We start from the raw sequence: 1,153,433 nt of genomic DNA on the forward strand, positions 1-1,153,433 counted from the left end.
AAGCCTACTTGCAATCTTTGCAGCAGATGATCGACAGGTTTCAACAAGACAGATATGGCTTAGTATTCGATCAGCAATCTGCCCTTTTGAAAAATCTCTGAGGGCCCCTTCAAACTGACTTTTTTCAGGTCCTAACTCAATAAAAAGGTTTTCTTTTCGTTATTTAGCTCATACATATACACAATATAAAACTAATTTATTGCATGATCTGCTGAAGACATCCTACATACAGAAAAGATGAAAAACCATGTATTGACAATAATATCATTAAAGTGCAAGCCATCTCAACAGTTATAAATATTGCTATTGTATCCAATTCTTATTAAGGTGCAACTGAAAAAGTGCCTTGTGCCATGTGCAAAAGAGCAACCTATAAATAAACAGGATAAAGTGATATAGGCATTCAACCGAAAAAGAAGCTGAACACCCAGTCTGACATTGCATGTGCAAAAGGAGCAACCTAAAATGAGCAGAGTACTCTACTACATACATTCGTAAACACTGGAGACAGAGAAGAAAGACGAAAATACATCCAATTGCAGTAACCTCAATACAGTGCAGTCACATTAATTAAGTATTCCACTGTCATACCAAATCCTCATCAAAGTGTTTCTAATAAGGTATCATGTGCCAAGTGCAAAAAAAGGCAACCCATGATCAAACACAAAAAGTACTGTATGTCACTGAGGCGGTCATTCTGACCGCGGCGGGCGGCGGTCGCCGCCCGCTATGCGGTCACTGCCAAATGGCCGCTCCGCGGTCAGGAGACCGCGGATGCCATTCTGGCTTTCCCGCTGGGCCGGCGGGCGACCGCCAAAAGGCCGCCCGCCGGCCCAGCGGGAAAGACCCTGCAACAAGGAAGCCGGCTCCGAATGGAGCCGGCGGAGTTGCAGGGGTGCGACGGGTGCAGTGGCACCCGTCGCGATTTTCACTGTCTGCAAAGCAGACAGTGAAAATCTTCATGGGGCCCTGTTAGGGAGCCCCTGCACTGCCCATGCCAGTGGCATGGGCAGTGCAGGGGCCCCCAGGGGCCCCACGACACCCGTTCCCGCCATCCTGGTTCTGGCAGTGAAAACCGCCAGAAACAGGCTGGCGGGAAGGGGGTCGGAATCCCCATGGTGGCGCTGCAAGCAGCGCCGCCATGGAGGATTCCCTGGGCCAGGAGAAAACCGTCGGGAAACCGCCGGTTCCCCTTTTCTGACCGCGGCTTTACCGCTGCGGTCAGAATAGCCCTGGAAGCACCGCCAGCCTGTTGGAAGTGCTTCCGCTGCCCTCCGCCCTGGCGGTCAGAGACCACCAAGGTTGGAATTAGGGCCTGAGTCTCCACAAATCTGTATTGATAAAAAACTGAAGCAAACAGCATTAATCAAATTTGGGTACAATTGGCTGTATGCTGCAGAGTTGGTCAGAGTTACATATCGCAACACTTAAAAGAAACTCCCAGTGGGTCAGTTTTAACCTGGTCCAAGGAAAAGCACCCTATATTACATAATAAAGAAACAAACACTTCAAAGAGATTGCTGAACAACACCCCCAGGACTGAGATGGATTCTGGGGGCTCATAATGAGACCAGACTGCTGCAAACCTACTAAATCACCCAACACGCTTTGCATTGCTTCCATTTTTTTTGTCCTAGACATTTTCTTCCACCTTCTCTGCAATGTAGGGACCTGGCTAGTCCTCCAATTTTGAAGAATTGAAGAACGGACTACTATTAGTGCAATTGAAATATAGTACTGCCCTGCTTTGTTGATTTTCTGGCTTTCCTCGGACACCCTGAATAGCGCTAAACTGGCCTCAGGGGTGACAGTGATTTTAACTCCCTTACTTATTGCAGAGGACAGCCCCTCCCAAAGAGTAGCTCAATTTAGGGAACATAAAAAATACACGTAGCTTGTCCCTCTTATCATCCCGATGAAAATGGAGGCATTGGTCGAGGACCTCAGAATAGATCCGAACCAAGACATTGGGAGTGTAATAAGCCATCCATCGCGAGACGAAAGTCATTCTTTTAAAATTTGCTGCTTTCAATTATTCATCCCCCATTTCAGAAATAACCTGCCAATCATTCTCCCTGAATCAACATCAAGTTTTCTTGTAAATTATTTCAAGAAACCTGGGATTAATGCCCGGCTTTGAAATGTTTTGTAATAAGCTTTACCAGTTGTCAACCCCTGTAAACCTGGTCTTAATCAGTGAGCACGTAATCTGCTGTGGTTCCCAGTTTAAATCATAGGAACTCAACAAAGAGTAGATTAGCTGAAAAAAACTCCACCTAAAGTTATCTCCGGGGTACCCACACCTCAGCTTTACCTCATCCTAGGTTATTAATTTGCCTCTTATGGCAAAATCCCATAGTTCCTTCAAACTGGAAGAAACCCAAAATAGGACCACTATCTGCAACCGAAATATGCCCAAATAATTACTGAATCTGGAGATAATTAAAACATACTGGTACCTGATACACCTCGTATAGAGCCTACTGCCCCACTCCTGCAGTGTCTTATACCCAGTTTTCTTCTGCTGTTTTGTGGTTTTAATGAAGGGAGGGAGACAGATTGTGGATTTCTGCATTATTTTTTATTAACAAATTCATCCAATGCTGCCCTGTCTCCAAGTAATCTACCCATTAGACCTGAAAATGCTGCTTGGTAATATGTCGTATATGCAGAAGAGCAAGTCCTCCCTGATCCTTCTCAAGCTGTACAATAGTAAGTTGAGCCCTAGGGGCCTTCCTGTTTCAAATGAAGCTCTCAAAAGGAAGTAGTGATCGTGAAAACAGCTGTTAATAATTTTGATTAGAATGTTAGAGAACTAAAACAAGAATAGGAGCAATACTGACATCTTAACTAATGCATCCATCCGATAAGCGTCAGTGGTAGGAGAGACCACCTATCCAGAAGATTTCGTCCCTTTCTCCGCATAGCGACGGTATTTAGCTGCAATAACTGGGAAAAAGCTCTAGTAACATACATACCTAAATACTTGACTAGGCTTACGGTTCTGGTCTGGCATTGTAAAAACACAGGCAAGTCCTCGCCTGAAGCATTAAAAAGCAACATTTCTGTCTTGCTCTAATACACCATATTGCCTGCAATGCCCATGTACTCCTCCAACAAATCAAAAGCCGGCTTTAGTTTGGACACCCCTTCCAGTGGCGCCTGATCTCAGATACGCTGCAAAACCTGAGTGCTAGTGGCTCAATAAAAAAGGCAAATAGTATAGGGGATAGGGGACATCCCTGATGGATGCCCCTATTAATGGACAACTCCCCCACCACACGAGAATTCACTACCACCTTGGCCTGCGCCCCCTGGTGTAAATTCTTGAACATTGTTATAAATTGCATGGGGAAGCCGAAGTGCACCAAACAGAGAAAAAGAGCATACCAATTGATCAGGTCAGATGCCTGCTCAGTGTCAACCATAATTGCCGCTGCAGGTGCTTGATTACTTGAAAAAAAATCTATAGGACGAATCAAAACATTTGTATTAGAAGACATGAGACAATTGGGAACAAAACCACTCTGGTCTCCATGGATTATGGCTTGGGCTACAGAAGTAACTTGTGTGGCCCAAATTTTAGTCAAAAACTTATAATATGCATTAAGCTTTCTAATGGGTCTATAAGAATTGACATTTGATGGAGGTTTGCCCTTTTTCACAAAACTATCTATGATACATTCCTTGAAGGAGAGGAAACTAGCCAATCCTCCTTAATGTAGTCGAATAGCTCAGTTAAGAAAGGCATCGGTTGCTCTACGAATAGCTTATAAAATTCAGATGGAAACCCATCAGTGACACAAGCTTTTGCATTAGGCATTCTAGCTAAGGCTTCAAAAACCTCAGACTCCGTTATTTTCCACATCATTGCCTTGGCCAGTGAACCAGAAATGTATGGCAGTATTAGCAAGCTAAAATACTGCGCTATGCAAGAGGAGGGCACTTGGTTGACATGGCAAGAGATTTTTGGCATTTTTATAAGGAATACCATATAATGATAATGATTCAGGTACAGTGCTTTGTGGGTCTTGCTATCTTTGCAGCAGATAAACTACTGGTTTTAATAAGACAGATATGACTTGATACTAGATCAGGAATGTGACCTTCTGAAAAATCTCTGGGGGCCCCTTCAAACTGACTTTTTTTCAGGTCCCGAATCAATAAAAAGTTACATTTCTTCAGCTGGATTTGCTTCTTCTGTGGTAGTTAGGATATGCATTCCCTCCCTTCCCCCCACTTCTGTTAACATCAGACGTGTCTTTCACATGAGATTAGTATTAATAAATCTGTTTTGCAATCTAAAGTTTGGTTCCCTCAACTGATTTTTCTAGGTTGGTCTTAACGTTTGCTGTTAGATCCAGTAGGCAATCCCCAGGATATGTCTTAGGTGTCTTGAGATTTCCCAGCTTCATAGAGGAATCACTGTTAGTCATCCACTGAATCTAATTAGAACATGGCTGGATTCGGTACTAGTTTCACAACATTTATGGACTCTCAATAGTTCATTTCTTTCACAAAAACTTCATTCTGTTTTCAGCACCTGCTCTGTCCAATTGGGTTCGATTGCTCACAAAAGATGCAAATACCGATGTATCTGTTTTTGGGGCTGACTCTTTCATCAGCACCTGCTCTGTCCAATTGGGTTGGATTGCTCACAAAAGATGCAAATACTGATGTATCTGTTTTTGGGGCTGACTCTTTCATAAGTCATGGCTCCTTCAGCTCTGACAAGCTATAAGGCATCCTTAATGCAGCATTGGCCTTATGAGTTCACATTGAAGACTTATGTGTCTCAAAATTTTGATACAATATTAGAGCACCTTGACTTTAAACGGAATGCAATATCTCTATCTCCCTCACTAATATTAGTAGGAGTTTAGATTCCAGCACATTCATAGAGTAATAGCACTTCACTTTTATTTCACATGGCTTCAAACCTCCACATGTATTCTCGTATTTAGAGTTTTGTATTGTTTGTCCATTGCTGTTAAAGTAAAAAATGGAGCGGTGTTGGTACCACACAGGTAACTTCAGCAGCGGCTCCTCCGCAAAGGCAGAGGAGCACCCCCCTGTAGGAGGCTGGACTGGCTTGTAGTGAGTACCTAGGGGTACTTGCACCTTGCACCAGGCCCAGTTATCCCTTATTAGTGTATAGGGTGTCTAGTAGCATAGGCTGATAGATAATGGTAGCTTAGCAGAGCAGCTTAGGCTGAACTAGGAGACGAGTGAAGCTCCTACAGTACCACTAGTGTCATATGCACAATATCATAAGAAAACACAATACACAGATATACTAAAAATAAAGGTACTTTATTTTTATGACAATATGCCAAAAGTATCTCAGTGAGTACCCTCAGTATGAGGATAGCAAATATACACAAGATATATGTACACAATACCAAAATATGCACTAATAGTATTAGAAAACAGTGCAAACAATGTATAGTTACAATAGGATGCAATGGAGACACATAGGGATAGGGGCAACACAAACCATATACTCCAAAAGTGGAATGCGAACCACGAATGGACCCCAAACCTATGTGACCTTGTAGAGGGTCGCTGGGACTATTAGAAAACAGTAAGGGTTAGAAAAATAGCCCACCCCAAGACCCTGAAAAGTGAGTGCAAACTGCACTAAAGTTCCCCAAAGGACATAGAAGTCGTGATAGGGGAATTCTGCAGGAAAGACACAAACCAACAATGCAACAACAATGGATTTCCAGTCGTGGGTACCTGTGGAACAAGGGGACCAAGTCCAAAAGTCACAAGCAAGTCGGAGATAGGCAGATGCCCAGGAAATGCCAGCTGTGGGTGCAAAGATGCTGCTACTGGACAGTAGAAGCGTAGGTTTCTGCAAGAACGACAAGGGCTAGAGACTTCCCCTTTGGAGGACGGATCCCCCACGCCGTGGAGAGTCGTGCAGAAGTGTTTTCCCGCCGAAAGACTGCCAAAAAGCCTAGCTAGCAGCAAATCGTGCGGTAAAGGTTTTTGGATGCTGCTGTGGCCCAGGAGGAACCAGGATGTCGCCAATTGCGTCAGGGGACAGAGGGGGCGTCGAGCAAGACAAGGAGCCCTCTCAGCAGCAGGCAGCACCCGCAGAAGTGCCAGAAACAGGCACTACGAGGATGCGTGAAACGGTGCTCACCCGAAGTCGCACAAAGGAGTCCCACGTCGCCGGAGAACAACTTAGGAGGTCGTGCAATGCAGGTTAGAGTGCCATGGACCCAGGCTGGACTGTGCACAAAGGATTTCCGCCGGAAATGCACGGAGGCCGGAGTAGCTGCAAAAGTTGCGGTTCCCAGCAATGCAGTCTGGCGTGGGGAGGCAAGGACTTACCTCCACCAAACTTGGACTGAAGAGTCACTGGACTGTGGGAGTCACTTGGACAGAGTTGCTGGATTCAAGGGACCTCGCTCGTCGTGCTGAGAGGAGACCCAGGAGACCGGTGATGCAGTTCTTTGGTGCCTGCGGTTGCAGGGGGACGATTCCGTCGACCCACGGGAGATTTCTTCGGAGCTTCTAGTGCAGAGAGGAGGCAGACTACCCCCACAGCATGCACCACCAGGAAAACAGTTGAGAAGGCGGCAGGATCAGCGTTACAGAGTTGCAGTAGTCGTCTTTGCTACTATGTTGCAGTTTTGCAGGCTTCCAGCGCGGTCAGCAGTCGATTCCTTGGCAGAAGGTGAAGAGAGAGATGCAGAGGAACTCGGATGAGATCTTGCATTCGTTATCTAAGGAATCCCAAGAGACAGAGTCCCTAAATAGCCAGAAAAGAGGGTTTGGCTACCTAGGAGAGAGGATAGGCTAGCAAAACCTGAAGGAGCCTATCAGAAGGAGTCTCTGACGTCACCTGATGGCACTGGCCACTCAGAGCAGTCCAGTGTGCCAGCAGCACCTCTGTTTCCAAGATGGCAGAGGTCTGGAGCACACTGGAGGAGCTCTGGGCACCTCCCAGGGGAGGTACAGGTCAGGGGAGTTGTCACTCCCCTTTCCTTTGTCCAGTTTCGCGCCAGAGCAGGGCTAAGGGGTCCCTGAACCGGTGTAGACTGGCTTATGCAGAAATGGGCACCATGTGTGCCCATGAAAGCATTTCCAGAGGCTGGGGGAGGCTACTCCTCCCCTGCCTTCACACCATTTTCCAAAGGGAGAGGGTGTAACACCCTCTCTCAGAGGAAGTCCTTTGTTCTGCCATCCTGGGCCAGGCCTGGCTGGACCCCAGGAGGGTAGAAGCCTGTCTGAGGGGTTGGCAGCAGCAGCAGCTGCAGTGAAACCCCAGGAAAGGCAGTTTGGCAGTACCAGGGTCTGTGCTACAGACCACTGGGATCATGGGATTGTGCCAACTATGCCAGGATGGCATAGAGGGGGCAATTCCATGATCATAGACATGTTACATGGCCATATTCGGAGTTACCATTGTGAAGCTACATATAGGTAGTGACCTATATGTAGTGCACGCGTGTAATGGTGTCCCCGCACTCACAAAGTCCGGGGAATTGGCCCTGAACAATGTGGGGGCACCTTGGCTAGTGCCAGGGTGCCCTCACACTAAGTAACTTTGCACCTAACCTTTACCAGGTAAAGTTTAGACATATAGGTGACTTATAAGTTACTTAAGTGCAGTGTAAAATGTCTGTGAAATAACGTGGACGTTATTTCACTCAGGCTGCAGTGGCAGGCCTGTGTAAGAATTGTCAGAGCTCCCTATGGGTGGCAAAAGAAATGCTGCAGCCCATAGGGATCTCCTGGAACCCCAATACCCTGGGTACCTCAGTACCATATACTAGGGAATTATAAGGGTGTTCCAGTAAGCCAATGTAAATTGGGAAAATTGGTCACTAGCCTGTTAGTGACAATTTGAAAGAAATGAGAGAGCATAACCACTGAGGTTCTGATTAGCAGAGCCTCAGTGAGACAGTTAGTCACTACACAGGTAACACATTCAGGCACACTTATGAGCAGGCTGGCAGGGTCCCAGTGACACATACAACTAAAACAACATATATACAGTGAAAAATGGGGGTAACATGCCAGGCAAGATGGTACTTTCCTACACCCCCCATGGGAGATGACAAGGGGAAGTGCACTGTGCAATCCCCTCAGTGCGCCTGTGTGTTTGGCTGGCCATCTCGGGCCAGCCAAACGCACATGCACAATGAGCTCTCTCTCCAACCTGGCACTGTGTTGCGGGCTGGAGAGATCAGGCACAAGCTCCCAGAATGCCCAGGAGTGCACTGGCTGGGTGCTCTAGCCAATCCTAACACTGCTTTCATGCAGCGTTAAGATTGGCCGCAGGGAAGGCTGGGAGCCTGCGCCTGCCTATGGTGACTACAAAAGAGTAGGGGCAGCGGAGCAGGTACAGTTTTTTTCTTTTAAAAATGAATGTTTTTGTTTCCCCGCCGCTGCACACCACGCCCCTTTACCGCGCAGCAAGTTGCGACTGCAGGTAATGTGAAATTCTCAGGTAATTTTCAATATTTATTGTAGTCCCGATATTGATCAATACATATTGGAAATCTCTATATGCACATTTGATGCATAATAGCAATCATTAGAGAAGAGAAGTTATACTTTTTTAGGGTGAAGGTGCCAGCATGCTGTTTCTTCAGTCAATGTTGATTCAATACTGAGCAGCAAAGGAACTGAACTTCCAAACAGCTCAGACAATCCATTACATTGCATTTAAACATTTGAGGTTCGGGCAGCACACTCCTCAGCGCTTTAGCAACTACCGTTTATTTAGCTGTTAGCCTCGCCAAGCACTCTGGCACTTACTTTGTTCATTATTCTCAGTCCAATACCTAAAGGACGGGGTGAGCATTATTGCTTTCTTCATGGGTTCTATCAGTTTGATTCTAGTTTACTGATTGGTTTATAGAACATGCCGTGTGGAGGTGGAGAAGTTATGAGTGACATCCTTCAATTTCTCATTTCAATCATATGCCAATTTCTGGTTTGGATAAAAAAAAGTTTTCAAATTCCACTTAGAAGTTTGGAATGCACTTGTGTTTTTTTCTGAGCAACTTTATTGTTATTTCCAGATATAGCATGCCAATCTGCCAACCTAAGCATAAGAAAAGTAAGCAATATGTCGGTGTCAACTTGATATCAGCCTATATATATGCCCTTAGCATGGTATGGGCAATTGCCTTATTCCACGCCACGTTTTAATTAATTTCATCAGTCAGTTTGTGCATTTTACGAGCCAGTAATACATTTTTGAAGCTCTTTAGATGTGCATCAATTACACTTGTATCATTATACATCTAACTCTGTACCTGTATGTGTGTCACGTTTAGTAAAAAAAGTTTTGCAAATAAAATTGCTTCATCTGAACAACTCAGAGAGTTTATATCCACTTGTAATCACCAGAGTAAATTACAACCATTTCATGAGGGCAATTATTAGACTTCATATCCTCTCATAGTCATCAGACTAAATCATGTAAATTATGACTACTGATAATTCATTTCCTGTTATAATCACCTTAGGGCACCGACAGTTGTATGGTAATATCTTAAATAATGTGCATTTAAATAGAATTTGTTAGAATTCTAAAGATCTATCTCTATAGCGACAGACCCCTTTTCATATACTGGACGATGGATGTCCTATGGATTTTCTCTTACCAGCAAAGGCAGGATATGAGTGGGAGTCTAACAGCCGCTCATTTACTATCACTAGGTCTGAGGCATGATTACATGACACCACATGAGCAATATCTAGAACTCAGTGAAAAAAAGTCTTGAAACCCTCACTTATATATGCAAGGAAAACAACTATTCTACAATAATTCCCACAGTAGGGCGTTCAGATCAGCAAAAAACAATTTTATGGAATAATTTTGTAGCTTATATAAAATTATAGGAATGGAAATCATTTGAATAAAAAAATGGGATTCATCCCCTTTGATGAAAGCAGGAGGGGGACCGGAACATTAGGTCATTCTGTAGTCCATCTACTAAAGGGCTAGAAAAGGTCTATTTTTATTTTCAGTCATAAAAAAAGTCAGCTCAGAGGCATTGTTTCAAATCGGGTAGAACATTCTTTTGGACCACTTACTTTTAAGTTCTGAGAACTCCCCACAAATTGTTTAGTAGTTTTAGGACGCATGGGCCTAATAGACTGGAATGTTACAGCAAGATGAGCAAGTTGTCTGCATAGAGTAAGACTCTGGGCCTGATTTAGAGTTTGGAGGAGGGGGTTACTCCATCACAAATGTGGCAGATATCCCGTCCGCTTTATTAAAATTCTCTTATAGCCTATGGAACTTGAAATACGGATAACGGAGTAACCCTACCACCAAACTCAAAATCAGGCCCTCTGTCTTCCATGCCTGGTGACTTTACAAACCCCTGTACTTCGGCATCACCACTGAGCCATTCTGCAAATGGCTCTATGGGCAGGACAAATAGAAGGATGATGTTTGGTGTGCCTCTGTCATTAGGGTAAGGCTCTGAGAGTATTCCACCCATCTGAACTCCAAACTTAAGTTGCGTATATAGAGGTCTAGTGTGCTGTAGGAACTTACTGCTAAAGTTAATTTTCATTTGAGTAATTTCAGCCCAAGGAATCACATGTCTTTTCAAAGTAGACTATCAAGAGGACCAAGGACTCCTCTAGGAGTTTTATCAAGGCTAGCATATTGTGTAGGCATCAGATGTTGTGTTGCATGGACAGACTATGCATAAAGGCACTTTGGTCACAATATACTAGGAAGCTAAATACTCAGACCTAACGATTACCAAGGGCTTTGGCAAGGACTTTATCTGCTGGATTTATTAATTAAATGAACCATTATGAGGCAGAGGTCTCAGGGGGCCTACCTGGGTTATGAATTGTAGTGATTTCTGTTTCAAGTAGATCTGGTGGCAATGCAACGTCCTCTAAAGATGCTCAAATATAACCCAAAGGTGGGGTACTGTTTTCAGTGTATGCTCCTTCATAAATTTGACCAGGGATCCATTAGAACACCAGCTTCTCTCATGCTGTGGTTGACTGAGCACTTCTGTTACTTACATATATTAAATCTTCTCCTATAATTTCTTCTCTTGATCTCTGATGTGCGCAGCATATGAATGGCAGTGACAAAGATGTTTAGTGCATTTCGGGGGCGAGTTGGTAAAGGTGGTGAAAGGTGAGATCTCTGTGTTAAGGCTTGGTGAGAAATATTGATAACAAAGCAGAGAGTTCAGGGGTGTAGATCCATGAATAGATCAAAGGCTCCAGGAAATGGTCAAGTTGAGAACTGCCTAGCCCCTTGAAAAAGCCTACTAAACAAATGTTATTCCACTGTGCCTGCTATTAAGCATTTTCTATACACTCCAAAAATGTTCTAGAGGAGAAGACCAAATAGTCTACTATTCATTTGAGGTTTCTTACTATGTCTTTGTCTCAGTGACTCTGTGCATGGTGTTCTGCTAATCTAGGGGAAGTAATGTGCAATCGGTTTCCATTTCATCTATTTTGGTTTCTAGTATGAGGGAGATGCTGTCCAAAGCCAGTGGGATTTACACTGTGTCTGTGTTGCGAAGGGCACCTTCTCCATGCACAGGGTCAGGGTTGCTCCCTCATTGGGTTTTACTGTCATTCTGGATGGTGTGTTGGAGGAGCCATCCTCATCAAGGTGAAGTGCTAGTGACCGGTGTCAGTGTCAGTACAAGTCTCCTATTCGCAGCTGGGGGAGCCAGAGTCTGGCTTTGAGAAAGAGCCCAGTGTGATTGTCTGCTGCCAGGGGCATTAACACTGGCTCACACTCTGAGTTGTTTCTGGCATTTTTTAGGTGGTTTATGCCCACCCCCAAAATGGTGGCATGGGGGAGAACTGGTCAAGTGTCTTCCATAGGGCACACTCCACGTACCCGTAATACTGGGGGGAGAAGGTCTGGAACGAAGAGGATGACTACCTCCAGTGGGAGCAAATAATTCCCTAAGGATTGCCAGCCGTGCGTCATATCCGGATGCTAACGAAAAGAGATTTGACTGTAGTGCCGATTGGACGCTGCGCACAGATTAGAGGCATGGGATGGCAGAAGGAACCTGTACAAGCTAATTGTATAAAGTTTCCTTCGGACGAGGAACCACTTGGCTGCCACAAGTTTTAGGACCAGTCAAGGAAATGTTGTCCCTTTATAGTCCTGATGAGGCCCATAGTTGAAGGGGCCGAAACGCGTCGACACCTTGTGGATTTCGGCGAGGTTGGGTAGAAAGCGTATTTGACCCTCCAGAGTTTTACCACACATTGCAATGAATCCCAAGAAGAAATTGATAAGGGTCCAGCACTTGTGGGTACAGTTTTCCACAACCATCACTTGTGAGTGGATCACGACTTTAAGTGATTTACGTACCACCACCTCTTGGGTAGGAGATTTATTTGGGACAGTCCTCAGACGATGTACTCTGTCCACTTTTTTGAATTTTTTCACCATATGTTCTATAACTGTTGATGTTTTGTAAATGTTATTCCTTGTGTTATGTTCTGGTATAATTGGGACATTTTGTCATTTTTAGTGTTTTCTTTCATTGACCAGCTTGATTATGTGTGAATAAATTTTGCAAAGAAATCACTTTCCAAAGAGAGTATTTATCACTTCTCTTTGTAGAAAATAGGATAATTAATCCCGGCTTTTTGACCAACTCCGTGTTATAACGACTACCTCCAGTAAAGCAGAGAAGGTAGCAACAGAGACCTTAAGAGAGGCAGTTGGAGCTGCTCAGCTCATTCCATCTTCAAATGTGCTCCAAACGGATGATGCTGGTAAGACGCAAAGAGCTAAGACAAAATATCCGAAAGGCCCCAGTAGGTCTCAGATACTGGTGCTAGGTGATACTTTACCAGTCCTCTCCCTGAAAACCATGGATGAATATATATTCCCTAATAATGGTATACAAGTGGTGGGCTTGGGAGGGGATAGAATATTACGTTGTCAGCCAGTTAGTTTGATTGCTGTGGGTACTGAGGTCTCTATCAATGAACCCATGTCTGTGCCTGCACGTGCAACTGCAACTGTGTCTGCATCTGAGGGGGGGTTGTATTTGAAAGGAAGGAGGCAAGTAACACATTTTATATCAACCCCTATAAAGGTAGCATGGGTCTTTGTTGCAACAATGTCAAAGGGACTGATTTCAGAGGGGGGGCTTGCTTGGAAAGAGGACATAGGGATCAGTGTTCTGTGGAGAGTAAACCAATCTGGTAGCACAGGATGACACACAGATAACAGACAGGCAGCAGGCATTTGGATCCCCATGGAGTTCCCAGTAAAACATCAGGTTGGCTCCACCATACAAGGAACTAATGAAGCCTTTTACTCACTTTCAGGGGTGGGCAGTCTATCTGATGCAGAAGATTCAGTCTGATTCAACTGAAGAAGATGAAGGTGGTTGTGAAAAACCACAACTCACTTCTGTGATAGAAGTTGGCATCAAGGGAAAAGGAACTATTAGGAGCAAAATGAAAGAAACTACAACCAAATCACTCATAGCAATACAGGTGGAAGAGCTGGTCTTCAAGGTCTTCGTCCAGAGTGAGTTGGATACCGCCTGGCCCAAAGAAGAAGACGAGAAGGTATGGGATCCCGAAGGATTGGAACTTGTGTCAACGAATCCCTCTCTTAGTTTGCAAACATCACTGTCTCCTCCAGGGTCGAGAGCAAGTGTAGCAGGTGAATCTTTGGCCTTTACTGGGGATTAACTCCAATAATGTAAAAGTGGTTAGTGGAAATGCCTCAATCTCAACTTCTACTCCCACATTAGCATCAATTTTTTAGCTTTTTCGGCTTCATAGTGAGGAGTAGAAAAACAGTTCTCTCTCCCTGAAAATAGCACGTTTGCAAACATAGGTGGTGCTCAGAAAGCTGTTGAAAAAATGGATATGATACATTCCCATCTAGGAAATATGTTTGGGGATCTACAGAAACTGTTACACAGACCAAGGCAACAGTTCAAAAGCATGATGTTCAGGTCGATGGACTTGCCTCTAAAATAGAATATATGAAAAATAGATCCTGGAGGAACAACCTCTGAGTATTGTGTATACCTGAAGGAAATGAGGGAGAATATCCAAGATGTTATATTGTTTGTCTGTGAAGATAGGCCTTTCCTGCATTGAGTGACTGGAACATGAACTTTATGATCCAGAGTGCACATTGTTTCCCCTTCCAGCAATCGAGGAAGAAGGTTAAGGCAATTGCTTACCCACAGGTAAATTTTAATTTATGTGAGGCATTTTATACTAATACAATCGATCTTCCAGGTAGTCCATTCCTTGCTCTCTGATTACCTTTTGTGGCATATAGGTCTGACTTTAGCCACAAGATAGTGGTGCATCCTTGGAGGCTACATGAGCAGATCCCATCACTCTAAAAGATTGAGGCACTGTTTTTTCTTTTGGAATCAGATAATCTGAAAATAACATTTGAAGGCCATATGTACCTTTGCCAGATTGCACCTAAAGCACTTGAATTGCTTAAACAATGGCAGCTGAGAAATGTATCTATCATTAAGGTGGAATACACTGGTCTTTATTGGGTTCTTCTGGACTCTTTCTTAAAGGTTACTGAATTTGTTAAGTTTATTATTTCCCATCATAGGATGATTCTAAAAGGCACGATTGATAACAACTTAAAAAGTTTGTTTGAGAAAATGGAAAAACAAAAAAAAGGCACGATTCATAACTTAAAAAGTTTAGGAAGATGGAAAAACAATGGGAAGAAAACACAGGAAGAAAAAGTGCAGGCTGCATCAAACTAAGACAAAGGGATGTCACCGAAGAGTATGATGGGTTGCAGCCACCACATTCTAATCATATCCTGGAATATCACCAGTATGAGAGCTTAAATTTTTTTTAATTCATCAAGGAAGAGCTCCATACACTTAAAACCTCAAGGAAACCCATGTATCTCAAGAGCAAACACCTATCTTACGTGAACTGGGGTATATGGTCTTGGTTACTTCTTGCTATAACTCCATCCAACGGGGGCTGGCCCTACTTGTGTGGGATCAAACATTGGTGGTAGTAAAGCTGAAGGTGGATACATGGAGTGGGGGTGATGGTTAATTGCAGTGATCAAAAAGGGGAATCTTCAATTTAATGTCTGCTCAGTTTATGGGCCTAATAAAGAGGATCCATCAATGTTTGACTAGCTGGTAGGGAAGTTACATCAATGGCCAGACCCCCAGTATTATATCGAGACTTTAATGTTTCCTTACAACCGGTGCTTGATACTTCCTCAAGGGGGCCACAGAGTGCTATGGGTGGGAACAATCTGAAGGATGCCTTGAAGGAAATTGTGATATTTTATGCCCTTATAGATGTATGGTGTAGCTATAGAGTACGAGAGATTGGATTTACTTTTTATTCAGCCACCCATAAATCTCTTTTCACAGATTGATATGTTCTTTGTTAGCCATTCATTACACTCTTATATTAACATACGATTAAATGATAGAATAATTTCTGATCACAATTCATTATGTATGTTCATTCGGTCTGACTGAAGTTGCCAATTCTCCATCCCTCCTTATTGAAATTTCATCGGAAGCCATTGGTAAATAATGATTATATCCCGACTATGGAGGCAAAGATAGGGGGATTTATATGAGCAAATTTGGGCTCATCCTCCTTAATCTCAGTTTGGGATGCACTTAAGGCCTTCTTCAGAGGAAAGGCTCCATGTTTCACAATAGACCAGAAGGCAGGGAGCCTAATTGAAACACACTTAAGGCTCTGTCTTAGGCAGGCTGAAAATAAATTAGCTAAAAGTATTTGAAGGCATTAAACAGGGTCTGCTGGTGTTCCTTCTAGACAGTTAGGAGCAACATGGGTCTCACCTCAGGATTTATAAAACAGGTTAGACACATGTATAGTGGATTAACTGTATGGGTCTCCTGTGAGGACGCTCTCTCAGACCCGATTCAAATCACTAGGAGTACTTGGCAGGTCTGCCCTCTCTCCCCTCAACTATTTTCTCTCTGCTTAGAATCATCTATACAGGCTTTACAAAGATCTGAGGCTATCTGCTATTTACATTTGCATACTCTAAACCTAAGGGTTTTGGTCTATGCAGATGATAATGCCATTCTGACATCTTTCCCAGTTGGGGCATTGGCAGCTGTTGAAAAACTAGCAGAAGAATTTGAAAAGGTCTCGGGCTAAAGGCTTAATGTAAATAAAATTCAGGAAATTACCAATGTCTCAACTTTAGCATTAGAGGCTTGAAGGGTTCAGTCTGCAACATACTTGGGGGTAGAGATGATCACAATAGTGGAGAAAATAACTGATCTACATTACACCAAGTTATTAGATGGTTCTATAGAAACATTTAAGACATGTAATAGGCTGCATTTAGGGCTTCCTGAGAGATGCAATATTATAAAGATGGTTATACTGCTGCGTTAGTTATATCTTTTCTCATGTATACTTATATCTCTCAAAGAAGATCAAAACTAGCTGGCAGAAGTTTATATGGAGCTATAAGAAACCTCAGGGCAGTGGTGGCATGTCCATACCAGCCTTATGGGTATATTGTATCACAACCTTTACATTACGCCTCATACCAGTTATGGAGAGCGAGAAATGATTTCACTGTCAGATATTTCTCAGCCACTTGTCTTTTGGGGACGTCATCAAACCATTTACAGGTCTAATCAATATGGTATACTTCATAAGGCCAAGATCCATAATATTACACCTATATAATCAAATCTGTGTTTGCATTAGGAAACTATTTGGTCTTACTCCCTATTATCCATACACACTCCTTGGCCATATTCCTAATTTACTGCTGGCTGTCCATATTAATTTCTTGGGATGATGGGTTGACTTGGACCTCCATACTCTTGGTCAGGTTTGTAATGACATAATACCTCAGCCCTATGAGGCACTACAACAAGTGCTTGTTCTGCCCAGACAAGGTTTTGTTTGGTACCTTCAACTTTGTAGCATTTTATAAAGCCTGGCAGTGAAGGATCTAAATCGTTTACAGAATGATATTTTGGACTTCCCCATGAAAGTGACAAGCAGGGGGCATGTAAGATCTACCTATAAAATACTTATGGGGGAAAGATTGGGGGGAAAGGCGATATCTTTCACCTCAGGGTAATTAAATACAGTAGACATCTGGGTGTAGAGGTAAAATATGAAGAAATTAAAGCCCTTATTATGACATTGGCAGTGACTGTAAAAGTGGCGTTAATACCACCAACAGCCTGGTGGTAATTACCACCAAATTATGACCATGGCCATGAGACCTCCCATAGACAGCCAATGTGCCACACCAACCGCCAGGGCGTGAACACCACTGACCACAGCAGTAGCTATCAACAGCCAGGCTGAAGCCAAGGTACCGCCCACCATATTATGACATAGTAAGCCGCCAGGACTTGCGGGTGGTACCAACGTCATCAAAAGCCTGGCGGAAACACTGCACACAAGAGAAAAGACTCACCTTCAGGGACACAGAGGAGACCGCTGCCGCCATAGAACCAGAGCTTCAAGTCTTCCTGATGCTCTTCTCTGACATGGACCTTCATGGAACACCAACTCTGACAAAGACAACGACAGTGAGTACAGCCACCTAGCACACAGGGGAGGGAGGGAGGAAAAGGAGAGTGACACACACACCATACACAGAACCAGCTGCAGAGTAAAACCAATGTCACAGGATAAACGTCTAATTAAAAAAAGGACCACATTGAGATTTAACGAACACTGTAATTTGATGCCAACAGCTGCCATATTGTCCATTTGAAACCACATGCAGGTGTCAATGTCCAGAAAGGGCCAATGGCCAGTCCAAAGTACAAAAGGCCCACATGGCCACAGGGCACAGTCCAAGGCCCAACTTGACTCCTGACACAATCCGGAATCTCCTGTGCAGGGGCATCATGTTGGAAATGGGCAGGCACCTCAGGGGGAAGGAGGGATGTGGGAGCACCTCAGCTGAAGTGGGGAACATGCCCACTGGTTCTGGAGGGGGCTCTTTGCCGAATTGTCTCTGGTGGGGAGTCTAAGGTCACAGACTCTGAAGTGGGGAATATGCCCAATGGTTTTGGAGGGGGATCCTTGCACAACAGTCCCTGGAGGGTGGCCTACATGACCACTGGTGGAGGTGAGAGCTGCTGTGCCTCTGCTGGAGGTGAGGGCTGCTGTGCCTCTGCTGGAGGTGAGGGCTCCTTGCCCACTGCTGGTGGTGGCGTAACCATGGCTGCCTCTGCTGGAGGTTGGGGTTCCTTGCCCACTGCTGGTGGAGGTGTAACCATGGCTGCCTCTGCTGGAGGTGGGGGCTCCTTACCCACTGCTGGAAGTGAGGGCTGCTGTGCCTCTGCTGGAGGCTAGGGCTCCCAAACCACTGGAGGAGGTAAGGGCTGCTGTGCCTCTGCTGGAGGTTAGGGCTTCCAAACCACTGGAGGAGGTAAGGGCTGCTGTGCCTCTGCTGGAGGTGAGGGCTGCTGTGCCTCTGCTGGAGGTGAGGGCTCCTTGCCCACTGCTGGTGGAGGTGTAACCCTGGCTGCCTCTGCTGGAGGTGTGGGCTCCTTGCTCTCTGCTGGTGAAGTGGGTATCTTGCCTCTCTTTGGTGGTGGAGTGGGAACCTTCCCTTTCTTTGGTGGTGAAATGGGAACCTTCCCTTTCCTTGGTGATGGAGTGGGAACCTTCCCTTTCTTTGGTGTTGGAGTGGCAACCTTCCCTTTCTTTGGTGGTGGAGGGAGATCCATGTGTCCACTCTTGTGACAGATCCCCTTGGCCCTTGACATGTCACTTGTGTCCTTGCCTCCAGGACTAGGAGGTGTCTCCACTGTCCCGTCTCATGTCCCTTGTTTTTCACCAGCCTAGTCCTCCCTTTCTGAGGTGGAGGTGTGCTCACAGTAGGAGTGGCAGCCGTCACACTCTGGGGCCTCTTTGTGCCAGCAGCTGATGATTTGATGGGAGCAGTAGCAGACTGTTTGGCTGAGGTGCTGTGCTGCGTTGTTGAGACCCTGCACTTGCGGGCAGGACAGGGGGTGGAGGGTGAGGGAAGAGGTCAAGATGTGCAAGGAAAAGCCTCTTAGGGCTGTTGGGGTGGGATGGATGTTGTGGAGGTGTCTGCAAGTGAGCTGTGTGTGCTGCTTGATGTGGTGATGGTGGTGTTGGCTGTTGATGCAGTGCATGCAGGTGTGAGTGCAGATGTGACTGTAAGGGAGGAGAAGGAGGAGGAGGAGGGGGAGACAGTGGAGGCAGTGGATGTTGTTGTATGTGCAACTGTCTGTTGTTTGTGTGAGTGCTTGTGGCCTGAAGTGTGCTGCCTGTGTTTGACTGGGCTACTCTGTGTGATGTTTTGTGTGCATGCTTTTCAGTATGTGTGCATGGGATGGGTTGGGGTTGAGGAGACTGAGACTGGGACATGGTAGTTGGGCGGGGGACGGTAGGAACAGGGACACTGGTTGCAATCAGAGAGGAGGCCAGATCCTGAAACAATCTCTGTAGGGCCGCCAACCCACAGTGGATGCCCTCCAGGTATACATTCCATTGCTGCATCTGGGATGCCAGCCCCTGGATGGTATTCACTATGGTTGACTACCCACAGAGATAGATTTCAAGAGGTCAATAGCCTCCTCACTGAGGGCAGCAGGGCTCAATGGGGCAGGGCCTGAGGTGCCTGGGGCAAAGGAGATGCCCACCCTCCTGGGTGATTGGGCACAGGCAACTCGGTTGGGGGCTACTGGGAGGGCGGTGCTGATATAGGGCGTGGTGGTCGTACCTATAGCTGGAGTGTTTCCAGAGGTGTCCACCACCACCAGGGAGCTCCCATCAGAGGTTGAATCAGAGCGAGTGTTGTCATCTCCTGTCTCCGCTGTGGTGCTCCCCTCACCCTCTGTCCAACTGGTCCCCCCAGCGCAGATGGACTCTGCCTCCTGGGTCCTGTGGGATGTAGCTCCCTCAGTCGCCAGTGCCCCTGTTCCTCTGCCAGATGATGATAATGCACACATCGACAGGATGACAGAAGAAAATAGAGGGGGGAGAAAGGGAGCACTGGGTTAATTACAGCACCAACACCACAGATGGCATACACATTACCATCACACACAGGGATCAGAATTGAGCACTAAGCATTGCAGTGGCATTCCATTGGCTAGGTACCACAGAAAGATGTGAGCCAACTACCACCATTTTGCTATACACCCATTTACCTTGAGCTGGACCACGCAGCAAAGTCTGTGCTGCCATTAAGTGGCACCCACTACCTGAAACCCACCACCAGGATCCCATGCCAGCCAACAAAAATGGTTGTCAGGCTCACTGTACTTACCCCCTTGTGGCTGCTGTGCTGCACTCAAGCACCCATCCAGCTTTGGGTAGGCCACCACAAGTATGCAGGCCATCAGGGGGGTCAGGTTCCGATGGGCACCCCACCCTCATTGGGAGGTCATCCGCAGATGGGCCTCAGCGGTCTTCCGGGCCCAGTGTCCAGGACCTCCGACCTTTTCCTGCAGCGTGTGCTCCGCCTGCCATAGACCCCCCAGGGTCCGCACCTACTTGGCGATGGCACGCCACAATCACTTCTTCTGATGGGCGCTCACCTGCAGAGGTAATACAGACAGGAGGACGCCATTAACCACACAATACAGCCTGTCACACATCTGGCCCACAAATAACATTTCCATCTCCATTGGCACACACATCACCCGGAGCCCTGCATGTACACTACCACCAGACATACCCCCACCTATATGACACACTGCCAGCACACACATCTCCATTCAACCTTGTTGCATGCATCGTCCACATGGTGTACTCATATGTTGGTCTGGAGGCAAATACAGCTGTTCATCCAGGGGTACGACCCCATCCACCATGCACTCTAACCCCTCCGAAGTAAAGGCAGGGGCCCTTTCCCCTGTCTCACGGGCCATGGCAGGATCCAGACACAGGTCACAGCAGCACACGCAGTGTAGGAGTTGTCCTGTGGAAAGTCAGGAATCAAGTGAGGTTATAGATAGAAAATGGCGGTCATGACCACGGCGGTGTACACCGTCACCGCCACCGTTGATCCCCACTATACTTCATAGAGTCCCATTTTAGCCAATGAGGATTAGCACAGCGGTGCAAGACTGCCTTCCACGATGACGGCCAACGCCGGAGAAGTTACATCGCTTCCACCTGTCTATACTTACAGGACAGATGGCCGCCATTTTATGGTGGTGGACAACAATCAGAAACTGGAAACTGCGTCATTGCTGTGAATTGTACATACGTTGCCATTCACATTGTCCGATTACATACATGCTCAGATACACTGGGGCAGTGGTTCCTTTGTTCAGTTTTTGACACACTTCTCACTCTTGTGTCCTTTAGATACCTACCACTGGGGAGGAATAGGAGGAGGCAAGACCCCGTGTACAGACCTCTGTGGACTTGGCTACACTGGAAGGCAGGACCTATAGACTGGACAGGGCCACAATCACAGAGCTGTGTACTCAATTGGAGCCTGATCTGATATCAGCTTTCCGTCATCCCAATGGGATCCCCCCTCTTGTGCAAGTTCTATCAGTGCTCCATTTCCTGGCAACTGGTTATTTCCAAGTGACAGTGGGCTTGGCAGCAGGAATGTTACAGCCAATGGTCTCAATAATGGTGGCAAGGGTTTTGTCTGCCTTGCTCAAACACTTGTGCAGCTACATCGCTTTCCCCAAAGTGAAAGATTTAGCCACTGTGAAGGCTGGATTCTATGCAATGGGGCTTATTCCTAATATTATTGGAGTGACTGACGGAACACATATTGCATTTGCCCCCCCCGCCACAATGAACAGGTGTTCAGGAATCGGAAGAGTTTCAACTCACCCAATGTGCAAATGGTGTGCCTGGCGAACCAGTACATCTCCCACGTCAATGGCAAGTATCCTGGGTCGTGAATGACGCCTTTGTTCTGAGGAATAGCAACATCCCGAATGTGATGGCACAATTACAGAGGCACAGGGTGTGAATAATAGGTGAGTCAGAGTCCCCACCCCATATATGTCAGTGCATGCCGTCTGGAGTCATCCCCCTTACAATTGTGAAAGGCTAATGCTTGTCCCTCAATTCTTGCAGGTGACTCTGGCTACCAAAACCTATTGTGGCTCCCCATCACTGTGAGGAATGCCAGGACAGGGGCTGAGAATCAGTATAATGATGCACATGGGCGAACCAGGCAGATCATAGAACATACCTTCGGCCTCCTGAAGGCCAGGTTTAGATGCCTCCATCTGACAGGTGGATCCCTGTACTACTCCCCTGAGAAGGTCTGCCAGATATTTGTAGTATGCTGCATGTTGCACAACCTGGCCCTCAGATGACATGCACCTTATCTGCAGGAGGAGGAGATTGGAAATGTCCCTGTGGCCGCAATGGACCCTGAGGACATTGAGGATGAGGATGCAGAGGATGAGGATGTGGACAACAGAACATCAGTAATATGGCAGTACTTCCAATGACACACAGGTAAGACAGTAGAACTGACCATTACTCTAAATATTTATGTTTTCAGTGTGGCTGTAGCAGGATGGCAGTCACTTTCTTCGCATCTCAACTGACTGTCACCTCTGCCTTCTCAATTTGCAGATGTTGGTGTTATTACAAGTGTGTACTGGTGTGATGGATACAGACAGCTACAGCTCATTGTTTGTATACTATACCAAAGTTCATGCCAATGGCACAAGATGTACTGTTAACATAATTGCACATTTCCATCACATAAAGCACTTTCACTCAAGTCGTGTCTAAGGGTGTTTTTGTTGTAGTGAAATTTACAGAAGGAATAGTGCAATGCAATGGGGTGATGGTAGAGATAAGTCCAGGGTATTGGTCCAGTCTGTTTGTAGCACAAGTCCAGTGTCCAAGGGGCCATAGGAAGGGGAGCAATGGCAGTTCAAAGTGGACAAGGTGACACAGTGGAACACAAGGGGGGCATTCAGGAGGGTCTTATTTCCTGGTGGTGGTCTTGGTCTTAGTAAGTGTCTCTGGCATATGTCTGGATCGCTGGGAACGTTTTCAGGGTGGTTAACTTTCTGCAGGGGGAGGGGTCCTGGAGGCCTGTGGATCCTGTGGCAGGGCCTCCTATCCACTAGCTGCAGCAGATGTGGTGGGCTGTTCGGTTGACTGGCTAGTGGAAGGGGCCCACTGGTGTGCTGTATATTCCCTCATGATGTTGGCTATATCAGTCAGCACCCCTGCTATGGAGACCATGGTGGTGTTGAGGGCCTGGAAATCTTTCCTGCTCTCCTGATGGTGTACCTCCTGCAGCTGCTGGTTCTCCTGCATGTTGTTAAGAATCTGGCACATCTTGTCCTGGGATTGTTTCTAAGCCTCCAGGACATTAGTGAGTGCCTCCTAGACAGTTGGTTCCCTGAGCCTCTCCTCCCCCTGCACAGCTGTCCTCTGAGTGTCCCTGTCCCCCTGTGCCTCTGTCCCCTGAACAGTGTGCCCACTGCCACTGACCCCAGAACCCTGATTGTCTTGGCTGTGAGGTGTATACTGGGGGGTCCCTGTACAGGTGGGCACGCTGCTGATTGACCTGTCCTGGGGACAGAGGTGTGGGGACGTCGGGTTGGTGCTGTGGTGTTGGATACTGAGGGGGGAGGTTCTGTGGTGGACTGGGAGAGGGCTGGGGTGGCCGACTGACCAGTGGTCCCTGGTGGGCCAGGTAGTTATTGTCATCACTGGGGGAATCTTCTGTTGGGGGACTGGATAGTCGTGGCACCTCCTCGCTGCTGGGATTGACTGGGGCACCTGTGGGGATGTAAGTGATGTATTATGCTTCATGTCTGTGACATATTCGCATCCCCAGCTTCCCCTGTATCGTTGCTGTTGCCCTGCCACCTTTGTGTATGGTGATGTATTGTGGGATTGTTAGTTCTCCATGCTGTGCATGCACTGGTGGTGGGTGTGAATGCAGGGCTGGGAGGGCTGTACAGACATTGGTATGGCATGCAGGGCTTGGCATTGGGGTTAGTCAAATGTGTAGGTGCACTGTGTGGGTTGGAGTGGAGTGATAGGATTCAGGGTGAGGGGGTGAGATGGCATGCAGGTATGGGGTGATAGGTAGTAAATATTCACTCACCAGCGTCCAGTCCTCCGGCTACTCCAGTGAGTCCCTCAGGATGCAGTATTGGCAAGGCTTGCTCCTCCCATTCTGTCAGCCGTGGGGCAGGAGGTGGGGTCCACCGTCAGTCCTCTGGATGGCGAGCTGGTGCCTTGCTGCCATGGAACACACCTTCCCCCATTGGTTGTTCCACCTCTTCCTTATGTCGTCCCTTGTTCTTGGATGCTGTCCCACGATTCTCCGCCATAGATCCATCTTTCTGGCTATGGAGATTTGCTGTACTTGTCTTCCAAACAGCTGTGGCTCTACCCTGACTATTTCCTCCACCATGACCGGCATCTCCTCATCTGTGAAACGGAGTTGCCTTTGTGGGAACATGGGTGTTGTGTGGTGTGTTGTGTGCAGTGGGTGTTGAATAATGTGGTGGGGTGTGGGGTGCGTGACAGATGGATGGGTGTTTGTGGTGTGTGTAGTTATTGCTGTGATTTGTGTGGCTATCTCTTGGCTATTTTTTGTGTTTGTAAATGGTTGTGGGTAATGTGGGTGTGTGTTTTATAGTGCTGTTGGTGGGTGGGTGTGGTGTGTGTATCAGTGTCAGGTGTATGATTTTAGTTTTGGCCAATGTTGTGTTGTTTTGTATTTGGGTGGCCATTCTGACCACACCGGTGTGTACTGCCAATGGTTTACCGACGTTGAATGTCTGCAGTGGTGATTCATGGGTCATAACGTGGTAGGTGTTGTTTTGTTGGTGTAACGGTATGGGTGTTCGTACCGACACTTTAACACTAACCTTTGGTCTAACGGATATGTGTTTTGGCAGTATTCTATCGGTTTAGTGTGTGTGTGTGTCATAATATGGGAAACGGATGTTCACCTCCACGACGGTATGTTGGCAGCCTTCACCGAGGCAGTAATTAAGTGGGATTTACCGCCAATATCATAATGAGCACCTAAGTGTGGTAACACCTACTCACACACGGTTTTGAATGTTTCCCAAATTAAGGTGCATCATTTCAAATGTTTGAACAGTTTTTATTATACACATCGCTTTCATAAAATAAGGTAATAAAAGCTGGAATATGTTTTAGGTGTGAGGTGGACAATGCTGATAATGTGTATATTTTCGCTGCTTGTACAGTGATTCATGTGTGCTAGGATTATATCTTCCAAAAATTGAATAGGTTTATGCAGATTGGCATAGTCTGGGATACTTGGACATTCACCCTTGATTCCATCAAGTCTTGCTGAAATTTATTTTTTTGCTATCTCGCTGGCAAGGTTACTTCTAGTGCAACATTGGTCGTTTAAGTAAGGCACCGCAGCCACAGGACTGGTGGTTTGAATGTTTTATTGTCAACAGATAAAAAATCTCCATTTAAGAAAGCAAGTAGGTATTCCAGACTGATGTGAACCTGGTTCCCAATAAAAGAATGAATGACAGAGGTTCTATTTGATCATGATTCATCTCTATAATTAATTGTATTGTTTGGCTTTCTATCTGATTGAAGGCATTTAGCACTTTGTGACACACACTGCACTTTGTTATTAACACTATTGTTATCAAGACACTATAATTGCAATTTGGTGATTTTCCTTTTTACTTATTAGGAATTTGTATATTGTGATATTTCTCTAATTAAACAAAATGGTAAATTTTGTCCTGTTGGGTGCGTGCCCATTATTACCATTAGCCATGTTGCAGGAGTAGCGGGTATTCACTGGTGACCTCAGCAATCTGCCTGTTTCAGTTATGTATATCATGCATGGTTTCTTTCCATTAGAGACTAAGGGCCATATGTACGAACACTTTTTCCCATAGACACAGAATGGGGAAAAACCTTTGCTACATCTGGCCCTAAGCTCTGCCCAGTCCACGGAGATAAAGAAGTGGCTGTGTCAATTGCACAGGAACATGTAAGAAAATGGTGGGCCTTGTGGGAGCTCTAAAAGGTGCACATCTGTGAGGATTGATCATCAACAATGCTTGCTAGAATGCAATTGTTGATAACCTTTTTATGCTTTTTGTTAGACGTTTTATCCGTTTGATGTTGTGATGCTGATTTTATCAGTCTCAAAAATGATGAGATGATATATTAGGGAAGAAGATATATTGGAGGACATGTCCTACTAAGTGCAGAAGTCAAACTCCTTCCCTTGTAGAAGACTAGATCACTTGAAAGGATAGTCGATTTTCGTTTGGCATTGTAGTAGAAATCTTACTTTGTTACAATTTCTTATGTCCTCTCACTGCGTAGAGAAAGTAATTCTGCACACATGCTTGCCTCTATGTGTAAAATAATCTAAACCTCAATCTAAGTCAATGCAGTAGTGGATCTAGAAGTTTTGATCTTGATACATTTTTTCTGTAAATAGGTAGGAAATATCAAGTTTTGTTGGTGTTAGGTTGTGGGATGGAGCTGTTAAACAGAGAATGCCCACAACACAATAAAAATACTCTTACTCTGATTTATCTGGCATGTTTGTCCTGCCTCTTAAAATCTGTACTCTTTGCATGCTTCCCAACAACATATTGAGGTATATGCGGCATGAAAATTAGACAGTTTTCACAGTCAAGTGGTAGTCACACCTCCAGTCAGACCTGGCATGTAACTAGCTAAAGTTGCATTCTGGGTCTTGTGATATCACTTCCCCAGAATCACAGCAGCAGAACTGTAATATTCCTTAATTATTGTGTGCATATTGTTGTTCATCCAGATACCTTATGTGTATTCTTCCTTGTTATCTACCCTCTCCTTTCATTGCATATGTGTGTTTGCCTACAGCCTTGGAGCATTATTAAAGGAATGCTGGGTTGTGAAATGTGCTAGGCTACAAACAAGTTTAGGTGACTTCCTATTGAGGTAGAGCTTTGCCGTCCAGTGATTCTATGCATGAACTGCATCTGCGGGTCAGCTTGACTATCCAGACAAAGTGCGGTGTGGTCTTGCATCACTTCAGTGCCTTGTCTTAGGTAATATGCATTACTCCTGTGGGCAGAGATGGAAAGGCTATGCTTTTCTTCAGGCATCTCCTACCTGAATAATGTTGACTGTCTTATGAAAATAAATACTATCAAAGATAATGGAATATTAGAAATTTCGATCGCAACTATTAAGACAATGGAATAGTCAGCCAGTGGCATTACAATTGTAAAGGAACTATAAGCCCAAAGAACAAAAATGAAGCTAGTAAATAATGAAAGTAGTAGGTATAAGTTGCCATGTGTAACAAAGGCAGAGAAGAATCGATGAAAAAGACTTCACACTACTATTGTGGGTCAAACAGTTACCTTACTTTCTTCAGAAACTGCCTGGCTGTGGGTATGAGTACAGATGTGGGGAGAAAGGCAGTTTTTAAAAAGTGTGTATGTCAACATGGGCAAACAGAATATACACTGAGGAGAAAGATAAAGGTCTTCTTGAGATCAAGGAACACATGGAAGGCCTCATTTTAGTGGTGGTGGTCATAGATGATGAAAGTCAAGTGAGATGCATGTTGAAAATCAGACAAGCACAAATAGATGTCCTTGTGGATACTGGTTGAAGAGCACCATCATTTCAAAGAAAATGTATGATAAATTATACATTAAAAGAAGAGTTAAGGAACAGCTTTATCATTATGGCACTTCTGGAGGTCACCCTATTAAACTCAAAACATTTTAAGGTGACTCTTCAACTTGAAGGAAGACTAACTTCAGCAAGAGTTTATGTGGTGATTGAGGAGACAATATTCTTGCCTGGGCTGAAAAGCAACACCTGACCGTGCTGGTAAATCTATGCAAAGTACCACACAGTGTGCAGAAAGAAGATTTATCTACAATATCAACTAATTACAATGATGTTTCCAGAGAAAAATGTGGTTGTTTGACAGGATTAATGCAACATATTATCTTAAAAGAAGAGGTTCTGCATATTAGATAAAAAACTTAAAAATAGTGTTATTAGAAGGACGTTCAGGATGAGTGGTGTTCAGCTGGTGTCACTGAGACAATTAGGCCCTCATTACGACTTTGGCAATCTTTTCTCAAGGCCGCCAAAGCTGCAGATGCCAAATGACTGCCAGTGCTGGCGATCTTCAGACCGTCATAATACGAGTGCTGAGGGATTTCTACCAGAAATCAGGTGGAAATCCGTCAGCAGTCGTGCTAGAGGTTGGCACTGAAGTGGCGGTCCCACGGTCACACCAAAAGGATGCTGCGCACCATATTACGACCAGTAATACGGTGTGGCGGTGTCCTGATGGTGGGGCGCTGCTGGCAGTGGACATGCCGGGTCCCGTGCCCTCCCAGACAACCTCCTTGATGGATGAGGTAAGTTGATCGTCTGGGACTGGGTGGGGGTATTGAGTGAGTATGTGTGGTGTTTGCATGTGTGTTTGAATGCGGGGGTGTTGAATGTGTGCGTGTGCACGTTTGAATGTATGAAAGCAGGGCTGAGTGTCAGTGTGCGTTTGAATGTATGAATGCCTGGATGACTGGGGATTCGTGAATGCGTTGTGGAGGGGGAGTGTATGCACGCGTGCAGCGGTGTATGTGTGAGGGTGAATAGGAGTGTACGTCGAGTTTGCGTGGGTGCGCAGGGGTGTGTTTGTGTGTGTGTAGGAGTGTTTGGGTACATGTGTGGAGGTATGTTGATGTGTGTACGAGTGTGTCTTGGCAACAGGAATGCTTATTCCTGTTGCTAGGATGCAAGACTACCATCATTTTTCTGGCTGTGTGACCGCCAGGAAAATGTTGGCAGTCTTCCGCTTTGTAATGCCACTTGCAGTATTGTGGGGTCCACCGTGCTGGAGGTGCTGACCTCCAGCACAGATGACCGCAGAAAAGCGGCAGTATGGGCAGGGATTCAGCGGTTTGTCTCCAGCCAAAAAGCTGACCTCGTAATATGGCGGCCTTCACCACCGTCCTGTCAGTTGTGAGACTGCCACCGCGGCCCTGGCAGTCTCGGACTGCGAGGGTCATAATGAGGGACTTAGTGTGTCACAATGGCTGTTGCTTGTAGTGATAGCAAGGACGATTAGTGTTGAGATCGTATTACACATACACCTGTGGCAAGTGATTCAGCACATGCAGTTCACTGCCAACTCTTAATTCTCATTCATGAAATGGTTATGATTCTAGGTAAAGCCAGAGTCTTCACCACTATAGACTTCACTGCAGCATACCATCATGGTTGTTTGCATAAAGACTCCATAAGCTTTACAGCATTCATTACGCATGAGGGGGCACATCAATTTCAATAACCATTTGGATTAGGCTATTCATTTGCTGTTTACCACAGACACATGAACAAGCTGTTGCAGGAACTGGAATGAGCATATGCCTTCCAAAATGATGAGTTGATTTTCACTGAAACTATGGAAAAGCATGTTTTGTAAAGTAGTGCAAAAGGTTTAAGACAACAGTCTAAAGCTTAGAAAGCAGACGTGCGGTGGCTCGTCACCAAGAGAAGATGGCCGTGGGCTACAGGTGCTCTAGAGGATGCTGCAGAACGCTCGGAGCAAATTTAATAGAAGATGCTTTTTTCTTTGGTAAAAGGTACAGGAGACTGATTGGGAGTGGCAACTTGCTATGTTAGACTATTGGAACTAGCTGCATTGTGGCTGTTGCATTTGTTGGGGGTGTTTGCTCCTTCAGTAATAGCCAACATTTTTGATGTATTTGGAGTTCTTACAAAAAATGGCGGTCTGCTTCTGCCTTCATTTGCCAACACAGCAGCATGACAAAATGCTTCCAAGGATGATTCCTTGAGTTGCAAGCACATATTGGTTACTACCTCTTCTCTACTGGCATATTTTTACTGTTTTACTTACTGTAACCTGTTGCTGCAGTGTCATCGGCCTATTTTCCTCAGCATTCTTTTGCTTCTTTTGGATCACACTAAACGTTTTCAGCGCTGATATGCTAATATGATGTCTGTCTCTTTAAGCTGCTGTTTTGAAATATATTCTACTGATATGAGTTACAGGCATTTGCGTCTTCTATGCAAAAGGAAATCACTCTTCTGAAACAGCAGTCTGAAGATTAGGGGAAATACAAACAGGAGAAATAACCTGAGAATGTACTATCTACCAGAAGGCATTAAAGGCCCAGATCATGTGGCCTTTTTGTGTTCTTTTTTGTGTGACGTACTTCATCTAGATGGAGTTTTATTTAACAGACAAAGAGCAGATCGACTAGGTCATATGTTCAAATTTGCTACTTTGCCGAAACCTAGAGATGTAATATTGCTATATTTAGAATTTACTGACTTTCTTAAAGATCTTTCTACCTTTAAATCAAAGAAAAATGTTGTTTGTCTGGCAATCCTCTTTTCTTTTCACAGAATGTATCCAGGATCACAGCAGAGCATTGTAAGAAGTTTTTAGACATGAGACCAGCTCTGAGAGCTATGAATGCATGTTTTGGTCTCTTGCATCCATGCATGTTCAAGGTAACTTACAAAACTAAGACTAGTACCCTATGAGGATCCAGTTCAGTTAAAAGTTATTAGATGTGTGTAAAGGAGAAGCGATGGACACAGTGAGATCTCACCTCTCTTAGTCTACAATGGCCTTTTTCATGCTACTCCTCCTGTGTCACGGGGTCCTTTCCTCGGGATCTGCACGTTGCTGAACAAAAGGTCCACCTCCCAGCGTCACCAACTCAGAAAGCTATTATAGCACAGAGTTATGGTGAAGCCAGTCGGAGGAAAGGAACAGCAGGGAAAGAGATCTGAAAAGGAAAAGGTTAGCACAATATGCATTTACTCATTCATAGAAAAACGTAAATCGTTTATAGACTCTTGACTAAATGTGTCTCCGAGATATCAGGTGGAGACCTCTTCTAAAATGGGGACGAAGCCCCTTGTGAAAACACGACCTCAGATTCAAGAGATGGCAAGAACGTTGAACTATGATTTTACACAGAATATCAATCCTGTAACATTTATGTTTTCACATCATAAACCTTTGATCATGACCTAGAAAATCTCAAAGACTTAAATGTTTTTTCATATCTTAAGTTATTCAAAGATCAATAAAAACTTTGATTAGTTTTATCTCCAAAATACTTTCACATTCATAAGAATAACTAACAAAAAGGTTTTACTAATCGAAAACTAAAGCGCCTTACTTAATAACACCAGGAAGCACTTTTTATCTGTGAACTGAAACACCTTGAATTATGTGTACACATAACGTTTTTTCTCTGTGAACTGAAACTCTTTGAATTGCTAAGCCAAAAGAGCGTTTTACATCTGTGAAAGGAAAGCACCATGAATTACATGTGCACTAAGCGCGTTATGTCTGTGAACTGAATCGCTTTGAATCACTAAGCCAAAAGAGCGCTTTACATCTGTGAACGGAAACACCATGAATTACATGTGTACTAAGCGCGTTATGTCTGTGAACTGAATCGCTTTGAATCACTGAGCCAAAAGAGCGCTTTACATCTATGAACGGAAACACCATGAATTACATGTGCATTACGCGTGTTATCTCTGTGAACTGAATCGCTTTGAATCACTGAGCCAAAAGAGCACTTTACATCTGTGAACGGAAACACCATGAATTACTTGTGCACTATGCGCGTTATCTCTGTGAACTGAAAAACTTTGAATTCACTGAGCTAAAAGAGCGCTTTACATCTATGAACAGAAAAAACATGAATCACATGCGCACAAAGCGCATTACCTCTTGGAAGTATTAAATTCCTCTGAACTTGGATTCAGCAAGGCCTTACCACTACGAGTATGACCTACTTGTTTTTGGATGCACCATGGGCTCTGGTTATACGATACTCTGCCATTCAGAAACTCTGGACTTTTCCAGAGAAACCTCCACAAGGTCTGGCTGCATCGAAGTTTTCAAAATAGTGAGCAACGTACTTGGGTGTGGCTGGGCTTTATAGGCCTGCCACACCCCAAGATGACCGCTGCCTCTAAAAACATGGGAAATGTAGTCCTTTCATAGGATAACACTGATAAGTGCATCTTGACCACGAATGCCCTGAACCTGCAGCTACGTGAGCTTTACCACAGGGCAGACAACGCTGATGGCCATTCTTGGAACAAGCGGGGATGACCAATGGTGCGCATAAAGCACCGCAGAGTTGCGCAGCAGAATTTTGGGCGAGACCTGGACCACGTCTGGCCTTATTCCTGACATTACACCCCTCTCCCATGCGCGGTCCAGGGCCTCGTTTAGTAGGATGGAGGAGGTGAAATAGTCGCACCAAACATGGTGCATGAACATGCCTTGCAGGTTCCCAAGAGTCATTTTCTGGTCCGTATCCTTTCCAGGACACCAAGTACCAAAGGGAAGAACCCCTAAATTTAGAGTCTAGAATAGCTCGGACCTCATACTCCCAATGACCCTGAACTAATAGAGGAGCAGGTTGTGTGACGCTTGAGGGCAAACCTGGTTTAAGAAGCAAAGTGTGAAACACTGGATGAATTTTCAAAGACGACAGTAATTTTAACTTATATGTTACTGGGTTCACTTGTCGTATTATTTCATAGGGCCCTATAAATGTTGGATGAAACATATTTTTGTTTTTGAATACAACGTTTTTTGTGGACAACCAAACTCTATCTTTGATTGTATACTGAGGACCAGGCTGGTATTTTTTTGTCATATTGCATTTCATTTATTTTCTTAGCTTGACAAAGATTTTGTTGTAGTTGCGCATGTATCTTTTGCATGTGTGTTAGCATGTCCTTGACTGCTGGAGTGGTTTGAGTAGATGTAGGTAACGTAACTGGTAAAATATGCGGATGGCGTCCATATAAACCATAGAAAGGAGTTGAATTTATTGACGAGTGGTGAGAGTTATTGTAAGCCAGTTCTGCAAGCCATAAAAGATCCAGCCAGGTTTTCAGAGACTTTGCTGCATAACATCGTAAATATTGTTTCAGAGTTTGGTTTAGTCTCTCTGTTTGACCATCCGTTTGTGGATGATAACTAGTAGATAAAATTGAATCAATTTTTAGAGACTTGCACCATTGTTGCCAAAAACGTGCAGAAAATTATGTTCCTCTATCTGAGAGGATAAATCTTGGAAGTCCGTGAAGCTGAACTATATTTTTTAAGATGACAGTCGCTAAGGCATCGGAAGTTGGGAGTCCTTACAGGCAATAAAATGTGCATATTTGGTAAGACTGTCTATTACCACTAGAATAGTTGTAAATTGTTTTATTTGCGGAAGATCAGTGATAAAATCCATAGAGATATGTTCCCATGGATGATTGGGAACAGGTAGAGGTATCAATAGACCTTTGGGCTTACTATGTTCTCTTTTGCATCTTGCACATACTTCACATGATTGTAGCATTTGCTTAAGATCGTGAACGAATGTAGGCCACCAAAAATACCTTTTCATGAGTTCTATTGTGTTTTGAGTTCCTGGGTGACCTGCCAGAGGATGCTTGTGTAACCAATGAAAAACTGTCTCTCTTAACTCTTCAGTCGGCAAAAATACTTGAGATTCCTGGAGAGGTAAGCCTTGCTGAATAGACCTCTTGGTGTCTTGTTGTAACCACTCTTGCCACTTAGTGATGTGAAAATGATTATGAATGAGGTCAAAAAAATTCTCGGCAGCTATTAAACACAAAACTTTGAGGGTGTTATAACAGGCCTGGGTTTTTGTTCAGCAGGTGTGATTGAAGAATCTTGTCTAGATAATGCATCGGCCTTACCATTATCTATTCCTGGTCTAACAGTCACTATGAAATAAAATTCTGCAAAGAAGAGCATCCATCTTAGTTGTCTTGGAGTTAGTAGCCTGGCAGAACTCATAAATTGTTAATTTCTATGACCAGAATATACAGTTATGGTGTGTTTTACTCCCAACAGATAATGTCTCCATTCTTTAAAAGCATTACGAATTGCTAGTAATTCTTTTCCTGCTATGGTGTAATTTTGTTCTGCTTCATTCAATTTTCTTGATGGATATGCTACAGGGTGCAATTGTCCAGTTTCTCGATGACGTTGAGGCAGGATGGCCCCAACATCAACATCAGATGCATCAGTTTCCACGATGAATGGTTCTTCCACATTAGGGTGAGCTAAAATGGGAGCGGTAGTGAAGGCCTTTTTTAAATCTTGAAATGCTTTTTCTGTTGCATGGAACCAGTTGAAGACGGCCTTTTTTCTTAACAACTTGGTGATGGGGGCCACCTTTTGAGAGAAGTGATGGATGAAACGTCAATAAAAATTTGCAAAACCCAAAAAACATTGAATATCACGCTCTGATTTTGATGTGGGCCATTCGGATACAGCTTGAATTTTTCTTTCCGTCATTTGCATGCCATCAGGTGTTACAATGACTTCTAGAAATTCAACTTCTTTGGTATGGAATTCACATTTACTTAGTTTACAAAACAAATTATGTTTTTTTAGAGCTTTTAACACTTTTTTAACATGTTCTTCATGTATATCTTCAGAGTTTGATAAATAAGAATATCATCAATGTAAACGATGACAAAGATGTCTAGATATTCTCTTAGAACATCGTTTAAGAAATATTGAAAGGCTGCTGGGGCATTGCACAGGCCAAACGGCATCACTAAATACTCAAAAAGGCCATATAGAGTCTTAAAAGCCGTTTTCCACTCATCTCCCTCTCGAATTCGAACTAAGTGATAAGCACCTCGTAAGTAAAGTTTAGTATAGATGATGGCGGATTTTGCCTGGTCAAACAAGACCGGTATGAGAGGGAGTGGATATTTATTCCTAACTGTGATCTTATTAATTGCTCTAAAGTCAATACAAGGTCTCAGATCGCCACTTGCTTTTGGTACAAAAAATAGTGGAGAAGCCGCTGGGGATCGTGATGGCCGGATTAGCTTGTTGGCTAAACACCGATCAAGGTATTCTCGTAGGACTTGATTTTCTTTCTCTGATAGAGCATAAATCCTACAATTTGGTATATTGGCACCAGGAACAAGATCGATCTGACAATTGTGCGGCCTGTGAGGTGGTAAAGAGCTTGCTTTCTTTTCACTGAAAACATCAGTGTATTCAGCATACTGTGATAGTAACTCGATTTCCTTCTCAACTGCAGTAGCTATGGAGTGTTGAAGATGTCCTTCTTTGTTTCATTTTGACTGAAAACATTTCTTTGCACAAGAAGAGGAAAAACACAAAACCTGGTTGCGCCAGTCTATGCATGGATTATGTAACATTAACCAAAGCATTCCTAGGATGAAACCATATTGAGGTGCTTGGATTATATCAAAACAAATTATTTCATAATGACTCTGATTCTTCTCATCTTTACAAATCATTTGTATTTGTGAGCTTTGATTAGTAACTGGGCCTCCTGCCAACTCACTTCCATCAACTGCATACACTACTTCTGAAACCTTTTTCTTGACACTGGGTATATGCAGGTCTAGAGCAATGTGTTGGTCCACAAAATTTCCTGTTGCCCCTGAATCAATTAGAACTTGAACATTATGGGGGTCATTACAACATTGGCAGTAAAAGCCGCTTACCGCCGTGCAGAAGACCGCCACCACACCGCCGTGGAATTCCACCACAGCTATTACGACCCACAGCTCGGAATCCGCCAAAATGTAGACACCCACACAAGTCCGCCACACCAAAGGTCAGTGATAAACTGGTGATAACAAAACCTCCACCGTCACGCCAACAGGAATACGCTCACACTATCACAACCCACAAATCCACGCGGCGGTCTTTCAACCGCGGTATTCCATTGGCGGTACACACCGCCGCACTCAAAATACACACACTCTTGCAAAACACATCCACATTGGCCAAATCGAAATACACACACCTGATACACATACACACACCACTCCCACACACTCAATACAATATAAAACACACACCCACATCACCCACAAACCCCTACGACCACAATTGCGACTGAAGGCCAGAGAGAGACACCACCATCAACAAACTAGCATCTACAGGCACTCAACACCATCATTCACACAACATCCACGCACCTCACACAACACACCCCTAAATATCAGCCCACACATCACAACACACACCACCCCACACATCACCCACACCACTCCATGGCACCGCAAAGACACCCCAGGTTTTCTGAGGAGGAGCTCAGGGTCATGGTGGAGGAAATCATCCGGGTAGAGCCACAGCTATTCTGGATTCCTCACTGGGGTCAGTAGCCATGACAGGTTGGGGTAGCCAGAGTCACCCGCTCAGTGCATAGCGCTTACATTTTGAGGAATAGCAGCATCCCTTATGTGATGGGGCAACTTTTTAACAGAATATGTTCTCCAGTTTCTTTTTTATTTGGGGGGTAGACAGCGATGCACCCTTTCGCCACTACTATTCAAGGGTTTACTCACAATGATTTTCACATCAAACTGTCTGTTTATTCAGACAACATTCTTATTTATGTTGCTACCCCAGCAGAAACTACCATTCCGACTTTCTTGCAAGAAGTTACCTCTTTTCCCAAATCTCTGACAAGCTCAACATTGATAAATGTGAATTTTTCCCTTTGAATAAATGTTGTCAATGTCATATGTTCCATCAGGTGACTTTTATGGAATCCAACTAGAATTAAATGTTTAGGTCTGTGGTTTGTTATTAAAGACACTGTTAAGTTGAACACTTCCACTTTAGAAAAAATCAAAACTTAATTTGCCTGTTATTGTCTTTAAAAAATTAGACTCACTTCTACTTAATTTTGTTATGAAACAGCAGAAAAAAAGACTCTCTCTAGCAAGATTAATGTTACTGAAGTCATAAGGAGGAGTAAACTTCCCAGACCTCTGGAAATATGCAGCTGCTTTTATGTTTAAACAATCTGCTTAGTAGACTGAGCAGACAGAGGCAGAAGCACACTGATGCGTTGACGTTCGGAGGGGGCGGAGTCTGGATGACCAGAGCCCTGAGCTTCTTGTGTTACACTGCTCTGCTTCTCCTCATTTCTTTTTTGTTTTTCTGTTTGTTGTGTGGCCCTTTTGAACCATGCCCATGGACTTTGGGCCTGCTAGGCCTCCTTGACTTGCTTGGCCAGTCCGGGTCTTTCTAGGCCCTTTGGTCCCCCCTTCGGGAGTCCACCAGGCCCCAGGCTTTAGGCCCTCGACCCTATGCCCCAGGCCCTTTTTAGAATTGTTCGGCCCGGGGCTCTTCATCAGCCGGTGCAGCATCCGGTCCCTGTGCCGCTGCCTGGTCACCAACCAGAGTGTGTTGGGAGCTGCGGGTGCAGTGAGAAGATGGAAACCAGAAAGCAGAAAGCAGAGCCAAATGGAGGACATTGGCCTTGGAGGGCGAAGTTGAAGCCTCAAGGCAAGTGTACGGCAAGCGGGGGCGGTGAGGCGGGATGAAGCTTAGGCTGCAGGCAGCTTTCATTGGGTGGAAGCGGCTGGCATTAGGCCAGTGCGGCTAGCACGGGCTGTGCTGTCCTGTGTTGCCCTGTCCCCACTGATTCCCCCCTAAACCTTTAAATCCTCAAGCCATCTTACCCCCTCCACTGTCTGACTTGCTGCAACGTCGCAATACTGCCACTAAAAATTGGAGGTACCTGCAGTACGCTGAACCTTTTTTCCACAGCACATTTGTCGAGCTTTGAAGGGGGAGGTTATAAGAACTGTGAAGGCCATGAGGTTGGATAAAGCAAGAAGGGAACCAGTTATCTCCCAAAAGCATAAGAAGTGTAGACGAGGCGATGTAGTGCGCAATGCTAAAGCACAGCTGTTGCTAGGTCAAGTAGATGGGTCCGAACCTTCATCCTTTCAGCCCTACTGCACCAGTGGCCCTTTGGACCACTGCACAAGACGTGGAACTGTTCAATACTGCAGATTTGAATCCCCTGGATCCTGTTGCAAATATGCCTCAACCAAGTTCATTGATGTTTTGTGAGTCTCGTTTACTGGCTTATTGTTTTTTTTTTAAACTCCAGTTGTAAACGGTAGAGGGTGATGGCACTCAGCAATTGGAAAGTTTGAGTGGATCTCCGACGACTGGCACCATGAAGGCATCAGCAAAGGGACCCCGATCTCTTGAAATACATGCACAATTACATTATCTTGTATTACCAGCTGTTTTTGTGGATCACTTTGGTCCAGCTAGTACCCTAGAGGTCGAGGAATTAGACATAGATGTGTCTGCCCCCAAAGAAAATATAACTCCATTGGTGTCACAGGTGGCTAACTCGGCTGCAGTTCCATTGACGTTTGAAATTTCTTCAGCAGTCAATTTCAAGAGATCATTCCTTTGACAACTTGGATGGGGTCTCTTCCCCATTAGTGCTCACACTGCAGAACGTGCAGGTTCTTGATAATCAAGTTTGCCAGCATGACAACAGTATGGACCATTTGATTAGTCCACCGGCCGCACAATGGACTCGCAGTTCAACTGGCAGGATTTTACCCATGCTTCCCATGAAATCACCAAGTGGGGCAGGCAGGGGTAACTCTCAAACAGAGTTCAATGAGAGAGAGCTCAACAACCAGTCACTTTTGAATTTATCTTGTTTTCAAACAGAATCTGTGGAGTGCTTAGATACTCAACCGAAGCCTGTCCCCAATGTTGTGGCCAAACCCTGTGGCCCTGTTTGGTCTCAGTCATTGCAAACCTTACAATCTACTGTTCTGGCCTTGAACTGTCACTCTGACAAGCTGGATGTGCAAGCTGACTTGTTGAATACATTAGCCACTTACGTGGCGGCGATTGATCATAAATTAGATAATTTAAATCAGTTAATTATTAGAGCGTAAGCAATTTAGTCCAAGCAGCTTGCTGTTCTCCGATTATAGAAAGCCTTTCTTCCCTTCCTACCTTTTTGAGCTCAGTCTTATCCGAAATTAAGAGGTTTTCAGCTTGCTCAGTGTCTTCAGTTACTTCTTTGAATTTGGGGCCCCACACAGATTTGGCACGAAAAAAAATCACAATTAAAACATTGGATAATTACTTCCTCCCTGTAAAGAGCTTAAACATCAAACCGGGCCAACATGAAGCCATTGGAGTCCTCGAGCAAGGTACTTCAGCCAGCTCAGACTGCCAAAAGGTTTGCCTACCAGGAGTCAAATTCATGGAACCAGTTCAATCTTCCCATTCTCACTGTGTTCCACAAGTAGGTTTATTAAAGGTAGATCCTGGTGTGCAGCATACACTAAGCAAGAAAGAAAATAAAAGGCTCTGAAAACAGCAAAACAAAAGGCAGAGCCTCTCCTTGGCTGGGAATGCAAATAAATGTCAACATCTGGCTCAACATGACATATGACAGCCCCAGGAGGTGACAAACTTGAATTTGACAACCAGTCCATCTTTGGTGAAACAGGGTGGTTTGTCACCACCAACTGAGTCAGCGCAAAGTTTACTGATCAGCGTCCCCATTAATGGGGATGGAACAACATCTGAAGAAGCATTGGGACCCCCTCAGAAAAAGCAAAGTTGATGGCTCGGTTGCATCTATTAGTACAAGTTCTGGGGAGGACGGACATATTGATATCATAGTAACATCAACTAACCATACCACGGCTTATGAAACAGCTTGTTGTGATATAGCAGGACCGAGAGTTGATAGCGTTTTTAGAATGCCTCTTCAAATTCAAAGCAGCCAGCTCCCCCATCAGTTTCAAGTCATCAGGATACTATTTCTTTTGCTGATTGTTTGGAGATAAGGGCAGAGGATCCTATGGGTGCTTCTAGGCTGGTGGGCCAGCTCTATCTAAGGCCACCATCCCGTTTTCCAATGTCTCTACCTGAGTGCACAACTGCCAAATTACTTTTTAAGCCAGAAAATTGCTTGAGAGTTGCCCATGATATCTTGAATAGAGGGATCATTTTTTTAAGACTTTTTTTTTGCACTGGTGTTTTGTGGACTTTAAGGCAGCTTTTGATCGGGTCCTCAGGGGTTCCTTTTGGGTCAAATTTTAATTGGGGAATTCCATCTGTGCTGCTGGAGGCTATAATAGAGTTTCATCCCGACATCTGGGTATTTATTAAACTTTGACATGGCCATTCCCTCTTCAGGAAAATTCCCACTTTTTGTGGTGTGAAGCAGGGATGCATGCTTCCTCCTTTGCTTTTTAATTTGTTTATTGAGGACTTGTCATCTGCTCTTGCCGTAGTTAATTCTCATTCCCCCCTCAAGATTGGTGGTTATTCAGTTTAGTCACCTGCTTTGTGCTGATGATCTGGCCTTGTTCAGCTATACCCAGGGAGGCCTACAACGGCTGCTTAACCAACTTGCACTTTACACAGCCTTAAACTATTTTGAAGTAAATCTGTTAAAAACAAAAGTGGTTTCTTTTGGTAGGAAAATGCTCTTGGGACGTAACTGGCATTATAAGAGCAACAGACGTATTTCACAACACTGTTGTAAATACTTAGGGGGGCATTTTGATGCCGAGGTAGTTTTGTTAGGCAGAGAAAGGAGGTTGAAGTCAAAGCTGTGGCTCTGCAGGTGTCTCTTTCAAAATTATTTAAAACTCTTACGGGGCAAATTTGTTCCCACTATTGTAAGTAATGAGAACAAAGATTACTTCCTCATTGATCTATGTCCAGGGAGTCATGCTGGGCAGAGGTACATGTTTGCAAAATAGGTTGCTTACCAAGATATATAAGAGGGTTTTTCATTTACCGCAATCCTCATCCCTTGCACAGGTTCAGCTGAAATTTGGCCTTTTAGATCAGCGGGCGGTAAATGCGGGTGCCTTCTTGATAATTTGTCATAAGCTATGAGGGTAAAAGTAGGTAGTTTGGAGTCAGTTTTGTGGCACTAAATTAGCGCGACTGAGGCAAAAGGGTCATACTCCTGTTTTTTTACTGTAAATGATTATTGAGAGTTGAGGACCTTTGGGCTAGTAATCTATCATAGTCACTTTTTAAATATGGTATTAAAAAGTGTTCAGCATTGGTCGTTCCACTCGGATCGGGCTTTCCTTGCTAAACGTAAGCACGCCTGGGCGGTAATCAATACGTTTCGGCCAGCCACACCAGCTGGTTATTTTTCCTTCTCTTATGGCATTCATATGAAAGAGAAATTCATGGCCCTAAGGACTGGTGATTAGACTGTCTTGAAGCATTTACCTTCTAGGCTGCTCAACCCTGGGGAGGTTGTAAAGTGTAGGGGATGTGGTACCTGGGAGGAATCTTTTGAACATGTAGTCTGTTTGTGTCTGGCTATGTGGAAGGAGTGTAGATCCTTACTGCGGAACAAGTGGAATGAATTGGGGGTCCGCTTCTGCCGGCAGGCCATCATTAAGTTCTTGGATGTAGATAATATGATGTTGAATGGTGTGTTGCCCAAATTTAATAATGCTGCTCAGGTCAAGTTTGCTAAGGGCATTGCGAGCAGTGATTAATGGAGTAAGAAAACTATTCTCTGCTCTTGCTCTTTTTGGGCTTGAACCAATTTTACACGGTTGTTGAGTTTTTAGTTTCTTTTAATGGTTTTTATCATACTGATGGCTGCTATTCTATGATGGACTAACCCAACCACATAAGCACTTTAAGGACTTATGCAGTTGTCTGCTCCATGTCTAAGCATTAGAAATTGAATACTTGTATTGCTCACAGGGAGGGTGTATGGTATGTAGGGAAGTATTTTATGGATCATTGAAGTTATTTTAGTAACAAATCTGTGCAATTCGTATTCCGTAGTTTGGATCTCTTGCTATTATAGAAATGTCCCCATTTCGACGCTTTTGTATTTATTATTTTTCAGCTGATTCATTTTGTTTTTTTATAGTAGTTAATGCAAATAAGGGTTTCACTGTGATTATAATGTTTGATATTAGTATTGAGTTCTATTGGTAGCATGGGGGTTTTCAATTTTTAATGTGTCAAGACGTGGTTGTCTTTTTGTATCTGCACTAGTTGATCGTCCTTTCCTTTTCTCTTTTTTCTGTATAATACTGTTAAGGCAAGAAATCTCTTCCCTCAGGTTTATATTATTCTTCATATTGATTTGTATATATTGGAATGCTATTTATATATTCCTTCCTTTTGTTTTATTTTTATTTCTTAACTCATTAAACTATTGTTCAACTTATAAAGAACACAGAAGTGCAAGTTTATGCAATTCAGTGTGCAATTCCTTGGCCATGTCATTGGGGTAGACGTGGTAAATCCTAAAAAGTCTTGAGTGTCAGCCATTTCAGAATTACACCCAACAAGGAGGAACTAGCATCCTTTACTGGGATGTGTGAGTAATACTGAAAGTTTATCAAGAAGTCTCTGAAAAAAGCTGAGGAAATAATTGGTTAAGAAAGGTGTTGACATTACGTGGGACACCAGGATTCACACATCCATATGAAAGAGATAGAAGATTAACTCCAAGCTGCACCATCATTAAAGTATTTTGATGAGTCTCTAAAAGCAATAGTAATGGCGGATGTTAGTCAAAGTAGGTTGGGTGCAGTGCTGAACCAAACTGGGGAAATGAATGAACCATAGGGTTTGCTTCCTGCAAATTGAGAGGATCCATATTAAAGTACTCAGTAACAGAAAGAGAACTGATAGCTTATTTGTGTGGATAGGCAATAAATGTAAGACCCTTTTTGATTCACACTGACACCAAGCCTCTAAGAATTATCTTAGAGAATGGAAATTCAGGCAAAAAGGTTACTATGGATTGCAAAGTTGGCCTGTGAACTTCAGAAACACATTTATTTTCTGTCAAGTACAAACAAGGGAGAAAGAGTATTTGCCACATCTGTCACTTGAATCTCAATATGGTAACAATAAGTGGGACAAGGCCAGCTTTAGGGCAGTGCTCTGATGCAACCGCACTGGGTGCTGCCCTGGGAATGGGGCGCTGACATGGGGGGGGGGGCATGTTTAGCAATAACTTACTGTTAGAAATGGGGTCTCAATTTGGCAGTGTTTTGCACCCTGTCCAGGTAGGGACTCTGACTCTAGTCAGGGTAGGGGAGCCACATAGCTAAGATAACCCCTGCTCACTACCTTGGTAGCTTGGTTCAAGCAGTCAGGCTTATCTCAGAGACAATGTGTAAAGTATTTGTACACACACACACACACACACAAGAACACAGAGAAAACACTACAAAGGGCTCCACAGCAGTTTAGAAAAATAGCCAATATTTATCTGAGTAAAACAAGACCAAAACGACAAAAACCCAACATACGCAAGTCAAGATTTCACTTTTCAGAAGTTTAAACAAGTCTTAATCTATAGTAATCAAAGGATGTATCTCTTTAGGAAAAAGTAACTGGGATGCATCAAAAACAAAGACGATGGTGGCCAGAGGGAAGGTAGAGACACGGGAAAATCAAAGTGATGTGTTTTTTCCTCTCTGCGCACACAGGAAGTGGCGTGTTGATTCTTTCTTCGCAGGTGAGACAATGTGTCGGTTCCTTACTGGCAGGGGAGGTGATGGGCCAATTCTTTCCTTGCAGGAAAGGTGATGCGGTGATTTCCGGACATGTGGCCTCGGTTCATTACTGCGGTGTGAGGACGATGAAATATTGGCACCCAGGGACAATGTGTGGAAAATCGGTGAAACAGGCACTGTGTCAATTCTGCAGCTGCGAGACACATGCTGTGTCGATTCTCCAGCTGCGGAACAGGTGCTGCATTGATTCTTCAGCCACGAGACAGGCACTGCGTCGATTCTTATGCTGTGGTGCATTGATACGTGGATTTTCTCTTTCAGATCACCAACTTGCACTTCAAAGGGCTCAGGAACTGGAGCTGGCACCACTTGGCAAGTTAGGACTCTCATCAGAAGAGGCCAGGCACTGGCAGATGAAGTCTTTGATGACCCTGAGACTTCCCAACAGGAAGCAAGCTCAGTCCAAGCCTTGGAAAGCCTTTGGCAGCAGGATACAGAAAGCCAAGTCCAGTCCTTTCACTCCTAGGGCAGAATCAGCAAGCAGCAGGCCAGCAGAACAAAGCAACAGGCAGATTGACAATCCCTCTTATGGCATCCAGCTCTTCCTCCTGACAGAATGTCCTCAGTCCAGAAGCATTTTAACTATATGGTGTCAGAAGTCCAGTACTTATACCCATTTCTGTCTTTGAAGAAGGCAAATTTCAAAGGGAAGTCTTTGTATTGCACAAGACCCTGCCTTTCTCTGCCCTGGCCCCAGACACACTCCAGAAGGTTGAGACTGCTTTCTGTGAGGACAGGTGCAGCCCTATTCAGGTGCAAGTATCAGTTCCTCCCATCACTCAAGCTCAGGAATCCCCATCAGCCTGGTCATGGGCCATCAGGATATGCAGGGCGCACCTCAGCTTCTTTTGTGTTACTATCTAGAGTGAATTCACAAACAGCCCAACTGTCATCCTGATCCAGACGTGTATTCAGCAGACAGGCAGAAGCACAGAATGGTTAAGGAAGAAAATGCCCACTTTCTAAAAGTGGCATTTTCAAACTCACAATTCAAACTCCATATTTCTATCAGCTCCCAATAGGAAATTACACTTAAAAGATATTTCATGGCTATCCCCATGTTACCATAGGGGACAGATAAAACTTGCAATAGTGAAAAACAAATTTAGCAGTATTTCTCTATCAGGACTTGTAAAACACACCAGTACATGTCCTACCTTTTACATACACTGCACCCTGCCCATGGGGCTGCCTTAGGCCTAATTTGGGGGGTGACTTACATGTAGTAAAAGAGAAGGTTTGGGTCTGGCAAGTGGGTGCACTTGCCAGGTCGAAATGGCAGTTGAAAAACGCACACACAGATACTGTATGGCAGGCTTGAGACATGTTTACAGCGCTACTCATGTGGGTGGCACAATCAGTGCTTCAGGCCCACTAGTAGCATTTGATTTAATGTCCCTGGGCACCCCTGGTGCACTGTATTAGGGGCTTACTAGTAGATCAGATATGACAATCATAGAGAAACCAATCACCAATACAATTTACACAGGGGACACTTGCACTTTAGCACTGGTTAGCAGTGGTAAAGTGCCCAAAGTCCTAAAACCAGCAAAAATTAAATGAAGCACACAGTTAAAAACAGGAGGTCAGAGGCAAAATGTTTGCTCCTTGTGCATCCAGCTTTCAAACAGCAATAAAGATGTCAAGATAACTCTTGTGATTATTGTTCCTGCTAGAGAGAGAAATGGAGTTTTGTCTAGTGGCAGTTTTAAGAGGCCACAAAGTAGCACAGTGGGTTAATATGTCTGCTGCAAAGAACGCGTATGGTGCAGATCAAATATCTGTATTTTATGTAGCTAGCTGGGTTGATTATTGCTTTTGACACTGAGATTCTTTTATTACTGCACTTCATGAGATAAAACATGCATGTATAAGTGAGAATTACGACTGATATCAAGGAGCTGCATCCAAGCTTCATAAAATAGGTGAGGACATTATGGCCCTCATGACAAGTTTGGAGGTGTCAGGACCGCCACGCCGGCAGTGGTGGTCCAACCGCCAACAGGCCAACAGGCCAACAGGCCAACGGTGCAGAATGCCGTATTACGACCACGGCAGTGAATAAGCTGTAACACAGCCAGTTCACCGCCTGAACCCCCATTGCAGTCTGACCGCAGACGATGGTGGTTGCTATCTCCAGGCCAATGGAAAAACCCGCACGTCCCATCGTATGACGGCTAATCACACCGCCACTATTTTCGGCCGGTCCAACTGCCAACCAAAGCCTTGCGGAAAGGAACAGTATATAAGGAAACACTCACCGTAGAGACAGTGTGAATTGGAGATCCCAATGCTTGTACTTGCAATCCATCTTCAGGGCCTGCAGTGCTGAGGAAAATGACAATAATGAGTACCCTGCCTACCACGCAAGGGAGGGAAGGGGACAATTACACACCCACATGCCACACACACACACACTCGACACCGACTGCCATGCCCACACACAAACACAGGTACAGCAACACCCCTACCCATACACACACGTGCTCACACTACACCCACTCACAACCAGAACACACACCAAGGCCAACACACACGTCACTCACACACAAAATAATACTATACATAAACACGCCACAACACTCCTACCCAGCCACACACAAATTGATCACAAAACCACGGCCAACACAGACATCAGGTAGCAGACAGGCATACCAGACACACATACGGCACACAACCACAAGTGCCATCCACACACACACTGGTACCATCCCATGACCCCATCGTCCATACCACTCACCCTACCCGCACCATGCATACCAACTAAACACACATCACATGCAATCATCCACACACACCATCCACACCAACTCCCAAACTCACCACCACACATACACCATTTCACACACAAATACAGACAGAGGCAAAGCTAGGAACAAAAGTGATGTTGCCACACAATCACAGTGCACACGCACATATGAGGAAAATGATTCACATACCTGTGTACACGAGGCAGCCATAGTCAAACGCAGGACAACTGAATCAAATTACACCAACTGGGCAGGTTGGCCAGATATATTAAACAAAACCAGAAAAGGGTAAAATTAAACTATGTACAATAGATGCCCATTGGGCAGTCCAGAGGTCCATGCCCATGTGGCACAATAGTGCCAAAAAGGCATCAACTTGACTCCTAACATGACCGTGATCTCCACAGGGCAGGGGACTTAAAGGGGCAGGCACCTCAGGGCACAGGGGAAGGGGTGGTGGTGGTGACTCAGGTTAGTAAGGGGGGGCTTGGGCTTAGGCTTGGGAGGGGGTGGGGGTGGGTGTGGGGGCTTGGCTTTAGCTTCGGATGGAGGGGGAGTGGCTTTGGACTAGTGGGTGGGAACGGGATCAGGCCTCTGAACATGTTTTTTCTTGGTGGGGGAAAGGACATGGGAACCAGAAGGAAGGAAGGTCTTGGGAGAATTGTGAAGTGGAGGGACTGGGTTTGGGGAGGCCAAGGGAATGCTTAGGTACAAGGCAGGGTTGGCCAGGAGGTTCAAACAGGTCAATGCAGGAAAGTAAAAGTTTTTAGGAGCATGTGGAGGGGCTGTAGAAACAGGCGTGGGAGTGGAGGTAGAGGCAGTGGTCATAGGACGTGTAGGTGTGCTTGATTTGGATGCAGGTGGGTGCTTAGTCTGCTTGTGTGTGGTGGATTAATGTTGGGTGCCTCAGTGGGGGCGTTTATGTGTTTTGGGAAGAGGGGGGAAGAAAGGGTGGGAGAAGGCAGACAGTTCATGTGAATGAATGCTGTGGTGGTGTCTGCAGGTCTGGTGTGTGTGCTGCAGGTATCTTCTATGGTTGATGTTGTGAGTGCGGGTGTGGTGGCTGGGGTGCATGTCTGGGTGACTGCTGTTGTGGTGACTGTGTCAGTGGGGGCAGGATCTGGGATTGAGAATGTAGTGCTTGCAGGTGTGCGTGGTGAGGTCACTGTAAGGGAGGAGAGGGTGGGGAGACAGTGGAGGACGTTGCTGTTGTTGTGTTTGCATCGGTCTGTTGAGTGAGTGCATGGCTGTGGTGTGATTTGTGGTGCCTGTGTGTCCCTGTGTGCCTTGTGTGTTGTTCTGTGTGCATCCTGGTTGGCTTGTGTGCTAGAGATGGGTGAGGGGAGAGGGGTGCTGGATGGGGCACAGGTGGTTTGAGGGGGGATGGAAGTACTAGGGACAATGGCTGCCATCAAAGAGGAGGCTAGAGCCTGAAACGATCTCTGGAGACCAGACAAGGCACCATGAATGCCTTCCAGGTAGGCATTGGTTTGCTGCATCTGGGATGCCAGCCCCTGGATGGCATTCATAATGGTTGTCTGTCACACAGAGATGATTCTCAGGAGGTCAATATCCTCCTTATTGAGGGCAGCAGGGCTGACTGGGGCAGGGGCAGAGGTGCCTGCAGTGAAGGAGACACCCACCCTCCTGGGTGAGCGGGCATGGGCATCTTGGTGGGAAGCTACTGGGAGGGCAGTGCTGGTGGAGGGTGACGAACAAAGATGTTGTTGGGGTGGTCCCAGAGGGCCCAGATGGGTCCACCACCACCAGGGAGCTGCCATCGGAGGAGAAATCAGAGTCTGATGTAGCAGTGGTAGTAGGCTCCCCCGTGGTGCTTCCCTCGCCCTCCAACCCACTGGTTCCCTCAGCGTCGGTGGACTGTGCCTTCTGGGTCCCATGGGCTGCAGCATCCCCACTCACCGGTGCCTCTGCTCCTTTGCCTGATGATGCTGATAAACACAAGTACACAAGAAAACAGAGAGGGAGGTGGGGAGACAAAGAAAGGTATTCAGACTGTGAGATACTTACCTGTTATGCAGGAAGGCACACATGTAGTACACTTCAGTCCAAGACCTCACCACACTGTAGCCTTCGCACTAAAGGAATGAGCCATTGATAGGGATTACAGCTGCCTTCACTACACTGACAGTGGTGCTTCACAGATTTACTGTACATGTCCTGCATATCCAACTGAGGAATCCATTCAATGCTCAGATGTTTTGAGAACCACTGCGTCACTTTGCAAGACAACAGGAATAATACCTGACTGACTGCTCTACCCAATTCCCACCTTGCCAGGGTACACATGCAACCTACACAGCAAAGTAACGAAACCCAGACAAGAAGCTGAACACCTGCATACCCTGACATCTATGAGACACTGTAACAGCATCCTTTCTCCACATTACCTACCATCCACCCACTACATTTGGCATTGAGGGCCGTGTGAGTACTCACTTCCTTGTGGCTGCTGAGGTACTTTCAAGCGTCCATCCAATGGTGGGTTGGCCACAGCTAGTATGTGGGCCATTGGGGGGGTCAGGGTCCGACGTGCACCTCTTCCTTGTTGGGAGGACGTCCCCTGCTGCACCTCCATGGTCTTCCGGGCCCAGCGTCTCAGGTCCTCCACCAGCTGTAGACCCCCAGGGTCCGCACTTCATTGGCAATGGCTCGCCATAACCCCTCCTTCTGATGGGTGCTGACCTGCATTGGAGACACAAAGGAAAAAACATTTATGTAGACGTACCACACGCATGCTGACATAGGGTAAAATCTTACTGACAGTAGTCTGCAGGAAAGTACCCTCTTTCTTGGCATGGCTACCACATTTTTTTGTCTGATGTCAGTGTGCTTGCCTGTGTTCAGTGGGATCCTGCTAACCAGGACCCCAATGATTATGCTCTCTCCCTTAAATTTGGTTGTTGGTTACTGTTAACACAGTATTTCACCCACAATTGCCCCCTTATAAGTTCCTAGTATATGATACCTAGGTCCCCAGGGCATTGGGGTTCCAGGGGATCCCTATGGGCTGCAGCATATATTTTGCCAGCCATAGGGAGCCCATGCAAAGACTTCTGCAGGACTGCCATTGCAGCCTGCGTGAAAAGGTGCAAGCACCCTTTCGCTGCCATTTTCACTGCACCAGGTCACTTATAAGTCACCGCTATAGCAGGCCCTCCAGCCCCGAGGGAAGGGTGCAAAGTACCTGTGTGTGAGGGCACCCCTGCACTAGCAGAGGTGTCTCTGTGACCTCCAGGACCATTTTTCCTGCACATGTGAGTGCGGGAATGCCATTTTACACGTGTGCTGGACATAGGTCACTACCTGGTGGTACATGGTAACCCCAAACATAGGCATGTTTGGTATCAAACATGTTGGAATCATACCCCAAGGATTTTGCAAGCATGGGTTGTATGATTCCATGTACTCTGGGGGACCCCCCAGTATTGCCATTTCAGCCTTCTGAGGTTTTCCTGGCAGCCCCAGCTGCTGCCACCTCACAGACAAGTTTCTGCCATCCTGTTGCTTGAAAAGCTCGAGCCCAGGAAGGCAGAACAAAGGATTTCCTTCGGGAGAGGGATGTTACACCCTGTCTCTTTGGTAATAGGTGTTACAGGCTTGGGGGGGGGTAGCCTCCCCAAGCCACTGGAAATGCTTTGAAGGCCACACTTGGTGCCCTCCTTGCATAAACCAGTCTACACCAGTTCAGGGACCCCTCGTCCCTGCTCTGGCGCGAAACTGGACAAAGGAAAGGCGGGTGACCAATCTCCGGTCATCACCACCACAGGGGGGGTGCTCAGAGCTCCTCCAGAGGGTCTGTGGGTTTTGCCATCTTGAGTTCAAGGTTGGCAGGGAACTCTGGGAGCATCTGAGTGGCCAGTGCCAGCAGGTGACGTCACAGCCCTCCCCTGATAGGTGCACCTGGACCCTCCAGGAACTCTACAAGCTGCAACAAAGAAGCAAGACTCCTTCTGCAACATTGTATTTCCAGCTCCTGCCAGCAACTGTTTCCCAGTCGTGCATCCTCTGATGATAGCCTGTCTTCAGCCTGCATCAGAAGAGCGAAGGAATCTCCCTTGGGGTGAAGGAGTCACTCCCCTGCTTCTGCAGGCACCAAGTGCAACGATGACTAGCTGCGTGGATCCCCTCTCCTGCTGAGCTGCGTGGATCCTGCATCACGGGTGGTGGACTGAAATGATCCCGACAGTCCTCTCTTCCAAATGTCGAACATTGGTGGAGGTAAGAGATTATGGTGGAGGTAAGAGATTACCTCCCCACGCAAGACAGTACCCCTGTGTACCGCATGTTTTGCAGCTGCCAAGAATTGTTGGCATCCTTCCTCCTAGTCCTTCATGCATATTGTAGCTCCGGCCCCAAGCATTCTATCCTGCGATGCCAACTGCCTTAGTGGTTCTCCAGCGGCGTGGGAGCCTTTGTCATAGAGCTGCATGGGCCTCTTCTACAACTTTCTTGTCCCAATGCTGTGGGAGTCCTGTGTGCTCTGCCTGGTCTTCTGTGGGCTCTCTGAGTTGCTGAGGGCCCCCTCTGACTTGCTCTCCTGGGAAGAGTCCACCTGGTCCTTCCTGGTCCCGGGCAGCGCCATTTTCCGCTAACCCCGAGCTTTGCATGTGCCAAGGCTTGTTGGTGGACTCCAATGATGCAAACCCGACTGCAATCCTCCATCCGGCGTGGGACATCACTTGTACCCTCCAGGAACCAGACTTCATCTTCTTGGGTGCAGCACTGACATTTCTTCTTCACCAGTGGTTCTCCTTTTGCATCTTCATCCAGATTAGCAGGGGCTCTTGCTCTTCCTGGACTCTTCTGTGTTTCTTGGACTTCGTCCACCTCTTTCACAGGTCTCTTGTCGAGGAATCTACTGTTGGTGTCTTGCAGTCTCTTCTGGGTTTTGCATAATTCTTCTTGTTGTTTCTGTGTGTGTTCTGGGAAAGTTACTGTGATTTACTCCTGCTTTCCTGGTCACTGGGGTAGGTTTTGTTACTTACCTTTGGGGTTTTCTAGTACTCCCAGCTCCGCTCTACACACTACACTTGCCTAGGTGGGAGACGGATTTCCGCATTCCACTTTCGTAGTATATGGTTTGTGCTCCCCCTAGGACCATTTCTTTCTGTTGTGATTTTCACTAATTGCACTGTTTTCTAACTGTTTGTATGCCTATTTCTGCATATTAGTGCATATAATTTGTGTATTACTTACCTCCCAAGGGAGTATAGTCTCTATGGTATTTTTGGCATTTGTGTCACCAAAATAAAGTACCTTTATTTTTGTAACACTGAGTATTTTCTTTCATATGTGTGAGTACTGTGTGACTACAGTGGTATTGCATGAGCTTTGCATGTCTCCTAGGTAAGCCTTGGCTGCTCTTCCATCACTACCACTAGAGAGCCTGGCTTCTAGACACTGCCTACATTTCACTAATAAAAGATAACTGGACCTGGTATAAGGTGTAAGTACCATACACCATACATTCCATCACCTTCCTACAGGTTCACATTTATGGCCTATTCCACTACTCTTATACGCTTGGTCATCCAACATTCACACACACATGCACCCACAGCAATCTCACTCCCTGCTAGGACACTGTTAATCCACTTACCTGCTCCTTTGGTTGTCCATACAGCTTCACATACAGGGATAGGACCCCGTCCACAAGCTTGATGAACTCTTCCTGGGTGAAGGCTGGGACCCTATCCCCTGTTGCAAATGCCATCTTCGCAACTAGATGCAGGTCACAGACCAGGCAGTGGTCATGTTGAGATGCAGGAGTCAAGTGCAAGGGGAAATCAACATGGTGGTGATGACCAATGCGGTTCGCACCGTCACCGCCGACAGCGATCATGATTGGCCCCTGTTTCCCATAGACACCAATGTTAACCAACAAGTAATTGCACGGCGGTACAGACTGCCTAAGGGCATGACAACTAATGCCAGCAGAGTGATGTCACTTCAATCTGTTCCCTGCATGTAGGACAGGAGACTATCATTTGAAGTGCAAAATGTGTTACAGTACAATCTATACGCGCCGTCCATGCTGTTAAATTAGATTGTATATTTTTGGCACATCAGTCATACATAGCTATACATGCCATATGTGATGTGTGGCACTAGTTGGATGCATATGTAGGTTGAATACCACTATAATCACTCGTCGATTGTCACAATGTAAGCTGTAAACAACCCTTCCATGATTGGAAAGCTATGTTAGTGCAGTTGTCTGTGTGTAGACATCATTTGTAATGTGTTCTGACAAATGTGTGTTGGCCCTCCCTAGATACCGATCCATGTGGAGACTGAGGAATGCACCGGTGTACCGGTCCCTATTTGACCAGCCAACCATGGAGGAACAACACATTTTACTGACCAACCTACTGCCTGAACTGGATGATAATTTGTGAACTGTGTGCCCAATTGAAGCGAGATCTACAGCCAGCTCTACATAATCCCTATGCTATTCCTCATAATGTGCAGGTACTATCTGTGCTACGTTTTTTGGCCATGGGTAATTTCAGGTGTGTCATAGCCAATGTTCAGTAACATTTTAAAGGCTGTCCTGGCTGCTTTGCTGAAACACCTTCACAGCTACACCAAATTTCCCCAAACTGCTCAATTGCCTACTATGAATTCTGATTTCTGTGCCATTGCACACATTCCTCATGTCATTGGGGCTGTAGGTGGCATCCATATTCCCTTCATTCCTCCCAGATTAAATAAACAAGTGTATAGGAATAGGAAAAGTTATCACTCAACTAATGTACAGGTGGTGTGTCTTGCAGACCAGTACATCTCCAGAGTGACTGCAAAAATCTGTGGATCTGCGCATGATCCCTACATTTTGAGGAACAGTAGTATCCCACACATGATGGCATAGCTACAACAAGAGAGAGCCTGACTTGTAGGTGAGTGAGATGTGAGAGTGCAGTAACTAGCAACCTGCCTTTACTTTTCTTTATCATCTACGCAATGGTGATATGTGCTATGTTTACCCACTCTTTCTAGGTGATTCTGGTTATCCTAACATGTCCTGGCTGTTGACACCAGTGAGGTGTCCCAGGACAGAGGGTGACAATCGGTACAATGAGGCACATGGCAGGACAAGAAGTCATTGAGAGGATCTTTGGCCTACTGAAGGCAAGATTCTGGTGCCTGCATATGTCAGGCAGATCCCTGTGCTGCTCCCCAAACAAGGTTTGCTAGATCATCGTGGCCTGCTGTGTGCTGCACAATTTGGCACTGAGAAGGCATGTACCTTTACTGGAAGAAGAGGAATGACCTGATCCACCGGTGGAAGCTGAGGGGACAGAAGACAGCGATGAAGAAGGGGAGGAGGAGGATGTGGACTCCAGAACTCAGCTCATTCAGCTCTACTTCCAATGAGTTAAAGGTACATTTTGCCTTCTGTATCCCACAATATTGCCTTTGTCGTTTTGTGTACAATTGACAGATTTTACAACCAGTGCTGTAGACACAGCAGAGTGTGTGTGTGTGTGTGTGTGTGCGTGTTGTGTGTGTGTGTGTGTGTGGTGCAGTGTGTGTGGTGCAATGTGTGTACTGTCACATTATCCTTACTACTTCATGTGTTTGAGAACTCCTAAGGGACGTTTACACAGAGAAGTTATGCTTTCCTGAATGTGATTTCATGCCTTCACATGTATGAACTGTTTGGACATGTTGACAGAGATTGTGACTCAGTTTTGCTGTCAGTATTTGACACTCAACATATCCTCAGTACTTGCACACCCACCTGGAGTCCCTCACAATGTGGGTGGAGGTAACCTCAGCTGATGTAGATGGCCGCTACAGTAGTACTTATGTGCAAAGCTGCATTTTAGAGTTACTTACAGGTGTGTAGGGCAGCTAACATGTGGTAATACTTGTCAGTCAAGAAGTGAGAGTACTCTGGCAATGATGTAATACTTAGGACACAAAGCAGGTACATGTGTAATGAAACAAACTGTACCTAAATGTGTGCTACATTTCTGTTACTCACAGGTCTTTCTATGGTGGAATTCCCTTTGTCATGCCTTGTTCATGGAGGATTTGGACATTCCTGGTGCAAGTGTTAGAAACCCATTTCTTCAGATTTGGAATGAAACATACCTGCAAACTATCCAGCTAGCCAATTTAAAGCACTGTTTCAAGATTTGACATTGAAAAAGTTGTTCATCACATGTATGCATAGTGAATAAAGCACAAATACATAGGGTGTGAATGTACATTGTTTATTCTGTGGATCAAAATAAGGGATGGGGAAATGCAAAGGAGTGGGCAGATAGTGGACAAAATAGTCAGTTTTCTGTTCGTAGCTGTTGGTGGCACAGGTTCAGAGTCCATGGAGCCACTGGAAAATGGAGCAATGACAGTAGAAAGTCAACAAGGTGTGTCAGTGGCACACAAGGGAGACAGTTCAGGAGAGGTTCACTTCCTGGCAGTGGGTTTGGTCTTGGCTACAGTCTCTGAGGGATGTCTGGCTTGCCGGCCACATTTGCGAGGAGGTTCGTGGGCTACAGAAGAATGGGTGCTGGTGGCCTAGGAGTCCTCTGGCAGGGCCACCAGTCCACTTCCAGCAGCAGATGTGGAGGGCTGGGGTGTATCATGGCTACTGGAAGGGGTGGAGAACTTATGCAGGACTGCTGTAATGCCATGCAGCACCCCTTTGATGGAGGCCATGGTGGCATAGTGGGCCTGCCATTGCTCCATGGCCTCCTGATGGTGTTCCCTCTGCAGCCTATGGTTCTCCTGCAAAGTGGGCAGTACTTGGGCCATCCTGTCCTAGGAATGGTGGTATGCTGCCAGTACTTGGGATATGACCTCCTGGCCAGTCGCTTCCCTGGTCTGCCTCCCCCGACCCCTGGGCCCACAGATGCCCTCCCTGTGTGCCTGTGACCCCGGCACATTGTGCCCACTCCCACTTGCACCAGGACCTTCATCATCTTGCTTGGTGATGGGTGATGACTCCAGTCCCTGTACAGGTGGGCAAACAGTAGCTGACCTAGAGACACTGATTTGGGGCATTGGACCACAGCTAGAGGTGGTGGCTGAGTGGTGGGGGTCTGTCTGGTAGCCTGGGTGGGGCTTCTGGTGGGTGACTGATCAGAGGTCCCCGATGGGTAAGGGTGGTCATCCAGATCCAGAGACCCTGCTGGACTGTCATCACCGGGGCCTTCTTCTGCTGGGGGGACTGGCACCTCCTGGTGGCTGGCATGAGCAGTGGTACCTGTGAAGTGAAAATACATTTTATTGTGTGTCCTGCAGAGTGTTTGACTGTGTGTCAGCTAGGTGGCAGTAGTATTCACATGCTTAAGAGGATGTGATGTTGACAATCAGCAAGTTTTCTATGGTGGACATTGCATATTTGTCTTGCTTTCACACATTAGCAATGGCATGTATTTCCTTCTGTTTATGTCCTCTATCCTGTCATTCCCATGTCAGGATTTGCGACCTGTTTCTTGGCTTACATCCCCATTCATCTATTTGCAGGACTACCTTTGGAATAGATGCAGTGCATAGTTATTTGTGGGATGGGTAATGCATTGTGGGACTTGTAGTGTTTCAAACATTACATGCAGGGACTGGTGGTTGTGTGCACATTGTTTTGGTAGGTGTTAGTGGGATGGTGTGGGCATGCAGGGGATAAGGGTATGGGAGATTGATGGGGTGGGATGGATATAGGATAGGGTGTTTTGGGGTAGTTACAAGGGGAGGGGGAAACATGCATTGTAGGCGGTGGGAGGGGTGTGTCAGTGATTTGCCAGAGTCCAGTCCTCCAGTGACTCCAGTGAGGCCCTCTGGATTTAGGATAGTAAAGACCTTCTCCTCCCACTCGGTGAACTTGGGGGAAGGTGGTGGAGGACCGCCACCAGTCCTCTGGATGGCAATCTGGTGTCTGGATGCCATGGAATGTACCCTCCCCGGCAGGTCATTCCACCTCTTCCTGATGTTGTCCCTTATGCGTGGATGGCTTTCCACTGCATTCACCTTGTTGACGATCCTCTGCCATAGCTCAATTTTCCTAGCTAGGGATGTCTGCTGGACCTGTGCACCGAACAGCTGTGGCTCCACCATGGTTATTTCGTCCAACATGGTCCGCAACTCACTATCAGCGAAACAGCGGTGTTTAGTGGGGTGCCATAGTGGGTTATGTGGGGATATTAGTGCTTTCATGTGGTGGTGTTGCTTGAGGTAGTGGAGTGTGTGGGTGAGTTAGTGACAGGGGTGGAGATGTTTCATGGTAATGTTGTGGGATGCGTGCTTGTGTGTTAGGGAGTTGTATGAGGCATGTGGGGTGTGCAAGAGTGTAACTTGGGTTTGTAGTATCTCTGTGTTCCAGGTGGCCAGGAGTTGTGTGGCAGCAGGTAGGTATAGTTAAGGATTGTGGGAATTGTGGGTGTGTTTTTTATAGTGGTGTATGTAGGTGTGTGAAGTGTGTGTGTATGTGTATCAGATGTGGGGTTTTCAAAATGTCTAATGTGGGGTGTTGTTGTCAGTGAGTTCATTTTGTGGACACAGTGGTCCGTACTGCCAATGGCAAACCGCTGTTGAACGACCACTGTGCTGATTGTGAGTCTTAATTTGGAGGGCGTTTTTTCTTGCCGTGGCGGTTTCGGAGCCACCTGTTTGCCGCTGTCGTCCGGCCTGGCGGGGTCGGATACCTGGCTGTTTTCTGGCATTTTTTTATTTTGGTATTGTAATACAGCAGTAAGTTTACCGCCTCCATGGCGATCTTTCGCTAGCAGCCAGCACGGCGGTAATTACAGTTGAACTCGTAATGAGGGCCTATGCCCCCCCAATATTTCATTATCTATTCCTAATGTTGCTAAAAAAGATTTGGTTGGGTAGATATACATTCTTATTAGTAAAGCCAGCCTTACCCGTGCTTTAAAACAAATAAAATTTATGTGAGAGAGGGGCTATGGAGAATGAGGGGCACTTTTGCTGGGTGGTAGTGAGGAAATCCAAAGAGGAGGTCTTGGGGTGGCCCAAAATGATTGTTGCATTGCACGCCACCAGCGCAAACGCCAGCCCTGAAGCGGGATGCATACATGCCAACATTTTATATGAGGAAAGTGGGAATTTTATAAAACAATAATAAGGAGAATGTATTTCTCCCATTGACTTCTGTTGAAGCATAGACAAGTTCAGGCAGGAGGCAGCCAAAATCATGCTTTTCTTGCTTAAAAACAATCGCGAGTCACCTGTCTGAATCTGGTCTATTGGGATGTATGGAGATGATTAATCTGATGTGTCTGTGACACAGCTGACTGATGCACAAAACGCGGCATGTGCTGCAACAAGTGAGCACTTATTTCTAGTGAAGTACAAGGAACATGTGAAGCAGGTGCTAGAACTTTCATAAAAAATAATATCAATTTAATTAATGACCTGCATAAGTGAAATCTAGGCCTAATGAAAAGCTGCATTTATAAAGCTGTGCTTTCCTTTCTAAACTTTGCATGACCTGCAGTCGCTTGACTTGCTTGATTTCTAACATTGACTAGGTCCAAACAACATTAACTCTGGAGGAATGTTTCTATTGTGACTTTTGCATGGCCTTTTGCATGACACAAACTTCCTACACTAATAAAGAAAGCTATATTATTTTATTCTTTTTAACTGCTTGACCTGCATTTAAATCTCAAAATTTGCTAAACTAATCTGATTCTTGCTTCTTTATAAATAAGTGTTAGTGAGGTGAAGTCCACACGTATGAGCATTAATAGGGTGCCGCATCAAAATTGTGCACATTGTGATTTGTATTAAAAATGTTTTCATGATGTTTTGAACTGCAGTTGCTATGGTCTATGTTTTATGTGCTGTGTCAAATGCACTAAGAGGTTATCGAACTAAGAAGTAGTCTAAGATCCCATAATAGAGATAGAGATATGTAGAGAAAAATATGAGGTTTTCTTGTCTGCTAAGAGTAGTGCAAGTTGTGAGACATTGTCGACTTCACAAATAGATAGGGATGTATTAATCTGCTGAGATTGTACTAATTTTAATTAATTAGTGTTTGTGAAGCCTGATGCACAAGGTGACACAACACTGATTAGGTGATGCAGGTCAATAATTAATCATTGTGAGTGGAGATTTCTTTTTGATTGAGAATCGGAAGGTGTATAACCTAGTTCCAATTGACGAATTGTACTATTGGTTTTCATTTGAAAAAGCAGACAAAGATTGATGTCATTTTATGTTGCTTATTTATTAAGTGTGTCTTTTGAGGAGAAATTGTAAAGGAGGGTGAGCCCCTGCAAGGAGCGAATTGTTGTGTCATATTGTGCAGCACTAGTACTGATCAGCTGGTATAATGCCATGCTCTGATTGGTTAAATCTTGCTAAAAGTTGCGGAGCCATCTGTTTACTGAATTTTTAAGCTGTACCGTGATTTGATAAAAGGGGTTGTGTTCTGACATATACTGAACAATTTCAAAACAACTGAAATGCTGTATTTCTGATTATTTAATTTATTGAATTAAAGTTCAAATTATGAAGTTTTTCAAAGCTTTAAGGAATCTAATGAGAGGTGATGTAATGGTTCCGGTTGGGGTGGGTGTGGTGAGGAAGCACCTCTTGAGGATACACCAGCATATCATCTGATGATTGAAGAAGGGATCACATACATGAATTTGGCTTTGTCAATGGTGAAAGACCACTGAGAAAGAAGGGGTAGTTTTCCTAGATGGGGGACATTTAATTGAGGAATTATTAGCAAATTATGAATATTACATGAAATGAAGGCACCTCCTAGGCCTACACAATTTGGAGCACCTAATGTATGGGAGAAGGCGGCTTGAATTAAAGACAGAGAAAGTTTTCAAAAATAAACTAAGAGTGCAATGAGAAATTATGTAGATACAGTTTGGGATGAAAGAGCACAGGTATGGTGTAGTGGAAGGTACTAAATAATATCATGCACTTACGAAAGTAGAGAGCACTAAGACAAAAGAATCTGAAAAACCTGTAAGGAAAAAGATCAAAGGGGCTAAAGAAGTGAAAACTGAAACAAAATTTGATTTGGATACTGAGTAGGGTGATGATGTACTGGATGAGCTTTTAGCTACACGTCCACTGCCATACGCAAGTCCTATGCCAATTGATGGAACTCAATTAATAAATAATGTGACCGTTACTACAGATCAAGGTGTTCCACAAGTTACTAGTCCAATGCAAGTAGTATAGCCTGCAAATATACAACCTGTATTAACTCAGTCGATTATGCCACAGCCAATAATAACTCAGCCAGTTGTTGCACAGCCTTTTTCAACACAGCCTGTAACTCAGCAAGCAGTTGCGAGTAATCCAGCACCAATGAGTATAGCTCAAACATTGACATGAACAGATGCTTCAGTCACTGTGGTTACAACTCCAGCACAGGTTACAGAATATATCACACTGCAAACAGTGCCTGCACCAATTGTTCACACGCCAACTACAGTGGTTCAGGAAACAACCAGAGGTACACCAGTAAATGAGTTTATCCTGACATCACAAAATTCACAGATTGTAGTGTGGACACCACCACAGACCACTGATGCACTAAGAGAAGGAAGGTGATTTATCTTCACGACACAAACAATACCATGTGAATGTAACTTATAAGGTGGTTCATTTACTCGTTGGGTTGACGAGGCTGCTAGAAATTGTGTGAAAATTTGAGTACATAGAAAGACCCAGTACAAATTCAAGTGAAGATACCAGCCAAGTCCCTGAAAAGGAAAGACCTATAAATGTGCCAAAGTTGAAAGTCAAATTAGAAGAAATTATTATATGACGTTTGAATCATGATCTCATATACCAATATCAAGAAAAAGAATTGGTTTACTTGTGCACAGAAAGTATGAGAAAAGCTGCCACTGTTCATGACAGAATCACTGATTTGGCAAATAAATATGAAGCTGATATTTCTAAAAGTGTACAGAGAAGTTTCAGGGTGCAATTGGATGATGAATCAATTGAAAACATGTTCTTTAGGATGCAAATTAATCCCGTAGAATTAATCAAATGTGTATGGAAATGGAGCATGTTTGATAAATTTGAAAGTAAATGATCACAAAAACATGAGACAAAAAAGAAATAGGTAGAAAAGGCTGAGGAAAAAAGAAAACAAACAGCATGTTCAGAAAAGAAAGAAACAACTACAGCTTATCCCCAAGTGGAGGGTATGCACATGTCCCTTGGAGTAGGGGACACCTTGCAACACTGACTAACAATTTTCCAAAGTTGAGAGAAAGCCCAATGCAGTGGTATATTTGTAATGAGGCGATAAAATTTTTGAAAGGCAGAGTTCTACCTAAAGATTTCAATTATTTGAAATTGAATTGTATGCAGCAGGAAGTTAAGGAACATGTGCATGAATTTTATGAAAGGTTGAAGAAATCATTTCAGCAGCATGCAGGACAGATGCATTGTGATCCAACAGATGTGGGATTTTTCATTAAGCAGCTCAGACTAAGGGGGTTATTCTAACTTTGGAGGAGTGTTAATCCGTCCCAAAAGTGACGGTAAAGTGACGGATATACCACCAGCCGTATTACGAGTTCCATAGGATATAATGGACTCGTAATACGGCTGGTGGTAAATCTGTCACTTTTCCGTCACTTTTGGGACGGATTAACACCTCCTCCAAAGTTAGAATAACCCCCAAAGTTTGCGCAACAAGATTTTCAGAATCAGCCATTTGTTGGAAATGGTGGTGTAGTTTGAGAAGTAAATGGAATGCAGGTGGTTTTCAAGCCGGGGTGTGCAAGAAGGAATGGTGTTGTGTCAGGGAAGAGGTAATCGGAGTAAAGGTGCTGATGTTTTGAGGCTGAAGATGACACCTTGTCGCTTGTTTAAAATAGTGGGCCTTTGGAAGCATGAGTGTAGCCTCAATCTATATTGAACTGACAATAATCAGATGCAGGGAGTAAACCAAATACAGATGACAAATGTTCCTATGCAACAGATGCAAGTACCAATGCAAAATTAAGCTCAAATACTACCCATGCCACAAGCACCTTTGGTCCAGTCCAATGTAAACAGTGCAAGATTAAATCAGAATCTGCTGCCAAAAATTAATCGAAATGTGCTGCAGGTTCAAAATCAAAATGCAGTCTAGCAGTTTCCCAAGTTTGATAGCACTGAGGTGTTAGGTTCAGGCACATCACAATGGTGCCTGAGAGGGAAGGTAGATTGTGTGCTTGGCACAGTCTTAGAGGTAGACTAGAGTGGACTATTTGTGGAAGATGAGGTAAATGGCCATCAAGTGTCATTTTTGGTTGACACAGGAGCTACCGTTCCACTGTGAGAACAGCAGAGTACCTCCCAGGAAAAGAGATCCAAGTTGTGCCAGTTACAAACAGACAAATTACTAACCCAATTTCAAAAGAAGTTCCTGTAAGGCTCATTTGAAGAAAATCACCAGTTTCTGGTGTGTGAATCGAGTCTTGTTAATCTTTTAGAGAGAGATATACTGTGCAAGTTAAACTGCACCATCTATTGCACGCCTCAAGTAGTGGAGTTCCAGACTCATGATTAGGATATGGATTTTTTAATTTCCCCACAAGAGACAGTAGGGTTTTACCCACTGTTAACGACAGAAGAATTGCCTGCAGATTTAATAGGGACAGTTAATACAGAAGTGTGGGATTTCATAAGAAGGGCTACTGGATTAATCAAAGGAGATGACCCAGTCAGAATAAACATAAAGCCAAATGCTGTTTTGCCTAGAATTCCACCTTATCACCTGAAGCGATGGAGAGAATAACACCCTTGATTAATGGTATGCTGGAAAATGGCATATTAAGAGAAAAAATGGGATTCCATGCAAATAACCAATAATGGACCTATGAAAGCCCAATGGCAAATTTAGAAGTTTCCAGGACTTGAGGAAAGTAAATGATATCGTAATCCCATGTTGTTCTGCGGTACTGAATCCAGTCACCATACTTTATCAAATTCTATGTACAGCTGAGTGGTTTACCGTGATTGATCTCTGTCAGTTTTTTTTCTTGATTCCATTGCATGAAGATAGTCAATACTTGTTCTTCTTTGCATTCCGAGAGAAAGTATTAGCATGGTGTGGTGTCCCACATGGGAACACTGACAGCCCCTCCATTTTTAACCAGATCTTGGAAAATAATCTGGAAGCATTGATCCTGCCCTGAAGTTCAGTGCCTCAAGGACAAAATAATCTTGTGAAGTTGACACCATTGCACTGCTGAATCATTTGGCAGATTCTAGACATAAAGTTTCTCCAAACAAACTCCAATATTGTCCAAAAGAGGTCCAATATTTGGGACACATCATTTAAAAAGGAACAAGAAAAGTGTCAAGAGAGCGAGTCGAAGCTATTCCAAAAATGGGTCCTCCTAAAGCGCAGAAAGAAGTCAGGATATGTCTAAGAATGGTTGGCTATTGTATATAGTGGATAACCAAATTTTCCTTGGTGGCAAAACCTTAACTGAGGTTGACACACAAAGATAAACCAGATTCGATTCCATGGATAACAAATGTATGAAAGCGTTCCTATAGCTGAGAGAAAGATTCTCTCGTGTTCCAGCACTGGAAATGCCAGATGATCCAAAGGATTTTATACCATTTGGCAGTGAGATGGAAGGCTGCACTCTCTCAGTGCTAACTCAAATTCGTGGAGATGCTATTACGCCTGTAGCGTCTGTTTCTGTGACTCTTTATCCTGTAGCTGCTGTTTTACCTTTACCTTAACGCAGTAGCTACAGTGACTGTAAGCCTCGAGAAGTGTGAAAACATTGTGATGAGACATCCTTTAACAGTCATGGTTCCTCACTTAATCGAAGTATTACTTACCAGAGCTAAAACACAGTACCTTACTAATTCACGATTAATCCGTCATGAACAGCAGATCCTGGCAGGTAGTAGTGTTGTGCTAAGAAGATGTTAAGTACGGAGTTCTAGCATATTGTAGCCAATCCCTGAAGGACATGATTCTGGCAGTCTTGAACAAGATTGCCTTGGTGTTATAGATTTATGCACCAAACCCAGACCAGACATAAAAGATGAGCCTCTATTAAGTCCAGACTATGTTCTATTTGTGGATGGCTCATGCTTGAGAAAAATATTTTTTTGAGAGCAGGTTATGCAGTCTGCACAATTCAAGAAATAGAAGCTTCATGGCTTCAAGGAATTTCTTCATCATAAGTTGCAGAATTGTCCTTACCAGAGCTTGCAGCTTGATAGTACAAATGAGAGTGACTATATTTACAGAGAGTCAGTATAGATTTGGTGTTGTCCATGATTTTGGGCAACTGCGGTCACAGTAAGGTTTTATTGCCTCATCCAGTTCACCCATTAGAAATGAGGAACAGGTAAAAAAAAAAACTTACTGGAAGCTCTACAATGCCCCACTGATGTTGCGGTCATGCAATGTGCTGCACACAGCAGTGACAGTAGCTATGTCACAGTCAGCAACAGTTATGCTGATAAAGTGGCACACTATTGTGTAATAATGGCCTACACATTCAATGGTTCATTTACCTATGAAAATGCAGGAGAAAATGTATTTTCCATGATTTTGGGAGTGGTTGATAATTGGGATGAATTAAGACGACTGCAAGAAAACGCACAAGAGACAGAGAACCAAGGTTGGATCAGAGCAGAATGTGGAATAGATAACCACAATGTGTGAGTTTTAGTTGATGGAAGATTAGTATTGCCAGGCAGTCTGCTGTCTCCAATGTTGAGACATTTCCATGGCCTGACTCACCTGTTTAGGAATGCTATGATAAGAACTTTTAAACAGTTCGGGTTTAATCCCAAGTTAAGAGCCCAACCACACAAATTGCATCATTGATGTGTAACATGTCAACAAATTAATGTAGGCAAACAACCACGTGTTACATCGAGTTATGTAGGAGATCAAGAGGTCCTTTCAATAGGGGTTCATAGAAATGTCCATTTGTAAAGGGCTGAGCTATGTCCTGGTGATTGGTTGCATCTTGTCCAGATGGGTGGAAGCTTATCCAAGAAGGCAAAAAGATAGCCTCACTATATTAAAGATACTATTGAGGGAGTTAGTATCCAGACATGGCCTGTCTCTCTAGTCAGATTGAGGTACTCACTTTAACAGTGAGATTATAAAAATGTTGTGTGCAGCCTTACAAGTTGAACAAAAGCTCCATTGTAGTTGTCATCCAGAGGCTTCAGGCATAGTGGAAAAACTTAATGAGATGATTAAATCAAGATTGACGAATGTTTGTGCTTCCACTTCTCTGAAATAGCCTGAGGGGGAAACATCCTGAACAACTAGGTTTAAACCACTACTTGCCTGAACCACTACTGCTAAACAACTAAAAAGTCTCTACAACTAAGTACTGAACAACTACTGCCTAAACAACAATTGTGCCTGAATAACAATTGCCTGAACAACTAATTTTAAGGTAAGGTTTTCTTTTTGTTTTTTATGGTTTATTAGTTGTTTAGAATATATATATATATATTAGTTGTTCAGGCAATTGTTATTCAAGTACAATTGTTGTTTAGACAGTAGTTGTTCAGTACTTAGTTGTAGAGACTTTTTAGGTGTTTAGCAGTAGTGGTTTAGGCTATAATTGTTGAGGACCTAGTTGTTCTGTCACATATTCGGCCTGAGGGTTTGCCTCTAGTGTTGATGAGTCTCCGAAATACACCTGACAGAAAATCTGGTCTATAGCCCCAAAAAAGCTTTATGGGCAGAACAATGAGATTACCAGCAGTTCCAGCAAATGCACTTGTGAATATTACAGACGACATAGTACTCGATTACTATAAGGGATTGGCTGATGTAGTAAGTTCTGTCTCTCAGCAGGTTGAAGCTGTTACTGCAAATCCAAACCTGGGTTTTAGTCAAGAACCATCTGAGAAAGTCCTGTCTATAGACATATTGGAAAGGCCCCTGTTAGGTTAAGGGAGAAACACAGCTCAGATAACCTCTGCTTACATCCTTGGTAGCTTGGCACAAGCAGTCAGGCTTATCTCAGAGGCAATGTGTAAAATATGTGTACAAACATACACAGAAACACAGTGAAAACACCGCAAAAGGACTCCACACCAGTTTAGAAAAATAGCAAATATTTATCTAAATCAAACAAGGCCAAAATGACAAAACTCCAACATACACAAGCAAAGATATGAATTTTTAAAGTAAAAAGAGTCTTCATCCATAGAAATCAAAATATGCACTGTTTTAGCACCAAGTACCTTGAATACATCAAAAATAAAGCTGCACGGGCGAGCGTGCATTGGAAAAGCAACTGATGCGTCGATTCCTTACTCGCAAGTCAGGCCGTGCATTGATTCCATCTCTGCCGAGCAAGTTATGCATCGATTCTTTCCTCGCAGGGGAGGGATGCATCAATTTCCAAACAAGCAGCCTCAGGTCCGTGTGGTGATGTTGAAGATTTTGGCAGCCAGGGTAGTTACGTGGAAATTTCTGCCATAATGTGTGAAGAGTCCGCGTTGAGAACAAGCGTTGTGTCGATTCTCCAGCCGCGAGGCAGGCGATGCATTGAATTTTCAGCTGCAAGACTGGCACTGCGTTAATTTTTCTGACGTGCACAAAGCGGTGCATGGATTTTCTCCCGCAGGTTACCAGCTTCCACTTCTAAGGGCCCAGGGATTGGATTTGGCACCACTTAGCAAGTCAGAACTCTCAGCAGAGGAGTCCGGGCCCTAGCAGATGAAGTCTTTGATGTCCCTGAAAATTCAGAACAGGGGGCAAGCTCAGTCTAAGCCCTTGGAGAAACTTCACAAGCAGGGTTTCAGAAAGCACAGTCCACTCTTTTCCCTCTTCAGGCATAAGCAGCAGCAGGCCAGCACAGCAAAGCAACAGGCAGAGTATCAGGCCCTCCTCAAGCATCAAGCTCTTCTCCATGGCAGATGTTCCTCTTGATCCAGAAGTAATCTATGAATTTTTGGGTTTGTGTCCACTACTTATACTCATTTCTGCCTTTGAAGTAGGCAAACTTCAAAGGAAAGTCTTTGTACTGCACAAGACCCTGCCTCGTCCTTGCCCTGTCCCAGACACACACCACAGGGTCAGCGTCTGCATTATGTGAGGGCAGGCACAGCCCTTTCAAGTGCAGGTGTCAGCTCCTCCCTCCTACTCTGGACCAGGAAGACTCGTCAGGATATGCAGGACACACCTCAGTTCCCTTTGTGTCTCTCTCTAGAGTGAATGTGCAAACAGCCCGACTGTCAGTCTGACCCAGACGTGCATTCAGGAGCCAGGCAGAGGCACAGAACGGTTAAGTAGAAAAATGCTCACTTTCTAAAAGTGGCATTTTCTAACAGACAATCTAAAAACCAACCTCACCAAAAGGTGTAGTTTTAAATTGTGAGTTCAAAGACCCCAAACTCCAGATCTCTATTGGCTCCCAATGGGAAACAGCACTAAAAAAAATATTTAAAGACAATCCCCATGTTAACCTATGGGAGAGATAGGCCTTGCAATAGTGAAAAACACATTTGGCAGTATTTGACTATCAGGACATGTAAAACACAACAGTACATCCTATTTTTTAAATATACTGCACCCTGCCCGTGGCGCTACCTAGGGTGACATACATGTAGTAAAAGGGAAGGCTTGGCCCTGGCAAGTGGGTACACTTGCCAGGTTGAATTGGCAGTGCAACACTGCACACACAGACACTGCAGTGGCAGGTCTGAGACATGTTTACAGGGCTACACAGGTGGGTGGCACAATTGCTGCTGCAGGCCCACTAGCAGCTTTTGATTTACAGGCCCTGGGCATGTAGAGTGCACTTTACTAGGGACTTACCAGTAAACCAAATATGCCAATCATGGCTAAACCAATCACCAATACAATTTAGACAGAGACCATATGCACTTTAGCACTGGTTAGCAATGGTAAAGTACCCAGAGTCCTAAAGTCAACAAAAACAGTCAGAAAAAATAGGAGGAAGGAGGCAAACTGTTTGGGGACGATCCTGCAGAAAGAGCCAGGTCCAACAGCCCTTTATCAAGTAATTCTGACTACAAATACAGCAGTTAAATGTACTGGAATTCTAAATTTGGGACATACTTCATATACCCAGTGAATGAGGGATCCCTATGAAGAAATAGTGCTTTATGTGCCAAAACTGACAAAACTTGTGTATGTACCACTGCACACAAGAACAAATTAGAGAAGGAAAGACCGATCAGAGACAGCAAGTATTAAGGGAATAAGAATCTCTGACAGGTGAAAAGGTCCAAATGCTGGGCATCTCACAGAGTGACACCGGAGAAAAACTGGTAACACAATTGATGAAATGACTACTGGACCAGTTCTGGAACAATCAGAGAATCTTGATGAGGCAGGAGCAGAAACGAGTTCTGGAACAGAGACAAGAAGTGATCCACATAACGAAAGATGGAAAAACCACAAAATCCTACTTATCAAGTGGGACAGGCACAGGCTTGGAGGGAGCGGTTTGGTGTGGGGGGTGTGGCTGGAGTGCCAAGAAGTGGTGGGGGAGAGTAAAGGGTGCTGGAGGGAGCACATGGGTTAATTCAGTTAAAAGGAAGAGGAATAACACAGATGGCAGTGGGATCTATCATTTCATGCATATGGTTGAATTAATCAATAGATAACTTTACCTGTGGTAGCAACCAGGGACTGCAAATCCTCCGCTAGAATATCAATTGTATGCGCTTAAATGCCAAAGTGAGATACATCAGGGAAGAACTTCACACACTTAACCCTCACCTTGCTTGTATTCAAGAGATTCGTCTTACAACTGCCATATTTTCTAAGCATAATAGCTTAGGATATCATACTGTTGCTGCCGCTGGGTCTGAGGTTCCAAAGAGGGGAGTTACCTTACTGTCAAAAAAGAAAGGATGGTTGGTTGGGTGGGTTGCACTCAACAGGTCTGGGAGATGGCTAATTGCACTTATCGATAATGGCAGTTTATCATTAACATTCTGTGTGGTTCATGCCTCAAACACGGATGACCCTGCTCTGTTCTATCATTTACTAGGGGAACGTAGTACATGGCCTGACCCAATTGATATGTGTAGGGATTTCATCCTAGTTTTGGAGTTGGTGTTAGATTGCACAGCTTCTCTGCTGGCCACCCAAGGGAGGATGGCCATGTCACAGACAGCTGTTAAGCAGATTATTACAATTTAAGCAATGTCTGATGTCTGGCTTGCCTGCTGGGGCCCCAAGCTGGGATTAGGTTCCACTCTATCCATCACAGCACATCCTCCTAGCTGAATATGTTGTTTGTTATCCATTGCTTGCTGTTGGCGGTAACCATTAAGTTAAATCCACAGATAGTTTCAGGCCATAATCCACTGTCACTCTTTCTCAGATCTAGCTATATATTCAATCCTTTGCTTCCATGACAATGGACTTTTGACCGGAAGTAGTATATTAACATCATGGGTTTGGGCTTGAGAGAATTTGTCTCTTTTAATAATGGGTCAGCTCACTTAACTGTGGTTTGGGATGCTTTAAAAGCATTTATACACGGTCATACCCATGGTTATGCCATTCGAAAAGTTAATGAGGAGCAGCCCATGGAGGTTTGATTATGGTAAAGGCTTGTTCCACTTGATCTGGAACGTTCATTCTGTCAAAGGTTACAGTACAGTTCTGAGACCATTTTAAAGCTCTGTCAGCAGTTGACCCTTAAAACTCTGAAGAGACGGGGCAGGTACTGGCCTTCCATTTGAAGTAAAAGATTAACAACCTGATTCAGGGTAGTAGAGACACGAGTGGAAAGGTGGTTAAAAGCAGCCCTGAGATTCTAGTGGTTTTCCATCAGTTTTACTCTGTGCTATATAAAGAAGAATGTGTTGTTACTCAGGATAGGATTGATTTGTATTTGCAGACCACAGGACTGACTCAGCTTGAGGGGCAAAAAATTGCGGTAGAAGTTATGCTAACCAGGGAAAATATTGAAATGGCTACTATGCAGCTTGTGAGTGGCAAAGCAGCAGGGTTGGGCTCTTTTCAGACTGAGCTCTATAAGCAGGTTTTTTTTTCCCTCTATTTACTGAGTTTGTCAACTCAGTTGCTTTTTTAACATCAGTTCCGCCATCATGGAGGGAGATGTATATTTCTATATTTGTACAAAGAAAATAAGACCTTCTAAATTGCAGTTCATATCGCCCCGTTTCTTTGATCAATGGTGATTCATAGAGCTATACTCGAATTCTGTCTAATCAACTTGCAGCTGTAATCACTTTATTAATTGAGGTAATGCAGCACAGATTTGTCCCCTCGCGGGATACCACCTCCCATGTTAACCTTGCCATCTATGCCTTGGATGTGGCGAGGGAACTTAATGGGTCTGCTGGAATGATCCTGTTGGATACTGAAAAAGCATTCAACAGGGTGTTCTGGTGGTATTTATGGAAGTGATGGGACTTCGACGGGGCTTTGTGGCTAGGAGCAAGTCACTATTACTTAACTCTGACAGCTAGGGTCTTGTGTATGGCAATGCTTTCAGAGATTATTCAGATAGGTCAAGTAGCTAAGCAGGGGTGTCCCCTCTCCCCTCTCCCCACTGGTATTTGCCCTATACTTGGACCCCTATATATGTGTATTAAAGAGGACAGCTTACGTTCCATTGTTGAAGCTGCACAATTGGGAGGCCAAAATTTTGACCTATGCTGATGATATTGACTTACTTACAACATCTCCGGTAACTGCTTTCCCTGCAATAGAAGATGAAGCTAAGGCTTTTGGGTATCTTTTAGGGTATAAACTTGCTATAACTGAAAAACATCTGAGTTGATATACGCTAAGGAGAACATGGGAGCCAGCTAAGGGGAGCCTACTGGATCTTTTACCTGGCTGTGACTTGACAATGTGAAACAACTGTATGGTCTTAAGGGATTTTGGTTTGAGTTGTCTACTTATATATGTGTGGTGGTTCTTGTTAGACCAGGCATCCTTGGCGTGGTTTCCCCTATATTTTTTGCCCCTGCTTCCTATGTTTTCACTGTGTGCTGGACTTTGTTTTTGCTGGTTTTGGTACTCTGGGCACTTTGACACTACTGACCAGTGCTAAAGTGCAAGTGCTCTCTGTGTTACTGTATGTGTAATTGACTTTTCCATGACTGGCAATTTTGATTCACTAGTAAGACCCTAGTAAAGTTCAGTAGAGGTACCCAGGGCCTGTAAATCAAATTCTACTAGTGGGCCTGCAGCACTGATTGTGCCACCCCCTTGAGTAGCCCTTTAAACGTGGGTCAGACCTGCCACTGCAGTATCTAGGTGTGCAGTTTTGAACTGCCATTTTGAGCTGGCAAGTGCCCAAACCTTCCCTTCTTGTACATATAAGCCAACCCTAAGGTAGGCCCTAGGTAGCCCCATGGGCAGGGTGCAATGAATGTTAAAGGTAATAAATGTACTGATGTGTTTTACATGTCCTAAAAGTGAAATACTGCCAAATTCAGATTTCACTGTTGCAAGGCCTACCCCTCTCATAGGTTAACATGGGGACTGCCTTTAAATATCTTTTAAGTGCAGTTTCCCATTGGAAGCCGATAGAGATATGCTGTTTGGCGTCTCTGAACTCACAATTTAAAAATGCATCTGTTGGTAAAGTTGTTTTTTAGACTGGCCGGTTGAAAATGCCACTTTTAGAAAATAGGCATTTTCTTGCTTAACCATTATGTGCCTCTGCCTGCTTGTGCATTCCACGTCTGGGTCAGACTGACATTTGGGCTGTTGTGAATTCCCTCTAGAAAGTGACACAAAGGGAGCTGGGGTGTAGCCTGCGTATCCTGATAAGTCTCCTGGGCTAACGTGGGAAGGGAGGAGCTGACACTTACACCTGAAAGGGCTGTGCCTGTTCTCACACAATGCAGTCTCCAACCCCCTGGTGTGTGTCTGAGGTCAGGCCTAGGCAAGGCAGGATCTTGTGAACAACAGAAACTTTCCTTTGACGTTCGCCTACTTTAAAGGCAGAAAGGGGTATAAGTAGTGGACTCAAAACCCCAGATTTTTAAGATGACTTCTGGACTCAAGATGAACCTCTGCCAATGAGAAGAGCTGGAGGAGTAGTACTGACCCATTTGCCTGCGGTTTGCTGGGTTGGCCTGCAGTTGCTGCTTCTGCCTGAAAGGGAGCAAAGACTGGACATTGTGGTGTATCCCTACTTGTGAAGTGTCTCCAAGGGCTTGGACTGAGCATGCCTCTTGTTTTGAAGCCTCAGGGCCATCAAAGACTTCCTCTGCCAGCACCTGGACTCTCTGCTGAGACTCCTACCCTGCCAAGTGGTGCCCACTAAAGTCCCTGAGCTCTTCAAAGGTGAAGCTGGTGGCACCAAGGCGGAAATCCATGCACAGGAGCCGTGCTGTGAGAAATTTCACAAACCACCTGCAATGCATTTGTAAAAATGATGCACCACCTGCACTGCGGCTCAGAAATTGACGCACCACCTGCATTGCGGCTGGGAAACCAACGCATCACCAGCGTTGTGGCTGCTGAAATCAACACAACCCACATGCAGCGCGGCTCTTGATCACCGTGTGTCCAGATTTCACACTCGTCAATGGGTGTCAAAGTCAGCGTGATCCTGCCCCAATCCGAGGTGCCCATAAGGAAATCAAAACATCGCTCTCTTGTGGTAGAGAAAAACAACGCATCGCCTACCCAACCAGAAAAGGAATGACGCATGGCCTCACTTGCGAGTAAGGAATCGAAGCATTGCTGACTTTTCCGACGCACGCCTGCCTGTGTGGCTTTATTTTTAACGCGAACCAGGTACTTTGTGAAACATCAACGCTTCCATTGTTTTCTAAGGAGTAAGATTCTTTAATTTAAAAATGAATGTTTATTCTAGACTGATTCAAAAATACACCAAGGCTGCTGACATTAAAGGCTGCTATTTTTGTGCAAACATGCCATCCTCTGTAGATGAAAAGGTTTCCTATCATCACATTCCACTTTCTTATGCTATTGCACGCAGTGTATTTCTTAGTATAGTGTATAGGCAATGACACTGTGAATACTATTACTCAAACTTTGACATGGTACTTTCTAAAGTTCCACTAATATAAAGTACAAATTTACTTACACACACACACACACACACACGAAATAGAGACTCAATGGCTTTATTTTAGAGAGTTTCTTCCTGTAAAAAACACTTAAAGCACACGAAAGAAACCTAACATGTTTAATGAACTCACAAGAAAAAGATATTCTTCTAATGTTAGAAGGGAGAAATGAGCAATTTGCAATAAGTGTGTATAATAAAGAGGATGTTCAGAAGAATGTACGGAGAAAAGAAGATGAATTTAGAAGGAACACGCCTGTTCCTAAGCTTAAATTAGATAAATTCATCACAGGGAAGGTATGTGTGTTCAAAAGGAGTATTAGTGGGTGAAAGACACCAGTGGGAAGTAATAATTGTGAGTATGTGTTTGAATCGTCTGGAGGAACATGATACATTTTTCAAGAAGATGATCCTACAATACCTGAAGTGTACTTTATGGGTGTGATTTAGATCCTGGCTGAGGGATTACCCTGTTGCAATGGTGACACATATCCCATCTGCCGAAACCTAAATACCATGGAAAAGAATGGTATTTAGATTTTGGCAACTGGACATCCGTTACCATTCTGACAGAGTAACCCCTCTGCCTAGATCAAAATCAGGCCCTATATGTGGAGAGAATGCATATTTCAGACTACCTGCTTATTGGGAGAGTATCTGCTATTTAGGCTTACCTTTTCAGACAATGTATCACATACATAACTTAAAAGCATTAACAATAACACCTGAACACAAAAGGTATACACAAAGTAGGAATGAGGAAAGGCAATTAGTGGGAGATATATTTGGAGTAATTACACATGCTGTAGAAATGGTCTTGAATGATGAGGAAAACTGTGAAGCTTTCAGCAGTAACTGATAGATTAGCAAAAAGTACATCTGGAGCTTTATTAGTAGAAAACACAGAGCTTGTAGCAATTAGATATATGGTTTTGCAGAACCAATATGCATTAGATATCTTACTAACAGAGAAAAGTGGAGTATGCAAGATGCTGAAAAAGGAGAATTTCTGCATATAAATTCCTGATGAGAGTAGAAAGATAGTAGGGTATAGAAAAATATTTCTGATTTAAAGCTTGATCTAGGATCTTTAGAAACAACAAGTACAGTTTAAAGCTTAACAAAAGGATTCACCAAAGTAGCAAGTTGGCCCAAGGCAATAGGAGGAGAGATTCTTAAAAAGATATTAGTTCCTGCATTAATAGAAGTAGCTTGCTTCCTTTCTACACTAGTAATATATAAAGCAATAAAAATGATTGTAATAAAGACGTGAGCTAGAGACGTGAATAAAAGAATTAAGAAAGATTTAGAATCGATTGCCAGGGTGAATGAAGAATATAAATGAATATAAGAAAAGAAAAATATTAAAAGGAAAAGAGGAGATACTGAAAAAGAAGATGAAAGGGAACTCTGACAAATAAAGTTGTGAATTACATTTTGTGATGGTTCCAAATCATCAGATGGGACGTTGCTAGCGATTTCATATATTCATAAAAATAAAATCCATTTACTTGACGACCTGTATGAGTGCAATATAGGCCTAACCAAAAGCTGCATTTTAAACGTGCACTTTCCTTTCTAAACTTTGCATGAATTGCATTCACTTGACTTGCTTGATTTCTAATGTTCACAAATTCTAAACAACATTAACTCAACAGGAATGTGTCTCTTGCGCCTTTTGCATGGCCTTTTGCATGATGTAAACTTCTTATGCTAACAAAGAAAGTTATGTTATTTTCTTCTTTTTAACCACTTGACCTGCATTGAAATCTCAAAACATGCTAAACTAATCTTAAACTTGCTTCTTTATGAAGAGGCTTTAGAATGGCGATGTGTGTGAATAACTATGACCTAAACTATTTATGGATAGCATTTATATGAGTGCCTTTTCCTTCAGAGATCAAGACGGCTGGAAAAATATTTTAGAATTTCAATTTATGTAGAATTGTTGTCAAATGTATCTTACAATAGAAATGACTTTGTTAGAAGTTGCCATTTCTACAGAAACTTTACTTGACTCATGCCTTTGCTGCCGGTGAGTGGCTAATATCTCAAGCTGACACAATATACTAAAATGTATACAATTGCATTTGATTATAAAAGTGTCCCAGGGAATCAACAGCTCACTCGCACAGCCTTTTAGGACTCACTCTCTCTCTGCGAGATTCAAACAGACTTTGCTCTCTACCTAGACTATTCTCTATCAGTCTGCTGCAGTATTCTTTTGTGAGTACTGATAGCTTCATTTACCAAAACTGCCTCTCAGATATTTGTTCCTTTTTGCTATTTTCTGACAAAAATGGTTTACTTTTACTGATTTACAATACTAGAATACTGATGGATTGTGAGACACGCTTTATGCAATGTTCTATAGACCTTATTTGACTAATAAAGAAAAGATTTAAAACTTAGAAAAAATTAACTAAAACTCATTATTGACTCCTGAAATAGGTATTCAATGCATCCTAGCTAAAAATGCCGCTTTTATTTCTAGCCCATTCCAAAGATCCCAGCCTTGGGGTCTAGAGTAATGTATAAACTTGGGATTCACCATGCTTCACAGGAGAGTGCAATAAACACTTTACTTATAATCAGAGCTTAATATGGAAAAACAGAAGTGCAGGCAGTCGCGTCTCATGCGACGTAGAAGTGGCGGGGGAGGGAGGTGGCAGATTAATGAGGGGGCGGGGAATTAAATATATATATATATATTTTTTTTTTTAAACTTGCCTCCTCCGCTGCACGCCGCTCCCCTGCAGGCACAAGCTCCCAGCCTGCCCTGTGCCAATCATGACGCTGCTTAGAGCAGCATCGGGATTGGCAGGGAGTGCCCAGCCAGGGTGCTCCCAGGCAGACTGAGAGCCTGTTCAGGCTCTGCCCAGCAACAACCCTGTGCGCATGTGTGTTTGGCTGGCCCGAGACAGCCAGCCAAATACACATGCGTGCTGAAGAGGAGGGGTCGGGGGGGAGGGGGGAGTACTACAATCCCCCTCATTGCTCTTCACCCCCATGGCCCCACCTGTTCCCCCAAAAAACGATAGTAAACAAAGGTTATTATCGCTGGCTGGGGCGACGCTCCTGCGCCCTTATGGAGGAGCCGATCCTAAGTGCAGATACTCAGTTTCAGCGTACCTGCTTGATTCTGAGAAGTGCTGGTACTGTCCAATGAAAAGTATTAACGTCTTTCTTGAGAAGTGTAGGTACTTACCCTCTCAGAATAAAAAAAGTGCTGGTACTCCTTACCGGACTATTTAAAGCACTGCTCATAATGTCAAAAACCCAAAAAGAGTGGTCAACGGCACAGTACAAAGTGAAGTACCCGTCCTTTCTGGACTGCCCTAACATCATACTTAACTGTCTTAATTGTTCAAGGGAAGGTCAACAAGCATTGTCCGAACACAACAGTTAGGAAACAATATGAACACATGTCATAATAGATTTTAGTTTTCCTGTTGGCTAACAAGCAAGGAGTGGTGCCACACGACATACACCATTAAAGCAGACATTCAGTCGCGAACTCCTCGAAACGTCCTAGTAAGTAAACTCAACGGCAATAAGGGAGAACAGTAAAATATGCCTCCCTTTACTGAGGGACGTATTACGCCTGAGACAGACAAGGTAGCTTTTGACAAAACCCTTCCAGGACCTCCCTACACGCCTGCGGCGGTATCAAACGCGCACAGCACAGGATTCACAACCGCCGTTGCTTCGGAACATTGTAGCCCACGTGACACGCAGCTGTACGAAGGTCCGCCGTGCTTGCTGTTGCAGCAGAAAATCGTTGGATGCCTGTAACCCGTGCGCTCGGGCTGCTGCAGCAGCGAAACACGGAGCGCGCGCACCGCCGTCTGCGGGTGCTGTAATGTCTCGCGCAGCACCCCAGGCTGGAGCTGGCTCTATCAGAGGAATGTGTCAGCCGCCCTCCCCACAGTGCACTGTAACAAACCATCTCCCACGGCCCCGCCTGTAAACACACCTCCCTGCTCGCCCCCTCCTGTTCAGCCTTGACGGTCCCGGCCATGCTTTGTCAAACTCCTCCCCGGTGTGTGCGCGTCCTGCGCCCGGTGCCCGCCTCTCTCCCTTCCTTCAGAACTTAGGGGGGGTCCCGTGCTTCGTACGGCGGCGGTTGCTGCCATTGTATGCGCCCTTTCTCCGGGATTCATTTAGCGCCCTATGCTCATTTTCTTTCACTACAGGTCTCGGCAAGGAAACTTGTAACCCGTTTCAAGGACTAAGCGAACAAGTCCGATCGAAAGACAGGAAACCAGGACAGAGTTCGCCTTCCCTCGGGCGCTCTTCTAGAAAAAGACCCCGGACGGGTTCCGGTACAGCCCCCCGCGAGCACCTACAGCGGGGGCCATGAAGCTGAGCCGGCAGGTGACGGTGCTGGGCAGCGCAATCTTCTGCGTGGTGGTCTTTTCCCTCTATCTGATGCTCGATCGCAGCCAATTCGACCAGCCGCAGAACCCCCGGCGGGACGGCAGCGGGTTCCCCAAGGTAAGTGGTACTGGGGTGCATGGGATCGCGTTTATAGCCACATTCATGGGTCTAGTTCCGGGGTCAGTGCTGGCGGTGTCCCGTTGACCAACTGAGTCCTCCTCGACAAACGCCTACTGCAGGCACTGTTCCCCTGATAGGGGCGAAGTGCTTGCACCGGGAGTCCCCGCCCGTAGCACTTTTGTATTGTGTCCTGACCTCATTGCTCCTTTTGCAGCATTTCTCCAGACCCTGTCAAAGTTACTTAACAGTAGAATTCGTCTAACAGCAGCTAGATCTGCAACTGGTGTGTATATGGCGGCCGCCTGGGGGCGACAGCAGCAGTGATCCACTCTGAAACCGGTCTATTAATGTGACACCCATTGGCAGACGTGTCCCGTCGCCACTGGTAGCTCTGCTGGCCCGCGGGGGAGTGTGGACCCCGTCCCCAGACGGCTGCAGGGCCGACCCAAGGTGCGCGACGACCGAACAATGTGGTCTGGGGTGAATGTTTATGTAAGAGCAAGGTCATGGTAGTTGCAGCGGACTGAAAACTCATACACACTAACGTCAAGTGGGTAAACCGACCCCTTCCCCGCCCCAGTGCAGCACTTTGCCCTGTGTGGTCAACCCAGGTGCTCACCGTCATGCAGATTGCATCAGATAGAAAAGATTCGGAGGGCACGCTAGAAGCTGATTTAAGTAGATATGCCGCATGCGGTGCGCGCTGCGTGCTACACTTACCTAACCGAAAGGACAGAGCAAGTGTTTTTAGGTAAAATGAATGCCAGGAGCCTAGACCTGCCAGAGAGATGTCCACAACAGTATCAGTGAAGCTATCTAGGTGTTTGCTGTATAAATAAAAAGCACAAGGTGTAAAACAAACTAATAGGACAATAAAAGTGTAGACCTGTCATTTCCCAACCTTTTTTTCCGACATGTTTTATTATGGTGCTACAACCTGCTGTATTACTCACTATTTAATAGGAAAATCCGCAATGGGCATGCACACTTCTGGAGTAGAAAATTAACACTCTATATCTCGACGAACCTTGCTATTTTAGGGTCCATCTATAACCCTAGTCCGGCCCAATTTATTTAAAAGACGCAATTTTTTTTAGAAATTGGTTCCTTTTTCTCTATACCGTATTTTAGACCTGCTCTTAGCGTCTGCTGAACCATCTTCTCTCTTTGAAGTATGATTATAATGTGCTACTTTCCGGGTTTGCACTTAACGTCAGCAGCAGCTACGTATGCATGTAGATTGCACAATAGCCACATCTGTCAGTGAAGTGCACCTAAGTGTATAAATCGGGAAAACATCTAGTATGGCTTATTGTTATGGTGTGTAAACGAGAATGGACCATTTCTCAGTGAAGGCAGGGAACTCTGAATGTGATAGTATTTTATGTATGCAGGAGGAAAGGAGGGTGTGGGCAGACGAGACCATAGCATTTAAAGCATTGAAGTACTCACCGGCTGTTGCAATTTTCAGAAATCAGTTTGCATAGCAATATAAATTATATATGATAGCTGATTTCTTCAGTGTTTTAGTGAGTCAGAAGATGGTTAAGAATTTCCTTGAAGTGAAACTTTCTTTACTCCTTTTTTTTCTTTCGTTTTTTTTCTGCTTTGGTCTTGTTCAAAGTGCTTACCGTTTGACATTTCAGGAATTCAGTCAACATGGGTTTCCCCCCATTTGACTAGAGTTGCCTGAGGGTTTTTCAAGGCCTGCAACCTTTGCATCAAGTTTGAGACCTGTGTGATTGAGGTAAATAATTTATTCTTGGACTGTGAGTTGCAGTCTGTCCAGATGGGCGCTTTTTCATCATGCGTGTCATGTCTTCCTTGACGCCGCCCCCCGCTAGCATGCATGCACTATCTTTATAATTTTATGTGCATTCCCTTTGTGTTGGATTCGCACGAGAATGAGCCTGTCTCTCCCCATATCGTTTGCCCTGCATTGTGGAGTATTTTTTTACTTTTTGCTGTATCTGTTGCTTATTTATTTATTTAAGATAATGACTATAGATTTCACACTATCTAGAGCTTTATGTATTGGTGAGATTGCCTTTTAGAGTGTTTCGTGGCAGGCTAATGTTTTGAAAGGTGCAAAGTTTCTTAACGCGTGTGGTTTAGCTGTAGAATTTGTGTTCCACTGTCATCATAGTAGTGTGTAATAGAATTGTCCCCTTTCTCATAAATTAAGAGCTTGTTTGTGGTATGAATGTCATCGGAGTACCTCCCTAAAATAGTTCTGTCAAGCAATTCAAGCCCCAGATCGCCAATCCTGCGACTCCTGGCAGTGTATTTATTGTTGGTGGAATAGCTGGACTATGAAATATGGAAGAGATTGGCAATAGATAACATTGACATTTGCAGGATACGATGGCCAGGGTACCTACCGATTGCTGATGTAGAATGTGTTTATTATATATTGGTATGTGGCTTTAGGAAGCGATTGAAGTAATTTTAATGAAAATTAAACCCAGAATTGTTCAAGTTACATGTAATTTGTACTGTGGTATTTGGCCGCCCAATCTTCAAATGAGCACCCAGACTTTATTTTTAGAAGTCTAAACTCAGCAAGACTCCGTACATTATTTAATAGTGAATCTTGTGTGTCTGTTGATCTCATAAAAGGTAGTTATACATGGCTGTGTCTGACTAATATCAGAAAAACCTCGACCATGTGCATGCATATTAAAAGAGTGTGATCTTAACTGACCAAGATGTTTCCTACTTGTTCAGTCAGTGAAAGACTGCATGATGTGTTTTCCAACAGTTATGGCATGCGATGTTTGTGTTGTCACTTTGTTTAGGTATATAAATGCACAGTAAAGTATTTTTTGGAGCACAAGAAAAGCTGTTTCCTGTTTGGTGTTGTTTATTTTGGTTATTTTGAATATGGCAGGCTTCCAAAGATAACTATTGAAGCAGCACATACTCCCAGGCCTTTACGTCTTTGGCCATGGTAATGTAGGTCTCGCAGTTTTAATTAGGCTGATGAAGTCTGCGAATAATGCCAACCCCATCTGACCATTTTACAGAAGGAGGCCTTCCACTGTTGCATTGCATCTGTGTATAGTCTAGCATCTAATGACAATAACAAATAAATAATGAGACGAGATTTTTTGTGGAAACCATGATTTTGCTTGAAGGGCCTCGTTTACAATCATTTGCATGCAGGACCCTTGTGTACCATCATTTGGGTGGATAAGAACTGGAAGGAGCCTACCCATTTTAGAAATCAGCGGATAATTATTCCACATTCTAAGGAAGATTTGAAGATGTAAGTTAAGGCATATCTTCATAGGAATCTGTTTGGACCTTGTGCTCTATTGTTGGGGAGCATAATCAAAAGAAATTGCTTTCCTGATATACTTTCAGTGTGACTTAGTAAACAAAGGAACAAGCCGAATGTTCGTCAAAATATGATTTCATTCTCTACTTACATTTCTTTTATTATTTATACACAAAGAGAAAAAACTTATAGTATCTAAACTTGTGAGAAAGGTGTGGTTTGTTACTAGTGGATCAAAGCAGAATTATACACTAGCACTGAAATTCAAGGCCATCAATAAAACATTCTTCTAATCAAAAGAGGAAGAGAGACAATTGTTATTATACCAGTTTGTTGCTTTTGAAGAAAAGAGAAAACTGATCTTAAATAGTCCCCAAGTTTGTCCATATTTTATAACTAATAGGGAAGCTGGGACTTGTGAAAAATCACTTGAGGGACACTATTATTAAGTGCTTCTGTATGGTTGCTGAGAGCAGGACTGAGGTCTCTTTTGCACTCCTGATAGGTGGTATTGACATGTTTCAACCTCCTCACATTCGGGGAAGGGGGAGCAGGGTGAGTTTCCTCAGCGTAATGAACTAGTGTAGTGATTGCCTAAAGAGAACAAGGTAAAATGTGTTCAATAGGAAGTCTAGTAGCATTATTTAGAGTCACCCGTGTGCCTGGTCAGGTTAAGGACATACCTTCAAAGTCGGTCGGAATGTAGAACTTGCTTGTTAACTATAGAAATATATAAAAATAAATATCATTCTGATTATTATTATTTTTTTTCAAAAAGGTAGGCAAGGTCACATTTTGTTATTTTCAAGACAATATGTAAAAAAGGAGCATGTACTTTATTGCAAAACTGGGGTTGAGAACCTGGGACTCCTGTTCTTTCCAGGGACTCAGTTTGTGTGTGGGCAGGTTGGGATCGATTTGTTTGTCTTCTTTCTATTTGGTAGGTTGGTCTAATACATTGTTTAATTATTTTCAGTAATCTTTTGTATTAGATGCTTTCTTCATGTTTGGGAAATAAATTGGACATAACAATATAACCTCGTCTAATACCAATAGTACACCATGAATCTTGTCCATTAATGCCACATCTTTTCATTGGTACAACAGTATATGTAAGCCAGATACAAACATCTGTACTCTGAATGGTGTTAATTGATGGTTCAAACATGGATAAGTATTACAATTTGAGGGAAAACAATGACCATCTGCTCTGGTCAGTTATTAAATGATAGCAGCAATCTCCTTCCGCTAGGTGTCTAGGCACTGTCCATGGCCCCATTCATTTCTTCTCCAGCGTCGACCTCTCAGAACTCCCAAAATATTTTGCTACCTTGTGGGTCTGTAAAAGCTTAGATCCTGCCATTTTTTGAACGTGAAGTCTTGCCGTGTACTGCAGAGAGACACTCTAGCTTACAGGTTTCCATTTCTTAAAATTTAGGAGCTCTTTCTTACTGTTTTGTGAGGTTCCGCACAGGTCTAAGAAAACAACATATTGGGGGTCATTCTGACCCTGGCGGTCCAAGACCGCCAGGGCCACGAATGACTGAAGCACCGCCAACAGGCTGGCGGTGCTTCCAAGCCCATTCTGACCGCGGCGGTAAAGCCGCGGTCAGAAAACTGGGGCCGGCGGTTTCCCGCCGTTTTTGCCCCGGCTGGGCGAATCCGCCAGGGCAGCGCTGCCCTGGGGATTCTGACCCCCTTACTGCCAGCCTGTTTCTGGCGGTTTTCACCGCCAGGAAGAGGCTGGCGGTAAGGGGTGTCCTGGGGCCCCTGGGGGCCCCTGCACTGCCCATGCCACTGGCATGGGCAGTGCCGGGCCCCCTAACAGGGCCCCATGAAGCTTTTCACTGTCTGCCTAGCAAACAGTGAAAAGCGCGACGGGGGCAACTGCACTCATCGCACCGCCGCAACACCGCCGGCTCCATTCGGAGCCGGCTCCTGTGTTGCGGCCCCCATTCCCGCTGGGCCGACCGGCGCTAACATGGTTAGCGCCCGCCGGCCCAGCGGGAATGTCGGAATGTGGGAAGCGGTATTTTGGCCGCATGGTGGCCAAATGCCGGTTCCTGCATGGCGGGCGGCTACCGCCGCCCGCCAGGGTCGGAATCAGGCCCATTGTGTTTATAAGGGGGCCCTTGATTCTTGGAAGCTAGTAATGTGGCGCTCTCCCTCTGTCGCAGAGATCCCATGTCGTCCAAAATAGTACCAGTGCCTGATGTCACCCCTTCGAGTCCTCTTTTTGGTAGATGGAATGCCATGTGGACCTCCAGAGAGGGTTCATTATCACCTTCCTTTTGTTCTACCTGAAGGAAATGCTCATCCCATCTCTAATATGTGTCCCTTCGTACAGCCTGGGGAACCTCAGGAGACTCAAACGTGAGGACCATAGAGAATTGTCACACCATGATAGAGAGAGCACATTTCCTGAAGTTCTCCTGACTCTCCGTTGCATTTCACTGGCACCAACAGTCTTCTCTGTTTTTCACCACATGCTACTGTAGCCACCCAAAATCTCTTCACTAAGCTGTGAAGAGTTAAGATTAGCAGAACCTTATGTTCTGAATGGTTTGAGACACAGACCAGAAGTAGTTTGTTCAGGTTGCTATCAAGGTCACATCTGTCCTGATGAAGACCGTCTGATTGTCTGTAAGATGGCAATATGTCAAAATTTTTGGGTTTCACCCTGATCATTTATTGATGGACTGTCACATCCTTATGCTACCCATTGTCTGATTCTCATGATTATTTATTGTACTTGGATGTGACCCTCTTTGTATATATTATAAATATTATCTACACTTAAATGTGTTAAATATGTTTTGTTCAGTGTTCTGCACCTGCACAGCGTCGTCACTTGTAGCACCAACTTAATATAAACTATTTTATGCAATGTTGGATGTGTTAATAAGATCTGAATCACAAGATAAATTCATAGTGATGTGCTTTATTAAATATGAAGACATTTGATGTTTGGCCAACTGTATCACTGCCACATGCTTAATTTACATTTGAATGAATCCAAGGGGAACCTTTTCCTTCAATAACTGTGTCACCCATGTTCCTTGAAATATTGGGTGCTGAATGCCAGTCTCCCAAGTCATACCTTATGTTGACCATTTGTCCCTGTCAAATCTTCTAGGCTGACCTCAATCCCTGAGACTTTGGGGCCAATACTTCAAAAATGCCCTTAAGCTCTTTTAACAAATTATGATTCAACATCTCTCCTGGGGCCAGGCCATTCATCCTAAGGTTCACTGGGCCTCCACCTACTTGGTACACTTGGAATAGCATTGCATGATGTGGCAAAAAGTATTTCTTGCCTCTGGTTGTCTTATGTTTTCAGTCATTTGTTGGCATAATAGCAGAATCTCCCTTATTAAACCAGCTTTTGTGTGCCAGGAGTACTGGAATCTATGTAGTCTTAACACCAGTAGACAGGGTCATCTGATGGCGGCAGTCCACACAGGAACTCTAGGCCTTATCTGTCATCTCTTTACGTCCCCACGCCGCTCACTGCACTGCCACACCAGGAGTGCCCCAAGGTTTTTTTGCCTCCAGTGCCTGAATGGGGGCACACTTCTTCCTTGCAGGCAGACCTCTACTCTGACCCCCAACTGCTGCTGGAACAAACTCGCAGGCTGCAGCTTCATGCTAGTGTCATTTGGCCCTGTGCATTTGGCAGCAGTACCATCTTAGAACTCATCTCTGTAGTGGAGGGAAACAGGGCCACTTCTAGATTAAGGGGTGAACATAATGATCTGAGGAAGAGCCCATTCCGGTGCCTTTACCTCTTTATTGGCACTAGGGACCTTGATGTTGTCTCTGTCTTGCCTGGGGCCTCCAGGTCCAACAGCACAGCTCTGAGGAATGCCAACCAGGAGCCAGGTAGCTTCTTTCTCCGCATATATCACTTTCTTCTGTGCCGGAAGGCAGTTCTTCATTGAAAATTGCTGTATGTACATTGTTAAGGGTTTGAATTGTCTTGCCACTTGTATATATTTTGCATAATTGGGTCTTTGATCTTTAACTACTGTTTTTGGTCTAAGCCATATGCTGTCTGTTTTAGGAGGATTTTCACTTTATTACTTTTATTGTAATATGTAGGGTAGTCTGTTACTCATGTTCAGTAGACGTACTGGATAACTGACATTTAAGGAGTAAAATGTGATTATAGGTGTGCATTGAAATCATTTGTGTCTGTTCATTCATAGTGGTTTTTGTTACAATTGTAGACCAGTCACCATAGTGCGTTCAATAAAGCTGAAGATAAGTTGATACATTCTCCTCTTTTATCACAGCCTTCACTTCCTCCCACACAATTACGCATGTCATATCCAGTATCCCATTATTCGAAGTCCAATATTATTGGGATGTAGGGAATGGTGGATTTCACTGTAATGGCATAGTGAGATAATTGCATTTAATTTTCACATTAATCATTGCCTCTAGCTAGCGTCTAAGAATTCACTAAGAAGTCATCCAGTCATGACTAGCTTCTGTGAAGATGTGAGAAATCTGTTTAGTCTTTCTCTGTTTTAGAATGTTGGCTCGGTGGGGTTGGTATAGGCCAAGTCCTGTATACCTTCCAATAATGTTCTCAGTAGAATGTAAGGTACTGTTGTACTGTCCTGGGGTTATGCATTTTATTATGTTCTGAACCCCATGAAAGTAGCCTTTATTTTCAGTTTATATTCCTGTAAACTGTGATATGTGATGGAAATAATTGTCATCATTTCAGTCCTACTTTAAAAAAAATATTTAAAAAAAATATTTTTTGAGGGTTTTTCCATTGGAAAAAAACAAGTCAATAACACAAGATGATATGTTCATGTACTGGGGTGAATAAGAACAGCTATTGTTAAAAGCAGTGAGCGTTACATGCATTGAATCACATAATGTATATGACTTTTATGGAAGTCTCTTGGGAGGTAGTCACTTAAATTGCTCCAAACTGTCCCTATAATGCGTCTCCATTTTCTGCAGTTGTAAGAAACTGTAGTTGAGTCAGTGTTACAACAACCCTCTTCTTTGTGGAATAGCATGATTGAAACTGGTGCAAGTTTGTCCCTTGATTTGAATCCAATAAAGTCTAATGATATCAGATTCAGCTCCTGTGTTAAAGTTATATCTGTCTGCCATTATCCTAATAATCCTTAACAAACCGCATGTTCCAGTGTTTTGTACAGTGAGTCTGCAGCTTCTTCTTGCTGTTTGTTGTCTTGTGGTTTGTTTTTCAGCTTTAATGCACTTATTCCGATCACACACAGTCTCAGGTAGTGCCATTAGCTGGTGGCATGTGCTGTACTGTTATTTGTATTTCTTCCTTTCAACCCTATCTCTTTCATTTGATCCCATTTGCCTGTTCCCTTTTCATACAAAGGATATCACCTGTGTTAATGGGTTGCACTAAGGTCAGCTTTGTTGGCTTCCTATTTGTGTGTGAAATAATGAGTTTATACCCTCATTTCCATTGACTTGGCCATAGTCCTGGTTTGGCCCTACGTTAGTATATAGACTGAATATGTGTCCAGACTGAAATTTTTGAATGTGCGTTACACTTTTGAAGGATACAGGTATTTTTTATTTGTGATGATTGAGTGCCAGCACTGCAATGTCTTCTGCTTGTGTCTTGATTATCCCTGATCATGAGCTGAAAGATGGAAGAAAGTCAGTTACAATTTGTGTCGGAATCTTTCTTGTCCTCCTTTTTCCAGCATTGGCCGAATACGTGTTGGTATGGTTTTGTTCAGAGTTTTAGCAGGTTCAGTGCAATACATGCCCCCTCCAGTGTTGTTAATTTGCTGAATTTGAATGTTTTCAAGGGGTTATTCTTGTGTCTCTCTGTTAAACGCATCCAGTCACCAGCTCTCTTCATGCCGCAATCTCCGCAGACCATCAGAGTTCTAAACTGCCTTCAAAAGGAAGATACTATTTAACAGAAAGAGAGAGGGCATTCCATTTGAATGGGAAAGGAACATAAACTTATTTTCTTGCTCATTGTACCTTACTTATATTGAGACATAGCAACATAACACAGTTCCCTCCCTAAAAACAAAAGATGGTAAATGCAGAACATTTGGGGGAGATTAGGGACTACAGAATAAGGTAAATGAAAAGACATAATTACAAAATATACCTGTAAATAAGCTACATGTCAGAGACAACTGATGATTATACATAACATCTTCAGTTTGGCACATGCTTTGGTAGTTTATTTGTACTCCAATCTTGCCTATTACTCAATCTCACATTTAACATAGTTTTATTATTTGTAATGGTGGATAGTATTTGCTCTGATTAGAATGGTCCTTGGTATATTTTTTCTTACTTGTACCCAATCGCCAATATTCCAATTTTGATCTTTTGCCCCATGTTTCCTATAATACCAAACTTTGTACTTCATTTGATGTTGGTTTATTTTCTTATGGGCTTTGGTTTGATCCACCAACACGTGTTTCACCTCCCAACCTCTTAGAGATCAGTTTAGTACTGAGTTCCCTACTTTTAAGTGAAACAAACAGACACCCCGGTAATTGAAGTGTGGTACGACCATATTCAATCATGCAGGGACTTTCCTATATCTTGACCATTTACTATAGCTTGTTGTATGTGGTCCTTTAACATAATGTTTGCTGTTTTCACAAGGCTATTAGCTTTGGGGCAATACAAGGCTGTTTTCTTCTGTTTGCTATTTATTGTTTGTAACTAGAAGTTACTCAATTAGTATAGCAGTGGTCGTACGATGCACACAAATTTGTGGTTATCCAATGTGAATTATAGTCTGTTAAGACTAACAGGAATTTTTTTAATGTTCCAGTTTCTTTATTGGGCCCAATTATGTCTATATCCAACTTCTCCCAGGGTCTGAGTGGAACCTTCTCTGGAGACGGAGGTGCTTTATGTGTGCGTTTGCTTTTGTCACTTGTTGCACAACTCACACAACTCTTTACTTTTTGCTTAATAATAGAGTCCATTCTCCAGAACCAAAATGTATTCCTTATTTTATTTTTAGTTAGGCTTCTGCCCAGATGTCACTCATGAGCTAAGTCAGCAATTCTTTCCTTCAACCCTTCAGGTGGAACAATTTTCTCATTATGGAATATTTTGTCATCTTGGATGTAGAGCTCATGTCTAACTTCCCAAAAGTCTCTCCGTTCTTCTTTGAGTTCACTACAGTTTTTAGGCCAGCCATGAAGAAGGAAATCCTTTGATTAAGTATGGAGTCCTTTACCATGCACTCATTCCATTCCCATTCAGACATTGCAGGTATGGTTATGTTAAAAATAGGGCTATCCATTTGTTCCTCTTGCACTTCTTGTTCTAAAGGTGCCCTTGAAAGATAAACTGAAACTTTATTTTCTTCCACTGGTACATAATACAATTTAAAAGCATAGTTTTGTAGCCCCAAAATCCGTTTGGCGGTGTGTGGTATACTACATTCAGTTCCCTTAATAGAAGACGTATATTTAAGGGGCTTATGGATAAGTGCGTATGGTAAAATTTATGCCCCATAAACAGAATTTTAAAAGTTTTACTGCCCAATAGCACACCAAGGCTTCACCCTCTATTTCAGAATAGTGTTTCTGCTTTGGTTAAACATCTCAAAGCAAAGGCAATTATTTTCTCTTCACTCCCCTTCCTCTTGTTGCTAGCATCTGTTGTCAGGAACGTTTTCTTTTTTGTAGGGTCAAATGTACCCAGGGCAGGTGAAGTCATAATCGCTTCCTTGAGTTTGTCAAGTATTTCTTTGTTTCTCTTCCCAATTAATTTTTTTTCTTTTTCTTTTTCTTTAACAACTCTCCAATATATCACATTTGTCAGCAAAGTTCTTTACATTTTTCTCATGTATTCAATCAGACATAAAAAATACCTTAATTCATCTTTACCTTTGGGGCATAGAGCCACTTGAATAAGATTGGATTTTGGTCTGATCCCTTCCTTTGACATTGTGTGGCCTAAGTAATCTACTGATCCAACTCTTATTTGACATTTACACTTTTAAACAGTAAGACCAGCTGTTGGACCTGGCTTTTTGACAGGGTCATCCCCAAACTTTTTGCCTCCTTCCTCCTATTTTTTCTGACCGGTTGTTGTTGGCTTTTGAACTCTGGGCACTTTACTGCTAACCAGTGCTAAAGTGCATATGCTCTCTGTGCAAATTGTACTGTTGATTGGTTTATCCATGATTGGCTATTTGATTTACTTGTAAGACCCTAGCAGAGTGCACTATATGTGCCTAGGGCCTGTAGATTAAATGCTACTAGTGGGCCTGCAGCACTGGTTGTGCCATCCACTTCAGTAGCCCCTTAACCTTGTCTCAGGCCTGCCATTGCAAGGCCTGTGTGTGTAGTTTCACTGTCACTTCGACTTGGCATTTAAAAGTACTTGCCAAGCCTAAAACTCCCCTTTTTCTACATATGTCACCCCTAATGTGTGCCCTAGGTAACCCCTAGAGCAGGGTGCTGTGTGGGTAAAAGGCAGGACATGTACCTGTGTAGTTTTTATATGTCTTGGTAGTGTAAAACCCCTAAATTCGTTTTTACACTACTGTGAGGCCTGCTCCCTTCATAGGCTAACATTGTGGCTGCCCTCATACATTGTTGAAGTGGCAGCTGCTGATCTGAAAGGAGCAGGAAGGTCATATTTAGTATGGCCAGAATGGTAATACAAAATCCTGCTGACTGGTGAAGTCGGATTTAATATTACTATTCTAGAAATGCCACTTTTAGAAAGGGAGCATTTCTTTGCACTTAAATCTTTCCATGTCTTACAATCCACATCTGGCTAGGTTTAGTTGACAGCTCCTTGTGCATTCACTCAGACACACCCCAAACACAGGGTACTCAGCCTCACTTGCATACATCTGCATTTTGAATGGGTCTTCCTGGACTGGGAGGGTGGAGGGCCTGCCGTCACACAAAGAACTGCCACACCCCCTACTGGGACCCTGGCAGACAGGATTGAACTGAAAGGGGACCTGGTGCACTTCTTAGCCACTCTTTGAAGTCACCCCCACTTCAAAGGCACAATTTAGTATAAAACAGGGCCTCTGCCCTACCACCACAGACACTTGCTGCAGAAGAAACCTAAACCAGAACCTTCATCCTGCCAAGAAGAACTGCCTGGCTGCTCAAAGGACTCACCTGTCTGCTTTCTACAAAGGACTGCTGCCTTGCTGTTGGCCTGCTGCCTTGCTGAACTCTTTCTGGCTGCAAAAGTGCTCTCCAAGGGCTTGGATAGAGCTTGCCTCCTGTTCCCTGAAGTCTCATGATCAAAAAGACTTCTCTTTTTCACTTGGACTCCTCGTGTGCTGAAAAATTAGACGCACAGCTTGCTCCGCAGTGAGAAATTCACCGCACGCCGATCCAGAAAGACGCCGCTCGACGCGACGCCTGCGGTGCGACCGCAACTTCGACGCACGGCCTCGCATGGACAACGCCGCCCGACTTCCATAGAGAAAATTGATGCGACACCTGCCGTGAGAGAGAATATTCCACGCACAGCCTCCCGGAACGACGCGCAGCCGGATAACAAGCCGAGGAATCCACGCACAGACCCTGGGACATCTGATAATCCCACGATCCACAGAAGGAGACGGTCCGCGTGCTGTTAAACGAGGCATGTCTCCCCGCATGAAAAATAATGACGCAAGTTCGTGTGCGAAGGGGCGTAACCGACGCACACACCATTTTTCCACGCATATCCTCTTCTGCGGCCCTCTGCGGAGTTTTTCCACTCCAAACCAGGTACTTTGTGCTTGAAAGAGACTTTATTTACTTTTTAAAGACTTAATACACTTCATATCACTTTTCCGTGATATCTTTACAAATTCATATTGCATCTTTGATCGTTTTGACCTGCAAATACCCAGATAAATATTATATATTTTTCTAAACACTGTGTGGTGTATTTTTGTGGTGCTATATTGTGTTATTGTATGATTTATTGCACACATGCTTTACACATTGCCTTCTAAGTTAAGCCTGACTGCTCAGTGCCAAACTACCAGAGGGTGGGCACATGATAATTTGGATTGTGTGTGACTTACCCCGACTAGAGTGAGGGTTTTTGCTTGGACAGCCGGTAACCTGACTGCCAACCAAAAACCCAATTTCTAACACCAGCTTACATCAATTTTTAAAATACTTCTAGCAAAATATTGTCATGGCCTTCAATTTACAAACCATACTGCAATATGTCATCTTGAAAACATAAGGTGTTTAATATTTCTTTTAAAATCTGGTGCATATTTTTTTGAAAGACTGCAACACAAGATGTAAGCCCAAACGGCATTCTGCAAAATATGTAAGCTCTCATTGGCATTATGAAAACTGGTAAAGGCCTGGAATTTGAGTGTAGCTCTACTTGATAACAGGCCACCGAAAGATCAATTACACTGAAGCATATTGCTTCCCATCCATAGTACTTAGCATTTCATTAATGTGGGTAAGTGGCTGTCTTTCGACCCAGGTATTCTCATTAAGGCTGTGTAAATCTGCACAAAGACAAATCAAAGACACATTTCTTCACAATTAGACTTAGAAGTAATAACTATTGAAGCCAACCACTCTGAGGTAGGTATTTCTCGTTCCCCTATGTCATTTAAAAAGGGTGAATGTTGGTTTATACTCGCTGCTGCCATAATATGTTTAATACAAAGAAAATATGGAATAAATGTATGTATAATAGAAATTCAATATATACTTTCAATACAAATTAATTTTTATGCTTCTAAGCCAGTAGCTTCAACAATATACTTGTGGACTGTGTGTGTGTGTATATATATATATATATATTTATATATATATATATATCTGTCTCTCCAATAACCAGTTGAAAAAGCATTTATAGTATCATCAGTGGTACTCTCCAATATAAAGTAACACCAATTTGTTTAGGATGTATGACGGAATCCTGAATGCCATTACAATGAATGGCTTTATAATGCAAGCATCATAACGAAAATGCCTTTCCAACAAAAGGAAAGTTATTACAACGAGGTATATACATTTCATTTCAACAATATAATACATAATTTGTTGATTTATATATGTGTGTGCGTGTATGTATGTGTGTGTGTATATATATATATATATATATATATATATATATATATATATATATATATATATACACACACACACACACCTTTTAACCAACAACCCCTTAACTGTAAAAACATTCCTTCCCACCCCAAAATTGCCTTACCACCCAAAACTCATTCCCACCCTAAAAACTCCCTTACCACCCACAAACCCATACCCATCCTAAAAATTCCCTTAACCCCCAAAAACCCACACTCACCTGAAAACCTAAAAAAAAAAATCCCCTTTGACCTAAAAACACATACCCACCCTAAATCCGGGAAAATTCCTTACCACCCAAAAACCCACACCCACTCTAAACCCTAATATGTCTCTCTTTCTCTCTAATATGCATATATATAAAACCCTAGATAGGACCATGTTTCCATAGAAAAAGCGTTTTTGACTTGGCACCATTTGACGAATCTTCACAAAATGTTCAAAAAACAATATGTGCCAGTGATTGTTGCGCATGGGAAGTTTAAGGGTGCTCTGTCAAGCGGGGGTTGAGAAAAAGGGTGTGGGGGGGGGGAGAAACATGCTTTTCCCATGTTAATTTCCATAGGAGATTTGAGCACGACTACAGCCCAAATTGCTGGACAGAATTGCACTAAATTTGACAGAAAGATAGACAAGGCTCTGCATATGTGCTTTTGGTTATTTGGTGTAAATCCGTTCAGTAGTTTTTGAGATATTAAAGGGAAAATACATTTGTAAATCTAGGGCCGCGGATCCTCATCTATGACCTTGTGAATAATCAGAGCTCATGCATGGAGCTGCAGAGCTCTGTTTGACTGCAAACTCTTCAAACCAGGAAGTATTGGCAGTTATCTTGTGGGGGAAAAAAGTGAAAAAGAAGAAAAGGAGCCATGGTGAGGATACCCTGACGCCTTAACTCGACCCCTTAGCTCTGCTGCTGGGGTCCTAGAGAGAAAAAAGCACGACCATGTCACAAAGTGATAACAAAAAAAAGTGCAGATTCTTGCACTTGTTTTTGTGAAGCCCTGGGGTAGGCTAGGTCCCATGGGCATTTTGAAATAAAGGACTCCTGCTAGGGCCCCCTTGTGCCCCCTCCTTTATTTAAAAATGTTGATGTGACAGGGGCCCCCACCTTCCCAGGGCTTTAATCAAATACAGTTTGGTGTCCCTCACCCCTCCTCCCTCCTGCAGCCCTGGATGCTGCCACCTCCCTGGGGTTGAAATAAAATAAAATGAGGGCATGTGTGACCCCCTCACCTCCACCCTGCAACCCCCGGGACCACCACCTCCCTGGGGCTGAACTAAAATATTGAAGGGGGTCTGTTGGGGACCCCCGGGTACCACCACCTACTGGGGCTATTTTACATTGAAGGGGGTCCGCGTGGCCCCGCTCAAGGAGCCATAGATGGCCCTGGGGACCGCCACCACACAGTGCCGGCTCCTGCTATTTCCTCGGGTGCCAACAGCTACTGTCAAGTCAGAGCAAACACTTCACTTTCTGCAAGTGAGAGCTGTCAAACAGCTCTCACTCACAGAAGCAGAGTTTTCATCGGTTTCCCTGCATGCATCTATCTATCTGTCTATCTGTCTATCTATCTGTCGATCAGTCTATCTGTCTCTTTTCGCATAATGAGATGGACTAGAGAGATTGTTATTGCTCTGGTCGCTCTGTGCAGTGACTTCAAAGCGTCAAACTAGGCAGATGTTTGGCGCAAATGTGATATTTACGTTTTGATGGACAGCAGACAAGGTTTACTTATGGCCTAATGGTAAAGCTCTTGGACTGTGAGTAGGTTGAAGGTTCAAATTCTAGTATCTCATGACAGTGTGTCTGTTTGTTTTCTAGTGTTGTGACTGTTAAACATTCCTAGTGATGGAACATTGAAGTCTTTTCCCCTCAGAATCTAAATCTGTGGTTTGAAAGTCATAGCTAAGCCTGGACACTGCAGAGTAAGGAGTCGCCTCTGGCCTAGTGATCAAGGTCTCAGACATGCACTTTGAAGGCTAAGGGTTCCTTTCTAGGTGAGTCAGCGGTCATTTCCTACTTTAGCTTCTTTTCAACTATAAATATTTAAGTTAAAAACTAAAGGGTGATCTCACTTTTTAATTGGCAAAAAACTAACTTTAAAAAAAAATTGCATGGAAATATCTAATTCCAAGTATATCATTCATCAATGCCTAAATCACGCTCTCTCTCGCTCTTTCAGGATTGGGTGGTTAGTGGGATTGGCTGTAGGCCAACCTCACCGCACACGGTCTTTGACTGTGTGCAGCGCAAGGTTGGGTGGTTATAGGCCAACATTGGTTGGATTAAAGTATAATAATGAAAATTACTTGGTTAAATAAAACCATAGCAATTCACTGGAAAAAAAAAACACGATTACAGGGACGTTATAGTTGGTAAATAGAATTTGAAAAACATAGAAATTCACTTAAAAAACCAAAGGGTATAGGGAGGTTATAGTTAGACTCACAATTTAAAATGTAAAAAGCCATAGAAATTCACCTGTTATAGTTATCTCAAGTAACTATAACTCGTGCCCTAAGGTAACTACTGCTTGTGCTCTCACCATGTACTTCTAATTACCCCACAAATTATGACACTCATCTCATCTTTGATAACATCATTGATAATATCAATGTAATATTTACAGTAAAATGTTTAATGAAAAAACTGTGCATGGCGGGGGCGCAAGAAATAGTTACCTTAGGAGATGAGTTGTAGTTACCCGAGATAACTTTGTCAATTGTTATACCACATCTTATTACTTTCAACTTCTTGCAGCGATTGGTAGGGCTTGGGACACCTCATTATTTGAATTGTGGCTTCCCAGTTTATGAAGTACATGCCTCATCTTTGGAGTCCCTTGGGTCATGATGTTGGACAACTTTGAGTGGTGATTTAACAGTTCTTATTTCCTAATGATCTGCATTTTGGACATCTCACATTATTAGGTACTTTTAAATCCATGCTGGAGTTCTCTACTCACTTCTCTTAGTTATTATACACTTTAGCCTAATACCACCCTTTTTGTGTTTGATATGGGAGGCCCGGACGTCTTGGGTTTGAATTTACTTGTGTCATTAGTATTTTGTATAATCTTTCTGGGCTTCTTTTCATCTTGGTGGTCCAACTTTGAATGTAAGCTTTTCCGAACTTCAGTCTGGTGACAGGGTTCTCCTGATCACATGTTTCACGTAATTCTCTTTGTGTCCCTTTGTGTGGGCATCAGTTATCACTGTCTACTCTACCTCTGCTCTTATAATTATATCATCTTTCATCACAGTAATTATGTTTGTTCTGTGGGTTGATAAATATTTGGATTACCCAACATTAAAATTGGTCCCAATTTGTGCATTTTCAGCCTTGCATAAAGTTCTGTGGACGAAACACGTGTCAGCTGTCTCTAAAAGGAAGTACTATATTACATGCTTTGAAGGTTTGGATTAATGAACAGAGGAAAAGCAACTTGAACCATTTCGAATAGTTATTTACAACCACCACAGTGGAATACAAATGCTCAGGCATAAATTTTGTAGGCCCAACAAAATCCATAATAATTTTTCCCCAAATGAAGTCTGGCATGGGAACAAATTTAAGAGTTTTTTTTTTTTTAACTGCCTAATACTTGTTTCAGAACACACACTTTTTAAATGTGTCTACAAATGTCTCTACATGACTCTGTTTCTGGCCATCAAAAGTGTGCACACAACACTTTCTTATTGGACATCATTCGTAAATTACCTAACAAAATAAATCTTTCTTTATTCCGACTGCTGGAACAAACATATCCTATCTCAACAAAATGCCACTTGACTAAAGGCTAACCTATCTCCATTTGCATTTTTCCTACAAAGGCCATCATGTTGTCACATAGTAACACATCTTCCCCATGACCTCATCCTTATCATTACAAAACTTCCATTCTTGAGCACAAACCCAACATTAACAAAAATCTGACACATCAACAATCCAGTTGACATAGAAAATATTATACCAAACTTTTTTCCCCATTGCATACACAAAATAAACTCTGAACTCTGCAAATCCTTTAAACTTAACAGCTGCCCAAGAACAGGTCACCACTCTTGTTTAATGGTGCTGTAATGTTTTTCCTGCATCCTTGAGAGAACATGAATTAAATGCCATTGAATACTCTTTTCCACTAATCCATTGATTCATCCCCATCCCCCCCATCCAGTTGCACTGGTATTTTCGAGACAAAGCACTTAATATAGCCTTAGAACCCGCCGTAGCGGGCTCTGCCGGCTATTAAAGGCCCGCTCCTGCATTAAATGCATTTAACAAGGTAAAGGGCCTTTAATAGCCGGTAGAGCCCGCTACGGTGGGTTCTAAGGCTATTAGAACATTCTGCCACTCAGGGCAGAATGTTCTATTTAAAAAAACAAATTGCTCACGGAGCCTGAGGGGATTTAAGTCCCCTCGGGCTCCGTGAGGCTTTGTTCACAGCTGCTGCTGTGAACAAAGCGAACATTGGAATGTTGGCGCTGCGGGCTTTTACCAGCCAGTAAAAGCCCGCTGCACTCCATTGTTTTCAATGGAGCTGCCAACTTCCAATGTTCTAATACCAGCTATATAATATTTTAAAGCTGGGGCTTGCTCAGTTAATCTGTTTTATCTCCTCAAGCTCTTGATTTTCACTCTTTTCCCTAAACAACAATCTCCTTCTTCTGAAATAATTTTTAAAGTAGTTCAGTCAAAATCGGCTATCCTTTTATCAATCGTGCACCTGCATCTACTCAAACCTAAAAATCATCTCAGTTTAACTTTATCCTTTTTTTCCTGTAGCATTTGTAAAAGATTTAACAAGCTCTGTCTTTGGAATGGCGGAGGCGAAAAAAAAAAAAAGAAAAGAAATGGAATGTCTTTGGTCTTATGCTGACTGTCGAGATACAATGTGTAGGGTAGTCAACAGAATGAAATATAAATTTTTTTTTTTCTTTTTACTGTTATACCACATTCTCTTAAAACGTGAAGTGCTGCTGCCAAAATACAGTAATGTTGTTCACTTGTGGCCCAATAAGTGAAAACATTATACTGGAACATTTGTTCCCCCTGTACATTTTTAAGCAAGATGTTTGTAAGCTTCTGAACACTCCGAGCTGCAGAAGCTAGTTCGAAGGGTAGTTTTAAAGTTCTTAATGCACCAAAACAGAATACAAAGGTAGGAAAGCATTATGAGTTTTGAGTTAGATAACCTGGTGAAAGTTGTGGTAAAATATTTTGCTAAAATCTTTTTGTATTTTGGAAAGGGATGACCATCAACAACGTTTCTGTTAACTGAAGATCGACACATAATCAAATTTTGCTCAATTTCTTTTTTTCCTTTTTTTTTTTTGGGGGGAATTACCACAGCTGAAAGACATTCAGAAATGTACTGTTTATTTTATCTCATAATGTCACATATCATTCAACAGTGTTCTCAACTTTTTTCTTCCTCTGAACGGAATGCTTATAACTTTGTGTGCAACTGGAAATGCTCCTTTCTTTAAAAGGATCTGGTGTTGGAAACCATGTATATTTCCCTTTATCCTCAACTACTTGCTTAAAATTTTCCAGCAATTCATTCACACTCCTTCGAATCCCTTTTGCAGGGCACTCCACAACATTCCTCCTGTGGTTGATTTTTACACAACATTAATTGCCTGTTGCCTCTTCTTCTTCACCCAACAGCATGCAAAGATGAAAAGAATTCTTCTACAATGTTACTTTGCTCATCATGTTGTATACTTGATAGCAAGCTCTAAAAATTGCACTTTTCACCAAATTGAAGTGTCCTCGAGGAAGAAAATGAGGAGGCAGAATGGAGACAAGCTTAAGCATAGTTTATTAAATTAATATAAGGGGCCCACCAACTGCCACTGATGCTCATTGATTTTCTGATCTGAGTTACCAACTTTTATGATGAAATCCAGCTGACATAACTGCATGACAAAAGCTGCAAGTGTAGAATATAAAGTAATACTTCTGATAGATAGAATGATTAGACATTTGAACAAAAAACTGTGCGGTAAAAATGGAGATTACCACAAAGCAGTGCACTTGTTTCTAGTAAATGTTGACTAGCTCTAGCATTGGGTCACACAATTACATTTAGATAATCTACATTAGACTTAGAATAATTTTATTTCAACACAGTGCAGTGCTGGCAATTGTAGTTTTGATTCCATTCCCCTCGCCAATACTGCTGTCTGGTGGGGTAGTCTTTCTTACCTGTTCATTGGCTTGTGTTAAAACTTCAATCCACAATGTGTTTTCAATTCTATTTGGTAGATAGTAGGGTTCCGAAGAGGAAATGTTCTCTGCAGAAGCGTGGGTACTTTTTTGTTTTGTTTTATAAACATATTTTGTATTAGCACACATGATTGTCCAACAAACAAGTGGTTAATGTCACTTAATTTCACTTCGTCTCACACATTTTCACAATATACATGATGTCATGTTCCCACAAAAAATGTCCTTTAGACTTGGTGTGAGTTGTGAATACTTGGAAATGTTTGCAGGTTTTTATTTTATCTTTGCCATATTTTGATCTTTTACATAGGTTCCATAACCTGACCTGACATCTATTTCTCAAAGTATCAAGGTTAACCAAAAGAACTGCCAGCACAAACATATGTTTTTCATAGTTCTTCAAAGATACTTGTTTGTTTCTAGGCCATCCATCATTCATTTTGTGCCACACCCCCAAGATTAAACTATGGTGGAGTTTAGTTAGTCTCACCAAGTAGTGCTGAAGTTATCATAGCAGATAGACCAGAGTGGCATTTGTTATGGAATCTGAGGATGCCACAGCAACATTGGCTTTTGTTTATCGAAGGACCATGTAATTAATCTTGAAAATGATAATTTGAATATGAAAATTTGAAAAAACTCACAAATAGTTATGTTTTTAATAATGATATACCTTGATTCTCAAATCAGCCATCCAAAGTTGAAGTCAAATTGAATGTGTTGTCTGGAGATACATTGGCCAACACGTCAGTGTTTGGATTTTCATTTTATGCATGGTGAAATGCTAAGATAAGTCTACTACAGCTGTTACAAGCCCTTTCAAATATGGTTTTTAAACAAGTGACTTTACCAAATGCTTTGTTCTCTTAAGATTTTGTACATTTAAAGTGTGATAGTATTCCATAGTGCAAAGATGTGACATCTAAATGCAAACAATGAAGATTCCCTTAGGTTTTAGGCATATATTGACCCAGAGGAACAAAATGCTCCTGTATCTTCCATAAAGGAAGCTCCTAAAATATAAACAAGCATTGGCAAAGCCAATAGGTTTGGTATTGGCTGCCAGCCCTTTGGCTCTAGCAATTTTTATTCTGTTGTCCTACGCTTTTTGTAAAACATTACTGCATGGGCTAAAAGCAAAAATATATTTCTGATGGATACAACTACCTGTGGATTCCTCACCTAATGAATACTCCCCTGGCGCCAGCATTCGACGGAAATCTTCTTACTAGTCTCTGCACGTCGACGAGGACGTCACTCTAGCCCACGCGACGCCGTCTGACGTCATACAGGCAATAAGAGGTCCTCGACGACGTGCGGACGTCAGTTCCCTTTTTTCCGTGCATTCGAAACGGTTATCTTCGAGGGAGCAACTGTTACTTTTGTGGTTACAGTGTATTTTTGCTGCGTAGTCTTTCGCTGTGGTAATAATGTCGCAGAGAAAGTCTGGATTTAAGCCTTGTCGTGAGTGTGGAGGCAAGATGTCGGTGACGGATCCTCATTCCGATTGCCTTTGGTGTTTGAGCTCCGACCACGACGTCTTTACTTGTGATTCATGCCAGCACATGAATCCAAAGGCCCTCAAGGAACGTGAGGCGAAGCTGTTTATGGCAAAATCGAAGGAGAAGCATCACAAGAAGTCTTCTTCTCCAAGACATCGGCGTCATCGAGACTCCCAGCGCCGTAGAGAATCTCGGCGTCATTCGAAGGAGACTCGTTCCAGGTCTTCGGATCTGCGCCGAAGGACATGGGAGATCAGTCCCACGGTTACGCCGCATCCTTCGACGCCGTTGCCCTCTCCGGCGTCTCCAACTTCACCTGGACAGGCGTCGGTGATTGAGGTATTGGAGCCTCAGGTGTTTTCTCCGGCGCAGACGTCGAGGCCGGCGTCGGGGTCGCCTCCGAGACAGGCACCTCAGTATCCGGCTTTTCCCACCCCTGGAGCCGATAGTTCCGCATTCTTGAATGCGATGTATGCCATCTTCCAACAGATGGCTCCAGGGGGTGCTCCGGCTGGGCCTTTGGCCTTTTCTTTGGGTGATCCTGCGCCTCTTCGGCCGGCACCCTTTATGCCCTTTCTCCCTTTTGGGAACGTGGGCTCGGCACCAGTGTCGGCGCCGGTGGCCACTCCGGTGGCTTCAGAAGGATTGGCCCCGGGGATTTCAATCCCGTCGACGTCGGGATTTCGGCCTGTGACTCCGGTGGGTCCATCTGCTTCAGCTGCTCTTTCGTCGGCGCCGATCTTCGACTTCGGCGGAGGCATTGTCGACTCTGCGTATTGAACAACGACTTCATTCGAGGAGACGTGCTCTCCGTGTATTAGAGGAGCAGGAGTACCAACGAGCCCTGGAGGAAGGAGAGCTAGAGGACTCGGGTGATGGGCTGCGTGGTCTGGAGTCGGCCAGTGGGCTGGACACTTCCCCTGAGTGGGATCTTTCGTCCCCGGGAGAATATACTGAGGAGGCTGCTTCCTTTCATGCAGTGGTACGGAAGGCAGCTAGTTTTTTGGATCTGCCTTTGCCGGTGGTGGAGGCTAAACAAAACCTTTTAACAGAGGTGCTACATCCGGCCTCAGCTGCGGCGGAGCCTCTTTTGCCATTTAATGACGCTCTGCTGGATCCGGTGTTAGAGGTGTGGAAGAGGCCGGCATCTTCCCCAGCAGTTCACAGAGCCGTGGCCAGGAGGTATCGGGCGGCTCCGACTGACCCTGGTTTTCTATCTAGGCACCCTACGCCGGAGAGCTTGGTGGTGCAGGCCTCCTGTTCATCCAAGTCAGCGCCTGGTTCTTTCCCGACGGTGCCTGGGGGCAGAGATTCAAAGAAACTAGAGGCGCAGTCCAAGAAGATTTTTTCGTCCTGCAGTCTGGCGTTAAAAGCCACCAATGCAACCTGTATCCTGGGGAGGTATATTCATGCTCTGATGGATGACATTTCCTCATCGTTTACAGAGCTTCCCCAGGGTCTTTTGGATTTTGTTTCAAATGCCCAGGCTGCTGCGACCCAGATTATCCAGACGGGACTGGATACCACCGACTCGGTAGCCAGAGCAATGGGCACAACTGTGGTAGCAAGGAGACAGGCCTGGCTCCGTAACTCGGGCTTTTCTGCGGATGTACAGTCCACATTGTTGGATCTCCCGTTTGATGGGGACAAACTGTTTGGAGCCAAGGCTGATTCGGCCTTGGAACGTTTTAAGGAAAGCAGGGCCACGGCTAAGTCGTTAGGGCTCCAAGCTCCTTCTTCCACGGCCTCTTCCAGATTTTTCAGGAGGTTTCGTGGATTTGGGCGTGGCTCTTCCTCCTCTTCCTTTCGGGGAAGATATCAGCAACCTGCCTCTTCCCATCCCTATAGATCTTTTAGGGGGAGAGGTAGGGTACGCACCAGAGGAGCCTCTCAGCAGCACTCTGCCTCTTCCTCATCCTCTGGCGGGGTGCAGCAGGGGAAGCAGCCTTAGGCTTCCACCATTTCCCACTCACTCCTCTCCTGTAGGGGGAAGATTACAGCATTTTCTCACCAAATGGAAGACTGTTACAACGGACACTTGGGTTCTCAGTATTGTGGGAAAAGGCTACACCCTTCCCTTTCAGGAGTTCCCGCCCCTCATCCCGCCCCGCCCTTCTTATTGTTCAGAAGAACACCTCCTGTTGCTAGAACAGGAGGTACAAGTCCTCCTTTCAAAGGGCGCGGTGGAGTTGGTCCCAGAGCAGGAAAGGGGTCGAGGATGTTACTCAAGGTATTTCCTGATTCCCAAGAAGGATGGTCGTTTGAGACCAATTCTGGACCTGAGGATCTTGAATTGGTTCCTCAAGCAGGAAAAGTTCAAGATGCTGACCCTAGCACAGGTGCTTTTGGCGTTGAACAAGGAAGACTGGATGGTGTCTGTCGACTTGCAGGATGCTTACTTTCATATCCCGATACTCAAGTCACACAGGAAGTATCTCCGGTTTGTGGTGGGATCGCAGCCCTATCAGTTTGCGGTCCTTCCGTTTGGTCTTACTTCAGCACCTCGAGTCTTCACGAAGGTGATGTCGGTGGTTGAGGCAGAACTCAGAAGGAAGGGGATAGCAGTATTCCCTTACTTGGACGACTGGTTCATCAAAGCCAAGTCCCCGGAGCTTGTGTCGCATCATCTGCAGTCAACAACCCAGTTGTTGTTCGACCTGGGTTTTTCGGTGAACGAGCCCAAATCTCACCTAGAGCCCTCTCAGCGCCTCCTGTTCATAGGGGCAGTACTGGATACAACATTGGGTCGGGCCTTTCCTCCGCCTCAGCGGATTCAAGATATTCAGGATTTGGTTCCAATGTTTCGAAATGGAGCGGTAGTTCCAGTCCTCAAGGTCCTTCGTCTGCTCGGTCTGTTTGCCTCCTGCATTCTGTTGGTCACGCATGCTCGCTGGCACATGAGGGCTCTTCAGTGGTGCCTCCGAAGGCAGTGGTCTCAACACAAAGGGGATCTAGAGGGTACTATCAAGATCTCCAGAGATGCTGCTGTGGATTTGAAGTGGTGGATTGCAAGCAACAATCTTTCACAAGGAAAGCCGTTCCAGCAGTCGCCACCAGTGGCCACAGTCATAACGGATGCTTCCACTCTAGGGTGGGGAGCTCATCTGGGGGATCTGGAGATCAAAGGTCTTTGGTCTCCAGAGGAACAGATGTTTCACATCAATCTGTTAGAGTTACGGGCTGTACGTCTGGCTCTCAAGGCCTTCCTCCCTTCCCTTCGTGGTCAGTCGGTACAGGTCCTAACGGACAATACTACCACGATGTGGTACATAAACAAGCAGGGAGGAGTGGGGTCGTACCTTCTCTGCAGAGAAGCTCTTCGACTATGGTCCTGGGCAAAGGACCATCAGATTTGCTTGATAGCAAACCATCTGGCCGGAGTCTTGAACGTGCGTGCGGACAGTCTCAGTCGCCATTTCTCGGCAGACCACGAGTGGCGTCTCCATCCAGATCAAGTCCGTTTAATCTTCCAGAGGTGGGGGTTTCCTCGGGTAGATCTGTTTGCCACTCGAGAGAACGCGCATTGTCCGTTATTCTGCAGTCTCCAGTATCTGATGCAGGGAGCGTTGGGGGACGCGTTTCAAATAACCTGGTGCGGCCAGTTGCTTTACGCGTTTCCTCCCATACCCTTGATTCCTCGAGTATTGAGGAAGATTCGCCAGGACCGGGCTCTAGTCATCCTAATAGCTCCGGATTGGCCAAGGAGGGTATGGTACTCCGACCTTCTCCAACTCTCAATGTGCCCTCCGCTCCGTCTCCCTTTCAGGGCAGACCTCCTCTCGCAGTCGCAGGGGCAGGTTCTACACCCCAACCTCCAGAGTCTGCACCTACATGCCTGGAGATTGAACGGGGCAACCTGAGTTCCTTCTCTCTCCCACCTGAGGTAGTGGATGTTATATTAGCGGCCAGGCGACACTCCACTAAATCTATCTACGCTAATAGATGGTCTAAATTTGTTGCGTGGTGTGGAGAGAGGCAGATTGATCCTTTGCATGCTCATCTATCGGACGTTTTGTCTTTTGCTCTGTCTCTAGCGCAGAAAGGTTGTGCAGTGGCTACCATTAAGGGTTATTTATTGGCCTTGTCAGCCTTCATATGTCTTCCAGACCAACCATCTTTATTTAAATCCCCTATTGTTATCAGATTCTTGAAAGGTCTTCTAAATAAATATCCTCCAAAGCCATTCGTTATGCCGCAATGGGATTTGTCCTTGGTCCTGACTTTCCTTATGGGTCCCCTTTTGAACCTATGCATTCCTGCCCCTTAAGGTATTTGGTTTTAAAAACAGTCTTCCTGATAGCTATAACATCAGCAAGGAGAGTGAGTGAGTTGCAGGCCTTATCAGTAAAGCCCCCTTTATACAACTTTTTATGGGGATAAGGTGGTGTTGAGGACCAAGGCTGCTTTCCTCCCGAAGGTTGTTTCACCCTTCCATTTGGCTCAGGCAATTACTTTGTCCACGTTCTATCCTCCGCCTCATCCTTCCAAAGAGGAAGAAAGACTGCACCGTCTGGACCCAAAGAGAGCGTTGAGCTTCTTTATTGATAGAACAAAGGACTTCAGGCTGGAGGATCAGCTGTTTATTGGATACGTGGGCAAGAGGAGAGGAAAGGCAGTCCACAAGAGAACACTATCCAGGTGGGTTGTTCTTTGCATTAAAATCTGTTACTCTTTGGCAAAGAAGGATCCTCCTGAGGGCATTAGAGCTCATTCCACCAGAGCTAAGTCGGCCACTTCGGCCTTGGCCAGAGGTGTTCCTGTGGTCGACATCTGCAAGGCCGCAACTTGGTCGTCCCTTCACACTTTTGCAAAACATTACTGTTTGGATTCTGAGGTTAGAAGGGACGGCCATTTTGCACGGTCAGTGCTGCAGGATTTCTTGGTTTGACCATTTAGGCACCCACCGCCGGGCGTGGTACTGCTTTGGAACTCTATTCATTAGGTGAGGAATCCACAGGTAGTTGTATCCATCAGAAGAACGAGTTACTTACCTTCGGTAACGACTTTTCTGGTGGATACATTAGCTACCTGTGGATTCCTCACGGTCCCACCCGCCTCCCCGTTGCCTTTCTGGTCTTACCAAGTAATCCTTGAGTACGCTCCTCTTGGTCTTTGAGGGTGCAATAGATGTTGTATATATTATATTTATATATATGTATATATCGTTGTGTATATACTTGATGTGTATATATATATATATTTTAAAAAGAGAGAGTTATATATAAAAGATTTACAGTTATTCATGCAATGTTGTGTATTTTTACAATGTAATAGGATGTTGCCTTGCTCTTTCATTGCATTGCCTGGTTGTTCTCATGCACGTAAAAAATGATTGGTACTGACGTCCGCACGTCGTCGAGGACCTCTTATTGCCTGTATGACGTCAGACGGCGTCGCGTGGGCTAGAGTGACGTCCTCGTCGACGTGCAGAGACTAGTAAGAAGATTTCCGTCGAATGCTGGCGCCATGGGAGTATTCATTAGGTGAGGAATCCACAGGTAGCTAATGTATCCACCAGAAAAGTCGTTACCGAAGGTAAGTAACTCGTTCTTTGGTATGAAAAAAGTACACATTACTCTAGTAGTCCCTGGCACTGAAGAGAGCTACTTTGTGCGGAGATGAAGTGGGCTGACCCATTGCCCCATGATGCATGCTGGAGTGGGTGGGAAGACAAATGAGAATGACACAGCGACAGACTAATGGATAACGTGTGACTGAAACCCCCTATAAATTACTGTTGTACACATACTATTATTAAAATCCAAAGGTCGTGGCTAACAACAAACCTAAAAACAGCCAATCGTGCTGGCTGCTAGCCAATACCTTTTTGTAATGTGTTTGTAAATATGTACTACAAACTGACAGGGTTAAAAAAAAAAAAGATAAATAGACAGTCTTTCAAAGGTGAATAGATAGATAAGGTTGTATATACAGACAAGATTGCATAGATAGAGAGGTTTGCCCAGACATATAGGTAGATAGATTGAGTTCCAAAGATTGATATATAGAGAGAGCTAGACAGACAGGTCGGTAGACAAGTAGATCAATAGGTAGATGGAGAAACGGAGAAAGTGACAGGTGGACAGCCTGTCTTGTAGATAGTTAGACAGCGTTACAAAGATAGATAGAAAATTGGAATAAACAACACAGCTTCAATTAGTAACATAACATAAAGTATATATAAGGGCGACATACAAGAGCACTAAAAGCAACCTAGAAAGCCATACAAGCAGGACTTAGAGACTGAATTGGTTTTGAAGAATAGCTGTAGTCCTCAATTACAATACCGACTGGCATGGCATACAGGTGTGCAATTATAAATGCACTCACTGATTGCATACTAAAAAGAGAAAAACTTTATAAAGAAAAATGTCACATGGGCACAGTTAGCTATGCCGTGAACATACTAGCAGTCAGATTAATAAAAGGCCACTCTTAAAGGAATTTACAACAGTTTTAGGAGGAGACAGGAACTGATAAAGCGGGAACATGCCTTATGCTCATATCAAAAACAAAATGTAGATCTGTTAAAAAACACCCTGGTATCACCTAGGGCTGGCTGAAAAAAGAAAAGGAACATTAAAGTAAAGTACAAAATTGCTGGCACAGAAGAGAACTACCTTGTGTGTAGATGTGCTCCTTGTGAAAGCAAAATGCAGTCACTATAAGCTAAGTTAGCCAGTTGCTGAAGTAGGCTTGCCCAATCCCCTATGAATAATGCTGTTGTGGATGGCTGAAAAATGTGAATACACAAGAGATCAATGGATGAAAGTCCCTTTAAGTACTCATAGTATACTTATAATGTTGGTAGAATCAAAAATGTCTTTGCTAATGCCAGACATGTAAAGCAGTAAGACATGAACAAGGGAATATAAGTGATAAAACTGTTATTGATACAGTACTGAACAAGGCTGTAAAATAAATAATGTGGGAAGTGGTTAAGTTACAGTTTTATTGTTAGTAAAGTTTATGATTACATGACCTCCCAATGTGCCTCCCTATAACTTGCGATGCATATGGCTCATAAAGTGATTTGCATTTCAGTGATTTGTGAGGAAATGGCATAAAAATACTAAAGAGGATGTGTTAGACCTGTCAGCCTTAGGGTGGTATCCCACCCATCCCCCAACTTTCTACCTTCCTCCTCCTATTTTTTGCTAAATTCGATTTTGCTGGCCTTAGGACTCTGAGCACTTGACCACAGGTAACCAGTGCAAAAGTGCATATGATCTCTCCTCTAAATATGGTGATATTGGCTTATCCTCAGTGAGCATACTCAATTTACTTAAAAGTCCTTAGTAAAATGATACTACATGTACTTGGGGCATGCAAATTAAGATGCTATTAGAGGGCCTGCAGCACTGTTTATGCCACCCACTTAAGTAGCCCTTTAAACATGCCCCCGGCCTGCCATTGCACAGCCTGTGTGCAGTTTTAAACTGCCATTTTGACCTGAGAAAAATAAACCTTTTTACCAGTTACAAATTTTCCTTTTTAATACTTATGCCTACCACCGGGGTAGGCCATGGACAGTCCAGAGGGCAGGGTGCAATGTATTTAAAATGTTGGATATGTTCTTTTAAGTTTTACATGTCCTAGTAGTGAAACACTCTTAAATGTGTTTTTCACTACTGCAAGTCCTATCTCTCCAATAAGATAACATTGGAGTTGCTTTATTACATTTTATAAGTGTAATTTCCAAATGGTAAGAGATGATCTCTTCAAGTTTGATGTCTCTGGAATCACAATGTAAATTCTAACCTATAGTGAAGTAGAATTTTAAATTGCAATTCTGAAAATGCCTTGTTTAGAAAGTTGGCATTTTCTTGCCATTGCTGTCTGGTGCCTGCAACCTACCTCTGGTCCAATGACTGGGTGTAGTTGGCAGGTGGGGTTTGTGTATTCCTCCTAGACAGCCACACACAATGGGAGCTTCGGTGTGACTGGTTGGGCCATCATTGGCAGGATGAGAGGGAGAGCTGGGCCCAGCCTCACCTTGAGTAGGTTGTGTCCTGTCTTCACGTAAAGGGCTTAAGGACTGTTCCTTGTCACTTTAATCAGCTTGGAGCCAGGGCAGGGGAGGTAGGGAAATCCCTCCACTTAAACGCCGCTGTATAGAAGCTGCTCCCACCTTCCAGAGCCATGGCACCTGCGTATGTAAGAAGGACATGAGACACCACCACTTAAGTACACCTTTGAACTTGTGGATACTCTGTCCGAAAGAAGGATTTTTGTGCTGGTTCAAGAACTGCCACTCTGCTGGACTGCTACTCTGATGAAGTTGCTGCCTTGCTGTACTGACTTGCTTTCCGCTGCCCTATTGCTTGGTTAAGAAGAAACGGACCTGCACCTCCATCTTGAACCCAGTACCCCAGAGTGACTCAGCCTGGTGTGCTGTCCTCCTGATCTGAGCCTCATGGACATAACAAACTTTGCAGCAACTCCTGGACATGTCTTCAGCAAGTTCTTGACCCCTAACAGTGCCTGTCATGCCCTAGGCCCTTGGTGTGGCTCTCGAGCTCTTATCTTCAAGCTTTTTGGCTCTTGTGATCACAAATGTGACTGTCTGCACAGGAACCATGCCACTCGCTCAGAAAATCAGCATGAGTGACAAGTTTGTTTCTTCACACAGCAAGCATTGATAGCCCACGTGGTAAGACAACACAAAGCCCCAGTCCGCCTGTCCACAACACCAGGCCTGCTTCTCGCACCACACCGACCCTCCCCAGTGACGGTCTCCTTGCTCCTGGTGATCTTCTTCGACAGAAATTGGACTCTTACCACAAAGCTTGAGAAGGTAAACCTTCAGCTGGATTGATCTGGGACTGTATTCGACTTGTGCTTCATCGTGGTTGGCTTGAACTTTTGACTTTGACCCAGTCCAGTGCGACCAGACAGCTGCGGTAGGTGCTTTCTGTTTCTAGGTGCTGTTTTAAAAGCTCATCATGATTCTACTGATTGGATATTTGTTGTGTTGGTTTTGTTTGAAAGTTTACTCTGTTTTTCTATCCATGGTGTGGGATCCTTTTTGTGTGGTGTTTTCACTGTTTTACTGTTTGAAGTGTTGCACAAATACAATACACATAACCTCTAAGTTAAACGTGACTGCTCTGTGCCAAGCTGCAGGGGGTTGGGCACGTGTTAATTTAGGGTTTGCTAGTGCCTTCACCTGACTAAGATTGTGGTTGCTGCTTGATCAGGGCTCACACCCAAGTCAACTAACAACCCAATTGCTAACAGGATGCATAATTTAGATCATATTTTTGGGACTTGGACAAATAAGAACCATGTGCATTTTGGTCTCCGCTTGTGAAGGGGTCCAGTTAGAAAAGGTGGTAATATTTTGGACTGAGGGTAGTGATTCTGTGAAGTCAATTAAGGCAATGACTTCTAGGTTTCTGAGAGCCTCACAGCTGAATTATTATGGAAACCATGTGCAATGTTGCTTCATGGCAAATAAGAATCATTCAAATAATTTGGTTCTGGAATGCAAACACCAATGGCCTGCATGACTCTGACTAAGCATTGTTTTCTCTAAATGCAGAATGTACCCCAATTGTTGCAGTGCCAGGGCCATCCCAATTGTGAGCTGGGATTTGTCACAAAGCACTCTTCATCCTTTTCTTTGTCCCTCCGGGACTGTCTTTTCCCAGAAAATCTAACCATCTTGTAGAGTGAAGAGGGTTTAGATATAGACGTTGCTTTATTGACAGTCGGTTGGCTTCCGGGTTTGCGCATACAAAATCCACAGACTGTAGCACTTTTCGGCCATCAGGTTGTAAAGCTTAAATGCTGGATCCTGTGCTATTGATCGTAATCTGGTAATAATAAGCCTGATTATAATCTTGTTATTTCCAGCATTGGGTGAGAGCTAGCCATCTCTTCATTTGACAGGTACCTATTGTATTCTTGAGCTAGGTGATTTCTTTTGTTGCAGCTTTAAATACTGAGAGCCACGACTTTAACATCAAGGCTACAGTCTCCTTGCTATGTAGCTAGAGACTAGAATAATTCTAGAGTATCATCTGCTCCAGCATCCCCCACAGAGTCCCTAAAAAGCAAGGCAGTAGGCACTGTTTCTTAAAGAAAAGTAACTGCTTCAGAGACTAAACACTACACAATTATTTAACTACTATAATAATTGCTGAGTGCCTCCTTCGTGTACGATGTTTAACGGATGAAGTGGTCTCTAAGGATAATGGCTGTTGTCTGCAGAATGCATCAATGCAGGGTAGTCAAAGACAAGAAAGTGACAAATGTAAAGATTATACATTTTGAAACTTCAGTAGAGCTGCACTACCACCTTCTGCTGCTTGCACTGTAATGTTGCAGGGCTGTCTTTCCCTATGCATGCAGATGAAGGACAGGTCAGGAGGAGCAGCTGCAGCCTAACGATGTAAGCAGGACAAGCCCCACCCATGCCACCCCCTGAGTCAAGATGTTAATTTAACTTTTGTAAATGCCATTTTTGTGCCTTTCTGCTAAGCTGCTGTTGTGAGAGTTCTAAGGAAAAGAAACTAAGGAAGTTATTTAAGAGCGCACATCAGTTTAATAACAATATAAAAACCAAAAGGTTAAATTGTCAATTTATTACAGAAAACATGTGAAGACAAAATAAAATAACAATTCTCTGGTATGAATTTCTTGCTGCAAATCTGTTAAACCGAAGACATAGAGAGAGTCTGGTCTCTAGTAAAGTAATGAAATCACAGAGCGCAAACTAAATCTTGCCAAGTCATCCACTTGGCAAAAGCACATGGTTAACCAAGCCTTTTTATGTATAAAGGAGGACATAATTAAGGATTTTATCACAAAGACAAAACCTGGGGAAGAGGCAAGCTAAACTGCTGTTATGTAAACTACATACAGTAAAAACATTTACAGCAGCATGAATTACTCCTTTGAGCTTATAAAATGTTCCTGTAATAGGATGTGTGCCAGACTTTCCTGAGACTTCTATCGTACATATATCTATGACAGCCTGTCATTTGATCTTATACTTAGACTTTCTTGCCTTTTAAACTGAGCAGTCCCTTTGTCGGACCTTTGTTTGATTCTGTAATAGGAGTATTTGTGATTCTAGCTATTGAGGTGTAGCTAGAGGGTCATCTTAGGTTGAATCCTCTTGCTTATAAATTATTGATTTTTAAATTGACTACCTTTCTGCTTTCTGTAATGATTTTTAATTTTGAATAAACCTTCTTGATTTTTACTTTGAATATTGTCCTGTGAAGATTTTCTTTATTTGCCTTGGGGCTTTGTCCTTTAAAACTTACAAGGCTCGATCCTGGATGTCTTCCCTGTGAATGTATTGGTGCAAAGTGCAAACAGACCTTTGGTGAAGAATGAGGGCAGTGGGACAAATTGTGCAAAATGTAATTAAAAATTTGCACTATAGAAATTGTCAAGAGTTAGGTAATCCTGGAATCTCGTGGATTAATGCAGGTACACCATCAGTATTACAACAGATGTACCTAACCTCAAAGGAGTTACTTAATGTGAGAATGAATAAGGAGTTTTTTATGTGGTTAGTTGTCATATCTGGCTTGTAGCAACATCTTGCATCATGTGATTTGGAATGAGTTAATTGTTTTGTGGTGCGCAAATCACACAGTGTGTTATGTCAACATTATTCTGTGTTGCACATGAGTCAAAATCAGATTTGTGTACAACTGTTTTTAGATTTATGTATGAGGTTTATGTATTTATAGAACTCTAAGGTCTTGAGATAAAAGTTTAAGGTTGCCTGCTGAAGAGGCGTGTGGCGTTGAATCAGGTTATAGGTTAAAGTTCTATAGGATAAAGCCCTGTGCATCCCTTAATTGTTTGTCTATGAAATAATCTGGGTTGTGTTGTTTATTTCTTTGTGCACAGGAATGAAAGCACTCTAAAGGTGGGTTACTGCTGGTCGAGATTAAAAGCACATTAAATGCTGTATTTTTTCCCCTTTTCTGTGGCGAGTTTTCTTTTTTTTTTTTTTTTTCACCCCACAGTCTCAAGAGGCAGACAGTGTATTTGTTTGGTATCTCGTATTTTGTTTCAAGTCTTGTTTTGAAATCATATTGTGATGAGTTGTATTTACTGTGTTGTGAGTTGGGTTGAGATTACCATGTATGCACCTTTGAAAAAGCCTGCTTTCTTGCTAATGCAGGAGATTCTTCAGTCTTGATTGCTACCCCGCTAATAAGATATTTATGGACCATGGTTTACATACAGGGTTATAGTTTATAGATTAGAATTACAGTGGACAATCAAACGTTAGTTTCTTGTGTATGGTGCATTTAGAGTGAAAAAGATAGCGAATTTGTGGTGGACCATGTTTGAGGTGAAGCAGCACCCTAGACCTGTGCAATTTGAAGACTTGAATGAGCAGGACTACATAGCGAATGAGAGAACACCTAAGAAAAAGTTAAAAGGACAAATTAGTAAATCTGTTGTCTGTGGGATGGATGTGAGAGTGCGTTTATGGAAGAAGACATGGAGAGAGAGGGAGTGTTGGAAACTATAGGTGCTTTTCCTGTGATTACTGATCAAACAGACAAAAAGGGGGTAAAAGAGGACATATATGAGAACAAGAATGAGATGGAATAGAATGGGAGTGACTCAGAGGGAGAGTATGAGTTTATGGACAGATTGTTACTGAACTGAGGCCACCTCTGTATAATTTACTTCATGTTCAAAGACAAGTGCAAGCGATAGGTACAGGAATGCCAAGTGTCAGGGTATATGAATAGATGCTTAGTTTGTCCTCATGTAATGGGACAAAAACAGTATAGATTGATAATTTCAAACTCGGATGAGATTTGGAATTAATGGCTTCTACAGGAATTGTAAGTATAAATTGTTAAGGTATAATAAAGACGAATTTGCATATGTGCTTGCCGAAGCAGGAAAATAAGCTCATCAAGCATTTGAGAAATTCAAAGAATTGGCTAGGGATCTTATAGTGGATTTAGGACAAGTGGATATGTGACTCATAAGATAGGGACATCCAAATTATTTATTGAATTAGAATTCCAAAACATTGCAAGCTTCTTCCATAGGATAATTTGAGATGATTAGCGATTGGGAAGGTTGTAGAAAAGGAGTAAAAAAAAAGAAGAATATGAATGTAATCTATGCAGAGCAGGAAGTGGTGGTTGAAAAAGAGTTTACTTTGAAAGCAGTGCAAAGAGGAGTATACGTACATACGCCCTGGTCAAGAAGAGATCTGTATACATTTACAGATAATTTCCAAAAGCTCATAGGAGCCCAATAGATGGTATACAGAGGTGAAAAGGATTGTGACTATTTCAGAAGTGCTTTGGACAGATTTAGATGCTTTATTTTCAAGTGTTGTGCTTTGAGATTTGTTGGGCTGAGTGTAAGGCCAAAGTACAGTGGCCAGCAGAAGAATCACAAAGAGAAGCCCCTTAGAAGAAGCCTATTATTATGGATAAATATAAACCACTTACCAAGCATTTGAAGACCAAGCTGCCCCAGAAACAAGTAAATTGATCAAAGATTATGAGAGTGCTGCAAGATGTAGGTGAATCAGACCATGCGTATTATTAGAGATTCACAAACACTACAATGGAGCTGAAGACCCCACGAAAGAAGGCGTTTGTGGATTCGTCGGCTTGCGTCCAGATATTAGTTTGCATATTCAGCCAAGTGCAGCCTGATGTGTTATGCAAAATTGTTTGATGAGATTCTGGCATATGCAAAGTATTGTAGAGATTGCTGTGATGACAAAGAAGAAACCAACAGAAGAGAAACTGAGGGTGGCTCACACAAAGCACTGAGTATTAGGTTTATCTATGTTACTTTTAAAATGTCCCCGAGTTGGCCGAATGGCCTAATAATGATTACTGGGGGAATGGGAGGGCCTGTTTTGAAATCACGGAAGGTGGTACTGCATGAAGACTGTGTTCGGAAGAATGAGGTTTCCTGATGTGGGGTTAAAACATTGTAAAATCTATAAAGAGATGTTTTTTTTTTTAAGTATGAATCAGATGTCGCAAATAGGCAGAACGGGATGGTACAGTGAACTTCCCTAGACCTACCTGCTTGTGTCAGGAGAAGCTGAATCGAAGGTAGTTCAACTGGGTATATGCCTTCAGCTCCAGTCCTGCTACAAAGTAAGGAAAATATTTTGAAGGGTTTTCAACAAAACCTTGAGTGATTAATGTTTATTTTCCACAATTTGTAGGTATACTCCGAGTTTCTACAGGACTGAGTTTGGCGCAAAGACTGGGTCTGAGGGGGGAGAAAGGTTGCGTGCTTGGTGCAGCCCTATATGTAAACCAGAATGGCCCTTTTGTGGAAGGAGACGTGCATGGCTATCCAGTATCATTTTTTAACATTATAGCTGCTCCTTTTCCACTTTTAGACCGATGGAAGTTCCCAACCTATCATTATTTGGAAAAGAAATCCAAGCTGTGATATTTCAAATAAACAAGTTACTAAAATGTTATTCGATAATGTCCCTGTGAAAATAGGCTCAGTCATGAATGATCATAAATTTATAATCAGTGAGCAAGACCAGTTAATCTATTAGGATGAGAATTGCTTTTTAATTTCAACTGCCTAATTCATGGTACACTAGATGGTGTCTTTATGCAATGGACGAGGACTCTGAAGTTAGGATGAAATCAGAAGAGTCAGGAGTTAAAATGTTCCGTTTTTATAAAGGAGTTCCTCCAGATTTAACACATGCTGCGTACAAGGATGTTTGGGATTTTTCAGGAAAATAAATTGGTTTGATTAAAACTGCAGAGCCAATCCAAATGACTGAAACTGACAGCAGTGTACTCCTGTACTCCTCAATACAAGCTCATTTCTGAAGCAGAGTAGGGAATTCCACCAATAATCGATAACATGATTGTACAAGGCATTCTAAAAGAAGTTGTAGAGAACCCCTGTAACTCTCCGATCATGGGGAAAAAAAAGCCTAGCAGAAAATGGAGGATATTACAGAACCTGAACAAAATTAATGATAGTAATTTCTTGTCCCATGGTACCGAATGCTGCAGCATTATTATTTCACATTTCTGCAAAAGCCAAGTGGCTTACAGTACTATATTTATGAAAATCATTTTTTTAATAACTCTTCATGGGAATAGTCAATATCTCTTCACATTCAGGAAGTGATTTATTTGGGGCATCAAATTGAAAAGGGTGTAAAGAAGGTGTCCAAAGAATAAAATTTTGCAATTCTGAAAATGAATTGATCATAGACACAGAGAAGTGAGGATGTTTCTAGGAATGATTAGCTACTGTTGTTGGTGGATTCGAAGCTTTTCCCTGATTGCAAAGCATATAAGGAGGCTCACTGACAGTGATATGAGAAACCCGGCACCTTTGGACAAAGTTTGCAAGCCTTCCTGGAGCTCAAGACACAGCATGTGTAGGCTCTGCACTAGAAATGCTGATTTAGAAGAACATTTTTTATTTATTTTTATCATGAAAGAGAAGAGTACACACTTTCATTTCTTGTGCAGTGGTAGGGTAAAAATGGTCCTTTGCATATTTTTCTGCTACACTTGATGCACGCCTGAGATGCATGAAGAGTGTTGCAGCTACTTCTTTGGCAATTCTACAAAGTGACACAATTGTGATGGTTCACAAACTTATTGCACTAGTTTCACATTCATTTGAGCCATTGCTGACCCATACCCATACTCAGCATCTTACAGTTCTTTGAGTAAATATGAAAAAATTATTCTAGAAGTAGAAAATATTTAAGATAAACTCTGCAATAGTCTGACTTCTGCAATGCTCTTACCTTTTGCCACACTGCTGATGAAAATGACCATGATTGTATTAATGTGTCAGAATTGTGCACCAAACCAAGACAGGATATTCAAGATGTACCACTCAGATTTGCTGGTTTGATTAAATTTATGGATGGTTCTCGTCAATATATTGTGGAACCATTAAACGTTTGTGCAGTGTAACTCCAGCACAAGTGGTGGAATTGTTGGCAATTACTTGAGCATGCTGCATTGCCAATGGACTAAGGCCCTCATTACGACTTTGGTGGACAGAAACGCCTGTCCGCTGAAGCCGCGCGGTCAGAAAACCGCCAGAGCAGTGATCTGACCGCAAGGGCTATTAAGAGTTTTCTGCTGGGTCAGCTGGCCCAGCGGGAAACAGCCCACAACATTGACGCCGGCTCATAATTGAGCCAGCCGCAATGTTGCGGTGCATCGGGTGCAGCAGCACCCATCTCGCTTTTCACTGTCTGCTAAGCAGACAGTGAAAAACGCAACGGGGCTGGCCATGGGGGCCCCCGGTGGCCCTTCTCTGCCATCTTTTACATGGCAGCGGAACCGTCATGTAAAAGCCGGCAGAGAGGGGACTTGTAATCCCCAGGGCAGCTCTGTTTGCAGTTTTGCACTGACGGATTGAGACCTCTGAGACCCCCAGGCCGTCAGCCTGCATAAGTGTGGTGGTGCTGGCTGTTCCGACTGCGGAGCTTTCGCCACAGTCATAATGTGGAATCCGGACCACTGCATTGACAGCGGTCCAACCAACAGTGCGAGAGACTCCTAATAAGGGGCTGAGTGTTATTCTCTGTATGGATAGTAAATATCGTTTTTGAGTGTTCTCTGATTTTAGACAATTGTGGTCACGAAAGACTTTCTTAAGTTCCGCTGTTACCCTCATAGGAAATGGGTTAGGAAATCTAGATTTATTAGAAGCATTATAATTTCCCCTACCCCTACCCCTGCAAAGCAAATGCTTTTGTAGAATGTGTTGCACACAAAAGTGAAGATGACCTAGTATCATTAGAAAATAATTATGCAGACAAAGTTGCAAAGTACTGTGCTCTTGCATCTGGTACATTGGGAATAAATGGAACATCAGAATATGAAATGGAAAATGTCAATAGTTTTATGTCCATGTCAGATCAAGCATGCAAGGAGTTAAGGGAATTGCAGTATGAGGTTCAACAGAATGAAAAGATAAGATGAAAAAAAGCAGGATGATTAAAAGACAAAAATGGTCTAGTTGTTAAACGATGTCAGTTTTGTTCCAACTGGTTCCATATTGCTGCAGATGGCAAGATACTTATATGGGCCTAAACATGCCAGACATGATAGTATGTTGTCTGTTTTTTTAAAGATTTTGGTTCAGAGTCTTCACAGAAAATGTGTTCCACAGACGCTTAATCTGCCAGCCGATAAATGTTGGTAGACTGACCTGTGTGACCATGAGTCAAATAGAAAAATCAGGTGATCCCTTCACAAGATTGCACATAGATTTTGTTGAAATTGCCCCTATGCAATGGTTTGAGGTCGCATTAGTGGTTGTTTGCTCATCAGGTGAGCCATGGTCTACAAAACCAGGAGATGTGGTGTTCTAACTGTAGCCAAGTGTTTGAGGGAGTTAATCCCTAATTTTGGTTTGCCGACCTTCTTTAGAATCAGATAGGTGAGCTTATTTTAAGAATGAGTTTCTGAGAGTCCTTTGCATGGCACTGAAGGTGGAGCAGAAATGTTATTTTAAATATCATGTAGAAGCATCAGGAATAGTAGCCAGGGCCAATGGTATCCTGAAGGTAAAGCTAGCCAAAGAATGTAACTTGATGACCTTGAAATAACCACATGCTCTTCCCATCATGTTTTTGAGTATGAGCAACACACCCAACAAGACTACAGGCTTGTCTCCTAATGCGTTCTTAATTGGCCCAAGCTATGAGGGACCTGGGTATTCCTTCAGAATCACGTTTTAAAATTACAGATGATCTGGTTCTGGATTATTGCAAGAGTTGGGCTGATCTGGTACACTCTGTCTCTAACCTGGTGAATGTGGCTTTACTTTCAGCAAGTTAGGGACCTTGCCATGGCGTAGAGCCTGGTGGCCATATGTTAGGAAGAGTTCTCTTGAGCCTCAATGAAAAGGACCTTATCAAGCGATCTTACTTAGGAATACTGCTGTTAAGTGTGGAGGTTTGACATAGTGGATCCATGCATCTCACACAAAGTGAGTAAAGATGGCAAGAAAAAGTGCCATATACCACTAATTCACATAGTCAAGCTTGTATTCACTTCATGGAGGGGCAAGGGGGCGGGGGAGAGCAGAGAGTTAAAAGACTGCAAGAAGAACAACAACAAAAAGAGCAAGAAAATCAAACTCCAAAAACAGAAATTCTGAAAAACCCAACAGCAACTCTAGGTGTTCCAGTTACAACCCGCGAGAATCATTAAATAAATGAAGATGAAAATGAGACTATTGTAATAGATGTGACTGAAAACGTAATACAAGTTTGATTGGTCTGAAGGTGTGAGAAAAGGAAAAAGAGCATTACAAAGGATTGGCAGTCTAAAGAAGAATGGAGAAAAATCAGCTGAAACAGTAAACATATAATGAAGATTCTGAAAGGATTGAGGACAGAAGATCAGTTAGAGTAAGAGTGCCACACAAGTACACAACACCTGTTTGGCATATTTGGCAAAGACTGAACCGGAAAAAAAACCATTGATCTGAGAGAGTATTGCTTTCTGTTAGGAGAACCTCCTGGAAGAGACAAGAACTGAGAATCAAAGCGATTAACCGGTAATAATTTCCTGATGGAGGAATTAGATTGTAGTTTTGAATTTTTTTTTACTTTTCATAGTTTGCCTGCATAACTCTCTTTAGATTATAATCTTAGAGATTTCTCTTTATGCCTGTATTTTGTAGTTAATGCCCGGAAGGAAGTAGATTAATTTTGTACTTTGGATATCCAGCTGAAAATAGCATTGTCTGCATTGAAATATTTAAACTGAACTATTGAGTTACATGCCCACACCTGCTTATATGAACCCCTTTTGAGCCAGAATTTCTAATGTGTTTGAAAAATTTATATTTGAAATTTGCACTTTTTGCAGAGATTTAGCTTTTGTTTGTAAAACTTTTATAGAAAGAAGATGCCAACTGGGAACAAATTGTGTTTTGCTTTAATACGATTCTCATTATATTAGTTTTTTTGTGTTTCAGAAGATAAACATGCTTAACATCTTAGAAATATTACAAAAATAATAGATTCGATTTTAGAGTTCATGCTAAGAATTTTAGAAATTTCACTAATTGTTATGTATGTAAGTACCTGCTGTCTTCTGTCACAGAGGGGGTGACTTGCTATCAAATTCCTTCAACCAATGTTGCCTTGTAGTGTTTGTCAGTTCCTTTGAGACAGAATTTATTGATGAAATACAAGGTGGACAATTATTTGCTTTTTAACCAGTCATCTGAAATTAAGAGTTTGGTTTCTACTGTTCAAAATAATAGACCCATCTTTTACGCTGTTTCAAGGATCTAACTAAAATAACGGAAAGAGTGTGCATAAAATGACTGATGGACAATGATTTCCCTTTTTAACGGGTTTTTTTAAATTATGAATTTGGCTTCTGATATTTAAAAATAATAGATCCTTCCATTATGCTATATCAAGGATCTACCCAAACTAACAAGAAGAGTGTGTATAAATTGACGAATGTGGAGCAACATTTGAATAGAGAATTTAATGAAAGGATGGTGAAGATTAGTGTAAATTGTGCAGAAGCAAGAGAGATTCAATTACAGGAAGAAGTCAAGGAAATATTTAGAAATTCAAAGATGCATCCTAGAGTTAGAATTTATTTAAAAAAAAGGAAGGAGTTATTTCGTATGATGAGTTAGAAACATGATAAATGGGAAACTTCAAACATTAATGGAACAAGTGAGTGAAGTTATAATCAAATAGTTTTTTAAAAATAATTATATAGTTGGTAGAGATTATATGTTGGGTAAAGAGCCTATATTTAGAAGCTTTTATCATGTCTGTGGTCGGATAGCTTATTTTAACATTCCAAGTAACTAGGTAGGTTCCTGCTATTTAGCATTAGCCTTTCCAAGAGCATATCATGTAGATGAAATGAATAAAATGGCTATTAAGAGTAAAACATGTGTTTGTTCAGGTAATTATGGATATATTTGGTTGCTGATTCCTCCTATTGGTGTGGCTTTGAATGATGTGAAGGTTATAACGTTGTCAGCTCTAGTAGATTGTCTGGTTACTAAAACTGCAGGTACTTTAACCAAGCGATGATTGCTATTCATATAGGAGATGTCCCAGTGGGATAGTTTAACCTTTTGTCACTTCAGAGGTTGTAAAATGAGGGCAACATATTTTTATGGCAGTTATCCCTGTTATAATTCCTTTGACATTTCAGTGGGGTAGTGTTATGCAATGGGCTGGTTCACTATTTATTAGTGTAAGGCCTGCACTTAATGTGAAATACTCTAAAGGTTACTTTGGAAATGAACAGCATAGAAATGGTAGTCAAAATATCTTAATACTCCTTTGCCATTTTTCTCATGAAATTGTTTCTTTAAATCTTCTTGAAAAATATATTTGAAAAACTAAAAATCAACACCAAATATGACTTTACTACCAGCATTACTCAATCACAGAAGCGGTATTATAGTGCATTTAAATTGCCAACTATGTATGTAGGAGAGACCATTTCTAATTCTACATCTTCAACTTGAAGTTATCTAATGTTGGGTAAATTAGTTAAGTTTGCAGTGCATTAGTTCAATTTTCGGCTAAAAATGGACAAAACATTTGGAAAAAATAACAATGCATTATTTGAATTCATTTATTGTTTTTGTTTTCTTAGCAGCCGTTTCTCTTTTTGCTTTTTCACACAGTGCACCCCTCATTCTCTGCTCTCAGAAATGAGAAGAGGAAATATATCTTGAATTTCTTCAAACATTGACTCCTGGCTATCAATCAATCAGTGTATTTGTAAAGCGCGCTACCACCCTAGAGGATCTCAAGGCGCTTGGGGGGGGGGGGGGGGGGCGCTGCTACTGCTCAAATAGCCAGGTCTTGAGCCGCTTTCTTAAAGTCAGCAGGTCTTTGGTCTGTCGTAGGGGCAGGGGAAGGTTGTTCCAGGTCTTGGCGGCGAGGTGGGAGAAGGATCTGCCTCCTGTAGTCGTTTTTCGGATGCGGGGGACGGTGGCGAGGGTGAGGTCGGCTGAGCTGAGTTGGCGGGACGGGGTGTAGAAGATGAGTCATCTGTTGCTATGCTGTGATTTCAAACATGTTAAGATACTTCAGGGACTTTAAGAATCCAGTTACGTTGGAAGCCTTTAATGGTTATTCTGAGACACTGGAGAACAGTGGCTGTATTACACACAAGTGTCCTGGTGGTGCAAATGGCGTGCACTCCCACTTTGTGCACCCTCAGGGCACTTTGGTATTGAAGAAAGGGCTGGAGACGCTTATGTGGCCTCTTCTGTAAATACTGATAGCACTGGTGTTACATGTGTGCCAGCGCTATCTCAAGAGGGCATTCTCTAATTTGTATGAACATGAGGGAATCTGTGTGTGCGCCACAAAAAGGTGGACCCCCCAGACATCCCACTGCAAGTTGGAGCACCCGTCTGCTGGGGGATCTCTGCCCCTTCTTTAAAGTGCAGGCGGGTTCTATTTGCTCAGTAAAACACAGAATGGCTGATTAAAGCAGCTCCTCCCTATTTCACTGAATGTTCTGCCCCCTGGGCAGCCCTGAGGTCAGCGTATTCATTGTAATCGGGCGCACTGTACATTTTTGCATCCCTCACATCTGTTTAAAGGTGTGCCGCAAACATGAACAGTGCGCATGATACCTGATGTAGGCCCAGATAGCAAAAAGATGTAGTTAAGTAGTTTTGTCAAGACATGTCCCTGTCTCTCTAAGTCGGTCTGTGAGCAATTGCTTTATATCTCTGCCTCAAATGCCTGTGTTAAAAATCAAGCCCTGCTTGATCAGGAGTATTTGAGCCATTTGGACTCTTGTGATATACACCTAAAGTAAGTTATGTTGAGACTTGAGAAATGTGTAGTTCAGCCACCAGTCTTTTGATCATTGTTGAATTCATACAATGCCTGCTTATACTTGATAAGTGCTGTTGAAACTAGCCTCACACTTCTGGTGTTCCAAAAAAAGAAGATTTGTAAATAATAGCTTATTTATTTGTCTTTACTGGCGGGCCCTATAATTTCCATACGCCTCTTGTTAGGAGCAAGTCTCTCGTCTTTAAATACGCACTTTCTGAATAATTATTTCTCAATCCGTAAACATGTTGGTTTAACTTGCATTGCACACGTTGCATACGTGTGTTGGGAATTATTAGAAGGCTTCTACACTTAGCTTTGTTCGTTAACCATTAATTAAATAAATTGAAAAGTTGATGTTTAACATCGGTAAGAGCAAAGCCCGTATTAAGCCTGCCCTCTCTGAATGTTATGATGGCAGCTTGTTCAGGCAGTACTTCTTAAAGTTTGTTTTGCGCTAGAAAGACACAATTACCCAATATTTCTTGATTTAACTGCAGGCAGTACTTTTTAATGTTTGGTTTGCACTAGCAAGAGACAGTTTCCCAACATTTCTTGATATACTGTTGTCAACAAAGTGTCAATATGAGAAAAAAAAATGTTTGTGCCCCTGCACTTTCATGTTTCCAACACCTTTTATGACTAGCCAATTATGTCCATAAGCACCTATGTACATTTTGGGATGTACTTTAAATTGATTAATAAAGTTAATAATGTTTGTAGTTAACAATTTGGTTTTATCGGATAGTTTAACATTTAGTCGAAGACTGTATCAAAAAACATTGTTGCTCTAACATTCTTTTTGTGTTTTGAATGGAATCAATAAAAACCCAGTCCAGTAAAATATATATATTTTTTTTATATATGCAGGGCCAGTTATCTATGCTGCAGGACAAAATAGATCATTTAGAACAATTGTTGGCGGAGAATAATGAGATCATTCACAACATAAAAGAGTCTGTCATATATTTGAGTGAAAATGTAAAAGAAACTCAAAAGAAGCCGGATGCAATGAACTTGAGTGAAGATATCTCCGCAAACTTCCTGCACCCTGCTCCAGTTGGGCTTCCGATTGAACGAGAGGATTGTCAGTTTGCTCTAAAAACCAGTAGGCCAGATTCAGATGTACAGGTAAGAGTTAATAAAATGGTTGTGTTTAATGCAAATTAAGGTTGGGTCTTGTCTGACAAAGGTTGTGTGAAATGCCTGATTTGCCCTATTTTATCACATTTTTGGAAACTTAAAGACAATTACAGAAGTTATCACTGGGGCATTTATTTAAAAATATTTACCTGTTTTCATGTTTATTTCTTCGAAAAAAAATCAACAGCACATTTGTTTGAGAAGTAGTTTCTCTTGTAAAATTGAAACCATGGTTAACTGACTATTTTGTGTGTAATAAATTATATTTTGAATTGTAATTCATGTGTGTTTGTGTAGTTACACAAGTATGTGCTAGCGAGTTAATAGCCCTTGTTTTAAAGAGTTTCACTGTAGCTACCTCACAACCTCTATGGTTTTCTAGTGCCAAAAATCCCTCCACTGTTCGACTACTATCATAGCATTAAAAGCATTGTATCTTAATACTGTGTACCTTCTCAAACTGTAGCATTTAGGTAGATAGAAGGGAGGGATAAATGTCATTGTCCTAAATTAGCTTATTCAGATTTATTGAATATAAGGAAACTTAAAGTAGAGCAAAATGAAAGAAAGCTAGTCTCTTTGCAGTTTCAGCTCTGTTGAATCTGAGACTGCAGAATTACATACACAGACATAAACTCTTCTCGCCCAGCCCTCTCACTACCCCATCTCCTCACCCTAGTCTACCTTTAATGTGATGGCTACATATTTTACATCAATGTCTTTGTGTCTTCTGTTTGTAACTTACGAGCATCTGCTTCAACTTTTGACCAGTGAAAAACTGCTTACATTGAAACAGGTCAAATCTGCACAGTGCTTTTAAGGCATCTGGATATTGTTTCATGCTTATGTACCTGACTCTATACCAAGCACCTAGAGAAATATGATTTAATAGATGTTGGTCAAATATATCATATCAATACTTAGACTCATTGGAAGTTATACTGTAGCATTAATAGAAAATAGGTTGTGAATGGGCTTGTGGGCACTGTACTTGGTGGTAATCTTTGCATATTAAACATCTGTATCCAGTGATCATTTCTTATGAGACACTTGTGTCACTTACTGAAAAGCGTTCCTCATGACTCCTATGTCAAGTTGTATAACTATCGAGCAAACTAGACAGGTTTTTCATTTTGATTCCGTTCATTTATTACCAGGAATGTCTCCATGTTTGATAGTGTTGATGCAGGCTTTTGTCAAACTGCAAATTCTGTTCTGTAGGTTATTTTACATTCCCAGTGCCCAGAAGGGTGAGAATCAAGCTGTACAATGACTTAACCTTGACGACCTGCTAGTAATGGATACACGTGAGATTGTCACTGAATCCACTAATATAGAGTTCTCACCTGACCATCACAGAAGGGGTCTAGTCCCAAGCCACAGGTTTGCTTACTCTTGTTGAGCTTAAAACTACAGGCCATTTACATCCAGACTCTATCTTTGAAGAATATGATGTGATGAAAGTACTGGCAAGTAGCTTGAAGTCTTTTACATATTCTTGGAAACTGTTGTCCAGTTCAGTAAAGTGGTATTCCTCCTTAGATACTTAAGTGATTGATCCTTTTCCATTATGCAGGAGTTGAGTGTGTTTGCTTCACAAGCAGACCTCTGAGCTCTAACGGCTAAACGACGAACTGCAGGGGAAGATCCAGCTTTTCCTGGTTTCCCTCTGGGTTCTTGCTTCTTCCTCAGAATAGGACCCAAATACACTTCCACATAAAATCTTGGAATTAGGCAGAGCAGATTGGGCCTCCTGTGCTGAAGTGTGTCATTTCCTGTGGTCCCACTGGAACAGGAATTTCGGGAAATCCATAAATATGCTTTTTGTCCAACATCCTACTACTGGTCAATTTGGTTCTGAAGACTCTTGTTTGTTGGTTCTCTTTCCTTCTCATTGCAAACTCTAATCTTAGCTTCTTCTCAACACACCTGCCTATTTGTTGTTTTACTGCTGCTGGTGCTTCTACATAGCAATTGCTGTTAGGGATGGTTAGCATAGTTTTAAATTATTAGTATTTCTGTTTAGGACATTTTCTTTATAAATTGTTCAAGAAGTGAATTGTTAACCTTTGAATCTGTCTGCATTTGCAAGTATTATTGTCTCATGCTTACCTATATTTAATGGTGGTGTTGTCAGCCTACAAGACTTCTTCAGTGTCTTTTTGGGTCTAGATTTGCATATTATGATTCTGGTAGCTCAGGTTTACTTTGTGGTGCAGAAAATAGGTCCTGAATGTCAGTTATTACTTCAGTTGTGTACATTAGGAGTCATTACTTTGCTGTTTTCACATTGAGAGTGCCTTTACTTTGCTTGGTATTACATCAGCTTTACATCGCATGTTCTTAAATCTGCAGAGCTTTTCTTCACAGCTAAGTATTACTTTTAATCACTTTTTGTTTAAGTTAATATAAATGTTGAATTTATGTATAACTGCTTAAAATGATGTGTATTCTAATATGTAGTAATGTGTTTAGTTTTCATTATATACAATTATTAGCTAGAATGGAATTTTATTTTTACAATTAGAATCTAAAAATATTATTTAAACATGTTTAAATCTATAAATACACTTTAAAAAAAAAAGTATATTAATTTTTAAACACCAATATTTATACATTCTAATACCCACACTTACTCCTACACACAACATTTCTATCAACCCACTCTACTGGAGGAAAAGCAGCGACTACAGTGTTTTCAAAAATGTACCTGTAGCTGACATATGTAAAGCAGCTGCTTGGAAGTCACTTCATACATCCACTAAACCTATTTTTTTAGAGTCTGATGCACAAGCTGATTAAATAATGGGCAAGGAAACTCAAAGAAATCTCTTTAAATCAAGCACTGTAATCTTAATTTAACTTGTCTGAATTTGCTTCTTCAGTTGGGAAATACGTTAACAAAGCTATATTCTCTTTCTGCTGCCCGACAGTTGTATTGTAGGACTTTGATAAGGTTTCTAGTCTATTCTAGTGTTTCTGACTGTTAATGAAGATTCTACAGTGCTGAAGAAAAAGTTACTTATAGCCCTGGTTCTACCTCATCCGTATCTTTATTGAAGTCAGAACCAACCTGCTTGCCTCCTCAGCTTTTACTGCTTGGAGTTAGAAAGTTAATGATGGCTTACAAAGTGAATGGATATATTTTTTTAATTTAGTTTCCTGCTACTTAAGAAACTTACAACATAGAACATTAAAAGGCACAAGTCTCACTTATCAATATCATTCAGTCAATATACATCTCAGCAGTAAATCCTTTGAGCCATAACCTTGAACCGCGGGGAGGGCAGTGAGGACTCAAAAAATGTATATACACCTGGTGGCTGTGCCGCCGGGGTCATTGCACTGCTAGTCCACTTGCCATCCGGAGAGTGCTGTTCTGTACAGAATCTTGTTGCATAATGTCTGGTAAGCTACGAAGATGTAGTCAGAGGATGAATGATTTGAGGTAGCCCAAAATGTCTTTATGCCTGAAAGTTAAAGAAAGCAATGTTGCATGTATTTCAAACTGTTTATTACAATGTAATGAGAACTTAATCCATTGCTTATGCTTTGATGATCTCCAGCGACGAAAGGAGCGTGCCGCCAGCCTTCTTGCTTGTAGCAGTGCCAGGGCTGTTTTTCGTCTATATGGCATCAGAATTCCCTATTCCAGCATCGCAGTCCTCTGGTCACCTCATGGTCAGTCATTCTGTATCGTGTCGACAGCAACTTGCTGGTTTGATTTGTGTTTCATGGCCACACTGAGTGCAGAAAGTTCACCCAAGTTGACCACATCTAGAATCCTCACGAAGGCTATATCTATACATGGGCATGGGGTATGGTATGCGTGCTATAATATCTTGTAGTGAACTATGCAACGCCTACTACTGGGTGATATCAAACCTGTTTGTGTACAGCACAAGGATCAAATCGCCTTTGATATTTCCAGTCCCATTTCCTCCTCCCACTTAGAATGTGCAGTGTGCACCAGAGCATCCTCCAGTGAAGTGCGATACAGTTTAGAAATTAGCTGCATTGTGGATGTAGCCACGAGGAGTGCCTCCAATGCCCAGCGTTTCACCGGTACTGCTGGAAATGCAGGTTAGGGCACCGAATGAGCCCCTCAGTCTTATTATAGAAATACATCCAAAGGAGTGCATTTTGTGGTGCTGATAGTCATCAAGGGACCTGAATTGTTTTTTAAAATACAGGTCTCCCCATTTCACCAGCCCTTTTTGAGAAAGTTGAGAGACTGCGTTAGGTTCTCATGTAGCTGGTATCAGTGGGTTTTGGCAAAGAGGGAAGAATGGGCATAAAGGATCCTCAGGCCTATTCACCTACCCAGTTCACTCTACGTCCTGGATGTGCAATCACTTCTTGCCTTATTTAATGTTTAACATGATGTTGGGATCCTGATCAGCGCTCTTAACAGTCCTGTGGCACCATGTCTGTTTCAACCACTGAATGTGGAGAAAAAGTGCCTAGGCAGAACCAGTAGTGTGCAAAATTCAATTGCGCACAAAGGTAGTAGAGTTTGTGGTTCGGAGCCTCAAACCCTGCTCCGTTGCCATGGCAGCTTAAGGGTTATCCATTTAATCCTGAGTTTCTTGTTGCCCGATGCTAACTTTATAAATTGGGAGCAGCTCCGACGGAGGACGTATTGAGTCAGCGGCTATTGGACATTAATAAACAAATACCGCAGTTTGGGGAGTGGTACCATTTTATAAGCCCAATTCTACCTGCAAGTAAAAATGAGAGGGACAGCGATTGCAACACTTGATCTTCTATTTTACATACCATCTGACCATAGTTCTTTCTTTTTTTACGTTGGTCACGGTCTCCTTCTCGTACTGAAGTCAGTCTGCGGGAATGGTCAAGGAGTCATTCTTGTAGACGTCCTTCTCCATCGAAGTCACTAGGTAAGTTCTGATGTAAGTGGTCAGAGTTGCTGCGTTCGACCTCTCACCATTCCTCGGCTGAGTAGTTGAGGCCTGATTCTGCCTTGCGTTTCCCTCCCTTTCCTAGGACTGGGACGACTATGACCCAAATGTGTGAATTCTACAATTCCCTTCACGCTATCTTTGGGAAATCACCTTCCCCTCGAGTGCCTGTGGCCCCCAAAGAGGTTCAAGATGTCTTGACTGTGTTCACACCGGTGGGTTCGCCCTTGGCTTCAGTTAGGCCTCTGGCTTCAGTTGACGAAGCCCTTACGTGCTGGTGCACAGCCCTTTGGGTTTCACACCTTTGGTGCTGGTATCTGATCAGTCAACTCTGGTGACGACTATCGACCTCGCATCCCTTTTCCCATCTGAAGTTGACATTGAGTATTTGCTTTCTCGGCGCTGCTGGACTTCGGGTACGGCACCAGTCATGTCAGTTATCCCTGACCGCCCTCCACATTCTGTAGAGTCTCCTCATGTTTATATACTTATGAGGCACATGGTGAAGAGGCTGTGGAAGATATATTACACATTTCACATGTGGAGCAGCCTCTTATAGAGGACAGCTGGATAGCTGTCCTAGCTACTGCTAGTGGTTTGGATTCATCACCAGCCTGAGGTCTACTTTCACCCTCTGGCCTTGCTACGGAGGAGAGTTCCTCTCTAGCTGACATGCTGAGAAGGGTTGCTGTGATCTTGAATTTGACACTTCCTTCAGTGGAATTATCCTCTGATCCTTTCATTATGTTCTCTATCAAGGACAAAAGGGATTTGAGCCCGTGCTTCCCTACAGTGAAGCCCTACATGATGTTTTGTTGGGGCTTGGGTTCAGTCTGACGCAGGAGCCCCTGTTGATCGGGCTGTATCTCATAGGCTGTACCCCATATCCCATCTGATAAAGATTCCAGGAGTCTGGATGATTGTGGAAGGCATATTTATTTCTCCACGAGTTCTGCCTTAAGTTCTGTGAATACCTCTTGTGTTCTTGGACTTTTTAAAATTCATTATGGGACTCCATGGCAAGCGTCATGCTTATGCTTCCGGGTGATATAAGGAACTCTTTTGCCTCTATGATGTACAATGGGCAGCTGGCAGCTAAACTAATAATTTGCTGCAGTATGGATACTATTGACTGTGGGTTGGGCCATGGCCTCTTCAGTAGCACTACGTTGCCATGCGTGGTTACACACCTCTAAATTGTTGGAGACAATTCAAGCCACTTTAATTGACACACCTTTTGATGGTGTCCATTTATTTGGTGCACAAGCTGATTCCGCTTTAAGGTGTTTTCGTGAAAGTAGGGGTGGAACAGCGAATCAGCTTGGGCTGCCTCTAGACTTTGGTCTAGTTAATACCCCCTGTAGTGGCAGATGAGCCAATAGTCATGGAAGAAACTGACTGCGCGTCAGCTGGGGGTTATATGGACTCCGCTGACAACACATCCGGTGGACGATGTCGATACAGAGTCGCGCGCCGCCCTCTGTCGTTGCGCTCCGTCCTCAACCATCGCACAGACGTGCTGTGTGAAAGAAGTTTCCTGATCCAGGCTCGCATCTGGGGAGGAGGATTCTAAAGTAAGGAATCTGTGGCTGGATCCTGTCTGTACCAGATAATGTGTTACCAAAGTTAAGTAACTTGTTTGTTCAGGTGCACCCTCAGCATTCTCATAATACTGTTATGGTGGTGAATTTAAAGGCCTCCCAAATAGTCCCAGTGTCCTTCACTGACCCTAGATTTATCCTTAAATATTATCTGATGTCATTCCACTGCTCATCCGTGCAGGTGTCGTCGAGAAGGGCCTCTGTGTTTAAATGCCATTGCGTCCTCCCCGTACAGATATCCCTGGGATCCAAAGGCATATAATTATTGGTGAATGATCAGACAGGTGCAAACCAGGTGAAGTACCTTCGCCTCCCACAATTCCACATCACTCGTGGAGCACAAATAATCTAACCTGGACCATGTATAATGAACAGAGAAATAGAAGGCACCCTATGGTTTTTGGGGGGTTTCACTGTTTCCAGGCATCCACCAGCGCACTGTTGTTCAATTGGCTTGCACCGCCCAGACGTCGGTGAACACGCTTTGGGCAGTATGAGACCTGTCCATGTGGTCATACTGAGTGTAATTGAAGTCGCTTCCCAAAAGCAGTGAGCTGGGGTTGGTGAATAGCACTTCACCCAGAATGCATCGAAGAACCCAGGATCATCAGTATCTGGAACATAGCAATTGATCAGTGTGAGATGTGTCTGCCCACATCTCCCTCATAGTACTATGTATCGAGCTGGTCGTCCAGAAAGGACCCCAGCATAGTGAAAAGGGCTACCCTCTTGATTAGTATGGCTATTCCTCGGACATAGGAGGAGTACAACAGCAGATAACAGTGGTCTGTCAACCTTTCGCAAATGCAGGATCTGCTTGCAGGTCTTGCAATAGGGCCACAGGAATGTGGTGCTTGTCCAGAAGGTAAACCACTTGCATTTTCTTTCAAGGGTATTCAACCCTCTGACATTCCAAGTCAGGCAGATATAGGGTAAAATATTCATCACTGTTTATGATTGTTTCAAGAGGATAGCTGGGATGTGCCGCTGCTAGTTGTTCAAGATTTGGCAGATGTATGGTGCTGCCTAGAATGTCACTGCCTCCTAGGAATAAGTTGTGTAGAAAAGTTGTGCCACAAACTTGTATGCCTCCCTCTCTAACCCAACTACACTGATGGCCCGCTTAAATGAGGACATTCCCTATCTCCTTCCCCATTCAAACAATAAATATTTCCCTTAGTAATCAACAGGCAATGCAGTTCTCCGAGTTGGGGTGTCAACTGGAACAGCTTGGGTGATTCCCTTGCTGGTCACCAGAGGGCCCAGTGGGGTTCCTCCATGTGTAATAGTCACTGGCATCATGGGAACTTTGTGCTGTTGCACTTAAGGAAAATCTTGTAGGGCTGCAAAATAAAAAGGGGTGCTGTGAACTCATGTCTGAGGAATATGGTGATAAGAGGCACTGCAACACAAGCAAGCTTGGGTGATTCCCTTGCTGGTCACCATAGGGCCCAGTTGGGTTCCTCCATGTGTAATAGTCACTGGCATCATGGGAACTTCGTGCTGTTGCACTTAAGGAAAATCTTGTAGGGCTGCAAAAGAAAAAAGGGTGCTGTGAACTCATGTCTGAGGAATATGGTGATAAGAGGCACTGCAACATGCTAACTTGTAATGATGTAAGCTTTGCAGCAATGCATAAGGTGGCGCTAAGTGCCAATATGCGACTTATGTGGTAGCGTCACTGATCTGAGTCTGTTGGTGAGATGCCTGGGGATCTGCCCTCTAGTTCTTTGTTTTTGGCAGCCATAATGTGGAAAACCTTTTTCATATTTTGCAGCGTTCCGTCTTTTATGAGTCCTCTGCTATCGAGATTCTTCATTCTGCCTCAATGAGGCGGTCATCATATTTATACAGTTTTCTCATGATGATGTCCATGCAGGCTTTGAGAGGATCCATTTTGCAGCCTGTAAATACTGAATCTCCTGAATCACTTTAAGCAGCACTTTCATTTCTCCCCGTCTGCTCCTGGGTAGAGGTAGCCTCTGGGGTCTTGCCCATTGCATCTTCCTGTGATGGCATTTTAGAGCTGCATAGGGGCTCGAAGGGCAATTTTTATTGTTGTTTGTTTGCTTTACCCATTGCCCTACGACTTGGTAATGCAATTATTAGTTTTGGAGTGCATCCAATTACATCAACAATACTTGCTTTGTTACCACTTCATTCCAGGAGGCCCCAGGCTACAATAAATCGAATGCCTTACACCTGAGCATGAGGGTGCTCCATCCACGCATGTGCATCATTAGCTATTCTTGTCAGATTCAACAGTGGTATCGCCTGGAATCTCTGTTGTCGATATTGTGGGGGTGCACATTGGTGATGCAGTGTTTATTGGGAGGTGATTGGTGTGCACAAGCAGACCGCTGCTCTGGTGAGCTAGGTACTCCTCCCAATCTGGATAGATTCTTTCAGCGGACACCCATTGATGATCCTGCCTTCTCAGCTCTGGCCTCACCAGGTAGGGCATAGGCAGATCAGGCCCCTAATACATGGCACCACAGGTGTCCAGCAGGAGGGAAGTGATCCAACAATGTACATGGGCCATCTATGGCCCTCCAGTGACCCCTCGCCAGCCTCAGTGCCACTCCAAGTCCCAATGCCTCCTCGTTCCGAGAGAAGTCACATGTTCTATCCCAGCAGCGCATGGCCGGTCTGGGCTGGGTTTTCGATCCCTGGGGCACAAACCACACCAGAGACTTCCAGAGGACATACCCACTTCTGCTCTAATGATCTCAGCGGCCATTTCCGATGAGGTCAAGCACGAGTGGCGTGGTGTGCCCTGCTGCATCACTTATCTGGCAATCTTTCAACTGCGCAGTCGCCTGGGACCGTATCCGTGGACCGTATCCGTGGACCGTTAGCAGGCAGCAGCCATGCTTCATGCCCTCGGCCACACCTCTGAAAGGTGTGCCTCACCACTGCAAATAACGACACCATCAAGGTTTGGCAAAGTTACCTCTTGCTTTAGTGCAGCGCTGATCATGTCGGAGGTGTGTGGTAGTGCAATCAGTAAGATAATGTCCAATTCTGCCTCCTGGCTGAAAGAGCTCTGTGGCTACCTTGGGTGCTGGCCCTCCATGCACTACCCCCCTCCCCAACAGCAGCAGCACATATTTTACCATTAAAAAAACTGGATATCGGGGCAGAATGCCAGTAGGGTGCACTATAGGTAGAAAAATCTCATGAATTTTTAAAGGTACCTCAATCTTTTTCCCCCTGTTTAAAATGAAGCCCGTCAGGCTGCACTTTCTTTTTTCCTCTCTTCATACATTTTCACCTTTCTGCACATAAATGCTGCAAAGCAATTTTGAAATTGGCATTCAGTGTCATTATTTTCTCTTTCTAAAAAAAAAAAACACTGAGCCTTAGACAGACTAATAAATGGTGTATTTCAGATGAACATTAACGCCCCATGGGCTTTCAAAATGGATTGTCACATAGGCAGCTAGAGTTAGTCCAGTGTTTGACTTGAAGTGAGATACCTACGATGCAGAATCGGGACTTACGAGTAAGTAACTTTTTAATTTATTGACAGAGTGACTGTTAATCTGGTTATCCACCTTCAGTATATAAGCACAGCATTCGCTAGTGCATATTATCTTTCAAATTCTGCCTTCTTTTGCAAGAAGCATGTCTTAAAGAAGACCGGTTTGAATGAACATGGCTCTCATTGTGCAAGTAGCTTCTTCTTAATATCTGTTGCTAATCGATCTACCAAAAAGTCAGTAGCTTTCTAATCTTTACATTTAGTGCCAATCCCACTGAGGGAATAATTGCACCTAAAATGTCTCCAACTGTGTTGGTCATATTTTTAATTTTTGGGGAAGGATTTCCATAAAAGAGATAGAAATCCAACATCTGTCCAACTACAGACACTGCTATGGCAACCGTCAAAATTACATCGACAGTTTTACAGCTTTTAGGCTCAATGTTAATCTTGCACCAGATCAAGCAAAGTACCTTCTTGAACTATTTGCTATACGTTAGTACATTTATTCAATTTATTCCTAACCTGTTCAGGGGTGTGGAATTTAACAAAATATATACTTGTCCATGGGATAAGTTGTTTCATAAATCTGTGTGTCCTGTAGAAAAATCTACTTGTCCTATTTGGTGCCATGTAACGCAGCAACAAATTATAGCAGCACTCGTTATGGAAGAGCTCTGATAATAACATTTCTGATTATGCCAGGTCTAATACTATAATGGGGCTTGAATACTAGGAATTTCAAGCCCTACTATAGCAATTTCCTTATGTTGCCACCTTTCCACAGATGCACATACTATGGCTGGAGAAAGCAGTAAGCAATAGTTCCAGGGCTGGAATGCCTTTGAGTCTATGCAAACCTCCCTTTACTCTTGACAAGGGCAGAAGTAGTACTTTCTGGGTTGGGGAAAAATGTGGTTGGAGGGAAAGTGAACTTGTAAACGCTCAGTAGATTTACACAAGAGCAAATCTACACATGCATATTTGCTTGTGCTAAAATACAGTTTACAAATATTTTCTAGGAGTAGGATTTCCTAGTCTACTTCTATAAATTCTTGTGAATTCAGGAAAGCCACTAATGCAAAGACATGTACCATGGGTGCCCTTTTGTGACTTTCTTTAAGAATTGGGCCCCTAATTAGTACTGGTGTTAACAATAAATTTACTAACATTTTGCACTGGTTTTGCGTCATAAAAGTGACACAAGCCAGCACAATTTTTTTCTTTTATTATTTACTTTCCAGCGCAAAACTTGTTTTGTGCTGGAAATTAACTAAAAGTAACACAAAGCACCACAAAGCTTTGCTTTGCATTACTTAGCATCAAGGGGGCATTACATGGGCGTTCCCCTGCAAATACCCACCCTTTTTTACATAAACCTGTATCTGCCAAAAATGTGAGACAAGGTTTTGCATAAAAAAAGAACACATTTTAAACCCAGTCATTAAAGAAATGTTGTAATTTTTCCTTTCTTTTTCTACTTTGCATGTGTGCTGCACTGTGCAGCACACATGCAAAGTAGGAAACGTTTTAAATGTTGTCTAGGCATAGTATTTTGTGTCCAACTCTTGTACACATCCTTTGACTAGGTGTGTGTGGCGCACAGCAGCAAAAATCTGTGCCAGTGCTAGGAAGAGGGGAGGAGAGAGACATATCTCTGTATAAATGGCGCTCTCCTGCTATCTCCCTGTCACGCAACATAGCACAGCATTTTTGGCTGCTGCCCTGCATTGCCTGACAGTTTAGAAAACATGCCCCATTGTTTTTATTAAAATTCCACTTCTCTCTCTATCCATCCATTGGCTGAGTTTATTGTGAGTGATAGCATTTTGCTCTTCCACGAGGTGCATACTGGCACACAAAGTAGTTTTGTTCAGTGCCAGTAACTACTGTGGCAATGTGTGCTTTTTGATACTAAATTTTTTTTTGCTTTTTGCCAATGTTTGTTATAATGGAGAGGGCCTGGAAGCTCTCAAAACAATAAAGTTTTACAAAACCATGTCAAACAAGACAAGCATTGCCAAAACCAAAAGTCTGTCCACCGATGTCAGATAGGTTGACTTTGCCAGTGCTCGTTTAATTGCATATTTCTCATAATCTTGTTGACAATGGCCTCACTGACTTTCTATTATGAATATTTTTTTAAAATACTATCATGCATCAACACATTTTATTAAATGATTGTAGGAGGCTGGACTGGTTTGTAGTGAGTACCAAGGGGTACTTACACCTTGCACCAGGCCCAGTTATCCCTTATTAGTGTATAGGGTGTCTAGCAGCTTAGGCTGATAGATAATGGTAGCTTAGCAGAGCAGCTTAGGCTGAACTAGGAGACGAGTGACGCTCCTACAGTACCACTAGTGTCATATGCACAATATCATAAGAAAACACAATACACAGATATACTAAAAATAAAGTTCTTTATTTTTATGACAATATGCCAAAAGTATCTCAGTGAGTACCCTCAGTATGAGGATAGCAAATATACACAAGATATATGTACACAATACCAAAAATATGCAGTATAGTATTAGAAAACATTGCAAACAATGTATAGTTACAATAGGATGCAATCGGGACACATAGGGATAGGGGCAACACAAACCATATACTCCAAAAGTGGAATGCGAACCACGAATGGACCCCAAACCTATGTGACCTTGTAGAGGGTCGCTGGGACTGTAAGAAAACAGTTAGGGTTAGAAAAATAGCCCACCCCAAGACCCTGAAAAGTGAGTGCAAAGTGCACTAAAGTTCCCCAAAGGACATAGAAGTCGTGATAGGGGAATTCTGCAGGAAAGACACAAACCATCAATGCAACAACGATGGATTTCCAGTCGAGTGTATCTGTGGAACAAGGGGACCAAGTCCAAAAGTCACAAGCAAGTTGGAGATGGGCAGATGCCCAGGAAATGCCAGCTGTGGGTGCAAAGAAGCTGCTACTGGACAGTAGAAGCTGAGGTTTCTGCAGGAACGACAAGGGCTAGAGACTTCCCCTTTGGAGGATGGATCCCCCACGCCATGGAGAGTCGTGCAGAAGTGTTTTCCTGAAGAAAGACCGCCAACAAACCTTGCTAGCTGCAAGTCGTGCCGTTAGCGTTTTTTGGATGCTGCTGTGGCCCAGGAAGGATCAGGATGTCGCCAATTGCGTCAGGGGACAGAGGGGGCGCCCAGCAAAACAAGGAGCCCTCTCAGAAGCAGGCAGCACCTGCAGAAGTGCCGGAACAGGCACTACGAAGAGGAGTGAAACGGTGCTCACCCGAAGTCGCACAAAGGAGTCCCACGTCGCCGGAGGACAACTTAGAAAGTCGTGCAATGCAGGTTAGAGTGCCGTGGACCCAGGCTTGGCTGTGCACAAAGGATTTCCGCCGGAAGTGCACAGAGGCCGGAGTAGCTGCAAAAGTCGCGGTTCCCAGCAATGCAGTCTGGCGTGGGGAGGCAAGGACTTACCTCCACCAAACTTGGACTGAAGAGTCACTGGACTGTGGGAGTCCCTTGGACAGAGTTGCTGGATTCAAGGGACCTCGCTCGTCGTGCTGAGAGGAGACCCAGGGTACCGGTGATGCAGTTCTTTGGTACCTGCGGTAGCAGGGGGAAGATTCCGTCGACCCACGGGAGATTTCTTCGGAGCTTCTAGTGCAGAGAGGAGGCAGACTACCCCCACAGCATGCACCACCAGGAAAACAGTCGAGAAGGCGGCAGGATCAGCGTTACAGAGTTGCAGTAGTCGTCTTCACTACTTTGTTGCAGTTTTGCAGGCTTCCAGCGCGGTCAGCAGTCGATTCCTTGGCAGAAGGTGAAGAGAGAGATGCAGAGGAACTCTGATGAGCTCTTGCATTCATTATCTAAGGAAATCCCCAAAGCAGAGACCCTAAATAGCCAGAAAAGAGGGTTTGGCTACTTAGGAGAGAAGATAGGCTAGCAACACCTGAAGGAGCCTATCAGAAGGAGTCTCTGACGTCACCTGCTGGCCCTGGCCACTCAGAGCAGTCCAGTGTGCCAGCAGCACCTCTGTTTCCAAGATGGCAGAGGTCTGGAGCACACTGGAGGAGCTCTGGGCACCTCCCAGGGGAGGTGCAGGTCAGGGGAGTGGTCACTCCCCTTTCCTTTGTCCAGTTTTGTGCCAGAGCAGGGCTGAGGGGTCCCTGAACCGGTGTAGACTGGCTTATGCAGAAATGGGCACCATCTGTGCCCATGAAAGCATTTCCAGAGGCTGGGGGAGGCTACTCCTCCCCAGCCCTGACACCTTTTTCCAAAGGGAAACCTGTCTGAGGGATTGGCAGCAGCAGCAGCAGTGAAACCCCGGGAAAGGTAGTTTGGCAGTACCCAGGTCTGAGCTACAGACCTGTGGGATCATGGGATTGTGCCTACTATGCCAGATTGCGACCGCCAAGACCACCATGATCATAGACATGTTACATGGCCATATTCGGAGTTACCATTGTGAAGCTACACATAGGTAGTGACCTATTTGTAGTGCACGCGTGTAATGGTGTCCCCGCACTCACAAAGTCCGGGGAAATTTGCCCTGAACAATGTGGGGGCACCTTGGCTAGTGCTCACACACTAAGTAACTAGGTAAAGGTTAGACATATAGGTGACTTATAAGTTACTTAAGTGCAGTGGGTAAATGGCTGTGAAATAACGTGGACGTTATTTCACTCAGGCTGCAGTGGCAGGCCTGTGTAAGAATTGTCAGAGCTCCCTATGGGTGGCAAAAGAAATGCTGCAGCCCATAGGGATCTCCTGGAACCCCAATACCCTGGGTACCTCAGTACCATATACTAGGGAATTATAAGGGTGTTCCAGTATGCCAATGTAAATTGGTAAAATTGGTCACTAGCCTGTTAGTGACAATTTGAAAGAAATGAGAGAGCATAACCACTGAGGTTCTGGATATCAGAGCCTCAGTGAGACAGTTAGTCATAACACAGGTAACACATTCAGGGCACGCTTATGAGCACTGGGGCCCTGGCTGGCAGGGTCCCAGTGACACATACAACTAAAACAACATATATACAGTGAAAAATGGGGGTAACATGCCAGGCAAGATGATACTTTCCTACAATGATGCTTCAAAGAAATGGTACCTAAACATTCACAGTAATTCAGCAAAACCTTTTTTTCTACTTATATTTTTTCTGGACATTTTATTTTGAAAGCAAAGAATAATCAATCTTGCTTACATGCTTCTGCAAGCATTTGCATCTAACCAGAGAGCATTCTAGGAGCATTATACGTAGCCTCATATTGTTGAACTTTCAAATGTGTGTGTGTGTGTGTGTGTGGGTGCGTGTGTGTGTGCGTGCGTACACATTTTTATACTGGAACCAATGTCGGTAGCGTAGAGTGAACTTGTAGCGTTTATTTAGAGTGCTCATCCTAATAATAAAGGCTTTGCATTACTGAACCACGAATGCAAATTCGAACAGCATTAACATATTGACAACATTACCTCATCTGCAGGCAGTTTCCTTCCCTGCAAACTGCCAGCCAAAGGGTTTGTGCAGCAGGGGGTTGAGCCTACTTATTCCAAGGACAAAATTAACATGAAAAGATTTTGTCCTTAACCGCAAGCCATATGTCCTTGGTGTCGGGCTATAGGAATTCCACACACCTGACTGTTGTCTCTACCCTTTCTTGGAATCTACTGTGGAAATTCCGTATGTCAGCCAGATGCCTAAATGTTTATAGACAGCTTATAGTTACCTTGTCTTGCTAATCTGTCCCTTAACTTTTATTAAGTTATGTCAGAACGCCTAAGAATTCTTGAACATCTTTTGTCACTTTGGCTCAGGTCATTGGAAGTTCGTCAGTGTCAGTTAAACAGTCACCTAATTTGTTGTTGTTTTTCTCAAAGTAGGTCCGGTCAGGACCACTGATTGACTTTCTCTCGCTGGCTGGACTTTTACTCCCTATCTATTTGAAGTCACTGTCACTGATTTCTCTTAGCCTTTGTATTTCTTGGTCTTTAGTTTGTTTGTCAATTGTTTCTGGTCTTTTTCTAGGCAACTGGTGGTGGTATGCCCCATAGTGTTGTCTGTCTATGATCCATAAGGGGTTTCCTTGGGCGAGAGTGTACCAATATGTCTTTTAAGTTGTTGGCCCTTTTGAATGGGTACTTTGGTTTGTTGAGACCAATGCCCCGACACCAAAACCCCTCAATACTTATTGATGATGTTATGCAGTTCGGTAGATAGGGGATTAAAGGTTGACACACAGATCAGTCTGTCCTGGGTGGGTCTTTGCTCCTGGTATTGTTTAGCACTCTCTTATTAGCTTTTTGGATAAGTTAGGGGGATATTGCTTTTCTGTCATTTTTTTTTGTGAGTCTCTCAGCGTGGCCCGTGCAGAAAAAAATCTCTTTTGTACTCGAAGTACTTCTGAATCAATGCTAGGCGTGCCGGATCAAGTATTAATTTGTGTGGTGTCATAGACTCCCATGCTGTCTTGCTTAGGATTTTGTCTATAACTTTGGGCAAGTGATTTGTTCTTCACAGACAGGCCCCATATTTCTGAGATGATATCTCAGTTAGAAGATGATTTGATCTACAAATGTGATACATGGGGCAATCCTGTTGTTTCCATACACTGATCCCATGGAGCATGCATGGTCAATTGCTAGATATTAGGCCAGGATCTGAAGACATATAAAACCAAGTTTAGCTCTGAAGCACTAGATCTCAGCAAACTGAAGGATTCTGAAAGGGCTTTTAAAGCTGAAACTATCTGTGAAACTGACAAGTGTTTTCATCACTAGTTGAACAGATTAAACCATTTCAAATCTCAAAGGACTACCCCTAGAAAAATCCTCATCACTCTGTGGAGTATGTTGTGACTCCAGTGCTATCCATCCATGAGTTATTGTTCCACCGAAGACTTGATCCCTTTCAATCTTACACAGAGGGAAACAAGTTAGCATCTCACCCTCATCAAGGGAATCTCTGCTTGTGTGCACAAGAGAAGACCTCTCCAGAGGACATCGAATGAGACTCCATGTAGACTCTTTTACTAAGTTAATAAAGCTCCCAAAGTGATTGGTGCAGTCACTTTCCAATTTTTCATATCAGTGGTTTGGTGCAGTCAACATCTTCCTATTTCGCTCATCTCCGGTAGAGTTTCCCACTAGCTATAGTTTAGCATGTATGTACTTGGATCATGGAGTTCCTTTTTCCTTTATAATGTTATGTTATATTGATTTGCATAGCTCAATAATCACCTGAGAGGGTATCCAGGCGCTTGGGATGTGTGTAGTTTTGTGGTCTCCAAGGTGCTTATAGAAGATTTAAGTCCTCAGCTTCTTGCAAACTCAAGAGGTGAAGAGGAGGCTCTGATGTGTAGATGGAGGTTGATTCATGTCTTGGGTGTAATTTCAGAGAATGAGCAACCTCCAGTTTTGTTTTTGCGAATGTGTGGATATGTGTGTGAGTGAGAGTGAGTCAGAGCAAAGGTGTCTGGTGGGTTGGTGAAAGTGTATGCGGCGGTTCAGGTATTCTGGTTCTGTATTGTGTAGGGTTTTTTATGTGTGTGAGAAGTTTCAGTTGGCTGTGCTTGTGAATAGTGAGTCAGTGAAGCTTCCTGAGGGGCGGTGTGATGTGGGAACACCATGGAAGGCCAAGTATGAGTCTTGCAGCAGTGTTCTGGATGGTCTAGGAGTGGTTTGGAGATTCCGACAGAGTGTTTCAGTAGTCCAGCCTGCTGTTGATGAGTGCTTGCGTGATGTTCCGTCGGTGTTCTGTGGCAACCATCTGAAGATTTTCCATAGCATATGTAGGATGTAAAAGCAGGAAGTGCACACTGCATTGACTTGAGCCTTCATGATGTCGTCCAGGGTGATCCCTAAGTTTCTTTCATGGTCTGAGGCTGTTGGTCCTAGCTCTGACACCCACCAGATGGAGTCACATGGGGCAGATCTTGTTGCCGAAGACCAGTACTACTGTCTTGTCAAAGCTGAGACATCCAGTCAGCTACCATTTTCATGCAGTTGATGAAGTTTGTTCTGGATGTGGTTGTTTTGTCCGTCTGGGACAAGAAGAGTTGGCTGTCATCGACATAGGAGATGATAGTGAAGCCTTGAGATTAAATGATGTTGGCAAGCAATGTCATGTATATGTTGGAAATGGTGGGACTGAGTGATGGTGCCTGTCGGACTCCACATATCAGTTTCTTGGTCTCGGATGTGAAGGGTGTCAGCCTGACCCTTTGGGTTCTTCCTATGAGGAAGGAACAGACTCATTTGAGAGTGAGTCCTTGTATGCCAATCTCATGGAGTGTTATGGGAGACAGTTTTGAAGGCCCCTGAGAGGTCTAGCAGGATGAGGGCTGCTGTTTCTCCTCATCCAAGATGATTAAAATGTCAGCTGTGGTCGATGAGAGTGCTGTTTCTGTGCTGTGTTTTTTTCGAGCAGATGGTGAAGTTTGGGGTAGGTTGCGAGTTGCTTTCTGATGACCTTCTCAATCACTTTGGCTGGATAGGGAGGCAGGGAGATTGGTCCGAAAGTGCTCAGTTCATTCGGGTCAGCTGTGGGCTTCTTGAGGAGGGCATTGATTTCTGCAAGATTCCATTTATCCGTGAAAGTGGTGAACGTGATTGAGGTGTTAATGATTATCAGGGTTGTGCTGATTGATGATGTTCCCAGATTCTAGATGTTGTGGAGGCATGAATCAGTTGGGGCCGCTGAGTGGATGGACTGCATGATTGCTGCTGTTTTGTTTCTGTTGATGATTGTTCATTTGGTCAGGTGGCTATCTTGGTTGGTGATGGGTAGGTTAGCAACAAGTTCTCTGGGGTTGGGTTGGTGTGCAAATTTGCTGTAGATGTCTGCACTCAGACGCGATCACCAGACAAAAAAAGAAAGATCTAAGAAAAAAACACTAGTGGACCGCATCAAAGAAAGCTCCAACAGCTGCAAGATCAATGATTTCACCTCAGCAACATCCCTGCCTCCCAGCAAGTCTGCAACAACTTATCCAACTTCTTCCACAGCATCGTGGACATGGATGTTAGACAAAGGGTTGCAATGTATAATATTTAAATATAGCATGCCTGGTCGTTGCTTTAATTTCTCTAGCTGTACATATAGCAAGCAGTTCACTGACTTGTATTCCCTATGGTTGAGTTTCCAGGTGTTTAACCAATCCATTAACACCCCAAAAATCTGTCATTTGACAAGATCATAGGCCAAGTAAAGTGAAAATGGTGAATGGTGACCAGAGGTTTATCTTTCAGGTCCAAAGAGCCTACTTTGAGTTCTGTAGTCTTTGTCCAGGTGGGACACGGATCCGACAGAGTCGTTAAGGACCCTACTTCAAGTCGCTCTAAGTTCTTGCAGGGAGGTGGCATGTAGCAGAGGGTCAACACACTATGAAATCACTCGAAGGTAGCAGACTTAATACTTGCCATTAATGTTTGATCAGCAGTCTACCTCAGTGCTAATTCTTCTAGTAATATTAATTGTGGTCATCAGTGGTAAAATTCTGTTTAACTGCATTACTGTTCTGACAGCAAATTATGAAAATATTTTTCACTGTTTCTGAACATTCTACATTTTGGAGCCAAATGGCTGAACAGCTGACAGCCACTTTTATGTTATATGTGTGTGTGTGTGTGTGTATATATGTGTGTATATATATATATATATATATATACATATATATATATATATATATATATAAAACTGCCTTTTTATTTTGGCCATTTGACTCTTCAGGATGGTGAATATACACTTTTAATTGCTTCATGCTAGATTACTTGCGTTGAAGTAGAACATGCAGAAGTGCAGAATGTTCGGTTATGTTGATTCGTAAGACATGCATGCATGTGACCCAGGAGGTATCCTGCTGCTTACAAAGGAGAGGAGCTGTCCCGACTGGGTCCTAGTGGAAAAAGGTGTTAGTCCTGTCAGCCTTAGGGTGGTCTTCCCGACAACTTTTTAATTTTCTCATCCATTTTTTTCTGACTTCATGTTTGCTGGCCTTAGGGATCTGAGCACTTGACCACTGCTTACTAGTGATTACGTGTATGTGTTCTCTCCACTAAACATGGTAATATTGGGTTATACCCAATTAGCATATTTAATTTGCCTATATGTCCCTAGTAAAGGTGTACTAAATGTACCCAGGGTTTGCAAATTAAATGCTAATGGTGGGCCAGCAGCAGTATTTGTGACACCCACTTAAGTAGCCCTTTAAACTTGTCTCAGGCCTGCCATTGCAGAGCCTGTGTGCAATTTAACCTGCCATTTTGCCCAGTCAAAATGAACCTTTTGCAAGGCCCTAGACTTCCCTTTTTATACATAGGCCACCCCTAGGGTAGGCCCCTGACAGCCCAGAGGGCAGTGTGCAGTGTATTTTAAAGGTAGGATCTTAAGATATGGCCCGCTACATGCTGGCCCTCCGCAACCAGATGCATTGGCTCTTGGAAAGGTGAAAAGCAATCTTGAGGCCAGTCAAGAGGTTATGAAGCTCTGGTATGACCAGAAAGTCACTCTACTAGAGTTTCACCTGATCAGAAGTTGCGAGTTATGGAGCCTTTGGAGTCCAGTGCTCTCCAGGTTTGCTGGACAGGCCCATATGAGGTGAAGGAATGGAAGGCGGAGTTCACCTGCTTGGTGGATCTCAAGACCCCTAGACACCCCTTAAGGATGCTCCACGTGAACAGCCTCAAACCACACTTTAGGAGGTTGGAAATAAGCAGGCTCCAGGTGAGATGAGGGAGTGGAAGAAGAGAGCCAACCTCTCCCTGACCTACTGTCTGACCAGGATAGGTCAGCGGAGGCTGCCAACTTGTCCCTCTACCCTGACTCCAGAACAGCAGAGTGACTTTTGCAGTTACTGGAACAGTTTGCCTCTCTGTTCTCCCTTACCCCTGAACTCACACACCTGTGCATCCATGGCATAGACACTGGAGACAATCTACTTGTTAAAAGTAAGATTTGCAGGCTGTCTGACAAGATGAGGGACAGTATTAAGGGGGAAGTCTCAAAGAAGCTGGCATTCGGGGTGATGGACCCCTCCAACATTCTCTGGTTCAGTCGTGTGATACTGGTACAGCTGCCTCATCGGGTGCCACTCCAGAACTTAGGTTCTGTATAGACTACCAGGGTTTCAATTCCTTCACGAAGAATGTTGCATACCCCAGCCTGAGCTGATGAGCTCCTAGACAGGCTAGGTGCAGCCAAATTACTCAGTATTTTTTATTTGACATCAGGGTATTGACAGATAGCTCTGGAGGGCGCAGTTTAGGGTGATGCCCTTTGGGTTGAGGAATGCCCCTGGCACCTTTCAGAAGTTTGTCAACAGCTTACTAGCTGGGAACAAGACATTCCGTGCTGCCTACCTGGATGACAGCTACTTCTTGGGTGAACACCTGCACCACATCTAGGAGGTGCTTCATGCCTGCTTCAGGCAGGCCTGACTATCAAGGCCAATAAGTGGCAGATAGTGCAGAATTCCGTGGTTTATCTGGGCCACATGACGAGCATCAGCAAGATGCAGCACCTCTAGGGCTACAAATGAGACTATCCTGACCCAGCAACCCTCCCAAAATAGACTGAGGTGAAGGCCTTCTTGGGCTTCATGGGATACTATATGAGGCTTGTTAAGAGATAAAGACACCATTGTTGCCCTCTTAACAGAGCTGACTTCAAAGAAACAGACTGAACAGGTAATCTGGATACAGGCCTGCCAGACAAACCTTTGATACCCTCAAGGAGGCCATGTGTACAGCATTCTTACTGAAAGCACCTCACTTATCTAAAAGTTCATAGTGCAGACAGATACTTTAGAGCACGGCATAGCAGTGGTCTTAGCTCAGTTAAATGAGGAGGGCCTAGACCAACCGGTAGCCTTCATTAGCATGAGGTTACTTCCATGGGAACTGAGGTAGAGTGCGATTGAAAGGGAGGCTTTTGCTGTGATCTGGGAACTGAAGAAGCTGAGACCATACTAGTTTGGGACTCACTTCCGGGTTCCAACATACAACAGATCCCTCAGATGGCTCATGCAGATAAGGGGTGGGAATCCCAAACTGTTGAGGTGGTTCATCTCCCTACAGGGAATGGATTTTACGGTGAAACACCATACGGGGTCACACCACCCCAGTGCTGATCGTTCATCCAGGTTCTTCCACCTTGATGATGAGACCTACCAAAGGGTTGGGTAGTTCTCCCCAGCATTAGGGTGCCCCCCCCAACTTTTTGCCTTCCTCCATTTTTTTCTGATCTTGTTTTTGCTGGCCTTAGGAGTTTGAGCACTTTGCTACTGCTAGCCAGTGCTGAAGTGCATCTGCTCGGTCCTCGATATACTCAATTGGCATATTTAATTTGTTTATAAATCCCTAGTAAAATGGTACTATATTTACTTAGGGCCTGTAAATTAAATGCTAGTATTGGGCCAGCAGCACTGATCGTGCCACCCGCTTAAGTAGCCTTTTTAACTTTTCTCAGACATGTCATTGCGAAGCCTTTGTGTTGAGTTTAACCTGCCATTTTCGACCTGTCAAAATAAACCTTTTGTTAGGCCCATACCTTCCCTTTGATACATATGTCATCCTTAGGGTAGGCCCTGGACAGCCAAGAGGACAGGGTTCAGTGTACTTAAAAGGTAGGGCATGTGTACTAGTAGTGAAAAACTCTTAAATTAGTTTTTTACCAGTGCAAGGCCTGTCCCTTCCATATGATAACATTGGAGTTACCTTATTTTATAAGTGTAATTTCCAAATGGGAAGCTATAAGCTGTTCATGTTTGGTGTCTTAGGAATTGTGGTGAAGAGTCCTATTTTATGATAAAGTGGAGTTTAGATCACAGTTATAAAAATGCCACTTTCAGAAAGTTAACCATTGCATAAAAATGGGGTAACCCGGTAAACAGTAGGACCTGGATACAGTGCAATACAAACAAGAAATGATCCCGACAGGTAGTCTAAAAATATAGCAACTAAATTAGCCTGTCCTGACTCTATAGCAGTAGTCAAATAACCCCAACCCAGGAGAGAGAGGAATCAACCATGTTTTCATAAAGGGAAGAGTATACACTCATGTCATCACAAAAACACAACCATTCGCTTGGATTTCATTCAAAATAGTACTGAAATTAAATACATCCATACATGTCTTTCATTAAAAAGCGGTTGCTCCAGTGTATCCAAGGCTCCTTATGTAATTATCTATTTCAAAACAGATCAGCTAAAGTTTGTGGAACATCAGATTTGTTGGACCTAACCAGTCATTTGGTTAAGGCCAAGAATAGCTGACCATGCAAGAAGCTCGAAACTTCAGACTTTGAAAGTCAATCAACCCGGAGATTAAAGTCTTCTAATTGGAGAAGTTTTAAAAACTGACAATTGAATGGCGATAGGAATTTGACCCGGGCAATTCCAAAATGGCCCATAGGGCAAAGAGATCAGTACATCAAGCAACATGTGGCTGAGAGGATAACTTTTAAAGCAGTTGTACTTATGGTATGTAAGTATTGTAGTATGTCCGCAGCAGAAGAAACTACAACCAATTCAGTTGTGCTGCTTCAACATCATTATTTGAATGCGCTGTTTTTCTATTATATGTATTTTGCCGCTTTTAAAAATTGCATAAGGTTTGTTGATTCTTTGTACACAGAATATATTATAATGTCAATCCCAAAGAAAAACCGTGAATGTTAAAGCTACCAAACATTGTTGATTTTCAGAACGAAGCAGGCTGCCGAAAAAATGTGTGCCAAGCACTAGCAAGAAGACTGAAGAATGTGCTTTGCTATAGTTGGATGGTCAGGAGATCCTGACTTAAGTCAGCACGTAGAAAAGTTAGGGTTTTTGCCCATAGTTTAATATATGACACTATTTACCTAAAAAGAACACTCTGTTTCTGTAACTTTGTACTTCACCTTTTTAAGAAACAAAACACCTTTTTCCTAGTTTTGTTTCATTAAAATAGATTAGAAATTACATTTGAAGCAGTCAGAATTTTTTTTTTTATTGAGGATAATGTGAGATAAATAGAATATGGATAGGCTAAGGCAAACCTAAGATTACTCATAGTTGCCTATTTTATTAGCTGACCTGACTTCTCTATCATTGACCAATGGTAAAAATAATGAAAATTGCACATCAGCCCTTTGGAATGTTTTAAAATTGATAAGATTGCTTGTCCTACATTTCACCGACTATCCATTTTTCATTTTATGCACCACCTTCTGATTTTTACCCAGTGTTCTGTTTCTCATTTTAGATGCTGAATGTTTATGACATGCTTCCTTTTGATAATCCAGATGGTGGTGTTTGGAAACAGGGATTTCAGATTACATATGAGGAGAACGAATGGGACAGTGAGCCTCTTCAGGTGTTTGTTGTGCCTCATTCGCACAATGACCCAGGTAATATCAGCTTACATGTACTTAATACTATTTGTTAATCACATTTTCTTAGGGGCTTAACTATTATCAGTGTAGCAGGTACAGGGTAACCAGAGCCCATGGGTGTGAGGAGCTCAGTGCACCCCGGTCTTGTATGTCTTTTAGTACCCACCCATTTGGCATAAGGGGCTATTTTCCGTGATTGTCATAGGGGGCCATGATATCCTTACTATGCCACTGTATGCTCCATTTGAGGAAACCTCTACCACCAAAAAAAGGCACTGCTTTTAAATGCCCACTATAAACATCAAGACGGAAGCTTTCTTTTTCCTTTGTTTTTCTCTTATTCTGTGCTTTGAAGCAAGAGCTACTGTGCTCTACTAATGAGTTTCAGACAGTGTCACCACTTTGTGGTAGCTGAGCAAATGAGCGGGTTTTCCTCAAGCGACTGCTGAGGGTCTGCATGATGAAGGCGCATGTTTTGCATTTTTATTGTTACTAAAGGTCTGGTTTCAATACATATAGATCAAAAAGTTTTGTTTTAGGAAATTACCTTCCGCTGTTCTTTTGGGTTGTTGAAAGCACCTTTCACCCTAATGACAATTTATTTCACTGTGCGCCTCTGCAGTATTGAAGCACAGGCTTAACTGTAATATATACGATAAAGTCTAAACATTCATTTTCTAACACTATTATTTAAATAAGCCTACTGCGATGGAAAGTCTTGGTTTGAAATACTTTATGCCTACTGAACTGTGTTGCATGTCAGAAAAAAATGGATGTGGCGGTAAGGTTGAAAACGAGGTGTGTGGTGGGGGAGTAGGCGGGGATTCTGTACAAATTTGTATTACTCTTTTTAGATCAAAGCAGTACTTACTGTAAAACAAAATGTCTCCCAGTAATCAGTAACCGCCTGAAGAGACTAAGAATCCTGTTATTACAGTGTTATGATTGCTGATCTTTCAAATTCTACCTCTGATAAAGCTTTCTCAAAATGTGAACAGTACCCTAGCCCTCTCTCTGAAATTATGTAACGTTTTGTGACTATATCATGATAAGCTGCTGCAGAGGGCAATACTAGTTGTTAAATGCCTTTTTAGAAATGGGGTCTCTAGTTTGCAGAGGTATTCACCTTTTTCCAAATAGGGACCACTATCCTAGTCAGGGTAAGTGACACACAATCCAAATTATCCTGTGCCCACCCTCTGGTACCTTGGCACTGAGCAGTCAGGCTTAACTTAGAAGGCAATGTGTGAAGTATTGGTGCAATACATCATACAGTAACACAGTGAAAACACCTCAAAAATACATCACACAGGTTTAGAAAAATATAAGATATTTATCTGGTTAAATTAAGGTCAAAATATTAAAGATCAAATAAGCACAAGTTGAGATGTCACTTTTGCAAGTCTAAAAAGAGTCTTCAATCTTAGAAATCAACAGTTGTCTCTTGTTTGCACAAAGTGCCTGGTTTGCGTCAAAATTACCACGCATGGAGACCTCAGAGGAGGAGATGCGCGGAAAATAAAGTGCGTCAGATTTTCCGACGCGGCACAGACGATGCTTTGTTTCTTTCCAAGTTGTGAGGGGCTTCGCGTCGATTTCCAGTGCGCAGTCTTAGTTCCTCACTGCGATGCGGGAAGTGCGGAACTCCTGGGCGTGCGGGAAGAAGTCACAGGTGTTGCGTCGATCTGGTAGGCGATGCATCAAAGTCTCTGTCGCACGGCAGGCCCTGTGTTGATACTTCACTCAGGAAGTCGGGCTGCGTCGTTCGGTCTCGGCTGTGCATTTATCCGGGGTGGCCGTGTATCAAATTTCAGGTCGCAATGCAGGTGCTGCGTCGATATTCGCTCCGGAATCCGGGCTGTGTCGTTTCGGCTGTGCTTCGATTTTCTCGTTGCAGGGCAGGCTGTGCATCGTTTCTGGCAGGCTGTACGGCGATTTTTGGCGCACAATGAGTTTCCTTAAATAGATGAAGTCTTTTTGGTCCTGAGACTTCAGAATACAGAAGGAAGCTCAATCCAAGCCCCTGGAGAGCACTTCTCTGCTGAGTCAGAGGGCAGCAGGGCACAAGTCCTTCACAGCAAAGCCGTCCAGATCAGTCGTTTAGGCAGCCAGGCAGTTCCTCTTGTCAGGTTGCAGGTTCAGGTCCAGAAGTGTCTGCTTTGGTGGGATCAGGGACCCAGTTTATATACTCCAAAATGCCTTTGAAGTGGGGGAAGACTTCAAAGAGTGATTTTGAAGTGCACATAGTCCTTTTCAGTACAAGCCTGTCTGCCAGGGTCCCAGTAAGGCGTTTGGCAGTCCATTGTGTGAGGGCAGGCCACTAACCTTTGAAATGTAAGTGTCAGGTTCTCCACCCTCCCAGCCCAGGAAGACCCATTCAGTATGCAGATGAGTGCAGGTATGACTGAGTATCCTGTGTTCGTGGTTGTCTGGGTGAAATGCACAAGGGAGCTGTCAACCAGCCCAGCCCAGGCGAGGATTGGGGACAGATTGTAAGGCACACCATGCCTTTCAAGGTCTTGATGAATCTCTCCCCAAGACCATTGGATTGAGAATGGTACAGGGTGGTGAACTGGTAGGTCACCCTACACGCATCCCACATAGACTTCATGTATGCAGACATGAAGTTTATTCCTCTGTCAGACACAATCTCCTTTGGGAATCCCACACGGGTAAACATCCCCATCAGAGCTCTGGTTACCACCGGTGCAGTCACTGTCCTCAGAGGGATTGCCTCTGGGTAGCGTCCACCAAAACCAGGATAAACCTGTTGCCTAAGGCAATCTTGGGCTGCAAGGGACCAGTGACGTCAATGCCCACCCTTTCAAAGGGGTAGCCAACGATGGGGAGTGGGATCAGGGGGCCCTTGAGCCTTTTCCTTATCTTCCCACTGACCTGACAGATTGGGCAGGACCTACAGAATGCATCTGAGGCCACCCACATTCGGGGCCAATAAAAGTGAGTGACAAGCCTGGCAAATGTCCTGCCCCAAATGTCCTGCCAGGGCGATGTCGTGAGCCAGACCCAGTAGGAAGGCCCGGTAGCACTGGAGGACCACCAGCACACGTGCTGCCCGAGCTTCTGGCACTTTAGGCTCGCTGTAGAGAAGATCATTCTCCCAATAGATATGGTGACTGCCAGAGGCTTCATCTGCTGCTTGGGCTGAGGCCTGTTTCCTCAGATACTCAAGAGTAGGGCATTCCTACTGCGCCTTGCAGAATTCTTCCCTGGTTGGCCCACTCTCAATTTGCCAGCCAGCAAGCTCAGGTAGGTTCACCAGGGCAGCAATGTCCTCCCCAGTTGGCTCAGGGGCCTCCTCCTCAGGGATCCCGTCAACCACCGTGGGAACTTATGAGACCGTTTCCTGTGCCCCTTGCCCCTCTTCTTGGCAGCTGTCTGGGCCATTGTTCCAGGCTCCAGAGGCCGTTGACTCCGTTCCTGGACAGCCATGGACCTTGTGGTCATGCAGACCCAGTCAGGCAAACCTAACATCTCCAGGTGAAGCCTGAGCGCTACCTCCTTCCAGGTAGTGTGCTCAAAGTCATTGCCTAACAAACAATCTACAGGCATGGCAGGACTCACAGCTACTTTCAGAGTACCAAAGACACCCCCCACACACTAAAAGGGAACCAGAGCCACTGGTAGATGACTCTCACGATTGTCTGCGACTATGACCTTGTGGAATGTATTGGGGATGACCTGCTCTGCTGATACCAGCTGTCCACTGACAGTAGTCATGCTGGCTCCTGTGTCATGCAGAGCCTCCACCCTTTGCCCATTAATGGTGACCCCCTGCCTATACTTGGAAGTATTAGCAGGCATGTGGGAATTTGGGACTATTTCCTCATCTCCCAGGGACACTAGGGTTACTTCTATCTGCTCCCCAAAATTATCTGGGACTACTTCCTCACCGAGCGCTACACTAACCAACCCAGGTGTCTGCCCTCCAGTTGGGGGCTGTGCCCTCTTTGGACACTTGGAGTCGCCCTTTGAGTAACCATACTTTTGAGAACTAATTTTTAAGCCCCCACACCCCCACCCCTCCCCCTTTCTTCTGGTGGGAACCCTGACCACCTTTGTGGGTGTCCTCCCCCAGATGCCTTTTCGGATACTCTGTTTTTAGCCCAGAGGTCCGCTTCCTCAGCAAACTTCCTAGAATCAGTCAGCTTACTGTCAGTCAAGTGCTGGTGCAACTCTGTAAAGCAAACTATGAGCATATGCTCTCTCAGGATCAAACTATACAACCCCATATAATCATTTACTCTACTGCCCCACACCCATCCATTCAGTGCCTTGCTAGAAAAATCTAAAAAGTCTAACCAGGTTTTTGTGGGGAGTTTGGCGCTGTCCCTGAATTTCTGGTGATGCTTTTCAGGGGTCAGCCTAAACTTGGCAATTAAAATGGCTTTCAGAAGTGGGTAGGTGTTCTGGTCCTTCTCTTCTAGTGTAAGAAATGTGTCCTTCCCAATTGAAGGTACATGTTTCCACAGGCCTCCTCCCTCCCCTCCATTGATCTTCAGTAACCCCTTTGGCCCTTAGTTCAACTTCATAGGCAGAAAACCATTTGTAAGTGTCATCTCCCACTTCATAACTTGGCACCGCATCTTTGGGTATACAAACCTTTTTCTCTCCAGCAGGTCCTGTATGTATGCTGCCACCATCACTGCTGGACTCAGACTGCCTAGACTTGAGGTCCAGCTCTTTCAGACTCTGTTCATGATCCAGAAGTAGTTTATTTTCAGCCAAGGGCCTTTCATCCTCAGCTTGTTTGGCTGCTCTCTCAGTCTCTCTTTCTGCTCTCATGTCCTCTGCCTCTATTTCCAATCTTGCCAACTGCAGCTGGAACTCCCTCTCATCTCTCCTTTCCTCTGCGGTCAGGCCATGATTGGAGTCACTGCTCCCTGCTTTCTCAGGGGGCATAAATCCAGCGGTGTCATCCCCTACTGCTGGTGGTAAATCCTCTGGGGAGCGATCCTCTGGCCCCTCCACCGCAACATCCTCTTGTGAACGGGCTTCTGCCCAGGCCCTTAGCGCCTTTTGGTACTCCTCCTTCCTGGAGGGACCCTGGGTAGGTACTCCCATCCCTTTGCAGAACTCTTTCAGCTGGCTGACAGTGTATGTCTCCAGCTTAGTTAGGTCAAACCCCCACAGCTCGTCCTTGAGACCCAGCCAGAGACATGTTGTATAGCATTAGATTAAAATGTCAAGCAGGAAAGAATTGTTGCAGAAAAAGAAAAATCAAATTGACCGTTAACTCTGGGTAGGTAGTATTCACATAGCTATTGTATGTCACTGCACACACACACACGTCCTATCCTCATCGCTGATCACCAATGTTAGAAATGGGGTCTCTAGTTGGCAGAGGTATTCACCTTTGTCCGAACAGGGACCACAATCCTATTCAGGGTCAGTCACACATAATCCAAACTATCCTGTGTCCACCCTCTGGTAGCTTGGCATTGAGCAGTCATGCTTAACTTGGAAGGCAATGTGTAAAGTACTTGTGCAATACATCATACAGTAATACAGTGCAAACACCACAAAAATACACCACAGAGGTCTAGATAAATATAAGCTGTGTATCTGGTTAAATTAAGGTCAAATCAATAAAGATTCAGTAAGCAAGTTGAGATATCACTTTTGCAAGTTTAAAGAGTTAAGTTTTAGAACTCAACAGTTGTCTCTTGTTGGATTTTTTGACGAGGCACAGACGATGCGTCATTTCTTTCCATGCTGCAAGGGGCTTCGCATTGATTTCTGGCATGCAGTCTGGGTTCCTCAGTGTGATGTGGGGATCTTTTGGTGCTGAGGGACGATGCGAGGAAAATCCTGGGGAATACGGGAAGAAGTCACAGGCGTTGTGCCGATGCGGTAGGCGATGCATCAAAGTTTCTGTTGCACAGCAGACGCTGCGTCGATTCTTCACTCAGGAAGTCTGGCTCTGCCATTTCAGCTCAGCTGTGCATTGATCTGTTATGGCCGTGCATCGAATTTCCAGTCGCAATGCAGATGCTGTGTCTATCTTCGCTCGGGAAGTCCGGCTGCGTCGTTCCAATTCGGCTGTGCTGCAATTTTCTCATCGCAGGGCAGGCTGTGTGTTTTTTCCGGCAGGCTGTGCATCGATTTTCTGCACACAAGGAGTTTCCTTGAAGAGATGAAGTCTTTTTGGCCCTGAGACTTCAGAAAAGGGGAGGGAAGCTCAATCTAAGCCGTTGAAGAGCACTTCTCTGCAGAGTCAGAGGGCAGCAGGGCAGCAGTCCTTCTCAGCAAAGCAGTTCAGTTGAGTCCTTTGGGCAGCCAGGCAGTTTCTCTTGTTAGGTTGCAGGTTCAGGTCCAGAAGTGTCTGCTTTTTTTCTGAGGTCAGGGACCCAGTTTAGGTACCCCAAAATGCTTTTGAAGTGGGGGAGACTTCAAAGAGTGGTTTTGAAGTGCACAAGGTCCCTTTTCAGTACACGCCTGTCTGCCAGGGTCCCAGTAGGGGGTTTGGCAGTCCATTGTGTGAGGGAAGGCCACTAACTTTTGAAATGTAAGTGTCAGGCCCTCCACCCTCCCCCCTCCCAGCCCAGGAAGACCCATTCAGTATGCAGAGGAGTGCAGATGTAACTGGATATCCTGTGTTTGTGGTTGCCTGGGTGACATGCACAAGGGAGCTGTCAACCAGCCCAGCCCAGACGTGGATTGGAGACAGCCTGTAAGGCTCAAATAGATTTAAGTGCAGAGAAATGCTCACTTTCTAAAAGTGGCATTTTTAAAATAGTAATATAAAATCCAACCCCACAAATAAGCAGGATTTTCTATTACTATTCTGGCCATACTAAATACGACCTGGTTACCCCTTTCTGATCAGAATCTACCACTGAAACTGTGTATGAGAGTAGCCCTAATGTTATCCTATGAAAGGAGCAGGTCTCACGGAATTGGAAAACAAAATTAGGAGTTTTCCACTACCAGGACACATAAAACACACATGTGCGTGTCCTGCCTTTTACCTACCTAGCACCCTGCACTGTGGGTTACCTAGGGCCTACCTTAGGGGTGACATATATGTAGAAAAAGGGGAGTTAAGGCTTGGCAAGTACTTTTAAATGCCAAGTCAAAGTGGCAGTGAAACTGCATGTCTCAGGCCTTGCAATGGCAGGCCTGAGACATAGTTAAGGTGATACTTATTTAGGTGGCACAACCAGTGCTGATGCCCCACTAGTAGCATTCCATCTTCAGGCCCCTAGGCACATACAGGGCACTTTACTAGAGACTTACAAGTAGCTCAAGTATGCCAATTGGGTATGAACTAACGTTACAGTGTTTAAGGGAGAGAGCATATGCACTTTAGCACTGGTGCGCAGAGTCCTAAAACCAGCATAAACCGTGTCAGAAAAGTAGAGGGAGGCAGGCAAAAATTTGGGTGGTGACCACCCTTGGGCTGTCAGATCTAACATGCTCCTACTCTAAATTGAGACTTTCAAATATTTTATTGAGTTGTATAATATAGGAGCTAAAAGACAAATTTAGAAGCAAAATAGTCACCCATCTGAGAATATTTCTGGTACAGTAGTTACTAAAAACGCCTACCTGTACTAGCATTTTATACTCGCCATAAATCCTAAAAATTAAAACCTAAATAGGACTGCCTACATAATATTTATTTTATAGTCTTATATTTAATAAATTAGCTACTATTAAAAATAACATCCAGAGTCTAACAAATTAAAGATGTAATACAAATTGGCTTCTTATTCAAAGGAAATTTGATTTCTCATGTATAATATCCACTTCCATCAGGAATTTGAAATATATCATAAGCAGATTTCCAATTCCTAGTAAAAAAATTGATAGAAGAAATTAATGAATCAAATAATTTAGCATCCATATACAAAAGTGAAATTTTAATAAATGAAGATTTGGCAGTAATAATTTAATATGTAATGGGATGATAAATATGAAAAAGCTGATTTTACACCAGACATACCAAAATTTACAAATAACTGGACACTCAAATACTATATGTTTGAAGGAGCAGCGTTTGGTTTTACAGTATCGGCAATATGGTTTCTCAACTAGTTTTGCATTATGTAACAGGAGTCCAGTAACAATTATTCAGTGTCAAAGAATTTATCAGGGAGATAGAACATGGAAGCCAATTTGATATTTTGCACAACCGGATTTTTTCCACATTTGCATCGGATATGTATTGTCTAAGATCGGATGCCAAAATTCACTTTGTTTTAATAAATTGATAGAATTTGCATAAATCAGATTTTATATGTTTTATCAGCAGTATAACCAGGTAATCTATGCACAGCAAAAAACAACTTGTTAGCCAAACATTGAGGATCTGGAAATTATATTTCTAAAAATCTGTGATAATTAATCCCCTTCTACTTTTGAAGTTTATAACATTTTTTATTTACTATTCCTAATAGCTTCAGCATGGAGTTTATTAATATTGGTTAAAAAAAGATGTTGTCTAAGTGACAGGTAACATTGATAGTATGTATAGCACTTGTGCAGCTGTTGCCATTTTAATGGCCTCAGTTTCCCCCCACCATGATATGTGAGGGAAGAAAAGGTTTCCGTAATTTTTGTTAATCATTTCCTAGAGTTACTATAAGCTGTATTTTTTTACTGTTTTAAAAAATAAATACCAAGATCTGCAAGACCCGCGGGATTCCATATAAAGCAAGTGCCATATAAAATATCCTCAGTACAAAATGTGCCAATGAATTATTTTTTTATTAATAATTAAATGATATCTTGACACTAATCCATAACCATCAATAATATCTAATTTCATTGGAATAGTATATACAGGGTCCTTTACAAATCTTTGTAAGTAAAAACCTTGAGAACTGTATTATTGATGGTAATGGTTGCATTCTATGTAGAAGTACGAATAAGAGTTAATAGTGGTTCAGTGGCTAATATAAAACGTATGGGGGATAAAAAACATCCATATCTAGTGCCTGTAAACAGGTGAAAGGGAAAGCATTTATGCAATTAACAAAAATGGTGGTTGAGGACGAACATTACAGTGCTTTAACGATTGAGATAAATGTAGGAACAAAACAGAATTTTTGCATAGTCATAAATAAAAATTCCCAATTTACCTCATTAAAAGCTTTCTTTGCCATCTAAATCTAATATGCCTGTGGGACATTTACATTTCTTTAGGGAGGTGATAGTGTGACATAGTAATCTAGCATTATGTGAGGATAAGCTACTTTTCAGGAAACCAGACTGATCAGGATGAATAATATGGTTTAGAATTGGAGAAAGTGTAGTTGCTCGAATTTTAGTGTACATTTTGCAGTCTTGATTAAGGGGTGAGGTGGGCCAATAAGTATACATAAAGGTAGGATCCTTATCTGATTTAAAAATAACAATAGTTATTATTTCTTTAAAATATCCCTCCTCAGTTCTATTTCAAGATTCCTGAAACATTGATTTTAAGAGAAGAGAAAGTTAGTTCTTAAAATTAAAAAATATAGGGGGTCATTCCGACCCCGGCGGTCAAGGACCGCCGGGGCCGGGGATGCGGGAGCACCGCCAACAGGCTGACGGTGCCCCGCCGGGCATTCTGACCGCGGCGGTTTGGCCGCGGTCAGACAAGGAAAACCGGCGGTCTCCCGCCGGTTTTCCGCTGCCCTTGGAATCCCCCATGGCATGGGGGATTCTGACACCCCCTACCGCCATCCTGTTCCTGGCGGTTCGCCCGCCAGGAACAGGATGGCGGTAGGGGGTGCCGCGGGGCCCCTGCAGTGCCCATGCCAATGGCATGGGCACTGCAGGGGCCCCCGTAAGAGGGCCCCACTGTGTATTTCAGTGTCTGCAATGCAGACACTGAAATACGCGACGGGTGCAAACTGCACCCGTCGCACATACCCACTCCGCCGGCTCCATTCGGAGCCGGCTTCCTCGTGGGGTGGGGTTTCCCGCTGGGCTGGCGGGCGGCCTCCTGGCGGTCGCCCGCCAGCCCAGCGGGAAAGCCTGAATGGCCTCCGCGGTCTTTCGACCGCCGAGCGGCCATATGGCGGTTCCCGCGATCAGGCCCACAATTACTTTGCAAACCTTTCATATTAAAAGGAGCATAAAGAATAATCTTGGCAGAGCGTGATAAGGACGATATGTTGCAATTTAGTACAAGTTTATCTAATATGGTATCTTGAATATCATTAGGTTTGCTATAAAGGTTTGAATACAGCTTCTGACATTGTTTAGCTATTTTAATGACAGAGAGAAGTAAATACCCATCTGGATTTCTTGTAACTTGTATCTGGTTTTTATCTTTTTTTGATTTGTATGTAAGTGTTCAGAAATAGCAGATAACTTGTTCTGATATCTACATCTATCTGTGGTTTGCTCACCTTTTGAGTACTCCCAATGCGCCAGCATTCAACAGAAATCTTTTCTTTCTGGCTCTCCAAGTCAACGAGGACTTCACAATGGAACGGCTCTACACACAACTCCGTCTGTCATCGGAGACATAAAAACTTCTTGCCGTCTTGCTGACCTCAGTTCCCTTTTTTTCCACTCCTTCACGCTAACTGTATTTCTACTTCTCCAGGTGTTACACTGTGTCGAGGGAGTTCTTTGTCAAAATCGTTTTCGTGTGACAATGTCTCCGCCGAAGAAGTCTGGCTTTAAGCCTTGTAGGGAGTGTGGGGGTCATATGTCTGTAACTGACCCTCATCAGAACTCTCTTTGGTGCCTGAGTTCCGACCACAACGTCTGGGGAAGCTCTTCATGTCATGGTATGAACCCAAAGGCACTTAAAGAGAGAGAAGCTAAGCTGTTTCTGGCAAAGGCCAAGAAGGAAAAATGAGGCCGTCAAAGATCCAGGCCTCAAGAAGAGTCTTTATTTCATAGGTCATCTCATTCTCATAAGAAGAAGTGTTGCCACAGTTCTCAGCATTCCTCGTCTCAAGATGTCAGTCCAAGGACCTTGTCATTAATGTTCAAGTTTCGCTGCCGTTCAACTTAGGAGATGAGCTGTACACTTTCACCTCTGAAACCCAAGTCGACAGAGACTTAACTGGCGCAGTCTTTGGTAGAGATCTTGGCATCGCCCGCAGGTGCTATGGTGCAGTTCTCTCCTGCTATTCCATCAGAGCAGGAGATTGAGGAGCGGGAGTCAAGTGAGGTCTAGCCTCAAGCAGAATATCTGGCCTTTCTGGCTCCTGATGCAGATCCAGCTGCATTTTTGAATGCTATGTTTAGCATTTTTAACAGGGCCATGACCCCTCCTGGTGCGCCTGCGGGCCCCACGGGTCCATTAGCCTTTAATCTAGGCATCCCAGGGCCGTATAAACTGGCTCCTTTTTTACCATGACTTCATCATCTTCAGGGATGACGGTGCCACCGACGCTGATACCGATGTCCGGTAATGGTCGCCTGTACTTGTCATTCAACCCCTACCAAAGGAAAGGTACTGGCGCTGCAACATACATTCTCGGTGTCAGTTCATCCTTTATCGACACCGAGATTGGAGTCTAGACTAAGGTCAAGAGGAGAGGCATAGAGACTCTTAGAAGAACAGCAATATCTGGAGGAGAATCATCATATGGAGGAAGGAGAAATCCCTTTGCATGCTCATGATTTTGAAGGGATTGGGGTGGCAAGTGTTATAGACACCTCTATGGAGTGGGGCTTGCTATTTCCTGGAGGTATTCCGCCTCCAGAAGTAACTTCGTATATACGTGTGATCAGGAAAGCTGCTGCCTTTTGGAGTTACCATTGCCAACATCGGAGCTAAAGTCCAACATATTGACTGAGGTTCCCAACTCCTCCTCTACTACATCAGAGCCTCTCCTTCCATTTAATGAGGCCCTGTCGGAGCTGGTTCTGGATTTATGTTGGAAGCCAGTGTCTACTCCGGCTGTGTACAAAGTCATTGCTAGGAGATATAGAGCTGCACCTGGTGACCCACGATTCCTCAGCCAACACCCATCACCTGAAAGTCTGATGGTCCAGGCTTCTTGTTCTGCTAAATCGGCTCCTGGCCTACAAGCCCTGCAAATATGGAGTCAAACTATGGAACAGTCTGCTAAAAAGGTGTTTTCTTTATGCAATATGGTGTTAAAATCTGTGAATGCTACATGTGTCTTGGGTAGCTACATCCATGCGCTGATTGACTCTTCTAAGGAAAGTGGTTCCTAAGCTACCGCAAGATGTGCAGGAGCATTTTAAAGAGTTTTTGCAAGACAGTCAGGCAGCGGCTAAGCAGGTCATCCAATTTGGTCTGGACACTGCGGGCTCTGTTGCCAGCGCCATGGGTACATCGGTGGCCAGCAGAAGGCGTGCATGGTTAAGGGGATCTGGGTTTTCCCCTGATGTGCAGTCCACCTTAATGGATCTCCATTTTGATGGGTTGAGACTATTTGGAGACTCAGCACTTGAGAGATTCAAGGATAGTAAGGCCACGGCTAAGTTTCTGGGTCTCCAGTCTCTCTCCTCGGCCCGTAGACCTCTGTGAAAATTTTGGGTGTTTGGTAGCGGCTCCTACTTTCGTGGGAGGCAGCAGTTCCAGGGATAACAATCTGTGGACCCCATCTATAGGTCCTACAGGGGTCGAAGAAGACTTAGGCAACGTTGTGCCGCCCAGCAACCTTCCTCCTCCTCCACTTTATCTTCAGCTGGGAACCTGTCAGGAAAGCAGCCCTAGTTCTCTCCTCTTTTAGCAGCATGTGTTGCCTGTAGGGGGAAGCTTTATTCATTTTCTTCAAGAGTGGGAATCAATAACATCAAACTCATGGGTGTTGAGCATTGTTGGTAATGGATATTCCCTTCCCTTTCAAGAGTTTCCCCCTTTCCTCCCTCCCCAGCATTATTTTTGTTCAGGGGATCACCTGCTGTTGCTTCAGCAGGATGTTCAAAATCTGCTGTTAAAGGGCACAGTGGAGTTGATTCCAGAGCAGGAAAGGGGTCAGGGATGTTATTCAAGGTTTTTCCTGATCCCCTAGAAAGATAGTCGGTTGAGCCCCATCCTAGACCTGAAGATTTTGAATTGGTACCTCCAACAGGAGAAGTTCAAAATGCTTACACTAGCACAGGTGCTTCTGGCGCTGGACAAGGAAGAGTGGATGGATTCTATGAACTTGCAGGATGCATATTTTCACACCCCTTTTCTGCAGTCACACTGGAAGTATCTCTGCTTCATTGTTGGGTCACAGCACTACCAGTTTGCGGTCTTTCTTTTTGTTCTTACTTCCGCATTTAGTCTTCATAATGGTGATGGCAGTAGTTGCAGAGCATCTAAGAAGGAGGGGAATATCAGTATTCCCTTACCTGGACCATTCTCTGCTCAAAATCAAGTCTCTAGAGTTAGTGCTGCACCATTTGCAGTTGACAACGCAGGTGTTGTTCATCCTGGGCTTTTCGTTAAACGTGCCTAAATCTCACATGGAGACCTCTCAGCACCCCCTGTTCATAGGGGCAGTACTGGACAAAACATTGAATTATGCCTCCCCCCCCCCCCTCAGAGGATTCGGGGCATTCGGGCTATGATTCTAGTGTTTCGGGATGGAGCAGTTGTTCCGATCCTATAGGTTCTGCTGGTCTGTTCGCTTTCTGAATTCTGCTGGTCACTCATGCACGTTGGCACATGAGGGTTCTCCAGTGGTGCCTCTACAAGCAGTGCTTTCAACACAACGGGGATCTCAAGTTGTCCATTACAGTCTCCGGAGACACTGCAGCGGATCATCGATGGTGGAGTGTGGGTGGCAACCTATCGCAGGTAAGGCTGTTTTGTCTTCCACCTCTGTTGACCACAGTCATAACGGATGCTTCCACTCCAAGGTGGGGAGTGCATCTGGAGGATCTGGAGATCAAAGGGGCTTGGTCTTCACTAACAGATGTTGGAGTTATGGGCGATACGTTTGGCTCTCATGGCCGTCCTCTCTTCCATTTGCAGTCAGTCAGTTCAAGCCTTAACGGAAAACACTACCACAATGTGGTACATCAGCAAGCAGAGGGGGTAGGGTCATATCTTCTCTGCAGAGAGGCTCTACGACTGTGGTCCTGGGCTCAAGACCATCGGATTTGCATAGTAGCAAACCATTTGCCCGGAGTTCTCAACGTATGTGCGGACAGTTTCAGCTGACACTTTTAAGCACTTATAAGCCCACCACTAGTGGCGTCTCCATCCGAAGATGGTTGCCACTCGCGAGAATGCGCACTGCCCATCTTTCTGCAGCCATCAGTTTCTGATGCAAGAAGCACTGGGCGACGTGTTTCAGTTGAGCTGGAGCAACCGGCTGCCTATCCTCCTATACCTTTGATTCCTTGGGTTCTGAGAAAGATTTGCCAAGATCGGTCCCAGGTTATTTTAATAGCCCTGGATTGGCCAAGAAGGGTGTAGTACACATACCTCCGTCACCTCTCGCTGTGCCCTCCGATCCATCTCCCTCAAAGGGGAAACTTCCACTCACAGTTGCAGGGGCATGTTCTACACCCCTACATCCAGAGCCTGCAGCTACGTGCCCGGAGATTGAACAGGGCAATCTGAATTATTTTTCCCTTCCCCCTGAAGTGGTGGATGTTATGTTATCGGTCATGCGACACTCCACCAAAACTGTCCATGCCAGTAGATGGGACAAGTTTGTTAAATGGTGTGAGGAGAGACACATTGGTCACTTTAAAGGCCCATTTGTCCAATGTTTTATAATTTGCTCTCTCCCTGACACTACAAGATTGCGCAGTTGTGACAGTGAAGGGCTTTCTGTCTGCACTGTTGGCATTTATTTGTTTATCTGACCAATCCTCGTTATTTAAGTCCCTTTATAGTTCTAAGATTTTTGAAGGGGTTGACTAATAGGTCTCCTCCCACTCCGTTTAGAATGCCTCAGTGAGATTCAAATTTATTTTTAACATACCTGATGGGTACACCGTTTGAACCATTGAACAGTTGCCAGTTCAGGCTCCATTAATTTAAAACTGTTTTTCTTATAGCAATCATGTCGGCTGGCTAGGTGTGTTAGAGAGCTGCAAGCTCTAAGCGTAAAAGCCCTGTTTACCACTTTCCATGCTGACAAGGTGCTTTTGAGAACCAGGGTGGCTTTCCTATCAAAGGTGGTGACTGCTTTCTATTTAGGGCTGTCCGTCACCCTTCTGTCCTTTTACCCTCCTCTCCATCCCTCTAAGGAGGAGGAAAGGCTGCATCATCTGGATCCTAAGAGAGCGCTGAGCTTCTATGTGGACAGGGTTGAGAGAGTTCAGGATGGATGATCAGCTTTTCGTTGGCTACATGGGCAAGATGAAGGGCAAGGCTGTCCATAAAAGAACGATATCAAGGTGGGTCATTCTTTGCATTAAAAGGTTATTCACTGGGAAAGAAGGATCCTCCTGAGGGCATTAGAGCTCATTCTACCAGAGCTAAGTCTGCTTCTTCTGCTTTGGATAGAGGTGTACCTGTTGTGAATATTTGCAAAGCACCAGCTTCGGCTTCCCTCCACACTTTTACAAAGCATTACTACTAGACCTCAGAAGTGAGGAGGGATGGTCATTTTGCCCATTCAGTGTTGCAGAATTTCTTGGTATAGCCAAATAGGCACCCACCTCCAAGTGCAGGACTGCTTTGGGATTCCATTTAAAAGTTGAGGAATCCACAGGTAGATGTATCCATCAGAAGAACAAGTTACCTTCTGTAACACTTTTTCTGGTGATACAGTGAATCCACAGGTAGATGTAGCCATCAGAAAAACTATTTGCTTACCTTCTGTAATGCTTTTTCTGGTGATACAGTATCTACTTGTGGATTCCTCACTGTCCACCCGCCTCCCCGTTGCCTTTCTGGTTATGCCAAGAAAGATATTTTGTTTATATTGTATATATGGATTTCTGGCAAATTGTATGTACAGAATGTATATTAATATATAGGTGTGTGTGTGTGTGTGTGTGTGTGTGTGTATATATATATATATATATATATATATATATATATATATATTTGTGTTGAGTTTGCACACGTTGTATTTGTGATGTTGGTGTTCGCCTCAAAGGCACAGTAAAAAAAAGTGAGTGAAACTGACGTCTGCACGCCGGTGAGGACTTCTTATGGCTCCAATGACGTCAAACTGAGCCGTGTGTGGAGCCGTTCCATTGTGGCGCCCTTGTTGATGTAGAGAGCTAGAAAGAAAAGATTTCTGTTGAATGCTGGTGCATTGGGATTATTCAAAAGGAAAGTAATCCACAAGTAGATACTGTATCCACCAGAAAAAGCGTTACCAAAGGTCAGTAACTTGCTCTTTTGGTTTGCTTCAAATGGTACATTATTAGTATTCATTCTCCACCTGGGTTTATATTTTGAAATATCCTCGAGAGCTAAAGAAAATGAAATTAAGGCATGATCTGAAACAGTTATAGGTTCTATTTTAGGAGTTTAAATTGAATGGCATACATTTCTGGAGGAACAAGTATAGTCAATAGGGGAAATGTAGAATTACCATTAGAATAGAAAGTAAAATCAGTAGGATAAGAGAGTCTCCAATGATCAATTAACATAGTATCTGGCAGGAATGCTTTAAATAGTGCACATGACCACAGAAGACAAAATTTAACTGTTGAAAATTGCATACAAATCATGAAATCATGTTAAAGTCTTGACCTAGAGTTGGAGGTACAGTCCCAAAGTGAAACTTTCTGAAGAATTGATTTCCAATAACTAGAATCATCTTGTGTAGAGGAATACATTTTAAAGAAATTAATGGGGTATTTGTCAATTAATGTTTGGGCATAGACATATCAACCATTAGAATTATGTTTGTAGTTTAAAATGGTAACGTTTAATTTAGGAGAGAAGAATATAACCACACACTTTTTACGCTCCTGCACAGGTGACAAAACTATATTATATATTACCAACTCACGATTTTGGCATATAGGCCAGAATATTTTCATCACTGTGAGCTGCTTGTGGAAAACAGATATCTACTTTAGATTTACATAAGTAGTATAATATTTTCCTTCTCTTTATTGGATGATTGAGACCTTTAACATTTAAAGTGGCAATTTTCAAAGTATATATATTTGCTGTAATGAAAAGGAGAAGTAGGAAAGGATAGAAAAGAAGTTAGAAGACTAGAACTGAATATAAGGAACAATAGAGAAAAGAATCCATATAGAACAACAAACGAACAAAGCAGATAAGACCAATATAACCTTAAGGGAAGACTAACTTAATCATTGAGACAGCGAACATACAAACCAGGATGAATATAAAGCACCATGGTACCTGCTGAAGAATAGAAAATGATTGCAGAAAGTCATATGGCTGAAAAAACACCCTTTGTCAAGTATAGAAGTTTGACAGTCCATCACAACTGGAGTTTGAGGATTCAAATATGCAACCAGATCTGCAGATGAAGAGAACAACATAGGTATATAATAAATTTTGCTATATTCTCATGCCTGATGGATCAGAAAGTCCATATTTGGAAGTTTCCTGACAGCTTTATGTATCATTATGAGATGATGATGCAACACTTTAAATATGACTTGTTGCGTTTTAGATTGTTAGCTTTACGATGTGAGAGTATGCGATGAGCGGTATTTCTTGAAAAGTTTTCTGATTTGTTATTTCGATAAACATGGCAATAGATTTTCCAAAAAGGCCCTGCAGTGCTGACCCCCAATAAGCTTAGGCAAATTAAAGACACGCAAGTTTATAGCGGTGAGGTGGCCAACATGGCTGCCAGAGCGGTCGCATAAACCACAGCTCCGCTCTCGGCCCGAATAAAAATCCTCCACAAGACTCCTCAGTTTCTAAAAAAAAAAAAAAAAAAAAAAAAAAACGGTAGGTGCCAAACATGTGACCATCGGACCTTTCCCCCCACCCCCCTCCCCTCTCTGCGGCTCCGAACATACCCTGGGTGCCGCGAGGACGAGCGTGGAGATCGAACGCTGGTGCGGGCAGCGGGACCACGTGAGGAGCCGGACTCAGCGGCCTCTGCACCCCGGTCGGGTGTGGGGCCGAAACGGATTTGGAGCCTGCGCGCAGAGTGGAGGACCTGGCGGGGCGGCTGCGGAGGTGGCACGGGATTCAGGAGACAGGTGAGAGCCCCCGGGGACGGCGAGAGGAGACCTTGGAGGCCTCCCAGTTAGGCCGCAACGGCCTAGGATAGCAGGCCCGTTCACGGGCAGCTAACATATTCTGGTGGGCTCCTTTGACGCCGCGCCCTCGGGACTGCCGGCCTTTGTCTTCCCCCCACACAGGGCCCAGCAAAGCAAGGGCACCAACTGGAGGCATTTACTCACTGGCGTCCTCGCGGGCGGCGTATCCGGCCTGTGGTTGGTGGTGGCGGCACGGTGCAGGCGTGGACGCAAGCAAGGAGGGTCTGCACAATCCCACACAGGCAGAAAACAGCGCAAGGCGATGCACCAAGTATCCAACGCCTGTAAATACCCCACACTCCGCTGAGCACAATTGCGAGCCCTACCGGCGACATTGATCGGGTCGCAGGGCCCCCCAAAGTATATCAGGCACCACGCAGGTGCCCAGAAGACGCAATAACTGTTCCACAGCAACGTGCTGCCTGTAAGGGCACCACAGAGCGCACTGTAGCTGTCCACATCAGGCAGCTCTCAACTACCGCTTGCCACAAAATAAAGGAAAACCGTATGCATATTACTTAACTGCATCAACCAATTTTACGAGGGATAGGCCAGACTGCCATTGCTGGTGTTATCCTGAGTGCAACGGAGCCAAAAAACACCGACGAACTCAATTAAAACAGCTCTCAGATTGACCTGAAAATATCACACCAGCTCCTCCGCAACAAATCAAACTACACTCAGACCATTAATGGGCAAACCAAAGCACCACCAGGCAACATGGAGCCAAACGAGTCGGCTCGACCGCCAGAGCCCTCGGTCACACACCAAGCACTTCAGAAGCTTGAGGCAACCTTACAGACACACACTACGCAAGTCAAGAAAATACTACAAGCCATCCTGGATACCAAATCCACATTAGAAGCCAAAATAGGAATGGTCACGGAAGACGTTAACCTTCTTCGCATGCATTCACAAGCATTAACGGAAAGAGTAACAACGCTCGAAGAAGATACGGCACGGATAATGCCATCGTTAAAAGACCTTCAACTACAACTGACGACAGGAACAACTGAAGTCGAAGCCTTGAAGCGCAGGGCCGAGGACTCTGAGGGCAGATCACGCCGGAACAATGTCCGATTCGTGGGATTTCCAGAGCGAGCAGAAGGTCCCAGCGCAGATCTATTTATCGAACAATGGCTAACGAACACAATACTACAAAATAATATCCCGAAATTCTTTTCAGTGGAACAAGCACATTAACTTCCGTGACAGAGACCTTATCCTGCAGCTGTTCCAAAAATCAGGTCCTGTAAGCTTTGAAAATGCAGAGATCACGGCCTATCCAGATTTCACTGCGGAAGTACAAAAGAAACGCAACTCCTTTTTTAGGTTTAAAGAAAGACTGCGTGAACATAACATTAAATATGCCCTTCTGTTCCCTGCAAAATTGCGTATTCAGAACGATACTCTCACTCTCTTCTTCACCACTCCTGAGGACGCCTGGACCTGGTTGCATGCTAAAGGCCTGGCCGACCAAACAAACCTGAGAAACCCAGCCGAAAAATGGTCATCCCCTAAGACCAGGCGCAAACCTCGAAGAAAACAGGGCATTAAACCTTCACCTGAACAGGCTCAAGCAGAACGCTCTTGACTACTACAGGCCACAACGCGCTTTATCAACCCATCTCCAATGTCCCAGTCCACCCAAAACGAAGTTGAGCTGGAACTTGAAACACAATATGACTCCACAGACTCCAGCCGCGGCCCTAATCTAACTCCGCGCACAGCAGATGACATTTGCTAAACAAGCAGGCCCAGAATATCTTTACAACCAGGAACAAACTTCCTCCCGAGTAAACAGCCTACCCAGTCTGTTGACTAGTAATGGAGCGGAGCATTGCCAAACCTGGCTGCCAGCCAGGATTGCGGACCCGCAGCCGCCGGGAGTCCCGAAGAGGACGCACCAGCACTAGGAGTAAAGTGGGCCGAGAAGTTCGTCAACTCGGATACATGTACCCACAGTGTCCCCTACTCCATATGGACCGGTTCTTTAAGATGGCAGACACAGGCTCTTTCCCAGCCGTGTGTATGCACAGTTACAGTTATATATAGTTGTTGTTTTGTATGTCACTAGATGTGAATCACTTAAGGCACATATCGTAGCTCACGATCATAGTAATTGGTGCTGTAAATACTCCCCCAACACAAACGTCGTACTTATTACCACAGTTGGTAACACCCTAACTATAAAACACGTTGGGGAATGCCGGGTGGGGCATAGCACACAGATAATATACCCACCAAGCTCAACAAAACAACACACATACCATGGCACTCCAACATCACCAAAATACCCCACAATATAAAATAATCACATGGAACATCAGGGGCATGGCATCTATACGTAAACGGCAACAAATTCATGCGTATCTTAAGCGACACTGGATACACATATCTATGTTACAAGAGACTCATCTCAATGGGGCCTTACTAGAAAACCTACGCGCAAAATGGCGGGGCCAAATATATGGTACCATCTTCTCGTCCTTCGCTCGCGGGTGGCGATCTGGGTTGCACCAGGGGTCCCGTTTGTGATGTCCCACACGCAAATTGATCCAAACGGACGGTATGTGATACTGGAAGGGGAACTAGATGGTTACCTTTTAGCATGAATCGCTTTATATACCCCGAATACAAGCCAACGCGAATTTCTATGGACACTTAACAGCAGCTAACTTAGAGATCCATCCGAGCCTAGTATATGGGGCGGTGATTTTAACTCGGTACTAGACATACACATGGACCGACTAGGTCGGCAGTTGAGCCAGACGCACAACTGCCGACCTAGTAGAGTGGGCTACAAACAACGGCCTGAAAGAAATCTGGAGGGCGAGACACCCCACGCACCGTGAATATTCTTACTACTCATCAGTACACAAAATACACACAAGAATAGATATGGTATTCGTAACGCCTCCCATAATTCACAAAATAAACACGTCAGAATATCTAGCTCGTACTATCTCGAACTACAATCCACTACACGCCACAATAGCATGGGGACGCACACATGCTTGTATCCCAACTTGGCGCCTACAATCAGAAGCCCTCACAGACCCCTCCTTTCAAGCAGAGTTGTCCAAATGCTTATTAAATTATTTTACGTCAAACAAAGACACCGCCTCAACACGTGCTATTGAATGGGATGCCCACAAAGCTGTGACGTGTGGCCACTGTTTAGCGGCCACAGTGGAAGTCAGAAAAGTACTCACTAAAGAACTACAGGAATTAGAAATTAAGATGTGCAGGGCGGAAGTTGAGGTCTCAACGAATATATCCTCACTAAAAACACTGAGTGATCTCAGAGCAAGCTACAGGGAAACAGACACCAGACTATGCAAACCCGATTACAGACTCTTCCGGGCGCGACAACACGCAGAGGGTGATAGATCCGGAAAACTATTAGCTTGGCTGGTCCGACAGCCAATGCAGACATCACCTATAGGTGCGATTAAACTTCACACAGGCCTTGTTGTCAATACCCAAGTTGAAATTAACACAGCCTTCCATACATATTATCGCACTCTATACCAACCCTCCAATCCTCCTCCTGAGCAACAGTTATCTGCATTATTAACAATGATTCCCCAAAATCCACACATAATAAGCAACTCAGAAATGCTAGACGGCCCTATCACAATAGAAGAGCTACGAGCGGCTCTTTCTCAAATGGCCAGCAATAAGGCCCCTGGCCCTGACTGTTTGCCAGCGGAATATTTTAAATCGCAACCTAATCACTTACTACAACCCCTCCTTGAGGTGTTTAATGAAGCCCACAGCAGAAAGCAACTCCCAGACTACATGCGTGAAGCACTAATAGTCGTGCTCCCAAAACCAGGCCGTGACCCCTTAGACGTCAGGTCATACAGACCCCTCTCGCTCATTAACTCTGATTGTAAACTTCTAGGGAAGATCCTAGCAAACAGACTACTCCCTTACCTACCAAACCTAATACACCCAGATCAATCTGGGTTTATACCAGGCAGAAATACTTTTCTAAACATCAGAAGACTAATTCGCTTAATGCACGGCACCATCGGGGAGGAGGTAGTGCCTATGTCCCTGGACATAGAAAAAGCTTTCGATACACTCAGCTGGGACTATCTCTACCGAACATTAGAAGCATTTGGGTTCCAACGCGGCTTCATAAATTGGATTAGGACGCTGTACCACAAGCCCATAGCACGAGTCAAAACTGGTCAAATTATATCCGAGGAACTTCCAATAGGCAGAGGCACCTGGCAGGGCTGCCCGCTCTCTCCCCTATTATTTGCTATTGCAATGGAACCTTTAGCAATTAGACTTTGTAGAGACGCTCATAAATGGGGCATACCAGAAGCTGACCTATATCACATTGTGTCATTATATGCCGATGATGCCCTAATCTATCTACGTAAGCATTCAACATCTATCACAGAAATAATGCTAATACTAGATAGCTTTGCACTGGTCTCCGGATTACATATAAATTGGTCCAAATCATGCATTTTTCCCCTTGTCCCCACACCTAATGAACAACACAGTAGTCTACCCCAATATCAGCTACCTTGGGCTACCTCAACTTTCAAGTACTTAGGCATACAGATTTACCCCTCTATGACAGACCTAAAGGAAGGCAATCTGGACCGTTTCCTCAGATCCACCTGGAGCTCCCTGTCTTTCTGGACATCGCTCCCACTATCCCCCAGGGGTCGTACCGCCATAGCTAAAATGCTAATCCTACCGCGTTTTCTGCACTATTTTACAGCCCTCCCGCTGACATTACCACGCACATTCTTCCATAAACTACATTCCCTCCTAACTGAATTACTATGGGGCAGAGACAGATGAAGGGTATCGCTAGCTATTCCACAACACCCACAAGTAGGAGGTGGTTTGGGGATGCCAAACCTGGAATTATACTATATAGCGGCCCAACTGCAATGGATAGCCTCATAGTTCAATAATTCAACCTCCCAGGAATGCGTAGCAATGAATGAATACACAGCATCACAAATAATATTAACGACACTACTAGCAGGCTCCCCTTCCCCATCCAATAGATCTCCAATATTGGAAGCTGCTAAATTTTGCTGGAAAAGATATGTCCAGGGCAAGTCCAACCACCCCCCATACTCACCTACAATACCCTTATCCCAAATCCCGAAAATACAAAACCTATCACTTTACCACGATATACGTGAAACTACAACGTTAAATGTGGGTGACCTATACTCTAATTCCTATATAACAACTTTCGCGGAACAGGTGACTGGGAATAATGCACACTGGAGCTTTTTTAATGTATGGGGCCATCACCAAATTGATACGTAATCTATGGGGCAACAGTAACAACGGCCTAACGAATCCGGATTGCTTACAATTCTCCTAAAAATAGGCAACACTAAGGGTTCTATCTCAATGATATACAAAGCTTTGTCAGCAAACGCCCGCGCAGACCTATCCCCAGCTGAATCTCGCTGGGACACCGCCCTAGCTGCTCCAATCTCCCAAAAAACCTGGGAAGTCATCCTTGCCACGATCAAAACTTTGTCACGAAACACAAGACTGAGATACATTCAGTTTAACTATATTAATCAGACTTACTTATCCCCTGCCCGGATCAACAGAATCTATCCTAGTGCTAAGTCGGAATGTCCTAGATGTGCCACAACCAATGCCAATTTTTACCACATGGTCTGGGAATTCTCCTCAATAAATGCAAGCTGGCAGAGAATCACAGAAACTACTTCAGAAGTTGTTGACCACGCACTCACACCCTCCCCAGAATCGTGTCTCCTAGGAATCTGCCACCGCTCCAAAGGTGACAAACATCAACACAAATTCATAGATTTGGCATTTGTATTGTACAAGCGCTTGATCGCTATACATTGGAAGGCGCCCCAAACCCCCCCTTACTTAGCCTGGCTGCGCGACCTACACAACCGTACACAAGCAGAAGCCCACACACTAAAACAATTACAACAGACGGGCCAGTCACAAGAAGGAGTTGAAATATGGGACAGCTTCGTGGTTAAAATAGAAACCAGAGCTGATATGTTCCCCCCATGACTCCTTACACTCCCTTCACCAATAACGCTGACACTAGAAAACCCAATTAACACACAAGCCAAGTAATTATCAAGATACCCCAAGACAGAATTGTTGTACACTCCTCCAAACTAACACGCATATGCCAGGCCAACACAAAAACATGCACCCTTGGTTAAAGTCCGTACCCATATTAGATGTGCACCTCTTCCCCCCACATGCACCTCAGCGACAATCTCAATGTTTGAATCACCATTACGTACATATGCATAAAAACTACAACCAGAGTGACCATAGTTATATATTATATAGTTTCTCTTTTTTCTCTTCTCTGTTCTTTGTTTCTATTCGATGTATATCATTAAAAGCTTCTTGTTGACTATGTGGCTTAATGTTCGAAAAAGTAGGTGAAGCTACATGAGCTAAGAAGCAGCATACTCCTCTGAAACAATTGTATTGCACTGTCAGTTTCTATATCTTGTTTAATAAACAGATACAAAAAAAAAAAAGGTTATAGCAGTGATTACTGTTTTAGGCATCTTTTTTCATAGGCACAAGGTATGTAACTTGAGTCACCAAAAAAGAGCAATTGCAACTTTATTACAACGTGTATGTTAAATACTGATAGATATCTATGACAGTAATAATAAAATATATAAACATCAAGACAGTACTTAACTAGTCAAAATAGAAAGTCTGCAGAAAGAACAATAGTTCAAAAATTGGTGCTACCATGGTCTATGGTCCTGCTTCCTGTAAGGGCAATGATGGTATTACTCTAAAGAATAACAACCGCTATATCCTATAACTATAAATTGGAGCACTGCAACAATTTGTTTAAATAACACTTTGATTAGAAATATCCAAAAAAAGTCCGTCCTTAAGCCCAAGGTCATGTGATATATTTTTGTTGTCTTTATTGTGTTTACTTGCTTTCAAACAAGTACAAGATCCGACATGTATTTCATCCCCAATGGGACATTTTCAAGGCGTGACTACAATCTGTATTCCTTATTTCTTTAACAATAATAACTGAAGTAATGCGATACAGGTGTTAAAATACACGTTTTTTCTAGGTGATCTCTTTGGTGGCCTATTCGGCTGTAAGATTCTTCCTAACAAGAAATGTACTCGTCCTCACCGGTTTGTTGCCCATGACTGTATAGCTACACTACTTCATTGTGACCTTGAAAATATTGATGACAAACAGATGAGGACGACTACATATTTGTTGCACTCTACAGATCTAAATCAAATCAATTACCTCATTTTAACAATATGTTAAAGAGCCCTGTTTTTAGAATTGTACTGGGTTTAAATCACCATGTTCTTTCCAAATCCAGTTGTCAAAACCGATGGAATGCTCACATCTTACCTGGGAGATGAATACCCTTCTGGACAGCCCCATTCACTTCAACCCACTTCCTGTCAGTTGGTCCAATCAAATACCAGTTTACCTCTTTTCTTGCAATACTACGTCCAAGTCTCCAAGCACAATCGTTTTCTTGCCAAAGTGTTGTCTTTCCTAACCTCAACATATTTAACTTAATTGAACCATGCTCATCCTGCTTACTTCACTTAAGGTGTAAATATGGGATTATGGTTATTTTGACATTTCTTTTTGACCAAATAATGACACTTTTTCATCATTACCATAAGATCTACACTTCATTAATTTACAAATGTATTAATGAATTAGTTGAAAGTTGTGTCTTCAATATAAGGAGATCTGATTACAGAGAATAGGGAGCGATGGGTTTTGAAGGATCATCACTTCATAGCTCACTGGATTGCTAAGATATGAACAAAAAGAAGTTCTAACCAGATTGATATAAATGGCATTACATAACTATCAAATCTTTCTCAAACAATACAAATCAGACCTGATCCGTGTCTCCAATCTGCTTGGAGGATATTCTTGCACCTGCCATGGCTGCAGTATCAGTTAAATCATCCTGGTACAGTTCAGGGGCACTATTAAGTAAACCTGATTTATCTCAACATAGGAAAGTGTTGAAACTGTAGGAAAACTTCCTATTCTTATTAGCCTTTAGCTCTTTCCTTTGGTCTTATTAGTCTTCCTCTCTTTTCTGAGGGCCAGTGGATCTGGTGAACATGGCAACACCGAAGCTTTATTTTACATCAGAAAGAAAGATATGCAAATTCATCATCACTCTGTTGACTTGCAGTACAACTGGGGCAATGGTCCAACTGCCAGTCCATGTTTATTCTGGTCTCCATATTGCAGTGGTCTGGAACCAGTTAGCAGACAACTTTCAGCAGTGATCTCCACTCACCCCCAAATAGAAACTAGCCCAAATACTTCTCACCACCATGTTTTCTGGACTTGGTGTGCCTCAGGATGGACTCCTTCATATCTCATCTGTGTACAGAGTGCCACAATTGTGTCTCGTGAATGGGCAGAAATTCAGGAAGCCTGAGAGATGGAATCCAGTTCAGCTAATGAGAGAGATGTAGCTGTGCCTTCCTTCTAGCTCCTGTATTACTGAGGCCTGAAAAGGAGAAGTACAATTTCAGATGGCCTGTCACTCATGTAGCAACAGTTTTCCCTTTTTTAAGGCTCGTTTTCAGACATCCTTCACCTTCCATAGATGGATGCTATCTTTTGCCCACAGAGCTGAAACTGCATGAGGGGAGAGTGTTACACCTTAGTACAACTTTTCAATGTCAGTGCATCGATCCTGAGTAGTGGGACACGGTCCTTTCACCACCAGTGCCTCTCCTCCACGAACCTGAAACCCTGGTAGCACTTGGGAACTACTCAGGGTGAATATTATTTTTCTGGGGAAAAAATAAAGTTAAACCAAAAGGCCCTGGAATTTGCCAGCGATTATATACCGAGCACACCATAACTCGTGCCATTGCCAAGCTTTGCTCTTTGTAGATTTTCTTTTTAACATGCCATCGCTTGTCTTAACCGATGTACTGAGCATGGTGGAGGCAATGGTTATGCTATGTATTGTTTTTTCAGTGAGTGCCATATTTGTTTAATGATGTAACACATGCATGTGCTATGAAACAATTGTGTGCTGTGTGCTGGCTTTGGCTAAGCCCTACGCTTGAACCTCTTTAGCTGTTATTATCGTGGTTTGGTCGCAGGAATTGTCCAGTTTAGCACTGAGCCTAATTTGCTGGCTGCCTGATTTCATACAGAGTCAAATAAATACGTGTAGCTCCCACTTATATTTGCCCCTGTCCATTTGGCGGATATACTTAAAAGTTTGTGTAACCAAGAGAAAGCTAAATCTGCTAAATGTCTGCCAAATTATGCGCAGGTCCATCAAACAATGCCAGATTTGTTAGCTGATTAACACTTTTTTGACCCTTTTCTCCTCCATACTATTTTGACCCTTTCCGCCCTCATACCATGCCCCCCTTTTGGTTTACCTGCATTAAATTAAGACAGTCAAGAGTAGGCTAGACATACAAATCTCCTGCCAGATTGCATTCATCCCTATGAAACAATGTCAGATATTAGTAAAATAAAAATATCTTGATAACTACCCCACCACCATTGGATCTGCACAAAATCTGGAATACCTGCACTTGGTGTAACTTGCTAACTGCCTGGACATCTAATGAACATGTATCCAAAAACACTGAAGGCATGAACAGTTAAATATGTTATTGTGCCCCCATAAATTGACGCCAAATAGGACGCCATTACTTCTGACAGCAATACCTCTGCCAAATGTATTAGTGGAATAAACACGTTTTTGTAACCCAGCTGTACCTCCTTGTCTCTTCTCCCAACAAGCCATTTGATCTTCAGGAAACCTGAAATACCTCTAGTTGGGTGTAAATTGATGAATATGCGTAAAATATGGCAAGCAGTTATCAAACAGTGCCGGATTTATAAGTATATTCAATTTTTATTGAATCTGCTGTTTTTTCGCTCTGCCATTTCCTTCATGCATTGGCACAAAACTTGATCTAGCAAGGGAAAACTAATTATTTCAAGCCTCCGTAAAGTTTGTGCAGATTCACCACAATGTCAAAATGAGTAGCATATGAACTCTTTCTTGCCCCTCCCCCTTTTAAACTAGAACCTCCCGTGATGGATCCGCACAAATTTGAAAACCAAGAGCAATCTCAACATACTATCTGTCTGCCAAATAGCACGCAAATGTTACCAAAGTTTTAATCATAGCAACAAATAACTGATTAGATGTACAAATGTGTTAACCCCTTCAAGCCACCCATCACTTTTGTCAAAGCTTATATCTCAAAAACTACTGAACCAATTTAGATCACGCCAGCGAAAAACTTGCTTTTTATGTAAAGGTCTACTTTAAAGTTCTACTTTCATGCTGAGTGTGGTGTGAATCCAATCAATGCAGTGGTTTTGGCTGCAGGTGCGAGCAAAATTTCCTCTCGGAGCCAAAATGTAAAACAAATCATTTGTTTGATTCGTAATCGCCACCACCACCTCCCTATCATAATCCCTCGCTTATTTACCTTGCATAGAACAGCCCAAAATTTGTATGCCAGATATTGGTTGATTACTGTAAATGAATGGCAGATTTAGTGTACACGCGCTGATGAAGGTCAACGTTGTAAGCAAATGAAAGAATACCTTTTTTAGTGGAAAATGCAGCTGAACCATAACTACACAGTGGTAACTGATGTATAACAATATAAAGGATATATGGCGGATAACTGTTATAAGGTCAATTATTATCATCGAGTTCTGGTGATATAAGTCATGAGGTCGAAGGCTCAGTTGTTTGTAAATGTCTCCAGAACCCCTAGTTGACAATAAAGGACCATACTACACAGTTACTGATTATATATTTTTAATATTACGTGAATATTTTTAGGTACTTGGCTTGAAAAACACTTTTCTTCACAATGCTGCTAACAGTGGCCACTGTTTGGAATTAGAATGTGCTGGTTGTATTTATCTTTCATAAGTACATTGTTGATAAAACAATAAAAAATATAGTGAAGTGCTCTGGATGTATTAAACTTTGTGGCTGCAGTATGTAGTTATGGATTTACCATATAATTTGTAGATCTCAACTTTTTTCTTTTTAGCTAAAATATATAAAAATAATACTGCTAGAAAATGTGCTTCATAATTTGCATTTTTGCTGCATAATTTAGATAAACCTATAGCACAATATGGTCCTCCGTGCACTTAATCTCATTAAGCCCAACATCAATAAAACTCTTGCAAGTAGGGTTCACATCAGTAAAATTCTGAAAAAGTACTTTGAGGTAACTATGAAAATGAAATCATATTTCATATCAATATATTTTGTGGAGTCACCGCATCCCCACATGTCATATACTTACATAAACAGATGTATACATACAAATATCAATGTATGGAAGGCTGTGTTTATCGCTCACATTCTGTACAACACCCATGCTTATGTGCTGTTGAAGCCCTACACAACACTTCTATCCTGCACCTATATCTCATGCCCTGCACCCAGCTCTTCCCACATAGGTCAGCCTACAACCAGATTTCTCCCAATCCAACACCTGACAGGTGCTGAGGAAGCTGATGAAAATTGGAGCACCTCGGTGACATGGTTAGGGCCCTAAAATGAGTGCTACAAAAATCATTCATACGGGATAAGAACTTATTTACAACCGAGAAAACGTTATTGGACTTGCGAGTATTATGGAAAGCACCGTCTTTATACCAGTACAGTCCCCAACTCCTGCGCCATAGGCCTCATTGTTCTCATCATTCAGAAAGCTCTCAAATGGGCAAGCATTTACATGTTAACTAAAATAACGATAAGCCAAGGTGTCCTGCATAGCCTACCTTTAGGAATGCCTTCATTTGTTTGTCAAAACTGTCATTACTAGTTTATATAGACATTCAAGTGAGGTAGATAACACTCATAGTCCCTCAGCCCATGGCAAGATATCCAATATAGTTACCAGTTTCTGCCATAGGAGGGAATCAGCTAATAGACAATACATATTCTACTGGCCGTGCTATTGTGTAGTTCGTATCAATAAACAATCATGTCCCTCTATAACTCCACCCACCCCCAAACAGTATCCTTTAATAACTAAGGTACATGGGTGTTGGCACAGTCTACTGTGTAACAAATGACTTTTGATGAGGGGGGACAGGAGCTGTGAGTCCCTGGGTAGGGAAATTGTTTCTGGCAGTTCCAATTGAGGCCTCCTCACTTACAATTGAAAGAGGTGAAGCGCCCTCGTACTTGTGGGGCAGGCACATAGGGGAAGGCTGCAAGAGGGATATGTCCCCAAAGGACCCCAAATGTATTCAAAAATTTTATAGTTATCCAGAACATTATCCATCATCCTCTCCATTGTAATGGCCAGCCATTGTCTGTTGTGCCATTGGGAGAGGGAAGGTGCCTCCTGCTTCAACCAGACAGGAGGAGGCATCGCCATTGTCCACAAGAACACCTTCCGCATCACGAACAACTCCGACGACACCCTCACAGCTGCCGAACATCTCCACTTCCAGATTCACACCGACCCCAAGACCACACTCAGAGGCACCCTCATCTATAGACCCCCAGGACCCCGCATACAATTCAGCGAAGACATCGCAGACTTCATCAGCCCACACGCCCTCCCCTCCGCTGACTACATCCTCCTAGGGGACCTCAACTTCCACCTGGAGAACAACCACGACAACAACACCACCACCCTGCTGGACAACCTCGCCAACCTTGGACTCAAGCAACTGGTGAACACCCCCACCCACTACGCCGGACACACGCTTGACCCAGTCTTCTCCTCCAGCAAGTACATCTCCTTCAGCCACTCCACCAGACTCCACTGGACAGACCACAGCTGCGTCCACTTCAGCTTCAGAAAAATCACGACTCACCACCACCCACAACAGGCTCCCCTCAGGAGCTGGAACAAGATCACCACCGACCAGCTCTCCACATCACTGAGCCAGAACCCTCCCGCCAGCTCAGCGGACCCCAACCAAGCAGCCAACAACCTTACACAGTGGATCACCAACTGCGCTGACAACCTCGCACCTCTGAAAACCCATCCCATCAGGCCCAACAGCAAGAAAGCCTCCTGGTTCAACAACGACCTCAAGAACTCCAAGAAGAACTGCCGCACCCTCTAGAAAGCCTGGCGAAAAAACCCGACTACAGACAACATGACCGCCCTCAAGTACGCGTCCCGTAAACACCACCAGCTGATCCACACCACCAAGAAGTCAGCATTCAAAGAACGACTAGACAACAACGCACACAACAGCAAGGAACTCTTCAGCATCGTCAAAGAGCTCTCCAACCCCAGCGCCGGAAACAACGACATCACCCCCTCACAAGACCTCTGCGACTCACTCGCCTCGTTCTTTCACCGCAAGATCGCCGACATACACAACAGCTTCGGCGCACAGACCTCGCACCCAACCACCAAACCGACGCCCCCCCAACACCACCCTCCGCGCCTGGACCCCGGTCAGCACCGAAGACACCATCCATACGATGAACACCATCCATTCCGGATCACCAACCGACCCATGCCCCCACCACGTCTTCAACAAGGCCGACTCCGTCATCGCACCCCATCTCCGGGACATCATCAATTGCTCCTTCAACACCGCCACCTACCCGGAGAGCTGGAAGCATGCCGAACTCGGCGCCCTCCTGAAGAAACCATCAGCAGACCCCACCGACCTCAAGAACTACCGCCCCATCTCGCTCCTCCCGTTTCCTGCCAAAGTCATCGAGAAGACCGTCAACAGACAGCTGGCCGCCTTCCTCGAGACTAATGGATCCCTCGACCACTCACAGTCCGGCTTCCGAGCCAACCACAGCACCGAGACCGCCCTCATCGCAGCCACTGACGACATCCGAGCCCTGCTCGACAACGGGGAAACAGCGGCCCTCATCCTCCTGGACCTCTCCGCAGCGTTCGACACTGTCTGCCACCGCACCCTAGTGCAGCGCCTCAGCAACATCGGAATTCAAGAGAAGGCACTAGAGTGGATCATCTCGTTCCTCACCGGAAGAACCCAGAGAATCCGCCTCCCCCGTTCAGATCCGAGGCCACCGAAGTCATCTGCGGCGTACCACAAGGATCATCACTCAGCCCCACCCTCTTCAACGTCTATATGAGCCCCCTAGCAGCCATCGCACGCCATCACAACCTCAACATCATCTCCTATGCCGACGACACCCAGCTGATCCTCTCCCTCACCAACGACCCAGCCACCGCCAGAACCAACCTGCACGAAGGGATGAAAGACGTAGCCGAGTGGATGATGAACAGCCGCCTGAAACTGAACTCAGACAAGACGGAAGTCCTCATCCTTGGATCATCACCCTCTGCCTGGGACGACTCCTGGTGGCCCCCTGCCCTGGGCAGCGCACCCAAACCAACGGACCACGCTCGCAACCTGGGCTTCATCCTGGACTCCTCCCTCTCGATGACCAGACAAGTCAACGCCGTCTCATCATCATGCTTCAACATCCTACGCATGCTCCGAAAGATCTTCCGATGGATCCCCACCGAAACCAGGAAGACGGTCACCCAGGCACTCGTCACCAGCCGACTGGACTACGGTAACACCCTCTACACCGGAACCACGGTCAAACTACAGAAAAGACTCCAACGCATCCAGAACGCCTCCGCACGCCTCATCCTTGACATCCCCCGACACAGCCACATCTCCGGACACCTGAGAGACTTGCACTGGCTCCCCGTCAGCAAGAGAATCACGTTCCGCCTCCTCACCCACGCACACAAGGCCCTCCACGACCTGGGCCCCAGGTACCTCAACAACCTCCTGACCTTCTACACTCCCACCCGCCAGCTACGATCGACCAGCCACGCCCTCGCCGCCGTGCCACGCATCAGAAAAGTCACCATGGGAGGAAGATCCTTCTCCTACCTGGCAGCCAAGACTTGGAACTCCCTCCCCATCCACCTCCGTCTGACCCAAGACCACCTCTCCTTCAGGAAGCAACTCAAGACCTGGCTGTTTGAGCAGTAGCGGGTCCCCCCTCCCCCAGCGCCTTGAGACCCTCCGGGTGAGTAGCGCGCTATACAAATTTCTTGATTGATTGATTGATTGCTTCTTCTTCCAGTTTGCTGCCAGTGCAAGTTTAGCAGCTCCAAGCCATAGCTACAATATTGCTCTATGCCTTAAAGTTTGACGTTTTAGTGAGTCATCCCACAGTCCAGGAACACCTTCATTTTTAAAGACATCTTCCACTAAACAGATAAAAATATGAGGGGTGTAGAATTTAACAAAATATCTACTGGTCCACGGGACAGGTTGCATAATAAATCTACTTGTCGTGTAAAAAACAAAAAAAATAAAATCCACTTGACCCTTTGGTGACAATGTGTGCAGCGACAAATAGTGGCAGCAATTTCATTATATAAGAGCTCTGATAATACTGTATCTGAATATGTCCAGGCTCATATGTTAGTAGGGTTTGAATACTAGCAATTTTCTTCTTTTGCCACCTGTCCACAGATCACATACTGGGGCTGGAAGTAGCTGTGAGCAATAGTTCAAGGAATCGAATGCCCTTTTGAATCTCTGCAAACCTACTAAGTTGCATGTTTTTTGGGGAGAGGGGGAAGGGTATTCACCAGTCCTTTTCCCATACTTAGAAAGGTTTGCAATTTACACCTGACAAGTGCAGAATTAAAGTGTATTCCAGGGTTAGGAAACAAAAAAGTGGTTGGCGTAAAGTGAACTTGTAAACGCTCAACAGACATTAGCATGAACAAATCTATGCACGCATTTTTGCTTGTGCTAAAATGCAGTTCACACATATTTACTAGGGGTTCTGGCCTTCTTCTGTACATTTTTGTCAGTTCACAAAAGCGATAAATCTGTACTACTGTAAGGACATATCCCATGGTTGCACTTTTGTGACTTTCTTTAAGAATTGGGCACCTAAGTAGGTCTGAAATTAACCAAGACTTTTTTGTTTTTTATTAAAATTCTATCTATCAGCTGGCTTCACTGTGTGTGACAGCATTCTGCTCTTTCACAAGGAGCATATATACACACAAATTAGTTTTGTTCACTGCCAAGGACTTCTGAGCAAAGTGTGTTTTTTGAGACCCCAATTTTTTGTTTTTTCCGCCAATGTTTGTTGTAATGTTGTGGGCCTGGCAGATTGCACAACAATAAAAGTTTACTAAAACCATGTCAAAACAAGACACACATTGACAAAACCAAAAAGCTGGCCACCAGTGTTGGACCTATTGGCTTTGACAATGCTTGTTTATTTCCATGCTTCCCATAATCTTATTAAACAAGATTACACTGATTTTCCATTATGAATATTTTAACATGCATCAACACATTTTACTAAATGATGCTTCGAAGAAATGGTACCAAAAATATACAGTAGTTTAGCAACACTTTTTCCTTGTTGCCTTCTTTTATGAACATTTTATTTTGAAATCAAAGAATCAAACTTGCTTTCAAGCTTCTTCAGATATTTGCATCTGATCAGAAAGCATTCTGGGAGCATTATAGGTATCTTCATGTTGTTAAACGTCACAAACGTATGTACACATTTTTATAAAAGAACCACTCTCAGTAGTGCAGTCCAAGCTTCCAACATTTCCTTAAAGCGCACGCCCTAATAATAAAGGCTTTGCATTAAAGAACCGTAAATACATGGTTGAAGAGCATTAACATATGGACCCAACTATTAACTTAAATGCAGAGACTGCCCTTCCCTGTTCTATAATGTGGTACTGTAAACTGGCAGCCAGATGCTTTGTGCTGCTCGGGGCTGGGACTACTTGGAAACTTGTCGTCATTGACCCCAAAAAATATATCCTGAGTGTCGGGCTATAGGAATTCCATAACTCTGCTCTAATATGTGAAAGTGTTTCACCTTAATACATGAGCTTATATCTCTGAATTGAGAGGCATTTATTAGAAGTGATAATTTTCAAACTTGAACTTAGAACTATTCATGCTGCCCGTCCTCACAACAATGCCACTAATGAACCACGTGGTACATCATTTGTTAGTGCACCCTGTTTGTGGCCTAGATTGTTGTTATAACTGGAACAACAGTATAGTTTCATAAATTAAACACAAAGATACAATTTTGTACAGCACGCTTTCTGACCTCATGTTTTTCAAGGTGCTCTCATATGTGGTAATGAAGAAAACGGACACAAAGTGAAATAAAACAAATGCCTAGGATCTCAAAATCTGTTTAAGTGGGGGAAGCCACAATTTATCCCAGGTTTTCTAGTTTCACAATTTCCAATTCAGCCACTAGATGACTATCTTCTTCCCTTTCATGTTTACATAAAAAATTAATGCTTTGTCTTTAATTCTTGGTGCATATGGTTACAGTGTGGGTGGCAGACGTAAGCAACATGAAGTTTCGGTTTGTTGTCCGAACCATTTCTTTGTTTGGTTTCCACCTGCGCCCACCTTACACCATCCCACCCCAGCCCTCACCCTGCTGGCATCAATGTGGCCCCTGGGCTTGCCCAGACCATAGTTTATAGCCTCTGTAGATTGTTTGTGAGTACCTATGATCTAGAGTGTACTGTTCTTGCACCAGATTGAGTATGTACATCCTTCAATGTAAAGATGTAAAAGAGTTGCAAAGGCACATCCACATTATTTTCTTACTGTGACAATTCATTTTTAGTTCATTTTTAGTTAAATACAAATGTCTGTCACTGTTCGATTAACAGGCCCTATGGCAATTGCTCTGTAGGTTTCTGTGCTAGTTTGTTTGATTTTGTGTGGTTGGGAGCTGTTAATATCGGGTGTGTAGAGATCGTACATTGACCATATGTTCTCCAGTAGTGAATCCTTCAAAGTTTTACATACTTGTGTTATTCCTATCATTAAGCTGGGAATCTTGGCACAATCATACTATGCAGTACAATGCTAGACATAGCTTGGAAAAGCTCAATGCTGTCCCATTGCTAACCAGTTCACATCATTTGAAAAGACCCAAACTCCAACCAATCCAAAAGCAGGTTAGGCAACAGTGTTCCTCTCAAGGGTCTCCATACTTAAGATTTCTTACAGCATGTTATGTGAAGGGAACCTCCCTGAACTCTGCTCAGTTTGTATTTTCCCAGAAAGTGATTGAGTTCAATGTTTGCACACAAATAACATAAAACAGTTACAACATTTATGTTTTATTTATGTCAGACACTTCAGAAAAATGTATTTTCAAACCTTGTGGCTCCTGGCTTTGAGGCTTCACTCGAATGACCCTCACAAGCATTCCCTCTGTTGCTTTATCCAAAGCATAAAGCAAAGTATTGTAAGTACTGCATTCATTTTTCAAGTAAAACTCTGAAAGACAGAGAAGTCAGATTATTACTATGGATCCAGAAGGTAAAGGCTAAATGAACCCAGTCTTCAAAGCATGAACAGGAAAATACATCAGAATATTTTAAGAGTGTTGACAAGAGAGAATGTCCCTAAGAGAATGATTTGTCCACAGAACCTACCAAAAATTTACACTGGGGCATGAAAAGAGACTGAGCCCTGCCTTATATGTTGTGGAAGTTCTTAAAAAGAAGGATTCATCATTAAACCCTGAAAGACCTAGATCTGAGCCTTAAATACATTCACTCAAGGTACAATCTCATGAGAGTTCTAAATCTGGAACTAAGACACCATCGACGGACCCCTCTTCGATAAAGCATACCTTCTCTACCCCATCTATAACCACAACAACTTCTTCCACAACGACAATCAGCATCAGAGATTTCTAAACTGAGGTCCATACAGGCATTAGAAGAACTGTACTCCTATGACCCATAAGGTGATTAATGCTATTATCCAGAACATATGATGAAAGAACCCTAAGGCATTGATAATAGATCTCTGACTCATGCTTGCAGATTATTACAAAAGGTTTCCTCAACCATATGGTTCTCAAGGTCCTCCTCGTCTGTGCCACTTCCCACACATCTTCACATACTCCTCATCTGGCAAATTCTTTAAAGAGCCTAAGAATAGAATTGAGGCCTCAGGATCTTCGCCCACAGCCCATTCCAGCAATTACCATTGAGGATGGAGATTCTGATGATTATCCGGAAGAAGGTAGATGCCCACAGGACTCTTCTCATGATGAAGGCTGAGAGTGGGACACAAATGTGGCACCAATGTCAGCGCGACCTACTCCACAGTGGTTAGTTTCCCTCTGGACCATACTGGGGGCTTTTCATGCTCTATTACAGAGGACTTTAAAGAGATTCGAATTTCCCATTCCAATGAAACAGTCTGCCTGTTTTCTAAATTATTTTTAAGAATTAACTCGGTAAATGCTGTACTGATTATAGATTTAATCTAGACAAAGGGCCTTAAAATAACAAAAAACTATACTACAGTGTCAGCGGTTGTACCTTGCCTGGATAAGAAATATAAAACTCTGGATGATTCTCCCATCCTCCTTGTCTGGTTTCTGTTGTCATGCAGACAGTACAGCGGAGTGGGAGAAACCCCGTAACACCCTGTTCATCTCCGCCTGACAGAGAGGGTAGAAGATTATACAATGTGGGCAGGAGGTTTTCCTCAATGGCAGCAATCACCTTCAGAGCATCTATCTCTGGCGATTCTAGGGAGATATAATAGGCAGATGTCGTCTTACTTAGGTGCCTATCTTGAATCCTTGCAGGAGGATATAAGGAACAAAGACAAGGCTTTTCTACAGAAAGGAGAAAAAACATCTGCAGAAATCATGGACGCAGCAATGGATGTTGCCTCCAGTGGCTTCCATCAGCTTACCGGGTTGGCAGTCTTGAGAAGACAAGGATGGCTTAAGACTACCTCTTACTGGCCTGAAGTACAAGCTAAAATCTTGGATCTGCATTTTGATGGAGTGACTTTACCCGCAAACATGTCAACAGTGCTTTACAATCCATAAAGTCATACTCAGAAAGAATGAGTCTCGGAGGGTCCTTCAACAACATTGATTTAAGGTCTTTCACGAAGCATAGGGAAGGGGGCAATTTTCCTTCTGGGGAAATGTTCAGCCCTACAGATAGCTAAACCAACATATCCAACAGGGTTACCATGAGCAGTTCACTTAGCAAACATATAAACCACCAATATATGCACAAGGACTTCCTCGCAAAAAAAAAACTGCAACTCAACAGAGAGGTCAAGCTACATCAAAGTATCAGTGATGTTTTCCAGGTGCCAGTCACAATTTCCCATCTACTGGGCGTATGAGTCTCTAGTTACTACAAAAACTGCAAATCTGTTACCTCAGACCAGTGAGTCCTGGTCCAAGTGCTGAATGGACACACCATAGAATTTATTCAAAGACCACCTTAAAATCCGCCTTGAAGAAGTTCTCCTTAACATCTTCGTCTATTACAGTTGGTTATTATTTTGCTATTTCAAAAAACGTCATAGAACAAGTTTCGTATTTAGCGAAATATAAGTTATATTCAAATGTTTTCCTCATCAGGAGAAAAACAAGGAGAGCGAAGACCAATCCTCGATTAATGGCAGCTAAACAAGTTTCTGAGGAAGCAGCTTTCCATATGGCAACACTGCAAGAAATACTTCAGCTGCTCAATGAAGGAGATTAAACAACATCTTTAGGTTGCCTCAATGCACATTTCCTTATTGCTAGATTTTCCAAACACTGCAAGTATTTAAGGATCAACATGACTGGCCACCATTACCAATTTAAAATTCTTTCTTTTGGCCTCAAGGTTGCTGCACGAATATTCACCAAGTGCATGACCCTAATTGCAGCTTTCCTGAGAAGAATGGGACACCCAATATTCTCACATCTCAATGATTGGCTGTTATAAGGGCCCTCTCCCCAAACCACCAGAAACTCCACAACAGCCTGTCTGCAGTTAATAATCAATCTAGGTTTGACTCTCACCAGGGGATAATCTTCCTGAAAACCCAACAAAAGAAGAACCTTTCTTGGCCCTGTTCTGGATTCCCTATCAGATAACGAGCACTGTAGTTAGTTGACCAGGCCAACAAGCTTTAAAAAGTCTCCCTCTTCAAATCATTCCTGGGAATGGTGTCATCTTGCATTCCCCTAATCCCTCTCCATAGAAGACCTTTCCAGGAGGAACTAGACAATCATGGGCACAAAGCCAAGATTCCCTCTGTTGTCTAGCCATTTTAGTTATAGCTCCATGCACGTTATTTTAACGCACTAGGCCGCTGTGGCATAATCAAAATAATTCCAAGATGAAAACCTCAATACCTTGGTGGACGCAAGAAAAGAACACATAAGTGGATCTGAAATTTCTGAGCTCAACACCTTCATTCCTCATGAACTCAGATGCATATATGGAAGGCACAGTTACAGGACTTGGAAGTCTGAGAAGGATGGTCAACACAAGAAACCCACCTGCACATCATTCCTCTGTAGTTGAGTATTGGCATTGGGTCTTCAACCTTTCCTCCCCAGAATAAAAGGTTCCTCTATACTAATTAGCACATACAATGCAATGCTCATGTACTATATATGTACTAGCAAGGATGTACTGATTATTTCCCTTTGTGGGGGAGGGGTGTTCCATCTCTTTTAATGTTTATTGTGTGGGAATGTGTCTTTATAATGTAGTACCTGCACTGTGCAAGGGTGTTTTCAGTGCTTTGCTGTAATATGCCAAGTTGCATACTGAATGTGTTCTATATTGTTTACTCTGCTTAGATGTGTGTGTGGTTTTGTACTTGCGTGGGGAAGTATATAATGAATGTACTCCAGTTGTATTGTCTTGTGTTGGAGGACAACTAGAAATATTAGTTATATCTTCCTGTTTGTGTGCAGGTCCTCATGTGCATGGTGGGTGATGTGTTATATCCTGGATTAGTGTTGCATGCTGCGTGGGGCCCCACATCTTTTCTCTGAGTAGGCATCATATGCTGTAGAATGTGGTGTTAGTATTCAGTGTGTTTCACAGTTGCTTGCAGTTGGAGGGTTCAGTTGAAAGTGGTGATGCCAAAACGTGGTCAGGCTTTAGTGCACCCTACTGCATGTACCTTGTAAAAAGTAACTAAGAACAAAAAAGAAGCATCTTTTTTTAACAGATACCTGGACCTTCAGTTTGTTACGTGCGTTGTGATAAGATTGCAAAGCAGCAAAATGGCACATTGTGTAGGGACTGTGGGCTCTTGTGCTTGGGTTCGATCGTGTGTCAAACTACACTTGGGACTAGAACAGGTTGTTGAGCGAAATCAGTCAATCCTGAAAAAAGATTCTCAGTCCTTTCTAGGTGATAGTACTAAATCCTCTATACAGTGCAATTGAATCTAGTAACAAATAAGCAATGCTGCATAAGAAATGCATTCACATCTACCATTAGCTAGAATAACAGCATTTCTTTCTTTTAAAGATTAACTTGCTTTCAACCCATTTATTATGGATATGGCATTCTTGATCTGTAGGAGAACACTCCTTTACTGTAAAGGTAAATTATAGCCATATGCGATCTTTTGTATATCACCTTAACTGTATGTTGTGCTTGATTATTTTATTTTGTACTCGTTTTTGTTTCAAGGAATCTGGTGATTTTCAGTGTGCACCCCCTTGTCATTTTTGTATGCCATCATTAACTCTAAGGGCCATTGGTTATGGGTGGCCGTAGGTAGCCCTCTTTTGTAAATGTGATTTAAGGTCCATGCCTGCTGGTTGGGAATATGGAAAACATTTGAATCCACAGCGCAATGTTCGCTAAGAGCAGCCTCTCTCTTTACCGTACGAGGAATGCACAACACGTTTGTACCACACTGTGACCATTCACAAAACATTGACATCCTTTCACTTAAGTTATATTAAAGTTGCAGCAACCCGCTTGCAACTCATTCTGATCTTTTTGCTAATGCTGTTATGGAGGCCTGTATGGGACAGCATTCACTGTCAAAGGTTTTTATTACAATCTTGTGCCAAAAGTAAAAATATTAATTACTTAAAAAGAACAGAGATGACACGGAGGGTAGTAGAGAGAATGCAGCGATCTCCTGGCCTGCTGTATGCTCCCACAGTGCATGGGCCCACGTTAACAAAGTGGAAAATATTCCTCATGGTGAGGTGTCTGTATTTAATCAATGGTCTGCGTCTGAAGTTGTTGTACCAAAGCATTAATAAATGACATTGTGATTGGTAAAGAGAAGGGAACCCACATTTCATTCGCTCTCCTGAGTGAATTCCTCTCAGTAATATTTTGCTTACTGCGACTCATTCATTTCTGACTCAGAGTGGCTTTAGCACTTCGAGGCTTGTGATTTTGCATTCACAACGCATGTGATTTAGTGCATTTGCAGGCTTTGAACTGCAGTATTATTTACTATAACAGACCCCTAGTTTTATAGATATGGAACATTTTCTTCAGTACTAGGCATGTATTAAAAAATCTAAATATATGATCAGTGAAATAAATGTATTTTTTTCACTAGGGTACAGAAATATGTAGATCCTAAATAACCATTAAAAGTATTGTGCCTATATTTCTGTTTCTAGGTTGGGTGAAGACATTTGATGATTATTTTCGAGATCAGACACAGCATATCCTCAATAATATGGTGACCAAGCTTCAGGAAGACAGCAAGAAGAAATTTGTGTGGGCTGAAATATCTTATTTTTCAAAATGGTGGGATGGACTTGATAGCCAAAAAAGAGATGCTGTAAAAAGGTTTGTAACAACTGATTATACTGCACTTAGCAGTTTTTTGCACATTGATATATATGAATATTAAAATTGTGTTTATTAGGGAATTTTGCAATGAACAAACAACACAATAAAATAGGACTTCAATCAGGGTACAAGGAAGTGGATTATGTACATAAATCCAAAGTGTATTGAGTGCAGCTGGGAATGAGGAGATGTGGGGGTCCTTACCAGTTCAGCCACCACAGACTCCCCTCCACCCCCCCTTCCACATGGTGAGAGCCAGCGCTCTCAAGGGCCTGAGACAAAAGCCTGCACTGGGCAGAGGTGTGACCTCCTTTCCCAGGCAGGATGGATATTCCAGGGTGGGAAGCTTCAAAGACCTTGCCGCCTTTGTAATGCAATTCAGGTCTCTCCAGATGGTGGAGAGGACCAACCCCCTGTCCTTTACCCACTTCTGGTGGCAGCACAGGAGGGAAAATTAGTTAAATTGGGAGGAGTGCCCAGGTTATGCCAGTCCCAGCCCTGAGGTGGATGATCTGAAGTGGACACTACTTTCTGAATTCATCCATCTTGTTTGGTAGGAATTAGGCCACTGGGGTTATGCCCACTTTCCAGCAGAAGTGGTTATAAGAAGGGTGTAGTTCACCCTAAGGGGTGTCAGCCCATTGGCTACTGCCTGGCACTCCCTGTTACACCCCTAAATTGAGTTTTAGATGGCCTCCCTGGCCCCTAGAACTTGGAATTTGACAACCTAAGACTTGGACAAAGAAGATTTGCACCCGCAGAAGAGGAAAAGAAGAAGCTGTTGACCTAGAACCATCCCCTCCGGCCTGACTGCTGACCCCAAAGGATCCTGCATAAGAAACCAACTCTTCCAGCCTTCAATAAAGACTCAAGTCTCCCATGGGCACTTGACTTGCCCTGCAACAAGAAACTCCAAAGAAAACACTCTACAGTTGCCGGACCCCGGAAACCCGACACCAGAAGTGACCACTGCATCCGTTGTCCACAACCTGAAGTGAAGCCATCCGACGGTGCCTACGCTGGTCCCCAGCTGCCGAGAGATCGAGTTCAGTGTGGTCTCACCCATCTTGGACTCTCCTGAGACACCTACAGCTTCTGCACGCAGCCTTCCTCTCCTACAAGCTTGTGGAGAGAGAAAATCCGATGGATATACCAACCACTGCATCCGTGACCCCTGACCCCAACTGAGGTAGGTCACTGTTGCCAATGATGTCTCCGGGCTCCTAAGAGCTTGAGTCCACCCTTGGTCCTCCCCTGCGGGACTCCCCGACGGCTCCTGCAGCCTCAACATACAAGACCCCCTGACTGCGAGTGCTCCCAGACTTGAAAACCAGACACCTAAAGACACCCCTACACCCATTGCCCCTGGTCACAGGAGAAGAGGTCCAAAGGTGCACCTACGTCCCTGAGCACCCAGAGTCTACTACCTACCTGTTTGTGGTCCTTGACAGGCTTTCCAGCCAAAGCCTGCAGCCTGTTAGTCACTGGGTCAAACTCCCATAGGAAACCATTGGATACCTGACACCTTACTGTATGTCTTCACCTGGCTGCCCCAGTGCTACATGGTGTGACCTGTTGGTGTGTTTCTGATTAGTGCCCAGTACTTACCTTAACTCACTGAGATTGGCTTCATATTTTGTTGTTAACCCAGTGTTTGCTGAACATTGTTTTTCCTCTGTAGGATAACATTTAGAGAACTCTGAAAATTCATTTTTGAAACGACAACGTATGTATGCTTAAAAGTCTATTTACCTGATTATGAAGTTCTTGGGTTTGAAACATACATAAAAATAATTATTTTTCTAAATTGGTCTCAGATTTATTCATTGAGTATGCGTCTCATTTAATGCATCTGTGAGTTATACAAATGCTTAGTACTACCCTCTGATAAGCCTAACTGCTCCCCCACATTACCACAAATAGAGCATTACTCCTATCTACTTTTGCTTCTGCAATACCAGTTGGGGATCCACTGGACTCTGCACAGCATACGTAATTTTAGTACACTATATAGAGAGCCAGCTTCCTACACTCAATTTCTAACATGGTTGGTTTTGGCAGTAGAACAATTTTGTGCTCCTTTCAGCAATACTCCGTATTACTGCATCTGGTGTGCAAGGAAAGAGGAGCTTAGTGAGGGTACACCGAGAGCACCAGAGATGTGTACTGGAGCTGGTCACCAACTCTGGGTATTTGGATTTCTCATTATTTGATATTATTTAGTCTCCTTTTGGTGTTTGCTGTTGAACCTCTGCAGTAGTGGCATAACAGATAATGACAAGGCCCTCCTGCAGAATGTGACGAGGGGTCACAAGTCTCCTGTATTTTAAGAGATATTCATTGGCATTGGAGGGCCCCATTCATTGAAAGGTTAGGGGGCCTTTTGGGAGTTTGGGGGCTTATGTTACAGCCCTGCAGTGCAGAAAATGTAACAGACTCCGTTATTGTGCATTTAACAAGGAATAGGTGAGGCCTTTGTTTAGATTATCCCCGCCTATTCCCTTTGTGAGAAGCAGTCTGCAAATTTGTTTCATTTAGAGCTTACATTCGTGACTGGAGGAGTCCATTGGATATTATTTAAAATTGCTGCTTGTTAGTGTGCATGTGCTGCTATCTGTGCTGCTACATTGTACTAGTGTACACTTAATATCTAATTGATGATGTTTTCTGAATGCAGCATTTACTCTTGAATGAGACTGTAGGTCTGTTATTGCTTCAGAATTTTGTGCTAAAAAACCACAAAGACTGTAGGTCTGTTATGGCTTCAGAATTTTGTGCTAAAAAAACACCAACGTTTGCTCAACTTTTAGAGGGGTGGGGGGCGTGGCCAAGCAACATGGCTGGCGGGATGCACTCCTAGTGAGCTCCTGCTACCGGTGAAATCCTCAAGGGACCCTGGGGTACCCAAGACAGCGGGGACCCTCCTCCTGCAGCCTGTGCCAAGGCAGTGGTCGCGCGCCTCCCTTGGGCCGTGCAGGAGACGACGGAGCTCTCGTCGGAGTGCCGGGCGGCGCGTCGGCGGCGCAGCTGGTTCTGGGGGCTCGCGGTGACGGTGGCCCCCGTCCTGTGCGGAGTGCCTTCTGAGCCCCGAGGAGGGTGTCTGCATTAGTGGGGGCTCCAGCGGAGTCGGCTGGGCCCTGGAGGGCTGCGCGAGGGCCTGAGGTGCGCGGAGGTGGTGAGTGAAGGGCTCTTCTGGACTGTGCGGGAACCGGCTGCAGGGCCCTTTGCCAGGTGCGGCCCTGGAGGGCGGACAGCTCATCTCGAGCTGCTGACCTGGATGGGCCTGCTGGATATGCAGCCCCTGGCCCAAGGTGAAGGTTGCCTGGGTTTGGAGATGAGTGGCGGCGTCCTGTAGGGGTAACTGGGGGGCCAGCTGGAACCCGGGAAATCACGCTAGGACCTGCAGGACTGCGGTAGCTGGTTGGCGTGCACCAGTGTGGGTGTGTGCGTTGGTGGGCCCTGGACCTACATTGTTTTTCTCTCTCTTCTTCTACATTTTTGATCCTTTTGGCTCCTACCTGTGACTGCCTTGAGAGAGGTCCTCTACTAATGGGGATATCTGCGGCCTCTGCACTGGCCACCTGCTGAAATAGTGGAGGATAGTGGGACCTGACGTGTGGTCAGCAGCAGACACTGTTTCTATGGCACTTTGTTTTCAAGACCTACTTGGCGCCTCCCTGCTACACTTGGAACTGGGTCACAACCCTGGTCCGGGTGTGGGACGGAATGGGGCGGCATAAGCGGACAGATGCATCACATGGTAACATGGAGCAATATACTACCACGGTGCCACTGCCGCAGCACCCGGCCAGATCAGAGGTGAGTAGAGATGATATGAGGGTGCCAATGAATCCCGAGGAACCTTCATGCACTGAGCTGCTTGCGGCCATCCAGGGCTCTAGGGTGGCACTGGAGGGTAGAGACTGGCTGCGGAGGTCAATCTGCTTCGGGCGGAGCTCCGGAAGGTGTCTGACAAGGTCAAGGTGGCAGAGGGATCTATTTTGGAGCTACAAACAGAGGTGGGGGCCTTGTGGAAACAAATGGTGCATGCCAACTCCACAGTTGGACGGCTGGAGGCGAGGCAAGGCTGGAGGACGCAGAGGGGAGGTCCTGGCGGAACAGTGTCAGGTTGCTGGGCTTTCCGGAACGTGCGGAAGGGTCCGCTACGGAATCTTTTGTTGAGAGCTGGATCAGAGATGTGCCGCAGCCAACTGGGCTATCTTAGGTTTTTGTAGTGGAGCGCGCACATAGGGCTCTTGTTGCGCCCCCCCCTTCCTGGCAGGCTGCCCAGGACTATTATTGCCTGCCTTCTGAAATAAAAGGATCGCGACTGTGTGTTGCGGGCCGCATGTGAGTCTGATAAGGCAATATACAAGAACTGCTAGATATCCATTTATCCTGATTACACAAACAAGGTGCAGAGTTCTCGTAAAGGATTCATGGAGGTCAAGGCAAAACTTTGTGCCATGAACATTAGATATATGCTTCTGTATCCGGCATTCTTAGAGGTTATCTCAGGCGGGAGATCACACTTCTTTGATCGTCCGGAGGAGGTGTGGCGATTGCTGGAGATGTGGGACAAGGTAGCTCCGGGGAGGAAGAAGGGAACTGGAGGCATCGCTCTTCGGGCTTCTGGAGCAGAGCGTCCGGATTGGAGGTCACAAGAAGCTGGTCGGCCTCTTGGATGCTGGGACTGGCGGGTCAGCTGTGGACTCTAATCACAGAGTTGAGATACAGTAGGATGGAACAATGGCGGTAGTGTCTACTTGTCTGGCTGGGGGTATGGTCGTGGAGCGGGGGCTAAGAGCTGGGGGTGGCGGGATCCTGCCCAAGTCTGACTATGAGCTTCATGATTTAGGGTGCCAGCGCGCCTCTTTTTTTGCAGGATTGGTGACAACAAAGAAAGTATTTCTCTGGTGGAGGGCTGCGGCGCTAGTTTGGTGCAGGTCCTGATGGGGTCTCACTTAAGGATTGGACTGCATTGGCCCTCGGGAGTGCCGCTGTCACTTAGTGATTTAAGACCGGGGTGGTATTCGGTTAATCTGTGGAGGGAGGTGGAGGTAACTCAGCATGTGTGGTAGGACTTTCGACATGGTAAGTTGGGGATTAGGCTGTTGTTCTGGCAGCATTTATGGAATGGACTTACAGTATGGTCTGTTATGGTTGTTCTACTGTATGTGGGGCTTATGAGGGGTTTGATAGGTCACGTTCGTTAATGTTTAAAGTTTATTCAACAGTGCAGGTATCAGGTGAGATGTGCAATATGTCTTTTTCTTGTCTTACCACGGGGGTGGAACACAGGGGGAAGTGTTTAGTGGGGAGGGAGGACAACACTGTATCACTATGGGTCGTCAAGTCAAATTAACATGTTGACATGGAACCTCGGGTTGAAGAGCTACACCAAACGCTATAGAGTACACTCATTCCTTAGGAGGCATACGTTTCATATTGCCTGTCTTCAGGAAACACATGTGACTGAAGAGGAAGCACACAAACAGTCTAAGAAGTGGCAGTACAAATGTTTTCATCCTCCTTCTCTTCCTATGCACGGGGTGTGTCTGTGTGGGTGGCTCCTGGGGTTCCATTCACCCATGTATACTGTGAAGTATATGTCGAGGGCCGATGTGTTCTGGTAGAGGGCATGTTGGATAGCTCACCCATTGTTATCCTTAATACGTATGCACTTAGCACGGCTGATCACTCCTTCTGCACCAGAATACCTGAGATTTGGGGGGATAGTGTGGATGGGCCTTTGGTCTGGGCAGGGGATTACAGTTGTGTGTTGTATGGGGATCTGGACCGCCTTCCGCTGAAGCTGGGAACTAAGCCCCTGATGGTGAAATCTCTTACGGAAGTGATGACATATTTATATATAGTTGGAGGAAGCTGCACCCTGAGGGCAGGGAATACCCTTGACACTCCAGAACACATAATACTCATACCCGACTGGACAGGTTTCTATTGGGTGGTCTTAGTGCCTCACAAGTTATGGAGGCTACACATATGGGTAGGTTCTTGTCCGATCATGCATCAGTGAGGTTACAATGGGGTGCAGCAGCCACCTGTTCCGCGCGTAGTTGGTGTATGCCTGCTGACTTACTTACTGATGCGGGGTGTCGGGAAAGGGTGGCGGGAAAGTGTGGCTGAGGCCATAAAACAATATATGGAATTGAATTGGAATACAACACTGTCTAGGGGCCTGGAGTGGGAGTCTATGAAGGCAGTTATAAGGGGGCAGTGTATAGGCATGATGTGCGGGGTACGTAGATAATCGGAGCGGGATCTTACGGAACTGGAGGCGAAATTGGGGGATTTGCAACAGCAGTTACCGGATGCAAGAATGGCTGAACGGGAGGCGCTCAGGTTATACAAGGAGGTTAATAGTTGTTGGGATACGCTAAGCTGGATAACACTTAGAGGGTATAGGCAATGACTGCATCGGGAGGGAGATAAATCTGGCAAGCTTCTGGCGTGGATTCTGAAACAGGAGGTGGAGGCCCCTCCTATTTTGCAAATTAGGAATGCTGATGGTGAAATGCTCACAAGGTGCACAGATGTTCTACGGGAATTGGCTGCACACCTCCAAAGGGTGTCGCGGGCTGGTGTTGTACTACCTGAGGAAGGTGTGGGGGAGTTTCTGCAGCAGATGCTGCTTCCGCGCTTGGGTCCGGAGAGTAGGGATGCTCTTGAAACTGCGATTACTGTAGAGGAGGTGAGTGAGGCAGTGGCTGCAATGACCAAGTCCAGATCCCCTGGTAGTGATGGTTTTCCTGTTGAGTTGTATCAAACGTTTTCCTTGTCGTTCCGGGAGAAGCTCCTGGAGGTCTTTGAGGAAGCTCGAGTGCGTGGTATGTTGCCAGACACTATGCGTCAGGGAATTGTATGTTTGATGCTTAAGCGAGGGGGACCCAGGTGACCCCTCCTCGTATCAACCGCTTACCATGTTAAACAGCGATGTCAAGATACTCTGTAAGACTTAAGCCACCCGGCTCTGTGAGGTCATCCAGGGTCTAGTGCACGAGGACGAATGTGGGTTTATCCCTGGTCGTAGTATGTCCTATAATTTGCGTCGTTTGGCACATATTCTGCACGAGACCAAAGAAGTGGAGACAGAATTGGCGCTAGCGTCTCTCGACTTGGAAAAAGCTTTTGACACAGTTGAGAGGGGTAACCTTTTAGAGGTCTTGCAGGGCATGGGGTTTGGCCCCGGTTTCTGTTCTTGGGTGCGGTTGCTGTACACTGCTCCTACTGCACAAGTACAGGTGGGGGGAGAGCTCTCAAACACCTGGGAGATAGGCAGGGGCACACAGCAGGGATACCTGCTATCGCCTCTTTTGTTTGCTCTGGCGGTAGAGTCTCTAGTGATCTGGCTGAGGGAGGAGCTGGTACAGTGATGGGTTCAGGTGGGAGGGTCCACCCATGTTTTTGTACGGGATCCCCACATTTCTGTGCTGGTGCTACTGCAGAGGTTGGATGTTTTTGGGGGTGTATCTGGTCTCAAGATCAACAGGAAGAAGTCACTCCTGTTCCCCTTGGGGTCCCTTAGAGGATTTGCACAGGCTGAGCTACCTAAAGCTGGACTTCGGTGGGAGGTTGAGTGTTTCTGGTACTTGGGTATATGGGTCACTAACTCTATGGCTGCGCATGATAAACACAATGTTGAGCGAGTAGTTGCGGGCGTGGAACGCACGGTCTCCTTTTGGAACAGATTGCCTCTCTCTGTGATGGGTAGGGCTGCGGTGGCAAAGATGGTGTTTTTGCCATTGTGTTTATACTTGGTACAGAGCTCCTTGTATCCGTTGGTTGCCCAGCTCTTTCGCTGTTTAGATAGTCTTCTGATCTCTCTGATTTGGCTGGATCGACGAAGCAGGGTGACACCTGCTGTGTTGCAGAGGGATCTTGAGGGGGGTGGGTTGGCGATTCCTAGCATCAGATACTACTGTTACGCAGCACACTTGCAATATGCTGCCAAGTGGATGAGGGACTCTGATAATTGGGAGAAGAGGTTGTATTCTGGTATGTGCGATGGTTGGTCATTGGTGCATATATTGATGTCGGGGTAGATCTGAACCTGCTGCGCCTTACCTAATCAACATTACTGCTGGGATTTGGGAGCAGGTAGTTAAACATGTACTTAGACGAGCCCCTTTCGATAGGGAGCTGAAGATATGGGACTTGGCCCGATTTCGGGATATGGAGAGTTAATATTGGTAGAGGCCTGGAGACTGGGAGGATTTGAGGTAGCTGGGAATCTTTATCCCAATGGAGAGTTTCTATCCTTTACAGACACTCAGGATTTGTTTGATCTGGGCCCTGGTAAATTTTTGCAATATGCGAAAATGGTGATTGTGGCACGTGAGATCTGGAGTGTTTTCCGGTCGCCCCTGGGGCATCCTCGGTGCTGAACGGTCTGATTAACTGGGGTGAGGGGACGCGTTTGATTACTCGGTTTTATAAAGCCCTGCGGGGAGGATCAACCAGGTGTGATGAGTGTGGGACTCAGGGCATGGGAGTCTGATCTGGGGGAACCCATAGCGGATGCTGACTGGGATTTGGCTTCATCTTTGGTGCGTACGATATTGTGTACTCACAGGTTTAAGTTGTTGCATATTAACTTTGTACACAGAACGTATCTCACACCCGTCGACTAAACAGGATCGACCCGAACCATAGTGCTTGCTGCCCTAGGTGTGGTGCGTTTGGTGCTTCCTTCCTACACCTGGCCTGGGCTTGCAGGGCAGTATCTGACTTTTGGCAGGGATTGGTAGCAGCGATTGAGGAGGTCACAGGATTGGGGTTAGAGGCAGCGCCGATGACCTGTATCTTGGGAGTGCTGCGGAAGCCTCGTGGTCGGGGCATTCCATATAAACTGGCACAGCTAGCGCTAGTACTGGCCAAGCGTAGAGTAGCAATCGGTTGGATGAGTGCCCGGAACCCGATGATCTCCAGCTGGCGACCGGATTTATTGGAGTGTGGGGCAGCCGAGGAGCAGCATATGCGCTTGACACGAAGAGATGAGAAGGCACTTGCTGATAAAACGGCTTGGGGAACATTGTTGGAACGGTTTTCTAGTGGGGAGGACATAAGCTCTATAAGCAGCGAGGAGGATGAGGGGGGTGGCGACACACACCTCGCCCTCTGAATAGGTGGCGACCAACTGTGGTTTCGATACGCTCCTATATGCATTAGTTGTTTAAAGCATGGTCTAACAATGCTCTGGGTTGGGAAGGTAGGATGGAGGATAAGGTCTGTACAGTGGTTACAACTCTCTCTTGACTTTAACTCTGGTGTACATGCCCTCTGGTACTCTTATGTAATGATGATATATTGTCTTGCTGTAACCTGTACTGTACTGTATGTTTCTGTTGGTTTAAAAAAAAAATTAAACTTAATAAAAACAGTTTGGGTAAAAAAAACTTTTAGAGAGGTGAGTGCACTTTCTCTGATATGGTATACTGAAATACAAAGCTTGCTCGGGCTAGCACTATCAATCATCCAATATGTCTGGCGGGACTTGACAATATTCACTATTTTACCATTAATACCAAATTATTAACACACTTTCATATTGTACAATGTAGCCAAGCCACTATGCAAGTATTAATGTTCCCTAGTTCTGTTTCTACAGATACATGGTTTGTAGTAGAGAAAGCGGTAACCAACAAACTAGGCACAACTGATTCTGTTTCAAATATCGCTGAATGCACACAAAACTGGTCTGCTATCAGGGAGTCATATACATCTCCTACAGCTATTCCTGAAGCAAATCCTAGGAAGACCAGATATAATACTCTTAAGTATGCTGACTATCCGCTAAACTCCCTGCCAACATCTTTATAGTGTGCCATGTACAAAATTAATTTGTACTTTTAATGGAACCCCAGTTACAGGTTTCACTGCAACAAAGGGACACAGCTATTGGACCCTTTGGTGGTGAGCGAGGGTAGTCTCTTACATTGGAGATAATCAAGAGTTGGAGACCTTTGCAGATTCAGAGAGCTCCCTCTCCTCATTGTGTGTGTACAGCACAAAGCAGATGCTTGAGAGCATTATGAAAGAACTCAAAGGAATTAATAACGCACAGAGAGAACAGACCCCCCAACGTGGAGAATTTAACAAAGAAAATGAGACCTGGAGACTCGCCTCACCAAGATCGAAGATCAGGTAATTACCCAGAAAACCATACGTAAGCAGCAGCTTTATACCCTCACCTGGAATTGTGAAGATTCTGAAACCCAGTAAGGATAATTCAGTTTGAGAATTCTAGGGGTCTCAGAGAGGTGAAAACATGACAAAGCAATTTGTTAAACTTAATCACACTTTTATTCTTGACTGCTGTTGCCTTCCTCAAATCCTCAGGATCAGTGTGATGCTCTTTCTATTCAGCCTTCTCGGCTGCAGATGACTGTTTCTTGATATCTCGCAATGATAGTTAGATGTGGAATGATACTTACAAAGTCTGTCCCAGCAGATCTCTCCACCGTCTCTCCCTTTAGCCCATGCCTGCTCAGGACCATAAACTTTAAACAAAATATTTCATAATGGACAACCAGGTTAGAACCAGCTAAGTGGGCTCCGAACATAAAAAATACCACAAACAGACCAGCAGAGCTGCTCAAAACTGCCAGCTTACTAAAAACCATAAACTCTGTGCCTGTCTCTCACACTTATTCATCCATTACACTGCTAAGCGACATGTCCTATGACAAGGTGACAGCACCTTCTGTGGTCCTTACGCACGACTTAGAAACACTTCCCACTTAGGGTCAAAACAAAGACAATACACTTCTAACCACACACCCTACATAGTGTAGCATGCTACCCATGTAGGGAAGCACTTCAGCGGCCCGCATAGGGGTAGTAAGCTGTATATAAATATTGTAGTATAATACAGTACAGTTAGCAACCAGTTTATTACACTGGTTGCAAGCCATCACAGTCTGATCTGAAATGACAGTGTCCAGGGTTGTGGAATTTAATAAAATATCTACTTGTCCATTGGACAGATTGCTTATTAAAGCTACTTGTCCTGTAAAAAAAAAAAATCTGCTTGACCCTTTGGTGCCATTTAGTGTGGCTACAAATTATCGGAGCAGTCTCATAATGTAAGAGCTCTGGTAATAGCCTCTTTGATTATGCCAGGGCTTCTTTTATAGTAGGGCTTGAATACTTGCAATTTCAATCCCTACTATAGCAATTTCTTTATTTTGCCACCTTTCCGCATATCTACATACTGAGGCTGGAGGAAGCAGTAAGCAATAGATCCAGGGCTGGTATGCCAATGAGTCTGCAAACCTACAAACTTGCATGTTTTAAGGATTTTCACCAGCTCTTTTTTAATCTTTTTCCATAATGAGAAAGGCTGGAAATTTACTCCTGATAATGGCAGAATTAGAAGGTCTTCCAGGATTGGAAATAAGTGGTGGAGGGAAAGTGAACTTGTAAACGCTCAATAGATTTTCACATGAGCAAATCTACACATGCATATTTGCTCGTGCTAAAACACAGTTAAACATTTTGTAGGAGTACAATTTCCTGATCTACTTCTGTATGAATTAATGAAAGCCACTAATTCAAAGACATATACCATGGGTGCACTTTTGTGACTTTCTTAAAGAATTGGATCTCTAATTAGGTCTGGCATTAGCAGGCATTTTTTTTAATGAAACTTCTATTTCTCTCTGTATCTATCGGCTGGCTTTACTGTGAGTAATCACATTCTCCTCTTCCATAAGGAGCATATTGGCACACAAATTAGTTTTGTTCAGTGCCCGGAACTACTGTGGTAATCAGTGGCATAAAGAAACTGGAGGTGGCCCACCTGCAAAGAACATGGAAGGACCCCCCTCCAAACTCCCTCAACGCAGGAGCTGTGAGTGGGCCCCCTGAAGGGGAGCTGTGGGGCTTTTTTTACGCCACTGGTGGCAATGTGTGCTTTTTGAGACCAAAAAGCTTTTTTCGCTTTTTGCCAATGTTTGTTACAATGGTGAGGGCCTGGCCGCTCCCACAATAATAAAGGGTTACAAAAGCCATGTTAAAACAAGACACACATTGACGAAACCAATAACTCACAAAAAATGATCCATCGATTAGCTTTTCCAGTGCTTGTTAATTTTCATGCTTCCCATAATATTGTTGAAAATGGTTACACTGATTTACCATTTGGAATATTTTTGGGAAATACTATCATGCATCAACACATTTTTACTAAATGACGTTTCAAAGAAATAGCACCTAAAATTTCATAGTAGAGAAACTTTTTTTTTTCCTACTTGCATTTTTTTTCTGAACATTTTGTTCTGATGGATACAACTACCTGTGGATTCCTCATCTTATGAATTCTCCCAATGCGCCAGCATTCAATGGAAATTTTTCTTCCCAGCTCTCCACGTCAACGAGGACGTCACAATTGCCCGACTCAATGCGACTCCGCCTGACGTCATCGTGGCAATAAGAGGTCCTCGCCGGCGTGCTGACGTCAGTTCCCTTTTTTCCGTGCCTTCGAAGCATGTTTTTTTACCTAGCTCTTGGGAGTTACTGTTGTCGAAGGTGTTTAATTGTAGGTTACAATGTCTCCTCCTCGGAAATCCAGATTCAAGCCTTGTCGGGAGTGTGGGGGGGCGCATGTCGGTGACGGACCTGCACAATGACTGGCTGTGGTGCTTGAGTTCTGAGCATGATGTGGAGGAGTGTGGTTCATGCCAGAGAATGAACACAAAGGCGCTCAAGGAGTGGGAGGCCAAACTCTTTTTGGCCAAGGCGCAGAAGAAGCATAGGAGTCATCAGAGGTCTTCTTCCGGAAAATCCTCGAGGGCGCACAAGAAACAGCTTCGGCATGATTCCCGGCGTCGTTCGGATAGAGGTCGGTCCCGATCGAGGTCTCCATCAAGTCGGTGTCGTGCGACGTGGGATGTTAGTCCGACTGCGACTCCATCACCTCAGAGTCCTCAAGCTTCTCCGGCGCCTTCAGTCTTCGAGGTGGTTGGGCCTCAGGAGAGTCCTCGCTTCTTGCCTGGAGTGCAATTGGACGTTCCGGATCCGACGCCACAGGAGGAACAGGGGTATCCTGTTTCCCGGCTCTGGGTGCTGATCTAGCTGCATTTTTAAATGCCATGTTCAACATCTTTAACTCTATGGCCCCTCGTGGTGCACCGGCTGGTCCCACAGGTTCTTTGGCCTTTTCAATAGGCGCTCCAGCTCCATATAGACTGTAGCCGTTTATCCCCTTTTGCCCTGCGGAGGGTGTTGAGCTGGCGCCGATACTGTTGGTGTCGCCCAGAAGACCTTTGACGCCGGTGACTTCACCTGCGAGACCAGTGGTGCCGATGATGTCGCCTCATACGCTTTCGAAGCCGGTGAAGTGGGCCCGCGCGTCCTCGGCACCGTTAGATTCGGTTCTGGCGTCGGATGGGTCCGTGGAGCGGGGTGTGTCTCCTGGTCCGCGTCAGCCGAGATCTTCGACCTCGGTGAATTCCAAGTCGACGCCAAGAATAGAGGCCAGATTAGGGTCAAGGAGAAAGGCTCTCAGGCTTTTAGAGGAACAAGAGTATCAGAGACAACTCCTGGAGGAAGGACAAATTGCTGAGCCCCTGGGGGACTATCAGGGTTTTGACTCTGCAAGTGGACTAGACACTTCCCCTGAGTGGGATCTAGCCTCTCCTGGGGAATTTACAAAGGAGGCAGCCTCTTTTCATACAGTGATAAGGAAGGCGGCAGATTTTCTGGACCTCCCGCTACCATCTGCAGAGGTCAAGACTAATATCTTAACTGAGGTCCCCCATCCTGCTTCAGCTGCTGCGGAGGCACTACTGCCTTTTAATGATGCTCTTACAGAGCCTATTCTGGAAGTATTGAAGAAGCCTGTGACTTTGTCTGCTGTTAGCAGATCGGTTGCAAGGAGGTATAGAGTGGCTCCGGGGGACCCGGGTCCTGTCGAAACATCCGACTCCGGAGAGTTTGGTGATCCAGGCTTCATACTCATCTCATTCAGTTCCTGATTCCTTCCTTGGTACGCCTTTAGACAGGGAATCCAAGAGGATGGAGCAGTCTGCCAAAAAGACCTTTTCTTCATGTAGCATGGCCCTCAAATCTGCCAATGCGACTTCTGTTTTGGGCAGATATGTACATGCTCTGATGGACGTGGCCAAGGCTGTGCTACTGGATCTGCCTTTGGAGATGCAGGGACTCCTGTCGGATGCTCAGGCTGCTGCTACGCAAGTTATACAGTTGGGTCTGGACACTACTGACTGTGGCCAGAGCGATGGGCACTTCCATTGTCACCAGAAGATATGCGTGGTTGATGTCTTCTGGGTTCTAGACTGATGTCCAGACGACCCTCCTGTACCTGCCCTTTGATGGGGACAAATTGTTTGGGGCTAAAGCTGACTCTGCATTAGAGCGCTTTAAGGAGAGCAGGGCTACCGCCAAGTCCTTGGGCCTACAGGCTTCCATTGCCACCCCATTCAGATCCATTTGGAAGTTTAGAGGGTTCGGACGAGGAGCTTCCTTTCGTGGGAGACCCCAACCAGTAGGCCAACAATCCTCAAGTCTGCCCTATAGATCCTATAGCGGGTGGGGTAGAGTTAGAACAAGAGGGGCCACCCAGCACCCTGCCTCTTCCTCTTCCTCCTCCTCCCGGGGGGGGAGGTGCAGCAAGGAAAGCCGCCTTAGTTCTCCGCCCTTTACGTCTCCTGTTTCTCCTGTAGGGAGAAAGTTATTTCATTTTCTCCGCAGGTGGGAGTTAATCACGTTGGACTCCTGGGTCCTCAATAATGTGTGGCCAGGTTATGCCCTTCCTTTTTGGGAGTTTCCCCATCCCAACCCTCCCCGTCATCCTTTTGCACAGAAGACCATCTCCTGTTGTTACAGCAGGAAGTTCTAGTCCCGTTATCAAAAGGTGCAGTGGAGTTGGTTTCAGAGCAGGAAAGGGGTCAGGGTTGTTATTCAAGATATTTCCTGATCCCCAAGAAGGATGGTTGTTTGAGGCCTATCCTGGACCTGAGGGTTTTGAATTGGTTCCTCAAACAGGAAAAATTCAAAATGCTGACTCTAGCACAGGTGCTCCTTGCATTGAACAAAGAGGATTGGATGGTGTCTGTCGACTTGCAGGACGCTTACTTTCATATCCCTATTCTCAAGTCACACAGGGAGTATCTCTGGTTTGTGGTGGGGTCGCAACACTACCAGTTTGCAATCCTTCCTTCTGATGGATACAACTACCTGTGGATTCCTCACCTAATGAATACTCCCATGGCGCCAGCATTCGACGGAAATCTTCTTCCTAGTCTCTGCACGTCGACGAGGACGTCACTCTAGCCCACGCGACGCCGTCTGACGTCATACAGGCAATAAGAGGTCCTCGACGACGTGCCGACGTCAGTTCCCTTTTTTCCGTGCATTCAAAACGGTTATCTTCGAGGGAGCAACTGTTACTTTTGTGGTTACAGTGTATTTTTTGCTGCGTAGTCCTTCTCTGCAGTAATAATGTCGCAGAGAAAGTCGGGTTTCAAGCCTTGTCGAGAGTGTGGGGGCAAGATGTCAGTTACAGATCCTCACTCCGACTGCCTTTGGTGTTTGAGCTCCGACCACGACGTCTCAACTTGCGATTCATGCCAGCACATGAATCCGAAGGCCCTCAAGGAACGTGAGGCTAAGTTGTTTATGGCGAAGTCGAAGAAAGAAAAGCATCACAAGAAGTCTTCTTCGCCAAGGCATCGGCGTCATCGAGACTCCCGGCGCCGTAGAGATTCACGGCGCCATTCAAGCAAGGAGACTCGTTCCAGGTCGCCTTCGGATCGGCGCCGGAGGACTTGGGAGGTCAGTCCCACGGTCACGCCGCATCCGTCGACGCCGTTGCCCTCTCCGGCGTCACCGACTTCACTTGGGCAGGCGTCGGTGATTGAGGTGATGCAGCCTCTTGTGTTGTCTCCGGCGTCGCAGACGTCGAGGCCGGCGTCGGGGTCGCCTTCGATACAGGCACCCCAGTATCTGGCTTTTCCCACCCCTGGAGCCGATAGTACCGCATTCCTAAATGCGATGTATACCATCTTCCAACAGATGGCTCCAGGGGGTGCTCCGGCTGGTCCTTTGGCCTTTTCATTGGGTGATCCTGCGCCTCTACGGCTGGCACCGTTTATGCCCTTTCTCCCTTTTGGGAACGTGGGCTCGGCGCTGGTGTCGGCGCCGGTGGCCGCTCCGGTGGCTTCAGAGGGATTGGCCCCGGAGATTTCCATCCCGTCGACGTCGGGATTTCACCCTGTGACTCCGGTGGGTCCATCTGCTACAAGTTCTCTTCGTCCTGCTCTTTCATCGGCGTCGAAGTTGCCTGTGGCGCCGGACGCGGCGTCGGTTGCTTCTGGGGATCGGCGCCGATCTTCGACTTCGGCGGAGGCCCTGTCGACTCCGCGTATCGAGCAGAGGCTACATTCGAGGAGACGGGCTCTTCGTCTATTGGAAGAGCAGGAGTGCCAACGAGTCCTGGAGGAAGGAGAACTGGAGGACTCTGGTGATGGACTGCATGGTCTGGATACAGCCAGTGGGCTGGACACTTCCCCTGAGTGGGATCTTTCGTCTCCAGGGGAATATACGGAGGAGGCGGCTTCCTTTCACGCTGTAGTACGGAAGGCAGCTAACTTTCTGGACCTGCCTTTGCCGGTGGCAGAGGCGAAGCAGAATCTTCTAACGGAGGTGCTACATCCGGCCTCTGCTGCAGCGGAGCCTCTCTTGCCGTTTAATGAGGCTTTGCTTGATCCGGTGCTAGAGGTGTGGAAGAGGCCAGTATCTTCCTCAGCGGTTCATAGGGCTGTGGCCAGGAGGTATCGAGCTGCGCCATCTGACCCTGGCTTTCTTTCTAGACACCCTACACCGGAGAGCTTGGTGGTGCAAGCCTCCTGTTCATCAAAATCAGCGCCTGGATCTTTCCCGACGGTGCCTGGAGACAGGGACTCGAAAAAGCTGGATGCGCAGTCCAAGAATTTTTTTTCATCCTGCAGTCTGGCGTTGAAGGCCACCAACGCAACTTGCATTCTGGGGAGATACATCCATGCTCTTATGGATGACATTTCGTCATCATTTACGGAGCTTCCCCAGGGTCTTTTGGATGTTGTTTCGGACGCCCAGGCTGCCGCGACCCAGATTATTCAGTCTGGGCTGGACACGACCGACTCAGTGGCTAGGGCAATGGGCACGGCTGTGGTGGCAAGGAGACAGGCCTGGCTCCGTAATTCGGGGTTTTCTGCGGATGTGCAGTCAACCCTATTGGACCTCCCGTTTGATGGGGACAAACTGTTTGGGGCCAAGGCAGATTCGGCCTTGGAGCGATTTAAGGAGAGCAGGGCCACAGCCAAATCGTTAGGGCTCCAAGCTCCTTCTTCCTCTGCCTCTTCCAGATTTTTCAGGAAGTTTCGTGGATTTGGGCGTGGCTCTTCCTCCTCTTCCTTTCGGGGGAGATTCCAGCAACCTGCCTCTTCCCATCCCTATAGATCTTTTAGAGGGAGAGGTAGGGCCCGCACCAGAGGAGCCTCTCAGCAGCACTCTGCCTCTTCCTCGTCCTCTGGAGGGGTGCAGCAGGGAAAGCAGCCTTAGGCTTCCACCATTTCCCACTCACTCCTCTCCTGTAGGGGGAAGATTACGGCATTTTCTCCGCAAGTGGAAGACTATTACAACGGACACTTGGGTTCTCAGTATTGTGGGAAAAGGCTACACCCTTCCCTTTCGGGAGTTCCCGCCCCCCATCCCGCCTCGCCCATCTTATTGTTCAGAAGAACACCTCGTGTTGCTAGAACAGGAGGTACAAGTCCTCCTTTCAAAGGGCGCAGTGGAGTTGGTCCCAGAGCAGGAAAGGGGTCGAGGTTGTTACTCAAGGTATTTCCTGATTCCCAAGAAGGATGGTCGGTTGAGACCAATCCTGGATCTGAGGATCTTGAATTGGTTCCTCAAACAGTAAAAGTTCAAGATGCTGACCCTAGCTCAGGTGCTTTTGGCGTTGAACAAGGAAGATTGGATGGTGTCTGTCGACTTGCAGGATGCTTACTTTCATATCCCGATACTCAAGTCACACAGGAAGTATCTCCGGTTTGTGGTAGGATCGCAGCACTATCAGTTTGCGGTCCTTCCGTTTGGTCTTACTTCAGCACCTCGAGTCTTCACGAAGGTGATGTCGGTGGTTGCGGCAGAGCTCAGAAGGAAGGGGATAGCAGTATTCCCTTACTTGGACGACTGGTTGATCAAAGCCAAGTCTCCGGAGCTTGTGTTGCATCATCTGCAGTCAACGACTCAGTTGTTGTTCGACCTGGGCTTTTCGGTGAACGAGCCCAAATCTCACCTGGAGCCCTCTCAGCGCCTCCTGTTCATAGGGGCAGTACTGGATACAACATTGAGTCGAGCCTTTCCTCCGCCTCAGCGGATTCAAGATATTCAGGAATTGGTTCCAATGTTTCGAAGGGGAGCAGTAGTTCCAGTCCTCAAGGTCCTTCGTCTGCTCGGTCAGTTTGCCTCCTGCATTCTGTTGGTCACGCATGCTCGCTGGCACATGAGGGCTCTTCAGTGGTGCCTCCGAAGGCAGTGGTCTCAACACAAAGGAGATCTAGAAGGTGCTGTCAAGATCTCCAGAGATGCTGCTGTGGACTTGAAGTGGTGGATTGCGAGCAACAATCTTTCACAAGGAAAGCAGTTCGTGCAGTCGCCACCAGTGGCCACGGTCATAACGGATGCTTCCACTCTAGGGTGGGGAGCTCATCTGGGGGATCTGGGGATCAAAGGCCTTTGGTCTCCAGAGGAACAGATGTTTCATATCAATCTGTTAGAGTTACGGGCTGTACGTCTGGCTCTCAAGGCCTTCCTCCCTTCCCTTCGTGGTCAGTCGGTACAGGTCCTGACGGACAATACTACCACGATGTGGTACATAAACAAACAGGGAGTAGTAGGGTCGTACCTTCCCTGCAGAGAAGCTCTTCGACTATGGTCCTGGGCAAAGGACCATCAGATTTGCTTGGTAGCAAATCATCTGGTCGGGGTCTTGAATGTGTGTGCGGACAGTCTCAGTCGCCAATTCTCGGCAGACCACGAGTGGCGTCTCCATCCAGATCAAGCCCGTTTGATCTTCCAAAGGTGGGGGTTTCCTCGGGTAGATCTGTTTGCCACTCTGGAGAACGTGCATTGTCCGTTATTCTGCAGCCTCCAGTATCCGATGCAGGGAGCGTTGGGGGACGCGTTTCAAATGACCTGGTGCGGCCAGTTGCTTTACGCGTTGCCTCCCATAGCCTTGATTCCTCGAGTATTGAGGAAGATTCGCCAAGACCGGGCGCTAGTCATCTTAATAGCTCCGGATTGGCCAAGGAGGGTGTGGTACTCCGACCTTCTCCAACTCTCAATGTGCCCTCCGCTCCGTCTCCCTTTCAGGGCGGACCTCCTCTCGCAGTCGCAGGGGCAGGTTTTACACCCCAACCTCCAGAGTCTGCACCTACATGCCTGGAGATTGAACGGGGCAACCTGAGTTCCTTCTCTCTTCCGCCTGATGTAGTGGATGTTATATTAGCGGGCAGGCGACACTCCACTAAATCTATCTACGCTAATAGGTGGTCTAAATTTGTTGCGGGTGTGGAGAGAGGCAGATTGATCCCTTACATGCTCATCTATCGGACGTTTTGTCTTTTGCTCTGTCTCTAGCGCAGAAAGGTTGTGCAGTGGCTACCATTAAGGGTTATTTGTCGGCCTTGTCAGCCTTCATCTGTCTTCCATACCAACCATCGTTATTTAAATCCCCTATTGTTATCAGATTCTTGAAAGGTCTTCTGAATAAATATCCTCCAAAACCATTCGTTATGCCGCAATGGGATTTGTCCTTGGTCCTGACTTTCCTTATGGGGTCCCCTTTTGAGCCTATGCATTCTTGCCCCTTAAGGTATTTGGTTATAAAAACAGTTTTCCTGGTAGCTATAACATCTGCAAGGAGAGTGAGTGAGTTGCAGGCCTTATCGGTAAAGCCCCCTTATACAACTTTTTATGGTGATAAGGTGGTGTTGAGGACCAAGGCTGCTTTCCTCCCGAAGGTTGTTTCACCGTTCCATTTGGCTCAGACAATTACTTTGTCAACGTTCTATCCTCCGCCTCATCCTTCTAAAGAGGAAGAAAGACTGCACCGTCTGGACCCAAAGAGGGCGTTGAGCTTCTTTATTGATAGAACAAAGGATTTCAGGCTGGAGGATCAGCTGTTCATCGGGTACGTGGGCAAGAGGAGAGGAAAGGCAGTCCACAAGAGAACACTCTCCAGGTGGGTTGTTCTTTGCATTAAAATCTGTTACTCTTTGGCAAAGAAGGATCCTCCTGAGGGCATTAGAGCTCATTCCACCAGAGCTAAGTCGGCCACTTCGGCCTTGGCCAGAGGTGTTCCTGTGGTCGATATCTGCAAGGCCGCAACTTGGTCGTCCCTTCACACTTTTGCGAAACATTACTGTTTGGACTCGGAGGTCAGAAGGGACGGCCATTTTGCACGGTCAGTGCTGCAGGATTTCTTGGTTTGACCATTTAGGCACCCGCCACCGGGCGTGGTACTGCTTTGGGACACTATTCATTAGGTGAGGAATCCACAGGTAGTTGTATCCATCAGAAGAACGAGTTACTTACCTTCGGTAACGACTTTTCTGGTGGATACATTAGCTACCTGTGGATTCCTCACGGTCCCACCCGCCTCCCCGTTGCCTTTCTGGTCTTACCAAGTAATCCTTGAGTGCGCTCCTCTTGGTCTTCAAGGTTGCAATAGATGTTGTATATATGGATACTTGTGTATATTTATCTGTATATATATATATGTATATATCTTTGTGTATATACATGATTTGCATATATTTGTTCGTTTAAAAAAAAAAAAGAGAGAGTTATATTAAATTTACAGCTATTCATTGCAATATTGTGTATTTTACAAGGTTATGGGATGTTGCCTTGCTCTTTCATTGCATTGGGTTGTTGTTCTCATGCACGTAAAAAATGTTGGTACTGACGTCGGCACGTCGTCGAGGACCTCTTATTGCCTGTATGACATCAGACGGCGTCGCGTGGGCTAGAGTGACGTCCTCGTCGACGTGCAGAGACTAGGAAGAAGATTTCCGTCGAATGCTGGCGCCATGGGAGTATTCATTAGGTGAGGAATCCACAGGTAGCTAATGTATCCACCAGAAAAGTCGTTACCGAAGGTAAGTAACTCGTTCGTTTGGTCTTACTTCCGCACCTCAAGTCTTGGCGGTGATGGCGGTGGTTGCAGCAAGTCTCAGGAGGAAGGCAATAGCGGTATTCCCTTACCTGGACGATTGGTTGATCAGAGCCAAGTCTCCAGACCTCGTGCTGCATCACCTGCGGATGACAACCCAGTTGTTGTTTTATCTGGAATTTTTGGTAAACGTGCCCAAATCTCACCTGGAGCCCTCTCAACGCCTCCTTTTCATAGGGGCAGTGCTGGATACAACATTGAATCATGCCTTTCTTCCGCCTCAGTGGATTAAGGACATTCAGGCCTTGATTCCAATGTTTCAAAGTGGAGTGGTCGTTCCAGTCCTCTAGGTCCTTCGTCTGCTTGGTCTGTTCATTTCATGCATTCTGTTGGTGACTCATGCACACTGGCATATGAGGGCTCTTCAGTGGTGCCTCCGCAGGCAGTGGTTTCAGCACAAAGGGGATCTCAAGGAGTCGATAACGATCTCCAGAGACAATGCAGTGGACCTACAATGGTGGGTTGTGGACAGCAACCTTTCCCAAGGAAGGCCCTTTTCACTACCGCCTCCAGTGACCACTGTTATAACAGATGCCTCCACTCTAGGGTGGGGAGCTCATCTGGGGACCTGGAAGTCAAAGGTCATTGGTCTCCAGTGGAACAGATGTTTCATATCAATCTGTTGGAATTGCGGGCGATAGGTTTGGCTCTCAAGGCCTTCCTCCCTTACCTTCGCGGTAAGTCGGTCCAAGTCCTGACGGACAACACTACTGTGATGTGTTATATAAACAAGCAGGGAAGAGTAGGGTCGTACCTTCTCTGCAGAGAGGCTCTGCGGCTCTGGTCCCAGGCTCAGGACCATCGGATTTGCTTAGTAGCAAACCATTTGGCCGGAGTTCTGAACGTGCGCGCAGACAGTCTCAGTCTGCATTTCTCGGCCGATCATGAGTGGCGGCTCCATCCAGACCTGATCCATTATATCTTCCAGATGTGTGGGTTTCCTTAGGTAGACCTGTTTGCCCCTCGGGAGAATGCGCACTACCTGTCGTTAGTATCCTGTGCAAGGAGCGTTGGTGGATACGTTTCAGATGTCCTGGAACGGCCAGTTGATTTACGCGTTTCCCCCCATAAACTTGATTCCTCGGGTTTTGAGGAAGATTCGCGAAGACCGGGCCAAAGTCATCTTAATAGCTCTAGATTGGCTGAGAAGGGTGTGGTACACAGACCTTCTCCAGCTTTCACTGTGCCCTCCACTCCGCTCCGTCTCCCTCACAGGGCAGACCTCCTCTCGCAGTCGCAGGGGCAGGTTCTACACCCCCACCTCCAGAGCCTGCACCTTCATGCCTGGAGATTGAACGGGCGATCTGAGCTTCTTTTCTCTCCCGCCAGAAGTGGTGGACGTTATTTTATCGGCCAGGCGACACTCAAGACTATCTATGCTGGCAGATGTGCAAAATTTGTTGATTGGTGTAGAGAGAAGCAAATTGATCCCTTACAAGTCCATTTGTCGGACGTTTTATTGTTTGCATAGTCCTTGGCGCAGAAGGGTTATGCGGTGCGACTGTCAAGATCTATTTATCAGCACTGTCGGCTTTTCTGTGCCTTCCTGATCAACCTTCCTTGTTTAAGTCCCCTATAGTTGTAAGGTTCTTAAAAGGACTAACCAATAGGTTTCCACCCACTCCTTTTGTTATGCCTCAGTGGGATTTGATTTTGGTTCTCATTTTTCTGATGGGTTCACCGTTTGAACCTTTGCATTCTTGCCCGTTAAGGCTTTTGGTTTTGAAGACAGTTTTCCTCACAGCCGTCACGTCTGTTAGGCGTGTGAGTGAGCTTCAGGCACTTAGTGTTAAACCCTTTTCACAACTTTTCATGCAGACAGGGTGGTGCTGAGAACCAGGGGGCTTTTCTACCAAAGGTAGTTACTCCCTTTCATATGGAGAAATCCATCACACACTCATCCTTTTACCCTCCTCCCTCTCCATCGAAAGAGGAGGAGAGACTGCATCGGCTTGACCCAAGGAGGGCTTTAAGCTTTTATATTGAAAGCACCAGAGAGTTTCGAGTGGACGATCGACTCTTCATTGGCTATGTGGGGGAAGCGGAAAGGCAAGGCCACCCATAAGAGAACGCTGTTCAGGTGGGTCATTCTTTGTGTTAAAATCTGTTATTCTTTGGCAAAGAAGGATCCTCCTCTTGGAATTAGGGCCCATTCCACCAGGGCTAAGTCTGCCACATCAGCCTTGGCTAGAGGTTTTCCAGTGGCTGACATTTGTAAGGCCGCAACTTGGGCTTCCCTCCACACTTTTGCTAAGCATTATTGCTTGGACTCGGAGGTTAGGTGGGATGGCCATTTTGCATTTTGGTCGGGCTGCAAGATTTCTTGGTGTGACCACTCAGGCATCCACCTCCTAGTGCGGTACTGCTTTTGGACTCTATTCATAAGCTGAGTAATCCACAGGTAGTTGTATCCATCAGAAGAACAAGTTATTACCTCCGGTAACACTTTTTCTGGTGGATACACTAGCTACCTGTGGATTCCTCATGGTAACACCCACCTCCCCGTTGCCTGTCTGGTCATACCAAGTTTTATTTGGGTGAATGTGTGTGTGTGTGTGTGTGTGTGTGTGTGTGTGTGTGTGTGTGTGTGTGTATTTGAGTATGTGATGTCGGTGATCACCTGTTCACCTCAAAGGTGCGTAAAAAATGGTGATAACTGACGCCAGCACGCCGGCGAGGACCTCTTATTGCCACGATGACGTCAGGCGGAGACGCGTGGGAGTCGGGCAATTGTGACGTCCTCATCGACGTGGAAACATTTATAAGGTGAGGAATCCACAGGTAGTTGTATCCATCAGTACAAAATGTTCAGGAAAAAAATGCAAGTAGGAAACAAAAGTTTCCCTACTATGAAATTTGAGGTGCTATTTCTTTGAAGCGTCATTTAGTAAAAATGTGTTTGATGTATGCTAGTATTTCCCAAAAATATTTCTAATGGAAAATCATTGTAACCATTTTCAACAATATTATGGGAAGCATGAAAATTAACAATAACTGGCAAAGCTAATTGATGGAACTTTTTTTGTGAGTTTTTGGTTTCGTCAATGTGTGTCTTGTTTTAACATGGCTTTTGTAACCCTTTATTGTTGTGGGAGCGGCCATGCCCTCACCATTGTAACAAACATTGGCAAAAAGCGAAAAACTTTTTTTGGTCTCAAAAAGCACACATTGCCACCAGTGGTGTAAAAAAAAAAAAAAAAAAAAAAAGCCCTGCAGCTCCCCTTCAGGAGCCCACTCACAGCACCTGCGCTGAGGGAGTTTGGAGGGGGGTCCTTCCATGTTCTTTGCAGGGGGGCTATCTCCAGTTTCTTTATGCCACTGATTGCCACAGCAGTTCATTAAATAGTAGTTCAGTTGATTGCCATAAAACGTTCACTTACAGCGCTGTCCGTGATAATGAAGGCTTTTCATTAATAAACCATAAATACAAGTTTCAACAGCATAATCACCCATATTACCTCAACTGCAGACAGTTCCCTTCTCTGTAAACTGGCAGCCATAGGGTTTGTGCTGCAGGGGGTTGGGCGTCATTCTCCTAAGGACAAAATAAACTTGAAATAGTGTTGCCCTTGACCCCAAACAATATGTCTCGGGTGTCCGGGGATAGGAATTCCACATCCCTGCCCAGTGTGATTTGCATATTGCAGAACAGGAGTATGCTGTGATCATAACTTTGGTGGAAATATATTCTGAAGCATAGTGCCCAGATCACCTTTGTACAGGCTGAATAACAGTGGTAGTAAAACGCACCGTTATTTGCATCAATTCTTTTAGATTGTATAAAAGACTCAGTTTGTGCCTACGTTTACCCAAGACCCAGTGTCCATGTAAATGTTTTGGATTGTGTAATTAATCTGTAATGAAGTGTAGGAGAAATAGACCAGTTATGAAGGTTCATACACAGTAAAGTCATGACTCCACCATCAAAAGGTGGTCTGAGGTCTGTAAATCAGGCAAACAAGGGGGCTGTGATGACATGGACGTAACAATGGATGGGCAGGTATTAAAGAAGGATAATTTCCAAGTACTGAAATTGTGCTTGGCAACCCGGCTGACAGTAAACTGGCACATTCTACTGATGTTTTGAAATCCTTTAGCAGCACACTTGCGTAGATCATCCACACTCAGCTGGGCAGTTTACCGATAATCTCTGGGGCGTTGGGTATCCTAACATTTTTCATAGAGACTGTGGGAAATTGAACCCCTTCACCTTTTAGAGGTGACTAAGTGCTGCTGTGTATGAGATTGTGTATTGCCACCTTCTGCTCATTGATGTCTGTCCTTTACAAACACTAACAGACTCCTGCTTACTTCTGGGGAATAGTACGTGCTATAAAAAAGGCATATATATAATAAGTTAAACACCTCTGTACCAGCCAGAGCTGGCAGCCTAGAACATTTATGCATATGAATTGTTCTTTATCAGACAACCATATGAAAATAATTAGGTTTGTTTATCTTGTTAACGTTCCAGTTCGTCATTCTAAATAAATCTTCTGCAAAGGTTGACTTCTATATTGCTTTGTTATGGCTTGGAGACATTTAGTGGCATAATTGAACGATGCTCTCAAATGGAACAGTTGATTTCCAAATAAAAGCAGAGCTCTGTGTATTTTTTGTAAAGGCATTTATAATCTGGTTTATCTAATATAGTGCTATAAGATGACTACGGTTCTGCAATTATATGCTCATCCTATGCTTATGAGTCCCAAGTGGCATAGTGTTCAATGAGGAGGTCTGATAATAAAAATTCCAGTGGCTGAGTTATAGAATCATTTTCCACAAAATATGTCAGTTGCTCTTAAGGCAACGAGCTCTGAGCTCCCAGGAAAAACTTAAGCAACATTTTTTATTAACTTATGCTAGATAATAGTACTGTTCTGATCTTCCTTAGACTGTTTTTATCATTGCATTTCCCCATGGCCTTCTAAGAGGCTTGTTGATGCATTGTGCTAGTTTTATGTGAGGTTTTCGCTTGCTCCCTGTGGTTAGATCCGCACTATACAATATGATAAGGAACTAAATCAATAAGTGGAACGGGGATGTTCTTCTGTGAAGCCGCCTATCCTGTGGAATGTTTCCTCTCAGTGCGGCTGGCTGCAGCATTCTGTATGGCATCATATTCCGCCGTTTGATTGTTGACAAAGGTATGGTGAGCTTTCCAGGTGGGATTAGTTTCAACTGAACATTAGATGGATTACTTGGAATTAAGTTTAATCAATCAATCAATAAATCAAGGATTTATAGAGCGCACTAATCACCCGTTAGGGTCTCAAGGTGCTGGGGGGGTGGGCTACTGGTCATAAAGCCATGTCTTGACGCGTTTCCTGAATGTCAAGAGGTCTTGGGTCTGGCGAAGGTGGAGCGGTAGGGAGTTCCAGGTCTTGGCGGCTAGGTGAGAGAAGGATCTTCCTCCAGCGGTGGTGCGGCGGATGCGGGGGATGGAGGTGAGGCTGGCAGAGCAAAGATTGTGGGTGGGGGTGTGCAAGGTCAGTCTGTCGTTGAGGTAGGCTGGGCCTGTGTCGTGGAGGGCCTTGTGTGCGTTGATGAGGAGTTTGAAGGTGATCCTCTTTGATACTGGTAGCCAGTGAAGGTCTCTGAGGTGGGGGAAAATTTGGTTGCGGCATGGGATGTCCAGAATGAGGCAGGTGGATGCGTTCTGGATTCTTTGCAGCTTTGTTAGGAGTTTGGTTGTTATTACTGCACATAGGGCGTTTCCGTAGTCCAATCGGCTGCTGGCCAGGGCGTGGGTGACAATTTTCCTGGTTTCGACGCAAATCCACTTGAAGATTTTGCAGAGCATGCGGAGAGTGTTGTAGCAGGAAGAGGAGATGGCATTGACCTGCTGAGTCATGCTGCGTGTGGAGTCCAAGATGAAGCCTAGGTTGCGTGCGTGGGTGGTGGGTGAGGGCACGGTTCCTAGGGAGGTGGGCCACCAGGAGTCATTCCAAGTTGAGGGGTTGGTGCCAAAGATGAGGATTTCTGCCTTGTCTGTGTTTAGACTGTTTAGACTGTGTCCATTCCATATTACAAGGTCCACTCTTTCATTTAACCTATACAGCAGCAGTCTAGGCTGGGATGAAAGTTAGAGGTAGGGTTATTAAGATGAATTCTGATGTGCCACTGTTGTAAATCTTAATATCAGTCCTAACACGAGAATTCCCACAACAGTAGTTTCTAACGGTGTACATAGGTGTCCAGGAAATGTTCTCATGATCCCTGGAAACAGAATATGTTTGATAAAGAGAGTAGAAGGCAGTTTATAGAACTGGCCATGATCAATATATAAACATTGTTATTGTCCAGAATATAACAGAAACGAGAAAAGAGTGGATTGTGATGTCTACCTACTAACATGTTCTTCATCTGTGCATTGTGCCTAGATTTTCTTATAGGTCATAGTGTATTTTCATATGATTTGCATAAAACCTGCTGTTGTGTCTTCACTTGTGAAAAAGTGACCATTTTCTGTCCAGGGTGAAGGAACGTTGAATGAAGCAGTCACCATTAGACTAGTTGGATTCTAAGTAGGAAATTAAAACTTGCATTCAATTCTGTTTCGTCCTATGTTCTACCATGTTCTGATGATCTAAAATCTTTGTAAAATCCGTACGAAAACCCTATGGTCATTTTTTTTTCTTGTTAAAGAAGTAGCTACCTAATAAACTATAAAAGTAATTATCATACTATTTCAGCCTGGAATGTGAGATTTATTGTAAAAAACGCATACTCACTCAAGCATAATGCAAATAGGATATTAACATTACATTTTATCAAGGAGAACTAAGCTTACATGCAGCGCCGTTGTTTGCTATTGGTTCTTGTAGCCATATATTTTTGCCCACATTTATGTACACTCCTTGGCAAAATAATCATGTGGTGTAACATTCGAAGTTGAATTTAAGTATTTTGAAATTACAGGGGAGCTATTCTAAAGCAGTTTGACAGAAATATGCACAATGTTTAGATGGGGTATATGACTAAAATGAGCACAATGCTAGCGTATGAATGGACACTGTGAAATGTTCTACTAACGTGTACAATGAAAAGCCTTCTTCTTAAACCCAGTTATACTTATAATAATTCCATAACATAATACTGTGCACAAGCACGTTTTTTCTTTGGTTTATCATTCTCCATTTGTGTGTCCAAACTTGGTACTTGGAGAAGTGCTAGGTAAATATGGAATAAATCTTATAAATGTGTTAAGAATGGCTCCCTTGTTACCTGCGAAAGGATGTGATGGTCCAAAAGGCCCGAGATACTTTATGCATGCACTATGAGGTGCATAAATAGTTATAAATAGATGATGATCCAGGATAAAATGATTTGTACAAGGTTTTTATTTTTGCTAAAGGCTGGTGCTTATATGTGTGGGATGTTGATGATTGATACAGAAAAGTGTATTTGTTGACCGCTCTCTTATGGACCGGATCATGACATAGAATTAAGCTTAGAGCACTGTAGCTTCCTTATGAGAAGGGGGACCTAGGATGTCCAGACTTTGAATGTAATTACTTGGCATCCCAAGTGAAGCATTTGCCACTCTGGAGAGATGAAGTTGCCAACAGAGAGTGGAACTTTCTGCTGTAGTTCTCTCCTATGGTGACTCTGGGATTTGTGTGTTTAGTTTTGAGACAAGTGATCTGGGGAGTCCCCGCATCATGGTTTTGATGTCTCAGATCTGGAACCAGTAAATGTATAGCGGAGGGAACCCAATTACTATCAGGTTTAGGGGTATGGGTTTTCCCACACTTATACAAATTAAAACTGATGGCAGAGGGCGATGGGATGTATTGATGGAGGGTGCAGGGGATTGGGAAATTTATATGAGGAAGAGGACTTTGAAACATTTAATGGGTCTAGAAGGAAGCTCTCCCTGGTCCCAGAAAAATGTTTAACATTTTCCAAGATGACATCTGGGGCTCGATGTTGTTGTGGAGGGTTCTCCGGATGACCCCCAGAATCAGCAATGCTACAAGCGATTGTGGACCTTACAGACGGGGTTAGATGGGGCTCCTTTCTATACAAGGCACTGTGACAGGAACAGACATAGGATCTTGGTGGGGAGAGTTCGAACCGCATAGGAGAGAGATTGGACCTCCCTATTTACAGACACTGAGTGGGCTAGAATATTACGATGTCATACAATTATTTTCAGCAATGCCCACTTTAGTCTGACACAATTTAATGAGCAGCACCGGACTTACCTTACTAAGTAAGCCCTTAGCAAAATATATCCGATACGCTTGCATGAATGCTCTTGATGCCACCAGAATGGGGTGGATTTCTTACCCATGACTTGGGCTTGCACGCGGTGCACAAATATTGGACAAAGCTAGTGGAGGCCATGTCCCAGGTTCAGAGGCTACTGATAGACTTCTCTTTGATACACTGCATATGGGGATTGAGCTCTTAACATAGAAAAGAGGGAAGAATTTGTTTAATTTGTAGCTTTAATATTAGTACTCACCAAGTGTAGGATTATGATCCGCTGGATACAATCGTTGATCCCTTCTCTGCAATTGTGAAAAAAGATGTCCCTGAGTGGTCCCTGGCAGAGGAAATTCAGATGAAGATGGTGCGAAAGGACAAAGAACTGCATGTTCATTTACAGGAGTTTCGAGTGAAGATTTACATACCCCTGGAGAGGAGTTGTGTAATTAACATGACACAATCCTAACATGCCTTACAAACATCCATTGTATTCTTAGGTGTGTTTGTATGTCTTTTTATTCAGGAAAGAGTGCGCATATTTTCCTATGCCTAAGGTTGTACTTTTGTTTGGTTAGTGAACGCTGGTCTTACAATGATGATATTGTATAATTGTGTACTCTGTTACGAAAAATACAATAAAATGAGTTAAAACAAAAAGAAAACTCTGTTCCATTGCAGCAACCTCTGGCCCAACCTAAATCTAAATCATTGTCTAAATCATTGACTAAAATGTAGAAAGGATGGACAAGGGTGTAGCTTCAAATTAGCACAATAACCTGGAGTGTCCAAAAATACATATTAATCATACCCTTCCCATACAAAAGTTAGATCTTTTCCATTCAGTACACTGTCCCACAGCACCCTATGCGTCATACTCCACACAGCAGGCATACACGCCGAGGCCCTTTGGTGGATACACTCCTTCCTGACAGGCAGAACGCAGAGAGTCAGATTCCTGCCCTACATGTCACAACCTACAGAGATAAGCTGTGGAGTACCCCAAGGATCTTGGTTGAGTCCCATGCTGTTCAACGTCTACATGGCCCTGCTCGCCCCAGTCGTCCGAAACTACGGACTGAACATCATCTCCTATGCCAATGACACCCAGCTGATTATCTCCCTGACTGAAAACCCCACAACTGCCAAGAAGAAATTCCAAGCTAGGATGGAAGCAGTCGTCGGCTGGATGAAAGAGAGCTGCGAGAAGCTAAACTCTGACAAGACCGAGATCCTCATCCTGGGACCCTCCTCCTCAGCCTGGGATGACTCCCAGTGGCCCTCAACACTTGGCAGCCCCATCCACCCTTAAAGACCATGCACGTAACCTCGGCGTCATCATCGACTCAGCGCTCACTACACAAAGACAAGTCAACTCTGTCGCCTCCACCTGCCTCTAAACTCTCCAACTCCTATGGAAGATCTTCAGATGGATTCCAAGCGACTCCTGCAAAACCGTGGCACATGCCCAGATCTCAAGCAGACTAGGCTACAGCAACACACTCTATGCCGTAACCACCAAGAAGAACCTGAGCACCTGAACATCCCCCACCAAAAACACATCACAGGACACCTGAGACCCCTTCATCAGTTCCTTGTCAAGAAGAGGATCAACCTCAGGCTCCTCATACACGCTTACAGGGCGCTCCACAACCTTGAACCCAGATCTCTCTACCACGCACCACCTTTTACTCCCCTGCAAGACCTCTCCACTTCTCCCAGCAGTCGCTAGCCACTGTACCCCACATAAGGAAGTCCTTGGCTGGAGGGAGATCATCCTCCTACCTTGAAGCAAAATATTGGAACATCTTACCTCTCCACCTTAGACAGTCACCATCGCTACCTCAATTCATGAAGGACCTCAAGACCTCGCTCTTCGACTGAATCCTGAGGACACACCACACAGCGCCTTGAGACCCCAAAGCTGAGTAGCACACTCTAAAAATATTGATTGATTTACATCTAAAACTTATTAATTATGCTTTAAACAACTCTACCCTGAGCCTGGCTTCTCCTTTTTAGAGTTATTTAAGAATCATATGAAATGGTATAAAGGTGTATACAACTAGGTATGCCAAAAATCGAACTATTAGCTGACATGTTCAAGTACTTTGGATGAAAAATCATAAATGTTGAAAAATTTGAAATAAGTCGGAGAAAGCATGTGTTCGATGGCATGTGACTGTAGATACACGTGCTTTGCATAAGTCTGCCATCTAATGTTGGGTCCGGAGTGTTGCAGGTTGTTTTTGTTTGAAGAATCTTTTCAAGTCACGGGATCGAGTGACTCCTCCTCTCTGTGATACTGCACATGGGCATTGAGTCCTTTGTTAGATTGTTTTCTCTCCTCCATTGGGTTTGGATGTGTGTTCCTCTTACTCCGGTATTTCCTTGGCTCGGTCTGTTCCGATCTGTTCTCTTCCGTCTTTCAATGACAGTATTGTACTTCGATCTGGGTTTTCTATATATTTTGTGGTCGGTCCGAATTTCCGCACCGGTAGCCGCCTCACCGGCCTTCGGGGCATCCACACCCATCCTGGGCCTACTCCTCCACGTGACTATGCATGGCTAATGGCACATACTCCATTTCAGTTCTGCCCTCGAAGCCACTCTAAATTTACCCACCATCTGGTGTGTAATATGTCTCTCTCCCTGGACCACAACGAACAGAGTTGCAATGCCTGCCGTTCCTTTCAATCCACAAAGACTCTCCGGGACTGCGGAGCTCATCGGTTGAAGATGATGTCCAAAACACCAGCCAATACTCCAGATATCTTTGCGGAAGTGCACACGCAGGCAGAACAGGAGGAGTCCTTTTCCATCAGAGACTCTGAGTAGGATGTCCAATCCGATATTGATAGCCAACCTGTCACCTCTGAGCAGCCCGTGAGTAGAACAGCCCCTACTCACCATACAAAGACTCTAAAGAAACCCCAGAAGTTGGTCGCCAGACCTCCACTGCCTTCGAGCAATGGTCGGATTCGAGAATCACATTTGGATGCCCTGCCTTCCAGCTCGGCACTGAAAATAGCCAAGACGTCTTTGGCATTGACCTTCGGCTCGGCAACATCACAGGCACCTTCAGGATCGCGCAGATCCATTGAACTAAGCGCTTCGGCACCTAGCAAAAAGGCTTCTGCAACCACTTCGGAGCCAACAGCTGCGACCCGATCCAAGACTACGACTACGAAAACTTTGGAACATAAGACTTCTAGAGACTCCATTCATTCCTCTGAAGAAGTCTTCACCAGTGGAGCCTATCTTACAGATAATGGATGCACCAACTCCATATTCAAAAGGAAACCTGGAGAATAATTGCTTCCCCCCTTGTTCCAATTATAAGGAAGCTCACCTTTGAAGAGGCCTTGGACACTACTACTCCCCCCAAGAAGGTCTCCAAGGGCAAGGATCCAGTCAGACCTCAACCTTCTTCACCACAATCCCAAGTGCTTCCTTCTACCTCTTCACCACCTCCCCAATCTCCTACACCACTTATTGAACCACAGTTTTCACTACAGGGTTCACCACCGCATCAAGGAGATGATTTGGGTGATATACTACATGACATAAACCCATGGTATTCATATGATCCAGAACCTATCCTGCCAAATGACCCAGATTTTTATCCAGCATGGCCATCACCTCCTGAAGACACAACATCTTATCAGCAGGTCATAGCAAGGGGAGCCACATACCACAATGTCCAGCTGCACACTGACCCTATTGAAGAGGATTTCCTCTTTGACACCCTGACTACCACACATAAAGAGTCAGTTTCTCCCTATGTTATTCGGCCTGCTTAGACATGCTAATGATATTTTTTAAAAACATGTAAGGTCCCAGGTTACAAAGCGGCACCTATCGACCCTCTATTTATACGGACGAAAATCTCTCCAAATTCAATAGTAGTCACTTCAGCACAAAAACGTGGTAATAGTCAATCCACAGGAGATTTGCCCCCTCCTGACAAGGAAAGTAAAAATTAGATACAGCAGGGAAAATGGTAGCTGCACAAGCTGCCAGTCATTGGCGTATCGGCAATTCACAGGCACTTTTGGCATGCTATGGCAGGACCCACTGGGACTTAATGGAGGATCTCCTTCAGTACTTCCCAGAGGAGCATCACAAAAGGGCGTAAGAGATAGTATTAGAAGGGCCAGCTATTTCCAATAATTCCATTAGGTGTGCAACTGATGCTACAGATACTGCAGCACGCTGTATTCATACCAGTATCGTTATAAGCAGGCATGCTTGGCTTAAGTGTTCAGAGTTCAAGGCAGAAATACAGCAGGCAGTCCTCAACATGCCATTTGACAGAGAACACTTATTTGGCCAACAAGTAGATAACACCATAGAAAAACTTTAAACAAAAAAACTTCTGAGACATAAACAGCTATAGGGGCTTTACTCACCACCACACAACATAGTAATTTTTGTCACCCACATTTCAGGGGAGGCTTCAACCCATCTGCTACCGAGCCTTCCACCTCTCAGAACAAACAAGGCTCCCATTTCTACCATAGAGTTTCCTCTAGGTGATCCTACAGAGGTTCAAACAACAAAGTCAGAGGGAATACATCCACCTCTAAAGAATCTGCCTCCACTGCAAGCCAGTGACTACTTACGCCTTCTCTCACCTCACACCTCTCCAGTAGAGCGAAGACTCAAACACGTCTTCCCACAATGGTCTGATATCACTACAGATCAGTGGGTTCTCTCAATTATCCAGCATGTTTATTGTCTGGAGCTCACTTCCACTCCACTAAACATTCCTCCTCATACTCACAAATTCTCACAGGAACAACTTGCTCTTCTCAAAGAAGAGGTATAATTCCTATTTCTCAAAGGGGCTATGGAACCAGCCCCCTTCTCACAGCAAGGGTCAGGCGTATACTCCCTATATTTCCTTATACCAAAGAAGGGCGGGTCACTTAGGCCACTTCTGAATCTCAGTCCACTGAATCTCTACATTGTCTCAGAGCATTTTCATAAAGTCACTCTCCATGATGTCATTCCACTGTTAGAACAGGGTGCCTTTATGAGAACTTTAGATCTAAAAGATGCTTACTTCCATATTCCCATTCACCCAGCACACCACAAATATCTCAGATTTGTAATTGCAGGGAAACTTTACCAGTTCAAAGTCTTACCTTTCCGGGTCACAACCCCTCCCTGAGTCTTCACAAAATGTCTAGCAGTAGTTGCCGCATATCTCAGATGCCAGCACATTCATGTCTTCCCTTACTTGAACGACTGGCTCATCAAAGACAGTACGTTACAACACTGTCAGTGACACACTGAGATCACAGTGGATCTCCTTCACACCCTGGGATCCATGATCAACTTTCTCAGATCTCATCTCCATCCTTTGCAGATACATCCTAACCTAGGAGGAGTGATCAATGTGCAGATAGGATTGGCATATCCAAGTCCAGCTCAAATTCAAACTTTAATTTCCCAGTTGCATGAAGACCATACTTACACAGAGAAGACAGTAATGTGGCTATTGGGGATGATGGCATCTTACATTGCCATTGTACCTCATGGCAGATGCACACGCGTCCCCTACAGCAGTGTCTCTCTCATCAGTGGTCTCAGTCATAGGGTCATCTCCAAGATCTAGTGTTGTTGGACCGCCAGACTCACCACTCTCTGCAATGGTGGAACCCCACCAACCTCTCCAAAGGATGGCCCTTTCTGGACCCTGTGCCTTCGATCACTCTGACTACAGATGCATCACAGACAGGTTGGGGAGTACACCTCAACGACTTCACAATACAAGGTTGATGGAACCACATTCAGTAAGCTTCACATATCAATTACCAGGAGCTTCAGCCAGTCTTCATAGCAATGATGTTTTTCCTCCACAACTCTCTGACAAAGTGGTTGTAGTCCGTACAGACAACATGACAACCATGTATTAGCTGCAAAAACAGGGAGGGGGTGGGATAGACACGTTCTCAGTTGCTCCATCTTGCTCAGACAATATGGAAATGGGCAATTCACCACCACATTCACTTAGTGGCCGAGTATCTCCCAAGCATGGACAACCAATTTGCAGACCTCCTCAGCAGGAAGTCCACGAATGGGAACTCCACCCACACGTCCTTCAGCAGTACTTTCTAAAGTGGGGAACAACCTAAATAGACCTCTTTGCCACTGCTGAAAATACAAAATGCCAGAACTTCACTTCCAGATACCCACACTCTCAGTCCAAAGGCAATGCTCTATGAGTTGGTTAGCGATATTTGCTTATGGTTTTCTGCCTTTCTCTCTCATTCCTTCTTTAGCTTGCAAATTGAGGCAAACCTCTCTCGCCATAATCCGTGTAGCTCCCACATGGGCACATCGAGCTTCGTTTATAACACTATAACAAGTAGTTCCACACAAGAAGCTCCCCAACAGGCCGGACCTTCTTACTCAAAATCAAGGGCATATAAGGCATCCAGACCCCCAAATCTCTCAACCTTGCGATATGGCTCCTGAAGTCATAGAGGTAGGTTACTTAAATTTACCACCTGAATGTATGGACATTCCAAAAGTGGTACGCAAACCTACAACCAGACAGTGTTATGCTGCAAAATGGAAATGTTTTGGATGCTACAGTCAACCTAAACACATTGACCCACTCAAAGCTTCAGTCCAAGACATTATTTGTTATCAGCTACATTTTCAGAAAGCAAACTTAGCATACTCCTCTAATCGTCTTCATTTAGGAGCTATAGCTGCTTTTCTTCAAAACAGACAACATATCTCTTTATTCAGAATTCCAGTTATTAAAGCCGTCATGGAAGGTCTCAAAAGAGCCCTGCCACCCAGGGTACCTCCTGCACCATCCTGGAACCTTAATGTTGTTCTCATGGACCCACCTTTTGAGCCAATACATACGTTCCCTTTACAATTCCTTTCATGGAAAGTGTCTTTTTTTTAGTAGCTATCACTTCTCCAAGATGTGTAAGTGAACTCCAAGCCCTAACCTTAGAAGAACCATTCTTCCAAATACACAGAGATAGAGTAGTTCTTCGAATAAACCCTAAATTCCTGTCAAAAGTAGTTTCACAAATCCGTCTCAACCAATCAATTTAATTACCAGTACTCTTCCCACAACCAGACTCTGTGTCAGAAAGGGCTCTTCACACAATAGATGTTAATAGGGCTCCCATGTATTATGTTGACAGAACCAAACAGTTTAGGAAACCTAAACAGTTTTTTGTAGCATCTTCAGTGCCTCATAAAGGCAGCCCAATATCCAAAAGTGGTATAGCCAGATGGATAATTAAATGTGTTCATACTTGCTGTGCTAAAGTCAAAAGTCATTTACCTGCTACCCCCGGAGCACACTCTACTAGGAAGAAGGGTGCATTTATGGTTTTTCTAGGTGACATCACAATAGCAGACATCTGTAAAGCTTCTCCTTGGTCTATACCACATACATTTACTAAACATTATTGTGTAGATGTTTTGGCATGCCAGCAAGTCAGTGTTGGCCAAGCAGTTCTCAGAACATTTTTTCAAGCAATCCCAACTCCTAATGCCTAGCCACTGCTTTCTTTGGAGGGAATTCTTTACAGTCTATGCAAAGCATGTGTATCTACAGCCACACATGCCATTGAACGAAAAATGATACTTACCCAGTAGACATCTGTTCATGAAATTTAGTGCTGTAGATTCACATGCACCCTCCCCCCCAGACTTATGTAGCCATTGTAGTTGCATTAGCATATAAATATTGTTCATATGTAAATACATTGGATGGCTATCTATTTTTCTCTACTCTTTATACACTCATTCCCTCTCCTACTTGCAGGAAAACAACCTAACAAAGGACTTGATGCCCATGCGCAGTATCAGTGAGAGGAAGAGTCACTCGATCCCATGACTTGAAAAGATTATTGAAACAAAAATAACTTGCAGACCTCCAGACCCAACACTAGATGGCAGACATATGCAAAGCATGTGAATCTACAACACTACATGCCACAAACAGATGTCTACTGGGTAACTGTTTCCTTCTGCCTCCTACATCAAAAGGAGAAATGTGTTTAAGTCCATTAATACTAACTAGGACTCAAGTTTACTTCCTCCAATCAAGGTAGCTTGTTAAATAGAAGGATAGCCGTAGACATCTTATCAAGGCACACCACCCGTAGGATGAGGATAGAACTTATACCATGGTGAGAGAAGCATTCTTTCAAAGATTATTGATGGTGTGAGTTGGTGACTTGTGATCTCGGGGTTACCTAGTGGAGTAATAATGAAGGAAAGGGGTATTTGGATTCAGTTTATTTATGTTAATTTGCAGTTGCTTAACTGTACAAATGGATAATTATAAGAATAATGTAAATTTAATATAACTCATTACCTTGTGAGAGATTCATTATTTTGAAAACATGCCATTCTAAAGACCTAGGTGGCATCAAGACTGGGTGGGCTGATTTTCGTTGAATGGGATCAACATCCATTTGTGACAAAGCTGGGCTTTTCCACCAAATCATTTGTCTATCTTAAAATCAGATAAACATGTCAGATCATAAATCTTTTAAAGCTGAGCAGCAACACAACATTATGTGTTTCACTTCTGCGCTAAATATATGCTGGTTCAAATCCATTTAACACTGTATTCTGTATTTTAATTTATATATCGGTGTATACTGCAATTTATTGCACCAGGAATTCCCAGCGTGACATCGAGGAATGATTCAAGTATGCAAATATTTACGTTATTTATTATTAAATGTTATTACTCGTGATGCAGTTAATTAAAACCCTTACATGATAAGTTGCCAAAAATAGCTAATGCAATGAGAGTCAAGAATGGGGGTGGCTGATACCAGTATAATACAGTTAAAAGGTACAGTGACATGCTAAAAACAAGAAGTCTCTTCAGTAATTGTCCTTGTTTGTGCCAAGCGTACACAAAGTTTAGTTTATTCTGTATTTTATTTTATATATCGGTGTATACTGCAATTTATTGTACCAGGAATTCCCAGCGTGACATCGAGGAATGATTCAAGTATGCGAATATTTACGTTATTTATTCGTAAATGTTATTACTCGTGATGCAGTTAATTAAAACCTTTACATGATAAGTTGCCAAAAATAGCTAATGCAATGAGAGTCAAGAATGGGGGTGGCTGATACCAGTATAATACAGTTAAAAGGTACAGTGACATGCTAAAAACAAGAAGTCTCTTCAGTAATTGTCCTTGTTTGCGCCAAGCGTACACAAAGTGAAGTGCCAGTGTGTGGACCCTTCAGGAATAGTCCTTAATGCTACCTAAAAGACCTAGTGTGTAGCAAATGGAATTGGAGAATGTGGCACATATTACCAGTTTAAAAACAGTTGAAAGGTACAGTTGCATACTTAAAACAAGTGGACTCTTCAGTAATTGTCCATAATTGAGCAAGACATACATAAGGTCAACTGCCAGTGTACTGAAAGTGAAGATGAAATAAGGAAAGAAAGCTTTTAGAAAATAGTTCCTTGGGTTGGTTGTGCTTCAGCTTTGAATAGCTGCTCCACAAAGTGGATAACTTTTACCAGGCAAGCTATTACTTTTGGGGGGGGTGGGTGTATCCGGCCTTGCAAGCAGAACAGCAAGGATTGGCAGCATGTTCTTGCTCCCTTAACGTTAAAAAGGTTGCTTAGAAGCTTTCTGCATACTGTAGCAGAGAGATAACAATGTTAGAGAACTGGAGTTACAGGTGACTAACTTATTTCTTATGAACTATGATATATTGGTTCTTGCAATCCAACATAGTTAAATCCACTGTTGTTTCTTATAGAATGTCCAAAACAAGACTTACAAAGTATCCAATAGAAAGGCAACCTGTAGGTTGTATCTAATTATTTTATACCAAGGTTAATAGGTAGCTAGTTGGCAGTAAAAGCACCCTCCACAGGAGGAGAGAGTAAAGAGAAACCATAATGGCATTCGTAGTCAAAGCTCTATTGTCTGAAATCTTGCATGTATCAACTTGGACAGTACAGAATGTCAGTTGTCACCACTACTGTCCAGGTAGCAATGCCAAGGCAGATACTAAGATATCTAAGTGAAGGCAGCATGTTTGCCCGTTTCTGTGGAAGAGAACAATATTAGAAGGGTATATTTAGAAGAAATTAATAAATATTTTCTACTCATAGTGCCCTTTTGCCAGATGACCCCCCTTGATCAATAGGTCTTATCTGATTTTTCCTTTAGTGTAGGACAGTCAAAAGAAAAGTATAGTCTCCAACAGCTAGTCTGAAAACATTTTAAACTAGAATGAATGAATAGTTTTATTAAATGCAACAAATACAGAAGACGTCTTGGCACTGCACAAGAACAAGGAAAAGATCCACGTTTCCAAGGACTTCCTAAAAAGGGGAAAGGGATGCAGCTGTTTTTAGATTGTTAGGAAGAGGGTTCCAATGTAATGCTGTGGACCTAGAGAAACATCTTTCACCCCAGGAAGGCCATTTGAAGTACGGCACCACCAGATTCATGGCAGAGCTGGAACGCAAAGTTCTGCCAGGTATGTTTGGCCTCAACTTCATCTTAAAGTGGTTTCGGCCCAGACCATGAAGGGTCTTATAGGCCGTTTGTAAATCCTTGAAGATGACACGTTTAACCAACAGCCAGTGGAGACTGCTTATGGCCTTTTTCGCCGACTCACAGTGTAGCTGCCTTTTAGAGAGTTTGTAGTTTCTTTTGGGAGCCCTTAGGAAGATTCAAGTAAAGATTGTTACAGTAATGTAGTCTAGCCAGTACAAGTGCTGTAACCAGTGTTTTTAGAAGAACAAAGGGTATGATTTGTTTGATTTTATTAATCATTCTTAGAGCATGGAAGAAAGATGAGATGACCTTATTCACTTGACTTTTGAAATTCAGCTTATTGTCTAGTAACATCTCAAGATTTTTTACCTTTGAAACAGATCTAAAGTCCGCAAAAGCAGGGGACCAAAAGGACATTTCTGATGGATGCAACTAACTGTGGATTCCTCACCTAAAGAATTTCCCCCCATGCGCCAGCATCCGAAGGAACTTTTTCTTCTAGCTCTGCACGTCGACCATGACGTCACAATTGCCCGACTCCCACGCGACGCCGTATGACATCATCCAGGCAATAAGAGGTCCTCGTCGGCGTGCAGACGTCAGTTCCCTTTTTTCCGTGCCTTCGAGTAATTTTATTTTCTTCGAGGCTCGAGGGAGCTACTGTTTCACTTCGAGTTTTACTATGTCTCAGCCACGCAAATCTGGTTTTAAACCCTGTAGGGAGTGCTGTGGCCGAATTTCGGTGACAGTCCCACACAAAAATTGTTTGTGGTGTTGGAGTTCTGACCATGAAGTCGAGGCGTGCGGTTCATGCCAGCGTATGAATCCGAAAGCACTCAAGGAGCGGGAGGCCAAGTTATTCTTGGCAAAATCAAAGGAGAATGAAAGACATCACCATCGTAGGTCTTCTTCTAAATCTTCAAAGACGCACAGGCGTCATTGAGACTCCCGGCACGGATCACAACGTCGTTCGAATAAGGACCGATCCTGCTCAAGGTCGCCATCAGCTCAATGCCGTAAGACATGGGAGGTTAGTCCGATGGTAACACCTCCGCCTCGGACGACTCCTACTTCTCCGACATCTCCTCTATCTGTCTTTGAGGTCGATCTTCAACAGGATCCAGCGGTTTCACCGGTGCAGACGGAGATGCCCGAACCGACGCTGGTTTCACCTCAGGCGCCGACTCAACAGGGATATCCGGCGTTCCCGGCGCCAGGTACGGACCCTGCCGCATTTCTCAATGTGATGTTTAACATCTTTGCCAGCATGGCTCCGGGAGGTGGCTCGTCTGGACCTTCAGGTCCTTTGGCATATGACATGGGTGTTCCAGCTCCGTACAGACCAACGCCCTTCATGCCTTTCCTTCCTAAGGGAGGTGTTGGGTCAGCGCCGGTACCGTTGGCGTCACCTAGAAGACCTGTGACGCCGCCGACGCCTGCTGCCCCGGCGCCGATGAGCTCACCACAACCTCAATCCACGCTGAAGAAACCTATGGCGCCGATAGATGCGGCGTCGAATGAATCCGAGGGTCGACACCGACTGAGGTCTTCGGCATCAGCAGACGCCTTATCGACGCCAAGAATTGAGGCTAGGCTGCGCTCCAGGAGATTGGCACTGAGGCTGCTTGAGGAGCAGGAATATGAGAAACAGCTCTTGTAAGAGGGGTAGATTGCAGAGCCCCTGGGGGACCTACAGGGCTTGGACACTGCCAGTGGGTTGGACTCTTCCCCGGAATGGGACTTAGCATCCCCGGGGGAGTACACTGAAGAGGTGGCTTCTTTCCATTTGGTGGTGAGGAAGACAGCAGATTTTCTTGACCTTCCTCTTCCAGCTGCTGAAATAAAAACTAACATTCTCACTGAAGTGTTGCACCCTTCTTCAGCTATGGCGGAGCCACTTCTTCCATTTAATGAGGCACTTGTAGACCCGATAATGGAGGTGTGGAAGAAGCCTGTGACTTCGACAGCAGTGAATAGGTCAGTTGCAAGGAGGTTTCGGGTGGCTCCTGGCGATCCAGCTTTCTTGTTAAAACATCCAACTCCAGGGAGCTTGGTTGTGCAGGCCTCATGTTCCTCCCGCACAGCTCCAGGATCTTTCCCAGGGGTTCCTTCGGACAGGGAATCCAAGAGAATGGACAAATCGGCAAAAAAGGCATTCTCTTCATGCAGCATGGACCTGAAATCAACGAATGCAACCTGTATCTTGGGCAGGTACATCTATGCCCTGATGGACGAGGCCAAGACGACGCATCCTGGTTTGCCTCAGGAGGTTTTGAACCTTCTGACGGACGCTCAGGCAGCGGCAACTCGGGTTATTCAATCTGGACTTGACACGTCTGATTCCATGGCCAGAGCAATGGGCACGTCCATAGCAACAAGAAGGCATGCCTGGCTACGATCTTCAGGATTCTCTCCCAATGTGCAGTCAACCCTACTTGACTTACCCTTTGATGGAGATAAACTCTTTGGGACAAAGGCTGACTCTGCCTTGGAGCGGTTGAAGGAGAGTAGGGCCATGGCAAAATCATTAGACTTGCAGGCCTCCACCTGCACTCCTTCACGCGCATTCAGGAGGTTCGGGGGTTTGGGTGTGCCTCTTCCTTTCGAGGGAGATTTCAGCAGACAGGCCAGCAGGCAGCCTCTACTCACTCCTATAGAATATATAGGGGAAGGGGTAGGGTTCGTACCAGAGGGGCCACCAGCAGCACTCTGCCTCTTCCTCTTCCTCCGGAGGGGTGCAGCAGGGAAAGCAGACTTAGTCCTCCATCAACCCCTTTGCATGCATCTCCTGTAGGGGGGAGATTGTCTCAGTTTCTCCACATGTGGGAGTCAATAACATCGGACTCCTGGGTCACCGATATTGTGGGGAAAGGCTATACTCTTCCCTTTCGGGAGTTTCCCCTTCTCATCCCTCCTCACCCATCCTTCTGTTTGGAAGACCATCTCCTTTTATTACAACAGGAGGTTCTAGTCCTTTTGTCGAAAGGTGCAGTAGAGTTGGTTCCAGAGCAGGAGAGGGGGTCAGTGCTGTTATTCAAGATATTTCCTGATCCCCAAAAAGGATGGTCGGTTGAGGCCAATCCTGGACCTGAGGATTTTGAATTGGTTCCTCAAGCAGGAAAAGTTCAAAATGCTGACCCTAGCACATGTGCTTTTGGCATTGAAGGAAGGGGATTGGATGGTGTCTGTCTACTTGCAGGATTCTTACTTTCATATCCCGATTCTCAAGTCACACAGGAAGTATCTGCGATTTGTGGTGGGATCGCAACACTATCAGTTTGCGGTCCTTCCGTTTGGTCTTACTTCTGCACCTCGAGTCTTCACAAAGATGATGGTGGTGGTTGCAGCAGAGCTCAGAAGGAGGAGGATAGTAGTATTCCCTTACCTGGACGATTGGTTGATCAAAGCCAAGTCTCCGGAGCTCTTGCTTTGTCACCTGCAGTCGACAACCCAGTTGTTGTTCGATCTGGGCTTTTCGGTGAACGTGCCCAAATCTCACCTGGAGCCCTCTAAACGCCTCCTGTTCATAGAGGCAGTACTAGACACAATATTGAATCAGGCCTTTCCTCCGCCGCAGCGGATTCAGGACAATCAGGCACTGATTCCAATGTTCCAGAATGGAGCGGTCATTCCAGTCCTCAAGGTCCTTAGTCTGCTCGGTTTGTTCGCTTCTTGCATTCTGTTGGTCACTCATGCACGCTGGCACATGAGGGCTCTTCAGTGGTGCCTCTGCAGTCAGTGGTTTCAACACAAAGGGGGTCTTGAGGAATTGATCAGGATCTCCAGAGATGCTGCAGTGGATCTTTGATGGTGGGCTGCGGTCGGCAACCTTTCTCAAGGAAAGCTGTTCTCGCTGCCACCTCCAGTGGCCACAGTGATAATGGATGCTTCCACTCTAGGGTGGGGAGCTTATCTGGGGGACCTGGAGGTCAAAGGTCATTGGTCCCCAGTGGAACAGAGGTTTTACATCAATCTGTTGGAATTGAGGGCGATATGTCTGGCTCTCAAGGCCTTCCTCCCTTCCCTTCGTGGTCGGTTGGTTCAAGTCCTGACGGACAACACTACCGCGATGTGGTATATAAACAAACAGGGAGGAGTGTGGTCGTACCTTTTTTGCAGAGAAGCTCTGCGACTCTGGTCCTGGGCACAGGATCATCGGATTTACTTGTTAGCAAACCATTGGGCCGGAGTTTTGAACGTACGTGCGGACAGCCTCAGTCGGCACATCTCGACCGATCACGAGTGGCGTCTTCATCCAGACCTTGTCCTTTGCATCTTCCGGATGTGGGGGTTTCCTGAGGTAGATCTATTTGCCACTCGGGAGGACGCGCACTGCCCGTCGGTCTGCAGCCTCCAGTATCCGGTGCAAGGAGCATTGGGGGATGCGTTTTAGATGTCCGGGAATGGTCAGTTGCTTTACACGTTTCCCCCATACCCATGGTTCCTCAGGTTCTGAGGAAGATTCGCCAAGACCGGGCCCAAGGCATCTTAATAGCTCCAGATTGGCCAAGTAGGGTGTGGTATTCAGACCTTATCCAACTCTCTCTGTGCCCTCCGCTCCGTCTCCCTCACAGGGCAGACCGCCTCTCGCAGTTGCCGGGGCAGGCTCTACACCCCCACCTCCAGGCTCTACACCCCCATGCCTGGAGATTGAACGGGGCAATCTGAGTACTTTTTCTCTCCCACCAGAATGGGTGGATGTTATATTATCGGCCAGGCGACACTCCACCAAATCTGTCTATGCAAGCAGGTGGGCTAAATTTGTGACTTGTTGTGGAAAGACTCAAATTGATCCCTTACGTGACCACTTATCTGACATTTTGTCATTTGCGCTATCCTTAGCGCAGAGGGGTTGTGCAGTTGCGACTGTTAAGGGTTATTTGTCCGCGCTGTCAGCCTTTCTGTGCCTTCCACACTAACCCTCCTTGTTTAAGTCCCCAATAGTTTTGAGGTTCATTAAGGGTCTCATTAACAAGTTTCCACCCACTCCATTCGTTATGCCACAGTGGGATTTGAACTTAGTGTTAGCTTTTCTTATGGGTTCACCGTTTGAACCAATGCATTCATGTTCCTTAAGGTTTTTAGTTTTAAAAACTGTTTTCCTGGTGGCCATTACGTCAGCTAGGAGGGCGAGTGAGCTCCAGGCTCTTATTGTGGAACCCCCATATACTTCCTTTTATACGGACAAGGTGGTGTTAAGGACCAAGGCGGCTTTCTTACCGAAGGTTGTTTACACCCTTTCATTTAGGACAGTCTATCACACTTTCCTCCTATCCTCCACCTCATCCATCAAAGGAGGAAGAGAGGCTACACCGACTAGATCCAAGAAGAGCATTGAGCTTCTTCGTCGACAGGACAAGCGAGTTCAGACAGGACGATCAGCTCTTCATCGGTTACGTGGGGAAGAGGAAAGGCAAGGCTGTCCACAAGAGAACGCTTTCCAGGTGGGTCATTCTTTGCATCAAATTGTGGTATTCGTTAGCAAAGAAGGTACCTCCTGTTGGGTTAAGAGCCCATTCCACCGGGGCTAAGGCGGCCTCCTCGGCCTTAGCTAGAGGTGTTCCTGTGGTTGACATCTGCAAGGCCGCTTAGCACGGTCTGTGCTGCAGGATTTCTTGGTTTGACCATTCAGGCACCCACCACCGAGTGCGGTACTGCTTTGGGACTCTATCCTTTAGGTGAGGAATCCACAGGTAGTTGTATCCATCAGAAGAACAAGTTACTTACCTTTGGTAACGCCTTTTCTGGTGGATACACTATCTAACTGTGTATTCCTCACGGTCCCACCCACCTCCCCGTTGCCTGGTTGTCTTACCAAGATTTCCTTGGGTGAGCATCTGTATGTTGTTGATATGTATATACCGATGCAATTATTTATATATGTGTATATAATTGTTTATATATATATATATATGTAGATATATAGATATATTTGATATTGTAGAACTGTATACAGTAGGATGTTTATTTCTACTCGTTATGTTTTCCATTGGTTGAATTAAGTGATGTATATAAGTTTTGATTGATGTGTTCATGTCAAACACGTAGTATCAGTGTTCACCTGTTCGCCTCAAAGGCACGTAAAAAATGGTGATAACTGACGTCTGCACGCCGACGAGGACCTCTTATTGCCTGGATGACGTCATACGGCATCACGTGTGAGTCGGGCAATTGTGATGTCATCGTCGACGTGCAGAGCTAGAAGAAAAATTTCCGTCGGATGCTGGCGCATGGGGGTAAATTCTTTAGGTGAGGAATCCACAGGTAGCTAGTGTATCCACCAGAAAAGGCGTTACCGAAGGTAAGTAACTTGTTCATTATTGCCAAACAGAATAACTTCAGTCTTTGAGGCATTCAATTTCAGACAGCTGTAGTCCATCCATTTGCTTTACTGAACTAATGCACTTAGGTCACTGGAGTGGACATTGTTTTTTTAAATTGAAACTACAACCTGTGTATCATCAGTATACAGTGCAGATAGTTTCTGGTACGTCCTTAAAACCACAAGGTATGAGGCAACCCTGTTGAAGCCAGAGTAGCAGTTTAAAGGGTCCAGCGCTCCCTTGTAAAAGTGTGGATATAATAAGGTGGGGCTATTGGCACTCCTGTAGTCAGGCCTTTGGGGGTTCTTGAATGCCTCTGGTGGGGTGCCCTTACTAGCTTCTCCCAGCAATCTTGTGAGTCATTTAAATGAAAACCTCCTCATCCTGCTTCACCTCTAATTACCTGCCGGGCCCCCGTTTTTCCAAAATGGCACACAAGATGCAGTACTTGTTCATGAACCACCTAGAAATCCTGATCCAAGTGAAAAGCATGAACGTCAGCACACAGTGATAACCAGAATTTTACCTGCAGGGGTGTGGAATTCCTATTGCCCGATGCCCTGGACATATTGTTTGGGTCAAGGACAACAGGGTTTCATATTTATTTTGTCCTTGGGACAAGTAGGTCCAAACCCCTGCAGCACAAACACTTTGGCTGCCAGTTTATGGATCAGGGAGTGACATTTTCCACAGTAAAGGTAATGTGTCCATGTATAAAAACTGTTCGAACTTTTATTTATGGTTCATTAAAGCAAAGCCTTTATTATTAGAGTGAGCACACACTAAGTAAATGTAAGCTCAGACAGCACTACTGAATGGTAGTTCCAGTATAAAAATGTTTACACACGTTTGCAAAGTTGAACAATATGAGGCTACGTTTAATGCTTCCAGAATGCTCTTTGATTAAATGCAAATATTTACAGAAGCTTGAAAGCAATATTGAGGATTCTTTAATTTCGTAGTCAAAATGTTAATTGAAATAAATGCAGTGAGGGAAAAAAAAATTGATAAGCTCTTGTCAAATTTTAGGTACCATTTCTTTGAAGCATAATTTAGTGAAATGTGTTGGTGCTTGCTAGCATTTCTAAAAAAAAAATATATATATATATATATATATATCCGTAATGGAAAAATCAGTGTAGCCAGATTCAAAAAGATTATGGGACACATGAAAATAAACAACCATTGTCAAAGTCAGTAGGTTTTACATTGGTCGTCAGCCTTTTGGTTTTGTCAGTGCGTGCCTTGTCTTGACATGGTTTTTGTATACGTTTATTGTTGTGGGAGCTGCCGGGCCCTCATTGGCAAAAGCAAAAATATATTTTGGTCTCAAAAAGCAAGGATTGCCACAGTAGTTCCATAGTAGGTACTGGCATTGAACAAAACTACTTTGTGTGCTGATATGCTCCTTGTGGAAGAGCACAATGCTGTCACTCATAGTGAAGCCAGCCAATAGACAGAGAGACAGAGCTATAATAAAAGCAAAAGTTACCGACAGGCCCAATTAGGGGCCGAATTCTTAAAAGAAAGCCATATAAGTGCAACCTCGGTATACGTCCTTGCAATAGTGCAGATTCGCGACTCATGAATTACCAATAATTTACAGAAGTTGGCCAGGGAATGGTACCCCTAGAAAATGTTTGTGAAATGCATTTTAGTTCAAGGAAATATGTATTTGTGGATTTGCTCATGTGAAAATCTGTTGAGCATTTAGAAGTTTGCATTCTCTACAATGACTTTTTCCCCCCAACTGTCAGGAATGCATTTCCAAGCTTTCTCAGTATGTAAAACAATTAGAGAAGACCTGGTAAAGCCCCTAAAACATGCAAATTTGTAGATTTGCAAAGACTCAAAAGGCATTCCAAGCCTGGAACTATTGCTTACTGCTATCTACAGCCTCTCTATGCACATTTGTGTAAAGGAGGCAAAATAAGGAGTTTGCTAGTATTCAAACTCTACTATATTATGAGTCCTGGCATAACCAGAGAAGCTATAATCAGAGCTCTTATATAATGAGATTGCTGACATAATTTGTCAGCGCAATTCATGGCATCAAAGGGACAAGTGGATTTTGTTACAGTACAAGTAGATTTTATGGGGCATCCTGTCCTGTGGACAAGTAAATATTTTATTAATTTCCACACCCCTCAGTCAGTTCCTCACATCCACTTCCGCCTTGAATAGCTTCAAAATGCCTCGTACTCCACACTAACAACTCAGTTTGTTCTGTTCTCAAATAGCAAAGTAATAATTTTCTCAAAGGTGTGGCTTAACAGCAGCTCACAATCTGTGCCAAATCATTTTGTTTCCAGGGCTTTTTGAAAACTTGGCGTCAGGTATGCTGATTTTGAAAATCCTATCCTAATTTCTAGGTTCAAACTTCCAAGTCACCGTCTAGAACATCGTCGTCTTGCACACCAGTAGAAGGAAAGCATTCCTCCCAGGCCTCAACAATCCGTCGGGATGACCGGGCTCCCTTAAAGCATTTCTCTACCTATTAGCTTGTTTTTAAGCATCCGAAAACATGGAATCTCACCCCCAACTAATCACACTTCCGTGGCTGCCATTCTGAACACGTGTATGTAGGAGACGCATGCAAACAGTTCTTCTGTAGCTACACTCTTGTGGTATCGAAACAGATGTCATCTCAATGGACTCGCACCGCTTTAAATAATTTTACGAAACTCATCATGCAGCATCATCTTGCAGATGCTTGAACCAGTTGCTTGCAAAAGTAAAGTCAGCCAACTAGACGACGAAAAGCAACACATTCTTCTCCAGCCGGAGACTGCTCATTTCACATCGTGTCCTCACTGCCAGTGCTAAACTCCCCAAGCACTCGAGTGCTCAGTAACTGTCGTCCTTTCTCACCCCGGCTTTGCTTTCATATTTGTATGTTTACCTCCTCTCGCTCTGTACAGCGCGCTGTTGCTTACCGAAAGTAAGGCTGCGCCTCCTCAAGGCACTACTCACGTTTACCTGCCTGTCGCCTGCAAGTTGATTCAGTGACAAATTCTGCCCTCATCTTACGGGTCTTATAATACTCCGTGGTAAATGAGAGGTGGATAACTGCAGTCCTGATAGGTTTGTCTCCTATTTGACTTTGGTAATACTTTAAATATGTAGCTGTCATTACATGTTTATGTCCATTAATAAATGTCTAATAATTTTCTTAATACCCCACAGATTGGTGGAAGATGGGCAATTTGAAATTGTTACTGGAGGCTGGGTCATGACTGACGAAGCTTCGGCCCATTATTTTTCGATAATCGACCAACTGATCGAAGGACACCAGTGGCTGGACAAGAATCTTGGTAGGGGACATTTTTTGTTTACAGTATGTTGCCTATTAATAAGTCTTTCGAAAGATTACGGTGCAGTCTTTGTAAGAGTTCAGGCAAAATGAGGTGACAACAACTTGCTGAAAGGGACAAAAGTTATTAAGCCAAGTAAACTACAGAACAGTCGATGTGTGCTACTTATAACTAAGTCACCCAATATTGCTGTCAGAGCAGAAAACGTTAAGCAACTAGCCAACATGGTCCATATCACAGAGCACAAAACGTTTTTTCAGTGACTTGCTAATATGGTCCTTATTATGACCAATGTTCACCCGTGTTCATTTGCGACTACATCTCGGTCAAGTAGGCACAGAACGCATGTGTGCACCTTTTTATTTTTTTTATTTTTTTAAATCTGTTTATTAAGCTTAATACAAAACAGGGTACGAGAATAGCAGTACAGTACATAAGGCTTGGTGAGAGAATGCCCAGCTTCCCACTCCATATGCTTTTCTTAACGTTTGTACATTACGCTGTACAACATAGCTGTATTTTAGTGTACTGGCTTTCAATTAACATTATATAACAAATAACACTTGACATAAAGGTTATTATTCTTAAATATGTATGTTAGCGTCAAATATAATATTGAGAGCGTATGACTATGTAGGCATTAAGGGCTTCATTACTATGTATGCGCTGTGGTGTAGGGAGCTGACAGTTGCAGGGGGCGTCTGGCGGGAAAATAAGTTATGGGTTAGGCATGGCGTTACAGCAGGATGAGACTGTTTTCAGCAAACTTGATTATTATGGTTAATTTTAGTAATAGCGTGTCCCAGGAGTATTAAAGGGATTTTCTCATGGTGGATATTTGTCATCTCTGGATTCAATTCTGACTACAAAAAGGTCCCAGCTTTCAGTCCCGCCTTGTGCCTGACCTCTGTTTTGTAATTGCCTTAGTGTTTGAGATTCCGCCAGTGCGTAATCGTGCAGGTCTCGCAGCCAGAGGGAATGAGAAGGGGCATTTGGGGCCTTCCAATGTGTAGCTATCAGGCGTTTATAGTCACAAACGCCAGATCCACAAACTTGTGGATATGTTTATCTCCTTTTGTGCGGTGGCGTATGTTAAGCAAACAAGATACTGGAGTAGGGGTTAATAGCAGGTCTACCACGTCTGCGGTTGTAGCAACAACGCGGTTCCAGCTAGTGTTAATTGCATGGCATTCCCAGACCATATGGTAGAAAGTTGCTGCGGGGTAGCGCATCTCGGACATATGGAATTAGCGCCTGGGTATATTTTATGAATACGAGCTGGGGAGAGATATGCTTGATGCACATAATTGAATTGCGTGTATCTTAATCTGGAGTTGCGAGATACAAACTTAATCGAACTAAGGGCTGTGTCCCAGGATTTTTGTGCAATTGGTGCAGGAAGGACGGTGTCCCAGCGGTGCTTGACCTGGGTAAGGGCCTTGCAGCTACCTGCTAGAAGTATTTTATATAGTTTGGTAACAGCGCGTTTTGCCTCACCCATAGAGAGTATTGTAGTAAGCAGGGGAGATTCTTTTGGTTCGTTGTGACCGCAGCCCCATATGTGACGTAGAAGATTAGTTATGGCATTGTATGTCAGAAAGGCACCCGGTTTCATTACCTCCGTAGCAACCAAGTCTGTAAACCTGATTGCACTGGAGTCATAGTAAAAATCTCCCACATTCAGGGTATTAACCGCTCGTACGTCATGATGAGAGGTTAGGGCCTGGATACCTGGTAGCTGTGGCAGTGGGAGCAGGGGAGAATAGGGGAGGGGCTGCCCTTTGCCCTGTACGTATCTCTTCCAGCAGTGTCTGGCCGAGTCCAGTAAGGGAGTATTATGTTGTAGATGAGAGGGGCCCGTTAGTAAACATGTTAATGTCGGTGTTGGGGTTGTGTAAGCCCTAATAGCTGTGGACTCTGTATTGGATGGTTCATTGAGCCATTTAGTGACCCACTGAAGTTGGGCTGCTGCATAATACAGCTCAAGGTTCGGCATGCCCAGGCCCCCCTCTTCTTGTGGATAGTGTGTGGTAGTTAGAGCTACTCTGCGTCTGTCTCTGCCCCAGAGCAAGTCAGTTAACAGGGAATGCGCTTTGTGGAAAAACGAACGCGGCAAGATCACCGGAAGTGCGGAGAAATAATATAAAAATCTCGGTAATATTAGCATCTTGACTATTGCTGTCCGGCCCATTGGCGATAGAGGTAAGGAACTCCGAAATATCAAGGAGCCTCGGGTGGAGCGAAGCAGCCTGTCTATGTTACCTTCCCTTAGATCTGACATAGAGTGATATACTTGAACACCCAGATATTTGAAGGTCTGGTGTGTCCCTGGTAGTTGATGCATGGGGAGAGACGCTCGCTGTACAGAGGGCAAACAAGTAAGAGGGAAGATACAGGATTTAGACCAATTCACATGTAAGCCAGAGACAAGAGCAAACATATTCAGTATGCGCATTATCCCGGGAAGGGAGATAAAATGATTGCGCAAGTATATCAGGGCATCATCTGCGTACAATGATATTATGTGATATGTGTCAAACTCCCGTATGCCCCATCTTTGTGCGCATCCCCTGAGCTTAATTGCGAGTGGTTCCATAGCTATTGCGAAAAGCAATGGAGAAAGCGGGCAGCCCTGCCTGGTTCCTCTATTTACAGGAAAGGCTTCCGACACTACCTGACCGGTTTTAACTCGGGCTATTGGTTTAGAATATAGTGTAGCAATCCAGTTGATAAAGCCACTCTGGAAGCCGAACGCCTTGAAGGTGCGGAATAAATATTCCCAACCTAGTGTGTCGAACGCCTTCTCTATATCTAGTGACACGGTCACACTATTTGGGTCAGTGGTATTTTGCATGATACGGATTAGGCGCCTTATGTTAAGAAAGGTGTTTCTACCCGGGATAAACCCCGACTGGTCAGGGTGTATTAAGTGCGGCAAATGGGGGAGCAATCTATTTGCTAGGATTTTCCCTAGGAGTTTGCAATCCGAGTTCAAAAGAGAGAGTGGTCTGTATGATCTAACATCCAGTGGATCTCGTCCCGGTTTTGGTAGGACCACTATTAATGCTTCCCTCATAGAGTCTGGTAATTGTTTTCTATTTCGTGCTTCATTAAACACCTCTAGTAAGGGTTGCAGTAGATGAGTGCTTTGTGAGTTATAGTATTCTAGTGGTAGACCATCTGTGCCAGGGGTCTTGCCGCGCGCCATCTGGGAGAGGGCCAAGCGAAGCTCCTCAATAGTAATGGGGCCGTCTAGCATGTCAGCATTATTGACAATATTTGAATTTTGAGGGATCTGAGCTAGAAATTCAGCCAGTTGTTGTTCTGCAGGGGGGATAGAGGATTAGTATAACGAGTGATAATACGTGTAAAAGGCCTTGTTAATATCAGCTTGAGTGTTAACCACTATTCCTGTTTGTAATTTGATAGCCCCTATCGGCAACGATTGCGGAGATTGACGCACCAGCCACGCCAGCAGTTTGCCCGATCTGTCCCCCTCGGCGTGTTGTCTCGTTTTGAAGTGTCTGTAGTCATGCTTGCTAAGACTGTCATCCGTTTCTCTGTATTTTGCTTTCAGTGAGATTAGTGTTTCTAGTGGGGTATTATTTGTTGAGACTTCGATCTCCGCCCTATGTATTTCGGATTCTAATTTTAATAACTCTGTGGTCAGCATTTTCTTAATGCCCACAGATGCTGCCAGGCAATGCCCTCTAATTACTACTTTATGGGCATCCCACTCAGTTGCTCGGGTTGATGTTGTGTTTCTATTTAGAGAGAAATAGGACGACAGACATGTGGCCAATTCAGTATTAAAAGGGGGGTCAGTCAGGGCGTCTGGCTGCAGGCGCCATGTTGGAATACGGGCATGTATGTAGCCCCAGAGCAATGTTGAGTAGTGTGGGTTGTGGTCTGATAGAGTACGGGCTAGGTAGCCAGATGTAGCTACCTTTGGGATTATGTTAGGTGTAGCGAAGAACATATCTAACCTGGTGTGAAGTTTGTGCACTGGTGAATAGAAAGAGTACTCACGTAGTGTGGGATGAAAAGTTCTCCAGATTTCACTTAGCCTATTATTAGATGCCCAATCTGCCAGGTCAAGCGATGCTCGTTTAGCCGGGGCGTGAGTTAATGGAGGGGTAGAACGGTCTTTCAAGATATCTAGAACGCAGTTAAAGTCCCCGCCCCATATGGCATCTGTTGCGGGGTCGCTGAGCATGCTGCTACCCAGTGCCTTGAGGAAGTCTTGTTGATTTGTATTAGGAGTGTATAATGTTATCAGGGCTAGGGGGACTCCATCTAAAGTACCCTCCAGTACCACGTACCGCCCGTTTGGGTCACATTGCGTGCGGGACATAGTGTATGGAACCCCGGGGGCTATCCAGATTATCGCTCCTCTAGCATATGTTGAGAAGGTGGTCCCGTATAATTGGCCTTTCCATTTCGTTTTGGTATATGCCAGCGAGGACTCAACTAGATGGGTTTCTTGCAGCATCGCTATGTGTATCTGGTGCCTCCTGAGGTATGTATAAATCCGTTGCCTTTTGCTTGCGGATGCCATGCCCTTTACATTCCATGTGAGAATTTTATAGTGTGTGGTATAGCGCTGATTTTGGGATGCCATGGAATTTAAGTGAGTCAATATGGGGGGATACCGCCTGTGGCTGCGTAAACCTGAATTTCTTTGTCCTTAGAAACGCATACTTGTCAATTAGCCTCCTAGTCACTGGAGTGTGTGACCTGCCTCTTAGGTGTATATTGTGTTGTGACGCTCTGTAAATAGTACATGTCAATACATATAACAATAAAACATTACATTCAACTACAACTATAAAATCTACTATACTTAGCAGCAGTTGCAATAATAACAGGAAGGAAACAAAACTTGTCGAATTAGGGTAACGGTCCATATGGAGCGGGGGGGTTATCCAAGACTGCAGGTGGATGAGTGTCTTAGACCCGGCCCATTTTGCGCAAGTTGGTATCCATGCCGAGCAGGAGCGGCAGCAAGCCGACCACACGAGTTAGGGAAAGTAATTTTGTGATGACAAACTACGGAAGTATCTAGACAGGAGTAGCGGATGAGGCGATCACCTATCTACAGGGGAAAATATTTAACAAATGTCATCTGCTGTACGTGGAGTAAGGCTGGGGCCGCGGGCAGACTCCGCCGAGTCGGAGTTTAACTCTGGGTCAGGATCTGTTTCTGATTGTCCAGATAAGGATGTCGGTGATGCGTTGGCAAATCACAATGTAGACTGTAGCAATAGCGATCGTTCAACTCGCGATTGTTCAGGAGTAGGTTTGTTATCATGTTTACTGCGAGGTCTGCGTTTATCCCTTGGAGGTAGGCTTTTATCATTGGGTGATAGTGGGTCAGCTAGACCTTTTGCGTGAAGCCATGTCCATGCGTCTTCAGGCGTAGAGAAGAATAGAGTGCGGGTATTGTCTTGTATGCGAAGTTTAGCGGGGAACAATAAGGAGTACTTGATATTGTGCTCTCTCAAACGCTCCTTGACCCGGTAGAATGAGTTTCGTTTTTTTTGTACCTCTACTGTAAAATCCGGGTAGGCGGTTATTTGCGTGTTCTCAAAGTGCATTGGGCCTGCTTTTCGGAATAGTGGCAGTATAAGGTCTCTATCACGGTAGTTCAGTAATTTTGCTATGAGGGGACGTGGATATGCTCCCGGTGGTGGAGGTCTGCCCGGGACCCTGTGGGCGCGCTCTATGGAAAAGAACTTTGGGACATTATTTTTCAATACCGATTCCGTCAGCCATTTTTCGATAAAGAGTTCTGTGCTGGGGCCCTCGACGCGCTCCGGAAATCCCACGAACCGGATGTTATTTCGACGTGATCTGCCTTCGGCTTCCTCGGCTCTGCGTTTAAGTGTCTCAACTTCTGTCTTTATAGCACCCAGCTGTGACTTAACCTCACGCATAGATGGCGTGAGGTGCAACGAGTCTTTTTCCAGCTCAGCGACCCTTTCCACCAGCGCCTGTTGGTTCGTGCGGAGCAAGTTAACATCTTCTGTGATTGAGCCAATCTTCGCCTCCAAGGTTGTTTTGGTCTCGAGTATGGCTTGTAGCACTTTTTCGAATTGTGCTGAGTGCGTTTGCAATGTCCCTTCCATTTTCTGAAGGGCTTGATATGTGTCTGAGGCCCCGGAAGATAGGGGCGGCGTAGCAGAATCCATGGTTCCAGGGGGCGCTCGTGGAGTCTTTGGTTTTCCCATTAGGTGTTTTTTGTGCAATGCTGTTGTTGGTCTTTGGATTTAACGTTGCGTTGCTTGATTTTATCGCATTGGCTAGGTGCTTTAATGCTGGTAGCGTGATTAAAATGGTGCTGAAAGGTTTAGCTGCGCTTCAGCGCTTGAGGATGTCAGGCGGTCCGCTCTTTTCCTACCTCACACTTACTGGTAGGCGCCTCTTGGGTCAGTCACTTCTACAGTTTATTGCTAGTTGTGTTCCTGTTAATGTCTTACATTGTAGTAATATTATCTTTTCTCAGGTCTTCCAACTTGGCTTAACTTTTCTTTGTTTGCCTCTAGTGTGATGGGGTGTTTTGTTCCCTTGTGGCTACAGCCACTGGTGGTTAAATCCTGGGCTAGCCTTTCAATTGTCCTTATTTCTATATGACTGGTAGCCTCCTGGTTATCGCCCTGGTTAAATGATAGCCCACAAGTTTTTTAGAGGAGTACAGGAGAGTTATGTAGTGCCTGTGCAGCCGTCGTATCCACTGCCGGCCGCAGTATCAATGGAGCGAGGCCCCCGAGGCGAAGCAATAGCGCAAACGAGCCGCCACTTACCGCCTACGGGGATCCCCGACACTCCGCACGATCGCGGCTCCAACCGCACCTCCTTTTTAGTGCAGTCAGCGCTCGGTCTCCGCCCAGCGCGGTTGCGTGGCGGCAATGGCCGCTCCGAGCGCTCCACAAATCAGCAGCGAGCCGAGCGCCCCAAGCGCCGGAGGCTCTCCGAGAGCATATCACCATATCCTAGGGCCTCCGACAGTGGCAGGATCTGGGGCAGAGAGAGCCGGTAATTCCGCTTTTGCTCACCACGAGCCCTGCTTTCTGCCTCTCGCTCCTCGCCGAGGGCTGAGGGGAGGCTCAGGCCACCAGCTCCTGCGTGGAGGCCGATCGCGGCGGGCCCGCAGCACCCGCGCGTCCGTGACCCCCGGCAGTGCCAGTAATCTGTGAACTAGCCCAGTAATCTGTGACCCCCGTCTCCGCTCAATGCGGTCGCGTGGCAGTAATGGCCGCTCCGAGCGCCCCGCAGAACAGAAGCGAGCCCAGCGCCCCAGGCAGCTCACTCGCCGCTCCGCTCGCCGCCGCCCCCGCCACGCTGGTTTCGCGGCTGGGGGGGATGGTTCTCGACCCCACAGCGGGTCAAGGGTCTTTGTAGAGGATTATTATTTTAGGCCGGGTCGGAGCTGCGATTTATGCGTCCGACCCGGTCGCCATCTTGGACACGCCCCGTGTGCACCTTTTTCTGAGCATAATTCCTTAACTTTATCACTTAGTGCATGAGGTGCAGACGGCTGAACTCGGACATTCATGAACACTATGCACAGGTATAGAATGGGCCTGGGTAAATGTGAGAGTTGGTGCAAGAGCTGTAGACAGCTTCACTCAGAAACCGAGCTGCGGGTGCTGCTGTGTTGCAGAGCTGTGCTATCGGCAGCTCATTCACTCTCTTGCTGTTTCCAAGAGTGTTCAGATAGTGCTACACGACTACATTCAGAAATACTCACTGCACCATTGTTTTATGTGAACATGTTCCTATGCGAGCCCGTGCAGTTCGATTCTGTGAATAATACACCTTGTCATCACCTTGAACACGCTTTCTGGTGTGATTCACGAAGTTTCTGATATATTTTTCATCCATGCACATTTTATGAATGTTGTTCCTATGTGAAAATATAGCAAAATGTTTTGCAGTAGTTTAAGCCAGTGCTTTTCAATCATGTGGAATTATCAACTTTTCCGTTCTGGAAATTGTTTTAATTTGTAAAGGACATATGTAAAATGCTGCTGCACTATAAAAAAAATATATATATATATATATATATTCATAACTACTGAAATATTTATAATAAAACCAGTTAGCAAAGCCAAGAGGTCTGCCAGACATTTGGCTTTTTCAATGCTTATTTTGTTTTGAGGTACCACAGAGAGTGGCTTAAATAGGCTGACCCCTTGCCCCATGCTGTATGCTGTAATGGGTGGAAGAAAAATGTAATTTAGACCAAAGCAGGCCAATGAATGAAGAGGGCTGACTGAAAGTGTCTCTCGATAAGTATATTACATATATAATTTTAGAAAAATCATAAGATCTTGGCTAACCTTGGTCCTAAAGACGACTCATTTACTCAACTATATACGTCAACAGTACAAGGCTGTATTTGGGCAAATATCCATGGTTTCTAGACACACAGTCTTAAAATCCCTTTGATAGAATAAGTGGGGCCCAAATGCATTATTTCTAGAACATTTCTTGCCAATTTTATGCGTGGGCTTCAGCCCAGAGGTGCATCCAGCATCTTGAGGTATGAGGTGCAGTGTCCTCTACTCTCTAGATGATGGGCTCTTCTTGCCTTTTCCTGCACATACGCTGTAGTAACGCGCTGTCCAACAACTGCAAACCTCATTTTATTCCTCTATTGACTGTCTGTCATTGGTCCGCCTCAGGAGGAAGGCTTATGTTAGCCTTCACTTATCATTCATTATGGGTTTGTCTCGGATTCCTTATCTGTCTTTCACTGGACCTGTCCTAAGGAGGTGTCCTAGTAGGCTTTATGGTAGCCAAATGTATAAGAATGAAGCAGGCTACTAAATGGTAGTGATAGACAATTTAGTAAAGTATTGAGATATGTGTTCTCCCACTTGATGAGAGAAAAGCAGCCTATATTATACAGCAAGGACATGCAGCTACAGCTTCCATGTATATTTTGCAAATTTGGGCAGGTGTAAAGTAGACTTAGTTCAGAATATTACATTTATTATTCTTAAAATGGCAGTGGCAGATTACTTTGCGGCAATAGTCCAATTTTTTAGTCAGTCCAATCCGTATCGTGCAGGGGTTTGGCCATGTCACTCTCCAAGATAGAGTGGAGAGAAGCCGTGGTGTGGTCTCCATGTTGCGAAAAGCTCTGTACACCCATCTCATCAGTGTGCCGCCAGTGCCTATGGTGTAGAGTGTTTGGCACACCTCATGTGTGGTTGTGCTAGGTGGCATACATGAAATAGGGTATTTAATGATTGTTTAAGGTGTTCGTAAATAAGGAGTTGACTCGGGTGAAGATTGTAGACTGCCTTACTGGTTTGGAAATATGATAGCTTGTCGTCCAAAAACAAATTTCCCAATTTTGAGAGGACTGCAGAATGCCACTGACGGAGTTGCCCCAAGCATAGCCGTCCTCTGAGAGTGTGAAGGCCTAGTAAAGGTAGTGCAGGAGCATAGGATTTCTTCATGTTCGTGAGTTTACAGGTCTAGTAAGGCAAGAAAAAGCTTTGTGAAATAACCCCAGGTAGTTTTTTGTAGAATGCTCACTAGGAAAAAATGAGTAGTGCAGTAAGTCCTCCTTAAAGTCTTTATGAGTAAACCCCATCTCATGCAGGGGACGACCAGACACCCAGGAAGACACACAGATTGCCCAGATTTCTATTCTGCAAATCAGTGGTGGAATGGTAGATATCAATCTGTAGGTGTCGAAAGGTAACTGATTCCCAGTTCAATCTGGAGTCTAATTGTACATAAAGGGGAAAACATTACCTTATATTAAAGAAACACTTCTTACATTTTAAAATCGTTATCATGTTCTTACATTTTGTTTGTGTAATTTATATCCCAAATATTTTTGTGGTTCTCTGTGTACTTTGGCAGTTTACCAGATGACTGGTTTGGCCTTGGCTCGACTGCTAAACCTTTTTAAGACAGGCCCAGAGTGTGCAATTTTTCAACATAACCTTCCAAGGGGTCTGGCCTCTGCTCACCCCTCAGGAGTTTGAAAAGGGGGGACTACTTCACCAGAAGAGTTTGCGGGGGTGAATGTTGCTTATTCAACCAGTTGTCAGTGCCTCTCATGTTTCTCTCCTGTCTGCTGAGATAACATTCCTGGTGAACATTATTTTCCAGTATTCCTGACAGGCCCATCTCGTCTAATTTGAGGAACTTCCCCACCTTACTCTTCTCATCCTTATTTATCCACTTCTTAGCAACATGCCTTTGATTTAGTTGCTGTGGAAAGACCACATTTCTGACAATCTCCCATCTGATCTTGATTTTATCCTCCTCTTTAATTCTGTTTGAATGGTAGTCCTGGCTTCCAGTTCTGAGGTAAATACAGAGCCCCAGAAGCACACACTATTGCTTTGAGTCTATAGATAAGTTGTCGGTGTGAGACTGTCACCCACACCATCTGCTCCGTCCCATTAATTTGTTTAAGGTTTAAAGTTCACTGGTGGTTAAGGTGAGCCAGATGTTTTTGTTCACCTTTTTTTGACGAGCAGGAGGTCAGGTTTCCCAGTTGTTAGCCATGGGTTTTTAACATGTTTAGAAACCTAATCAAAATGTTGCTGTTGCTTTCTCTCCAAGAAAGATTGGGTAAATTTGAGGAGGGTTGATGACCTTGACACCATGCTCAAAGACATTAATTTACTATTAAATAAGGATATAATGTGTCACCCATATTTAGTATACCTAGAAGCAGTCACAAAATGACCATAGTGAATAAATAGTGCTATTTAGAAAGTAGTAAATAGATACACTGCTAAAGTAGTGGGGTATGGCCTCTCCTCGGATGTGTCCCTAAAAATGACATTTTGTCCTGGCATTTGTCCTGAATTTTTACCCTTTGTCCTGAATATTTTACAGTCCTGTTCAGAATGTGCCTCCATGCCAGGTCGTCCCCCTACCCATGAACCCAAGGTAAATGCATTGCAGCAGTAACTATGACCCCTTTAGGGACTTGCTTGGCACAGTTAAAACAGTTTTTGTCACTGGCCTTACCTCTCCCAAGCAAGACTATACAAGGATCTTCATCAGTTAAGTAGCCTGTAATATACTGCTTTTTGTTTTGATGCATTATTTTTTATATCACTTCTTATAGAGTAGACTATACTGTAATAGTGCTGAACAATAGTATTCAAATAAAGATGGAATGTGAACAGGGAAATAAAAGAAATGATCATATTTAGATACCCACTAGTGAGCATAGCCATAAAGGCGCTCCATGCCTTAGCAAGTGCTTTTGTGAGGTTTTTTTAAGCCAGGGGTACACATTTATTAAAATAATTTAACATCAATTGACAATCTCCTTATTTGGGCCTGTTTATAATAACTGTTTATAATAACTAATAAAATCTGCATTGTTGCTTCAGCTACGGCTTAAGTCTTTGCTTATGGACTTGCAAGAGAACACACTTGCAGCATAATTCACTGTCCACACACACTTTTGCCAATCTATTCCACTAATATTTGTTTTTACAAATGCTATCATAAAAATACATACTGACATTGCACAATATTGCACTTGAGACAGACGATAACTTAACAGTCAAATGCCTGTCTAATATGTTAACTTAGCTGCAGTACTTTTTTTTGCATTTTTCCTTGTATTTTTTTAATGACGATGTCCTGAATACGTTCTTCACAGGTAGTGTATCTCATCTCAGTCTTCATTAGGCAGTAGGCGAATGGCATGTCTAATCTTATAAATATTATATGTGCTTCTTGCAATACATTTTTTGATATCTGAAAGCCTTTTTGGTAAATTTGCATCAGTATTGTTGAGTGACAGTACTTTATGGTGAATGGTATTCATCCAAAGCACAATTGAGAACTATAAAGTGTAAGTTATGAGCCGTAAAATATACGAGTACTCAAATGTGCAAATAATAACCCTGTCCAAATTGAGTCCAAAGAGTTGTGTAATTAGTATGGTTTTTAAATGTTAAGTCAATCTAGTTGTTAGGGTGAGTGAATGTACACTGTCAAGATGTAGTCTCGAGATAATCTTGAAGTGTTTTAGGCAAGTTACCCCATAAAGTTTGAGCTATAAGATGTACATTACACCATGACAGTTGAGCCTCTCTACTGCTGTACAATGATTTGCAAGTAGAAATGTGATTGATATACTACTTCTATATTTCAAGACGATGTGCAACTCAGACTGTTGCTCAGTATTTTCTTCCACACAAGGCAAAGCATTTGAAATCTAACCAGTGATATTGAGGATACACAAAACAAAATTATCAGTCACAGACTTTCTCTAAAAAAACATAAATTAGCCTTAAACTTTGTAGATGACTGAAAATGTATTAACACAGAAGTTGGAAACACTTAAAAAAGATGGCATTGAACTTCCCCTATAAACTGTGCTTTACGTAATCCAGGTCCTGGCAGGGATGAACCCAAACAAATGAACGCAAGCATTTACAAATGCAGCAAGTTTCTCCTTGCCCAACACCGTCTCTAATACCTGGGCATTAACAAACACACATCTTTCCTGTATTTTTTTAAGTATGTACATCAGTGTACATGTTACAGTGTTCACTTGCACTCGTTTTTGAATTGTTTGGGCCTGCTTAAACTCTGTTGCAAGAATTGTTTATATTTGTGCCTTGGCACCATCACACCATAGCTGCCCACAAGCTAGGAATTGACACCATTAAGCCAGGGCCAACTTTGTCCCAGTATGGGCACCATAATGCCACACATACCCACTGTGTCCTAAATTGCCAAATTCATGCAGATGCCAGCTTTATAGCAGATGTCTCTCTAGAGGCATATGAGGGGTCTGTTGAGTTGTGCTATGTAGTCCCACAACATGGCAAGAATTTCTACCATAGAGCCAGAACCACCATTGTGCAACGGATGACTTTAATATGCAAAGACTTATTAACTGTTGTGCTATGGGGAACATTATGCAAGAGGTGGCCACTATTGTGCACTGTGTCCCCACCGAATGGCAAGATCTTCATACTGCCAGGATATTTTGACCTAACTAGAAGTTAAGTTGCCTCTGTGCAGTGAATGTGCATCCTATGTCAAGACTGACCACAATTTGTTCGAAACCAACATCACGCCAGAGCTAGTGCCATGGTGCCAGGTTAGCCTTTTACCAGTAGTGGGATCATTCATTGCATGCCCATAAATTGCCAAGAAAGACCACCATTATGTGAGGGTCAACGCCACTCGGATTCACACCACCTGGACAACTGACTATACCATGACCGGCACAACCTCTACTGGTGCCACCAGTGCCTCCTTCTTTGGCTCCAGACTTGGCAACGTTAGTGCCAGTCCCTGAAGCCACGCCTCAAATAGGTCAAGAAGGGAGGCATGAGGAAAACTATCTGAACAGAATACATGATCTGATTGGAAGAGATTCAAACTCTTAAGATGGAGATGATGATGGAAGCATCCGATCTACAATGATTGTTATGAGCTATAAGGACTGTCTTCAGTATGTGTATGGATGGTAGTCCTCTTCAAGTAATAATGGCATGATTCCTGACAAGGTCCAATTTGGTCTCAATAATTAAACCTAAGTTCAACCCTTGAAAGCTGTAGCACAGAGCAGACTGGCTTAGGTTAGGAGAAATGCGTAAAGCATTTATCAGTACCAAAACAATTAAAAAGTAGAAAACCCAATTTAGTAAAAATCCTACTTCAATTTATAAAAAATAAAGTAGACTTTAATGACCAAATAGACAACAAAGCTACAAAAATCTGATGTAGGGAACCAGTGAGATGATTTTTCAAAGCTTTGGGTTTCTAGAACCGAAAAGCGCAAAGTGCCAGCTGTCTGGTATCTGGTTGTGCTAGACAGGGCCAAAACGTTAAGGCACACTCCAATGGAACATGGATTGCATACAAGGGGCCAGGTTCAGTCTGGTGGAAAAATCACCTTCTGACTTAGTCTTTTTCATGGAGAAAAGCTTTGTTGATCAGTTGGAGTCCGAGCTGGACCTCGAGAGAGACTCGTCAACGGCAGCTGGCTGCAGTGCAGGACCTCAGTGGGAGCCTCACCTTTGGCAGAATTTGAGGCTCTTGATGTCAAAGGTGGGAAAACCTGAACAGTCAAGTCTGAAGATCAGGCCAAGAAAGGTGTTTGCCCTGGTTTGTTCTGTGTTTGTCCTGGTGAAGTGCTCTGCATTTGGAAATAGGCATTTTTTTGGAAGACCGGATCCTTTAAATGTGACAAACCAACAAGTTTAGTCCGACCGACAGTTCGACATCCAATTATAGCCTCTGGTTCTTTTGGCAAAAATCCTTGAAAAAGTTTCCTAGTCCCATCTTTTAGGGTAAGGCAAGAGGAGTGCACTCTGGCAGTTATCTAAGGGGATCCTCGACTTTAGGGACACCACTCGGGGTTCAGGACTCACTCCAAGTGAAGCCACCAATATGGTCCAGGGCAGGACTAGTTGGAACTGGTCAGCTAGGCTCTTCAGGAAGCTGGGCTTCTCGCAGTTTTTGAGTCTCTGTAGCTAAACTGGAGGCCAGCCAACTCACCCTTGGAGTTCACTTCTGCATCCTTATTACACATGGGAGCAAGTCTAGCCTTTGGGGTCTCTCTTCAGATTCATCAGCGGGGGCAGTCCTTCTTTTGTCTTCCACATGCAAAGGTGTCCTGAAGAAGGTGCCCAATGGGATCAGTTTATGCCTAGCATTAGCTTTTGGGTGGGAATGTCCCCGTACTATAGTGAAAAGTTCCCAGGGGCAACCCTATCTACTCTGACTCTGGGGGTTTGGCCCTAAACAATTCGGCAGTGCCCAGCTCTGCTAAAATTCAACATGACTGAATCTTTCTTCCCCTGGTCAGAGCTTTGGACACACCTTTGAGGTGTGTCTAGGGGAATAAGGAACTCTCCCTGTAAACCATTTCTGGACAGGTCCCCCCAACCCCCACACCACTGTGATTGGTGCCACTCTGGCTGCTTAAACAGTGGTAAGCCTAGGTGTGAGTTACATCTTCCTGTGACAGGGATGCCACTATGGAACTTGTGAAGGTCTTTTGTTCCAGGCTGTTTCTGGACACGGTTGTGTTTGTGGGGGTGTTTCCCCTATGTGTTTGTGGCAGTTCTCTTCCCTCATCTGGGGTGTGTGGGCCGGCCAGTTCACTGATCCATGTAGCGTTATGGTGTTGTAGATGTGCTTGTGCCTTTTTCTCACTGTGCAGTCGAGGGAGCGTATTTGGTTTTAAATGCTGCCAAGCAGGACCGGTGTCACCTGTTTTGCTTGAAGGGGGATTTCCTATTAATCCTCATTATACTGTGGCAAACTTTTCATGGAGCAGGCATGTAATATAATGGGGCAAAGTCTTGGACCGCTCAGATCAGCTAAACTTGCACTCACTGCTTAGAGTTCTCTCCCGAGTTCAGTTGCGCCGCATGGGTGCTCCAATACCAGCTTTCTCTATACGTTGGTAACTGCCAGTGGTGGGCGCCACAAATCTCCAGATTGGGGACGGGAGACAGAGGAGAGAGGGTGGAAAACAAATTATTATTATTATTATTTTTTTTAAAGCTTACCTGTTCCTGCTGCTGCAGCTCGCCTCATGCTCTTCTTTGGATGATGTTAGTGTCCCAGCAGTCCCTGGGACAGCGGCACAGGTTCCCCCATGCAATCCTGGTGCTGCTCTCATGCCACCTCTAGCATGAGAGCAGCATTGGGGTTGGTCTGAGCTCCTTGGTCTGCCGCTCACACTGCATGGGAGTCTGTGTTTTTTCTCCAATCCGGCTGTGCAACACAGCCAGATTGGAGAAACTTTAGTGCGCATGTGTGTTTGGCCGGCATAAGACAGCCGGCCAAGGCCGGCCAAACACACATACACACTTAGTGCACCTCAGTCCTCCTTCCCACTCTCTTGGCTCAGCCCCGCCCCGCCCCTCACTTCACATGCTGGCTGAGCCAGCAGCAGAAAAAAAAAAGATAATGAATCCATTGCGGAGGGGCTGCCCTTGTGGGTACTCTGAAGGAAAGTGTATGTATGTAAGGAGTATGGTTATTTTACTAAGATTTAGTAGATCAGTGGTTCCCAACCTTTTTACATCTGTGGACACACACTTTATCATTACTCGAACCGTGGAACCCCCTTTGAATCATTGGAATCCGGACCCTACCCACCCCCACCTCACTGAGTCATTACTGGAAGCCGGGGATCCAGGTGTAAACATTGTCTCTGATTTGAACTGCAAAACAGTACACAAAAAATACAGGACCAAGTATTCCATCAAACGCATACACAAATGATAACACATTGTATTTACTTGGGAATCAAATAAAAAAAATACAGTCTTTACTAGAAAGGTTGGAGCTTTTCCAAATTCAATTGATGCCACACATTGTCCATACTATATTTTGTTTAATTCAACTGCAATGCTTCCACAAAATCAATCTGATGATACTAATTTTATTTTTAGCATCGTATTTCAGATTCCTGGACATTACCAGTATGTTTTAAAAATTTCCAACTGTACATTTATAATGTATTTATATAAACTGTATTAATCTGCTAATAATATTTAGTTTTCTAAGAAGTCACTGACCCCCAGAGGAGGCTTTACGGACCCTTCAGGGGTACCTGGACCACAGGTTGTGGGAACCACTGTAGTAGAGAGTAAGGTAACAGGAATGTGCAGGGACAGGGTAAACTCAGAGGCACTAAGGTCTGAAGGAAGGAGTGTATCGTTCAAATATGAAGGTGGGAGAAAGAATAATTTCTAGCTTTTTTGAGGAATTAACTATCAGTGGGGTGTGCATTGATCATGCTGTTATCTGTTTGTTTGAGAAAGAATCATGGGTTTGAGTTTTTATGAAAATGTTGCTGTTTCTGATGTTAGGCGTTGTTTGCAGAGGAATTCCTTTGATTTAGCACTGCTTTGATTTTAGGAGGCCCTGGTGGGTATTGGTCTGCAAGAAGTGAGAATGTGTGGACTTTGTGTTGGATAAATGTGGGAAAAAACCCTTTTATCTATCCTTCTGAACTCCAATAGCTCTGATCTTTGCTGGTAAACAAACTCCAAAGTTTTACCACTTCTACAGTGAAAGTAACGCCACCAATGGTTTTCTTCCAATAGATAGCTATTAAGTGTGGTGCTAGTCTGGAGCATTGATTTCTGGGATATGATTTGTCCTTAGTCCTTGTCTGGGTTTTTGTCCTTTGCCATTAACAGCTCTCTGAGTGATGCACAGTAATTTGAAAGCGGCTCTTGCTTTTGGGAGCCACTGTGGAGCCTTCAACACTTGGCAGTGTTTTTATTTGTACGTTGATAAGTAGTCTTGATGCTGAGTTTTGGATTTTTTGTAGTTTTCTGATAGTTGGGAGTGGAGTGCATAGTCTGTTAGCATTGTCAGGTTTTGAGAGAATTAATTATATTGTTGCTTGTTCCTTTTGAGGAAATCAAAGATGAGGAAAGATGTATCTAAGTGATTTCATTTTGTAGTAGGTAGATTGGGACAGCCTGTCCACTTGAGTGTGCATGGAAATGTTGACATCCAAATAGACTCAGGTTTTTTCAGTGGGGGTCCTAATTTATCTGGTCAGAAACATGCAGGTTTTTTCCAGTCAGTGCATATGTTTTTTTGGTGGCATGTGGCTGAATCTAGGCTCCTGGTGGACACCTACAAGACCTACTTAGTGGCAGTAGGAATTTTGGAAAAGGCCAGAGATGTCCTTCATGGCCATTGAAGTTGTCAAAAGCCATCTAATAGGTCAAACACGTTTCCCTCCCACCACTCACATAGTGGTGACCTCAATCTAGTTTTATTTGGAATAATGACAAAGCCTTTGAGCCTTTAGCTTTCTGACAAATCTTTGGTGGGAGTAGTTGTTCTTGGTGGACAGGTTAATGGCCCCTTTTGTTCTACGGGAGGCCACCATCTTGGGGAAGTTAGAGGTCTAGTGCTGCACGCTTTAGCGTTCCGAGATCCAAGGGCTGCTGCACATTTAAACTTGCCTCCCATGTGAGCATTCATTATTCAGACCCGGGGAGGTGAGCATTAGATACAGAGTGGGAGTGTCGCTTTGAGGAAGTAAGTGCCTTTTGAACATTGTTTACGTCGCGCTACAGATGCGGTAAGATGAATCGATTCTAAAACTTTGCAAATCTTTAGAGTGTCACTACAAACACACACCCCTCCCGGAGGAGCTATGATATGAGAGTCCAAATACAACCGAGTAGGTTACACATGCACCACGTGTGTGCTGTTTGGTGAGTTTCACGTGTTTACATGTTTTAAATGTAGTATGTCTTGTATTGTTGATTGTGAGAGTACTTTGGTCTCTCATTCCTGATATTCACGAGTGCCATTTCCCACAAGTGGGGTGCAGTTTGCAAGTAGGTGGCATCACACTCACAAACAACCTATATAGCGGCTCATTACAAATGGGGGCTATGATAACTATGCCTGTCTTGTATTTCCACAGGTATCAATGACGGACACCAAAAACGATAGGTATCATCTTATGACACAACATTAGATAGGTGAATTGCACCATATCACTGAGCATGTATTATTTATGCCAACTTGGAGTTGCACCATGGAGTCCACCTTGATCCTGAAGAGGAGCCCAGGTGTAAGGCTCCGAAGCATGTAGACTAGGAAGTCAGGTACATTACATCCCCCTCTTCTGCAGCCCCCCTTTTTAATCATACCGCCTCCAAGAGATCTATTAAATCTTTGGAATTACTAGGAGACAGGTATTTTTAACTCACTCAAGACCTCACTACTCCTATCCCTCCTGTGATTCACATTGACGAGACTACATCAGTGCTCCCATGTATGCCGTAGGTCGTAGCACACCACACTCCGAAGCAGAACGGTAAGAAACCCAATGATGAAGCAAGCCACCAATGGGTAGCCCTGGTGGGTGAGGGTTTTTCTAACAGGACAAAACCCATTTTTCCTATCCATCCTGTGGTAGTTCATTTAGCTGGGCCTCTGTTGTAATGTTATACAGGTTAATAGGTCGTCAGAAACCATTTTGTGCTTTAGACACTCTTACTGCAGTTCACTGGGACAATATGGTCCTAAGGTGTCATCGCACCTATGTTTATAAGGGACTATTTGAATTCCATTTAAATTAGTAGATTGGTTTTCTGATTCTGTTGATGATACAACTCTTCACAACTATAGAGATGTACTTTGCGTTATTAACTTAATAGAATTTGGGACATGGGTTATACTCACCAATTGCTTTTGACTTGTGGATACCATGATGCTGACTAAGCAGGTACAAGGGCTACGTTTGCCAGATTAATTATGTTTTGTCACCCATTGCGGCTCTTTGTAGAGCCCACACTCCACCATGGCTGATGCAGAATTGGCGGTATTTTCCAGAAATATACTTGTCAGAAGCATGTGCGACAGAAGGTTACATAGGCTAGACCACATGGGTCCTGCCAGCATTATAGTCTCAAGGCTTCTGCCAGGATTAACGCTGATATTTAGCATAACATGTTTGCATAGGCCAAAGATGCCCAATGTACCCCTCTTCTTCTTTTTTTCAGTTGAAAATGGGAAAGCACAGGAACTTAAAAGCCCGTTCCTGTTAGCTGCGACCTCCTCTCAAATTATAAACAAGCAGCCAAAGCATCCAATAGTGGGATACTTTTTTCTAGAAACAACTAGTAAGAAGTTGCAGAGTAGGAGATGAAAGAAATGCTTCTAGGATACCAGCGCCCAATTTGTGTGCTAACAGCTTTTCAAGCATTTTTCAGTCCTGCTACTTGGTGGACGGATTCCCACCAAGTTTCATAATGGGAACCAACTATGGACTAAGTGTAACTGATTCACCAATAATATAACTTTATCTTTTTTATGTCAGTTCAACCATGTGTGTTAATGAACTGTACGTGTATCAGCAAATGTCTAATACTTAGTAGTTGATCACTACATTTTCCAGTTTGGAATCACAACAACAATGAATTGCTACCAGTGTTTGATCATTGTGCTTTTTTATGGGTTGCATGTTCAGTTTTGTAATGTTTTTAACTTTACTCGTATTTTCAGGAGTGAAGCCGAAATCTGGATGGGCTGTTGATCCTTTTGGGCACTCACCTACAATAGCTTACCTGCTTAAGCGCTCTGGGTTGTCCAACATGCTTATACAGAGAGTTCATTATTCTGTGAAGAAATACCTCTCAAAACAAAAAGCACTGGAGTTCTTCTGGCGGCAAAACTGGGGTACGTACTGTTTTGTCCTGTAAGTCCAAGTTTCGAAAACACAAAAGTAGGAGCTTTTGTTTAACAAATACATAAACTAAGAATAACAAGAATGTTGTGTGTCCTAGGACTCTAACAGTAATGGTATTATGCCTTATACGTGATATTCACTACTGCCAATCCTAGATGTTTCCGTCAGTCACTACTTTGTGATGGTAATTCCTCATATAGTAGACCGACAATTCATTTGCCACTTGTAGCACCGCCAAACAAGTTTATAACACCCGGCAAACAAGTTTTTATTTCAGAAGTATCTCTTATATTTTTTAATGCACCCTTCTTGGAGGATATAATTCCTCCCAAGCACCAGCCTTTACATTTCAGACCTCAGTCTTTACAAATCAGGCAGTAGCAACAAAGGGGGTTCTTCAGTGCGCTCTGAGTGGAGACAGAACCTTTAAAATCAAGCTTCTAAATGCTTCTTGTGATTGTTTACATCTTCTCAAGCTTTTGTTACATGGTTTTGGTGCATGCTTTTTTTTCATACGAGTATGTACCTCCAGTGATAATTAGACAAAAATGCATAATACAGAATTTGGTAAATGTTTAGGATTTGTGTGATGACAAATGCAGATATTTTGTCAATTATTGCTGTGTAATATAAATGTTGACTGGAGTTTTGAAACTTGCTTGCAAGTAATTTAGCTAATAATGTCTTGTTTGTCATCCCTGTCACCTTCCTTACAATATAAAGATATACCTAACAGTAATACTGCATGTCGGAAAGAATGTTAGAATAATGACATAACGTGTTCTGTCATCCCTGAACGCAAGAGGGAACAGGCCGTTTGTGATAGGACTAGGGAATGCACCATAACTGTTCCAAAAAACCAAAGCTGCAGCCAATACCAAGACTATGTGCCTGGGCAGACTGATATATACAGTGATTCTCATTTAACTGCACTACAGGTTTCCTAAAACCTATGCTCTCTCCAGTTGGTCTGACAACTGTGTTACATACCAGACAGCCCTCTAACTGGTGACCTCCGAAGATTGTACTGTGGAGGTGATGAGCTTGTATTAGCCACCTAGTGCTGCCTAGTTCAGGGTACCCAACAAGAGATTATACTATCTTCACACTGACCGATGAGAAACAAGCACCTGTCCTCCTGAAGTTTGCAGCAAAGACGCCGAAAAAGAGTTTAAAAAAAGTCTCAGTAACACAAGAAAGAACATGATCTCCAGACACGAAGGAGCAATACATACCATCTGGAATGCATGGTGCCACATGAAAGAAGCAACACAATGATTGAAATATGTTCTATGTACACCACTACAAAGATGTTGGCGAACTCTTTTTTAATACACTGTTAATGGAATGCTTGAAGATTGCTGGGGTGCTAAAAAGCCCAGAGAGCATGCTCTGGTACTTGTATACTAGACATTGACTCCTAAAGGTTGTTTTCAACTTGTCCCCTTTGTGTCCTTGGATGACGTGTTATGCCTTCGCATGTCTAACTTTGTGGAAACGAAAGTATAAGGATTTGATTTTTTTGACCCAGTATGGCCAGAATTAAAAGTGCCCTATAATTAGTGCATATCCTCAGCTTTTAGACTTTTTGGATACAAAAAGCAACAGGAGTGCAATAGGAGTGAAGCTAGTGAGTTTGAGTGTCAGACAAACCAGTTAGGATGGTACATTTTCCTTCTCAGTGAGGGCTTAAATATGACTACACTGGACACAGGTCCCTGGTAGCCAATTAATTTGGGGACAGTGTCTTACCTTTATTTTCACTAAATATGTCATCAAACTCCTTATAGCATGTTGATAAGCCTGCAGAAGAAATAGTCAGCTGTAGGGTTGGAAGTTTTGCAGCCACACCAGCTGCTTTATCGTTCTTCAAATGCAGCATTCAGAGCAAACTTGAGAGTTCAAAATTACTTCTTATTTTGTAGTTGAAAAACATGGACCAAACAGAAGAACCATTCTAAAGTTTGTGTTTCTGACCTGGTGTCGTTTATGAGCAGTTGGTTCCGCTAAGACAACCAAATGAATTTATGTCCAGGTTTGGTTTATCTCTTAGCTCCGGGTGAAGGAAGCCGACAGATAAAGGGCTTCACCAACTAGTTTAAGGTATACAAATATAGTACTCCTGAGGCCTCCACAATAGACATGATACCAAACAATTCTAAAGAAAACCTTGATGTAATGATTCAGTTTCCAGCTGGATTACAATGTCTGAGTCCAACCAGGAGGAGATCATATCTACTAAGGAAATCCCCATGTAGTCTTACTAATGAAGACAAATACAAAATACATATGAGGCTAAAGGCAGGACTTACTGTACTGTTCTGTTTTAGAGAATGACCATTTGAAGATACAGGGATGCATTTGTAGAAATGGTCAAACTGAACTAAAGCAGATATAGAAATTATTATTTATTTATTTCCCCCCCACTACCTTTTTATTATAGGTTTAAGCGATAAATGTTGGTTTGATTCCTTGGCTTAACACAGAAAACGTCAATTTTTTAACACCAATGAAAGAGGTTTGCTTCTTTGACGTTTTAGAGAAAGAATTTACTTGTTTTATAAGCACGCTTATTCTTACTCACTTCTTTGTAATGGTGGTTGGTTTCAAAAGATGAAGCATCAATTAGTGGTTACATTCAGACAAACGCATAATATTATTGACTGTTTTTGAGAAATCAAAAGTCTCTGCCTTCTCCTCCGAGGGACCAGTGAGTATGGCAAGGGTTATATATTAATTATGCTTCTGGGAGTCAGCTACTAGTGTGAATAACTGGATCAAAATCCGGTTATTCTATACCACAACAGAATTGACAAACTAAAATTGTTTCTCACCGTTGTTGCATCACCAGGGAACATGCTTGCTTCCCTTTCATTCCTTATCCTTTCCAGTGGAATATTTTTTGGGACTCTTTATTTATCATTTAAGTAAAGACCAGAACGGTGTTCACCACTGGGCTGAGCAACGCTGTATGATCTGGTTCCCATACTGAATGGGTAAAAAAAAAAAAAAGACATTATGGGATCAGGAATAAAGCTAGCGTATCTTACAAAACATATGCAACCATCGAGAACTGTGTAACCCAATAGATAAAAATCCTACAATAGTTCTGCCTAGTAATCAAGGCATCGAATATGTGAGAGCAAAAGCCAATTAGTCTCCCCACATCCTCATAGTTCAGACTTCCTAGTCAAGCTTATTAGAACATTCCCGAAAGGCACTATGGGTAATTGTGAGTTTTGGGGGTGATTTGATGGGGTGTGTGACACAGGCATGGATTGGTCCTCGGCCACGATGGGAGTGGGCGGGGGGACTACATTGTAGTTGGCCTTTGCACAATACTGGAACATAACTGACACGTGGAGAGCCCACCGTCCTGGGGACAGGGGGTACGCCTTTTACTCTGGAGCGCATTGCTCCTTTTCTCATCTGGATTATTTCTTTATGCCCATTCAGGTGAGCCACCGCATCTGTGATGTTCACCTGATGGCGTGGGGCCTCTCAGGCCACTCCCAGGTGGCAGTAGAGATGTTGTGTGGTGCCCAGAGGAGGGGGGTGAGATCCTTCTTGGACCTTTGTTGCCTTAGGGAGGAAGAATTTGTGACCTGTGTAAACGGGCCTGCCAGCAGTTCCAAGCAGATAGTGAGGGATTGGTGACCTCCAACGGTACCCTGTGAGAGGGGCAGAAGTCCACAGTGAAGGGGCAACTTATCATCTACACTAAAGGTAAACAGGACAGGGCCAGGCAGAAGGTCTTGAACCTGAAAGACTGGATATTGACTTTAGAAAATCAATACTTGCTTACACAGCAGGAACCTCTCCTGTGAGATTCACTACATACCCAAACAGTGCTCCGAAAGGAGCTTATGCAAGAGGTGAGTGAAGGATGGCTCTCCACCCGCAGTAGAATCTATCAATTGGGTGACAAAGCCAGCAAATCACTGCATAGGTTGAGTACCCCGAGGGCGGTGGGAGCCCTAGTGGCCTACTTGCTGGCAGAGGATGATTCCCGTGTGACAGCGAGCGGATCCATCGCGGAAGCATTTGCCGATTGTTACAGTGTGCTATATAACACTGACCCCACGAGTCCCTGTGAGGACTAATTCCGATTTGTGGCGGTCTTACCACTGCTGCGACTGATCCCAGGGGAGAGTGAGGTCTCGGAGACCGATGTCACCAGGGAGGAGCTGTGTGTAGACCTGGCTCAGCTTCACGCGGCAAGTCATCTGGCCCAAATGGCTTCCCAGCCGAATTATGGCACCTGTTATGGACACAGATGGGCCTCCTTATGCTAGAAACCTTCCATGAGGCTGTGGAGACCGGGGAAATACCTCTTGATCGACCGAGAATGTGGTGTTGTCGAAACCAGGCACAGAGGGTTCTCAGTGTGAAGACTTTAGACCAAAATCGCTTCTCAATATGTAAGCCACAATGCTAACCACTCGTTTGTTAGGAGACATATACCGTCTGGTGCACCCTGACCAATCCGGGGTCATGCCCCACTGGGCAACCTAACATAACCTGCGGAGAGTCCACAATGCAATGCCTCTGAGTGGAGCCGTTGAAGATCACAGGGCTCTGTTGTACATTGATTTTTCAGGAGGCATTCCACTCAGTAGACTGGCCGTTCATGTTTGCCCTTTTATCCTGAGGTGGATTCGGCCCAAAGCTTCTAAGTTATGTACACCTCTATACAAATCTGTTGGCCTGGTAAGGGTTTTGGGGGCGAGGTATTGGAGTGGTTTCTGGTGATGCGAGGCATCCGCCAAGGTTGTCTGCTATCACCCTTGCTTTTCGCACTAGTGATTAAACCGTTGGCGGCTTGGGTAAGGGTAGACGCATTATATCAAGGTTTCCAGTGGTCGGCAGAAGTTAGTGATAGAATTGCGCTCTATGCTGACGATGTAATTCAGTTTCTGGATGATCTGGCAACCTTAAGCCCCAGAGCGCTCCAGATCTTGGATGTTTTCAGAACCTATTCTGGCCTACGGAGGAACGCCCACAAATTAGCAATATATGCAGTTGCCCCTTGCAAGATGGACTTGCCGTGGGCAAAAGGCATCCAGATACTTTCCCTTGGCTTTAAGTACCTGGGGGTATATATTACGGACGATGCAACCCATTCCGTTGACGGCAATCTGGCACCTCTGCTGACTGGTGTTGGATAAGACATCAAGTTCTGGTGTGCCTTCTACTGTCCTTGATAGGGCGCTCAGAAGATGGTCTCCTTGCTGCATCTCCTGTACCACCTACAAAACCATGCATACACTGCTTAGATCGTTTGGGTGGGGGGGAGGCTGGGAAATGTTGTATAGCAACAATTGATGGGGGCCTTGCCACCCCAGACATATTCCTTTATTACTGGGCAGCTCACCTACTCGTTGTGAACGACTGGTGGTTTTGCACCTTTCGAGACCCAGCGTATGCGACTGAAGGTTGGATGTTGGTAGAGCTGGATCTCCCTCACTTGCTGTACTGAGGGAGGATTCCTGCTGCACTCCTGCCGGTCACGTAGGTGATGCTTGAGATATGGAACACGGCCCTGAAGATAATAGAATGGAAAGATCGTCTGATTCTGAAGACACCGTTGTGGCAGGGGTTCATCTCCCACAGATTGTGTTAGAGGATTTTCTGGGATATCATAGGCATTTCTAAGCTGGGAGATGTACTTCATGTGGTAATGCTGAAGTCCTTTCAGGACTTGCAAGATGAGTGTGCCTTGCACCATACTCAATTTTCCTGATATTTGAAGCTATGTCATGCCCTTCTTTGCCATATGCTGATGGAGGACATCCCTGAGTTCTCCCGGATGGAGGCTAAGATCCTCCTTACAAATGTCAGAGGGCATAAACTATCTGACACATATACAATGTTGATGCGCAATCTCTGGGATCCGATGGAGGGGGTTAGACGGGCGTGGGAGGGGAAGTTGGGTCTCCTTGAGGATGAAGACTGTAGGGAGGTGGTGGAGGCCCCACAGGAGGTGGCCATAGCATCACAATTTAATTTGATACAGCTAAAGATACTCCACAGGATAGCATTATTCCCTACTTGCAAGCATGAAGTCAGCAAATGATTGGAGAGGTATCTTCTTTGTGCCTTGTTAATGCATTGTAATGTAGTGCTCCTTAAATAGGTTCCTTCCTAAACTGGAGCAGCACTGCGGCAGCCCTGATGGATACAGGGATGTTGCTTCAGATCCTGGATTCATAGATGGAAAAGGCCTGCTACCTCTTACTCTTTTTCTCTATCTCTGTTGTTCTCTTGCTCAGTCATTCTCACACTTTCTCTTTCCTCCCCCATCTCTATATCTCTGCCTCTCCATCCCTTTCTTTCTTCCTTCCCTCTCTCTCTTTATCCATCCCTATCTCATGTCACAAGTGACTTAGGTCAACTTTGCAGCAATGAGGTGACTGTCTTATTGAGCAAGGCAACAGTAAAGGGTGTTGTGTGCCTGCTGGCTCTCTTTGTTTATTTTAGACATGTTGCGACACGGACTCACTGCCTTTCCCAGCCCATGTCTTCCATCTGTAAAGAACCTCATGCAATTATCTAAAACTGAGGATGTCACATGTGCCATAGGTCAACTTGGCAGTAATGAGGAAAATATCATAATGCCTAAAGTAGTCCAGTGGGTGTCTAAGCAGATACCTGCTTCTTCTGTTGTGTGTTGGGCTGTCTTGCAGTATCTGGTGGGTCCAAACAATTCCATGCTGTCTCTGATACCTGTCATGGATACACGGCTGTCTAGTGCTTAACTAGATTAAGATATTGTTTCCCCTCGTATCTTTCAGGATACGTGAGTACTAAATATTGTCTTTACTCGTACAGTAAGAAGGCAGTACTCTGCCGAAAGGTAGGTAGTAGGCCATGCATGATGAGGATAAGGACTCCAACCCATAGTTGACTACCCAACCACCTCTGTCAGCTGTGCATCAGAAGCAGTGCTGCATAGGTAGTAACAAAGACCTGTCATCTTGTAGGATCTCCATTACCAAACTGGGAGTTCCAGATAGGACACAGAACCTCCTGACGTGGAACTCCTCATAGACCATATTTATTTACCCCTGAATGCGGGGCTCTTACACAGCAGACTAATCTTGCAGAGTGGTCAGCCACCCGCTCTACAAGAGAATATTTCTGCAAATATAACCTTTTAAACTGGGTTTATGTTTGCTAGTAAGTTGCCTGTCTCCAGGGTGAAGAATCACACCTACGTTGTAAACCTTGCAGGAGATGAACAAACTGAAAGTGGTGACTTTTTGGTTGGTCACACTTTTTTTTTTTACTCTTCTAGGCAACACTAATTGTACAAACGAGTGCTGGGATCGGAGAATATTGCTAGATTTTAGATTTGCTAGCCCAAGTGTGGTGAATTAATTATTACGTCCAGCTTACTTTTTCTAATAAAATTAGTTTTAAAATAAATACATTTTAGCAAAGTGTTCCATATTCCTAAATTATATTCATCCTTGTTATGATGCAGTATTGAAGCCCGGCACAATTTCAGATTTTGTGAAGTGAAGTCAACAGTAGGACTAATAGGACTAATATGTTTTCTTTTGCTGAATAAACCTCTAGCAACAAAATAGTGGTAGCAGATTATTTTATATTTGATTAGTGCAAAAATGTAACTGCTGAGGTAAGTGAGATGAAAAGTGTGAATATTTTACTGTTACCAGATTTCCAAAAATATTGGCTGCAAGTAACATTTTACAAATCTAAATTAAAGCGCAGTTGCCAGAGTACCGGTGGAAGAGGTGATAAAAAGTCCTGCTGTACAAACGACGATTACTTATTCAGACACTCTCCTTTTTCACCCTGTTCTATTCAGATTCTGGATCCAGCACCGATATTTTATGCCACATGATGCCTTTTTACAGTTATGATATCCCCCATACATGCGGTCCTGATCCAAAAATCTGCTGCCAGTTTGATTTCAAACGTCTTCCTGGAGGCAGAATAAATTGCCCATGGAGAATACCTCCTGAGGAAATCCATCCTGGTAACGTCCAGCATAGGTAATGACGCATATCATGCAATTTAGAAATGTAAATGGTTAAATGTGTATAAAATGTATCTTGAGCGGTCATAGATTCAGTATGCCGTGAGTTTCCCTATGTGATTTAAGAAGATGGTGCGGAATTAGGAAGACTAATACATAGGTGTCTTTTAACGAATCCCTTGATTCATGCTCCTTGTGTTTCCATATGGCGTGATGAATACAGTGTAGATTTTTCTTTCTGTTTTTAATCTAGTTTTGTTTTAGTTGTACAAAAACTCGAATCACCATTTTCAGTAATTAGAAAACCCCAATTATCACCATTCCATAAAAAATGTATTCAAATTTAAGTTTTCTCAACAAATAAAATTAGCACCTCGAGCGGAAGGTTTGCTGAGGGAGCATTCTGTGGCTGCTCCTTCTCTGACTCTACAGCGCATCCTGCTCCAAACTATGTGGCTGCTCCTCTACCAACTTAGTTTTTGCCTCTTCTGCGAATGGCGAGGTGAGTGAGACACCCCCCCGGTGCAGAAGCACACCTGCAACACTGATCGGAAACCGATCTCTGACACGCCGTGCGTGGTTTCACCTCCCTTTACTTTGTAAATGAAGAGTGTGAGCCCATAATAACCACTAACAAGTATAAAAACTATACAAAGTAACCTGTGTATTACCTCTTTTCGTCTGTGGCACTCAAGCTTACATTCCTCTAGCGTTTAATGTGTTAAAGGTTTTCTCGAGAGTCTGTGCTACCCAACGCTGAAGTTGCAACCTGCGGTATTGTTTTGATAGCTTCTCTTACCTCTTTATTTTACTTACCTACACTTCCTAACTTTGTCGCAGTTTTGATTGTTCATTTTCATACTTGTTTTCTCCGTTTGTCTCTTTTCTCTGCTTTCTCCCCTCTTTTATTACGATGGAACTAGTTCACCTTTAGTACAAAACTTCAAATGTCAGAGGGTGTCTTTACATTTCGCTGGCTCAAAAACTGGACATTTCTGAAACTATTACTGGGGTGCAGGAGAGTGTGAAAGAAGAATGCTGCAGTATATCAACATGTTATAACACGTGTAAATAAAATGTCTGTTTTGTTTAGGCTAAACTTTTCAAGTATTTCAAACGTATCAGCAGCTTCGAAAGACAGTGGGGCTCGTTATGATACCCACAGTAAGTGAGGAGGTAATACTACCCAGCTAATACTGTTGTGGTGCGGTATTTACAAGGTTTAGTATTATATGCCCATCTCGAGGTCTACACCTTCGAATGAGTAGTGAATTGGTAGGCATTTAAGTTACATGGGCGTAATTAGCGTAATTACATTAATGGACACTTTGAATTACGCTTGTTAGTCGAATTTTCTGAAATGTTTCCATCTAATTACACCACAGATTGTGGCAAAATTATAATTCAGGAGCGCACAAACATAAGAACTCGCAGCAGTTGTGGTTGATTAATGCTATTTGTTTTGCATAAAATGCGTCTTCATGTCAAGAAATGACTTGAGGGCCAATGCATGCTAAAATATAGTGCTAAATGACAGATTTGCATTTTGTTTAAATATGGGCAATTTTGCTTAATTTTCGCAAAATAATGCATATAAATATGCACATTTTGCGCACTCCTTTTAATAACACGTTTTCTTCTGTTCTGGGTTTCAAAATGCACAATATTGCAGTATTTCTCCAATAGATTCTGCAAGGTTTTTACCTGACACAAATTTTACTTGGAAAAGTTGTGGTATTTTCGCACAATTTGGAATTATTATTCAGGAGCAGAAATCAGTACCATAATACCCCACATTTTAAACATATATTTGTTAACGTGCTTCACAGCGCACTACTTTAACGCACCCTGCTCCATCCCTTGCACTGAATGAGTATCCCCCATTAAATACACTTGCTCTTTAAGCAGCATTGGATTTTTCACATCCCTGGCTTTAGTGGGTTTATGTTGTTGGCCAGCACCCACAACGCAAAACTCGTCCAGCACCATTGCATTTGTTCCGTTTCTGCATTTCTTTTTTGTTCTGAGTTACAGTATGATGGTGAAATATAAGTCATTGTCCCCAAAAATGAGTGCTGGTGCCCCACCATGCGTGACCACAGACTCAAGTAAAGCAGCGTATCCCCCCTTACCCCTTGTTCAGGGCACAGGCCACAGTGTGGCAGCGAGACCAGCTTCTGGTAATAGAGAGCCAATGTTGAAGTGGTTGTGAGCTGCAGTCCTCGGCATAGAGGAGTTGTTTTTTTTTCATCACCCGCAGTGTATTGGATTTATCACGCGAGGTTACTAAATAGCCTAATTCTCCTTCCCTTAGAGGGTAATGACGGCTTTTAATTACTTTTCCCTCATCATGGGCTCTTTCCTGCATCTCCGGCCCATATTTCGGAGCGAAACTAATTAAAAACAGTTATACCTAAGTTGTGCTAACCTAAAAAAACAAAAACTGTTGGATCACATTGATAATGTGTCGAATGCCCCTAATCAAACTGTTATTTTATTAATGTTTTATTGACTTGTACAATTGGTAAATCATTCTTAGCATGCAGTAAATATCTGTACATTATAGACGGAGTAAACTGTTCATAATTGCGTACCAATTGCATACAGATTGGCATGGTGTGTTTGTAATATATTTTATGTATTTATATATAAAAGTATTATTTTTTGTGTGCTTCTAGTTTTCTGATATTCTCCTTATGGAGTTATAAAGTGCGGTGCATTTGTAGTTCCCTCATATGTCCGCTAGCACTAGTTGGGGAACACTACAAAGGAGACAGGTGGAAGAAAGAACACGGAGGGCACTGGTGGGGGAAGCAACATGGGATAGGTAGAAGAAACAGTGGGTGAAAGCGCAATGGGTGAGCATGAGAGGAGGAGGACTTGGGTGGTTGAACCAACATGGAGGGTGTTGGTGTGGAGGAGAAGCAACGGAAGAGAGAGCTACATGGACCTGGGGTGAGGGGGACAAACAGGTTAGATATCAACAGGGAAGCACAACATTGAAAAATGTGGGGAGAAGCATGCTGTCGACCAAGAACAACATGGAGTGGGAGGGAGAGAATTACATGACGGAGACAGCTGGAAAACACATACACATTAATGGAGTGCTTAAATTAAAAGAAAAATGTAGTTCTTGAAAAGCAAACAGAGGAAGAATAGAAGGCAGAAAATCAAAGGAATTGGTCAAATAGATTGCACTCCATGAGAGCGACAAAGACAAGACTGACAACCTGGGACACAAATATGAAGTAGGCAATGAGAAGTTTAGCAATGCTAAAGTTTCCCTAAGTGGGAAGGGTATGCCCAGACTTTGTTCCCTTGCTCACTGTGCCACTGGATTCAAGCTAGCTTGGCTGATAAAGGATGATAACCTGAAACCGGTCCCAGGATGCTTGTTTTCGGTCCAGGGAGGGCCTGGCCTGGCAGTTCGGGCTGGTCTGTTCCCCTGGGGAACCGGGTCAAGACTGATTTGCATATGGCTGGGTCCAACCTGGGGTGGCATGGTGAGCAAAATAATGATGTATTAAACCCAGATCTCGGACTGGGAGTGAGTGTTTGAAAAGTTTCAACACTCCGTTGGTCATCTTTTTGTGTTGCTGAAGGCAATGAGAAAGACAGGAAAACCAACCAGTGTTAAGCAATAGGTAGGATCTAAGCCCCTGTATGTTCTTGGTAAGCCCACAATAAGTCTCCAAACAGACAGCTGTGTTTTCTTTTAGTCTGGACCTAAAAATGGGTGACTATGCAGCTGAAACCATATAATATGTTCCTTAAGTGTCAGTGTACATGATAGGTTAGAGTGTGAAGTCATATCATAGAGACTCAGCAGCTCAGAGAAGGAGTTCTGCCAGCAAGAATTGTAACGCCCGAATATCTAGCATATACACCTGTTTTTATTGAAAATGTTCTTTTAAATGTGCTGCCTGTTAACACCTAATCTCACCCCCTAATATCAGTACCAGGGCAAATAGACATTGCACCAAGCTGGGAAATCATGTTGCTCCTCGGCTGAGGCCATTAGCTCTCAGAAGGCAGGAAAGGCACCTGGGCTAGATCGAATTCTGGTTACCCTCTAAGCCTGAACTGGTAACTGGACACACTACTGTTACACACGTTTTAATTTAATCCTAGCAGGAGACAAGATCCCAACCTCATGGAAAGGGGCAGAGCTTATTCCCATTCATAACAACCGCCCAAAATGGGACCCAGCAAACTACTGCCCAATTAGCCTTATTGATTCAGTCCCAAAAATCTTTTGTAAGCTTTTATTAGATCAGCTCCTCACCTGGGTCGATGAAAATAACATTTTAGCACAATTTTAGTCTGGTTTCATCCCAAAATTGGTACAGTCCACCAAGTTTTTAGGTTTCAGTTCATAAGGTGGAAAGGAGACATAAAAAGGGGTAGCCTCTGTGTCACTTTTGTTGACTTTAAGGTGGCATTTGACATGGTCTAATGGTGCATACTAGCTGACTTAGGGCTTCCTCACCCACTTCTAGTTCTATTTCTTAGGCTTCACCAGGGTAGTTTTGCACAAGTTAGATGGGGTACAAACAGGGAAAATACCGATCCTGTTAACTGTAAAGTCCCTGTAACCATTGTTTTTTTTCAGTATATCTCTATAGTTTTTTAACGTAAAGTAGTTTTAATTCATTTAAAAGGAAAATAATGTAATTTTAATCCACCTATGGCTGTGTGCGGCAAGAGTGGCCGCAGGGCCTGCGGCCAACCCTCTATAGCCACCCAACCCTCACCATGCACGACCAAAGGGTCTGTCTCTCTGAGTGTGAAAATAAGTGTGAGAGGGTGTCTCTGGGTGTGAGTGTGTCTGTGAGAGCTGGTGTGTGAGGGTCTGACTGGGTGCATGAGTGTCTGAGTGGTTCTGTGAGTGGGTGCACGAGGGTCTGAGTGGGTCTGTCAGTTGGTGCGTGAGGGTCTGAATGGGTCTGATGGGATGTGTGGCATCTGAGTTGGGTCTCTGAGTGGATATGCCAGTTTGAGTGGGTCTGTGAATGGGTGCATCAGTGTTTGAGTGGGTCTGTGAGCAAGAGTGTAAGGGTCTGAGTGGGTGTGTGAGTGGGTGCGTGTCGGTGAGTAGCTCTGTCAGTAGCTGCATGAGTGTCTGAGTGCTGCTATGAGTGAATAAATTAGTGTATGAATGAGTCTGATTTTTAAAAAAAATTTTATTTCTTTGCTATTTACAAATTTGTTGCGACATTACGGAAGGGCCGTGCTGAGGGTCACAGCGTATTCGCGAATATCGTGTGGTGAAAGAAAATACTTTTAAGGACATAATTTCATCCTCAAAGACACCTGTATTACAGCCCTGGGGTCAGGGTACCTCCACCCTGACCCCATATGGCACTTTTCATTTTATTTTTCAGCCTCAGGCACCATATTCAGTTACCTGAAATGGCAGCCGCAGCTTTCTGGTCAGTTTGCGGCCAGCCAATCACGGCATTCCTGTTGGCGTATGCATTTGCGAATTTGCCATGATAATCGTGAAAACATTGCAGCGAATTTGCAACCCTAGATATACAAATTTACTTCCCCTTTAATGTCTCAAAACCTACTGAACGGACTTAGACCAAGTATCCAAAAGCGTAATCTGCACACCGAAACCTAGCTTTCTGCCAAATTTGGTGCAGTTCCATCCAGTGGTTCGGGCTGTAGTTGTATTCAAAACTCCTATGGAAAGTAACATGGGAAACACTTTTTTTCTTTTTTTTCACCCCGTACTTCCCGCCCTTTCTCAACCCCTGCGGAGCACCCCGAAACTTCCCATGCGCAAGAAGAATTATCATCTCACTTTTTTGGGGAAAATTTCCTGAATATTTGTTAAACAGTGGCAAAGATATAGGCAGGTCAAAAAATGCTTTTTTCTTACAGGCGACCGCCAATAGGTCATATATAAAAAAGTGTGTGTGTGTGTACATATATATACATATATATATGTAATACATGAATGTTAGCCTATTAGCCTTTTATAGCATACATGTATCAGTAAGAACTGTTGAGTTCTAATATAGCATTTAATGCCATTTTACTTCATTAGAAGAATCAGCAAATCTTTTCACATTTCCCTTTATTGAAAGCTATAAAACAGGAGAAGTGTTGTATCCAAACCACAACTTTCCTTTAGCCAGTGGCATAATTTCTTCTCCTGTTCACCATATTACCTGATTTCTCAACAAGTGGAGTTTAGTAGCACCCTTATAATTACGTACCAGTCTTCGACATTGCATGTTGTTCCTAAACATGTTTCTGCATTATAGAATTGCCATTCTGTCCCAAACATAGAATATTGCTGCCTTTGTGTGAGAACCCCTGAATACTTAATTGCCAAATAATAACATACTCACTTAGATGCAGGTACATCCAGCATAGTCTATACAAGCCAATGTTATGCAATTTATTTAATTAATAAGACCACATTGCAGCACCAAAGGTGAAAGGAAATGGTGTTTTAGACACCTGTATATTAGCAAGAAGTAATACCTACAGAGTACACGAATCCCCTCATAGATCTAGCTGTACTAGTGGGAGACATCAGAGGACAAATCTGTCCATACTAGATCTTCAAACTTTGGAAGAGGACTTTCCTCTGGCAGTAAGCAGTTGGCAACCTAATAGCCTCCCTTTATTCGCTAGTCCAGTGGGGAAAGCAGTATTATAATATCTGCAAGAGTGGGATCAACCACAAATGGGTTCTAAATATTGTGAATCATGCAGCATCCTTTCAATGTTTCAAGGCTACACCACCACCAGTTTCCCCAAAAACTACATACAGACACCAAATTCCATCTAGTGGAATGAAACGTCAGTATTTCTGAGTAATGTGAAGTAGTGATTCCACCTCAGCAAAAAGTCAGTGAATTTACTAAAGGGGCTTCCCGATTCAAAAGAAAGGTCTGAAACTGTAATACAATACTAAATGTACATTGTACCAGTGAATCAAAAGAGAAACCCTTTGGATGCTGTCCCCACATCAAATCTTACCGTATTTGAAAACTGAACAGTTGGGTGTGTGCAATAGACATGCAAGATGCTGAATTCCACTTTCCCATAGCAAAGTATCACAAGAAGTGCCTAAGATATGTGGTCGGGAAATCACATTTCCATTACTGAGTTCTGCCATTCAACACCGTAACCTTCAAGCAAGTTTTTCAAATGCATGGCAGAAATAGTGGCATATATATAAAGACAAGGAGTTTTCATCATCCTTACCTGGACGAATGGCTAATCGAAGCACACAGCTGATCACAGTTGAAACCAGACTTCAAGATAACATCCATGTTACTTCACAGACTAGCTGTACAAATCAACCTCCAAAAGTCAGTCTCAACACCCATAGAGAATCTATCCTATCTGGAGTGATGGCAGCCATCATGTAGGGAAAAGCGTATCCTTTGGAGGAGACAGTGTCATCTTTCCTAGGTAAGTGCTTTCTTATGGAACAGCAGCAAATTGATTGCTGAGCACATTTCCTGCTTTCCTCAATGCCTGAACCAAACTCAGGGGCAAAGGCCTTTTAATCAGTTGGTGAAGGATTTTTCTGTATATCCTTCTACTGATCCCATTCATTCGGACCGTACTGCTGAGACTACACACAACTCAGGCAAAGATGAATGTCATAGTTCCAGACTAGCAGAGAGAGTGGCAGTATCCATTTCTGCTTCGAATGTCCTTCAGGCCACACAAAGCTGCTGTACAATCTCAGTCTTCTAACCAGGGTCCAGGGGAAGATCCAGCACCTGAACTTAATATTGCTAAACTTGGCAGCATGGCTCCTGAAGTCAAACAGTAGGAACATCTTAACTAACCACTAGGTGGTGGGTGGAACTTTTTGTTACATAAAAACTCGGCAAGATTCCACGGAGTTCAGCGAGCGGGAGGAAATTGGTAGGTTGCACTGCCTGCGCTGATGATTAGCGGGGAATCTTGTACCGCACTGAGAAATTAGCATGAACAGCACCATGGTGCATGCCAGAGGGCGCTGCTGCTGCTTGAGTTGGTTTTGCTGAGGCTCTAGTAGATTTTCTAATCAAGCTGCAGTTTTTCCTACCTGAGTGGTCACAACCGCCTGTGTTGGGAAAATCTCTTTCGGTGCCCTCCTAGCACCCGAAAATCACACTAGGTGAAGCTGATTCTCACTTGCCAACTTACTATTGGTGAGTTGCGTGCAAGACAAAACTCTGCCACAGGGTGGAGGGCAGAATTTGACCAGAACTCCACATTACATGTGTAACGTGGAGTACCAAAACTCTGTGAACTCTGCCAGCAGAGCAGAATTTTTCACCCACCCCCACTAACCACCAGAATGCTTAGAAACTCTTAGGAAAGCAAAACGTCTATCAGCAACAACATACTGATCCATGAAATAGAAAAGATATACATTTGGTGCCAAAATACTGGTTATGTCCCAATATTATATCAAGAAAACATTGTCCTACGTCTTTTACAATTAGCACAATCAAGAGTGCAGTTTCCCTCCATAAAAGTTAATATTTATTCCATTACAGTGTACAGATAATCTCCTACTCAAGTGTTCTTTTTCAAGATAAAGATGATCAAGGATTTCTTTTTAGAAGGCCTAAAGAATGTGTTCCCTCCCATCAAAAGACCATCTTCTCCATGAGAGCTAATCTTAGATTTTCCAAAATAAATGGGCCCTTCATATGAGCATATTGAGAAGGCTACATTGCAGCATACCTTGTGGAAAACTCTTTTTTTAATGCTATAACGTTATCTCGAAGTGTGAACAACATGCTAGCTCTTTCTGCAATAGAATTGTAGTCTTCCATGCAAACAGAATAGTTATAATAACGCAGCATTCTTTTTAGCAATGTCCCCTTAGCAGCTGTCTTCGGACTATGCGGAGACCAGTACATATGTTCACCAAGTGCAGTTACTTAGATTCAGACATGCCGGGTGTCACTAAAGTGGGTCAAGCTGACTAGATTCAGAAATTAGCTTCTTAGTCTATTCTGCTATGCCGCTATGGAGGCAAGACTAATGTAAAATTTGTCAGCGGAGAGTGGGAAGGTTTGCAGCGTACCGGAGAGCTTCTGGCTGAGGGAAAAGCTTGTCTGACTGAGAAGGTCTTGCTGTTTTCTGCAGACACTTTTAATCTGCTCTTCAGCAGAGGCTGAATCACATCCTTACCACCTGCAGACCACATGGAGGTCATGCAACACGTGAGGAAAGTTGCATGCTGAAGGAAAGGGCTAAAGCCTGCAGAGGGCTCCGATAAAATGGACCTGTTGTCAGCCCCACAAGCAACAAAGGCTGGTTCTGTGCTGGGCACTTGCACTTGTCACACTGAGCCTCCAAGTAGAAGCGCTCATCTGTCACATTCCAGGCCAGTCCCAAAAAAAGCACTCTTCACCCGTCTCGGCTGGACTCCTCCCGGTGAGTCGAAACTATTGTTAGCCCACAGGCTTTGAGGTGTGGTTGTGTGGTCTTCGTCTCAGCTTGACGACTCCCTCTCAGAGAGGGGAGGCCCCAAATTCCTTGTGCTGTCTTGGCTTCTTTGAGGGAAAAAGATCCTACTCGCTGGGGGAATATCTGTTAGCCAATCTGCCTAGAGCGACAGCCCCTGCTGCATACTGGAGACTACCAGCCCCACCCCCAAAAGTTTTTTCTTTGTGGCATCCATTTTAGTGATCTCACTCATGAGGGAACCATAGAAAATGAGGAGATCCTCACTAGCCTTTCCTCACAACAATAGAAAGAGGACTGAGAGAATCAGGAATGGCGGCCATCTTAGATTTGACTCACCTTCACCAGCCCTTCCTCTTAATACTGGAAAAAGGACTGTAAAGCAAGGTGCAGCAGCTGCCTTGGACTGGGCTCATGCTCACTGACCAAAACATCAGGAAGGGTGGCCATGTTAAAATGAATCAGCTGCTCATCTACTGCAACCCATTGCTCAGACACCTCTCTTCAACTAGCCCGCAAACACAACCCCAATTGTGGTCAGTCTGTAAGAAATTGGATCCTTACACACTTCTCCTTGACAAACCGCAAACACAATACCTCTGAGAACTATTTATAAGAAGTTGGTTCCTGACATCAGCCCCGAACATGTTGACACCAGCTGTCACCACCTCCCCTCCAATGCCCCTTTCCAAATCCAGTGCAAATGCTTTCAAGATAAAATACACCCCAAACATTTCCAAACACACAATTAAAAACTTGAAACACAAGAACTTGAGAGACTTCCTGGAAGTCCTCTTTGCAGACCAATACCACTGCCAACACAAATGCTCTCTTAAAATTGACCTCATCCTCTTCACACACAGCACTGACCTATGGATCAGATTCTTACGCAGTTTTCTCCCATCCCTCTCTCTCTTTCTAACATCCCCTTTGGTCACAAGCTAAAATGCTGCACCCCATTTGGCCTCCCAGGCAACCTTTCTATATCCATTTACAGTAGGAAGATCATGTTCCAAACCAACGACAAAGCCCTTGACACTATTGACCTAATTTATCTCACTGTCAGGCCCTCCTATGATCCTCCACAATCCCCCTCTCTGTCCACCCTCAACACTGCTCACCCCCGTCTACCCAGACAACTTCTTTCACCCTGGATTCTCCTACAATCCATAATGGTCCCCACAGCTCACTGCCAAGTCCAGACCTTGAACGTCCCATCCACCAACCATCTTTGCATCATTCCTCTCCAACCTTCAACAAACCATTGTCTCTCACTCTTGCTGCTGTTGCCACCATTCTTTCATGCCCCCAGTCGGCCCATATGTTCCCCCCTTCTCTTTTTTATCTCCTGCCCCAACATCTCCAAACACCAGACACCAACACCCAGCACCCCCCCTCCCACGTACATCTCATCCCCTCAGAGTCAGTTCCTGCCAGTCAACCCCAATCATCCCACAATTACTGAACATAACTGGCTTCTTTTCAACAAGCTCATTTCCTCATTCTCACACCTTGCTTGAAGAAGGGACATCCTCACCTTGGCTTTATTCCAGCTTAGTGACTGCCTTCCCATCACTCCTATCCTCATCACCCCCTGCAGACTCTCCCTAGACACCTTTCCAGCATACTGAGAGACAGCCGCCTACCCACACCCAAACATTTTCTTCACATCTCATACCTCCTCCCTCTCCTAAAGAGATACACAGCATCAAATTCCGCTACCCCCACCTCCAGTATTCCCGCTACCCCCTCCGCCTGTCTTCGCACAGGGGTCCGCCAGATTTCCACCATCATCTCTGACTGCATTAAAACTCACACACCATCCCAGTGCACGCTCATCCCCTCTTAACTTAATTCAGATCCCAACTAACCTCCAGGATCAGCCAAGTCAGAAAGACAACCGCTTCTCCCTGGACTGCATGCTACACAATTGTCAAGCTGCAGTCGAACACTGTCTAAAGTTATCAGACTCATTCCTGACACATAATCTTGACGTCCTGATCCTCAGGGAAATGTGGCTCAATGTCTCATCTATCCACGCTCTAGACCTTCTTGTTCCTCCCAACTACTCTAATTTGCACCGCAGTTGTGAAGATGGATACGGTGGAGGTCTTGCACTTATTCACCAACTCTCTGAGATGCCGAATCCTCCCAACAACTCACTTTCAGTGTTTCGAAAGCTTGTCGGTGGAACTGTCCACATCCACTGCTTCAAACCTCAGACTGAATGTGATTTACCACCCATGGGGTCAAAACAACACCTTTATTGATGAATACATAGATTACTTTACCTCTCAACTTACCAGCTCTGACAACAGTATCTTCCTTGGTGACTTCAACATCCACTGGGAAGACGTGGGCAACAGTTATGTGGACAATTTTACCTCCTCTCTTAGTGCCAATGAGCTTTAACAACACTGTCATAAATCTACAAACCACAAAGGCGCCATTCTGGATATGATACTCTCCAATTCCTCCCACCTACAGGCATCTGACCCCATTCCAGTTAACTGGTCTGATCACATGCAGATCCCATTCTTTCTAATCGGCTCTTACACCAAAACAAATGGGCAACCCAAGAAAGAGAAAAAATGGTTTAGAGTCACAACCAACCTTGACACAGAAGCAATGGCCATCCTGGCCTTTCCCACCCTAATTGTGATCACACATCTTGACATCAGCGAGGCCCACGACAAGTTCAGCTCCTGCATGGAATCCGTTATTGACAAATGTGCACCCATGAGATGCAAATTATTCAGACCAAAACCCTCTAGGCCCTGGTTCTCTAAAGAGCTTCATGAAGAGCGAAAGCTTATCAGAAAATACGAAAAAGAATGGAGAAAAGCACCATCTTTCCTGAGAATGACTAAGCTTTGCAGAAAGTGAGAAAAAGATTTAAAAAAAAAAAAAATCCTCAATGTCAAATCCTCCCATATCAGAGTCCTCATGAATTCTGCAAATAGACTGAAGTCCCTATTCAAGGTTATTGCACAGTCTGTTAATCCCTCAATATCTCCGGCTCCTAAGCCCTCTGTGGGCCGTTGCAAAAACTTTGTGGATTTATTTTATTAAAAAGTTAGAGACATCCATATTTTGCTTCCCATCAACGACTCCCTTGAAACAGTTGTGAACATGCAACATGCAATCTTTGTCATCTTTCCAGTTTCCGAGTTTGACCTACTACAAACTATCTCCAAAATAAAACCTTCAAACCATCATCAGGATGCTATTCCAGGCTCTATCAGCAACTGTCTTGCCACACACCTGCTCCCCATATTGGCCACCATGGTCACTTTGTCTCTCAAACAGGGCATCTTTCCTGAACGACTAGAAATGGGTCAAATCACTATGCTCTTTAAAAAAAAAAAAAAAAACCTTGATCCAGAGAACCTGAACAACTAGGGGGCCAGGCTTCAAACTACCATTTTTAGGCAAAGTCATAGAAAGTTGTGTAGCGTCTCAACTAGTCTCACATATCCAAACAGCTTTCTAGACACTCTCCAGTCAGGCTTCTGTCACAGTCATAGCACAGAAACTGCGATCCTCCAAATAGTCGATGATTACCTTAGAATCCTCGACTTCGGCAACTTCTTCCTCGTCATCCTCCCGGATTTAACTGCTGAATTTGACACGCTCAACCATGTTGACCTCCTTTGTATTCTTGAACAACGCATGCCATGTGGAGGAACGGGCACTCAACTGGTTCTCCACTTACCTATCCAGCCGTTCTTAAATTGTGAAAATGGCCAACTTGGTCTCGTGACCAGTCAGTGTTCACCAAGGTGTCCCTCAAGGCTTGCTTCTCTCCCTAACCCTCTTTAACCTCTAACTAGAACCTCTATGTGTAATTCTCAGAAATTCTGAGATTCCCTTCCACCTCTATGCCAACCATATCCAAATATACTTGAAAATGTCATCCTCAAACGACGTTGCCCTGCTTTCAAATACACTCTTAAACATTAAAAAATGCATCTTCCCTGTTTACCTTATGAACAAATACATTGAAAGGAAGTGTTCTATTGTCCAGTCACGCAGCAGGGAGTTATTCTAATGTGTATGACTTCAATGAAGATTCTTTCAATGCAGGGGTAGGTAAGTAACCTTTTTTCTTTCTGCATTGTAGGATTTTCAATGCAGTCAACAAAATCAGAATAGAATAGCAAGATAATGCTGAAAGACGTGTGGTCTATAAATTCTAAATGCAAAACAACAATTGAAGCCTGATTGAATAAGAACAATCTTATCCAGTAAATGTCTTCAGGGCAGTCTGACCAACTACTGTGGCTACTCTAAACAATGACACTTGGTGAATGTAACACTGGAACATTATTCAACCAAGCAGCTGAAGCTGCTTTTCCTTGTTGATTGTGCTTAACGTTTACAAGGCAGAGGTGCGTAGGCCGGTTAATAGCATAATGAAGTATATGAAACTGTCCTTGTGGAACGGGATGGCTTGGGCATAGTTTAACCAGTGCAAGGTGAACTGGAGTTGGGAACGAGCAGATTGGATTTTCTCAAATTGTTGAGTGAAACTTTAGAACTCTCGTAACATTCAAGGACTCGAGAAGTATGTCTGCTAAATAGGAAGGACTATACAAGAAAATCGGTAAGGAGACACATTGATTAAGATTAAATCCAATATTAATTTTGATATGAAAAAGTATGTATTCTAATTATGACCATGTTGTAGTGTAAAACTGTAGAAGGCTGTACCCTCTAATGAAGCCAGAAGTGCACTTGCTCTGCAGACCGATCAAATTACCACTAGAATATCTGTCGTCCATGTGAGATACTGCAATACTGGAAAGCTATCAATTTACATGAAACCATGTTGAGCTTCCTTGGTGTGTTTGGGAAAGAAGGCTGCTGTCATGGAGGGTATGCTTTCTTCAGTACGTTTGAAGTGTTTGATGATAGGGAGTGTGAAGACAGGTGTCTGAGAAAGACCTTTTCTGTGAATCATCATATAGGCTACATGCACCTTAATGGAAGCTAATTGCAGCTTTGAGTTTGTGAGATGAGGTTGACATGAAATGAGGACATCACCTTCTAGGGGACTGGGTCATAGTTATAGGCAGACAACATAAATAAACCTTTTGTGCTATAAAGCATAATGCCTCCGAAATCATCTACCAGTGCTCCTTATACCAGTGTTCAAGATTTAAAAGAGAGAATCCGAAGGTTAATTAGACTTCTGTTTAATCTAGTTTTTAATCCAACATTCCAATAACTTTAGCATCACCCATGTAGTTCAACCCCAGTTCAAATGGGGAACACAATTGCAGTCTGAAGTACTCAAGAGTCCTTTTGATAAACTGATACACCGTGATTAATAATCTTTGTCAAATGTGTACCCAAACCTTTGCACCTTACACCTTTCTTAAGCAACTGATTTTGTATGCTAAACTTTCACCTCACCTCTACACAAGGAATACTCCTCCGTTGGGCTAATGTTATGACTGCACTATGAGAATTTGTTGTTGCAAGAACAGTTTTGACATTACTATATTTTTTTGGTAGGAGTTTGTGAATTTAGTTCACAAATAATGAAAGAAGCTCACTTTTTCGATATTTACCATAACTCAGATGTTTTTTTCTGATTGCTTCCCTCGGTCTACTTCCGTGATTACTGATGTTAAAATCCCGCTTCTTCTCCATAGCGTGATGCTCAAATTCAGTTATGAATACTTGCAAGGCATAACCAGTCTTAGCTATTTTAAAACCCCCATCCCCAAATAGTAAGACTGGAATACATCAATGTCCTATTTGCGGCAAATAGGTTCTTTTTTCACTCATTACTGAGCCTAACAAGTTTATACACTGGTTTTTAACTCTTTCACAGTCAGGTAGTTCCATCATTAAATTAGGTAGTTCACCCCTTCTTTGCAGCCTCCATTTTACTGGGTACTGGAATACCGTGGGGCGAACACGTTGTAAGTATTCGCAGCTTTTCCCAGACCATTCCCCCTTTGAACGGTGTATATGGATTGCAGTTAATGCATGTGTTTAAATGGGATAAGCAAAATTATAACAGGAGTACTTCTGCTAACCTGCGACTGTTGTAGCTTTCAAAATTGTAAAACTGGCCTTTTTTGGACTTACAAAAAAAAAAAAAAAAACGCAAATGTAGGAGGAAACTTATGCGAGTAGGCTTCCTGCTTCTTTTATTCGAATCCTGTGAAATTAAATGTGTGGTTTCACATTATACATCACATACAACAAGTTTCATTTTGAAGCAAAAATTATCTAGTAATGCAACTTATATTTCAGTGCTTGTCTTTTGTTTACTTGCGTGCAAGCGTTTCTGCAGGGAATATGGCGTACACACAAGGCGGGCCTATATATTGTTACTGTGCTTCAGCCCACCGTTGTAACTAACTAATGCTCAGGTTTATTTTGAAAAGGGCTGCGATGATTCTAGATCAGTACAGAAAGAAGTCAAAACTCTTCCGCACGAAGGTTCTACTCGTTCCGCTTGGAGATGATTTTCGTTATACTGACAGCTCAGAGTGGGACCAGCAGTTTCAGAATTATCAAAGACTTTTTGATTACATGAACTCCCACCCCGAGCTACATGTGAAGGTATGTCAATTACAACTTAAGTAATAATCTTTGGTGGCTGTGGTCCTGTGATATATGTGTTCTTGATGTTTACTCATTCTAAACGCTGTGTTCTAACTGGTTTTAGTGTCTTTATGTGCATACTTCCATTGAATATCGTCGGTCTACTTCATAAGCTTGTAATGTACGAAGGTGGCGCAGGAAAAATCCAACATTTAACGAGCGATGCGCGTTGTTTATAAAGCATGTAAATAATGACACTCGATGAACTTGCGCCACTACTCAACCAAGGGTTGTATTTTCCCAGCTAGGACATTTGGTAATTCCACTTAAATTACACATCGGGTAATCACTGTACTTGTTACACCAATAAAGGGATGCAAAAATACTACACGCACAGTCCCAACTAATCAAGTGTCACGTGTAACCTTTTACTCTTCTTTCCGTGCTCTCTTCCGTCAGTTGAACGAAAATAAGATTTCCATTGCACAATTTAAGCGGACCAATATGTTTTGTGGGGCGATGGTTTACAGAGTTCAAAGGCAGCCCAAAGAGCTTCATATGCAGAGTGACTTGAACATAACAAGTTCAGTTGGTTTGGCTTCCATAGTCTTCCAAATATTTTGGACCTCAAGAAGGACCACATCAAATGTGTTCTTCAACATTTGTGGGAAACAATGAGATACATTCTGCACAATCTGGAGACAATGTATGTCTTGACACAGGAGATGTTAATAATCATGTACCATAACGACCATAGATCAGTCACTCATGAATTGGCAATGAGAGGTTTTAGACAGCTTTTCTTTTGGGAGTATTCATTATCCGTAATTTACACGTTTGTCTTCCAATAGTTCTTCCTTTGCATTTGTGCAGGTAACATACATACCCGTTTGTACTGCACCATAATAGGAGGATGATATTGACCATTGGCAAAGAGATCTGTATTATGTACATGCAAGGCAAACAGGGCAAACTCTCTTTTTGTGTTGATGTTAGTCACAAAAGCGTGTACGCGCTACTGAGTTTCTTCAGATCACAAGATCTTGATGTTAGTCACAAAAGCGTGTACGCGCTACTGAGTTTCTTCAGATCACAAGATCTTGATGTTAGTCACAGTAGCGTGTACGCGCTACTGAGTTTCTTCAGATCACAAGATCTATAATGTTCATTGTTGGGAATCGAATTGAGGAGGTGCATGGTCGCTGTGAGCCTAGTTTCAACCCTTTCCTTGTATGCATGCCATTAGATGTTTGCTAACCAGCATGCAAGGAGGTAACTATCACTGCCTGTTACTGCTCTGCCCTTCTGTTTTCCTAGACATATTAAGGTTTGCCAGAATCAGTCAGTCTGCTTTATGCTTTATGCTTTCATGCTAACTTGGAAAAGCATGTATTTAGATGAGTGGTATACCTTGTGAGATGAGTAGTGGCGATATGTCAATCCTTATCATCTGGAATAAACGTAGTGATTTTGGCATGGCATTTACTGTTATATCATTTGTTATGACGTATGCAAATTTTTGTAGCGTTTCTGACCTCCAAAGTGCATGCTTGATTTTGGATAGAATTGTTCTCTGTGACTGGTAGTTACTCTGGGCTCTGTTCAAGTCTATTGTATTTTTTTACTCCCTGTACTGTTCCACTACACAGATGGATCAACTATTTGTAAGTCAGATTTTCCCCACCCTATTACGTCGAGTTCACCTCAAACTGCTTGACAATACCCACCTGCAAGATACCACAAACACCCAAGAACTGTATTAGCTTTATAGTGCCACATCCATAAGATGAATCTTGAGTCGTATGAAACTACAAGCTGCAGTGTGAACATTCGTGCACACCCTTCCCCCCTTTCTCAGTGAAAACAACAAAAAGTAATACTCTGACGCTTAGGAGTGTCAGAAGGTTTAGACAGGATAATGCAAATGGTTTGAGTCCAGACGAAGAGCATTCAACTCAAATGATCCTCAGATATAAGGAACCAGAGGTGAATACATAGCCCAAAATCATCGAGGTGGAGTAAGATGATGAAGAATAGAAACACATTCTTGATGCAGTGAAGTGAAAAACGATGGCACAGTTTTTGACTAGCACAAAATTCTATCTTTGATGTCATGGCTCTGGAAACTCTAAAGAGAAGAATCTGTTCAAAGAGTTTCATGAAGTGCTTCAATGATTGGCATGTTCGGATGGACTGCCCTAGCCAACTGGGGAGGGTAAGCTTTAGGTACAGGGAGTACTGGACTACTTTTTCCCCAGAAAACTCAAATGTTTAGATGGATAGTACAGAATATTTGCCTGCTTGTGTCTTCTCAATCCCATTTCCTCTTAAATTGAAATAGCTGATATCTAGTAGCTATAATATTCATCTAAAAATAAAATCAGTTGTAAGAGTCGATTGCATTATTGTTGCATCGCCTGTAAATGTTATCAACTCTTACAGAGTCTAACTACTGGGAGTCTGTTAGTGCTAAAGAAACCAACACAATCTTTCTTTCTTACGGCTCTTTTTAAGGCAGGCAATAGAAGCAAATGCCACCCGCCCCTAAACTGCACCGAAACAAGCCCTTCCACCTTTGCTAAGTGTTATGAAAGGCATGCTATGATCTGAATGGGCTGAGTGTAGAACTTGTTGAGTCACAAATCTCCAATTTCCTTCTGATGAACGCAGGACTCCTTTGTGACTTAGCCGTAGAGGAATCCACACTTTAGTAAACATAATTCTGCCTGTCACGATGGGCCAGTGAAAGGCATTTAGCACCGGAGTAACTTGCTTTCTTGTTCAAGTTGTTTAATTCCTGTACTTCATATTGCAGCTGTTGTAGTTGCCTCTGAAGGTGAGCTGGAAGACTCAAATATTAATGATTTGCTTCATCATCACTGCATTTATTTAGCACCCACTACCAACATGGGCTCTTGGTCGTGGTCTTGGAGTCTATTGTCTAGAACATGTTTGGCTTGAGTACTTTTCTAGAAACATTAACATAGTTTAGAAGAAGCCTCCGTTTCTCAAAGAATATTCCAGAATGCTGTCCTTTGAACAGAGAAAGTTCTACCACCCTTGGCATTTAGCGTAACATGTGGGAGGCAAAGAAGCTTTTTTCTAGGCAATGAGGGGGCTCTTCTAGGATGGTATATCTAGCTGTGTCTAAACAGATATTTGAACGTTAAATTGCTAACATATTTAAACCTTCAGAGGTCCAGTTTTCTGGTCTTTGATACGGTCCCTTTACTGTAGAGCCCAGTTTTGAGCCTCACTGTTGTATTTTGTGCATGCTGCATGTTCTTAAATGGAGTTACTGGCAAAGCGACTTTCAGGCATTTGCATTAATAAAGCCTCCAATTAATGACTGCGCTCACCACTAAGAATGTGTGTGGGGGTAGAAGGGCTAGCATAGGCCCCAATTTGGCAGGTTGATGAAAGCAGCTTGCAACCAGAGATCTCACCTGAATGTTCAGTGTCATATTGCTTGGTGACACCTACATTTTTAACGTTCAAGGCTATCTAAGAATTTTGATAATAAATTACAGAGATGGAAAGTGATGCAGGTAGGTTGTCTCTTAGGCACAAAGATGCTAACCTCTGGTTTGGACCTATTCACTTGGAGGTAATTGTTTCTTTCCCAAGCTTGGAGCTTTCACATTACCCAGGATGCTCTGAAGGTCTTCAGTGGTAATCACTTGAAAATGTGATGTAAGCCTGAGTATTGTCTGAGTAATCCTGTACCCTTACATGGGTGTTGCCATAGATGTGGTATAGTGGTGCTAAATAGAAGTTAAAGGGGGTGAAGACAGAGACACTTTTTGGGATAAGAATGGAACCTGAGAAGACCCTTTGTGTGCACTTGGAGAGGATGGATCGAACCATATGATGGCAGTTTTGTTTGCATTAACATTTAAGGATAACCTGCCTGACAGACTAGGAGAGTTCATGATGTCAAATGAGACAGAGGTCCAACATCGATTTGCAGGCAGACAATGACATTTTCAGAATATATTGAAAGACTTTTGCCAGAAGCCGCAGAAAAGGACCAAAACCCCCTATTGTATTGGCAGGGGGAGCATGTGGGACAGGGGACAAGACTAATACTATTATCCCAGTGCACTTGAAGTTGCTTGACTAAACCTTTTGTAGAATCCTAGGTAGCAGACATACGTTAGCATTATTTGGAGAATGCAGAGACCCCAGCCACAGTGAGGATTGTCGTCTGTACCCCATGATGAAAAGTCCTCCTGGTTGTTCTGAGGTGGATATATGTAATATGGAAGATAGGTCACAGTCTGTTAGAAAACGCAGATTATTTTAACTATGTCAAACATGTGCCTGTTGAGGGTGGCCAGACCTCTTTTGGCAAATCACTTGCACAGTCTCCCACCATAATTATTTCCTGATACATTTTTATAATATCAAACCCCATACAATTATCTGGTTTGGGCAGACATTCTGTGGAATCTGTAATAAGGGCACTCCACTGCCAGCCTTAGTTTAAATGTTAACTGAGTGGTTTCCACATAGGTTTAAATACAACATCATATGTATTAAGGAATAAACAGGCAATGGTTGACTCTTAGTCCAGACCTAAGTTTGACTTTTTAGGAGAAGACCAGAAATGTTTTAAAGAGATGGTATTAATTATCACTTGTAAAACAAAAAATGTAACCATTCAAGGGCTATCCCTTTAATTGTGATGATCAACATTTTCTAAAAAAAAGTGTGCTGTTGATTCTTATTGTGCATGGAAAGTTTCGGGGTGATTGACATATGAAGCTGTGGCTGAGAAGAAAGGGGTCAAAGAAAGTGCATTTCTCATGTTAATTCCTATAGGAGTTTTGAACATGACTACAGCTCGAACTGCTTGACAGAATTACACCAAATTTGGAATAAAGCTAGCTTTTGGTTCACAGATCATGCTTTTTCCTATTTGTTTAAATCCGTTCTGTAGTTTTTGGCTTTTAGAGGAAAACCCAATTTGTATATCTGGGCGCAGACTAAGCACAGATCTCATGGTGAGATCTGATTGGATGTCCGCACTTCAATCAGAAAGTGATAGCAGCCATCTTGGGACCAATATACATGATAGCGTCCATTGGAATGCATTGTAGTGAATGTCAGGTTTTGAGGGACTCAAAAAGGAGAACATAGAAAGGGTGAAAGCTAATTTCATTTACAATATAAATCATTTGTTGATGGTACCATACAAATTTTAGGAATTGTGGTGTATTCCAAGGTGATTTCCTCATACTGGGATTTCATGAACCATGTCTGACAAAAAAGTGTCACTGTAAAACATGTCTACATCAATCAGGATTTATACAGCGTGGCTAATCACCAGATAGGGTATCCAGGCACTTGCAGGTCCTTGAGGCTTATTAGAACGGCCAGGTCTTAAGGGCCATTTGGAATTCCGGAAGTGAGGTGATGATCCGGAGGTGCTCGGGGAGGCTGTTCCAGGTTTTAGCTGCGGTGTGAGAGAAGACACATCCTTCACTTCTACTTCGGTAGATGCGGGGAGTATGGGCAAGTGAAAGGGAGGCAGAGCACAATCTTCTCAACGGTAGGCGAAAGTTAAGGCGGTGGTTAATGTACGCCAGTCATTGGTTGAGTGGAGCCTTGTGCGCGTGGGTCAAAAGCTTGAATTGGCATCTCTTCTGAATGGAGAGCCAGTGGAGATGGTAATTGAAAAGTGGGACAACGGGCCTTGAAAAACCTACTTGCACACTCATTATGGCAAGTTGTATTTTATCAGGTCGAGCAAATTTTTGGACCTACTCGCCCCTTCTGGTGAATTGACGAATAGGTGTTCTGTTCAGAAAGTGAAGGAGCAATAAAGACGCCTTTAAATCTTGTTATATTTGCTCTGTTCAGAGAAAGAGGCCAAAAGTAAGATTGTCTTACATTTAATATAGCCTTAGAACCCGCCGTAGCGGGCTCTACCGGCTATTAAAGGCCCGCTAACAAGGGAGAGGGACTTTAATAGCCGGTAGAGCCCGCTACGGCGGGTTCTAAGGCTATTAGAACATTCTGCCACTCAAGGCAGAATGTTCTATTAAAAAAAAAATGTTCACGGAGCCCGATGGGATTAAAATCCCATCGGGCTCCATGAGGCTTTGTTCACAGCTGTTGCTGTGAACAAAGCGAACATTGGAATGTTGGCGCTGCGGGCTTTTACCGGCCAGTAAAAGCCCGCAGCACTCCATTGTTTTCAATGGAGCTAGCAACATTCCAATGTTCTAATTTTCCTTCTGACTGCAGAGTTGCAGGATTTTGTAAGGTTTTTCCTAACACACATTTTAGTAGCTAAGTGAACTGTTCAAACATTTCAAAATATACTTCAGTAGTTGTGAAAGCCCGTTGTTGTATGTCTGTGTGATGAAAAAAATATTTTATTAGGAGGAAAATAAATCAGAACACTTCACTTGGTGATGTGCAAAGAATAAATATGTTTTCTGAAACCAGATTTCCGCAGTTTAATACATTATATAGTTTTATCAGTAAAGCTGCAAGTTATTTGTAAGGTTTTTGGACATTTTTGGGTAATTTTCTGCATGTAAATGACTGTGCGACCCCATCATGCATTAGTAAAATATGTACTAAAAGTGAGTATTTAAACATAAATCTAGAAACACTCCTGTCGTGTTAGCAATGCTATTAGTAAACTAAGGGGTAAATAATGCCTCATGTGTTTACTATATGTGGGCTAGTTTCTTTTTATAGATAGCGCAAAGTTTAGTCCATTTAATCAAACAAAGACGTTTTTGTACAGTAGAAATGCTTAGCTCACATATTTGAATGTACACTCATATGCGACAATGAGGAAAAATGCAACTCTGTAAACTAAAATATTTGCCTGAGATTACGTAGTTTGTGACCTGTTTATGGGTCAAGTACATTACAGGTATCATTGAGTATATTGTTCAAGCTATTCGACCTGCAGGTCTAATAACATTTTTATGATTTTTTGTGGCATGAGACATTTATAGTTAAAGTTTTATACGTTCTGGCAATGTAAAACCTCCAAAGGTGTTTTTCAGTGTGCAAGATTGGTTCTCCCATAGAACACTAGGTTACATGATAACAATTTATAATGCATAACTTCAGTTTAGTAACAGCTAGAAACATAATCCAAGGACTCATTTGAATAGTAATTTTAAATCCAACTTAATGGTTGTTAAATTTCAATTTACTGTTTTGGAAATGACAATTTTAGAAATGTGTCATTTCTCTGCCAAAGCCAGATGTGCCTTTCTGCTAGTGTCATGTGACCCCTGATGGCTCTCCTGCAGTGTTATATGAATTGCTCCCATACCTGGGCAAAGGGTCTTGAGGGGTGTGCCTCTCCTGAGCAGGATGGTGTGGAGGCTGTTCCCAGGCCCTGTCTGAGCTTCAAAGAGGTAACCTTGGGCTGTGCCCAGGCCCTTCCTGAGTTAGAGGGAGGCTTACTGGGTTACGGGCAGATCCAGCTGACACCTGGGCCTGTCTGCCTTTGGTCTCTTTAGTAAAGCAGGTAAAACCAGTGGGAGTAGAAGAACTGACCAGAACTGGTTTAGCGGTGGACAAAGGCTTGGCCTCCCCCCACAGGCTGGCACTGGGCATAAAGGTGGACCCCTCCAAACCTCCTCTGAGAACTCTTGGACTTGTGTGGATCAGAAGGACTGTCTTGCTGTCTGAAGAACCTGAAGGAAGACTGGGCCTGCTTGTCTTGTACCTAGGAACCCAGAAGGTGGCTGACCTACTTTTTGAGCTACAGGCACACATCTAACTTCCAGAAGCATCTTTTTCTACCGACATAACTAGTTCCAACTACACCTGTCCTGAAACCCACTGTTTGCCTCTGCTGAAGTGAGTCCTTACCCCGAAGTGGTGCCCCACAGGTCTTAGATCCTTGTCTGGTCATAGAGGATACTCTTTCTGCCCTCACTGCAAAAGCTGGAACTTACAAACGTTTTGCTAACATTTCATCTGAACTTAGAGGGCTCCAACCAAACTGACGCCAAACAGGAACCTGTCAAGGCCTTACTCGTGGCCGTGCGGCCCACCTTGCTCCACAAAACAATACCTTAAGGTCAGACCCCGGGGAATGGGGTCCTAACATAACTATAACTCGTGCCCTCGCCATGCACTGCTAATTACCCTTGATATTACAGCACTCGTGACAACTTCTATAACGTCAATATAAATATCAATCAAACATTAGAAGTTCAATTATTGAAGGAAAAACTGTGCATTGCAGAAGTGCAAGTTACAGATACCTTAGGTCGGGAGTTACAACTCTTAACTGCTGAATTTCTATTGCAAGTAAATTCAAAACCCAATTATAAAGTCCCTGTAACCTTTGTTTTTTTTAAAGCAAAAATACACATATGTTGCAGCTTGTTATGCAGAGGGTCAGTATTAGCTTAATTGTACATCTCTCTCTTTATGATGCATACATCTAAGGGCAGATTCCTCTCATTGTGAATACCTCCAGGCACCAGCCTGAATGTGGAGAATTCCAGCGCACGTCAGTAGGTAACATTGTGCAGCTCTGTGTCTGGTCTGTCTTGCCCTGGAAATTATATAGGGCAACAATGTTGCTGCCATCTCTGTGTTGGCACTAGTTCCTTTGTTCGATGCCTTCGAATGCAGATCTGAAACTCGCTTCCTTGATTTGGTCACTGTCTGGACATTCTCTTAAAGATTTTTTCAGTGGGCAAGGGATGTTTCCCTGAAAACAATGTGGTTTAAACCCTGTAAAATTTGGCAAAACTGTTGATGGGGCGCTTGGGGAATGGTGCCAATACCCAGATCTATCTTTCCTTGCTTTCTAACGCACCGGTTGTCTTTGCCAGGCTGCGGGACAGGTTGGTGGCCTGGGTGGGAGAGCTGGATGAGGATGATTGGAGGGAGGCCTACCTTGCGTCAAGGGAACTGGTCATTTCCGCCAGGTTGAGGATGGTCCAGATAGATTACTTTCATATAACATACCTGTCCCTGCGATGACAGTGACACATACACCCAGCGACCCCCCCGGGTGTCTGAGATGTGGTCAATTGGGGGCAGATCTAATGCACTTAGTATGGGAGTGCCCAAAGTTGCGTCCCTTCTGGGTGGGGGTGGAGCAGGAGATCTCTGAGGTTCTTGAGTGTTCCATTGGGTTAAATGTGAGGGTGGCACTGCTGGGCCTTCTGGAGGAGCTGGGGGGACCAAGAGCTGACCGAATATTCATAGAGGTTGCATGCCTGGTGGCCAACTCTGGAGAAGCCCGGTATTGCCATCAATTCGAAATGGAGAGCCGGAGTGGACTGGTGCTCTCAACTAGAAAAGCCAATTTACGAGCCGCGTGGATGCCCCCCAAAATATGAGAAAATCTTGGGGAAATGGGTACACATCAGGGTTGCATCTTTGAGCAGTATTGCTATGTTTTGCTTGGGGAGAAGGAGAGGGATATCTTTCGTAAGAACGATGTTGCCCTGCCTCATTCAGTGGTGCTATCATGTACTTGCTGTCATGTCTTTGTTTTCCTTCTCTTTTCTGTTCCCACGCTTAAATAAAATAAAATTGGTTATAAAAAAGAAAAAGAAAACTGTAAAATTTACCACAGATGTCAGTGATGGAACCACCCAAGGTCTGCCTCTGGAGTCTGGGCTCTTCACAAGGCTCAAAGTTGTGTGACAAATGCGCTGAAATAAAGTTGATGGCCATCTGGGAACAGAAATTTTAATTCTACTCGCTGAGCACCAGAGGAAGGCTTGGAAGGCCCAATCCTGATCGAAGTTAAGGACGCAGACATGTTTCTGTCACAAGGCTGCTCCTGAGAGATTGTCGTCCCACTTCAAATCTTGGGGTAAGTCAAAGAAGAAGAAACACAAGCAGTCCAAACATAGCTCCCCATCTTCCTGCAGCTTTCATACGTCACATCTCAGTTGTCCACCGTGGAGCCAGCTCCAGTACTAGTCCCAATCTGAGTGCTTGAGGCCATCTGTGATGCTGCTGCAAATTTAAGCCTTCAAAGAGGCTATTTTGCAAATTTTTGGTACCCTTCCAGAGCCCTCTGGTACACCTTTGGTCCTTGTGGATCTGAGGAGGCCTTCAGTCGCCTCTTGTCCCACCACTCTAGAGTCCGCCCCCACTCCAGGGGCTGATAGCTTCTGTAACACCTTCCCTGGCACCAAAGACAGCGCTGGTTGCATGCGCATTCACATCGGCAGTGATACCGCCATTGATGAACAGTGAAACCACAGTCCTTTTGGATTCAGAAGATAATCTGCTGCAGCCTTGAGGTCCTCCCCTTCCTGTCCACCCCTCCAGACATGCCACCTGCAACACAATGACTTCCAAATTGCCACTTGTCCATTTTTCAACAAGACGTTCATGCTCTGTTGGAGGAGGAAGACCTAAAGATGGTTCCTGTATTAGAAGTCTGGACTGGCTGCTCCCCTGTTACTTTCTTTCTCCTAGCAGATCACAAATCTTGACTTCACTCAGAGGTGACAGAGGGCATCTTCTAGGAATGGGGATCACTCTTGCTCATTATTTTTGCCACTGCTGGGAACACACTGTGTCCAAACTGTTATGAGTTGGAATTTGCACACTGATTGTCCCTTGGAAATACCGTTTGGTTGGATTGGGGCTCAGGATTCCTGTACGTCTTCCAGCGTGTACCTCTCCTGCCAAAGATCTGAATATGATCAGAAGCGACTGGGTCCTAATGGCTCCAGATTGGACCTGGGAGGTGTAGTACCCAAAACCTCTGGCCATGAGCTTTTGTCCTTCATTATGGCTTCCTCTTCAAGTGGATCTTCTGTCGCAGCAGCAGGAGAAGGGGCCTGCATTCGAGCTTGCACAACTTGCATCTCCATGCTAGTAGACCAAGTGGCGACAGGTAATAGTTTTGGACCTTTGTCCCAGGGTTGTAAATTTCATTTTGGAGGATAGGCATCCTTTTACCTAAGCAATCTGTGTGAGGTGTTGGAAGAAGTTTATTGTGTGGTGTGCTTCTAGGCATATTCAACCTCTGCAAGTCCAGTTATCTGACAATCTTTCTACCCTTTTGGTAGACCAGCAAGGCCTTGCTGTGGCAACAGTTGAAAGTTATTTGTCTAGACTTATCGGCCTTTCTGCAGTTACCCGATCAGCCATCTTTGTTTAAATCACCTATTGTGATGTGTTTTTTGAAAGGGGTGAACCACATATTTCCACCAAAACCTTTTGTGATGTCCCATTGTGATATGAATTTGGTTTCTCAAATTCTAATGGGCACCACATTTCAACTGATGAACAGTTGTCCTCTGAGGCAATTAACCATAAAAAACAGAGTTCTTCCTAACAGTCACAATTGCGCATGGCAAGAATGAGGTACAGTCTGTCACCCTACTGCCATTCTTTACCCTTCCTCGTCTGTCCAAGGAGGAGGTAAGACTCCATCTCTTAGACCCTAACCAGTTCAGAGCTTCTAAATTGATCTCAACAGGGATATTTGAATGGACAATCAACTCTGCATTGAATTCTTTGGAACGAAGAAAGGAAAGGTGATACAGAAGCGGACCATCACCAGATGGTTTGTTCTTTGTATTAGGATCTGCTATGGATTAGCTAGGAAACACCCTATAGAAGGCTTAGAGGCTCATCCATCAGAGCCAAAGCTGCTACCACTCTGCTAGCTCGTGGAATGTCTCTTTTGGACCTCTGCCAAGCTGCAACTTGCACATCAATTTGCACATTCATGAAGCACTACAGTCTGGATAGCCAATTCCAGCGGAAAGAGCACTTTGCCCTTTCAGTCATGTAGATTTCTTCGTCTGGCCCATCAGCAGACCCATCACCTGGGTAGAGAGTGCTTTAGTATCTATTCAATGTGAGAAAGATCTGGTTAGTAGTAACCATCAGAAGAACAAGTTACTTTAACGCTCTTTCTGATGGATACTCTGTCTAGCTGTAGATTCCTCACTGACCCTTCCTTCTCCCTGTTTCTCCATAGTCCATACTAAAAAGATTCCAACCGGAGATCTACATATTGGTACAGTCTGATTATTGGTGGCTCTGCCAGCGAAGGCATGGACAGATATCACAAAGAAACTGAGTTTAAAGTGCGAAGGTGGCTGTAATATTTTGGCCCTGTGTCATATCTGGGGCAGGATGAACCCGACGTGTAGCCGCATGGCACCGTCCTCAAGTGAGTTACGGACATTCTGAGAGAAATCTCCAGATCCAATCTGTTGCCTGGGGATATTCACAATCAATAAACGCATTAGCGAATGTAAATAACTTGTTCCTCACACACATGGACACAATTTTAAGCTTGTTTTTGTAGAATTTTACTGTTGAATTAATGTATGTTGTTCACGTATGGCAAGATGGATAATTGTGATGTGAAGTGTTAACATGTTGACATGAAGTTGTTTACGAGTTATTTTGGAGAATGTTTTCTTGTTTTTCTCTGCTTTTCCATATTCCTAAATTGGCTTTGTGTTTTATATGACATTTGTAATCTTTAAAATAAAAATGTCGTGTGGGTTTTATTAATCTTCCGTAAGAGTATTGTTCGGTGAGAGACATATCTTATTCATCTTAAGTGGCAGCATTATTTAGTGACAGATGGGACAGTGCCGATGAATAAGGCCTTAGTCACCTGTGAAATATCTTGTGTTTACTTTCTTCCTGATGTTTCCCTAGATTCCCACTTGTCAGCGGGATATCAAACAGATATGACTGATAGCAGCTTTTAGCGACTCAATCGCTTCTGTGCTTATGACCATCAATAGACGAGCAATTCGCGGCCCATTATCCTGAAACCTTCACATGCACCGTCAGAAAAAGAAAAATATTTTTATGATACACGGGGAGGTAAATGGTGAACGAAAGTGTGGTTTAAAGAACAAGAGATGAAAACTTTAGTTCCAAATAAGTTGTTTCCAACCCAGACGTACCTCATGCAAAATCAGGATAGGTGAATAATCTGTTGGGCAAGAATTTAATTTAGGTTCTGTTAGTCTGACTGTGATGTAAAATATTACAGGTTTTATCCCTAGGCACCTTTAGCTTCCCGGTGGTAGATCTGTTCCAATAAATTATAAAAACAAAGAGTGGATTTTGGGCAAGCCCTTGCTTTTGACTGGATGACTTTGTTTTCTGTCTCACTTTTCGATGGCTTGCCTCCCTATTGTTGCTTTTGCCCCAGCCAGTAGCATTTAGACCTCACAGCGTTTTGATTAGTCCACATATTCTACTGCTCTTGTCAGCCCTTACACAGCAGTGTGCATGAGAGACTGTCTTCCTCTCTTTGTTCTCCTACTTTTCACCTCTTGCCTCTCTATTTTTACCCCTCCCTCCTAGTGTTTTTCCCTCCCCTCAAACCCCTGCCCCTCCTACTTTTTGACTGCTTACCACACTATCAGCAGCAGCCATCTTAAAATGCTTGACTGTGTGTGCATGTGCATAGTCTTGTTTTATTTTTAACAAATATCAATCAAGCATGGCTCCTGTGTATGTATTTATATCCATGGTGGCCATCTTTGAACAGGATTTATTAAAATTAATGAAATCGCTTCAGAGGTGATCACTGCCTGATATGAGTACATCAACTATGCCCACCTTTGATAATACATTACAAAACGCACTCAAAAGATGCCCATCATCAATGCACGTGCATCCACCTCGGAAGAATGTTCACATTCATAGTGACTGCAAGCTAGGAAAAACACTGGCAAAGCCAGCATGTTTTACTGCCAGTGCCTATTGGTTTGGCTATTGATTCTACTCTTCTGGACACATCGCCATTGTCAGAGAACACTAGTCAAAACGAGGGGGTATGTTGAAAGCTTCATTTTGAATTAGCACTGATCAGAAACGTGACTCTAAATAGTCAGGGTACACTTGTTCAGTTGTTTTATGTAGGCTGTCTGCAGTGATTGCATGGGCTGGTTCACAAGCAGAAACAAACATTGCTAATTACTTTTGAAGTTTGTTTAGTGACTTGTTTGAGCATTTTGTCTAGTACACTTGTAAATAAAAGCGCGTTTTACCCGTTGTCATGAAATAAGTGTCAGTTTTTCACTCCCCGATTACAAGCCCGACTACTCTGGGAGACAGGCGGGCTGTAATGTAATGAGGTCTGTTTAGTCCTTAGTTTTTCAGGTCGAGCGCGCAAGCGCTTTGACCTGATGTAAGAATTGTGGGCTTTTAACCACGCCCCCCTCACACCCAGCATTGCGCGCTGAAGCGCAAATTACCCTAAACCCTGGAATATATAATTTCTTAACTCGTTTCATGCAACGTTACTGTAGTGCACCACACGCCAGTGTTTGGTAATTCGGTAAACATATGTATGTGTCGCTCCAGTACAGTGTAATTCAGGGTAGTGGCACATTCGTCTGGAGCTCAAACGGAACACAGTCTCTGTTTTGCAGAGTTGGGAATATATTGTTTCATTCTGGGTGGGATTCTGTTAATTAATTAGACAATTGTGTTTTAGGTGACCGGTGGAGCAACCCAGACTTTAGAACCATGAGCTGCACTTATTTTCATCTTTCTATGAGTAGTCTCTGTCCAATGCATTTTTTAGATTGCAGAAACTGTCACTTATAAAACCGTTTCTATGGGGCAAACTTGCTCATCAGCCTGACAACCTGAGGTTTTTTCTGCCCTTCACCAACTTATTCCTAGGCAGATGCATAACTTGTGCTAGTGTTGTGTAAATAAAATACATTCCACGAATCGAATCATGCGAGTGAAGCCTGCCATTTTAAGAGGGTCTCGGTGGCGTATGGGGGTGCTTCAACCCGACAAAATTAAAGCAATAAATAAACAGATAACATGGTGAATTTCACAGCACAGTTTTCATATAATAAATGGGGCTTGGATTTCAGAAGTTGTGAAGAGGCATCAGTGAATTAATTTTACACTTTTGTGGTGCGCCAATGTAATTTCTCAAAGAGTGCACCTGTAACACTTTATCACATGCCCACTAAACTAGCTTCTCACATTCTTCCAGTATCAGCACCTAGCACTCTAAGGAGTATTGGCGTTTCACAATGCCCCCCAGTGGCAGTGTCTAAGTGGACACTAAGGCAGAGTGTGAACACTGATCACCACTGCTACTCTGGGAGACAGAACTCAAAAATTCTAGCTTATCAAAATGCCCATGAATGCAAACTCCCCATGTGGCCCAACAGTGAGGCTGTCTTTTATTTCTTCAACATGGGATGCCTTGCACCGCTTACCGGTGCCCGCTTTATGTGCTGCTCACCCTTGGAGAGTCCCTCTCTGCCTAGCAATGCCAACATCTTAAAATGCCCATCATTGTCAACTTCTCACAGTGCATATCAGTGCAAGCTCTTCTACGTCATTATTGTGAGCTTCTTAAACTGATGTCCAATGCTAACTCTGCACACTTATCCTCCTGCAAGATTCTTTCATCAGTGTTACAATAGCTGCTCTGGTGTCCCATCTAGTTATGAGGCGCCTGGGCTGCATGTACACCTATCATAATATTAGATTTATTTATACATGTGAAAAATGACGTTTTAATCCATCTGGGAAAGAAAGCGAAAGTGCTGGAAACAACACATGTTTTTAGGTCTCGCCTGAAACAGTGCTGCGGCTGACACTTGTGGTATCCTTTGTTAACATAAACTTTAAGGGGGCTAGAGCCTGCCAAATAATTACCATTGGTTGGCTTCATTGTCACTATCTTTTCCGTGCTTCTCATTAGTTAGTGTGTGCCGGTTCAACTTTCTCTTCATGTATTTGTCCCTTTGAGGGAGCGTAGACCAAGATCTGATCAATTGCTTTATAAATGTCCTTCCACTGCTTGTACTTTCAATCAGGTACTTTTTTTTTCTTCTTGCTTCCCCAATCATTGTTTCTTCCATGTCATTGTTGTTTGCCCGTTGTTGCTTGCACCCACCTGCCTCCCATCATTGTAGCTTGCCACCCCTCCTCCCCCCCCCCCTCGGGTTGTTGTTGCTTGCCTGCGATCCCTCATGCCAAAAATAAAAAATGGAAATCCCTGGCTGTGTCATGGTGCTTGTGTTATCTTTGCCTCCACCATATTTTTGTTGTTGCTTGTTTAAATATGCTTGTCTCCGAGTTAATTGTATTATAGTCCGCTATTTCTGCCACACCTCGTGGAAGTTTTGAAGTCCTGTGTACATGCCATGGATGTATATCATATCATGTGTACTGAGCTTAGAGCATTGTCCATATGCACCCCAGAGTGCAGAGTTTTTAGCAGTTTTCAACGTCCCTATAGATTTGCTCAATGTGCTACGATGGGAGCAGAGACTCTCAAAGCGTCCAATGTGTGTATCTCGTTTACAAAGCCTACAGAGGTGGTTATTGTAAGCACTCAAGCTATAATGTTAATATATCAGCAACACACTTTATAACCGAAACTTGAAAAATGAGACAAAAAATAAATCAATTGAAGTACAGACAAAGATATTTAAAGACATAAAAGAAACCAAAAAACACATTTTGAACCAGCTTTGCCACTGACGAGAAAGGAACTATTCTTTGGCGGGTTAGAACAACGCGCACAGGACTTGTGTTGTCACTTAGGGTGCAGGGGAGCTAGTGGGTAAAGTCAGCTGACCCCTTCCCCCAAGATGTATGCAGTGGTGGGCAGAAGCAAAATGTGAGGGAAAAAAAATAAATAAATGAAGCTACTGACTAAAAGCCCCTCTGATTTATATTAGGTATGATTTTTTTGGAAAAGCAGTGGTCTGCTGTCTCAAATGCCTGACGTACATGAGCTTTGGGAAAGGCAGTTTCGCCTATGTGAAATCTATGGGCTTTCTCAGTGTTTTTAATATGTTGCACAGCAGCACAAGCTGCTCTATAACAGTGCATGTGAAAAAGTTAAAAAACAAAAAAAAGAAGAGTACCTGCAGGAGCCTGTACCTGGTGGAAGAACACTTACCACAGACGGGAAGCTATACTTGGGCCATGCTCCACAGCAAGGACGCACGACAAAGCCTCAGGAAGAAACTTAGGTAAAGAGTAGTCTCTGACCAATTTGAAGCTAGTAAACAAGTGACATCAGAGCCAACCAATGGTAAGTATTGGGCAGGCTGTAAGCCTTTTTAAAGATTTTTTGTTTCCAGGAGATTTTGCAAACTAAACCTAAAAAGGAACCGGTGTAGTGTCCTTCGATTAGTTGAATCTTGAGCCTCTGCAGGAAATCCCCAGTGTAGATGGCCCGGGCAAGTTATGCATCATAGTTCCCCTATCCGTAAATGCTGACACCAAAAGAAACATTGTAACTGTGACTGATAAGCGCAATAAAACGATATTGTTTCTAGGCACACCTTTAAACACCTAATGTACTGACACGTTAGAGGAGTGGTGAATATTTTGCGTGATGTAACAGGAATGCTGTTGAACAGGTTTTGAGTACATGTAAAATATGTTACAACATGAGCAGTTTAAGGTTAGGAACTGGTACGTCAGAGTTAGGGTACTTTGACAGGGGAAGTCTGTGGGCTTAGGTCAGTAGTGAAATGCACTGGTAAGGCTTTAAGAGAGGTAATTACAAGTGGGCAATGGAAAAATCTATGATATCTTGAATTGGAAACCTGCACATACATGCCCAAACTAATAAATACAACAAAAAAAAGCATTGGCAAAGCTCAAAACTCCTCACCTTAATATATGCTGAGCTGTTGATGTTATTAGGGTGTTGTTAGTGTATATTTTTTTTACACTGTATAGTTAAAAAGTGTGTAATAGGCAATTGCCATGCTGATTTTACATGTTATTCAATAGTGAATTATTATATAAATTTGTTTATATTGTGAGTGATTTAATTGTGTAAATAATTGTGTGTGATAGAATGCATGTTTATCATCGTGACTGTTTTCAGATACGATTGTTTGACTAAGTGCCTTGATGTATGCGTGCTGTCAAGAATGCATGACTTAATTAGTAAAGTTTGGTACTGTTTTAAACGTATGCATGAACATGTACTCGTAGATGAAACAACTTTGTACATTTTCTGAAATGTAAACATAATTTATTGCTTTCAAAGATTGTAAAATGTGATAATTTTAGCACTTAATCTTTCGATCGTATATGAAGAAGAGGTTGTGTGGGAGTGCAAGATGTGAAAATCACGAGGAAGGCAGGTGAGACAGCAGAGGAGGACACGGGATGATAACATAAGTGTTTCTCAGTACATAAGAGGGGAATGGCACACGCGAGGATGATGAGGGAGAACTGAATAGAAGCAAGTCCGTTCAAAAGGAGACTGCTGAGCAAGTGCAGGCGAGTGGAAGACATTCAAAAAACGCCTTGCCGCAGAGTTGGAATACAGGTCTTCAGGAGAGGGCCCTGGGGAGCAGCACTGGGGCTCTGGAGAACACGAGTAAGCTGGTGTGGGGCGAAGGGTGCCAGAAAAGTGTGAGTGAGCAGTAAGAGAGTGACACTGAACAAGACTGGTGATGCGGTTTACTGTCTGTGATGTGTGTTTTGTCAATCAGTGAGCATTTGCTTAAAAACAAGTAAAATGTCTTCCCAAGTGACGTCTGTATTAGATTCCAATTTCGTTTTTAGCAAATGGAGGTAATGCCTCCTAAAACCACATTTTGCTGCTTGCAGTAATTTACTAAGCAAAATGTGCTATGCTGACACTAAATTGCAACTTCAAAGACCACCTTTGTTATTTCTCACTTTTTTTTAGACGCAGTCGTAACCAAGTGTTTATTTGAAAGCTGCTCAGATCGACTTGTAATTTTGGCAGATATGAATGGGTAAAAGTCGGAGTTGAGAATAAAAAATGTATTACTATTTTAAAAAACAATAATTATCCGTGCTCCGTTGAAATTAAAGTACGCAGCACACACAGGCCACATTATGTTAAAAGTGAAACACTGTGTGGAGGAATCATATAGAAGACGCCAGGAACGGCAGAGTTGTTAAGTTTAGTTAAAAGTATTTATTTTGCGATGGTTGATATACAAGTAGGTCACATCCAGAGCGACCATATTTCAGAAATATTTAAGAACTGTTATCCTCCGGCAGACTGAAAGGTATTTAGGCAGCATGAGCAAAATTGTTATGTTTAAGGGGAAACATTTACTCTGGGACTGCTGACATGAAAGTGGGCAGTAGGTTTTTCTGAAGCTGTCGCAAACATAATTAGGCAGAGTAGAAATAGCGGAATTGTATATCACAAGCAAGAGCAAAGCTTCTCTGGTATGAAAGTATTTGAAATAATAAAGTGTAATTTCTGGTTATTTAGATCAGAAAGAAAATATAACCCAGCTAAAGTGCTGTGAGGTAAGACGCGCGAAGTATTGGTTAAGAGAAAACATCCAGAGCTGGCTGGTGAAATTGTCAATATTTGCAGATACATGTTTAGGCAAAAACATTATGCAGACAAAAAGAAGTAGGAAGCAGGGTGCAGCTGTTATGTTTAATAGAAAATGCCCAAAGCTGAAGTCAAAATATACAGCACAGTCAGAACTCTTACGTAAACAAAATCACTGATTAAGAGAAAGCTTTTATCCTATGACAGCTGGAGTGTTCACAGAGGGCGAGAATGGAGTGTTGCTCCAATGTAGGGTTAAGGAGCAGTGAACAAAGATGCTGCAGCAGCTGAAATTAAAGTATAAGGGATGGGAGAACAAGAAAACACATGCAGTCTCACAAAGGAATAAAACACATTGTACTGTTAAAGAGAGCATTGGAAAGACACAAGTCAGCCAGTCAAAAGGATGGTAAAGAGGCTATGCTCCAGGGGAAGGACAAACACAAGTGGAGCAAGACATGGCTACAAAAGCCAATGAAAAAGAAGCAAGCAAATGAGTGACAATAATACAAAGCCTTGGAAGGCAATGGGTGGGCTCTAAGCCCATTGTAAGTTCACAGTAGGTCTTTCGCAGTCAGACAGCACAGTTGTAGACAAGACCTGAAAACCATATTGAAATAACTCACTCGTTTCCTTATCATCTCTTTTCCCCCAGTGCCCAGGACACCCCACACTCTACAAAAGAGCAGCTGACCCTTGATTACTCTCAGCCTCTTTTGAACTAACTCACATAAAAAACATAAATGTTAGAAACAAGGTCTCTAGTTGGCGGAGGTATACACCCTTGTTCATGTAGAGACCACAACCCTAGTCAGGGTAAGTAACACACAATCCAAATTATCCTGTGGCCATCCTCTGGTAGCTTGGTACTGAGCAGTCAGGCTTAACTTAGAAGGCAATGTGTAAAGTGTTTGTGCAACAAACCATACAGTAACACAGTGAAAACACCACAAAAATACACCACACAGATATTTATCTGGGTAAATTAAGGTCAAATCAATAAAGATTCAATAAGCACAAGTTGAGATTTCACGTTTGCAAGATTAGAAAGAGTCTTAAATCTTAAAAATCAATAATTGTCTCTTGTTTGCACTAAGTACCTAGTTTGAGCCAAAATTACCATGCGCGGAGACCGCAGAGGAGGAGATGCGTGGAAAAATAAGGCGTGCGTCAGATTTTATGACGTGGCACAGACGATGCGTCGTTTCTTTTCACGCTGCAAAGGGCTTTGCATTGAATTCCGGCGCGCAGTCTTGGTTCCTCATGGCGATGCGGGGATCATTTGACGCCCAGAGACAATGTGGGCAAAATCCTGGCCGTGCGAGAAGTCACAGGTGTTGCGTCGATCCGGTAGGCGATGTGTCAAATTTTCTGTCGCAAAGCGGGTGCTGCGTTGATTTTTCACTCAGGAAGTCGGGCTGCGTCATTCCGGTTCAACTGTGCATCTATTTTCTCATCACAGGGCAGGTTGTGTGTTGTTTCTGGCAGGCTGTGTGTCAATTTGCAGTGCACATGGAGTTTCCTTGAAGAGATTAAGTCTTTTTGGCTCTGAGACTTCAGGAGGCAGACAAATTCCAAGCCCTTGTAAAGCACTTCCCAACAAAGTCAGAGGGCAGCAGGGCAACAGCAGGGCAGCAGTCCTTCACTGCAAAGCAGTCCAGCTGAGTCCTTTGGTCAACCAGGCAATTCCTCTTGACAGCTTGCAGGTCCAGAAGTATCTGATTTGGTGGGGTCAGGGACCCAGTTTATATACCCAAAAATGCCTTGAAAGTGGGCGAGACGTCAAAGAGTGGTTTTGAAGTGCACAAGTTCCCCTTTCAGTACAGGTACGTCTGCCAGGGTCCCAGTAGGGGGTTTGGCCGTCCTTTGTGAGATAGAAGGCCACTAGCCTTTGAAATGTAAGTGTCAGGCCCCTCCATCCTTCCAGCCTAGGAAGACCCATTCAGTATGCAGATAAGTGCAGATCTGACTGAGTATCCTGTGTTTGTGGTTGTCTGGGTGAAAAGCACAAGAAAGCTGTCAACCAGCCTAGCCCAGACGTTGATTGGAGACAGGCTTCAAGGCACAGATGGACTTTAGGTGTAGAGAAATGCTCACTTTCTAAAAGTGGCATTTCTAAAATAGTAATATCAAATCTAACCTCACCAGTAAGCAGGACTTTCCATTACCTTTCTGGCCTTAATAAATATGACCTGGTTACCCCTTTCAGATCAAAATCTACCACTCAAGCAGTATATGAGGGTAGCTCTAATGCTATCCTATGACAGGAGCAGTTCTCATAGCAGTGTAAAACTAATTTAAGAGTTTTCCACTACCAGGACATGTAAAACACACAAGTACATGTTCTACCTTTTACCTACACAGCACCCTGCCCTATGGGTTACCTAAGGCCTACCTTAAGGGTGACATATTAAGAAAAAGGGGAGTTTAGGGCTTGGCACGTACTTTTAAATGCCAAGTCGAAGTGGCAGTGAAACTGCACACACAGACCTTTCAATGGTAGGCCTGAGGCATGGTTAAGGGGCTACTTATGTGGGTGGCACAATCATTGCTGCAGGCCCACTAGTAGCATTTAATTTACAGGCCCTAGGCACACGTAGTGCACTTTACAAGGGACTTACAAGTAAATTAAATATGCCAATTGGGTTTTAGCCAATGTTACCATGTTTTTTGGGAAAGAGCACATGCACTTTAGCACTGGTAATCAGTGGTAAAGTGTCCGGAGTCCTAAAGCCTGCAAAAATGAGGTCCAAAAAAGAGGAGGAGGAAGGCAAAAAGTTTGGGTGTGACCCTGCAGAGAGGCTGTTTCCAATAAAAAAAATCATAGTATGCACTTAGCACTATCTGTTTGGAACTTATTCACTCTTTATTATTGTGAGGTGTGTAGACAGTTCGTCAGCATTCAGGGCATATCCTCATAAAACAGTTTAACACATATTTTGGCAGCTTTTTTGAAGACTGTGTCTGCGGTGCGAGCACTAGACTTGCTTAGATGTTATTAAAGAGTGCAGTGCCAGCACTCTGTCTGTGACTGGGATCGCAAGGGGATTCTGAGTGACTGACTGAGGGATGTCCGGGCAGCCCCGTACAATTATAATCAGTCCCATTTTGCATGTGCACTCAGAGGCCACTGCACCTGGGCAGCATGCCTCATCCAGGGGAAACCGATCACAGAGATTGTGTGCTTTACGTTTCAATAATTTAGTGGACAACATGGTGCACTACTGCATGCAATAAGCATTGCGTGTGAAGTCACTCTCATTGCACCGCATCATGCCCATGCAGCCTGCTGACATGTGACTTCATAGCTACAGAGATATCTACAGTGGGAAACTTGCAGTTACTGCCACAACCGAACATTGTTTCCTGAGGAACCTGAAACTGCCTGTGGGACGAACAGGCAGACGTTTCAGTGCACAGAAACAGGATCTAAAAATGATGTACTGATGTTAACCTCTTTCAGACTAGCGGCTACAATTTGGACTGTCATCCTCTTTAAAAAAAAAAAATGACTTTAACACTACAGCTGATTTTGTTCCTTTTAGGCCTGCCATTAGCCAAGACCTCTTGTTTGTACTCAAATTCATATGATAAACCTCCTTAAAGGGGCATTCAGCCAGCCCTCTGCATCCATTTATCTGCTGTTATATCATTCACAGTTTTTCATCCATCCGCCACTGCATATAGCACTTGAGCCACTGGCTGTCTTTCACATGGACCACATTCACACTCCAAGTAGTACCCTTCAGTGCCAGAGGCTGCTATAGCAATGTGTGTTTTTTTTTGTTTTTTAAACAAAATAAATAATTTTAAAACTGGTGATGGCCTAGTAGCTCCCCAAGCAGAAAAATATTGGAAATCATAATAAAACAAGCATTGACAAAGCCAAAAGGTTGGCAGTTCATGCCAGAATTAATGGCTTTGCCAATGCTTTATAATAATAAATGTGCATCTCCACTATGTACACTATAAATTAATTTGTGACATCTGCAATGTTTTAGTCAAACCAACCTGAGTTGTTACCAACCTGTTTATTTTATAAGTTACTTTTTGAACTTCTATATTGAAATACGTATTGCAACTAAAAACCATGATACATAAAAACAAACAACATGACTAGCTAAACTTTGGGGATACAGTAGAGCAGCCCTCACTTGCTTGAAATTCAATGGCAAAAGGAGGGGATGTATGTACTTATGACATAGATTAGCAAATTTAAGGCAGATAAAAACAATATGTAAAGTGTCCAGTGCAACAGCCGTTTCACATGTACAAATTGGAGGCTCCGATGGTTTATACCATCCAGCTGTAAACTGAAGGATTAAATTCAGGCGAAAATAAGATGTTACGTGTGCAAAAGTGGCATTTCAAATGTCAAATACAATTCTGTTTTATACAAGGTTTCCACCATAGCGTATTGGTTATTGGTTACAGGAATTTTTAGACAACATACTTTCAACCCTTTTTTCATGCACATAAACGCAAAATGCCTCCTGAACCCATAAAACATGTTTTAGAACCTTTTTCTGGTTCATAAAAAAGTTTGAGTTTGCCAAGATCACCAAAATACCTTTAATATAGTGCAACCAGGGGATACGATAGGAATATTCCAGATCCAAACAATCTTTCAAAAACAGTCTATTAAATTCCAGATCATTTTTTGACTAGGCATAAAATCACAATAGTTCAGGTCGGGTTTGTATATGGTCGGTGGTAGGCCCTCCTTTCAATTTTTGATGCACAATCTCTGCAGATATACTCTGTTATCCTCAGAATCCTCCCTAAAAATGTATTTTCAGCAACTTGGATGGAGTCCTCCCTAAAAATGTATTTTCAGCAACTTGTATGGAGTGACAAGGCTTATAACCGCAGATCGCAAAACCGAATGGCACTGTCGGGGCACATTTGGCTTTGTAAAAGTTAATTGTGGATTTGACATGAGTACAACCAAGATGCCTAGAAAAGGCATCCATACTATGGGCTACCCTCTTAAAGGACTGTATATTGGTACTCATCAGAGGATCCCAATATATTTTGCTGTCTAGCCGAATACCAAGATAGCAGCATTTATCGGTATTACTAATGCAATGTCCATTGATCAAGTGAATTTTCGTTTTAACATTTTTCGGCCCTAGAACCATTGTAAATGATTATGCAGAATTTGTTTTCGAGCCCAAACTGTCGATAAAATCATAAGAAAAGTCTATCAAAAGTTGCAGGCCATTAGCTGTATGAGCAATAAGAACTGTATCTTCTGCGTACAGTAATGCTGGAACCTGCCTATTCCCACCCCTTGGACATCCTTGCACTGAGCCACTAAAAATTGTTCAAACTGATCAATTTATAAAATAAAAAACAAGGGGGCTAAAATACAGCCCTGGAGAACTCCTCTCCCCAATTGAAAGTGCATAAGGCATTTTTCGATGGTGCTGTAGCTTACTGATGCTTTCAGCCCAGCATGCAAATCATACAGAAAAGTTAAGAGGGCACTGTCTACCCTCATGACCCCCGGTACAGCCCATAGCCTCGATCTACCTACTTTGCCAAAGCTGTACTGCGGTCAATGAAGGGCAAATAAATAGACTTTCTTAACTACAGGGAGTGCAGAATTATTAGGCAAGTTGTATTTTTGAGGATTAATTTTATTATTGAACAACAACCATGTTCTCAATGAACCCAAAAAACTCATTAATATCAAAGCTGAATATTTTTGAAAGTAGTTTTTAGTTTGTTTTTAGTTTTAGCTATGTTAGGGGGATATCTGTGTGTGCAGGTGACTATTACTGTGCATAATTATTAGGCAACTTAACAAAAAATATATATATACCCATTTCAATTATTTATTATTACCAGTGAAACCAATATAACATCTCAACATTCACAAATATACATTTCTGACATTCAAAAACAAAACAAAAACAAATCAGTGACCAATATAGCCACCTTTCTTTGCAAGGACACTCAAAAGCCTGCCATCCATGGATTCTGTCAGTGTTTTGATCTGTTCACCATCAACATTGCGTGCAGCAGCAACCACAGCCTCCCAGACACTGTTCAGAGAGGTGTACTGTTTTCCCTCCTTGTAAATCTCACATTTGATGATGGACCACAGGTTCTCAATGGGGTTCAGATCAGGTGAACAAGGAGGTCATGTCATTAGATTTCCTTCTTTTATACCCTTTCTTGCCAGCCACGCTGTGGAGTACTTGGACACGTGTGATGGAGCATTGTCCTGCATGAAAATCATGTTTTTCTTGAAGGATGCAGACTTCTTCCTGTACCACTGCTTGAAGAAGGTATCTTCCAGGAACTGGCAGTAGGACTGGGAGTTGAGCTTGACTCCATCCTCAACCCGAAAAGGCCCCACAAGCTCATCTTTGATGATACCAGCCCAAACCAGTACTCCACCTCCACCTTGCTGGCGTCTGAGTCGGACTGGAGCTCTCTGCCCTTTACCAATCCAGCCACGGGCCCATCCATCTGGCCCATCAAGACTCACTCTCATTTCATCAGTCCATAAAACCTTAGAAAAATCAGTCTTGAGATATTTATTGGCCCAGTCTTGACGTTTCAGCTTGTGTGTCTTGTTCAGTGGTGGTCGTCTTTCAGCCTTTCTTACCTTGGCCATGTCTCTGAGTATTGCACACCTTGTGCTTTTGGGCACTCCAGTGATGTTGCAGCTCTGAAATATGGCCAAACTGGTGGCAAGTGGCATCGTGGCAGCTGCACGCTTGACTTTTCTCAGTTCATGGGCAGTTATTTTGCGCCTTGGTTTTTCCACACGCTTCTTGCGACCCTGTTGACTATTTTGAATGAAACGCTTGATTGTTCGATGATCACGCTTCAGAAGCTTTGCAATTTTAAGAGTGCTGCATCCCTCTGCAAGATATCTCACTATTTTTGACTTTTCTGAGCCTGTCAAGTCCTTCTTTTGACCCATTTTGCCAAAGGAAAGGAAGTTGCCTAATAATTATGCACACCTGATATAGGGTGTTGATGTCATTAGACCACACCCATTCTCATTACAGAGATGCACATCACCTAATATGCTTAATTGGTAGTAGGCTTTCGAGCCTATACAGCTTGGAGTAAGACAACATGCATAAAGAGGATGATGTGGTCAAAATACTCATTTGCCTAATAATTCTGCACTCCCTGTATGGTATACTTAATAATCAATAAATTCAAATTATGTTCGATTCTCCCTGTTTAAAACCATATTGAATGTCTGATATGATTTTTCCAATCAGATAATTGATTCAACAGCACTGACCCTTGATCTTCACTTCAGCATCTACCAAAGAGTTAATCTGGTGATAGACTGGGTCTGCTTGATTCCATCTTTTAAAAATCAGAACAAATACCAGCTTTTGTCATGAAGGGGGAATATGCTACATGTAGATGTTGAGTGACTAAGGCAGCCCAGAGATCCACACATAACTTAAAAAGATCCCGAGGGACTCCATCCAGGCCAGGAGCTTTTTTGGATGTAGGAGCTGCTATTGCTTCTGAGACTTTGGCCACATCAAAATGTATCTCACTCCCTCTAATAAAAGGAATATTGGGATTAGAGTGAGAATGGCATTAATTAGAGTGAATGTATCCAAAATGAGTTACTCAATCCATGGCTGAAATTGTTTGGCCCATATCTGGCACGGCTTCCTCATTAAAAAGGGACTGGTTCAATTCTTTCCAGATGTCTAAGCTGTCTCTTGACTTACATGCTGTTCCCACTCTCCCTACTAGCAATGTGTTCACAGGCTTCCCTTTTAAGGACATTCTTCCTATTCCTTCAACCTGCGGTATACTGACTTCTGGCCTCCTTCTTGATGCAGGGCCTTCACCAAATCTTTATGGGCTTTAGAGCCGTTTTTGTCTAACCATTTAGGTCTGGGTCTTTCCGTCCTTCTTTTTTTCCTTCTGTGGGTAGCCTGTACCTCTCTACACATATTTGAAAATTAGTCTAGAATGACTTGATCCGGTGTATCTAGTTGTAGACATGCTACCAAAATCATTACTTCATGACCTTATCAGATCCATTAGAAAGTTCTCTGGGATACTGTTACCCCCATCTTATTCTGTGACCTTCCTCCTTTATTCTAAGGGATTCCTTATATAGGTTGGATTCCCTCCACCCTCCCCCACCCCAAAATCAAACCATTTTAGCTCTGCAAAAAGAGGCCTGTGGTCACTGTGGTTATTCCATTTTGTTTTGAACTTGATAAGAAAGTGCATTAGGCAGGCCGACACAAAAATAAAATCGATAATAGTGAACTAAGACGCTTCCCTTACACACTGAATCAGGAGTGTTGTTCGCAGATTTAGTCAAAAGATTAATAAGTTTAAACTCTGACAGCATAAATTTAAGAATGCCCCCTTGAGGGGAATCAACAAAATGAGCCTGCTTTACCTGATCAAGGGGATCATCCTTCCCTTTTTATGAGGCCTATAAATGAGCAAGGGTTGTAAGTTATGATCCTCTAATAAAAGGATCATTGGGGAAATGGTGTGGGCCTGGAAGAAGCCTTCCAGAAACTTTTTTATTCCCATCATATTACAGGATTTCACTGAATAGTGAGCGACTGATAAATGTTCTGCTGTTTTAACGCTCAGAGCTGCCAACTTTTAAACTGGGGAACACAGTTTGAGTCCGGGCTTCCTCTCAACATCCTTTAATTCTGGGCAGATCACTTAATCTCCCCATGCTTTAAAATCAGACCTTGTGTAATTTGTGTAGTGTATTCAGGTGCCCATGTAAAGCACTATAATGCCCTTTGACCAAGTTTGTAAAAACTGAAAAAAGATATGCAGTTAATAAAATACTCATGGAGTTATTGTAGTTTCTTGACTATTGTCATGTTTGAGTTTTAAATAAAAAGGTCAAACTTAAATGGAAAATGGCAAGTTTATTCATTCTGGAAACATTTGACTTTACATCATGTAATTGCATTCAGTTACTGTGATAATGTCCTTTATTGCATTTTTGAGGCACCTGGCTCACATGAATATTTCAATGGGATTGAATCGGGTCGCAATTCATTGTAAATTGCCTTGCTACACACTTAACGAGCATTAAGAGAAAGACTGTGAACATTTTTTGGGTAAAAGCTGGAATTTGTTTTGACAAGATATCATATTAGGAAATGTCACATAATTGGCGAAAATGGGAGGCTCACATTGTAAACCAGTTGTAGCGCTGGTAAAAAAAAAAAAAAAAAAAAGTTCATTCAGTCACACATTAAACCTAATCAGTGACCCTGTCACCCTTCTTGAGGTTCTCGCCCCTCCCCCACCCCAAAAGAAGGTTTTAGAAAAAAACATGTTTTAAATGTACATCTGCTAAAATTACCTTGGCCCTTACGTGTTTTACGTACCCTGGATCATAACAATACCACGGAACGCAGTTTCTCAGTAGCAGTGAATCATGCATGTTCCTGGAAAAAATAATGGTCCTCAAAGAAAACGCTGAATGTGAAGTAGTGAAATAATCGTGCGAGCGGGTTTCTAATGGACCGTGTTACTCCCGCGAAAGAACGTCGATCGTCAATCCTAGCACGAACCAAATTCACAACTTTGTTAAATTTTGTTCACAAAAACCAAAATATTGTCTAAACTGATGGCCTTACAGGCTATGGTGCTGTCATCGTGTGTCAGGACACGTCTGGACCAAAAGTGTTGCTAAATATTCAAGGGTGCTAACAATCACATTTTACGGTTAACCGATAAGCTGTTCTGCCAATGTAGCCACCGACGTTTGCTTTACAAATAGCCCACGCACGTATGATAGCCTGTTATGGTGTTTGCAGGTGACGGGCAGAGGTTGGTCGGATTGGATAGATGATGTCCAGATCGCTTACGGTTTATCTGTGCTGGATGTCCAGAATCACTGGTAATGGAACAGTTTTCAGAGCTGGAGTGCTGCCACCAATGTTTTCTCTCCGAAGTCACAGGTATTGTGAAAAACTAATGCGTCACACAAAAAACACAAACAAGTGTAGGAAATGTGCGACACACATTCAGCAGGAGAGTGGCGAGGGTGTGGTATGTATACAGAGGCGCATCTTGGAGCCCTGGTGAGGTATCGCAGTCATTTACAGACAGCACACTTTCAATTGAAATGGCCGGCACATTTCCATAGACATGCAGTTTTACTGGTAAAACTACACGGCGCACAAAGGATGATGTATGGAAATCGGGTCTCAGTGATTATTTATCATAACGTAAAGTGTCCTGATTTGTTTTGATCCTATTAAAATCTTCAGTTCCATCATGCTTCAGAATTGCAGAAAAATGTGCTTCAGTTCTGCTGATATATTTTGAAATATGTTCGTAGTTAATTTGCAGATATTTAAATGTTGTGTTTTGGGGAAAAAAGGCACCCTACAGCCTTTCTTTTCACTCCCTGTACCCCAACAAGATTGTCCCATACTTAGCTTTAAAAAAAATCTTCTCACTTTGCAGTCAGTGACTTAACAATAAGCACCGTTACGAATACGCAGCAGTTTGCCAGAAGACATAGGGGGTCATTCTGACCCTGGCGGTCCATGACCGCCATGGCGGAGGGCGGCGGAAGCACCGCCAACAGGCTGGCGGTGCTTCCTGGGCTATTCTGACCGCAGCGGTAAAGCCGCGGTCAGAAAAGGGGAACCGGCGGTTTCCCGTCGGTTTTCCCCTGGCCCAGGGAATCCGCCATGGCGGCACTGCTTGCAGCACTGCCATGGGGATTCCGACTCCCTTCCCGCCAGCCTGTTTCTGGCGGTGTCCACACCCACAGGGCCCCACAAAGATTTTCACTGTCTGCTTTGCAGACAGTGAAAATCGCGACGGGTGCCACTGCACCCGTCGCACCCCTGCAACTCCGCCGGCTCCATTCTGAGCCGGCTTCCTCGTTGCAGGGGCTTTCCCGCTGGGCCGGCGGGCGGCCTTTTGGCGGTCGCCCGCCGGCCCAGCAGGAAAGTTGGAATGACCGCCGCGGTCTTTTGACCGCGGTGCGGTCATTCGCCGGTAACCGCATGGCGGGCGGTGACCGCCGCCCGCCGCAGTCAGAATGACCGCCATAGTCTGACATTGGACCTCTGTCTTCGAGTGCACCAAATGTGACAAGATAAATACAAATTTTAAAATCCACTTTATTGGTTGTCCACCTTCTGAACTCCAGCGTGGTTAATTTTGGGGTTACTGCAGCACCCCTCTTCCAAACTTAGCATCCCCGCTTCTGGCGCCTATGTCTAGGATATGCTCAAGTTACTTTAACACTCAGATTTCTGGTGTTAAGGGTACATTGCCAAAGTCTGTAAAGCATGCACTGCCACAACAGTTTGCAAAATGCATCTGTATGTAAGGCAAGCATTACAGTGACAGCTTCCATAGGGCCACTGTATGTAAATCACTCATTGCTGTGACAGTTTACTCTAAACAGCCTTGCCCATCTGTGCTTCATATACAGGACTTGTGGAAACACACAACAATAATATTTTCTTTACATGAAAGCTTATGTTTCATTAGTTTACCTGTTGCCTTATATGTAAACAACATATTCAGTGCCTTGAAGGGTTTCCATATGTTCTTTAGTTAAACCACACATTGACATACCATCACTGACCCGTTTATCCCATGTCGTGGCACCTATTGTCCTTTCTTTGCTAACGACATCTCTTTACAATGATTCCGGTGGCAGGAATTGAATTCTAGCAAAGCCACAGATGGTTGTGTGTGGGGACATGTATGTCGTAGCAGTGAAGGACTGCATAGACAATTTTCCTATTCTAAGGCAATCGCTTCATGTGCCGAGGTTCAATAGACCGGATTTTGCTGTAGGCCAACAATGTGCTTCTTTCTGTTGTACTGGTGCAGCCCTGTACAAGGAAAGTAGCAGTATAGTACGCCATACTTTTTTAGCCGCAGATGTTGACAACCTCACCGGTGTTAAGGGTAATCCACTTATGAAATTGGAAATTTAGGTCAGCGTGTTTTGTTGCTTTTAGGGGTCACATTAGTAAGTGGGCATAAAAGAATCGGTCACAGGGTGTCCAAAACCTTTACACTTTTCACTGTTAGCCGAAATATTTCTGAACACTTTTAATAGTGGATTTCTGTTTTCCCTTCCAACTGTGTCACCTGAACCTTTTTAATGCATTGTTGTGCTGACGGTGAAAGCGGTCTCTATTTGCTGTTAAATGAAACCTGTGATTAAGTTTGTGTGGGAATCTAGATGCAATTCAGCTTACTTCCCCGACCTGAATATGTTAGAGGATCTTAAATAGAGAAAACAGACAGGGACTGTAAATGCCCCTGAGCATCATGAGCTTATGTAAGGTGACTTTTTTGTTTCTGTTACCTTTGCTTAAATCACTCTGTTGACATGAAGTATGAATGGCTAATTAAACTTGTTTTTGTCTCTTGACAACTATCAGCAATCCTGATTTTTGTGGTCTGTAAGAATTTAGACCCTGGGCATAAAGGATTGAAAACTGAAGAAAAGTGTATATCTAAATGAGAATTAAATGTGAAAAGTAATAACTTATTGCAGTTGGGCAGCTATTTAAAATGACTCCAGCCAGAACCAGCAACCAAAGTTAAAGGCAAGTCACAGAGCATAATTACAGCTGCAGTTAAAACAAGGGAAATTAGTACAGGATTTACATTCTTCACGTCTGGTTTTATAAAATGAACCGTAATCAGCAGAAAGAAGGCAGCATGTTTATTTTTTTGCTTCCCTAAGGTTGTTTAAGGAGAGATCTCAGCATATTTCTAAACATTCTGAGCTAAAGCATTTTGTTTTAACCTGAGTAAAATTAAACCGATTCTAATATCTGTTTGCAACAAACTGGTAACTACATTTTGGTGGGTTTAGTTTCATGATATAAATGTTTGTCTGTCACTGTGACATTTTTCTTTCATATGAAAGTGCACAATGTGGGAAAGTCACTCCTTTTTGCTTGTTTATCAGTGTGTTTAGACTGTCTCCACTGGGATCCTGCTAACCAGGACCCCTGTGATTGTGCTCTTCCCTCCAGATTTGGTTGCTTTGGTACGCTTTACACACCATAATTGGCATACTGGTGTACCCCTTTAAGTCCCTAGTATATGGCAATTGGGTACCCAAGGCATTGGGCTTGGAGGCTCCCACCCTCCCCACAGTATTGCTCCTACCAGTCTTTCAGGATCTGCGGGCAGCCTTCGCTGCTGCAGCCCTTCAGACAGGTTTCTGTCCTTCTGCTGCTTGTCCAGCTCAGGCAGGGGAAGGCAGAGCAAAGGATTTCTTGTGGTAGAGGGAGGCAACACCCTCTCCCTTGGAAATAGTTGTTTCCAGGCTAGGGAGGGGTAGCCTCCCTAAGCCACCGGGTTGCTCTGAAGGGCACATTGGGTGCCCTCCTTGCATAAACTGGTTTACACCAGTCCAGGGACCCCCAGTCCCTGCTCTGGTGCGAAACTGGACAAAGGAAAGGGGAGTGACCACTCTCCTGTCCATCACCACTCCAGGGGTGGTGCCCAGAACTCCTCCAGGTGGCCACTTGATTCTGCCATCTTGAAAACAAGATATGCAGGGGACCCTGGGAGCATCTGAGTGGCCAGGTCAGGTAGGTGATGTCGGTGTCCCGCCTCTGATAGGTGGTCACCGTGCAAAGTGACCAAGCCCCCGCTTAGGGCTATTTGTGGACTCCCTTGTGAGTGGGTCCCCAGATTCGGCATGCAAGACTCCACCACAACTCCTCTGCATCGACCTCTTCTACTTACAGGACATCGGAACCTCAACTGGACACTTCAGGAACCAACAAGACTGCAACTCCCAGACGACCTTGCCTTGCAACATTGTTTCCCTGGCTTCTTCCAGTAACTGCACATTTCCCCAGCTGTGCATCCTTAGGGGTCGGAAAGACTTCAGCTGCACCAAGAAGCAAGAAGGAATCTCCCTTGGAGTGAAAGAGTCACTCCCCTGCACCTGCAGGTACCTAAGGCAACAACATCCATGTGCGTGGATCTTCCCTCCTCTGGAATTGCGTGGATCATGCAACACAGGTGGTGGTCTGGAGTGTCCCCTTTGTCCTCTCTGTCCATTTTGGGAGACAGTGAGCCCTTGCCTCTTGTTGCAGGACAGTAACCATATGCACAGAGACTCTTGCAGCAACCAAGGTTCATTGACTTTGATTCCAAGGGATCTTCAGGCTCCAGGTAGCTCTGGCCGCGAGCACTTCAGCCTTGCAAGGACAGTCTCTCCTCTGCTGCTCCAGCTACGTGGGACTCCTCCAGGTGTGCTGATTGAGCCTCACTGCAACTTATTGTGCCTGCTGTGAGTGGGTTTCTTGTGGGGGCTGCAACTGCTTCTGCTGGCTCTTCCGACAGCTGAGGGTCAGCCCGGACTCCCTTCCAAGGTTTGAGTCGCACGGACCTTGTTGGTCCTCTTCAGCCCTGCAACTCTTTTCTCCAACTTGCATTTGCCAAGGCTTGTTGGTGGTTCTCCTGACCACTGACCATATGCGACCCAGCGAGGGACTTGGGACATCATCTTCACGGCTCCAAGGACTCCTCTGCAGCGCCTGGGCTCCACAGCTGATCTTCTTCTTCCCCCCGTCGGCCCGGATCTTCATCCGCAGAAGGATGGGTAGTGGCTCCTGCCCCGTCTGGACACTCCATCTTGGACTGCACTGTGTCCCCCTCTTTTGCAAGTCCTGTTCTTGCAAAGCTTCTTTTTTAAGTCCTCTTGTTAGTCCTTGGGAAGGCCAGGTACTAACCTCTGCTCTCCTGGTCGCTGGGGGTCACTTAGGTACTCACCTCTTGGGATCCCGAGCTCCCCCAGCTCCCCTCTAACTACTCCATATCTCTGGGTGGAGGGCTTCACTTCACATTCCACTGTTTTAGTATATGGTTTGGGCCTCTCCTAGGGCCCTAGCTATTGTCTATAATTTCTTGCCAGTGCTTGCTGTTTCCTATGCTAATTCCTAACTATTACTGTGTGTGTGTGTGTGTGTGTGTGTACATACTTCCAGTTGGGGGACTGCCTATAAGTAATCTAGTTCAGTGTTACTATAATAATAAGGTACCTTTTATTTTGCAACACTGTGCGGTTCCTTTCAGGTGTGATAAGTTGCTGTGTGACTGCCCTGGTTTTGCAAGTACTTTACACTCCTTCTAGATAAGTCTTGGCTGCTCATCGATAGCTACCTCTTGCGATCCCTGCCTTCCTAGACACTGTCTTCATTCATTCATTAATAGGGGTTACCTGGACCTGGTATATGGTGCCAATACCATAGGTGTCCACCACACACCAGGTCAGCTTCCTACACACAACATAAAAGATTTAAGTGGTTGGGGGGGAAGTGTGGTGATGTAACTATGTGTTATGAGAAACAAAATGCAATTTTCCATATGTTAACAGGGTATTACAAGACAACTTGGAGTTTCATGACCCTATAAAGTAACTCAGCCTTATTCCTCTAAGTGGTCAAGGAATTCCTCGGCAACCTGCTATGTTCTCAGAATGTGTAGCAGAGGGAACTTTATGGTGGGAGTTGGGCCCGCATAATTGTCATGAGGTAATATTCTTCTGTTCAGGTAATTTCGGGGAAGTTGCTCAGTTCAGTCTCAAATGAGATCCATGGTTTTCATAAAGGACTATGCTTTATAAAATAAATTGCATTTGTCCATGTCTATACTACTATCTGTTTATGGTCTTTGGCATGATGTCTACAAACTGTGCACCAAAAATTCACACAACTTGGTGTGATTCCCTGTGTTCCACTCTGTCATTCTAATCAAGTGAATGTTGGAGAACATAACATTACGTATTGATGTGGAAAAACCTTTGTTAAGGCAAATTAGTCTTGCTTAGAACTCACTTACAGTTTGGAGACCTATTTACTTACCCTGATGCTGGTGCAAGTTTGGAGCCCTTAATATGTGTCATTGTGTCTTTTTCTTCTGTAGTTTTGTTAGAAGGAAATCTGTTAATAAAATAAGACAGATCAATTTGACAAAGTAATATAGGTTTAATCGATTTTCAGCTGGGAACGACAGGCAGTCTCAACATAGAGGCTGTAAGAAAATGCTTCCTTGGCATGGTTACCCCCTGACTTTTTGCCTTTGCTGATGCTAAGTTTTGATTGATAGTGTGCTGGGACCCAGCTAACCAGGCCCCAGCATCAGTGTTCTTTCCCTAAACTGTACCTTTGCTTCCACAATTGGCACAGCCCTGGCACTCAGATAAGTCCCTGGTAACTGGTACATCTGGTATCAAGGGCCCTGATGCCAGGGCAGGTCTCTAAGGGCTGCAGCATGTCTTATGCCACCCTGGGGACCCCTCACTCAGCACATACACACTGCCTCACAGCTTGTGTGTGCTGGTGGGGAGAAAATGACTAAGTTGACATGGCACTCCCCTCAGAGTGCCATGCCAACCTCACACTGCCTGTGGCATAGGTAAGTCACCCCTCTAGCAGGCCTTACAGCCCTAAGACAGGGTGCACTATACCACAGGTGAGGGCATATGCGCATGAGCACTATACCCCTACAGTGTCTAAGCAAAACCTTAGACATTGTAAGTGCAGGGTAGCCATAAGAGTAAATGGTCTGGGAGTTTGTCAAACATGAACTCCACAGTTCCATAATGGCTACACTGAAATCTGTGAAGTTTGGTATCAAACTTCTCAGCACAATAAATGCACACTGATGCCAGTGTGGAATGTATTGTAACATGCACCCAGAGGGCATCTTAGAGATGCCCCCTGAATACCAACCCGACTTCTAGTGTGGGGCTGACCAGTTTTTGCCAGCCTGCCACAACCAGACGAGTTGCTGGCCACATGGGGAGAGTGCCTTTGTCACTCTGTGGCCAGGAACAAAGCCTGCACTGGGTGGAGATGCTTCACACCCCCCCTGCAGGAACTGTAACACCTGGTGGTGAGCATCAAAGGCTCATCCCCTTTGTTACAGTGCCCCAGGGCATCCCAGCTAGTGGAGATGCCCACCCCTCCGGTCACTGCCCCCACTTTTGGCGGCAAGACTGGAGGAGATAATTAAAAAAACAAGGAGGAGTCACCCACCAGTCAGGACAGCCCCTAAGGTGCCCTGAGCTGAAGTGACCCCTGCCATTAGAAATCCTCATCTTAGTTTTGGAGGATTCCCCCCAATAGGATTAGGGATGTGCCCCCGTCCCCACAGGGAGGAGGCACAAAGAGGGTGTAGCCACCCTCCAGGATAGTAGCCATTGGCTACTGCCTTCCCAGACCTAAACACACCCCTAAATTTAGTATTTAGGGGCACCCCAGAACCCAGGAAAGCAGACTCCTGCAACCTGAAACAAGAAGGACTGCTGAACTACAAGCCTTGCAGAGACGACAGAAGACGACAACTGCTTTGGCCCCAGCCCTACCGGCCTGTCTCCTGATTCGAAAACCTGCAACCAGCGACGCATCCAACAGGGACCAGCAACCTCTGAAGCCTCAGAGGACTGCCCTGACCCCCAGGACCAAGAAACTCCAGAGAGCAGCGGCTCTGCTCAACAGCCTGCAACAAACTTGCAACTTTTCTACAACTTTAAAGACCTCACTCTTCCCGCCGGAAGTGTGAGACTTCACACTCTGCACCCGATGCCCCCGGCTCGAGATCCAGAGAACCAACACCACAGGGAGGACTCCCCGGCGACTGCAACCCTGTGAGTAGCCCGAGACGACCCCCCTGGACATCCACAGTGACGCCTGCTTTGCACACTGCACCCGGCCACCCCTGTGCCGCTGAGGGTGTGTTTTGTGTGCCTTCTTGTGTGTTCACCCCCCAAGGCTGTGCAAAACCCCCCTGGTCTGCTCCCTGAGGACGCGGGTACTTACCTGCTGGCAGAATGGAACCGTAGCACCCCTGTTCTCCATAGGCGCCTATGTGTTTTGGGCACCACTTTGACCTCTGCACCTGACCGGCCCTGAGCAGCTGGTGTGGTAACTCTGGGGTTGCATGGAACCCCCAACAGTGGGCTGCCTATGCCCAGGAACTGAGACTTGTAAGTGTCTTACTTACCTCACAATCTAACCATTACTTACCTCCCCCAGGAACTGTTGATTTTTGCACTGTCTACTTCTAAAATAGCTTATTGCCATTTTAACAAAAACTGTATATGTTATTGCTCCAATTCAAAGTTCCTAACTTACCTGTGTGGAGTACCTTGCATTTTATGTATTTACTTCAAATCTTGAACTTGTGGTTCTTAAAATAAATTAAGAAAATATATTTTTCTTTATAAAAACTATTGGCCTGGAGTAAAGTCTTTGAGTGTGTGTTCCTCATTTATTGCCTGTGTGTGTACAACAAATGCTTAACACTATCCTGTGATAAGCCTACTGCTCGACCACACTAGCACAAAATAGAGCAGTGGTTCCTAACCTTTTGATTACTGTGGACCCCCACTTTAACATTAATGGAACCCAGGGACCCCTACTGAATCATCATGGGAATCCGGGGACCCCCTCCTAAGTCATTACTGGAAGCTGGGAACCTAATTTGTTAATATTTTTTAATTTTCCAGGCTCTCGCGGACCCCCTCAGCAGGCTTTGCGGACCCCCCGGGTCCCCAGACCACAGGTTGGGAACCACTGAAATAGAGCATTAGAATTATCTAATTTTGCCACTATCTTACCTCTAAGGGGAACCCTTGGACTCTGTGCACACTATCTCTTACTTTGAGATAGTATATACAGAGCCAACTTCTTACAGAGGCCATGACTGAAGTTCAGAGTTCTAATTCACAAGCAGTGGCAATTTTACTGTAAAAACCACAAAAAACTACAGTCACAAGTTCAGCATTGACGTAAGCAGGAACAAGCAGTACAGATAAGATAATAGGGGAGAGTACCGCTCGAAAAGAGCGCGTGCACGATTATTGGTCGCCTTATGGGTGGGTAAGTAACATTGACGTCATTCAACATCTCTATCTTTCTGCAAGACAATTGATTATATGTTACATGATGCTCACGGTAGCCCTGCCTTGTGGAAATGCTCATCTGACCCTTACACAGTTCCCCTCAGCAAGATATGAATGACTTGTGGTTTTTAGGAGCCTTGCGCTAAGGTAGGATACACCCTTTTGTTCCACCCTGTACGTGCTAAGTGAGGATTTTGAAAGCAACAGTTGGTTCAGCTCCAATGAAAAACTCTCATTCTAATGTGGCTTGGGCCTCTTGTGTGTTTCAGCACAGCTAACTTAACAATGCAGCATGTGTATACGTTTCCTAAGTAATAAGTGTTTGTTTGTCCTAAATATGACCTGCCTTTTCTATTGAACCCACAGTCTGTCTTTTTTTAGCATGTCATGTATTAAGCCTTTCACTACTTACATTGGTTTACAACTATCTCTAGCCTACAATGTTTGTATTGGGGTTTCGGAACTTATGTTTGTATGTATGTGATGTATATGATGTGTTCCTATTCTTCCTACATCAGTTTCTTGATATCTTATTGTAAAGCGTTGTGCTCACTCTTGACACATTTTCTTGTTAGGCACAGTTTGGAACATTATCAGACTTCTTTGAGGCTCTTAACAAATTTGAAACTGTGGATCAAAAAAGCAGCAAATCATTGTTTCCTGTTTTGAGCGGAGATTTCTTTACGTATGCAGATAGAGATGACCATTACTGGAGTGGCTATTTTACATCACGACCTTTCTACAAACGACTTGTGAGAGTCATGGAATCTAACCAGAGGCAAGTATAACCATGTAACTTTACTTGATGAAAGAAAAATAAGAAAATTAAAAAAGCACATATTTTGTTTATCCTTGAATCATAAAGAGTCATTTAAGAGCACAGGCACAGATTTGCTCTTGGAAACATTACCTCCTCATTTACTTCATTAGACACCTGGTAAAGTGAAGAGCTAATCTCCTTTGATAAATTCTTTTGTAGTCCAACCTTTAATTTTGCTGAGGGAGACTGAAATTCCCTCCTCTATAAAGGGTAACTTTATCCTCTATACATCCTCTTTTGTTTGTATTCAACAAATGTTCCTGAAACTTCAGTGTCATTCTTTATTTCTATGTTTGTATGTAGTCTTCATTGGATTTATTTCTCTATTACCTCTCTGTGGGGTTTGGAATCCTTCGAGGAGACCAGCTGTCGGGTACATAGTAAGTTTAGGTGATCACTCCTGTAAGATGTGTAATACATGCTTGTGAATAAGATGACCTACCTATGTCTACCCAGTGGTGACTGCCACTGTGAAAACACTGAAATTCACCAGATATAGTTTACTAAAGTAACTATCACCCATGCCCTGCCATACACAGTGATGTCATTTCAGATGTCCTCATCAGTGATGTGTAAGTTCATAATCTGCGCATGGCGAGGGTGCGAGGTCTAGCAGATCAGGGTACCCTCCACCTTATTTTTATTCACTTTCAGCACACTGAGTCCCCATGTTCTGTAACAGCAGGCACAACATTTCTCTTGAAGTTACGGCCAGCCAATCAGTCTGTGCTTCTGCAGGACTCGCAGAAGCGAGGCAGCTGACACACAAAGCTCCCTCATCAAATTAGATTGCTCTATTACTTGAGTTGGCTTGCCCGCAAGACTCCCGCCGGAGTTCTGGGTACCCAATCAACATGATATCTATACATATGCATTTTAAACCCTAATTGCTGAAAAACTACTGAACGGATTTATGCTAAAGCACAAAAAGCAGATTTCTGCCAAATTAGGTGTAATTCCATTCAGCCATTTTGTCTGTGGCGATGTTCAAAAATGCGTTGGAAAATTGCATGGGGACAGTGCATTTTGGGACCCCTTTTGATTCCTCTTGATATGGTCTGATGAACCAATTGCCTCAATTTGATGGCCTTGTTCTTTCAGCTTAGATCTAGTTAGGTGTGAATCAGCCCAGATTCCATCTATTGCCCCTGAGCAATCAAGGCAGTGACCTGAAATATTTTATCATTTAAGTATAGCCAGGTAGGTAGAAGGACTTTCATTAGTTTGCAAAGTAGCAGTGGAAATACTTGTATGTACCCCCTCCTTTAAAGACAAGTGGACTAGTTTCTCGCCATCGTCATTTTAAGCACCCACTCCATATTTCACTGAATGCTCTGCTCGCAGGGCTGTGTGAGTTTGAGACTGCCCTGTGGGATGTTCATTCATTGTGATAGGGCACACCGTGGCTTTTTGAGCCTGTCACTACTGCTTAAAGGTCGGTGTGCCATGGCGAAAAAAAAAAAGGATGTTATAAATGTATTACGGGCCCAGAATCTCGCCTTGTGCTGTTTACATCTGATTTTGACAGTCCAACAGTAGCTTGATAGCATTTTGAAGGACATTCTAGTTGACCAGCAAGGGACAAGAATTAACAAACAAAGGAGGTTCCCATGAAAGACACTGCCAACAGTATTACAAATTACAAAAGCCACAAGGCAGGAATTAGGAAAGTCTTTGCTTTTTCTTGGATTTCCATGAGCTTTCTCTTTTTAGTCAGATAACGGGGGATCCAAAGAGTCTGGAGCATTGCCAAAGCCTTTCTGAAGGCTGTATTTTCAACAGAGAGGTTTTGGGCTTGAGTTTTTAAGTTATTTGCTGCAGTTATCGGGCTTTGAACGTGATCCATAACTTTTTGTTGCAGGAGGTCTTGGGGGGATACTCAGTAAAGGGCTGGCCTTGACAGAAGCTTCTTAGTGGGGTTTTTTTATTAATAAAGAAAAGGTCTGTTTTCAGCCACCCTGAAGGCCTGGATCTGCTACTGGTTTGTCACCCACGGGGAAAAAAAGAAACCTGAAAACGTGGAGGAAAGCCTCATGGCAGGTGTAAAGTATTAAGGCTGCTTCAACCATTAAATGTCTGAGTACCAAGATTCCACAAACAGAACAGCGTCAAAATCAACAAAAAGCATAGGTTTCACATGCAAGAACGGAAGAGCTGAAAGCAGGAAGGAACTAGAATATCCAGCTTGAAAGCAACTGACAGGAAGCAGAAAGAGCTATGATGCACTGAACGTCTGAGCCCAGCACTTTGTATAGTCTGCAATGAAGAATGACCTGTAAGTGGGAAGAGATAAGAAACATACATTAAATAATCACTGCAGTTAAGAAAAGCAAGAAAAGGTGTCATAGGTAAGCTCTAGAAACCCTAAAGTAATGCACAGAATGGATTATTTATATTTTGGAAGCCTAGTCGTGCCAGTAAGTATAATTCCAACATTATAACACTGACTTGCTTGAATGCCACCTTTCATTGGTGACATGAACCACTGCCAACGTCACCCATTTGTCTTCTGAGATGACACCACCTTCTAGGGCCAGGCTCAAGAAGTCTCCAAACGTGTATCTACAAGTTGTGCTGCTGCCTGTTCAGTCCCCGCTGCCAGCAAAGTTGCTGCTGTGCACTGGGCCCTTATGCAGCACCCCTCTGCTCCCTGCTCGTGCACGGACTCTGCAGAATTTAGGTGCTGCCGGTTATGCTCTTAATGCGGTGGCACTTTCTCTCTTCTGCCTCATAGACGTCCCAGTGACCCTAGGCTAGTATGGACCCTGCATGTACAGCACTGCTATGCGGCCTGCTTCCAAGGTGTAACCTGGTGTAAGGGTAAAAGAAAAGGCATCATGCGTAGTGCAGGCATTGGGGACTAGAGGGCCTGACGTGGCTACGAGACCTACAGTGATCGAGGCAAGACTGACCCTGAGGGCAGATTTTTGCAAATATTGCAGGGCTGAAGAATCCTCATCACCAGCATACATGGGACCTGATGTACAAACTGATGAAACATTTACAAACCCTAACGTGCATGGTTTGTAGCTGCCAAATTACTTTTCTGATGTATCAATCCCATTTTGCGATTTGGAAAACTACAGAATTGCAACTCAGAAGACGCGTGTTACAGGAGTTCCTTCACATACCTGCAAGTCGATAAAGTATGTACCAGTGATTTCCAGCCATAATTTTAGGCACAGATCTGTGACTGGCCCCCACCTTGGGGTGATAACTTTTTCGCAAAGGGGCGTGGCAGGTCAAGGGGGAGTGGTCAGTAGCCTAAAGGATCTGCTTTCGCTGATGTTTTCTAAAACCGAAAATCTTTTTAGAATTAACTTTGATTATTTATTTTAATATACAACCACCCACCTACATTTCTAGGCTGGTGGGGCAACTGAGAGCAAAGATTAGAAGAAAGCGTAAGTAGTGAAACGTAGTAATCACATTTGCACCTTTTTCCTTTTTACAGAAGCCCTGGCTCCTTCAAGGAACTTTTGCTAAATCACAGCGGTGGTGGTCTGCTGTCCCTTGCAGGTCACCATCACTCTGATTGCTCGTAGCCATGCAAAGGGGTTTTCAAATTGCGACCTGCCTAATGAATATCAGATAAGCAAGTCATTCGGCAACCTCCTGTGATTTGGTATTTTGTGACCTGTCCTATTTGTACAGAGGACGGTATGCAAAATCAGATTGCATTCACAAAACGTTGTGTGCAGTTTGTGGCCACTTTTCACAAGTTTAATCTTTGTATGTCAGACGCTTGGATTCCAGTCCTGTGCTTTCATTTAATACATCTGTGCATTCTGAGAGTTGTAGCCTTTGTTCAGTTTAATTGACTCAGATGAACTTGGACTAGATAATAGTGTGTCTGTGTAAAGGAGTCCTCCAAATACTCTGTAAAGATCCGAAGGCAACAATATTATAGTTTTTTAGGTCTGACTAGAGTCTGCAGAGCAAATGCTGTCAATATACAAAGGAACAAAATAATATTATGCCCTCCTTTATACATTCAGTTACCTTCCAGTATTCTCACTCTTGCCTCCAGTCATTTACTCACCTATTCATGCACTAATAACCTCATCTCCTCGTTCATCCTCAGTGCACTTATTCACTTACCTGTTCGCTCATTGATCATTTGTTTATGTATCATGCCAATCACACATCCATCTCACATAGGTTTATGTTATGTTTGTTTGTTTTAAGACCCTCCCCACGCCTTGAGACCCTCACGGGTGAGTAGCGCGCTCTACACATTTTTTGATTGATTGATTGATTATGTGCTCATTCACACTGAGATCCATCTATGTACTTAATCAACCATACATTTACTTGTTGACTAATTCGGTATTCACACTTAAGATTATACACAAACAGTAGTCAATGAAGACAGATTTTCACCTAAAAAAAGCACATTGGCCCTGTCAGTGCTTTTTAAATTGTGCCACTTGTTGATGATAGTGAAGAATCAAGGTATTACACACAACAGATTAAAATGAGTGTGCTCTCCCAGGTTTCAATTTTTTGGGGATTAGCATTGCGGTGTGCTGGGAATTTCCTGGCATGTTATGATTGAGGTGAACTGGGAATCGAAGCCAGATTCACAGAGCCCCTGAGGTGTCAGTTAAAGGAGTTTGCTACATTTCTGGCAAATTATTTCTTTCTAAACCGAGAGCAAAGAATTAATCCACCTCGGCCATTGCTTGTTTTGTCAGCAGCACATCGTTGAGCCTGCATTCATTAGCTGTTGGTTGATTTGAAAAGCTTTCATTATGAAACCATCGTCAACTTGGGTTGGAGACACTGTCACTGAAATTAACTATTCTGGATGGTATCTAACCCGTTGTATGACACAACCACGCATGCTGGAGCAACAAGGTCGGAACCACCACTGAGTCTTTTCCATGCATGCCTTTACCATGCATGCCTTTACCATGCATGTCTTTATAACGAATTTAGGAATATGTGGACACGGCATACATGGTTGTGTTATACAACCCCCAATTAGCCTAACCCCCCCCCCCTACACAACACTCCCACCCTGCCCCTAAAAATAAACTACCCCAACACACCAACCCACCCTGAGCCCACCCCTAATAACTAGACTACCTGATCCCCCCCCACCCACCTTAACCCCTAAAAAATAAACGACCCCACCCCACCCTACCCTTAAAAAAATAAACAACCCTGAAAGCCGCACCCTAAGCCCTAAATCTACCCCCACCACTAAAAAATACCCCCAGACCCTGCCCCAGCTCCACATACCTCACTGTGTAGTCTTCCGATCCTACCTCCTCGCCACCCTCCTCCTGCCCTTCCTTAAACCTTCCCTGCCTCTAAAAAGTAAACTACCCCAATCCCCCCACCCCAGCCCCTAAAAAATAAACTACCCTGACTCAGTCCCAGTCCTGCTTACCTCACTGTGCACTCTCCTGATCCTTCCTCCCTGCCTCTCCGCCCTTCCTTAAACCTTCCCCACCTCTTAAAAATAAACTACCCCAAACCCTGCCCCTAAAAGATGAACTACCCCCACCCACCCTGAGCCCTAAAAAGTGAACTACCCTGACCCCAACACACCCTAAGCCCTAAAAAATATACTACGCCCCCACCCCTAAAAAAAAAACTACCCCGAAAAGCCCTAAATCTACCCCACCCCTAAAAACTACCCCCCCAACATTGCCGAAGCCCCACTTACCTCGCCACGTCCTCTCCTGATCCTTCCTGTGCTTATCTCCGCACTACTAGACCGCTCTCTGCCTTATCTCGGCCTTAACCACGCACTTGCGTGGTTTAGGCACATGCGTGGTTAAGGCAGAGAAACAGGCAGTTGTAGTTTAGGCAAGCATTGTTCCGCTTGCGTGATGAATGTCCACGTGGCTTAAGCCGCGTTGTTTTAGTCGTTTCCCATCGAACTGTGAGCTAAAGGGTATTGCAGAATTATCTCACCGGAATGGGGAATAACTTGCCAGATCTGCATTTAATGGTTATTTCTGTCCTTTTGTTTTTCCTTGTTCCAGGGGATTTAATTTAGATATTTACCACCTGCTTTATGCAGATGTTAAATATGTGTGGATGGGTTTAGGGTTTTTGTGTGGCCGTTGTAATGGCCGTGTCCTCAGTTCTTTGTCGGAGAGACATTATCTGCTTCTTCGTACTGCTTGAGGGGGCCGGTTCGCACTGGGCTGTGCCTCTGCCCGCAACCACCGCTCTGTTTTCTTTCAGTGTTTCGGTGCAGCTTTGCCACAAGCCACACTGACCAGAAGGTGGCCCGTTGCTGCGTAAAGGCTCAGAATTGCGGACATTCTCTCCTCAGCTGAATGGACTGTAGCTGGCTACCTTTCACTGCACCAGATGTGTGTTCTTATAACCTTGACGTCCACGTTTGTTCCCCTGATGTTCATTATTGCCTGAAGCCATTCATGATCCTTACTGCCTTTGGCCGTTAATATCCATTACTGCTCGAGCCATCAAGGCTCATTACTGCCTTAGAACTATATTAAAAATACGTTATATAACTGCCAGTAGTCATGATTCTTACTGCCTAAGGCTACTGATGCACATTGCTACCAATGGCAATTGAAGCTCTTTACTCAGTGCTTAATTTGTAGATAGAAGAGTGCCGGTGCTCAGAGCTCTCTTCTGAAACACGCGGCCGCTGCAGTTAAATGTGTGAGCACGGAATACTGAGGCAGCGTAATCCTGAAGCCATTTCGAGTCTCTTTAATCCATTTAAAGCCACTCCCAGCGCTTCAGCTCACTCTTGCAGCTTTCTGCTTTCTCCCTTTGTGACGCTTTTTTCGTTTTTCCCTTTTCCCTTCCTCCGTCTTTCCCATATGTATCTTTTGCTCTCAGCAATTGCTTGAGGCAGAAGACTAAGCCCCGGCCCTCAAAAATAAGTGCCGGTGCTCAGCACCGGAAACAACAAGCAGAAATTAAGCACTGTCTTTACTGCCTAAAAACATTTGTTTGTCTTGCTCTTTGAGGACCATTACTGCCTTGGCGTGCTGGGGCTTATTACTACGTGGACTTTGTGTTTGTGTTTTTAGATTGCTGAAGGACTGTGTGTGATTCTGTGTCAATATGTGTTTAGATATTGTGGTGGTGTCCATGTCCTATACAAAAATCAAACCTGTTGGCTTTGTCAGTGCTTGTTCTGTCAGTATTTCTTTCTTTTTCCCTATGTAAGTATGACATAACTCCTGAATTTCGAGGACTAGGGCACAGTTAACAGGAAATGTTTAATGAATCAGGCCCATAAGGCACTGACCTTACTACAGAGTTGAGTACGTTTTTTCTCTTCCGACTTCTGTTTTGCGCTTATGTTTAAATATACGTTACAAACTGTAATTTGATATATAGAAAGACAAAGAAGCTATTGTGGGGATAAATGTTCCTTATTTTAGTAATTAAATATTACAGGTTGCATTTTTTCATTTAATCATGTTTATTGTGCCTTCATGAATCTGCTTTATCTCAGACTTCTCAAATTTGTATGAACTTGTTTGTAAAAACATAAGTGATTGTATTTTTGTCCCTTTTTGTAGGGCTGCTGAAATCCTGTATTCTTTGGCAATAGCAGAGTGTAAAAAATCTAAGAAAATGAAGATATTCCCTTTAGCTGAACATTATAAATTACTGACGGAGGCACGTAGGGACTTGGGACTTTTTCAGCATCACGATGCCATCACTGGAACAGCTAAAGACTGGGTGGTCGTCGATTATGGCACCAGGTAAAGCTAATCACTGCATTTTTACTTAGTATACTGTACAACAGATTCAGGCACGCAGTAATCAGTTCCGCGCTCAATTAGAGCACTGTCTAGTTGTGTCAAGAGAAGTAATTTACCACTCCCTGATTGTAGTTGGCTGAACTGACAATTCACTCCTCACTTTTAATGACAACTGGTTCTGAGGCCCGTAGGGCCATCATCAACTCTAATGGGTGTTTTTTACTATATAGTTTGCCTTATGCCGTGCGCTCTTCTGTGTATCAATTAGGATGGCAGTGTAACATTTACAGCCTTACCATGCCCATGTTAAATGAGGAATGCACTTCAGTAGAACACATATGAAGCTTCGCCAATAAGATTTACTTTTAAATAGCACATGGACTAAAAGGCATAGAAAACACATAGACCAGCGCAGCCAGAGACACTGTTTAACACAGAGCATAAGATATATTGGCACCCATTCACACACATAAGCAGCCCTATCTTATTAGCAGTGGAAGGTGAAAATTATGTCCTTGTTCCAGATTTTGTTTGCACTCAGTGTGGGGCATTGGCTGGTGTCTCTGCAGTTCTAGGACACCTATCATCTGCAAATCCTTCCAGCTCACAATGGTTCTTCAGGGCTCTGGTTTTGACCAAGGTACTGGTTGTGAAGGCTGCTTCGCTGCAAAAGTCAGGAATCCATGGATTTCCATATTTGGGTGATTGTTTGGAATAGGCAAGGGCCCTTGCCACAGAACACCTTCAGCTTACCTTGACATGGACAACATGATGAACTCCATTTAGTCTCATCTTGTCCTCACAGTAAGGTTGACCTTCATATGGAAAGCACTAGATATTTAATCTGTTTCAAGGCTTTCCTTCATCCTCAGAGTATTGCTGATATCCAACATGGTATTCTGATGTTTCTGGCTCAAACACAAGTCCCAGTTCTGCAGTTCTTATCCATAATAGTAGCATGTGGGTGCTGCATGCTTTATGGTGAATGAGGACCCTTCAGTGATGTCCGAGGAAACAGCGACTCAAGCATCAATGGAAGTCTCTTGGCTCTGATGCAGACCTATGATTTTGTCCTTCCGGATGTGCAGTGTTGAATGTGTTCATTTTTGGCACATCCCTTCAGTCCCCAATAGCTGCAGGTCACCATAGTTACAGAAGACTCCTGGTGTGCGGGGTGCACTCAACTAGGCAAACTCATGGTGCCAAGCCTATAGTCCACATCGAAGAATTGCTTGCTCAAAAATGTATTCGAGCTTCATGTGGTTTGTCTTGCCATGAAGGTATTGCTCCTTTCTATTTCGGGGGAGAGGCATTCAAGTTTTTTTCTGTACAACACCATCTCCATTATATCAACAAACAAGGCACTGGGTTTGACCCTGTGTGGGAAGGCACTACGACAATTATGGTGGGCTAAATGACTGGGTTTCTTCAGTTGTTACTTCCCACTCCATGTATTGCTTCTCTTTATTTTCTGGAAAGAGGAGACCATTACAACCAAGAACATTGTTCACTGCATTCTTGGACACATCAGCATCATTGACAAACCTCCAGTTGTGGAACGTATTGCCTCTCCAAAACATGCATTGCACTCTAGTCCTGTACATAGATGAACGGGGAGCCCCTTGGATGGTATCCACCATCGTTCTAACCTACGAGCCACCTAGGTCTGGGTGGTATCTGGTGTGCAGCGGACTGCTCCCATCCCATAGTATGCCCTCCACCATCCCCATATTTTCTCAAATTTGCAGGGGCAGTCTCTATTGCGGTATGATTTTTTCTGCTGCCATGTACATATCCATGCCTGCCCATCACTCGTGTATGTTGGGTGGGTTAGTTGCCCCACAGTACCTGGCTAATTCCCTAATTGCCACTACAAGGCCTAGTGTACAAAACAAAAGTTTACGCCGTGGGATGTCTGTCATTTAGAATCCCTAGTAAAATGTCCATGTATTGTTCCTCAATCGGATTTGAATGTTGTTAACGTTCCTCATGGCAACTTGATTCGAGACGCATAGTTTAACAGCTGACGAGGAGTCCTTCGGTCCCGTGACCAAAAAGACTTCTTCGAAGAAAAACAACTTGTAATACTCCGAGCCCAACACCAGGCAGCGGACTGTGCCAAACATGTGAATCTGCAGCGACTAATGCCACGAACAGATGTACACTGGGTAAGTGACATTTTCATTTGGCTATGTTCTTGGCACATAAGATGGGCAAACGTCAGGCCCCCTTTGTCCTGCCCCCCTATTATCATATACATTGGCACTTCTGCACTGCTGTACTTCATTCATCCCAAAAGTGATATCTGCCTTCCACAAGCATCATTCTTTCACTTTATAGATTTGATTGTGGTGTGTAGTTTCTCATTACATCACTACATCAACCAAAAAAGTTAAGATGGCGTGGATGATCAGCTCTTTGTGGTCTTTGCTAGTGCAAAAGACAAAACTGTAACTAAGTGGACAGCTTCATGTTGGATTATGCTCTGCATAAACATTTGTTCACCCTTGGCCACAAAGACTGTCACAAAGGCGTTCAGGCCTGTACCAAGAAGAGTGTGGCTTCTTCCATTGCTCTCACTAGATGTGTTCCGATGGCTGACATCTGCCTGTGAGTCACTTGGTCTACCTTGCATAAGTTTGCATAACATTATTGCCTCATATCCAGTGCACACAGTGACTGATACCTTGCCAGCGCTTTGTTGCATAAATTCTTTGGTAAGTCAGTAATGAATCACATCTCTTGAGGGAGCTACTGCTTTGAGACACATTGATAAAGTGAGGAATCTAGGGGAAGAAGTATTAATGAGAAGAAAATGTTACTTGCCTCTGCTAATTATATTTTTGATGGATATTACATTTTCACTACTCTACCTCCTCCCCTGTTGTGTTAACACTATGATTAATAAGATCCTAATGTATGCAAACATGTCACATACTGTACTTCTGGCTATAGTTAATTATGTCTTGGGTCCTCTTCACACCCCTTAATTGATTGCTGAAAAGGTTCAGGAGCTAATGGGAGAGAGTGCTGATTGGCACCCTGTATGGCTTTGCTTTGTCACATACTTGGTGGACAAAGTCACATCTGAAGCTACATTGTGGAACCTGGCAACATTGGAGATCTACTACATGGAAAACGTTTTTGGGGCCAGTCTGGTGCTCGGAGGACTTTAAAGACAGCAGGACTATGGTCAGATCTTGGACCTCTCCATGGCTCTCCACCAAACCCAGTCTGCCTTTTGCCCCTTCCATGGCTATGGTAGGGCTACCAACCATGGCCTTTCCTACCCAGCCACTAAGGCCACAGGTTTCCACCCCCTTTCGTGGCCTGGGATGCGATTTCCACAGACCAAGTGGGACCTCCACCAGACGTCAGGCCAGTTCGCTGCTCTTCTCCCTAGCATAGCCCCCACACTCCCCCCCCAGCAGGCACCACATTTAAGCCCCTGTAGTTTGCTCTCATGCCAACAATGGGCACCCAGTACAAGCAGGATTCCCCATCACCTGCCCCGCTGGTAGTCCTTAACACCCAGTTCTTTGAAATCGTCAAGAGGGGTTACTGTATCCGCCTTTCTGGAATCACCCGCCCCCCCTTCATACCACCTTCTTAAGACTACCTAATGGAGGACCATCTCTCCTGCTTCTTCCGGTGGGTGGCAGCATCAGAAGTAGGTCTTAGATGCTATTCTAACCACTTTCATGTCCCCAAAAAGGACAGGGCCTCAATTCTATCCTAGACCTACATCTTGTCAGCTTCTTCCTGAAGAAGGAGGAGTTCAAGATGCTCACGTTAGCTTGGATCACGTCTGCGGGCTTGTCCCAGGCAGTAGTTTCCCACCTACAGTCTAGGGTGGACTGCACTTGCTCGGGTTTACTAACAATGTGCCAAAGTCGTATCTAATTCACTTCCTCTCATTAGAGCTGTTCTGGACACATAGTGCAGTTTCAGGCCTATCCTCCTAAACGGTGAGTCCAGGATAGTCCGACTATAATTTCGATGTTTCTATCTTTATCCTGGATTTCATTGATTTTGACTCTGATGCTGTTGGACCTCATGACTTCATGCATCCTTCTGGTAACACATGCCCTTTGGCATATGTGGGCTCTGCAGTGGGACCTAACAGTGGGACCTTAAGTCCCACTTGGGTCCCGATCTCGCAGGGAACTGCAAAATACCTGCAGTGGTGGCTAATGAACCGCAATTGGATCAGCAGCACACCACTCAACCTTCCCTACCCAAAGCTGACTGTAGTGAGAGACGAGTCACACATGGGCTGGAACAGCTATGTGGAAGAGGTGGAGATCAGAGCACTCTGGTTTCCTGTGGATTCCCAGCTCCACATCAACCTACTGGAGCTGTGGGCGATCTGACTGGCATTACAAGCTTTTCTGTTGTGGCTCAGTTGCTTAAGGGACTACATCACCTGTTTCCTCCCAGGCCAGTAATCATGCCCCAGTGGGACCTCAGCCTAATTTTAAAATTTCTCACGTGCGTGCCCTTCGAGGCTCTGCAATATGATCTACTCCAGTTACTGACCATAAAAATGGCTTTTCTGGTGGCCATAACAGGCCAAGAGGGTCAGCGAACTGAAGCACTCTGTGAACCCTCCCTGCACAACATTATATTCAGAGAAGCTGATACTGAGAACCAGTGTTTCTCCCGGTCTAAAGGTAGTGACACCTTTCCAAGTAGGCCAAAATATAATCTTGCCTACGTTCTTTGCTCTGCCTCTTCCTTCTAAAGAGAGTAGAAACTCTCATCAGGACCCAAAAAGAGCATTGGCATTCTACATTGATCATACTAGAGAGTTCCGGTGGACGAACAACTGCTTGTCCACCGGAACTCACTAGTATGAGAAGGCCAAGAAAGAGAAGGCTATGCAGAAATAAACCATCTGATGGATAGTGCTCTGCATTAAGATCTACTACATGTTGGCCAAAAAAGCAACCATTGAGTGTTTGCATCCTCATTTTACTAGAGCCAAGGCTGCAACCACTGCTTTAGCTCATGGAGTGCCTGTCCTGTATATTCATCAGACAGCAACATCGACATCTTTGCACATGTTTACCAAGTACTACTGCCTGGATAGTCAGGTCCGTCCTGATGGACATTTTACCTGTTCTGTCCTCCAGGACATTTTGGTCTAATCTGTTCGCAGATCCACATCTGAGGAGCTATTGCTGAGGTATCTATTCTAACATAGGGAATCTGTGGCTAGATATGAGCAAGTTATTTACCTTTGGCAAAGGCTTATCTTGCACAGACTCAATCTAGCTACATATTCTTTACTCATCCACTCTTCCACCTTGCTGTACAAATGAATTTCCACATAGTGTCACCTTCTTGCCCGTAGTGATGCACACTAATTTATCAACATTATTTGTGGCTTTGCGCTTCTGGCATGGGAAGATGGCTAAAAAAAACTGATGACAGCTTGTTGGTGTGCCGCTTATATATGCACCGTGCATTTAACTTCTGGCGAGAATGACGCAGAGCAGAATAACTCAACCGAGCGCCTCGCAGTGCTACTGCTCAGGAACTTCCAGATTCAGTCCGGGAAAAATTTTAAGGTAAGGAATCTGCAGCTAGATAGAGCCTCTGCCAGATAGGTGTCATAATAGCACATGGCTATGGCTGAAAAAAACCTAGATAAGTCTCTGCCAAGTTGTCAATCATAATGTGAATTATATGATGATCATTTGCGCATTGCTTTTCTAGCATGTGTGGATGTGCTAGTGTTTAACATGAACATCTGTGGATGGGACTGTATGTCTTTTCCTGTTGCCAAACTAAGGCCTATTATTGTAGATCCTAAACATTTCTTTCTTGGGTTTGAAGATAAAACTTACTTAAAGGCGATCCTCTGACAGATATTCTCCCATTTCTTTTAATCCAATTTAGTTTACATTTGTCTTCCCATCCACAGACTTTGGCATATCACAGCAAGAGGTTTTAGATATCAGCAGCCCAGAGCATATTATAAATCAGTAGGGAGAACAAGTTGTAGTCTATGGAGAGAAAATTGTTGAGAAGGTGCCAGGTTGCCTAGAGTTGTCACTTTTATTGTTAACTCAGTCTTAAAAAAAATTAACTCTTTAAGAATACGTTCTGCTAAAAGCATGGTACAAACTTGGCAGTGAATGAAGTATGCTAGATGACTGTCTACCAAGGTGAATGTTGTACCTCACATCCAGCTGAACTTGGCCTACCTAGGCTATGGATAGCTAGCAGCCAGTTTGCTACGGTCAGCATGAGTTGATCATTGGAGAAAGGCAAACTGGTAAAATCTCTGTTGCCATTGACAACAACCTCCAGCACCAGAAAAATCTAGGAAGGAAATTCAACATTGCCATTAAAGGGTGCGATGTTGCTGCACAACATCATCTCACCAATCAGGTCCAATATGTTGTTAGCCATTCCAAGACATATGTCAACCTCCGAGTGCTCTCATACCCCATAACCTGGAGTGTCTGGTGTTCATTCTGAAATGACGATCCCATTGGAATCTCTCTATATGTCTTCTTCGCCATCTAGAATTTCCTTAGTAGATGGAATAGCTGTTTTTCAGAGTGTTTTATCCAGAAGACTGTGAAGCTCAGCATTCTACTCTAAGCAGCCTTACTAATGTTCTCCTTGATTTTTGAGACAGTACATCACACCTCACAGGCAAACCACTAATAATTGTAGTTTACATTTGACTAAACTTGCTGTTGAATTATCCTTTGCTTCAGTCTCTACAAAGTAACCAATTTCATGATTCCTAAATATCAAGCACTAGAGCAAGATCTACATTTTACTTGCTCTGTACAGGCATGTCATTATCTCTGCAGTCATTCTGAGGTGTTGCTCAGCGTTCACTGCTTCAACACCAGTAGATACTGAGAGGAAACAGCTGCATACAGTGGATCATATAGTTGACAGCAATGTTTGCGATGGCAGTAAAGGACGGGCATTGCTTAAGTGGCGCTTAGACACAATGCACTGGGAATCAATGGAGAGATATGGCAGGACCTTACTGTACTGTGTAGCTCAGATGCTCTGCAATGTCCCGCTGTGTAATGTCTAGCTCAGAATACTACTAGTTGTTTTTCTTCAAGTCTCTTTACTTTTCAAAAATAAATTATGATCATCATGTCCCTAAACCCGTAATAGATCAGTACACATACTCCATCTCAGATACTTTGTTTTCTTGCATCAAGATCAGAACTGAATTCAAATTTTCCATCTTATGCAACTTTGTCACAGTTGGGGAACGTGAGAGCTGCAGAGCACTGATTGGGACAGGGAATAGGACTCGGAGAGTACCAATTAAGTGACCATGGTTGACCTTGTAAATCCCATCTGATGCAATCACCCACATGTATTCAAGGTCATGTGAAAATAACTTGATGAAGCATGTTGGGTGGAAAACACGCCATTTTGATTTTGCCCTCAGTGCACATTGTGGCAAACTACTTGGCAGAGAGTTTGCAATCTGTGTTATTCTCTCATGATCCTAATGTAAAAAGTTTCAGGCTTTTCAGCTTTTTAAGTGTGAAAACACAGTTGGATTATGTTGTGATCATAGGAATGTGCTCTACACCGATAGAGAATCAAGGAGGCTCAGTTAACTTGCCTGTCTGTTTACAAAAACTTTACTGTGCTGGGGGTTCTGGCAGGGAAAGGGACAGGTGAAATTGTCCCAGAAACGAAAGGGGGAATAAAGGCACTTCTGAAGATGAGGGTTTGAGTTAGCCAGGAATTGGTCAATGGCCATGTGCTCAGCATATATAACTGCTTGCAATGGGAAGAAATTGAACCCTCCAGAAAAGTAAAGAGTGAAAGGTTAATCCATCTCTCCTGCAGGTGTTCCCTTTGAGAGTGGCCAAGCTTGTTGGAAAATTAATGTTTGTTATCCTGAGGAGGCATGGCTTTGAGTCTCAGGTTTTTAGGCAAGTAGTCCAACACCACATTTTGAATATTCTCTTCAGTGTAGGCCTTTATTTAGGCCATAAGTCATTGAACCATTAAAATAAATTGAAAAACGCACATACACACCCAAATCCGTGGGCATGGTCTAGCGGCTAATCTTTTTCAGTGCCTTCAGCAAATGTGTCACCCAGCAGGGTCCTCTACACAGCCATTCCAGTTGCACCACTCATTCTAGCCATCTTCCCATGATCTGGTCCAGCAATGCATTATTGGATAGTTGTACTAACGGTTCTAACAAAGGTCACAGTAGAGGCTCCCAAAAAAGAAGCTCCCCACTGCCAATCAATGGCCAGCTCCTTGTACCCTTTGATTGTATGTTACCATTCTGGGGGAAGGTTGAAGGTCTTCCGTCACTGATAGTGGACAGGACAATTACCACTAAGAAGCAGGTGTTCTTCACGGTAGAGAGGGGATACTCTATCATGTGCAATCCCCTGCTACTGGATATTCCTCCATTTACAAACCCCATTTTCTAGTGAGCTACTGTAAGAATACATTCTGAGCAATATAGGGGAGATCAGAATATGAGAGAGGTCAAGCAAGACTTCTCTGTGTACTTTCTGATATCTAAAAATAAGACAGCATGGTATTTTGCATCTTAGATCTGTGTATGTATCCTGTGTAATACCTGAAGGAAGAATAAACTGTTCAAGATGACAGTGGTGCAAAATGTCATCCCACTCCTGAACCAAGGTGACTTCAAGGTATTACTCTACCAGAAAGACACCTACTTTTCATATCCTGAAGCCGCCATGACATTGACTGCATCATTGTGGTTTGTGGTGGAGAAAAAGCACTACCCATTCTCTGGTTTGCCTTTCAGAATCAAATGAGCATCGCAGGTGTTTACTATTTTTCTCTGAGTGGTGTCCACACCCTAGCTTCGAGTCTGACGACAGGGGGGGGGGTTGTGTATTCTCTGTGGTCCAGTGGTGCCAGCGACCGAAGGTTTGTCTAGTCATGTCCAGTCAAATGTAGGTGTGGAATTGGGGAAAAAAGGTAGGTTTTTACCTAATTCCCCCTTCCAATCCACCAACTCAGGTGTGGAGGTAGCACTGCCACAGTTGGCAGTAAGGCACATTTAGATCTGCTAAGCAGGAAGGGTAGCTGGAGTCCTGTCATCGGCTATGGGACTGCCAACTTCTAATTCGGGTGGGTGACCCTCTAGTAGGCAGTTTTCTGTCCAGAAATGAATGGCGGGACCATTACCACCAAGATCTAAAGCAGGCCTTAAGTTCTCACCATAGATCCTGAATAGAAGCTGGACCTGTACCATTGGCCTGAATGTGTCTGCTGGTGTGTAACAAACGAAGCCTATCAAATTGATGTTCTTCGCAGTCATGGGTGTGTTCCCCTTCAGACACGTTTTGGAGCCAGCTCCGCACTAGCAGAGAACAGACCTGGGGAACAAAGAGCAATGGCACAGTCTTTGATAGATGACACATTTGGACAGTTGTTGGCAAAGCAATCTCAAATACCACTGAGACAGGCGCATTGCCAATGAATGTTATTCAAGGGTTAGATGTAGGCATAGCTGTGTGGCATCCAATAATTGGCTGGCATGTACATCCATGGAGCCAGTAGCTCCATATACAAGTCACATGGAAGTGGCATTGAACTCTGCAGCACACCGTTGGTGATAGAGGTGGGAGAGGAGGAAGTAATAACCTTAACATCTGCAAGCAGTTTCTCAGAAAGGGTAGAAATCAGCACCACAACCCTGAGCTTTATTTACTCTCCAGGATTTTGAGCAGAGCCATGCTATCAACAGTGTCTAATCCTGCAGAGAGGTGCACAACCCCATGAAACAGTATTTATCCTCTTCTATAATGTAGTAGACATCCATGAACTGGGGTGTGACCATCCCAGTGGTACAGTCTGCATGAAATCTAGGTAGACAAAAGCTGAGAAGATTATATTCATGTCATCCTGAGAAGGATCTCTGCATCAACAAAGCTTTAGTACGTTCCAGACTTTGTTGAATGGTAGCTGTTGATCATAAATGAAGTCTAAACAGAGCTCCTTCAAATTTCAAATGTAGAAAGATCAAGAATGGGCCCAAGCGCATGAGTGTGGTAGCAGCAGTCATTAAATTAGTTGATTCACTGAAGGCTTTAGGAATGACCATTGATTTATTATTGTATCAAGCTCCTACATCCCATCTGCACATTTTGGCAGCCTTGCAGAATTAGCATTGCAAGGTGGGCTATAGCAGTTGCCCTTCATTGGAACCTGAAAAGGAAATAACCTGAATTTCTCGATTATACAAAATGTTGGTGCCAGAGCAGTGGTTAATGTTTATAAGAGATGGCATCTCCCATCCTGTGTAACGCCGTATTCTGAACAAAACCTAAAGTGGTATGTGACAGTGCCTCTCTGTACCTAAAATAACGTTTTATTATGAGCCTGTGATCTAAAATAAGTTGCTCCTCAATGCACCAGTGTAAGAAATTGGTGTTATTAGTTAAAGGGAGTGATAATCCCTGTTAAGCAATACCCACAATTCTTGTCAGGGTGAACTACTAAAGTCACTAAAGTAACCTGCGCTCAACCCCTGGCAGCTATTGCACAGAGCCCAACAGCTTTACTTATAAGCAATGTGTAAATTATGTATGTATACCAAAACAGTGATAAAAGCAAAACACAACACATTAGCAATTGCAAACCAATTTTGAAAAACCGAGTACACCAAAACATCAAAATCCAGTAAAGGAACTGGCATATGATTTTTTAAATTGATGGTTCAAACAGCAGAAAACTCCAATTACGGTCATCCTGTTGGACTTGACTAGTACCTAGGTGCAAGTTAAGACCGAGGATGATGGAGGGCAGGTTAGATACGGTTTGACCCAGTTGGAAGTTTTACCTTTGGAATTAGGGCCTGATTTAGATCTTGCCGGATGGGGTTACTCCATCACAAACATGATGACCATCCCGTCCACGCTATTGCGATCCCATTATATCCTATTGGAATTGTAATGCGGAGGCGGGATATCTATCACGTTTTTGAAAGTGTAACCTGTCAGCTAAACTCTATATCAGATCCTTAGTCTCTGAAATTAAAGTAAAAAATCCTCACAAAGGCAGGGCATCAGGCTGTGGTCGATGAGGGCTCCATGATGTTGGATAGCTGCTGGACAAGGTCCTAGTGTAGCAATTGACTTTTGATGGTGAATTTCCTGCGGGAGAAATTAGAATTTTGTGCCCAAGGAAGGTTCCTTGCCACACGTATAATTTTTGGCTCCTTCGCCCTGTGAACATTTTTACCTTCCAGACTTAATCACACATTTGGATCTCAAATTCTTCCAGTGGGGCATGGCTGTAGCTAAAGAGGGTTTCAGGCCAAATGAATCCTATTCTTCGGCATATAAGATGTAAGCTAGGAGCAATCTAAATCTTTGGCCCAGCGGCAACGCATGTTCGTTGGAGTGGCTTTGTAGATTGGTCCTGGTCCTCCTAAGGTCTTCAGAGCCAAAATGTTTCTAAGTCATAGGTTTCAGGACATGCTAGGAGGGGTACACTTTGACACCAGCCAGGAGCCCAGGACCTTCCTTGAGGGCCTCACTTGGTGTTTGGCAGAGGCCAGCAACAGGGACCATTGTTGGTCCAGTTTTACTGGCCTCTTGTAGCTTTTTGTATCCTTGTTGATTAAACTGGAGGTAAGTCCTACGAACCTTGGAGCAGCCTCTTTTGTCCTGGGTAGAAGAGGCAGAACCGGTCCAATCTTCTAGGCTCTTTTTAGGCCACCAACAGCAGGTCCAGTAATCTTATGTTCTTCCATGAGTCCAGAAAGTGTTCTGAGGAGGGTATTCCACCAGCGAGGCCAGCAGGAACATATATGCATATTAAATAATTTGGGGCTTAACATTGAGCCCTGAGGAACTCCACATTTGAGGGCTTTGTAGTCAGAGCAGTGAGGGCCCATCCAAAGAGCTTGGCTTCTATATCAAGAAAGCATCAGATCCATGCCAGTGCCCGGGCCACAACTTTGATGTTCTTGTTGCGTTGAAGGAGGATAGTATGTAGCACCATGTCAGAAGCTCCTGATATGATCAAGAAGATCTGGACAGCCTGTTTTCCCTGATCTAACGACAGCTTAATAGTCAATCACCTCCACAACTGCCGTCTCCATACTGTGTTGAATCTGGATTCCAGATTGTGTTGTGTGCAATATGTGGAACTGCTCCAAGTACACTGATAGATGAGAATTGATCCTTTTTTTCAGCAGTTTAGTAGCAGCCTGGAAATTGTCTAAAATTGGCCAGCTGAGTCCTATCCGCTTACAGTTTTTTGAAACAGTGGGATAATTCTGGCCTGTTAACAGCACGACTGTGCTGTTTGTGATTGAAGGGATATATTAAACAATTGATAGAAAATTAAGTTGATGACATTTAGCAGAGTGTTCAGAGTTGAAGAAAGGGACGGGTTGTAAGGGGAACCTGACGTACACACGAGAATGGCATGTTCAGACTCTTACAACGTGATCAGGGAGAACTTGAGCAAGTTGCAGGTCCTAGTCCTACTGGTAGCCTCCATTCTCCTCTCTATGTTCGATGCAATTAGGTTAGATTCCAAATTAGAAACAATTTTAAGAATCTTGGCTTCCAAAAAGATTAGATAACTTATAACACAGATCTGATATAGAAGAACATGCTGCAGGCAGGTTGCAAAGTGAAGAAAGTTCCTGACAATTTTCTAGATTTTGCTTGGGTCGTTAACAGCTGTTACTCGCTGTGGATATTTTATCCTCAAGATATGCGGCTTGTGCCTTTCTGATCATTACATGATATTTCCGAAGGACCGCTCTTTACGTCCTGTGTATCCACTAAAGAATAATGCCTCCTCCAGAGCCTCTCCAGTTTCTTACATTGATTTTTCTCTTTCCTGCATGCAACCGAGAAATAAGGAGCAGAAGGGCTACTTCTCTGATTCATTCTCTGATTCAGAGATGTTGGCTTATCTTGTTCGCCATGTCTTGTACCCAAGTGTTAGTGGCTCTAGCCTCTTAATGTTTCCACAGAGCACAGGGACTGAACTGTCCGAAAAACATGCTTCATCTTAGAGGGATTCATTTTCTTCCAAACATGATAAGAGACTGTTTGGCCAGTGCTCCCCTCTATTCAGGATATTGTCCCAGGCCCCAGAGAAAGGGATTATAGCAGGTCGGACCAAGGGATGACCAATACATCCACGATTGATATACTATTGTTAGAGAAAATAAAGTCAAGGTATGGTCTGCCCAATGTCTTGGGGAGGTGACATTTTGAACCAAATTAAATGTGGCCGCCCTCTCCAGAAGATATCAGTATGCAAAATAAAATCTCCTAAAAGGGTAAAGTTAGAAAACTGAAGAATTTACTTGGCTTTGACCTCCTCTAAGGAATTGAGAAAATCACCTCCGTAGCCAGGTTGCCCTATAAACCAGAGCCCATGCCACAGGTAGCGGTTTGGAAATTGTAACACAGAACTCCAAGGCTTCAGGTTTCTTTAAGGTCTGGTAAAACAAAGGATGAGCACTTAAAACTATTTTTTTAAATAATGACCATTCCCACACCTCTATTACCAGATCTCTCGGCATTCACACAGGAATAACCCTCATGTGGAGTAATTGCAGTATCTGGGGCAGATGACTCATTCATCCATGTTTCTGTTTAAAATAAGAGGTCAACCTGTTCCTTACTAAGTAATCATGTATATGCTGTGCTTTCTTGTGCAGTGACCGTATATCAATCATTGCAGATCGGGTCTGGGGATGACCCACAGCTGTCTTAATCTGATGTCCTAACTCTCTCGTACTCCCTTCCTACTTTTTCCCGACTGGGAGAGCTGCAGCACACTCACCGCACATTTGGGCAACCGGGTACCAATCTGGCAAATATTTGTACCTGCTGATTGTCATAGGCCTTAGGTTATAGAGCTCCTGGGAAGAGTATAGGGTCCTGGAGTCAGAAGTTGTATGCAAACGACCAGCATGGATGGCACTGGTTGCAGAACGAACACAGACAGGTGCAGATGAGCTTTCCTTTGGCATACCTTCATTGTGCACGTTCGTGACGCGGTCCTGCATTCATGCCCCTCCTCTGTACAACTAGAACACTTAAATCAAAAGATGGTGCTGCTCCATGGCACTACAAGAGTAGAAATGGCTGCCTAGATTAAAGTAACACTGCTGTCCCACCCTAGCCATGCCAAGCCAGCAGACAGAAAAAGCCAAGCCAACTCCCACAGTTCATTTGACACGAATCTCTGAAAATTCATTAAATACCCATTTCATAAAATGTATTCATAGCCAGTTTCATAAAAAATGTAATTGAGCTCAATTTTCAAGAAAAAAGTAAAACAATATGACAAATTAAGTAAAAGCAGGTAAATTTATTACATATTCAGATAACATTAAATGTAATATTGCATCCCAAATGCTTTCCTATGGAACAGCCAGCCTTGATACAGTGTAAATAGCTTTTGGTGCTTTGTTACTGAAGAACATGTTTAACATTAAAGTTTACAAGTCTTACTTTTCAATAACATGCACTTTGCCTCATGAGTAGTAAGGACTATTTGGGGATGATCTCATAATATTTAAAAGGAAGGATTTGGCTTGTCTAAAGGAGCTATTTTGAAAGGTCAGGTTGTGGTTTAAACTGCACAGCCAGTCTACAAATTGTAGATTTGCAGTCATGTTAACACTGTCACTTTAGTGGGTGGCACAGTGGGTGGTAGAGTCCACTTTTGACATTTAGCTTACAGGCTTGGAGACCGCTTTTGTACCGCCTGCTAGAGACGTACAGGTATGTTGAATAGGCCATTCAGCGGTATGTCAATTTCATCATGTTGAAAGAAGGAGCACAGGCACTTTACCACTGGTTAGTGGGAGCAAAAGGCACAAAGCTCAAAAACCAGCAAAAACTGTGAAGGCAAAAATATGGGAATGTTGTTTAATAGGCATTTTGAAACTTAAATATATTTGTTTGTAAATTAGTGGTAGTTATTGTCCTATATATTGTAAAGGAACAGTGATGTCACCACCCTACATGGACACTGACATTACAGTGGAAGGGAGGTGCTTGGGAATAGGAGCTTCCATCTAGGCAGAAGGAAAGCTTGGCAATGATCTGATGCAGATAAGAAGCTTGCAATGCAAGTCACTCCTTTACAAATACCTTTTTTAAGGTCTTGGAAATTTAAGGGGTTAGGATGTGCTGTGGTACAGAAAACATGTACCATGAGGAAGCCTGTTTAAAAACAAATGACAGTCTGATGGAGTTGTCCTGTAAAAGACTGTTCTCACAGAACATGATTAAGATGCGTACATTTGACTTTTTATTTATATAGTTTTACTTTTCTGTATGCTATACGTAAATGTCTTGAGTGACAACATTTTACTTGTTTTTTTTCCACAGAATTTTCCATTCATTGTTAAACTTGAAGAGGGTGATTGTTGACTCTGCCCACTTTCTAATTATGAAGAATAAGGAAGACTACAGTCACAATCCATCAACTCCTTTTCTTACTATGGTATGCTTATTACATACATACTTGACTTCCTAACATTACATATTTAAAAATTAAATAAGTTAAGCTTGCCTTTGTCTGAAAACAAAAATTCTCAAAATTCGGTCCTTGTGACAAGGCTGCCATCTTATAGAAAACCATTGACTTGTAACTTGATTTTGGGAGAACTAACCATACTGAAATGGACACATACAAGTAATAAATATGCACTCAGCAGAAACTCAGTTCCCTACACCGCCGTGCCCCCATGAACAATCTCATTTCTTTAGTCCCGGCATTGATTGTATGTGCTTTAATGGATTTGATTGCCTCTGCTATCCTCTCTTTTTGTCTGTCTTTCTCAGTCTGTTATTCCTTCTTTTACCAGTGGAGTAAAAAGCCCCCGCTCAAGGGGGGAGCCCCCTCAGCACAGTACACTGTGCACGGGTGGCAGGCCCTTGACTCAGTGGTGGCTGGTGACATTTGATAGTGGTGGGGTGTAAAAGTTTTGGATGAGTGCCCTGTAGCGAGCTAACACGAGTCTTAACTTTATAAGCAGGGTTCTGGGGGTTCTCCCCCAGGAACATTCTGAAAAAATAGTGGGCAAATGGTGCATCTTCAAGCAAATTTGAGAAACCAAGAAGGTTAATTGTGAATGTGTAGTTATGACATCAACAAAGAGATTTCATATCATAATGACTTAAGTAGCTGCTTGTTCAGTATAACCAGAAAACTTCATAACAGACTTTGAGATAACAATGCAGTGAGTCTGTGAATTAAACATTACTGAGACCTGTGGAAGGGGTAATGGTCTTCAGAGTGTCTCAATCGTGCATGCTATGCTCATTCTCATTAGCCATGTGCATCCTTTTCTCTCCACATCTTGTCCATCTACATATCTCATCATCTTCAGCAGCCTCCTTTCACTGACTCTTGAATGCACTTCCTCACATCTCCTTCACTTCACAACCCCCAAACACACAACACATGAACACACCTGTAAGCACTGTATTTTAATTTGCTTTTGCCTTCTCAATATTTTGTCAGCTCTGTACCTCGTTCACAGATAGTTGCACAGAATCAACATTGCAACTGGAGTAAGTGACCATTACTCTGTTTGGTCAGCAGAAAGACCAAAGAAGAAACAAATACAGAAATACAACATCCTTGAAATAATGAACACGCTTAAGGAATGCAAGATTAAGTAAAACATGTGAAATATTAACAACAACTAAATCGTTGACATTTTTAATAACTTTTGATCCGTTCTAGCTAGAAGCTCTTCTTTTTTTTTTAAACTGCAGATTATGCACCTGATGCTGGATTATGATGAAAATGCAGCAAATCCATAATTATGAAGAAAATGCTGCGGCCACAAAACCATATAATTCCAGTGGCTCTGCCTGCCACTAATGTGTACAAGGGACACGCTCGTGCCATCAACTCATTCTTAAAATGGTGTATTCAGCTCAGGAGCACCTTGCTCTGCAAAACTCCCCAACAGCTTCCCAAAAATGTCTCACAACGTGTGCTCATGTGGATGAAATGAGTACCATTGAGCTGGTTGAAAGGTCATTTCCCAACAATTGTTTTATCGTAAATGAATAAACAATATCTAACATTAGGGTAATATGATAAACACAGGCATGGAATGAAAAGACTTGAGACCCAACCAAAAAAAAAAAAAACAGGGAAGGCTAAAATTATATCAAACCTATATAGTGAAACCGGAGAGCAAAGCAAGCTGTGCACACAGTCATGAACCATGCAAGTTACTCCAACCATCACGTATTCCCAGTGACTTGATTAGCTAAAGGGAGACCCTATTCCTATTATATGCATCGATGGTGGTCCACTAGTGAACTGTTAATTGTGTCGAGATTTTAGTTCAGTAAGAGGTTTTCAGCTTCTTGTTGCCCTTTGAAGGTTTCTAATGAGACCCAGGAGCATCAGCACTCTAGGCCCCACGAGTCGGCAGAACCTGAACCCGGGTCTGCTCCTTGCTTCCATGATTCTCCTGGAGTGACTCCTGCCCACTTGAAGAAGCTCTATAAGGCCATGCCCCTCATATTTGGGTGGCCTTGCCCCTATCTAGGAACTTCGTGCCCCAATGGTGCGGGAGGGCCTGTACTGGATCCACACCAGCGGGTTTGCCCATGGTGTCGGTCGGGCTCCTTGGATCCCATGCTGGATCTGGAGAGGAGCCACCAGCAAAACAGAGACCTTCCTTTGCACCCGCTCCAGTGCCGATGGCCCCTGGTGGTGTCATTGTTATTCCTGACTGACACAATGGCAGATATGTATCATCTTACGCCGACTGGACCCAGCCTTATACCAGACCCAAAGAGCCTCCTGGCCACCACACCCAACAGGCTTCCCAGTCTCTTTGTGCTGAGGATACGGGTCCGGCAAAACACGCAGTATAGGTCGCCAGCAGTTGGGCGAGTCCTCACCTGCCCCAACTGGTTGTCATTGACATCAGACTGGTGGGTCCTTCGGATTGTCCAAAGAGGCTTCTCACTCCCTTTTGCGACTACCCTGCCACTCATGCTACCCACTTAAGACTGGCTACGAGAGGACCACCTCTTCTTGCTCCGTCAGGAAGTGCAGGCTCTCTTGGCCAAGCTACGGAGCCATAGAGAGGATGCCTGCAACAGAAATAGATTGTGGTTGTTATTCCTGCTACTTTCTAGTTCTAAAGAAGGATGGAGGGCTTTGTCTTGTGCTAGACCTGTGTCTTCTCAACCTTTTCCTGAAAAAGAAGTTCAGAATGCTCTTGCTCGCCTAAGTCCTGCCTGCCCTAAACCCAGGACACTGGATGTAGCGTTCAACTTGCAGGACACCTATTTTCACACCCATGTCCTGCCTGTACCTACAGTTTATGGAAGGCCAGGAGTACTTTCCGTTTGTCTGCTCCTTTCAGCCTTACCAGTGCCCATCCAGTGCTCACAAAAGCGATGGCTTTGGTTGCAGCTCACTAGCGGAGGTCCGAGGCTCCAATCTTGCCCTATCTCGACGATGGCTGTTAAAGGTGGTCTTGTCCCTGCCAGTCGTCTCCCACCCCCAGAGTACAGCAAACCTCCTGCACTTACTGGGGTTCAATATCAACGTGCCGAAGTCGCAGCTGACTCTCTCTGAGATGCTCCCTTTCATCTGCGCTGTTCTGAACACAGTGCAGTTTCAGGCCTATCATCCTGAGCGGCAAGTCCAGCATATTCAGGCTATGATTCTAATATTGCAGGCTGTGTCCTGGATTTCAGTGAGGCTAACTCTGAGGCTGTTGGGCCTCATGGTCTCCTGCATCCTGCTCATGCCTGTTGGCATATTCAGGCTTTGCAGTGGGACCTGAAGTCCCAGTGGGTGCAGAATCAGCGGATTCTCTCCTTCAAGGTCTTAGAGGGAATTGCAAAAGTCTCTGGGCATGGCCAGATCATCAGGGCATTTCCCTGGTGGTTCAACTTATTGTAAGAATCCGCACACTAGTTTACTTTCTCAATAATCTTATTTCTTGTAGGTTGATTGTGTGCTTACAGGGTGTCAACTTCTGATCATAGGTGTAAATTCCTTATGTTCGATAGCACTATTCCTGACTTAGGATAGTATCACCCTCAAAGACCACTTGTTGACCCTATCACGCGACAGAATAAAGTATAGTTAACTAGTTTCTACTCTGAGTTAGCCAACAAAATCCTGTTCATCCATCAAGGCAAATTCTTTGTGCCTCACCTATAAGAACCAGTTAAAACTCTGCCATCAAAAAATGGATACAAGATGTACTCTCAGTATTTTAGCAAAGGTTCCTACTGTACATTCTTAATGTATACCCTCCGAAACACGGAACAAATAAACAGTTTAAAAGAATAAGCACGTTCACGATGAGGGGAGTTCAGCTGGAGAAATACATTTATTAAAAATACCTGTGATCAAATCCATACTGTGGGCAAAAAATTGTTTCGGCACAACAGAGAAGCTTGAAATCAGTATCCAAAATAGCATTGTATGAATACTATAACTTTCAATCTGTGAAGCAGCATTTGGGACTAAATTACTAGTGACCCTTTTTCCTCCACACATCTCCTAGTGCCCATTCATATGAGAGACACACATAGTGAATCACTCGCCTTTGCATGCGTAAGTGCTGGTTTTAACAAAACCTCCATCTAGATGGCATTAAACTGGATGGGGGTACTCGCCTTCACCTGCAAGCTTACTCAAACGAATTCACCAAGTAAGCAGGGATATCTAAGTTTTGAAGACATGTGTGCATGTGTATAAAAGAAGGTAGGGAACCTTGCCCAGTTTTCAGGTTTCAGATGGACAGCAGCTCTGTTATAGCGATTACTACAACAACACCAGATTTCTATATCTACTCACCTTAAATGTTTGTTTTCCAGCAGAGTTATAAAGCATAGGATTAGCACAGTGCCATTCATGCTGGGCTAGAAAAGTGACAAAGGCTTTTACCATTTTTGCAACAAAGTCTTTAATCATAGCATTAGCAAGTGCTGTCCGCACCGAGCTGAAAAATGACAGAAGTCTTTTACTACTCCAGGTACAGCTATGGATTGATAAAACACCGTACAAGACAACCTGGAATGAATAAAAGCAGCCCCTGACACCTATATTTTGCTGTCATTAGACCTTATCAGAGAGGCATAGCTTTGTCCAGACACAAGGGAGCACCCAGTATATGCCAAAGAAATACCCTTTGAAGCTTAGTCTGCTGCATAAATTATGCAAAAAGGAAGTAGGTGATCCTGGACAGTTCAAAGGTGTTCGATGTAGAGCAGCTCTTTATGGAAAGCACTGTGCAGCAGCACCAACACTCACAATCTGCTCATCTCAAATACCTGTTTTCTAGCAGAAAATGTGATAAAACATTTAATAAAATTATTGATTCATTTTATTGATTCGTATTTCTTAATACATTTGATTTTACCAAAATTCATTAAAGTTTAACATACTTTTACAACTATAAAATTATTTAAAATAAATATGTACATTTTAATCAAGACTTACTACAAGTTAAAACTAAAAAACGTTGGTGCGGGTGGGTAATTAAAAAAAAAAAAATTTTTTTTTTATTTGTTTTGCATATAAACCGCATACAGTGTAACAAAGCAATTAGGCAGTGCCATGAAATAACTCTGCCACACAACGAGAAGCAAAGTGCTAAGTCACCCAAACTTTGAAAAATTTGATGATAACAGGCATACCCTCCCAAGGTTCAATGCTGTCCCTAGGGGTAAAAATAGGCACATTATTCACACATGGGCTATATCTGCTAGCTAAGCCAATCCTCTTATTGTCCCAACATAGTTCTAAATGCATTTGTTTTTCTCCACTGTTAGACAGATAACCTCCCATGCCTCCCTTGACCCCTCCTCTTCTGCAGAAGACTCTGAGTTGAAGTCATCACCATCTGCAAAACTCTCACGTAGCTGTCCCCAAGCCAAAATTTCAGCCGTTTCTCCTTCATCAGTGCGCGCCAAACCCATATGTTATTCCTCTCCGACCCCCCACTCCATCAAATCCTTTATCCATTGTTGTAAGAGGAGGCCTCAAGTTACCATCCATCCAATAGCCACTCTCTTTGCTAACAGCAGAGCCAGTTGGGTCATCTTATATGGTATCTTCCACCCCTTAGGTCTATTTATCACCCTAAAAAAACAGGCTTTCAAAGAGTGTGTGAGTCAGCCCAGTAGCAGATATTATTTTACGGACCACTTCCTTCCAAAAAGCCTAAACCCTGTCATATGTCCAGGCCAGATGCAAAAAACACATCCCCCAGTGCTCCACAACGCTCACACCGAGCCTCCTTGGTTGGATTTATTTTATTCAATATATGTGGCATCATGTACGTACTGTGCAAGTAATTAAAATGCAGTCATTTAAAGTATTGCTGCATGAATGGTGCGCACCAGTTCTGAGGTCCTCTTCCATTCATCATCAGAAATTCCCTCCCCATATCTCTTTCACGCACTACACGCTGCACCCTCTGTGATTGGGTTTTCACACCTAAGTGCCTTGTAGAACAGTGACATCAGATGATGCCCTCACCCCCCATCTAATGAGTCCCCCAAACTTGTGAAGCCTGCGGAGCCTCTGGTAAATCACACCATACCTCCTACACCACCTTTTTCATTTTGGCATACTGCAAAAATTGCCCTGGTCCCACCCCAAACATCTCCTGTGCTTCCTGAAAGGAGATGAAACGTTCACCTGGATAAAGACAAACACCATTTCGCCATAGCAACATGGTCATACATTCCTCGATGGCCCTGAAAGGTGCTAAGTCAATTAACTTCAAGTCCCTATCGAAGGGTGCTTGTCGGATAATCTTTTTAACTCCCTACTCCCCTATAGAGGCCGTGGCATTCACCAGGTACGGGATTGGATATTCTAATTTGCCCCCCTTCATCAGAAGTTGCGGCAGTGTGTCCCCACCGAGCATGCTCCGAAAAAGTCTGTCCTCCCACTGATTGATCCCCCCATCCACTTGGCCGCATGTTGTATCTGTGATGCATAATAATAGAGCTGCAGATAGGGAACTGCCAAGCCCCCGTCATCCAAATTTTTCTTAAGTATGGAGAGGGAGACTCTTCTAGGTCTTCCCACCCAGATCAACGGGTCCAGAGTCCATCCATCTTACGAAAGAAACTGGGTGCAAGCCGGAATAAAGTATTGTGAATCAGATACAAACAACGATGGAGGAACACCATTTTTACAAATGCTGCCCTACACTTCACGGAAAGAGGAAGTCTATTCCAAAACGCAACAGAGCTCATGAACTACTCTGTCTAAGTTGAAACGATTATGAGCTTCCTCTGTATTAGTCATCTATGTGCCCAGGTATCGAAACTCCCATCTCAGCCTCACCTCTGGCAGCTGGCCTACCTGCCTACCCCTAAGTCACCCCAGGGAAAAAAACAATGACTTTCTGGCATTAATCTTGGATCCTGAAAAACCACCAAACACTGACAGCAGCCGCATCAGCACAGGCACTGGTTCCTCCGGTGACCTAAGATAAATTAGTGAGTCATCTGCATATAATGAGTCTGCGTCCCTATTTGAATCCCATATTGATTCATATCATGGTGCAGTAATGTTGCAAGAGGCTCAGTCGCCAGGGTGAATAGGAGTGGCAACAGGGGACATCCTTGTCTCGTACCCCTGCCTACCGTCCGTCCCTCAGAGAGCTGACCCCCTTCTTGAATACAAATAGTGGGATCTTTGTGAAGGGACGCACCCATGCACAAAACTGTGGCCCAAAATTCAAGACTGCCCACAAGTGATTCACCTCAACAGTGTCAAGTGCCTTTCCTAAATCTAGTGACACCAAGGCGAACTCCTGAGCAGCCTCGGAGGTCTCATGTAAGGCATGTGCGACTCACTGTTGATTAAGGACAGTGCTGCGCACCGGTATAAACCCACATTGATCCTCATGGATCAAATCTCGAATCACTTCCATCATTCTGGTTGGCAGGACCTTGCACAGGATTTTAACATCCATAGTTAGGGGTCTGTAAGCTGAGGGATCCGTTGCATCTCCCCCCGGGTTTTAACATAAGGCATACTATCGCTTCCCACATTGACGCCAGCTATGTTCCCCTATCCCTGGCTTCCATGAATACCTCTAGTAACTTAGGCAGGAGTGTGACCTTAAAGGTCTGATAGAGTTCCACCGGGAATCCATCCCCTCCTGGTGCATTAGCTTTGTTCATCGCTTTACTGACCTCCTCTAGCTTTTCCTAAGAGATGTCCTCCTCCAGTCCCTGTCGCTGCTTGGAACTCAGCCTGGGAAGACCAGCCCCTCTCACAAAAATATTGAGATATAGTTCCAGACCAGGGGTACCTGCTCTGTATACCACCCTGAAGTACTCGCCAAAGACAGCCAAAATCTCATCTCTACTAGACACCCCTCCCCCTAGTGTCTCTAATATATAGAATGGGGGCAGGGTCAGTCTCCCTTTGCAGTATCCAAGCCAGGAGGCGTTTCGGCTTATCCCCCACCCTGCGCAACCTCTAATGATAAGCTCTTTGAATCATCTCATCAAGCCTTTCCCAGAACTCATTCATGTCCTTGTGTGCTTTTAACAATTCCCCATGCATGTTGCCAGAGTGTGTCTCCCCCCCCCCCCCGAAGTTCTGCTAACTTATTCTCTAATGCCTTAAGTTCTGCCTCCAGCTGTTGCACCACCTTCAAGGCATCCCACTCCACCGCTCTGTTCTGCATGGCTTCTCAATTCAGCTCTAAATTATCCCACAATGAGGATGCCACTGCTTCCCGGCCTACAGTATCCCCAAGAAATTCCGGGGGCATTCGGCATGTCCGCTGCCCTCCCCACCGAGTCCCCACGCAAGATAATCAACACTGGCATGTGATCTGAAAAAAAAAAGCCCCAAATGCTTCACTGCGGACATTTGTGTGGCAGTGATCGCTCCCAGGAGAAAACGGTCTAAACGGCTATATGTGTTGTGTATCTTTGAATGGCATGTGAATTCCAGCTTCTCGGGTGCAACTCTCACCAACCATCTAGAAGTCCAAGACAGTCCGTTACCCTCCAGAGTGATCTCACCATGAGTGGTTTTGTACCCTGCCTTGGTGGGGGAGGGGGGTGTAGCGGTCTTTGCCACCATCCAATACACAATTAAAGTCTCCAGCCCAGATCAGCGGAGCACCCACTGCATCTTCTAGCAAATCTAACATTTTGTTGTAGAACATACGGTCTTCGGAGTTGGGGGCATATGTGTTTAGGATCGTTACTGGTTTCCTGTCCAGTGTGCCCTATATCAGTATGTAGCGACCCTCCACATCCACATGTAAGTGTGTCTAAACGGAACCCTATGTGCCACCCATATAGCTACACCCCAAGCATAGGAGGAGTATGTGTACATAAATATTTGCCCTCTCCATTTCTTCCTCAATTTTTGTATTTCCTCGCCCATTAGATGTATTTCTTGCAGACAAGCAATCTGTACTCACTGTCTACGGAGAAATGATTTGACTCTATATTGCTTAGTATATCTTCTGAGCCCTCTAACATTCCAAGATATTGCCTTTAGTTGTTCTGCTATAGGCCAGCGTGTCTCCCACTCCACCTGAGGTCCCCCGCACCCCTGGAGCTCCTACTCTGCAAATATGGAATCCTCCACACCCATCTCCCGTACAGGCAGCATACCATGTACACTGTTTTAACAGACCTACCTATAAATGATGTCAACTGTTTCCAAACCATAACTGAATCCCCCCTCGCCCCCTTCAACTCGCTACACCAACGGATGAGGAGTAACACAACTGATATATTAGCTGCAAATTCAATAAAACCAATGCTGTCAGAACACCCAGCCTAATCCCAACGTCCTGAACCATACCTACCACCTAAGTGAAAGTGACTCAAACCAAACCCCTTACAGGGTAATATACCATGTTGGCATTTGAGGAAAACATTAATAGCAGTATCAACAGTGATGTTTCAGAAGGATATACATTCAGTGTGCTGAAGGTGGCTAGTCTGAGCAAATACAGTTTTGAATGAATGAATCACCAGTGGCAATCAGGGGGGGCTGAGACCTAGTCATCCCCTCCCGATCAGGAGTACGTGATTTTCCTCCAGTAGTGTCGTCCTCTCAGATGAAGCGACCCCCATTGTGTCATCACCTTGGACAACCACCCTCCTTGGCACATCCACCACCGGGAGAGGGCCGACCACCACTGCAGTGCCGTCATCGTGCCTCTGAGAAGATCCCCTTATCTCCGCTGTACCAGCGGACCTCGAGCTCCCAAGCATGTTGCTGTTCCTGGGCACCTTGTCCCAATTCTCAAGCCATTGCCAGACCTCCTGTGGCGTATCGAAAAAGTGTGATTTTACCCCAGAGATCACTCAAAGCCTGGCGGGGTACAACAGCATATATCTTATCCCCATAATTCTAAGTTTGGCCTTTACCTCCATGAAACCTTTCCTAGAGGTTTGCACCTTGCTGGTGTAGTCAGGAAAAATAAAATTCTTGTGGTTCTCAAAACAAGCAGAGTTAGTCTCTCTGGCAGACCGCAATACACAATCACGATCTTTATAATTCAAGATACGGGCAATAATAGCGTAAGGAGGAGCTCTTGGCTTAGGGGGCGCCACAAGAGCACAATGTGCTGTCTCAGTAATGAACATTGGCGAGAGTCCCTTTGGCTGCAAGGTGGAACAGATCCAGTTTTCTACGAATTGCTCAGTGAACACACCCTCCACCCTCTCTGGAAAACCTAGAAGATGGACATTATTGCATCGAGATCTACCCTTCGCATCTTCGATCCGTGCATGAAGTGTTCCATTTTTGGACGTGACCACCTCCATCTGCCTCCGAAGATTGGCCATCTCTGACTGTAATTTCGCTGTGGATCCCTTTGCAATTCCCACTTTGTCGGAGACCTTACACAGATCTGCGCTGAAGATTCGCCTTTATCGCCACTGACTAAATTTTTCTTTCCAGTGCCTCCCTAGAACCTTGTATAGCAGCCAGCAGGCAGCCATGTCCCTGAATATGTGACAGAACAACTAGGTCTTAAACAACTATAGCCTAAACCACTACTGCTAAACAACTAAAAAGTCTCTACAACTAAGTACTGAACAACTACTGCCTAAACAACAATTGTGCCTGAAAACCAATTGCCTGAACAACTAATTATAAGGTAATAGCAAAAAATTTGAGATTTTTACCATGTTTAGTTGTAGATCTACATTTGACTTGTTATACACATACAAATTTACCTGTGTGAATCAGTTAGGCATACAAGTTGCTGTATTGAGTACTTCTAACTTTTAACATTTTTGAGAGTGTTGAAATTAGTCAACTCAAAAGGTTTTTTTTTTTATACAAAAGAAACCTATTCAGTGCTTTGCTTATTACTTTTTTATAGGATGATGTCCAGCCAGCTCAAGATGCTTTACCCCGCAAGACCGTCATTAAGTTGAGTACACAGCCAAGGTAAATAAGAAGTAACAATAGAGCAATTCAAGCTTAGTATTGTTAAAGAAAAAATGTATGTTGTGTTCTGTTCTAATCTGTTTCTAGTAGATGCACATAAATTTAAGGAACCAAATCCACCAAAGCTCTGTTAAGGCGTAGGATAGCGTTAGCATAAATATCTCATTTAACTAAAATTGCTATTTTGAATGATGATTGCATATAATTCTTTGTTTTCCTAGTCCCATAGCTAAAATTATCTCTGTTTTATTTGTATGCTAAAAGCCATAATAGTACTGAAATGTAGCCAGAAAACTATATTTTATGATTGTTTTAATTCTATCAGAGCACTGAAATTGAGAGTTGTTTGTTAAAAGGATGCTTAGTTTCCTCTGATCACATGTTTACTTGATAATCATGTTGGTAACTTAGATTTGCAAACATATGAACTTTTCACAGGCATAAATGAGCCCAATAAGTCTATACCAAACTCAGTCGCCAAAATAAAAAAGGATTGGCAAGAACAGTCACCTAGGCCGTTCCCTATTGTAACATTATATAGACTTGAGTAAGGCACACGGACAGTCAGCAGAAGTTCAGTATTCACTCACACCTAACATACACAGCACAGACAACATCAACAAACGCTTCCATAAACAAGCAGCACAAGTACAGTATAAGCACTGGCATTGCTACCTTTTCTAACAGATTCAGCCTAGGGAACAGCGTCCCCCAAATGTACAACTCAAGTAAAATACAGGATGTAAAACACATATACTCACTCGCACACAAACAGTCTCACGATTCACCTTACTGCATGTCGTATAAATGTAAGCTTCCCTCATACTTACAACAGTTAGCGCACCTTAGCAGTAATGGGAGCTTTCTTACACACACAGGACATGGACAGCAAGAGAATAGCAGTTCAAGCCACGCCCACACTCTGAACTAGATCCCTACGGTCAGTAGTGTAAGTATCCTTACGTCGCTAAGCAGTTCTAACGTGGGCAAGAGCACTGCAACGTTAGCACACAATCAAACTCTCAAACAAACTCAACACGTGAATGATACAACAGAGACAGCAGCATTGCTACCTTACACCCACACACATGTACGCACATACATACATAAGAGGTACATCAGGGGCAGCAAATCAATTCTCCTTACATACCCAGGACCAGTACAGGATGAGCAAGAGCTGTTTTCAGGGTGGATGAGTGATGCTGAACTTGCACCACTGACAAAAAATGGGGTGTTCTGGAGGCCTTGCCTTGAAACCCAAGCAAGCATGACAATACAATCCATCATTCAAAGGTCTGTATGTTGATTAACTTAAATTTGGTAATTGTAACACCTGTTATTTACAGCACTTGGAAATAAAAGTGCATTATGAAGGACTATATAAAACAAATTATTATTATTGCTGAAACAGATTTAGTATGGTTAGCATCAGGTAAGCGCCCAATACACACACAACAATCAGTCAATCAGTCAGTAGATTTGTTGAACTCTTCTTGTCACCCATGAGGGTATCCAGGTGCTTGCCAGGGCCCAGTTGATTAGCCAGGTCTTCGGGGACGTTCGTAACTCTCAGAAAGATAGGGAGGTTCGGAGATGAAATGGTACACCATGACTGTGTAAGCTTCACTTTAGTGCAGAAGATATAAAGAACACAAGCATCAGTGGATTGCCCTCTCCTCAGCCAATAAAGGCCTAGTAAAAAAACACAGAGATACTACTTACTCTACATTATGTACCAGCACTTCATGACGCTAGGCTGTTTTTCGCATTCGTACATTTGCGGTCATATGAGACTCCTTCATGTCACTTCCTCTTGTTTCTGAGATCACATTGTAATGAACAGCCCATCTCCTCATTCAGTCTGCATGTATCTTCTCGTCTCCTGCGTCGTCGTCCCCTCCCTCCTTTCCCGCCTCACCTCCCCCTCCCTCTCCCACTCATCCCCCCTTTGTCACTTCCCCCCACATTATCGGACATATGTTGAGACCATTTACGAGCAATTCAACTTATAAATGGCATTTCACTGTTAATCTTTTCTTTTTGAATGTTGATCGAGAGATCTGTTGATGTATCATGTAGACAGAAGAGATGTACTAGATGCAAGACGACTCAATATAATAACTTGTTGATATGATTAACTCACTGTAAAAAATGGATAAAATTAATAAACAGATATAAAAAAAAAAAGTATTTACATAGGAGTGGCCCTGAGAAACAGTTTAATTCCTGCCATAGTCTAGCCACTAACATGTGCAGTGTTTTTCAGTGATCGCGTTTGTCTTCAATTAATAGGTTTTTATTGTTGTTTAATACAGATGCTGCACCTTTTATTGTATTATTATTGGCATACCTCTGCCACAACAAGCAAATGTAGAAATAGGCGCTGCCCTTAGTGAATAGAGTATTTGTCTGCTTTACAGACAGCCCTAGAAACTGTATAAGTGTTCAATAAAATAATCAAAATTGGGGACCGCGTCTCATCGTTCGGACTTATAGTATTAACAAACCGGAAACAACCCCTTGTTCATAACAACCAATTCATGTATTTACTGGTCCATCTGTTGTTCATACTGATACAGCTGAACATGTATTAAACATCGCTCAGTGAAGCATGAAAAACAAGACATTACAAGTCAACTACCCCTAGCCTTTCTCATCTTTTCCATCATGACATATCCATGAAGCAAAAACCTTTCTTTTCCCTGTGCCCAGAGCACGACACGTGACCATTTAACCTATTCAATCAACCCACCAGGCTAATTTCATTATAAGTAAATATACATCTTCCAAATGTATGTAATGTAGCTCTGTATAGGCAGTATGTAGACCCATTTCATGTGTGATGGCTTTAGAAAATTCTGGCTTTAGCGTGAACAAAACTTTGCACTGTTGGTGTTTTGACACATTACTTGTCTTACTTGCCCATTTGTCACACTCCGTTCCGGGGGCTGCTTAGGGAATTCCGATAATTTCCTCTGATGTCCTGGGATCCATCCTACTATGCCTCTGCAAACTGGACCAAATACAAACCCTTCTGCACTTGACTCTCAATGGTAGTGATAGTGAGCAATACTGGGCTTCTCAGGATGGTAGTGTTGGGGTGCTTGAACCCAGACCTCAACAATGCAATAAACACGTTTCTAACCAAGTGTTGTATTTCAAGAAAGATAGTACTTTAATGCACAGTCGCATGCAAAACTGCACACTAACACAAACAAATACAATTTAGTGTCCTTGGATGCTATCAGGCACTGCTGTTGCCTGTATCTGCTCTCTCCTCTGCCCTTCTCATCTGATAGCTAGGTAGTTGAAGTTTTAGTGTGTTTGGAGCCCAGGTGCACTTCTCAGTACATCATGGGGTATTGCTTAGTCTCTTATGGTGCAGTATTTAGTTTTTTTTTTTTTGCTTTTTCTTTAACCATCACTGATGGATAAGTCTTCAGGGCAGAAGCCAGCTTCTTCCTCAGCTTGCTTGACCTTCCTCTCTTCTGAGAGACAATGCATGAACATACACTGTGTTGTCTGTGCTCCACAACTGCTGGTGGGCTGCCTGCCCAGCAGATGAGGAGTCAGAAGTCCTGATTTGTTGGAGGTATTTAAGGCTCAGTACATCCTGGCCATTGAAGTCCAGAAAGGCTGGTTCATCAAGGTATGATGTGGGCATGGACAGGCTGATATTTTGATGACGATTTGTACATGCACAAGCCGATTTTCTGGTGATGATGCATCCACTTACAAGCTGAAACAGTAGTGATATGCTGGTGATCATTAGGCCATGTACAGTCTGATACTCTTCGATGATGTAACCATGCGCAGATCAGTTTTCTTTATTTGGGATCACAGCCCCAACTGGGCGTCAGCAATCATGGTCTCAATCATCACGGTTCTCCAATATTCACTCTTCCATAGATTTGCATGCTTGAATCATCCCAGACGTCGAAATGGGAGTCCCATGGTACACTTAAATAGCAGTATATATCATTACCATAGCCCTTAATGGCAGTGAACAGTCTCTTTAATAACATATCCATGTCCTTTTTAAAGAAAGGTCAAAACTTGACTTATGACTGAAGATACAGGTAAGTAACTCGTTTTCTTCCTGCGCAGAAACACCGCAGAGAGACCGCATGCCCACAGACAATGTGGTCCGCAGATTGCCTCAGTCTTCTTTTTCTACCTTCAAACACCAGTACTGAGGACATGCTGCACCTTGCTCTTCCTGATCTGCAGCTCCTACTGTATTGTTGTACGGCTCAATCCCTTTCTTCGCAGGCTGGCTTCTGAGTACCTCATGACAGTTAAGAAGCTGTTCCTATCTCCTGTCTCATACTTTTATACTGCTACATGAGGCAGGAGATGTGTCTTCACTGCCTGCATCTTCAGAACCAGTTTGGGGTGGTTCTTCTTTCAGGGGCCCTTTCCAGGCTTCTCCCCAGACACAACCTTTGTGTAGGTTGGTCTGGCTCACAGCAGGATAGTCTCCAGCTTGGAGCACTTACAAGAGAAGCACAAAAAGATGTGAAGTTTCTACGCCTAGCTTTCATTAGCAAACTGAAAGTGTAATCCAGGAAAAGCAAAGGGCCCTGCCTCACCTAAAGGTACTGCTCACTTTGCACAAGAAAGTCTGCAGACCCACACCTTACTCCTATGATGTTTCAAATGGCGGTGTTCAGGAAAGCTAATCAGCAGCTCCTTGTGAAGAGAAAGTGCTAATTGAATGTCTAGAGGAGCCTTGTCTTCGGTCCCTCGTTTTTCTGTCGTGGTGTTTTTCTCCAGCTTCAGGAATGTCAGCTATACACTTCTACTGTGTGGGTTAAAAAAACGAATCTCCATTTTATGTGGAGGCCAGTCCTGGGGTATCCAAAATGGAACCTGCGGGACTCCATTTCTCTGGCTCACTTAGACAAACCATGCCGGTACCTCACGTTCTACACACACAACATAAACTTGGAACTTTAGCGCTGGAAGTTGTGTAAATGCATGGAAACAAAGCTTTACTTGAGTTGGCCTATAAACCTCCACACCAGTGACACAGCTAAAAAGGCAGTATCACAACTGTGGATTCACAAAATGCCGACACAGCCTGCCTCCACTGCTCTTTATACTAAACCCAAGAGAGACACAGTATTTTGCTGTCTGTCAGTAAGGTCATGCTTTGTGCGCCTCAGCAGGTCACAGGACAAATCCAAGGCCTCACTCATGTCAAGGTGCATGCCTAGCCCTATGTGCCTTTTCTATAATATCATGACACTAGGGTCAAAATAAAAAAAAACATAATACTGACTGCATGCAGTCAAGCACTTAGGGCAAAGAAATATGACTGTACACTACGCAGGTGACATTCTCGTCTGAACAGCCAGGTAATTTTGGATCTCCTCCCTTAATACAAGAAAAGGGACCCCACAGACACGTCTTTGCAAGAAGATACACATTTGTATCCGGCAGTAACCACCCCTCAATTATCTAGTGCATTAAAGGGGTATGCCGAAAAATTCCATTCTTTTTGTTCTAAAACATTCTCATTTGAATTTTCAAAAATCAAGTTTGTATGAAATGACAGAGATGATTAAGGCCATCGTAGGTTCTTCATTGATAGTCATGTATGTATGTAGTTGCATAAAACAAACCTACCCGGGAGGCAACAAATCGTTGAACACAGGGTGGTAGCCCATGGAACCCTGCAGATAGGTAGATGCAAATAGTTTTTCTGTGGGGGATGGTCATTCTCTTTGAAAAGATGTGTTCTGAATTGCAGGAAGGATTTAGCAGTTGTGATGGTGATTTTATTCTACTTGCATAGACTGAGAAAAACGGTCTTCTGTTTTTTTTTTTCTTGCGCATCCTAATGGCTAGTTTGGCTGTGTTATGGTGATTCATGTGGCATTGCCTGTTTGAGGTGATTATTTTGTTGGCCAGGCACAACAGCATCCAGATGTTCTTATAGATGATGCAGCTGTACCTAAAGATTATACCTACCAGAGGTGGAGACACTTTAGTGATTTCAGTGCTGGGATGATATGGTCAAACCACTTCAACCCCCATATGATAGAAGCGTCAACATGTAGGTTGCCTTTCCCAGGTGCCAAAGTGGTGTATGAGAGGCTGTTTGGCTGAGTTTTGCCTTTGTCCTGTTGAGGGAGAGCAAGTGAGAGCAAGTGCTATTCATCTAAAATCAGAATCTGTAAAAAAGGGATTTGCTTTCCTCTGGAGGGACTGCAGGGACCATGGTTTGATTTTCCTGTCAGACCTGGCTCCTTTGATGTTGGGAGAAACAATTTCTTCCTTCTCTCTCTCTCATTCCACTCCCCTTGCTTCTTGTCCTTTGCCACTCCCCACGCAGCATCCTCATTTGTCACAACCCCCCCTTTTTTATTTTTTATTTTATTTTAATTTTTTTCCTTTTTTCCTTTAAAAAAAAATAAGTTTTCTGAACACTCCCAGATGTCTACCCATGCTCAAGCACACATGGACAGTGCTTTATTTTTACATCCTATTCAAAGATGGCTGCCGTAGGGGATGCACATGCATAGACAGGGATGGAATTTGTTAAAAAGCAGTCATATATGGCAGCTGTGGATTGGTGTGTTACAGCTGCGGACATCTTTGAATACATCTTATTACTTTTACAAACCTGTTTCAAGACGGCTGCAGCAAATGTGTGTGCTTTTCGAGCTGCTAAAGTATTAGCATAGCCAACAGATTTCATGGCTCAGACCTATTGGCTTCGCCAGTGCTCGTTTTACTTTCAGGTGTGAAGGCTGCACTCCCTTTTACCAAGGATTTGTAGCCCTGAACGAAAGCATAAAGTAGTATGTAAGAGCATGAACATTTGGGTGCGAAGCATTCACTTCTTTTGCTTCAAGGTGAGGTTAACTTGTGAAATTGAACCCTTTCAATTTTTAGTGTGGCCTCTTCAGGCATAATAGGTATTTTAAAGCTTTATTCAATCCTTTCCATTCTAAACTTATGAGTGTGATGTAGATCACTTTAGGGAAATGTTTAGTCTAAGAACATGTAGTGTACAGAAAGAGGAAAAACCTTTTGGAAGTAAAACATTGCCCATGAACCTTCAGATCTCATGCCTTCTGAGAAGATATTAATAAACCTTTAAGCCATGGGATTTTCCAGCTGCCTCAGCACATATTGCACATTTTTAAATGTGTTTCCTTTGTAAGACCTCTGTAACACTAGTTCTGTCTCGTACAAATCTTAATACTATGTTTTACATGCGAGCCCTGCAGCTTTTATTCGGTATCCCTTATTTATAATTTCCCTTTGTTAGCATTGTTTCTGTTTGCTGTAGACATGAAAGGGGTCATAAAGTTGATATGCGCTTTACATATTTCCTATTTTGATGTTGAAGATAACTGACATCTTTTTATTTGAATACGTCAGGTTTTCTTTGTAAAACAGTGTAACATTTTTTTAATAACTGTATTTACCCACCTAGAGCTTATACGTATCTTATAAGTGTTGTGTTCTTACTTTTTATCGTTAGATTTAACATTTAGCTTTGTGTTGCCATGCCACATAAACGTATATTGTGAAATACTAAAAATGTTATCACAAATGTGATTTGTTATTATTTTTTTGCAGGTACCTTGTTATTTATAACCCTACAGAGCAGGAACGTTTTTCTGTTGTTTCAGTTTTTGTAAATACTCCCAAAGTTATAGTCGTATCTACTGCAGGAAGACCTGTAAGAGCCCAGTTGAGTGCAGTGTGGGATGGAGCCACAGCTGCTTCACAAGAAACATTTCAGGTTAGTGAGGTTTTTTTTTACTTACCTTTTGCATGCGGATACTAGTGTGTGTGTTTTAATGGAAAATTGTAGTGTATGTTCATGTTGCATTTAACATACTCCCATAGACCCACAGGGATATCTTTGCAAAACTATGAGCCTTTTATGTCAGAACAAATAATAGTAAAAAACATAAGTTTTTTACCTTGTAAGAAAGTACCCTCTTTTTTGCATGGTTACTCCCACTTTTTGCCTGTCAGTGTGTTTTCGACTGTGTTCACTGGGATCCTGCTAACCAGGACCGCAGTGACTGTGCCCTCTCCCTCTAAATTTGGTTCATTAGGACTTAGCGCACTCCACAATTGGCATACTAGTGCCCTGATATAAGACCCTAGTAAACGGTACTTAGGTACCCAGGGAATTGGGGCACCATAGGTTCCACATGGGCTGCAGCATGTATTGTGCCACCCATCGAAGCCCATGCAAATTGTGTCTGCAGGCCTGCAATTTCAGCCTGCTTGAACACCAGGTCACTGTAAGTCACCCCTATGACAGACCCTTTTAGCCCAGAGGGCAGGGTGCAGGTACCTGTGTGTGAGGGCACCTTTGCATGAGTAGCATGTCGGAATCATACACCAATAATGTTGCCAGTATTATTGTATGATCTCAAGCACTCTGTGGGCTCACTAGAGGACACCCAGCAGTGCTCCTACCAGTCTTCAGGGTTTTCCGGGCAGCCCAAGCTGCTTCCACCCCTCAGACAGGTTTCTGCCCTCCTGCTGCTTGCCAGAGGAATGCAGAACAAAGGGTTTCCTTTGGGAGAGGGAGGCATCACCCTTACCGGTATTCTTTGAAGGGCACATTTGGTACCCACCTTAAATAAACTGGTTTGCACCAGTCCAGGGACCCCAGGTCCCTGCTCTGGCGTGAGACTGGACAATGAAAAGGGGAGTGACCACTCCCCTGTCCGCCACCACCCCAAGGGTGGTGCCCAGAGTTCCTTCAGTTTGCCACTTGATTCTGCCATCTTGCATCCAAGGTAGGCAGAGGCCCCTTGGAGCATTTGAGTGGCCAGGTCAGGCAGGTGATGTTTCAGCCCCCTCCTAATAGGCGGTCACCCTGCTAGGTGACAAATCCCCCTTACTGGGCTATTTAGGGTCTCCCTCTAGGGTGGGTCTTTAGATTCCACATGCATGATTCCAGCAGGACTCTTCTGCATCGTTTACTTCATCTTCCGGCCACCAGGGCTGCCACTAGACCCTTCAGGAGCTGACAATCTGCAACTCCAGCCACAACTACGCTCTGCAACATTGATTCCAGCAACTGCAACATTTCCCTGGCTGTGCATCATCTGGGGATGACGAGTCTTCAGCCTGCAGAAGAAGTAAGAAGGAATTTCCCTTTGGGTGAAGGAGCCACTTCCCTGCAGCCGCAGGCACCAACTGCAACAACGACTGGCTGTGTGGATCCCCTCTCCTCCAGAACTGAGTGAATCCTGCATAACAGGTGGCAGTCTGGAGTGGTCCCTTGGCTCCTCCCTTCAGCTGTCCAACTTTGGAGACGTAAGCCCTTGCCTCTCCTTGCAGGACAGTACCCCTGTGCACCGCGATTCTTGCAGCTACCAGGGCTTGTTTGTTCCTCCTCAAAGGGATCTTCAGGTTCCATGTAGCCCGGCCTCCAGCACTCCTTCTTGCAAAGCACATTCTCCTGCCTGCTGCTCCACCGACGCATGATTCCTCTTCACGTGTGCTGAGTGGGCCTTTCTGTGACTCCTGGCCCTGCTGCCTGTGGGTTGCCTGTGGGGAATGCCTCCTCTTCTTGTGACTCTCCCAGCTATTGAGGGTCACCTTGGACTCCCCTTGTTGGGTCGAGTCCCCTGGGTCTTGCTGGTCCTCTTTAGCCTTGCAAAACCTTCTTCTCTGACTCTTGCATTTATCAAGGCTTGGTGGTGGTTTTCCAGCACCACTGACTCACTGCATCACGGCCGTTGACGTGGGACATCACTTCTGGAACTCCTCTTCTGCTCCTGTGCTGCACTGCTGACATTCTTCCTCCACCATCGACCTGGTCCTGCATCCATCGAGTCGAAATCTCTAAAATCGTTTTCGGAGCCAAGACCATCCTCAACCCCAACCTTTTCGATATCGAAAAAAACAGCTTCGGAGCCGAAAAGCCTATGTACACAGAGGAGCATGGACTTTCACAGGCACTTAAAGAAAGCCATAAAGGTACTGAGGGAGACTCACAGATGGAGGCAATTGATGAAAGGCAAGCCAGGATTCACATCCATAAAGAGACTGGCAGAATTTTAACAGCACCTTCTCCAAAACCAAAGAGGAAATTAGCCTTTCAAGAGGAATTGGACACTGCATAGCCTCCAGCTAAAGTGCCAAGAACAAAGGAGAAACCTCCACCTCCTCAGTTTTCTCCTTCTCAGTCTCCTCCTCACTCTCCACATTTACATATCTCTCCCCCTACTAGTCCTACACCTATGCAGTCACCAGCACACTCATTTGATTCACAGCAGGACAATGTGGATCCATGGTATCTTTATTATCCAGACTCCATTCCAGACAACAACCCAGATTGCAATCCCTCTAAGCCTTCACCACCAGAGGATAGTACAGGCTACACTCAGGTCATAGCTAGGGCGGCATCCTATCACAATGGTGCCATGCATACTGAACCATTAGAGGATGACTTCCTTTTTAATACACTCTCCTCTACACATGCAACTTATCAGTCGCTTCTCATGCTCCCCGGCATGTTAAAACATGCTGACCAAATATTCAAGGAGCCAGTAAAAACAAGAATAATTACTCGTAGGGTGGAGAAAAAATATAAGCCACCTCCTTCTGATCCTGTCTTTATCACCCAACAGTTACCTCCAGACTCCGTAGTCGTAAGCGCAGCCAGAAACAGCGCAAGCTCGCAGTCATCAGTTGATGCACCCCCACCAGACAAGGAGAGTAGGAAGTTTGATGCTGCGGGGAAAAGGGTGGCATCTCAGGCAGCCAACCAGTGGAGGATAGCCAACTCAGGCATTGTTGGATAGATACAACAGGGCCCACTGGGATGAGATGAAAGACATAATTCAACATCTCCCCAAGGAACAGCAAAAGAGGGCACAACAAATAGTGGAGGAGGGGCAGGCCATCACCAATCGTCAGATCAGGTCAGCCCTAGACTCTGCAGATACAGCAGCCAGAACCATCAACACTGCTGTAACCATAAGAAGACATGCATGGCTTAGGTCTTCAGGATTCAAGCCTGAAATACAACAGGCAGTCCTCAATATGCCGTTCAACCAAAAACAACTTTTTGGCCCAGAGGTGGACACGGCATTTGAAAAAATGAAAAAAGATTCAGACACCGCAAAGGCCATGGGTGCTCTGTATACTACGCAATACAGGGGATCCTTTCGTAAGCCCCAATATAGAGGTGGATTTAGAGCCCAAACTGCCGAGGCATCCACCTCACAGCCAAAGTCAACCTATCAACCTCAATATCAACGAGGTGGTTTCAAAGGTACTTATAGAGGCCAGTACCCCAGAGGCAGGGGAAAATATCAATCAGCAAAACAAGCCTCACAACAAACTAAGCAGTGACTTGTGCCATCCCTTCTAAATTCACACTTCACCTGTGGGGGGAAGAATGCAAAAGTTCCACAACATTTGGCTACCCATTACCACAGACAGCTGGGTAATATCAATTATCTGCAATGGCTATTGCATAGAATTGACACAAACTCCACCACATATTCCAACAAAACCACACACGCCGTCCACAGATCATATCGCTCTGTTGAGAGAAGAAGTAAAATCTCTATTACTCAAACAAGCAATAGAAGCTGTGCCACAAAATCAAATAGGGACAGGAGTTTACTCACTGTATTTCCTCATTCCCAAAAAGGACGGGATCTTTAGGCCAATATTAGATCTCAGAACTCTCAATCCTTGCATCCTGTCAGAACATTTTCACATGGTAAGACTACAGGATGTTATCCCACTACTTCAACAACACAATTTCATAGCAACTTTAGACCTCAAGGATGCGTATTTTCAGATACCCATCCATCCAGTGCGCAGAAAATATCTCTGGTTTGTCATTCAAGGAAAGCATTATCAGTTCAAAGTGTTACCCTTCGGAATAACAACAGCTCCCAGGGTATTCACAAAATGTCTGGCGGTAGTCGCATCCTACCTAAGAAGGCAACACATTCATGTCTTTCCATATCTGGACGATTGGATAATAAAATCAAACCGTCATACACAGTGTCAAAATCATGCACATTAAGTAATACAAACCCTGCACACCCTAGGGTTCTCCATAAGGTACCAAAAGTCACAACTACAACCTGCGCAAATTCAACAGTATTTATGGGCGACACTAAATACTCAGAGCGCTAGCACGCCCAAATCCGCAAAGAATACAATCATTTCACAATATTTTAGCACAAATACAGGCAGGCCAACAGTACACTGTCAAATTCGTCATGAAAGTATTGGGCATGATGGCATCCTGTATTGCGATTGTCCCACATGCAAGACTAAACATTAGGCCCTTGCAACAGTGCCTTGCACAGCAATGGTCACATGCACAGGGTCAACTTCAAGATCTAGTGTTAATAGACCGCCAGACATACATGTCACTTCAGTGGTGGAATTCCACAAACCTAAACAAAGGGCAGCCATTTCAAGACCCCGTGCCTCAGACCATACTTACAACATATGCATCAATGATTGGCTGGGGAGCTCACCTCAACAATCACAACATTCAAGGACAATGGGAGACCAAACACAAACAGTTACACATAAATCACTTAGAGTTGTTAGCTGTATTCCTAGCACTCAAAGCTTTTCAGCCTCTTCTCACTCACAAGAATATCCTTATCAAAACAGACAACATGACAACAATGTATTACCTAAACAAACAAGGGGAGGGGGGGGACATATTCGTCCCAACTCTCCCTCCAAGCCCAAAAAATTTGGCAATGGGCAATTCACAACAAGATTCACCTGGTAGCACAATACATTCCAGGGATACACCACCAATTGGCAGATGTTCTCAGCAGAAATCATCAACAAACACACCAGTGGGAGATTCACCCTCAAGTACTTCAACAATACTTTCAACAATGGGGAACACCAGACATAGATCTGTTCGCCACCAGCGAAAACGCAAAATGCCAAAACTTTGCATCCAGATACCCATATCCTCTATCCAAGGGCAATGTTCTATGGATCAATTGGTCAGGGATATTTGCTTACGCTTTTCCCTCTCTTCCACACATTCCATTTCTAGTTAACAAACTGCGTCAAAACACGCTCAAGCTGATACTCATTGCGCCAACGTGGGCACGTCAACCGTGGTACACAACACTATTAGACCTGTCAGTAGTACCACATATCAAACTCCCAAACAGACCAGATCTGTTGACACAAAACAAACAGCAGATCAGGCATCCAAATTCCAATATACTCAATCTAGCGATTTGGCTCCTGAGGTCATAGAATTTGGGTATCTACAACTACCAACTGAATGTATGGAAGTAATTGAGCAAGCAAGAAAACGCACTACAAAGGAGTGCTATGCCAACAAATGGAAAAGATTTGTGTATTACTGTCAATCTAAACAAATTACCCCTCTTTCAGCATCAATACAAGACATTGTATGCTATTTGCCTCATTTTCAAAAATCTAATTCAGCTTTTTCATCCATTAAGATACATCTCACTGCAATTTCTGTGTATTTGCAAAATATACAGCACAGCTCTTTATTTAAAGTCCTTGTTAACAAAGCCTTCATGGAAGGGTTAAAACGCATCATCCCACCTAGAACGCCTCCAGTGCCTTCGTGGAATCTAAACATAGTGCTCGCGTGACTTATGGGCCCACCATTTGAACCTATGCACTCATGTCAAATACAATTCTTAACATGGAAAGTAGCCTTCCTAGTCGCAATTACTTCATTGCGACGAGTTAGTGAAATTCAAGCTTTCAGTATTCAAGAACCGTTCATACAAGTACATAGGCATAAAGTCGTACTACGAACTAACCCTACATTTCTTTCAAAGGTAGTATCGCCTTTTCATATCAATCAAACAGTGGAACTACCAGTCTTCTTCCCACAGCCAGATTCTGTGGCAGAGAGAGCCCTGTATACATTAGATATTAAAAGAGCCCTAATGTATTACATAGATAGAACAAAATCATTCAGAAAAACTAAACCGCTATTTGTGGCCTTCCAGAAACCTCATACTGGTAACCCCATTTCAAAACAAGGTTTAGCAAGATGGATAGTAAAATGCATCCAAACATGTTACCTTAAAGCTCAAAGACAACTCTTAGTTGCACCGAAAGCACATTCCACAAGGAAAAAAGGGCTACAATGGCTTTCTTAGGAAATATACCAATGGCTGAAATATGTGGGGCAGCTACTTGGTCAACACCACATACATTTACTAAACATTATTGTGTAGATGTTTTATCAGCGCAACAAGCCACAGTAGGTCAAGCTGTACTAAGAACATTATTTCAAACAACTTCAACTCCTACAGGCTAACCATCGCTTTTACGGGAGGAACAACTGCTTTTTAGTCTTTGCACAGCATGTGTATCTGCAGCTACACATGCCATTGAACTGAAAATGTCCCTTACCCAGTGTACATCTGTTCGTGGCATGTTACGCTGCAGATTCACTCCCAAATCCCCGGAAGCCTGTAGCTGTTTAAGTTAAACAATCACTTGTACATATGTGTGTGTATATATATATATATATATATATATGTATATGTATATGTATATATATATATATATATATATATATATATGTTCGATGGCATGTGCAGCTGCAGATCCCGCCATCTGGTGTTGGGCTCGGAGTGTTACAAGTTGTTTTTCTTCGAAGAAGTCTTTGCGAGTCACGAGACCGAGGGACTCCTCCTATTTCGACTCCATTGCGCATGGGCGTCGACTCCATCTTAGATTGTTTTTTTTCCGCCATCGGGTTCGGACGTGTTCCTTTTCGCTCCGTGTTTCGGGTCAGAAAGTTAATTAGAATCTTGGAAAAATCATCGGTATTGTTTGCGTTCGGTATCGGGTTAGTTACAACAGATCGACACCGAATTAAGAAGAGCTCCGGTGGCCCTTTGGGGTTTTTTCGATCCCCGTCGGGGCCTGGTCGGCCCGGCCACGTGTCTCTTCAAGGCTGATGGAACGGACCCCATTCCGCTTCTGTCCAAACTGCCATAACAAGTATCCATACACAGATCAACACCTGGTCTGTAACTTGTGTTTGTCACCAGAACACAAGGAGGATACTTGTGAGGCCTGTCGAGCGTTTCGGTCCAGGAAGACACTCTGGGACCGAAGAGCAAGAAGACTGAAAATGGCGTCGGCGCCGACAGGACAAGGGCGTTTCGAGGAGGAGGAAGAAACATTCTCCATCCAGGATTCGGACTCGGAGGAGATCGATCCCGAAGAAACGCTGAAAACCGTGAGTAAGACGTCGAAACAAAGAACTCACGAAAAGACTGCTAAAGCCCAGGGGACGCCACCGCCAACAGGCCGTGGCTTAACCCAAAAAATAGGTGACCGTCCATCGGCACCGAAAAAGGGCGAGCTGGTGTCGTAGTCATCCGACTCCGGTCGAGATACAGGCACGCAGCAATCTCGGGCCCGAGAGAGTGGCTCCGAAAAGATTCGGCATCGAGACAGCGGCACCGAAATGGGTCGGCACCGAGAGGGCACTACGCCGAAAGCAAAAAAGATTTCGTTGGAGCCGAAAAAAGCAGCCGAAAAGGTTTCGGTACCGAAACATCCGGCCTCCGAACCGAAAATTAGTTCCTATTGAGAGGAACAAGGACTGTCCTCACAAATGAAGACACACAGATTTCAACAAGAATTAGAGACAATAGAGCCAGATCACACGCAAAGGCGGCTCTTTATTCAAAAAGATACAGGGAAGATCAGCACTCTTCCTCCAATCAGAATGAAACGAAAACTTGCCTTCCAAGATAAGGACAAGGACAAACAGCCACAAGCAAAAGTGGCTAAACAAATAACACCACCACCATCCCCACATCACTCTCCACAACCATCACCGGTAGCCACTCCACCAATGATGCAATCCCCAACTCATACGGGGATGAGTCAAGATGATCCTGACGCGTGGGACCTTTTGGACTCACCAGTGTCAGATAATAGTCCTCAATGCTATCCAGCGAGACCCTCGCCACCAGAGGATAGTACAGGCTACGTTCAAGTGGTATCAAGGGCAGCAGCATTTCACAATGTCAGCCTTCACTCAGAACCCATTGAAGACGACTTCCTTTTTAATACACTGTCGTCTACGCACAGTCAATATCAAAGTCTGCCGATGTTGCCCGGAATGCTAAAACACTCCAAACAAGTGTTTGAGGAGCCTGTCAAAGGGAGAGCCATTACTCCAAGAGTAGATAAAAAATATAAACCGCCACCAACAGACCCAGTGTACATCACACAACAGCTAACACCAGACTCTGTTGTAGTTGGAGCAGCGCGCAAAAGAGCCAACTCTCATACTTCAGGAGACGCGCCACCTCCAGATAAAGAGAGTAGAAAATTTGACGCAGCAGGCAAAAGGGTGGCGGCACAGGCAGCAAACCAGTGGCGTATTGCAAATTCGCAAGCTTTGCTAGCCAGATATGATAGGGCCCATTGGGACGAGATGCAACACCTTATTGAACACTTACCAAAAGAGTTCCAAAAAAGAGCGCAGCAAGTGGTAGAAGAGGGACAAAATATCTCCAATAATCAAATTCGATCAGTAATGGATGCTGCAGACACAGCTGCTAGAACTGTCAACACAGCAGTAACAATAAGGCGGCATGCATGGCTGCGTACATCAGGATTTAAACCAGAGATACAGCAAGCTGTGCTGAATATGCCATTCAACGGACAGCAGTTGTTTGGGCCGGAGGTGGACACTGCAATAGAAAAACTGAAAAAAGACACTGACACGGCCAAAGCCATGGGCGCACTCTACTCCCCGCAGAGCAGAGGCACATTTCGAAAAACACAATTTCGAGGGGGGTTTCGAGGGCAGACCACAGAAGCCACAACCTCACAAACAAAGCCCACTTACCAGAGCCAGTATCAGCGGGGAGGTTTTCGGGGACAATATAGAGGAGGACAGTTTCAAAGAAACAGAGGAAAGTTCCAAAGTCCCAAAACTCCTCAAAACAAACAGTGACTTCAAGGTCACAAATCCCCAACACATAACACCTGTGGGGGGGAGACTAACCAAGTTTTACACACATTGGGAGGAAATAACAACATACACTTGGGTCTTAGCAATTATCCAGCATGGTTATTGCATAGAATTTCTCAAATTCCCTCCAAACGTCCCACCGAAAACACACAATATGTCAAAACAACATATAGATCTTCTAGGACTAGAAGTTCAGGCATTGCTACAGAAAGAAGCAATAGAATTAGTACCAAAGGAACAATTAAACACAGGAGTTTACTCACTGTACTTCCTGATACCCAAAAAAGACAAGAGCCTGAGACCGATACTAGATCTCAGAACATTAAATACCTACATCAAATCAGACCACTTTCACATGGTTACTCTACAAGACTGCTCAAACAACAAGACTACATGACAACACTAGACCTAAAGGATGCATATTTCCATATACCACTACATCCTTCACACAGAAAGTACCTAAGGTTTGTATTCCAAGGGATACATTACCAATTCAAAGTGTTGCCATTCGGAATAACAACTGCGCCAAGAGTTTTTACAAAATGCCTAGCAGTAGTAGCTGCACATATCAGAAGGCAGCAAATACATGTGTTCCCATACCTAGACGATTGGTTAATCAAAACAAATACGCTAAAACGGTGTTCAAAACACACAAAATATGTCATAGAAATCCTACACAAACTAGGTTTCTCAATCAACTACGCAAAGTCACACCTGCAGCCGTGTCAAACACAGCAATGCTTAGGAGCAACAATCAACACAGCAAAAGGGATTGCTACTCCAAGTCCACAAAGAGTACAAACATTTCACAATGTAATACAGGCCTTGTATCCAAAACAAAGAGTACAAGTCAAAATAATAATGAAACTACTAGGCATGATGTCCTCATGCATAGCCATTGTCCCAAATGCAAGGTTACACATGCGGCCCTTACAACAGTGCCTAGCATCACAATGGTCACAAGCACAGGGTCAGCTTCTAGATCTGGTGTTGATAGACCGCCAAACATACATCTCGCTTCAATGGTGGAACAGTATAAATTTAAACCAAGGGCGGCCTTTCCAAGACCCAGTGCCACAATACGTGATAACAACAGATGCTTCCATGACAGGGTGGGGAGCACACCTCTATCAACACAGCATCCAAGGACAATGGGACATACAGCAAAAACAGTTTCACATAAATCACCTAGAACTGTTAGCGGTATTTCTAGCGCTGAAAGCATTTCAACCCATGATAACCCACAAATACATTCTTGTCAAAACAGACAACATGACAACAATGTATTACCTAAACAAACAAGGAGGGACACACTCAACACAGTTGTGTCTCCTAACACAGAAAATATGGCATTGGGCGATTCACAACCACATTCGCCTAATAGCACAATTTATTCCAGGAATTCAGAATCAGTTAGCAGACAATCTCTCATGGCATCACCAACAGATCCACGAATGGGAGATTCACCCCCAAATACTGAACACTTACTTCCAAATTTGGGGAACACCACAAATAGATCTATTTGCAACAAAGGAAAACTCAAAATGCCAAAACTTCGCATCCAGGTACCCACAACATCAGTCTCAGGGCAATGCGCTATGGATGAACTGGTCAGGGATATTTGCGTACGCTTTTCCCCCTCTCCCACTCCTTCCATATCTAGTAAACAAGTTGAGTCAAAACAAACTCAAACTCATACTAATAGCACCAACATGGGCAAAGCAACCTTGGTACACAACACTACTAGACCTGTCAGTAGTACCTCATGTCAAACTACCAAACAGACCAGATCTGTTAACACAACACAAACAACAGATCAGGCATCCAAATCCGGCATCGCTGAATCTAGCAATTTGGCTCCTGAAATCCTAGAATTCGGACACTTAGACCTCACACAAGAATGTATGGAGGTCATAAAACAGGCTAGAAAGCCTACCACTAGACACTGCTATGCAAATAAGTGGAAAAGATTTGTTTATTACTGCCATAATAATCAAATTCAACCCTTACACGCATCTACAAAAGATATAGTAGGATACTTACTACATTTGCAAAAAGCAAAACTAGCTTTCTCTTCCATAAAAATACATCTTACTGCAATTTCATCTTATCTGCAAATTACGCACTCAGCTTCATTATTTAGGATACCAGTCATAAAAGCGTTTATGGAAGGCCTAAAGAGAATTATACCACCAAGAACGCCACCAGTTCCTTCATGGAACCTCAACATTGTCTTAACACGACTCATGGGTCCACCTTTTGAGCCCATGCACTCTTGTGAAATGCAATACTTAACGTGGAAAGTTGCATTTTTAATTGCCATCACATCTCTAAGAAGAGTGAGTGAAATTCAAGTGTTTACCATTCAAGAACCATTTATTCAAATACACAAAAATAAAGTTGTTCTACGAACAAATCCTAAATTTTTACCAAAAGTAATCTCACCGTTCCACTTGAATCAAACGGTAGAATTACCAGTGTTCTTCCCACAGCCAGATTCTGTAGCTGAAAGAGCACTACATACATTAGACATCAAAAGAGCACTAATGTACTACATTGACAGAACAAAACTAATTCGAAAGACAAAACAACTATTTATTGCCTTTCAAAAACCTCATACAGGAAATCCAATTTCAAAACAAGGCATTGCTAGATGGATAGTTAAGTGCATTCAAACCTGCTATCTTAAAGCTAAAAGAGAACTGCCTATTACGCCAAAGGCACACTCAACCAGAAAGAAAGGTGCTACCATGGCCTTTCTAGGAAATATTCCAATGAACAAAATATGTAAAGCAGCAACATGGTCTACGCCTCATACATTTACCAAACACTACTGTGTAGATGTGTTAACTGCTCAACAAGCAACAGTAGGTCAAGCTGTACTAAGAACATTATATCAAACTACTTCAACTCCTACAGGCTGAACCACCGCTTTTGGGGAGATAACTGCTTACTAGTCTATGCACAGCATGTGTATCTGCAGCTACACATGTCATCGAACGGAAAATTTCACTTACCCAGTGTACATCTGTTCGTGGCATTAGTTGCTGCAGATTCACATGTGCCCACCCGCCTCCCCGGGAGCCTGTAGCCGTTTAGAAGTAGATCTTAAACATTTGTACATTTGTAAATATATTACTTTAAACTTCATTATGTACATACGCATTCACTCCATTGCATGGGAACTATTACTAGCATACACAACTCCTACCTCACCCTCTGCGGGGAAAACAATCTAAGATGGAGTCGACGCCCATGCGCAGTGGAGTCTAAATGGGAGGAGTCCCTCGGTCTCGAACTCGAAAAGACTTCTTCGAAGAAAAACAACTTGTAACACTCCGAGCCCAACACCAGATGGCGGGATGTGCACAGCATGTGAATCTGCAGCGACTAATGCCACGAACAGATGTACACTGGGTAAGTGACATTTTCCATATGTGTGTATATATATATATATATATATATATATATATATATATATATATATATATATATATATATATATATATATATATATATATATATATATATATATATATATATATATATATATATATATATATATATATATATATATATATATATATATATATATATATATATATATTCCATTTGCATGGACATCTTTTTTCTTTATACTCTATCACTCCTACCTTACGATGCCCATGTGCAATGGAGCCGAAGAGGAGTCACTCGATCCTGTGACTCGAAAACACTTCTTTGAAGAAAAACAACTTGTAACACTCCGAGCCCAACACTAGATGGCAGATGTATGCACAGCATGTGAATCTGCAGCGGAACATGCCACAAATCTTTACCAGCACGTTTGCAAAGAAGGGAAAAAGGCCTTAAGGCCACATTGCTGCATCTAGCTGAAGGTATTTATAACAGTATCCAAAATAGTCTTTTACCTTCCCTCTGTTAGGAAAAAGTGGAGGGAATGGGATGCCTTTCACGTTACATGGTTCTCAGTATCTATAAATAGTACTGTTTCTTTAAGAAGCCAGCAGCTTTCCTGTTCCAGCATGCAGTGCACTGGCAATATGCCTTACAGACACAATTTGTTTTTCCTGTTCTCGGAATACAACAGGGATTAATAACCAGGGATTAATAACCATGGCCTGATTCACATGTAGCACTTTTGAGTAAGTTTACACTTTTGAGGAACACTTTACTTTTTTCAGTACTCAGAGACTGCACTTTTGTATTACCTTTCAATTTTGTAAAACTTAAATCCTTTGAATCAAGCCCAGCACTAAGCGCGGCCTACCACTAATCCTGCACACTCTCCCATAGAAAATAATGGAAATAGAAACTGAAAATAAAACCCCATAGGAAATAGTATTACATGCAATTATTTAAATAATAATTATTTAATTTAAAAGGTGAATAAATGTAAATCAATGTTAAAAATATATACACATAGAACATATTTATTTTTTATAATTAATAAATATGTACTACTTTAATTATACATAATTTGTTACCCTCATTGAAAATTAGAAGCATTTTAGTCTAAACAGAAAATACCACTATAATACAATACCCCAACAAACAAGATGGCACCAGGTCCCAGAATTCTATTACGGAAATTGATTTGGCATTGGTTACAATTTAGAGCGTTGCGAGCCAAGAAGTTCACCTACCAGCATTGCAGAATTGTCAAGCCAACATTCTAAGCTAGTGTTTTCAAGAAATTCATGAGCAGGAGTTAGAAGACTTGGGCGGTCATTCTGACCCTGGCGGTCATGGACCGCCAGGGCCGGGGACCGCGGGAGCACCGCCAACAGGCTGGCGGTGCTCCCAAGGGCATTCTGACCGCAGCGGTATGGCTGCGGTCAGAGACGGAAAACCGGCGGTCTCCCGCCGGTTTTCCGCTGCCCTGTGGAATCCTCCATGGCGGCGCAGCTTGCAGCGCCGCCATGGGGATTCCGACCCCCTCACTGCCATCCTGTTCCTGGAGGTTTTGACCGCCAGGAACAGGATGGCGGTGAGGGGTGTCGTGGGGCCCCTGGGGGCCCCTGCAGTGCCCTTGCCCAATGGCATGGGCACTGCAGGGGCCCCCGTAAGAGGGCCCCACAAAGATTTTCAGTGTCTGCCATGCAGACACTGAAAATCGCGACGGGTGCTACTGCACCCGTCGCACCCTTCCCACTCCGCCGGCTCCATTCGGAGCCGGCTTCCTCGTGGGAAGGGGTTTCCCGCTGGGCTGGCGGGCGGCCTTCTGGCGGTCGCCCGCCAGCCCAGCGGGAAACACAGAATAACCGCAGCGGTCTTCTGGCGGCTCCCGCCGGCACTGCGGTTACCGCGGCCGGCGGGAGTCAGAATGACCCCCTTGGTCTTAGTTGATGTCTTTAAGAACTGACCTATTTGCAACAGAAGCAAATGCAAAATGCACAGATCACACCTGAAGGGGATGAGAACCAAAATCTCTGGCAATGCCCCTTTGAATAATTGATCATAAAGACTTCCATTCTCATTTCCTCCGATCGCACTATTTTAAACTGGTTAATCAAACTGAGACACTTCAACTGTGACAACAATCTTAGTAGCCACAGAATTAACAAGACAGTGGTGTTAACCAGAGCTGCTGCTTCACCTATCACTCAAACCCCACAAGGTAAAGCATGCAAACAGAGCATACTTCCCAGAGTGCAAAGTCAGATTCTCCACCCCACTGTACACCCACTGAATTTGAGAGTGTAAGAAATTAGAGTATTGGTGAAGGGGGTGAGAATCCACATCAAATAATAAAGTGACTAAGTAAGCTTGTGCCTAACCCCCTGGACCTTGGCACAAAAGCAGTCAGACTTAACTTCAAAGCAATATGTTAAGTATTATGCAGTAGTAAACAATAATAAGGGCAAAACACAACAAAATAATTTAGAAAAAATAGTACATTTTAATGAATAAAATGACACCAAAATGACAAAAACCCAATAAATAAAACAAGAGAGATGAATTTTCAAAGTTTAAGGTTCAAAATTGCATCAAAAAACATTGAGCACCAACTGCAGTCGTCTGATTGCTCTTGACCGGGACAAAGTCAAAAGTTCAGGCCTACTGCGATTTTATTTTCGGATTAAGGGCCTCATTAAGAGTTTGGCGGTCTTGCGATAGCCAAACTTGCAGTGGTGGGTGGACTGCTGCACTCCTGGTGGTCCGACCACCAGATTACAAACTGGAGGTCAGCCACCAGGGGATGCTGCCACTGCCAGGATCAGGGACTCTGACAGATTGGCAGTGGTCGGAGTTGTGGTCAGCCATGGCGGCGCTGGGTTCAGGGCCGTGCTGATCACAAGTCCAATTTCCGCCAGCCTCTTCATGACGGGGTTCCCCGCCGTTAAAAGACTGGTGGAAAGGCAGTGCTGGGGGCCACAGGTGGGCCCAAGCACTGCCCAGGACCATGTCGTAGGCAGTGCAAGGGCTCTCCTGCCCAGAACCTTTGCAATGTGCACTGTCTGCTATGGCAGGAGCCGAGGCCAATGTCGCTGCTCAGTTCCCAATAGGCTGACAGGTGGAATCCTCCTAACATGGAGGTGTTCCATTGGTCAGCCGGGTGGAAACATTGTAATTGGGTGGAGTGGAGACCTCCAACACTCGGCGGGCTCCTCCCCACAGGTCTGGCGGGCCGACGGTGGGCTCCCCAAACTCGTAATGAGGCCTTCGTCATTGGAATGAAAATCATAAATCCTTAGCGAGACAAGGCGGCAGAATGCGACCAAAGAGGTCTCCATGTCGTCACATATCTGCTGGAGGTCTTGGTGAAGCCGTTGCCTTATGGTGGGAATGCTCAGAGTGGGAGTAATTTGAATTTCTTGCCAATAGAAGGTCCTTGCCAGCCAGATACTTTTCACGCCTTTGTCCAGTGAAGGTTTCTACCTTCGGGCTTAGTCACGTTTTTGGAACTCGGAATCTTACAGCATGCCTGCAGGCTGTTGTCGAAAAAGCCCCTACAAGGACACTTTTTCCGCAAAGTCACACTGGATAAGATTTGCTGCTGTGGAGAAAGAATTTAGCGGGAGCATCCTAAATCTTTGGCCCAACGGAGATGCTCTTTCTTTAGATCGGCCCCGTCCACAGTAGGTTCTCAGAGCAAAATGTTGACAAAACGTTTTTTAAGTCCCAGGTTTCAGGAAACTTTAGGAAGAGTGCACTTTTAAACCGGACAGGGGTCCAGGACTATGGGAACAGCACTTGGGGGTCAATACTCACTCCAGCAAAGGCCAGCAGCAGGCCCAGTTAGAACTGTTCAGCTGACTGTTACAGGAAAGGTGTCTGGTAAGTTGTTAATTCTGTAGCTCAAACAGGATGTCAGCTTACTTATCCTTGGAATCGCAAGGTGCTGGGTTCAAGGCATGCAGGTCCAGTCTTCCTTCAGGTTCTTCAGACAGCAGGGCAGCCCTTGTTCTGATTCTTCACACGTCCAGAAATATTCTAAGGTGGATATTGGGGAAGCCACATGTATGCCAGTGCTAGCCTGTTGTTGAAAGGAAACTCCTGTCTACTCCCTAATCAGTGGGGTAAAATTTCCCAGGAGTGATTCCACCTGGTTTTGCAGCACTTCCTATGTGTTTTCCTATAAGCTATCCCACAGTGCACCTCTTTTCCTAAACCCAACATAGCATAGCCCTTCTTCCCCTGGTCACAGCTCCCAAAGCCAACCTAGAGATGTGGCTATGGAAATGGGCCAACTCCCCCTTGTGGTCACTTCAAACCAGTTCTGGGGCAGCTCCTCCTTCCACTGGGTTTGGAGTCATGCTGAGAAGGAATACAAAGGGATGCAGGTGTAGGTGTGGGCTACATCTGCCAGTGAAATGGTGGACACATTTTAAAGCTTAGGGCTGAGGACAGTTCCCCACTCTGTTCTGTTCAAGGAGGAAAGCACCTCTCCATTACAAAATCTTTTGATTTCGATCTAATCAGTTATTAGAAAGCACACACAGAGCCATTAGTCAGTGTGATGGAACATACATTTTTAATGCTGTTATTCGTAACCATTTGTGGCGCAGGGCATTGTGACAAACTAAAACTAAAACAGTTAATCTAACATAACTTAGTTATTCAAACAAAACATTAATGGAACTAAAATAATAATTACAAGTGTCCAACAAATACAAGCTTCTTATTGTCCTTTATATAAATGAACACTCAATAACCGTCCATGAGAAGAGAGTTATGCACTCTCTTGCTTGGCAACCCAAGGCCCATCAATGTTTTAATTCTATTATTCCATATGCAGGATAGCTTCTAATGGAAACATACTCTTCTGCAGGCTGTACGAGCCTTATGAACGTATTTTGATATTTGATTCTACTGGCTGATAAAGACCCACAGGCCTGTAATTGTGAAACAGAATTCAAACAACAAGATCATTGTTAATCAGTCTAGGCCTTTGGGTGATAAACCTTCCTGTTTGAATCCGATCTTATCTAGGGGCAGTACTAAACACATTGCAAGGTAAAATGTTCCCTTCAGAGGAGTGAGTGTTGTCAATCTGAGAGAAATGTAATCTTTTATTGAAAATGTTAAATCCAGCACACTGCCAAATCTCTTCCCTTCTTGAGTCCATGTCTTCCTGTGTTCTCCTTGTTCCAAATGTGAAACCTCATATGAGAACTCTCCGGCATTGTCTTGAAGATCAGTGGTTTCAAAAGGAACTCGGGTGAACCATTTTGCATATCAATGTGTGTGAGAGAATATCTTTCAAAGTGGTCCTGGAGTAATAACTTGCTTCAAGGACATCCTTTTAAGCAGGAACCTCCAACTCACCAATTTTAAGGGGTTCACCTCTTTTAGGATGAAGGTTCACCAGTGAGCTCTTTCTGTGCAGGTCAGTTTTATTGGTCATAGAACAAGAGTTTCTATCACATCGATTACTTGTACTCAGAACAGGCCAGCATTCAAGTCCTTCCGACCTGCATTGAAAACACAACTATCATACACTAGCTGAACAAACAGGTAGGCACGAGATAAGACCTATTACAGTGGAGTCACAGAGAATCTGGTCATAAGCCCTGGCAATGAGGTTGTCAATAAAGGGACTTCATTTACCAGGTGTTCTAAACGAACAGGCAGATTTCCTAAGTTAAGGGAAATCACAAGTGGAGTTTGCACAACAGCATTTTTCATCAAATCTTCACAGATATGGTCTCTCTAACAATAGATCTCTTTGAAATATCACAGAATGAAAAATGTTAAGACTCCACATCCAGGATTTCTCAGTCTCTTGATGACTGGCCCGGGGCATTACTTTACAGTTTCCTTACTATTCTCCTGAATTGTCAGATGACGAACATCCTGTCTCGCCAGACTGGCCAAGGCTTTGATGGTACTCGGATTACTTGCAAATGTCCATCTCCCAACACAAGAAGTTGCCATGCAAACTGAACCTTTCACTCAGATTATAGGGTCAGTTATTCTATCTAAACATGACATTAAATTTGACTCCTGAGATCAGACAATATGATCATCTAAATCTTCCACAAGCATGCACAGAGGTCCTTAAAGAAGCCAAACATCTTTTGAGTAGGACTTTCTACTCGCTCAAAGGTATTTTGTCCAGTGTCTTGCCAAGATTAAGAATATGTAATTCTTTCTGGAGCGCTGAAACTAGGACTGCAGGAGGTGCTGCAGCACCTCCAGATAATCCTATTTTTTTATATGGCGAATGAGCAGTAAAAAAAATCCTTGAAATATTTTTCTTTCAGTACCCTTAGCTAATCTCTGGTTTCAAGGACAAACGTGTCACCATTATTCAGCTTCTTTTAATAGCTTGCTTTTAACTATTTTAAATAAAGATATGTTTTTTTCCTATTTGGGAATGCAAAGTATGGAACTTTTTTATCAACCATACTGATACTCCTGGGTGATAGGAGAAGTGTGTGAAAAAAGGCTGAAATATGTCGAACCTTTTGAAACACATGCTATTTGCTTTACAAACTACACTTAAAATGATTTCAAATGATAGTAACCCCGACCCACAAACAGCTAATATTTACTCCTAATTCTGAAGTGGGTGGCAACAAACATTTTAATTAGTTTAAAGCAAACCAACCCGAATCGCATTGGACCCGATTTACAAAAGAGAGAAGAAATAATAATAGTTTATGGAAAAATTCACATTGCATTGGAACATATGTTTTCCTAGTTTGCACACATTTCCATAAGTATGTCTGTAAAGTTCTGCAAAGACATATATTTTCAGGCGTACTACTGGGAATGGCATGTGGCATATCCCATTGTCTTCTGCTCCTTCTTTGAATAGCGTAGTTTTAAGCACGGGGGAATGAAGTTTGCTATGCAAATTAACATTTTTTTCAGTGAGAAAGCCCTTCCGATCCCCATTCCCCACATCTGGGAGTGATCAGTTTCCATTCCCATATTGGAATAGGAGTTATTTATTTGGCTTTAGTACAGTACTGCAGGCCACAAGGGCATTGTAATACATAAATGCAGTAATCTGAAACACGTGAAATCGCTTTGTTAATTGTTCTAATCTCTCCAAAAGCAGTTTTATACGTCTTAACATTTTTGCTATTTTTACATGCTTTACATCTTCCAGGTTTGTAAAAAAACCCTCTGCTGATTAAACCAACCAAGGTTTTTATTGTCTTGCTGTAGTAGGTAACTACGAACCAGAATATCTTGCAAGGATTTAGCCTTACGATACGTAAATTGAGGACAGGGAGACAATGTTTTCCCAATTATAGGATCATGTTTCACCAAATGCCAATGTTTCATGACTATCCTCCTGACCATGGGACTAGCCATATTATAAGTCGTGATCATCCTCATTTCAGGGGTGAGATTACATTTCTTTTCAGTCTTCACCAATAATGTTTGCCTGTTAATATTAGTAACCTTCTCACTAGCCATATGTAATACCTTATTAGAATAACCTCTCGCTCGTAGTCTCCTGATCACCCTGCTCTCCTCCTCTTTGTATAATTCCAGAGTACTACAATTCCTTCTGACTCGGAGTAATTCACAATAAGGGATGCTGTTCTTAAGACTAGTGGGATGGTGGCTAGTTGCATGCAAAATACTGTTACCCGCTGTATCTTTGCGGTATAGCCTTGTCTGTAATTTATTATCAACTATCTCCACCAAAACATCCAAAAACTCCATCTTTGTTGGATGTATTTTTCAGGTAAATCTTAAATTTGGGGTATTCTGGGAAATATGATCGAAAAATTCCTCCAGATCCTGATGAGGACCCTCCCAGATCAAAAAAAGGTCATCAATGTATCGTATCGACATTGATTGATATATATCTGGTCCATTTCTCATTTTCCTCAACCCAAACCCAAGTAGCCTCCCACCAGCCCATAAAAATGCCAGCATAACTTGGGGCGAAGCAACTTCTCATCGCAGCCTGACCAACTGGCGATACCAAGTATCCTTGAATAAAAAGAAATTATTATTCAAGCAAAAATCCAACATCTCTAACAACATCATGGAATGGACATATTTACTGAGTGGTCTATCACAAAAGAAATATCTACATGCTTGGATCCCCAAGTCATGCCGGATACAGGTATAGAAGGATTCTACATCCAAGGAAACCAACAAAAAATGTGGCTCCCTAGGAATACCCTCAATTTTAGAGATAAAATCCATGGTATCCCTACAATAGGAAGGTAAGGCTAACACATATGGTAGAAGGAAAAAATCCAAATAAATGGATGTACATTCCAAAAGACTGCCATTTGCAGACATTATAGGTCGCCCAGGAGGATGATGAGAGTTCTTATGAATTTTTGGTAACATATAAAAGCATAGTGCTGCAGGCTTTTTAACCAAAAGAAACAGATATTCATCTGTATTAAGCAATCCTCTGTCTCTCCAATCAAACAATTTACTATAATACTGGTCAATCGATCGATTATAATTGAGCATAGTTGTTATCTCATAGTCCCTTGTATTCTTGAGTTGTCTTTCTGCTTCACTACAATATTTATTCACATCCCAAAGAACAACATTGCCCCCTTTATCGGAAGGTTTAATCACGTCATGATCATCAATTAAACTCTTCAAAGCTGTTCTTTGCTCATAATTAAGGTTTAACTCACTATTCCTCTTTTTAATAGTATGCCACATTTGGAACAAATCTCAGATGACAACTTCATAAAAAGTATATTGCGGCTTAAAATATGTAAACTCAGGTCTACCCAATTCTGCATCCATAGACTCAAGAAATTCACGTTCGCTCTTACCAGAAAAATCTATTTCTGCTAAACTAGCTGAAGCTGGGATAGCAGCAATAGTAGTAGATGAAATCATACTTGAATCTGTAAGACTTTTCTTATTTTCTTGCTGTAAAAACAGCTTCCTAAGTTTCAATTTACGTACAAACAAAAATAGATCAATCCTAGTCCGACAAAAATCAAAATCAGCAGTGGGGAAAAAAGATAAACCCAATTCCAAAAGAGAACATTCAGCTGGAGTTAACTGATGTTGAGATAAATTAATAACAGTTGGGGAAACTTCCCCTATCATTTCTTCTTGGTTTGCCTCATGAACCTGCCTCGTGTTGTCACACCTTTGGAACTTCCATTTGCCCCTGCGTGTCCTTCTTCTCCTATGCTGTTTTCTCCTCTTCGTCTTAGTAGTCGGCCCGACCAGTCTGATTTTGCTGTAAAAAAAACGATATTCTTCCAATGAGGTAAAGGAAACAGAATCTTTACCAGGTATCACCTGAGTCTCGTCATAATCTGAAGAATAATTGTCAGAACTGGATTCCGATGTAACCAATTCCTGTTTCCTCAAATAGCCAAATTGTTAATATTGTTTAATAGCCTTCTCATATTTCCGTCCAAAAGTCAAGATTCTCCCTTGGGCATAGTCTTGCTTATCTCACAAAAACTTTCTTTTCTTCCTCTGTTTAATTTCCTCTTCATATTTTTCCAACCTCTTGTCCATCAAAGACAATTGTTGTTTAATTGTCTTGGCCAAAGGCTCACCCTCAGCAGTTGAGACCATAAAGCCACTTTCGGTAATATCAGCACTTTCATCAAATAAATCTTTTGCAGCTTCCAATAGCTTCTGGCGAGTATCACTCATAATGTAGGACTGAAAATAAGACACTCTCAAGAGAACAATAGTAATCAGAATGGTCAAAAAAAGAGGGAAAGAGAAAAAAGTTATATATATACACATACACAGATGCCTGCTATCTGCACGTATTTCCATCTACATGCATTATGACTAGAAATGCATATTTTTTTTTTTAACTCTTTTTATTGAAACAAAGCTCAGTGGACAATGCATACATTGGACTCCGCAGGATTTACTTAGTACAGCCATAATAATTATTTTCTATCTCATAGCACCATATGACCTACAGAATTGCATGAGACAGTTGAGACAACTTCCCAACAGTTTGCTCTCACCTTCTCCCACCCCCCTTTGGCCCTTCCACCTCTTTCTTGCTTTTCAAATTCTCTAAATGACGACCATTGCAACCATACTTCCTCATACTTCCTGGGACATATACTGATGTCTGTGGTAGTGAGATTTCCTCACATTTTATGCTTTTCTTAGCACTCCTATGGATATGCCTTTCGATGGCTCCTGCCATTTTGGCAAAAAAGCTGATTCCACTGTAAAGCTCTTGAAGGAAAGATGCACCATGGCACACTTTTTGGACTTTTTGATACCTGCCAGAAACTTCCCTCATCCATTTTGGCCCTTCTAAGGATATTCTAGATGTTTAGTTTAGAGGCAACTCCAGACCCCCACCCCTGTGCAGTCCTGTAAGCCATTTCGTACCCAGGGACAGGGATCAGGCAGATAGAGTGCAGGTCACTAGGCACAGTAACCTTCCCAGTCTCCCACCCCGTGGCATCTGCTTCCAAAATACTTTTGTTCACCCATAGCGGCTCACATCTAACCTGACGGAGGCAGAATCAAACATGTTCTTCAGATCATTAGACGGTATTATGCCCTTCCATTCCTTTCTTACTCGCTGCATATTCCACATACATCAAAAAGGCACCATGATGCAAGATGTGCAGGCTCTACTGTCCAAAGGGGGCCATAGAGAGGGTACCAGACTCAGAAAAATAGGGACTGTTTGTTACCTCTGCTATTTCCTCATGCCAATAAAGGACAGAGATCTTTATCCTATTTTAGATCTCCATCCTCTGAACACCTTCCTGTAGAAGGACTTTTTCAAGATGCTAATGCTGGTTCTGTTTCTGTCTGCCCTGGATCCGTGCAACTAGATGGTAGGCTTGAACCTGAAAGACACACATTTCCATGTCCCCGTCCCGCAGTCTGATGGACGTTGCCTGTGGTTCAAGATAGACCTGGACCAAGTTATATATACTGTATTTCCATTCGGTGTCACCAATGCCTCTCTGGTGTTCTCAAAATTAATGCTGATGATCATGGCTCTTCAAGAGGCTGAGGAGAGCAGTTTTCTCCGAATTCGAAAATTGGCTGTTAAAGACAGGCTCGCCTCAGTCAGTAGTAGACCTCTTCCTTCTGACAGATAACCGGACATTGCTTCGGTTCACAAACAATGTGCAGAAGCCACTGATGATTTATTTGCAGAGGCTTCCCTTTAGAGAAGCCATCTTGGATTGATGCAGTTTGGGTCCTTCTCTCCATCATGACGAATGCAGGCTATTCGGGCAGTGATCCTAGTGTTATAGCCTTGGTTCTGGGTCACAGTGAGAGTGGTTCTGCAAATTCTTGACCTGTTGTCTTCCTGTATCCTTCTTCTCAGCTATGCCTGGTGGCATACATGGGCTAAGCAGTGGGATCTGAAGCCTGTGAGCCCAGCACAATGGGAATCTGGAGTAGACTGCAAAAGATTTGTAGTAGTAGCGTCTCAACTGCAATTGGTCCAGTGGCAAACCCCTCTCCCCACCCAGATTATGGTGACTGATGAAACTCTGCTGGGAAGGGGTATCCGGAAGGGGTGGAGAGCAGACAAATCTGGTCTCCAGCAGAAACCTGACTCCACATAAATCTGTTGGAGTTGTGGGTCATTCGCCTTGTGTTAAAGGCCTTCATACTATTCAGAAAAAGGGAGGCTTGTACAGGTCCACTGCCATGTACTATTGCAACAAACATGGTAGCGTGGAGTCTTTGGTCTTCTTCCTAGAGCCTCAACACTTTTAAATTTAGTTAGAGCATCGGGGCATCTCCCTGATTGTGAGCTACCTCATCTTTGAACACCAGGCGCACAAACCTAGCTGGCAGTGTCTGGGAGATCACAAACGGCGGTTATACTCTAAAATGACATAGGACATCTTCCAGCAGTTGAGAAAACCTTAGCTCGACCTATTTGTCACCACTGAACACAGTGTCCAACACTGGAGTTTCCAAGAAGGCTCTGTCTGGGAGATGCATTATAGAGTGGTGCAAAGAACCCTGTACACCTTTGTGATGCTGCCTCTCCTGCCCCGAGTTCTGGAGTCAGGATTGAATGGGCTCAAGTCATCCTAGTCAAACTGGATTGGGCCGGAGAAAGTGGTGCCTGGACTTTCTGGGCATGAACATCTGTCCTCTGATCATGTTACAACTTTATGAGGTTATTTAGTTGTAGCAGCAGGACAGAGTTCAGCACCCAGGTCAGAGCTACGTATTTCTTTATGAGTGGAGATCAAGCAGCAACAGTTGACTGTGTTAAATCAGCCTCCTGGGGTTTTTGATGTGATCCTCACTGCCAGACGTCCCTCTACAAAGTCTGTTTAAGCCAAGCACTGGGACAAATGTGTGGTGTGTATTTTTTGTTTTGTCTTTGGCCCAGAAAGGACTTGCAGTGGGCATCATTCAGAGCCATTTATCGCCCTTTCGGTTCGTTTCACTTTACAAGACCAAAGGTCCCTATTCCGGTCACTTATTGTGATGCACTTTATTCAAGTTTTAATATGTTTCCTTCAAAACCATTTGTGAGGCCGCAGTGGTTTCTACTCCTTTAATCCAAAATACAGCTACTTGTTGTGCCTTTTGAAACTAAAGACTGGCTCCCACATCAGGTTAATCTGCTCCAGGCTCTTTCGGTGCATCTGTCCTGCACCACCTTATGTCCAGACAAACTGGTGCTGAGAACATCAGTGACCTTCATGTTAGACATTCCATCACCTTCCCAATGTCCTTTGCTCTGCCTTAGCCCTTACAATAGGAGGAGATACTCTATTGTTTGCCCCGAAATAACCTTTAAGCTTTTACATCAATCGCACTAAAGACTATTGAGTGGACAATTGACTTTTTGTGGGGTTCTCCGGTTGAAAGAAGGAGAGGCTGTGCAGAAAAAGACTCTGCTGATGTGGATCGTTCTCTCCATTACATATGTAGTACATATTGACCACACAACAGCCTCTGGAAGGATAGAGAGCTAATTCATCCACTAATGAGGCTGCAACCACTTTGTTGGCATGCGGTGTTCCTGTCCTAGACATTGTTTGACTGCAGCGTGGGTGTCAGTGCACACATTAAAGAAGAATAAGTGCCTGGACCTTTTTGTCTGAGCCCTCTCTACAGGAGGTGCTGTTTTGGTATGTATTCTAAAGTTGATGAATCTGCGGTTAGAAGTATCCATCAAGTTACTTACCTTCACTAATGCATCTTCTGGTGAATACTCTAGCTAACTGCTGATTGCTCACTGCCTTCCCTCCTCTGTGTTCTGTGGAGTGGCCTTCTTTTTGCCATCTAAAAAAGTCCCAAATTAGAGATATGTACCCTAGATTCAGCAATTGTTTTGTTCTCCGCTTCCATGGGCGCAGAAGGAGCCAAGCAAGAAACTGACAAGGGTGGTGGGGGAGGCAGAGGTGGAGAGGGGTTGGGGATTGGCGTGTATATGCGGGGTGGAGCAAAGTCAGTGTTGAGCTTCACGGCACCACCTAGTGGCATGCAGGAGCACTGCTGTAAAAGCTTCTTGATCCAGTCTGGTAACGGTGGGATATTCTAGAGCACCATTGCATGCTCAATAATTACTTTCTTGAGCCCTATTTCTGCATCATAGGACTCTTCATTAGAACCTTAAAAGAGCATCCCTCCTCCTTGACTTCTTTGTTGGTCATTCAGAGTGAAATCTTCTAAAATCTGGTCACCAGAGCAGCAAGGATTGCATATCATCTACTGAAGCTGCTCGTGATACGCCTGGCCCTGTATCCTTCCTGGTCTTCCTTTGCACTTGTAATGTCCTGATCCTTAGATGGACAACACATCTGTGATATGGTATGTAAACAGAGCAGAGTGGATTCTCAGCCTGAGGCTATAGGCTTGAGCTCAGGCTCATGGAATTGGCCAAGCTAACCATCTGGCAGGCTCTCCAAATACGAAAGTCGACAGTCTAAGTCATCATCCTGCTAACCTCAAGTGGCGACTTCACTCAATAGGTGATACAAAACATGTTTTACCATATAGGCACCCCTCAGATAGATCTGTTTGCCACTTCTAGAAATTTGCATTGCCCACTGTTCCGTACCCTCTGTTTACCAAAACAAGGAGCTCTGTTTTTTATCTTTTTATTGACATGGAATTTTCTCCTGCACCATGCATTCTCACCCAATACCCTGATTCCTCGAATGCTGAGAAACTTGTGCCAAGACCGGACACAAGTGATTCTAGTCAACCCAGTCTTGTAGTGAGCATTATGGCATACTGTTTTTCTGCGACTGCCTCTGTGTGCCTCTCTGTGCTTTCTCTTAGGGTTTACATCCTTTCACAGTGGAAGGGGCAGATGCCTCATCTCAATCTCCATAGCCGCCTTCTTCATGCCTGAAGATTGAGCAGAGATATCCTTTGATTTCCTGCTGGGGATGGTGGACATCTTTCTACCAGCGTTTAATGCCTCCTCCAAGTTGGCCTTTGCTGAGTGGTAGAACTTTTTTTTTTCCTGGCGTACCATGGAGTGATTGTTTTGCACTTAGGCCCAACATCCCTGTGTCTCACAGGAGAATCAGTTTTGTTTTCTGGTTGGTGCATTATAGAAACAAATATGGTGATTTTAACGTGAGGCTTCTGTATTTCAAAGCCCCTTTTGCACTTTCCACATGGACTGCACAGAAATATACTATTTCTACAGGTTAAAACCTCTTTCTGTAGTGATCAAAACTGAGCTTGTCTTACAGTAGGAAGCAGTGTCTGCACCACCACCTTTATGCGCCTGAAATTTGCTTTCGATTACAAGAGGTCATTTAAAAAAAAAAAACTACAAATTTTATCAGATGGTCACACTTATTTATAGAGTTGTTTTTTCTCTATTACAGGGAGTGCAGAATTATTAGGCAAGTTGTATTTTTGAGGATTAATTTTATTATTGAACAACAATCATGTTCTCAATGAACCCAAAAAACTCATTAATATCAAAACTGAATATTTTTGGAAGTAGTTTTTAGTTTGTTTTTAGTTTTAGCTATGTTAGGGGGATATCTGTGTGTGCAGATGACTATCACTGTGCATAATTATTAGGCAACTTAACAAAAAAAAATATATACCCATTTCAATTATTTATCATTACCAGTGAAACCAATATAACATCTCAACATTCACAAATATACATTTCTGACATTCAAAAACAAAACAAAAACAAATCAGTGACCAATATAGCCACCTTTCTTTGCAAGGACACTCAAAAGCCTGCCATCCATGGATTCTGTCAGTGTTTTGATCTGTTCACCATCAACATTGCGTGCAGCAGCAACCACAGCCTCCCAGACACTGTTCAGAGAGGTGTACTGTTTTCCCTCCTTGTAAATCTCACATTTGATGATGGACCACAGGTTCTCAATGGGGTTCAGATCAGGTGAACAAGGAGGCCATGTCATTAGATTTCCTTCTTTTATACCCTTTCTTGCCAGCCACGCTGTGGAGTACTTGGACGCGTGTGATGGAGCATTGTCCTGCATGAAAATCATGTTTTTCTTGAAGGATGCAGACTTCTTCCTGTACCACTGCTTGAAGAAGGTGTCTTCCAGGAACTGGCAGTAGGACTGGGAGTTGAGCTTGACTCCATCCTCAACCCGAAAAGGCCCCACAAGCTCATCTTTGATGATACCAGCCCAAACCAGTACTCCACCTCCACCTTGCTGGCGTCTGAGTTGGACTGGAGCTCTCTGCCCTTTACCAATCCAGCCACGGGCCCATCCATCTGGCCCATCAAGACTCACTCTCATTTCATCAGTCCATAAAACCTTAGAAAAATCAGTCTTGAGATATTTCTTGGCCCAGTCTTGACGTTTCAGCTTGTGTGTCTTGTTCAGTGGTGGTCGTCTTTCAGCCTTTCTTACCTTGGCCATGTCTCTGAGTATTGCACACCTTGTGCTTTTGGGCACTCCAGTGATGTTGCAGCTCTGAAATATGGCCAAACTGGTGGCAAGTGGCATTGTGGCAGCTGCACGCTTGACTTTTCTCAGTTCATGGGCAGTTATTTTGCGCCTTGGTTTTTCCACACGCTTCTTGCGACCCTGTTGACTATTTTGAATGAAACGCTTGATTGTTCGATGATCACGCTTCAGAAGCTGCATCCCTCTGCAAGATATCTCACTATTTTTGACTTTTCTGAGCCTGTCAAGTCCTTCTTTTGACCCATTTTGCCAAAGGAAAGGAAGTTGCCTAATAATTATGCACACCTGATATAGGGTGTTGATGTCATTAGACCACACCCCTTCTCATTACAGAGATGCACATCACCTAATATGCTTAATTGGTAGTAGGCTTTCGAGCCTATACAGCTTGGAGTAAGACAACATGCATAAAGAGGATGATGTGGTCAAAATACTCATTTGCCTAATAATTCTGCACTCCCTGTAGAAGGGATTATATGATCATGACCCCATATGTCCTTGCATCACCTAACCTTGTCAGTGACCACCCTGAACCAATGAACGTCATTTCAAAGTTCCTTTGACGAAAAGAGAACATTTTGACTACAAGTGCAAAGGGGACAAGACAGGAGTGAGGTGAATGACAAAATTGTATACCAGAAAGCAAGGCGGTACACCTACTGCTTGGAAATTGATTTATTTTACATATGTTATTGAGTGCTAAACCTTGTAACTCTATGTTTCCAGACTGCCTGGGGGTTGAAGCCTTTCTGTATAATCATGCAACATTCTAGTACTAAAGGTAAAAGATCTAGTTAAAACAAATGTGCTAATTGTTTTTGAAGCAACACGATTTTTCTCAAGAAAAAGGACATTTGTGTGACAGAAATCCTTACATACATGTGACATATTAATGATTTTAGATAAATATGTATCAAAAATGCGAGTGTTTCAAAATGAGACTTCCAACACTAAATTCAAACTCCCATATATTCATTTGTTTCATTTTATTGTATTCACAACTGTCATCATGAACTCTGAATAAGAATGTGAGGGGCCAATAGAGGGAGGTGAGAAGTTGTAACACAAGGGGAAATATTTCAGACATTCCAAGACAATCTTTATAGCTATTCATTCAATCAATCGTTAGATTTGTAGTGCGCTTCTTGTCACCTGTCAGAGTATCCAGGTGCTGGCAGGGTCCAGTTGATTAGAAGAATAGCCAGGTCTTCAGGGTATGTTGGAACTCTGGAAGAGATGGGGAGGTCCGGAGATGAAAGGGTTGCTTGTTCCATGTCTTCGATGCTGGGTAGGAGAAGCAGCAACATCTACATCTGCAATGTCAGATGCAGGAAATGAGGGTTAGAGAAAGGGAAGCAGAGTGGAGATGTCTGGTGGGCTGAAGGAAGTTCAGACGGTGGTTCGAGTAGGTGGGTCCGCAGTTCTGTAGCGCCTTGTATGCGTGGGTTAGGACCTTGAACCTGGCCTCTTTTCCATACAGGGAGCCAGTAGAGTTCCCTGAGGTAGGGGGTGATGTGAGTTCATTTAAGGAAATCCAGGGGAAGTCTGGCTGCGGCATTCTGTATAGTCTGTAGTCTTTAGAGGAGGTGAACTGCTATCCTTGCATATAATCAATCAATCAATCATTTGTTAAGCGCGCTACTCACCTGATAGTGTCTCAAGGCGCTGCGGTGGGGGGGTGATACTGCTCGAATAGCCAGGTCTTGAGATGCTTCCTGAAGGTCAGTAGGCCCTGGGTCAGACTTAGATTGACGGGGAGGGAGTTCCAGGTCTTGGCGGTGAGGTGGGAGAGGAAACTGCCACCGGTTGTGGTACGGTGGATGCGGGGGACGGTTGCGAGGGCGAGGTTGGCGGAGCGGAGCTGACGTGTCTGGATGTGGAAGTTGAGACGCTCGTTGAGGTAGGCAGGGTAGGCATCGTGGAGAGCCTTGTGAGCGTGGATCAAGAGTTTGAAGATAATTTTTTTGTTGACCGGGAGCCAGTGGAGGTCTCTGAGGTGGGCTGAGATGTGTTTGTGGCGAGGGAGGTTAAGGATGAGTCGTTGCTGTATTCCAGTCGGCTGGAGATTAGGACCTGGGTTATGGTGCATCTTGAGCTTTCGAGTAGCCATTTGAATACCTAATGGAGCATGCAGAGGACGAAGAAGCAGGAAGAGGAGTCTGAGTTGACCTGAGTCGTCATGGTTTGCTGTCCAGAATGATGCCTAGGTTCCTAGCATGATCATTGGGCGTAGGAGTAGGTCCGAGTTCTGGAATTCTGGAGGCCACCAGGATGTGTCCCATGGGGAGCTTTTGATGATTAGTACCTCTGCCTTCTGTGTGTCTTCATTCAGTTGTCCTTCATCCAGTTGCTGACGTCTGCAGTTGTGGAAGTTGGTCTTGATACTGGTCGTATCTTCGCAGGGGGGAGAGGATAAGTTGTATGTCGTCGGCATAGGATATGATGTTGAGTATGTGGATTTTGACAATGCAGGCCAGAGGCGTCATATAAGTATTGAAGCTGGTGGTGCTGAATGAAGATCCTTGAGCTACTCCACAGATGATTTCTTTGAGTTTGTTGGTAAAGGGCAGAAGGTGGACTTTTATTTTCTTCCGGTGAAGAAAGAGGCGATCCATCTGAGAGTGGCTCCTTAGGTGCCTATGTCGTGCAGCCTTGTGATGAATGTGTGGTGGGAGACTATATTTTAAGGCTGCTGAAAGGTCTATGAGGATCAAAGCTGCAGTCTTTCCTCAGTTGTGTAGGGCTTGGATGTTATTGATAGCCGTGATGAGGGCTGTCTCTGTGCTGTGGTTGCTCCGGTATCCGGATTATGAGGCATTGAGTAGGAGGTTCCATTTCTCCTGTGAAGAGAGTGGTTGATGGCTTTTTCTAATACTTTGGCCGAGAACTGAGGCAGTGAGATTGGTTGGTAGTTGTTGAGTTTGCTAGGGTCTGCTGATCGTTTCTTGACTTCTGCGTGCTTCCTGTCTTAGTGGAAGGTGGTTGTGGCATTTGAGGTGTTGAACAAGGTGGTGAGTTCATGGCTGATTCTGGCTTTGGCTAGATTGAAGTTGTGATAAGGGCATGGGTCGGTTGGGGTCCCAGAGTGGTCTGAGTTCATGATGGAAGCAGTGTCCTGTGGGGTGAGCTGGCTCAGTTTGGTTAGTCGCATGTCTGTGGTGGTAGCAGGGTTGTGTTGCTTGAAGAAGTTGGTGGCCTTGGGCTGGGGTTTGAGGTTTTTGTAGATGTTGTTGATCTTGTCATGGAAGAAATTTGTGAGGTTATTGCAGAGTTCCTGTGAGGGAGTAATGTTGTTTGTTGGAGCTGAGGGTTTGGGGAAATCTTTGAAAATGTTGAAGAGTTCTTGGTTGTTATGGAGCTTGGTTTGATGCATGAAGCTAAGGCCTTTTTCTTCGATTCTTTCAACTGTCTGTGGTAGAGTTTGAGGGCTGTCTTGAAAGTGTTCTTGTCGATCGTGTCCTTGCTGGTGCGCCATCCCCTTCCCAGTTGTTTACACTGTCATCTAGCCGTTCTGAGGTCTTCATTGTGCCAGCTTGGTGGATCTTCTGTGGGTGTTGTTGCCGATGGGAGTGACGCTGTCATCGCTGTTGGTAATCCAAGTGTTGATGTTTCCTTTCTTGGTTGTGGGAGGAGATGGGGTGGCTGGTGTTAAGGGCATTGATCCATGTGTCCTTTGAGACTTTGCTCTAGCTCCAGTTGGGGTGCTGGTCAGACTTGGGGTGGAAGTCCGTGAGCTGGAGATGTTCAAGTGGACAATGCAGTGGTTAGTCCAGGTGATTTCCGTGGTGTGGCTATACCTGATGCAGTCGCTGGAGGTGAAGATCGGTTCTTATGGTCTGCGGTGTGTGTGGGGTAATGCAATAGTTTAGTGAATCCTATGTTGTCCATGCTGTTGAGGAGGTTGGTAGTGTTGATGTTTTTGTGGTCGTTGAAGTCGCCGGGGAAAATGTAGTTGTTGGAGTCTGTGGTGAGGAGTGGACGTGGTCCTGGAGGACAGTAGGCAGGCATGCCCTGGATGGTGGTTTTGTTGTCTGCTTGGAGTCGGAGGTTGAGATGTTCCATGGCTGGGGTGATGTGGTCATTTGTGGTGGTGCATTGAATGGATTCCTTGTGTAAGATAGCTATCCCTCCACCAAGGTTGTTGATGCGGTCGTAGTGGTTGTTTTTATCCTTCAGGTATTGAGGTGGTGGTGACGGGTGCAAAAGTGGGGTTAAGCCAGATCTTAGTGAGGAAGAGGACGTTGGGTGTGAGGGTGGAGATGAGGTCTCAAATCTCAGTGGTGTGTTTGCATAGTGACCGTGTGTTGAGAAGGGCACTTGCAAGTTGTTATTTTTGGTCTGGTGGAGTCTGCGGTGTGTTCGAGGTGGGGCCGGTCGGTGGGGCCGGTCGGTGGGCCAGTGTGTGTGCTGTGACAGTGGGTGCAGGTGAAAGATCCTGGAATAGAGCGTGGATCGGCACAGTGGCGGTGTTTGTTGCAGCGTCTGGGGTTGAGGGTGTAGAGCTCAGTGATGGTGTATCAGCAGGGGACCTGAGGGCAAGGGGTCGTGGAGCAGGTGCGGACCGAAGCAGATGGACTTGCCTTTGGCATGCCTTTCAAATAGTTAACTGCAGAAAATCTAAGAATGAACCTTGCCACCCAGAGAAAATATTGTGATACAGACATCGTGCTATGTTCAGGAGGATCCAGTGGTTTCTTGATACACCAAAGATAATTGTTATTGTTCTAAACAATGTTTTACTTGACATTTATAAACTTCCTGCTCCAATGTGGTCTGAAAAATCCAGATACTCAAACAATAAACGTTTAGAAGCCACACCCATACATTCAGATGTTTGATACAGATCACCTCCAAGTTGATTAATCTAGTAAATGCTAACATGTTGATGATGCCAGAGCCCTTCACATAAAAGTGAAGTTCCACATCCAATGATTGATATTCGTATTTTGTTAGATTGCTTATACGTGATCTTCATAACCACTTTCATGATCAGAGCAGTAGGAAGGAAATTGTAAGGGTGACAACTCAGCCTACAGTGCTGAAAAAAATTGTCTGTTAATGAGTATGTACCTCTTACTGTCCTAAAATTAAACAGAAAGAAAATTAAATGTTTTCTTTGAGGGAAGATATGTAGTTTTCTTACAATCTCACTGCATTGTGATTCTGAGATGCTGTCTGGATTTCATCAATACTAAATTGAAAATTATAGATGTTTCATGGAGAGGACTTCCCAAAAATGGCTTCATTTCACCACCACCACTACCGCTTGTTGATATAATGTTTATTGGTTGTGTTGTCTCTACAAATGAAGACATCAGCTGAAAATGCATAGCTTAGTACCTTAAAAGCTCTTGTATTGCTGTGTGTAATTGATCTTGATTGATTGTTCCCATAGGATCAGTGAAATTAACATCCCCAGCTAAGGTTAAACAAGATCTTACAATATATTGAAACTATTAATTCATTCTTTTTAAATGTTTTTATGAATATTGGGAATTTCACTACCCTATTCTATTCATTATTTGATGATTCTTTGTATAATAATGTTTTATTTTCTCTACTTGCTTTAATTTCTTTTCTTTTTCTAAATTGTTTTCTCATCTCTGAATTATCATACTTCAGATTGTTCACATGCAACGTTCACAATTTTATATTGAATATTTGCTAATATGTACCTCAGAAATCTAGATATTTAAAACTTGAAGAAGCAACAAATTAATAATTAATTTTGTGAAATGTGTGTTGTAAGCAATGTGGCCTGGAGCTCCAGTGTGATCGTCCCTTTTCTTACTGACATTACTCACTTTCTTTAGCTCTACAGAAAATATTCTAAACAAAGCCTACAAACACTGAATTCAATCTTGCATTAGTCCTCATGGGTGAAATATGAGGTTTTTGAACTGTGCGAACTGACAGTTTCATAATCTAAATGTTTGATTTTATGTTGAATAGTTACTGTTACGGCCGTCATACTTCTTGGATTTTTAAGCCCAACAAATAGCAACAAATTATTAGTGTTGTGAAACATGTGTTGACTTACCTTCTGTTGCGACCATAAATTCCTTAGGATATTTCTGAATTCATTTGAAGTCCACACTTTTAGTGCCACCAGATTGTTGGTTTAAAAAAATGTATTGAATCAAAAAAGCTTTGAACATTAACTTTCAATTAAGGACCTGATAATTAATTAAATCACTACTCCTGTCTCCTTGAAGTCATTTTCAGCAGTGTTAAGGAAGGGGCACACTGATCTTGAGGGCTACTCCTGGGGTTACCTTTCTTCCCTTTGGGCCATCCATCCTTGTTTGCTTTCAAAATATATGGCCCCCTGGATACCAGGTAGTTGTAGTGGTGTTGTATTTGCTACCCTTAGCCAAGTCAGGGTTACTCTGTGGGTTAAGGTTTTATGTATGTGTTACACTGCATACAGAAAGCTACCAGGCCAAACCTTTGTATTTTACGATGTTAGATTTCGGTGACTACTTTTAAAGGCCTTAGAGTTTATCCACCATTTTGAAGCCTACTGCTGTTTTGGGGTCATTATTGTACTCCGACGTCTTATGATTTTTTTTTTTTTTTTTGGGAGTCAATACACAAATGCAAAATAATGATCTTTACCTGGCCTTTTCAGATTGCAATAACCTCAACTGACATGATTAGTTAGATACACGCCCTGCCAGTGGCTGAGCTGTTTACGACTTTTTATTGCGATAAAGTAGTCCTTAGCCACCCATCCTGCCCAAATTCATTTCTCATATTCATTTAAATCATACTATTTCTTTGTTAGCTTTTAGAATCCACAAACTTGGCTAGAACATTCCCTTAACACTTTATATGCGTGTCAACTTTGAAATATTACATCACATTGACAGCATATTCTAAAAATGAATAGTCATTTATTAGACTTATTCTATGGGTGATGCTGGCAAGCAGGTAATTATGTAGGTTGCCTCTTGGATGAAAGTGGAATTTATAGAGCTGCGTTTCAAAGCACATCACCCATGCTGGTTCAGTCATAGTGCACTCCAAAGGTAAGGCAGCTGCAGCTTATGTTTTTTTGGAATCTCTTGATTGTGGGTATTTGTAAGGCAGCCATATGGATGTCTGTGCATACATTTGCGCACACTACTCTTTGTATAGAGAAGCATCTCTCAGGGATCTTTTTGTTTGATTGAAACATCATTTATATTTTTTCTCACCTCCCGGTTTGGTTCACTTCTTTATACTTAAATCAAAGGTGAGAAACCTGTGGTGGAAGCCTTGCTGGTGAGGCAAAAGCTTTACATGTAAAATTCTTCAGAATCTATGAATCATGGCCATATTCGTAGACACCTTTCCATGTGTTCCTAAAATTAGGTTTGTTGAATGCATCAGTATCCTAGAGAAATAATAGAAGTGAAACGTCTGCCTGATGCTGTTGTGTCTCTATCTCTTCAGAAGGAAGCCCATCTCACTGAGAAAATGTGTTTTGAAAATTAGTTGTGTAGTGCCTTTTTTTATATGTCATTTTTTTTTTATGAAAGTCTCCTAAAAACAGTAAGATGGAAAACGTTTTTTATTTTATTTTGGTTTTTGGTGACCATCAGCCACATGGCGGGAATAATAATTTAGAAGTTTGAAATTTGAGAGGGATTCCTAATTTGACAACTAATGTTACAGGTATGTATGTAACTCTTGCTTCTATGGGCAACTTCCAGTTTTTCATATTTAACCATTTGCATGTAAATTGATGATAAGGTGTGAGCATGATTAATTGACTCCACCACCATTCAGTTTTAAAAAGCTTTTCCATGTGTCCTCAGATTTCTTTCACAGCGCACCTGCCAGCTTTTGGGTTATCAGTCTACAAGCTTGTTGAAGGATTGAGTTCAGAAACGATTTTGGCTGATTATGTGCTGCACACTAGTGGGCAGACCGATAACCAAATGAATGCAGCCAAACTGTTTCAGATAAAAGAGATACAAAATGGAGCAGATGAAATAACAATTGAAAACGTATACCTGAAACTTCACTTCTCTGGGCAGTCTGGTCTTTTAGAGGTATGTAGGTTTATCAGCACAACCGTTGTTATCTGCATTTGTGAATTGTGTGTAGTCTGCATAGGTTTATTTAAAAATGTATTTGTTTCTTTTTATGTTTGGGAAAACTACGCTATGCCAGAAAGTATGTGTTATTTCCTCAAATTGCCATTAACAAGAGGATTCGGTGTGCCAAGGTCACATCTTTCCCCGTTTTCAGGAACAGGCAAAGTTGTAAAAAATATTTCTGATGGATACTTTTCACTGCAGATTCTTCACATGTAGACAGGATATAGTTGTTTTCATAGCAGCGCTCCTGCACTGCCAGGTGGCACAGTGTGGCTCCATTTGACTTGTACTGCCCTAGAAATGATAAAGCAGAGCCGCACCAAAATATGTTATTTCTTTCTACCTTCACGAACGTGGATCTGGAGCTCTCCTCCTTTTTTTTCATTGGTTTGAAAAAAATGTCAGACTAACGTTAGAGATCAGTGGAACAATGCCCCCTTCCAAAACTGCTGTGATTCTCATGCACAGATCTTGGTGACACTCCCTCACAATGTGTGCCTCTGGTGTTTGTGGCGTGGCCATGACTCCTAGTTGCATGACCATGAAGCAAAGCTGTATGTTGCTGAATATTGAAATAAGCCATGCGAGTCCTGCTCTAAGTCGAGGGCGCAAACCCATTCCTGCTGTGGAGACTAATCTGCCAACAGGTGCTCTTAGGGATCCAGGTTATCTAGTAATATGACGTCCAAATGAAAGCGGAAACACTAGAAAGCAAAGTGGGACTTTTCCACATCTCACTCCTATCTAGCTAAAGAAAAGTCTGGAGGGTGTGATAATGCTAGTTGATCTCACCCTCGATCCCCAATTGAAGAGACAATCACACAGTTGATCCTAGTGTGCTCCAAGTTCTCTGTTCCTTTGACGAGGCAGCAGGCTGAGGCCTTTATGGAGGTTCTGGTGCATATTTTTTATTTTTGGCAGTTTTCTGGTTCTCTTCTGAATGCTTTAGGGCCCCACTGATTCATCAGATCAGTCCTCGGTGCCATCTGAGCCCCTGGAGCCCATCTTAGGTGCTGTACCAACTCAGTAGCAACTTATATTCTGGCTTCAAGACTTAACTCCTTCTTGACACCAGTCTCTGTTGCCTGTGATTGATCCTTTGTTGACTCCGAGCCAAATCCACCTTGACTCTGACATTGCATGCTGCAGTCTCGTCAGTCCTTTCATGGCTAGGGTCTGGTACAGGAAGAAAACTCTCTGGCATCAGCTTCCAAAGTACTTTACTTTGTCCTTAATGGCGCACAACCTCTCTCGGAGGCAGGATCTAACATTTTCCCCCAGGGCTAATGTCCCTCTCATCTAACAGATGGGTCCTGTAGATCCTCAAGGAGGGCTGTGCTGTGCCATTTCTTTCTGAACCTCTCAGCTCTCCATTCCCTGCCTCCGCACCTTCCAGCCTCATCAGAACACCTCTCAGAGGAGCAACTATTTTTTTTACTGCAAGAGGTGTGAGTCCTATTGTCAAAGGGGGCCTTCGAGAGGGTGCCGCCCTCAGAAATAGGGGCAGGTTGTTACTGTTGTTGGTGTTAAAGGCTTTCCTGCCATCCTTGAACACCACCGCCATGTAGTATTAAAGCAAGCAGGAAGGGTTGGGATCCTTGGCTCTATTCTAGGGGGACCTATGTCTCTCTGCGCCTGGCTGATGCCGTCTAGTATATCACAAATTGCAGCTACATCCGGAGGTGGCACAGAGTGTCTTCCAGCAATGGAGAAAAACCTGGCTCAATCTTTCACCAACTGCTGAGAACTACAATGTCAGCAATTATGCGCACTGTAGTTTCTAACAAGGTGCTCTCTGAAACATTTGACCTAGAGTGGAACACAAGACTCCTGTATGCCTTCCCGCCACCAACTCTTTTGCCCAGACTTCTAAAAAAGATCAAGAGCTACTGGGCCCAAGTAATCCTAGTAGCTCTATACTGGGCGAGGTGAGTGTGACACTTGGAACTCCTGTGCATGTGGATCTATCCTCCAGTCAAGCTTCTGCTTCAGGGGAATCTTTTGTCGCAGTTGTAGGGTTGGATCCTGCACCCATTCCTGCGCAATCTACACGTCCGTGCATGGAGATTGAGTGGCAGAATTTGACAGATATCTTGCTGTTTGTTTTGTCTTTTGCCCAGCAAGCACTTGGAGTGGGCATAGTTAAAGGTTATTTGTCGCCCTTTCTGCCTTTTTGTGTTTACTAGACCAACTGTCATTGTTCAGAGCACCTTTTGTGATGCAATTTCTCAATTATTTGATTCACATGTTACCTCCAAAATCCGTATGATGCCACAGTGGGACCTTAATATGGTGCTTACTTTCCTCGTGTGTACCCATTTTGAGCCACTGTGCAGCTGTTCTCTGTATCTCCTGATCGTTAAGACATTATTTCTCGTTGTGATAACCTCTGTTTGTCTCTGAGTGAGTGTCATGCTTTATCAGTCCAGCCACCCCAGACCACCTTGTTTCTGGATCAACCGGTCTTGAGAACTAAGAGCGGCCTTTCTGCTGCCTCCCTTTCACGTCAAAAAGTCCATCACTTGTCTAATGTTCTTTGCCCCATCATATCCCTAGAAAGATGAAGAAAGGCCCCTGCATTTGTATCCCAAAAGAGCGCTCAGCTTTTACTTTGATTGTACAAAAGGTGGATGATCAGCTCCTTGTAGGGGTCCTAAAGGCAAAAAATAGCAAAGCATTGCAGAAAAGAACTTTGTTCAGTTGAATAGTCCACTGCATTAATATCTGCTATGCAGTGGCCAAGAAGCAGCTTCCAGACATGCTGAAGGCCTGTCCTCCTGCATTCATTCTTTCTCAACCTGACGTTGAAGTATCAGAATTTATCTCCCGTAGAGAACACATACTGAATAGGCCAGCTACATCAGGAACATTTTTAGAACCGAATACTTGAAAGGGGGTGCAGTACTGCTAGAGAAGACTCCTCCCTATACTTTAATCACCCCCACCCGCCAACTTCCTTAATCAAGAGAATCTGCTCTGAAATCCCCGTTAGTGTGCAAGGTGGGGCTGGACTATTATCTTCCATAGGTTTAATCTGCCATGCTATTTTCCATTAGTACTCTGTCATGTTAATTCATGTATCAATAAGTATACTTCATCTTACATACAAAATTTGTGGATGAACATTACAGCGCATCACATAATACAACAACGATTACTGGTGCCAGTATTTGATATTTATCCGCCTGTGCACCTTGCAGCACGCTTCCGTTTTTGTAGTGTTCAATGTTGATTATTGTACCCTCTGGGTGAAAGTGTTAGCAGGGTTACAAGCCTAAGAGAATAATATGCCCGCACTACGTGTAGACTGAAACTATGCATCCACACAGTCTGGTATCCAGATAATGGTTCCTATCTTAACCCTTCTAATAATTACCAAAGTCATACCAAATAATTTTTAGATTGTCTGCATGACATTTATTTAAATGGGTTTAAATTACTCTTGCAGTGCATGAATGCAGTAAATGTATTCTAAAGTCTAAAAATGACTCTCTATCCTTAGAAAATGAAGACCAAGGAAGATGACAAAATCCATCAAGTTAAAATAGGATTCACATGGTATGGAACTACCAACAGCAAAGATAAAAGTGGTGCATATCTCTTCCTGCCTGATGGTGAAGCAAAGGTAAGCTGTGCATTTGCTCAGTTACAGGTTTCTGATGTGTGCAGTATGGCTCATCCTTCTTTTTAAGAAAGACATGTTATACAGTAAAAACAGATTGGATTTCACAGTATTTTGTGAGTAACTAATATTGATCAAACAACACGTATTATCATGGTACCTAATTGGACGTATCGATTAGCACTTTCAGTAATACTGTACTCGGATTGAGAGTGTAGCATGGTGGCACTGAGTGTACGGTGGGAGTTCTATGCCTCAAGCCATAAGGTCACAGGTATGTAATAACAAATCGAATTACGGACATAAAACACAGCAGTAAATTATGCTAATTTATTTTTATGAACATCAAGTGATACATACCACTAATACCAGTAGATCTAGATGTGTGCATTCTGCATTAGGTTTTATTTATGAAGCACATAAATCGACAAAATCCAAATACATCAGTTTTCATTGTAATTATATTTGTAGGACATAACTGGTAGCTTCACAAATGTTTACTTGAATACGTGTGTTTGCTTCAGTCATAAAGTGTACATATCCACCCCATATGCTTATCATAGATATTGGATAATTTAAAGGCTTGACAATCAATCCATATGCTTTCAGCATAGCTATTTGTGAAAGTTTCAATTTCAGTGTATGGTTCTCATTAAACCCATTTAATTGTGTTAAACTGATTCAAGTTAAGTGCAGGCATAGCTAGAATATCACATTAAAGAATTGGTAACAAAGTGCAGCAAGTCTTCTCCGGCATTATTGATTCTTTTATATGGCCTTCATTTGTAATATGTCACATTCTGTTTTTTTTGGTCAGATACTACACTGCCTTATAGTGTTTCATCCTAAGAGAAAGGGTTTTTTAAGGTGAAATGGCAATCATTTGATGACACACTATTTTGGTCACAAGATTTAATTTGAAGATGTAATTCCCCCACAGTAATATCATTGATGGTAAATCTATTGGCATTTGTAAAGTCACCTTTTGGCCCATCATCTCCTGTCAGTAAAAACGTTTAAGCTTCAGATTCCATTGTTTTCTCTGTTCGACTGATAATGACCATGAGTTTTTTTTTATTGTAGTACATACCATTTTTGTTTTTAACTTTCGGGTACTAATGTTTTCTACAGTATGTTTGTGGCTGGTAGTGGGGGCATGAAGATACCAAATGCAACCTAACTTTACAAATGCAGAGCACCACTGCTAGTGATAAATGTACTGTAGTACAGACCTTTTTTATTTTTAAGATTCAATTACTAATCTTTTTTACAGTATGTTTCTGGCTGATAGAGGGGGCATGAAGATATGCCACTCCACTCTATGCCCCTCCACTTTATGCCCTTCCACTTTTCTCAACTCTGCTCCTTCCACAACACTACACACCAGTCCACTATACTCCACTCTACTCTATTCCTATTCCTATCTATGCCACTCTGTCATTTCAAAACACTCCACTCCATGACACTCAACTTCACTCCACACTACTCCCCTCTGTGCCCCTACCTTTACTCACGCTGAACAGCAGCCACGTTGGTCTACATGTCTAAAATATATTAGCAATGCTAAGAGCTCTTGCATAGGTGAGACATATTGGCTTTACCAGTTCTTGTTTTTGCTTATGCTCAAAGTACCGACTCCCCTAAGAGCGTCTTTGCATGCATGCCCCAGGGCCCATTTGGCACCTGTACAGGTGGGAAAAGTAGTTATACAGGAGGCGTGTTGCTTTTTGAGGCTGGACACACCTCTACGGTGACCAGCCTGAAGTGAACACAGCCTTAGACATTCCACCATCTGCATGTGATGAAATTAGGAATTCTGGGACAGGGTGATGCCCACTCCCTAAAGGAATCATCTAGGGGGTGTACTGACTCCAAAGGGTAAGTAGGGCATTGGCTACTCCCCTTCACTCCCTCTAATGCCTCCTAAATTGAGTATTTAGGCGACCCCCCCCAATACTGGGTAAACCGATCTTTGCTGGTCACAAAAGGAGTGGACAAGAAACCTGCTGAACCTGAGAACCGAGGAGCATGTTGTAATTGGCACCAACCTTGCTAGCCTGCCTCCTGCACTCGACCCTCAAGAAGCGACTGACCTGTCCTGTCTCTGCTGCTGCCAAGAAACTGATAGAGCTGCCAGTGCTTTGCAAATCACCAAGAACTCCCTTGAAGCAGAGGAGCTGCTTCCCTGCATCTGCAGGCAACCCAAGAAAGACCTGTGAGGTCCGGAATTGTTAAGAACCTGACGCTGAACGACACCTCTTCCCCCGAGCCACCTAGCCCGAGGTGAAGTCGGCCAGCGGTGTCAGCGTGGTTCTTAGGCCCTCCAGAGACAAAGGCTACCTTGAGTTCACCCACTGTGGACTTCGGATGTTGTCTACAGCTTGTCTGTGCAGACTTTCCTTCTCTCCCATAGGGTATCATTCCAGCTACAAAAAAATGCACTAGCTGTCATCTTTTGCAATCTCTAAAAATATGTATCTCAAGAAGTACTCACCTGATCCTGGTGATGGTATGTAAATTAATTTAAAAGTATGTGTTATTTTTATAAATTAGTGTCGGATTTCTTTATTGAGAGTATCTCACTGCCTATGTGTGTGCCTTACATGCTTAGCACTACACTCCTTGTATGCTTAACTGCCCACCCACACTATCACAAAAGAGAGCATTTGGGTTGCCATGTGTGCCTTTATGATACCTTTGGGCTTTGCCTGGACTCTTTGCACAGCGTAACTCTTTTTAGTCCACTATATAAAGAGCCAGCTTCTTACAAAAAAGGATGACAAAGCTCTAGTGAATAGCACCTTATATTTATTCTCAGCATAAGGTAACTGTCAAAACATTGAAGGTACTACTAGGGTGCATATTGTTGTGTACCATTCTAGTTCGTCATTGTTACATAAAAATGATCCCTATAAAAGAGAAGCTGCATACTCACTGGTACAAGGAAAGAGGAGATTGAGATAAGGCAATATTGGTGACAAAATTGATGAAAGACTTACTAGGTGGCTGAAGAGAGACAGTCTGCTTAAAGGACAGTCATTGGCTCGCTCAGAACCTCAGCTGATTCTAACAACATATGCATATGAGTGGCAGGCAGGTCAGTGAAAAGTGGTCTTTGTTGGAGTCCAAACTTCATACGAACCTTTGGGGGCTCATGGCAGTGAGATTGGCCCTTAAAGCTTTTCTTCAAGTGAAAGACGTGGCAGTGTTGCTTCAAACATACAACACCACAACAATATTCTACATCCCCAAACTAGGCAGAATAAGATTTCTCCTGTTGTCTCGCAATGACAGGCTTGTTTCTGGCCATAGAGAACAAAGTGGATCTCTCTGTGTAGCATGTGTTGGAACATCACAAAGGGCAAATGGGGCAAGGAATGGGGAGAATTATACAGTCTAGTGCACCACCTCCCAAGATGTGTATACCTAATGCCACAACTGTTGGTGTTAATATGGAAAGACTGTGCACAGGTATTCCCTTCACTATTGAACGATAGCTGTTCCTCCAACTAAGTAATTTCTCTCTTGGATACAGCAGTCAGTTTGACCTACCCACGCTCCATGTTCCCCGGTCCATGTTATCCCCAAGGGGCCTGTTCCTGAATATAAGAGTCTGTCTTCATATCAACAAGCAAAATCCTACCAGGATGTTTAGTTTTCATCTTTCTGTTTGATAAAGTGTATTCTTACTCTCTTAGTGAGGATTAAGAATGATATGTTAGGTCCTGATGAATCGCCACTAGATCCCTGTGACTATATAGGTGAGATATATGTGCCCATTGGTTCTGTAGTGTAGGGAATACTTGCACGCAGCCTTTACATACATACACCAACAGTTGAGGTGTTAGATGTACACATCTTCACTTTATAGGGAACCAGACCATCACAATCTGTTGTTTTCTCTTTTCCTGTTTTTAATCTTGACACCAGTATCAGGTTGTAGTAAAGATTGCCTGTTTGACACCCATTGTCAATTTTAGCACACTTGTTGCAGTTCCTCGCACACCCATTCATCACCGGCATTTGCTTCAAAAAGACCTCCTGCAAAGAGCCCTCTAAAAGGGCCCATCAGGCATTGCAGTGCCAGCCTGAGGAGGAGCATGACCCTATGATGAAGAATGTCACATAATGGTGAGTGTAGGAAAGTACCATCTTGCCTGGCATGTTACCCCATATTTCACTGTATATATGTTGTTTTAGTTGTATGTGTCACTGGGACCCTGTCAGCCAGAGCCCCAGTGCTCATAAGTGTGCCCTGTATGTGTTACCTGTGTTATGACTAACTGTCTCACTGAGGCTCTGCTATCCAGAACCTCAGTGGTTATGCTCTCTCATTTCTTTCCAAATTGTCACTAACAGGCTAGTGACCAATTTCACCAATTTACATTGGCATACTGGAACACCCTTATAATTCCCTAGTATATGGTACTGAGGTACCCAGGGTATTGGGGTTCCAGGAGATCCCTATGGGCTGCAGCATTTCTTGTGCCACCCATAGGGAGATCTGACAATTCTTACACAGGCCTGCCAGTGCAGCCTGAGTGAAATAACGTCCACGTTATTTCACAGCCATTTACCACTGCACTTAAGTAACTTATAAGTCACCTATATGTCTAACCTTTACCTGGTAAAGGTTGGGTGCTAAGTTACTTAGTGTGTGGGCACCCTGGCACTAGCCAAGGTGCTCCCACATTGTTCAGGGCAAATTCCCCGGACTTTGTGAGTGCGGGGACACCATTACACGCGTGCACTATACATATGTCACGACATATGTATAGCGTCACAATGGTAACTCCGAACATGGCCATGTAACATGTCTAAGATCATGGAATTGTCACCCCAATGCCATTCTGGCATTGGGGAGACAATTCCATGATCCCCTGAGTCTCTAGCTCAGACCCGGGTACTGCCAAACTACCTTTCCCGGGGGTTCACTGCAGTTGCTGCTGCTACCAACCCCTCAGACAGGTTTCTGCCCTCCTGGGGTCCAGCCAGGCTTGGCCCAGGAAGGCAGAACAAAGGACTTCCTCAGAGAGAGGGTGTTACACCCTCTCCCTTTGGAAAAAGGTGTTCAGGCAGGGGAGGAGTAGCCTCCCCCAGCCTCTGGAAATGCTTTGATGGGCACAGATGGTGCCCATCTCTGCATAAGCCAGTCTGCACCGGTTCAGGGATCCCTCAGCCCTGCTCTGGCGCGAAACTGGACAAAGGAAAGGAAAGGGGAGTGACCACTCCCCTGACCTGCACCTCCCCTGGGAGGTGCCCAGAGCTCCTCCAGTGTGCTCCAGACCACTGCCATCTTGGAAACAGAGGTGCTGCTGGCACACTGGACTGCTCCTTCTGATATGCTCCTTCAGGTGTTGCTAGCCTATCCTCTCTCCTAGGTAGCCAAACCTCCTTTTCTGGCTATTTAGGGTCTCTGCTTTGGGGAATTCCTAAGATAACGAATGCAAGAGCTCCTCAGAGTTCCTCTGCATCTCTCTCTTCACCTTCTGCCAAGGAATCGACTGCTGACCGCGCTGGAAGCCTGCAAAACTGCAACAGAGTAGCAAAGACGACTACTGCGACCTTGTAATGCTGATCCTGCCGCCTTCTCAACTGTTTTCCTGGTGGTGCATGCTGTGGGGGTAGTCTGCCTCATCTCTGCACTAGAAGCTCCGAAGAAATCTCCCGTGGGTCGACGGAATCTTCCCCCTGCAACCGCAGGCACCAAAGAACTGCATCACCGGTCCTCTGGGTCTCCTCTCAGCACGACGAGCGAGGTCCCTTGAACTCAGCAACTCTGTCCAAGTGACTCCCACAGTCCAGTGACACTTCATTCCAAGTTTGGTGGAGGTAAGTCCTTGCCTCCCCACGCTAGACTGCATTGCTGGGAATCGTGTGTTTTGCAGCTACTCAGGCTCCTGTGCACTTTTCCAGGATTTCCTTTGTGCACAGCCAAGCCTGGGTCCCCGGCACTCTAACCTGCAGTGCACAACCTCCTGAGTTGCCCTCCGGCGTCGTGGGACTCTCATTTGTGACTTCAGGTGAGCTCCGGTTCACTCCACTTTGTAGTGCCTGTTCCGGCACTTCTGCAGGTGCTGCTTGCTTCTGAGTGGGCTTCTTGTCTTGCTGGACGCCCCCTCTGTCTCCTCACGCAATTGGCGACATCCTGGTCCCTCCTGGGCCACAGCAGCATCCAAAAACCCTAACCGCGACCTTTGCAGCTAGCAAGGCTTGTTGGCGGTCTTTCTGCACGAAAACACCTCTGCACGACTCTTCACGACGTGAGACATCCATCCTCCAAAGGGGAAGTTTCTAGCCCTTGTCGTTCTTGCAGAATCCTCAGCTTCTACCATCTGGTGGCAGCTTCTTTGCACCCACAGCTGGCATTTCCTGGGCATCTGCCCACTCCCGACTTGATCGTGACTTTTGGACTTGGTCCCCTTGTTCCACAGGTACCCTCGTCTGGAAATCCATTGTTGTTGCATTGCTGGTGTTGGTCTTTCCTGCAGAATTCCCCTATCACGACTTCTGTGCTCTTTGGGAAACTTAGGTGCACTTTGCACCCACTTTTCAGGGTCTTGGGGTGGGCTATTTTTCTAACCCTCACTGTTTTCTTACAGTCCCAGCGACCCTCTACAAGGTCACATAGGTTTGGGGTCCATTCGTGGTTCGCATTCCACTTCTAGAGTATATGGTTTGTGTTGCCCCTATCCCTATGTGCCCCCATTGCATTCTATTGTGACTATACATTGTTTGCACTGTTTTCTATTGCTATTACTGCATATTTTGGTATTGTGTACATATATCTTGTGTATATTTGCTATCCTCATACTGAGGGTACTCACTGAGATGCTTTGGCATATTGTCATAAAAATAAAGTTCCTTTATTTTTAGTTTATCTGTGTATTGTGTTTTCTTATGATATTGTGCATGTGACACTAGTGGTACTGTAGGAGCTTCACTCGTTTCCTAGTTCAGCCTAAGCTGCTCTGCTAAGCTACCTTTTCTATCAGCCTAAGCTGCTAGACACCCCTCTACACTAATAAGGGATACCTGGGCCTGGTGCAAGGTGTAAGTACCCCTTGGTACTCACTACAAGCCAGTCCAGCCTCCTACAGTGAGTGAGGGCCATTGTTCCTAAAAAGCTGGTGCTTGTGAGGACCAAAGATTCTCACCATAATCGGTAGAGAGAAGGCTTAAATTTTGCAACAGTGCACCTTTGTTGGTAGATGAGCATGTACTGGAACTCCAGAATGTTTGTGTGGATGCTTTAAGCTGTCAAATTCTTGGCAGTCTTATTAATGATAGCTAGTACTCAGGAGTTTAACCTCCTTTTCAGTCAAAGGAGAGCGCATTCATGATCTCCTGGGAGGGAAATTAATTTATGCTTTCCCTCCAATTCTGCTGGCTCCCAAAATGTTTTGTAAGGCGAAAATGAAATCATGCACAGTAATTCTGATTTGCGCAGCGTGGTCTAAGCAACAGTGTTTTGTGGAGCTCTGGAACATGTCTAAGCTCTAGTGCAGTTCAAGCTGGATCCTCTTTTGCGAATTCGTCAGGAGGCCAAGAGACATCATCATGTCCCACACTCCCTACACAGACCTGCTGTGCTTCTCAATACTTCGAATTTAAAAGTTTGGATATTCCTGATTGTCTTCAAATACTGCAGGCTGCAAGAGCACAACCAACTCGTACCTCATATAATATAAAGTAGAAAATATTCTTACTTTGAACTCAATTAAAAAATTAGGATTCATTGAAAATGTCTTCTCATCATTTTCTAACATCTCATTTACACCTAGCACGTGATGGTTTGATTAACCCTTCCATTGATGTTCATTTAGCTGCAGTCTCACTTTTTCTTAGGAACAGCTACTTGACCATTCTTTGAAAGAACAATCAAGGAGTTTATGAGGGGTTTGGTTTGATCATTTTCCACAGTGGCAAACATTTCTTCAGTTTGGGAGCCGAACACAGTTCTAACTGCATTGATGAAACAGCTTTTTGAACCTATCCAAAAGTCCTCAAACCAACATTTTCCTTGCAAAACAGCTTTCCTTTTGAATATAGTCTCTGATAAAATGGTGCATTTGTCTTTCCATGTAAATAAATGCATTGTTTTGCAGACTTCTTTTCCCCAAATCCTTTGGGGCAATCAGAGGCTCTCGCAATAACTTATGCTGAAGCTCAGGAGGTATTGAAATTAATTGTTCCCAATAAAGCTCCAGGCCCAGATTGCATCCCTCTAGGACCTTTTTGCCTGTGAACCAGACATCTGGGCTACCTACTTAAATTTATTATCTATGGCATTTATGAGGTGGGGTTCTAATACCTGAATCCTGGCACAAAGCAGAGATTGTCCCGATATACAAGAAAGGTTGGCGGGACGATCCCGTGAACTGTAGGCTTATTAGCATATTACATGGGCTCCAGAAGATCTTTTGCCGAGAGGTCTTGGGGAAACTAACAGACTGGGCCCAGCAATAGAATATCCACAGATTTTCAAGCAGGTTTTTCTCAAAAGAAAGCACCCTTGAGCAAATGGCTACAAGAATACCGCAGCACTCGTAGACAGTCCACAATATGTTGTCAACTAAGATGAGTCCATAGAAAACCTGAAAGGTTAGATCCTCTTATTGATGTTTGAAAGCATTGGTCTTGCAAGCGTGTAAATGTAGAAACATCCATGGCCACAGCCAACACATTTCGTCACCAGCGTGAATTTTTCAAGGCTGTGAAGTATGCGAAATACAGACAATTACATAGTGAAATATCCTTTGATGAAAATAACAGGAAAGCAACAGGCCTGCAGTCCATAACATATAATTGGCTGATATACTGGACCCATGCATTGCTGAAAAGAGTACCCACGGTGACATGCCAAGAAGAGAAAACGTGAATCAGCCCAAAGAGGAAACATAATCCACCTATCTGAAAAAAAGGAGTGAAAAAAGATAAAATTAAAATCAATAGGGATGCCACCACCTTAAAAAAAAAACCTGTGCCGGTAAGTGAAAGATAAAAACCAAAAGCTGTGTCAAGTTGATAATGACCTAATGCATAACAAATTATATCTGAAGATAGGCTACTCAAGAAGTGATGCATCGAAGTGTAGTACTGTAAAAAAACAAGTCAAGCCTCTAAATTGTCATAGAGAAGTAAGCTCCAATAAATACCACATAATAAGAATAGCTAGATTTGGCAAATAATTACATGAAATCATCAGGAGTCTCTGTAGCTCGTCTCCCAAACGCAACAGTGATAGTAAAGGCAGTTGATGTCAATAAGGGTTGAACACGTATTATGAAACCCAGTCACAAAACACAGTATCTGAAATGAGATTATAGACAGCACTCGAAAAAAAGTATATGGTAGTCTAAAACAAACAGACAAATGGATGTAATACAACAACATAATACCCACCCTACATGTATTTGGGTTTGAGCGAGCACAGTAACATCTAATGGCAAGTAATTACAGCAGTTACCCTCACTCCAATGTCCATTGCAACCCATGATACCATAATAAGTCATGTGCCTGAAAAGACAAAACCGGACCATAATAGGTGCGTATAGACCAGAAGTCATGTCTCTAAAAAGGTCACGAACAACCAACCAAAAAGTCACACTAGTGACGAAACACATGTTGGCTGTGGATGTTTCTACATTTGTACGGTTGCAAGACCAATGCTTTCAAACATCATTAAAAGGCTCTAACCTTTGAAGTTTTCTATGGACTCATCTTGGTTGACAATATATTGTGGCCTGTCTGTGAGTGCTGCGGTATTTATGTAGCCATTTTTATGTACAGTGTTACCTTCCAGGTTGCACTAATATGCCTATGGGTAGTTGGGCAATATCTACCTTTGAGCACCACGTTATATACGTTAATGGTTGATTGTTCTTACTTACTTTTGTCATTTACATTTAGATACATGAAGGATGTGCGCCCACTGATAACGCTACTACCAGTCTATGCTCAATTTACACAACCAAATATTTAGGTTTAACCTGATTCACTAGAAAACAGTTTTGTTATGGAAAGGCCACCTCTATGTCATTTTTGTTGACCGTAAGTCAACTTCGATTCAGTACCTGGGTGTAAGTTGTGGAAAGTATTAGGGAGTACTAACAAAGATCTTAGATGTAATAATTCTAATTTTTAAGAATAGTCAAGCTCAAGTGAGGTTTGGGAGGAATGGGCGACAAACAGCTATCTTTAGAATCAAGAGGGTAGTGCAGCAGAACTGCGTTTTAGCTCTGACTCTTTTTTCCCTTTTCATTAATGACCTTGCAGAAACCCTAAACATCCCAAACAACAATGCCCCTAGGATTGGTGCTATGGAATTCCCAATGCTGCTTTCGCGGACAACACCCTCCTTATTTCAAAACCTTCGTCAACCTCTGAAAGCATTTATTAGACATTAAGAGATATCTTACGTTTTGCTTGAAACTTGGAGACTTTTTGAAAGTCAGATTAATTATGTGTTAGTTTTTGTCATGTTAAAATTTGGCTAAATGGATTGTAGCCTGCATTATTCTTGCTGTGAAATTTTGGGCAGGCCAAGTATGTGCTCACTCTATAAAGGAAAGGCTGCTAGTGGCTTGATTTCCCGAAACAAGTCTTAAGGACATTGGCATCTCCTCACCAGCCATTGCTGTATCCATATGTAGATGAAAACTGAAGCAGCAGTGGGATGATCACTTCTGTGCAATTTGTTTGCTTAAATGAGCCTTATTTCCACCTTAAGATGACGAGCGAAATTTGTCCTGGAACTAGTCAACCAGCAATTATGTTAATACTGGATGAAAGCCATGTCTTTAACATCTGTTTTGAAAGTGTTCTTAGAGCTGTCCTGTCGACGATTCGGGGCAAGTTTATTCTACTCAGAAGGACCAAGGGAGGAGAAAGCCAGTCCTAGCCTGACAGATTCCAAGGCCCTATTTGAGGACCTCAGGTTCCTAGCAGGGCAGTAGAACTGGATTTTGCTGGACAAGTTGCTTGGGCTGATGTGTTGGTGAGCACAAAAAGTTAGCACTAGGGCCTTCAATAGGATTTGATTCCTAACAGGCAGTCAGTGCGAAGTTTTGAGGTGCTTAGTGACCCTGGTTCTCCAACCAAGATTAAACAAGATTAAACAAAAGTCGTGCTGCAGCATTCTGGACCACCTGAAGGCTTTGGATGACATTGTCTGGCATTCCAAGATATATAGTGTTTGCGTACCTTAACCAAGAGGTAATAAGGGCCTGCCTAGCAGTTTTTTCTTGTTGGAAAAGACAAAAAGAACAGAAACGTTTTCAGCGCTCAGAGGAGCACGAAACACTTTACAGCCACAGATCTTATCTGCGGCACGAAGGATAATTGATTATCAAACTTAACTCCTAGATTTTTAACCGGAAGGGGGGGCCACTTCTAACCAACATGCCAGACAATTGATAGGAGTCGGCCTGCCAAACAAGTGTATTTCTGTCTTGTCCGCTGTATACATCATCTGCCTCTGATGTGTGCAGGCGAACACAGCATTTGGGGAAGGCCTGTTTGAATCAGGTGCAGTATTAAAACCCTCATCAAAGAAGAAGATAATTTGAATGTCATCTGCGTATTATATAATCTTGGCACCAAATGATTCAACCAAAAAGGGAGGAAGTTTTTTTTTTTTATATATATATATTTTTATTAACATTTTACTTACAAACAGACATATTTTCAACACCGTTTACATTACTTGTTTCTATGTTCACATTTATTGCTTCTAAGAATCTTGTTTTTACCGATCCAGCCGCTGCCCTGGCATACAGTCCTATCAGACATGTCGCTGGGGATTGATCCAGTTCCCTTTCCAACAGCAACCCCAGCTTGTCTAGTACCTCTCTCCAGGCATGTCGGATCTCAGTGCACCGCCACAGCAAATGGTCAAGGTCCACATCTAGTTCCCCACACCTGGGACATGCTCTAGTTTCACCTCCATAAATGATATTTAGTCTATGTGGGGTAAGGTACGTCCTGTGTAGGTAGTTGTATTGGATATAACGCAGTGGTGTGTTTCGTGATACCATCTTGGGGTAGGACAGTGCTCCCTTCCAGGCCGAGTCCGTTAAGTCTTCCCCTAGAGTTTTTTCCCAACGTTCTCTTAACACCTGTAACGGCATCATGGAGCATTCCATTTGGGCCTTATATAATTGAGCTACCAAGTGGGATTCATCACCCTTTGTTAGGAGGTAATGAAGGATCTTATGAACCTCGGGTTCCGCGTTGACAGTGTCCCAGAGTGATTTTATTCGGTGTGTTAGGTATTGATACGACAGAAACCTCCCGCCCGGGACAGTATTTTTATCAGTCATGTCTGTGAAAGTCCTCATTGTCCCGTCCTGGAAGAAATCTCCAACTGTCTGTACCCCGGCCCGCGCCCAGACTCCCAGCCCATGGCCAATTAATGTTTTATCTGGGGAGGTTTGCATCAGTACTGTTAACAGAAGGGCTGGTGAATAAGCTACTCCCACCCCTACTCGTCTCGAGCTGCGTTTCCAGCAGGTTGCCGCAACTTTCATTAGGGCACTTTCCTCCCCCCGTGCTCCACCTCGAGCAATCATGTGTGCTAGTATCTTGCCTATATCCTGCACTCCAGTGTTGATGCATCTATCCAGTTGGCTTCTTCCCCTTAGCCATCCTGCTGTCCACTGGAGTTGACAGGCCAGGTAGTACAGTTCAAAGTCCGGTACTCCCAGACCCCCCATGAGTACTGGCCTAGTCAGGGCCGATAGGGATGTGCGCTTCCGGCCTCCATCCCACACCAGATCCCTGAGAAATGTATTTAGTTCGTGAAACCATGTCGAAGGCACGAGCACCGGGAGGTTGGCAAAGACATAGAGAAGGTGTGGGAGCATGATCATCTTAGAAAGGGACACCCTAGCTGATATGGGTTAGTCTGAGTGATCTCCGGAATCTCACAGAGGAGCGGAGCGAGCGCAATGCCTTGCCCAAATTACCCTCGCGGAGGTCTTTTAAGTCGTGAAACACCTGTACTCCGAGGTACTTAAAGGTGCGCGGAGCCCACACCACATCCCCGGGGCAAGAGGAGGGTCGCTCACTACCCTCTACCATAGGAAAGACAAAGGTCTTACCACGATTAAGGCGGAGTCCTGAGACAGCACCAAAGTCATCTAATGTTCTCAATGCCCTTGGTAAACCAGTCTCGCCATCTGTAAGGAAATGGTTACCCCCTGACTTTTTGCCTTTGCTGATGCCAAGTTATGATTTGAAAGTGTACTGAGGCCTGCTAACCAGGCCCCAGCACCAGTGTTCTTTCCCTAACCTGTACCTTTGTTTCCACAATTGGCACACCTTGGCATCCAGGTAAGTCCCTTTCAACTGGTACCCCTGGTACCAAGGGCCCTGATGCCAGGGAAGGTCTCTAAGGGCTGCAGCATGTCTTATGCCACCCTGGAGACCCCCACTCAGCACAGACACACTGCTTGCCAGCTTGTGTATGCTGGTGGGGAGAAAATGACTAAGTCGACATGGCACTTCCCTCAGGGTGCCATGCCAACCTCACTCTGCCTATGGCATATATAAGTCACCCCTCTATCAGGCCTTACAGCCCTAAGGCAGGGTGCACTATACCATAGGTGAGGGCATAGGTGCATGAGCACTATGCCCCTACAGTGTCTAAGCAAAACCTTAGACATTGTAAGTGCAGGGTAGCCATAAGAGTATATGGTCTGGGAGTCTGTCATACACGAACTCCACAGCACCATAATGGCTACACTGAAAACTGGGAAGTTTGGTATCAAACTTCTCAGCACAATAAATGCACACTGATGGCAGTGTTCATTTTATTGTGAAATACACCCCAGAGGGCATCTTAGAGATGCCCCCTGAAACCATACCCGACTTCCAGTGTGGGCTGACTAGTTTTAGCAGCCTGCCACACACCAGACATGTTGCTGGCCGCCTGGGGAGAGTGCCTTTGTCACTCTGTGGCTAGTAACAAATCCTGTACTGGTTGGAGGTGCTTCTCACCTCCCCCTGCAGGAACTGTAACACCTGACGGTGAGCCTCAAAGGCTCACCCCCTTTGTTACAGCACCCCAGGGCACTCCAGCTAGTTGAGTTGCCCGCCCCCTCCGGCCACGGCCCCACTTTTGGCGGCAAGGCCAGAGGAGATAATGAGAAAAACAAGGAGGAGTCACTGGCCAGTCAGGACAGCCCCTAAGGTGTCCTGAGCTGAGGTGACTGACTTTTAGAAATCCTCCATCTTGCAGATGGAGGATTCCCCCAATAGGATTAGGGATGTGCTCCCCTCTCCTCAGGGAGGAGGCACAAAGAGGGTGTAGCCACCCTCAGGGCTAGTAGCCATTGGCTACTAACCCCCAGACCTAAACACACCCCTAAATTGAGTATTTAGGGGCTCCCAGAACCTAGCAAGATAGATTCCTGCAACCTAAGACGAAGAAGGACTGTTGACCTGAAAGCCCTGCAGAGAAGACGGAGACACCAACTGCTTTGGACTCCAGCTCTACCGGCCTGTCTCCCCACTTCAAGAAAAACTGCAACAGCGACGCGTTCCACAGGGTCCAGCGACCTCTGAAGCCTCAGAGGACTACCCTGCATCTAAAAGGACCAATAACTCCTGAGGACAGCGGCTCTGCTCCAAAGAAGAAACATCTTTGCAACAAAGAAGCAACTTTTAAAGAACACACGTTTCCCGCCGGAAGCGTGAGACTTTGCACTCTGCACCCGACCACCCCGGCTCGACCTGCAGAGAATCAACACTACAGGGAGGACTCCCCAGCGACTGCGACCCTGTGAGTAGCCAGAGTTGACCCCCCTGAGCCCCCCCAGCGACGCCTGCAGAGGGAATCCAGAGGCTCCCCCTGACCGCGACTGCCTGCTTCAAAGAACCCAACGCCTGGTAAAGACACTGCACCCGCAGCCCCAGGACCTGAAGGATCCGACCTCCAGTGCAGAAGCGACCCCCCGGTGGCCCTCTCCCTTGCCCAGGTGGTGGCTTCCCCGAGGAGCCCCCCTTTGCCTGCCTGCTTCGCTGAAGAGACCCCTGGGTCTCCCATTGAATCCTATTGCAAACCCGACGCCTGTTTGCACTCTGCACCCCGCAGCCCCTGTGCAGCTGAGGGTGTACTTTTTGTGCTGACTTGTCCCCCCCCCCCCCCCCCCCCCCCAGGTGCCCTACAAAACCCCCCTGGTCAGCCCTCCGAAGACGCGGGTACTTACCTGTTGGCAGACTGGAACCGGGGCACCCCCTTCTCCATTGAAGCCTGTGTGTTTTGGGCACCACTTTGACCTCTGCACCTGACCGGCCCTGAGCTGCTGGTGTGGTAACTTTGGGGTTGCTCTAAACCCCCAATGGTGGGCTACCTTGGACCCAACTTGGAACCCTGTAGGTGGTTTACTTACTTACCTGCAAAACTAACAAACACTTACCTCCCCCAGGAACTGTTGAAAATTGCACTGTGTCTAGTTTTAAAATAGCTTATTGCCATTTGTGTAAAAACTGTATATGCTATTTTGCTAATTCAAAGTTCCTAAAGTTCCTAAGCGAAATACCTTTCATTTAAAGTATTACTTGTAAATCTTGAACCTGTGGTTCTTAAAATAAACTAAGAAAAGATATTTTTCTATACAAAAACCTATTGGCCTGGAATTGTCATTGAGTGTGTGTTCCTCATTTATTGCCTGTGTCTGCACTTCCATAGTGAAATCGGGAAACAGCGTTACTGTGGCATTTTCGACTTTGAATGGTCCAGTCTCTCTGGCCCTTTGGAGTAGGGTATCTCTGTCCCTGTAGTGCATTAATTTGGCTATAACCACCCCTGGTGGACTTCCTGGTGGTAGTGGGCGCGAGGGGATTCTGTGTGCCCGCTCCAGGGAGAAGAAGGGAGAAAGAAGCTCCGGGGCCACGACCGTGTGCAGCCATTCCTCAAGGAACTCTACCATATTTGGTTTCTCAACGCCCTCAGGAAGACCCACGATCCGTATAATATTTCTGCGGCTTCTCCCCTCTGCATCCTCTACCCTACGTTCTAGTTGTTGCACTTGTTCCGTTAGGTGTAGGACTGTGGCAGCGAGGTTATCTTGTTTCGGTGCGAGCTCTGTCAGTGTAGTTTCAGTGTCTTTCACTCTGTCCGCTAATTTGTGGTGGTCGGCTCTCAGCAGACCCAGTTCGACCACTACCTGGTTGATGTCATGTCTCAGAGTGGTTTTTGTGTCTTCTATTGCACCTAGGATTTTGTCAAGGGTGGTCTGTACCGTGGATTGTGCGGGGTCCTCCATCTTCTCTTTGTCGTAGTCTCTGGTGTGGTGTTACGGCCCGGATTTCTGCCTCTTGCCCTGTGCCTGGTGGTCATTCGGGACATGTAGATCGTACTTCAATTGACAGACAGGTGGGAGATTACTCAGTGCCTCGTCCCTAGGCTTATAAGATCACCTCCAGCTGTTCTCCACGGCATTGATAATGCGATTCTTTGCAATGGCTCGGACTAGGGGTGCACCAATCAGGCTCTGTACCGTTACTGTCTTTCTTCAATGAAGTGGCAGGAGTGCCCCTCAGGAGATCGTGACACCAAGCCAGCCGTCTTCCACAAACAGGCACTGTTTCTAAGGCTTGTCTATGTGTATGACCCCAGCTGTCGTGGTGCTGTATGGTATTGCGCTCCGCCCCCAGGCCAGGAGCCCCCGCTCCGCGTTGTCAAGGCAGGGCCTTAATCAAGTTAGGATTGTGCGTTCAGTTCCGCGGGCCTCTGTCTCTTGCCAGTGGGCGCGTTCTGACTCAACACTGCGGCCCAGGGCTGGCTGCTAATTTGCAACTCCGTGTGCACTCTCACGATTCCTCTCATGGCTGTAGTCCGCTTGCCTCAAGGTTATGGGTCTAGACCGTTTTTTCCCTCTGTGCCGCTGCCTCGGCTCTGCCCCTGCAGCCCGGCATGTCCTCTCCAGTATAGGCGTCCGGCCTGAGCGTCCCTCAGGGGGGCGTGACAAGAAACCAGCTGTCTTCCGCCCGCAGGCACTGTTTACGAGGTTTGCCTATGTGTATGACCCCGGCGGTTGTGGCGTTGTATGGTGCTGCTCTCTGCCCCTAGGCCAGGCACCTCCACGCCACACCGTCCAGGCAAGGCCTTGTTCAAGTCAGAATTGTGCTCTTGTGCGCTCAGTTTCCGCGGGCCTCCGTCTTTCACCTACGGGCGCGTTCCAACTCACCACCGCGGCCCAGGACAGGCTGCCAATCTGCCATACAGTGTGCACTCCCCTAGTTCCCCCTAAGGCTGTGGCCGGCTTGCCTCTGGGATCTGGGTATAGTCTGGTTCTCCCTCGTTGCCGCTACGTCGGCTGTGCCCCAGCAGCCCAGTCTGTCCTCTTCAGTATAGGCCTCCAGCTTACCAGAGGTGATAGTGCCTCCAAGGGTCTCGTTTTAAACCACCAAAATGCAGCTATTGATGTACCTCCGCGGCTCCGTCGGTATTCAACAGCAGGTCGGACCCAAGATTAGGCCCTGTCGCCGGCACCCCACACAGCGCCGCTGCTCCACTCTTCACCTCGGTGCCGCTCTTCCTAGGTCAATCGTGCGCACTCTGGATCACCACTATAAGCCTGGAGTCTCCTCCAGCGCACCGGTCAAAGTCGGCACTCCTCCCGCGGGCCCCGGCCCCCGCTCTGTTCCTCTCACTGCGCCCGCGGGTTAAGACAGCCGGGAGGCCCCGGCCCCGGGCCGCCGCTGCCACGGAGGCACTCCGATCACCATGGGCCAGGGGAAGCACTCCAGCCAGCCCGACAGGCATGGGCATGACAGAAGCCCTCCGGTAGCGCAAGCCGCTCCTCGCATCAGCGTCCTATCTCCGCGGCTCAGCAAGGCGCCGCCGCGCCTCACATGCGCGTCCGGGCTAGGCCTCCAGCCATGCCCAGGTTCACTCCTGAAGTTGTCAGCGGGCGCCTCAGAGTTCCCAGGCGCTAGCCGGCCGCTCCTCGCCAGTGCCTCAGTATCCCTCTGCACGGCCAGGTCTACTGACTCAAAGGGGGAGTAGATTCAAACAGGATTCTGTTAGGCCCATCAGAGCCTCGGGATTATGCGTCCGCCATGTTGGTGTGGTTGGCCCAAAAAGGCAAGAAGTTAAGGTAGATATTGAACAAAGTGGGTCTGAGTGCGGAACCCTGAGGGACCCCAGCTGTTATCATCTATTGCCAGAGGCAAAAGGGGGTGTCCAAGCCTCCTGTTTTCTATTTCCTAGAAAGGAGGCCATTCACTTAAGTGCCAGCCTCTTTACTTCAAACATCTCGAGGTGGCCCAGAAGAGAAGAATACGGTACTGTAACAAAGGCAGCTGTTAGATCTAACAAAATGAGCTAAGCCTTGCCACCTGTAACCAAAGTGCATTTAATTTGCTTAGCTACCTCACGTAGGGGCTTTTCAGTACTCAAATTGCTGCCTGAAGTCAGACTGACTGGGATGCTAGATGTCATTTGTCTCCAGGTAAGAGGAGTTGCCTGTTCATGACTTCTCTGGGATCTTTGACCGTGCCAGGAGCAGGGAGACAGGCCTATAATTGCCCAAAATGTTGGGGTCGGCTGATGGCTTCTTTAAAAGGGGAAGAATTTTAACATATTTCCAAATTGTAGGGACCACCGCTGTGGCAAAAGGATCATTAAGTAGCATGTTTACCAATGGCTTAATTAACTCTGCACCTATATTTAGAAATCTATTAGAGCAGGAATCTGATGGTGAGCCAGATTTAAGACTGAATGGCTGCTAATGATTCTTCTTAGGAAACAGAGTTGAAGGAAGAAAGGGAGTATTCCGCCTTCTGATCATTTCCTTAGAAAGAAGAAGGCTACTAGCTTCTGAGACGGAAGCTGGCAAACTCAGATGAAAAAATCAGTAAATGTTTCGCACCGTTTTAGTATAGATGGGATGCCTTTGGTGCAAGTGGAAAGGGGGAGGAAGAGAGGATGAAATTATTAACTACCTTAAAGACTTCTTCCTCTCTTCCTCCTTGTTTCCAGCCATTTCAGTCTTGCATTCAATGAAAGCCTTTTGGACAGCCTTGCACGAGGCATGTATTGTATATATTTAATATATTTACTGCTGTTGCAGTCTGTATTGAATGCATATGAATCTGTGAGAGATTCAGTACTGAAGAAGAAATACATTACTTACCTGTAACTGCAGTTTCTTTACCATTGGTACCTTTCATAGAGTTGCACGCGACTCTCCATCCTCCAGTTCATGATTAACACTCATTAATGCATCATGATAATCAAATGAGCTGGAAAACGTCTAACAGTTGGAGTCTCTGAGTCAAAGAGATGGATGGCTGTCTTCCGGATTGGCCAGTCTTCATGTCTAAAAATGAGGTAGATAGGTTGTATTTTCCATGTTGTTCTGTGTGCAGGTACACTGCCATAGAACATTGGCTACTGAGAGTTCCCAGACAGACAACTCGGAAGGCATGTGAATCCATGAAAGATGCCAGTACTGAAGAATTGCAGTTACAGATAATAACTTATTTCTTATTGAATCTACCTATATTTTTGTCATTTGGAAAAGTGCCCTCAATGTAACCTGGCATTATGATTAAGGAGTTATACAAGTAACCGATTTTCTTAAATTCAGATTCATGGCTGTATTTTAGATATGCATAGCTTTCTTTTACTCCCATTTGTTTTTATCCATTATTGGATTTTTTCTCATGTTGCGAAGCATGGTATGCACACAATCAAGAATCATTGTAATCTGCAAATTAGTTGAGGCTTCTGGGTTACTGCAGGCTTTTGAACAACTGACAAAAACTGTATAGAACTTCGGCAGAAAGAGTCTGTTGGATGTAACAGTATATAACTTACATTGATATGCCTTCAGTGCAAAAACCTAAAAATGAATTTTCCAACTTTTTCTCTGTTTTCCATCTGATTTTTTTCACTATGGTTTAATTCCAAAAACTCCACACAAAGGACCCCTTCCTGAATTCAGAATTGTATCTACTTTAAAAAAAAAGTATAGCTTTCCTGCTTCACCTCCAAACCAAAATACAAGTAAGGATCAACTCCAAAAATAGGAAGGCAAAGCCACAGCACTTATAGTGTTAATGAGCTTTCTGAAAGATATTCCAAGCATTTTGAATTGCTTCAGGTGGCCTGAAGAGAATTTGAAAAGGAGAAGATGTTAATAGTTTAGGAGGGCAGTTTACGTATCAGACATGCCCAAGAACCAAATCAGACTATTTCTGTTTTTGTTTAATGTTCCATAGTAAAGAATCATACTTTTTAACACGTTTTTAGATCGTGTATCATGTTGCTAATTTTGATGGTGCTACCAAAGCTTGCTCTTGGACGTTCTCCAGATCCCGTCTGCTTCTGAGTGAAGGAAAACATATTTAAATACATAGATAGGGGCTATATGTTCCCAATTGTGGGATCTACGTTAATAAACTACCAAATCTTTATTCCTTAGCTTTATGAAGAACTTGCCTTAAAAAGTTAAACCATATGCATATGCTTCAGCAGCATTTGCTGTTCTTTATATGTTCAAGTAATGTTCTGACAGAAAATGAAAATATCTCATTCGCCGTGTCATAGTTTGCCCAGCCTTTAAAGATTTAATTGTTTGAAGTCACATAAATGTTGTCTTTAGATAGGCATCCATGAACTGTTGTCATTAGTATTTCTCAACTTGTTGAAGATAGCCCATGTTAGGAAAATAACTTTGTTGGTAGATGTTTTTTCTTGCAAATCATTGCATAAGTGTCAGGAGTAGAAGCATAAAGATGTTTCTTCTCTTTGAGATAATGTTCATAATGTTATTTATATTTTCATTTCAGCCTTATGTTTTTTCTGAACCTCCCATCAGAAGAGTCACTTACGGAGGTATTTTCTCAGAAGTCACAAGCTTTTTCCATCATGTGACCCACACAGTGCGACTTTATCACATGCAAGGTAACATGGTTAAAATATATGTTCAGAGAAACAGCCCATCAAAAATTTGCTGATAGATGTACCTTTTGGAGTGATCAAAGATTGGACAGCCTATAGTCACTCAATCTTATCAAGAGAATGTTATAAATATCAACCTTTTAACCCCACGATATTCATGTGAAACACACATTTATCATGGTGCTTTGTGGAATTTCACTTTGTGTGTGGAATTTCAGCAAAATTGGAAATTGGGTGAGTTTTTTTTGGACCAGCGGCGCTCTGCATTATCTTCCCAGTATATTCCGGAGCTACTTTGCTCCAACAAAACATGCAGTTAGCCATTATCAGAGAGTATCTGCTGTAGTGCATAGTTTAGGTGATCATGTATAGATTTTTTTTCAGAATGATGCAGTATGCTCAGTTATAAGTTCTCCAGCTTCTGCCTTGTAAAACATTCTGAACCTTTAACGTTTGGCCAGACGCGGGTCTCTCCCTCACTGCTTTATGAAAAAAGAAGGTCTAGTTGTCCTTTATCTGAGAATCTGGAAGGTTCTTTTACAAAGTGAGTCCAAGTAGTTACATTTTCACGAGCTTTACAAAAGATCCTGTGATTGGGTTTTGTTCTCAAGAAAAATAAGGAACAAATGTGTTCTACACTCTCAGGCCTTGTACTTCCAGGGATCTTTCTCTGCTTTATCCGCTTGAATGATAGTTGTTGGATCTTCAGGTATGAAGTGTTTTACAGTGGCATTAAAGGTGAACAAGTGCCTATGACTATTGTAGTTCATGTTTTGTTGATCACGCTGATACCTGAATAACTCTCTTGCCTTTGTAAGATCACAAAAGCCTAGCACTCCAGTCAACCCAAGAGAGAATCAAAGAGCCCCTACATGAGGAGTCTTGCTCCCTTAACTTTAGGGACTGCAACTCACATCATTGCCTTTGGAAGAACCGTTGCCAAAAAGAAATCAAAGAAAAGTTCAAGAAATTGGAATGGATCCTTTTCTTCTAGATGCCATCATTCATCTAAGAGTAACAGCTATGTTGCTGAGAAAGAGCTGGAGCCAGTTGTGTGGCCATTTGTAAAGCAGCTTAAGGGGTAGGAGTCGAGCTTCTAGTGACGCAATGTTTGCCATACCTGTGAAGTTACCCCTGATGTCATTTTAGTACTGTAGAGATTCTTTTCATATTTCCTAGACACAATAGTAGTTTCCTAGTCTACATGGCAGACATTTGAAGGTTTTGTAATGCCACCTAGTCTCAATACATTTTCAGGTTGCAGAACTGGGAACCAAAATGCCTGGGTTGAAGAGCCAGCTTAAGGTGCTATGCTTAGTCTTAGCTGTTGCACTGCACCATCAAGTGATTTATTCAGTACTGTTACTTTCCTCTACAGCAAAGTCAAATCTAGAAACTATTGCCTGCTGACAGCGTGGCTCCTTTGCAGATAGCGCCACAGCATTTCAGTGTTGCACCAGAGTGCAACCTCAATTTTCTATTGTGATTCTTTGGAACATAGGACTAAAAGGTCAACAACCTACATTGAGCATGTTTTATGTGGAAATCAACTGGACCATGCATGTGAAGGTCCCTTGAAACCTGTGTCTTAATGGTGCTTAAAGATACATGAGAAAAGAAAGTAAATGCAAAATATAAGCACAAAAAGTAGTTTCAAACAATAATATGATGTAAATTATTTCATGGGGGTGGTTCCTCCACTTAAATGGGAAAAAGTAAACTGCATATTGCCTGTCGTTATAAAAACACTTATCTTGTAGCCTTTATATGTATATAATAATGGAGCTTCTTATTGACTTGTAATATTCTCGAACATGCAGGTGGGTAGTACTTTTTCCATATTTACTGCAGATGATATTCCTGTACCTTTGCATCAGCCCCAAATCTGGAAGCCTTTTAGGAGCAGAATTCAAGCCAAACTCAATAAAGTAGCTCAGACTTCAGCTAGGTTTGCTCCTTCACATGGGAAGGTACTTTTTTTGAGTGGTGGGGCTGTGTGAGAAATGTTGGTTGTTGGTTGAGGGTAGTTTGAGTGCTTCTCAAGCAACAGCCACAATCCTTATCAGAGTCACTAATGTAACTTGTGCTCAACTGTCTGGTCACTTGGCAAAAAAGTAGGGCAGCTTTAACTTAAAGGTAATGTATAAAGTATTTATGCAGCACTTAAAAAGTAATAAGCTGAAGACACAACACAAGAAAATTCCTACACCAATGTAGAAAAATAGCGTACATTTAAAGAAATTATTGGACACCAAAACAACAAGAATTCAATCAGTAGATCTGGAGTTATGAAGTTTAAAAGTTTAAAGCATAAACTAATGCCTAAAAGATCAAAGCACCAACTGCAGACATTTTGTTGCGTAAAACCGGGACAAAGTTGAAAATTATGGCTGACTGCGATTGAGCATGGTTCGGATACACAAAGTGATTGGACCTGGTCTCCGCTTAACTTCAGACTTAAACGAGTAAAGTTCAGTGGGGCAAGGCAGCTGGCAGTGTTTGAGGAGCAGGTGTTGTCATTGAGGAGCCGCTGGATAAAGTTGCAATGAAGATTTCTATGTTCAGACTTAATCTCTTTTGTGGAAGTTGAAAATCTCCAGCAGGACAAAGCTGCAGGCTGTAGCCAACAAGGACTCCATGAGAACAGATACCCTGCGAGGAGCTGCTGTACCGGATTTGCTGCTGTGGAGAAGAATGTAGCGGGAGCTTCATTGAAGTCAGGCTGACTAGCAATGCACCTTGGATGGATTGGCGAGCAGATAGGTCCTGGTCTCTTCTCAATTCTTAAAGCACTTTTTTACAAAAAAAATTCCTAAGTCCCAAGGTTTGAATTTGGGCTATCTGAGCACCTTTAGCACCACTTCCACGGGTTCAGTACTGGAGGGTCACCACTTGGAGGTTCAGGAAACAATTATGCTGGTGCAAACTCAAGATGGTTGGAGCCTTTTATGTCCCTGTAGCTCTGAGCAGGAGACCAGCCAACTAGCCCTTGGAGTCACTCTGAAAGCAGGAAAGCAGGTCTCAGGCAGCGTGGTATTTCTCTGAGGGTACAGGACAGGCTTCAGGCAGCAGGGCAGTCCTATTGTTGCCGCAGAGCAGTCCTCTGAAGTACACAGCAGTGCACAGTCACCAGGGCAGTCCTCTAATGATCCTTCCGCAGGTCCAGAAGTGAACTGAAGAATCGATCTGAGGGTCCTGTTTTTATATCTGAAGCCAGCTTTGTAGTGGAAGAAATTTCTTGAAGTTTTCCCACACGGAAATGTCTGGAATTTCCTGCTCCCTGCCATGGTCCCAGCATGTCTGGGAGCACAATAGGCTAGTGTGAAATTATTTGTATGTTAGCAGAGGCAGGGTCTTTGAAGTGCAAGTAGGGCTGTGCACAGCTCCTCCCCGTATCTTGCTTGGATGGCCCATTCTGCCAACACCCAGTCTCTCTATTGTGTGGCTGTCTGGGAGGAATACACAAAGGCCAGCTGCACCTAGTCATGATACCCAGGAAACAGGATGCAGGTGTAGGATAGTAACACCTTTCTGGCATAGTTACCCCCACCTTTTGCCTGGTGTCATTATGTTTAAAGTGTATTACACAGGATCCTGCTAACTAGGACCCCAGTGTTCTCTTCCCTAAATTGGGTTGATAAGTAACTTTTACACCTCACAGTTGCCATACAGATGTACCCATGTAAGTCCCTAGTATATGGTACTTAGGTGCCCAGGGCAGTGGTACAACTGGGGTCCCCCATAGGTTGCAGCATGTATTGTGCCACCTGTGGGGGTCCATGCAAACTGTGACTATAGGCCTGCTATTGCAGCCTGTTTGAAATGGTGCATACGACTTTCACCCTCGATATAAGGTTTGCCTTATATCATGGTCACTACACGCTGAACCTGTAAGTCACCCCTGAGGTAGATCCTTCATTCCAAGGGCAGTTTGCATGGTTCTCAGTGTGAGGGCACCTCTGCATGAGCATAGGTGCCCCTACAAACCCCAGACCCCATTTTCTGACCTTTGTAAGTGTGGTGAAGCCATCTTAAGGTATGTAATGGACACTGGTCAACATTAGATGACCAGCTATGTAATGACTTCATCATACCTAGGCATGTTGACTGAGATTCACTTGGCACTTCACCTCCAGGAGGCTACGGCTGTCATGGCCAAGGGAGCTGTAGAGAAGGGTCCTTGTGCCAGAAGGAGGTTGTGATTGTTATTCCTGCTACTTTCTGGTATCCAAAAAGAGATAAGTGGATGTGCCGTATCCTGGACCTCCAGTCCCTCAATCTCTTCCTCAAAAAGGAGAGGTTCAAAATGCTCACTCTGGCTCAGGTGTTATCTGCCCCCGACCTAGGACACTGGATGGTAGTGTCGGACTTGCAGAACACTTATTTTCACATCCCCGTTTTGCCTGCCCACTGACTTTACCTACAGGTAATGGTGGGCCACAAGCACTTTCAGTTCACCATGATCCCCATCAGCCTTACCAGTGCCCTTCGGGTGTTCACCAAGGTGATGGTCGCAGCTCATCTGCGCAGGTTAGGGGTTTCATTCTTCCCCTACCTCGACGCCTGGCTGTTGAAGGCGGGCTCGCCCTAGGCTTTCGTCTCCCACCTTCAGACTACAGTGGACCATCTGCATTCACTGGGGTTCACTATAAATGTGACAAAGTCACACCTGACTCCCTCTAAGATGCTCCCTCATCGGAGCTGTTCTGGACACATTCAGTTTTGGATTTATCCACCCGAGCGGCGAGTCCGGGATAGTCAGGATATGATACCGATGTTTCAGCCTCTATCCTGGATTTCGGTGAGAATGACTCTGAGGCTTATGGGCCTCATGGCCTCCTGCATCCTGGTGATGAATCATGCCAGATGGCACATGCTGTCTCTGCATTTGGACCTAAAGTCCCAGAGGGCGTAGCATCAGGGGAATCTCTCCAACAATGTCCAGATCTCAGAGGGAACTGCACTTGATCTGTAGTGGTGGTTAACGTACCGGCAGAACCCTCTCCCTTCCACAACCAGAACTGACAGTAGTGACAGATGCGTCACTCCTGGGATGGAGCGGCCATCTAGGAGAGGAGAAATCCAGAGGCGTCTGGTTTTCGGTGGAGTCCAGACTCAACTTCAAGCTATTGGAGCTCCAAGTGATCAGACTCCATCCTCAAAGGGACAGTAGTGCAGGTGTTCATGGAACACACCACCGCCATGTGGTACTACAAAAAGCAGGGCGGCGGGGGTTGTGGACTCTTTGTCAGGAGGCCCTGCGCCTCTGGACATGGCTGTAACATCTTTCCCTGGTGGTTCAACACCTGACAGTCTCTGTCAATGCCAGAGTATACAAACTCAGCCGACAATGCCTGGTCGGTCCTGAATGGCATCTTCATCCGGAGATGGCACAAGGTCCCTTTCAGCAGTGGGGAGAGCCTTGGTTAGATCTGTTCATCTCTGCAGAGAACACACAATGCCAGTAGTTTTGCGTTAGAGTTTACAAGGTGGCACTTGCTCAGTGATGCTTTTCGTCAAGAGTGGAGCTCAGGCCTCCTGTATGCCTTTCTGCCCTTACCACTTCTGCTCAGAGTTCTCAAGAAGATCAAGAAAGACCGGGAGCAAGTAATACTTCTGGCACCGGACTGGACACAGAGTCTGGTATCACGAGCTGTCAAGCATGGCCATCGATCCTCTGATTAGACTGTTCCTTCTGGAGGATCTTATGATGCAGCAGCAGGGGAGGGTTCTCCACCCAAATCAAGCCACTTTCCACCTTGCACGGAGATTGAGCGGCAGCATTTGACAGCTCTTGACCTTCTGCCCGAAGTCGGAAATGTTATCTTGGCAGCCAGGTGTCCCTGCACCAAAATGGTATATGCCTGACTTTGGCATAAATTTGTTTTAGGGTGTACAGACAAATTTGTTGACCCCCTCTCTGCCCTTCTTTCCAGTGTCCTCTTGTTTATACTTCCTTTGGCCCAGCAGGGTTCTGCTTTGGGCACCCTCAAAAGTTATTTGCCTGCTATCTCTGCTTTTCTGAGATTACGTGACAAACCCTCTTTAAGTTTGCTAATATTAGTAGGTTCCTTAAAGGTCTCACCCACATGTTTCCTCCATCCCCATTCCTCATGTCCCAATGGGATTTGAATTTGGTTCTAACATTGCTCATGTGTGCTCCTTTTAAGCTACTTCACAATTGTCCTCTCAGGCTTCTAACATTAAAAAACAGTCTTCCTTGTGGCCATTGTATCTGCCCGCAGGGTGAGTGAGCTCCAGGCATTGTCATGTAAGCCACCCTATCTTTCCATGTGTCCTGAAAAAGTGGTGCTTCGCACATGGGCCTCCTTTTTTCCATAAGTGGTTACACCATTCCATGTAGGCTAATCCATCACCTTGCCTACTTTTTATGCAACCCTACATCCTTCTAAGGAAGAGGAGAGACTCCACCCCCTGGACCCATAAAGAGCTGCGGCATACTACAGTGATCATACCAGAGAGTTCAGGGTGGTTGATCAACTCTTTGTTGGTTATGTGGATGCGAAGAAAGGTCAGGCAGTACAGAAGAGAACCATCTCCAGGTGGGTCGTTCTCTGCATTAAAATGTGCTACGCATTGGCTAAAAAGCAACCCTCAGAGGGTATTGCACTCCCATTCTCCCAGAGCGACAGCTCCACCCACTGAGTTAGCACGCGGAGTTGGACGTCTGTCTGGAGGCAACCTGAGTATCGTTGCACACACTTACCAAACACTACTCCCTAGACAGCCAGGTCCGAAGGGATGGGTACTTTGCCCGTTCCGTTCTGCAGGACTTCCTAGTACGATCTTGGTTCGCAGACCCACCTCCCGGGATTGTATTGATTGGGTATCGATTCTGAGATAGGATATCAGATGAACAAGTTACTTACCTTTGGTAATGCCGGTCCTATGTAGGTGCCACATTTGTCAGCGCACCGGGGTGGTGCCTATATAGGACCCATGATGAAATATTCAATGTGCACGATACTGACGCAGAGCCGATCAATGCCACGCTCAGGGGTACTGCTCAAGAAAAACCTCTGGATCCAGACTGATGTCTGGGGGAAATACTAAGATAAGGAATCTGCAACTAGAATATGTCTCTACCAGTTAATGCGTTACCAAAGGTGAGTAACCTGTTCTTTACCATGCTTTAGGGAATAAGCACAACCACTTTAGCACTGATTAGCAGTGGTAAAGTGCACAGAGTCCTAAAGCTAACAAAAATAAATTCAGCAAACCAGATTAGAGAGAAGGCAAAAAAGATTTGGGACATAACCACCCTAAGGCTGATAGGTCTGATGGACAGGTTGACTGTTCTTAGAATGGTAAAACTACCATCAGTGTCCTGGCAGAACATAGGGAAGGGTTGCAGTCTTCTGTTCAAAAGGATTTATCACACTGTCCTCAACGCCAAAACCCACAAACACAGAGAAAATATTTTAGAGTATGTTAGGCAAATAGTGCAAAAGTGGGCCAAAGAAGATATGCCACTGGAAGAATGGAATATGGGTTTTCCTTCAATAACTTTGTAATTGCAGAAAAATAATCAGACACCAAGGTCAATTTTGACAATTGGTTACTCAATCAAGTACAAGAAAAATATATTCAGGGTTACCTTTTGGTGCATGTCTTGGCAGTGCAGAGAATTAGACCAGAGTCCTTTGGCTTCACATCAGAAACTCATATTTTCAAAGATGTTGGTGTTTCTGCCTGCTCACATTATTTGCAAGGAGTGCATGTCTTTTCTTGCTTGGATGACATGCTTCTGAATATTACCTTAAACTTAAGTAAACAAAGACAGTTCAGTTTTTAGGGCAGTAATGGACATCATGTTGTTACCAATGAAGGTAAGGGTCAAAAAGACCTGCATGTTGATTTAGATGATTCAGTTTCACAGGTGAACAAACCTTGTTGTACTTATACTACAGTTTGTGCTTCCGTCAAGGCTGCGAGTGATGTTGTTACTGGGATCATTGAGCACTTGTTGATCACAACATACGTGACACCTAATTATTTCTAGATAGCGAGCTAGAATGCTTGACAGAATCTGGCTTGATGGATGAGGGATGAAAACTTGTTGCTTGGTCAGGTTCCCTGATCTCAGATAGACTTAGTGGCAGATGCCTCCCTCATAGGGTGGGGAACACAGTTAGAATGCCTGAATATGAGTGGTGTGTGTTCAGAACTTAAGGAACTAATCCAAATCAGTTTTTTGATGATAAGGTTGGTTATGCAGTTTTTCCTTCCTGGCAGACAGGGTGGTTACAGCTTACTACAGAGAGGGAGACAGAGAGAGAGAGAGAGAACATACAACCACCCATCCACCCCACGGGAATCCTGTTCACATCATGGTTACCAAAAAAGTGTACTTAAATAATGCAATAATATAATTGAAAATGTAAAGGTTTACCGTCCCCTTCACCCCCTTCCTGCAACACACAGCCCCACCCCTGTCTGTTCTGCCCAAAACCCCAAGAAAGCTCTGAACTGCACTGCCCCTCAAAGTGATATTACTCTGAAAAAAACATTACACAGTGTTGAGAACCTGTAAATAAAGATTGCCTACCTCAACTACCATATAGGTAAAGTCCTGCCATGGCAGAAAGAACATTCATGACAATGATCACCCAACTAATCTATTTTCTTCCACAATCCCGCACTACAAAATGCTGGTACAAGCTGAGAAACGCTTTGCTAAAATGAGGAAATAAAAAATCCTGACTGTTTGTTATGATGTACTTATGTTGGGTGAAGAAGGCCGTCATTAAATTAGAATGGTATAAGGTCACAGTATAATACCTCATATGGCATGTGTGATGTGTCTTTTGAGAGTTTAAAAAATTGAGCTGAGGTTTTGACGGTTACTGTAGTGGCTGGTGCAGGACTTTGGTATGCCTACTCTTAAACTATTAAGTATATCTTTAGCCAATCTTAAGTCTCTGTGTGGGACTTTCTGAATTTGAATGTCTCTTAAGCATTAACCCCTACACAACCACACTAATTATGTTGTTTAAAGCACAATACAAACAATTGCTCCTCACAATTTAAATTGTACTTTTCCGAATGAAAAGTACTGCAAATGACATAGTCAACCATTTGAATTGTAAAGAATGAAAATGAATAGTTCGATGGCATTTGAAGCTGTAGATACACATGCTTTTTGCATAAGTCCGACATTTAGTGTTGGGCTTGGAGTGTTACTAGTTGTTTATCTTTGAAGACATTTTTGAGCCATGGGATCGAGTGACTCCTCCTCTCGGTAATACTGCTACAGCCCGCAAACAGATGTCTACTGGGTAAGTAACATTTTCCTCCTCATCTTCCCTGGGCTCCTTGCACATGTCACAGCAGCACAAACAAGAACTTAAAATGCGACTGACCCTATGGTGTAAGGCCCCAAAAGCTCTGAGATAGCAGCCTGATAATCAGAGTACCCGCTCTCCTCAAGTCTTTGCAGCCTCAGACTGTCTGGGCCCTATGCTGCCTTCTTCAGTGAGGTGATGCTTGGGCACAGACCCCAGGGATGTTGTTACAGCATGAAGGGAGGTAACAACTCACCATAATCCGGCACAGTGCCATTCCATCCCCATGTACCATTTCTCAAGAAGAACCTACCACCACTGCATAACTTATGATCATTGGGACTAGTAGGCTAATTATACCTTTCTATGTCCCATCCTCCATATGGGTATGACTTGCATCTGCTAATAGATCCACCCAGCAACCACATTGGAGAATCTCGGAAGGAAGGGGTCTGCTCCCCAGTTTATGCATTTGACAAACATTCTCATTGCCGCTGCAGACAGCTGGATTTAAGATTTGTTAAGAATGATGAAAGAGTGACTGTATTTGTAGAGTGCATGCAGCAGCCCAAAGGGCGTCCTGGTGTTGAAGCCAGTGAGCAAGGTTAATTATTCAATCAAAAGCCACAGCAAAAACGTAAGAAGCCAAGTTTTTAACAATTTTCTTAATTTGAATTCATCATTGCGATGAGGGAAGATCATTTCATGGTTTAGCTGCTATAAATGAGAAAGATTTTTCTCCTACTCTTTTTTTTAATCTAAAGGTGGACAGCTTAAAAAGCCTGGCCTTACTGGATCTAAGATCCCTAGTCCAAGTTTAATGCTATCATCTTTTCTGGAGATGTTTTGGCCCAGGATCATAATGTATTCTATGTGCTAAGACCAGAGTTTTAAACAGAATACGTTGTGCACAGGCAGCCAGTGCAACTCTTTAATATGTTGAGAAATGGAAGACTGACTAGGAAGATTCAGAGCTAGTCATGCAATAGCATTCTGTACCACCTGTAGCCTTTTAATTTAAGGCTTTGGGTAGGGTAAGGTAAAGGCTGTTTGTTTAATTGATTCTGGAAGTGATTAGAGCATGCACCACAGTTTTCCATTCCTCAAAAGGTAGAAGTTCTAAAAATGTCTTTAGGGTGTGTAGTAGTGAAACTCCCATTCCTGTTGTGCAGAAAACTTGCTATTGAAAAGAAATTATGAAATTGTATTCCCAGATCTCTAGCTACTGGTGCTGGAGAGGGAGAACTAGGCAGGCCCTCAGGCCCTGAGTCCTCACTGTTAACTCAGATAAAACTAAGATTCTGATGTTTTACATTTTAAGTAACTCTGCTGCATCCAGTTAATACCTGGGATAATCAACTTTAAAAATAGGATTCTGAGACATCTGAGGGTCTAGGCATAGATGAAATTGACTGCGTGTCATCTGCATGACACCTCTTTAATTCCAAAGGTCTCTATCATTGTGACCAAATGAGCAATGTAAATGTTAAAACGTGTAAGGCAAAGGTATGATCCCCAATGAACATCAAACAAGAGCTTTTTTACTTCCAGATGAACAATGGGACATTGTTACTGTTAGATATCTGTCACACAGGAAATACCGAAACCATTTCAGTGGTTGACCTCAGATATATCCACCAATAGCTGTAAAAAAAAAAAAAAAAAAAAAAAGGGGGTGGAGGACTGTGTCAAAAGCTGCAGACAAATACAAAAGAATGAGGACAACCTCCATTTATTATTATCATTATATGCTCATAAATTTCCAATAAAGACAATTCCGTACTACATTGAGGCCTGAACCCTGATTGTGATGAGTGTAAAGTATTGATTGTTCCAGCTATTCAGGTAATTGTGAATTCACCAGTGTTTATACCATCTTGGAAAATACAGGCAAGAAGGGGATGGGACGAAAATTAGCCAAAATGTCAGGGTTGGCAGATTTTATTTTATTTTGTCTTTTTTTTTTTAATGAACATGTTTAATCATTGAATACTTCCAAAGGGTGGAGACAATAGCTGAATATAGAGAATTATTGAACAAAAGATTAATCACTTTTTCAGAACTTCAGTTGCTTTAGCCAACACACCCGGTGGACCTGGGTCAACAGGTGATCCTGCTTTGCAGTCTCTAAATGTTTTCTTGCTTTCTTGGAGTCTGATTTCTCCAAATTTGGAAAAAGTGGTATTGTTTTTAGCAACCATGTTTAAAGGAAGTGGCCATTTATGATATCCCTGATTATCCATGTCAAAGCCAGCCCAAAGTTTTTTTTTTTTTTTTTCTTCCAAGAATTATGATAAGTTGTTACACTGCTCTACTGAGTGTTTAACCTTCATTTTACTAGCTTTTGGATGTAGGAAAAGATCAGTAATTTGGAAAATCTGACATGACTCATTGTTTGAATTGTTGACCTTCGTGGTAAAAAATATGTTTGAGCAGTTTTCACGAATTTCCTATAGGCTTTATGCGTAAGCCTATATTTAATTTTGTCTTCTGCCCTATAATTCCTTCTCCATTTCAGTTCTAAATTTTTACTTTTCGTTTTTCTGCTACTAGCTCAGCAGAGAACCAAGGTGTAGTCTCAATGTTTTTATGAGGGGTGCAAAAAACAAGAAGGCCTAATTTACTCATTCTCTGGTCCATGAATTGATTGATACAGATCAAATCCAGTTTCATACTGCCACTTGCAGTAGAAAGGGTGCTCTTTAAGCAGTTTATTAAATCATGATCTTCAGTTTGACTCCAATTCCAGAATAAACACCTAAAATCTGAGACTCTCATATTATCAGTTCTAACATTCCCCCAACTAATGGTGATTGCATTATGATGTTACCAAGTCAATTAAGATATCTATTCTTAATGTATGACAATTTTTAGAAACCAAATCTAAAATATGGCAGGCTGAGTGAGTTGCCACAGCCACCTTTCCTGGGGACTGGAAACACGCAGAAGTCAATGCCCTACTAAAGAAACCATCGCCAGACCCCAGCGAACTCAGCAACTACTGACAGATCCCCCTGTTCCCAGCCAAAGTATTAGAAAGAGCCACTCTCCTTGTGTCTGGAACAGAACCTCCAATCAGGATTTTGCAGCAATCACAGCACCAAGTCAATCCTCATCGCGGCTACTGACGGAATCCAAGCCCTACCTAATGGAGGAGAGACTGCGTTTCTGATCCTCTTAGACCTCACTGCAGCCTTTGATGCGGTGTCCCACCACACACTCATCAAAAGGCTGCACAGCATTTGCTTCCAAGGACCCACTCTCAAATGGATTGCCTCTTTCCTCACTGGAAGAACTTAAAAAGTGTGCTTTCCCCCTTCACCTCCAGGCCCAAAGAAACCATCTGCGGAGTACCCCAAAGATCCTCGGTCGTCCCCACCTCCTCTTCAACAATTATGTGACACCTCTGGTCAGCATCGTCAAAACCCATGAACTCAGTGTCATATCCTATGCTGATGACTTGCAGCTCATCCTCTCCCACTCTGAAGACACCACCAAGATCAACTTCCACAGCTGCATGACAGACGTCTCCAACTAATTGAAGGACAACTGACTGAAGCTCAACATAGACAAAGGTACTGATTTTTGGAAACAAAAGCTCCCCATGTGATGCATCCTGGTGGCCCTCAGTACTCGGACCTACTCCTATCCCCACTAACCACGCTAGGAAGCTAGGCATTATTCTTGACAACAAGTTAACTATGATGACTCAGGTCAACCTCTCCTACTCCTGCTTCTTCATCCTTTGCATGCTTGATAAGATATTCAAGTGGCTACCCCAAAGCTTAAAATGCACATTCACTCAGGCCCTCATCTCCAGCTGATCAGACTCGGCAACCCTCTCTAAGCAGCTCACCTCCTCCAATCACAACTCACCCCTGACGACTACAGACCATACAGAATGCCACAGCCAGATTCATCCTGAATCTCCATAGAAAACCCCACTTCACCCTCTACCTCAGGGAACTCCGCTGTCGCCATGTAAGGAAAAGATGCCAGTTCAAGCCCCTGGCCCATGCATACAAGGCCCTACACACCTGCAGATCTGCCTTCTTGAACCACCTCCTGAACTTCTTTCAGCCCACCAGTCACCTCTGCTACTCTTCCCTTTCTCTAACCCTCACCCCCACATCCGACGTAGCAGATGCGGAGGTCGCTCCATATCCTACCTATCAGCAAAGACACGGAAAGCGCTACACTTTCATCTACGGACCTCGCATCTATTCCAGAGTTCAAAAAGTACCTGAAGACCTAGGTATTAGGCTAATGAACTGGACCTTCTCAGCACCTGGATACCGTCACTGGTGACAAGAAGCGTTCTACAAATCTACTGATTGATTGACATGGTCAGGCCACCATTTTAGTTTGCGGCCCAATACACTGCCAACATCTCTGGACTTGGGGGAGTGTAGATGGTTTATGAAAAGCTGGATTCGATAAGAGTGGATTGCCATGTATATTTGGTCAGGACTTGGAGTAACCTGTAGCTCATCTTTTGACATTCCTTTGTGAGCCTCTCAACGTATCTTTTCATAGAGACAAGCAATGCACTTTCTACTGCTCAATCAGCTTAAGATGGTTACTGGGACCTTTAAAATGAATTATCCGCTAAATAAATTCACAAGTATAATATTAATCCATGCTGATGTTAAAAGAATAACACTGTACAGAGCTTTTGTGAGCCACTCCCTCATTAAATTAGATGACATAAGTTTGCAAAGTTTGTTACAGGCAAGTATGTTTGTCTTCTTCCTTAATCTCAAATCTCAGCAGGAAATAATACATGTCAACGGTTCTAATAATCTGGTAATTTCTAACTGTGGAATAAGTCACTGTCAGCTCGTAACCATCTTTGTACAAGTTTTAGTGTCTTCTAGCATAATCATTTCATTGTATAATGCTTGTTGTGTTGATGCTTATACATGAGATGTAATACAAAATCATATGTTGTGTGCTCGATTTTTACCTATTACCCTTTTTTGCTTGTTTTAGGCATAGAGGGGCAGTCGCTTGAGGTTGCAAACATTGTGGACATCAGAGGAGAGTACAATCGCGAGATTGCCATGAGAATAACAACAGACATAAACAGCCAAAATAGGTTTTACAGTGACCTAAATGGATATCAGGTACATTTCTATTAAAATGTTTTCTGATGACTTCTTTGTTTGATACTGATGTCCGGACCCTTATCAATACAAAATCATTAGTGTCGCACAAGAATAAGTTTGTTTGTCAATCTTAGGTTTTTTGATTTCATCATACTATGCTCTAAAGTTAAAAACTAATTCTGATCTGTATAAGATCTACATGTATTTATGTTTTGGTTATGCATGACTAGGTAGGTAGACTAATACCGAATAGTTATTTTCTTCAAATTAATAAAAAAAAAAACAGTGTTCAAAACTAAACAGACCTTATCATATTTTTTTTCTAACATGTACTTCTACCTGCATATAGCTCACCCAGGCTTCAAAGTGCAGCCAGAAACTCTTAAGTAGCTCTCTACATCGGGTAGAGGTCACTGCCTCCACTTCAGCACCGAAAGCGGCATCCCTGTGATGACATTGGAGCCATAAAGCACACCTGTCTGCCTACTGACAGTTCCTTTATTATCCATGCTGTTGACTCACATTCAAAGCTCCAATCTCCTCAGAAGTTTGTTGATGTTAACAATACCTTTTCTGTCATTTTTTCAGCAGGTGCAGTTTTTTCCATGATGTCACCACCCAAATGATTGAGTTTCAAACCGTGAGGGGACTGTGACAGACAAATGTCCATTACAGACCCACATGAGATCTGTCTTTGGTACCTGGGGTCCAACCACAATGTCAAGAGCTGAGACTCCTGTCGAAAGATGCACCACAAGACCTAAACACAAAGAGAGGCCATGATGTCCATAGCCTGAGTGTGGGACAAACGCCAAGGACGTTGGATGTTCAGACGAAGAAAGAGGACCATGGAGACACTGCCGTTGTCAAAGTAAAAATACAAGAACGAAAAGGCAGTATGAATCAGGATGACATCACTCATATAAAAGTAAGACACCAAGACCTTCCGTCTCACTGCAAGAGTGTTCATCGGATCAGGAACCAGTGGAAGATACCATGGACAGTCTGGCACCTGCAATTCCATCTGACCGAGCTCTGATTCCAGAAACAGTACTGCCCTGGACACCACCTCGAGGCCCCAGCCTAGTCAGCCTCATCCAGAGTTACCCACTTTAGGGACAGGTCCAGCTGAGATCCTCAATGTGATATACAGCATTTCATGGTCCCCTCTGGATGGCTGACTGTCCCTATTGGTCTGTTGGCTTTTACCTTTAGAGATTTGTGAACACCATACCACCAGGGTCCATTCTCATCATTTCTGCCTTTTCTGCCAATCACTTGAACTCTGACTTCAAACATGGCTACACCCTCGCCCCTCAAAATCCTACAGCCTTCAGGATCAGCGCCACATCCTATGCACTTTGCACCAGACCCATCACCTCCCTGACGTTGCAGAGGACGCTAGTGGTCCCACAATAGATGCCGATGGCACCACAAACATAAACATGCTCTTGAGCTTTCTCAACTTCCTTGCCTGGAATCATTGCCTCAGATAGAGTTGAAGGAAAGAGACTCAATGCCTCACAGAGGAAGGCATGTTCTTTTTTAGGGACTGAGATACTCACGAGGAACTGTGATGATTAAGGGATGTACAATCCACTACTCTAGAACCCAATTTTGCAAGAGATGCTAGTGATCTGAATAGCTCTCTGGAGTGGGAATTGTATTCCCCAACTGGGCTTCCTCTACATGAGGTTACCACTTGGTGATTAAAGAGGCAGCTGAGATGTTGGAGCTTCAGCTACCCTCCACAGAAACAAAGCCAGCATTCTTACCCCAAAGTACTGCATACAGCTTCACATTTCCGACCAGTCCCTCTCATAGGATGTGTAAAATACAATGGAACAGTTTGCGAAAAGGTGTTCTCATCAGGGAGCATGGCCCTAAAATCACTCAATACCAATTGTTTCCATGACCGATACGTGCATGCCCTTTGAGATGCAGCACTAACATTATCCCTAATCAGCCAGAATAAATGCAGTCATTTTTCAGAACTGGTAGTGGATGACCTGGCAACAGCTAAGCAAGTGACACAGTGTGGCCTGGATACAGTGGACTCTGTTGCCAGAGCTATGGGGACATCTATTTCTCTGCATTGCCATGCATAGCTGCGAAGTTCAGGGGTTTCCGTAAATGTTGAAATGACTCGCATACACCTTTATTTTAATTGTTCTCGCCTCTTTAGAGCAAAAGCTGACTCCTCCTTGGACATATTCAAGGATCGTAAGGTCACTACCTAATTACTGGGCTTACAGACTCAATCAGGGGACCACCTTCAGTTTAAGAAGTTTTGAGACTTTTTTCCTTTCAAGGTTGTCAGTTCCAGTCCCAGCAACACTACCAGCAAGTGAATCCACTATATAGACAATATAGAGCACAGGGCAAAGGAAGAACGCAAGCTCTTCCAAATCCTCCTGCCTCCGCCTCTTCCTTTCCCACCACTGCAGGGAAGAAGCCCTAGTTCCGTCTTGTTTGAGCACAGAGGAAGCCAGTTGGAGAATAGGTGTCCTCCTTTCACAAGCATGGAGGGCTTTTTCTTTAGAACTATGGGTCTTACATACTGTGGAAAGAGGGTATGCCCTATCCTTTCAACAATCTCCACCACACTTCCCACCCCTACCATTCATACTAAAGGCAGACCACTGTGGCATTCTAGGTTTAGAATGTATTAATTATAATGCTAGAGTCTCCGAGGAGACAGCGACAGTTGGAGTGGAGAAGAGGCAGAAGGAGACCGGGGAGAGATTCATCTGTAGGCTGAGGTGTTTATCCATACCAGAAACTTATAAAAAATAAAAACATAATTTCTGTTTGAAGAAGCTGCGTTCTACCATCTTTTCACTGGTGATGAGGATGGTGAAACTCGTTGTCGAGTCGTGATCCGAACACCTCAACTACCCATTCTGGTACAGTGCGACTCCAATTGACTTTTGTGGCTGTTTCTGGGGCCGGCTTGTTTTTGTGTTTACTTAGTGCCTGGTGTACATTATTGTTGGGCTGGGCTGACACACGCCGGTTTCGGCACGCGCAGTATTTCACCGGCAGAGCACGTGCTGTTTGTGTATCACGCGCGCCGCATCAGACTGGCGGAGCACACGCTGTTTATGGATCGCACGCTGCTGCGCTCACCGGCACCGCTCATCTTGCAGCTTTAAGCTTGCGCTGCACTTTACCGGTCAGGCACGCGCTAACTTAAAGGGGCGATATAGGGCTATGACAGCCCACTCCGGAACAAGTTGGAGGAGCCCCGACCTCTTCCTCTCTCTTTGCTGCGCGGAAGCTCCTGTCCACCAGCTGTCCCCAGACACGAGTCGTACCTTCTCTGTTTTTTTTACATTTATTTTTATTTTTTTAGCTACTGCACACGCGCACTGCAGAGCATGTCAAGCCTCATCTTCTCATTGGAAGACACACTCCTGGATGTTTTGGCGGCCATCTTGCTGAATTGGGAAACATTTAAGTAGAAGTTTCTGGCGGCCATCTTGAGTTGCATTGTGCATAGTAACAAATACTTCTGCTGTGGCCATCTTACATTGCGGCGTTTTCTCAATACACCTATTAAACTTCATGGATTTCCTTCTTTATTGCGTGCATTAAGGTGGAAAACATCTCCTCAACAGTTACTGCGGCAAGCACAAGATACTCCAACTTGTCAAGCACAAATTTTCTTTTCATTGTGTTTCAACTCTGCAACAAACCTATTACACTTCTGCAGTATCATACAACATGCAGAATGTTACATGTCTGCCGTTTTTTTTGTCTTCTCCTGGAGAACCATAAATCCCTTGGAAGAAATGTAAAAGTGTTTTCGCGCACTATGCTAGAGTTTGTGCCACCTCCTTTAAATGTCTCTTCTATTGCACTGTTTAGGTCCTGAAGGACAAGAAGTCTTTGAAAATCTACCTGAACTTACAGTTGAAGATGCTAGCAATCTCAACAATTTTGAAATCTGTATTAAAAAACTTGACTTGCACTACTTACCGAAAATGTCCATAGTTTTAGAGAGGTATCATTTTGGGAAAAGATTTCAAAGGTCAGGGGAATCTGTAGAAGAATACATTACAGTGCTTAGGAAATTAGCTTCTACATGTGGTTTTGGTAGCAGTAAAGATGAGAGGTTGAGGGATCAATTCATGTTGGGCCTCAACCTTGATAAGGCAAAGGAATCTTTTTGGACTAAGGACAATCCGTCACTTTATGAGGTGGTATCCATTGCTAAAACGCATGAACATAGCTCGGCTTGTCTTGATGAAATCAGAAAAACGAGTTCACAGGGAAAAGAGGTTGAAATTCATTTTGTCAGTCAAGGAGGTTGTGTTCAGGATAAGACAAACTCTCAGAAATCAGTAAAAGACAATTTTAGCAGCTCCAGCATTAAGAAGGGTGTGCAGGGTAGATGTTACAGGTGTGGTGAGTTTGGTCACTATGCTAATTTTAAAGGTTGTGTAGGTTGGAATTTTTTTTACATAACCTGTGGTACGAAGGGGCATGTTACTTCATGTTGCAAGAATTCCAATTTTAAAAAAAGGGTTGTCAGGAAATAACGTTGGAGGATGATGATTTGTTTTACAAATAAAAAATGGAATAAGTGGCCCGGTGGAGGTTGTACGCATTGAGGGAGTCGGTGTCCCTATGATGTTTGATTCAGGTGCGAAGATCACATTAATTCCTATGATTATTTTTGAAAATCCTTTGAAATCCTCTGTAAAATTGTTCAGACAAGACATTTCTCCTAAAAAATATGGTGGAGAACCTATTAAGTTGTTGGGTTATTTCATAGGTTCCATTCAATACGTAGATAGACTCACAGCCGGCAAGATATATATCTCCATCAAAGGAGATTCTCTCATCAGTTGGTCTCACCAGAAAGATTTATGGGTTTATCTTGATCCGAACGAGTCCTCGTCAGTTAAACTGAAAGATCTAGGCTGTGTCAATACTGTAGAAAACGTTAGACCATCTTATGAACAAGAATTCTCTGATCTCTTTCAGTCTGGGCTTGGCTGTTTGAAGGGCTATGTTCATGAGATCAAGGTGAGAAAAGGTGTTACTCCTGTAGTCAGTAAGGTGAGGGGTGTCCCCTTGATGGTGAAGGAGAAAATGAGAGTGTAATACAAAGGCTGGAACAAGATGGAATAATTGAGAAGGTAGAGGCCACTGAGTGGTTGGCTCCAGTTGTGATGGCGGTAAAAGCTAATGGCGAGCAGAGATTGTGTGTTGACTTGAGAGAGCTGAATAAATGTGTGATAATAGATCACTATCCCTTGCCCAACATTAACTAAATGTTAGCTCTTCTTAGTGATGCAAAATGTTTTTCATCCATTGACTTGACCTCTGCTTACCACCAGATTAAGTTACACAAAGATTCTCAAGACTTGATAGCTTTCAGAACACCCTTTGGCACTTACAAGTTCGTCCGGATGCCTTTTGGTTTGGTCTCTGCGGCCGCTTTATTCCAATGTGCCATGGAGAGAGTTCTTGAAGGAATTCAAGGCATCAAGATATACCAAGATGACATTTTAGTACATGGCAAGGATGTAACTGAACATAATACAAGAGTTCGGCAAGTTCTTCAGAGACTAAGGGAAAGCGGTTTAACGTTGAAAGCAGAAAAATGTAAATTCAATCTTGATGAAATGGATTATTTAGGTCATAAGATCTCCTCTCATGGTATTGAGCCGAAGAAAAACTTAGTTAACACAATTGATAACCTTGCGAGCCCTGCTTCAAAAGAAGAAGTGACAAAGTTTTTAGGGATGGCTGGCCTTTTCTGCAAAGTTGTCCACAAACTTACGATAATACTCAAAGCCATTAGAGGGTTGGTTAGAAAGGGTGTTACATTTCGATGGGACAAAGCATGTGAAGATGAATTTAGGAATATGAAACACAACCTGAAGTGTGCTCCATGTTTGCAAAGCTTTGAACCAGGCCAACAAACTATTATTATGTCTGATGCTAGTGCCAAAGGTCTTGTTGCTGTTCTACTACAAATTCACAATGGTGTGGAGAAAACCATACTTTTTATCTCGAGGTGTTTTAGAGGTGCAGAATTAAATTATTCTGTGATCGAGAAGGAGGCACTAGCTGTATTTTGGGATGTGAACAAACTAAGGAAATTTGTTTGTGGTAGCAAATTCTTTGTGAGAACTGACCACAAACCCTTGAAAGAAATTTTTGAAAAAAAAGGGCTTTATGCTATTTCAGGAAGGATTAGGAAATGGGTGGTGACTTAACAAGAATTTTGTTTTGAAGTACAATATGTACCTGGCACTCAGAATCTTATTGCTGACTGCCTTTCAAGACTTGTGAATGAGGTTTCAGATTCTGGGGATCAGCTTGTTGGAAGTTTTGACAAATATGATGTTTGCATGATTAGGAAAAGGATAATTAGAGAAAGTGAGTGGATGACTGAGCTAAGTAGTGATGTAGTTATGCAGGAAGTTCTTAAAAAAATAAAATATGGATGGGTTGGCACTGAGAAGCAAGATCAACACTTATGTGGCTTCTGGAGGGTCAGAGATGAGATGTCCTCACAGGGAGGTCTATTATTGAGAGGGACTAAACTTGTTCCTCCTGAGAAACTAAGGAATGAACTTATATCAATAGCACACAAAAGTCATCCTGGAATCTCTAAAACTAAGGAAAGATTAAGGCTCACATATTGGGTGCCGGGAATGGATGTCCAAATTGAGCGGAGTGTGTGGAGTGTTCCAGAGCTGATAAGACCTTAATGTGTAGAGTTCAACCTATGGAAGTGAGGGAACTACTGAGTGAACCTTGGCAGGAAGTTTCATTACACATCTTGGGGCCTATTAGATATTCCAGCACTGACAAGTATGCAATAGTTTTGATAGACATGTACTCAAGGTGACCTGAAATTGGGATCACATCTTCAGTAGAAACACAGGCATAGACTTTCTCAATCCGATCTTTGATAGGGAGGGGTTCCCATCTTCCATTTTTACGGACAATGGGGTGCAGCTTGTCTCTCAAGACATGGAAAGATTTCTTAGTGACAAGGGAATTATACATAAGAAGGCCTCTCTCTATCATCCTGAGACAAATGATATGGTGGAGAGGTTAAACAGAGTACTAAAAGAAACTATTCAACTAGCTTTAGTCAATAACAAATGTTGAAAGGAGGAAAGTTTGAATAAAATCAAGAACTACAGGTTGACTTCTCATACGAGCACATGTCTCACGCCTTTTGAGTTGTTTAGGTGCAGAAAACCAAACATACAAGTGTGTCCCTCATGGGTAAATGATAAAGTGGGTTTTGAACCTGATATTGGGTGTAGGGTAGAATGTAAGATGGACAGAGAAATTAGAAAAGCTTTTGAAAGAAAGGCCAACTTTGACAGACGGAAGGCGGTGAAGAAGATTTTAATTTGCGTGGGTGATCTTATCAAAGTGAGAAATCCTCGCCTTGGTCTATCTAGAAGTTATTCTAAATTCTGTTCTCCTCTCAAAGTGATAAAGGTCATGTAGAACGCTGTGAAGACTGAGGATCACCAGATATGGAACAGTGGGAGAGTGGTAAAAATCACTGGAGATGGAGAAAATGAATCTGTGAAAGGTTGTGAGAAAAGGTGTTAACAAGGGGATAACTGTGTAAAACTGAGAAAGAGCTCTAGGTTCATTAGACGTCCTAAATCTTTAGAGGACTTTGCATAAAACATGATGAGGGGTAAGCACCACAACCTTAGGTAACAATGTGTATAATTGCGTTATTTCTTTCTTGTTAAGAAAGAGCTTGAATCCTCAAATGTTCTAGGACTTTGGGTAACAACGTGTATAATTGTATTATCACTTTCTTTAATGTAATGTGTTAAGATTACAAATGTGTTTTTTGGTTTTGTTTATAAGGGGAAGATGTGTGGCCTTCTAGGTTTAGAATGTATTCATTAGAATGCTAGAGTCTCCGAGGAGACAGCAACAGTTGGAGTGGAGAAGAGGCAGAAGAAGACCGGGGAGAGATTCTTCTGTAGGCTGAGCTGTTTATCAATACCAGAAACTTATAAAAAACAAAACCATCATTTCTGTTTGAAGAAGCTGCGTTCTACCATCTTTTCAACCATCTTCATATCCTTCATCATGAAGTGCATATCTTGCTCCAAAAAAGCTTAATGAAGTTGATTTTGGAGCAGGAATGGGGTTAGGAGTGTACTTCCTGGTCCCCAAAAAGGACAGCGTTCATACAGTCCTAGATGTCAGAGATCTGAATTGTTTCCTCAAAAAGGAAAGGTTCAAACTACTATCCCTAGCTCAGGTTCTGGTTGCAATGGAAACGGAAGACTGGATTGGCTCTGTCGAACTGGAGGATGCCTATTTTCACATTCCTTTCCTGTAGTCACACAGGATTTCTCTTTGCTTTACTGTGGGATCTGAGCAATACCAGTTTGTGGTCCTTCCGATTGATCTGATTGCTGCACAACAAATCTTCACAAAGGTGATGGGATTGGTAGCGGCCCATCTCAGAAGGGCGATAATCCACGTATTCCCTGACCTAGACGACAGGCTCATCAAATCCAACTTTCCAGAGATGGCGTGGTGCCCAAGTCCCACCTATTGCCCTTTCTGCGCATTCTGTTTATAGGGATGGTCCTGGACATCACATTGACTCAAGCTTTTCCCTGTCCATAGAGGATTCAGGACATTCAGGCTATGATTTTGATGTTTCAGAATGAAGCACACATGCTAGTCCTGGAAATCCTAAGCCTGCTAGGTATGTTAGCTTCCTGCATTCTGTTAGTTACCCATGCACACTGGCACATGAAGGCGCTCCAGTGGTGCCTCTGCAGGCAGTGGCTCCAGCACAATGGAGAGGTTTAGAGTTGTATCCATTTTTCCAGGGGCCCTGCAGCAGATCTTCAGTTGTGGAGACTGGATGTTAACCTCTCCTGAGGGAAGCTGTTCCAACCAACCAGTGACAACAATTATCATGGATACTTCTACCCTGGGGTGATGAGCTCATCTGGAGGATTTGGAGATCTGAGTCCTCTGGACTACAGATGAACAGATGATTCAAATCAATCTCTTGGAATTGGGGTCAATCCGGCTGGCTCTCAATGTCTTCCTCCACTCTTTCACAGCCAGTCGCTCAAAATCTTAGCAGATAATACAACTGCAATGTGGTACATCAACAAGATGGGGTTGGGGGCTCGAGGCACACCTTCTATGCTGTAACCTCTGCGACTCTTATCCTGGGGTCAAGACCATCAGATATGGCTGGTTGCCAATGATCTGGCCTGAGTTTACAATGTATGAGCGGACAGTCTGATGATGGCATTCTCTTATAAATCACAAGTGGCAACTAACCCGTAGTTAGTCCAGTTCTTCTTCAACCTGTGGGGGCTCCTCCGGTGGATCTTTTTGCTACTTGTCACTGCTCAAAATTCTATTCCTTCAGTATTCTCTGCAGTGGGCTTCACGTTTCAGTTGAAGTGGAACTTTCCACTTTATTACTCGTTTACCATCATACCCTTGAAGAAAATCCTCTTGGTCCGGCCTCAAGTCATTGTGATAGCCCCATCATGACCATGGAGGGTGTTCTATGCAGACCTCATGCATTTCACTCTGTGTCCCTTGCTCTGTCTCCCTGACAGGATAGCTGACCTTTCGAAATAGCATGGCAGGTTGTGCACCCTAATCCCCAGAGCCTCCACCTTCATGCCTGGAGATTGAGAGGGGGAACCTGAGTTATTTTCTCTTGCCTCCTGCAGTGTTGGATGTTGTCTTAAGTGCTTGTAGACGTTCCACCAAAGCGGTGTATCCTGGCAGACGGAGTAAGTCTGTCAGGTGGTGTGCAGACAAGTCAGTAGACCTTAATCAGGCCTGGTTTTCAGACATTCTATATTTCACCATTTTGCTGGCACAGCAAGCATACTCAGTGGGCATTGTTAAGGGCTACTTACTTACTTTACTGTGTTCCTCTGTTTGCCTGACCCGTTGTCTGTCTTCTAATGACCCAGTGTTATGAGGTTCTAGAAGGTGTTCACAAAAACTTTCCTCCATCTTCTTTTATTGTGCCAAGTGGGACCTCAAACTTATTCTTACATTTTTAATGTGTTCTACATCTGGGCCATTGTACAGTAGCCAATTGCGACTGAGTACCTTTAAAATATTCTTTTTAATCGCTTATCACATCAGCTAGACATGTAAGTGAGCTATAAGCATTGAGTATAGAAACCCCTTTAACCCCTCCTTTCCCTGACATGTTGGTACTAAGAACCATGCCGAAAGTGGTTATCCCATTTTACCTAGGCCAATCCATCACCCTGCCATCTTCTTGCGTGCTCCACATCCCACAAAGAAAGAAGTCTCCACAATCTTGACCCCAAGAGAACGGCCAGCTTTTACATGGACAGGCACATGAATTCAGAGAGCTGTTCATACTCTCTGTAGATAAGATGAAAGGCAAAACAGTGACAAGAGGACATTGTCAAGATGGATAATCCTGTGCATCTAATTGTGATATGCCTTGGCACACAAGGAACCACCAGAAGGTATAAGGGTATAAGTCTTTCTGGTGGATACTCTAATTTCCATATGGATGCTGACAAGTAAGAATGCCCCTTTCTTAATGCCGGGCTGAAGTTGTGCTTCTTTCTCTGCTCCTTGTTGGGCTTGGCGCTTGTTATATAGTTGTCCTGTCTGCTGTCCACTTCTGCGTTCTTGCTGAATCTGTGGTACTCACTCCAGTGGTTAGCCTTTCTTTTCCAGCCTCCTTGCTGCGCTTACACACACCTCATGACTGGAGTCAGGCTGGTCTTTGAATTCCTCTTTGTTCCCTCCTTGGTTTGAGTCTTGTGGTATAGGTCTGTGCAAGCTCGACCTCTGACTGGACAGATTATCTGACCTTCCAGCCACCCCTTTTGCTTGTGAAGTTTAGTGTGTGTCATAGGCTGTCTCTTTTGTCCTTTCATGCTTGACTTTGCGTCTCCGTGTGACTTGCTTGTTGTCTTTTTTTCTTGAAGAAGGAAGTTTTTATGGCTCATTGCCCTACCCGGTTTCCTTTTTGCCCCAGCCTTAGTTTTTTTAAGACATGGGTGTTTGTGGTAGGCCATCACCTCTGCTCCTTGTGTGCCTTTATCTGCCTTGAGCCTGCTCTGTCTTGGCCATTGCTGGCATATCTCCCCACATGTTTTGTTTTTGATCATTTAAAGGGGGAATTAACTGTTGTCTTTCGCTGTGCACAATTCTGTGACCTAGTGATTAGGAAGTGATTAGGATGTCTGGTCCACCCAAGGGTTCTTCTTTTCAAACAATTTTTGTGGCTTGTTGGTGAGCTGGCCCATGCACACTGTTCGGTGTTGGGCCTTCTCTGCATGTACCATACATGTACCCCCTTGCTTCCTTAGGCCACCAGGAAGATTTGTCATGAGTTGCTTCTTTTCTTTGTAGGATTTCTTGTTTCCACTTTGACGTTTGTGCCTCCATGATTTCTTTGATGGTTTCTGGTGTTGTGCTCATCCATGTGTTTTCTGCTGTTGCTATGTTTGACTCAGGGTGTTGAGAAAATAATATATATGTATATCCATATGCATGTACGACATAGATATCATACTTAAGTTCCAATTCTCTCCTGCATTATCTGAATCCCCCCTAAGCTATCTATTCCTGTCCCTGACCAAACTGCTTGTTCATGTGCTCTCCTTCTCATTCACAGAATTGTTCTCCCTCCTTCATATTACTATTTCAATACTTCACCAAGGCTTTCCTGTTGACCTCTCTGACACCTACGCCAGCTGTGCAAACAAACCTCTCCAAGCCATGCTATGTTTAGCTTTGTCTCACACATTAAGTTCAGCCCGTCAGCAACCCACAGCAAGGTCACAGCCCCCTTTTGCCTACAGTCCACCTGTTGTCTATTCACTTGTTTAGCCCAATCTGCATTATATATAATTTTACTCTGTGATCTTGTAGTTTGTTTATATGCAGCATTTCTATTTTGTATATGCTTGCCCATGTTTGGACTATGTCCCCTTTTGGGGTTTTGCTGTGACATCACTGTCTAACATGTATAACTGCCTGACAAAAATGACTCAGGACAGAAGATGCTTGTTTGTAATGCATATCACTGGGATGTGCGTCTGCCCTCTGCCTTGGCCTGCCAATAAACATTAGCACCTCAACAAACATTTAATTTTTTCTGGAGCCTTGCCTGGTGTTAGTGTTTTTTTTGCGTCACTCTGACTGTTGGAAAAGTTGTTTTCCTAACACAGGGGTGAGCAACTTTGGTCTGGTCTGCCTGTGGACTGATGCGTGGGTTGCTCTTCTGTTGGTATTTTGATTTTTTTTTTTGTCTGTTGAGCTTTGTGCTTCCGATTTGCCTCCCTTTATTTTCATGTGTTCACCTGGCATTTTCTACTTGGGGTTGGTTTCCCCTGCTTTGTTGATGGTTCTGCTTTTTTCACTCACCACTTACAATACTAAACATAACAGTTGAAATGCACTTGCTAGCATAAAAAGCGTGGCTCCAACTATTTCTGAAGATAATGTATTGACATATGTGGCAGGGCTTTTTTGTTGATACATACATGCTTCATATAAATCAGGCCAAATTGTATGATGAACATAAACACAGTAATTGTGTCTGAGATTGAAAACAAAATTTTATAAGCAGGTTTGCATCAGTCAAATTAAAAGAAATGCGGGGATTAGGAAAATTCCATTCTGCTGTCTAAAGAACTACATGCAGTGATCAATATTACAAGGCCATCTAGTCTGGCACAGGGCTGATCTGGAAGGAAGCATGTTTTAAAACAGTTGCCTTCCAGATGTGTCCGTAAGTGAGATGTTTTTCACAACATGATGCATATACAAGACATTGTACAGTACTTCCCCCTCACCTCTCCATAGAGAATCATCAGAGAGAAAGATAAATAGAGAGCTTAGAATGTGGGACAGCATACACAAAAACGGACTTCTTGGGGGAAATGCTGCAGAGCCATTACCAAGCTGCAGGCCTGGGAGACATCTAAAGGTATGCAGTGATAGGACATGGCTTGGCATAAGATAGTGAGAGAAAATACTAATCATTCAGCCAGCACCACAGCCATGGGTCTGATAATGTAAATACTTGGGTGATGTAGAGTTTAGACAAATTATTACAGTTAATCAGGATATGCTATATAAAATACTTTGGGTTTTCTAATGTTCATCTTATTTTATATTATGGGTGCTGAAATTACAATAATAATTTTCATCATTTTGTTACACAAGGTTTGTGTGCTGGTTGAGCGTAATAAGTAACCTTTTATAAAACATCAACTGCGGTGCAAGTCTATTGCTTTCTGGGATCAGAGTGAAAGTCCACACATCTACAGATGAACCCTACAGTTAAGTGCTTCTGTGGCAGGGTTGTTTAGTTTTTAAGACTTCAGATCTAGATGAGCATAACTCATCATAGGGGAGAGTGAGAGATACCTGTCTGTTTTCTGACATGAATAAAACTAGTTCCTGATATTTTGTTATTTTTAATCGTATCTGTTCTAAGAGGAATACATTGCTAACATACATACTAAGTAATTTAATATCTCTGGGGGTTCCCCACTTAGATACTTCTGAATAAGTGCTGAACCCACTCTGGCTTATCAGAAACCATGTGTAGGAAAAGTAACAAAAGTTTAATAATTTCACCATCGATGGTTGAAAGTCCTAAATCCTAATTAAGAAAACTCACAGTTGTTCTGACCTTGTCTCCTGTGGTAATTGGTTTTCTTTCTGTTCTTAACAGTATATATTGGAAGGACGGGTTAGCAAACCCTCTGTCCTCTCTCTTCCTCTTTTTGGTCCTGGATAATCCTAAGTGCAAACATCTCTGGTAAGAAGGTGTCAAATTAATGCAGATACCAGTGACTGTGGGTCCATAGTACCCAGATTAGATAAGAAATAGTACTCAACATAGATAAAAAATATAAAGTACCACACAGCCATCCATCCTACCTGGTTGGTCACCGTAAGGCAGGTTCTGTGCTAATGCAGACAGCCAAGAGAAGATACAGAAACCAAATAACTCATTGTACTTCCATACCGAACCAAGGACAATGCAGACTGGACACCTTCAGTAGGAGTTTCCTCTATGGCAACTTTCTCTATTGGAGCAGCTAATGCTTTGGAAATACTGGGAAGCTATGACCTCCATATATGATTGGATTTATATCTCTATCTTGAACTCTGGCCTAAGGACAAGAACCAGGAGTCGAAAGTCATAAAACTTGAAAGAGTGTTAGCCACACCCACTGACTCTGCGATTTATGTTGCTAACCTGGGCTTTTGTCAGCTGCTTTGCTAAGATGACAAAACTGGCTATGGGTGACCTTTTTTAACCTACAGGTACAGAACAGAATTTAATATGTGCCCTGTGAGGGGGATTCTCTGTTTGTGAAGCACGTTGATTATTTAATGCAAAACACTAAGGGCCTGATTACAACCTTGGCGGAATGGATACTTCGTCACAAACGTGACGGATATCCCGCCCGCCGTTTTGCAAGTTCCATAGGATATAACGGAACTTGTAATACGGCCGGCAGAATATCCGTCACATTTTTGACATAGTATCAGTTCTGCAAAGCCCGTAATCAGGCCCTAAGTTTGACCGACACAGCCAGTTCTTTCTGAGCCTTACAGCTGTGATGATCTCAACGATTTTGGGGAGCGAGAGGCAGGCCAATCATATCAAGATGTTCATCAGAGTTTCAGATATCCCTCTTACTAATTGCAGTCACAATGCTGCCAGTACTACTCCTCTGAACAAAAATTGTTTGGAGCATACCCTTCCCAGTTTACATCAATAAATCCAAATATAGAGGCAGTGGACATTCAAGTCTCAGAACATGGGACGTCATCACTGATGGCTCCATTTTATCTGCTTCCATTTCTTTAATCTTTCAGAGCTCTGAATTTTGGCTTTCTGCGTGGCCACAGATCATATATAATAGATGAATGTGAGATGTCATTTTGTTTATGCACATAAAAGGGTTTCTTCCGCACTCTTCTTAGACACTACTGCCCAAGCTTCAACTTCTGTGTTTCCTAAAAACCGGAATTTGCAACATGCTACCGAAAAGAGCATCAACCCAGCTCCAATAGAACATCAAAATGTAAGCTTCTGATGCAGATTTTGTTCTCATCCAAAAAGAGGCAGACAGAAGAAAGGGGACCAATTTTTGACCCACACCAGCTCAACATCGTCCTAAGAAACCAATCATTCTAAATAGTTACCTTGCACGAGGTGCTGCAGTTGTTAAAGGAAGACAAGTTTATGATATCACTAGATCTCAAAGATGCCCATTTCCACATACTCTAATACTACAATGAACATTTCTCAAAATTCGAGGTGAGTAGTATCCATAGTCAACTCAGAGTACTCCCAGTTGTACTCTCATCGGCCCTTGGGATATCAACAAAATGTATGGCACTAGTCGCAGCTCATCTCCAGCCATTAGGTTATCAGGTTTGTTACCCATATCAAAAAGATTAGTTAGTCAAAGGCCCATCAGTACAGTCCATAAGTAACTCATTAAGAGCTTGTGCCAAGCAGTTCCTCAAGGTAAGACTCACACTGAACAACAACAAATCATCCTTGGAACCGTCATGCAAGATCCTGTTTCTACCTGCTCTCTGAAATTTAAGCAAAGGCATACCCTTCACATGAAAGGCAGGTGAATGTCGGCACATAAACAAGCCAGTTACAAACACAATTCGAGGTCAAGGTATACTTGACTGAAATGATTTCTAGGCGTGATGTATTTCTGCATTTGCCTAATCCCATTCATCTGGCTAAAATTGTGCCTGTTTAGGAGGAGTTGGGCAACCAGTGAACCCAAACATCAAATACTTACACAACCATAATGAAAAAAATGCTCTCCCTTGGTGGATCTCTAACAAGAATGCAGGGATAGGTCTTTCATTTCTTCCAACTTACCCAGACTTTGTACTAACTCCTGAAGCCTTGATGGAAGGATGGGACATTCACTTTCGAGAAATGTCAGCCAGACATTGTTAGTTCACTCAAGAAAATATTTTACACATAAATGTGTTAGAATTATGAACCATCAAGAAAGCTGTGTAATCATTTCTACCTCAAATACATCATTCTTCGGTACTACACCAAATGGACAACACCACAAAAGTGTTCTGTGTTAATAAACAGGGAGGCACAAAATCCCTTTCCGCTTCTCAGAAGGTAAAGACCTTTGGCACTGGGCCACACAGCATCACAAATAATGATGCACCTCCCAGTTTTAGAGAACTATTAAGTTGACTATCTCGGCCACACAACTACATTTTTCCATGAATGGGAGCTAAACCAGGATCTCCTGAAAAAGTATTCAGCGCTTGGAGGAAACCGAAGATCGACCTTTTTGCTACACAAACAAACCAATTGCAGTCTTATGCAAGCAGGCGTCTAAGGGAAGGGTCAGGGGTAATGTGTTTTTCTGCATAACCTGAGTCATATGGATATTATTTACCCCACCTTCCCCCAGTTCGTGGAGTAATTGCAAAGCCGAAACAGCAGCCATGCCAAATGATCTTTATTGTCCCAGCTTGGTGAAGACAGTACTGGGTCAAGGACCTACTACATCTAGTGGAACGACCACCCATTCCATTGGTGTTTAGGACAAAACCTGCATCACAACCCAGGACCTTAGGAAGGTATTGGCCTGGTTCCTTAATTCAGTGAGTTCCAGTAGGCATTTTGACTGACTGCAGAAACATCTGATCACAGGCTAAGGCACAGCTTACAAATAAAACCTATACAGCCAAATGCAAAAGGTTCTGTGTGTGGTGTTCATCAAAGAGTCTACCTTCCATCACAATGTATCCTCATCTTTTGCCTTACCTATTGGAGTTGGGTTATTGAGGCCTTGGGTACGCTTTTATTAAAATCCACATTGCTGCTATATCCAGGTACCAACGATTGCCAAACCATCCAACTTTATGGCAGGCAACTGTGATCGCATTTTTTTTTAAAGATCTCTTTAGAGCATTCCCTCCTTCAAGAAATCCACCAGTGAATTGGGAACTCAACACAGTATTATCCAATTTGATGAGAAGCCCATCTGAATCGGTTCATTTAGCTCACCTCAAATATCTTTAATGGAAAACAGCTATGTTATTACCTATTACTTCTTTTATAAGAGTCAGCAAGATCCAGGTTTTCACACTCAGAGAACCGTATCTACCAAGTATTAAGTCACTTAGCATACTGACCCATGGTTTATACCAAAAGTCCCTGTAGAATTTCATCTAATACATTTATTGTACTAACTTTGTTTCAAAACTCTTTGGATGCAGCAGAAAGAGCTCTATATACTCACTTGTTGTACAGAGATGCCTTAAGTTCTGCCTTCACAGGAAAAAAAAAGGTTTACAGAAAGTCTGATCAATTACTCTTTTCATTCTCCAATCCATGTAAATGTTTCCTCATTATTGCAACAAAGAATTATCAGATGGGCAACAACAAAAGTAGCTTTTTGTCATATGAAAGCGAGGACACACTTTCAGGAATAGTAAGTGTTCACTATACAAGAAGTATGGCAACGTCTGCATTAATCCATGCAGAAGTGTTTCTGGTGGATGTCTGACATGCTGCCACATGCAGGAACACCTACTCACACTGCCATTGCCTGGGTGTACCAGCAGACTGAGATACTCTGATGGTACAAGCAGTTCTGCTCATCTTTTTAAATAATGTGAGCCTTCCACAAAAAAATGTATTTCCTATGAAACGTAACTAAAACTACACAGTAACAGCTGCACTGGGAAGATATATACATTTTTACTGTAAAAACAAAGGTTAAAGTGACAAAGGTAAGGAACAAAACGTAGATTCCGTAGGGAAAAAACCTCATAAATTCACTGAAAAAACAAATGCTAAAGTTAAATTATAGTTAGGTGACAAAGTTAATCACAATTTAATGTTTAAAAAACAAAAAACCCTGAAAATTCATCAGTTATAGTTCAGTGAGGTAACTATCACTTGTGACCCACAATTCATTACTTATGACCTCACATAGTCTTAACTCGTGAGAAGTTAATTGCCATTATTAATGCCATCACAAATGAAATCCAGGATGACAATACAATCACTGTGATAGTGTTAATTACACATTTCATTGTGGAAGTTAATCAGCACGCTATGCCTAGATCCAATTTTCAGTCACCTCCGTAGTTCTAATGAGCATAACCTGTCATGAGTGATGTGATATGTGAAGTCATAAGCAGTGCACGATGGAGGCGCAAGTTACAGTTAGTTCACTAAACTATAACTGCCTTACCACCTACCTAAACGTCCGTTTAACTTTTGATATTTTTTTTTTCTGTGAACATATACATATAGCTACCAAAATGTTACTGTTTAAAAGCTAGGGAGCAGTTAATAATAGGCTGAGTAAACAGATATGGAAAGGGGATGCTGTACTTATGCAGACGTTTTTCTCTTTAACTATTTTTAGCCTGTTCAAAATGTTATTTCTCTAATTACTAAAATTTCATACATTCCCTCACATTTTAAACCTCTGTTTTCATGCCTGAGTTAATATCTTAGTATTCATTTACTCCAGCTTGTTCTTCACGAAAGGCTTTAAATTTAAGCTTTCCTGTTAAACCTGAATATGACGTTCATGAATGTCTTGTATTTGTCTTAATTAAAAATGTCAGCACTCTAATTGTTCTTTAGAACTCTATGTTGATGCCGCAGTTGATAACTAGGGAGTTAACTGATTGAATGTTGCTGGTGTTGAAAGTCCTGTTGCTCTCTGCAATTCAGAATGTTTTACTAACATGGATTAGATGAATATTTGAGAACTCACTGAAAATGTGTTCCCATTTTAGCCTTGTAGAGCACTAACCATAATTTCTATAACATAAAGCATTTCTAACTTTATGTTATAGAAAAGTTAAGTCTTGCACCTTTGATTCCATCAAAATGGCTTCAGTCGTGCCACATTTGTTATAGATATAGAATGTTAGCACTCTAGTTGTTCATTAGAACACAGTGGAGCTGCTGTAGAACACCAGGCAATCAACTGACAGGCTGCTCCTGTCTGGAAGTACATATTTCATTCATAGTATCAGACTTGGTCACATAAGTGAAAAAGATAGTGTGAGGTTATAGAAAATGTGTTTTCACTTTAGCTTCTGAAGCACCTTCCGTAACCTCTATGGAAAAATCATAGGAGAAAACCAGTTTATCTCAAAATTGTTTATCTTATCCCAGCAGGGAGTCAGCATTTTTCACATGATGAAAACGCCCGATAACTTACCACTAACAAATGATTTATATTGTGACTAAACTCTGCTATCACCCTCCTTATGTGATCCTTTTTGTGATCCTAATAAAACTGGTGTACACAACAATGCATTCATTGAGGACCATGATCCCATATCCTTTAATGGCTGTGGCTGCTGCAACATATTGTGGCCAACCAGCCAAGTTGAGTGTCCTTTTGGAACCCCCACTCCCTCACCCCCCACATATGACCCTGGGATCAGGGTAAGCTCAGCCTGCCCACTTAGATTTTTTTCATTCATTTTATGGGACCATGTCCCCAAGTCGTGTAATGGTGTCCATAGCCTATTGATCATGTTGTGGCCATTCAGTTAGTATTGATGAGTTCCCTTCAGAATTACTGATTAGAGCATTTCTGGACAACATCAGCATAGATATTTCTTAACCCCTTCATGTCCACTGCAAGCACCACTGAAAATGCTGATTTCTCAATACCTGAACAGATTTACACCAAATCATGAAAAGCACGTTTTCTGAGTAAAGTACCAACTTTTTGCTACATTTAGTGTAGTGTAGTGTAGTGTTCATTTGTTTATTCAGTATGTGACAGAATTGTCCAATAATGTGGGAAATTAATGTTTGACACCCTCTTTTTCTTGGTCAAAGCTTGTTGGAACACCTCAAAACTTTCCAGGAAATTGCTGAGGTGGATAAACTTTCTTTGTAAAGATTTGTGAAGATGTGTCAGGTGGTTCCAAACCTATTAGTAAAATAAAAAATGCTTGTCCTGTTTAAAGTCTGACCTAACTACAAATACGCCTTGGTGACATATTTAGGTATACGTTTTACTCACACATAATTATATAAATTCAAATTCAGCATTATACTCCTAATTATGTTAAGAAACTGTAACTCTTGGCCTAAAGTTACTTCATGGCACAAGTTATAGTCATTGTGCTGAGCACTGTGGTGGATCAGTGAATCTTCGCATCGGGCAAAAAAACAATATGGGGGCAATTTCTTGCACATGAGGGGTCCCTCAGGGACCCCTCCATCTGGCCTATGGGTCAGGATATCTGTATCCTGACCATGGAGGATCAGCATCCCTAGACATACAAATTTATTTTCCTTTAATAACTCTTAAAAACTACTGAACAAATTTAGACCAAATTACAGAAAGCTCTTCTTCTGAACTAAGATCTAGCTTTCTGCCAAATTTAATGTAATTCTGTCTAGCGGTTTGGGCTGTAGTCCTGTCTAAAACTCCTATATGAAATTGCATTGGGAAAATCTCCCCCACCCAAACTGCCCCCTCCCCCACCTTTTCTTGTCTGCTGCCTTATGAATTACCCCAAAACGTTCCAGACAGCACCTGAAGTGAGTGACAAACTATCTTTGAATATTTCATGAAGATTCATCAAATCTTGCCAAAGTTATTAGCAAATGAAAAACACTTTGTCTATGGGAACTAGGTACTAACTATAATTACCTACTGGCTATTGCCAGTAAGTTTTTTGTATACATACTGTTGAAGCAGGGCCAGCAGATACAAAGACAAAATCTGTTTAGCTGGCATCAACAGAGATGTTGGGCGGCCTTTTTTGGGTGACCTTTTTAGGACTGGCAAAAACAAAAATAAATATATATTTTTTAAGTGTGGTGCAGCATTATTTTTTTTATACAATTCATCAGGGTGGGCCAGGGCCCAAGGGTCAATGTAATATTTATTTATAAAATAGGAAGATGGGCAAGGGTGGGCCCTCCTCAAGTGAAAATTTGACTCAGGGTCACAATCCAGGCACTGACTGTCCTCTGCCTGTGTATGGGAGGCGGGTTACCTTGTCCTGCCACTTTCCTGCCTGGGATACATGCTGGCAGGAGATATTGTTGAGCTTTCGCTACAAGTGGGAGCACAGAAAGAGTTGCTCATGCCATGCAGGAACTCCAGCACAAATGCTGGCTCCCACGCATGGTCCAAAATGGCAGGGCTGGGTTTGTGGATGTCTTGGGGCTTCCCCAATGAAGCCTGCCACATGTGAGTTCCCCAGAGTGGAATAGGGCACCCCGAAGAGAAAAACACTCAGCTGTGGTCACAGGGGCCATTGGACTCTGCCAGCTGCCCCCAACAAGGCAGGACATATGTGGGAGCTCCGGGTGCAGGGGCGGTTTCTCTTTTAGGGCCGAGGGGCCGTGCCCCTCTGGAATTCCTACACATTTATATAAAAAATATTAAATAGATCAATTTGTTTAGAGATACGATTGTATCTCTAAAGAAATACATGCATTTAAGTCTGAGCTGTGTGTCCCGGGCTGCCTGCCCTGCTTCGCTTTGAAACACTAGACGGAAGCCAGGCAGTAAATAAACTTTTTACACTGTGACTCATGGCTGACTTCTTTAAAGCCCTTCATTTCCATTGTGGTCTATGGCAGTATCCACTATAAGACAGTGACGCTTTTATCAACATGATTTTGGGCGTTAGAGTCTTCTTCCCTGCGTGAGGGCAGCCATCTGTCATTAACAGGCATAGATCTCACCCTTTTCCGATTCATCACGCAGTAGGAGTGGATGCAAGCATGTGTGATTTAGTACCTTGTCTTCAGTAACAGTAAGTGTTATAAAGCTAATTTTGTGTTGTACCAAGATCCCTTGTCACGCTAACCTCCCCCATGTGACACCCCAGGCCAGCCAGGTCGCTGGCTCCTTTAGATGTGGAGCTGCTGTATTTATTCCTCGTGAAGTTGTTCCAAACGACAAGCAGGGTTCTTGCTCTCTGCCAAAACTGATCCAAATATCCGAGTCAAGCCCAAGGGGAGAAATACATCCTTACAGTAAAGGCAGGTATCTGCAGTATGGCGTTAACACCGCCGCCATCTTTATGCCCTTAACATTAATGCCTCAAACATGGATTGAAATGCGAACAATGAATGTTACAATGTGTGTAATGTCCAACAACCATTTAGTTCCCTCTTATTTTACATGTTTTACTTAATGTTGCATTCCCCAAGACAGTTAGCTGTTTTATCATGCTTTGTTTCTGTGCATTGTATTACTCTTGCATAGTGCATACTTTGACCCGTGCCAGGTATTTATGAGGGGCTTTGATTGAGAACGCTAGTGCTGAGACTGGAGGCAAAGCAAAGTGCCTGACTGTGGGTTGGTCTCCCTGCAGAGCACACAGAACAATGGTAATGTATTCCAGGTGCAAATGAAATTCAGTGAAACTGTGTCTGAAGGGGTGCATAGAGGCAAAAGCAAAATGAAATAAAGTGCTTAAATGTGAATGAGTGCAGTGCATGTTTGGAGTGGTGAAATGTGGAAGATGCGAGGGAGTGCATTCAGGGGAGAGAGAAAAGAGGGTGCTGAAGAGGGAAGAGAGGAGGTTGAAAATGAGCAGATGGATGAGATGTAAAGAGAAAAGTGGCATACATATCTAACATAAAACACACATAACTGAAGGCAATACTCCTTCCATAGGCCTCAATAATATTTAATTCACAGTCTCACAATTTCAGTATTGAAATTTGTCCAATGTTAATTATTTATAACTAATCGTTGTTACTCATTTACCTTAAACAGCTAATAATTGATAAAGCCAATAGTACTGACACGTTTTAGGTGTATGTCAAATGTTGTGTTACATTTCTGGATGCAATAACATCTCGAAATCAAAATACAGGCCAGGTGGGACACTATGAGAATCGCAGAAATGACATGTTCCGTTTTAGAGAGCCCCCACTTTTTTCATCCCACTTAAAGATCTGTGTGCACATATTTCTGTATGATTGATGGCAGCCAGAAGCTGTGGAGGCTTCCAGATGCCTGGTTAGAGCTTTTTCTTTCAGAGTTGATGCTGCATGCAGTGCAAGACAGTGGGCAAGCACACACTTTAAAGGGCCTGAAGTTGTTGCGCTGTACAATTTGCACAATAAAGTAACTGTTGAATGTATTGATGCATTAAGATAAGGGGCAGTTTTTAATGTGTTAAGTATTTCATACATGTTCTCACTGCTTTATAAACCTTGCTTTCTCACTAAATTCATTTGCTTTCAAATGCACCATTTGTCAATCTTTATTCAATTATTTCTTGGGAGGTGGACTCTCCTTGAACCGATGTTTGTCCATTAAGCTTACTCATTTCACTCACTACATAAAAGTCATACCCAACATTTACGCCCCACCGCTTTCAAATGTCACCAGCTGCCACTGTCTCGGTGGTAGGAGAGGCACGCGTGAACGGGCTGCCAGCTGGTGTCATGGGGCCTTGGGCGCCACTGTCAACCCCCAGCAAGCCCTTCCACATGTGAGTGCCCCGGATGAAGCCAGGGTACACCTAGCAAAAAAAAATTACTGTACTAAAGTCTTCATCTTCCAACCTTTCATGAACATGCAGAGCTGAATCAAAAATCCTAATTTTGTACCATAGTTCTGGCATTTATCTAAGAGATGGCCTATTTACCTTATTTTTGGGTTCTCAACCTACTTCCAGTTTAAGGTGGAAACCAGTGTGAAACCCATGTATGATTCAGAAAAGCTATAGATTTCTGAAAACAAGATCAAATTCCAAACCCAGCAAGGGGTTATATATGTAGATCCCTTAAGGTTTTCCCAAGGAAAATAACTGTTGACATAACGAAATATTGAAAATAAATAGGGAAAAACAACATTTTCACCTGTACATTTTTGTCACAATGGCGGATTGACAAAAGCGATTTACCATTGCGTCCACTAGACCCCCCTGTTTGCGGGAATATATTAGGGTTGTAGGTTCTCCAAGAACCCAAGTACCCAGAGCAAACAACTGAGCTGCACTTTATTGTGGGTTTTCATTGAGTACCAAGTGTAGACCAATTCTTATAACAAAATAGGTGAAGTCAAAAATGGGTACGAAGAAAACTTATGCATTTCTAAAATGGGCATAGCATAGAGTTTAGGCGCAGTGGTTATGTCTACATTTCTGAATTTGTGGATACCGTACTAGCATAGGATTTGAGGGCATTTTTCAAAATTTCATCTTTCTTATACACTGGCATAGATTTGAAAGACACAAATGCAGAGAACTCCAACTGGTAATAACAAATGTTCTATTATGGTATGCTTTCACAGGTCTCCAGATAAAAGTGGCACCTCACTTGTGTGGGTAGACCTAGTGACAGCGACAGGAAACAGCCCAAAACGCAACATGGACGCAGTAAATTTTTCCACCCAAAACTGACCCTCTTCCTCCAGTGTGGGTAGCTCTAGATTTCAAACCCTTGCTCAGCTGGCACCTAGGCAAACCTATTCAACCTGTACATTTTTTTAAACTAGACATCCAAGGGTATCCATGATGAGATGACTTGCGTGGCTCTCACCACGTTTTGTTACCCAGAATCCCTTGCAAACCTTGACAAAAAAACACATTTTCCTCAAATTTCTGTGATGGAAAGTTCTAGATTCCGTGGAGGGCCACAGACTTCCTTTCACTCTGCATTCCCCCAAGTCTCTCGATAAAAATAGAAGCTTAATTGTGTGGGTAGACCTAATGCCCCCAACAGTAAACAACAACCCAAAACACAACATGAAAGCAGCTAATTTTTCCACACAAAACTGACCCCCTTTTTCAATGTAGGTAGCTCTAAATTTTGGACCGTATATCAGCTGGCATCTAGGGAAACCTAGCCAGCCAGTATATTTTTGAAAACTAGACTTTTTGTCTGGATAACGTTATGTTATCCAGAATCCCTTGCAAACCTCAAACGTATAATAAAAAAACACGTTTCTCACATTCCCGTGATGCAAAGTTGTAGAATCCACGAGGAGCCACAAACTTCCTTCCAACCCGGCATTCTTCCAAGTCTCCCATTAAAAATAGTACCTCACTTGTATGGTTGGACCTTGTGCCTGCACCAGAACAGATCAAACCAATGTTAAGGTGGGTCCCTTTGCGAAGACACCCATTGATGTTAATTTGATCAGTTGCACTAAACCCAGCCGGACAAGTGGGGAAACACTGTGTGTTAGGAATTCTGTGGTTTCCTAATGACTCTGGAAGAGTATGGCATAGAAATGCAAGGAAAATATGTGATTTTAGTCAGGTTTTGAGGTTTGCAGGCCACTATTAGAAAACTTCATACAGATTTGTAAGAGTCCACTGTCTAGCTCTAGATCGGGGCTTAAGTCTGGCACTGTTGTCCCTCAAATACTGTTCAGCATACAATTTAGTCTTGTGAACAGTCTCATTCAAAAATACATCGTCCTTAAGCAACTGAAAGAAATGTATATGCAAAAGGTTTTAATTATTCACTCTACACCCTGCAACACCAGTAAAGGCAGGCAGCGCAGGCTGCACCATCTTTGGCACAACCCAGAATTCATCGCTTCCTATAGGAAGCCTTTCAGCTCCCTTCTGCAATCCAGTTGCCCCTTGCTGCACTATCAGCACATCAGTGTTTTCCTCTAAAAGAAGCCCTTCCTCCACACTGAGAGTGACTTTGTTGTGGGTTTCTTTTAGCGCCTAGATTAGGAATCTCTATTTTAGCTTCAGGTTTGCAGCCTGTGCCCTTCTATGTTGTAGGAAACTGGCTCTGTATATACTATATCAAAATGAGATATAATGTGAACAGAGTCCAGGGGTTTCCCAGGAGGCTTGACAGAGACAATAATAGATAATACTAATGCTCTATTTGTGGTAGTGTGGTCGAGTGGTTAGGCTTATCAGAGGGTAGTGTTAAGCATTTGTTGTACACACACAAGCAATAAGTGAGACACACACTCAGTGACTTAACTCTAGGACAATAGGTTTGTATATAGAAAAATATTATTTTCTTAATTTATTTTAGAACCACAAGATTCAAATTGCAGGTAAGTACATTAAATGTAAGGTACTTGGCACAGGTATAGTTAGAAGTTTGAACCAAAACAGTAATGTACACAGTTTTTCATAAAATGGCAATAAGCTATTTTAAAAGTAGACTACAGTTGGGTGTTCAAGTTAACCCCAAACACCCAGCACCAGCAACACAGGGCTGGTCGGGTGCAGAGGTCAAAGAGGAGCCAAAATAACATGGGCTCCATGGGGGGTGCCTCCGCTTCTGGTCTGCTGACAGGTAAGTACCCACGTCCCCGGGGGCATACCAGGGGTGTTTAGTAGAGCACTGGGGGGCCCCAAGAAGGCACACAAAGCACACCCTCAGTTGTACAGGGGCGGCCGGGTGCAGTGGGCAAACACGGCGTCTGGTTTGTAATAGTATTCTGTGTAGGGACCCGGGGGTCACTCAGACATTGCAGGCACAGGGGGGGCTTCTTGGGCCAGCCACCGACTGGGCAAGGGTGAGGGCCGCCTGCTGGTCACTGCTGCACCGGTGGTCGGTTTCTCACAGGCCTGGGGGCTGCAGGTGCAGTGCTTCTCCAGGTGTGGGGTATCTTTGTCCCGGGCAGTCGCGGTCAGGGGGGTCCTCTGGATTCCCTCTGCAGTCGTCGTCGTGGGGGCGCAGAGAGGTTATCCCAGGGTGGACACATCGTCAGAGTCACCTGGGGATCCTTTCTGGGTTGTTGGTTTCTCAGGACACGGGCCAGGGGAGTCGGGTGCAGAGTGGTGGGGACTCACGCTTCTGGAGTGAGGTGGGAGTCCCTTTAAAGTTGGTTTCCTCTTTCTTTGGTTGGACAGGTCTGCTGTCCACAGGAGTTCTTGATCCTTTGTAGTTGCAGGGCAGTCCTCTGAGTCGGCAGAGGTCGCTGGGCCCGCAGGATGCATCTCTGGTACAGGTTCTCTGAAGCAGGAGTCAGGCTAGTAGGGCTGAGGCCAAAGCAGCTGTCGTCATCCTTCTTCTCTGTGGGGTTTTTCAGCTAGGCAGTCCTTCTTCTTTGTAGATCGTCAGGAATCTAATTTCCTGGGTTCAGGGTCGTCCCTAAATACTGAATTTAGGGGTGTGTTAGGGTCACAGGGCAGTAGCCTTTGGGAAGGGTAGCACATCCCTATACCTAATAGGCTAAATCCTCCAAACCAAGATGGAGGATTTTCCAAGGGGAGGGGGGGTCACTTAAGCTCTGGTCACCTTAGGGGTGTACTTGGCTGAAGGGGTGACTCCTCCTTGTTTTTCACATTATCTCCCCGGACTTGCCTCCAAAAGTGGTGGCTGTGTCCTTGGGGGGCTTTCATCTCTACTAGCTAGAGTGCCTTGGGGCGCTGTAACACCAGGCTTGAGCCTTTGAGGGTTACCACCAAATGTTACAGTTCCTGCAGGGAGAGGTGTGAAGCACCTCCACCCAGAACAGGCTTTGTTCCTGGTCACAGAGTGCACAAAGCACCCACTCCATATGGCCAGAAACTTGTCTGAAAGTGGCAGGCTGGCAGAGACCAGTCAGCCTAGCACTAGCAGTTGGGCTGGCATACAGGGGGCATCTCTAAGATGCCCTCTGTGTGCATTTCCTCAATAAATCCCACACTGGCATCAGTTTAATACCAAACTTCCCAGTATTCAGTGTAGCCATTATGGAACTGTGGGGTTAGTGTTTGGCACACTCCCAGACCATATACTGTATATAGCTACCCTGCACTTACAATGTCTAAGAATTGACTTAGACACTGTAGGGGCATAGTGCTCATGCAGCTATGCCGCTATGCCCTCACCTGTGGTATAGTGCACCCTGCCTTAGGGCTGTAAGGCCTGCTAGAGGGGTGACTTAACTATGCTACAGGCAGTGGGTTGTGGGCCTGGCACCCTGAGGGGAAGTGCTATGTCACTGTAGTCTTTTTCTCCCCACCATCACACACAAGCTATGAGGCAGTGTGCATGTGCTGAGTGAATGGTCACCAGGGTGGCATAATACATGCTGCAGCCCTTAGACACCTTCCCTGGACCAGGGGTACCTTTTACAAGGGACCTAACTGTGTGTCAGGACTGTGCCAAATGCAGAGACAAAGGTACAGTTTTAGGGAAATAAAACTGGTGCTGGGGCCTGGTTAGCTGGGTTCCCAGCACACTTTTAATCAAAGCTGGCATAAACAAAAGGCAAAACGTTAGGGGGTAACCATGCCAGTAGTGGCATTTTCCTACATACGTATATACACATTTTATTTGTTTATTAACTTAATGATATTTTAGCACAACTTGCTTTCCAGCAGGGTAGTTTTGATATTCTAATCAGGTGCCTTTCTGCAAAAACATTGTTGTCAGTTCCTTTGCACGATATTTAGTTCTGTGCTCTGCTCAAGGCTGTCATTGCACACAATAATTTACTTGGTATTGCCAAACCAAAAGCTACAGAGTCAACCTTTTAACCATAGACAAAGTATTGTCAGGCCTGTTCTCAGAACTCAAGTTTTATTATATAAACACCACACAGGCCGAAGAAGAGTAGAGGGGACATTCCAGCAAGCCAACCATTTTACGCTGTGTGCCACTTCATCAACAGCTTTACTGATCTTGGCCTTGGCCCTCCAGCTAATCAGCAGGACTGCCAGCAAAACAGCAGGCAAACCCTTGCCTTTTCCCAGATATGGGGTCGGGGGCTCCTACCATAGACTAGTACAGGCAAGAGGGCTAACACAGCTATGCTCTCATGTTAGATGCTAGAGTAGGAATTCCCAGTCTCATGATTATTTTAGGATGTTGGGACTGTGCATATGTTTTCCTCCAATTGTCACAATCTTCACTGTGTTATATTTTATCTTCCTAATAATTGCAGCTCATGCCTTTTATCATAGAATGCGGTTGCTTCAATAAATGCATTGAAACCTATCCTGCATTTCTTTGTTTGCCTTCGCATGTGTGAGACTTTATGCAAATGAGAGAAAGTGGTAAGATCCGTTCCACTGCAACTTCTTTCAGAAGTCAGGGTTTTATGTGTTTGGGCTGCCACAAATCTAATTTTCTTTTTAGGTGTGGGTGAGGTGCTGCAAGATTTTGTCGAATTCGTTTTTTTGACGAGTTTTACTGTGTCGAGGGATATCCAGTAAGACCAGATTCAAGCCCTGCGACTCTTGTCACCGCATGATGTCAGTGACGGATCCCGACCTCGTGTGCCTCTTGTGTTTGGAGCGCGACCACGACTTCGTCATGCTCCAAGTGTCTGGCCATGAACTCAAGAGCTTTGAGGGACTGGTCCTGTAGCCGGGTGCCAGAAAACCCGGCTACATACTGTGCCGATTCATGGAGCAAGAAGTGCTCCGGGGGTCCCACAGAGAAGGACGGCGCGGAAGCAGGGAACCTGGATATCCGGGTTCCCGAAAGCCTAAAAAGAAAAGACGGACAACGCGCGCGGGGCGTGGAGAGAGGGGAAGACGCGGAAAGGAAAGATGCCGAGAGGAGAGCGATAACGAGGAGGACGCGAACGAGAGCAGCACAGACGTCGAGGAGGGAGAACCAGCTAACTGAGGTGCAGTGACCTCCAGAGACGACTTCACGGAGGGAGAAGAAGGTCCCAGAAAGCAGGAGCTCTGCCACATCCCTGCAGGGGCGTGGCTACAGCTGGTACGGTCCTGCCTAAAGGATAAAATAAGGGCTATAGTGGGGAGGGAGGAGGGTGGAGGAGGCGAGTAGAGGGAGGTTGGGAGGGGAATTTGGGAAGGTAAAGTAGTTCCAGCACGAGGGGAAGCACTAATCACCTAACACAAAGCAAGAGTGATTCTATTGTTGAGAAAAGGGTTTTGGAGTCCACAGAGGTGAAGGAACGGGTCCCTATAACTCATACCCATCCATTCCTATATTTCTTTTCCTTTTCCCTTGGATTAAAGTCTTACACCACATCACCACCACTCACTCCACCCATATATCTCACTCTCTCTCTCTCTCTCTCACTCTCTCTCTCTCTCGCTCTCTACACCTCCTCCTCACACTAAATCCTACAAACCAGTCACCCAGACATTCCACTTACCTACCTTTCGTTCCTTTTTTCCGGTCTACCTGACGACACCACCGCCGTGGAACCACCATCTGCCACCGGGAACCCTGAGAAAGAAGAGCACAAAGGAGATCACCAAAACATAACGAGAAAAGACAGTGACTGTTACAAAGGCATCAATAATTTACAATAAAACCACTTATATTCAATCATCCACCTGAGTGTCTCATTGATCGCTATACCCACTGCCACAGGTCCCTAAAGCTCATGGCGGCTTGATACTCAATCCCGTTCGAGAGGAAGGTCAGGAGATCGGTCACGGAGTCACCACCATTCTTCTTTGTCCAAGTCATCTGGACATTCGGGTAAGAAGAAGGCAAAACGTTCTTTGACTTCGCCCCATCGCCCACACAACATGACGCGGGAAGAGCATTGACGCTCTAGGTCTCCATCCTCGGAGCCTCATTCTGGGTCTGCTCCACGCCTCCCTGAATTTCCGGAAGCCGGGGCTACCCCTGCCCAACTAAAGGAATTCTATGAGGCGATGGGCCTCCTATTTGGGCAGCCCGACTCATCCTCAGCTCCTTCGGGTCCAGAAGAGTCGGTGAGGGCACCTCGGCCCCAGCGACTTCGGTCCCAACTCCATAGGGCACCTCAGGATCCGCTTCCGGATCTGTCCTGACGCCGGTTGTGCCAACGCGACCTTCCCTGGCATCGGGTCAGGCGTTGATGCTCCTGGCGCCGATTGGGCCCACAATTGACGTCAATCCTATACTCCTCTCCGACGACCGGGAGACAGAACAATGTCGCTCGATGCCAATACCGTTTTCCATGGGTTCTGCTGTGCCCAGGGTTGATCCTGAACCCTATTACTATGGGTATGGATATGGGGATGGTGTAGATGGGTCGCTGGATGCTTAAGAAGACCAGCTTGAACTCGAACTGGATTGGATGCAGGATTTTGGTGATGCCAGTGGGTTGAACACCTCCCCTGACACTGCCATGTTTTCTCCCCGTACCGTGGCTACGGAGGAGGGAGCATCATACTCAATGATGGTGAGAAGGGCGGCTGAGGTTCTTAACCTCGAGCTTCCTTCTGTGGAGGTCAGGCCTAACCTCCTGACCGAAGTGGTTCAGCCCGGGGGGCCTCCAACTCAGAACCCATTCTTCCCTTCAACGAAGCACTTACAGATATCCTACTCGGGACCTGGTCCAAACCCAGCACAGGGGCTCCTGTGAATTGAAAAATTGCCTGCCGCCATTGGCCTGTGCCGAATGACCCACTTTCCCTCATCCAACACCCTACGCCTGAGAGCCTCGTCATCTAGGCTTCTTCATCCCCTGGTGCATTCCCTACTGCTCCCATGGACAGGGAATCAAAAAGACTGGACAACTTAGGGAAGAAGATGTTTTCTTCTGCCAGTCTAGAGCTGCGGTCCATGAACACCACATGCCTTTTGGGCCGCTTTTCCCATACTCTATGGGATACGGTCACGCAAGTGCTGCCCCAAGTGTTGTAAGAGGCCCGGAATGTTCTCTCCCAAGCTATGACAAATGGGAGTGGCGCAGCCAAGTTCATGATCCTGTGTGGACTGTATACGACCGACTCACTGGGCAGATCGGTTGCATTGACGGTGGCACTGAGACGCCACACCTGGTTGAGGACGTCTGCCTTTTCGGGGGATGTCCAGCAATCCTTGATGGACATGCCCTTTGATGTCACTCGTCTCTTCTGAGACAAGGCGGACTCAGCCCCCTCAGTCCACCTCTCGCTCTTTTTGTGGCTATGGAAGGGGCACCCAACTGCGTCCATTTCCACTGAGCCACCGACCCACTCATGCTGCACAGCCCCTGGGGGGACGCGGATGTGGGATCCACGACCTTGTGGATCAGGGAGTAAGCAGGTCGTCCGGTCCACCCCCACCCTCTCCTCTTCCTCAGAACCTTCCTAGTCCATTGGGACATCAGGGACCAGTTGGCAGGAGAATTCCCCATCATCTGCCCCACTGGGAATCCATTACCATGGACAGGTGGGTTCTACAGATCGCTACTCCCTCCCTTTTGAGACTGTTCCTCCAGCCATGCCGCCATCATTCGACCACCTGACGGAGGATCATTTGGCACTTCTCCACAACGGAGTCAAGGCTCTCATGGCCAATGGAGCCATACAGAGGGTCCCTGCGCCAGAAGTAGGTCGCGGTTGCTATTCCCGCTACTTATTGGTGCCCAAAAAGGACAAGGGTCTTCGCCCTATCCTAGACCTCCGGTCCCTCAATCTCTTCCTCAGTAAGGCGAAGTTCAAGATGTTAATCCTGGCTCAGGTCCTTTCTGCCCTGAGACTGGATGATTGCGTTGGACTTGCAGGATGCCTACTTCCATATTCCCGTCCTGCTGGCCCACAGACATTACCTACGATTTGTGGTAGGTCACAAGCACTTTCAGTTCACCGTGCTCCCCTTTGGCCTTACCAGTGCCCCTCGGGTGTTCACAAAAGTGATGGTAGTGGTTGCAGCTCATCTGCGCAGGGTAGGGGTGCCAGTCTTCCCCTACCTCGACGACTAGCTGTTAAAGGTAGACACTCCCCCAGAAAGTCGTCACCCACCTCCAGACTATGGCGAACCTCCTGCATTCGCTAGGGTTCACTATCAACGTGCCAAAGTCACACCTGACTCCCTCTCAGATGCTCCCTTTCATTCGAGCTGTTCTGGACACAGTTCAGTTTCGGGCTTATCCTCCTGAAAAGCTAGTCTAGGATATTTAGGCTTGGATACCGATGTTTCAGCCTCTATCCTGGATTTCTATATGAATGACTGAGGCTGCTGGGCCTCATGGCCTCCTGCATTCTGCTGGTCCAACGTGCCAGATGGCATATGCAGGCTCTGCAGTGCGACCTGACGTTCCAGTGGGCACAGCATCAGGGAATCTCTCCGACATGGTTCAGATCTCAGAGGTAACTGAAAAAGACCTGCAGTGGTGGTTGTCAAGTCCAGATAGGGTCAAGGGCAGATCCCTCTCCCTTCTCCAACCCGATCTTAGAGTAATGAAAGGTGCATCACTCCTGGGATGGGGCGGCCACATGGGAGAGGCAGAGATCAGAGGCCTCTGGTCTCCGGCGGAGTCCGGGCTCCTCATCAACCTCTTGGCACTCCGGGCGAGCCAACTTGCATTGAAAGATTTCCTTCCCTCTCTCAAAGGGAAAGTGGTGCAGGTGTTCACCGACAACACCACCGCCATGGTGTATTGCAACAAACAAGGCGGAGTGGGGTGCCGGACCCTTTGTCAAGAAGCTCTATTTGCTTCTGGACATGCCTGGAATGCCAGGGCATTTCCCTGGTGGTTCATCATCTGGCGGGCTCTCTGAACGCCAGAGCAGACGAACTCAGCCGTCGATTAGTAGTCTGTCACAAATGGCGTCTCCATCTGGAGGTGGCGCAAGGTCTCTTTCAGCATTGGGGAGAGCTTTCGGTAGATCTGTTCGCCTCTGCAGAAAACACGCAATGTCAGCTGTTTTGCACGTTGGAGTTTCCAAGGCAGCACTCGCTCGGCAGCAGTTTTCGTCATGAGTGGAACTCAGGTCTCCTGTATGCCTTCCCTCCATATCACTTATGCCCAGAGTTCTGAAGAAGATCAGGCAAGGCCGGGCCCAGGTAATCTTCATAGCTCGGGACTGGGCATTCAAGAGTCTGCTATCCCAAACTCTTGAGCATGGCCATCGATCCTCCGATCAGACTGCCCCTTTGGGAGGCTCTTCTGCCTCAGCAGCAGGGGACGGTTATCCACTTGAACCTGTCAAGTCTCAGCCTCCTTGCGTGGAGATTGAGTGGCGACAGTTGAAGGCTTTTGACCTTCCACCGGAAGTCTGTACTGTCATCTTGGCAGCCAGGCGTCCCTCCACCAAAACGGTATATGACTGCTGTTCAAAGAAATTTGTGGCATGGTGTACCAACAAATCTCTGTTGATCCCCTCTCTTCACCTCTCTCAGAGGTTCTCCTCTTTATTCTCTCTCTTGCCAAGCAGGGGTCTGCTCTGGGCACCCGCAAGGGATATTTGTCTGCCATCTCTGCCTTCTTAAGGCTACCAGACCAACCTTCTCTGTTCAAATCTCCCATTGTTGGAAGGTTTCTTAAAGGCCTCACTCATACGTTTCTCTCCTGTTCCATTCATCATGCCCCAGTGGGATTTAAACTTGGTCCTCACATAGCTCGTGTGTGCCCCTTTCAATCCACTCCACAATTGTCCTTTACGGCTCTTAACACTTAAAACAGCTTTCTTGGTTGCCATCACCTCTGCTCACAGAGTAAGTGAGCTTCTGATGGATACAACTACCTGTGGATTCCTCACCTAATGAATACTCCCATGGCGCCAGCATTCAACGGAAATCTTCTTCCTAGTCTCTGCACGTCGACGAGGACATCACTCTAGCCAACGCGACGCCGTCTGACGTCATACAGGCAATAAGAGGTCCTCGCCGACGTGCCGACGACAGTTCCCTTTTTTCCATGCATTCGAAACGGTCATCTTCGAGGGAGCTACTGTTACTTTAGTAGTTACAGTGTATTTTCTGCTGCGTAGTTCTTCTCTGCGGTAACAATGTCTCAGAGAAAGTCGGGTTTCAAGCCCTGTCGAGAGTGTGGGGGCAAGATGTCCGTTACAGATCCTCACTCCGACTGTCTCTGGTGTTTGAGCTCCGACCACGACGTCGTGACTTGAGATTCATGTCATCACATGAATCCGAAAGCCCTCAAAGAACGTGAGGCTAAGCTATTCCTGGCGAAGTCGAAGAGAAAGGAAAAACATCACAAAAAGTCTTTCTCGCCAAGGTCTCATCGGCGTCATCGAGACTCCCGGCGCCGTAGAGATTCACGGCGTCATTCCAGCAAGGAGACTCGTTCGAGGTCGCCTTCGGCTCGGCGTCGGAGGACTTGGGAGGTCAGTCCCACGGTCACGCCGCATCCATCGACGCCGTTGCCCTCTCCGGCGTCACCGACTTCACCTGGACAAGCGTCTGTGGTTGAGGTGATGCAGCCTCTTGTGATGTCTCCGGCGTCGCGGACGTCGAGGCCGGCGTCAGGGTCGCCTTCGATCCAGGCACCTCAGTATCTGGCTTTCCCCGCCCCTGGAGCCGATAGTACCGCATTTCTGAATGCGATGTATACCATCTTTCAGCAGATGGCTCCAGGAGGTGCTCCGGCTGGTCCTTCGGGGCCTTTGGCCTTTTCATTGGGTGATCCTGCGCCTCTTCGGCCGGCACCCTTTATGCCCTTTCTCCCTTTTGGGAATGTGGGCTCGGCGCCGGTGGCCGCTCCAGTGGCTTCAGAGGGATTGGCTCCGGAGGTTTCCATCCCGTCGACGTCGGGATTTCGTCGTGTGACTCCAGTGGGTCCATTGGCTCCAAGATCTATTCGTCCTGCTCCTTCATCGGTGCCGAAGCTGCCTGTGGCGCCGGATGCTTCTGGAGATCGGCGTTGATCTTCGACTTCGGCAGAGGCCATGTCGACTCCGCGTATTGAGCAGAGACTACATTCGAGGAGGCGTGCTCTCTCTCTTTTGGAAGAGCAGGAGTACCAGCGAGTCCTGGAGGAAGGAGAGGTTGAGGACTCTGGTGATGGACTGCATGGTCTGGATACGGCCAGTGGGCTGGATACTTCCCCTGAGTGGGACCTTTCATCTCCAGGGGAGTATACGGAGGAGGCTGCTACCTTTCACGCTGTGGTGAGGAAGGCAGCTAACTTTCTGGACCTGCCTTTGCCAGTGGCAGAGGCGAAGCAGAATTTATTGACGGAGGTGCTGCATCCGGCCTCTGCTGCAGCGGAGCCTCTCTTGCCGTTTAATGAGGCTTTGCTTGATCCGGTGTTGGAGGTGTGGAAGAAGCCTGTATCTTCCTCGGCAGTTCATAGGGCTGTGGCCAGAAGATATCGGGCTGCACCATCTGACCCTGGCTTTCTTTCAAGACACCCTACGCCGGAGAGCTTGGTGGTGCAAGCCTCCTGTTCATCGAAATCAGCGCCTGGATCTTTCCCGACGGTACCTGGAGACAGGGACTCCAAAAAACTGGATGCGCAATCCAAGAAAATATTTTCATCTTGCAGTTTGGCGTTGAAGGCCACCAACGCAACTTGCATTCTGGGGAGATATATCCATGCTCTTATGGATGATATTTCATCTTCTTTTACGGAGCTTCCCCAGGGACTCTTGGATGTTGTCTTGGACGCCCAGGCTGCCGCAACCCAGATTATCCAGTCTGGGCTGGACACGACCGACTCGGTGGCTAGGGCGATGGGCACGGCTGTGGTGGCGAGGAGACAGGCCTGGCTCCGTAATTCAGGGTTTTCTGCAGACGTGCAGTCGACCCTATTAGACCTCCCGTTTGATGGGGACAAATTGTTTGGAGCCAAGGCAGATTCGGCCTTGGAGCTATTTAAAGAGAGCAGGGCCACAGCCAAATCGTTAGGGCTGCAAGCTCCTTCTTCCTCTGCCTCTTCCAGGTTTTTCAGGAGGTTTCGTGGATTTGGGCGTGGCTCTTCCTCCTCTTCCTTTCGGGGGAGGTTCCAGCAACCCGCCTCTTCCCACCCCTATAGATCATTTAGAGGGAGAGGTAGGGCCCGCACCAGAGGAGCCTCTCAACAGCACTCTGCCTCTTCCTCGTCCTCTGGAGGGGTGCAGCAGGGAAAGCAGCCTTAGGCTTCCACCATTTCCCACTCACTCCTCTCCTGTAGGGGGAAGATTACGGCATTTTCTCCACAAGTGGGAGACTATTACAAGGGACACTTGGGTTATCAGTATTGTGGAAAAAGGCTACACCCTTCCCTTTCGGGAGTTTCCGCCCCCCCTCCCGCCCCGCCCATCTTATTGTTCAGAAGAACATCTCCTGTTGCTAGAACAGGAGGTTCAAGTCTTCCTTTCAAAGGGCGCGGTGGAGTTGGTCCCAGAGCAGGAAAGGGGTTGAGGTTGTTACTCAAGGTACTTCCTGATTCCCAAGAAGGATGGTCGGTTGAGACCGATCCTGGATCTGAGGATCTTGAATTGGTTCCTCAATCAAGAAAAGTTCAAGATGCTGACCCTAGCACAGGTGCTTTTGGCGTTGAACAAAGAGGATTGGATGGTGTCTGTCGACTTGCAGGATGCTTATTTTCATATTCCGATACTCAAGTCACACAGGAAGTATCTCCGGTTTGTGGTAGGGTCGCAGCACTATCAGTTTGCGGTCCTTCCGTTCGGTCTTACTTCAGCACCTCGAGTCTTCACAAAAGTGATGTCAGTGGTTGCGGCAGAGCTCAGAAGGAAGGGGTTAGCAGTATTCCCTTACTTGGACGACTTGTTGATCAAAGCCAAGTCCCCGGAGCTTGTGTCGCATCATCTGCAGTCAACAAACCAGTTGTTGTTCGACCTGGGCTTTTCGGTGAACGTGCCCAAATCTCACCTGGAGCCCTCTCAGCGCCTCCTGTTCATAGGGGCAGTACTGGATACAACATTGAATCGAGCCTTTCCTCCGCCTCAGCGGATTCAAGATATTCAGGAATTGGTTCCAATGTTTCGAAATGGAGCGGTAGTTCCAGTCCTCAAGGTCCTTCGTCTGCTCAGTCTGTTTGCCTCCTGCATACTGTTGGTCACGCATGCTCGCTGGCACATGAGGGCTCTTCAGTGGTGCCTCTGAATGCAGTGGTCTCAACACAAGGGAGATCTAGAAGGTGCGGTCAAGATCTCCAGAGATACTGCTGTGGATTTGAAGTGGTGGATTGCGAGCAACAATCTTTCGCAAGGAAAGCCATTCACGCAGTCGCCACCAGTGGCCACGGTCATAACGGATGCTTCCACTCTAGGGTGGGGAGCTCATCTGGGGGATCTGGAGATCAAAGGACTTTGGTCTCCAGAGGAACAGATGTTTCATATCAATCTGTTAGAGTTACGGGCTGTACGTCTGGCTCTCAAGGCCTTCCTCCCTTCCCTTCGTGGTCAGTCGGTGCAGGTCCTGACGGACAATACTACCACGATGTGGTACATAAACAAACAGGGAGGAGTAGGGTCGTACCTTCTCTGCAGAGAAGCTCTTCGATTATGGTCCTGGGCAAAGGACCATCAGATTTGCTTGGTAGCAAATCATTTGGCCGGGGTCTTGAATGTACGTGCGGACAGTCTCAGTCGCCAATTCTCGGCCGACCACGAGTGGCGTCTCCATCCAGATCAAGTCCGTTTAATCTTCCAGATGTGGGGGTTCCCTCGGATAGATCTGTTTGCCACTCGGGAGAACGTGCATTGTCTGTTATTCTGCAGCCTCCAGTATCCGGTGCAGGAAGCATTGGGGGACGCGTTTCTGATAACCTGGTGCGACCAGTTGCTTTACGCGTTTCCTCCCATACCCTTGATTCCTCGAGTGTTGAGGAAGATTCGCCAAGACCGGGCCCAAGTCATCTTAATAGCTCCGGATTTACCAAGGAGGGTGTGGTACTCCGACCTTCTCCAACTCTCGCTGTGCCCTCCGCTCCGTCTCCCTCTCAGGGCAGACCTCCTCTCGCAGTCGCAGGGGCAGGTTTTACACCCCAACCTCCAGAGTCTACACCTACATGCCTGGAGATTGAACGGGGCAACCTGAGTTCCTTCTCTCTCCCGCCTGATGTAGTGGATGTTATATTAGCGGGCAGGCGACACTCCACTAAATCTATCTACGCTAATAGGTGGTCTAAATTTGTTATGTGGTGTGGAGAGAGACAGATTGATCCCTTACATGCTCATCTGTCGTACGTTTTGTCTTTTGCTCTGTCTCTAGCGCAGAAAGGTTGTGCAGCGGCTACCATTAAGGGTTATTTGTCGGCTTTGTCAGCCTTCATTTGTCTTCCAGACCAACCATCGTTATTTAAATCCCCTATTGTTCTCAGATTCTTGAAAGGTCTTCTAAATAAATATCCTCCAAAACCATTCGTTATGCCTCAATGGGATTTGTCCTTGGTCCTCACTTTCCTTATGGGTCCCCTTTTGAGCCTATGCATTCTTGCCCCTTAAGGTATTTGGTTATTAAAACAGTCTTCCTGGTGGCTATAACATCTGCAAGGAGAGTGAGTGAGTTGCAAGCCTTATCGGTAAAACCCTCTTATACAACTTTTTATGGGGATAAGGTGGTGTTGAGGACCAAGGCTGCTTTCCTCCCGAAGGTTGTTTCACCCTTCCATTTGGCCCAGACAATTACTTTGTCCACGTTCTATCCTCCGCCTCATCCTTCAAAGGAGGAAGAGAGACTACATCGCTTGGACCCAAAGAGGGCGTTAAGCTTCTACATTGATAGAACGAAGGACTTCAGGCTGGAGGATCAGCTGTTCATCGGATACGTGGGCAAGAGGAGAGGAAAGGCAGTCCACAAGAGAACACTCTCCAGGTGGGTTGTTCTTTGCATTAAAATCTGTTACTCTTTGGCAAAGAAGGATCCTCCTGATGGCATTAGAGCTCATTCCACCAGAGCTAAGTCGGCCACTTCGGCCTTGGCCAGGGGTGTTCCTGTGGTCGACATCTGTAAGGCCGCAACTTGGTCGTCCCTTCACACTTTTGCGAAACATTACTGTTTGGACTCTGAGGTCAGAAGGGACGGCCATTTTGCACGGTCAGTGCTGCAGGATTTCTTGGTTTGACCATTTCGGCACCCACCACCGGGAGTGGTACTGCTTTGGGACTCTATTCATTAGGTGAGGAATCCACAGGTAGTTGTATCCATCAGAAGAACGAGTTACTTACCTTCGGTAATGACTTTTCTGGTGGATACATTAGCTACCTGTGGATTCCTCACGGTCCCACCCGCCTCCCCGTTGCCTTTCTGGTCTTACCAAGTAATCCTTGAGTGCGCTCCTCTTGGTCTTTAAGGTTGCAATAGATGTTGTATATATGGATACTTGTATATATTTATATGTATATATATGTATATATCTTTTGTGTATATACATGATTTGCATATATTTGTTTGTTTAAAAAAAAAAAAAGAGTTATATTAAATCTACAGCCATTTTATTGCAATGTTGTGTATTTTACAATGTTATGGGATGTTGCCTTGCTCTTTCATTGCATTGGGTTGTTATTCTCATGCACGTAAAAAATGTTGGTACTGTCGTCGGCACGTCAGCGAGGACCTCTTATTGTCTGTATGATGTCAGACGGCGTCGCGTGGGCTAGAGTGACGTCCTCGTCGACGTGCAGAGACTAGGAAGAAGATTTCCGTCGAATGCTGGCGCCATGGGAGTATTCATTAGGTGAGGAATCCACAGGTAGCTAATGTATCCACTAGAAAAGTCGTTACCGAAGGTAACTCGCTCTTCAGGCTCGTTCTTCGAAGCCACCATTCCTAGCAGTGCTTCCTAACAAAGTGGTGCTTCGTACTAGGGCTTCCTTTCTTCCTAAAGTGATAACGCCTTTTCACGTAGGCCAATCTATCACCTTGCCTACTTCTTATGCACCCCCACATCCCTCACATGAGGAGAGACTCCACCGTCTGGCCCCAAAAAGACTGTTGGCGTTCTATCTAGATCGTACCAAAGATTTCCAGGTGGCCGATTAACTCTTTGTGGGATGTGGGGGTGCAAAGAAAGAGAAGGCCGTGCAGAAGAGGACCATCTCACGATGGGTAGTCCTCTGCATCAAGATGTGCTACTGTTTGGTGAAAAAGCAACCCCCTGAGGGTTTGCGAGCTCTTTCGACCAGAGCAACTTCTGCTGCCAGATCGTTAGCACACGGAGTTCTAGCCCTGAGTATCTGTCAGGCCGTAACGTGGGAGTCCTTACACACGTTCACCAAGCACTACTGCCTGGGTGGTCAGGTCTGCAGGGATGGCTATTTTGGCTGTTTGGTCCTGCAGGACTTTTGGTGTGATCTTAGTTAACAGCCCACCATGGAGGATGGTGTTGCTCAGTGTCTATTTAAAGGTAAGGAGTCTGCAACTAGAGGTCTCTATCAGAAGTACAAGTTACTTACCTTCGGTAATGATATATCTGGTAGAGACATATTCTAGTTGCAGATTCCTTATTGACCTGCCCATTCTCCCTGCTCTGCGAACTATGGACAGGTACTTCCCTCCAAGGGCCCTAGTTTTGGCGCACCATTCTCAGTGTTCTTCATGGCTCCGCGCTACTGGCGTGGAAAGTCTTGAAAAGAAATTGATGTCAGTGTGCCAGGGTGGCGCCTATATACAACCGCAACGTCATCACGGCGACCACTACGTCCGCGGAGTCACCAACGCCATCTAACGGCGCACAGGGGTACTGCTCGAAGACAAAAATCTCCGTATCCAGTCTGACGCCTTGGGCAATTCAAAGGTAAGGAATCTGCAACTAGAATATGTCTCTATCAGGTATATCGTTATCGAAGGTAAGTAACTTGTAAGTTTTTTGTTTGTCACAAAAAAATCCAGGAGTACTTAGATCTGTAGGCAATTGTGGATGCATACATTTGGGTGTGCATTTCTGTATATTGAAATATTTAGTAAAACTACCTGTGCACTTTAGAAAGTTTTTCTTTTTCCCCACAGTGAAAAGAAATCCAAGTGAAGAGCTCTTCTCCTATGACCCCCTCCCCCATCAGTTTTTGGAACATATCCCCCCCCCCATTGCTATCCTGGCTCTTTCACTTGGGAGGAATACATCAAGAACTGTATTGTAGTGAATTTCTTCATTTTTATAAGGTTTAATGCAACAAGCATGTCAACATGTTTGTACATCACAGATTGCCCCATCAGGCATCACTTTATACAGGGGAGTTGAATGATATTTTCAGGGTATGTTGTGATAACAGATTCTGAAGGACAATAACGGAGGCATAAGATAGATTTGCCCAGTTGACGTTAGAATATCCAAATAAATATTACCAGCAGTCAACGTTAGTGGCTCTATAATATCCTTAATTAAGTCTTGTGTAGCCTGGTGGATGGTAAATGGATGGTTTCCAAGTCATCTTTAAGAACTCAAAGGAATTAAATTGAGGTGTGCATATATTTTTCTTGTAGGATTCACTTGATATGAGTGCTAACTCACTAATGATGCCTCTTACCGTATCAGATGTGATGAATAGTACAATTTGACTCATATGTTTCTAATTCTCTGAGAGTGGATGTTATGCTAAGATTCGGTGATTAAAAAGAAAGTCTCCTTTTAGTTTGTCAAAGGTATCCGCAGTGAAGACCTGATCACTGTTTGCAGGCTTGCAGTTATATAGGGCACCTTTGATGGTAAAGGTAACTATACTTTTTTGGCTCTTCTCAAGACTCGTATAATGAGGTATGATTGAGCACGTTATTTATTCATTTAGTATGTTTGTGTAATAGATACTGCTCCACAACCACTTGAGGTCACTAGATGTAGAAAAAAAGTGATGACTTCTGGATGGTCTCTGTTTCAAGGAGCTTCTCTTTTCATGTGTTATCATTTCCATACTGGTCCTTTAGAAACCTACTGTGATAGATTCAGGACTTCTGGGGGTAGAGCAAAACAAAATAAATGTAAGACATAGATTTGCTAAACTAAAATGTTTACTACTAGTCACCTTTCAGAGAAATTGCATGAAGGGAAACAGGATAGAATCACTTAGAATAGGCAAGGAGTCCGGTGTATAAAAATGTCTGTTATGACAAAAGTATTAAGTGAACGTTTGAGGAATTTCCTTATGTAGAATTTCTGTTTTCTATGTGAAGCAAGCCAAACTTTAATTGCATAGTTTCTAGTAGGAGACACAAAAGCATGTTTTATACTACAAGAAGAAAAAGCAGCCTGACGAATGAACATATTTTAGTTGTATGCTAGTCATAACATATATCTACTAACTTTAGTGATCTTGGTGTATCTATGATCTACAAAAAATGTTGGATGGCAGGCCATGTAATGGATAACTAGAAATCCGGGTGGCTCATTTACATTTTATTAAAGAATGTTTGAATGAACATTTTCATAGCGTCCTATACATAGGAATTGGATCTTTTGGAGGTGTCTTACATTAAAGTTCTTGAAGAAAATAGGTGAACATTTTAGTTCCACAGTTATGGGCTTGCGACAGAGAAAGTTCTAATACTGCTAGGTTTAAGTTTACATCTACAGAAATGAAGGAGCAGTTTATCCTGGTTTTGAAGTTTCTTGGTATACTGGAGTGTAAGATGACTGTGTCTGCACTTTAAATAGCCGTCAGCCTAACTTGTGTTGGATACATTCTTCAGCAAGAAGTCATTGCAAAAGCTCTTCTAGCCTGGGAGACATGGTGTTTCTGTTTTTTTTTTCAAATCTGCAATTAGCATGACATTTGCTTTCTTGGACCCTCTGCAAATGGGTAAGACCATCCATTGGGAGACCAACACCGGGACATTTACACTAATCCTTGCATGTACTGAAGATCGTACCATGAGTGTCTTTTGTTTATCAGATAACAATGGGATAGTGTTTTGAGTTTCATTATTTGACGTGAAGAAGAGCTCACATTGTTCCTCACCTGCGAGTACACTGTCAAGTTTCCATAAAAGCTAAAGCCTGGATTTCTGACCTAAGTAGTGGGAATGGAGATTCTGGTCAAACATTCCAGGCTTAGGTAAATCTGAAGCCTGTTCTTCCCTTAATGTTTGCCTTGGAATTGTTGAGTTGTAATTGGTTGTCTCCCATCCAGAGTTGTCAGTTCAGTAAGTAAATTTATTCTAGGACTCATGAATCCTTCCTGAAAAGAACAAATATAAAATTGTGTATTGGTGCGTAGGAGTGGGCCCTCAGCTCTGTGTCCAAAAATTCCCCCGTAAGGAGTATGAATAAGATGTTGATGGTGCTGATGTTAAGTGCGGGCAATAAGGCTTACCCCCGGTGGGACTTTGCATTCTGGGAAGGCCTGCATAGATATTAATAAGCTGTTTTGGGGATGCTTAATTATCTAGCATTGGCAAATCCAATAATGCTTAATTTAATTTGCTAGCACATGCCATATTAGCACAGTAGTGCAAAAAACATGAGGGGGAATGCACAAGAGGGGACAAAGAGTTCTGTATAAGTTGTCTATCAAATGTAATGCACTCACTTGAGTTGAGGCAATAAAATATACCCAAGTAACTAATAGCTTTAGGTGAATGAATACGCTATTGGGCTGAGCCAAGATGTGATTTACAAAGTCTCAAGCTAATGACTGAAAGAGGCGTAGTGGAAGATAGACACCTTTGTTTTCGGACCCTGAGAAAAAACAAAGTTTACAGGGACATTATAGTTAGATTCTGAGTCTCCTTGCAAAAATGCATAGAAATTCAGCAGTTATAGTTATAGTTAACTCAAGTAACTATAACTCGCGCCCTAAGGTAACTATAACTTGCGCTCCTACCATCCACAGTTTTCGCATCAATAACTTTATTAAAAAACTTTATTACAAATGTTGCAGTAATAATGCCAATGATGATGCCATAGAATGGTATCATCAATGATGTAATATGTGGATGGCGAAGGCGCAAGTTGTAGTTACCTTAGGGCTCTGTTTTTTTGGAAGGAAATTCAGAACCTAACTATAATGCCCCTGTAACCTTTGTTTTCTTCCAGTGAATTTCTATGTTTTTTTTTTAGCATGCACAGCATGAGGTTGGATGCAGTGGAGAATCCGCATTCCTATACATCTGTATTTTTTAAACTCTGTATCCTAGAAACTACTGAACAGATTTACACCAAATCACAAAAAGCTTGCTTTCTGGACCAGGTGCTGTCTTTCTGCCAGATTTGGTGTAATTCCGTTTAATGGTTTGGGCTGTAGTTGTGTTCAAATATTTGAAAAATTCCATTGACTTAGAACTGGGGAATAGTGTTTTGGCACCCTTCTTTTTCTTGGCCCCCGGATCACCCTGAAACTTTCAAGAAAGCAGCTGAACTGACCAATGTATAGGTTTTGAAAATTTTGCGAGGATTCATCAAATGGCGTCAACGTTATTGGCAAAAAAAAAAAAAAAATGCTCCATTTATGGAAAGAAAAGGTCCTAACTATAACTACCTAGTGGCAGTCGCCATGTTCGATGGCATGTGTAGCTGCAGATGCACATGCTATGCATAGCTCTTCCGACATCTAGTGTTGGGCTCGGAGTGTTACAGGTTGTTTTTCGTCGAAGTCATGGGATCGAGTGACTCCTCCTCTCGGTTATAGTGCGCATGGGCATCGACTCCATTTTTAGATTGTTTTCTTTCCGCTGTCTGGTTCGTACGGGTTTCCTCTCGCTCCAAGATTTAGAATCAGAAAACCTTAGAAAACATATTTAATCGTCGGTATTGTTTCGATCACGTTTTCCATCTAGCCTTGAACCGATAGTATCGCCGAAATCTAGATTTTGCCCTTCTGGGCGCGTGCGTCCGACTCTGGCCTGTTCGGGCCTACCGTGTGGAAGCCTGATGGATCGGACTCCATTTTGATTCTGCCCTCGGTGCCACACGAAATTTCCCTATACAGACCAACACCTGGTTTGTAATTTGTGCCTTTCTCCGGACCACCGAGAAGAGGATTGCGAGGCCTGTCGATCATTTCGGTCCAAGAAGACCTTGAGAGATCATGGAACCCGAAGATTAGAAATGGCGTTGAAAAGTACAGAGCATCTCAACGTCATGGAAGAAGAACAGGGGCAGACAGCAGTCTCCATCCGAGATATTGACTCTGAGCAGGAATCAGAAGAAGATAGGCCTATCACTGCTGGCCAGCACGTGAGTATGTCTGCCCCTACGCCCACATATAAAAAAGTACTGAAGGCCTTGGGTACACCATTGCCGGAAGGCCATGGTTCAGCCTGAAAAAGGCCACTCCTCCATCCACTTCGGAGTCGAGTAAGTGGGTTAAAAGTTCTGCCTCGGACTCCAGTAAGCGTCCTCAATCCTCAGAGGTGAAGATTCGACGCCCTGCTTCGGAGCTGAAACAGCTGACTTCATTTTCAGGACCAAAAAAGATTCAGACTTCAGAACCGAAGAAAGCCTCTTACACAGAGGAACAAGGACTTTCGAGAGGACTCAGAGACCTCGAAGCCAATGCAAGAATTTTACAGGCCTTCTGATGAGGACACTGAGATTCAGCCTATATTGGAGATTATGGATGAAAGACAATCCAGGATCCATATACAAAAAGAGACTGGCAGAATTATTACTGCACCTCCTTTGAAAACTAAAAGAAAGCTGACTTTTCAACAGGAATTAGATTCTGTTCAACCACCAGCAAAAGTCCAAGAGCAAAAGGAGAAACCTGTCCCTACTTCTCCTCATTCTCCACAGCTTTCTTTTTCACCTCTACCCAATAGTCCACCACCATTGCCTTCTCCAACTAACTCACAATACTCTCATGAGGATACAGTGGATCCTTGGGATCTATATGACCCGGATCATATTCCAGATAATGATCCTGACCTATACCCCTCCAAGCCTTCTCCACCAGAGGACACTAATGCCTACACTCAGGTCGTTTCTAGGGCAGCTGCTTATCATGGGGTGCTTATACATACTGACCCCCTAGAGGCGGATTTATTGTTCAACACTCTGTCTTCCACTCACTTTAGATACCAGTGCCGTCCTATGTTGCTTGGAATGGTCAAACATGCGGACCAAATGTTTAGTGAGCTGGTCAAAGCTAGAGTAATTATTCCCAGAATTGACAAAAATACAAACCTGCTCCTACAGACCCAGACTACATCACACACCAAGTTCCTCCAGACTCAGTAGTGGTGAGTGCAGCTAGGAAAAGAGCTAACATCCAATCCTCAGGGGGTGCTCCTCCACCTGATCAGGAGAGTAGGAAGTTTGCTGCTGCTGGCAAGAGAGTAGTCACCGAAGCAGCCAACCAATGGTGAATTGCAGATTCGCAAGCACTTCTTGCCAGATATGATAGTGCCCACTGGGATGAGATGCAAGAACTCATACAGCACCTCCCAAAAGAGCATCAAAAGAGAGCACAACAGGTCATAGAAGAGGGACAGGCCATAAGTAACAAACAGATAAGGTCTGCCCTCATTGCTGCCGATACAGCCGCAAGGAGTGTAAAGACTGCCATTACAATAAGAAGGCATGCATGGTTACGCTCTCTGGAACACTGGACAAGGAGTGAAGGTGCACTGACCTGTTTCGTTAAAAGACTGTGATGATAATTTTTTGTCATGTTTGTTGTGGTGCATTTTATAGTGAAGGTTCTGTGTTGTGATGTTTTTATGCAACAGATTAGTGTATTGTGTTTTGCTGTGATTTTCTATGGTTGTTGTAACAGAGAAAATCTGGGCATACAGGGATAATGTTGCAGTGCAGCAGATATCCACCTGCCCATGGCTGTCAGTCTTGTGGTTCTACGGGGTTACTCTCTGCATTGATTGCACCTGATGGCTGGCACTCTCCACGCAGAGAAGTCCTGGTGTGCCAAAACGTTATTCCTGTATGCTCGACAGATGATGGCTTGTTTCTTCTGATTGATTGATTGCATCTGACATTGTGCCCTAAAGTAACTATGGCTCACAACTCCACCATGTCAGTTTAACATGCCTTTTGATAAAAAACACTTATTTAGGCCTGAGGTCGATATGACCGTAAAAAAAGCTGAGGAAAGACTCAGATACTGCCAAAGCAATGGGAGCATTATACAAGACACCGTATAGAGGCTCTTTTCGCAGGTCACAGTTTAGGGTAGGATTCAAACCACAATCCTCTGAAGCTTCTACCTCCCAGGCAAAGCAGGGACAACAGCAGCAACAATATCAAATAGGGGGGTTTACAGGGTCCTATAGAGTACAGTATTTTAGAAACAGAGGCAAGTTCCAAGCCTCAAAACAAGCCACTACACCATCCAAACAGTGACTTCTTTCCTACCCCTCCTCCACACACATCTCCTGTGGGGGGAATACTACAACAATGCCACTCTTATTGGCAAAATCTCACCACAGACAATTGGTTGTTATCAATTATCCGCAATGGCTAATGCCTAGAATTTATCTCCACCCCTTCTAACATTCCACCACGTTACCACAAATTGTCCCCAGAACACAACTTTCTGTTGCAACAATAGGTACAATGTCTACTGCTAAAACAAGCAATAGAATTAGTCTCATATTCTCAGCAAGGAACAGGAGTATACTCACTATACGTCCTCATTCCCAAAAAAGATGGCACTCTAAGGCCTATCTTAGACCTCAGGCCTCTCAATCTATACATCCTGTCAGAACATTTTCACATGGTAACTCTGCAGGATGTCATTCCTCTACTACAGAAACAAGATTACATGACTGCTTTAGACCTTAAAGATGCGTATTTCCATATACCCATCTATCCAGCTCACAGAAAATACCTCAGGGTTGTCATAGCAGAAAAACATTACCAGTTCAAAGTTTTGCTATTTGGCATAACAGCTCCAAGAGTGTTCACAAAATGTCTAGCAGTAGTAGCATCCTGCTTAAGAAAGCAACACATTCACACCTTTCCATATCTAGACAATTGGCTAATAAAATCAAGCAATTTTACACAATGCCAACAACACACTAAGTATGTAATAGAAACCCTACATACACTAGGATTCACTCTAAATTACCAGAAATCTCACCTTCAACCAGTACAAATACAACCTTACCTAGGTGCTATTCTAAATACTAAAACATCCCTAGCATATCCAAATACACAAAGGATACAGGCTTTCCAAAATCTCATGCCACACATACAGCCAAATCAACAATACACAAAGATTTATCATGAAAATTCTAGGGATGATGGCATCTTGCATAGCCATAGTTCCAAATGCAAGACTAAACATGAGGCCTTAACAGCAATGCCTCTCAAAACAATGGTCTCAGGCACACAGTCAACTTCAAGATCTAGGGGGTCATTCTGACCCCGGCGGTCTAAGACCGCCGGGGCCAGGGTCGGCGGGAGCACCGCCGACAGGCCGGCGGTGCCCCGCAGGGCATTCTGACCGCGGCGCTTCGGCCGCGGTCAGAAGAGGCAAACCGGCGGTCTCCCGCCGGTTTACCGCTGCCCTTTGAATCCCCCATGGCGGCGCAGCTTGCTGCGCCGCCATGGGGGATTCTGACACCCCCTACCGCCATCCTGTTCCTGGCGGTTCGCCCGCCAGGAACAGGATGGCGGTAGGGGGTGCCGCGGGGCCCCTGCCGTGCCCATGCCAATGGCATGGGTACGGCAGGGGCCCCCGTAAGAGGGCCCCGCAAAGTATTTCAGTGTCTGCTAAGCAGACACTGAAATACGCGACGGGTGCAAACTGCACCCGTCGCACCCCTGCAACTCCGCCGGCTCAATTCTGAGCCGGCGTCCTCGTTGCAGGGGCATTTCCTCTGGGCCGGCGGGCGCTCTTTTGGAGAGCGCCCGCCGGCCCAGAGGAAATGTCTAAATGGCCGCCGCGGTCTTTTGACCGCGGTGCGGTCATTCAGCGGCGGTAGCTTGGCGGGCGGCTCCCGCCGCCCGCCAACATTAGAATCAGGCCCCTAGTGTTGATGGACCGCCAAACATGTCCCTTCAGAGGTGGAATCTCAGCAATCTAACGAAGAGGCGGTCATTACAAGACCCTGTGCCTCACACCATAATAACAACAGATGCATCAATGATAGGTTGGGGAGGTCTTCTCAACAATCATACCATTCAAGGGGAATGGGATCCCAAACAGAAACAATTTCGCATAAACCATCTAGAATTATTGGCTGTGTTTCTTACCCTAGAAGCGTTTCAAACCCTTCTCAAACACAAGTCTGTTCTGATAAAAACAGACAACATGATGACCATGTATTACCTCAAAAAACAGGGTGGGACACATTCATCTCAACTGTCCCTGCTAGCCCAGACAATATGGAAATGGGCAATCCACAATCACATTCATGTGTTAGCAGAATACATTCCAGGAATACACAGTCAGCTAGCGGACCTCCTAAGCAGGAATCACCAAAAAACTCACAAATGGGAGATTCACTCCCAAGTACTTCAAAAGCACTTTCAAAAGTGGGGCGCACCAAAAGTAGACCTGTTCGCAACAAGCGAAAACGGAAAATGCCAAAACTTCGCATCCAGACATACCCCCTATCCAAGGGCAATGCTCTATGGATCAATTGGTCAGGGATATTTGCTTACGCTTTTCCCCCTCTCCCACTCCTTTTCTGATCAACAAACTACGTCAGACATCTCTAACCATGATACTCATAGCCCCAACATGGGCACGTCAACATTGGTACACAACACTCCTAGACCTCTCTGTTGTACCTCATTCCAAACTCCAAAACAGACCAGATTTGTTAACACAAAACAAAGGTCAAATCAGGCACCCAAACCCCAATGCTCTCAATTTAGCTATTTGGCTCCTGAAGTCATAGAATTGGGTTACCTAAAACTTCCATCAGAATGTATGGAAGTGCTTAAACAGGCACATAAACCTACTACTAGACAATGTTATGCTAACAAATGGAAAAGATTTGTTTACTACTGTCAATCTAAAAACACTGATCCACTTACAGCATCTAAACAAGATATTGTATGCTACCTACTTCATTTGCAAAAATCGAATTTAGCTTTCTCATCCATCAAGATCCACATTACTGCAATATCTACATACTTGCAAACTATTCAACACACTTCTCTATTCAGAGTTCCTGTTATTAAAGCCTTCATGGATGATTAAGACGCATTATTCCACCTAGAACACCTCTTGTTCCTACTTGGAATCTAAATATCGTACTTAACAGACTCATGAGTCCAACTTTTGAACCCATGCACTCTTGTCAACTCAATTTTTAACATGGAAGGTTGCCTTCCTTGTAGCTATTACTTCATTATGAAGAGTTAGTGAAAATCAAGCATTCACTCTTGAGGAACCTTTTTTCCAAGTACACAAACATAAAGTTGTACTTAGGACAAATCCCAAATTTCTACCAAAAGTAGTATCTCCTTTTCACATCAACCAAACAGTGGAATTATCAGTCTTCTTTCCACAGCCAGCCTCAGTTGCAGTAAGAGCTCTTCATATTCTAGATCTCAAAAGAGCTCTTATGTACTATATAGATAGACCTAAAGATTTTAGGAAAACAAAACAACTTTTCGCTGCTTTTCAACAACCACATAAAGGCAATCCTATCTCTAAACAAGGCTTAGCAAGATGGATTGTTAGATGCATGCAAACATGCTACATCGGAGCAAAAAGATAACTTTTAATCACTCCTAGAACATATTCTACAAGGAAGAAAAGCATCAATGGCATTTTTAGGAAACATACCAATGGCTGATATATGTAAAGCTGCCACATTGTCTACTCCTCATACATTTACAAAACTCTATTGTGTTGATGTTTTCTCACAGCAAGATGCCACTGTAGGCCAGGCTGTCTTAAGAACACTATTTCAAACAACTTCAACTCCTACAGGCTAGCCACCGCTATTTTTTGGGAGGATTAACTGCTTTGTAGTCTATGCATAGCATGTGCATCTGCAGCTACACATGCCATTGAACAGAAAATGTCACTTACCCAGTGTACATCTGTTCGTGGCATGTAGTGCTGCAGATTCATATGCATCCTCCCTAGAAGTCTAGTAGTTTAAATTTATCATTTGTACATATGTAGATACAGTTACACTTGTATGGACATCTCTTTATATTCTTATACTCTATCACTCCTTCCTTCACCCTTTGCTGGAAAACAATCCAATGGAGTCGATGCCCATGCACACTGTAACTGAAAGGAAGAGTCACTCTATCCTGTGACTCCGAAAAGACTTCTTCGAAGAAAAACAACTTGTAACACTCCGAGCCCAACACTAGACATCGGAAGAGCTAAGCATAGCATGTGAATCTGCAGTACTTTTTGCCACGAACAGATGTACACTGGGTATGTGACATTTTCCATATATGTGTATATATATATATATATATATATAATTTGTTCAAATAAATCACCCAATGATTACATTTACCTCGCGGGCTGGTGTGAATCCCTGAAGCAGTGACCCCCCACATATGACGGAACAGTGTTGGAAACTTCACACAAACACCAAGGACTCACGCTCCAGGACCAGATATCACTAAAAGTTTATTTCGGCGATCACTAAGAAAGATTATTTCAGTTTCACTAAGAAAGGGTATTAATAATATTCAGTCCTGGAGTGCGAGTCCTTGGTGTATATGTGACGTTTCCAACACTGTTCCTGTGGTATATATATATATATATATATATATATATATGTCCATATGAATATTTCTCCATATGGGTTTTTATCCCAGCCAGCTGTTATTGGCATAATGACTGTACAAATACTGTAACTGTTTATTATTCTGATTCAAGCATGTGAATCTATGAAAGATCCAATACTGGAGAAGTAAATAAGTTATCTACCTGTAGCTGTAGTTCTCCAGTATTTTTTTATCTTACATAGATTCACATGGACCCACCCTCCTCCCCTTGGCGGCTCTCCTTATTGTTAAGATATTTCTTTTCCACTATTGCTTGAAAATCTGAGGGAATCAGCCTCTGTGGGGAGTATTCTAGAGGGTGCGATCATCTGATTGGCTGGAGTGTGTTCCTTTTAAGTGATATAGATAAGTTATTAAAGTGAATGTTTAATTTCCATTAAAGCCATGGCAGTGTTATGCACAGCTTTTTTTTATGGTACTGTGGGTTTCCCACTTCAACGACAGGGAATGATTTAAGCATGTGGATCTATGAAAGATACCAATATTGGAGAACTACAGTTACAGGTAACTTATTTTCATAATCACTATTAAAGTAATACAAAAATGAACAGAAAATAATGAGCTGTCCCTCTGTCATAGACATTGATTTTGCCTCCTTTGAGGCTAGAGATAGCAAAAGCAGTGCTAGGGTTAAAAGAGACAAGTGAGAGGTCGCTGCTTTGACCCCTGACAACCTTTATGCTATAGTTGTCAAAAACACTGGCAAGTGAGTCCATGCTAACTCTGCTTTGATAAAATGCACCCAAAATATAGTTTGTCTCTTAAACGTTTTTTCTCCAAAGGCTGAGATTAATTTAGCTGCAATAATTTTTTTTAAAAGCCTATTTCTGAGGAACAATTTACATTTTTGCTAGAAGGGCAGTGAAATTACTTGCATGCTGTAGGTCGGTACAATGAAAATTTTGCCAAAGAAGAAATGCTGATTGGGACACTATTTGGATGAGAAAAGCAGTATTCATTATAGGAAACCCTTGGCATTATATCAAGTAGCTATTAAAGATGCAATTAAAATGAATAAAGGTGAGTTTAAAGTGTGTTTTTTTCTTTTTATATTAAGCGGGTATCATCTCTAATATTCTTAGTGAGAGCGAGTGTAGAACACAAAGCTTATTCTTCTGTCAAATGGGGTATTTAAAAGGTCATAAGCTAGCATTTTACTTTGCATCTTTTGGAGAGGCCTTTTTGGATGAGCTACAGCTGGAATGATTGCATATACTTGCTGCATTGGTGGAGGTGGCTCACTCACTATCCCTTGCCACTACATTGAGAACATTAGCAATGAAGTCTCAAGGCAATATTTAGATCGGATTCAGGGGCAGTCAAGGTCCTTTAAATGTTGCACATGATGATTATGAGGAGGAGAATGTGGACAATTTACTTCCACTCCATTGCCTGTTTGATGACTTAAATAATTCCAGTGGCCTGGCTAGTTCCCCTTACAGAATTGGATTCCTGATTGGGACCCCTACCGAATATAGTTCCATTGTGTGGTGGTAGTCCGCAGAGCTGCAGTAGTGATTGACTTTGTATTGTGAAGATCTCGCAGCCGGAGCCCTTAATTGGCTCTTAAAGAAACTTTGATGTGACCTGCTCCAAGCTGTGCTCTGCCTCACCTGCAAGTCCCCTACAGCTAAGTGTTATATACCTGTCCCTGAAGACCCTGCCTTTCCGACCCAGCAGTTCACACTGAGAGCTTGGTGGTGCTGGCTTTTGCCAGCAAGGTCAGCCCTAATGCTTTCCTCTCTGGAACACTGGACAAGGAATGAAGGTGTACTGACCTATTTCGTTAAAAGGGGTTTCCACTCTGTCAGTTTAGGCTTGAGGTCCATGAAACCACTGTGCCAGCTAGAGCGCTATACACCAGACGTCTAGAGTATGGCCTGCTAGATCTTGCCGGTTCTGTCACTCCTGAAGAATTTAGAAAAGCCATTGCATAGACACTACATGATGGTCCTGATGCAGCTTTGAAATGATCTGAGAAAAACGGAGTGTGTGGGCCATGCTGTAGGCAGCAGTGTTGTAGTCAGTCGTCATGCATGGATGCATGCCACAGCATTTCTGGAGGCACCTCTTATGAATATACCTTTTGATGGCTCTAGTCATTTTAGAGTGAAGGCAAGTTCTGCCCTGGAGTGCTTCAGGGAGAGTTGTCAAGACCTGTACATGGCCTTGTCGCCTGTCAGTCAATTTCACCACACTACAAGAAATAGAGAGGCATTAACAAGGCCTTGCTTATCTCTAAAGGCAGCCTTTATAAGCCATGCAACATCCAGTGGAGCCCTTTTGTGCTTCCAGCAGGTGCGGGAGTGGTAGAAGATGTCATTATCGCCTTCCTCCTTCCCTACTTCAACTGCAGCTGAAACACTCTGAATCCCCCTTCCTTATTCATTTGTGGCAAGTAGGAGACAGGATAGTTTTTTCCCCAACCCATGTGGTTTGCAAATACCTCTGACTGGTGGGTCCTGCAGGTTATTTAACACGATTATGCCACTATGTTTCTTCTCTCCCCACACACACTTCAGTTAATTATGCCTCCATCATTGCTCAGAAACGTCAGTCAATGTTGGCCAAAGGGAGCATAGAGCGAGTCTATATTGATTCTAGATCTTAAGTTCTTAAATGCTGTCTTTCAGAGGAAGTAGTTCAGAATCCCAACTTCTGCAATGGGTTAAGGGGTCCGGATAGAGTCCTTAGGCTTGCAGGATGCCTACTTTAATGTATCTGTACAGTCCCACAGACATTTACTTTGGTTTGTGGTAGAATTGGAGCACTTTGTTTGTGATCCTGCCCACTTTTGCCTAATTTCTTCGCTCTAGGTGTTCTGGAAGGTGATGGCAGTGGTTGTGGCCCATCTTTGCAGGTCGGGAGTACTTGAATTCCTGTACCTTGACAGCTGGCAGATAAAGGCTGGTTCACTTCAGTCAATCATAGACCACCTGCAGACTAAAGCCTCCCTGAAGTCCTCCTTGGATCTCTGTTAACAACCCAAATCTCATCTGCAACTAATGCAGAGTATATAGTTCATTGTGGCCATTCTAGACAGAGTGACTTTCAGGGCCCTTCCACGCTCACAATGAGTTCTTGCCACATGTTCACCTTATTTCATGCATTTGGTTGGTTCCCTGTGTCCGTTGGCACATGCAAGTTCTGCAGTGGAATCTCCTCTTGCAGTGGGCGCCACATCATATCTCGGACGAGGCACTCCAGGACCTCCAGTAGTGGCTGGTAGATGCCAGCCTGACCTGAAGCAGACTGCTCTCCCTGGCTGATCAAGAGCTCACAGTAGAGATCATCTTTGGGCTGGGGTGATCACCTGGACAAGGTGGAAATCGGGGCTAGGTCTTCAGTGGCACAGCCATATAAACCCTCTGGAGCTGTGAGCCATCTGGTTTACCATGAAGGCCTTTTTTCCCATCCATCAAGGAACGTCCTACCAAGTCTTGATGGAGCTCACAACCGGCATGTGGTACTGTAACAAAGCTGGATGGTATTGGGTTGTCAACACCCCTCCAGGAGGTTCTGAGACTCTTGAGTTAGCTCATCCTTCAAGGGATTATTCTGACAGCCAATCATCCAGCGAGCTTTCTCAGTATCAGAGTAGATGAGCTCAGCAGGCACCGTCTGCAGACCATAAATGGTTTCTGCACCCTAGAGTTGGTGCAAGATTCTTTGCTCAGTGGGGCATGCCTTGAGGAAGGCCCTTTCACTACCACTGAATAACCTGCAGTATTGTGCTTACTGCGTGCTAGAGTTTCTGCCTCAAGGCTCAGTGGGGACTCATTCCACTTGCAGTGGCACTGTGGACACCTGTATGTTTTTAATCTCTACTGCTTCTTCCAAGAGTTGTGAAGTTGGTCAGGAGGGACTAAAGGCAACTCATCCTTATAGCCCTGATTTGGGTCAGGAGAGTGTGCCACGTTAACCTGCTTTGTCTGTGCATTTGTCCCCTCAATCTTCCTATTCGTGCAGACCTTCTGTTCGATTGAGTGAAACCAGCTGAGTAGTTTTGACCTGCCTGCAGAGGCAGTATACATTATGCTAGCTACTCAACATTCATCTCCCGCATCTGTTTGCTCTGGTTGCTAAGCTAAATTTGTGGCTTGATATGAGCACCGTCTGGTTGATCCACTTTAGGACAAGCTAGCCTATTTGCTGCTGTTTTATGTTATCACTATTCTGCTGAGGTTTTGCTGTGGGCTTATTCAACTTCATCGTACAGTTTGACCTTTCTGCATTTGCCTGTCCGAATTTTGTTGTATACGTCATGCATAATGCATTTAATCAAAGAGCACATATATGTTTTGTCCTGTTCCCTTTATTGTGTTGCAAAGGAATCTTAACGTGGCTCTCACATTTTTGATGTTTACACCTTTAGAACCTGTACAGAGACCTGTTGTCCGAGGCGCTTGACCACTAAGATGGATTTTCTGATTGCTGTTACTTCTGTGCACCGACAGTGCAACTTCTGTATACACCCTTCTTTCTGAGAAGATCATGTGCCCTTGTTACCTAAAATGGTGTCACCCTTCCACATGAGACAGTCCATTATTCTTCTGACTTTTTACTTTCTGCCATATTCCCCAAAGGAGTACAGAGCGGTTGCACTGCTTTAATGTCAAGAGCACAGTTTGTTTTTACACATGCTGAACTAAAGATTACCGGTTGGATCGCCAGCTTTTTGTCAGTTTTACTGATGATAAAAAAAGTAAGGGCAGTTCAGAATTGGATCCTTTCCATATTAATCATCCTGTGCATTACTGTTTTATGCTGTAGCAAAGAAGGAGTCTTGTGGGGGCCTCTGGGCTCATTCCACTAGCACCGAGGCTGCTGTTATGGCACTGGGAAGAGTTGTGTAGGTGTTCGGCATCTGCCAGGCTGCGGCATGGGCATCCATCCACACCTTTTCCAAGCTTTGCTGTCTAGACAATTACGTCTGCAGAGAGGTCCATTTGACCTGCTCTGTTCTAATGGACTTTGTGGAGTGAAGTTCACTCCTAAGATCGCCCTTCATCCCCCCCCACCCCTGTTCTGGGAGGTACTGCTTTGGCATCAGTACGAATAGTGAGGGCTTCGCGGTCAGAAGAATCCCTCAGAAGAGCAGGTTACTTATCTTTGCTAACTCTCTTTCTGGTTATTACACTGCTTAACAACAGATTCCTCACCATTGTATCTCCAACCTGTGGTGTGGAGTAGATTTTTAGGGTCCAAGTTATCTTTGGCACACTGTCATGTTTGCACTTTATTCCAGTTGATCCATATCTAATGGTGCAGAAGAGTTGAAAAAGAAAACTGACATTGGGTGCAGGTGTAATGTCTGTATTCAGCCTTGTAATGTCTGCTGTGCTGATGCAGAATCCAGTGGCACAATGTGTCGGCACATGGGAGCAATTACTGGTGCCACCGGGAATTTGCAAGGTGAGGAATCTTCAGTTAGAGTATCCACCAGAAATAGCTTTAAGGTAAAGTATTTATTTGTATTACAGGTGCCACTATGTGGCCTGTAATCGGTTCAGAGATGAAAGACAGTGGAAGGGGCGCTAATAGGGTAAAGAGTTTATTCTGTTTACATCTCATTGTTTTGCATTGTCATATAATGCCAAAAACTGTTAAATTACCACATCATAAGACTTGGTACACATGGCTTTTTTTCCATGAACAGGGATGTTTTTCTTACGGAAATTAATCCATAACTTAACACTGAATCACTTGGTAGAAACAGGTAGTCACAGAAAGAAATTGTGACTCTAGCTCCTACGATTTTATACAGAGGAGCAACAAATATGTTGACCTTTGACTAGAGGTAAATAATGAATTTATTAGAGGTCGATGTTAGCTTTTTAATAAGTAATAAATGTATAGTTAAATCCTGAGAAGAGCACCATTCTGTCAAAATGATTTTGTAAATCTTTGTTAATGAGAATAGTGTGTGCATTTTTTAACCTATGTATTCATTTTTAGATTCAACCAAGACAGACAATGTCCAAATTGCCTCTTCAAGCCAATGTTTACCCTATGGCTACAATGGCTTACGTGCAAGATCACAGCAGTCGTTTCACACTTCACTCAGCACAGTCCTTGGGCATTGCAAGTTTCAAAAGTGGTCAGTATAAATTTACTTTGTAGACATTAGTTTCTCTAGTTATGAAAGATCCATATCACGTCCTATAAATGAATTACTATTTGTGATTGTAGGGCTGCTGTCTGATTTTGTTCATTCTTGGCGCATAATACTAAAATTCATGTGCTAAATGTATGTCGTACTGTATTTCATGCACATACTTATTTGCATTATTCTTCCAGAAGTCTTTTTGTAGGTGAACATGTACATTGCCAGTTTATATGCACAATTGTTATTTAGCTCAAATGAAAAGTACATTTTGTACAGGTTATAGCATGTCTTTAATCCCAAATGAAATATAAATTATCTAAAGGTTATATTGTGTTCAGTTATGATATTCAGAGCATTTGTATTCGGGTATATAATTCTTTAAAAAATCTTTAGAGGTGGAAGTGTGAAAGTGCTGCTATTGATCAGTGTTGTTTCCACTGCTATTTGTTTTGGATAGTTGTGTACTTAAAGACAGACTGTAGACAATTAAAGGTTTGAACAAACTATTTTAACATGACAAGATGTTTACCCACATTTTGTATTGCTATTTCATCTGCAATCCTTTTGACATCCACCTCACCTTTGTCCAGCTCACACTCACCGGAGCTTACGAACATTGCACATTCACCTGTGGGCACCCTCAGTTTACACATCCATTGTGCCCCAAATTTTGCAGGATGGTAGCTCCTGTAGAGAGAGTGAGAGGGCTGTAACAATTTGTCTAATGGTGTTGCTATGACCCTGGTGATTTAGTGGTGAAGATTTGAGGAACCTGGGATTGGGAGTGGGCACTGTGACCCTTACTTTCTGGGAGAGGAGGAGATGTTGGGATAATGGTTGTGGGGGAGGATAGCAAGAGGGCCCCCCGTGCTGGTAAGGTATGTTTTTGTGGTATACATTTTTATTAGTATTCAAAACTCAAAAACAAAGCCAAAGAAAATCCAGGGAATGAGCTTGCACTTAATTTGACAGATATAGGTCAGTGAGTACATATGACCACATCACAAGCTATGAAGAGAGTCATCTCTGCCACAGTCATTGACAGACAGATCCGCACCTCAATGTCCCAGCTGTAAGAGAAGATATTAACAGAAGTAGGTTACATTACTGGGTAGTATCAGAGAACAGCAAGTAATGATATGGGGAAACGGAGAAGGACTCTCCCTACCCTTGTGCTGCACTACCCACTTTCTACTAGTGCCCAAATTAGTGTGGTAAGGAGACCATGAAAGTCAGTGAACACATTTGGGTACTGTAGGAAGTAGGCTCGGTATATACTATCTCAAAGTAAGAGATAGTGTGCACACAGTCCAAGGGTTCCCCTTAAAGGTAAGATAGTAGCAAAATTAGATAATTCTAATGCTCTATTTTGTGGTAATGTGGTCGAGCAGTAGGCTTATCAGAGGGGTGTGTTGAGCATTTGTTGTGTACACACACAGGCAATAAATGAGGAACACGCACTCAAAGACTTAACTCCAGGCCAATAGTTTTTATATGGAAAAATATATTTTCTTCATTTATTTTAGAACCACAAGATTCAAGATTTGAAGTAAATACATAAAATGCAAGGTATTCCACACACGTAAGTAAGGAACTTTGAATTAGAGCAGTAACATACACAGTTTTAGTTAAAATGGCAATAAGCTATTTTAAAAGTGGACACAGTGAAAAAATCAACAGTTCCTGGGGGGTGGTAATTATTGGTTAGTTTTTCTGGTAAGTAAGGCACTTACAAGTTCAAGTTCCTGGGCATAGGCAGCCCACCATTGGGGGTTCAAGGCAACCCCGAAGTCACCGCACCAGCAACACAGGGCCGGTCAGGTGCAGAGGTCAAAGAAGGGCCGAAAACACATTGGCGTCTATGGAGAATAGGGGTGCTCCGGTTCCAGTCTGCCAACAGGTAAGTACCTGCATCTTTGGAGGGCAGGCCAGGTGGGTTTTGTAGAGCACTGGGGGGGGGGAGGGGGACACAAGTCAGCACAAAACACACCCTCAGCGGAACAGGGGCGGCCGGTGCAGTGTGCTTAGCAGGTGTCGGGTTTTTAGTAGGAATCAATGGAGGGACCCGGGGGTCACTCTAGCGGTGCAGTTAGGGCGCAGGGGGGCTTCTCGGGCCAGCCACCGACTGGACTAGGCAGAGGATCGCCTGATGGTCACTCCTGCACTGGAGTTCGGTTGCTTCTGGTCCTGGGGGCTGCAGGTGCAGTGCTTGGTCCAGGCATCGGGTTCTTTGTTCCAGGCAGTCGCGGTCAGGGGGAGCCTCTGGATCCTCTCTGCATGCGTCATTGTGAGGGTCCAGGGGGGTCGTCTCAGGTTACTCACGAGGTCGCAGTCGCCTGGGAGTTGTCCCTGCAGTATTTGTTCTCTGGCGCTCGAGCCGGGGGCGTTGGGTGCAGAGTGTGAAGTCTCACGCTTTCGCCGGGAAGAGTGAAGTCTTAGAAAGTTGCAAAGTTGTTGCTCTTTTTGAACAGTGCCGCTGTTCTCAGGAGTTTCTTGGTCCTTCGGGTTCAGGGTAGTCCTCTGAGGCTTCAGAGGTCGCTGGTCCCTGTCGGATGCTTTGCTGTGCAGGTTCTTTGAGTCTGGAGACAGGCCGGTAGGGCTGGGGCCAAGTCAGTTGGTGTCTCGGTCGTCTCTGCTGGGCTTTCAGGTCAGCAGTCTTTCTTCTTGTTGTAGGTTGCAGGAATCTGATTTCCTGGGTGTAGGGTCGCCCCTAAATACTAGATTTAGGGGTGTGTTCAGGTCAGGAGGGCAGTAGCCAATGGCTATTGTCCTGGAGGGTGGCTACACCCTCTTTGTGCCTCCTCCCTGAGGAGGGGGGGGGGTACATCCCTAATCCTATTGGGGTAATCTTCCAATCTCAAGATGGGGAATTTCTAAAGGCAGGGGTCACCTCAGCTCCGGACACCTTAGGGGCTGTCCTGACTGGTGGGTGAGTCCTCCTTGTTTTTCTCATTATCTCCTCTAGCCTTGCCGGCAAAAGTGGGGGCACTGGCCGGAGGGGCTGGCATCTCCACTATCTGGGATGCCCTGGGGTGCTGTAACAAAAGGCATGAGCCTTTGAGGCTCACAGCCAAGTGTTACAGTTCTTGCAGGGGGAGGTGAGAAGCACCTTCTCCTACTGCAGGCTTTGTTTCTGTCCTCAGAGAGCACAAATGCTCTCACCCCAGGGGGGCAGAAACTCATCTCAGTGGCAGGCTAGCACAGACTAGTCAGTCCTGCACTGAAGGATTGGGTAGAATTCAGGGGGCATCTTCTAAGATGCCCTCTGTGTGCATTTTGTAATACATCCACCACTGGCATCATTGTGGGATTATTATTCTGAGAAGTGTGATACCAAACTTCCCAGTATTCAGTGTAGCCATTATGGAGCAGTGGAGTTCGTTTTGACAAACTCCCAGACCATATACTTAATATGGCCACACTGTACTTACAATGTCTAAGAATAGACTTAGACACTGTAGGGGCATATTGCTCATGCAGCTATGCCCTCACCTGTGGTATAGTTCACCCTGCCTTAGGGCTGTAAGGCCTGCTACAGGGGTGACTTACCTATGCCACAGTCAGTATTTTGTGGGCATGGCATCCTGAGGGGGATGCCATGTCAACTTTGCCTTTTTCTCCCTACCAACACACACAATCTGCAATAGCAGTGTGCATGTGTTACATGAGGGGTCCCTTAGGGTGGCACAACACATGCTGCAACCCTTAGGGACCTTCCCTGGTCACAGGGCCCTTGGTACCACTGGTACCTTTTACAAGGGGCTTATCTGTGTGCCAGGGATGTGCCAATTGTGGAAACAATGGTACATTTTTAGTGAAAGAACACTGGTGCTGGGGCCTGGTTAGCAGGGTCCCAGCGCACTTCTCAGTCAAGTCAGCATCAATATCAGGCAAAAAGTGGGGGGTAACTGCAACAGAGAGCCATTTTCATACAGGTGCAATTGAGGAAGTATCAGAATTTTGGAGATCGCTAGCCTCCCCATTGGGGACAGCGGAAGAGCCATCCAAAACCTCAGTGGCTGTGAGGAGCTTACCTGCGTTCCCGTCAGTTAGGTGTGTGTGTCCGGATGGTAGATGTTCACTCCCAAGTATTTAAACATATGCAGTTTATATTCCATCCCGTGGGTGGAAGCTGTTGGTGTTCCCCCTCAGTGAGAGGCTGGAGTGGTTATATACAGTACTTAGTCCAGTTGATCTGCAACCAGAAGATATCCCCAAAGCCATCAAGAATACTGATCACCTCCGGGAGCAGCATGGTACCATTTTGGAGGTATATCAATGCATCATCTGTGTAAAGTGAAACAATCTGCCAATAGTCACCCATGCATATGCACCACTCCAGAGCTTTCATATGCAACTAGGGGTTCTATGGCTAAGGCGAAAATGAGTGGAGATAGGGGACAGCCCTCTGAATGGTATAGTTTTTTTATATTACCTTGCCCAAATGGACTTGTGCCACTGGATTCACATATAGCAAATGAATACATTGGCATTATCTCCGGCCCACTCCTATTTCCTTCATCACCCTCAATAGGAAGAGCCACCCCAGCATATTGAAGGCCTTCTCTTTATCTGAAGAGTGGACTATATGGCATGGCGCCGAGTCTCAGGAGTTGCAAATTAGGTTGAATAGATGCTGAAGATTAAGAAATGTATTTCTTCTGGGTATAAAACCATTTTGGTCATCGTATGTCAGGGTGGTAAGCACCGGCAGAAGCTGATTGGACAGCACCTTAGCCAGTATGTTGTAATCTAGGTACATCATGGCCAGTGGTCAGTAGGACTGTACATCCAATCTGTCCCTGCAAGGCTTAGGTAAAATCACAATTAGCCATTGCGCAGTGTTAGGGAGAGCCCTCAACCTGTCTGCTGTCTGGTAGACCTCCAATAGCGCTGGCTCCAACAAGGATTTAAAGGTTTTATAAAATTCCACTGAGAAGCCTTCTGTTCCTGGATTTTTAGCTCCATCTGTTAGTTGGTTGCTAACTTTATTTCCTTTACAGTCAGGGGTTCCTCTAGTGTTGGGCGCTATGTAGGGCTGACCCTAGACATGGGTATGGAGCTCAGATATGCACCAATGGCCTGTAGTTCCAAGGCGGAGCATATAGGTTACGATAGTAGTCCCTGAATGTAGAGTTTATGGCATCTTGTGAGGTTACTAATGTGCCTTCTGGAGTCATAACAACCCCAATTGGAAACCTGTCTAGATTAGTTTTAAGGAGCCCGGCCAAGAGGCACACTGATTTGTTGCCCTCTGAGTGTTGTTTGCAGTTCCAGCCCGATAGGTAAGATTTAGCCAGGTCTCTGCACTCTCTCATCAGGTTTGTGCAGGGTCCACGAATCCCGACCCCCTGCTGCAAGTCTGGATTCCTAATTTTTTATCACTGTCTCTGTCTGTGTTAACTTATGAATGAGCTCAAGCTTGGCTCCATAAGTGATCTTAAGGCAAATTAACCATTGTGCATCCTAGAATGGCAGGTCTAAGACTGCACTGGCGTCTGATTTCCAGGTGAGGATGGGCGATCTGGGCATTACCCCATCTCAGCACCAACTTAATGGGGTTGTAATCTGACCAAGTTTGCCCTAGGAATCCAGTATCCAATATTTTACAGCCAAGGTCAGGGGTGTGAAAGAAATAACCCGAATGCGAGTGCAAGTGATGCATAGGTGAGTAGTGGGAAGAAACTCTACTCAGATACCTGTTCCTACAGGCATAGCAGAGCCTCCAGGGTGCTGCCCACCCCTGAAAATGTACTGTCATTCTGGGATCCCATAAGGGGAGTAACTGTTTAAATAACCACTCCATTGCCACAGTCCTTCAGGTCTCTGCGTGTGTGTCTGTCTGTCTGTCTGTCTAGGAAAGCCAATGGGTTGCCGTTAGGAGTGTATCCTGTCTCTAAGGACAGCATTTCCCAGTCATCTGTCCCTCTATAACCATGTGCCTCCCCACTGGGTCGACTTGTGTCTTATGGAAAGTGAAATTGGTGCCAGCTGATAACAAAACCCCCCTGGTGTAAGAGGAGTAAGTGGTGCCCAACTCCTTTCCCCTCTACTGCCTGCGCAACATCTCCAGCTCTGTAGCATCCATATGTGTCTCTTGTACATAGAAGTTCCAAGTCAGGCGATTAAACATTGTCTGGTTCATTGCATGTGTAACAACCATGCCAATAGTTTCATCACTTAACTGGCAAGATGCAGGACTGATAGGGAGGCACGCAGCAAGTGGGCGATGGAAGTGGGGTTGGCTAATGAATGAGGGCAGAGCCAGGGAGGGAGGCCACAACATTAGTTGCACAGCCTTCCATGTGATCTGTTGTGGTAATGTGATGCATGCAGTAGGGGGGAAGGCAAAAGAAAATTGAAAGACACATACAACACTGAATTTCATACGTAAATAGAACATTCCCAGCTCCCCTTCACCAGGCAGGACTGAAAACACCTAGCAAGGATACAAGTCTGTGACTATTAAGTCTCACCTGCTGTCCCTTCAGTGGGAGGCGGGGAATAAAGTGTACAGCTTCACGTCAAGTCTGCCCATCGTACCATGAAACACACACACACACACACACACACACACACACACACACACACACACACACACACACACACACACACACACACACACACACACACACACACACACACACACACACACACACACACACACACACACACACACACACACACACACACACACACACACACACACACACACACACACACACACACACACACACACACACACACACACACACACACACACACACACACACACACCACCCCCCCCCCCCCCCCCCCCCCCCCCCCCCAAAGGCTCGCAGGTGCCATCCCAGGACATTGTCCATCACAGTGCTAGATAATGTACCAATCTAGGAGTTAAGGCCGGGTGACCCACCTCATCTGATAGAAGCATCTAGTTGCAGATTCCTAACTCTAGAATTTCCCCAGGCGTCAGTCTGGATTTGAAGGTTTTCTCAAGCAGTATCCTGTGGGCCATTAGGTGGCGTCAGTCGGCACTGCGTCCATCATCATCCATGCCGGATATGAGGTTGCGAATCCGATATAGGCGCCCCCCAGTGCGCTGATGCCAGTTTTTTTCTTTCCGCGACAGCCATCGCTGATCCTAGAAAGAGCTACCCCTCGGTCTTTTTTTGACTGGTCTTTTTTGACTTTTTGATATAAGTTTTTTGAGTTGTTTAACTCCAGGTGCATCGAGGGATGTCATTGAGGAAGACTGGCTTCAAGCCCTGCAGTTCCTGTTATTGGGAGATGTTCGTGACTGATCCACACTTGTGTGCCTTTGTTGCCTAGAATGCAACCGTGACCCAAAGTGCTCTGTGTGTCGGGCCATGCATCCGAAAGCTTGGAGGGAGCGGTCCCTAAAGCTGATGGTGGCCCCAGCTTGACTCCATGCAAGTCGAGGTCCCGGTCGAGGGGAATGTCCCAGGAGAGGTCACAGAGCCCTCTATCATCGTCGTCCCACTCCCAAGTCCTCGGGATGATAAGGTAAGTTGAGGCATAAGAAGAAGTCAAAGAAGACCAAGTGTTCTTCGACTTCACCTTGTCCTTTGGTCGATGAGGGAGCGTTGTTGCACTAGGCCTTCATTTGTGGAGCCTGCATCTGGGTCGGCTCCGCGCCTTACTGAATTTCCAGGAGCCAGAGCAACCCCTTTTCATCTTGTAGAATTCTATGAGGCCATGTGCCGCATTTTGGGGCAGTCTGACTCCCCTGCCAGGCCTTTGGGAGTGCGGAGTTGAAAAGGGCCCCTTTGGGTTCAGGGCTGGTGGCCTTGGCTCTGAGGGGCTCCCATGGATCCATCCTTGGTTCCTGTCAAGAATCCTCAAACTTGCCATGTAATAACAGCAAAACGTAAAAGACATGCTGTAGGAGTGCTGGTAAAGAAGTATCCACAGTGGAAAAAGCGATGTCCTTCTTGGAATAAAGTTTGCTGAGTCGTGCTACACACGTTGCAAAGAAAATGCAGAAGAAAGGAATTCAAGATGGCCGACGAGAAGTTCAGACGTTAAGTTGTCGTTCTAGTGTTGCACTCAATTTAGTTGCTATGATACTCACGCCGCTATAGAGCTTCGAACTTGAACTGTGACCTGACAGGAATCCAGATGTGTTGAGAAAGCGCTTGTTGTGAGGTAAACATTTTCTGAGGCAAACTTGGCTTTGCATGCCTTTCACGGACTATTTGAGTTAACTACAGATAATATTTAATTGCTTAGAAGAAAATACAGTGACAGAAGGTTTTCAAAGCTTTTAAGAGAGTTTCCGGCTGGAATTCTCTTGTGTGAACATTCAAAGAACATAAAGATATTTTCAACCAGAGATCAAAAAAGTTACTGGAGAATATTAACACGAGAAATTTAAAGAAGCATACAGATTATTATTAACAGAAAAGATAAATATAAAACAGACAACAGGAAATACAATTTTTTCACATTATACTTTACTTTTATCTATATATATATATATATATATATATATATATATATATATATATATATATATATATATATATATATAGCAATTATTCAAAATTATTTAAGAACGTGCAGTCAAACGAACTCAAAATATATATCAGCACGAAGGCTGAGAAGTAAGCTAATCTTCACTTAAAAAAAACGAGAACAACTTCTAAGAAAATCATTTACTATTAATTATTATTAATTCAACATCCAACAGTAATAGAGAAAGAGAGGCAAAATCCTCAGGGAACTCCAGGTAAGAAAGTGTGATATAATTGTTGATGAAATTAATCATTAGTAAATGTAATTGGATGATGTAGTTACAATAGTGTGTCCCTAGTAATTGTAATTTTGCAGGTGCTGTTATCCAATTAAAATAAGAAGTGAATGGCAGACTGAGTATTTGAAGAAACACCATCTCTGAGGCAGTCTCCCTAAATCCCATTCCCCTTTCCCCCTCCAGGGTGCTGAAAACGGAGATTCTATTTTGTTGGGAGTAGTCTGGGTTGGGACTGAGGGTTTATCTTCTGCTCCTGAGGAAATCAAATCAAGGTACTTTGACAGTTCCGGACCAGCGTCGTTGGTACCACGTTGATCTTCACAGAGGCTAGCGCAGCCCGTGCCCCCCGGTGGTGCCGTCTCCATTTTCATTGAGGACTCCGACACTGAGCCAGATGGGTGTTGTCCGGCATCGGCAGAGGCTTTGCCCCCTATGTCTGATCCTGAACCTTATTCCTAAGGTCTAGGTTACGGCGAGGAATGGGAGGGGTCGCTGGACCCTTGGGAATACCAACTCCAAGAATCTGTGGACTGGCAGACGTACTTGGGTGAAGCCAGTGGTCTGGATACCTACACAGATATTGGCATTCTTTCTCCTCCTACTGTGGCTACGTAGGACAGTGCTTCATATTCTACAGTGGTGTGAAGAGCAACTGAGATCCTGGACCTTGGGTTACCTTCAGTGGCAGTCAGGACTAACCTCCTGATAGAGGTGCTTAAGCCCGGAGCTTCATCTTCCCGAACCTCAGCTCTGCTTCATTGAACCCCTTACAGATGTCCTGTTGAGTACCTTGTCCAAACCCAGCGCAGTCTCCTGTGCAATAGGGCAATTACTCACCACCATCACCATGCTCCTGGCAACCCAAGTTTCTTTAAGCAACACCCTAACACTGAGAGTTTGGTCATTACAGCCTCTACCTTCCATGGTGTGTTCCCTTCTGCACCCTTGGATAGGGAATTCAAGAGGCAGGACACACTTGCTGAAAGGCTAGACGCAGCAGAATTTTTGATTCTATGTGGACTGTACACAACCGACTCAGTGGGCAGAGTGGTTTCATCGACAGTGGCCCTTAGGCACCATGTCTGATTGAGGTCAGCTGGCTTTTCGGGGGATGTCCAAACCAACCTTGTGGGCATGCCTTTGATGGCACCTGTGTCTTCGGAAACAAAGCAGAATCGTCATTCGAGCGCTTCAAGGATTCTCATGCTACTGCCTGGTCCTTGTGCCTCACGGTGGCCCCTCATCCCCCTCAGTCCACTTTTTGTCCCTTTCATGGCTACCGAAAAGGTGCCCAGCCATGTCCGTTCCCTTCCAGCCACCATGCGACACATGCTGCCCAGCCTCTCTGTGGCTGCGGATGTGGGATCCACTGCCTTTGTGGATCAAGGAGCCAGTGATCTGGCCAATTGTATAAACGCCCTTTCCTCCACTTCCTCCCCACAGCTGCCTCCAAACCATCTTAATCAGACTCTTTCCCACCAGGGACCAGTGGGAGACAGTGTTCGCCATCATCTGCTCTGCTTCCAATCCATCACGTCAAACAGGTGGGTTTTGAAGATAGAACGAAGGGGCCAGTCCCTCCCCTTCCATCCTTGCCGCCATCATATGATCTCATGACAGAGAATCACTTGGCAATTCTCCGGGAGGAAGTTACAGCACTCTTGGCCACGAGAGCCATGGAGAGGGTTCCTGTGCCAGAAGTAGGTTGCGGTTACTATTCCTACTACCAAAAAGGAAAAGGCCCTCCGCTTTATCCTAGACCTTCAATCCCTCAATCTCTGCATCAAGAATGAATAGTTCAAATGCTCACTCTGGCTCAGGTTTTATTTGCCATGGACTCAGGAGACTGAATGGAAGCTTATTTTCATATACTCGTTCTGCCTTCCCACAGGTGTTAGTTGGAGTTCTTGGTAGGCCACAAGCACTTTCAATTCTCCGTGCTCCCCTTTGGCCTTATGAGCACCAGTCTTCCCCTATCCTGATGACTGGCTGTTGAAGGTGGGTTTGCCCCAAGCTATTATCTCACACCTCCAGACTACGATGGATGTCCTGCATTTGCATTGATTCACTATAAATGGGCCAAAGTCACTGCTGACTTGCTATCAGATGCTCCCTTTCGTCTGAGCTGTTGTGGACACAGTGCAGTCTCGGGCTTATCCTCCCGAACGGATATTCAGGCTACGATACTGATGTTTCAGCCTTTACCCTAGATTTTTGTGAGAATGACTCTGAAGCTTCTGGCTTCTGGTCCTCATGGCCTCCTGCATCCTGCTAGTGACACATGCTAGATGGCATATGCAGGCTCTGCAGTGGGGCCTGAAGTTCCTGTGGGCGCAGCATCAGGGGAATCTCTCTGACATGGTCCAGATCTCGAGGGAACTGAGCGAGATCTGCAGTAGTGGCTAACGAACTGCTTTTGGGTCAGGGGCAGATCCCCCTCCCTTCCTAACCAGATTTGACAGGAGTGACAGATGCATCATTCCTGGGCTGGTGCGGCCATCTGTGAGAGATGGAGATCAGAGCCATCTGGCCTCAAGCATAGGTCGGACTCCACATCAACCTGTTGGAGCTCTGTGCATTCAGACTAGCATTGAAAGCATTTCTTCCCTCTCTCAAGGGAAAAGTAGTGCAGGTGTTCATGGACAACACCACTGCCATGTGGTATTGCGACAAGCAGGGCGGGTGGGGCCGTGGACCATTTGTCAGGAGGCTCTGCACCTCTGGACGTGGCTGAAACGTCAGGACATTTTCCTGGTGGTTCAACATCTGGTGGGCTCTCTGAATGCCAGAGCGGACAAACCCAGTCACCAATGCTTATTTGATCACAAATGGCATCTCAATCCGTAGGTGGAGCAAGGTCTCTTTCAGCAGTGGAAAGAGTCTTGGTTGGATGTGTTTGCCTCTGCAAAGAACCCGCAGTGTCAGCAGTTTTGAACGTAGGAGTCTCCACGGTGGTAATCACTTAGCAGCGTTTTTTGTCTTGAAGTGTAATTCAGGCCTCCTGTACACCTTTCTGCCCATACCACTTCAGCTCAGAGTTGTCAAGAAGATCAAAAACGACTGTCGTTGGCGTACATTTGTAGCATGGGACACAGACAAGTGTGTTGACCCCCTTTCTGTCCCTCTCTCTGAGGTTGTATTGCTTATCCTTCCTCTGGCCCAGCAGGGCTCTTCTATGAGCACTCTCAAAGGTTAACTGCCTGCCATATTTGCTTTTTTTAGGTTTTCTGATCAACGTTCCTTGTTTAAGCCTCCTATTTTAAATAGGTTCTGTAGGAAGCTGGCTCTGTGTATATACTATCTCAAAGTGAGAGATAGTGTGCACAGAGTCCAGGGGTTCCCTAAGAGGCTTGACAGAGGCAACAATAGATAATACTAATGCTCCATTCGTGGTAGTGTGGTCGAGCAGTTAGGCTTTTTAGAGGGTAGTGTTAAGCATTTGTTGTACAAACACAGGCAATAAATGAGAACACACACTCAATGACTTAACACCAGGCCAATAGGTTTTGTATAGAAAAATATTATTTTCTTAATTTATTTTAGAACCACAAGATTCAAATTGCAAATAAGTACATTAAATGTAAGGTACTTTGCATAGGTATAGATAGAAATTTGAATCAAAACAATAATGTACACAGTTTGACATAAAATGACAATAAGCTATTTTAAAAGTGGACACTGCAAAATTGAACAGTTCCTGGGGGAGGTAAGTATAGGTTAGTTTTCAGGTAAGTAAAGCACTTACAAGTTCAGTCTCTGGGGCATAGGCAGCCCACCGTTGGGGGTTCAATTCAACCCCAAACACCCAGCAACACAGGGACAGTCGGGTGCAGAGGTCAAAGAGGGGCCCAAATAACATAGGCGCCTATGGAGACAGGGGGTGCTCCGGTTCCAGTCTGCTAGCAGGTAAGTACCTGCGTCCTCAGGGAGCAGACCAGGGGGTTTTTGTAGAGCACTGAGGGGTCCCAAGTAGGCACACAAAGTACACCCTCTGCGGCACAGGGGCGGCCGGGTGCAGTGGTCAAACAAGGCGTCGGGTTTGTAATGGGAATCAGTGAAGAGACCCGGAGGTCACTCAGACGTTGTAGGCAGGGAACAGAGGGGGCTTCTCTGGCCAGCCACCGACTGGGCAAAGGTGAGGGTCGCCTGCTGGTCACTGCTGCACCAGTGGTTGGTTCTCCTGGGGGCTGCGGGTGCAGTGCTTCTTCTAGGCGTCGGGTTTCTTTTCATCTGGCCTGGGGTTCCTCTGCATTCCCTCTGCAGGTGTCGTCGTGTGGGTGCAGAGAGGTTGGCTCAGGGTGGACATGTGGGAGTCGCCTGGGGGTCCTCTCTACATCATTGGACACGGGCCAGGGGCGTAGGGTGCAGAGTGGTGGGGACTCGCGCTTCTGGAGTGAGTTGGGAGTCCCTTTAAAGATGGTTTCTTCTTGGCTGTTTAGACAGGGCTGCTGTCCACAGGAGTTTCTTGGTCCTTTGTAGTTGCAGGGCAGTCCTCTGAGTCAGCAGAGGTCGCTTGACCCACAGGATGCGTTGCTGGTGCAGGTTCTTTGAATCAGGAGACAGGCCGGTAGGGCTGGGGCCAAAGCAGTTGTCGTCTTCCTTCTTCTCTGCAGGGTTTTCAGGTCAGCAGACCTTCTTCTTTGTAGGCCGTCAGGAATCCGATTTCCTGGGTTCAGGGTCGCCCCTCAATACAAAATTTAGGTGTGTGTTAGGGCAGTAGCCAATGGCTACTGTCCCTGAGGGTGGCTACACCTCCTTGTGCCTCCTCCCTTTGGGGAGGAGAGCACATCCCGATTCCTATTGGGCTAAATCCTCCAAACCAAGAAAGAGGATTTTCTAAGGAGGGGGTCACTTCAGCTCTGGTCACCTTAGGGGTGGACCTGGCTGAGGGGGTGACTCCTCTTTGTTTTTCTCATTATCTCCCCGGACTTGCTCCTAAAAGTGGGGGCTGTGTCCGGGGGGGGGCGGGCATCTCCATTAGCTAGAGTACCCTGGGGCGTTGTAACACCAGGCTTGAGCCTTTGAGGCTCACCGCCAGGTGTTAAATGTAAAGCACCTCCACCCAGGACATGCTTTGTTCCTGGTCACAGAGTGCACAACGGCAGTCACCCCATGTGGCCAGAAACTAGTCTGGAAGTGGCAGGCTGGCAGAGACCGGTCAGCCTAGCACTAGCAGTTGGGCTTGCATGCAGGGGGCATCTCTATGATGCCCTCTGTGTGCATTTCTCAATAAATCCCACACTGGCATCAGTGTGTATTTATTGTGCTGAGAAGTTTGATACCAAACTTCCCAGTATTCAGTGTAGCCATTATGGAACTTTGGAGTTTGTGTTGGACAAACTCCCAGACCGTATACTCTTTATGACTACCCTGCACTTACAATGTCTAAGAATTGGCTTAGACACAGCAGGGGCATAGTGCTCATGCAGCTATGCCCTCACCTGTGGTATAGGGCGCCCTGCCTTAGGCTGTAAGGCCTTCTAGCGGGGTGACTTACCTATGTCACAGGCAGTGGATAGTGGTCATGGCACTCTGAGGGGAGTGCCATGTTGACTTAGTCTTTTTCTCCCCACCAGCACACACAAGCTGTGAGGCAATGTGCATGTGCCGAGTGAGGGGTCCCCAGGGTGGCATAATACATGCTGCAGCCCCTAGAGACCTTCCCTGGCCACAGGGCCCTTGATACCAGGGGTACCTTTTGCAAGGCACATCTCGGTGTGCCAGGGCTGTGCTAATTGTGGAGGGAAAGGACACTGGTGCTTAGGCCTGGTTAGCAGGGTCCCAGCACACTTTTAATCAAAGCTGGCATCAACAAAAGGCACAACGTTAGGTGGTAACCATGCCAACAGTGGCATTTTCCTACAGGTTCCTCAAAGGCCTTACTCATATGTTTCCTCCATCTCCATTTAATATGCCCCAGTGGGATTTGAATTTAGTTTTGGCTTTTCTGATGTGTGCTCCTTTTGAGCCTCTCCACAATTGTCCTATCAGGCTTCTCACTTTGAAAACAGCCTTCGTTGTGGTCATTACATCTACCTGCAGGGTGATTGAGCTGCAGGTATTGCCACCTATGCCGCCCTACCTTTCCATCTATCCTGGCAAAGTGGTGCTTCACACTAGGACCTCCTTTTTGCCAAACGTGGTTACTCCCTTTCATGTAGGCCAGTCCATCTTCCCGCCTACTTTTTACGCAGCCCACATCATTCTAAGGAAGAGGAGGGACTCCATTGCCTGGACCCAAAAAGAGCGTTGACGTTCTACCTTGATCATTCCCAGAGTTCTGGGTGGATGATCTACTGTTTGCTGATTATGTGGGTGTGAAGAAAGGCCGGGTAGTGCAGAAGAGGACCATCTCCAGATGGGTCATTTTTTGCATTAAAAGGGACTGGGCACTGGCTAAGACATAACCCTCTGAGTTTTTGCGTGGTCATTATACCAGAGCTAAAGCGGCCACCATTGCAGTAGCATGTGGAGTTCCAGTCATTGACACCTGTCAGGTGACAACGTGGGCATCTCTGTACACACTCACCAAACACTACTGCCAGGACAGTGATGACGGTAGTGATGCTCGTTCCTGTAAGACTTTCTAGTATGATCTTAGTTCACGGACCCATCTCCGGGGATGGTATAGGTTGAGTATCTTTTCTAACGTAAGGAATCTGCAACAAGATGTCTCTATCAGCTGGTCAAGTTACTTTCCTTCAGTGACACCTTGTCTGGTAGAGACGATATCCAGTTGCAGATTCCTTACTGACCCACTTATTCTCTCCGCTCTGTGAACTGATTTCTAGGGCCTGTAAGGAAATGCCTTCATTGGCATGGTTACCCCCTAACTTTTTGCCTTTTGTTGATGCCAGTTATGATTGCAAGTGTGCTGGGACCCTGCTAACCAGGCCCAGCACCAGTGTTCTTTCCCTAAACTGTACCTTTGTTCCCACAATTGGCACAGCCCTGGCACACAGATAAGCCCCTTCTAAATGGTACCCCTGGTACCAAGGGCCCTGTGACCAGGGAATGTCTCTAAGGGCTGCAGCATGTATTATGCCACCCTGGGGACCCCTCACTCAGCACGTGCACACTGCCTCACAGCTTGTGTGTGCTGGTGGGGAGAAAAAAGACTAAGTGACATGGCACTCCCCTCAGGGTGCCATGCCCACATCCCACTGCCTGTGGCATAGGTAAGTCACCCCTCTTGCAAGCCTTACAGCCCTAGGGCAGGGTGCACTATACCACAGGTGAGGGCATAGTTGCATGAGCAATATGCCCCTACAGTGTCTAAGCCAAACCTTAGACATTGTAAGTGCAGGGTAGTCATAAGGAGTATATGGTCTGGGAGTCTGTCAGTTACGAACTCCACAGTTCCATAATGGCTACACTGAAATCTGGGAAGTTTGGTATCAAACTCCTCAGCACAATAAATGCACACTGATACCAGTGTGGGATTTATTGTAAAATACACCCAGAGGGCATCTTAGAGATGCCCCCTGAATACCAGTCCGGCTCCTAGTACTAGGCTGACCAGTTTCTGCCAGCCTGCCACAACCAGACGAGTTTCTGGCCACACGGGATGAGTGCCTTTGTCACTCTGTAGCCATAAACAAAGCCTGTACTGGGTGAAGGTGCTTCTCACCTCCACCTGCAGGAACTGTAACACCTGGCGGTGAGCCTCAAAGGCTCAAGCCTTTTGTTACAGCACCCCATTGCATCCCAGCTAGTGGAGATGCTTGCCCCTCCGGCCACTGCCCCCACTTTTGGCGGCAAGGCTGGAGGAGATAATGAGGAAAAGAAGGAGCAGTCACCTACTGGTCAGGACAGCCCCTAAGGTGCCCTGAGCTGAGGTCACCCCTGCCTTTAGAAATCCTCCATCTTCAGTTTAGATGATTCCCCCAATAGGAATAGGGATGTGCCTTCCTCCCCTCAGGTAGGAGGCACAAAGAGGGTGTAGCCACCTTCAAGGACAGTAACCATTGGCTACTGCCCCCAGACCTAAACACACCCCTAAATTTAGTATTTAGGATTGACCCGGAACCCAGAAAATCAGATTCCTGCAACCTACAACAAGAAAGACTGGACCTGAAAGCCCTGCAGAGACGACGGAGACAACAACTGACTTGGCCCTAGCCCTACCGGCCTCTCTCCAGACTCAAGGAACCTGAAAAGCTATGCATCCGACAGGGACCAGCGACCTCTGAGACCTCAGAGGACTGCCATGAACCCGAAGGACCAAGAAACTCTAGAGAACAGCGGCAGCCTCTGTTCAAAACCTGCAACTACTTTGCAACAAAGAAACAACTTTGAAAGAACTCTCTCTTCCCGCCGAAAGCGTGCGACTTCGCACTCTGCACCCGACGCCCCTGTTTTGCGTTCAGGAGAACCAACACTGCGAGTAGAGGACTCCCAGGCGACTATGACGACGTGGGCACCCCGAGACGACCTCCTTTTCACCCCCACAGCGACGCCTGCAGAGAGGATTTAGAGGCTCTCCCTGACGGCGACTGGTTAGTAACAAAGGAACCGACGCCTGGACCAAGCACTGCACCCGCAGCCCCCAGGACCGAGAGGAACCACTTACCAGTGCAGGAGTGGCCAGCAGGCGGTCCTCATCCTAGCCCAGTCGGTGGCTGGCCCTAGAAGCCCTGTGTGTCCTGTCTGCGTCGACTAAGTGACCCCCTACTACCTCCATTGCTTTCTATAGCAAACCAGATGCCTACTTTGCCTACTGCAACAGCCACCCCTGTGCCACTGAGGGTGTTTTTTATGGGCTTGTTTGTGCCCCTCGTGCTCTACAAAACCCCCCTGGTCTGCTCCCCGAGGACGCAGGTACTTACCTGCTAGCAGACTGGAACCGGAGCACCCCTGTTCTCCATAGGCACCTATGTGTTTTGGGCCCTCCTTTGACCTCTGCACCTGACCGGCCCTGTGTTGCTGGTGCTGTGGCTTTGGGGTTTCCTTGAACCCCCAACAGTGGGCTGCCTATGCCCAGGAGACTGACTGTGTAAGTGCTTTTAAGTGCTTTACTTACCTGAGAAAACTAACCAAACCTCCCCCCCCCCAGGAACTGTTGATTTTTGTACTGTGTCCACTTTTAAAATAGTTTATTGCCATTTTAACTTAAATTCTGTGTACTACTGTTTTAAATCAAAGTTCTATACTTACCTGAGTGAAGTACCTTGCATTTTATGTACTTACCTCAAATCTTGAATCTTGTGGTTCTAAAATATATTAACAAAATATATTTTTCTATATAAAAACTATTGACCTGGAGTTAAGTCTTTGAGTGTGTGTTCCTCATTTATTGCCTGTGTGTGTGTACAACAAATGCTTACCAGTACCCTCTGATAAGGCTATTGCTCAACCACACTACCACAAAATAGAGCATTAGTATTATCTAACATACCACTATCAACTTCTAAGGGGAGCCCTTGAACTCTGTGCACACTATCTCTCACTTTGAGATAATATATACAGAGCCAGCTTCCTACAGCTACCCTGCACTTACAATGTCTAAGAATTGACTTTGACACCTTTGGGCAGAAAACCACTAGACACCAGGGAATTTTTTATTTTTATTTTTTTAATGTTTGGGGAGCGACCCCTTAAGCAAGGATCGCTCCCTGGGCCAAATTATTATTACGCCATTTCTGCCCCCTGGGGGACGATCGGCCTTGCGATCTGCCCCCAGGGGAGGCATAAACCACTAGACACCGGGGATTATTTATTTTATTCATACTTGCGCCTAAGGGGAGCAGCACCTTGGGCAAGGGCAGATCGGCCTAATATTATTAGGCCGATCTTCCCACGGTGGGGGCAGAAAGCCACTAGACACCAGGGATAATTTTTATTTTTTATGTTTGGGGAGCGACCCCTTAGGCAAGGGGCGCTCCCGGGGAGCCAAGGGCCACTCCCCGGGGGGGAGGGAGGGGCGGGGGGAGCAAAATATTTTTAGGCCTTATCTACTCCTCCTGGAGGCAGATCGGCCTAATATAATTAGGCGGATCTGCTCCAGGGGGACAGAAACCTCTAGACACCAGGGATATATATATATATTTTTTTTTTACTTTGTTTTTATGTATGGGGAGCGACCCCTTAGACAAGGGTCGCTCCCCTGGGGGCAAATTGTATTTAGGCCATTTCTGCCCCCCTTGGAGGCAGATCTGCCTATTTTTGTTAGGTCAATCTGCCCCCAAGGAGGACAGAAAACTGTAGACACCATGGATTTGTATGTGTGTGTTTTGTTTTGGGGGGGGGCAGCCCCGTGGGCAAGGGTCGCCCCCATTGGGGCACATTACTGTTGGCCATAACTGACCCCCTTGGGGGCAGATTGGCCTATTTTTGGAAGGCCCATCTGTCCCCAAGGGGGGCAGAAAGCCCACCAGAGGCCAGGAAGATTATTTTTTTCAAAATAAGTGGTCGGGGTTATGGCCATACCCCCACCCTAAATAATTGGGGCCATAGTTGTTCTGCCCACCATTGGGCAAATGGGTCAATTACCCTGTAACCACTCCCCGGGGAGGGGGGGTGGGCAGAAAGCCTACTAGATGTCAAGGAGTTAAAAAAAAAAAAATGGGCCGGTGGCTACCAACCAGTATGGGCCTGGTTATGCACCCACCTGAACTGAAGGGGCTAACAGTCTTTCAGCTGTCCCCCGCACACTAAAACATCTTAGCCCAAGGCAAGCAAGAAGACATTTGATTATTTTTGTTTTTTTGATTTAGATTTGGGCCATGAGAGCTTGGTAACTCTCAAAATTGTCCCACTTGGAATTGTGAGGGCTGCACTTTTTTTTTTTTTTTTTTACTTTGGGACGCTGCCATGTAGAAAAATCCACAAGACCTAGACACATCTGAAAACTAAACATCTGGTTGATTCCAGGGTGGTGTGCTTCGCATGCACCCCGCACCATTTCCTTTCCCACAATGCCCTGCAAACCTGCATTTTTCCCACATTTTTTTGTGATGGAACCTTCCGGAATCTGCAGGAACCCACAAAATTCCTACCACCCAGCATTGTCCCATCTATACCGATAAAAAGCTGCTGCACTTGTCAGCCTAAAAATGTATTTTTTTTTTCAAACTGCCCTTTTGGACCCACTTTGGTCCCCCCGTCAATTTTGACATGTTTTTGGCTTTTCCCTGTCACAAGCACTTGGCCCACATACACAAGTGAGGTAACATTTTTACCAGGAAACTGAGGGGAATGTTGGGTGGTAGGAAATTTGTCCTGGGGCGGTGATCCCACACAGAAATGTGGGAAAATTTGATTTTTTAAGCTAAATTTGAGGTTTGCTGAGGATTCTGGGTACGGAAACATTGGGGGATCCACGCAAGTCACTCCTCCCTGGACTCTCTCGGGTGTCTAGTTTTCAGAAATATCTGGGTTTGGTAGGTATGGTAGTTTTGTATTTGATTATTTTGATGTGTCCATATAGTGTTATGGGGCAGTTCCTGTTGCGGGCACAAGGCCTACCCACACAAGTGAGGTACCATTTTTATCTGGAGACTAGGAAGAACGCTGGGTAGAAGGAAATTTGTGGCTCCCCTCAGATGCCAGAACTTTCTGTCACCGAAATGTGAGGGAAAAAGTGTTTTTTTTAGCCACATTTTGAGGTTTGCAAAGGATTCTGGGTAACAGAACCTGGTGAGAGCCCCACATGTCACCCCATCTTGGATTCCCCTAACTGTCTAGTTTTCAAAAATGCATAGGTTTGGTAGGTTTCCCTAGGTACCAGCTGAGCTAGAGGCCTAAATCCACAGTTAGGCACTTTGCAAAAAACACCTCTGTTTTCTTTGGGAAAATGTGATGTGTCCACGTTGTGTTTTGGGGCATTTCCTGTCGCGGGCGCTAAGCCTACCCACACAAGTGAGGTATTATTTTTATCGGGAGACTAGGGGGAACGCTAGGTGGAAGGAAATTTGTGGCTCCTCTCAGATTCCAGAACTTTCTGTCCCCGAATTTTGAGTAGAAAATGTGTTTTTTTAGCCACATTTTGAGGTTTGCAAAGGATTCTGGGTAACAGCACCTGGTGAGAGCCCCACAAGTCACCCCATCTTGGATTCCCCTAGGTGTCTAGTTTTAAAAAAATGCGTAGGTTTGGTAGGTTTCCCTAGGTGCCGGCTGGGCTAGAGGGCAAAATCCACAGGTAGGCACTCTGCAAAAAACACCTCTGTTTTCTTTGGGAAAATGTGATGTGTCCACGTTGTGTTTTGGGGCATTTCCTGTTGCAGGCGCTAGGCCTACTCACACAAGTGAGGTACCATTTGTATCGGGAGACTTGAGGGAACATAGAACAGCAAAACAAGTGTTATTGCTCCTTGTCTTTCTCTACATTTTTTACTTCCAAATATAAGTCAGTGTGTAAAAAATACATCTATTTGAGAAATGTCCTGAAATTCACATGCTAGTATGGGCACCCCGGAATTCAGAGATGTGCAAAAAACGACTGCTCCTCAACACCTTATCTTGTGACCATTTTGGAAATACAAAGGTTTTCTTGGTACCTATTTTTCACTCTTTATATTTCAGCAAATGAATTGCTGTATACCCGATATAGAATGAAAACCCACTGCAAGGTGCAGCTCATTTATAGGCTCTGGGTACCTAGGGTTCTTGATGAACCTACAAGCCCTATATATCCCCACAACCAGTAGAGTCCAGCAGACGTAACGGTATATGGCTTTTAAAAATCTGACATCGCAGGAAAACGTTACAGGTTAAAACGTAGAGCAAAATGGCTGTTGTTTACCTCAATTTCAATATTTTTTTATTTCAGTTGTTATTTTCTGCAGGAAACCCTTGTAGGATCTACACAAATTACCCATTGATGAATTTAGAATTTATTCTACTTTTCAGAAATGTTTAGGTTTCGGGGATCCAGCATTGGTTTCACACCCATTTCTGTCACTAACTGAAAGGAATCTGAAAGCACAAAAAATCATTAAAATGGGTTATGTCCATGTAAAATGCCAAACTTGTGTTGAAAAATTGGGTTTTCTGATTCAAGTCTGCCTGTTCCTGAAAGCTGGGAAGATAGTGATTTTTGCACTGCAAACCCTTTGTTGATGCAATTTTCAGGGGCGAAAAAACGAAAGCCTTCTTCTGCAGACCTTTTTTCCCATGTTTTTAAAAAAAACAACATTTTCACTGTATTTTGGCTAATTTCTTGGTCTCCTTCAGGGGATACCACAAAGTCTGGGTACCTCTAGAATCCCTAGGATGTTGGGAAAAAAGGATGCAAATTTGGCATGGGTAGCTTATGTGGGCAAAAAGTTATGAGGGCCTAAGCGCGCCCTGCCCCAAATAGCCAAAAAAAGGCCTGCCACCTGAGGTGGAAAAGGCCTGGCAGCGAAGGGGTTAAAAATTGGAACAAAAGTCAAAAATAACATTAAAATAAGTTCCACAGAAATGCTTGCTCTGCTTAGCAGGTTGGATACTGATAACTTGTTCTAGTCCATTTTCTGGAGGAGAAAACACTGTTCTACAGAAGTTTGCTCAGCAACAAGTACTAATGGAAAGTAATCAGTAAGCTCAAGCTCTGTGAGAGAGCCTCACAAATTATGCCTCTTGTGCCTGGGTTCGGAGTGTGATTCCAGGGCCTGTGACATCTGCATCCAAATGAATCCAAAAGCCAAACAGGACAGGGAGGCAAAGCTGTATGTCACCAAAAATTGAAAGAACTTACTTGACTACCTTACTCTCACTCCACATCAAAGATTTATTTGGTGCAGGTGTCCATCAGTAAAGTTTATCCTAACGTCTTCCCCACTTCCCCACCTGATTGTGAGTCTAAAAGGATATACACTTTTGGCAAGTGAATCTTGTCATCCATGAATCTTGCTCTGCTTAGGCCATTACTCCCATGCCTTTTGTCACATAGTAGCCCATTTTTTACTGGCAGTCCCAGACAAATTTGGGTCATCCCTGACTCTAGCTATCCAAGCATGATGCAGTTAAATTAGTATTTTGCTGTGGCTTGGACATGCCTGTCTGCTTAAGTTGGGCAATGGGTGTGAGTGTGGCACTTCTGTTATCCCTCTCTAATTATTCACAACAAAGAAGATTCAGCCCTGGAACGGTGTAAGGAGAGCAACACCACAGTGTGTTCCTTAGGTCTGTCTGACCACACCAGGCAGTCCCACCAGCAATTTCACCCCCTTTGTGGCTGTGGGTAAAGATTTCCGTTTCACCAGTGCCAGACCTCTGTGCCAGTCCAGTCTTTTCAAGGTCGCAGCTCACAAAGATAATCCTCAGGACATCCTGGACACTGTGTATACCAATTTGCCTCCACTCCAGCTACCGCAAAACCACTTGTGTGTGCCCTTTCCAGCACACACCACCTTGTCAGAGGGAGGATTTTATTTCCTTCAGAGGTTGGAATCCATCACCATGTTCAGGTGGCTTCTCCAAATTGTTCATCCTGGCTATGTCCTCCCATTTCTTCCCGCCATATCGCACCTTACACCACCTTCAACACAGCTTCCGGAGGAGACTGTCTTTTAGAAGGCCTTTAGACAAAGAGGGGTCTGACATAGAAAGTAGGAGCTGGGTATTGCACTACTTCCTGGTGCCAAAGGACAGAGGCTTTTGTCTTATTTTAGATCTTTGCCCACTCAATGCCTTCCTGCAGGAGGACTACTTCAAGAACGTGACGCTAGGCCTGTTCCTCTCTGCCGTAGACCCCATAGATTGCATTGAACTTACAGGGCCCTTATTTCCATATCAACCATCCTGCATGTCCCCAAGAGCTACCTGCTGTTCTCAGTGGGCCAGAAGTACTTTCAGTTCACAGTGCTCCCTTGTAGTCTTGAAAGTGCCACTTGGGGGTTGACAAAAGCTATGGTGGTGGTCACAGAACACCTTCGGAGGTTGGGTGTATCAGTCTTCCTCTGCCTCGACAACTGGCTCAAGACATTTGGTATATGATACTTATGTTTCAGCCTCTGCCCTGGATCTCAGTGCAAATGACTCTGAGGATGCTGGGATAGTTGGTCTCATGCATCCTGCTTGTGATGCATGTCAGCTGGATGTGTGGCCTCTACAGTGGGACCTGACATCCCAGTGGGCATTGCACCAGGGTAGTGAATCAGATTGTATCCTGATTTCAGAGGAGACTTCAAAAAATAATAATAGTGACTGCAATTGGATCAGTGGAAGACCCCAATCCTTACTCCACCCAGACTTGATGGTGATGACAGATACATTGCTTCTGGTTGGTGGGACTATCTGAGAGATTGGATATCAGAGGACTCTAGTCTTGTCTAGTAGAGGCCCAGCTCCACATCTGTTGGAACTGCGGGTGATTCACTTGGCGCTGAAAGCCTTCCTGCCCTCGAGAGGGAGTCTGATACAGGTGCTCATAGACGACAACACTGCCATGTTCCATTGCAACAAGCAAAATGGTATAGGGTCTTGGCTCCTGTGACAGGAGGCTCTACACCTCTGGAAGTAGTTGGACAGCCAGAGAATTTCTCAGATGGCAGCGCACCTGGTGAGTAATCTAAATGCAAAGGCAGTAAAACTCAGCTGCCAACGCCTAGTAGACCACGAACACTGGTTACACCTGGAGGTAGAGCTGGGCATCTTCCAGGAATGGGAAGAACCCTGGCTTAGTCTTTTTACCACTGCCAAGAATACTGATTGTCAGCACTTTTGTGCACTGGAGTTCCCTAAGTGTCTCTCTCTCAGAGATTCATTTTGCCTAGTGTGGAGCTCGAGACTGGTGTATGCCTTTCCACTGCTGATTCTCCTGCCTCCTGAGTTCTGAAGATCCTTAGGAATGATGACGTCCAAGTCATCCTTGTGGCACTGGATTGGGCCAGGGACTTTGGTACCCAAAACTTCTGGACATTAGCATCTGTCCCTCATACAAACTATCTTTCAGGAAGATGTTCTGTTGCTGTATCCAGGCAGGATTCTTCCTTCACCCTTCCATGCTTGGAAATGGAGTGCCAGAGGTTGATATCATTTGTCCTTCTTACTGAACTTATTGTCATCTTGGCAGTGAGGCATGCCTCTGCAAAATCTATGTACGCCAGTTGTTGGAACAAATTTGTGGTTTGGCTCAGGCCCTACCAAATTGATCCACTGCAAGCAGAGTTGTCTGAAGTCTGGCCCAGCAACACTTTACTTTGGGCGCTGTTAGGGGCTATCTGTTGACTGTTTTAGCTTTTTATTTATTTTTTATTATTTTGTGGTTGTCTTCTTTAGTTAAATCACCTATTGTTATGAGATTTTTAAAAGGTTTGCAACACTTGTTCCTACCAAAACCCCTTGTGATTACACAATGGAACTTGAATTTATCTCTCACTTGCACCCCTTTAGAGAGGCTATACTTTTGTCTATTAAAGTTTATGACATTTAAAATGATATTTTTCCTTGCCATAACATTGGCTAGGCATGTGAGCAAGCTGCAGGCTCTTTCTGTCTACATCCTTTACCTAACATTCTTCTAAGACAAGTTGGTTTTGAAGACAAAAGCTCCAATTGTGCTGAAAGTGGTCATTCCATTCCATTTCATGTCAGGCAGACTATCACGTTTCCAACTTTCTGTGCTCCACCTCATCTCCCTTAAGGAGCCAGAGAGACATCCCATCGTTCTGACCCCAAAAGAGCAGTAAACATTTATATAGATCACACCAAAGAGCACTGGATGGATGATCAGATTTTTATGGGTTTCTTCTTGGCAAGAAGGGCAAGGCCAAAAATAGACCATTTCTGAATGGATTGTTTTCTACATTAAGATCTGCTACACACTGGATAAGAAGCAGCCTCGAGAAGGCGTGCCGGTGCACTGCACCAGAGCTGTTGTGGCACGTGGAGTGCTTGCCCTGGATATTTGCCAAGCGGCTATGTGGGTGTTCTGGCATACATTAAGAGAGACATTTTGCCCACTTGGTCCTGTAGGAGTTTTTGGTCTGAGCCAATTCACTGACCCACCACCGAAAGAGGGTACTGTCATGGTAGCTTTCGTAAGGTGAGGAGTCTGCGGTTAGAAGTGTCCATTAGAAGAATAAATTAATTACCTGTGGTAACAATCTTTCTGGTAGGTACTTTAACTGCATATTCCTCACTGACTCTCCTTCCTCCCCGTTCTCTGAACTGGTCTCTTTTTCAGCTGTAAAGGTACTAATTTAAAGATCTGCACACAGGTCATACCAATCTGCTGGTAGGCTGTGCACCTGAGGGCACAGGCAGCTTGAAAAAGCAACTATCAGTGTACTTGGGTGGCATTTATATGGAGCTAAACTCATCACTTTCGGAGTGGAAGATGTCCATGTGAGGCTTCATGATACCACCTGCCAGCAAGCAGGAGTTTTAAAATGTCCAGATCCCGTCAGACATCTGGAAAATATTCACATGTTGAGGAATATGCTGTTAGTGTCCCCACCAGAAATATAGTTACCAATGATAAGCAAACTTCTTTATCCTACCATTACAAGTTTTTCAACACAAAATGAATAATAATTGGCCGTACCAAAATTTACTGTGTGTTTTTCTGAGCAGTTTTTCAGCATTTCGGTGAAAAAATTAAATCACTAACATTTTTCGACTGCTTTGAGAAGGGGGAAATATTCAGCTGACAGCTGGTTTGAGTGCTGAATAGATGGGGGTAGGGGAAATGGCACTGTTTTGCTTGTCTGAGGGGTTGCATTAACTGCAGGCAGGAGGTGCAGCTATCCAAATGGTGCTTGCTGCAGCCTCTCTGTAATACCAGGTGTCTCCAGTTCCTGAATTCTCAGGTCTGAAGATTCAGGCCCAATATACTGAGTCCGGAAACACTTGTAAGTGCAAACTGTTATTTCATCCAGGCTTAACTCTGAGAAAAAAGAAACTCATAAAGAGGGCCACTGTGTCATGATTTTTGACAACCATTTTTGGAGAACATCCATTAGCAGAAATGCATTTTTCAGGATGAGATTTTGGAGCCGTAAAATCCATTTTCTGAGCTGCCAAACGTCTGACAAGGTTGTTTTTGAGTTTAGATTATCATTTGGTTTGTAGACCAGTTTGTGAGTCCAAGTTATTTATTTTGTTATTCAGATTTCTCTAAAATATCTGAGCAAATTTACAAAAAGCAGATGAGGTCGGGCTGAAACAAGACCTATCCCTATGTCAAGTTTGATGTAGTTCTAGCATTTTTCCTTACTTCCCTATTGACCAATCTACACAAAATTTATAGGATCAAATGTACTTGTACAAATCATCAAAAGGGGCTAAAATTATTACTGATTCATCAGGTGTTACTGCAATATGTACTGGGCTTGACCTTACCAATAGAGTAAAAATCATGGTCTCTGAAATATATTTGCTCCCATGTCCTGGTTTTCTGTTACATTCTCAACTGTGGTTACGACAAAACCAGAGCTGAAACAGGAAAGTCTTTTACAGCTGTTTGAAAGAGCACCTCCTTCTGTGCGCACAAGAGAAGACTAGCCCAGGGGAAGGGTGCATTCTCCCTTCTACTGGGTAGGTGAGCAGTGAACACCAATTTAGGTAAATTGTTTTCTTCCTGTTAGTGTTACTCATAAACTGCTTCCCTTGCACTTAGTGACTTCCGATGCAGTGGACTGCCCCATTTTATCTCTAAATTATTTTGCTATTTCTCAGTCTTGCCTCCTCTTCCTTTATATCATGCATCAAGTATGCCACAAAGCTCAGGCTTTAAGTCAAGTGCATTAGGTCACTGACTGTTTGCTAGTGAGGCCAGAAGTAAAGGCTGCAGCTCAGGTGAGTTGATCCAGGATGCCATGTGTAAACTTGACCGGACTATAACACTGTGACTTTATTCCTTGCATATTTTACCAACAGCACAGGTGCTAACTTAAGTATACAGGCCAAAAGTAAGTACAGAAGTTGTTACCCTTCTCATAATGCTGATGATTATTTGTATCACTTAAAAGAACACTAAGGCATAGGTGATTAAGGTGTGCATATTGCAGAGTTAAAATGTCTCTATATAGAATTGGGTAAAGCAGAAAACGATTTTCCTGATCTTTGACAATTTACAAGATGTAGGTGGTTTGAACAGTGCTGAAGCAGAAGAATATAATTTACCAACCACACTTTTAAGATAAGTATATCTCATGCAAATCTCCCGGAAATGAGCTTTTGATTGAATTTTACGGATTTTGCACTGAGATGTGAAAGGATGACACACTTTCTCCATGTTGCGTTTAAGAATCCTGTTGTGAATATGTGGGAAAGGCCTACTGGTACATTTGTTGTGTCCCAAAAAGTTATATAATAACATACACTAATGGTAGAAAACCCTTCTTACCTGATTACCATTCTGTGGCAGATTCCTTGTTTGCTCATGCGCCTAATGGGAGGAGATGTCTCATACAGTTCTTACTTAGCCTCTGTATAGAGAGTCCAAATTGAGTGGCCACTATGGCAATGAATGTTTCCATCTTTGATTCTTTATTTATTATTTCTGTGAAGGGGGTCACTAATTTTGCCTAGGTACAAGTACTCGTTTTGACATCTGGCATAGAAACCGTTGAATCAAAGGTCCTAAGCTCCATTTTGTGAATTTGTGCCACTCTGCCATTGCACATTTTCTGAACAACGCTGTTTTTTTCAGTGAGCTCTGCAATCAGGAGAGCCCACTGGAGATTCTCCCATTGTTTTATGTCTTTGTTGAAACCAAAGTTGTGCGCTCAAGTCCGCGATCAATTCATGTCCCGCTCAAGGCGTGTTCCCAGATTCTTTAAAGAATAACTAACTTTTAAAAATAAAACACTCCCTTAACTGCGACCTCCTTGTCAATTATCACACAGTGTTTGTCAACCTGCTGAATAATTACATTGATCCTTGTCAATTATAATTGCCTCTCCATCTGGCTTTCATCTCTGAGACAGCATTCAGAGTGCACTGCTAAAAGCACTAAATGATCATCACTGCATATGTGATGGTGTAGACTGTTTTCTACTCATCCTTTGAACATTTTGGAGGCTTTTGAAGCAGTGGAATCATGCAAGGTTGCTCAAAACCCTGGCACATTGCATTGATTTAAAAGCTCTTGTTCAGTTGGTTCTCACCCTTCCTCTCTAAACACTGTCAGTTTGTGACACTGTGAACAGGCGATTAGAAAATGCAGGGTTCCCCACTGCTAAATCTTTGTTGCCCACTCTTTTAAATCTGTACTTCAAACCATTGTATACGAGCCACAGCCATGTAGGTGAGTCCTTCTAAAAGTATGTGAAAGATAGTCATCTGATAGAGGCTTCTATCTGCATATTCCTAACCTTAGAAGTTCCTGGAGTCAGCTTGGAATCTGGAACTTTTGCAGAGCAATACCCTTGTGCGTGGCGTCGGGTGACATTCTTCGGATCCGCGTGGCGTCGTCTTCTTTCCGTGATGGTTAAAGCACAGATCTGGAATTGAGCTACCCTCTTTCTTTATTGACAGGCATTTTTTTCTGACTTTTTGTCGCAGGTTTTTGTTGTCTGTGTGAAGGATGACATCTAGGAAGATGGGGTTCAAGCCATATGGCGCCTGCCACCGTGGCATGTTGGTGACGAACTCCCATAATGTATGTCTCTGGTGTTTAGACAGAGAACTCGACTCGAAGCCGTGTTCCGACTGCCGGGCCATGGCTCTGAAAGCTTTGAGGGAGTAGTCCCTGAAGCTCATGACAGTCCAGCAGTCGTTGGCAGGTGCGACTCCTCTGAGGTCACGGTCCTGGTCGAGGAGGAGGTCGCGGGACCGCTCCAGGAGCTGCTAGTCCTCTTCATCCCACTCAGGGTCCTCCGGGCACTTGGGGAAGAGGCACAAGAAGAAAAAGAAGTCCAAGTGGACTTGGACTTCACCTCGCCTGTCGGCTGACGAGGTGAGTCTCGAACGTCACAATTCCAGGCACGGTTCCGCAGAGCCGTTGCCAGGGCTGACTTCGAGCCCCCGCTCCGCTCTAAGAGTTTTACAAGGTCATCCGTATTGTAATTGAGCGTGATGGCCCCGCCGGTGTGCCTTTGGGCTCCGCAGGTCAGCAGAGGTCCCATCAGGTCCCACAGGGTGACTTCGGCCTCAACGCTGAAGAGCTCTCTTGGATCTGATATTGGATCCGGAACGACTCTGAGTCCACACAGTGGGCCTCCTCCGGTGTTGCTCTCGACATCAGCACTCCCGGCACCCACCGGTGGCATGAACCCCATTCTAATAGCAGATGATCCGGAACAACATCTCTGATTCCGATGGCGCCAACAGGTGCCAGATCATTGCCTGGGCCTTTCTGTGATAAACCAGGCAGTGGTGAGGAATGGGAGGGCTCTCAGGATCCTCTGAAGTCTCAATTGGAACTAATGGACTGGTATGAGGAGTTAGGAGAGGCCAGTGGACTGGATACCTCTCCAGATACTTGCATGCTCTCACCTCCAACGGTGGCTACAGAGGAGGGAGCATCGTATGCTATGGCAGTGCTTAGGGCAGCTGAGGTCTTGGACCTAGATCTGCCTACGGAGACGGGCAGGATTAACCTCCTGACTGAGGTGCTTCGGCCGGATGTTTCCACATCAGAACCAATGTTATCCTTTAATGAAGCCCTCATGGATTTCCTGCTGGGGATGTGGTCCAAACCTAGCACAGGGGCTCCTGTAAATAGGACAGTTGGCCGCTGCCATCGGCCAGCTCCCGGTGATGCTAGCTTCCTCACACAACACCCCTCCCCGGAGAGCTTTGTGGTCCAAGCCTCCAATCCCCGTGGCTCTTTCCCTTCCGTTCCCCCAAATAGGGAATCCAAGAGGCTGGACTAGCTTGGGAAGAAGGTTTCCTCCTCCAGCCTGGCATTGAGTTTGGTAAACACCTTATGCCCATTTTTCCCACACTTTATGGGATACAGTGGTAACGTGCAGGACACTCTCTTACAGGCAGTGAAGAATGGGAGAGATGCAGCCAAGTTTACTATCAGTTGTGGATTCGACACAACTGACTCGCTGGGTAGAGCAATTTCATCGACAGTGGCCCTTCGACACCAAGCCTGCCTTTGTACATCTGTCTCTTCGGGCGATGTCCAGGCAAACCTTATGAACATGCCCTTCGATGGGTTCTGCCTATTTGGTGAGAAGGCAGACTCTGTGCTTGAGTGCTCCAAGGGCTACAGGCAAGTCCTTGGGTCTCTTGGCAACCCCACACCAACAGTCTATCTTTCGCTCCTTTTAAGGCTTCGGAAGGGGCAGGGTACTACAACACCCACAGACCAGCTACCATCCTCCGCCAGGCCAACATCTTCCACAGGGATATATCATGTTGCCTTCAGACCCAGAGGGTCTGGGCAGAAGTCGTCCACCACCCAGCCTGGCTCCTCCACAGTTCCCAAGTCATCCTTGTGTAATGCTGGAAGACCATGTATGTCTAGTTGGAGGGAGAATTCAATTTCATCTCCCTCACTGGCGGTCCACAATATCGGACAAATGGGCCTTGCAGATCATACAGAAGAGCTTTACCCTCCCCTTCCAGTCTTTCTCTCCCCCAATGCCTCAGTCTAAAGAACAACTGATGGAGGATCACTTAGTTGTGCTCCACGAGTAAGTTACGACTCTCTTGGACAAGTGAGCCATAGAAAGGGTCTCGATATCAGAAGTAGGCAGTGATTGTTATTCCTGCTACTTTCTGATACCCAAAAAGAATAAGTGCCTATGCCCTATTCTGGAATTGCAGGACTCAACCTTTTCCTCAAAAAGGAGATATTCAAAAGGCTCACTCTGGCTCAGAACTTGTCTGCCCTAGACCAAGAAGTTTGGATGGTAGTTTTTTGCAACTTTCTTTTTATTGACATTTTTGTAAAATAGTATAGGCATATCTAATCAAACGACATCGTAGGCTACCCATTGCAATTCCATCCCCTTGTAGTTTCTCCCTATCTGGGGTAGGTTTTACATTGTTCAATGAGGATACGCAGTTCTAAGGGACGCTTGTCATCTTGCAAGTGGTAAGCGTAGCCATCACTTACAGTAAGTGAAACAAATAAAAAATAATAATCAACTTTAATATACAACAAATAATCCATCCCTGGACGTGTCTAGAGTAATTAATCAGTGGTTGCGGGCTCCCCTCTCTGAACCCACAGGGGCCCTCTCCATCCCCCCCCCATCAGAATCTGGTTCCTAGATATGGAAGAGGTGCAAAGCTCTTAGTCGGGACCACAAGCAGTGAGGGGAAGCCCCCTGGAGAGGAACCTAACCAGGGGGTCCCAAATACAATCAAAACTTCTGCATGAGCCCTCTCCTTTGTCAACCAGAAGTTCCATGGCGAGGCTCCTCCAAAACCGAGTGAACCACAGAGCTATAGGGGGTGGGTCTGCTTTTTTCCAAAAGGATGCTAGGGTTGTCTTCGCTGCCCTCAGAGCTAGCCACAGAATGGCCCGATCCCCGTATGATTGGTGCTGTAGTTCCTGTGCCCGAAGACCTAAGAGGACATGTTCCAGCACGGTCGGAATGGGGTATCCCAACGTCTCTTTCAGATGTGAGAGAATTTCGTTCTAATAGGGGCATATCGCTGGGCAGTCCCACCATATGTGGTTAAAGTTCCCCAGCATGTCACAGCCCCGCCAACATCTATCTGACACCTGTGAATTTAGTTTCTTAAGCTTCTCGGGATATAGGTACCAGTTATAAAGCAGTTTGTAGTGGGCTTCCTTAGCTGCCATTGAGCGGTTGTGCTTGGTTATATCTTGATATAGATAGCGCCATTGGTCCTCCCCCACCATGACGCCCAGAACTTACTCCCAGAAGGAGATGTGTCGAGGGGTCGGCGCTGTTTGTGCAGTAGCTAGTATAGAGTATAGCGTAGAAATACTGCCCCTCGCCACTCCTCCCCTTTGCACAAATCTCTCCACTGGAAGAAGATCCCTCGTGGCTGCCTCCCTCATATGCGGCTGTGAGATCCAATGCACTAACTGAGTGTAATGGTAATGTTCGGACTGGGGGAGCTGAAAATCTCTGCAACAGTTATTGAACATCCGGAGTTGGTCCCCATGGTATAGATCTGCAATGCGTAAGCAGCCCCCTTCTCTCCATTGATCAAAAGGTCCCGGAAGCTCCCCTGGTGGGAATGCCTTGTTAAAGTGGATAGGGGTATGTGGCGAGGGGAAGGATGTAAGCTCATAGGCTCTAGTTACCTTGTCCCACACTTTAAGGGTAGTGGCGGTGGGTGTGCTAATGTATGTGTTTGGTGGTTGTGCCCCCTTGGGCTTCCATGGAATATCCCACAAGGTCTTGCCCGTCACCGCCCTGTCCGTTAGCAGCCAAATCTTGTCTGACTTTCGGAGGGGCCACTCAGATAATACCCGCAGCTGTGCCGCTCTATAGTACAGCAGGAGGACAGAGAGCGCCAATCCTCCCTTTTTCCATGGGCGCACCAGTACTTTATTTGATACCCTAGCTCTTGTTCCCTGCCAAATGAATTATGTGAACAGTGTCCGAGTCTCAGCGAAGAAATCTGGCGGAATCTCAATAGGGAGGCTCTGAAAGAGATAGAGAAATCTGGGGAGCACAGTCATCTTGATTCTATTGATGTGCCCCAGCCAGGAAAACCATAGCAGAGACCACTTCCTAAAGTCTTCTCGTAGTGACTTGATCAGAGGGGGGTAATGAGCTCTGAACAGATCAGCCACCTGGGGAACAAGTTGAATGCCTAAATAAGTGATTTCTTTCTTGGCCCATGCAAATGGGGTCAGGGAGGCCATCTGGGTCACTACCCCTGCGGGCATCGACAGGTTGAGGAGATAGGATTTCCCCGCGTTTACCTTAAACCCTGCCACTTGTTCAAAGAGTGTCAATTCTTCCTGGATTGCTAAAAGAGATGTGCGGGCTCAGTGATAAACAACAAGATATCGTCAGCGAATAGGGAGATTTTATGGTGATCAGCGCCAAATTTAATGCCTGGGAACGCAGGGCAGTCCCTCACCCGTACTGCCAAGGGTTCGACACTGAGCGCAAAAAGCAGCGGGTAAAGAGTGCCTCGTGCCACGTGATAAATCAAAAAATTCCGAAGTTACCCCATTTACCGAGATGCGGGATCTAGGGCATGTGTAATTGCTCATTACCATGGTTATAAATTGTTCCCCGAATCCAAACCGTCTCATGGTTGCCACCAATAAAGACCATTCAACTCTGTCCAATGCCTTCTCGGCGACTAATGCCAATAGAAATGCCAGGACCTTTTTCTTGTGAACCTTTTCCATTAAATGGATGACACGCCTCAAATTGTCATGTGTCTGGCGTCCCTTGATAAAGCCTGACTGGTCTGGATGTATCAGCTCTGGCATCACATCCTCCAGCCTCTACACCAGGATTTTTCGAGTATAATTTGGCATCAAGATTTAACAGGGCAATGGGCCGAAATGAGGCGCATAATTGAGGATCCTTTATGGCCTTGGGTATGAGAGTGATCAGAGCCTCCCCCATGGATGGGGACACCGCTCCCTCCCCTCGTATATAATTGAACAGTGTAGCGAGTTGTCCCGCCAGTTCCGCACCAAAGGTTTTCTAAAACTGGGCTGTGAAGCCGTCAGGGCCTGGGGCCTTATGCAGGGGAAGGGCGTCTATAGCCACCTGTACTTCCTCCGCCGTAAATGGTGCCGCTAGCATTTCATTCGTCTCCTGAGAGACCTGTGGCAGGTGGGTGTTTCGTAGTTAAGATTCTTGGGCGCGGGCGGGTGGGTGATCTGAGTGATAAAAACGCTCATAGAATCGGCTAAATGCCATCGCCTTCCCCTCTTCCATGAGGTGTTCTCCAAGTTCGTCTGTGACCTGCTCTATGTAGTCTTGGGCCTGTTGGGCTCGAAGCTGTCTTGCTAGGGGGGTGCCTATCTTATTGCCCTTGTCATAGTGGGATTTCTGTAGTCTCAGCAGTGTCAACTCTGCCCTGTTTGTATAGGTAGCTTCTAGTTTGTAGTTTACCTTTGAGGGACACCACCTTCCTTTGAGCTTGCCAGGCCGGGGACAATTTATGTTCTCGTTCAGCTACCTTAAGTTCACTTTCCAGAAGAAGTTGGTGTTTAGCCTTTAATCGGTGCATCGCAGATGCAAGTGAGATGCATATGCCTCTTATGACCGACTTAAAGGCATCCCAGAGGGTATGGGGGTTAGTATCTCCCATCCTGTTATGTTGTAAGTATTCCCTGATCGATAGGCGCAGATCATTACGGGATGTTGTGTCACGGGCAAGCACATTGGGGAAGTACCAGCATTTGGAAGACGTGCGTGCTATTGACCAATTCAAACCAACCACCACAGGGGCATGGTCCGATATAACAATTGGATTAATGACTACAGTCTTAAGAATCTGTCTTAGCGGTTTGGTCAAAAATACGTAGTCAATCCTTGAATATGAGCGGTGGGTATGTGAGAAGAAGGTATAATCCCTCTCCAAGGGTTTCAGGGCCCGCACGGAGTCGAAAATCCCCAAACGGTGAAAGGTGGACTTCACTGATTTGGCAAAAGCACTCGTATGTGATCTCTGTGGATGTGTTGTGTCCAAAGCTGGGTCCCACACCAGGTTAAAGTCTCCCATCAAGATAATTTCGCCCTCTGCATAGCTCTCTAGTTCTCTCAAGAAATATAACAGAAATTGGGTTTGACCGCTGGAGCGTAAACAGTAGCTATCGTACACATTTTCCCGTCTAGGCTGCCTTTCAACATCAGGTACTTTCCCTCCTTATCTTTCTTAGAACCTGTTTCCCTTAAGTAGACTGATCTGCTAAACAGCAAAGCTACCCTGCAATGTTTTGTTGGTGCTGAAGCTAAAGCAATTTGAGTGTAGTGTTTGTGACGAAGGCGATGTCCCTCCCCCTCTTCAAATGCGTTTCTTGTAGGGCCACTATGTCGTACCTATGATCCTCAAGGTACTTTTTCAGTTGTGAACGCTTATTGGGGGAATTGAGGCCCTTCACATTCCATGAAAGTAATTCCAGCATCATCTCACCTAGACCTCTGATAGTATCTCCAATACCCCGCACCATGATTCCCGCCCTCCTCCTCTCGGAACACTTAGCCTGCTTTGGAGTCTCCCCATGACTCTTTGCATATTGAAAGGGATGGCAGACAATGAACAAACCGAAAGAACATCTCAAAAGAGAAATACAAACATAGTCTTGATAATATAAAACAACCAAATTCCCTACAAACTTCATGTCGTGGACAGGGTCCAGCTACACCTCCTCTCCTCTCTCACCCCCCCCCCCTCCCCACAGGCCTAGTCACATCAAAGTGTAATGCAAAGGCGAGACCCCCCAAACCTCCAGCGACCAGCAGAAGCAGAGTATGTTCGAGTGGCAAATGTCGCTGAGACCTTTATCGTTTTTTCCACTTCCACACCTTCTCCTCGAGGGGCGACACCCCCGTCTTTCCGTTTCCCCCGAAGCTCTCAACTGGGGCCCCCCCAGCTCATACCAGTGGGCTGATGAGACTCTCCCTGATACAGGACCTCCATGTGGCTTTATCTTCTGGGGGTCTTTCTGCCTCTCCTCTGTTGTTTCCATTGGTCTGCCAGTGTGGGGGGGATATCTTCTCCTCGCCCCTCTCACACCGCGGCGGCGGTATCACCCCTCTCTCCTCTAGACTCTAGGCCCAACGGGGCTGCCGCCTCATCCACCGTCGAGAAAAGGCATGCTTTATTGTGGAGTTCGAACGCCACACCAAAAGGGAAGGTCCAGCGATATCTTATATTCTTCTCTCTCAGAGCCTCCGTCACCGGACGGAACTGTTGTCGTCGGGCTAAGGTTGCTGGGGCTATATCCTGGTAGAGAGAGCATCTTGCACCCTGAAAGGAGATAGGATCTTGTTGTCTTGCCTTTAAAAGGATTCGTTCCTTCACCTTGAACGAACTTAATTTAGCCAGAACGTCTCTAGGCCTTCTCCTTTCGCCCGCGACTCTGTTGCCCACACGGTACACTCATTCCACTTGTACCTCCGGTTGGTCCTCTCCCAGGAGGGTGGAAAACAGCCCGACCATGAAGGCCTCAAAATCAGTCCCCTCGGCTGCCTCCTCCAGACCCCTCACCCTTATGTTGTCTCGACGTGCTCGGTTTTCCAAATCTTCACATTTCAGTGTGGCGAGATGTAATTGCACTTTAATATTTGTAATCTCCGTCTCCACCGGGGCAACTTTCTGTTGTAAGTTCTGCATTTGCATTTCCAAGTCTATAGTACGGGCCCCTACTGAGTCTACATCTGTTTGGAGTGCGGATAGCTTCCCATTGACGTCTTCTTGGAAGGCCTCCAGTGTCGCTCTGATATCTGTTGTGAGCTCTTCACGCAGTTCGGTTTTAAAAGTGCGAAGGGAGGACAGGAGGTACTCCTTTGTAAGCGCCATCTCTTCCCCCTGTATCTGGTCAGCGATCTCCACTCTGGCCGGGGAAAGGTAGGTGGAGACCCTGTTGGCCCGGATTTTGTGTCGTGGCATATGAGTCTGTCAGGGACCAAGCCCCAGTGCTTATTTGGGGGCTCTCACTCTCCTCAGAATTGCTCTCCTTCACATCGGGAGCTTCCTCTAGATCTCCGCTCCTATTTCGCAACCCACTTCTCAAGCGGGGGTAATGGGTCTCTCCTCCCCTGCATCGCTGTTGTTTCCGCTCACCTCAGTTGTCTCTCGCCCCCACTTGCGGGCTAGCCCCCAGTGGGAGCGACCTGCCGGCTGGCGCCTGTACTCGCATCTTTGGGCTCTATTTTCTCCGGGCCCCCTTTGGATGGCTCTCTCCAGCTCTGCGCCTCTCAAAATGGCCTCCCTCTTCCTTCCTCAGTCCCTCATGCGCGTAGCAGCGCCATCGGAGCTCGAGGTATATTCCCCAAAGTGTTTGCTTTCTCCCTCCGGGGGAAATCGTCCTGTTGCTGCTCCGGTGTTTCCGGCGGGCAAGGGGATGACTTGTGGGTGCCAGCTGCGCACTTCAATTTGGGCCGCCACCAAATGTACCACTCAATAAGAGGAAGGCGGCCCTTCCTAGACCTCACCTCGCCATTGCTGTGTTTATAGGCGGTCCCCTCTGTGTGGCCCTTCCCTGCTCATGCGCAGCTCTGGTGTTGGGGGTATCTCACTCCCCTTTTCCTCGGGTCCCGCAACTCACTCCTCCATAGCGGGATGCTGGCCACTCGCTGGCCCCACCCGGCTCCCACTCGGCCGACACTGGGCCGCAAGGCCGCGCACCGACACGGGCGTGCACTTGATCGAAGGGCTCTGCCCCAGGCGGCGCACCCCTCGCAGCCGGTGATCTCGCCGGGGTTTTCCCCTCTTGTGGTTCTGAGGCCAGTCCCCAGGTCGGGGGAAATCCGTTGGTGCCTCTTTACCGCCTAACTTCATCGGGCCTGGGGGGATTTGGACAGAGCCGACGGAGCTCACGTCCGATCGGCCATGTTAGTTGGCCCCGCCTCCGTTAGTCTGGATGGTAGTTTTGGACTTGCAGGATGCGGAGTTCCATATCCACATCCTGCCTGCCCACAAGTGTTACTTGCGGTTCAAGGTGGGCCAGGAGCACTTTGAGTTTATTGTGCTCCCCGTCAGTCTCACCAAGTGCACCTTGGAGGTTCACCAAAGTGATGGCAGTAGTAGCAGCTAATCTGCACAGGTGAGAGGTTTCAGTCTTCCCCTGCCTCAATGACTGGCTGTTGAAGGGTCCTTCGCTCTAGACTCAACCACTTTCAGACTGCGGCGTACCTCCTGCATTCGCTGAGATTCACTATAAACGTGCCAAAGTCACCTGACTCCCTCTCAGACACTCCCTTTCATCAGAGCTGTTCTGGACACTGCAGTTTTGGCCTCCGAAGCAGCAAGTCCAGGATATTTAGGTTATGATTCCGATGTTCGGCCTCTATCCTGGAATTCGGTGAGACAAACTCTGGAGCTGCTGGGCCTCATGGCCTCCTGCATCCTGTTAGTAAAGCATGACAGATTGCATGGGAGGGCTTTGCAGTGGGACCTGAAGTTCCAGAGTGGGACCTGAAGTTCCAGAGCACAGCATCAGGGAAATTTTACCGACATGGTTCGGTTCTCGGAGGTAACTGCAAAAGATCTGCAGTGGTGTTTAGTTAACCATGACTGGGTCAGAGACCGACTCCTCTCCCTTCCCCAACCGAAGTTCAAAATAGTGACAAATGCCTCACTTCTGGGATGGGGCGGCCATCTGGGAGAGGTGGAGATCAGAGGCCTCTGGCGGAATCTGTCCTCTATATCAACTTACTGGAGTTCCAGGCGATCCGACTGGCATTGAAAGCATTTCTTCCTGTTGTAAAAGGGAAGATGGTGCAAGTGTTCCCGGACAACACCACCGCAGTGTGGTACTGCAACAAGCAGGGCGGTGTAGGGTCGTGGACCTTTTGTCAAGAGGACATGGCTGGAATAGTAGGGCATAACCATGGTGGTTCAACACCTGGCAGGTTCTTTGAACGCAAGGGCAGACAAACTCAGCCGTTGGTGCCTTGCGGATCACGAGTGGTATCTCCATCCAGAAGTGGCAGAAGGCCTCTTTCAGCAGTGGGGAGAGCCTTGGTTAGGTCAGTTAGCTTCCGCAGAGAACGCGGAATGTCAACAGTATTGCGCGTTGAAGTTTCCAAGGTGGCACTTGCTCGGCTACACTTGTAATTGTGAGTGGATCTCAGGCCTCCTGTATGCCTTTTCGCTCATACCACTTCTGCCCAGAGTTCTCAAGAAGATCAAGAACGACCGGGCCCAAGTAATCCTGGTGGCTCCGGACTGGGCAAGGAGAGTCTGGTATCCTGAGCGTCTGAAAATGAGCATTGATCCTCCAACCAGGCTGCCCCTTCAGGAATATCTGTCGTAGCAGCAGGGGAAGGTTATCCATCCGAACCTGTCAACTCTGAGCCTTCATGTGTGGAGATTGAGTGGCAACAGTTATCAGCCTTCTGCCTTCCTCATGAAGTCTGTAGAAGTATTTTGGCAGCCAGGCGTCCCTCCACTAAGACTGTATACGCTAGCCGTTGGGATCGTTTTGTAACTTATTGTACAGAAAGACCTATTGACCCTCTTTCTGCTTCTCTCTCTGACTTTTTTCTCTTTATCTTATCCCTTGCCCAGCAGGGTTATGCTTTTGGCACTCTCAAAGGCTCTTTCTGCCTTATCGGCAGTCCTTCGGCTGCATGATTAGCCTTCATAATTCAAATCACCTATTGTACATAGATTTCTCCTACACACTTTGTTATGCCTCAGTGGGACTTGAATCTAGTGCTAACATTTCTCATGTGTGCTTCCTTTGAGCCCTTACACAACTGTCTCCTCTGGCTGCTCACCATCAACACAGCCTTCTTAGTAGCAATAACATCTGCCAGGAAGCTGAGTGAGATTCAAGCTCTCTCATCTAAGCTGCTGTATCTCACCATGTTCCCAGACAAGGTGGTACTTTGAACTTGTGCCTTTTTCCTTCCCATTTCACCTCGATCAGAATATCACCCTGCCCACCTTCTTTGCTTTACCGCATCCCTCTAAAGAAGAGTAGCGACTCCACCGACTGGACCCAAAAAGAACGTTGTTGTTCTACCTTGACAGCACAAAAGAGTTCTGGGTGGATGGCCAACTCTATGTGGGGTATGTGAGAACAAAGAAAGGTCAGGCAGTGTGGGAAACAAACCATTTTGCAATGGGTCATTTTCTGCATTAAGATCTGCTATGCACTAGCCAAGAAGCAGCCTCCTGAGGGCTTGAGAGTTCATTTAATCAGGGACAAGGCTACTACCACTGCGCTAGCACGAGGTGTTCCATTCCTCAATATCTGTCAGGCAGCGATGTGGGCATCCTTGCACACGTTCACAAGACATTACTGCCTGGAGAATCAGGTCTGTAGAGACAGGCATTTATCCTGTTCGGTCCTACAGGACTTTCTAGTATAAGGAGAACCGTCCAACGCCAGGAGATTATGGCTTGGGTATCTCTTCCAAGGTAAGGAATCTGCAGCTGGGGTGTCTATCAGATGAACAAGTTACTTCCCATCGGTTATGCATTATCTGGTAAAGAGTCTATCTATTCCTTACACCCACTCATGCCTCCCCGCTCTGCGTACATGTCTGATAAGTTCAGGGATTGTCACTTTCAGGGCCTAGTATTTGCACAGACATACAGTTAGTTCTTTCCATGGCTCTGCGCTTGTGGCTTGGAAGTTTGTTGGAAAGGAACTGACATACTTTCGTCTGGATTGTGCCTTTATAGGTGACCGTGATGCCACAGACTGCTCCAACGACGCAACGTGGATCCAAATGACACCACCCAATGGCACGTGCAAGGGTGTTGCTCAGCAGACATTCTGGATTCCAAGCTGATGCTAGGAAATTCTAAGGAAAGAGCACTGGGTTCCTACTAACCAGGCCCCCAGTGTCTGATCTCTTTCCCTAAAACTGTGCAATTGTTCCCCAATTGGCGATACCTTTGGGCCCCCTTTAAGTCCTTATTAAATGTACCCCAGGTATCCAGGGCATAGATACCAAAGAGGGTCCCCAAGGGCTGCAGCATGTATTGTACCACCATCAAGGACCCCTCACCTAGCATATACAGACTACCATTGCAGGCTGCTTGTCTCAGTGCACCTAAAATGAAAATGCGACATGGCATATAGCCTTTGTGCCATGTTCCTTAACACTGCATGCAAAATGTGTAGGTCACCCCCTACAGCAGGCCTTACACTCCTAAGGCAGGGTCCATTATATTATATGTGAAGACACATCTGCACGAGCAGATATGCCCTTGCTCTGTCTTTGTCGACTCTTAGACATAGTGAGATTGCAGGGAAGCCATTTTAAGTACATATGCAGGACACTTGTCACCATCAAGTTCCCCATCTACATGATGACTTCACTGAAAATAGGGATGTTTGGCATCAAACATCTTGTATTAATTAACCCTCACTAATGCCAGTGATGGATGTATGAATACGTGCACCCAGAGGGCACCAACTACCCATGTGGGTACTGGCTAGTTTTAGCCAGCCTGCCACCACCAGACACAAGGCTTGCCTCCCAGGGTGAGAGCTTTGCTCTCGGGCGGTCATAAACAAACCCTGCTCTGGGTGTTGTGGAGCCATCTTAGTAATGGTTGTAGGCACATTAGTTTAGAAACTAGGTCTGCTGCCTGTGCCCTTTAGACTAGTAGCATTTCATTTTATTCTTTTAGAAATGATCACATTTGTGGTGGTGTTTTATTTTCCTTTATTTTCCTGTCCTTTCTCCTAGGAAAGCATTTACTTTTCTTAGCACAACATTCTTTCACTCTGTGCTTTCTTCAAGTCTGCGACCAGATAGGATTGCCAGCACAAGTGGTACACCGCTTCTCTAACATTTGACAGAAACATACATATTTTTACACTGGGTCTGTTTTGAAGTCTACTTATTCCAAGCACATATCAGAGCTGAGATTTTATAGTTCCCTGAAATTGAAATCTTTTTATTCTTATTCTCGGATTGTGACTGTTCCATGCCTTGAACCCTATTTGTCTTGGTTTTCAAGTTTTAAAATAATTTCCTTTTTAACACTTTTTAGACTTAATCTAATTCATTTTAAGGTAGCTTTCCCTGAACCATGTTTCTGGAAAAAGGATTTACCGCTTTGTCCCTGTGACTCCAAATCAACCCAGAGCACTTTGCATTTTTTTCTTTTTTGCCCTTTATATGCTGCACCTAGAGGGGCCTTTATTTTACCCACGTTACGTCTTTTTAGACCTATTCATTATAAGGAAGCCCTGCTATACCTTCAGAGATTGCCTAATATCCAAATTTGTATTAGACTTTGTCACAGCTTCTTTACGCATTAGGAAAAGGCCTACTCCTTTTTAAATATTTTATGTACGTATAGTATATCTTTTTAACGCTAACATTTGTACTTTTCTGACTTTGTGATTTTTAATCATGTCTAGTATATTTATCTATGTATGTCAAGGGGTTTCAGATTGGATGTTCATCTGGTGCTTCCAGTAATGGTTTTAAAGTTTTATTTTACTATTTATAGATTGGGAAATGTGTCTTGGTTTGTACTTTTATGGCAATTGCCGAATAAAGTTATTTGACTGACTGACTGACTGACTACACTGGGAAACTTTTCTCAGAACACTAGCTGTTTTAATATAAAAAAATCTCTCTCCCCTGCATGTTAAAGGGAGGTTCCAGCCAGATGACCACAGCGGCATGCTGTCTAACTTTGTTACAGCTGCTCGAGGAGACTACTGGATCCCTGCCCTACATGGCATGGTGTCTCTATAGATAACTGGCTCCTTCACTACAGTCATACTCAAGTATGGGGGATGATGTCTTCCTGCGGGGGCCTGAATGGCGGATTAGGGCTTATCCTGCTGTCCTCTCACATAGAACATAAGTGGCATAGTGGCATGTGGTGGGACTTTTCTTATGTTTCACTTTTGTTGTCACCATTTTGCTTCTAGTATGTTTTATCTTCCTAATTATTGCATTTCATGTTATCTTATCTAAGAGGCAGCTGATTCAATAAATCTTATTGAACCATTCCCTGCTTCTGTTTGTCTTAGCATGTGTGAGAGGAACGCAACTGAGAAAAAAGGATGAGATCTGATCACGACGATTTCCCTGAGAAGTCACAATGTTATGTACCCGGTTGCCACAAATCATCCCTGCTCTTGGGCAGAGGTGAGGCGCTGCTAGCTGGCCAGAAACGGATTAGATCGACCTTTGTCACATGGTGTGGGATCAAACTCAGTTCCTCATAATTCAGGGGATGCTGTCACCCAATCCTGCAGCCTCATTGGTACAGTGAGAGCCAAAGCAACATGCCCCCCCCCCACCCAACAGGATGACTGGAAAATCTGCAATCCGAGGCAAGGGGCTTCATATAAAACCCCCACCACCCTTGATATGCAGATCTGGCTTCACCCACAGAAAAATGCTGCCCCCACTGCCCCAGGGCCCATTTGGCACCGGGACATTTGGCAGATGTACGAACTCTGGGACAGGGTTATGCCCACTTCCCACAGGAAGTGGCCATGTTGGGGCTGTAGTGACCCCAGGGGTAAGTAGCCAATTTGGTACTACCCTACAGTCCCCGAAATGCCCCTGAATTCAGTATTTAGGGGAGCACCTGACACCAGGAAAGGAGATTCTTGCTGACCTACAAGGAAGGAAGACACAAAAGAGCTGCAAAAGCAGAGCCTGAAAAAGAAACACTTGACTAGGCCCCCATGCCCTGCCGGCCTGTCTGCTGTTCCAATTGATGTGCCAAATTACACTTGTGCTGCAAGTTGCTGTGCCTTCAAAAGCCTGGGAGCCTGTGTTAAACAAAGACCTAGGAACAGCAGTGGAGCTGCTTCCCTGCATCTTACAGACACCCTAAGACAACTGCGAGGACTCAGGACCACAGAAAACCTGAAACCAGAAAGCACCACTGCACCCATGCCACCTAGCCTGAGTTCAAGTGGGCCAACAGTGCCAACATGTCCCCCAGCCCTTCAGAGACAAAGTCCATCTTGGACTTGCACACTGTGGATCCTCCAAAATCGCCTGCAGCCTCTTCAGAAGGCCACACCAACCATCAGTGCACTGGTGGAGAAAAACCTGATGCCTCAGGACACCTATGCATCCGTCTCCCTTGGCCGTGTTGAACAGGACTGGAGGTTCTCCCTCATCCCTGGCCATCTAAAGTTTGGAACAAACTTGTTGGTTTCTCCCGACTGGATCCCCATTTCTCATCTGGAACATCTTTTCAACCGGACCAATCCCCTTTGACTAACATTGAGCACCCAACGCCATCCTGCACCACTGCACCCGACCGCCCCAGCATTGCCTGCTGTGACCTGTTGTTGTGGTCCTGACCCTTGCCCAATGCTTACTAAAGTGCAGGGGATTGGCCTTGTAAGTCTCTATACTGTACCTGTTTGCGTTTTTGTTTTTCATCCATAGGATAACATTGCAGCTTCCAAACATTGCACTGTCGACAACTCAAAAGTGATAAGATCTTTCTTGCAAAACGTACTTACCTGATTAAACTGATTCTGGTGCCAAAATATTTATAAAGATACTTGTTATTTCTGTAAATTGGTGTGAATTCCCTTCTTGACTCAATTGTCTGTGTGTACTTGTAGCTAACACTCCTCTCTGATAAGCCTAAAGCTGCTCGACCACACAGCCCTCTAAAAAGAGCACCTTGGGATTGCTAGAGCAAGCCCCTGTCCACCAGAAAGGGAACCCCATTACTCTTTCCACGCTATATCTAATTTTGATACATCATATAAAGAACCAGGGGCCATATGTACCAGCACATTTTCCCATAGACATAGAATTGGTAAAACCCTTTGATACATCTGGCCCCAGCTTCCTACAAAACCAGTCATGTTCTCCATACAGAAGTAGGGAAAACATTTTTCACTGTCTGCTGACTAGCAGCACAAGTATGGAATGTGAGTATTATAAGTCGGTGTAGGAAGCTGGCTCTGTAGATACTATCTCAAAGTGATAGATAGTGTGCACAGAGTCTAGGGGTTCCCCTTAGAGGTTGATAGTTGCAGTAATAGATAATACTAATGCTTTATTTGTGGTAGTGTGGTTGAGCAGTTAGGCTTATCAGAGGGTAGTGTTAAGCATTTGTTGTACACACACAGGCAATAAATGGGAACACACACTCAAAGACTTAACTCCAGGCCAATAGGTGTTTATTTAGAAAAATATTATTTTCTTAATGTATTTTAGAACCACATGATTCTGATTTTAAGTAAGTACATAAATTGTAAGGTACTTGGCATAGGTAAATATAGAACTTTGAAATAAAACAGTAATGTACACAGTTTAGCATAAAATGGCAATAAGCTATTTTAAAAGTAGACACTGCAAAACTCAACAGTTACTGGGGGAGGTAAGTAAAGGTTAGTTTGTCAGGTAAGTAAAGCACTTACAAGTTCAGTCTCTGGGGCATAGGCAGCCTACTGTTGGGGGTTCAAGTTAACCCCAACCACCCATCACCAGCAACACAGGGCCGGTCAGGTGCAGAGGTCAAACAGGGGCCCAAATAACATAGGTGCCTATGGAGACTAGGGGTGCTCTGGTTCCAGTCTGCTAGCAGGTAAGTACCTGCGTCCTCGGGGAGCAGACCAGGTGGGTTTTGTAGAGTACTGGGGAGGGGTCCCAAACAGGCACACAAAATACACCCTCAGCGGCACAGGGACGGAGGGGTGCAGTGTTCAAACAAGGCGTCTGGTTTTGTATTAGAATCAGTGGAGGGACCCAGGGGTCACTATGGCGATGCAGGCAGGGCACAGGGGGGCTTCTCTGGCCGGCCACCGACTGGGCACAGATGAGGGCCGCCTGCTGGTCTCTCCTGCACCGGTAGTTGGTTCCTCTCCGGCCTGGGGGCTGTGGGTGCAGTACTTCTTCCAGGCGTCGGGTTCTTTGTTACCGGGCAGTCGCGGTCAGGGAGTCCTCTGGATTTCCTCTGCATGCGACGTCATGGGGGTGCAGAGAGGTGGTCTCAGGGTGGACACGTCATTGGAGTCACTTGGGGGTCCTCTCTGCGGTGTTCGGGACACGGGCCTGGGGGGTATGGTGCAGAGTGGTGGGCACTCATGCTTCAGGAGTGAGGTGGGAGTCCCTCTAAAGATGGTTTCTTCTTTGTTGCTTTGGACAGAGCTGCTGTCCACTGTAGTTTCTTGGCCCTTTGGATTTGCAAGGCAGTCCTCTGAGTCAGCAGAGGTTGCTGGGCCTGCTGGATACATCGCTGTTGCAGGTTCTTTCAATCTGGAGACAGGCCGGTAGGGCTGGGGCCAAAGCAGTTGTTGTCTCCTCTGCGGGGTTTTCAGGTCAGCAGTCCTTCTTGTTAGGTCATCAGGAATCTGATTTCCTGGGTTCAGGGTCGCCCCTAAATACTAGATTTAGGGGTGTGTTTAGGGCTGGAGGGCAGTAGCCATTGGCTACTGTCCCTGAGGGTGGCTACACCGTCCTTGTGCCTCCTCCCTTTGGGGAGGGGGCACATCCTTAATCCTATTGGGCTAAGTCCTCCATGCCAAGGTGGAGGATTTTCTAAGGAAGGGATCACCTCAGCTCTGGACACCTTAGGGGCTGTCCTGGCTGGAGAGTTGACTTCTCCTTGTTTTTCTCAATAAATCCAAAAGTGGGGGCTGTGTCCGGGGGCTGGCATCTCCACTAGCTGGAGTGCCCTGGAACGTTGTAAACACCAGGCTTGAGCCTTTGAGGCTCACTGCCAGGTGTTACAGTTCCTGCAGGGGGAGGTGTGAGGCACCTCCACCCAGGACAGGCTTTGTTCCTGGTCACAGAGTGCACAAAGGCACTCACCCCATATGGCCAGAAACTAGTCTGGAAGTGGCAGGCTGGCAGAGACCACTCAGCCTAGCACTAGCAGTTGGGCTGACATGCAGGTGGCATCTCTAAGATGCCCTCTGAGTGCATTTCTCAATAAATCTCACACTGGCATCAGTGTGGATTTATTGTGCTGAGAAGTTTGATACCAAACTTCCCAGTATTCAGTGTAGCCATTATGGAACTGTGGAGTTCGTGTTTGACAAACTCCCAGACCATATACTCTTTATGGCTACCCTGCACTTATAATGTCCAAGAATTGGCTTAGACACTGTAGAGGCATAGTGCTCATGCAACTATGCCCTCACCAGTGGGATCGTGCACCCTGCCTTAGGGCTGTAAGTCCTGCTAGAGGGGTGACATGTCTTTGCCACAGGCAGTGGGTTATGGGCATGGCACTCTGAGGGGAGTGCCATGTCGAGATAGCCTTTTTCTCCCCACCAGCACACACAAGCTGTGAGGCAGTGTGCATGTGCGGAGTGAGGGGTCCCCAGGGTGGCATAATACATGCTGTTAGAGTACCAGGGGTACCATTTACAAGGGATTTATCTGTGTGTCAGGGCTGTGCAAAGGTACAGTTTTAGGGAAAGAACACTGGTGCTTGGGGCCTGGTTAGCAGGGTCCCAGCACACTTTCAATCAAAGCTAGCATCAACAAAAGGCAAAACGTTAGGGGGTAACCATGCCAACAGTGACATTTTCCTACAGTCGGTCTTCAATTATGGTGACCGTGCCTTGCGGCACTGTCTTACATTGTGATTTAAAAGCAATGTTTGAAGGATCTCCCTTCGGAGCCCCAGAGAATGTGTGCATAAAAACATGAAATGTGTTACAGACAACCTGACCACCAAACTTACACATGCAGTTATTACTGATAGGTATTACTGATAGTTGTACAGTTTGACTATTGTTTTGGTTTATATTTCAGCACAGGCAGGATTCAGAGTCTGAATTGCAGATACAGTTTGTTTTTCCTCTGGGACTAAAATACTTAAAATCCAAAGGTGATTATTGATTTGATGGCCAGATATGACTGAAGTAGACAACCTTCCCAGCAGGGCTCTCTAGGCTCCCATGTAGCCCATGTGGAGCTTTTTAATGGTATTTACACTATGAGTGGACGTTATGTTGGGATTGTTGAAAAACTCTGTGCATCCTGTGACCTTTAATATGGAGGGGATGTGGTCCAGCCATGAAAACTTAGTCGAGCTTTGATTTGTTAGGATATCCAAAAGAGTTATAGGCCTGCTTTATAACGGCAAGCACTTGTTGGTCCTCAGCCTGGCTCATTATAGGATTGACTTGATAGAAGACCCAGCTCATCCTGGAGGGCCTCCTTCTGGGTGCCAGGACCAAGATGTAGCATCCACTTCAGGATTTTATTCTCCTCCTCTTGCAAGTTCTTTGCCATCCTAAGAGGTGTGCGACATTGCTTTGGAGGTGTGAATAGTTTACTCGAGAGATCTTCCACTAAATTTGTTAGCAAATCAGTTAATTGCCCTTATGCTTTGGCTCATTGAGGTCACTCTTTTAGACATTTAGGCGAACCAAGACAGCTTATCATCAAATGTATTGCCCAGGTAGTCAAATTTTGTCATTCTTTCAAGAGTACCTCTATGGATTTTTGAATGTTTTTTTATGTATTTGTATTGTTATTTAGTACATAAGTATTAACAGTTTCAGTGGGGGCTGGGTGATCCGGAGACTGAGGTATGGATCTGGGGAAGATATAATAGAAACATGGTAGGATTATCTTAGGAGAAAAAAAGATTTTAAAAAAGTCAAAACGTACATCAGTGATTGCATTACTCTTGTTTGTATGAGATACGTAACAAAACCCAGCACATTAATGTTATACATATGAATCTATGTAGTGAAAATAACATAAGCATGTTATTGATCATCCCTCATAGAATGTGAGTATTATGGTGGTGGAATTGTGAGGTTATCGTGTGTGGCAGGGGAAGGAAACGGACAGGTAAGTTATAATAATGGGCAGAGCTAGTAGGGGAGTAGTGGAGCTTGTTGAAAGGTGCTGGTAAGGCGCGTCCTGGATCTTTATGCATGAGTTATATCATGTGGTTAGGAGGGGCATCAAATCATCAGTGGACCTATCAATTGCTCTGTGGGGGTGCATCGTTGTAGTCAGGGAGGTTGTGTGTCATTTTTAGCTTCTATCTTTATAACAAATGCATCGCATATTTCACAACTACCACATGCCAGGCTTTTTTCTCGAAGTGCTTGCAAAGCACAGGCCCCTGTTTGGGCCCATTATAACAGGGTTTATAACTATTTAGTGAAGTACGGAGTGGTGGGAGCCTACCATTACATTGCGTTTAAGCGCTTGAAAAATACGAACGCCAAGTCTATGAACCTATGGAGATGTTTGTCCCCCTTGTCTTTAGTACGTTGTCCTAGGAGGCAGGATTTAGGGTTAGTGGGTAGGTCATGATTTACTAGTTCCATCGTTTTGTCAGTTAACTGTTGCCAGGAATGTTGCAAGGAGGGACAGTCCCACAACATGTGATAAAAACTTGTTTCAGGTGATACATAGTGTGGGCATTCTGGTGTAGTCATTGGGGACATACTTTTGATGCAGTGGGGGAAGAGGTAGGCTTAGTGCTGGTAATTGTATTGAGTAAATCTGAACCAAGGGTTACAGGATATTCCTTTAACGTTATATAGAGCTTTCAACCAGGATTTTTGAGACAAGGGAGTGGGGAGCACCTCGTTCCAATGAACGATTACGCTCTACAGGCCAGAGCAGATGTTGGCATTCAAGTCCCCGTATATTATGAAAATCGATTTCCTATTTCCTACTTCTGATAGTAGCAGAGTGAGTATGTGTGGTAGGGATGGTTCAGCAATCCAGTTATGCCAGGTGTTGTGTATTAATTGTCGTATTACTCAGTATGTTAGGAACTGGCCTGTGTTTATGTCACTATTTGTCATTATTTCTTCATGAGTCAATAGGGATCCGTCTTTAAATAGGTCTCCTGTTGTTGTTAAGTTTGCAGCTGTCCATGGGTTCATGTTGTGATGTTTAATCAAGTTTCATGCACCTGGTATGTGTGTTATGGGGATTAGTAGGGAGTAGGGCGGGTTGGGAGATTTACCGTATACAAATCTGCGCCAGCAGATTCGTGCTGTATTTATGAGTTGGTTCCCTTTGGTGGGGGGCATGTCTTGTCTGTCAGCCAAGTAATTGCAGGTGTTAGGCCCAAACCATTGGATATGGCTGCCTTCTCTGCATGTAGGGATTCATTCAGCAAGCAAAATGGCCATTACAGTTGGGTGGCGGCATAATACAACTCTAGGTAAGGTATGCCCAATCAGCCCCTTTCTTGGGGCATTGCGTGGAAAGCAGTGCAATATATAGTCTATCATTCCCCCAAAGTAGGTCTGTCAGTAGGCCCTGCAAAGTGCTAAAAAAAGAAAGGGGGAGAACGATAGGCAATGCCGCCAAAAAATATAGCAGTCTGGGAAGTATTACCATTTTGGCTATTGCCACATGCTCCACAGGAATGGCTCCTCTCCTATGGCGGAGAAGCGTTGTCGCTTGTCAGCAACTGCAAAACTTACACTATAAAACAATAATAAATTATGTTTATTATCGTTTTATAGTAAAAGGGGCGGGCCATGGGGCTGTGACGGGGCACTCCCCCTCAGTGCGCATGTATGTTTGGCCGGCCGTCGCAGCCTGGCCAAATTCACTTGCGCACTGGACTATCTCTAACCCAGCAACACAGACACTGCATTGCTGTGTTGAAGACAGCATGCAGACTTTCACTCTGCCTCGGAGCCCACTAGCTGGGCACTTCGTCCAATCCTAACTCTACTCTCATACTGCTAGGGGTATGCTAGCAGCATGAAAGCAGCGTTAGGATTGGACGCAGGGCAGACTGGGAGCCTTTGCCTGCAGTCGAGGATCAGCACGATGCAAAAGGTAAGTTTTTATTATCATTATTATATATTTTTGTTGTTGTTCTAACCCACCCCATCATGTGCCGCCCTGCTCCTTTTCCCTCCTGCGAGCTGCCACTGATGCCCCATAGGGGAAAGTGGGAGAGAGCACCAAAAAGGGAACGATCCCCGGATAGAGCGAACTGCTTGGTCCTGGTTGCCCTCTCAGAGGTCTGTTGTGGGATGATATATTTGTATCAAGGTATTTAAACGTGGTATGGCACCATGCAGCCAGTAAGTGTGTAGGGCAGGTTGTGCATGTGGTGGGATTTTAGCCAAGGGAAAGAAGCAGGATGTGGACTAATTCACTCTAAACCCTGATGTCTCAGCAAAGGAGTCCAATAGGGTCATTACGTCTGGAGCAACTGTGTGGCCAGGATAAGATGTGATGCATTTGTAAGTAAGGAATTCGTGTTGTTGTGCATGTTGTGCATGCAGTTGTAGGTTAGAAGCTGACGGTTCCTTCGCTATTGCGAATAACAATAATGAAAACGGACACCCTTGTCTGGTGCCCCTGTTTATGGGGAAGCTGTCAGAGATTACATGTCCTTTTTTCACTTGGGCCTTTCGGTTATAATAAAGAGTGTGTATCCAGTGCAAAACACCAGGACCAAAACCCATACGGGTCAGGGTTTCTGTGATGAATTGCCAGCTAAAGGTATCAAAAGCTTTTTCCATATCAAGAGAAATTGCCACTGTGTCATGGTCTTTGTGGGAATTATCATTAAGGAGCTGTAGAAGACACCTGATATTTAAGAATGTGCTGCAACCGGGAATGAAGCCTGTTGTATCTTCATGTATCAGCTTAGTGATCAAAGGGAGGAGTATCTAGTAGAGGTTTTCTAGTATCTCACCCAGTATCTTGCAGTCTAAATGCAATAATGATAGTGGTGTGTATGAATGTACTTCAAGGGGGTCGCAACCAGTTTTAGACAGGACTATAATGAGCGTCTTGTGCTGGGATTCCGGGAGATGGGCTCTGCTCCCTCGTTTCGTTACAAACCTCCTGCAAAGGCTTTGTGAGATATGAAGCATAGGTTCAGTAGTATTCCACCGGGAGACCATCCATGCCCGGGATTTTGTTGTTGGCCATTTGTCCCAATGCCATACGAATCTCATATAAGCTGATTGGCTCGTCTAGTTTAGTTCTCTGGATAGGGTTGAGTCAGGGCGGGGGGAGGGTATCCATAAAAGCAGATAACTGGTTGTGGGATCTGAGGTTGCAGTGTTTAGTGTCTGGTAGTAGTCTTTGAATGTTGTGTTTATAGCTACTTCTGTGTTGACCACCTCCCCTGTATCCAGTTTGATCATCTCAGTTAGAGTGCAATTTGGGGCACTGTGGACCAGCCACGTCAGGAGCAGACTTAAACGATCGCTTTCGGCATATTGCTGAGTTAGGTGAAGTCTATTATCATGTTTGCCCAGTCTAGTGTCTGCCTCCTTGTGTTTTGTTCGAAGTTCCCAAAGGCTATCAGGATTGGCCATCCGGGTTGCGAACTCCTGTTCTAACTCACAAAGCTCAGTTTCCCGCGTGGCTGACATACATTGCCCCCGCACCACTGCCCAATGAGCATCCTAGTCCATAGCACAGAGCGTAGTGATGTGTTTACTGTGTTCAAAATAACGGGATATGCACTCAGCTAATTCCTGGCGAAAGGGAGGGTCAGAGAGTACATTATTTTGTAGGCGCCATGTTGTTACACTAGTATGTGATCTGCCCCATTGTAGGAACACCCGTAGTGGGCAGTGATCAGAGAGGGTGCGGGCTAGGTATTCTGAACACTATCTGTGCCACTCCTGTTGACCCCATGAACAAATCGGACCTATGTCCGATGCTCCATAGGTCATGGAGCCCTCTATTCATCTTCTAGGAGATGAATCCTTGGGAGGTACTTCTACTAAGCAGGGGGTGTGATCTGTCCAAAGCAATGTCAGGTGAGCAATAAAAGTCACCTTCCCAGAGACAGATCAGCAGTTGGGTCATGAAATAGTCTGGGTGGGAGCGCATTTAGGAATCCCTGTGTCCCTTTTTAGGTGCTTATATTCCCACAAGTGTTTACGTCTAGTTGTCCCTGGGTAATCACGTATTGCCCCCTGTCATCAGTACAAGTCTGTTCTACTGTGTATGGAACTCCTGGTGCCACCCATATCAATACTTCCTGGACATATGCCGATGTTGTGGTGCCATGTACATGGCCCCTCCAGTTAGATCTAAGTTTCCGAAGTTCATGCTCCGTGAGATGAGTTTCTTATAGGATAGCTATTTGTGTATGGTGCCGCTTAAGGTATGCATGTACTTGGTGGCGCTTATTGCGTGTTGCCCTGCCCCTCATGTCCACATCAGGTTGTTGTAGCGTGTCGTCGGTGGGGTAGTTTGGGCACACATATAGTACTGTGGTCTAGCAACAGAAGGATTTCGGAAACCTCTTCTCCAGCTTCCACTCCCATGGGCTGGTCATGCATGTGTTGTAATGTGAGATAGTGCAAATTGTGACCTCCTAGGTCTCCCCCTCGTGGTCCCCCCTTCAGGTGCTACAACAAACAGTGACCAAAATGACGAATAGTTTTAGTTGACAACGTGTCAATTTGCAAGGTGATATGTCTAGTGTCAGACTTTGCAGGGGGTGTCAGCAAATCCCCTGTTGTGTCCTCCTTATTTGCAGTTGGGCTAAGCCTTTGGCATGATTCATGTTTAGATATCTTCTGGTGTTGCAAAGACATGGGTCTTTGCACCATCTTCCACATAGAGTTTGGCTGGGAACAGTACGGCGTATGTAATGTTAGAGTCACAAAGATGTTGTTTGACCACCGTGTATGAGTTCCGCATGTTGTGGACCACTGCTGTGAAGTCAGGTCGATATAGATGTGTCCTCAAAGTTCCATGGCCCGTAAGTTCGGAAGCGTTGGAGCAGTAGGTCGCTATCATGATAGTTGGGGAGGCGGGCCATCCGTGGTTTGGGTGGGGCACTGGGTGGGGGTGGCTGCCAGGGACTCTGTGCTCTTTCGATTGAGAAGAATTTGGGAACTTTCTTTGAGTACTGTATCTGTAGGAAGCTGGCCTGATGTGTGATGAGCACCTATGGTGTTATCACCTTATTTCAGGTCCGGGTATCCCCTATTAGTGAGGTGTAGACAGTGTCTAGGAACAGAGGGCTCTTTAGAGGTAACTGTGGATGAACAGCCAAGACGTATCTAGGAGACATGTAAAGCTTATGCAACACCACCACATTTGCTCAACACTTAAACACATGAAAGAACCACACAGCGTTACGAAAAGAAAGGTACTTTATTATGGTTACACAAATACTAAAATACTGAATATGCAATACTCCAATAGAAAGCAATGGCATATAGTAAAAACAATAGCAAACAGTGAAGGCCCTAGGGGGAGACCAAACCATATACTAAATAAGTGGTATGTGAAAGACAGTCCCCCTCCCAAGGAAGTGGAATCAGTGGAGGGGAGCTGGAGGAACTTGGACCCCAAAAGGTAAGTACCAGGATGCCCCCAACGACCATGAGAGAAGAGGTAAGTACCTGTTTTTTTCCAAAACCCACAGGAGAACTTTGGAAGAGGACTGTGCAAGACCCAGACAAGACTGGAAGAAACCAAAGGTGGATTCTTATAGAAGGGGACCTGCAAAAGAAGAGGACCAAGTCCAGTTTGAGTTGGATTATCGGGCTGCGTCAGGAGGCACTACCCACTATTCTTTGGATGCAGGACCATGTCGACAGTGGATGAAGAAAGTCAGCAGTGCAGCACAGGAGCAAAACAGGAGTTCTAGAAGTGATGCAAGTGTTGTCCCATGTCGGCGGTTGTGATACAGTCGGTCAGTGGTGTTTGAAAACCACCAACAAGCCTTGGCAAATGCAAGAGTTGGAGAAGAGGGATTTGCAAGGCTGAAGAGGACCAGCAAGGCCCAGAGGCCTCGACCCAAGGAGGGGAGTCCGTGGTGACCCCTAGCAGCTGGTAGAGTCACAAGAAGAGGAGGCAGCCCACACAGGCGACCCATAGGCAGCAGGCACAGGAGTCGCGGTGAGGCCCACTCAGCACACCTGAAGAGGAGACTGCTTTGCGGGGAAGAGTGCTGGAGGCCGGGGCTACACAGAGCCTGAAGATCCCTTGGAGTGGGAACAAACTAGCCTTCGTAGCTGCAAGAGTCTCATTGCATGGGGTCCTGCAAGGAGAGGCAAGGGTTTAACATCTCCCAAGTTGGATAGCTCGTAGAGAGGGCCAAGGGGACCACTCCAGACTGCCACCTGTGATGCAGGATCCACGCAGTTCCGGAGGAGAGAGGATCGACGCAGCTGGTCATCGTTGCAGTTGGTGCCTGCCGAGGCAGGGGAGTGACGCCTTCACTCCAAGGAAGATTCCTTCTTACTTCTTGTGCAGGCTGAAGACTCATCATCCCTCAGAGGGTGCTCGGCAAGACTGCAGATTGTCGGTTCCTGCAGGGTCCAGTTGCAGTTCCAGTGGCCAGAAGATTAAGTAAATGATGCAGAGGAGTCCTGCTGGAATCTTGCACGTCGAATCTGAGGACCCACCCCAGAGGGAGACCCTAAATAGCACAGAAAGGGGGATTGGTCACCTAGTAGGTTGACCACCTATCAGGAGGGTGGTGTGATGTCGCCTGCCTGACCTGGCCACTGGGATGCTCCCAGGGGCCTCTGCCCACCTTGGATTCAAGATGGCAGAATCAAGTGGCCACCTGGAGAAGCTCTGGGCACCACCCCTGGGTGGTGATGGGCAGATGAAAGATCACTCCAGAGCATGGACCGGGAGTCCCTGGGCTAGTGCAAACTGGTTTATAGAAGGAGGGCACCAAGTGTGCCCTTCAAACCATACCAGTGGCTTGGGAAGGCTACCCCTCCCGAGTCATGTAACACCTATTTCAAGGGAGAGGTGTTACCTTCCTCTCACAAAGGAAATCTGTTGTTCTGCTTCCCCTGCCTGAGCTGAGCAAGCAGCAAGAGGGCAGAAACCTGTCTGAGGGGTGGCAGTAGCGCGGGCTAGTAGGAGCAATGCTGGGGGGTTCTCTAAGGAGCCCCCAGAGTGCATGAAATCATACAACCAATACTGGCAATAGTATTAGGGTATGATTCTGACACGTTTGATATCAAACATGCCCTTTTTCGGAGTTACCATTATATAACTCGACACAGGTAGTGTGACCTCTGTCTAGTACGCGGGTAAAATGGCTTCTCCGCTCTTATGAAGTTCAGTGTAATGGGGCTGGAGTTCGTAGGGGCACCTCTGCTTATGCAGGGGTGCCCTCTCACACGGGTACCTGCACCCTGCCCTCTGGGCTAGGAGGGCCTACTATAGGGGTGACTTACAGTGACCTGGTGCAGTGACTTGTAGTGAAAGGGTGCATTCAGGCAGGCTGCAATGGCAGGCCTTTAGACACATTTAGCATGGGCTCCCATGGGTGGTAGAATATATGCTGCAGCCCGTGGGGAACCCCTGGTGCCCCAGTGTCCTGGGTAACTAAGTACCATATACTAAGCACTTATATGGGGACACCGTATGTCAATTGAGGGGTGTGCTAAGTCCTAACTAACCAAATTTAGAGGAAGAGAGCACAGTCACTGGGGTTCTGGTTAGCAGGATCCCAGTAAACGCAGTCGAAATACACTGACAGCAGGCAAAGAGTGGGTGTGACAATGCCAAAAAGAGGGTACTTTCCTACAGTATCCATTAACCATTTTCCCAGAACGTGCTCTGCACTCTGGCCGCTCACGGAATCCCACAAAACTTACATTGTTACACCTGGATCACCCTTCTGCGTCTTCTGCCCTACGATTAAGCGAGGTGACTTCCGCACTCAGGTGTTTCATTTGCATTTGTTGGTCCTGAACTGTGGGGCGCATGGGTACTATAGCTGCTTTGGTATTTGCCACTCTGTCTGATAATTTGTGGTGGTCCGCTCGAAGCAGGTTAATGTCTTGGACCACGGCGTTGATTTTCCCTTCAAGAGGTGTGTGTGAGGAGGGTGGCGTTCAGTTGTTGGAGAGCGGTAGCAGTGTCTTTAGGTGGTACGTGGTCGTGGACACCGAGAGTTGTATGGATTTTGGATTCACCACCTTGTCTAGTGATGAGAGATAGCCCCAGGAGATAGTGCATCCATGGCGCAGGGGCCACAGGGCATGTCAACGTTGTCAATAGATGGGGGGGGCTTTAATGTTTGATGATGGCTAATATAGACGAGGCAGGCCTGGGGCCAATGGAGTGTGCAAACTCTGCACAGGTACCAACACGCAGAGGCTGGTACAGCGAGGCTATCGACGGGGGAGGATCCCGGTGATCTGTTTTAGTCCTTCAGTGCCCAGTGCATGCTCAGTGGCCAGTGGCACTGTTTTGGGTGCTGGGTGTTTCTGCTTAAACATTCTTTTTAGTGCTACTTTGTGCAATTGCATTGGTCGAAGAAGTATTAACTGTCCTTGTGTCAGTGGACATTTATTGCTCCCTTTGCCTTGCTCCGTTGTGTGTTATGTGGTCCCTTCACAGTTCAGGGACCCCCAGTGTGCCGTTCAGTGGGTGGATCGGGGTCTGTAGCTCTGGATCAGTGCTCCCGTTCCAAACTCTGCTGTTGTACATTGATAATGCAGAGAGCGTCGGGCTGGGGTCTTTGAGTGCTTTCGGCACTGTAGAATGGAGGTGGCATGATTGCGAGGTTGGTTCTATGATAGGGATCCTCGTAGCTACAAGGCCCAGGCGGGGCACAAGTACAGCTTGTGCATTTTCATTCGTGCCAGTTGCCAATCAATGCACAGTGTTATTAACTCCAATGCAGTATCAGCTGAGCAATATCAGTGGTAGAGGGGATGGGAGCATCAAAGCAAGCAGCGCCAAAGGAATCAGGACCCGGCATAACATGTGGCAACCCAGTGCTCCAATCAAGACTGTATTAACACGCGGTGGAGTCTTGCTTTGCAGGGCTATTGAGTAGCAGATAGTTGGTGTTCTGCACCTACCCCCATAGATATACTGTTGATCATTTGGGCCGCACTTTCTGACCGCCACCACACGTGGCACCCTGTGCCTCGTTCGGGCTCCGCAGCCCCATCTGGCTCGCCTTGCGCACCCGGAAGCAGCCATCAATTCAATTCCCATGGCGCCGGTCAACTCATTTCGCCCAGCGGGGTTTCTCCCTTTTAGGACATGGAGTAGGGGGCACGGTCCCCTCTGTGCCTGTGCGAGCCCCAATCGGCTCTGTGGCTCCGCTTGCAGACCCGGCTCCAGGAGCGGCAGGGTGGCGCTCTGTTGTAGGGCACTGTGATCTCTAAGTTCAGTTTCATGGAGGCTGCAATGGGTTAATGTGGTCAAGGGACAGTTAGGGCAATGAGCGATATCATAGGGGAGCCAGATGGGACAGATTCAGAAAGAAATTTGGTAAGCCGAGTGTGGAGCTCCAATTCATTCGTCCGCTTCGACTGCCATATTGGCCATGCCCCCAGTGGATTTTGAATGTTGATGTTAATTTCCTTGTTGATTTTAGCATCATAAATATTTTTTTCTTGGGATTGATGAGCACTTTTTTTGTTTCCTGGATCAATAAGTCTTGCAGTAGTGAATACGATGGTGCATTGATTTTTGTTTGGGACCGGATGACTGCATCGTCAGCGAAGAGTAATAGGGGAATTTAGATTCTTCCTAATTTGGGGACATCTAGGTCTAGATCCTGGAGCTATTTGTCCATGTCATTTATAAACATATTAAAAAGCAGGGGCTTAAGAATACAGCCTTGTCGCACTCTTTTTTCGATGTTTATCGCTGGGGTGCATTCACCTCTTGTCCCATAACATACCCTGGTTATATTACTTTGATAAGGAGTCCTCAAGGCAAACATTAATTTGTTGTTTACTCCCTCCAGGGTGGCCCATAGGAGTTGCCAGTCAACTGATTCGACTGACGTTTTTGTCAATAAAGGCTGTATGTAAGGGGGACCGCTTGGTAACTGTGTGCTCATGGCTTGATCTGCTGACGTGTCTCCCTTCTATAAACTAACTTTGAAGTCTGACCGTGTCCTGGAGAATGGCAACAGTTGCCTCTAAATTTTCCCTCCAGCATCTAAAAGGGGGGACCCATCCTAAACATCACATTGCAAATAACGCAGACGTTTCCTACTTAGTCGGAACGACGCTTGCTGGAACAACGCGTGCCTTTTTCTCTGCCTTAACCATGCATGTGCCAAAAGTACGCATATGCGTGGTTAAGGCAGAAAAAAAAGTCAGAGAGCAGTGAGGTAAGTGGGAATGGGACACGGTTGGGGGTAGTTTTTAGGGGTGGGGTGGATTAAGGGCTTAGGGTTGGTGGGGGGACGACCTGTTTATTTTTTTAGGAGCAGGGTGGAGGGGTTGGGGAAGTTCCGTTTTTAGGGCTTGGTGGGTGGGGAGGACTGGGTAGTTTATTTTTTAGAGGCTGGGTGAGGGGATTGGGATTTTTTTTTTTGGGTGGGGGCGGGGTAGTTTATTTTTTAGGGGCAGGGGAAGGTTTAAGGAAGGGCAGGAGGAAAGGAGGAAGGATCAGGAGATGACGCGGTGAGTTCAGTGGGGTTGGATTTAGTGCTTAGGGTGGGTGGGAGGTTACCTCTAGTTTATTTTTTAGGGGTGGTGGTTGGGGTATTTTTTTGGGGCTTAGCGTGGGTGGGGGTTGGGTAGTTTATTTTTTAGGGGCGGGGACGTGGAGTAGTTAATTTTTTAGGGGTGGGGAAGTTTTACGGAAGGGCGGGAGGAGAGAAGAGGAGGAAGGATCGGGAGAGGACACAGTGAGCTAAGTGGGCTTGGGGCAGGGGTTAGGGATAGTTTTTCACTGTGGGTGTGGATTTACAGCTTAGTGTGGGTGGGGGTTGGGGTAGTTTGTTAAGGGAGGGGGTGGAGAGAGGTTTTTTTAGGTTAAGAGGGGGGTTGTATGACAGAACCACGCATGCCGTTTCCACATATGCCATTACTAAGCATGCTTTCACAATAAAATTAATTGAAAAGGCATGCTTGGTAAAGGCATGCATGGAAAAGACACAATTGTGGTTCCGACTGGGTTGTTAAGCCATGCGTTGTTTCGTTATGGATGGTTCTGTCATGCAACCCTAAAAGGGAGATTGGCCTATAGGTGGCAGTGTCTCGGTGGCTTCCTTTTTTGTGGATGGGAGTTATGATGTCTTTTCTCTATGAAGATGTTAGTTCCTCATGGATCAAGATGGCACTAAACCCACAAGTGAGATTGCTAAATTGTTTCTAAAAAATACGTGATGGAACTTTGTCATGGTCTGGGGTTTTTCTACGTCTTCAACTCAAGATCTCTTTTTGGTCTTCTTATTCTAAAAATTCCCTGGGTTCAAGGCAGAAGTCTGACATGGGATCAGGGTAAGTCGTTTTTTTAGGGCTCAGGGTGGTTGGGGGTATCTGGGTAGTTTATTTATTAGGGTTGGGGTAGTTTTGGGCCTCAGGGGGGTTGGGGTACTTTTTGAGGTTAAGAGACAGAACCACACATGCTGTTTCCACATATGCCTTTACTAAGCATGTTTTGCAATGAAATTCGTTGTAAAGGCATGCGTGAAAAAGATGCAGTTATGGTTCTGACCGTGTTGTTAAGGCATGTGTTGTTTCTGTATGCATGGTTCTGTCATACAGCCCTAAAAGGGAGATTGGCCTATAAATGGCAGGGTCTTTATAGCTCGCTTTTTTGTGGATGGGAATTATGATGGCTTTTCTCTATGAAGATGTTAGTTCCTCATGGGACAAAATGGCGCAGAACCCCCAAGTGAGATTGCTAAGGTGTTTCAAAAATATATGTGATGGACGTTTTTCAGGGGCTTTTCTAGGTCTCACTCAAAGTCTCATTTTGTTTTTTTTATTCTATAAATTCCGTGGGTTCAAGGCAGAAGTCTGCCATGGGATCAGGGTAAGTGTGTGCATCAGTGGCTACTTCACTTGTGAAGCTATACCGCAGGGCCACAAAGTCAGAGGCCATGTTTTGGACATGACTTGTGTCTGTATCTTTGGTCCTCACAGTGGATTTAAGTTCATACAGGTAGGTGAAATGGTCTGTCCACATTGTTAATTAAGTGGAGCCAACAATGGTTTACAGACCGCATCAATGCAGTGTTGCATTGGGTTCTCCCACTTTTAATTTTTCTTCTGCTGCATTCAGTAGCTGAACTTGAGAACCTGGTTCCTGAAAACCACAGTTCAGTTGAATATTTGTGACTGGCACTTGGGAATGATGTATCCTTCTAGGAAGAGCTCACCAGTGTATAGTACAAAGGAAAATGTTTGAGGGTTTGCTACTGGGTTTTCAGAAAGACTATGTTCCAATTTTTTTGCTAGTAATGGCTTCCTGTCCTACATGGGTTTCTTACAAGCATTGGAATAATGGCTATTGTTGCCTGTACCAGTTTAATTGGTGAACCTTACATCCTTAAAAGCAAAATAAGGCATTGAAGTGCAGTTCTTGAGGCTTGATGAATTTGCTTTCTCTGATGGTTGAAGCTGCTGTTTCAGCTTTACCAATCCTCCATCCCCTGTCAGTGCAGATAAGTGGTCTCGTTATCACAGAAGCTGCACAAAAAAGTATAGTTTACGGTGGGATTGACGTTAGCAATATTTTTTGCAGATACTATGTAATGTGCAGCAGCTCTAAGGTTATTGATCAGGACTGCAAGTTGGACAAATGCTTTGCTTACTTTCTAGAAATGCAAGATTTTATAGATTGGTATCCTAGTCGCAAGTGTGCCCATGCTTTGAAGCTCAAATTGTTAATTTCGAAATTTGGGTCTGAAATTTGACTTTGAAAATAATTTTTTGTATGTGGTATTATTTTCAGCAAAAGAAGGATATTTCAGTAGGTGTGTGGTTCCAAGTTAGTTTTTAATTTCAGGATGCTTTGAAAAATATTTCTCCAAGACTATTTGATAGATAAAACTGCTGCAATATAGCAACATTATAGTTAGGTTGAGTTTTGTTTTACATGAATGGACTATTCCTTAATTTACCCTAACTACCTTGGACAGTGTTGGGTATATTGTCTGGGTACCCTATGTTAAACCTAACATCCTTGGTGTGGTATTACCCGAAATGTTTTACTATCCCTTCTCCTATTTGCTAAAGTAGTTTTTGTTGGCCTGAGGACTCTTTGCACTTTGCTACTGCTAACCAGTGCCAATGTGATTGTGTTCTCTCCTTACAACCTAGTACAATTGACCTACACCTAAGGGGCACACTTAATTTACTTCTAAGTCCCTAATAAATGGTACTGCATGTACCCAGGGCCTGTAAATTAAATGCTACCAGTGGACCTGGAGTACTCATTTTGCCATCCACTAAAGTAGCCCTCTGCCACTGCAGCCTGTAGTGCAGTTTTAAACTGACTTTTAATGTGGAACAATAAACCTTTTACCAAGCCCTAACCTTCCTTTTTAACACTTCTGTGTCACCAACAAGGTAGACCCTAAAGGCTCATAGGGTGGGATGAATTCTATTTAACAAGTAGGAAATGTGTACTTAAATGAAAAACTCAGAAAGTCGTTTTTCACAGTTGTATGGCCTATCTGAAATTTACTAATTCTGTGTTCCCTCATTAAATTGTAATAAGTGCTAAAGTTGGATTGGGAGCAGGTAGTGATATGCTGTCTACACTCAAATGAATTGTAATTTAAAACCCTATTTAATGTAGAAGTCAGATTTTAAGTTGCAATTATGGAAACACCACTTTTAGACAGTTAGGTAAATAAAGATGCCAACAAGTGATTTACTTAGCAACACAATTTGTGAATGAATTTGTTATGTTTCTATGATGTCCACATGTGACATCTCAGCTGAATTGAATAATTATTTAACGTACACACAGTAATTAGAAAAGAACAAAAATCTAGATGCAGTTGTATATATTTTTTATTATACATTATTAAACACGTGGTCACATGGGTTCAGAGCATAAATATCAATGTACATTGACAATGCTTATTATAATACAATTAAAATCTTGTCCATCTTATGTCAATGTACATAATACCCACTTGTTGGACATATAACTAGGGACTTTCTTAACAAAAGAACTTGAACCAACATAGATGTTAGCAGTATTTTCAAACAAAGTTGGGATATGCGTTGACGTTTCGGTCTTGGTTGTAATACATCAGTGGGGCCACCTTCAGGACTGTGGCCCTCATTATGACATTGGTGGTAAGTCCGGCTTACCACCATGCTGACTGCCGCCAACATACCGCCGGCACGGCGGATTACCGCTACCCATATTATGACACACTTAGCAATCCGTCACTATACAGACACCGCACAAGTCTGCCAGCCCAAAGGTCAGTGATAAACTGGCGGTAGCAAAACCCACACCATTATGCCAACAGAACTACGCCCACAGCATTATGACCCACGAATCACTGTGGCGGACATTCAACTGCGGTAAACCATTGGCTGTACATACAGCTGCGCTCAAAATACACACACACATACAAAACAACACTACATTGGACAATTCAAACTAACCACACCTGACACACATACCCACACACCACACCCACACCACTATAAAACGCACACCCACACTACCCACAGCCCTTCACGACAAAAAATAAATAAAAATCGTCATCTGAGAGAGAGAGAGAGAGAGAGATGCAAGAGCACCCACAGAATCAGAGCAACATAACACCATCACCCATACACCATCCACACACCTTAAAGCACACACCCCACCACATCACCCCACACACACATCACTCACACTACACCCAAGACACCCCAGGTTCTCAGAGGAGGAGCTAAGGGTCATGGTGGAGGAAATCATCCGGATAGAGCCACAGCTATTCGGATCACAGGTGCAGCAGACATCCACTGCTAGGAAGATGGAGCTATGGCGGAGAATCGTGGACAGGGTCAATGCCATGGAACAGCACCCCAGAACAAGGGATGACATCAGGAGGAGGTGGAGCGACCTTCGGGGGAAGGTGCGTTCCGTGGTAGCAAGACACCAGATAGCAGTAAAGAGGTCTGGCGGTGGACCCTCACCTCCTCCCCCACAACTAACAACATAGGCGGAGCAGGTCTTGGCAATCATGCATCCTGAGAGCCTGGCAGGAGTAGCAGGAGGACTGGACTCTGGGAAGTCAAATCTTTACTACTATCACCCCCCTACCTGAATGCCAACACATACCCCCACCCTCACCCTCACCCCCATCACTCCTCCACCTCCCACACACCCCATCATCACAACCCACCCCTCCCAAAGACAAGCCCTGCATGCAACACAAATGCAAGGACACCCATCACAGACCTGCATGGACAACCATCACTAAAGCATGCATTCTAGAGACAGTCACCTAGCCGACCAAATCACTACTCACACAAGGCAAAGCTGCCAGGGCAATAACAACCATAGAGGGCAACACACCCATGCACAATATGGCAGACGCAGAAACAATAACACTGCATTACATCCCCACAGGTCCCCCATCCAACGTTACCGGAGAGGAGGTGCCAGCAACATCCAGTCCCCCCCGGAAGAGGCCCACAGTGATGACAGTAGCTCTGGATGCCTGAATCTGTATGACCAACCTGGCCCATCAGGGACCTACGGACAGTCGGTTACCCAGAAACAGTCCCATACCACCATAGAGCCTTCCCACTCAGGAAACACTACTACAGCACCCACCCAGCAGGCCCATACCTCTGTCCCCAGGACACATCATTCAGCAGTGTGTCCACCACTACAGGGACCCCAGGACACCCCACAGCCACAGGACGATCAGGGAGCTCGGTTCAGTGACAGTGGGCACACCGTTCAGGGGACAGAGGCACAAGACAACAGGAAAGCTGGGAGGACTGCTGTGTGACAGGGGGAGGACAGGCCCAGGGAACCGACTCTCCAGGAGGTACACACCAACATCCTGGGAGCATACCACCATTCCCAGGAGACGATGGGCCAGATACTGGACAAGTTGCAGGAGACCCAGCGGCTGCAGTAGGGACAGTACCTGGGGATCAGGGAGGACCTGAAGGACATCCACACCACCCTTGTCACTATTGCAGGGGTGCTGACAGACATGGCCAACACCATGGAGAAGGCAGTGGCACACCAACGGGCCCCTGACGCTAGCCACACCGATGAACAGCCTTCCACCTCCGTTGCCGCTAGTGGACAGGGGGCCCCGCCACAGGACCAATAGGCCGCCAGCACCCCTCCCCCGCAGAAGGAGAACCACCCAGCAAACAGTCCATGCAATCCAGGCAGAAGCCAGAGACTATTGCCAAGACCCCCGCCAGGAAATGAGACTCTCCTGAATGTCACCCTTGTGTCCCACTCAGTCACTCTGTCCACCTTGAACTACAATTGCTCCACTTCCTATGCTCTCTTGGACAATGCACCTGTGATACAAATAGACTGGACTCTAACCTGGACTTTCCTCCACCATCACCCCAGCCCATTGCAATACCCCCTCCTCTTATTAGCACTTATATAAACACCCTTGGAAAATATACAAGTATGGAGTCTGTCAAATGATTGAACTATGTATTTGTTTAACAATCTGTAAACATTGCAATTAAACTGTACAGTAATGTAAACATAGTATGACCTGTAGTTGGCTGCAGTCAACACACCAGGAGTCATAGTGGGGCACAGATATCTGAAAATAGAGATGTGAAAGGGTACAGAGAGGGACCATAGCTTTGGGAGACTCTGCCTGCCATTTACAATGTCCAACACAAAACTGTCAATGTAAGGTGAAATGACAGTGTCTTACCTGTGTGTCACTGGAAGTACTGTTGCATGATTTCTGTTCTGATGTCTTCATCCTCTGCCTCCTCATCTTTACTGTCCACAGGGTCCACTGCTGCTACACATCCATCTCCAGCCTCATCCTCCTGCAGAAAAGGCACCTGGCGTCTCAAGGCAAGGTTATGCAAGATGCAGCATGCCAGGATTATCTGGCAGACCTTCTTGGGTGAGTAGTACAGGGATCCACCAGTTAGATGGAGGCAACGAAACCTGGCCTTCAGGAGGCCAAAGGTGCTCTCGATAATCCTTCTTGTATGCCCATGTGCCTCATTGTAACATTCCTCTGCCCTTGTCCTGGGATTCCTCACTGGGGTCAGTAGCCATGAGAGGTTGGGGTAACTAGAGTCACCTGCAAATATTGAGGGATACCTGTTAGACACACACTAACCCTTATGGCCAACACCATACTCATACACCAACATCCACTGGGTGGGAACCAGGGTTCACCTGTTAGCCACACCCGGTTCTTCTGGAGTTGAGCCTTCACATATGGGATGCTGCTATTCCTCAAAATAAAGGCATCATGCACAGACCCAGTATACTTTGCATTGACATGGGAGATGTACTGGTCCGCCAGGCACACCACATGGCCATTAATGGAGCGAAAGCTCTTTCGATTTCTGAACACCTTTTCATTTCTCTGGGGGGCGGAGGGGACAAATGCAATATGTGTACCATCAGTAGCCCCAATTATGTTGGCTATATGTCCCATTGCATAGAAGTCAGCTTTCACTGTGGCCAAATCCTCCACCAGGGGAAAACGATGTAGCTGCGCATGTGTTTAATCAAGGCAGACAAAACTCTGGTCAGCACTATTGAGAACATTAGCTGTGACATTCCTGCTGCCAAGCCCACTGTCACTTGGAAGGAGCCAGTTGGCAAGAAATTGAGCACAGATAGGACTTGCACAAGAGGAGGAATCCCAGTGGGCTGACGGATAGCAGCTATCAGGTGAGACTCCAATTGGGCACACAGCTCTGTGATTGTGGCCCTGTCCAGTCTATAGGTGAGGATAATGTGCCTGTCCTCCATTGTTGCCTAGTCACCAGGGTCTGTACACGGGTGGATGTCTCCATCTCCTATTCATCCGCAGCGGTTGTGATCTAGGGGGCAAAACGGGGAGCAGCTGGTCAGTATTCCACATTTTCAAACACTACACTGCATTGTATGTTGTGACTGTAACAGTATATTGTCAAATAGGCACAAATGGTGCCTCTGTGTACTGTGACGCAGTTAGGTGCCATGGCCACATGTGGAAATGAGGTAATGCTGCTGAAGTTTTGCGCCGTTGCGGGAGGCGGTCGAGCACCGCTGTGCAACTCCTCATTGGTTGTCATTGGGCCCTATTGGTTACAGTGGCCAATAGTGATGTATGCCGGCGCTGACGGTACACACCGCTGCGGACGTGACTGCCATTTTCCATCTGTTCACTCACTTCCTACCTGAACTTCAACAGGAGAGGACGTACACTGCAAGTGCCGCTGTGACCTGTGTCTGGAATGACCATAGCTAGAGTCACTGAGGAAAGGGCCCCTGCTTTCACTGCTGCGGAATTGGAGAGACTGATGGATAGGGTCCTACCCCAGTACTGAATGCTGTATGGGCCTTCAGACCAACAGGTGAGTACACTGTGAGCACGATGCATGGGGCATGAATGCATGGAGTGCTGTGTGTAAGGGCCTCGTGTGGGGGGATGGAAGGGCCATGGGCAGCGTGCTGCATGTATTGGGGGCAATGTCTGTGCGTAAGGGTCTGTGAGGGCTATAGTGGGACATGAGTGTAACAGTCAGGACGGTCTGACTGGTAACTTTTTTCTATATGTATTTTTCTGCAGGTCAGCACCCATCAGAAAAAGGGTATATGGGGTGCCATCGCTAAGGCCGTGCGGACCCTGTGGTTCTACAGCAGGCGGAGCACCCACTGTCGCAAACAGTGGGAGGACCTGAGACGCTGGGCAAGGAAGATGGCGGAGGCCCAGCTGGGGATGGCCTCCCAACGAGGAAGGGGTGCCCGGCGAGCCCTGATGGCCCGCATACTGGTGGTGGCCTCCCCGGAGGTGGATGGGTGCTTGAGGGCATCACAGCAGCCACAAGGGGGGAGAGTACAGTTCCCCAGTATACTACTTGCTCCTTGTGGAGTGGTCTCTGGGTCGGGATGTGGGCCTGTGGGTGCCCCTAGGCCAGGCCGGACATTGCAGGGTAGGTCTGATGTACACCTCCTCCTACCAAGCTAGTAGGCATCCACTACTGGGCAGGGGTCTGTGGGTATCAGGTATGCTGCAGTTGGCGTTAGGTATCCTTGTACATGAGCTGGTGACTAGCATTGTGTCGGACACCTCTGTGACCACCCCAACTACAGGTACAGCCGCCACCCCCCACTCACTAGCACCATCCTCCCAGCAGCCCTTCAGTGAGTTTCCTGCACCTGCTCACCCAGGAGGGTGGGCATTTCCTTCGCCTCAGGCCCTGCCCCAGTTAGCCCTGCTGCCCTGAGTGGGGAGGCTATTGACCTCCTGAGATCCATCTCTGTTGGGCAGTCAACCATTGTGAACGACATCCAGGGGCTGGCAGCCCATTTGCAACAAACAAATGCATTGACTCTGGCATGGCGGCCCAACAGAGATCAGTCCAGGCTCTGGCCTCCTCTCTGATGGCAGCCAGTGTCCCTGTTGCTAACCTCCCCCCTCCAACTTCCTCTACCCAGTCCCATTCCCTTCAACCCCAGCCTATCCTAAGCACACAGGCAGACCAGGATGCACACAAGACAATACACAGGAGTGGCTCAGGCAAACCCAAGCACCACACATCACCCCGCAGGCACTCACACAAACACCATCCAGATGCAGACATACCAACATCCACTGCCTCCACTGTGTCCCCCTCCTTATCGTCGTCCACCTCCCTCCCATTAGCGTCTCCACTCACACCAGCATGCACTACATCCTTATCCACTACCTCCATCACCAGCACGCCTATCACTACACACCCCTTACTACCAGTCACCACCCCCACATCCATGCACACGTCCCGTGTGTCCTCTCCCACTGTGTCTGTGCCCCCTCCTCCCAAAGTACACAAACGCAAGCACTCAGACACCCAACAGCCATCCACCTCACAGCAGCATCCAGCCCATGCACCTCCACCCAGACTCAGCAGACACCTCCACAACCACTCCCTTTTCCTCCACTCCCAAACCTTCACCCTCCTCCCATGCCAGTGTCCCTAAGAAGCATTTCCTCTCCACTGTTGGCCTCTTCCCTACCACTCCCTCCCTCCCCAGTCGTTCATGTTGGCCCAGGGTGGTAGGATCCCAGGCGAGCACCTCAGTTTGGAGCCTACCCCCACCATTGCCAGCAAAGCCAGCAGCACCACTGCCATCAGCAGCAGCCCCAGTGGGCAGCCGTCCGAGGCTGCAGGGGATGGGTTGGAGCCTCCCCCCACCACTGCTAGCAATGCCACCAGCACCACTGCCAGCAGCAGCAGCCAGAGTGGGCAGCCGTCCGAGGCTGCAGGGGATGGGCTAGAGCCTCCCCCCACCACTGACAGCCCCGCCACTGCCACCATTGAGCAGCCGTCACCGCCGGCCGGCAGGGTGTAGTCCTGCCTCCATGGACTGTAATGCGTCCTGGACCCTGCAAAACCTGTGGGTGTGACACCCATGTGAGAGACTGACCTTGCACTCCCCAGGTGCTGCATCACAGGGCACAAGGCCCCCTCCAGAACCAGTGGAAGAAGCCATCTACTCACCCCATCCTTGCCAGTATGAAGGCCCCCTCCAGAACCAGTGGTGAAGCCATCCACTAGAGAGACTGTAGCCTTGCACTCCCCAGGACCAAGCAGTGGCCAAACCACCCACTTGATAGACTGTGGCTTTGCACTCCCCAGGACATCGCACAGAGCATGTGGCCTCCTCCAGGAGCAGTGGTGGTGTACCATCTTCCGGCTGAGGTCCCCATTCCCCATCCCCCTGAGGTGCCTGTGTATTTTCAACCTGATGCTCCTGCAGTGTTCTCTCCGTGTTGTTGCAGGAGTAAGCTGGGTCCTTGACCTATGTGTAGTGGCCTTGTGGCCCACGGACATTGAGGACTGGGCAGTGTCCCTCCATTTGTAAATATGTATATATGTTTTGAATTTGAAGCACGTATTTCTACTATTTTGTCTTATTACACTCACTTTAATCAATTCCTTTTGTCCTTGCATTATTCCTGAGGGGTACAGGAGGGATATGTAATGTTAGTGCATCTAGTTGTGTGTATGGAGGTGGGGGTGTTGTGTGTGTATGTCACTCTCTATCTCTCCCCCCTTATGTGCTTGGCGGCAGTACTCCACGTGGTTGTCTTCGCCAGCGTTTGTTCGTAATACAGGAAAGGTATACAAGCATGCCGAAGATTTGCAACTCAGGCTCCATGGCGTCAAGGTTGTTCCCTGATTCTCCAGAGGTGAGTCATTTGACTTCTGTGTTCTGTTTCCGCCGTGCTTTTGATGTTGTTGGTACCGCCCCGGAAAAGGTTGCAGATATGCCTGTCTTAATACAGTGTGCAGAACATTGACTTTCGCCTGTCTGTTGGCGGTTACCGCCAAAGTGCATGTTGCTACCACCGTGGCGGTCGGTGTGTTAAAGTGGCTGTCTGTGTGAGCGGTTTCCACCGTGGTCATAATTCCATGTTCGATGGCATCTGTCGCTGTAGATACGCATGTTTTGCAATAGCTCGCCATCTGGTGTTGGGCCGGAGTGTTACAAGTTGTTTTTCTTCGAAGAAGTCTTTCGAGTCACGGGACCGAGTGACTCCTCCTTTTGTCTCCATTGCGCATGGGCGTCGACTCCATCTTCGATTGTTTTTTTTCCGCCATCGGGTTCGGACGTGTTCCTGTCGCTCCGAGTTTCGGAACAGAAAAATAGCTAATTTCAGAAGATTTTCGACGGTATTGTTGCGTTCGGGGTCGGCGTAGTTAGATTCAACACCGCGTCTAAGATCGAAGAGCTCCGGTGCCCTTCGGGGTAATTTTTTCGATCCCCCGTCGGGGCCTGGTCGGCCCGACCGCGTGCAGAAGAACGCCGATGGAACGGACCCCGTTCCGTTTCTGTCCCAAATGCCACAATAAATACCCCTATACAGACCAACACTTGGTCTGCAACCTGTGCCTGTCACCTGAGCACAGCGAAGACACCTGCGAGGCCTGTCGTGCGTTCCGGTCCCGAAAAACTCTCCGAGACCGTCGAGCCAGAAGACTTCAGATGGCGTCCGCGCCGACAGCCCACCGGGAGTTCGAGGAACAAGAAGAGGAGGGATCCTTTTCGATCCAAGAATCGGACTCCGAAGGATTCGACGATACACAAACCGTGAGTAGGACGTCGAAAACCACTCAAAAGAAGATTTACAAGGCCCAGGGGACGCCACTGCCATCAGGCCATGGCTCGACCCATAAATTCGGTGACCGACCGCCGGCACCGAAAAAGGCCCAAACAGTGCCGAGATCGTCCGACTCCGGTCGAGACACCGGCACGCAGCCTTCTCGGGACCGAGAAAGTGCTGGAGACAAGCATCGACACCGAGATACCGGTGTAGACACGGCTCGACGCCGAGACAGCGGCACCGAAGAAGATCGACGCCGAGAGGTTTCGGCCCCGAAAAAGAAAAAAGTCACCTCGGAGACGAAAAAAGATGCAGACAGGGTTTCGGTGCCGAAACAAACTGCAACCGACCCAGTTTCAGGCTCTTATACAGAAGAGCACTCGCTAACCTCCCAAATGCAAAAGCATAGGTTTGAGGAAGAACTACACTCAACGGATGTAGACCATACGCAAAAGCGTATTTTCATACAGCAGGGGACAGGAAAAATAAGCACCCTTCCCCCTATTAGAAGAAAGAGAAGATTGGAGTTCCAAACTGAACAAACACCACAAACAAAAGTGGTGAAAAAAGTTACCCCACCACCCTCTCCTCCACCTGTGATTAACGTCTCACCAGCACAAACTCCATCACATTCCCCAGCTCACACCACCATGAGCCAGGGTGACCAAGATCAAGACGCATGGGACTTATACGACGCCCCAGTGTCAGATAACAGTCCGGAGGCATACCCTATGAAGCCATCTCCACCAGAGGACAGCACTGCGTATTCTCAAGTGGTGGCTAGAGCAGCACAATTTCACAATGTAAGCCTCCACTCAGAACAGGTCGAGGATGACTTTTTATTCAACACACTCTCCTCCACCCACAGCTCCTACCAAAGCCTGCCTATGCTCCCTGGTATGCTCCGGCACGCAAAAGAAATCTTTAAGGAGCCGGTCAAAAGTAGGGCAATCACACCAAGAGTGGAAAAAAAGTATAAGGCGCCTCCTACAGACCCGGCTTTCATCACTACACAGCTGCCACCAGACTCTGTTGTTGTAGGAGCAGCTAGGAAAAGGGCCAACTCCCACACATCTGGAGATGCACCACCCCCAGATAAAGAAAGCCGCAAGTTCGATGCAGCTGGTAAAAGAGTCGCAGCACAAGCTGCAAACCAGTGGCGCATCGCTAACTCCCAGGCACTACTTGCGCGCTATGACAGAGCCCATTGGGATGAGATGCAATATCTCATTGACCATCTGCCCAAGGACCTACAAAATAGGGCAAAACAAGTGGTTGAGGAGGGACTGACCATTTCCAACAACCAAATCCGCTCCTCCATGGACGCTGCAGATACAGCTGCACGGACAATTAATACATCTGTAACTATCAGAAGGCATGCATGGCTCCGAACGTCTGGATTTAAACCAGAGATTCAGCAAGCAGTTCTCAATATGCCTTTTAACGAAAAAGAACTGTTCGGTCCAGAAGTGGACACAGCGATTGAGAAACTCAAAAAAGACACGGACACTGCTAAAGCCATGGGCGCACTCTACTCCCCGCAGAGCAGAGGGAATTATAGCACATTCCGTAAAACACCCTTTAGAGGGGGGTTTCGGGGTCAAAGCACACAAGCCAGCACCTCACAGGCAACACCGTCCAGTTACCAGGGACAGTACAGAGGAGGTTTTCGGGGACAATATAGAGGAGGGCAATTCCCTAGGAATAGAGGAAAATTTCAAAGCCCCAAAACCCCTACTACTAAGCAGTGACTCACATGTCACTCACCCCCTCCACACAACACCAGTGGGGGGAAGAATAAGTCATTATTACAAAGCATGGGAGGAAATCACTACAGACACTTGGGTTCTAGCAATTATCCAACATGGTTATTGCATAGAATTTCTACAATTCCCTCCAAACATACCACCAAAAGCACAAAATTTGACAAAACATCATTCCAATCTCCTGGAGATAGAAGTGCAGGCACTATTGCAAAAGAATGCAATCGAATTAGTGCCAAACACACAAATAAACACAGGAGTTTACTCACTGTACTTTCTGATACCAAAGAAGGACAAAACACTGAGACCAATCCTAGACCTCAGAATAGTGAACACATTCATCAAATCAGACCACTTTCACATGGTCACACTACAAGAAGTATTACCATTGCTAAAACTACACGACTACATGTCAACTTTAGACCTCAAGGACGCGTATTTCCATATACCAATACACCCATCGCACAGGAAATACCTAAGGTTTGTATTCAAAGGAATACATTACCAATTCAAGGTACTGCCTTTCGGATTAACAACCGCCCAAGAGTCTTTACCAAATGTCTAGCGGTAGTCGCTGCACACATCAGAAGGCAGCAAATACATGTGTTCCCATATCTAGACGACTGGCTAATCAAGGCCCATTCGTTAATAGAGTGCTCAAATCACACAAATCAGATCATACAAACCCTCTTCAAACTAGGGTTCACCGTCAACTTCACGAAATCCAACATTCTGCTGTGCAAGGTACAACAATACTTAGGAGCCATAATAGACACAACAAAAGGAGTAGCCACTCCAAGTCCCCAAAGAATTCAAAATTTCAACACCATCATACAACGCATGTATCCAACACAAAAGATACAAGCAAAGATGATATTACAACTCCTAGGCATGATGTCTTCATGCATAGCCATTGTCCCAAACGCAAGACTGCACATGAGGCCCTTACAACAGTGCCTAGCATCACAGTGGTCTCAAGCACAGGGTCATCTTCTAGATCTGGTGTTAATAGACCGCCAAACTTACCTCTCGCTTCTGTGGTGGAACAACATAAATTTAAACAAGGGGCGGCCTTTCCAAGACCCAGTGCCACAATACGTAATAACAACAGATGCTTCCATGACAGGGTAGGGAGCACACCTCGATCAACACAGCATACAAGGACAATGGAACGTACATCAAACAAAACTGCATATAAATCACCTAGAACTACTAGCAGTTTTTCAAGCACTAAAAGCTTTCCAACCAATAATAGTTCACAAATACATTCTCGTCAAGACAGACAACATGACAACAATGTATTATCTAAACAAGCAAGGGGGGACACACTCCACGCAGTTAAGCCTGCTAGCACAAAAAAATTGGCGTTGGGCAATTCACAACCAAATTCGCCTAATAGCACAATTTATACCAGGGATCCAAAATCAACTCGCAGACAACCTCTCTCGAGATCACCAACAGGTCCACGAATGGGAAATTCACCCCCAAATTCTGAACACCTATTTCAAACTCTGGGGAACACCTCAAATAGACTTGTTTGCGACGAAGGAGAACGCAAAATGCCAAAACTTCGCATCCAGATACCCACACAAACAGTCCCTAGGCAATGCCCTATGGATGAACTGGTCAGGGATATTTGCTTACGCTTTTCCTCCTCTCCCTCTCCTTCCTTACCTGGTAAACAAACTCAGTCAAAACAAACTCAAACTCATATTGATAGCACCAACTTGGGCAAGGCAACCCTGGTAAACAACGCTGCTAGACCTATCAGTAGTACCCTACATCAAATTGCCCAACAGGCCAGATCTGTTGACACAACACAACCAAAAGATCAGACACCCAGATCCAGCATCGCTGAATCTAGCAATCTGGCTCCTGAGATCCTAGAATTCGGGCACTTACAACTTACCCAAGAATGTATGGAAGTCATAAAGCAAGCCAGAAGGCCATCCACCAGGCACTGCTATGCAAGTAAATGGAAGAGGTTTGTTTGCTACTGCCATATTAATCAAATACAACCTTTACACACAACTCCAGAACATGTAGTGGGCTACTTGCTTCACTTACAAAAATCTAACCTGGCTTTCTCTTCCATTAAAATACACCTTGCAGCAATATCTGCATACCTGAATACTACCTATTCAACTTCCCTATATAAGATACCAGTCATTAAAGCATTCATGGAGGGCCTTAGGAGGATTATACCACCAAGAACACCACCTGTTCCTTCATGGAACCTAAATGTTGTCCTAACTAGACTTATGGGTCCACCTTTTGAACCCATGCACTCCTGCGAAATACAGTTCCTAACCTGGAAGGTTGCATTTCTCATCGCCATTACTTCCCTAAGAAGAGTAAGCGAGATTCAGGCGTTTACAATACAAGAACCTTTTATACAACTACACAAGAATAAGGTCGTCCTAAGGACTAATCCTAAATTTTTGCCAAAGGTTATTTCACCGTTCCATCTAAATCAAACAGTGGATCTTCCAGTGTTCTTTCCACAGCCAGATACCGTAGCTGAAAGGGCACTACATACATTAGATGTCAAAAGAGCATTAATGTATTACATTGACAGAACAAAGAACATCAGAAAGACTAAACAACTATTTATTGCATTTCAAAAACCTCATGCAGGAAACCCAATATCAAAACAAGGTATAGCCAGATGGATAGTTAAATGTATCCAAATCTGCTACCTTAAAGCTAAACGACAGCTGCCCATTACACCAAGGGCACACTCAACCAGAAAGAAGGGTGCTACCATGGCCTTTCTAGGAAACATCCCAATGCAAGAAATATGTAAGGCAGCCACATGGTCTACGCCTCACACATTCACCAAGCACTACTGTGTAGATGTGTTATCCGCACAACAAGCCACAGTAGGTCAAGCCGTATTAAGAACATTATTTCAAACTACTTCCACTCCTACAGGCTGAGCCACCGCTTTTGGGGAGATAACTGCTTACTAGTCTATGCAAAACATGCGTATCTACAGCGACAGATGCCATCGAACTGAAAATGTCACTTACCCAGTGTACATCTGTTCGTGGCATCAGTCGCTGTAGATTCGCATGTGCCCACCCGCCTCCCCGGGAGCCTGTAGCAGTTTGGAAGTTAGCTTCAACTATTTGTATATGTATCATCTCAACCTTAAATAGGTACATACTTAGTCACTCCATTGCATGGGCACTATTACTACAATTCAACTCCTACCTCACCCTCTGCGGGGAAAAACAATCGAAGATGGAGTCGACGCCCATGCGCAATGGAGACAAAAGGAGAAGTCACTCGGTCCCGTGACTCGAAAGACTTCTTCGAAGAAAAACAACTTGTAACACTCCGGCCCAACACCAGATGGCGAGCTATTGCAAAACATGCAAATCTACAGCGACTGATGCCACGAACAGATGTACACTGGGTAAGTGACATTTTCATTTTGTTACCACCGGCCTGTTGGCAGTATTACCTCCGCTTTATCATCGACTGCCAGGGTTGTAATGAGGGCCTGTGTCTTTTAATGGAGATGAAGGACCCCCCTATATCAGAACACGTGAGGATAGAAAACCATCACCATATGTAAAGTTTGGAATTTTGTTGTGATGAATCCTAGTTGTGCTCATTCAAGCAACATAGGAGTGGCTGGAGCAAAAACGAAAGGTGCAAAAAATCCAGATGTGCAGATTTATCTAGAAAGATCTGAATGGAGGACATAAAAACCATCACCAAACAGTACCAGCCAAAAGTATTCTCCATAATATTTAAGATTATTCTTTGCTTACTGTAGAATCACTTTCCAGCCAGGGCAGAAATGGCACAGTACGCGCAAATTAAATAGTAATGAGTCTTTAGTGATTCAATACTCTCTGTAAAATAAAACAGAGGTAGCATTGATGAAACCACATCTGAAATGGGAGCTTCCACTAAGGTGTGTACTCCAATGTGATACTCACTAAAATGAATCTATATGTTGTATATTGCTGTATCTAATGATGGAAAATCAAGGTAATTTGTAGTCCTAGGGAGAAGAAAAGTAACTTTTAATGCATATTTTAGCCTAAGGAGTCATATAAAAACTATTTGATATGACTCACAACCATTATAAAAAATAAAGGAAAAGAACCCTGTTTGTTTATTGCCGGTGTGTTACAATGCTGGAAAAAACGATTAACAGGTAACTGTTCTGATAATTTGATACACTCCGCAAACGGGAGATGTGCCCTTATATAGTCAGCGTTTTCTGAGTCTGTAAAGGCTAGCATCATACAGCAGTCTAGAGCAGTTCGTAGAGAGTCTCAACCTCTAAATTTACCCAAAGATGTAGATCATATGTATAGAGTAACTGTTATGATGCCAGTATCTACATGCTAGTATTGGTCTTCATCTGTAACCACTTTTTCAGGTTAAGACTTCTCAAAAACCAAGCAGCCTATCGCTCAGTGCCGCAGGCTTTGCACGTACGGGCAACTTAGGTAACAGCGGCAAAATATCTGAATAGCTTTTCGATCTTTGCCGCTGTCTTTGTTAAAACAGTCATTTATATCATAACTATGAAAAACGAATTTACCACCAAACTCTAAAAATAAATTACATTAATGTGTAACTTATTTAGCATGTCAGTCAGCAGACTTTTGATGGGCAAATCTAAAGAAAGAATATATAGGTGTGCACTATGTGGTTACAGCCTGGCATGTTGATTAACATAATCTTGGGTCAGAGACTAGCATCAATGAAAGACGAGCTAGACAGTAAGCATGCTATCAGATGTTAGTAAACAAAAAAGAGTATATCAACATATAGAAGCCCGAAAGTGGATTAGCAAGAGGAATCTGGCATGTGGTGATCATATCCAGAAAATAGCAGCACACAGTACGTTTTGTAATATAGTTTGTGCCTATAACAAAAGCAATTTGTAATGCATAACATTATAAGGCTATAGTCCAGAGTAGCAAATTACTACAGTGTGTAATTCGATCAAAAGACCCCATCTGTTTATTTGGCAGATGAACTGTTGTCATAATTGAAAACCTAAAGACACGAATTAACATTCACAAATAGCATACCTGTATTACATTGTTGCAAGAATGGTATTTTTGGGTAAATAAATCGGCATTACACTTAGTATAGGTAAACAATTTCATAGTGTAGCTAACATTCGCCATTCTACAGATACATTAAGCCCTTTTTTGACACTGCCCAGTTTTGAAATCCAATGATCTTCCTTTATTTTTAAAATACAAACCACATATGGGGACCTTAGCGTGGGTTAATATCTGTAACCCACTGTAAGGTCCAATTGAGAGTGTTTGAATTGTAAAAAGCTGTGCTTTGCATCTTATTCTTGATTGTTGTTGTACAATGCATCATTTTATCGGTTGAGTTGTCTTACCAATATATGGAAGACCATATGGACATTCAATACAATCAATTACGTTTCTCGTGTTGCAATTGGAAAAGTGTTTAACAACAGATTGAAGAACATTTATAATAAAGTACTTCACTGACTTTGTTGTACTGCTTCCTGCAAAGCTGTATTTGTAGTGACCTACAATAGGAGTAATTTGAAAGATTTGTTGAATGGTAGACAATGTAGGTTCAGTATATGCTTTAACCAATCTGTCTTTCAAGTTTGGACCTCTCTTTAAGACAAATAATGTTTTTTCATGGAATGCTGGATCTCCTGCAAAAAGGTTGCAATGCTTACAAATGATTTTCTTCATTTTGTTTGAGAGCGTGCCAAAAATGGTGATGCACACCAGTGTTGATTTTTTTAGGTCATTCTCTGATCTCTAAAAAGGTATCGCTATTATTGTACCATTGCTGCTTGAGTGGCCGTCTAAGAAGTCTAGACGGAGAACCTCAGGATAGCAGAACTTTGAGTTTGTGTGCTTCTTTACAGTAATATTCCTTTTTAAGACAATTTCACCTTAAATGCCCAAATGGAAGGTTGTCTTTCAGTGCTTGAGAATGGTGACTATTGTATCTTAAGAGAGTATTTCTGGCAGTAGGTTTCGTGAATAAGGTGCTGTACAGTTTGTCCTCTGTTTTTATGATGATGTCAAGAAAATTCATGTGTGTATTGTTGTAATCAACAGAGAATATTTCAAATTGGGGTTGCATGTATGTAGGCAAATGGCTCCTTGTTGCAGTTACCCCCCTACGTTTTGCCTGATATTGATGCTGACTTGACTTAGAATGGGATGGGACCCTGCTAACCAGGCCCCGGAACCAGTTTTCTTTCACTAAAAATGTACCATTGTTTCCACAATTGGCACACCCCTGGCACACAGGTAAGTCCCTTGTAACAGGTACCAGTGGTACCAAGGGCCCTGTGACCAGAGAAGGTCCCTAAGGGCTGCAGCATGTGTTGTGCCACCCTAAGGGACCCCTCACCTAACACGTGCACATTGCCATTGCAGATTGTGTCTGTTGATGGGGAGAAAAAAGCAAAGTCGACATGGCATTCCCCTCAGGATGCCATGCACACAAAATACTGCCTGTGGCATAGGTAAGCCACCCCTCTAGCAGGCCTTAAAGCTCTAAGGCAGGGTGCACTATACCACAGGTGAGGGCATAGCTGCATGAGCAATATGTCCCTACAGTGTCTAAGGCCATTCTTAGACATTTTAAGTGCAGTGTGACCATATTAAGTATATGGTCTGGGAGTTTGTCAAAACGAACTCCACAGTTCCATAATGGCTACACTGAATCCTGGCAAGTTTGGTATCAAACTTCTCAGAATAATAAACCCACACTGATGCCAGTGTTAGATTTATTGAAAAATGCACACAGAGGGCATCTTAGAGGTGCCCCCTGTATTTTACCCAATTCTTCAGTGCAGGACTGACTGGTCTGTGCCAGCCTGCCACTGAGAGACGAGTTTCTGACCCCCTGAAGTGAGAGCCGTTGTGCTCTCTAGGGCTAGAAACAAAGCCTGCACTGGGTGGAGGTGATTCACACCTCCCCCCTGCAGGAACTGTAAAACCTAGCAGTGAGCCTGAAAGGCTCAGGCTTTGAGTTACAATGCCCCAGGGCATTCCAGCTAGTGGAGATGCCCACCCCCCCCCCCAGACACAGCCCCCATTTTGGCGGCAAGTCCGGGGAGGTAATGAGAAAAACAAGGAGGAGTCATCCCCTCAGCCAGGTCCTCCCCTGAAGTGACCCCCTCCTTGAAAAATTCTCCATCTTGTTTTGGAGGATTTAGCCCAATAAGGATCCCCACAAGGAGGGCGTAGCCACCCTCAAAGACAGTAGCTATTGGCTACTGCCCTGTGACCCTAACACACCCCTAAATTCAGTATTTAGGGGCGACCCTGAACCCAGAATACCAGATTCCTGATACCCTCACAAGAACGACTGCTTAGCGGAAACCCCAGCAGAGAAGGAAAGAAGACAACAACTGACTTGGCCCCAGCCCTACCGGCCTGTCTCCTGCTTCAAAAAACCTGCAGAAGAAAAGCAATGCGTCCTGCAAGTCCAGCAAACTCTGAAAAACCTCTAGAGGACTGCCTGCATCACAGAGGATCAACAACTCCTGTGGACTGCGGCCCTGTCCAAAGAAGAACAGAAGAAGAAACCTCTTCTGAAGGACTCGCACCTCACACCAGAAGCGTGAGTCCCCACTTCTCTGCACCCAACGCCCCTGGTCCGTGTTCAGAGAATCCAGCGACCCAGAGAAGATCCCCAGGTGACTCTGACGATGTGTCCATCCTGGCCTAACTGCTCTGCCCCCCCACGACGACGCCTGCAGAGGGAATCCCAAGGACCCCCCGATCCCTCCATTGATTTGTATCACAAACCCGATGCCTTGTTTGCCCACTGCACCTGGCCTCCCCTGTGCCACTGAGGGTGTACTTTGTGTGCCTACTTGGAACCCACCCAGTGCTCTACAAAAAAACCCTGGTCTGCTCCCCGATTACGCAGTTACTTACCTGCTAGCAGAATGGAACTGGAGCACCCCCGTCTCCATAGGCGCCTTAGTTATTTGGGCCCCTCTTTGACCTCTGCACCTGACCAGCCCTGTGTTGCTGAGTGTTTGTGGTTCACTTGAACCCCCAACAGTGGGCTGCCTATGCCCCGTAGTCTGAACTTGTAAGTGCTTTACTTACCTGTACTTACCTCTCCTTGGAACTTTTTTTTATTTTTGTGTCCTCATAGGTTTCCACTCCGGCAATTAGAGAACCACGGCTTCACGCCGAAGGTGGGAGACACCCCACCATCCTCTTAGTCTCCCCTCCCTGCCCACCCTGCGATCTCCTGCCATATTCAGCTAAGATGATGTTAAAAATAATCACAGGTCCTCCCAGAACATCACTAGCCTAAGACCTTACCACACCGTCCGAAGACCGGTGGCGTCATTTGTGGTGTCGTGTAATCATAGGACTCCATTTTACCAATACTCCTAAAAATCTATCTCTTGTCAACTATTCTCCCACAGTAGCCAAAACCCATCTCTTCTAGTAAATGGACCGCTACGTTCCAAACAGCTCAGTTTATTGATTGACCCCACCCATTCCTGAACAGTAGGGACAGATGGAAATATCCATTTAAGACAGATTTCTCGTCTAGCTAATAATATTAAAACAAAGAGCAAGTGGGATTGCTGTCTAGTTAGCACCTTGTTCAGATTTTCCTCACACTGCCCCCAAAATGTATCAATGGTAGACTCCGCTCCAACTCCGTACAAATGATTCTCTTTAACACCCTCTCTACCGGGTTCCAGAAAGAGCCCAGTTTCTGACACGACCAAAACATGTGAATATCATTCGCCTTTTCCTAACCGCATCGGGGGCAGTTCTTCGTAACCTTTCCCATAGCTGTTATCCTTTCTGGTGACCAATGTACCCAATGCAAGGTGAACAAATGGTTCTTCTTTAGAGGAGCTGATTTGACTATACCCCAAAGTAGGGTCATTGAGTCTTGCCAAAGATGATAAACATCCAAGGCAGGCAGAACCTCTCCTCACCGGCAGGGAAGGCGACTCTTCCCTTGCCTCATTTACCATCCAGTACCACAGGGCCACCTCCTTCGGAAAAATTTACTTCTGCAACAATTTTCCCTCCCAGATATTTCTCCCTGTTTCTACCTCCTTCTCTGATTTAACCCAACTTGCGAGTTGATAGTACTTGAGTTTAGAAATCTTATTACCTGCTAGCTCCTTAAACCGAGGCCATGGTATCAGTAACCCATCTTCTAAAACGTGACCCCATTTCTCCACTCCATTCCCCTGGAGGGGCACCGAAAGTTTATCTAAAAGGCATTCTGTGAGTTCCAAATAGGAGCTGTGTTGCTATAGTATACAATCCCTGTAAGCTCCCTAACCTGAAACCATACTCTAGCTGCTGCAGACAACATTTTCAGACGTATCTTTTTGAAGTACTTTGGGTGATCAAACTTATACAAAAAATGATCGCCTGCTCATTAGTCATTGCCCTAAAAAGGGGGGTAAAGTTTGAACTGTCGTTTAACAGAGCCCATATATTTTTTAGCTGGAACGCCAGATAATATTTAAAGAAATCTGGTGTCTGAATGTCCCCAAACTCCTCCTTCTTGCATAACGTTTTCCATGCTATACGAGCACCTTTTGAAGCCCATACAAATGAAGTCAAATCCATCTGCAAGCTTTTAAACCAATTCAACTTAAATTCAAGAGGAATAGAATTAAACAAAAAAAGTAAATTTAGGTAAAATGGACATCTTTATAATATTTGACCTCCCTAGAAAAGATAAAGGGAGGCACAACCATATCTTCAATAGCCTCCTTGTTTCTTCCCATACTCTATTAAAATTGACCCTAGCAACCTCCTCCAAGTTAGTCGTTACTTGCACCCCCAAATACCTTATCTCTTCCATAACTAGTGGACTGTGGTAAGTAGCGTTCCAACACATAATCTCTGTTTTCTCTTGGTTCACTTGGTAGCCTGCCAGTCTACCAAATCCCTCTAAAGAGGATAGTATACTAGTGAGAGAACCGACTATATCTTTGGTATGGACCATTCAATCAATCAATCAAAAAATGTATTAAGCACGCTATTCGCCCGGAAGGGTCTCAAGGCACGATGGGGGGGGGGGGGGAGACGGGGGGAACAGAACAGAGCAGGAGTGGGGGGATTCCAATTTACTGTTCAAAAAGCCATGTGTGGTGTTATCTGAAGGTCAGGAGGCCCTAGGTCTTGCGTAGGTTGGTGGGGTGGGAGTTCCAGGTCTTGGAGGCAAGGTAGGAGAAGGATCTGCATCTGGAGGTGGTGCGTTGGATGCGGGGGATTGTGGTGAGGGCGAGATCAGAAGAGCGGAGGAGACGAATGGGAGTGTGGAAGTTCACTCTTTCGTTGAGGTAGGCTGGTCCAGTGTTGTGGAGGGATTTGTGAGCGTGGATGAGGACTTTGAAAATGATCCTTTTGCTGATGGGCAGCCAGTGAAGGGATTTGAGGTGGACGGAGATGTGTTCATGGCGTGGGAGATTCAGGATGAGACGTGCCGCTGCGTTCTGGATCCGCTGGAGTTTCTGCTGAAGCTTGACTGGTACCAGCGTAGAGGGCGTTTCTGTAGTCTAGTCTTCTGCTCATGAGTGCATGGGTGACGGTCTTCCTGGTTTCTATGGGGATCCATTTGAAGGTCTTTCGCAGCATGTGGAGGGTGTTCAACAGGAGGAAGTTATAGAGTTGATTTGCTGGGCCATGGAGAGAGATAAGTCTAAGATGATGCTGAGGTTGCGTGTGTGGGTGGAGGGTGTTGGGGGTGGTCCTAGGGCGGTGGGCCACCACTGAGTGATCCGCATAAAGTGCTACTTTCTTCTCCCAACCGTTACTTTGAAAAGGCAAAATATTTGTATTCCTTCTGATCATTACAGCCAAATTCAATATATAAATTGAAAAGGAGTGGGGAAAGCGGACAACCCTGCCGAGCCCCTCGCCCGATCTTAACACTATTAGATAACTTGTCATTCACCAAAACTCTGGCAGTTGGATTCTTATACAAAGCTTGTATTGCTCTAATAAAAACATTCCATAGCTCGTAAGCCTCCGTCGTCTTCTGCAAGAAAAGCCAACTAACCCTAACCTTCAGAGTTCTTTTAAAAAGAATTGCCACACCCTTCACCACACAAGGTTGATTGGTAGTCACACTATGATCAACCCACTTCACATGCTTCAAAATTTCTTCCAACTCCTCCCGTATCAAGTGTGTTTCTTGTAAGATGATCACTTCCTCATCTATTCTATGCAAAAACTCCAAGATCCTCCTCCTTTTTGTCTTAACCCTAAGTCCATGTACGTTCCAAGAGAGTACCTTCAGCTGATTATATTCAATCCCTGTTGTGGATCAACAGCCCAGAGAACCAAGAAAAGACAAAAACAAGCACATAGTAGAACCCAAAGTTTCCTACGTATCTTAAGGACATCAAAAATGTAAAACGGACCCATTTGTTTCTTTTTTTGTGTGTTTTTCCCTCCAACTCGCTCCCTCACCCAGTTTGCAAAAGAAAAAAAGTGACAAACCCAAAAAAAAGAACCCTGCCTCCTTACCATCCTACCCAGTGGAACCCTCCTTTTCTTCGTTTGGGAAAAGGCGAATGGCCCCCCCATTTGCGCTCTCTGAGAGACAAACCTGCGTAATCATCCAGACTTATTAGGGTGATGCCTTCATCCGCTCTGTCAGAACGCCATCTTCGTTTGGCTCCCTAATATTATACGTCTTATTCTTCCACATTATCCTTAGAGCAGTCGGAAACCTCATCTGAACCGTTGTCCCCAAAGTCCGAAGCTCCTGCATGTACTTTTCCAGCTCCCACTGCCTATCTAATGTGGCCCTGGAGACATCAGATTGTACCCGAAAAGTCCAGTCCCCTTTTGAGAAGCTGCCAAATTTCAGTGCTTCAGAAAGAATAATTTCTTTAATAGATTATGTTGCAAAGTTAACAAGTATTCTCCTCGGGGCTTTCCTGGCAGCACTTTTCTTGAAAGGGTCTCGATGTACTCTTTGGATATCCTCCTCCAAGTTCAGGGGCCCGATTTTAGGAATTTAGTCTCGGACTAGAGAAATAACAAAACCTTTAATATCGACCCCTTTCAACCCTTCCGGAACATTCAGCAGCCTAATATTATTTTGCCTCAAACGATTTTCCAGCACTTCTAGCTTGTCTTGAATAGCTTTTTCTCCTGCTTTCAACTGGGAAATCTCCTGCTTTCAACTGGGAAATCTCATAACTATTCGCACATACTTGCTTCTGAAATTTTCTCCGTCAACAGACTAATCTTGCCTTCCATTGCGACACACACTTCTTTAATTTTCTCTTGATTACTTTCGGAGACCTGAAACCTCCCTCTAATCTTGTTTGTTAAAGTGATCAGAAGCTTCTGTGAACTTGGGGATTGTTCTTGAGAAGCTAGTTCAGAAAAGGCGGGGGAGATCGGTAATGCCATCTGCATACTGGAAAGATTAGAATCATCACCAAGTGGAGGGGGCTCTTCACTACTCATCTCCAACTCTCGCACCTCTAAACCATGATCCACCGAGGTGGATGTCGATGGGGCCTCTATGTCCACTTTCATTGCTTCAGCATCACTAACTGGCAGTGGTTGGGAATTTAAAAAAAAAAGCCATTAATGGGGTTAACTTCTTGTCTTCAATTAGCTTCTTCTGGATCTCAGCACCCTTCCCCTTACTGGGCTGCATTTTTCCAGGCATTACAGTCGCAGTCGCAGTCTGGCTTTCTTCCCTACCAACGATGCCTTTTTTCCCCCCTTAATCCACCTTTCACCTTTCCAAGGACCTGTGGGTGGCCTCCCACCCTTATACTCCTTAAAGAAGCCCCCTTATCTTCCTACAAGGGCTGCTCAGAAAAAAGAGGGGCAGAAAATATATCCTCTGCGTGCACTTTCCTCCGACCGTGGGCTGGCATCATTTGCTTCAGAGCCCGTGTCTACTCACTGCCTCCTCTCACCACCTATCTTGGCGTGAGAACAGCTCTCGCGTCCCCTGCTCCTCGGAGGTCACCGCGGGCTGAGAAGCACCTCCACTGGCAGACCCTCCAAACAACCCCCGCCCAGACGCTGACTCCTGAGCCACGCTGGCCACGCCATAGCCAGCCGTCCTGTTCTGTTGTACACGCCGTCTCTTCCTTGGTCTCTTTACACAGAGTCGCGCCGCCCCCGAAAGAAGGCAGGTATTCTTTGTTCAGAAAGGCATCTGCTTCTCTCTTAAAGCGGCAGGATTGTCTCAGAGTTCCCGGCCACGCCCATCAGCTCGCCACCCTATTCCCTGACATGTCTGCCATACTGTTGATGGTGTCTCTCTCCCCCAGGAACTGTTGAGTTTTGCAGTGTCCACTTTTAAAATAGCTTACTGCCACGTTATGAAAAACTGTGTACATTACTGTTTTGGTTCAAAGTTCTAACTATACCTATGCAAAGTTCCTTACATTTAATGTACTTACCTGCAATTTGAATCTTGTGGTTCTAAAATAAATTAAGAAAATAATATTTTTCTATATAAAACCCTATTGGCCTGGAGTTAAGTCATTGAGTGTGTGTTCTCATTTATTGCTTGAGTGTGTACAACAAATGCTTAACACTACCTTCTGATAAGCCTAACTGCTCGACCACACTACCACAAATAGAGCATTAGTATTATCTACATTTGCCTCTGTCAAGCCTCTTGGGGAGCCCATGGAATCTGTGCACACTGTCTATCACTTTGGGATGGGATGGCTCTGTATGCCAACTTCCTACAGTGTATTAATCCAGTTATGGAACATTAACAAGCTTTGCGTATCACCTTTCCATATCAGCAAAACATTGATGTATCACATCCATTTAATTATCTGTGATCTGTTTGGTTTCTTTGTGCACTCTATGTATTTTGACTCAAAATTTGCTGCAATTATATTTGCTGTGTCCGGGGTGAAAACCGCCTCCATAGCTACACCCTTAATCTGTTTGTAGAACTGATTTTCAAGAACAAAAACATTGTTATTCTAGGCTAGTTCAGTGCATTCTAGAATGAAAGAAGTAGGAACCCGATGTGAGTGTTCTCTGTTGTCAAGTAGTTGATCAATTAAACTGAGAGCTTCTTGTTGAGGAATATTTCTGTATAAACTTTTGATATCCATAGTTACAATGATCTTCTCTAGTGGTTTGAATTGTTGACTTTCAGTAGAATTTATGACTGGTGTGTTATCCCTGATATAAGTTGGGTGATTGATAGCAAAAGATTGAATAAAGAAATCTGTATATTGTGCCAATGGTTTCAGTATTGAGCTACATCCAGAAACTATAGGACGTCATGGTGGTTTGTAGATCTTAGGTAGAAAGAAGTAGGAACCTGACATGGGCATTCTCTGGTGTCTAGTAGTTGATAAATTAAACTGAGAGCTTCTTTTGATGAATATTTGTGTATAACCTTCGATATCCATAGTTAAAAGGATCTCTTCTAGTGGATTAAATGGATGGTTTTCAATAGAATTTATGACTGCCATGGTATCCCTGATATAAGTTGGGTGAATGATAGCCAAGGGCCAAATAAAGAAATTTGCATATTGTGCTAATGGTTTCAGTTTTGAGTTACATTGTGAACTATGGGACGTCTGGTTGGTTTGAGGGGATATTTCTAGATATTAGGTACAATTTAGATTGCAGGAACTGTTGGATCGGGGTTATTTAGAAATGCACGTCCTTTGCACTTAACCGGCCTTCATCAAAACTTTTTTTTTTGCTCAGGTCACAAATGGGTTTTTCGATCTCATTTGTGTTTTTTTTTAAAATAATTTTCTATAATGGTCTATAATCTGTAGCTGTTTGTACAATTCTTCATTGTTTGTCATTTTATCTATAAGGACAATGCCTCCCCCTTTATCAACCGTTCTATATCTACCTCTTATAGAGATTGACGATGTTGTAAGGCTGTGTGTTGATCTTTGGATAAATTGTATTTACTAAAGTGTGGGCTCTTAAAGAGTTTGTCAATTTCTTTAGGTAGACATTCTCAAATATTGTTATCTCCTTAGAAATCATTTGATTGGCTGAGCAAAACATGGATTTAGTGAGTAAATCTGTTGTGTCAAATATTGGCTCTGATTTGTGCTTTGAAAATAAATCTTTTTAAGACAAATTGATCTAAAGATCCTGTGTAATTCAAATGATGTCTGGAAAAATCATTCTTATGTGTTGAAACAAATGAAAGCCCACAGGTTAATACTGAGTTTTCAATTCCTGTTAAGAGTATAAGATAACAGTTTAAAAATGGGTAAGGTTTGGTTCTTATCTGCTGGTTAGTCTCTGACTAGCGGTGTATTGGTTGTAGTACCATTCTCTTCTCCCCATGTCTGTCTCCTGTGAGGAGCTTGGGCCATGTGAGTCTGCCCTAAAAGAGTTTGATGAGAGTTAAATCGTTAATCACTATACTCATTGTAATGAGATCTGCCTAATGCTTGGTCACTGTCTATGTCCAAAACTAGTGTCTGAAAAGTTTATCCTTTTAAAAGGTTATATATTTGGCCATGGAGCTTGATAAAAATCTTTCCTCAAGTATGGATACGTGCTTTTTTTTCTTGTATCTCTTGATATCTTTCTGCAGTTTATCAGTTGTTCTTGTGACGTTAATCTCTTCAAATTCTTTTTAATAGGGGATGCAGTTTTGTCTAACAGTTGTTTAAAGTTAGCGACAGTTGCATCATTGCTATCTTTTTCTCTAGATATTCAATTTCTTTAAAGAGTAATTTAATATGTCCTATGGCTGTTTTACTGCTCAGGACCATCCAGGTCCTTGAGCTTGTGTTCACAGCAAAGCTGAAGCCCACTTTAAACGCATCATCTTCTGTGAAAATGATTGGTATATTCTTTACTTGGAGACCAGCTGGAATGATATTTCCGTTAAGGCAATCCATGAGAAATTTAGCATGGAGTTCGGTCCTAGCCAGTTTTTTTCTAGTTGGGCAAAATCAGTATCATAAGACTGATTAGAAGATAGGCCCTTCCCACCTAAAAGGGAAGGCCCGTTTGCTATCTTAAGAATGTAATCATCTGTACAAGAAAGAGTTTTAGCTTCCGTCATGTATGATCTGCTGATAGTTGTGGAACAAAAGAACAAATAACCAATTGAATAAGTAGTCCTAACAGAACAAAAGTAAAGCTTGTATAATTTATTTGTTCATGTTAATCAACACACCAGACTGTACTCACATAGTTCACACCTATATATTATTTCTTTTGATTTGCCCGTCAACTGATGTGCCCAGTAAGTTAACAACGTTGTCATTTATTATTCACATTCAGTTGTAAGCTTAGTCGTCATAGTTATGATATTTATGACCGTTTTAACAAAAGCAGCAGCATAGATGGACAAACCTGTACGTGCAATGTTAGCAGCACTGAGTGATAGGCTGCTCGGTTCTTGAGACCTGAGAAAGTGATTATAGATGAAGAGGACACTAGCATGCAGATACTGGCATCATAGCAGTTACTCTAAACATATGATCCTCATCTTTGGTTAAATTTGGAGGTTGACACCCACTACATCATCGACCGCTCTAGACTGTTGTATGATGCTGACATTTACAGACTCCTAAAGCACAGACTATACAAATGCACTGCTTCCCTTTGCAGGGTGTTTGCATTATCAGAGCAGTTCCCTGTTAATCGTGCTTTACAGCCCTGTACTGTGCCAGCAATATACAAACAGGATTCTTTTCGTTTATTTTCATAACGGTTGTGAGTAGTATCAAATAGTTCTTTTTTTACTCCTTAGCCTATAATATACAATAAGAATGACTTTTCCTCTCCGTAGGACTAAATCATACCCTGATTTTCCATCATTGGATACAGTAATTGTAGGAACGCACCCTTTTGAGAAGCCCCCACGTTTTGCTTGGTATCTCATGTGATTTCCACTGAAAGTGCACTGGGTTTCTGCTAACCAGGTCCCCAGTGCCAGATCTCTCTACAAAATTGCACTGTTGTTTTCCCTAATTGGCCCATCTTTGAGCACCCTCTGTATGTCCATAGTAAATGGTACCCCTGGTACCTAGGGCCTGGGGTATTTAAGAAGGTCCCTAAGGGCTGCAGCATGAATCGTGCCACTCTGAGGGACCTCTCACCAACCACACACAGTGCTGCCATCGCAAAAAAAGTGAAAACTTGACCTGTCACACATCCCTGAGTGCCCAGTCTCCTACCACTGCATGTGATATTTGTAAGTCATCCCTACAGAAGGCCTTGCAGCCCCAAGACAGGGTACATTATATCTGCATGGGCAGATATGCCCCTGCTATGTCTTTGTTGATTCCTAGACACATCAAGTGGACAGAGAAGCCATTTTAAATGTATGTGCTGGACACTGGTCAATGGGATTTCCCCAGCTACATGATGGCTTCTCTGAATAGATGGATGTTTGGTATCAAGCATCTCATGATAAACCCTCACTGATTCCAGTGACAGATTTATTAATACATGCACCTAGAAGGCACCTTAGAGGTGCCCCCTGAAAACCTAACTTACTGCTAGTTGATTCCAGTGACAGATTTATTAATGCATGCACCTAGAAGGCACCTTAGAAGTGCCCCCTGAAAACCTAACTTACTGCTAGTGTGTTGACTGATTGGTCTAAGCCAGCACAGCCACCCCAGACAGATTTCTGACCTCCTGAGGTCAGAGCCAGCGCTCCCAGAGGCCAGAAACAAAGCCTGCTCTGGGCATAGGTGTTATCACCTTTTCCAGGCAGGATGGACGTTCCAGGGCGAGAAGCTTCAGAGGACCAGCCGTCTTTGTTATGCGACCCAGGTCTCTCCAGATGGCTGAGCTGACCGCCCCCCTACCCTGACCCCACTTCTTGGCGGCAAGACAGGTGGGAGCATTAGTAAGATTAGGTTTGCCCACACTAGGCCAATCCCACCCCTAAGGCGGACCAGCTGATGTCCGGGTTTTGCCCACTTCCCAGCAGAAATGGACATATAGATTGTGTAGTCACCCTAAAAGTAAGTGACCCATTGGCTGCTACCTGTAATACCCCAAAATTGAGTATATATGTGGCACCCCTGAACCCAGGAACTCAGATGCGATGCACCAAGAGAAGAAATATAAAGAAGAGTCACTGCCTGGCGAGAACAGCAGAAGAGCTGTGGACTTTTGGCACAAAACCCTGCCCACCCACAACTCTCTCAGCATTCGCAACAGAATGACTCTTCATGCATGCTGGAGAACTACCAAAGCCTCAGGTAGCCTGCTGGCACCTTGAAAATTGCTGCCAGTCTCCCTTGGAGTGCAGGAGCTACTTCCCTGCATCCCCCAGACATCGACAAGCAGAGTCCGGTCCACTGCCTTGCAGCTCCCCAGCCTGACCAACTCTGCAGACGGGCAGGAGAAGGTACTTGGGGTCTGGAGGACCAGGACTGTCTTCCCACCAAGTGAGAAGACACCCGGATCAACCGGAGCCGTGCAGCACCAACCCCCAGGGTACCAGACACCCAGCATCAAACACCAGCAGTGAGAGTCCATTCTGGATTCCCACTGCAGCAGGACCAAGGAGCCGTTGAGGGACGTCGGCACCACTGAGACTCACTTTGTGAGTGGCCTAGCGATATTGATTTTGCCCCTGCCAGCTTTTGACCCCTAAGCGCAAGGAGCATATTTGCGCACCAGCCCAGTCGCCCTAAACACTCTGGACCCGAGCTGTCCGGGTACCAAAGAAACAGCTGTGCCTCCTTGCTCTAAGATCTCTTGAAAACCATCCCCCTGTTTGGGAGCTCTCTGACAAGTCCCCAAGTCCCTCTGTGCAGCTTGTTTCCAGGTGTTCCCCCACCCTTTCACTGTAGCACATCCAGAACAACCTCACCAGCATCCTACTCCTGATGAAACCTGGGCTCCAGATGAACTGCTGGTAGTACTTTGGACCTTGACCCACTATAACCCCAAACCCAGAGGATGAACCCCTGAAACCGACTATACTTATCTTAATGCAGTATAGCCTTTTCCTTCCATAGGATTACATTGTGCTAAAAGGTGTGTTTGCTTTACTTACCTGTAAAAACTCGTAACAAAAAACTACTTACTCTTTAATGAAGTTCTTGATCACTTTCTAAATTGGTCTCGGATTTATTCTTTGAGCGTGTCTCATTTATTGTCTTTTAAGTACAACAAATGCTTAGCACTACCCTCTAATAAGCCTAAGCATTAGTATTATCTACTTTTGCCTCTCTAAACCAATTTGGAGACCCACTGTACTCTATGCATGGTGTACTTCTTTTTAGTGCACCCTATAGAAAGCCAGCTTCCTACAGCAATATACAACATATAGATTCATTTTAATGAGTATCACATAGGAGTACATACCTTAGTGGAGTCTCCTGTTTCAGATATGGTTTCATCTATGCTATTTTACTGAATCACTTAATACTCATTAATCTTTAATTTGCGAGTGCTGTGCCATCTCATCCCTGGCTGGATAGTGATTCTACAGAGAATACTTTTGGCCGGTACCGTTTAGTGATGTTTTTTCTTCCTTTCCTCTATTCAGTTCTTTCCAGATAAAACTGCACTTTTGGAGTTTTCGCACCTTTCGGTTTTTCTCCATCCGCTCTTATATGATGCTTGAATGAGCACAACTAGGATTCATCACTAAAAGATTCCAATCTTTACATACAGTGATAGTTTTCTGTCCTCACGCATTTTTATTGGTTTCTTCACTGAAGGTGTATATACCTTTTATGGCTAAATCTGTTTTCCTTCCTTTGTAAATATCTCCATTAAAGACACAGTCCTGAAGATGTTCTCACTGATTTATTACTACAGACTGAAACGTCGACGCATAACCCAACTTTGTTTGAAAATACTGCTAACATCTATGTAGAGTCTGACTCTTTTGTTAAGACAGTCTCTTGTTATATGTCCAATAAGTGGGCATTATGTACATTGACATATGATTTTAATTGTATTATAACAAGCAGTTCCAATGTACATTGAGATTTATGCTTTGAACCCCTGTGATCATGTGTTTAACATGTATTTTTTTTTTAATATAATTTTGAAAACATATGTACCTGCATCTAGCTTTTTGTTCTTTTCTAATTACTTTGTAATAGTTAAATAATTATTCAGTTCAGTTGAGATGTCACCCTTGCACATCATAAATGCATAACAAATTCAGTCAAAATTTTTGTTGCTAAGTAACTCCCTTGTTGGCACCTTTACTTACCTAATTTGAGTTACCCAATCTCTCAAGGGTATACTAGTTTGTCCTTTTGTGTTGAATACATCTGATTGAGATTTCTAGTTGCAGATTCCTTACCTTAGAATTTTCCTCCAGACGTCAGACTGGATCCGGAGATTTTTTCTTAGAGCAATAGCCTTGCGCTTTGGTAGGTGGCGTCGGTTGACTCCGTAGGCGTTGTGGTCGCCCTGATGATGTCGGGAGTAGTACATAGACGCCGCCCTCGCGCAGTGACGTCAGTTCTTTCCTTTCTGCCCCACACGCTGATCCAAGAGAAAGCTACCCTCAGCTATTTTTTGGCCGAATTCAACCATTTTGTCGATATTTTTTGGTCCGACCTTTGGTGCGTCGAGGATGTCCCCGAAAACCGGGTTCAAGCTGTGCAAGGACTGCCACCGCATGATGTTGGTGACGGACCCTCATCATGTCTGCCTGTGGTGCCTTAAGCGTGACCACGACCCGAAGTCGTGCTCCGAGTGCCGGGCAATGCATCCGAAGGCTTTGAGGGAGTGGTCCCTAAAGCTGATGGCGGCCCGGCACTCGACTCCGCGTACATCCCGATCTCGCTCGAGAGGAAGGTCTTGAGATCGGTCACGGAGCCACCACCATTCGTCTTCTTCGAAATCTTTGGGTCAAGGTAAGAAGAAGAAAAAGTCGAAGAAGTCACATCGCTCTCCGACTTCACCCCGTCGAAGCGACGCGGGACGAGCGTCCACGAACTAGGCCTCTGTTCTTGGAGCCTACGTCTGCGTCGACTCCGCACTTCCCAGAGTTTCCCGGAGCCAGAGCGACCCCCGCCCAACTCAAGGAGTTCCACGAGGTCATACGCCTCATCTTTGGGCGTGCCGACCCGATACGTCGCCTTTGGGCCCAAGGGGCTTGGCTGAGGGGCCTTCGGGTTCTGTGCCGGCGGCTTCGGCCCCGGCCACCGAGGTCGCCTCCGGATCCGTGCACGGATCCGCAGCGATGCTGGTCGCACAGTCGAGACCTTACCCGGCGCCTTGTGGCCACTATCGACGTCGACCCGATTCTCATTCCCGACAGCTCGGAGTCGGAGCGGCGCCAGCCAACGCCGCCATCGGCTTCGGTGCGCCCCATTCGCCTGAGGTCAGATTCTGACCCATTTTCCTATGGGTACGAATACCGGGAGGAATTGTAGGGGTCCCGAGAAGACCCTACTATGGACTGGGCATAGGACTTGGGCGAAGCCAGTGGTCTTGATACTTCTCCTGACTCTGGTATGCTGTCTCCTCCTACCGTGGCTACGGCTGAGGGAGCTACCTATGGTTTGGTGGTTAGTAGGGCGGCTGAGGTCCTTGAGCTACCTACTGTCGAAGTCAGGTCTAACCTCCTGACGGAGGTGCTTCAGCCTGGGGCTTCTACGTCTGAACCCCTTCTCCCATTTAATGAAGTCCTCACTGACGTCCTTTTGGGTACATGGTCCAAACCCAACAGGGGCTCCTGTGAACAGGACGATCGCTCGCTGCCATCGGCCTGCGCTGAACGACCCGAAGATCCTGTCCCAACATCCTACGCCTGATAGTCTTGTTATCCAGGCATCTTCTTCTTCTGGCGCGTTCCCTTCCGCACCCCTGGATAGGGAATCCAAAAGGCTGGAACAATTTGGTAAGAAGTTATTTTCTTCCTCCGCCTTTTGGGCAGTTATTCCAACTCCTGTGGGATATGGTTGCGCAAGTCCTGCCGCAGATACCAGAGGAGGCCCGTGCTATCGTCTCCCAAGCAGTCAAAAATGGGAGAGACGCGGCGAAGTTCACAATCCGTTGTGGGCTGGATACCACCGACTCTCTGGGCAGATCGCTTGCTACGACAGTGGCCTTACGGCACCATGCCTCGTTACGTACTTCTGGTTTCTCGGGGGATGTCCAACAGTCACTCATGGACATGCCCTTTGATGGCACCCGTCTCTTCAGAGACAAAGCAGACTCGGCCTTGGAGAGGTTCAAAGAGTCCAGGGCTACGGCTCGGTCCCTTGGCCTTTCTGCCGCCACAAGCCCCCCACAGTCCGCTTTTCGTCCCTTTCGTGGCCACGGAAGGGGCGCCCTGTCACGTCCTCAACCCAGCCACTGGGCCATGCACGCTGGACAGCCTATGCATGGCTGGGGGCGCGGAATCCCACGTGGGCGTGGGACAGGGAACCAGAGGTCTGTCCAGTCCACCCATGCCCCCGCAGCAGCCTCCAAACCTTCCTAGTCCATCCCCTCACTCCGGCCCAGTAGGTGGCAGAATCCGCCATCACCTGCCTCACTGGGAACATATCACCACAGACGGGTGGGTTTTGCAAATAATTCAGAAGGGCTACTCCCTCCCTTTCGAATCCGCACCACCAAACAGGCCACCATCCTTCCATCCCCTTTCGGAGGAGCATTTGGTGCTTCTCCGCCAGGAAGTCGCGGCTTTCCTGGCCAAGGGAGCTATAGAAAGGGTCCCTGTGCCAGAAGTAGGTTGTGGTTGTTATTCCCACTACTTTCTGATACCAAAGAAAGACAAAGGCTTGAGCTCTGTCCTAGATCTTTGGGACCTGAACTACTTCCTCAAGAAGGAGAAGTTCGAAATGCTCACCCTGGCTTAGGTTCTGTCTGCCTTAGACCCGGGAGACTGGATGGTAGCATTGGACTTGCAGGATGCTTATTTTCACATCCCCATCCTGCCTGCCCACAGACGTTACCTACGATTCGTGGTAGGTCACAAGCACTTTCAGATTACCGTGCTCCCTTTCGGCCTTACCAGTGCCCCTCGGGTGTTCACGAAAGTGATGGTGGTGGGTGCAGCTCATCTGCGCAGGTTAGGCATCTCAGTCTTCCCCTACCTAGACGACTGGCTGTTGAAGGCGCCTTCGCCCCAGACAGTGGTCTCACACCTCCAGATTACGGCGAACCTCCAGCTGGGGTCAACTATCAGTGTGCCGAAGTCACACCTGACTCCCTCTCAGACGCTCCCTTTCATCGGGGCAGTTCTGGACACAGTGCGATTTCGGGCTTATCCTCCCCAAAAGCGAGTCCAAGACATTCAGGCTATGATTCCGATGCCACTGTGGGATTTATTGAAAAAATGCATATTTTCACTTCAAACTTTAAAATTGTATCATTTTATTTATTAAAATTTACTGTATGTCTTAAATTGATTTGGGATTTTTCTTGTGTTGTGTTTTCACTTTGTCACTGTTTGTGTCGTGCATAAATACTTACAAATTGCCTCTAAATTAAGCCGGACTGCTTTGTGCTGAGCTACCAGGGGGTTAAGCACACGTTAATTTAGTGACTTTTCTGCTTCACCCTGAGGATTGTTGGTGTTGCCTGAGTGAGGCTTCCACACTTCCTCAGCCAATAACCCAAGTTCGTACACCCTGTATTTCTCCTGCATGCCATAAAAGTCAGGACCCTTGATAACCACTAGCTCAAGTGGACTTGTGCAGAATATGTTCATCACCTTGATAACATAAGCTGTGGGTATCATTTGGGTGACTAGTCCTTATATTTTCTCTTGAAAGAAATTGTCAGATAAGCAGTGTTAGGAAATAGTAGGTGTGTGTTTATTTTTAATCAATGAGTCATACTTTAGTACTTCTGCAAAATACATTTAACTTTGTGTTTCAGGTCAACTTGAAGCCTTCATGGATCGCAGATTAATGCAAGATGACAATCGTGGACTTGGGCAAGGTGTCCAGGATAACAAAATTACAGCCAATTTGTTCAGAGTACTGTTGGAGAAAAGACATGGAGTTGATAAGGTAGAAACTTTCACCTTTTGTAATGTTAATAAATGTTGATGGTATCTCATGGTCTTAGAATGAATTGTATATACAAGAGATAATATTTTTGTTTTGCTCATTGTGAGTTAGTTTTCAAAAACACTTTGCGAGGTGTTGGCTTTCAAACATAAATTTCACAGTAATGGTTGCTGTCTCATTTATTTTTACATCCTTGTTTACTGTCAAATTAAGTCTTTTTTAATTACTCATAACATGTAATGTCACTGAGTATTTTACACCATTTAGATATGTGTTAAAGCATAAAGTAACAAAGCAGTCAAATTGATATTTAGAATTGCAAATTCCATACCTTTAGGTTATCCCCAGGCACTAGACTGGATCAGGAAGATTTTTCAGTATAGCCACTGTGTGCTGGTTTGTGAGGTTGTGCAATTCCGCATCAACCCTACTTTGCCCGCAAGTTATTGCTGGAGCCAAATATAAGCAACACCCACGCATGTTGATGTAAGGTCCTTTCTTTCCATGCCTTTGAGACCAGAGCTAACTCCTAATATTTTCTTGTCAGCTGATGAGGTTCTTTTATAGCAAAATTATTTTCCATAGTGCAAGGAAACGTTTCCCCTTCTAAAAGTACAGGATTTAAGCCTTGTGTAGAGTTAATGCAAGGCGGCGTCTATGACAGAACCCCATGAGGTATTTCTCTGATGTTCGGGTTCAGGCCACGACTCCACATTATGTGATGAGTGTTCTCTTATGCACCCGAAGGCGATTCAGGATGCAGATCAAAGCCGCATTGGCTGACCTTGGGAAGAAGTCACGTAGTCCCATTCCCACTTGAAGACGAGAGCTTGGACCTGTTCTTGCTCTCGGGCCACTCCTGTCACAATTCTTATTTCAGGTCCAAACCTAAAAGTAAATCAAAATCCCAAAACTCCTCTGGACCAGGAAGTCGAGTATAATTGAGGCATATGGGAAATGTTATATATTTTTTTCCAACTATCCTCACACTTTGGTAAGTCAGCACCGGCTATTTGCTGGATAATTACTCCCACGCATTGTAGGACTTGGTCGAAGAGCTTTTGCCAGCAGTCAGGTTGGCCAGGATACAGACAGATACGTCATATGGTCGGGCCTGGACTCAACCACTTGATTAAGCAGGGCAGTTGGGACTAGCATGATGGCCTGGTGCCATATGTGGATGCGATCGACAGGCGTAGGTGCAGTGAATTTCCCCTTTACTGCCCCCTCTGGAGTCATCTTCCATGCCACTTCTGTTTACCTGCAGTAGCTCATGACTATCTGGTGTAAGGCAGACTCAGCCCTTGATGGGTTACAAACTATAACATCTGACAGGAGGGCCCTGCAAATGGTTCAACAGGGCTAAGCCTTTCTATTTCTTTCCAACCCACTACCTCTTCCTCCTACATCAGAGCGGATTTCTGAGGATTCCTTGTGCATTTTGCTACAGGAAGTTTAGGCACTTTTGGTGAAGGGACCCACAGAGAAAGTCTTGCCAGTTATTTGTGGGCCACCTCAAAACGATGATGAACTTCCTAACATTGTTGGGGTTATTCTAATGTATCACAGTTTTTGACAGTTTGTGGATGCTCTTGGGATGGACTTTCGAATCCGTGGCACAGAAGATTGAACCGTGTGGCAGGGGTTTTTGAGCTCTTGATGTTCCAGTGTCCTTGGAAAAATCATAATATTCCCAGTTTCTCTTGTTGTGCTTGGTGTTCAGTAGCAACACAGAACACCCTTTTGAGTGCTGTTAGGAATCAGACATCCTCCTTATTGGCTTAAGGCCATCTTGGTGTAGTGCATTGTTTTCTGATTCCCCTTCTTATACAAAAAATTGAACATCCTGTCTCTGTAGATAGGTACCATTGTTAACTTTGAGTTCCTTAGGTAGTCTCTGGAAGACAAATACTGTTTATAATTTGATTTACTGTGTTAACAGAGATTGTATTTAGGCTTTCAGGTGTTCCACTTTGAGTGTACAGCCGCCAGGAGGTATCTCCCGATCATAGACGAAACAAAAGTGGGTACTTTGTTTTTGTTGATTCAGGCAGCATTGTCCAGTTTTGATAAGCTCTGGTCTGTCCGGGGTTCCTGTGCACTCACAAATCTAACAATATTTACTTCTACTTCCACCATAGTTCCTTAAGTCATTTTAAGCATGTTGGCTCTTTGGCAGTTTTAAAGACTCCTGCATCAGTGCTCATCACTTCCGATGCAGCTTTTTCTGTTACCAGGTTATGTGCTCCTTAGCTGTTTGGACGTCCTGCTCCTCCCTGAATGTCACAGGTCTTTTGTGGCATGGCAGATAGTCAGCTAGATTGTCAGCCCCCACCTGTGTTCAGTGGCAATGTCATATAGGCAAAGAGGTATCTACATGAGTAGGAACATATAAATGTGAAAGTTTTGGAATCCCTGGTATATGGCTAAGGTTTCCTTCTCTATTAGAGACATTCCTACTTTCTGTCAGGGCCTTGTGTGCATAGGTCATTTGGAATATTATGAAGTTCAGTCCGTATATACCAGAAGAGCACCAGGTCTTAAGATAGTAGAGGACATTCATTTCTGACGTTTGTGTGTGGATTGAATTAGGTTATGATTATATTGACTTGGAGCAAATCGTTTTTGTAGGAAAATGGCTCAGTGCTGCAGTTACCCCCCACCACCACTTTTTCCCCGATATTGATGCTGACTTGATTGAGTGTGCTGGGACCCTGCTAACCAGGCCCCAGCACCAGTGTTCTTTCATTAAAAATGTACCATTGTTTCCACAATTGGCACACCCCTGGCACACAGATAGGTCCCTTGTAAAAGGTACCAGTGGTACCAAGGGCCCTGTGACCGGGAAAGGTACTTAAGGGCTGCAGCATGTGTTGTGCCACACTAAGGGACCCCTCACCTAAAACATGCACACTGCCATGGCAGACTGTGTGTTGGTGGGGAGAAAAAGGCAAAGTCGACATGGCATCCCCCACAGGGTGCCATGCACACAAAACACTGCCTGTGGCATAGGTAAGCCACCCTTCTAGCAGGCCTTAAAGCTGCATGAGTAATATGCTGTAAGGAAATGGCTCCCTGTTGCAATTACCCCCCACGTTTTGCCTGATACTGATGCTGACTTGACTGAGAAGTGTGCTGGGACCCTGCTAACAAGGCCCCAGCACCAGTGTTCTTTCACCTAAAATGTACCATTGTCTCCACAACTGGCACAACCCTGGCACCCAGGTAAGTCCCTTGTAACTGGTACCCCTGGTACCAAGGGCCCTGATGCCAGGGAAGGTCTCTTAGGGCTGCAGCATGTCTTATGCCATCCTAGGGACCCCTCACTCAGCACAGACACACTGCTTGCCAGCTTGTGTGTGCTGGTGGGGAGAAAATGACTAAGTCGACATGGCACTCCCCTCAGGGTGCCATGCCAACCTCACACTGCCTGTGCCATAGGTATGTCACCCCTCTAGCAGGCCTTACAGCCCTAAGGCAGGGTGCACTATAGCACAGGTGAGGGCATAGATGCATGAGCACTATGCCCCTACAGTGTCTAAGCAAAACCTTAGACATTGTAAGTGCAGGGTAGCCATAAGAGTATATGGTCTGGGAGTCTGTCAAAAACAAACTCCACAGCTCCATAATGGCTACACTGAATACTGGGAAGTTTGGTATCACACTTCTCAGAATAATAAACCTACACTGATGCCAGTGTTGGATTTATTAAAAAATGCACACAGAGGGCATCTTAGAGATGCCGCCTGTATTTTACCCAATTGTTCAGTGCAGGATTGACTGGTCTGTGCCAGCCTGCTGCTGAGAGACGAGTTTCTGACCCGATGTGGTGAGAGCCTTTGTGCTCTCTGAGGACAGAAACAAAGCCTGCTCTGGGTGGAGGTGCTTCACACCTCCCCCCTGCAGGAACTGTAACACCTAGCAGTGAGCCTCAGAGGCTTAGGCTTCGTGTTACAATGCCTCAGGGCACTCCAGCTAGAGGAGATGCCTGCCCCCTGGACACAGCCCCCACGTTTGGCGGCAAGTCCAGGGGAGATAATGACAAAAACAAGGAGGAGTCACCCACCAGTCAGGACAGCCCCTAAGGTGTCCTGAGCTGAGGTGACCCCTGCCTTTAGAAATCCTCCATCTTGGTTTTGGAGGATTCCCCCTATAGGAATAGGGATGTGCCCCCCTCCCCTCAGGGAGGAGGCACAAAGAGGGTGTAGCCTCCCTCAAAGACAGTAGCCATTGGCTACTGCCCTCCCAGACCTAAACACACCCCTAAATTCAGTATTTAGGGGCACCCCAGAACCTAGGAAATCAGATTCCTGCAACCTGAAGACGAAGAAGGACTGCTGACATGAAGCCCTGCAGAGAAGACAGAGACACCAACTGCTTTGGCCCCAGCCCCACAGGCCTGTCTCCCTACTTCAAGAAAAACTGCAACAGCAACGCGTTCCACAGGGTCCAGCGACCTCTGAAGCCTCGGAGGACTACCCTGCATCTAAAAGGACCAAGAACTCCCGAGCACAGTGGCTCTGCTCCAAAGAAGAAACATCCTTGCAACAAAGAAGCAACTTTTAAAGACAACACGTTTCCTGCCGGAAGTGTGAGACTTTGCACTCTGCATCCAACGCCTCCGGCTCGACCTGCGGAGAAGCAACACTACAGGGAGGACTCCCCGGTGACTGCGACCCTTTGAGTAGCCAGAGTTTACCCCCCTGAGCCCCTCCAGCAACGCCTGCAGAGTGAATCCAGAGGCTCCCCCTGACCGCGACTTCCTGCTTCAAAGACCGACGCCTGGTAAAGACACTGCACCCGCAGCCCCCAGGACCTGAAGGATCCGACCTCCAGTGCAGAAGTGACCCCCAGGTGGCCCTCTCCCTTGCCCAGGTGGTGGCTACCCCGAGGAGCCCCCCCCCCCTCGCCTGCATGCTTTGCTGAAGAGACCCCTGGGTATCCCATTGAAACCTATTGCAAACCCGACACCTGTTTGCACTCTGCACCCAGCCGCCCCGTGCCACTGAGGGTGTACTTTTTGAGCTAACTTGTGTTCCCCCGGTGCCCTACAAAACCCCCCTGGTCTGCCCTCCGAAGACGCGGGTACTTACCTTCTGGCAGACTGGAACCGGGGCACCCCCTTCTCCATTGAAGCCTATGCGTTTTGGGCACCACTTTGACATCTGCACCTGACCGGCCCTGAGCTGCTGGTGTGGTAACTATGGGGTTGCCCTGAACCCCCAATGGTGGGCTACCTTGGACCCAACTTTGAACCCTGTAGGTGGTCTACTTACCTGCAAAACTAACAAATACTTACCTCCCCCAGGAACTGTTGAAATTTGCACAGTCTAGTTTTAAAATAGCTTATTGCCATTTTTGTCAGAACTGTACATGCTATTTTGCTGATTCAAAGTTCCTATGATACCTAAGTGAAGTACCTTTCATTTGAAGTATTGATTGTAAATCTTGAACCTGTGGTTCTTAAAATAAACTAAGAAAAGGTATTTTTTCTATATAAAAACCTATTGGCCTGGAATTGTCTTTGAGTGTGTGCTCCTCATTTATTGCCTGTGTGTGTACAACAAATGCTTAACACTACCCTCTGATAAGCCTACTGCTCGACCACACTACCACAAAATAGAGCATTAGAATTATCTCTTTTTGCCACTATCTTACCTCTAAGGGGAACCCTTGGACTCTGTGCATGCTATTTCTTACTTTGAAATAGTGCATACAGAGCCAACTTCCTACATATGCTCCAAAAGTGTCTAAGTCCACTCGTACAGTGTAGTCATATTAAGTATATGGTCTGGGAGTCTGTCAAAATGAACTCCACAGTTCATAATGGCTACTCTGAATCCTGGAAAGTTTTGGATCAAACTTCTCAGAATAATAAACCCACACTGATGCCAGTGTTGGATTTATTAAAACATGTACACAGAGGGCATCCTAGAGATGCCCCTGTATTCTACCCAAACCTTCAGTGCAGGACTGACTGGTCTGTGCCAGCCTGCCACTGTGAGACAAGTTTCTGACCCCCTGGGGTGAGAACCTTTGTGTTCTCTGAGGCCAGAAACAAAGCCTGCACTGGGTGAAGGTGCTTCACACCTCTCCCCTGAAGGAACTGTAACATCTAGCAGTGAGCCTCAAAGATTCAGGCTTCGTGTTACAATACCCCAGGGCACTCCAGCTAGTGGAGATGCCCGCCCCCCGGACACAACCCCCACTTCTGGTGGCAAGTCCGGGGAGATAAGGAGAAAAACAAGGAGGAGTCACCCCTTAGATAGGTCCACCCCTAAGGTGACCAGAGCTGATGTGACCCCCCTCCTTGGAAAATCCTCCATCTTGTTGTGGAGGATTTAGCCCAGTAGGAATAGACATGTGCCCACCCTCCCCAAAGGGAGGAGGCACAAGGAAGGTGTAGCCGCCCTCAAGGACAGTTGCCATTGGCTACTACCCTCCAGCCCAAACACACCCCTAATTTTAGTCTTTAGGGGCGACCCTGAACCCAGGATTTCAGATTCCTGACGACCTACAAAGAAGGACTGCTGACCTGAAAACCCCACAGAGTAGAAGGAAGACGATAACTGCTTTGTCCCCAGCCCTACTGGCCTGTCCCCTGATTCAAAGAACCTGCACCAGCAATGCATCCTGTGACTCAGAGGACTGCCCTGCAACTGAAAGGACCAAGAACTCCTGAGGACAGCAGAACTGTCTACCTCAAGCAAGAACCATCTTTGAAGGGACTCTCACCTTACTCCAGAAGCATGAGTCCCCACCACTCTGCATCCAATGCCCCTGGCCCGTGTCCAGAGAAACCAACGACCCAGAGAGAATCCCCAGGCAACTCTGATGATGTGTCCACCCTGGGCTAACCTCTCTGCGCACCCACGATGATGCTTGCCGAGGGAATCCCGAGGACACCCACCCCCCCTGCCCACTGACCGCGACTGCCCGGAAAGAGGAAACCCGACACCTGGAAGAAGCACTGCACCCGCAGCCCCCAGGCTCGTGAAGAACCAACCACCGGCGCAACAGTGACCAGCAGTTGAAATCAATGGAGAAACCAGGGGGTCACTCAGACATTGCAGGCAGGCCACCGACTGGGCAAGGGTGAGGGCCGCCTGCTGGTCATTGCTTGCTGCACCGGTGATCGGTTTCTCACTGGCCTGGGGGCTGTGGGTGCAGCGCTTCTCCAGGCGTCAGATATCTTCGTCCCGGGCAGTCGCGGTCAGGGGGGTCCTAGGGATTCCCTCTGCAGGCGCCATTGTGGGGATGCAAAGAGGTCAGCCCAGGGCGGACACGTCGGCGAAGTCGTCTGGGTGTTCTCTGGGTAGTTGGTTTCTCTGGACACGGGCCGGGGGCGTCGGGTGCTGGCCCTCTTTGATGCAGGCAGACCCCTGGAGGCCTTTCAGGGGTTGCTGGTCCTGCAGAATGTGTTGCTTCTTTTCTTGGAGCTTTTCAAAGCAGGAGACGGGCCGGTAGGTCAGTTGTTGTCTCCTTCTCTTCTCTGTGGGGTTTTCAGCTCAGCATTCCTCCTTCTTTCTTGAGGTCATCAGGAATCTCAAGAGCTGGGTTCAGGGTCGCCCCTAAATACTAAATTTAGGGGTGTATTAGGGTCAGAGGGCAGTAGACAATGGCTACTGTCCCTAAGGGTGGCTAAACACTCCTTGTGCCCACTCCCTCTGGGGAGGGGGGCACATCCCTATCCCTATTGGTCCTAATCCTCCAAAGCAAGATGAAGGATTTCTCAAAGAGGGGGTCACTTCAGCTCTGGACACCTTAGGGGTGGTCCTGCCTGAGGGGTGACTCCGCCTTGTTTTTCTCATTATCCCTCCAGACTTGCTGCTAAAAGTGGTGCTACAGTTCCTGCAGGGGGAGGTGTGAAGCACCTCCACTAAGGACAGGCTTCGTTTCTGACCACAGAGTGCACAAAGGCACTCACCCCATGTGGTCAGAAACTCATCTGGAAGTGGCAGGCTGGCACAGAATGGTAAGCCTTGCCCTAGCCATTGGGCTAACATAAAGGGGGCATCTCTAAGATGCCCTCTGTGTCCTTTTTACAATAAATCCCACACTTGCATCAGTGTGGGTTTATTGTGCTGAGAAGTTTGATACCAAACTTCCCAGTATTCAGTGACCCCATTATGGTGCTGTGGAGTTCGTAATTACAGACTCACAGACCATATACTCAGTATGGCCACCCTGCACTTACAGTGTCTAAGAATTGACTTAAACACTGTAGGGGCATAGTGCTCATGCAGCTATGCCCTCACCTGTGGCATACCCTGCCTTAGGGCTGTAAGGCGTGCTAGAGGGGTGACTTACCTATGCCACAGGCAGTGGTTTGTGGGTGTGGTTTTCGGAGGGGAGTGCCATGTCGACTTTGCCTTTTTCTCCCCACCAACACACACAAGCTGCAAAGCAGTGTGCATGTTCTGAGTGAGGGGTCCCTGAGGGCGGCATAATACATGCTGCAGCCCTTAGGGACCTTCCCTGGCCACAGGGCCCTTGGTACCAGGGGTACCTTTTACAAGGGACTTTACTGTGTGTCAGGGCTGTGTAGTTGTGGAAACAAAGTTACAGTTTTAGGGAAAACACTTGGTGCTGGGGCCTGGTTATCAAGGTCCCAGCACTCTTCCAATCAAAGCTGGCATCGACACTAGGCAAAAAGTGGGGGGTGACCATGCCAACAGTGGCATTTTCCTACACATTCCAAATATTGGGCAGCTCTCCATCACTAGGGCTTAGAATAGATGCCGTTCTCACTTGAGTGGCTCACCTTGACACACCTTCCACAAATGTAGGCCCCCCCCCCCATCAAGGCTTCTTGTGCTATCTCGCCTCTTGCTTCCTTGAGTGATGACTTTCGTAGTGATGTCAGGAGATTGGTATTATGTAGTTGTTGATGGAAACACTGCCTCTCTCTGGAAAACCACAGCCTGGGGTCGCTTGGTAATCCTCCCATGGCAGTATTGTTGCCGGTTTTTACCAGTGACTCCTTCTGGAACTGTCTGAGCTTTGATTTGCAATGTATGATGATGAACATTGTCACCTACTGTTCTGGAATGGCCACTGTTCACTTGCTCATCAGTTCTTAGAATCATGAGTGCCATCTGTCCATCAATTCCATCAACTTCTAGTGCAGAATGCGCTACAAGTACAGTTCATAGTTGATGTTTACCTGGGAATCAAAGAGTGCAGTAATGACACCCACCAGTGCCTTCTAGTTGTTTTCCACATGCCTAATTCATGTTGCAAGGAAACTTTTTTATGATTTCAGAGGTGTAGCGTAGTCACAGGACTAGCTTTTTTGTTTGCTGTAAATTGTTTATTCCAAACTAGTTAACTGCAGCTTCCGCTTTTCTATTGAGAGATGTTAGCATGAGGCAAGAAGGGTCGGAGTAGAATCATACCCACAATGATAGTGGAGGCTGGCCTGGCTTATAGTGGGTACCTGATGGTACTTACACCTTGCGTCAGGTCCAGTTATCCCGTATTAGTAGATTAGTAGTGTTCTAGCAGCTTAGGCTGATAGAGGTAGCTATAGCAGAGCAGCTTAGGCTGAACTAGGAGACATGCAAAGCTCCTACCATACCACTTATATCATATAGCACTATATCATAAGAATCACAATACTTGAAGTTACTAAAAATAAAGGTACTTTAATTTAGTGACAATGTGCCAAAAATACCTCAGATGACATACTTCCTTAGGAGGTAAGTAAAATACACAAAATATACACACAAACCAAAATCAGGTAAGTAAACAGTTAGAAAAGTAGTGCAAGCACTGTAGAATACAATAGGATGCAATAGGCCTAGGGGCAACACAAACCATATACTAAGAAACAGGAATGTGAACCACTTAGGGACCAAAGGCCTAGTGTAGTGTGTAGAGGGTCACTGGGAGTGTAAGAAAACACTAAGGGTGTCCAAGATACCCCACCCCAAGACCCTGAAAAGTAGGAGTAAAGTGACCCTATGTCCCCAGAAACACACTAAAGTTGTGATAGAAGATTCTGCAAAGACCACAACTGACTGCAAAGCACTGATTCCTGGACCTGAGGACCTGCAAAGGAAGGGGACCAAGTCCAAGAGTCACAAAAGTGTCCAGGGGGGCAGGAGCCCACTAAACCCCGGATGAAGGTGCAAAATGGCTTCCTCCAGGTGGAAGAAGCTGAAGATTCTGCAGCAGCGGAAGATGCCAGGAACTTCTCCTTTGCACAGAAGATGTCCCACTGCGTGCTGGAGGATGCAGAGTTTTTTCCACGCAGAAAGACTGCAAACAAGACTTGCTAGCTGCAAAGGTCACGGTTGAAGACAATGGGTGCTGCCTGGGCCCAGGAAGGACCAGGAGGTAGCCACTTGGAAGAGGAGAGGGGGCGCCCAGCAACACAGAGAGCCCATGCAGAAGCAGACAGCACCCGCAGAAGTACTTGCACACAGGTTTAAGAAAACTGAGCACGGCGGTCGTCTCAACACTACAAAGGAGGGTCCCACGAAGTCAGTGGTCAACTCAGCGAGTTGAGCAATGCAGGAAGGAGTGCTGGGGACCTGGGCTATGCTGTGCACAAAGGATTTCTTGCAAAAGTGCACAGAAGCCCTAGCAGCTGCAGTTCACGCAGTCCACAGAATTACTGTCTGGCGGGGGGAGGCAAGGACTTACTTACACCAAAATTGGACAGATGGACCACTGGACTGTCAGGGTCATTTGTTTCCAGCTTCTGTGTTCCAGGGAAGACGCTTGTTACGATGAGAGGGGACCCAGAGGACCAGTGAAGCAGAAATTTGGTGCCTGCGTTAGCAGGGGGAAGATCCCGTCGACCCACGGGAGATTTCTCATTGGCTTCCAGTGCAGGGTGAAGGCAGACAGCCCCCAGAGCATGCACCACCAGGAAACAGTTGAGAAAGCCGGCAGGATTAGGCGCTACAATATCGCTGGTAGTCTTCTTGCTACTTTGTTGCAGTTTTGCAGGCGTCCTGGAGCAGTCAGCGGTTGATCCTTGGCAGAAGTCGAAGAGGGAGATGCAGAGGAACTCTGGCGAGCTCTTGCGTTCGTTATCTGAAGAGAAGCCCACAGGAGAGACCCTAAATAGCCCTCAGATGAGGACTGGCCACCTAGTCAGGTAAGCACCTATCAGGAGGGGTCTCTGACGTCACCTGCTGGCACTGGCCACTCAGAGGCCTCCATTGTGCCCTCACACCCCTGCATTCAAGATGGCAGAGGCCTGGGACACACTGGAGGAGCTCTGGGCACCACCCCTGGGATGGTGATGGACAGGGGAGTGGTCACTCCTGTTTCCTTTGTCCATTTTTGCCCCAGAGCAGGGGCTGGGAGATTCCTGAACCAGTGCAGACTGGTTTATGCAAGGAGGGCACCATCTGTGCCCTTCAAAGCATTCCCAGAGGCCAGGAGAGGCTACTCCTCTCAGGCCCTTAACACCTATTTCCAAAGGGTGAGGGTGTAACACCCTCTCTCAGAGGAAATCCTTTGTTCTGCCTTCCTGGGACTGGGCTTCCCAGACCCCAGGAGAGCAGAAGCCTGTCTGGGTTGGCAGCAGCGGTAGATGCAGTGAAAAACCCCAGAGAGCTGGTTTGGCAGTACCCGGGGTCCATGCGGGAGCACCGGGGATGCATGAGATTGGCACCCCAATACCAAATTTGGCATGGGGGGACAATTCCATGATCTTAGACATATTATATGGCCATATTCGGAGTTACCATTGTGAAGCTACATGCGTGTAATGGTGTCCCCACACTCACAAAGTCTGGGGAAATTGCCCTGAACTATGTGGGGGCACCTTGGCTAGTGCCAGGGTGCCCTCACACTTGGTAACTTTGCACCTAACCTTCAGTAAGTGAGGGTTAGACATATAGGTGACTTATAAGTTACTTAAGTGCTGTGAAAAATGGCTGTGAAAGAACGTGGACGTTATTTCACTCAGGCTGCAGTGGCCGTCCTGTGTAATATTGGTCTGAGCTCCCTATGGGTGGCAAAAGAAATGCTGCAGCCCAGAGGGATCTCCTGAAACCCCAATACCCTGGGTACCTAGGTACCATATACTAGGGAATTATAAGGGTGTTCCAGTGAGCCAATTAGAATTGGTAAAAATGGTCACTAGCCTGCAGTGACAATTTTAAAGGCAGAGAGAGCATAAGCACTGAGGTTCTGATTAGCAGAGCCTGAGTGACACAGTTATTCACTACACAGGGAACACACATTTAGGCCACAACTATGAGCACTGGGGTCCTGGCTAGCAGGATCCCAGTTAGACAGGCAAAAACCAACTGACACACAAGTAAAAATGGGGGTAACATGCCAGGCAAGATGGTACTTTCTTACATCTTCTACGCCTCCTCTGCCATCTTGTTCTTCCTTTCAGCAGCAACCCATTCTTAGTGGCAGAGGGGCCACGTCTCCCAACTTTTGGCAGACATAAAGAGTGTCTGTCAGGCTGAGCAAAGGTCAGCCTGACCACCACTTTATTTTCAGGTCAGGAGCTAGACATGCTCTAAATCTGCAGGCGACTGGCTGCCTGAGTGGAACTTTGCCTTGTGGGCTTGACCTCTTTAGTCCGGCAAAGTACCTTGAGGCCCTTCTCTTCGTGATGAGGGGGACAATCACTGATAGCCGCAGACCTGGGCGATTCAGTTTGAAGCCCTGAAGATCCCAGTGCTCAGTGTCTGTCATTGATGCCTCACCACAGAGTGGGTTGGGGTCAGCAGTCTCACTGACCCCATCACCTCTGTAACAAGTGAGGGACTGCCACAGCAGTCCTAACTCTTCTTGAACCACTGAGACTTCCCTCCCCGAGATGCTGCAGAAGGTATGTTTTTTTTATTTTTATTTCTGGTGTGTGTGAGCATGTATGTATGTATGTGTATTTGTGAGTGTGTGCTTTGAATGTATGTTTGTGGATGGTAAGTGTATGTACCCAAGCTGTTAAATGCATGGGGGTGTGAGTGAGTGTGCATGTAGATAGGTGAGTGTATGTATGTGCTTGTGGCCCGCCTGCCTATTCCTCCCTTCCTCCGACTGCCTGAATTATTAGCTACCAGTGCTTTTTTGTGTTACCTGCAAATATCCCTTTGTTTCTCCCTCCATGTACCTGCTTAGCCACTCTGTCAGTGGGTCTTGTCATTGGAACACTATAACACTTGGATGCCTTACCAGGCCCAGACTAAACCATTAGCTGTTGGGTCCTAGTGCGCAGACCGAGTTCAGTGAGCAGGGGTGGAGACATACAGGGAATAAAAAAAAAAAGTGAATATCACATATTCATGAACAGAACTCTCCTGGTAACTGATGCGTAGCTCAGAATGTCACTGACTGTGCTTCCTGTTATCCTGTAATATTTGTGTATGTTTGAATGTGTGTGTACATAATGTCTATTTTGCACGTCCCATGTAGACATAGTGACACCAGAGAATAGTGCACATAAATTTCCAATTGTTGAAAAGTACATGCGTGATGCAAGATATTGCTTGGGGGCAGCCTAGCATCTCCCAAAAGTGACAACACTTAAAAATATACATAATACAGCTGTACTCATTCACTCTTGTATCACTTCCTATGCATGGAGTGACTACAACATAAAGGGATGGAGCCGCTAGCTTAGTACAGCTTTCAATATGACAAATAAATGTTTGGTTTTATAGTACTGTGAAGCTGGGTTACTTTGAGGGCTAACTCACTTGTCTGTGCTTTGTTGTGCTTGGATTATGCTAAAAGCTCTTGACTAATTGGTCTAGTGTAACTCCAGATTGGCAAGAAATTACTTAAGTAGTAAAATCTCCGTCACCTCCACCACAAGTCAAATAACTAGTTGTAGAAGTTTTCGGTGTCATAAGTGATGCTGTAGACTTTAGTGGTGGCGACTTCTGTGGTACTTGTGACTCTGATTTCACAGTTGGATCTTCTGCCTTTGTTTATGCAGTTCAAAGATCAAGCGTATTCTCAGACGTTCCCTCTGCATCTTTGTTAAATACCATGCATGAAGATATGAAGACCTCTTAATCAGCAATTTCTTTTGTGACTTTGGCTCCTGTGCGTCTGTCAGATTTTTTTTAAGAATGACCATATACCACTTGAGCCGTAAACAACAGCAGTTACTGATTGAAGTTCTGGAGGCTGAATGTGACACAACAGATGTTGAATGTAACACCCCACAAGAATCAGGGTGCCACTTATTACAGGATCGGAATAGATAGTTGACATCTCAAATACAACTTTAAGGTAATTTGTTACCACCGCAGTGGCTTCTCAGACTTACCCTGCATCTTTACTGAAGAGCATATCTGATAGAGACTTTTGGTTGCAGATTCCTTACCTTTTAATTTCCCCCAGGCGTCAGTCTGGATCCGGAGAATTTTGTGAGCAGTACCCCTGTGCGTCTTCAGATGGCACCTATAGGGTCTGCACCCTTGTTGAAGTCGTCTGTGCCGGATATGTTGTTGTGGTTCCTATATAGGCACCACCCCAGCGCTCTAACTTCAGTTTTTTTCTTTCCACACCAGCAAGCGCTGATCGGAAGAGAGCTACCCCTCAGTCATTTTTTGACTGTTTTTTTTTTTTTTTTATTGAAATATATTGGATAGAGACTTCTAGTGGCAGATTCCTTACCTTTGAATTTCCCCAGGCGTCAGCCTGGATCCGGAGTTTTTTCTTCAAGCAGTACCTCTGCACGCCATAAGGTGGCGTCGGTCGACTCTGCGGGTGTCGTTGGCGTTATGTTCACCGTGATGATGTTGCAGTCGTATATAGGTGCCACCCAGGTGCACTGACGTCAGTTCTTTTCTTTCCGCTTCAGCCTACGCGCAGATCCTGAGAGAGCTACCTCAGTCACTTTTTGACTATGATGACACTTTTGTCGAATTCTTTTTGACGAGGTCGTGAATGCGTCGAGGGATGTCCCGCAAGACCGGTTTTAAACCCTGCGACTCCTGACACCGATTGATGTCGGTGGCGGATCCATACCTTGTGTGTTTTTGGTGCCTGGAGCCTCAGAGTGCCATGCCAACCTCACACTGCCTGTGGCATAGGTAAGTCACCCCTCTAGCAGGCCTTACAGCCCGTGGGCCTGTGGGGTCAGCTGGGGCCCCATCGGATTTGGCCTCGGCGCCGTTGGGGACCCCAGGATCCGATAGTGGATCTGTACCGGTGCCAGGTTCTCACAGTCGGCCTCCTCCGATGCCGGGCCTCGACGTCGAAAAGGAGGAGATGGCTATTTCCATCCAGGGATCGGATGACTCAGACGGAGACCGACCTACGACAGCAGGCCAAAAAGTGAGTACGCTTGCCCCGACCCAACCCCAAAGTCAGCCAAAAAAACAAAAGGCCTCGGGACGCCACTGCCTGAAGGCCATGGCTCGACCTATTAAAAAAACGGTGACATAGCAACACCTTCGGCACCAAAAAAGGCCAAAATCGTGCCGAAGTCTTCCGACTCGAGCCAAGAACCCGGCGTCGAAAAAAATCGACACCGCCTTGTCGAAGCCACTAAGGCTCGGAAGAGCCTTTCGGAGCCAAGGCCAACCATCACCATGGGCATTTCGGTGCAGAGAAAACCGGCTCCGGATCCGAAAAAGATCTCTTACACAAAGGAACATGGGCGCCAGATTTGAAGAGGAGCTGGACATTGAAGAGTTTGACCAAACGCAGGCACGGATACAGATCCATAAGGATAGTGGAAAGATCCAAACTGCTCCTCCTCTCAAATTTAAGAGAAAGCTGGCTTTTCAACCACAAACAGAGACTGAGACTGATCAGCCAAGAGCTAATGTGGCTAGAGAGAAATCACCAACTTGCCACTTTTCGCCGGAAATTTCTCCACCACATTCGCCACAAAGGACATGGTCACCAATTGGCACACCCACTGCACAGTCACCCACACATACTGTGCAAACTCAGAATGATGGAGACCCCTGGGACCTCTACGATCCCCCTGTCTCGGACAATAGCCCTGAGTGCTACCCCTCAAACCATCTCCACCAGAGGATAGCACCTCGTACACCCAAGTCTTAGCCAGGGCTGCTGCATTCCATAATGTCAGTATGCATTCTGAACCATTGGAGGAATACTTCCTTTTCAATACCCTTGCTGCCACGCATGCGTCATACCAGAGCCTGCCGATGCTACCAGGCATGCTTAAGCATGCACAGCAAGTGTTTCAAGAGCTGGTAAAGGGAAGAGCCATCACACCGCGGGTGGAAAAAAGTACAAACCACCCCGTCGGACCCAGTGTTCATTACGCAGCAGCTCCCACCGGACTCTGTAGTGGTTGGTGCCACAAGGAAACAAGCAAACTCACAATCATCGGGAGATACACCACCTCCGGATAAAGAGAGTCGCAAATTTGATGCAGCAGGAAAGAGAGAGTGGCGTCCCAAGCTGCCAACCAATGGCGTATCGCAAATTCACAGGCCCTCCTTGCCTGTTACGACCAAGCTCACTCGGATGAAATGAGTGACATCATCCAGCATCTACCTAAAGAGTATCAAAAACGGGCTCAAGAAGTGGTAGAGGAAGGGCAAACGATCTCAAACAATCAAATTCGTTCGGCACTGGATTCCGCTGACACTGTCGCAAGAACTGTGAACACAGCAGTCACAATTAGGAGACATGCTTGGTTACGATCCTCAGGATTCAAACATGAGATACAACAGGCAGTATTAAAAATGCCATTTAACCAGCAACAACTGTTTGGGCCAGAAGTGGACACAGCCATCAAAAAGATGAAGAAAGACACTGACACGGCCACAGCCATGGGCGCGCTCTACTCGTCCCAATATAGAGGGACATTTAGGAAACCGCAATTTTGGAGAGGTTTCAGACAGCAAACTTCAGAGGCATCCACCGCTCAAGCAAAGCTCACCTACCAGTCCTAATATCAGAGAGGGGGGTTCCACGGATCCTTCAGGGGACAATTCCCAAGATCAAGGGGAAAGTTTCAGCCCACCAAGCAGGCCCCCAACAACAAACAGTGACTTCACTGTCACACTTCCCTAACACACATCACCAGTAGGGGGAAGACTAACACTTTACCACAAACATTGGTCAGACATAACCACGGACACATGGGTTCTATCAATTATCCAACATGGTTACTGCATAGAGTTCACACATTTCCCTCCAGATGTTCCCCCCAAGAGCGCACAAACTGTCGGCCCAACATCTAGACCTGTTACAAATAGAGGTACAAGCACTATTAACAAAACAAGCCATAGAACTAGTACCTCACCACCAAAAAGGAACAGGGGTTTATTCCCTATATTTCCTTTTTCCCAAAAAAGACAAAACACTAAGACCAATTTTAGATCTCAGGACATTAAACCTCTTCATCAAATCAGAACATTTCCACATGGTCACACTACAAGATGTAGTCCCCTTACTAAAACATGGAGAATACATGGCAACACTGGATCTAAAAGATGCATATTTCCATATAGCCATCCATCCATCTCACAGAAAATACCTCAGATTTGTCATAAAGGGCAAACATTACCAATACAGGGTACTGCCCTTCGGGATAACAGCACCCAGAGCATTTACAAAATGCCTCGCTGTAGTAGCAGCTCATATAAGGAGACATCACATGCACGTATTCCCATATCTCGACAATTGGCTAATAAAAGCCAACACTCAACACCGGTGTCAAAATCACACGCAGTATGTAATAGATACCCTACACAGACTAGGCTTCTCTATAAATTACCAGAAATCTCATTAGTAACCATCCCAACTACAACAATACTTGGGAGAAACACTCAACACACAAAGAGCAATTGCCACTCCAAGCCCGCACAGAGTTCATTAATTTCAAACTATGGCGTCAAACATACAACCAAATCAACAGTACACAACCAGATTTGTCATGAAACTCCTAGGCATGATGGTATCATGCATCGCTGTTGTCCCAAACACGCAACTACACATGCGGCCCTTACAGCAGTGCCTAGCAAAACAATGGACGCAGGCACAGGTTCAACTTCAGGATCTAGTGTTGATAGACCGCCAAACACACTATTCGCTTCAATGATGGAACCCTGTAAATTTAAACAAAGGCTGGCCATTTCAAGACCCTGTGCCTCACGCCATTCTCACAGCAGATGTTTCGATGATTGGGTGGGGAGCACACCTCAACAATCACAATATACAAGGACAATGGGACAATCAACAAAGACAACTACACATAAATTACTTAGAGCTGCTAGCGGTCTTCCTAGCACTAAAAGCCTTTCAACCCCTTCTAGTTCACAAACACATTCTTTTAAAGACAGACAATATGACAACAATGTACTACCTAAACAAACGGGGGGGGAACACTCATCACAACTATGCCTCCTAGCTCAAAAAAATTGGCATTGGGCAATTCACAACAACATTCGCCTCATAGCGCAATATATACCAGGCATTCACAATCAGTTAGCCGACAATCTCAGTCGAGATCCCCAGCAAACTCATGAGTGGGAGATACATCCCCAGATTCTACAACAATACTTTTACCACTGGGGAACACCAAACATAGATCTGTTCGCAACTAAACAAAACGCAAAATGCCAAAACTTCGCATCCAGGTACCCACACCCTCAGTCCAAGGGCAATGCTCTATGGATCAATTGGTCAGGGATATTTGCTTATGCTTTTCCCCCTCTCCTTCCTTTCGTTGTCAACAAACTGAGTCAAAACAAACTCTAACTAATACTCATAGCACCAACGTGGGTTCGCCAACCGTGGTACACCACACTGTTGGACCTCTCAGTAGTACCTCACATCAAACTCCCAAACAGACCAAATCTGTTAACACAACACAAACAACAGATCAGACACCCCAATCCAGCATCGCTCAACCTAGCAATCTGGCTCCTGAAGTCTTAGAATTTGGCTATCTAAACCTTTCAAATGAGTGTATGGAAGTCATTAAACAGGCAAGGAAACCGACAACAAGGCATTGTTATGCTAATAAATGGAAAAGGTTTGTTTTCTACTGCCAAGCAAACCAAAGCACACTGTTAGATGCCTCCATACAAAACATTGTGAGGTATTTACTACACCTACAAAAAGCAAATCTAGCTTTTTCTTCCATCAAAATTCATCTCACTGCAATCTCTGCTTACCTGCAGATTAAACATACAAAGGGGGTTATTCCAACTTTGGAGGAGGTGGTAATCCGTCCCAAATGTGACGGATTTACCACCAGCCGTATTACGAGTTCCATAGGATGTAATGGACTCGTAATACGGCTGGTGGTATATCCGTCACTTTACCGTCACTTTTGGGACGGATTACCACTTCCTCCAAAGTTGGAATAACCCCCAAAGTCACTTTTTAGAATACCAGTTATTAAAGCCTTTATGGAGGGACTAAAAAGGATCATACCTCCAAGAACTCCACCAGTGCCCTCGTGGAATCTTAATATTGTACTTACACGACTCATGGGCCCACCTTTTGAACCCATGCATTCTTGCCAAATCCAATTCTTAACCTGGAAGGTAGCATTTCTAATAGCCATCACTTCACTACGAAGAGTTAGCGAAATACAGGCGTTCACTATCGAAGAACCATTTATACAAGTACACAAACATAATGTGGTTCTTCGCACTAATCCAAAAGTTCTGCCAAAAGTCATTTCACCGTTTCATTTAAACCAAACTGTGGAACTCCCAGTCTTCTTCCCACAGCCAGAATCAGTAGCAGAAAGAGCACAGCATACTTTAGACATAAAAGAGCACTAATGTATTATATAGACAGAACAAAGCCATTGCGTAGAACTAAGCAATTGTTCGTTGCTTTCCAAAAACCCTATGCTGGTAACCCCATATCCAAACAGGGCATAGCCAGATGGATAGTCATGCATACAAACCTGTTACCTCAAAGCTAAAAGAGAGTTACTCATTACACCAAAGGCACACTCAACTAGAAAGAAAGGAGCAACAATGGCCTTTCTAGGTAACACACCAATGACAGAGATTTGTAAGGCAGCCACTTGGTCTACACCTCATACGTTTACCAAACACTACTGTGTAGATGTGTTAGCAACACAACAAGCCACATTAGGACAGGCTGTACTAAGAACATTATTTCAGACAACTTCAACTCCTACAGGCTGACCACCGCTTTTGGGAGGATTACTGCTTTGTAGTCTATGCACAGCATGTGTATCTGCAGCAACACATGCCATCGAACGGAAAATGTCACTTACCCAGTGTACATCTGTTCATGGGATGTTCGGGGGATGTCCAGTTGAACTTGATGGACATGCCTTTTGATGGCACATGCCTTTTTGGTGAAAAGACACACTCTGTGCTTGAGAGATTCAAGGATTCTCGAGCTACGGCCAGATCTTGGGTCTCTCAGCGCCTGTTCGCCAGCAGTCTGTCTATCACCCCTTTCGAGGCATCCGGAGGGGCACACTACCATGCCAACAATAGGTTAGCCACCGTCCTCCAGCTTCACAGCATCCCGTGCAAAGACAAGGTCGTGGTACCTTCAGACCCAGAGGGTCTAGCCAGAGGTCGGCCACCACCCAGCCCCCCTCATCCGCAATGCCCAAGCCCTCCTAGTATGGCTCTGCAAGACCATGTCCGACCAGTTGGAGGGAGGATTTAATTTCTTCTCCCTCACTGCCGATCCATAACATCGAACAAATGGGTCTTGCAGATCCTACAGAAGGGCTATTCCCTCCCCTTCCAGTCTTTCCCTACCTCTAACCCTTTCAGTTTACTGTGCTCCCCTTCGGTCTCACCAGTGCCCCTCGGTTGTTCACCAAAGTGATGGCGGTGGTGGCACCTCATATGCGCAAGTTATGGATTTCGACTGGCTGTTGAAGGCTCCTACGCCCCAGGCTCCTGTCACCTACCTACAGACTACAGAGACCTTTCCTGGCCACAAGGCCCTTGATAGCAGGGGTACCATTTACAAGGGACTTATCTGTGTGCCAGGGCGGTGCCAATTGTGGAGTCAAAGGTACAGTTTAGGGAAAGAACACTGGTGCTGGGGCCTGGTTAGCAGGGTCCCAGCACACATTCAATCATAACTAGCATCAACAAAAGGAAACAAGTTAGGGAGTAACCATGCCAACAGAGGCATTTTCCTACAGTCGTTCTCTGCATTAAGATATTCTACGCATTGGCCAGGAAGCAGCCTCCTGAGGGATTGCGCTGCTCATTCTATCAGGGGCAAAACTGCAACCACTGCGCTAGCTCGAGGTGTACCAGTCCTGGAGATTTGTCAGGCGGCAACATGGACGTCCTTGCACATGTTTGCGAAACATTGCTGCCTGGCCAGTCAGATACGAAGGGATGGATACTTTGCCCGTTCAGTCCTGCAGGACTTTCTAGTGTAAGGAGTGGTATCCGCAGCCCACCGCCAGGAGGTTATGGCTTGGGTATCTATTCAAAGGTAAGGAATCTACAGCTAGAAGTCACTGTAATGCATTATCTGGTAGAGAATCTATCTTGCTGTAGGCTTCTTACACTCACCCATGCCTCCCCGCTCTGCGGATATGACTAGTAGGGTTAGGGTTTACCCTTTCTCAGGGCCCTAGTTTTGCAGACACAAATGGAAGTTTTGTGGATCAAAGAACTGACGTACGTGCGCCGAGGTGGCTTCTATATAGACGACCGTGACATCATAGATTGCTCCAATGATTCTGACGAAGCCACGCGGAGCCGGATGACACACGCTGAGCCAAACAACGCCAACTGTCGGCGCACGCAGGGTACGGCTCAGCAAAAAGATTCTGGATTTGAAGCTGATGCCACGGAATTCAAAGGTATGTACTCTGCACCTCGATAGAGTCTCTACCATATAATGCGTTACTGAAGGTAAGTAACTTGTTGGACATGGTCACCGCCCCACTTTTTACCTGGTTTCTGGTGCCATTTCGACTGAAAGTGCTCTGGGTCCCTGCTAACCAGGTCCCGAGTAACAGATCTTTCCCCCAAAACTGCACAGTTGTTTTTCCCAGTTGGCAAAACCTTTAGTACCCACTGTAAGTCCCTAGTAAATGGTATCCCTGATACCTAGGGCCTTTGGTAGTAAGGAGGGTCACTGAGGGCTGCAGCACGAATTTTGCCACCCTAAGACACTCCTCACCAAGCACACGACAGGCTGCCATTACATGCTACATGTCTTGGTGCAGACAGAAGTGAAAACACCACATGGCACACAGTGTGTGTGTGTGTGTGCCATGTCCTCTAAACACTGCATGCAATAAAAATAAGTCAGCCCTCTAGCGGGCCTTACAGCCCTAAGGCAGGGTGCATTAAATTACATGTGAGGGCATATCTACACAAACCGATATGCCCCTGCTATGTCTTTGTCAAATCTCAGAATTTTAAATGCATGTGCTGTACACTGGTCACTACGAGTTTCCCAGCTACATCATGGCTTCTCTGAATATAGGAATGTTTGGTATCAAACATCCCATATTAATAAACCCTCACTGATGCCAGTGAGGGATTTATTAATAACTATACCCATAGGGTACCTTAGAGGTGCTCCTGAAAACCTACCAGCTACTAGTGTGTTGACTGACTGGTCCTGACCAGTTTAGCCACCTTAGACATGTTTCTGCCCCCCGCCCCACCCCCACACCACCCCAAGGTGAGAGCCAGTGCATTTGAGGGCCAGAGACAAAAGCCTGCACGGGGCGGGGGTGTTAGCGCCTCACCCAGTGTTTTGCTTCACTAATGACCGAGCTGAAAGACTCATGCACTGACAAAAATCTCTCGACTGTACTTCTTAGTCCAAAGAATAGATTTATTATTTCACTATGCAAGGTTCTTAAAAGGAGATTAGCATGTTGAAAGCACACGTTTAAAAATGGTCACAGCACTGAAATGAAAACTTACACAAATGATTCTCCTCTGCAATATACACAGCAAATATATGTATCTATATTATAATGCAAAGCAAATAATGAATTAAAAAGTATGCATCACCATGAGGCAAGGGCAAACTCCTTCATCCCTCTCCTATCAGCATCAAATCGCCCAATCCCAGGATCAATCGAGGAGAGAGAGATCAATTATCCTCACGGGAAGGATGACACACCCCATTGTCCTGGATGCGCCTAAGATCTGCTCTGTCCCTGGTCCATCTGGTCTCGGACTCATACTTTAAATAAACAAGGGAGGAAAATTCCAGACTTCCCTCTCCCTGCAGAAGTTTAGTTATTCAAAAAATGCTGATTGCTTTCGGCTAGCTTTGAAAATAACACGTCTGGATGTGGCCACTATCCCAAGGTGCCACCCCAAAACAAGGCCGTTCCCTGACGTCTGAGTACATTCCTATCTACCAAAACCCTTTGTGGGAAAAAGTATGAAAACAAGACAGAATGCACATTGTAAAACATGGCAATTCATTTGCAGCTTCTAACGTGGTAGTGAAGCTAAAGCTAAGCTGAATACAAAATGGAGTCTGTAACTGATGACTACTAATGTGACAGTGAACAGCTAAGCCAGGTGCAAAGTAGTGCAACATGAAGTCAGTGGTCAAAACACACATATCACTACACCTGGGCAGGATGAACATTCAAGGGCACTGAACTTCAAAGGTCTAGCTGCCTCTGTAATGCCTCTCCAGATGGCGGAGAAGACCGAGCCCCTGCCCCACAACCCCCTCCACCCCCCCCACACTTTCCTGACCCCACTTTTGGCAGCATAAAATTAGTCAGATTAGGAAGTGTGCCCACTTTATGCCATTTCCACCCCTTAGGTGGACAGGCTGAAGAGGACACCACCTTTTAAATTCCTCTATCTTGTTTGGAAGGAATTAGGCCACTAGGGTTAGGGTTATGCCTTCTTTCCAGTGGAAGTGGTCATAAGAAGGGTGTAGTCACTCTAAAGGTGGTCAGCCCATTAGCTACCAATTGGCACTCCCTTAAATTGGGTATTTTGGTAGCACCCCTGAACCCTAGAATTCAGATCCTGACAACCTAATAAGAAAAGGACACAGAGGAGTTGCACCTGCAGAAGAGGAAAAGATGCAGCAGCTGACTTAGTTCCAGCCCCACCGGCCTGCCTGCTGACCATGACGGACTCTATGCAAAAAGACGACTCATCCTTCAGCTGAGCCTCCAAGAAACCCTGGAGGACTGCCTGCCTCCCATAAAGACTCCAGACTCCTGTGAGCAGTGGATCTGCTCTGCAACAAAGACTCAAGAAAGGACTTTGCAGCCTCTGGAACAGCAAAAACCTGACACCTAAAGTGACCTCTACACCTGACGTCCACAACCAGAGGTGAAGCCAACCAGCAGTGCCAGCAAGGTTCCAGAGCTGTCCAAAGACCCCGTCCACTCAGGTTTCACCCCTGTTAGACTCCTCCAGATTGCCTGCAGCCTCTGCACACAGATATCCTCTCCTGTGGCCTTGTGAGAGAAAACCCAACACTTCCAGCAACCACTGCACCCGTTGCCCTCAACCCAGCCTGAGGTGGGTCACTGGTGCCAATGATGTCACACAGCTCCCCTAAGCTTGAGTACACCCTGGCTTCACCCCTGCTGGACTTCCCGATGCTGCTTGCAGCATCAACAGATAGGATCCACTGACCGCGAGTGCTCCTGGATGGAGAAACCCAATGCTTAAGGACATCCCTGCATCTGTTGCCCCTGGGCCCTGGAGAAGAGGACCAGAGGTGCACCTACATCATGAGCACCCCAAGTCTACAAGCTACCTGTTGGGTGTCCCAGACTGGCTTCCTAGCCAGAGCCTGCAGCCTGTCTTCACAAGGACCAATTCCCATGGAAAGTCATTGGGCACCCAATGCCTTGCTGTATCCCTGCATCTGGCCACCCCAGTGCTGCCGGGAGTGACTTACTGGTGTGGCTCTGATCAGTGCCCAGTACTTACCTTAACTCTCTGATATTGGCTCATCAATTGTTGTTAACCATGTGTTTGCCTAACATTGTTTTCCTCCATAGGGTTAACACTGAAGAACTCTGAAATTGCACTGTCGATTTTTGAAACTAAAAAGTATTTTAAAAGTATTTATGCTTAAAAATCTACTTTATTCTATTGTAGTCGAGCAATGTAAGCTCAGGATAGCAATGCTTTTAATTTGTAAAACTCTATAAAATGTACTTACCTTGTAAGCCTCTTTCTTACCAAAAGTATTGACCCCATTCAATCAGTGAAGAAGCTTTATTCAGCAAATACAGAATAGCCATAAAAGTAGATAAATAAGTAAAACATTGTGCTCAATCCCAAAGTCATAATATTGATTGTCATAAATAGTTAAGAACAGTTAAAACAAAACACAGCACATACAATTACTCATATCCAGATATTGCAGAAGCTAAAAAGAGAGGCTTTTTCTTACATGTATGGCATTTAGAATGTATAACGTCACCTTGTAACACACATGGGAATAATTTAGGGTTAGTAAAAATTCCAGTGCAACCAGATGAGATCTTATATTGTAGTCACAAAAGAGGGGTTTAAGATAAAAAATCCTAAGGTGTACATAAAATGTACAAAATAGCATAAAGTGCACAGTTTTACTAACCCCATCACAGGGGCAACACAACTTTTTAGGACAGGTCCTCATTCTGGGGAACGCTACTAAGTGATGCACCATTCCTAATCTAAATCTTGTCAGGACAAACTGGTGCTGCAAATTAGTGACACTTGATAAGTGTCCTTCACTACTTACCTCAAGGGAAAAGGACGTATATACATCAACTATAGATTTTGTCATTTCAATAGCTTTCCTGCCATCCACCCTTTATTGCAGGAACGTATCCTTAATGAGATTGTTTGAGAGTGTCAACACTCGTTCTGGTTCTGAATTTATGGTTATATTGAACACGATTTTAAGAGAAGAATCAATAAAAGCAAGGCAGGGGATACTTAAGGAATTATTCAGCTTTAAGCAATCTAGGATAAGTTGTTTGGTAAAAACAGTTTAGTCTTGGACCAGATACTGTACCATATAAGCAAGGGGCTCAACTGCAACACGTCTTCCAGATACTGGAGGCCCACCTCCTGATGTACAATCCAATAGGATGCTGAGGTAGGTAGACATAGCAGTCGTTTTAGGAAACTGTTTTTCTCTGTTTGCAGGGAAGTACACTTAACATGACTCCATACTCCTGCACCATAAACTACCATAGATGGAACTCTGGCCTTACAAATATCCACCATAGCTGTTACAGGACAACTCCCCATTTTGCTGGCAAATCTAAAAATGGCATATGAGTTCCTACGCAATGTATCCCTACCGAGTGAATATGCTGTTCCCAGGACCCATTACTTGTAAATAGGACACCCAAATAGCTGACGAAACTAATAGTACTAATTTGCATGTTCTGGATATAAAAGCTCCTACATGTCTGCCTTTTGTCCAAAGGCTGTAGTAAATGTTATGGATTTATTTATCACCATACCCTTGGATATCATAAATTGCTCAAAGACATTCATTAATTTCTGGAGTCCCACTGGGGTCCTAAAGAAACTGCATCATCTGCATTTAATAACACAGGTGTAGGATGCCATGCCACCTGAGGTGGGTCCACCTGAATGGCCTGCAGGAAGTTATCCACCCCATTAATAAATAGCGAAAATAGTAGCGGGCGAGGACACAGCCTTGGCGGATGCCTCTCCCAATCTTGAAAGGGGTGGTGCATTCTCCTATTGGCCCAAAACTGACTTTTTGTATAGATGGGCCAGGAAATCAATAATATACCTCAGAGCACCCAGTTCCAGGAGTGTAGGCCACAGAAGGACATGCTCTACTAGATCAAAGGCACTACTAAGCTCCGTGAAACAGGGATACAATGACCTTGATTTAGCCTTCGTATATTTCCCTATCAACCGGTCAAGATTAACACATTGCTCATTGGTACCTAGACCTTTTTTAAAACCAAACTGAACAGGGGAAAGAATGTTATTGTCCAATACCCATTCATTAAGTTTTGCCAGTAAAACCATACTTAGAACTTTCGTACATGAGTCCAACAATGATATTGGACAGTAAAGTTTGGGATCTGATTTATCTCCTTTTTTTTTATATATGAGTACAGTAATGGAAGAAGTCTAAGATAAAGGATATCTCTGGTTATTACTGTGTTGAACACTCTAGTCAGGATAGGGCCACAAAGATTAATATTAGATTTAAAAATATCCACTGGTAACCCATCAGGGCCTGGGGCCCTTCTCCCAGCACTAGCTGAAATCACGAAGAGGACCTTCTCCATAGTAATATTTGAATGGGTGAGATACCCACCCCTGCTCCTGTTGTCCGACTATATCTACCACCCCTCTCTTTTGCTTAAAAATCTCAGAGAAGTGGTCCACCCAAGCTACCCAGAACACACTGGAGCCTAATTCGGGAGATGCCCCATTGGACAAAAAAGGCTCATTTACTGTTTCCCAGAACAGCTTGTTATTGTTTGTTTCCATAGCCATGACTAATTTTGACCAGGCCTCTTCCCTCAGCAGTTTGATCCTTTGCTCCAAGGCTTCTCTATATTTGCCACATAATGACCTAATTGTCACAGGGCCTCTAGGGGGGATGTGGAGGGCTGACTTAACATCCCCCTGGGGTTTAGTACATGCATGTTCAAACCCCCCTCTTTTCCTCTCAGTCTGCGTGGCTTTTGGTTTGCATATCTGAAGAGCTTTAATATAATAAATACCATGATTAAAATAGCTAAGCAACCATACAGTGTCAATTTCATTTGCAAACAATAGTTTAACTCATACAAACCCCCATTTCCCCTCACCTCCCCTCCCCCCACCCAATATTCTGCAGTAAACCATCTGGGTCAATATCTTTCAGTCTCCCCCCATTAATCCTATATGCTTTGACCTGATTCATAATGGTATGTGATGTGCACTTTGAGCCCCAGAATAAAGTTGGAAGGATAATCGGTTATGTTCTGTCAGTGATGATTGGGCAATATAGGGAGTGTCACATGCATTATTGGTGAATAAGGACACTACAATATGATTGATAACAGATGAGGAGTTAATACTGCTGAAGGATAGAATCTCCTCCCCATTATCTCCCTGTTTACATCTCAATAGCATCAGATCATATTTGGATAGGATTGAATTAAGAACCTCACCATAATCATTGTGGCGAAAATGGTCATGGCCTACCCCCTCTTGGCTATTGAACCCACAGGTCTGGGATACTGGCAAGATACAGGGAGGTGTAGTCCTTCTGGGCCCGTGACCCTCGTGTCAACTGCAGAGTATTCCACAAGCGAAAGCGCGAGTGCTGATTTATGTGCCTCTGGGCACGGCAGAACAGCATTGTCAGCCTCCTCCCACCAGTATGCCTGAGAGGTGTAGTCCTTTTGGGCATGTGATCCTATTTCATTTGGGGCAGTCACTCATCTTGCCTACTTTTTATGCTCCTCCCCATCCCTTTAAAAAAGAGGAGCTACTGCACTGTCTGGACCCAAAAAGAGTGGTGTTGTTCTACCTTGACCACATAAAAGGTGGATGACCAACTCTTCGGGGGGGAGCTATTTTGGAGCAACAAAAGCTCAGGTAGTACTAAAACTCACCATTTCACGCTGGACTTTCTCTATATTAAAATATGCCACGCTCTGGCCAAGAAACAACTTCCTGAGGACTTAAGGGCCCATTCCACTAGGGGAAAGGCTGCAACCACAACATTGTTACCTGGAGTCCCAGTCCTGGATTTCTGCCAGGCCGCGACATGTGCATCCCTGCACACTCTTGCCAAACACTATTGCCTGGATAGTGAGGTCCGCAGGGATGGCCATTTCACCCATTCGGTCCTACAGGGCTTTCTAGTTTAGTAAATTTGTCCGCAGCCCACCACTAGAGTTGGTATTGCTTGGGTATATATTCGAAGGTAAGGAATCTGCATCCTGAAGTTTCTATCAGATGAACAAGGTACTTAGTTTTGGTAACAAACTACGTGGTAGAAACAATATCTAGCTGCCGGTTCCTTACAGACCCATCCATTCCTCCCAGCTCTGTGAACAAATTTCTAGGGTGAGGGAGGATTCCTTTCAGGGCCCTAGTTTGGACACACAAATGTTAGTGTTCTTCATGACTGTGCTCCTGGTGTGGAAAGACATGAAAAGTAGCTGATGTTCGCACGCTGAGGTGGTGTATATATTGGTGACTGTGATGTCACTTTTGGTGCCAGTGACACCAACGATGCACAAAACTGAACAAGGCCACTTGACGATGCACAAGGCTACTGCTCACGCAAAAATCTTCCAGATCCAGTCTGATGCCTGAGAAATTGAAAGATAAGGAATCTGCAGCTAGATATTGTCTCTATCAGATAATTTGTTACTGAAAGTAAGTAACTTGTTCTTTATCATTATGGTGTGCTGCATTGATGGTTATGGTCGTAGTGATCGTTATTGGTGTGGGAACCCCAGTTTTAAAATATATGCATTAATTGTTTATTTTGACAGAAAGAAGACAAGAAATCAGTGAGTTTTCCCTCACTCCTCAGTCACATGACATCATCTTTCTTAAATCATCCAGTCATCCCGATGGCAACGTCTTCAGATATGGATATCTCTGAATTGATAAGAGATTTTTCTCCTTTAATTTCACCATTGCCTTGTGATGTGCACTTGCTTAATTTGAGAACTTTACAAGCAAAGGTAAGTTCAGGAATACCTGTTTTGCTGTATTACTTTATACTACTCTGTGTGCAATTTCATGGAGAGCATTATAAAAGGCACAAAATAAATGTGTAATTATAGTAATGCTGGCATTTGAAATAGTTTATTGGCCCTATGTCAGTGTAATTTTCTACAAAGTTCTGCTGAGAAACTAATCGTTTATGTGGCTAGACAAGTGCCATTGTCAAATCAAACTGCTTTCAAAGTCTGATTTTCCATATGATATATTTCCAACGGCGCATAAAAACTAGTGTTATCATTGAGTTTCTGGTGGCATCATAAAAGCTTGATAAAGGTCAAGTGGTTTGTAACTGTCACCAGAAGCTGAGATGACAATGTAGGACCACCTTACTGATGTTACCAGTTATATATTTTGTACACTAAATGTTTAGTTTTGGATAGTTATTACGAAAAAGCTGGGTTTTTTTCAAACAGCAGCTAAGCCCTTAACTGATAAGGCTTATCAGCCGAATGCTGAGCCCTTTTTTGGCAACGTGGGGTATTTTGTGCTTAAGCCTCTGTAATTTTTGTAATTTTTTTTTATACATAAATTGCCCTTTTCAACTTTGTGTCCTTTTTTCCCCAAGCATTATAGGGATTTTAAATGTACCCAGTGTTTGTGGACCGTGAAAATAACTACCTGCATTTTGGGTTTTATTGGGCCAAAAAAGTGCTCTACAAAAAAGTGCCTGCTTTTGTTTGTAGAAATTACATCAAGGAAAGGTTTGCTGTGCTAAAATCACCATCTTCCCAGCTTTCAGGGACATGCAGAGCTGTATTAAAATAAACATTTTTGTTACCACAGTTTTGGCATTTTTCTAAGTGATAGCTCATTTTTCCTAATTTTTGTGCATTCGACCTACCTCCCATTTATGGTGAATCCGGAAAGCCATACATTTCTGAAAAGTAGACAAAATTCTAAATTCAGCAAGGAGTCATTTGTGTAAACCCCTCAATGTTTTCCCAAAGAAACTAACTGTTGAAATAAAGAAAATTGAAAATTAGTAGGGATTAAACAGACATTTGTGTAAGTTCTAATCACAGTCGTCGATTTATAAAAGCAATCCACGCGTACATTCACTAGACCCTTCTGGGAATGTATAGGGTTAATAGGTTCTCCAGCAACCTAGTGTACCCAGAGTCAGCAAATGTACCTTACAATGGTTTTTCATTGGGTACAGAGTAGAGTAACTCATATTATTAAAATATAAAGACTGAAAGATGGGTATGTATTTCAGAAAAGTACTGTGGTGAGTTTAGGAGCTGTGAATATTTGTACATCTCTGAATTTGTGTTTTCCCTTACTAGCATGAATTTTAGAGGGCATTTAGCAAAATGTATTTTCCTATATACTAGGTTACATTTGGAAGGCACAAATGCAGAGAAATCCAGTCGGCTGTAACAACTGTTAAACTATTATGTGTTCCCGCATGTCTCCCGTTACAAGTGGTACTCACTTGTGTACCTGGGCTTAACACCTCTGACACAATATACCCCAAACTGTGACCTGGAGGGATCATATTTTACTTATCTGATAGAGACTTCTTGTTGCAGATTCCTTACCTTTGAATTTTCCCCCAGGCGTCAGACTGGATCGGGAGATTTCTTCTTCGAGCAATACCCTTGCGCGTCAGTAGGTGACGTCAGTCGACTCAGCGGGCGTCGTTGGCATTGTAGTTGCCATGATGACATCGGAAGTACTACATAGAGGCCGCCTCAGCACAGTGACGTCAGTTATGATCTTTCCGCACCATGCGCTGATCCGGAGAGAGCTACCCTGGTCTCTTTTTGACCGATTTCGACCCCTTTGTCCAGTTTTTGGGTGAGTTTTTGGTTCGCCTAGATGTCACTGAAGGCCAGTTTCAAGCTGTCCGAGGACTGTCAACGCATGATGTTGGTGACGGATCCGCATTGTGTCTGTTTGCCAGCAAACACATCTCCTTCAGCCACACGACAGAACTCCACTGTACTGATCACCGCTGCATCCACTTCACCTTTTAGAAACCCACAACTCTCAGATGGAACAAGGTCACTGAAGACCAGCTGATCACCACCCACTCGCGAACCCACCAATCGACACCACCGACACAGCTGCCCGCAACCTCAGGCAATGGATCGACGACTTTGCCAACACGCTCACCCAAACAAGAAACCTTCAAACAAATGCACCGACAGAAAGGCCTTCTGGTTCACCGCCGACCTCCAAGAATCCAAGCAAACTTGCCGAAGACTCGAGAGAAAGTGGCGCTAAAAACAAACACTGGACAACCACACAGCCTTTAAGAACGCCATCCACAGACACCACCAACTCATCCAAACCGCCAAAAGAACCGCCTTCAAAGAACGCATCGACAACAACTCACACAGCTATAAGGAGCTCTTCAACATTGTGAAGGAACTCTCCAACCCCGGTTTCAAAGCTAACGACATCCCGACATCGCAAGATCTCTGCGACTCCCTAGCCACCTTCTTCTACCGCAAGATCGCAGACATCCGTGACAGCTTAAATACCCAGACCCCCTGTCAACCACAGACACCACAGACTTACCGCCCCCCATCCACACCAACTTCCAGCTTGCCTGGATCCACGTCAATGACGATGACACCATCAAAATCATGAACACCATCCACTCTGGCTGACCATCAGACTTACAGCCCTATGGCATGGTGCATTATACCACAGGTGAGGGCATAGCTGCATGTGCACTATGCCCCTAGAGAGTCTAAGCCAATTCTTAGACATTGTAAGTGCAGGGTAGCCATAAAGAGTGTATGGTCTGGGAGTTTGTCAAACACGAACTCCACAGTTCCATAATGGCTACACTAAATACTAGGAAGTTTGGTATCAAACATCTCAGCACAATAAATCCACACTAATGCCAGTGTGGGATTTATTGAGAAATATACACAGAGGGCATCTTAGAGATGCCCTCTGTTAACCAGTCCAACTACTAATGCTAGCCTGACCAGTTTCTGCCAGCTTGCCACATCCAGACAGGTTTCTGGCCACATGGGGTGAGGGCCTCTGTCACTTCACACCTTCCCCTGCAGGAACTGTAACACCTGGTGGTGAGCCTCAAAGGCTCAAGCCTGATCTTACAGCGCCCCAGGGCACTCCAACTAGTGGAGATGCCTGCCCCTCTGGACACAGCCCCCACTTTTGGTGGCAAGGCAGGAGGAGATTATGAGGAAAACAAGGAGGGGTCACCTACCAGTCAGGACAGCCCCTAAGGTACCCTGAGCTGAGGTGTCCCCTGCCTTTAGAAATCCTCCATCTTGAGTTTTGGAGGATTCCCCCAATTGGAATAGGGATGTGTCCCCTTCCCCTCAGGGAGGAGGCACAAAGAGTGTGTAGCCACCCTCAAGGACAGTAGCCATAGGCTACTGCCCCCAAGACCTAAACACACCCCTAAATTTAGTATTTAGGGGCGACCCTGAACCCAGGAAATCAGATTCCTGCAACCTGACGAAAACAAGGACTGCTCACCTGAAAGCCTCGCAGAGACGACGGAGACACCAACTGACTTGGCCCCAGCCCTACCAGCCTGTCTCCAGACTCAAAGAACCTGCACAGCGATGCATCCAATGGGACCAGCAACCTCTGAGAACTCAGAGGACTGCCCTGCACCTAAAGGAACAAGAAACTCCTGAGAACAGCGGCACTGTTCAAAAACTGCAACAACTTTGCAACTTTTTAGCAACTTTAAAGAGACCCTCACTTCCCGCCGGAAGCGTGAGACTTCTCACTCTCCACCCGACGCCCCCGGCTCGTGTTTGGAAAAACTAACACCGCAGAGAGGACTCCCAGGTGACTCCAACGACGTGGACACCCTGAGTAGACCTCCCTGTGCCCCCACAGCAACGCCTGCAGAGAGGATCCAGAGGCTCCCGCTGACGCGGCTGCGTGGTAACAAAGGAACCCGACGCCTGGACCAAGCACTGCACCCGCAGCCCCCAGGACAGATAGGAACCACCTATCAGGGCAGGAGTGACCAGCAGGCGGCCCTCATCCTAGCCCAGTTGGTGGCTGGCCAGAGAAGCCCTCCTGTGCCCTGCCTGCATCACCTAAGTGACCCCTAGGTCCCTACATTGCTTTCTATAGTGTAGGAAGTTGGCTCTGTATATACTATTTCAAAGTAAGAAATAGTGTGCACAAGAGTCCAAGGGTTCCCCTTAGAGGTAAGATAATGGCAAAAAGAGATAATTCTAATGCTCTCTTTTGTGGTAGTGTGGTCGAGCAGTAGGCTTATCAGAGGGTAGTGTTAAGCATTTCTTGTACACACACAGGCAATAAATGAGGAACACACACTAAAAGACTGATTCCAGGCCAATAGGTTTTTATATAGAAAAATATATTTTCTTAGTTTATTTTAAGAACCACAGGTTCAAGATTTACAATTAATACTTCAAATGAAAGGTATTTCACTCAGGTATTCTAGGAACTTTGAATAATCACAATAGCATGTACAGTTTTGAAAAAAATGGCAATGAGCTATTTTAAAAGTGGACACTGCAAAAATCAACATTTCTGGGGGAGGTAAGTAAATGTTAAGTTCACAGGTAAGTAAAACACTTACAGGGTTCAAAGTTGGGTCCAAGGTAGCCCACCGTTGGGGGTTCAAGGCAACCCCAAATTTACCACACAAGCAGCTCAGGGCTGGTCAGGTGCAGAGGTCAAAGTGGTGCCCAAAACGCATAGGCTTCAATGGAGAAGGGGGTGCCCTGGTTCCAGTCTGCCAGCAAGTAAGTACCCGCGTCTTCGGAGGGCAGACCAGGGGGGTTTTGTAGGGCACCGGGGGGGGGGGGGGGGACACAAGTGAGCACAAAAAGTACACGCTCAGCGGCACAGGGGCGGCCGGGTGCAGAGTGCAAACAGGCGTCAGGTTTGCAATAGGTTTCAATGGGAGACCCAGGGGTCTCTTCAGCGAAGCACGCAGGCAAGGGGGGGGGGGGGCTCCTTGGGGTAGCCACCACCTGGGCAAGGGAGAGGGCCACCTGAGGGTTGCTCCTGCACTGGAGGTCGGATCCTTCAGGTCCTGGGGGCTGCGGGTGCAGTGTGTTTCCCAGGCGTCGGGTTCTTTGTAGCAGGCAGTCGCAGTCAGGGGGAGCCTCTGGATTCCCTCTGCAGGCGTCGCTAGGAGTGCTCAGGGGGGTCAACTCTGGCTACTCACAGGGTCGCAGTCGCCGGGGAGTCCTCCCTGTAGTGTTGGTTCTCCGCAGGTCGACCCGGGGGCGTCGGGTGCAGAGTGGAAAGTCTCACGCTTCCGGCGGGAAACGTGTGATCTTTAAAAGTTGCTTCTTTGTTGCAAAGTCCTCTGGAGTTCTTGGTCCTTTTAGATGCAGGTTAGTCCTCTGAGGCTTCAGAGGTCGCTGGACCCTGGGGGACGCGTCGCTGCTGCAGTTTTTCTCGAAGTGGGGAGACAGGCAGGTAGGGCTGGGGCCAAAGCAGTTGGTGTCTCCGTCTTCTCTGCAGGGCTTCAGGTCAGCAGTCCTCCTTCGTCTTCAGGTTGCAGGAATCTATCTTGGTTGGTTCTGGGGGCCCCTAAATACTCAATTTAGTGGTGTGTTTAGGTCTGGGGGGTTAGTAGCCAATGGCTACTAGCCCTGAGGGTGGCTACACCCTCTTTGTGCCTCCTCCCTGAGTGGAGGGGGGCACATCCCTAATCCTATTGGGGGAATCCTCCATCTGCAAGATGGAGGATTTCTAAAAGTCAGAGTCACCTCAGCTCAGGACACCTTAGGGGTTGTCCTGACTGGCCAGTGAGGACTCCTTGTTTTTCTCATTATCTTCTCCGGCCTTGCTGCCAAAAGTGGGGCCGTGGCCGGAGGGGGCGGGCATCTCCACTAACTGGGATGTCCTGTGGCGCTGTAACAAAGGGGGTGAGCCTTTGAGGCTCACCGCCAGGTGTTAAAGTTTCTGCAGGGGGAGTGAGAAGCACCTCCACCCAGTACAGGCTTTGTTACTAGCCACAGAGTGACAAAGGCACTCTCCCCATGTGGCCAGCAACATGTCTGGTGTGTGGCAGGCTGGCAAAACTAGTCAGCCCACACTGGAAGTCGGGTATGTTTTCAGGGGGCATCTCTAAGATGCCCTATGGGTGTATTTTACAATAAAATGTACACTGGCATTAGTGTGCATTTATTGTGCTGAGAAATTTGATACCAAACTTCCCAGTTTTCAGTGTAGCCATTATGGTGCTGTAGAGCTCGTGTTTGACAAACTCTCAGACCATATACTCTTATGGCTACCCTGCACTTACAATGTCTAAGGTTTTGCTTAGACACTGTACATATGCCCTCACCTGTGGTATAGTGCACCCTGCCTTAGGGGGGTAAGGCCTGCTAGAGGGGTGACTTACCTGTGCCACAGGCAGTGTGAGGTTGGCATGGCACTCTGAGGGAGTGCCATGTCGACTTAGTCTTTTTCTCCCCACCAGCACACACAAGCTGTGAGGCAGTGTTCATGTGCTGATTGAGGGGTCCCCAGGTTGGCATAAGACATGCTGCAGCCCTTAGAGACCTTCCCTGGCATTCGGGCCCATGGTACCAGTTACAAGGGACTTATCTGAGTACCAGGGCTGTGCCAGTTGTGGAAACAAAGGTACAGTTTAGGGAAAGAACACTGGTGCTAGGGCCTGGTTAGCAGGGTCCCAGCACACTTTCAATTAAAACTTAGCATCAGCAAAGGCAAAAAGTTAGGGGGTATCAAATGCCAAGGAGGCATTTCCTTACAGTGTGTTTTTAGCAAAAGTTTGAGGTTTGGAAAAAACACAAAAAAAAAACTTCTGAGAGCCACACAAGTCATTCTACCCTGGACTCTCTCAGGTGTCTAGTTTTCAGAAAGGTGCGAGTTTGGTATGTTTCCCTGGGCGCTGGCAGAGATAGGGCTCATATTCCGGAGCCTCCAACAATACAATAAAAGGGTCTGTTTTTGGGTAGAAAAAGTGATCTTTCCATGCTGCATTTCTGGCCTTCTCTATTGTGGGTGCAGGGCCCACTCACTCTACTAACGAAACATTTTTATCTGGAGACATGGGGGTACACTGCTGTAGTAGGCAACTTGAGCTTCCTTGCAGATTTTGGAATTTTCACTCACAAAAATGTGACGATAATGTGTTTTTCGGCACAGTTAGATGTTTTAAGGCGCTTCTGGTTAAAAAAACTATATTAGAACCATGAGCACAGAAGTCACACCAACTTTAACACTCCCATGTGTCTGTTATTCATATATGTCTGGGTAAAGTAGGTTTTCCATGTTGGTGGCTGACCTGAAGCTTAAAATCTGCAGGATCCTACATTGTTTAAAAAATTTTTTTTTAAAAACATGGATCCTGGTGTACAAGTTACTTACCTTAGGTAACGATATATCTGGATCTGGTACAGAAATATTCTAGTTGCAGATTCCTTACCTAAGAATTTCCCCCCAGGAGTCAGACTGGATCCGGAGATTTTTTCTTCGAGCAATACCCTTACCCATCAGTAGGTGGCATTGGTCGACTCCACGGCGTCGTTGTCACCGTGATGATGTCAGGAGTAGTACATAGACACCGCCTCAGCGCAGTGATGTCAGTTTATTGTAACGACTTTCCATGCCAAAGCGCAGAGCCACTAAGAACACTGAGATTGGTGCGCCAGAGCTAAGGACCTGAATGGGGAATCACTGCCCCTAGAAATCAGTTTGCAAGCGGGAAGGATGGGTGGGCCGTTAAGGAATCTGCAATAAGAATATGTCTCTAACGGATATATCGTTACCGAAGGTAAGTAACTTGTGCATCTGATAGAGACTTCTAGTTGAAGATTCCTTACCTTAGAATAGATACCAAAGGAGGTCATCCTCAGAGGTGGGCTGAAACCAAGATCATACTAGAAAGTCCTGCAGGACAGAACGACCAAAGTAGCTGTCCCGACAGACCTGTCTGTCCAGGCAGTAATGTATAGCAAACGTGTGCAGGGATGCCCACGTAGCTGCCTAGCAGATATCAGGACAGGAACTCTGCATGCTAATGCAGTGGAAGCACCAGCTGCTCTGGTGGAATGAGTGAGCAAGCCCTCAGGGGGCTGCTTCTTGGCCAAAGCGTAGCACAACTTGATGCAAGGAAGTGCCCATCGAGAGATGGTATGTTTTTGCACCACCTTCCCTTTCTTCGCACCCACATATCCAAAAAGAGTTGATCATCCACCTGGAAATCTTTAGTATGATTTAGATAGGACGCTAACCCTCTTTTGGGTCCAGACGGTGGAGTCTCTCCTCCTAATGAGAAGGATGTAGGGGTGCGTAAAAGTAGGCAAAGTGATGGACTGGCCTACATGAAAAGGCATAACAACTTTGGGAAGGAAGGAAGCCTTGGTGCGCAACACCACTTTGTCCAACTTTGAAAACCTGCAACCAGTGACGCATCTGACAGGGACCAGCGACCTCTGAAGCCTCAGAGGACTGCCCTGGACTAAAGGACCAAGAACCTCCCGTGAGCAGCGGCCCTGCTCAAAACCAGCAACTTCGTTGCAACAAAGAAGCAACTTCCAAAGACTTCACATTTCCCGCCGGAAGCGTGAGACTTCCCACTCTGCACCCAACGCCCCCAGGTCGAGATCCAGAGAACAAACACCACAGGGAGGACTCCCCGGCGACTGCAAGCCTGTGAGTAGCCATAGACGACCCCCCTGAACTCCCACAGCGACCTCTGCAGAGAGAATCCAGAGGCTCCCCCTGACCGCTACTGCCTGTAACAAGGGACCCAACGCCTGGAACAAACACTGCACCCGCAGCTCCCAGGACCTGAAGGAACCGAACTTCAGTGCAGGAGTGACCCCCAGGTGACCCTTTGCCTAGCCCAGGTGGTGGCAGTCTCGAGAAGCCCCCCCCACCCCCCGTGCCTGCCTGCACTGCTAGAGTGAAACCTGACGCCTGCTTTGCACACTGCACCCGGCCGCCCCTGTGCTGCTGAGGGTGTGTTTTGTGTGCCTACTTGTGTCCCCCCCCAGTGCTCTACAAAACCCCCCCTGGTCTGCCCCCCGAGGACGCAGGTACTTAACCTGCTGGCGAACTGGAATAGGAGCACCCCTGTTCTCCATAGGCGCCTATGTGTTTGGGCACCTCTTTGATCTCTGCACTTGACCGGCCCTGTGCTCTTGGTGTGGTAACTTTGGGGTTGCCTTGAATCCCCAACGGGGGGGTGCCTATGCCCCAGAACTGAGACTTGTAAGTGTTTTACTTACCTCACAAACTAACCTTTACTTACCTCCCCCAGAAACTGTTTATTTTTGCAGTGTCCACTTTGAAAATAGCTTATTGCCATTTTTACAAAGACTGTATATGATATTGCTTTTATTCAAAGTTCCTAATTTACCTAAGTGAAGTACCTTGCATTTTATGTGTTTACTTCAAATCTTGAACCTGTGGTTCTTAAAATAAACTAAGAAAATATATTTTTCCATATAAAAACCTATTGGCCTGGAGTAAGTCTTTGAGTGTGTGTCCCTCATTTATTGCCTGTGTGTGTACAACAAATGTTTAACACTACCCTCCGATAAGCCTACTGCTTGACCACATTACCACAAAATAGAGCATTAGAATGATCTAATTTTGCCACTATCTTACCTCTAAGGGGATCCCTTGGACTCTGTGCACACTATTTCTTACTGTGAAATAATATATACAGAGCCAACTTCCTACAAACATTTATCTCACATATATGTAATGAAAAGCTCTGGAATCTGCGTGGAGCCACAAACATTTCCTACCACCCAGCGCTCCCCAACTCTCTCAATAAAAGTGGTAACTCTCTTGTGTTGTTGAGCCTAGCTCTCACTAGAGGAAAGGGCCCAAACCACAATAAGGACATGCCCACTTTTTTCACTGAAAACCAACCCCTTTTTTGCAACTTGCCTAGCTGTGCATTTTGGACCCTAGCTCAGCCAGCACCCGGGGAAACCTATCAAACCAGCACATTTCTGAAAACTAGACACTCAAGGGAGTCCAGGGCTGTGTGCCTCCCATGAATCCCACAATGGCCTGCAAACTTCAGTCTTTGGCTAAAACACACATTTTCCTCACATTTTTTGTAAAGGAAAGTTCTGGAATCTGTAGGAAATTTACTACTGCCCAGTATTGCCCCATGCCCCCCTGTCAAAATGGTACCTCACTTGTGTGGGTGGGCCTAGTGCTTACGACAGGAAAGCACCGAAAACGGAATGTGGAGAAATCTTTCTTGTAAAAACAAATGAGCGTATTTGGCATTGGTGATAGCTGCTATATTTGGTCCCAAGTTTGGCAGCTACCCAGGGAAACCTACCAAACCCAGATCTTTCTGAAAACTAGCCACCCAGGGGAGTCGAGGGCAATGTGCCTCCCATGAATCCCACAGATGTGTCTTACCCACAATGCCCTGCAAATCCTAAACTTTGCCTGAAATCACACAATTTCCTTGCATTTCTGCAACGTAAAATTCTGAAATCTGCAGGGATTTGTGAAGCGGGTGTTAGGGACAGCCGCACACGTGGGGTACCATTTTTCTCTGGACAAAGCACCTGCTGCTCCCAAGGGGAAGTCCAAAGGTCCAAGGTCTGTATAATGCAACTGGCAGGGCACCGGCAACTTTCAAATAAGTTCAGTCATCCAGTCAAGGTTGAGCCAATATCTTCTTTATTTTCTTCCATAAAGAGACATAATAACATACATATATTCGCTATTTTCAATATAATATGTATCCATAATAAAAACATATAATTGAAACCAACAAAAACGGGCAAGTAAATACATAAGGACAGAAAAGACATAAGAAACAATACCCATAATTAACCAATCCTATAAAGAATGAAAACGATTGTGTGCATAAATTCCACTCTAAGAGAATTAACTACTGCTAAAAACATCTGTCCACTTGAAACATATGATATCATAGATTAAGTTAAAGCATGAATCTCATCAATATCAATTATTCAATACCATTGCCTCACCAATAAATCTGGTATAGGCCAATTGACTATACTAACCCATAATATTTATATGTGTGTGTGTATATATATATATATATATATATATATATATATATATATATATATATATACATGAATATATGCTAAGAATCTCTGCTTTCAAAGGGAGAATCTCTGTTTTCAAATGATATCCCTCTCCCTAGTGGAGAGAGATATCATTTGACACAAGGGATAATGATTGCTGTGGGCAACTGCCCAGGCATGGACCTGTGCTCCCCAGGCCCCATTTCTGACAACACCCTTCACCATCACCTTTGGCCCTCCCCTGGGGGAGGATGGGGTTGTTCTTCACCCATTTGTTCCCTCTCCACCATGGGGACAGGAAGCCCACTAGACAAATGGGATTAACCAACTGCATTAGTTTTGGGGGGAGGGGAGCATACAGGCCCCAATGCAATGGCCTGTGCTCCTCTCACCCCATTAGGCTTTCTGCCCTTCAGAGGGGTCGGATAGGGGTGCTCATCCCCAATCTGCCCCTCAAGCAGGCAGAAAGCCCGCTAGACACCAGGGGTTGGCTAATTGCATTATGTTTTAGGGGGTGGGGGTAGAGGCATCAATGCAAATGGCCTGTGCCCCCCTACTCAGGGACCCATTAGTCTTTCTGCCCCCCTAGGCAGCCAGAAAGTCCAAAAGGCACCAGAGATTGTTCAATAGCAATTTTTGTGGGGAAAGAGGGGCACACAGCAGCCCCAGTGCCATGGGCCAGTGCTCACTCCCCCCCAACCTAGGGCCCATTTGTTTTTCTGCCTACTGGGGGTGGATGGGGATTTTCACGCCCAATCTCGCTTCCTGGTGGGGAAGAAAGCCCACTAGACCACCAGGGAAGCAAATAAGTTACTTAGCTCTTAACTGTGGTTCTCCAGTATTGGAATCGTTCATAAATTCACATGCTTGAATCATTCCCCGTCGTCGAGATGGGAGTGCCCGGTACCTTTACAAAGTAGTGTCAATATAGACCTAAATATAAAGTTCTTGAGCCCATTAGTTTAGTATTCTATCAGTCATTTTTTTTAAAAAGTACTAAAGTTGGAAGTCCACCAATCAAGCGACACCGCCCTTTAGAACACTCCTGGGAGAAGCTCCAGTCCCTCAAATGTTCTACCACATGTTGTGCTAGGGAGTCTCCACTGAGCTCTGCTCATCCTTTTCACTATTATTGATATTTTAGAAGACTTTAGTCTTCTTTCTCTACTGCTCTCAAGGTTCCATCTTTAGTATTCACAGCATCAACTTATCAGAAGAATGACGTCATGTCTGAAAAGGAGAAAAAATGACTCTTCAGACCCTGTCATACCTGCAGCAAAAAGAGGTTACATTCTGAGGACCCTCATCAGAATCGCATTATTGCCTCTACCCAGATCACTCCACAAAAGACTGCAAGGTATGTCATACCTTTTCCACTAAGACTTTAAAGGACAGAGAAGGAAGGCTGCTTATCTGGCTACAAAAACTTAAAACTAGGAAAGAGCCTGTTTCAAATTTTGATAGTGGGGACTTCTCTGCATCTACCAAGAGATCCCACAGAAGAGAGAGATCACCTCATACTAGATCCTCCTCAGAACAGGCCAAAAAACCCTTCAAAAAGTCTACCTCAGGGTCTTACAAAGGCTGCAGCTCTTCTAAATCTCCTCACAGATCCAGGTTTCACTCATCTGAAATGGAGAGAAAGCATCCTACTTTGTCTGAAAGGGCTAGAAAATCCTCCTCTGAGCCGCCTATAACACCTATTAAGGTCTCACACACCCTTAAAAAACCTTACTCTGCTCCTGTCGTTGACGACAACCTCACCGTCGACGAGCACTTCACCTTCGATGATAGCACCGACAAGTTTCCCATTGCCGACAGGAGTGCCAACGAGCACCTCACCATCCATGAGAGCATCGTCATCAACAATTTTGTCGACCAAGACATAAACAGTGCCATCATCAGCAAAGCTGAGGTTGACCATTTCTTCACAGTCTATGTCTGCCTCCTTTTCAACAACATCGTCGACGGCGACAGTCATTAAGCCGTTGACGCTGAAGATCCACCCTTCCTTCGTCTCTGCCATCAAAGTCTGCACCAACGATGGTCACATCCCACACTGTACTGTCAACGACCCCTTCTACCACCTCGTCGACGACCCCATCGATAAGTGAAAAAAGTCTAAAAAAATATGAAATTGATGTGGTTAACCCCTGTACAAACTTCTCCGAGTAAGATGACTCCCCTCATACCAACTCATTTGCTGGAAGGGGAAGAGGACTCGGATGACGAAGGACCCTGTGGGTCAGCACATATTCCCTCCCAGTTAAACGTCAAATGTCAGGAAGAAGAGTATTATTAGGAATATGGTCCACAATTCTTTACTTCTCAGGAACAGCTATATCAGAAGGAGATGGTGTATATGCCGAGTTCCCTCATTTCTGATCAACAACTCATGTTTTAGCGTGCAGTCCATGCCTATGGTCCGTTACATCTGGGAAGAAACATTGAAGGTGATGCAAAACCCAGGGACTGTCACAGCAGTTCTTCCACACTTAGACAAAAAATATATAAAGCCCTGGAAGATACCCTAGCCTGCCTGACTGGTCACCCAGACTCAGTTATTGCTCAAGGGACTCAAAGGCGATCCATGAACCCCTCCTCCCCATATCAGCACCTCCTGACAAGGAGGTGCGACAGCTAGACAGTATTGGTGAACGTTTTTCATCAATGTCCAGTCTTACAGTGAGGGCTGCTAACTCTCTGGCAGTGCTGGGCAGACATCGTAGACAGTTAAGGACTGATATTGTCGCATATATAGATCAGCTACCAGAGAAAGCCAAGCTCGTACCAAAAAAGAGCTTACAAGAGAGGACATCAGCAGAAATTGGCTGCTTCATGGATATTGCCACCATCGCATTTTATCAGCTTGCGGGAGTCGCAGTGCTCCTAAACATGACTGGTTAAGAGCTACGTCCTTTCACCCAGAGGTGCAGAATAAGATCTTAGATCTCCCCTTTGAGGGGCACGCCTTGTTCAGCAAACATGTTGATGAAGCGTTCCAGCTAAATCACTTGGTACACTGCAGTTCAGAAAGCCTTCCTTTTGCTGAGCCAGAGGACATGAAATTCCTTCATGTAGGGGAGGCTATCAACACTACAGATACCCCTCTTACAGATCCACCTCCCAACAATTTTGCCCACAATACACTCAAAGGCAACCTCCACAAGCTGCTTACAGCAGACCGGCCCCCATGGGGTGATCAGCTCACCAGGGAAAAGACTCTGCTCACAGACAGTGATCTATTCAAGGCACTGACTACCCCTATCCCTTCTGATTCCAGACTAGGGGGCAACATCTTGTAATTACTCCAACAATAGCAAGACATAAAATTGGACCTGTGGGTCTTGGACCTGGTCCATTTTGAACACAATATAGTTTGTCCAGATTCCACCTCACAAACCTCCTCACAAACCCATTACCAAACACCTCCAGCAGCTCAAACTAGAGGTCAACATCATGCTTCAGAAAGGAGTAATAGAGAAGGCTCCCTTTTCCCAGTGGGGAAAAGGATTCAACTCCTGCTTCTTCCTTATTTGCAAAAAGTGGAAGGAATGGCGGCCGACCCTTGACCGCAAGGATTTGAACATCTATCTGAAGAAACAATCATTCTGTATGATAACGCTGCTGGATATCCTCCTCTGCTTAAACAAGAAGGATTATCTGTTTACTCTTGATTTGCAGGATGCCTACTTTCATATACCAATCCACCCTTCTCCTAAGATTGACGGTAGCCGGAAAGCACTACCAATTTCGAGTTTTACCCTTTGGTCTGAAATCGGCCCCCAGGATATTTACAAAGTGCATAGCACCTGTGGCCCCATTCTTGAGAAAACAAAAGCAACAAGTCTTTCCGTAGTTGGATGATTGGCTTATCATGTCTAAGTCCTTCGAGCAGCACAAAAATCAACAAGAATGTGTATTGCACTATTCAACGACTTGTGCCTCACTCTCAATTGGAAAAAGTCCGTACGACAGGCGCCCAGTGGATGTTGCTGGACCATCTGTCGTATTCCCGAAGACAAGGGCGCTGCAGCTGCAGAGGTTCCTTTGGGCGCGCCGGGAATCTTTGTCGGATCCAGTCGTGGTCAAGGGGTTACTATGGATTTAGGCTGCAGGTGTGGTCATGTTGGCCAGGAGGGGTCAACCCAGGGTGGACTCGAGGTTGGAATCGTCTGAGGACTTTCTCTGGACCGGTGGGCCACCTGGACTCGGACCATGGTTGTTGGGTGCAGAGTGGGCAGGACTTGCGGATCCAGGGCAGTTCTGAAGTCCTTCTTGGATGTTTCCCAGAGAGGGATGCCATGGATGCTAAGCCCATTTCTGCTCTCCCCATCTCTATAACTAGGAGCTGTTGCTTCAAAGCTAATCTTTTGGCCATACTTGGTAAAAGGAGGTCCCTTAAATTGAGGCTGCCCTCAATGTTCCTAGAGAAATTGAACTCCCCTGTGAAAGATCAGGTCCTGTGAGCACTATCCTTGGAGATAGGGTCTTTGGGGCCCTGTTCTCCCTAGTTAGGTGAGGAGGGGGGAGTTCATCCTCCTTATCTCTAACATTTTCCCAATCTGAGGGGAGGTCTTCCTCCTCAGCAGGGTGGTCCCCTTTATTGTCTGCCAAGAGGTCCTGGAGCTTGACCTTGGTAGGTTTGGAACCTGTTTTAATTTTTTTCAGTCTGCAGAGGGACCTTAACTCTCCCATCCTTAGATGGAGGTAAGGGGTGAGGTAGAGCTCCACAACCATGTCTCTGAGCTGCTCATTATGCTACTAACGTTGGGGACTACTTTCAGGAACTAAAACCTACTTCTACTACATACCTCTAACAAGAGTAACTTTTAAATCTAAAAAACAAATGCTAAAGGGGACTTAACCAAGGCCCTTGCAGGACTTTTTAAAATTTAGAAAAAGTTGCCAAATTTAAAAATCAGTTACTAAAGGCAATTTCAGAATTTAGTTGTGTGATCAGGTATTGGCTGAGTATTCCAAAAGTCGTAGACCCACGAGTGATCCTGGGAAGAAAAGCCTGCAAGGTCAGATTGTAGGAAAGTGCCCCTTTTGGCATGGTTATTCCCCCCCGCCCCCCACACACATGCACACACCCCAATCCATGCACACACCCCAAGCCATGCACACTGCCATTGCAGCTTGTGTGGGCTGGTGGGGGTAAAAAGACAGTCTACATGGCACCCCTCTCAGGGTGCCATGCCCACAGACTACCGGCTGTGGCATAGGTAAGTAAACCCCTCTAGAAGGCCTTACAGCCCTAACGCAGGGTGCACTATACCACAGGTGAGGGAATAGTTTCATGAGCAATAGGTCCCTACAGTGTCTAAGTCCATTCTTAGACACTGTAAGTGCAGTTTGGCCATTCTGAGTATACGGGCTGGGAGTTTGTGATTATGAACTCCACAGCTCCATAATGGCTTTACCGAAGTCTGGGAAGTTTGGTATCAAACTCCTCAGCACAATAAACCCACACTGATGTCAGTGTTGGATGTATTGAAAAATGCACCCAGAGGGCATCTTGGAGATGCCCCCTGTATCTTATCCAAACTTCTAGTGCAGGATTGACCTGTCTCTGCCAGTCTGCCACTTTCAGACTAGTTTCTGACTACCTGGGGTGAGAGCCTTTGTGCTCTCTGTGGCCAGAAACAAAGCCTGCACTGGGTGGAGGTGCTTCTCACCTCCCCCTGCAGGAACTGTGACACCTGGCGGTGAGCCTCATAGGCTCGGGTCTCTTGCTACAGTGCCCCAGGGCTAGTGGAGATGCCCCTCCCCCCCCTGACAAAGCCAAATGTTTGGCAGCAAGTCTGGCGGGGAAATTAGGGAAAACAAGGAGGAGTGAACACTTCAGCTGGGACCAACCGTAAGGTGTCCATAGCTGAACTGACCCTCTCCTTGCAAAATCCTGTATCTTGGTTTGGAGGGCAGGGACCTATAGGGTTAGGTCTGTGTCCCCCTCTCCAAAGGGAGTGGACACCGGAAGGGTGTTGTCACCCTCATGGACAGTAGCCATTGGCTACTGCCCTCTGACTCCTGTAACGCCCCTATATCCTGGATTTAAGGGCTGCAAAGTGCACATGACTGTGCAGAATGCATCTAAAAATACTGTCAATATCTCATGATTAAAATGCTGAAATGCTGCAGGAACATTGCAAAGTTCAAAAGGTGTGACCTGATATTCAAACTTAGTACAGAATAATGTTTTCCTTTCATCATATTCTCGGACCCTGGCTAGATAATAACCCCCTCAACAATATATCGGAGAGCGACTTCTAGTTGTAGATTCCCTATCTGTGAATTTCACCTAGGCGTCAGACTGGATCCAGAGAATTTTCTAGACCAGTACCCCTGTGCGCTGTTAGATGGCGTTGATCGTCTCCGCGTTTGTCATCTGTCATCTGCAGCAAATGACGTTGCGGTTCCTATATAGGCACCACTACGGCACGATGACATGAGTTCTTTTCTTTCCATGCCAGCCTGCGCTGATCCGAAAAGAGCTACCCCTCAATCGTTTTTTTATGTGCCTTTTTTGACTTTTGACAAAGACTTCCTTGAGTTTTTCAACTCCTGGTGCGTTGAGGATGTCATTGAGTTTCACTGGGTTCAAGCCCAGTGGTTCCTGTCATCAGGTGATGTCCGTGACAGATCCTCAGTGCGTGTTTCTTTCATGCCTGGAGCGTGACCATGACCCGAAATTATGCTTCAAGTGTTGGGCCATGCATCCAAAGGCTTTGAAGGAGCGTTACCTGAAGCTGATGGTGAACCAACACTCAACTCCACAAGGTGAGATCTCAGTCGAGAGGAAGGTTCAGGGATTGCTTTCGGGGTTCGCCGTGGTCTCGTCCTTCTCAGAGTCCTTGGGGCAATCGGGTAAGTTGAGGCACAAGAAAATTTTTTAAGGAGACGAGGATGGATCGGCTTTCTAGGACTGCTCTGAGGAGCCTGTGTCTGGGCCATCTCCGGCACTCCCCGGGTTTCCGGGAGCTGACACAGCTCCTGCCCAATTGAATGAGCTCTATGAGGCCATGCTCCTCATATTTGGATAGTTTGACACTGTTGGAGCACCTTCAGGCCCCACAGAGTCAGAAGGGACCTCTTTGGGCAACCATTGATCCAGGCCTAGATCCGGACCGACGTCAGACATACGCCGACATGCCCTGATGTCAGTCCCGACGTTCTTGGCGCCGCCCTCGCCCACGGAGCACGCCATCCACATTCTTATTCCCAACTCCTACAAGGAGCAAGATGGGCGTCGTACGACACCAACACTAACAGGAACCTTGCCTTCTATGTCGGATCCTAAGGCCCTTTCCTATGGGCTAAGTTACAGTGAGGAATTGGAGGGGTCGCTGGGCCTTTCCTTTTAGAATACTCCAAGACCATATAGACAGGAGTACAGTCTTGGTTGAAGCCAGCGGACTGAATACTTCTCCAGAGATACTGGCATGCTTTCTTCCACTATCATGACTACGGAGAAGGGAGCTTCTTATTCCATGGTGTTGAAACCAGCTGAGCTCCTGGACCTTGAGTTGCCTTCGGTGGCAGTCAGGACTAACCTCCTGACAGAGATGCTTCAGCCTTGAGCTTCCTCCTCAGAACCCATGCTCCCCTTTTACAAGGGACTCATGGATGCCCTACTGGGTACCTGGGTCAAACCCATCACAGGGGCCCGTGGCCTCTGTAGCAAAGGAGCACCTTTCTGAAAGTTAACCCCACTTTTTTACTGGTTTCAGTGTGTTTAGTCTATAGTACACTGTAACGTAACCAGGACCCCAGTATTAGTGTTATTTCCCCTATGTTTAGTTGGTAAGTAACATTTACACCCCACAGTTGGTGCACTCATGTAAGTCCCTGGTATATGGTACTTAGGTACCCAGGGCATTGGTACGCCAGGGGTTCCCTATGGGCTGCAGATGCCTGTTTCTGACCAGAAGTCCATTTGGCTCCACCAGCCTGTCTCCGTGCCCCTGACCACGCCGTCTGCCGCTAGAAGAAGTTTAAGGCCCTCCGCCACCAGCAGGCACCCGCCTGCGCCTCATCCCTGGTGCCTAGTGGTAGGCATATCTAGCTGTGCTCTGCTTTGTGGTATTTTGTGTATTTCGTTAGTTTAAATCGTTTTTTGCTCTCTGCACTGTTTTTAATGACCCCTGTGCCCTTTCTGAATTCTGCTTCGTTTTGCTCTTGTTGTGTGCACCGCCCGTTTTCCAGCCGGCTCTTGCCGGTCTCCTGATCCCTGCCGCTGCGGCCTGCCACCTTCATGCCCCTTCTCTCCCACCTCCCAGCTGCTCCACCCCTCCCCTTGTTAATGGCGTCTGCACCTGGACCGCGCCTAGCGCCGGTCCCCCTGGCCCTCGCTGCTCCGCCCCCCCGAGGCAGCATTACACCTCCACCAAACTCCACGCCCTCAACCCAGGACAGCACCCCGCCTGCGCCCAGGCCAACCTCAAGCACACACATGGACTATTCACATGCCACTCATGTCGTTTTTCCAGCATGCACACAAACTCCACCAGCACGCACCACAACAACACCAACACGCACCACAACAACACCAGCACGCACCACAACAACACCAACACACACCACAACAACAACAAACCCCGCAACCACCTTAACTGCATACTTCTAAACTCCTGCTCCGTCCACAAGCACACCATTGAGCTCTGGCACCTGATCACAACATACTCCCTTGACATCGCCTTCCTCAACACCTCATCAGAACCCGACATAGCCATCTCAGAAGGCTACAAAATCTCCAGTAGAGACCACATTAACAAGCCAGGAGGAGGTATCGCCATCATACACAAAAACACCATCAAAATCTCCACCAACACGCACGACACCCTAGACAGCGCAGGACACCTACACTATTTAATTCACATTAACGCCAACACCACCCTTAGAGGAACCCTCATTTACAGAGAACCAGGACCCCGCCTCCTATTTTGCGACGCCATCGCTGATACTATCAGCTCTCTCGCCCTCACCTCCACAGACTACATACTCCTTGGTGACCTCAACTTTCACCTGGAAAGCACCCACAACCGCAACTCCACAGCCCTGCTAGACAACCTCATGAACCTTGGACTCAAGCAACTGGTCATCTCACCCACTCACTCAGCAGGACACACGCTTGACGCAGTTTTCACCTCCAGCAACCACGTCACTTTTACCCACACAACCGAACTCCACTGGACTGACCACCACTGCGTCCACTTCTCCTTCATGAAACCCCCCACCCACCACCGACAACACACCTCACCCTACCGAATGTGGGACACGGTCTCCAAAGAACACCTGAGCGCCAAACTCACATAAGCTCCACCCCCCATCACCACAACCCCAACATTGCCGCACACAACCTCAAACAATGGCTAACAACTTGCGCAGACTCCCTCGCCCCACTGAAAAGAAACAACAACACCCGCGCCATCAAGACCGCCCCCTGGTTCACCACAGAACTCCAAGCCTCCAAACGTGAATGCCGCAAAATTGAGAAAGCATGACGCCAAGAACCCTCAATGAGCAATTTCTCCGCCCTCAAAACAACCATATGCAAACACCACCAACTCATCCGGACCACCAAACGGTCATTCTACAAAGAACGTATAGATAACTCACACAACAGCAAGGAACTCTTTACCATCGTCAAAGAGCTCACCAAACCCAAATCCAGCACCATCAACTCCCCTCACACCCAATACCTTTGCAACTCCCTCTCCAACTACTTTCACCTCAAAATCATAGATATACACAACAGTTTCACAGCATCAGCACCCACTGTCACCGACACGACCGACAGCACAACGCCCCCCCCTCACCAACCAACTACACACCTGGACCCCAACCAACGATGAAGAAACCGAAAAAAACATGAACTCCATCCACTCAGGCACCCACACAGACCACTGCCCCCACCACCTATTCAACAAGGCCAGCCAAATCATCGCTCTCCAGCTCCACGCCGTAATCAACAGCTCCTTCGACACCGCAACCTTCCCAGACATCTGGAAGCACGCTGAAGTCAACGCGCTCCTCAAAAAACCCAAAGCAGACCCGGAAGACCTCACGAACTACCGTCCAATCTCTCTTCTCACCTTCCCCGCCAAGGTCACTGAGAAGATAGTGAACGCCCAACTGTCTTACTCCCTAAAGGAAAACAACGCACTTGACGCCTCCCAGTCTAGATTCCGCAAGACCCACAGCACTGAAACCGCCCTCATAGCCTGCACAGACGACATCAGAACCAGAGTGGACAAGGGCGAGACCGTCGCTCTCATCCTTATGGACCTCTCCACAACATTCGACACTGTATGCCACCAGATCCTCAGCACACTCCTTTTTGACGCAGGAATCCGACACAAGGCCCTAGACTGGCTCACCTCCTTCCTCACCGAAAGAACCCAGAGAGTTCACCTATCTCCCTTCCGGTCCCCAGCCACCAAGATCATCTGCGGGGTCCCCCAAGGATCCTTCCTCAGCCCCACCCTCTTCGACATATACATGGCCCCCCTCGCCAACATCCTCCGCCCCCACAGAATCACCATCATCTCTTACGCAGACAACACCCAGCTCATCATCTCCCTTACCAGGAACCCTTCCACCACCAAGACAAACCTGCACGCCGGACTCCTCGACAGCGTCAAATAGATGACAGCAAGCCACCTCAAACTTAACTCCAACAAAACAGAAATCATCATCTTCGGCCCCAACAAGAAAGTATGGGACGACTCCTGGTGGCCCACCGCCCTCATACCATTCCCAACACCCACCACCCACGCACGCTACCTCAGCATCGTCTTACTCATCTCTCTCCATGGCCCAGCAAATCAACACCATATCGTCCTCCTGCTTCAACACCCTTTGCATGCTACGGAAAACTTTCAAATGGATTCCCTTAGAAACAAGAAAAACTGTCACCCATGCCCTCATCCGCAGCAGACTGGACTATGGCAACGCCCTCTACGCTGGTACCACAGCCAAGCTTCTGCAAAAACTCTAGCGAATCAAGAACGCAGCCGCATGTCTCATCCTCAACCTCCCCCGCCATGAACATATCTCCACTCACCTCAGATCCCTACACTGGCTGCCCATCAGCAAAAGGATCATCTTCAAAGTCCTTATCCTTGCTCACAAATCCCTCCACAACACTGGACCAGCCTACCTTAACACACAAGTAAACTTCCACACACCTACTCGACTTCTCCGCTCCGCTGACCTCGCCACAGTCCCCCGCATCCAACGCACCACCTCCGGCAGCAGATCCTTCTCCCACCTCGCCTCCAAGACCTGTAACTCCCTCCCCACCAACCTACGCAAGACCCAGGACCTCCTAACTTTCAGAAAGCACCTCAAGACATGGCTTTTTGAGCAGTAAACAGCAACTCTGACCCCTCCCCCTTCAGCGCCTTGAGACCCTAACGGGTGAGTAGTGCTCTCAATATATTTTTTGATTGATTGAGTGATGTATTGTGCCACCCATGGGGGCTCATGCAAACTCTGATTAAAGGCCTGCCATTGCAGCCTGTGTAAAATGGTGTATGCACCTTCCACCCCAGATATAAGGTTTGTTGTATATCATGGTCACTACACTCTGACCTTATAAGTCACCCCTAAGGTAGGGCCTTCTGCCTAAGGGCAGGGTGCTTGGTTCTCAGTGTGAGGGCACCCCTGCATGAGCAGACATACCCCTACAAACCCCAGAATCAATTTTCTGTACTTTGTTAGTGCAGGGAATTCATTTTAATTTATGTAGTGGACACTGGTCAACACAAGATAACCAACTAGATTATGGCTTCACCGGAACTAGGCTTGTTTGATATCAAACATGTGGAAATCATGCAACTACACTGATTCCAGTGCTAGTTGCATGTTAATCATGTTCTCTTGGGGTTCCCTAGGGGATCCTCCATGTCTGCCTGAAGAGGCCTGCAGCCTTCCAGCCTGTGCTGCTGCCGTGCCCAGACACTTCTGTCCTCCTGCTGCTAAGCCTAACAGGCAGGGTAGGGCAGAACTAAGGACTTCCTGTAGAGGAGAAGTGTGACCACCTCTCCTTTAGAAATAGGTGTCGCTGGGCTCGGGTGGGGTGCCTCTGAGTATCACCAGACTGTTTTGAAAGGCACATTCGGTACACTCCATGCATAAACCGGTTGACTCCAGAACAGACGCCCCCTGCTCCCGCTCTAAACCACACAAAGGAGTGTGCAAGACACTTCTTCAACCTGGACACCAGAACCTTTGCTGTTCTTTGCTTGAACTGAGAGCAAGACTGTAACCAGTAGGAGGGCTCCTACGTTCTGCAAGCCTTCTGCAACCTCCTTGGCCATGCATTCCCCAGAGTCACAAGGACTTTGCCTGCACTTAGGAAAGCAAGAAGGAATCTCCCTTGGAGTGAAGGAGTCACTTCCCTGCATTCATTGGCACTTCAGTGTTGACGACCGGTTTGTGGATCCTGCTGTCCCACAGACTCTTCAAGGCTCTGCAATACAGTCGGTGGTTCTGTGGCTCTCCAGAGGTCTGACCGTCTTCTTTGCAACTGAGTAGTCTGTGGTCCTTCGCTGGAGCTGCTTAGCTGGAACCCCTGTGCGCAGCATCGGTTTGCCGTTGCCAAGTTTTGTTGGCTTTTAAGTCCAAAGACCTAGTTCCAAGTAGCCCCGGCCTCCAGCACGGTCCAGCTCCAAGAACGACGTGCTCTCGGCAAATCCTGCAACGTGGACACCCCTCTTAGCTGCGCTGCTGAGGCCTCCCTCCAACTCTCTGCCTGCTCCCAGAGGGTCCTCCTTTGGGGCTCCATTGATCCCTGCTGGCTCTCCTGCTTGCTGAGGGCTGGCCCTGACCTACCTGCAAATGTTGGGTCACCTGGACCTTGCTGGTCCCCACAAATCCTGCAATGTTTGTGCAGTGCTTCCCTATATTTGCCAGGGCTTGTTAGTGGTTCTGCTGACCCCTCTGCAATCTGATGACCGGCGTGGGACAGCTCGTAAATGACTAAAATACCCCCCCCCCTTATATGCCTGCACATACCTTTGGTTAGGACTTATACCAAAGTTAGTTTAAGGTTGCGTGTTGCAATAATGGAATGTTTTTCTAACACTGGTGTGGTTCGTTCCTGTGTGTCACTGACCTACGGATGTGGTATTTGCAACTGCTTTACACCCTCCTGGATAAGCTTTAGCTGCGCTCCACAGCTACCTCTTTGAGAGCTCTGGTTTTCTAGAACCTCCTACACTATCACTAAGGGTCTCCTGGACTCAGTACAGGGTGCCTTACCTATAGGTGTACACCATAATACTGAGCTAGCCTCCTACAATCCCGTTCCAGAGAACGCACGTTTTCTTATGGATCACCCCACCCCTGAGAGCTTGGTTATCCAAGCCTCCACTTCCCTGGGCACGTTCCCTTTTGCATCCCTGTATAGGGAATCCAGATGGCTGGATACACTTGGGAAGAAGATTTTTTCTTCCACCGGCCTAGCCCTGCGCTCCATGAACACTGCATGTCTTTTGGACCGTGTCTCCCACACGCTGTGGGATATGGTTGCACAAGTGCTGCCATAGGTCCCGGAGGAGGCCCAGACTGTACTCTCTCAGGTAGCTGGCAATGGGAGATACGCTGCAAAGTTCACCATCCGTGCAGACTGGACACAACCGACTCGCTAGGCAGAGCGGTTTCGGCGACAGTGGCCCTGAGGCGCCACGTCTGGCTAAGGATATCTGGCTTTTCAGGGGATGCCCAGGCTACTTTGATGGATATGCCCTTTGATAACATCCATCTTTTCAAACTCTTCGAGGATTCGAGCTCTTCAAGGATTTTCAAGCTACGGCCAGGTCCTTGGGCCTTGCAGAGGCCCCTCGTCCCCCTCAGTCTGCTTTTCACCCCTTTCGTGGCTATGGAAGGGGCCTCCAACCACGTCAATTCCTGGCCAGCCACTGGTAAGTTCGCCAACACCCATCCCACACCCTCCCCCACATCCCAACCCCAGTAGCCTTTAAGGCTTCCTAGTCTGACTCCCCTCCTAAGGCTAGTCAGAGGCAAGATCCGCCATCACCTGCTCCGCTGGCAATCCATCACATCAGACAGGTGGCTTTTGCAGATAGTCCAAAGGTGTTACTTCCTTTCCTTCAAGATTACTCCTCCATCCATGCCACCGTCTTACATTAGAAGGATCACTTATCCCTTCTCCGGGAGGAAGTTACGTCTCTCATGGCCAAGGGAGCTATAGAGTGTGTTCCCATGCCAGAGACACATCATGGCTGCTATTCCCGCTGCTTTCTGGTACCCAAAAAGGACAAGGGCCTCCGCCCTATCCTCGACCTTCGGTACCGCAATCTCTTCCTCAAGAAGGAGAAGTTCAAAATGCTCACTCTGGCTCCATCTGCCCTGGACCCAGGAGACTGGATAGTAGTTTTGGACTTAGAGAATGCTTATTTCCATATTCTGGTCCTGCCTGCCCACAGACGTTACTTGTGGTTCACGGTGGGCCACAACCACTATCAGTTCACCGTGCTCCCCTTTGGCCTTGTTCATCAAGGTGATGGCGGTGGTCACAGCTCATCTGAGCAGATCAGGGGATTCAGTCTTCCCTATTTCGACGACTGGCTGTTGAAGGCGGGCTCACCTCAGGCTGCCATCTTCCACTTCTAGACTACAGCAGATCTCCTGCATTTGTGGTGCTACACTATAAATGTGCTGAAGTCACATCTGACTCCCTCTCAGATGCTCCCTTTTGTAGAAGCTGTTCTGGACACAGTGCAGTTTCAGGCTTATCCCCCGAGTGGCAAATCCAGGATATTCAGTTCATGATACAGATGTTTCAGCCTGTATCCTGGATTTCGGTGAGAATGACTCTGAGGCTTCTAGGCCTCATGGCCTCCTGCAACCTGCTGGTGACACATACCAGATGGCATTTGAGGGCTCTGCATTGGGATCTGAAGTTCCAGTGGGCACAACATCAGGGGAATTTCTCCCACAAGGTCTGGATCTTGGAGGAAACTGTGCAAGCTCTGTAGTGGTCGCTAATGAAGCACAATTCGGTCGGAGGGAGATCCCTCTTCCTTCCCCAACCATATTTGACAGTAGTGACATGCATCACTCCTCGCATTGAGCAGCCACCTGGGAGAGGTGGAGATTAGAGACTTCTGTTCTCCGGCAGTGACGGGATTCCAGATCAACCAGTTGGAGCTCCGTCGATCCGGCTAGCTTTAAAAAGCATTTCTTCCCTCTGAAGGGAAAGATGGTGCAGGTGTTAACAAGGAACACCACCAGCATGTGGTACTGCTGCAAGCAGGGTGGGGTGGGATAATGGACCCTATGTCAGGAGGCTCTGTACTTCTGGGCGTAGCTGGAACAGCAGGGAATAGCCCTGAAGAGTCAACATCTGGCAGGCTCTCTGAAAGCCAGAGGGGACAAACTCAACCACAAATGTGTAGTGGATCACAAATGGGCCTCCATCTGGAGGCGGCACAAGGTCTCTTTCAGCAGTAGGAAGGACCTTGGTTAGATCTGCTCGCCTCCACAGAGAACGCACAATGTCAACAGTTTTGGGAGTTGTAGTTTCCAAGGCAGCACTCACTCAGAGAGAGAACTCAGGCCTCCTATACGCCTTTCCGCCCATACTACGTCAGCCCGGAGTTCTCCAGAAAATAAAGAACGACCAGACCCAAGTAATCCTTGTGGCTCCGGATTGGGCACCAAGAGTCTGGGATCCCAAACTATTGAGCATGTCCATCAATCCTCCGATCAGACTCACTTCAGGAGGATTTACTTTCACAGCAGCAGGGGAGGGTTTCGGCACCCGAACCTGTGCACTCTCTGCCTTCTTGCATGGAGATTGACCAGAACAATTGACAGCTTTGGACCTTTCTTCCGAAGTCTTGGCAGCCAGGCATCCATCCACCAAATCAATATATTTCTGTAGTTGGCACAAATTTGTGCAATGGTGTGTCAACAAGTCAGTTGATCCCCTCTCCGCACCTCTGTCTGAGGTTATCCTGTTCATCCTTTCTCTTGCCCAGCATGGCTCAGCTTTGTGCACCCTTAACCCTTTCAATACGGGCGTCGGCCACTGGCCGATGCCTGCACTACCTCCCTCGTGCGGGTCACGACCAGTGGCCGACACCAGGGAGGGGGTGTGAACAGGCTCACCTGTTCCCAAGCCGCGCTGCAACCGGAACTGACGTGTCGGACCTGGCCGACACGTCACTTCCGCGTTCCCACGTTACCGTGGGAACGCCATCGAAGGACGGGTGGCGTCCTTCCGTTGCCACAGAAACCCAGGAGGGGTTCTGGGCCGCGGCCGCTACAAGGCGGGGAGTTCCCTGTACAAAGGAACTTCCAGACGCCGACGGGGAGAAGAAGGAGAAGGAGGACGACGGAGAACACGAGAAGGAGGACGACGGAGGGAGCAAGGAGAAGGAGGTCGGCGGAAAGGAGAAGGAGGACGACGGAGGAAAGCAGGAGAAGGAGACCACACAGGAGAAACTAACAGAAGGAGCAGAAGGAGCGAGAGGAACACAAAGAGGAAAGGAGGAGAGGATTGTGCAGGACAGCACCCCAGAGGAACACCCCGGCTCCAGCCACGACCCAGGAGGGTCGTGGCTTACCAAGGTACGGTCCTTGTGGGAACATAAAAAAGGTTGTTACAATTAAGAGGGCACTAGGGAAGGGGATAAAGACAGAGGGAGTGTGAAGGGTCTTGGATGAGCACAAGAGAAAACACGAGAGTCACAAAAGTGCACTATTGGAAGTTTATTCACTGGGCCCTCACTTACCATTCTCACCCCCTGGTCCCCTCCTCCCCTTTACTTTAATAAATCTCAGTAGCATATGTAAACACCCCACTTACCTTAGCGTTTTCCTTTTTGTCACCACGGTACCACCCATTGGAGGCTGCCACCAGGCGAGACGAACACTCCCCTGGAAGAAGCAAAGACAAGACAATAAAGACAAAGAAGGAACAAGAGACAATACTGAACCCTAAGGGGAAGGAAAGAGACAATAAGAGACATTTCTACAAAAACTCCAATAAACCTTTTCCCTGAACCTATACTTACTCTCTGTGGGTTTTATTATACCGTTCGACCTACTACGGGGGTTAATAAATCCTTAGGTGCGTCGCACCCGAGGATTTTTTTTTTTATTATTTTGGTCCCAGGGAGACACGGAAGCTCGTGTCTCCCCCCGCCCGCCCCTTTTTTTGACGTCAGCGCGCCTCGCCTTGCGCCACTTCCTGCTCCGATGGGGAAAACGGTCTCCCCTTTCTTACGAGGCCTTCCTGAAAGTGTTTATATATATATATATATATATATATATATATATATATATATATATATATATATATATATATATATATATATATATATATATATATATATATATATATATATATATATATATATATATAGCAAAAAGAGAAAAATAATATTCGCACTCTCGGGTTTCAGGAACAAGAAAAATCAATTTAATCCATACACAAATTATTATATATATATCGCACAGTCAGTGCAATGGTTTCAACATAGGAATCCCGTACTTGTAGTTGTTAACGTTACATAATCGTACCCGCCAGAAAAACACAAATAGCAACACACCCGATTAAAGTGTTCTCGTGACAGTCAAGTTAAACACTAAAAATAGTTCTGTGGCAGAAAAAATACACAGTTTCGTTCCGTGTCTAGTCGAATCCTCGTAAATCCTAATAGGATGTTATAATCCCACGTCTAAGATATATATCGAAGCATTAATGGCAACGACAAAGACATGAAGCGTCCCATAAAGGAAAGGCGGCAGTTCATACAAAGCTGAAAAACAACGGACGAAGGGGGTCATTCCGACCCCGGGCGGAGACCGCCAGAAGACCGCACGCGGTCAAATGACCGCAGCGGTCATTCTGACTTTCCCGCTGGGCGGGCGGGCGACCGCCAAAAGGCCGCCTGCCCGCCCAGCGGGAAAGCCCCAGCAACGATGAAGCCGGCTCCGAATGGAGCTGGCGGAGTTGCTGGTGTGCGACGGGTGCAGTGGCACCCGTCGCGATTTTCAGTGTCTGCTAAAGGCATGGGCAGTGCAGGGGCCCCCAGGGGCCCCACGACACCCGTTCCCGCCATCCTGTTTCTGGCGGTTTTTACCGCCAGGACCAGGATGGCGGGAAGGGGGTCGGAATCCCCATGGCGGTGCTGCGAGCAGCGCCGCCATGGAGGATTCTTTGGGGCAGGGGTAAACCGGCGGGAAACCGCCGGTTGCCCTTTTCTGACCGCGGCTTTACCGCCGCGGTCAGAATTGCCCATGAAGCACCGCCAGCCTGTTGGCGGTGCTTCCTCCGTCCCCGGCCGTGGCGGTCCATGACCACCAGGGTCGGAATGACCCCCGAAATGTCTCAAAATAATCTAAGCAGAAACGTTAATTCAAAAACGTTTCTGCACAAATAGTAAATACCTCCGATCTGCCGTCCAGCTTTTCAAGTTCTAAATATCCAGTTTAGCTGCTACCGTGCTTCTCCGGATGCCGACCCGGAACTAAAGCTCCGGAGTAACTGGTGAAGCGCAGCGGCAAACCGGGTGAAAGTTCACCCAGTCGCATCCAACTGTTCCCGGGGCTTGAAAGCGACTACTCCAAAATAAAAGCTTGCTTGCAACAAGAGCTTCTGGAATGTAGAAAAAGAGGGGTGCAGATTCGCACAATCAGGCGGAGGTTCTCAAAGATGTCACAAATCCACGGATAAAGTTGAAAAAACATTAACAGCAATCACACGCTCAGAGGCGTTTAAATTTTGATGGCAGCATTTGAATAGTAAATTGCCGGCTGCAGAGATCTTAATTATTCAAAAAGACACAATCAACCAGATAGTACACATATACACTGCTAATGGTGATAGTCCTATTTTTATGTTTAGTCTAGGAGAGTATTTAAAGGTATTTTATTGGTGATATTTATCACGTGACCAAGGCTGCTGTGTCAGTCGAAACGCGTTGTGTATGGATTAAATTGATTTTTCTTGTTCCTGAAACCTGAGTGTGCGAATATTATTTTTCTCTTTTTGCCTCATTAATTACAGGTTTGCTCATACCGGTTTTCGCACCACCCCTCTGGGCTGATTGAGATCTCTTTTCGAGTATTGTGTCTTTTTGAATATATATATATATATATATATATATATATAGATATATATATATATATATAGATATATATATATATAGATCTATCTATAGATATATCTATGTGTGTATATATATATATATATATATCACTTTTGTCAATACGTGTGTGGTTTCCCTGGGGCTGCGATCGGCCCCCAGGAAAACCAGACCCACATATAAAAGTGATATATATTTGCCACCAGTTGTCTTGCAGTTGCAGTTTGCGTCTTCAAAGCAATGCACATACTTCAACTGACGCTTTTCAACTGCAGCTTTTAGGCAGCAATAAAAAAGTCAAGTACGTATTGTGATTATGTTTCTGCTATAAAAGGGTCAGACTTGTCTAGTGGCAGTTTTAGTGCCATAAAGAAGCGCAGAAGGTTTATATGCCTACTGCAAAGAGCAAATCTGTATTTTATGTAAATAGTTGAGTACATTAGTAAAGTCAGCCATTACCTGCGCTATAATACAAATGAAATGTATGTGCGGGTGGAGGGCGGCTATGGAGAGATGAAGGGCACTTTTGCTGGGTGGTAATGAGGGAATCCGAGGAGGAGGGAGGGGGAGCACCAATAATGATTGTTGGACTGGGCGCAGGAGGTGCTAAAAGACTGTGACGAATGGTATGTGACAAGGTGTTTTTTGAGTGTCTTGAAAGAACGTGCTGATTGAGGGAAGAAGCGCAGGTAAGGTGGCCTCTACTGTTGCATGTATCTCACACACACCATCAATTTTGTGACTGTCTATGTAGGTTAGTGTTTTAGAGCAACAGTTTAGCAAATAGCAGAGATGGCATCTTGATGGATGACTTCTGCCGTCACTCGGGTTATAGAGGACAGCTCTGACATAGGATCAGAGACTGAGACATCAGATACTGAGACAGCATCTGAGGGATAGGACAATGGCACAGACTCTGGGAGTGATTTTTCAGTCGGAGGAGTCCCATTCAATAACTCCTCTTCCAGTACATTATGAGGGAGGGGATGAGGACAGTCCTGCTGTCCCTTCGCAACCAGTCTGTGCAACTGGGTAATAGTGGTTTAGCCCAACCCAGAGAGCAGGTGAATGCGGCAGTAAGCAGAGAGAGAGAGAGAGCGAGTCCTCTCTTGGGAGCTCCCCCAATTTAGTTCAGCCCCAAATTCCACCGCCCAAATCGTATTGTGGAGACATCAAAATGATCAATCGCAAAACAAACTGGTTTTGTAAGGCAGGCACCTGTGTTTTTGGTCCTGGGTTCGGCAGCCATATAGAGAAACACACTAAACCCAAACATTTCTGGAAACTAGACATTCGGGGGAGTCCACAGAGGTGTGACTTGTGTGGATTCCCCAAAGTTTTCTTACCCAGATTACCCTGCAAAGCTGAAATGTTGAATAAAAACTCTATTTTTCTCGCATTTCTGTCACACAAACTACAGGAATATGCTGTGATCCACAAAATTCCTACCACCCAGTGATTCCTCACCTGTCCTGATAAAAACACTACCCCACTTGAGTGCCTACACCTAGTGCCTGCATCAGTAATGGATCACCCCAGGGTCAACAGCTGCCTCATGTAAGGACCAACATTGACCGTTGTGTGATCTATTCCTGTCGTGGGCACCAGGCCTACCCACACAAGTGAGGGACCATTTTTATCGGGAGACTTTGGGGAATGCTGGGTGGAAGGAAATTTGTGGCTCCTCTCAGATTACAGAACTTTCTGTCACCGAAATGAGAGGAAAAAGTGTTTTGTTGGCCAAATTTTTATGTTTGCAAAGGATTCTGGGTAACAGAACCTGGTCAGAGCCCCACAAGTCACCCCATCTTGGATTAACCTGGGTTTCTAGTTTTAAAAAATGCACTGGTTTGCTAGGTTTCCCCAGGTGCCGGCTGAGCTAGAGGCCAAAATCCACAGGTAGACACTGTTTTCTATGAAAAAATGTGATGTGTCCACGTTGTGTTTTGGGGCATTTCCTGTCACGTGCGCTAGGCTTACCCACACAAGTGAGGTATCATTTTTATCGGGAGACTTGGGGTAACGCTGGGTGGAAGGAAATTTGTGGCTCCTCTCAGATTCCAGAACTTTTTGTCACCGAAATGTGAGGAAAACGTGTTATTTTAGCCACATTTTGAGGTTTGCAAAGGATTGTGGGTAACAGAACCTGGTCAGAGCCCCACAAGTTACCCCATCTTGGATTCCCCTAGGTCTCTAGTTTTCAAAAATGCACAGGTTTGGTAGGTTTTCCTAGGTGCCGGCTGAGCTAGAGGCCAAAATCTACATGTATGCACTTTGCAAAAAACAGCTGTTTTCTGTCAAAAAATGGGATGTGTCTACGTTGTGTTTTGGGGCATTTCCTGTTGCAGGAGCTAGGCCTACCCACACAAGTGAGGTATCATTTTTATCGGGAGACTTGGGGGAACGCTGGGTGGAAGGAAATTTGTGGCTCCTCTCAGATTCCAGAACTTTGTGTTACCGAAATGTGAGAAAAGCGTGTTTTTTTTAGCAACGTTTTGAGGTTTGTAAAGGGTTCTGGATAACAGAACCTTGTCAGAGCCCCACAAGTCACCCCATCTTGGATTCCCCTAGGTCTCTAGTTTTCAAAAAATGCACAGGTTTGGTAGGTTTCCCTAGGTGCCTGCTGAGCTAGAGGCCAAAATCTACAGGTAGGCACTTTGCAAAAAACAGCTCTGTTTTCTGTCAAAAAATGGGATGTGTCCACTTTGTGTTTTGGGGCATTTCCTGTCGGGGGCGCTAGGCCTACCCACACAAGTGAGGTATCATTTTTATCGGGAGACTTGGGGGAACATAGAATAGCAAAACAAGTGTTATTGCCCCTTATCTTTCTCTACATTTTTTCCTTCCAAATATAAGAGAGTGTGTAAAAAAGACGTCTATTTGAGAAATGCCCTGCAATTCACATGCTAGTATGGGCACCCCGGAATTCAGAGATGTGCAAATAACCACTGCTCCTCAAAACCTTATCTTGAGCCCATTTTGGAAAGGCAAAGGTTTTCTTGACACCTATTTTTCACTCTTCATATTTCAGCAAATGAATTGCTGTATACCCAGTATAGAATGAAAACCAAACTGCAGGGTGCAGCTCATTTATTGGCTCTTGGTACCTAGGGTTCTTGATGAACCTACTAGCCCTTTATATCCCCGCAACCAGAAGAGTCCAGCAGACATAACAGTATATTGCTTTAAAAAATCTGACATCGCAGGAAAAAGTTAGAGTAAAACATAAAAAAAATGGCTGTTGTTTTCAGCTCAATTTCAATATTTTTTTATTTCAGCTGTTATTTTCTGTAGGAAAACCTTGTAGGATCTACACAAATGACCCCTTGCTGAATTCAGAATTTTGTCTAGTTTTCAGAAATGTTTAGCTTTCCGGGATCCAGCATTGGTTTCACACCCATTCCTGTCAATAACTGGAAGGAGGCTGAAAGCACCAAAAATAGTAAAAATGGGGTATGTCCCAGTAAAATGCCAAATTTGTGTTGAAAAATGTGTTTTTCTGATTCAAGTCTGCCCGTTCCTGAAAGGTGGGAAGATGGTGATTTTAGCACCAGAAACCCTTTGTTGATGCCATTTTCAGGGAAAAAAACAAAAGCCTTCTTCGGCAGCCCTTTTTTCCCATTTTTTTGGAAAAAATGACATTTTCACTGTATTTTGGCTAATTTCTTGGTATCTTCCAGGGGAAACCACAAACTCTGGGTACCATTAGAATGCCTAGGATGTTGGAAAAAAAGGACGCAAATTTGGCGTGGATAGCTTATGTGGACAAAAAGTTATGAAGGCCTAAGCACAAACTACCCCAAATAGCCAAAAAAGGGCTCAGCACTGGGGGGGGCTGCCCAGCAGCTAAAAGGTTAAAGGCTCTTTATCTGCCATCTCAGCCTTTCTCAGATTGCCAGATCAGCCTTCCTTATTCAAGTCTCCCATTGTTGGGAGATTCCTTAAAGAACATTTGTTTTCTCTGACCCCGTTTGTTATGCCTCAGTGGGACTTAAACTTGGTCCTTACCTGTCTTGCGTGTTCCCCTTTCCAGACACTTCACAATTGTCCATTGCGGCTCTGCAACTTACAAATTGCTTTCCTGACTGCCATCACCTCTGCTCACAGGGTTAGTGAGCTTCAAGCTTTTTCTTCGAGGCCACCATTTTTATCTGTCCATCTTGACAAAGTGGTGCTTCGTACCAGGGCCTCCTCTCTTCCTAAGGTTGTTACATATTTTCATGTAGGCTAATCCATCGCCTTGCCTACTTTTTACAAATTTCCACATCCCTCTCATGAAGAGGAGAGACTCCACCATTTGGATCTAAAAAGAGCGTTGCTGTTCTCCTTCAATCATGCTAACGATTTTCTGGTGGATGATCAATTCTTCATAGGATATGTGGGTGTAAAGAAAGGGCGGGCGGTGCAAAAATGCACCATCCAGTGTTGGGTGGTGCTCTGCATCAAAATGTGCTACGCTTTGGCAAAGAAGCAACCCCCTGAGAGCTTGCGTGCTCAATCCACCAGAGCAACTGCTGCCACCACAGCATTAGCATGCAGAGTTCCCGTCCTGGATATCTTCCAGGCAGCAACGTGGACGTCCCTGCACATGTTTACTAAACATTGCTGCCTGGACAGTAAGGTCTGCAGAGACGGCTACTTTGGTTGTTCTGTCCTGCAGGACTTTCTAGTATGATCTTGGTTTGCCACCACCACCGCCGAGGATGGTATTGCTTGGGTATCTATTCTATGGTAAGGAATCTACAACTAGAAGTTTCTATCAGATGAACAAGTTACTTACCTTCGGTAACGATTTATCTGGTAGAGACATATTCTAGTTGCAGATTCCTTACCGACCCGCCCATTTTCCCCGCACTGCGAACTGATTTCTATGGACAGGGACTCCATTTTCAGGGCCCTAGATTTGGCACACCAATATCGGAGTTCTTTGGCTCTGCGCTACTGGTGTGGAAAGTCGTGAAAAGAAACTGACATCAGAGCCCAAGAGTGGCACCTGTGTATGACCGTGATGTCCTCACGGCAACCACGATGCCAACAACGGACCCCGAGTTGACCGACGACACCTGACAGCATGCAAGGGTACTGCTCAAAGACAATTCTCAGGATCCAGTGTGACGCCTGGGGGGAATTCTAAGGTAAGGAATCTGCAACTAGAATATAAAATCGTTACTGAAGGTAAGTAACTTTTGTTCTTTATTGTCTGCTGAAATTGGCGCTTATTGTCAGCATACTGCCATGCAGTATGTTCTGCAAGAGCTCCAGACTGGGACATCCTTTTCTTCGTTGAAATGAACTTAGCACACATTGGTTTAGAGTAGCACTCCTCCATGCTCTAGCCACACCAAGCGGTAAGCTGTATCTCCTATCAGGAAGCAGATTCACAGAAGCGAACAGTTAGTCTTTTTAGCTGATGGGTGAGACAGGCTCTCCATATTCCTGTGATTTCACAGACGCTGCTGCAGAAGGACAGAGAGCAAATTTAAAGTGACTACAAACCAGGTATCAGTCAAACAGCACTACTGCACATTGGTGCCAGTAATGCCAAAAACAGTCACCTAGAATTCCAGTTCTGGCAGCCATGTTTGCATGCATGGGAGTGTTTGCATTTGATATTTTGGGAGACCTGCATATATTCCATTACAGTAACCAAGCCTTGAATTTTACATTGTACCTGCTTCTGGTACTGTAAATCAGAAAAATGAAAGGACCTTAAGAAAAATCTATAAGAATAAATTACAACATGTGATTGCTGTGCTGAGTTTACCTGCTGACCCAAAGAAAGGTGGTATTTGATGGAGACTAAAAGATTATTTTAGAAAAGGACTGCTAATAGATAGTGGACTTAGGCATTCAGGTCATAGGCCTTCTGACCAGAGATTCTTAAATTTGCCTGCTTGCAAGACATCAAATCATTGTCTTGCATCCATGATGAATGGGTAGCAAAGCATTTTTTAGCTGGTATTTGGTGTTCTGTTAAAGTCATTTAATCTTAAGAGCAGGATAGTATAAGTCCTGAACCCTTCAGCAAATGGTTAATCGTCATTACCTAAAAATAGTGGAGGCCTGCTCAGCGGGCTAGGAGAAGAGAAACAAGAGCATCAGGAGTGCATCCTCTGCATGGTTGCCATGCTACCTCTAAACCAGGCCTAAGTCTGGAAAACCCACAGGATCACAAAGCTGATCTGACCTACCCGCAGAAAGCTTGTCTAGGAGCTGGACGTGAGAGGAGTAACCTGATCCCTAGGAAGACCTGAGCAGTGCCATCTAAAATAAAGGATCTGTGTGAGGACAGCTGGGCTGTTCATTCCTAATCAGCAGCCACAAGCCACTTGTTAAGAGTTCTGAAGCCTCTTTAGCAGCCCCAAAGGGACCAGGCAGCAGTCTGTTTTCACATGTTCAACATGCAGTCCAGTTCTGCTGGCTGGAGGATGTCAGTCTGATTCAGAAATGGTTTGATTGATCTGTCTCACGTATAGTTCCAGAGATGTCACTGGTTGAAGCAGCTGTCAAGCCAAACCCTAAACCCACCAGTTCCTAAGGAGCTTATATTAGTCCTGAATCTATCCTGAAATATGGGTCTTTAAAGTTCAATACACTCTTTGGAGACACCACTGTGGGAGGTCGCCTACTATTTCCTCCCTATTTGCTAGTAACTGGAACTTTCCCTCACTTTTTACCACACTCTCATGACAATGGTGACCAGACAACAGGTCTCCAGAAAAGCAACCATTATGAGCACTTAATTTGGGTAAAAAAATTTGTGGCTGGGATCCTAGTTGTTTGGGTGCTAGGTTCTAGAGATTTTTCTTTTCAAGAGTACTGCTTTTTTTCTGGCAAAATACTCAGTTTAAGACTGACAAATGTGTCATGTGTTAACGTTATGGTTTACTGGTGTTTCGGACTTGGAGACATTCAGCCACAATCCCACAGTAGGCAGGGTTCTTCCATTTGCACCCCAGCCAGAAGAGAGATATGGATTCATAACCTTGAATCTCTACCTCTTGCCTACCTTTTTTGCCCTTATGTGTGGCGGCTTACCTTCCCCTAATTGACCTGAATGCTTCGGAGAACCCCTACATCCACCTAAGTCAAACCTTATGCAGAAACACAGCACACAGGCCCAATGATAACCGAAATCTACAGCCTACCAGCAGGTAGATGTCATAATGTTTGGGGTTCATAGACCCCAAAAGTTGCTATCATAGCTTATTTTAATAACTCACACTACTTACTTGTTGAATAAAATCCTTTTTTTTTTATATATAAATGAAAGTACTGACAGAATTCTGACTTTTGTTGGGTTATCTATTGTGTCAGACTAAATCTTAATTTTTAGCTCCCCTAGAATAAGCCTATAATGCTCAGTATTCGCACCCTGGGAGCGTCAAGGTCTTAAAGAGATTAACTTGGCTATCTGATTTCTAGTGCATCGCTCTTTAGCCTTGGTGCACCAGTGGTTAAAAAAACATTACATACCTGTAACGATCGGTTTGCAGCTTGTTGTGCTGTAGAGCCACATGCTTGACACACTCCTGCCATCTAGTGCTAGGTATAGACATTGCTAGTTGTTTTTTTTCAAAATAGAAGTTTCGAAGTGTCTTGTGGACCCACAAATCACCAGGACATAGAGTTGACCTTAGATTGTGTTTTCCAATGCAGAACAACAAGTAGGAATAGGGATGTGAAGCAGGACAGTCTATATATACCAGAGTCCAATATAGAAATGTATTTATGAGTACATTCATGTTAAAAACATAATATTGTGAGCCTGCCTCTGGGAGGTGCAAAGACAGGTGTGAATGAACAGCACAACAAGCTACAAACCGATTGTTACAGGTTAGCAGCATTTTCTGTTTGCAGCACGTGATGCTGTAGGTCACGTACTTGACATAGACTCAAAAACAATGCCCTCCCCCTCTAAAGTGGCAGCGAGACAGCTGTAGTGGAACACTTTTGAAACAAAGTTTTAAGAAGAATTTGCCCGACCTGTGCTTCTTGGCGGTCATAAATGTCCACACAGTAATGCCTGGTGAAAGTGTGGATGCTAGGCCATTTGAGGGATATTACCTAGGAAAGCCATAGTGACTCCCTTTTTTCTGGTGAACTGTTTCACTAGGCATGAATGTACTGTTTGATCGCCTTTGGCATAGCAAACTTGAAAACATTTGACTAATCATCTTCCAAGGCCTGCTCTGAAAATGGATTTCCCTAAACAGGGCTTTTCAAAACCAACAGCGATTCTCTACCATTCGAAAGGATTTAGAACCTTCAGTGTGATACATAAGGGCTCTTTTGACATTTAGACCTTGTAAAGCCCTTTGTGCCACTGAAATTGGGGGGGGGGGGGGGGGGGGGGGTGGGGGGAGGGAGGAATAAAACAAGTAGATTACCCTCGGCAGAAATCAAGGGTTTGTTCTAAGGAGGACCAAACCTTTGTGGGCTTGAATAAAGGTTTCCTCAACAGTTAAAGCTTGTAATTCGCTATTTCTACGAAGGAAAGTAATTGTAAAAAAAAAACAGGCAACCTTCCAAAAAAGAAACTGCAGAGTGCGTGAGTGTAGTGACTCAACTAGCAGGTGTTGAAGAACAGTGTTAAGATCCCATGAGGGCAAGGGACGCCTTAGGAGGGACTGCAAAGGCCCTAACAACTGAAATTTTGAATATTGACAGGTAAAGCAGCAAAAGTGGCTAAGTGTACCATAATGAGAGTATAGGCTAACCCTGCATTTCGGTGATGCGGCAAAAAGCAGATGATAACTTGGAAAATAGCATGGGAGCTTAAAGTACCAGAACTCTATGACTTCAGGTGGCAAATCACATGTTTCAGTGTCACAGGGTTGGGGTCTTGAAGCTGACTGTCATGTTGTGCGAGGAGGTTTGCCCACATAGGCATCCTCTTGTGTTGTTGGAGACATTTTCTATGGCCTTCCCACTAGGTGTATGCTATTAAGATGTACCGCATGAGAGACTGACTCATTTTCTTCACTACATAAGTATGTGTGATATCGGTGGAAAGGTGTATGCAAATGTCCGTGACCAATTCATCCATGGAGGTTTGCCCATGGATTGTGGGTCCTTGGAGGTGAATCTTTGGAATTTTGATTTCTCAGGAATGGAGAAGAGGTCCACTGCTGGCGTCCCACAGGGTTAGAAATATTGATGAAGTACCTGAGTGTTGATGTCACATTCAGGTGTTTGTTAATTCATCCTACTGCTGGGCAGGACTGTAAAGTTGTTGACTGTGGACCATAACATGTGTAGGATAAAGGGATTGCTTGTTGAGTGTGGGCGAAGAACTGCTCTTGTCAGTTGCTCTTAACCACCCAGTTATCCAAGTTTGGAAAGACATGTATGGCACGGCAGTAAATATATGATCCCACCACTGACAGACATTTTGTGAATATCATTGGGGCTTGTGTTTAACCCCAAAGACTAGTACTTTTAACTGATGATGCTTTCCACTTACCCCAGACCTCAACTACTGGTGGTGTGCCTGTTGAATGGCGATGTGGAAGTAGTGTCCTGGAAATAAATGATCACCCTGTAGTCACCAGTGCAGAGAAACGACTTCTTGTAGAGTTGTCATTCTTAAGTGCTTTGATATACTGTAGTGTTTAGGCAGTGGAAGGTCTTGAATTGGACTCAATGTTCCATATTTCTTGGAGATAAGAAAGAATAGGGAGTCTTCATTGTCCCCATATGGTGGGACTGATTCTAGCAGTCCTTTCTGAAACAATCCTGTACTTCCTCTATCAGCAGTCTAATGTGGATTTGGCTGATGCTGTTACTATGTGTGATGGAATAATGGTTGTAGTGATGTGAAACTCTAGGAACTAGTGTGGCAGATGAGGAAAATACCCACCTGCCTGAGGTTATTGCTTCCCACCAAAGAATATATAACATTATTAGGCCCCGACAGATGTTTGATCGAGGTCTATGTGGAAGGTAACTACTTTTCAGCTGTGGTGCCCTTACTTTGGGTGCATCTAACTTTACCAAGGGCTGTTGTACCAGAAGCCTTCCCTAAATAAGATTTGTTTGATTGACTGTCCTGGAAGGGTTGTTGCGTTTGTAATTGGGAGCATTGTGAGATGGCTACTGACTGGGGTCCTGTTCAAGCTTGCTCCTGAAAACCTTAATTGGTAGGCTTTATCTGTTGCCACCGCCCAATGATTTACCTGTGTCAGTTATTTTTTTTTATTTGTGTTGGATTTATTAAAAAATGCACACAGAGGGCATCTTAGAGATGCCACCTGTAACTTACCCAGTCCTTCAGTGCAGGACTGACTGGTCTCTGCCAGCCTGCCACTGAGAGAGGAGTTTCTGACCCCCTGGGGTGATAGCCTTTGTGCTCTCTGGGGCCAGAAACAAAGCCTGCACTGGGTGGAGGTGCTTCACACCTTCCCCCCTGCAGGAACTGTAACACCTAGCAGTGAGCCTCAAAGGCTCAGGCTTCGTGTTACAATGCCCCAGGGCACTCCAGCAAGTGGAGATGCCCCCCCCCCCCCCGGCACAGCCCCCACTTTTGGCCACAAGTCCGGGGAGATACTGAGAAAAATAAGGAGGTCTCAGCCAGGTCCACCCCTAAGTTGACCAGAGCTGAAGTGACCCCCTCGTTCAAAAATCCTCCATCTTGTTTTGGAGGATTAAGCCCAATAGAGATAGGGATGTGCTCCCCTCCCCAAAGGGAGGGAGCACAAGTAGGGTGTAGCCACCCTCAAGGACAGTAGCCATTGGCTTCTGCCCTGTAAGCCTAACAAAAGAACCCAGGACTTCAAATTCCTGACAACCTGAACAAGAAGGACTGCTGACCTGCAAACCCTGCAGAGAAGAAGGAGACGACAACGGCTTTGGCCCCAGCCCTACCTGCCTGTCTCCAGATTCAGAGAACCTGCAACTGCGACACATCCAGCGGGACCAGCGACCTCTGCCGACTCAGAGGACTGCCCTGCAACCCAAAGGATCAAAAAACTCCAGCAGACAGTGGCTCTGTCTAAAGCAACAAGAAACCATCTTTAAAGAGACTCTCACCTCACTCCTGAAGTGTGAGTCCCCAACACTCTGCACCCGACGCCCGGCCAGTGTCCAGAGAAACCAGTACTGCAGCAAGGACCCCCAAGCAACTCCCACAACGTGGCCACCGTGAGATGACCTCCCTGCACCCCCACGGTGACGCCTGCAGAGAGAATCCAGAGGCTCCCCCTGACCGCGACTGCCCAGTAACAAAGAACCCGACGCCTGGAAGAAGGACTGCACCCACAGCCCCCAGGGCCGAGAGGAACCAACTACCGGTGCAGGAGTGACCAGCAGGCAGCCCTCATCTTTGCCCAGTCGGTGGCTGGCCCGAGAAGCCCCCTTGTGACCTACCTGCATAGCCAGAGTGACCCCCGGTTCTCTCATTGAAACCAATGCAAAAACCGACACCTACTTTGCACATTGCACCTGGCCGCCCCTGTGCCACTGAGGGTGTATTTTGTGTGCCTGTTTGGGACCCCCAGTGCTCTACAAACCCCCCCTGGTCTTCTCTCTGAGGACGCAGGTACTTACCTGCTAGCAGACTGAAACCGGAGCATCCCTAGTCTCCATAGGTGCCTGCGTTATTTGAGCACCTCTTTGACCTCTGCACCTGACTGGCCCTGTGTTGCTGGTGCTGGGTGTTTGGGGTTACCTTGAACCCCCAACGGTGGGCTGCCTTTGCCCCGGAGAATGAACTTCTAAGTGCTTTACTTACCTGCTAAACTAACCTGTACTTATCTCCCCGAGGAACTGTTGATTTTTGCAGTGTCCACTTTTAAAATAGCTTATTGCCATTTTTGCCAAAACTGTGTACATTACTGTTTTACTTCAAAGTTCCATATATACCTATGCCAAGTACCTTAGAATTTATGTATTTACTTGAATTCTGAATCTTGTGGTTCTAAAAATAAATTAAGAAAATAATATTTTTCTCTACAAAAATCGATTGGCCTGGAGGTGTCTTTGAGTGTGTGTTCTAATTTATTGGCTGTGTGTGTACAACAAATGCTTAACACTGCCCTCTGATAAGCTTACTGCTCGACCACACTTCCACAAATAGAGCATTAATATTATCTATTATGGCCACTATCACCCTCTAAGGGGAACCCCTGGACTCTGTGCACACTATCTCTCACTTTGAGATAGTTTATACGGAGCCAACTTCCTATATTGGTGGATCAACAGTGGGGTCTAAGACTGTGCATTTGCTGGACTACTCAGCCAATACCTGATCACACAACACAATTCCAAAAATTGTCATTAGAAACTGATTTTTGAATTTTATTACTATTTTTCAAAAATTTTAAAAGTCCTGCTAGGGCCTTGTGTAGGTCCCTGTTAGCATTTCTTTTTAAGTTTAAAAGTTTGGAAAAGTTAGGATTTAAGTACTTGAAGTAGTTTTCGGTTTCTTAAAAAGTAATCCCAACTTTTAGAGTCAGAATGAGTCACACAGATGAGATAGTGATTGAACTCAACCTCACCCCTTACCTGCATCTAGGGATGTCAGAGTTAAGGTCTCTGTGTAAAATCAAAAAGATAAACACTGGGCCCAACCCTACCAAGGTCAAGCTCCAGGAGCTCTTGGCAGAGTTTACAAGGGGCCACCCCTCTGAGATGGAGGATCCTCCCTCCAATGGGGAAATTAGTGAACAGGAGTATGAACTCACCCCTCCTGTCCTAATTAGGGAGGTCAGGGCTCCCTGTCCCCACAAATCATAGTCAGAGAGCCTCGTTCTTCCACAGAGGAGTCTAGTGCCTCTGTAAGCATTGAGGGCAGCTTAATGAAGAGGACATCCTTCTAGCAAGGATGGCCAAGAGATTAGCTTTGGGGAAGCTGCTCCTAGCTATAGAAAGGGAAAGAAAAGAAATGGGTTTAACACCCATAAAGGGTGGCAGCAACTTAAATAGGGTCAGAGAGACTACCGACATCCTAAAAATCCTCAGAGGGATTGTAACTAAGTATGAAGAAGGTGATGACATCACCAAATGGTTCACAGCTTTTAAGAGGGCTTCTGGAACCAGAAAAGTAAGCAGATCTCACTGGGAAGCTCTCCTTTGGGAAATGTTAACTGGAAAGTGTAGGGATAGACTCCTTACACTCTCTGGTAAGGATGCAGAATCCTATGATTCCTATGACCTCATGAAGGTCTCACCCTCCAGGTGGGATCAACAGTGTGTCAAGATCAAATCAGGGTTCACACTGAAGCTACTTTAGTCTCAGGGGGTGGGGTGGATTTAGCCACACTTGCTGCCTGGCCGCCTAACATGCAAATATACAGGCAGCAACTCTTGATAAATGGGAATAAGGTAGAAGCCCTGAGGGATACAGGTGCCAGTGTCACCATGGTGACAGATAAACTGGTTTTCCCAGGACAGTATCTGGCTGGACAGACATATCCAGTCACCAATGCTGACAATGAAACTAAAGTCCATCCCATGGCAATGGTGACTTTAGAATGGGGAGGGGTCACTGGCCTGAGTCAGGTGGTAGTCTCCTCTGCTATTCCAGTAGAGTGTCTGCTAGGGAATGATCTGGAGTCCTCAGCATGGGCTGCGGTAGAGCTCAAGACCCATGCAGCCATGCTGGGTATCCCTGAACTGGTGTGTGACAAGAGCACAGAGTGAAAAAGAAGTAATGGAGTCTGGAATAATGGCCCAACCTTCGAAGAGAAAGGGAAAGAAGACTGAGGGACCAGCTTCTACACAGCACAAGAAACAGGACCTCTCTTCTCAGGAAGATGGCCTATCCCCTTAGGGAACTGAGTCCATGGAGCTGGAGCCTTATCGGGTAGAGCTCTTGGGCCCAGGGGGACCCTCAAGGGAACAGCTGTGTCAGGGACAAAAGACTTGTCCCACTCTTGAAGGCATAAGACAGCAAGCAGCTGAGCAAGAAAATGCAAGTGTCAATGGATCCCACAGGGTCTCTTGGGAGGATGGACTCCTTTACACTGAGGCAAGAGATCCCAAACCTGCTGCCACTAGGAGAGTGGTAGTGCCTCGGGTGTTAAGAGAGTTCATCCTCACCTTAGCCCATGACATTCCCCTTGCTGGGCATTTGGGACAAACCAAGACTTGGGAGAGATTAGTCAACCATTTCTAATGGCCCAATATGTACCAGAAGGTAAGGGGGTTTTGCAGCTCCCGTGTCACCTGTCAGGCAAGTGGCAAGACAGGTGGCCATCCAAAGGCCCCCCTCATTCCACCTCCAGTGGTGAAGATCCCTTTTGAGAAGGTTGGTGTGGACATAGTGGGTCCGCTTGTACCTCCCACAGCATCAGGGAACCAATACATACTGGTAGTAGTGGATCATGCTATCAGGTACCCTGAGGTAATTCCCCTTAGGCCCACTACTGCCCCTGCAGTAACCAAAGCAGTCATAGGTATCTTTACCAGTGTGGGTTTTCCTAAGGAGGTGGTTTCTGCCAGAGGTACCATCTTCATATCAGCTTACCTAAAACATATGTGGAATGAGTATGTGGTGACTTACAAATTCACCACACCATATCATCCACAAAACAGTGGTCTTGTGGAGGGATTTTTAAGACATTGAAGGGCATGATCATGAGGCTCCCTGAAAAACTCAAAAGGAGATGGGGTGTCCTCCTGCCATGTCTGCTTTTAGCCTACAGAGAGGTGCCACAGAAGGGAGTTGGGGTTTCTCCCTTTGAGCTTCTGTTTGGCCATCCTGTAAGGGGCCCACTGGCACTTGTGAAGGAAGGCTGGGAGAGACCTCTCCATGAGCCTAAACACGATGTGGTGGACTATATACTAGGCATCCGCTCAAGGATGGCAGAGTACATGGAAAAGACAAGCAAAAACCTCGAGGCCAGCCAACAACTCCAGAAGTTCTGATATGACCAAAAGGCTGCAATGGTTGAATTTCAGCCAGGGCAGAAAGTCTGGGTTCTGGAGCCTGTGGCTACCAGGGCAATCCATGACTGATGGAGTGGCCCTTACCCAGTGCTAGAAATGAAGAGTCAGGTCACTTACTTAGTGGACCTGCGCACTAGCAGGACACCAAAGAGGGTGATCCATGTTAACCGCCTTAAGCTCTATAATGACAGGGCAGACTTAACCATGCTCATGGTTACTGATGAGGATCAGGAAGCAGAGAGTGAACCTCTCCCTGACCTCCTCTCAACTGACCCTAAAGATGGCTCAGTAGATGGAGTTGTCTACTCAGACACCCTCTCTGGGCAAGTCCTCCAGCAGTTTGCTGAGCTCTTATCCTTGACCCCTGGTCAGACTCAGCTGTGTACCCATGTGGACATAGGAGACAGTTTACCTGTCAAGAATAAAATATTCAGACAGTCTGACCAAGTCAAGGAAAGCATCAAGGTGGAAGTCAACAAGATGTTGGAATTGGGAGTGATAGAGCACTCGGACAGTCCCTGGGCTAGCCCAGAGGTCTTGGTCCCCAAACATCACACCAAGGATGGAAGGAGAGAGATGAGGTTTTGTGTGGACTACAGAGGGCTCAACTCTGTCCCCAAGACAGATGCTGACCCCGTACCAAGGGCAGATGAATTGATTGACAAATTAGGTGCAGCCAAATTCTTAAGTACCTTTGACTTGACAGCAGGGTACTGGCAAATCAAAATGGCACCTGGAGCAAAAGAAAAGACAGTATTCCCAACAGCTGATGGGTATTATCAGTTTACTGTTATGCCCTTTGGCTTAAAGAATGCCCCTGCCACCTTCCAAAGGTTGGTGAATCAAGCCCTTGCTGGCTTGGAGTCCTTTTGTGCAGCATATCTAGATGATATTGATGTCTTTAGCTCCAACTGGCAGGATCACCTGGTCCCCCTGAAGAAGGTTTTGCAGGCCCTGTTTGCAACAGGCTTCTCTAGCAGCAAGGCATCCAAATGTCAGATAGGGCAGGGTACAGTGGTTTACTTGGGACACCTTGTAGGTGGAGGCCAAGTGCAGCCATTACAACCCAAGATCCCGACTATTCTGGACTAGAAAGCTCCAAAAACCAAGACTCAAGTCAGGGCATTCCTTGGCTTGACAGGCTACTATAGGAGGCTTGTGAAAAGGGATAAGGATCCATAGTGACTCCTCTCACAGAACTTACCTCCAAGAACATGCCCAGAAAGGTTAACTGGACCTTGGACTGTCGAAAGGTCTTTGACACCCTGAAAGAAGCTATGTGCTCAGCACCAGTTCTAAAAGCTCCAGATTATTCTAAGCAATTCATTGTGCAGACTGATGTGTCTGAACATGGGATAGGAGCAGTTGTAGCCCAAACCATTGAGGATGGCCTTGCCCAGTCTGTTGCTTTTATTAGCAGTAGGTTACTCCCCAGGGAGCAGTGTTGGAGTGCCATTGAGAGGAAGGCGTTTGCTGTGGTTTGGTCACTGAAGAAGTTGAGCCCATACCTGTTTGGTGCTCACTTCATAGGTCAAACGGATCCCAGACTTCTCAGTTGGCTTATGCAGATGAAAGGAGAGAACCCTAAACTGTTGAGGTGGTCCATTTCCCTACAGGGAATGGACTTTGTAGTGGAACACAGACCTGGCACTGCCCATGCCAATGCAGATGGCCTTTCCAGGTTCTTCCACTTAAAAAATGAAGACTCTATTGGTAAAGGTTAGTCTCATCCTCTTTCGTTTGGGGAGGCGGGGTTGTGTAAGAAAATGCCACTGTGGACATGGTTACCCCCTTTTTGCTTTTGTTGATGCTAGTTATGATTGAAAGTGTGCTGGGACCCTGCTAACCAGCCCCCAGCACCAGTGTTCTTTCCCTAAAATGTACCTTTTTCTTCACAATTGGCACAGCCCTGGCACACAGATAAGTCCCTTGTAAATGGTAGCCCTGGTACCAAGGGCCCAGAGGCCAGGGAAGGTCTCTAAGGGCTGCAACATGTATTATGCCACCTTGGGGACCCCTCACTCAGCACATGCACACTGCCTCACATCTTGTATGTGCTGGTGGGGAGAAAAAGACTAAGTCCACATGGCAGCCAGGCGTCCCTCCATTAAAATGATTTATGTTTGCCATTGGAAACACATTGTATATTATTGTACAGAAAGGTCTATTGATCCTCTTTCTGTTTCTCTTTCTGATATTCTTCTCTCCATACTTTCCCTTGCCCAGCAGAGTTCTGTCTTGGGGACTCTCAAGGGCCATCTTTCTGCCATATCAACATTTCTTCTGCTGCCTGATGAGCCTTCTCTGTTTAAATCCCCCATTGTACATAGATTCCTCAAAGGGCTTCTACATATGTTTCCCCCTACGTCCTTTGTTATACCTCAGTGGGACGTAAATCTTGTCCTCACATTTCTGATCTGTGCTCCCTTTGAGCCTTTGCATAACTGTCCCCTCCAGCTGCTCACCATCAAGATAGCCTTCTTAGTGGCAATACCATCTGCCAGGAGGGTGAGTGAGATGCAAGCTCTGTCATCAAAGCCACTGTATCTCACTATCTATTGAGACAAGGTGGGATTCAGAACTCGTGCCTCTTTCCTCCCCAAGGTGGTGACCCCATTTCATCTGGGTCAGAACATCACCACCTTCTTTGCTCCACCGCATCCTTCTTAGGAAAAGGAGGGACTCCACCGACTGGACCCAAAAAGAGCATTGTCATTCTACCTTGAACGCAGAAAAGAGTTCCGGGTGGATGATCAACTCTTTGTGGGGTGCGTTGAAGCAAAGAAGTGCACAGTGCAGAAGCGAACCATTTCACTCTGGCTCTAAATCAAGATCTGCTGCACATTGGCCAGCAAGCAGCCTCCTGAGATGACATTTTGCCCGTTCAGTCCTACAGGACTTCTTAGTTTAAGTAGAAATATCCTGAGCCCACTGCCAGGAGGTTATGACTTGGGTGTCTATTGAAAGGTAAGGAATCTGCAGCTAGAAATCTCTATCAGATGAACAAGTTAATTACCTTCGGTCCCCTGTCCCTCATTAATGTGGACAGCAAGATTTTTACTGAAATACTAGCAAATAATTTGTTGCCTCTGCTACCCTACTTGGTCCAGCTGGCTCAGTCTGGCTCTTTACTAGGTAGGTCCACTACGGATAACTTATGAATGATGTTCTCACTCACATATCAGTTAGACCCAAGCCTACAAACAGATGCAGCAAAGGCATTTGATGTGGTTAAATGGACCTTTCTATCAGGAGTGGTGGAAAGAATGGTACTCAAGAGCGCCATGTTGAAATGGATTAAGACCTAGTCAGACCCTCTAGCCTATGCCAGGTCAACGGAGGCATGCTAGCTGCATTTCACTTCTGTCACAGAAAATGTCAATGATGTCCCCAATCCCCAATATTGTTTGCTCTTACAATGGAGCCCCTGGCTTGCATCCTCAGGAAATTTCATTATCAGCTGAGGGGCCAACATAGTATTTCTATATACTCTTTTGTCAGTGTATGTCTCCATGCGTGTGATGAGTGATCCTGGGGTGAAATTAAACCCAATTATTCTTGAGATCATACACTATGGATTTTGGTCTGGATTACCGATTAACTGGTCAAAATTGATTATCGTTCCCCCTCACAGACACTTCAACACAACCTACACTAGGCTACCCATTTTAGTGGCAGACAGAATCTGTCTTTTACCTGGGAAGATAGTACCATACAAATATTCAAACTGTCTTGCAAGAAAGCTATGAGGAGTATATGGTGAGGCTCAGCGCATGGATGGACAAGGTAGATTAAACTCCAGCTGTCATTAGCAAGCAGGATAGCACTGATAAGGATGTTCCCAAAACTGCTACATATGTTCCAAAATATGCTCATGCCGTTTAACAAGGCGCTTTTTACACAGCAGAATACACCTATGATAAAATTGCTAAGGGCAGGTTAACAACCTAGATTGAGCTAGAACAAGCTACAACTCCCATATGAAAGCGCCAGATTTGTTGCACCACATATTGAAGAGAATAACTTAGTGGTGCATGTGCAGTTCATCCTTCACTGGATTCACAATAGCCAATATTCACCAGTGAGAAGGGATTGATACACCCAATCCCGATAGAGGATTCCCCTTATTTCCAGTTTACTGAAATTTTCTGGGAGATACATAGGGGAAAGTGTGCTTCATAGACATTGTCCCACTTGGCATCACTGTATATCATCCCAGTGATTTATTCACCCATCACTGCAAACATTACTCCCCCTGCAGATAGATCTTACATCCACTTCAGTGACACAGCTCCACAAATAAAAATCAACACATTAGGAGGACTATATATAGATAATGAATTTAAAATATATCAGGAGTACTCATGGGAAACAGCCAACACTAATATTTATCATTACTTATGGAAAGATTCATCATGCAGCACACCGACTCTGACGTTCCTTAAAGAACCGACAGAGTGGCTCACAGTATCCACTCTGCAGTCCACTCCTCAACCTATCAAATTAATCACCAGGCTGTACTATGCAGTTATGAGGTTGATAGAGGCAGCAGCACCTGGGCACAAGAACCAATATCTGCAGACTTGAGACTGAACGTTGAGTACATGTTGCGGATGTACTGTTGCCAACAGATCAAGAATGTTTCCCTCAATAGCAGATGGAGACTGATCCATTATAAATTTCTGCATAGGGTACACCGAACACTGATGGCCATGTACTCTCTTACGAGTGGCACCAGGTGCATAAAATGTGGTGTCCAAAGGGATGGACTTTACACATATGGCATGGCAGTGTCCCATTGTGGCCATGTTTTGGGGACCATAAATAGGTTATTTGGCAGTTATAATGGGGCATGGATTTCAGATTACCCCCAGCCTGGTGCTACTTGAGTATGTGAAAAACGTTCTAAACGAATTTCATAAATTGGCTGCTAAGGCGATGCTGCTGGTCAAGCGCAGACTTGCCATGGTATGGGTGGGAGCGCAAGTCCGTGCTCTGGTGCGAAACTGGACAAAGGAAAGGGGAGTGACTACTCCCCTGTCCATCCTCACCCCAGGGGTGGTGCCCAGATCTCCTCCAGGTAGCGTCTTGATTCTGCCATCTTGAAAGCAAGATATTCTGAGGCCCCTGTGAGCATTTGAGTGGCCAGGTCAGGCAGGTGACCTCACAGAGTCCTCCTGATAGGTGATCACCTTACTAGGTGACCAAACCCCCTTTTAGGGCTATTTAAGGACTCCCCAGATTCCACCAGGACTTCTCTGCATCGCTTACTTCATCTTCTGGCCACTGGAATTGCAACTGGACTCATCAGGAACCAACAATTTGCAACTTCAGCGACAATTCTGTTTTGCAACAATGTTTCTCTGGCTCCTCCTAGCTACTGCAGCATTTCCCCAGCTGTGCATCCTCTGAGGTCGGCGAGATGTCAGCCTACTCCAGGAAGTAAGAAGGAATCTCCCTTGGAGTGAAGGAATCACACCCCTGCATCTGTAGGCAACAACTGCATCGGCGACCGGCTACGTGAATTTGCTCTCCTCCAGAACTGTGTGGATACTGCATCACAGGTGGTGGTCTGGAGTTGTCCCCTTGGTTCTCTCTACCAGCTGTTTAACTTGGGAATTGGTAAGCCCTTGCCTCTACTTCCAAGACAGCACCCCTGTGCGCTGCAACTCTTGCAGCTACCAAGGCTTGTTTGCTCCTGCTCCAAGGGGATCTACAGGCTCTATGTAGCCCGGGTCTCTAGCACTTCTTCCTGCCAAACACAGTCTCCTCTCTGCTGTTCCAGCGATGTGGGACTCCTCTTCCGGTGTGCTGACTGGGCCCCACTGCGACGCTGTGCCTGCTGCCCGTGGGTTGTCTGTGAGGGCTGCATCCGATACTGCATCACAGGTGGTGGTCTGGAGTTGTCCCTTGGTCCTCTCTACCAGCTGTTTAATTTGGGAATTGGTAAGCCCTTGCCTCTACTTGCAAGACAGCACCCCTGTGCACTGCAACTCTTGCAGCTACCAAGGCTTGTTTGCTCCTGCTCCAAGGGGATCTACAGGCTCTATGCAGCCCGGGCCTCAAGCACTTCTTCCTGCCAAACACAGTCTCCTCTCTGCTGCTCCAGCGATGTGGGACTTCTCTTCCGGTGTGCTGACTGGGCCTCACTGCGATGCTGTGCCTGCGGCCCGTGGGTTGCCTGTGAGGGCTGCATCCGCTTCTGTTGGCTCTGCTGACTTCTAAGGGTCATCTCGGACTCCCCTTCCTGGGTTGAGTCCCCTGGACCTTTCTGGTCCTCTTCAGCTTTGCAACTCTTCTTTTTCTTCTCCGGCATTTGCCAAGGCTTGTTGGTGGTTCTCCTGCACCACTGACCAACTGCAACCCCAACAATCAACATGGCACACCATCTACAACGCTTCAGGGACTCCTCAACATCACCTGCGCTGCAAAGCTGATGGGTAGGGGCTCCTGCCACGACCGAACACTCCATTACAATTTGGACTTTATTCCCTTCCTTTGAAGGTCTTGTTCTGCCAGAATCCACCTTTGGGTTCTTCCAGTCTGGTCTGGGTCTTCCCACAATCCTTTTGCTGAGCCCTCCTGTTATATACGGGCGAAACCAGGTACTTACCTCTGCTCCTCTGGTCGCTGGTACATACCTCCTGGGTTTCCTAGTTTCTCCAGCTCTCCTCCTGCAACTCTTGGGTGGGGAACTCTATCTCACGTTCCATGTTATTAAAATATGGTTTGGCCCTCCCCTAAGGCCCTCGCTATTTTCCAATACTTTTTCCAATGTTTGTTGTTCTTATGCTCCGTGCTGATTACTATTGTGTATATCCTTAGTGTGTACTTACCTTCAGTTGGGGGATTGCCTATAAGTATTCTAGTATTTGTGTTGCCATAACAAAATAACTTTATTTTTGTAACATTGTGTGATTCTTTGATGTGTGATAAGTGCTTTGTGATTATAGTGGTATTGCGTACGCTTTCCATGTCTCCTAGATAAGTCTTGGCTGCTCATCCACAGCTACCTCTAGAGATCCCTGGCTTCCTAGACACTGCCCACACTTCCCTAATAGTGAATACCTGGACCTAGTATAGGGTGACAACACCATAGGTGTCCACCACACACCATGCCAGCTTCCTACAGCACCTTACCTGGTAGGCCCATATTCTAGTTGCAGATTCCTTACTGACCCACCCATCTTCCTCATTCAGTGAAATGGTATCTAGTGACAGGGACTCCCTTTCAGGGCCCTATTTTTGACGCATCAATAGTCAGTGTTATTCCTGGCTCCATAAGGAATCTACAACCAGAATATGGCCCTGATTACAACTTTGGCACAGGGGATTACTCCATCACAAATGTGATGGATATTCCACCCGCCGTATTTCGAGTTCTATAGGATATAATGGACTCATAATTCGGAGGGCGGTATATATGTCACATTTGGGATCGAGTAATCCCCTCTGCCGAAGTTGTAATCAGGCCGTATGTCGCTACCAGATAGTGTTTCCAAAAGTAAGCAACTTGTTTGTCATTGTGATGAATAGGTTTCAGGGCATGTTCTGTGTTCCTTAATCTATATGCTTGCTATAGAGGTTTGGTTTGTAATGATGAATATTTATATAGTAACAAATATAAAATAGGAAGGTACACTGTTCCAAAAAAGATATATAGTGTGATAGGAATGCAGGGTCGAAATCAGTCAGTGATATCAGGAGAGCCCTCAAGCACCCAATAGGATGACAAGCTTCATCACTGGGCAATCTCCTCGTCAGACCGGTGCTGCAATGTCTGGTGGACCACCCCTAAAATCGGGATGGTGCTAAACCGTAGATAGTTTGCCAAATTTAGGTCTGAAACGAATACTGACTATGAAAAGATATAAGTATAAATATATATATTGGAGAGATTGGGAGAGTTAAAATTAGCTCTGAGCCTTAAACATCACTTTAATGAATCAGGGAAAGGTTCAGGCCAAGATTAAAAACCATAGAGAGTGAATGCGGGAATGATGTCCCACTGCACTCTACACAGAGGAAAAAGGTAGTGTCCCTAATCCTGTCAAAATATGGTCAACATGTTTCGCGTCTTGATGGTCAACGAATGATCCCATGACGCTTCATCAGGACCATAACTTCTACTTCTCCTATTCAAAAAGTGCAATAAAAAGTACTAGGTAGTCACTTACTGAATGAAGACAAATCGTCAACGTCAGTTGGTCAATCAGTCGCCCTGCATAAAAGTGGAAGGATAAAGGTACATTGGTGCAAAGGTAAAAAGAGACGCACAGTGTGGTGCAATCACAGCAAACAGATCCCCAGTGTGCCACAGACGAAATAGAAAAAAATTAAAAATAGGCTTACCATCCCATAGTCGAGAATGAGCTTCCTAGGAACGCACACGCCTCAACCAAAGGAGAATTACTAGGCATGAAAACAATGTGGTAACGTACAAATGAAATATACATTGAAATATTCATAGTTTGAAAACAATGGGAGCCAACGCCAAATGCACAATAGCAAGTCTGGTCATGTGACACGTAGATGGAGTTCAAACTGTCACAAAAAATCCAACATACATAAATCCAGACCAAGACCTTAGCAAAGGGGCTTTCTTACTGCCAAACACCAGTGTAACAAACAATGGTAATAATCCAGAGTCAAGACATTCGACCCTATGTACAAAGGAGGACTTACTTTCGTTTTTATATTGGTTACAACAAAAGTTAAGCCCATTAAGAGCTATAAAACTAGGCCTAGATGTTGGCAAACCCCAGTAAAGTAAGGAGCATGCACGTTCTAAACGGACCCCTTAAAATGAAAACGAAAGCCCTCTATACAGGGCAGACTTACTTTATTCTCTCCTCGGTGATACTGGTAACCTGAATTCAGCCGCGCGCCTGTAGACACCGGTGCAGCGTGGCGGGGCTGTTTGAATACATAAATGAAGACGTGCTCGATCGCGTCTAGATTCGGAAGTAGTAACAAGTGGTTGCGACCCTCAAGGGCTATAGAAGTAAAAGGAGGACATGTCTTACACCCAGCGGCCATCTTGAAAATCCGAGCCATGTCTGCTCGGATAGACAAAATTGAACCTAATCCGTATTGTGCCCAGGCCTGCGTATGGTATTAGGACTCTGGGCCAGCGTGTGAAAGCTCTTTAAAAAAAGGGGGATATACTGTGTTGTATCCGTGACTAGGCAAAGTGATAGTAACTCTGCTGGCTAAAAGGTAGTCAAAATCAAAGTGGGACTCTCATCAGGTTCTAGGTTTATGGAGATGGCGGGCATCTTACTGGTAGAAGTACTTCCCCATAAGATACTGTGTAGAGAAGGGCCATCTAAAATATAGAGAGAGTTTATGAATGGGGCACAAAAAGGTAGAATATAAAGAGGCTGCCAAAAATCTCAGCTGTTGGCTGGGCTCTGAATGGCTGAGTATTTTGATGACCTAAAGGAGAACGAATCTAAAAGTAAGGAACCACAAAAATAGTGATTGACACAGACAACTCAAAAAAGGACCCACATTCAATAATAGTTATTATCAGGCCTCAGGTAGATCAATCGGTCATGAGAAATGTAAGGGTTCAGATCAAAGGGCTTCTAACAATTAGGGTGTCAAAGTATTCCAAGGAATCTCATAATTTAAACCCTCACTATAAGTCATGAGTCTAAACACCCGTCGTTGTTCAATTCTAAATAGATATTTGGGAACGTTACTGTTGTATCTCGGCACCTGTAGGGCGATCCACCACATGTCATCAGGGCCATGATTGGCTTCTAGAGAGTGCAAGCTTAGTTCCGTTGTAATGCGAGAGCACCTAATGTTGCTCCGATGTCCATTAATCCTCTGTTTCACTGGTCGAGTCGTCATCCCAATGTACAGGAGATCATGTAGATACACTGTCGTGTATTGCAATTAGTGTGTCTGTTCAAGTACCAGGTACCAAAATAATTCAGGTCCACTCTGTCAATTTGTTTTGTGAGAGGGCAGACGTTACAGGAACCACAAGGGTGGTGTCCAGTAACCGGAGGCAAGTTCCATAAAGTAGTCTGTCTTGCTGGGTCCTGTTGTTGACGAGGACATGTATGAACAACCAGATCTCGTATATTGGGAGACCTTTTAAAAGCAAAAAGAGGCCTCGGGATGTGAGTGCCGCCACTCTGTAATACAATGTGTGACATTAGCCATGAAAAAGATTTCTTTTCAATTTGAAGATGCTCTGTTCCATCAGATTCGGGGTACTTCTATGGGCAGTACTTTCACACCGAGTCTGGCCTGTTTGTATATGTACCACTTTGAGAGAACGTTTATCTTACCAACATCCAATCCTTTTCATGATAATATCACACTGTGGGAGATATATAGATGATACCCTCATCATTTGGTAGGGCCCCCTCGAGGATGTATATCACTTCACTCATTGGGTCAATACCCTGGACCCCTTTTTGAAATTCACCGCTCATGCTTCATCCACACAAGTTTCCTTTCTGGATCTGGCGATCAAGATCGATAATGGCAAACTTGCAACGGACACCACAAACGTACCGACTGTAATAGCTTACTTCTGTACGATAGCCATCATCCTAAGGCCCTGCGTGACAATCTGCCAGTTGGCCAGTTTCTCAGGCTACGTCGCAATTGCAGCTCAGTCCAATCTTTTGACACTCAGGCTCTTGACCTTAAACAAAAACTGACCAATTGACGTTACCCTAAGAATATCATTAATCCAGCCTACAAGAGGGCCCGCAATAATCATAGAGATGCATTATTGGCACCTGTGCTTAGGGAACCAGAAAATCGTCTGACATGTGTATCCATGTACACTCCCCTGTCCAACACTGTGAAAAAACTCATTAGTAAACGTTGGAATATTCTACAAAGTGGCGGCACTCACATCCCGAGGCCTCTTTTTGCTTTTAAAAGGTTTCCCAATATACGAGATCTGGTTGTTCATACACGTCCTCGTCAACAACAGGACCCAGCAAGACAGGCTACTTTATGGAACTTGCCTCTGGTTACTGGACACCACCCTTGTAGTTCCTGTAATGTCTGCCCTCTCACAAAACGAATTGACAGAGTGGACCTGAATTATTTTGGTACCTGGTACTTGAACAGACACACTTATTGCAATACACGACATTGTATCTACATGATCTCCTGTCCTTGCAATTGAAAGTACATTGGGATGACAACTCGACCGGTGAAACAGAGGACTAATGAACATCGGAGCAACATTAGGTGCTCTCGCATTACAACGGAACTGAGCTCGCACTTTCTAGAAGCCAATCATGGCCCTGATGACATGTGGTGGATTGTCCTACAGGTGCCGAGATACAACAGTAACAATCCCAAATATCTATTTAGAATTGAACAACGATGGGTGTTTAGACTCAAGACTTATAGTGAGGGTTTAAATGATGAGATTCCTTGGAATACTTTGACACCCTAATTGTTAGAAGCCCTTGGATCTGAACCTTTACATTTCTAATGACCCATTGATCTACCTAAGGCCTGATAATAACTATTATTGAATGTGGGTCTTTTTTTGAGTTGTCTGTGTCAATCACTATTTTTGTGGTTCCTTACTTTTAGATTCGTTCTCCTTTAGCTGAGATGTTTGGCAGCCTCTTTATATTCTACCTTTTTGCGCCCCATTCATAAACTCTCTCTATATTTTAGATTGCCCTTCTCTACACAGTATCTTACTGGGAAGTACTTCTACCAGTAAGATGGCCACCATCTCCATAAACCTAGAACCTGATGAGAGTCGCACTTTGATTTTTACTACCTTTTAGCCAGCAGAGTTACTATCCCTTTGCCTAGTCACGGATATAACACAGTATATCCCCCTTTTTTTAAAGAGCTTTCACACGCTGGCCCAGGGTCCTAATACCATACACTTTGTATGAGTTTTCTGATAGTTAGATTGCTGATACTGAAATTGTTATTCCATTCGAGGGTACGGGACTTGGAAATTTAGCTACTTTTGTCTGTCGACATAGCTGAAAAAAGGGGAAAAAAGTAAGATGCAATTTATAAGGGTTTTTCATAAATATGCAACACTCTATTTTATCCTCCAAAAAATAATTTTGTCGCTGTAGGTTCTGAAGTTTAAAGATGATCCCCTAAATATTCAGTTTCAGAGAAGCACACACACCTAATGTCCTCATGTTCCCAGCAATTCTTGGCATGAGAGAGCGATCCACTTAATAAGGTTCTGAATGAGAACACTAATCCGACACCCACCCAGGTCTGGCTTCTATCATCTGTTTGGTTTTACCATACCTTATATGGTGGTTGCCATTCACCACACACCACGCAAGCCATATCAAAGTTGTCCTAGGCATGGTGTCTCTGCTGATGCTGGAGCTGTGATTCAGTGACAGCCATCAGGAAAAAAGGAAGATGTACAAGGCCCAAGAGGATACTTACACCTTGGTGGCTTCTGGTAAAGGGTGAGCCACCTTCCACAACTTCCCTTTAATCACCAACAACTCACCTATCTCCCCAACCCAGTAACAAAGTCGGTGGACAAGGCTTCAGTGGCATATGCCCACCTTTCTGGCTCCAAAAACAAGATCATTGATGGAATGCTTAAATTAATCACAGCCACTGGTAATCACTGGGGGCTACAACCCAATCTGTTTTATTTTTCCACCTCAGTTTGGAGCCAGCCCTATGCAAATCAGTCTTGACCTTGCTCCAGTTAAAACAGTGTAGCCTGCATTGCCAGGCAAGACCCTCCGTTTACTGGAACACAAGCAACCTAGTACTGTTTTTGCCCTTATTAGGGCTTATCAGCGAGGTATAGCACTGTGGCATGTTGGGCAAAAAACGATGGATTGGGATGTGGCCCCAGCAATTTCTAGTGGCTGAGATTAATTCAAGCATGCCATCAGTCCCCTTGTTTTTGTTGTCCTGTGTGTGACTGGTATGCCCAGAGGTTGGTCCTGTGCTCACTGTGACACTAGAACCAAGTTATACCTAAATGATGAGCCCTAATATGGGCAAACGTTACGTTACTTGTGGAGGATCTAGCTTGGCAATTTGGGGTGGACTGTTTCCTTGGAGCAGGGTTAAAACAGATTTGCCTATGGCCGGGTCCAAACAGAGGTTGCATAGTGGGTGAATAACGATAGATTGTAATGCGGCCCGAGCGATTGACAGCAGCTGAGATTAATTAAATCATCCCATCCATCACCTTGCTATTGTTGACCTTGGTGTCCCAGAACCAGCTAAGATTGGTTCCACAGTACTCAATGCTCGGCTTGTTACCTACTGCATCGTCCAGTAGCATTAGCAACACTTGCCCCGCTAAATGAAGTGGCATGCACACTAATGCTTGCTCTGTCACTTGGGTTTCAGTTGGTACCTTCTACTTGACCTGGGATGTTCATGTTAATGATAGCCTGGGTATACGATCACCCTTTAGAAGTATTTTTAATTCTACATGAGGGTACCAGGAACATGACAGCGTTATCTTCAAAGCTGTTTCTGTTAAATGTGGGGCATTATGCAATTGAGATTTAGGCCCTCATTTTGACTTTGATGGTCTTCCTTGAACCATATTACGAGTACTGCTGGATTTCTGCCACACTTTGGGCGGAAATCCAGCAGTAGTGCTGGCAGGCGGAGGCGCATGGGTGGTTCCGCCACCAGCCCTGCCAGGAGGACACTGCCCGCAGTATTATGTGCAATAATACGGCGTGGCGGTGTCCTGATGGCAGGGCGCTGCTGGAGGTGGAAGTGCCCCTTCCTGTTTCATGCCGGACAACCTCCCCCCATGGACCAGTTAAGACGGGGGCGGGAGTGTGGAGGGTGTTGTGTGTGAATGTGTATTTGGATGGGTGTGCATGCATGGTTGAATGCATGTATGAGTGCTGAGGTGAATGCGAGTATGGATGCGTGTGAGTGAATGTGTATGTATGTGTAGGTGAATGAGTGTATGCATGGTGTGTGTGGGTGTCTGTGTGCGTGTGCATTTATGCGGGGAGGGGGGTGGAGGTGCTCTGCCTATGGGGGGCAGGGGATGCTGTGCCTGGAGGGGGGATGGGGATTGGGGGGGGGATTTTTTTGCTTGCAGGTCTTGGGGGAATGGAGTTATCTACCGGTGACAGGAAAGAAATTCTCTGTCACCGGTAACCTTTCCGCTAGGGTTTTTTGTGGCAGTGCTACTGCAGCGGAAACCCTGGTGGAAGGGTGGCGCCTAATACCGCCGGCGGTCTTCTGTGGACTGCCGGTCAGAGATGCTCATCTCTGGTCCAGTGGGTCCGACTGCCCTGGAGATGTGGTAGGTTGGCAGAGACCAACCCCCCTCACTCATAATGTAGCGGTCTTCAGTGCCAGCCTGTTGGCGGTGAAACCGCCACCTTTGCCCTGGCTGTCAGAAGACCGCCAGGGCCATAATGATCCCCTTAGTGTATAATGGCAAGGGAAATTGGTGTAATTATCTTGTGTTGCAGACATATCAGTTGGCGTTGATTTTCCTTATACAATTCCGAGTTGCAATGTGTTTTTTTTTTCCAGTTGTTACTCTAATCATACGTGCAGTTTGTCATTGGCTGTTAATTCTAAATTATTCCTAATTTAAACTAGATTTTTAATGTATTTCCCCACTAATCCATGACTCTTGTGTTATCACAGGACGACTTTGGTCCTTCAGATGAGGCAGCCTTGATAATTCACAGGAAGGGTTTCGACTGCGGTTTTGAAAATAAAGACATGGGGCTACAGTGCTCCACTTCTCAGGGAAAGGTACATTACAATATGATATGTATATCTGAGGTTAATGTGAAGCGTGTGCAAACCGTTATCACCAGTCTAATTGCATTGGATCTTTGTTTTTATATTTTTTATTTTGCTGCTAATGGAGACACAGCATCAATCTTATGTTAGAAAAGTTGTGAGTGCATGTTTTCAAGATGAGGGGTTAGTGTCCCAGAAACATTGTGGTTAGCGCAACTTGAACTTTCTCCTGTGATGTTCAACGTGAACAAATATCTAACTGTTGTGGGTATCATTTAAAATTTTTGTTTTACATGCAGAATTTCCCCACGTATATGCTATTCAGCAGCCGCATTTGTGAAGTTATAGCATGTTTAAAACTATTGAATGTAGTATCTGATGTATTTCATTTCAAAATATGTCTTTAGGCGCCCTAAACATGTGCTGTTCAACCTATTACAAATAATATACAGAGAGTAGACATAGTGAAACATGTAATATTGACTGAATGAACATTTCAGATGGAATAGGTCTCAGGGATCAACATCTCTAAAAATGGTGTATCAAAGATCATTAGTGAGCTGTATTTTTTTGTAATTTCACCAGATCATAGTATCTAACCACAGTCTAATAGCTTAAACAAAATAATTTCCCGCTTTTTTAGGTCTGGCTTTTGACACAGTTTTAGAAGTTTCACCAGACTATATCGTTTTTCCAGATTTGGTCATAGGGCTGGATCAATTTTTCTGTTGTATTGGCAGTCATGTTTTGCTTCCGCACAGCATAACAGCATGGACAATAGCCAAGCATTGCTTATGGACATGCACTTTGATGGCTTCCATCCTTTTTGAGAGCAGGCAGACTCCGCGCTAGAGTGATTTAGGACTCCAGGGCTACAGGCAGGATCTTGGGCCTCTGTATGGCCACTTGTCACCCCCTTTCTGCCTTTCGCCCCTTTCGTGGACACTGAAGGAGTTTCCAACTGCATCAATACCCTCCCAGCGTGACAGCCAGAAAACTTCCACACATTTTTATAGTCCAGGATGTGGTTCCCACAGACTGCTTGAGACAAGTAGCCAGAGATTGGGCCAGTCCATCATTCTCCATCAGTCACAGCCGCAAAATACCCTTTAGTTTGCCCTCCTCCCATCATGGGCATCCAGTGAGGGGCAGGATATACCATAACTTGCCCCACTGGAGATCAGTAACAGTCTGTTGGGTAATACAAATTGTACAAGGGAGCCACTCTATCCCCTTTGTGGCTGCCTCACCACCTGTGCCACCCACTTAAAACCAGTTGACGGAAGGCCATCTTTCCCTTACTCCTCCAGGAAGTGATGCCTGTCTAGGCCATGGAGCTGTAGTGTGGGTGCCAGCTTCATAAGAAAGTAATGATTGCTATTCCTGCTATTTTCTGGTGCCCAAGAAGGACGGAGACCATCATCCTAAGCCAGACCTGTGCCTTTTATATATCTCTTCTCAAATAGTAGATATTCCAAATGCTCACGCTCACTCAAGTTCTGTCTGCCCTAGACCCGGGAGAATGGATGGTAGCATTGGATTTGCAGGATATGTATCTCCACAACCCCATCCTGCACGTCTGCAGGTGTTACCTGCTGTTCATGGTGGGCCACAGGCACTTTCAGTTTGCCATGCTATCCTTCGGCCTTAACAGTGCCCCTCGGATATTCACCAAGGTGATGGCCGTGGTTGCAGCACACCTGAGGAGGTCTGAGGTTCCAGACTTCCCCCACCTGGACGGTTGGCTGCTGAAGGCGAGATCGCCTGAGGTGGTCGTCTCGCAGCTTCATACTACAGAAAACCTCTGGGACTCACTGGGGTTCACTATCAGGGTTCCAAAGTCACACCTGACGCCCTCTCAAACACTCCCTGTCATCGGACTGCATTCTGAACCCAGCGCAGTTTTGGCTTATTCTTTTGAACAGGGTGAGTCCAGAATATTCAGGCTAGGATTCCGATGTTTTAGCCTCTATCCTGGATTTCAGTGAGACTGACTCTGAGACTGCTGTACCTCCATCCTCCACCTGCATCCTGCTGGCAGCACATGCCCATTGGCAGATGCAGGCTCTGTAATGGGACCTAAAGTTTCAATGAGCACAGCATTAGAGGAATCTCTTCGATATGATCCAGATCTTTGAGAAACTGCAAAAGGCCTGCAGTGCTGGCTAAGGAACTGTGAGTGGGTCAGTGGCAGACTCCTCTCCCTTCCCCAACCAGAGCTGACTGTAGTGACAGATGCGTCACTCCTAGGCTGGGGCGGTCATCTGGGAGAGGTGGAGATCAGAGAACTCTTTTCTCCGGTGGAGTCCGGACTCCACATAAACTTGCTGGAGCTTCAGAGATATCGCTTGCCGCCGAAGGTCTTTCTACCTTGGATCAAGGGAAAGCTAGTTCAGGTGTTCACGCACAACACCACCTCCATCTGGTATTGCAACAATCAGGATGGGGTGGGGTCACGGACCATTTGTCAAGAGGCTCTGTGAATCATGAATGGCGTTGGCATATGGAGGTTGTAAGGAAATGCCTTGCTTGGCATGGTTACCCCCTAACTTTTTGCCTTTTGTTGATGCCAGATATGATTGAAAATGTGCTGGGACCCTGCTAACCAGGCCCCAGCACCAGTGTTCTTTCCTTAAACTGTACCTTTGTTCCCACAATTGGCACAGCTCTGGCACACAGATAAGTCCCTTGTAAATGGTACCCCTGGTACCAAGGGCCCTGTGGCCAGGGAAGGTCTCTAATGGCTGCAGCATGTATTATGCCACCCTGGGGACCCCTCACTCAGCACATGCACACTGCCTCACAGCTTGTGTGTGCTGGTGGGGAGAAAATGACTAAGTCAACATGGCACTCCCCTCAGGGTGCCATGCCCACCTCTCACTGCCTGTGGCATAGTAAGTCACCCCTCTAGCAGGCCTTACAGCCCTAAGGCAGGGTGCACTATACCACAGGTGAGAGCATAGCTGCATGAGCACTATGCCCCTACAGTGTCTAAAAAAAACCTTGGACATTGTAAATGCAGGGTAGTCATAAAGAGAATATGGTCTGGCAGTCTGTCAATTCCGAACTCCACAGTTCCATAATGGCTACGCTGAAATCTGGGAAGTTTGGTATCAAACTTCTCAGCACAATAAATGCACACTGATGCCAGTGTGGAATTTATTGTAAAATACACCCAGATCGCATCTCAGAGATGCCCCCTGAATACCAGTCCGACTCCTAGTGCTAGGCTGACCAGTTTCTGCCAGCCTGCCACAACCAGACAAGTTTCTGGCCACATGGGGCGAGTGCCTTTGTCCCTCTGTGGCTAGGAGCCTGTGTTGGGTGGAGGTGCTTCTCACCTCCCCCTGCAGGAATTGTAACACGTGGCAGTGAGCCTCAAAGGCTCACAACTTTTGTTACAGCACCCCAGGGCATCCCAGCTAGTGGAAATGCCCGCCCCTCCTGCCACGGCTCCCACTTTTGGCGGCAAGTCCGGAGGAGATAATGAGAAAAACAAGGAGTTGTCAACTGCCAATCAGGACAGCCCCTAAGGTTCCCTGAGCTGAGGTGACCCCTGTCTTTAGAAATCCTCCATCTTGAGTTTGGAGGATTCCCCCAATAGGAATAGGGATGTGACCCCCTCCTCTCAGGGAGGAGGCACAAAGAGGGTGTAGCTACCCTCAAGGACAGTAGCCATTGGGTACTGCCCCCCAGACCTACACACACCCCTAAATTTAGTATTTAGGGGCGACCCTGAACCCAGGAAATCAGATTCCTGCAACCTGAAGAAAGAAGGACTGCTGACCTGAAAGCCCTGCAGAGACGACGGAGACGACAACTGACTTGGCCCCAGCCCTACTAGCCTGTCTCCAGACTCAAAGAACCTGCACAGCGACGCATCCAGCAGGACCAGCGACCCTTGAGGACTTAGAGGACTGCCCTGCACTTAAAGACCAAGAACCTCCCGAGAACAGCGGCACTGTTCAGCAACAGCAACAAACTTGCAACAAAGAAGCAACTTTTAAAGAGACTCTCACTTCCTGCCAGAAGCGTGAGTCTTCACACTCTGCACCCGACGTCCCTGGCTCGAGTCCAGGACAACAAACGTCGCAGAGAGGACTCCCAGGCGACTCCAACAATGTGGACACCCTGAGTCGACCTCCCTGCACCCCCACAGCGACGCCTGCATAGAGGATCCAGAGGCTCCCCATGACCGCGACTGCTTGGTAACAAAGGAACCCGACCCCTGGACCAAGCACTGCACCCGCAGCCCCCAGGACCGAGAGGAACCACCTACCAGTGCAGGAGTGACCAGCAGGCAGCCCTCATCCTAGCCCAGTCAGTGGCTGGTCCGAGAAGCCCCATGTGCCCTGCCTGCATTGCCTAAGTTACCCCCGGGTCACTCCATTGCTTCCAATAGCAAACCCGACGCCTACATTGCCTACTGCACCCGGCTGCCACTCTACCGCTGAGGGTGTGTTTTGTGGGCTTGTGTGTGTCCCCCTCAGTGCGTTACAAAACCCCCCTGGTCTGCTCCCTTGAGGACTCAGGTACTTAGCTGTAAGCTGACTAGGACCGGAGCACCCCTGTTCTTTATAGGCACCTATGTGTTTTGTGCCCTCCTTTGACCTCTGCACCAGACCGGCCCTGTGTTGCTGGTGCTGTGGCTTCAGGTTGCCTTGAACCCCCAACGGTGGGCTGCCTATGCCCAGGAGACTCACTGTGTAAGTCCTTTACTTACCTGAGTAACCTAACCGAACTTACCTCCCCCAGGAAGTGTTGATTTTTGCTCTGTGTCCACTTTTAAAATAGCTTATTGCCATTTTAACCAAAACTGTGTGTACTACTGTTTTAAATCAAAGTTCTATACTTACCTGTGTGAAGTACCTTGTATTTGATGTACTTACCTCAAATCTTGAATCTTGTGGTTCTAAAATAAATTAAGAAAATATATTTTTCTATATAAAAACTATTGGCCTGGAGTTAAGTCTGTGAGTGTGTGTTCCCCATTTATTGCCTGTGTGTGTACAACAAATGCTTATCACTACCCTCTGATAAGCCACCTGCTCGACCACACTACCACAAAATAGAGCACTAGTATTACCTAATTTTGCCGCTATCAACCTCCAAGGGGGAACCCTTGGACTCTGTGCACACTATCTCTCACTTTGAGATAGTTTGTACAGAGCCAACTTCCTACAGAGGTGGTGCAAGGCCTCTTCCAGGAGTGACAAAAGCAGTTCTGCACTCTGGAATTCCAAAGCGCTCTTACTCAGAGACGCTTTTCATATTGAGTGGAGCTCTGACCTCCTGTACACCTTTCTGCCAATACCACGCCTGCCCAGAGTTCTCAAGATTATCAGGGATGACTAGGCCCAAGTAATTCTTGTGGCTCCAGACTAGACATAGAGAGTGTGGTATCCTGAGGATGAGCATCAGTCTTCCTTTCAAGCTGCCCATTCGGGAGGATCTTCTGTTGCACCAACACAGGGTGTTTCTGCACCTAATCCTTCACACTTTCTATCTTCAAGCATGGAGATGGAGCAGCGACAGTTGACAGCCTTCAACCTTCCTCTCAAAGTTTGACGATATTCTGGCAGCCAGGCACCCCTCTACCAAATCGGTACAAGCCTGCTGCTGGGACAAATGTGTTGCATGGTGCATCAAAAAGCATTGATCCCATAGCTGCTCCTCTTCCTCAGGTCCTATTATTTGTTCTTTCTTTTGGCCCAGTAGGTCTCTGCTCTGGGCACAGTTAAGAGCTATATTTTAGCATATCTGATAGAGACTTTTAGTTGCATCTTCTTTACCTTTGAATTTCCCCAGGCGTCAGACTGGATCCGGAGATTTTTCTTTGAGCAGTATCTCTGCGCGCCGTCAAGTGGCATCGGTCGACTCCGCGGTTGTCGTTGGCATCGTGTTCACCTTGATGACGTTGCAGTCGTATATAGGCACCACCCCGGCGTGCTGAAGTCAGTTCTTTTCTTTTAACGCCAGCCTACGTGCGGATCCAGAGAGAGCTACCTCTGTCATTCTTAGAATACATCGACACTTTGGTCAAATTCTTTAAACAAGTTCGTGGATGGTGCAAGGGATGTCCCACAAGAACGGTTTCAAGCTTTGCGACTCCTGTCACCGAATGATGTCGATGACGGCTCCGCTGCTCGTGTGTCTTCGGTGCCTGGAACGCGCTCACAACCCGAAGTCATGCTACGAGTGTCTGGCCATGAACCTGAAAGCTTTGAGGGAGCGGTCCCTAAAGCTTATGGCGGCCCGACACTCGACTACGCGGCACTCACGGTCTTGTTCAAGAGGAAAGTCTCGAGACTGGCCGCGGAGTCACCACCACTCTTCGTCCTCTAAGTCATCAGGACACTCGGGGTCACAAAAAGAAGTCAAAGAAGGACAAACATTCTTCAACTTCACCCCTTCGCTTGGACGATGCGGGAAGAGCGTAGACGCTCTAGGCCTCTGTCTTCGGAGCCTTCATCTGGGTCGGCTCCACGCTTCCCCTACTTCCCGGGAACCGGAGCCACCCCTACCCAGCTCAAAGAATTTTATGTGGCAACGCGCCTCATTTTCGGGCAGACCGACCCATCTTTGATGCCCTCGGGGACAGGTGAGTTGGTGGGGGCCCCGTCGGGTTCAACGTAGTCTGCTTCGGCCACGGCTCCGGAGGGATCCATCCTGACACAGTCGTGCCACAGCGACCTTCCCCAGCGTTGTCAGACGTCAACGCTCCCGACGTTGGTTGGGCCCACAATCGATCCCATCCTCATACCCAACGACCCGGAGCCAGAACAACATAGCTCAACACCGATTCTGTTCTCTATGGGCTCTCCTGGGCCCAGGGTTGATCCAGACCCTTATGCTTATGGGTATGGATACGGGGAGAGTTTGGAGGGGATGCTGGACCCTTTAGAATACCAGCTTGATCCCCAAATGGACTGGGTGTAGGATTTGGGTGTGGCCAGTGTTCTAGACACCTCCTTTGACACTGGTATGCTCTCTCCTATAGTGGCTACGGAAGAGGGTGCCTCATATTCCATGGTGGTGAGAAGGGCAGCTGGGTTCTTGGACCTTAAGCTACCTTCTGTGGAGGTTAGGCCTAATATCCTAACCGAAGTGCTTCAGCCGGGGTCTTCCTCTTCCGAACCTCTTCTTCCCTTTAATGAGGCACTGACAGACATTGTTTTGGGTATCTGGTCCAGACCCAGCACAGGGACTCCTGTGAATAGACGATTGCCCGCCTCCATTGGCCTGCGCCGACAGACCAAAAATCCTCACCCAACACCCCACGCCTGAGAGCCTTGTCATCCAGGCTTCTTCTTCTTTATCTGGTGCATTCCCTGCCGCACCTCTAGATAGGGAGTCAAAAAGACTGGACAATTTGGGGAAGAAGTTGTTTTATTCCAACAGTCCAGCGCTGCAGTTCGTGAACACCGCATTCCTTTTGACCCGCTATTCCCATACCCTCTGGGATACGGTTGCTCAAGTGCTGCCTAGAGTTCCGGAGGAGGCACGGACTATCCTTTCCCAAGCCATAACAGATGGGAGGGATGCAGCGAAGTTCATGATTCGTTGTGGATTGAATACGACCGACTCTCTGGGCAGATTGGTTGCATCCACTGTGGCATTGAGATGCCACACCCGGCTGAGAATATCTGGCTTTTCAGGGGATGTCCAGCAATTCTTGATGGACATGTCCTTTGATATCACACGTCTCTTTGGAGACAAGGCGGACTCGGCGCTGAAGCGCTTTAAGGATTCCCAAGCCACAGCCCAGTCCCTTGGCCTCGAGCCTGCTTCTAGACCCCAGCAGTCTGCCTTTCACCCCTTTCGTGGCTACAGAAGGGGCACCCAATTGCGTTGTTTACCCCCTGGCCATCAAGCCGCGCATGCTGTACAGCTCCTGCGCGGCCACGGTATCCCATGCCCCCAGGGATCAGGGAGCCATCGGGTCACCCAGTCCACCCCAGCTTCAGCCTCCAAATCTTCCGAGTCCGTGGGTACACCAGGAACCAGTTGGCGGCAGGATTCGCCATAACCTGCCCCAATGACAATCCATTATCTCTGACAGGTGGGTCCTCCAGATTGTCCGAACGGCTACTCCCTTCCCTTCAAGACACCTCCTCCAGCCATGCCACCTTCATACAATCGAATATCAGAGGATTATATGGCGCGTCTCCGCAAGGAATTCCAAGCCCTTTTGGCCAAGGAACTATAGAGAGGGTTCTGCTGCCAGAAGTACGTTGTGGTTGCTATTCCCACTACTTTCTGGTTCCCCTGAAAAAGGACAAGAGTCTTCGTCCTAAATTAGATCTTCAGTCCCTCAATCTCTTCCTCAGAAAGGAGAAGTTCAAAATGTTGACATTGGCTCAGGTCGTATCTGCCCTGGATCCCGGAGACTGGGTGGTAGAGTTGGGCTTGCAAGACACATATTTCCACATTCCTGCCTTGCCGGCCCACAGACGTTACCTACTATTCGTGGTAGGTCACGAGCACTTTCAGTTCACTGTGCTTCCTTTTGGCCTTAACAGTGCCCCTCGGGTGTTCATGAAAGTGATGGCTGTGGTGGCAGCTTATCTGCGCAGGTTAGGGGGCCCAGTCATCCCCTACCTCTACGATTGGCTGTTGAAGGCGACTGCGCCACTGACAGTTGTCCCCCACCTCCAGACTACGTCAAACCTTTTGCATTCGCTGGGGTTCACTATCAACGTGCTTAAGTCACACCTGACTCCTTCTCAGGCTCTCCCTTTCATCTGAGTTGTTCTGGATACAGTGCAGTTTCAACATAACTTCCCGAAAAGCGAATTCAGGATATTTGGGCAATGATACCGATGTTTCAGCCTTTGTCCTGGATTTTGGTGAGAATGACTCTGAGGCTGCTGGGCTTCATGGCCTCCTGCATCCTGCTGGTTCAAAAAGCCAGATGGCGTATGCGAGACCTGAAGTTCCAGTGGGCGCAGCATCAGGGGAATCTCTCCGACAAGGTCCGGATCTCGGAAGGAACTGCGAGAGACCTGCAGTGGTGGTTAACGCATCAGGATTGGGTCAAGGGCAGATCCCTCTCGTTTCCCCAGCCAGATCTTACAGTCGTGACAGATGGTCTCTCCTGGGATGGGGAGGCCACATGGGAGAGGCGGAGATCAGAGGCCTCTGGTCTGCGGCGGACACAGGGCTCCATATCAATCATCTGGAGCTCCGAGCGATTCGACTAGCATTGAAAGCATTCCTTCCCTCTCTCAAGGGGAAAGCAGTGCAAGTGTTCACCGACAACACCAACGCCATGTGGTACTGCAACAAACAAGGCAGAGTGGGGTCGTGGACCCTTTGTCAAGAGGCTCTTCGCCGCTGGACTTGGCTGGAACATCAGGGCATTTCCCTGGTAGTTCAACACCTGGTGGGCTCCTTGAATGCTAAAGCAGACGATCTCAGCCGACGATGCGTGGTCGATCATGAATGGCATCTCCATCCAGAGGTGGCGTAAGGTCTTTTCCTTCAGTGGGGAGAATCTTGGTTAGAGTTGTTCGCCTCTGTAGGGAACGCGCAATGTCAGCTGTTTTGTGCGTTGGAGTTTTCAAGGAGGCACGTGCTCGGCGACGCCTTTTGTTGCGAGTGGAATTCAGTCCTCCTGTATGCCTTTCCGCCTATACCACTTCTTCCCAGAGTTCTAAAGAATATCAGGCAAGACCAGGCCCAAGTTATACTGGTGGCTCCGGAGTGGGCACAAAGAGTCTGGTATCCCGAGCTGTTGAGCATGGGTATAGCTCCTCCAATCAGACTGCCTCTTCAGGAGGATCTTCTGTCGCAGCAGCAGGGGAAGGTCCTCCATCTGAACCTGTCCACCCTCCGCCTCCTTGCGTGGAGATTGAGTGGCGACAGTTGACGTCTTTTGACCTGCCACCTGAAGTCTGTAATGTTATCTTGGCAGCCAGGCATCCCTCAACCAAAACCGTGTACCTCTGTCATTGGAAGAAATTTGTGGCATGGTGCATCGACAAATCTGTCTATCGTATATCTGCTCCTCTTTATTCTTTCCCTTGCCCAGCAGTGTTCCACCCTGGGCACTCTTAAGGGGTATCTTTCCGCTATCTCTGCTTTCTTGACGTTACCAGATCAACCTTCCTTATTTAAATCTCCTCTAGTTGGGAGGTTTCTTAAATGCCTCACACATCTCTTTCCTCCTATCCCATTCACCATGCTCCAGTGGGATCTAAACCTGGTTTTAACATACTTTATGTGTGCCCTGTTTGAGCTGCTTCACAACTGCCCCCTACGGCTCTTAACCATCTAGACAGTCTTTTTAGTTGCCATTACCTCTTCCCGCAGAGTAAGTGAGCTCCAGGCTCTGTCATCTAAGCCACCTTTCCTGGCCATACATCCTGACAAAGTGGTACTACACACAAGGGCTTCTTTCCTACCTAAAGTGGTGACACCCTTCCATGTCGGACAGTCCATTACCTTGCCTACCTTTTATGCACCCCCACATCCCTCTCATGAATAGGAGAGACTCCAACATCTTGACCCAAAAAGAGCGTTAGTTTTCTACCTTGATTGTACCAAAGACTTCCGTGTGGACTATCAACTCTGTGGGCTATGTGGGTGCAAAGAAGGGGAAGGAGGTGCAGAAGAGGACCATTTCACGATGGGTCCTCTTATGCTTCAAAATGTGCTTTGCTCTGGCTAAGAAGCAACTTCCTGAAGGTTCACGTGCTCTAGTTTTGAGAGTAAGACCAACAAAGAGAATCAAAAGTCAAAGAGGGAATCTGCACCTTGCCGCCACACTTGCATTTCAGAGAGTGTGTGAGGACTTCATTGTGGATCCTAATCTCACCCCTGATCTTCATTGGAGCTGATTCAGAGTCTGATGACTGCACACCTAGAATTCCGTGTCTATGAGCGACGTTGCAGCAAGTGGAGGCCTTGAGAGACGACATTTTGCACAACTTCTGCATTCTTCTGGCTCCCTCTGACATGCCTTCGTGCCCCCAAATCTCTATAGGGCCTCTAGTCAAACTTCCACTGGAGAGTCCTCCCACTGCACTATTTGCGCCATTTAGCTCAGCACCAGCTCCCATGCCAGCTTCTTTCCCCACACCAGTCCTCTTTGCATCAACACCATTGATGCCAAAGGAAGATTTGCAGCCCATCAACTCTGAGCAGAATTTATCATGACCTCTGCTGAGATCGCACCTGGCTCTGACTGGTAAGCAGTCACTAGACAGTCCTTCAGATTCTAATACCTTTCCCTTTGTGGCACAATGACGGTTACAATGAGGAGGACTACCATTTGCCCCAGTACGATGAGGAAAATTTGCATGATGAACTTCAAGATGCCATTGTTCTGGATACCTGTCCAGATGCTGGCCTTCTGTCTCCCTCCTGCTGGTCATGCCACAGAAGAAAGCTTCTCCTTCGCAGCTGTTATGCAGAGGGCAGTAGAAGTTGACTTATAACTCCTTGCTATGGACGTCAGGCTTATGTGTTAACCTACAGAGCCCCTGTTAACATTTAGTGAAGCCCTTTTAATGAAGGATACCTGTTAGAAATGGGGGTTTTGGTTGGCAGTCAGGTTACCCTCTGTCCAAGCAAGAACCCTCACTCTAGTCAGGGTAAGTCACACACAATCCAAAATTAGCCTGTGCCCACCCTCTGTTAGCTTGGCACGAGCAGTCAGGCTTAACTTAGAAGGCAATGTGTAAAGTATCTGTGCAATAAATCATACAATAACACAATATAGCACCACAAAAATACACCACACAGTGTTTAGAAAAATATATAATATTTATCAGGATAATTGTAGGTCAAAACGAATAAAGATGCAATGTGAAATTGTAGAGATATCACTGAAAAGTGATATAAAGTGTCTCAAGTCTTTAAAAAGCAAACAAAGTCTCTTTCAAGCACAAAGTACCTGGTTTAAAGTGGAAAATCCCCGCAAAGGGCCGCAGAATAAGAAATGCGTGGAAAACTGGTGTGTGCATCGATTTCTCCCCTGCACACACGGACTTGCGACGTTATTTTTCACGCGGGGAAGTCGTGCGTCGTTTTCCGGCGCGCGGACAGTCCCTTTCTGTGGGTCGCAGGGTTACCAGATGTCCCGGGGTCTGTGCGTGGATTCTTTAGCTTGTTTTCCGGCTGCGCGTCGTTCTGGGAGGCTGTGCGTGGAATTCTCGGTCTCACAGCAGGCGTCACGTCGATTTCCCCTCTGGAAGTCTGGCGGTGTTGTCCTTGCGAGGCTGTGCGTCGATGTTCCGGTCGCCCGAAGGTGTCGCGTCGATCAGCGTTGGTGTGCGGCGCTTTTCACGCCGCAGTGCAAGCTGTGCGTCAAAATTTTCAGCGCACGAAGAGTGCAAATGAGAAAGAGAAGACTTTTTGGTCCTGAGACTTCAGGGAACAGGAGGCAAGCTCTATCCAAGCCCTTGGAGAGCACTTTTACAGCCAGACAAGAGTTCTGCAAGGCAGCAGTCCTCTAGAAAGCAGTCAGGTGAGTCCTTTAGGCAGCCAGGCAGTTCTTCTTGGCAGGATGCAGGTTCTTGTTCAGGTTTCTTCTCCAGCAAGTGTCTGATGAGGGAGGGCAGAGGCCCTGTTTTATACCCAAATGTGCCTTTGAAGTGGGGGAGACTTCAAAGAGTGGCTAAGAAGTGCACCAGGTCCCCTTTCAGTTCAATCCTGTCTGCCAGGTCCCAGTAGGGGGTGTGGCAGTCCTTTGCGTGAGAGCAGGCCCTCCACCCTCCCAGCCCAGGAAGACCCATTCAAAATGCAGATGTATGCAAGTGAGGCTGAGTACCCTGTGTTTGGGGTGTGTCTGAGTGAATGCACAAGGAGCTGTCAACTAAGCCCAGCCAGACGTGGATTGTAAGGCACAGAAAGATTTAAGTGCAAAGAAATGCTCACTTTCTAAAAGTGGCATTTCTAGAATAGTAATATTAAATCCAACTTCACCAGTCAGCAGGATTTGGTATTACCATTCTGGCCATGCTAAATATGACTTTCCTAGTCCTTTCAGATCAGCAGCTACCACTTCAATACTGTATGAGGGCAGCCCCAATGTTAGCCTATGAAGGGAGCAGGCCTCACAGTAGTGTAAAAACGAATTTAGGAGTTTTTACACTACCAGGACATATAAACTACACAGGTACATGTCCTGCCTTTTACCCACACAGCACCCTGCTCTAGGGGTTACCTAGGGCACACATTAGGGGTGACTTATATGTAGAAAAAGGGGAGTTTCAGGCTTGGCAAGTACTTTTAAATGCCAAGTCGAAGTGGCAGTGAAACTGCACACACAGGTCTTGCAATGGCAGGCCTGAGACAAGGTTAAGGGGCTACTTAAGTGGGTGGCACAACCAGTGCTGCAGGCCCACTAGTAGCATTTAATCTACAGGCCCTAGGCACACACAGCGCCTATTACTAGGGACTTATAGGTAACTTAAATAGTCCAATTGGGTATGATCCAATGTTAGCATGTTTAAAGGGAGAGAGCATATGCACTTTAGCACTGGTAAAGTGCGCAGAGTTTAAAAAACAGCAAAAATGAGGTCAGAAAAAGAGGAGGAAGGCAAAAAGTCTAGGGATAACCCTGCAGAAGGGCCATTTCCAACATATCCCCCTTCCAGCCTAAAGCCAGGGTAGACTAATCAACACTCTGATGGACTTCCCTGCTTAAGGCGATAGAACATGGACAATGGCCCACTACTGCAGGGGCACTTGCCAGTTCTACGCCTTCCTGAATTCAGCAAGGCTTCTTTGTCTATACTCTCTGGGGCCACTGAACTGGCCCATGGGGAACCCTTCTCATCACCTGAGGACCCCATCTGTAAAGCTCCTAACTTTAATTTGCTTACAGATGCATCCCAGTATGCCGACAGTACCACCATGGCCAACAAAATGAGGTGGCCCATTCCATTCCTTGGGTCTGACTTCTGTCCCCAACCCAGGGAAAACTCTGCCCACAAGGACAGAAACCAACATTTGCCACTGACAGCTGTCAGTGTCATGAGCCAGGCCCCTGACGATCCAAGGCTAAGTGGAGACCCTGAGGGGGACCGTTGGATGAGCTTCTCCTCCAACTGGGAGGCTGGTAGGGAGCTCCCAAGGGGCTCCTGAAGCATCCCAGAATGGGGGACAGTAGCCCCAGGAGTCTTGCGCCCCTTCTCCATTCTCACCAGGTATGGGGTGGGTCCTTGATACTGGTCACCCAGCCCAGGGTCTGTACTCTGAGGCTGAACAGAGGACAGGGGTGAGTCCTTCCTCACCGTACCTCCCCATCTGGGCTTACATACCCTCCTCTGGGGAGTGGTACTTCCAGACATCTGAACTGTCAGGGCACCCTTAGGGGTCAACCCTCTCAGCTCTCCTGACACTAAGGGAAACTCATTCCCCAGAATGCAGTCAATGGGCAGCTGCGGACTAACCAGGGGTGGGGAGGTGACCCGCCTCTGGGTCACCTCCCCACCCCACTCTAGGGACACGCGGGCCATGGGGCGGAAAAAATCTTCCCCAATGGCTGGAGCCACTCTACACACCTGTCCGGTGTATTGCTCTGGTGACACTAGTCTCTCCACAATCATGGTAAGACTAGCCCCTGTGTCTCTCAGAGCGGTGACTGGGACTCCATTCACACCCACCTGGTGGAAGTGACAACTCCCACCCTCAGGGATCACCAGTTTACCCTCTGAGTCCACCTCCCAACTAAAGGAGATGAAGGCATGGTCTACAACCTTCCCCTGGGGACTACATTCCCCTAAGGCCACATGGGCCACCCCTGTAGAGGTCCCAATCCTGGGTGAGTTCTTTGGACAGACAGAGTCCCCCTTCCTGTGTCCTAGCTGGGAACACTCAAAGTAGCGGGGTTGGGAATGGGATGCTTTGGGCCACTGCCCACCAGAACCACCACCCTGTTTCTCAGATGAGGCATGGGAACCCTTTCCTCCCCCCTAACTCTGGGACTCGTCGGGGTCATCTCTAACATCCCCCTCACTCTGTCGGGGGGAACCAGAACCACCCTTCTCGGGGTCACTCCCAATACCTTTCTGGACACTGGTGCTAGCCCAGAGGTCCGCCTCCTCAGCAAGCTTCCTGGGATCAGTCAGCTTGCTATCTACCAAATGCTGGCGCAACTCTGTAAAAGTAGTATTGAGCATATGCTCTCTCAGAATCAAGTCATATAACCCTTTATAATTATCTACTTTGTTCCCTGCACCCATCCATTCAGTGCCTTACTGGAAAAGTCAAAGAAATCTACCCATGTTTGGGTGGTTTGTTTGGTGCTGTCCCTGAACCTCTAACGGTATCCCTCAGGGGTCAGCCCAAACTTGGCAAGTAAAGTGGCTTTCTGAAGTGGGTATGTGTTTTGATCAGGTTGATCCAATGTGAGAAGTGTGTCCCTCCCCAATGGCGGCACATAGCCCCACATAGCTACCCCCCCATTGCCCTTCAGGAACCTCATGAGCCCTTAGTGCAGCTTCATAAGCAGCTAACCATTTATCTATGTCATCTCCCACCACAAAACTGGGCACCACATTTTTGGGTATACAAACCTTCTTTTCTCCAGCAGGTCCTGTCAGTATGCTGCCACCATTATTGCTGGATTCAGACTGTCTCGCCTTGATCTCCAGCTCCTTGAGACTCAGTTCATGAGCCAACAATAGTTTCTTTTCAGCCAAAGCTCTCTCAGCTGCAGCTTCAGCTTCAGCTCTTTCAGCTTCCACCTGTTTGACTGCTCTTTCAGCCTCAGCTTGTTTGGCTTAAATTTTCAGTTTTGCCATTTGCAATTGGAACTCCCTTTCTTCTCTCCTTTCCTCTGCAGTCAGGCTTTGCACAGATACACTGCTCCCTGGTCTGGAAAGGGGCACAATTGCAGTGGTAACATCATCCACTGATAGCAACAAATCCTCTGAATAGCCATTTTCTGGCTCCTCTTCCTCATCATCCTCCTCTAAATGGGCTTCTGCCCAGGCCCTCAGCGCCACTTGAAAGTCCTCCTTTTTGGAGGCCCCTTGGGTGGGTACTCATCACCCTGCAGAACCCTCTTAGCTGTTTGACCGTATATGTATCCAACAGGGCTAGGTCAAAGTCTCCTGCTTGAGACCCAGTCAGAGACATGTTGAGTGAGGATTTAGTTTTTGAAAATTGTCAGGAAAAACAAGAGATAAAAATCAAGTTGACCTTCAACTCTGGGTAGAGGTAGTGAAATACTTAGCTACTGTATGTCACTGCACAAATACAAGTCCTATCCTCACCACTGATCACCAATGTTAGAAATGGGGTTTTTGGTTGGCAGTCAGGTTACCCTCTGTCCAAGCAAGAACCCTCACTCTAGTCAGGGTAAGTCACACACAATCCAAAATTAGCCTGTGCCCACCCTCTGGTAGCTTGGCACGAGCAGTCAGGCTTAACTTAGAAGGCAGTGTGTAAAGTATCTGTGCAATGAATCATACAATAACACAATATAGCACCACAAAAATTCACCACACAGTGTTAAGAAAAATATATCATATTTATCAGGATAATTGTAGGTCAAAACGAATAAAGATGCAATGTGAAATTGTAGAGATATCACTGAAAAGTGATATAAAGTGTCTTAAGTCTTTAAAAAGCAAACAAAGTCTCCTTCAAGCACAAAGTACCTGGTTTAAAGTGGAAAATCCCCGCAAAGGGCCGCAGAAGAAGAAATGTGTGGAAAAATGGTGTGTGCATCGATTTCTCCCCTGCACACACGGACTTGCGTCGTTATTTTTCAAGCAGGGAAGTCGTGCGTCGTTTTCCGGCGTGCGGACAGTCTCTTTCTGTGGGTCGCGGGGTTACCAGATGTCCCGGGGTCTGTGCGTGGATTCTTCGGCTTGTTTTCCGGCTGCGCGTATTTCCGGGAGGCTGTGCGTGGAATTCTCGGTCTCACAGTAGGCGTCGCGTCGATTTCCCTTCTGGAAGTCGGGCGGCGTTGTCCTTGCGAGGCCGTGCGTCGAAGTTCCGGTCGCCCCGAAGGTGTCGCGTCGATCAGCGTCGGTGTTTGGATATTTTCTCGCCGCAGAGCAAGCTGTGCGTCGAAATTTTCAGCGCGCGAAGAGTCCAAATGAACAGGAGGCAAGCTCTATCCAAGCCCTTGGAGAGCACTTTTACAGCCAGACAAGAGTTCAGCAAGGCAGCAGGGCAACAGCAAGGCAGCAGTCCTTTGTAGAAAGCAGTCAGGTGAGTCCTTTAGGCAACCAGGCAGTTCTTCTTGGCAGGATGCAGGTTCTTGTTCAGGTTTCTTCTTCAGCAAGTGTCTGATGAGGTAGGGCAGAGGCCCTGTTTTATACCCAAATGTGCCTTTGAAGTGGGGGAGACTTCAAAGAGTGGCTAAGAAGTGCACCAGGTCCCCTTTCAGTTCAATCCTGTCTGCCAGGGTCCCAGTAGGGGGTGTGGCAGTCCTTTGCGTGAGAGCAGGCCCTCCACCCCCCCCCAACCCAGGAAGACCCATTCAAAATGCAGATCTATGCAAGTGAGGCTGAGTACCTTGTGTTTGGGGTGTGTCTGAGTGAATGCGCAAGGAGCTGTCAACTAAGCCCAGCCAGGCGTGGATTGTAAGGCACAGAAAGATTTAAGTGCAAAGAAATGCTTACTTTCTAAAAGTGGCATTTCTAGAATAGTAATATTAAATCCAACTTCACTAGTCAGCAGGATTTGGTATTATCATTCTGGCCATACTAAATATGACCTTCCTACTCCTTTCAGATCAGCAGCTACCACTTCAATACTGTATGAGGGCAGCCCCAATGTTAGCCTATGAAGGGAGCAGGCATCACAGTAGTGTAAAAACGAATTTAGGAGTTTTTACACTACCAGGACATATAAACTATGTCCTGCCTTTTACCCACACAGCACCCTGCTCTAGGGGTTACCTAGGGCACACATTAGGGGTGACTTATATGTAGAAAAAGGGGAGTTTTAGGCTTGGCAAGTACTTTTAAATGCCAAGTCGAAGTGGCAGTGAAACTGCACACACAGGTCTTGCAATGGCAGGCCTGAGACAAGGTTAAGGGGCTACTTGAGTGGGTGGCACAACCAGTGCTGCAGGCCCACTAGTAGCATTTAATCTACAGGCCCTAGGCAAATACAGTGCATATTACTAGGGACTTATAGGTAAATTAAATAGTCCAATTGGGTATGATCCAATGTTACCATGTTTAAAGGGAGAGAGCGTATGCACTTTAGCACTGGTTAGCAATGGTAAAGTGCGCAGTCTAAAAACCAGCAAAAAATAGGGAAGAAAAAGAGAAGGGGGAAGGCAAAAAGTCTGGGGATAACCCTGCAGAAGGGCCATTTCCAACAATACCTTTTTGGGCACATGTTAAAACCATGTAGAGTCTCACCTGTAAGTATGCAGGTAATTCGTCTCCTTCGTCCCACACTAGGCAATCTGGCCTTTCTTACTCAAAACCTGATGCCAGAGAGCTTGGTGATACATGCATCCACAACCAAAGTAAATCGAAGTGCTTTTCCCTCTATTCTGTCTGGTTGTGAATCTGAATGTATAGAGACCTTTTGAAAACAAATTGTCTACTCTATGAGCCTTGCAGTGAGGTTTGGGTGACACTTCCCAGACATTGCAAGATGGCTGCGATGCTGCAAAGTTTGTTGTATATTCTGCCTTGGACTCGACCAACTGCTTAGGTTGAGTGATGAGCACTAGTGTGGCTCTTAAGCACCTGGATGAGGTCAACAAGTATCTCCGGGTATGTTCAGAGGTCTTTCATGCACATGCCATTTGTTTGCTCTCAACCTTTGGTGAGAACATGGGCTCTGTTTCAGAACGCTTCAAGAAGAGCAAAGCCTCAGCATGTTCCATGGCCCTTTCTGCTCCCACAAGGCAATTCAGCCAGCAGTTTCACCCTCACCATGGATATGGTCAGGGTTTTGCATTGTATCAGTGTAGGAAATTGGCTCTGTATATACTATCTCAAAGTGAGAGATAGTGTGCACAGAGTCCAAAGTATCTCCTTAGAGGTTTATAGTGGCAAAATTAGATAATAGCAATGCTCCATTTTGTGGTAGTGTGTTGGAGCAATAGGCTTATCAGAGGGTAGTGTTAAGCATTTGTTGTACATACACAAGCAATAATTGGGAACACACATTCAAAGACTTAACGCCAGGTCAATAGGTTTTTAGATAGAAAAATATGTTTTTCCTAATTTATTTTAGAACCACAAGGTTCAGAATTCAAGTAAGTACATCAATTGTAAGGTACTTGGCATAGGTAAGTATGGAACTTTGAATTAAAACAGTAATTTACACAGTTTTGGCAAAAAGTTCAATAAGCTATTTTAAAAGTAGACACTGCAAAAATCAACAGTTCCTGGGGGAGGTAAGTACAAGTTAGTTTATCAGGTAAGTAAAGCACTTACAAGTTCAGTCTCTGGGGCATAGGCAGCCCACCATTGGGGGTTCAAGTCAACCCCAAACACCCATCAGAAACGCAGGGTCGGTCAGGTGCAGAGGTCGAAGTAGGGCCCAAATAACATAGGCACCTATAGAGACTAGGGGTGCTCCAGTTCCCGTCTACTAGCAGGTAAGTACCTGCGTCCTCGGGGAACAGACCAGGGGGAGTTGTAGAGCACTGGGGGGGGGGGGGGGTCACAAACAGGCACACAAAATACACCCTCAGCTGCACAGGGGCGGCCGGGTGCAGTGTGCAAAGTAGGTGCCAGGTTTTAGATGGAGAGACCCGGATGTCACTGTGGTGATGCAAGCAGGGCACAGGGGGGGCTTTTCAGGACAGCCACTGACTGGGCAACAATGAGGGCTGCCTGCTGGTTACTGCTGCACCGGTGGTTGGTTTCTCACGGGCCTGGGGGCTGCGGGTGCAGTGCTTCTTCCAGGTGTCGGGTTGTTTGTTACCGGGCAGGCGCTGTCAGGGGGAGCCTCTGGAGTCTCTCTGTAGGTGTCGCTGTGGGGGCGCAGGGAAGTCGTCTCAGGGTGTCCACGTAGTTGGAGTCGCCAGGGGGTCCTTTCTACAGTGTTGGTTCTTCTGGACACGAACCAGGGTTGTTGGCTACAGAGTGTTGGGGACTCACACTTCCGGAGTGAGACTGGAGCCCCTTTAAAGTTGGTTTCTTCTTGGTTGTTTGAACAGAGCCGCTGTCCTCAGGAATTTATTGGTCCTTTGGGTTGCAGGGCAGTCCTCTGAGTCGGCAGACGTCGCTTGTCCGCTCGATGCGTCGCTGTTGCAGGTTCTTTGAGTCTAGAGGCAGGCCGGTAGGGCTGGAGCCAAGTCAGTTGTTGTCTCTGTCGTCTCTGTTGGGCTTTCAGGTCAGCAGTCCTTCTACTTGTTTCAGAATGTCAGAAATCTGTTTTCCTAGGTTCAGGGTCGCCTCTAAATACTCAATTTAGGGGTATGTTTAGGAATGGAGGGCAGTAGCCAATGGCTACTGTCCCTGAGGGTGGCCACACCTTCCTTGTGCCTCCTCCCTGTGGGGAGGGGGGCACATCCCTAATCCTATTGGGAGACATCCTCCAAAGCAAGATGGAGGATTTTCTAAGGCAGGGGTCACCTCAGCTGAGGACACCTAGGGGGCTGTCCTGGCTGGAGGGTGACTCCTCCTTGTTTTTCTCATTATCTCCTCTGGACTTGCCACCAAAAGTGGGGGCTGTGTCCGGGGGTGGGCATCTCCACTAGCTGGAGTGCCCAGGGGTGCTGTAACACCAGGCTTGAGCTTTTGAGGCCCACCGTCAGATGTTACAGTTCCTACAGGGAGAGGTGTGAAGCACCTCCACCCAGTACAGGCTTTGTTACTGGCCACAGAGTGCACAAAGGCACTCACCCCATGTGGCCAGAAACTCGTCTGGATATGGCAGGCTGGCAGAAACCGGTCAGCCTAGCACTAGTAGTTTGGCTGGTATACAGGGGGCATCTCTAAGATGCCCTATGTGTGCTTTTATCATTAAATCCCAATCTGGCATCAGTGTTACAGTTCCTGCAAGGGGAGGTGTGAAGCACATCCACCCAGTACAGGCTTTGTTCCTGGCCACAGAGTGCACAAAGGCACTCACCCCATGTGGCCAGAAACACGTCTCGATGTGGCAGGCTGGCAGAAACCTGTCAGCCTGCACTAGTAGTTGGACTGGTATACAGGGAGCATCTCTAAGATGCCCTCTGTGTGCATTTCTCAATAAATCCAGATTTATTGTGCTGAGAAGTTTGATACCAAACTTCCCAGTATTCAGTGTAGCCGTAATGGAACTCTGGAGTTCATGTTTGACAAACTCCTGAACTATATTCTCTTTATGGCTACCCAGCACTTACAATGTCCAAGAATTGGCTTAGACACTGTAGGGGCATAGTGCTCATGCAGCTATGCCCTCACATGTGGTAGAGTGCACCCTGCCTTAGGGCTGTAAGGCTTGTTAGAGGGGTGACTTACCTATGCTACAGGCAGTGGGTTGTGGGCATGGCACTCTGAGGGGAGTGCCATGTCGACTTAGTCTTTTTCTCCCCACCAGCACACACAAGCTCTGAGGCAGTGTGCATGTGTTGAGTGAGGGGACCTCAGGGTGGCATAATACGTGCTGCAGTCCTTAGAGACCTTCCCTTGCTACAAGGCCATTCACAAGGGACTTATCTGTCTGCCAGGGCTTTGCCAATTGTGGAGACAAATGTACAGTTTAGGGAAAGAACACTGTTGCTGGGGCCTGGTTAGCAGGGTCCCAGCACACTTTCAATCAACTAGCATCAGCAAACTGTAAAAAGTTAGGGGGTAACCATGCCAACAGTGGCATTTCCCTACAATCAGCACCAGACTCTTCCAACAAACCAGCAGGCTTTTCTACTTTTTGTGAATGGGGCCACGGTTCTCAGACACAATTCTCAGGACAGCAGGGACAACATGCAGCTCAGTCCTCCATGCTCAGGTAGCCACTAAACCGCTTTAGTATGTCCTTGTTGGCACAGAGCCATCCTTTCAGAGACAGGAACCAATATTTCCTCCAATGGGTGGCAAGCCATCACTTCAGGCCAGTGGGTCCTCCAAGTTATCCATCAGGGCTCCGTCCTTCCATTTCTTTCTGCTCTGCTGCATCTTCCATCAGGTGCGCTGACGGAGGACCACCTGTCCCTGTAGCAGATATGCAGTCCTATTTAGCCAAAGGAGCTATAGCAATGGTTACTGCCTCAGAAGTAGGAATTGGGTGTTAATCATTCTACTTCCTTGTGCCCAAGAAGGATGGACACCCTTGTCCTATTACAGGACTTTGCCCTCTCAGTGCCTTCCCGCAGAAGGACAAATTCAAGATCGGTCATGTCTGCCCTAGATCCCAGATTCTGGATGCAGTTATCTGATCAAGACATCTAGCTGCAGATTCCTCACCTTTGAATTTCCCCAGGTTCAGAGTGGTTTAGAAGATTTTTCGTGACCATTACCCTGGCGGACCAATGGGTGGTTTCATTCGGTTCTGTGCAGCGTTGGCGGCTTTGTACGGGCTGGAAGTGGTGTTGTGGTCACCTACATATGCACCACCTCGGTGCGCGCATGTCAATTATTTTCTTTCCACAAAGAGTGAAAATCACAATAGGTTTGCAATGGGCCTAGGGGAAACACAAACCATATACCAAAATATTGGAATGCAAAAGTCGGTTTCCCACCTGGGCAGGTGTAGTGAGTAGAGGGGCGCTGGGAGTGTAAGAAAACACCAAAGGTAAGTAATAGAACCCATCCCAGAGCCCAGGAAAACAGGAGTAATCACAGTAAGTTTCCTGAAACACACAGAATTTGTTATGGAAGATTATGCAAGAACCAGAAGAGACTGCAAGACACCAAAGATGGATTCCTGGACCTGAAGACCTGTGGAAGAAGGGGAACGAGTCCAAGAAGCACTGAAGAATCTAGGAGAACAGGAGCCCCTGCTAACTTGAATAAAGGTGCAAAAGAAGAACCACTGGTGAGAAGACAAAGTCAGTTATGCACCCAAGAAGACAGATGCGGTTTCCTGGTTGGTGCCGAAGATATCCCACGACGGATGGATGATTGCAGTCTGGTTTGCGTCACTGGATTCCGCCAACATGCCTTGGCAAACGCGAAGCTCGCGGCTAGCCAAAAATGGCACTGCGGAGGGACCTGGTGGCCTCTACCCAGGAGGGGGAGACAGAAGGGCTGTCATCAACTCAGAGAGCCCTCAGAAGACCAGGCAGCGCGCACAGGAGTCCCACAGCAAGGGGGCAAAGAAGGTGCAAATAGAGGCCCACGCAGCACAACACAAAGGGATCGCACGCCGCCAGAGATCCACTCACTCGCAGGATGGAGTGCTGGGGGCCTAAGCTCTGCTGTGCACAAAGAACTTCTTGGAAGGTCGCACACAAGCCTTTGCAACTGCAAGTCACGCAGTGCACAGGGGTGCTGTCTTGTGTGGGGAGGCAAGCTCTTACCTCCACTGAAGTTAGCCAGCTGGACCTTGGGTCTGTCGGGGTCACTTTAGTCCACCACCTGTGTTACTGGATCCATGTTTGTCGTCTGGAGAGGGGACTCATGCCACCCGTCGTCGCTGCAGAGAGGTGTCTGCTGAAGCAGGGAAGTGACTTCGCCACTCCACTGGATATTCCTTTGGTTCTTCTGGTGCAGGCTGAAGACAGGCAGTACTCGGAGGATGCACAACCTGGAAACTGTTGCAGTTCTTGGCAGGAGCTGAAGATACAAGGTTGGAGAAGTCGTCTTTGTTGCAGTTTTGTAGAGTTTCTGGAGGGTTCAGCTGTGGTTCTGTCAGTAGAAGATGAAGTAAAGGATGCAGAGGATTCCTGCTGGAGTCTTGCAATCCAAATCTGAAGAAACACCCAAGTGAGAGACCCTAAATAGCCCTGAAAGGGGGATTGGTCACATAACCAGGTAAGCACCTATCAGGGGAGGGTCTGACGTCACCTGCTGGCACTGGCCACTCAGATGCTCCCAGAGTGCCCCACCACCTTGGAATCCAAGATGGGAAAAGCCAGGGACACACTGGAGGAGCTCTGGGCAGAACCCCTGGGGTGGCGATGGTCAGTCCCCTTTCCTTTGTCCAGGATCGCACCAGAGCAGGAACTGGCGGTCCCTGAACCGGTGTAGACTGGATTATGCAAGGAGGGCACAATCTGTGCCCTTCAAAGCATTTCCAGAGGCTCTGGGCGGCTGCCCATCCAATGCCTGTAACACCTATTTCCAAAGGGAGAGGGTGTAACACCCCTCTCCCAAAGGAAATCTCTTGTTCTGCCTTTCTGGGCTTGAGCTGCTCAAGCAACAGGAGGGGCAGAAACCTGTCTGTGAGGTGAAAACCTCAGAAGGCTAGCATGGCAGTACTGTGGGTCCACTTTGGAGCCCCCAGAGTGCATGGGATTGTGCAACCAATACTAGAATCAGTACTGGGGTAATAGGTATTGTGCATGCGTAAAATGGCATCCCCGCACTTGGGAAGTCGGGAAAATGGTCCTGGACGATGTGGGGGCACCTCTGCTAGTGCAGGGGTGCCCTTACACACAGGTACTTTGCACCCAGCCTTCAGGGTTGGAAGGCCCGACATATAGGTGACTTATAAGTGACCTGGTGCAGTTAAAATAGCTGTGAAAGGGTGCATGCACCATTTCACGCAGGCTGCAATGGCAGTCCCGCAGAAGCCTTTAAATGGGCTCCCTATGGGTGGCAAAAGTAATGCTGCAGCCCCAATGCCCTGGGTACCTATGTACCATATACTGGGGACGTATAAGGGCGCAACAGTATGCCAATTTGGGATGAAATACTGGGTTACCAGTATGTAGTGACAAATTTGGGAACAGAGCGCATAAGCACTGGGGTTGTGGTTAGCAGGATCTCAGTAACACAGTCAAACATACTGACAAACAGGCCAAAAACCATAAGCACTGGGGTTCTGGCTAGCAGGATCCCAGTGACACAGTCAAACACACTGACAAACAGGCCAAAAATAGGGATAACTGTGCTAGAAAGAGGCTACTTTCTCACAACGGGACGACTCCAGAAGCCTCAAGTCGTCTTTGTCCCATTTTAAGTCCTCGTGGACTCTGGGAAAAGGCACAAGCAACATAAGAAGTTGAAGTGTGCTGCGTCTTCTCGTCCGTTGACCAATGCGGTGAGAATGGAACATCAGCATTCCCTGTACGGTTCATCAGTGTTGTCATCTGGGTTGACCACACCTCCCTGCGTTTCTGGGAGCTGGAGCAACCCACTTTCAGGTAAAGGAGCTTTACGAGGCCATGTGCTGCATATTCGAGTGGGCTGATTCCTCCTGAGCTCTTTCGGACCCTTCTGGGTCTTAGGGGGCCCCTCAGGTTCCGCAACAGCGGCTTCTGCCTTGTCTCCGTTGGACCACCATGGATCTAATCTCAAATCTGGACCGGCGTCGGTCATGCCCCTGCAACCTTCCCCAACGTCTGTCCAGACGCTGATACTCCCAGTGACGCCGGCAACCACTAGCTCCGCCAGCCCCATTCTCATCCGAGAAGGCTTGGAGTATTAACAAGTATGGTGGATGCCGAATCTGCATGCCAACAGGACTCAAGGGTCCTAGATTGCCGTCTCAGCCTATTCTGAAGGGCAAGGCATGGGGAAAGAATGGGAGGTCCCTTTACCCTTTAGAATACCAGTTGGAATGACAGGAGCTAGTGGACTGGTGTGAGGAACTTGGAGATGTCAATGGACTGGGTATCTCTCCATATACTGGCCTGCTTTCTTCCCCTACCATGGCTATGGAGGAGGGAGCATCTTATTCAATGGTGGTGAAGAGAGCAGTGGAGGTTCTTGACTTCAAAGTACCCTTGGTGGCAGTCAAGATTAACATCACGACAGACATGCTTTATCCCTTTAGCTTCCTCTTCTGAACTCCTGATTCCCTTTAACAAAGCACTTACAGATGTCCTGTTGGGAAACTAATCTAAGCCCTGCACAGGAGCTCCTGTGAAACCATCTTTCCTCACCCATCACCCCCGTGGAAAGCTTGGTGGTCCAAGCTTCCCACTTCCCATTGCGAGTGTCCTGCTGCTCCCTTGAACAGGGAATCCAAAAGGCTGGATACCTTAGGCAATAAAATGTTTTCTTCCACCAGCCTTTCGTTGCAGTTGGTGAACTCTGCATGCCTTTTGGACTGCTACTCCCATACACTGTAGGACATGGTTGTGCAGCTGCTGTCATAGAACCAGGAGGAGGCCCGGGCCATTCGCTCCCAAGTGGTCAATAACGAGAGAGATGAAGCCAAGTTCACCATCAGCTGTGATTTAGATATGACTGACTAGCTGGGCAGAGCGGTTTCATCGACTGTGGTGCTTCGAAGTCACGCCTGGCTGAGGACTTCTGATGGATACAACTACCTGTGGATTCCTCACCTAATAAATACTCCTATGGTGCCAGCATTCGACGGAAATCTTCTTCCTAGTCTCTGCACGTCGACGAGGACGTCACTCTAGCCCACGCGACGCCGTCTGACGTCATACAGGCAATAAGAGGTCCTCGCCGACGTGCTGACGACAGTTCCCTTTTTTCCGTGCATTCGAAACGGTTATCTTCGAGGGAGCTACTGTTACTTTAGTAGTTACAGTGTATTTTCTGCTGCGTAGTTCTTCTCTGCGGTAACAATGTCTCAGAGAAAGTCGGGTTTCAAGCCCTGTCGAGAGTGTGGGGGCAAGATGTCCGTTACAGATCCTCACTTCGACTGTCTCTGGTGTTTGAGCTCCGACCACGACGTCGTGACTTGCGATTCATGTCAGCACATGAATCCGAAGGCCCTCAAAGAACGTGAGGCTAAACTATTCCTGGCGAAGTCGAAGAGAAAGGAAAAACATCACAAAAGGTCTTCCTCGCCAAGGTCTCATAGGCGTCATCGAGACTCCCGGCGCCGTAGAGATTCACGGCGTCATTCCAGCAAGGAGACTCGTTCGAGGTCGCCTTCGGCTCGGCGTCGGAGGACTTGGGAGGTCAGTCCCACGGTCACGCCGCATCCATCGACGCCGTTGCCCTCTCCGGCGTCACCGACTTCGCCTGGACAAGCGTCTGTGGTTGAGGTGATGCAGCCTCTTGTGATGTCTCCGGCGTCGCGGTCGCCTTCGATCCAGGCACCTCAGTATCCGGCTTTCCCCGCCCCTGGAGCCGATAGTACCGCATTTCTGAATGCGATGTATACCATCTTTCAGCAGATGGCCCCAGGAGGTGCTCCGGCTGGTCCTTCGGGGCCTTTGGCCTTTTCATTGGGTGATCCTGCGCCTCTTCGGCCGGCACCCTTTATGCCCTTTCTCCCTTTTGGGAATGTGGGCTCGGCGCCGGTGTCGGCGCCGGTGGCCGCTCCGGAGGTTTCCATCCCGTCAACGTCTGGATTTCGTCCTGTGACTCCGGTGGGTCCATCGGCTCCAAGATCTCTTTGTCCTGCTCCTTCATCGGCGCCGAAGCTGCCTGTGGCGCCGGATGCGGCGTCGGATGCTTCTGGAGATCGGCGCCGATCTTCGACTTCGGCAGAGGCCATGTCGACTCCGCGTATTGAGCAGAGACTACATTCGAGGAGGCGTGCTCTCCGTCTTTTGGAAGAGCAGGAGTACCAGCGAGTCCTGGAGGAAGGAGAGGTTGAGGACTCTGGTGATGGACTGCGTGGGCTGGATACTTCCCCTGAGTGGGACCTTTCATCTCCAGGGGAGTATACGGAGGAGGCTGCTACCTTTCACGCGGTGGTGAGGAAGGCAGCTAACTTTCTGGACCTGCCTTTGCCGGTGGCAGAGGCGAAGCAGAATTTATTGACGGAGGTGCTGCATCCGGCCTCTGCTGCAGCGGAGCCTCTCTTGCCGTTTAATGAGGCTTTGCTTGATCCGGTGTTGGAGGTGTGGAAGATGCCTGTATCTTCCTCGGCAGTTCATAGGGCTGTGGCCAGAAGATATCGGGCTGCACCATCTGACCCTGGCTTTCTTTCAAGACACCCTACGCCGGAGAGCTTGGTGGTGCAAGCCTCCTGTTCATCGAAATCAGCGCCTGGATCTTTCCCGACGGTACCTGGAGACAGGGACTCCAAAAAACTGGATGCGCAATCCCAAAAAATATTTTCATCTTGCAGTTTGGCGTTGAAGGCCACCAACGCAACTTGCATTCTGGGGAGATATATCCATGCTCTTATGGATGATATTTCATCTTTTACGGAGCTTCCCCAGGGACTCTTGGATGTTGTCTCGGGCGCCCAGGCTGTCGCAACCCAGATTATCCAGTCTGGGCTGGACATGACCGACTCGGTGGCTAGGGCGATGGGCACGGCTGTGGTGGCGAGGAGACAGGCCTGGCTCCGTAATTCAGGGTTTTCTGCAGACGTGCAGTCGACCCTATTAGACCTCCCGTTTGATGGGGACAAATTGTTTGGAGCCAAGGCAGATTCGGCCTTGGAGCGATTTAAAGAGAGCAGGGCCACAACCAAATCGTTAGGGCTGCAAGCTCCTTCTTCCTCTGCCTCTTCCAGGTTTTTCAGGAGGTTTCGTGGATTTGGGCGTGGTTCTTCCTCCTCTTCCTTTCGGGGGAGGTTCCAGCAACCCGCCTCTTCCCACCCCTATAGACCATTTAGAGGGAGAGGTAGGGCCCGCACCAGAGGAGCCTCTCAACAGCACTCTGCCTCTTCCTCGTCCTCTGGAGGGGTGCAGCAGGGAAAGCAGCCTTAGGCTTCCACCATTTCCCACTCACTCCTCTCCTGTAGGGGGAAGATTACGGCATTTTCTCCACAAGTGGGAGACTATTACAACGGACACTTGGGTTATCAGTATTGTGGAAAAAGGCTACACCCTTCCCTTTCGGGAGTTTCCGCCCCCCCCTCCCGCCCCGCCCATCTTATTGTTCAGAAGAACATCTCCTGTTGCTAGAACAGGAGGTTCAAGTCCTCCTTTCAAAGGGCGCGGTGGAGTTGGTCCCAGAGCAGGAAAGGGGTCGAGGTTGTTACTCAAGGTACTTCCTGATTCCCAAGAAGGATGGTCGGTTGAGATCGATCCTGGATCTGAGGATCTTGAATTGGTTCCTCAATCAGGAAAAGTTCAAGATGCTGACCCTAGCACAGGTGCTTTTGGCGTTGAACAAAGAGGATTGGATGGTGTCTGTCGACTTGCAGGATGCTTATTTTCATATTCCGATACTCAAGTCACACAGGAAGTATCTCCGGTTTGTGGTAGGGTCGCAGCACTATCAGTTTGCGGTCCTTCCGTTCGGTCTTACTTCAGCACCTCGAGTCTTCACGAAGGTGATGTCAGTGGTTGCGGCAGAGCTCAGAAGGAAGGGGATAGCAGTATTCCCTTACTTGGACGACTGGTTGATCAAAGCCAAGTCCCTGGAGCTTGTGTCGCATCATCTGCAGTCAACAACCCCATTGTTGTTCGACCTGGGCTTTTCGGTGAACATGCCCAAATCTCACCTGGAGCCCTCTCAGCGCCTCCTGTTCATAGGGGCAGTACTGGATACAACATTGAATCGGGCCTTTCCTCCGCCTCAGCGGATTCAAGATATTCAGGAATTGGTTCCAATGTTTCGAAATGGAGCGGTAGTTCCAGTCCTCAAGGTCCTTCGTCTGCTCGGTCTGTTTGCCTCCTGCATACTGTTGGTCACGCATGCTCGCTGGCATATGAGGGCTCTTCAGTGGTGCCTCCGAAGGCAGTGGTCTCAACACAAGGGAGATCTAGAAGGTGCGGTCAAGATCTCCAGAGATGCTGCTGTGGATTTGAAGTGGTGGATTGCGAGCAACAATCTTTCGCAAGAAAAGCCTTTCACGCAGTCGCCAGCAGTGGCCACGGTCATAACGGATGCTTCCACTCTAGGGTGGGGAGCTCATCTGGGGGATCTGGAGATCAAAGGACTTTGGTCTCCAGAGGAACAGATGTTTCATATCAATCTGTTAGAGTTACGGGCTGTACGTCTGGCTCTCAAGGCCTTCCTCCCTTCCCTTCGTGGTCATTCAGTGCAGGTCCTGACGGACAATACTACCACGATGTGGTACATAAACAAACAGGGAGGAGTAGGGTCGTACCTTCTCTGCAGAGAAGCTCTTCGATTATGGTCCTGGGCAAAGGACCATCAGATTTGCTTGGTAGCAAATCATTTGGCCGGGGTCTTGAATGTACGTGCGGACAGTCTCAGTCACCAATTCTCGGCCGACCACGAGTGGCGTCTCCATCCAGATCAAGTCCGTTTAATCTTCCAGATGTGGGGGTTTCCTCGGATAGATCTGTTTGCCACTCGGGAGAACGCGCATTGTCCGTTATTCTGCAGCCTCCAGTATCCGGTGCAGGAAGCATTGGGGGACGCGTTTCTGATAACCTGGTGCGACCAGTTGCTTTACGCGTTTCCCCCCATACCCTTGATTCCTCGAGTGTTGAGGAAGATTCGCCAAGATCGGGCCCAAGTCATCTTAATAGCTCTGGATTGGCCAAGGAGGGTGTGGTACTCCGACCTTCTCCAACTCTCGCTGTGCCCTCCGCTCCGTCTCCCTCTCAGGGCAGACCTCCTCTCGCAGTCGCAGGGGCAGGTTTTACACCCCAACCTCCAGAGTCTACACCTACATGCCTGGAGATTGAACGGGGCAACCTGAGTTCCTTCTCTCTCCCGCCTGATGTAGTGGATGTTATATTAGCGGCCAGGCGACACTCTACTAAATCTATCTACGCTAATAGGTGGTCTAAATTTGTTGTGTGGAGAGAGACAGATTGATCCCTTACATGCTCATCTGTCGGACGTTTTGTCTTTTGCTCTGTCTCTAGCGCAGAAAGGTTGTGCAGTGGCTACCATTAAGGGTTATTTGTCGGCTTTGTCAGCCTTCATTTGTCTTCCAGACCAACCATCGTTATTTAAATCCCCTATTGTTCTCAGATTCTTGAAAGGTCTTCTAAATAAATATCCTCCAAAACCATTTGTTATGCCTCAATGGGATTTGTCCTTGGTCCTCACTTTCCTTATGGGGTCCCCTTTTGAGCCTATGCATTCTTGCCCCTTAAGGTATTTGGTTATTAAAACAGTCTTCCTGGTGGCTATAACATCTGCAAGGAGAGTGAGTGAGTTGCAAGCCTTATCGGTAAAACCCTCTTATACAACTTTTTATGGGGATAAGGTGGTGTTGAGGACCAAGGCTGCTTTCCTCCCGAAGGTTGTTTCACCCTTCCATTTGGCCCAGACAATTACTTTGTCCACGTTCTATCCTCCGCCTCATCCTTCAAAGGAGGAAGAGAGACTACATCGCTTGGACCCAAAGAGGGCGTTAAGCTTCTACATTGATAGAACGAAGGACTTCAGGCTGGAGGATCAGCTGTTCATCGGATACGTGGGCAAGAGGAGAGGAAAGGCAGTCCACAAGAGAACACTCTCCAGGTGGGTTGTTCTTTGCATTAAAATCTGTTACTCTTTGGCAAAGAAGGATCCTCCTGATGGCATTAGAGCTCATTCCACCAGAGCTAAGTCGGCCACTTCGGCCTTGGCCAGGGGTGTTCCTGTGGTCGACATCTGTAAGGCCGCAACTTGGTCGTCCCTTCACACTTTTGCGAAACATTACTGTTTGGACTCTAAGGTCAGAAGGGACGGCCATTTTGCACGGTCAGTGCTGCAGGATTTCTTGGTTTGACCATTTCGGTACTGCTTTGGGACTCTATTCATTAGGTGAGGAATCCACAGGTAGTTGTATCCATCAGAAGAACGAGTTACTTACCTTCGGTAACGACTTTTCTGGTGGATACATTAGCTACCTGTGGATTCCTCACGGTCCCACCCACCTCCCCGTTGCCTTTCTGGTCTTACCAAGTAATCCTTGAGTGCGCTCCTCTTGGTCTTTAAGGTTGCAATAGATGTTGTATATATGGATACTTGTATATATTTATATGTATATATATGTATATATCTTTTGTGTATATACATGATTTGCATATATTTGTTTGTTAAAAAAAATTAAAAAAAAGAGAGTTATATTAAATCTACAGCCATTTTATTGCAATGTTGTGTATTTTACAATGTTATGGGATGTTGCCTTGCTCTTTCATTGCATTGGGTTGTTATTCTCATGCACGTAAAAAATGTTGGTACTGTCGTCGGCACGTCGGCGAGGTCCTCTTTTTGCCTGTATGACGTCAGACGGCGTCGCGTGGGCTAGAGTGACGTCCTCGTCGACGTGCAGAGACTAGGAAGAAGATTTCCGTCGAATGCTGGCGCCATGGGAGTATTCATTAGGTGAGGAATCCACAGGTAGCTAATGTATCCACCTGAAAAGTCGTTACCGAAGGTAAGTAACTCGTTCATCTGGCTTTTTGGGTGATGTCCATTCAAATTTTATGGACAAGCCCTTTAATGGTACTCATCTCTCCGGAGAGAAGGCATACTTGGCGCTAGCAGCTTTTAAGGACTCGCAAGCTACGGCCACGTACTTGGGCCTCTTGGTGACCTCACGTCGCCAGTCTGCCTTCTGCCATTCCTTGATTCGGAAGGGATGTGCCAGCAACTGTCCTGTGCAAGCTTCCCAAGCTTTGCATGGGCACGATGCATACCGACCTTGTGGGTCAGGTAGCCGGAGGTCGGCCAGAACCACCAACCCCCTCAGCAGCTACAGCCCCTAAGCCCTCCTAATTTGACCCTAAAAGATCATGGGTGTCCAGATGGCAGGAGAATCCACCATCATCTCCATGGACAGGTGGGTTTTATAGATGATTCAGAGGGGCTATCCCCTTCAAGTCCTCCCCCCTATATCTCCAACACATGATCAGATGACATTTCCTGATACCTAAAAAAGGCAAGTGTCTTCGTCCTGTCCTAGACTCCCAAACCCTTAATCTCTTCCTCAAAAAAGTGAAATTCAAGATGCTCACTTTGGCTGAGGTCTTGTCTGCTCTAGACCATGCAGGACACATATTTCCATATTCCCATCCTGCCTGCCCACAACTGTTATCTGTGGTTTACGGTAGGCCACAAGCACTTTCAGTTCACTGTGCTCCCCTTTGGCCTTACCAGCGTCCCTTGGATGTTCACTAAGGTGATGGCGGTGGTTGCGGCTCATCTGCAGAGATCAGGGGTACTAGTCTTCTCGTATCTTGACAACTGGCTGTTAAAGGCAGGCTTAAACCAGGCAGTTGTCTCCCACCTCCTGACTACAGCTGACCGCCTGCATTCGCTGGGGTTCACTATAAACGTGCCAAAGTCACACCTGACTTCTCAGGATGCTCCATTTCATCGGAGCTGTTCTGAACACAGTGGATATTTGGGCTTATCTTCCCTAGCAGCGAGCTCAGGATATGTAGGCTATGACACTGATGTTTCAGCCTCTATCCTGGGTTTCAGAGAGAATGACTTTGAGGCTGCTGGGCCTCATGGCCTCCTGCATCCTGCTAGCAACTCATTCCAGGTGGCACATATGCAGGCTCTGCAGAGCTGAAGTTCCAGTGGTAACATAATTATGAGAATCTCTCTGACGTGGTCCAGATCTCAGCGGGAACTGCACAAATCCTGCAGTGGTGGCTAACGAACCGCGATTGGGTCAGAGGCAGACCCCTCTCACTTCCCCTGCCAGATTTCACAGTAGTGACAGATGCGTCACTCCTGGGATAGGGCGACCATCCGGGAAAGGTGGAGATCAGAGGACTCTGGTCACCAGTGGAATCTGGAGTCCACATCAACTTGATGGATCTCTAAGCAATCCGCCTGCCATTGAAAGCATTCCTACCCTCCATCAGAGAAGGCTAGTGCAGGTGTTCACGGACAACACCACCGCCATGTGATACTGCAACAAACAGGGTGGGGTAGGGGCATGGACCCTTTGTCAAGTGACCCTGCGTCTGAACATGGCTGGAACAGCAGGGCATATCCCTGGTGGTTCAACATCTGGCAGTTTCTCTGAATGCCAGAGCTAACGACCTTAGCCACCGGTGCCTAGCAAGTGGGTCTCCATCCGGAGGTGGCGCCAAGGTCTCTTTCAGCAGTGGGAAGAGCCTTGGTTAGGTCTGTTTGCCTCCGAAGAGAATGCTCAGTGTCAGCAGTTTTATGCACTGGAGATTTCATGGCGGCTATTGCTCGGAGATGCTTTTCATCTCGAGTGAAATTCACGACTCCTGTACAACTTTCCACCCATTCTGCTTCTGTACAGAGTTCTCAAGAAGATCAGGAACAACCGGCCCCAAGTCATCATTGTGGCTCTGGACTGGGCATGGAGAATCTGATACCTCAAGCTTCTGCACTTGAGCATCAATCCGCCAATCTGGCTGCCCCTTTGAAAGGATCATCTGGGTCCTCCTCCTTAACCTGTCATCTCTCCACCTTCTTGCCTGGAGAATGCATGGAGACAGTCAACAGCCTTTTTAATCTTCCACCCAGTGTGTATTCTGCCAGCCAGGCGTCCCTCCACCAAGATGATATATGCCTGCCCTAGGCAAACATTTGTAAATTATTGCACAGAAAATTCTATCAATCCTCTTTATGCCTCTATCTGATATTCTTCTTTTCATTCTTACCCTTGCCCAGTCGGGCTCTGCTCTGGGTAATCTTAAGGGCTATCTATTTGTTCTTTCTGCCTTCTGGGGGCTACCTGACCAACTCTCTCTGTTTAAGTTTGCTATTGTAAATAGATTTCCTAAAGGACTTGTACAAATGTTTCCCCCTTCACCCTTTATTATTCCTCAGTGGCACCTCATTTTTGTTCTCACCTACCTAATTGGGCCTGTGAATAATTGTCTCTCCACCTGTTTGCCATCAAGACAGCCTTTTTAGTGGCAATAACATCTGCCTAAAGGGTGAATGAGCTGCAGGCTTTGTCATCCAAGCCTCTATTCCTGTCTGTTTTGCAGACAAATTGGTGCTTCGCAGTAGGGCCACTTTCCTCCCATAAGTGGTGACCCCATTTCATGTGAGCTAGTCAGTCCCCTGCCCACTGTGTGTGCTCCTCCACATCCCTCTAAAAAAGAGGAGTGATTCCACAGTTTGGATCCAAAGAGTGTTGTTGTTCTACCTTGCCCGCACAAAAGAGTTCCGGGTGGATGACCAACTCTTTGTGGGGTATGTTGGAGCAAAGAAAGGTTGGTCAATACAGAAGCGGACCAGTTTGCTCTGGGTCATTCTCCGTATAAAGATCTGCTATGATTTGGAGGAAAAGCTGCAACCATTGCTTTAGCACGTGAAGTCCCAACCCTGGACATCTGCAAGGCAACAACAAGGGCATCTCTGCACACGTTTACCAAACACAGCTGCCTGGACAGTAAGGTCTGCAGAGATGGGCATTTCGTCATTCGGTCCTGCAGGACTTTTTAGTTTAGAAAATTTGTCCCCATCCCACTGCTGGGGACAGTATTGCTTGGATATCTATTCAAAGATAAGGAATCTGTGGCTAGATGTCTCTGCCAGATGAACAAATTACTTAACTGTAACTAATTTTCTGGTAGAGGCAATATCTAGCTGCAGATTCCTTACTGATCCACACATCTCCCCGCTCTGCAGATTTTTAGGGTTAGGAATGATCCCTTTCAGGGTCCTAGTTCGGACACACCAGTGTCAGTCCACTTCATGGCTCCGCGCCCTGGAGTAGAAAGTCGTTAAAAGTAACTGAAGCCCGCATGCTAAGGTGGCACCTGTATAGATGACCGTGTTGTCACTTCAGGCACCAACAACAATGCGTGGAACTAAATGGAGCTATCTACCAACACGCAGGGGTACTGCTTACGAAAAATCTTCTGGATACAGTCTGACGCCCGGGGAAATATAATGCTAAGGTATCTGCGGCTAAATATTGTCTCAACCAGATGATTCATTACCGAAGGTAACTTGTTCAATGTGATGCTTGACATGGTCCGCAGATTCACGGTCCCGCTGGGTCCAATGACCTTTACTCTCAGAGGCTGGCTGACACCATACCATCCAACACCCATTTTACCATTCCTGCCCTATCACCAGTTGTGTGTTGCGATTCCAACACTGGCTCTGATATTGATCTCATCATCTTTGGCAACGTACCTTATTACTTCCCCGGTGCCTCACTCAACTTCACCCGTGGTGCAGATGGTGCTGCTGGCGCGGCAACCAGCACAGCCTTTACCTCCTGCTCCTGGAACAACCCCACTGGCGTTGCAATCTTCTCTCCCTGAGTCTTTGCCTCTGATGGAATTTCCACGTCACTGCTCTAGAAAAGAGGCTCAATGCTCATGAACAGGATAGGTTCCTTTTTTTGGTGGCTCAGATCCTCATTGAGACCCCAGATGCTGGTGGTCCAAATACTTCTCCAGAGTGGGAACTATAGTCCCCAACTGGGATTCCTCTGCATGAGGTTACATCCCCCCCCTCGGTAATTAGGAAGGCAGCAGAGATGCTGGACCTTCACGGAGACTAAAGCCACCATCCTTACCAAGGTAATCCATATAGCTACCTATCCATCAGTGACCCTTGCTACCCTTCAGTGAGGCTTGACAGAACCTGTACTTACAGTTTGGAAAGAGCCAACAACTTTGCTGTAGTCAACAGTTCAATAGCAAGGTGCCACAGACTGACCCTTGGAGATCCAGTATTAATGTCTTCTGACCCATGACCGGAGAGCTTTGTAGTGTGCATCTCTTGTTCCTCCAAAATGTTTCCAGGTGCCTTTCCCTCCAACCCCTTAGTCAGAGAATCTAAGAAGACGGAACAAATTACAGAGAAGGTATTCTCTGCAGGGAGTATGGCACCTAAATACCTCAGTGCCACCTGGCTTCTAGGCATATATGCACATGCTCTCTGGGACATAGCACAGGCAGTTCTTCCAGACTTGCTGGATCACCTGCAGAGTCACTTTTCAGAGCTGGTAGGGAATGGTCAAGCCGCGGCCAATCAAGCCATACAGTTGGACGAGGATACAGCAAACTCTGTGGTAAGAGCTTTTGGAACAGCTATTTCCTATGACTCTGTGCATGGCTATGTAATTGTGGATTCTATCAGGATGCCCAGACAGCACAGATGCACCTTGCTTTAGATGGATTCCGCTCCTTGGGGCAAAAGGCGACTCAACCTAGAGAGGTTTAAGGACAGTAAAGTGACTGTCAGATCACTTGGCCTTCAGTTCCAAATGAGAGACTATTGCTAATTTGGGAAATTGTGAGGCTTCGCCAAAGGCTTTTTCTTTCGAGATCATCAACAACACATCCAACAGCAACAAAAGCAGCAACAGTTTCAGATTCCTTACCTTAGAATTTTCCCCCAGGTGTCAGACTGGATCCAGAGATTTTTTCTTCGAGCAATACCCTTGTGTGTCAGTAGGTGGCATCAGTCGACTCCGCTGGCATCGTTGGCATCGTAGTCGCCGTGATGACGTCAGGAGTAGTATATAGATGCCGCCTCAGCGCAGTGACGTCAGATTCTTTTCACGACTTTCTACACCAAAGCGCAGAGGCCCTGAATGAGGAAGCCCTGTCCCTAGAAATAAATTTGCAAGCGGGGAGAATGGGTGGACGGTAAGGAATCGGCAACTAGAATATGTCTCTACCAGATATATCGTTACCGAAGGTAAGTAACTTGTACATCTGATAGAGACTTCTAGTTGCAGATTCCTTACCTTAGAATGGATACCGAAGCAATGCCATCCTCGGAGGTGGGCTGCGAACGAAGATCATACTAGAAAGTCCTGCATGACCGAACGACCAAAGTAGCTGTCCTTACTGACCCGACTGCCCAGGCAGTAATGTTTAGTAAATGTGTGCAAGGATGCCCACGTAGCTACCTGGCAGATATTCAGGACAGGAACTCTGCGTGCTAACGCAATGGAAGCATCAGTTGTTCTGGTGGAACGAGCATGCAAGTCCTCAGGGTGTTGATTCGTTGCGAAAGCATAGCACAATTTGATGCAAAAAAGTACCAATCGAGAGATGGTAGGTTTTTGCGCCACCTTCCCTTTCTTCGCACCCACATATCCAACAAAGAGTTGATCGTCCACCCGGAAATCTTTAATACGATTGAGATAGAATGCCAACACTCTTTTTGGATCCAGGCGGTGGAGTCTCTCCTCATGAGAGGGATGTGGAGGTGCGTAAAAAGTAGGCAAAGTGATGGACTGGCCTACATGAAAAGGTGTAACGATTTTGGGAAGGAGGGAAGGAAGCCTTAGTGCATAACACCACTTTGTCAGGGTGCACAGACGAAAATGGGGCTTAGAAGATAGAACCTGAAGCTCACTCACTCTGCGAGCAGAAGTGATAGCAACAAGAAAAACAGTTTTGAAAGTAAGGAGCCGTAATGGACAATTGTGCATCAGCTCAAAGGGAGAACACATTAAGTAAGTAAGGACTAGATTAAGGTCCCACTGGGGCATGATAAACGGAGTGGAAGGAAACAAATAGGTGAGGCCCTTAAGGAATCGACTAACAATAGGAGATTTAAAGAGTGAAGGCTGGTCAGGCAACCTAAGAAAGGCTGAAATTGCCGATAAATAGCCCTTACGGATGCCAAAAACAAAAAAGGAATGAAAAAAAGAACCTCAGAAAGAGGACCAGGGAGGGGATCAACAGATTTGTTGGTAAACCATGCCACAAATGTATGCCAACGACAGCTGTAACTGTTTTGGTAGAGGGATGCCTAGCTGCCAAGATTATATCACAGACTTAAGGTTGAAAAGCTATCAACTGCTGCCGCTCAGTATCCACGCATGAAGGCGGAGATTGGACACGTTCGGGTGGAGAACGAGCCCCTGCTGCTGCAACAGAAGATCCTTCTGAAGGGGCAGTCTAAGTGGAGGATTGGTGGACATGCTCAGTAGCATAGGCGAAAAGGTGTAAAGGAGGCCGGAGTTCCACTCAAGATGAAATGCGTCTCTGAGCAAGTGCCGCCTTGGAAACTCTAACGCGCAAAACAGCTGACATTGCGCGTTCTCTGTGGACACGAATAGATCTAACCAAGGCTCTCCCCACTGCTGAAAGAGACCTTTCGCCACCTCCAGGTGGAGATGCCATTTGTGCTCGGCTATGCATCAACGGCTGAGTTCGTCTGCTCTGGCGTTAAGAGAGGCCGCCAGATGTTGAACAACAAAGGTGATGTCCTGATGTGCCAGCCATGTCCAGAGGCGCAGCGCCTCCTGACAAAGGGTCCAGGACCCTACTCCGCCCTGTTTGTTGCAGTACTACATGGCGGTAGTGTTGTCCATCAACACTTGGACTACTTTCCCTTTGAGAGAGGGAAGAAATGCTTTCAACGCAAGCCTGATCACCCGGAGCTCCAGAAGATTGATATGGAGTCCAGACTCTGCCGGAGACCAGAGACCTCTGATATCCGCCTCTCCCATGTGGCCGCCTGATCCCAGAAGTGACGGGTCCGTCACTATGGATAAATCTGGTTGGAGAGGGATCTGCTGTTGACCTACTGCTTATTCAAAACCCACCACTGCAGGTCTTCCGTAGCCCCCTCCGAGATTTGGACCATGTCGGAGAGATTTCCCTGATGCTGCGCCCACTGGAACTTCAAGTTCCACTGCAGAGCTCGCAAATGCCATCTGGCATTTGTCAGTAGCAAGATGCAGGAGGCCTTTGAGGCCCAGCATCCTCAGAGTCGGTCTCACCGAAACCCAAGATCGAGGTTTGCCATAGTCTGAAGGTGGGAGACTACTTTCTGGGGGGAGTCCACCTTCCACAGCCAGTCATCGAGGTAGGAGAAGCCTGAAACTCCCAACCTGCGCAGGTGAACTGTAACCACCGCCATCACTGAACACCCGAGGGGCACTGGTAAGGCCAAAGGGGAGCACTGTAAATTGAAAGTGATTGTGACCTACCATGAATCGTAGGTAAAGTCTCTGAGCAGGCAGAATCAGAATATGGAAATAAGCGTCCTGCAAGTCCAACGCTACCATTGAGTCTTCTGGGTCCAAGGCAGACAGGACCTGAGCCAGGGTGAGCATTTTGAACTTCTCCTTCTTGAGAAAGAGATTGAGGGCCCAATGGTCTAGTATAGGACATAAGCCCTTGTCTTTTATGGGCACCAGAAACTAGCGGGAATAACATCCATGACCACCTTCCGGTGCAGGGACTCTCTCTATGGCTCCCTTGGCCAAGAGAGACGCGACTTCCTGGTGAAGAAGTGCCAAATGATCCTCCAGTATACGGCTGAGTAATGGAGGCATGGCTGGTGGGGTAAATTCAAATGGGAGGGAGCAGCCCCTTTGACCTATCTGCGAGACCCACCTGTCCGTAGTGATGGATTCCCAGTGGGGCAGGTGATGGCGAATCCTGCCGCCAGCTGGACCAGAATCAGGGGACGGACTAGAAGGGTTTAGAGGCTGCAGCAAGGGTAGGTGTGGACTGGGCAGACCTCTGGTTCCCTGTCCCACGGCCATGTGGGATTCCGCGTCCCCGGCCACACAGCAGCCGTAGAGCATGGGTTGCATGGTGGCTGCGAAAGGGATGCAACAGGGAGACCCTTCTGTAGCCAAGAAAGGGGCGAAATGCGGACAGTTGGGGACAAGGGGTAGTGGAAAGGCCGAGGGACCGAGACGTAGCCCAGAAGTCCTTGAACCTCTCCAGCTCCGAATCCGCCTTGTCTCCAAAGAGATGGGAGCCGTCAAAGGTCTCCCCAGAGGAACCAGATGTACATATCCTGTCATCACAAATGATCTACCCAGAGAGTCGGTCTTTTCCAGCCCACATTGGATAGTGAACTTTGCCGCGTCTCTCCCATCGGTGACAGCTTGGGAGACAATAGCACGGGCCTCCTACGGGATCTGCAGCAGAACTTGCACGACCGTATCCCACAGAGAGTGAGTATAATGGCCCAAGAGGCATGCGGTGTTCACTTACCTCAGCGCAAGACTGGAGGAAGAAAAAATCTCCTTCCCAGATTGTTCCAGCCTTTTTGATTCCCGATTCAGGGGTGCAGAAGGGAATGCGCCCGGAGATGCAGATGCTTGGATAACAAGACTCAGGCATGGGGTATTGGGACAGGAATTTAGGGTCATTCGGGACAGGCCGATGGTGGCATGCGATTCTCCTGTTCACAGAGTCCCTGTGTTGGGTCTGGACCAAGTACTAAAAGGAGATCTTCGAGGGCTTCATTGACTGGAAGAAGAGGCTCAGATGTGGAAGTCCCTGGTTGAAGCACCTCCGTCAGGAGATTAGACCTGATCTGAACAGTAGGCAGCTCAAGGCCGAGGACCTCAGCCGCCCTGCTGACCACCATGAAATAAGGTGCTCCCTATGCCGAAGCCATGTTAGGAGGAGACAGCATGCCAGCGTCTGGAGAGGTATCCAGACCACTGGCCTCGCCCAACTCCTGTGCCCAGTCCAAGTTAGGGTCACCCTGGTATTCATAATGGTCCAGGTACCCCTCCAATCCTCCTCCGAATTCAAACCCATAAGAATAAGGATCAGAATCCAACATGGGGTGAATAGGCCCCATCGAGGTCCGACTCTGAGTCGTCTGGGATCAGGATCTGGTCGACGTCAGTGGTGGGCACCACCAACATCGGTGCGGCTCTGGAAGGGACTTCGTGGCCAGAGCTGCCGGCAAAGAACCCGAAGGCTCCCCAACCGAACCCATTTGGCCCAAGAGCACTGTAACGTGGTCGTACTGCCCAAAAATGAGGCGCATGGCCTTATAAAATTCTTTCAATTGGGCAGGTGTCGCCCTTGCTCCCGGAAACTCGGGGAGGCGCGGAGCGGACCCCAAAGCAGGTTCTAAAGGCAGCGTCCTCTGGCATAGTCACTCCTCCCGTGTCGCATCAGCCCAGCGATGGGGTGAAGTCAAAGGATGATGTGATTTCTTCAACATCTTCTTACGTTGACCAGAAGACTTCGAAGAAGACGAGTGGTGGTGGCTCCGCGACCGGTATCGAGACCTTCCTCTCGAGTGCCGGGCCGCCATAAACTTGAGGGACCGCTCCCTCCAGGCCTTCGGCTGCATGGCCTGGCACTCGGAGCAGGACGTCGGGTCATGGTCGCGCTCCAGGTACCACAAACAGATCCCATACTTATCCATCACCAACATCATGCGATGACAGTCCTCTCATGTTTTGAAGCCGGTCTTCGGGGACATCCCTCAGCGCACCAATAACTTCACAAAAACTCGACAAAAGAGTCGAAGTCGGTCCAAAATCTCTCCGGATTATCGCGGAAAGAAAAGAACAGACGTCACTGCGCTGAGTACTGCGACGTCTGTGTACTAGTCCTGATGTCATCACAGCGACTACGATGCTAACAATGCCCGCGGAGTCGACCAACACCACCTACCGGCGCGCAAGAGTATTGCTCGAAGAAAAAATCTCCGGATCCAGTCTGAACCCTGGGGGAAATTCTAAGGTAAGGAATCTGCAACTAGAAGTCTCTATCAGATACAGGGTTAGTCCCGCTAGAGTTCCGTTGTCAAGTCCAGTGCTAGAGTTCAGTTTGCTTTGAAGGGGGTAGCAAGGAGAAGGTCAGTCATTACTAGAGCACGAAGAGCTGATTCTCGCTGGAACTTCGCATCAGTTGATTGTCTCAGTTGGTGAGAATTGCAGGTCTTACGTTGCTGGTCGTTGCAGACAGTTGATGTCAGTGCGAAGAGCATGTTTCACTTGAGCTTCGAGTAGGCAGTTGTGTGCGGTTGATATCCACCTTTTCCCTTAGGAGTTTAAACTGATGCCAGCCAGGGGTCTATGACCCCAGCAGAGAAATGGTCTAGATGGAATGTTCAGCAAAGAATCTTGAAAGATTGTGGAGCTGGTTTTTGTCATTTTCTGCCTTTCCAAGATGGTGATCCCATACGAGGAGAGTCTGGTGCCTTCATTGCTTTATGAATAATATGTACAGTTATTTGCATCTACAGTAAATCTTTTAAATTGTGGGAAAAATAATATGGCGGTTTAATGTACTGATAAGTGTTTCCTGAATCTGCCAAATGTGTACATGTTCTTCAACACTATGAAATCTCTTTATTTTTTTCAGATTCTAGTTCACAAACTGTTCAAGGACCTAACTGTTGGAAGTCTTACACCCTCATCTTTAACTCTTATGCATTCATCAGCAGCTGCGAACAACGGTACTGTCATCCGAATGAAGCCAATGGAGATAAGTACGTTCCGAATTACACTTACATGATCCCGGCTTTAAACGAAAGTTCCGTCCCTCATGGCAATCTTGCAATAAAGAAGCACATTGTTCGCAGTTTCCAGAAACGGACACGTTTTTGATTGTCCTCATGAACAATGCCAAAAAAGCCATGCTGCAAAATATTTGTTTCAACACAAATTACCGAGAACGCTGCGGTAAAAAGGAAAGAGAGCAAATTTATAAGACTTTCTGGTCTCAGAACAGTTAAAATCTCAGGTGAAAGATGAATCGTTGGTCCTGTGGCTTTTTTATAAATTGTTTTGGTGTTTTCCCTTTAACTTATAGGAATACCGCGCAATTTCAGCAATCCTTTTTACATCTTGAAGTGAAGCACTTGGAGAATAGCTAATGGCCAAATACTTTTACATATTGAAGAAAATGAGTGGAATACAAAGCGCATTCCATGATGTGAGAAATGCGTCCTGTGCTCCAGCAAGGATCATTTTAGACATAAATGATTCTCAGCATTTACTGGAGCCTGAACAGTTCACTTTCACTATTGGTAAAACGTGAACAGCCGCATGTCTCCGATCATCGAAACCAATGTGAATTCTGAGTTGTGTTTTGCCAATTTGGCATAATGGGTTATGTGCAATGACAATGTTTCATGTAAAATAGGATCATGTATTATCCTGACTATATGTGGCCTTGCGGAGCTGCAGTAAAAGGTTATGTCTGTTTTTCAGGGTGGAGGGTTTCTTATTCCAAAAAATTCATACCAAGTTAAATGTGCCTTATGTTTTTTATACCTGTGTGCTACTGTGTCGGGTGGTTGTTTTTCTTTGAGTGAATTTGTAAACCATTGATCTGCAGCATCTTCATAGCAATGCGAACAGCAGTGATGTTCCGAAACAAACCTTCATACACCAAATGTGTGCTAAAATTACAAAAAAACATTGTGTTTTTTTTTTTTAAATATTGCAGTTTTATATACTCTCCTGTCACGAAAATGTAACCATGGGAGTACCATCATATTAATGCAACTTAATGTTAACTGCTGCCAAGGAACCCGCCAGTGCTGCACTATCCCGTCTGCTATGTTACGGGATATATATTTGTATTCTATAGACTGGGCTGGGCTGTGAGTTATGGCTGAAACAGATGTGCCTAAAATGTGCAACAATTTTGTAGAACCCAAATGGTCGCTGTGTGTGCACTCTGCCAGGTTTATTTCACCAGGTGCTGAATTATGCCTTTATTGCTGACCACTGTCGTGTGACTATATAGACATCTGTATCAACTGCTGGGCATCATTACAGATTAACCAGTTGTTTCATATACCAGTATCACTGCAGATGCTGATACCGTCATCCTGTAATAGCCTTTTTTTGCTAACACCGATGCAGATGCACCCTGAAAATATTTAAGGTTTTTTTTTTTTTTACGGTAGAAGTAAACGAAAAATGTACTTGTTCCTTGGAAACATACGTTTCATTCAGTACTACGCTGAACTGTAAATAATTATACTGCTATGGGGCAGAGGGTTTATTCAAAAAATGAATACTTTGCATCACCTACTTTCCTCTATTCCTTTAATCCTTCCTGCGTGCAGCAAAAAGAACTGTGCAGTCATGCATTTTCTTATTCTTATCAAACGTCGGATTGCTCATATATTCCTTGCTATAGGCAACAATACTATGTGTATGCTACCAGCGCCAAGTTTCTTTTTCAGGTGTCAGGCGGAAATTGTACATTGACCCAAATTTATGACCACAAAATCCCAAGGCTTTTAACAGTCTTGTTTTTGCCCCCTTACAATTTCTACCAGCGAACAATCAATTTAAGGTCTTTTTTATTAATGGCATTGGAAAAATGACTTGCATTTTGATAGAAAACTGCCAATGCTTTTTCTGCCTGTAAGGGTGGTCCTGCAAGGCTGTTCTTACTTAGTTGTGAGATTTCTCTCACTCTGTTTTTTTTCTGAATATGTGAGTGAATATCTTTGCTTAAATTGACTGGCTTAAGTTATGCCAGTTTTTAATACAGTAGTTTCAGTGAACATGGTCGAAGTCTCAACCCTATCTGCATCACCTAAGGTAAAACAGTTGTGATTCAGAATAAGCGACTGTTTCCGCCTACCTTAATAGCAATACCTGGTAGTTTTGAAAATAGTAATATCAAGTGGATTATATTTAGTGGCTCAACCTGCTCTCTCAGGTGACTGAATTGCTGCACTAATCTCAAAATGAGAGCAAACTGTGGGAAGTGGACTATCTGCTTCCATTATCTGCTAATTCCACCTCCGCAGAGACCTGGTAAGAGTGGGGTACCTTCTAGCGGTTAAACGAGGCCTTTACAATGTACTGTATGTTGAGATTTCCGCGATTCTCGTGGATCTAAACTGTGTGCATCATACTAAGAGCCTGGGATTATTTAAACAAATACTTGCATGTAAATTATTGTTTAAATTAGGCAGTACGTATAAAATGGCACAGAATTTCGTCACTTGTGAAACGGCACCAAAAATATTACTCTTGATAGCAGTTTCTTTTCATGCATTGATTTATATTGATGATTAAAGATACTTGGTTCCATTCTGGTAAAAGGCGAGTATTCGAAGATTTTGCAGCTCTGTTGTGTAACCTAAATGCTTTTAGCCAGAAGTTGGCCTGTTGTAATCATTGATGCTGTCGCTGATTTAGCTATGCATTAGTTCTCCTTTTTGCAGTCGCCGTTTTCTACACTTCGACATCATTTGAGATGTTTGACAGTAAAACAGATGAAATTCCGCCAGTGTGACAAAACATATGCAAGAACTTTCTGCCGAACTTGTTAGAACAGTACATTTCATAAAGTGAAATTATGCTCCAGAGTACCGTCGCCGTGCCCAAATTTTCATTGCCAATAGCACATTTCCAAAATATGTGCGACTGCAAGCAATTCCCTTAGTCATTAGGCATTTACAGGTATAGTGATTTGTTTCCTGCAACGAATGTGAAATATAATAGTTTTGCAGTTTACAAGAGTAGTAGGTTTTGGGACCATATACCTTTTTCTCTGTATTTTGATTCTTAAAGAACTGTTTTCAGTTTTTGAGTAAAGATGTGTGTGCTACTGTAAGAAAACAAGGCATTTCTGCCGCATCAAACATCTGGTATACAATTGTTGCACTAGAAATACTGACAGCCTTGATCTTTCTCCCATTTTTGAAAGGTATTTCTTGTGATTTTTACAATCCCTAACAGTGTCTCTTAAATGGAAATTATTAAATTGAAGTTTTTTTTATATCTTATCTTTGAAGGAATATATTTTTGAAGGGACGGGATAATATAACATTGTAAAAATGATCTCTAAATAATAAAACATATAATTTAAAATGTTACAGTGTGTTGTGTAATAGCTTTTTTTGGGAGACTTGTGGGAGTGGGGTGGGATGGGGAGGAGGTTCCTGTAAACAATTTTTCACAGCAGGATAGAGTGCAGCCATTGTATTTCTGGATACTTTTCTTATCTTAACGAACTACAAAAATGCAAATAATCCATCATGGGATATTCACTAATAATTACGACTACAAAATATCTCCACCGGCGTGTAGGAATTAAGGAACACTTTTACAAGCGAAATTTACCTTTCTAACCGAACACGAATCGCCTCCTGTAGCAGGACACTTGGAAACAAACGAAACCGGAGTCTCAAAAAAAGTTGGTGCGTTTATTTCATCGTAAAAAAGGGACCCACGCACGTAGCTGCCTCTCCGTCCACAGTCTGGAATAACGGCTAACTCGGATTCAAGCCCACCGCACTCCAGAACCCAGACGGTAAGCCAATGAAACAAAAGTTCCATTGAAGCCACGTTCTTCATATACATGTTACAACATCTTCCTCCCTTATAATAAATTAGAAAAAAAAAAACCATTAAGACAGAATAAAATCTCGGAATTTAACAGGTAAATTAATTTGTCCCAAACTTCTAGTTGTAACGCATTTTGAATTAGCATCATCAATGTTTTTGTCACCATCATTACCATCCGGATCTGAACCATTAGCACTAGACTGATGATCAGGAACATAACCTTGAACCTCAGAATCATTCATGTGACCAGAATTTAAATTATAAGATTTCAAAGACCGCTCACATGCAATTTCTTGCAAATCTGTTGATAACATTGAATCCTCCTCTTCCTTTAAATGAGACATGTTCCTGAAAATCTTGAGTGGGTCAGAATTAATAGGAATCACACAACTTCTGCTCCACCAACCTCGTCCATCTAATAATACAGAAGCTCTGGTAACTTTGAGAACTTTAGATGGAAAATAATATCTAGATTGATTCTCCTTTCCTTACTCTAAAAGTTTTTTTTAGTAGAACCCAATCATTGACCTTCAATTCAACTATTTTAGTAGTGAACCTGTGATCAAAATTACGTTTCTGCTTAAGTTGTTTATCAAAAACAGTACTTCTCATGGTGTTATTAACCCCCAACTGAGATTTTTTTGTCAATATCACTTAAAACATGAAACATCCACCTTGGCACGAGTTTGGTTCTGGGATCCCTTCCCCTCAGCAACTTGAATGGAGAACAACCTGTAGTTGAATGGGGAGTAGATAGGTATGCCCAAATTTTCTCTTGCAGAAATTCTGCAACATCAACGTTTGATGCTAAAGATGTTTGAATTCCTTCCTTAAGAATCCGATTGACCCTTTCTATTAATCCATTTGCTGAAGGATTGTGAAGTGCCACTCTGAGATGTTTGATGTCATGTAAAGTCAAAAAATCTGAAACATTTTTAGACAAAAAAATGTGAACCATTGTCCGTAACAATTGTGTTGACAGGCCACTCTGACCTAAACAATTTGCTTAAAAAACTGATAACCACATCCGAATCCGTTTCAGAAGAGAAAGAATAATAAACCCATTTTGAAAAATAATCCACCACTAAATATCTCATGTGCCTTGGTAACAAATGAAATGGCAAGAGAAGTCTAAAGCAACTTTATCCCACGGTTTCTCTGGCAAAGGAACAGGATATAAAGGCTTAGGGACAGTCCTCCAATGTTTATCTGAAACAATACATTTGGGGCACCTGTTGATAAGAGGTAACTTGCTTATCTAAACTTGGCCACCAATAAGACATTAAAATTTTTCTGGAGGTAGCGGAAATACCCAAATAACCCTTGTGAGCTAGTTTAATTATCTTGTCCCTAATATTGGTAGGAGGAACAATGAGATCACCCCTCAGACAAAAAACATTTTCAACTGTGAGCTCATTAGACACATGATTAAAAGCTCTAAGTTCCCCTGACAGACTTCTCTCCGCTGGCCATTTGGTCTTCAAAAATCCTACTACCTTAGACAAAATAGAGTCCGAGGACATAGCAGACACCCACTCTTGCTCCGAAACATGATTGTTAGACACAGCCAAAATGTCCAACAGGGCTACCACACATTCTTTTTCTGCATCAATTTCCACTGAGGCCTCATAGGGTAAAGGCAAACGAGACAAACAATCTCCACGAAAGTTCATGCCTCCTTGCACATATTTCAGTACCAGGTTGTATTCTTGCAACTTGGATAGAATACGAACTAATCGTGCCGATGCTTTACCCAGACCATTACCATTCAACAAATGAACTAAAGGTTTATGATCTGTGAACACCTCACACCTATTGCCCCAAATATAGGTTCTAAATTTCTAAACTGCCCACACACAAGCTAGGGCCTCTCTTTCGATGGTGCTGAAATGTTTCTCCGCCTCCGATAACATCCTAGACGCAAGAGCAACAGTATTTTCACCACCATTCACCCACTGGCCAAACACAGCTCCAATTCCAATTAAACTGGCGTCTACCATGACAAATGGATTACCCTCAGGATCAAAGGGTTGTAATGCAGGAGCATTGATAACTAAATTCTTAACTCTATCGAATGTAGAATTTAAATCATTTGTCCATTCAAATTTAGTTCCTTTTTTAAGTAATGATCTAAGAGGTTGCACTTCCATGGCATACCCCGGAACAAATCTAGCATAATATTCACAAAGCCCCAGGAAGGATTTTAACGCATCTTTGTCAGAGGGTGGACATGCCTTTCTAACCACATCCACATTGCTAAATTTAGGTCTGATTCCCTCACCAGAAATGACATAACCAAGATATTCTACCTCATTGACAAACAATTTACACTTCCCAGGCTTTACTGTCATGCCCTTTTCCCTAAGGATACTTAAAACCTTATTTTAAATTTCTAAATGTTCTTTCTCTGACACTGTGTGTATCAAAATGTCGTCTTGGAAAGCCAAGACTTGAGTCAAGTCAGCAAATAGATCGTCCATCAACTTTTGAAAAACGCTTGCTGCTGAAGCCAGACCAAAAGGCAAGCGTAAATATTTGAATACTCCAAACGGAGTTACAAAAGTGGTTATTTCTTGAGAAACTTCACTCAACGGAATTTGGTGGTACGCAGAGTGAAGGTCTGTGGTTGAAAATACTTTGGATGTACCCAGACTCGTAATCATTTCTTGAATACGTGGAAGAGGATGACTATCTATGACAATGTTTTGGTTAACCGATCTCAAGTCAACACATTGGCCCTCATTCGGACCTTGGCGGGCGGCGGAGGCCGCCCGCCAAAGTCCCGCCGTCAAAATACCGTACCGCGGTCGCAAGACCGCGGCGGGTATTTTGACTTTTCCCCTGGGCTGACGGGCGGCCGCCGAAAGGCCGCCCGCCAGCCCAGGGGAAAACGACCTTCCCACCATGAAGCCGGCTCGTAATCGAGCCGGCGGAGTGGGAAGGTGCGACGGGTGCTACTGCACCCGTCGCGTATTTCACTGTCTGCTATGCAGACAGTGAAATACTAGCGGGGCCCTCTTACGGGGGCCCCTGCAGTGCCCATGCCATTGGCATGGGCACTGCAGGGGCCCCCAGGGGCCCCGCGACACCCCCTACCGCCATCCTGTTCCTGGCGGGCGAACCGCCAGGAACAGGATGGCAGTAGGGGGTGTCAGAATCCCCCATGGCGGCGCAGCGAGCTGCGCCGCCATGGGGGATTCAAATGGGCAACGGAAAACCGGCGGGAGACCGCCGGTTTTCCATTTCTGACCGCGGCCAAAGCGCCGCGGTCAGAATGCCCAAGGGAGCACCGCCGGCCTGTCGGCGGTGCTCCCGCCCCCGTTGGCCCTGGCGGTGCAACACCGCCAGGGTCATAATGAGGGCCATAGTCTCAACTCGCCGTTTTGTTTCTTGGTAATTACAATGGGTGATACCCATTCTGAGGCATCTGCAGGAGCGATTATCCCTTGAGATTGAAGTTTATGTAATAAGGATTTCAAATCTGCTCTTACACTGAGGGGTATGGGTCTCACCTTATGCACAACGGGAGTTGCACCTTTCTTGAGTTTAATACTATGCTCATAGCCCAGAACTTTCCCAATTTGGTCTTTGAAAACTTCTGGAAACAAATCAATAATGCTTTGCGTAGTGTCTTTAGATATGCATACATTGGCTACCGAGTCTGATAGTAATAAATCAGGTAAATCCCCTAAAATCACAGGAACATCATGGCCAGGACGCAATATTATTCCCAAACGTGCTAAATCCTTCCAGCCCACAATGTTACGCCCTTTGACAGCAACATAAATTTTCGTTACAATGGATCTACCCAGACATTGTATATCTGACACAAAATAACCCAAAAGGTTAATGTCTTGTTCCCCAAATGCTTTGGGGCAACATCAGGATATTGTAAGTCAATAGAACCTCTCCACAAGTTAAAAAACGTGTGATCTGCCAATATCGTAATGGGGGCTCCTGAATCGGCCAAAACAGGAATGGTTTGAGAACGAATCACTACATCACACACAGCCCCTTTAATAACTTTCTCAGTTTTCCCACCCTGACCAACCGGAAAGTCAATGGTTAATAACATATTAGAAAATTGATTAGAAGACTGAGCAATTTCTTCATCAACATCAACACTGTTGATCTTAACCTTACTATAAGAGCCTCTATTTAAGGGTTGTGACTGGCACACAGCTTGAAAATGCCCCACTTTTCGACAATTATTAAATTTTTTGCCATGTGCCAGACAGGAAGTGTCATTACCAATATGAAATTTTGAGCCACAACGGAAACACAGTTTTGAGTACTTAACCCCTTTAGTCTTTGCCTGTTTGGTCAGTTTATTATGAATGGCATAAACATCCTCTTTGTCACTAATAAGATCAACAGTGCTGTTCTGACTAGCTAAAACTTTGGAAGTATTTATGGACCTTTCAATCCCTTTGGCCAAAACCAACACTTCATCCAAGGTTGGATTACAACATGACAGAAGTCTTTCTTGAATCTTTTTGTGAAAACAATGAAACACAAACTGATCCCTAATATAAATATCAATATTTGCACCAAATTCACATTTAGCTGCTAAGACTCTCAGATTAGCGATATACTCCTCAATTGATTCATCACTCATTTGTTTGCGCATGGCAAAATTAAACCTTTCTAGTAGTACATCAGAGTCCCCAGAATAATGCTTTGCCATACGTTCTTTCGCTTCAGTATAGCAGTTCCATAATGCGTTGCCTCCAGCAGGAGATGAAATAGCTGGTAGATTATCAAATATTCTTTGAGCTGCAATTCCTAGATGGTTGAATATTAAAGCTTTCTTTCTGTTAGGAGAAAAATCCACAGCATCAATGGCTGCCAGATAGTTTTCAAAAATGCGGATCCATTCAGCCCATTTAATGTCAGGTTTACCTGCTTTCTGTAGAAATACTGGTGGTTGTACAATATTAAAATTAGATGTCATTATAAATTTGAAAAAATTAAACAAATGTGTGTATATATATATATATATATATATATATATATATATATATATATATAAATATATGTTTTTTTTCTTTATTTTTTTTAATAGAACACAGTAGCCAAGGCAAAGCCTGAAGAACCACGTAGGGGGTGTGTGCACCAACACGAAGAATCAGTTTTTTAAAAAGACGATAGCAGTTCCAGTTTAAACAAAGCTACGTCTTTAAAGAATCACGAGAAATCCGTTACCAATGGCAACCAGAAAACATTCCTGCGTAGCGCGGTGATTCGCGAGTAAACGGTCACCAAGGTAACTTTAAAAGCGTCTCTGCATGACGCGTGTAGAGCGCGAGGATTGCATCACCATAGTAACCATGGCCTTCACAGTAACGTAAAGCGTAAGGCCTGTCCAATTAAAGAAAATAATGTGCCCCTCCTACTCACACCTTCCAGCGTAACCAATAGCTTCGCAAGTCTCTTCTTCAAGATTATCCTTTTTCACCAAAGATGAAAAGACACCGGAACACCGGATACCAAAAGGTAGCAACTTCCCGATAGGTCCCATTTTTTGGCGAACCCCACTCCTGGTACCAAATATGTAGCAGGACACTTGGAAACAAACGAAACCGGAGTCTCAAAATAAGTTGGTGCGTTTATTTCATCGTAAAAAAGGGACCCACGCACATAGCTGCCTCTCCGTCCACAGTCTGGAATAACGGCTAACTCAGATTCGAGCCCACCCCACTCCAGAACCCAGAGGGTAAGCCAATGAAACAAAAGTTCCATTGAAGCCACGCGCGAGTATTACATATACATATTACACCTCCCTATGTAAATCCTAAGGATATTTCTGGCCATTCATTGTATGCCTCGTCATTCCCTTTATTAAAAAACAAGAAAAATGAAATAAAACTGCAGATTGCAGTACTGCTTCACAGAGCAAAAACGCACTATTTTTGTCTACTGTGCTATCCCAGATGGCACAGCTTTGGTGGTTTACTTTCTTCATATTTGTACTCTTTTGAGACAGGATCTCTGCTTTGCCCATTTCACGTTGGATTTTCTTGTCAGAATTAGGTTTTTAGCTTCACTGTTTGACATCTACATGTACAGATTTACATTATCAGTATTTCATTGAAGGTTTCAGCAGTTGGATGTGTTTCTTCTGTCAATAATGGCTTCATTATTTGTGCAGTTGATTTAATGTAAAATAAATAATCTCAAAGTTACTTATTCCTTCAGCATTCTTTTTACGCCTGAATGTCAAACAGAAGTGGTATGCCTCATCTTCTAGACAAAGTCTTTATACTCTCTGAGGGGGTCAGACTGGCAAGCGCTTGTGAGGGAAAAAAAATATATATTCCAGAGGCTCTTTGTATTCTTCTGCCCACAGCAGAAGAAAAGGCCTAGGGGAGCTCCTGCCTCCACCTCATCACTAAACAAACTGAAGAAAGCAAGGGAGCACCACTTACATCACAAACGCCATTGTGTACAGCATGGACTTCAACAAGAGGGTCATCATTACTGGTATTAAATCATCGGACATTCAGAGGCATTTCAATGCATGCTGTCAAGGGTATTGTTGAAGTGGATGGCATTGAGGACTTCTCTGTCAAGTTATGACATTGAGACCCTTGATGCTGAAGAACGTTCAGTCAAGTGAAATGTTTTTTTTTTCTTTTAAAAGTTGCCTAGGCTTGCAAATCAGCTACCTCGAGATCTGTACACCCATTTACTATACATTGCTGCCTAGATTTTGGTTCCACGAAGCTTGCACACGGTGGCCAGAATTTTAAGCACAATTTATCGGTTTAATTTTGCTAAAGTAAAATACAGTTTGATGTATTATGAGATTATCAGTTTCCTTTTAATGTATTCCCCAGGGTGTCTGATGGAGCTTTATACTGTATTCATTAAAGACCTCATGATGGTGAAGTGAAAGTTACTCACTGACATCATGGACTTCTTCACTAAATTTATAAAACAACACAATTTCTAGCTGCAGATTCCTTACATTAGAATTATCCCCAAGCGTCAGACAGAATCTGGACATTTGTTCACATGCATTACCCCTGCGCACCAGTAGGTTGCGTCATTCATGACGGAAGTGACATGCGCTGTCCCTATATAGATTCTCCCCCTACCGTGGCTATAGAGAGAGCGTCCTTAGCAAAGGTGTTGAGGGTGGCAGAGGTTCTGGACCTCAGCCTGCCTTCGGTGGCAGTCAAGACAAATGCTTTGACAGAAGTGCTTCATTCAGGAGTGTCCCCATCCAAATGGCTTCCCCCTTTTTAATGAAGCTCTTACTTATGTCCTACTTGGATCCTGGTCTAGGCTCGTCGCAGGGTTTCCTGAGAATAGTATGATTGTCCTCTGCCACCGTCCGACTCCTGGGTACCCAAACTCTTCTCACAGCATCCCACCCCAGAGAGGTTAGTAGTCCAAATATCTTTCTCTCGTATAAATCCTGGCACATTCCCCACTACTCCCCTGTATAGGGAATCATAGAGACTCGAAAGCTTAGGGAAGAAAATGTCAGCCTAGCACTGCAGTCTGTGAACACCGCATGTCTTTTGGACTGCTCCTTCCACACTCTGTGGGATTCATTGCGCAGGCGCTGCCAACAGTCCTGGAGAAGGGCCAGACCGTACTCTCCCAGGCTGTTGCTGATGGGTAGGACACAGCTAAGTTCACAAGTCGATGTGGACTGGATACCACTGACTCACTGGGCAGAGTTTATTAGATGGCGGCTGTAGGAAGTTGGCTCTGTATATACTATTTCAAAGTAAGAAATAGTGTGCACATAGTCCAAGGGTTCCCCTTAGAGGTAAGATAGTGGCAAAAAGAGATAATTCTAATGCTCTATTTTGTGGTAGTGTGGTCGAGCAGTAGGCTTGTCAGAGGGTAGTGTTAAGCATTTGTTGTACACACACAGGCAATAAATGAGGAACACACACTTAAAGACAATTCCAGGCCAATAGGTTTTTATATAGAAAAATATATTTTCTTAGTTTATTTTAAGAACCACAGGATCAAGATTTACAAATAATACTTTAAATGAAAGGTATTGCACTCCGGTATCTTAGGAACTTTAAATTATCACAATAGCATGTACAGTTTTGGCAATAAGCTATTTTAAAAGTGGACAATGTGCAAAAATCAACAATTCCCGGGGGAGGTAAGTAAATGTTAAGTTCACAGGTAAGTAAAACACTTACAGGGTTCAAAGTTGGGTCCAAGGTAGCCCACCGTTGGGGGGTCAAGGCAACCCCAAAGTTACCACACCAGCAGCTCAGGGCCGGTCAGGTGCAGAGGTCAAAGTGGTGCCCAAAACACATAGGCTTCAATGGAAATAGGGGTGCCCCGTTCCAGTCTGCCAGCAGGTAAGTACCCGCGACTATGGAGGGCAGACCAGGGGGGTTGTGTAGGGCACCGGGGGGGACACAAGCAGACACAGGAAGTACACCCTCAGCGGCACAGGGGCAGCCGGGTGCACAGTGCAAACAGGCGTCGGGTTTTCAATAGGTTTCAATGGGGAGACCCGGGGGTCTCTTCAGCGATACAGGCAGGCACAGGGGGGGGGCTCCTTGGGGTAGCCACCACCTAAGCTAGGAAGAGGGTTGCCTGGGGGTCGCTCCTGCACTAGAGTCTGGTTCCTTCAGATCCTGGGGGCTGCGGGTGCAGTGTGTTTTCCAGGCGTCGGGTTCCTTGAAGCAGGCAGTTGCGGTCAGGGGAAGCCTCTGGATTCCCTCTGCAGGCGTCGCTGTGGGGGTTCAGGGGGGTCAACTCTGGCTACTCACGGGCTTGCAGTCGCCGGGGAGTCCTCCCTGTAGTGTTGGTTTTCCGCAGGTCGAGCCGGGGGCGTCGGGTGCAGAGTGGAAAGGCTCACGCTTCCGGCGGGAAACGTGTGATCTTTAAAAGTTGCTTCTTTGTTGCAAAGTTGCAGTTTAGTTGAACAGGGCCGCTGTCCTCGGGAGTTTCTTGGTCCTTTTAGATGCAGGGTAGTCCTCTGAGGCTTCAGAGGTCGCTGGCTGGACCCTGGGGGACGCGTCTCTGTTGCAGTTTTTCTTGAAGTGGGGAGACAGGCCGGTAGGGCTGGGGCCAAAGCAGTTGGTGTCTCCGTCTTCTCTGCAGGACTTCAGGTCAGCAGTCCTTCTTCGTCTTCAGATTGCAGGAATCTAGTTTCCTAGGTTCTGGGGTGCCCCTAAATACTGAATTTAGGGGTGTGTTTAGGTCTGGGAGGGCAGTAGCCAATGGCTACTGTCCTTGAGGGTGGCTACACCCTCTTAGTGCCTCCTCCCTGAGGGGAGAGGGGCACATCCCTATCCCTATTGGGGGAATCCTCCAAAACCAAGATGGAGGATTTCTAAAGGCAGGGGTCACCTCAGCTCAGGACACCTTAGGGGCTGTCCTGACTGGTGGGTGACTCCTTGTTTTTCTCATTATCTCCCCTGGACTTGCCGCCAAAAGGGGGGGCTGTGTCCAGGGGGCGGGCATCTGCACTAGCTGGAGTGCCCTGGGGCATTGTAACATGAAGCCTGAGCCTTTGAGGCTCACTGCTAGGTGTTACAGTTCCTGCAAGGGGGAGGTGTGAAGCACCTCCACCCAGAGCAGGCTTTTGTTTCTGTCCTCAGAGAGCACAAAGGCCCTCACCACATGGGGTCAGAAACTCGCCTCTCAGCAGCAGGCTGGCACAGACCAGTCAGTCCTGCACTGAACAATTGGGTAAAATACAGGGGCCATCTCTAAGATGCCCTCTTTTGTGCATTTTTTTTATAAATCCAACACTGGCATGAGTGTGGGTTTATTATTCTGAGAAGTTTGATACCAAACTTCACAGTATTCAGTGTAGCCATTATGGAGCTGTGGCGTTCGTTTTTGACAAACTCCCAGACCATATACTTAATATGGCCACACTGTACTTACAATGTCTAAGAATAGACTTAGACACTGTAGGGGCATATTGCTCATGCAGCTATACCCTCACCTGTGGTATAGTGCACCCTGCCTTAGGGCTGTAAGGCCTGCTAGAGGGGTGACTTACCTATGCCACAGGCAGCATTTTGTGTGCATGGCATCCTGAGGGGGATGCCATGTCGACTTTTCCTTTTTCTCCCCACCAACACAAACAATCTGCAATGGCAGTGTGCATGTGTTAGGTGAGGGGTCCCTGAGGGTGGCACAACATATGCTGCAGCCGTTAGGGACCTTCCCTGGTCACAGGGCTCTTGGTACCACTGGTACCTTTTACAAGGGACTTGTCTGTGTGCCAGGGGTGTGCCAATTGTGGAAACAATGATACATTTTAGGTGAAAGAACACTGGTGCTGGGGCCTGGTTAGCAGGGTCCTAGCACACTTCTCAGTCAAGTCAGTATCAGGCAAAAAGTGGGGGGTAACTGCAAAAGGGAGCCATTTCCTTACAGCGGCATTACAGTGCCATGCCTGGTTGTGGACGACTGGCATTTCTGGTGAATGTCAAAGCATCGCTTATGGACATGCTCTTTGATGGCTCCTATCTCTTAGAAGACAAGGCGGATTCAGCACTGGAGCACTTTAAGGACAGCAGGGCTCTGGCCAGGTCCCTAGGACTTTCCATGGCCCCTCGCCACTCCTAATCCACCTTTTGCTCCTTTTGTGGCCTGGAAAGGGGGTTTTATCTATGTCTCTATCCCCTCAGCCACTAAGCCATGCATGCTTCCCATCCTCTGCGTGGCCAAGAATGTTGTACCCACAGACATGCAGTCCCTAAGCTCTCCTAATCTGCCCTCTTAAGATCTTGGGCACCCAGTGGCAGCTGAATTTGTCTTGATGTGCCCCACTGAATGTCTATGACATCAGATTGGTGGGTTTTGCAGATTGTCAGAAGGGGCTACTCCCTCCTTTTCCTGACGACTCCTCCCCCCATGCCACCAACCTCCAACAGGCTGATGGAGGATCACCTGTCCCTTTTTCGTCAGGTAGTGACGGCTCCCTTGGCCAAGGGACACATAGGAAGGGTGACAACACCAGAGGTAGGTCCTGCTACTTTCTGGTGCCCATAAAGGATAGAGGCCTTTGTCCGATCCTAGACCTACACTATCTCAATTTCCTCTTCAAGAAGGAGAAATTCAAAAATGCTCATGCTAGTTCTGGTCCTGTCTGCACTCGACCTGGGAGATTGGATGGTAGCTTTAGACTTGCATACTTTTATATCCTTGTCCTGCCTGCCCACAGGGATTATTTGTGGTTCATGGTAGGCCACAATCATTTTCAGTTCACACCTGACTCCCACTCAGTTAAAAATGGGGTCTCTGATTGGCAGTCAGTTTGCACTCAGTCCAAGCAGGGACCCTCATTCTAGTCGGGGCAATGGAGATACACACTCAAGATAACCCCTGGTCACCCCCTTGATAGCTTGGTTATGACTTTTTAAAATAATAGATTCTTACTCCATAGAAAACAATGGAAACGTTGTTTCACAAAGTACATGGTTTGCGTAAAAAAAAAAAAGCTGCAAGGGTGAGCGTGCACCGAAAAAATCAGCAATGCATCGTTTTTTTCTCCCACTAGGGAGCGATATGTCGATCTCCAGACAGGGCATCTCAGGTCCGTGCAGGTTCACGTTGATTTTGACGCCCAGCGCTGATGCGTGCGAAATCCAGCCGCATGGTGATGGAAAACCACGCTGCAAGAGGTTTGCGTAGTTTTCAGCAGCCGCAAGCGGGTGTTGCATTGTTTTTCCAGCTGCAATGCAGGTGGTGCATCGATTTCAACCGCCAGGCCGATGGCGTGGCGTTTTTACAGCCGCGTTGCAGGTGGTGCTTCGAAATCCCTGTACGGCTTCCTGTGCGTGGATTTCAGTACTTGTTCTACCAGCTTCACCTTTCAAGGGCCCAGAGACTGGAAAGGGCACCACTTGACAGTGCAGGAGTCTCAGCAGAGAGTCCAGGTGCTGGCAGAGGAAGTCTTAGATGTCCCTGAGACTTCAAAACAGGAGGCAAGCTCAATTCAAGCCCTTGGAGACACTTCACAAGCAGGAGTATACCACAAAGTCCAGTCTTTGTCCTCTTTCAGGCAGAAGCCGCAACTGCAGGCCAACCCAGCAAAGCACAGTCACACGCCTCCTCCAGCGCCTCAGTTCTTCCCCTTGGCACAGGTTCCTCTTGATTCCAGAAGTAATACGGACATTTTGGTATTTTGGTCCACTACATACACCCCTTGCCTGTAAAGTAGGCAGACTTCAAAGGAAAGTCTCTGTTGTTCACAAGATCCTGCCTTGCCCAGGTCTGGCCCCAGACACACACCAGGGGGTTGGAGACTGCATTGTGTGAGGGCAGGCACGGCCCATTCAGGTGCAAGTGACCACTCTTCCCTTCACTCTAGCCCAGATGGTCCATCAGGATATGCAGGCTACACCCCAGCTCACTTTGTGTCACTGTCAAGTGGAGATTCACTAACAGCCCAACTGTCGGTTTGACCCAGACAGGGAATACACAAGCAGGCAGAGTCACTAAATGGTTTAAGCAAGAAAATGGTCACTTTCTAAAAGTGGCATTTTCAAACTGACAATCTAAAAAACAACTTTACCAAAAGATGTATTTTTAAATTGTGAGTTAAGAGGCCACAAACTCCAAATCTCTATCTGTTCCCAAAGGGAAACTGCACTTAAAAGATATTTAAAGACAGCCGCCATGTTATCCTATGAGAGAAATAGGACTTGCACCAGTGAAAAACTAATTTGGCAGTATTTCACTTTTAGGACATGTAAAACATACCAGTACATGTCCCACTTTTAACACACCCTGCCCATTGAGCTACCTAGGGCCTACTTTAGGGGTGTATTAAAAGGGAAGGTTTGTGTCTAGCAAGTGGGTACACTTGCCTGGTCGAATTGTTAGTATAAAACTGCACACACTGACACTGCAGTGGTAGGTCTGAGCCATGTTTACAGGGCTACCCGTGTGGGTGGCACAACCAGTGCTGCAGACCCATTCGTAGCATTTGATTTACAGGCCCTGGGCATCTCTAGTGCACTTTACTAGGGACTTACTAGTAAATCAGATATGCCAATCATGGAAAAGCCAATGACACATGCAATTTACCCAGGGAGCACTTGCACTTTAGCACTGGTCGGCAGTGGTAAAGTGTCCAGCGTACCAAAACCAGCAAAAACAAAGTCCAGCACACAGAGGCAAAAAAAGACAGGGAAGACTACGGTAAGGATGACACGTCTAACGCTGTTTAATGCTGCTTTACATCAGAACTGCTCTAGACATGCTGCAATTTCAGACTTATCCTCCCGAATGGTGAGCCCTGGATAGACAGTCTATGATAGGGATGTTTAAGTCTCTATCCTGGATTTTGTTGAGAATGACTCTGAGGCTGCTGGGACTCATGGCCTATTGCATCATGCTGCTACAACATGCCCCCTGGCATATGGGGGCTCTACAGTGGGACCTGAAGTTTGAGTGGGTGCAGCATCAGGGGAATTTCACTGACATGTTCCACACATCGGAGGGAACTGCGAAAGATCTGCAGTGATGAGTGGCATACCCCTCTCCCTTCCCAAACCAGATCTCACAGTGGACAGTTGCGTCACTCCTGGAATGGGGTGGCCATCTGGGAGAGGTGGAGATCAGAGGTCTCTGGTTTCTGCCGTTATCCGGACTCCACATCAATCTGTTGGAGCTTTGAAGAATCCAACTGGCCTTTCTTGACTCCATAAAGATAAGGCTAGTGTAGGTGTTCATAGGCAATATCACTGCCATGTGTTCTGCAACAAGCAGGATGGGTTGTGGTCATGGACCCCTCAGTCAAGAGGCCTTGTGTCTTTGAACATGGCTTGAACGTCAAAGAATATCCTTGTTGGTTCAAAACCTGTCTGGATTTCTGAACTCATGGGCAGACAAACTCAGCCTTAGGTGCCTAGTGAATCACAAATGGTGTCTCCATCCAGAGGTGATGCACGTTCTCTTTCAGCAGTGGATATAGCCTTGGTTAGATCTGCTCGCCACCGCTGAGCAAACGCACTGTCAGCAGCTTTGCGCACTGGAGTTGCCAAGGAGGGTCTTGCTCGGCAATGCTTTTCATCTCAAGTGGAACTCAGTGAAAAGACGTACACAGAGACTCTTCATGAAGGAGATTGCTCTTCTATTTATTTAAGATATCGGTAAGGAGGACACCCCTGCCTTCCGATCTGCTCTGGGTCTCTCTTGTCCCTTTCAACTGCCACCGCCACCTTGGTTACCACCCCAAGGTTCTTGGCAAGCGCATTCTAAGCATAGAATGCCACACATCTCCCTCTCATCATCAAACAAAAACATAAGAAAATAAGACATACAAGAAATTCAACAATTACAACTATTAAGAACATCTAGGTACAGAATGAGACTACAGCAATACTTGCTACACAGCTGTATCTCATTTCCAATCATGGCCCTGACCTCGGGCCAAGACGGTGAGCATTACCAGCTGTAACTCCTTTCCGCCCATTAAACTACTATATTTACCCATCTCGCTCAGGCCACTTTATTCAAGCGGTCCTGAGAGAGGTCGGTCTAGGCGCATAGAGAGCGCCCGCCTTTGATGCAGTGAGTGAGCCGGCCATCATTGGACGCACAGATAAGAATTCTCCCTCTTTTCCCACTCCTTACTTCTTCCTTTCTCCTGGCTGCTTTCTTTCCCTGTCATATATATTCACTATTTCTTTTCTCTCCTGTTTCCTCTAGTTATTGTCTTCTTTTTTTCTTTTTTCTGTTTACGTTTTGCTCTTACTGCTTTTTGTCATTTTTTTCCTTTCTTCTCCCTTGTTTTACTACAAGCCAACTTTTACTATTACTCTGCTTGTGCTTTCTTGCCTCAACCTTCACTCTAGGTTTCTGGACCCCAACTGGTGTCTAATTCTCTAGGGCCCTGCCCTCGTACCTTCAGGGGTCTCCACCCCTTCTCGCCCCTGCTTTTTCTCTCTCTCATGTGGCTTCTTCCCTTGTTGTCTTCTCCCTGAACCTTAGAGTCTGACTATAAGGGGACGCTCCCTCTCCTGGACACCGGAGGCCAGTAGCCTCCTGTGATAGGGTAAGAAATTCTCCCCTTCCTTATTGTCCTCCACGCAATGACGTATTTTTATGTGATTTATGCCCTATGTACCCAGAACTGCTGCGTCCTGCATGAATTCGCGCACGTGTGTTGTGGATTGCTGTGTATTGCTGTATCACCTTGTCACTCTTAGTATCAGTCTGATTTGTTTTATTTCCTTTAGGTCCTCCCCAGGTATTTCCTTGGCAAGGTAGCCCCCCCCCGCCCACTCGGGTATTACTATTTCCTACACCATTGTTATTTTATGATTCAGCGCTCATTGAGCATGAATAGCAGGGATCCTTCGCCCTAATGAATGCTCCGAGACCTTCCTAGGCTCATTTTTTGAGGGCAGAAACATGTTGGCGTCTTTCTTTTAGATAGGCGACCCAGTGAGTCATTGCTCTCACATTGGTGTCCCAGTCTTCTTTTTAAACACACCAAACAGAACCTTCCATTAAATAACTCATATGGGTATCTGTTTAGGTGTTTTTATTTCTTAGTCTAGATGGATCCCTTTTCCAGAACCAGAAATTATTTACGCACTCCCTCCTGTTCCTTTAACAGTGAGGTTGAGTCCGCCCAGGTGGCATTGCCCTACCTGGGTGGGGCTAGGTGGTCATATGATGAAGCATGACACCATTGAGTGTGTGAGACCACCTAGTCCGTAACGGAAATTCCCCTTTTTCATCCCACACACCAGAATCCACTGTTGTCCCACCTCTAGTTGAGGGTTACGAGGGGCATAGTGCTACAAATGTTACACTACTGACCTGTCCCCGTTACAAGAACCCCGTACTCTCATTTGTGTTTTTGTCCTATCACTGAACTGTCACTGAACGGGGTGAAGGCACTCCATAAATCATTGAAGAAACACTGTACCAAAAAAAAATCACTGAAATGAAGGCACCATTAAATCTAAAAGTGTGTCTGACACTGCGTTACAAATAAAGTGAAGGCACTCGGAGAGCACTAGAACGAGAAGAAGGTGTGCCTATCACCGTATCACTGAATAACAAGGAAACCTCATGAAAAATATCCCAATGTATTAAAATGGCCGCTAGACGTGGAGAAAACACTTCCTACTTGCAAACAAATCCTCCAGGAAGTCGCGCTTGTATGTGGATGCGCACTCCAAACCTCGCGTGACTCAGCCAATGAAGTGCAGAAAACAGGAAAAGGAGCCGGTTTAACGAGGAGAACAGGTCACGCATCGGTAAGTTTTCCTAAATGCACCCGCGTACCATAGCGCCAGTACTCGCATGTGCCACCGGGGCAGGTGCACTGGGAAAGCAGATTGCGGCCAGTCAAACACTTTTTCAAAATGTGCTCGCGCAACCAACTGCACACCATTATTTGCGCGTGGCGCTAGCGATAAAGTCAGCTCTCTGGTCCCAGATCATGGTGAGCATTCCTAACCTCGTACTAAAGGAAGTCGCGGAACCACCAAACATAGAAGTTAGCTGATAGGATGTCATCTAAATAAGTCAATAAAATATACAATACGAGTTGGGGTTTCCTTATTTGTGTTACTCCCTGGTATCCTCCATGAGTTCTTCGTCCCTCATCTATTTATTTAAGATATCGGTAAGGAAGACACCCCAGCCTGCCGATCCGCTCCCAGTCTCTCTTGTCCCTTTCAACCGCCACTGTCACCTTGGTTGCCACCCCAAGGTTCTCGGCAAGCACATTCTAAGCATAGAATGCCACACTCAGTCCTCCTGTACTCCTTTCTGCCCATACCACTCCTGCCTAGAGTTCTCAAGAAGATCAGAAATGACCAGGCCGAAGTCATCCTTGAGGCCCTGGACTGGGCACAACAGTTTGTTATCCCAAACTATTAGAGCATGGCCATCAATCCTCCGATCAGGCTGTCCCTTTGGGAGGACTTTGTCACAACAGCAGGGAAGGGACCTCCATCTGAACCTGTCAGCTGCTCACCTTCTTGCGTGGCCATTGAGCGACAGCAGTTGACAGCTTTCAACCTTCCTCCTGAATTCTGTGACGTTAGCTTGTGAGCCAGGCGTCCCTCCACTAAGAAGGTATATGCCTGCCGTTATGGAAAAGTTATGACATGGTGTACAGAAAGACAACTGGATCCTCTTTCTGCCCTCTTTCTCAGGATCTTCTTTTCATTCTTTCCCTTGCCCATCAGGGCTCTGGCCTGGGCACTCTAAAGGACTATTTATCTGCTATTTCTGCTTTTTTCTGGTTGCCTGACCAGCCATCACCCTTAAAGTCACCTGTTGTAGATAGGTTATTGAAAGGTCTTGTAGGACGCTGGCTCAGTATATGGTGTACACCTATAGGTGAGGCACCGTGAACTGAGTCCAGGCAACCCTTAATGATAGTGTAAGAGGTTCTAGATAACCTGAGCCCTCAGAGGGGTAGCTGTGGAGAGTGGCTAAGGTTTATCCAGGAGGGTGTCAAGCAGTTGCAGATATCACACAGGTCAGTCAGTGATGTCCAAACAGGAAAGAACCACACCAGTGTTAGAAAAATATTTTATATTTATTGTAACACATGCACTAGAACTATCTTTGGTATATCTCCGTTTGGATATATAATCATACAAAAATATACTAAGAAAAAGGTTTGTGCAGGCATATAATAACATGTGCCCTGTAAATCGTGTCTCGCGAGTAGTCTCCCATTCCCGGAAGCACAGAGAGGCTGTCCTGCACGTCGGCTGGCGACATCAGCGCTGGGTGGCTCACGGCACACACAGAGCACGGTGCAGGAGTGAGGCAGCGGGCAGTAGTGGTAGTGGTTGCCAGGACGCTGGTGGGTGAGTCAAGGTGAGGTGCGGTGCTGCTTGTCTATGCTGACCCCTCCCGGCCCCTGACTGCCAACCAGTGCGTCAGCATTTGCCTTGCCCGACCTGGCCCAGTCCTGTCACCAGTCCTGCGCTCAGGATCCAGGCTCCGGACCCGTGTTATTCCCAGCGGTCTCCAGGGTCACAAAGGGAGGCTGCTGTGTCCCCCTGTGGAAAGCCCCCCGTGAGATCCGAAGTGGCAGGGGGGGAGTTAAGGCCTGTGGTGCTCAAGCCCCTACCGCCACTTATCCACTGGCAGTTGTTGCTGCCATAGTTGCAGCCACAGCCCTTTTTCTTTCTACGACTCAGGGCCATCCGGGCCCAAATTAAAGACCCAGGATTAATTTTTGAGTGCCTGCAGTTAAGTCCAGCAGTGAGGGTGCAGTGAGAGTGCAACTTGAGGGCTTTAGGCCATAGCCACCTTCTGCATGGAGGCTGCTAGCGTTAGTTTGGTGCGGTTTGTGCTTAAGGGAAGTCTGGCAAGCTCCCTTTAAATTCAACTCACCTCTCCATCTCACCTCTCCACCTCTTCCTGGTACAGGCACCATTACAAGACCATCACTAGGCCATTACAAGTCCTTCCACTTTAGCCCAGCCTAGCCAGTTCAGTTGCTTGGTCATGCAACTAGTAACCATCAACTGCTTTAGCCGTTTAAGAGCTGAGGAGTAAGGAAGAGAAAGGCGGCATAAAGGCTAAGGCGAAGCTCCCCGAGGATTGCGGGACAGTCGGATCCTACGGGCCAGCCAAATGACTCTATCACCATTCTACTTGTGGCTGAGAAAGCTGCCAACAACTCTCCAAATCCAACTCAAGCAAACCGACTGGTCAATTTAAGAAAGAGGGGTACCAAATTACTGACTTTTTGCTATCTAAGCTGGTGAATAAATCTACCTCAGCTTTCATTACCCCTCAGACAGACCCCGAGCACCCGAACTTCTCAGAGGTGGCCGTTGCAGCGACAGAGAGGTCACCTCCTGACAGGGTAAGCAGCCTCTGTAGTATCCCAAGCGCCATGAGCGCCCCCAACAATAGAATAAGGGTGGAAGTACACACTGGTAATCAACAGGACTCTTTCTGTTCCCTGAATCTCAGTAACTGGAACAATTGGAGCCAGAACCCCCTCTAGCTCTCCACAGGTGCTACTGCAGGTACCATTAGTGCCACAACCATCACAATCATCAGTGAACCCGCTGAGATGGGATATTACTTACAGCACAACAATGCATGAACCACTACTGATCGATCTTTCCGAACTTTCAGACTCCTATGTCTCAGTACCCTCAACCGAGATGGTGCCCTCCTTGTTTGTCTCAAATACCATGCAAGGAGGAGGGGGGGGTCCAGCTAGCCCAATGGCCACCCTGAATCACCGTACTATCAGCTGTAGCTCACTGGTGTAAATAGTGGCCCACTCTCCTCAAACCCCCGAGGTTCCAGCGTTCCAGTCAAGCAGGATCTGGCAACTGGTATGGTGCTGGGTCGGTCAGTGGAAACCAACGTTTCAGCTGCTTCTTCGTCAGATGTTCCATCTAAAGAGGCTCGGCCGGCTTTTGGGGAGGCTGGGGCCTCCTGGCAAGCCCTGCCCATCACCATGGATACCATGTCCACAGCAATCTACTGTCAAGCAGACAAGCAGGAAACCTAGGTGGACCTACTTAACGTCTTGGCAGTACACATTGTGAGCATTGACAAGAAACTTCAAAGTTTGAATGACCTCATTAGAAGGGCTCAGACCCATTCCTACACTCAGCAAGTGCAATGTCAATGTGCCTCCACTGGAAACAACTCTCCCAGAACGACAAAACTTCTAAACAAAATCTTGACGGAAATCAGGGCTCAAGCCCTGAGATATCAGTATGGGTTCTGTAAGAGGGCCGGGTCCATGTACGAGAATTCCCAAGAAAGGACGGCAGCCAACAGTGAAATCAGAAATCGGAAACCAGCATTCAGTAATCCACAGGCAACTGGCCCCTCCTAGCAGGAGGTAATCCAGAACTTCATCGGGGATTCAAACACTTTGCCAGCAACTCCCACTGAGTAAGTGACTTCAGGAGAAGCCCTAACAGCCAAAGTAGCAATCAAGGTCTCGCCCACCAAAGGGAATAAGAAATGGCTAAGGAAAGCCCATAAGAAGGTCAAGGTAGCTCAACAAAACAGCATTTGGAAGTCATTTGTAAAGTCCACCAGTACGCAGGGCAATGACCTTGCGGGGAAAGATGAGGGAGTTCGGGAGGATTGCAAAACACTCCAGTGTGGCAGGCAATTATGCAAAGGGACAATCAGGAAAACTCTATACAAACTGGCAGGGCAAGCAGTAATCCATCATGTCACTGAAATCAGCCATTCAAGGCTTCTTGGACACCTAGGCCACCGCACAGCGACTGGGATGGAAAAGTAGCTCGGGGGGGGTGCCATTAATTCCAACCTCCTGGAAGTAGACTCTAATACCAAACAGAACATTGTGCAAGGGTGTTGTGGTGACTACACCGAGCGAGCAGCCCTTGATCATAGAACATTTATCCAATCTCCCACAGCAATTGAGCTCTGTCATGTCCCGCAACATGTTGTACTGGATTGACCCCCGATAGGGTACAACATACAAAATAACAACACCAATCTGAAATCGCAGACATCAAAATGCCCGCCTGTAGGACACTTTCTTTTGCATTCCAACGCTCTGAGCAATCATAAACTTCTTTTTATTCCCCGGTATAATTCAATAGGAACCCTTGACATCTTAAACGGAGGATCGATCATCAGGCTTATTAACGAAATTAAGCCCCTTTGCCGTATCACTACGGCCGAGCTAGTCAGTGGAGTTTGTCCTGCACCCATACAAAAGGGACAAAGAGGCAACCCTTACATCCTGGGTTTCTCCAAAGATTACCGCTCAAATTCTGTCTCATCAAGACACCTTTTGCTCATGGGACATCACACTATTAAAACAAGAACCCTGCCTATATCCTAGCCCCTTGCTCCCAGGAACTGTGAAAGAGGCATCAGTGTTGAAAGGAGCAGATAGAGTAGAGAAGTTCCAAAGCAGATGTGAAAATGTAACCATATTAAGAAGCCTAAGCTTGCTTGATCAGGGGTGCAGCCATCAAGTATTCATTGGCAGGCAGACAGTCTGGAACCAGGTAGAGCGACAGCCCGCCAAAGCCCAACACAGCAATTGGTCCTGACGCTAGAGTTTGGGAAACTACCACTGAAGATCACTTAGACATATGCACTTGGAATTGCCATGGTCTGAAACAATTGGTCGCGGATGAAGCGGCATTGAAGTTCTTACAGACTTTTGATATAATCATGCTCCAGGAAACATGGTGCACAGAGCCCATTGAAATCTTTGGCTATGTTGGCCGGCATGTCCCAGCAGTTATGCTCCAAAGTTTGGGGCACTCAAAAGGTGGTTTCACCACACTATGCTCAACCAAGATCAGCTGGGCCATCAAACAAATCGATCTTGGAACTGGCTGGCTGCTGCCAATAAAGTTGGGCACCCAGGAGCCATCCGGGACTGTGAACTCACTACTGTTAACCAATGTTCACATTCACCCGAACAAAAAGTTGAACAGTGACAATTTGGAAACTCTGTTCAACATCCTTAAAATATCGATGAGGCAGTACAAGGAGTCCACTCATATTGTGTCCGGTGACTTCAATGTGGACCTGAGCAAAAGCCACCCAAAACAATGGAAAAAGCATCATGGCCCATATTTAAATAATTGGCTTGAAAAACCGGGCCTAAGTCTCTTGAAGACACACTCAGGGAGAGATTTTTCTCCACTGATTACCTTTTCAAACGGAGCTACGAAATCAACAATTGACTTTACGCTAATAAATGACGTAGCACTGCCACTTGTTGCTACCTACAATATACTTGCACACCCAGAAAGTGGCCACTTTCCTCAAGCCATACAGCTGAGACAGGCATGCAAGCGATTACCAACTACAAACATCATCATTGCCCCTCCGAGGACCGATAACATAAAGAAGTTAAAATGGCAAGGCATTGAGAAAGTGATGGAAGCAGTACATTGTGGCGCGGGGTCATTTGAAGAGCTTAAACATGAATTCGAAATTCATTAAGGTACCATTTTGTGTCCAGGAGCCCAGGTGAAGCCTTGGAAAAACTTATGTGACTCATTACTATATCCATTTCCTAATAAATCATCTTGTTTAAGCTCTGTAGTTGTTGTAAAGGAAAAGCAAAAAGCTGTCACCAAAGAGCAGTCATGGTACACTACAGCTCTATGCAATTTAAAAAAACAAGTTTCACGTAAATCTAAAAAAGTGGCTAAGGAAACACAGAATAATAAGACCCCTGATAACTCAATGCTCTTCAAATTGAGATCACAATACAAGAAGGCCTGCTGGAAGGAAAAAAAAGCAGTACTACCAAGACCTGTAGGGCAAGCTTCTGATGTCCAACATAACAAAAAACAACAGTAAATTCTGGCAATTGGTGAACAGGCTGGTACATGGGAAACAAGGGCATTCCTATGCAGGCATAGATGCTGCCTCTTGGGAAGCCCATGTTTTGGCATTATACTTGTCCCTGGCACAAACCGAGATACTAAGGGACCTCCCACCAACAATCTGGAGCACTTCAAGGCACTCTGATTTTGGCTTTAGAGTCACGACAAAGGCAGACCCTGACCAAGTCGACATCATCAAGGACATTGATATCGAACAGCTAATTGGCATCATAAAGAAGTTAGAAATAGTAGGAGCCGCAGGACAGAATGGTATTCCCAATGCCCTATTTAAAGGTGATGCAACATACTGGGCCTACTATCTGGCGCTCCTTTTCAACGACCTCCATGGCTCCAAGACACTTCTAGATGCCTGCAAAGGCAGCATATTCTACCCTATCCACAAGACGGGCAATCCTGTCACTCCAACAAACTATAGACTAATAGCCTTGATTGACGTTGAAGCTAAGCTTTATGCATCATGTTTGCTGTTACAACTATCGGGTTGGATCCAAGAGAGACAACTCTTACCACGAAGCCAGACTGGCTTCAGAGCTGGAACGGGAACCTCAACCAACCTGACTGCCTTGGCTTGCTAGCCTTTAAGTCCATATATAAGAAAATGTGGTTATTTGCCTGTTTCATCAGCGTTCAATCGGGTCCCAAGAATCTGTCAGTGGGGAAAAACTGGAAAGCTGGGGTCTACCCAGCTGCCGGTTGATCGCGATGATGAAACTATACACAAGCAACTGGGCGCAAGTTAAGATCGGAGCAGGCAGTCACGTCACCAACAGAGTTTATACTTTAAACGGTCTAAAGCACGGATGTGTTTTAGCCCCCATACTCTTTAATTTATATTTAGCCGGTTTTGTCGAGGCTCTCTCCTCGATATCAAACCATCCGCCGGTCTTGGCTCAGGATACAGTTGCATGGTTACAGTATGCAGATGACATTGTGCTTCTTAGTCAAACTCCAATTGGCCTGCAGCATAGTATTAATGCACTTACTGGTTACATCACCAAACAAGTTTTAGAATTGAACCTGAGCAAAACCAAACTGGTCAGACTGGTGGATTTGAAACGTAAATCTGGCTCATGGTTCATTGATGGAACCCAGGTGGAGGTCGTTGCTGCTTACAAATATCTAGGCTTCATAGTAGATCAAAATCTGTCCTTCAAACTCCAGCTGGTTGCTGCTCACGCAAGAGCAGAAGCCCTGACAAATGGATTCAAGACACTAAAACAAAAACTGAGCTGTCCATCATACAAACACCTGCTCTCTGTTATGACAGGACGGTTATTGCCAACAGTCGCTTATGGGGCCGAGACAATGCTTGGTAAAGAAACAGCAGTCTTTAATCAAATTCAGAAACAAGAAAAAAAAACGTCCCCAAATCAATACACCCTTACACTCCAATAACCAATCTATAATACACCTCACACAATGTTGCTCACTGAATCACTCCAATGATGAATCTCAAATAAAGGAATCGGTAAAACAACCCAAAAAAGGGGATTTTTACATTCCCATAAAATTACAACATGCTACCAATAGCAAATAAAAGCATACTAAATAAAATACACATTAAAAAACACAATAGACATAAGGGAGACAAAAAAGACATCCGTTTTCATCTATTGTCTATGCGCTGTCCCAATTTTGGTAAATGCAGGCCTATCAATTTCTGCACACATTCCTTAATTGAATCTAGGCCCGTTCCAATGGGTCCAGCAGTCCAATTAGCGTTGACGCGTTTCGGTGGTTATAAAACCGTTCTTCCACCGCCTTCTTCAGGACAAATACATACACTCCCAACGTATATCATTCAAATCTACACAAAGATAAACAAAACAAATACATGAATTTACCATACATTTTGCAACCCCTATAATTAATCCTATAATTGATCGTCACAAATACATCCCATTAAAATTTCAATCTCGCCCACCTCAGATTATTAAAAAAAACAATTCCTTTATAATGAGAATCTCATAAACGTAATCACTACAAATTTTCCCCCATCCAGGTTAAAATATGAAACGCAAAAATACTCATACTCATACCTCCACACTCACCGGCATCCAGCATAAATCAGACAGATCACTCCTCACAAGGCATCACAAATCCATATTCAAGTCGATGCCTTGCGCTCAATAGTATTCAGAAGAGTAAAGTAATTTTTCTATACAAACAAAAACACAATCAAATAATAGGTTATTAAAATTCTGTTTCCTAATGATTTCAATTTCCTCATGTAGTCTGAGACAATCTGTCATACTGATTTCTCTGACATCTCCTCAACATGCACTACCCCATATATTTCACCATTAGAGCGTGTGTATAAAGAGATACAGTATGTGACAGTATGGATTAAAATTCTCATGCATCGCTTATTGTAAATCACTATACATTAATCTATCCAAGGATCAAAAATAAAACACTTTTTATATTAATAAAAGACCCCACCGATATTTGTGCCTATATTGTCCATAGGACTTACCATGGAACCTTCTTATTCTTTGTAAAAACTTTCTAATGATATGAAGAATCTAATAATCTCCAATTGTGAATTCGTCCTTAGTCTATATATAAAAAATATACATTAACTACTTACTAAAATTCAATTATCCATCCGTTCCTTTTATCAACATGGGGATAAAAATACTAGCCGCCCCAATCCTATATATATATTTTTAAAACATTGAATGAGCCCCCTTATTTATCCATCCAAGCCCTGCTTCTTCTTAAATTAGTTGGGGGATATGCTGTATAAAACATACCCAGGATCATTTATAATTCCGAACTACAACATCAGTCGTAATATGTATCCTTTTTACTAAATGTAATAATGCCCATCTGGAATTTACACACTACCTTCCCCTTCAATCTTTAATTATTTATAATCAAAATCAAGACCTTCCCACATATCTTTACATTTTGCTAAAAAACGATCAAATAGGTCATTCTAAAAATAACCAAATCAGCGTCTATAACTTCAGGACAGCATGAAGTCAGATGCGGTAACCGTTGGCCGCACACGTCAGCGTAATATATACGAGGAAAACCAATATTTTCTACATTTAAAAAATCGCGCCAATCTATATCCGATTTTAAATATCTAAAACTTTCTTAGTAGTGCCCAAACACTTACCCGAATTGCAGGGCAGCATGCTCCTCCAGTCTATTTTCGACCGTTCAGACGACTAACTGTCCGCACTTCCTTTATTACACAAGGGGAGTGCTCTAACCCCTGTACGTACCAATCCGGGGGCATTTCCCATACCTCATGTTCATTTCCTCTCTGCTTACGTTCACTTCCAGTATCCATCGAGCACTATACCGCTAACCATAATAACACTGTCCGCCATCTTGAATTCCCCTGATACCAAACTACAAATCCCAACTGGCTCCTATATATAAAAAAGGAAATCTAATTCCATCCTGATATGACAACACAACAAACTACGGTTTATCATTAATCACAGTCCAATTCAAGAAAATATAAATAAAAAAATATATATATAATCCCACCTCAATTATGAAAAAAATATATATATACATATATAATTAGGAATAGAAAAGAACCCCCTATCCCAGTCTTCTTTACTATTCAACCCAGTCCCAACTGTCTCCAGCCTAGTAATATAGCATAGTTCTCGCCTCTTTCTCCATATTTCACAACCACCACCTCTTTTCCTGGGACAAATTCTCTCTAAAATGAACCACCGTAAATCCTTCTATGTGTGTCCCTTCTTTAAAAAGTGTTCCACTAATGGAGCATTCATCTTACCTGTTCTAATTGCCGATCTTTGTTCACATAAACGAGTCCTTAGTTCTCTCCCTGTTTCCCCCACATATCCCAATCCACACGGGCATAGAATCAGATACACAATGGGGGTCATTACAACATTGGCGGTAAAAGCCGCTTACCGCCGTGCAGAAGACCGCCAATACACCGCCGCGGAAATCCGCCACAGCTATTATGACCCACATCTCGGAATCTGCCGAAATTCAGACACCCACACAAGTCCGCCACACCAAAGGTCAGTGATAAACTGGCGAAAACAAATCCTCCACCATCACGCCAACAGAAACACACCCATGCTATCACGACCCACGAATCCACGCGGCGGTCTTTCAACCACGGTATTCCATTGGCGGTACACACCGCCGCGCTCAAAATACACACACATCTCCAAAACACCGCCACATTGGACAATTCGAAATACACACACCTGATACACATACAAACACCACTCCCACACACCCAACACAATATAAAACACACACCCACATCACCCACAGACCCCTACGACAAAAATTATTGACGAAGGCCAGAGAGACTTCACAGCATAGACAACCCCACCACACAGAGGCACACAACACCATCACCCACACAACATCCACGCACAAAACACCACACACCACTACACATCACCACACTCATTACCACATACACCACCCCACACATCACCTACACCACCCCATGGCACGGCAAAGACACCCCAGGTTCTCCGAGGAGGAGCTCAGGGTCATAGTGGAGGAAATCATACGGGTAGAGCCACAGCTATTTGGATCACAGGTGCAGCACACCTCCATAGCTAGGAAGATGGAGCTATGGCAAAGAATAGTCGACAGGGTCAACGCAGTGAGACAGCACCCAAGAAATCGGGACGACATCAGGAAGAGGTGGAACGGCCTATGGGGGAAGATGCGTTCCGTGGTCTCAAGACACAAAATCGCGGTATAGCGGACTGGCGGTGGACCCCCACCTCCTCCACCACAACTAACAACATGGGAGGAGCATGTCTGGACCATTATGCATCCTGAGGGCCTCGGAGGAGTCGGTGGAGGAACGGACTCTGGTAAGTCAAATCTTAACTATCATATCCCCCACCCTACCTGCTTGCTATCAGAGACCCTCACCCCCTCCCCTATCACTCCAACTCCTCACTAATGTACTAATAACACAAACCACACATCCCAACACCAAGCCCTGCATGACACAACAAAGCATGGACACCCCTCACTAAAGCATGCCCACTGCACATACCCATAACACCACCCTAACCATCATCACACAAGCCCCCACACAGGAATGCTAGCACTGGGGTACAAGGTCACCCACCCATTGCACACCACAACACACACAGATGCAATAAGCATGCTTTTACACCCCTGCAGGACCACTACCCAACGTCACCAGACAGGAGGGTCCAGACATCTCTACCCCACCCACAGAAGAGGCTTACAGTGATGACAGCAGCTCTGGCCAACTGGATCCAGATGACCAGCCCGGACCATCGTGGGCCTCGGGACAGTCGGTTCCCCTTGCACAGGCACAGCCCAACACAGACCTTACACCCTCTGGAAACACCGGCACAGCACCCACCCAGTGGGCCCATACCTCCTTCCCCAGGACACGTCAATCAGCTGTGTGTCCACCACTACAGGGAACCCAGGATAACCCACCACCCCAACAACAACAGGGACCTGGGGGCAGTGGTAGTGGGCACACGGTCCAGGGGACGGAGGCACAGGAACACAGGGGAACTGGGAGGGCTGCTGTGCGACGGGGGCGCAAAGGCCAAGGGAACCCACTCTCCACGAGGCCCTCTCCTCTACATGGGAGCATACCACCACTCCCAGGAGACGATGGCTACGGTCCTGGCCAAGTTTCAGGAGACCCAGCGCATGCAGGAGGAACAGTATTTGGGATTCAAGGAGGAACTCAGAACCATCAGATCCGCCCAGGGCACCATCGTAGGGGTGCTGAAGGGCACTCCAAGGGGCCCCTGACACTAGCATGGACGATGAACTGCCCACCACCTCCGCAGGTGCTAGTGGACAGGACACCCCGCCACAGGACCACCACACCAGCACCCCACCCCCTGCAGACGGAGAACCACCCAGCAAGCGGTCCCTGAGATCCAGGAACAGGACAGAGCACGATGGCAAGACTCCCGCCAAGAAATGAGACCACCCTGATTGTCATCCCACTGTCCCACTTTGTAACCCTGTCCATATTGGAACTGCCCCAGCTCCACTTCCTATGCCCATATGGGCAGTGCACCTGTGAGACTAATAGACTGGACTCTGCCATGGACATTCCTCCACTATCACCCCTCACCATTTTACCACCCCCTCCAATATTTAGCACTTCAATAAACACCCTTGAAGCACAAAACAATCTGGAGTCAGTCTGTGATTTTGAAAATGTGTATTAGCTATGCCAGTGAGAAAATCCGTTCTCAAATGTAATGTCAACATACCTATGTCACACATCACAAGTCCATGAAGAATGTAAGCAGATGACACACGTTGGTAACCACACCTGTGAACCCGTAATGGAAATGTACAACTCCGTTACCAAATACTGCTTGAAATTGACAGACAAGATAGAGGTAGAAGTATAAAAGTACTTGTAGTAGGCAAGAATGTGTTCTCACCTGGAAATATTGCTGGATGACTGAGTCCCTGTTGTCAATGTCTTCTTCCTCTGCTTCCTCCTCATCACTGTCCACAGGCTCCACAGCTGCCACAACACCGTCATTTGGACCATCCTCCTGCAGAAAAGGCACCTGGCGTCGCAAAGCAAGATTGTGAAGCATACAGCAGGCGATGATGATCTGGCACACCTTCCTTGGTGAGTAGAATAGGGAACCACCTGTCATATGGAGGCACCTGAACCTGGCCTTCAGGAGGCCGAAGGTGAGTTCGACCACCCTTCTAGTCCACCCATGGGCCTCATTGTAGCGTTCCTCTGCCCTGGTCCTGGGATTCCTCACTGGGGTCAGTAGCCATGACAGGTTGGGGTAACCAGAGTCACCTAAAAGCCACACACGGTGCCTCTGGAGTTGACCCATCACATAAGGGATGCTGCTATTCCGCAGGATGTAGGCATCATGCACTGAGCCAGGGAACATAGCATTTACCTGGGAGATGTACTGGTCTGCCAAACATACCATCTGTACATTCATGGAATGATAACTCTTCCGGTTCCTGTACACCTGTTCACTCCTGTGGGGGGGGGGACCAAAGCCAAATTGGTCCCATCAATGGCACCTATGATGTTGGGGATTTGGGGATATGTCCAAGGGCATAGAAGTCACCTTTAGCAGTAGCCAAATCCTCCACCTGAGGGAAAACGATCTAGCTCCTCATGTGTTTCAGCAGGGCAGACAACACTCTGGACAACACTTTGGAAAACATAGGCTGGGACATCCCTGATGCCATGGCCACTGTTGTTTGAAAAGACCCACTTGCAAGGAAATGGAGCACTGATAGCACCTGCACTTGAGGGGGGATCCCTGTGGGATGTCAGGCTCCAACTGGGTACACAGTTCCTGGATTGTGGCACGGTTAAACCTGTAGGTGATGATTAAATGTCGCTCCTCCATTGTCAGCAGGTCCACCAGCGGTCGGTACACCGGAGGATTCCGCCATCTCCTCACATGTCCCAGCTGACGGTGCCTAGAAAGGACAATAGCGACCACAGAGTCAAGCAACTCAGAGGTATGTACCCACAGCTACACAGAACACAAAACATAATCCAAAAAGATGTCTGTATGTGTGTTGAGTCCAGGCCTAGGTATGTGTGACGCAGTTGAAAATGAAGCCATGTGGGCCCCTGAAATGGCGGCTGCCTGACCTCTAAACTGGGACAATGGGATGTGAGGTAACTGCGCTGGCGTTGTACACCGTCGCGGTATGCGGTCGAAGACCGCTGCGCAATGCTGCATTGGTTAACATTGGGCCCTATGGGTCCCAGGAGCCAATGACGAAGTGCGCCGGCGGTGATGATACGCACCGCCGCGGACGTCACCGCCATTTTCTATCTGTTCAATCACTCGATACCTGATCTTCGACAGGAGAGGACCTATACTGCAAGTGCTGCTGTGACCTCGATCTGGAAGAGACCATGGCTCATGAGTCTGGGGAAAGGGCCCCTGCCTTCACTGCACAGGAGTTGGAGAAGGTCGTGGACGGGGTCCTCCCCCTGTACATGCTACTCTACGGTCCTCCAGACCAACAGGTGAGTACACAGGGAGCAAGTTGTATGGGCTATGCCTGGGTGGAGAGGGCTGGTTTTAAGAAGGAAGGGGGCTGAGTTCTGCGAGCATGAAGGACTGTAAATGCATGTGCCACATGGCAAGGCTAGGGATGTGGGCCACTCACTTTGACGGTGCAGTTGGTAATGACTTCTCTTCTTCCCCTGTACATGTCATGTAGGTCAGCGCCCACCAGAAGAAGGCTATTTGGCGTGCCATCGCCAAGGACGTCCGGACCCTGGGGGTCCATCAGAGACAGAGCACCCACTGCCGTAAAAGATGGGAGGACATTCGCCCTGGAGCAAGAAGACGGCGGAGGCTCAGCTGGGGATGGCCTCCCAATGTGGGAGGGGTGCCCGTCGCCCCATGACCCCCCTGATGTTCTGATCCTGGCGGAGGCCTACCCTGAGTTGGATGGGCGCTTGAGGGCATCACAGCAGACACAAGGGGGTGAGTACACTCTCATTCAGCGGACTGTGCGTGCAGTGAAGATGTCTTGGTGGGGGAGGAGGGCTGTGGGTTTCCCTAGGCCAGGGCGAATTCCATAGGCTAGGCCCCTCCGTAATGCAGGCTATGTCGCACTCCACCCCACCTCTGTAGAGTGCCAAGTACAGGTATACATGCCCCTGTGTCATCTATGTGTGCTGATGTCCACCATAGCCATGTATGCCATATCCCAGGAACTGCATCAGTAGAGCCCAACAGCGCGGCGTAGTGCAGGGGGCTGCTGTGTCTGTATTGTCCGCCAACGGTAGCGGTAAGCCATGCACTCAACCTGTCTTTCTTCTGTCATCCCCTCCCCACTTTTTGTGCTCTCCGTGTTCTTGTGTGTATCAGCATCATCAGGCGGCGGTACAGTGTCACCGGAGCACGAGGGAGCTGCATCCCACATGGCCATGGAGGGCCACACCACGGACTCTGAATACACCAGTGGGACTGAGGGCAAGGTGAGCTTCACAGCGGTCACAGGATCAGCAACCAGCGACACAGACTCGTCCTCCGATGGGAGCTCCCTTGTGGTGGTGGCAAAATCTGTGCCCCCCACTTCTACAGGTACAGCCGCCACCCCCCCTACCAGCACCGCCCTCCCAGCAGCCCCTCAGCCTTCGCCCCGTGCCTGCTCACCCAGGAGGGTGGGCATCACCTTCACCCCAGGCACCTCAGCCCCTGCCCCTGTCACCTCTGCTGCCCTCAGTGAGGAGGCCATTGACCTCCTCAGGTCACTCACTGTTGGGCAGTCTACCATTTTGAATGCCATCCAGGGTGTAGAAAGGGAGTTGCATAACACTAATGCATTCCTGGAGGGCATTCATTCTGGTCAGGCTGCCCTTCATCAAACCCTGCAATCTCTGGCCTCAGCACCGATGGCAGCCATTGTCCCTGTCTCTAGCCTCCCCCCTCCAAATTCCTCCACCCAGACCCAATCCCCTGTACCCCAGCCTATCCCAAGCAAACCATCAGACCAGCCTGCACACACGTCAACACACAAGGGAAGCTCAGGCAAATATAAGCACCACACATCCCACAGGCACTCACGCAAGCATCACACACATACAGATACAGCAACATCCACTGCCTCCACTGTGTCCCCCTCGTCGTCGTCTCCCTCCTCCCTCCCACTGTCGTCTACACTCTCACCTGCATGCACTACCACTACAGCCACTAGGTCCCGCACCAGCACACCCCGCTCACCTGCACTCACCACCCCCACTACCATTTACACGTCCCCTGTGTCCTCTCCCAGTGTGTCTGTGACGCCCCCTCCCAAAGTACACAAACGCGGGCACACACCCACCCAACATCCATCCACCTCACGACAGCCTCCAGCGCATGTACCTGCACCCAAATCAACAAAAGTTACACCTCCTACAACCACCTCCTCTTCCTCCACTCCCAAACCCCCTCCAGCTACCCGTCCCAGTGTTCGTAAGAAACTTTTCCTGAGCAACCTTGACCTCTTTCCCACCACCCCCCCTCCAATTCATAGGTCCCGTACTAGCACCTCAGCCAAAAAATCTCCGGTACCAGTGGTGCCTGTTAGAGGTATGTGGAGTGCACCGGGCACCAGGGCAGCCAGTGTGACATGGAGCCACAGCACAGCCAGTCCCCCCCTGTGAAGCACCAGAAGTTGGACAGTGCCCGACGGGAGAGGGGGAAGACTCCAGCCGGCAAAGCCGCTCACAAGGGTCCCGGGGGGACTGTCCAGTCAGCTGTGACTCCTCCCAAGGTGGGGAAGGGGCAGAAGAAAGCGCCAAAGTCTGGGAAGAGCAGCACGGCGGAGAAGCCCGCCATCATCCCCACTGCCCAGGAGGCCACCGCCAGCCCCATTGTCACTGGCCAGGAGGCCACCGCCAGAGTCAGTGCCCAGGAGGGCAGTCCCATCGTCAGTGGCCAGGAGGCCACCGCCAGAGTCAGTGCCCAGGAGGGCAGGCCCCATCGTCAGTGGCCAGGAGGCCACCGCCAGAGTCAGTGCCCAGGAGGGCCCCAGCAGCCACAGCCCTGCTGGGCAATGAGGGACCGCCATGGCAAACACCGCTGCACAGGTCAGAGACAGCAAAGTCAAGCACCGTTGAACAGGGCAAGCACCGCTGAAAAGGGCAAAGACCGCCATGGCATGCACCGCTGAACAGGTCAGAGACAGCAAAGTCAAGCACCGCTGAACAGGGCAAGCACCGCTGAACAGGGCAAAGACCGCCATGGCAAGCACTGCTGAACAGGTCAGAGACAGCAAAGTCAAGCACCGCTGAACAGGGCAAGCACCGCTAAACAGGGCAAAGACCGCCATGGCAAGCACCGCTGAACAGGTCAGAGACAACAAAGTCAAGCACCGCTGACCAGGGCAAGCACCGCCAACTCAAACACCGCTAGCCCATGTGCGGCAGGGGCAGTGATGGAACTGGGACCGTCACGGGGAGAGTGATGCACTCTGGGCACCAGTCCCCCTCCAGAACCAGTGGAAACATGCATCCACTACCTCAGTCCTTAACAGGATGAAGCACTCTGGGCACCAGTCCCCCTCCAGAACCAGTGGAGACATGCATCCACTCCGTCTGTCCTTAATAGGATGAAGCACTCTGGGCACCAGTCCCCCTCCAGAACCAGTGGAGAACATCATCCACTCCGTCTGTCCTTAACAGGATGAAGCACTCTGAGCACCAGTCCCCCTCCAGAACCAGTAGAGACTGTTATCGACTTGAGAGACTGTGGCTTTGCACTCCCCAGGATTGAACAGTGGGCAACCCACCCACTGTAGAGACTTGAGTGACTGTGGCTTTGCACTCCCCAGGATGGTACAGTGGGCAACCCACCCACTGTAGAGACTTAAGAGACACTGGCTTTGCACTCCCCAGGATTGAACAGTGGGCAACCCACCCACTGTAGAGACTTGAGAGACTGTGGCTTTGCACTCCCAGGATGGTACAGTGGGCAACCCACCCACTGTAGAGACTTGAGAGACTGTGGCTTTGCACTCCCCAGGATACATCAATGGGCATGGAGCCCCCTTGTGGATCTGGCGTGGTGCTGTCATCTGGCTGAGGTGCCACCCCTTCCCTTCCCCCTGAGGTGCCTGTTGTATTTCTATCTGATGCCCCAGCAGTGTTCTCTCCATTTTGCTCAGGTATCGTGTGTGGGCCTCGCCCATGCATTTTGGGCCCAGTGGTCCACGGTCATTGAATGGTGCATTACCTGCACTACTAATCGTGATGTATATTTTGTTGAATGTGAAATTATATCTGTATATATTTGCTTACTGTATTTTAATATATCACAATGGTTGCACTCATTTCCTTTTGTCTTTGCATTCTTCCGGGGGGTTTTGGGGTTGTTACTATTATGTTTGGATATGCATTGGTGTGTGTGTTGTAGTGGGTGAGGGTCGGGTGGGGGTGGGGTGTTGCGTGTGTGTGTACCTGACTTTTGCCTCCCCCCTCCCCTATGTCGTATGTGCAGTACTCACCGTTGTCTTCGGCGCCGGCCTTGATGATGATCATACAGGAGCAGGAAGACTATCGCAGGGAGTATTTGGAGTTCCGGTTCCTTGGTGTCCTCCTTCCTCGTGAAGTGTGTAGAGGTGAGCGTTTTCCCATTGAAATGGCTGTTTCCGCCGTGTTTTTATCCACGGTGAATCCGCCCCGGAAAAGGTGGCGGATTGGTAGGTTGTGATACTGTGGGCGGTACTTTGTCTCCCGCCTGTCTGTGGCGGTGACCGCCGCGCTGTTTGTCTGTACCGCTGTGGCGGTCGGAGTGTTAAAGTGGCTGTCTTTGCTGGCGGTTTCCGCCACGGTCATAATTCCCTTTTTTTTCCACCGGCCTGTTTGCGGTTTTACCGCCGCTTTAACACCGTCCGCCAGGGTTGTAATGACCACCAATGTTTTTAATGCAGCAGTTATTCATGTTTCCAGGAGTTACTTCAAAACCCCAGTGCTCAATAGATTTTTCTTCAATACATAACTCACAACAACTACAGTTACTGCATATATAATTCCCTTTTACTTCAACACCCATCAGATTAAGCTGTTTGACATGGTGTTTCTCTCTGTATGTATGAACCAACCTACTCCTCAAGTTGCTATTGAGTCTAAACGCATAAATTGGTTTATCTAATCGGGTTTGTCCCTCAATATTTAGTACATGCCAGCTCCTATTTATAATATTTGTTATCTTGTTACTCATATCATTGAAATGGCTGACAAAAATAATCCTGTCCAATTGTTTATTCCTACGTTCATTATCAAACATGCTCTCCCTATTGTAAAAACGAATGACTGATCAGTTTATGTGGGTACCCTCTATTCTTTAATTTCTGTTTCAAAATTGTAGAATGTTTATAAAAATCATCAAGGGTAGTACACTTTCTCCTGAGTCTCAAATAGTGTCCAAATGGAATGCATTCCTTTTGTGTTTTTGGATGGAAGCTGGAATAATGAAGGAGGGTATTTTTATCTGTCGGTTTTACAGATAACTCCCCCCCCAATCAAATTCAAACAAAGGGCCTACAAAGCTGTGTTCCAGATTCCTAATTCATCTTCACCAGCTCAGGTTCGCCTAGAATTTGGGTTAAAAAACTATATATCCCAGAGCAAGAATGCGTATGTAAAACCCTGCTGGTGACTACAAGCCGCAGAAATAGGATCAATAAGCAAACTATGCTGGCTTGAAATCAAGGAACAACAGTGCCGTAATATAATCGGCTCATGGGGAAACCATCTATATAACTCGATAAAAGACCTGGGCCTGGACACTTCCTGGGGCATGAGCTTGAGTAAAGGGGTGTTTTACCAGATGGTCAATGCTGCAACCCGGTCATTGTCACTCATCACTGATAAGAACATACTTTCTAAAAGATGACATGCCTGGGTGGTACTACCTTCATACAAAGTTCTCAGACCCCAGGAATATCTATAAGCTTTTTTTAGGCAAACGCTGAAATGACAATTTATGCTTTTGCGCTTTGGGTTGATTGCCACCAAAGATATGGTTCCCTCCTGGAAACAGCAATTTAGGTCAGAATTGTGTCTTCTTTGTGGGTTCAAACAGGAGTCCTATGTGCATCTTTTCTGTGTATGTCCAGCACTGTTGAAGCAAAGAAAAATACTTTTGAAACACACCTTCATGGCCCTTGGCACACGCTCTTGCAGACCAGCTATCAACTGGCTAAGCAGCTCTTTGATTCCTTCTGCATGCCGGGGGACGAAGTTTATGGTGCAAGAGTGTAAATCTCTATCAAATACGGCCATACAGGCAGCTGAAAGGTCTGCGCAAAGCCAGGATTGATAGTGGCGTCATTGTCCAACATCCAGTATGAGGTGTAACCAATCACTACCAGACTTCGGGATGATAGTCAATGCTGTATTGACATTGCAAAATTAAGATCAGAATCGAGGATTCGTCCTCAACTTTCTCCTGTTTTAAGTTTTAAAGACGATCTGTCCGTAACTCGTAGTTTGTTTTAAGTTTTAAGAAAACCAGGTGGGGCAAACCCGCCCGGCCAGTTTATATCGCCTGTTCTAACTGTATTAATGCATACGTGTTCATGTGTATTTATTGCTCACAAATTCGATGCGTTGAATTGGCTTTGGTTTTAATCAACTATGCTAATAAAATCTACACCCGTTGTGTGTCATTGTGTATGCCTTAATGGGGTGGTGTTAGACTGGTTGGCAGTCAGCTTACCCCTTGTCCAAGCAAGAACCCTCACTCTAGTCAGGGTGAAGGAGAATCACCCTCAGTTAACCCCCGCCCACTCCCTTGGTAGCTTGGCACGAGTAGGCAGGCTTAACTTCAGAAGCAATGTGTAAAGTATTTTTACCAACACACACATTAATACAGTGAGAACACTACCCAATGGACACCACAACAGGTTAGAAACATAGGTAATATTTATCTAAATCAAACAAGACCAAAATGACAAAAAAACCACATACACAAGTCAAGATATGAATTTTCAAAAGAATAAAAGTCTTAGGGCCTGATTCCGACTTTGGCGGGCGGCGGAGGCCGCCCGCCAAAGTCCCGCCGACAAATGACCGCACCGCGGTCAAAAGACCGCGGCGGCCATTCTTACATTTCCGCTGGGCCGGCGGGCGCTCTCCAAAAGAGCGCCTGCCGGCCCAGCGGAAATGCCCCTGCAACTAGGATGCCGGCTCCGAATGGAGCCGGCGGAGTTGCAGGGGTGCGACGGGTGCAGTGGCACCCGTCGCGTATTTCAGTGTCTGCATTGCAGACACTGAAATACTTTGTGGGGCCCTCTTACGGGGGCCCCTGCAGTGCCCATGCCATTGGCATGGGCACAGCAGGGGCCCCCAGGGGCCCCGCGGCACCCCCTACCGCCATCCTGTTCCTGGCGGGAGACCCGCCAGGAACAGGATGGCGGTAGGGGGTGTCAGAATCCCCATGGCGGCGGAGCGCGCTCCGCCGCCATGGAGGATTCTGTAGGGCAGTGGTAAACCGGCGGGAGACCGCCGGTTTACCCTTTCTGGCCGCGGCTGAACCGCCGCGGTCAGAATGCCCTTGGGAGCACCGCCAGCCTGTTGGCGGTGCTCCCGTGGTCGGTGACCCTGGCGGTCACCGGCCGCCAGGGTCAGAATGACCCCCTTAATCCTTACAAAACAATGAGAATGCTGTTGTTACACAACGTACCTGATTAGCGTCCATAATAAAGCCGCACGGGCGAGCGTGCGTTGTAAAAGGGTAGCAGTGCGTCAATTCCTCACTCAAGTGAGGCCATGCATCGTTTCCTTCTCTGGCTCGGGTCAGCGATGCATCGTTCTTCTCCCTCGCAAGAGAGCGACGCATCGATTTCCGGACAGGGCACCTTACATCCACGCAGAGTCGGGTTGACTTGGACGCCCAGGGACGATGCATGAAAAATCCAGTTGCACCATATCAGAAAACCACGCTGCGTGGAGTTTGCATCGTTATCAGCCTCCGTAACCGGTTGTTGCGCATCGTTTCTCCAGCCGTGATGCGTCGATCTCCCAGCTTTGATGCAGGTGGAAGCATAGATTTTAGCCGTGCAGCCGGCGGTGCATCATTTATCAACCACGTTGAGGAAGGTAATCGAAAATTTCCCTGCACGTGTTCTGTGCTTGGATTTACAGTTATTTTCTACCAACTTCCCTTTTAACCCCCTCGGTGCCTTGGACGAGGTGGTCTCGTCCCAGCACACGGTTCCCGTGTGCCTGGGACGAGACCACCTCGTCCTGCACCGGGCCCACGGGGGAAGCGCTAGCGCTCCCCACATGAGCCCCCCACTCACACCCCCAAGTCGAGGATGGAAGGGAAATCCCTTACACTTCCACCCTGACACTCCCTCGGCAATCTGATGACGTCAGCACGCTCACAGCGCGCCGACGTCATGAGAAGCTGCAGAGGACGCGCTGGAAGCCATTTGCTCACAGCGCATCGCAGGAGAAGACTACAAAGGTGAGTCTCTTCCTTTGTGGGGTTTTAGGGGTGAAAACAGACACGCGGGGAAAGGAAAGAGTTTTTCCTTCCCCCTGTGCCTGTTTTCAGTGGATTCCTGGTCCACGATCGCAGGCGGGGCCCGCGATCGTGGACCAGGAATCCCCACTAGGCACCAGGGATTTATTTTATTTATTTTTGGGAGCGACCCCTTGGGCAAGGGTTGCTCCCATGGGGGGCTATTTTTGTATCATATTTCGGCCCCCAGGGGGTCGAAAACCACTAGACGCCAGGGATTTTATTTATTTTATGATTTTCTGGGGAGCGACCCCTTGGACAAGGGTCGCTCCCCTTGGGGGCCATAAATAATCTATTTCGGCCCTACCCTGGGGGCATATCGGCCATTTTTTCACCTGATCTGCCCCAGGGGGATGTCGAAAACCACTAGACCACCAGGGATTTGATTATGCTTTATGATTTTCTGGGGAGCGACCCATTGGGGGCCATAAATAATCTATTTTAGCCCCCCTGGGGGCAGATCGGCCATTTTTATCGGCCGATCTGCCCCCGGGGGAGGGGGGTCCAAAACCACTAGACCACCAGGGATAATGTTTACCTTATGTTTTTGGGCAGCGACCCCTTAAGCAAGGGTCGCTGCCCCGGGGGCAATAATTTTTTATATGTTTCAGCCCCCCCTGGGGCCAGATCGGCCACGTTTTTGGCCGATCTTGTCCCCAGGGGGTCGAAACCCACTAGGCGCCAGGGATTGTTTGGTGTGTGTGTGTTTTGTGTGTTTGGGGGCACCCCTTGGGCAAGGGTCGCCCCCCCAAAGGGGGAAAAAATTGTTTTGGCCATTTCTGCCCCCCTTGGGGGCAGATGGGCCCATTTTTTTAGGCCCATCTGCCCCCAAGGAGGGCATAAACCACCAATAAGCCAGGGATTTTATTTTTTGTTCCCCATTTTTTTGTTTTGTGCTGGGGGTGCCCCCTTTGGCAAGGGTCGCCCCCAATGGGGACACGTTACTGATGGCCATTTCTGCCCACCTTGGAGGCAGATCGGCCTTTTTTGTTTTAGGCCCATCTGCCCTCAAGTGGGGCAGAACTCACCAAGATGTCAGAGATTATTTTTTTCGTTCCCTTAGTTTTTTTGTGTGCTGGGGGTGCCCCCTTTGACAAGGGTCACTCCCCCCCGAAGGGGGCACAGAGCTGTTGGCCATTTCTGCCCCCCTTGGGGGCAGATTTGCCTATTTTATTAGGCCCATCGACCCCCTAGGGGGGCAGAATCCACTTAGGCACCAGGGATCTTGTGTGTGGGTGTGTTTTGTGTGGGTGGGGGTCAGCCCCTTTGGCAAGGGTCGCGCCCCAAAGGGGGCACGTTACTGATGGCCATTTTTTCCCACCTTGGAGGCAGATCAGCCTATTTTTTTTTTTAGGCCCGTCTGCCCCCGGGGGTGGGGGGGGTCGAAAACCACTAGACCACCAGGGATAATCTTTACCTTATGTTTTTGGGCAGCGACATCCTAGGCAAGGGTCGCTGCCCCGGGGGCAATAATATTTTATATGTTTCAGCTCCCCCTGGGGCCAGATCGGCCACGTTTTTGGCCGATCTTGTCCCCGGGGGGTCAAAACCCACTAGGCGCCAGGGATTGTTTGGTGTGTGTGTTTTGTGTGTTTGGGGGCACCCCTTGGGCAAGGGTCTCCCCCCTAAAGGGGGAAAAAGTTGTATTGCCCATTTCTGCCCCCCTTGGGGGCATATGGGCCTATTTTTTTTTTTTAGGCCCATCTGCCCCCAAGGAGGACATAAACCACCAATACGCCAGGGATTTTTTTTTGTTCCCCTTTATTTTGTTTTGTGCTGGGGGTGCCCCCTTTGGCAAGGGTCGCCCCCTAAAGGAGGCACAGAGCTGTTGGCCGTTTCTGCCCCCCTTGGGGGTAGATCGGCCAATTTTCAGAATCCACTTAGGCACCAGTGATCTTCTGTGTGGGTGTGTTTTGTGTTTCCCTTTGGCAAGGGTCGCCCCCAGTGGGGACACGTTACTGATGGCCATTTCTGTCCACCTTGGAGGCAGATCGGCCTATTTTGTTGTAGGCCCATCTGCCCCCAAGTGGGGCAGAACGCACCAAGATGTCAGAGATTATTTTTTTCGTTCCCTTTGTTTTTTTGTGTGCTGGGGGTGCCCCCTTTGACAAGGGTCACCCCCCTGAAGGGTGCACAGAGCTGTTGGCCATTTCTGCCCCCCTTGGGGGCGGATTTGCCTATTTTTTTAGGCCCATCGACCCCCTAGGGGGGCAGAATCCACTTAGGCACCAGGGATCTTGTGTGTGGGTGTGTTTTGTGTGGGTGGGGGGCGGCCCCTTTGGCAAGGGTCGCGCCCCAAAGGGGGCACGTTACTGATAGCCATTTCTTCCCACCTTGGAGGCAGATCAGCCTATTTTTTTTTTTAGGCCCATCTGCCCCCAAGTGGGGCATAAGGCACCAAGATGTCAGAGATTTTTTTTTTCGTTCCATTGTTTTTTTTGTTTTGTGTGCTGGGGGTGCCCCTTTTGACAAGGGTCACCCCCCGAAGGGGGCACATAGCTGTTGGCCATTTCTGCCCCCCTTGGGGGCAGATTCACCTATTTGTTTAGGCCCATCTGCCCCCAAGTGGGGCAGAATCCACCTAGGCACCAGGGATCTTGTATGTGGGTGGGGGGCGGCCCCTTTGGCAAGGGTCGCCCCCCCAAAGGGGGCAGGTTACTGATGGACATTTCTGCCCACCTTAGAGGCAGATCGGCCTATTTTTTGGGGGCCCATCTGCCCCCAAGGGGGGCAGAAGCCACTTAGGCACCAGGGACAATTTCTAAGTTCTTGGTGGCGGGGTGTTTGTCAACTGGCGAAGTATTTGTATTTGTGATTATAACAGTTTATTTCTTCTTTTTGTTCTAGTTCAAAGCTGTTGCTTCCTTTGCTGTGGATCCTTGCGGTTTTGCCAGTAGTTGTCCTGCAGTTTGCATAGTTGCATATTTTTAGGTAAGTGAAAGCAATGTACTCCAAAGGAGTATTGTTGACATGCATGAATGACATGTTTGTAGGTGGTGTACTAAATGTAGTATTGTGTGTGAAATTGTCCTTAGATTTGAGCACAATGAGATTTGTGTTGTCGTATCTCTAATTTTCTTTTTTCTTTTTAGTGGGATAGCATTGGTGATTGCTGGGTCTGTGCAGAGTAGTTGCTGGTGAGTAGCTTTTTCAGGCAAGTGAGTGGTATAGTTTTTTAGTACATATCTCTTTGTGATAAAGCTACACTTTGTTTATTACTTATTTTAGTGCTGGTGGTTGTTGGCAATCCATTTGTTGTTAGTAAGGATAATGGCTAGCCGCAGAGTGACCGTTCAGCAGGTTGTTGGCATACTTTTTGAGTCGTCTTCAGACCATGATTACGAGACTGACTCTGCATCTGAGGCAGAGGAGGAAGTGAGAGATTCTGGCAGTGAGTTTTCTGTCCGAGAGGATTCTTCTGGTGAGGAAGTCACTCTTAGTGCAGATGAAGGGCCTGTTTTAGAGGAGGACATTGATGTGCCAAGAGTGCAGCAGCCTGGGGCTGAAGTGTTTCCCATTAGAAGACCTGACACCTGGATTGCCCCAAACATGGAGCAGCCACAGTTACCTTCATTTACTGGTCTCCCAGGGTGTAGAGTGAATACGGAAAACTTTTTGCCTGTCAAATTCTTTCACTTGTTTATGGACAATGTATTTTTGGAAGAGATTGTGGAGCAGACTAATGTGTATGCGGAGCAATATTTGAGGGACAATGCTGCCAGACTTAGGCCTCAGTCTAGAGCTACTCAGTGGGTTGCCACATATCTGGAAGAGATGAAAAAGTTTTTAGGTTTGACTTTTTTGATGGGGTTGATAAGGAAGCCGTCACTAGCTTCTTATTGGTCTACTAGTCCCTTGATGGCAACGGCTATATTTCCTGCAACTATGACTCGTAATCGCTATTTGCTTCTTCTTCGTATGCTGAATTTTTTGTAGACAATGCCTTAGCCTTGCCACGAGATCACCCTGATTGTGACCATCTTTTTAAGAATAGGCCTGTCCTTGATCATTTTGTAGATCGGTTTTCAGAGGTCTATGTTCCAGGCAATAAGATAAGTGTGGACGAGTCTTTGGTCCTTTTCAAGGGGCGTTTAGTTTTTAAGCAGTACATTCCTAGTAAGAGGGCATGGTATGGGATTAAATTGTATATGTTGTCAGAAAGCAGTACAGGATACTTTTATAATTTCCGAGTCTACACTGGTAGGGATTCCAGTATTGACCCTACTGGTTGTCCAGCCACTTTTGGAGTTAGCACAAAAAAATTGTGTGGGAACTTGGTAGACGATGGTTTAACAAGGGTCATCATTTGTACGTAGATAATTTCTACACTGGAGTGCAGTTGTTCAAGGAGTTGTTTAGAGTGGACACTGTTGCTTGTGCACAGTCCGTTCTAACCGGAAAGGCTATCCAAGGGTGCTTATCTGTAAAAAACGTGAGAGGGGACAGTGCAGTGCCTTGCGGAATAATGAGCTGCTAGCTCTGACATTTTTCAGACAGGAGGGATGTGTACATGCTATCTACCATCCATGATGAGAGTACTTCCCCATGTGACTGTTTGGGGCCAGGTTGCCGAAGCGCGCAAACCTGCGTGCATTGTGGACTACAATAGGCACATGGGTGGTGTTGATAGAGTAGATCAGAGGTTGGAACCTTACACTGCTCTGCGTAAGTCTTATGTGTGGTATAAAAAGTTGGCCCTATATTTATTTCATTTGGCAACTTTTAATGCCTTTATTGTGTTCAAGGAATGTTCACCTGAGTCAAGGATGACATTTGTTAAATTTCAGGAGTCGGTGATAGAGAGCCTTATTGTGGTGGAACAGGCAAGAGTTCCTAGAGTAGCAGTGGTGGAGGATGTGGCTAGATTGCCACTTTCCAGATCACATTCCTCACACTCCCAAGAAAGAGTTACCCACTAAGAAATATAGAGTATGTGCCCGAAGAGGTATCCAGAGGGAGAGCCGGATGTACTGCCCCGATTGCCCTTCAAAGCATGGGCTGTGTGTGCCCGGCTGGTTCAGGAATGACCACACAAATTTTTTTTTTGAGGAAATACCCTGAGCGTAAACTACCTATTTTATATTTTCGTATGTTCAGTTTCACGGTTGGCATTACTGTCATGTATTTAGTTAGAGCTTTTGTGTTTGTAGCTTTGTACTTATTTTATAATTAGTTAGTGGTTTCTTTGTTGTTTATAAACGGAAATAAAAGTGATGGCGGTATGCGTGGGGTGGCTCTTGGCTGGCAGTGTGTGTGGGGTGGCACTTGGCTGGAGGTGTTCTTGGGGTGGCGCTTGGCTGACTGTGTGTGTGGGGTGGCACTTGGCTGGTGGTGTGCTTGGGGTGGCGCTTGGCTGGCAGTGTGTGTGGGGTGGCGCTTGGCTGGCGGTGTGCGTTGGGTGGCGCTTGGCTGGCGGTGTGCGTGGGGTGGCGCTTGGCTGGCGGTGCCAGCCAAACATCAGTCCACACACTCTCCTCAGCTAATGTGACTGCTGTATCAGGTATGTGGGCGTATGTAAGTGATGGGCCCTTGAGTGGTCTGTCTGTTGATGCGAGTGTTGTAATGTGCTGGGCCCGTGGCTGGCGGCGTGAATGGTCTTGTGCATGTCCTGTATGAAAGGAGTGTGAATGGACTGTAAAACGGTTGGTGCCTTGACGCGACTTTACATCTCACGAGCTGTGAGTCATTGGTTCAGTTTTTTGGCCTTTTAGTTATTAACAGTGCATTTCACTTTTGTGAAATCTCTTGTTAATAAAAGTTGATCTACTGAACCATCACTCACCCTCATGCCAAATTCAACCAGTATGTGTGGTAAAAATGTCAAAACCTGCTCCGCTGTAATCAGGCGTCGCAGCACACTTGTGACATGCTAGGTGTCTCAGGTGGGACCCCGATGATGAAGCATGCCACCGACTTGGTTGGTGGGTGAGGGGTCTTTTTCACATAACCTAAGTGCATTTCTTTTCACAATTTTAGTGTTTGGCACATCACGGACGTACGTGGACACATCAAAATGATATATTGCAAAACTACCTGTGTTTGGGGGGGAGGGGGCACCTATGTTTTTGGTCGTGGGTGTGGCCTTCATCTAGGGAAACCTACCAAACCCAGACATTTTTTAAAACTAGACACCCCAAGGAGTCCAGGGAGGTGTGGCTTGCGTGGATCCCCCAACATTGTCTTACCCAGACTCCTCTCCAAACCTCAAAATTTGCTTTAAAAAAGCATATTTTCCTGACTTTTCTTAGTAGGATCACCGCTCCAGCACGCAATTCCTACTCCCCGGCGTTCCCCTCAAACTCCCAAGTAAAATGACACCTCACTTGTGTGGGTCCCCAAAGCAGAGTCAGCCTAAAGATGTATAAAAGAAGAATATGTCCTTATCAACTCGCTGTGCTATCCCCTCTATCTCTACAAGTTTTTGGCCTTATTCTGTTGCAGGCACCTGGCCCACCCTCACAAGTGAGGTATCATTTTTTCGGGAGACTTGGGGGAACGCTGGGTGGAAGGAAATTTGTGGCTCCTCTCAGATTCCAGAACTTTCTGTCACCGAAATGAGGAAAAAGTGTTTCTTTTAGCCAAATTTTGAGGTTTGCAAAGGATTCTGAGTAACAGAACCTGGTGAGAGCCCCACAAGTCACCCTGTCTTGGAATCTCCGAGGTCTCTAGTTTTCACAAATGCACAGGTTTGGTAGGTTTCCCTAGGTGCCGGCTGAGCTAGAGGCCAAAATCCACATGTAGGCACTTTGCAGAAAACACCTCTGTTTTCTTTGAGAAAATGTGAGGTGTCCACTTTGTGTTTTGGGGCATTTCCTGTCGCGGGCACTAGGCCTACCCACACAAGTGAGGTACCATTGTTATCGGGAGACTTGGGGGGAATACTGGGTGGAAGGAAATTTGTGGCTCCTCTCAGATTCCAGAACGTTTTGTCACCGAAATGTGAGGAAAAAGTGGTTTTTTTAGCCAAATTTTGAGGTTTGCAAAGGATTCTGGGTAACAGAACCTGGTGAGAGCCCCACAAGTCACCCTGTCTTGGATTCCGCTAGGTCTCTAGTTTTAAAAAATGCACAGGTTTGGTAGGTTTCCCTAGGTGCCCGCTGAGCTAGAAGCCAAAATCCACAGGTAGGCACTTTGCAAAAAACACCTCTGTTTTTTGTAGAAAAATGTGGTGTGTCCACGTTGTGTTTTAGAGCATTTCCTGTCGCGGGCACTATGCCTACCCACACAAGTGAGGTACCATTTTTATCGGGAGACTTGAGAGAACGCTGGGTGGAAGGAAATTTGTGGCTCCTCTCACATTCCAGAACTCTCTGTCTCCGAAATGTGAGGAAAAAGTGTTTTTTTAGCTAAATTTTGAGGTTTGCAAAGGATTCTGGGTAACAGAACCTGGTGAGAGCCCCACAAGTCACCCCGTCTTGGATTCCCCTATGTCTCTTGTTTTAAAAAATGCACAGGTTTGGTAGGTTTCCCTAGGTGCCAGCTGAGCTAGAGGCCAAAATCCACAGGTAGGCACCTTGCAAAAAACTTCCCACACAAGTGAGGTACCATTTTTATCAGGAGACTTGGGGAAACATAAAATAGCAAAACAAGTGTTATTGCCCCTTGTCTTTCTCTAAATTTTTTCCTTCCAAATATAAGACAGTGTGTAAAAAAGACGTCTATTTGAGAAATGCCCTGTAATTCACCTGCTAGTATGGGCACCCCAGAATTCAGAGATGTCCAAATAACCACTGCTCCTCAACACCTTATCTTGTGCCCATTTTGGAAATACAAAGATTTTCTTGATATCATTTTTGACTCTGTATATTTCAGCAAATGAATTGCTGTATACCCGGTATAGAATGAAAACCCACTGCAGGGTGCAGCTGATTTATTGGCTCTGGGTACCTATGGTTCTTGATGAACCTACAAGCCCTATATATCCCCTATATATCCCCGCAACCAGAAGAGTCCAGCAGACGTAACGGTATATTGCTTTAAAAAATCTGACATCGCAGGAAAACGTTACAGAGTAAAACGTAGAGAAAAATTGCTGTTTTTTTTTTTACCTCAATTTCAATATATTTTTATTTCAGTTGTGATTTTCTGTAGGAAACCCTTATAGGATCTACACAAATTACCCATTGCTGAATTCAGAAATGTGTCTACTTTTCCATTGACTGGAAGGAGGCTGAAAGCACAAAAAATGGGATATGTCCCAGTAAAATGCCAAAATTGTGTTGAAAATTTGGGTTTTCTGATTCAAGTCTGCCTGTTCTTGAAAGCTGGTGATTTTAGCACTGTGAACCCTTTGTTGATGCCATTTTCAGGGGAAAAAACACAAGCCTTCTTCTGCAGCCCTTTTTTCCCGTTTAAAAAAAAAAAAAACGAAATGTTCACTGTATTTTGGCTAATTTCTGAACCCACAAAGTCTGGGTACCTCTAGAATCCCTAGGATGTTGGAAAAAAAGGACGCAAAGAGGCAAAAAAAGGCCTGGCACCTGAGGGGGAAAAGGCCTGGCAGCGAAGGGGTTAAAGGCCCAGGGACTGGCAGGAGTCTCAGCAGAGAGTCCAGGTGCTGGAGGGGAAGTCTTTGATGGTCATGATACTTCAACAAAAGGAGACAAGTTCAATTCAAGCCCTTGGAGATTCTTCTCAAGCAGGAAAGCACAACAAAGGCCAGTCTTTGTCCCCTTTCACAGGCAGAAGCCGCAACTGCAGGATAGCCCAACAAATCACAGTCACAAGCAGGAGCAGCACTTCTCCTCAACTCTTCTCCTTGGCAGAGGTTCCTCTTGATTCCAGAAATGATCTAATTTTCAGGGCTTTTGGGTCCACTACTGAAACCCCTTTCTGCCTTTGAAGTAGGCAAACTTCAAAGAAAAGTCTCTCTTGTTTGTAAGATCCTGCCTTTCCCAGGCCAGGCCCCAGACTCACACTAGAGGGTTGAAGACTGCATTGTGTGAGGGCAGGCACAGCCCTTTCCGGTGCGAGTGACCACTCCTCCCCTCCCTCCCAGCACAGATGGCTCATCAGGATATGCAGGCTACAACCCAGCTCCCTTCTAGAGGAGAGGTACAAACAGCCCAACTGTCAAACTGACCCAGACAGGGAATCCACAGGTAGAATCACAGAATGGTTTAAGCAAGACAATGCCTACTTTCTAAAAGTTGCATTTTCAAACACACAATCTACAAACAAATTTTACTAAAAGATGTATTTTTAAATTGTGAATTCAGAGACCCTAAACTCCATATTTCTCTTTACTACGAAAGGGACTCTGCACTTTAATAATATTTAAAGGCAGCCCTCATGTTAACCTATGAGAGAGATAGGCCTTGCAAAAGTGAAAAACTAATTTGGCTGTATTTCACTGTCAGGACATGTAAAACACATAAGTACATATCCCACCTTTAACATACAATGCACCCTGCCCATGGGGCTACCTAGGGCCTACTGTAGGGATGCCTTACATGTATAAAAAGGGAAGGTTTAGGCCTGGCAAGTGGATACACTTGCCAAATCAAATTGGCAGTGCAAGACTGCACCCACAGACACTGCAGTGGCAGGTCTGAGAAATGTTTACAGGACTACTTATGTGGGTGGCACAATCAGTGTTGCAGGCCTACTAGTAGCATTTGATTTACAGGTCCTAGGCACCTCTTGTGCACTGTACCAGGGACTTACTAGTAAATCAAATATGCCAATCAGGAAAGTCAATTACATATACATTTTACATAGGAGCACTTGAACTTTACCCCTGCTATCCAGTGCTAAAGTGCCCAGAGTATCAAAAACAGCAAAAACAGAGTCCAGCACATATCAACAACCTAGGGAACAGAGGCAAAAAGTTAGGGGAGACCACGCCAAGGATGCCAACTCTAACACGTGCCCCCCGAGCTGAAAGTGGGAAGCAACTACCCAACGTTATGGGAGTTCTCATCACTAAGGCAGAAGAATCTGGACAGACCATCAGCATTGGTGTGTTCTGTGCCAGAGCGGTGTTCCACCGTAAAGTCCATCCCCTATAGGGAAATGGACCACCTTAACAGTTTTGGATTCTCACCCCTCATCTGCATTAACCATCTGAGTGGTCTGTGGTCAGTCTGAACCTGGAAGTGAGTCCCAAACAAGATGGGTCTTAGCTTCTTCTGCGCCCAGACCGCAGCAAATGCTTCATGCTCTATTGTACTCCACCTACGTTCCCAGGGAAGTAACCTCCTGCTAATGAAGGCTACAGGTTGATCTAGGCCCTCCTCATTAAGCTGTGAGAGTACTGTTCCTATACCATGCTCTGAGGTGGCTGTTTGCACTACAAATTACTTGGAGTAGTCCGGTGCCTTCAACACAGGTGCTGTGCACGTGGCAGACTTCAGGGCATCAAAAGCGGTCTGGCAAGCCTCTGTCCAGATGACCTTCTTTGGTTGCTTCTTGGAAGTCAACTCATTCAAGGGGGAAACAATGGTGCTATACCCCTTGACAAAGCTCCTGTAATAACCAGTGAGTCCTAAGAAGGCTCTTACCTCAGTCTGGGTCTTGGGAGGCTCCCAAGCCAGAATGGTGTCAATGTTTGGTTGTAGGGGTGCCACCTGGCCACTCCCTACCTTGTGTCTCAACTACACCACTGAACTCTGCCCTCTTTGGCACTTGCTTGCCTTAAAAGTGAAGCCTGTCTTTTGCAGGGCCCCCAACACTCTACAGAGGTGCTGCAAGTGTTCCTCCCAAGTGAAACTGAACACTGCAGTGTAATCCAGGTAGGCTGCACTGAAGTCATCCAGCCCAGTCAACACCTGGTTGACCAACATCTAAAATGTGGCTGGGGCATTTTTCATCCCAAAGGGCATCACTTAAAACTGGAAGTGCCCATCTGGGGTAGAAAAGGCTGACCTCTCCTTGGCAATCTGTATTTCACAGCTCCTAACCGATCGATGAGCTCATTATCTTTGCGCGTCAGTTTTAGTGACCGCATTGAGACCCCGGTAGTCCACACCGAACCGGAGTTCTGGGGTGGCACCAGGAGCAGCAACCTTTGGGACCTAGACTCCAGGGCTGGCCCAAGGACTGCTAGAAAACTCAATTACCCCTATAAATAACATCTTAGACACCTCATCTTTGATGCTAGCCCTGACCTTATCGGTCACCCTGTAAACCTTCTCTTTAATGGGTTGACTGTCCCCAGTGTCCACATCATGTGTACACAAGTATGTGACCCCGAGGGTCAAGCAGAACAGGGAGGCAAACTGACCGGCTTGCTTACAGGTTCTTTTCTGTGAGAGCTCTGAAGTGGGCACTCTGGTTTCTAAAGGCCAGCAGGTAGCTAAATACATCCTGGGGAGGTTTACTGGGGGTTTTCTCTAAGCCCTCCTTGTAGGAAGTTGGCTCTGTATATACTATTTCAAAGTAAGAAATAGTGTGCACAGAGTCCAAGGCTTCCCCTTAGAGGTAATATAGTGGCAAAATCAAATAATTCTAATGCTCTATTTTGTGGTAGTATGGTCGAGCAGTAGTCTTATCAGAGGGTAGTGTTAAGCATTTGTTGTATACACACAGGCAATACATGAGGAAAACACACTCAAAGACTTACTCCAGGCCAATAGGTTTTTATATAGAAAAATATATGTTCTTAGTTTATTTTAAGAACCACAGGTTCAAGATTTACAGTAAACACTTTAAATGCAAGGTACTTCACTTAGATACTTTAGGAACTTTGAATAAAAGCAATATCATATACAGTCTTTGTAAAAATGGCAATAAGCTATTTTCAAAGTGGGACCTGCAAAAATCAACAGTTCCTGGGGGAGGTAAGTAATGGTTACTTTGTGAGGTAAGTAAAACACTTACAAGTCCCAGTTCTGGGGCATAGATAGCCCACCGTTGGGGGTTCAAGGCAACGCCAAAGTTACCACACCAGCAGCTCAGGGCCAGTCAGGTGCAGAGGTCAACGAGGTGCCCAAAACACATAGTCGCCTATGGAGAACAGGGGTGCTCCGGTTCCAGTCTGCCAGCAGGTAAGTACCTGCGTCATCGGGGAGCAGACCAGGTGGGTTTTGTAGAGCACTGGGGGGGACACAAGTAGGCACACAAAACACACCCTCAGCGGCACAGGGGCGGCCGGATGCAGTGTGCAAAGCAGGCGTCGGGTTTTGTATTGGTTTCAATGGAGGGACCCGGGGGTCACTCTAGCGGTGCAGGCAGGCACAGGGGCGGCTTCTCGGGACAACCACCACCTGGGCTAGGCAGAGGGTCGCCTGGGGGTCACTCCTGCGCTGAGGTTCAGTTCCTTCAGGTCCTGGAGGCTGCAGTTGCAGTGCTGGTTCCAGGTGTCGGGTCCCTTTTTACAGGTAGTCGCGGTCTGGGGGAGCCTCTAGATTCTCTCTGCAGGTGTCGCTGTGGGGGTCCGGCGGTTGTCTCTGGCTACTCATGGACTCGCAGTCGCCGGGAAGTCCTCCCTGTGGTGTTTGTTCTCTGGATCTCGAGCTGGGGGCGTCAGGTGCAGAGTGTGAAGTCTCACGCTTCCGGCGGGAAATGTGCAGTCTTTGAAAGTTGCGTATTTGTTGCAAAAAAGTAGTTGGTTTTGAGCAGGGCCACTGCTCATGGGAGTTTCTTGGTCCTTTAGTCCAGGGCAGTCCTCTAAGGCTTCAGAGGTCACTGGTCCCTGTCAGATGTGTCGCTGGTTGCAGGTTTTCGAAGTTGGAGACAGGCCGGTAGGGCTAGGGCCAAAGCAGTTGTCGTCATCCATCTTCTCTGCAGGCTTGTAGGTCAGCAGTCCTTCTTGTTTCTTCAGGTTGCAGGAATCAAGTTTCCTAGTTTCTGGGGTGCCCATAAATACTGAATTTAGGGGTGTGTTTAGGTCTGGGAGGGAAGTAGCCAATGGCTACTTTCCTTGAGAGTGGATACACCCTCTTTGTGCCTCCTCCATGTGGGGAGGGAGGCACATCCCTAATCCTATTGGGGGAACCCTCCAAACTCAAGATGGAGGATTTCTAAAGGCAGGGGTCACCTCAGCTTAGGACACCTTAGGGGCTGTCCTGACTGGTGGGTGATTCCACCTTGTTTTTCTCATTATCTCCTCCAGCCTTGCCGCCAAAAGTGAGGGCAGTGGCCAGAGGGGTGGGCATCTCCAGTAGCTGGGATGCCCTGGGGCGCTGTAACAAAAGGGGTGAGCCTTTGAGGCTCACCGCCAGGTGTTACAGTTCCTGCAGGGGGAGGTGAGAAGCACCTCCACCCAGTACAGGCTTTGTTCCTCGCCACAAAGTGACAAAGGCACTCTCCCCATGTGGCCAGCAACATGTCTGGTGTGTGGCAGGCTGGCAGAAACTGGTCAGCTTTCACTAGAAGTCGGATTGGTATTCAGGGGGCATCTCTAAGATGCCCTCTGGGTGTATGTTACAATAAATTGCACACTGGCATCAGTGTGCATTTATTGTGCTGAGACGTTTGATATCAAACTTCCCAGATTCCAGTGTAGCCATTATGGAACTGTGGAGTTCGTGTTTGACAAACTCCCAGACCATATACTCTTATGGCTACCCTGCACTTACAATGTCTAAGGTTTTGCTTAGACACTGTAGGGGCATAGTGCTCATGCACTTATGCCCTCACCTGTGGTATAATGCACCCTGCCTTAGGGCTGTAAGGAATGCTAGAGGGGTCACTTGCCTATGCCACAGGCAGTGTGAGGTTGGCATGGCACTCTGAGGGGAGTGCCATGTCGACTTAGTCTTTTTCTCCCCACCAGCACACACAAGCTGTGAGGCACTGTGCGTGTGCTGAGTGAGGGGTCCCCAGGGTGGCATAAGACATGCTGCAGCCCTTAGAGACCTTCCCTGCCATCAGGGCCCTTGGTACCAGGGGTACCAGTTACAAGGGGCTTATCTGAGTGCCAGGGCTGTGCCAATTGTGGAAGCAAAGGTACAGTTTAGGGAAAGAACACTGGTGCTGGGGCTTGGTTAGGAGGGTCCCAGCACACTTTCAATCAAAACTTAGCATCAGCAAAGGCAAAATGTTAGGGGGTAACCATGCCAAGGAGGCATTTCCTTACCCTCCTTCACCAGACGCAAAGGTCCCCTGATAGGGTGAACATACGGTAACTCAAAAGGACTAAATCTAAGACCTTTCTGAGTCATCTCCCTGTAGGTGAACAGAAGGCATGGCAAGAGGGCGTCCCACTTCTGCCTCTAGGGGTCTGACAGGCCCATGATATCATGCGTTTTAAGGTGAGGTTAAATCTGTCAACCAGACCATTGCTTTGGGTGTGGAAAGGAGTGGTGAACTTATTCGTTAACCCACACTCCTTCCACAGAGACTTCATATAAGTAGATATGAAGTTGGTATCCCTATCAGATTTCACTTTCTTGGGGAACCCTGTGCGATTAAAAACTCCCATCAACGCACGACCCACCACAACGGAGGTGATGGATCTCAGAGGAATGGCTTCTGGGTACCGGGCAGCATGGTCCACCAAGACCAGGATGAACCTGTTGCCCACGGCTGTCTTGGGATCCAGAGGCCCCACAATGTCAATACTGACCCTTTCAAAGGGGGTACTAACCCTGAAAAAGGTTGGAGGGGAGCCATACATTCCCCCCCACTCTTGCCACTTGGCTGACAAGTTGGGCAAAACCTACAAGAAGCATCCGAGTGTCTTCGTATTAGGGGCCAGTAAATGTGGGTGTCAAGCTGTTCAAAGGTCTTGTCCTGCCCCAAATGTCTGGTTAAAGGCACATCATGAGCCAGACCCAGTAGGAAGGCTCTGAAGCACTGGGGTACCACCAGCACATGGGCTGACCCAGGCTCAGCAACCTTAGGATCACTATACAGGAGGCCGTCCTCCCAATAAATAAGGTGAGATCCTGGCTCCTTGCCAGCCTCCTAGTCTGTAGCCTGCTGCTGCAAACCCACTAGAGTAGGGCAGGTCCTTTGTGCCTCACAGAATGCCTCCCTCGTGGTCCCCCTTCCAGCTGCCACTGTGACAGCTCAGGAACCTCCTCCAGCTCAGCCCCCTGTTCCCCTTTAGGCTCTGGGGTGTCACCCTCAGGCTCCAACCTCCTCCTGGACCATGGGCACTTCTGGGGCTGGTTTCCCTCACCCCTTGCTCTTCCTATTTTTGGCAGTCCCCTGGGCTACTGTTTCAGGCTCCAGGGACTTTTAACCACCTTGATGGGCTGCCATTGGCCTGGTGGATACACATACCCACCCAGGCAGACCCAACATCTCAAGTGTGACCTGTGTTCCACTTCCTGCCAAGGGGAATCCTCCAGGTCATTGCCAAGCAAACAATCCACAGGCATGGTTGGACTCACAGCTACCTTCAACAAACCTGAGACCCCTTCCATTCAAGGGGAGCCTGCGCCACTCTGCACAGGCGCTCTGAGTTGTCCACTGCAACTACTTGGTGAAGTACACAGGGATCTATCTGCTCTTCATACACCAGGTGACTCCTCACTGTAGTCATACTGGCACCTGTGTCTCTCAGAGCCTCCAACCTCTGTCCAATAATGGTCACCCCCTGCCTATACTTTTTAGTGTTCTCTTGCAGGAGGGTTCTCTGGACCATATCACTGTCCCCTAGTGAGACAAGGGTCATCTCAGCTGGCTCTCACCCCACTGGAACCAACTCCTCCCCAAGCAATACACTGGCCAAATCCTGTGACTGAGCACCAATGGTGTCAGAAATAGAACCATGCGTGGTCCAGGTCACGCCTGAAACTCCGCTGCACGGCTCTGCGGCGCTTTCTGCGCACCACTTGTCATCCCCTCTTGCCCCAAAGGTGGCCATCAACGTCGTCTGCCCTGTAGCAAAGATCATAGAGCTACAGGTTCAGGTCATTAGTGGACACGATTCACTTATCAGTGCTATTCCATGAAGGGACTACAATTCCCATGTTTTTAGAGGTGGCAGCCATCTTGGGGTGTGGCAGGCCTATAAAGCCCAGCCACACCCAAGCACGTTGCTCACTATTTTGAAGACTTAGATGCAGCTAGACCTCGTGGGAGTTTCTCTGGAGAAGAGCAGATTTCTTGAATGGCAGAGTGTCATCCAACGGAAGTATCCTTGTTTCCATGGTGCATTAAAAAATGAGTAGGTCGTACTTTTTGTAGTTTGAAGGAAGTCATTACTTCCAAAAGGTAAAGCGACCCTTAGAATAACGAGCAAAGCATTTCAGGACACACTGGTAAAGCGCCCCTGGCACGACATTTAAAGCACTTCAGTTCACAGGAGTAAAGCGCACTCGGGATGGTATTCAAAGCGCTTCAGTTCACAGGAGTAAAGTGCACTTTGCACGACGTTCAAAGCACTTCAATTCACAGGAAGTAAAGCGCCCTTCGCACAGCAATCAAAGCGCTTCAGTTCATAGGAGTAAAGCACACTTGGCATGGTATTCAAAGTGCTTCAGTTCACAGGAGTAAAGCGCCCTTGGAACAGCATTCAAAGAGCTTCAGTTCACAGGATTAAAGCGCCCATGACACAGCATTCAAAGCTCTTCAGTTCACAGGAGTAAAGCGCCCTTGGCACAGCATTCAAAGCGCTTCAGTTCAGATCACATGAGTAAAGCGCCCTTGGCACAGCAATCAAAGTGCTTCAGTTCACATGAGTAAAGAGCCCTTGGTCCAATAATCAAGGCGCTTCTGTATACATGAGTAAAGCTTTCAAGCCTAGGTGGCAAATGTGAAAACATTTCAAAGATTAGCAAATCATAGTTTCATTGTTTTTGGAAGCATAATATGTGAGATACATATTTAAGTCTTTTATGATATGTGAGATACATATTTAAGTCTTTGCGAATTTCTAGGCTGAGACCAAAAAAGTTATGTTTATGAATGCATAGTAGTTGCATGATTGATGTTCAGAGTATGTCCATATTTCAAGGCCCTTGCCTTCTCAAGGTTCAGAGGTCTCAGTTTGTTCTTGTTCCATGATTCAGAGAAGGGCTACACCCAGTTTTTTGCCTAAAGCTCATGCCATTCTGAGATATCATGATTTTACTAATTGTTCTTGTTCCATGATTCAGAGAAGGGCCACGCCCAGCTTTTTGCCTAAAGCTCATGCCATCCTGAGGTATCATGATTTTACTAATTGTTCATGTTCCATGATTCAGAGAAGGACCACATCCAGTTTTGTCTAAGGTTTATGACATTCTGAAGTATCATGATTCTACCAATTGTTCTTGTTCCATGATTTACAGAAGGGCCATGCCCCAATCCACGGAGACGCCTTTGCATATTCCATAAGGGTCTCAGCACTTGCATCCACGGAGACGCTTTTTTCTATTCCATAAGGGTCTCAACACTTGTATCCATGGAGACGCCTTTGTCTATTCCATAAGGGTCTCAACACTTGCATCCACGGAGACGCCTTTGTCTATTCTATAAGGGTCTCAACACTTGCATTCACGGAGACGCCTTTGTCTAAGTGTATAATTGCATGTTAATGCTGTTATGAACAAGTATACACATACATGCTTAACCATTTTTCCTTTTCAAATCTATCTCCCTGCTGTTCCCTACCCTATTTCCCTTCCCCCAACTGGCTTCACCATAGCTCTGTGCTATAATAGCTTTCTGAGTTGGTGACGCCTGAAAGTGGGCCTTTTGTTCGGCGGTGTGCAGATCCCAAGGAAAGGACACTGTGACCGAATAGTGAGCCCACAAGTTTATACTTCCCTCTCGGTCTGTACGTCGGCTGATCAAGATGGCCACCTCAAAATACCCTCATACAGGTAATTAATCAAGTGCAAAGTGATCTAACTGAATCAAAAAAACATTTTTTTGAAAATTTGGTTGATAAGGTTCAGTGTTTCCACACACAGGTGAAATCAAAAAATCCCCTTTTGTGTCTACTTGTCGAAGACTTTGAAAAAATATTTGACAGACGTTCAATTACCATATCCGTAGACAAAGAGTGACTAGGATTACGTCAAGGAAACAAAGACTTGATAACATTTCAATCGGTTAGTGGTGGAAACCACTTGGCCAGAAGAAACACTAAAGAGCCCAAGAAAAAATTAAGGGTATCTCTTGGGAAAATTGACAATCCCTTCAGTCTGTTTTTGCACAAATCACCATACCAAATATTTTCGAATCTTAGAACAACAAACTGTACAGGTTTTAATAGAGTCAGGGACAGTAAAAAAAATTGTGGATCAACAAACAGCACTAAATTCACAGATACCCAGTATAAAGAAAAAGGTCCCTGAAATTGTTCATGCAGTTGATGGTAGCGAATTGGCAGGAGGCCCCGTAACTATGCAAACCTCATGAATACAAATCAATTGCAAAGATGACAGGAATATGAACCATTGCGAGATAATTTGCTTCAATATAATCCAAGTACCCCAATATGGATTTATTTTAGGAATGCTGAGGTTAGTGTTACACAATCCAAGTATAGACTGGCGCAATTAGGTTTTACATCCTTCTTCATCTTCTTGCCTAGATAAGTGTCTTCCACCAAGAGAAGACAAAAAGGAAAATCCCCAACATTCTGTTGCCACAGCCACAAACAAAATTTGACCTGCCAAAATAGTATTGAGAATATACTGATGTCTTCTGTGAGAAAGACAACCAAGTTTTACGAGAACATCTCAGTCAATGCTTAGTCAACGAACTAATTAGATCATCAAGATCACTACCAGCTTCTCTGTTGTTTTTCAAACCCAAAGCTAATGGCGTGCAAATGACTAAGAAAAAGATTCAAGCTGTAGCAGAGCTGGCTCACAACAACAACTCCCGCCATTCTTCTATAGACTCAACTCCTTTCTATGGCTCATGTGGACGTCGTCCCCACATTTTACCTGTCAGGCTGCCTGTTTCTGCCCAAACCACACCAGAAGTTGTGGTCAAGAGTGAAAATATGTTCCATCCAAAATTCATAGGGGCTTATGAAGTGCTTCGACAGGTGAACCCTATACCATACAAACTAAAGTTGCCATCGTCCTTAAAAAATTCATCAGATGTTTCACACTTCACTTCCAAAACCTGCTTCATTCACAAGTGTCGTACAACCTGCTCCTCCATTAGGCCAAGGTCATTGGGAGTATGAGGTACGATCTATCCTAAACTCCGGATATCGTGGTTCTTCCCTTTGGTATTTAGTGTCTTTGAAGGAATACGGACCTGAAAAAGACTCATGGGAACCTGTGAAAAATGTCCATGTACCACGTTAGGTGCGACGATTTCACCTATCCATCCTGGTAAACCGGGCCCTGGACCGCGCTTGGGAGAGGGGTGTAATGTCAGGAATAGAACCATGCGCGGTCTAGGTCCCGCCCAAAACTCCACTGCGCGGCTCTGCGGTGCGTTCTGGGCATCACTTGTCATCCCCTCTTGCTCCAAAGGTGGCCATCGTCGTCATCTGCCCTGTAGCAAAACGCATAGAGCTGCAGGTTCAGGTGATTAGTAGACAAGATGCACTTAGTGCTATTCCATGAAGGGACTGCAATTCCCATGTTTTTAGAGGCAGCAGCCATCTTGGTGTGTGGCAGGCCTATAAAGGCCAGCCACACCCAAGCATGTTGCTCACTATTTTGAAGACTTCGATGCAGCCAGACCTCGTGGGGGTTTCTCTGGAGAAGAGCAGAGTTCCTGAATGGCAGAGTGTCATCCAACCGAAGTATCCTTGCTTCCATTGTGCATTTAAAAACGAGTAGGTCATACTCGTAGCTGTAAGGCCTTGCTGAATCCAAGTTTGAAGGAAGTCGTTACTTCCAAAAGGTAAAGCGCCCCTTAGCATAACGAGCAAAGCGTTTCAGGCCACACTGGTGAAGCGCCCCGGGCACGACATTTAAAGTACTTCAGTTCACAGGAGTAAAGCGCACTTGGCACGACATTCAGAGCGATTCAGTTCACAGGAGTAAAGCGAACTTGGCAAGACATTCAAAGCGCTTCAATTCACAGGAAGTTAAGCGCCCTTTGCACAGCAATCAAAGCGCTTCATTTCATAGGAGTAAAGCGCACTTGGCATGGTATTCAAAGCTCTTCAGTTCACAGGAGTAAAGCGCCCTTGGCACAGCATTCAAAGCGCTTCAGTTCACAGGAGTAAAACGCCCTTGACACAGCATTCAAAGCACTTCAGTTCACAGGAGTAAAGCACCCTTAGCATAGCAATCGAGGTGCTTCAGTTCACTGGAGTAAGGCGCCCTTGGCACAACATTCAAAGCGCTTCAGTTCACAGGAGTAAAGCGCCCTTGGCACAGCAATCAAAGCGCTTCAGTTCACATTTGTAAAGTGCCCTTGGTCCATAAATCAAGGCGCTTTGGTTTACATGAGTAAAACTTTCAGGCCAAGGTGGCAAATGTGAAAACATTTCAAAGATATGCAAATCATAGTTTCATTGTTTTTGGAATCATAATATGTGAGATACATATTTAAGTCTTTGATGATATGTGAGATACATATTTAAGTCTTTGCGAATTTCTAGGCTGAGACCAAATGTTTTATGTTTATGAATGCATAGTAGTTGCATGATGTTCAGAGTATGTCCATATTTCAAGGCTCTTGCCTTCTCAAGGTTCAGAGGTCTCAGTTCATTCTTGTTCCATGATTCACAGAAGGGCCACGCCCAGTTTTTTGCCTAAAGCTCATGCCATCCTAAGGTATCATGATTTTACTAATTGTTCTTGTTCCATGATTCAGAGAAGGGCCACACCCAGTTTGTTGCCTAGAGGTCATGCCATCCTGAGGTAGCATGATTTTACTAATTGTTCTTGTTCTATGATTCAGAGAAGGGCCAAGCCTAGTTTTTTGCCTAAAGCTCATGCCATCCTGAGGTATCATGATTTTACTAATTGTTCTTGTTCTATGATTCAGAGAAGGGCCACACCCAGTTTTTTTGCCTAAAGCTCATGCCATCCTGAGGTATCATGATTTTACTAATTGTTCTTGTTCTATGATTCAGAGAAGGGCCACGCCCAGTTTTTTGTCTAAAGCTCATGTCACCCTGAGGTATCATGATTTTACTAATTGTTCTTGTTCCATGACTTAGAGAAGGACCACACTCAGTTTTGTCTAAGGTTTATGACATTCTGAAGTATCGTGATTCTACCAATTGTTCTTGTTCCATGATTTACAGAAGGGCCACGCCCCATCCACGGAGACACATTTGTATATTCCATAAGGGTCTCAACACTTGCATCCACGGAGACACCTTTGTCTATTCCATAAGGGTCTCAACTCTTGCATCCAGGAGACGCCTTTGTCTACTCCATAAGGGTCTCAACACTTATATCCACGGAGACGCCTTTGTCTATTCCATAAGGGTCTCAACACTTGCATCCACGGAGACGCCTTTGTATATTCCATACCGGTCTCAACTCTTGCATCCACGGAGACGCCTTTGTATATTCCATACCGGTCTCAACTCTTGCATCCACGGAGATGCCTTTGTCTATTCCATAAGGGCCTCAACACTTGCATCCATGGAGACGCCTTTGTCTATTCCAAATGGGTCTCAACACTTGCATCCATGGAGACGCCTTTGTATATTCCATAAAGGTCTCAACTCTTGCATCCACGGATACGCCTTTGTCTATTCCATAAGGGTCTCAACACTTGCATCCACGGAGACGCCTTTGTCTATTCCATAAGGGTCTCAACACTTGCATCCACGGAGACGCCTTTGTCTATTCCATAAGGGTCTCAACACTTGCATCCACGGAGACGCCTTTGTCTATTCCATAAGGGTCTCAACACTTGCATCCACGGAGATGCCTTAGTCTATTCCATAAGGGTCTCAACACTTACATCCACGGAGACGCCTTTGTCTATTCCATAAAGGTCTCAACACTTTCATCCACGGAGACGCCTTTGTCTATTCCATAAGGGTCTCAACTCTGGCATCCACGGAGACACCTTTGTCTATTCCATAAGGGTCTCAACACTTGCATCCACCGAGATGCCTTTGTCTATTCCATAAGGGTCTTAACACTTGCATTCACGGAGACGCCTTGGTCTATTCCATAAGGGTCTCAACACTTGCATCCACGGAGACGCCTTTGTCTATTCCAAAGGGGTCTCAACACTTGCATCCATGGAGATGCCTTTGTATATTCCATAAGGGTCCAACTCTTGCATCCACGGAGACGCCTTTGACTATTCCATAAAGGTCTTAACACTTTCATCCACGGAGACGCCTTTGTCTATTCCATAAGGGTCTCAACTGTGGCATCCACGGAGACACCTTTGTCTATTCCATAAGGGTCTCAACACTTGCATCCACGGAAATGCCTTTGTCTATTTCATAAGGGTCTCAACACTTGAATCCATGGAGACGCCTTAGTCTATTCCATAAGGGTCTCAACACTTGCATTCACAGAGACGCCTTTGTCTATTCCATAAGGGTCTTAACACTTTCATCCACGGAGACGCCTTTGTCTATTCCATAAGGGTCTCAACTGTGGCATCCACGGAGACACCTTTGTCTATTCCATAAGGGTCTCAACACTTGCATCCACGGAGATGCCTTTGTCTATTCCATAAGGGTCTCAACACTTGAATCCATGGAGACGCCTTAGTCTATTCCACAAGGGCCTCAACACTTGCATTCACAGAGACGCCTTTGTCTAAGTGTATAATTGCATGTTAATGGTGTTATGAACAAGTATATACATACATGCTTAACCATTTTTCCTTTTCAGATCTCTCTCCCTGCGGTTCCCTACCCTAATTCCCTTCCCCCCGACTGGCTTCACCATAACTCTGTGCTATAATAGCTTTCTGAGTTGGTGGCGCCGGAAGGTGGGCCTTTTGTTCGGCGGCGTGCAGATCCCGAAGAAAGGACACTGTGACAAGTGGGTGCTGGTGTACCCTTGGGACATTTGGGATCCTCTCTCACATGACCCACCTGGTCACATACATAACACTTACTGGAGGACCGCCCCCTCCACAGGTTTCCCTTTGGAGAACCATGGTTTCTTTTCACTAGGGGACTGGGAATCTTTGCCCTGGGAACTAGGTTGGGGCCCTTTAGAGAACTCCCCCTGTTTACTCTTACCCCTCCCTTTCTTCTGAGAGGGACCCTGCCCACCCTTGGTGTGGTTCCCACATACCTCTTCTGGACCCTAGTGCTCTCCCAACAGTATGCTTCCTGCGCAAGCTTTCTGGGATCAGTCTACTTGCTGTCTATTAGGTGCTGGTGCAGCTTTGGAAAACATAGCCTGTACAAGTGCTCCCAAGCAATTAAATTGTAAAGCCCCTCATACGTTGTCACCTTACTGCCCTTCTCCCAACCATCCAGTGACCTGAAAAAAGAATCAACACATTCCAACCATGCTTGGGATTCCTTCTTCTTATAGTACCTGAACTTGTCCTTATATTGCTCAGAGGTGAGACCATACCTTGTAAGTAGGGCGTCCTTCATGATAGAGTAAGTGAGCCCCTGAGAAAACCCTAAGGATGTCAGAGTATTTCTTCCTTCTACCTCAAAGTGCTTCCACAGACCCAACCACCCCAGTGAGCTTCAGGGACAGATTCATATGGAGAACAGACCCATACCCCTTGAACCACAAGAATATTGTCCTCCATTTTGTAATCCTTCACAAGGTATTTAGGAATGTGCACCCTCGTCTCAGGCTGCACTGTGATATTGCTACCACCATCCCTACTGAACTGGCTCCTCTGATCCAGCTCCCTCAAGCTGAGCTCATTAGCCAGCAGAATCTTCTTCTCCTATATGGCCATCTTCCTTTCTTCCATCTCCCTTTGCATCCTAAACGTCTCCAACTGGTGAGCCGTCTCTGCCTGTCTGTCCTGTAGCTCTTCAGGGGTCAGAACCTTGGATGAGACACTGCTTCCTGCCCTGGAGAATCTCTCCCTGGACATAACAGGCCCACCCACTATACCATTGTGTATGCATTGCACCTCCTCATTCTCATCCTCCCCCTCTGTGTGCCCCTCAGATTCCTTGGCTGTCACCCAGGCCCTCAGTGCCTTTATGCAGCTCCTCCTCCCTGGTGGAGCCCTTAATAGGACAGGCAAGATTTTTACAGAACTGTCTCAACTGAGCACCTGTATAGCTCTCCATTTCCCCTAAGTCAAAACCAGCTCCAGCTGATGCTTCACCAGATTGAGACATGATGAAGAATCAACAAAAGTGCAAAGTTCCAAGGCAAAAAGAGTTCCCAAAGAAGTTCAAAAGTCAATCAAGGATCACCAAAAATATGGAAGAAGCGAAAAAAATCCAAAAAGAGAAAAAGCAAAAACAAGCTGTATGTGGTCAAGTAATGGTCTGCACTGAACACAGTAGTGTACACTTAAACACTGTATGTCAAGTACAAATACAAGTCCAAATTCTCACCACTGATCACCTGTGTTAGAAATGTGGTCTTTGGTTGTCAGTCAGGTTACCCCCTGTCCAAGCAAGGACCCTCACTCTAGTCAGGGTAAAGGAGAATCACCCTCAGTTAACCCCCGCTTTCCCTCTTGGTAACTTGGCACGAGCAAGCAGGCTTAACTTCAGAAGAAATGTGTAAAGTATCTGATAGAGACTACTAGTTGCAGATTCCTTACCTTTGAATTTCCCCAGGCGTCAGACTGGACCTGGAGAATTTCTCTTCGAGCAGTACTTCTGCGCACCGTCAGGTGGCGTGGGTCGACTCCACGGGCGTCGTGCTTGCTGTGATGACATCACAGTCGTATATAGGCACCACCCAGGCGTGCTGACATCAGTTCTTTTCTTTCCGCTGCAGCCTACGCGCAGATCTGGAGAAGAGCTTCCTCAGTCATTTTTTGACTACGTCGACACTTATGTTGTATTTTTGACAAATTCGTGGATGCGTCGAGGCATGTCCAACAAGACCATATTCAAACCCTGTGACTCCTGTCACCGAACTATGTCGGTGACGAATCAGCACCTCGTGTGCTTATGGTGTTTGGAGCGCGATCACGACCCGAAGTTGTGCTCCGAGTGTCGGGCCATGAACCCAAAGGCTTTAAGGGAGCAGTCCCCAAAGCTCATGGCTTCCCGACACTTGACTCCGCGGTGCTCACAGTCCCGTTTGAGAGGAAGGTCTTGAGATCGGCTGCGGAGTCACCGCCACTGTTTGTCCTTCAAGTCATCGGGACATTCGGGTCACAAGAAGAAGAAGACGAAGAAAGACAAGTGTTCTTCGACTTCACCCCGTCGATCGGATGATACAACACTGGAAGAGCGTCGACGCTCTAGGCCTTCATCAACGGAGCCTTCTTCTGGGTCGGCTCAGCGATTCCCTGACTTCCCAGGAATCGGCTTCAGCCTCAGCTCCGGAGGACCCCTCCGGATCCAATCGCGGATCCGTCCTGATGCCGGTCGTGCCACGACGACCTTCCCTGGCATCGGGTCAGACGTCGACGCTCCCGACATCGGTTGGGCCCACAATCAACATCGATCCCATACTCATAACCGATGACCCGGAGACCCGGAACAACGTCAATCAACGCCAATTCCGTTCTCCATGGGCTCTCCTGGGCCCAGGGTTGATCCAGACCCTTATTCTTGTGTGTATGGATACGGGGAGAGTATGGAGGGGTCGCTGGACCCTTTAGAATACCAGCTTGACCCACAAATGGACTGGGTGCAGGATTTGGGTGATGCCAGTGGACTAGACACCTCCTCTGACACTGGTATGCTCTATCCTCCTAGCGTGGCTACGGAGGAGGGTGCTTCCTACTCTATGGTGGTGAGAAGGGTGGCTGAGGTCTTGGACCTCGAGCTTCCTTCTGTGGAGGTTAGGCCTAACATCCTAACCGATGTGCTTCAACCAGGGTCTTATTCTTCTGAGCCCCTTTTACCCTTCAATCACGCACTGACAGGTGTCCTTTTGGGTACTTGGTCCAGACCCAGCACAGGGGCTCCTGTGAATAGGACGATTGCCCACTGCCATCGGCCTGCGCTGTCAGACCCAAAATTCCTGACCCAACACCCCACGCCTGAGAGCATTTTCATTCAGCCTTCTTATTCATCTGGCGCATTCTCTGCCGCACCCCCGGATAGGGAATCAAAAAGACTGGATAATATGGGGAAGAAGTTGTTTTCTTCCAACAGTCTAGCGCTGCGGTCCATGAACACCGCATGCCTTTTGGGCCGATATTCCCATTCTCTCTGGGATACGGTCACGCAAGTGCTGCCTGCAGTTCCAGAGGAGGCCCAGACTGTCTTGTCCTAAGCCGTAACAGATGGGAGGGATGCAGCTAAGTTCATGATTCATTGTGGACTGGATACGACTGACTCTCTGGGCAGATTGGTTGCATCAACTGTGGCATTGAGACACCACGCCTGGCTGAGACTGTCTGGCTTTTCGGAAGATGGCCAGCAATCCTTGATGGACATGTCCTTTGATGGCACACGTCTCTTCGGGGACAAGGCGGACTCGGCGCTCGAGCACTTCAAGGATTTCCGAGCCACGGCCCGGTCCCTTGGCCTTGCGCCCGCACCTAGACCCCAGCAGTCCGCCTTATGCCCCTTTCGTGGCTATGTAAGGGGAACCCAACTGCGTCCTTTTTCACCTGGCCACAGACTAGAGCATGCTGTACAGCTCCTGTACGGACACGGGATCCCATGTTCCCTGGGATCAGGGAGCCATCGGGTCACCCAGTCCACCCCCGCCCCCTCCTCAGACTCCAAACCTTCCTAGTCCGCAGGTACATCAGGAGCCAGTAGGTGGCAGGATACGCCATCACCTGCCCCATTGGCAAGCCATTACCTCGGACTGGTGGGTACTCAAAATGGTCCAAAGGGGCTACTCCCTCCCCTTTGAGACATCTCCTCCAGCCATGCCACCTTCATACAGTCAGATATCGGAGGATCATATGGCGCTTCTTCACAAGAAAGTCCAAGCCCTTTTGGCCAAAGAAGCTATAGAGAGGGTTCCGTTGCCAGAAGTAGGTTGTGGTTGCTATTCCCGCTACTTTCTGGTTCCGAAAAAGGACAAAGTTCTTCGACCTATATTAGATCTTCGGTCCCTCAGTCTCTTCCTAAAAAAGGAGAAGTTCAAAGTGTTGACATTGGCTCAGGTCCTATCTGCCCTGGATCCCGGAGACTGGATGGTAGCATTGGACTTGCAAGACGCATACTTCCACATTCCCGTCTTGCCGGCCCACCGGTGTTACCTATGCTTTGTGGTAGGTCACGAGCACTTTCAGTTTACTGTGATCCCCTTTGGCTTTACCAGTGCCACTTGGGTGTTCACGAAAGTGATGATATTGGTGGTAGCTCATCTGCGGAGGTTAGGGATCCCAGTCTTCCCCTACCTCGACAATTGGCTGTTGAAGGTGAACTCGCCCCAGACAGTCGTCTCCCACCTCCAGACTACGGCGAACCTTTTGCATTCACTGGGGTTCACTATCAACATGCCAAAGACACACCTGACTCCTTCTCAGATGCTCTGTTTCATCTGAGCTGTTCTGGACACAGTGTAGTTTCGGGAATATCCTCCCGAAAAGCGAGTCCAGGATATTCGGGCTATGATACCTATGTTTCACCTCTGTCCTGGATTTCGGTGACAATGACTCTGAGGCTGCTGGGCCTCATGGCCTCCTGCATCTTGCTGGTTCAAAATGCCAGATGACATATGCGGGCTCTGCAGTGGGACCTGAAGTTCCAGTGGGCGAAGCATCAGGTAAATCTCTCCGACAAAGTCCAGATCTCGGAAGGGACTGCGAAAGACCTGCAGTGGTGGTTAACAAATCAGGATTGGGTCAAGGGCAGATCCCTCTCCTTTTCCCAACCAGATCTTAAGATCATGACAAATGCTTTGCTTCTGGGATGGCGTGGGCACATGGGAGAGGCAGAGATCAGAGGTATCTGGTCTCCGGCAGAAACCGGTCTCCATATCAATCATCCTGGAGCTCCGAGCGATTCGACTAGCATTAAAAGCATTTCTTCCCTCCCTCAAGGGGAAAGCAGTGCAGGTGTTCACAGACAACAACACCGCCATGTGGTATTGCAACAAACAAGGCAGAGTAGGGTTGTGGACTCTTTGTCAAGAGGCCCTTTGTCTCTGGACTTGGCTGGAACATTAGGGCATTTCCCTGGTGGTTCAACACCTGGCAGGCTCCTTGAACACCAGAGCAGACAAACTCAGCGCCGATGCATGGTCGACCACGAATGGCATCTCCAGCCGGATGTAGCGCAAGGTCTCTTCCTGCAGTGGGGAGAACCTTGGTTAGATTTGTTAGAGTTTCCATGGCGGCACTCGCTCGGCAACACTTTTCATCGCAAGTGGAACTCAGGCCTCCTGGATGCCTTCCCGCCAATACCAATTCTGCCCAGAGTTCTGAAGAAGATCAGGCAAGACCGGGCCCAAGTATTACTGGTGGCTCCAGACTGGGCACGGAGAGTCTGGTATCCCGAGCTTTTGAACATGGCCATAGCTCCTCCGATCAGACTGCCTCTTCAGGAGGATCTTCTGTCGCAGCAGCAGGGGAAGGTCCTCCACCCGAACCTGTCAACTCTGCGACTTCTTGCGTGGAGATTGAGCGGTGGCAGTTGACATCTTTCAACTTGCCACCCGAAGTCTGTGACGTTATCTTGGTAGCTAGGCGTCCCTCAGCCAAGACTGTATACGCCTGTTGTTGGAAGAAATGTGTGGCTTGGTACATAGACAATTCTGTCGATCCTCTATCTGCTACTCTCTCTCAAGATCTCTCTGCTATCTCTGCCTTCTTAAGGTTACCTGATCAGCCTTCCTTATTTAAATCTCCCATTTTTGGAAGGTTTCTTAAAGGCCTCACACATCTTTTTCCTCCTATCCCATTCATCATGCCCCAGTGGGATCTCACCCTGGTCTTAACCTACCTTATGTGTACCCCCTTTGAACTACACCACAAGTGTCCCCTAAGGCTCTTAACTATAAAGACTGTCTTTCTAATATCCATTCAGAAGAGGACCATTTCAAGATGGGTGCTCTTATGCTTCAAAATGTGCTATGGTCTGGCTGAAAAGCAACCCCCTGAAGGTTTGCAACCTCACTCCACCAGAGCTACTGCTGCTACCACAGTGCTAGCACAGGTCGTTCCAGTCCTGGATATTTGTCAGGCAGCAACGTGGGCATCTCTGCCCACTTTTACCAAGCACTACTGCCTGGACAATCGGGTCCGAAGGGATGGCTACTTTGGCCGTTCGGTCCTACAGGACTTTTTGATGTGATCGTAGTTCGCAGGCCCACCACCGGGGATGGTGTTGCTCAGGTACCTATTCAGAGGCAAGGAATCTGCAACTAGAAGTCTCTATCAGATGTACAAGTTACTTATCTTTGGTAACGAAATATCTGGTAGAGACAAATTCTAATGTTAGATTCCTTACCGAACTGATCATTCTCCCCGCACTGCAAACTGATTTCTAGGGACAGGAGCTTTCCCTTGAGGGCCCTAGTGTTGGAGCACCACTCTATGTTCTTCACGGCTCCGCGCTACTGGCGTGGAAACTCGTGAAAAGAAACTGACGTCAGCGCGCCGGGGTGGCGTCTATATACGACGCAACGTCATCACAGCAAGCACGATGCAAATGACACCCGTGGAGTCAACCGGCATCACCTGACGGTACGCAGAGGTGCTGCTCAAAGAAAAATTATCTGGAACTAGTACGACGCCTGGGAAAATTCAAAGGTAAGGAATCTGCAACTAGAATATGTCTCTACCAAATATTTAGTTACCGAAGGTAAGTAACTTGTACATTTGTACCAACACACACAGTAATACAGTGAAAACACTACAAAATGGACACCCCAACAGATAAGAAAAATAGGTAATATTTATCTAAATCAAACAAGACCAAAATTACAAAAATCCCACATACACAAGTCAAGATATGAATTGTTAGAAGAATAAGAGTCTTAATCCTTAGAAAACAGCGAGAAGGCTGTTGTTACACAAAATACCTGGTAAGCATCAATAATAAAGCTGCACGGGCAAGCGTGCGTTCGGAAAAGGGTAGCGATGTGTCGATTCCCTACTCGCAAGTGAGGCTTTGCATCATTTCCTCCTCCGGTCGGGTCAGTTATGCATCGTTCTTCTCCCTCATAAGAGAACGATGCTTCAATTTCCAGAAGGGTCACCTCCGTTCCACGCAGAGTCGGGTTGACTTAGACACCAAGGGACAATGCGTGGAAAATACGGTCGCACGGTATCAGAAAACCGCTCTGCGTGGGGTTTGTGTCGTTTTCAGCCTCTGTAAGCGTGTGTTGCACATCATTTCTCAAGCTGTGATGCGTCGATCTCCCAGCCTTGATGCTGGTGGAGCATCGATTTTAGCCGCGAAGCCGGTGGAGTGCTGCTTATCAGCCGGGTTGCGGAAGGTACATCAAAGATTTCACGCACGGAGTTCTTTGCGTGTATTTTAAGTTATTTTCTGCCAACTGCCCCTTTCAAGGGCCCAGGGACTGGATAGGGCACCACTTAGCAGGGCAGTAGTCTCAGCAGAGTCCAGGTGCTGGCAGGGGAAGTCTTTGATGGCCCTGAGACTTCAACAACTGGAGGCAAGCTGAGTTCAGGCCCTTGGAGATTCTTCTGAAGCAGGAATGCACAACTAAGTCCAATCTTTGTCCCCTTTCACAGGCAGAAGCAGCAACTGCAGGATAGCCCAACAAAGCACAGTCACAGGCAGGGGCAGCACTTCTCCTCAGATCTTCAGCTCTTCTCCTTGGCAGAGGTTCCTCTTGATTCCTGAAGTGATCTAATTTTCAAGGATTTTGGGTCCACTACTTGCATCCTTTTTTGCCTTTAAAGTAGGCAAACTTCAAATGAAAGTCTCTTTTGTTTTTTGTTTGTAAGATCCTGCCTTGCCCAGGCCAGGGCCCAAACACACACCAGGGAGTTAGAGACTGTATTGTTGGGGGCAGGCACAACCCTTTCAGGTGTGAGTGACCACTTCTCCTCTCTTTCCCAGCTTAGATGGCTCATCAGGATATGCAGGCTACACCACAGCTCCCTTAGTGTCACTGTCTAGAGGAGAGGTGCAAACAGCCCAGCTGACAAACTGACACAGACAGGGAATTCACAAACAGACAGAGTCACAGAATGGTTAAAGCAAGAAATTACTAAAAGATGTTTTTTTTTTAAATTATGAGTTCAGAGACACCAAATTTCTATCTGCTCTCAAAGGGAATATGCACTTCAGAAATATATAAAGGCAGCCCCCATGTTAACCTATGAGAGAGCGAGGCCTTGCAACAGTGAAAAAAGAATTTGACAGTATTTCACTGTCAGGGCATGTAGAACACATTAGTACATGTCCCACCTTTAACATATACTGTACCCTGCCCATAGGGCTACTTAGGGCCTACCTTAGGGGTGCCTTACATGTATAAAAAGGGAAGGTTTAGGCCTGGTATGTGGATACACTTGCCAAGTCGAATTGGCAGTGCAAGACTGCACACACAGACACAGCAGTGGCAGGTCTGAGACATGTTTAAAGGGCTACTTATGTAGGTGTCACAATAATTGCTGCAGGCCCACCAGTAGCATTTTATTTACAGGCCCTGGGCAACTATCACGCACTGTTCTAAGGACTTGCTAATAAATCAAATATGCCAATCAGGAAGCCAATTACATATACATTTTACATAGGAGCACTTGCACTTTAGCACTGGATAGCTGTGGTAAAGTGCCCAGCGTATGAAAAACAGCAACAGAGTCCAGCACACATCAACAACCTGGGGAACAGAGGCAAAAAGTTAGGGGAGGCCACACCAAGGGTGCCAAGTCTAACAGGGGGCCGAACCATATACTAAGTAAATGGAATGTAAGAATCACTCCCGACCCAAACTATCACACAAGGGCCCTTAGATCTTGCAAGTACAAGAACACCCAAGATAGGTAGTAGGACCCCCCAGGCACCCATGTGCAGATTTATAACCCCCAGTCAATGTCCGTAGGATAACATGGGGAAGTCGCGGTTGGAGTTTTAGAATTATAGGACCCTTCCCAGAGGACCCCGAGGAAACCCTTTGGGACAGGAGAGGTTGGATAGTCTCCCCACCCGTGGATACCCAGATCCCTGGAGTATCTACACCAGGGAGCCCAGGTGCACAGGGTTGAATTTGTGTTGGAACCTCCCGTTGAAGTCAATTGGGACCTTGGTTGTCCAGCTGCTGTCGTGACCGGTGGACCAGGTTGGTGAAACTCACACATGGATTCCTGAAGAAGCAGACATAAGGAAAGAGGAGACAGAGTCCAAACCACCTGGAGATGCCGAGGTGGTGCAGGAGGGCAATGCACATCCTTCTTGGAGATGCTTTCCTTCTGGACAGTGGTCGAAAAAGTTCAGCTGTGGAGTCCCTGCGATGCAGGAAAATCCCTGGAGTAATCTTTGAGCTGTCCCATGCTGGTTGTCAGATTGCAGAGGGGTCAGTATTTAGCGGGACCGACAACAAGCTTTGGCAAATGCAGGGCAGTGTTGCACAAAGATTGCAGGATTTGTGGGGTCCACCAAGGTCCAGATGACCCAACCTTCGCAGGTATGTAGGGCCAGCCCTAAGCAGTCAGGGGAGCCAGCAGTGGTTTTGGTTTCCAGGTTTTCAGAAGTGTTTTTCAGAGGAGACTTGCAGATGGTTCCTGAAGTCTTGCAGACAAATCAAGGGTCCCACCTTCAGGGGTGCCCTTAACTAACCCAGGAAGGGGGTTGGACACTAACTGCAGTGTCCCACCTATCAGGGGGGGCAGGGATGTCACCCACCTGGACTAACCAGTCAGATGCTCCCAGGGGCCTCTGCTCATCTTACGTCCAAGATGGCAGAATCAAGAGGCCACCTGGAAGAGCTCTGTGTACCTCCCGAGGGGAAGAGTGGGACGGGGGGTAGTCACTCTGCCTGTCCTTTGTGTGGTTTTACGCCAGAGCGGGAGCCGCAGGCTCCTGCACGGAGTAAACTGGTTTATGCAAGGTAATCTTGTGGCACTCAGAAGCACCCCTTCCCCAACGCAGTGACACCTATATGTAAGGGAGAGATGGTCACACCTCTCCTCTGCACAAAATCCTTTGTTCTGCCTTTCCTTGCCCGAGTTAGGCTCAGCAGCAGGAGGGCAGAACAGTCTCTGGGGTTGGTAGTGGCATGGGCTAGAATGCAGACCCTACAAGGCTGTACAGGCAGACATTGGGGGATCCCCAAGGGAACCCCCAGAGTACATGGTAACATGCAACTAGCACTGGAATCAGTACTGTTGCATGATTCCAACATGTTTGATTCTAAATATGACTAGGTTTGGTGAAGCCATTATGTAGTTGTACATCTCGTGTTGACCTGCGTCCACTACATACCTTAAGATGGTTTCTCCAGAAAATGGAGTCTGGGATTTGTAGGGGTACCTCTACTCAAGCAGGGGGGCCCTCAGACTAAAAATCATGTACCCTGTCCTTGGGCTGAAGGGCCTACCTTAGGGGTGACATAGGGTCAGAGTGCAGTGACTGTGATATATGGTAAACCCTATATCTGGTGTGAAAGGTGAATGCTCTAATTCAGTCAGGCTGCAATGGCAGGCCTGTAGTCATAGTCTGCATGACCCCCATGGGGAACCCCTGGTGTACCAATGCCCTAGGTACCTAAGTACTATATACTAGGGACTTACATGGGTGCACCAGTATGCCAATTGTGAGGTGTAAAAGTTACTTACCAACTAAATTTAGGGGAGAGAATACTGACACTGGGGTCCTGGGTAGCAGGATCCCAGTGTACTACAGTCTAAACATACTGACATCAGGCAAAAAAGTGGGGTAACTCTGTCAGAAAAGTGCTACTTTTCTACAGGTCTCCAACATATGCTTTCAACTTCCCTGTTTATTATGCCTCTTACCTTCCTCATGTGTGTGCCCTTTAAGCTGATTCCCAATTGCCTTTTGAGGCTATGTATTATCAAGCCAGCCTTTCTTGTGATGATAACGTGCTCGGAGGGTCAATGAGCCTTGTCATCCAAGCCTCCTTATCTTACAATGTACCCAGACAAAATGGTGCTTCGTACAAGAGTTTCATTTCTTCCTAAGGTAATTACTCCCATTCATGTAGGCCAGTCCATTACCTTGCATACTTTTAACGCTCTGCCACAGGAGAGAAGGAGGAGTGACTCTATTTTCTAGACCCAAAATAGAGCATTGTTGTTTTACTTTGACCATACAAAAGAGTTCCAGATTGACCAACCCTTCATGGGGTAAGTCGGAGCGAAGAACGGACGGGCTGTGCAGAAGTGGACCATCTCCCAATGGATCGTACTCTGTATCAAGATCTGCTACGCATTGGCCAAGAAGTAACCCCCTGAGGATTTGTGTGCTCATTGCACCAGAGCAAAAGCTGCAATCACTTCATTAGCATGCAGAAGTCTAGTCATAGACATCTACCAGGCAGCAAAGTGGGCCTCCTTGTGAACGTTCACAAAACACTACTGCCTGAACAGTCAGGTGTGTCGGGATGGGCACTTTGCCTGTTTGGGCCTTCAGGACTTCCTCTTATGAAATTTGCCCACAGAGCCACCTCTGGGATGGTATTGCTTGGGTATTTATCCTCATATAAGGAATCTGTGGCTAGAATTCTCTATCAGATGAAGAAATTACTTACCTTTGGAAATGCCTTATGTGGTAGAGATTTTATCTAGCCACAGATTCCTTACCGACCCACACATCCTCCACGCCCTGCGAACGGATTTCTAGGGACAGGAATACTTCAGTTTCAGGGGCCTAGTTTTCAATAGCAGTGGTCAGTGTTCTTCGTGGCTCTGCGCTCCTGGCGTGGAAAGTCACATAAATAACTGACGTCAGCACTCTGGGTTGGTGCTTGTATGTGCACCATGCTTGTCACTTCCGGCACGGACGATGCTATGCAGAGCCAATTGACGTAATCTACTGGTGCACAGGGGTGCTGCTCAGGAAAAAAAATCCAGGTCCAGTCTAATGCCTGGCGATAATTCTAAGGTAAGGGATGTGTGGCTAGGTAGTCTCTACCAAATAAGGCTTTACCAAAGGTAAGTAACACGTTCATCACCGTCCTAGGAAAATGGGTGAGCAAAGACGGGAAGGACATTAATTAACCTAAGATACTCATCTTTAATTGGGCTCTAAGATGAATTTGGAGATACTGCCAAGGCTTTTTCTTTTCTAATAGAGTCAACCAAGAGCATACGTCTCTCTTTGTGATGCTCCAGTACCTGTCTAGGTCATTGTATTTCATTATTCTTGTTCTTAAAAGATACATAATTAATGGTACTTTCATAGCCATATTTATAAACCTCAATGTCACATTATTAAATTCCTGTGTCAACCTGGAAACGACCGATCAGTCTGACTAAACATGCGAGCTGAGATTCTTTCTGGAAAACATTTTTTTGTTTGGCATTGACTTTAACAGACATTTTGGGGAATTGACCATGGGTACCTCCTTCGCTCCAGCTAAGCTAATTTCTTTATCTGCTGGTGGGATGAACAGTTTCTCTGGTCTGGAAAACATGACCAGCTCGTCCCACACAAATTTCTTTGCTAATAATATATTTATCACTTATATTTTGTGTGGGGTGAGAGGGAGTCATTGGCTAAAGAATGTTTCCAGTATCTGAGTTATATCACATTCCTTTTACAGCTCTCCAGTAAGATCAGTTTTTTGTCAGTAGAGTGTTTACACTTTGAGTGAGGTATTGTGAGGGTGGTCTGCGCCATATTCTCTTTAGGAAGGTTCCTGTATGGCACTGGCAATCCCTTCCTAGAGGTAACATGGAGTATCCAGTATGAATACAGGACAAAAAGTAATTGTGGTACTGGGGTCTAGATGTAACAAAAAAATCACATTATTGAATGATATGGGATAGGGAGTTTCCCATCAGTCCTCACAAAAGCAACTGAATAAAGAAGCACAGTATGCAGAGAGAAATGTTTTGTTTAAGTTGAAGAAACAATCTTCAGAGCATGAAAGCGAGGGGTAGGTTGAAGCACTTCAGAGATTCATTACCACTTATAGGAGCACTACCATAAAGAATCCTTGAACATTTGCAATATACAATTAGAGATTGTGAGGATAAGCCCTGTTGTAGGAATCTTAGCAAGAGAGAGGCCTCAAATCATCAACGAGTGATTTCAATGAATTACATTTTGATTCATAGCTGTATGTCAGAGGGAAGGTTAAAGCAGAAAGGGGAGTTCTACCAATGATCTGAATGTAAGGAGCTGTGCCACTGGAACCAGGGTGCACCAGAATGAAGAGGCCCAATCAGGCTAAAACTGGGCTTGGTTTGCTTGTGTCCTGGTTCAGAGAGGACTTAGCTCAGAATGTGGGGCTGGACTGTTCCTTTTAGGGCAGGACCAAGATTGATTTGCGTATGACTGGGTCTAATCTAGTTGCACGATGAGTAAAATAACAATCGGTTGGATGCTGCCCCAAGTGATTGCCTATAGTTAGACAAATTGCAAGCATTCCTCCTATCAACTTTTGTGAGTTTGGAACATAAAAAGATATCCAGAACACAAGATATTTCAGTGTTCCTTTATAATATTCACAAAATAGAAATCACAAAGCGAAACGCTCAGTGTTTTAGAGTGCCCCTGCAAAATATGGGGAGCATGAGATCAAGAAATGGATATGTGAATGCTTTCTTAGCCATGTGTAATTGGACAGGACTTAACCCATACCCATATTATTTTGTGATCATAACACAGGGAACAATGTTGTGTGCTGTTAACATAATTAACATAAACCCTTGGATGGCAGAACTCAAAAACTACAAGAATTAGTGTCAAAATACACTGTTAACCTATGTGTTCACTTATTGAAAAAGAGCTACAGGTACGTATTTTCTAAGAATTCCTGTCATGTTGTACAATGTGTCTGGCTGCAGTTTATATTTGGATTTGGTAGACCTGTCAGCCTTAGAGTGATCTTCCCCCAATTTTTTTTCCTCTTTTGTTTTGTGGCCTTAGGAATCTGGACACCTTACCCCTGCTAAGCAGGTGCTCCCTCCCCTAAAACATTGTTAAATTGGGTTATGTTTAATTGGCATATTTAAATTACTTTTAAATCAAATGTTGTGTGGCATACCATGTACCCAGGATCTGTAAATGAAATGGTGTCTATGGGCTTTTAGCACCTATTGTGCCACCCACATGGGTAGCACTGTAAAACATGTCCCAGTCCTGCCATTGCAGCCTGAATGTGTGATAGCAGCCTGAATGCAGTTTTAAACTGCCATGTTGACTTAGAATTTAAAGCCCCTTGCCAAGCCTTAAACTCCCCCGTTATTTCACATACGTCACTACTAAGGGAGGCCCTAGGTGGTCCAACTAGGGATGGATGCTGTGTAATTAAAATGCTGGGCATGTACTATTACGTTTCACATGTCCTGGTAGTGAAAAACTCCTAAATTTCCCCCCCCCCCATTGGGATAACATTGGAGATTCGTTAGTACAATTAATAAACTGCACTCCTAATTGGGAGCTGGTTGCTATGTCATGGTTGGTGCCTATGAAATTGTAATAATCAATTATCTTTAATGGTGACGTCAGATTTTGTATTGCAATTTTGAAAATGCCACTTTTATACAGTTGGCATTTTCCTCTCTCTATCCTTTTGGTGCCTATTGCCTGTCTTAGGTCATATGACTGGGAATAGCTGTCAGACTTGCTTGTGAATTGCAGACTTGCAGGAGGGCCTTTGAATGCAGCCTGTCAAGGAGGGGAGTAACCTACTTCCAGGATTGGAAATCCCTCCCATACAGGGAGCAGTGTGTCTTCCAAGGGCCTGACTCCATAGGAGTTGAAGGACATAAAGAAGGACATGAATCTCTAGACCTGGCCAACTTAAAGCTAGAAAAGGAGAAAGCTGAGAGGGCCCTGGCAAAGGAGAAGGCTGGGAGACCCCTGGCTGAGAAAGTGCTACTGTTGGAACATGAGAAGAACACGAGAGAGCTGGAGATAAAGGCAAGGCAACCTACAGGACCTAACAGTGATGGTGGAAGTGTAACAACAGTATCTGCTGGAGGGGTGAGGGTCAGCATACCCTAGGAACTGGTGCCTAACTATGTGGTGGGAGATGATATAGACAAGTGGTTTGCCGCTTATTAAGTTGCACTCAGGGTACATAAAGTCATAGAGGAGTACTGAGTAGGGTAGCCTGTGGAAACACATGCCCACAGTGGGGAAGTACACACTCATCACTAGAGGCAGGGGATCAGTCTAGGTATGCTCCCATGAAGGCAATCCTTGTTGCTAAGTTTGGGATGACCTTTGAATACCGTCAGGGTCTCAGGGGCAGCCACAAGCTCCCAAATCAGTCCTGAGTGGATTTCTTAGAATATGCAGCAAGGCACTGAAGGGCTGAGTGAAAGACAGCAAAGTGGATGATTTTACAGGGCTGTTCAATCTAATTCTGAGGGAACACATGTTCAGGCTATAGCTTACTGGACCAAAGAAGCTTTCTGAAGAGGCAAACCTCTGGGACAGCACTAGCGTGTCTGAGAAGGTGTCTAGGGGGACTCCTAAAAAGGGGGGTCAGTGTTCCTAGGAGAAGAAAGGGGAAGGATAAAAATAAAGCCAAGGAGTTCTCTCAAGGCCCCCAAAACAATTTACAGAAGAAAGAGTCCCACTCCCAATCTGGCTTCACAGATCAGAGTGCTATGAGTATGGGCATACGAAGTGAGATGCCAAGTGTTCTAAGAGGCAAAGCCCCTCCCCCGTTGTGCGCAGTCAGAAGTTTCCACCAGTGTAGCACTTGGGGAGGAGATAGCCCCAGTTAGTTGTTGGACACTAGTGAGGTTACCCTAGTATCCCTGGGTGATAAAGAGATGGTGCCAAAAGCCCACATGTCTTCCAATACTTCAAAGTATAGGCAGTGGGTGACCATCAGTGGGCAGAAGGCAGAGGCTCTGAGGGGCACAGGAGGTGATACCCAACACATTCTTCCAGGTTGTGGTAGCAGACAACTGGGAATGCCACTACCCTGCTCCTCTGGTTCCCCCTTCATCTGGAGTGAGGAATGTATCAGGTCTGTGAAAGTTGCTGTGAGCCCCACCATGCCCATGGGCTGTCTGTTTGGGAATGACTGGAGGGAGGTGCAGCTCAGGTCACATGTGGAAATGTTAGGCTTACCTGAGTGGATCTGTGCGACAAGGTCCATGGCTGCCCAGAAAGGGAAACGAGGGTTTGGAGCCTGGAAGACTGACCCAGACAGCTTCCAGGAAAGGAAAGGATGGGGGATGTGGGAAGCCAGATCCTGAATGTCCCCTAGCACAGGTGGCTAGGATGTCGTAGGAAGCCATTCCAGAGCGTACTGGAGAGGACATTTCCTCCCTTGGTACCCTACCTGAACTTGCTGGATGGCAAGTGGAAGGAGGGCCCACCAGGGAGGAATTCTGTACAGCACAGAAGGAATCCCTAATCCTTGAGTGCCTGAGGCAGCAAGCTGCACCCAAGGCAGTGGTGACGCCTCTGGAAATCATCTCATATTGGGAGAATGACCTGTATCTGATAGAGACTTCTAGTTGCAGATTCCTTACCTTTGAATTTCCCCAGGTGTCAGACTGGATCCGGAGAATTTTTTCTCCGAGCAGTACCCCTGCGCGTCGTTAGGTGGCGTCTGTCGACTCCGCAGGCGTCGTTGGTGTCATGATGACGTCGCAGTCGTATATAGGCACCACACTGAAGTCAGTTCTTTTCTTTCCGCGTGAGCATAGGAGCTGGTCTGGAGAAGAGCTACCCCAGTCATTTTTTGACTAACTGCGTCATTTTGTCGAATTCGTTTTTGACAAGTTTTGATGCATCAATGGGTGTCCCGTAAAACCGGATTCAAGCCCTGCGACTCCTGTCACTGCATGATGTCAATGACAGATCTGCACCTTGTGTGCCTCTGGTGTTTGGAGCACGACCACGACCTTAAGTCGTGCTCCGAGTGTCGGGCCATGAACCTGAAAGCTTTGAGGGAGCGGTCCCTGAAGCTCATGGCCGCCCGACTCTTGACTCTGCATCTTTCCCAGTCCTGTTCGAGAGGAAGGTCAGGAGACCGGTCACGGAGTGATCACCATTCTTCTTCGTCCAAGACATCTGGACATTTGGGTAAGAAGAAGTCTAGGAAGGCGAAACGTTCTTCAACTTCACCCCTTCGCTCACACAACGTGACGCGGCAAGAGTGTCGACGCTATAGGCCTCCGTCTTCAGAGCCTAAGTCTGGGTCCATTCACGCCTCCCCAAATTTCCAGGGCTACTTCTGCCCAACTAAAGGAGTTTCTGTGAGGCCATGCGCCTCATATTTGGGCAGGCCCGACCCATCCTCGGTGCCTTCGGGCCCAGGGGAGTTTGTGAGGGCCCCCTCAGGTTCAAAGTCGGCGACTTCGGTCCCGACTCAGGAGGAAACCTCAGGATCCGCTTCCGGATCTGTCCTGATGCCAGTCGTTCCAACGCGACCTTCCCTGGCATCGGGTCAGATGTCGACGCTCCCGCCGTTTTCATGGGTTCTGCTGTGCCCAGGGTTGATCCTGAACCCTATTACTATGGGTATGGATATGGGGAGAGTGTGGAGGGGTCGCTGGACACTTTAGAAGACCAGCCTGAACTGGACTGGGTACAGGATTTGGGTGATGCCAGTGGGATGGACACCTTCCGTGACACTGGCATGTTCTCTCCCCGTACCGTGGCTACGGAGGAGGGAGCGTCTTATTCTATGGTGGTGAGGAGAGCAGCTGAGGTTTTGAGCCTCAAGCTTCCTTCTGTGGAGGTCAGGCCTAACCTCCTGACCGAAGTGCTTCAGCCTGTGGCCTCCAGCTCTGAACCCATTCTTTCCTTCAACGAAGCACTTACGGACGTCCTACTGGGGACCTGGTCCAAACCCAGCACAGGGGCTCCTGTGAATAGAACGATTGCCTGCCGCCATCGGCCAGCGCTGAATGGGCCAAATTTTCTCACCCAACAACCTCCGCTTGAGCGCCTTGTCATCCAGGCTTCTTTATCCTCTGGTGCATTCCCTACTGCTCCCCCAGACAGGGAGTTAAAAAGACGGGACAACTTAGAGAAGAAGATGTTTTCTTCTGCCAGTCTAGCGCTGCGGTCCGTGAACACCGCATGCCTTTTGGGTCGCTAATCCCATACCCTCTGGGATACGGTCGTGCAATTGCTGCCCCAAGTTCCGGAAGAGGCCCGAAATGTTATCTCCCAAGCCATGACAGATGGGAGAGACGCAGCCAAGGTCATGATCCGTTGTGGACTCAATACGACCGACTCACTAGGCAGATTGGTTGCATCGACGTGGCACTGAGACGCCACGCCTGGTTGAGGACGTCTGGTTTTTCGGGGGATGTCCAAAAATCTTTGATGGACTTGCCCTTTGATTGCACTCGTCTCTTCGGAGACAAGGCAGACTCAGAGCTTTAAGGATTCCCGGGTTACGGTCCGTCCCTTAGCCTCGCAGCCGCTTCTCGCCCCCCTCAGTCCACCTCTTGCTCCTTTCGTGGCTAGAGAAGGGGCACCCAACTACGTCCATTTCCACTGAGCCACTGACCCGTGCATGCTGCATAGCCCCTGCGTGGACGCGGGATCCACCGACCCTCCTCTGCCTCAAACCCTTCCTAGTCCGTTGGGACATCCGGGGCCAGTTGGCGGCAGAATTCAGCACCATCTGCCCCACTGGGAATCCATTACCTCAGACATGTGAGTTCTACAGATCGTCTGAAGGGGCTACTCCCTCCCCTTCGAGACTTCTCCTCCAGCCATGCCACCATCATTCTATCGCCTGTCGGAGGATCATTTGGCACTTCTCTGCAAGGAAGTCAAGGCTCTCCTGGCCAAGGGAGCCATAGAGAGGGTCCATGCACCAGAAGTAGGTCATGGTTGCTATTCCCGCTACTTTATGGTGCCCAAAAAGGACAAGGGTCTTTGCTCTATCCTAGACCTCCAGTCCCTCAATCTCTTCCTCAAGAAGAAGTTCAAGATGTTAATTCTGGTTCAGGTCCTTTCTACCCTGGACTCTGGATGGTTGCGTTGGACTTGCAGGATGCATATTTCCACATTCCCGTCTTGCCAGCCCACCGGCGTTACCTACGATTCGTGGTAGGTCATGCGCGCTTTCAGTTTACCGTGATCCCCTTTGGCCTTACCAGTGCCCCTCGGTGTTCACAAAAGTGATGGTAGTGGTGGCAGTTAATCTGCGCATGTTAGGGGTCCCAGTCTTCCCCTACCTCGACGATTGGCTGTTGAAGGCGAATTCGCCCTAGAAAGTCATCTCCCACCTCCAGACTACGGCGAACCTCCTGCATTTGCTGGGGTTCACTATCAACATGCCGAAGTCACACCTGACTCCTTCTCAGACGCTCACTTTCATCTGAGCTGTTCTAGATCCAGTGCAGTTTTGGGCTTATCCTTCCAAAAAGCGAGTTGAGGATATGCAGACTATGATCCAGATGTTTGTCTCTATCCTGGATTTTGGTTAGAATGACTGAGGCTGCTGGGCCTCATGGCCTCCTGCATTCTGCTGGTCCAACATGCCACATGGCATATAAAGGCTCTGCAGTGGGATGTGAATTTTCCAGAGGGCTCAGCATGAGGGCAACCTCTCCAACATGGTTCAGATCTCTGAGGTAACTGCTAAAGATCTGCAGTGGTGGTTGTTGAATCCAGATTGGGTCAAGGGCAGATCCCTCTCCCTTCCCCAACCAGATCTCACAGTAGTGACAGATGCATTACTCCTGGGATGTGGTGGCCATATGGGAAAGGCAGATTTCAGAGGCCCCTGGTCTCCGGCGGAGTCCGGGCTCCACATCAATCTTTTGTAGCTCTGGGCGATCCAACTTCCATTGAAAGCATTCCTTCCCTCTCTCAAAGGGAAAGTGGTGCAGGTGTTAACCGACAACACCACTGCCAAGTGGTATTGCAACAAACAGGGAGGAGTGGGGTCGTGGACCCTTTGTTAAGAGGCTCTTCACTTCTGGACATGGCTGGAATGCCAGGGCATTTCCCTGGTGGATTAACATCTGTCAGGCTCTCTGGACACGAGGGCAGACAAATTCAGTCATCGATGCATAGTCAATCACGAATGGCGTCTACATCCGGAGGTAGCGCAAGGTCTCTTTTAGCAGTGGGGAGGGCCTTGGTTAGATCTGTTCGCCTCCGCAGAGAACGTGCAATATCAGCTGTTTCGCTCGTTGGAGTTTCCAAGGCGGCACTCGCTTGGTGACGCTTTTCGGTATGAGTGGAACTCAGGCCTCCTGTACGCCTTTCCGCCAATACCACTTCTGCCCAGAGTTCTGAAGGAGATCAGGCAAGACCGGGCCCAAGTAATCTTGGTAGCTCCTTTTTGGACACAAAGAGACTGGTATCCTGAGCTCTTAAACATGGCCATCGATCCACCGATAAGACTGCCCCTTTGGGAGAATCTTCTGTAGCAGCAGCAGGAGACGTTATCCACCCGAACCTGTCCGGTCTCCGCCTCCTTGCGTGGAGATTGAGCAGCAACAGTTGACAGCTTTTGACCTTCTACCTGAAGTCTGTAATGTCATCCTGGCAGCCAGGTGTCCCTCCACCAAAATGGTATACGCCTGTCGTTAGAAAAAATTTGATGCATGGTGTATCAACAAATCTGTTGAACCCCTCTCTGCACCTCTCTCAGAGGTTCTCCTCTTTATTCTCTCTCTTGCCCAGCAGGGCTTTGCTCTGGGCACCCTCAAGGGATATTTGTCTGCCATCTCTGCCTTCTTAAAGCTACCAGACCAACCTTCTCTTTTCAAATCTCCCATTGTTGGGAGGTTTCTTAAAGGCCTCACTTATATGTTTTCTCCCTTTCCATTTATTATGCCCCAGTGGGATTTAAACTTGGTCCTCACATACCTCATGTGTGCCCCTTTTGACCCGCTCCACAATTGTCCCTTACGGCTCATAACACATAAAAAACCTTTCTTGATTGCCATCACCTCTGCTTGAGGAGTGAGTGAGCTTCAGGCTTTTTTTTTTCGAAGCCACCATTCCTAGCAATGCATCCTGACAAAATGGTGCTTCGTTTCAGGGCTTCCTTTCTTCCCACAGTGGTAGCACCTTTTCACATAGGCCAATCTATCACCTTGCCTACTTTTTACATACCCCCAAACCCCTCACATGAGGAGAAGAGACTCCACCGTCTGGATCCAAAAAGAGCGTTGGCGTTCTATTTAGACTGTACCAAATATTTCTGGGTGGATGATCAACTCTTTGTGTAATATGTGGGTGCCAAGAAAGGGAAGGCGGCGCAGAAGAGGACCACCTCACAATGGGTAGTCCTCTGCATCAAGATGTGCTATTCTTTGGTGAAAAAGCAGCCCCCTCAGGGTTTGCGTGCTCATTCAACCAGAGCAACTGCTGCTATCACAGTGTTAGCACGCGAAGTTCCAGTCCCGGATATCTGTCAGGCCGCAGCATAGGTGTCCTTACATACGCTCACCAAGCACTACTGCCTGGACAGTCAGGTCCGTAGGGGCGGCTATTTTATCCGTTTGGTCTTGCAGGTTTTTTTGGTGTGATCTTAGTTCACAGCCCACCACCGGGAATGGTATTGCTCGGGTATCTATTCAAAGGTAGGGAATCTGCAACTAGAAGTCTCTATCATATGTACAAGTTAGTTACCTTCGGTAGAGACATATGCTAGTTGCAGATTCCTTACCGACCCACCCATCCTCCCTGCACTGCCAACTGAAATCTAGGGATAGGAACTTCCCTTCAAGGGCCCTAGTTTTGGCGCATCATTCTCAGTGTTCTTCATGGCTCCTCTCTACTGGCGTGGAAAGTTGTGAAAAGAAACTGACGTCAGCGCATCGGGGTGGCGCCTATATACGGCTGCTACGTCATCACGGTGACCACGACTCCCACAGAGTCGACCGACACCGCCCAACAGCACGCAGGGGTAGTGCTCGAAAAAAAATTCCCCTGAACCATTCTGACGCCTGGGGAAATTCAAAGGTAAGGAATCTGCAACTAGAATGTGTCCCTACCAGATATATCATTACCGAAGTAACTTGTACATAGTGAGCCTAAGGCTCGTGAGCATGGGGTAACTCGTGTATTGATAGTTCCACAATGTTACAGGGACTCCCTGCTGGTGCTGGCTCATGGGACTACCCCTGACAGGACATCTGGGGCGGGGCATTACCTTTGCCAGGCTTATCGCCCACTTTTATTGGTCCCAGATGAGGATAGCCTCAAATGACTTCTGCAGGACTTGTGTCACCTGCCAGGCTAGTGGGAAGACTGGGAAAAAGCTAAAACCTCTCTTGACTCCCAAGCCTGTTGTTGGCACTCTTTTTCAGGGGGTAAAACACATAACAGCCTTATTCAACAGTTTTATTCTAGTCTTGGTGGACCATACCACAAGGTACCAAGAGGCCACCCCGCTGAGGTCATTTGCTGCACCTGTAGTGGCTAGGGCCCTAATGGATATTTTCACCTTAGTGGGTTTCCCCAAGGAAGTGGTGTCAGAAAGGGGCACCAACTTCATGTCTGCATACATGACGTTTATGAGGAAGGAGTGTAAGGTTACATATAAGTTCTTACACACCCTACCATCCACAAACAAATAGGCTTTTTAAGGATTCAACAAGACCCTTAAATGCACAAATATGGGCCTGCCTGAGCCCATGAGGCAGAAATGGGCTGTCCTCTATCATGTCTGATCTTTGCTTACAGGGACATGCCACAGAAGGGAATGGGATTTAGCCCATTTCAATTTATGTATGCTCACCCTTTCAGGGTGTAGGAGGCTGGCCTGGCTTATAGTGGGTGCCTTGTGGTACTTACACCTTGTGCCAGGTCCAGTTGTCCCTTATTAGTAGATTAGAAGTGTTCTAGCAGCTTAGGCTGATAGAGGTAGCTATAGCTGAGCAGCTTAGGCTGAACTAGGAGACATGCAAAGCTCCTACTATACCACTTATATCACTTAGCACTATATCATAAGAAACACAATACTCAGAGTTACTAAAAATAAAGGTGCTTTATTTTAGTGACAATATGCCAAAAGTATCTCAGAGGATATACTCCCTCAGGAGGTAAGTAAAATATACACACAAACCAAAATCAGGTAAGTAAACAGTGAGAAAAGTAGTGCAAATACTGTAGAACACAATAGAATGCAATAGGAGACAATAGGCCTAGGGGGCAACACAAACCATATACTCCAAAAGTGGAATGCGAACCATGACTGGACCCCGGGCCTAGTGTGGTGTGTAGAGGGTCACTGGGAGTGTAAGAAAACTCTAAGGGTGTCCAAGATACCCAACACCAAGACCCTGAAATGTAGGAGTAAAGTTACCCTACTACCCCAGAAAGACAGTAAAGTTGAGATAGGGGAATTCTGCAAAGACAACAACTGACTGCAAAGCACTGAAGACGGATTCCTGGACCTGAGGACCTGTAAAGGAAGGGGACCAAGTCCAAGAGTCACTCAAGTGTCCAGGGGGGGCAGGAGCCCACTAAACCCCGGATGAAGGTGCAAAAGGACTGCCTCCGGGTGGAAGAAGCCAAAGATTCTGAAACAACAGAAGGTGCCAGGAGCGTCTCCTTTGGTCAGAAGAAGTCCCACGATGTGCTGGAGGATGCAGAGTTGTTTCCACACAGAAAGACCGCAAACAAGCCTTGCCAGCTGTAAGAGTCGCGGTTGAAGGTTTTGGGTGGTGCCAGGGCCCAGGAAGGACCAGGAGGTCGCCCCTTGGAGGAGGAGACAGAGGGGGAGCTCAGCAACACGAGAGCCCACGCAGAAGCAGGCAGCACCCGCAGAAGCACCTTAACAGGCATTCAGAAGATCTGAGCACGATGGTCGACTCAGCACAACAAAAGCGGGGTCTCACAAAGTTTGAGTCCAACTCAGTGAGTTGGGCAATGCAGGACGTGGTGCTGGGCACCTGGGCTAGGCTGTGCATGAAGGGAGTCTTGCAAAAGTGCGCAGAAGCCCTAGCAGCTGCAGTTCACGCAGTACACAGGATTACTGTCTGGCGTGGGAAGGCAAGGACTTACCTCCACCAAATTTGGACAGAAGGGCCACTGAACTGTTGGGGACACTTGGATCCAGCTCCTGTGTTCCAGGGACCACGCTCGTCAAGATGAGAGGGGACCCAGAGGACCGGTGATGCAGAGGTTTGGTGCCTGCTTTAGCAGGGGGAAGATTCCGTCGACCCACAGGAGATTTCTTCTTGGCTTCCAGTGCAGGGTGAAGGCAGACAGCCCTCAGAGCATGCACCACCAGGAAACAGTCGAGAAAGCTGTCAGGATGAGGCGCTACAATGTTGCTGGTAGTCTTCTTGCTACTTTGTTGTGGTTTTGCAGGCGTCCTGGGGCAGTCAGCGGTCGATCCTTGGCAGAAGTCGAAGAGGGAAGTGCAGAGGAACTCTGGTGAGCTCTTGCATTCGTTATCTGATGAGAAACCCACAGGAGAGACCCTAAATAGCCCTCAGAGGAGGATTGGCTACAGAGAAAGGTAAGCACCTATCAGGAGGGCTCTCTGACGTCACCTGCTGGCACTGGCCACTCAGAGGTGTCCATTGTGCCCTCACACCTCTGCATCCAAGATGGCAGAGGTCTAGGACACACTGTAGGAGCTCTGGACACCTCCCCTTGGGAGGTGCTGGTCAGGGGAGTGGTCACTCCCCTTTCCTTTGTCCAGTTTCGCGCCACAGCAGGGCTGGGGGGATCCCTGAACCGGTGTAGATTGGCTTATGCAAGGAGGGCACCATCTGTGCCCTTCAGAGCATTTCCAGAGGCCAGGAGAGACTACTCCTCTCAGGCCCTTAACACCTATTTCCAAAGGGCGAGGGTGTAACACCCTCTCTCAGAGGAAATCCTTTGTTCTGCCTTCCTGGGACTGGGCTGCCCAGAAACCTGTCTGAGGGTTGGCAGCAGCGGTAGCTGCAGAGAAAACCCCAGAGAGTTAGTTTGGCAGTACCCGGGCTCTATGCTGGAGCCCCAGGGATGCATGGAATTGTCCCCCCAATACCAGAATGGTATTGGGGTGACAATTCCATGATCCTAGACATGTTACATGGCCATGTTCGGAGTTACCATTGTGACGCTACATATAGGTATTGACCTATATGTAGTTCACGTGTATAATGGTGTCCCCGCACTCACAAAGTCTGGGGAATTTGCCCTGAACGATGTGGGGCACCTTGGCTAGTGCCAGGGTGCCCTCACACTAAGTAACTTTGCACCTAACCTTCACTAAGTGAGGGTTAGACATATAGGTGACTTTTAAGTTACTTAAGTGCAGTGTAAAATGGCTGTGAAATAACGTGGACGTTATTTCACTCAGGCTGCAGTGGCAGTCCTGTGTAAGAATTGTCTGAGCTTCCTATGGGTGGCAAAAGAGATGCTGCAGCCCATAGGGATCTCCTGGAACCCCAATACCCTGGGTACCTAGGTACCATATACTAGGGAATTATAAGGCTGTTCCAGTGTGCCTATCAGAATTGGTAAAATGAGTCACTAGCCTGCAGTGACAATTTTAAAAGCAGAGAGGACATAAACACTGAGGTTCTAGTTAGCAGAGCCTCAGTGATGCAGTTAGGCACCACACAGGGAACACATATAGGCCACAAACCTATGAGCACAGGGGTCCTGGCTAGCAGGATCCCAGTGACACATATCAAACACACTGACAACATAGGGTTTTCACTATGAGCACTGGGCCCTGGCTAGCAGGATCCCAGTGAGACAGTAAAAACACCCTGACATATACTCACAAACAGGCCAAAAGTGGGGGTAACAAGACTAGAAAGAGGCTACCTTCCTAAATAGGGGACTTCTCAGTTTGGTTAAAACAGGGTGGGAGAAAGCTCCCAAGAAACCCTCCAGGATGTTGTTAGCTACAAACTAGCCTACTGGAAACAGATGGACAAGTTATGGAATAAAGCTTCTGAGAACTTTGAAGCTAGCCAGGAAGTTATGAAGCAGTGGTATGACCAGACAGCTACACCTGTGGAGTTTCAACCTGGCCAGAAGGTGTGGGTGATGGAGCCAGTGGAGCCCAGGGCTCTCCAGGATCATTAGCCTGGGCCATTTGAGAAGGTGGAAAGAAAGAGGGAGTCACTTACCTTGTGGATCTCAAGTCCCCCTAGGACTTCCTTAATGGTACTTCATCTCAACTGCCTCAAACCCCACTGTGAGAGGTCTGAGTTAACCATGCTACTAGTGACAAATGGAAGAAGAATGAAAGAGATGTTCTCCCAGATCTCCTGTCATCTAAAGAGAAGGATGGGTTATTGGAAGGTGTCAGCCTCTCCCCTACCCTGACCACAGAGCAGCAGAGGGACTGTTACCAGTTACTGAAACAGTTTCCGTCTCTGTTTTTCTTCTCTCATGGGCTTACACACAGGTACACATGGGTACCCATGATTTAGATACTACGGACAGCCTGCCTGTCAAAAACAATATGTACAGGCTCTCTGACGATGTGAGAGCCAGCATCAAAGTAGAAGTCACTAAAATGCTGGAATTGGGGGTCATTGAACACTCCAGTAGTCCCTGGTCCAGCCCAATGGTGCTGGTACCAAAAGCAGCCCCACTGGGCATTGCCCCAAAACTTAGGTTCTATGTTAACTACTGAGGACTAATTTCAGTCACCAAGACTGATGCATACGCTGTCCCCAAGCAGGCTAGCTCATTGATAGGTTAGGGGCTGCCAGGTTTCTGAGCATGTTTAATTTGACCTCAGGGTGCTCACAGCTTACCCCGACTAAACGGATTAAGGAGAGTTCAGCCTTCACTACCCCAGAGGGCCACTTTCAGTTTAAAGTAATACCATTTGGAATCCAGAATGCCCCACCACCTTCCAGAGTCTGGTGAACCAGGTTTTGGCTGGGAAGGAGGCCTTCAGGGCTGCTTATTTAGACATACTTGTCTTCAGCAGCACCTAGCAGGATCACCTATTTCATCTGCAGGAAGTGCTTCAGGCCCACATCAGGCAGACCTGACTATCAAGACAAGATAGGGCCAGGAGGCCTTGGTGTAAATGGATCACCTGGTGGGCAAGGGTAAGGTGCAGTCCTTTCAGGCCAAAATAGAGATTATCCTGGCCTGGGAGCCCCCAAAAACTCAAACAGAAGTGAGGGCCTTCTCGGGTCTCAATGGGTACTATAGGAGGTTTGGCAAGTGGTATGGCACCATTGTTGCTCCCTTGACTGAGCTGCCTTGCAAGAAACAGCCCAGGAAGGTGATCTGGACGGTGACCTGTGACAAAGCCTTTGACTCCTTAAAACGAGCCATTTCCACAACCCCATGTGCTCAGGTCCTTGACTTTTCCCAGGAGTTTATTGTCCATACAGCTCAGAGCATAGTATAGGAGCAGTCCTATCATAGTTAAATGAGGAGGGCCTGGATCAATCTGTAGCATTCATCTCTAGGAGGCTTCTACCCAGTGAAGAGAGGTGGAGTGTCATTGAGAGAGACCCGTTCCAACGCAAATGGTACTCTTGGCACAAGACTTGAGAAAGTAAACCTTCAGTGGGACTAATCTGGGACAGTATCCAACCTGCGCTCCATCTCAGTCGGCCTGAAGTTTTGACTTTGGCCGTGATCAGATAGCTGCGGTTGGTGCTTTGCGCTTTTAGGTGCTATTTTACAGTTTATTCTTTAAAAATTCATAACTCCGGTTCTACTAATTTATTTTTTGTTGTTTTGGTCTTGTTTTATTTCTAAAATTCAGATTTTCTAACCTGGTGTAGGATCTTATTGTGTGGTGTTTTCACTGTTTTACTGTTTGAACTGTTACACAAATACTTGGCACATTGCCTTGAAGTTAAGCCTGACTCCTCTGTGCCAAGCTACTAGGGGGTGAGCACAGGTTAATTTGGGGTTTACTTGTGCCTTACCCTGCCAAGGGCTGTGGTTGATGCTTGACCAGGGCTCACACCCCAGTCAACCAGTAACCCAATTCCTAATAGTGTTTAAATTTTTTATATTATAGGTATACCCTACCTGTCAGTGCTGTCAAGTTCATTATTGTAAATTGAAGACATAAAGGGCTTCATAATATCCATGCAACAGATAAATAATGAGCCAACATGGGCTAAATGTGGTTTATATTCTTACCTTGTGAGATAATGGGTTGAATGTTGGAGATATCTGGTAGGTTGAAATAAGGGTCTGTTTAAGGTACATGCTTTGTTGACTATGGATGTGGGTAATAATGCAATCCCATTTGCTTGCTTGTACTTTTAACATGCTGTTTATTGGCTGAGGATCATTTGGCGATGTGATTATATTTAGTCTTTAAAATATGAAATTTATTTGAAAAATAAAAGATTGCACTTTATTTATTTGATTGGAAACTAAAACATGAAAAATGACTATAGGGGAAAAGGCTGCACTGCAGCCATCTGAGGGTTGTACTGAGTTTACTAGTCATCACATGAACATTTTGACAATCACATGCACTTCGAAAGGGGTCATGTGACGTTAATTTGCATGATCTAGGGTAGGTAAAGCTGAAAGGTTTTTACATTTTGCTATGCTACATTAAAGGACTATAATTGAGGCGGGTTGCTGTGCCACATTAAACGATTGACTGAATCTGATGGATTAGCGTAACACGTGGCATGTAAGGAGAACTTTACTCAAAGTGTGCTTTTGTTGGTTTGTTGTAAATCCTTTCTGTAGTTTTTGAAATATGTTTTACTAGAAATGGACGGCCTTAAAAGTGTTGGCACCGTTTTATATCTTGGCTATTTAAAATTACAATTTTCAAAGTCACAATTCCTATCACCTTTGTATTTTTCGAAGAATGCAATTGGTGTATGAAGGGGATTAATATATAAACATATTTTTGCCATCTTGAGGTTGCGATTTTTGTGCTGTCAAAAATCAGTCTTGCCCAGAAGGGGAGGCACAGTCTGACCCCAGTGTAGTTCCAGGGGTGTGTCTTAGAGGAGGTTAACAAATGGCAAAGAATTGCAGTATCCCTGCTACGCTCGTAGTGTTGTCGAAAACAACACAACAGTGATGTCACTTGAACCATAAAGTACCCTCCCTGGCACACAGAGGTGAGTTCCCTTTTTTCAATGCTTTTGACTGCAGATCCAGAGCTTCTCTTCAAATTCTTTTCTCACAGAAGTTCATTGCCTTCTCAAAACTTTGGTTGCAGTGCTACAATGTCTCTCCCCAAATATTCAGGGTTTAAGCCTTGTAGGGACAGTGATGGCAAGATATCCAAAGGTTATGCAAGTTGTGCCTTAGCATGCACCCCAAGGCCATAAAAGAAACTGTGGCAAAACTCTTCATGGAAAGGGCCTGTAATGATCACTGGGCCAGACGCAAGTCCTGTCCTTCTTTGAGGTCACCAAAATCACGTTCATCATGATCCTCCCAAGAAATGCAATGCAAGCATAGGAAAAAGAGAACAGAAATTGATCCCTGTGTGTTGCTTGTCACATGGTAAGTCACAGAGAGACACTCTAAGACACCCGTGTAGTCTTGTCAGAGCGCCTATTTGTTGAGGTTGAAAGCACAGCTTCTGCAGTGTCGTTGGACCAGGCACCAACTCCTCTACCTCAGTAATCAGTTATGCAGATAGGCCTATCCAGAATTTCTATCCAAGATCGTCCCCTGCGTTCTTGTTGAATGCACTGTTGGATGTCTTTAGAAGAGCAATGGTCCTATCTGGAGCACCTTTGGGCCCATAGTATCTCTAAAGCTTCCTTTCTAGCCTCCTATCGGTGGGTCTTCCCTCTGCGCCATTTGCTACCCTTCCTGCCTCAGCTTTCTGTGCCTCTGGGTTCTGCGTTGCCAGCTTTGCCTGCAATACCCCTTCTGAAGCCAGCACTAACTCTTGCTCCACGAGTGCAGATACCACTGTCATTGGCACCATTGCCATCTCTGATGCTGAAAACTCCAGTAGCTAAACTAGACCAAATTTTATGTGATCCTAGTTCACTTTGAGGGCCACAACAATTGCTGAAGAGCAACAGTACATGGAATACTAGGCTGCTTTGTAAAGACCATCCACTGTCTGTCTGGTATTGACTCTCTGCGCCTCAAAGATGTCAGACAACGCACCAATAGCAGTGACATGGTGCACTTCATGCAACATCTTGCCAGAGACTCCAAGCATTAGGATTCACTACTGGGACTGGAATATCCCCAGAATTGGAAAAGGAATGCCCTTCAGGGCAGCCTCGTCCTCAGGTCATCTCAGACCTCACTAAAGTTCAGAGGGCTCTGGGGCTTTAGAGCTTCCTCTCCTGATGGTCGAGACCAAACAAGCATTTTAACAGAAATGGTGCAACCATCTAGTCAATAACCTGAACCCCTCTTAAAGTCTAATGAGACACTCTTGTACCTGGTACTGGCTGCGTGGGAGAAGCTTACAACATCCCCTACTGATAGTAAACTGGTAGCCAGACATTACAGAACCACCCACTCCTGGTGACTGATATTTTTTATCAGCATGTCTATCCCCCAAGAGTTTAGTTGTGCAGGCCTCTTGCTTGCCCAAGCTACCACATGGAGCATATTCCATGGCCCCATCAGACATAAATCAAAAAAGCTGGAGGCATTTGACAAGAAAATGTTGTTGATTAGAGGTCCAGCTCTGAAATCAATAAATGCAACATGCATCACATACATGTGCTGTAATATGCCAGATAGCTTTCGATGACACTTCAAGAACACTTTGCTGACCTCATGTGAGATGGCTAGCTGCATCGAGGCAGATAATTCAGTATGGATTCGATATTGCAGACTCAGGCAAGGGGAATGGGGTCCCCTGTAGCCCTTTGCCACCACTCCTGGTTTCACTCATGAAGTGGTTTCCCAGATGTCTATTCTAAGTTAATGGTTCTACCTTGGATGGATCAAAGCTAAGTGATAAAGTTGACTGCACTGGAGAGACTTAAAATGTGCGGAGTAACAGCTTAGTTCCTAGTTTCCAGTCCCCTCGTAGAAAACTATATGCAGTTTCTGAAATTTTGGAGCTACGCACAGGGCTTTAATTTTTAGCAAAGGCTGTACACATAGCCCTAGTATCAAACATAAAACCAGAGCAAGACGGGCCAAGGAAAATGTAGAGCTCTTACTATACAGCAAACTGTCACCTCCTTCTCTCCTCTGTACTTCCTGGGAAGCAGCTTTAGTTTGTCCTTGTCCGGGTATATGAGGCCCTTGGGAGGTTGGGCATCCCCTGTTCTACAGGTCTGGAAGGCCATGACTTTCGACCAGTGGGTCATTTAGATTGTAGAAAGGGCTATGCCCTTCCCTTGCAACAGGCCCCACCCCAAATTCCCTCCCAAGGTCCCTTCAGTCAGAATAACATCTCTGTGCAGAAGGTGGCAGTGCAAAAAGAGCGGTGGAGTTGGTCCCAGCAAAGGAAATTGGCCTGGGGTGCTTCTCTCCTACAGAACAATGCCCCAGTGGATCTGTTTGTCACTCACACCTGTTGTCCTCAGTTTGGTGTCATCCATTAACTGCCATAGGGAGCCTTAAGGGCAATGTATTTCGGTTGAAGTTTTCACTTCACTATGCTCTTCATCATATAATCTAGGGTCCTCGGGGGTCTGATGAAGATACTGTGATACTCGGTCTAAATCATCCTCATTGCTACGTATTGCCCAACATGGGTGTGGTATGCATACCACCTACATCTACCCCTCTTGGTCTGCTACGGAAGAACTCCTGTCCTGCCCCAAGTGGAGGGCAGGTACTACACTCCAACCGCCAGGACCTCCATCCATGTGTAGAGATTTATCCAGGATTCTTGAGTCTGTTACAACTGCCATCTGAAGTAGTAGATGTAATTTTATCTTGTCCCTGTGAGTCCACCAAAATGGTGTAATCTGGAAGGTAGAACAAATTTGTCACTTGGTGCACCAAAAACAACTTCACTGTCTTGGCTCAGACATACTCCGGTTCACACCAAGAGTGTGCTGTGTTCACACTTTTGTTAACCCAACAAGAAATTGTTGTGCATTAAGAAGAGGAATACTTGTTAGCGTTGTCAGCTCTTCTCTACGTGTTACAATAGGACCCAAAATCTAGCTTTGACGTTTTTGATGGAGAAGTGGGGGGTCTCCAGTCGAACCATTACACAGTTCTTAGTTGAGGCTTTTATCGTTGAAAGCTATTTTCTTAATTGCAGTTATTTCAGAAAGACATGTCAGTGAGTTGCAAGCTCTGAGCAGGTGTCTGCCAAGCACTTATTTTGACCCCCGACAAGCTAGTTCTTTGGACAAATGCTGCTTTCCTGCCAAAGCTGGAGACCTTTTTCAATATGGGTCAGTCCATTACTCAACCCTCCTTTTATCCCCCACCATATCACAGCTAAAATGAAGGAGAGGTTAAGGAGGTTGGATCCCAAAAGAACAGTCGGATTTTACATCGACTCTATCAAGGACTTTTGGAACGATGGCGAGTTCTTTATAGGGTGCGCAAGGCAGGAGGAAAGGCAAAGCATTGTCAAGAGGGATCAACTTGTGTATTAAGATGTGCTGTGACCTTGCAGATAAGGACTCGCCAGAGGGCATGGGATTCCTATTTCAACACGGCAAAAGCTTCAACTGTGGGCTTGGCAAGGGCAGCCCCTGTGGCCAAAAGCTATGTGGTAGCAACGGGGCCACCCCTTCATACCTTTGCCAAGCATTATTTGCTGGATGTGCAGGTGAGAGGGGATAGACATGTTATGTGCTCTATATTAAATTATTTCATTTTTTGGCCATTCGTATAAAACCCTCCATCAAGTTCGATACTGCTTTGAACTCTATAAAAAAAATGAGGACATTGCAGGTAGAGGTATCCATCAGAATAAAACGTTTCTTACCTTAGTAATGTTCTGCCATTTGGATAGTCTACCTGAAAATTCTTCACTTATTCTACTCGCCTCCCCATTCTGAAGTAATGTCATTTATTAATGATAGTTATTATTAATAAGGTTCCAAGTTATTTTTTACATATTAATAAGGTTCGAAATTAGTTGTTGCACTGCACCTTGTCTGAATCAATGCCATTCTCACCCTGCTCGCCTCACTGTCATGGATAGGAAAATTACATCTGTACGCCTGGATGGGTGCTTTATGGTTCCAGTGACATCACGGAGGCATTGTGGAAGCTCTGACACAGACCCAGTCCACCCTACCTGTGTCGAAGTACTATTGCAAAAGTCTCTGGATCCAAGCTGATGCCTCTGATGTTCAAAAGGTGAGGACTCTGCAGGTAGACAGAGTATCCACCAGAAATATCGTTATCGAAGGTGGGCGATCTTTTCATCACACAGATGCCATTTAATGAATAAGAAACAGGAACCATTGTGTAGAAAATTGCAAATGACAACAAATGTGCAGTTTTTTTTTTTTTTTTTTAAAGCACTGAAATATCAATAGATTCAGGCACATACGCTGCTTACATCTGCACATACACTCACCATGCAAATACTTATTGAAAAACATTCATGCAATGAAAACCAAAAAAAACAAAACTGAGCACATCAACACACACAGACACATATTAAGTGTGAAAAACCACATCATTAGGTTTTGTACCATCTGCGGCTAGAGCTCGCTACAGATCGCAAGCATTCAGGAGAAGAATGATGTGTCCCTTCGCCGCCAGTGTAAGGAAATGCATTCATTGGCATGGTTACCCCCTAACTGTTTGCCTTTTGTTGATGCCAGTTATGATTGAACGTGTGCTGGGACCCTGCTAACAAGGCCCCAGCACCAGTGTTCTTTCCCTAAACTGTACCTTTGTTCCCACAACTGGCACAGCCCTGGCACACAGATAAGTCCCTTGTAAATGGTACCCCAGGTACAAAGGGCACTGTGGCCAGGGAAGGTCTCTAAGGGCTGCAGCATGTCTTATTCCACCCTAGGGGCCCCTCATTCAGCACATACACACTGCCTCACAGCTTGTGTGTGCTGGTGGGGAGAAAATGACTAAGTCGACATGGCACTCCCCTCAGGGTGCCATGCCCACCTCTCACTGCCTGTGGCATAGATAAGTCACCCCTCTAGTAGGGCATACAGCCCTAAGGCAGGGTGCACTATACCACGAGTGAGGGTATAGTTGCATGAGCACTATGCCCCTACAGGGTCTAAGCAAAACATTAGACACTGTAAGTGCAGGGTAACCATAAAGAGTATATGGTCTGGAAGTCTGTCAATTACGAAGTCCACAGTTCCATAATGGCTACACTGAAATCTGGGAACGTTGGTATCAAACTTCTCAGCACAATAAATGCACACTGATGCCAGTGTGGGATTTATAGTAAAAATACACCCACAGGGCATCTCAGAGATGCCCCCTGAATACCAGCCAGACTCCTAGGGCTAGGCTGACCAGTTTCTGCCAGGCTGCCACAACCAGATGAGTTTCTAGCCACATGGGGTGAGTTCCTTTGTCACTCTGTGGCCAGTAACAAAGCCTTTACTGGGTGGAGGTGCTTCTCACCTCCCTCTGCAGGAACAGTAACACCTGGCGGTGTGCCTCAAAGGCTCATGCCTTTTGTTACAGCACCCCAGGGCATCCCAGCTAGTGGTGATGCCCGCGCCTCCGGCCACTGCCCCCACTTTTGGCAGCGAGGCTGGAGGAGATAATGAGGAAAACAAGGAGGAGTCACCTACCAGTCAGGAGAGCCCCAGAGGCTCCCCCTGACCGCGACTGCCTGGTAACAAAGGAATCGACGCCTGGACCAAGCACTGCACCCGCAGCCCCCAAGTACCGAGAGGAACCACCTACCAGTGCAGGAGTGACCAGCAGACGGCCCTCATCCTAGCCCAGTCTGTGGCTGCCCGAGAAGCCCCCATGTGCCCTGCCTGATCGCCTAAGTGACCCCTGGGTCCCTCCATTGCTTTCAATAGCAAACCCGACACCTACTTTGCCTACTGCACTCGGCCGCCCCTGTGCTGCTGAGGGTGTATTTTGTAGGCTTGTTTGTGTCCCCCCAGTGCTCCACAAAACCCCCTGGTCTGCCCCCCTGAGGACGCAGGTACTTACCTGTTACCAGACTGGACCTGGAGCACTCCTGTTCCCCATAGGCACCTATGTGTTTTGGGCCCTCCTTTGACCTCTGCACCTGACCGGCCATTTGTTGCTGGTGCTGTGAACCCCCAACGGTGGGCTGCCTATGCCCAGGAGACTGACTAAGGGGGTTATTCTAACTTTGGAGGAGGTGTTAATCCGTCCCAAAAGTGACGGAAAAGTGACGGATTTACCACCAGCCGTATTACGAGTCCATTATATCCTATGGAACTCGTAATACGGCTGGTGGTATATCCGTCACTTTACCGTCACTTTTGGGACGGATTAACACTCCTCCAAAGTTAGAATAACCCCCTAAGTGCTTTACTTACCTGAGAAACCTAACCAAACTTACCTCACCCAGGAACTGTTGATTTTTGCGCTGTGTCCACTTTTAAAATAGCTTATTGCCATTTTTACCTAAACTGTGTGTACTACAGTTTTAAATCAAAGTTCTATACTTACCTGTGTGAAGTACCTTACATTTTATGTACTTACGTAAAATCTTGAATCTTGTGGTCCTAAAAAAAATTAAGAAAATATATTTTTGGCCTGGAGTTAGGTCTTTGAGTGTGTGTTCCTCATTTCTTGCCTGTGTGTGTACAACAAATGCTTAACACTACCCTCTGATGAGCCTACTGCTTGACCACACTACCACAAAATAGAGCATTAGTATTATCTAATTTTGCCACTATCAACCTCTAAGGGGAAACCTTGTACTCTGTGCACACTACCTCTCAATTTGAGATAGTATATAGAGAGTCAACTTCATGTGGCCAGGCAGTAGTTTTTTTTCCCACTGTTAACTGGAGGAATGTTCCAAGAGCTATGCAGAATGTTGAGTGAGGTTGGTAGTGGCTGAACTGAGGATTTGAGCATGAGGCAAGGGATGTCAAATTTGGGCTTCTTCATGTGCCAGATCAACATCATTTGTATTAGGACTGGGTTGTGGACAAGACTTGAAAACTTTCCTTTCCAAGTATGTGGTCTGTCCAGAAAAATGTCAATTGTTGTTTTCTTCAACCACTTGCTAAAATTTTTGTACCTTCTTGCAGCTGGAATTTGTACTGGATCTTATGGATATTCTTGTTTGGGTCTTTTCTCTTTGCTGAAGTAAGGGGAGCTTGGTGCCTTCCAAAAAAGTCTTGTATGAATCCTCATCTACAATCAAGCGCTACAAGAGTACCATCAAGGTTTTTCATGAACCTTTTTTGCATCTTCAATGGCACTTTCCTAAAGGGCCAATTGACATTTTTCACATTGCAGTTAGGTTTAGGGTGGCACCATGGCTACTATGAGTCGCCATCCCTTCCTCTGGATTAAAAAATGACACTTAATAGACCTTCCCCAGTATCCGGTCTTTGAAAGGTTGCAACACCACCGAATACTTATTTATCCAGTAGATCAAATCTCAGGACCTAACACAGGACTTAAAAACAATTACTCCTTGAGAAGTCAGTTTTGAAGCAGGCCTTGGTAATAACGGTTTATAGATCTCCCAGTAGTCCCTTCCAGTGCCCTGCATTTTTGAATTCTAGTGATGTGAAGTGAATTTTTGTACTCTCTTTCTTACAATGCATTTTGTCTTTCGCCCTGCACAGTTTAGTCAAGCTTGTATAAGTGTTGTCTAAGTGTTGTATAAGTGTTGACCCAAGGGTAGGTCGCTCCCCCTGCCGCTGCAGCTCCTCCAGCTCCTCCAGCCCAGGTTCCTGAGACCTCCAAGCAAGCCCAGCTACCTCGCAGTAAGTACCCCCCACCTGCCAGCCCCTCACCCTGCCCCGCGCTACTCTCTCCTGCTTCTTTTCTTCTTCTCTGTTCTTCCTCTGCGCTCTTCTTCTGTAGTCCTCTTCTGTACTCTTCTTTCCCTCCTGCTCCCCGTCTTCTCTCTTCATCTGTGTGCTTCTCTCTCTCTCTCCTTTGCACCGCGACCTGCGTGTGCCTCTTCTTCTCTGTCCCTCTTCTTGGCTCTTTCCTCTGCTGCTCGTCGCCCCTCTTCTTCTTCACCTTCTTCTGTGTTCTTCTGTCTTCTGCGCTCCTCTTCTTCACCTTCTTCTGTATTTTCCTGTCTTCTGCGCCCCTCTTCTTCTTTATCTTCTTCTGTGGTCTTCTGTCTTCTGTTCTTCGTCTTCTGTCTTCTGTTTTTCCCGCGCCTGTCCTCCTGCTCCTGTCTCGTCTCTCTCCCTCACTCGCCTCCCCCTCTGTATCACCCCTATCTACCCCTACCGCTATCTGCCTCCCTCACTCCTCCTATCTACCTATCTCTCTATCCCTCTATCTCCCTCACTCTCCACCTCCTCCTATCTCTCTATCTCTCTTTCTTTCTCCCTCACTCGCCACCCCCTCTGTAACCACCCCTATCTTCCTATCCTTTCACTCTACCTCTCACCCTCACCCACCTCTACAACCCCCCCTCCCCTATCTTCACAACCTTCCTCCTATCTCTCTCCCTAAACTACTAAACTTCCCATACTCACCCCCCACCACCCTTAACCCCCCCTCCCCCATCTCTTCTCTCCTCTACCTGTCCCCCCCTCCCTCCGCTTTCCCGCCGCCACCTCCTGCACATCCCGCCCCCCAGCTCCCATTCGTCGCCCCACTCCCATCCCCCGCCCCCAGCTGACCCCTCCCCCCCCCTCCATCTTATGGCGGCCGCTGCGCGACAGTGGTAGCGACCCTTGACCCAAGGGTAGGTCGCTCCCCCTGCCGCTGCAGCTCCTCCAGCTCCTCCAGCCCAGGTTCCTGAGACCTCCAAGCAAGCCCAGCTACCTCGCAGTAAGTACCCCCCCACCTCCCAGCCCCTCTCCCTGCCCCGCGCTACTCACCCTCTCTCCTGCTTCTTTTCTTCTTCTCTGTTCTTCCTCTGCACTCTTCTTCTGTAGTCCTCTTCTGTACTTTTCTTTCCCTCCTGCTCCCCGTCTTCTCTCTTCATCTGTGTGCTTCTCTCTCTCTCCTTTGCACCGCGACCTGCGTGTGCCTCTTCTTCTCTGTTCCTCTTCTTGGCTCTTTCCTGCTGCTCGTCGCCCCTCTTCTTCTTCACCTTCTTCTGTATTCTTTCTTCTGCGCTCCTCTTCTTCACCTTCTTCTGTATTTTCCTGTCTTCTGCGCCCCTCTTCTTCTTTATCTTCTTCTGTGGTCTTCTGTCTTTTGTTCTTCGTCTTCTGTCTTCTGTTCTTCGTCTTCTGTCTTCTGTTCTTCGTCTTCTGTCTTCTGTTCTTCCCGCGCCTGTCCTCCTGCTCCTGTCTCGTCTCTCTCCCTCACTCGCCTTCCCCTCAGTATCACCCCTATCTACCCCTACCGCTATCTACCTCCCTCACTCCTCCTATCTACCTATCTACCTATCTCTCTATCCCTCTATCTATCTCCCTCACTCTCCACCTCCTCCTATCTCTCTATCTCTCTTTCTTTCCCCCTCACTCGCCCCCCCTCTGTAACCACCCCTATCTTCCTATCCTTTCACTCTACCTCTCACCCTCACCCACCTCTACAACCCCCCTCCCCTATCTTCACAACCTTCCTCCTATCTCTCTCCCTAAACTCCTAAACTTCCTATACTCACCCCCCACCACCCTTAACCCCCCCTCCTTCATCTCTTCTCTCCTCTACCTGTCCCCCCCCTCCGCTTTCCCGCCGCCACCTCCTGCACGCCCCCACCCCCCAGCTCCCATTCGTCGCCCCACTCCCATCCCCCACCCCCAGCTGACCCCTCCCCCCCTCCTCCCTCTTATGGCAGCCGCTGCGCGACCGCGCCGCTGGCGCGCCGACGGCGCGCCAAAGGCAAGCCCGTCTGCGCCAGTCCGCGCCTGGCCCGTGCCCAGCGCCAGGACCCCTGGTCCTCTGCACTCCCAAACCCCTCTGCTCCGCTACGACCCCACCACCCTCCACGCCCTCAACCCAGGACGCTCCAACACCTGCTTCCAAGCTAACCTAAAACGTATCCATGGACCTTTCGCCTGCCACTCCTGCAAACGTATCTTCCACCATGCAACTACCATGACCACCAGCCCACGTGCCATCAACCACCTCAAATGCATCCTGGTCAACGCTCGATCCGTCCACAAGCACGCCGTTGAACTCTGGGACCTCCTGGACTCCACAGCACCGGACATCGCCTTCATCACGGAGACCTGGATGAACGCCTCTTCGGCCCCAGACGTCGCCATAGCCATCCCCGAAGGCTACAAGATTTCCAGGAAAGACTGCACCAACCAAGTAGGAGGAGGAATCGCCATCGTCTTCAAAGACTCCATCAGCGTCACCACCTCCACCGAAGACACTCCCCTCGCCGCAGAACACCTGCATTTCCAGATTCGCACCGACCCCAGGACCACCCTCAGAGGATCCCTCATCTACCGTCCCCCCGGACCGCGCCCCCCTTTCAGCGACTCCATCACCTACTTCGTCTCCCCGCACGCCCTCGCCTCGCCGGACTACATCCTCCTAGGCGACCTCAACTTCCATCTGGAACAGAACAACGAACCCAACACCACCGCCCTGCTCAACAACCTCGCCAACCTCGGCCTCAAGCAACTGGTGAACACCCCCACCCACATCGCCAGACACACGCTTGACCCCATCTTCTCCGCCAGCAAACACGTCTCCTTCAGCCACGCCTCCGCTCTACACTGGACCGACCACAGCTCTGTCCACTTCACATTCCGACGCGAGACCCGCCACCTCCGCACTCAACCCATCCCTCGTCGACAGTGGAACAAAATCCCCAAAGAACAGCTCTTCTCCGCGCTCACCGTCAACCAACCTACCCTCACCACCGACCCCAACGACGCAGCCCTCAGCCTCACGAACTGGATCACCAACTGCGCAGACAACCTTGCTCCCCTCAGACGCACGCATCGACAGGCCATCACCAAAAAACCTCTCTGGTTCTCTGACACCCTTAAGGAATCGAAGAAAACCTGTCGCGCCCTCGAGAAAGCCTGGCGCAAGGACCACACCGCTGACAACATGACCGCCCTCAAGAACGCGACCCGCGAACACCACCACCTGATCCGCGCAGCCAAAAGGAATTTCTTCACCGACAGACTGGACAAAAACAGCCACAACAGCAGAGAACTCTTCAGCATCGTTAAAGAGTTCTCCAACCCCAACGCCAATGCCAACGCCATCACGCCCTCACAAGACTTGTGCAACTCCCTCGCCACCTTCTTCCATCGCAAGATCACCGACCTCCACGACAGCTTCGGACACCAGACCCAGCCAAGCAACACCGAACCCACACCCCCTGCCATCACCCTCAACGCCTGGACCCACATCAACACTGAAGAGACCAAAACCACCATGAACTCTATCCACTCCGGCGCCCCCTCGGACCCCTGCCCTCACTTCATCTTCAATAAAGCCGACGACATCATCGCCCCGCACCTCCAGACCATCATCAACTCCTCATTTTCATCTGCTACCTTCCCCGAAAGCTGGAAACACGCCGAAGTCAACTTCCTACTAAAGAAACCTATGGCTGACCCAAGCGACCTGAAGAACTTCCGCCCCATCTCACAACCTTCTCGACCCTTCACACTCCGGATTCCGAACCAACCACAGCACTGAAACCTCCCTCATCTCAGTCGCAGACGACATCAGAACCCTGATGGACAATGGTGAAACAGTCGCCCTCATCCTCCTCGACCTCTCGGCTGCCTTTGACACCGTCTGTCACCGCACCCTAATAACCCACCTCCGCTCCACCGGGATCCAAGGCCAGGCCCTGGACTGGATCGCCTCCTTCCTCTCCAACCGCTCTCAAAGAGTCTACCTCCCACCTTTTCGCTCAGACCCCACCGAGATCATCTGCGGCGTCCCTCAAGGCTCCTCGCTCAGCCCGACACTCTTCAATGTCTACATGAGCCCCCTCGCCGACATCGTACGCAAGCACAACATCATCATCACCTCCTACGCCGACGACACTCAACTTATACTTTCCCTCACCAAGGACCCCGCCAGCGCTAAGACCAACCTACAAGATGGCATGAAGGACGTCGCAGATTGGATGAGGCTCAGCCGTCTAAAACTGAACTCTGACAAAACGGAAGTCCTCATCATTGGCAACACCCCGACCGCGTGGGACGACTCCTGGTGGCCCACGGCCCTTGGCACCGCACCGACCCCCTCAGACCACGCCCGCAACCTCGGCTTCATCTTGGACCCTCTTCTCACCATGACCAAACAAGTCAACGCCGTGTCCTGCTCCTGCTTCCTCACCCTCCGCATGCTCTGCAAGATCTTCCGCTGGATCCCCACCGACACCAGAAAAACCGTGACCCACGCCCTAGTCACTAGCCGCCTGGATTACGGCAACACCCTTTTTGCTGGGACCACCGCAAAACTCCAAAAACATCTGCAACGTATTCAAAACGCCTCCGCCCGCCTCATCCTCGACGTATCCCGCAACAGCCACATCTCCGCACACCTGAGACACCTGCATTGGCTCCCAGTCAGCAAAAGGATCACCTTCTGACTTCTCACCCACGCACACAAAGCCCTCCACGACAAGGGACCTGAATACCTCAACCGACGCCTCAGCTTCTACGCCCCCACCCGTCTCCTCCGTTCCACCGGCCTCGCGCTCGCTGCCGTCCCTCGCATCCGCCGCTCCACGGCGGGTGGGAGGTCTTTCTCCTACCTGGCAGCCAAGACCTGGAACACCCTCCCCACCAGCCTCAGGACCATCCAGGACCACTTCGCATTCCGGAGACTCCTCAAGACCTGGCTTTTCGAGCAGCAGTAACCCCCCTTCCCCCTAGCGCCTTGAGACCCGCACGGGTGAGTAGCGCGCTTTATAAATGTTAATGATTTGATTTGATTTGATTGATGCTTTATTAGATTTGCATTAGCCTGGACAACCCCTTTAGTAACAATTTCAGATGCTTGTTTCGAGACATATGCAACTTTCCAACCAGTATTCAAGGTGATGTTGAATATCTTTCGAAGGTTCAGTGCATATTGTGATTGTAACATTATTTTGTTGGAGATGCCCAAATGGTGCATTTGTGTACTGTGACACAGTTAGGATCCATGGCCTGCATCCCACTCTGAAATGGCGTCCACCTGTCCTGTATGGAGGGACAGGTGGAAATGAGGTAATTCCGCTGACATTGTGCGCCGTTGCGGGATGCGGTTGAGAACCGCTGTGCAACTCCTCATTGGTTAACATTGGACCTTATGGGGTACAGTGGCCAATGGTGTTTACGCCGGCAGTGACGGTATGCACCGCCGCATACGTGACTGCCATTTTCTATCTGTGCACTCACTTACTACCTGACCTTCAACAGGAGGTGACCTACACTGCATGTGCTGCTGTGACCTGTGTCTGGAACCGACCATGGCTCGTGTTACTGGGGAAAAGGCCCCTGCCTTCACCTCGGCAGAGTTGGAGCGACTGGTGGATAGGGTCCTACCCCAGTACCGACTGCTGTATGGGCCTCCAGACCAACAGGTGAGTACAATGTGAGTACGATGCATGGGGCGTGAATGCATGGAGTGCTGTGTGTGAAGGCCTTATGTAGGGGGGTTGGTGGATGAGCCCTGGGCAGCGTACAGCATGTATGGTGGGCCATGTCTGTGCTAATGGGGATGGGAAGGGGCATGGTGGGCCATGAGTGTAACAGGCAGGACGGTCAAATTAATACCTTTCCCTGTGTCCATTTCCCTGTAGGTCAGCACCCATTAAAAGAAGAGTATATGGTGTGCGATCGCCAAGGAGGTGCGGACCCTGGGGGTCTACAGCAGGCAGAGCACCCACTATTGGAAACAGTGGAAGGACCTGAGACGCTGGGCAGGGAAGACGGCAGAGGCCCAGCTGGGGATGGCCTCCCAACGAGGAAGGGGTGCCCGTCGAACCCTGACCCCCGCTGATGGCCCGCATACTGGCGGTGGCCTATCTGGAGCTAGATGGGCACTTGGGGGCATCGCAGCAGCCACAAGGGGGTTGTGAGTACAGTGCCCTAATTCACAACTTACGCCTGGTGGGGTGGTGTCCTGGTGGGGGGTGTGGACCCTGTGGGTGCCCCTAGCCCAGGCCTGGCAGTGCAAAGTAGGTCCCATGTTGGACAGGGTTCTGATGTGAAAGTCCTCCAACCAAGCTAATAGGCATCCACTACTGGGAAGGGGTCTGTGGGTCTCAGGTATGCTGCAATTGACGTTAGGTGTCCCTATCCATGGGCTGGTGACTAGCATTGTGACTGGTAGTGCATTGCCTAGTGCGTAGGTCTGTTCTCTGTGTGTGAGTGTGTTGTGTACACCAACAGTGATGTTGGTGCTGCCATTGACCAAGTGTATCCTTTGTCTCTTTCCACCTTTTTGTTTTGTCACCCTGTCCTTATGTGCATTAGCATCATCTAGAAGAGGCACCGGGGCGGAGGGAGCTGCATCCCACAGGACCCAGGAGGCCGAATCCTCCGACGGTGAGGGCACCAGTGGGACGGAGGGCAAGGGGAGCACCACATGGAGACTGGAGGGTACAGTTCGGACATGGATCCCTCCTCCGATGGAAGCTCCCCGGTGGTGGTGGACACCTCTGTACCCACCCCAGATACAGCCACCACCCCGTACCAGCACCGCCCTCCCAGCAGCCCCTCAACCAGTTTCCTGTTCCCGCTCACCCAGGAGGCTGGTCATCTCCTTCGCCCCAGGCACCTCAGGCCCTGCCCCAGTTAGCCCTACTGCCCTGAGTGAGGAGGCTATTGACCTCCTGCGATCCCTCTCTGTAGGGCAGTCAACCATTGTGAATGCCATCCAGGGACTGGCAGCACAAATGCAACAGTCCAATGCATTTCTGGACGGCGTTCACACTGGCTTGGCAGCCCAACAGAGATCAATCCAGGTTCTGGCCTCCTCTCTAATGGCAGCTATTGTCCCTGTTTCCACCCTCCCCCCTCCAACTTCCTCTTCCCAATCCCATTCCCCTCAACCCCAACCTATCGCAAGCACACAGTCAGACGAGCATGCACCCAGGACAACACACAAGAGTGGACATGGCAAACACAAGCCCCACACTTCATCCCACAGGCACTCACACAGACACCATCCAGAATCAGACATACCAACATCCACTGCCTCCACTGTGTCCCCCTCCTCCTCGTCCACCTCCCTCCTAGTTGCGTCTCCACTCACACCTGCATGCACTACATCCTCATCCATTACCACTATCACCAGCACACCTATCAGTACACACCCCTCACTGGCAGTCACCACCCCCAAATCCATGCGCACGTCCCCTGTGTCCTCTCCCACTGTGTCTGTGCCCCCTCCTCCCAAAATACACAAACAAAAGCACTCAGACACCCAACAGCCATCCACCTCACAACAGCATCCAGCCCATGCACCTGCACCCAAACACAGCAGACTGACACCTCCTACCACCACTCCCTCTTCCTCCACTCCCAAACCATCTCCTTCTTCCCGCCCCTCAGAGGCTTTCCCTTGCCAAAACTGACCTCGTTCCTACTTCCCTCCACTCCGGTCCCTCATGTCAGGCTAGGGTGATCAAAACCCAGGCAAGAACCTCAGCCACCCAGTCCACGGGCACAGTAGTGTCCCCAACTACTCCAGGTGGGAAAGGATCCTGGCCACCAGCCAGCCAGACGGAAAGGGTGCCTGCCCCAAGTGCATCAAGGAAGGGCAAGGAGTCAGCCCCAGCTGCAGGAAAGAATGGCAAGGAGTCAGCCCCAGCTGCAGGAAGGAATGGCAAGGAGTCAGCCCCAGCTGCAGGAAGGAAGGGCAAGGAGGCAGCACCAGCTGCAGGAAGGAAGGACAAGGGGCTTGCAACAGCAGGCAGTAGAGACATGGGGCCTGGTGCTGGGACTCAGTCGGAGTCCCCACCCCCACCACCAACCATGGTGGTGCAGCCATTTGAGGCTGCAGAGGATGTGCTGGAGCCTCCCCCCACCACTGCCAGCACTGCCACCAGCGTCAGCAGCCTTAATGGGCAGCCGTCCAAAGCTGCAGGGGATGGGTTGGAGCCTCCCCTCACCACTGCCAGCACCGCCACCAGCAGTAGCAGCCCCAGTGGGCAGCAGTCCGAGGCTGCAGGGGATGGGCTGGAGCCTCCCCCCACCACTGCCAGCACTGCCACCAGCAGCAGCAGCCCCAGTGGGCAGCCGTCTCAGGCTGCAGGGGATGGACTGGAGCCTCCCCCCACCACTGCCAGCTCCACCAGCAGCACCACCACTGCCATAACTGAGCAGCCGTCACCGCTGCCGGACAGTGTGTAGTCCTGCGTCCATGGGCTGTTGTGCTGCCTGGCTCCTGCAAATCATGTAGGTCTGACACCCAGGTGAGAGACTGTGACCTTGCACTCCCCAAGACCTGCATCACAGGGCACAATGCCCCCTCCAGAACCAGTGGAGAAGCCATCCACTCACCCCATCCTACACAGGATGAAGATAACTGGGTACAATGCCCCCTCCAGAACCAGTGGAGAAGCCATCCACTCACCCCACCCTCCACAGGATGAAGATAACTGGGCACAGTGCCCCCTCCAGAACCCGTGGAGAAGCCATCCACTTGAGAGACTGTGGCCTTGCACTCCCCAGGATCAAGCAGAGGGCTTGGTGCTCCCTCAAGAGCATGTGGGCAAGTCACCCACTTGAGAGACTGTGGCCTTGTACTCCCCAGGACCATGCACAGGGCATGTTGCCCCCTCCAGGACCAGTGGTGTTGTACCATCTTCCGGCTGAGGTGCCCCCCCATTCCCTGTCCCCCTGAGGTGCCTGGCTATTTTCGACCTTATGCCCCTGCAGTGTTCGCTCTGTGTTGGTGCAGGAGTGTGTTGAGGCCTTGGACTTTGTGATGTAGCCCACGAACATTGAGGACTGGGCAGTGTCCCTTGTTTGTACATATGTATATACCTGTAGATTGAGTTATCGTATTTCTACTGTATTTTATTCTTATTACACTCACTTTCTTTAATTCCTTTTGTCCTTGCATTATTCCTGAGGGGCATGGGGTAAATATGTTATGCTGCTGCATCTGCTTGTGTGTATGGTGTTGGGAGTGGGGGTGTTGCATGTGTGTGTCATTCTCTTTTTCCTCTCTCCGTCCTCTGTGTGCTAGGCGGCAGTACTCACTGTGGTCGTCTTCACCGACGTTGGGGTTCGTAGTGGAGCAGAACTTAGAAGAGCATGGGGAACACATGCAACTCGGGCTCCATGGCAGCGTGGTTCTTCTTTCAGTCTCCAGAGATGAGTCGTTTCCCTTCTGTGCAGTGTTTCTGCCAGGCTTTTGATGTTGTTCGTACCACCCCGGAAAAGGTGGGGGATTGGTGTGTCATTATACAGTGGGTGGATCATTGTCTTCCGCCTGGCTGTAGTGGATTATCGCCGAGGTGCCTGTTGATTTCACCCTGGGGGTCGGTGTGTTAAAGTTGCTGTCTGTCTGAGTGGTTTCCGCCATGGTCATAATTTCATAGTTATTACCGCCGGCCTGTTGGCGGTATTACCGCCACTATATCACCGACCGCCAGGGTTGTAATGAGGGCCATAGTGTCTTTCATGGTGCTATTTAAAATAAAACTGGGTTTCAATTACCAATGTGCCCTTGAACCCTTTGTGGGACTGTTAGCAACCCAAAAAACACAAACACCACAATGGCAGTTATGCTTAGTGGATTGTGTGGGGCTGCAATTAAGTGATCTAAATCCTTTCACCCTTGGGTTGGGAACCAAGACCCTGCAGACCTAGGTCCTACAACCCAGGATTCACAACAGCACAGAGCAGGTGGGCGTTGCTTAAGGAAAATGTGTAAAGCATTTAGAATTACCAAACAGCTACAAATTCAAAAATGCAACACAATAAAAATCTCATTCCAACATATAACAAACATTGGCAAAGCCAATAGGTCTCACCTGTGTGAGAGCTATTGACTTTGGCAATGTGTTTTAGCAATTAGGTTCACCACTGTGGCTGCTGTTCAGCTTGGCTAAAAGTTAAGGGGGGGCGTAGTTTGGCATGGGATTGATCAGGGCAGAGCGAAATTTAGTGGATTGAAGTAGATTGTAATGGAAAGGGGTAGACAGGAGTAGATAGGAGTGGAGAGGAGTAGATAGGAATGGACAGGAGTAGAATGGAGTTGAATAGGGTAGATTAGGGAGGATTTTTGTAGGGTTGCTTAGATTCGGGTTGGATCGAGTGGAGTGGGGTAGGTTGGAGTGAGATAGGAACGGAGTAGTTTGGGGTAGATTGGCTTGGGGTAGATTGGAGTAGGGCAGATGGATGGGGTAGATTGGCATAGGGTAGTTTGGGGTGGACTGTGGTAGGGTAGATTGGAGTAGATTAGATTGGAGTGGAGTGTAGTAGATTTGGGTGTCATGTGGTAGATTGGAGTGAAGTGGAGTGGGGTAGATCAGGTAGAGAGGAATGGAGTGTGATAGATTGTAGTAGAGTGGAGTGGGGTAGGTTGGGCGGATTGGAGTTGGTAGACTGGCGTAGAATGGAAAGGCATAGAGTGGAGTGGCATAGTGTATAATATGCATGGTGTGGTAGGACACTGCCATTATAGACAATACATTTTCTTTTAACATGACCATTACATTTGCACCAAAATACGGTTTTACTGCACACAAATGATAATGTGTGCAAATGTTGTCACCTAGTTTATTGATGTATTTTGATCGTATTCAAATAATTGTTTCCACCACACTTCAAAATTACATAACAAGCTCAATTTGTATTGACTCTGATATATTCTAAAACATCTGCACAGACGTTTTGTTGTGTGCAGGAAAAAAAATACAACACTCTTTCCTCTTACATGGATTACATTCAGCAGGATTGTCACATAAATTCTCTCACTTTGAAATCAGAGAAAGAAAAGTAAACACCAAACACCCTCGGAAGAGAGAACTTCACTTTTGGCCGCTGTTTTTGAATGCACAGTAAATGTTACAAGATAAGAACATGATTTAAATGCCTGTTTACAGGGAGAGAGTTTGTAGAAGAATACAGTAAACAAGGTTTGAGCAGCAGGAGGGACAAACTCAAGCTGGACAACCTAAAGCAAATAAAGTTAGCAAACAGACAGCTAGAAAATGAGTTTCAAATCACAAAGCCAATGGTAAGGAACGGGTTGAATGCATTCCTAGATCAACATTCTGAATGTCCCCAAGATGTCTTTAGGAATGTTGAGTGAGGTTGGCAGTAGTGGAACTGCAGAATACAGCATGAGACGAGGGATGTCAAACTTGGGCTTCTTCTTCTATCAAATCAACATTATTTGTTTTAGGAAAGGGTTGTGAACAAGACTTACAAACTGCCTTTTCCAAGATGGTGGTCTCTCCAGCGTATTGTGTCAATTCATTTGCAAATTCATGTAGACTTTTGTACTTTGATGTCAGGTCTTGCCTAATTCATATATGGTGACCTATTTTTTCGTTGTAGGCTTCGACCTAAAAATAGAGGAAAATATAATAAACTAAATGACACCAAAAAGGGGAACTAGAGATAATCATTTTTGCAAGATTTAAGAGAAAATAGCATCAAAAAGCGCGAAGTAGTCTATGGTTGCTGTAGGCTGTGAGCGAAGCACAATTTGTGGCATACTGTGCTGGAGCGCGGGTCAGATACACCAAGTAGTTTGAAAACGTTTCTAAGTCTCTATCTGGGCAGGGACTTTGTTGCTTTTCTCGAGTAAATCTCTTCTCTGTGTGGGAGAGATCTAAAATTCAATCTGACACAGTGGTACTGGCAGTCGGATACTTTTCACAGTCTATCACCTTGAAACTATGAAGCAAATGTTTTGAAAACATTCCTAAACTTCTTTTAGTGTCTAAACATCCCCAGGAGTACACTTCCAAGACACCCAGGACATCAGAGGGAACACTTAGATACAATCACAGGAATATTTTCAGCAGATTTGTTATATTCCTGTAGCCACGCAGGAGATCTTTCTGTTTTTGGATTTCAAGTTGAAAGGAGTCCAACCTTCTTAGGTCCTTCTTACAGATCACTGATGGTTCAGTCTGCTTGCTTTTTGAAAACTTCAGCAGGGTTATGAGGAAAGCTGGGTAAAGGTCTAGCCTGTGGTTTGATTAATTGTTCTCAGACCCTAGCCCACCTACTTTTGGAGTGGTATGAGTTTGATTGTCTGCAAACAGGCTTAAAATAGAAGGTGTCAGGACAAATCCAAGATGTTGAAAGCCGTTGGCGACATTGAACTTTGAACTTGGACTCTGGGGGTTTGGGGTGTAAGTGGTAAGTGTACTATAGTAATCATAGTGTCCTCCCACATCTAACAGTAACACGCAGTTTGAACCAGGCACTGTACCCACAACAAACACCAAAACACAAGTCTGGTAGTACAAAAGCAGTGTCCTTCAAAAACCAGACAGGGAATACACAAACAAATTTCTGGCATCCTGTTTACTTCTTTTTAAGAGTGCAAAACTTGTATATGTCTTTCAGACAGACCTGTCATGCAGGATTTAACAGAGTGGTGTAATTAGGAGGGGCACATCTACCCTGCATAATATGTTGAGTTATAAGGAATAATCTACTTAATCAGGTCAGCATTTTATGTGCTCTTGGGAGGATTTCCACACCTCTTCCTGGACTGAGCACAGGAGGAGAGAAGCTGGCGAATTAATGCAAATTAGCCTTCAGGAAGGGAAAAGTAATATCAAAAATTACTTTCCCTTTATTATTATGAAAAAACGATTCGCCATTGAATTGGATTTTCAATAACAATGAATAAGCAACAGTATTAGTATTTTAGGGACAAGTCTCTTTAGGTTTATGGTAAAAATAATTGTCTCCATGTCCTACTTTGTACCGCCCACCCCATTACAACCTGCCCATCCGCCAGCTTTTCCGGGGCGGTACCAACGCCATCAAAAGCACAGCGGAAACAGTACTTTGAAGGAAAACCACTCGCCTCCCGACACTCAAGGAAGAACCAGGACACCATGGAGCCCGAGCTGCAGGTCTTCCCCATGCTGGTGTTTCTGCTCATATACCAGGAGTACCAATGCCGGCGGCGGCGACGGCCGCGGTGAGTACTGCACCTAGCACATAGCAGAGGGGGGAGGAAAAAGAGAGTGACACACACACGCAACACCCCCGCCCCCAACACTATACACATGAACACATGCAACAACATTACATATACACCCTGTAACTCTCTGGAATAACGCAAGGACAAAAGTAATTGAGTCAAATTAGTGTTATATTAGAAATAGTTAGAAATATGTTCATAATTCAAAAACTGTATTTACAAAATGTACAATATGTACAAAAGGCGGCACAATGTCCACTCAAACGTCCATGGCCCACTGGGCCAAAACACATAGGCCAAGGCCACACTTGACTCCTGCCTCAATATGGAGAGAACACTGCAGGGGCATCAGGTGGAAAACACACAGGCACCTCAGGGGGACGGGGAAGGGGCGGCACCTCAGCCGAAAGATGGTACAATGCCACTGCTCCTGGAGGGGGCTCCATGCCCACAGCGATGTCCTGGGGATTGCAAAGCCACAGTCTCTCAAGTGGGTGGTTTGCTGACTGCTTGGTCCTGGGGAGTGCAAAGCCACAGTCTCTCAAGTGGGTGGTGTGCCCACTGCTTGGTCCTGGGGAGTGCAAGGCCACAGCCTCTCAAGTGGGTGGTTTGCCCACTGCTTGGTCCTGGGGGGTGCAAAGCCACAGTTTCTCTAGTGGGTGGTTTGCCCACTGCTTGGTCCTGGGGAGTGGAAGGCCACAGTCTCTCTAGTGGGTGCCAGTTTTCCACTGGTTCTGGAGGGGGCTTGGTGCCCAGTGTGCTTCATCCTGCCAAGGATATTGTGAGTGGATGCCTTCTTCCACTGGTTCCGGAGGGGGCTTGGTGAACAGTGTGCTTCATCCTGCCAAAGATAGGGTGAGTGGATGCCTTCTTCCACTGCTTCTGGAGGGGGCTTGTTGCCCAGTGATAAAGCACATGGGGTGTGCAAGGTCACAGTCACTCACCTGGGTATCAGATCCATATGATTTTCTGTGGGCAGGATGCATGACACACCATGGATGCATGACTACAGTCCATCCGCCAACGGGGACAGCTGTACAGTGGTTGCAGTGCCGGTGCAGGTGGCGGTGCTGCCAGTGGTGGGGGGAGGCTCCCGCCCTTCCCCTGCAGCCTCGGATGGCTGCCCACTGGGGCTGCTGCTGCTGCTGGTGGCGGTGCTGCTTGTGGCGCTACTTGCGACGGTGCAGGTGGCAGTGCTGGCCGTGGTGCAGCTGGATGTGGTGGCCGCAGTGCAGCTGGCGATGCTGCCAGTGGAGGGGGGAGGCTCAAGCCCTTCCCCCACTGCCTCGGACGGCTGCCCACAGGGGCTGGTGGTGGTGCTGCTGCTGGCCGTGGGACAGCTGGCGGTGGTGGCCGTGGTGTAGGTGGCGGTGCTGGCCACGGTGCAGGTGGCGGTACTGCCATTGGAGGGGGGAGGCTCCAGCCTTCCCTTCTTAGGGACACTGGGGCTGGAAGAGGGTGAAGGTTTGGGAGTGGAGGAAGAGGGAGTGGTTGTAGAAGGTGTCTATCTGCTGTGTTTGGGTGCAGGTGCATGAGCTGGATGCTGTTGTGAGGTGGATGGCTGTTGGGTGGGTGTGTGTTTGCGTTTGTGTACTTTGGGAGGAGGTGTTGCAGACACAGTGGGAGAGGACACAGGGGACGTGTGCATGGATGTGGGGGTGGTGACTGCCAGTGAGGGGCGTGTACTGATAGTCGTGCTGTTGATGGAGGTAGTGGATGAGGATGTAGTGCATGCAGGTGTGAGTGGAGACGCTACCGGGAGGGAGGTGGACGAGGTGTAGGAGGGGGACACACGGGAGGCAGTGGATGTTGGAGCGTCTGCTTCTGGATGGTGCTTGTGTGAGTGCCTGTGGGATGATGTGTGGTGCTTGTGTTTGCCTGAGCCACTTCTGTGTGTTGATTTGGGTGAATGCTGGTCTGAAGGTGTGCTTGGGATAGTTTGGGGTTGAGGAGATTGGTTCTGGGTAGAGGAAGTTGGAGAGGGGAGGCTGGAGACAGGGAGAATGGCTGCCATCAGTGCAGAGGCCAGAGCCTGAGATGCTCTCTGTTGGGCCGCCCAGGTATGCATTTGTTTGTTGCAAATGCCTCTCGACACCCTGGATGGCATTCAGAATGGTTGACTGCCCAACAGTGAGGGATCTCAGGAGGTCAATAGCCTCCTCACTCAGGGCAGCAGGGCTGACTGGGGCAGGGCCTGAGGTGCCTGGTTGAAGGAGAGGCCCACCCTCCTGGGTGAGTGGGCACGGGAAACACGCTGAGGGGCTGCTGGGAGGGTGATGCTGGTAGGGGGGGTGGCGGCTGTACCTGTTGTTGGGGTGGGTACAGAGGTGTCCACCACTGCCAGGGAGCTTCCATCGGAGTAGTCGCTGTCTGTAGTGTACCCTCCTGTCTCCGTCGGGGTGCTCCCCTCACCCTCCGTCCCACTGGTGCCCTCACCGTTGGTGGATTCGGCCTCCAGGCCCATGTGAGATGCAGCTCCCTCCGTCGCCGGTGCCTCTGCTCCTCTGCCAGATGATGCTAATGCACACAAGGACAGGGTGACAAAACAAAAAGGGGGTGGAGAGACAGAGGATACACTTGATCAATGCCAGCAACACCACTACCGTTGGTGTACACAACACACAGGGAGTTGCCCTATACACTAGGCCATGCACTACCAGTTAAACAGCTAGTCACCAGCCCATGGGGTACAATGCCTGGTGCCAAGAGCTGCACACCTGAAACCCACAGGACCCGGCCCAGTAGTAGTTGCCCACTAACACTATTGGGGTTGGAGTGCTTCAGAGCCTGCCCAACAAGGGACCTACCCAGCCAGTTCGCCCTGGCCTAGGGGCACCCACAGCCCACATCCCCCACCCAGGTTAAACCTTAATGCGCGCAAAGTGATGATTCTGAATCTGTACTCACTCCCTTGTGGATGCTGTGATGCCATCAAGCACCCATCCAACTCTGGATAGGCCTCCGCCAGGATGCGGAACATCAGGGGTCGTTTCCAGACACACGTCACAGCAGCACTTACAGTATAGGTCCTCTCCTGTTGAAGGTCAGGTAGCAAGTTATTGAACAGTTAGAAAATGGCGGCCACGTCCGCGGTGGTGCGTACTGTCATCACCGGCGTACATCGCCATTGGCTCCTGTAACCCATAGGGCTCAATGATAACCAATGCGAAGTTGCGCGGCGGTGATCGACCGCCGACCACAATGGCTCACCACGCCAGCAGAATTACCTCATTTACACTTGTCTCTCCTCAGAGGTCAGGCAGCCACCATTTCAGGGGGGCAGAGGCCATGGCACCTAACTGCATCACAGCAGACATTGGCACATCAACTGATTTTCAAATTCACATACTGTTTCTGTAAAGGAAGAAATGCATTTTTATTGCAACATATGTGTGATTATGACCCTCTGCTCACTGTTTTCCACCCTAGCGTTCAACCGCTGAGGATAAATAGGAGATGGAGACATCCCCCGTGTACAGACACCTTGTGGACCTGGCGACTATGGAGGACAGGCACATAATCCTTACCTACAGACCTGATTGGGCTACAATCCAAGAACTGTGTGCCCAGTTGGAGCCAGACCTGATTTCAGCTATCCGCTACCCCACCGGTATCCCCCTCTAGTGCAGGTCCTGTCAGTGCTCCATTTCCTGGCAAGTGCTTCCTTCCAAACAACAGTGGCCATGGCATCAGAGATTTCTCAGCCAGTGTTCTCCAATGTGTTGACCAGAGTGTTGTCTGCCCTGCTGAAACACATGCGCAGCTACATTGTATTCCCCCAGGTAGAGGATTTGGCCACAGTAAATGGCCTGGGACATATCCCCAACATCATTGGTGCCATTGATGGTACACATGTAGCTTTTTCCCCCCCACCCTGGAGAAATGAACAAGTGTTTAGAAATAGAAAAAGCTATCACTCTCTGAATGTGCATATGGTGTGTTTGGCGGACCATTACATCTCCCATGTGAATGCCAAGTATCCTGGCTCTGTGCATGACGCCTTTATCTTGAGGAACAGCAGCATCCCATATGTGATGGCTCAACTCCAGAGGCACTGGGTGTGGCTAATAGGTGAGCCCAAGGTCCCCACCCAGTATATGTTGGTGTATGGGTATAGGGTTGTCCCTAAGGGTGTGTGTGTGTGTGGCTATCAGGTATCCCTCGATATTTGCAGGTGACTCTGGTTACCCCAACAACTCATGGCTACTGACCCCAGTGAGGAACACCAGGACAAGGGCAGAGGAACGTTACAATGAGGCACATGGGCGAACAAGGAGGATCATTTAGAGAACCTTTGGCCTCCTGAAGGCCAGGTTCAGGTGCCTCCATCTGACTGGTGGATCCCTGTACTACTCACCCAAGAAGGTGTGCCAGATCGTCCTTTCATGTTGAATGTTGCACAACCTGGCCTTGAGACACCAGGTGCCTTTTCTGCAGGAGGATGAGCCTGGAGATGGTCTTGTGGCAGCGGTGGAGCCTGTGGACAGTGAGGAAGAGGAGGCAGAGGATGAAGATGTGGACAACAGAAGTTCTCTCATACAGCATAGGTAAGACACTGTAACTTCACTTGACATTGCAGTTTTCTGTTGGACATTGGACATTGCAGCATGATTTCCCTATGTCTATGTCCACTTACTGTACCCTTTGGCATCTCTATTTTTAGATCTCTGTGCCCCACTCTGGCCCCTGGTGTGTTTACTGCTGCCCACTACAGGTCATACCAAAGTATATATAACTGTACATATGAATTGCAATGTTTACAGATTGTTGAACTAATACATATTTCAATTAATTGACAGCCTCCAGACTTGTATTTGTTCCAAGGGTGTTTATTTACAGGCTAAGAGTATGAGGGGGATGTGCAATGGGCTGGGTGATGGTGGAGGAATGTACAGTTAGAGTCCAGTCTCTTTGTATCAGAGGTGCAATGTCCAATGGGGCATAGGAAGGGGAGCAATGGCAGTTCAAGGTGGACAGGGTAACAGAGTGGGACACAAGGTTGACAATCAGGAGAGTCTTATTTCCTGGCAGGGGTCTTGGCAATGTTCTCTTGCTTCTGCCCGGATCGCAGGGACCGTTTTCTGGGTGGTTCTCCTTCTGCAGGGGGTGGGGTGCTGGTGGCCTGTTGTTCCAGTTGCAGGGCCTCCTGTCCACTAGCACCAGCGGAGGTGGAGGGCTGTTCTTTGGTGTGGCTAGTGTCAGGGGCCCATTGATGTGCCACTGCCTCCCTCATGGTGTTGGCCATGTCAGCTAGCACCCCTGCAATGGGTACCATGATGGTGTGGATGTGTTTGAGTGTCAGAGTCACCAGATCCTCGGGGTCTGTGCACGTTCCCAACACGTCCACCACTGAACAGCTCCAAGACTCTGATAGATAAATCACAGAGACTGAGAGAATTCAAGAGGGGAAGAGGGGATTAGGAAGGGAACAGCTGGGAAGGAGACCTGTAGTAAGAAAAAGGTTAGAAGACACAATCTGAAAATTATATCTCCTGAAATCAATACTAAACTATGATTCTAAGCCTAGTCACACTGAAAACATGAACAATCTAAGAGTTAAGTTTAAAATGACTAAGCTTCAAGATGGCCGAATACCTGTAGGGGAATCAAGATGAATTAAATGAAAACTTTCTTATTCAAGTACTTTCCTTTACATGAGAATCAGAAAAAACATTCTGACTAAATTTTAAACCAGTCATATAAATCCTGTTTTGAGAATGTATACTAGGACCATACAATATTGCATCTAGAAACTCTGGCCTTCTGCATACTCTTAAAATGTTTCAACACAAATTGCATATATATATATATATATATATATATATATATATATATATAGTAAACACCATAAAAGGATTTTGCACCATGAATAACACAATATGGATTCAGGAAACAAATCACATAGGTGAGGGGAATCAAGATGAATTAAATGAAAACTTTCTTATTCAAGTACTTTCCTTTACATGAGAATCAGAAAAAACATTCTGACTAAATTTTAAACCAGTCATATAAACCCTGTTTTGAGAATGTATACTAGGACCATACAATATTGCATCTAGAAACTCTGGCCTTCTGTGTACTCTTAAAATGTTTCAACACAAATTGCGAATATTGCAGATATACAGTATATATATATATATATATATATATATATTTATATATATGTGTAGTAAACACCATAAAAGGATTGTGCACCATGAATAACACAATATGGATTCAGGAAACAAATCACATAACTTGTCAACTCGAATATTACATAATAAATATCTTAGAATAGTGGCATACAATAAACAATATGAATTAAACTCGAGGAGAGAATTGTGCGTCTTGCCAATTCGAGTGTTACCATGTAAAATACCAAGAAATGGTAACATGCAATGAATATCAAAGTCAAATCCTCATTAATCGAATCGCGTGTCTTGCAGATTCGTAAAACACGATATAAATGTCAAGGAATAACAGCTCACAGTAAATAACAAGATCAAAGTACAATGAAACAAATCGCCCTTCTTTTGCCGATTCTTAAGCCACCATGTAAATGTCAAGAAATGGTAGCGCGCAATGATCAACAAAGTTAAATGCCCATGAAACGAGTTGCGCGTCTTGCCAACTCGTAAAACATCATGTAAATGTCAAGAAATAGCAGTGCGCAATGGACAACAATGTCCAAACACCATAAAACTAATCGCGTGTCTTGCCGATTCTTAAGCCGCCACGTAAATGTCAAGAAATTGCAGCGCGTAATGAATAACAAAGTCAAACCTTTATGGAATAAATTGCGCGTCCTGCCTATTTGCAAACCACCATATAAATGTCAAAAAATGGCAGCGCACAGGTAATCTGTTATGCAGTTAAGAATTAAAACCAAGAATATGAAAATTCTCAATAACGGTGTCGGGAAATGTCCAACCACCGTCGTACCGCCTGGAACAATGATCACCAATGAAGGATGAGGGCAGAAGACTGGAAGATCCAAATAGGCCGCCGGGACAGGAGCTCAGGAAGAAGCTGCTGCTCTGCACCGGGACCTCTGAATAGTGAGCACTGGGAGTTGGGCTGACTCTCTTTTATAGAGTCTTGGCCCAGCCCAGAACCACGCCCAGGCATGTTGCAGGGAAAGTCTCTGGAAGGCCCTGGAAAGGGGCCACACCCTAACACACTCTGAAAACCTGCAGCAATACATTGCAAAGGAACAGTATTTGTAAACATATTAAAAATAAGTTTTCAGGATTGAACTCTGCAATGCAAAAGGTTAAACACCAACATATCAGCACAATGCATAAATTACGTTGTTTTGAGAGTGCTGGGTTTTTGCATTTTTGTTGCCAATAGAGCGCGTACTGCTCTGGTGTTGACAGTACTCCCCTCTCCCAGACGTGCTCTAGGGCCTGGTTTGCTTGGATTAAGACGATGAAAGCGTCTTACAAGTACTGGAGCATGAACATCAGATGCGGAAACCCATGAGTTACTTTCAGGACCATGACCTTCCCATGAGATTAAGTACCATAGATTACGCCCTCTCAGTTTAGAATCCAACACTTTCTTGACTTCGTATTCTTCTTCCCCTTGTACTAGAACAGGAGCTGGATGAGGGTGGACCTTTTGGACTGCCTTTTTCAGGAGGGAAGTGTGGAACACTGGATGAATCCGTAAGGATCCGGGCAATTGTAGTTTATAGGTCACTGGATTGATTTGCTGAAGGACATTATAAGGACCTATGAATTTGGGGTTAAACATGTGCTTCTTCTTGAAGTCTATGGTGGTCATTACAACCTCGGCGGGCTTTTTCCAAGACCGCCGAGGGACCGCCGTGTGGAAGACCGCCAGTGGTGTCGGTGTGCCGCTCGGCCTATTATGACCATTGGCAGCTCTCTGTCCTTTTACGGACGGAGAGCTGCCAACAGCCATACTGGCGGGAGGCGGGGAAGTGGAGGTTGCTCCACCTCCACTGCCACGCCAACAGAACACCGCCCAGCGAATCACGTCCTGTGAGTCGCCGGGCCGTGTTCTGTTGGCGGTGTGGTGTCGGCGGAGCTGCTCCCGTCCCCTCCCGGAGTATCGACGGAACAGGTAAGGGGAGGGGGGTGGGGGGTGTTGTGTGGGTGCATGGGGGTGTGCATCTGTGTATGTAGAGGGGGTGTGTGAGTGCGTATATGCTTGCGGGGGTATTGCGTGTTTTGGGAATGAGTGCGTGTATGTCTGTGGGTATGTCTGTATGGATGTGTGCGTGTATGTTTGTATGTGGGTGTGCGTGTCTGTGGATGTCGGCATGTATGTCGGCGTGTGTGCGTGTATGTGTGTAGGTTTTGACTGCGTGCGTGTCGTGTGGGTATGGGTGATGTGATGTTGGGGGTCGGGGTGGGGAGGGGAACCCTGCCACCTTTGGGGGGTGGCAGGGGTGGTGGGGGAGACCCCTATCAGTGCCAGGGAAGGAATTCCCTGGCACTGATAGTGCTTACCGCCATGGATTTCATGGCGGTTCAAACCGCAGGAAATCCACGGAGGTAAGCCGGGTCAGAATACCGCCAGCGGTATAGTGACGGCCGCCGGGCTGGAGACCCAGGTCTCCAGCCCGGTGGTCATCTCCGCCCTGGCGGGCGGAACGGAGAACCGGCAGATGACCATGGCGGTAACCGCCATGGTCATAATACAAAAAAAAAAGACTGCCAGCCTGTTGGCGGTCTTACCACTGCTTCTCCGCCTTCCGCCAGGGTCATAATGACCCCCTATATGTTTTGTGGAAAGCCACACTTTGTCACCTGGTTGATATTGCGGTCCCTCACAATGTTTCTTGTCATAATGCCTTTTATATTTTTGTTTGGCTTTTTCTAAATGCTGTTGAATCAGTTTCTGGGTTTGATGTAAATGCTGAATGGTTTCTGACACAGTTGGAGTAAGAGAACTTTCTTGAAGAATTATGATGGGCAAGGTGTCAGGATGATAGCCAAATAAACCAAAAATGGGTGTAACGCCAATAAAAGTGTGGAATGAGTTATTGTAAGCTATCTCAGCTAACCAGAGCATAGATGTCCAAGAATGAAGTGCCTTTTTAGCGTAGGCACGTAGGTATTGTTTCAAAGTCTGATTTAGTCTCTCTGTTTGACCATCTGTTTGAGGGTGGTGACTAGTAGATAGCGTAGATGTCACTTGGAGTGTTTTACACCATGTCTTCCAGAAATTGGAGGAAAATTGTGACCCCTGATCGGAGAGGATAACCTTTGGCAGTCCATGATAACGAACCACTCTGTTCAGTAAAATAGTTGCCAATTCACTAGAAGTGGGCAATTTTTTACAGGCAATGAAATGTCCATATTTCGTGAGACTATCTACTACCATCAGAATACTGAATGCTGTTGAACCACTGGCAGACCGGTAATAAAGTCTGAAGAAATGTGCTACCATGGACGACTTGGGTTGGAAGTGGATGTAACAACCCTTTTGGTTTTGAATGACTTGTTTTAATGCAAGCACAAACTTCACAGTTGTTTACCATTGCTTTTACATATTTTGTTAGGGTAGGCCACCGAAAATAGCGTTGGATCAGTTCAAGAGTTTTAGGAGTACCTGGGTGACCTGCCATAGGTATAACATGCAACCAATGAAACACTATCTTGCGAAGTTTTGTAGTGGGTACGAACAAACGAGCGTCATGAAAGGGTAAACCTTGATTGATTGACCTTTTGGGATCTGCTCGGGCCCAAGTTTGCCATTTTTCAACAGTGAAAGAGTTGCGAATTTCTTCAAAGAAATCTTCAGTTTTTAAGATACATAGAACCTTGTCAGGAGCAATGATAACTCTGGAGGCTTGAAATGCAGGCAACGTGGTAGACTCTTGACGGGACAAGGCATCAGCCTTGCGATTATCTTTACCCAGCCGGAAGGTTACTACAAAATCAAATTCGGCAAAAAAAAGCATCCAGCGTAATTGCTGAGGGGTCAAAAGTCTGGCGGAACTCATGAATTGAAGATTACGATGATCAGTATACACTGTAACAGTGTATTTGGCACCCAACAAATGATGTCTCCATTCTTTAAAGGCTTCACGAATCGCCAGAAGCTCTTTTTCAGCAATGACATAGTTCTGTTTGGCTTCGTTCAACTTCCGAGACATATAAGCTACAGGATGAAGTTGACCAGTGTCTTTATTTCGTTGTGATAAGACGGCTCCTATTGCCACATCTGAAGCATCAGCTTCCACTATGAAAGGTTGATTCGCATCAGGATGAGTTAAGACTGGGGCAGTGGAGAAAGCTTTCTTCAAAGTTGAGAAGGCTTGATCAGCTTCTGGGGACTATGCAAACTTTTCTTTCTTTCTTAGTAGCTTAGTGATTGGAGCCACTGTCTGGGAGAAATGATTTATGAACCTCCGGTAAAAATTTGCAAACCACAGGAAACATTGTACATCACGAACAGTCTTTGGGGTGGGCCAATCAGATACGGCTTTTGCTTTCTTTTCTGCCATCACCATACCTTGAGGGGTAAGAATAACCCCTAAAAACTCAACTGTGGTAACATGAAACTCACACTTGGTTAGTTTGCAATATATATGGTGTTTTCGAAGGGCTGCAAGAATTTTCTTGACATGTTGGACATGTTCGTTTTCATTGTCTGAGTAGATCAAAATGTCATTGATGTAGACTATGGCAAATATGTCGAGGTACTCTCTAAGAACGTCATTCAAGAAAAATTGTAAATGCTGCTGGAACATTACACAGACCAAAAGGCATGACAGTGTATTCAAAAAGGCCATATCTTGTCTTGAACGCTGTTTTCCATTCGTCACCCTCTCTCATTCTGACCAAATGATAAGCACCTCGAAGGTCAAGCTTCGTGTAGATTTTTGCTCTCTTTACTTGTTCCAATAAGACCGGAATTAGGGGTAAAGGATATTTATTCTTGATGGTGACTTTGTTTAAACCCTATAGTCAATGCAAGTTCGAAGTTCTCCATTAGCTTTTGGAACAAAAAACAAAGGTGAAGCTGCAGGAGACTTAGAGGGGCGAATGAAGCCATTCTCCAAAAATTGATCTAGGTATTTTCGTAAATGTTGATTTTCATGTTCTGACAGGGCATATACACGACAGTTGGGAAGTATCGCACCTGGGGCTAGATCAATTTGACAGTCATAAGATCTATGAGGAGGTAGAGTCTCTGCTCCTTTCTCATCAAATACATCTTTGTAAGATGAATACTGTTTGGGCAGCTGAATTTCTTTCTCCGCAGCAGCAGCTATGTAAGAGTTGCAAACTTTTGGTACTTGAATCTTTTGGAGACATTGTTCGTTACATAGCGCAGATGAGAACACGATTTTTCGTTCTGCCCAATTGATCTCCGGATTGTGATGAGTTAACCATGGCAAGCCGAGGATAATCCCATATTGGGGAGCATGGATCACGTCTAGGATGATTTTCTCTTCATGTTTCTTTCTTTGAATCTTATCTTCACAAATCATCGACAAGGGGATAGTCTGAAGAGTTACTGGACCTCCAGTCAAGAGTTTTCCATCGACTGCCTGGATAATTTCTGGGGTCTTCTTTTCAATACATGGGATCCCCCATGCACGAACCAATTGGACATCAACAAAATTCCCAGTAGCCCCAGAATCGACTAGAGCTTTTTTGAAATAGATCTTTTTCTTGACCTGAACTCTTATTTCCAGTTTAAGATGTCTAGATTGTGAAGGGTCCATGGTGACACCCAAGAGCAACCCTTCTCTGCATCTCGGGTGTTTTAGTTTTCCAACTCGACTGGTGCATTGGCTGTGACCTTCTGAACTGGACCTTGCTTGTTCTTTGGTTTGATTGGACAATCTTTGGCAAAATGACCTTTTCGCCCATAATAAAGACATTGTCCATTTTTTCTGCGTAGGTCCTTTTCATCTTTGGTCAAAGGTCTTCTGATGGTTCCAATTTCCATTGGTTCCGGCGTTCTTTCTTTCGGAGTGCTTGAGTCTCTGTTATCATGAAGGCGCCATGAAAATTTTTCAATCTTTTTGCGCGTTCCTTTACGTTCTGCTAAACGATGATCAAGTCTCAAGACAAGATTTATTAATTCTTGACAGTCTGTAGGTTGTAGATCGATTTGCGCTAAGATATCTTTTAATTCCTCTTTGAGTCCCTTGTAAAACAAGACCGTTTGTTTTTCTTCAGGCCAGGATGTCTCAGCAACCAGCCGGTTAAAGTTGGCTAAATACGACACTAGGTCTTGATTTCCTTGGCATAAACCTAATAATTCACGATCTGCTGACTGTGATACAGTTCTACGATCAAAAACTTTCTCAAATTCACGAACACATTTTTTCCAGTTATACAACAAGGGACTATTTTTACGCACAAGAGGAATTGCCCAAGTAGGTGCATACCCAGTCAGATATGATAACAAGAAAGCTACTTTGGACTGGGCATCGGGAAAAGTATTTGGTCTGCAGGTGAAGTGTAGTTCCACTTGAACCAGGAAAGATTGCGCTTTCAAAGGGTCACCTGAGAAACGTTCTGGGAGAGCTAAAGGAATTGCAGAAGGAACATTTAGGGAAATCGGATTACTTTCAGAAGCCTGAGAAGAAGTACCTGGCCAAGACACACCTGTGGGACTTTGTCCCTTCTTCTCTACCTTATCTTGCAACTGACTCACTCTCTCTGCTAAGCTAGTTGTCAATTCTTTGGATGATACCACCTCTGCTTGGAGCTGGGTGATAGCCTTGACTAACTCGTCTAGCGTGGCCATGCTGAGAACATGCACAAGCGAGGAGGATAATAATTCGTGGGCTCACTAATTTGTCAGAGTCACCAGATCCTCGGGGTCTGTGCGCGTTCCCAACACGTCCACCACTGAACAGCTCCAAGACTCTGATAGATAAATCACAAAGACTGAGAGAATTCAAGAGGGGAAGAGGGGATTAGGAAGGGAACAGCTGGGAAGGAGACCTGTAGTAAGAAAAAGGTTAGAACACACAATATGAAAATTATATCTCCTGAAAGCAATACTAAACTATGATTCTAAGCCTAGTCACTCTGAAAACATGAACAATCTAAGAGTTAAGTTTAAAATGACTAAGTTTCAAGATGGCCGAATACCTGTAGGGGAATCAAGATGAATTAAATGAAAACTTTCTTATTCAAGTACTTTCCTTTACATGAGAATCAGAAAAAACATTCTGACTAAATTTTAAACCAGTCATATAAACCCTGTTTTGAGAATGTATACTAGGACCATACAATATTGCATCTAGAAACTCTGGCCTTCTGTGTACTCTTAAAATGTTTCAACACAAATTGCGAATATTGCAGATATATATATATCTATATTTATATATATATGTAGTAAACACCATAAAAGGATTGTGCACCATGAATAACACAATATGGATTCAGGAAACAAATCACATAACTTGTCAACTCGAATATTACATAATAAATATCTTAGAATAGTGGCATACAATAAACAACATGAATTAAACTCGAGGAGAGAATCGTGCGTCTTGCCAATTCGAGTGTTACCATGTAAAATACCAAGAAATGGTAACATGCAATGAATATCAAAGTCAAATCCTCATTAATCGAATCGCGCATCTTGCCGATTCGTAAAACATGATATAAATGTCAAGGAATAACAGCTCACAATAAATAACAAGATCAAAGTACAATGAAACAAATCGCGCTTCTTTTGCCGAATCTTAAGCCACCCTGTAAATGTCAAGAAATTGTAGCGCGCAATGAAAAACAAAGTTAAATGCTCATGAAACGAGTTGCGCGTCTTGCCAACTCGTAAAACATCATGTAAATGTCAAGAAATAGCAGCGCGCAATGGACAACAATGTCCAAACACCATAAAACGAATTGCGCGTCTTGCCGATTCTTAAGCCAACACGTAAATGTCAAGAAATGGCAGCGCGTAATGAATAACAAAGTCAAACCTTTATGGAATAAATCGCGCGTCCTGCGTATTTGCAAACCACCATATAAATGTCAAAAAATGGCAGCGCGCAAGTAATCTGTTATTCATTTAAGAATTAAAACCAAGAGTATGAAAATTCTCAATAACGGTGTTGGGAAATGTCCAACCACCGTCTTACCGCCTGGAACAATGATCACCAATAAAGGATGAGGGCAGAAGACTGGAAGATCCAAATAGGTGGCCGGGACAGGAGCTCAGGAAGAAGCTGCTGCTCTGCACCGGGACCTCTGAATAGTGAGCACTGGGAGTTGGGCTGACTCTCTTTTATAGAGTCTTGGCCCAGCCCAGAACCACGCCCAGGCATGTTGCAGGGAAAGTCTCTGGAAGGCCCTGGAAAGGGGCCACACCCTAACACACTCTGAGAACCTGCAGCAATACATTGCAAAGGAACAGTATTTGTAAACATATTAAAAATAAGTTTTCAGGATTGAACTCTGCAATGCAAAAGGTTAAACCACAACATATCAGCATAATGCATAAATTACGTTGTTTTGAGAATGCTGTTTTTTTGCATTTTTGTCGCCAATAGAGCGCGTACTGCTCTCGTGTTAACATTGAGGTCCTCCCTGATCCCCAGGTACTGTCCATCCTGCAGCTGCTGGGTCTCCTGCAACTTGGCCAGTATCTGTCCCAAGGTCTCCTGGGAATGGTGGTATGCTCCCAGGATCCCTGCAAGGGCCTCTTGGAATGTGGGTTCCCTGGGCCTGTCCTCCCCCTGTCGCACAGCAGTCCTCCCAGCTTCCCTGTTGTCCTGTGCCTCTGTCCCCTGAACCGTGTGCCCACTGCGACTGATCCCAGGTCCCTGATTGTCTTGGGTTTGTGGGGTTGCCTGGGGACCCTGTAGTGGTGGACACACTGCTGATTGTCGTGTCTTGGAGACCGTGGTATGGGCCAGCTGGGTGGGTGCTGTGCTGGTGTTTCCTGAGGTTGGGAGGGTCTCTGGTGGAATGGCACTGTGGCAGGGTAACCGACTATCCAGTGGTCCCTGATGGGCCAGGTTGGTCATCGTGATCCGGGCGAGCAGAGCTGCTGTCATCACTGTGGGCCTCTTCTGTGGGAGGACTGGATGTTGGTGGCACCTCCTCTCCGGTGACGTTGCGTGAGGGTCCTGTGGGGATGTAAATGCAGCGTTATTGTATCTGCGTGTGCCATCTTGTGCATGGGTGTGTTTCCCTGTATGGTTGTGATTGCCCTCTCAGCTTTGCCTTGCGTGTGTGGTGATTTTGTGGGCTAGGTGATTCTCTCTAATGGGCAAGCTTTAGTGATGGGTGTCCATGCAGGTCTGTGATGGGTGTCCATGCATTGGTGTTGCATGCAGGGCTTGGTATTGGGATGGGTGGGTTGTGATAGTGGGGTATATGTGTGGTGGTGGAGATATGGGGTGAGGGTAGGGGTAGGAGTTTGTGATGGCATGCAGGTAGGGTGGGGGATATAGTAGTAAAGATTTGACTTACCAGAGGCCAGTCCTCCTGCTACTCCTGCGAGGCCCTCATGATGCATGATCGCCAAGACTTGCTTCTCCCGTGTTGTTAGTTGTGGGGGAGGAGGTGGGAGTCCACCGCCAGTCCTCTGTACCTCTACCTGGTGTCTTGCAACCACGGAATGCACCTTTCCCCGTAGGTCGTTCCACCTATTCCTGATGTCATCCCTTGTCCTGGGGTGCTGTCCCATGGTGTTGACCCTGTCCACGACTCTCCGCCATAGCTTCATCTTCCTTGCAATGGACGTCTGCTGCACCTGTGATCCGAATAGCTGTGGCTCTACCCGGATGATTTCCTCCACCATGACCCTTAGCTCCTCCTCTGAAAACCTGGGGTGTCTTTGGGGTACCATGGATGTGGTGTGAGTGGTATGTGTGAGGATGTGTGGGGTGGTATGTTGTGGTGTGTGCTGTGAGGTGCGTGGATGGTGTATGGGTGATGGTGTTCTGTGGCTCAGATTGGGTGGGTGCTCCTGGCTTGTCTCTCTCTGTTAGCAATCTTTTTTTTCATTGAAAGGGTTGTGGGTAATGTGGGTGGGTGTTTTATAGTGATGGGGGTGTGTGGATGTGGTGTGTGTATGTGTGTCTGGTGTGTGTAGTTTGAATTGTCCAATGTGATGTAGTTATGTGAGTGTGTGTGTATTTTAAGCAAGGCGGTGTGTACTACCAATGGTTTACCGCGGTTGAAAGACCGCTGCAGTGATTCGTGGGTCCTGATACCGTGGGCGTATTTCTGTTGGCGTAACAGTGTGGGTTTTGGTACTGCCAGTTTATCACTGACCTTTGGGCTGGCGGACTTGTGTGGGTGTCTGTATAGTGGCGAATTTCTCTGTGTGGGTCAGAATACCCGTAGCGGTATACCGCCGTGGTCACAGTATATTGGCAGCCGTCAGCACGGCGGTAGGCGGCATTTACCGCCAATGTTGTAATGAGGGCCTATGTGCCCTACCTTGTGGGCAATAATGCCTGCACAGGGGGGACTTACTAATATTTAAAAGGCAGGTTGTTAACATGTCAGAAGGGGTTATTTGAACAGGTCTCACTGCAGGATACAATGGTAGGCTTACAGCTATATTTCTTTGTCTCACTAATGGATGGCACAATAAGTGATGCAGCCCACAGTTGACATTTAGTTTTTCATGCCATGGGTGGCCCAGATACTATGGCCTTACAGGGCAGTTAAATAGACAATCAAGGATAGCCACGTTCTGCATGTTATGGGGGTCAGGGCTCATACACTGGGCATGAGACAACAGTGTCTCAATGTATAGAGTCTAAAAAACAGCAATAAAATTCAGCAAAAACAGCAAAAATGAGGGTGACCACACAAAAAGTGGTATTTAGTCACAATTCCAACTTTTAGAGTATTCTGGTAAGGAAGCAGTGTGTAATATTCAGCAAGGTGTAATGAATGTATAGACTCGTGTGACTGTTTATCATCCTACTTGATTTTCTAAATGTATCAATTTAGCACTGTTGAGTTAGCACCAAGTACAGGAGAGACATAAGAAAAAGGCTTTTCTAATTTTCAAGAGCTTTTTTGTCTGGCTGAGCAAAAGGTAGGGAATGTTAGGGGCTGTTTAACAGAAATAAAAAGGAATGTCAGCAAATTGCTAGGTTGTATGCATGTATGTATGTATGTATAACATACATACTTATACTGTGATGATGCTGAACATGTTATTCAAGGTTGTGCTAAGCAGTCTCAGAAGAATGTAGTTATACCCCCCTCACATCCTGAGAAGAAAACAGGAGTGTGCTGGCTTCATTATATTAAGTGTTCTGTCTATTGCTATGCCAACAGAAGAAATAAAAGTTGTTTATAACTCTGCATTGTTGGATAGTGGCACCTTGTAGGAGGCTGGCCTGGCTTATAGTGGGTACCAGTGGTACTTACACCTTGTGCCAGGTCCAGTTATCCCTTATTAGTAGAGTAGTAGTGTTCTAGCAGCTTAGGCTGATAGAGGTAGCTATATCAGAGCAGCCAAGGCTGAACTAGGAGACATGCAAAGCTCATGCAATACCACTTATATCATATAGGTACTATACCATAGGAAAGACAATACTCAGTGTCACTAAAAATAAAGGTACTTTATTTCAGTGACAATGTGCCAAAAATATCTCAGAGGATATACTCCCTTAGGAGGTAAGTAAAGCACAAAAATATACACAACAGACCAAATCAGGTAAGTAAAACATCAGAAAGTAGTGCGAACACTGTAGAATACAATAGGATGCAATAGGCTTAGGTGCAACACAAACCATATACAAAGAAAGTGGAATGCGAACCACAAATGGACGCCTAGGAAGTGTAGTGTGTAGAGGGTCACTGGGAGTCTAAGAAAACACTAAGAGTGTCCAAGATACCCCACCCCAAGACCCTGGAAAGTAGGAGTAAAGTACTACTATTTCCCCAGAAACACACTAAAGTCGTGATAAGGGATTTTGCAAAGACCACAACAGACTGCAAAGCACTGAATAAGGATTCTTAACCTGAGGACCTGCAAAGGAAGGGGACCAAGTCCAAGAGTCGCGAAAGTGTCCAGGGGGGGGGCAGGAGCCCACTGAACCCCAGCTGAAGGTACAAAATGACTGCCTCCAGATGGAAGAAGCTGAAGATTCTGCAACAATGAAAGAAGGTAGGAACTTCTTCTTCATGCAGAAGATGTCCCATGGCGTGCTGGAAGATGCAGAGTTGTTTCCTTGGCAAAATACTGCAAACATGCCTTGCTAGCTGCAAGAGTCACGGTTAGAGAAAAAGGGTGCTGCCCAGGCCCAGGAAGGACCAGGATATTGCCACTTGGAAGAGGAGATAGAGGGGGCCCCCAGCAACTTAGGGAGCCCACGCACAAGCAGGAAGCACCTGCAGAAGTCCTTGAACATGGGTTCAAGAAGACTGAATTCAGCGGTCGTCTCAACACTGCAAAAGGAGGTCCCACGACACGCAGGGAGCTGAGCATCACAGGACAGAGTGCTGGGGACCTAGGCTATTGCATGCAGAATTTCTTGGAAATGTGCACAGAAGCCCTTGTAGCTGCAGTTCACGCGGTGCACAGGATTACTGTCTGGAGGGGGAGGCAAGGACTTACCTCCTCCAAATTTAGGCAGTTGGACCACTGGACAGTCTGGGTCACTTGGGTCCACCACCTGTGTTCCAGGGGCCACCCTCGTCAGGATGAAGCTGAAGTTTGGTGCCTGCTGAAGCAGGGGGAAGATTCCATCAACCCACGGGAGATTTCTTCATGGCTTCCAGTGCAGGGTGAAGGCAGAGAGCCCCCAGAGCATGCACCACCAGGAAGCAGTCGAGAAAGCCATCAGGATTAGGCACTACAATGTCACTGGTAGTCTTCTGACTACTTTGTTGCTGTTTTACAGGCGTCCTGGAGCAGTCAACTGTCGATCCTTGGCAGAAGTTGGAGAGAAGTGCAGAGGAGTCCTGCTGGATTCTTGCAAGTCATTATCTGAGGAAAAGCCCACCGGAGAGACTCTAAATAGCCCTCAGAGGAGGATTGGCCACCTCGTCAGGTAAGCAGCTATCAGGTGGGGTCTCTGACGTCACCTACTGGCACTGGCCGCTCAGAGGCTTCCCACCTCTGGAAACAAGATGGCAGGGGTCTGGGACACACTGGAGGAGCTCTGGGCACCACCGCTGGGATGGTGATGGACAGGGGAGTGGCCACTCCCCTTTCCTTTGTCCAGTTTCATGCCAGAGCAGGGACTGGGGTTCCCTAAACCAGTGTAGACTGGCTTATGCAAGGAGGGCACCATCTGTGCCCTTCAAAGCATTTCCAGAGGCTGGGAGAGGCTACCACTCCCCAGCCCTTAACACCTATTTCCAAAGAGAGAGGGTGTAACACCCTGCTCTCAGAGGAAATTCTTTGTTCTGCCTTTCTGGGACAGGGCTGCCCAGACCCCAGGAGGGCAGAACCCTGTCTGTGGGGTGGCAGCAGCAGTAGCTGCAGAGAAAACCCCAGAGAGCTGGTTTGGCAGTACCCGGGGTACATAGTGAAGCCCCGGGGATGCATGGAATTGGCTCCCCAATACCAGATTTGGCATGGGGGGAGAATTCCATGATCTTAGAAATGCTACATGGCCATATTTGGAGTTACCATTGTGAAACCCCATATAGGTATTGACCTATATGGAGTGCACGCGTGTAATGGTGTCCCCGCACTCACAAAGTCCGGGGAAATGGCCCTGAACTATGTGCTGGTGCAAGGGTGCCCTCACACTTAGTAACTTTGCACCTAAGCTTCAGCAAGTGAAGGTTAGACATATAGGTGACATATAGGTGACTTATAAGTTACTTAAGCTCAGTGAAAATGGCTGTTAAAATAATGTGTGCGTTATTTCACTCAGGCTGCAGTGGCAGTCCTGTGTAAAGGTTTGTCTGAGCTCCCTATGGGTGGCCAAAGAAATGCTGCAGCCCATAGGGATCTCTTGGAACCCCAATACCCTGGGTACCTAGGTACCATATACTAGGGAATTATAAGGGTGTTCCAGTATGCCAATTGAAATTGCTAAAAGTGGTCACTAGCATATCGTGACAAATTTAAAGGCAGAGAGAGCATAAGCACTGAGGTTCTGGCTAGCAGAGCCTCAGTGACACAGTTACTCACTACACAGGTACACACATTCAGGCCACAAACTATGAGCACTGGGATCCTGGCTAGCAGGATCCCAGTGAGACAGGCAAAAACAAACTGACATACATGTAAAAATGGGGGTAACATGCCAGGCAAGATGGTACTTTCCTACACACCTCCAGAATGCTCAATCATTAGGACTGGGCCATGAAGAATAACATTCCTAAGACTTAAGAAGACACTCAAAGTGGTGAAGACTCACCATTAATTCCAGGTCCAGTACAAGAGAGCTCTTTTCCATTGTAATTCTTATTTGGAGATCATACTGAATCTTTTCACATGATTGCTGTAATGTTTGGAATTTCTTTGTTAAGAAGACTCAGGTGGTCATTTTGACACTGGCGACCTTTAGACTGCCACATCGCCAACCTAGCGATCCACAGAAGTCCGCCGGCGGTATTAGGAGCCGGCCTTCCAACATGGTTTCCGTAGCGGTAGCACCACCACGAACACCATGGCAGAAAGGCTACCAGTGACAGGGAATTTCTTCCCTGTCACCAGTAGACGCCCCCCCCAGCAATCACTAGACCTCTCACCCTCCACCCCTCCTTCAGCCACAGCACCCCCCCTCCAGCCACAGCATCCCCCTCCCCATACCCCTTCAGCCACAGCACCCCTGCCCCCTCAGCCACAGCACCCCCCTCCCCGCATACATGCACACAGACACCCACATGCACCTCACATATACCCATTCACCTACACTTACATACTCGCATCCACTCATATGCATCCAAACACGCATTCATACGCTCATTCAAGCAAGCATTCATACACGCATTGAAGCATGCATACTCACACCCATCCAAACAAGCATACTCACACGCGTACACTTACTTGCAGACACACACTCACTTCAACATTCATTCAGGCACGCATACAACAACGCATTCACACGTTCATGTACACACGCAGACACCACACACTCATACACGCACACACAACCTCCCCCACCCCCTCCCCTGTCAGACGCTCACCTTATGTGTTCCGGGGAGAAGGTAGTCCGGCAGGGAGCAGGAAGGGGCGCTTCCATCACTAGCTGCGCCCCACCAGCAGGACACCACCGGGCTGTATTATGGCCCATAATATGGCAGGCAGTGTCCTACTGGCAGGGCGGGGCCGGTGGTGGAACCGCCAGAGCGCCTCTGCCTGCCAGCACGACTACTGCTGGATTTCCACCCAAAGTGTGGCGGAAATCCGGCAGTACCTGTGATATGTTGGTGGGGAGACCGCCAGCACTGTCGGTCTCCTGGCTCCCACGGCTTTGGCGGTCTTCATGGAAGGCGTAATGAGGACCATAATCTGTATGTCAGATGGTCTACTTTACCCGTATTTTTTATCATCACAGTTTAATTGTGATCATTATTATGTTTTAGGAAGCTATTAGTCACTTAGTGATGAAATGGAGAACTCCACATCCAATTTAATAGAAGCTAATGTTTCTTCGCTTCCAATGCAGTGCAACGTTTTTATTCCAGTGTTCTACACATGAAGTCTGTTCATTTCCCTCTCATAGGGAATATGATTGCGGCATACCAGTGGCACCTGGCACTTTTGCCCCTTTTGGTGGTATTGTTTACTGAAGGCCCTTTGCAGGTCAGTTTGCCAGCTGTTTTAATTGTACCAGCTTCATTACCTGCTAGGACACGTTTGTTTTTTTGTTCCAAAACTATTTTTTACACTGTATTGCTTGAAGAGGGTTAAATTCGATAGATATACTTCATTTGTTATTAACAACATTGTGTAGTGGGATCAGACTCAGTCCCCTACAGCGCAAGTGATTCTGCTGCCCAAATCCAGTAGTCTCATTAGAATAATTAGAGCCTATGCCACAGTAGGTTTTCATTGCTTTGGAGTAAACTGAAACCTACACCGTTGTGTTTATCTTTGTTACAGAGCAGCGTTTCTCATAAAAACCCAGCTATGTGGTCTTGAAATGTTTCATAACAAGGGATGGTAATCACAGGCTTCAGGTAGATAGTGAGTTACTGTTTAAGATAGCCAAATTTGGAAACAAGGTCATGCTTCTGAACTGGGAGGCCAAACGAGCACCACTAAAACATGGATGACAAGGGGCACAATGTTTAATATATATGAGGTGAAAGCTAAAGTGTTCTTTTATGCACAATTTCTACTTCATTACAGCTTTCCTTTTTATCAGTTTGTAAATAAAGCAAAGAGGCAGAAGCTTTATTTCTTTTACTGCAGACAGTGCGGGAACAGAGTTAAACAAAAAAGTAGAGAAAAAAGCAGAATCACAATAACAGCACACATAATTTCAAAGATATTTTATTCCCCAACCTCCAAAGATGTCTGTCAGCCAGGACCAGATTCCCCCAAACTAAAATTGAAATGCTTTTGCATGTTGTGTTGTTTCCTAGCACTACTACTGTCTATCTACCCGTGTATGCTGTGGAAGTGTTGGGTATATGGGTGTAACATTCATTACCTGCAACAGCACCGAACCCACCCCTTTGCACCTAAAATGTAGTTTAAAGCCATCCTATTCTGATTCAGCATCTTGGCATGTACATGTAATAGATCTACCAGTAATCCTAAAGCAAATGCAGTGGAGCTAGTGATTTCCTTCTTGAGTTCAACATTTTGTCTAGCTACATCTAAAGCAACAGATACATCATAATTTAAACAGAAAATAATCTAGTTGCTGTTGAAGTAGCCCACCAACCCTGATTATGCTGCAGCATAAGGTCACCAAAATGTCTTCATGCAGGAACAATGTATCCAGGATAACCGACCCTCGTAGAGTCTGAGCGTAGCCATAGATATGCTTGGGATTCGTAAATATACTATGTATAACCCATCACTGATGATGTTTACGAAACAACATTCCAGTGGAGGAGGTGGAACTCATCAGGGGGAGGTTTGAAAGGAATGTTCTTCACAACAAGGTCATATTAACTGTTTCAACAGACATCTTGGAGATGTTTTATTTACAGTGCTCACAGATAAGTCCTGGCAGTGCAAGATGAGTCAATTCAGGGCTACACCAGCACAAAGAAGGACAGTTGGTGTCCAAGGTATACGTGATCATTATAACTGACAAAAACGGCAATCAAGGGGATAATACCCTCTACATCAACAGGCAAATGCATGCATATCCAGCAAGAAGGAATATTGTTTGGACTTATCTAGTAAGGCAGTGTGCAAGTTGTTAGCACGCCGGCCTCAGTGGAGGGGCTGGGCAGTCGAGTCAAGGTGAACCCAGGCTGCATTCCCCACTAGAAAGATACCAGATGGGCAATCATATCCTGTGAAAATAGCAGAGGCTATTTCCACTTTGAATATTGTAATTAGTATGCCACTAGTTAGATAGAATCCTGAAGGAACCACTTAGCCTCTTTAATTGAGTCTGCCTTAGCACAGGTATAGGCTTAACCAACAGAACATGCACACAATAACTTATGAATAGGATGCACAATTAGGCAGCTGGATAAAATCTATCTGTCAGGAACTCAATGGACCCCAAAAGGGTGGATGGGAAGTTGAGGTGGTCTTAATGCTATTACCTGTATGGGTGAGGGGAGGGGCGCTCGAAATCAGAACACTACAAAATCTTCCTCAACAGCTTAACCACAGGTTGATGAACTGGAGACAGTGCTAGACCCCAGTTTTATGAGGCAGAGTGACCTTGAGATAAGGCAGCCTACAGCATTTCAAAATACGTAAGGGCCCACACAATAATTGAGTTCTAGAACAGGTATAACATTTAAAAGATTTCTAAAGTTGCGGTACAGAAATTATACATGCAAATAGGTCATTACAGAGTAATGCACAAATCAGAAAACATTCTAAGTTCCAAGTAAGCAGTATCCCTATGAGCATTCCTCACCCTAAAATGAGTCGTTTATATGCAATTTTTCTCCATGGTGAAAAATGAATTCGCAATAATCATCGTTTTGTGAGTAAAAGTAATACATTCTTAGCAAATTAGAGCACAGTTTTATGAAAAGCCATTTAACCTTAGTGTAGGAAAGTATCCCTCCTTTGGAATGGTTAGCCCCATTTGTTGCTTGCTGTCAGTGTGGTTTGACTGGGATCCTGCTACCCAGGACCCCAGTGATTGTGCTCTCGCTCTCTAAATTTGGTTACCTAGGACTTTCCATATGCCACAATTAGCATACTGGTGCCCCCATATAAGTCCCCCAGGTACAGCAGTCCTGCCCTGCTATAATACATTTAAGTCCACAACTTCCAACTAGGGAACTAGAGGGCCCACAGTTTAGGCACGTTACAGGAGAAAAACCCAGACTGATAGAGTGGTCCGCCTCCCCATTGGGAAGGGACCATACAGTGGAAAATAACACTGGAAGTAACCACTGCAATGCAGAGGTACTCTCCATATATTTCCATTTAGACAATAAAGACTTATCTGGCCAAGATTAGTCCTATTGTCCTTTGTTTGGGGGGGAGGGGAGTATGTATGAAAGTACCCTCTTTTTGGCATGCATGGTTACCCCAACTTTTTGCCTACTGTCAGTGTGTTTTGACTGTTTTCACTGGGATCATTCTAACCAGGACCCCAGTGATTGTGCTCTCTCCCTCTAAATGTGGTTACTTAGGACTTTGCACACACCACAATTAGCATAAGTCCCTAGTATATGGTGCTTAGGTAGTCTGGGCATTGGATCACCAGGGGTTCCACACGGGCTGCAGCATGTATTGTGCCACCAATGGGAGCCCATGCAAAATGTGTCTACAGACCTGCCCTTGCAGCCTGCGTGAAAAAGTGCATGCACCCTTTCACTCCAGGTCACTCCACCAGGTCACTGTAAGTCACCCCATGTAGTAGGCACTCCTAGCCTAGAGGGCAGGATGAGGGTACCTGTGTGCAAGGGCACCCCTACATGAGCAGAGGTGCCCAGTGTTGTCAGTATTGGTTGTATGATTCCATGTACTCTGGGGGCTCCTTAGAGGGCCCCCATAATTGCTCCTACCAGTCTTCTGGGGTTTTCCAGACATCCCACGCTGCTGCCACCCCTCAGACAGTTTTCTGCCCTCCTGCTGCTTGACCAGCTCTGGCAGAGGAAGGCAGAACAAAGGATTTCCTGTGGGAGACGAAGGTAACACCCTCTACCTTGGAAATAGAAACATGGCTTGGGAGGGGTAGCTTTCCTAAACCACCAGTATGCTTTGAAGGGCACATTTGGTGCAGCCCTTGCATAAACCCGTTTGCACCAGTCCAGGAACCCCCAGTTCCTTCTCTGGTATGAAACTGGACAAAGGAAACATGAGTGACTACTCACCCATGCATCACCACCCAGGGGTGGTGCCCAGAGCTCCTCCAGGTGGCCACTTGATTATGCCATCTTGAATCCAAGGTGGGCAGAGGCCCCTGGGGGCATCTGAGTGGCCAGGTCAAGTCCGTCACAGCCCCCTCCTGATAGGTGGTCACCTTGCTAGGTGACCAATCCCCCTTCCTGGGCCATTTAGGGTCTCCCTCTTGGGTGGGTCCTCAGATTCAATTTGCAAGATTTCAGCAGGACTCCTCTGCATTGTTGACTTCATCTTCTGGCCACTGGGACTGCAGCTGAACCCTACAGGAACCAACAATCTGCAACTTCAGCTATGACTCCGCTCTGCAACATTGTTTCCCCAGCTTCTTCCAGCAACTGCAACATTTCCCTGGCTGTGCATCCTCTGAGGATGGCGAGTCTTCAACCTGCTCAAGAAGTAAGGAGGAATCTCCCTTGGAGTGAAGGAGACACTCCCATGCATTTGCAGGCACCAACTGCAACGATGACCAGCTGCGTGGATCTTCTCTCCTCTGGAGTTGTGTGGACCGTGCATCACAGGTGGTGGTCTGGAGTGGTCCCCTTAGTTCTCTCTACCACCTATCCAACTTGGGAGACGGTAAGCCCTTGCTTCTCCTTGCAGGACAGTACCCCTGTGCAATGCAACTCTTGCAGCTACCAAGGCTTGTTTGTTCCTCCTCCAAGGGATCTTCAGGCTCCATGTAGTCCCAGCCTCCAGTACTCCCTCCTGCAAAGCACAGTCTCCTTCCTGCTGTTCCAGCAACAGGGGACTCCTCTTCAGGTAGGCTGAGTGGGCCTCTCTGCGACTCCTGTGCCTGCTGCCAATAGGTTGCTTGTGGGGGCTGTCTCCTCTTCTTCTGACTCTCCCAGCTGCTGAGGGTCACCCTGGACTCCCCTCCTTGAGTTGAGTCCCCTGGACCTTGCTAGTTCTCTTCAGCCTTGCAAAAACATCTTCTTCGATTCTTGCATATCCTACGGCTTGTTGGAGGTTTTCCAGCACCACTGACCGACTGCATCACAACCTCCGAGGTGGGACACCACTTGCTTCACTTCTGGAGCTCCTCTTCTGCTCATGTGCTGCACTGCTGACTTTCCTCGCCCACCGTCAACCTGGTCCTGCATCCACAGAAGGGTGGGTAGTGACTCCTGCCACAACCGTACACTCCATCACAAACTGTACTTGGTCCCCTACCTTTGCAGGTCCTCTTCTGTCAGGATCCACCTTGGATTCTTCCAGTCTTAGTTGAGTCTTGTACAGTCCTCTTCCAAAGTCCTCCTGTTGGTTTTGGAGAAAACCAGGTACTTACCTCTGCTCTTCTGGTCGCTGGGGGTCACTCTGGTACTCACCTCTTGGGGTTCCTAGTTCCTCCAGCTCTCTACTGATTACACTTCCTTGGGTGGGAGACTGCCTTTCACATTCCATATTTTAGTAAATGGTTTGGCTCTCCCCGAGGGCCCTCACTATTTGCTATTGCTTTTGTCAATGCCTGCTGCTTTCTATGCTATTCATTGATTGCTAATGTGTATATATTAGTGTGTTTACTTACCTCGAGTTGGGGCATTTCCTATACTGTATTTTATTTTTTTAACACTGTGTGGTTCTTTCATGTGTGTAAGTGCTGTGTGACTATAGTGGTATTGCATAAGCTTTGCATGTCTCCTAGATAAGTCTTGGCTGCTCATCTACAGCTACCTCTAGAGAGCCCTGGCTTCCTAGACACTGCCTACACTTCACTTATAAGGGATACCTGGACCTGGTATAAGGTGATAATCCCATAGGTGCTCACCAAACACCAGGTCAGCTTCTTACACTTAGCACTATCCCACTACATAAATATTGATTCCGCCCACTTTGTGCTAATGTCATCCAGAGATGAGAGGACAAAACTACTTACATGAACAAAAGCAAATTATTTTAAAATAATAGAGCACAGTGAGTTAGAGGAAGGTCCTTGGGGCAAGAAACATTGTGAACATGATGGAAAGTTTCATCGAGAACAGCAAGAACTATTAAAATAAACATACACAACTCTGCTTGACTGTGTGCTACAAAAATACTGAACAGTGTACATGCAGGAGGAGACATCCCTTTTAGACAAAATGGTGTTCGGGTCTAAATTGGGGCCTGGTTAACAAGAGACAGGAAAGTACATTTCTATTTGTCATATGAAATTAGTTTCAAGTGCAACAGCACCTGATAGACACTTGTAATTGCAGATTCCTTATCTTAGAATTTTCCCCAGGCATCAGACTGGATCTGGAGATTTTTCTTCGAGCAGCACCCTTGCGCACTGTCAGGTGATGTTGGTTGACTCTGTGTCCCTCAATGGCGTTGTGGTCGCCGTGATGACATTGAGGTAATTGATAGGTGCCATCCAGCATGCTGACGTCAGTTCTTTTCCTTCTGCACCGGCCAACACGCAGATCTGGAGGGAGCTACACTCAGTCGTTTTTTTTAATGATTTTGACTGTTTTTCAACTTTTGTTTTTTTTTGGTGTGTCGACGATTTCATGGAAGACCTGGTTTAACCCCTTCTGTGCCCAGGACGTAATGGTTACGTCCTGAGGCACAGTGCTGCTGTGCCCAGGACGTAACCATTACGTCCTGTGCACAGAGCCCAGAGGGAGCGCTCTCGCTCCCTCTGTGGGGTTCCCCCCCACCCCCCCAAGTCAGGGATGGAAGGGGAAGCCCTTCCCCTCCCACCCCCGACCCCCCCGTGACGTCAGCGCGCGAGTGCGCGCTGATTAGTCACAGGGTCTCCCCCATCGCGCTGGAAGCAGAGCTTCCAGCGCGATTGAAAAAGAAATGCTTTTGCATTTCTTTTTCAATCCCATGGGGGAGGCCCCGAGAGGCTTCAAAGGGAAGGAAATGTATTTCCTTCCCTTTGAAGTCTCTCACAGGTTTCAAAAGCCGGATTGCTTGCAATCCGGCTTTTGAAACCCCACTAGACACCAGGGATTTTTTTTTTTTCTTCTTGAAATTGGCAAAAGGGAGCGACCCCTTGGGCAAGGGTCGCTCCCAGGGGGGCATTTTTTTAGGAAGGCCTTTTCTGCCCCCCCTGGGGGCAGATTGGCCTATTATTAGAAACCTCTAGGCACCAGGGACCATTTTTTTTTTTTTTTTTTTTGTGATGAATTCTTTTTTTTTTAGGTGGGGAGCGATCCCTTAGGCAAGGGTCGCTCCCCTACGGGGCAATATATATTTAGGCCATTTCTGCCCCCCTTGGGGGCAGATTGGCCTATTTTGATAAGGCCAATCTGCCCCCAAGGGGGGCAGAAACCATTAGACACCAGGGAGTTTTTTTTTGCGCGCGAATGTCACGCAACAAAGCGACCCCTTTGGCAAGGGTCGCTCCCAGGGGGGGCAATTTTTTGGGAAGGCCTTTTCTGCCCCCAGGGGGGGAAGAAACCTCTAGGCGCCAGGGCAAATTTTTTTTTGTGTTTTTTTTTTGTGTTCTTTTTTTTTTTTTAGAGATGGGGAGCGACCCATCAGGCAAGGGTCGCTCCCCTGGGGGGGCAAATTGTATTTAGACCATTTCTGCCCCCCTGGGGGCAGATTGGCCAATTTTAGGTCAATCTGCCCCCAAGGGGGCAGAAACCACTAGGCACCGGGGATTTGTTTTTTGGCGCCAATGTCACGCAGGGGGAGCGACCCCGTAGGCAAGGGTCGCTCCCGGGGGGGGGGGGTGGGGGTTGGGGGGGCAAATTTATTTTAGGCCATTTCTGCCCCCCCGGGGGACAGATCGGCCTATTATTAGGCCGAACTGCCCCCGGGGGGGGGGCAGAACACTCTAGGCGCCAGGGCAATTTTTTTTTTGTGTTTTTTTTTTTGTTGTTTCTTTTTTTAGAGATGGGGAGCGACCCATCAGGCAAGGGTCGCTCCCCTGGGGGGGCAAATTGTATTTAGACCATTTCTGTCCCCCTGGGGGCAGATTGGCCAATTTTAGGTCAATCTGCCCCCAAGGGGGCAGAAACCACTAGGCACCGGGGATTTGTTTTTTGGCACCAATGTCACGCAGGGGGAGCGACCCCGTAGGCAAGGGTCGCTCCGGGGGGGGGGGGGGTGGGGGTTGGGGGGGCAAATTTATTTTAGGCCATTTCTGCCCCCCCGGGGGACAGATCGGCCTATTATTAGGCCGAACTGCCCCCGGGGGGGGGGTGGCAGAACACTCTAGGCGCCAGGGCAATTTTTTGTTGTGTTTTTTTTTTTTTTTTTTTTTCTTTTTTTAGAGATGGGGAGCGACCCATCAGGCAAGGGTCGCTCCCCTGGGGGGGCAAATTGTATTTAGACCATTTCTGCCCCCCTGGGGGCAGATTGGCCAATTTTAGGTCAATCTGCCCCCAAGGGGGCAGAAACCACTAGGCACCGGCGATTTGTTTTTTGGCGCCAATGTCACGCAGGGGGAGCGACCCCGTAGGCAAGGGTCGCTCCCGGGGCGGGGGTGGGGGTTGGGGGGCAAATTTATTTTAGGCCATTTCTGCCCCCCCGGGGGACAGATCGGCCTATTATTAGGCCGAACTGCCCCCGGGGGGGGGCGGAACACTCTAGGCGCCAGGGCAATTTTATTTTTGTGTTTTTTTTTTTTGTTGTTTCTTTTTTTAGAGATGGGGAGCGACCCATCAGGCAAGGGTCGCTCCCCTGGGGGGGCAAATTGTATTTAGACCATTTCTGTCCCCCTGGGGGCAGATTGGCCAATTTTAGGTCAATCTGCCCCCAAGGGGGCAGAAACCACTAGGCACCGGCGATTTGTTTTTTGGCGCCAATGTCACGCAGGGGGAGCGACCCCGTAGGCAAGGGTCGCTCCCGGGGCGGGGGTGGGGGTTGGGGGGGCAAATTTATTTTAGGCCATTTCTGCCCCCCCGGGGGACAGATCGGCCTATTATTAGGCCGAACTGCCCCCGGGGGGGGGGCGGAACACTCTAGGCGCCAGGGCAATTTTTTTTTTGTGTTTTTTTTTTTTGTTGTTTCTTTTTTTAGAGATGGGGAGCGACCCATCAGGCAAGGGTCGCTCCCCTGGGGGGGCAAATTGTATTTAGACCATTTCTGTCCCCCTGGGGGCAGATTGGCCAATTTTAGGTCAATCTGCCCCCAAGGGGGCAGAAACCACTAGGCACCGGCGATTTGTTTTTTGGCGCCAATGTCACGCAGGGGGAGCGACCCCGTAGGCAAGGGTCGCTCCCGGGGCGGGGGTGGGGGTTGGGGGGGCAAATTTATTTTAGGCCATTTCTGCCCCCCCGGGGGACAGATCGGCCTATTATTAGGCCGAACTGCCCCCGGGGGGGGGGGGCGGAACACTCTAGGCGCCAGGGCAATTTTTTTTTTGTGTTTTTTTTTTTTGTTGTTTCTTTTTTTAGAGATGGGGAGCGACCCATCAGGCAAGGGTCGCTCCCCTGGGGGGGCAAATTGTATTTAGACCATTTCTGTCCCCCTGGGGGCAGATTGGCCAATTTTAGGTCAATCTGCCCCCAAGGGGGCAGAAACCACTAGGCACCGGGGATTTGTTTTTTGGCACCAATGTCACGCAGGGGGAGCGACCCCGTAGGCAAGGGTCGCTCCCGGGGGGGGGTGGGGGTTGGGAGGGCAAATTTATTTTAGGCCATTTCTGCCCCCCGGGGGACAGATCGGCCTATTATTAGGCCGAACTGCCCCCCGGGGGGGGGGCAGAACACTCTAGGCGCCAGGGCAATTTTTTTTTTGTGTTTTTTTTTGTTGTTGTTTCTTTTTTTAGAGATGGGGAGCGACCCATCAGGCAAGGGTCGCTCCCCTGGGGGGGCAAATTGTATTTAGACCATTTCTGCCCCCCTGGGGGCAGATTGGCCAATTTTAGGTCAATCTGCCCCCAAGGGGGCAGAAACCACTAGGCACCGGGGATTTGTTTTTTGGCGCCAATGTCACGCAGGGGGAGCGACCCCGTAGGCAAGGGTCGCTCCCGGGGGGGGGGGGGTGGGGGTTGGGGGGGCAAATTTATTTTAGGCCATTTCTGCCCCCCCGGGGGACAGATCGGCCTATTATTAGGCCGAACTGCCCCCGGGGGGGGGGCAGAACACTCTAGGCGCCAGGGCAATTTTTTTTTTGTGTTTTTTTTTTTTGTTGTTTCTTTTTTTAGAGATGGGGAGCGACCCATCAGGCAAGGGTCGCTCCCCTGGGGGGTCAAATTGTATTTAGACCATTTCTGCCCCACTGGGGGCAGATTGGCCAATTTTAGGTCAATCTGCCCCCAAGGGGGCAGAAACCACTAGGCACCGGGGATTTGTTTTTTGGCGCCAATGTCACGCAGGGGGAGCGACCCCGTAGGCAAGGGTCGCTCCCGGGGGGGGGGGGTGGGGATTTGGGGGGGCAAATTTACTTTAGGCAATTTCTGCCCCCCCGGGGGACAGATCGGCCTATTATTAGGCCGAACTGCCCCCGGGGGGGGGCAGAACACTCTAGGCGCCAGTGCAATTTTTTTTTTTGTGTTTTTTTTTTTTTGTTGTTTCTTTTTTTAGAGATGGGGAGCGACCCATCAGGCAAGGGTCGCTCCCCTGGGGGGGCAAATTGTATTTAGACCATTTCTGTCCCCCTGGGGGCAGATTGGCCAATTTTAGGTCAATCTGCCCCCAAGGGGGCAGAAACCACTAGGCACCGGGGATTTGTTTTTTGGCACCAATGTCACGCAGGGGGAGCGACCCCGTAGGCAAGGGTCGCTCCCGGGGGGGGGGGGGTTTGGGGATTGGGGGGGGCAAATTTATTTTAGGCCATTTCTGCCCCCCCGGGGGACAGATCGGCCTATTATTAGGCCGAACTGCCCCCGGGGGGGGGGCGGAACACTCTAGGCGCCAGGGCAATTTTTTTTTTGTGTTTTTTTTTTTTGTTGTTTCTTTTTTTAGAGATGGGGAGCGACCCATCAGGCAAGGGTCGCTCCCCTGGGGGGGCAAATTGTATTTAGACCATTTCTGTCCCCCTGGGGGCAGATTGGCCAATTTTAGGTCAATCTGCCCCCAAGGGGGCAGAAACCACTAGGCACCGGGGATTTGTTTTTTGGCACCAATGTCACGCAGGGGGAGCGACCCCGTAGGCAAGGGTCGCTCCCGGGGGGGGGGTGGGGATTGGGGGGGCAAATTTATTTTAGGCCATTTCTGCCCCCCCGGGGGACAGATCGGCCTATTATTAGGCCGAACTGCCCCCGGGGGGGGGGGGGCGGAACACTCTAGGCGCCAGGGCAATTTTTTTTTTGTGTTTTTTTTTTTTGTTGTTTCTTTTTTTAGAGATGGGGAGCGACCCATCAGGCAAGGGTCGCTCCCCTGGGGGGGCAAATTGTATTTAGACCATTTCTGTCCCCCTGGGGGCAGATTGGCCAATTTTAGGTCAATCTGCCCCCAAGGGGGCAGAAACCACTAGGCACCGGGGATTTGTTTTTTGGCACCAATGTCACGCAGGGGGAGCGACCCCGTAGGCAAGGGTCGCGACCCCGTAGGCAAGGGTCGCTCCCGGGGGGGGGGGTGGGGATTGGGGGGGCAAATTTATTTTAGGCCATTTCTGCCCCCCCGGGGGACAGATCGGCCTATTATTAGGCCGAACTGCCCCCGGGGGGGGGGCGGAACACTCTAGGCGCCAGGGCAATTTTTTTTTTGTGTTTTTTTTTTTTGTTGTTTCTTTTTTTAGAGATGGGGAGCGACCCATCAGGCAAGGGTCGCTCCCCTGGGGGGGCAAATTGTATTTAGACCATTTCTGTCCCCCTGGGGGCAGATTGGCCAATTTTAGGTCAATCTGCCCCCAAGGGGGCAGAAACCACTAGGCACCGGGGATTTGTTTTTTGGCACCAATGTCACGCAGGGGGAGCGACCCCGTAGGCAAGGGTCGCTCCCGGGGGGGGGTGGGGGTTGGGGGGGCAAATTTATTTTAGGCCATTTCTGCCCCCCCCGGGGGACAGATCGGCCTATTATTAGGCCGAACTGCCCCCGGGGGGGGGGGGGGCAGAACACTCTAGGCACCAGGGCAATTTTGTTTTGTGTTTTTTGTTTTTTTTTTGTTTCTTTTTTTAGAGATGGGGAGCGACCCATCAGGCAAGGGTCCCTCCCCTGGGGGGGGCAAATTGTATTTAGACCATTTCTGCCCCCCTGGGGGCAGATTGGCCAATTTTAGGTCAATCTGCCCCCAAGGGGGCAGAAACCACTAGGCACCGGGGATTTGTTTTTTGGCGCCAATGTCACGCAGGGGGAGCGACCCCGTAGGCAAGGGTCGCTCCCGGGGGGGGGGTGGGGGTTGGGGGGGCAAATTTATTTTAGGCCATTTCTGCCCCCCCGGGGGGCCGAAACCTCTAGGCGCCAGGGGAATTTGTCTTTTTTTTCTTTGTTTTTTTTTTTTTAGAGGTGGGGAGCGACCCATCAGGCAAAAGTGGCTCCCCTGGGGGACAAATTGTATTTAGGCCATTTCTGCCCCCCTTGGGGGCAGATTGGCTGAGTTTAGGTCAACCTGCCCCCAAGGGGGCAGAAACCACTAGGCACCGGGGATTTGTTTTTTGGCGCCAATGTCACGCAGGGGGAGCGACCCCGTAGGCAAGGGTCGCTCCCGGGGGGGGTGGGTGTTGGGGGGCAAATTTATTTTGGGCCATTTCTGCCCCCCCGGGGGGCAGATCGGCCTATTATTAGGCCGATCTGCCCCCGGGGGGGGGGGGCAGAAACCTCTAGGCGCCAGGGGAATTTTTCTTTTTTTTCTTTTTTTTTTTTCTTTGTTTTTTTTTTTTTAGAGATGGGGAGCGACCCATCAGGCAAAAGTCGCTCCCCTGGGGGACAAATTGTATTTAGGCCATTTCTGCCCCCCTTGGGGGCAGATTGGCTGAGTTTAGGTCAACCTGCCCCCAAGGGGGCAGAAACCACTAGGCACCGGGGATTTGTTTTTTGGGGCCAATGTCACGCAGGGGGAGCGACCCCGTAGGCAAGGGTCGCTCCCGGCGGGGGAGGGTGGGGGTTGGGGTGGCAAATTTATTTTAGGGCATTTCTGCCCCCCCCCCCCCCCCCCCCCCTGGGGCCGGCTGAGCTACAGGCCAAACACCACAGGTAGGCACCTTGCAAAAAACACCTCTGTTTTCTGTGAAAAAATATGTTGTGTCCACGTTGTGTTTTGGGCCATTTCCTTTTGTGGGCGCTAGGCCTACCCACAGAAGTGATGTACCATTTTTATCGAGAGACCTAGGGGAACGCTGGGTGGAAGGAAAGTTGTGGCTCCTCTCAGATTCCAGAACTTTCCGTCACCGAAATGAGAGGAAAAAGTGTTTTTTGGGCCAAATTTGGAGGTTTGCAAAGGATTCTGGGTAACATAACCTGGTCAGAGCCCCGCAAGTCACCCCATCTTGGATTCCCCTGGGTTTCTAGTTTTCAAAAATGCACTGGTTTGCTAGGTTTCCTCAGCTGTCGGCTGAGCTACAGGCCAAAATCCACAGGTAGGCACTGCTTTTTATAAAAAAATGTGATGTGTCCACGTTGTGTTTTGGGCCCTTTCCTTTCGTGGGCGCTAGTCCTACCCACACAAGTGAGGTATCATTTTTATCGGGAGACTTGGGGGAACGCTGGGTAGAAGGCAATTTGTGGCTCCTCTCAGATTCCAGAACTTTCTGCCACAGAAATGTGAGTAACATGTGTATTTTTAGCCAAATTTTGAGGTTTGCAAAGGATTCTGGGTAACAGAACCTGGTCCGAGCCCCGCAAGTCACCCCTCCTTGGATTCCCCTAGGTCTCTAGTTTTCAGAAATGCACAGGTTTGGTAGGTTTCCCTAGGTGGCGGCTGAGCTAGAGGCCAAAATCTACAGGTAGTCACTTTGCTAAAAACAGCTCTGTTTTCTGTGATATGTCCACGTTGTGTTTTGGGGCATATCCTGTCGCGGGCGCTAGGCCTACCCACACAAGTGAGGTATCATTTTTATCGGGAGACGTGGGGGAACGCTGGGTGGAAGGAAATTTGTGGCTCCTCTCAGATTCCAGAACTTTCTGCCACAGAAATGTGAGGAACATGTGTTTTTTTAGCCAAATTTTGAGGTTTGCAAAGGATTCTGGGTAACAGAACCTGGTCCGAGCCACACAAGTCACCCCTCCTTGGATTCCCCTAGGTCTCTAGTTTTCAGAAATGCACAGGTTTGGTAGGTTTCCCTAGGTGGCGGCTGAGCTAGAGGCCAAAATCTACAGGTAGTCACTTTGCTAAAAACAGCTCTGTTTTCTGTGATATGTCCACGTTGTGTTTTGGGGCATATCCTGTCGCGGGCGCTAGGCCTACCCACACAAGTGAGGTATCATTTTTATCGGGAGACGTGGGGGAACGCTGGGTGGAAGGAAATTTGTGGCTCCTCTCAGATTCCAGAACTTTCTGCCACAGAAATGTGAGGAACATGTGTTTTTTTAGCCAAATTTTGAGATTTGCAAAGGATTCTGGGTAACAGAACCTGGTCCGAGCCCCGCAGTCACCCCTCCTTGGATTCCCCTAGGTCTCTAGTTTTCAGAAATGCACAGGTTTGGTAGGTTTCCCTAGGTGGCGGCTGAGCTAGAGGCCAAAATCTACAGGTAGTCACTTTGCTAAAAACAGCTCTGTTTTCTGTGATATGTCCACGTTGTGTTTTGGGGCATATCCTGTCGCGGGCGCTAGGCCTACCCACACAAGTGAGGTATCTTTTTTATCGGGAGACGTGGGGGAACGCTGGGTGGAAGGAAATTTGTGGCTCCTCTCAGATTCCAGAACTTTCTGCCACAGAAATGTGAGGAACATGTGTTTTTTTAGCCAAATTTTGAGGTTTGCAAAGGATTCTGGGTAACAGGACCTGGTCCGAGCCCCGCAAGTCACCCCTCCTTGGATTCCCCTAGGTCTCTAGTTTTCAGAAATGCACAGGTTTGGTAGGTTTCCCTAGGTGGCGGCTGAGCTAGAGGCCAAAATCTACAGGTAGTCACTTTGCTAAAAACAGCTCTGTTTTCTGTGATATGTCCACGTTGTGTTTTGGGGCATATCCTGTCGCGGGCGCTAGGCCTACCCACACAAGTGAGGTATCATTTTTATCGGGAGACGTGGGGGAACGCTGGGTGGAAGGAAATTTGTGGCTCCTCTCAGATTCCAGAACTTTCTGCCACAGAAATGTGAGGAACATGTGTTTTTTTAGCCAAATTTTGAGATTTGCAAAGGATTCTGGGTAACAGAACCTGGTCCGAGCCCCGCAAGTCACCCCTCCTTGGATTCCCCTAGGTCTCTAGTTTTCAGAAATGCACAGGTTTGGTAGGTTTCCCTAGGTGGCGGCTGAGCTAGAGGCCAAAATCTACAGGTAGTCACTTTGCTAAAAACAGCTCTGTTTTCTGTGATATGTCCACGTTGTGTTTGGGGGCATATCCTGTCGCGGGCGCTAGGCCTACCAACACAAGTGAGGTATCATTTTTATCGGGAGACGTGGGGGAACGCTGGGTGGAAGGAAATTTGTGGCTCCTCTCAGATTCCAGAACTTTCTGCCACAGAAATGTGAGGAACATGTGTTTTTTTAGCCGAATTTTGAGATTTGCAAAGGATTCTGGGTAACAGAACCTGGTCCGAGCCCCGCAAGTCACCCCTCCTTGGATTCCCCTAGGTCTCTAGTTTTTAGAAATGCACAGGTTTGGTAGGTTTCCCTAGGTGGCGGCTGAGCTAGAGGCCAAAATCTACAGGTAGTCACTTTGCTAAAAACAGCTCTGTTTTCTGTGATATGTCCACGTTGTGTTTTGGGGCATATCCTGTCGCGGGCGCTAGGCCTACCCACACAAGTGAGGTATCATTTTTATCGGGAGACGTGGGGGAACGCTGGGTGGAAGGAAATTTGTGGCTCCTCTCAGATTCCAGAACTTTCTGCCACAGAAATGTGAGGAACATGTGTTTTTTTAGCCAAATTTTGAGGTTTGCAAAGGATTCTGGGTCACAGAACCTGGTCCGAGCCCCGCAAGTCACCCCTCCTTGGATTCCCCTAGGTCTCTAGTTTTCAGAAATGCACAGGTTTGGTAGGTTTCCCTAGGTGGCGGCTGAGCTAGAGGCCAAAATCTACAGGTAGTCACTTTGCTAAAAACAGCTCTGTTTTCTGTGATATGTCCACGTTGTGTTTTGGGGCATATCCTGTCGCGGGCGCTAGGCCTACCCACACAAGTGAGGTATCATTTTTATCGGGAGACGTGGGGGAACGCTGGGTGGAAGGAAATTTGTGGCTCCTCTCAGATTCCAGAACTTTCTGCCACAGAAATGTGAGGAACATGTGTTTTTTTAGCCAAATTTTGAGATTTGCAAAGGATTCTGGGTAACAGAACCTGGTCCGAGCCCCGCAAGTCACCCCTCCTTGGATTTCCCTAGGTCTCTAGTTTTCAGAAATGCACAGGTTTGGTAGGTTTCCCTAGGTGGCGGCTGAGCTAGAGGCCAAAATCTACAGGTAGTCACTTTGCTAAAAACAGCTCTGTTTTCTGTGATGTGTCCACGTTGTGTTTTGGGGCATATCCTGTCGCGGGTGCTAGGCCTACCCACACAAGTGAGGTACCATTTTTATCGTGAGACTTGGGGGAACATAGATTAGCAAAACAAGTACTATTGCCCCTTGTCTTTCTCTACATTTTTTCCTTCCAAATATAGGAGTGTGTGTAAAAAAGACATCTATTTGAGAAATTCCCTGTAATTCACGTGCTACTATGGTCACCCCGGAATTCAGAGATGTGCAAATAACCACTGCTCCTCAACACATTATCTTGTGCCCTTTTTGGAAATGCAAAGGTTTTCTTGATAGCAATTTTTTACTCCTTATATTTCAGCAAATGAATTGCTGTCTACCCGGTATAGAATGAAAACGCACTGCAGGGTGCAGCTCATTTATTGGCTCTGGGTTCCTCGGGTTCTTGATGAACCTACAAACCCTATATATCCCCGCAACCAGAGGAGTCCAGCAGACGTAACGGTATATTGCTTTCGATAATCTGACATTGCAGGGAAAAGTTACAGAGTAAAACGTAGAGAAAAATTGATGGTTTTTTCACCTCAATTTCAATATTTTTCTTTTTCAGCTGTTATTTTCTGTAGGAAACCCTTGTAGGATCTACACAAATGACCCCTTGCTGAATTCAGAATTTTGTCTACTTTTCAGAAATGTTTAGGTTTCTGGGATCCAGCATTGGTTTCATGACCATTCCTGTCACTGACTGGAAGGAGGCTGAAAGCACAAAAAATGCACAAATGGGGTATGCCCCAGTAAAATGCCAAAATTGTGTTGAAAAATTGGGTTTTCTGATTCAAGTCTGCCTGTTCCTGAAAGCTGGGAAGCTGCTGAGTTTAGCACCGCAAACCCTTTGTTGATGCCATTTTCAGGGGAAAAACCACAAGCCTTCTTCTGCAGCCACTTTTTCCAACTTTTTTTGAAAAAAACGAAATTTTCACTGTATTTTGGCCAATTTCTTGGCCTCCTTCAAGGGAACCCACAAAGTCTGGGTACCTCTAGAATCCCTAGGATGTTGGAAAAAAAGGACGCAAATTTGGCTTGGTTAGCTTATGTGGACAAAAAGTTATGAGGGCCTAAGCGCGAACTGCCCCAAATAGGCAAAAAAAGGCCCGGCACAGGAGGGGGAAAAGGCCTGGCAGCGAAGGGGTTAAGCTGTGTGACTCCTGTCACTGAATGATGTAGGTGACGGATCTGCACCTTGTGTGTTTGTGGTGTCTGGAGAGCGACCATGACCTGAAGTCGTGCTCAGTGTGCCTGGCCATGAACCTGAAAGCTTTGAGGGAGCAGGCCCAGAGGATCATGGTTGCCCGGCATTCAACTCTGTCTCACTCCTGGTCTTGCTCGAGAGAAAGGTCTTGAGACCACTCACAGAGTCATCACCACTCATCTTCATCCCTTTTGAACTCCTCAGGACATTTGGGTCACAAAAAGAAGTCGAAGAAGGCTAAACATTCTTCGACTTCACCCCATTGCTTGGTTGATGCGACGCAGGAAGAGTGTCAATGCTCCTAGGCCCCGTGGAGTCGGAAGGGGGTGCCTTGGATTCCGCCCTGGCAGCTTCGGCCCCAGCTCCGGAGGCCCACAGGAGATCCCTTATCGGATCCGTGCTAATGCTGGTCATGCCAACGCGACCTTCCCCAGCACCAGCAAAGAAGTCAACACTCCTGATGTCGGTTGGGCCCAAAATTGGGGTCAACCCAATACGTATCCCTGACGAGCTGGAGCAGCGTTGCTCGATGCCAAATCTGTCTTCAATGGGGTCTACTCACCCCCAGGTTGGATCCTGACCCTTTTTCTTATGGGTACGGGCACAGGGAAAGTTTGGAGGGGTCACTGGACCATCTGGAATACCAGCTAGAGTATCCTGAGATGGACTGGGCACAGGAATTGGACAAGGCTAGTGGTCTGGATACTTCTCTACCGTGGCTATGTAGGAGGGAACGTCTTATTCTTTGGTGAGAAGAAGGGCGGCTGTGGTTCTGGGCTTCGAGCTACCTTTTGCAGTTCGGACTACCCACCTGACTGAAGTGCTTGAGTCTGGGGCCTCCACTTTACACCCCTTCTACCTTTTAATGAAGCCCTCATGGATGACCAACTGGGTACCTGGTCCAGACCCAGCACAGGGGCTCCTGTGAATAGGACAATCGCTCACTGCCATCGGCATGTGCCAAACAACCCTAAATTCCTGTTCCAACACCATACACCTGAGAGCCTTGTCATCCTGGCTTTTTCTTTATCTGGCACATTACCATCCACACCTCCGGATCAGGAATCAGAGACTGGACCAGCTTGGGAAGAAGATGTTTTCTTCCTCCAGTCTGGCATTGCAGTCTGTGAACACTGCTTGCTTTTTGGGCCACTACTCCCATACCTTGTCGGATATGGTCATGCAGGTGCTGCTGCAGGTGCCAAAAGAGGCCCGGGCCATCCTTTCTTAAGCTGTTGCTGATGGGAGGGATACAGCCAAGTTCACAATAAGTTGTGGGCTGGACACGGCCGACTCACTGGGCAGATCGGTTGCGTCGACAATGGCCTTATGGGGCCACTCCTGGTTGAGGCTCCCTGGCTTTTCAGGGAATGTCCAATAGTCTCTCTTGGACATGCCCTTTGATGGCACCTGTCTCTTCGGTGACAAAGCAGACTCACCACTCGAGTGCTTTATGGAGTCCCAGGCCACGGCTTGGTCCCTTGGACTCGCAGCTACCCTTCGCCCCCTACAGTCCATTTTTCACCCCTTTCGTGTCTACGGAAGGGGCACCCAACCACATTCTTTCTCTGCCAACCACCAGGCCGCGCATGTTGTACAGCCCCTGCGTGGCCGCAGATGAGGGATCCCATGTGCTTGTGGGTCAGGGAGCCAGCGGTCTGCCCAGTCCGCCGTCGCCCCTGCTGCAGCCTCCAAACCTTCCTAGTCTATCGCTCCATCCAGGAACAGTTGGAGGCAGGATTCACCATCACCTGCCCTATGGGAATCCATCATGATGGACAGGTGGGTTTTGCAAATAGTCCAAAGAGGCTATTTTCTCCCCTTCAAGGCTACGCCTCGGGCCATGTCACCATCTTACGACCGTCTACCGGAGGATCATTTGGCACTTCTCCACAAGGAAGTTGCGGCTCTCTTGGCCAAGGGAGCCATACAGAGGGCATCCATGTGCCAGACGCCTGTGGGAAATTCTAAGGTAAAGAATCTGCAACTAGAATATGTCCCTACCAGATAATTTGTTACCTGAGATAAGTAACTTGTTCATCAGGTCAGTGTGCATTTGTAAATTCAAGTGTAAATCCACATTCTGCATGTTATTAGTAATCCACAAAATATACAATGTACAAAAATTCTTCAACAAATCCTCCCTCTGATTATTCTATGATCACTAAAACCCATAATTAATTTAACAGTTACAATCAGTCTGCATCACTTTCTGCTTCTTGATTCAATTATTAAAACAGCTTCAGTTGACTATAAACTTGCTGTTTGGCATCCTACATCTCCATGACCTGTCTTATCCGCTTAGAAGATTCTCTCTTCTCCTTGCACCCACATTTTAGGAAACATTGTTTCAGAAAATTTGAATAAGAGAAACAAATGTAGTGCAAAAATCAAAACAATATGTACAGGGGTTACTTTTCACGTAAACATACCACCAAACTCTTGAACCATTCACCAACTTCACTAAACACCTTTCCTATTTCACAGCCCAGGAACCTACTGTTTCTCACAAGCCATGCTCTTCTAAAGCTTGAGCTTCACAAGAAATATTAGTTATATTACTGACATAAGCATTATTAAACCTTCAGGAATGAAGGTACAGCACTCTCTAACCTTCAAAAGCCTGCAAACACTCCTTCACAAGAAAGATATTTAATGCTAAGTGATTTTGCATAATCAAGAGTGCATTGTAATTAGCCCAGAATTCTTTTGGGTTAGCGTGCCCTTGGTGTTAGAAGCCAGCCTATCAACAACTGTAGACAATCTTCTAATTTTCACAACATTCATAGCCACTCTTTTGACTGAATGCTGGCTCTGAATAGATCTAATACTATCTGTCTAAACCCATGTGACACTCTCTTCAAGCTAGCAACCTAATTCTCTTGATTCACATGATAGACTCTGGGAACTACTGAAGCCAAAAAACAAGAACACCCCTGTAGGAAAGTGCCTCTTTTGACAGGGTCGCCCCCCCACTTTTTGTCTGGTTTCTGATGTAACTTTGACTGAAAGATCACTGGGTACTGCCAACCAGGTCCCCAGTGCCAGATCTCTTTCCCCCAAACATGCACAGTTATTTGTCCCAACTGGCAAAACCTTTAGCACCCACTGCAAGGCCTTCGTTAATGGTACCCATGGTACCTAGGGCCTGGGGTACTAAGGAAGGTCCTTAAGTGCTGCAGCATGAATTGTGCCATTGTAAGGGACCCCTCACCAAGCACAAGACAGGCTGTCATTGCGGGCTGCGTGTCTTGGTGCTACACAAAAGTGAAAACACGACATGGCACACAGTCTGTTTGCTATGTCCCCTAAACACTGCATGCAACATATGTAAGTCACCCTTCTAGCAGGCTTTACAGCCCTAAGGCAGGGTACATTATATTACATGTGAGAGATATGCCCCTGCTATGTCTTTGTAATTTCTCAGACATAGTAAGTGACCAGGGTAGCCACTTTAAATGCATTTGCGGGACACTGGTCACTACGAGTTTCCCAGCTACCTGATGGCTTCTCTGAATCTAGGGATGTTTGGTATCAAACATCTAAGATTACTAAGCCCTCGCTGATGCCAGTGAGGGATTTATTAATAACTGCACGAAGAGGGCACCTTAGAGGTGCCCCCTGAAACCTACCAACTACTGGTGTGTTGACTGACTGGTTCTGACCAGTTGAGACACCTTAGACACTTTTCTGGCCCCTCACGGTGAGAACCAGCGCTATTGAGGGCCAGAGACAAAAGCCTGTACTGGGGGGATGTTAGCACCTCACCCAGGCAGGATGGACATTCCAGGGTGGGAAGCCTCAAAAATCTAGCTGCCTTTGTAATGCGACCCAGGTCTCTCCAGATGGTGAACATAATCGATGACCCCTGGGCCTGATCCCACTTTTGGTGGCAGAACAGGCAGGAAAATTAATCAGATTAAGAGGTGTGCCCACATCTTGCCAGTCCAACCCCTAAAGTGGACAAGCTGAAGTGGACACCACTTTTTGAATTCCTCCACCTTTGTCTGGAAGGAATTAGGGGACAAGGGTTATGGTTATGCCTACTCCCCAACAAAATGGTCATAGAAAAGGTGTAGTCACCCTAAAGGTGGGCAACCCACTGGCTACTACCTTGTACTCCCTGCAACACCCCTAAATTGCGTATTTAGGTGGCACTCCTGAACCTTAGAACTCAGATTCTGACGACATAAGAAGAGAAGGACACAGAGGAGTCGAAACTGCAGAAGAGGAAAAGAAGAAGCTGCTGACTTGGTACCATCCCCACCCGCCTGCCTGCTGACCTCGATGGACTCTGCCCAAATAGTCTTGCAGCTAAGCCCCCAAGAACCCTGGGAGGGCTGCCTGCCTTCCACAAGGAGTCAGACTCCTGTGAGCTCCTGTGAGCAGCAGAACTGCTCTGCAACAAAGTCTCAAACCTCTGGAACAGCAAAGACCCGATACCCAAAGCACCTGACGTCCACATCCGGAGGTGAAGCAAACCAACAGTGCCAACATGGTTCCCAGCTGTCCAGAGTCTGAGTCCACCTGGGTTTCACCCCTCTTGAACTCCTCCAAGTTGCCTGCAGTCTCTGTATGCAGGTCCCCTCTCCCACAGCCTTGTGCTGAGAGAAAACCCGACACCTCCAGCAACCACTGCCCTCAACCCAATCTGAGGTGGAACACAGGTGCCAACAACATCCCTTGGCTACACTGAGCTTGAGTCCACCCTTGTTGCACCCCTGCTGGACTCCCCCAACGACTCCTGCAACCTCAACACACAAGACCCAATGACCGAGTTTTCCCGGACAGAGAAACATGATTGCCTAAGGACACCCCTGCATCCGTTGCCCCTGGGCCCTGGAGAAAAGGACCAAAGATGCACCTATGTCCCAAAGCACCCCACATCTACAACCTACCTGTATGTTGTCCCTGACTTGCTTCCTAGCCAGAGCCTGCTAACCTGTCTTCACGAGGACCAATTCCTACTGAAAAACATTGGGCACCCAATGCCCTGCTGTACACCTGGACCTGGCTGCCCAACTGCTGCCTGGAGTGACCTGCTGGTGTGGTTTTGATCAATGCCCAGTACTCACCTTAGCTTGCTGAGATTGCCCTTGTAAGGAGTTGCTAACCATGTGTGTGCTGAACATTGTTTTCCCCCATAGGTTAACATTGAAGAACTCTGAAATTGCACTATTTTTGAAACAAAAAAGAATTTATGCTTGAAAACGTACTTATCTTGTAATAAAAATTCTTGAGTTTAAAGTATACATAAACAATAGAATTATTTTTCTAAATTGGTCCCGGATTTATTCTTTGAGTGTGTGTCTCATTTATTGGCTCTTTGAGTACACCAAATGCTTAGCATTACCTTCTGATAAGCCTAACTGCTCGCCTACACTACCACAAAATAGAGCATTAGTCCTATCTACTTTTGCCTCTGCAGACCAATTGGAGATCCACTGATTTCTCTGGATGGTGTACTTCTTTTTAGTACACCATACAGAGAGCTACATGTTTAAAAATGTAAATTATTCATCAGCCTTAATCTGTTTTCTAATTCTCTTCTCATCCTTCCCATCTCTCAGAATTGTCATTCTTCTCTGATTAGATTCCTTAACAAATTTGTGCTTGTCTTTACTTAAACTACATACACACTGCAATTTAATTTGTTTAGTGGAATGCTTAGTTTGTGCAACACTATTCAAAATGTTTTGAGCATGACCACGACTCCAAGCTGTACTAGGCTGCTGGGCCATGCTGCCGCAGGCTTTGAGGAAGCACTCCTTGAAGCTGCTATTGGCCTGGTAGGTGACAGCTTGGAGGTCTTGGGCCCAATTGAGGAGAAGGTTGCAGGATTGCTCCAAAGGCCCCAAGTCCTTTTTGTACCACTTAAAGTCCTCGGGGCACTCTGGGAATAGGCACAAAAAACTTAAAAAGTAGAAGCGTGCTTTGACTTTCTGACCTTTGTCAGACGAGTGAGGAACATCTGCGTTCCTGGTACAGTTCTGTGGCGCCATCGCCTGGGTCGACTTTGCGCTTACCAGTATTTCCAGGAGCCGAAGCAACCCCCGCTCAGATCAAGGAGCTTTATGAGGCCATACGCCACAGATTTGAGTGTACTGACTGCGCTGGAGCACCTTCATGCACCACAGGGTCAAAGGGGGCCTGTCAGGTTCCACACCGGCGGCTTCAGCCTCGGACTCAGCTCCATTGGGCCCTTGTGGATCTGATCTTGGATCTGGACCAGCGCCGGTCGTGCCATTATGACCTTCCCTGACACCGATGCCCTGTCGTCACTAGTGCCATTCCCATTCTGATCCCAGATGATTGGGAGTCAGAATGACGTTGCTCGACGCCAGTGTCGACAGGAATGATGGGTCCTAGGTTGCCACCTGATGCCTATTCCGAAGGGCTTGCCATGGGGGAAGAATAGGAGGGTTCACTGGATCCTTTAGAATACCAGTTGGAAGGACAGGAGTCAATAGACTGGTGTGAGGAACTGGAAGGCACCAGTAAACTAGATGCTTTTACAGATACTGGCTTGCTTTCTCTCCCTACTTTGGCTACGGGAGAGGAAGCATCTTATGCAATGGTGGTGAAGAGGGCATAGGAGGTCCTCGACCTAGAACTACCCTCAGTGGAAGTCGGTACTAGCATCTTGAAGGAAGTGATTCAGCCCGGAACTTCCTTTTCTAAACTCCTGCTCCGCTTTAACGAAGCACTTACAGATGTCCGACTGTCCGACTGTTAAACTGGTCCAAACCCAGCACATGGGGTCTTGGGGACAGTACAATCACCTGTCCCCTTTTGCCCTACCCAGGAGACCCATCTTTCCACACCCAGCTCCACACCCAAGAAAGCATGGTGGTCCAGGCTTCCACTTCCCAAGTCGTATTCCCTACTTCTCCCACAGACAGTGAATTCAAGAGGCTGGATACCTTTTTTTTTTATTGTTTATTTATGCATAGGAAAGAACACATATAACTATGCACTACATTATAGCAGATAACATTTAAGGGAAATTACAGTCAGCCGACTGGCCATTGGCAGTACCAGTTTGAGACCCCAACCCGACACCACACATTGTGCTCTGACCTAATAAGCATAGAGAAATAAAACATTTATGGTACAAGACTAGGTTGAACCCAACCACTGCATACTCAGTAGGTACATTGATTAGATGCACCAACCACTACAAATTCAGTGCAGGACATTTCAATACATTAACTATCAAACAAACAGAACACTGGGATTATAGCGAGCACTGACAGAACAGAAGATAGTGCAACAAATGCCCATACGACATCGAAGGCATCATGCACATGTGGCCAAGGGGGTGGATGGCCAGGGGGGGGAATTGGATAACAGTCCATATACAAGTCAGGGACGAAGATGAGGGGGAGGTCCACTCATGACAATCCCCACATCAAAAGCCAACCCTGGAGACACACCCACCATAAAACCCCAAAACACATATATGCCTCTGTAACCCCCAAACTCATTCCTTGAATGGCCTAACTATGGCCAGAGCTCAGCAAGTGGAAGCGTCTGTTAAGTGGTCTTCCCCCTCACTCTCTCACACACCAGATAACTCATTAAGAGGCTGGATACCTTAGGCAAGAAAATGTTTTCTTCCATCAGCCTAGCATTGTGGTCGGTGAACACTGCATGCTTCTTGGGCCGCTACTCCCACAAACTGAGGGACACGGTTGCGCAGGTTCTGTCACAGGTCGCTGAGGAGGACCAGGCCATTCTCCTACAAATGGTCAAGAACGGGAGAGATACAGCTAACACCATTAGATGTGGTTTGGATATGACGGACTCACGGGGTAGAGCAATTTCACACCTGGCTGAGGACATCTGGCCTTTTGGGGGGTGTCCAGGCAAACCTTATGGAAATGCCCTTCTATGGTGCTTGGTTTTGTCAGAAAATGCAGACTCAGTGCTGGCTACAGGCAAGTGTTTGGTCCTTTCAGTGCCCACCTCTCCGCAGTCTGCCTTTCATCCTTTTTGTGGATACGGAAGGGGTGTGCCACTGCACCAACCCTATGTCAGCCTCTGTCCTGTGCAAGCTCCCCAAGATTTGCGTGTGTGCAGTGCATTCCGACCCTGCGAGTCAGGTAGCTAGAGGTCGGCCACAACCCCCAACCTCTGGCAGTTGTAACCTCTAAACCCTCCTAATCTGATCATAAAAAATCATGGTTATCCAATTGGTGGAATCATCTTCTCCACCACTGGAAGTCCATTACATCAGACAAGTGGGTCCTACAAATCATTTGGAGGGGCAACTCCCTCACTTTTGAATACTTCCCTCCCCCTATACTTCCAACAAACATTCGGATGATGGAGGATCATCTTTTGTTGCTCGCAAGGAAGTCACAGCTCTCTTGGCCAAAGGAACCATACAGAGGGTCCCGATTTCAGAAGTCAGCAGTGGTTGCTATTCCTTCTACTTTCTGATGCCCAAAAAGAATATGGGGATTTAGCCTATCCTAGACCTCTGAACCCTCAATCTCTTCCTCAAAAAGGAAAAATTCAGTTGGCTCACTTTGGCTCAAGTCTTGTCTGCCTTAGACCAAGGAGACAGGATGCGTATTTCTATATTCCCATCCTGCCTACCCACAGATGTTACCTATGGTTCAAAGTAGGCTACATGCACTTTCAGTTCACTGTGCTTCCCTTTGGCCTTGCCAGCGCCCCTCGAGTGTTCTCCAACGTGATGGTGGTGGTTGCAGGTCACCTGCGGAGATTAGGGGTTCAGTCTTTGCCTATCTCAACGACAGGCTGGTGAAGCTGGGCTCCCCCCAGACTGACATCTCCCACCTCAAGACTATGGCAGACCTTTATTCGCTCGGGTTCTCTATAAAAGTGCCAAAGTCACACCCAACTCCTTCTCAGATGTTGCCTTTCATCACAGCTGGACACAAAGCAATTTTGGGCTTATCCTCTGTGATACTGATGTTTCAGCCTCTATCCTGGGTTTCGGTGAGAATGACTCTGCGGGCGCTGGGCCTCGTGGCCTCCTGCATCCTGCTGGTGTCACTTGCCAGATGCCATATGTGTGCTAGGCTCTGCAGTGGGACCTGAAGTTCTAGTGGGCGCAGCAAATCTCCTTGATATGGTCTCTGAAGGAACTGCACAAGGTCTGCAGTGGTGCTCTTGAACCGCAGTTGGGTCAGAGGGATATCCCTTCCCCTTCCCCTTCCCCTTCCTCATCCAGATCTAATAGTAGTGACAGATGCATCACTCCTGGGATGGGGCTGCCACCTGGTAGAGGCGGAGATCAAAGGCATCTGGGGCCAGATGTAGGTACTTTGCAAATTGCGACTTGCAATTTGCGAGTCCGAGCGACTCGCAAATTGCAACTCACAATTTGCAATGCAGAACGGTGTCTCAGACACCGTCTGAAAGTCGCTATGTGGTCGCAAAGACCCACCTCATTAATATTAATGAGGTGGGTCGCAAATTGCGTCCCCATAGCGACTATGGGCACTCACTGACATGGAGGCCTGCTTTAGTCAGCATACCTCCATGTCCGTGACTGCTTGTAAATAAAGCAGTTTTTTTTTTTTTCAAGTGTAGCCCGTTTTCCTTAAAGGAAAACGAGCTGCACTTAAAAAAACATCCGAAACCTTTTGTTCCGGAATTTTTTCTGGGCAGGTAGTGGTCCCTTGGACCACTACCTGCCCTGAAAAAATAATATGGGGTCCAGTCACAAAGGGGAAGGGGTCCCATGGGGACCCCTTCCAATTTGCGAGTGGGTTACCATCCACTTCAAGTGGATGGTAACTGCGACTCCATTTGCGACCGCGTACGCGGTCGCAAATGGAGTTGCATACCACTGCGACTCGCAAATAGGAAGGGAACACCCCTTCCTATTTGCGACTCTGAAATGCATTTTGCGAGTCGGTTCCGACTCGCAAAATGCATTTCTGCATAGCAAACTCCGGTTTGCGACTCGCAAACGGTGATTTTTGCCGTTTGCGAGTCGCAAACTGGTTGCTACATCTGGCCCTAAGTCTCCTGCAGAGTCCGGGCTCCATATTAAACTTTTGGTGCTCAGGTCAATCAGACTGGCATTGAAAGCATTCTTTCACACTCTCAAAGGGAAAGTAGTGCACGTGTTCACGAAGAACACCATTGCCATAGAGGTACTTCAACGTGCAGGTGCTTTGGACCCTTTGCCAGGAGGCTCTGCATCTCTGGACCTGGCTGGAACATCAAAGCATTTCCCTGGTGGTTTAACACATGGAAGGCTCCTCTCTGAATGCCAAAGCGGACAAACTCAGCCAACTATGCCTGGTCAATCACTAATGGCATCTCCATCCAGAGGTGGTGCAAGGTCTCTTTCAGCAGTGGGGAGATTATTGATTAGATCTGCTCACCTCTACAGAGAATGCTCAATGTCAACAGTTTTGGGTGTTGGTGTTTCCAAGGCAGCACTTGCTCAGCAATGCTTTTTGTCTTGAGTGGAGCTAAGGCCTCCTGCACGCCTTTCCACCCATACCACTTCCGCCCAGAGTTCTCAAGAAGATGAAGAATGACTGGGCCTAAGTTATCCTTGTGGCTCTGGAATGGGCACAAAGAGTCTGTTATCCCTAGCCTTTGAGCATGGCCATTGATCCTCTGATCAGACTGCCCCTTCGGGAAGATCGTTTGTCGCAGCAGCAGGGGAGGGTTCTCCACTCTAACCTGTCCAGTCTCTGCCTTCTTGCGTGGAGTTTCAGCAGCGGCATTTGTCAGCTTTTGACCTTCTGCCTAAAGTCTGTAATGTTATCTTGGCAGCCAGGCATCTCTCCACCAAAATGGTATACACCTGTCGATGGTACATATTTGTACAAATGTGTGACGTATGCACAGACAAGTCTGTTGACCCCCCCGCCCAACTTTCCAAAGTCTTCCTTTTCTACTTTATTTTGACCAGCAGGGCACCCTGAAAGGTTATTTGTCTGCTGTCTCTGCTTTTCTGAGATTACCTGACCAACCTCTTTGTTTAAATCTCCTATTGTCAGTAGATTCCTTAAGGGTCTTACCCATAATTTTCCTTAATCACTATTCATTATGCCCCAATGAAATTTGAATTTGGTTCGTTCTTTCTTTCTTGACGTGTGCTCCTTTTAAGTCACCCCATAATTGCCCTCTCAGGCTTCTGACGTTAAAAACAGCCTTCCTTGTGGTCATTGCATCTGCCTGCAGGGTGAGTGAGGTGCAGGCATTATCATCTAAGCCACCATATCTTTCCATCTATCCTGACAAGAAGGTGCTTTGCACCAGGGCTTATCTTTTGCCAAAAGTGGTCATGCCCTTTCATGCAGGCCAATTTATCAACTTGCCTACTATTTAGGTTCCCCCTCATCCTTCTAATGAAGAGGAGAGACTCCACCGCCTGGACCCAAAAAGTGCATTGGTGGTCTATCTTGATCGTATCAAAGAGTTCCTGGTAGATGATCAACTCTTTATTGGATATGTGGGTGCAAAGAAATTTCAGGCAGTGCAGAAGAGAACCATCTCTAGATGGGTCATTCTCTGCATTAAAATGTGCTGCGCATTGGCAAAAAGCAACCCCCAGAGGGTTTGTGTGCTCATTCTACCAGAGTGATAGCTGCAATCACTACGTTAGTAAGCGGATTTCCAGTCCTGGACATCTGTCAGGCAGCCACATGGGCATCTCTGCACATGCTCACCAAACACTACTGCTTGTTTGGTCCAACAGGACTTCCTAGTATGATCTTGGTTCACAGACACACCTCTGGGGATGGTATTACTTGGGTATCTATTCTAAGGTAAGGAATATACAACTAGAAGCCTCTATCAGATGAACTTACCTTCGGTAATGCATCATCTGGTACAGACATATTCTACTTGCAGATTCCTTACCGACCCACCTATCCTTACCACTCTGCAAGCAGGTTTCTAGGGACAGGGATTTCCCTTTCAGAGCCCTATTTCTGATACAGCAGTGGTCAGTGTTCTTCATGAGTCACTGTTTCTGGCGGAAAGTCGTGAAAAGAAACTGACGTCAGCGTGCTGGGATGGCACCTATATCGGTCCTGCAACATTATATGCGGTGTGCATGATGCTGACGATGGATGCGAAACCGACCAAAACCACCTAATGGCATGCAGGGGTACTGCCCGAGAAAAATCTCCTAATTCAGACTAATGCCTGGGGGAAATTCTAAGGTAAGGATTCTGCAACTACGTTTCTGTAGGAAAGCACACTTTTTTAACATGGTTAGCCTCCACTTTTTGCTTGGTTTCTGATGTGGCTTTGATTGTTAGTACACTAGGTCCCTGCTAAACAGGTCCCAGTGCCAGAACTCTTTCCCCAAAACTGCACACTTGTTCTGCACAGTTGGCAAACTCTTTAGCTACCACAGTAAGTCCCTAATAAATGGTACCCCTGGTGCATGAGGTACTAAGGAAGGTCTCTGAGGGCTGCAGCACCTATTGTGCCACCCTTAGGGATCCCGTGCGAAACCTACACAGTGCTGCCATTGCAGACTGTGGCCCTCATTATGACATTGGCGGTAAATGCAGCTTACTGATGTGCTGACGGCCGCCAACTTACCGCCGCGCTGGCAAATATCCGTTCACCATATTATGACACACACACACCAATCCGACAGAATACAGCCACATACACAAATTCGCCAGATCAAAGGTCACTGATAAACTGGCGGTCCCAAAACCCACACCGTTACGCCAACAGAACAACGCCAATCACATTATGACCTTGAATCACCACGGTGCACATTCAACAGCAGTAAACCATCGGCGGTACATACCGCCACGCTCACAATGGACAACCGCAGACAAAACAACACCACAATGGCCAATTCAAACAACACACACCTGACACCCATACACATGCCACACCCACACACCACTATAAAACACACACCCACATTACCCACAACCCTTTCCCATCAGGAGGTTGACACGAACAGCACAGATACAACCGGACACACACACCACTCACACCCATACACCCCTCACGCACTCCACATCACACACCCCAACACATTACCTAACACACCCACACCAACACACATCACACAACACCCATGGCACCACAAAGGCACCCCCGTTTCACTGAGGAGGAGTTAAGTGTCATGGTGTAAGAAATCGTCAGGGTAGAGCCACAGCTCTTTGGAGCACAGATGCAGCAGGTATCAATAGCAAGGAAGATGGAGCTATGGCCGAGAATCATGGACAGGGTCATCGACGTGGGACAGCACCCAAGAACAAGGGATGACATCAGGAAGAGGTGGAATGACCTACGGGGGAAGGTACGTTCCATTGCAGCAAGACACCAACTCGCTATTCAGAGGACTGGCTGTGGACTCCACCTCCTCCCCCACAACTCAAAGCATGGGAGGAGAAGGTACCAGCAATACTGCATCCTGAGGGCCTGGCCGGAGGTGGAGGAGGACTGGACACTGGTAAGTCAACTTTTAACAATGATCACCCCCCATTTCTGCATGCCATCACACATCCTCACCCTCACTTCCATCACTCCATTCCATCCCACACACTCCACCTGAGAAAATGTACATAAAGTTAATCATACACCATAGCTGCTAGGCATCTGTTTGTCTTTACTATGTTACCATGTGCTCGACAAACCTCCTGAACTTTGATGATTGACCTTGGGCTGCAATCTGCTTATCGCTGCCATATTACTTTTTCCAATTACAGTTCCGAGAATTGTCGTGCTTAATCAGTAACTGCCAGAACAAGTTTGTACAGGTCGTTGCCACTTCCTGCCAGCTGCATCTGTACCTTCTCCCACCACACGTGTATCCCTGAAATATTCTGAAGACCGCAGAGGACCTTGAATACGATAGGGGTGGAGTTGTCCTCTGACTAAGCAGTTTTGTGTGTATATAAGGTTGGTTGCCCCAGAGTGAAGGGGCAGCCTCCGTAGGATAGTCACTTGACTGTCCTGGGACTCTGTATTAGCTCGAACTATAAATCCATGTAATAAACTTCTCTTTATTCCTCCAGTTGGTGACTCCGTCTGATTTGTGAAACTCTCTGCTAAATTGACCCTGAGGACATAAAGGGTGTCCGTCCACCGCTGGGAAGAAGACCCTGGGTGGTGGTCAAATCTTTCCTGGTTCCTCACACCATCACATCACACTAATCCCAATGCCAAGCGCTGCATGCTGTACCAATGCATGGACACCCCTCCCAGCACTGCATGGGCACTCATCACTAAAGCATGCATTGCATAGTGAAACTATCATAACCACTATACACCAACAAACACAAGCAAAAGCTGGCAGGGGAACAACAAGCATAGAGGGGAAGCTACAGAAGTACAAATGTCAGACACCTGAAGCAAAATACATAATTTACATCCCCACAGGTACCCCAGTCAATGTCACTGGAGAGGAGATGCCACCTCTATCCAGTCCCCCAACAGAAGAGAGAGGCCCACAGTGATGACAGTAACTCTGGTCTTCAGGATCTGGGCGACCTACCGGGCCCATCATGGATCACTGGACAGTCAGTCACCTAAGCCCACTCACAGACCACCACAGGGCCTCCCCCATCAGGATCCAACACCACAGCACCCACCCAACGTACCCACACCTCTGTCACCAGGACACGTCAATCGGCAGTGTGCCCACCTGTACAGGGACCCCAGTCCACACCTCGTACACAAGACAAAAAGGGACCTAGGGTCAGTGGGCACACCGTTCAGGGGACAGAGGCACAGGCCAACAGGGACACTGGGAGGACTGCTGCATGCCAGGGGGAGGGCAAGACCAGGGAACCAACTCTCCAGGAGACACTCTCCGAGATCCTGGGAGCCTATCAACATTCCCAGGACACGTTGGGCCAGATCCTAGGCAGCGTGCAGGAGAACAGGTGGCTGCAGGAGAGACAGTATCGGGGATCAGGGAGGACTTGCAGGACAATAACACCACCCTGGTCTCCATTACAGGGGTGCTGGCAGACATGGCCAAAATCATGAGGGAGGCAGTATCACACCAGCGGGCCCATGCCACTAGCCAATCATCTGAACAGACCTCCACTTCCACTACCCTTAGTGGCCAGGAGCCCTGCCACAGGACCAACAGGCCACCAGCACTCCTCCCCATGTAGAAGGTGAACCACCCCGCAAACGTTCCCTGTGAACCAGACAGAAGCCAGAGACACTTGCCAAGACCACTGCCAGGAAATTAGACTCTCCTGATTGACCCCCTTGTGTCCCACTCAGTCACCTTGTCCACCTTGAACTGCCATTGCTCCCCTTCTATGTCCCCATGGATAATGCACTTGTGCTACAAACAGACTTGAACAATACCCTGGACTTTCCTTCATCATCACCCCATTCCATTGCACTTTCCCTCTATATTTTAGCACAACAATAAACACCCTTGGATAAAAATCGACTACTAGTATTTCATGTTTTGCAAATTTGTATTGATTGAAACAGCTACAAATGAACTGTACATAGAATGAGCATAGAATTAATGACCTGTAGCTGGCTGTTGTGATCACACCATGAGAATGTGTCATATCACCATCTGCAAAATGAATATCCAGAGGTAACAGTAAGTAGGGCAAAGAAGTAGGTAATGCCAGCATGGCAATGCCACACAGAATATCATAATCTTAGAAATGTGACGTTGCACTGTCTCACCTGTGTCTCATTGGAAGTACTGACATATCACTGATGTTCTGTTGTCCACATCCTCATCCTCTGCCTCCTCATCCTCACTGTCCCCAGGGTCCACTGCTGCCACAGGGGCATCTCCAGTCTCCTCGTCCTGCAGAAAAGGTACCTATGGGCTGAGGGCCAAGTTGTGCAACATGCAGCATGCCACTACTATCTGGCAGATCTTCTCGGGTGAGTAGCACAGGGATCCACCTGTCAGATGGAGGCACCTGAACCTGGCCTTCAGGAGGCCAGAGCTCCTTTCAATGATCCTTCTCGTTCGCCCATGTGCCTCATTAAAACGTTCTTCTACCCTTGTCCTGGCATTCCTCACAGGGGTCAGCAGCCATGATAGGTTTGGGTAACCAGAGTCACCTGCAAATATTGAGAGTCAACATTTAGCCACTCACTATCCTATATGGCCAACACCATAGACATTCACCAACATATACTGGGTGGCAACCAAGGTTCACCTATTAGGCACACCCTGTGCCTCTGTAGTTTGGACATCACATTTGGTATGCTGCTATTCCTCAGGACAAAGGCATCATGCACAGAACCAGGATACTTAGCATTAACATGGGAGATGTACTGTTCCACCAAGCACACCATCCGCACATTTTTAAAGTGGAAACTCTTACGATTCCTGAACACCTGTTCATTCTGGCAGGGGGGACAAATGCAATATGTGTTCCGTCAATCACACCAATTATATTGGGGATATGTCCCATTGCATAGAATCCGGCCTTCACAGTGGCCAAAGCCTCAACCTGGGGGAAAGCAATGTAGCTGCACATGTGTTTGATCAGGGCGACAACCCTCTTGTTAACACGTTTGAGAACATTGGCTGTGACATTCCTGCTGCCAAGCCCACTGTCACTTGAAAAGAATAAGTTGCCAGGAAATGGAGCACTAATAGCACTTGCACGAGAGGGGGGATCCCAGTGGGGTGACTGAGTCCGCAATGCGCAAACATGTTATGGGACAGTGTAATTATTGAAGTATGTGCCTACTTATCCTGTGCCACAGTAATAATCGATAGGCCTGTTCATCCCCCCTGAAATGCCGACCCCCTGTCCTGAGTGTAGGGACAGGTGGAAGTGAGGTAATGCCGTTGACATTGTGTGCCGTGGCGGTAGGCAGTCGTGAACCGCTGTGTAATTCCTCATTGGTTAATATTGGGGCCTATGGGGTACAGTGGCCAATGGTGATCGACGCCGGTGATGACGGTATGCACCGCTGCGGACGTGACTGACATTTTCTAACAGACTCCTCACTTGTTTCCTGACCTTCCATAGGAGAGGACCTACACTGCATGTGCTGCTGTGACCTGTGTCTGGAAACTACCATGGCTCATGTGACCGGGTAAAGGGCCCCAGCCTTCACTTGGGAGGAGTTGGAGCGACTGGTGGATGGGGGTCCTACCCCAGTACAGACTGCTGTATGGGCCTCCAAACCAACAGGTGAGTACACCTCGTGCACGATGCATGTGGCATGAATGCATGGAGTTGCGTGTGAAGGCCTCGTGTATGGGGGGTTAGTAGATGTCCCCTTGGCGATATACATGTTGTGCGCTGGGCTATGTATGTGCCAATGGTGATGCAAAGGGGTATGGTGGGCCATTTGTGCAACAGGCTGGACTGTTTGTCTAATGGTGTTGTCCTTTCTGTATTGCCTCTGCAGGTCAGCGCCCATCTAAAGAAGGGAATATGGTGTGCCATCGCCAAGAAGGTGCAGACCCTGGGGGTCTATGGCAGGGGGAGCACCCACTGTCGCAAATGGTGGGAGGACCTGAGATGTTGGGCATAGAAGACCACAGAGGTCCAGCTGGGGGTGGCCTCCCAATATGGAAGGGGTGCCCGTCGGACCCTGACAAGCCTGAAGGCCTGCATACTGGCAGTGGCCTATCCTGAGCTGGATGGCCACTTGAGGACATCACAGCTGCCACAAGCGGGTGAGTACAGTGGCTATCATTACAACTTACAGCGGATGGGGTGGTATCCAGGTGGTGGTTGTGTGTCCTTGGGTGCCCCTAGGCCAGGCCAGACATAGCAGTGTGGGACCTCTGGTGGCTAAGGGTTTGAATGTGAAATACAGCTTACCTAGCTTGTTAGTATTCACTCCTGGGCAGGGCTGCGTGGGTCCCAGGTGTGCTGCAGTTGGTGGTGTGTGCCCATCCTTATTCCTTGGTGACTAGCCATTTCACTGGTAGTGCAATGCATAGTATGTAGGCCTGTTCCCTGTGTGTGAGGGTGCTGTGTACGCCAACGGTGGTGTTGGTGCAGTCATTGACCAAGTGTATCCTTTGTTTCTCTCCCCCCTTTCTTGTTTTGTCATCCTGTCCTTATATGCATTAGCATCATCTGGCGGAGGAGCAGAGGCACCTGCAACAGAGGGAGCTGCATCCCACAGGACCCTGGAGGCAGAATCCACCAACTCTGAGGGCACCAGTGGGATGGAGGGCGAGTGGAGCACCACAGCAGAGACTGGAGGGGACAACACAGACTCGGATACCTCCTCAGATGGGAGCTCCCTGGTGGAGGCGGGCACCTCTGTGACCACCCCAGCTGCAGGTACAGCTGCCACCACGGTACCAGCACCGCCCTCCCAGTAGCCTCTCAGCGAGTTGCCCGTGTCCACTTACCCAGGAGGGTGGGCATCTCCTTCTCCCCAAGCACCTCAGGCCTGGCTCAGTGAGCCCTGCTGTCCTGAGTGAGGAGCTATTGACCCCCTGAGAGCCATCTCTGTAGGGCAAACAAGCAATGTGAATTTCATCCAGGTGCTGGCATCCCAGATGCACCAATCAAATGCATTCCTGGGGGGAATTCACAGTAGATTGGCAGCCCAACAGAGATCAATTTAGGCTCTGAACTCCTCTCTGATGGCAGCCATTGTTCGTGTTTCAACCGTCCCCCATCCAACTTCCACTTCCCAGTCCCATTCTCCTCAACCCCAGCAAGACAACATCCAAAAGTGTCACTGGCAAACACAAGCACCACACTTTATCACACAGGCACTCACACAAACACCATTCAGTTGCAGACACAGCAACATCCACTATCTCCACTGTCTCCACCTCCTCCTCCTCCACTTCCCACCCAGTTATGTCTACACTCACACCTCCATGCACTACATCATTATCCACTACCAGCATCATCACCACACCAAGCAGAACGCACACCTCACTGGTACACACCTCCACAACATCCATGCACGCGTCCCGTGTCCTCTCCAACCGTGTCTGTCCACTCCCCTCCTAAAGGACACAAACGCAAGCACTCAGACCCCCAACAGCCATCCACCTCACGACAGCATACAGCCCATGCACCTGCCCCCAAATCTAGCAGACAAACACCTCAAACAACCACTCCCTCATCCTCCACTCCCATTACTCCTCCCTCTTCCCGCCCCAATGTACCCAAAAAGCTTTTCCTTTCCATGATTGACTTCTTCCTTACCCCTCCTCCCAGTCCTGCACATATGGGCAGGGTAGCAAGGACCCAGCCCAGCACCTCAGCCAAACAGTCCACAGGCCCAGTGGTAGGAAGGAAGGAGCCTGCACCAGTAGGTAAGAAGGGGAAGAAGCCTGCGCCAGCTGGAAAGAACAGGAAGGAGCCTGCACCACCTGGTAAGAAGGTGAAGGAGCCTGCACTAGCTGGAAAGAACAGGAAGGAGCCTGCACCAGCTGGTTAGAAGGGGAAGGAGCCTGCACCAGCTGGAAAGAAGAGGAAGGAGCCTGCTCCAGCAGGCAGAGGGAGGAAGAACCCATCCACCCCTGCCAGGAAGGGTAAGAGATCCCCAACCCATGACCAGGAGGAGAGGAGGCAATCTACGCCAGCGGAAGCTGCCAGCCAAACACTACCACCACCACCACCAGCTGCCACAGGGCCCTCACTGCCAGCCATGGTTGTACAGCCATCAGAGGGTGCAGGGGCTTAGAAGCCTCCCCCAACCACCACCACAGTGCAACCATCAGAGGGTGCAGGGGCTGAGCAGGAGCCTTCCCCAACCCCCACCACCACAGTGCAGCCATCAGAGGGTGCAGGGGCTGAGCAGGAGCCTCCCACAACCACCACCACAGTGCAGCCATCAAAGGGTGCAGGGGCTGAGCAGGAGCCTTCCACATCCACCAACAAAGTGCAGCCATCACCACCGGCGGACGCCATATAGTCCAGCCTCCAAGGGCTGCTGTGGAGCCTGCCCACACCAGACCCAGTGGGGTATTTACCCACCTGAGAGACTGTGGCCTTGTACTCCCCAGGACAAAGCAATGAGCATGTTGCCCCCTCCATAACCAGTGGGCAAGTCACCCACTCAAGAGACTGTGGCCTTGCACTCCCCAGGACAAGGAGCAATGGACATGTTGCCCCCTCCAGAACCAGTGGGCAAGTCACCCTCTCCAGAGACTGTGACCTTGCACTCCCCAGGACAAAGAGCAATGGACATGTTGCCCCCTCCAGAACCAGTGGGCAAGTCACCCACTCCAGAGACTGTGGCCTTGCACTCCCCAGGACAAAGAGCAATGGGCATGTTGCCCCCTCCAGAACCAGTGGGGTATTCACCCACTTGAGAGAATGTGGCCTTTCACTTCCCAGGTCAAAGAACAATGGGCATGTTGCCGCCTCCAGAACCAGTGGGGTGTGCACCCCACTGAGAGATTGCGGCCTTGCACTTCCCAGAACCAGTGGGAAAGACAATCACTCCAGAGACTGTGGCCTTGCACTCCCTAGGACACAAAGCAATGGGCATGTTGCCCCCTCCAGAACCAATGGGCTTGTTCCCGCATCCAGCTGAGGAGCCCCCCCGAGGTACCTGCCTATTTGACAACTGATGCCCCTGCAGTGTTATATCCGGATTGGTGCAGGATTCGAGTGGGGCCTTGGACTGTGCCCTGTGGCCATGTGGGCCCTTTGAACTGTGAACTGGGCAGTGTCCCTTTTTTATACACATGTACATATCTGTTTAATGGCCAAATCAGATTGTTGATTTTATTGTTGGACAGATTACAATCACTTTTGTCAACTCTTGTTGTCCTTGCATTATTCTGCAGATTTTCGTGGTCAAATTGTTTTTGTAATGCATATGCTTGTGTGTGTGGCGTGTGTGTGTTGTGCATGTGTGTGTGTCACTCTCGTTTTCCTCCTACCCTCCCTTGTGTGCTAGGTGGCTGTACTCACCGTTGTCGTCTTCGCTGGCGTTGGTGTTCCAGGTGGAGCATAAAGTAGAAGATCATCGGAAAGAGTTGTAGTTCAGGTTCCATGGTGGCGTGGTTTTTCCCTTACACACAACCAGCTGCAGAGGAAAAACAATGGCACACGACACACAGCAGGATAATGCAAGGACAAATAGAAGGCAGGAATGTATTAAATGTGAAGAGCCACCAAATGAAGCAATTGGATAAAAATCAGATATGTACAAATGTCAACAAAGGGCCAATGCCCAGTCCAAAGTACAAAGGGCCCACATGGCCACAGGGCATAATCCAAGGCGCAACTTGTCTCCTGGCAGCATCTGCACAGTACTCTGCAGGGACATCATTTTGCAAGTGGGCAGGCACCTCAGGGGGATGGGGGTTGGGGGGCACCTCAGCCGAAGTCAGGAACTTGCCCACTGGTTCTGGAGGGGGCTCCATGCCCATTTCTCTGTGCTGGGGAGTGCAAGGTCACAGTCTCTCAGGTGGGTGACTTGCCCACTGCTTCTCTAGGGGGTTCCACACTCATTTCTCTGTGCTGGGGAGTGCAAGGTCACAGTCTCTCAGGTGGGTGACTTGTCCACTGCTTCTCTAGGGGGCTCCTTGTACAGCAGTCCCAGAAAGGTGTTCTACACGCCCTCTGCTTGAGGTGAGGGCTGCACTGTGTCAGCAGGTGAAGGTGCCTCCTGGGCAGCCTCTGCTGGAGGTGAGGGCTGCACTGCCGCAGCTGGAGATGAGGGCTCCATGACCACTGGTGGTGGTGGTGGCATCCTGCCAGCCTCTGCTGGAGGTGAGGGCTGCACTGTGTCAGCAGGTGAAGGTGCCTGCTGGGCAGCCTCTGCTGGAGGTGAGGGCTGCACTGTCTCAGCAGGTGATGGTGCAGCCTCTGCAGGATGAGTGGCCTGCACTGCCTCAGCTGGAGGTGAGGGCTCCGTGACCACAGGTGGTGGTGTCATCCTGCCAGCCTCTGATGGAGGTGAGGGCTGCACTGTGTCAGCAGGTGTAGGTGGCTACTGGGCAGCCTCTGCTGGAGGTGAGGGGTGCACTGTCTCAGCAGGTGAAGGTGCAGCCTCTGCAGGAGAAGTGGGCGGCACTGCCTCATCTGGAAGTAAGGATTCAGTGATTGGTAGTGGTGGTATCATCCTTACAGCCTCTGCTGGAGTTGAGGGCTTCTTCCCCTTCATGGCAGAAGTCGAGGGCTTTTTCCCCTTCATGGCAGGAGGTGCAGCCTCCTTCCCCTCCATGGCAGGAGTTGAGAGCTTCTTCCCCTTAATGTCAGTGGGTGTGAGATCCTTACCCTTCCTGGCTGGTGGAGTGGGATCACATCTTTCCTCCACGACTATAAGGTGCCTCCACTGTCTGAATGGACTGTTTGGCTGAGGTGCTGGTCTGGGTCGTTGGGACCCTGCTCTTATGGGCAGGACAGGGGTTGGGGGAGGGAAGAGATCACGTTGGGCAAGGAAGAGCTTTTTAGGGACGGTGGGGCAGTAAGAGGGAAGAGGGAAGAGGGAGGAGGGATGGGAGTGGAGGTTGAGGGAGTGGTTGTTGGAGGAGTACGTCTGCCGGACTTGGGTGCAGGTGCATGGGGGGTGTGCTGATGTGAGGTGAATGGCTGTTGGATGTGTGAGCGCTTGCATATGTGACCTTTAGGAGAGGGGGACAGACAGGGTTGGAGAGGACACAGGACGCGTACATGGATGTTGTGGAGGTGTCTGCTAGTGAGGTGAGTGTGCTGCTTGCTGTGGTGATGCTAGTGGTGGATGTTGAAGCAGTGCATACAGGTGTGAGTGAGGATATGACTGTGAGGGAGGTGGAGGAGGAGGGGGAGACAATGGAGGCAGATGTGTCTGCAACTGTCTGGTGTTTGCGTTAGTGCTTGTGGGCTTAAGTGTGGTGCCTGTGTTTGACTGTGCCACTCTTGTGTGTTGTCTTGTGTGCATGCTCATCTGTATGTGTGCATGGGATGGGTTGGGGTTAAGGAGACCGGGACTGGGAAGTGGTAGTTGAAGAGGGGATGGTAGGAACAGGGACAATGGCTGCCATCAGAGAGGAGGCCAGAGCCTGAATCGATCCATGTTGGGCCGCCAATCCACATGGATGCCCTCCAGGAATGCATTGTATTGCTGCATCTGGGATGCCAGCCCCTGGATGGCATTCACAATGGTTGTTTACCCTACAGAGATGGATCTCAGGAGGTCAATAGCCTACTCACTCAGGGCAGCAGAGCTCTCTGGGGCAGGACTTGAGGTGCCTGGGGCGAAGGAGATACCCACCCTCCTGGGTGAGCAGGCACGGGCAACTCGCTGAGGGGCTACTGGAAGGGTGGCCCAGGTACGGAGGTGGTAGCTGTACCTGCAGCTGGGGTGATAACAGAAGTGTCCGCCACCACCAGGGAGCTTCCATGGGAGGAGGTATCTGAGTCAATGTAGTCACCTCCTGTCTCTGCTGTAGTGCTCCCCTTGCCCTCCGACCCACTGTTTCCCTCGGTGTCGGTGGACTCTGCCTCCTAGGTCCTGTGGGATGCAGCTCCCTCTGTCGCCGGTGCCCGTGCTCCTCCGCCAGTTGATGCTAATGCACACATGGACAGGATGACAGAAGAAAAAAGGGGGGGAGAGAGAAAGGGAGCACTAGGTCAGTTACTGCACCAATACCACAGAAGGCATACACAGTATCGTCACATACAGGGATCAGGATTTAGCACTATGCATTGCACTGTCAAACATTTGGCTAGATGCCACAGTAAGATGAAGGCCAACCACCGCCAGCTGCACCCCTCCTGGGACCCACTAAGCCCTGTCTGACATGGAATGCAACCTAGCTAGGTTACCTTAGTTTCCCTTTCAACCATTGTCTTGGAGCTGGATCACGCTGCATTGTCTGACCTGGAATTAAGGGGCAGCCACTAACTGACACCCACCACCCGGATCCCATGCCACCTACACATTTTTGTTGTAACGGCCACTGTATTCCCCCCCTTGTGGCTGCTGTGATGCCATCCAGTGCCCATCCAGCTCTGGGTAGGCCACCCCCAGTATGTGGGCCATCAGGGGGTGAGGTTCCGACGGGCACCCCTTCCTCATTGGGAGGCCATCCCCAGCTGCACCTCTGTGGTCTTCCGTGCCCAGCGTCTCAGGTCCTCCCACCGTTTCGGACAGTGGGTGCTCAGCCTGCCATGGACTCCCAAGGTCCACACATCCTTGGCAATGGCACGCTGTAATCCCTTCTTTTGATGGGCGCTGAGCTGCAGAGGCAATACAGACGGGAGGATGCTATTACACATTCAATCCAGCCTGCCACACATATGGCCCACCAATCCTGTTTCCTTCACCATTGGCACACACATCACCCGGCGCACACCATGTACATCACCACATGACATCCCCCGATGACATGATGCTTGCACACACATCTCCATGCATCCTTGCCACATGCATTGTGCCCAAGGTGTACTCACCTGTTGGTCTGGAGGCCCATACAGCAGTCGGTACTGGGGTAGGACCGCATCCACCAATCGCTCCAGCTCCTCCAAAGTGAAGGCAGGGGCATTTTCCCTGGTCACACAGGCAATGGTAGGTTCCAGACACAGGTCACAGCAGCACACGCAGATCCCCATTGGCCACTGGACTCCATAGAGCCCCATATTATCCAATGAAGAATTGCACAGCGGTGCAAGACCGCCTTCCGCCACAACACCCAACGTCGGCGGAGTTACCCCACTTCCACCTCTCCCTACATACAGGACAGGCGGTCGCCATTTCATGGAGATGAACAACGATCAAATTAACCTTTACTGCGTCACTGGCTAGATTTGTACATACCTTGCCATTCCCATTGTCCCATCACATAAATGCAACATGTACACAGAGGTGGTGGTTCCATTGTTCAAATTGGGGCAGCCTACTCACTTTTGTGTCCCTTAGATACCTACTGCTGCGGATGAATGGGAGGAGAAGACGAATCCCTGTGTACAGACCCCTTATGGACTTGGCTAAACTGGAGGACAGGCACATTATACTGACTTATAGACTGGACAGGGCCAAAATCACAGAGCTTTGTGCCCAATTGGAGCCTTACCTGATATCAGATATCTGTCATCGCACTGGGATCCCCCCTCTTGTGTAAGTACTATAAGTGCTCCATTTCCTGGCAAAGGGTTCTTTCCAAGTGACAGTGGACTTGGCAGCTGGAATGTCACAGCCAATGTTTTCAATCGTGCTGGCAAGGGTTTTGTCTGCCCTGGTGAAACACATGTGCAGCTACATTGCTTTCCCACAGGTGGAAGATTTGGCCACTGTGAAGGCCTTCTTCATATCGTAAGAGTTTCCACTCACTGAATGTGAAAATGGTGTGCCTGGCGGACTAGTACATCTCTCACGTCACTTGCAAGTATCCTGGGTCGGTGCATGACGCCTTTGTCCTAAGGAATAGCAAAATCCCAAATGTGATGTGGCTAATAGGTGAGCCTGAGCCCCCACCCACTGTACGTCAGTGTATGCCTTCAGGTGTTCTCCCCATAGGATTGTGTAAGGCTAAATGTTGTCCCTCAATACTTGCAGGTGACTCTGGCTACCCAAACCTATCATGGCTCCTGACCCCTGTGAGGAATGACAGTACTGGGGCTGAGGACTGTTATAATGAGGTATGGGTGAACAAGAATAATAATCATGTGGACCTTCACCTTCCTGAAGGCCAGGTTCAGGTGCCTCCATCTGACAGGTGGATTCCTGTGCTACTCACCCGGAAAGGTCTTCCAGATAGTAGTGGCATGCTCCATGTTGCACAACCTGGCTCTCAGACGACATGTGCCTTTTCTGCAGGAGGAGGGGACTGGAGGTGACCCTGTGGCAGAAGTGGACCCTAAGGACAGTGAGGATGAGGAGGCAGAGGATGAGGACAAGGACAAGGACAAAATAACATCAGTTATACAACAATACTTCCAATGACACACAGGTGAGACAGTGGAACTGATCATTACTCTGACTATTGATTTATCTGTGTGGCTATAGCATGATGGAATTCACTTCCTTTGCATCTCAACTTACTGTCACCTATGGCTTCTCATTTTCCAGATGTTGGTGATAAGACAACAATGTCCTGATGTGATCACTACAGACAGTTACAGGTCATTATTTGTATGTTATCACAGTGTTCAGATCATTTGCACTCAATGTGACTGTTCCCACAAATGCAGGTTTTCAAAACATAAAACAGTGTCACTCAAACTGTGTTCAAGGGTGCAAGTAAGTGACTGAAAATGCAATGGAATGGGGTGATGGTGGAGGAAAGTCCAGGGTATTGTTCCAGTCTGTAGCACAGGTCCAGTGTCCAAGAGGCCATAGGAAGGGGAGCAAAGGCAGTTCAAAGTGGACAAGGTGACATGGGGGGACACAACTGGGGCAATCAAGAGAGTCTCATTTCCTGGCGGTGGTCTTGGTCTTGGCAAGTGTCTCTGACTTCTGTATGGTTCACAGGGGACGTTTGCGGGGTGGTTCTTCTTCTGCAGGAGGAGAGGTGCTGGTGGCCTGTGGGTCCTGTGGCGGGGCCTCCTGTCCACTAGCCGCAGCGGATATGGTGGGCTGGTCAATAGACTGGCTAGTGGTAGGGGCACGCTGCTGTGCAGTCCATTCCCTCATGATGTTGGCCATGTCTGCCAGCACCCCTGCTATGGAGACCATGGTGGCGTTGAGGGTCTGCAAGTCCTCCCTGATCTCCTGATGGTGTTCCTCCTGCAGCCACTTGTTCTCCTGCATGTTGTTCGGAATCTGGCCCATCGTGTCCTGGGATTGTTGGTAGGAACCCAGGACATTAGTGAGTGCCTCCTAGAGAGTCGGTTCCCTGGGCCTGTCCTCCCTGTGGTGCACAGCAGTCCTCCCAGGTCCTTGTTGCCCTTTGCCCCTGTCCCCTGATCGGTCTGCCCACTGCCACTGACCTCAGGTCCCTGATTGTCTTTGGTATGAGGTGTGGACTGGGGTCCCTGTACAGGTGGGCACACTGCTGATTGACGTGTCCTGGGGACAGAGGTGTGGGGACGCTGGGTGGATGCTGTGGTGTTGGTAACTGATGGGGAGGCTAAATGGTGGGGTGGGGTGACTGACCATTGGTCCCTGATGGGCCAGGTTGTTCATGCAGATCCTAAAGTCCAGAGTTACTGTCAATATTGGGGGCATCTTTTGTTGGGGGACTGGATAGTTGTGGCACCTTCTCTCCACTGAGATTGGCTGGGGCACTTGTGGGGGACTTATGTGATGTATTATGCTTCATGCCTGTGATCCCTATCTTCCCTTCTATCGTTGCTGTTGACCTGCCACCTTTGTTTTTGTATGGTGGTGTATTGTGTGCTTGTTAGTTCTCCATGCTGTGCATGGTTTGGTGATCAATCAATCAATCAATCAATCACTGCATTTGTAAAGCGCGCTACATACCCACAAGGGTCTCAAGGCGGTGGGGAGGGTGGGGTGCTACTGGTTGAAGAGCCAGGTCTTGAGGAGTCTTCTGAAGGCCAGCAGGTCCTGGGTCTGTCGTAGGATGGTGGGGAGAGTGTTCCAGGTCTTGGCGGCGAGGTAGGAGAAGGATCTGCTGCCGGCGGTGGTTTTTCGGATGCAGGGGACTGTGGCGAGGGCGAGGTTGGCTGAGCGGAGGCTTCGGTGGGGGTGTGGAAGCTGAGTCAGTTGTTGAGGTAGGTGGGTCCAGTGTTGTGCAGTGCTTTGTGTGCGTGGATCAGGACCTTGAAGGTGATCCTTTTGTTGACGGGGAGCCAGTGCAGGCCTCTCAGGTGGAGTGTGATGTGTCTGCGGTGGAGGACATCGAGGATGAGTCGGGCCGAGGCGTTCTGGATGCGTTGGAGTCGTCTCAGGAGCTTGTTTGTAGTTCCTCAGTAGAGGGCGTTCCCGTAGTCGAGTCTGTTGGTGATGAGGGCCTGGGTAACGGTTTTTCTTGTGTTGAGGGGGATCCATTTGAAGATCCTGCGGAGCATACGGAGGGTGTTGAAGCAGGACGCGGAGACGGCGTTGACTTGCCTGGTCATGGAGAGAGTGGAGTCGAGGATGACCCCCAGGTTGCGCCCGTGGTCCGTGGGTTCCGGGGCTGTGCCTAGTGACGTGGGCCACCAAGAGTCGTCCCAGGCTGATGGGGTGGGTCCGAGAATGAGGACCTCCGTCTTGTCTGAGTTCAGCTTCAGTCTGCTGTCCTTCATCCAGTCGGCTCCGGCCTTCATTCCTCGGTGGAGGTTAGCTTTGGCGGTGTGGGGATCTTCGGTGAGGGATATGATCAGCTGGGTGTCGTCGGCGTAGAAGATGATGTTGAGGTTGTGTTGTCGTGCGACGTGGGCGAGGGGGGCCATGTAGATATTGAACAGTGTCGGGTTGAGGGAGGATCCCTGTGGGACGCCGCAGATGATCTCAGTGGTTTTGGAGCGGAAGGGTGGGAGGCGGACGCTCTGGGTTCTGCCGGAGAGGAAGGATGTGGTCCAGGCCAGGGCCTTCTCTTGGATACCAGCGTCATGGCGGCGTGCTGATAGGGTGCGGTGGCAGACCGTGTCAAAGGCTGCTGATAGCTCCAGGAGGATGAGGGCGGATGTTTCTCCTTTGTCCATCAGGGTCCGGATGTCGTCAGTGGCGGCGATGAGGGCGGTCTCGGTGCTGTGGTTACTGCGAAAACTGGATTGGGAAGGGTCCAGGATGTTGTTAACTTCGAGGTAGCGGGTCAGCTGTTTGTTGACAATCTTCTCTGTCACTTTTGCCGGGAAAAGGAGCAGGGAGATGGGCCGGAAGTTCTTGAGGTCCTTGGGGTCCGCCTTGGGCTTCTTCAGAAGGGCGTTGATCTCGGCGTGCTTCCAGCTTTCTGGGAAGGTTGCTGTCTCAAAGGAACAGTTGATTGTTTTCCGGAGATGGGGCGCGATGGCTGCGCTGGCTTTGTTGAAGACGTGGTGAGAGCAGGGGTCCAATGGGGATCCGGAGTGGAAGGAGTTCATGGTTTTGATGGTGTCTTCGTCGCTGGCGCTGGACCAGACAGTCAGGCGACTGGTGTGAGTGGTAGTCGCAGGGGTGGTGGACTCGGTGGTGGGTGCAGGGGGGTCGGGGTTGAAGCTGTCGTAGATGTCAGTGATCTTGCGGTGGAAGAAGGTGGCCAGGGAGTCGCACAGGTCTTGAGTTGGCGGGATGTCGTTGGTGATGGAGCTGGGGTTGGAGAGCTCTTTCACGATGCTGAAGAGCTCTTTGGTGTTGTGTGCGTTGTTGTCTAGGCGGTCCTTGAAGGCGGTCTACTTAGCGGTCCTGATGAGTTGGTGATGTCTGTGGGTGAGGCTCTTGAGGGCTGTGTGGTTGTCTGGTGTTCGGTCGTGGAGCCATTTCTTCTCCAGCTTCCAACAGGTGTGCTTGGAGATCCGGAGGTCCTGGGTGAACCAGGCGGCTTTCTTGTTGGTGTGGTTGGTTGTAAAGGTCTTGAGAGGGGCAAGGGTGTTGGCGCAGTCGTTGATCCACTGTGTGAGGTTGGTCGCGGCGGTGTCTGGGTCGGTGGGGTCGGTGGGTGGTCTCAGGGTGAGGGCGGTAGTCAGTTGGTCCTCGGTGACCTTGCCCCAGCAGCGGCGTGGTAGCTGTTGGGTGCGGTGGTGTGTGGTGGGTTTTCTGAAGGTGAAGTGGACGCATCTGTGGTCGGTCCAGTGTGGTTCGGTGGCGTGGTTGAAGGAGACGTGGGGGCTTGCAGAGAAGATGGGGTCGAGCGTGTGTCCAGCGGCGTGAGTGGGTGTCGTTACGAGCTGTTTGGGTCCGAGAATGGCGAGGTTGTTGATCAGGGCGGTGGAGTTGGCGTTGTTGTTGTTCTTGAGGTGGAAGTTCAGGTCCCCGAGGAGGATGTAGTCCGTGGAAGCGAGGGCGTAGGTGCTGATGCGGTCGGCGATGGTGTCACTGAACTGTGGGCGGGGTCCGGGAGGTCTGTAGATGAGAGTTCCCCTGAGGGTGGTGTTGACGTCGGTGTGGATCTGGAAGTGCATGTGCTCGGCGGTGGTGAGGGTGTCATCGGTGTTCGTTGAGATTTTGATGGAGTCTTTGTGGATGATGGCGATTCCTCCTCCCACTCCGTTGGTGCGGTCTCTGCGGTAGATCTTGTAGCCCTGTGGGATGGCTATGGTGATGTCTGGTGCTGAGGTGGTGTTTAGCCAGGTCTCCGTCAGGAAGGCGACGTCGGGGGCGGTGGAGTCTAGGAGGTCCCAAAGTTCGATGGCGTGCTTGCGAGCGGAGCGGGTGTTGAGGAGGATGCAGCGGAGGTGGTTGGGTTCTCTGGCTGGTGGTGTGGAGGGTTGGATGCTGGTGAATCTGCAGTTCCGGCAGGTGAAAGGCCCCTGGGTACGTTTCGGAGTGGCCCGGTAGCAGGGGTGGTCTTGTCTGGTGTTGAGTGCGTGGAGGGTGCTTGCGTCGTAGTGCAGTCTGGCGTTGCGGGGGGTGCGGGTTCCAGGGGTTCTGGTGCTGGGTGCGGTCCAGGCGCGGACGGGCGCAGACGGGCTTGCCTTAGGCACGCCTTCGGCGCGCCCACTTTGCGGCCTCTATATGATGGCAGAGGGAGGGAGGAGCATCTGGGAGGTGGGAGCGGGGAGGCCAATGGGAGTGAAGGGGGCGGGCAGCAGGGGCTCAGCAGCAAGGGAAAACCCTGGGGAAAAACCCAGGGGAAAACCCGGGGAAAAAACGGCGGGAGAGGGACAACAGAGCACAGGGGTACAGAAAGCAAAACACAGGGGCACAGAATGACAAAACGAAGTGGCACAGAAGCCAAGTGCAGGGGTACAGAAAAAAGGGAGCGATTAGTCAGGCGGCAAAAGCGGCAATGGAGGTTCAACCCACAGGGGGCTGCATGGCAGATGGGGGGAGCGACCTGCCTGGTGATGGGTGTCCATGCAGGGCTGGGAGGGCTGTCCTTGCAGTGTGTTGGATGGAGTTGAGTGAGGGTGAGGGTGTGAGATGGCATGCAGGTATGGGGAGTGATAAGTGGTAAATGTTGACTTACTAGTGTCCAGTCCTCCGTCTACTCCAGTGAGTCCCTCAGGATGCAGTAATGCCAATTCTTGCTCCTCCCATGCTCCCATGCTGTGAGCTGTGGGGGAAGAGGTGAGGGTCTACCGCCAGTCCTCTGTATGGTGAGCTGGTGCCTTGCCGCCACAGAGCGTACCTTCCCCGCAGGTCGTTCCACCTCTTCCTGATGTCATCCCTTGTTCTTGGATGCTGTCCCATGGCGTTCACCCTGTCCACGATTCCCCACCATAGCTCCATCTCCCTTGCAATGGATACCTGCTGCACCTGTGCTCCAAACAGCTGTGGCTCTATCCTGACTATTTTCTCCACCATGACCCGCAACTCCTCATCTGTGAAAGGGGGGTGCCTTTGTGGGGCCAAGGCTGTTGTGTGGTGTGTAAGTGTTTGGGTGTTGGGTAGTGTGATTGGGTGTGCGTAGCGGAGTGCATGAGGGATGTATGGGTGTATTTGTCACAGTGGTCTTGATGTCTGTCTGGTGGCAATGATTTGTATTCGTAAAGGGTTGTGGATATTGTGGGTGCGTGTTTTATAGTGGTGTGAGTAATTGTTTGTAGTGTGTGTATGGGTGTCAGGTGTGTTTTATTTGAATTGGTCAATGTTGTATAGTTTAGTATTTAGGTGTCCATTCTGAGTGCAGCGGTGTGTACCTCCAAGGGTTTACTGCCGTTGAATGTCCGCTGTGGCGATTCGTGGGTCATGATTTGGTGGGTGTTGTTTTGTTGGCGGAATGGTATGGGTGTTGGTACCGACAGTTTACCACTGACCTTTGGGCTGGCGTATTTGTGTATGTGGCTGTACCTGTTGGTTTGGTGAGTGTGTGTTATATGCCAAACGGATATTCGATCCGTGGCGGTATGTTGGCGGCTGTCAGTGTGGCGGTAAGCGGGACTTACTGCCAATGTCATAATGAGGGCCTAAATTTAGTTTGGACTGCACAAACTTGTTAGGATTTTTTCTCTCGCTCAAAAAGGTCCACACTTTAGTAAAATAATGAGTACCTCAGATGACAGGTTTGTGGAGCTCAATGTCACCCCTTATATTCAGCTTTTCCACAAGCAGTTAAGAGCCACCTGTAAAGGGTTAAAAAACAGGCTCATACCCTACCAGTGCAAGTCTCCAAGAGCCACTGGCAGAGCATGAGCAGTCCCGTGCTGCATATGAGGCCATTGACCTTGTAGATCAGGGCAGGTCAAGTTAGGGAGAACTGGAACCTCCACTACTTAAGGTGGAACCTGTACCACAAGTGTCTAGGATACATCCCCCTAGTGAGGAGGATTGCCCCCAAATATGAGGATGGTGATAATATAATCAAATGTTTCACAGCCTATGAGAGGGCCTGTGTAGCCAGAAAACTTGCTAAAAAGAATTGGAGCGGTGTGTACCGCCAAGGGTTTACTGCCGTTGAATGTCCGCTGTGGCGATTCGTGGGTCATGATTTGGTGGGTGTTGTTTTGTTGGCGTAATGGTATGGGTGTTGGTACCGACAGTTTACCACTGACCTTTGGGCTGGCGTATTTGTGTATGTGGCTGTACCTGTCGGTTTGGTGAGTGTGTGTTATATGCCGAACGGATATTCGATCCGTGGCGGTATGTTGGCGGCTGTCAGCGTGGCGGTAAGCGGGACTTACTGCCAATGTCATAATGAGGGCCTAAATTTAGTTTGGACTGCACAAACTTGTTAGGATTTTTTCTCTAGCTCAAAAAGGTCCACACTTTAGTAAAATAATGAGTACCTCAGATGACAGGTTTGTGGAGCTCAATGTCACCCCTTATATTCAGCTTTTCCACAAGCAGTTAAGAGCCACCTGTAAAGGGTTAAAAAACAGACTCATACCCTACCAGTGCAAGTCTCCAAGAGCTACTGGCAGAGCATGAGCAGTCCCGTGCTGCATATGAGGCCATTGACCTTGTAGATCAGGGCAGGTCAAGTTAGGGAGAACTGGACCCTCCACTACTTAAGGTGGAACCTGTACCACAAGTGTCTAGGATACATCCCCCTAGTGAGGAGGATTGCCCCCAAATATGAGGATGGTGATAATATAATCAAATGTTTCACAGCCTATGAGAGGGCCTGTGTAGCCATAAAACTTGCTAAAAAGAATTGGAGCTCTCCTCTGTGGGAACTGTTATTGGGAAAGTGCAGGGATAGACTCCTGATACTGAATGAGACAGATGCAAGGTCCTATGACCTCATGAAGGATACCCTGATTGAGGGATTTGGGTTTACTCCTGAGGAATACAGGATCAAATTTAGAGAGACTAATAAAACCTAGAGTCAGTCCTGGGTTGATTTTGTGGACTTCTCAGTGAAGACAGTGGATGAAGACACTAGATGGCTGGTTAGAAGGTAACAACCTGCATGATTATGAAGGTATTTACAATTTAGTCATGAAAGAACATCTCTTGAGTAATTGTGTGCAGGAAAAGCTACATCAGTACCTGGCAGACCTAAGTCCACTTCCTTCTCAAGAATTGGGGAAAAAGGCAGTCCACTGGGTCAAAACAAGGAAGACCACTGGTGGGGGAGACCACAAAACAGAGGCCAAAAAGCCCACAAGGGAAAGAGGGTAACCAAAGGCCCCCAAAACCCTGCACAGGAGGGTGGGCCGTAAAACTCTTCCCAGCCCAAGGGTGGGTACAAGGGTACAAATTGGGATCCCAGAAAGGCTGGGTGCCACACCTGCAAAACCAATGGACACCATACTGGAAATCTTAACTGTCCTAACAAAAGGAATGCATCTAGTGCACCAGCAGTAAATACAGTGGTAAGTCTCCAGATGGGATTTCAGGTAGGCTCTGACCATGTCAGTGAGCCTACTGAAGCAACTTTAGTCTCAGAGGGTCGGGTGGATGTAGCTGCCCTGGCTGTCTAACCCAGTAATCAGGAGAGATACAGACAACAGCCTCATATAAATTGGATTCAAGTTGGAGCACTGATGGACACTGGTGCCAGTGTCACCACAGTTATTGAGTAACTGGTGTCCTTAGAACAGTATCTGACAGATGAGACATACACAGTCCTCAACACTGATAATCAGGCTAAGGTGCGTCCCATGGCAATGATATCCTTAGAATGGGGAGAGGTTACTGGCCAGAAGAAGGTGGTGGTATCTCCTGCAATCCCTGTGCAATGTCTGCTAGGAAATGATCTGGAGTTCTCATCATGGGCTGAGGTAGAAAGAAAAACCCATGCAGATGTGCTGGGTATCCCTGAGTGGTTCTATGTAAAAAAGAAGAACATAAAGCAAGGCCCAGTGAGAAAAAGTAGAGTTAGAGTCTGGAATAATGGCCCAACCTTCGGCGAGGAAAGGCAAAAAGTCAGGGAAAGAAGCTTCCAAACACACGCCAGAACCGGTCCCACCTCCTGAAGCAGAAGAGTATCAGCTACAGAGGAAACTGAGCCACAAGAACTTGAGACTTATATGGCAAAGCTCCTAAGACCAGGGGGACCCTCTAGGGAGGATCTGTGCAAGGGACAGAGGACCTGTCCCACTCTTGAAGATATCAGACAACAAGCTGCCGATCAGGAAAAGAGAGATATGAATGGCTCCCACAGGACCTGTTGGGATGAGGGACTCATATTTACGGAGGCCAGCGACCCCAAACCTGGTGCCACTAGGAGATTGATAGTGCCTCAGCAGTTTAGAGAGTTTCCCCTCACTTTGGCCCATGATATTCCTTGGCTGGGCATCTTGGCCAGGCAAAACAATGAGTAGGTTGGTAAACCACTTCTACTGGCCAGGCATGTCCCAAAAGGCGGAGGAGTTTTGTAGCTCCTGTGCCACCTGTCAAGCCGGCAAGGCAGGTGACCACCCAAAGCCCCCCTGAATTTCACTTTCTGTGGTTGGGATTCCCATTGAAAGGGTAGCATCTTTCTGACAGTTACCCCTACGTTTTGCCTGGTGTCAGTGTGTTTAGACTGTAGTACACAGGGATCCTGCTAACCAGGACACCAGTGTCAGTATTCTCACCCCTAAACTTAGTTGGTAAGTAAGTTTTACACCCCACAATTGGCATACTGGGACATCCCTCTCAGTCCCTAGAATATTTTGCCTAGGTACCCAGGGCATTGGTACATCAGTGGTCCTCCATGGGCTGCAGCATGTAATGTGCCACCCATGGAGGTCCATGCAGCCTGCGTGAATGGTGCATGCACCTTTCACCCTAGATATAAGGATTGCCTTGTATCATAGTCAGCACACTTTGACCCTATAAGTCACCCCTAAGGTAGGCCCTTCAGCCCAAGGACAATATGCTTGCTTCTCAGTGTGAGGGCACCCCTGTATAGGCAGAAGTGATCCTACAAGCCCCAGACTACATTTTCTGGCCTTTGTAAGTGTGGAGGAGCCATCGTAAGGTATGTAGTGGACAATAGTCAACACAAGATGTCCAACTACATAATAGTTTCACCGAACCTAGGCATGTATGGTATCAAACATGTTGGAATCCTACAGATACACTGATTCCAGTGCTAGTTGCATGATACCATGTACTCTGGGGGTTCCCTTAGGGGTCCCCCATGACTTCCTGTACAGCCTTGAAGGATCTGCATGCCAGCCTCTGCTGCTGCAGCTGACCCCAGACACTGTTCTGGCCTCCTGCTGCTGAGCCTAACTCAGGCAGGGGAAGGCAGAACAAAGGATTTCTTGTAGAGGAGAGTTGTGACCACCTCTTCCTTAGAAATATTGGAGTCACTGGGCTGGGGTGGGGGTTTCACTGAGTGCTACCAGACTGCTTTGAAGGGCACATTTGGTGCCCTCCTTGCATAAACTGGTTTACTCCAGTGCACCCCAGGGGTCTTCCTGCATCACCTTCTACCACAGTCCAGCAGGAAAGTGTCCTCAAGGAGGATGGGCATTGCCCTCCTGCACCACCTGGACATCTCCGGGTGATCTGGACTCTGTCCCCTCTTTACTTAGGTCTGCTTCTTCAGGAATACAGGCCGGGGTTCCAGCCACCTGGTCCATGGTTCAGAACAGCAGCTGGACAACCAAGGTCCCTATTGACTTCAACAGGAGGTTCACACACAAATTCACCCTTATGCACCTGGGCTCCTTGGTCCTGGGTATCCATGGGTGGGGGCACTATCCAACCTCCCTTGTCCCAACGGATTTCCTCATGGTCCTCTGGGAAGGTTCCTAAACATCGAAAACTCCAACCGCGCCTTTCCCATTTTATCCTATAGACACTGACCCAGGGTAACAACTGTGCACACATGCGCCTGAGGTATCCTAACTAACTACCTTGGTTGTTCCTGTTCTCCCCCTGTCCTAAAGCTCATTGGGTGGTAGTTTGGATTGGGAGTGCTTCTCTCATTCCATTTTCTTAGTAATGGTTTGCCCCCCACCAATAGGGGCTCATGTTATTGTATGCTTGTAAATAACTTTTTCTAAGTATATTTTTGTATTATCGTATCTCCGAGGAGATATATCAAAATTAGTTCTAGTGTGTTTATTACAATAAATATAGAATATTTTTCTAACACTGGTGTGGTTCTTTCCTGTGTGTACATCACTGACTGACCTGTGTGGATTTTGCAACTGTGTAGTATTTGCAACTGCTTTACACTCTCCTTGATAAGCCTTAGCTCCACAGCTAACCCACAGCTAACCCTCTGAGAGCTCTTGTTATCTAGAACCTCCTGCACTATCACTAAGAGTTGCCTGGACTCAGTGCAGGGTGCTGCCTCATCTATAGGTGTACACCATATACTGAGCCAGCCGTGTAAGTAGGGATTGACATTGTGGCACCCCTTGACCCTCCAACTGCATCACAGAACAGATTTATACTGGCCGTAGTGGATCATGCAACCATGTACCCTGCAGCAATTCCTCTGAGGACTACTACTGCTCCTGCACCCCCCTAAGGCTCATTGGTGTATTCACCATAGTGAGATTTCTAAAAGAGGTGGTGTCAGACAGAGGTACCAACTTCCACATTTCAACATCCCCGCTGGGCCGGCCCAGCGGGGATGTCGGCTGTAACATTGCAGCCGGCTCCTAATGAAGCCGGCGGTGTTGCGGCCGTGCAAAGGGTGCAGCTGCACCCGTTGCGCTTTTCACTGTCTGCTGTGCAGACAGTGAAAAGCAGGGTGGGGCTGTGCCTGGGGGCCCCTGCACTGCCCATGCCAAGTGTATGGGCAGTGCAGGGGCCCCCAGGGGCCCCATGACTCCCCTTCCCGCCAGCCACACCGCCATGGACAGACTGGCGGGAAGGGGAGTCATAATCCCCAGGGCAGCGCTGCAAGCAGCGCTGCCCTGGCGGATTATAACCGCCGGGACAACGATGGCAGAAAACCGCCAGTCCCAGCGGTGAGACCACGGTGCTACCACTGCGGTCAAAATATGGCAAATTGTACCCCCAGCCTGTTGACGGTACGATTGCCAATTCAACCCTGGCGGTCCTTGACCGCCAGAGTTGTAATGAGGGCCATAGTGTGGCTATTGGGACCTGCGAGGGATGTCAAACTGGTTGATGTGGGATGCAGCCGCCGCCACCACTTAATCTGCCAATTTGCAATTCGTCTGGTTGATCTTTGACTGCCCCACCACCAAGTCCTGCCACTTACAAGCAGCTCTGCACCATCTGCATTATTCATCAAGCTGAGAAGTTACTAGACCACAAAGACTGACTGAAGGGGCCCGCGGACCCCGGCCGAGTGCCTACTCCCCCACCTGTACCTGAGAGAGCACAGGCCCTTGGTTTGCTTAATCCTGTGAAAACCTATCCTTCTTCTACTTCCTATTTGGTCAGTCTGTGGTCCAGAGAGGCAGGGGACCTGCTTGCTCTCCTTACCAGAATGAATCGTCAGTCATGGGATCACCTGCTGTATGCCGGAAGTCACCTGGGGATTGGCAGCAGACACCCGGTGCATTGATCTTCCCCAGGGTTGCGGTGGGGCTCCACTGATCTCCAGGCTAGGTTTCATTGTACATCCCTGGATATCCACCTCTTGGGGCCAGGGACCACTTGCTCTGATGGTTCTTGCCTGCAGCTTTGTGGACAATGCGTGCACTTCACAAACAAACCCCTGCTTTCTTTTTTCTTTTTCCACCCGTGGCTTCAGCCCTCACCATCGAGAAACATGACGCCAAACAATCAAAGCTCTCTTTAGAGGGCAGGAAGCTTACCCATCAGGTGGAGATGGACCAGAGCTCTGAGTCTATTGCTGATTGCCCTGAATACAATGGCTCCCAGGACCAAGACCTCAGACAGCTACAGAGAGATGTCAGGTCAAGCATGAGAACTATTGACGCTGAGCTAGACTTGCTCACCAACCATTTAGATCACATCAAGCACCGTGTTGACAAACATGAGACCAAGTATGATCAACTACAAAATTGCATCTCTAATATAGGTGACCCTCAGGCAGCCTCCAAGGAACACCTTCCTCTCATGGATAAGGTTCTTGACTTCATCAAAGTTAAAAATGAGGACTTAGAGGCAAGATCACGTCGCAATAACCTTTGGGTAACTGGGATTCCAGAATCCAATGCAATCTTCAAAATGGAGGACTTTGTCAAAACACTGCTAAGGAACGTTTTCGGTGGAGGGCTGTCAGCAGACTTTATAGTTAAGTGTACCACTGCAGCAGGAGTCCTTGTCATAGGATCAAGAGAGGCATGCAAAGTCCTAGCAGCCTGTCACAGGCAGTCCCATCTATATCGCCGACCACAACCTGGGGAGCGTATCTCTGACACACCACGGCACAATAGGAAACAAGGCAACCTACCCCCTGGAACTGTGGTCGCATTTTGATGTGGATGAAATTAGATGACTAGGAAAAAGATTTAAGAAACTTGACTTGGACAATTCTGTTTCCTTGAGCATCAAAGCATTTATGTCATTGCCAGAGTTACAATATAACCCTCTAGTACAACTAGTAACTGACATATTCGATGCAGGTGGGAATGGAGAAGTGGACTTTAAAGAATTCATATAGGGAGTGTCTCAGTTCAGTGTCAAAAGGTGTAGCAAATAGTAGACAAAACCATTATTAATGCAGATAAAGACAGGGATGGAAGAATATCCTTTGAAGAATTCTGTGTTTTTGTAAGAGGCATAGATATTTACAAAAAGATGGTGGTAGATGTGTGACTCATTAACTTATACTGAAGTTATATGAAGCAGGTATGATGCTTCAATAATTCCAAAAATAGAACATACTTCATATGCAGCCTTTAATGCTCCACAATGGTCTCTCGGACAACAACCATTCACAAACAAAATCAGATCAGCCATTTCAAGAGGAATATGTTGACATCTGGTCTTGGTTTTTGAAATAATTTAATGATGTTTACACCGTCGTGTCCAGGTTTATCATTATCATTGTCGCCTTCATTCCTGTCTACGTCTTCCTTGTGTCTGAGACATGAAGCAGTATTCAGTAAATTACATCTTCTGATAGAGATTTGTTGCCCACCAGAATGACTTGTTCATACCTAATCAGGCAGATATTTGCCATGTGCTGTGTCCTAGTATGGGTCAGCAAAATGTAATCTTAACGAGGAACAAACACAATCAATGTAGGTCCCATTACAATTCCTTCACTTTGTTCAATTGCAATGCAAACAGCTGCAACTGATTTCAGACAATTAGGAAGAGCTACACCTACTTGATCCAAAACAGCTGACAGGTATGCAATTGTCCTCATAACTCCCATGTTTCTGGGTTAGAACAGATAGTGACACCTGCTTCTCTCACGACAAAAAAGATAGAACTCCAAATTGTAATCAGGCATTCCAAGAGCGGTTTCCTTGCATAATTATTCTATTTAATCCTTGAAAGCCTTCTTACATTTGTCACCAAATGGTACCAGATCTCTAATATCACTCAGTGTTAGCCGTATTAACAGTGGCTTTGCAGTCAGGGACACATTTGGAATCCACTGACAAACTCCCTGGAACACCCCTGCCTCCCTCTGGGTTGTTGAAGGACCCATTTTCAGAACTACAGAAACATATTCTTTTGAGACTTTGCTTGCTCATTTTTTCAATGTGGCAACCAATATAAATAACTTCTTTTTTAGAGTAGTGCATGTTTGTGTGAAAAACTTTGTGACCATTATCAGTGAAATGATTCAGAAGTGCACTCATATCTTGTTTAGTCCTCTTTTGTCAGTATAATGTACTAGGATTGAGTAAAAAGGCAACTGTAAATTCTCCAAATCCTTCTTTAAGATCTGACTAAAAATGTTAGGACTTTCAGTATACCACTGTGGAATTCAACTCCAAATGAACATTTTATTTTGTAACTGGAATTCAAAATATATTGACTATCTCCATGCAGAGGAATGGAGAAGAACACCTGGCAAAAGTCAATGACTATACCATTCTGCATCTGCAGGAATGTGGAACAATATGACTGCAGGGTTTGGTACCACCAGACAAATCTTGCACTAGTCCCCATTTACCACTCATTTTTTTTAATGCCCATTATCGGAGCATTGCAAGGATTACTAAGTACTTCTTGCAGAATGGCCTGTTTAACCTTTTGTTAGTAATGACTTTATTCCTTCTTCAGCTTCTTTTGAAAGTCTGTATTGCCTAATTCAAGGGAAGACTGTATTGGGTATGGCATTAGTCCTGACAGTTTTTTTTCTTCACTTTTTATCAATCTGATCTCTTTGCTTGTGAAATCCTATACCTCTACCTTGACAGTCTGCCTTAATTCCAGATCTAGGTCATCTTTTGCAAGAACTGTGAGCAACAGAACTCTTGAATCCTGTTATTTAATTTTAAACATGAGTCTCAACTTTGAGTTTCGATTTCAACACCATCCGCTATGCAATAAATCACACAGGTCATCTTACAAAGCAAGTCTCTGACCAAGAAATTAAGAAGGCTAGAATCACACAACATAAACCAATGATTGTTCTCCATTGATCCTATTTTAACAGGAACATCTGCTGTAACTTTGACTTCGTAGAAGGGTAGGTTTGGAACCTCAACAGAATGAACTATAGAGCAGGTAGCACTTGTGTAGAATGAAAATGGCACAGGGTACCCATTCACCTCATCATCTACATATGGGCCACTCTGGTCTATCTTCAGGGCTGCACCAAGCATACAATCCTCCTCTCCCTTCAGACACTGTCATTGGGAATTAGTCTCTGTGGAAAACCGAGGACAATCATCATTCAGAATCAATGGATTCTCCTGGTACCATGGGCTGTAAGGCATTTTGTTTCTCATGTTTTGCTGCATCAATGGAGCTACAGACATATTCATATGGAACTGCCTTTGAGTGCACATTTTGCAGAGGAGCTGGTAGGACTGGGGTCACTAACTAGATCTGCATCTGATTTGTAATTCAAAGTTAAGGAATCTGCAGCTAGAAATTTCTATCAGATGAACAAGTTATTTACCTTTGGTAACACCTTATCTGGTAGAGACAATATCTAGTTGCAGACCCACCCATCCTCCCCGCTCTGCAAGCTGATTTCTAGGGGCAAGGAGTACCATTTCAGGGCCTTAGTTTTTACGCACTAGTAATCAGTATTTTTCATGGCTCCGCACTTCTGACAATGAAAGTGGTGAAAAGAAGCTGATGTCAGTGCACCGCGGTGGTGCCTACATAGGACTCACAACATCATATCTGGCGCAGGCAACACAGAAGACAGAGGCAGAGCCAATCAATACCACCTAATGGCATGCAGGGGTACTGCTCAAGAAAAATCTCCATATCCAGTCTGACACCTCCGAAAAATTCAAAGGTAAGGAAACCTGTATATAGATATTGCCTCTACCAGATAACGTTTTACCGAAGGTAAGTAACCTGTTCTTCAGGTATTTTGGAACATTTATAATAAAAGCATAAAGATTGCCTCTAGTTGAAAGCATGTGTATAATAATTCCCCACCCATGCATTTCTCTCAGAGAAAATTCTGACACTGTGTCTAGTTTTGAATCACCAACAGACGCCTTTGTTTTCTTTCCTGCCTCTGTAGCGTTTTTTTCCACCTCCCCTGGTACTTTTTCAGATACCTCCAGTCTTCAATTTTCTCAACTATATCATTAAAATGTGAGCTTGTAAAGTCAGCAACCCTAATTCTTGAATTTCCTGTTTAATTAAATACATCTTTAATTTCTTTGTACATTCCTCATTCTGCAAATGTCAACCTCACATTAGACAGAAAACTGTTCAAACTTATTGTGCTATATTTGGACCCCTGGCAGCCTCCCTGATCAAGTATCTAATTTCATCCACATTGTAAGGCATCAGTCTATTTGAATCAATTGTCCCTTATAAAATTTTATTAAATTCAGTTTTAAACGTCCAGCATTAATTTCCCTCTCTTTAGTAGGCTCAGCAGGAACAATCGCAGACCTGTCATTTGAAAATGGAGAGACAACAGTAGTATCTCTGCTAGTACTCAGCACGGTCATCATTGTATTTTCAGATGGGGCGCTCATACTTGCGGATCCATTGAATACTGCAAGTCCTGTCAGTGCCTGTGACTGCACACCCGTACCTTCTCCTGCTGCACCCATGTCAGGTACCATAGAAACCTGCACCTGTCTCTGCATTCTGTACGTGTACGGAGGAGGTCTAGAAGTCCAAAAGATACTTTTAAAAGTTATCCTCCCCAACCAAATCAAGTCCTCTGCTCTGCTTCTTTCTGTTCTCCTCATCAACTTTCTTGTTGTCTGCTATTTAAAAAAGAAATATTGCAGGGCAAACCTTCCCTCTCTCTATCATATCCTTTCTCCAGCATCTCTTCTGATTGTCCAAACACTCATCACCTGCTTTTTCATTTACTTCCTCACCTTATCTGTGGCAATCGATTCTATTTATTTAATGCCTCAAATTGTGTAGGTCTAGGTAGTGGCTTTCTTTCATTCATCGTCTGTTTCAGGAAATCTAGCTTTCTAATGTTAAAGGTACATTGTAACTTGGAAGTCCATTTCATAAGAGGTGCATTCATCCCAGTTGAAACTCCAGGTACAAGTATAAAGCCCAACATTTGTCAAAATCTCATATGAGGTGAACCCTCTAGAGGTATTTTCTGTCCCTCCATAGCAGGTATGTTAGAAGTCTCAGGCTTTTTCAACACAGGGCCCATTCCTTCTGATCAAAATAATCCACAAATCACACAAAATAAACCAATGAACAACATCCAGTCCCAGCATGGCTATGACAAAGGTCAACCAATGACAGCTAGGCTTTGACAGCAATCAACCAATGACAGTATGACTCATCGGCTGACTAATGAGTCAAAGCACAGCTTTCAAAGCTCATGGAAATGTCATGAACAGGAAAACAATTTCACAACCTATTCTCAAAGGTTGGACATTAATAACACACTAAATCTTTCCTGCTCAACCTAAATAGGAGACAACCAGTAAGTTAGAATGAATTTCACAAACATCAGAAACAAGACCCGTGTTTCTGCAGAATGCGTCAAAACTCAGTTTGCACAAAAGCAGACTCCCATCCAGTGGCAGTCCACTTCTGGGTACCATACTTACTCTGGTGCACTGAAGACAAATAACACCAGCCTTACTAGACATGCTAACCGGAAAAGGAAGTCTCATTGATTCAGAAACAATCCCTATCTGTGTGAATGCAGTACCTTACAAAGCACACTACCTTTTCTGCAGACAAGTTTAACATTATCTCAAGATCTTGGATTTTCGACAAATCCAATTACCAAACCAACCAAAAATAAAACCAAAACTCCTCCAATGCAAATCACAATTAAGACTAGTACATCAAGATCACAGTAATCAAACCATCAATTGAATCAAGAACCAACACTGAATATCCAAAAACCTCAAATGCAGCATATCAATCTATTGTGCATCCCAAATCCAAATACCACACTATTTCAATAACACACTAGAACCCTCTGAAACACAAGAATAATTCTGCCCTATTCAAACTTGAATCCTTTTTGCTCAAGAACAACCCTGCAAGGGGGAACCCCAAAAAATAATCTACCAGTAAAGTCCACCATGAAAAATCCACTAACACTGTTGGCAGAGCAAATGGGAATCCCAAAAGCAGAAAGCCGTCAAATGAGTAAGGGCCCACTCAATAACTGAGTTACAGATTAGGAATGAACAGTAGAAGATGTATTAAAAAATCCAAAAAGTGTGGTACAGGGATCATGAATGCAAAAAGCACCAAGTCGATACCATGAAGGCTCTCAGAATAGAGCATTACAGAATAATGCGTAAATCTGAAAAATTTCGAAGTCACAGGTGAACAGCAAAATCAATAGAGAAACGAGCAGCACCCCTATTAGCATTAGAAAGTCTTCTGTTCATCCCAAAATCAAGTATTTATATTTAATTTTCTTACATGGAAAATATTCTGCAAATTCGTTGTGGTGCGAGCAAATGGATTACATTCTTAGCAAATCAGAGCACAGTTTTGTGAAACGTCATGTTACCTTAGCACCTAAGGACTATCCCACTACATAAAATGTATTCGGCCCACTCTATGCTAATGTTATCCGCCGATAACAGGACAAACTAGTTGCATGCAGAAATAATGTGAATGAATAGGGCACAGTGAGGTAGCGGAAGGAACTTAGTAGTTGTAGCATATGAAAATAGCCATTATGCACAAAACCATTGGTAAAGTACCCATAAAAACCAAACTGACATTGTGTTTATTAAGCAGATAGACATAAGAATTGTGTTGGATGTCAGTCGAGGTGACACTTGAGTGCTATCGCTTAACCCATCAAGAGCCAAATTTTGGCTTAAATGAATTTGTGCACAGCGGCTACCTTAACATGGTACACAGACTGTTTGGTGTAAGCCTACTACCACAGGGTTCTGGTGACAGTGAAACTATTTGGTTAATTGGGAAGAAGTGAATTTATCATTCATATTGTATATTATTCTAGTCCTGGAAAAAGCTTAAGGCGTATGGGTCGTAGGAAACGCCTGTTGGCTAGAGATGATCCTTGATTCCAAGAAAATAACAAATGACCTGTTGGACAATCTGCTATGGACTCAATGAGTAATCCACTTCGGTGCTCACAGTGAATTTTGATTCACTGTTTCAAAGCTGCCCCATTTTTTTCCCTTTGTCATTTGTCTGAAGAGGTGTATAAGTGAATTTTGACTGATATTTCTTGTCTTAATAGATTACGTCACAGTATCATTTCCGGTAGAGGTACTCAACAGCTCGGTTGCCAACCTTTCCGTTATTTACACGGACTGCTGATTATGTGAATCAAATGTCCGTTGTCCGTAAACATACTTTTAACAGTCGGAATTTGTCCGTAATTTCCATGCCACCCTCCAGAACACCACTCTCCTCAGCAGCAAAGGTTATCAGTTAATCAGGCCTGGCCGTGCTATCACCCACGAGATGTCTCTCTTTTTCTAGCTTCCAGAGTTGAAGTGGATTTTGAAAAATTATGGCAACCGTTTACCCTGAGGGAATGGTTTTGGGTCACTGGGTGCAGGACGGTAGTCAGAGACGTGGATAAGTAGAACAAAATGTTCTGCAATTATTTTGTTCGATTGTTATGCTTGTGAGTATAAAATATGCACTTTACATGAAAAGTACATGCAATTTTAACCGAGCAGTGGAAAAAGCATTCTTTATTTTATGAAAGCTACGTTGATTAATGCAAACACTGCAGTTGTCTGTGCAACTCAAGGGCCAGATAATTGAATTATGCTTGGCATAGTGGTCGAGTGCTATGAGGTCAACAAAGAGCACTGCAAAGAGCCCTACAAAGTCATTATTTTAAAATAATATTACACATATTATGAGAGGTACTCCAATATGTGCCAAAGTATTCAAAGTTTAAGATAAAAAAGTGCTGGCATTACAGTTGGTTTTTTTAGTTAACCTTGAGGCATCTCCTCCCCTTCTTGGCTTCAAATTTGTAAACAGGCTAACATACCTATAATATAAAAAAGCGTCAACTCTAGATTGTCCCTTCCATATTCGTTAATAATCCCTTTTTTACAGATTAAAGTGTTTTCATTTTACTGATGAGTTATGGATGGGTCCCTGTGCTCACAGATTGAATAATTTGGAAGGTGACAATATAGGTTTTGAACAAACGTCTCAAGTGCTTTCCATAAAGGTATTTTATAGGACAAATTGCCATATCAAAGTGCCATGCAATCTCTTAAAATACTAACTTGACTATTATATACAGTGTTCTTTGAGATATCTCCACTCAGATGGAAGAAAGACTAGACCAGGGCTGCCAGGATTTGATCTGTGTTCTGCAGGCTACAAACTGCTTTCTCCAATTTGTAGCAGAACAAACCTATTATGTTCTCTTCCTATTTAAGCACAGTGATGGGACTTTAATAACAGGGCAAAGGGGAGGGTTTTGCCTGACATTGTTTTCAAGGTACATAATAACTTTCTTGCTATACTAACAATTGTTTTTGCTGATACAGTGCTCGCCGCTTAGTTTCTTAGCTGCTGGGCATTTCACCCCCAGTGTTGAGCTCTTTTTTGACTATTTGGGGTAGTTCACGCTTAGAGCTCCATAACTTTTTTCCACATAAGGTATCCATGCCAATTGTCCTTTTTTCCCAACGACCTGGGGATTCTAAAGGTACCCAGGGTTTGTGGAGTCCCCTGGAGGAGGCCATGAAAATAGGCAAAATATAGCAAAATGTTTTTTTTAGAAAAATAAGGAAAAGCAATCCAATAGAAGTGTCTGGTTTTCCCTAAAAATGGCATCCAAAAACGGTTTGCTGTACTAGAGTCACTATCTTCCCAGCTTTCAGGAACATGCAGAGCTGAATTGAAAAACCTAACTTTGTACCACAGTTTTGGCGTTTTTCTAAGAGGTAGCCTATTTTCCCTATTTTTGTGGTGGAAACCAGTGTGAAACCCGTGGGTGATCCAGAAAACAGAGATTTGTGAAAAGTATACAAAATTCCGAATTCAGCAGCGAGTCATATGTGTAGATCCCTCAAGGGTTTCCCAAGGAAAATAAGTGTTGAAATAAAGAAATATTGAAAATAAGTAGGAAAAAATGGGCATTTGTGACAACATTTTCATCTGTAACTTTTTGTCACCATGGCTGATTGACAAAATCAATATACCATTACATCTGCTAGACCCTTTTGGCTGCAGGATATATAGGGCTTGTAGGTTCTCAAAGAACCCAAGGTACCGTAGAGGCAACAACTGAGCTGCACCATACAATAGATTTTCATGAGTACTGAGTATGGACCAATTCTTACAGCAAAATAAACAGAGTGAAAAATGGGTATCAAGGAAACATGTATTTCTGAAATGGGCACAATATATAGAGTTTAAGAGCAGTGGTTATTTCTACATCTCTAAATTTGTGAGTACCCGTTCTAGCTTCTACTATTCTATGCTTCCTCAGGTATCCCAATAAAAATGTTACTTCACTTGTGTGGGTCGACATAGTGCCCGCAACAGGAAACAGCCCTAAACACAACATGGATGCATAGCATTTTCCCACCGAAAACTGGCCTTTTTTTCCAATGTGGGTAGCAAAAGATTTTGGACCCTAGCTCAGCCGGCTCATAGGGAAACCTAGCCAACCTGTACATTTTTTTAAACTAGAGACCTAGGGATATCCAGGGTGGGCTGACTTGCATGGCTCTCACCACATTTTCTTTTTTACCCAGAATCAATTGCAAACCTCAAACTTTGGCTAAAAAAACAAATTTTCCTTGTATTTCTGTGATGGAAAGTTCTGGAATCTGAAGGGATCCACAAACTTCCTTGCACCTAGCATTTCTGCAAGTCTCCCAAGAAAAACGGTGTCTCACTTGTGTGGGTGGGCCAAGTGTCTGCGACAGGGAAGGGCCCAAAACGTGTTTTGGCGATAATGATAACTATGGTGAGTGTACTAATTAGTCATGGGATCCGCAACTATGTAGGGAAACCCAGACATTTCTGAAAAGTAGACATCAAGGGGAGTCCAGGGAGGTATCACCTGTAGGGATCCCCCAACGTTTTGTTACCCAGAATACTCTCCAAAAGTGAAATATTGAATAAAAACAGTATTTTCCTTTGCATTTCTGTCACATAAACTAGAGGAATATGCAGGGATCCACACATTTCCTACCACCCAGCATTCCCCAACTTGACCCAATAAAAACGCTACCCCACCACGGGGGTTGGGCCTAGTGCCTGCGACAGGCCTGCATCACACAAGGATCAACGGTAGTCCTTGCATGAGGATTACTGTTCACCCTGTGGTCATTTCTGATGCCGGCAGTGGGACAAGGAACACAAGTGGGGCAGTGTTTTATTGGGATAAGCAGGGGAATGCCGGGTGGTAGAAATTTTGTGAATGCCTGCACATTGCTGTAGTTTACAACACAGAAATGCAAGGAAAAAGTGTTTATATTTAACGTTTCAACTTTGCAGGGTATTTTGGGTAAGTTAACTTTGGGAAATCCATGCAAGCTACACCTCCTGAACTCCCCCGGGTGTCTAGTTTTCAGAATATCTGGGTTTGGTAGGTTTCCCTATTTGGCTGCTGAGCCGGTGACCAAAAACTAAGGTGCCCCCCTTTCAAAACCAGGCTGTTTTATGATAGATAATTTTTATGTCTCCACAATACATTTTGGGTCCTTCCCTGTCGCGGCACTTGGCCCATCCACACAAGTGAGACACCGTTTTTCTCAGGAGACATGGAGGAGCACTGGATGGTAGGAAATATGTGTCGACCTGCAGATTCCAGGACTTTTCCTCACAGAAATGCAAGGAAAATTTGTTTTTCTAGGCAAAGTCTGAGCTTTGCAGGAGATTCTGGGTAAAAATAGCTGGTGAGAGCCACGCAAGTAATGCACCCATCGACTCCACTGGTTGTCTAGTTTTTAAAAATGTGCAGGTTTGCTAGGTGCCGGCTGAGCTAGGGCTTAAAATCCACAGCTACCCTTAGTGACAAAAAAATAAAACAGGGAGTTCTTAGTAAGGGCCATTTTACCACCACAGATATACATATGGTACTAATTTGTTAAGGTTAATCCACCACTTATACTGGTTGGTTTTAACACCTCCATAAATTCTGGTTTCAAAACATAAATACTGATCAAAGTATCTGAATATTGAAACCAAGTCTTCTGAAGGTGAGCCACAGAGCCTCTTCATGACACCAACCGCTTTATGGTCCATTCACACGCCATTCACGTACCACACACAAGACTTTCAAACCACTAGCCACAGGCCCAATCCAAACGATCAGTGCACTCACATCACTTAATGCCACCACACAAGGGCTCATCCCATTCATACGCCACAGGATGGAATAAGTTTGACTACATTTACCACCTGTCAAGTAACCGCCTCCTTCTTCCTGAACATTATCATATGCATGCATAGGGAACCTTTACTAATGGCTCCCATGACAGCCACATGAAGCTCAGAAAGACACCTTTAGTGCACTCACTGTGCTAAATCCACCTCCTTTCAGTTTGTGGATGCAAGCTGGGGGTGTCTGAGGATGCCTTGCGAGGCCTATTCCTTGACTGAGCAAGCATATCAACCGTTGAAACTACGGCAGACATGCTGGGAAATTTTCACAAAGTTCCCTAAAGAGAAAATCATATACTATGAAGAATAGTAGTTTTTTACACATGTAGTTTGTGAGAACATAGCATATGTCTCATCCACCGTTATGAGTAGTGCTGTGACTGTAATGCACTTATCATACAGAAAATGAATATCTACTAAGTTCTGATGAAGGATGAACATGGCAGTCAGGTCAAGCATTGGCCCACACATGTCACAGTAATTTAGTGTGAGTGCTACACAAATGGGTTTGTCCGTATCCGTGGGAAAGCACACCTACAGTAAGCTTTCATACCCGTTCATGTCTCTGTCCTTATTAGAGTCCGGACTAATCCTGTATATTTGCCAAGTGAACCTATATTAATGCCTTCTGTCTCTAGTAACTTGAAGTTCAAGAAAACATGTCTTTCATGCACCATCAGCACACTTACTGTGCTAAGACCAACTCCTTCCAGTTTGTGGGTGCAAGTTATGCCTTCCAACGACTATTCCTTTAACTGAGAGAGCATATGTACAGTTGAAACTAAGGCAGACATGCTGGGGGAAACTGCCTAATTTCTCTAAAGTAATAAGCCAAACAAATGTCCTGTGGGACTCATTCACCAACACGTCTACTTATGCTTTGAAAGTGTGAAAACTCAATTGCTAACTTGTATCATACCCAATGTTATTGAAAAAGAGTACAGGACCCATATCTTGTATGATGATTGATTTCACATTTTAAACTAAGGATATGAAAACAAGCATCAAACAAGATGTTGTGTCCTGTGTCCTTTTCAATAATATTGGTTACGATACAAGTTACTAATTAACTTTGCACACTTTCAGAGCAGGTAGAAATGTTGGTGAATAAGTCCCACAGGTCATTTGTTTGACTTATTACACTTACTCTGGTTTTCGTGGGCAATCGGGGTGGTCCTTGTGTAGCATACGTAGGTTCCCTAACAAACAATTCAAAACTGAGTCACGCCTTGAACATTTTGCCGTAGAGGGTACTCCGGCACACTCCATCAGTATGTGCAGTGTGGGGACTATAATGCACTTGTCAATCAGCCAACAGAACACCTACCACGTTCTGACAGTGGATAAAGGTGTTGAGCAGGCCATAAGGAAGTCCATGATTTTCTGAAGAAGAGGAACTAAAATTCTGCTGCTGCTTGTCTAGAGAACTAGTGGCCCATGGACAGTAGGTATCCATGCAGAGCCATTTCATGCAGAGCCATTGAAAGGTTTACCTAATGGCAGTTCCACCTTAGTCAATTTCACAGAAGTTTGCTTTATTATGATGCAGAGACATTGAAAGGTTTACCTAATGGCAGTTCCACCTTAGTCAATTTCACAGAAGTTTGCTTTATTATGATACAACATAAAGCAAGTAGGAAAACAAAGGCCTGGGGGAGATGGGCTCTCCTGTCTCTTTCCCTGCTTCGAGCTCACTTTACAGTGGAAGCATGGTCTATCCTTTATGGGTGTTTTAGTAATGCGATCAGCAAAATGTTGTCCTGACGCCTTGCCACATCCTTCAGAACATATGAAGTGGAGTGCTGCTGCAGTGAGACTTTCAATCACAGGCAACTGAAAGTCAAGGAAAACATGAGTCTTCCTGTGGTAGTCTGATGATAAACAACATATGCATTGTATGTTGCCATCTGGATCAGGTAGGTAAACAGTTTCTTGTACAACGTGCAAGTTTTACGACTCGCATGGTATGGCTGAATAGCCTGGCCATTCTTGTCCACTCCGCCCATGTACATGTTGTAATCAAGTATACAGGTGGGTTTTGTGGGCTTCAGCAATCTGACCCCAAACTGTGACTGGGGAAATGCTCTCATCATGAATTGTAGTGAGCACATATACATAACTCCTATCCGAGAACTTGAGTGCTAGCAGTTCATTGGAATACACGCAGTGCTCTGGGTTTTCTGGAGCTTCTTGCAAACAACCTCCTGTGGGAATCCTTTACGGTGACAAGGAACTTTACCACGGGCCACAGTGCCAGCTTTGTAAAGCTCACTGAACAGCTCTACTCTCGTATATTAGTTGTCCACATAAAGCTTATAACCTTTGTGAAGGAATGACTGGACAAGCTCCCTTATAATCTTTCCTGTGCCCCCGCAGCATAGTAGGGCAACCTACAGGGCTTAGAGTGGGGTCCTTTCCTGTTTACACTCTCAAGCTGTACACATAGCTAGTAAAGCTCTCACACAGCATGTACTGCTTGATGCCATATCAAGCTTTTTTGCTCGCAATGTACTGCCTGAACAGCAGCCACTCTTTGTAAAGGATCAAGGACTCATTGATGATTATGTTCTTTCCAGGAGTGTAAATCTCTGGAAACCTGGCAGAAAAAATATTCCATGACAGGCCAAATTTTGAACAACCTGTCATTGTATGGATGCTTCTGGGGCAATGCAACAGAATTGCGATTAAAAGTCAGCATGTGCTGCAATACAAAAAATGATCTCTGCTCATGTACAGTGTGAAGATGGAGGTTACCCAAACCATGCAAGTACACCAGTAAGACTTCAAGGTTGGTTTCTGCACTAACCCCATTTTGAGCGTAAGGCTAAATAATATCTTCAACTCCTCCACTGGCATGTCCTAGAACGGTGCCCAAGAGAGGCCTCTATGCTCCCTTAGAAATAGGGGGGCTGCCAAGAGAGCACTCCATCTGTGCTAGCTGCCACATGTGCCTGCTTTCTGGGTTGGTCTAACTTGCTACTGCTGTCCCGCTCCCAGACTGTGCTTGCAAAGGGACAGCACGACTGTCATCATTGTCTCCCTTAGAATCGCTGCAGGAGGAGTCATTGGGTGGGACAGGCGATATTCCGCTGACTGACAAATCACTTCCAAATTCTTCGGTGGGGGTCAAAAAAAGTACATCTACCATTATAGTTCCCATACGGATTTTGAACACAACTACAGCCCGAACTGCTGGATGGAATTGCACCTAATTTGACAGAAAGATAGCTTTTAGTCCAGAAAGAAGCCTTTTTGTTGTTTGTTGTATGTCCGATCAGTAGTTTTTGAGATATTAGAAGAAGAAAATATAGAAATCCAGAGGCACGAAGGCTTTGCATATACTCACGATCTTGTGCTGAGATCTGAATGACTGCCAACATTTAAACTAGGAAGTGTTGCCAGCCATCTTGGGACTCGTCTTAAGCCGAGTCCAAGAAAAAGGAAAAACAAAAGAAAATGGGCAGGGTAGAGACACCCTGACCCCTTAGCTCTGGTATTGGGGCCCCACCAGGGCAAAAAAAGCACTTTAAAAAAATTGCTGCAAATTTGTGGCAAAAAAAAAGTGGTATCCCACGCTTGTTTATACTAAAGCCCCATGGTGGGCCAGGTCCCAGGATCATGTGAATATATTTTGAAAATAAAGCAGGGGTGCTCATGGGCCCCCTTCTAGGGCATTTTTATGCCCTAGGGACCACCACTTCCCTGGGGTTCATAATTATATGTATGCTGGTGGGCCTGCGTGTCCCAGCTCAAGACATGGTGACCGGCACTTCCCTGGTGCCCATGATTAGATTAATGCAGGGGGGCCGTGCCCTCCCTCACAGCCCTGGGGACTGCCACTTCCCCAGGGCAAAAGATAAAATTAACGTGGGTGGTCTGCACAGCCCCCCGCAGCCCCACTGATTGCCACCTCCCCAGGTCAATTCATGCACATTAACAGGGGGGTGCATACCCCCCCTGCAGTCCTGGGGACCACCATCTCCCCAAGGGTGAAAAAAGATAATAAAGGGGGTCTGTCACAGACCCCTGGCCCCGGGGACCACCACCTCCCGGAGGCTAAATACAAATGTTGGAAGGCGGCTGTGTGGCCCCCCCTCATGGAGACATTAATGGCCATGGCGACCTCCACCCCCAAAGCTGGATCCTGCTATGTCCTGGGTTGCACACCCTTGGGACACAGCTGTTTGCTCTACTTGGCAGGAACTTTAACAGCTCCCTCCAAGTCAGAGCAAACCCAACTCCACTCCTAGCAAGCAAGAGCTGTCAAGCGGCTCTCACTTGCTGGGAGCAGAGGTTTCCTCTGTTTCCCTGCTCCGCAGACATGGAGCTTCCTGTCTGAAACAGCAAAGCAGGCTCCCTCAAGAGGCAGAGAGCCACCTGGGACCGCATGAGCCTTGAGGCTCCCCTGCGGTCCCATTGCACACTGAGTGCCCTGGAGGGGACCAGGAGAGACTACTGGGCCCGGGGATGGGGCCCCCAGGGCCAAAGTCGGCTGAGGGGCACCCCTCCTCCATTTAATTAACACAGGGCCATGGGGGATGGGGTCCTCGGGGTTAAGATCAGCACGGGGAGGGGGCCACGTGCCCCTCCTCCATTTAATAGAGGTGGTCCCTAGGGCTGAAATAGGATGGGGGAAAGAGGGCTGTGCACCCCCACTCCCCCTTTGAATAGAGGTGGGCCCTGGGGGATTGCGATCCCATGGCCAAAATCAGCTGTGAGGGGGGGCATGCAGCCGCTCTCCTCCATTGAATAGAGGTGGGCCCTGGGAATTTTGGTCCCATGGGCCAAAATCTACTGGGAGATGGGGGTACATGCCCCCCTCCCTCATTGAATAGTGATGGGCCCAAGGGATGGGGTCCCTGGGACTGAAATCGGCCAGGGGAGAGGGGGATTGAGCATCCCCTTCCCCTAGAGTCCTTGGGTCTCCCTTTAAATTGCTAAAAGTATACAAATGTGTAAATCACCTGGGAGCTGCACCCATTTGGCCCTGCTCCGTTCACCTTAGTAGTATGCATGTCTTCTCCCCTTTTGCCCAGATGATGGACAGCTTCCCAATGGCCCCCCCACTGCGTTTCCTGCCTTTTTTGATGGCAAGTTCTTGATGCTGAGGAATATGAGCATATCTCTACAAAACAAAGAAGCACTTACTTCAAATAGATAAGAGGAAGGACCATGGTTTAGTGGAGATTTATGTCTTTGTAGTCTTGTTGGCCTCTCTATAGGAGGATTCATCCTATTACACAGATCTAGAGAAAAGGTCAACAGGAACTATCATGTTGCCAAAATGCACACAAGATTACAGGTGACATCTACTTGTGCTCCATTACGCGGCTGTACTGTAGAATACATACTGGGCATTTAACCAAGGAGACAGAAAGAACTCCACTTGGGTAGATATTTCAGGCAAAGCTGTGGGCTCATGTTGTATAAAAGGGCAGGTGAGGTTCCTTTGTGGCAGAGTCACTCACACAGCTACTGACACTCCCACTCATAGATGCACTCAGACACTCAGTCAGATACTCATGCACCCACACACAGGCCCACTCAGAGACTCACCTACCCACTCAGACACTCATGCACCCACTCACAGAACCACTTACAGACTTACGCACCCACTCACAGACCCACTCGGAGACTCCTGCACCCACTCACAGACCCACTCAGACCCTCACACATCCACTCACAGACCCACTCAGTCACTCACACCCAGGGAGACACTCTCACACCTATTCTCACACCCAGAGACACCACTCACACCCATTTTTACATCCATAGAGATAGGCTGCAGCCAACTCCCGCGGAGCATCGCAAAACCCTGTGCGCAAAGCAGGGTTGGATGGTTAGGGGGGTGGGCTGCAGGGCCTGGGTACAGGGCAGGACCTGTGGCCAACCCCCGCCGGGCATGGCTTTCGGTCATGCGCCGCCTGGGGTTGTGTGGTTATAGGACGTTGTATTATCGTATACTAATGAAAATTACTTGTGGCTCCGGACTGGGCACGAAGAATCTGGTATCCCAAGCTTCTCAAACTGAGCATCAATTATACTATCAGGCACCCCTTCTGGAGGATCTTCTGTGACAGCAGCAGGGTAGGGTTCTCCATTCGAACCTATCAACTCTCTGCCTCTTTGCGTAGAGATTGAGCAGCAACAGTTGATAGCTTTTGACCTTCCTCCTGAAGTCTGTAAAATTATCTGGGCAGCCAGGCGTTCCACCACTAAAATGGTATACGCCTGTTGTTGGCAACAGTTTGTAAAATATTGTACAAAAAAGTATATCAACACTCTTTCTGCCTCTCTTTCTGATATTCTTCTCTTCTTTCTCACCTGGCCCAGCAGGGCTCTGCTCTGGGCACTCATAATGGTTATCTCTCTGCTTTGTCACCCTTCCTGCAGCTGCCTTTATTTAAGTCCCCTATTGTAAATTGTATTATAAATAGGTTTCTGAAAGGGCTTTTACATATGTTTCCCCCTTCACCCTTCATCATGTCTCAGTGGGACCTGAACCTGGTTCTCACGTACCTCATGTGTGCTCCTTTGAAGCTACTACACAATTGTCCCTTCCGTCTGCTTACTATCAAGACAACCTTCTTAGTGGCAATAACATCTGCCCGGGGAGTGAGTGAGCTGCAGGCTTTATTATCCAAGCCTCCCTATATTACTGTGTTGCCTGACAAGGTGGTGTTTCACACCCAGGCATATTTCCTCTCAAAAGTGGTGAACCCATTCCATTTGGGACAGCCTGTCACCCTGACCACCTTTTATGCTCCTCCACATCCCTCTAAAGAAGAAGACTGACCATACCATCTGGACCCAAAAAAAGTGTTGTCATTCTTCCTTGACCACACAGAACAGTTCCTGGTAGACAACCAATTCTTTGTGGGGTATGTAGTAGCTAAAAAAGGTCAGGCAGTACAGAACCAAACTATTTAGTACTGGGTCATTCTCTGTATTATAATTATAAAAGAAGCCTTGTGAGGAACCAAAGGAAAAGCTGCAGCCACAGCGTTAGTTTGTGAAGTCCCAGTACTGGACATCTGCCAGGCAGCAACGTGGGTGTTTCTGCACACCTTTGCCAAACACTACTGCCTGGACAGTCAGATCCTCCGGGACGGGCATTTCGCCTATTCAGTCCTGCAGGACTTCTTAATCTAGATAAATTTATCCACAGCCTACCACCAGCAGGATATGGCGTGGGTATCTATTCAAAGGTAAGAAATCTTCAGCTAGAAGTCTCTTTCAGATAAACAAGTTACATACCTTTGGTAACGCATTATCTGGTAGGGACAATATCTAGCTGCAGATTCCTTACAGGTCCGCCCAAGCCAGCTAGATTTCTAGGGCTATGATTGTTCCCCTTTCAGGGCCCCAGTTTTGACACACATTTGTCAGTTCACTTCATGGCTCTGTGCTCCTGGTGTGGAAAGTCGTGAAAAGTAACTGACATCTGAGCTTGTGGGTGCCAACGATGATGATGTGCAGAACCGAACAAAGCCACCCGAGGGCATGCAGGGGTACTGCTCACACAACACGTTTTGGATCCAGTCAGATGACTGGGAAATTCAAAGCTTAAGAATCTGCAGCTAGATATGGTCTCTACCAGATAATTAGTTACTTAAGGTAAGTAACTTGTTTGTTGATGCATATTTTTGGCTGCATGGTATTTGCGCCCCTAGTTGCAAATTGATTCTGCAATCATAAGCCTGATGTGAGGGGAGGTTGGTTGCGCTTCTTTTATCAAATACATCTTCAGTCTCTCTATAGCATTGTAGAACATCAACGCTCATCTCTACAGTACCAACCACTGCTGTGGTGATTTGAGGGTTCTCATTTTTCCAACAGTGTTTTTCACAGAAGGAACATAAGGTTAGATGCGGCTTAGCCTAATGGATGGCAGGATTATGAGTCTGAAGCCAAGGTGTGCCCAGAATAATTTGCAACTGAGGTGTTTTAATCCGATCGAAACTAATCGTTTCCATATGATTCCCTTGCATGATTATGGTCAAGCCTATTGTGGAATCAACTAAGGGGCCTGAAGTTAACTCACTCCCATCAATAGTTCTCAACACTTTAGGCGTCTTTTTGGTTACAAATAGTATTCCATCTCTAGTAGCAAAACCTAAATCCAGAAAATTGCCTTTAGCTCCTGAATCAAAATATGTTTAATTATGGATTTAGTTATCCATTCTAACCAAACTGGAACAAGTATATGTCAGAATTCTTGCTCAGTGCTAGCCTGTGCTGATGTTTTGGAGACCATGTCATTATCCGACCCCGGAAAACCAGTCTCAGCCTTTTTCAGGCTTGTTAGTTTCCTGCCTCAGACCCTGAGGCTTTCAGCCGTCTTCCTGTTCACTTAGGTTTTACCATACAATCGCACATGAAATGTCCTTTCTTGCCACAGTACAAACAGAGTTTCATATCTCTACATCGTTGTCTTTCTTCCCTACTCAAGGGGCCTCTGATACTACCAATATGCATTGGTTCCGGTTTCTCATGAGATTTTCCGGCCTCATATCTTTTTCCCTTATGACTACCACCTTGGTATCTGCTCATCCCCTGTCACTTTGTCGCTCAGTCTAACAGTGGTCCAACTTCCCCAACAACTCATTCAGTTCCTCACATGAATCTGGAGGATTAACTACCCTGGCCAGCAAATCTCTTAGCTCTTCCTTTAAATGTTGATAGAACAACTAAATCCTTTGGCACTCAGGCCATTCAGCCTCTGCCACTAGCCAATTAAAGGCTGTGATACTTGTGAGGAGGTCTTTGTTCCCATATTTCAGATTTAACAAATCAGTATGCCTGGCTGCATTAATGCATGTCTATCAAACAGTTTCTTCATCTCATATTTAAAGGCTTTGTAATCGTGCAAAATTGGGTTGTCACAGTCTACTAATAAAATAGGCCAGGACGCAGCTGTTCCAACAAGATATGACAGCACAAAAGCCACCTTTGGTTGTTTGTCTGGAAAATATGTGAGTTTACACTTAAAGTGTAACTGTCACTGGTTAATAAATGTGGCAAATTTGACAGCATCACCAATAAATCTTTCAAGTGGTGCTAAGGGTGTTTAGCAACATGGAACGATGGATTCATGTCCCCCGAAGCTGAGGTCTATCCAGATTGGACTGACGTGGAAAATAAAAAGCTGCATGCCTAATCATTGGTCTAGATCCCTGACCATACCATTGAGGATAGTGCTCTGAGGCACTTGCCCCTGCAGGGCATCGACCCGCTGAGGAAACACCTACGTTTCACTCTGAAGATGCCCTATCATATTGGTGAGATCCACCAATGTAACACCACGCAACCTCAACTCACTCGGGAAGTAAATACCATGTGGGCTTGATGTGCTGTTAAGCTTTCACCTGAAGTTCCCACAGGAGTGAGCTGTAATACGCCGTGCTTGAATCCCATATCCACCACTGGGTTTCAGTCACCCGGCAAGATAAAATGCCTAGGCGGAGCCAACCTATTGAGAGAAAGGGAAATGGGAAACAGAGATACTGCTCCGGTTATCTTCACTGTCTGCTGTCTCGTCTAGTAGCCTGCCTTTGGATTAGCTATCTTTCCAGTTACCTTTAAATTGTAAGACACGCCAGCGAGTTTAATTTTGTGTACTAACATTGAATCCTCTCTATTCTCCCACTACCCACGAACCACCAGGGAAAACAGTAGTACCTGATAATTCCCTCTTTCTTGTGTATAACCAATTATGTAGTAAAGAAGGATGGTAGCTTATCACTGGAACTGGTAATACATAAGAACACCTTTAAAGTGGTAATGAGCAAAGAAAAGCTCTCTGTCCTGTGAGTAGTACTTCACATCCATATAACAAAACTGAGTTATAGGAACAACGTACATACCACAATCTTTTAGTGTCTGTAACTAAGCATCTAGAGGCAATGGACAACAATTCAAAACAAATAATGCAACACAACCTAATTACGAGCTCAGCATGTGGAAACAACTAAATTGAAACACGCTTTTAACATTCATATTCTGGTCACAAATGAATAACAATTGTTAATCAACACATAGTTGAGAAGCAAAAGTACGTACTTGATAAGGTAAGTCTTTAAAGTTCAAGAATAGCTGTGTGCTCAAATGAGTAATGTCTCTTTTTCTTCTTGCAGGTCATTCATGAATCACTATGGAAAAGCATCAGAGTCTTACCCATTGACACCCAAATATGGTTCCCATATAGATAAGTGCAAGGCAAGCAAGTATGGCTTGTTACCGCCTTCATATGACAATCCTATCTTTTTTTAGTAGCGGAGCCATCGAGTGTTATCAGCATATGTGAAGCAGAATACGGATAGGCGTAGTGCCGGACCAGATCCAGGAAGCGAGGTAGGTCTGCCAGAGTCTCAAGGAGGATCAAGACACAAGAACGACAAGCTTTCGTTGCTAGTTTAGTGTGTTTAGCTGCTGCATCAGCCACATCCAATATGGCCGCTGTTCTCACAAGGGTTCTGTGCTTGAGAGGTCACGGTTCCAATCTATCAAAGAGCCTCTGCAAATATGGGCACAATCCTGGGATCACGGTGAGTCTGATAATCCACGCGCTAAGTCCTTGCACATAGGCGACAACATGCTTTCACCTCACAGACAGGGACCGGAACCACACACAGCACATGAGCCCCTTTCACCACCTTCAACATAATCTGTGCTCATCATACACTCAGATGACCCCATATACACCATGTCTGATCCAATGGCACTAGCCAGGAAGGCCCGACAATACCTGGCTGAAAAGTCCTAACTAGGGCAAAATTGGTCCTAGGTTGCTTGTTTTCTGCTTCATGCAGGACCTGGTCCGGTAGTTTGGGCTGGACTATTCCTATGAGGAGCAGGGTCGAGACTGATTTGCATATAGCTGGGCCCAAACTGAAGTGGCATGGTGGGCAAAACTATGGATTGGTATGCGGCCCGAGCGATTTTCGGTGGCTGAGATTAATTTAAGCATTCCATCCATCACCTTGTTTTTGCATTTGTTAACCTACATGCAGTGGGCATGGTCAGACGTGGGTCCCAGGCTCACTGTGCCACTAGAACCAAGCTGTAACTGGCTGAAGAGCCCTAACTAGGGCGAAACTTGTCCTAGGTTGCTTGCGTTCTGATTCAGGGAGGACCTGGCCTGGCAGTTCGGGCTGCACTGTTCTCATGAAGAGGAGGGTCAAGACTGATTCGCTATCACTGGGTCCAAGCTGAGGTCGCATAGTAGGCAAAAAACACAATGGATTGGGATGCAGCCAGAGCAATTGCCAGTGGCTGAGAGTAATTCAAGCATTACATACATTACCTTGTTGTTTTTGACATTTAAGTGAGACAACATCACATACCTAAATGGATACAGATTGTTGAATAATGTAGAATGTAGTGGTGTCCCCCCTTAGAGGTGATTTGTCCCACACTGGTTTTGTAAGCATGGATATTATGCTCTGTCATTGTGTCCATCTCAATAATGTGTATATCATATATTTTGACTGAACTATGAAGGACTGTCATTAAGACAGAAGGTGTCTTTTCAGTGGTAAATGTATCCTGGCAACCTCTTGACCTAAAATTCTGGGTCATGTGAAGTCTTTAAGCGGATAATTCCATTAAGGCGAATAGAAAATTAATTACAGGTGTAGTGTGTTAAATTAGCTTGAAGTCCACAAACCCAATAGTACAGTGTGAACGATTGTATGAAATAATCAATTATGTCGTTTGAGATGTCATCTAAAAAGGAATTTAATATATCATGTATGATGTTATAAATGAGGGCTTAAGAAGTGCATGGCAGGGTGCTGGTTATACTTAAATCAATTAATTGTAACTGGTGAACTTCGGTGTTTTATGTTTTTTAAACATTAGTTTTTATCTTTTTTCAGGACCTAGCTATAATGTCACTGTAGCCTTTGTCTTTTCAGTCAATGTCTAGAGTTTGTCCAATGTATCCCAAGATCGTCTTATGGTACCTAACTGTAATGTCACTTTAACCTTTGTTTATTTCAGTGAATTACTGGGTTTTTTTTTAAAGGAAAATCTCATCACTATATCTAACTATAATGTTGATTGAATCTTTTGTGAAATTCTTTTTTTTTAATCATATTCAGCCAATTTCCCATCTATGCTGGGCCTTCAGTTATACACAGCTGAAAGTTAACTGTTGGGCCTGGCCTCTCGCTCACTGCCTGTGGGCAACCAACCCCCAGCTGCACTGCTCCATGACAGGCAGCCAACCCCTGCGGATAAACAATTCCCCACAGATACCAAACACACATGTGTTGTTTTTTTGTGGATACTGTGGTACTCCCACAGTACCCCCGATTAAGTTTGCCCCAATATTCCTGCAGTATTGTATGTGTTCCCATAGAAGCTTGCACAATATTGGGGTACCATGAGAGGGAAGCTTGTTCGGCGCTTCTGTGGGAGTAACTGCAGCTGCACTCACACTTCATTACATGACTGTCACCTTAGCTGTTGGCTTTGCCAGTAGGCTATATGGCATCACAACTTAAACTGTAATACTTTTTTACAGTTGAGCAGCTACATCATTTTCTTGTTACCGGTGACAACACTTCACAAAATGACTGTATTAAGGTCATTTTGGACAGGTTTTTGTACAGGGGTTACAGGCTTCCATGGATCATGATGGGTTTGCAGCTACCACACATATAAGATATGAGATGAATGTGCCACTGCCATCACAGGTGTGCCTTTTTCATAACTTTGTCCTCTGAACCCACCAATTTAATCAGTGCTTCCCAGGCCTTCATTATCATTTCAGTTGCACGTAAGGGAGATTCATTTTGCTTCTAACCCCATGAATTATGTGCAAAACTTCACAATTGAGTGTTCTTTCGGGGGGGGGGAGGGTAACCACACCACTAGAAGGGCTGCTCACTAAAACTCTGGTAGATAGGACTGCAAAATACTTCCCTCATGCATCAATGAGTATGATTTATTAAATAATGATGAGTTGAGCGCTTCTTGTCCCCAAAGTTAAAGAACAAGTCTGCCTTCTTGGAAGTATGATTCCATGGCCTAGTATCGAGGATTCTGTAGGAGGTATCAAAATCTTGAAAGATGTATAATTTTAAAGAGAGCAGCGTTGCCCAGAAGGCACAGGGACAGGTTAATCCGGTGAATGGGGTCGACTCCACATGACCCGGAATTTTAGGTCAAAAGGTTGCCAGGATACATTTACCACTGAAAAGTCTTACTGACAGCCCTTCATAGTACAGCAAAATAAAAAATACACATTCTTGAGATAGACAAAATGACAGAACATAACATCCATGCTTACAAAACCAGTGTGGGATAAATCATCTCTAAGGGGAGACACCACTACATTCTACATTATTCAACAATCTGTATCCATTTAGGTATGTGATGTTGTCTCACTTAAATGTAAAAAACAACAAGGTAACGGATGGAATGCTTGAATTACTCTCAGCCACTGGCAATTGCTCTGGCTGCATCCCAATCCATTGTGTGTTTTTGCCCACTATGCGACCTCAGCCTGGACCCAGTAATAGCAAATCAGTCTTGACCCTCCTCTTCATGAGAACAGTGCAGCCCGAACTGCCAGGCCAGGTCCTCCCTGAATCAGAACGCAAGCAACGTAGGACAAGTTTCGCCCTAGTTAGGGCTCTTCAGCCAGTTACAGCTTGGTTCTAGTGGCACAGTGAGCCTGGGACCCACGTCTGACCATGGCCAGTGCACGTAGGGTAACAAATGCAAAGACAAGGTGATGGATAGAATGCTTAAATTAATCTCAGCCACCAGCAATTGCTCGGGTTGCATGCCAATACATAGTTATATCCACTGAGCCACCTCAGTTTCGACCCAGTCATATGCAAACCACTCCCAACCGTGCTCCTCATAGGAACAGATCAGCCCAAACTGCCAGACCAGATCCTCCATGAACCAGAAAACAAGCAACCTAGGACCAATTTTGCCCTAGGTAGGGCTTTTCAGCCAGGTATTGTCAGGCCTTCCTGGCTAGTGCCATTGGATCGGACATAGTGTATATGGGGTCATCTGAGTGTATGATGTGCACTGATTATGCTGAAGGCGGTGATAGCGGCTCGTGTGCTGTGTGTGGTCCAAGTCCCTGTATGTCATGTAAAAGCATGTTGTCGCCTATGTGCGAGGACTTAGCCCGTAGAATATCAGACGCACTGTGATCCCAGGATTGTACCCATGTTTGCAGTGGCTCTTCCATATATTGGAGCCGTGGCCCCATTAGCACAGAACCCTTGCGACAACATTGGCCATGTTGGATGTGGCTGATCGCAGCAGCTAAACACACTAAAATCGCAATGAAAGCTTGTTGTTCTTATGTCTTGATCCTCCTTGAGACTAAAGCAGACCTACCTCGCTTCCTGGATCTGGTCCGGCACCACGCCTATCTGTATTCTGTTTCACATCTGCTGATAATATCCGATTCCTCTGCTACTAAAAAAAGAAAGAAGGATTGTCATATGAAGGCAGTAATGCGCCATACTTGCTTGCCTTGTACTTATCTATAAGGGAACCATATTTGGGTGTCAATTGGCAATACTCTGATGCTTTTCCATAGTGATTCATGAATGACCTGCAAGAAGAAAAAGAGACATTACTCATTTGAGCACACAGCTATTCTTGAAGTTTAAAGACTTACCTTATCAAGCACAGGCTTATGCTTATCAAATATGTGTTGATTAACCATTGTTATATATTTGTGAACAGAATATTAATGTTAAAACTGTGTTTCAATTTAGATGTTTACACATGCTGAGCTCGTAATTAGGTTGTGTTGCAATATTTGTTTTTGAATTGTAGTCCATTGCCTCTAGATACTCAGTGACAGACACTAAAAAATTGTGGTATGTACGTTGTTCCTAGAACTCAGTTTAGTTAAATGGATGTGAAGTGCTGCTTGTAGGACAGAGAGCTCTTTGTTACTCATTACCACTTTAATTGTGTTCTTAGGTATTACCATTTCCAGTGATAGGCTGACACCCTTCCATACTACATATTTGGTTATACACGAAAAAGAGGTAATTATCAGGTACTACTGTTTTCCCTGGTGGTTCGTGGGTGATGGGAGAGGATTCCATGTTAGTAAACCACATTAAACTCACTAGTGTGTCTTCCAATTTACACGTAACTGCAAGGATAGCTAATCCAAAGCCAGGCTAGTAGACGAGACAGCAGACAGTGAAAATAACTGGAGCAATTTAATTACTGGGAGGAAAAAAGTAATCTATTATTTAGCATGACTAATGTACCCCAGACTATTTCCCCAGGAATGTTCCTTGTATGGTATGCAGGTGTGTAACCCTGCCCGGAGTACCTGATTGTGCACGTATACAGTGCCCTGATGTTTATTTTCAGCCCTTGTGTCATAATAATCTAATGTGTGCACAGAGTCTTATGACTCTCCATGACATTGGGAGGGCCAGGACCTGTCCCTAGGGGCCACCCTGGGAGTGGACAGATGACTATTGTCCCCATTTTTTGGCTTAGCACATAGGGCAGTAGTGGCCTCAGCAAACTGTTTGGTGATCTCATATAGTTGAGCAAACCTATAAAGTTGTGTCAGTGGGCGTGTAGTCTATTTGCCCCTCTTCTGTAAAGTTTTGTTATTATGTGAAACCCAGGACGTTGCATTTGACATCCTGTGTGTATGTTGAATATGTGTATGTATGGTATGAATGCAGCACCTGTAATAGTAGGTCTCTGTGTGTATAGGAGTGTGAATACTGAAATCAGTGGTATCTGCATTTTGACATTCCTGGTTATCATACCCCAAGGTGAAGGGTGAGGACAGCTTGCTTTCCCAAACAGTGGCATTGTATTGCCTCTCTTCCTGTGGCTAGAGGGTGTAGACATGGCTATCTTTAGAAATTCCACATAGAATGTGTTCGCAAAATGCTGCTGATTTGTTCTTCCTGAGCACTGCTATGGGACCTGACCCTCTCTGCAGGGTCATCCCCAACCCTTTTGCCTTCTCCCTGCTGAATTCATTTTGTTAGTCTAAAGTCCCTAGGAATGTGGTATTCCCTATACCAAGGGCCAGTAGAGTAAATGCTACAAGTGGGCGTGCAGTCCAATAGGGACTCCAGGCTCACCAGTAGCATTTACTGTTCTAAGTCTATACAGATGCCGATGTCCAAATAGCTGAATTCAGTCCCATTTGTACTGAGGTCATATTGTGTAGGGGTCCAATGGACTAACGTTGCATTGGAATGTCAAAATTGGTGCTCCCCACTTAAGTAGACATTTTAAACATGTCTTGGGCCAGCTATTGCAGCCTGTGAACAGTTTTAAACTGTCAATTTGACTTGGCAAAATAAACCCTTTGCCAGGCCTAAAACTCTGTTTTTAATACATTTATTCACCCCTAAGGTAGGCACTAAACAGCCAAGAGCAGGGTGTACTGGATTTAAAAAGTGGAGCATGTAGTTTTGGGTTTTCCATGTCTTGGTAGTGAAAAACTCACAAATCCATTTTTCACTACTGTGAAGTCTGCCTTTTCCATAGGATAAAATTGGCTTACCTTATCACATTTAATATGTGATATTTCTTGCGTGGGATTAGGGTGGGATGTTATATTTGGTATCTAAGGAAGTGCAATTTAAAATCCTCTTTAAAGGTAAAGTCAGATTTTAAGCCACACGTCTGAAAAAAACGCTTTTCGAAATTTGGCATTTTCTTGTCTTAAACATGTGGTGCTTACAACCCGTTTCCTGGGTCACATGACTAAGTGTACTTGGCAGATGTCCTTTGTGTATTCCTCCCAGAAAGCCACACAATAAGAGACTGGCTATTGGCAGGATCGGCCATCCAAGCAGGATGGGGATGGAGCTGTGCACAGCCCACTTGCACTTCAAAGACTCTACCTCAGCTCACATGCAAAGAACTTCACACTAGTCCACTGTGACTGTTGACCACCTGGGACCAGGATAGAGACAGGACATTCGAGACTCGTCTGTGGAAGGATAACTTCAGAAGTTTCTTCCACTTAATAGCTGGTACCAGGTATAAATCTAGGACCCTCAGATCCACACTTCAGTTCACTTCTGGACCAGCAGAAGAACTCTCAGAGGATTACCCTGCTGCCTGTGGCCTGCTGTGTACTTTAGAGGACTGCCCTGTTGTAGAAGAGGACTGCCATGCTACCTGAAGCCTGACTTGTGCCCTCAGAGGAATGTCCTGCTGCTTGAGAACTGCTTTTTTGCCTGACCCGAAGACTTCCCGTGTGACTCCAAGGGCTGGTTGGCTACCCTATTGATCAGAGCCTCAGGGACAAAAAAGACTCCAGCCATTTTGAACGAACACCTGGACCGAACCTGAGTGAGTCATGCCACTTCATGTGGTGCGTGAACCCTTGGAAGTGGTGCTCAAGGTACCCAGATAACCTGAATCTAAAACTTGGGATTGATCTATGAACTGACAGGAGACCAGGACCTACCTGCTCTTTGATCTGCCCAAGGTGCATTGTTGGTCGGCCTGACTTTGCGCAGTATCTCCTACATGGAGTCCTCATTGACTACAGCCCACAGTTTCGTCTTGCTGGAGATTTATGACTGTGATAAAAAAAAACCTATGTTGGAGTGAAAAAATGTTCACTGTGACCTCGTCTAGCAGCTTCCCAACGACAATGCCTCCTGCTCAGACACTGTTAACTGCCTTGCCCAGCTGAACTTTACCTACTCAAACATTGTTCTTAAAAAAGTCTTCTAAGTCCGTGTTGGACCTAGCCCTTTTCGCAGGGTCATCCCCAAACTTTTTACCTCCTTCCTTCTATTTTTTTCTGACCAGTTTTTGATTGCTTTAGAACTCTGGGCACTTTACAACTGCTGACCAGTGCTAAAGTGCATATGCTCTCTGTATAAATTGTAGTGGTTATTGGCTTTTCCATGATTGGCCTATTTGATTTACTAGTAAGTGCCTAGTAAAATGCACTAGAGGTGCCAGGGCCTGTAAATCAAATGCTACTAGTGGGCCTGCAAAACTGGTTATGCCTCCCACATGACTAATCCTGTAAACATGGCTCAGACCTGCCACTTCACTGTGCAGTTTTTTAACTGCCAATTCAGCCAGGCAAGTGTACCCAGTTGCCAGGCCTAAACCTTCCCTTTTTATACACGTAAGGCACCCCTAAAGGTAGGCCCTGGGCACCCCAGTGGGCAGAGTGCAGTGTATGTTAAAGGTAGGAAATGTGGCGGTGTGTTTTTACATGTCTTAACAGTGAAATACTGCCAAATTTGGTTTGCACTGGTCCAAGGCCTATCTCTCTCATAGGTTAACATGGTGGCTGCCTTTAAATACTTTTTAAATGCAGTTTCCCTTCGAGAGCAGATAGCGATATGACATTTGGTGACTCTGAACTCACAATTTAAAAATACATCTTTTGGTAAAGTTGGTTTTTAAATTGTCAGTTTGAAAATGCCACTTTTAGAAAGTGGACATGTTCTTGCTTAAACCATTCTGTGACATTGCCTGCTTGTGTAGTCCCTGTCTGAGTCAGACTGACAGTTGGGCTGTTTGTGAATCTCCACTAAACAGTGACACAAAGGGAGCTGGGGTGTAGCCTGCATATCCTGATGAGCCATCTGGGCTAGAGTGGAGGGAGGAGTGGTTACTTGCACCTGAATGGGCCATGCATGCCCTGATCAATGTCTTCTCCAACCTCTTGGTGTAAGTCTGGGGCCAGGCCTGGGCAGGACAGGATCTTGTCAACAACAGAGACTTTTCTTTGAAGTTTGCCTAATTCAAAGGCAGAAAGAGGTATAAGTAGTGGACCCAGAACCTCAGATAGTCAGATTACTTCTGGAACCAAGAGGAACCTCTTCCAAGGAGAAGAGCTGTAGAGCTGGAGGAGGGGTACTGCCCCTTTGCCTGTAACTGTGCTGTGCTGGGTTGGCCTGCAGTTGCTGCTTCTGCCAGAAAGAGGACAAAGACTGGACTTTGTGGTATATTCCTGCTTGTGAAGAATCCCCAAGGGCTTGGATTGAGCTTGCCTCCTGTTTTGAGGTCTCAGGGCCATTAAATACTTCCTCTGCCAGCACCTGGACTCTCTGCTGAGACTCCTGCCCTGCCAAGTGATGCCCTATTCAGTCCCTGGGCCCTTGAAAGGTGAAGCTAGTAGAACAAGGACTGAAATCCACGCACAGGAAGCCATGTAGGGAAACTTTTGACACACCACCTGCAACGTGGCTGTAAAAACGGAGCACAACCTACCTCGTGGAAGAAATTGATGCACCACCTGCATCACAGCTGGGAAATCGACACATCACCTGCATCTCAGCTGGAGAAATGATGCAACACCCGCTTGTGGCTGCTAAAAACAACACAAACTCCTTGTATTGCAGTTTTCCATCAGCGTGCAACCGGATTTCACATGCATCGTCACTGGGCATCAAAGCCATCTTGAACCTGCGTGGATCTGAGGTGCCCCATCTGGAAATCAACGTATTGCTCTCTTGCAGGAGAGAAAAAACACGCATCACCTACCGACCGGAGAGGAAATGACTCAAGGCCTCACTTGTGAGTAAGGAATCGACGCATCGCTGACTTTTCCAAGGCACGCTCACGCATGCGGCTTTATTTTTGATGCAAACCAGGTACTTTGTGTAAAAACAACATTTCCATTGTTTTCTATGGAGTAAGACTCTTTTTACTTTGAGAATTCATAACTTTATTTGTGTAAGTTGGATGTGTGTCCTTTTGGTCTTGTCTGATTTAGATAAATATTGCCTATTTTTCTGAAGTGTGGTGTCCATTGTGTTGTGTTTTCACTGTATTACTGTGTTTGTTGGTACAAATACTTTACACATTGCCTTTCGGATAAGCCTGACTGCTTGTAACAAGCTACCAAGGGGGTGGGCTGGGGTTATCCAAGTGTGTATCTCCATTGCCCTGACTAGAATGAGAGTCCCTACTTGGACAGAGTGCAAACTGACTGCCAACCAGAGACCCCATTGCTAACAGTCCGATGGTAAGCAGAAACCGGGCCCAATTTACTTCATGTATCTGAACCGCAGTCCGTTGCCGTTGGCCTCAGCTTTCGACTTTGCCCTGGTCTCATGCAACTAAATGTCCACGATTGGCACTTTAACCTTTTAGTCACTATGTTTCACTTTAAACTTTAAAAACTCCATAACTCTGGTTCTATTGATTGATTGGATTATTGTCATTTTGGTGTCAAATAATTTAATAGAATTGACTCTGTTTTTGTAGATTGGTGTGGGATTTTTCTTCCATTGTGTTTTTACATTGTTACAGTTTAAGCGCTGCATAAATACTTTACACATTGCTCTAAGTTAATCCTGACTGCTTTTGTGCCAAACTACCAGAGGGTTAAGCACAGGGTAATTTCGTGATTTTTGTGGTTCACCCTGACAAGGATTGGGGCTGTTGCTTAAGTAGGGTTTCAGTTCTCTCAACCAACAACCCCATTTCTCACAACTGCCATTTGGTAGATAGAGGAAAGGTTGTGACTGCAGTTTCTGTTATTCAAGGTGAAGCTGCTCCAAAGACAGGACTGCCCTTTTGCCTAATTCCCATTACTGCTTCAAGAAGGCTGATGAAAGCTAGGTGCAGAAACCTAGCACTTAATTGTGCCCATGCTGTGGGTGTGCTCCAGTATGGAGAGATCCCCAGTTCTCCCTGCTGTGAGAAGCATTACTTTGCTATAAGGCTGTGTCTGGAAAGCAGCCTAAGACAGATACTTGAAAGAGATCCACCGCAGACTGGTTCTGAAATTTGAGACAGCAGATCCACATCCCTTCTCTACACAATGTGTGTAGAAATGAGACCCAAACTATTCTTCTAGTACTCAAAAGGTGCTCTGTCATCAGGGTTGGTATCTGCCTGACAGCCATTCTCCTAGAGGTGAAGTCTGCACTTTCTACTGGTGGAGCTCTTGATCTGCCTAAAATCCTGCCTGCCTGATGAGAGAAAGAATGAGTCTGCCTGGCCCGGCAGGAGGAGAGACTGTCTAGAATGATTAGACCAGCGTGCTCCTGGTTTAAAAGCATCCTAAGAAAGCGGACAGTATGAGAGAGTGAAGCCAGGAGCAACCCATGCTGCAGAAGGCCTCCCCGCTGTTCCTGATGAGAACCTTGAAAGCCTCTGTACAGTGTTCATTGGCCTCACATGGACTGCATTTGAGAAGACATGTACTATGCAGGACTTCCTTGTTGGCCACTACTGAATCTTCATGAGATCAATACAAGAAGGCCTGAGCTACTGAGCTCACTTTGAAGGAAATGAAAAGGACTAATGGCTCCTTTCCTGCTCACTGCAACACCAAAGGTATTCACCCCAGTGAACAGCAATTAAGTGCACATTGGACTTTTGGGGAAAGGTGATCTGCACCTGAACCGTATTCATCCTTGTGCCATATTTTTTATGGGATCACCCAGGTGGGGGGGTATTGAGATCCACCCTGTGTGCCTGAATAAATCATATAGTATTGAGTCCAGATGTGTGTTAGAAATGGGGATTTTGGTTGGCAGTCAGGTTACCCCTTGTCTAAGTAAGGACCCTCACTCTAGTCAGGGTACGTCACACACAATCCCAATTACCCTGTGCCCACCCTCTGGTAGCTTGGCACTGAGCAGTCAGGCTTAACTTAGAAGGCAATGTGTAAAGTATTTGTGCAATAAATCATACAATCACACCATATAGCACCACGAAAATACACTACACAGTGTTTAGAAAAATATATAATATTTATCTAGATAAATGTAGGTCAAAACGATTAAAATGCAATAAGTATATGTTGAGATATCACTGTAAAAGTGATATAAAATGTCTTAAGTCTCTTTCAACCCCAAAGTACCTGGTTTGTAGACAAAATCTCCGCAAAGAACCGCAGAGGAGGAGATGCGTGGAAACAAAGGGGTGTGCGTCGATTTCTCAGGTCGCACACATCGATGTGTCATTTAGTTTTCACAGAGGGCCCGCTGCGTGTCGATTTCCGGCGCTCGGTCGTGGATTCTCTTCGGGTTTTCGGACACCCCGGGGATGATGCGTTGATTTTCTGCACTGGCAGGACAAAGTCACAGGAGCTGCGTCGATTCAGTGGGCCTTGCATCGAATTTTCTACCGCACGGTAGGTGCTGTGTTGATTCCTCTCTAGAAGTCGGGCTGCGTCGTTCCGGCTCAGCTGTGCGTCGATCTGGTGGGCCGTGCGTTGAAATTCCAGTCACTACGCTAGCGCTGCATCGATCTTCTCAATGAGAAGTTGGGCTGCATTGTTCTGGTTCGGCGCGCAGTGAATTTTTCACCACGGTGCAGGCTGTGCGTCATTTCTGGCAGGCTGTGCATCGAATTTTGCCACACAAGGAGTCCTCTTGTAGAGATGAAGTCTTCTTGGTCCTGAGGCTTCAGGGAACAGGAGGCAAGCTCTATACAAGCCCTTGGAGAGCACTTCTTCACCACAGCCAGAGAGCAGCAAGGTAGCAGGGCAACAGCAAGGTAGCAGTCCTTCACAGAAAGCAGACAGGTGATTCCTTTGGGCCGCCAGGCAGTTCTTCTTGGCAGGATGCAGGTTCTGGTTCAGGTTTCTTCTCCAGGAAGTGTCTGAGTTGGTAGGGGCAGAGGCCCTGTGTGAATACCCAAATGTGCCTTTGAAGTGGGGGAGACTTCAAAGAGTGGTTTAGAAGTGCACAAGGTCCCCTTTCAGTTCAATCCTGTCTGCCAGGGTCCCAGTAGGGGGTGTGGCAGTACTTTGTGTGAGGGCAGGCTACTGTCCTTTGAAATGCAAGTGTTAGGCCCTCCACCCTCCCAGCCCAGGAAGACCCATTCAAAATGCAGATGTATGCAAGTGAGGCTGAGTATCCTGTGTTTGGGGTGTGTCTTAGTGAATGCACAAGGGAGCTGTCAACTAAACCCAGCCAGATGTGGATTGTAAGGCACAGAAGGATTTATGTGCAGAGAAATGCTCACTTTTTAAAAGTGGCACTTCTAAAATAGTAATATTAAATCTAACTTCACCAGTCAGCAGGATTTTATATCACCATTCTGGCCATACTAAAAATTACCTTCCTACTCCTTTCAGATCAGCAGCTACCACTCAAACAATGTATGAGGGCAGCCCCAATGTTAGCCTATGAAGGGAGCAGGCCTCACAGCAGTGCAAACACCAATTTATGAGTTTTACACTACTAGGACATGTAAACTACACAGGTACATGTCCTGCCTTTTTCCTACACAGCACCCTGCCCTATGGGTTACACAGGGCATACCATAGAGGTGACTTATATGTTGAAAAAGGGAGTTTTAGGTTTGACAAGTACTTTTAAATGCCAAGTCGAATTGGCAGTGAAACTGCACACACAGGCCTTGCAATGGCAGGCCTGCGACAAGGTTAAGGGACTACTTAAGTGGGTGGCACAATCAGTGCTGCGGGCCCAATAGTAGCATTTCATCTACAGGCCCTGGGCACATATAGTGAACTCTACTAGAGACTTATAAGTAAATTAAATAGTCCAATGGGGTATGATCCAAGGTTACCATGTTTAAAGGGAGAGAGCATATGCAGTTTAGCACTGGTTAGCAGTGGTAAAATGTGCAGGGTCTAAAAACCAGCAAAAACAGTATCTAAAAAGTGGAGGGAGGCAGGCAAAAAGTTAGGGGTGACCACCCTAAGGCTGTCAGGTCTGGTCTAACACTGTGTAATTACAATATAGTTTTGTAAAAAATACAAGCACTGGGCTGGACATTTAAGTTATTGTGTCTGAAGGTTAATTGTTGAGTTATGAGTTTTTTCGTTCCCTACACTTCCTCCCTTACAAGCCTGAGAGTTTCTGCTCTCATTACCTAGACAGCCAAGTGCAGAAAGAGTTGTACTTGGCCCAGTTTGCAGACCTATTGAAGGGTAGACTCCAGAACACCAATAGCAAATGTCCTCAACCGTCACAACTGTGTTCCAGTAGACTCCGTCTGCCCTGTGACCCTCGAAAGGTGGCTGGCACCATAAATCTCTTAGGCTTAATGCTTCAGGAAACATCGCAATTCTGGTGGCCATAGATTAACTTGACTATGGCCCTCATTTTGAACATGGCGGTTCGGCCCGCCATGTCGGCAGTGGTGGCTGAAGCCGCCAGCGGGCATGGCGGGCCGAACCACCATATAATGAACCCACGCCAGGCTCCTGCCGTCAGGCAGCCTGGTGGCGGGATAAAACACCATTCGCCAGGGTAGCGGCGCTACCCTGCGGATAATATTTTATTTCCCAACAGCCTTTTCCTGGTGGGATAAGGCTGGCGGAGGGGGTGCCCCGGGGCACCCCTGGGGGCCCTCTGCAGCAGGGGCCCCAGTGTAGAGGCCCATCGTGCAAGTCACTGCCTGATTTTCGGGCAGTGATCTGCGTGACGGGTGCAACTGCACCTGCCGCACAGATACATTGACGGTGGCTCCATGTGGAGCCGCCGTCAATGTCCCGGCTGAGCCTTTCTGTGAGTGGTCTTATTAATATAATTTGCAACTCCCATCACCCCCTCATTAAACCACTGTGTGTGAGGAGTATGTAGTTTTGCCCCAATAACAATCTGACATTTATTTTATCAAAAGATGGTTTCCTAGAAATAGTGCAGGTCCGTGTCTGTTTGGGAACTGGATGACTCTTCATGTCCCTCAGCCGATTTACATTCCAGGACCTGACACTCTAGGACTACTGAGTGCAAAGGGACTCCTTACCCCCTGCCATCCCTCTGCGCAGCATCAGTTTATCAATTTGAATATATGATTGTGCATTTTAATAATTCAACAAACTCCTATCCTGAAATTCCACCCCAACACGGGCACTTACCCCCCAAACCATTGTATAGTGTATATAAATCTACTTTTTACCTAATAGCACAAAGTTCTTGTTTCCTTCGCATCCTAACTGTAATAACTAGACAAAAATCACAGCCACGGTTCCAGGCATAGTTGGAATAGCAGTAAAATAGGACAAGCCCAGAAAAGACGATAGAAATAAGGCCTCATGGGCTTTCCAGTCAACAAGGAGATTCTGAGCTGGAAAACTGAATGGGAAAATTCATTTGGATCAAACCCTCTGTCCCCCATTACCCTGTTTCCAGCATGCACTGCTCTACCAGGGAAACACCAGCAGTCGAGTCCCCACCACTAGGACACTCCTGCTCTGAGTAGTGCTGTTCAGACAGTTCAATCATCATAAACCCACCCAGCCCATATCAATGGTACGGTGAAAATTCAAGTAAGCTAGCACTATGGGGCTCTCTGTCCCATCAGGGTTGGTATCTGCCTGACAGCCATTCTCCTAGAGGTGAAGTCTGCACTTTCTACTGGTGGAGCTCTTGATCTGCCTAAAATCCTGCCTGCCTGATGAGAGAAAGAATGAGTCTGCCTGGCCCGGCAGGAGGAGAGACTGTCTAGAATGATTAGACCAGCGTGCTCCTGGTTTAAAAGCATCCTAAGAAAGCGGACAGTATGAGAGAGTGAAGCCAGGAGCAACCCATGCTGCAGAAGGCCTCCCCGCTGTTCCTGATGAGAACCTTGAAAGCCTCTGTACAGTGTTCATTGGCCTCACATGGACTGCATTTGAGAAGACATGTACTATGCAGGACTTCCTTGTTGGCCACTACTGAATCTTCATGAGATCAATACAAGAAGGCCTGAGCTACTGAGCTCACTTTGAAGGAAATGAAAAGGACTAATGGCTCCTTTCCTGCTCACTGCAACACCAAAGGTATTCACCCCAGTGAACAGCAATTAAGTGCACATTGGACTTTTGGGGAAAGGTGATCTGCACCTGAACCGTATTCATCCTTGTGCCATATTTTTTATGGGATCACCCAGGTGGGGGGGTATTGAGATCCACCCTGTGTGCCTGAATAAATCATATAGTATTGAGTCCAGATGTGTGTTAGAAATGGGGATTTTGGTTGGCAGTCAGGTTACCCCTTGTCTAAGTAAGGACCCTCACTCTAGTCAGGGTACGTCACACACAATCCCAATTACCCTGTGCCCACCCTCTGGTAGCTTGGCACTGAGCAGTCAGGCTTAACTTAGAAGGCAATGTGTAAAGTATTTGTGCAATAAATCATACAATCACACCATATAGCACCACGAAAATACACTACACAGTGTTTAGAAAAATATATAATATTTATCTAGATAAATGTAGGTCAAAACGATTAAAATGCAATAAGTATATGTTGAGATATCACTGTAAAAGTGATATAAAATGTCTTAAGTCTCTTTCAACCCCAAAGTACCTGGTTTGTAGACAAAATCTCCGCAAAGAACCGCAGAGGAGGAGATGCGTGGAAACAAAGGGGTGTGCGTCGATTTCTCAGGTCGCACACATCGATGTGTCATTTAGTTTTCACAGAGGGCCCGCTGCGTGTCGATTTCCGGCGCTCGGTCGTGGATTCTCTTCGGGTTTTCGGACACCCCGGGGATGATGCGTTGATTTTCTGCACTGGCAGGACAAAGTCACAGGAGCTGCGTCGATTCAGTGGGCCTTGCATCGAATTTTCTACCGCACGGTAGGTGCTGTGTTGATTCCTCTCTAGAAGTCGGGCTGCGTCGTTCCGGCTCAGCTGTGCGTCGATCTGGTGGGCCGTGCGTTGAAATTCCAGTCACTACGCTAGCGCTGCATCGATCTTCTCAATGAGAAGTTGGGCTGCATTGTTCTGGTTCGGCGCGCAGTGAATTTTTCACCACGGTGCAGGCTGTGCGTCATTTCTGGCAGGCTGTGCGTCGAATTTTGCCACACAAGGAGTCCTCTTGTAGAGATGAAGTCTTCTTGGTCCTGAGGCTTCAGGGAACAGGAGGCAAGCTCTATACAAGCCCTTGGAGAGCACTTCTTCACCACAGCCAGAGAGCAGCAAGGTAGCAGGGCAACAGCAAGGTAGCAGTCCTTCACAGAAAGCAGACAGGTGATTCCTTTGGGCCGCCAGGCAGTTCTTCTTGGCAGGATGCAGGTTCTGGTTCAGGTTTCTTCTCCAGGAAGTGTCTGAGTTGGTAGGGGCAGAGGCCCTGTGTGAATACCCAAATGTGCCTTTGAAGTGGGGGAGACTTCAAAGAGTGGTTTAGAAGTGCACAAGGTCCCCTTTCAGTTCAATCCTGTCTGCCAGGGTCCCAGTAGGGGGTGTGGCAGTACTTTGTGTGAGGGCAGGCTACTGTCCTTTGAAATGCAAGTGTTAGGCCCTCCACCCTCCCAGCCCAGGAAGACCCATTCAAAATGCAGATGTATGCAAGTGAGGCTGAGTATCCTGTGTTTGGGGTGTGTCTTAGTGAATGCACAAGGGAGCTGTCAACTAAACCCAGCCAGATGTGGATTGTAAGGCACAGAAGGATTTATGTGCAGAGAAATGCTCACTTTTTAAAAGTGGCACTTCTAAAATAGTAATATTAAATCTAACTTCACCAGTCAGCAGGATTTTATATCACCATTCTGGCCATACTAAAAATTACCTTCCTACTCCTTTCAGATCAGCAGCTACCACTCAAACAATGTATGAGGGCAGCCCCAATGTTAGCCTATGAAGGGAGCAGGCCTCACAGCAGTGCAAACACCAATTTATGAGTTTTACACTACTAGGACATGTAAACTACACAGGTACATGTCCTGCCTTTTTCCTACACAGCACCCTGCCCTATGGGTTACACAGGGCATACCATAGAGGTGACTTATATGTTGAAAAAGGGAGTTTTAGGTTTGACAAGTACTTTTAAATGCCAAGTCGAATTGGCAGTGAAACTGCACACACAGGCCTTGCAATGGCAGGCCTGCGACAAGGTTAAGGGACTACTTAAGTGGGTGGCACAATCAGTGCTGCGGGCCCAATAGTAGCATTTCATCTACAGGCCCTGGGCACATATAGTGAACTCTACTAGAGACTTATAAGTAAATTAAATAGTCCAATGGGGTATGATCCAAGGTTACCATGTTTAAAGGGAGAGAGCATATGCAGTTTAGCACTGGTTAGCAGTGGTAAAATGTGCAGGGTCTAAAAACCAGCAAAAACAGTATCTAAAAAGTGGAGGGAGGCAGGCAAAAAGTTAGGGGTGACCACCCTAAGGCTGTCAGGTCTGGTCTAACACTGTGTAATTACAATATAGTTTTGTAAAAAATACAAGCACTGGGCTGGACATTTAAGTTATTGTGTCTGAAGGTTAATTGTTGAGTTATGAGTTTTTTCGTTCCCTACACTTCCTCCCTTACAAGCCTGAGAGTTTCTGCTCTCATTACCTAGACAGCCAAGTGCAGAAAGAGTTGTACTTGGCCCAGTTTGCAGACCTATTGAAGGATAGACTCCAGAACACCAATAGCAAATGTCCTCAACCGTCACAACTGTGTTCCAGTAGACTCCGTCTGCCCTGTGACCCTCGAAAGGTGGCTGGCACCATAAATCTCTTAGGCTTAATGCTTCAGGAAACATCGCAATTCTGGTGGCCATAGATTAACTTGACTATGGCCCTCATTTTGAACATGGCGGTTCGGCCCGCCATGTCGGCAGTGGTGGCTGAAGCCGCCAGCGGGCATGGCGGGCCGAACCACCATATAATGAACCCACGCCAGGCTCCTGCCGTCAGGCAGCCTGGTGGCGGGATAAAACACCATTCGCCAGGGTAGCGGCGCTACCCTGCGGATAATATTTTATTTCCCAACAGCCTTTTCCTGGTGGGATAAGGCTGGCGGAGGGGGTGCCCCGGGGCACCCCTGGGGGCCCTCTGCAGCAGGGGCCCCAGTGTAGAGGCCCATCGTGCAGGTCACTGCCTGATTTTCGGGCAGTGATCTGCGTGACGGGTGCAACTGCACCTGCCGCACAGATACATTGACGGTGGCTCCATGTGGAGCCGCCGTCAATGTCCCGGCTGAGCCTTTCTGTGAGTGGTCTTATTAATATAATTTGCAACTCCCATCACCCCCTCATTAAACCACTGTGTGTGAGGAGTATGTAGTTTTGCCCCAATAACAATCTGACATTTATTTTATCAAAAGATGGTTTCCTAGAAATAGTGCAGGTCCGTGTCTGTTTGGGAACTGGATGACTCTTCATGTCCCTCAGCCGATTTACATTCCAGGACCTGACACTCTAGGACTACTGAGTGCAAAGGGACTCCTTACCCCCTGCCATCCCTCTGCGCAGCATCAGTTTATCAATTTGAATATATGATTGTGCATTTTATTAATTCAACAAACTCCTATCCTGAAATTCCACCCCAACACGGGCACTTACCCCCCAAACCATTGTATAGTGTATATAAATCTACTTTTTACCTAATAGCACAAAGTTCTTGTTTCCTTCGCATCCTAACTGTAATAACTAGACAAAAATCACAGCCACGGTTCCAGGCATAGTTGGAATAGCAGTAAAATAGGACAAGCCCAGAAAAGACGATAGAAATAAGGCCTCATGGGCTTTCCAGTCAACAAGGAGATTCTGAGCTGGAAAACTGAATGGGAAAATTCATTTGGATCAAACCCTCTGTCCCCCATTACCCTGTTTCCAGCATGCACTGCTCTACCAGGGAAACACCAGCAGTCGAGTCCCCACCACTAGGACACTCCTGCTCTGAGTAGTGCTGTTCAGACAGTTCAATCATCATAAACCCACCCAGCCCATATCAATGGTACGGTGAAAATTCAAGTAAGCTAGCACTATGGGGCTCTCTGTCCTGGCAGAGGGACTATTATCAGCTGCCACAGTCCTTAAAGATGTCCCTCTTGCTCCTGCCTTGGGCAGTCATGAAGAGCTGACCCCTATGTCCAATATCCTGCAGCATTAATCATTGCATGAAACAGTTAGCAGAGATAGCCTCTTCTGCAGGATTTTATTGAGATTTTCTTTGAGGATCATTGGATCAGCTGTGAGCCTCCCTCAAGAATGCTCATTTTGTGGCTTGTCAGGTCACTCCCTAAGACCTGCTACAGTAGCCCCCCGACCCATTGGCTAGTGCAGTACTGTAGCATTACATGCTTCAGATATGAGGGAGGCGTTCCTGTACATCTAGTTAGTGCTCTCTTTCTGAGTGAGCTCATTGGCCAGCATGCGTTGACAGTTCACCAAAATCAATCCTCCGCAGACAGTATTCTTCCTACATTGCTAACACATTCTGGCCTTTCCATATGAAAGGATGACTGGAATAGAGTAGAACCTCTATTTTCACACAGCATAACCACATACGCCACATGGCAAAACCTTGATAACTGTAAAGTGGAGTGGTAAGCAGGGGCGGCTACTCCATTAGGGCAGAGGAGTGTCGCCCTACCCCCGCCAGCAGCGACAGCTACAAACCTTTTACCAAAAAACCTATGAACAACTGTGATTATTATTGTTTTTTGGTAAAAAAAGGGGGGGCCACGGGAGTGACGAGCACTGAGAGGGAGTGCACAGCACTCCCCCTCAAGGCGTGTGTGTGTTTGGCCGGGTGTCTCGGGCCGGCCAAACACACATGCCCAGTGGGCTCTCTCTGGACAGAGCCTGCACAGGCTCTCAGTCTGCCTGGGAGCACCCTGGTTGAGCGCTCCCAGCCAATCATGAAGCTGCTCTGAGCAGTGTCAGCATTGGCCACAGGGCAGGCTAGGAGCCTGTGCCTGTAGCCAGCAGAGGAGCGGATGGAGTGGAGCAGCGCGGCAATAGAGGTAAGTGTTATTTTTTTGTATTTTTAATGTCATTTTTATTTACCCCCCGCACACCGCCCGCCCCTTCTGCTCGCTGCTACTGATGGTAAGTACTCAAAACCAGAGGAGTGTGGGCGGTGTGGAGGCCTAATCGCAAACTACTCAAAATAGCCAAAAAAAGGCTCGTCACCTGACGAGAAAAACAACTGGCAGCGAAAGGTTAATAAGCAAGCAATTAATAAAGAGCAATAGAGAGCATCAAAGCTACCAAAATGACTGGGACATATTGCTGGGGTTGAGAAATGATTATTGCTGGTGGATTGACTGCTGCTTTTATTGATTCATTACGGTCTTGGATGCATGAAAATATTTTGCAGTTAGGCTGTCAGGAGTATCTTACATCATGTAGACTGATATGATTATTGAATTCCAGTTGGAACACTTTCTGTAAGCTTATTTTATAGGGATTATAACACTTTAAAAAAAACATGTGACTTAATATCCCAGGACTATACCGATTTTCGATTCAGTACTTCACAGATAAACCTATGTTTTATGGTATGATACTCTGTGTCAAAATATACGTAATAGCAATTTCCAACGAAAAATTTATTATTTTTCTATTAGCATTTTTTGCAGGATAATAATGCATCGGTTGGACTATGTATTAGTGGGCGGCTTCTGGACCGGCTCACCAGAAACATTTAGGTTATTGAGTTCCTTCTGCAAATTGGTACATATTACACAATATTTATTTGTTTCGGTTGGATGATGCAGACCCAGATTCCTTTTCAAAGATTTTTAGGAGATTGGAAACCTACTAATAAATTAATGTGATAGAGGTTCTTGTAGAAGAAATAAAGTAACAATGTTTGGTAAGGCCCCCCAAAAACTCAGATGTAAGGACACTTAGGGTCTCATTTACAAGGAGCTTGTACCACAGTAGCGTCATTTTGTTTTACGTTGCAGAGGTGCAAAATCAACGCTGGATTTACAAAGTGGCACTAGAGGCCTCTCTCATCACTTTTCCTGGGCTAGCTTCATTTTTTTTAATTAGCGTTATATCTGGCTGTGTCAGATACCAACAATTATATGCAAGGTTGGCGACTCCTTTCTAAACAATTATGCTAGCCTGCTTGCACCATATTTACAAGCATGTTGAAAAATTACGTTTGCCTAGGGAAAGTCATGCTAAATATAGCTAGCTTCAAAATATTAATCCCTGGTCAGCCCAGGCGTTAAAAAACATCCCCCAGGCACAGGTACATAAAGAGAATACTCACGAAATACCCTGGCAACTTCAAGGACAACATGGATGACTCTTCTTCCAACTTGGGGCACCAAGGAGATGAACACAACCCCCAACAACACCACCACAACATCCAGCACCACCACAGTTACCACCACCCAGACCACAGAGCAGTGTAGGAGAAAGGAGTGTCTCTACTGCTAGTGGGCATCCTTGATCATCCTCAAGGAGGAGGAGGTTATCACTTTCTACCGGATGCACAGGGAGTTCATCATCCAACTGCTTTGCCTCATTGTGCCACATCTGCAGGCAACGGTTGATCAGTCCAGCACCATCTCACCGCCGACCAAGCTCCTGTCTGTGCTTCACCTCCGTGCATCTGGATCCTTCCATAACACAACAGCACTAGTGGGTGGAGTATCCCTGTCTCAATTCCTGCCCTCTGTTCTAGATGCAATCATCCGCCTCACACCCCGACGAATCCTCTTCCCCAACACCCAGCAATTGCAGCAGAAACATGGCTTCTACGAAATTGTTTGTTTTCCACATGTCCTCAGAGCCATGGACTGCACACATGTGCAACTTGTACCACGTGCCGCAAGAGAACATGTGTACTGCAACTGGAAGCATACACACTCAATGAATGTTCAAGTAATCGTGGATCATCGTGGCTTGATCATCAATGTGCGGGCCAAATACACAGGCAGCGTCCATGACTCATTCATCTTCAGAAACTCAATCCTCAACCAGAGATTTCAGGATCGACGATACTGGAAATACTTAGGAGGGACACAATGCACAGATCACTCTCTGTCTACACAGATAGGAACTGCATGACGGGGACTGCCACACATACATGCATTATATCTCTGCACACAAATCTAATGCAAATCGCCCTGACATACAGGTGAAGACATCTGAAGCCACTTTTACACACGTTGCATGAAGGAAAGGCACATAGCCATGCATGGCAGACAGGAAATCTGCTCTACATCTCTGTGCAAGGGAGGTGTACGATCTACCCTGGAGGCTGGTTACATGCAACACACATGGGTCATCCGCTGTGCCATGCCTCAAACATCAGGGATTAGGGGCCTCAGTTACTCCTTCCCTGTGCCACTCTGTGCCACCACAGCAACATTTTTTGGATGCTGTGCTGGCACAGTGTGCCAGGCCATATTTACAAGGCTGTGCAAAGCCACCTTGCATGGCTTATCAAGGACTTGTAAATATGGAACCCTTAAACGCATGACACTTTATGAAACAGCTGTTCCATGGGTGTTGCTCAGGCATACCCATGTAACACCCATGGATGAAAAAGGTACCTGACGTATTCACAGATTTACAAGGCAGGGAATGTGTCACAATAGTATGCAATCTCAGGGGTGGCATAGGAGTGACGCAACTGTGAGCAGTATCCCTATCACTCCCTGTATCTTCCTCTCCCTGTGTGCTGCATCCTGTGGCACACAAAGAAGCAGGGAAACACCTTTCATGATCTTTTTTTAGTGCAGGAAAAACTTCCTTCCTGCATAAAAACATAAAAACTATCATCCCCACAATGCATGCAACCTTGCACAATGTAGCAAGGCTGGCTGCCTTGGAGCTAGGCAGCCAGTTGTGCATCAGTGCAGGGAAAGAGGACAGAAAGGTGCCACATCTTGTTGATAAAACACTTTCCTGGCACTCCACGGAGGCAGATGGCAGTACAGCAAGGCATGTTCCATGCTGCTCTGTGCCATGGGCCACGTCAATGAGGCCTTAGGTACCAGATGAGAAAACACCGGCCATGGCCAGGTCACATGTAACTGTACAAATGTCCAGTGCTATGTCAAATAACTCACATGTGTGAAGTCTAATGGTACACACAGACATCACTCGCCATGCTACTGAAGCAGCAGCCTCGGCTAAAAGTTGCTCACACATACACAATGTACATACTGAAAGCTAAGAGGTACACCATGAGTAGGCCCCAAGAGTCGTTAATCTAGTGTACATACTGTTGTCATCCACTAAGTACCAAACACAATGCACCAAGCTCAGAAAAGTGTGGGGTGTAAAGTTTGCATTGCTTCCCAACCAAACATGTTTGACTGAAAAACTCATATCTGCCATTGAACTACTGTGCTAAAAGGAAAATGGATAGATAGGAGTCACTATGTGAAGTATCAGGGCAACACTGTATGCCAAGGTTTGTAAGTATCAGTCAGGAACTGCAACAGCTGATCAGTGTGATATATGTGTCAAATCAATGGGTGAAAGATTCATACCACTGCTGACAACTCACAACATCCACATCTTTTGCACTTATATGTATGACAACCAGCAATTGTATCACAGAGGACAGTAAATCTGTATGTGTAGCACAGTGTTCAGCAAATCAGTGGTCATATTGCTTGTATGCCAAACAGTGTAATTGCATATCTCATGCCGTTGGCTATGGGCCTGAGTACATCATGACACAGCATGACTTCTACATAGATGTGTGGCCATTAGCTGAAAACAGCATTCCCCCAAACCACTGCTACTCACTGTGCAGATGCCAAAGGATATTGTATGTAGCTGTGGCTGACTACTCCTCACAAACACCCACAGGGAAGCAAAGCAGAGTTCAAATCATGACCATAAGGGGGCCTGCTACTTTGTGGTTAGGTCTACCAGAGTAAACCAGTATTGCTCCTGAAGTCGTGATAGGTTGTGGGACCACTTAACGTACCCTACTCCCCAACTGTAGGAGGCTGGCCTGGTTTCTGGTGGGTACCTAAGGTACTTACACCTTATACCAGGTCCAGTTATCCCTTATTAGTGAAATGCAGGCAGTGTCTAGAAGCCAGGCTCTCCAGGGGTAGTGTGGATGAGCAGCCAAGGCCTATCTGTAGGAGGCTGGCCTGGCTTATAGTGGGTACCAATGGTACTTACACCTTGTGCCAGGTCCAGTTATCCCTTATTAGTAGAGTAGTATTGTTCTAGCAGCTTAGGCTACTAGAGGTAGCTATAGCAGAGCAGCCACGACTGAACTAGGAGACATGCAAAGCTCCTACTATACCACTTATATCATATAGGTACTATATCATAAGAAACTGGCAGTGTGTTCCTTGATGGGAGGCCCCTGGATAGGGGGGGACATAATCAAATGGCAACATTCACATATCTATACACGTGTGTGTAGTAAGGGCCTTTTGCATTAGTAAAATGTGCAGTGCAGTGCCGCAAGTAATTTTGCAGCACCGAGCTGCGTAATTTCCAGAATTCAGAATACGGCACATCCCTTGGTTTTCCCCTGCGCTGGTGCTAACTTAGCTGACTAGCACCAACACCAACACAGCCACCCTTGCACCATGGTGTAAGGGTGCCTGGGTTGCGGGGGTGATTGAATTTTTGTGCTGGAAGGGACACCTTCCTGCACAAAAAAATCATTAATGGCGATTTGCTCCTTCCATGTGTGCTGCACACATAGAAAAAGCAATAAACAAGGAGGAACAAAAGTGTTTCTCATAATTGTGCCACACCAACGCCAACCCTGGGGTGGCTTTAGTTATTGGGGCTGCCTCAGGTTTAAGAATTCTCATAAGTTTGGGCCAGTGTCAAAAAGCAATGGCTGCTGCGTGGGCACACCCACAGCAACACCCATTGCATGGCCCTTTGCCGCAGGAAACTGGTTCGGGCGGCCCATATTAACAAAGCTGCGTTAAGCCACAAAAAGTGCCTTGTGAATATGGTGCAGGGCACAGCGCCACTGAAGCATTTCCAAAAGTGACACTCCGGTGGCTCAAGGGCCTTGTAAATTAGGCCATAAGCATCACAACACTTGCCTGCACCAGACACAGTAAACACTTCCCTTGCTTGACACTTTGGGACTGTCTGCAATTTGGGACACAGCACAAATGTGGGTGTGTGGCCCATATTCCATGACTAGTCCATAGCATCCCTGGGGGCAAACTAAGCAATGGACTCAGATGCCAATACATAGGGTCTAATTTACAAGCCCTTTGCGCTGCTGTAGCATTGTTTTTATGATGCTACGGCAGCTCAGAACGTTCCCCCACTCTGCGCCGGATTTACAAACTGGCACAATGATACCACTGCGCCAGTTTGTAAACCCTAGCTCCACATCATACCTGCGCCGATACAATGTATGCAAGAGAGGCATTCCCCCCTAAGGAGGTCCTTTTAAATGGCGCAGTGAGATCTAACACATTTCACTGCATCATTTTAGCATCATTTTTTAATACCTGCTCAAGGGCGGGCATTAAAGTGACACCGTGCTTTATTCTATGGGCCTTCCTGAACTTTGCTGGACTATGCCAAACATTTTGACACAAGTCCAGCAAAGAGCCACAGCTGCTTCAGAAAATCAGATGCAGATGGGCTAAAGAGATCCATGGTGTGCTCTATTGTAATTGCAGTGCTACTATGGTTTCGTCAGGGGGGGCATATGGAGGTGCAAGAAAACTGGTGTATCAATCATGATGCACCATTTCTTTGTAAATGAGACCTATTGTTGGCACAAGGGGCAACCCTCTGAAGGTGTGGTGTCCATGAAGCATAGCAAATGTAGTCTATGCATGGTCTGGTCCATGTAATGCATGTACTTACACCCATGTACACTTACAAAACATACATTGGACACATGGAAAGAGAGTAGTGTGTGGAACACAACCATTCACAAGCAACACAGCAACCCATATGCCTAGGAAGATGATTCCCAATAGATACCATACACATATACATTTCTTGCAGGCTGTACATCGAAAAAAACAACGCTTTGCCCCAAAGCGTGTATGCCAAAAATTTACGCATGCCATCCGCATGTCAGAAATTCCTCTTTTTTGTTTGCTATGCATCCTTAAAAATCCACGCATAGGCATGGAGCATCAATAAGACACATTGCCCAAAACATGCTGCAGCAGTCCAGGAAGTGATGCAACGGCCCGGACATGTGGCAAACCAGGAACTGCAAAGTTGCTTTCATTTTATCTTTCAATCACAATCTTTTTGTCTGTGTTCGAGAGAGGTTGGGTTTTGTTGGAGCTGTGTTGAGGAGTGCTGGTAGAGCTGTCTTTTGTGCTGTCTTCTGTTTCTATAGTGTCCCTGACCTCTGTTTTGTCCTCTTTTTGTGTATTGTATATTTTTGTGATTGTATGGTCAGGTGTTTGTCATAGAGGTAGTTTAGTCCGTTGGGGTTAGTTAGGGGTTATTTTTTGGTTGTTAAGGGTACCGTGGATTTGGATTGGGACATGTCAGGGAAGGGCCTGTCGCCTCACTTCCAATGAGTTGGGAGGATTCATCTGGCTGATAACACACCACCTCCCCAATATGGTGGCAATGGGGGGGAAGAGTCATACAAGGATACAGGAAGGAGACATGCAAGCTGTGGTGGGGAAGGTCCTGTTCCACATGACCCATGTACTTGAGGTGTAGCGCAGAGCCCAATTGAAGCATCGCTGGACAGACTTCATTGTCAGGAAACGGGACGTTCTGGACCACCTTCTAATCGAAGTCGTGGACCTGTGGGTGGGTACACACTCTTTGTGGCTTACTCTTGGCATGTCTGTTGGCCATAGAGCTTCCTTTACCAAGTAAAGGGCAGGGCTTTGCGTAGAGTGTCTGTGCCAAACAGCATCCATGACAGGGGCAGCAGTTCACCATTAAGGAGATAAATAGCATATTCATGTCCTTGTCCCCTGTGTTAAGCCACTAAATTCTGAAGTGCACCAATGCTGACACACCTATGTCATGGTGCAAGGGCACATGGTTACCAGGGACAAGTGTCCATGTCCACTAAGGGCCTGACTACTGTTGTATGTTGAATAGTTATGTACATGTGATGAGAAAACAGATGCAGGAGTAAAGGGAGTCATGGCTGAGTGTGTTTGGTGAGTCATATATGTGTAGAGTGCCATCACAATTTGCTATGCTTGGAAATGGTGCAGTAGGTACTCATCCACAAAATATGAACAATGTAGCTGAGACATGTATGTATTGTTCCACACATATATGTACGTCAGCCAGCTCTACCAATATATGTCACTGAGACATGTCCAATGACCTATTTGCATATTCACTAACCTAGATCTTTTATGTCCATTAGCAAATCATGTGTAATGCGCAATAGTTGTCCACAGAGTTCATTGTTCAATGCAGTGCTATGTCTCATGTTATTTCTTGCAGGTGGACCCCAGGCGTATACCATTGGAGAGGTGGCAACCCTAGCACCCAGACATGTTAATCAGACAAGACTTCTTCAATTATATTTTGAATTATCAATCAATGTATTGACAAACATACTTGATAACTTAATAAGAGGCTGTCTTTGTGAGATACACCAAAGATCACAGAACTATAAGTGATTTCTTTCTTGCTTGATGGTGTTGTGTCTCTTTTCTCACTTGGGGATCACATTTTTTGACTATCACTCTCTGTTTTTTTCCTAAAGTATGATTACAAAAATGATTCATCATTATGATGATGCAGCTTCCAAAACATTAAAAACACATTTTTCACATACGTGTTGGTACTTATTCAGACTGAGGCACCTCTGGACTGCCTCTAGGGTACCCGCCACAGTCTCCATCCCCACCGGCACCATATCTGCCAACTGACACTGGCCTCCTACTGCAGTTTTTTGGAATGTGACTGTTGGGCCCTGGGAGTCCAGAGATGGGGTTGAGCTGGAAGTTGGTGTTTGTTGGCTGGTGGGTGGATCACATGGAAACCCGTAACTCTACTTGGCCTCCCTACAACCAGAGATGGTGTCTGTATGGCACCCAGGATTTCCTGGAGGGCCTCGTCATTGATAGTTTGCAGCTGAGCTGGTCATCCACATCATCGGAGAGGTCCATGATAGGCAGCTGGCCAGGAGGCATGTTGTCATCCTCTGCAATGAAATGGAGGTAAGTCAAAGTTGAGCTCTGCTAGATGTTGACATGAGTGATTATCATTACAATCAAGGTTTCCAAGTGAGCATTTTAGGTGTCTCACTTCCAAAGCCCTAGCATGCCACGACTCTGCCTGGGAATCATCATTAACACTCACCCAGATTCCCTTTCTGACTCCTGTTTGCTTCCCCTCTCGATATGGGATGCTATAGAAGAACTACAGTTGCTCCCATGGACTTCAGGTCCCATAATGCTCTGCCTGATAGTCGGCAAGGCCTGTAATCTTCTGTTTATTGCCTCTTATGGGAAAAGTCTGGTTGTTCCTTTATATTGGATTCTCTCCTCCAGTACTTGTGAGAGACTGAAAGTGCACACCCCTGTGACCTATCTTGTGCAGCCTATTCATGTGACTCCACCCTGGGTTTGCTGCTGAATGGAACTGCTTCTAAGCTGCCATTCCCTGAAGCTCCTCGTCGTGCATTGGAGTTCAATTCCTTTGTGTTCCAAACCCCTTGTTGGACTGTGTTCCAATCCTGATTCAGGCTGAACCTGCTCTCTGATTTTCCAGTCCTGTTCCTGCTTGTTCCAGCCAGTGTCTGCTCCCTGTTTCTTAGCCTTGTTTTTGTTTGTTTCAGCCAGAGCCTGCTTTCTATTTCCCATCCCTGTTCTTGCTTGTTCCATCTCCCTGTATTCCAGTCCTGTTCTTGCTTGCTTCAGCCAGAGCTTGCTATCTGTTTCCGAGTCCTGTTCCAGCCAGAGCCTGCTTCCTGTTTTTCCAGTCCTGTTCCTGCCTTTGCCTCAACCTGAACCTGTACCCTGTTCCTGCCTTTGCCTCCTAGTTCCTTCTGTTTCTGTTTCCTCTTGTGTTATTGTGTCTGGTAAGTGTACTACCAGTCCTCACCTGTTTATAAGTGTTTTCCTTTGTACTGGGGTTGGCTCCTGGTTTCCAGGAGGCAATTCCAGCCCCCATCCTTTGTCTAGTGTTGTATGTTGTCTTTAGTGCCTAACAGGGATGGTGTTGCTGTTTTCCAGGAATTGCCACTGTGTTTCCAGCTGGACCCACAAGGGCTTGTCTCGTGTATGTAAGTACAATCCTTGTTTGTGCCCTAAGGGTCCAGGGGCAGAATCACTTCTGCTGCCTCCTTTCTATGGTGCTTGCGGGGTGACTGTAAGAGTAATATGCACAGAGGCATTGACGTTCCGTGTTGCTGTGGGAAGTTCTGGGCCCTACCCTGTGTATAACTTTAGTGATAACCCCAGCATGTTTGTCCATTACTGATCCGTTCCTTGTTGGTTCCCACTAAGGTTGCTCTGACTTCACTATCCTGTTTTCTGTGCCTTACCATAGCTGTCCTTTCCCTGTGTATGCCTTTAGCTGCTCTTCTGCTTTGATACACTACCTCCTTGGGAGATATTCTGTGAACTCAAGGGGTGCCCCTATCAGAGTCCTGACAGACCTGCCTGAAACCGTGACATGGCACCACACTACACAACTGGAGTCTCAGTGACTTTGACGCTCCTGTGGCACAGTGTGTGGGTACTGCCCTGTACATGATGCGCACAGTGTGGTACACCTGCAATAATGTTGCACTTCCCACAATGTGGTAAGTGAGGTGCTGGTTCTGTCTACTTGTGGTAAGTGATTGCACATTATAGGGTTTCTTTCCAAGCCCCTTGCTCCGCCGGTGCCTCCCTTTTTAAACGTGAACACCTACTGTTTGTTTGTCTTTGGTGCTTGATCTTGACGCCTTAGCGTGGTGACACTGATAATGTAACTCATAACAAGTGGCCTAACTCTAAACAAGGCAGCCATTTTAGAAGAAATAAATAATTAAATGTGCTAAGACAGAGCAAGCTAAGTAGGCTAAAAGTCTCTAGGTGATGGGGGCACGAGTCTGCAAGCCAGAGGCTAAACTAACTCCTGTTATCCCATTAAAACGAAGTAGAACTCACTACAGGTGAAGAGGCCGGCTGAGGTCCTAGAGCTCATACTGCCCTCTGTGGTAGTCAAGACTAACACCTTGGCAGAAGTGCTTCAGCCAGGAGTTTCTTCTTGCAAACCATAGCTCCCTTTTAACGAAGTACTTGGTGATGTCCTGCTGGGAACCTGGTCAAAGCCCAGCATAGGGCCTCCTGTAAACAGAGCAATTGCCTACCATTATCTCCCTGCACCTAGGGACCTCACTTTCCTCACCTAGCATTCCACCCCTGAGAGCTTGGTTGTTCAAATCTTGACCTCCCATGACGTGTTCCCTGCTGCGCCCCCATACAGGGAATCCATGAGGGTGGATACCTTAGGCAAGAAGATGTTTTCTTTCACCAGTCTGGCACTGCAGTCGGTGAGCAGGGCATGCTTAATGGGCAGTTATTCCCACACACTGTGGGATACTGTTGCACAAGTGCTGCCACAGATCCCAGAGAAGCCCTGGCCATTCTCTCCCAAGCAGTCAAGGATGGGAGAGATGTAGCCATGTTCACCATTAGGTTTTGATATGACTGACTTGCTGGTCAGATCGGTTTCCTCGATGGTTGCGCTTTGACGTCATGCTTGGCTGAGGACATCTGACTTTTTGGGTGATGTTCAGGCAAACCTTATGGACACCACCTTGATGGTAAACGTCTCTTCGGTGAGAAGGCAGACTCGGCACTGGAGGGCTTTAAGGATTCATGGGCTATGGCCAAGTCTTTGGGCTTCTTAGTGGCCCACATCCCCAGTCTGCCTTCCACTCCTTTTGTGGCTACAGAAGGGGCATTCCACTCTGTCAACCCTATGCCAGCCACCATCCTGGGCAAGCTCCCCAAGCTATGCACATGCATGGATGCGGTGTATACTGGCCCCGTGGGTCAGGTAGCCAGAGGTCTAGCACAACAATCAACCCCCAGCGGGGGCGTGGCCAGCAGCCGATGAAGCTGCACGTGTAGAGCAGCTCTCCGGGGCCGAGAACGGGACCCGGACCGAAACCTAGCCATAAACAAGCCCCGAGAACTCCATCAAACACGATCCCAACGTCGGCGGTCCCCAGAGCAGAACTCGGAGCAGTGGAGGCACTCTCGAACAAGTAAGAAAGAAGAAAATATAAAAAATCAACAAAAAAATCTTTAAAATGTGTTAAAAAAGATAATAAAAACAATGTCACTAAAACACATACAGAGATGTTAATGTCAACCATGACAAGCACAGCGTGCCAAAGCAAGTTAATTGAAGTGCACAATTTTAAAACGGGAATGGCAAATCAAATCATCAAATTATGTGCTGTACGCATGATCTTGAAGAGTGTCATCGAAGTCACCAACCAAGGACCTCAAAAATGAGTCAACATCATCTGATGTAAAATCGAGTACTGGGTGGACAAACGGATCCACAGAGCAGTAGTGAGCAGTATTTCCTGGTGTGACGTTATCCGTTGCAGTGTCCTCATCCGTGTAAGATCTCAAAACGGAAGGCTCATAGGTGGCCTCGTGAAGCAACCTTAGTCTCAAGGGGCATGACCGTGTATGAAGCCTCATCGGGGACATCAGCAGTGCGTGGTCCACAGGAGATGTCGGTGCAAAAGCAAGACAGACCATAGAGACACCATATGCAGCGGAAAACTGGTTGTACTCATCGGAGAAGGGGCCGAAATGACAATCACCAGTCATGCTCCAATTCCACCAGCAAGGGTGCACCGAAGATCCGAACCATGCGCTCACGGCACAGTGGAGTTGGTTGGAGCGGCTCCATTGCTCTGTGTTGCTGGAAAGAAACAACCACTGCGAATCAGAAGAAATAGCAGTAGTAGTCCGCCAATCAAAGCCAAAATAATTGGAAAGCCACCAAACACACTCGAAAAGAGCGAGTGGATGGTTGACGGGCTGACTCCGAATACAGTCTGGAAGATGGATACGAAACCAGACCCGACAGCCCTAAAGAAGTGAACAATCCCAGTAGTGCTTGAAGCATTAATTATTCTGGATACCAGTTCTCCAAAGTGCTTGGGGAAGTTGGTATTTAATAGGGATTGTATCTCGGCTAATGATCTCGCAATCTGGAGAGCATACGTCTCTTTGCGGATGTCAAGGCGACCTGTTTTTGAAACAATACCTCCTTTAGCCTGCTCAACTTGTCATAGTTCACATTAATAGTACCTATGTGGGGCCACATGTCAGATACTTTTATCTTTTGTGTGGGGGGAAACAAAACCTGTCCGCAACATGTAACGACCTTCGAGACCGAGATTGCGTAGGCAATTCCTGGTCGCATGCTGCAACAACTTTGATCATTCAGTACCACATAACTTCCATTGGAAAGTACATGAAATACCAGGCGAATCAAAGGGACGTGAGTACCTCTCAACAAACAGGCCAAAATATAGACCCCCGCATTGCAAAGACCGTGAAGAGACACCTGCTTGCATATCATCGAATGACGAACAGCAGGCTCACATTTGCTTCCGCTAAGAAAGACCTCTGTTTCGCCGTTCAGACATCTGTAATCAAAAGGCAACTCCCACTCTTCCTTAATATAGCTATCTCCTAGTTGCTCATACCATCCCACTGCAAAATATTTCAGGCAGCTCGAGAAACGAAAGGTCGAAATCGGCAAATTAATTATGCCATGTAGGAGCCAGATAGTTGAAGGACTCTCTGCTACCGTGAAGGGCAATTCATCTAACTTTTCTACGTGAAGCATGGTCAAACTAGCCTCCCTTTTAGCCATTGTCCGTTGTACCTTGGAAAAATTAAAAACAGTGAAGAATTCACTCCTGTTAATATACTTCCATGGAATGCGGCCATTTTTCAGTGTCTGTAGTGTCCAACCCAGCTGCATGATGGAACGTAGCTGCGTTTGCCCATGATATAACCGGGACAAGTCTGTCTGAGTGATATCAATAGCAGACAACACTATGGGGGTTATTACAACTTTGGAGGAGGTGTTAATCCGTCCCAAAAGTGATGGTAAAGTGACAGATAGACCACCAGCCGTATTACGAGTCCATTATATCCTATGGAACTCGTAATACGGCTGGTGGTATATCCGTCACTTTATCGTCACTTTTGGGATGGATTACCACCTCCTCCAAAGTTGTAATAACCCCCTATATTTGATAGTGAATATATCCAGTTGGACAGTGTATTCATGCCGTTGTCGACAACAGCTAATGCTTTTTCTAAATTCTCTTTATCCAATTGCCTTAAACATGCAGCAGCCTCAATCTGGGAACGTTTCCAAATTTCATTGTACATAGCATATAAAAACCTTTTTGAGTGCTGTTTCCTAGGACCCAGCAGAAAATCCTGCAAGTCTGTATCTTCAGAAAGAGTGTTCAGATGTATTTTAACTGGGGCTAACGTGTTGGTCTGTACCCATTGCTGGCACAGCTTACCCCCACTGTGGGGGTCCTGGCGGACGGCGGAGAAGCAGCGGTCTTACCGCCAACAGGCTGGCGGTAAAAAATTTGCAATTATGGTTACCGCCATGGTCATCCGCCACTTCTCCGTTCCGCCCGCTAGGGCGGAGACGACCACTGGGCTGGAGACCTGGTTCTCCAGCTCGGCGGTCGTCACAATACCACCGGTGGTATTTTGACCCGGCTGACCGCCATGGATTTCATGGGGTTTTGAACCGCCATAAAATCCATGGCGGTAAGCACTATCAGTGCCAGGGAATTCCTTCCCTGGCACTGATAGGGGTCTCAAACCCCGAGTCCTTCCCCTACACCCCCCACCACCCCTGCAACCCCCCAAAGGTGTCAGGAACCCCCTCCCCACCCCAACCCCCAACATCACATCACACATACACAGCCGACACGCACGCAGGCACCACAAACACACATACCCGCACACACATCAACATACATGCGAACAGCCACACACACAGTCATACACGCACACCCACATTCAGACATACACGCACACATCCATACAGGCATCCATACAGACATACACGCACTCATTTCCAAACACACAACACCCCCGCAAGCATACACGTACTCACACACCCCCTCTACATGCACACACGCACACCCCCATGCACGCACACAACACACAACACCCCCCACCCCCCTCCCCTAACGGACAATCAACTTACCTGGTCCGTTGATCCTCTGGTAGGGGACGGGATCCATGGGGGCAGCTCCGCCTCCACCACACCGTCAACAGAACACTGCCACGCCGAATCACAGGACGTGATTTGGTGGGCGGTGTTCTGTTGACGTGGCGGTGGATATGGAGCAACCTCCACTTCCCCGCCACCCGCCAGTATGGCTGCTGGTGGCTCTCCATCCGAAAAAGGATGGAGAGCTGCCAGCAGTCATAATACGCCGAGCGGAAAATCGCCACCACTGGCGGTCTTCAGCACAGCGGTCCCTCGGTGGTCTTTTTAAAAGACCGCCGAAGTCAAAATGACCCCCTGTATGTCGTAACTATACCTGTATGTTGACCCGATACAAAGCGAGAGTCTGGCCTGTTAATTGAAAAAAAACCTGAAGAGTTCAAAAAACGCGTTTGACACTCAGTGGGCCATATTAACCACCCGCCGGGACTGGAAAGTGAAGACTTATAAGCACCAGCCTTAACCATTGCATCTAGCTTGTCCTCTGTGATATTGAGGAAGTATTGCCAATCTTTAAACTTTGCCGGGGTGGGGCTACTGGGTGCATTCAAGTCTTTAATTTTTGCTAACCCCAGACAGGATGCCTGCTGAATTGTGTAATTTAAGAAAATCTTTCGTACAGGAATCAGGCATGCTCGGAATAAAGCCTCCCAACCCTGAATCCGCCAATCTTGTGTTCCCCATACACTTTTCAAATCAATAGTGCTCTTCCAGTATTCGTGACCTTCAACTGCGAGCCGGGAAACAAAAGGATCTGAATAAATCAGTTAGCAAAATTTTCCTAATTTGTGCCAGAGGTATCTTAAAATAATATGACTCTGCTTTTCTTCTGTCATGCCCAGAAAAGTATGTAAATTTATCACTATAATACTGTAGGCTCCCCACCGGTGGTTTAGAACAATCTTCCCACTATGTGTAGTTTAATACTGGCCTGTATTTAGTGGCACAGTGTAGGTAGTAATGTCCCCAATTGTTAGAGCAGAACATTTCCCCATAATTCATTGTATATTCATATACATCATCACTTTCAAAAGCGGAATAGTCCTTCATTTCAGTTAGCATGGAATCAACTGTTTGGACATCCCAATCATCAGAGACAACATCAGGTGTAATTACATCAGTCATTGAAATTTTGAACACGTATGGTATTTGAATAATTTCAGTAGGCCCGTATATATCGAATGGAACTTTGTACCACACAATCCCATCAGAAATCGGTATTGCTGTAGTATTTACAGGTGACAAATCTCTCCGGACCTTATGTGAAGAATGATGTGGTGTTAAAACTTCATCAACAGGCTCCACATAGGAGCGATCAGGAATATAGTGACTATTTATAAGCAAAAAGAAAACAGTCACAAAACCAATCCATAAAAATAATGCAAAAAATGTCAAACAGAACCATAAGTAGTTCCAGGGGTATTTCAAATAGTTCTTTTTAAGCCATTGATACAGCTTACTACTTTTGGAAACATTGTCAATCACAGTAGTGGATGAGTCTGAAGAAAAATCATCAATGTCAATGAAATAGCCAGAGGCAGTCTCTGCAAACACGGGAGCCGGTGCACCATCCGTACTTTGGTCTACTTCACGTGGGGGATCTTGATAGACAGGGTCGTTAGTCTGTGATGTGTTTGTGTAAAAAAAAGCTAGATCTTGAACCGGGGTGGTCACTGAAGTAGTGACTGGAACCAACAAAAGTTCATTTTCCACCCTCCCCATGGTAAAGGAGGTGTCTGGAACAGCAGTTGACATTGTTGCATAGTCTGTAGTAGTGATGTTCATCCTACTATGTAGATGTATGTCCTGTTGGGTAGTGAGAGGGGATCGGGAACCACCCAAGGGACCTCTTGGTCTACTGTGAAGGAACGGCCACATGGTGTAGTTTGATGTCATCAATGGAGATGAATCTGTTTGTTTTAGAACCAGACACTGGTGGTAAGATGACAGTCCTGGTGCCTTTTATTCCCAAGACCGGTACAGGTGCTCTGTATGATGGACCGAATTCTTTCTTCACTGCGTTCTTCTCACGAACCAGATCCCCAACTTTAGGAATCCAGCCAGTCGAAGTTTTTGCTAAATCCCTTATTCCTAAGGTGGCAGCACTTACAGATGATTTATCATCACAAAATTGCTGAAGCTCCTGTAAAACAGTGAGATGTTCATTTATGTCAAATGGTGTTTCTGCTGCCACCATACCAGGGGCATCAAGATCTGGGACATACATAGGTATCCCAAAGAGAACCTCATATGGAGTGCGCCCCCCCAAGGACCGTCTTGGCAGATTATTCAGTGCTCTCTGGACCCCATATAGGTGATGTAACCAACTGCGGCCTGATCCTAATACTCTAGCTGTTAAGGACTGCTTTAGATCACGATTCCGCCTCTCGACAACCGAATTTCCCTTGGGATGGGATGGTAAGGAGCAATGGAGTTCAACACCCATCGTCCTCATGGTATCCCTGAATGCCTTAGAGGCAAATGCAGGGCCCTGGTCCGAATGGAATGCTGCAACTGCATATGTACCGATAAAGATCAGAAAGTCTTTTATAACAGTCCGGGCGTCAGCCGACCGCTGTGGCCATACCCACAGGAATCTAGAACAAGAATCTACAGCGACTAAAATGTATTTGTATGCACCATCAGGCTGTCAGGGACCACAATGGTCCAGGTACACACACTGTAGTGGCCTGTTGGACACTAAGAGGGATGTCTGCGGTGGGCGTTTGATATTAGAATCCTTGATCTGCTGGCAAATGTCACAGCAAAGGACATACTGCTTTGTTCGTCTGCGTAGGCCAGGCAACCAGAAGCGTTTCTGTAGGAGTGTTATCATGGCCGATATACCAGCATGTGCAAAAGCGACACCTTCATGCGCTGCTTTCATTAGATCTAATCTCTGGTCTTCATTGGGAATCACTCGATCTCCAACCCCAGGAATTTTTGTGTAAGCAACATTCTGCGCACTGATATGGTAAGTATAGTTCATAGGGTACCCTTTAGGAAGGGGCTTGCCTGTAGCCGAAGCTTTAACGGCAATCAATATTTCATTATGATTATGATTATGATTATGCAATCTCGTCTGAGAACGAGTCACTGCAGCCACAGAAGCCGTAGCTACTGCTGCTTTGGCCGCTTCATCAGCCAATGTATTACCGGCAACGTGTACTCCTATACGTTGGTGTACCAATGTATGGACTACATGGACACACGGCAGCTTATCCTTAAGATCAGCCACCCTCCCCCACAGTATTTTGTGTTTAATGGTGTTCCCTTTAGAATCTCTAAACCAGTTCAGTTTCCAATGATTGAGACAGTCATTGTATGACTGGACGCAGTAATAAGAGTCACAGACCATTAAAGTCTGGCAATCTGGCTCAGTGTGTTTTTGTTACGACTCGGTCGTCCCATTTCCAGGGGGCGCTGTAAGGGGACTGTCAGAAGCCTGGGAATCACCTTGAACACCTATCTAGAGTCCCTTGCTGACTCCTGTTTGTTTCTCTTTTCTCCATGGTACACTTGTGTAGGACTACATTTGCTTCTTGGGACTGCAAATCCCATAATGCACAGCTTGGTAGTCAGGAAAACCCGGATTCTGTTTCCCATTGTTTTCAATGGGAGAAGTCCAGTTGCTCCTTTTCACTGGATCCTCTCCTCCAGGACTTGCAAGTGTCCGAAACCACACACACCTGAAACCTCTCCTGTGCAGCCCAGCTTGGAACTGCTTATAAGCAGCCATTTCCTCAAGCTCCCCGTCGTGCATCGGACTTCAATTCCTTTGTGTTACAGACCCCTTGTCGGATGGTGTTCCAGTTTTGTTCCAGCCTGATCCTGTTTCCTGTTTCTCTGCCCTGCTCCTGATTGTTCCAGCCAGAGTCTGCTCCCTATTTCTTAGCCTTGTACCTGTTTGTTTCTTCCAAAGCCTGCTCCCTGTTTCTCTGCCCTGCTCCTGCCTTGTTTCAGCCTGAACCTTCTCTCTGTTTCCCAGTCCTGTTTACTGCTCATTTCCTACTCCCTGTATTCCAGTCCTGTCCTTGCCTGTTCCAGCCAGAGCCTGTTCTCAGTTTCCCAGTCCTGTCTCTGTCTGTCCCAGACAGAAGTTTGCGCCCTGTTTTCAAGTCCTAGTCCCGCCTTTGCTTCAGCCTGAGCCTGTTCCTAGTTCTTGCCTCTGCCTCTTTGTTTGTTCCCTTCTGTTTCTGTTTCTTCTTGGTTCTTTGTGTCTGGTAAGTGTTCTATCAGTCTTCACCAGTGTATACGTGTCCTCCTGTGTACTGGGGTTGGCTCCTGGTTTCCAGGAGGCAATTCCAGCCCCCATCCTTGTCCAGTGTTATACGTTGTATTTCGTGCCTAACAGTGTGCTATTGCTGTTTTCTCAGGAATCGCCACTGTGTTTCCAGCTGGACCCACAAGAGCGTGTCCTGTGTATGTAAGTACTATCCTTGTTTGTGCTCTAGGGTCCAGAGACAGAATCACTTCTGCCGCCTCCTTTCTATGGGGCTGGCAGGGTGACTATCTGTAAGAGCAAACTGCACAGAGGCATTGAGATTCCCTGTCACTGTGGGAGGTTCTGCGCCTTACTCTGTGTACAACCCCAGCGTGTTTGTCCACTGGTAATCCGTTTCCTGTTTGTTCACACAAGGGTTGCTCTGCTTTTACTTTCCTGTTTCCTGTGCCTATCCATAGCTGTCCTTTCTGTGTATGCCTTTAGCTGCTCCTCTGCCCCAGTGTACTACCTCTTTAGGATATTCGGTGACCTCAAGGGGTGTCCCAACCAAAGTCCTGATCAGCCCCGCCTGAAACCGTGACAGAATGCACGACCCAAACATTTCAAGCTCCCCTGGCAGTAAAGGCACACACAAACCTAAAGGGCTTTCCTATCATGTTAAGACACCCCTTTCTAAGCCTATTCATTCTCTGAAATCCTCTAAAAAAGACCTTAGTTTAAAGGATAGACTTGTTAAAGAAAACCATAACTTGCAAGTTCAGTACTATACTGAGTGGCTCGCTAATCTTTCAATGATAGACTATTATGTTATTTGTGGCTATGACCCCCAGTCCCTGTCTGTAGAAGAATTACAAGGACGTAATGAGTTTTTGCAATATCTATTAGCTGAAGCCAGTAAGAATGTTCGTAACCGTGGAAGTGCTTTTGCTACCTCTGCACAAGACATTTACTCTCAAGAAAAGATGGTTAAATCCTCACCTCATGCTAGTGCATCCCAAATTCACTTCTAGGACTCTGTCAAAACAAAGAACCCTGACACTGTTCAAGAAGCCACACTAGGGATTCCCTTGTTTTCTGTTGAGTGCTTTAACCCATCTAGGCCAGTTTCTCAGAATTCAAAGTACAGTGCTGACTCTTATAAAGACCTTTCAGTCCCTCAGAGCTTTCAAGTCAGCAGGCTAGACCCTGTATCTAAGGGATCAGTAAAAACTGTGGGATTCCTTAGTTCAACTCAAATGGCTTGTGCTCCTCCCAAATTGGATGACAGTACATCAGTCTCAATTCCTAAGTGTTGTGCTGACTCGTGTAAAGATCTACCAGTCCCTCAGTGCTTTCAAGTGAGCAGGATAGAACCTGTATCAAAGGGATCAGTAAAGACTGTGGGATTCCTTAGTTCAATTCAAAAAGCTTGTGCTCTTCCCAAACTGGATGATAATATACCAGTCTCAATCCCTAAAAGCTCTGCTAAACCCTTTTCTATTCTGAGTGGGTTTGATAACAATATGGACATACACACACTAAAAGAGCAGTTTTGGCAGATTAAAAGGCAGATATCAGACTTCTATGATGAATATGTTGTAACATACACAAGAAATCTTGCACATGGGCTCTTTTCATCAATGCATATTTCACTGTTGGCAGAACCAGACATTCTGTTTATCTGTAAGGTAGAAGCAGTAACAGAGCAGCTGATGGAAACTACTGCAAGGCAATTTGAAAACCTGAAAAAAGAAAATGATCACCAGCTTTCGCTTAAAGAACAGTATGCTACCTCATGTGCCTCTCCAAAGACTGCTATAAAGCAGATTTTCCCTGCTATGAATGAATGTCAAGAGACTGCTCCAGTTATAAATATATCAGCCTCTTCTTCAGACTCTCTCTCAGCTTGTAGTTTTCCAGAGAATATCCCTGTGCAGTTGACTGAATCTCTGACATCTCTGAGAGATTTGACACCTCTTGATTCAAAGGATAGATCAGAGTCTTCAGAAGGAAGTGTATCAGCCCCTCTATCAGAACAAATAAAGCCAAAGGAAGAAGAGAGTTCTGATGCAGACTCCAATAGCTGCACCTTAAGAAACCAAGATATGACTTTACTGGAGATTTATGGCAAGTTGTGCAACAGTGTTGAAGAATCTGAATCTAGTGATGACAGTGGTTCCTGCCTTGCCGTGAACAAACCTGCAGATAGTGCTGTTCAAATGGCGCACACACCACAATTTTCAGATTGTGGGGATACGCCTGCTCTTTCAAACAATATCATAGAATTTTCAGATAATGAAGAGACAGTTCCTGTTTCAAGTGAATTCATGGATTTTTCTGACTGTGAAGAAATACCCGCAGTTACTAAGATTGTAATGGACTTCTCAGAAAGTTTAAAAATCTCTTCTGTGTCAAAGCAAACCGTGGAGATTTCAGAAAAGGAAGAAAGCCAGCAATCTGAAACTAAACAGCCTGTCATAAGAAATGGGCGCCTTCTCCTAGAACTGGACACAGTTGCAGCCTCAACCACTGATCCTGACCTGCTGATCCCTGCCAATGTGTATCCTGTTTTCAGCTCCACAATTAGTGAAGAACAGATCTCTGAGCTACCGGTATCTGATCTTGATGTAAAATCAGCCACACCAACGTCACCTGCTGTGTCCCTGAAATTAAAGACTCCTGAAACCCAGCAATCTAAAACCGAAGCTCAAGTACTGAAAGATACAATATGTCCCACTAAAACTAAAGACTTGAATTTGAATCTTGTATTCGAAGATCTGATGATAAGTACTGTTCTTAGTGTTTTATTGCAAGAAACCATCATCAATTCAAAGGCTAAAGCTGAAGCTTTAGATAACAATGTAGAGGCGATTTCTGAAGAGACTCCAGTTCTATTTCAATTCAAAGAACAACCTTTCAGTGTTAACAGAGCTGAAGATCAACTACCTGTAGTAGAAACGCTTTGCAAAGAAACCATTTCTGATACCATGAATACACCACAGAGCACTTGCAATGATGAAATCTCAGTATTGTCTGAAGATCACCCTAAAGAATTAGCTTGTGGAACTTCTACATTTTCAGATGTTAATCCAGTTTCTAAAGACTTAAAAACTCTTGTTGATCCTGAATTTGATACTCCGAAGTCATCCAAGATGAAAGACAATTCTGACTTTTTCATGTTTACCTTGAGAACACCAGTTACCCATGTCTCCCAAGTCTCTATGCTTTGCAAGCCTCAGACGACAACCATTGCAAATACTGCTGCAGAAACAGACATATCCTGCTTGTCGGAAGGAGTTATAGACCTTACAGTTACTAATACGCCAATTATCTCCTCTAAAGAAGACAGTACTGAACAGGAAACTAATATCCTAAAGAATACTGCCCATAATGCCATTCCAGATCTCCTTGCTCCTGAATCCACTTCACCAGAAACCAACTCCATGCACTCCTCCCGTATCGATCGAACAATAAAGAGGAAAGACATCAGAGCCCATATTGGTATTAGTACATGCTTTGCTCATTGGATGATTCACCTATGGCAGGACTGTAAACTTCTCAACCAAGGTTGGTGTTGGATTTTCTTGCTGTGGCTTTTCCTCTTCAACTTTTTTCAGCCAAAGGATCGCCTTCTCTTCTTGAGCAGACTGGTGGGAGGGGGTATACTGTTACGACTCGGTCGTCCCATTTCCAGGGGGCGCTGTAAGGGGACTGTCAGAAGCCTGGGAATCACCTTGAACACCTATCTAGAGTCCCTTGCTGACTCCTGTTTGTTTCTCTTTTCTCCATGGTACACTTGTGTAGGACTACATTTGCTTCTTGGGACTGCAAATCCCATAATGCACAGCTTGGTAGTCAGGAAAACCCGGATTCTGTTTCCCATTGTTTTCAATGGGAGAAGTCCAGTTGCTCCTTTTCACTGGATCCTCTCCTCCAGGACTTGCAAGTGTCCGAAACCACACACACCTGAAACCTCTCCTGTGCAGCCCAGCTTGGAACTGCTTATAAGCAGCCATTTCCTCAAGCTCCCCGTCGTGCATCGGACTTCAATTCCTTTGTGTTACAGACCCCTTTTCGGATGGTGTTCCAGTTTTGTTCCTGTTCTGTTCCAGCCTGATCCTGTTTCCTGTTTCTCTGCCCTGCTCCTGATTGTTCCAGCCAGAGTCTGCTCCCTATTTCTTAGCCTTGTACCTGTTTGTTTCTTCCAAAGCCTGCTCCTTGTTTCTCTGCCCTGCTCCTGCCTTGTTTCAGCCTGAACCTTCTCTCTGTTTCCCAGTCCTGTTTACTGCTCATTTCCTACTCCCTGTATTCCAGTCCTGTCCTTGCCTGTTCCAGCCAGAGCCTGTTCTCAGTTTCCCAGTCCTGTCTCTGTCTGTCCCAGACAGAAGTTTGCGCCCTGTTTTCAAGTCCTAGTCCCGCCTTTGCTTCAGCCTGAGCCTGTTCCTAGTTCTTGCCTCTGCCTCTTTGTTTGTTCCCTTCTGTTTCTGTTTCTTCTTGGTTCTTTGTGTCTGGTAAGTGTTCTATCAGTCTTCACCAGTGTATACGTGTCCTCCTGTGTACTGGGGTTGGCTCCTGGTTTCCAGGAGGCAATTCCAGCCCCCATCCTTGTCCAGTGTTATACGTTGTATTTCGTGCCTAACAGTGACAGTGTGCTATTGCTGGTTTCTCAGGAATCGCCACTGTGTTTCCAGCTGGTGTGTGTAAGTACTATCCTTGTTTGTGCTCTAGGGTCCAGAGACAGAATCACTTCTGCTGCCTCCTTTCTATGGGGCTGGCAGGGTGACTATCTGTAAGAGCAAACTGCACAGAGGCATTGAGATTCCCTGTCACTGTGGGAGGTTCTGTGCCTTACTCTGTGTACAACCCCAGCGTGTTTGTCCACTGGTAATCCGTTTCCTGTTTGTTCACACAAGGGTTGCTCTGCTTTTACTTTCCTGTTTCCTGTGCCTATCCATAGCTGTCCTTTCTGTGTATGCCTTTAGCTGCTCCTTTGCCCCAGTGTACTACCTCTTTAGGATATTCGGTGACCTCAAGGGGTGTCCCAACCAAAGTCCTGATCAGACCCGTCCGAAACCGTGACAGTTTTAGCGCTAGAATAAGAGCTTTAAGCTCAGCCAACTGGGCTGTGCAGTCCCCTAAGGTCTGCGTGTAGGTATTGTGAGGGTGGAAAATTCCATCTTCCATCACTCCGCTCACGGCTGCGCAAGCTGCCAAGTATTGATGTTTAGTACCTACAGCCCGTTGTGCTGAACCATCAGTGTATATGACAGTATGGTAGTTGTCTAGTGGCAAAATATTTAGAGGAGCGGGGTACTCTTGTTCTTACTGGAGAAATTCTTGTGTCTGAAGTTTTGAATCAAAAATGTAATCGACATCAGTGGCAGTCAGAGACGTTGCCCATTGAATCCAACGTGGATGTAATGCTTTAGCGTTGGGAACGCTTGCTTTGGTGACAGCCTCTAAGGACGGCACCGGAGAGACAACAATAATACGTTTCCGCTGGGCAAGTGTCCTCTCTTTTATGACGGCCATCTGAACTGTCGTCAGAATCTTTTCTGTAGGTGCAAAACGCTGTTCAGCATTGGAATATAAATGTGATTTATATGCTGTGGGTACTGTGTCATCTTCATTAAAGGTGACATAAGTAAATCCTATGGCACCAGCAATTATTCTGATGACCACATTTTTTTTTATTGTCATGTGTGTGCAAGTGTTTAGCTTCTAGCATGTCCCGTTGCATTTCCCTAAGGATGTGCGTGTGTTCAATTGTCCAGTGCCTGCTAGAAAATTTGGGCTGAACCAAGTCAGAAAGTGGCTTGATCTGTTGTGCATAATCTGGAATGTATGTTCTGCCAAAATTAAAGAAACCTAGTAATGACTGGAGTTTCTTTAGCGAGTTAGGAGGGTGCAGTTGAAAGTGCAGGCCAGGCTCTTTCCCTCGTTTGATAGCTCATATCCCAGGAATAATACACTAAGAAAGGCTATCTTGCTTTTCTTAAAATTGAATTTGTAACCGAGATCTGCAAATCCCAAAATGATCCGATCGACCCTCGCAAGATGAATGGCGAGGACGTCGTCTGTGAGATATATGTCATCCACATAGGATAACGCCTCGGAATGGATATCGTGTAGTATCGATGTTACAAGCGCTGAAAATAGCCCTGGGCTATTCTTATAGCCTTGAGGTAAACGACAAAAGCGTTTCTGAGAGCCAAATGAGAATGCGCTCAGGTCCCGACTTTCATGTGCTAAATTCTGGCAGAAGAATCTATTAGAAATGTCTAATGTTGTTTTATATTTTTTACGCACTATATTATTTATTAGTGCCATGCTGTGTGAATTCTGTATAGCATATGTACGTGTATGACTATTTAAGTGTCTATAATCAATGAGTATTCTATAAGAATGGTCTGGCTTTGCAACGGGGAATAACGGATTATTCATTGCAGATGTACAGGGCTCAGTCACTCCCTGGTACTCAAGTTGGGCGAGTATTTCCCTTACCGGAGCTTTCGCTTCATGTTTAACAGGATATTGTGGCTGCCGTTGGGGTGTAGACCTAACAGGAATAACATGACAAGGAGACTCCTTGTCCCAACCTACATGATTGCGGTAAAACGCAGATGCTTGCGCTAAAGCCCATTCAGAAGCATAGGCTTCTTTGTCTGCTTCCTGAACAAGATCGGAGAAAGAAGGCAAAATGACATCTTCCCCATGAGGGAGCTTGCAGACGTGTTCAGGGGGCCAGTCTCTTTCGGCCAATAGGATATCACTAGTAAGTTCATCCCAAAATATCACACTAATAATGCGCTCCACATCTCCCTCTATCTGAATTTTTAAATCATAAACGCTATCGGGGGAGTACGCGGCCATCCGCTGTTTCAACTGCGATGAAATCGCTAGTTGCTGTCACATCCAGATGATCTTTCAGACTCTGGCGACATATCGTGACCTCTGCCGCGCTGTCTAACACAGTCACTGCCCACGTCTTGTTCCTCAACGGTGTTCTCAAGTATACTGGCATTCTTAGCTGTCAGTGCTGCCACCTTCTTCTTTTTAAACTGTGGCTTTTACTTAGGAGTCTTTTCTTCTTTTTTAATGGTAGACTACGGAGAGTCTTTCTTTTCTTTCACGTATTCAGGACGTCGATCTTGACGGCCCCCTCTCTCGCTACGTCTATCCGGTGCATCCTGAAAGGAACGAGAGGGACGTGAATCAATATATCTGTCTGGAGTTTTAATGTTCTCCCTATTTCTAAGATTATATCTCCTTTCGGAGTTCTCCAGGTGTGGAGAATCAACTCTCTTATTCCTTCTTTCTTTGAAATCTTTTTGTTTGTCCCAGCGCTTCTTCGAGCCCTTTTGTGCCAGCTTTGTACCCTCCTTATGGGCGGTACCTTGTAATTCCAATTTCTTTGGTTTGGCTCCCAAACTATCCCGTCCTATACTGGTATAGGTATTGGAAATAATTTTCGGTAGCTGCCTCTCTTGTTCCTGATGCGGAGTTTCCCGGAGACACTGGCAAATTGCCAGTGCTACCGCTTCCCCTTTAATGTTACTGAGTATTATTGAGGATATGGCGTCAAAGTTACGCATTAATTTCATCCCCAAATCCAGGGCTGCTGCAGCCCCATGCTCATTTTGTATTTGTTTGAACACTTCTGGTAAATTGGCAAGTGTTGGGGTACCATGTGTGGTAGCATATATGGCAGCGAAGACTGTACCCCATGTGGCACAGTCATCCACTGAGCGAACGATCCCAAAAGGCAAACACATAGTGAGCAGTCTATGTTTTTCCTGTGGTCCCGTATGGGGAAACACAGCTTCCAGCTGATTAGTTTTCTGGGGAATCCAGAACAGTATTTTTTCCCGTTCCGCGGGTACTTTACCCATAACAGTATGTACTGTTTGTGGATTAATCCCAGTAGCCAATAGATAACCACCAGGTGCTGGACGCGCTGGTGTTGTGTTTAATGTTCGCATTACGAGCTGAACTAATCGTCTATATAATGTCACTAATTCATTATATAAATCTTGCAGATCTGCTAGTGACATATTCTGTATGCCTGGGTGAGGTGTATATGTGGCAAACATAGGCCATGTAGTTCTGTCGTTTCTTAATGGACCTAACCTCACTCATTGTAGTATATGTGGTAGGGCGCCTTCAAACCAGTTCTGATGCTCTTGGTATGTGAGCGATATTTCATGATACTGGTATGCTCGGTACACTGAGGTACGTTCGCAATTTCATATGTGTGGAATGTATGTGTTCTTTGGTCAACCTCAGGAAAGGTGACCCAACAGTAAATAAATTCTGTTTGGTATGCTTCATTAGCTTATATTATAAGAGTAACATCCCCGCCCTCGTCTGTAAGGCCATGCATTCATAAATGTTGTTTTAGTGCTTGTCTAGCATTTTCAGGAATGTAAATGGTGTTAGCCATATTTGTTTATAAAAACGGAGCACCAAAAATGCGGTGTAAAGTCCTTTTATGAGTTCGAGCTCGAACAACCTACAGCGTAATCAGGTGTTACCTTTTCAGCTGAGGGGGATTTTCCCAAAGACCACAGACGTCTCCGTATAACGGTACTTAGGGTACCTGTTGTCTGTGAGACAGTGATAGTCGGGGTATCTGTAAATTAGTGCCTAAACTCCATCGTTGGTGGCGCCATGTCGTAGTTTGGACTCTTGCTCTAGGCAAGACTGCTGGTTAAAGGATTACTGCACTTTTATTTGTAGTCGACTACGTCTTTCCTACAAGTCGCAACTGTTGTCGCAACCTTACCGGCTCACTAGCAGCACCTCACCAGAAACACAATAGTAGAGAGTGATTTGTGGCAGCCTTTACGCATGGACTCGAGAGTAAGACATCTCAGGGAGTGTCGTGGTTAAACGGAGATTACCCCTTTCTCACAGATATATCATGTTTCATACAAACACAGGCAATGACAAAGATGCAGTAAAGTTTCAATAGTTTTTATTCAACATAACTACAATTTGTGATAAGTTGCATGGGCTGCAATGATTAGGATAATGAATAATGCAAGAAACAGAATTGTGAAGACGAGAGCCATTATTACAAAGACCCCCACCATCTTGCAATGCATAGAAAAGACATACAAGATGTAATATGCCCTAATACTCTAATGTGAAAGGCCTAACCTCCTACCTAAAGGATAGCTGGGTTTGTTAAACCTAATCTGCCAATGCCATGTCCATGAGAGGAGCCCCCAACCCTCGTTACCTTGGAATGAGGTCTCTATCTCATACTCTGCAGGGAAACGAAGACGCGGTCAGCATCAAGACTACTGCAGCATCGATATCAGCGATGGTGGCAATGCCCTCTGGTTGGAATCCCTCTGATTATCTGTCTAAAGTGCGATATCTTTATACAGATCTTCAAGGACCCCTCAAGTAGGTGTGTTCCCAAACAATAGATAACAGACATGCTTGGGACAGCAATTATTATAAGCATTCCCTCGAAAGTATAGAGAGGGAAAATCCCTAAGTGTGAACACCTACTGTTTGTATGTCTTTGTTGCTTGATCTTGACGCCTTAGTGTGGTGACACTGATAATGTAACTCATAACAAGTGGCCTAACTCTAAACAAGGCAGCCATTTTAGAATAAATAAATAATTAAATGTGCTAAGACAGAGCAAGCTAAGTAGGCTAAAAGTTTCTAGGTGACAGGGGCACGAGTCTGCAAGCCAGAGACTAAGCTAACTCCTGTTATCCCATTAAAACGAAGTAGAACTCACTACAGGTGAAGAGGCCGGCTGAGGTCCTAGAGCTCATACTGCCCTCTGTGGTAGTCAAGACTAACACCTTGGCAGAAGTGCTTCAGCCAGGAGTTTCTTCTTGCAAACCATAGCTCCCTTTTAACGAAGTACTTGGTGATGTCCTGCTGGGAACCTGGTCAAAGCCCAGCATAGGGCCTCCTGTAAACAGAGCAATTGCCTACCACTATCTCCCTGCACCTAGGGACCTCACTTTCCTCACCTAGCATTCCACCCCTGAGAGCTTGGTTGTTCAAATCTTGACCTCCCATGACGTGTTCCCTGCTGCGCCCCCATACAGGGAATCCATGAGGGTGGATACCTTAGGAAAGAAGATGTTTTCTTTCACCAGTCTGGCACTGCAGTCGGTGAGCAGCGCATGCTTAATGGGCAGTTATTCCCACACACTGTGGGATACGGTTGCACAAGTGCTGCCACAGATCCCAGAGAAGCCCTGGCCATTCTCTCCCAAGCAGTCAAGGATGGGAGAGATGTAGCCATGTTCACCATTCAGTGTGGTTTTGATATGACTGACTTGCTGGGCAGAGCGGTTTCCTCGATGGTTGCGCTTTGACGCCATGCTTGGCTGAGGACATCTGACTTTTTGGGTGATGTCCAGGCAAACCTTATGGACACCACCTTGATGGTAAACATCTCTTCGGTGAGAAGGCAGACTCGGCACTGGAGGGCTTTAAGGAATCATGGGTTATGGCCAAGTCTTTGGCCTTCTTAGTGGCCCACATCCCCAGTCTGCCTTCCACTCCTTTTGTGGCTACAGAAGGGGCATTCCACTGTGTCAACCCTATGCCAGCCACCATCCTGGGCAAGCTCCCCAAGCTATGCACATGCATGGATTTGGTGTATACTGGCCCCGGGGGTCAGGTAGCCAGAGGTCTAGCACAACAATCAACCCCCAGCGGGGGCGTGGCCAGCAGCCGATGAAGCTGCACGTGTAGAGCGGCTCTCCGGGGCCGAGATCGGGACCCGGACCGAAACCTAGCCATAAACAAGCCCCGAAAACTCCATCACACACGATCCCAACATCGGCGGTCCCCAGAGCAGAACTCGGAGCAGTGGCGGCACTCCTGAACAAGTAAGAAAGAAGAAAATATGATTGTGCCACGGAGCTCCAGAAAACCAAGATGGCGGCTGTGTGGGGAACCGGGCCCCACATTGTAGAAATAAAAAAGTTCTCCGACCCTAAGACGCGATCTCGACAACCCGATACCCCAAACTGATGCAGTGGGGAAGCGGCGACCCCTACGGCCACATTAAGAGAGAGACGAGGAGCAGCGGCGTGAACGTATCGGCGCGGAGCCCGGAGGCCCGAAAATCCAAGGCGGAATTTGCACCGGGGCGAGGGGGCACATTGAGACACCACGCACCCGGAGACGGCGGCGCCCACTGGGGGCCCCCATCCCGATACGGCTGGGAGCTTGCGGCATCGACTGGGGCCCTGAGCGAGCAGGTGAGGTCCATCCGCGGCCTAGAACGGGATTGCAGCCCGGATCCCGAGAACCCGAGCGACCAACCACCCGGAGATCGGAGAGACGGCAATGGAAACGGGGGAGCAAACTGAGCACTCAACCAACTCAAGCACAGTGAGTAACCAACGATCCAATCACCTCCCTGAAGGGCCCCCGTAGGGCCACTCCAGAGTCTCCACGGTAGCAACTGGGCCCCAACATCAGAACTAGTAACATTAACGTAAACCGACCCAGCCATGCACTGGCCTAAGCACCCCTGTCGAACTAAGAGAATTGCGTGCTGACTGCAACTTATTTTGTCCACCAGCGCCCTAGTGGGTGGCCCGCCGCGTTGAGGGCTGCACAAAACGCTAACCCCTCGCTTAAAATCCTAATCATCTATCTGACGTAAAGTAACGACTTATCGAAGGTGTGCCCTCCGAAGACCATAATCGGACGCCCATATCCCAACCTGCCGCAAATAGACGTCCTCACCTCTACCAATATATGACAAAGCTAACAAAATGGGCAAGCCCAAAAAACTTGATGGTCAAAACCAAGAAGAACTAACGACAGACAAGATGTCCGGACAGCCTCCCCACTCGGCCTCCCAGAGTACAACAACTCAACAAGAAACAACCCTGGATACAATCCTACAAGCCATAAGGGAATCCCGCGAAGCACTCGAACAAAAAATAGACAATCTAACGGTGGACTTATCACTGCTGCGAGACGATCATCGAAAACTCACAGAAAGAGTGGGGGCCATGGAAAAAACATTAAACGCGGTGACGTCCACACAAAAGGCATTGACCATAGAGACATCCGAATTAATATCCAGGATCAAAAGCCTGGAATCCAGGGCTGAGGATGCCGAGAATCGCTCCCGGAGGAGCAACCTGAGACTAATCAGAATACCGGAAGGTATGGAACTCTCAGCAGCGAACACAGAGACATTCCTAGAAAATTGGCTCAAAGACACAGTCCCACCGGAGGGCTTTTCGCCATTCTTTGCGATCGAAAGAGCACACCGAGTCCCCGGCAGACCCCTCCACCGGGATCCAGACCCCGCCCGATAGTAGCAAAACTACTGCACTTTAAGGACAGGGACCATATCCTTTTGCAAACTCGTATTAAAGGGGAAATCATACTAAACAACCAGCATATTATGATATTCCCCGACTTCACCAAAGAAACTCAAACTCAGAGAGCTTCATACAATAACCATAAACGAACCCTACGCGAGAAAGGCATCAAATATGCAATGCTCTTTCCAGCTAAACTGAGAGTTGAACACGAGGGCAAGACGCTCTTTTTCTCAACTCCACAGCTGGTAGGAGATTGGCTAGAAACCCTAAACTTTACGCCTCTAAGCGCACCGAGTAGATCCTCCCGCGCACCTGGCAGGAAACGTGGTAGATCCTCTAAAAGGGCACTAGAAACTGCACCCTCCAGACACCAATCACTACAAGGTATGCGCGAAGCAGTAGATGCAGCAGCGGCCTTGAACAGAGGAGCCCCACATCACTCGCAAACTTCAGGTGATGCCTCGGACCATGACTCGAGCTGCGGGAGTCTTTCAATCTCATCCCAAGGCGCTTGCACTAATCTACCAAAAGTGACCCCCAGAACGGCGGAAGAACTCATTTAACTCCTCAAGAACCTGACAGTGATCACCCAATTTACCAAGCGATCACCCCCTATAAACAACCCCTGCAGAGGTGAACCCACTAGGCAACCACTAGGGTGTAGTAAACCCCGAATATTCATTCACGGGCAGCAGATATGCTTCAGCCGGGTCCCCGGAACGTCCCGGGGTGTAAGCTCTCGGCCCTGACGCGCCTCCCTCCTCCAATAGGAAATGATTAATTTGTATGGTTTCGATGGGGAAAGTTTTGTTATCCGGTCCTGGGGAGAGGGAGTTGGGGAAAGTTCGAGTTAGAGTTGGGAATGGGACAATTCATGCAAACACAATCTCTTTAGAAGGCAGATCTCAAACTAAATATAGGTCGACTAACATAGCCTCACTCGCCGCAGAGCCCATGAGTAACTCTGTCAACACAACCAAGATTAACCAAGATAATGACAACACAGTATAAAATAATAATATGGAATGTAAGAGGCCTAAACAACATGTCCAAACGATACAAAGTCCACAACTACCTTAAACGAAGGGGAATACACATAGCCCTACTACACGAAACTCACCTGATAGAGCAGGAAGTTATAGCTCTTAGCAAAAGATGGAGAGGTCAAATAATTGCCACTAACTACTCAGCCTAAGCTAGGGGAGTACTTATGTGGATCCGTCCCGGGGTCCCTTTTCAAATACTCCACAAGGTTATTGATAAAGAGGGAAGATACGTGATAGCAAGTGGAAGATTAGGTGGTAGAGAAGTGACAATAGGAGGAGTATACGCCCCCAACCACGACCAAGGCAAATTCTTTGACAGATTATCGCTAGAATTAGGTCCTCTTCTGGCTGGCACAAATTTAATCGGAGGGGACTTTAACTGCATTACTAGTAACACTCTGGACAGATCGCACCCCCCAGTATCACTATCCCAATCACTAAAAACGGTGAAGCAATTCATAGAATGGCAACAACACTGGCAATTAATAGACAGTTGGAGAACACTCAACCCACCCTCTAGGGACTACTCATACTACTCACCTGTACACGATCTACATGTTAGACTCGATTCCATCTTGGTATCCCCTGAAATACAGAGCGACGTGGTGGCAGCGGAATATCTTAGCCGAACGATATCTGATCATAACTCCTTGATAGCTTCACTATCCTGGGGCAGAGAGAGACCGACAATCCCAACTTGGCGCCTCAGAGCGGAAATGCTTGAAGACGAAGAGTTTAAACATACATTACATACAGCTATTGGGGAATTTTTCAAACACAACGAGGGTATGGCATCTACTAGATCCATTGAATGGGAAACTTTTAAAATAGTAATCCGGGGAAAATGTATTGCTGAAAATATAGGTGCCCGAAAGTCAATTGAAGCAGAACTTCTTCAACTGGAAGACTCTCTTAGAGACCTGGCGAGAAAGTGCCCCACACAACCTAATTTACACCCTGCAATAGTGGCTACTCGGACGAAAATTCACATAGCTGCTAATACACTCGCCCGCTTTGATTATAAACAACACGTAACCAGACTACACTCAGAAGGGGACAAAGCTAGCGCTTTACTAGCCTGGCTTGCGCAACCCCCCCAAAAAAACTGTCATAGTCGAAGTCGAAAACTCACAGGGCACACACGTCTACACCCAAAAGAAATTAACTCTGTCTTCCAAGAGTACTATGCACTTTTACATGCCCCCCCACCATAACACTGACCCCTACCCAGTTGCGTGAATTAGAGACCCTCACCACCCCCAACCTGTCAACAGAAGACATTTCGACTCATAATAGCTGCAATACCATTTGCTCCATTGGTGATCTAAAAGGTGTAGTATCCCGAATCTACAAAGCGCTACAAACTAGCACATGCCTACCCCTAGCAAAACTTAAAACCAAATGGCAATCGGACTTAGATGTCGCTTGGGATGAAAAGCAATGGGATCGGATCGCCTCTCATATCTATCCAGTATCCAGAAATGCCAGGTTCAAATTAATAAACCTATACATCTTTCACAGAGCTTACATGCCCCCACACATGATCTCCAAAATCTACAGAACAAACTCCACAAGCTGTCCCAGATGTACGGAACCTGAAGCCAACCTCATACATATGCTCTGGAGCTGCCCCCAACTTAACACATTCTGGGAAGAGACTTTTGCAAAAACCTCAGCCTGCACTGATAGATCTTTAATTAAATCCCCGGCAATGGCGCTACTGGGGGACTTTCCACGCTCGATAGCCTTTAAAATCTCCAACAAATTTATAGACTTTGCTCTAATCCTGGCAAGACGGGAAATAACCACAAACTGGAAATCACCAACGTCCCACAAATATCCAGATGGCAAAACTCTTTAGAGAAGTGGGCAGAAGGAACGACACTGCTTCGCGAGGCATTACGCGAACTCAGACCAAGAGACGACGCATCCCAATGGGAATTAATCCTGGAAAAACTAAAATCACCAAATGCATTCTCCGAAGAAGCAAACAGAACCACTACGGACTCAGATACAGACTCAAACACAACACAGGAATCCTAAGGCTCTGCGAGCGAGGACTGTAACAACTAACCCTATTGAGACCTGCCAACTGTAAATAACTTTTATATAATCTGTAGCATGAGGGGAGGGAGGGGGGAACAGTAATTTAAGCACCTTTGCGTTAATGTTATTGTTTTATTCAAAAACTGTAATAAAATCTTTAAAAAAAAAAAACAATCAACCCCCAGCAGCTGCAGCCTCAAGTCCTCCAACTCTTAGTGCCCAGATGGTGGAAGAATCCGCCATCATCTCTACCACTAGTAGTCCATATAATTAGGTAGGTGGGTCTTGCACATCATTTGGAAGGGCTACTCCCTCCTCTTTGAATTCTCCCCTCCCACACTCCACCAACACACGATCGGCTGATGGAGGATCATCCTATCATTGCTCTTGACAAAATCATGGCACTCTTGGACAAGGAAGCCATTGAGAGGGTTCCGATATCAGAAGTAGGCAGTGGTTGCTATTCCCTCTACTTAGGTCCCCTGGGCATGGCCATTGGGCTGGGGGGCATGACTTCTGTCTTTACTTAGACAGGAGTCATGACCAAGGGGGTTGTGCGTGGAAATAATGACGCTAATCAGGTTAGAGTCATTTTTTTTACTCTAACCTGACTAGCGCCATTCTGTCACACACAACCTCCAGTTTCCCCTACGCCTCCTCCACCCAGTTAGCGTCAATAATTTTGACGCTAACTGGACCTTACCGGCAGCTAGCGTCATAGCTTAAATATGACGCTGGCTGGCATCCAGGAATGGCGCTAGCCAGCGGTATACTTTTTGACGAAAACCTGTGTTAACTCAGGTTTGCGTCAAAAAGTATAAATCAGGGCCTTAATGCCTAAACTTTCACATGTCCTTTATGGCAAGATTACAGATTGGGAACACTTCTGTTTTAGACAGATTGTAACATGAGCACTGACTGTACATTTCAGAAATGCGTAAAGCTGGTGGTATCAAGGTAAGAGAGTTTAAGCAAAGAAGTAATACATCATCAGCATAGCCTCACGCTTATGTATTGTATATATATCAGAACATATTCCTTATGTGAAAGGATTGTTTTGTAAGTAGGGGCTCTAAAACTAGATGAAAGGGAATTAGTGATAGTGGGTAACTCTGACGAGTTCCTTTCCCTAAGACGAACGTTGTGGCTATATCTCAATTGGCCAGTATCTGCACCTAAGCTTCTGTATACAGTGTAGTAACCAGAGAATTAAATTCTTTAGAAATTTTGAAACACCTAAGAGTTTTGTACAAAAATGACAACCTTACATTGCCAATTACCTTTTTGCCCTTGAGGTTTATTGCATCTTATAGGATATGTAATATTTATTTCATATATTATTTCCTGCAAATAGCATAATAATGAATAAGTATGGGTCATTATAATCTTGTGAAACGGATAGATTTGTCAAAGCTATAAAATTAATTACATAGAAAGGCAAATGTTTAAATTTGTAAAATAGTAAATACATAGTTTATGTTGGTGATTATGCACTCATTGCTACCATGTTGCAGAGAAATTCTCGATAAAATAATAAATAACATAAACACGCAATTCCTTCAGCACTAAATATTAAAAGAGAACCAAAATCAGTAAGCAGAATTGACCAGTTCTATATGTGTTGCAAAAAACATTTGTTTACCTAATACTCAAAGGGAACTGAAGTGGTGGCAGAAGAACTGGAAGGGGATAAAACAGTTTATCTTCTTTTGCGCTTGATACTAGGAATCCAATGACATTTCCTAGGATGGCATGACTCTGAAAGAGCCTAACCTTTGAAAGAAATGTGACCTAGAACAAACCTCTGAATTTCCCTCTTATACCTGTTCTATCTGTTATACAATATGTTTATTATCTGCTTCAGTACTTGTTTAGATCAGCAAAAAAATGTTAATTATGGTACAGGTTGAAGTTTTAATAGGGTACCTACTGCAAGACCATTCCCATGCCAACCCCACTATGCTATGGCTCCTAAAATCACCAATGTCTAATCCATTGTCCAACCTTCAGTTAATATTTTTTGGTCTAGGGTTTGAGTCAAGAATGATTGTGTGTATCATTCCCTCCTTTTTAAAGGTTTGTGGTACAAGTGATCCTTTTACAAAAAAGGATTGAAAATGAATGTTTTGCTTGCAGATAATTCAAAAGGTAAGAACCAGCTCAGTGTCACCAAACTGTTCCTTGAGTCGAAGTTATCGTTCAAACTCATTCCTTCTCTATTTATGTTAAAAAATAATTCTGCAAGAAGAATTGAAGTGGGACCAACACCCTGAAGATTGGCTAGACAACTACATGTACAGTATGTATGTACATATGTGGTATTTCTATTCCGCAAACCTAGCTACATGAACGGCTTAGCATGGTGTGGTATGCAAGGAGAGCCTCCTAATACAGTACAACGCAGCTTTCCAAAGTCAACCACACGCTATTGCCATTGTGGATGCCTCTTTGGAGGGAACAGAGGCTTACAACAAAGTTCTCTAGACAGGGTACCTATGAACAGCAAAGCAAGGATGACTCTACATAGGTGTACAGGAACTTTTGCAAAACTTTTTTTACCTTGTGCCAAGATCAAGTCTGTATTGATAAAGACTGGCAACACCACCAGAGTGTAATACATCTTAGGCAAGGAGGCACAAATCCACTTACAGTCTCCCTAGAAACCGAGGAAATGTTGGCATGAGCTGCCAGGTGCAAAATCAGTTTGCCACCACAACATATGTTTGTAGAATGTGAAAGGCTCAGCAACAACACCTACTAATAGGAGATTCTGATTTGCGTGAACTACATGGAAACCCTTTTTGACGCATCTATCAATCAGAGGCAGTTTATAAACGTTCTGGTGGCGCTTTTGCTGTTCTCATCCCAAGAAACTTGAAACAAAGTATGTTACATTTTTACATGTTGCAAGAAAATTAGCTAAACTTTCATAGCGCTTCTGAGAAAAGTACTGAAATATTCCAAACGTGTACAGTCTGCCTCAATAGAAGTATATATGAAGCTTTACCCTTTCAAAACATATGAATCCAAAAGAAACTCAACTGTGTCGCAGTTTCCTTCCACACATTGGCCTAACCTATCAAGTTTACCTCTCAAGTACCCCCGGGCTGCAATTTGAAAATCTGAATCAAGATGACTTGGGTTCTAATTTGGTTTTACGCACTTTTTTTTTGTTTTTTATTTTTATTTTTTTATTGATTATACCGAGATCCAGCATACATACAGAACATAGCCAATTTCAAATACACTGCTTGTCCCTTATAGGTGGAGCAACAAAAAAATATTGAAGCATTTCCAAAGTCGTAACAACCACTTATTGCAATCAATTTAAATATCAACACATATTTTATTACCCCGACCTAACTATGGTTATTACCGATCATCTAAAAAAATCTGCCCCAGGTTTGGGAAAACTTCTTAAGCCCGCCCATTCTCATTGCGTATTCCCATTCCTGATTTCTTACAAAAACCATTTTATTCAACCATTCTGCAGGAGTTGGGATCTGCATGGAATGGCAGTTTTTCAATAGAAGGACCTGGCGACTGCGGTGGCAAAGAAAACCAATTTACCCACCTAGGTGGAAGCTTTCCACCTGGATCATAACCCAATACTGGGAGCTATGCACATCTGCATGGTTGTCGTTAAAAGCTTAAACACCCTGTCCCAGTATTCTTGAATAAACTGACTTGTGCCAATCACATGTATCCAATTTGCTGTGCCCTCTGCTTGGCAGAGAAAACAAAGGTCAGGGCAGCTAGAGTTCAACCGGGACAAGGCTTGCTGGGTACGATATAGCAACCATTTAGTGAAAAATATACAGTACCAATTTGCGCCTTTAAGTGCCCTGAAATTTACTCAATTCACTTTCTCCCAGCTATCCCTGGTCAGTTTCAGGCCCTCGTCCCTGTCCCATTTTCTCGCCGCTTTTGCCCAGAGGTTGGATTTTTTCTCCTCCATGGTTAACCTTCTCCATTCACCCGCTCGCCTTTCCCCGCGGGGTCTACCAACTCTTTAACTATTTTCTATGTGTCACGGATTAGATCAGTGTTCACGTCAGTAAAGCTGTAAAGCATATTACTGTATGATCCCATCAGCAGAAAATCATTTCATACCACAACCCAAATGTTTGAGAGCTTTTCCCAACTGTCACTAGCAAAAAAATCTCCAATTGTCCTAAAACCAGCTTGTTCCCATTTCCTAACTGTCTCTGAGTCAAGCTTAGAGCCAGACCGCAATGTTAACTGTGACAGAGAGGTAAAAAAGTTCAAATATGGAATTGAATATCTTCAAAAGAAATCTGCCCTCTTTCTGAAATACCACTTAAGAATCTTATATCAAACTTTTTTTTGGAGATTTCCCCAATAATGCAGGATCCCTTATATCATGCTCCCTGCAGATTAGTTCACGAAAATCCTGAGTAAAAAGGGTGTCTATGGACTGTGTAGCTTTAAAATTAGTCATATAATGTGCAAAGAATGCAAAATAATAATCTTTCAGGTTTGGTAATGCCAGCCCCCACCCTCTTCTCTAGCAACAAATAGCTTACTTAGTGCAATACGTGTCTTTTTGTTGTGCGAGATAAATGAGCCGAACATTGAGTCTAATTTCTTGAAGAATGCGGGTGTTAACACACAAGGAGTGGCAGAGAACAAAAAGTTAAACAGTGGCAAAAAATTCTACCAAGATTAGATAGGGGAAATGATCCCCACCATGCAAGTAAAGCCTGGGTTTTCAAGCGCAAGGAAACGTAGTTGAGATCATACAAATCTCCTATATTGGACAAAAAGTTTATCCCAAGATATCTCTTAGGCCTAGAGTTCACACTGGGCGATAATTCAGAGATTAATCTATTGGGAGTAGTGCCACAAAGTATGATTTCAGTTTTATTCCTTATAACCTTATACCTGCCAATTTGCTCAAATTCAGAGAAAGCCTTAAAAACCTCATTCTGAGAGCTTTGATCATCATCAAGGAACATAATAATATAATCTGAAAAAAGTTTAATCTTCCCCATCGGCTTCAAAGGGGGATAGATCCGCTAATTTTGTATAATTGTGATAACTAACGGTTCAATAAAAGTGGCAAACAGCATAGGTGAGAGGGGGCACCCGTGACGGGTCTCATGCCGAACTTGCAGCTTACTTACATTTACAGAATTAATTATGATATTAGCTTCAGTATTTTGATACATCGTTTGAATTAGCCCTGAAAGCTGGGGGGGGGGGCAAATCTAGATATTTCAAACAGTGTACCCCAAATGACTAAATCAAAAGCTTTTTCTGCGTCCAATAAAAGAATAATGGTGGGGATTTTATTGGAGGCAAAATAGTCCAGCGCCTCAGCCAAAAAATGTGCATTAGTTGTGGGTTGTTGCCAGGCAATAAACCCATTTTGGTCAGGGTACACTAAGGTGGTGACAACTGCACTGAGCCGATTGGCCAGGAGTTTCATAATGATTTTATAGTCTGTATTTAAAAGTGTAATTGGGCGATATGCATTTGGGTCTTCTTTGTCCTTATTTTTTTGGGGAAAACTGACAACCTTCCCCATATGGAAAGAATTTGGGATCATCCCCCCCTTTAACATATTATTGATTAGAAACAGAAAATCGTATGCAAATACAGAAATAAAGGTTTTGTAAAATTCAGCTGGGAGACTGTCTGGGCCACAGGCTTTCCCATTTGAGAGATTTTGAACCACTTCCATTAGTTCTAGCTTGTTGAATGGCTATAAAAGAGCATCCTTATCTTCTCTTGACAGAGTGGGGATGTTCAATTTCCCCAGAAAATACCTAATAGTTTTGGGGTCAATATACTGGCTTTGGCCATAAACTAGTCTTTAGTATTCTAATATAACTTCCAAGATGGTCATCTGTAAAGACGGGTGTAGTTTCTTTACATTGGTTACCCGTCGAACAGCGGATAAAATGTAAGGCCCTATGCTATATACACAGGTCACTTCATGATAAGGGTGCCCCTCTTCTGAAGAATATTGCTACTTTCTATAAACCGAATAGAGCTTTGAGATCTGCCACCCCTTGCTTTGGCTACCCTACCCAAAATGAAGAAAACCAAATGGGGTGGAACCACCTTGGCTTTTTTGGGAGTCAAATTGTGGAATTCCCTTCTTCCCAGCCTACGGCTGATGAACCAAGAGTACAATTTTCGGAAGGCCCTAAAAACTTGGTTATTTTAGACCTGGCTCTGCCATTTTATTTAAGGTCTTGGTCCTTTAGCGCTGGGAAAGCCCAGAGTAGCCATGTGCTCTATAAATAGTATAACATAACATTGCTCTAGATTCAGTATATCTTCACCCCATAATTGGGCATCTCAAGGCAAGTATCCTTTTGTTAGCCACTTGGTCCTGTGTTTGCCAGGCCAAGAATCTACCCGTTAAATTACTTTCCTCATACACTTTCTGCCTGTGAGCCTGGTGTCCTTTATCATCCTTCTTAACACAGTGGTCGGACAGTACCTGCTTGGCCAGCTCAAATGATTTTTTATTATTCTCCGTAGGAGGCTGTAGATAGATATCACCTGCTCTGAGTGGTTTCTTCCAGTGCACGACTTTGTTGTTTCTCATAATCTATCTTCCACCCCCTTCTCAATTACGATGCCTCTAGTAAAGGCCTTAAACATGTCCTAGACCATAGACAGTGTCGAGGAGTCCCGATTACTTCAAAAATAAACCCCTGATTTCAACTCTACAAATCTGCATCCACCCTTCCTCTTGGAGAAGATGCCGATTGAAAACCCACCTTTTAGGCTGAAGCGTACCTCCTCGTTCAGGTGAAAATAGTGCTTCCAAAATAAGCGTGTCATGGTCCGAGAGACCTGAGTGCAATACAGACTGATTTTTAGAGTGCATTGCTTTGGATAAAAAAATAAAAGTCATTGCGGGAGGTGCTTTTAAATTGGCCAGAGACACATGTGTATTCTTTTTTATTTGGCGCATTCGATATCCAAGGATCACATAACATCAGAACTCTTATGTACTCCTTGAAAACCTTAGCAACCTTAGGTTTGTATTGTTTTTTTACCCTTTACTGAGGAGTCGATATATGGGTCTTGAAGAAAATTAAAGTCACCGCCGATAATGATTTTACCTGAAAGTTGTAGAAGAGATTGAAAAAGCATCTCATACGGGCCGGGATCCTCTGTCAAAGGGGCATAAAAGCTCACAAAGGTGAATCTTTCTGTAGAAACTTGACAGTGCACCCAGAACCACCATCAGTCTGTATCACTGAGGAAATCGAGGGCCCATGCCCCCAGATTTCTGGCTAGGAAAACAGCAGAACTTCTATGAGCAGCTTGAGCCGCAGCAACAGCCTTAATCTACCCATTTTTTAAACATAACAAAGCCCACGATTTTTTTGCCAGAATTTGGGTTTCTTGTAGTAAAATTACAGAGGGGTTTAATGTTTTAATCTATTCTTCAATTACGCCCTTCTTCCTCCTATGATTTAGCCCATTGACATTACAAGAAATGATTCTTAATAAAGGGTTTAGCCCTCCTATTTAGTTATTTTAATAAACTGCCCGAGAAATAAATGGGCTAGATCTGCTAAAAGCTTCAGCCGTGCCCTACGTTTAGTACTATCATTGGTATTATAAACCTTTCTGCTCTTAATTTTACATAGTTGGATTCTTGCGTTCTGTGAAAAAATCTTGTTCCCCTTGCTTTCCCCGGTGCCTCCCCCAACCCCCCCCCCCCCCTTTAATGGCCAACACCTGGGGCCCTCCCATCTGGGAGATCCGGGACCACCACCCAGCCCCTTCCCCTCTCTCCCCCAATCAGTTATCTTAACATGGCGCCCAAGTCACCATAAGCTGCAGAGGGAATTTTAAAAAGTGCCAATGTGGTGCGCTACGTTTTACATGGACAATACAAACATTCCTATGAGAGTCACCAGCCTGAATACAATGTCCTCTTTTCATCCTATCCCAACTGGATTTTGTATTGAGTGCAGAAGAGTCTTAGCAGCATCAACTGTATGAACTATGTTCGAGTGACCCTTGAAAAAAACTTTGAGTTTTGATTGTTCCACAAGCTCTGCCTGGGTGCCGGCTTTTTGAAATGCAGGTATCATCCCCTTCAGCTCCCTCCACCTACGAGCAGCAGCAGCAGCAGCAGCAGCAGCAGACATATCTGAATTTTTTTTAAAGGTAAAGTCACTGGGAATCTGATGTACTTTATTCTTGATCGCATGATGTAGGATATGTTCTTTATCTTTAATGCGGAAATCACCAAAGTTTACCAATATAGTTCGCAGGAATTTTGCATGTGGAGACTGAACTGCAGGCACCCAATGGGCCTGCATAATGGAGATATCTAGATGTCTATCTGTTGATTTTAGAAGAACATGTAGTGCAATAAGATCTGTAATTAGGTCTGAGACAGTCTGCCCATTCTCGTGCCATTCCGGCACCCCCATAAATCTCAAATTGGATCTGCATGAGCGGTTCTCAGCATCGTCTAACCGAATCTGCAAATCCAAAAAATCTGCTTGACATTTCACAACTGATGGCTCCAGATGCGAATGAACATCTTCCAGATCTGAAACTTAGTGCTCTACCTCCTTGATGCGAGAATTGAGTTGCTGCATATTGCTGCCGATTGAGTTTAACTGTGTTTCCATTCTCTGACTTGCCTCTTCTTGTGAGATCTTCAAGGATTTCAATTCATTTAAAATTTGGAAGAGCATAGTTTCTGTAGGGATCCAATGCCACCTTTGGTTCTAAGATCCTGGAGCTAGGGGTCTCTCTGTAATCTCTCCTGCTCTTGTTCCAGATGGAGAGACCCACTCACCAAAACATTAGTGGGGAGCGCAGTTGTGGTCTCTTCCCCAAGGATGCAGGAGTTTGAGTCATACTGTGCTACTAAAGGAGGGTTGTCTGGCAGAGGGGTGGGGATGGAGCCATTCAGCAGCCCGGTGGGAGCTTCTTTAAACCCCCTGCCACCTCCACTGCTAAACAGCTGATATAGCTGCTTGTGTCCCAAGCCATCATCCAGGGTTTCAATGCTGTTAATTTAATGGCTAGGGCTTGATGCCAGCTGATTGGGAGCAAGGCTTGAATTATTAACAGAACCAAGGTCCTGCTCTCCATTGTCCACAACTGTGGACCTCTCCATTATGGAACCAGAATGAAGATCTGCCTTATCCTGCATCAAGGACGTTGAGCTGAGGAGCTGGACAGGGCTAAGGGTCAAGCCATTAACCGCCGGGGAGGTGACGCTTGCACTTAGATCCATATTTGCCATTTTGTCAGAGAGAGTTGGGCGCTTACTCCTGACGTTCTGAAAAGGTTTGGCAGTTCTGGAAGCAAGGCAGCCCTTGCTCTGCAGATCACGAGGGGATAGGCGCATTTTTGGTGAGTGCTGCCCCCTGCACCATGCGTTGAGCGGTGTGTGTCTTTTTCTGTATTTAGCCAGAGTACCCGAGGGCCACAAGCCGCACTCATAACTGTACAGACCGCGTCCATAGCTACCCAGGAATGTTCTGGGGATATTGCCAGGAGGTCTGACGTTGATTATTTACCCCCCTTATAGTGCTTATAGTTCTTTAGAAGGAATATTATGCTGACAAGACTTAATGTCCCAGAATATAACAGTGTATTGGAGGTGGGAATGATACCCCACAAATGGAATTCAGTCAAAGTTTTATCACAAAATGCATCTATTTTTCTCCTTTTTTTTTTTTTTTTTTTTTAGACTGAGGGGGAGGAGGAGATCTTCAGTCTTCAATCATTGTGGGAGTAAGCTCCTTTCCCACAAGAATCAGCTCACTTGGCTCCACAGATGCCTAACCCCTTTCCCCTTACTGAACTACCGGTTCACCGTCTTCACCGGGGGCGTTGCTCCGCCCCTAGGAAGTCCATGGGTCGCTTCTAACACTGGCTCACCACCGCTTTGCACGGACCGCTGCCCGTGATCTGGATTCCTGTCTTTTTATTGCAGAGGGTAGCCGGAATGCACACTGTGCGTGGCTTTGCCGAATCAAGACAAACATTTTCCCTGGCACTTACCCCTCAATCGGGCTGCAGAATGGCCGCAGCGCATCTGGCCCATCGGAGCGCGTCTTCCCTCTGCATCGTCTGACTCAGCCACGGAGCATGACTGGAGCTCTTACACGGCTCACATGACTAGATTACCACATTACTTTTTATTTCTGTTCTTCAGTGCTCCCAACAAAACTGAGAGTGCGTAGAGATGCACTTAATGCTGATACAAAGTGCCCTATACATCTAGGGGGATGTTTACATTTCGTTTATGAATTTGTTCATTTACCATGTGATGTTTAAAGCATAAAATGGCGAAAATCTGACACATTTGAAACCTGTACGGACCCAAACTATAGTAAGTGCTTGTGAAATCTCCTGCTACCTTTAGCTAACAAATATCACTTTGCGTTCAGGAACTTGTACTGTAAGATGCCCTGTTACAGGTACGTACCAAAAACGTGCAAGTTAGACCCAAAAGAGCCATGGGACACTGAATGTATCATAACACAGGTCTATTTATCAGCTTTGTAATACGATAGTTCACTTTCTATGTTAGTGAGAGAGCGTAGTTTATATAATCTATATTAACATGAAACATTTATATATTAATGAGCAATGATGCCGCATAGAAACTATATTAGAAGCGATTTTGCTTTAACGTGCACCTGAATTGTGACCACAGTGAGTGGCCACCAATGTATACGCAAACTAATAATAATGAATAAAAGTGTTATGCTCAATTAAGCTTATATTAACATTTGCATTACTGAATTTGTATTGAAAATCCTCATAGGCCTTAAGTTAGCTTGAGCTGTGGGTTTTAGAATTATGTACAAATTGAAACAAATGTAGATTAATGTAATGTACAAGGTCATTTAGACCGATGGACAATGGATCTGCTGACCCAAAAGATGTGCCAAGGAGTGAAGTAACACCGGACGTGCCACCTCCGGAGACGTCAATTATGGAGACCAATCAAAGAGTGATGAATTAGTGTGGGGTGACAATTGGAATTACCTAATGTTTAATTTGATAGGTTAAAGATAGTGGGGTATAGTAAATGTCCAATAGAATTTTGGGGGAATGTACTACGAAAAAGGGATAAAAACCCATGTCACAGAAGGGTCATTAGAACTAGGTAGGGAATGCTCTTGATTTTATCCAGAAACTCTGTCACTCTGTTTGATGACTTTTAGACTTAATAAAACCATCCTTGCCCATAGTCTGCCCATTTTACACTTCTCCTCCTTATGAGAGAAGTGTCCCCTATGCCCTTTTAGCTGAGTCCTGACAGATGGCGTTTTGACTGATGTCCTGAAGACAAAGACTGATCCTGTGTGCTGACTTAATCCTTGGAGGGTAATTATGACAATGCAATTTGTAATTTGTCTGCTTGCTTTTCCTTTCTAGGTACCAACTGCTCATTTGATAGAGACCATAGTTAGATGTTTTCCAAATTGGTGTTCTAAATTGTTTTGCATGAAGCCCAACATGCTAATGCTAATCAGCGGTTAGGACAGGGGTTCCCTTAATCTGACGCAAATAGACAAACGACTGACATTATGGTATGTTGAAATGACGCGTATTTGACACTTGCTGTATTCTGATCTGTGTTTACGCCGTGCTATGATCTGATGTTTGTGATTCTTGCATTAATTAAATCTTATCACAGTTGCCATATCGTGACTATGCTATTATGCTTCTTGGTATTGAGATTAACTCTTTCGCTCGTAGATTGTAACCAATAGGGAATAAAATTCATAAAATTCCATTTAAGGTGTGGTTATTCATGGCTGAAAGGTCATGATTGCGTCGTCAACTTTGATTAATGTCTTTGACCAAAGCAAAGTGTATTGTTGTGATAAATATTGACGACATTATTGATATATTGCTTGACATATTGATTAGCTATCTCGTCCTACGGTGTCTCTCAACTGGGTCACAAGATTCATTGGCCTAAAACGAGTCCTAATGTGTAATAAATTAACATAACAGGACACGTTAACATTAGCAATCTTGTAGCACGCTAGGTTTGTGCACTACGGTTTGACTTAGAAGACATGGCAAAGGTGAGAATCATAGCAATATTCTCATTTAGGAATATCTCCAAGAATTCTTCAACAGACAAGACACATGACTGTATCACTACTTCGAATTATCGTTAATGAAAATATATTTTAGTCTTCATTTCAAAGTGTCGCTTCTCAGCCTCGTAGAATGTAATCTAAATGCTGTTTGTTGTGCTGCGAAGAAGACACAATGAATTCTTATACAGTTAAAGTATTTATTCTAGTTTATTTATTTAGATGAATGTAGGTAAAATGTTAAAATGAATTCTGATTGACCAATGACACCCACTTTTTTGGATGTTTTTGCCTTTCCCACCCCTGTATGTTTTCTCTTCACATATCGTTAGCTGTCGAGCCCCAGATTTAAGTCATCAGCCATCTGTACCAGCAACTGACCTGCATAACCACTGAATCTTATTTTGGGAACAGTCAACTGGTGTACCCTTGCACTCTGTGTGCTACCAGCACAGTAACATGAGCTCCTCAAATCCACCTTGATTTCTTGCAGAGTGACAATGCACTGACTTTACTGAGACGTTTAACTTGGTCACTAGGAGGCTGAGTCAGGAGGCAAGGTGGAGACTTTGGCGATGGATAACTATACTGGGTCTCTTTTCCAGGAGTGAGGCACTAAGTCATTCCAGTGAGGTCCTCTACCCCCACATGTTGGTCACCATCAGTAGCCCAATAGTGGCAGGTAAGACTCATGCAGTAAGAGTAATTCCCCCTCCCCTCATTACTGGATAACTTGCTCCACCCAGAGTCTGTTATCATGGTGTGAAGAGTTCCAAGTCTGTAAATTAAGGGGCCTTCCGGTGCCAAATTATTTCCTTTTCTGTTGATTGGACCATTGAGTCTAGTCCAACTGTACGCCTGGGTACAGAAGAGTCAACCTACCATTGTTGCAACAGTTTGAGCCAGTCTCTCCTGGGTGCATTATGTCTGGCCCTTTGATGGAGTGAAGGAGATTGACTCAGCCTTTCTTCCCGGGGGAAGATCAGGTGCTTGAGCCTTCGTTCGCTCTGGTGATGTTGGTAGTGTGAACTTGAAAAATTAAACCCAGTTCTCCTGGGACGAACTCTGCTGCAGTCACATCCAGATCAGGTAGACCAATCTCTTGACTCATCCACAACCCTTGGGACTCCAGCAGTCAGTAGGCATAATTGATTAATTGAGAGCCACTCGATCAGAGAAATGTTTTAACTAGAAATGACGCTGTTCCTTGTCTGGGACTTGACGATTAATCTCAAACAGGGATCCAACATATTTTATTTTTCTTAAAAGTAGGATGAGGTGCCGACGCCACACTTTGGACAGAAAGGGAGATATTTATCTTTGGCACAAGTACTGTGCCATGGCCCACCAAAGAGTCAGCAAGGCATTAGCCGACTACTGAAACATGAAGGCTAAAGATCCCCTTACAATAAGTATGCAACAGTCAAGTCTTTGTTCATTTTTTAGAGACCTTAAATGTGGATGTTTAACAAACTGCCAGGCACAACCTAGACACTCTACCAAGAGCAGATTGCTTGAAATGCTGCATCTTTAATCTTGTGTTACACAAAGGACTTTGAAATGTATCCTTTCCATAAAAGGTAGAAAATATAATCAAACCAGATGGGTAGAATTGTGTTCATTTTATGCAATTGATGAGCTGCAGAATTCTGAACCAATTGTAGTTTGAGTTAGGTCTACAGAAGGCAGCTGCATTTTTATTACAATGAAACATCAGGTGAATTACAGCTTCGGACCAGGAGATGAATTGAAGTTCAGGTGGCATGGCACGACAGGGAACCATACTTGAGCTAAAGAGATTAATTTAATGAATGCTGAAATTCTTTGCGTTTACGATCAAAGGATTCGATTCATGATTTGCTATCTCACCTTTAAAGCAATCTGAGGTGGGGACCTCTTTTTTTAAGCAAACAGATTAAACAAGTACTGTTCTGGTCGGGAGCTGGGCTCTTCCTCATCTTCTCTGCTGGCCGTTCCTAAAAGCAAGATGGCTGGAACGGGTGGCTGTAGCGACTATTTTTTTTTGGCCCCTTCCCTTTTGAAGTCTCTTCGCTTATGCCTAAACTCTTAAACCAACAATGTCTCTTTTATCTTCATCTTTTGTCTTTGTCTGGTAGGTACCGCACAACGTCAAGAAACCACTGGTGATCGCACGGTTCATAGGTTAAATTAACATCAATACTAAACTGCCTAACCATCCCCATAGGGTAATGTTCAGCTCGTATGTTTAATACACACGTTAAAAATGCCGGATGGTCACGCGAGAACAGCACTATGTTGCGCAGTCGAGTTATGCATAATATTAAGGTGGGTTTGGTAAGTTTAAAGTTTGAGCCATACTAGACTGACGAAATGTGTAAAAACTAGGCACGTTGTTTCAGTTCTTGAAATGCGTAATCTCTGTTGTAATCCGTGCTTGTCCATATTTTAACAAGGACCGACAGGTGGTGTGTGTTTGACCCAGATGGCAGATGTAACAGAAACCTTCACGTCTCCTACTTCGTCTTTACCAAAGGGTTTGCAGCCCCTGCTGCTTATGGAGTTCAGCTCAGAGCCAGCCTTCAGCTTCTGCACAGGTTGTGCTTAGCTCAAAACGCAGATGTCCTTCCTCAGTGGAGTAAAACAGACCAAGTGGACATGAAAAACAATATTTTTTCATGATGTGCTCATTAACAACAAGAACGGCATCATTATTGATGAACCTGAGCCCGACATGCTAATGAGAAAAAAAGGGAGCAGCTGTCTGACAGGGCTCTGAAATATCACACTTGATGAATGTGCATGACGAGCAGCCATAACGCGCCGAATGAGCTGTAATTTTGCAAGTTCAAGATGCTAAGGCGTTAAACTATCCATTTGGGAGCTCTAATTAGGAAGTGTAGACACTGGCGTAAGATTAATATGAACGGAGGATCTAATTAACCTTTGCGAACATTTTCTGTATAAAAGATCCCCAAATTCATGCAAGAGGCAGAGAGACTAAATTGTCTTATTCATTGGCGAAAACGTCCCAAACCATGAAAACTGATACTTGATTCAGACACTTCTGAGACGGATACAGCGTTGTCGAGAAAGTTTCCCAAACATTTTTTGGGAGGTAAAAACGCTATAATTTAGCGTCCGTTGCTGTGGACTTGCAGCATTCTCGATACAGTTCGAGTTCATCTCGTCAGGAAACAAGCATTGGCAAAGCCTATAGGTTTTGCCTTTGCAACAACTATTGACGTCGACAATGTGTTTTAGCCATGTTGTTCACCAGCTGTTCATCATGGCTAAAAGTTAGTGGCATACAGAAGAGTTGCGTTGAGTGTTGTAGAGTGGAATGACAATGAGTGGAGTAGAGTGCTGTAGAGTGGAGTGGCAGAGCGTTTTGTGTATTGGAGTAACACAGTATGGAGTCTACTAGAGGGGCATAGAGTAAAGTGGACTGGTGTGGAGTGCTTTGGCGTAGAGTGTTGCAGAGTATAGTGGCATAGAGAGCAGTGGCATTTAATTCAGAAGTGTAGATTAGAGTGGTGGATAGTAGAGAAAGTTGAATGGAGTGGTGCAGAGTGGAGTTGCTAAGTAGAGCAGCACAGAATAGAATGGCGCAGAGAAGAGTAGTGTGCAATGGCATAAAGTACAGTGGCGTAGAGTAAGTGATCCAGAGAGCAGTGGAGCAGAGTAGAGTCGAGTGTACATTAGATTGGTGTACAGTAGAATAGCATAGAGTGGTGTAGAGTACAGTGCCTTCTAGTACAGTGGAGTAGAGTGAAGTAGTGCAGAGTAGAATGGTGTAGAGTTCAGTGGCAGAGAGTGCAGTGTGGCAGAGTAGAGTATCAGAGTGCAGTGGTGTGGAATGCAGTGACATTGAGAGCGGTGGCATAGAGTATGGTGATGCAGAGTAGAATGCAGTGGCATAGAATGCAGCAGTGAAGTGTGCATTGGCATAGAGTGCAATGGTTAGGAGTAGAGTGGCATAGACTGAAGTGGTAAGAGTGGAGTAGAGTGGCATAGAGTGCAGTGGAGTAGAGTAGATTGTTTCAGAGTAGAGTGAAGTGGCGGAGAGTGGAGTGGTGCAAGGTAGAGTGCAGTTCCATAGAGTGGCATAGAATGTAATGGCGTAGATTAAAGTGGTGTTGAGTGCACTGGTGCAGAGTACATTAGAGTGGCATACAGAGGGTTGGCATAAAGTGCAGGGGCATAGAGTAGAGTGTTACAGAGTAAAGTGTATTGGCTTACAGTGCATTGGCATAGAGTGCAGTGGTACAGAGTGCAGTGTTGTAGAGTGGCGTATAGTGGAGTTGTGCAGAGTAGATTGGTATGGCCTACACTGGGGTGGAATAGAGGGCAGTGGTGAAGAGTGCAGTGGCTTAGAGTAGAGTGGTATATGGTAAAGTAGAGGCTTAGCGTGAAGTGGGTTAGAGTGAAGTGGGGTAGAGTGAAGTGGTGCAGAGTGCAGTGGCATGGAGTTGTGTAATGTGGATTGGTGCAGAGTAGACTGCAGTGGGACAGAATAGAGTGAAGTGGTGTAGAGTGAAGTATTCATGGTGTGGTGGCACACTGTCATTACAGACTACAGTTTTACAAATAAAACTACACAGTGCACAGACAAAAATGGGTGGAAATTGCATCCTTTAGTTTATTGATTCATTTTGATGAAATTAAAGTATGTTTCCAACACACTTCAGAAAGAACAAAAAATGTGCTTTGTTTTCAAGTACATAATTCTAATACATTCTGAAAACTTAGACAGTTCATTTGAGCATCGCCATGTGCTAGAAAAAAACCTCTTTCTTACCCCCAGTTTCCAGCAAGATTGTTACATAAATCCTCTCACTTTGAAGTCAGAGAAAGAAAAGTTTTTGCCCCATTTCAAACTACTAGATGCTGGTTTTCGACTCTGACACTGAGGCCTGCTAATTAGCCCTGAGTGTCAATGCTCTATCCTTTAAAACAACATATGCCTGCTCATCATCATCATCATTTTATTGCTTGATTACTTAAAATCTTTGCAAACAAAGAAAATTATACAGGAAACAAAAAAATGTGCTCTCTGGAAGTCCATCGATCACATATAGGTTACATTAGGTACAGTAAATATATATACTTAAAAAAAAAAAGTAAGAATAAAACCTAGACCGATTGCCTTTCTCAGACACTGAGTCAAAACATAAGGGCGCTTTGTGTGGGCCGTCAGTTCAGCTTGAGCCAGCTTAATAAACTTATTACTAAATTTGGCCAGGTCAGTAGGTTCCTTTAAAGCGAACACCAAGGATATTGCCTCCGTGCAAGTTCTTAGATATGATGGAGAAAGAGAGGTCTTAGAAGGGAGCGACATGCGTTGATTAGGACCGGACAGCAGCACAATAGGTGGATAAAGGTTTCAGATTTATAGTCATATAGCCTGCAACCCGCACAGGTGGTAAGGGTGCTCGATTTTGGGTTTAGCTCTTTTGTCCTCATGCCGAGCAGTCTCGCAAAGGCAATTTGTGTTATGCAGGTTTTCCTGATGGGATGAGTAAAATATGTCTGTGGTGCCAAAAGCTGTGTGGAGTTTTTGAAAGAAGCAATTATTGCTTCTTGCATGGGAGTCTTGTTCGTTCTTCCAAGATCACATGCCCGGGAAACCGATTTTATCTGTTTTTTAATCACAGGTTTGATTGTAATGTGTAACTGGGCCAACCTGATCAGTTCTACTTGGAGATTGTTTAAAGCTACACTTACATATTGTGACCAAGGGTTTGTATTTGTGTCAAAAATGTAGCAGAGGACTGACTTCAGAGTGCTGGGTGGGGCCATGACTATCCTGTGGTAGTATTTCAGGAATGCCCCCATCATGGCCCAATTCTGGACCTCCAAAGCGAATTCCAGCCTTATTAGATGATTCCTTATATATTGTGACAGCTTAAAGACTCTTTTGTAGATTTCAACCTGGAGCTTTTCTATCAGTGCGGTGGATTGGCCGGGGAATGCTTAGTGACCATAGTTAATTGCCGGGAGAAAAGTGGCTTTAAGAGTTTGAAGGTTTAATTTAGTTGAGGGGCTTTCTATTGAGTTCTTGAGTTGGCATATTCTAGTTGTTATATAATCAGCCTTTGCCTTCAGATGTTGAAGGTGGGCTTTGGGCATTCCCTTGGCTGAGAGACAAACTCCCAGATAGTTGTACATGTCTGTAGTGCTAACGATAAGTGGCCCCAATTTCCAGTGAAAGTGCTAGTATTTCAGTGACCCGCCAAAAATTACTACTTTAGGTTTAGTAGCATTTGCCATCATTTTGTTTGCTGTATTGTAGTTCTGCAGTGCTGTTAGTGCTTTTTGTAAGCCAACTTTGGAGTAGTCCAACAGGACAATATCATCTGCGTATTGTAGCAAAATGATCTTCTGATTGCCAATTTTCGGTGGTATCAGCTTAGCTTGTTTTAGTGCCCGTGGCATATCTGTGGTGTAGAGGTTGAATAGAAGCTGTGACAAAACGCAGCCTGTTGATAGTAGGCATCTCCTTGGTGACTTTGGACGGTACCAGCTTGACCCTCACCCAGGTAGATGTATAAAAATGTTATTGCCCTTAGGAGGTTATTTGACATGCCCCAGTTTTTTAGCTCGTTCCATAGTAGATTTCTGTTAACAGCATCAAATGCCGAGGAGTAATCTATGAAACATGCAAAAAGAGGGGGGGATTTTTTTAGCCACAGCCTCCTGAGCTAGAAAGGAAAGGGCTACGATGTTGTCCATGGTCGCACAATTCGCCCTGAAGGCAGTTTGGTTGAGTGGCACTAACTCTTTGGCCTCTGCCCAGTTTTGCAGTTCTTCCAGAAGGACTGAGGCAAATCCTTTTGCTTCAGTGTCCAGAAGTGCAATGAGGCAATAATTGGCGGGGTGTAGCCTATTCCCCTTTTTGTAAATGGGGTGTAGTATTGAGCCTCTCTAGTTCGGTGGAACTTCCTGGGAATCAAGGCAGGAGAAGTGCAGTGCAGAAAGGATTGGTGATCAGAGGTTTGGATCTTCCTTGTAGATGTATTCAGGGATTCCGTTTGGACCAGGAGCCCCCGACGACCTCATTCTGCGCAGAATGCTAGCAATCTCTCCTGGAGAGGGAGCAAGTCCTATGACTGTTTGATGTTCATTGATGTCCGGTTCCTCCTCTGGTTGTGCTTGGGAATATTAGTCGGTTGAATGGAGTTTTTTTTTACATGTTCTACCCAGGAAGCTTAATTTATCACATTGTTACATTGGTCGCTTTTGTTGATCTTGCTTTTGATGTATCTCCATAGTTCGCCATGATTGTGTTTTCTTGTCAAAGCGTAGATGTAAACAGACTCCTTTTCCACTTGTTGGCGTTTTATGGACCATATCAGCTGCTTGTGTTGTTTAGTGTGTTTCTGTAATTTAGATGCTAGCTCTTTTTTTATTATAGGGTCGCTTGTTTTGCAGAGTGATCTTCTCAATCTGGCTAGATCTGACTTACTCTCATCTATGGAATCTTGACAAGGGTTTTTTGAAAAACGCCATTTAGGTATGCTGGAGGATCCTGCGTGTTGCACGAGGTCATAGGTGATACTTTGCCATTTAATCCAGAGTTAGTCACTCAATAATAACAAAGGAGTTGGGCCATTGGCATTTAACCACTGGTTATATGCTTGGGATGAAATAGGTCCCCATTTTATTAATCTGATTATTAGTGTTTCTTCTCCCCCCTGGGGTATACCAATTGATTTATACATTTCTGGGTGCCTTGGATGCATTTTGAAGGTTGCTATAAGGGGAAGATGGTCACTTGCCTTTAGTATTGGGATTTCAAAAGCTGTTAGATAGTCTATAACTTCCTCAGTAGAGAGCATATAGTTTAAGGTTCTCTTATTCTGAAAAGTTTTCGAGAACTGTTGTGCGAAGGCACTGACTTTTTGTGAGTGCTGAATGGAGACAAGGCCATGTTTTTCGAAGAATTGTTGAAGTTGACAGCTGGTAGGGCATTTCTGGTGGGTTCCAGTCCACTCTTATTCATAGCGATCCAAGGTTAAAATCTCCACAAATTATTATACTAAAGCCAGTGTGGTTGCAGACTGCTCCATCCAGTGTGTCAATTAGTTGTGCCATACTTTCTGCCTTTGCTTGGCCAAATACGTTGAAGTAAAGGTTAATTAGGAACAATTTTGACTTGTGAACTTTTGATGTCAGGATTTCCAATCTTATTATTTGTAGCATTTGGTTATTGGTAGGTACTATACTATCTAGGAAGTGTAAGTTGATGTTTAAGTAGATCGAGAGGCCTCCGGAGGGTCTCCCAACAATGTTTCTTTTTATGGAAGGCTGTTGAATTTCATAGAAACCTGGAACAGTCGGTGGGCAGGTTGACCAGGTTTCTTGTAGGCATAATATGTCCCTGTTTGCTAGGTGTTGTTGGGCTACGTTGTGATTTAGGAGTCTCTTCAGACCCGCAACATTCCAAGAAATGATTTTTAAGTAATATTCACTGATTTCTGGTTGGATATTGTTGTTGGGTATAATGTTGAGTTGTTCTGCTTGTTGTGCTGGTGCTATAGTTTGGACTGTTCGTGTTCCTATTATCGAAAGACGCTTTTTCTGGTGCTTTTCGACAAAGTAGAATAAGTACAGAATATCGAAAAGTTGGTGCACCCCTCCTCTGCCTTACGATGGCCAATGACTTTTTGAATACTTTGGGTACAGGCTTATTGATGCAAAGTTTGACTTGATTTTTTAAGTGGGTAGGGGTGTTTCAGTTGGACTATTGGTTCTACCTTTATGCCCCATTCCTCTACATATTGTTTATTTGTCAGTACCATATAGGCAAGAGCCCGAGATGTTAAGGTCATTATAGTAGCTTCACCTTTGTTACTGTGCTCTGACAGCACCTTAAATGCTACTCTCACTATGGCATCTGTTTTTATGCATGTGGCCTCTGGTAGGGCCTTAAACAGCCTTAACAGATTTGTACGCTTCAAGATGTCATGATTACCTTCGGAGCAATATTGAGGTATGAGGACTAGCTTTGCTGTGGGTGTGCAACTTCCTTGTTCAATTGCACTCTGGGTTTCTCTGTTAGTGTCATTTAGAGTTCTTGATTTATTCCTGCTTAAGGTGGCAAGCTTGGGCTTGTCTAATAATTGATCTTGCCAACTGTGCATTTCCACGTTGTCCTGGTCAGCTTAGAGTTCCAGATTCTTTCCATGGATGTCCGATTACCTGAGGACCCACTTATAATATACCACTTATAGCACCGTTTGAAATTGCTTGGGGCAATGTCTTTGGGGGCAGATTATCAGCTGGCTGGGAGGCTGAGTGAATAGGAGAATTGCTTGTTTTTGTATCTGTGTTATCGTTATTGTGTACCCCAACAGGGGCCGCCAACAATAAATGTTGGTTGGTCTTTGTTTGGAGAGCTTTCCTGTTGCCCTGAGTTTTTTCCCCATCCTTTTATCTTTTAAGATTGGGTATATACTTTCTCATCTGGGGATACCATTATGGGACCCTTTTAGCCACTGCCTGTCGTGTCTACCTTTTCTGTTTATTCTTAGCCTTTTTCAGCCTTTGTAGGAAGTTGGCTCTGTATGCACTATTTCAAAGTAAGGAATAGTATGTACATAGTCCAAGGGTTCCCCTCAGAGGTAAGATAGTGGCAAAAATAGATAATACTAATGCTCTACTTTGTGGTAGTGTGGTCGAGCAGTAGGCTTATCAAAGGAGTAGTGTTAAGCATTTGTTGTACATACACAAGCAATAAATGAGGAACACACACTCAAAGACAATTCCAGGCCAATAGGTTTTTGTATAGAAAAATATATTTTCTTAGTTTATTTTAAGAACCACAGGTTCAAGATTTACATGTAATATTTCAAATGAAGGGTATTGCAGGTAGGTATTTTAGGAACTTTGAATTAGCAAAATAGCATATACAGTTTTCACATAAATCACATATAACTATTTTAAAACTAGACACTGTGCAATTTTCAACAGTTCCTGGGGGGAGTAAGAGTTTGTTAGTTTTTGCAGGTAAGAAAACCACCTACGGGGTTCAAGTTTGGGTCCAAGGTAGCCCACCGTTGGTGGTTCAGAGCAACCCCAAAGTTACCACACCAGCAGCTCAGGGCCGGTCAGGTGCAGAGGTCAAAGTGGTGCCCAAAACGCATAGGCTTCAATTGAGAAGGGGGTGCCCCGGTTCCAGTCTGCCAGCAGGTAAGTACCCTCGTCTTCGGAGGGCAGACCAGGGAGCTTTTGTAGGGCACCGGGGGGGACACAAGTCCACACAGAAAGTACACCCTCAGCAGCACGGGGGCGGCAGGGTGCAGTGTGCAAACACGCATCGGGTTTTCAATAGGTTTCAATGGGAGGCCAAGGGGTCTCTTCAGCGATGCAGGCAGGCAAGGGGGGGGGCTCCTCGGGGTAGCCACCACCTGGGCAAGGGAGAGGGCCTCCTGGGGGTCACTCCTGCACTGGAGTTCGGATCCTTCAGGTCCTGGGGGCTGCGGGTGCAGAGTCTTTACCAGGCGTCGGGACCTGAGGAGCAGGCAGTCACGGTCAGGGGGAGCCTCGTGATTCCCTCTGCAGGCGTCGCTGTGGGGGCTCAGGGGGGGTAACTCTAGCTACTCACGGTCTCGCAGTCGCCGGGGAGTCCTCCCTGAAGTGTTTGTTCTCCACAAGTCGAGCCAGGGGCGTCGGGTGCAGAGTGTCAAGTCTCACGCTTCCGGCGGGAAACGCAAGTTGTTTTAAAGTTGCTCCCTTGTTAAAAAGTTGCAGTCTTGGGTGAACAGAGATGCTGTCCTCCGGAGTTCTTGGTCCTTCTAGAGCAGGGCAGTCCTCTGAGGATTCAGAGGTCGCTGGTCCCTGGGGAAAGCGTCGCTGGAGCAGTGTCTTTAGAAGTGGGGAGACAGGCCGGTAGAGCTGGGGCCAAAGCAGTTGGTGTCTCCGTCTTCTTTGCAGGGTTTTTCAGCTTAGCAGTCCTCTTCTTCTTAGGTTGCAGGAATCTGAGTTCCTAGGTTCTGGGGAGCCCTTAAATACTAAATTTAAGGGTGTGTTTAGGTCTGGGGGGTTAGTAGCCAATGGCTATTAGCCCTGAGGGTGGGTACACCCTCTTTGTGCCTCCTCCCTGAGGGGAGGCGGGCACATCCCTAATCCTATTGGGGGAATCCTCCATCTGCAAGATGGAGGATTTCTAAAAGTCAGAGTCACCTCAGCTCAGGACACCTTAGGGGCTGTCCTGACTGGCCAGTGACTCCTCCTTGTTTTTCTCATTATTTCCTCCGGCCTTGCCACCAAAAGTGGGGCCGTGGCCGGAGGGGGCGGGCAACTCCACTAGCTGGAGTGCCCTGTGGTGCTGTAACAAAGGGGGTGAGCCTTTGAGGCTCACCGCCAGGTGTTACAGTTCCTGCAGGGAGAGGTGATAAGCATCTCCACCCAGTACAGGCTTTGTTACTAGCCACAGAGTGACAAAGGCACTCTCCCCATGTGGCCAGCAACATGTCTGGTGTGTGGCAGGCTGCTAGAACTAGTCAGCCTACACGGATAGTCGGTTAAGGTTTCAGGGGGCACCTCTAAGGTGCCCTCTGGGGTGTATGTTACAATAAAATGTACACTGGCATCAGTGTGCATTTATTGTGCTGAGAAGTTTGATACCAAACTTCACAGTTTTCAGTGTAGCCATTATGGTGCTGTGGAGTTCGTGCACGACAGACTCCCAGACCATATACTCTTATGGCTACCCTGCACTTACAATGTCTAAGGTTTTGCTTAGACACTGTAGGGGCACAGTGCTCATGCACTTGTGCCCTCACCTATGGTATAGTGCACCCTGCCTTAGGGCTGTAAGGCCTGCTAGAGGGGTGACTTATCTATACTGCATAGGCAGTGTGAGGTTGGCATGGCACCCTGAGGGGAGTGCCATGTCGACTTACTCGTTTTGTCCTCACTAGCACACACAAGCTGGCAAGCAGTGTGTCTGTGCTGAGTGAGGGGTCCCCAGGGTGGCATAAGACATGCTGCATCCCTTAGAGACCTTCCCTGGCATCAGGGCCCTTGGTACCAGGGGTACCAGTTACAAGGGACTTACCTGAATGCCAGGGTGTGCCAATTGTGGAAACAAAAGTAGAGGTTAGGGAAAGAACACTGGTGCTGGGGCCTGGTTAGCAGACCTCAGCACACTTTCAAATCAAAACTTATCATCAGCAAAGGCAAAAAGTCAGGGGGTAACCATGCCAAGGAGGCATTTCCTTACACAACCCCCCCCCCCAAACGAAAGAGGATGAGACTAACCTTTCCCAAGAGAGTATTCATTTTCTAAGTGGAAGAACCTGGAAAGGCCATCTGCATTGGCATGGGCAGTCCCTGGTCTGTGTTCCACTATAAAGTCCATTCCCTGTAGGGAGATGGACCACCTCAACAGTTTTGGATTTTCACCTTTCATTTGCATCAGCCATCTGAGAGGTCTGTGGTCAGTTTGAACTACAAAGTGAGTACCAAAGAGGTATGGTCTCAGCTTCTTCAGGGACCAAACCACAGCAAAGGCCTCCCTCTCAATGGCACTCCAACGCTGCTCCCTGGGGAGTAACCTCCTGGTAATGAAAGCAACAGGCTGGTTAAGGCCATCATCATTTGTTTGGGACAAAACCGCCCCTATCCCATGTTCAGAGGCATCTGTCTGCACAATGAGCTGCTTGGAGTAATCTGGATCTTTTAGAACTGGTGCTGTGCACATTGCTTGTTTCAGGGTGTCAAAGGCCTGTTGGCATTCTACAGTCCAGTTTACTTTCTTGGGCATTTTCTTGGAGGTAAGTTCTGTGAGGGCTGTCACTATGGATCCATATCCCTTCACAAACCTCCTGTAGTACTCAGTCAAGCCAAGGAATGCCCTGACTTGAGTCTGGGTTTTTGGAGCTGCCCAGTCCAGAATAGTCTGGATATTAGGCTGGAGTGGCTGAACTTGGCCTCCACCTACAAGGTGTCCCAAGTAAACCACAGTTCCCTGCCCTATATGGCATTTGGATGCCTTGATAGAGAGGCCTGCTGATTGCAGAGCCTTCAAAACCTTCTTCAGGTGGACCAGGTGATCCTGCCAGCTGGAGCTAAAGACAGCAATATCGTCAAGATAAGCTGCACTAAAGGACTCCAAACCAGCAAGGATTTGATTCACCAACCTTTGGAAGGTGGCAGGGGCATTCTTTAAACCAAAGGGCATAACAGTAAACTGATAATGCCCATCAGGTGTGGAGAATGCTGTCTTTTCTTTTGCTCCTGGTGCCATTTTGATTTGCCAGTACCCTGCAGTTAAGTCAAAGGTACTTAAGAATTTGGCAGCACCCAATTTGTCAATCAGTTCATCTGCCCTTGGAATGGGATGGGCATCTGTCTTGGTGACAGAATTAAGTCCTCTGTAGTCCACACAAAACTTCATCTCTCTCTTTCCATCTTTGGTGTGAGGTTTGGGGACTAAGACCACTGGGCTAGCCCAGGGGCTGTCAGAGTGCTCAATTACTCCCAATTCCAGCATCTTGTGGACTTCCACCTTGATGCTTTCCTTAACTTGGTCAGACTGTCTGAAAATTTTGTTTTTGACAGGCATGCTGTCTCCTGTGTCCACATCATGGGTACACAGGTGTGTCTGACCAGGGTTTAGGGAAAAGAGCTCAGCAAACTGTTGCAGGACCTTCCTACAGTCAGATTGCTGTTGGCTAGAGAGGGTGTCTGAATAGATCACTCCATCTACTGAGCCATCTTTAGGGTCTGTGGAGAGGAGATCAGGGAGAGGTTCACTCTCAGCTTCCTGGTCCTCATCTGTTACCATCAACAGATTCACATCATCCCTGTCATGGAAGAGCTTAAGGCGGTTCACATGGATCACCCTCTTGGGGGTCCTGCTAGTGCCTAGGTCCACCAGGTAGATGACCTGACTCTTCTTTTCTAGCACTGGGTAAGGGCCACTCCATCTGTCCTGAAGTGCCCTGGGAGCCACAGGCTCCAAAACCCAGACTTTCTGCCCTGGTTGAAATTCAACCATTGCAGCCTTTTGGTCATACCAAAACTTCTGGAGCTGTTGGCTGGCCTCAAGGTTTTTGCTTGCCTTTTCCATGTACTCTGCCATCCTTGAACGTAGGCCAAGTACATAGTCCACTATATCTTGCTTAGGCTCATGAAGAGGTCTCTCCCAGCCTTCTTTCACAAGAGCTAGTGGTCCCCTTACAGGGTGTCCAAACAGAAGTTCAAAGGGGGAAAACCCTACTCCCTTCTGAGGCACCGCTCTGTAAGCGAAAAGCAGCCATGGCAAGAGGACATCCCATCTCCTTTTGAGTTTTTCAGGGAGCCCCATGATCATGCCTTTCAATGTTTTGTTGAATCTCTCAACAAGACCATTGGTTTGTGGATGGTATGGTGTGGTGAATTTGTAAGTCACCCCACACTCATTCGACATATGCTTCAGGTATGCTGACATGAAGTTGGTACCTCTGTCAGACACCACCTCCTTAGGAAAACCCACTCTGGTAAAAATACCAATGAGGGCCTTGGCTACTGCAGGGGCAGTAGTCGACCTAAGGGGAATTGCTTCAGGGTATCTAGTAGCATGATCCACTACTACTAGTATGTGTAGGTTCCCTGAGGCTGTGGGAGGTTCAAGTGGACCCATTATGTCCACACCCACACTTTCAAAGGGGACCCCCACCACTGGAAGTGGAATGAGGGGGGCCTTTGGGTGCCCACCTGTCGTACCACTGGCTTGACAGGTGGCACAGGAGACACAAAACTCCTTGACCTTCTGGGACATGTTGTGCCAATAGAAGTGGTTGACTAGTCTCTCCCACGTCTTGGTCTGTCCCAAATGCCCAGCAAGAGGAATATCATGGGCTAAGGTCAGTATGAACTCCCTAAACTCCTGAGGCACTACCACTCTCCTAGTGCCACCAGGTTTGGGATCTCTTGCCTCAGTGTAAAGGAGTCCATCTTCCCAATAGCCCCTCTGTGTTCCTGTTTTCTTTCCATTGGACTCTTCAGCAGCTTGCTGCCTAAGGCCTTCAAGAGAGGGACAGGTTTCTTGCCCCTTACACAACTGCTCCCTTGAGGGTCCCCCTGGGCCTAAGAGGTCAACCTGATAAGGTCCTAACTCCATAGGCTCAGTTCCCTCAGAGGGCAGAACTTCTTCCTGAGAAGAGAGGTTCTCTTTTTGTTGTTGTGTTGCAACTGGTTCCCCAGTTGTCTTTCCTTTTCTCTTGGTAAGTTGGGCCCTTTTTCCAGGCTCCAACACTATTTTTTCACCCTGAGCCTTGCACTGTGCCCTTGTCTTGACACACACCAGTTCAGGGATACCCAGCATGGCTGCATGGGTTTTCAGTTCTACCTCAGCCCATGCTGAGGACTCCAGGTCATTTCCAAGCAAACAGTCTACAGGGATATTTGAGGAGACCACCACCTGTTTCAGGCCATTGACCCCTCCCCACTCTAAAGTTACTATAGCCATGGGATGTACTTTAGTCTGATTGTCAGAGTTGGTGACTGGATAAGTTTGTCCAGTCAGGTATTGACCAGGGGAAACCAGTTTCTCTGTCACCATGGTGACACTGGCACCTGTATCCCTCAGGCCTTCTACACTTGTCCCATTAATTAAGAGCTGCTGCCTGTATTCTTGCATGTTAGGGGGCCAGGCAGCCAGTGTGGCTAAATCCACCCCACCCTCAGAGACTAATGTAGCTTCAGTGTGACACCTGATTTGCTCTGGGCACACTGTTGATCCCACTTGGAGACTAGCCATTCCAGGGTTAGCTGGAGTGGAGTTAGAAGTGGTACTTTTCTTGGGACAGTCCTTGTCTCCAGTTTGGTGTCCAGGCTGATTACAGCTACGACACCAGGCCTTTTTGGGATCAAAGTTTTTACCCTTGTACCCAAAATTGGATTGTGAAGAGGCTCTGGGCCCACCCTCCTGAGCAGGTTTTTGGGGCCTGAAGAAGACTCTACTATTTTTCCCTTTGGATGTCTCAACACTCTTACCCTGGGGAGGCTTTGTGACCCCTTTCTTTTGGTCCCCCCTGTGGAAGTCTTGATCACCCTAGTCTTGACCCAATGGTCCGCCTTCTTTCCCAATTCTTGGGGAGAAATTGGTCCTAGCTCTACCAGATGCTGATGCAGTTTATCATTTGAACAATTACTCAATAGGTGTTCTTTCACAAATAAATTGTACAGCCCATCATAATCATTTACACCACTGCCTTGAATCCAACCATCCACTGTTTTCACTGAGTAGTCCACAAAATCAACCCAGGTCTGGCTCGAGGATTTTTGAGTCCCCCTGAACCTAATTCTATACTGCTCAGTGGAGAATCCAAAGCCCTCAATCAGGGTAGCCTTCATGAGGTCATAGGATTCTGTATCTTTTCCAGAGAGTGTGAGGAGTCTATCCCTACACTTTCCAGTGAACATTTCCCAAAGGAGAGCACCCCAGTGAGATCTGTTTACTTTTCTGGTTGCACAAGCCCTCTCAAAAGCTGTGAACCATTTGGTGATGTCATCACCATCTTCATATCTAGTTACAATCCCTTTTGGGATTTTCAACATGTCAGGAGAATCTCTGACCCTATTTATGTTGCTGCCACCATGGATGGGACCAAAACCCATCTTTTGTCTTTCCCTTTCTATGGCTAGGAGCTGTCTCTCTAAAGCCAATCTTTTGACCATCCTGGCTAGCAGGAGGTCATCTTCACTGAGGCTATCCTCAGTGATTACAGAGGTGCTGGACCCTCCTGTGAGGGAAGCAGCATCTCTGACTATCACAGTTGGAGTCAGGGCTTGAGGGGCCCTGATCTCCCTAAGTAGGACTGGAGGGGGGGAATTCTCCTCCAAGTCACTAGCTTCATCCTCGGGGAGGTCATCCTCAGAGGGGTTGGCTTTGTCAAACTCTGCCAGCAGCTCCTGGAGCTGTACTTTGGAAGGGCTTATGCCAACTTTTATTTTCTTTATTTTGCAGAGAGACCTTAGCTCCCTCATTCTAAGATGGAGGTAAGGGGTGAGGTCGAGTTCCATCACACTCTCTTCTGCATTAGACATTATGAGGGTCATTCTGACCCTGGCGGGCGGCGGTAGCCGCCCGCCTGGCGGGAACCGCCAAATGGCCGCTCTGCGGTCAGAAGACCGCGGATGCCATTCTGGCTTTCCTGCTGGGCCGGCGGGCGACCGCCAAAAGAGCGCCCGCCGGCCCAGCGGGAAAGGCCCTGCAACAAGGAAGCCGGCTCCGAATGGAGCCGGCGGAGTTGCAGGGGTGCGACGGGTGCAGTTGCACCTGTCGCGATTTTCATTGTCTGCTAAGCAGACAGTGAAAATCTTTATGGGGCCCTGTTAGGGGGCCCCACGACACCCGTTCCCGCCATCCTGTTCCTGGCGGTAAAAACCGCCAGAAACAGGATAGCGGGAAGGGGGTCGGAATCTCCATGGCGGCGCTACTTGCAGCGCCGCCATGGAGATTCAGCCCATGCAGGGGAAATCCGGCGGGAAACCGCCGGATCCCCTTTTCTGACTGCGGCTTTACCGCCGCGGTCAGAATGGGCTGGGAAGCACCGCCAGCCTGTTGGCGGTGCTTCTGTGGTCCCCGGCCCTGGCGGTCTTGGACCGCCAGGGTCGGAATGACCCCCTATGTTTCTAAAAGTTAAAATACTTTTTAAGAATCTAAAACTATTTCTAGAACTTAATTCAAACTTTCACAAAACTTTTAAACTCTAAAAGAAATGCTAAAAGGGACTAACACAAGGCCCTAGAAGGACTTTTAAAAATTTAGAAAAATAGCTCAAATTGCAAAAATCAGTTTCTAATGACAATTTTCGGAATTTAGTTGTGTGATCAGGTATTGGCTGAGTAGTCCATCAAATGCAAAGTCTTGTACCCCACCGCTGATCCACCAATGTAGGAAGTTGGCTCTGTATGCACTATTTCAAAGTAACGAATAGTATGCACAGAGTCCAAGGGTTCCCCTTAGAGGTAAGAGAGTGGCAGAAAGAGATAATACTAATGCTCTATTTTGTGGTAGTGTGGTCGAGCAGTAGGCTTATCAAACGAGTAGTGTTAAGCAGTTGTTGTACATCCACAAGCAATAAATGAGGAACACATACTCAAAGACAATTCCAGGCCAATAGGTTTTTGTATAGAAAAATATCTTTTCTTAGTTTATTTTAAGAACCACAGGTTCAAGATTTACATGTAATACTTCAAATGAAAGGTATTGCAGGTAGGTATTTTAGGAACTTTGAATTAGCAAAATAGCATATACAGTTTTCACATAAATCACATATAGCTATTTTAAAACTAGACACAGTGCAATTTTCAACAGTTCCTAGGGGGAGTAAGAGTTTGTTAGTTTTTGCAGGTAAGAAAACCACCTACGGGGTTCAAGTTTGGGTCCAAGGTAGCCCACCGTTGGGGGTTCAGAGCAACCCCAAAGTTACCACACCAGCAGCTCAGGGCCGGTCAGGTGCAGAGGTCAAAGTGGTGCCCAAAACGCATAGGCTTCAATGGAGAAGGGGAAGCCCCGGTTCCAGTCTGCCAGCAGGTAAGTACCTGCGTCTTCGGAGGGCAGACCAGGGGGGTTTGTAGGGCACCAGGGGGGACACAAGTCCACACAGAAAGTACACCCTCAGCAGCACGGGGGCGGCCGGGTGCAGTGTGCAAACACGCGTCGGATTTTCAATAGGTTTCAATGGGAGACCAAGGGGTCTCTTCAGCGATGCAGGCAGGCAAGGGGGGGGGGGGTCCTCAGGGTAGCCACCACCTGGGCAAGGGAGATGGCCTCCTGGGGGTCACTCCTGCACTGGAGTTCGGATCCTCCAGGTCCTGGGGGCTGCGGGTGCAGAGTCAGTCAGTCAAATAACTTTATTCGGCAATTGCCATAAAAGTACAAACCAAGACACATTTCACAATCTATAAATAGTAAAATAAAACTTAAAAACCATTACTGGAAGCACCAGATGAACATCCAAACTGAAACCCCTTGACATACATAGATAGATATACTAGACATGATTAAAAATCACAAAGTCAGAAAAGTACAAATGTTGGCGTTAAAAGGATATACTATACGTACATAAAATATTTAAAAAGGAATAGGCCTTTTCCTAATGCGTAAAGAAGCTGTGACAAAGTCTAATACATGGTGACAAATTTGGATATTAGGCAACCTCTGAAGGTATAGCAGGGCTTCCTTATAATGAATAGGTCTAAAAAGACGTAACATGGGTAAAATAAAGGCCCCTCTAGGTGCAGCATATAAAGGGCAAAAAAGAAAAAAGTGCAAAGTGCTCTGGGTTGATTTGGAGTCACAGGGACAAAGCGGTAAATCCTTTTTCCAGAAACATGGTTCAGGGAAAGCTACCTTAAAATGAATTAGATTAAGTCTAAAAAGTGTTAAAAAGGAAATTATTTTAAAACTTGAAAACCAAGACAAATAGGGTTCAGGGCATGGAACAGTCACAATCCGAGAATAAGAATCAAAAGATTTCAATTTCAGGGAACTATAAAATCTCAGCTCTGATATGTGCTTGGAATAGGTAGACTTCAAAACAGACCTAGAGTTTGTGGTTAATAGATGGGGATCATCAAACATATATCTAAGCCCTAGGTTCTCAAAGGAGTTTTGCAGAAACATAAGCCAGGGAATCCTATTTGAGTATTCCAATTGAAGACAATCAGTGATACAGTCTTGGACCAAACTTGCCATAGGATTTGACCAACATTTGATCCACAGCAGTAGGGGAGCCATAAAGACCCTGTCCTCCAAAAAGCACTGACCCAGTTCTTCATGGCAGATTATGTTTGCGGTGCATTTTGGAACCAACAATAATCTGCGCAGGAATTTATTTTCTACACTCTGAAGAGACGGTATTTTATTATAGCCCCAGACGCCTGCCCCATAAAGGACTGATGCAGTGCATTTGGAATTATAAAGAGTTTTCAACTGAGCAGGGGGTCTGTGACCTAGTTTATTTGAAAAGCGAAAAATTGCTTCATTGTTCCTTATCAACTGTTGGAGCTTAAAATTAATGTGTGTCTTCCAGGACAAAGAAGAACTCATGTACATGCCTAGATAACAAAATTCTTTGACCTTATTAAGAGTGTGCCCTCCCATAGAAAATAGTTTAGACTTAGTGTTGCGTGGGCCACAAGTCATAACAAAAGTCTTTGGGTAATTTACTTTCAGATCCAGATTCAGCATAAAATCGTAAAATACATCCAGTAGTCCCTGTAAACCGTTTGCAGTACGGGCAATTAAAACTGCATCGTCAGCGTATAATAAAACTGGAAGGTGTCTCTGACCCATCTTCGGTATGTCCTTTGCATGTTTTAAAAGTGAATCATAGAGCCCATTTATATAAATCAGAAAGAGAAAAGGGGCTAAGATACATCCCTGCCTTACGCCCCTAGTTGACGGGATGGGGGAGGTTCTCTGCCCATGTGAGCCGACCTGAACAGAAATTGTTAGGTCTGTGTGTAGGCGTTTAATAAGCTCCAAAAGAGGCGGATCGCAGCCTAAGGCTTCCAAAATTTGCCATAACTTTGACCTATTAACCATATCAAAGGCACTGGTTAGATCAATGAAAGCCATGTGAATAGACTCTTTTTTGACTGTCACATATTTGCTGAGTCTTTACCAGGCGTCGGGATCTGAGGAGCAGGCAGTCGCGGTCAGGGGGAGCCTCGGGATTCCCTCTGCTGGCGTCGCTGTGGGGGCTCAGGGGGCGTAGCTCTGGCTACTCAAGGTCTCGCAGTCGCCGGGGAGTCCTCCCTGAAGTGTTTGTTCTCCACAAGTCGAGCCGGGGGCGTCGGGTGCAGAGTGTCAAGTCTCACGCTTCCGGCGGGAAAAGCAAGTTGTTTTAAAGTTGCTCCTTTGTTACAAAGTTGCAGTCTTGGGTGAACAGAGCTGCTGTCCTCCGGAGTTCTTGGTCCTTCTAGAGCAGGGCAGTCCTCTGAGGATTCAGAGGTCGCTGGTCCCTGGGGAAAGTGTCGCTGGAGCAGTGTCTTTAGGAGTGGGGAGACAGGCCGGTAGAGCTGGGGCCAAAGCAGTTGGTGTCTCCGTCTTCTCTGCAGGGTTTTTCAGCTTAGCAGTCCTCTTCTTCTTAGGTTGCTGGAATCTGAGTTCCTAGGTTCGGGGGAGCCCTTAAATACTAAATATAAGGGCGTGCTTAGGTCTGGGGGGTTAGTAGCCAATGGCTACTAGCCCTGAGGGTGGGTACACCCTCTTTGTGCCTCCTCCCTGAGGCGAGGGGGGCACATCCCTAATCCTATTGGGGGAATCCTCCATCTGCAAGATGGAGGATTTCTAAAAGTCAGAGTCACCTCAGCTCAGGACACCTTAGGGGCTGTCCTGACTGGCCAGTGACTCCGCCTTGTTTTTCTCATTATCTCTTCCGGTCTTGCCGCCAAAAGTGGGGCGGTGGTCGGAGGGGGCAGGCAACTCCACTAGCTGGAGTGCCCTGTGGTGCTGTAACAAAGGGGGTGAGCCTTTGAGGCTCACCGCCAGGTGTTACAGTTCCTGCAGGGGGAGGTAATAAGCATCTCCACCCAGTACAGGCTTTGTTACTAGCCACAGAGTGACAAAGGCACTCTCCCCATGTGGCCAGCAACATGTCTGGTGTGTGGCAGGCTGCTAGAACTAGTCAGCCTGCACGGATAGTCGGTTAAGGTTTCAGGGGGCACCTCTAAGGTGCCCTCTGGGGTGTATGTTACAATAAAATGTACACTGGCATCAGTGTGCATTTATTGTGCTGAGAAGTTTGATACCAAACTTCACAGTTTTCAGTGTAGCCATTATGGTGCTGTGGAGTTCGTGCATGACAGACTCCCAGACCATATACTCTTATGGCTACCCTGCACTTACAATGTCTAAGGTTTTGCTTAGACACTGTAGGGGCACAGTGCTCATGCACTTGTGCCCTCACCTATGGTATAGTGCACCCTGCCTTAGGGCTGTAAGGCCTGCTAGGGGGGTGACTTATCTATACTGCATAGGCAGTGTGAGGTTGGCATGGCACCCTGAGGGGAGTGCCATGTCGACTTACTCGTTTTGTCCTCACTAGCACACACAAGCTGGCAAGCAGTGTGTCTGTGCTGAGTGAGGGGTCCCCAGGGTGGCATAAGACATGCTGCATCCCTTAGAGACCTTCCCTGGCATCAGGGCCCTTGGTACCAGGGGTACCAGTTACAAGGGACTTACCTGAATGCCAGGGTGTGCCAATTGTGGAAACAAAAGTACAGGTTAGGGAAAGAACAATGGTGCTGGGGCCTGGTTAGCAGGCCTCAGCACACTTTCAAATCAAAACTTAGCATCAGTAAAGGCAAAAAGTCAGGGGGTAACCATGCCAAGGAGGCATTTCCTTACAGCCTTTTTTTGGCTCTTTTTGAAAGCATTTCTGGCCCGCTCGAGGTGTTACTCTTGGTTGGATCCGTTGGATTCACATTGTGCCTATTCTTTTCCATGCTCCTTTGAGCCTCAGGTGTTATCTTTGGCTCATTATGAGTATGCGGACTGGCATTTATGGTAATGGGCACGCTTTCAGATTGAATCAACAGTGAGACAGGAGGGGCAGGCAGAATGGAAGAGTCTGTTTGAGCTGGTTCTGTCAATGGAGTGTACGTTGATTGTCTAGTTGGACCCTCCTTGCGTGTTGGGGGTTTGCCCAAGCTTGAATTATGCAGGGCTGCTTTCCATTCTATAATCATACTAGTCGAAACTTCTGGTAGAGATGACAGTTTGTCCACCAATGGTGTACAGACGCATGTGCAAACACGTGCATTGGCTGTAGTGTCGAAGTGTTGCCCGCTTTGCTTCTATGGCTATTAGCTTCACTTCTATTTTGATGATGGAATTAGCTAATACATGTATTAGATCTAATTGCATTTCTAGTTTTTCAGATTTCCATGTGAGGGTGCAGATTGCGGTTGCCAGGGTAGTATTGATGGAGGGCAGTAAATTGTTATGGTCTATGTTGGCTTTAATTGCCAGGGGGATTGCCCTTATCTGAACTTTGGTTGAGTCCAACTGAATTTGATTATCTGGTAAATGGCACGGGAGGCGCTGATGCTTGCGCTACTGTGAGTTCTTGATCTGACCGTCATCTGTCTACTTCCTTCTTCAGACGGCACTACAGGTATGTAGGCCAATGGTTTGGATGATTTCCTGTTAGAGCCAGGACAGGCTCTTTCCGGTAATGGGCTACTTTTTTGAGGAGTCAGCAAAGCGAGGAAGGCAGCTGCGGCTGCAGTCCTAAACTCCCGATCGTTTGAAGAAAACACTGAAGCTGTTTTGGTTAGCAAGCTAGTCTGGGCAGCATCACCGGCCTCGCCACCATTGAACTCAGTCCAGTCTTCGACGTTTGTGAGGTGTGCCGCTGCCACTAGTCTATTATCTGTGACAGTGTTTGATGATAGTTCTATGATTGTGCCGTCCTTTGAGAGGGTGGTATTTGATGGTAATTCAATAATTGTATTGTCTTTTGGCTCGACTGATCCATTTGGCCCCTGGTCCTGACGTGTTGACAAGCAATGGTTGTCAAGATTGACAGGATTCTTGATGCTTGGGGAGTTTCATGTAAGAGGCTGATGGAGCAGATATGCTAATATAAGAAATTTCTAATGATTTGCATGTGTTTATTATTGAGAAAATTCGATAAAGAAGCTAATATCTGAAAATAACGTGTGTAAGCAAAATGTGCCCACGTGGAGTGGTCACCATGTGTATTAACAAGATACTAAATAATGAAAATGATTCATGTAAAATGTATTAATATGTCATATTTGGATTTATAACCTATGTTTTGTGTTAATTTGCATTCTTAACTTAGCCAAATTAAAGGCCTGGTTTCACTGGGCCTTGCCTGCTCTAACGTGAAGACGCGACAAGGCTTGGGAGGACTGGAGCTGGAGAGGAGGACCTTGAACTGTGCAGTGTTCAAATGGCTCTGCTAGAACATTCTGCAATGTACCAGCAGACAGGAGATGATGAAGACAATTTGATACAATTATGTGTAGTGTAGGCTAAATGCACTTTCCCAGGACATGAACAATGGAAGCTCTGACTAAAAGACTGTGTGCAACAATTATGTTACCTGAAGAGCCGGATGATGTTCTCATCAACAGAAGAACCATTCAAACTAATGGAACTTGAATCCTAAGTAGACGTGTAGATGCAGTAAACAACAACTATAGGTTAGAGTCATAACTTCTGATAAGGTTGACCAATTAGCAATTAGTGGGATGGACTGAGGGACTTTAATAAAAAGTCATGACAAGAGGAGAAAAATCAGAGCGGAGAGGAGAAAGTTGATGACGTCAGGAGATGCTGTCCGAAGTGCTGATAATTGGGCTTACCCTCTGTGAGCCTGATACTTTGCTGATGACTGATGACCTGGAGACGAAGACTGACCCATCTTGGAGAGGTAGCTATAATAATGTGACTGATTAATTTGTGATTTGTCTTTTAGGAACTACCTGCACTGTTTTAAAGTCTTTTCTCATTTAGATAGATTTTTCCAAATTAATGTTTTTCCAAATTGTTTTTGCATAAAGACCCACATGCTGATGCTAATCTTGGTTAGCTAGGCTGACAAGGGCGACATTGACGGTGACAACTGACTGACGAAAATTGCTTTGCTGAATTATTATAAAATGTGTAGAGAAAGTATTAGGTTAATGTTGCTTTGATCTGGGGGTTCTTGGATGCATAACATTTTTGTGATGGATTAATAAAGCTTGATTAATGATAAAGTCGAATAAGGTTTCTGATTAGAATTATAACCAATAGGGAATAAACAAAATGTATCCTTCTTTAGAGTGATGGTATTTCTCATTAGATAGGGTTTCATTAACGTTTGATTTTGATTTTAGTGTTGTTGATGGTTCAGTAGTCTACCGCATAGCTAGGATACTCCATGAGGTTCATCGACCTATATGCGTCCCCTTGTAAGTGTACTTACTAAGGACCAGGCGCGCTAGCAAGGCGACCGATGGGCAGTTCCCTTTATTGACTTTTGTTTCCGATGTATTGAGTATTGTTACTACTTTTGTTTCAAGTATATTGAGGTGTGGTGGATCATAATCTGTAGCACTGTGCAGGGCTGTTGGTTGCCACTCCAGTCCGGTTTTGTGATGCCCGCTCCCATGTGCCCTAAGGTTATTACACGGCTGCAGGGGCTTCTGAGGCTGCCAGGGGGCATGCCGGTGGAGTCTAATCATGCTCCCCTTTGTCTCTTGCTCTGCCATCCCCCTTCTCGCCCTCCCTGATGGATATTAGGTGGTAACTTTGCTAAGCTCGGAGGCCGCCGTCGTCCCTCGTGGTATCTTACTTTAAAGTGCTTTATCATTTCTCTATTTTGTCGATGGAAGGACACCAGACTAGAAAATTTCCAGGTGAGTAGATGTGCAACTGGTCTCATTGGCTGTCTCGGACGCCAATTGGGGCTGGAGCTAAAGCTAGGGCTTCCGGTATTGCCCATGGTATTGTTGACAATTCCGTTGATGCTCCATGGCTTGTGCAGGTTGCACGATTGGGGCATTGTTTTACTGCGTAGTGATCTCTGTTACAAGGATGGTAGCTGCTATGCTGAGGAAAATACTGACACTCTTGGAGATGTATGTTTAAGGCAAAGATGGGTAATGGACGAGGTGGGCGGGAGCAATGTGTACTTCCAGTGTGCTTCGCGCATGCAGGTTTGCATGGGTTTCCCAGCCCGAAGGTGCGGACACTAGCTTGGATGTTGATCTTTAGCGTTTAGGGAGGGGCTCGAGCGGGGCCCAACAGTAGTCGGGCCACTTCCCCGGGAGCTCCGTGGCATGCACTTGACAGGAGCTGGTAGCAGCCTCTGCGCTCAGCCCCCTCCTGCCTAGGTCCGCACAGATCTTCCAGGGGCTCACTCTGGCAGCTCTGCACCACTCTTCCACCCCTTCCACTCCTTCGCCTTCCACTCTGCATCCCTCTACCCGCAACCTCACCACCTCACCTCCGTACTATCCACTCTCTGCCTTATGGTTCTGACCAACTCTTTTGGCTGGTCTTTGGCGGCTAGCAGCTCCGGAATGCAATTGCTGGCACCACAGTGATGGCTTGTTGGGTGGCTTGGTGGCCCTGTTGGGCTTCTCAGTGGATGAGGCAGTGGGGTTTCTGAGGTTTCTGGGGTTTCGGGGGGCTCAGGCGTAAGCACTTCGATGCATAGGGTCGTGGGAGGGGGTATGCCAGAGTGGGGTGGCAGGCGGCAAGTCAGCACGTGCGACCGAACAGCACGGTGCTGGAGCTAGTACGAAGGCGCAGGGAAAAACGCAGACTTGGGACTTGGGGCAGTCCTCGGACAATCCTGGACGTGCTGTATCGACTGACCCTCAGCCCTCCAAGGTCCCAGGATCTGGGGCCCAGGGTCATAGGGTCCAAGGGTCCAAGGATCGAAGGGGCTCAGAGGGGCTCGGCACTCCGGCCTCTAGGCTCTGCCTCTCTTGCAGCATCAGCGTCGCGGCGTCCTTTCGGCTTATGATCCTTAACCAAAATGGCGCTATTATGACTGATTGTTATACAACTGGCACATGACTTTAGCACCCTTGGAAATCCCTAATTAAGGGTAACCCTGGGTAGCTAGTTCTTGGGTACTAAGGAAGGTCCCTAAGGGCTGCAGCATATCTTATGCCAACATAAGGGTCCCACACACAAATTGGACACAGCATGCCATCGCAGACTGCATGTCATGGTGCAAGCTCTGAGTGAAAACATGACATGGCACACACATTGTGTGTCATGCCAATGTCACTGCATGTATTATATTCAAGTCACTCCTAAAGGAGGCCTTTAGAGCCCTAAAGCAGGGTGCATTATAATACATGAAAGGGCATGTCTGCAAAAGCAGATATGCCCCAATGATGTCTCGTTCTATTACCAGATATTGCAAGTGACCAGACAGCCATTTCAGAACATGTACCAGACACTGGTCATCACGAGTGACCGAGCTACATGATGGCTGCATGGAAAACAGTGGTGTTTGCTATCAAACGTCTTGTCTTAATAAATCTTAATAAAGATATCTTAAAACATGCACCCAAAGGGTGTCTTAGAGGTACCCCCGGAACCTACTTGTCCTATAATGTTCTGGCTGACTGGTATCGACCCGTCTGCCACCTCAGATGAGTTTCTGACCCCTTGGAGGTGAGAGCCCCGCTCTCAAATGCCAGAAACAATACCCCATCTGGCACCAGGACAGGTGGGACAATTAAGTAGTTGGGAGGCATGTCATACTTACAGGCAGAACACACCCTAAGGTGGACAGCCTAAAGTGAATACAAGAAGGATCTTGTGTGTGGTGGAATTATGAACTCCCCACAGGAAGTGGTCATCTAGGGGGTGTAAAGACCCCAAGGGTAAGTAGCCCATTGACTATTACCCTTCAGTTCCCCTTAACACCCCTAAATTAAATATTTAGGGGACCCCGTGAAACCAGGAAAGCAGGCTTTCCTGGTGTCCCCTGACACCAGGAATGCAGTCTTGACTACTGGGAACTGAGGAAGAAAGAAGAAGAACCGAAGAAAGCGAGAACTGAAGACCTGCACCCAAGTTTGGCACAAAACCCTGCCAGGCTTCTTGCACTTTGACAATCGTTGGGACCGACTTTGCCAAGAGCTGGATATCCTCCCTAAAACCCTTGGAGGACTGGCCAGCACCTCTCACTACAGGCACCACTTTCAAAGTCTGGTAGTCTGTTGCGCTGGCCATTAGGCCCACTGAGGGTACAGTGAGCCAGGAGAAGATTTTTGGAACTCAGGAGGTCAGCCCCACCACTTCACTGAAGTCCAGAGACACTGATCCCTACCAGAGTCTCCCTGCACCTCTTCCTGGTATACTGGCCCCCTTGCAGCAACCAAGACTTGTTGGTGGTCCAGTCCGGACTCCAACAGCACCATAGCAGGTCTACTGTCGAAGAACATCAGTATCTCCAAGGACTGTCAGAAGAGTGGCCCCACTGCCCTGTTTCTCCTCTTCACCAAACGACCAACATATAGAGTGAGTCTTTGAGCACTGTGACCGAGCGCCTAAAAGCACCACTGCACCCGAGCCCCAAAGCATGAGTCCAAAGGAGGCAACAGTGCCAGTGGAGCCCTAAGACCCTTAAACGCTGAGCCTACCCTTGGGTTTGGCCACACTCGTCCCCCAATCACCCCTCGCAGCCTCTTTCTGCATGAATCAACAACCGCAAGGATCATCAGCAGTGCGAACAGACCCCTCAAACCACCACTGCACATGAGCCCCCCAACTCAAATTTGAGTAGATCGAGAGTGTCCCTGCATACCAAAGACCCTCAATGCGTGAAACCCTCTTTAGGTTCACCTGGACTAGTCCCCCAGTCCCAGTTGGCAGCCTTTTTGTTACAGGACCATTTCCCGTTGAAGAATATGGGGCACCCTACACCAAAATGCACCTCTGCCCCTGGACACCCCGCACCCTATCAGACGACCTGATGGTGTTGCCTTGGTACTTGCCCCATACTCACCTTTAATCCAGGAGAACAGTCCTGTAAGTCGTTGCTAAGTGACCCTATGCAGTATATGTTTATTCCCCATTGGATAACAGTACCTCTTGAAGCTCACAGTATGTGTATTTTACTGTGACTTAAAAATTGATAACTCAAAAAGTACTTACCTGATTAGGATGATCTTGGTGTCTAAATTAGTATCAAAATCAGTGTTAATTTAATAAATTGGTGTAAGATTTCTTAATTGAGTGTGTGTCTCGCTTACTGACTCTGTGTGTGCAATAAATGTTTAACACTATCCTCTGATAAGCCTAACTGCTTGCCCACAATACCACAAAAAGAGCATTTAGGATTGTTATTTTTACCCCTGTCAACTAATGAGGGTCTCCTTGGACTAACTACAAAGTGTCCCCTTATATTGGTACAGTACATAGATAGCCAACATCCTACATTGGTGGCGCAGCGGCCGGTTGTAAGGCTTTGCATCTGCTGTAGTACTCTGTCAATAAGAGATTCCACTAAAGAATCCACAGTGGACTTTAGTTGCCCAAAATATTTTTTGAAACTTGATTATTTCATTTTGTTTCCTAATTTCTGATCTGAACTGTTAGGGCCTTGTTTTAAGTCCCACAGTCTAAATGTGTTAGAAATTTTTAAAAGTTGCTAGATAGGCCCTTAAAAACTGTTTAGCATGTTTTGGTAATTTTCTAAAAAGGGTCCAGCTACTCTAAAACATGTCAGCCTCAGAGGATAGATTTGAGGAGCTCAACCTTGCCCCTTACCTGCATCTTAAGTTGAAGCAGCTAAACGATCTCTGCAAGGCTTGCACAATTGTACCTGGGATTGACAAACGAAAGTAGAACTCCAGGAGTTGCTTGCTAAATTAGATAGGTCCCAGGCACTCTGAAAAAATGCTGGCAATGTCAGTGAGGATGAGCCTGACAACAGTGCACCTCAAGAGGATTCCCTTTCCAATGACCCAGAGGGAGAGACAAATAACAGAAACCTCTACCCTAAACCTTGTCCTAGAGGTGAGCCAGGCACATCCTGGCCCAAAAACGTACTAGAGGAACCAGCACTAGAGCTGGAGAGACTAGCCAAAAGAGTAGCCCTTGAGGCCAAATTGCTGGCCATAGAAAGAGAAGGGACTGAGATGGGTCTAGCACCCATGTATGGTGGCAGCAACAATACAAATAGAGAAAGAGATGAGTCTTTCAACCCTAAACTCCCCAAAGGCATTGCCCCAATATGTTGCAGATGATGATATATCCAACTGGTTCACTGCCTTTGAGAGGGCATGTAGAATGATGAGCTTACGCCAGAAACACTGGGGCTCTCTACTCTGAGAGCTTTTCTCTGGCAAGTTCATGGATAGACACCTGACACTAGATGAGGAAAATGCTGAACCCCCACTGAGGAGTACAGCATTACATTCAGGGAGACTCATAAAAGCTTGAGCCAGACCTGGGGAGATTTTGTTGACTTCTTAGTCAAGGCACTAGGTGGCTGGTTAAATGGTAACAAGGTGCAGGACTATGAAGGGCTCTAAAATCTGATTATGACAGAGCACATATTAGCAAACTATACATGAGAAAAGTTGCATCAGCATCTAGTAGATACCCAGCTTTTAAGTCTCAGAGAACTGGCTACAAAACTTGATGAATGAGTGACGACTAGGATGACCAAAAAGCATCAGGGAGGAGATCCCAAGAAAGGGGGGTTAGACCCACAGAACGGAAAAGATGATGTAGTAAGTCCTCCAAAGTAGTTCTTTCAGGGACCCAGACCCCTATAAAAAGAGGATAGTACTGTCAGCGAGACCGGATCCTTGGGGTTTGCGCCTCTTCCCAATACGTCCACCTCTTGGCAGCTCCAAACTCTACTAGCTATCATAGCACAGAGTTAAAGAATGGCCAAGTGGGGGGTGGGGTTTTAGGTTGGGAACAGCGGGGAAGAAGACCTGTGGAAGCAAGAGTTAAGAACACAATAGCAAGGTTATTCACATTAATCTTAATGAACTTTGTTTTAATTATCTATACTCTAATAACATGAGAGATCAAGATCTTTTCAATAACGTGACCTATTTAACTCTGGATTCCTGGAAATAAAAGAAGGATTCCGCAGACTTTCATATGAGCGTTTTCAAAATAACATCTTCTTATAATCATATACTCTGAACATTGAACTCTCTCAAGTTAGTCCTTATAATAGCAATTACGTCATAACAAGAATCAATGAGTACATTCGTTCCCAAAGAATTAACTGCTGCAGGATTCATGAATGATACTGTAGAAGAGATAAACTGCCTGAACTTGTTTTGTCTAGAAGGATCACACTCTGTTTGGTCTGAGCTTCAAGATTCAATTGCCCAGAAATGATTGCGCACCTTATTGCCAGACTGCGCATCAAGACTCAAATACCTGAAATGATCGCGCACTCTGCTGATCTGAACTGCAAGGGTTAATTTCCAAGAATGAATCGCATACACTGTTGCCGATTCAACCATCAAGATTCAAATGCCTTGAAATGATTGCGCACTCTGCCGATCCGAACTGCAAGGGTTAATTGCCAAGAATGAATCGCGCACACTGTTGTCGATTCAACCATCAAGATTCAAATGCCTTGAAATGATCGCACACTCTGCCGATCCGAACTGCAAGGGTTAATTGCCACAAATGAATCACGCACACTGTTTCTGATTCAACCATCAAGATTCAAATGCCTTGAAATGATCACGCACTCTGCCGATCCAAACTGCAAGGGTTAATTACCAAGAATTAATCGTGCACACTGTAAATCACAAGGTCAAAACTCAAAAGCTTCTAGAAACGGAGTTGGGGGCCTTTCCCGACCTCTGCCTTACCGCCCTGCTTGAAGATCAGCAAAACAATGAGGACAGGGCCAGGTAAATGCCTAAGTAGGCCTCTGCAACAGGAATTCAGGGAAATGCTGCTGCTCTGCAGCGGGACCTCTGAATAGTGAGCACGTGGAGCTGGGCTGGGTCCCTTAAATAGACCCAAGCCTCGCCCACATGCCACACCCAGCCAGGTTGCAGGAAAGGCATCTAGAAAGGCTGAGAATAGGGACCACACCCTAATCACACCCAGTATTCCTGCAGCAAAGCCTTGAAAATGAACAATACATTACAAACAGCATTAATGACATTTCAAGATAAATACCTGCAATGCAAAAGGTTAATATACAATATCAACACATAATGCATGAATTATTACATTGCATAAGGTTTGTCATTTTGCATTATGCTGCCTGTAGAGCACGCACTGTCCTGGTGTTGACAAGTACAAACACACCCAACTCTATTGGTAAACTAGTATTGGGGGCCCTAAGCTTAAAAGAACCTATAAGGAAGGTCCTGCTGTGATTGTCAGCAGGTTGGGCATGACAGAGGGGACTCAGTGTGTCTCAGGATTGCTCCTGAGATGAGGACATCCTGTTAGCCTTTAGCTGGGAAGTAGGACCAGAAGGTGAGTTGGTCATTCCAGGTGGAAGCAGAAACTTCCATCACTTCCAGGTGAATGGAATCCCATTCACTGCCCTGAGGGATACTGGTGCCAGTCAGACCATTGTGTATGACAGGTTTGGTTCCCCAGACCAGTATTTACCAGGCAAGACTAGAAGAGTAAGGGTTGCCCAGGGTGAAAGTACTGTTAGGCCTGTAGTCTTAGCACCCTAAGAGATAGCTGGGTCCCTTAGTTGACAGAGGGTGGTGGTCATTCTAGGCCTCCCCCTCGATTTTCTCCTTGAAAATGACCTTGCAGGGGTTAATCGGAACCTAACGGAGGTACTGACCCAGGGTCATATCTCTCCCAAGGATTCTAGAGGTGCTGAACCTACAGCTAGTAAAAGTAAGCCCCCAGATGAAAGGGAAGAGGAAGACATGTAGGAAAGGTGGGCGACTTTTAGAAAATGTTCCAGTAAGCCAAGTAGATTCTGCTCTAGTAAGGAAGAACTCCAAAGTTGCCCCTGGTGAAGCAAAATGTTGTGACTAGTCAGGCAACTGTTCAGCAGGAGATCATGGCCACTTAGTTAACAGAAGAGAGAGTGGAAGGTAGGTGTTTCCAGAAGATTTAGTAATCCCCCACTCCAAAATATCAGTAGGACCCCTGAAGCCAAAGAAACCTATTTGCTAGCCTATCCGCATGTCAGTGGAGAGCTAAATGTGTGGTTCTGGTAGCTGGCAGCTGTCAGTAGCCTCTGCTTGGTGTTAGCCTTTATTGCTGCGCTGTCCTTGGCATGGTGGTCTGACCCCATGTCAAATAGTAAGGTAGGTCCCCTGACCCTGCTGGTCATTATGGGGTTACTCCAGTTGTGGATAACATGTTTGGGTAAGCTGGGTGTTGCCCTAGCTAAGACAGGGTTAGCAGAAGTCTGACCCCAAAGGAAAGGGAATTGGCGAGGAAACCAAAGAAAAAGTTAAAGTCCAGTTCAAAATGGGTCCTATTACTGTTGGGATGGGTCAATTGCCCAGAGGCAGATACCTTTACATGAGGATGTGAGGCAGAGTAGGCCCTGTAATTGCATATCCAGTTTCCCTACCTCTTCCTTGTCACACTTTAGGAAAACTCTCCCAGATGTGGTCTGAGTCTTCTGGGCATGATGGCTGGGGAGTGTTTCTGTAGGAAACTGGACTTCTTCGCGGATGTCCTTCCATTTTTTGCTCCTTTTGGAACTACTACATGTTGGTTTTCAACTCTGACAGAGCACTGACGCCTGCTAACCAGTTCTTTATGCCAGTGTTCTTTCTCTTAAAACAAGGTATGACTGATTAGTTTTCCATTGGCACAGAACTTTGGCACCCCTTTAAGTCCCTAGTGAAGGACATCCCTGGTACCTATGATGTGGGTACTAAAGAGGGTCCCCAATAGCTTCAGCATATCTTATACCACCCTAAGGGACCCACATACAAATTGCACACAGCCTGCCATCACAGTCTGCATGTCAGGGTGCAATACCTGAGTGAAAATAGAACATGGCACCTTCATTTTATGCCATGCCAAAGTCACTGTATGTATTATTTGAAAGTCACCCCTTCAGCAGGCCTTAAGAGCCCTAAGTCAGGGTAAATTATAGTATATGTGAGAGCATGTCTGCATGAGCAGATATGCCCCTGTTATGCCTGGTTCTATTACCATATGTTACAAGTGACCGGACAGCTATCTTAGAACATGTACTGGACACTGGTCTTCACAAGTGACCCAGCTGCATTATGGCTGCATGGAAAATAGTGGTATTTGGTATCAAATACTTTGTCTTAATAGATCCACACTGATGCCAGTGCTGAATTTCTTAAGGCATACACCCAGAGGGTACCTTGGAGGTACCTTTGAAAACTACTTGTCCTCTAGTGTGGTAGGTGACTAGTATCAACCACCATGCAACCACAGATCAGGTTTTGACCCCCTAGAGGTGAAGGCCCTTGCTCACAGAGGACAGAAACAATGCCTGCCCTGGCAGGAGGTGTTATAACATCGTCCAGCAGGGTGGCTAGTAAATCCCGATACCAAGGCCCAGGACTTCAAAGTCTCTGCTGCCTCTGATATGTGACCCCAGCTTCCCCCAGACCTGAGATAGGCAACTCCCTGCCCTGACACCCATCTGGCAGCAGGGCAGGTGAAAAGATTAGCTAGTCAGGAGGTGTGTCAAATGTACAGGCTAAACACACCCCTAGGATGGGCAGCCTCAAGTGAACACGAAAAGGAGAATACCACCATCTTGTGTGTGGTGGAATTAAGAGCTCTGGGACAAGGTGATGCTCACTTCCCACCGGAAGAGGCCATCTAGGGGGTGTAGTAACCCCAAGGGTAAGTAGCCCATTGGCTCGTACTCTCCACTCCCCTTAATGCCCACAAATTGAGTATTTAGGGGGGTCCCTGACACCAGGAAAGCCGATCAAGTCAAGACTTGACTACTGGGAACTGAGGAAGAAAGAAGGACTGAGAGGAACACTGAAGACTTGCACCTAGGATTGGCACAAAACCCCACCAAGCAGCTTTTACTTAGAAAATCGCTGGGAACGACTTCTTCAACAGCTTGACATCTTCCCCAAAGTCCTTGGAGGGCTACCCAGCACCTCAGAAACCAGAAAAGATCTCCCTTGATGCAGAGGAGGTGCTGCCCTGCATCTGCAGGCACAGTTTGCAAAGTCTGGTACTCTGTTGTGTTAGCCATCGGGCTCACTGAGGGAACAATGAGCCAGGAGAAAATTGTTTGGAGCTCAGGGGGCCAGCCCCAGCACTTCACCGAAGTCCTGAGATGCTGACCCCTCCCAGAGTCTCTCTGCACCTATACCTGTGGCAGTGGACTCCTTGCTGCAGTCACGGCTTGTTTTTGGTTCAATCGGGACTCCAACTGCACCAAAGCAGACCTACCATAGAGGGATGTCAGGATCCACAATGCTAGTCAGGAGAGTGGCCCCATTGCCCTGTTCCATCTCTTCATCAAGACAAAGAGTGAGTCTGTAACCCCTGCGACCAGACCCCTCAAATCAGCACAGCACCACTGCACCTGAGTCCCATAGCCCGAGTACAAGGGAGGCAACGGTGATGAGTCTTGAGACCCTCAGAAGCTGAGGCCACCCTTGAGTTTGGACATACTGGATTCCCAGTTGCCACCTGCAACCTCTTTCTGCAGGAACCAAGAACTGCAAGGATCTTCAGCAATTTGGCCTGATGCCTCAAAGCACCACAGCACACAAGCCCCATAGCCCTATTTCGAGTGAAGCAATGGTGTCCCTGTATGCCCAGTACCCTCATCATCTGAACCCCCCCCCCCCCGGGTTCACCTGCCCTTGCCCCCAGTTTCCGATTGCAGCCTCTTTGTCCCAGGACCATTTCCAAATAAAGTGAACAGGGCAACAACACCGAAACGCACCTCTGCAGCTGAACGTCCCTGTGCCTTCGAGGTGACCTGTTATCTGCATAGTGTCCCCTTACACTGATACAGTACATAGATAGCCAGTCTCCTACATTAACAGAAAGCAAGTTCATGGAAGGATACAGAAAACATGTTTTATGCAACAGGCGGAACACACTGAACCTGGAGAGCTTAAAGCAAATAAAGTTGGCAAATAGAAAACCAGAAATTGTGAGTTACAAACGACAAAGCCAATGGTTATCACCAAGCGAAATGAATTCTTAAGTCAACATTCTGAAAGTACCCAAGACGTCTTTAGCAAACGGGCTGCGACCTAAAAAGAGCCGATAGCCAACAGGCTGCTTTTTTTAGATTTGAGTGTCCCAACTGTTAATTTGGGGAAAAGGAAGAACATGGGCTCTGTTTGGTTTGTGGAAAGGGCTGTTTTTATTTCACGGACATGATGAGGTCTCAAAATCACATCCTTCGGCTTACAACAGTCCTTCCCAAACTATTTTTAGAACTGTAACCCAGTTTTTAGAACAACATAGGTTTGTGACTCATCTAGCTGAAATGGACAGCGCCTTCTGTATGTAATAACCTCAACTATTAGTAAATGTCACAACCTTGCCCACGCCCTTTAATGTTAGACTGTGATGCTGATTATGGTCTTCCCATAAAAGTGGCAAATAGTGAACTGCTCTGTAGTCTGGAGGTGGAACACTTTTCAGTATAAGGTGGTGGCCTGTCATATCCATTCCGTAAAATCACAATGCTTGTGAAAAATCTTGGTGTTAATGCCAGTGATTTTAGAAAATTTTAAAAACCCTGTATGCGGCAGAGTATGAGGTAAGGCCTCAAACCATTTTTGAGTTAAAAGGAGGCAGAGAGGTGCTTTTTAGACTCCATATATATGTCTGGCAGTTTTATATAGTATGAGAATGTCCCTAGAGCATTGGAATGCTTTAGATGAGCACCAGAATACGTTACACAAGATTAGATTCATTAGGCATGGAAGGTTAAGCGATTTGCCAAGAATCAAATGATGTTGAGCCACTGCTGCACACAAACATGCTTCCCATATCCAAAGTTGGCAGCTCTGGCTGTTAGGCTCCATCCATATTTTTCATGTTATGTGTGAAGGTTATACACAAGTGGTTTGGTTGTGTGTGCTTATGTATAGTGAGCAAATTCTCTGCTGAAATGGTTTTGTGAAGTAACAAAATCAGCATCAACAAATACTGGGAGGTTCAGCCTGAGTTTTGCTTGGGAATTATTACAAAGGTTTATTTTAAAGCGGGCTTAGAGACATAGCTCAGCAACTTTGAATGGGTGCACAAACTGGGCTAGTAATTTTAAATATTACTTACATAGAGACCAGGAATTTTGTGACCCTCAGAAAATTGGCTCGCGACCCATCAGTAGGTCCGAAACCACAGTTTTGGAAATGCTACCTTGCAAAGCATAAATTTCCTGGCAGTACCCTAACACTGAACACTAACTCCCCCGCCACCCTCTGAACAACGCAACCTGCCCTTTGACTTGAAACCCCCCCCATGCAGCCATGATCAATCACCATGCAGGAAGGACACTGGATGTGTCCCAATCTGACTCCGAGTGGATCCAAGACAATGACCAGCAGCAATGATGCTGTAATGGTGTGTGTATAGATTGGAGGGGGCTGGGTGAGGTTGATCGTGCCAAAGCTCCTGTTCTCTGCTCGAAAAGTGTGGGCATGACTGGCAATGGCATATAGCCTATAAAAATGCACATACTCCAAACTTTATGTCTCACAGACTATAGCTGTAACTCGTTGTCTAGTAACGCCCCTAAGACTTCTTGTGGTCCACACTCATTCTAGCCTACACGCCTCGCTATCTAGCAGTCATCCCATCTCTACAAAACTATACTGTGCTGGCTGCCTTACCTTTCATTACAAGAAGAGGGTTACCATACCACCTGGGAACTTCCCACTATGCTTAATAGCTCTGGATTTGGGCCCATATTTATACTTTTTGACGCAAAACTGCGCTAACGCAGTTTTGCGTCAAAAAAATTAGCGCTGGCTAACGCCATTCTGAAGCGCCATGCGGGCGCCGTATTTATTGCCGTCTGGTGTGCGTTAAAAAAAACGACGTACACCAGGCAGCGCCGGCGTAGGGGGATATGGGGCTTGGGCGTCAAGAAATGGGGCAAGTCAGGTTGAGGCAATTTTTTCGCCTCAACCCGATTTGCGCCATTTTTTTTCACTCCCAACCCCCATAGAAATGACTCCTGTCTTAGCAAAGACAGGAGTCATGCCCCCTTGCCCAATGGCCATGCCCAGGGGACTTCTGTCCCCTGGGCATGGTCATTGGGCATAGTGGCATGTAGGGGGGCACAAATCAGGCCCCCCTATGCCACAAAAAAATATTTAAAAAAACACTTACCTGAACTTACCTTAATGTCCCTGGGATGGGTCCCTCCAGCCTTGGGTGTCCTCCTGGGGTGGGCAAGGGTGACAGGGGGTGTCCCGGGGGCATGGGAGGGCACCTCTGGGCTCCTTCAGAGCCCACAGGTCCCTTAACGCCTGCCTTTTGCAGGCGCTAAAAAACGGTGCAAAAGCGTCCGTACGTCATTTTTTTTGACCCGCCCACTCCCGGGCGTGAATTTTGCCCGGGAGTATAAATCCGACGCACATGCCTCGGAGTCGATTTTTTAGACGGGAACGCCTACCTTGCATATAATTAACGCAAAGTAGGTGTTCACGGTAAAAAATGACGCTAACTCCATGGACTTTGGCGCTAGACGCGTCTAACGCCAAAGTATAAATATGGAGTTAGTTTTGCGTCGAAATTGCGTCGAAAAAAACGACGCAATTCCGGCGCAAACGGAGTATAAATATGCCCCTAGATGTCCTCGTGGTTGGGAATGCACATTCACTTTGTTAGTTTCCTGTTTGCCAATACCTCTCCTGTGTCTTCTCTCTTTGCGTAGAAGTCTTCCACTTTAAACTCACTCCTATGTCCCTATATTTCCCTAGTGCTTAGTGTACCCAGGGGTGTCTCCGCCTACAAGAAATTCATCTTTTACACCATGGCCTTGCTATTCTCTATACTGCTATTGCCTCCTCTGGGGATAACACCTTATACTGAGGGAACCGAACCTCCATCCTGTCCACATAGACCCACCCTGGCTTACATTTGCCTGGCTTCAGCCGCCGCTCTCACCTACTCTGCCTTTCAGATCACATCAAGACTATCCACTCCCCACCATACCCAACCCATTGGTCAGCAGACTGTTCTCCTCTATTATCGCTCACCAGTCTACTGAGCTTAATGCCCGGCAATCCACCGTCTCACCCCAACAAAGCCCCTTAACTTCCTGTAGTGCCAACCACTAATAAAACTCGCATTCTTTCCATTAGTCCTCAACACTTTAAGATTCCTACTCCATTATCTAAACTCCCAAAACCTCTGCCTGCCAATTCACTTTATCAAACTCATGGACTACTCAACCAACTGCTGGCTCCCGGTACTCTAGACCCCCTCTACAATGCACCAAACCTCGGCCCATTACCCCTCCTGTCACAGGTGCACACAAACACAGACTTCTTATTCCACATTTTTCTAGCAGAGAACACCTCTGTCGTTGTTGACCGTTTCTCAGTTCAGTATTCTACTTGCTACTATTTTTCACTGCATAGAACCTGGGCCTCTTGCCCTGCATTTCCCTTTTCATGCACAGATCTCGGTCCACTTGGCCCCGTATTCTCTCACACAACCACAGTTGTGCCCCTCTCCAATGTCCTCACCATCAAAGTGGCCTGGTCCTGCACCTTTGCCTTTTCTAATGCATCTGCCCATGCCTTTGAATCTCATTTGGCCACTGCTCTTAGGCAAGTGTTGCACTTTCCTCATTTGCCCCCATTTACACTTATCACCCAGCTGCAAGCTGACTGTCTTGGTCTCCAGCGTTGGGGGAGAGTGCCTCTGCAAATTTGACTTTGCTTCAGCTTCGGTCTGGCTGCTGTATATACACAAACATCTAATTGTGCACCTACATCGGCCCTCTCAGTACATCTCAACAGGCCAAACTACGAGATGGCTTTTTCTTCTGAGAAAAGGTGGCAACATTAACAAGACAATAGGTCCCGCATTCTTTTCCTAACCAATTGGACTCTTGCAGCTAGACCTGCAACTCACTTAACCTTGTCCACCCAGGGTATACACATTTCTTCTGCTCCTTGCACTTCTCTCTCACTGAAGGCCTCCCAGGGTAAATAATGGTGACTCGTCCATGTTGCTTTCTTTGGCCTACCTGATCTAACCTGCAATGCAGATGGGGTCCTCTTTCAGGTGGACACCAGCCTCTCTGCTATCAACAGCGCTATTGCAGCTTCCCCAACTTGTCAACGGGACCCAACTGCAAACCTATTCTTCTGCAGCAGAAAGGGGAATGATATATCCCTCTGCATGCCTAAGATGTATTAGGCCACCACAACAGCTATACAGGCACTCCATCAGCATAGGTCTCATCCTTTTCCTTCCCCCAAAATTCGTGGACTGAGATGGCAGTGAATGCCCTTCTGCGCTGGACTTTCCTTGTCTCCATCTCTGAACTGTTGCATTAGTGATGAATAACCCATTGTATTGTCTGCATTTTGTCCTAGCATAACGTTGAATGAAAATCACACTGCTCAACAGTAGGCCTTACCTTTGCTACAGGTTGCTGACTTATTGGCTTTGCCAATATTTCTCTTTTTGTCTCCCGATGGGCACTGAGCATGCTTATGCATGCACAGTAGTCATCAGGTAATGGTTTTTCATAACCTTAAAAAAAAAACAATGAAAGATGGCCACCAAGCATGCACACACATGAACAGTGGCCATCTCGTCATGGTATCTCTTATGTTTTAGAAAAACTCATCACACGATGGTCGCTGATCAAGCAGGTGCACACATGGTGGCAATCTTGTAATGATTTGTTATAACGTATAAGAAAAAACATTATAAGATAGCAATCTTGTAATTTTTTTTCTTATGCCTGCAGAAGAACCATTACAAAGTCGCACTGCACGTATGTTCATTTTCAGCCTTGATTCATAAACCTTAACAAAAACAATAAACAGACGGCTTCTAAGCAGCTACCTTTTAATGACTATTACGAATCACGATCACGAAAAACCATTACAAGATGACCTCTGTGCATTCATGTGCACTCACAGAGGCCATCTTGGAATGATTTGTTTTTTCAACTTAGATGGCCAGACTCTGATATGCCTGTAGTTGAGACGTAATTCAATAGGCATTGGCAAAGTCAATTGCATGAACGCCAGCATGCGACAACAGATTTTGGCTGAGGCCTCATTCCTGCATGGGGAATGGAAGAAGCAAAGAGAGTGGAAGGGGCCCAGACAGAGGAGAGGAGATGTTGCCACTGGGCACTACTTAAAGTCCCTGGCATAGAATGTAACCTTCAATGAAATGCTATAGCTTTATGGATAACCCACCCAACCAATGGCAACAACTACAAAATGCTAGCAGCCAATGGCTGAATGAGGTTACCAAAAGCCTATTCTCACTGTACTGTATGCATGTGTTCTACATATACATTAGTGTAATGGTAACATGAGGTCTTTGACAGATGCTACAGATGTCTGTATGCAAGGCCTAGCAATGATCGTTCAATTTTAGCTTGACGGGGTTCAACTGAAAAATTGTATTATACTGCTCCAATGACACAAAAGTGACATTCAGTTAAAAGGGAGTTTAGGGTCATATGTCATTCACATTTAGTAATAGGATTGGCAGGAGGATCGCTTTTTACGTACTTGCCTTTCTTCAGGAGTGTGGTGGTGTCTACTGGGCTAAAGTCCTTCTTTAATCCATTTGAATGTTTATTAATGATTATAAATGTCGATATCAGCACATTCCTCAAGATATTCCTTTGGTAAAGGTACTCACTCTAAAGCACCTAATGTGCTTGTAGGGTGCCATCTTCCGATTGTAGGTGCAAATTGAAAATGTTTAGTGGCACTAGTCCTGTCCCAGGACTGCGGCTTCCTATAGCACCACTCTGTTGGGTTACCAACTGGGTTTTCTGGTTTGCTCCCAGGAAACCTGGTTGGGTAACCAACAGAGTGGTGCTAGTAAGGAGATACAGACCTGGTACAGGTGCACTCCCTTCTAAGCATGGCAAAATTGCTATACTCCTGATTGGTACATTTAATTCACTTTTAAGTCCCTAGTATATGGTACTACATGTATCCAGGTCCTGTAAACTGAATTTTACTAGTAGGCTTCAGTGCTCATTGTGCCACCCACTAAAGTAGCCTTTTAAAACATGTCTCCAGTCTGCCACTGCAGCCTGTAGTGCAGTTTTAAACTTCCATAGTGACCTGGCAAAATAAATATTTTACCAGGCCTAAACATTCCTTTTTAATACTTATAAGTCACACTAAGTTAGGCCCTAAGTGCATATAGGGAAGGTTGCATGGTATTTAAAATGTAGGAGATGTGTACTTAAGTTTTACATGACCTGCAAGGGAAAAACCCCCAAAGTAATGTTTTAACTTCTTGTAAGGCTGTCCCTCCTCTAGACTGACACTGAGACACCTTATTACACAATAAGCGATAAGGTCAGTTTGGGAACAGATGGAGAAATGCTTCTTCCGCTCATTTAAATTGTAATTTAGAATCCCCTTTAATGGTAAATTTGTTTTTTAAGTTACTAATTAGAAAATTCTACTTTTAGAAAGTAGCCATTTTCCTACCTAAACCAAATGTGCCACTTAGCCAGTGTCCACGGTCACATGACTGTAAATGGCTCTCCTGTGGTGTGTATATTGTACAGACATGGGGACTAAAAGGGCTAGGTGTAGAGAGAGTCGGTGTTCCTGCATGGAGGGCTGGGGAGCAGCAATGCCCTGCCCTGACTACACTCCAAAGGACCCTGCCTATAGCGCACACACAAAGGAACCTGACACCAGGCTTCTTCTTGCCCTTGTCACCTTAGACAGTTTAGAGTCAAACCCAGGGAAGAGGAAAGAATTGCCCAGAATCAGTTTTGGAGCAGGCCAGGGATTCACCAACATAAAGGCTGTCACCAGGTATAACTGTGACACCTTCAGAGCCTCTCATCAGATCACTCCTGGTCCTGTGGAAGATTCAGGGATACATCCCTGCTGTCTGAAGAAGGAACACTGGAACTGGTTGCCTTGCACTCAGACTCCCCAGGTGTTACTCCAAGGATCAGATAGCTGACCTCTTGTTTAAACTATAGGGGCACAACAAGCTTCCAGAGGCTGTCCATATAACTGCTTAGCTGACCAGCACCAACTGGATCCATGTGAGCCTTGCTGCTGGCCTCTTGGAGCTTTGGCTGCCATCAGAGTGTACTCCTCCTGCCTATTATCTGTAGAACTCTGCACTCCAGATGAAAATCCAGAAGTGTGGGTCCCTTCATGACTTTGAGTGGGCTCCTCACATGCTCTCCAGACCAAACAGCGACCGCCTGTTAACTGTCAATGCAAACCGAGAGCAAAAACTGCTCCTTGCTCTGACATCAACCTCCTTGCACCCCGCCAACACGAAGCTCCAGCTGCAGTCCCGGTATGAACTTGAACTTTGAGAAAGTAAACTCATTAGTTGAATGAAACTGGTCCCCATTTCTGACCGACACTTCATCGCAGTCAGTATGAATTTGTGACTTTTCTACCCAGTCCAACATGATCAGATAACCATGAGCTGCACTTTGTGCTTTTAGGTGCTACGTTTACCTGAAGTTTTAAAAATTCATAACTCCAGTTCTATTGATTGGATTGTTGTTGTTTTGGCCCCATTTGATTTATTCACTCCATTTTTCTAAATTAGTTTGAGATTTGTTTGTGTTGTGTTTTCAGTTTATTACTATTTGAGTGCTGCATCAATACTTTACACATTGCCTCTAAATTAAGCCTGACTGCTTTTGTGCAAAGCTACAAGATGTTTAAGTACGTGTTACTTTAGTGACCTTCACGGTTCATCCTCACAAGGACTTTGTTTATTACTTGAGTGTGTCTTCCGCCCCCTCAACTAATAACCCAATTGCTTACAAACCTGGAGGATTATTATTCAAAAGACTAGTGAATTGTGTTATCTTATGAATAAAAAACTTGGAACAGAGTTCGGCTAGAGGAATCAAAGAAGACGATGATGGAGATGCTAACCTGTGCTAATGTAGAAAGATTTATGAAAGCTGTGCTATCATCTGCCACAAAGTGAAAGTGTTTGCCAATAGAAAAGGTGCAGCCCACAGCAGTAGAACATGTTCACTTAGGCTCAGCAGAGTGTAAGCGATGCTTGCTGTGATGCAGGCTACGTTAGAAGACATAGCTAGTGAAAGGAAGTTTGCCACCCAAAGTAAAATTCCATTTTCCTTGTTCCCTGTTTTTAGAGGCAAATTTGTTCCGCACAATTAGGTATGGTCTGCTTATGGTCAGTTATACCTTGTCCTAAAAACAATTGATATTGTCATAAGGCTACTATATGGTAATAGAGAGCAGCATAAGGTGTTTAACATACTGGGGAAGCTACAGACATTGTTCTCATGCGCACAGCACAACAGCAGAAGATGTTCTCTCAGGTGCTCAACACAGTAGATGGTAATTGATCTGATTGCAGGGTTTGGCAGAAAGGTTTATTCCAGGAGCATGGCAAAGAAGGAGGAGTTTGGCCAGAATGTGTTTGGCCCAGGTTCTGTAGACACTATGGCAGAATAATAGGTACTTCCTCGCTCTTGACCAAATGAATGATAAAGCTTTGAACTTGCTCTAATATAGCACACCACACAATCATCTTTTCCGAGACCCAGTCTATTGAGATTAACTATTTTTTACATTGTATTTGTCCAGTTTTTCTTTGGTTAGTGAGTTGCACCCTGCAATGTTTTGATTAGCTACTTTTGTTGTGTTGGGAAGCATTATTACAACATGACTTTGTGACCTTTTACAGTCTGTAAAGTAAATGATAGCTCTGTGCAATCACACTATGGCTATGTTGTTTGAGGTATAGCTGTATCAATTGTGTAAGTGAATGAAAGGAGATCACATTTGGGTTAATAACTGCATGTGGATATAGTATTGGAGCACCACCAACCTAGTGATCAGGTAACATCTTCATACTCTATGCACAGTGTTAGAGCCAATAGAAGTTTCTTCTCAGCTAAGGCTCTTTCAGCCTCAGCCTTCCTCTCCTCTGCATTCATTTTTAGGTGGAGCATAGCGTTCGACGTGTTGTATACTTTTTAAGTATACTTGTACTGTGGTTCCAGCGTTTTCATTTGTTGGTTCCACTGTCATTCAAAAATCCGTGCTTGCTAGTGGTCAGTTCTGCCTCTTTGTCCTGCCTTTTTCTCTTTGGGAGCAGCACAAACCACTGTATAATTACGCTATGTCCTGTTTATCTCCTCTGAAGGGGACTTTTTCTTTCAGTATTGGCCTACTTGTTTTACATTGTGGGTGTATAATCAGCCCCTCCCCCCACCAGCTTCCTCTGAAAACATAAAGCAACAGCACTGGGGAGCTTTTCCAGGGCCAGCTGCTCTCACTCTCTTCCTCTTGTTATTTTCAGTCTGTGTGGCAAGAAAAGTCCAGTCAGTAATTTACAATGCTAAGAGCTCTAATACGAGCAAACACAAGACCAATGCGTTCCAGATGTTTGGTTTACATGTTTAAGCCATGCAAGCCACGCCCTAAATACATAGGCCACGCCTCCTGGGGAGGATACTTAGTTGCTCTCCTTGTCCCCGCCCTCGTTTTTTTCTTCAATCCTATCCAAATCCCTGACTAAACTCTTCCGTGTTTTTGGCTTAATCACGCCCCTCCATTGCTAGCGGCTCTTCCTCTCTCAGAGGCTCCGCACTCCCCTGCGCCTCCAGCCGGTTTCAGTTTCATTTCCTCACCTCTTGCCGCTTTCTTCCACCTTAGAACCATGGGAGGAAAATAAGCACAGTGGACCGGTTGGTGCTCGTCAAGACTGGAAGGGAAAACATCGCTCTTGGGCACTCGGTCCAGCCACGCCCCCAGCAGGCCGCACAGACGCTGGGGTCTTGTTTCTAGTGGTGATTGATTATTCGTCCTATTGACTGGGGCTCCAAATACATTCCATGTGACTTATTTTCTCTTGCACTAGTTGTACTCCCTTTCCTCTCCCTCACTGCCTTAGCCATCCGTGGACGCTGTTTCTTCTGCCCCTGATGCACCCATGTGATCCCAGAAAGGTTGCGCGTTGCCTGGAGAATGGTCTCCTCGGGAGTCAGTGATGTTTGAGCTGACTGATACACAGATGCCGGGGACCATGTTGTGCTCGGTAAACGTTGCTTAATCTCCTGCTACTTCACTGATGAGGGAGTTCGGCTACTGGAAACAAGGGTTTACTGGTGGTGAGGGAGGGGGGTCGGGTATTTTCTCAGATATGACTTATGGAAATGGCAGGATGATGAGTAGAAAAGCTTAGACTCGCACCACAATTTGTTTCCCTGACATTTGCACCCACTGACTTGGTGCCCATGATATTTGCAGAGTTTATCCTTTTCTCAGTCTTTCATTTTTGTTGCAACAACGCTTCCCCCTTTAACGTGTTCTATATGTTGGCGAAAATGAGTGTGTGCGAAAAACACCGGCCTTCCCTCCACACACCACAACAGCCCTGAGGTACCCTTCGCCTGACTTTTGACATATTACCCATCTTGCTTGCTGTACCCCCGCTCTCTGGCCTTCCACTGTACACCACACAAGGTCACAGTATACACCTTCATCTCCCATTTAATTGAAAGGGCGCTGTTGGGGGTGAAGATTCCTCGAAATCCATTTAGGGACAACAAAAAATCGTGAGTTGAAAATAATTGAGAACATAGAGCAGGTTACTTGAAAGATATTTTAAGGAAGTTTTAATGGATTTTCAGAAAAAAAGAGAGTTTTTAAAAATCTACCCAAATGCTTGTTTCTCTGAGTTTATGGACTTGCAAGTATAAATAACACACCTGAGCAATGCCTCTTACCCAGACACCTGGTGGGATTTTAAAATGTGACCTTTGTTTAGGTGGGAATGTATCAATGTATGTATGGTGTATCAGCTGTAGCTGTTTACCTGGTGAAATCAGTAGTGGTAACATCTTACGTGTAAGACATACGAGTTTAAGGTCATGAGAGCATAACATTCATTGGAAGGACCCTACTTTAATGTGACCGCTACTTCTTTAATCCCATCAGAATTGGAGTTTGTCCTAAACAACATTGACTTGAGAGTGCGTTCACAGCCACCTTGTTAGATTGAAGCCTACTGGAAAGCACAACTGTCGGGTTTGCTAAGGATAACACAGGGACATTCAGAAACCATTCAGAGGTCATATAGCTTAGATTGTCACATTGATGGTGGGGTGGTGATAGTGGTACTCTATTGTAATTAGCATGTCAGATTTAAATTAGAATGCTAAATGGCAACATTTTCATTTTTTTCAGCAAATAGAGGAAGAAGATAAATGGAAGTGCTTTAGTTATATACAAGGCCACTGGAATTATGTGGCAGGAAAGGACCACATTATGAGGCGGGGCTGGCCAGTTTAGGAGGCAAGAAAAGTATAATTAGGCATTTACAACACCAAGAGCTCTAACTCTCGCAAATGCGAGACCTATTGCATTGCAAACGCTTGTTAATATTGGCAACTGCAGCCTGAATTCTCTCTCCTTTGCTCTGTGGTCAGACCGTGACTTGAGACACAGCTCCCTGGTTTGCAGGGGGCATAAATCCAGGGATGTCATCCCCCAATGCTGTTGACAGCTCCTCAGGAGAGCCATCCACTTGCACCACAAATTTATCAAGCTCTTGGGAGTGGGATTCTGCCCAGGCCCTCAGCGCCTTTTGTACTCCTCCTTCTTGGAGGCTGCCAGGGTAGGTACTCTCATACCCTTGCAAAAGCCCTTCAGTTGGTTAACTGTGTATCCCTCTAGCTTAGCCAGGTCAAACTCCCTAGCTCCTCTTGGGGACCCAGCCAGAGACATGATGTATAGGATTGATTAAAGAATGTCAAGCAGGAAAAGTTTGCAGAAGAAGAAAACAAATCAAGTTGATCTTTAACTTGTATGGCACTGCAAAAACACAAGTCCTATCCCACCGCTGCCACCAAAGTTAGAAATGGGGTCTCTAGTTGGCAGAGGTATACACCCTTGTCCAAGTAGGGACCACAATCCTAGTCAGGGTATGTCACAACACAAACCAAATTACCCCGTGCCCACCCTCTGGTAGCTTGGCCCTGAGCAGTCAGGCTTAACTTAGAAAGCAATGTGTAAAGTATTTGTGCAAGAACTTAAACAATAACACAGTGGAAACACCACAAAAATACACTGTAAGCAAATGCCTTCTTGGCATGGTTACCCCCTGACTTTTTGCCTTTGCTGATGCTAAGTTAGGATTGAAAGTGTGCTGAGACCCTGCCAACCAGGCCCCAGCACCAGTGTTCTTTCCCTAAACTGTATCTTTGCTTCCACAATTGGCACAGCCCTGGCACTCAGATAAGTCCCTTGTAACTGGTACCATTATACCAAGGGCCCTGATGCCAGGGAAGGTCTCTAAGGGCTGCAGCATGTCTTATGCCACCCTGGGGACGCCTCACTCAGCCCATGCACACTGCCTCACAGCTTGTGTGTCTGGTGGGGAGAAAATGACTAAGTTGACATGGTACTCCCCTCAGAGTGCCATGCCAACCTCACACTTCCTGTGGGACAGATAAGTCTCTCCTCTAGCAGGCCTTACAGCCCTAAAGCAGGGTGCACTATACCACAGGTGAGGGCATATGTGCATGAGCACTATGCCCCCGCATTGTCTAAGCCAAACCTTAGACATTGTAAGTGCAGGGTAGCCATAAGAGTATATGGTCTGGGAGTTTGTCAAACACGAACTCCACAGTTCCACAATGGCTACACTGAAATCTAGGAAGTTGGGTATCAAACTTCTCAGCACAATAAATGCACACTGATGCCAGTGTGGAATTTATTATAAAATACACCCAGAGGGCATCTTAGAGGTGCCCCCTGAATAGCAATCTGACTTCTAGTGTTAGGCTGACCAGTTTCTGCCAGCCTGCCACAACCAGACAAGTTGCTGGCCACATGGGGAGAGTGCCTTTGTCACTCTGTGGCCAGGAACAAAGCCTGTACTGGGTGGAAGTGCTTGTCACCTCCCCCTGCAGGAACTGTAACGCTTGGCGGTGAGCCTCAAAGGCTCACCCCCTTTGTTACAGCGCCACAGGGCATCCCAGCTAGTGGAGATGCCCGCCCCTCTGGCCACTGCCCCCACTTTTGCAGCAAGGCTGGAGGAGATAATTAGAAAAACAAGTAGGAGTCACCCACCAGTCAGGACAGCCCTTAAGATGCCCTGAGGTGACCTCTTCCTTTAGAAATCCTCCATCTTAGTTTGGAGGATTCCCCCAATAGGATTAGGGATGTTCCCCCCTCCCCACAGAGAGGAGGCACAAAGAGGGTGTAGCCACCCTCCAGGACAGTAGCCATTGGCTACTGCCCTCCCAGACCTAAACACACCCCTAAATTTAGTATTTAGGGGCACCCCAGAACACAGGAAATCAGATTCCTGCAACCTGAACTAAAGAAGAAGGACTACGAGCCTGCAGAGACGACAGAAGACGACAACTGCTTTGGCCCAGCCCTACCGGCCTGTCTTCTGACTCGGAAACCTGCAACCAGCGACGCATCCAACAGGGACCAGCGACCTCTGAAGCCTCAGAGAACTGCCCTGAATCCCAGGAGCAAGAAACTCCTGTGAGCAGCGGCTCTGCTCAACAACCAGCAACAAACTTGCAACATTTCTACAGCTTCAAAGACCTCACTCTTTCCGCTGGAAGCGTGAGACTTCACACTCTGCACCCGACGCCCCCGGCTCGAGACCCAGAGAACCAACACCACAGGGAGGACTCCCCGGTGACTGCGACCCTGTGAGTAGCCCGAGATGACTCTCCTGGACCCCACAGCGACGCCTGCAGAGAGAATCCAGAGGCTCCCCCTGACCGTGACTGACTGTAACAAGGGACCCGATGCCAGGACCAAGCACTGCACCCGTACCCCCCAGGACCAGAAGGAACCAAACCTCAGTGCACGAGTGACCCCCAGCGACCCTCTGCCTAGTCCAGGTGGTGGCTGGCCCGACAAGCCCCCCTGTGCTCTGCCTGCACCGCTAGAGTGACCCCCCGGGTCCCTCCATTGAAACCAATACAAAACCCGGCGTCTGCTTTGCACACTGCACCCGGCCGCCCCTGTGCAGCTGAGGGTGTGTTTTGTGTGCCTACTTGTCCCCCCCAGTGCTCTACAAAACCCCCCTGGTCTGCCCCCGAGGACGCAGGTACTTCCCTGCTGGCAGACTGGAACCGGAGCTCCCCTGTTCTCCATAGGCACCTATGTGTTTTGGGCACCTCTTTGACCTCTGCACCTGACCGGCCCTGAGCTGCTGGTGTGGTAACTTTGGGGTTGCCTTGAACCCCCAATGGTGGGCTGCCTATGCCCAGGAACTGAGACTTGTAAATGTCTTACTTACCTCACAATCTAACCAATACTTACCTCCCCCAGGAACTGTTGATTTTTGCACTGTGTCTACATTTAAAATAGCTTATTGCCATTTTAACAAAAACTGTATATGTTATTGCTCTAATTCAAAGTTCCTAACTTACCTGTGTGGAACATTTTATGTATTTATTTCAAATGTTGAACTTGTGGTTCTAAAAATAAACTAAGAACATATATTTTTCTATATAAAAACTATTGGCCTGGAGTTAAGTCTTTGAGTGTGTGTTCCTCATTTATTGCCTGTGTGTGTACAACAAATGCTTAACACTACCGTCTGATGAAATAGAGCATTAGAATAATCAAATTTTGCCACTATCTTACCTCTAAGGGGAACCCTTGGACTCTGTGCACACTAGCTCTTATTTAGAGATAATATATAAAGAGCGAACTTCCTACATACACCACACAGGTTTAGAAAACATTAGAGGATATTTATCTGAGTAAAATACTGTTGAAATGATGATATTCCAATGTACACAAGAACAGTTATGAATTTTTATAGATTAAGGGGGTCATTATGAACACGGCGGTAAACACTTTCAATAGACCGCCAGCACCCTGAGACTCCGCCGGCCGCATAAAGAACATTCTGCTGGGCCGGGACTTTGACGACAGCTCCACATGGAGCAGTCGTCAATGCCGCTGTACAGCGGGTGCAGCAGCACCCGTCGCACAGATCACTGCCCTTAAATTGGCAGTGACCTACGTGACGGGGCACTGCACGGGGGCCCCTGCACTGCCCATGCCAAGTGCAGGGGCCCCCTGTGGGGCTCCAAAGCAACCCTTCCACCAGCCTTTCCCTGGTGGGGGTACCCACAAGGAAAAGGTTGGGGAAACAGGGTACATTATCCGGAGGGCAGCGCTGCTTGATGGAGGGGGCTCCATGCTCACAGTGATGTCCTGGGGAGTGCAAGGCCACAGTCTCTCAAGTGGGTGGTTTGCCCACTGCTTGGTCCTGGGGAGTGCAAGGCCACAGTCTCTCAAGTGGGTGGTTTGCCCACTGCTTGGTCCTGGGAAGTGCAAGGCCACAGTCTCTCAAGTGGATGGCTTCTCCACTGGTTCTGGAGGGTGCCTTGTGCCCAGTGTGCTTCATCCTGGTAAAGAGGGGCTGAGTGGATGCCTTCTTCCACTGGTTCTGGAGGGGGCTTTGTGCCCAGTGTGCTTCATTCTGCCAAGGATAGGGTGAGTGGATGCCTTTCTCCACTGGTTCTGGAGGGGGCTTGTGCCAGTGTACTTCATCCTGCCAAGGATAGGGTGAGTGTATGCCTTTCTCCACTGGTTCTGGAGGGAGCTTTGTGCCCAGTGATGCAACACTTGGGGTGTGGCAGTTCACAGTACCTCACCTGGGTGTCTGAGGCACGAGATTTGCAGGGAACAGGTTGCATGATAGTCCATGGAGGCAGGGCTAGACTCCATCCGGTGGCTACGGCTGCAAACTGGTGGTAGTACCGGTGCTGGTGGGGTGCTGCCAGTGGTGGAGGGAGGTTCCAGCCCTTCTCCTGCAGCCTCGGACTGCTGCCCACTGGGGCTGCTGCTGGTAGTGGTGCTACTGTCAGCGGTGCAGGTGGCGGTGCTTGCGGCAGTGCCTGCGGCGGTGCTAGAGGTGGTGCAGGTGACGGTGCTGGCTGTGGTGCAGGTGCTGATGCTGCCAGTGGTGGAGGGAGTCTCCAGCCCTTCTCCTGCATCCTCGGATGGCTGCCCACTGGGGCTGCTGACAGTAGTGGTGCTTGCGGCAGTGCAGGTGGAGGGACAGGTGGCAGTGCTTGCGGCGGTGCTAGCAGTGGGGCTGCTGGCGGTGCTGGCCACCGTGCAGGTGGTGGGGCTGGCGGTTGTGCTGGTAGCCACCAGGCCTTCACCTGCAGCCTCGGACAGCTGAAGTGCCTTGGCTGGTGTTTTCTGCCCCTTCCTCACCTTGACAGATGTTGGTGTGACCTTGAGTCTGGCAGCTGGAGTCTTTGAGGTGGCCTTGCTGGGTGGTTGTGGCTCCTTCCCCTTGCTGGATGCTCTTCATCTTGCAGGTGGCAGAATGGCTTTGGTCTTGGCAGGGGTTGGTGGCACACTGGCTGGGCTGATGTGTGCCCCCTTTGAGCCTCTGATAGGTGCAGGAACCACAGCAGATGTCGACTTGGTGGATGAGGTGCTGGGCTGGGTTCTGGCCACCCTGGCCCGAGGGAAATGATGGGGGTGGGGTAGGGAACAGGTCAATGTTTGCCAGGAAAAGCTTCTTAGGGACACTGGGGCAGAGAGGGGTTGGGAGTGGAGGAAGAGGGAGTGGTTGTAGGAGGTGTCCGTCTGCTGAGTTTGGGTGAAGATGCATGGGCTGGGTGCTGTTGTCAGGTGGATGGCTGTTGGGTGGGTGGGTGCTTGCGTTTGTGTACTTTGGGAGGAGGGGTCACAGACACAGTGGGAGAGGACACAGGGGACATGTGCATGGATGTGGGGGTGGTGACTGCCAGTGAGGGGTGTGTTGTGATGGGCGTGTTGGTGATGGAGGTAGTGGATGAGGATGTAGTGCATGCAGGTGTGAGTGGCGACGCTTCTGGGAGGGAGGTGGATGACGAGGAGGAGGTGCTTGTGTGAGTGCCTGTGAGAAGAAGTGTGGTGCTTGTGTTTGCCTGAGCCACCTTTGTGTGTTGAGATGGGTGAATGCTGGTCTGAAGGTGTGCTCGGGATAAGCTGGGATTGAGGTGATTGGGACTGGGTAGAGGAAGTTGGAGGGGGAGGCTGGAGACAGGGACAATGGCTGCCATCAATGCGGAGGCCAGAGCCTGAAATGCTCTCTGTTGGGCCACCAAGCCAGAGTGAATGCCCTGCAGGTATGCATTTGTTTGTTGCAAATGCCTCTCGAAACCCTGGATGGCATTCAGAATGGTTGACTGCCCAACAGTGAGGGATCTCAGGAGGTCAATAGCCTTTTCGCTGAAGGCAGCAGGGCTGACTCGGGCAGGGCCTGAGGTGCCTGGGGCGAAGGAGATGCCCACCCTCCTGGGTGAGCGGGCACGGGAAACATGCTGAGGGGCTGCTGGGAGGGCGGTGATGGTAGGGGGGGTGGTGGCTGTACCTGTTGTTGGGGTGGGCACAGAGGTGTCCGCAACCGCCAGAGAGCTTCCATTGGAGGAGGAGTTACTGTCTGTGGTGTCCCCTCCTGTACCCGTCGTGGTGCTCCCCTCGCCCTCCGTCCCACTGGTGCCCTCACAGTCGGTGGATTCAGCCTCTAGGCCCATGTGGGATGCAGCTCCCTCTGTCGCCGGTGCCTCTGCTCCTCCGCCAGATGATGCTAATGCACACAAGGACAGGGTGACAAAACAAAAAGGGGGGGAGAGACAGAGGATACACTTGGTCAGTACCAGCAACACCACTACCGTTGGCGTACACAACACACAGGGAGCAGCCCTATGCACTAGGCCATGCACTACCAGTCACTAAGATAGTGACCAGCCCATGGGGTACAATGCCTAACACCATTAGCTGCACACCTGAAACCCACAGGACCCTGCCCAGTAGTAGATACCCACGAACACTATTGGGATTGGAGTGCTTCAGAGCCTGCCCAACAAGGGACCTACCCTGCCATGTTCGCCCTGGCCTAGGGGCACCCACAGCCCAAATCCCCCACCCAGGTAAACCTTAACGCGAACACAGTCATGGTTCTGAATATGTATTCACCCCCTTGTGGGTGCTGTGAAGCCTTCCAGCGCCCATCCAGCTCCGGATAGGCCACCGCCAGGATGCGGAACATCAGGGGGGTCAGGGTACGACGGGCATCCCTTCCATGTTGGGAGGCCAGCCCCTGCAGGGCCTCCGCTGTCCTCATTGCCCAGTGGCGCAGGTCCTCCCACCATTTGCGTCAGTGGGTGCTCTGCCTGTCAAAGACCCCCAGGGTCCACACCTCCTTGGCGATGGCACGCCAAATACCCTTTTTCTGATGGGCACTGACCTGCATGGAAAAGACAGCAGAAAAGGGAATTAGTTAACCATCCAGACCTTCACACTCATGGCCCACCAGATCCCTCCCATCCCCTGACGCACATACATTGACCACCATACATGCAGCACTCTGGCCAGGACGCCTCAGCCCCCCCCTTACATGTGGCTTATACACAGCAATCCATACATTCATGACCCACGCATGTACTCACCTGTTTGTCTGGAGAACCGTGGAGTAGTGTGTACTGGGGTAGGACCCCATCCACCAGTTTCTCCAACTCCTCGGCAGTGAAGGCAGGGGCCCTTTTTCCAGACACATGAGCCATTGCCGCTTCCAGACACAGGTCACAGCAGCACTTGCAATGTAGGTTCTCTCCTATTGAAGGTCAGGTAGCAAGTGAGTGAATAGACAAAAAATGGCGGTCACGTCCACACAGGGCCTACCGTCACCACCAGCGTACATCGCCATTGGCTCCTGAAACCCATAGGGCCCAATGATAACCAATGCGAAGTTGCGCAGCGGTTTTCGACCGCCTACCGCAACGGCACACAACACCAGCAGAATAACCTCATTTCCACTTGTCCCTCCTCACAGGTGAGGGGGGCACAGGCCATGGCACCTAACTGCGTCACAGCAGACATTGGCACAGCAACTGACTCTCGGATTTACATACAGGTTCTATAAAAGAAAAGATGCAACATTATTTCATTTGATGTGTGAATATGACCCTCTGCTCACCGTTTTCCTCCATAGGCTTCAACCGCTGAGGATGAATATGAGATGGCGACATACTCTAGTGTACAGACCCCCGGCGGACCACAGGTATCCCCCCTCTAGTGCAGGTCCTGTCAGTGATCCATTTCCTGGCAAGTGGTTCCTTCCAAACAACAGTGGCCATGGCATCAGGGATGTCTCAGCCAATATTCTCCAACGTGTTGACCAGAGTGTTATCAGCCCTGCTGAAACACATGCACAGCTACATCGTATTCCCCCAGGTGGAGGATTTGGCCACAGTGAAAGCTGACTTTTATGCCCTGGGACATATCCCCAACATCATTGGTGCCACTTGTGGCATTTGTTCCCCGCCGGGAGAAATAAACAAGTGTTCAGGAATAGAAAAAAGCTATCACTCTATGAATGTGCAGATGGTGTGTTTGGCGGACCAGTACATCTCCCATGTGAATGCCAAGTATCCTGGCTCTGTGCATGACGCATTTATCTTGAGGAATAGCAGCATCCCATATGTGATGGGCCCAACTCCAGAGGCACCGGGTGTGGCTAATAGGTGAGCCCAAGGTCCCCACCCAGTATAAGTTGGTCTCTGGGTATGGGGTTGTCTCTAAAGGCTAATGTTTGTCTAACAGGTATCCCTCGATATTTGCAGGTGACTCAGGTTACCCCAACCTCTTGTGGCTACTGACCCCAGTGAGAAAATGCAGGACAAGGGCAGAGGAACGTTACAATGAGGCACATGGGCGAACAAGGAGGATAATTGAAGGAACCTTTGGCCTCCTGAAGGCCAGGTTTCGGTGCCTCCATCTGACAAGTGAATCCCTGTACTACTCACCCAAGAAGGTGTGCCAGATCATCGTTGCATGTTGCATGTTGCACAACCTGGCCATGAGACTCCAGGTACCTTTTCTGTAGGAGGATGAGTCTGGAGATGGCCTTGTGGCAGCGGTGGAGCCTGTGGACAGTGAGGAAGAGGAGGCAGAGAAAGGAGATGTGGACAACAGAAGTAATATAATACTGCAGTACTTCCAGTGACACACAGGTAAGACACTGTAACTTCATTTTACATTTCAGTTTTCTGTTGGACATTGTACATGGCAGCCTGATTTCCATGTGTCTATGGCCACTTACTGTACCATTTGGCATCTCTATTTTCAGATCTCTGTGGCCCACTAAAGGTCATACCAATGTATATATACCTGTACATATGACTTGCAATGTTTTCAGAATGTTGTAGTAATACACATTTCAATCATTTGACAGACTCCAGATTTGTATTTGTTCCAACGGTGTTTATTAAAGTGCTCATACGTAGAGAGGGATGTGCACTGGGCTGGGGTGATGGTAGAGGAACGTCCAGTTAGAGTACAGTCTCTTGGTATCACAGGTGCATTGTCCAATGGGGCATAGGAAGGGGAGTAATGGCAGTTCAAGGTTGACAGGGTGACAGAGTGGGACAGAAGGGTGACAATCAGGAGAGTCCTATTTCCTGGAGGGGGTCTTGGCAATGTTCTCTGGCTTCTGCCTGGATGTCAGGGACTGTTTGCGCGCGGTTCTCCTTCTGCAGGGGGTGGGGTGCTAGTGGCCTGTTGTTCCTGTAGCGGGGTCTCCTGTCCACTAGTGCCGGAGTAGGTGGAGGGCTGTTCTTTGGTGTGGCTAGTGTCAGGGGCCCGTTGGTGTGCCACTGCCTCCCTCATGGTGTTGCCCATGTCAGCCAGCACCCCTGCAATGGTGACCAGGATGGTGTCGATGTTTTTTAGGTCCTCCCTGATCCCCAGGTACTGTTCCTCCTGCAGTTGCTGGGTCTCCTGCAACTTATACAGTATCTGGCCCATTGTCTCCTGGGAATGGTGGTATGCTCCCAGGATGTTGGTGAGTGCCTCCTGGAGAGTCACTTCCCTGGGCCTGTCCTCCCCCTGTCGCACAGCAGTCCTCCCAGTTTCCCTGTTGTCCTGTGCCTCTGTCCCCTGAACCGTGTGCCCACTGCCACGGACCCCAGGTCCCTGATCGTCCTGTGTTTGTGGTGGACACACTGCTGATTGACGTGTCCTGGGGACAGTGGTATGGGCCTGGTGGGTGGGTGCTGTGCTGGTGTTTCCTGAGGGGGGAGGCTATGTGGTGGATTGGGACTGTGGCAGGGCAACCGACTGTTCAGAGGTCCCTGATGGGCCAGGTTGGTCATCGTGATCCAGGCGTGCTGAGCTGCTGTCATCCCTGTGGGCCTCCTCTGTGGGGGGACTGAATGTTGCTGGCAACTCCTCTCCGGTGATGTTGAGTAGGGGCCCTGTGGGATGAAAATGCAATGTTATTGTATCTGCGTGTGCCATGTTGTGCATGGGTGTGTTTCCCTGTATGGTTGGTATTGCCCTGTCAGCTTTGCCTTGTGTGCGTGGTGATTTTGTGGGCTAGGTGATACTGTCTAATGGGCATGCTGTGGTGATGGCTGTCCACGCAGGTCTGTGATGGGGGTCCATGGATTGGTGTTACATGCAGGGCTTGGTTTTGGGATGGGTGGGTTGTGATAGTCGGGTATATGTGAGGTGGTGGAGGGTAGGGGTAGGAGTTTGTGATGGCATGCAGTTTGGGTGGGGGATATAGTAGTGAAGATTTGACTTACCAGAGCCAGACCTCCTGCTACTCCTGCGAGGCCCTCAGGATGCATTATTGCCAAGACTTTCTCCTCCCATGTTGTTAGTTGTGGGGTGGCGTTGGGGTGGGGGTGGAGGTCCACCGCCAGTCCTCTGTACAGCTACCTGGTGTATTGTAACCACGGAACGCACCTTCCCCCGTAGGTCGTTCCACCTCTACCTGATGCCATCCCTTGTTCTTGGGTGCTGACCCACGGCGTTGACCCTGTCCACGATTCACCGACATAACTCCATCTTCCTTGCAATGGACGTCTGCTGCACCTGTGATCCGAATAGCTTTGGCTCTACCCGGATGATTTCCTCCACCATGACCCTTAGCTCCTCCTCTGAAAACCTGGGGTGTCTTTGGGGTGCCATGGATGTGGTGTGAGTGATATGTGTGAGGATGTGTGGGGGTGATGTGTGAGGTGATGTGTTGTGGTGTGTGCTGTGAGGTGCGTGGATGGTGTATGGGTGATGGTGTTCTGTGGCTCAGATTGAGTGGGTGCTCCTTGCTTGTGTCTCTCTCTGATGGCAATTTTTTTTTATTGTTGAAAGGGTTGTGGGTAATGTGGGTGTGTGTTTTATAGTGGTCTGAGTGTGTTGATGTGGTGTGTGTATGTGTCAGGTGTGTGTAGTTTGAATTGTCCAATGTGGTGTCGTTTTGTTAGTGTGTATGTATTTTGAGCCCGGCGGTGTGTACCGCCAATGTGCGGTTGAAAGACCCCGCGGCGATTCGTGGGTCCTGATACTGTGGGAGTATTCCTGTTGGTGTAACGGTGTGTGTTATGCTGCCGCCAATTTATCACTGACCTTTGGTCTGGCAGACTTGTGTGGGTGTCTGTATAGTGGCGGATTTCTCAGTGTGGGTCATAATACTCGTAGTGGAATACCACTGTGGTCACTGTATGTTGGCGGCCATCAGCACAGCAGTAGGCGGCATTTACCGCCGGGGTTGTAATGAGGGCCTTAATGTCATGATTTTTTAATAAATTTATGTATGCAGCCTATGTCAAAAAAAGAGTTTCTTGCACAGGAATACTCAGTTTTATTATTGTTTTGTGATATAGCATTGGAGGATTATTTTCCTGATTGGCATTGATCTCTGTCACCTTGTTTCTGAGGAGTAACTCGCTTTGTGTTCTGGAGACAAAGAAGTCCTCTCCAGTGTTTTTCAGTTGGCAAAGGGGAAAGGCCCACTCCTCCTAGTAGCCACAACGTTACCCTGCAATTAAATACACACATGAAAGGTGGCAAGTATCTCTATAAGAGGGTCTCAGTTGTGAGGAAAAAGCGATAAGGGGAAAAAAGTCCTTGGTAATTTTGATGGTTCATGATTGTAGCTGAGATTGAGAGGCAAGACTAAGCTTGATAAGTGAGGCACTAAAACCACCCTGGATTCTAGTTCAGAAAGAGCCAGGCCAAGGCCTTCCTGACCTCCACATCCACAAGAAACCCTGATAAAAATGGCAAAAATCAGGGAAAAAATGTATAGTAATGAATCATAGACGTAATGAAAAATTAGGGAACAAATATGTTCGGATGCATTCTTCTCATTCCCTAGCCTATTCATCTATGCTTAAGACAGGAAATATCACAGGAAGAAATGCTGAGATCATCTTTGTATAGATTTTCTGACACCAAGCACAGTAGAGGCCACCCTCTTTTCCTGGAAAATGGTATTTCCAAATAATAGGTAGCGGAGCCAGAAGAAACCCATTTTCTACATTCCTTATGCTACCACATCTTACTGTCTGGACTCAGTGTCCTGCCATGAAGGGGATGCTATTGCTGAGACACTAACTGCCACAATGCAGAGCATGGCCAACTGCATGTACCAGAAATGTGCTGCTTTCACCTTCCAAAATGCAAAGTCAAAGAAACTTGCCACTGCCGATGGGTACTACCCTCAGTCTTACTCTGAGATGTAACAACATACCCCATCTTCTGAAGTTCTGAGTTTATCAAGATGCCACTGGGAAAAATGACAAACCAACAATGGATCATGGGCAGAAGAAGCATTTTCCCAAGAGTGTTCAATAGGTGGATGATCTTTCCAGTGTATGAAAAATTGAAGATATTTTTGAGCAATCCATGAATTAAAGATTTTTTAAACTTCCTATTCAGGTTGGCCTTGTACTGTAACAGGAGATGTGGTTCTGAAGGTAAATGATTAAAAGGACTAGAAACATTTGGTTTCAATTGTCAAACATGTTAAACAAGATGAACTCTCCAAGTACGAAGCAACTTGAGTTGAAAAGCTACAGGGTTAATGGGGAAGTAATGAAAAATGGACAAAAAATCATGTTCAAAACTTAACTTGAAATTAATGCACTGACTGAAATCAATGCCAAATACACATCTTAACCCCAGGTGCAAACAAAAGGGTGGTTGATGTATTTGCATATTCTTTCATCTTAGCCACAGAATGGCACAGACTTTATAGACTTGACAAGAGTAGCTGTCTTGTTGCTGTGAAAAACGTGTCTAGGACTAACCTGATTTTCCACCAAGAACACCAGAAGTTGCAAGAGTGACGCGGAACCAACCAATCCCCTCATGGAACACACCCACCAATACTGGAAATGGGATCTGGATGTTACCTGGGATATGGCTTCAGCTGGTGAACGCATGGAATTAATCTTTCCTTGGCTCTTCCTATGTTCACTGGACTGTTCTTACAGGTCTTGATTTTAATCTGCTTAAATGTACTTCAGTATTTTCTGACTGACAATACAATGTTTCTATCTCTAGCTAAAAGCTCTGGGAGAGACCCTTTGTTGTCTTCTATAGTCTGTTATTCCAGCCAGGTATCATGTGAAACAAGCAAACACACACATCTTTTATTGATTACCTTGGTTCTCGTGAAATAAGCAACCAAATACCTCTTTGGTTGCTTAACTTGGTAGTCTTTGAGGGAATTTATATCCAAATTAATTTTTGCTAAGGGTTATAGGTCTAGAACCTCTTTAACGTTTGGGTTAGACTTTCTTTGTAAATATGAAAGTAATGTTTCTTAAACAACACTTTTGCAGCCTTCCAGGACTATCTGCTCATACTGATCTGTGTCTATTGCTAGAGCACTGATGCTGCTCAGTCCATAGCAAGCTCACTAAAGACACTATCCTCACTTGTTTTTCTTTGTTTTTTCTTTCACTGCTTCTGATTTGGTGCATACACCATTCTGAGACCCTAAAGAAATGGAGGGAGAGGATTCGAAGTAAATCTGGGGTTTCTGTCACTGGATTCACGATTCAGTTAAACATGAGGAGAAGCAGATTTCAAGAAAGAAGAAAGCCAAGCAACTACACACGTGAAGCGCATGGGTTTTAAAGGTTACTGCAATTGCAAATGCCTATTGCATCAAGTGATCAAGCCAAATCCCACTGAATTCCTGTGATATTTTACCTGACCACGTGTCACAAGGCAGGTGGAAAGGCCACAGAAGAAGAAGCGGCAAGGTGAGATTCACAAAAAGGGCTTTAGGACATCAGATCACAGGGCAATGTTCCACATGTTGGCTCAGGTATTTCCTTAGACACAGTTGGTTGGGGGGGGGGAACACAGGACTAGGTTTCCTCTTGGGAATGGGCAGGAACAAAGGATGGGGTGCAAGCCCTGTTCAGTAAAGTGTCAATGGTAACGATTATATCTTGAACACTTTTGAAAGTGTAAGATCTGTAACTAAGGGGCTTATAATGACTTCAGCGGTGGCAAAAGCCCATCCGCCGAAGTCCCGATGGGTAGGTTGCTGCCAGTGTGGCAGCCTTTCCAACTGGCCCATTATGAGTTTCCCGCTGGGTCAGCAGGTGGAAACACAGTTTCTGCCTGCTGGCCCAGCAGGAAACGGCCTACAGCATTGTCTCCAGCTCGTAGTAGAGGGGGCGGCAATGCTGTAGTGCATAGGGTGCACCAGCACCCATCGCAATGTTCACTGTCTGCGAAGCAATGGGATTTGCAGGGGGGCCCTACACTGCCATGCCAAGTGCTTGAGCAGTGCAGATGCCCCCTTAGAGCATCCTATACCCCATCTCTGCCAGTCTTTTCATGGCAGGGTTACTGCCATGAAATCGCTGGTGGAGAAGGGGGTCGTAATCCCAGGGCAACGCTGCTTGTGGATTAGGATTACCAGCACCGCCAGACCTTTGTGTAGATGAAATCTGGCTGTGCTGGCGGTCTGACCATGGAGCTACTGCTGCCATCGTTATATGGTGCCTGGACCGCTGCATTGGCATCAGTCCGACAGCTACTGTGACCCTGGCAGTCATTAGCCCGCCAGGGTCGTAATGAGGCCCTCAGTATCTACAAATTATAAACCTGAGTTCATGAGCTCTGGTAAGTGTGGCTGTTGTACCTAACAGCCTTAGAGTGGTCATCCCCCAACTTTGTGCCTGCCTCCCTCCATTTATCTGGCCCTGTTTTTGCTGGTTTTAGGACTCTGTACACTTTGCCACTGCAAACCAGTGCTAAAGTTCATGTGCTCCCTCCCCTAAACACAGTAACATTGGTTTCTACCCAATTTCTGGATCTACACCTAGACTCTGTCAGAGGGGCTGCCTTGCTGCCCAAAGGACTCATCTGGACTGTTTTGCTAAAAAAGGACTGCTGCCCTGCTTGTTGCCCTGCTGCCTGGTGGCCTCTGACTCTGCTGGAAGGACTTTGCCTTCCCCACACGTTCTCTCCAAGGGCTTGGCCTGAGTTTGCCTCCTGTTCTGAAGTCTCAGGGCCAAAAAGACTTCACCCAAGGGAAGATAATCCCAGTGAGTCAGAAAACGGTGCAACACTTGCAGAAATTGATGCAGCACCTGCCTCTCGGCTGAAAATTGGCTGCGTCGCATACCGGATCAACACAGCACCTGCTCCTTCTTACCAGCCCATCAAGGATTTTCAACGCATCATTCCTAGGAATCAAACTATCCCTTCATTGCAGTGAGGCGCCAACTCTGCACTTCTGGAAATTGACGCATCACCTTGCAGCGTGGAAAGAAATCACACATTGTGATGCACTGGAAAATCTGTTGCAGTGCCTTATTTTTCAATGCGTCTCCTCGTCTGTGGCCCCAGTACTTTTTTTTTTTTTTGGCGCATCCCAGCTAATGTGTGGATACAACCACTGATTCTTAAGGATTAAGACTCTTTTAAACCTTTAAGGAGTGATATCTCGACTTGTGCATGTTGGATTTTTGTTGTTTTGTTCTAATTTTATTCAGATAAATATTATCTATTTTCCTAAACTGGTGTGAAGTACTTTTTGTGGCATTTTCACTGTGCTACTGTGTGAGGTATTGCACAAGTACTTTACACATTGCCTTCTAAGTTAGGCCTGCCTGCTCTGTGCCAAGAGACAATACGGGGACCATAGGATAAGTTGTATTGTGTCGTGACTTACCCTGACTAGGAGTGTGGTCCCTAAGTGGACAAGGGTGTATACCTCTGCCAACTAGAGACCCAATTTCTAACATTGGTTGCAGCGGTGGGATAGGACTTTTGTTTGTGCAGTGCCATCCAATAGCTATGTGTACACTACCTACCCACAGTTAAAGGACATTCTGATTTTTTTCTTCTTCTGCAAGCTGTCCCTATTTTACATTTTAAACCAATCCTATACATCATGTCTCTGGATTGGTCCACAATTTGAGCTGGCTAAGCTGGAAGATTACACAGTCTCCCAGCTGAAGGGCTTTTGGAAAGATATGGGGGTACCTGCCCGTGGAGCTTCCAAGAGGGGAGAGTTTCAAAAGGTTCTGATGGCCTGGGCAGAGTCCTGCACCCAAGAGAATGATGAGTTGGGGGAACAAGAGAATGGTTCTCCCGATAAGCTGCCAACCGCAGTGGGGTATCACACCCCTGGATCTGTGCCCACTGAAAAGTGGTTTACAGCCTACCCATTACTTACCTTGACTTACTATTGGCTGGCTCCCACATGGCTCCTACGTCACATTACTTTCCATTGTCTGGCTCCCACGTGGCTTCACCTTGCTCTATTTACCATTGGCTGGCTCCCATGTGGGTCCTTGCTGGTCAGCACCTTCTCCTCTCCGTCGTCCAGGCTGTCGTTCTGCTGTGGAGTCTTGATCATGTATTGCTTCCGGTGGCAGTGTCCTTACACTAGCCACAGCCATCTGCAGGTACTCTTTTAATTTTAATTAGTTTCTATCTTCTTCTCCCCCCCCCACGCTATCCCTTGTCTTCCCAAAACAAACACACTCCTTCCATGTCATACGTACTTTCTCAACACCCTGAACCCCCTTTCCCATCCTCGGAAGTTTTTAAAGGCGATGCAGTGATTACAGAACTAGCTGGCCAGGTGCTGGAAAGAGCAGGTTTGTTCTGGTTTTAAGTGACTGTAGGTAGGATCTCTTGAACTGAGAAGAAATGCATGATTGATCTTTGATGAGGTGCAAGGCTAAGTTAGCTATCACTCCCTTTTACACAAACATGTCTTCAACAAGACTAATTCAAAACATAATTTTGCATATCTGCACATGTGGCTCATAGGCAAGTGTGACTAATATAGGTGGTAGAATGATTTTTTAAATAAAAGTAAAATATGTTATAGATGTAAGAGCATCAGATACTTTTCTGTTTTGGACCGCAGACAACAATCGAAATGGTATAGCTACTCGAGAGGCTATTGGGCCAGATATTGCAAAAATTAAGCCAAAATGGACATGCTTAATGAACAAAATTAATTCATGATGCTCAGACTGTTTTAGGATGGAAAGAAGTCTAGAGAGCATTTACCATGTAGCAGGAATGAATGTGAATGTGAATGTGGTGACAGACTCAGGATTGAACCTTACTCTAATTATGGTTTTATTTCAGATATCTGCATTATAAATTGCATCATTTAGTAAAATGTCCATTAGGTAACTATTGAACAAACTACCATAGATGATCAGTGGTGAATACATCTTTACTTCTCAACATACAGTGCTTACATACACACATAATCAAGCTCTAACATTTGTCCAAATATTGACCTATCATGGTGGTTTATGTCGGCAACTATCACAGTATCAAAGGAGAATTATCGAGGTTAACTTTTCTGAGGAAAAGTATCTTAAGTGTTACAGAGTGGTAGTTTGCTGATTAGCTCAAAGTGCTCTAAAGCTTTATTTGTATACTATGTATAACATAGCCTGGCCTACTAAGCTTGAACTGTGACCTGACCTACATTTATCCAGTTATTTAGTAATGTTTTGAGCCATGATGAAAAATAAGTCTAGGATAAGGCCATCTCTGCTGTCCGGGTCTGAAGTGTCTTAAAATAGCTTGGACTCCCAACAGATAACAGTGGAGTAGAAAGGAAGCCAATTTGCAATACAACTTAGAAATTTTGGACCAAACACGAATGGGTTGTCTTGCATTTGAAGGTCAGATATAGAAGGTTTATGTTCCCATCTTGGGAGTGGCAACATGTGTAAGTGGGAAGAAGACCTGCTCTAAGTATGTTCAAAGTAGTGCATAAAAACCTTTGACTATGCCGTTCAAGGGATATTGTATGAATGTTTTCTGATTTCAGATTTACCTGTCATTTTTAGGTTTCACCTGAACACCGCTTGCAAAATCTCAAAAAATCTTTACCACCCATTACTTACCTTGACTTACCATTGACTGGCTCTCACATGGCTCCTATGTCACATTACTTACCATTGGCTTGCTCCCACGTGACTTCACCTTGCTCTACTTACCATTGGTGGTCTGCACCTCCTCCTCTCCTCTGTTACCCAGGCTGCTGTCCTGCCATGGAGTCTCGACCAAGTACTGCTTCCAGTGGCAGTGTCCTTATACTAGCCACACCATTTCCAGGTACTATTTTATTTTTAAATAGTTTCCCCTCTTCTTCACCCCCCTCTCGAGCTATCTGTTGTCTTCCCATGCTTCTCCCATGCTGTACGTACTTTCTCAATGTCCCAATCCCCCAGTCGTTAGTGACCCTAGAAAATCTCATGAAATCTGCGCTCTTCCTGTCAGCCTGTACTACAGTTGAGGTAGTGCTGTGGATCGTGGTGGGGCCAAGTGAGGAGCTCAAACAGGAACCCAAACAGGCTAATGAAGGTACTGTACTACAACAGCCATCAGGCAACTTTCCAAGGGGTCATTGAGACTTCCAGGGCAGACCTGTACTTCCAGAGACAATGATTACAGCATACCATGTTATGTTAAGCACTATTCTACAAGAAGTGAGGCAATGTACCTTTTGTACAGTATATTTAGTTTGCTATAATTAATGTGTGGTGATATGATGTGGCGTAACGGCCAGAGCTGCTAACCTTGCATCTGGGGAACCAAGTTCGAGTCTCAGTGTTGGCTCAACATCCCTGGGTAAATCACTTAGGGGGTCATTATGACCCTGGCAGAAGGCGGAGAAGCGGCGGTAAGACCGCCAACAGGCTGGCGGTCTTACTTTGTGGAATTATGACCATGGCAGTTACCGCCATGGTCATCCACCGGTTCTCCGTTCCGCCCGCCAGGGCGGAGACGACTGCCGGGCTGGAGACCTGGGTCTCCAGCCCGGCGGCCATCACTATACCGCCGGTGGTATTTGGACCCGGCTGACCACCATGGATTTCATGCGGTTTGAAACCGCCATGAAACCCATGGCGGTAAACACTATCAGTGCCAGGGAATTCCTTCCCTGGCACTGATAGGGGTCTCGATCCACCCCCCACCCCCACTCCGACTCCCTCCACTACACCACCCACCACCCCTGCCACCCCCCAAAGGTGGCAGGACCCCCCTCCCCAACCCGACCCCCAACATCACCTAACTCACACACACATGACACGCACGCAGGCACCACCAACACACACAAGCACACACACCGACATACATGCCAACATACACACACACAGTCATACACACACACCCACATACAAACATACAAGCACACATCCATACAGACATACCCACAGACATACACGCACTCATTCCCAAAACACGCAACACCCCGCAAGCATACACGCACTCACACACCCCCTCTACATACACAGACGCACACCCCCATGCACCCACACAACACCCCCCCACCCCCGTCCCCTAACGGTCGATCGACTTACCTGTTCCGTCGATCCTCCGGGAGGGGACGGGAGCCATGGGGGCTGCTCCGCCGACACCACACCGCCAACAGAACACCGCCACGCAGAATCACAGGACGTGATTCGGTGGGCGGTGTTCTGTTGGCGTGGCAGTGGAGGTGGAGCAACCTCCACTTCCCCGCCGCCCGCCAGTATGGTTGTTGGCGGCTCTCCATTAGAAAAAGAACGGAGAGCAGCCAACAGTCTTAATACGCCGAGCGGCAAACCGCCACTAATGGCAGTCTTCCGCACGGCGGTCCCTCGGCGGTCTTGTAAAAAGACCGCCGAGGTTGTAATGACCACCTTAATCTCCTCCTGCCTACCAAACCTAATGTGACCTTGTGTTATGTAACCAGTGCACATGTCAAGCACTCCAATGCTTCACGTCGAGGTCGCGCTATTTAAAACCGAAAAAGAAAAAAGTTCTCTGGCCTTCAGAATGGCCACAAGCAGCAGCTCTCTTCAGTAGTACCTCATGGCCGACAGCGGGCCTGCTTTATGGTACTCCTCAAGATACTGGCGGGCTCTAGGGGCGATAAAGCAGGTTGGTATCACTCCAGGGAGCAAAAAGGTCATCATGATCCTCTCTCCTGGCCCCGCCATTCATAAGGGCGTTATTCATCTCATTAATTTAAGGTTAGGCAACTTGTTAAACCACCAGCTCTACAGTCACAATGAGGCTGATCTGCCCACGGGGGGGCAGAAACTTCTGGACACCAGGTGTTAGACCTGACATGCCTTAGGGTGGTCACCCCTAACTTTCTGCCTGCCTCCCTCCACTTTTTGGGTGCTGTTTTGCTGGCTTTTAGTCTCTGCGCACTTTACCACTGCTAACCAGTGCTAAAGTGCATATGCTCTCTCCCTTTTTAAACTATTTAATTTACTTATAAGTCCCTAGTAATGTGCACTATATGTGACTAGGGCCTGTAGATTAAATGCTACTAGTGGGCCTGCAGCACTGGTTGTGCCACCCACTTAAGTAACCTCTTTACCTTGTCCCAGGCCTGCCATTGCAAGGCCTGTGTGTGCAGTTCACTGTCACCCCGACTTGGCATTTAAAAGTACTTGCCAAGCCTAAACCTCCCCTTTCTCCACATGTAAGTCACCTATAATGTGTGCCCTAGCTAACCCCTAGAGCAGGGTGCTGTGTGGGTGAAAGGCAGGGCATGTACCTGTGTAGTTTACATGCCCTGGTAGTGTAAAACTCCTAAATTCGTTTTTACACTACTGTGAGTCCTGCTCCCTTCATAGACATTGGGGCTGCCCTATTACAGTATTGAAGTGGTAGCTGCTGATCTAAAAGGAGTAGGAAGGTCATATTTAGTATGGCCAGAATGGTAACCAAATCCTGCCGACTGGTGAAGTTGGATTTAATATTACTGTTCTAGAAATGCCACTTTTTAGAAAGTGAGCATTTCTTTGCACTTAAATCTTTCTGTGCCTTACAATCCACGTCTGGCTGGGCTTAGTTGGCAGCTCCTTGTGCATTCACTCAGACACACCCCAAACACAGGGTACTCAGCCTCACTTGCATACATCTGCATTTTGAATGGGTCTTCCTGGGCTGGGAGAGTGGAAGGCCTGCTCTCACACAAAGGACTGCCACACCCCTACTGGGACCCTGGCAGACAGGATTGAACTGAAAGGGGACCTGGTGCGCTTCTTAGCCACTCTTTGAAGTCTCCCCCACTTCAAAGGCACATTTGGGTATAAAACAGGGTCTCTGCCCTACCTCATCAGACACTTGCTGGAGAAGAAACCTGAACCAGAACCTGCATCCTGCCAAGAAGAACTGCCTGGCTGCTCAAATGACTCACCTGACTGCTTTCTACAAAGGACTGCTGCCTTGCTGTTGGCCTGCTGCCTTGCTGAACTCTTGTCTGGCTGCAAAAGTGCTCTCCAAGGGCTTGGATAGAAATTGCCTCCTGTTCCCTGAAGTCTCAGGACCAAAAAGACTTCTCTTTTTCATTTGGACTCTTCGTGTGGCGAACATTTAGACGCACAGCTTGTTCCGCGGCGGGAAAACGCTGCATACCGACGCTGAACGACGCAACGCCTTCGGGGCGACCGGAACTTCGACGCACGGCCTCGCAAGGACAACGCCACCCGGCTTCCAGAGGAGAAATCGACGCGACGCCTGCCGTGATGCACGACTTCCCCGCGTGGAAAATAATGACGCAAGTCCGTGTGTGCTGGGGAGGAATCGACGCACACACCATTTTTCCACGTATCTCTTCTTCTGCGGCCCTTTGCGGAGATTTTCCACTCCAAACCAGGTACTTTGTGCTTGAAAGAGACTTTGACTCCTCGACGTACCCCGCAACAGCCACATCGCCGCACACCTGAGACACCTGCATTGGCTCCCAGTCAGCAAAAGGATCACCTTCCGACTTCTCACCCACGCACACAAAGCCCTCCACGACAAGGGACCGGAATACCTCAACAGACGGCTCAACTTCTACGTCCCCACCCGCCCCCTCCGCTCCTCTGGCCTCGCACTCGCCGCCGTCCCTCGCATCCGACGCTCCACGGCGGGTGGGAGATCTTTCTCCTTCCTGGCGGCCAAGTCCTGGAACTCCCTCCCCACCAGCCTCAGGACCACCCAGGACCACTCCGCTTTCCGGAGACTCCTAAAGACCTGGCTGTTCGAGCAGCGATAACCACCCCCTTTGTCCCTAGCGCCTTGAGACCCGCACGGGTGAGTAGCGCGCTTTATAAATGCTAATGATTTGATTTGATTTGATTTTGTTTGCTTTTTAAAGACTTAAGACACTTTATATCCCTTTCCAGTGATATCTCTACAATTTCACATTGCATCTTTATTCGTTTTGACCTACAATTATCCTGATAAATATTATATATTTTTCTACACACTGTGTGGTGTATTTTTGTGGTGCTATATTGTGGTATTGTATGATTTATTGCACAAATACTTTACACACTGCCTTCTAAGTTAAGCCTGACTGCTCGTGCCAAGCTACCAGAGGGTGGGCACAGGCTGATTTTGGATTGTGTGTGACTTACCCTGACTAGAGTGAGGGTTCTTGCTTGGACAGAGGGTAACCTGACTGCCAACCAAAAACCCCATTTCTAACACCAGGGATATATATGTATTTGTATTTACTTTATGTTTTTATGTATGGGGAGCGACCCCTTAGGCAAAGGTCGCTCCCCTGGGGGCAAATTGTATTTAGGCCATTTCTGACCCTCTTGGGGGCAGATCGGCCTATTTTTGTCAGGCCAAGCTGACCCCAAGGGGGGCACAAACCACTAGGCACCAGGGATTGGTGTGCCTGTATGTGTGTGTGTTTTGTTTGAGGGGGGCAGCCCTTTGGGCAATGGTTGTTCCTCATGCGGCCACGTTACTGTTGACCATATCTGCCCCTGTTGGGGGCAGATCGGCCTATTTTTGGGAGGCCCATCTGCCCCCAAGGGGGACAGAAAGCCCACCAGAGACCCGGGAAGATTTTTTTTTCAAAATAAGAGGGTGGGGGTATGGTCATACCCCCACCCCAAATAAATGGGACCAAAGTTGTTCTGCCCACCAGTGGGCAGATGGGACAATTACCCCCAATCCACTCCCTGGATGGGGCAGAAAGTCAACTAGATGCAATGGAATGTAAAAAAAAAAAATAGTGGTGTGGTGGCTACCAACCAGTATGGGCCTGGTTATGCCCCCACTCCAGCTGAAGGGGGTAACAGTCTTTCAGCTCTCCCCGCACACTAAAACATCTTATCCCATGGCAAGCAACAAGACATTTGATTATTTTGGGTTGTGGTTTTACATTTGGGCCATGAGAGCTTAGTAACTGTCAAAATCGTCCCACTTGTAATGGTGAGGGCTGCACTTTTTTTACTTTGGGACGCTGCCATGTAGAAAAATCCACAAGACCTAGACACATCTAAAAACTAAACATCTGGTTAATTCCAGGGTGGTGTGCTTCACATGCACCCCGCACCATTTTCTTACCCACAATGCCCTGCAAACCTCCAACTTTGCTGGAAATCACAAATTTTTCCCACATTTTTGTGATGGGAACCTTCCGGAATCTGTAGGAATCTACAAAATTCCTACCACCCAACATTGTCTCATCTATACCGATAAAAATTCTGCTGCACTTGTCAGCCTAAAAATGTTTTTTTCCAAACTGGCCTTTTGGACCCGCTTTGGTTCCCCCTCAATTTCGACATGTTTTTGGCTCTTCCTTTTCACGGGCACTTGGCCCGCCTACACAAGTGAGGCATCATTTTTACCAGGAGACTGAGGGGAACGTTGGGTGGTAGGACATTTTTCCCGGTGCAGTGATCCCATCACAGAAAGGTGGGAAAAGTGTGATTTGTTTTAGCTAAATTTGAGGTTTTCTGAGGATTCTGGGAAAGAAAACATTGGGGGATCCACGCAAGTCACACCTCCCTGGAGCCCCTCAGGTGTCTAGTTTTCAGAAATGTCTGGGTTTCCCTAGATGGCTGCTGAGCCCAGGACCAAAAACGCAGGTGCCCCCGCCGCAAAAACAGGTAGTTTTGTATTTGATAATTTTGATGTGTCCAGATAGTGTTTTGGGGCATTTCTTTTCGCGAGCACTAGGCCTAACCACACAAGTGAGGTACCATTTTTATCAGGAGACTTGGGGAAACGCGGCGTGGAAGGGAATTTGTTGCTCCTCTCAGATTCCAGAACTTTCTGTCACCGAAATGAGAGGAAAAAGTGTTTCTTTGGCCAAATTTTGAGGTTTGTAAAGAATTCTGGGTAACAGAACCTGGACAGAGTCCCACAAGTCACCCCATCTTGGATTCTCCTAGGTGTCTAGTTTTAAAAAATGCACAGGTTTGGTAGGTTTCCTTAGGTGCTGGCTGAGCTAGAGGCCATAATATATAGTTAGCCACTTTGCAAAAAACATGTCAGATTTCAATGTAAAAATGTGATGTGTCCATGTTGTGTTTCCTGCCGTGAGCATTAGGCCTACCCACGCAAGTGAGGTCCCATTTTTATCAGGAGACTTGGGGGAACACAGAATAGCAAAACAAGTGTTATTGCCCCTTATTTTTCACTACACTTTTTCCTTCCAAATGTAAGACAGTGTGTAAAAAAAAAAAAGTCTATTTGAGAAATGCCGTGTTATTTACATGCTAGTATGGGCACCCCGGAATTCAGAGATGTGCAAATAACCACTGCTCCTCAACACATTATCTTGTGCCCATTTTGAAAATACAAAGGTTTTCTTGATACCTATTTTGTAATCTTTATATTTCAGCAAATGAATTGCTGTATACCCGGTACAGAATGAACACCCATTGCAAGGTGCAGCTCATTTATTGGCTCTGGGTACCTAGGGTTCTTGATGAACCTACAAGCCCTATATAACCACACAACCAGAAGAATCCAGCAGACGTAACAGTGTATTGCTTTAAAAAATCTGACATTGCAGGAAAAATTACAGAGTAAAACGTTGAGAAAAATGGCTGTTTTTTCACCTCCATTTCAATATTTCTTTATTTCAGCTGTTATTTTCTGTAGGAAACCCTTGTAGGATCTACACAAATTACCCCTTGCTGAATTCAGAATTTTGTCTACTTTTCAGAAATGTTTAGCTTTATGGGATCCAGCATTGGTTTCACAACCATTTCTGTCACTAACTGGAAGGAGGCTGAAAGCACACAAAAAAGTCAAAATGTGTGATGTCCCAGTAAAATGCCAAAATTGTGTTGAACAATTGGGTTTTCTGATTCAAGTCTGCCTGTTCCTGAAAGCTGGGAAGATGGTGATTTTACACCGCAAACCCTTTGTTGATGCCATTTTTAGGGGAAAAAAATAAAAGCCTTCTTCTGCAACCCTTTTTTCAAATTTTTTGGGAAAAAACAAAAGGGGAAATTTATACTCCGTTTGTGCCGAATTTGCGTAGTTTTTTTCGACGCAAATTCGACGCAAAACTAACTCCATATTTATACTTTGGCGTTAGACGCGTCTAGCGCCAAAGTTCATGGAGTTAGCGCCATTTTTCTGCGTGAACACCTTCCTTGCGTTAATGATATGCAAGGTAGGCGTTCCCGTCTTAAAAAATGACTGCGATGCATATGCGTCGTATTTATACTCCCGGGCAAAAATGACGCCCGGGAGTGGGCAGGACTAAAAAACCCGCATTTGCGCCGGATTTTGGCGCCTGGGTCAGGGCAGGCGTTAAGGGACCTGTGGGCTCAGAATGAGCCCAGAGGTGCCCTCCCCTGCCCCCAGGGACACCCCCTGCCACCCTTGCCCACCCCAGGAGGACACCCAAGGATGGAGGGACCCACCCCAGGGACATTAAGGTAAGTCCAGGTAAGTATATATTTTTTTTTTTTTGTGGCATAGGGGGGCCTGATTTGTGCCCCCCTACATGCCACTATGCCCAATGTCCATGCCCAGGGGACAGAAGTCCCCTGGGCATGGCCATTGGGCAAGGGGGCATGACTCCTGTCTTTGCTAAGACAGGAGTCATTTCAATGGGGGATGGGCGTCGTAAAAAAATGGCGCAAATCGGGTTGTGGTGATTTTTTTGCCTCAGCCTGACTTGCACCATTTCTGGACGCCCATACGCCATTTTCCCCCTACGCCGGCGCTGCCTGGTGTACGTCGTTTTTTTAACGCACACCAGACAGCGCCGGCGGCTAACGCCGGCTAACGTCATTGAATAAATACGGCGCCCGCATGGCGCTTCAGAATGGCGTTAGCCGGCGCTAATTTTTTTGACGCAAAACTGCGTTGGCGCAGTTTTGCGTCAAAAAGTATAAATATGGGCCAAAATGTTTGCTGTATTTTGGCTAATTTCTTGGTCTCCTTCAGGGGAACCCACAAAGTCTGGGTACCTCTAGAATACCTAGGATGTTGGGAAAAATGGATGGAAATTTGGCGTTTGTAGCTTATGTGGACAAAAAGTTATGAGGGCGTAAGTGCGAACTGCCCCAAATAGCAAAAAAAAGGCGTGGCACCTGAGGGGGAAAAGGCCTGGCAGCGAAGGGGTTAAAGGATTTGCAGCAACTGCTGCTGTTGGGGGGTGACTCTCCTCCATTCTAATGGAGGAGCTGCAACTGGCCTTCGCTCATTCACATGCACTACTAGTTAGTACTGCTGTGTTCCTGTTAGTTTTGGCTCATGTCGCACGACTCCAATCATTTTTACAAATTTGAAGCTCTTGCGTTCCTAAGCTTTCAAGTTATTTTTTGCTAATTTTCTACTTGTGCAGTGTTAGAAGTGATGATAAAGCTAAGTAATATATTAGTGCACCGGTGCTTTGTTGGATGGTTGTCCATTGATTTTTGTTTTATGCCTTGAGCTGTCTTACAGCATTATTTGTGCCAGTTTTGTGCCAGCTTTCTTCAGCTTCCTGGACTCGTTTAGATTTATAGTATAATCAGCCTTCTTGTCATTGTTCTTTCTTTTTAACTGCGGACCTTTTGGTAGAAGTACTTGCTTCGCTTCCATGCTTAAAATTTTAAAGAGGCCTTCGTTTTTGCAGCTAATTTAGACTATGTAGAATTTCTGGTGGTGTAATGTCTATGCTTGAGAACTATTCAGTGGACTTTGATTCCTTGGATAATGGCTCTTTACACAGCCCATTTTACCTAACATCAGAAAAGGAGCGTCCTGCTCCTAACGCAGAGGCCAGGGGGAAGGGGGCACTCCCCGCGCTTTCCCCTGGTCCTGCCGTGAAGCCCCAAGAAGATCGGACACCTCCGGGAGCCCGAGCAGACACTCGCCTGCACCCGATGTGGTGCGCGAGTGTTCTTCCAGCTTCCCGGGCCGCTGCAGGGATCTTACTTAAAGGGGCACAATGCAGCAAGGAGCCTACGAGCTCCCAAGGCTCCATAAGCTCGCTGCAATCAGCGCTGTGGCAGCCGCAACCACGGAGAAGCACCCCTCATGAAGAAATGGATGCAGGGTTTAGGGGCCACAGCACCCTGCCCCTGGGGAGCAGAATCTTAAGACAAGGTCCTCAGGTGGAGGGCCCAGCTACAGGCCAGCACAAGGGAAAGGCAGCAAGTGGCAAGTCCTTCACAGTGACCAGGCAGGTCACAGGTCAGCACAGCAGCAGCAGTCCATGGTGGTTCCTGGTGAGTCCTTTCAGCCTTTGGTGTCCAGTTCCAAGATGATTCCAAGAGTCTCCAAATTGTGGGGAAAATTCCCCTGTACTTATAGTCAGTTCTTACAGTGTTTTACAATGGTAGGGAGAGGAGGTTCCAGCCAGTTACAACTGGTTCTGGGAGTGCCCCCTCTCTCCTTTCAGCACAGGCTCCAAACATCAGTGGGGGGTTAACGACCCTATTGTGTGAGGCCAGGGCACAGTCTTTACAAATGCAGGTGTGCCCCGCCTCTCCCTTCTCTCAGCCCAGGAAGACTATTCAGTATGCAGATGCACCTCTGTGACACCTCCACCCTCCCTGTGTCACTCTGCCCAGACGTGGATTGGAGTCAAGCTGCAAAACACCAAAGTCATAAGCACAGATAAATGCGCACTATCTAGACGTGGCATTTCTGTGATAGTAATAAAAAATACACCCACACCAGTAAGCAGCATTTATTATCACCATCACAACCATACCATACATGCCTACGCTACCCCTCATAAATCTATAATACCCCCTACACATAAGGCAGGGCATTTCTAATGCAATCCTATGAGAAGGCAGCACTCACAGCAGTGAGACACCAAGTTAGGCTGTTTGTCACTACCAGGACAGGCCATGCAATTTGGCACATGTCCTGCCTTTCTACATACATGGCACCCTGCCCATAGGGCTAGCTAGGGCGTACCTTAGGGGTGACTTACATGTACTAAAAGGGGAGTTCTGGGCCTGGCAAGTAAATTTAGATGCCAGGTCCCTGTGGCAGAAAACTGCGCACACAGGCCCTGCACTAGCAGGCCTGAGACAGGTTTGAAAGTCTACTTCAGTGGGTGGCACAAGCAGCGCTGCAGGCCCACCAGTAGCATTTAATTTACAGGCCCTGGGTATAGAGATACCACTGTACAAGGGACTTATAGGTAAATTAAGGGGCATATTTATACTCCGTTTGCGTCAAATTTTGCGTCGTTTTTTTCGACGCAAATTCGACGCAAAACTAACTCCATATTTATACTTTGGCGTTAGACGCGTCTAGCGCCAAGGTTCATGGAGTTCGCGTCATTTTTTTGCGTGAACACCTTCCTTGGGTTAATGATATGCAAGGTAGGCGTTCCCGTCTTAAAAAATGACTCAGATGCTATTGCGTCGGATTTATACTCCCGGGCAAAAATGACGCCCGGGAGTGGGCGGGTCTAAAAAACCCGCATTTGCGCCGGATTTTAGCGCCTGGGTCAGGGCAGGCGTTAAGGGACCTGTGGGCTCAGAATGAGCACAGAGGTGCCCTCCCCTGCCCCCAGGGACACCCCCTGCCACCCTTGCCCACCCCAGGAGGACACCCAAGGATGGAGGGACCCACCCCAGGGACATTAAGGTAAGTCCAGGTAGGTATTTTTGTGAATTTTTTTTTAGTGGCATAGGGGGGCCTGATTTGTGCCCCCCTACATGCCACTATGCCCAATGACCATGCCCAGGGGACAGAAGTCCCCTGGGCATGGCCATTGGGCAAGGGGGCATGACTCCTGTCTTTGCTAAGACAGGAGTCATTTCAATGGGGGATGGGTGTCGTAAAAAAATGGCGCAAATCGGGTTGAGGCGATTTTTTTGCCTCGGCCTGACTTGCACCATTTCTGGACGCCCATACGCCATTTTCCCCCTACGCCAGCGCTGCCTGGTGTACGTCGTTTTTTTTAACGCACACCAGACAGCGCCGGCGGCTAACGCCGGCTAACGTCATTCAATAAATACGGCGCCCGCATGGCGCTTCAGAATGGCGTTAGCCGGCCCTAATTTTTTTGACGCAAAACTGCGTTGGCGCAGTTTTGCGTCAAAAAGTATAAATATGGGCCTAAATATGCCAATTAGGTATAAGCCAATCATACCAACTTTAGATGGGAGAGCACCTGCACTTTAGCACTAGTCAGCAGTGTTAAAGTGCTCAGAGTCCTAGAGCCAACAGCGAGAGGTCAGAAAAACCTGGAGGAAGGAGGCAAAAAGAATGGGGATGACCCTGCGTAAGGCAAAAAGTCCAACAGTAGGGTACAACGTAAAACTGGCCTACTGTCACACGACAGCTGGTATTGTCGCTACATTAACTAGGGCTCAATTTCCAGTCTCAGGCCATATCCACAAGTGGTATTTGCCAATTACAACAATTGCCACTACCACCTGTGCTGTGTGTTCGGTCAAGTAGCCAATGGCAGTTACGTGCCCATGGATCAAACACACCCAAAATAGAGGGTTTATGATGACAACGTTATCAATCCCCTGTAATAAATAAAAATGTGCAAATCCTGTCAAATGCTAATGTCTATAGGCGTTACAAACATCAGGTATCGTAATTAACATTATAAGGTACACAGCAGTAATGTCATACCCATGCTGCACATGTCAGGGTCTACCCTGTGCCTGTGTCAAAATAGCTGCAATGCCACCATGCAACATCTCAAGTGTCATAGTGCTAAGACAACAGCATTGAGGGGGAGGACATATGTTTCTAGCTAGTGAAACGCACCTGCACAGTCATAATAGGAAATGGAACACTGCTAGGACCATCAGTTCAATAGAATGCAGCACACATTCCCCAACATCAGCAGTACACACTACCAATGCTGACACCCATATCGTGCCATGCCAATGCTATACATAGTATATGCTAGGTCGCAGCAACATATAGGTGGATGTGAAATATCAGAGACTGGGTCAGTTCCAGATTGTTAAGTGTGGTGCAAGTGCCATCAGAACACCCACAGCCAGTGCAAGGCCACACCATGATAATGGAAGTAGACGGAGGGTTGAGTAGTACAAGAAGGTGGCAACATACAATTTGGGCAGAACCTACACCTAGAGGATGTGACGCAGACATTTCCCCAAACTGCCCACACTACATGTGACATGCAGGTGGGGCATAGGCCTGGGAAAATGCTAATCTTAATGACAGTAACAATGAACAGGAACCAAGATCACAATGTGCAACTAATAGGAAGTCAGGCACGTCACATTACAAATGCCACAACACAGACACACAAATTTTACAATATCTCATTGCAGAGGACGATGCCTCTCCTGGGGATATGCCTGTCCTGGACTTCCGTGATGACATGGATGGAGAGCTGACAAACATTAGCCAGCAGACCCTCCAAGATGTCCTTAGAACCCTCCAGACCCCACCCTCAGTCGCAAGGAGGAGCACAGAAGTTGCAGCCATCACAGAGGACCCACCCACCACCCCAATTGAACGATCTGCCAGCTCCAACCCAGCTGAGGACTCTAAGGACACTGGCACCACCTTTGAGAGGACTGTAGTTGGAGTACAGCGGGAGCTGGCCAAGGAGGTGCGGATGGGGATGCAAAATATGGCAGTCAGCCTTGAGGGGAGGCGTTCGTGCATGATGTCATCTGCAGAACAGGCAGCAGCCATGCAAGTGCTAACATCTATCCTGCAAGGACTTCAACAAAGTGATAAGGAATTCACTACTGCAGTAAGGGAGTTGCCACAACACCTCGCACCCCAAACCTTTCACTGTGTGCACGAATGCAATCATGACCCCCTCAGGGCCGACCTGGCTGCCTACCAGAGTGATGTAGCTGCTGTCCTCAAGAACAAGCAGCTCCTCCTTGCTGGAGCACTGCCCTTAATAACCACAGTTGGCAGCTACCAGGATTTCTGACTCCATGTCTTCAAACACTGAAGTGTGTGTTGCCCCTTCAAACCCACCAGCACCAAGGGCAGAGGAGACGACACACACATCAGAAGATGAAGACATGGAACAGATCACCTTCATCCATAAGAGTACCCGGTAGCACAAGTCCATGCCACATGGGCACTTGTATCCTAGGTCCTGTGCTTGTTAACATGCCAGTCTTGCAACAGCTGCTCACATGCACTGTTCTCCAGCCCACTGTTTACCTTGACACTATGCTCCGTGATTGTCTCTCACTATCTCATTGGCAATTCATGTTCCTCTGCACTGTATTAAACTTTACCCCAGCATGCCCAATGACATGTCCCATTGCACCTGTGTAGTATCACAATAGAAGGCGTCACACTAATGGACTCACAATCCTGGACTATGTAAATATTGCACTACAGCACTTTAAAATAAATAGCACTTACACAACCACTTTGTCTCTGTGTAATGTGACACATCAACTGTGTAGGAGATTAGTGATGTATGTCACATGTCAATGGCCATAGAATGTCAATACAACTGCGTTGAAAGATTGTGGGCTGATAACTATGCACTGGTGTCTGGGTTGTATCATCTTCTGCGCTTCCTGAGGGTTATTTCTGAAGTAAATAGAAAACTAACAGTATAATGCTGTGTTGGACTGAAAAAGTCAGCTTCAAGGTATGTTTAAGCAGAAAATCAATGTGTTCAAAATTCCATTCAAGACAATCTTTATGTATGTGACATCTGACTATAAACTTTCATCACACACACCAGACAGCAGGAATGGATGTGTACGAGTGTATGGACAAATATGTAACCTGGGAGTAAAATGTAAGAAATTATAGGTGTGAGTTATGTATAAAATACTACATAAGATTATACCATCACTCACCTTATCAGGGTTCACATGAACATCAGGCTGCAGGCAGACGTACCACAGTGCCCAGGATTCCAAATCAGGTCTCAAACGATGACAGATTGAAAACACACATCCAAACTTAACAACACATTGTGAACCATAGTAACCTTAATTGGTGGGCGCAATGGATACCAGATGCATAGAGAAGTAGCTTTGGTGTAGCTGCCAATGTGACTTTACATTAGGAATTGTAAATAAACATGTCAATAATGGGATTTGGATGCAGGGTGGAACACATATGCAAATACTAAATTGACACTGTTAACCCATGCCAAGGCCCTGATCCCCAAGCATATGACACATACTGTAAAGGGGTACCTAAATATTTATTTAATAGTAAAAAAGTATACTAAAACTAGGGGAAACACCTTAACTAACCTAACCTATCCTAACTGCATATTACCTACAACTGGCCCTAACTACCCTAATCTAAACTTACTTATCACATTTAACTAAACACTCTAAACATCAACCCCCCTTATATGATGGGACACATGTAGGACAACATATACTAACCTAAACACATACTATCTTCTCCTAAACAAATATATATTTTTTTATATATATATTTTTTGTATTTTGTTTCTTTTTTATACACATAACCCCAACATCATCCCCCATCCACCCACACACAAAAAACAAATCATGTAACAATATAATCCCCTCCAGTCCCCAATCCACTTATACTAACTAAACTAACAGCCTATTCTAACCTAACACTAAGCCCCCTAAACCCACTCAACATCCGTTGCATGTCACGTCTCATCTGTTGGAATTCTGCATTGTCTATCACTGCAGCAGGGGTTGTCTGTGTGCCACTAGTGGATGGTTGTGCTGGTGCCGCTGCCGTGCTTGAAGGGGGAGGTGCTGGAGCTGCTGTCTGTGGGCCTGGAGCTGATGAGGTAGAGGAACCTGCAACAGTGGCTGTCATCCTTTGAGCGACTGTGGTTGGAGTTGTTGTGCTGGTGGTGGTGGCTGTTGCGGGCAAGGAGGGCCCCTCTTGGGCAAATGCCCTCCAGACCCCTGTGGCCCTCTCATGGCGATAACGCTGTGCCATGTTGCGGAACCCAGACTCCACATCTAAAATGTGGTGGTAACGCATCACCCACCTCTGGAATTCCCTGACCTGATTGGCATTCATGTTGACAGCTGTAAAAATAGAGAAAGCCAAACATTAGTGACATCATTGTGTGATACATCTGCTGATGATATTCTAACACTTCCTCAAAATTAGCTTAAACAGTCCAAATCACAGTACAGATCGTAGATTGTCCCTGAGGAATTACATGCCAACGCAGTCTACACATCTCCTATCTAACAGCATAGTAATGCTCAAAAAGGTGTGTACCTACTTAAATGGTCTGTGCATCATTGTTCTGCCATTAGTCACATAACAAATGCTGCAAGTATTCCACATGTGACAGGCCAACTAATGACTATCTTCTGGATGACAATCAAGGCCCACAAGATCTGTGATTTGTAAATGGAATTGCCAGGATAGTATGCAGTTGCTAATCATGAGGGCGTATCCTAGGTTGGAACAAAGGAATGTTGGAATTATATGTTTGTCTTCTACACTGGGACCCTCACACCTAGGTACACATATTTCATAATCCTAACCCTGTGCCTCAGCGGGTGATGGACATGCAACTCATACTTTCAATCATCAAGGACAGCCAGGAAGATTTGGACAGCTGTCCATGGGTTTAGTTAGTCCACCACAGGTAAGGAGGAATGCCAACTAGGATTGACTCAAACACTGGACAATCACATCCACAGTTATGTTCCTAATTGCGGACAATTGTCAGCATCATTTGACCTCACTAATACCTTTCCAAAAACAAGCACATAGATGCAAGCAGCCATCTGGGCTTGAGCTGCATGCACATCTATGACATTCTACTCAAGTGCCACATAAACGTAGCATAACATGTGGAGCTAGATGCCGCTAGGAAGTCAAACATACAGTCCTACATGTTCATTAGTTAACAGGGAGGCTCAAGTCTGTGGGTAATACTTCAGCATCACTGGTCTGTGTGAATCAGGGTATGACTTGCTGACTAAATCATGAACATGGCTACCTCAAACTTTTTCATTGGCATAAATGTAGCAACAAATATCACCCTGTTCACCTGCCCATGCCTACAGCCCAGCACTAGATTCCCAAAATATGACTCTCTGCCACTGATTGTCCAACTCAAACATGGAACAAAATGTCAAACTCCAGTCAAGTCACATATCAGATCATGTGCCAGCACATCATACCTTGCTATGTGCCCAACACACAGGAGTCAATCACACAACAGCTGCAAACACAACACAGAACTAACATATCAACACTTACTGGATAAGTCTGTGTCCGCAAATTGAGCCACTTCTCCAATTGTGTAGGGGGCTGGTCCACCTGTAAAACATGGAAGGGTGAAATGTGCTCAATGTCTGCTCACTGCGCAAAACTTGGAACAAAAACTCACGGTGTGTGACATTTTATAGGATAGAGCAGCACTTCAGGCATGTAGACACCCCAACAGACATACCACTGCAAACATGTATTGACCCTGTCACTCCAGTGAGTGATAGACACAGATGTGCACACATGCACTGGCCCTAACAATCATGTGGTGACAAACATGATTACTCAATTTTGTGCAGAATTATTTCTAGAGGGTACTTCATTTTTTGTTATGATAGACATGCAAAGCCACATTCCTGATGCACTGCAATACCAGTCACTCAGGTATTGTGGTTTGTGCATCAAGGGACAATCAGTTACTGTGTGATGCTCATGTGGGTTGAGCGTAGCTCATGAATTATTGTGCTTTCTATGGTCCATTATATGTGGGCCTGTGTTGTCTGTAGGTTACATATGCCACACTGCCAGTGTACCCAGAGCCGTATATGCCTCTTATGACACCATGATGGCAGGGATCCTGTGTGTTACTTGATGACAATGTTACGTTAAACATGGATTGGCCATTTATCTAAATCAATACAACAAATAAATGTATGCTAACAGTGTATAATTTGATCATCCATGACAGAATGCATGGGCACAGGTGTAGTCATTGCACCTGAAATGTGTTACTCATGGCCCTGTGTACCTATATCAGGTATTGTACATCACAGTTAGCCACATTCATCATCTTACATTTGCCAAGTTGGGTGATCTGTGGCTATACAACGAACTGACACCGTCCCCTAATTGAAACATGGTTTAGCAAACGACCTACTATGGCAATCTTGTATGAGGTAGGTCTCCATTTGTATGCACCTTGCGAATGGCAGCAGTCAAAGGAATACTGGTCTGCTGATCTTAGCATACTCCCATGTCTGTGCTAGCCTTCATACTGAGAAGTTAACAATTGTACATGTCCTGCACTAGATCAGCAGGGGTGTACCAAACGTAATCTAGCAAACTATTTTGCCAGTTTAAATGTATGATGGAAGCAGTCAGGGGTCTGTGCTGCTTTACTCTTCAGAATATCAAAACTATGCACTTCAGGATATTTTAAGGCACAATGTAAAGCAATCACTCTCAAACACCTTCGTAAGTAGAATAATCAAGTTTATTTAAGGGGCAAGTTCTCAGCTAGCAAAACCAAACCACACTAATATATATATATATATACATCAGGAGAATAACATGAGAATAATGATAAAGATATAAGCACTCTGTGAATAATTGCAAGAGTAAGGGCCAGATGTAGGAAGCACTTTGCGAGTCGCAAACGGCAAAATTTGCCGTTTGCGACTCGCAAATGCGTGTTTCCTATGCAGAAATGCATTTTGCGAGTCGTTACCGACTCGCAAAATGCATTTCCGAATCGCAAATAGGAAGGGGTGTTCCCTTCCTATTTGCGATTCGCAATGGTATGCAATTCCATTTGTGACCGCTTATGCGGTCTCAAATGGAGTCGCAGTTACCATCCACTTGAAGTGTATGGTAACCCATTCGCAAACGGGAAGGGGTCCCCATGGGGCCCCTTCCCCTTTGTGAATGGACCCCAAAATATTTTTTCAGGGCAGGGAGTGGTCCAAGGGACCACTCCCTGCCCTGAAAAAAACGAAACAAAAGGTTTCGGATTTTTTGAAATGCAGCTCGTTTTCCCTTAGGGAAAACGGGCTACATTTAAAAAAAAAAAAAAACTGCTTTATTGAAAAGCAGGTCGCTAACATGGAGGCCTGCTGACTACAGCAGGCCTCCATGTTAGCGAGTGCCTATACTCGCTATGGGGCCGCAATTTGCGACCCACCTCATGAATATTCATGAGGTGGGTCATTGCGACCCCATAGCGAGTTGCAGTCGGTGTCTGAGACACCGTACTGCATAGCAATTTGCGAGTTGCAAATTGCGAGTCGGAAGGACTCGCAATTTGCAACTCGCAAATTGCTTCCTTCCTACATCTGGCCCTAAGTGCATATAATACAAGCACACACAATATACCTCAATGCTCAATAGCATGAAAATGACTGCAAGAATAAGTGCATATTACGCGCGCACACACAATATACTTCAATGCTCAATAGCATGAAAATTACTGCAAGAATAAGTACATATTACGCGCGCACACACAATACACTTAATAAATTGAAAAGCTTCACCGAAAAGAGCGTCTGCATCCCTCCGCCGTACACAAAGCTGGGGAACCCAAATCAGCTAGCACAGGGAGCCTCTGTTCGGGACAATCAGTCCTCCTGGCGTTGCGTCCAACCCAGAAGAGAGTTCCTAAACCAGCCCATCCAGGCCCCCAACTTTTATAGTATTTACTAACGCCCAGGAGTCTTTTCTAGAAAAAGACCCCCTCCTTTACAAATTGTGCAATCGGCGGTACCTTGTTCACCCTTCAAGACGTCTCCTCAGAACGGGCCAAGTTCCCAGGAGAGGACTCCAAGGTGAAGCTTGCATTCCTCCTTGTGTACAGGCAGCTTGCATTCCTCCTTGTGTACAGGCGCATCCCCCTGTTGTTCTAACTGATAGCTCGTGGAATGTAAATAGCGCCCTTCGTACCAGGCAGATGGAGCGAAGTTGAGCAGAAAAACACCCCACCCTTCAGCTTGCCGAAGCTTGTGGAAAAACACAGAACAGTGCCTTACGCACCGAACCAGACTCGACAAAATGGAGTCGTGAACCAAAATGGAAGCGAAGGCCAATGAAAGCAGAGGCCAATGGTCCACACTCTGCACCACTGTTTACCTTGCACGTAGTGCTGCCACATGCACGTAGTGCATGTAGCAATACATTTCCACCCTTGGACCATTTGGCCAACTTACAACTAAGTATATCCTATAAGCTGAAATGGCAATGCTCTTGGGCGACACTGAGATAGAAGGTTAGGCACACACTGAATACAACAACATAATGAAATTAAAATAACTGTTATGATAATGATTACACCAAAGATATAACGCAGTTGGCCTAAATTAGGCAGCCATCCAAAAGCCCACTCCCACCACCCCTTGTCAACATCCTGCTGCACCCCCTTCACCAACTTATGCAGGGCCTCTATGTGGGAGTTGATTGATATGGAGTGGTCGGATAAATTGAAGCAACATAATCCTTCAAAATCACTGCAGCCATGGTTGTGTTTAAGCAGTAAATAATCAATAGCAGCGCGATTCTGCAAAGCAGCTCTTCTAATTCCCTGTACATCTAATAACAGCTCAGCTAAGGCAGCTGATGTATAGTTAATATTCTTGACTACTAAACATGCAAGTTTATTAATAACTCTGGTATTATATACTGCAAGTCCTGGCACCCCTACGATAGAACCAGCTAAACTAACATATTCTGTTTTGGACAGCAATGAAATTTCAGAATCACAGTCCGTAGGTAATTGAATAGTGTCTCTGGTATAGCGAGGGTGTAGAGCAGTATCCATAGGAAACATGAGAAAGCCTAAGCGTGACCAGGCACAAGGCACTCCGGTTAGATTGGCTGGAATATAAGTAAAAGAAAGATTACCACAAGAAAAGAGCCAACCTTTAGGCAACTTAACATTTTGAATGTGGCTGGCAGCAGGCACCACATGTTGGCAAAACATCGAATTATTTACATTCAAACAGGTTAGGTCATTCCGTGAGTGGCACAACGTCCGTTGTGCAGCAGTTAAGTTTTTGTCTCTTTTCTCCAATTTGAGCTGAGCACATTTACCTATTTTCATAGGATCACAGGTCAATGAATAGCACACATCCCCATTTGAGATGTTAAACGTGAGTATAGATGTCATGTTCCTCCACAACCGCCTGCCCACCTCCGGGCAATGACGGCAGTACTCATAGAGTGACAGATGGGAGCGAACGTCACTCACATCCACCATTCCATCCTGGTTTGTATTGTTAAAGATGTGTAATAATACAGCAGCAGGAGTGGGCACTGCCACTAGACAAGTGGTAATCAAATCTTGAACGCTTTGCATGTTACTCATACAGAAGTGAGATATATTCAGCACTTCCTGCGCTAGATGAATCCAAACATTGTTCGGCTGATGCAGCAGCGTTGGCATCTGCGGCTGACGGTTGAATTTTTGGGCTATGAGCCCCTCCCGCTCCCCGGTGGAGTCTCCCGAACGGGCTCCATACACCACACTCATGGCACAGGCACTCCACAGGATGATCTGAAAAGAACAAAGGACAAAACATGTATTATCATTCTCGCAGATAGCATTTGTCAGCGGGAACATGTTCCCATTTGTCTTGACCAGGTCGCATAACTACCAGGACATTGTCTGGTCCAGTGGCGATGACATCAGCGGGTTGAGGAGGGTTATTTGGGGATTCAATCCACACTTTGGCCCCTGGGTTCTTGTCAGTAGATCCAAACCCTCCTTTGCCTCTCACAGTGAGAAGAGCTGGGGCGCTCCCCTTCTTAACAACACCTCCATAAACCGGCATGATGACAATTTGGGCAACGCGATCACCAGGTTGCACCACTAGGTCTGTGTCACCACTGTTCAAAAGAATGACTTTCAACTCGCCTTGGTAGTCTGCATCTATCACGCCTCCTAAAACTTGGATGCCCCTCAAGGCAAGCCCAGATCGAGGGGCGATCAGACCGTAATGCTCAGGGGGAATCTGAATTCCCACCCCAGTTTCAATCAGAGTGATGTCTCTAGGTTTCAATCGATGCATGTGTAAAGCATGTAAGTCAAGTCCTGCAGATTCTGGTGTAGCTCGATATGGGGCCAAAGCTCCTGGAGCTGTTTCCCAATACACAATGGTATTGCTCGTTGTAAACGGATTAATCTGTAAAGCAGGTGTCAGCATTCTCATGAGGGGTGTCTCGGCATTTGTTAGGGGTCGGTTGTTCAAAATTTGCCAAGCATCATACAAATTATCCCTCCACCCCTTCAGTGTCCCATCATTCAGTTTACGCAATTGTTCTTTCAGCAACCCATTCATTCTCTCAATCAGTCCCGCTGCTTGTGGGTAGTAAGGTATGTGAAAAATTCACTCAATATTGCGTTGTGCACAATAGTCCTGCACTAGTCTGCCCTTGAAGTGGCTGGCGTTATCACTTTGAATCTGGAGTGGCACCCCATAGTACAGAATCAACAGATCTAGTGTTTTCAGGGTGCTCTGCTGAGTTGCGCGCTTGCAGGGAAAGGCTATGAGATAACCAGAGTAAGTGTCTACCACAGTGCAGGCATACTGACACCCTCTGCTCACTGGCATTGGTCCAATGTAATCAATCTGCCAAATCTGTCCTGGCAATTTACCTCTACCTAGCTGGCCTCTCACCACCTGTGGGACCGGTCTGTGCTGTGCATGCTGACAAATGGGACATTCAATGATCGCTGTTTTAATCAAATCTAGGGGAAGATGCATCCCTCTAATCTCAGCCCACCTGTGACTAGCCTTTTCTCCAAGATGTCCGCATTTCTGGTGTGCCCATTTAGCCATTCTCACCAAATCAGAACTCTGCGCCTCCACTTCAGCCTCTTGAATCTTGGCTCGATCGTCTGCAAGACAATTGAACCATCGGTCTAATGAATCAGTTGGACAGTGAGCGTCCACATGATAGACAGTCACGGTGCTTTGAGGTAACATTTCCCAGATCTCCTGCCATAACTCCTTCCCCCATACCTCTTTGTTATGGATTTTGTACTGATGTGCATGCCACGTGGGAAGCCAAGTAGCTAACCCATTGGCGGTAGACCAGGAATCTGTATAAATGTGACATTTTCCGGGTAGCTCCTGTTTTAAAGCCTGATACACGGCATAAAGCTCTGCATACTGGCTACTTTTTCCCTGTCCTGTAGTTGTCAAAAGCTTCTTGGTAACAGGATTATAGGACACTGCCTTCCAGTGCCTTTTTGCTCCAACATATTTTGCTGAACCATCTGTGAACCACACATGTTTTTTGTCATCTGCAGACAAGTCTGCGAACGGCTGGCCCCACCCTACTGGGCATTCACACACTGAAGGTACATCAGGCAACATTTCGGAATTCTCCACTGGAGCCTGCGCTACCTGCTCATGCAAAACGGCGGTCCCTTTTGGACCCGCTCGTGCCCTGTCCTGGACATTCCATTTCCATTTTATAATGCTGGCTTCTTGCGCATGTCCAATTCTATGAGTTTTTGGGGAACTCATCACCCACTGCATGATGGGAATTTCAGGCCTTAAAATCACATTGTGTCCCAGTGTAATTTGCTCAGTATCAACCAGGGCCCAATAGCAGGCCAGCAGCTGCTTCTCAAAGGGAGTATATCGCTCTCCTGCCTCAGGTAACTTCTTTGTCCAAAATCCCAGGGGCACCCTCTTTCTTCCTTGTTTTTGCCTTAAACTCCAATTGGCTTACTGCCCCTGGACTGTCACATTCAACTCAATGTCTCCCTCTCGAATCGGCCACAAATCCAAAGCATGCTGAATGGCGTCTTTCGCCAATTCAAACGCGCGCTGCTCCTGCTCTCCCCATTCAAACGCATTTTTCTTTCGTGTAACTTTGTACAATGGGGCCAAAATCTGAGACAAATGGGGTATATGTTGTCTCCAATACCCGAATAGTCCAATAAAACTCTGGGCTTCCTTCCGATTTCGCGGTACTGCGAATTCCTTAATCTTTTGTTTCACTTTTGGCAACACTTCTCTGTGTCCCTGATTCCACTGAATGCCCAAAAATTTCACGCTCTGAGACGGTCCCTGCACTTTCTCGGGGTTAATCTCCCACCCTTTATTCTGCAAATGTTCCACCACCCTGTCTAGCTGAATTTGCACCTGTTCTTGCGTCTCTCCCTGCATCATCACGTCATCTATATAGTGAGAAATTTGCACTCCAGGAACCACTGGTACTTCATCCAAATGCTGTGCCACCAGCCGGTGGCAGATAGTGGGGCTATGTAAATACCCCATGGGTAATCTACAGAAGGTGTACTGACGCCCCGCCCACTGGAATGCCAGCTGAGGCTGGCTCTCAGTAGCTATTGGTATCGTAAAGAAGGCATTGGCAATGTCAATGGTTGCATACCAAGTCCCACTGTGTTTCTGTATGTTCTCAATCAAGGTAATGGTGTCTGGGACCGCTGCAGTCAGAGGAGGTGTATGTTTATTCAATTGGCGATAATCAATGCAAATCCTCCAACTGTTATCACTTTTACGAACAGGCCAGAGGGCATTATTCCACGCAGTGGTGATGGGAACTATTACCCCGGCCTCTAGTAAATCATGTATAGTCTGGCTAATCTCCTCATGTCCTCCCGGTATTCTGTACTGTTTCATTTGAATCACCTTAGTAGCTTGGGGAAGTGTTACCGGAGGAATCTTCAACAGCCCCACCCTTGCGGCGGCTATTGATATAAATCTTTTGGAACCAAATTGATAACATCCATCTTCCAAATGTAGGGTCATCCCTTTCAAAATATCAATTCCAATAATGTATTCAGGAATGGGCACAATCAGGACAGTGTATTCTCTCTTTGGAAGTGCCCCTATTTTCATGGGAACCACTATCTGCACTGCCGGGGTTTCTTTTCCGCCCAATCCCGTAATGGTGAAGTACTGTCCCCTGAATTTTCTTGGATTGCATTGAATCAAAGTGGCCTCCGCTCCGGTGTCAACGAGGGCTCGAACTTTTTGAACATTTCCACGTTTCCAATAAATTTCTACTTTGACATGAGGTCTGTTATCTTTGCGAGCCCATCCCTGCACCGGAGTTTGGCCTGTTTCCTAATCTATTTTCACTCTGCGCACATCAGAGTCTGCCCAAGTCAAATCTGGATACAGTTTGCGGTAATTCTCAGGGAACTCCTCCTCCCTGTCTCTGCTTCGCAACCTCTCTGAGCTTACCAGCTCCCTCTCCCACTCTCTTCCTCGAGTTTTCCCAGAACCTGTCAGTTCCCGGTCTCTCTCCCTGCTCCGGGTTCCCTCTGCGCTTCGGTGCTCTTCCTCCCAATTTCCGTCCTCTGGGGATCTCTCTCTACTGTGGGGTTCTCTCCCTCTCTCTCCCTTTTCACCCTCACGCTCCTCCCCTCCTGCCTTTCTCTGGTTCACCACTTTGTTATCCTTCTTGTTCCCTTTCCTGCTCCCCTCCTTTTTATCCAAACCGCGTTTGCGGTACATTTCCCACATGTCCTTGGTGCTTATCCCATCAATTTCATTCCTGGTCACCCCATCTCGCAGCAAGGCCTGAAACATGTCTCGCCTTGTCACCCTGTTGTTATCAGTACGATTCTCAGACCGTGAATTCCTCTCTGGCTTAGCCCATTCTCCTAAATCACTTAACTCACGCACCGCTTCTACCACCTGAGACAATGGGTTACCCGTCTGATTAATTAACAAAGTCATGATGACATGCTTATATGCAGGAGGAGCGGCCCTAATCAGCCGGTTTCGCACAGACACACTTAAAATTCCATTCATCAAATCATGGGCATTACCCATAAAGATAGCTGTTTTCATCCCTTCTTCGTTCAATCTCTGTACTGCATCTCTCAAAGTATACCAAGGTTTATCATTAGGCGGCCAGTCTGACTCTGTCGGATACTTCTGAGCACACCCTTGCGCAGCTAGCTCTAACAAATTGGTCATGGGACCATTCCCTGGATAGGTTCTAAACTCATTTTGAATAACCGGGTCTGTACTTAACATACAAAGCCTCGGGGCGTCGCCGTGATCCAATTGGACCCCCTTGCCCCCCATATCGTGCACCCGCACCAACCACGTAAGCAATGTTTCCCCAGACCTCTGTCGAAATCTGTCTATCACATCACTTAGTTCTTGCTGTGTATAATCCTCCAGGGCATCCAACATCACCCCTCCAGGATTAGCTGGGCTATGCTGTAACTTTCGCCGATATATGGGCTGCGCACGGACAACATTCCTGCGCTCTGTCTTCTCCTGTCTAACATCTTGGCAGTCATCGCCCCCGGACCCATCTGAAAAATCAGATGTATCCCAGATGTTTCCATCCCAAAATTCAGGGTCAAAGGCTAATCCTGCCTGAGAGATAGCTAAATGCACCTTCTTTTTATTAACTTTCCCTCTTCGTTTCTTGTGTTTATATTTAGCTACGCTAACGGCCGTTCTCTCTGCAACCAGTTGGTACATTTCCAACTTATCACTTAATAATTTATTTTGACAAGCTAGCATGGTAGAGGAGTTTCGGGCTTCTACTAACTCCTTCCCCAGCTGCTCGTGGTCTTTTTGTAACTGTAAACATTTTTCATACAACTTTCGGTACGCAGAAAGCAAGATCCAGCCTCGCCTCCCCAACGCACAAATCTCCCTTCCCTTGTCAATTGAAACTTTCTGTAAACATATAAGAAGATCTTCAGGTTCTACATTCAACATACACGCATTCCAATTTTCACACAAACCAGCACAACGTGACCATTCCTGAGCTAAAAGTTTATACGGGGCAGTTTCCCACCCCGGTATTTCTATGTCTGGATTTGCTACATGAGAACCTGCTTTTGAGCTCGCTTTGATCTTATTAAGCATTTTCCCTTTTTTTTTTTTTTCGAATCCTGCCGACTACGCCAATTTGTGCTGCTTTACTCTTCAGAATATCAAAACTATGCACTTCAGGATATTTTAAGGCACAATGTAAAGCAATCACTCTCAAACACCTTCGTAAGTAGAATAATCAAGTTTATTTAAGGGGCAAGTTCTCAGCTAGCAAAACCAAACCACACTAATATATATATATATATATACATCAGGAGAATAACATGAGAATAATGATAAAGATATAAGCACTCTGTGAATAATTGCAAGAGTAAGTGCATATAATACAAGCACACACAATATACCTCAATGCTCAATAGCATGAAAATGACTGCAAGAATAAGTGCATATTACGCGCGCACACACAATATACTTCAATGCTCAATAGCATGAAAATGACTGCAAGAATAAGTACATATTACGCGTGCACACACAATACACTTAATAAATTGAAAAGCTTCACCGAAAAGAGCGTCTGCATCCCTCCGCCGTACACAAAGCTGGGGAACCCAAATCAGCTAGCACAGGGAGCCTCTGTTCGGGACAATCAGTCCTCCTGGCGTTGCGTCCAACCCAGAAGAGAGTTCCTAAACCAGCCCATCCAAGCCCCCAACTTTTATAGTATTTACTAACGCCCAGGAGTCTTTTCTAGAAAAAGACCCCCTCCTTTACAAATTGTGCAATCGGCGGTACCTTGTTCACCCTTCGAGACGTCTCCTCAGAACGGGCCAAGTTCCCAGGAGAGGACTCCAAGGTGACGCTTGCATTCCTCCTTGTGTACAGGCAGCTTGCATTCCTCCTTGTGTACAGGCGCATCCCCCTGTTGTTCTAACTGATAGCTCGTGGAATGTAAATAGCGCCCTTCGTACCAGGCAGATGGAGCGAAGTTGAGCAGAAAAACACCCCACCCTTCAGCTTGCCGAAGCTTGGGGAAAAACACAGAACAGTGCCTTACGCACCGAACCAGACTCGACAAAATGGAGTCGTGAACCAAAATGGAAGCGAAGGCCAATGAAAGCAGAGGCCAATGGTCCACACTCTGCACCACTGTTTACCTTGCACGTAGTGCTGCCACATGCACGTAGTGCATGTAGCAATACATTTCCACCCTTGGACCATTTGGCCAACTTACAACTAAGTATATCCTATAAGCTGAAATGGCAATGCTCTTGGGCGACACTGAGATAGAAGGTTAGGCACACACTAAATACAACAACATAATGAAATTAAAATAACTGTTATGATAATGATTACACCAAAGATATAACGCAGTTGGCCTAAATTAGGCAGCCATCCAAAAGCCCAATCCCACCACCCCTTGTCAACATCCTGCTGCACCCCCTTCACCAACTTATGCAACGCCTCTATGTGGGAGTTGATTGATATGGAGTGGTCGGATAAATTGAAGCAACATAATCCTTCAAAATCACTGCAGCCATGGTTGTGTTTAAGCAGTAAATAATCAATAGCAGCGCGATTCTGCAAAGCAGCTCTTCTAATTCCCTGTACATCTAATAACAGCTCAGCTAAGGCAGCTGATGTATAGTTAATATTCTTGACTACTAAACATGCAAGTTTAATAATAACTCTGGTATTATATACTGCAAGTCCTGGCACCCCTACGATAGAACCAGCTAAACTAACATATTCTGTTTTGGACAGCAATGAAATTTCAGAATCACAGTCCGTAGGTAATTGAATAGTGTCTCTGGTATAGCGAGGGTGTAGAGCAGTATCCATAGGAAACATGAGAAAGCCTAAGCGTGACCAGGCACAAGGCCCTCCGGTTAGATTGGCTGGAATATAAGTAAAAGAAAGATTACCACAAGAAAAGAGCCAACCTTTAGGCAACTTAACATTTTGAATGTGGCTGGCAGCAGGCACCACATGTTGGCAAAACATCGAATTATTTACATTCAAACAGGTTAGGTCATTCCGTGAGTGGCACAACGTCCGTTGTGCAGCAGTTACGTTTTTGTCTCTTTTCTCCAATTTGAGCTGAGCACATTTACCTATTTTCATAGGATCACAGGTCAATGAATAGCACACATCCCCATTTGAGATGTTAAACGTGAGTATAGATGTCATGTTCCTCCACAACCGCCTGCCCACCTCCGGGCAATGACGGCAGTACTCATAGAGTGACAGATGGGAGCGAACGTCACTCACATCCACCATTCCATCCTGGTTTGTATTGTTAAAGATGTGTAATAATACAGCAGCAGGAGTGGGCACTGCCACTAGACAAGTGGTAATCAAATCTTGAACGCTTTGCATGTTACTCATACAGAAGTGAGATATATTCAGCACTTCCTGCGCTAGATGAATCCAAACATTGTTCGGCTGATGCAGCAGCGTTGGCATCTGCGGCTGACGGTTGAATTTTTGGGCTATGAGCCCCTCCCGCTCCCCGGTGGAGTCTCCCGAACGGGCTCCATACACCACACTCATGGCACAGGCACTCCACAGGATGATCTGAAAAGAACAAAGGACAAAACATGTATTATCATTCTCGCAGATAGCATTTGTCAGCGGGAACATGTTCCCATTTGTCTTGACCAGGTCGCATAACTACCAGGACATTGTCTGGTCCAGTGGCGATGACATCAGCGGGTTGAGGAGGGTTATTTGGGGATTCAATCCACACTTTGGCCCCTGGGTTCTTGTCAGTAGATCCAAACCCTCCTTTGCCTCTCACAGTGAGAAGAGCTGGGGCGCTCCCCTTCTTAACAACACCTCCATAAACCGGCATGATGACAATTTGGGCAACGCGATCACCAGGTTGCACCACTAGGTCTGTGTCACCACTGTTCAAAAGAATGACTTTCAACTCGCCTTGGTAGTCTGCATCTATCACGCCTCCTAAAACTTGGATGCCCCTCAAGGCAAGCCCAGATCGAGGGGCGATCAGACCGTAATGCTCAGGGGGAATCTGAATTCGGACCAGGTTCTGTTACCCAGAATCCTTTGCAAACCTCAAAATGTGGCTAAAAAAACACATGTTCCTCACATTTCTGTGGCATAAAGTTCTGGAATCTGAGAGGAGCCACAAATTTCCTTCCACCCAGCGTTCCCCCAAGTCTCCCGATAAAAATGATACCTCACTTGTGTGGGTGGGCCAGGTGCCTGCAACAGAATAAGGCCCAAAACCTGAAGGGATAGAAGGGATAGCACAGCAAGTTTATAAGGGCATATTCTTTTATACATCTTTAGACGGACTCTACTTTGGGGACCCACATAAGTGAGGTGTCATTTTACTTGGGAGACTGAGGGGAAAACTGGGGAGTAGGAATTTTGTGCTGGAGCGGTGATCCTACTAAGAAAAGTCAGGAAAATATGCTTTTTTATGCAAATTTTGAGGTTTACAGAGGAGTCTGGGTAAGAAAATGTTGGGGGAGCCACGCAAGCCACACCTCCCTGGACTCCTTGGGGTGCCTAGTTTTAAAAAGTTTCTGGGTTTTGTAGGTTTCCCTACATGAAGGCCGCACCCAGGACCAAAAACATAGGTGGGCCCTCCCCCCCAAACACAGGTATTTTTGGAATATATCACTTTGATGTGTGCACATACGTCCGTGATGTGCCAAACACTAAAATTGTGAAAAGAAACACACTTAGGTTATGTGAAGAAGACCCCTCACCCACCAACCAAGTTGGTGGCATGCTTCATCATCGGGGTCCCACCCGAGGCACCTAGTGTGTCACAGGTGTGCTGCGACGCCTGATTACAGCAGAGCAGGTTTTGTCATTTTTTACAACACATACTGGTTGGATTTGGCACGAGGGTGAGTGATGGTTCAGTGGATCAAATTTTATTAACAAGAGATTTCACAAAAATGAAATGCACTGCTAATAACTGAAAGGCAAAAAAGTGAACCAATGACTCACAGCTCGTGAGCTGTAAAGCCGCGACAAGGCACCAACCGCTTTACAGTCCATTCACACACCTTTCATACATGACACGCACAAGACCATTCACACCGCCAGCCACGGGCCCACCCCATTACAACACTCACATCGACAGACCGCGCCACTCAAGGGCCCATCACTTACATACGCCCACATGCCTGATACAAGAATCACACCAGCTGATGGGAGTGTTGACTGCCGTTTGGCTGGCACCGCCTGCCAAGCGCCACCCCACGCACACCGCCAGCCAAGCGCCACCCCACGCACACCGCCAGCCAAGCGCCACCCCAAGCACACCGCCAGCCAAGCGCCACCCCACGCACACCGCCAGCCAAGCGCCACCCCACGCACACCGCCAGCCAAGCGCCACCCCAAGCACACCGCCAGCCAAGCGCCACCCCAAGCACACCGTCAGCCAAGCGCCACCCCACGCACACCGCCAGCCAAGCGCCACCCCACGCACACCGCCAGCCAAGCGCCACCCCAAGCACACCACCATCACTTTTTTTGTTTATAAACAACAAAGAAACCACTAATTATAAAATAAGCACAAAACTACAAACACAAAAGCTCTAACTAAATACATGACAGAGATGCCAAACGTGAAACATATGAAAATATAAAACAGACAGCTTACGCTCAAGGTATTTCCCAGAATTTTTTTTGGGTATGGTAACTTCTGTAACAGCCGGGAACACACAGCCCAGGCTTTGAAGGGCATTAGGGGCAGTACATCCGGCTCTCCCTCCGGATTCATCTCCGGGCACATACTCTACATTTCTTTGTGGGCATGTCTTTTTTGGGAGTGGGAGGAATGTGATCTGGAAAGTGCCGATCTTTCAATCTAGCCACATCCTCCACCACTTCTACTCTAGGAACTCTTGCCGGTTCCACCACAATAAGGCTTTCTATCACCGACTCCTGAAATTTAACAAATGTCATCCTTGACTCGGGTGAACAATCCTTGTATACAATAAAGGCATGAAAAGTTGCCAAATGAAATAAATGTAGGGCCAACTTTTTATACCACACATATGACTTACGAAGAGCAGTGTAAGGTTCTAACCTCTGATCTACTCTATCAACACCACCCATGTGCCTATTGTAGTCCAAAATGCACGCAGGTTTGCGCACTTCCGCAACCTGACCCCAAACAGCCACAGGGGAAGTACTCTCATCATGGATGGTCGATAGCATGTACACATCCCTCCTGTCTGAAAATTTCAGAGCTAGCAGCTCATTATTCCGCAAGGCACTGCACTGTCCCCTCTCGAGTTTTTTACAGACAAGCTCCCTTGGATAGCCTTTCCGGTTAGAACGGATTGTGCCACAAGCAACAGTGTCCACCCTAAACAACTCCTTGAACAACTGCACTCCAGTGTAGAAATTATCTACGTACAAATGGTGACCTTTGTTAAACAGCCGTCTAGCAAGTTCCCACACAATTTTTTCGCTAACTCCAAAAGTGGCCGGACAACCAGGAGGGTCAATACTGGAATCCCTACCAGTGTAGACCTGGAAATTATACACATATCCTGTACTGCTTTCTGACAGCAGATACAATTTAATCCCATACCGTGCCCTCTTACTAGGAATGTACTGCTTAAAAACTAAACGCCCCTTGAAAAGGACCAAAGACTCGTCCACACTTATCTCTTTGCCTGGAACATAGACCTCTGAAAACCGATCCACAAAATGATCAAGGACAGGCCTAATCTTAAAAAGGCGGTCACAATCAGGGTGATCTCGTGGCAAGGCTAAAGCATTGTCTACAAAATGCAGCATACGAAGAAGAAGCAAATACCGATTACGTGTCATAGTTGCAGGAAATATAGCAGTTGCCATCAAGGGACTAGTAGACCAATAAGAAGCCAGTGACGGCTTCCTGATCAACCCCATCAAAAAAGACAAACCTAAAAACCTTTTCATCTCTTCCAGATATGTGGGAACCCAATGAATAGCTCTAGACTGAGGCTTAAGTCTGGCAGCGTTGTCCCGCAAATATTGCTCTGCATACAGATTTGTCTGCTCCACAATCTCTTCCAAAAATACATCGTCCATAAACAAGTGAAAGAAATGGACAGGCAGAAAGTTTTCCGTATTAACTCTACACCCTGGGAGACCAGTAAATGCAGGTAACTGTGGCTGCTCCATGTTTGGGGCAATCCAGGTGTCAGGTCTTCCAATGGGAAACCCTGCAGCCCAGGCTGCTGCACTCTTGGCACATCAATGTCCTCCTCTAACACAGGCCCTTCATCTGCACTGAGAGTAGCTTCCTCATCAGAAGAATACTCTCGGACAGAAAACTCACTTCCAGAATCTCCTGCTTCCTCCTCTGCCTCAGATGCAGAGTCAGTGTCGTAATCATGGTCTGAAGACGACTCAAAGAGCATGCGAACAACCTGCTGAGCGGTCACTTTGCGGCTAGCCATGATCCTAACAACAAGTGGATTGCCAACAACAACTAGCACTAAAATAAGTAATAAACAAAGAAAGTGTAGCTTTATCACAAAGAGTTATGTACTACAAAAAACTATACCACTCAGTTGCCTGAAATAGCTACTCACCAAGCAACTACTCTGCACAGACAGCAATCACCAATGATATCCCACTAAAAAGAAAAAAGAAAAAAGAAAATTAGACATATGACAACACAAACATCACTGTGCTCAAATCTAAGGACAATGTCAAACACACAATACTGCATTTAGTACACCACCTACAAACATGTCAACAATACTCCTTTGGAGTAAATTGCTTTCACTTACCTAAAACATGCAACTATGCAAACCACAGGACAACTACTGCTAAAACCGCAAAGATCCACAGCAAAGGAAGCAAAAGTGTTGAACTAGAAGAAAAAGAAGAAATAAATTGTTATAATCACAAATACAAATACTTTGCCAGTTGACAAACACCCCACCACCAAGAACTTAGAAGTTGTCCCTGGTACCTAAGTGGATCCTGCCCCCCTCGGGGGTAGATGGGTGTAAAAAAATTGGCCAATCTGACCCCAAGGGGGGCAGAAATGGGCAACACCTCTGTGCCCCCTTTCAGGGGGCGACCCTTCCCAAAGGGGGGCACCCCCAGCACAACACAAAACAAAAAAATCCCTGCCGTATTGGTGGTCTCTGCCCTCCTTGGGGGCAGATGGGCCTACAAAATTACGGGCAGAGATGGGCAATACAATTTTTCCCCACCTTAGGGGGGCGACCCTTGCCCAAGGAGTTGCCCCCAAAATAAACAATAAAACAAAATCCCTGGTGTCTAGTGGTTTCCCCCCCCCCTGGGGGCAGATCCGCCGAAAAATCGGCGGATCTGCCCCCAAGGGGGGCCGAAATACATATAAATATTGCCCCCGGGGGGGGCGACCCTTGCCCAAGGGGTTGCCCCCAAAAACACACATAAACAAACATATCCCTGGTGTCTAGTGGTTTTCGCCACCCCCTGGGGGCAGATCCGCTGAAAAATCGGCGAATCTGCCCCCAGGGGGGGGCGAAATACAAATAAAAATTGCCCCCGGGGGGGGCGACCCTTGCCCAAGGGGTCGCCCCCAAAAACACACATAAACAAACATATCCCTGGTGTCTAGTGGTTTTCGCCCCCCCCGGGGGCAGATCCGCCGAAAAAACGGCGGATCTGCCCCCAGGGGGGGGGGGGGGCGAAATACAAATAAAAATTGCCCCCGAGGGGGGGCGACCCTTGCCCAAGGGGTCGCCCCCAAAAACACACATAAACCAACATATCCCTGGTGTCTAGTGGTTTTCGCCCCCCCCTGGGGGAAGATCCGCCAAAAAAACTGCGGATCTGCCCCCAGGGGGGGCGAAATACAAATAAAAATTGCCCCCGGGGGGGTGCGACCCTTGCCCAAGGGGTCGCCCCCAAATTTACCCAAAAAGAAAATCCCTGGTGGCTAGTGGAGATTCCTGCTCCACGATCGCGGGCCCTGCCCGCGATCGTGGAGCAGGAATCTTGTGAAAACAGACACAGGGGGAAAGGAAAAACCCTTTCCTTTCCCACCGTGTCTGTTTTCTCAACCCCCTGCCACCCAAAAACGGAGAGGACTCACCTATCAGGTCCTCCTCCGAAGACGCGCTGGAAGCAAATGGCTTCCAGCGCGCCCGGCAACACTAGATGACCCCCAATGTTAGCCTGTCAAGGGAGCAGGCCTCACAGTAGTGTAAAAACAAATTTAGGAGTTTTACACTACCAGGACATGTAACTACACAGGTACATGCCCTGCCTTTTACCCACACAGCACCCTGCTCTAGGGGTTACCTAGGGCACACATTAGGGGTGACCTATATGTAGAAAGAGGGGAGTTTTAGGCTTGGCAAGTACTTTTAAATGCCAAGTCGAAGTGACAGTGAAACTGCACACACAAGCCTTGCAATGGCAGGGCTGAGACAAGGTAAAGGGGCTACTAAAGTGGGTGGCACAACCAGTGCTGCAGGCCCACCAGTAGCATTTAATCTACAGGCCCTGGGCACATATAGTGCACTCTACTAGGGACTTATAATGAAATCAAATAGTCCAATTTGGAGTGATCCAAGGTTACCATGTTTAAAGGGAGAGAGCATATGCACTTTAGCACTGGTTAGCAGTGGTAAAGTGCGCAGAGTCTAAAAAACCAGCAAAAACAGTGTCCAAAAAGTGGAGGGAGGCAGGCAAAAAGTTAAGGGTGACCACCCTAAGGCTGTCAGGTCTAACACTTGTCATACCTGGGGCACACGTGCTATCCATTTTCCGCGTAGTTGGACTCCTTGTCACACCTGCTCCTTGCAAAGACAGCTGATGTCACATTTACTGCTGTCAAGGGTCTGGTCATACATTCCTGTTACCAATGCAATAGCACATCCACTGCCTCATGTATGAAGCAGTTTTTTACCTTATGATTGATGGTGTCTTAGTTGTGTGTCATGTGCTCCAACGAACCATGTTGGCAACATGGATGTGTGTCATAGCTGTGGTCATCTGATTTTGCCCTTCACATGTGAAATAGACAGGACATATGTCATTTCCACTGTGTGTGATGGTGGCTGTACATTCATACCATCAAATGTGATGTGGCTTTTTCAGTATCCTAATCTGTATTTCTGAAATGCTCCATGAGGCTAAACTCTGATTATGATTCCTAGGGATCATGTGATGCATACTTAATTACCTAGACCATGATTGAGTGATGAAGTGAGGTGTTTAATGACATATGGTAACAAAGTGGTGATGGTGACTATAGTTAGAAGACGTTGTGTACAATGTGTTGTCTCCGACGTAATCCTGCTGCAGTGTTTGGATGGTCCCCCTTATGTTGACGAACAGCATCCTCCTCTTCAGGCATTTGTGGGTCTGGTTCATAGAGTGGAATGTTCCTACTTCCACAAATGTTGTGCAGGATGGCACAGGTCAAAATGATCTTGCAGACCATTTCAGGTGAATATAAGAGGCTGCCTCCAGTGATGATGAGGAACCTGAACCTTGACTTCAGGATGCCAAAGGTCCTCTCTACTATGGTGCATGTCCTCCGATGTGCCTCATTATAGGTACGCTCTGATGCTGTGCTTGGGTTGGCAAATGGGGTCATGATCCATGGCTGGATCCCATAACCTTGATCAGCTGAAAGAGAAAATGAGTGTAAATATTTGGATGTTGGCTGCACCTTGATTATCACTTTGCACGGTAGTTGTTATCTTGTGTCGTCTGTGACTCATCTGTGTTTGTGTTACTGTTTGGGATCCTAGGCCTCTAGTATGTTCTTTCAGCATTGGGTTGTTTATTTATCTAAACTGGTGTTTGGCTGATTGACCGGATATCAGCGGTATATTTCTAAACTTGCAGTTCATTGTGTATCTCCCATGCATTATGTCATGTGAAAGAAGTGTCCATGCGCCTTCACTGGAGGTGACATGATACTTCCACACACAGAATCGATTCCACTGTGGTGGTAACACGGTTGAACTATATGGCTTGAACATCCCATCCAATTCAGCATATGTAACAGCATGTGAAAAACAGCAGTGAGGCCCTTTGATTTGGCTAGGTGACAATGTACAACACATCTCCATAAGTTTGCAGTACTGAAGTGTTCACAATTGACAATGCACAAATATCCCATGTGTGACAAGTTCTATGCAAACCTATTTTTGTGCCCTCACCAAGTTGGCTCATGTGCAAACGTGTACCTACACTACTGAACCCGGTCCAGGTAAGCTGGCCAACTTGGTTGTGGGGGTTAAGGTTTAAGTGTCAGAAGGTCCATGTGCCTGTACATCTGTTGTGTATATGTGTAATTGTCTCAATACGTATCTGTAGCAATGTGCACTTTGCAATATTGTCACATCAATATGTGTTCTTAGCACAGTCCACTTCCTTATTGCTAGCGGGCAATGTCACCCCAGGAGAGATGTGAGATGTTGGTACTGCATCAATGATTCCATGTCACCTTCATTAGAGTCATCATCATCATGCTATGTGTCTTATGGTGTTTTACCTGCAGAGAAACACATTACATACCCCTTACAGTACATATTGCTTGGAAGGGTGTGCGATTGAGTATTATTGATGTGATATTGTAACATTAATCTTCCAAGTTGTACTGCCAGTTAAGCCCTTGTCATTGTCACTGTGTGGCTTTCAATTGGTCCCTTGTAGCATCTGTTGTTATTTGCATCAATCATTTGTCCATAGGTGTGTATCCCATTGGGTCAGGATATCAAACATGACTAGCAATGTCACAACCACAGTGTCTTCCTGGCCACGTGTCCATGTAGTGGTGTATGTGTTGCGTGTCCTACAGGGTTGCTGTGCTGTGTGTATATAACTAGGTTTCTGTACTTACTAAAGAAGTAGACCATTGTCATAATGACCATCCTGGAAGTGTTGATTGATGGTGCAGTGGCGGAAGATGAATGAATCATGTACAGTCCCAGGATACTTTGCCACGATGTTGGTGATCAATCCCCGGTGATCCACAATGGCCTGCACATTGATGAAGTGTGTGCGCTTCTTGTTGCGGTATAGATGCTCCAATGCAGCAGGTGGCACAATCTGTACATGTGTGCAGTCAATGGCACCAAGCATGTGTGGAAAGCCATTGATTTGATAGAAGCCCTGTTTGGTCTCCTGCTGCTTCACCGGTGTGTTGGGGAAGCTGATGTGGCGGGTATGAGGAAGATGGTGGCATCCAGTACCTTGGGTAGGAAGGCAGAGAATGAGGGCTGTGAGATCCCTGCAACCAGGGCACCAGTGGTTTGAAAAGAGCCACTTGCCAACATGTGGATGACAGCTAGCAGCTTGGTCTCTAGTGGAATGATGTGGGGTGTCTGCAAGCTAGGTGCCAACTGTGGCTCAATGTGGCGCAGCAGCTGCTGTATGGCTTGCCAGTTTAGTCTGTACCTGGATGATGTCATGTTCCCTGAGGCCCTGGAGGGGTTTCCTGGTCCGGAATATCCTCTCCTGCCTTTGGCTTTGCCTTTGGGGTCCCTGCTGGTGTGGTGGAAGCTGCTGCTGTTGCTCCTGTGCTCTGCATCTTCATGCATGCTGGATGAATAGCACTTCCTTTTGGAGCTCTTATGTTGCTTCTGTGTGTTTTCCTTAAGTACTGGTGTGTTTGCCCCATTTTAACGCCTGGGTCAGGTGTTAATTTTTGACGCAAATCGGGATGTGCACTTTTTTCGCCTCCGCCTCCCAGCCGTGCGGGAAAGTATAAATATGGTCTTAGTTTTGCGGCGAGTTTGTGTAAAAAAAAAATGAGTCAAAACCGGCGCAAGCAGAGGATAAATATGCCCCTCTATGTTTGCTTCGTAGACTTTTGGACAGCTTTTGATTCAGTGGTTTGAGGGTGCCTATGGAATAAATTAGACCAATGGAAAATCCTCCTGCGTCTTCTATCTCTAGTGAAGGGCTTACACTTATCTAATTGTCCTCAGGTTGAGCTAGGTCATTCTGGCAGACTGTCTAAAAGAATACATATACTGTAGGAGGCTGGACTGGCTTGTAGTGAGTACCAAGGGGTACTTGCACCTTGCACCAGGCCCAGTTATCCCTTATTAGTGTATAGGGTGTCTAGCAGCTTAGGCTGATAGATAATGGTAGCTTAGCAAAGCAGCTCAGGCTGAACTAGGAGACGTGTGAAGCTACTACAGTACCACTTAGTGTCATATGCACAATATCATAAGAAAACACAATACACAGTTATACTAAAAATAAAGGTACTTTATTTTTATGACAATATGCCAAAGTATCTTAGAGTGTACCCTCAGTGAGAGGATAGGAAATATACACAAGATATATATACACAATCGCAAAAATATGCAGTATAGTCTTAGAAAACAGTGCAAACAATGTATAGTTACAATAGGATGCAATGGGGAAACATAGGGATAGGGGCAACACAAACCATATACTCCAGAAGTGGAATGCGAACCACGAATGGACCCCAAACCTATGTGACCTTGTAGAGGGTCGCTGGGACTATTAGAAAATAGTGAGAGTTAGAAAAATAACCCTCCCCAAGACCCTGAAAAGTGAGTGCAAAGTGCACTAAAGTTCCCCTAAGGACAAAATAGTCGTGTTAGAGGGAGAATGCAAGGAAAACACAAATCAGCAATGCAACAACGATGGATTCCTGTCTGAGGGTACCTGTGGAACAAGGGGACCAAGTCCAAAAGTCACAAGCAGCTCGGAGATGGGCAGATGCCCAAGAAATGCCAGCGGTTGGTGCAAGGAAGCTCTTACTAGGCTGAAGAACTGTGAATACTGCAGGAACGACAAGGGCTAGAAACTTCCCCTTTGGAGGATGGATCCCCCACGCATTGGAGAGTCGTGCAGAAGTGTTTTCCCGCCGGATGGACGCCAACAAGCCTTGCTACACGCAAATCGTGCGTTTGGCGTTTTTGGACGCTGCTGGGGCCCAGGAGGGACCAGGAGGTCGCAAATTGGACCTGCAGAGAGAGGGGACGTCGAGCAAGACAAGAAGCCCTCACTGAAGCAGGTAGCACCCGGAGAAGTGCCAGAAACAGGCACTACGAGGATGCGTGAAACGGTGCTCGCCGAAGTTGCACAAAGGAGTCCCACGTCGCCGGAGACCAACTTAGAAAGTCGTGCAATGCAGGTTAGAGTGCCGTGGACCCAGGCTTGGCTGTGCACGAAGGATTTCCGCCGGAAGTGCACAGGGGCCGGAGAAGCTTGCAAAGTCGCGGTTCCCAGCAATGCAGCCCAGCGAGGTGAGGCAAGGACTTACCTCCACCAAACTTGGGCTGAAGAGTCACTGGACTGTGGGGGTCACTTGGACGGTGTCGCTGGATTCGAGGGACCTCGCTCGTCGTGCTGAGAGGAGACCCAAGGGACCGGAGATGCAGCTTTTTGGTGCCTGCGGTTGCAGGGGGACGATTCCGTCGACCCACGGGAGATTTCTTCGGAGCTTCTGGTGCAGAGAGGAGGCAGGCTACCCCCACAGCATGCACAAGCAGGAAAACAGTCGAGAAGGCGGCAGGATCAGCGTTACAGAGTTGCAGTAGTCGTCTTTGCTACTATGTTGCAGGTTTGCAGGCTTCCAGCGCGGTCAGCGGTCGATTCCTTATCAGAAGGTGAAGAGGGAGATGCAGAGGAACTCGGCTGAGCTCATGCATTCGTTATCTAAAGTTTCCCCAGAGACAGAGGCCCTAAATAGCCAGAAAAGAGGGTTTGGCTACCTAGGAGAGAGGAAAGGCTACTAACACCTGAAGGAGCCTATCACAAGGAGTCTCTGACGTCACCTGGTGGCAGTGGCCACTCAGAGCAGTCCAGTGTGCCAGCAGCACCTCTGTTTCCAAGATGGCAGAGGTCTGGAGCTCACTGGAGGAGCTCTGGACACCTCCCAGGGGAGGTGCAGGTCAGGGGAGTGGTCACTCCCCTTTCCTTTGTCCAGTTTCGCGCCAGAGCAGGGGCTAAGGGGTCCCTGAACCGGTGTAGACTGGCTTATGCAGAATTGGGCACACCTGTGCCCAACAAAGCATTTCCAGAGGCTGGGGGAGGCTACTCCTCCCCTGCCTTCACACCATTTTCCAAAGGGAGAGGGTGTCACACCCTCTCTCAGAGGAAGTTCTTTGTTCTGCCATCCTGGGCCAGGCCTGGCTGGACCCCAGGAGGGCAGCTGCCTGTCTGAGGGGTTGGCAGCAGCAGCAGCTGCAGAGAAACCCCAGGAAGGGCAGTCTGGCAGTACCAGGGTCTGTGCTACAGACCACTGGGATCATGGAATTGTACCAACAATGCCAGGATGGCATAGAGGCGGCAATTCCATGATCATAGACATGTTACATGGCCATATTCGGAGTTACCATGGTGAAGCTACATATAGGTAGTGACCTATATGTAGTGCACGCGTGTAATGGTGTCCCCGCACTCACAAAGTTCAGTGAATTGGCTCTGAACAATGTGGGGGCACCTTGGCTAGTGCCAGGGTGCCCTCACACTAAGTAACTTTGCACCTAACCTTTACCAGATAAAGGTTAGACATATAGGTGACTTATAAGTTACTTAAGTGCAGTGTAAAATGGCTGTGAAATAACGTGGACGTTATTTCACTCAGGCTGCAGTGGCAGGCCTGTGTAAGAATTGTCAGAGCTCCCTATGGGTGGCAAAAGAAATGCTGCAGCCCATAGGGATCTCCTGGAACCCCAATACCCTGGGTACCTCAGTACCATATACTAGGGAATTATAAGGGTGTTCCAGTAAGCCAATGTAAATTGGTAAAAATGGTCACTAGCCTGTCAGTGACAATTTGGAAAGAAATGAGAGAGCATAACCACTGAGGTTCTGGTTAGCAGAGCCTCAGTGAGACAGTTAGGCACCACACAGGGAACATACACATGCACACCTATGAGCACTGGGGCCCTGTGTGACAGGGTCCCAGTGACACATACATATAGGCCACAAACCTATGAGCACTGGGGTCCTGACCAGCAGGATCCCAGTGACACATAACAACCATACTGAAAACATGGTGTTTTCACTATGAGCACTGAGGCCTGGCTATCAGGATCCCAGTGAGACAGTGAAAACAGTGACAAACACCCTGACATACACTCACAAACAGGCCAAAAGTGGGGGTAACAAGGCTAGAAAGAGGCTACCTTCTCACACAACCCCCCCCCAAACGAAGGACAATAAGGCTAACCTTGGCCAGTTGAGACTTTATTGTCTAAGTGGTGATAAGTAGAGAGTAGCTCTGCAATAGACTGGTTACTCCCTTTATCATCCACTATATGGTTACTTCCCTGTGGGGATGTAAACCACCCTGTTTGAAGTTTTTTAGCTAAGCAACAATGTGAAGATGTATTTTCAGAGTTTCTATCAGTAAGTTTTAGTTTAGAGCAGTGGGAATTGTCCACTGAACCTATTTGTAGTGATGGAAATGCCAGACAGGGATGCTGTCTCAGAAAAGCCATAGCTGGGCAAAAACTTTGTCCATCTGGCTGGAAGAGAGAACAGGGATGCTGTTTCTCTTGAGTTGGAGCAGGGCAGGGATGCTGTCCTATGAGCTCCACACTAGGGCAGGGATGCTGTCCTAAGTGTTGTGAGGTAGTGCAGGGTTTCTGCACTAAAGTTTCTCTGGAAGGGTTGGAGGGATGCTCCATGTTAACTAAAATGGTGCTGTTTTTCTCACCAATGTTAGTTATCCCACAGAGAGGTACTTCCACCTCAGGGAGTCCAGCTTTGCCAGCTGATGATTCCCTTAGAACAGGTGCCACCCCAGGAGAGGTTTCTCCCACCACAGGAATAGTATCCTGAATGGTAGGGTGGTTAGGGGATACTGTGATACCCTTTTTACCTGTTGATGGAGAGGGATCCTGAGTTTTCAGGCCTTCTCTCCTTTGCTTTTTCATTTCACTTGAAATGAGAGGGAACAATTCCTCAGGGATGCCCAGCATGGCTGCATGGGCATAAAACTCTACATCAGCCCAACCTGAGGCCTCTAGGTCATTACCTAAGAGACAGTCTACAGGTAAGCTAGGTGATACCACCACCTGCTTAGGGCCAGTAACTCCACCCCAACTAAACTGAATTATAGCTAAGGGAAGAAACTTAGTGGAGTTATGGACATCAATAATCTTATACTGTTGTCCAATGATGTGTTGTTCAGGAGGCACTAGGTTTTCAGTCACCAAAGTGAAACTGGCACCTGTGTCCCTGTAGGCCAAGGCCTCAACACCATTTATTGAAACTGTCTACCTGTACTTATCCATTGTAAGGGGACAAGCAGCCAGTGTGGCAAGGCCAATGCCACTAGGTGTGACAGAAACTGTCTTGGGACTGATTACATCAGTTTCCACTATGGACCCATAAGTGAACCCAACTACACCCTTTGCTTGACTGTTGCCAGCAGTCCCACCACTAGTACCACTACTGCTAGGGGCACTAGAGCTTGATGTATTAGTGGTGGTAGGCTCAGGGGGTTTACCTGGACAGGACTTATCCCCTGGCCTATGGCCTCTGTTTTTACACACAAAGCACCAAGGCTTTTTAATGTGTGCAGGTTGGGAAGAAGAGGAAGAATTTGTTTTATCCCCACCCTCTGAAGAGTGTTTAAGATTTGAAGTGGGATCTTTGGTTTTACCCTTATCCCCATGCTTATCTTGAGATTTTTCACCATCTTTCTTCTTATTGCCATCTTTGTCACCCCCTGTATGAACTTTTCTGTTCACCCTTGTTCTGACCCATTTGTCTGCCTTCTTTCCCAATTCTTGGGGAGAGGTCAGATCAGAGTCTACCAGGTACTGGTGCAACAAATCAGACACACAATTATTAAGTATATGCTCTCTCAGGATTGTGTTATACAGGCTTTCATAATCAGTAACTTTACTGCCATGTAACCACCCCTCCAAGGCCTTCACTGAATGGTCAATGAAATCAACCCAGTCTTGTGAAGACTCCTTTTTGGTCTCTCTGAACTTTATCCTGTACTGTTCAGTGGTTAAGCCATAACCATCCAGGAGTGCATTCTTAAGAACTGTAAAATTATTGGCATCATTTTCTTTCACAGTAAGGAGCCTATCCCTACCTTTTCCACTAAATGATAGCCATAGGATAGCAGCCCACTGCCTTTGAGGGACATCCTGTACAGCACAGGCCCTCTCAAGTGCAGCAAACCACTTGTTAATGTCATCCCCCTCCTTATAAGGGGGAACTATCTTGTGCAGATTCCTGGAATCATGCTCTTTTGCAGGATGACTATGGGGAATACTGCTGCTGCCACCATGGGTATCTAAACCCAACTTCTGTCTTTCCCTCTCTATTTCTAAAGACTGTCTATCCAAATCCAGCTGTTGCTTCTTGAGCTTCAGTCTGGTTTGTTCCACTCTCAATCTATTGAGCTCCCTTTCTAACAATCTGTCATCAGGGTGGGTGGGAGGGACATTTCTAGATACAGAGGTATGATGGGAATGAACAGAAGGAGACCTGTCCCTTACAGAGGGCACCCTAACAGCTTGGCTACCAGCATAATGTGAGATCACATCATCAGTATGGTGTGATTCAACCTCTGTACCAACTATGCTAGACTGTCTAGTAATGGGCAGGCTGAGAAGTTTCTTTCCTGAACCTTTTCCTGGGGGAGTCCCTGGATCAGATTGAGAACCATTAGCTACTTTTTCTACAGATTGGGCACTTATGGCCTTATCCTGTACTCTAAGCATATTAATTAACAGTTCTAAGGAAGGATTCTTCCCTACACTCAAACCTCTCTCTATGCAGAGACTCCTTGCTCCTTTCCAGCTAAGGTGATCATATGCAAGTTTGGACAGTTCAACATTTTGGCCTGTGCCAGACATTTTTAGAGAGAGTTAAAGTGATAGACAAAGAGAAAAAAGTTTTCAGAACTTTTTGGAAAGACAGAAAAAAACTTTTTAAACTTTTAAGAACTTTTTGAAAGTTTAGTAGTACTTTTCAGCACTTAGAAAAGAGTGAAAAGAGGAAATGCAAAACTTTTTGGCTATGTGTATATACACTGACCTTGTTTTGTATATTTTTCTCTTATGAAAAGTACAATGACAAGAGTGGTAAGTAGTCTCAAGCACTTATCCCACCACTGCACAACCAATGTAGGAGGCTGGACTGGCTTGTAGTGAGTACCAAGGGGTACTTGCACCTTGCACCAGGCCCAGTTATCCCTTATTAGTGTATAGGGTGTCTAGCAGCTTAGGCTGATAGATAATGGTAGCTTAGCAAAGCAGCTCAGGCTGAACTAGGAGACGTGTGAAGCTACTACAGTACCACTTAGTGTCATATGCACAATATCATAAGAAAACACAATACACAGTTATACTAAAAATAAAGGTACTTTATTTTTATGACAATATGCCAAAGTATCTTAGAGTGTACCCTCAGTGAGAGGATAGGAAATATACACAAGATATATATACACAATCGCAAAAATATGCAGTATAGTCTTAGAAAACAGTGCAAACAATGTATAGTTACAATAGGATGCAATGGGGAAACATAGGGATAGGGGCAACACAAACCATATACTCCAGAAGTGGAATGCGAACCACGAATGGACCCCAAACCTATGTGACCTTGTAGAGGGTCGCTGGGACTATTAGAAAATAGTGAGAGTTAGAAAAATAACCCTCCCCAAGACCCTGAAAAGTGAGTGCAAAGTGCACTAAAGTTCCCCTAAGGACAAAATAGTCGTGTTAGAGGGAGAATGCAAGGAAAACACAAATCAGCAATGCAACAACGATGGATTCCTGTCTGAGGGTACCTGTGGAACAAGGGGACCAAGTCCAAAAGTCACAAGCAGCTCGGAGATGGGCAGATGCCCAAGAAATGCCAGCGGTTGGTGCAAGGAAGCTCTTACTAGGCTGAAGAACTGTGAATACTGCAGGAACGACAAGGGCTAGAGACTTCCCCTTTGGAGGATGGATCCCCCACGCCTTGGAGAGTCGTGCAGAAGTGTTTTCCCGCCGGATGGACGCCAACAAGCCTTGCTACACGCAAATCGTGCGTTTGGCGTTTTTGGACGCTGCTGGGGCCCAGGAGGGACCAGGAGGTCGCAAATTGGACCTGCAGAGAGAGGGGACGTCGAGCAAGACAAGAAGCCCTCACTGAAGCAGGTAGCACCCGGAGAAGTGCCAGAAACAGGCACTACGAGGATGCGTGAAACGGTGCTCGCCGAAGTTGCACAAAGGAGTCCCACGTCGCCGGAGACCAACTTAGAAAGTCGTGCAATGCAGGTTAGAGTGCCGTGGACCCAGGCTTGGCTGTGCACGAAGGATTTCCGCCGGAAGTGCACAGGGGCCGGAGAAGCTTGCAAAGTCGCGGTTCCCAGCAATGCAGCCCAGCGAGGTGAGGCAAGGACTTACCTCCACCAAACTTGGGCTGAAGAGTCACTGGACTGTGGGGGTCACTTGGACGGTGTCGCTGGATTCGAGGGACCTCGCTCGTCGTGCTGAGAGGAGACCCAAGGGACCGGAGATGCAGCTTTTTGGTGCCTGCGGTTGCAGGGGGACGATTCCGTCGACCCACGGGAGATTTCTTCGGAGCTTCTGGTGCAGAGAGGAGGCAGGCTACCCCCACAGCATGCACAAGCAGGAAAACAGTCGAGAAGGCGGCAGGATCAGCGTTACAGAGTTGCAGTAGTCGTCTTTGCTACTACGTTGCAGGTTTGCAGGCTTCCAGCGCGGTCAGCGGTCGATTCCTTATCAGAAGGTGAAGAGGGAGATGCAGAGGAACTCGGCTGAGCTCATGCATTCGTTATCTAAAGTTTCCCCAGAGACAGAGACCCTAAATAGCCAGAAAAGAGGGTTTGGCTACCTAGGAGAGAGGAAAGGCTACTAACACCTGAAGGAGCCTATCACAAGGAGTCTCTGACGTCACCTGGTGGCAGTGGCCACTCAGAGCAGTCCAGTGTGCCAGCAGCACCTCTGTTTCCAAGATGGCAGAGGTCTGGAGCTCACTGGAGGAGCTCTGGACACCTCCCAGGGGAGGTGCAGGTCAGGGGAGTGGTCACTCCCCTTTCCTTTGTCCAGTTTCGCGCCAGAGCAGGGGCTAAGGGGTCCCTGAACCGGTGTAGACTGGCTTATGCAGAATTGGGCACACCTGTGCCCAACAAAGCATTTCCAGAGGCTGGGGGAGGCTACTCCTCCCCTGCCTTCACACCATTTTCCAAAGGGAGAGGGTGTCACACCCTCTCTCAGAGGAAGTTCTTTGTTCTGCCATCCTGGGCCAGGCCTGGCTGGACCCCAGGAGGGCAGCTGCCTGTCTGAGGGGTTGGCAGCAGCAGCAGCTGCAGAGAAACCCCAGGAAGGGCAGTCTGGCAGTACCAGGGTCTGTGCTACAGACCACTGGGATCATGGAATTGTACCAACAATGCCAGGATGGCATAGAGGGGGCAATTCCATGATCATAGACATGTTACATGGCCATATTCGGAGTTACCATGGTGAAGCTACATATAGGTAGTGACCTATATGTAGTGCACGCGTGTAATGGTGTCCCCGCACTCACAAAGTTCAGTGAATTGGCTCTGAACAATGTGGGGGCACCTTGGCTAGTGCCAGGGTGCCCTCACACTAAGTAACTTTGCACCTAACCTTTACCAGGTAAAGGTTAGACATATAGGTGACTTATAAGTTACTTAAGTGCAGTGTAAAATGGCTGTGAAATAACGTGGACGTTATTTCACTCAGGCTGCAGTGGCAGGCCTGTGTAAGAATTGTCAGAGCTCCCTATGGGTGGCAAAAGAAATGCTGCAGCCCATAGGGATCTCCTGGAACCCCAATACCCTGGGTACCTCAGTACCATATACTAGGGAATTATAAGGGTGTTCCAGTAAGCCAATGTAAATTGGTAAAAATGGTCACTAGCCTGTCAGTGACAATTTGGAAAGAAATGAGAGAGCATAACCACTGAGGTTCTGGTTAGCAGAGCCTCAGTGAGACAGTTAGGCACCACACAGGGAACATACACATGCACACCTATGAGCACTGGGGCCCTGTGTGACAGGGTCCCAGTGACACATACATATAGGCCACAAACCTATGAGCACTGGGGTCCTGACCAGCAGGATCCCAGTGACACATAACAACCATACTGAAAACATGGTGTTTTCACTATGAGCACTGAGGCCTGGCTATCAGGATCCCAGTGAGACAGTGAAAACAGTGACAAACACCCTGACATACACTCACAAACAGGCCAAAAGTGGGGGTAACAAGGCTAGAAAGAGGCTACCTTCTCACATATACAAAATTGTCTTCCACTGGGAAATGTACTGGATCCCTGTCCTTTTGGGATTTATTCAGTGGATTTACAAGATATACTGCGAGAAAATCATTTTTTACCAATAATGGGAGTGGGTCTCAAACCCTGTCTGCTTTATACAGTTGATTTAACCATCCTCGATTACAGACCAGTAGTATTGCAAAACAGACTCCCCTGTTTAACCGAATATTTTCAAACATATTTAATGACTGTAACATTGAAAAATGAAAATAATAATTTTTGGCAATAAAATAGCAAACTTATCTTGGGTTTCAAATAAAGCCTAAGTGGAAGAAGTAGAGTCTTGAATGCATATATGTGTGTTATTCAGTAGAACCTTAAGATCTTGGCTGCTAAGCCTTTTCCCCCTAAACTGCTAAGCCTTTTTCTTGCTATTTGGTGTATTTCCTGCTCACACCTCCATATCTTTTTTTCCACATAAGGTATCCATGCCAAATCTGTTTCCTTTTTCCAACATCCTGAGGATTCTAAAGTTGTCCAGTTTTTGAGGATTCCCCAGAAAATAGCCAAAATAAGCTAACTTTGGGAGTTTTTTTGCAAAGAATGTGAAAAAGATATGTGCAGGAAGCATTTTCCTTTTCTCAAAATAGCATCAACACAAGGTTTGCTGTGCTTGGACCACTGTCTTTCTTTCAGGAATAAACACAGCTGCTTCAAAAAAACTAATTTTTGAAAAAGAGTTATTACATTTTTCAGAGATAGTAAATGTTCCCTACCTTTTATAGTTTCAACCTACTTGGAGGTTTTTGGTGAAAACTGGTGCAAGCTCCCATGATCTGAATTTAATAGGGGATCATTTGTGTAGATTAAGGTTTTCCCAAAGAAAATAATTTTTAAAATCCTTAAAATTATTATGGAAATACAGCCATTTGTGACAACGTTTTCATCTATTAACTTCTTGTCACAATAGCCAATTTACAAAAGCAGTACACCTTTAAGTCTGACAAACCTTTCTAGTTGCAGCATATGTAAATAGGGTTTGTAGGTTTACCAAAAACATACGGTTTGTAGATTTTACCAATAACAAGTTACCCAGAGCAACAATTGAGCTGCATCGTGCCATGGTTTTTCATTGACTACCGAAAAGTCAGCAATTCGGATGGTAAAATATAAAGAATGAAAAATGGGTATAAAAGAAACCTATGTATTTCGGAAATGTACACAAGATATTGAGTTTAGGGCCAGTGGCTATTTGAACACCTCTGACTTTGGGGGTTACCAATACTATCATGTGATTCAGAAGGCATTTTGTAAATGTCTTCTTTCTTGCACAGTGGCTCACATTTGGAAAACACAAATGCAGAGACATACAATTAGTAATAACAATGTTCTACTATTGTGTATTCCTGCATGTCTACCGATAAAAACAGCTCCCCACTAGTGTAGCCGTTTCTAGCACCTGCTACATACAACTCCTAGAAATGTAATCAAGAGACATCCCATTTTACCCAGCAAAATCTTTCCTTTTTAAGATGTGAATAGCTGTGGATTTCAGGCCCTAGATCAGCCACCACTCATGGAAACCTACTAAACACAGACATTTCTTAAAACTACACTGCCATAGATGTCCAAGGTGGTGTGACTTGTGTGGTTCTGACAAGGTTTTCCTACCCAGAACCCCTTGCCAACCTTGAACTTGGTCTACAACATCACATTTTCTTCACATTTCTGTGAAGCAAAGTTCTGGAATCTGTAGGAATCCACAAGTTTTCTACCACTAAACATTTTCCCATGTCTCCAGAAAAATTGTTCCCTCAACAGGAAAGGGCACAAAATACAACAGGGTCAGGTCAAATTTTACCAGCCAAAATCAACCCTGTTTTACAATGTTGGTGGCTGCAGAATTTGGGCCCTAGCTCAGCGGGCACCAGGGAAACCTACCAAACTGAAAAATCAACATCTGGGGGAGGCCAAGATGGTGTGAGTTATGTTGCTCCTGCCAGGTTTTATTATCCAGAGGTCCTTGCAAACCTGAAATTTTGCCTACAACCGCTTATCTTACTCACATTTTAGTGAGGGAATTTTTGGGAATCTGTGGGCTGCCACAAATTTCCTCCCATCCAGCATTCTTCTATGTCTCCCACAAAAAAATGACGCCTCACTTGTCTGGGTGGGCTTAGCGCCCGCTACAGGTATGGGCATGAAACACAACAGGGACACATCAAATTCTTTCACTGAAAAGCCACCTTTTTACAATTTGGGTAGTTATGGGATTTGAGAACTAGCTCAGCGACACCTAAAAAAGCCTACAAAACTCACATATTTCTCAAAACTAGACACCACGGGAATTCTGGGAGGTATAAATTGTGTGGATCTCACCAGGTTTTCTTACCCAGAAGTCCTTGCAAACCTGAAACTCTGCCTAAAAACAGATATTTCCCCAAATTTCTGTAAGGGAACATTCTGGAATGTGCCAAATTTCCACTCAACCAACTTCCTCCACATCTCCTGATAGGAATGGTACCTGACTTGCCTGTGTGGGCCTAGCGCTTAAGACAGAAAAGGCCCAAAAACAAGATGGGCACATCATTGTTTCCACTGACAACTGACCCTTGTTTTTGTTTGCAATTTAGGTAGCTGTGGATTTTGGAACCTAGTCTACTATGACTTGTGTGGCTCTTACAAGGCTTCTTTTTACCTAGAAGCCCTTGCTAACCTGAAACTTTGCCTGAAAGCACACATTTGGCCATATTTCGGTAAGGGACCAGTCTGGAATTCACAGGAATCCTTAAATTTCCTACCACTCAGCATTACCCATGGCTCCCAATAACAACGGTACCTCAGTTGACTGGGTGGGCCTATGGTCTGTGACAGTAAAGGGCTTGAAACATAACATGAAGAGTTCTGATTTCATTGTGTAAAACTGTGCAGTTTTGGACCAGGCTCAGCTGCAACTGGGAAAACCAACTGAATCCAGACATTTCTGAAAACTGGACACTGAGGGTGGTGTCACTTCTGTGGATTCCATGATGTTTCTTTTTTACCAATCACGCCATGCATACCTTATTCTTTGGCTATAAATATGCACTTGCAGATGTTTTTTGTGAGGCAAAGTTGCAGATTATGTGGGAATACACAAATGTGGTACCACCCACCAGAGATCTCACATTTGACAGCGTAATCAGGCACAAGCAAGTAACTTACACATGTTGTGTACCAATTATATTCAATTAGGTTAGTTTTGCACAAACGAAGGTGTTGGGCCCAAAATATGACAGCATCAATGCCAAGTGGCCATAAAGAGTTCATCACAATAATGTTGCAGTAACAGGTAAAGCCTAGCAGAGAAATAGGAGTGCCCACGTGAAGGAAAAGGATAATATCTATAGCTACTGTATACCTGGAGTCCCCAAACTGAAAAGACCAACAATTACATAAAAAATAAAAATAAAATAAATTATAAGCACTCATCACCACTCATATACAGCCATGGCATTCAACACTGAGCAATCTCTAAAATCACAATTGCTTTCCCTACCCAGCAAAACTTAATTGTCACACATGTGTTCACACACAGCACTACACTATACGCCTGCGCAGATAAACAACTATATCTAAAATCATTCACAATCGCAATCTACATACATTACACTATTGCATATTATATTAAGATAATTCACCACACATCTACACGATCACTCATCCGTACTTTTTTCTGTAATCACACAGCATCCAGATCTAATATAATTTTCAAACAAAGCATTCCCATCCCGCTCATGCACAAAAAGTTACAGAACTTCATAGCTGCATCCTGTCACACAGCATCCATCCTCAGTCGCACAGCATTCAGATCTACGCTCAATTCCACATCCCCAGTCACACGTCATTTCCATCACTCATTCAAGAAAACGTGCAAAACTTCATAACTGCATTTTCAGTCACACATCATTCAGATTTATGTTAATTCTCAGTCACACATTCCATTCCAATCACACTCATTCCCAACAAAGGCAATACCTAATACCGCATCACATTCACAAGGAAGGGTATTTTAGTAACAGTCAAGGTAAAGGTACGCTGCAAACGAAACCATGGGTAAACGGAAAGTAACCTTGCATTCAAGGCTGTTTGTAATATTTTAGCGGTAATTCTGTACGGTACAGGTACAAGACAGCAGCCAAAGGCCAAGCTTCGAGGGCCACTTAGTACAGTAATAATGACTTTCCTCTCGTATCCCTCTTCGGGTACATCCGCGGCACCTCTGAATTGGAAATTCCTTTTTAGCTGTTGGAGGAATGCTGTCTGCACAGGGGCGGTCACGCAATCTAACAATGCCCTCCAAAACATCAGCGCTCTGGGTCAGACGCAGGTGCATCGACAGCGATAAGGATGTCGATCAAAGGCAATTCAAAATCCAGGAAAGGCAACTTGTTCTCTGGAGAACTAGCTTGGTAGACCACCAAAGCATTAGGAGTAGCTAAATGTACCAAGACTATTACCAACTTCTTCTACCCCAAGGCTGTGTTATGTGCAGCACTGCAGGGCTGCAGCCTTTGATCTACTCTGTCTACAACAACCATGTACTTGTTGTAGTCCAAGATTCGAGTTGGATTGTAGATTTTATCAACATAACCCCAAAGGTTAACAAGTGACATACTTTCATCATGTATGCTGGTGAGCATTAGAACACCACTGTGGTTATGGTATTTGAAAGTAGTCAGCTCATTGTACCATATGGCCCTGCATTCACCCTTTGCAAGTTTCCTGCAGATAGGTTGTCTGGGAAATAATATATGGTTGCTGCATATGGTGCCACAAGCCACCATTTCAGCTCTGTACAATTCTTTTAACAACTACAACCCAATATAAACATTGTTCAAACACACACAGTCATCCTGATTGAAAAGACACGGGCTAAGTCTCACACAAATTTCTTAGATACTCCCAAGGATTTTGGGCAATCAAGAGGGTTGATGGAGGAATCATTTCCAAAATACACTCTAAAAGTATACTCAATTGCACTGTCACATAACATATACAGTTAATACCATACCTATCCCTTTTTCTGGGTAGATAGTGTCTAAATATCAGCCAACCCTTATACATAACCTGATACTCGATCATGGATATATTCTGACTTGAAATGTGCGTGTCAGTAAAATTAAGTGATTCAGTCCACATTTTAAAGAGCCTATCATGAACTGGGTGGTCCCAGGACAATGCTGCTTTGTTGGCAGTGAAATGCAGCATTCTCTATAAGAGATGAAAACGCATGATGCTTGGAAAATAGGGGACACTATTTTGGCATGTCTGAACTATCCAGAAATGGCGTATTCACCGCTCCCATGAGCAAAGAGAGAACCCAACATTTTTTTCAAATCAACAACATTGGTTGGGGTCTACCGAGCAGTTCCAGAATGGGGGGGGGGGCTAAATTGTTCAGGAAACACTTTAGTCTGCTAACCTATTTCTTCTTGTAAGAAATCAGCCATGAACAGCTTCAAAAATGTATATGGGTAAAAAATGTTTTAAATTTGCTGTGCACCCTGTGGCAGCATAGTCTGAAACATATTGGAGGTAAATCAATTTCCATCCGCTGCAATTGGTGTCAAAACTGCAGGACCGGGCATACTGGCCTTCTGATGTGCTCCCTGACCTGATGGCATCACTACACTCTTTTCCTGCCATACACCATTTGGAGATACTTCTGGGCCATTTCATCTGCACTTGAAGTAGACTCCCCATCAGGCAAATCTTTGTGTACATGATAGTATGAATCTTCTGCAAGACCCTTTACTTATGATGCAGACTCTGTGTCAGATTCATCACCATAGGTGGACGCCAATAGCATGCTGGCCACCTCAGCAGCAGTCATACCGTGGCAGAAAGCCACAGTAAAGTTGTCAACAATTAAATGAAAACAATGCTAACTGTAACAATGGTCCATCACAACACACTAACCTCAACCTTCAGCCAATGTATGATGAAACAAATATAACACCTTGATATTTTAGAACACATTACAAAGTACAACTTTCTCACAAACTCCTTACAATCCCATTTCGCATTATACTTTGACAACCTGAAAAGCAAGAAGCCTCCGCCAATCGGATTCTACCATCAATGACTAAGAACCGAATCACACATGCAAGTGTAAGCCGCAGTACTGATCTTACTAAAGTGAGTCCACCAACCAGCCATGCCTCCTCACCATCAAAGTGTTTCAAAATAAAATCCCCACACTCAAAAATAAATCAGCTCCAGAAAAAAACACACTTGGGGGGGCAAATAGGCAAAATAATTGCAAATATGAAAAGCGTGTTTTTTAATACTCATTGAGCACCATTGTAATCATCTTCATAATGTAACTACCAGCCTGTCCCACTCAGAGTGACTAATACTTGAGGTACCAGTAAACATGTGGAAGGAGAAAACAAAGCACATTACATTTTGAATTTTGAGGCCCGGTAAAGAAATCAGAAAAACATCTACGAGAAAGAAGCCAGGAAGTATTATTCATCGGGATACTAAATTGAAGCCAAACTAACAGCCGAACATGTTTTTTCTTTGAGAGGTGACAGCTGGCAGTAGAAAATGATCAGGCCAGCATAAACACAACCTGTAAAACCACAACTGGTACAAATAACTGAAACTAGCACCATCACACAATAACAGGGAAATTCCAGCGTGGATATAGACACAAGTACCGAAAAAACGTTTGTGAAATGGCAGCCCTAGAAGAAATAATGCAAATTGTACAGAAAAATGACTCATCTTCAACAAAAATAGACAGACACGGAAGTCTTAGAGTGTTACGGGATACCAACTGTTACCGCTGAATTTTACCAATGAATATTCATGTATTCAAAGTGTTGGATCTGCATAGAAAATGAATTAACGTAGAGAAAAAATATTCACGCATTTAAAAGTGCGCCCACTTGAGTGGCTGCCAGTATTCACAAAGTGTACTTATCAATAGCTTATTAATTAATACGAAATGTTGAGCTTATGTTTTATTACTGTAGTAATATGTCATATTAAAGGTTGTGTATTATGTATTTACTTTATTAATCGTAGGCCTTAACTTACCAAGGTCTTGGGCCTAGTTGCACAGCCACATGTGAAGCTGCATTTCTTAAGCAACTTATAAAATGGCTGCTTAGAGAACTAAATTGTGATTTTCCACTGTGCTGACCAAGTGCTCGTAGCTGAAGTTCGTTCTCATAAGAACTGCTTGCTAGAAGATGATGTGCTAGCTAGGATGCAATGTTTAATGTAGTATGTGTAAAACTGACCTTCCCAGGATAAGACACTGGATACAGTGACTGGAGTATAAGCTGCAACAATATTGATACCTGAAAAGCCAAACGACGGGAACAGAAGAAGAGGAGCCAATCATCGACATGTGAACTGTGTACTAGTAAAGTTGTAGATTTAGGGTTTTAATTTCATTGGAATGACTGCAAACATGCGATTGTTTGACCAATAAGGATGAGGGAAGTAGTTTTAGGAAATCTAACTTAGCCAGACTACATCAAGAGGAGAGAGGCCATTAGCTATTTCTCTTCCTAACGGTCCTGAGGGGCCATTCTGCGATATTCTTCTTAACTGACTTGAGTGTTTAGCTATTTTTTATGAATTGCATGAAGAGACTTTTGCTTTTCTGAACTTTTAATGCTGAATCCTGATGCCTTGCTGACCGAACTGATGTCCTGTTGACGAAGACTGTCACAACTTGCTGTACCATATTGAGAACAAGTATAAAGACAATGTCACTGATTATCATGTCTATTTGCTTTTGTTTCTAGGTACCAACCTCTACTTTTAAGTTACATGACTTTAGCATTGAGGAAAATAAACATTCTAACTTTTACATAAAGGTATGGTTATTCATGGCTGCAAGGTCATTGTGTGTGCAAATTACTGACTCCTATTGCTTATTGATTGTTATCAACAGTCCAGAGATAGGTAGGAGAGTATTTGGTCCCAGAGATTGTAAGCAAGAAATAACAGCTGTTCCCAGAGATGGTACTGGGGTAAAGGTAAATCTCCTACAAAGAGAAAAGTAATTCGTACATTGGGTGAAATTGGTGACATTTTGGATCTTTCAGATTTGATAATACAAAGTGGAAAGAAAATTTACCCCTAAGTACTTAAAATGACTATCCCAGAATCTTGGAGCTTGCCAATGATTGTTTGAGGATGTTCTCGGCATTCTAGTGACAGTGTGAATGAAGTAGGTTTCGCTCTTGCATACCTTATGAAAATCGCAGGTGAAATGTGATGTTAGTGACGATTTAGGGAGCTTGCGTACTCCAAATGAAGTTGTAGAAGGAGTGTGTGTACTCCGAAGTGTGAGAGTAGGGAAGTCATCACACTTCACATGTGTGTGGCGCTTTGTGCTCAAAAATTGTCCACGTGGTTGTTTGTAGTATATTGAAAAGTGTATGAGACACTCAGTTTTTATTGTAATTTGTCTGGTTTAATAGGTTGATCGGGCGTGGTCAACAAGTCAGAGTGTGAGTCAAAGTGAGAGAAATAATTTTTCGACTGAGATCTGGCGAGTCCAATGTGCACCAGGACCGACCCACTGATCAGTTGAAAGTGAAATTTGTGGGTTGAATTTTGCTTGCGAATTAGGGAAACTGAGAAGAAGGAGTAGCTGCTAGAGCAAAATGACGTCAGTGAAAAATCCATAAAATTTCTGAAGTGATGGTGTTACCTTACCTGTAGTAAACTGACAAATTGGGTTTTGATTTTGTTTAGTGCTCGCAATAACTGTATTAGTTTTGTGTGAATCTGAGTTTGGGAGGACAAGCCGCAAGACTTTATCAGCTGCAGTATGTGTGAGTGTCACATTATTGGAGCCGCGCTGAGATAGGTTGGTTAGTGAGAAGGGTCACACATGGATTGGCAGACAACCGTGAAGCGCCATTGGTTGAGAAGGTGGGTGAATAGATTTATGGGATTAAAAGTCACTTCCTGATTTGATTTGGAATAACACAAAGGTCACAAAAATACAACATTTCAAAGCTTTAAAGAGTACTTTAAGGAGAGATACATACATTACAACAAGTCTAGGGGCTATTGCACCACCAGAAGGTACACCAGCTTACCTTGTAGTCCAAAGAAAGGGCACTGTGCCTTGTCTTTGGCTGAAGCAATGGTGCAAAGTGACAGAGAAAGATGGAAGTTTAGCATTTTTTGCCCACGGAACATTTAATTTGAAGAGCTTAGAGAATCTGAGGAGGGTGCTGTATGATCTGAAAACCCCTCGATCTGGGAATTAGTAGCCAGACAGCAACAGAAATTTGAAAGGAGAATGAGAAAGGCAGAGAAAACACTGGTGGAGGGTAGATGGGAGAGTTCTCAGAAGTTTGGAGAACTGAAAACTCAACAGGGGATTACGCTGTTTCCAGCAATTACACAGGACAGCAAGAGAGAGAAGAAAGAAAAGCTTCCAGAAAGAGAAATAGAAGCCCTTCCGAGAGTAGGGAGCTGAGATCATAAGAGTCTAGAGGATCTTTTACACTTGAGGAAGAGTCAAACAATGACAAGTTTATTTTACAGTTATTGAGAAATCGCCCACCACCATATGCAGCACAAGAGAGTGGTCCGAGCACGAGTGTAAATCCTTCAGCTCCGACACAGGTTAACATGACAAGTCCAATGCAGATTAATCCTAGCATGACACCGAGCCCAATGCAGAGCAGTCTTAATGCACCTACTACTCCGGTAGCACTAAATCAAGTGCCACAGTCGAATGTCCTGAGAATTTAACCTGATGTACCTATTGTGGAAACTACCACAAACCTAATTGTGCTAACAGGACATGTTTTCCCGAAACAGATATTGGTTCAGATAGATCCAACTCCACTTTTACTGCCTCAAGTGCAGTCACAAGCAATGCCAAAGTATGCTCCAATAATAGGGACACAGCCAGATAGGCCTGTATTGATGAGCCAGAATATGGGAATTATGCACCCAGAACATTTGTGTGTAAGACCAAGCCCAGATACTGTATCTGTACCTGTTGCCATTGGTCCAATTGTACCTTTGTTTGCACAACAGAATAACAGTACAAGTGGACAGGGAGTCCTGAGTCATAATGCAACAAGGGGATGACCTAATGAGAATATCCGAGTAGTCTTTCCTATGGGACAGACCTTTGACGGATCGAGATTGTTGCTAGACCTCAGTCCATTCGGAGTTCCTCCGGATACTGTCATATGGTCGAACATTAGTCAGAGCCTGAAATTACTGACACTGCAGTCCCCAAACATAGTTGTGCAACCAATGTCCAGGCCAACAACATTTCGCTGCAAGGTTTGACTGCCCAACAATTGACTGAATGGTTAGACAAGCATACCCCGCAGGGTGCTTCTAAAGCAGAGGAGAACGTGAACTATACAAGACTAGGAATGGAAGCGGGTGAGCTCTTTGAAGGAACTATGGGTGTGAACAGATTAAAGTCCTACACTGAAGCAGAATTGAGATATCTGTGCCCGAAGATTACGAGGGAAGTGAGCAATGTACATTAAAGGCTAGCAGACCTGACAGAGAAGTACAGCATGGAAATAGAGAATACAAAACACTTGAAAATGAGTAACAGGTTAGATTTTGACACCAAAGACTTTGAACACATGAGATCTGCAGGAATGAAGGCAAACCTTAGGGAGTTACTCCAAAGTGTCCAGACATGGGAAGCATTAGACAAGCGGGAAGGCAGATGGGTAAAGAAAAGAGATAAAAGAAAAAGGAATTCTGCGGAGCTTACTGCAAATGTGCAGCAAAGTAAGGGTCCGGTGAAGATTTTACCAGTGAAAGAAATTCCAGGAGGGAATTTTGTTCATGTTGTTTGGAGCAGAAGTGACATTCTGTCTTTCACAAATGATTATCCCAGGTTAAGAGAGAAGCCAGTAGGATGGTATCAGCAGACAGACAGGTTCATGAAACTGCAATATTCTTCTTAACTGACTTGAGTGTTTATCTATTTTTTCCAAACTGCAAGAAGAGACTTTTGCTTTTCTGAACTTTTAATGCTGAATCCTGATGCCTTGCTGACTGAACTGATGTCCTGTTGACAAAGAATGTCACAGCTTGCTGTACCATTTTGAGGACAGGTGTAAAGAAAATGTCACTGATTGTTATGTGTATTTGCTTTTGTTTCTAGGTACCAACCTCTACTTTTGATAGAGCCATAGTTAGATGTTTTCCAAATTTGTGTTGACTAAATTGTTTTGCATGAAGCCCAAACATGCTATTCTAATCTGATGTTAGTTAGGGTTCTCACTGATTATGTTCGCTGCATGTAATAACAGTTGATGTCTTTCCTTTGCTCAATTCTAAATGTATGTTATTTCGTTTGCACAGTTATTCTTGCTACTGATTTGTACTGTGACCTTAGAATGTATAGTGGCTTAAGCTTTGGTTAGATTGCTATTCTTTTGGCGCTTTGGGCAGCCAGTGTTGTTTATGTTTGTTTATAATTTGATTTTGAGACTAAGTTACAGTACTTTAGCATTGAGGAAAATAAACATTCTAACTTTTACATAAAGGTGTAGTTGGTGATGGCCGCGAGGTCATGGTGTGTGCAAATTACTGACTGCTATTGATTATTGATGGCATTGATTGTTATGGTTATTGATTTGTATTGGTACAGGGTTCATGGTGGGAAAAACTCAAAGCGCAGTCAAAAGGTCCACCGGCCTATTTGTGTCTCCCTCATAAGTTTACTTAATACGGTCTGACACGCTAACACAACTCCTCATACGTAGAATGAGGATCAGCAATATACATTTAGAAGAAAGAAAAACAAACTCAAATAAGAGGTAGATAGGAACATTTGACAGGTAAGACTCCCTCAATTACCCATATAGTTATAATTCAATATTATTAGAGAGGAATCCTCCCAGACAATTTTTCTAATAGATTGGAGGGGGGCATTTCTGTTTTTTAAAAGGAACCTCATCCACATATTTCTATGTGGCATGCTTCATCATACAGTCATTTCTCAGTATAATTGTAAACTAGTGGGTGGGCTCAACCTCTCCATTGGTAGAAGTACTTAGATATAACTGGGGAGTAGGGACTCGGGACAAGAAACAGTTTAAAATGCCTGCAAGTGATTGTAAAATGTGCTTTATTTCAATATGGCACACTGAATAGACTAAAAGCAAAAAGGGGAGGACTTTAGTGGAGAGTCAATGACTTCCTTGTTTTTTAGTCAACATGTTTCAGCTGATAATACTTGCCAAAAAGGTCAATCAGCTTTTACCAGGACCTACCTGGTCCCAATTAATTTTCTTGCCTTAAAGCTTCATGGGACAACTAAATTAGTGGTGTAATCCTAATTTTCACGGAGTCACACTGCATACTCTGTGTTTACCAGATTCTAGGAATTCTTGTTTTATTAAAGCCAGGGACTTCCTGGTATCTTAGTTCTGGAAAATAGGAAATATCAAGGTTAAAAAAACTGTTCATCATTGTTTTCTTCCCTTGCTGTGCATAAAACACTCATTAAAAAACTGTAGATTTGTATCAATACTTGGTGATCATATCAGTATTAGTAACAATTCTTTAGAAAAAACATCCAAACTATACCACAGCATTACAAGGTGGAGGATTGTGCTTCTCCATAGCTTTTGTGAATTATGCACTCAAGTACTCGCAAATACTTTGTTCTGTTAGGGACATTCTTGCTTAAGTCTTTCAAAGTCTCAGATAGAAAAGAGCCAAAAGAGGGCAGGTGACCTATTCACTTCATCTGAAGACATGTCTGTCAGAGTGGCTGTTCTTGCCCTGTAACTCTTGAGTGCTGGGGTGTGGACATGCCATGCTTCACTTCCTTGTGGCGTGTGACATCACCATGTCTCAAGTGCAGGGGTGTCACCGCTTCATTTGTTTTGATAGCCCATGCTCATATTTTTTTAATTCTTTGTATAATTTGTAGGATTTGGGGAAAGTTAACTTCATACTATTTGTTACTTGTACTGATGTTGGTATCAGGGATTGTGTGTAATATTTCCAAAACTTGACATACGTAATGCAGTACCCTTGTATCACTTATTTTAGAAATATTTGTAACCTGCAACTAGTATGTATCATCAGATTCTTTGGAGGTAGTGGGAGTTAGGCCCAATGCCTGCAGTGGCCTGCAACCACTAAACATTTGCCAAACATTTATGAAGAAATACTGTTGCCACAAAAGTCAATCATTGGTGTTTAGTGGGGTAATTGTCTATCATGGTGGGCAGATCAATGTGCTCCAAGGAGACTCAAAGGAAAAACTACAGTAACTACAGTTGATTTGAATCATGATTGGTGCACTGGGGAATACCTTTTCTTCTTTCATCCTCATAAGTACTGTAGCTGTTACGGCATTCTGTCGGAAACTAGTGGCCCTTAGATTTGGTGGACAGCTAGACCCATTTTGTCACAGAAGACTTTTTTGAGAAGCAAAACCTGAAGAGCTGTCCAAATAAGGAAATAATCATGGTAAAATGATCAAAACCAAATCACAAAGATTTGTTAGAGGATATCAACTTCTCATACCTAAAATGGGGAGCAGCACTATAAATTTAGACATTAACACTAGCTGAATGCACTAAACAAGGCTTGTCAGGTTACACATGGGTAGATGGCATCCACCCACTATTTTCAAAGGGTGGATGCTTTCCACCCTGCCAAGATGTTGGCCCCACTGAAATATGCTGAACGCACCGCGGTGTAATTTTCAGACACCAGGACACATTCAGCAGCCGCTGCACCTGGTCTGCTTTCCTTCCAAACAGCAACGTGCAGGGAGTGAGAAAGTTTTCCCTATTTCAGATTCCCACTAGGCCCAGAACAAAGGCCGAATTTATGGGGCTATCAGGCCTCCTTTTGTTTGAATATCCAGGATTGGAGCTATCTGGCCCCCACAATTAAGATGTAAATGCAACAGAGAGAATGAAAACAAAGGCACACAGCTTATTATCACTTCACTGATACTTAAGAGAGGCATGCTTTTGACTTTAGTCATTTGCTGCATATAAAAGATATACATGCACTGTTCGAATGTGAGATGTGTTGGTCTGTCCCAGTATTTGCACAAATAAAAATGTAAACATCGCTATTTTGTTTTATTTCTTTTATAGTGCTACTCATTCCAAAGAAGGGTGTTGAAGCACTTTATTTAGATCACACATACACATTCAACTTTGACAATAAATCATACAAGTGTGTAAAGAAATGGATGTATTACATAGGAGGCTGAATGTTATAAGGTGTAGAATTCACATATGGTCCTTCCTAGCTTACTCTGCTTTATTAGAAGGATTACATTGTATGAACTTCACGTAACGAAAGGATCTCTGTGTTAAAAGCAGTAACACACTCATCTATTCACATAAAAGAAAAATCTGTCATCTGCATGTTACATGATGTGCTTTGCAGGAGAAACATGAACTCTCTATGCTTCATTGAGTCAAAACTGGGACTAGACAAAACACAAATCTCTTTAGCAAATGTGTTCACCACCAGAGTTATTTTATCATTAATATTATTCCCTGAAATTTACTGGGCACACAAATATCTCTGCAGTGGGTGCATAGCCATGTAAAAAGTTTTAAAATGCAGACTTTGCAATCAATGAGGCAGAACAGATTTGCTTTCACATTTCTTCTTGTTGCCAAATTTTTTGTGGCAGAGTTAAAAAAAAACACCTAAATGTATAGGTTGAGGTCCAGATGTTGCGTCTGGGTTGTGTCACTTTTTTGGCACTACCCTGACGCAAAGCCTATTTTGGGACTCACAATGCGACTCAAATCCCATTTGTGTCACTTTGTAAAAAAACAAACGACAGCCCACTGCGCTATCTTGTGTTATATTGTATCAAGAAAGTGTTACATAGCTAGTGATTGTGTGTTCCTATGGACCCACCCATGTGTTTTGATTCAAACCCATATTTACAAAAATTTGTTAACGTAGGTTTCCGTCAAGCTTGTGCATCTACCTGAGGTTGGCGTAAGAAGGAGACATATCTTTATTCCTTCTCATTATTTCATCTTTGCATGTGGAGGAAAGAGGAAATAGTGCCATAGGCTAGTTTTCTGTGGATTTGTAAAAGAAAAAGAAGAAAAATAACGTAACTAGTGCAGGGCATTGCGCTGCTGTCAGAATTTCGTTCAGAGGGCCACATGGCAAGCAGGAGTTACTGGGCCCAACCATGATGGTTTAGGCCTCATACTCCAGATGGCCGTATGTGCGCCCTACTATGAACCCCACTCAACTGAGCCACAAACCCCCTTCTGCACCTAACTCTCAGTTGGGTGGTGTAGAATGAGGAGTCATGGCTCCTTCTGGGGAAAGCACAGATACAAATCAGTGAACCCGACTCATAACTTAACATGAAAGTAGCGCAAACAATAAATTAACGTCCAGAGAAATACTTGTTTGTATATAAAAAGAAGTATTTGAATTCTAACTCTACACACGCAAAGGTAAATGACAATCAAAAGCAATAACACCCTAGGAGCAACCCTGACCCTTAATAAACTAAAATAAAGATTCTCATTATTTGAAGTAGCATATGCCTGTAAATCATACATCATTCCTTTAACAGTCTCTAGGTTCAAGTCATCTGGAATAGAAATTGGAATGATAATAAGGTAATTGTAATGTCTCGGTAGGACCCATTATTTGGTATTGAACCTTTCCCAAATGATGCCCACGGGCACAGGATAAGCTGTGATGCTTGCAGAGTAGAGATTACTTTGTGCTCTGTGGGAGGGCAGCTGTAGTTCTCGAACCACAAATGGTGCAATTGTTCTTGAAAGAGCAAAGGCCCTCATTATAACATTGGCAGTATATACTGCTGACTGCTGCGGCGTGGTTACCAGCCGTCAGCCGTATTATGACCACAGCCAGATTTCGCCAGAAGGATGGTGGAAATCCAGCTGTGGCCATTCCGGCGGATAGCGGTAAGGTGGCGCTGCTGCCAGCGGCAGCGCCACGCCAGTAGACCGCCGCAGACCATATCATGACCCATGATACAGCCTGGCGGTGTTCTGCTGGCAGACGCTGCTGCTGGCAGCAGCGCCCCGTCCTGTCTCCTGCCAGAGGACCCTCTCACAAACGGTAAGTCGGGTGCTCCGACAGGGGTGGGGGTGGTGGGTGTTGTGTGTGTGGGGGGGTGTGTGTGCATGTCTGTGCGTGCATGAATGTGGGTGTGTGTTGCATGTTGTATGTGTGTCCATGTATGGATGTGTGAGTGCATGTATGTTGTGTGAATGCATGTATGTTTGTATGTATGTAAGTGTGTGTGGATGTGTGTGAACGGATGTCTGCATGCGTGGTTGAATGTGTGAATGTGTGTGTGAATGGGTGTGTGCGTGTGTGAATGAATGTGCTTGAGTAAAGGGGGGACTGGAGAGGGAGAGAGGGTGGAGGGAATACCAGGGGAGGCGGCGGGGAAGACCCCTATCAGTGACATGGAAGGGCTTCCCTGTCACTGATAGTGCCTACCACCATGGTTTTCATGGCAGTAAGGAAGCCGTGAAAACCATCGCGGTAGGTGGGGTCATAATCCCGCAGGCGGGCAAGTGACGGCAGCCGGGCTGGAGACTGAAGTTGTTACCGCCGTGGGAGATGGTGTGGTACAGTGGCAGTTTGGCTTGAGCCACACCGCCAATGTCTTAATATGGGGAAAAGTACTGCCAGCCTGTTGGCAGTACTTTTCTCCATTTTACTGCCGTCCTCCGGGGTCATAATGACCCCCAAAGTGTCCATTCAGTAGCAGTAGAATGATGATCATCGTTAATAGCCATATGATGAAATAAAAAAAAATCAAAAGTGATCTAGGCACCGAAACAAGGTGGAATCAAGTACCTGTCACTAAATCAATGATAAGCGCAAAGCAATATCTGGCATGAAGTAACTGTACTGGGCATTGAAAAGTCCTCTGCGCAATCTCCATAGTCATTCTCATAATTAGTTGACTCTTGAAAAGGCATCATCTTGAATGATGTTGAGTCAGATGGTAGTTCATAGTAAACCATGGAACTATGCTGAACAGTAGTGATGGCAGCATCAGATTTGTCTGTGGATCTTAATGATCTGTATAGAATTGGAGAAGCAGTGTGGTATAATATCCTCGGCTGGGTAAGCTAGTAATATTATAGCTTTGTTCAAGGAACAATTCATTCAGAGTAGGGGGAGGTTGTGAGGTTCTATTCTGATTCTTTTTTGGTTATCTGCATTGTTCTGCTGTAGAGGATTGCCCACATAATGCTTTTTCATGTGCTTGATGGACAACTATCTGTTTCTTCTCAAAACAGACAAAGTAAAGCAAGATGACAGTTCTGTTGCCTTTTCCCCCCACAAATGGTTCAAAATCTTGCTTGTCATTGAATTATTTTCACACTCTAGATCCCTAACCTCTGGAACTCTCACATGTGCATCAGTTATAACCTTCGCTTCACAGGTGGCATTGTCAGTGTGGTTCACATTAGACAGCTTGTCTCTAACTTCTTGGATACTCTGCTAAACATTCAAATGGTTATCCAAGTGAAATTCATGTTCATCTGCCACCTTCCCAGGATTATCTATCCAGGCATGTACATAGGAACTCCAAAGAGAACCTCGTATGAAGTGCATCCTCCCACTGCTCGTCTTGGCAAGTTATTTAATGCTTCCTGGACTCCATACAGATTATGGTACCAACTAAGACCTAAACTTAGCACCCTAGCAGTCAAGGCTTGCTTAATCATGTTAAGGCATTCAACAAACTGTTGGATTGGCACTAAAAGAATTGCTGAATTGCAGACAAACTCCTAGAGCAGATATTGAATTCCTGTAAGCCTTGGAGGCATACGCATGACCGTTATCTCAGTGAAATGAATGAACTGCCCCTTTCACAACCAGACACTGCAAATCCTTTATGAATGCTGAGGCACTTGCATTTCTTTGTGGCCACACCCATATAAATCATGAACCTATTGCTTCCCATATATAGTTACATCTGTAGATAGAAGTTATTGGACCGAAAGGGATGTTGTAGACTTTGAGAGGAGTTGGCGAAGGTCTCTTGACAGTGGAAAGCTTATTTTGTTGACCAATGTCTCACTGTCTAACATAATTCCTGGTCTGTTTCTATCAACCAGGCTGCCAGTAGCATTGCTGTAGCATTGCTATGGTTGCATCCAACCCTGCATGGGCAGATGGCAGTCCCTCATGAGCTTATTGATTAAATCTAGTCTGGACAGCTTATAAGATGTTATTCGGTCTCCCACTCCTGGTAGTGTGACTACAGGTGTCTGGTTTGAATCAAGGGTGTAGGAGTACTTTGAAGAAAACCCTCTGGGAGGCTTTCTGCCTTGATTGGTTGTGTATGGCTATTAATGTAACTGGGTTGATCTTCATTTGAGTTCTGGTTAGAACTGCTACTTTAACAGTCTGCGGCCTTCACATCTAAGTCAACTGCATAGTTCCCTTTGACGTGAATGCCATCAAGCTTATGGCCCAAAGTGTGCCTCACATGGACCAATGGAAGCTTATCTTCTGTCCCCAAAGCTGTTTTTCTTTAAAGAGTTTCCTTTTGAATTCTTAAATCCATAAAAAAAACAGTATTGCAAGTCAACATTGTAATCTTGCACACAGAAAGATGAGTCGAACACTGAGAGGGTCATTATGAACACGGTGGTAAACACCGTCGACCGCCGTGGCGACGGTGAACAGAAGACCGCCATTGGAGGTGAACAGAAACCCGCCATATAAAGATGCAAACATCAGAATCTGACAAAAATGTCCCTGCCACCAGTCACCGCCAGGACCTTGTCGGCAGAAATGCAGGACCTCCCACCCCATCACCGCCGAGCACACAATCTCCCCGCCCTCCAAATAATGATGTACAAATCACTGCAGCGGTCATTGGAAGACGAATGACCATTGGCGGCACAGACCGCCAGGGCCAGCAAGTGGACCCAACAGTAAGAAATGCACACATTGGCAAGTTTGAAACCCACACACCTGACACACATCCACAACACTATAAAACACTCATAGACATACCCCACAATCCTTTGCAATGACATTAGGACAACTGATACAGAGAACCCCAGAAGCTGACACTGAACGCCATAATACACGATACATACACCCAACCACACAAGAGCACCCTCTCCTAGATCCACACAACACACCATTCACAACACACACCATGGCACCCCCCAAACACCCACGCTTCATAGAAAGGGAGCCAAGGACCACGGTGGATGAGATACTGAAGGTCGAGCCACAATTATTTGGGGCACATGTCCAGCACACACCCATCACCAGGAAGATGGAGCTATGGCAGACAATAGTGAACAAGGTCAATGCAGGGGGACAACATCCACGCACGAGGGATGACATCCGCAAGAGATGGAACAACCTGCACGGGAAGGTCAGGTCTATGGCATTCCGGCACAACATTGCAGTCCAGATTTCTGGGGGAGGACCAGCACCAACACCACCCGACTACACTGACTGGGAGGAAAAGGTACTAGCCATCCTGCACCCTAAGGGACTCACTGGACTTACTGGAGGTATGGACTCGGGTAAGTCATCTACAATTACCCCATATCCATCACACCTGTAATGCATGCACCACCCCACCCCTCCAACAGCCACCAGGGCCACTAGCCCACCCAGGCCAAACAACATTGAGTCACCCTGCATGCCCACAAACCCACTAACAGGCCCACATCCCTCCCCCTGTGCACAGCCACCTACCCCTGCAAGGAATCACAAAGGCATTACACCACCCACAAAGCACCTCCACATCCTAAGCAAAATGCAATGGCAACCTCACAAAGGCACCCTCCATGGCCCAAAAGTGGAAAAACCTGCACAAAACAGCCCAGACCTGTGCATCCCATCCGATCATGCAATTGTAACAGACATGTCCGTTCCCCCCAATAGCACTACCACCCATGCCACCATGATGGACAGGACAAGGAGTGACAGTGCCCCACAGGGAGATAGAGGCACCACCCAGGACACTGGAGATGGAACCCTGGACATTGACGAACACCCTGGCCCCTCACACAGTCCTGGACTGTCACCATCCAGCAGCCCCACCAGGACACCACTGACTCCCCTACCACCCAGCAAACAACATCTTCCCAGGGCAACCGGACCCACACCTGTGTATCCAGGCCACAGACTGGTGGAACGCATGGACAGAGGCCACAGTCACCCCCTACCAACAGGCAGGAAGACAATGGCCCCAGTACAAGTGATACCTCCAGACCTGTGCAGGGGACACAGGCACAGGGGGCTAGGCCCAGTGGGAGGGCTTCAGAGGCCCAGGAGGGAGGCCACAGGATGGATGCTGCAGCTGTCTGCTATGTGCTCAAAAGTGTCAGACACACCTACCTATGATCCATCCTCTGTCCCCTTCTAGTTGTTCCATCTTGTGTGGCACACTACTGTTCCTTAGCACAAAGGAATCATGGACTGTTCCAGGGAACATGGCATTCACATGCGAGATGTACTGGTCTGCAGTACACACCAATTGAATGTTCATAGAGTAAAAGGTCTTCCTGTTTCTGTGCACCTGTTCACTGACTCTTGGGGGGATGAGAGCAATGTGGGTTCCATCGATGGCACCTATCACATGGGGTATATTAGCAAAGGCATAGAAGTCCGACTTGATGGCAGGGAGGTCAGCACTTTGGGGAAACCTCACATAGGACTGCAGGTGTCCTACAAATGCATTCAGGAATCTGGACAGTATAATGCTAAACATTGGCTGTGAAAAACTTGCACCCATGCCCACTGTCAATTGTAATGAGCCTGTGGCCAGGAAATGGAGTGCAGAGAGCACCTGCACTTCAGTAGGGATGGCATGCTGATTACGATTAGCCGGTCTCAGTGCTGGATCCAGTAATGCACAAAGTTCATGAATAGTAGCACGAGTGAATCTGTAATTAAAAATGATGTGACGCTTCACCATGGTCCACAAATCAACAAGTGGTCTGTACACCGATGGGGCCCTCCCGTGCCACAAGGGTCTGTACCTAGGACGAGTATAGAACACATGTGAGGAACACACATACATCTGCCCACAATGTTTCCTATTCAGCACAGCTGGCATGATTGTCGACAACACATACGCATAGTATGTGTGACACTATAGTAACATCAATGATACATCAGGACTGTTCAGGTGAGTAAATGTATATTTGTTCATGCCTATGGGTGTTTGGGGACAATAGGTCCTGCATGGGGAAGATGAGGATTTAACAACTGCGTAGTTAAGGCCAAAATATCTGCCCCCTGTAATCCAGAAATGTTGTAGTGGAAGTGACCTCATACAGCTAGCGGTTGACGTAATAGCGTAAGGCGGCGTTTACCGCTGTGCGCCAATTCATTGGTTAACATGGTTGTCAATGGGGATTCTTAGCGTATCATAATCACCGCCGGCGGTGGCGGTGCACACCGCTGCGGTGCGTACGCTAACTCGTCACCCCAACTTCACTTGACTCCCGGATCTCGTGCATGCAGGTACTCCACTGAGTGTGCTGCTGTGTCCTGCCTCTGGTCATGGTAATGGCATGTATGGCAGGGGAGAGGGCCCCAGCCTTCACCAGCAAGGAATTGGAGAAGCTCGTAGACAGGGTCCTGCCCCAGTATGTCAAGCTCTATGGTCAGCCAGAGGTACAGGTGAGTAGGAGTATTGGGGGGGCATGGATGTGTGTAATGGTGGTAGAGGGCTGTAAACATGTGTCACATTTGACACTGTATAGTCCAGGGTTCCTGACATGCTGCGTGTGTGTGTGCTGTTATGCTGTTATAAATGTCCGTCCCATAGTGGATGTATAGCCAGCTGTATGTAATGGCCATTGTCTGACCTCTGTGTTCCTTTTTCAGTGTGTCCCATATAGGTCAGCGCTCATCAGAAGAGGGGACTATGGCAGGCCATCGCCAGGGAGGTGCAGACCCAGGGGTCTACAACCGGCGCAGCACCCATTGCAGGAAGTGGTGGGAGGACCTGCAGCTCTGGGCGTGGAAGATCTGCGAGGACCAGCTGGGGAAGTCCTCCTAACGAGGAAGGGGTGCCCGTTGGGCACATACCCACCTTATACGACGCATTCTGGTAGTGGCGTACCCGGACCTGGATGGGCGCTTGAAGGCTACACAGCAGTCACAAGAGGGTGAGTACAGAAACCATACTTTGGCCCCTTGATGGATGTGAGAGTGTGCAGTGGTATGTATGCTGTCTAGTGGCAGGGACTCTGACTGATGTCCATCTACATTATGGCCCCCGTGGTGAAAAAGGTTATAAGGGTCAGGTCTGCAGTACTTCAAGCCCTTCAGTGCTGTGGGGGATGGCTGTAGAGCAGGGTTGTGGCCACTAGTCAGGGGCATAGCCATGTTTATAGCAGCAGGTGCTGCAAGGTCTAAAAGTTACAGGGTGGGTGTATGTGTGATCCACTTATGTACCTCCATTCAGCTATTTACAATTGTCTCTCCTGTTATGTCTCCCCATCCCTGTTCTCTTGTGTTGTCTGTGTACATCAGCATCATCTGGCGAGGGAGCTGAGGCATCAGCGAATGGGGATGCAGCGGCCCACGGTTCCACGAAGGCAGAGTCCTCCGACGCCAAGGGGACCAGTGGGTTGGAGGGCAAGGGAAGTACCACCGGGGAGGCAACTACCACTGGAGGTAGTGACTCTGATACCTTCTCCGATGGGAGATCCCTGGCGGTGGCAGACCCTAGTGGGCCCACCCATTCTGTGTCATCTTCTGCCACCCCCATACCGTCACGGCCCTCCCATTTGCTCCCCACCAAGTTGCCCGTGTCTGCTCACCCAGAAGGGTGGGTGTCACCTTCGCCCCAAGACTCCTCATCCCCTGCCCCAGTCAACCCTGCTGCCCTCATAGAGGAGGCTATTGACCTCCTGAGAACCATCTCTGTAGGGCAGACAACCATCGTCAATGCCATCCAGGGGCTAGCATCAGAGGTGCAGCAGACCAATGCCTATCTGGATGGCATTCACGTTGCCGTGTCTGGCTTATAGTGATCTTTTCAGGCTCTGGCCTCCTCTTTGATGGCAGCCAGTGTCCCTGGTCATTCCGTTCCCCCTCCAAGAACCTCTACTCCTTCCAGCACCCCACTCCCTTCACCGGTCCAAAGCACACATTCTGACACGCAGGCACACACCTCAACACACAAGAAGCACACTTCAAAACACAAGCACCACACCTCCCACCACGGGCATACACACAGCCAACATACAGCCAACATACACAGCACACACACCCACATCCACTTTCCCCAGTATGTCCGCATCTTCCGCCTCCCTGTCTGTCCCCTCTACATGCACACCCACAGGCACTAAACCCTCATTCAATGTTGCTGACCCTATTCTTGCAGTCACCACAATATCAGACATCCATTCATGCACCCCAGACACCACACCTGCACTCACCACAATGACTTTAGTTGACACGTGCAGCACACTCACCAGACTTGCAGACACTCAGACAGCGTACATTTGCACTGCCAGCCTGACTTGTCCCACTGTGTCCACCCCCCTCCTCCCAAGACACTGAAACGCACCAAAACACCCACCCATCACACATCCACCACACCTCAGTACACTGTTCAGTCACCTGCAGCCACGTCACGCACATCTACACCTGTCACGACCACTCCCTCTATCTCCACTCACTCGCCTTCCTCCAGGTCCACCCCAATTGCCCCTAAAAAACTTTTCCTATCCCGTGTTGACCTATTCGAACCCACTGGCCCACCCCATCTTGTCCCTAAACGTGCCCACCTCCTTGCCCTGTCCACTCCCCCCACGTCACAGCCCATCCCTGTCCGCCCTTCCCATTCCTGTGCTACCTCCCCTGTGAGCAAGAGACCCCATGCTGGCCCTGAAACATCTGCTGCACCCCAGGCGAAGTCCGCTCCATCTGCTTCAAGGTCCAGATCCAAGCCCCTCCACCTTCCAAATGCAAGGACAAGTCCCCCTCCCAGTCGTAAGTCCCCACCCCACCACCCCTTCCACTGTTCCCTGAGGTGCCTGGATGCCCCATTGTTGCCCCTATAAGATGGAGTATCTTTGCACTAGTGGGAGTCAAATTGAGGCCAATCTGGCCCATCGGACTAGATACTCTGGACTGGCCATTGGCCTTTTGTTGCACTTATGTTGCTCATTAAGCTGAATTAAAAATCATGTGTGACCAGTGTTGTTTATGGCACACTCAGGATCCGTGGTTCATCGTTGCTTTGGTTGGGGGTGTTGGGGACATGTGTGTACTTTGGGCAGGTTGGATTTGCTTTGTGTCGGGTAAATACCTCTTACTGTGGGGTGTATGGCTTGTGCTGTTGTGAAGGGTTGTGGGGGCGTTCCGGGGTGGGTGGAGTGGGTGGGTATGTATCTGTGCCCTTTCTTCCCTTGTTTAGTAGGTTGCAGTACATACTGTCGTCGTCTTCGTTGGCAGTCTCAGTCGGAGGTATATGGCAAGGAGCAGGGCTGGCATGATCTGCAACTCTCTATCCATTTCTGCTTTGGCGTGTTGTGTGTGCCTCCAGTGAGTGTTTCCTTTTATTTGGTTTGTTTCCGCCTGGCTCAGCGTGGCAGTGGTTCCTGCTCCGGAACTAACGGCGGTCTAGTGGTTCATTATTTGATGGGTGGGTACGGCCTTTCCCTCGGCCTTTGGGCGGGCTCTGCCGTCGGTGTCGGCACTCCTCTGCTGGCTGTGAGTGGTTTTCAGGCTGCCTGTTTTTAAGGTAGTTCATAATTTGGCGGTCCAGACCGCACAACTGTTGGCGGTTGTTACCGCCACCTCCGCCGGTGTGGTATTTACCGCTGTGTTCATTATGAGGGCCTGAGTGTGGGAACTGACAAGTCAGCCTTTTGTAATGCAAGTAACAGGGCAAGAAGTTCTGCATGTTGTGTGGTGCTTTCACCTCAAATGTTAGTATGGCCGCGCTAAGGATGAAATTCACCAAATTGCACTACATGTTGCGCCACTGCATAGGTGCAAAGTATTTACATGTATTTCTCACCGCTGATTGTGCAGAGACATCTGTATATCATATGCTCGGGTAAGACTCAATGGGCAAGGCAGTCGGAGTTTTACATCCACTGCACTTTAAGAAGAGGCCCACTGCACCCACCTCGGGTGCAGGAATTAACAATTCTTGCCTTTCTGGTACCTTTAGTGCCATTATGGGAGAAACTGCAATCATTAGTTTTCCCTGTTCCATAGGATGCTCCTTCAAAAAAGCTTTCTCCACAGCTGCAAGAATCTTTTCATGGAATCAAACCATGCTTCGGCTGGGGTAAACAAGCAAGACTCGTATGCAAGAGCAACATGCTGTCCCTCATTGCAGGTCACATAAGTATAACCTGTGTGAATTTGTATGACTCTGATAACTAGGTTGGTTTTATTGTCTCTACTTTGTAAATATCTATGGTAAAGCATGTCTGCTTGCAGAGCGTGCAAGATGGCAGTGTGCTTATTTGTCCACTGTGTGGTGAAAACATGGGAGAAATTAAGTCATACAAGGACTCGCTCAGTATATTGTCGCAAGTAAGTGCATCCAAAGCTGAAAAATCCTAGAAGGGATTGCAGCTTCTCCAGTGTGTTGGGTGGCTGCAAGGTAGCACATTTTTTAAGGAAATCAGGAGCTAAACCCTTTCTGGATAACTCATATCCTATGAAGTTCGCCATCAGGTAGGCAATCTCTGAGTTTTTAACGTGAATCCAGTAAATATGTGATGTTAATATGGTCACAATTCAGTCAGGTGCATATCCAAATCACCATCTGTAAGACAGATATCATCAATGTATTACAATAACTTGGAATCTGGTTGTAAGATCTCCATAATATTTCTTGCTGAGAAGAAGCCAGGACTGGTATAGCCCATAGGTAAATGTCAAAATGGGAACTGCACCCAGTCAAAACTGAAGGCAATTAGATACTCATCTACTTTCAGGCGCTATGCTTTGATTGAAGAAACCATTGGAAATGTCCAGGGTTGTTTTGCATTTTGTCTGCGGCATGTTGGTCATTAAACCTGTGCTATGAGCATTTTGCACCATGTACGTCAGTGTATGCAACTTTAGATTACTATAGTCTAAAACTATCCCATAGGATCCATCTGCTTTGGAGACAGGAAAAAAGGATGTGTTCAATGTTGACAGACATGGCACTGTTATGCCTCGTCACTGCAAATCATCCAATATTGCTTTGAATCCATGTTTCATTTCTGGTTTAAGAGAATATTGAGCTTGAGGTTCACTGCATGAGGGAATGACTTGTGAGAAAGATTGTTTAGCCCACCCAACCTGGTTTCTGTATAAGGCCAGAGCCTGTCTTACAGTGCATTCACTTCTATAGATTTCCCTGATGTCTTCAAGTACTATGGGAGAAAACGCTACCCTTATAATTTCCTCCCCTCTGGAGCGCTTCCCTACTAAATACTAGAGGTCAGTTCTCTTCAGCTAGGATGATGGCATAATCTTCGGACAACTGCTACCAGAAGACTTGTTTAATGGTACGTGGTATATCCCTTTCATTTGTATGTTTATGTTATAAACTCTATCAGGAGGACTTAAATGTTTATCTGGAGTCTCAATTTTTATAAAGTCATCAGTTGGATTTGTATTCTGAAACCTCAGTTGCATCTGATACACTGTTGTGATTCTGCTGCTCTGTCTAGAAGCACTCTCGCCCAAATCCTGTTTATCTGAAGGATTCATAGTTAAATCTGCATATTTCTTAGAAAGTCCTACTACTTTTATCTTCTTTAATGGTGATTTAGAGTCCAATCCTTTCTCCTCCCTCTTTACACTGATGTCAGTCTTGTGTCCTGCTTCACTTTTCCTGCTATGCTACTCCTTTCTTCGGTACTCAGATTGACACCCTCCCTCTGTTCGTTTACCTTCAGTGTCCGGAAAAGAACGTGAAGAGTGGCTATCAGAATACTGATACCATTCAGGTTGTTTAATTGTATTGCAGTCCCTTAAATTGTGCCTAATAGCTTCCAGAGATAAGGGTGATCCAGTCTATTTTTTCTGTTTCCCTCTTTTTCTGCTTCCCTTCTATTGCAGACTTCCCTTTAGCAGAATCATCAATGTAATTTTTAGGTTTGGAATGTGGCTTAGTGGGCAGGTATTACATGTGACAGAGGCATAGATTTCCATGATTATTTGTGGTAGTTCCCGTTCGTGATCTGGAACTGAAACTGCTTCTAGTCTCTGGTGCATGGCCAGAGCCTAAACCTCTCCCTTAATGTTGCTTAGGATGATAGAGGAAACCGTAGAGAAATTTCCCACTAAACCATTAACTTAATTCCTAATTCTAGAGCTGATGCAGCTCCATGTTCAATCTCTATCTGCTTAAGTACATCAGGGAAAACTGCCAATGAAAGTGTGGCAAGCGTGCTGCTGTAAATGCATGCAAATATGCTTCAGGGGTGTTTTGCCATGATGGCATTAATGGTCTGTGGACAAATAGTTTGTGCTTGTGTTGGAACAAATGGTCCAGCTGCAAGAGTAGATCTGGAGCTCAGTGTACGTTGTACAAATTGTAGTAGTCTGTATAAGGCAACTGTGTAATTTCAGCTTCCTATTACCTCAGCAGGTGCTAGGTTATCAAGGTGAGGAATGGGTGTGCAACCAGCCAAGACTGATAATGTAGAGCCCTCATTGCACAGGGGCCCTAAACAGACATTTCTGTAAACATGTTTCAATCGAATAGCAAACGTGTTCTTGTGTTCCTGTTAAGTCAAAGGGATTTCCAAATCCAAGCCCTATAATGTGCAGGCAGTGGCACTGTTTTGTAGTCTTGAATTGCCCAGAGGTAGCATCAAGAGGCTTGAACTCCACCAATGAGTAAAACGTGTAAAAGGCATATGTCATATGTACAGCTATTACAAACGTAACTGCCTCACTCACATCGGGACACCTTGTGAGCTCAGATGCTGAGTGACTTCTTCCGTCTAATTGGCTCCTATCACAATGGGTGCCACCATGGAGAATGGATTTAATTGAAAATGGAATCAAGGAATTAGACAACCCACAGAATGGGGAATAACCTTTTATGAGTCATGCTTGACAAAACTATGGAAATAGGTGCTCCCTTATTCTGAGTAGGAGGTATCCACAATTACTACGGCTGTCTCCATAATGACATAATAATGGTTCACATGTGTGTGACTACTGAAAGAACTACTCAAGGTGTAACCATGAGCGATGGGTCCCACACTGGGCGTTGTGTAAACTATGGCTCTAGAATAGTTGTACAAGGTTTTCTTTCTCACCCATGGGTGAGACGTGTGAACTAGGTTCAATGTACCAGTGCTAAATGTGAAAGACAGTTTATTGTAGACCAACTGAATCCTATTCAATACATTGTTGAACTGGAAGCATTGCTTGTGGTTTACTAATAATTCCTAAACTGGTGTCTGGGGCACTGTTGTACCAGAAATAAACCTGTTTCACTCTTCACAATATCACACACACGCAAATGGTACTAAGAAGAATAACACTTTAATTTTTTTAACTTTTAATTAAAAACATTTATTGTAACTGGACAAACCTGCTTCTTGGTACATCTAAACAACTACACAGAATATCATACAAACAGGAAGAATGTACATTGCTTACAATGAGAATAAAATATAAAATGAGAATTTCTAACATAGTTAAAAAAACTACTTTTATGAGCTGTACTTGGGACAGCATAGAAAGTAGAACTTGCAATCTAGACTTTTTAGGGAGAAGCAACACACTTTAGGGGTCATTCTGACCCCGGCGGTCCTTGACCTCCGGGGCCAGGGTCGGCGGGAGCACCGCCAACAGGCTGGCGGTGCCCCGCAGGGCATTCTGCCCGCGGCGGTTTGGCCGCGGTCAGAACAGGAAAACCGGCGGTCTCCTGCCGGTTTTCCGCTGCCCTGCTGAATCCTCCATGGCGGCGCAGCTTGCTGCGCCGCCATGGGGATTCAGACACCCCATACCGCCATCCTGTTCCTGGCGGTTCGCCCGCCAGGAACAGGATGCCGGTATGGGGTGTCGTGGGGCCCCTGGGGGCCCCTGCAGTGCCCATGCCAATGGCATGGGCACTGCAGGGGCCCCCGTAAGAGGGCCCCACAAAGTATTTCAGTGTCTGCCCAGCAGACACTGAAATACGCGACGGGTGCAACTGCACCCGTCGCACCTTCCCACTCCGCCGGCTCCATTCGGAGCCGGCTTCCTCGTGGGAAGGGGGTTTCCCGCTGGCGGGCGGCCTTCTGGCGGTCGCCCGCCAGCCCAGCGGGAAACACAGAATAACCGCAGCGGTCTCCTGACCACGGTGCGGTATTCTGGAGGGGGGAACTCTGGCGGGCGGCCTCCGCCGCCCGCCAGAGTTAGAATGACCCCCTTTATGCCTTGTTGACAGCAAGAAACAGTGACCCTCAGAGGTATGAAAGCAGTGTTCCCTGAGAATGGAAAACACACACCACAATAGTCTCCTTTCTCCTGGACTCAGCTCAGTATCTTCATTGAGTGTGATGTAGCATCTTCTTGGTACACTGGCAGCAGTTAAGACCGGTTCCAGTAGTATCTTGTGCGACAATGAGGATTAAGTACTTCGGCTGACAAATGGTCAAGGGGAAATTCTTACATCTTAAATCTTATTGGAGATTGAAATTTCTGACTGTCTTAGGAATCTCTGACATTGATTATGTACATCCCAGATGTATCCTTATGAAAATGCCAGGTAAATGGACGTCAATTCAGACTACACTAATTTGTGTTTGCTCTTATTTGATCTTGACATTATGATAACTAGACACTTGACCTAGACTTGATGTAACGTCAGGCATGATATCAATGCCACTGTTTGAATGACTTGACACTTTTATAGCTCTTGGAATGATAAGGTCAAACAACATCTGCATTAATGACGGACATTGCAATGATTTTGCAAAAATTGAAGAAAATTGTGACTTCCTTTGCCTAAAATGAAGAAAATCACGACTCCCACTACTTAAAATGGAGTTGGACTTTAGGGGCTTAATTGTCAGGTGCTTCTGTATTGCTGGGCCATTGTTCTTCCTCTGTGGGTCATGGCCTCTCCTTCATGGCTGCACGGTGCTCCAGAGCAATGGCCCTCTTACTTCAACACGGCTCCGTCATAGCATATGGGTGTTGTAACAGTGTACACAGGTTCACCAACCCTTCAAATCACAGCACTGCCCTGGACAAAGACCCTCTTTTTAACACACTGATGCACCTCACTCTTCACTGCAGCCCCCATCTGACATATGGGGGTAATGGGCAGTACAAAGATTTTCTGCTTTCACTTTGTGCAATTCAGCCACTGGATGTACATCTCTTTATTTCTCCTATTTCACATCAATTGTGTCCTAATTTTTGGTGTATAATGTTAGGGTGTGCCTGGCAGGCATAAGCCACATAAATGAAAGTATCAAGTACATCCGATAAGTGGCCTAGATTCTTATTATACATGGTGCAACATTACAGACCAATAAATCAAACAAGAGGGAGATTTGCCCCTTGGCCAACCTGGTAAGCCAGGACTAGACCCAAGTTCTTTGTTATAAATTTTTTATTTTCAGCCACTAGATAGGCATCTCTTTATTCTTCTTGTTTTACACCAAAGGGTAATGCTTTGTTGTTAATTATTAGCACATGCCATTGAGTGTGGGTTGCAGGCAAAAGCCACATGCAAGTCAATTGCCATGTGATCCCAATAAATGGCCTAAATTCTTATTAGACATGAAACAACATTATATTTGATAAAATCACACAAAAGAGTTATATGCCTACCTGTCATAGCTAAGCTTCAGTTCAACATCCAATTATTGCTGTATGTTTATTAAAGTACATAGACTGATATATGCATGTTACACTTGTCAACTTGAACTGATTATCTCATGTTTGGTCACTACCACATTTTGGTGCATACTTATTTTTCAACTTTTAGGAATTGCATGTTCGCTTCTTCTCTCATTCATGCTGCAATTGTTCATTTTTCACTTCAAATAAGGGCTGTCTAGCATAATCCTGCTTGCTGCTGTATGATCCAAATATTTTAGTTTTGTGCAGAAATGTCTAAACCTCAATAAAAAATTATTTCCAGACATTTGAAATTAATTACCGGTTCCAATCATTAAACATTGCAGAGCTGTTTTCATTGAAAGGAGGACAAGTTGCTTTTTTGCAGCTCTGGAAATTTGAGAGTGCCGGATATGAAGTGTTAAAGTTTACGAAGTTGTTACCCTGCAGGGGCTTTGCTGGTCTGCTTCATTTCCCTTCTCACACCTCCCTCCTACAGTGATGCTGCAGAGTTTGTCATGTACTGTATCATTACAGAACAACACAGGATAGCTTTGTTGTCAATGATGCTCTTAAGTCTGGCAGACTGATGTAATTCAGAGATATACTATGCATGAGAAGAAAGTTCATGTGTGCTTGCGTAGGGTTGGCTCATTCAGGATGAAGTTACAGTGAATACAGTACATGAGCCCACAGATCAGTCTTTCTGAAACAGGTAGGTCAAGTTGTCCTTCTCCAGTGCATCATGCTGGCAGGGTAACATGTCAGGGGTGTGCAAAGTTTTTATTAGCCAACGTAGTCTAATATAGATTCTACTTACTGCCCATAGATTGTGGTGTCTCTCCCTGTTCCCCTCTCGTGTTGTTTTTCTATGCAAACTAGCAATATTTCATTGCAAAGGCTAATATTTTCTTGAAAGTGCTAGTTTGGACTAGAATCACATGTGCCTTTTCCTTGTGAGTTAACTTTATCACAATTTCCTTCTTTTCTTTGGATACTGGCCGACGTGCACTTATTTTCATGTGGAGATAATGCCTCTTACTGTGAAATTTATGGTCCATTCATTTTGTGAGTATTCTGGTGATACTGATTTCAAGCTTAGTTGTCCGGTTGTGCTGGTGAATGTGAGGGTGGTTTAACTATAGTTATGCCAACAATAAGAACATGAGAGATGTCTGCTGCTAAATGTGGAGAAGATATTTTGGTGGACAGTGTGTAGTTTATAAAAAGAGAAATGCAGCACCCCAAACGTTTTTGTAGGGTCACATTGCTGATTATCAAGGTTGCCATATCCATTTTGTTTCACTACCCTACACTTGCTTATTCTTTCAGGTTCTTTTTTCATCTCCTTCTCTGCCTTCATCATTATTTCCCAATTTCTCTTTCTCCTTTCTTTTCTGGCTCTTTTTTGATTGTGCCATGGTCTATTGGTGATCCTAAAATGAGTGCAGATGGCCACCACAGACACATTAAATGGTGGATACTATTGAGTAAGTATATGTCTCATAGGAGAGTGGTTAGTCTGGAGCGCACAGGCAGCTAAAGCAATAATACCTACATAGAACTGTGCTGCATATGGAATATTATGCCTGGTGGTGTAGACTTTCGGCAGAGTTAGTTTACTCAATCCCTGGGTAAAGGAAGTTTTACACTGACAAAAGGCAACATTGTTTTATGTGCTGCTTACAAAAGTGTGAGGCTTCTGCCTAAATCAACAGTGTTTGTGTATATATGTCTTGTCCCTTGGCTTCATGATCCACTTCACAACCTCTGCAAGCATGCTGGATGGTTACCAAACATGGCAAGGATGGAACTCATTGTGTGTCCCATGCCTTGACCACTGATCTGTCTTACAATTTTCAGCACACTTTTTCCCAGTTACTAGGGTTTCACTCCAGTGTCCTTGGTTCCAGTAGAGATCTGATTTGGGGGGTTTTGGGGTCCAGTATTAATACTTTGGTGGTCCGGCTCTTGAGGTGGAAGAAACTTCGACTGCATCCTTTGAAATGTATAGACTCCCTGCCTTCCCTGTCCTGGCTCCAGGCTGACTGAAGTTACAATATTGGGCAGTTGAGCCCTATTGTGGATGGACAGGACAAATCTATTCAGGTGTAAGTAAGACAGTGCTAAGCTCCACCCCCCATCAAGCCAATAAATGGCCCATTACGGCCTATCAACTCACACCTAAACTCCCATTGTATATGGCTGTCTAGAGGGTAAGAACAAAGCCCAACAGTCACACAACCCAGACGTGTATTCAGAGTCAGGCAGAAGCACAGAATGGTTAAAGTAGGAACATGCCAACTTTCTAAAAGTACCATTTTCAGGCTTACAATTTAAAATCTGACTTTACCATAAGGTGTCATAAACTGTGAGCCCAGAGACACCAAACTCCACATTTCTATCTTTCCCCATTTGGAAGTTACACTTAAAATATTTTTTAAGGTAATCCTAATGTTATCCTATGGAAGAGCTAGATCTTGCAATAGTGAAAAACAAATTTAGCAGCGTTTCACTACCTGGACACGTTAAACTTAAAAGTACATGTCCAACTTTTTAAATACACAGCACCCTGCACTTGGGGCTTACTAGGGCCTACCTTAGGAGGAACTTACATGTAATAAAAATAAAGTTTTGGGCCAGGCAAGTGGGTGCACTTGCCAGGTCAAAATGGCAGTTTAAAACTGTACACAAAGGCCCTTCAGTGGCAGACCCGAGTTATGTTTGACAGTACTAGGTGGTACAATTAGTGCTGCAGGCCCACTAGTAGCATTTAATTTACAAGTCTTGGGCACATATATTGCACTTTACTAGGGACTTACAAGGAAATTAAATATGCCAATTGTAGTTAATCTAATGTTACCATGTTTTAATAGAGCACATGCACTTTAGCAAAGGTTAGCAGTGATAAAGTGCCCAGAGTCCAATAAAAACTAGAGCAGAAAAAGTGAAGACGGAAGCCAAAATGTTTGAGGATGACCCTTCAGAAAGGGCCATTTCCAACATGTATAAATTGAAAATGACTAACACCAGCCACCAAGAGCTATAAAAATAGTTTGCGTGGCAGATATTAGTAATTTTTAATCTCTAAACAGTTTGCATTGTCATTTGTAGCAGAATGGGTGGTGCAGGGTGCAGTGGTCTCCTGACAAGGGTCCTGGCACTTATATCTTTCCAAATTAAGTACTGCTTGTAGTACTTAGTATCTTGTCTACTCTAGTTAGTCCAACACCAAACTTCATCCCCAAGTGGGCTGTTAATTCCTTTAAACAGGGAACTCAAGTCACAGGCATGGGTTCTGATCAGATTTCATTTGTTAAATCTCATAAAGTGCTCAAATGAACACATGACAGACCTGCTAAACATATGTTGGAGGTCTTAAGATCATGGTTTTAAGATCTGATGTCACTTCTTGCAATGCCACTTCCTGTGACACCACACACAAGGTCAAGTGCTATTACATCACTTGCATACTGCCTAACTTGGGTAGCACCCACTTCTTTTTTTTAGGACATGTGCCCTGGCACCAACTAACATTCAATCTGGTGAACTACTGGTCAGTGGTTTATTTTTGAGTCCACCTTGGTTCAGATTGATGTGATGGGCTCAGGGAAGCTTAGAGGTAGTGGGGACTAGGCCCGTGTCTGGGGACCTTGCTTCCATTAAGCATACACCAATCAATAATGAAAACATTATGGCCCTCATTACAACCCTGGCGGTCGGTGTTAAAGTGGCGGTAATACCGCCAACACGCTGGTAGTAAAAAAATGGGATCACGGCCATGGCTGAAACCGCCAACACAGACAGCCACATTAACACTCCGACTGCCACGGCGGTGGCAACAAACTCCACGGTGGTAACCGCCAACAGCCAGGTGGAAGACAATGTACCGCCCACACTAATACAAGGCACCAATCCGCCAGTTTTTCCAGGGTGGTACCAACGCCATCAAAAGCACAGCGGAAACAGTACACAGAAGGGAAACCACTCACCTCTCGACACCTAAGGAAGAACTAGGATGCTATGGAGCCCGAATTGCAGATCCTACCCATGTTGCTGTATCTATTAATACACCACGTAGTGGAAAGAAGGCGGCGGCGGCGGCAACGATGACGGTGAGTTCTGCACCTAGCACACAGGGGAAGGGAGGAGGGAAAAGAGAGTGACACACACGTGCGGCACGCAACACCCCCACCCACAACAACACACACACATATCCAAAAACATCACAGATACATCCCATCACCCCCTGGAAGAACGCAATGACCAAACGAAATGAGTTTAACCAGTGTAATATTCGAACAATCAGATAGATCAAGAGAACAGCAAATAATCAGTATACACAAATATTTACAGCAAGTACACAAGTCTGTACACTGTCCCATGAAATGTTCGTGGACCAGTGGTCCCAAAAAGCATGGGCGAAGCCCACACATGACACCTGCCTCAAAACGGAAAGAACACTGCAGGGGCATCAGGTCGAAAAAAACAGGCACCTCAGGGTGAAGGGGAGGGGGGGCACCTCAGCCGGATGATGGTACGATGCCACTGCTCCTTGAGGGGGCTCCATACCCACTGCCTGTTCCTGGGGAATGCAAAGCCACAGTCTCTCAAGTCCCTCAAGTGGGTGGTTTGCCCACTGCTTGGTCCTGGGGAATGCAAAGCCACAGTCTCTCAAGTCTCTCAAGTGGGTGGTTTGCCCACTGCTTGGTCCTGGGGAGTGCAAAGCCACAGTCTCTCAAGTCTCTCAAGTGGGTGGTTTGCCTACTGCGTGGTCCTGGGGAGTGCATAACCACAGTCTCTCAAGTCTCTCAAGTGGGTGGTTTGCCCACTGCTTGGTCCTGGGCAGTGCAAAGCCACAGTCTCCCAAATGGATGCCTTTCTCCACTGGTTCTGAAGGGGGCTTTGTGCCCAGAGTGTTTCATCCTGCCAAGGACTGGGTGAGTGGATGGCTTTCTCCACTGGTTCTGGAGGGGGCTTTGTGCCCAGTGATACTGCACCCGGGGTGTGGTAGTTGAATTTTTCTCACCTGGGTATCTCAGCCATGCAATGTACCTGTAACAGGTAGCATGATACTCCATGGAGGCAGAGCCACACGCCATCCTGCAGTGACTTAAGCTGCCAATTGCTGGTTCATGTCAGTGCTGGAGGTGGTGTCTCAAGTGGCGTGTCCAGGGTGCAGGACGTCACCTGCAGAGGCTGACAGCTGCACACTGCAGATGGGGCTGACGTCTGACAGAGTG

General features: G+C 45.9%; 1 protein-coding gene across 1 annotated transcript; it reads left to right on the forward strand.

Moving 5' to 3' along the window:
- The first annotated feature begins 76,275 nt into the window (after positions 1-76,275).
- On the forward strand, positions 76,276-729,059 carry MAN2A1 (mannosidase alpha class 2A member 1). Its single transcript, XM_069226405.1, has 22 exons — positions 76,276-76,684; positions 121,488-121,748; positions 145,990-146,134; positions 187,705-187,876; positions 237,400-237,527; positions 257,544-257,717; positions 265,562-265,748; positions 281,578-281,755; positions 320,505-320,707; positions 328,276-328,461; positions 343,836-343,950; positions 354,836-354,903; positions 362,500-362,665; positions 399,003-399,239; positions 402,790-402,912; positions 423,715-423,829; positions 438,124-438,257; positions 496,412-496,553; positions 593,243-593,376; positions 622,769-622,963; positions 682,654-682,764; positions 725,573-729,059. Exons 1-22 carry the CDS (start codon positions 76,547-76,549, stop codon positions 725,723-725,725), a joined length of 3,465 nt encoding a protein of 1,154 aa, XP_069082506.1. The 5' UTR covers positions 76,276-76,546; the 3' UTR covers positions 725,726-729,059.
- Positions 729,060-1,153,433: the final 424,374 nt, after the last annotated feature.

Source organism: Pleurodeles waltl, chromosome 1_1, assembly GCF_031143425.1.
Source record: "Pleurodeles waltl isolate 20211129_DDA chromosome 1_1, aPleWal1.hap1.20221129, whole genome shotgun sequence".
Classification (NCBI taxonomy): domain Eukaryota; kingdom Metazoa; phylum Chordata; class Amphibia; order Caudata; family Salamandridae; genus Pleurodeles; species Pleurodeles waltl.

What these genes read in the sequence shown, in the direction of transcription:
- MAN2A1 (XM_069226405.1), top strand. Translation starts at nt 76,547, where the DNA reads ATGAAGCTGAGCCGGCAGGTGACGGTGCTGGGCAGCGCAATCTTCTGC. An exon ending in GCGACTTTATCACATGCAAG is followed by an intron (nt 423,830 to 438,123) that starts GTAACATGGTTA and finishes TGCTTGTTTTAG; the next exon opens with GCATAGAGGGGCAGTCGCTT. An exon ending in AAAGACATGGAGTTGATAAG is followed by an intron (nt 593,377 to 622,768) that starts GTAGAAACTTTC and finishes TTATTTTGACAG; the next exon opens with AAAGAAGACAAGAAATCAGT.